This window comes from Eretmochelys imbricata, chromosome 5 (genome assembly GCF_965152235.1).
Source record: "Eretmochelys imbricata isolate rEreImb1 chromosome 5, rEreImb1.hap1, whole genome shotgun sequence".
NCBI lineage: Eukaryota > Metazoa > Chordata > Testudines > Cheloniidae > Eretmochelys > Eretmochelys imbricata.
Window position 1 is genome coordinate 110,509,622 of NC_135576.1, and position 1,056,892 is coordinate 111,566,513.

At 41.9% G+C, this 1,056,892-nt stretch overlaps 5 protein-coding genes and 1 non-coding gene across 11 annotated transcripts; 2 read left to right on the top strand and 4 right to left on the bottom strand.

The window, feature by feature from the left end:
- The first annotated feature begins 102,967 nt into the window (after positions 1-102,967).
- Positions 102,968-135,901, top strand: SH3GL2 (SH3 domain containing GRB2 like 2, endophilin A1). The gene is made up of 8 exons (XM_077816447.1): positions 102,968-102,991; positions 106,982-107,054; positions 121,013-121,156; positions 124,698-124,831; positions 126,358-126,516; positions 128,022-128,125; positions 133,150-133,280; positions 135,702-135,901. Exons 1-8 carry the CDS (start codon positions 102,983-102,985, stop codon positions 135,899-135,901), a joined length of 954 nt encoding a protein of 317 aa, XP_077672573.1. The 5' UTR covers positions 102,968-102,982.
- Positions 135,902-205,096: 69,195 nt separating this feature from the next.
- ADAMTSL1 (ADAMTS like 1) lies at positions 205,097-894,835 on the top strand. Its single transcript, XM_077816448.1, has 33 exons — positions 205,097-205,183; positions 392,542-392,661; positions 598,640-598,753; positions 604,176-604,232; positions 652,459-652,586; positions 677,669-677,714; positions 691,352-691,588; positions 710,522-710,648; positions 718,864-718,938; positions 720,929-721,086; positions 732,228-732,339; positions 735,135-735,182; positions 737,357-737,495; positions 753,426-753,476; positions 758,247-758,451; positions 759,764-759,911; positions 764,396-764,480; positions 774,347-774,648; positions 783,826-783,955; positions 810,744-810,954; positions 816,260-816,439; positions 819,647-819,800; positions 821,251-822,391; positions 831,484-831,611; positions 836,299-836,427; positions 852,411-852,590; positions 855,320-855,454; positions 878,797-878,997; positions 882,746-882,926; positions 886,906-887,113; positions 891,190-891,299; positions 892,147-892,367; positions 894,450-894,835. Exons 1-33 carry the CDS (start codon positions 205,097-205,099, stop codon positions 894,554-894,556), a joined length of 5,655 nt encoding a protein of 1,884 aa, XP_077672574.1. The 3' UTR covers positions 894,557-894,835.
- A 17,044-nt stretch (positions 894,836-911,879) lies between these two features.
- On the bottom strand, positions 911,880-921,955 carry SAXO1 (stabilizer of axonemal microtubules 1). The gene is made up of 4 exons (XM_077818034.1): positions 921,927-921,955; positions 920,922-921,101; positions 918,322-918,524; positions 911,880-912,907 (listed from the first exon to the last, which is right to left on the bottom strand). Exons 1-4 carry the CDS (start codon positions 921,953-921,955, stop codon positions 911,880-911,882), a joined length of 1,440 nt encoding a protein of 479 aa, XP_077674160.1.
- Positions 921,956-971,233: 49,278 nt separating this feature from the next.
- HAUS6 (HAUS augmin like complex subunit 6) lies at positions 971,234-993,037 on the bottom strand. 3 transcript variants are annotated; one of them, XM_077817691.1, is made up of 17 exons: positions 992,802-993,037; positions 991,354-991,449; positions 990,492-990,570; positions 989,263-989,395; positions 986,388-986,535; positions 985,148-985,213; positions 984,983-985,034; positions 984,604-984,777; positions 983,324-983,517; positions 982,364-982,493; positions 981,664-981,766; positions 980,414-980,501; positions 979,179-979,251; positions 978,325-978,510; positions 976,652-976,787; positions 975,116-976,147; positions 971,234-973,632 (listed from the first exon to the last, which is right to left on the bottom strand). In XM_077817691.1, the coding sequence occupies exons 1-17, from the start codon at positions 992,915-992,917 to the stop codon at positions 973,538-973,540; spliced, it is 2,901 nt and encodes a 966-aa protein (XP_077673817.1). In that variant the 5' UTR covers positions 992,918-993,037; the 3' UTR covers positions 971,234-973,537. The 3 variants fall into 3 exon arrangements, with proteins under 3 accessions (XP_077673817.1, XP_077673816.1, XP_077673818.1); XM_077817690.1 differs by having other exon boundaries at positions 971,234-973,635; XM_077817692.1 differs by lacking the exons at positions 989,263-989,395; positions 990,492-990,570; positions 991,354-991,449; positions 992,802-993,037 and adding an exon at positions 988,597-988,684 and having other exon boundaries at positions 971,234-973,635.
- Positions 979,325-979,456, bottom strand: LOC144265474 (small Cajal body-specific RNA 8). The gene has a single exon (XR_013346291.1).
- A 2,404-nt stretch (positions 993,038-995,441) lies between the features above and the next one.
- On the bottom strand, positions 995,442-1,014,515 carry PLIN2 (perilipin 2). Of its 4 annotated transcripts, XM_077817694.1 has the most exons (10): positions 1,014,312-1,014,514; positions 1,009,502-1,009,558; positions 1,009,225-1,009,420; positions 1,008,382-1,008,464; positions 1,006,567-1,006,852; positions 1,006,052-1,006,236; positions 1,005,336-1,005,473; positions 1,003,317-1,003,607; positions 996,663-996,804; positions 995,442-996,492 (listed from the first exon to the last, which is right to left on the bottom strand). In XM_077817694.1, exons 2-9 carry the CDS (start codon positions 1,009,529-1,009,531, stop codon positions 996,670-996,672), a joined length of 1,344 nt encoding a protein of 447 aa, XP_077673820.1. In that variant the 5' UTR covers positions 1,009,532-1,009,558; positions 1,014,312-1,014,514; the 3' UTR covers positions 995,442-996,492; positions 996,663-996,669. The 4 variants fall into 4 exon arrangements, with proteins under 4 accessions (XP_077673820.1, XP_077673819.1, XP_077673821.1 ...); XM_077817693.1 differs by having other exon boundaries at positions 995,442-996,804; positions 1,014,312-1,014,513; XM_077817695.1 differs by lacking the exon at positions 1,014,312-1,014,514 and adding an exon at positions 1,011,868-1,012,093 and having other exon boundaries at positions 995,442-996,804.
- Positions 1,014,516-1,056,892: the final 42,377 nt, after the last annotated feature.

Below are 1,056,892 nucleotides of genomic sequence, written 5' to 3' on the forward strand. Positions count from 1 at the left end.
CACTAGTGATGAGATTGAAGGGAGTCAATGAAAATGAGTGACATTTAAATGGACAGAGTGAAGGGAGTCACGTTACCCTTTAAGGCCCGGGATTTGGCCTATTGTTTTAAACTTGGCAATGTCCCTTTAAGAGAGAAATGTGTTTGTTTGTTTTTAATGTAGAGATTGACACAGACTTGGGTATGTATTCTTGTAAAAAAATATGGTTATTACTGAAAAAACGTTTGAAGAAAAATACTTCCACTTTGACTGTGTCATACATGTTGCCACTTTGCCTATAGCTCTCAGTAACTTGTTATGAAGCAGACCTTTTGGATGGTAAGTACAATGTTTCTCTTTAACAAAACAGTCTGTTAAAATGCTTAGTAACAGTCTAACCTAAATAACACTGGGTGTATAACAAAAATCAATTGGCATACAAATTAGGCTCTGATCCTTCAATTGCATCTACTCAAGAGGCACATAAGCCCTGTTGACTTCACAGGGATTCTGCCTGGGTTCAGTGATCTGTCTACACAGATCCAGTTGTAAGATTGGGTCCTTAGGAGTGGTGGGTGTAAAGACTGAAATAATGACTGTTAGGTTCTGCATGTAGTGAGTGCTCTGGAAGAGAGTCTGCTCCATGGCATTGATCCAGCAAAACACTTAAGTATATGCTGAATCTTAAGCACATGAGTAGTTCCATTGAACTGTGATTAAAGTTAAGCTCATACTTCAAGGCTTTGCTAGATCATGGTCCATCTGATCAAATAAAAAAAGAGATGCCAAGGTCACAGTGTAACATTGTTTGTTCTGATGGGGAAAGGAAATCCAAGGACTGAAGCTGTACCCTTCACATATTCAAAGTGTTCTGCACACATGATTAATTCTCAAAACACCACTGTGGGGTAGGTAAGGAATTTACTATATTGTTAGTCCTCTTTTACAGATCAGGGATCTGAGTCAGAGTTAGATACCAACATTTCCTAACCTGGGTGCCTAAATCCATATTCAGGGTCCTCGATAAAAGTGGCCTGATTATATGAGATTCTAGCAACCAAGTATCCCATTGACTCCAAGGGGAGCTGCGAATGCTTAGCACTGTGAAAAATCAAGCTGCTTTTATTTAGGAGCCTAATTTTGGGCAACCAGGTTTAAAAATGTTGGCTCCATGACTTGTCTGAGGCCACCCTGGGACTCAATAGCAAAGCCAGGACTAGAACTTGGTTCTCTTGATTCTATTCCTCTGCTAACCTCTCTGTAACCCACAGTGACTCCTGAGTATTACATAATATGAGATATAAAGGGGAAAGGGCCTGATCCAACTCCCAGTGAAATCAACAGGAGCTGCATCTTGCCCAAAACAAGCATGTATCTTGTCCTCTTTCCTTGTGTACCCCTCCACCCCAAAAAATTACAAGAGAGTTTTTATATTTCCACAACCTGTGTGCGCCTGTATTGGAAGCTACATAATGTAGTATTCTTCCCAATATGGCTGTTACTTTGTTTTGCTTATAACAAATCATGCCATCTTGAATAAAAACTTCTTGATGATACCTGACATGCTAAAATTCTGGTCTTGGTCTGTTAAGGCATTTGCAATGTGATGCTTTACATCATACTGCAGTGGGATGTTCTACTATCCTCCTAAGGCAAGTGCCAGAAGCACTATCTCTTAGGACATCTAAAATTAGACTGGACAGAGCTCTAGTAAATATACAAAATTGGAAACAATCTCACATTGACTGCATATGGATTAGGTGACCTAATAGGTCTTTTCCGTCTGTGATCTGTTGTATGGGATAAAGTGGAAAAATTTGAGCTACACTTACTGGGGCCAAGTATTTTGTAATAGGAAGATACTGAGTAAAAGCTGGAATACCTGTAAAGGAACTGACAGGTCATATCAAAGGGCCACATGCTGAAATCCTTCATCAGTTCTGATTTAGTTCTTATTCAGGAACATCCTGTTGACAGAAGTGGGAATGTGCCTTGTTAAGGAAGTCAAGATTGAGCCCCAAATTCTTTGGGCAGAAAATAATTGAACAGCTCTGTTTGTTAATGTGCATTGGCTTAAAAGCTAGGGCTTACATTTTCAAAAATGACAAGTGATTTTGGGTACCTCAGTTTTGGGGTACCCAACATGAAACATATTAAAAGAATCTGATTTTCAGAAAGTGCTAAACAGCTGCCCTGTGAATATCAGGCCCCTTTATTGGTGTCTCAAATTGGGTATCCCTAATCATTATGAAAATATATATTGTCCCCCTTAAATATATCCATGTGTGAGGGGGAAAGGTCTATTAAATATATTGAGTATATATTATATAAGTGACAGCTTACATAGAATACCTAAAATTTCTAATTGACTGGATATATTTCAAATAACATTGAACATAATTAAACCGTAGCATAACTGACAAGATAAATATGCCTGCACACTAGGTAAACTGATGTAAACAAGGTTTTCCCCACAGCACTGCATACCTGGTTAAGCTTGTGCTCTCACCACTGTTCTCAGTATTTTATATACACCAGTAATTATTACTTGTATTCCTAATGAGAACCAGAAACTTTTGCTTTATTTATAAAAGCTGGGAGTCTTTTTAAATAATTGAAATGTATTCTTGAATTTCTAGCAAATGTGTTCTAGAAAAACTGAATTTTTAAATTCCAGTTACTCCTATATGAATCCATATTTTTCATATAGTAAAACTCCATCATTATCACTCTAACTTGATATGTAGTCATAGAATGAAGGTCAGTCCACACACAAACTGTGTTGCAAACCTCCAGAGGGTATTAGTCTAGATCTGCTTCTGCTGAAACATGATTGTTCCTTAAGAGGGACAGAAGCATAGTGATATCAGGCACATACCTAGCTGTAAGCTTTTGTAAGGCATTGTAATGGGAAGCTAGTGGATAAGATGTACCTACTGGAATGTGATGGACAGCCACAGTCAAGCACAGTAGATAAAAGACAGGAATATGGTAAATCACTGAAGCTAGAGAAGATATGGTGAAATATGCTTAGTCTACAGAAGTTAGAAGGAGTTTTTTCCTGCTTAATATTTAAAATAAAAAGATAAGCAAATGAAAACAAGGTTTTTAAAAAGGTAGATAATGTCAGACCAATCTCATTTCTTTCTATGAGAAGATAACCGATTTTCTAGATAAAGAAAATGTAGTAGATCTAATCTACCTGGCTTTCAGTAAAGCATTTGATGCAGTTCCCTATGGAACATTATTAGTTAAATTGGAGGAGATGAGGATTTATTTGAGAATCAAAAGTTGGGTAAAGAAATGGCTAAAGGGGAGACTACAACGGGTCTGAAAGATGAACTGTCAGGCTGGAGGGAGGTTACTAGTGGAGTTCCTCAAGGATGTGTCTTTGGACCAATCTCATTTAACAGTTTCATTACTTATCTTGGCACAAAAAGTGCAAGTGTACTTATAAAATTTGTGGATGATACAAAGTTGGGAGGTATTGCCAATACAGAGGAGGACTAGAATATCATAACAAGTAGGGCTGTCAAGCAACTAAAAAATTAATCGCGATTAATTGCACTGTTAAACAACAATAGAATACCATTTATTTAAATATTTTTGGATGTTCACTACATTTTCAAATATATTAATTTCAGTTACAACACAGAATACAAAGTGTACAGTGTTCACTTTATATTTATTTTTCATTACAAATATTTGACTTTAAAAATAAAAAAAAAATGTTTATTTCAATTCACCTCATACAAGTACAGTAGTGCAATCTTTTTATCATGAAAGTTGAACTTACAAATGTAGAATTATGTACAAAATGCATTCAAAAATAAAACAATGTAAAACTTTAGAGCCTACAAGTCCACTCAGTCCTACTTCTTGTTCAGCCAATCACTCAGACAAACAAGGTTGGTTACAATTTGCAGGAGATAATACTACCCATTTCTTGTTTACAATGTCACCTGAAAGTGAGAATGGGCATTCACAGGGCACTGTTGTAGCTGGCGTTGCAAGATATTTACATGCCAGTTGTGCTAAAGATTCATATGTCCCTTCATGCTTCAACCACCATTCCAGAGGTCATGCGTCCATGCTGATGATGGATTCTGCTTGATAACACTCCAAAGCAGTGCATACTGACGCATGTTCATTTTCCTCATCTGAGTCAGATGCCACCAGCAGAAGGTTGATTTTCTTTTTTGGTGGTTTAGGTTCTGTAGTTTCTGCATCAGAGTGTTGCTCTTTTAAGACTTCTGAAAGCATGCTCCACACCTCATCCCCTCAGATTTTGGATGGCACTTCAGATTCTTAAACCTTGGGTCAAGTGCTGTAGCTATTTTTAGAAATCTCACATTGATATTTTCTTTACATTTTGTCAAATCTGCTTTGAAAGTGTTCTTAAAATGAACATGTGCTGGGTTGTCATTCAAAACTGCTATAATATGAAATCTATGCAGAATGCAGGTAAAACAGAGCAGGAGACATACAATTCTCCCCACAAGGAGTACAGCCACAAATTTAATTGACACATTATTTTTAACGAGCATCATCAGCATGGAAGCATGTCCTCTGGAATAGTGGCCAAAGCATGGAAGGGCACATGAATGTTTAACAGATCTTGCAACACTGGCTACAAAAATACCATGTGAACGCCTGTTCTCACTTGCAGGTGACAATGTAAATAAGAAGTAGGCAGTAGTATCTCCCATCAATGTAAACAGACTTGTTTGTCTTATCAATTGGCTGAACGAGAAGTGGGACTGACTGGACTTATAGGCTCTAAAGTTTTACACTGTTTTGTTTTTGAGTGCAGTTATATAACCCAAACAAATCTGCATTTGTAAGTTGCACTTTCACAATAAAGAGATTGCACTTCAGTACTTGTATGAGGTGAATTAAAAAAATACTATTTCTTTTGTTTATCATTTTTAGAGTGCAAATATTTGTAATAAAAATAATAATATAAAGTGAGCATTGTGCACTTTTTATTCTGTGTTGTAATTGAAATCAATATTGAAAATGTAGAAAAACATCCAAAATATTTAATAAATTTCAATTGGTATTCTATTGTTATAAGTGTGATTAATCGTGATTTATTTTTTAAATTGTGATTAATTTTTTTGAGTTAATCTCATGAGTTAACTGCGATTAATTGACAGCCCTAATAACAAGATGATTTGGATGACCTTGAAAACTGGACTAATAAAAATGGGATGAAATTTAATAGTATGGTCATGCACTCATGGACTCATAACAAGAATTTTTGCTATAAACTGGGGATGTATTAGTTTGGCTGTATTGGTTGATCACAGGATGGTTAAGAGCCAACAGAGTCCTGAAACTGTGAAAAAGGCTAATGCGATTCGAAAATGCATCAGGCAAAGTATTTCCAGGAGAGACAGGAATGTGTTATTACCGTCACATAAGGTGAGATCTCACCTGGATGATCAGAGGAATGGAGAATGGAAACTTACGAGAGGAAACTAGAAGAGCTTGACTTGTTTATCATAACAAAATGAAGGCAGAGGGGAGATACGATTGCTCTCTATAAATACATCAGAGGGATGAACACCAAGGAGAAAGAAGAGTTATTTAAGTTAAGGGCCAATGTTGGCACAAGAACAAATGGATAATAACCTGCTATCAATACATTTAGGATTGAACTTAGGCAAAAATTTCTAACCATCAGAGGAGTGAAGTTCTGGAACAGCCCTCCACAGGGAGCAACAGGGGCAAAAAACCTAACTTTTTTGAAAACCGAGTTTGATAAATTCATGGAGGGGATGGTATGATGAGATTCCCTACAATGTCATATGGACCATCTGTGACTGCTACAAGCAAATATCCCCAACAGCCAGGGATGGGATAGTAGATGGGGATGCAATGTTCAAAACATAGCCTGTATCAGAGTCTTATTTTATATCTCATCTGTCATCAGGTCCTTCCAGAGTACTGCATAACAAGATGAAATAAAGCTCTGCCTGCTGCTGATCAGTAGTGCACAAGTGTGTCTTTGAGAGATTTAACTCACCTCCCATCCCTGAGACTTATATGTTAATAGTATTCATAAAAAGTGCTGAAGCACCATTAACGAATCCAGAGACTTTGCAGAGGTTACCCTGTGGAAGGTACTGTAGCTTGTCAGGGCTCCCAAATGGAAATATGACAGAGGTGCTGGAGCGGTCTTTCTCCATTACTATGGGGAAGAAGGCGAAAGGATCTTGAAGATCAATAACAACAACCCAACAGCCTACTGATGGAGGTCCCAAGCATGGAAAGTCCACCAGGGAAGGAGGCAGTTGCAGTAGAAAACAGCTTGACAGGACACAGGGGTCCAGTAGACTCCTGAAGTAGCTGCAGTTGACTGGAAAGGGGATGGGACCAGAATGACTAGGTCATCACAGCCCTAGCTAGCCTCTCCTAGCGCAGCTCCTGTGGAACCCTCAACAGGAATAAAAGCTGCCTTCCCCTACTGAATTTTTCTAGAGCAAAAGGCCTTTAATTTACACCTCTCTGTGCTATCTTCTGTGAATATGGCTCAGCATTTTCTCTTTACCTTGCACCGCCTATTGGAGAATGGTGGTGCTGGGCCCATCTTAAATGTGCAGAGACCAGCATAGGAAGAAAAACTGCACTAGTATAAAGTATTTTCATCATTCTCTTTGTCACAAGCAGAATTACTTAACCTCACATTGCTTACCTAATCCTGTACTTAATCTTGGAACAGAAATAGTAGCTTTTTTAAAAAACCTGATGTTGTGGCAGATGTCTCAGAAAGCTATCCAGCATGCCACAAAACTGAAAGCATTTCGATATATTTTCTCTGCAAAATGAATTACTCTGAACCAAAGGATGAAATTCTCATTGACTGTATTTTCCCCATCCGTTTCCATCAGGTTATATACTTTAAAGAGAACTCACCCTTATTCGAGCAGCAACAGGATTTTATGTAATTTCTTCCCCGAGATGAGTCATATCAGAAGATCTTTGCTGGTGATGAAGATTTGGTGATGCACATACCAGTTACCTGCACTATTTTCAGCAAACTCTCTAGGTTTCAGCTAGGATGGTGGTTTGATACTCCCATGATGAGGGACATATAAGTAGTTGGATAAACAGATAGATGGCCAATGGTGGTCGTTTTTACAAGTCGCTGGTCTAACCAGGCTGACAAGCTCCTTGTACTCTGTCCTCTGAAGCTAAGGATATCAGTACAGTATTACCACTATGCACTAATTGGTTCACATCAAAGGATTTCTATCTCCAGTGGATACCAGCATTCACACAGAGCTAAGATCAACATGCTATGGCTTATTAGAGTAAAGCTATGAATGTTGGGGCCGGAAGGGCTGTATATTCATGTGTATGATTACTATTCCTTAAAACAAAAGGGAATGGCTTTAGCACTCAAAAGAAGGTGGTATGGCAACCATTCAGGCAACTGAATCCTGCCAGAAGCTGGGAATGGACGACAAGAGGATGGATCACTTGATAATTTCCCTGTTCTGTTCATTCCCTCTCAAGCATCTGGCAACGGCCACTATTGGAAGACAGGATACGAGGCTAAATGGACGATTGGTCTGATGCAGCATGGCTGTTCTTGTGTTCTTCACTGAGGCCTCAGTTGTGTCTTTAAAGCACAGCACAGCTTTTGGTGTAGTGCAGAACTGGCCCACCCAGAAAGAGCCACCTGGAGCTCTGTGGGACATGGGCAATGCACCCGCTGCTACATGCTTTTATAGGGTGCAGCATAGTCTCCCCAACATGTGCTGATCCCACTCGGCTGGCCAGTGCAGAGGGATATAAAGGCCATGTCCCTGCCTCTTCCTCACACCTGTGAGGGTGCAGTTTGTCTCTGTGCTGTTTGAAAGGCGCTGCCGCTGAGCCTCCCATGCTTCTGGCCTGCATTTGTGCCTGGCTTTATATGGGTGTCACAGTTGGCAGGGAGGTTAGGGTTTCACTGTCTTCCCCAACTTCCCCCTCCAGTGCATCCATATGAGGGTCAGGCATTATTTGGTCCTGGAAAAGGTACAGCTGAGGAAGTAGCCCATGTAGCCTTTCTGTCACTGGCTTGTCTAGGTGACTTCTTCCTGTCCTGGAGCAATCACTCATAAGCGTGAAAGGCCTATCTGCTGATACTGCTAACAATGCTGCCAACGTGTAATAATTAGTTGGTGGGTTTGCAATGTGAATTTCTACCCACTAGGAAATGGACAGAGACTACCAGTTGGTTTCACTGGCCACTGAACAGCCATCATTTGATGGAGGTAATTTCCATTGGGTTTTTATTTTCTCTTTCATAATTTTCTTGAATTTGTAAGCACTCTGAAATTAAGCTATTATGCTGAGTGCTTTATGAGCAGATGTTTTAAAATAGAGTGAATTGTTTCCTTTATTCCCTTTTCTTCTCTGATGTCAGAAAAGCTATTTACACCAGAAACTGTTAAAATGTTTTCATCCTCTTCTGCCCCTTTTTTATTTTAATCTTTAGTAGGATTGTTTAAATTCCAGTTGTTGTTACCAGCTTTAAATGCAAAAATGCTTAAGCTTAGCACTTTGCTATACCGCATTCCAGTAATGCTTTGCCTTACTTTTGTACAGTATTGAGGCTACTATGTGTATGTTATAGGAACCAGGACACACCCCAGCTAATCACTATATTAAAAAAGGCTCAAGGGCCAGATATGACTTGCTTGCTCCTACTCCTGAAAAAAAATATATTTAACACATGAAAGCAAACACACATGCCAACAGAGGTAAAATAAAATATTCCTCCAAGGGACTTTTCCTTGAAAAGAATTTTTCTCCCCAGGAATTGTCCTTCACATGCTCTTCTTTTATGGCCTTTACTAAACAGGATCTGATCTTTTTGATTAGCTGATACATCCAGACTTATGACAATGTTACAAAAGTATTGCCTTTCTAGCCCTTGTAATATAGTTCATATCTGTCTGGATGTTGGCTAATGTGACGGAATATCCACCCTGCATAAGCCCTGAGCAGGTTAATGTAGGCCGGAAGGGGTACAATTAACCTTACATGCTGCACCTGGAGGGAAGCCAGGTGTGATAAAGCCTAATGCTTCTGAAGCCCAGCTGGGGGAGGTGTAGGGTGTCATAAATATAAAGGGAAGGGTAAACCCCTTTAAAATCCCTCCTGGCCAGAGGAAAAATCCTCTCACCTGTAAAGGGTTAAGAAGCTAAAGGTAACCTTGCTGGCACCTGACCAAAATGACCAATGAGGAGACAAGATACTTTCAAAAGCTGGGAGGAGGGAGAGAAACAAAGGCTCTGTGTCTGTCTATATGCTGCTTTTGCTGGGGATAGACCAGGAATAGAGTTTTAGAACTTTAGTAAGTAATCTAGCTAGGTATGTGTTAGATTATGATTTCTTTAAATGGCTGAGAAAAGAATTGTGCTGAATAGAATGACTATTTCTGTCTGTCTGTGTCTTTTTTGTAACTTAAGGTTTTGCCTAGAGGGATTCTCTAATGTTTTGAATCTAATTACCCTGTAAGGTACCTACCATCCTGATTTTACAGGGGTGATTCCTTTACTCCTATTTACTTCTATTTCTATTAAAACTCTTCTTGTAAGAAAACTGAATGCTTTTTCATTGTTGTCGGATCCAAGGGTTTGGGTCTGTAGTCACCTATGCAAATTGGTGAGGATTTTTACCAAACCTTTCCCAGAAAGTGGGGTGTAAGGGTTGGGAGGATTTTGGGGGGAAAGATGTGTCCAAACTACATTTCCCAGTAAACCCAGTTAGTTTGGTGGTGGCAGTGGTTATTCCAAGGACAAAGGATAAAATTAATTTGTACCTTGGGGAAGTTTTAACCTAAGCTGGTAAAAATAAGCTTAGGAGGTTTTCATGCAGGTCCCCACATCTGTGCCCTAGAGTTCAGAGTGGGGGAGGAATCTTGACATAGGGTTAGGATTATAAAACAGAAAGTGTGAGCAGAAAGAGGCTGTAAGAGGGAGGAGGTCTGTAGTTGCATCCTAGAGGGAAAGGGAGTTGCCAGGGACTAGGAGGTGGTCAAGCAGGAGAATAAATCCTAGGTTCTTTCCCTGGACTAGAAATTTTTACAAGATGCCTAGAGAAGTGAAGTAGCCATGGGGAGCAGAAGAATCACCACTTCCAGAGTCAGGCAAGGACCTAGAGAGTGAGTGTAGGAAGGAGCTCAGGGGAAACAGAAGCAGGGTCTGAGGCTGAACAGATATAGTCTTAAGGTTCCTGGGTTAGGACCCAGAGTAGCAGGTGGGCTCAGGTTCTCCTATCAAGTACTGGGAAAGTGGTATTGAACCTAAACTTGGAATGGGAGACTGTTTGAGACAATGTCCAGAGAGCTTGTCTGGTGGGATTGTTACCTCTGAAGTGGTGGGGACTACACAGTGACCTGGCTAGTGGGCTGAGTCATGAAGAAGAAGCACCGTGAGTCCTGGAAAGAGAAGGGCTACCGCATGGGCAACCAACAGAAGGAGATGCTAGACTGGGTGAGAGCTAATTCCCAGACTCACCCCTAAGGAGGTGCATCTGTGGTGAGTAGAACCCCCCCCCCTTTACAGCCAAAATTCTCTTGCTTCCTCAACCAGTCTGGAGGCCCCAAACACCAAGAAGCAATTCATGAAACATAGGTGTCAACAATAGCTTTGATTCTTCAGGTCAGTGACTTAGGGCTTGTCTATATGGAAAAGTTACACCATCATAACCTAAGGTCTGCTGTTAAACCACTACAGTTATACTGCTATAGCCTTATTATCTCCAGGTTGATGCTTATTCTGGTGTAAGAGAGGCTTTTTTAAAAAAAACAAAAAAGATGTTGCTTGGGAAGCCACTCTCAGGGTTGAAAAAAGAGAATCCACGTATAACTGGTAAAACTTTCCCATGCTGACAATGCGTTAGTGGTGACCTCTGGTTTGTTTTCTTAAAGCCCTTTCCCAAGCTGAACATGCATTCCTTTAGCTATGCTGTAGCTGTCATGCAAATGGAGTTTTAAGGCCTGGTCTTGTGCCTATTGAAGTGAATGGGAGTTCACTATCTCTAGTGCTCTTGACTTTCTAAAAATTAGTATGCGTTTCAAAACCAGTTACTGTGGTGTTCTGCGGCTCCACAGGGGATTTGCTCTGCTTTCTATGAAAGTACTGAGAACCATATGACCACATGTAAGTCAAATCCATTGCTGCCACAAATGGGTGTGACGCTATTGCAGGCAATGGGCTTGCACCCACTTTTGCCAGCAGAGGATCTGGTTTCATCATTGTAACTAGACGAGGTAGGGGGGAGGATGGTGTCACATTCTAGGGTGCAATCCAGACCAGTGAGAAATTCCATCATTTGCTTGGCCTGTCATCTTGGGTGCCTCAAAATACTTTGCTGCTGGAGTTTTCTTGGTGGGATGCTTCCAGCCAGCAGACGAACAAGCAATGAGCCTCTCTGTGTTAAGCCTCCACCGGTCCTGGTTACCCCTGGCAAGATAACACCAAGGTGCTCCAGTCCCACATTTCCCCAAACTGCATGCTCTTCAATGTCCAGCCCTCTCCTGGAGCACAGAGAGTCCTCTTCTCTTTCTTTAAAGACACTATATCCAGTAGCTTGCTACATTAACTAGAGTTAACATTCACTTTAAATCAGACATCACCCTGGATTGGTTTAGATTACAAGTAAAACAAAAGTATTTAATAAAAGGAAATAGGATTTTTAAATTAGCTCAAATACAAAGAATAGAGATAGAAATGGTATCAAGCAAATTCAGTGGAAAAACACTGGTTAGAGGCTAAAGCTTTACAAAACAAGCTACAGGGTTTGTTCAAGGTAGTGTCCTTACCAATCTACCTTTCAGCAAGCTGTCTGTCCCTCCCGCTGCCCCTAACCTCCACCCCCATCTGGTCAAGATCTCTCACAAAGTCTAAAGTGCTTGGTTCCTTTGTGGTCTTAGGTGAAAGGTAGCTTGGGGTTCTTTGCCCCTTTCTTTTATAGGCCAGTTGAACCTTGGAAATATATTTTTCTGAAGGTTACTCCTCAAAGTAAAGCTCATTCAAGCTGTGAGGAAGCTTTGATTGTGAAAGGAGGTTTCTTCCCCCGCTGGTGTTTGCTAAAATGCAAATTGATCTGTTTCCGGCAATCTCCTCCCTTTGCCATGATGCTCAATGGTTATCTCCTCCTCTTGTTGGCTTGATGTTTACCTTCTATGTAGATTGCATTCCTACTGTTTTTCAATATACCTTGGAAATACATTTTAGGTGGCAGACCCACATTCCTTCATCTAGGGTGGTGTAATTTTAGCCCTGCCTGGCAGACACCCTTTGAGAACATAATTCCCAATACACTGGTAATTTTGAATTTTTCTGTACATACACCATCCAATAATATTAATGATCAGTATGTTAGCTTTTATTGATGTCTTACATGACACAATGGAAAACATAATCCCAACTGCACATACAAAATGAGGAGATCTAAATTAGCTGTTACCACTCAAGAAATAGATATTGGAGTCATTGTGGATAGTTTTCTGAAAACATCTGCTCAACATGCTGCAGCAGTCAAAAAAGCAAACAGATGGTAGAAATTGTTACGAAAGGGATAGATAAATAAAACCAAAAACATCATAATGCCACTATATAAATTGATGATATGCCCCCACCTTGAATGCTGCATGCAGTGCTGGTCACCCCATCTCAAAAAAGAGAGATAGGCAACATGCATTATTAGGATTATGGAGATGCTTCCATAAGAAGAGATTAAAAAGACTGACTGTTCATATTCAAAAAGAGCTGAGGGGTGGGGAGGAATATAATAGCAGTCTATAAAATCATGCATGGTGTGGAGAAAGTGAATAAGTGTTGTTTACCCTTTCATATAACACATGAACCCAGGGTCACCAGATGAAATCAATAAGAGGTGTGTTTCCACACAATGCACAATCAACCTGTGGACCTTGTTGCCCAAGGATGTAGTGAAGGCCAAAATTATAATTGGGTTCAAAATGGAATTAGGCTCATCAATGACTATTAGCCAAGATGGTCAGAGATGCAACCTTGTGCTCTGGGTGTCCCTAAAACCTCTGCCAGAAGCTGGGAGTGGATGACCAGGGATAGACCATTCTGTTCACTCATCCTGAAGCATCTTGCACAGGCCACTGTCACAAGACAGGATACTGGACTAGATGGACCATTGGTCTGATCCAATATGGCCATTCTTTTGTGTTCCAGATACATGTTATGACATTAGTGAGTTGGGGTACACTGAATTGTTCAGGCCAGCTGAAACTTACTACTAGATCTCAGTGAACCTCTTGCATTGGGGTGCTGTTAAGGTCATAGATGGCTTAAATGCTGAGGGAATGTGCAAGCATAGGCACTTCTGCATTAGAGAATTTTCCGTCTAACTTTTTTTCCTGCAGAGAGGTCATCTTCCTCCATCCCCACTGTAGACTGCACACTGCAGACTAAAAGCCCATCCTCATCACTCAAAGCTAGATGCTAGTTTCCATGTAAACTTTACATGGGCATTAGTAGGTTTTTTTGTTTTTGTTTTTTTTAAACCCCCAAATTCCTGGACCTGATAGTAAATGCTTTGCTTTACTGTTTTAATTTAAAAGGGATGAACAGACTTTTCTTAATTTGTATTTTTAACAGAAAAATGCCTTCACGAAGATATGGCATGTCAAGTGTCAAAATGGATGTATTTTTTTTTTTTTGGCCTAGTGATAACCTGTGAAAATTGGAATTTGAAATGGAATTGGGCTGCATGGCTATAAATCAGAGTTCCTAGTGCTCATTCTCTTTTCTAATTTAACTGTAGAGTGGGCACCTGATATATTAAATTGCTTGGCATGAAAATGACTAGACATGGCCTCATCAGGTGAAGCCTAGAATAAAATCACCCTCTGAGTGTGAAGAGCTCCTATTACTGTTCATGGGAATCACATGCACCAATAGGAAGCCACCATGTAGCATTTCTTGCCTTTTATCATTGGTTATTTGTACTACTGTAATATCTGGGAGCCCTGCTCATGGACCAGGACTCCGTTGTGCTAGGCTAAGGGTTGTAGAAACACAGAACAAAACAATGATTCTTGTGCCAAATTGCTTACAGTCTGAACACCCAACACATGGTTTCTGGCATCAGCATGGAAGTTTCAGCCTTTCTGGGTTAAAAATGCCTTGTAGTGAAGGCAAGAGGGGATAGTTGTAGGGAACAGATGAGTCTAAAATGATGGGGAAGGGGAGATCTTGTTGTCTTCCTCAGTCTCTGACCCATCTGTTCCAGATCTTGTCTCATGGAAACAAGACCCATCTCTCAGAATCACCATGAAAAGCAGAGACGGAAGAAGGAATTGATTTATTTTACTTCTTTAGAGATTATTGTGTAACTATTTCAAGAAAAAACACTTAATCATCACCCCAACACAGATTTCAAATGGGATTTAGGAAGCAACCTTGTGCTAGCCCTCTGCCCATAGTGGAACTTGCCATTCAACTTTGTATCTGAACAATTCAGTCTTCAGCCACCCAGTACTGAGGGGAACCTTTTTAATGCCACACACTTTGATTGTCATCTCATTCTTCCCCTGACTGAAGACTGGGCGGGGATGGACATTATTTCATTTTTTAGGAAGGAGGAAAAAAAAAAGGCAGCTTTTGTTTGAAATATTTGACCAACTCTAATAACTAGCAACTGAGCACATAAGGGTACTGGGTAAATGCTGAGCTCCCGTATTAGCATATTTCCTTGAACTCTAGCTTCCCATTATTAAAAGCGTACCTTGGTGAATCTCAGGGTTCGGTGGTAGCCACAGAATCTCAGGCATATATCTCCATGCATTTCTTATGCATACACGGAACACAGTAATTGGTTTACCAGCTATCCAGCTGTGCTCCTCTGCATGTGGAAGGGATGGTTGAAGCCTCATCTTTAAGACTTGGTCACATGCTGCACATGGTGAAGACACTTTGATTTTGCATATTCTTGCACCGGTAACACTTTTAACTACCTTGGTTTAAAGCACTTGTGAACTCTTTGGGATGGGGCAGTCATTTCTGTGTTTGTAGATCCATTATCACAATGGGGTCTGGTCTATGATTGCGGTCCCTGTGCACTATTGAAATACAAATACTGAATAAATGACTTACTTAACAATACATGAGAATTTAGAATGGCTTTCTATTCTGAAAATATTTGCCAGGGTGCAGCAGAGAGAATTCGACAAGATGGTCAAGGGAGAAAATAACCAAACAAAGGACACGGTCTCCTTTCATTTACACTGATATAACTCTATGGGCTTCAGTGGAGTTGTAGCTGATTTGTGCTCGTATTCTTGAGATCAGAAGCAGTCCCGTAGTTGTACATTTAAATCAAGTGGTAAGTGAGATTGGCAGCAACTTGTATAAAAAGAAAACTGTTTCCAAAGCAGACTTAGAAGGTTCTTGAAACATGGTGAGTTGTGCTAGTATGTCTTTCTTTCTCATTCTGTGGAGGTTTCTTTCTTGCTGAGAGTATCAGAGCAAGACAGGCTTGAAAATTTAATGAGGCTGCAATAAAGTGGACTATTTTAATTCTATATCTTTCTCATTTGCTTTTTGGTGATTTATTGCACTGGTGTCAAATGAAATTTCTCATGTATTTTACGAACTTGCATAGATCCATTTTCTTCAGAGTCCTCCAAATAGTTCTTCAAATCTTTATCACAAATTGTCACTGGGAATAGTATTTCTGGGGAATTATTTATGCACTTCCTCAGTTAAATTAAACATGGGAATATACATTGGCAGCTAGGAGAGGAGTAACACGTCTTCATTAGATGATGAAGGCTAGAGTGTGCTTTCAAGGCACAGCCCTGTGGTGGAGAGGGAGTGTGGGAAGAGAGGGCTGCACTACCAGGGAAGCTACAGGACAAATCCTGTCTGAGTCCTGGAGCTTCTGGGAGTATGTGCTGAATCAGCAGCTCTGGCTGGGGTGGGACTATGGGCCTTGCCTTCCGCCAACCCCTTTTGAGGTGGTTCTCACCACTACAATGGAGCAGTGACTCCACTCCTGAGCACACGAGGAAGGCTCCTTCATTGTGCTTTCTCTTCTCTCCCTGTTGTGCCACCATGTGGACATAGCCATAGCAGGGTAGAAAACTACAGAAGCATCTCTGTATTAAGGAAGCAAAGAACACTTCAGCAGGGGTGGCCATTCTGGGGCTATCAAGGCTCAGAAGTGTGATCCTCGAAGGTGACTGTATTAAGAAGAAAATGTGTATTTGATTCTGAATTGAAAATCTGCTTCCTGAGCCATGTCTGCAATTTTTATAGTGAAGTGTTGGAATCCGTCCCCTTCATTACAGGGAGAAGGTAGGAGCTACCCTTGCCACTTCCCCTGCAGCTCTAGGAAGTGAGCTGGGGTCACTTTATTCCAGTAGGTTCAGCAGCTTCCCTTTTGGCTGCCTGCTGCACTGCAGGGGAGGGAGGACAGTATCTCTGACAGCCACCTTGCCCCCTGCAAGAAAGAACTAGATAAGTTCATAAGCTATTAGCCAGGATGGGCAGGGATGGTGTCCTTAGCCTCTGTTTGCCAGAAGCTGGGAGTGGGCAACTGGGGATAGATCACTTGATTACCTGTTCTGTCTCTTTGGGGCACCTGGCATTGGCCACTGTCAGAAGACAGGATACTGGGCTAGATGGACCTTTGGTCTGACCCAGTAGGGCTGTTCTTATGTTCCTTGTGAGTCTCAGGGAAAGCAGGATAGAAGCTCATCTGGTCCCTCCTGCTTTCACAGGAGCACATCACAAAGGATGGCTCCTCTCCATGACTTGGCAGCCCGGGAAAGGGGAAAGTGGAGAAGCTGAGAATCAACAACCAGCTTCTGATTCTCTACCCCAGCCTGACAGCTATTCTTGTGCCATCAGGCTACAGCTCCTTTGGGACCATCTACCAATGGTGGATAGCTGGAGTACGCCATCCTCCAGCTACTACCCCTCCCTGCACTGACCTACCTCTGTGCCAGATGCTGCAAGGGGATAAAGACATGGGTCATAGTGACGCTGGCTTTAGGGCCACTGGGGATTCCCACAGACCAGAAGGGGACTCGGGGCTGGTTTTCACTCCCTTTGCACCACCTGAATCCCTGGGATTGGGTGGAATGAGTTGAGAAGAAATGAGTGCAGTCCCTTGACTTTCCTGAAATAATGTTTGGCTTCTAGGTTAAACTGCAGTACAGTAAACAAGAATGTGTTAAATGGCAAGTGGTCAGTAAAAAATATACCCCGTGTAAACATAACTTCCCTGGATTATATAACAACAACACATAGATCTTAATTGTAAAGCAACCTGATTTAAAACCAGAAAGTGACATTAATATAATGATGAAAGGTCTTATAATTGTGAAGGGACCGTGAGTAAGCTATCAAAAGCCAAGCCATTCAAAGCTGTTGCCAGAATTTTGCTTTTTCTTGAGACTTCTGTGCACAGAAGTAAGCAGGTGCCCCAGCTGATGGGAGACTTTGCCTGCCATATGTTCTACAACAGCATGACAGTGGGAGAACAGTGTGTTAGCCTAAATTCTGCAGATTTTGCTGTTTTTTTTTTTTTTGAATTTGTCATCTTGAGTCAGACCTTTTGTATTGTTTGAACTATGTGCTTTTGCAGTATTGCCAAACCTAGGCATTCAGAAATCATAAGTTGGGCCCTCAGATCATGAAATTTTGGTTCTTTTTATTTGCCTTCTGATTTTTGAGCCTTTAGGGTTCATGTTTTCAATATTTTTTAAAAACATGACAGCTGATTTTTCTCTTATAATCTCAACACTGGGAGTTGGAGTTTTAAGAAAAACACAATATATCATGAGATTCCTGATAATATCACAGAAAGTTGGTAAAATTTTGTCTTAACAGTCTTTCTAAATTTCCATTGGCAGCTATGTCTGTTTGCAAATACATGACAAGTCTTTGATTGGCGGATGTACATTGCCTTCCCCACCGCACCTCCCTCCAGTTACTGAAATTCTTCTGGTCATGTAATGGGCTAAGTGGCTTGCGAATGGAATTTCTTACTCTAAAGCAATTTTTGATCTGTATGTCTACCAAAAAATGGAACTTGAAACCCATAAGCCCCTCTCTAATTTATTTCCATTACCTGGAAATGGTGACGCCAATTACTTTGTAAAATTTGCATAAAATGATCTGAGCCTAGGAGGGATTTTCTTTGTGAGGTGAATATTTGTGGCCTAATTCTTACAAAGCTCTGAAAAATGGTCTGTTCTGTTGAAGTGTTGACTAATATTTAAATATAGCAAATCTCGTGACTGCCACTAACTCCCTTGGTGCAGAGGAATGCAGATAACTAAACGAAGAGAAGCTGACATAACTCAGAAATCACATGAATTGGTGGGGGAAGGGGAAAGATGCTGTATTTTAGGAATAAGGCAGGAGTAGACTATAAATGAACAAAGGGGAAGGAGTGGTGAACAGCTGGAAGTCTATGAAACAAGTTCCTTTATTTCTTCTATGTACACTTTAGATGGTGCCATTTAGGCACCGTGCTGAATTGGGGATGGTACAGAGGCACTCTGCCTCATGGAGGAAGCATCTCGCCTTGGGCTCCCCAGTGCTCAGAATGAAACATGTGCATTGCTACGTTTCCACTAAGGGGTGAGGAATATTTTGTCTTCAGTGGGGCTAGTCAGCCCAACTCATCAAAATACGGAGGGCAGGGCCAGGGCTCTCCTGCCTCTCCACCTTGCAGCCTTTGGGGCACTAAACACTGTTGGGGACTAGTTGGGGAGCAATTTCCATGCTCTCCTTTGTTGGGGGATTGTAGTTCTGCCTGGGTCTTCTCTGGCCCAGGGAAGGTGGAGGAATGTCTCCTTTTTTTGCTCCCCCTCACTGTACATCCAAGTAAGAGCTGGGCAGTATTTGTCCCTAAGGGTATCTCTACACAGCAAAGAAAAACCTGTGGTTGGCCTGTACTAGCTGACTCTACTCACAGGACTTGGGTTGCAGAACTATTTCATTGCTGTGTAGACTTCTGGGCAGGAGCTGTGGGACCCTGCAAGGTGGGAGGATCCCAGAGTTCAGGCTCCAGCCCACGTTTGGAAGTCACAGTAATGAAACAGACACACGGCCCAAGCCCTGCAGGTCTGAGCTGGCTGGCACGGGCTAGCTGCGGGTTGTCTAGCTGCTTTGTAGACATACACTAAGTGATGATAGTGCTTATGAAAGGTGCCAGATGGATAGCCCTGGTGGCTAAAATATTCTGTTCATCTACTATGTGGAAACTGGCAGTGGTAGCTTCTTTCCATAAGAATATAAAAATGGCCATACTGAGCTGGATGGACCTTTGGTCTGACCCAGTATCCTGTCTACTGACAGTGGCCAATGCCAGGTGCCTGAAAGGGGAGTGAACCTAACAGGTAATGATCAAGTGACCTCTCTCCTGCCATCCATCTCCACTCTCTGACAAACAGAGGCTAGGGATACCATTCCTTACCCATCCTGGCTAATAGCCATTGATGGACTTAATGCCCCCACTGTCTCACCAATGTGCAGAGCCCTGGCCTGGAAAGACCATCTGTAAGGTTGTGAGAGGGAGTCTCTCTGCGTGTTTAGCAGCACTTGCACTGGTGGTCTTTGAGATGTGGCTGCCAGGCTACTATGATTAATGTTTTGTCAGTGTTGCATTTTTGATAGTGTATCTCTATTCATTCTTGATGGGATTCGGAACTTATATGCCATCAGAACACATGCTGCACCAACTTCTCTGATCTTAGGCTTGGCTCTCCTGCTGAAGAATTTTGCTTCCCAATTTCAGGTTTTGTAGGAGGTTCCCCTTGACACAGGACATTGTACATTCAGGTGATTACAATGTCATTGGCTGGAGCTACTTTTTGTGAAAAATTTCTCTGGTCTGTGGTTGACGTGTACAATTATTTAAAAGTATTCTTTCCAGTAGACTGTGGGCCCAGCCCTGCTCCCCATGATATCAGTGGAAGTTTTGCCTTAGTCATCAAGGCCAATGTTCTATTAGAAGCCTTGACTAACTAAATCCCTGTGGAATCGTGTAGGGTGCCTTATAGGGATAGGAGCACAGGAGAGTACCTGGAGGCCAGTGGGATGGGTGTCAGGAGACCAGGTCATAGGTGGTCAGGCCTAGTGGTTAGAATGGGAGTCAGGCCTGGTGTTTGGAGTGCAAATGCCAGAGCCAGGGGTTGAGAAGTCCAGAACCATGAAGCAGGGCCGAGAGTCAGAAATAGTCAGAGGGCAAATGGCAAAGCTGAGGGTCAAGATAAAGACAGAAATCTGAGCTGAGAGTAAGAACTGGATTACCAGGAGTCGGAGAAGGCAGGAGCGGGCTTAGTTCCAAGGCGGGAGCAAGGCTGGGACAGGATGGGAACAAGGCTGGGTGCAGGGCAGGATCTGGGCTGGAACTGTGGAGGAGCAGAGCAGGTGCAGGGCTTGGTGAGAGAGCAGCATAGGGAGATTGAGCAGCTAGCAAGCTGCTGCTGGGCTTGAGAACCAGCCTGCTGGCTTCCTCAGACAGTCAGGCTTGGTATAGCTGGCTTGTTAGGGTGTCCAGAGTACAGAGCATGTGCACTGAGGGCCTTACTCCTGACAATGGGGGTGTGAGGCCCAAAAACTCCATCTTTTAAAAAGATATCAAAAGAGCTGCTGTGAATTAGTGATCTGTGCACCAGGATGCCTGTTCCTGGCCTCCTCGGGCATAATTCTTCTCCTGGCCTCCTCAAGCAGAATATATTTCAATGCTGCTGCTCTGGCACTGCATGCTCACTTGCTACCCCAGCGTGACACTCCCACTTAATTTTTAGCCTCAATATGGCCCTTCAGCTATTTAGCTGTATGTGCAAGAGTGACAAGGACATCCTCTACCATACATCTCTGTTTATGGGACTTGCGTTTAATCCCTCAAAAGAGATGGGGATTTGGATGAAAAGAGATTATTTGGAGATGAAAAATCCCCTGCATTGACACCCAGCTGATCTTAATTCACCAACTTTTAAAATTCCTGGCTGCACTTTACCAGGGACCTCATCTAAGTCTGGTGGCTTGTAATAAACTCTACTTCTCCTAAATAAGGTTTTAATCTGCCACAGAATTTGTTACTCTTTCAATATATATTTTGAAAACAGTTCCCTGTTTAGAGAGGACAGTAACAGACTGATTGCTGTACAGAGGTAAAGCAGGCTGGCTTTTCCACCTCTGATTTTGCTTTAGCTGTGTCTGTGTATCTGGAGGGGGAGAGAGGGTTCTATGCCTTTTCCACACTGACAATCATCCTGACTTGTGTACGTGTTTTACCTTCCTTTTTTGGGGAGGTGGGTGGGTTGTTACACAATTTTGGGGGTAAATCCTGTCCTTAGCTGCATGGATGTGGCTGGAGGGATGGAAAAAAGAGATATTATAGAGCACTTTCAGCATACCCATGTAACAATAACACAGTATACCTTCTTTACCTAGCACTCCAAAGCAGGTCTCAGTTATTGTACCTGTTGATGCTCCACCAACCCTTCCGGGTGTGGCCTGACTTCAATGGGGCATAGGGAAGCCCCCAGCACTCTTGCTGTCATGTGCTAGACAGAAAGAGAAAATACTTTGTGCTCCATGTTTCACCTAGCCTGGGACATCTTGCCTTGTACCATCACGAAGATTCTAGTAATCATCACAGAGGCACTACCATTTCTTTCTTCACTCAGCCTCTCCTGCAGCATCAGTGGAGAAAAGCGGGATTTAGCCCTCTCATTGGCTCCATTACTACTCCACCTTTCACAGTGCCTTTTAGCCTTTCCTACCCCCACTGCAATACATGTGTATCTAAAAGAACCTCGTGGATTGAGTAGCATGTGTATCTGCTGTGTGAGTTACAGATTGAGAGTACAACATCTCTGTACATTCGTGGCTTGGAAGTGTGAGTGCCTAGAAGATCAACATTCTCTGCTTACTCCAGTCTGAGGACAGCTAAGGCCAGTTGGCAAGAGCTCCAAAGTGGCCATATGTTAAGCCAAGAACCTACACAGACTTTGAAATGTGTCATTTTTCATTCTATTCCTCGAGGACAGACTGCAATCAGGGAGATGGATTATTGATTATACCTGTCTTGTTTGGGTGAGAAACACTTTTAATAAAAAACAAAAAAACAAAAAAAAAACCAAAAAAAACCACTGTAAATTTGGAAATAGTGGCTATTACCTGATGGGATAATTGTTGCATTCAGTGTAGTTGTAGCTGTTTTGGTCCCAGGATATTAGAGACAAGGTGGGTGAGGTAATATCTTTTATTGGACCTACTTCAGTTGGCGAGAGACAGAAGAAGAGCGCTGTGTGGATCGAAACTTGTCTCTCTCACCAACAAGTTTGTCCAATAAGGGATAACTGTTGTCAGGAACCCCTGGAGAGAGACAAGTGAGAATAGGAAGGGTGTGCTGGGCTAGGCAGAGTCACAGCAAAACCTTTTGAGAAGACATGTTTCAGGGAAGCTGGCTGTGGACTGAGAGAGGGCAGGGATTGTTCAAAATCCCAGGAGTGTGACTGTCGGCATGGTTACAAATAGAAAATGGAACAGTTAGAGAGGGGACTGGTGTTCTGTCATGTTTATAACAAAATGACATTGCTGTCTGAGTTTCACATCAAAATCCAGTCCTTAAGGTTTGGCAGAAGTAAAGTCATGGACTTGAAAGTTGGCAGATTTAGAATTACATGCAATTCTAATCTGTGTAATTAAAACCCAGATTTTAAAAAATGGTCACCCTTTTGCAGGTAGAAATCATTGTAAGTGCAATTTATATAATGTTTCTAACTATGTGAAAAGGCACAGTCAGGTCTAAAGACTTGATCCAATGTTTACATAAATTGATGGAAAGCAGTCCATTGGCTTCATTAGGCTTTTTCATGAAGCCCTAAAGCCATGTCTGTACTGGAAAACAGAGCACCTCCTTACTGAACCAGTACAGCTGCAATGGTTTTTAAGTACACATGGTTCTCTGTGTCCTCGCTGGTTGTGGTGTTCATGTTTTGAGTAGTTTCAGCATTGCCCCAGATCCACACTAGCATTATACAGTTTCAGTTGCAATGCTCTCTATGCATCTGCCCCACAGTTCCCAGCACAACTCCCTGATCTGAAGCAGTGGATTCTGGGAGATATCAAAAGGCCACAGCTGGACTGTAGAGAGAGCTTCTTCTGAACTATTCCAGTTTCATGCATACTGGAGACAGTTTTCTGTGTGGATGTGTGTTTATGAACCCGTCAGAATTAGAAATGCTTTTAAGTACTGTCTTTTGTAAGAGTTCAGTTTTCAACCATGCCAGAGAGGCTTGACGAAAAAGGCCAAATCAAAGTAAGAAATACAATTAAAAGATTTATAAAAGGAAACAAAAACCCTACTCACAAACAATTAACCCCTGGATAATGTCAGAACAACACAGCTGGTCTTGATGCATTTTCTTTTGCAGTTACATTCTTCAGACACTCCTTTAAATATTAATCATGTAGCTTTCCTGCTCACTGTAGGCAGGAATGGAACAGTACAATGGTGCCAACAAGATGCATTACAAGTGAATATTTTCATCCTAGAACAACTAGATGTCTCATTGTTTGTTTTTAGCCTGTAATTATTGTGGGTGGTACTGACTCCCAGAACTCAACCACTGTTTGGAGCACCAATATTACTGTGGTACGCTGATAAAGGAAGTGAAAAAATGGTTAACAAGCTGTAAAGAAGGGAGGTTGTAATGTTATGGTGTCTTTTCCCTTCTGTTTAGTGTAACCTGTTTCAGGGCATTTCTATCTCTATAGACAACAGAGGGGTCTGGTGCTGCCAATTGCAGCAGTTACACCCCAGAAAATTAAGTCTTTAACTCTTTGCACCTGCAGGAAGGCATAGGAAGCCCTTGCTATCTACTCTGCCATGATCTGTAGACAGACATAATTGTCCCTGAATCTAAACTCCAAGGCTTTACAGGTATATTCATACAGTACTTTCTCATGATGCAGTGTAGTAATCTAAACTGGGCAGTTTTTTAAACTCTCTAACAGGTTTGTTGTTTCTTGGACTCTGTACTGTCTCTTTTTTGGTGGTCATGCAACACAGCAGCTGTGCTAAGGGTTCATGTCGGTTTTCTGTACCCTATATTACCTAAATCTGAAGGGTTCTTGGCCACTCAAGTAGGGATGCAAGCCATCTTTTGTTCTTTAGTTTCAACTGGTCACTTGCAGAATTGGCAGAATGGAACGTGAATGCTGTGCTTAACATTTGGGGGCTAGATACTGAGGGGCAGTTGATCTGCACAGAGCATAGGTCAGAGATGTGTGCTCAAAGGTAATGTATCACATCTTGGCACCCACCTGATGTTGATACAGCCTTGTGCCGGGCTGAATTAGAGCAGGCTACAAATGACTGCAAGGATTAGTGTAACCCAGGGACATCCCAACCACACCTTGCTTCCTGCAGCCATGCCCCATTCACCCTCCTACTGGCGGAGGAAAGGGAATGGTATGAGAGCCACTCTCCAGTGGTCATCGATGCAGTGGGAAGATCCTCACTGGGCTGGTTAAAATGGCTACACAGCCAGGTTCCACTTGTGATGTGGCATAAAGTGGCTAAGCTGGAGAAGCTTGATGCTTAGAGGATATTTTTTAGATGCGTCAGCAGTGTGCTCCTCTCAAGGTGAAGGAATGTGTGGTAATTACTAGCCCATAATTCCTCTTCTGGCTTGTAAATTGTGCAGTTATTCCACTACTCTTATTTGTTTTTTTGCATTACATATCTGGTTGCTTACAGGCAGTGGTTATTTCCACCACTCCACCCACAACTCTTTGAAACGTTTCCATGGCTAATCTCACGGCTTTGATTTCCATCACCACATACTCCCTTTCCCCATGCATTTGGAGCAAGAATTTAAATTCTGGAATCTAATAAGAGTCCCTTTGGGGAGACAGTCCTCTCTTGTGCGCAGTTCCTCCTTTATACATGCCCCACATGTTACAAGGAATGGAATTGTGTTGCCACAGCTCGGTATATGATTATTTAGTAAGCACGCATAGCAAGCAATGTGAGCATATTATACTCAGACAATGCAATTGTGTATTTTTGTGTCTCATTTTTCAAATGCCAGGATGGCAGACTTGCAGGAATCCCCACCACAGTTCTGGGAATCTAACATCTTTTGGGGGAAAAGTTAGAGCGAGGTTGTGGGGAGGGGAAAAGTCAAGTTAATCTCTGGCCAATACAAACTAATTGAAATGTTTCTGGTTCTAGGGCCAGATTTGCTAGTAAACTCTAACTGCTTTATGCTGTTTCAGTGACACAAAGCAACTGTATGCCTGGTTGGCACAAAACAGCTAGTGCATGTTGGTGCAGCTGGTCTTCAACATTTAGGCATTGTCAAAAGAGTAATACACTAGAACCTCAGTTACAAACACCTTGGGAAGGGGGGTTGTTCTTAACTCTGAACAAAATGTTATGGTGGTTCTCTCAAAAGTTTACAACTGAACATTGACTTAATACAGCTTTGAAGCTTTACTATGCAGAAGAAAAATGCTTTTCCTTTTTCTTTTTCCTAGTTTACATTTAACACAGTATTGAACTGTATTTGTGGGTTTTTTGTCTCTGCTGTTGCCTGATGGTGTACTTCTGGATCTAAATGACAGGCAGTTGACTGATCAGTTTGTAACTCTGGTGCTCATAACTCTGAGGTTCTACTGTATGCCTATATTTTAAAGGACCTGCTGCTATTATCTCACTATGATGGATTTCAGAGGATCTTTTCGAGCCAACTTGTCTCTGAATCTTCACTAGATGTTTATACACATTTTTTATCTATTGGCCCTTAACATTCTACATGTATGACACCTTCCATCCTGAAGGATCCCAAAGCATGCAGAAAATTGTGCTATATACACGGATCCATTGAAATGTCGTTTGCCAGCACCTGGCATATTACACAACATTGAAGAGGAGATTTTTGAGGAAACCGATCCTCCTAACATTTTTTGGTGGTCTGCAGGATCTTATCTGGAAGACCTACACATGGTCAAATGAATGGTATTTGAGTAATCTACCTACCAAAGCTAGAGATGGACTAGTCACTTGTCTAAATGCCATTCAGCTTGTACCACTGGGCTTGTAATCTTATGCAATTTCTTTCAACTCATCTTATTTTTAAGAGTGGAAGTTCCATGGTGGTATGTGTCCAGGTTGCCTGTTGTAGTAAAGTACAGTAAGATTGTGTACTATGCATGTCATTTGGATATCTTAACAGAATAAAGTTTGAATACAAATTATTCTATCACTCTTGAATATGGTGATTACTTTGGAGTGGGGAGGGGAAAGATAGTGGATGCTAGTTTAACAGAACTTGACAAGGGAGAACCCCTGCTATGTATTAAGAGATGTAAGTGGCTTTTGAAGTATTGAGTGATCTTTCATCTCTCTCACTGTAAAGTATGCTTGTTTTGCAGTACAAGAAATACTAGTTTTCAGTCACTGAACAGTATTGCCAACCATAAATATTTAATAATCATGATGAGCCAGTCCCCCTACACATCATGAGACTGGGTTAAAAATTAAAAGATTTTTAAAAAAAAAAAAAAAAAACATGTGGATTATGTTTATTTGCCTTCTTGTTTTTTGAGATTTTTAGGGTTCATGTTTTCAAGACTTTCTCCACCATTATGAGGGCTAGAAACTCACTTCTTTAAAAAAATGAAAGCTGAGATTCTCCCCAATTACAGGGTTCAAGGATCTTTGAGTTTTAAGAAAAGACCAAATATCATGAGTTATGATAAAATCAAAAGAATTGGCTGCATTGGAAGTTTTTAGATTCCCCTCCCCACCCCCAGGATTAACTGTGTCCTATCATTCATCAGGGGCAATGTCTCATTCATTTCCTTTTCTCTGTCAGGGATAGCACTCTATCCAATACTCTTCCAGGCAGATTCATTTGATAAGTGCAGGCTTTAATCAATTACTGTACATTCCTTTATTTTATAATAACAGGGTTTCCCCATTTTTTTTTTAAACCAGCAGAGGGGAAAACTCCTTTGAATGTTCTTGAGATTAACAAGGTACAATATGCCACCAAGAATATTCTTCTCAAATCTCCTGCAAAGTGTGTGGTGTGTGTGGTTTTTTGTTTTTGTTTTTTAAAATCCTCCTCCCTATAATCCTCCATGCTGTCCCACATATAGTGATAAACAGGTCTCTTCAGTTGTATACAATGTGGAAAATCAGGGCCCCTCTTGGGACCACAAGGCCAGAAACACAGCAGCATTGCAGTAGCTCTGCTGCACTGGGCAGGGGCAGCAGGCTACACATGCCAAGCCCCTTGTAGAGAGCTGTTGCATGGCAGTGAGGGATAGAGTGATATGTGGGTAGAGGCAAGGGCAAAGCAGATACTTTGGATCTGCATGATTCATGACTATTTTTTAAAAAAACAGCATTGCGGGCTCAGGCAGTTAGTACAGCCTGGGGGGATACAAGCAGCAGCTGTAGAGTGACTGCACCGGTGTATCATGATTTGCCCCACACTGCACAGATCACATATGGAAAACATGCTAATGGGGCCTTGTGCAGGTAATGAGAAGTTCATCCTTCCCGCACAATTTATGTTCCATTTGCTCTTTTATTTATATAAATAAATATAGAGAGGGAGAAAGGAATTAGATATTCTGGAAGTTAACAGGAGTTGTTGAGTAGTGTGTTAAGCTGGCACAGACATCTAATGAATCTGTGTAGGTAATTTTTAGAGTTCCTTACTGTATTTCATTGCAACTACAGGAGTCTTGATTTTTCTTAAAAGGTCTTTGAGTTTGAGCTCTTAATCTTAATTATTACTAATGTAATCTATTGTGCTCCATCATGGAAGTAATAGGTCCATTTTTGGAAGGAAAATGGGAGATTATTTTTCTACTTTAGATTCTTTACAGTGATTTTCTTTGAACTTTTTTTATATAATTGAATTCTCAAATATATTTTCTCATTTGACCTAGTAATGATATGAACTATATGGGGAGGAAGTGTAGCAAAAACTAACACCTACCAGTTTTAGAAAAATATACCAAGTGATTACACTGCATGGTGAAGTGATAGCAGGATAGTCTATTTCTAGCTTTAGGACACAAGGAGATCTAAGTTAAGAGGTGACAGCAGTCTCATTGCTTTATTAATGAAGTTACAAAATGAAAGACAGCAGCAGTGTGATCCAATTTTTCTGCATCACTGGAAGCAAATGCCTACAGCTTTCCAAAAGGTTAGTAGGTTCAGTTTGAGGTATATAGTATATTTAAATCTGCTGTTGATCTTTGCATGAAAATTAATTTTTACCTGGTGTGCTCAATATAAGTAAAGCAAATGTGTAGATTTCCTTATCTTTCAACACTATTACCCTCCCTTTTTTTGACCCAAGCAGCTTGCTACAATTTGGGGTCATGTAGGTTGTTCCAACTGGGAGGAGAAATGGATGGAGTCTGGTACCTTTTTGATGCAATCCTGTTTATAAATAAAGTCCTATTTCCCTGAACAAAGGAGGAACCACACAACAGCAGACTGTTCCATGCCTCAAACCTCTTTCATCCAGCATTGCCCAAAAACTCTCTCTAGGCTTTCCTTCAAGCTTGTTCAGGCTGTGTCTCACTTCAATTCCTTCTGTCTCCCTCCATCTCTGTGTCTCTCTCCTATTGTACTGTCTGTCTTTCTCATACACCTCCACCCTCCCTTAGCCAGAATAATATCCAGCTGCAAGGCCTCTTTGCCTAGATGGTTCAAATTCCAGAGGGGGTTCACATATTCCTTTGTTTTGGGCAATACCAAGTGCTTAATTGCCTTTTACAGCATCTTAAATAAAGAGCAGCAGTAAAACTTACCACAACTGTTTCTTGCTGCCTTTAGTGTGGCACATTCAGAATATAGTGTTTTTTCTCCCTGACCCTTTGGTCCCTCTCTTGTGTGTAGGGGAGCAACAGCTTGAGTCATGTGGAAATGGGGTCTGTGCAGGCTTTGCCAATTGAAAAGGTGATCAGATTGTAGGATTGCTTCCTGCTGGCCGCTCCTCTGCATGAAGCAGGGACATAGTCTAATGGGGGTCATACTCTAGGTGCAACTATTCTGTGGTATGCTTCTCCAAGAAACCAGCAAATTGCCACAAAATCATTAATGGCTGATAGCCAGCAGTAAAATCCACCCTGGGGCAGGATGATATAGAAAGGAAATCTGGCCTCGTGGTTGAGGTACTGGCTTGGGGTGCAGGAGATCTGGGCTCCATTCCCAGCTATACCTCAGACTCCCTGTAAGTATACTCTTGGGTAAGTGTGTCTCTCTCTCTCTCTCTCTTGTTCCTTCATCTGTAAAATGGAAATAATGCCTCCCTAGCGCACAGGACTGGTATGAAGATACTTTCATATATGTTTGTGAGGCACTTGCATGCTACAATGATGAGTGCCCCCAGACAAGCTTAAAATAAATTAAAACAGTAATTCCATCTCCTTAGTTTCATCCCTAGAACAGCCAGTTCTAGGCCTTTGCAATATAACAACACTGAGGAGAAGAATCTGGGATGTACTTGAGAAAAAAGTGACCCATACAATCTTTGCTAAAAGCATAAATGAAAGCAAAGCCATTGACCAGGAGGCCAAAGTTAAGCATGTCCATAGAGGAAAATCCCAATTTGGGAACTGTTCTGGGATTCTTTATTTAACAGCCCAATAGAGGCTAGCTTCATGATGGTGGTGATGCATTCAGTCTTCCAGTGGGGAGAAACTTGCCCCATTCGCTAGCATTAGTTCGGCCTGGGAGCATGACTGCTGCAGCTGTCTTTATTAGCTATGACTTCAGTCACTGGCGCATTTTGCCTGAGGTGGCTCTTCAGAGTGTCAGGTAGGGGGCATGAAATCTGTGTGGGGTAAAAATGTAGGTCCTTTCATAGGAAGGGATGAATAATTTTGTTTTGTTTTTTCTGCAGGGGTGGGGGGGGAGAACAGAACATCCTCCCCCTACTTCCCCACACACTGACCAGTCCACATCCCATGCTGCTGTGGCAGAGCTGTTCAACCTTGTGGCAGACTCATAGTCTGGGGTCCAGCAGGATAAAAGAAAAAGCCGAAGCTGTCTGAGGAATTGCATTGATGGGCAGCTGTTGCTGTTGAAGCAGCTTTAAGTACCTGGAGTGGAAAAGATCATTTAGAAATACAGGGCTCTGACAGCTAGAAACAAAGGCCCAGTGTACTCACTGTCGGTGAGCATGTGGCAATGCAAGCCACCCCCCAACTTGACTGTGGGCCAGTGCGGTGTGATACTGTAAGACAGAGGGAGCTGCTATCAAATGCAGAATGTGCCCAAAGATGAGCCTCCTCTTTGTCAGCATTACCACATTCTATCCCTTACCCCTGCTTTGAGGCCCTGAGCCTGCCCCCGTGAAGTCAGTGACCTATTGATTTTAATTGGGTAGGATTGGATCCTGAGTGTGGAAGATGCCATGGTAGTTCTGCTGTGCAGAACAGAGAGGCATTTGGAAGGCTGCACTGGGAGCCTCGAACACCTGCTGTGAAACTGTAGCACGCGCATAGGATGGCGGTGTGGCAGTCGATCTGCAATGGCATAGATACACTGAACAAAACCCTATGGCTGTGTGACAAGTCACACAGAGCTGCAACTACAGGTCAAGTGGTATTCTGTGCCTATAGCAGTGTTTCTCAACTGTGGCCCACCGTTTGTTCAGGGGAAGCCCCTGGCGCGCCAGGCCGGTTTGTTTACCTGTGGCATCCGTGGGTTTGGCCAACTGTGGCTCCCACTGGCCGCGGTCCCCCACTCCAGGCCAATGGGGGGTGCAGGAAGTGGCACGGGCCGAGGGTGCTGGCCGCCCTTCCTACACCCCCATTGACCTGGAGCGGCGAACCATGGCCAGTGGGAACCACGATCAGCCGAACCCGTGGATGCCGCAGATAAACAAACCGGCCCGGCGCACCAGGGGCTTCCCCTGAACAAATGGTGGACCACAGTTGAGACCCACTGGCCTATAGAGAGGATTCAGTACAGTCATGGTGGTCTCCTGTGAAAGGCTGGCTCACTCTGGCTTTGTGCAAGGATATAGAATTTTGACTTTGATTTTCTGTTTTGGGAATCTTAAATGAGAACTTTCCATTCAGAAAGGAATATTGGTACAAACAATTTTCCCAGGTTTGGTTCCTTAGGGCTGTCAAGCAATTAAAAATAATTGCGATTAATCATGCAACTAAATTAAAACAATCGCGCTGTTAAACAATACTAGAATACCAATTATTTAAATATTTTGGATGTTTTCCACATTTTCAAATATAATATTCTGTGTTGTAATTGAAATCAAAGTGTACAGTGCTCACTTCATATTTTTGATTACAATTTTGCACTCTAAAAAAGAAGATATTAGGTGAACTGAAAAATACTACAAGTACTGTAGCGCAATCTCTTTATCAAAAAGCGCAACTTACAAATGTAGGGGTTTTTTTACATAACTGCTCTCAAAACCAAAACAATGCAAAACTTTAGCGCTTACAAGTCCACTTAGTCCTACTTCTTTAGCCAATTGCTCAAACAAACAAGTTTTACATTTATGGGAGATACTGCTGTCTGCTTATTGTTCACAATGTCACCTGAAAGTGAGAACAGGCATCCACATGGCACTGTTGTAACTGGCGTGGCCAGATATTTACATGCCAGATGCACTAAATGTTCATATATCCCTTCATGCTTCAACCACCATTCCAGAGGACATGTGTCCATGCTAATAAGGGTTCTGCTCAATAAAATTCCAAAGCAGTGCAGAATGATTCATGTTCATTTTCATCAGCTGTGTCAGATTGATTTTCTTTTTTGGTGTTTTGGGTTCTGTAGTTTCTGCAGCGGTGTTGCTCATTTAAGACTTGTGAAAGCATGCTCCACACCTCATCCCTCTCAGATTTTGCAAGGCAATTCAGATTTTTAAACCTTGGGTCAAGGGCTGTAGCTATCTTTAGAAATCTCATATTTGTACGTTTTTGCTTTTTGTCAAATCTGCAGTGACAGTGTTCTTAAAATGAACAACATGTGCTGGGTCATCCAGGACTACTATAAAATGAAATATATGGCAGAATGTGGGTAAAACAGAGCCACAGACATATAATTCTCCGCCAAGGAGTTCAGTCACAATTTTTTTAAAAATGCATTAAACAAGCATCATCAGCATGGAAGCATGTCCTCTGGAATGGTGGCTGAAGCATGAAGGGACATATGAATGTTTAGCCTGCACAGAAGAGATACTGAGTTGCATGGGGCTAAATAAGGGTAGGTTTGGGCCCAAAGGAACAGACAACATGAACATTGAATGAAAGCACTCATGTTTTTCACCTCCTAGAGCAGCTTTTCCAAATTTAAGCAGTCCATAAGGTTTGAATTGTGCTTGAATTCAGGGTCTATCAGTTGGTATGGAGCAGCAGCTTTCTGCAGTCTACTCTCCAGCAGGTATCAGTGCTGAAATGCAAACAAACAGGAGTTAAAACCACTAAAATCTGTATTACTTGGAGTCCCTTCCATGACTGAAACTGCCCTGCTGGGGTGGGGTGGGATGGCCAATGGGAAGAGGGCAGAGTGGGAGCTCAGCACAGCACCTGGAGCGATCTGCCCCAGAAGACCATGTCAATTAGCAGCTTCCTTGTGTCCTATAACACTTGCCTTGCTTGCAACAACAAAAACACAGCAGCCATGTTCATGGTTGAAGTTGCTGAAGAGAGTGTTTGAATAAACAGTGACTCCATTTTGGAAGGGTGGGAAGCCATTCCTATCTAAATGCTCTGTTCCTTGGCTCTACAGATCCAGAAACTTCTCCCTGAGGAAAAGCTGTCGTGTTTTTTTGTTTTTTTTTTTGTTGTGGGTTCCCCCCCTCCCCCGAGGTCACTACCATTTATTAAGCAAATAACACCTGTTTTATACCATCAGTAGCTGCAAAACCTTTTGGGGGGCATCTATCACCCTAGGAAATTTTCAATAGCTAAAAACCCAGTGTTGGGGTTTTTTTTTGTTTGTTTGTTTTTATGGCTGGTTAAAATAAATGCCTTTTAATGTCTAAAACTTTGGCAGTTCAAGAAGCACAAAAGGAGAGGAGCGGATGATCAGCTCATGAGAGATCCTAGCACGGACCTTAAATTCACTGCAGTGCGTTAGTCACTGCTGTGCTGCAAGGTCACTCTGAAATATTTCCTCTAGGTTTCCCAAAAACGCTGGCAATCGGAAAAATAACTCGCCCACTTTCCTGCCCTCCCCTGCTTGTCCAAATAAAGATTGGTGACACTGAAGTAGTGATGTCTCGTTGGGTTGGGAGTGCTATCATGGTTTTGAAGACAGAACTCATGTAACACAGTGGCTTCCCAAAGCATATTGCACCACTGTAACAAATTCTGTTCCTAAAGGAAATCCACCTGTGTTCTGGGGATTTTCCTTCACTATCTAAGGAAGGGCCCTATGAGGGAAATGTTAACTTATCTTCATGGTTTACATGTATATTTCTTCCAGCAAGTCTTTCTTTATGTTCGATCCCTTTTCTAGTCAGAATTATACTTGGACTAAAATAGATGATTCTTGCAATGAAGAAAAACACCATTCTCCCATCCTGTGCTCGCTCTCTCTCCTTTGCTTTATGCGGCTCTCTTTCAGATGCAGAAATCGTCTGCATTTCAAAAGGAAAAAAATTAACAAAGCATCAACAGCAGTTAGGGGAGAAAAAATAATTTAATTAAATTTTATTGGGGAAATCAATTGGGTTTGACCATGTTGCAGTAAGGTGCCAGAGTAAAAATATGGTTCTGTTCATGTACTTGGTTTTGTGTAGCATCGCAACAGGAGGCAGGTGTCTAATGTGAGAGGCATGGAGAAATAGGTTTAGGGAAATGGCTACACAACACACCCATTTGCTTTTTTCCTTGTCCCTGAAAAGTCTAGCAACTGTCGCAGTGAAACAAGTTCTTGTAGAATAACGTGAATATTTAAAAATAATTCTTGACCTTAGGGAAAAATCCTACAGAATTTAACGAAGTATGAGACCCTTTCTATGGAATGAATCTTAAAAAAAAAAAAAAACTATGGAAAGGGCATTATTCCTCATTCAATTATATAGGTGTTTAGAGTCATTTTTGTGGAACCCGGTTGGTTTAAATTTTGTAAGATTCTTCCATAATGGTGGCTAAATTCTTTAAGTAAACAGAGGAAATGCTCATTTTTAGCAACAAAAGAGATTGATTCAATTCACTGATAACATTGTACCAAAAGATAGTCAGCCTTTTATACTGAAAATGATAACAAATCATGTTGCTTGATGAGACGGGGACATATTGGACAGCATGTTACGCTTCCTGCATGTCCCCATATAAATAATTAAAAATAAAACCAAACCACTGAAGGATATCAATAAAACAAAGTGATACTGTGTAATCTGTTGACCCATTTTCCTCAAAGATGACAGAGGCTCGTTTCAGAAAGGAAATCCAATGCAGAGCTTCAACTAATTGATTATGATTTGGTTTATTTATATTAAATAAAAAGAGGAAAATGTTGAAGCAGAAATTTGCTACCATATTTGTTGCATATGTTTTCTTGTTCTAGACCACTGGTTTTCAACCTTTTTTTTTCCATTTGTGAACCCTTAAAAATTTTTCAGATGACAATGCAGATCTCTTTGGAAATCTTAAACATAGGCTGTGGACCCCCACTGGAAAACCGCTGTGCTAGATGGTATGCTAGGAGACCTTGATAATGAAAATAGCATTGTAGTAGTTGGACCCTAATAGTAAAGAAATTATGTCAACAGCAATAGTAACAATGCAGTAGTGGTTTTAGCATATACACCTCTACCCCGATATAACGCTGTCCTGAGGAGCCAAAAAATCTTACCGTGTTACAGGTGAAACCGTGTTATATTGAACTTGCTTTGATCCACTGGAGCACTCAGCCCCGTCCCCCCAGAGCACTGCTTTACCATGTTGTATCCGAATCAGTGTTGTAACTGGGTAGAGGTGTACCTAGAAAAAGGCATTTACTAGAAGTGAGTTGAGTTGCGGCCTTTTAAACTTGATAAAGATGTTGCAAAGCTTTGTTTTCTACCTCTGATAGAGAGATTGTATATCTAATGTGTACCTAAGTTACAATGTGCTGCAGGGTTGTCCTAGGAATCCCTTGTCTGAAAATCTGCCATCAGCTTTAAGGGAAGATTGGGGTGCGCTCGAGCCCCCTGATGGGTGAGCCACTGTCCTTCTGGATACTGCTAAAGCCTCTCAGACCAAGGTGACTTATCACTGGATCTTGTACAGTATTTCTGCAGAGCAAATCTTATGCTGCTGAAATGGATCTTATGCCAGGTGGAGGTGGGAGTGGTAGGAAGTAACAAAGTGAATTTCTTGCTCATAGGTGGTTCAAGTCCTCTATCTACAGAATAAATACACTGTGTGTGTGTGTATGTATATATATATATGTCACTGCCTAGCTTTCTTCTACAGCCATATGGACCCTGTTGTTGTTTACAGTGTAATCATGTATGACAGGGTAATTCAGGCCTCCTATACAGTTGGGGCTTTCCCAAGCATCTGTTGTGGTCTGAAAATTGTTTTGTGACAAACAATCATTTTGAATTGGAGCTTTATTGCTTTTAACCAAGAGAGTTCTCATTATTCTGTATCCTCTCTGCTGAATAAATAGTGACATGAGCGGAGATTCCCCAGTGAACTGCAGCCAACTAACTCTATCTTCTAACATTACTTTCTACTTGCCTCTCATACCTGAACAGAGGAATGAAAATATTTACTCTAGTCCTTTCCCTGTGTATGATATAATATTTCTTGAATGTTGGAAGGTGCACTTAATGTCTTTTGCACTCCCTCCTCCACACCCAAGTGGGAGCTTGTTGTCTGTTCTGCTTTTGTGCTTGCCAGCAGTTTGCAGCCAGATAATGACTGCCTCCTGCAAGCATGTCCCAGGTGGAAAGGGGCTCTCTACTCACTCAGACCCTCATTGCACCAAAGCAGGACCAGTCATAGTCTATTTGTAAGTAAATGACCTGCACAGTCAAGATAACATCACAAAATTGAGGGCCCCCTTTTGCATAATGTAGGTGATTTCATAACTTTGTTTATAACAGAGAAAAATAGAAATCCTAAACAAAAATCAGAGTGAACAAGATGGTTGCTGAACTCTGATCGCTCAATCACTTCAGTTCTCACAGTGTAGTGTAGAGCACTGGTGAATGTGAGTTACATGCCCCCTTCTGTGCTGATCCATAGTGGATTTGAATGTTACATGTTACAGTCTCTGCTAGAGAGCCTCGACTCTGGCCTTTATGTATATGAAAGCCATTTAGACTTGCCAGCTTTGGTTGGATGAATTCCTAGAGACTTCATGACAGACACAATCTTTAATTCCTGGAGACTCCAGGACAATCCTGGAGGGTTGGCAACCGTATATCCACTGTCAGGGCCAACACGCCAATCATTGAATGGAGGACCTCCAGGCCCAGTAGGCATAAACTGCTATAGCTTGAGCTAAAATTCTCTAAATTGAGGGGATAATAGATTCATATCCTCTGTGGATTGGGCAGAGAAGGTGCCCTACACACCAGTAAGTGATAGATGTCTAATTCTATCAACCTGTAAAAGACCTCACTCTTTTTTTGGGGGGCCCGAGGGAGAGAAGGGAGGAGGAAGAGCTCAACTGGGTGCAATCCCTAGAACAATGAGAGGAGGCACAAGTTCTTTAAACCAGAGTCATGGCTTTTTGCTTCTATTACATTGCATTTCGAGCGTTAGGTCCTTTGGGGTAGAAAGCTCAGAGTATAAGACTAGACGTGACAACCAGATCATCATCAGTCTGTCCTATACATTGCAGGCTGCCAACACCACCCAGCACTCTTACATGAAACCCCACAGCCAAAATTAGACCAAACCATTACAGCCCCCAGGAAACTGAACTATTATGTGCCATAGGTAGAGAAGAGGAGGGACCAAGATACACCCATGCCAAAGGCCACTCCAGTGCCAACGAGTTAAATGAGATATACCCAGATAATCCAGGCAAGTGACCTATGCTGCAGAGGAAGGGTGGGGGAACCCCAAAAAACAACCCAGCCCAACCCCAGCATCACTGCCAATCTGATGTGGGGGGAAATTTCTTCCCAACCAGACATATGGTGATCGGTTAGACCCCGAGCATGTGATCAAGAACCATCCAACTAAAAATGTGGAAGAATGCTCCATTGCCACCTCAGAGCACTAGCCCACCTCATCCAGTGTCTCATCTCCAACTGTGGCCATCTCTGATGCTTCACAGGAAGGAGACCAAAAATAAGCCACTGTACTTAAAGGGAAAACATTCATTATGGACCCCTGCTAGTGACCAGCTGAAGCCCTGAAGCATCAATTTTAGTAATAGACTATCCCGAAGGCTGCTGCCAGTGGGGCTCGCCCCCCCATCACAAGCAACCCTGTCATACAACCGCACTCATAAACTCCTCCAGCTCTCTGTTTTAAAACTAATTAAGTTGTTTTCCCCCACAACTCCTGTGGGAGGTTGTTTCAGAGCTTCACTCCTCTGATGGTTAGAAACCTTTCAGTTTTCAGCCTGAATTTGTTCATGGCCAGTTTATATCCATTTGTTCTTGTCTAGTCGTCATGGTTGTCTCCAAATTGTCTAATGCCCTGTTGGACTTGTATCAATAATATTAATTATCAAATTCTCCCTCATCACCATTGAAAGCACTTTGTTGATCTTTGCCATTTAAACTCATTTACCACGGAATACTCTGCGTTACTTTGTCTTTTTCAGAGTGTTGAATAATATGAATAAAGGTTCAGTTCCTGCAGTTAATTGTTAGAAAAGTAATGAATACCTGATTTAAATGCTGGCATAGTGTCCTATGACTGCATCCTATATTTTCCATTGTGGTTTGTAAATCTGAGCACATGCTCTCCCTGCATGTGTTTGACTGCTCATATTGAGCCACACTGCAAATGCCAGCAGAGAATCAATACATTTCGATCACACTAATGCAACAATAGACTAAGTGTTGATTTCCCTTTCTGGAAAGCACGTAGTGTGAAAGCATTTGGGGTCTGATTCAAGGCCCAGTGAAACCAGTGAGAAGTCTCCCACTGGCTTCAATGGGATTGGGATCAGACCCTTGCTGACAAAGTCCAGTTATAGCTACTTATAAAGCTGAGGGAAGGGAAGAATAAAGGTAACTATATTACCCTCAGCCTGGCCTCTTCCAGTTGATTTAAGAGCATTACAGTACTTATATAACACCCATTACTGCAGTCTCCCAAGAGACAGATGCAAACCTGAGATCAACTGATAGAGAAATTACAGCTTAATTAGCAACTGTGGGACAGTCTTTTTCCCTTTAAACTGATTTATTACCAGATGAGGTGGCACAATTTTGTTTTTTGATTCTCTTCTTTTGATTTATGTGAAGGAAGGCTTTGTTTACTCAAGGTCTTGGATAAACTGTATATGACTTACATATATGTTATATAATATCTACAGACACTCAGCCTCAGAAACATTTGCTGGGAGCTCAGTGTTTCTTGGGCTATTTTTCTGGCAAATATACTAGAAGCATTTTCTGTAGCGTCACTGTCATGACTCACAATTTCCCATTTACTAGAAGCTAGACATTCCAGTTCTTGTGACCTTTCCTCAGGGTTGTCAGGCACAACTCTTCATGTGATGAGAAAGGACTTAGGGGCCAGATTCCTTTATCATTTGTACCAGTGCAGACATGGATTGTCTCTCCATTGACTTCAGTGGCTTTACAATGATGATAAAAAAGCTCACCATTTGCTAAAAGTTTGTCTCCTTTGTGCTTCCATACTTATAAGAGGTTTCAGAGTAACAGCCGTGTTAGTCTGTATTCGCAAAAAGAAAAGGAGTACTTGTGGCACCTTAGAGACTAACCAATTTATTTGAGCATGAGCTTTCGTGAGCTACAGCTCACTTCATCAGATGTATACCGTGGAAACTGTTTCCACGGTATACATCTGATGAAGTGAGCTGTAGCTCACGAAAGCTCATGCTCAAATAAATTGGTTAGTCTCTAAGGTGCCACAAGTACTCCTTTTCTTTTTACTTATAAGAGGGAAATCCTGACTCCATTGAAGTCAATTCCCACTGACTTCACTGGGCCAGGATTTCACTTGAGATGCCTCTGGTAACATTTGCCAAATGTTTAATGGCTTCTACTGTAATCAAAGTGTAACTGAGATCAGAGGTGTCCAGAGGCTAACTTAAATTTATCTAGCATGCAACACTTGCTTGGCATTCTTAGATGTTTTACTTCATTCTTTTAAAATGTTACCCTACAAAGGAACAGTTTGTTTTTAATAGGGTTTATGGAAATGCTTGTGTGGTAATGGTTGTGGGGTTTTTGTTTAATTCTTTTAAAGATACAGAAGCAAAATCACTTAATTTTGTAGGTACTGATGCACTGTGCAGGTCTTTAGGATCTATGCTGCCCACTTTCCTTTTATGTATCATCATTTTTCAGAAAGCACCAATTCTTCTATTTAAAAGTGGATTTTTCCCCAAAAAATGACATATAAAAACCTTACCTTTCAGTGAAACGAATGAGTGATGGCACTTGAAAGGACAGTCACGAGAATTCCCCCCCTCTAGGAAGCTTGTAATTGAAATCTTTTCTTTATTTCTTATTTTTCTCTCCATACTTTATGTGCACTGGTTTATGACAATTTTCAAAAGTGACTTTCAAAGGTGTAGTTACCCTACAAACAGCATTAAAGCATCTGTTATGACAAAACTCTACATACAGTAAATAAACATGGACTTGGCAGAGAGGTTCAATTTTAATTTCATCAGCTTTGAGATTGTCCCTTTAAATCCGTGGCCTGTTCCTAATCTAAAGCAACAGGTGCTTCAAAGATTGATTAGAATGCTGTGGTGAACACTTTGAAATGCTGTACAAAGAAACCTGGAGATATGATATGCAGCAGTATAACCAATTACAAAGTGACAAATATTATATCCACCATAGACTTTCTACAAGGCCATTCCCATTTAGTTTATAAATAAGATTGAGAGCTGTCACCCCTCCATAAACATTAAAAGATCTCAAAGGCTTTCAGATTTATTAGAAACACTTTGAATTACATTTTGACAAGTGAAATTTTGATTGCAGTAGCACTAGTATACACCAGGAAAGGAAGATGCTTAAACAGTATCAGGGCTAATTCCTCTTCTTCAAGGACTTGCCTCCACATTTACTATCATTTAAATTATTTTTTATTTACATATGTCACCATGAAACATGTCTGGTGCTGTACAGACAAATAAAAGAAAATATCCCTGCCTTGAAGAGCTTACAGTTTTAGGGCCTGAGCATGCAAATACTACTGGGCAGAGTGCTTACTACTGGGGGAAGCCTCTCTGACTTCATGATGGAAAGAGAGGAGGATGAAAAATTTATCACAAGGACAGACTGAGATTCATAGGCTGACTCAAACTTAATTGCTTCTCAGGATCAGACCTCAAAACTTGTGATTATTGGCAAAGGCATCTTTTTTTGTTGTTGTTTTAGTTAAATCCTGAATAGATGAAATTATTAGAATCTGCAACTTTACGACATAAACAGTGCAGGGATAGTTTAATATGGCTTTGAGACAGACCCAGACCAGTGGGGTACAGGGGTCTGGTCGAAGGCAAATATACTGGCCACTGGATGAATAGTTTTCTGTTCCCTGAGTGACCAGAGCAGGGGTTGCCCTTGAGCAATCAGGAACCTGCTAGAACCAATTAAGACAGTCAAGCTAATTAAGACACCTGGAGCCAACTAAGAACTTACTGGAATCAATTTTGGCAGGCTCGTCAGGACACCTGGTTTAAAAAGGACCTCCCATCAATTAGTGTGGGGGGTGTGCAAGAAGCAGGGAGTGAGACGGTGTGCTGCTGGAGGACTGAAGAGTACAACCATGATCAGGCTTCAGGAGGAAGATCCTGCTGTGAGGATAAAGAAGGTACTGGGGAAGGCCATGGGGAAGTAGCCCAGGGAGTTGTAGTTGTCATTCAGCTGATACAGGGGACATTGTAGATAGCTGCTGTCCACAGGGCCCTGGGCTGGAACCTGGTGTAGAGGGTGGGCCTGGGTTTCCCCCATCTCCCCACAACTTTTGATTAGACACAGGAGGCGCTGACCTGGTCTGTGAGAAACACCAGAAGGAAAGGTATAATTTGGAAAGGGATCTGGCCTGTCCCTGACCCACTAGGTGGGACACAGAGAATGCGGGGATTTTGCGTTTTCCCCCATGCTGGCCAGTGATGTTAGCTGAGTGAATGGCAGGTTTGAGCCTCTAGTAGAAGCGGCCAAACTGAGGGCTGCCATGAACCTCTGAAGTGAGCAAATCCACCAAAAAACACAGGACCCACCAAGGCAGAGGAGGAACTTTGTAACAGCTTGTAGAGATTTGTGGAATCCCAGTACGCAAAAGAAATTGATCACAAAGAGGGTAGCCCGGGGGTGAAAGTGAGCTGGTACGGGGCGGTACTGCGTACCAGCAAGAACCAGCACCGGCCCATACCCAGCCCACATTAGAGAGCTGGCACAGCAGCACTTAAATGCCCCTGCCCCTTTTGCCTCCCCTGTCGGCGGCCCTGCCAGTAGGGTCCGTACCAGCAGGGCCGCCGACAGGGGAGGTAAAAAGGGCAGCAACGTTAAAGCGCTGACCCTGCGGTGCTTTAATGTCCCTGCCCTTTTGCGTGTGCCCCCTCCCCTGGCCACCGATGTGGGGGCAAAGGGAGCAGCTTCCCTGGGGCTGGTGATTTAAAAGGGCCCAGGGCTCCGGATGCCACTACCGTTGCAGCAGAGGCACCCGGGGCCCTTTAAATCAACACAGGAGCCCCGGGCAGCACAGGAAAGGCGGCCTGGAAGGGCTGGCTGGTGGATGCTGACCCCCCCCCAGCCCCGCCCCTTCTGATGAAGGCCCTGCCCCGTACCGGTAAGTGTCCTCAGTTACTTTCACCCCTGGGGTAGCCTTTATTTCAAACCAGCGTGTGGGTATGAAAAGGATTGTTGTTTGTGATTTTTTTTTTTTTTTTTGCAGGTGAGTCAGGGCATTTTACACCTGAGTTATCCCAAAATTACAAAAGTGCTAATCTGGGGAAATAAAGATGAGGTAGACTGAGTTATTAACAATCACAGAGATGTAAGTTCCCAAGATACAGGTTCAGGGATGTGACCGCACTATTTGTCCCAAAGTTCTTTTCATGCAGTTGGGGATTCAATGTTAGCCCTGGTCCTGCAAAGAGATTCTGTGAAGCAGCAGTCAGCCTTCATACATGTGGTTGCAGAATTAGAGCTTAGCCAAGCAGGCGAACTTAGTCATTAAAAATAATTAGTTCTTAATTTATTCTAAAAAGAAAACAAACCCGACAATAAAACAGTGTGCTACTTCTTGCGGAGAGCTTTTAAAAACAGTTACCTTTTATAGATGTGAGATTCAATTATTATTAAGGACACTCTGAACCAAACTACTAAGAGTAAACATGTAAGCAAAAGACATGATGTGCCAGGAGCTGGCTGCAGTCGCTCCAGCAAAACCCAGTATTAAACTACCTAAGAGAAATTCAGATGGCAAAACAAGCATATTATTAATATTGTATAGTAGATTAACAATATTTCATCACTCTTACCACCTCTAGTTTTTAGAGCTTCAGTATTTCAGTTCTGGGACAAGAGACAGCTAAACCAAAACCCTGGACCTGGATTTCAGGGTGTTCAAAATCTAGATCTGGATTTGAATTTTGTGTATATGCCGCTCTCTACTTTTGATCTCAGTTGCTCAAGAAATATCATCACATAGAAAATATGCAAGAATCTGTATTTTTTCCCCTTTCTGTTGATTAAACAAATTCCCCCACTTATGCAGTTAAATAATGTGCATCCAGTTAATAGCATTTACAGCAATTTAAATAGACACAATCAATTTGAAATGTATTCAGCTTTTTAAAAAAAGAGTTAAATGTTTCTTCAGTTACTACACCTGCCCTTAAGTCACCCTACCAGGTTTATGATCTTTACAAAAACAGGTTCCTATTTTAATTTTTTTTTAACATGCCCTTTTGAAAGACCTCTCACAATCAAGGGAAACAAACTCTGCAGAGAAAACACAAACTGATTTGTACACAAAATGCTGTCAAATGCACAAGTTAAAATTCCCCCCTTTATTCTTTCATTTATACTATCTTAGGTGTAATTTTTAATAATAGTAGGCTTCAGAGAAGTGTGACTTTGTTTTACAGTTGCCTTAATATCATTAAACCTAACTAGAAACAAGGTTAGAAATGTTCAGTTCATAAATATGGGTAACAGTGCTCGCTCGTTGTGTTTTATTCATTTATTTGTTGCATAGTGCCCTGCATCAAAACCTAAATAAAATCAAGCTGTCTTAGCTTATTTAACTGTCTCATTGCTTGAATGGGCATGTGTTCTGGCAACAACTTCCTCAGGAATGAATAGTACAGTTAAAAATATGTAACATATGCCCCGAGATGCTGGACATGTGCATTTGCAAGAACTGTGGTTCTAACTTTGGGTCAGCAGTTCTATGCATAGTATCATTGGCATGCTCATTTGAAACCATGCTTTGAAAATATAGCCCTTACAAGTAATAAGGTCAAAGTTTTCTGAAGTGATCACTAATTTTGGGTATCTCAGTTGTTGGATGCCTGACTCGATATACCACAGGTCAGATTTTCAGAGGGGCCGAGCACCTACAGCTCTCAGCAAAGTAGATGAAAATGGTATGGCTCAATATTTTGGAAAAGCCAGTCCAGCATGTATCAATTTAAGCACCTAAAATCTGTGGCCATTTTTGAAAATTATAATCTAAATGCTGAAGTCTAGGTGACTGGACTGAGAACTAATTTCCCTGAAGAATGACTTATCAAAATGGTTGTCTTGTGGAGATGAATTGGGGAACTTCTGGGCAGTTCTGTGTTTTCAGGCAGGGAGGATATAGACTTGGTAAGACCAAAGTAATGTGCATTGGCTATAAACTGACTTTAAATGAAAATTTAGATTCCAGAGATGATAGTCTAGAGGTGTCCAACTTGAGATGCCTTCAAAGGGCCTGATTTTCAAATTGCCTGAGCATTTGCCCAATGTTTCTCAAGATAGGCACCCAAAATAATTTAGTCCTTTCTGAATATCTTGGCCCATATTGTACAATGCAGACACTGTGGGATTCTAACTAAGGTTTTATGGAACCGGTTCTGACATCTCTATTCGTGCTGAGTATCACCTTAGTTCACTGAAGTCACTGTGACAATGCATGGAGCAAGGCACTATTCACTGTGAGTAAGCATATCCGAAACTAGCCCAACTGGTGTAACATTATTGTGAACATATAGTACGTGTCTCTAAAAAGTTCCTCACAGGATTAACTGCCTAGATGTGGAGACAGGCAAATGAAAGCAATATTTCTTTTACATTCTTTTTTTTTTCTCTAATGGTTTTTCTGAGTCATCCCTAAGGCCCTGTGCATTAATTTACTCAAGAGATTTCTACACGTTATTCTTGTTGGTCAAATTGTTCTGTTGATCTTTAGATGTGTTCTTTCTTTAGTTCAAGAATTTCTTTTGTTCTGTGACAGGAATCACATTATTACCATGGCCTTAAGCCCCATATCCATTTCATTTAGTGACGATTCCTTAACAAAAATCTCTCTGACCACCTCCTATTTTTTATTTAATTTTTTTGTACTACAGATTGCAACTGGCAGGTCAGTCAGGGCCCTAAGATGCTGTTTCCCCTTCGCGCTGTCTTTGACCCTGAGTCTGGTTCTAATTGCACTTGTACCAATATAACTGATAAGGTCCTGGACATTTGAGAGGTGCCAATTCATACTAATAAAGTTTGGGGCTTCATGTTAAGACGTTAATTGGCATCCTTGACTCAATCAGAAAGTGCTTAGAGTTCAGCGAGGATGATGTATTACTCCTCTGTAAATAAAACCTTTTGGCCCAATTCACCACTATTATCCCTTTTTTTTTTTTTATCCTGGTGTAATTTCACTACAACCAATGGGAGTTATGCCCACATAAAACTGTAATACAGTAATTAATTAGGTCTTTTGCCATCAGTATTTAGCTATAAGAAGAATCCCATAAATGCAGCCCTGTTGCCCTGTAGGTAGGGACTACCTTTATGGTAAATCAGTGTTTAGTCACTGGAATCTAATTTTAAAGGGAAGATGGAATTTTAGGGCTTCATGACTATTCCTAATGCCTTCAGTGAGGCTGATTATGACAGTAAGTAGGACTGGTCAGAAACTTTCAGATTAAACTTTTTTGACTGAAAATTGGGTTTTCTTCTAAATTTTTTTTTCATGGAAACTCTCTGCTTTCTGTGGAAAAATTAACTTTTCATCAAAAAAACCCCAACCCCTCCAAAACCCAAATTTCTGAATAGGAAATGCCACCTCAGTGCTTTATAAGAAATGCCACCACAAAAATTCCTCTATTCTCCTTTATAGGCTGGGGTCCACACACTGCAGCCATAGCACTCATGATGCACCACAGGGGCTCAGCAAGAAGGGGAGATCCTGGTGTATCATGGGAGATAGTTAGGCTAGGTTGCCCTGGCCATAGAAGAGAATGAGGGCATAAGGCATTAGAACTACAGCTCAGTGGCATTTCTGGATCAAAATGGTTGGTTTTTTATCTGTAAACTTTTTTCTCTAAAAGTTAAAATTTTCCATAGGGAGAAAAAGGAAAAAAAAAACAAAAAACAAAAGAGAGAATTTCTGACCAGCTCTAATAGTAAGCAGTATACTTAAATAGCATTTGCAGGATTGGGCCCCTTGTTACTAAGTTACCTACTGATCTTTCCTCCATATGTGAACACAGGTTGCAGGGGAATCGGAAGATGTGGACAACTTGCAAGAGATCATGGCTCGTATCATGGGAGAGGACATTTCTCCTTTGTAATCTAATAATAATCTAGTTTTGCTAATTATACCTATCTTTAGGTATTTTACTCTTTTACTTTATTTAGTAAAACTAGGTAGGTTTTGCAAAGTTCAAAGGGTATGGAAGCAAAAGTTCCCATGAAAAATTTAAGAAATTTCAGACTTACATAAAAGAAAAGGAGTACTTGTGGCACCTTAGAGACTAACAAATTTTATTTGAGCATAAGCTTTCGTGAGCTGTTCTGTGGTTTAAGGTACAAATGAAGTATTTGAATGCTGTAGTGTGGGCTGAATGCTGTAGTGTTTATGCAGGGTATATCTACATCACAATCTGAGGTGTGATTAGAGCAACTGTCATTTCTGTCCTTAGTCTTGACACAGCAAGCTCTTTTATACTCATCGGAAATAGAAATTGAAAGACCCAATAGGTCACTGTGACGCATTGGGTCACAGAAACCTCCTTTGGGACTGCCACCTGACGTGCTCTGAGCCTGTTTTCCCTGCCAGCTTGGGACTCCAGTGCCCTGCCTGGTTGTACCAGACAGGCTAGCCTGCTATAAACACAGACCCAGGTCTGAACCACGTCCCCCGAAAGCTGCTGGCTTAACTGAAAACCGCTTAAGAAGTGCTCCTGTCTCCAGCACTCAGATACCCAACTCCCAATGGGGTCCAAACCCCAAATAAATTGGTTTTACCCTGTAAAAAGCTTATACAGGGTAAATTCATAAACTGTTCACTCTCTATAACACTGATAGAGGATGCACAGCTGTTTGCCTACCCCACTAGGCATTAATACATACTTTGGGTTCATTAATAAGTAAAAGGTGATTTTATTAAATGCAAAAATAGGATTTAAGTGGTTCCAAGTAATAACAGACAGAACAAAGTGAATTACCAAGCAAAATAAAATAAAACACACAAGTCTAAGCTTAATACAGTAAGAAAACTGAATACAGGTAAATCTTACCCTCAGATGTTTTAATAGGCTTTTTTTCAGACTGGATGCCTTCCTAGTCTGGGCACAATCCTTTCCCATGATATAGTCCTTGTTCCAGCTTAGGTGGTAGCTAGGGGATTTCTTATGACTGCAGCCTCCTTTGTTCTGTTCCACCTCCTTATATATCTTTTGCACAAGGTGGGAATCCTTTGTCCCTCTCTAGGTTCCCACCTCTCCTTCTAAATGGAAAAGCACCAGGTTAAAGATAGTTTCCAGTTCAGGTGACATGATCACATGTCACTGTAAGACTTCATTACCCACTTGCCAGCACACGGGTATACAGGAACACTTACAAGTAAACAGAGCCAAGTACAGTCAATTGCCCTGATTAATGGGAGCCATCAAAATTCCGAACCACTGTCAATGGCCCACACTTTGCATAATTACAATAGGACCTCAGAGTTATATTTCATATTTCTAGTTTCATATATAGGAGTGATACATTTATACAAATAGGATGACCACACTCAGTATATTATAAGCTTTGTAATACCTTACAAGAGAACTTTTGCATGAAGCATATTCCAGTTACGTTATATTCAGTCATTTATGATTTTTATGAAAATATGCTGAGTGCAATGTCAGTGTCATCCAGTTACACTATAGTTTTGATTTAACTGTTGAGGGGTACAAGATATTCTTCTTAACGTGGAGGAATGTATGTCAATTGGTATTTATGTAACTAACTCCCAGCACACTGAGATGGGACTATATCCCATTGCTTGCAAATTCACTTTACTGAAGCCAGGATATTCTGAGAGTGCAATGCTAGTTTTCAAAATTGTGTATATATTAGAATTCCAGTGGTTTAAATCCCACTGATATGGTACACTTCACACACAATAGATATCATCACTTCACAAGCTGTATGCCACAAAAAAAGTGCAGATAAGGAAGAGAGTTTTGTCTAATGCTTAGTGCAGGGAAATGAGAATTTATTACTGGCTGTACGACTGATTTATTATATGGCCCAGGGCAATTCATTTACCCTTTTTTGTTCCTCCGTTTCCCTATCTGCACAATAAGTCTAATGCAGCTTATTTATTTTACTGGGGTGTTGTATGAAGTCTGCTTTTTGTGCTATGCTTTATGATCTCTGAATCTTCCCCTCATGCCTTGGCTGCTACTTTATGCTGTAGAGACAGAGCTGCTGCCAACCTCTGTTGTTATACCCCTACCCAAAGGACATGTTTTATGACATTTCTTACTGGATAATGTGATACAACTGTAACATGATGCTGTTAAACCATTACGTAGAGGCAGTAAAAAGTACACATTTGGTTGTCATTTTGGTTAACTAATTATCCCTACTAAATATGGTGAAACCCAGCTCCACAGTCCTTCCCAGAAACAGAAGGAGAGCCTTTTTTAGGTACATTTACTTAGTACTTCTGAAAGGGGCTGGATTGATGATCTCCATCATTGGGAATTTTTAAGAGCAGGTTGGACAAACACCTGTCAGGGATGGTCTAGATAATACTTAGTCTTGCCTTGAGTGCTGGGGACTGGACTAGAGGCCCTCTTGAGATCCTTCCAGTTCTATCATTCTATAACTGGGGGTTTGAAGACCTCTGTCCAAAGAATATGTACAGGAAAAGCAGAGTAGTGCAGTCTCCATATTCATTCAAGTCCTTGGCTGCCCTACAAAAGGCTATCATAGTGGTGGCTGGTTTTATAAATTAGACAACACTGGGAACAGGACTGAAATCAGCAGCTTGTTTAAACAGAGGTCACCAAAGAGCTAGCAGATGGTAGCTGACACCAACCTGAATCCTAATCACAAGTGCTTAACTTTATGAGTGTGAGTACCTGTAGTTCCACTGAGCCAGAGTCCTCTAGTCCCCAGCATTCAATGGGGTATTCCAATCTCTTTGCCTCATAAGCCCCCTCTTTTTTAAATTAAAAAAAAAATCTTTCCCTGGATAACAGCAGTGAGCTGCATCACGTCATTTTGCGGTTGTAACCCAGCCTAATTTAACACTCACTAAGGCCTTCTAGAATTCTTTAAAGTTATGGTCCTTATGAAGGGCTAAATGAATATCCAGAAAAGTGCAATGTATGAAAACTACTTCTCTCTTCCCTCTCTCTGAGGGCTGCAGCACTGCTATGGAGCAGAACTCTGGCTGTAAATGGAAAGCGAAATATGTGAAGAAAAAATAAATAAGGCTGCAAATTTGAGCTCACTCTGGTACATGTGGGTTAATGGAACTTAGATGCTATTAGAGTAAATTGTCCCCATATGAGGGGACCTGGTGCATTTACCTCTTTATGAAAGAATCATTAATGTTCAGTCCACAGGACAATGGAACCTGCTGGCAGCCCTAGGAACAAAACACATTTTTAGCAAGAACTGAAGTGAAGAATTTAAAGTATAATGTTTTGGTTTCCTTGCAGCTACCCAAATGACTGATGTGTGCTGTGCCAGATCCTCAGCTGGTGTAAATTGGGTTGGATGTGGTCCTGAGAGTTTAGAGCAAATAAATCCGTTCAAACAGATTTAGTAGACATCTGTTGCAGCACAGAGGGAGTTGGAGGAGGGAGATCAGTTTTAAATTATGACAGGTTTGTAGCAAAATTTGATTTACTATATCCAGATACTGCTACCAATGAGAGATCCTGACTGTTTTTCTTAGATAGTCCTGAAGCAAAACCTGTGTGTCTTTGTCACACTGTTTGGAGAGGCTCAAGACCGTGAGTGCCTACCTCAGAGCCAACACTTCGAACTGGGGATATGTTGTCTAGTTAGATTTTACCAAGCCAGTAACAAATGTGAACTCTTGGATCACTCTAACAGTCTTACCACAGAGTCATGGGCAGTCTCCTTAGACTCGCCAGTCAATCTTGCCACCCAGGCAAACTAGACTAAGTGATAATTGGTCACTTATACAAAAAATCACACAGTTAGTTAGATTTCTTCCAGTCCTGACACCAGTAATTTACCCCAGATTAGTTGGTGCCCAAGATCTTTGGCTACAGACATTGTCTAGTAATGAACTATCTAAAGGCTTATTAACTAGGAAAGAGGAATACGAGTTATTTACAGGTTAAAGCAAGCAAACATATGCACAAATGAGTTGTAATCTAAATCCTGAGTGACAGAGTTGTAGTGATCTGTCAATTCAAAGTGTTTTTCAGTGAGGACCCAGGAAGCAGCCCCTGGTGATCTCTGGCTTCAGTTTGGTGTCTCTTGGCCTGTGAGAGTTCAGACAGCAAGGAGATGAAAAATCTTCTCATCAACTACTTTTTCCCCCTCCTCCAGCACTCAACGTGATGGGACAAGGCCGTCTGCACGTACTTCTCCATGGTCAGATGGGGCAATTAACAAAGCTTTTTTTCCTTTGGCCCACTGAAATTTTGATAGCCCTCCTGGATTTGGGGGGGGGGGGGGGGGAGGGGCAAGTCCTGTGCATAGGCTCACAAATTCGGAGCAAACATTTTCAAAGTTATAAAGCAAAACACACATTTTCTTATAGCACAAAATACAAACATTACATGTGAGATTAATGTGTGCAGCAATTTACAAGCATTTCGTAGTCTAAACACTAAATACATTCTTACATGGCTAATACCTATTTTGAGCAAAACTATCATAAAGGTGAACTGGTCTGGTCTCCAGCTATGAGTTTGTCAGTTCTTAGCTAATGCCTGCAGCTTGGGCAGGAACTGGCATCTGGCCTGCCAGCATCACAATCTTATCCCCCAGTTTCCACCAGCCACGTTCCACAAAGCTGAACTTAGCAATTGTTTCATAGTTTATGATGAAGGAGGCTGGTGGCATAGCATCTGTTGTTCTGAATCTTTTATTCTCACCCACAGGCCACCTGGTTTTTCCAGAGGTGCTGAGAACCTGCTGCTTCCATTTGGCTTCAGCTGGAATTGTGGGTGCTCAGCAATTGAAATCTGACCTGTTGGCCATATTAGATATGTAGTATCTTGTGCTAAAATATGCAGGGGACAGAGGCCTCAAGAAATTCTTTGGTGTTCACCTAGCTAAATCCTCACTTACACAGTAATAACCCTTTACTTACAGTGCCTTTCACTGGATAATCTCAATGTGCTTTACAGTAATGGATACCCTATCCGTATTTTACAGATAGGGAAATTGAGGCAGGGATGAAGTAACTTGCCCAAACTCGCATAACAAGACCACACTCCCTTGCAAATCTCACTCTTTTTTGGTACCTGCATCTGCTTCAGCTAAAGTCACAGAGTTTTGCCATTGACTTCAGAGCTCTTCCAAGATTTGAACCCAGCTTTACACATGTTAGTAGCACCCCCAGGGGAGACATAATCATAGACCAAAATAAGGCACTATCAGGTCTGCTAGGCCCAAACATAGATGTTCCCCTGCTTCTTTTTGGTTTGCAGGCAGAGAAAAGGACTTTTATAAATTTCAAAACCCTGACTCCTCACAATAATGGAGCCACCAAGCACAGTAATGACAAGGAATGTCCTACAAGTTAATATCGGATAAAATTCAGCACCCTGAACTTGTCGTAATACAGTAGGCTGTCCAACAGAGAAACCCACATTTTAATAATGTTTCATTCCTTACTTTTCCAGAACCAAAAACCATATTTTGGAGGAAAAAACTGTTAACTACTGAGCTTGTTCAAATGTTGAGCTAGTCAGCCTGGATACTATCCCTTCAATCACATTGATATTTCCTACATACATGTCTGTTACTTGTTAAATACTGGAAAGTACAAGAAATGAACAATAGGCAGGATCATTCTTGCAACATTTTTATTTAAAGACTGGTGTTGACCGCTATTTGTAGAGGAATGGGGAAGAGAGGTGACTATAAAGGCAGAGGTGTAATGATCTTACAACTATTAATATCTGTGTTAGTCAAAAATCCTCTGTAAACTACCCAAATAAGACTGTTCCTCTTCCAAACAGACGGTGAGCTTAAGAAAAGAACATCATGCTGCTAATTGAAAGCTGCATTCCTTTTCTTTTCACTTTTATTTCTTTTAATCAGTGGAGCAGTATAATCCCTCAAAGTACTTTGCAAGACAATGTATATGTGTTTTATAAACACACAAACCAATGACTGTCAGTAACAGTAAACGCAATGTAGTTGTAGTTATGTTGGTTCCAGGATATTAGAGACACAAGGTGGGTGAGGTAATATCTTTTATTGGACTGACTTTTGTTGGTGAGGGAGTTTAAATTCATTACTCTGATAAACACTAAAAATCATGGACCGAACAGAAACATGGGATTTATGGCTTATTGCAACCATCTGTAACCACTAATCCCCTCTCTTTGTCCTATGATTGCAGAGTTGTTAACAGGTCACTCTACCTTGAATGGTCCCTTACAACAGTGGTTTTCAAACTTTTTTTCTGGGGACCCAGCTGAAGAAAATTGTTCATGCCCATGACCCAGTGGAGCTGGGGATGAGGGGTTTGGGGTGTGTGAGGGGCAGGGGCAGAGGGTTGGAGTGTGAGGATGAGGGCTGCAGGGTGGGGCCAGGAATGAGGGGTTTAGGGTATGGGAGGGGGCTCTGAGCTGATGCAGGGGGTTGGGGTGCAGGAGGGGGTCAGAACCCTGCACTGGGGGTGCAGGCTCTGGGGTGGGGCCAGGGATGAGGGGTTTGGGTGCAGGAGGGGGCTCTGGGTTTGGGGGGGTCTCAGGGCTGGGTGTTAGGGTGTGGGAAGGGGGTCAGGGCTCTGGGCTGGGATGCAGGCTCTGGGGTGGGGCTGGGGATGCAGGGTTTGGAGTAGAAGAAGAGGTTCTGGGTTTGGGGGGGCTCAGGCAGGGGATTGGGGTGTGGCCTTACGTCCAGGGGCTGCCAGTCAGCAGCGCAGCCGGGGTGCAGAGGCAGGCTTCCTGCCTGTCCTGGCACCTCAGACCGCACTGCACCCCGGAAGTGACCAGCAGCAGGTCTGGCTCCTAGGCTGAGGTGCACAAGCAGCTACACGCGGCTCTCACCTGCAGGCACCGGCCCCCCTGGTTCCTAGCCAATGGGAGTGCGGAGCCCTGTGGCCCCCCTGCCTAGAAGCCGGACCTGCTGCTGGCCACTTCTGGGGCACAGTGCAGTGTCAGAGCAGGTAGGCACTAGCCTGCTTTAGCCAGGCAGCACTGCCAACGGGACTTTTGATGTCCCGGATGGCAGTACTGACCAGAGCTGCTGGGTCGCTGAGCAAGGCGACTCAGTGCTTTACATGTTACAACCCAGTACCAAGTCGCGAAGCAAACTGTGAAAACAACTGTCTTACAATATGGACTCACTACCTATGCTAAGTAATCTGTTCCACTCCACATTTTGCTGTGATGCTGTCAGTAGCTTTTCCCAGACCTGAACAAGAGCTCTGTGTGACTTGAAAGCTTGTCTCTCTCTCTCACCAACAGAAGTAGGTCCAATAAAAGATATTACCTCACCCACCTTGTCTCTCTAGCAACAGTAAATCACTATTGACATTACCTAGCTAGTGTTAGGGTTATTAATAATCTACAGGTACTTAGCCTTAGACTTAATTATCCATATGTCATCCAGTACAAAAGGAAGCAATAAATCAGTGACAGTCCTTAACAACCTTTATAGCCTCTTAATAGGGCAGTTTCATATCCTGAAACTTTCTAAGAATAATCATTCAATAAGTAACATGGGGACATTCTGGCCCAGATTCTCAGTGGTATTTAGGTGTCTAAATATCTTTGGGAAACTGGGCCTCTGTCTTTTTTTTTGTGTGTGTGTGTGTCTTACTTATTCCTTCCCATGATCTGTCTACTGTAGAGGTTAATTTGGAATCAGCTGTTGTCACCTTAGTCCTGTTCAGACTAAGAAAGCAGCCTCTTGTAAACCAGAAATGATTGTTTTTCCTCCCATAGTACTTCATCTTGTGAGTTATACACAGCAGAAACATATCCCAGTCCTACAGTATGCTTCCCCAGAGTCTCCTGGTGGTGTGAAATTAAACACTGTGCCTGGGAGTATTCAAAGGAGCCAAAGGGAGTTAGGTATCCAGTTAACATGAGCAGCAATAAGTGTATTTCTTTAATCTGATTTTTAAATGCTGAAACAGACTGATCTTCCCAAAAGTTAGTAAGCTGATCAAATGTAATGTCGGGGGAACTTGAGCAATATCTTGTAATTCCTTTTGGCAGTGTCTTTGAAAGATAATTGGCATCCATTTTAGTTCAGGAATAAAATAAAAATGCATCTTTTGAAACAAATCAGAAGAAACTAGCTGGTGTTCTTTTCTCACCACCTCCCACTTTGATATGCATCCCTGGAGATGCTTGTTCTTCCTTTAGTGCAGCATGTTATGATACTCCATTTGAATGGGAGCAAGGTGTACTTTCCCCCACGCCCTTCAAATTTAAATGTCAGTGCTTGCGGAGTGAGTAAACAGGTACAGAAAGAACATCTGCCATTATGTTATACACACAGCTTTGTTTGTGTTTAGGACAGAGATTAAGTTTGGGGTTTTTTATTGTGTCTAATTTTGTCACCCCCACATATGCCAAATTGGAGTAAGGTGCATATTTCCTGTTGTATAACTTTTCAGGCAGGTTATATTTGGAGTAAAAATTACTTGACTCCATTGGTGCTTTTAATACAGTCATATTTGCATACAGACATGCATGAGGTTAGTACATTGTACAGATATAAATTCAGAATGTGAGGGGGAGAAAAGCCAGGGCATGCCCCCTTGGGTAACATTTTCATGCAGTTCCATATTTAAAAAATTCTTCTCTCTAGCTATGGAAAGGAGGAAGAGCAATACAGATCTGAGTTGTTTTCTCTATTCCTTCTAACAGTCATCCTTTTCCTACTGGGTTGTGTTTTGTAAATGGTTCTGACTGCTTTCCCCTTTCCTCCCATTCACAGCAGTGATAGCAGACATCCAGTCTCTTGACAGTCAATTGCCCTGTGCAGTGAGGGAGTCAGGGCTCATCTAACAAATCCAGCCCATCAGCCAAGGGAAACAAACCTTTCCAGCAGGATGCAGAATGAATATCCCGGACACTTTCAGGAAGGTGCAGGTGGCTTAAATGGATAGTCGCGCACCTCGTTCAGAAATACTTGTGGCACCTTAGAGACTAACCAATTTATTAGAGCATGAGCTTTCGTGAGCTACGGCTCACTTCATCCATTGAAGTGAGCCGTAGTTCACGAAAGCTTATGCTCTAATAAATTGGTTAGTCTCTAAGGTGCCACAAGTGCTCCTTTTCTTTTTCTTTTCTTCTCACTGGGGTACAGCAGGGAAGAATTGAGCCCTGCACGTTACTGAATAATTTAAAAAAAAAATGCTAGTATTTTCTCTTCAGAGTCTTCCTGGCTAATTAACATCTCTGCTCTCTACTCTTTGCATTTTTTGATGAATTATTTTAAAACTTGTGATAGGATGCGGTACTGGAGTGGGTAACCCTTTTGTAGCCTAAGTTATGTAATATTCATTTGTTTGGGACTAGGAGTGGGGATTCTGGTGAAATCAGTGTAATATGTATACAATACACATCACTTACAATACAACGTCACCATGTAATGTTTCACCTTAAAAAATATTGATTTTTACCTTAAATAAGGTTATTTCGGTTTCTTGCTCTTGTAGGTCTCTATACTCACTGTAGTGAATACCTGGAATTACAGAAACACTTAAGTTTTTTCACTGTCTAAAGCAATTGGCTAAGATAAGATGCATCTCTCTGCTATGAGCTAGAATTAAAGAAAAGAACTGAACTGAAAAGCCAAAAGCAAATTGAATCAAGTATCAATTTCTGTTCTCACTATCACCGTGAACCAGACCGAAGCCGCATAGAGTTAAATTTTAACTGATGGCTTTTAACCTTCTTAATGTATATTATTTGTATTGTAGCACCTAGAAACTCCCCTCTGTTAAGACATTCCTCTCTTGACTCCCTGGTTCACTTTGATTATCCCAGGGTATGCCATTTGGTTACATCACAAATACTGGCTCCAATTCTGCCATCTTTACTCATGAGGCACGACATAATGTGGGCTAGGCTTCTTTTTGCTGCAAAGTTAACTCAAGTTCTTACTTTGGGTGTTGCTCCTAACCTGAGTCCTATTCTCTCTCTCACTCACACACACACACACACACACACACACACACACACACCCCCACCCCCCCCCTCAATCTTGAGTGTGGGAGTGCTCTGTACCTAACCTAGCTGGTTCTTCCAGGGGTATAGGTTAAAAGCATGAATGCTGTTGACGCTTTAACTGATAACCTGAGAACTCTGCTGTGAGGATGCAGGCCCAAGTCACACAAGTGCTGAAAGACCAATGCCTTCCCACAATTACCCTGAGCTGTATTTTCTAGCCACCTTCATAGAGTGGCTCAGATCGGTGCCTTGCAAGGAATACTGTGGGATATGACCCCAGAAGGCTCGCGCCTCACATGATTAACTATAGCACTAGTGTCAAATGTGACTTTGCAAGTGGCGGCTGTTGCCTGGGCTAAACCAATTTAAGTGCTCACATACATGTGCTGTTCACCCCTGTTAATTCGGCAGTGAAGATATATCCTAAGGGTAAAAGGTTGGAGCCATCGTCCATGAATTACGAGACTCCTGGGGCTTGTTTCTCTACTGTTTTTGCACTCTGTTTTGAACTAAGGTGGGTGAACAAATTCCAAAGTTGAGGAGCCCTCACAGAGAATCCCCTGGCACTAATTCCCTCCCTTTAAAAACAAGTATGGGGTTGACGAAGGGTGGTGGTCTTTCAAGTAAGCAAGTTCCAAATCATTTAGGTCTATATAGGTCACAGCTAACACTTTAAACTCACCTGGAAGCCACTAGGTGCAGACATCTCAGAGCATTGGTGTACTGCACTTAAGGTGAAATTCCCACTTAACAAGTTTTAGCATGGTCACCTCCGCAAACCCCTCCTCTTTGGTGGGCCAACATTGATTCTCAGTAACATGCTAATGAGATACATATTTGTATACCTTGCGTGTTTGCTCCTTTATCTGCCTGTGGGTCGCTGGAGTGAGGCATGAAGTACTCTATCCCAATCTCTGCCACTTTGGAGAGGTAATGTGTATTTCCTAAAAAGAAGCCCACCAACTCTGAGTCAATATTCATTGTGTTACCAGTTGGTCACAGGCTTAGCCCATCAGGTGTCTCCTTTGAATGTCATTTTTCTGTCTTAATTTCAGAATGAGACAATGTAAAAGGCAAAGACTAGGGGAGGTAGAGTTATTACCAGAGACAACTTTAAACTTTCCAACTCACAGAAAGACTTTAGTGCTCTCACTGCAGCTATATTAATCTCCTTAGAAACCACCTAGTTTCTCTTCATGTTATCTATTGTGCACCACTTTCTTTTTTTCCCCCTCCAGAGAAAAAACACCAATTTCTAGGATACCTTGGGACATAAATTAAGGAAAAATATCTTTAGTTATATATTGAGGTTCAAGTGGTCTCACAAATATGCCTGTCCCAGTGTTGCTATTCAGCTCAAGGCTTTCAGTGCAACAGTAAAATATAAGTGAGTTGTTTTTCTTCCTCTTTTTCAGGCCAAATTTCTTGAGGAGTGAGAACTTTTTCCCCCTACATCTCTAAAAACATTGTACGTCCTGGGTGTGTTTGAGACCTTACAGAGGTACTAGCGGTCAAAATGTGCCTCTTTGTGGCATTTGCCACTACACTAAAGCCACAGGTTGTAAATCAGGGTAGAATTTAGCCCTGTGGAGCTTCCTCTCCTGTCAAAGGGAGGAACATTTACAAGGGCAGCTCTCATTAATATTAATCAATGAGTGACTAGACACCACTGACATTTTGCTCTTATGACAGTCTCAATAACTGTCTAGCCCTTTTCAGAAATAAAACCGTTCATATAAAATCATAACTCATAGAGGTGTGTACTGAAAAAAAGAAATCACCCAGCCTTCCAGTTAAGCAATCTAAATGCTAAAACCATTAATTTATTAATTTATGGAACCATATATCATCTGTGCTTAAGGGAAGCTTTCTCTAAAACTGAAATCGCAGGATAACATATTTCCCCCAATGAGAAAGGAAGCGTGTTGACACTTGAGTAGTACAAAACAGCCTTCAGCACTTCTTGCTTAACAATGCAACTGGTACAAATAATCTAAAAACCATTTCAGCTCATCAGCTTGCAAAATTCCATATTCAGAAGTATACCTTTGAATCCTTTCCATTCTGAATTCATATGGTTCAGGTAGAGTCGATCAGTTAGACAACGACTATGGACTCAAGTGATTTAAGGCTATAACAGGGAAAGTGCTTAAGCATGTGCTGAAGTGTTTTTCTCAATGAGAATGCTTTCTTGCCGACGCTAATACCACTTCAAGTGATAGTTCCTATATATATATTTCAAATATGGCGGCATGTGTGTGTCATGTGCTGGAGCTGGAAGTTTTCAGCAGTAGTGTCCATTGCCTCGCATGTGTGCCTTACATTCCCTCGTGCTCAAGGTGAGCTAATAAGGGGCCATGCAGAACAACGTCCCCTCAGTTCCCTTTTACTGCTCATAGCCTTTACAAGAACAATTGTCCACTGTATATTGTTAGTTCAGTTATGTTCTTAGTTGTGTACATAGCTTGTAGTTAGTGGAGATCGGCCCACCCCGACTTTGTTAGGGGACTATGCCCATGTCCTGGGATTTAAGAACTGTGCCTCATGCCCTCACTCATTCTCGGTGAGCAATGAGCACAGCTGTTGCCTCTATTGTCTGGGGGAAGCACATCTTGCAGCATGCTGCGATGTCTGCAGGTCCTTTCTGCCCGCAAGGCTCATCTCCTTTGTCTCCACAGATGCCTCATGGGGGAAGCACTTGGGGCCCTGTGTGGTGTCCAACCCCAGACTGGCAGAGCTGGCAGTGCACCGCCCTTCACTGGCAGTGAGCATCCCACCCTTTACTTCCCACTCGGATCCGGCGACACTGCCAAAGCATGATAAGGCCAAGGAGAGCTGCATGTGCTCCCATGGACATCTCACAGCAGGTCCCCATCATGGACTGCTGCAATGCAGAGCATTACCTCTTTGAGCCAGGCCTGGATGGGCAAGACTTCGCATGCAGAACCCGATGCCCCACCTCCTTTGATACTACGCATGGAGGGGGAAGGCCAAGAGGGAAGGAGGCCGCACTGGTACCATTGTCTCACATGCTGGCCATGCACCCTGATAACCCTCCAAGGCGTGTTCCTCCATCTCAACAGGAGGCCCCACACTCTCCCCCACTTCAGCAGTCACCAGGATGTGCCCTGGATGCTCAGATGAGTTGAACTGCTGCTCCTCATGGCACAACTCGACGTGTTGTACCCACCCTCACACTCATCTCGGCTTGGTGGCAACCTACATTGATGGATGCACCACTGCTTTCGGGCCGGGATCCACACCCAACGGTCGTGGGACCACCTGCATTAATGGCCCTGCCACTACTGGAGGCCTCTTTGGTCTCAGAGGGCTTTTCAGCAGAAGTGATGTTGTTCTCTTTGTCCTGGCACAGATTAGACTCCTGGGCGTGTCCACCGAAGACCCAGCTCCATGGCAGAAATGGCCCACATAAGATCTGCACCACCACCTGTACCCACTTTCACAGGTCTTACACCTTTCCATCTGGGCCTCTCCACCAGAACCATCTCAGACCTGGAAGCAGAACCAGAGCATGATCCAGTGCCACCAGTCCCGCAGGCAGCATCCTCCTATCTGGGTGGAGTCCTGATTCTACCAACCCTCTCACCTCCCAGTGATCACCACCAGTACCAGGAGTTGCTGCAGGAGGTGGGCCTTGATTTGGGTATCCCTTGGAGGAGGTCCAGGACCAATCCCATCAGCTGCTGGACACTCTTCAGCCTTGTGGACCAGCACATGTGGCTCTGCCCATTAACAAGGCCATGCTCCACCCTGCATGAGAAGTCTGGCACACACCAGCATCCTGCGCCCTGATGCCTCGGGGCAGAATGTCACTACTTTGTGCTGTCCAAGGGAGCTGATTTCCATTTTTCTCCACCCTGCCCTGGCCTTGCTGGTGGTACACCTGGCAACAGAATGGGCAAGACAGCACTCCCCCACCTCCACCCCGCTGGGAAAGACAGCAGAGTGCCTGGACCCAGCTCCGACACGCACTTTACTTCTCCACAGCCCTGCAAGTCTGCATTTTGAACTACCTGGTTCTGCTGGCAAAGTATAATTTTAATAATTAGGCCAAGCTGGCAGAGTTCTTGGAGGATATTCTGCAAGACCATCAGCACAAGTTCCAAGCCTTTGGTGGAAGAAGGCCACTTGATGGCCAAGATCTACCTCCAGGCAGCAGTGGATGCAGCAGACACATCCTCCTGCTCCCTGGCCGTGGGTGGTGGTATGCGCCAAGAGGCCTGACTGCAATCCTCGGGCTGTCCCAGGGAGGTCCAATCCACCATCCAGGACCTTCATGTCAATGAGGACAAACTGTTCTTCACTAAGATGGATGAGGCCCTCCACTCCCTGAAGGACTCTAGGGCTACTCTGCAGTCTGAGGATTTACAACCCTCACCCACCCCTCCCATCGCCAGCAACATAAGCCACCTTTCCGCCCACACTCCTACTCCTACCCCTCCCCCATACCACCCTGCCTACACCCAGTATGACGAGCATGCCCCACAGTGCCTTAGCCCCCGCATCCACACCCGTTGGCCACCATAATCTCCCCCATCACGCCACGGCACCAACTGAAGGCCCAATTTTGATGCATCTGTTTGAGCTCTGTGAACCTCTGCATCAGCACTTCCGCCCTGCTCCCCAACTTCAGGGGCCATCTTGCCCTATTCAGCCCACTGGGGCAAGATCACCACAGATTGCTGGATCCTGGAAATCATGCAACATGCCTACTCTATAGAGTTCCTCACCTTCCGCTCTCATGCCCACCCTCTTCGTTGCCAAGGCCTTCTACTCTCCGCGCTTTCTCATCCCAAAGAAGGGCAGGGGCCTCCGCCCTACCCTCAGTCTCCACTTACTCAACATCTTCATCAGGAAGACCAAGTTCCATATGGTGATGCTAGCATCAATCATTCCCTCCCTTCCCAGGGGGCATGGTTTGCAGCTCTGGCATGAAAGATGCTTACTTCCATATCAATATCCACCCAGACCACCTCAAATTCCTCTGCTTCCACATGGGTGACTATCACTATCAGTTCAGAATCCTCCCTTTCAGCATTGCCATGTCCCCAGGGGTCTTCACCAAGGTCTTTGCAGTTATCGCAGCCCACCTGCGCTACCTGGGACACTCTGTGTTCTCTTACCCGGATGACTAGCTCCTGGTGGCACCAACCCTCGCCAAAATGATGGCAGCTGTTGTTGCTCACTCCTTGCCTCCCTAAGCATCTATGTCAACTAGGAGATATCTGTGCTTCTCCTTTCACAGATAATCCATTTCACTGGGGCATGCCTGGATTCCATAGTTGAACTGGTTCAAAAGTCTGTGTGGACACTCTTATTTTTGTTTAAACCAGGCTTATTTCAGCTTAGCCTAAGTCACTTTAAGTAAACTTGTTTAAAATCACACCTTAAGTTACACCAACTCAACTCTTTGGGGTAGACAAGCTTTCAGCTTAATGATGATTTAGTGTGGAAAATATCTCGCTAGGACTTGGAAAAGTTCAAGTGGCCTCTCTTTGCCGGCAGGGCAAGGGAGAGGGAAGATCTTAATGAGGTAAAAACATACCTTGTGCCCAAAAAGTAAATACAGGAATGTGTCCACACAGGAGCCTCACTGCACTGGATGCCAGATCCTCAGCTGCTATAAATCATCATAGCTTCAGCAAGAACAAGCCTGGCTGGTGTATATTAACCTTTAGGCCAAAAAGTGGGTTTGGTTGCTGATTGAGGGACAGATTCCCAGCGGGTGTACATTTGGCATAGCTCCATTGATTTCACTGGAGCTACATCTATTTACATCAGCTGAAAATCTAGCTCTCTGCATCTAAACACACTTTTCATCTACCTGTACTTGCCCAGTCACTGTCATTAACTGAAATACATGTGAATTGAACAAAGAGTTGGAGGGAAAAATCAGGTCAAGTTCTAGGGTGGAGTCGCATATCCCATTTGCTCTAGTGAGGAGAGAGCTTTTAGATATTTCATTACAATGAAATTAAGGCTTCTGAAAAATGAAAAATTCAGCAGGGAGGGATTTATGAGATTATCCATGCATGAGTGAACTTTGCCTTATGCCCAAACTATAAGGAAATTGTCCCTTCCTTAAGGAAAAATGAAATACAATTGTAGAAAAATAATCTGAGTTGTTTATATTATTGTCTTTTTAGATTAGTTTCACTGGGCCAGACTCTCTCTTCATTCTGTAAAACTCTCATGTATTTGCAAATGTAGATATTTTAAAGAAGATCCCTTTTAGTATAACTTAAAAAGAATAAATCTATAAAAACACTCAGTTTGGTGTGCATCCATATTTAATAAAATATGAATATAATGGACTGCATTAAGAGTTTAATTATTATAAGGACCACAGATTTGGCCACTCCATTCACTCTTGGAGGATCAGAAATTGATAAATTTGCTGGAACCACAATTTTCTAATATCTCTCCATGTAATTACTGCACATGTTTTATAGTAAAGAAATGAAATTTTCAGCTGACCTGGTAAGGTTGTGCCAATGACTGTTGGCAGGTCTTGTAGTTTAAGCCTTACAACAACTTGATACAGTTTTAATTACATCTGGGAGTCACAGAAAGACCAGCCATCCATCAAGCAGACCTTTCAACAAGACCTGTGACTTCAGAGCAGAAATCAAGGTAAAAAAAACCTATTTAAATTTACTTGGGAGGCCAAAGTGCTTCTTCAATTTTGTATCTTTTGCCCTGATTGTTTTACATTTGCATAGACCTTTAGCTGCATAGCTACAATTAAATTTGGTTGAAGTCATCCAAATGTCTGACAGCGTGTACCTCTTAATATTTCAAAATGAGGACATACTCAATGAAGGACTCTGTCTAGGACACTTTAGTTATTCTTTGTGCGTGTAGATATATAAAACACACACAAAAATACGTTAAAAGAACATTAAGGTTGTAAAGTCTAGTACTTGAGAGAGGAAATGGCAGAATTAAGGTTGCCTGTACCTCACAGGAGTGCTGTAAAAATAAATGTTTGTGAAATATGCAGTTGCTATAGTGAAGAGTGCCACAGACATGCCCACGAAGAACTTAATCAGAACACGGGTTGAATAGTGCAAAGTAAATAAGGCCTGGGGCCACACATCAAACAGTGAGGATAAAACAAAATATTGACTAGCTGCTCATTAAGTGAGCATCCATCCTATGCACTGAATGAAGCAGAAAAAAATCACACATAATCATGTAATAAAAGACTGTATAGTAATGCATATGCACAAAGGGGGCTGAATTAAGGTTGCATGGGCAACTGTAATTCTGGCATTCCCTAACTTTTGAGTGCCTGACTTTACAACCTTAATGTTCTTTTAACATATGACTCTTACTCTAAGGTAGTTGTGTGACTAGTTATCTGGAGATTCTATGGGATTGTGATTTAGGCTGTATCCATTTTTCAGTTGAACAGTAAGAATTACAGCTAGATTAACTTGCCGTTGGAGGATGGATTGGAAGGGAGTTGTGGCAAAATTGTTTCCAAGCAACAGAACACAAATCTTTTTAGAGTTTCTGGTGCCACTTGTTCTGTACGAAATTGTCTTGCCTGAGCTAAAAATTCCAGAAAATGTGCAATTTAAACCATTAAGAATTAATGAGAAGTTAGGATAATGAAAGTTGGGAACTGACTACAATTCCCCATGCTTCCTCTAGCATATGAAGTGGGTAGCACTAGCCCCCAGAGCATACTTGTTTCTAAGATGCATAAAGAGGGCTTAAAGCCACCTTGACCTGCCCTTTTCTGTGCTGTCTTCTACGGTGCACCACCTGAGAGAGGCAGAACAGAGTCTTGTCTAAGGATCTCTGTGTTGAATTGGATCCTGAAACTTAATGCAGAGGGGGAGGGTTTTGAAGATGTTTGAGGATGGAGAATTGTGGTCATATTTCTTTGTAGGTGTGAAAAGGCCAGCAGCAGTGTTCTGGACATGCTCTCAACTGGCGAGATGGAACTTAGGGAGGCTGCAGGGACAGTCTATCTGAGGTGAGGTGAAGATTTCAGCAGAGGTAGAGTCAAGTCAGCAAGGGGCACAGGAAGTTTTGTGGTAGTGGTGTTAGGCAGATTTTTAGACATAGAAGATGTGGGAGGAGAAGGAAAATTCTGGGCCAAGGATGATGGTCAGGATTTTGTTTATGGATGATGGAAGGAAATGAGCAGTCTGAGCTAAGAAGGGGACTACAGGTGATGAAACTGTCTTTGAGAATATTCCTGTAGTTGAAGAGAAGCCCTTCCCTCTTGCTGAGAAGGAGAGTTAGAGTGCCAGAGTCAAGGGGTGGACAGGGACAGATTTTAGGGAGTTGGGAAAGGTACTAGATGAGTAAGCACTGATGATAATGCTGGCAATGTAGGGATCTACACTGTTTTAGTTCAATGAATCTAGTGCATTCAACATTTCTACTTTCCTGTCCTCGCCGGCATATGAGAAAACTACCTCCGCAATAATGAAATAGGCTTATGGAGACCGGAAGTTATCTCCTCATCTTTTCTTTAGATTCAAGCTTTGCTGGGACAAGAAGCCATTTTTATTTTTCAGAATTTCCTGTCACTCAATAGAACCTACTTGTTCTTGTCATGAATCTGGTGAAAATATACCCTCCCCCTCAGTTTCCTCATGGATGCAAGTTTATTTTGCAGTTGCATGGGACTGTGGAGAAGTAGCTTGCATGAGTGAGCAAGCATGTAATATGTTTCAGAGTAACAGCCGTGTTAGTCTGTCTTCGCAGAAAGAAAAGGAGTACTTGTGGCTCAAATAAATTGGTTAGTCTCTAAGGTGCCACAAGTACTCCTTTTCTTCATGTAATATGTTTTAGTGTTATAATGTTCCTTTGATCTATGTCTGACCCCTATTAATCTTGAAAGTTCCAAAGGACAGCATGGATCTGCAGTGCTGATATTTTTAAAATGTAACAAAATCATACAGCTGATTCAGAACTTCTGTGGGGGCCAGTGATGACAGATAAGAATTAAGGGTGACTTGCTGGTCCCAGTGAGAAGCTGATCAGCTGCATTCTGTATTAATTGGAGTTTGTGGAGGTCACCCTCTTTATGCCCTGCAAATAATGAATTACAGTAATTCTAAGCTAAGAATAGCAAAGTCATTAAATCAGCATCTCCAGGACTTCCCTGTCAAGGAGGCACCTCAGCCTGGCCATATTCCATAAGTGATTAAAATAATTTGTTCAAGGCTCATTAAAGGAGCTGTGAAAAATAGCTCCAGTTCCAAAATGACACCTACCATTCTCAGGTTTGAAAGTTTTTACATTATCATTATCAAAAGGATTGCTAGAAAGAGAACAATTCCCCCCGCCCTTCGCACCCCATGAACCAGCTCCAATTTTCCTATCAATAGCACTTCTTGTTGCCTAGAGTTACGTTTTAGAAAGAGGCACAACACCCAAGAGTGAGGGTCTCCAAGATCATTCAATGGACCCAAGACTGTTTGATGTGCAGAAAGAACTGAGTAGACCTGCTTTAAGACTGAAAGCCAAGGCCATATTGAGTTGTCTAACTAGGCTTTTATAAGGTCACTGTTGTACTTATTCTGTGGAAGGCTACTCTGATACCACAATACTTTCCTATCATCCTTGCCAGCATAAATAACCTTGAGATTATAGTTGGGACATATGTATATCCTGATTCCTACTCACCATTGGAAAGTGAGTGTAAAACACTATCATTTGGGTTTGCTAGTATTTTACTCATGTAGCCTTGGGGTAAATTACTATGCACAGAGTAGGAGACAAAGGGCAAGGATGCTGTTACGTTTGAGAGGGTTGCTGTGGAAAAGCTATGTTAAAGAGATGGGGTTTGCATTCTGCAAGGCAACAAGTAAACAGATGATATATCTAGTGAGTCAACTGGTTCAAATTAGTGTAGCTCCATTGATTTCGACAAAGCTGTGCCAATGTACACCATTTGAGGATCTGGCCCATTATAGCTGCCACAGTAATTGGTCCCATATCCTAAAGTGGGCAAGTGTTCCCTGACAATCTATATAGAAAAATGACTTCAGAACACATGTACCATATCACCTATCTATGCTTGTGTGTTAGAATGTCATGTCAATAATCAGTAGGACTGCTCAAGGGGTAGGGTAGAAGTCAATGCAAATATAGGTTGCAGAATCTAGCTTAAAGATAGATTATATGTATGTAATTAATACACACACGAAATAGGGAGGAAAATGGACTTGAACAGAACGGAGGATCAGTAGATCTCCCTGTCTCTACCGTGGATTCCTCATGTGGTCTCAGCCATGTCTCTTAATCCCTCCAGGGGAGATTTTTAATGTTTCGGATGAGCGTTAGGCACCTAGCCATCCTTGACTTTCAATGAGAGTTGTGTGCCTAGCTGCCCTTTGTGCCTTTGAAAGCCACCCTCTCTGTGCTTCAAACACCCCTTTTATAAAATAAGGATAACAATGACAAATATCCACAGGAGTGTTCTGAGATTTAGGTCATTAATGGTCCTTTGATGGAAGGTGCTATGGAGCTGCAAAGCATGTTGTCAAGGTTCCTTCCCCACTCTGAACGCTAGGGTACAGATGTGGGGACCTGCATGAAAAACCTCCTAAGCTTCTCTTTACCAGCTTAGGTCAAAACTTCCCCAAGGTACAAAATATTCCACCCTTTGTCCTTGGATTGGCTGCTACCACCACCAAACAAATACTGGTTACTGGGGAAGACAGGTTGGACACATCTTTCCCCCCAAAATACTTCCCAAAACCTTGCGCCCCACTTTCTGGACAAGGTTTGGTAAAAAGCCTCACCAATTTGCCTAGGTGACTACAGACCCAGACCCTTGGATCTTAAGAACAATGAACAATCCTCCCAACACTTGCACCCCCCTTTTCTGGGAAATGTTGGATAAAAAGCCTCACCAATTTGCATAGGTGACCACAGACCCAAACCCTTGGATCTGAGAACAATGAAAAAGCATTCAGTTTTCTTACAAGAAGACTTTTAATAAATAGAAATAAAGAAATCCCCCCTGTAAAATCAGGATGGTAGATACCTTACAGGGTAATTAGATTCAAAACATAGAGAACCCCTCTAGGCAAAACCTTAAGTTACAAAAACGATACACAGACAGAAATAGTTATTCTATTCAGCACAATTCTTTTCTCACCCATTTAAAGAAATCATAATCTAACACATACCTAGCTAGATTACTTACTAAAAGTTCTAAGACTCCATTCCTGGTCTATCCCCAGCAGAAACAGCATATAGACAGACACACAGACCCTTTGTTTCTCTCCCTCCTCCCAGCTTTTGAAAGTATCTTGTCTCCTCATTGGTCATTTTGGTCAGGTGCAGTGAGGTTACCTTTAGCTTCTTAACCCTTTACAGGTGAGAGGATTTTTTTCTCTGGCCAGGAGAGATTTCAAAGGGGTTTACCCTTCCCTTTATGTTTATGACACATGTTAACAAGAGAATAAATAAATCTCTTGTAGTACAAATCTTTGCTTCCATGGTCTGTGGCAAGTGGATTTGTATCTTGCAGGAGGTTAGAACATCAGTATAAGACCTATTATGACTGGAAGACTTAGGACATGTCAACACTACAGATGTAAGTTGACCTATGTTAGGTCAACTTACAGCCGCCACAGTAATTACTGAGGTGTTTAATGTCCACAATATCCTCCTTCTGTCAGTGGTGCACATCCCCTCCAGGAGGGGCAGTGTGGGGGCTGAGACCCAGGGCAGCTCCCCGCTGAGAGCCCGGCTGGCCCCCAGACTCTCAGCTCCCCATCCCATAGACACTGTGTCACCCTATCTACATCGACATAAGTCCTACGCCTCTTGTGGAGGTGGAGTTATGTTGGTGTAGTAGGGCACTTAAATCAGTGGGAGGAGGGCTGTAGTGTGTACACTGACATAATTAGGTTGATGTAAGCTGCCTTACTTTGACCTGTGTACTGTAGACCAGGCCTTAGGTACTGCCCACTTAGAAGGGGACACAGAAAATCTTATCAATGAATATCTGAGTTTTGACTTGCTGAGCAGTTTGCAATGAGGCCTCCAAGGGTGATGAAAATAATTACTTTGAGATTTTATTAAATTTATTTCTTGGATGTGAAGGAGAAATCCTGATGTGCAGCAGGTATTATGTGATGGGTGTTCTCACCAACACTCTGATCTATTTTTATAGGCTGATTTTGGTTGTTGTACACCCCTAGGGCTTCAGTTCATTAAAACAGGCTCATGCTATGTTTCATCTCCCTCTTTGCTTGACAGAACACTAGTGTGTAGCATTTCTGGATTGGCTATTAATATAAATAGTCACTGCTCTGCTTCTACTACTTTTTCAAGCAATGACCTACTACATACATTCTAGGACATCCCTTGTATTTACACCGCAGGCACGTGTGCTTACCTTTCAGGTTGAGGGCTACCTGAAAGTCCTTAGAGGTTGCAACAACAACAAGAAAATCTAGAATGCTCTGGATCCACGTTCTCGCCTCTCTTGGGTATAGGCAGCTATTTAGCCTGCAAGACAGGGCTTACAGTTTTTCTAGGGTATCATTTCTTATGTTATTACTTGGCAGGGTTTATTTCTGTTCTTTATCTAATTCTTCTCTTCACCCATTCTAGATGTCTACAGTATATGTAGCCGCATCTTCTGTTTTAGAAATCATGAGCCCAGGCCTGCAAGGTCCTGAGTGCCTTCAACTTCCACTGACTTAACTCAGTGGTTCTCAACCTATTTATCATTGTGGGCCGCGTATGCAGCCCACAAAGTGTTACTTGGGCCGCAGGTTGAGAACCACAGTGCCCCCTACCTAGCCCCTCACCCAACCATTATGCCCAGCAACCTCCACCCAGAGACCCCTCCACAGAGTGGGGCTAGGAGCAGAGAGCTGAGCACAGGGCAGGGACCCTGAACCCTGCTGCGTGGGAACCCCCAACCCTGAACACTGCCGTGCGGGGCCAGGGGGGAATTCAGGACCCCAGCTCCAGACCCTGACACAATCCCGCACCCTGCTGTGTGGGGCCACGTGGCAGCTGGCAGTCTGGACTCCGTGGCCTTTAGCGCACAGCTGAGCTGGTCCACAGCTGTGTGCTAATTGGGCCATAGGTTGAGAATCGCTGACTTAACTGCATTCAGTACATCCACTGACTTCTGCAAAGTTACACCAAGAATTAATTCGGCCCCTTGTGCAAAACAACATATCCTCTTTGAGAGGCTGCTGACAGTTGAGGAGTGGGAATAGTTCACTGGCCAGTCTGGGTGCACTTTTCAGGTTGCTAGCTATAGGTCCTCCTCTGATATTAGTGAAAGAAAAATCTGCCCACTTTCTTCCTCAGGAGAAAGAGATGTGTTTAGGGAATCCTAGGAGCTACTACACCACATTGAATTATCTGAGGAAGTGGGCTACAGAATATTTAGGCAAGAGAAGGAAAAGCAACTATTTCAAGACTGCTGGAAAATGTTGATGAAAAACAGGAATATATTTTTCACAATATGCCTCCCACCCATTTTCTGAACAGATCTGCAATAGATTGCTAACATGAAACTATCCATGTAGACAAAGTAAGGGCTGTGGACACATTCTCACATGGAATCTTGTGACTGAGTTTCTTACAACCATAAAATTGCACTGATTGAAGGTAGTTATAGTTCATGGGTTGGTAATAGGACGCAGAGCCTTCGAACTGAGTCACCAGTTCATATCGTGATCAGGTCGGTAAGAAGAACTAAAAATTGTTACCAGGAATTAATTATTTCAGTCCAGTTCCTAATCTCCCAGCATACTTGGTGCTAATTGGCGGACTTGTTGGAAAACAAGAATTGTAAGGAGATCTAATTCATCTTTCACTTCTAGGGTTGTTGCTGCCAGAAACAGGTGTGATGGCAACTTTTAGGGAAGGTTTTACTGTCATTCTATGTATAGAGGGTTGTGTTTTTTTTTTACCAGGGCTGTCAACCTGACAATTTATGAGAGTCCTACATTTCATGAGTCCTTAATTAAAAGAAAAGAAAATGTTCTCTCTTTGTACTGGGCACCTTTCATATTTTGAATTAGGATACTACTGAGCTCTTCCACTGTAATAACAATAAGGAGTCCACTGTAATAGTTCTGTTCTTCTTGTAGGGAATTGAGGTGATGTAGTCAGGCAGCAATATGTTTTGATGGAGTGAACGCTCTAAGGTTTTTGTTTGTATTGTGTTAGAAATATAGCAAATTGAAATAGCTTATTATTTGATTTCTGTGGCATGTTTGAGACCAACACATCATTGTGCTGGCTGTGACACTGATTTGCTAGTGTAATGGACTTCTCCCATCAAGCATACAATTCTCTCATTCCTCTAGTTCAGTGTTTCTTGGATAAGAATAATATTTTTTTTTTCAGGTTACTCACCCAATTTACTAGCTTTCTAAATTGTTACACTGAAACTTTTTTTACAGTTCTATCCCTGTACATAACAGATCTGTTAGGTATTAAAATAAATTAGTTTTCAGGTAAAAACATTAGTGTTCAGAACAAATTGCTTTCCTGTACATTGTCCATATAGATCTTCTGATTTTCTTTGCCAAAGGTTAGAACAGACTCTGTCTGGATTAACTGGTCTGTAAACCAGCAGTTGTCAAATTTACTGTGAGAAACATATGGAAGTATGAAGTATTCTACATAGTTTCCATATTCTGATCAAACAGTATAATTACTCAAATGTCCTTTTTATTGTATCTGTTCTGGTGTACTGTCCTTATGATATGTACTCTTGGATTTAGAGACCAATTCTGCACTGGTCACTCAAGTAAGTAGTCTCCAATGGGCCTACTTGGGTGAGTAAAGGCTGTGGAATTAGCTACTTGGGGCCAGATTTTTAAAGGCACTGAGGCATGTATAGATGCGGATAGGTTCCTAATGGGATTTTTGAAAGTAGCTAGGTGTCTAACTCCCATTGAAATCCATTACCACACAGTGTTAATAGAGGAAAATGTTTCTAGCACGCTACTTTGTGTGGCAATGGAGGGTAAAGTTGACACTTTAGTGGCAACCACTGTACACTTTAGATTAGTGCAATATTGAATTCTTTCCTCCTTGAAGAATAGGTATATTTCTCTGCTTGTTAAGTGTTTTAGTTATGAGGAAACAATTTTTGCTAAGGAATCGGTAAAACAAAACAAGTTAGAATGTGAGAACATTACAGGGTGTGTAACTGAATACAAGACTGCAAATGAGTCAAGAGCTTTTGAGGTTCAAGACTCTACAAAGAGTTTAGATTTCTCTGTGATTCAGCAAGACGTGCTACCAGAGAGATACAGTAAATGTTGTAACTAGTAGAGGAGAACTAAATGTAGCCTATGCATTTGATGATTTTATGATTCCACATGTTACTACAAATACCAGTACATATTTCATAATATGGAGAGATACTTTTGTTGCTACCAGATTGCTTTTTTGGACTGTCTTCCTGTCCAAACACAGCTTTTTTCCCCCTCTCTTCATGTTGATAGTTCTGTCATGTGCCACCACTGAGAACAGCCTAGCTCCATCCTCTGCGGAACCCCCCCTTCAGGTAATTGAAGGCTGCTATCAAATCCCCCCTCACTCTTCTCTTCTGCAGACTAAATAAGCCCAGTTCCCTCAGCCTCTCCTCAGAAGTCATATGCCCCAGCCCCCTGATCATTTTCATTGCCCTCCGCTGGACTCTCCCCAATTTGTCCACATCCTTTCTGTAGTGGGAGGCCCAAAACTGGACGCAATACTCCAGATGTGGCCTCATCCGTGCTGAATAGAGGGGAATAATCCCTTCCCTCAATCTGCTGGCAACACTGCTACTAAGGCAGCCCAATATGCCGTTAGCCTTCTTGGCAACAAGGGCACACTGCTGACTCATATCCAGCTTCTCATCCACTGTAATCCCCAGGTCCTTTTCTGCAGGACTGCTGCTTAGCCAGTCAGTCCCCAGCCTGTAGCGGTGCATGGGATTCTTCCATCCTAAGTGTAGGACTCTTCACTTGTCCTTGCTGAACCTCATCAGATTTCTTTCGGTCCAATCCTCCAATTTGTCTAGGTTACGCTGGAGGGTAGGGATAGGGTCCAGAGTATCTACCTCTCCCCACAGCTTAGTATCCTCTGCAAACTTGCTGAGGGTGCAATCCATCCCATCATCCAGATCATTAATGAAGATGTTGAACAATATGACATTTCAGCTCCTTCTGTCCCTTGCCTCTAAGAGACGCTCCCTGGTGCAGGGATGAATTCAGTACTGTTGTAGGTCTTAGGTGGTGCACAGAACTTGTGCCCCTCTATATAGGGGTACATTTCACCCTAAGAGAGAAGAACTTGGCCCAGACTCCTTCAAGAGGGTTATAAACCTTCCCCTATGCAGTTTTGCAGAAATTTAAGCCACCAGCCTAAAGAAAATCTCTTGTACCCTCTCTCTCTCACAGGGACCTCACTTGTATTCCCTCCACACTTGAAAGACTCCATCTGTCATTTACTGTAATTTCTCATGGTCTGGTGGCTCTCTTCCTCCTACTGTATCGCTCATCTGGCTCAGATTTGACATGTTGGTGAATATGAGCTGTCCTTATTGCACTGTCCCAGACTTCCTTCTTATCCTGGGTTTTGTGGGATTCAGAACCGCTCCCTTTGACTGGGTATTTATCTCTCTCTCTCATGCTCTCTCCTTATAATTACTTTGCTACTCATGGTTCTTTCTACGACTTCCTCTTCCGTTTTCTATTTCTGCATTATTTTCTTTCCTCCATTTTTCTTGTTTTTGTCTTTCCTCTGTTTCTGCTTCTGGATCTTTTCATTTGTTTTTTCCTATGGCTGCCACCATTTCTTCAGCTCTTTGTCTTTCCGCTTCCCTTTTTGAACCTTGTCTTTCTCACTGGATGTCTCTGCTGCTGCTTGCAACTCCTTCATGCTGTTCAAGGGATATTCGTCTTCTACCGCTTCTATTAAGGGGTTGTACTCCCACTGTAACTCTACATCTACAAATGTTAGCGTGGAATAGGGTGAATCAATATTACATTTTGTAGCATTGTGGAAATTATGGATGGAAAAGACACAACTAACCCATCCTCTTCCCAACAAAGATGTTTCCTGCAATACATATTTAGGACTTAATCCTGTCTGATTTTTAAAATTCCAAGTGCCTGTTATACCCATACATTGTTGGCTGAAACGTGAAAGATAGTTAATACTTTAAAATATATGTACTGAACAAAAACATAATGGAAATGTTTTGACAGTCTATAAGAAGACTGGAAATGTCAAATCTTAATTTCTGTCTCTGACATGTATGTTTATCAGTAACTTTGGCTAAAATTCTAGATCTGTGAAATCAGATGTTTATATGCACACACAAAAATCAGAATAACTTAGACCTATTCATATACAGTAAAAGCTGGCTCAAGAAACTGCTCAGCTGACAAAAACCAGCTGCTTAACAGAAGGAGACTTCTAATAAAGATTTTTTCAAGAGGGAAGGAGACCCATTAAGGGCAGTCTTTTGTAGAGGTTTTGCTGTCTCAGTAAGTAATCCCTTCCAGCAATTGTGTTCCTTGGGTGGCGGGTGGGGGGAAAGAGGATGTAAGTGGGAATCAATACTGAATGTAGCCATAAATTCTCTATTTCATTTACTTCCAAGAGCCTGACTGAACCTTGTCCTGATCCATTTCAGGTAACTGTGTGCTCTCTGCCTTTTGCACCTAGAAGATGACTTTTTTTTTCTGTCTCTTTAAGAGCTTCGAGGTAGGAAAAGCATAATAACATCTGGCAATTTAGTGATTGGTTACAGTTACTTGTAAAGCTCTAAGTCTGTTGGATTTTAGGCCACATCACCTCTTCTACCCTCTGGACGAATGAGAGTCCTAATCAGCCTGCTGCATTTTGTAGTTATGACCATCAATGATTAATAGGATTATGATAAGCATAAAGCAACAGGCCCTGTGTAAATTCCAGTTCTGCTTGTGCACTTCAGCCCCTTCTAGGAACTTTTCTCAGATGGAGATTGCTGCCCTTTCTGAACTCGGTGGTGGTTTGATGATCTAGACAGGTGGTCTCTAGGGACAAGACTGACATCAAACACATTCTCACTAGTCGACTTAAGCAGGATTTGAAACCAGATGTTGAGAGGTGAAAGCACGCACACTAGCTCATTGCATAAACTAAACCCAAAGAAGATTCTTTTAATACACAAAGACTATGGACTCTTCATTATTGTCCATTGCGCAGCAAGGTATAAATATCACCCTTTTCCATCTTTGTTTATAGCTACTATTTGAAAAAAGCTTAATAAAATCCTAATAACTTAGCCCTCAGTTTGGTAGCATTTGACATCAAAGAGTAGATGCAGTTACAATTACTTCATGGTATGTCCAGGAGCTAAGTTTCTGAATCCCCTGTCAGTATGAGGAGGAAATTGTGTCCTAGATTTAAAATGTAGTCAAACATAGCACTTACTGAACCACAGTCTACCACAGTTTGGCCACACGATGTAGCTGGAGCTAGACTGTGTTCAGAAATATGTCTGATAGGTTTCTGAATGAAGTTCTAGCATTTCTCAGCTACAGATATATTATCTGGCAAAACCATATGAGAGAATGGTTTAGCCAGAGCTGTCTTGTGAACTGACTTGAAAACTTCTCCCTTTGATGGAGCCAAAATATTAGCCAGTGTATAACTAAATAAGCCATTCTTTCTAGATTAACAGCTTGTTTCACCCCAGTAGAAAAGCCAAATTATTATTTAGTGTCATATGTAATCCATAGTACTTAAGAGTACTAATCCTGGGTCAGCACCTCCATTGTGCTGCATGCTGTGTAAACACACAACAAAAAGATCATCCCTGTCCCATGAAGTTTAAATGCTTTTGTGAGTTTTGTTCAGTACCAATTATTTTTGAAGTGTTCAAAGTGATGATGGGCAAGGAAGATAATCTTAGTGGTGTCTTTTCATGTGGACTGAAGAAGGAGGCAATGTGTGGGAGGGGGAGGACAGAGAAGAAGTGGGTTCAGTAATCAAGACTACAGATGCAGAGGGCCTGTCCAAGAGGTTTAGCAATTTCTCAGAATTAGAAATCCTCCTGCAAAAAACAAATTTGGATCATGTAGCTATGAAAAGACACATGCATAGAAATAATACACAGATGCTTTCATGAGTCATTTTGCCTTTACAGTTGTTTTGTTTAGCGTTTATTTGTTGGTCTGAAAGTCCCATCAGCTTAGCCCCATTTGCTCATGACTTGGATAACCCTGTTGTAGGATGAGAAGCTGCCAGGATGCAATGTTAAACTGTTATCACTTTTCTAATTCTGCATTTTACTCTGACCTGAATGTAGACAATGCTCCTTCCTGCATCTGGAAAAAAGCTAATAGCTGCAGCCCGGGACAGCTCAGCATGGTACAAAACAACAGGGAAAAAATGTTGGTGGAACTTAGACAACACACGGGCAGGGTTCTCAGAATAAATGATTAAGTCTTGCATATTAAGCATTTCACCTAAGAACTGAGAGATCTACTTAATGCAGAGAGTACGTGGATTGACTGACAACAGCAATAACAGTCTAAAACCCCTCCGTTATGTGTGATTAAAGTTTAGTCAACACTGGAGATATTTTAAGGAACTGGCTCCACTGAAGCTTAGTAGTAATGGTACCATCATATTGAAGGGACTATTTTTCCTGCAGGGATTAAACTGTATAATCTCTTATAACAGATCATTGGTTCATTATCTGTCCCCGTGCCCCAAGGAAGTGATTTCTTACTGAGAAGCCATGTCCATTATTAGTATTTTATAAATTAAACACTTAAAATAACCATACAAGGTCACATTCTAGATGTAAATGGAAATACCCCTTCCTGCCCCAAACTGCATCTAAATTCTGAATCGAGGAGGAAATGAATGGAAGCACCAGCACACCTGCAAGTACTGATGTATGCCTTTGAATCGTCAGGTCAGATATGTACAGTTGTTTGAATTTGCGCTAACAGGCACACTTTTAAATGTGCAGCCGAACCATTGCACAGGCAAATAAATATGTTGCAGCCATATGCTTCATCTTTTTTGTTGTTTTTCCATTTTAAGAAATCAAGCAATTAATTGCAGAAAAATTATATGGGAGCAACATTATGGTTGAGACTGGAAATGCACAAGTCAGTAAACGCCAATCTTTGCCTGTCACTGCACTGCATGTTTCCTACATTGAATGTATAAAAATTGACACCACACATAGGAAATCAGAACTAGTGATCAGTTTGCAGGTTCAGTCATAAGCTACCAAAGAACTGGAGGCTTCTCATGCCTGCCTTTCCTGATACATCTAGCATGGCCCCTCATGACTATCTCCTATCTCCCCATAGTAAGCTAACCTTTTGAGAATTCATTGTGAGGCATCTTAATACCTCTCCTGTCAAACCTCATAAACTTTGTAGCACTTGGTTGAGTGGTGTAGTTTCTGTAGCACCCTACTGCTTCCTCAGTGCCATTCTGTCTCCCCTATGGCCCTGTTCACCAACTAGTGCAAGATTTTACAAACACAGCACCTGGGATGTCTCTGAGTTGTAGCTGGACACTGCAACAGCCCTGTCATGGGAGGGAGGCCTATGAGGGAGACAGGAATAGGGAGCTTGTCCTGAGGAGGAATGGAGATACCAGCATGCTGGGTTTTGGAGAGGGAGTTAGATGCCCATAGGGTGCTTGTGAGAAGGGAAGGGATACAAGAGTATAACTGTATTTTAAAGAGCCTTATTGAGGGTGCAAAACAAACCATCCTGATGTGCAGAAAGAATAGGAAATATGGTAGGCAGAGGGCAACAAAAATGATTAGGGAGCTGGGGCACATGACATGAGGAGAGGCTGAGGGAACTGGACTTATTTAGTACGCAGAAGAGAAGTGTGAGGGGGATTTGATAGCAGCCTTCAACTACCTGAAGGGGGGGTTCCAAAGAGGATGGAGCTAGGCTGTCCTCAGTGGTGGCAGAACAAGAAGCAAGGGTCTCAAGTTACAATGGGGGAGGTCTACCTTGGATATTAGGAAAAACTATTTCATTGGGAGGCTGAAGTACTGGAATGGGTTACCTAGGGAGGTGGTAGAATCTCCATCCTTAGAGGTTATTAAGGCCCGGCTTGACAAAGCCCTGGCTGGGATGATTTAGTTGGGGTTGGTCCTGCTTTGAGCAGGGGGTTGGACTAGATGACCTCCTGGGGTCTCTTCCAACCCTAATCTTCTATGATTCTAACTGAGATGTGGGGAGTTTGTGAAAAGGGAGGGAGCTGTGGTAAGCATCTTTCCTGTAAAACTGTGGGTGAAGAATAGGGAAACAGGACTTGGACCTCTGACTATGCTCCAGCGGAGCTGGCTGTACAATACAGGCAGAAAAGGTGATTGCCTATGGGTGCAAAAATTCTAGGGTAGGGCTGGGTTCCTTCCCCATATTTAGAAATAAAACAAAATGCACCACCAAGTAATCATATTACTGTAGTGCCTAACTCTCTCCCACTCCCAAACCCTCCCAGTTACATTTGACACCCTACAAAATAAACTCACCCCTGTTGTCTCCTGGTGGGGACAAGCTCACCCCTGTTGTCTCCTGGCCTGGGCAGCAGTTACCTTAATGCTAACTGGTGAAAACATCTCTTTGCAAATGCTTTGCAGGAACATTGTGGTTGCTTTAATTTTGTCTCAGACCTAGGACTATTCTGGGATACTTTAAAAAGCATCTAGAGAGACAGGCCCTCTGTTTTTCTCTCCTTCAAGTCTGGTATTGTTTTTGTTCATGTATGGTTTCTGACTCGGTCCATCTGACTTTCCTATGATCAAAAATAAAACCATCATGTTGGCTGAACCAGTAATGAAACTGCTAGGATTGCAACCCTGTTTGTGTGATGCAGTATTTGGGAGTGTTGGGGGTTGGAGAGTGAGTGCAAGCTATCTGAGATGGTTTTTCAGAAGGGTGAATAGTGGGGACGGGTCAGGACTCTAGATGACCGTATTAATATGAATACATGGCCAAATTCATTTTTGAAACCCTGCTGTTGTTCATAACCCTTCCAGTTGTGCTCTTGTGGGTCTATGACTTCAGCAATGCTCCCTGTGTGAATTGTAAACCTGAGTTCACTCCCCTGGGCTATCTGTTATGGTGTGCACATTTACACATTTGTGTAAGCTGAAGGAAAAAGACTGAACAATAGTGAAAGCCGGTGAGATGTGGAAGTCTGTTCTCTTCCTTAAATGTATTCCTGTCCTGGGGACTGACCAGTTGATTTTGCTAATTTTTTTCCTCTGTAATACTGCAGGAGTTCTTCACACAAGGAATATTATACAGTACTGCTCATTAAGCATTCAGAACTTGAAACACGAAATGTGGAGCTTAATTGGAAGATTCATTTCTGGGCATAAAATATTGTTCAGAATTTAGAGCACAAATCACAGAGTCGGAGACAATTAACCAAAACAAACTACGTGATATGACCTTAACTGAAAAGAACGTTTCTTTAACACTGATGGAAGAAAAGCTAGCATATTTACCAGTTTTCAGTGTGTTGTAGAGTGTCTTATGTAATAATAATAAATAATAGATTTTGACAAACATTCATGTTTGAGAAATAAATTTGACAGCCATCCATGTGTTTTATCACATTTTAAATTACCTGCCAAAGAGAATGCTTGCAGAAAAGAATTGTTTTCTAATTAATGGTATAGGTTGCAGTGTTGGGGTGAGGGGTGGATTCTGTTGCTATTTCTGTATAGTAGTTTTCTATGACACAGAGAGAGATTCTTGTCATGCCTAAAATTGTACAATAGCATAATGGATCTTTAAAAAAATGAATCTCCTACAAAAGACCGTATGCTTTACATATGTCTTCAGAATTATTCCTATAATCCTCCACCTACTGTGATTTCTGTCCTATAGCTTGTCAGAGATACTGCATTACAGGAAGATCTAGGTATGGAGAACACAAAACTCATTGCTGTATAACTCTGACAATATAGGAGACCATTTAAGCATGTGAAATCAATTGAACTGAAGTATGTGCTTAAAGCTCTGCATGTGCTCAAGAACAGTGATTCTTTTGAGAATCAAGGTCTTAATTGAGATGAATTAGGCACTATGTGCCTGAAGTAATAGGTGCAACAGGTGCTGTAAAAAGTTGATATTCATCGTTGGTTGAACTGTGCTGCTGCTGCTATCTTCCCGTGCTTTCGGTAATTACCACAAGCCCTATGTAGTAGCAAAGGTTGCATTTTTAATTGTGCCAGCCACAGTATTTTCATCCAATTACTGTACAATTGAGGGTCCTAAGATTTGCTTTTTTGATACATAAACACAGTTTTTAAAAGGATTTTAAAAATCAGTAGTGTATGAAGCATTGTGCTTGAAAATTATCAGATGTGAAGTCAACATATATACTTGTGCACATATTTTAAGATGGCACTTTTATGGCTCTGCATTGCAAAGCTATGCCCTGCTCCCTTAAAACCCTCTCTTCTCTGAATATTTATTTCTGGGCTAATTTAGGAGCCACGTACCATTGAAATTCTAGCTTGGAATTGGCGTAATACAAAAGTCAGATTAAGGAGACTGAAGGCAGCAAATAGGTCTGTCTTCCCATTGCTTACTTGTAACAGCAGGCTCTGCAGCTCACATGTCAAGAGCACTACCAGCACGTTTAAAATCCACGTGACATGTATCAGTACTGTCGTGGCAAATAACAAGTAAAAGTCAGTTTGACAATGCCCTACACCAAAAAGGAGGCTTATGTTCATCATCTTTCAGGAAAGATTTTTTTTTTTAAATGTACAAATGTAACTCAGTAGTAAATACATAGAGCTCCACAGGCACAATTATACGTGTAATATGAATTCAGGTCAAGAATGTAAGGACTGACTTGGACCAGAATATAAGCCAAAACACAGTTGTGAGGGATTGTTAAAATTGTATTAGATTGTATTGAATATTGTACCGTATAATATACTGCATTACTTACACACACTGTTTAATTGGATTCCTTATGGAGAGTATAAATCCTGAGAGGTTCAAGTATTCACCCCTAATGAAAAATTCATGCTCTGTCTTCCACAGCATGGATACGTGCAGCACTTTTATGTCATCAGTGGGGTGTCCATCTGTGCTGAAATATTTTGCCACAGGTCATCAGCCTGTTATTTCCTTCATAGCTTGCAAGTTAATTGCATTGATCCACATCATTTTGTTTCTGCAGTTATAAGATTTCTTCTGTTTCCTACTTCTGATATAACACAATTGATTTTAGAGATCCAGGTGCACTGTTTATGAATAACTATGAATACTTAAATTAAAAGATTCTGACTTTGCATATGCTACAATAAGATCTGTGAGCATAAGTTATGATGCATGTGAAACTGATCATAAAACTCAGTTTTTTCTCCCTAAAATTATAAGGTCTGTTTCCCAGTTTTTTGCAGATAAATTGCAAACCATACAGAAAAATCTTCCTAAGCTGTTGGTTGATTAGTCCTGCCAACAGTTTCACATATGCTGAGATGCTCTGTAGTTTATTTTTTAATTTGCACCAGTGATCACTCAGAACTCTTTTTTTTTTTTTTTTTTTTTTAAGATTTGCTTTCTTTACAAATGGATTCTTAAGCATAAGTTCTTTTTCTGACATCTAAAACCAACCAGCTCATTCTTGTTAGAGACAAAGCGAAGACTTTGTCCCAAGCCAGAAATGTTAAGATAAATGTAATGTTGTAAACAAACTGGTAATTTGGAAAAAAATTAGAAGATGGAAATTGTTTTAAAAATACTACATATTATATGTGGACTGCATAAGCTAAGAACTGGGTTATTAATTATTTATATTACGATAGCACTTAGACATTCAGTGCCCAGCTGGAGAGACTGCCTTGAAGAGCTCTCAATGTAAACTAACAAGGAAAGTATCATGACTACTGAGGTATAGAGAGATTTAGGCCCAGATGAAAGTCAATGGGATTTGGGAGCCTAGTGCCTAAATCACTTTTGAAAATGAGACTTAGGTTCCTAAACCGTTGAGACCTTGCAATTCTGAGTGAAGCAAAACCTAAATAGCTTCTGGGCCATAGTGACTTGTCTATGGTCATAAAGGAAGCATGTGCTAATAGTGGAATTTGAACCCAGATCTCTTGATACAGTTCAGTACCTCAACTACAGAACCATTCTTCCTCTCAAATCACCAAAGGCTTTTACTTAGGGTCAGATTTTAAAAAGCATTTAGACACCCAAAGAGGGATATAGGCACCTTGTGGGATTTTCAAAAGTGCCTAGGGTCCTAAGTGCTGTCAGAAATATCACCAGGCGCCTGTTGTCATTGTTAAGCACCTAAATACCTTTAAAATCTGACTCTGGGTCCTTTTTGGCCCCAGCAATGATCAGTTAGTGCCAGAAAACATAGAAAACAAATGGCTTTTAAATAACAAAATAAGTCCTTTTCACCTTAAATCATGGAACCTACTGAGCAGAGGTAATAGCAACGCCAGGTACTGCATCAGAATATTTCTCCAAAAGCTACGGAGGCCTATTTGAAAATCTCTGACCACTTTCACTACTGAGAAGATGGACATGGGTAGTTGAAAAATCAGCATTCCTTCTGAAAGGGCACAGTGAGTAATTGGCACTTACTTACCTTATCATTTGGAAAAGTTGCTACAGTAAAAACCCTTTATTAGGTGCAGCAAGCTGCTGTGGAATAGTTCAAACATCTCATTACAGTGCAATCAAATAACTTAGTTTACAACTCCTGGTTGCCTCTAGCAGAGAGGGAAGCTTATTAAGTCTTAACAGTTAATTATACAATGAAACATTTAAACTGAACATCACAATGTCTTTGAATGGCTAAGCAGAATTGATTATCTGGCCTCACAAAAGTTACGTATAGATTAATGGCTCATTTCTTTAATTGACAGTGTAGAACTTAAGAATGGCCATACTGGGTCAGACCAATGGTCCATCTATCCTGTCTTCTGACAGTGGCCAATGCCAGGTGCTTCAGAGGGATTGAACAGGACAGGTAATCATCAAATGATTCATTCCCTGTCACCCATTCCCAGCTTCTGCCAAACAGAGGCTAGGGACACTTCAGAGCATGGTTTTGATTTCCTGTCCATCCTGGCTAATAGCCACTGATGGACCTGTAGCCTTTTAAAGTGAATTTTGTAATGTGGTATTACACCACTGTGGGTTCGGCTCTGGCAGCTACTGTTTCAAGCTTAACAGAGTGAAAGTCACTTCCGCTACTTGCTTCAGAGTTAGTCTCTGGGAACACATAAAGACCAAGGGTCATGACCACATGCACATTCACCAGTACAAAGTCTAGTCTATTTTACAAGTTTTATTAAAGTTACACTTAAAGTTATGATTACCAAAGCATATAGAAATTCTATACAGTTACAAATATAGTTATACTCACATCCTTAACAACAGTGTTGGGGTCTGATGGGTCTCTCATGGCTTGATCATCAGCAGAGAGATGGCTCCTGCTGGAGTCTCCCATAGGGAGCTCAATTTTCCCATTCTGAGCACCCTCTTTTTATGAAGTGATTCTGTCTACATTTGACTCATGTCCATAAAAGTGTCAAGCCTCTTTTTCTCTTCTTGGTCTTTGTCATCTGAAAACTTAAGGGACCCCAATTTTCTATAGGCTGTATAAGTTCTCTTTGTTCTCATTAGCACAACCTGTATCCTGTAGTTAAGACACATTTGAGACAAGACGCACTTTTACAGTATTTTTATCATCTAATAGTAATCTTCTGGGTAATTTTGTGCAATATTACCACTTGGTACCTCTTTTCCCATAATCTTAGAGCATTGGGTTATTTCTTGGTCATTGGTTTAAGTAATCATTTCTTGTCCTCAAGGCCTAAAATAGCTAAGCTAAAGTCTTGCAGGTGTCAGCCTATGGTTTCTTGCACTTCAGCTTGTTTTACTCAAGTCTAATACTAGGTTCCTTTAAATACTGATCAATCTTATACTTTTATAATCCTACAAATTAACTCTAACATACAATGAACCTATGTAATGTAACATAGATTAATCATAACATCACACAATAAATGGATTATAAACTAAAATCACTGGCTACAGAGCTATCCTCCACAAACTTATCTAGTTCTTTTTTGAACCCTGTTATAGTCTTGGCCTTCACAACGTTCTCCGACAAAGAGTTCCACAGGTTGTGCGTTGTATGAAGAAATACTTCCTTTTATTTGCTTCAGACCTGTTTTCTATTCGTTTCATTTGGTGACCCCTAGTTCTCATGTTTGAGGAGTAAATAACTCTTCCTTATTTATCTTCTCCACACCAGTCATGGTTTTATAGAACTCTATCATATCCTCCCTTAGTTGCCTCTTTTCAAGCTGAAAAGTCCCAGTCTTATGAATCTCTCCTCATATGAAAGCTGTTATATACCCCTAATCATTTTTGTTGCCCTTTTCTATACCTTTTCCAATTCCAAAATATCTTTTTTTTGAGATGAGGCAACCAGATCTGCACACAGTATTCAAGATGTGGGCATACCATGGATTTATATGGAGGCAATATGATATTTTCTGTCTTATCTCTCTCTTTCCTTGATTCCCAACATTCTGTCAGCCTTTTTGACAGCCGCTGTACATCGAGTGGATGTTTTCAGAGAACTAGCCTAATTTAGACCCCATCATTTTATTTGTATAGTTGGATTGTTTTCCACTGTGCATTGCTTTGCATTTATCAACACTGAATTTCATCTGCCATTTTGTTGCTCAGTCACCCAGTTTTATGAGATCACTTTGTAACTCTTCACAGTCTGCTTTGGACTAAACTATCCTGAGTAGTTTTGTATCACCTGCAAATTTTGCCACCTCACTGCTTATCCCCTTTTCCAGAACATTTATGAATATGTTGAACAGTACTGGTCCCAGTACAGACCCCTGGGGGGACACCACTATTTACCTTTATCTATTCTGAAAATTGACCATTTATTCCTACGCTTTGTTTCCTATCTCTTTTTAACCAGTCACTGATCCATGAGAGGACCACCTCTCTTACCCCATGACAGCTTACTTTGCTTAAGAGCCTTTAGTGAGGGACCTTGTCAAAGGCTTTCTGAAAATCTAAGTACACTACATCCACTGGATCACTCTTTTCCACATGCTTGTTGACCCCTCAGATAATTCTAGTAGATTGGTAAGGCATGATTTCCCTTTATAAAAACCATGTTAACTTTTCCCCAACAAATCATATTCATCTATATGTCTGATAAACCTGTTCTTTATTATAGTTTCAACCAATTTGCCCAGTACTGAAGTCAGGCTTACCGGCCTGAAATGGCTGGGGTCATCTCTGGAGCCCTTTTTAAAAATTGGCATCACAGTAGCTATCCTCCAGTCATCTGGTACAGAAGCTGATTTAATTGATAGGTTACATATCACAGTTAGTAGTTCTGCAATTTCACATTTGAGCCCTGTCAGAACTCTTGGGTGAATACTCCTGGTGACTTATTACTGTTTAATTTATCAATTTGTTCCAAAACCACCTCTAATGACACCTCAATCTGGGACAGTTCCTCAGATTGTCACCTAAAATGAATGGCTCAGTTTTGGGAATTTCCCTCACATCCTCATCCATGAAGACTGATGCAAAGAATTAATTTAGTTTCTCTCCAATGGCCTTATCGCCCTTGAGTGCTCCTGTAGCATCTCAATCATCCAGTGGCCCCACTGGTTGTTTAGCAGGCTTCCTGCTTCTGATGTACTTAAAAAAAATTTTTGCTGTTACTTTGAGTTTTTGGCTAGCTGTTCTTCAAATTCTTTTTTGGCCTTCCTAATTATATTTTTACACTTCACTTACCAGAGTTTTTGCTCCTTTCCATTTTCCTCACTAGGATTTAACTTCCAGTTTTTAAAGGATGCCTTTTTGCCTCTAACTGCTTCTTTTACTTTGTTTAGCCTCGGTGACACTTTTTTGGTCCTCTCACTATGTTTGGTAGGGTAGTTCCCTAATTGGAAGGGTTTTTTAAAAAATTTTTGCCATGTAAAATCTCTCACGTACAACCACAAAGTCCTTACACCTCTCCTTGGTACATTTATAAAACAGAAATAACTCTATTGAAGTTCCATTGGTGTAAATGAGAAGTGACTCAGGCTGTGATGTTTTTCAGGTGCAACCCAGACTAGTGAGAGATTGTCCTGTAACCCTGAGTGCCTTAAAATGCTCTGCTGCTGTAGCTCCCTGTGTAGATGCTCCCAGCTAGTATACAAGCATGCAAGCACACTGAGGGTGTGTTAAGCAGTCCTCATTCAGCAACTCTAATTCCAGCAGCCTGTCTATAACACAGCAGCTCCACCCAGGTCTCCATCAGTCTTGGTTACTACTTGCAAGGTGACCCCACCACACCCCCACTTGCAGACTTTTCCCAAACCATCTGCCCTGTTGTGTGCTGCCCTCTCCTGGAACACTCAGAGAATTAATAAGGTTCATTGCTCCTTTACAGAGACAGAAGCATGGCTTATGACTTTAATTTGCGTTAACAATTACATTAATTCAAACATAGCACTGAGTTCTTTTAGGGTAAAATTAAAACAAGTTCGTTCCATCAAAAAAAGAGGGGTTTTCAGTGAGTTCAGATACAAAGGATAAAGATTAAACTGTCACAAGCAAAAAAAAAAAAAAAAAAAAAAAAAAAAGGTAAAATACATTTTCTAAGGGAGAGGATTTAACTCGACAAACTACAGCCTTGGTTCAAGGTCGGTTTCTTATCATTGCTTTCCAGCCATGGCTGACCCTCTCTCAGTCAAGACCAGGCATAGAAGTACAAGATACTGGTTTCCCTTGTCTTTATAGGTGAAAGATCTTTGCCTAAGCAGGTCTCACATAAATTCAGTTCCTAGAGATTTCAACCCTCTTGGTTGAAGGTCCTATATTTCTCAGCTTGCAAGATCTCTGGCTCCTTAAGTCTGTCCACTAATGGAAATCAGGATGGTTTTTCTTTCATTATATCTTCCCCAACTCACTATTTTGTCTCCAGATTTAGGATGACCTCATGGTGGTGTTCCGTTCCTGTGGACTTCCCATCTCTCTGCTGATTCAAATGTAAATGATGCTTCCATGGTTTTTGGACACATCTTGCTTAATTTAATTGACGACAGATAGATATCTGTCTTCTCTCTGGTGTGGACTTTAAAGCATAATATCTTTAAGTAACAATATTTCCTCCTAGAGTGTTAATACATACATTTCACGATATGACTCACCATCATGTCATTAGCTTTCATAAAAGACTGTACCTGATACACTTTTATAATACAGTAATATTGTATACAGTCAGTTGGTTATCATTTGAGGTTCAGACCCCGGCAAGAGGCTATCTCCCTCACTCACTGGGTTGATGGCTTTGTTTCCCATTTTATATAAATGTGCCTTCATTGTAGTCTGCCTGGTGACATACAAATACACATTCCTTTTCTAGGGCAAACTGGGTTTATGCACTGCCTGCCAAACATATTTTAAGAACATAATTCTAGCACATATCCATAACTCTTTGTACACACCCTGTATGTGTATCCCACAAGAATATTAATGACAGAGTAGTGAACCACCAATCAGCCACTGTGTCACACAGGCTCAGGTGATGGTATTGATGAGAGTGTGTGCTGACCTTAGCACTCTGCATGTATGATGCAATCTACCTACCTCGGGTTACTAAATAGCACTAACATCGTATTTCTAAGTATTGTCAATATCTTATGATATGGAGTTGACATGTAGATGAGTGAGCAGTTTTCATGCTCATCATTGGGATGTATATTCTGTTGAACGGGCTGTTAAACACAATGTCTGGAGCACTAGTCGAGGTACATATTTAGCTATAGCATATTGCTTGGCTGAGTTCCAACTTCTTCTCATCAACATCTACTTACATTTTCCTCATCAGTGCATCATTGACAATCTGATGCGTTATTAAACAGTTGGCTCTTTAAAAGGCTGACTCCCTTTGAGAAGAGGGGCATTTGAATTTTCAGGAGCTATTAGCAAGAAATGACTACAAAAAAGGATTTGAAGCTATTGACCTTTGGTAATATTTGATCTATTTAATCATAGATTGGAGTTGTCATTTCCTGATGATTGTTCATGACATGTAGTGTTGCGATCTGTTTTGTTTTACATTTGTAGGTCTCATAACCGATATACAATACAGAATGTTGGATAGTCCTATACAAACAATTTCTGTAGGGCTATTTTTATTTACGTGTTGGAGTTTATCAATTATCTTGGCCAGTTTGCCTTTGGAAATGAGAATCTGTTTTTGGCGCATTTTACCTAGTAAAATGAAATTTTTAGTTAAATGGTGTCCACTAACCCCTATACATATGGTTTTCATTAGTCTTCATGCCTATAGTAGTGCCTACAGGCCTTGACGTAGACCGAAGCCTAATCATAGAGGATTAGAGTTGGAAGAGACCTCAGGAGGTCATCTGGTCCAAACCCCTGCTCAGTTCTGCTAGGTGTTGTGCATACACACGGTAAAAGACAGTTACTGCCTAGAAGGACTTTCATTGTAATGGTCAAGCCAGAGAAGGGGTAGGGGAACGGAAGTAAACTGCTGCCTGCTTTCTCATCGCTCGTGTAGCAGCCCCAGCACATCCAGTGTACAAGTAGTCAGAGCCCTATCTCACACCACATATCAACCAGGAGTGGCAAGAACAGGTCACCCCTGAAGCACGAGAGGCTGATAAGCCTAGGCAGAGAAGCACCAGTAAACCTACCCATAACAAGTGTTTATTGACTGTCTGGTTGCCTGAGAGTTCATATAAGCAGCATTATTCTCTTTACCTCTGGTGTTGTGTGTGTGTGTGTGTGTTTTGGTTTTTTTTAAAGGTGTTCCCTAATTTAAATGATGAGTCTCTTGGCCTTTCATGACTCCTGTTAATTGGATAGCAGGGCAAGTGTGAATGGATAGGTGGCAGACTTTATTTTCAGATGTCTGAGACCAGACGACCATAATCAAAAGGCAGAGCACAATTGACTTCTAGTTCTCTTCCCAGCTCATGCCCACTCCCTCTCATGAAAGGGAACTAGTGTGCCACATGCTTCACACAGAAGAAGTAGCATGAAAATATCAGTTCCTCAGAGTTTGGGGGCCTGTTTTAATAGACAGAAATCACATTTCTGGTCTTTACCAACAAGAGGACTCTGACGTTTAAAGAATGTGGCAGGTACTGTGCATACGCACAGTAAAAGCCTCTGTCCCAAAGAGTGTACAGTCTGAATAGAGAAGACAGAGAAAAAAGTATTATTTTTCACTTTTTATAATGGGAGGCACAGAGACAGTCAGTGACTTGCAGAAGGTCATACCAGAAGCCTGTGGCAAACCAGGATCGGAACCCAGAGCTCCAAATGATTACCAGCTCTGTGCCTTAAGACTTACCTACCTTCCTCCTGTTTCCCCAACTCTATAGTGGGCACAATGGTGTTTAACATGGGTGAAGTATGAATTATATTGCACAGGTTAGATATTATTTATGTCAACATCTGAGCCCCATTTCCTGCACTCTGTTTTCAAAAGCTATATACATACTTATATATTTACATTTGGCTGTGTACATCTTAAATCCTGTATAGTTTTTATTTTTGCTGTTATTCATACAGATTTCAGTGACTATATTAGGAGCCTAGTGCATCATGCACAGAATTTAGCAACACGTTATTTTGGCAATACAGAATACAAAAGTGGAAGTGGCTCCCTATTATTAACAGAGGTAATAATGGAGATTGGCCAGGTAGGCAGATAATCACTTCTGTTAACAATGGGGAGCTGCTTGCATTTTCGGATTCCATAGTGCCATCAACCCTTTGCACTAAATTCTAAGGACTAGTATGAGGAGTAAATAATATCTGCCTGTGCAATATAATTCAAATTTCACCTATCATAAAATATCAGGGTTGGAAGGGACCTCAGGAGGTCATCTAGTCCAACCCCCTGAAACCTACGTTTGCCTAGGTTAGAGTTGGGGAAACTGGAGAGAAGGTAGGCAAGTCACAAAGGAGCAGATCTTCAGATCCTATCATTATCACTGGAATTGGCATAAATAATTTCTGACATACTGACATTTCAAATATCTTAATGTCCACATGCAAAATTGTATAAATTAATACAATGTCTACATCCTAATTAATTCCCTCTCTCTGTCACCTTTTGTCAAGTCCGAAACTAGTGCAATGTCGCCAGCTCCCATGATTTTGTGTTAAGTCTTGGCTAGTTGGTTTGTTCCAGCTTGTACAGCGTATGAGGCTCTCAGATTTCATTTAGGAAAATGTTAGTAATACTGCTTTGCACATACGGTAAATAGGCCTTGATCCTGCACCAGAGAAGTCAATGAAAGTTTTGCCATTGATTTCTATGGGACAGGATCAGGCCCATAGCACCTTTCTTCTGAGAATATGAAGTCACTTTACAAAGAGTAAGGGCCCAATTTTGCTACCTTTCTATTAAGTAGAACTGTACTCTGTAAATACTCCAGTTGGAATAAATGAGTAACCGTAGCAGAATTTGGCTCTGGATAACTAAGCTGCCTTGTTACTCCGGTGAACTGAGGGCTTGTCTTCACATGCAGAGCTACAGCTGTGCCGCTGTAGCACTTAAGTGAAGACTCTTCTATGCAGATGGGAGAGCTTCTCCCATTGGCGTAGTTAATCCACCTCACTGAGAGGCAGTAGCTATGTTGACGGGAGAAGCTCTCCCATTGACATAGTGCTGTCTACACTGAGGGTTAGATAGGTATAAATACATTGCTCTGGGCTGTGGATTTTTCACACCGCGGAGCAGCATAGTTATACTGATATAGGTCTGTAGTGTAGACCTGGCCTCAGATACAAGTCAAACGGAGTAAGTGGTCTACACTACAAAGAGAGATCAATGTAAGCAGCCTTACTTCGACCCAACTCTGTAAGTATCTATGCTAAAATTTCACTCCCACCAACGTAACTTGACCACTACACTGACTTAATAACCTCCCTCTCCCCACAAGTGGCGTAGAGTCAATGTCAATGTAGTTAGGTTGACATAGCGTCAGTGTAGACACTGTGTTGCTTACATCAACAGTTGCAGGCTTTCAGAAGCCAGCCTACCATGGTCCACACTGACCGTTCAATCTGTGCAAGCGTTCCTGGTGAGGATGTGCACCGCTGACACACGGAACGAAGTATAGATATTCACAAGTGCTGTAATTACTTTGGTGGCTGTATGCCATTGTAAGTTAGGTCTATTTAATTTTATCGTGATTTGACAAAAGCTATACAGAGCCACAGCACAAAGTACAAAACTCAGTGGCAAAACTGGGACCTGAGTTTGAGAACCGCCGATGCCTTGATTTGACCACTTGATGTAGTACACTGTTCCTTTTTAGTATTGTCTTAAAAATGAGTTTTCTGTGTAGGAATTCTAGACAGGCAATAAATGCATTCTGTGGTTTTCTATAATGCTGTGAAGAGAAATTCATTTTAAATGTTTAATCAAATACCAACCACCTTGATAAGCTGCCAGCAGTGAAACCTCTGTGTTCCTTGGTACATCAGCAGCCTGCAGTCAGCGTTGTGACGGATGCTAGGGCTTTCTGCCTTTCGGTGACCTTTCAGTCCCAGATAATCTGAAATCTTCTCTAGATTTGAACTTCACTAGGACAGCTCAGTTCTGGCAAAGAATCTTCCATACATTTTAAACTGATCGCATTCTTGTATGACTCTTATTCCTCTCTGGCTCAGCTTAATTGCCTTCAGAAACTAAGTCAAACACAGTGTTCTAAAACAAGTAACCATATAAGAAACAGAATCAAGACTTGTGAATTTGGAGGTTGGGATTGTTTCCCCTGCATAATTAGGTAAGACTGCTAAACAGCTTCTCATGCAGATGGAATATAATATTTAATACTCCTTCATCCATATGTTTCTTCTCTGGAAACTAAGAGTTTGTTCTTATGACAAATCACGGTTCTGAAACCTAGGGAGGAATATTGAGCCTGATTTTCAAAGGCACAAATGCAGGTGCTTAATGTGTTTCATTAAGTAACTGTCTGCACACATGGACAGGTATGGATGTAGCTAGCCTTGTGAGCCTGCAAAGCCCCCGCCCAGCTTTTTTTCTTCCTAAATTTGGTATTGGAACTTGTAAATTTGTAACTCTCTCTCCCATTGTCCCATCAAGTGTTCTGGTTATTTTCTTACTCAGAACATTTTCTCAGTTTTTATGGAATTCTTAGGGAAATTGGCATTGACTTTCTAGGTCTCAGACTTCTTTAGCCAACTCCCACAAAGGAATCTGTGTAGTTTAAAATCCCCGGTGAATATACATTCCTGCAGAGCGCAGGATATTTACATTCCAAAATGTGGGACTAACTATTTGTAAGATTTGCTTGGGGGAGAATTATTTCCTCCTGCAATTTGGGCCTGTTATTTTGACAAGGCTTTTTCAATAGATTTTTTTCTCAAATGCAAGAAAAATTCCACACAGTACTTCAATTAAAAACTATATATCTTGATAATTGTATATTGATGAATACAAAGGTACATTTCTGATCAGGCTGACTGAAGATGAGCTTTTATGTGTGAGGTTGCTATCCACGTCAGATGATGATTTAATACAGTAGAACCTCAGCGTTATGAACACTTCAGGAATGGAGGTTGTTCGTAACTCCAAAATGTTTTTAGCTCTGAACAAAACATTATGGTTGACCTTTTAAAAGTTTACAACTGAACATTGACTTAATACAACTTTGAAACTTTACTATGCAGAAGAAAAATGCTGGTTTTCCGTTATTTTTTATTCATTTACGTTTAGCAATACTGTATTTGCTTTTTTTTTCATTGGCTCTGCTGCTGTCTGATTGCATACTTCCGGTTCCAAATGTGGTGTGTGATTGGTCAGTTTGTAACTCTGGTATTTGTAACTCTGAGGTTCTACTGTAACTATATTCTCATGCATACCTTCCTGAGCTGTGACTGTTACTCCCAGCATGTAGCTGTGATTCTGTTTTTTGTATACTACTACTTTAAAAGTAAAATGTCTGACTGATGGGGACAGGGCTGTGAGAGGATTCATGAGAAGTTTTTTTGAGTGGGAGAGAGACTTCGCTTTTTCTTTCATGGAAATTTTGCATTTCTCCTTCTTTTGTTCTTTCATTTTGATCTGAAATCATCCCTCTGGACTGGAAGCAAATACATTTTGCATTGTTTGGGTATGACAAACATAAAAAAGATGAGGATCCATTTTCTAACTCTGCTTCTGTTTTTGCTTGCACCAGTGTAATTCTGGAGTAATTCCATTGAAGACAGTGTGGATTTAAAGGTTATAATCCATGGAAGTGAGATCAGGCCAGGCTCTGTAGAATAGCTTTCTCATGCACTCAGCCGGGGGTGGAGTGTACTTCATTGTCCATGTCATTTTTTAGTTTGAGTAAAAAAAAACATGAATACCATCCCTTCCATGTCTTACCAGCATGTTTTTGTACTGGCCCTTTTTTCAACTACAGGGTACTGGCACAATTTAAGATGAAAGTGGAAAGATTGTACATGAGCCTGCGAAGCCAGTTGATTTAATTGGCATAATATTTTCAAAGGACATTAACTGGCTTTGGCTAACTGAATCAAATGGATTTATAAGGCTGTATAAAAGAGAACCAACTTATGGTGATGTTGTATTCTTATACGCTGGTAAAACAATATGGAGAATATAACCAGGAAAAGGGCAGTTAGTGAATTTACACTTTCAAAGAAACCGCTTTCCCTCTTTTTTTCTTGAGTGCCCTAAGATAGGTGTGTAATTCACTCCTAGTGGCTGAGATCCTCAGTTGTTGTAAAAGGGCTCATTTACATCAACAGATGCAAATCCCTCCAGTTAGATTTTTGAAAACTGGATCTGTGTCCTTATAGCAGCCTCATTGTTCTCTTTTTTTTATTAAAAAAAACTCATCTAGATTTGTGCATTCAAGTGAATTGTAAGAAAGGCTAATATAGGCAAGCATCCCATATTTAATTTCTTTATATATTCTAACTCTTCGTGATGCGTCCTGCTAATAAAAAAAACCACATTGTAAATAAGACGTTTTCATTTCCCTTCAGCAAGCCAGCGTTCCTATGGAATCAGTCTCACATATGCAACGCCTACAGTCAGGGATGCTTACAGTATGTGATGTTATAGTCTTTGCGAATTCTGTGTAGCATAGTTGTACAGAACAGTTTTGAATTACTTTGTGAAATGATAATGGCTATAGTATGGGCTCTGCTTGTGGAGCAAATGTGCTGTCACTATCCTTCATCCATAGCACCCATTGCAGTTGGCAAACAAGTGTCAGAGCAGGTTATCAAAAACACAGTTGCAAGTTAAAAGTATAGGGCCCAAATCCGATCTCACTACAACTATGATCTGGTGCGTAGTTCCACTGACTTCAGTGGGGTTACTGTTGATTTATGTTTATGTTTAGATCCGAATTGGGCCTTGGGACACCCTTTTGTTGCAGTAGTTCTTCTTTGAGTGCTTGCTCATGTCAATTCCATTTTAGGTGTGTGCGCGCCCACGTGCACTGTGGTCAGAGACTTTTGCCTTAGCGGTATCCACACTGGAGGGCCACGCTCATGCCGCAGTGTATCAGGCACTGCCAGCCCTATGCCCTCTCAGTTCTTTCTTACCACCTGTGACGGTTAGTTGGAACTCCTGATCTTGCTTAGCAAGAGCATTAGCAGTTTGTCACTGTTCAGATCATTCTCCTTTGTTGTTCAGTCAGTGATTTAGTTAGTTGTAGTTTAGTAGTTAGATATATTTATAGAGAGCAATCATATCTCCCCTCAGCCTTCTTTTGGTTAGGCTAAACAAGCCAAGCTCCTTGAGTCTCCTTTCATAAGACAGGTTTTCCATTTCTCAGATCATCCAAGTAGCCCTTCTCTGTACCTGTTCTAGTTTGAATTCATCCTTCTTAAACATGGGAGACTAGAACTGCGCACAGTATTCCAGGTGAGGTCTCACCAGTGCCTTGTATAACGGTACTCAAACCTCCTTATCTCTACTGGAAATACCTCGCCTAATGCATCCCAAGACCACATTAGCTTTTTTCACAGCCAAATCACACTGGCGGCTCATAGTCATCCTGTGGTCAACCAATACTCCAAGGTCCTTCTCCTCCTCCGTTACTTCTAATCGATATGTCCCCAGCTTATAACTAAAATTCTTATTAATCCCTAAATGCATGACCTCACACTTCTCACTATTAAATTTCATCCTATTACTATTACTCCAGTTTACAAGGTCATCCAGATCTTCCTGTATGACATGCCTGTCTGTCTCTGAATTGGCAATACCTCCCAGCTTTGTATCATCCGCAAACTTTATGAGCACACTCCCACTTTTTGTGCCAAGATCAGTAATAAAAAAATTGGTCCCAAAACCAATCTCTGAGGAATTCCATTGGTAACCTCCCTCCAGCCTGACAGTTCACTTTTCAGTATGACCCACTGTAGTCTCCCTGTTAACCAATTCCTTATCCACCTTTCAATTTTCATATTGATCCCCATCTTTTCCCATTTAACTAATAATTCCCCATGTGGCACAGTATCAAACGCCTTACTGAAATCTAGGTAAATTAGATCCATTGCATTTCCTTTGTCTAAAAAATCTGTTACTTTCTCAAAGAAGGAGATCAGGTTGGTTTGGCACAATCTACCTTTTGTAAAACCATGTTGTATTTTGTCGCATTTACCATTGACCTCAATGTCCTTAATTACTTTCTCCTTCAAAATTTTTTCCAAGACTTGCATATGTCTTACAGATGTCAAACTAACAGGCCTGTAGTTACCTGGATTACCCTTTTTTCCCTTTCTTAAAAATAGGAACTATGTTAGTAATTCTCCACTCATTCAGCACAACCCCTGAGTTTACAGATTCATGAAAAATTCTTGCTAATGGGCTTGCCATTTCATGTGCCAATTCCTTTAATATTCTTGGATGAAGATTATCTGAGCCCCCCGATTTAGTCCCATTAAGTGGTTCGAGTTTCACTTTGACCTTAGATATAGTAACATCTACCTCCATATTCTCATTCCCATTTGTCATGCTACCATTATCCCTAAGACCCTCATTAGCCTTATTAAAGACTGAGGCAAAGTATTTGTTTAGATATTGGGCCACGCCTAGATTATTTTAACCTCCACTCCATCCTCAGTGTTTAGCGGTCCCACTTCTTTCTTTGTTTTCTTCTTATTTATATGGCTATAGAACCTTTTACTATTGGTTTTAATTCCCTTTGCAAGGTCCAACTCTACTTGACTTTTAGCCTGTCTCACTTTATCCCTACATATTCTGGCCTCAATAAGGTAGCTTTCCTTTCTGATCCCTCCCATCTTCCACTCCCTGTATGCTTTCTGCTTTTTCTTAATCACCTCTCCGAGATGCTTGCTCATCCAGCTTGGTCTACATTTCCTGCCTATGAATTTTTCCCCTTTCTTGGGATGCAGGCTTCCGATAGCTTCTGCAGTTTTGACTTAAAGTAATCCCAGGCCTCCTCTGCCTTTAGATCCATAAATTCTTCAGTCCAATCCACTTCCCTAACTAATTTCCTTAATTTTTGAAAGTCAGCCCTTTTGAAATCAAAAACCCTAGTCACAGATTTATTTTTGTTTATCCTTCCATTCAGTTTGCACTGAATTAGCTCATGATCACTTGAACCAAGATTGTCCCCTACAACCATTTCTTCTATGGGGTCCTCACTACACACCAAAACTAAATCTAAAATGGCATGCCCTCTAGTCGGTTCAGCAGCTACTTGATGAAGGAATCCATCAGCTATCGCATCTAGGAAAATCTGAGCCCTATTATTATTACTAGCACTCGTCCTCCAGTCTATATCTGGGAAGTTAAAGTCTCCTATGATCACGCAGTTTCCATTAGTATTTACTTCATTAAAGAGGGCTCTATCCATATCAAAATTAGATTCCAGCGGTCTATAGCACACCCCAAGCACTATCACAGGGGAGGCTCGAGTAGTTTTCTTCCTCAATGTGATTTTTGCCTAGATGGACTCTGTTTTATCCATTCCATCGCTTCTTATTTCTTTACATTCTACCTCATCATTGATCTACAATGCTACTCCACCACCTGTACCTTTATTTCTGTCTTTCCTAAACAGCATATGCCCTTCAATACCTGTAGACCAGTCATGACTACTATTCCACCATGTTTCTGTTATCCCTATACTATCCGTTTTCACTTTCTGCACCAGTAGCTCTAATTCCTCCATTTTATTACCTAGGTTCCTCGCATTGGTGTACAAAATCTTAATTTTTGCTGTTTGGCCTCGCTCACATTCTGTACCTGAAAAAAGAAAAGGAGTCCTTGTGGCACCTTAGAGACTAACCAATTTATTTGAGCATGAGCTTTCGTGAGCTACAGCTCACTTCATCAGATGCATACCGTGGAAACTGCAGCAGACTTTATATATACACAGAGAATATGAAAGGTATTGTTTCATATTCTCTGTGTATATATAAAGTCTGCTGCAGTTTCCACGGTATGCATCTGATGAAGTGAGCTGTAGCTCACGAAAGCTCATGCTCAAATAAATTGGTTAGTCTCTAAGGTGCCACAAGGACTCCTTTTCTTTTTGCGAATACAGACTAACACGGCTGTTACTCTGAAACCTGTCATTCTGTACCTGATTAGACATGGTCATTCTACAGCCAGTATGACCAATTAGACTGGTATCCACACTGCCCTTCCTCCTTATGTCCATTCTCCTACCCACGGCTGTATCCTTTCTTACTTTGTTTTCTTTCCTCTCAATGGTAAAATCTGGCATGGAGATTACCTGGACATCTCCCAACCATCCCCCCCAAATTCCTAGTTTAAAGCTCTCTTAATCAGTTGTGCCAGCCTCCATCCTAGAAGTCTATTTCCTTCCTTACTCAGATGAAGTCCATCCTGAGAGAACTGTCCTCTGTCCATGAACGCCTCCCAGTGGCCATACATCCCAAAGCCCTCCTTATAGCACCACTGCCTAAGCCATCTGTATAGTCATAATCTTGTCACAACTTTGTTGCCCTTCTCTAGGAACAGGCAGAATCCCACTAAAGATCACCTGAACCTCGATTTCCTTAAGCATCTTCCCCAGTCTAGCATAGTCCCCCTTTATACGTTCCAGCGAGAATCTAGCCATATCATTTGTTCCCACATGAAGGATAAGTAGGGGATTCTTTCCCGCTCCCTTTAGGATCCTTTTCAACCTCAGGTCTACATCCTGTATCTTAGCACCTGGAAGACAGCACACCCTTCTATTCTCTGGATCAGCTCTGGTTACAGGCCTGTCTATTCTTCTCAGTAAAGAGTCCCCGATCACGTAGACCTGCCTTTTCCTGGTGACTGTGCTATTCTCCAGTCTAGCCCCTGTTCCCTCTGGCTGCAAATTCTTTCCATTCCTATTCTCCCTTATAATCCTCTTCAACCCATCCTGTATCCTCCTGGGACTCATATTTGGTGTCGTCTCCATTGACTCTTCCCCCTAAGGGGCCGGTCCTCAGATCAGGTGCAGAGGCATCTCAATCTGGACTGTTCCACCTGTGACAATAATAATAATAATAAACAACAAAAAGTTGACCCTCACCCCAGTGCAATGTAGAGAATTCATTTGGGCTGTACTTGACACCACTCGAGCCAAAGCCTTCCTCCCCAAGACTCTGTTCCAGGCCATGGTGGACCTCATCTTGTCTCTGCGTGCCCAACCACTCACCACTGCCCACACCTACCTGAGACTGTTGGGTCACATGGCAGCATGCACTTACATGATCCGGCATGTGTGACTCCGCCTCAGGCCCCTACAGGTGTGGCTGGCATCATCCAGCACAGTCCCCAACCAGCACAATATGGACCAGGTGATCAGGATTCCAGATAGCGTACTGTCTTTTACCTGGTGGAAAAAGATCCTACACTGGCACTGGAGGGAGTCCCATTCACTCCCCCAGTCTTGTCGATGACTCTTGTCTCTGATGCTTCAGACCTGGGTTGGGGAGCACACTCAGGCAATCTCAGTACTCATGGTCATCAATCCCTGCACCTCAACATCAGGGAACTCAGGGTGATTCACCTAGCCTGCCAAGCCTTTTGGCCTCACATACAAGGCAAGGTGGTTCAACATCTAATGGACAACACAGCCACGGTCTTCTATATCAACAAGCGGGGGAAGCCAGGTCGTCTGTCCTACGTCAGGAAGTGCTCCGGCTCTGGGATTTCTGCCTGCAGCACGACATCCATCTCGTGGCCGCTCACCTCCCGGGGGCCAGGAAAGCTTGGGCAGAAAGCCTCAGCAGGACATTCTCCTCATGAGTGGTCCCTTCACCCGGAGGTGGTCAGTTCTATCTTCCACAGGTGGGGAACTCCCCAGTAGGACCAATTTGCATCTAGGCAGAACAGAAAATGCCACGTCTTCTGTTCGTTCCAGGGCAGTGACAGGAGATCCCTGTCAGATGCTTTCCTGCTTCTGTGGTTGGGGGCTCTGATGTACACCTTCCCTCCAGTGCCGTGCTGCCCAGGGTCCTCCTGAAGATCAAGCAGGACAGGACAAAGGTCATCCTCATAGCGCTAGTGTGGCCGCACCAAGACTGGTTCAGCATGCTGCTGGAACTCTTTGTGGCAAAACCCTATCACAGATGGTGCTCAGGGCAGACCTGTTGTCCCAGAACCATGGCAGTCTTCTGCACCTCTTCATCTGACAGCTTGGCTGCTGCACGGCTAAATGCGCAAGAACGGCAAGTCCTGTTGGGCAGTAAAAAGTCCTCCACCAGGGGCACCTACCTGACCAAATGGAAGGAATTCACCTGCTGGATGGTGAATAAGGGGGTCTGTCCCAAGCAAGCCCCATTGCAGGTGATTCTAGACTACCGTATGCACCTCAAGCTTCAGGGCTTGTTGCTCTCATCCATCAAGGTCCATCTAGTGGCCATCTTGGCCTTCTATCTACCACTTGAAGGCAGATCAGTTTTCTCTCAGGATACCACAGCCAGATTCCTCAAGGGTCTGGAGCACCTCTACCTGCACGTCAGGGATCCTGTTCCTCCGTGGGACTTGCATCTGGTGCTATCACGGCTCATGGGTCCCTCCTTTGAGCTTTTGGCTTCCTGCTCTCTCCTCCTCCTCTCCTGGAAGGTCGCATTCCTGCTTGCGGTAACATCGACCTTCTGGATAGCCAAGATTCAGGTGCTCACCTCAAAGCCACCTTACATGATTTTCTACAAGGACAGGTCCAGCTAAGACCTCATCTGGCCTTCCTTCCTAAGGTGGTCTCTCCGTTTCATTTGAGCCAAGACATTTACTTACTGGTCTTCTTTCCAGAGCTGCATTAATCAGAGGAGGAGCGCAGGCTACATGCCCTGAACATCAGGAGGGCTCTGGCCTTGTACATTGAAAGGACCAAGCCATTCCATAAGTTGATGCAATTATTCATTGCTGTGGCCGACAGGATGAAAGGTCACCCTGTTTCCACTCGGAGAATTTCCTCCTGGATCACTGCCTGCATTCATTTTTGCTATGATCAAGCAAAGGTGCCGCTCCCCGGTGATCGTCACCACCCACTTTATCAGGGTGCAGGCATCTTTGGCAGCCTTTTTGGCCCAAGTGCCTATCCAGGACATATGTAGGGTGGCCACCTGGTCGTCGGTCCATACCTTTACATCCCACTATGCACTGACCCAGCAGGTCCCGATCACTGCAAGCCACCAAACGATGAACTCCGAGCCCACCTCCGTAGCTACTGCTTGTGAGTCACCTAGAATGGAATTGACATGAGCAAGCACTCAAAGAAGAAAAAACGGTTACCTACTTTTTTGTAACTGTTCTTCAAGATGTGTTGCTCGTGTCCGTTCCATTACCTGCCCTCCCGCCCCTCTGTCAGAGTTGTCGGCAAGAAGGAATTGAGAGGTTATAGGGTCGGTGTGCCTGATATACCAAGGCATGAGCACGGCACTCCAGAGTGCGTCACAGCCGGCCCTAAGGATACTGCTAAGGCAGAAGTCTCAGACAACTGTGCACGTGGACACGCACACACCTAGAATGGAATGGACATGAGAAATACATCTCGAACAACAGTTACGAAAAGGTAGGTTACCGTTTTTTATTTGAGTGCTTGTTCATGTCGATTCAGTAGTGCAGACCACACAGATTCATCTGCATTCAGAGTAACAGCAGGAGTGTGTCTGAATGGAAGCTTTTCAGCTCTGCCCATCCAGTCTTTATTGGGGAAATGAGATAAGTAAAGTGCTTCCTCTCTCTTTTCTTTTTTTTTTGGTGGAAGCCACCTAGTATTGGTGCATGATTAACACAACTGAATGAATCTGTACTAGTCAGGTTTTGGCTACTACTCAATGAGGAGCTGACGACAATAAACAAAGAGAAGCTACAACTGTTTCCTATTTGGTAGGTAATGTTGTGTGTGCAATGGCTCTGCATTAGTAAGTGCTCAAGTGTGGGTACCTTGCAGCACTGCTGATTTACAAGAATGAATGAACTTGATGAGATTAATCACATTTCTGTATCTTGTTCACCATAGGCAAGTATAGAAAGGGGGACTTGTGCCCCCCTCTAATGAAACAGTAAAATGCCAGACTGCACCTCCCCTGAGGTCTCCCTCTGCTTAGTGCCAAGCTAGCCAAAAAGTAAACAGAGTGGTTGAAACCAAGTGGAAACACAAGTGTTATTCTGACTTCATTTACACCTGTGTAACAGGAGTAACATTATTTAATTCAGTAGTTACACTTGTTTCTTACCAGTATAAGAGAGATCAGAATCAGACTCGTAGAAGAATATGTACAATTAAATGATGTACAGTATAATGAATCGCAAATTACAGTAAAAACTGAAAATAGTGTGTAATTTAGTGTGACAAATGCAGACACAGTGTATGATGAAAACAGGCAGTGGGCCAAATCCATCTAATTGACTTCTGTGACACCAGTCATAAATTTAGCCCGTTGTTACAAACAGTGCTATTACAGTGAGTTTCCTACAGATTCATTGGTGACTGGTGCTGTATAACAGTCACTAGTACAATCCATTATCATTCGTATTGTTGACGAGAAAGGGAAACTCCATTTAATGTGTTCCAACATGAATCAGGAAAATGAAAGGAAAGCACAAAATCATTTCCAAATCATCTCCACACTGAGCATTTTGTGAGAAATGAAGACTTGTCAAAGCTATGTTTCAGAGTAACAGCCGTGTTAGTCTGTATTCGCAAAAAGAAAAGGAGTACTTGTGGCACCTTAGAGACTAACCAATTTATTTGAGCATGAGCTTTCGTGAGCTACAGCTCACTTCATCAGATGCATACCGTGGAAACTGCAGCAGACTTTATATATACACAGAGAATATGAAACAATACCTCCTCCCACCCCACTGTCCTGCTGGTAATAGCTTATCTAAAGTAATCGTCAGGTTAGGCCATTTCCAGCACAAATCCAGGTTTTCTCACCCTCCACCCCCCCACACACAAATTCACTCTCCTGCTGGTGATAGCCCATCCAAAGTGACAACTCTTTACACAATGTGCATGATAATGAAGTTAGGCCATTTCCTGCACAAATCCAGGTTCTCTCACTCCCTCACCCCCCTCCAAAAACCCACCCCCATACACACACAGACTCACTCTCCTGCTGGTAATAGCTCGTCCAAACTGACCACTCTCCAAGTTTAAATCCAAGTTAAACCAGAACATCTGGGGGGGGGGGGTAGGAAAAAACAAGAGGAAATAGGCTACCTTGCATAATGCATTTTTGGAGGGGGGTGAGGGAGTGAGAGAACCTGGATTTGTGCAGGAAATGGCCTAACTTCATTATCATGCACATTGTGTAAAGAGTTGTCACTTTGGATGGGCTATCACCAGCAGGAGAGTGAATTTGTGGGGGGGGGTGGAGGGTGAGAAAACCTGGATTTGTGCTGGAAATGGCCTAACCTGACGATTACTTTAGATAAGCTATTACCAGCAGGACAGTGGGGTGGGAGGAGGTATTGTTTCATATTCTCTGTGTATATATAAAGTCTGCTGCAGTTTCCACGGTATGCATCTGATGAAGTGAGCTGTAGCTCACGAAAGCTCATGCTCAAATAAATTGGTTAGTCTCTAAGGTGCCACAAGTACTCCTTTTCTTTTTGTCAAAGCTATGTCACCGGAGTTCACTTTATTCCTTATTTCAACTGAAATTTCATCAAGTTTAATATTTTTATACATATCTCATATGACCACCACTGCTTTCTGATATAATTGTTTGTTCATGTAATTACTACAAGCCCATGCATGGTATGAGAATGATTTTCTATGGATGTTTCTTTTATGTAGGGAAAAATTGGGATGTAAATTTGATTTCTAATGATATGAGGCTGAGTTCTGGCTTGACCCATGTATGCATCTGAAGGTCAGGAGGGAGCATCCCTGTCCAGGGGGAGTGTGCAACTCATCCTAACAAGCTGTGTGGCTGTTTGCCCCTTCAAGTAGCTAGAGAGCTTATAGGGGATTGTGAGGCTGATTCTGCTCAGAGGTGATGGATATGGTCCTTTTAGTTCAAGCAGTAAAGACTTGTTCTTTGAGATCCTGGGTTCATCCCCCAAGATGTAAATGAGTAGAGCCCCAATCCTGCAAAGACTTCTTTCACGCACCATGTGTAATCCCATTGACAGTAATGTAGGATTGAGGCCTAAGAGAATAGACCACAAAGCTATTTTTCACGCCTGACATAGGTCATATATTTAAACTCAGTTCTGCAGAGGTGATTGGCTGATGCATCTGGTCACACTATACCAGCTAGTTTCTTATAGGAAAATACCTTTGCACTGGAAACCAATGTATATATGAGAATTCTGGGTAGATCTTCAGTCATCTCTGATCTTACCTTTTGTTTTTAATCCACAGAAAGTCAGTGAGAAGGTTGGAGGTGCAGAAGGAACTAAGTTAGATGATGACTTCAAAGAAATGGAGAGGGTAAGTCTGAACATAAGTATTAGTTTTTTGTGTTTTGTTTTTAAATCCACCATAAAAAGATAAGTGATTTAGCAGCATGAGTCTCCTGACTTATATTCCTAAATCATTGTACAGCTGAGTTGCACTTATGGTCTGTTACCCCCTTTTATTTTCTAATAAAGAAATATAAATAACAAATATTACATGCAGAGATCAGTGATATCTGCCTCAATTTAGCCCTGAGTTAATCCACTGTAGTGGATCCCTGAAAGCAGAAAGTTTGCCTGGATGGATGAATATTCTTATGGCACAAAGATCCCACAATCCTCAGCTCATTGAGGTCAGTCAAGAAGGGCAGAGCCGGCTGAGGAAAGACTGTATCCAAGATGCTTAGGATATTTGCAGTTTCAGAGCATCCCCCCAAGCAGCCTTCACTGGGCAGAGCTCCTTTGGATCTAGAGCTGCAGTTAAGATATGCCTTCCCCCATCAGAAACTCCACGGATGCTGGAAGTGACAACAGCACCTGCCTTCCCATGGCTGTGAATCCCTCTTGGAAGAAAAGGGATTACAATACTGTGTGGGTGTATGTAATGGGGTGTCCACCCAACACAGGACTGACAGGAATTAAGATGGCCAGGTAGGCCAATTACCTCTACAGACTGCACCTGGAGGAGAGCAGGAAGCTAACTGAAAGCAGGCTTAGCTGGGCAGGAATGGGGGTGGACTGGGGGGGGCTATAAAACCAGGTAGCTGGCAACAGACAGGGGCTGCTGCTGGGAAAGGCCAGTCACTCCCTGGGAAAAGAGAGGAGTATTTGGAGGCTTCAGAGGCATGCAGCCTGCAGTCACTTCCTGGGAAGTGGAAGCAGGGGTTGGAGTTGATACACCCAGGGACAGGAGGGGAGACGGGGGATAGGAAGCAGTCAAGGGAGGAAGCAGTGAGAATGGAAAGCCCAGAACTGCTGAGTTGAGGGTCCCTGGACCGGAACCCAGAATAGGGGGTAGGCCCAGGTTCCTCTACAAGGCACTGAGGGTGTGGCATAGACCAGTGGGGCAGTGAACTGGAATACTGCCTGGGTCACCGTGGGAGTGACAGAGGATTGAAGGACTGTACCCCAGAAGGAGGGAAATGCTGAGTGACCTAGCCAGAGGGCTAAGCTGTGAAGAGCACACTGCAGTTTCTGGAATGAGAAAGGGTCAGCAGACCAGAGAGTGAGTCAGAGCGACGGTGTACAAACTGCGGAAGGAGGAGTCTGCCTCAAGAGCTAATCCCCTGAGTGACCAGGAGGAGGCTCCAGACCAGTGGTGAGTGATGCATCCCATGACAGTGTATACACACAATCTTTCATCTAGAGGGGTGAACACTCCACACCTGTATGCTTAGCTCTCCCTCTCTCTGCAAAAATGTCATCCTGAACATAGAGGAAAAGCATAAGTGGGGGCCTTTCCTTGCTCACATCACTAAACATCTGTAGAATTTATTTTGCTACTGCTTTGCACTGAGGCAAAACATAAAAATTATCATCAAAAACAATTTGTTTTAGAAGGTTCTCAGCAGTTGAGATTTATAATGGAAACTAGGACAATGCTTTAGTTAAGGGTGAGTTCCATTTTATGCTTGTGAACAGTGTGAGATTGGCATCCCCAGAGAATGAAATCTATTGTTTATCCACAGAACAGCAAAGTCACCATAACCACACCATAGTTCTTCAACTCTGACAGAGGGACCAGCTCTAGAAGTGACCAGCTCAGTCCCCATGGCTATTCATTCAATGCTCTCTGCAAAGATTGCTGATATGGTTGCCAATTAGAGCCAAATCTAGAGGTGTTTGTTCATATGGACAGCACTCTGCTAGGAAAGGATCATCAGTGTGTATTCCATAGGTCACTGAGCTATCATGATATGCCACAGTAACTAACGTGTTATGATCTATCTGGATTGCAACACATGGTCAACAGGTGAGATTCTGTACTCCCTGATCAGCCTTCTCAGCTGTGAAGGCTCCATACAAGCATGGTGGAATTAAACATTACAAATAAGTACATTTTAAAACAAAATTGTTCACCAACTTTACCTTCCACAGAAGTGTTGTGAGGCTTAGAAATGTAAGGATGAGATTACTCTTCTTGAGAATGCTAAAGTGAGGGATTGGAGCAGAGAAAACTCCTCTCCTCTCTGTCTTCATTATCCAAGATGCTCGCTTCCAGCCCTTCAGTAAACACTGGAAATGTTCTCTCCCCTGATGCATAGTCCCTGCCTGTTTTACATGCTCTGCTACTCAGCTCTTCAACACAGAGCCACTTCTGGGCTCGGTACCAGGAAGGTCTGCTACTCCCTGCTGCCCTTCGCTATTGGGAAGGAGCCAGAGCTGACAGATGATAAAGACAAGATACTATGGGAGGGAGGGCAGGCAGAGGAAGCTGTGACTAGCTCATCTCAGGTGATTTTTTTTAAAAAAATTTTAAATAAAAATGTAGTGTTTGGAGAAATTTACTCTGCAGGACAGAAGATGTACTGTAGAGAAGTATAACAATGTATTTGCGTAAGTGCAGCATGCATGCACAATATGTAATAGAGAACCACAGATCTACGGAAGCAGACTCAGAGCAACATATTTCTGTTTGGGCCTGATCCTGAGAGGTGCTGCATAGCCCCTGGCAAGTGCTGACTACCTGGAACACCCAAGGAAATCAGTGGGTTTTGAGGATGCTCAGAGTCAAATACATCTGGCCCTTATGGATCTGGGATCTCAACCATTCTTTTCTTCTTGTTAAAGAAATAAATTATAAAATAAGTATTTCTTTAAACATAAACTATCGTTACACATATTTTCCCAATATAACTTTATTGAAAAGCTAATGGAGAACTTACAATTTAAAAAATGTTCCCATAACGTTAAAAACAATTAAGTTTTTAAAAAGAAAATGGGTGCAAGAACAGATATCAAAAAGGTACATGAGAACTCACTGACTCCAACAATATGAGCAATTGTAACAGAGAAGTTTACTATGAACTCAATTCAAATCTATACTCTTGGAAACAAAGCCAGAGTCCCAACATAACTGACGGTGAAAGCGTGCTTGGGAGAGGTATTTTTGAGATGATTTTGAGCATGACCTATTGTTTGTTGTTTGCTGTGTTACAGGTGTATTTATAAAGTCAAAATAAATATGTTGGTAATTTGTGAATTGCTGCTGTTGTGAAAAGAAAGTGAGATTACTCAGGATAACTTACTGTTCTTATCCAAAGAGAACCTCAAAGAGCCACAAAACCCCAGGTGCATGGCAGACTTCTTACAGCAGCCAATATGTTGAGGTTATATTGACGCTTCAGGACCTTTGCACAGTAACAAACTTCTGCCATCATACAAGTGAGAACATGTCTTCTGATTCTAAAGAAGGGCAGCATGTTTTTCTGGATTTCTGTAATATGGCCTCAGTTCATCTCCAGAGGCAGATTATTCAGCTGACTGTAAAATGAGGAGGGGTATTTGAGTCTGGCATCACTGGCTAGAGAAAAAAGGCTTTTGGCTGGGAAGCCTGTGCAGGGTATGATGTACTGGTGTGATAGCAGCTCACCAGTCAGGCCCTCTCAGGAGACCAACTGCAGGGAGTTACATGGTCAGACGTAGAGAAACTAGTAGTCCAGCAGGAAGGTATGGATTACCATGGCTAGCTCTCCCTTGAAGAAAAAGATCTCTTTTTTTCCTTGTACCACTGCTTTGCTCTTGTTGCTGCTTAGGGTTTGGAATCTCCTTGGGAGCTGGGCCTACAAACATGTGGTTCTGCTCCAACTCAGGAGATGGCTTGTTTATGCAGTATAACCGTTCACCAGGTATGTTATCTTATAATCACCCTGCCCAGCACCACTGCTACACTTATCACTCACCTTCTCCAACAAGAATCCTCAGGGGAATAAATCTAAGAAGAAGAAAAATGAGTTTTCTTCAAAATTTCACTTTTGTCTGTCTTGTGTCTCTCCTTTTTATATTTTTCTCATTATAATTTCAGAAAGTAGACGTCACCAGCAGGGCTGTGATGGAAATAATGACCAAGACAGTAGAATATCTTCAGCCCAACCCAGGTAATGAAACTTCTAACTGAGTCGCAGTATGCTTTAAAGATGTTAACCGTTTCTTGCTTGTTCTAGTTTAGAGAATACTTTGTCAGTAGCCTTTGCCACTGTACTACTTAACCACCCTTCTTGTAAGGGAACTCAGCTGGGACTTGTTGCTTGGTGGGGCAACACATCGCCTCACTACGCTCTCTACTGGATTGGGGAATACCCAGTCTATGGCCCAGGCCCTCAGGCTGGGTCCTGCAAGCAGTTTGATATAAGCCCAGGCCCTGGGACAGGGCAGGGCAGCAAAGAAACAGTCAAGGGCTCAGACCCTCAGGCAGAGGCTGAGCAAATAGTCAATATAAGACCAGGCTCCTAGCTTTAGCAACCAGGGGGAGACTGCCATCCGTGAGGTGGGTGGCAGGGGGGACGCAGGCCCACCCACTCCACTGCGTCCCAGCCCGAGGTCCTAGCAGTGGTCGAAGACTCGCTGCTGTGCCAGTGGGGATCCTGGCCGCAACACACTGACATGGGCTCTGGCTGTGCTGCAGCCAGACTGGGGTCAGCTGCCCCCAGGCTACTTCCGGACTCCCTCTAGAGGGTACCTGGGTCTACAGGCGAGGGGTAGACTTGGCCGCCCCTCTGGGCGTCGGTCAGCATCCGGCATTGGCTGGTCCGGCCAGTCCTCGGGTCAGCCGCGGCTTACCGGGTCTCCCAAGCCGGAGCCAGGCCACGGGTATCTGGCCTCTCCGGCTGCTATCGCCCAACTGAGCTCTGGGTTTGGGCTTTTCTACTTCCTGTCTTGCGCCTTGACCTCTTGGGGGGAGGGGGGCGGGTGCAGGATCCACTGGCTCCACCTGCTTTTGTGTCCGGGGAGGTTCTTCCCTCGATGGGGGGTGGTGGGGCACCACACCGCGTCACTACGCTTCTCTTGGGAACTAGTTCTTTTTGGTATATTCCAGTGGAGTATGTTTCAGTGTATTGTGTGTACGTGTCTCTTGCACATACATGTGTTGATTCTGATCTCAGTTATGCTGGTGTAAATTAGGATTAACACAAAGTTAATGGAGTTACATTGGAGTGAACTACATTAAATGAGATCAGGTGGTGGTGATGGTTTCTCTAGTACCAAGGCCAGTTGTGCCAATAGTAGCATCAGATTATTCAGAATTACAGCCATCCGTTTCAAATTAGAAAGTATAGTTTTCTGTCCTTTCCAGTAGCCAGCAATTAATCAATGTAGGCTACACTGGGAGTTAAAATGTGGGTGAATAGGTGGTGTGGGGTTCTCCTGAATTTTCAGCCGAGCTTGGTGAAGTCTCTCTCATGTGACCATTCAAAGACTTCACAAAAATTACTTGCTTAATTGAGGTAATTTCCTAAAATAGGTAAAATAGAGTTGCACTCAATACATTTCAGGATGGTTTGCATAGTTGTTTAACCTTCCTGGGCAACCTCCTTTTTTAATCTGTTGTATTGGTTTCATTTCAGATGCTTTCTGCTGACTACTGCAGTGTCTGAGCATGAGATTTGATTATAATTAAATTCACTGATCCTCCACTCTCATATTATGGAACAATCTAGAAAGTAGAAATGGATGAATATTTGCATCAGGATCTTAAAAGTGAACTGAAAAGGTTTTGCTGAAAGTTTAAAAACTTGATTTTAAGAATGCAAAAAAGGAGATGCTAATCATGCCTACCTCTTGCATAAGATGTTTCATCTGTAAATCTCAAAGTGCTTTATCAAGGACTCACTATCATTATCTCCATTTTATAGATAGGAAAACTTAGGCTTAGAAAGTGATTGCTGAGAGTCCTACAATGATGATAGAGCTGGGACTAGAACCCATGTAACCTGAGTTATAGTCTAGTGCTACCCACTGAGTGAGTGTTACTTTAAAGTATAACTGTCACTGTATTTTAATAAAATTACCCTTCCCAAAAAGAACCTGAGACTCCTACCTTGTGAGTGGCATCAGAAATACTATATGTGAGGGAAATCAAGATAGGGCTTTAGAATGGGAAAGTTATTTCAAGCCTGGGTTGACAGAAACCTGGAATGATACAGTTCTAAATTTTTCATTGTCTAGGGGATGTCTACACATGGATTAAACAAACCCCGTTCTGGCCTGGGTCTGCGGACTCAGGCTCATGGGGCTCAGACTCCAGGGCTGAAAAACTACTGTGTAGATATTTGGGCTTGGACTGGAGCCCAAGTTCTGGGACGCTGCGAGGATGGAGGGTCCCAGAGCTTGGGCTCCATCCAATATCTATGCGGCAATTTTTAGCCCCAGAACCTGAGTTAGCTGGCCTGGGCCAGTTGTGGCCATGCCACAGGTCTTTTGTTCCTGTGAAAAGGTACCATTACAGCCTGATCCAGAGCCCACTGAGGTCCGTAGAAAGACTTCCATTGAGATCAAAGGGTTATATCTTGGGCCCTTAGCAAGGCAGCAAATATTTTAGGGTAATTTTTTGTTCATCTACAGCACTCAATACATTTGTGAGCAATGGCTACATATTGTTTTATCAACATTTGGAATCTTGGAGATTTAAAACAAATTTGAAAAGCCAAACCCCTTTGAACTTTACCATTAAATCAATCCATCTAACTCTTCCTTTTCTTTCAAGACTGAATAATCCTAATTTTTGCCTCTCCCATCATATGTAAACCCCACTGTACTTCACATAAACCATCTTTGTTGCTCTTATCTGACTGTTTTCAATCTCAGTTATGGCTCAGATTTGCAAAGGAACCAAAGGGACTTCAGCACCCTATTCCCATTGAAATTTGATGGGGTTCTGAGCACTGGGAGAGGGAGATGCCTGCAGGAGACTTGAAGGTGGGGTAGGCTTGCCAGACAAGCTAACCAGAGACATCTGGCGAGGGGAGGGAACCACAAGCAGCTGGTTCCTTATAAGAGAGCTGAAGCAGTTGCTTAAGGGAGCTGACTCTAAGTCTACAGGGGAGTTAGTGGCAAGCTGAAACCCAGGTGAATCACCCCCTTAAAACTCATTGAAAAAAGGGAAAAGGCTAGATGAAGGAACCCTTTCACTCACCAGGCTCTGCGGTAAGAGCTATGCCTTGGACTCTGAATTCTACTTTTGAGTTGTTATCTGAATAAACCTAAGCCCCTATAAGGGTGGTAATTGGACAAGCAAGTGTGTGGGGTCTCTGTAAAAGGGCATGGAAGAGGGAGAATAAAGGCAGAACAGAGACACCCAGCCACAAGATGGGACATGGGGGCAGGCATCTCATCCACACATACCTAATTCACCGAGGCTTCTTTGAAAATTCCAGCCTACATGTTTCTTAAATTCAGGTGAACATAGCAGTGTCAAAAAAGTGTTCCATTGCCGCTATAATGCCTTCAAACAAATTGCATTTTTTAACAGACCTCACACATCCAGTTTCCTTTTCTAACTGCCACTGCACTCTGAGCAGATATCTCTATTGAGCTACCTGGGATAAGCCAAACTGTTCACGGGGATAGTCAAAGTATTTCCATTAGGCTTCATAACTCTTAAACATTTTACATTAGAGGCTCCCATCAGATCATACACAGCTACAGCAGTCTCTCAGTAACACCAATGACTTACTATGAGAAGAACTTGGCCAAGCCATTACATGTGAAAAGTTTGGCTGTTTTTTGTCAACGTGAGTTACCTTACACTTATCCAAGTTCAATTTAGTCTGGAAAGCTGTTGCTTAGCTTTCAGTGGGTTGTCTTAAAGGATATATAAATACCAGACAGGAATAAAATCGGAAGGAAGTCTTGAGAGAAAAGGTGGTCCACCGGTTAAAGCAGTAGCCTGGTACTTGGGACACTTGGGTACCAACCACTGCTTTGCCACAGACTTCCTGTGTGATCCTGGGCAAGTCATTTAGCCTTTCTGGGTATGTATACACAGCACTTAAACACCTGTGGCTGCCCCAGGTCAGCTGACTCAGGGTCATTGGACCGGGGCTGTAAAATTGCTGTATACATTCAGGCTCAGGCTGGAGCCCTGTGAGGGGGGTGGGTCCCAGAGCTCAGGCTCCAGCCCAAGCCTGAATGACCACACAGCAATTTTTAGCCCCACAAGTCTGAGCGAGCTCACCTGGTCCACCCACAGCTGTAGCACAGGTCTTTTATTCCAGTGTAGATGTAGTCTTTGCACCTCTGTTCCCTAACTAGTGCGCCAAGACCTGTTCGTTCTATCTTAGATCCTTATGTGCCCCCATTGCCATCTTATCTGAGCACCTCATCATCGTTAATGTATGCATCTTCCTACAACATCCTGTAAGGTATGGAAGTGCTATAAGCCCCATTTGATAAGCATGGCATTGGGACCCAGAGTGCCTAAGTGACTTGCCCAAAGTCATGGAGAAAGTCTGTGGTGGAGCAGGGACTTGAACCCAGGTCCCCCAAGTCCTAGAGTGCCCTAGCCATCAGACTACCCTTCCACTCTCTTATTACCCTGCTAAAAAGATTGCATTGTGGAAGAACCTAGAGGCTGATTCTGATCTTGTATACATCAGTTGTAACTCCACTGAAATCACCATGGAGTAACTATGAAGTCAGTTGCAGTAGTATAAAACCAGTTTGTGTGACATAAGACTTAGTCCCTGGGTCTTGTTGCTTTCATTTGAATAAATAATAATCTTTGAGGCATATTGTGCAGTAATTAGCTAACAGCTGAATGGGTTTGTGTGTCTGCAGAAGTGTGTAGACATCTGCCATAGCATAAAATAAAATAAAAGGCCATTAACCAGACAAATTTCTTATCAGGGTAATTGGCCAATTTTCATTCTCCTTGAGTGAGTAAGTATTAAGGTATCGTATCTTCCTCTTTTGTGGGTCTTACCTCTGCAGCATGCAAATGTGACCGGTAACATGTATAAACAGAAAAGAGAAACAAAATCAGATCTTACAAATGTGATTCTAAAACATAGTTCTGGAAATAGTTGCTGAATGGGAGCCTACATTGGTTATATTCTGGATTCTGGCCAAGATTCTCAGCAGTGCGAATGATTTGGAGTGCCTCAGTCTCTTGGGGGTCCAACCTGAGTCATCTAAAAGGGGCCAATTTGCTGAGGTGAGATGCCCAGCACTTTCTGAAAAATCAGTCCCTTTAAAGATCTCTTGAGTTGAGCACCCAAGATCTGAAGAACCCCAAGTCAGTTCTGAAAATCTTAGCTCAGTGTTTAAAAATACACACATGGCCTCCGCACCTTACAGGATTCCTTCCTCGGGCCTTGGTGCTGCACAGTGCTTTGGTAAGGTTCCATGCTCATACAGGGTCTGCCAGCATGGAGCTCATTGTTGGATTGGAGCTACAGGCATGCAGAAGACTCAGGGTTGGTGGAAGGATAGACTAGCGCGCTGTTTCTCAATCTTTTTGCTATCAGGGACCAGCTTGTTGCCTTCCTACACTGTGTCAGGGAGATCTCAGGAACCTCAGTGCTGGTCCAGGGACTGGTCGTTGAGAAACACTGGACTAGTGTGATAGAATGGTCCATTTATGAGTGTTGCAATGGTTGGCTTGCAGAGATCAGACAGAAACAACAGACCGCACTTGCAACAGTTAGGCAGCTTAACCAAGAGGAACCAAGGCAAAATCATAAAAATCTATTTTAAACATTTTAGAGCTGGAACATTTGAGTCATATGTAATGTATCAACACTATATATGAATCCTGTAAGAATTCCATATGCTGTGTGCAACAGATCAGTAATCTAACAGTGATGTAAACATGTATAATTAATAGACAGCTAACATATTGTCATTACTTCTGACTGCCCCTACCCTGCCATGAGGCTTGCTGGAGAAAGCTAGCAAATCTACTGACAAAAGCAGTTAGATCTCTTGGGTGCTCCTATGCAGTGCAGTCTTCATTTCTGTGCTCAATTCCCACTTTAGGCAGCTCCCCACACAAATTTTTATTTCAACTTTATATAGTCACAGAAGTCTCTTCCCCATAGAAATGCACAGGAGGGGGCAGAGGGTTTGGAGTGGTCTCCCTGCTACCACCTTTCCTCCTTCCTGTTGTGCACCATGACACAGAAGCAGTCAGCAGCGGGTTGGTGTGCAGATGTTCTCATACTATGACACAGGCGTGTGCTTGTGTTTCAGTGGTTCCTTTCCTCTGCCTCACATCGTGACACAGGCAGCAATCTTGCAGGAGCCTGCCTCCCACCGTAACACTGGATGGGAAAGGTATAGCTGGTGGTTACAGCAAAGGTGAGGAGTTATGCCAGGGAGGACCCTATCCTTCTAGCAGCTGCATTTCTGGTAGTTCTCAGCAGCTCTCCCTACTGCTAGCAAACACAACTCCTATGGTTATAGTCATAGCCTGAATAAATAACATCCCTAGCTCCTAGAAAGTCCAATCTGTGCTGCAGTCAGTACTGTCAGTTTTTACTTCACCATGCTGCCCGCTGCTGAGAGGTGAGGAGCTATGACTCCGGCTGACACTACTTTTGGTTCAAACAAAAAACCTGCAATTAACAAAGTAGATGCCTCTATTCTACTCACATTCAAGTATTGACTCAAATTGTGCTGTGAGGAGAATAGGAAAGTTATTTTCTTTATGGAGTGTTGCCTCTCTATGGGGCTGGGAGCTGTTTCCATGTGAGCCACCACAGTCTCAGAGGCTGCAGTCAGCACATTTGAACAGTTGGGAATTGGAGGCAGTATCTGACAGAGAGACCAGCTAGTGCAGCCAAGTGAGGGGAATGCAACAGAGCAGAATTGCAGGCCCTCCAAGCTGAAGGAAGAGGGCTGAAGGAAGAAGCTGAAGGAAGATCCCTGGCCTGTGAATGGGGCAAATTATCTGTTCCCCTGCCTCTTCCCTCTCCTCAGGTCTTCCTGCTCTGAGTACAAAAAGGAAGATTCAGGGCTGGCCAGCCTAGCCTGCAGAGGACTGGGAGAAGGGACAAGGGGCTACAGCAGCTCTTTTTGCCCTACAATGAGCTTATGTGGAGAGGAGACAGTGTAATGAAGCTGTCCTGTAGTGTTCAGGTAGCTGTTCTTCCTTACTACAGTCACTGCCATCGGTGGGGGAGGAGGGAAGAGACCCTGGCAATGAATTGGGGAAGGGAACAGAGACTTGCAGTAACTTCTTGTTCAAAGATAAGCAAGCGAAATGGGATCATGAGTGACTGAGCTCGACCTTCCAAATAGAACCCAAACAGTTGGTTTTTGTGAAGAGTGGAGAACAGGAAGGATTGCTGACAAGACTCATGGAGGAGCGTGTCCCTCTTTCATGCTAAACCAACACCACTTTTACCAGAGGCAGTGATCTGGGCATAACTTCGCCATAGTGCAGCAGATATTGGAAGTGGAGTATCCTAAAAATAGGAGTCTGCAAAGCTAGGCCGTAAATTATCTTTGATCACTCAGCAGACATTATTTCAAAACTATTAAAAGAATAGAAGGCTACCATTGAAAGGCCTTTCAGAACGTACTTGCCAAACATGAGAAAGTAGTCAGTGATGGTGCAGTCATAAATGAGGCAGTAGCTTAAACAATTCAAACCCAGTTCAAAGATTTCCAAAATAACCCATGAAATTAAGAGCTTGATTCTCCTTTCACGTACACCAGTGCATATCAGTGACAACTCCACTGAAGTCAATGGAGTTATGCCGGTGTAAAACTAGCACAAGAGGAAAATTAGGCCCTGTGTTTTCAGTTAATGACATACAATTGTGTGCAAATACAGTGACCAGGAATGCTGCATCACTGACGGTCTTCTAATTACTGGAAAATTACTTGAATTGGCATGATACAGATTCCCTCCAATTTGATGAATCAAAGAATGTGACTGGCACAGCTTAATTGGAGATATTTGTGTGTAGGACCACAGCAGTAGGGAAGATAATTTGATGACACTGCTGCTGCTGATGAAAACAGGAGAGAAGGATATTTATGAGTTTAAGAAGCACTAAACAGAAAGCAATGGTAATTAAAGTGGCTTTTATGTCAACAGATGGAGCACTGTTTATTATAGGGTCCAAAGCTTCATTGCTCATCATCATCAACAAGCACTCTGCAGAGAAAGCAATAAACTTGATACATGTTATGGACATAGTAGTAAAATTGTTAGCTCCCCTTTCAAGCCTGAGGCATTCAACAGTGTTATCCAGATTCAGCCACAAGCTCCAGCTGCTCTGCAGCTATCTGGCAGTGCAAAGGTAGCCATACACCCAACTTAACTGCTTGGTTACAGTTGCTTTGCAAAGCAAGAGAGGCATAAAGCAACTGGAGCTAACAATGAATCTGGCCATGGCTTCATTGGAAGTCTGCTTAGTAAATAGAACTGGTTGAGAAACACTATTTTTAATCCCAGAATTTTTTTTAAAATTCCCCAAATTTCTTCTTACAATTATTTTTTTTGTTGTTTTTGTTTTTTGATGAGATACCACAAAAGTGCCAGTTTTCAGAAAACAAAACACAGGTTTATTGGCTTTTGTAAACAGAAATATTTCCTGTTTGGTTTGGATTTTGATTTTGATTGAAAATTCAGAAAATTTCTAAGGAGACAAACATTTTCTGCACAAACTTATTTTCTTCAATAAAATATCTTTTGTTGGGGGCAAGGGGGAAGGTTGAGATGAAATAGAGCTCTACTGATTAATATGATGCACCCTGAGGAGATCTGACTCTGCAGGCTGGGATGTGAGAGTTTAGCAAAACTTTAGTTTGACACTGTTAGTTTCTAATTTCAAATTTTAAAAAAATCTTTTACCTGACATTGGTATATACTTCGAATGAAGAAATGGGAAATAGGACAAGCTTTTTGTGATGCTGTGTGTGACGGGGTTGGGACTCACCACCGCAACTCCTCCTACTGGCACATCTGGGAATTAACTCTGTATGTTGCGGAGTGCCCTCTGCCGGTGGTGTCCCATCCATCATCTGCTGTGCTGGTATCTGGACTCGCGTTGCTCCCCACTCAGCGATGTCCACTTCAGGACACTGCCCTCCGGCAGTGCCCCCAGTCCATCCTTGCCCCCTTCCACAGGGAGGGGGGGTTGTTAACAGCAGTCTTTCCAGTTCGCTCCTGCCACAGTGGCCAACCACAACCCATAAAGGTCTAGTCCTTTGCTGAAGGGCTGGCTGCAGTCTATCACGGCCACTCTTCCATGGCCAGGTGCTGTACAAGGTGGGGGGGACCCAGGCCCACCCACTACTCTGGTGGCAGCCTCTCCGCCCTCCTTCTCTCCCCTCGCACCCTCTAGCCCCTTCCGGTCAGGGCCCACAATCTGACAGGTATTGGGCTGGAGCTCTCCTCTGCTCCCCTGAGCCTGCCCAACACTGCGCTGTCCAAGGTGCTGTTCTCTTTAGCTCAGGAGACAGACATTCCCCACTGAAGATCTGGGAGAAACTGATGGCTTCTCTCCTGGGTTCCCTCGGCTCAGCACTGATTGGCTCCCCCACAGGCCCTCTCTGATTGGCTGCCATTCTGCGCAGACACTCTGGCCTGTTGTAGCCCAGTCTTGCCTGGGGGGTGGGGCACTGCCCCACCACAGTGTGGTAAGCTTGATTTTGCACTCGAAAGCTAACGAACTCTCACGTCAGGGAAAAGAGAGCATATTGTTAACAGAAGAGCAATGAATTTACTGAAAGGGAAGTTGGGTTTGAAGATATCACAAATGAAAAAAAATAATTACAGAACTGCCTAACCATGAAAATAACCTCATGGGAGATTGAAGGGGACGAAAAATTAATATAATTAAAGGTCAGGGTTGAATTGGCTAACTTAAAAAAACAGTAATGCAGAAGGAATGTGACATTAGATATAAACAGTGAGAAATTGAAGCCGCTGGCAATGTTTGTTTTAAACTCTATTATGGCAGCTTTTTAAACTGATTGTTGTTCTTTTTTATATATTTCAGTGTTGTGAGTTCTCTGCCAAAGTGAATGAGATGTGAAGAACTGGTCTATACACACTGGAAAATTACATTGTGTTAGAATACAGTGTTAAACACTGTGCAGACACAGACTGTGTTTGTGTTTAGTATCATGTCAGCAGATTGTGAAATGTAGGAACATGGATTAATATGGATCCCTCTCTGGGTAGAGAATCAATTTCTTAATCTGCAGATCCAGGGTTCAAATTCCTTTACAGGTGACATGTTTTTGATCACAATGGTCCTTTCTGGCTTTATCATTGTATGAATTCATTAACATATTTGTCATGCTTGATTTCCTCTGTTGTTCATCTATTTGTCCCTTTCCCCTACTCTCCTTTTCATCTCCACATTTCATCATTCTTGTGATAAATGAAGGGGTGTAGCTCCCTTTTGTGAACACCTAGCCAGCCAGTTAACTGTAAAATCCCTGTTAGTTTTCTACTTGCTTTACTTGTAAAATGTTAAAAAGCCCATAGGTAAAAGGAAGGGAGTGGGCACTTGACCAAAAGAGCCAATGGGAGGGCTAGAACTTTTTAAAATTGGGAAAAAAACTTTCCCTTTGTCTGTCTGTGGTTGTTCTCCAGAAAGAGGGGACACATGGCAGCAATGCTATAAGCAGCTTTAAGCCAGGTATGAAAACCCATCAGATCATACCTAGAGACTACTCATTTGAAACTTTTAGGTTTGTAAGTAGATCAGAAAATGAAAGGGCTTGAGGGTATCCCACAGGGAGGAGTTCCCAAGTGCTCCTTCCTGGGTCCAAAGGGGTTTTTTGCACTTGAGTGGTGGCAGCATCTGCCCATCCAAGGTCAGAGAGAAACTGTGACCTTGGGAGTTTAATACAAACCTGGAGTGGCCAGTATTAATTTTTAGAACCCTGGCAGGCCCCCAGCTTCTGCACTCGAAGTAACAGAGTCAGGAATCAGCCTTGACAATTCTCTTCTCTGCTTTTGATCCCCCTCCCCCTACCTTCCTATCTCGCCAGAGTGTGCCCCCTCCTTTTATTTATTCTCGTGTTTTTTCCCTTTTTCGTGTCTCCTTTCTCCTTTTCTTTCTTAAAAATATTCCCCTTGTTTCCCATTTAAATACACCTTACTGCCTCCTCTTTGTCTTTCTCTTCACCATTCCCTTTCTCGGCTATCTGTACTTTTTATTTCCTCATGTTCCAATATTTTCTCTCTTATCTTTTCCCCCCTTCTTCTGTTTTCTCCATTATGTTCAGTTGTCAGAGCCCTCGTCTTTTCTTTCCCATAGTTCCCCAGCTTCTTTTCTTCTCCTCGCCCATCTCAGGATCATTAGCCGGGGGTAACATGAGGGCTAGCAGACTGCTCTTTTTTTTTTTTTTTTTTTTTTTGGTACCCTGGCATCTTAAGGACCTGATTCAAAGCCCTTTGAAGACAATGGGAATCTTTTCATTGACTTCAATGAACTTTGGATCAGGTCCTAAGAGAATAAAGTGTCAGACATCTTCCAACCCAGCAATAGCAGAAGAATGCTCCCTTTTGCGGCATAGAGGTGGAGTGTGCTGTGGACACCTCATTAAAATTGAGTCTCTTTCATTGGATTGTCAGTCTTCTGCCTGTAGTTCTGTACAGTTTGGGACCAGAAAGCATCAAAAATTCAGAGTAGCATGGTACAGTGGCACTTTTGAGTAGTGAGAGGACTCTGCAAAAACATACACTATGCTAAAAATACACTACTCTTTCATAATGTTCTTCACAGGCAAAATATGTAGACAGGCAATTTCCTGGCTTTAGCACATAAATGGCACAATGTGAAAAGCAGCAGTCTCCAGATCTTCATTCATAGTATTTCCACTAAGAGTGAATTAAGCGAAGAGTAAAATACTTCTTGGATCCATTGTGCTTATGTACTGCTGTGGTGTCCAAATACTGAATAATCTGGCATCTGTGCCACAATACTGATGCACAACAGGGAGGATTACAGATGGCATGTCCTCCTTAATTTTGAATTGCTTTTGCTCTTCTGAATTTAAATCAGATCAGACGCATAGAAATATTCAAATGTATGTTTGTTTTGTGGTTTAAATTTTTTTCCCTATTGTGCAATGGTTTACAATGGTACAGTTGCTTATCTATTGTAGCTGACAAAATTAGAAATATAATACAATGTACCCTCAGTAAGTTTGCAGATGACACTAAGCTGGGGGGAGAGGTAGATACGCTGGAGGGTAGGGATAGGGTCCAGAGTGACCCAGACAAATTTTAGGATTGGGCCAAAAGAAATCTGATGAAGTTCAACAAGAACAAGTGCAGAGTCCTGCACTTAGGACAGAAGAATCCCATGCACCGCTACAGGCTGGGGACCGACTGGCTAAACTGCAGTTCTGCAGAAAAGGACCTGGGGGATTACAGTGGATGAGAAGCTAGATATGAGTCAGCAGTGTGCCCTTGTTGCCAAGAAGGCTAACGGCATACTGGGCTGCATTAGTAGGAGCTTGCCAGCAGATCGTGGGGAGTAATTATTCCCCTTTATTCAGCACTGGGTGAGGCCACATCGGGAGTATTGTGTTCAGTTTTGGGCCCCCACTACAGAAAGGATGTGGACAAATTGGAGAGAGTCCAGCGGCGGGCAATGAAAATGATCACAGGGCTAGGGCACATGACTTATGAAGAGGGAACTGGGTTGTTTAGTCTGCAGAAGAGAAGATTGAGAGGGGGATCTGATAGCAGCCTTCAATTACCTGAAGGGGGGGTTCCAAAGAGGCTGGAGCTAGGCTGTTCTCAGTGGTGGCAGATGACGGAACAAGGAGCAATGGTCTCAAGTTGCAATGGGGGAGGTCTAGATTGGATATTAGGAAACAGTATTTCACTCAGAGGGTGGTGAAGCACTGGAATGAGTTCCCTAGGGAGGTGGTGGAATCTCCATCCTCAGAGGGATGGAGGGGGTTGGACTAGATGACCTCCTGAGGTCTCTTCCAACCCTAATCGTCTATGATTCTATGAAAGCACACTGTATATGCCATTCTTAAACTCTTTCTGCGGTGGCAGCATTCACCACACAATATGGGCTATTAAATTAGTTAATTTCTTCATCTTTATTTTTGTTTTTATCAATTCTGATAATCCAGGTGTCTTTTTAAACAATCACTGTTTGGGCCGGGGGGAAGGGAGGTAAGTTTTTTGCAACGGTGTATTGGAGGGAAATATGAGCTGTAACACAATTTCTTTTTCATATCTACCCAGGTGTCTTCCCAAAATCTTAGTAAAAATAACAAGGGGATTGCAGGCTTTTATATGCCCATATTTTCTGAGATAATATTTGATATATGTTATATTCAATAAAGAGAGAAAAACATATTACATCTAGGAAATATGGAGGACCAGATTCTGGCCCCTACTGCATCATCTTTGGCCATCCACTGGTGCAAAGCTGCTGCAGTGATCGCTTAACTGGCTATCTAAGGATTTCCCAAGAGTAGTAGAGCCAGCATAGTGGTTTCTATGCCCCCTCTTCACCACCACAGCTGCAGTATAGGGCATATGACTGGGCATACGGGAGTGTGACAGGGGATTTAGCATACCCTGCTGGTCCCCAGCTGCTGTAACAGCCTTTTGGTAAATGAGTCTAGATTGCACCATGAGACTGGACTGTTGCCCACTGACCTGAAGACTGGGAGAATGTAAATGGTTTAGAGCTTCCTTCATTTTCCCCTACCCTGAGATGCAATAGGTAACAGGGACTAGTCTCTAGACTGTTCCTGGGGCTTTTTTTGTTCTCTTGAAATCCAGTGAACATCCCAGGTCAAATTAAGTCACCTCTGATGTCAATGGCAAACTTCCTGTTGATATCAGTGGGGACAAGATTTCACCCCTTCTCTCCAAAAATTTGCTGAACATTGAGAGTGAATCTTCAATTTATCTAACATACATGTTCAGTAGCAACTTCTATTGTACTTTGAACATGTTACAAGTAGCTTAGTAATTCTTCCTTTTTTTTTTTTTTTTTGAGAACACAAGGGAGCTCTCCCATACTCTACATATTGCAGTTTAAGATGCAGTACTTATACAGTCTACACCCCAACTTACTACCCTTTGGTAACTCTGTTATTGGTCTGCTTGCAGCTTCCAGAGCTAAACTCAACATGATCAACACAATGTCAAAAATTCGAGGGCAGGAAAAAGGACCAGGCTACCCTCAGGCTGAGGCCTTATTGGCAGAAGCTATGCTGAAGTTTGGAAGAGAACTCGGAGATGAATGCAACTTTGGTAATGTGGTTTCTTCCCTTTAAATTATGCAAGTATATTAGTGCTTGTGTAGAGTAAGAGCTTTGAAGAACAGCCTGCAATAAATGCAAAGCCCAGATACTGTCAGACTGTTCAATTCCGAGCAGGCCTATGTCAATCAAGATGACGTAGATCCAGTATCTTCCCAGGATGGGAAGTGGAGATTGTTTTCTTACTGGTGAAAGCCAAGCCATTTTCATTTGGGGTGATATCTAGATCGGCTTTATACTGCCTTACTGTGTACATTGTGATGATGCATTGTGACCAAAAGAGTTGAATGGTCAGAAGCTATACTATTATAGGGAGTTCATGTCCTCCTACAGTCATGCTAAAAGCTCACCTGTCCTCAGACTCCTTACAGGAGGATGTCCCTACCTTCACTGCAGATATGGAATAAAGGCTAACAACAAATAAAAATCCAATGTATAATAATGAGTTGAAAATGTTAATTCCTCTCACTCTACCTGGTCTTTTTGCTGCTACATTTTAGGGTACTAGTCCACACACTTTTCTCATTCATTATCCATCAAAACTCCCATTGAAGTCACTGGGAGTTTTGCTGGGTAAGGAATACTAAAGATACTTTTCATCAGTGGAGGTCATCTTCAGCCTAATCAGTGAGCTCACATCCACAACAGGTTCTTGTTGTATCTCCATAGCCCATTTGTGTGTAGCTCTGTGCAGTCAGTCATACACTAGCAACAGGTAGGTTGCTTGAACAATAGCTTGAAAATTCTCTTCTATTCTAAGCTTTAATAAAATTCTATTCCTGGACATGAAGACATCTGCAGAAGAAAGGTGTCTTCTGGTTTGGTTTAAACCTCCTAGACCCAAATTACCTACTAATTAATTTAGCAGCCATGGACTGATTCTGCTGAACAGTGCTGGCTTTTTTTTAAAATCAGTTCTCTCTCTCTCTCTCTCTCTCTCTCATGCTAAATTTCAAACCATATTTTTAATAGATTGGCTTAATAAAGTGTAATCTGAACAAATTGCTGTGTAGGCAAAAGGCAGCCTCGCTATACCATAGATTCCTACCTACTAATGCTGCTTCTAGGTATTAGTCATCATTCCTCTGGATGCCTAGAGCAGGCTCTCTGGTTAGATGATATGTTGGTGAGGTCCTCTGTTTGGAAGACAAAGCTAATGACTGGGATTTGTTGTTCGGCAGGCTTACTTTTCTTGGTGTGCAGGTCCTAGTTTCATAAACAATTTATTTAAAATTAGACTCTCTTCCTCCATTCCAAGTATCAAACCAGGTTTGGATTCTCTGCTACTGCTTCATGGGACAGATCAGAAGAGTAGTTTTTGTGGACCACAGTTGTGGGGGAGGTTCAAAACCACTGGTGTTTGGTGGCTACGCTGGGTGTGCAATGACCATCATCTCTCCCAGCAATAGGGCTGGACTCTTTCATAACAACTGAAGGTATTGGGAGGTGGGCTAAACTCCTTGACCTGCTGATGCATCACTGCCCCAAGGAAGCCTGGCTTGCTTATCTAGGATCAAAGTGAGGACATTAACCCCCTAGAACTTGTGCTGTTGCATGCAGCATGCGGATTCTCTCTAAGGAACCAGTCCTGCAGGGTATTAAGCTCCCTCATATCTTACTGAAGTCAATGAGAGTTGAGGGTATTCAGCACCTTCCAGGAGGCCCTCAGAATCTTTGTAGGACTGGGCTTTAGAAGAGCAGCAGTGTGCACCCTACAATTTCCCCAGCCATGTCCAGCATAGTAAGAAAGCTCTGGGAACATATATGTGGCTAACACTGCCCCAGACACAGTTTCTATTAGTAAGGACAAGTTTCATTCTTTAGTGCTCATATAGCTAGTGTCCCTTATTAAGGTTTCAGCTGCTTTGCTCTGCAGGTCCTAGTTTTGCACAACCAATTTCTTTGAGCCTCAACACCTGCATTTAATGTTAGGAGGAATTTAAAAAATTTTAGCCTTACCTTGGGAATAGCATAGTGATGGTGCTGCAGTTTCATTTTAAAAGGAAATGATCAAAATATTTTTTGCTTAAAATACGATTTTTCTCACTATTGCTTCAAATATCCCTTTGGGAGGGCAAAACTTAAAAGCTGACTCTTTACTGAATTTGACTTTTTGATTTTCTTGATGTGACAGTTGTTTAAACTGGCCAAGTTTTGTTTCCTTACTGCTTTGAGGACATGAGTAAAAAATTTTAAAGGTGAATTGGAAGATATTTTACAAAAAAATACATCTACTATTAACCAGAACTGTTTAAGCCTGTAAACATTAAGAAAATGCACTGATAGCCCTAATACCACAAATAAATACATTGTGAAAGTAAAATAAATTCTTTACCTGCCCAGACCGGAGTTCACAGTCCTGTCTTCCCCTTGTGAGAGAAAGAATGATAGAAAAGTAGGGCTGGAAGGGACTGCAGTAGGTCATCTGGTCCAGCTGCCTGCGCTGAGACCAAACCAAATTAGATGATGACACATCTAATACCAGATATGACCCCCTAAGGAATGCAGCTCCCTAACTTCGCAGTTGGGATGTTATCCACTAGAGAGGAGAAGCACAGAATCCTGATCCCCTGAAAAGAGGAAGGCTTGTACTGTGGTTAGGGTATAGGAATGGGAGTTCAGACTCCTGTGTTCTTTTTCTAGTTCTGTCTTGGACTTCCTGCACGACACTGGGCAAGTCACTTAGGCTAACATTTTCAAAGGTGTTGATGGATTTTGCCTCCATTTTTGGGTGCTTAACTTGAAACATCTAGATTCTGATCTTCAGAGGCTCACCCTTCCAACTGACTTCTAGTGTATTCTGTTTATGAAGGTCAACTCTATATTACATTTTGAAACTGAGGATTTTATTGAATTAAATATAAAAATCAATAATATAGCCAGTACAGGGGATACCCTCTGCTTTTAGTATTAATTTTATTTTGCACTGTCCTTAAAATCTGAATTTTCAGAGCACTGAATAATTCTTTACTGGGCTGTGAGTAATTGCATTTTAGAAGTTGTTTCTGGAGGTTTTGTCACTAGGATATCGTAAATTACAGGATAAGTAGTCAGTTTGTCAGATTGTCAGTATGATGATTCTGATAAAATGCTCAGCAGTGACATTGCTAATGATTTTGACATATAAATGGTCAGAGTCAACACACCCCATTTAACATTAATAGGGCTGGTCAGACCTCTTGTAGAATGACTGTTTCACAGAATCTGCAGCCTACAGAAGACAACACTGCATCAGGTGTAGATGGTTTATCTCTGGCAGGTTTTCTTTTACCACCATGTGGGCCTTTGATTTATTTATTTATTTTTTTAAAAGGAGCTTGGATTCTGAAGTACAGTTCAATTTCTGTGGCTGCAAAACTGTAACATCAATTGTGGCCTTCCCACAATGCCTCATTTTTCTGCCATGTATTTAAAACTGAAGATTAAATTTTATTCTTAATTGAGTTCTGTGTTTTGGCTCTGTTCTGTATTAATGCAGCACCACATCCCACTGTTTGTATTTAAGGTAAACTAGACGTACTCTTCTATTCCAGGCCCAGCCCTTGGTGATGTTGGGGAAGCTATGAGAGAGCTTTCTGAAGTCAAAGATTCTTTGGACATTGAAGTGAAGCAGAACTTCATAGATCCCCTGCAGAATCTCCATGATAAAGATCTGAGAGAAATACAGGTATTGCCAGAGATGGAGTTGCATGATTTTGGAAAGCCAGATAAATACCCTGTATATTTTCAAGACTCTTACTTCAGCTGTGAGGCTCAAGGTCTTTGTAAATCTCTAAAAGGCCTCATTTTTTCTCTTTGAATAATAAAAGTCAAATCAATTTTCTTCCATTCAGTGGCTTTTTAAAATGTTCAGGAGCAAAATGCCAACATTATTTTTAGTGACAAACTACATTGTCTGTCCTGAAAAATCCATTATTGTGCAGGCCTTGCTGCTGTATTCTAATTCTAGCATAAAACATTCACTTACAAATTATAAGTGATTTTCTAGTGTGCATTTAAATAATTTAGGCCAGTGTTAATGATGGCTTACCTAAGATCCAGATTTTGAATAGCTGCCTCTGAATTTGCACTTGTAGTTTTATATGCTTGGCGATTTGCACCCACAAACTCCCCAGAATTTGAAACACAATCTTCATTTGCATGTGCAAATTAGGTAGTCAGCCAGTTACTTTATTTGCAGGTGCAAATGCTGTATATACACACACATTTGTTTTTTGCTGGTGCAAGTGATATCACACACACAATTGTCGGTATAAATTTGGGTCCCAATTCTGCAAACCCTTACACATGTGTGTAACTTCACACGTGCATTCAATGACACCCCCCCGGGATAAAGTTAAGCATATGTGTAAGTGTAGAACTGGGGCCTCAGAAGGGTACCTTGACGTTTTAAAAGTTTGCTTAATGTTTGCTGAGTGAATCATGTCAGATCACAAGTTATTTCTTGTATTTTGGTAATGAAAACTAAAATACTCATGCTTTAGTTCTTTACTTTCTCAGCCCCTGGGCCAGCAGTGGCATTGGTAATCATAGGAATGGAAGGGACCTCAAAAGGTCACCTTGTCCAGTCCCCTGCACTTATGGCAAGACTAAGTATTATCTAGACCATTCCTGACAGGTGTTTCTCTATCCTGCTCTTTTAAAAAATGCTTTAGTGAACCTAATATGGAATTTGCTAACTACGTATAGTGACAGCAGTGATGTCTGGTAAGTTAATAAATCACTCGGAAATTAAGATGCACTGCTGATCTTGTGAGAACTGCAAAAATTATCCCCTCATCTGCACAGGGAAAGAAAACTAGAATGTAAAGAAAAAATTGTTCCTAAACTCCTGGGGGATATGCACAATATGCAGATAATTCTAGATTATAAATAGAACTATAAATTACTATCAGCTCTCATGTTTCTAGGTGTCACTGCAATTTGCCATTGTGTACTCTTTCTATAAATTACTTTGTGATGGAGCTGCTTTGATGTTTTGACATGAAATGCCATGGTGCTCCCTTTGAAGTGTAAACCTACCTTGCTTTTCTATACTCCTTTACTCCGGTAAAAGTGTTATGTATAGTAGATTGGCAGCATATATTTTCAACCTCTGTTGACTGACTGAATGTAGTGGACTTAAAGCAAAGAAAGAGGAGTTGGGAAACAGTTTCCATCATATATACACTATTTCCCTTTCATATTTTTCAGCACCACCTGAAGAAAATGGAAGGTCGACGCCTGGACTTCGATTACAAAAAGAAAAGACAAGGCAGGCTTCCTGATGAGGAGCTACGCCAAGCTCTGGAGAAATTTGACGAGTCCAAAGAAATAGCCGAGTCAAGCATGTATAACCTTCTGGAGATGGATGTGAGGAAATCTCTTATTTATGTTCTGAACCAAGTTTTAAAATGAGAGGAAGAATGGTCCAGCGGTGAGGGCACTAGACTGACTTTAAGTCCCTGCTCCACCACAGACTTCATGTGTGACTTCGATCTTTCAGCCTTTCTGTTGATCAGTTCCTCATCTGGAAAATGAGAATAATAGCACTTTCCTACCTCACAGGGGATTGTGAGAGACTCAGATATTATGCTAAAGGAGGCCATATAAATACCTGAGAGAGAAAAATTATTCCACTGTTAATATTTCATTCTCACTAACAGTTTAAGGTTATTTATGGCAAAAGAAAGAGTATTTCCATGATCAGAATTATATAAATGCTTGTCCACAAGTCATGATTTCCCATAAACTCTGGTACATGACTACTCAAACATGGCTTGGCAATGTAACTTCTGCTTATAGAATAGGTGAGACTTGAGCGTTATGCTGGAAAAATGAGTAGCATTAACTGAAACCAAAGAGACTGGAGTCTTTTTCCCTTCATAAATAAGGTTGAAAACTGCAAAATCGAAAGAAGTCAATGTTACTCCTTCTTTTGGAGGAAAGAATTCCTCTAAACTGAAATATATTCTATTTATTTTCTATGCACTTGAATCTACAGATTCAGTGTTTCAAGTGAAATAGATAAATGAGTGGACTTATTTAGATTTAAATTCATACCCACTTTAAGGCCCCTGTATACTGCCAGAGCAGTGGAAAGGGGCTTTAATATAACTGAAACTATGTACATAAAAATAAATATAGCTGTCTTGGAGTGCATACAAGTGAAAAGGGTAACTGCTCAATACAGTCTGGATATTTTTTTTTATTTCACTAATTTTTCTATCTAGCCCCACTTGGCTAGTTTGTCTTGACCTAGATTGTACCATTCTGACACTGTCAAGAAGTTCTGTGGGGAGTCACATTGCCCCAGAGGGAGCACTGGGAGGCATTCTCCCTAAGGAAGAGACAGTGACTGCACTTCCACTACTTATACCTCATTTTGAGGGGCACTTTACTCTTTCCCTATGTGGCCAGCCAGCTCTACTGCCCTGTGTGTAAGGAAAGCAGAGCTATGGCCCTCGTCATTCTGCATGCCTCAAACTCAGGCTGCACAATGTGAGGGCAGGTTCCTTCTGCCTTCCCTCCTTATTGCCCTTTTCTCGTTCTTCTGTACGCAGAATTCTCAGAACGAGGTAGGTCTTGAGGCCCCTTGCACATGTGACTAAGCCCATGGAGGTGATCAGCTGAGAAAGAGCTGTAGCTGCAGGCCCCATATATGTGGCCTAGTGGCCTAACCGTATGCAGTAACAAATAGATAAGCCAAGCTTAACTGGTCCCTAGTTATTATCTGACTTATAAAGAGGAGCCGAGATTACGGAGAGAAAGGAAAGGTATCTTTGCAGTGTCAGCGCGGTAATGTTCCGTGGAAGCTGTTTGAATAATGCTGCTCAACAGTATTGAACTAAGACTTGATTTTTCATGTTGATCCTCAGATTGAACAAGTGAGTCAGCTTTCTGCTCTTGTAGAAGCCCAGCTGAAGTACCACAGACAGGCAACACAGATCCTACAGCAAGTTACTGCCAAGTTGGAAGAGAGGTAACATTCACTTCTCATCAGACTCTGGAATTTACTCTTCTTACAAAGGCAAAATATGTGCTGGTTGTAAGACATTTAAAAGATCTTTTCCATTTTACAGTCATAACAGTGCTGTCATTTAAGACCGTTGCAAGTCTATGTTCATGTTGGCTGGAGACATTAGTAAGTAAAATCATGCACTTTTATTCAAGTGCTCCTGACTTAGGCCCCAATTCAGAGAAAAAACTCTCCTATTCAGTAAAGCATGTGCTTAACTGAAAGCATGTGCTTCTGTCCAGTTGAAGTGATGGGAGTTAAGCATATGTTTAAGTGCTTTGCTGGATGGATGGACTTAATCTGCTTTCAGGAATCAGAGCCTTGGCATGTATCAGTTTTGCATTGGCTTTCTAAAAAGCAAATGAGTTGTAAATTATCCTAATTGAAGGACAATATCTTTTTATCCTGTTCCCCATCACCCTGCACACACAGTGAACTCCATGACCCAAAAGGGGTCTTGAGGATCCCCATGATCTGCCACCATTTGTACAAGGGTTGTCGCATTGAGTTTGCCCCGTTCCACTACTCCCCTGTGGCTGTGCATATCCTCTCAGAACTGACCGTGTCTTTTTACCGTTACAAACCTGTTGTTACTTATGCAGTTCTTTGCAACTAGATTAAACAGATTGGTTCCATTTGAAAAAAGGACAATTGCTGTTTAAAAAGAAAATCTCTGATCTACCCCCTGGTCCCCCCTCCCCCACACACACACTTTGGAAAACAGATCTGAGAGAAACTCAGATGATAATGCAAGGGATTTATTTGCCTTCTCTGGTTCCATTTAATCCTGAATGACTCTTTTCCTAAAATCTTGGACATGGAAGGAAGTGACCATAAATCTGAACAGCTGCTAATGTTAATATAGTGTTCTCGCACATTCAGTAAACTTAATACAAAGCAAAGTCTTCATGTTTTTTATTTTCTGCTGTCAATGCTATAAGTCTAGTTTCTAGTAACACTAGGCCTTGCCATTTCATTATTTGCTAACGCACACGTTTGCTAGCACACACATCCTATACTGTCCTGACTCCTACATTTGTCTTAGCTCAGTTGCAGCTTGAGCATAATGTACAGAACTTGTTATGGCAGTTAGACTGCTTGGCAGGGTGGTTTTGGCTGCAGTTTGCAGAACAGTGTAAGCAGCCAGCAAAGAAGGATTTCCAAGCCATTCTGAATGAATACCGTAATTCACGCATTGTGTAGAAGCATTAAAATGATCAGACATGTTGGGTCACAGTCCAGATGTTATGTTACAAGCACATGCCAAAGTGGACATGCCTCCTCTCCCTTTAAGACCCACAGCCAGCCAGCCTCTAGCCCAGTGCAGATCCCCCTCTGCTCTCTTCACATGTCTGGTAAATGTCTAGATTTTTTACCTTGTTTATATAACTGGTCAGGATGCTTTCAGCATCTCGAGCTCCTTGCACCAGTCTGGTCAGCAGCAATGGCTTAAATATGTTACTGTTCATCATCACCAGCAATAAAGATTCTGCAGAACAAATTATGCCTTGATTACACCTTTCCAGCCACATTTTCTAGCAGTTATGCCTCGATTACACCTGGGTTCGCGCAACCTTCACACCCATAGGCTTGTCCAGGTGTCATTAATGGCAGAGTTGGACCTACGTGATTTTTTTACTGATGGTGTTATGCAAGTAGCAAAGAACTGAAATGAATTTCCTGTACACTGCAAAGCAACCACGATGGGGGGAAAGCTTTTTACTTGTAAACGGAGCTGATTTGATACCCAGTCACTGAGAGACAAACATGTAATCTCTCAATGCCAATTTTACAGTCACTTTTCAAGATATAGCAGCACTTCCCATTGAAAAGGGTTTCATTTGGGAATGACACCTATCTGCCTCCCCTAGGTCACTCATTTTTCATGGCCACAAACCTTCTGGCTCCTAAAGATCCGATCGCTACCACCTCTTAATCAACCTGAGGTATTGGCACTGAAGAATGCAAAGCGGGCCCTTCCTACCTCTAGGGGCAAGGTGCACTTTCTACTCCCAGCCTCTTTCAGCCTGAAACAAGAACTGAGAGTCCAGCCCAGGTCTTCCAGTATTGCTAGCCCCAAGAGTTCAAAATCTATGAGTCAAGTCCCCAGCAGTCATGATACTGGCTTAAACAATCATGAGATTTTAATGTCGCATTCTTTTTATTTTCCCGGTTTTCTGAGCTTTTGGGGTACACACAGGTCACATTTCCAAGCTTTCTGCTGCAACCATGTGGGCTAGAAATGTGGTTTTGTTTTGTTTTGTTTTTTAAATGAAAACTGAGATTTCCATGAAATGACATCATTCCAGGAGCTGGGGCTGTAAGAAAAATACTGAACCTCATGATACTTGCAATAAAATCATGAAAGTTTACAATACTGGACTGGTCTTTTCATTTTAATCTTAATGAAAAAATTAAAAACAGGCTTAGATCACACTTTTGAAGACACTAGCATGGTAGAGTTGTTTGGCCATCACTCTGGGAGCCAGTGCTTGTGAGTTCTTGTCCTAGCTCTGATGCTGGCTCTCTGTGTGGTTTTTGACATGTCACTAAACCTGTCTGCCTTGGTTTCACAGTTTGAGAGGAAATGATACTTGCCTCCCTCACATGAGCTTTGTGAAGATTAATCAGTAGAGCTGATTGAGAATTTTTCATCAGAACTTTGAATTTTTGCAAAATATTAACTCCTCTCTATAAACTGGTCAAAAAAGATCAAAACTTTTTAATGACTTTTTTCATATATTTTCATCAAATTTTTGACCAGCTCTATTATTTAGTTAATGCTTTTATAGCACTCTGAAAAGGAAAAGACCTATCTGGGGCTGAGTAGTATTAATATTTTAAAGGGTGATCAGACCCTGGATATAATAATCAGAACTGCCATAAGTGAGAGAGGAATTTTCAACAAAAGCCATATAGCAGACATATTAATATATGTGCTTTGTACCATTAGCACTAATGGCAGCAAACCTGGCTCAAACCAAAGTTTGAGCAACATTACTGAAACAAAACTCTTACTGAGTCCTATCCAAAGGTTTTTACTCTGGTATAGTTCCCAGTGAAGTCTCTGAGCTAACTCCTGAGAGGCACATAGCATATGCAGCTCCCATTGAGTCACCATCTTCCTGGATTTAGCCCCTGCCATTTGAAATTCTTTTTCTAGAGATTTTTATTTTTAGCAGTCAGAATCACAGAAATGTAGGACTGGAAAGACCTCAAAAGGTCATCTAGTCCAGTCCCCTGCACTGGGGCAGGACTAAGTATTAACTAGATCATCCCTAACAGGTGTTTGTCGAACTTGTTCTTAAAAACTTCTAATGACACAGTGCTGAGTGGAAAAATTACTTCATGTATCTGGCTTGTGATGCTCCTTCTAATACATCCCAGAATGATGTTTGCTGCCTTTTGCAATAGTATTACATTTTGGACTCTCGTTTCGTTTGTGATTCACTATAAACCCCAGATCTTTGTCTGCAATACCCCTTCCCAGGCATTCATTTCCTACTTTGTGTTTGTGCAATTGATTAGTCCTTCCTAAGTGTAATACTTTGCATTTGTCCTTAATGAATTTCATCCTATTTATTTCAGACCATTTCTCCAGTTTGTCAAGATCATTTTGAATTCTAATCCTGTCCTCCAAAGTGCTTGCAACCCCTCCCAGCTTGGTATCATCCACATACTTTATATGCATACTCCCTATGCCTTTATCCAAATCATTTATGAAGATATTGAATAGAACCAAACTCAGGACAGATCCCTGCAGGACCCCCCTTAACATGCCCTTCCAGCTTGACAGTGAACCGTTGATAAGTATTCTCTGAGGACAATTTTCCAACCAGTTGGGCACCCACCTTATAGCAGGTTTGACTAGGCTATATTTCCCTAGTTTGTTTATGAGAAGGTCGTGAGACAGTATTCAAAGCTGTACTGAAGTCAAGATATATCACATCTACTGCTTTCCCCCTATCCACAAGGCTTGTTACCCTGTCGAAAAAGGATATAAGGTTTTGACATGATTTGCTCTTGACAAATCCATGTAGACTGTTTACTTATCACCTTATAATGAAAAGAATCATTAATTGAGTTGAACAATGCATAACATTGCCATTGGGAGAATGGGTATCTATTGCAGTTGTGACCCCTTCTGTGAGATAATTGTCCCCATTTACAAATGAAATTACTTTGGTCTTGAAAATCAGTGTGGTAATCTCACCCTTATCCAGCCTTGTTCTCCTCTCAAAAAGCAGCACCTTTGTTCAGGTGAGGCCCAGAAGTGGAACAGCAAAGATCTTGTGGGTCAGAATCAAGCTGAAGAGCTGGCTCAGAGATGCTTGTGCAGCACCTGCCCTCACTATATGTCCCTGAGGCTATGTTGTTTGTCCTTTCCTTTCATGAGAGCCTCCGTTCACTATGGTCTTGTCCTAACTGCTAAAAAAAAAAAAAAAAAAAAAAATGTGTGTTTAACCTGGAAGTATCTAACATGCATGAGCTATCCTGAAGTGAAAACACAGTGAAGAATAGGCACTTCAGTTTTACAGTGAAATAAACAGCCTTATACCGCTTGCAGGGGTTGACCTTGGTGAGCTTGCCTCACAGCAAAAATGAAAGTACCTGGTCTTCGCTGTGTTTTTACCTCAGGATAGGTCACCTGTGTTAGTTATCTGGAGCTAAAAAATGCACCTTTTGTAGCCATTGAAGACAAGGCCTATGAGTCAAAGGCAAACCAGTCTAATATGCTAATTCATAATGGGAGAGAAAATTAGCAGCCCCACACAGTGATGTCAAATGATGTGCTTTTTGTAGTGCAGACTAACCTAGCAGCTGGAGGCCACTCCATATACCAAACTCTGTTTAGTGTGGCCCAATACTGAGCCTGAACTTCAGCCTTGCAGTAAAGGAAGAAAAACCTCCATTTTTTACTAATCTCAGTGTGTGGTCTGTTGACAAGAAACTAGCTCTGTATATTTAACTTTCTTCACATTTTTCAGAATAAAAGAAGCATCAACTCAGCCCAGAAGAGAATACCAGCCAAAACCCCGTATGAGTCTTGATTTTTCCAGTGGTGAGAATACCCAGTACAATGGAGGGATATCCCAGACCAGCACCCCAAAACCAACAGGTAAAAGGAATGAGGAAGGAGAATGTAGTCTTGTCTGTCTGAATCTTTTGCTATGATGCAAAAGCATGAAGTTCACTTTTTCAACTTAGCTTTCCCACAACCAGAATACAACCAGCCATAGTGAAGGGTGGAGAGGTAAAGGTATAAGGGAGAAGAGGGCAAAGCTATTGAAACTAAACTATCAATTACACTAAAGGAATTACTCCAATGGCCAACTCTGGCACTGTTCTCTTTATAAAGGGCTCAGATACTATGTTGTTAGGTATAGTACAAGCACCTAGAGAGGAGGATGATCCATTTTATTAAATATGTGGCTTAGTGGCCAGTGATTCCATCAATCACAGCATCCTAAAGGGATGGTGTCACATAAAATTTTCCTTAAAATTTAGATTTTGTAAAAATGGATACTTAGAAAACCTAGAGGTCAATTGAAAGATTTCCATGAACATGTATCATGCTGCTCCCCCCTTTTTCCCCCACCCAAAAAGCACTCCTATGCAGTCTTTGTAACTCAGATATTTTAGCTGATCTTGAAAGTGAAAATGACTATGAACAAAAGTGGAACTGATGTTCATTGTTCAGATGAGAGAAATGCAAATTAAACAAAGTGCATAAACAGTGACAAATGTCTTATTAGTAACTTAAGTAATTGCTTTGTTTAAAATGTTCACATGTTAAGATGACATCACTTTGCTCCTTACAGGAATACTTTGTCATCACATGTCATTATGATAAGGGGTGTTCTCTCTCCCTGAACCCAATCTTGCAAGGCCCTGAGTACCCTCTACTCCCATTGACACCAGTGGGAATTGCAAGCACACACCACCTTGCAGGATTGGATGTTTTCTCCCCCTAGTTCTGTAATCAGGATTTCCTTCCTCCCTGTCAGATCTTGATGTGCATGTTTGACATCCTCAATGTGGATGCACAACACCACCTCCATTTTGTATTCTGTAACAGCAGCTAGAAGCTGCCCTGTAATTTCAAACACCCCTCCTCACCCTCACAGTGCCAGAGGGGATGAGATACAGATTCCTAGTGCGTGAGTGCAGCCTGTGACTTACTAATGCTCTTCCAGTCACGACACTAGCTATTTTTTCTTCACTTTTTTTTTTTGTGCTGGGACTAGGACTGATGTGATGTAAGTTTACCTCTTTTCTGCTACAGAAACAGAAATTCAAAAAGAGTTAAATGCAGATGATGCTGTATCTTCCACAAACTAGATTTTTCTCTCAGGGTAGATACTGGGATTTCATTCGGACACTTTGCTAAGAATAGGTTGCCACGGTTCCTCAGTAGGAGCCCCATCATGTGAATTGCTGAGCACCTCCAGAGAGTTTAATGCTTTGAAAGTTGTAGAATAAGAGGCTCTTCAGAACCCACTTACCACAAAAATGAGAATGGGAGAGAATTGGAAAAAAAGAGTCTCAAGCACTTAGGCCTTGTTTACATTTAAAAGTTTTGCCAATATAGCTGTACAGGTGTATCTATACTGCCATCCCTCCTAGTGTAGATACAGTTGTACCAGCAAAAAAACAAGTGCTCTTGCTTGTATTGTTTATGCTAGTTCCCTCAGTGACATGTCTACAGTAGAAAATGCTCTACTGGTATAGGAATCCCAGTTCTTCTTGGCGTATGTGCAACGTGCTTCAGGTGGCACATGACCAGGACTCATCACTGAATTTGGTCTGCTGGTTGGATTATTAGCTTCCCCAGCTTGGGCTGGGTCCTGATGGTGAGTGTGACAGGAACGCTGATCCATGCCCACGAGGAACTCCAGTGTACCATATAAGTGCTCCTAGTGTGGACATATCTACCCCTGCAAAGCTGTGCTTTCTGTCTGTATAGTAAACCAACTGTCACCGCCCCCCATGCCCTGAGTGAAACAAGCTATTAAAAGTGAAGTTTTGCCAGTATAAATGTGTCTACACTAGGGGCTTCTGCTGCAATAACTATGTTGCCTGGGGATCACACCTCTTCACACTCCTGACGAACATAGCTGTGTTGTCAGAAGTCTGTAGTGTAGACATGGTCTGAGCTACACCAAGAAGAGTACTTTTATGTCAGTATAACTGCATCTACATTAGGACTTTTGCTTTGTCATGAAAAAAATCACACCCCAAACTGACAGAGTTATGTTGGCAACACTTAAATGTAGACCTGGCTTAGCTTGTTATTTTTGGGGTTCTAGAACACCCAGTTAGCAAAGCTTCAGATATGGGAGTTTGAGAAGTACCTGTACCATAAATTGATCTCTGCGTTGAGGGCATTTTATTAGTTCTAGTTTTGGATGATGTCAAGGAGCCGTAAATGCAATGGGAATTGTAATAGAAATGGTGAAACATGCTAATGATGATAACCAGGAGAATCTGTAGTTACCAAGATTTCTAAGCACTGTTTCATTGTGTCCCTTCTTTTTAGGTATTCCAATGGATCAGCCATGCTGCCGAGCTCTGTATGACTTTGACCCTGAAAATGAAGGGGAGTTGGGCTTTAAAGAGGGTGATGTCATTACCCTCACTAACCAGATTGATGAGAACTGGTATGAAGGGATGCTTCATGGCCAGTCGGGCTTCTTCCCTATCAATTATGTGGATATTCTGGTACCTTTGCCCCATTAGGATGGCTGACTCACCACCTCTTGACCCAGATAGTCATGTTGATACCACTGCTTTCAAACTGCTGCTTACTACACCTCACAAGTACAAACTGCAGTGGTTGAAGTCATCAAGCCCCACTGAGCATCTCGGGTTTACGTGTTGTTATGCGGCATAGTGGTGATGCGTGGTATCTTCTGAGGCAGCACAACGTGGCATGCGGATTTGTATGCTATGGTGTGCCAGCCCGCGGTAACCAGAGCCATTGTTTGTATAGTATTGGGGAAACAATGGCAAGCAAAAGTGATGACTCAGTGAAGTAGAGGAAATCCAGTGTGTTGTTGGGAAGATAATGCCTATCACCACTGTATTACTTTTAAGTCTTAGTTCTTGATAAAAAAGAGGGGAAAAGTTCTTTACATTTCATCTTTCCCTTCACAAGGATACGGCTCACGCAGGTCTAATATTGACTCACCAGCATTGTGTCTTCTGATCAAAATGATTTAGAATCAGTTACTGTTCTCAGCGAGCCAGTATAATGTTGACCCTACAGTTCCTCTGAAAGTGAGCTACTATTGTACTGTGTGTGCTGCCTACCTGCAACTGGTTTTATATTCTGGATTGTTAATAACAGGCCTGTTCAATCTTCAGGTAAATTGCAAACTATAAAAAGGAAAAGGCCAGTAATAAAGAGCTTGGGTTACAAGCCAAATGTGTCTGCTGTTCAGAAACTTTGAACACAATAAACAAAATGCCAGCAAGAGGGCAGGGTGGGGAATAAAACTGTCATAACTGTTATGTATTTCATGTAAAGTTTTGGCACAAAATCACACCATTCAAGCACTGGGAGCCTTCAGTACACTCATACACGGGGAAAAAACCAACAACCAACAGTCCTTTTTTATTTTTGTCTACTTTGTGTTTTTTGAACATCATTTGTGCATATTCTGCCCTCAATGAGGACTAAATAAAATTAATTTTTGTGCTGAGCAATTAAAGACTTGTGGCCGTATACGCAAAAATGTTTCCCATAAGTTTAGTTCGTTCTTTAATCTTCCCCACCCTTCCAGCATTTTGTGTGGACAGTGCTGTGCCTAGCTTATCAGCATTCTTTTTGTAACAGTCGTAAAAGTTCTATTAGTTTAGTTATCCAGAGTTCTATTTATCTAAATTGTACAGACACTTTCAGAGGTTGAATGTGCTGCTTTGGATGTGCCACTTCAGTACTGGATCCCATGAAATGAAGGCAATCCTACTGCTTGATGTATAAACTATATTGTGGAAAGTATTGATATTTCAAATAAATAATGCTGACAGAATAACCAGAATGATGCTGTGAATTAATTTTCTCTTTGTATGAGAACAATGGTTGTGCTAAGTGCCGGTTCATTCAGTGTCTTATTTCAGAAAGCGTATTCATTAAAAGTGAGCGGCAATCCTAAAGCATAAAATTCCCTTTATTTTAGTATTATCAGACCCCAACACTGCTTCTATCAAAGTCAATGGGAGCGTGGTCAGAGCAGGGTCAGAGCCATAACTAGAGTGATCCAAGTAAACAGGATAAGACAAGCATTCAGCCTATTAATAGAATGTCATGCTCAGTGTGATGCATCAGCCTGCAATCTTCTGGAGACACAATACCTATCATTAAAGGCTGCGGATTGCAACTCACCTACTAAGGCTTAAAGACCAGGTGAGTTCTGATTTCTTTCTTTTATTTCAATATTGTGTTTCAGAGTCTTATTTTTAATAGTCTTTATTTTTATTCAGTTGCTTGCTGTGTATATATATATCTGTATGCACGCTAACAAGAATCTTACAGGCTAGCGGCTCACTCCTCCTCTCAGATGCAGCTCTCATTAATTTTCCTAGGAATAGATTAGGAGTAAATAAGGGCAAAATTCATCTCTAAATATGTTCCCATTCATAATTGTACCCTCCGTTTCACAGCTTCTACATCATCTGTGCCACCAGATCAGCTGCCCACAAGCAGAATGATGCAGACCAAATTGGTGTCAAGTTAGTATAACTCATCTCAGGCGTTGCATTTATGATGGACATTTTTAAATTAAATAAAAACAAATGTACATCATACAAATCCCTCACCCATCTTCCTACACCCACCGACTCCCCACTGAAAAAATAAGGAAGCTTTGCAAAACACTGACAGGTGTTTGTCTAACCTGCTCTTAAAAATCTCCAGTGATGGAGATTCCACAACCTCCCTAGGCAATTTATTCCAGTGCTTAACCACCCTGACAGCAAGTTTTTCCTAATGTCCAACATAAATCTTCCTTGCTGCAATTTTAAGCTCATTGCTTCTTGTCCTGTCCTCAGAGGTTAAGAGCAACAATTTTTCACCCTCCTCCTTGTAACAACCTTTTATGTATTTGAAATGTCCCCTCTCAGTCTTCTCTTTTCCAGACTTAACAAACCTAATTTTTTCAATCTTCCCTCATAGGTCATGTTTTCTAGACCTTTAATCATTTTTGTTGCTCTTCTCTTGACTTTCTCCAATTTGTCCACATCTTTCCTGAAATGTGGCACCCAGAACTGGCCATAAGTTGAGGTCTAATCAGCATGGAGTAGAGCAGAAGAATTACTTCACTTGTCGTGCTTACAACACTCCTGCTAATACATCCCAGAATGATATTGGCTTTTTTTGCAACAGTATTACACTGTTGACTCATATTTAGCTTGTGATCCACTATGATCCCCAGATCCCTGTCTGCAGTACTCCTTCCTAGGCAGCCATTTCCCATTTTGTATGTGTGCAACTGATTTTTCCTTCCTAAATGGAGTACTTTGCGTTTGTCAGAATTGAATTTCATCCTATTTACTTCAGATCATTTCTCCAGTTTGTCCAGATCATTTTGAATTTGAGTCTTATCCTCCAAAGCACATGCAACCCCTCCCAGCTTGGTATCATCCACAAACTTTATAAGTGTACTCTCTATGCCATTTTCTAAATCAGAGGTCGGCAACCTTTCAGAAGTGGTGTGCCGAGTCTTCATGTATTCACTTTAATTTTAAGGTTTTGCGTGCCACTAATACATTTTAATGTTTTTTTAGAGGGTCTCGCTCTATAAGTCTATATATTATATAACTAAACTATTGTCATATGTAAAGTAAACAAGGTTTTCAAAATGTTTAAGAAGCTTCATTTAAAATTAAATTAAAATGCTGATCTTATGCCGCTGGCCCGCTCAGCCCGCTGCGAGCCTGGGGTTCTGTTCACCTAGGCCGGCAGCAGGCTGAGCAGGGCCTGCGGCCAGGACCCTGGCAACTGGGACCCCGGCAACCAGAACCCCAGACTAGAAGCGGGCTGAGCAGGTCCAGCGGCCGGGACCCCAGACTCAGCCCGCTGCCAGTCTGGGATCCCAGCCCTGCCCACATACCTTCTCCCTGGTTCTAGCCCATTCTCTTCCTCTCTCTCTGCACTGAGCTCAGGGTGGGAGTGCACTGAGCACAGGGCTGGGGGTGAAGGGCCTGGCCAAGAGCTAGAATGAGGGTGGGGGCTCAGGGTTGGGGCAAGAGGTTTGGGTGTGGAGCGCTTACCTGGGCAGCTCCCAGTTGGTGCAAGGAGTGCAGGTGGGAATGTGGGGGTGTGTGTGCAGGAGCTCCTGTTTGGTGCTCAGGGTGGGGGTGGGAATGTGGGGGGTGCAAAAGTCAGGGCATGGGGTATACGGGGTGCAAGAGTCAGGACAGAGGGCTGGGGGCATGTGGGGAGGGGCTGGAGTCAGGGCTGGGGTTGTGGGAGGTGCAGGGGTCAGGGTAGGGGACTGGGTGTGTGGGAGGTGCAGGGGTCAGGGCAGAGGGCTGGGGCTGTGGGCTGGGGTCATGGGGGTGCTCCCAGCCCCCTGTCCAGAGTGGCTCACGGCAGGCGGCTGGAGGAGATATGCCCTGATTCCACCCCCTTCCCCCAAGGCCCCGTCCCCACCTCTTCTCCGCCTCCTCCCAGAAGCAGCGAATGTGCCGCGGCTCTGCTTCTCACCCTCCCTCACAAGGGCCATCAGCTGATCGGCGGCAGGGAGAGGAGATGGGGCAGGAATGCAGCACGCTGGGGGAAGAGGCAGGGGACGGGGGAGCTTGCCTGCCCTGCAGCAGCAGCTGGCAGGACCAAGCTTCTTCACCCTGCCCCTTCCTGGGGGAGGAGTGGGGCAGAGAAGAGTGGGCCGGGGCGGGCAGGAGTTTTAATGGCACGCTGCTGCCTGCCGGGGTCCCGGCCTGGGTTCGGCACCGGCTGAGCTGGGCTGGCGGCTAGGACCCGGCAGGCAGCAGCGTGCCATTAAAAATCGGCTCGCCTGCTATGTTTGGCACACGTGCCATAGGTTGCCGACCCCTGTTCTAAATCATTGAAGATACTGAACAGAACCAGACCCAGAACTGATCCCTACAGAACTCCACTCATTATGCCCTTCCAGCATGACTGTGAACAACTGATGACTACTCTCTGGGAACAATTTTCCTGCCAGTTATGCACCCACCTTATAGTAGCTCCATCGGATGCATTTCCCTCATTTGTTTATGAGAAGGTCATGCGAGATAGTATCAAAAGCTTTACTCGAAAGTCAAGGTATACCATGTTTACCACTTCCCCCCCATCCACAAGGCTTGCTACCCTGTCAAAGAAAGCTATCAGGTTGGTTTGACACTATATTGTTCTTGACAAATCCATGCTGATTGTTTCTTATCACCTTATTATGTTCTAGATGTTTTGCAAATTGATTGCTTAATTATTTGCTCTATTATCTTTCCTGGTACAGAAGTTAAGCTGACTGGTCTGTAATTCCCTTATTTTATTCCCTTATTTTATAGATGGGCACTATATTTGCCCCTTCTCCAGACTCTGGAATTTCTCCTGTTTTCTATGACTTTTCAAAGATAATAGCTAATGGCTCAGATATCTCCTCAGTCAGCTCCTTGAGTATTCTAGGATGCATTTCATCAGGCCCTGGTGCCTTGAAGACATCTAACTTGTCTAAGTAATTTTTAACTTGTTCTTTTCCTATTTTAACCTCTCATCCTACCAAATTTTCACTGGCATTCGCTGTGTTAGATGTCCAATCACCACCAACCATCTTGGTGAAAACTGAAACAAAGAAGTCATTAATCACTTTTGCCATTTCCACGTTTTCTGTTATTGTTTTTCCCATCTCACTGAGTAACGGGCCTATCCTGTCCTTGGTTTTCCTCTTGCTTCTAATGTATTTGTAGAATGGTTTCTTGTTACCCTTTGTCTCTAGCTAGATTGATCTCATTTTGTGCCTTGGCCTTTCTAATTTTGTCCCTACATACTTGTGGTGTTTGTTTATATTCATCCTTTGTAATTTGTCCTAGTTTCCACTTTTTGTAGGACTCGTTGATTTTTAGATCAGTGAAGGTCTCCTGGTTAAGCCAGGGTGGTTTCTTCCCATACACATCCTCAGCTTCTCATCCCTTCCTAAAACCTGGGATGACTCATGAAGTAAAATACTACTGAAAGTGAGTAAGGGTTGGAGAATCGGTCAGCTTTTGTTTAACTCCTGAGGATTGGCTTACAAGACGACTCAATTTTTTTTTGTATAATTTTTTTGCCAAGCAATCAGCAATCAATACATAGTATACATTATTTGCATGCCAGGGCAGAAGTAGATTACATTTACCCGTAACAAAGTGAAACCTCTTTAATGCTCTGTTTCATTTATGATAGAGAGCATGAGAAGAGTCTACTGCAGAGGGTTTGACTATGGTGCAGTGCTGTGAGGCTGGAGATTGCAGATGTGCAGTTTAACAAAGTATCTTTGATAACAGGTGAACATACATCAGTAACATGGTGTGTTTAAGCTGGTGGTTATTGGCAAAAGAAAACTGCAAATGCTGAGCTCCCTAACCCAAAACAAAGAGCCAGATGCTGATACCCTTACTCAAGGGAAATAGTATTCTACTTCACAAGTGATCCCATTTGAAGTCAGGTGTTACTCAATGTTGGGATCTCAGCCAGTGAAACCTTTTTTTATTTGTGCTGCAATGTTTGCTCCAGATGGTGCAATGGTAAGGCGATATTCTGAAAGACTTAAGTTTGCATCTGATTCAAGCAGAAGGCTAACTAGTACTCAGCACTGCCAGCCATTGTAGGCCCCACACTGCTACCCTTACTCACACTAAGAAGCACCTTAGACCATGAGTAAGGGTGGCAAAATCAAGGCCTTTATTAAGAGGTTTAGGCAGATTTCAGGGTTCTAGGCTTCAAAGATTATCATGGGTCGTGAAGAGTTACAAAGTCCTTCCAGTACCTTTCCTGGATGAAATAAGTGATCACATGTCTTCCAGAGGCTCATGGGCAGGATGAAGAGACACTTAAATCAAGAAGCTGCTTGCTCCTCTTTCATTATTGCTTCAGGTACTTCAAAGCTTTAGGTGTGGAACCACATGGCTGTCAGCTTCCAGAAGCATGCCTGATCCTCTACTGCTGAGAAAGGCTTCTGCAGTAACTGGTAGACTTTGACTTCTGTTGTCACCTTTCTTTGCAGGGTACATGTAGCCTTAAGGAACATTTCATAATACCTCATTGCCGGACCTGGCACTTCAATGAATGCATTGCCTCAAAGAGAGAAATAGAAAATCCTGAAACTGAAATTAGCAGCAGAATGTATCAAAATGTCCTTACATATTAAGTTATACACTGAGGTTATGTGGGTGTCAGGCTCTGTTCAGCACATGCAGAACCATAAGCCAGTGTTACCGCTCTGCCTTAACAAGGGGGTGGGGGATTTGCTGGAATTTAAACTGTGTCAGATCTGACATGCCAGTCTATCCGCCAAACCAGCAAACTCCTCAAGACATTGCTGGTCTTAACCTTGTCTCACAGGTAACAATGAATGAATCCCAGTGCCCACATTCTCCAGAGACATCTCTCTCCAGTGGCCCATCCGTCTCACTGGCCACTCACAGAAATTACGTTTGCTGCCTCCAAAGAGACAGTATACAAACCAGCCTGTTAGATTAGCAGAGGAGTCCGTCTTTATTTCAGTATAACTGCAGTTAGATGGTTTATAGTAAAACAAAGTTTATTAACAAAGAACACAGATTTAACTGATACTAAGCAAGAGGAAAAGGCACAGGTATGGTGTCGCAGCCTCTTGGGCCTCTAGCTTCACTAGACTAGCCCCCCTTAGTATGCTGTCAGTGATGGGACCATCACCCTCCTTAACAGGTTAGCCTGTCGTGTTCTACGTTTGTCGTCTCTGCCAGTCACCTGGCTTTTTTTCTTGGAGGCAGCCTGATGCAGGGCTGTCACCACCTTGTTACTCCCAGGACTTTCTGCCTCCTCTTCCCTTTATAGCAGGCTCTATTTCCTCTAATAGTTGCAGCTATGGGGGCCTGCCTCCACGATTGGCCGCTCTGGCAGCGGCTTGCTTGTAAACAGAAGAGACTCTCCTTCCCTCTCTGTCTGTGTTCAGTATGGGATTTGTAGACCCTATTATATATAATTACAAACAAAACCAAAACAACCCATGCTCTCTAGTGACTAAAACTCAATTTTAGCAAGTTAAAATCTTTGCCTAAGCAGTTCTCACATCAAATTACTAGCATACCAAAACCGTCAGCCCAGAGGATCAGAATCAGAGGGTGCTGTTGCCTTTGTTCTGTAAGTGATGGACAACAAAGGGGTTCTCTCACGCCCTTTTTTATAGTTCAGTAAACCTTTGAAATATATTCTTGGAAAAGTAAACCCAAACAAAGTTCCTCTGCACTGCTGGCGTGTAGCTGTCCTCCCTATCCTCTGATCAATGTGCTTTTTCGATAGGCTTAATCAGTTGTTTACCTTAGATGTAAAGATACTTCCATTGGCTCTGGCCTCACCTAACTTAATTTATATTAGAGATGCAGGCAAAGAAGCAAAACAACATTCCTTTGTATGACAAACATGTTTATCTGCTCTACTGAGGTTGCTTGGTCTGAACATATTTTAGAAATGTACATAATCCTTTACATGTTAACCGTATATACATCACTCAATAATATTAATGACCAGTGTGTCCCCAGTTTTTATCTGATACCTTAGAAGACACTGTTTGGCTAAATAGTCTGACAACAGTATGTTGGGGGTGCCCTTTGCCAGTTGGCATAAAGGGGCTCATAGGGTCACAATGGGGCTTTCACCTTTCCCTTCTATTCCTCGTTATTAAAAACCTCACAAACTTATCAGTTCCCAAAACAGTTTTAAGAGTAGGATTCAAATAAAACAAACACTTGCCCTCCAAAGGCCAAGTGTATTCTTGATGTAAGCCTGGGGAGTTTGGATGCAAATGGAACACGTAAATAGCCTTGTTACGATTTACTATGGCTGTGCACTGTGGTGTGTTCTCCATGTTGTTTACCTCTAAGTGTCCAGTACTAACAGACCCCCAAATTAATGAATAGCTTACTTGGAACTGTAAAGACATCACACTAGGGGGCTTCTGACAATCTTAATAATGAAACCCTAGCTAGAATTACACAGCAGAGTCTTGCTCAGCTACATAATCATATTTGCTACATGTCTTCATTCTGTTTTTAATCCTGGAGTATCTGGTTGAAAATTCATCCAAAGTTAATAATTGTCTTGACATCCCTCTAATTAATTTCTCAAGTGATCTATATTTGAATCCAATGTGCTAACACATCAGCTAGTGAATGACAGCAAGCGAGAACAAAATGACATCAAGGAAGAATGAAATAATTCTACATTGTTTTTTACACTGTGGTTGCTGTACAGAGGGTGATGCGTGCCTTAGAGATACCTTAGAGAGACAAACAGACACAAAGTCTATTGAAAGTAAGAGTACCAGTGAATTTCAGTGTGAAAGTTACTCATGTATCTGACTAGTTTGTGAATAGGTGTAACTTGGAAAATCATTTGTGATTAATGGCACTTCAAGCTGTTAGTGCTAGTTTGGAAAGGTGGGCCAGGCAGTTACTGCAGAAGCTAGGCTAGGGTGGAATGCCTGACAGTAGCTTGGCTAGCAGTGCATGAATTTAGGGCAAATCAATGAGAGTATTTTAATAATATTTCCTGGCAGTGGGGAGGGGGAGCACAACCCTCAAACAGCTTGACTCATGCCACCCAAAGCAGCTCCCCTCCCCCTCAGAAAGTAACCCCCCACCCCTTTTTGAAAAGCATTGGCTCCTCCTGCCTCTGCCTCTCCCTGCTCAGCACAGCTCGCAGGCTCTGCTCCCGTGCAGGGAGGGGGCCTGTCTACAACACGTGACTGAGCAATCGGGGAGGGGAGAGCATATGACCCCACCTTCTGCCCCCCCCCCATACATTGCTTTTGCAGAAACTTATATAAATGTTTCTAATTTTAATATTCTGTATCTTCCCCTGCTTACGTGGATCATTGGAGTGCTGGCGGGACTTTTCTTGGCTTTGGTCTTCTTTGGCTTTAGCCTCCAACTTTATGTTTTGCTCAGTTCTGTTTTATTTTCAGCTTTGATTTCCAGCCTGTTATGGGAAATGTGTTCATTCTGGGGAAGAGGTTCAAATAGGAAAGACACTTTCAAAATCAGAGATGCTTCTGCCATCCATTAGTGATTGATTAATCTATGGGTTACATTTGCCTCAAGCTTTAACCTTGAGACTTTTAAATGACAAGTTCCCTGCTAGCCTTGTCCAAATGGCTGCAATTCTCTCTTGGGTGTATTAAATCAGTATTTCCCAAGCTGGGGGATGCCAGATGAATAAAAGGGGGGTGGTGCTGGGGAGAGGCAAAGAAAACTGGGGCAGGAGACTGCAAGACACCATATACCATCCCACCCATGCACACAGTTCAAACCTGCTGCTGTGTGATTGGATGAGGGAGTTGGAAGTCCTTTCCTTCCTGCTCCTATTTTGACCCCCCAGTGTAGCTAGTGCTAGCAACAGCTGCCATGTACAGGGCTGGAGGCCTAGAAAAGAACCTGCTGGCCCACTCTTCTCCTTTCTGCTTCCACAGTATTCATAGAGCCATATAAGTGCAGGACTGACAGGGAGCTCAATAGATCATCTAGTCCAGGCCCCTGCACTCAAGGCAGGAGTGCACCAATCAAGGAAAGGTAAGAATATCTTTGGATACAGACTGGCTAACCTAGTCAGGAAGGCTTTAAATTAGGTTAGGTGGAGACAAGGGACAAAAGCCCACAGGTAAATAAAAAAAACCATGGAGACCTGGGAGAATGGTTGGAATCTGGGGCTGAGAGAGGGGAGCACAGGCAATCATAGCAGAAGCAAGAGGGAACATAGAGGGGAAATCAAATCCGTATCTCAGATGTCTGTATGCTAATGCAAGAAGAATGGGGAATAAACAAGAAGAACTAGAAATATTAGTGAATAAGCACTACTCTGACAGACAGATCATCCCGGGGTGGCCAAAAGTAGTCTTTTGTTGAATGAGGACTAGGATGGAACTGGAGCAACCAGAGGCAAACTGGGAAGAGAAGAGTAAAGAAAATAAAAACCACGTGGAAAAGATTAGTAAAAAGAAAAAGATGAGGGGAGGACGACAGAAAAGGAGAAACGAGAGAAATGGCATAGAAAGAAGCAGAGATGGCAGCCACTGTATCAGGACATGGTGAGAAGGGTGATGGGAAGATAGGAGATGCCCATTGACCAGTCCACCCCATGGGGAGTTGTGACAGGGTGTACTAGGCCCTTTGAACCCCTGCTGGAGGAATCCTGGTCCTACCACACCTTACCCCAAAAAGACAGCAGTAGAGTTGGTCCTCCAGCCTGTCTAGAGAGGCTGCAGGGAGCAGCCAATCAGAGCCCAGCAGGCTCCTATAAAAAGTAAGGATGGTGCTCCTGGCAGGCTACAGTACCTAGACAGAGCAGTTGCTGGCTGGAGCAAGGAGGGCATTCTTGGTCGGCTTCTTCAGCCTTAGCTTAAGGGTGAAGGTAAAACAGGGGTTGTGGGGAAGTGGCCCATGAAACAGTAGCTGCAGATTAAGAGGATGCAGCATGTTGCTGCTATTTATAGGGTCACTGGATCAGGACCCAGAGTAGTGGGTGGGTCTGGGTCTACCCACCCACTGGTAGAGTGGCCAAAGTCCTGAAGAGGGGGGATCTAAACAGGCCCATGGAGCAGGCTGAAGACCCTAAATAGGGTCAGCATTTATGCACTTTAATACCACCCACAAGGAGACTGAACTGAGAGGGCTGAAGATGCTAACTGAGTGTATTGGGATAGGCCCCTGTTGGAGTGGCTGAGGACTGAGCCCAGGTACAGGGTTAGCAATAGAGACATAGCTAAGGGCACTGTGAGAGACACTGTATACCATGGAAGGAGTCTGTTTTGTTATACACCTACAGAGTGTGTGTGCCTTGGCCGGAGGGCTGAGTCAGCGGAAACCTGCTTGAGAGCTTAACTGCCAACAGGGGACCCTGTGAGCAGAGACACCCGACAGGAGGCCCTCACTGGAAACAAGTGGCCTCCTCACAGGGGACCTTCTCAGGAAAAGGTTGGGAGCCATGCCCTTATAATATGAAATTAGTGACTATTTTAGCCATGGCTGTTGGGGTGTGAACTGGCACCCTCCTTCCCATGTTTGCCCTTTTCCAGCTATATTGTATTCATTACATACTACTCCTACTTAGTATTTTGTTTTGAACTCTAAATAGTTCTCACACACCCCTGCAATGGGCCAGATTGAGTGCATCTCCGTCTCATACACAACCAGTCACAAGTGATGTCCCTGACAGTGCACCTGTCCCAAAGGGTTAGGGAGGAGATAGGGCTGTGCCCCTGCCTTCCCTCATACTGGCTCCTGATCAGACACACTGAGGGGAGCAAACTAAAAAATGCTGCAGCAGTCCCCCTGGGGCTAATTCTACAATTTATCTCCCCAAAGATGGGGGGTTGAGAATCTCTGCAGACCCAAGGTAGTTTGTTACCAATGTTTTGGGCACTATGCTGAAGCTACTGAGTCAGTGGTTAATGCAAACTGAAATAGGGTAGTAGCTCTCTTAGCAGGAGCCACGAAAGAATGGGTGCTGTCGGGGAGAGCTGCTATCCCAAGGCAGGGAGAAGAGGGAGTGCACTCTTTGTTTTAAGCACAAATTGTGTGTTGGGATGAGATTGGGGGAGCTCCAATTTACTTTAACCCTGCACTGAGTAGCACATTCTTATTCCAGGAGTCCCCTTTGAAGTCAGTGGGACCACTGGAGCATGTAAATGCCACTCCTTGTGAGTAAGGCTGGCAGAGTCCTTTATGTGACAAATACAGTGAAATACAGCCCGCATTGACTTTAAAGGGCTTGCATCTGGCATGAATTAATCCTGGAGTATATACTTCACGCTGTGGAAACTTGATTGCCCTCTAGTGGCAAAACTGTCTACATAAAAATATTCTTTGTTCTAACTGATGGTTTTCTCATGCTGCAGAATGAAGACTGAAGTTTCTGTCCTAGTTACAAAGCTTTAACCACATTGGGTCATATTCTCAACTGGGTGGAAATCGGCATAGCATCATCAGGGTCGATTGAGGTATGCCACTTGACACAAGCTAAGGAACTGGCCCACAGGTTTTAGTGCACTGAAAATCTTTTCCTTACTGGTTTGAGTCAGCTATTAGCTTAACTGTTTCTCCATCCGGTATAGATGGATTTTTTTTAAATTTATTTTTTAATTCTGTATAACAAACTATTGGTGTTGACTGAGTATATTGTTTTGTTGATTTGATAAATCCATGTATAATTCTGATTTCAGTTCTACAACAGGACACAAATAAATGCCATTTTATTAAACTCTCTTTCAAGTTCACAGTATGCACCATGTAATTTAAAGCAAAATGTGAAAATTAGCCCAAAAGGAATGTAAATTGTTTGTGTGTAAATAACCTCTTGTATGTTTAATGCTTCCTTTATTTCATGATTGAACTTTTCCGTGCTCAAAAATCCTGTTAACTAACACACTAGCTGTTCATGCATGAACTTCCTATAATCAGGACTGTTGGATTTGCTTTACCAGGACAGAACAATGATCCATATAGTCTGGTAACCTGTCTGAGAATGGTCTTCCTTCAGAGGAAAGCCCAGATACCCATAATAATCAAACGTTTATTCAGACCTTTTCTTCCATAGAACTGACAGTGGTTTACAAAGGTGGCTAAGTATCTTTGGCCAAAATTTTCAAATTTGGGTAGGTAAAGTTGGGCTCCTAATGCCCTAATTAGTTTGTGAAATAAAAATTCTCAGCGGTCCTAAACAACCTGAGCTCTTTTATTGATCAATGGCATTCCTATGCTGTAAAATTAGTGATTAAAGTACATCAACATACAAGGAGAACTTAAATTTATAGTGGCTGTCAGAGGTCTTGAAATCATATGGGAATGAGGTGTCATTTTTACCTTCTGACAGCAGCCTGCAGCAAGGGGAACAATCTGGGGACTAATTATGGCTTTATACAACACTGATCACTGTACTCTTGAGGGCCAGGTTTTAAAATATGTTTAGGCACCTAAAAGGTGAAGACAGGCACCTAGGGGGACAGATCATCTGGGAGAAGGAGGTGGATAAAGGACTCCCACCTAGGACACTTCATCAGATCCCTCTGCTGCTCCATTGGCTGATGGGGAAAGTTTCAAGACCCAGAAACTCCCCAAACTAGGTTCCATCTTTTTCTACTACATTCTCTTTGGATGCCCCTGCCTCACCAGCTAAAGACCAAGGGGATGCCTAGGAGGGAAGCTCTTACTTGTCTTATCTCATTTTAACAATGGGCCCAGAGTTGTGCTTCTCTTGTACTTTCTTTTGTCTTAACCCCTAAACAAAGTGAAATCAGAATCAGGCACTCTGTTTATCTCAGCACTTCCACAGTAGAGTAAAACACAAGTTGCAATACAACCCCTTTCCCTTTTCTCAGCACCTAAAGGAAGGATAGTCTTGTGGTTTAGGCACTAGAATGGCACTTGCATTCCAGTGCATACAAACAGCTTGTGACTGGGATGTTTCCTGGGTTATTTTTTGAAATAATGCAAACTTGAACTATTGAGTGAAACTATCTGGGTGAGAATGATCGACTTGGACTGCAGCATATCACTCTTTCTTCTGATACAATGAGGCCTGAATTAAATGAGTCTGTAAGTGCAGCATATTCACATATCAGAGTGACCTTCTGGCCTTCTATTGAGTTCAGCTTCTGAGTGATGAGCACTGGGAAAGTAAAGATGATGACAAGAAGGCTCATCAGCTCACTTAGTCTGCAGATTGTAGTCAGACCCAGTGCCCACAGAGAACAAGTAATGGACATTGAGGAAATAGGAGAGAGTCTGACTGTGCCTGACAGCATTTTAACACCCTCTTGTTTGTCTGAGGTGTCTAGGACACAAGAGGAGAAGTGATAAAAGCAGGACCAGACACCTCTCTGTAAGAGGTAACATTGATGGTAACCTGATGAGATTGCAGAAAGGCTGAGAAGAGTTTGGATCCTGGGAATACTGCTGAAGGAGAAGCCTTTGAGAGCTGCAGAAAGCTATGGGCTCATGATCTAGCTGAAATTCTTCCTTTCAGTTACTGCCATTTGCTTTTATCTCTGAGCATTTAAACGTTAATATGTGGGCTGCCCTGCGAGTCTCTTGGTGCAGAGGATTTACCTCAGGTCACTCAGCCTCAAACTGCCCCTATACAAACTGATACTATGTAGCAGAAGGATGGTCTTGTAGCCCAGGCACTTGGCATGTAACTTAGGCAACATAGTTTCAAGTCCCTGAGGTAACAGAGAAATGTTTGTGTGACCGTGGGAGGCAAGTCACTTAATCTCTCTGTGCCTCAGTTCACCAGGTGTAAAATGGAATTACTAATTCCCTGCCTCACAGAGACAGTGAGAAATAATATTTCTACCCCTCTCAAATAATGGGGGGAGCCAGATAAACACCTACAGGGAGTGACCCTGGTAGGCTCTGAAGACCATTTTCTCTGTGCAAATATTATTTATGTAGATAAATAAAAACTATTGTAGTTGCCCTAGGCAAGAAACCTGGCTCAAGTTCTACCTCAGCTCTTTCACCAAGGTTATAGAAATATTAGGCAGCAAGGGTGTAATAAAAGGTTAGAGGGCCCCAAATGAAATCAAGCTGCAGGTTTTCCTGTATTGTAGTCTTAGAGACTGCTGAGCAGCAGGTGGTACTAACGCCCTGCAAATTAAGAATGTATCTGGTAGGTTTCTAGAAGACTTGGATTCAAAGCCATTGCTTTAGCGTGTGTGTGTGAGAGAGAATGAACTTCATAGGATTGTTTGTCTTTAGGTACAAATGTAGCCCTCCCACCCGTCAATATCTGAATACTTAGCAAGTGTTTAAAAATATAAATAATAGCAACAATGTATTTTTTTCCTTCTTCCCAGCATGTAAAAAATAGAAATAGATTTCATTTGTTTGTAGATTTCTGGTTTGAAAGAGTGGATAAAGATGTTACTGAGGGAAAGCTAAGTTGAAAGATAATAGTGTCCCTCCCTCCCTACAAGTGAAGGGTTCCATAAATTCTGGGGTGATTACTGCTAGTTTCAACTTTACTATAAACAGGTTCCACCTATACCTGCAGAGAACCTAACTTGTAGCATTGTAAGCAAGTTGTCATTCTCTCAGTAAAAGACTGCTTGTAGGTCAAATTGGCAGCACAGCGACTGCCTTGTCTGCAGTCTATTTCTAAAACACTCTCCAGTCATAGATTTCAAGGTGATAAGGGACCAGTGTGGTTATCTAGTCTGACCTCCTGTATGATGCAGCCCATAGATCTTCCCCCAAATTTCTAGAGTATTTTTTTTTTATTTTTTAAATACAATTTTGTAAAAATTGTCAGTGATGGTGAATACATCATGACACTTCGTAAATTGTTCCAATGGTTAATTACTCACTGTTATAAATTTATGCCATGTTGCAAATGTGCAGTGCTGAGAAACAGCACACTTGCCATTTTCAGCAAATTACATGCTATGTCAGGGACCTCAGCCTGGTGTCTGAGATTTCTTTCTGTGTTCAAATTACAAACCTGTTTACCAAATTAACCATAGGCTAGTGCCCATAATTATCATTGATCAGGGAATGGGATTGGGGTGGGATTGCTTTAGATCGGGGAGGGGGAGAAGGTCACAATGAATTTTTGGGGATAAAGTCCCACAAGCTTTATAAAGTGTAATGGGACATACTTGATTTCCATTTTCATACCCTACAAAGGATATTTCCAGTTGTTGCTGAGTAATGATTAAACTCTGATTGCTGCAAGATCCATATGATTCATGTACAGACCCTATCAGCAATCTTTGGAGAACAGTCAGTCACCTCTTCAAGCTGCATGCTGCCTTTCCCTTCTCCACTCCTTCAGCACAAATGAGAGGGAACCAAATCTGTGTAACTGTTACAGACTGTTTCACCATAAAAGCACCTGCGATTTAGTTCTTAACATTCAGCCCACGATTCTACATTGGTTACAAAATCTTCATTTTCCTGTTGCTTGGTGTTTGTTAGCAGCCAGTAGAGGGCACTCTGGCATTTTATTTGAATATGATTTAACTTGAAGGTTTATATTTTCTTTTAGCTTAAAGTTTTAAATAGATTTTTATTAACAAAAGCAGGGGGTCTCACTAATTTTTCCAAGGGCTACTGTGCAAAGTCAAATGTAGGAAGGCAACAAAGACTGCTCTTGCATTTGCTGAATGAAACTTGGATATTTAAATAAACAACTCATGAAAATGGCTAACACTTACTATAGTTGTACTCAGTGTCAGAATGGAAGCATTTTACATATACATTTTGAGCATTAGCTAATGCAATCCATTTAACAGCTGAAAAAGACAGGAAATGGGGCAGCTGACTAGCACCCTGCTATTAAGACCATCCATCTGCTGTAATAAAATTACATTTAGTTATCTGTAGCTGCTACAGCACAGTCCCTTCCAGCTCGAAGCTTTATAATTTTAGTCAGGCGCACGCATGCTTGGTGGATTTTTTGTCTTCCTCCCCTGCTACGATAACAGAATTGCAGATGCTCACTGTCAGAAGAGATAAATAATAGGAATCACTTCTGCAACTATTTGGTCAAGTGCAAAGTATTCATCATGAAATGCATTCATCAGCCTTCATTTACAAGGAAAGTTGTGCGTGTTCCAGTCACTGTTTCCCAGAATGTATTATAACATTAGTACTTTGCATGTATATAACACCTTATATAACAAGCATTAATTAAGCCTCACACTTAATTGCAAATATTAATTAAAACAGCTGTGGAGGGAAGAATTTCTGTTATATCCACTTTACAAGTGGGGCCCCTGAGGCGTAGAGCAATTGAGATCAACATTTTCAAAACCTTGGGGATAGGCTCAAATATTCATTCAGGTAGCTATCGAAAGGCTCAAGAAGGCATTGGGCACCCAGAGTTTTTTTATGCTGTTTTTTGGCTGTGCCCAAGTTATTTGAGCACCCACTGCCTTACGCTTTCCAAATGGTGGGGGTTTGGTCTTGGGGATAAATGCACAAGGAGCTTCAAGGAGTACTCTAAAATAGTCATGTCCGTGGCATACCTACACCAGGAGGCACAAGTTAAGTTGCTGAAACAGCAGCTCCTCATTGTTGGGCACCCTTAAAACTGACAACTCCCAGGACTAGGATCCACCCCACACATACTTTTGAGAGAAAGTGTGGGGGTGAGTGGATTTACTGTGGATTTACAGGATTAGATTAGGGAAGGCAGAAAAGAGTAAACTGCATGCATCATGAAGTGACATGGGAAGGAAGTGGAGTCCTTACTCTCTCAACATGGGCTAGGAGCCTCAGGGGACTTTCCCCAACATTACAGATACACATATCATACAGAGCTACCGATAGTCTCAGTCCCTAGAGTCTATCATGCCCCTTTGCAATGTATCTGAAGGGGAAATGAGAGGCTGTGCTGCAGGAGCCATGCCTTGTCTATCCTCACTAGGATAGACAAGTAAAACAAAGAGATGGCAAGTGTGGGGAAGGAAATCAACAAAAATATACTCTTCTGTTAATGACTGCACACAAATAGCACAGTGTAGAGTCCACAATCATGCCACAACTCTTCTGTTATGCCATTGCTACCACAGCACTTATCCAGTTTACACATTAACGCCACGTCTTTTGCTTTATATGGGCCTGGAGCGTTTGCCCAGTAGCTTTTCCTACAGGAGGATCAATTCTGTAATTATGATATCAAGTTCTGGCTCTACGCAATTAGGCTAGCTCTTGCCCTCTCATCTTCTGTCATCACCCATGGCTGCCCCAAATCCTGACTCTCTAATGAAGTCTGAAAATAGTCCTTTTTACACCTCTTACCTACCGTTGCCCCATTTGCATATGTACTTTACTAAAAATGACAAAAGGTTTAGAAAACCTGATCTATGAGGAAAGGTTAAAAAAAACAGGCACATTTAGGCTTGAGAAAAGAAAAATGGGGGGGGGGGGGAAGACACCTGATAACAGCCCTTAACATATTTGAAGACTGTTATAAGAGGATGATGATCAATTGTTTTCTCTATGTCCATTAATGGTAGGATAAGAAGTAATCTGCAGAAGGGAGTTTGAGATTAGATATTAGGAAAAAATTTCCAACTATAAGGGCAGGTAAGGGCTGGAATAGGCTTCCAAGGGAGGTTGTGGAATCCCTGTCATTGGAGGATTTTAAAAACAGGTTGAACAAACACCTGTCTAGGTTTACATGGTCCTGCCTCAGCGAAGGGGACTGGACTAGATGACTTCTCAAGGTCCCTTCCAGTCCTACATTTCTATGATTCTATAATGTGCACCTCATATGCATTGCCATCATGCCCTCAGCACCCAGTAAAACTTCATCAGCTTTTTTGACAATCCAGGTTGCTCGGCCAACTTGGGTAAAGCCAATCACTAGCTCTGAAAATCCTTTGGGTGTGCAGCTCCCACCTGAGCTCCTAGATGGGCATCACAGTGCGTATTTGCATCTGCCCATTATGTGGTTTAATCCTATTTCTGTCACACTCAACTACAGAATGAGAGAACTTGCCTTATTATTACTTTTTAACAAAAACAATGACCAATTCCTGTTCCCTTTGCCCCATCTGAGCCTTCTCCACCAGTTCAAGACCTGCTGAGGTCATTGCACTGTTCCTGTTCCAGGTGTGCAGATGCCATATCAGAGAGGTGCTGACGTGTCTTGAGGACCTTAGAAAGGGAGGGGGAAGACTGAGGCTTCTTGAATTAGTGAGACAGCAATGTCCTAGAGTAGTGATATCTGAGAATCCCAGGAGTGGGCAGCCAGTTAAATAACCAATTGGCTGTACCCATGTTGGCTGAGCTCCCAGGATTTTCAAAAGAGCCCATGAAGTTTTACTGGGTGTTAAAGACCTGACTGCAAAGTGAGCATGTTTTCAGTGAACAAGCACTAACCGTGTTCTGCTCTGAAATTTCCCTTTGCATACTGAGGACCCAAAGCTGACCAACTACTTCTCTGCAGAGCACCCAAAGGGCCTTAGAAAATTCCCCTCTAATGGCCTAATTTTTTTCAGAGGTGGTAAGCATCCACAACCACAGCTGACTGCTCAACACCTCTGAAGATGAGGCCATCAGTGACATTTTCAAAAGTCAGATGAAAGCTAGATGTGAAATCAAGAATAGAACTCAGGATTCTTCACTCTTGGTCCCCTGATGTAACCACTAAAGTTGATCCCTCAATAAATTGTATTTAATGAGTTTTCATTTGATGGGATAGAAGTCTTAGACAATCATAGGAGAGCCATTCTCCCCCACATGTTCAAACCACATTTCTTCTGTTTGGGTGGTTCTTGCCAAAGTCAATTGCATTAATATCCTTGCCAAAACTATTTATTTATTTAACAAGTAGCATGGTTTTATTATGACAGACAGGGACTGAAGTTGTTTTTGTGTGAGCCCCAGAATTTCCTGCAATTGGATTGCATTCTTCTCATGCCTTCTAGGAGCCTTCATTTAAGAACTGCTTCTTATTTTATCCATCCTACCACCCAGGGTAATTGGTATAGTTATAAAGTGTCTGACATAACATAATTGTTATACGGTCCCTAGCAGATTAACATCTTTCAGTCCCTTAGAGGACACCAAGTTGTTTTCTATCAATTTGATTCAACCTGTGTGCTGGGGTAGAGTTTGGAATACTCAGGAATAAGAACTTGTAGGGCACGTTAAACACCACAGGTATGTAGTCACCTCCTCATGTGTTTTTGTAAAACAACAATAAAATATACGTAACTAGATATAGCCTTCCTGGTAAACTCCAAGAAAGTAAATAAGATTGGATGACATGGAAGTAGCAGAAACTAAACAGGGATAGGATTTATCTGCCTCAGAATGAACATTCCCTAGCTGTGAACTCAGTAAACCCAGCAGGCTTACAGGAGAAGATTGCCTCTATTTGTGCATAGAAATCATATGGTCGTGCTCTCAAAAGGCTGCAATAGAGCAGCCACCCAGCAACCCGTGGGCAAATTTCTGTGGCTCACATTCTTTCTGGCATCTGCAGCCTACTAGTCATGATGTGGCCCTTTGGAGCTTTCTTTTTGCCTGGGAATAAATAGCATTGCTCCCACACTACCAGGTTGGCTAAGGAAATCCCCTGCTCTACATGCTGTTGTCTCCCTAGGCTTAGGGACTGGCCAATTCCTCAGCCACTGAGTTTCCTGTTGTATGAAGTTAACTTTTTTGGAGTAATTCTTTTTGCCTGAGAAGTCTGAGTGCTGGTGAATGGGCTGGTCAGTCACTGTTGAAGAGTCTGAGTGTTCACTGGTGCTGTAGTGGGGTTTGTTTTTTTTTTTTCCACAGGCACACTGTTCTGCTTGGAAGGGTTGGTAATGCCGGTAGGATTTAAGGGGCAAACATGATCCTATGAAAGGTAAAATTTATTTTTTGTTCTTTTAACTGTAATGGAATTTTCCAGGTCCATTAATTATATTATCAATTCAATGATTCTGAGCAAGTCTAGAGACACCGCCCCCCTCCCCTTTTTTTAAATTATATGCTCAGGAAAATAGGGGAAATAGTTTCCCACCATGCTAGAAAGAGGCCATCTCACTAAGTGTATCTCATGCACTTCAAAGCATATTTCCTATTATATATACGCACATATTAACGAGGACCTGAATTTGAATTACTTGACAATCTTCACTCCCTTCCCACATATTTTAGGTGCTATTGTAACACAAATAATAGTAATAAGGACTAGAGGTTATTCCAGAATGTCTTTTTATGGGATTTCTTAGAAGTATCTGGCCACAGTAAGGCTGGATACTAGAGAAGATGGATAATTCTGCCCTGATAATTCCACCTTTAGGATCCTTTGTTCAATTCTTAATTTCTGCATCTTTTTCCCTTATGTTCTCTGAAGTTGTCATACTGACATTTTCTGCAGTAGTAGGAAAGCCAACATAAAGTGCTGTTGTAATTCCACACTGGGAGCAATATATTATGAAGCATGTCAAGTGAGATTCCCCAAACTTGCCTTTCATAGTAGCAGTCATAACAATCTACTGAATGTCACAGAGAAAACGTATCATAGGCATAGTGCCTTTATACCAATTTGCAGTGATAATATTAGAGTTTAACTTCTGAGAGTGGTAGGCAAACTAAATAGATAGCTATAGGAGGAATGTTTAAAAAGCTAAAGATGAACATTTCTAAGGCAGAACTTCTTAGTGATAAAGAAGAGGTATATCTTCAATCCAGAATGAATACCAATTTTTAAGTTGTTTTAACTTGCAATTTAAATCACACTGGATATGGTTTAACTAGTTTTTCAAAAATTGCCAGATTGTTTTTCTGTCTGCAAATATGCACAGGGGGTTGATCTTTCAGTGTGAACAGAACTCATGAAATAGCTAACGACAGGTTTCAGAGTAACAGCCGTGTTAGTCTGTATTCGCAAAAAGAAAAGGAGTTTTGTGGCATCCAATGAAGTGAGCTGTAGCTCACGAAAGCGTATGCTCAAATAAATTGGTTAGTCTCTAAGGTGCCACAAGTACTCCTTTTCTTTTCATGAAATAGCTAAGCTAATTAAGATGAGTTTTTTTTTCCCCCTGAATAGGTGTGCTCTTGGAATCATTTCACGTGGGTATGTAGATCCAGGATCAGGTCAGACCTCCTCTGCTCAGTGGCACAAAGGAATGAGAGTAGTGAGATCCCAATATCTCAGAGGGATAGGAGGAAAACAAATGGGTCTCCCATTCTGTTTAAGCCTGCAATAGTCAGTTAATGTAAACATCACCTGGTTGAGCTCTAGGGCATGGCTGAATAGATGGCAGGGGAAGGGGGGAGTGAGTAGAAGTGGTCTGTGCAGTAGGAGACTTGTGCAGGTAAAGTTCTGTCTAGGTTTTCATATTACACATTCACTGTATTGGTGCAAACTATGCCACCATTAACTCCTGTTAAGTCCTGTTATGCACCATCTGTCCCACTACTTGACAAGTGTCCTCTAATAAAAAAATTGCATTTACTCAGACACAAACAATCCCAAGTATATGCCTTACCATGCCCCCTAATTAGCATTTAACTACACATTTGCCTACATAATTTAATATGGTATGTGTAACCGGACACAGACTCACTGGCAGCACCTCCTGCTGGTCATTTCAGAGAATTAGCACACCAGCCTCCAGAGCACCCTCTTCAAGCCAGTGTCTCACCTTGCTGCTGGCACCCATGTCCCTCCCAGGACCCTGGTACCCCTTTCACTGGATGCTGCCCCCTGGCAGTACCCCACAGTTCTGGGTCTCCCCCTCCTAGGGGAACCCCCCACCTACTATCCCTACCTCATCTCAGTCACAGGCTCCTATCAGTCACCAGCTAGCCCCCATGCCCTGGGGCAGACTGCAGTATGAGCCACTCATCACCAGCAAGGTTGGGTTTGGACCTGCTGCCTCTGCCTACCCCTGCAACCCCCGTGCCTAATAGGCCTGCAACTTGGGGCTTTCCTAGGCCAGAGCTCTCCAGCTCTCTTGGCTTTTCCTCAGCCCTGCTCCAAACTAGGTTCTCTATTCAGGTCTCTGCAGCCAAGTCTCTCCCTCTCAGAGGTAGAGAGAGTACTCTTCTGCTCCTGGTTTACAGCCTTTATAGAGCCAGCTGCGCCCTGACTGGGGCATGACCCCCAGCTGAGGCTGCTTCCCCAATCAGCCCTGCTGCCTTTCTTCTGCAACAGCCCTCTCTCAGGGCTGTTTTAAATCCCTCTGGGCCCGAGCAGGTGTCTACCTCGCTACAGTATGACTGGCTGTGACTGGCAACCTTTGCTCAAGAGCTTGGAAAACAAAGGTGATGTGGGGCAGGACTGAGATACATTGTTGATAAAGCTTGCACTGAATTTCCCTCTAAAATACTTAGCCTTAGTCAGTGCTTTGTGAGCCTCAGATTCTCACATGTCAATTTGCTATATTTTCTTCTTTTTTAAAATATACATTTCTAGCAGAGGTTATAACATGGAAAAAGGCCATTTGGCATGATGGATGCAAACATTTTCAGCATCGTATTCTCCCCACATATTCTTAACTGAAAATGTATCTGGCTCAATCTGTTTCAGTTTCTGACATAAAAGTTTCTGTTGTAACTGAGGAACCAGGAAATCTATTCCCCACACAGAACATACCTTTAAAATCATTTAATGAATGCTACAGCACATTAACTGGAACTGCACTAAATTCATCCACAATATTTGGAAACCTTGTAACCTTACTTTCTACCTGCACAGTGGAATAACTCATAACGTTATCATATTTAGGATCTCTGGCTTGCTCATGTGTAAGCGCTCTCATTTTTCTGTTATAAGAAACATTCCTAGTCCAAGCAACATTAGCACACCTTCTGAATTCTCTGCATATTTTCGGTTTATAAAAGAAGCTCCATTGTCCTAGTTCTTTTTGATGTAGCAAGGGAAAGAAAAATGTGTTCTCTCATCTACCCAGTATAAAAAAAGAGACAAAAGTGTGGGGAACCGTTGAAGTAGAGTATTGCATACCATTTTTTAAGTACGTGTAAATGAGAAAAGAATATAATGTAAAAGATCAGGCAGGCTTTTGGCTGGGGCGATGACAATTGAGGGATGACAAGAAGGCCAAAAGGAAGAAAAAGGGATCTTTTAACAAATGATATCACGCCCATTCTCATGTAAAACTAGGTAGGTTTTGTCTTCCTCCTTGCTACTGAACAATTTTAAGCCATTGGCACTAGGCCAAGGCAGAGAGGAATAGATATCTGCACATACCTGTAGTGCAGTGGAAAGGCTTACGTGCCATCCAGTCAAACTGCCTTGCAAGATTCTCAGAGATGAAGAGGGAAATATTGTTTGCACTAAGAAGTGCTTAATATGTTGTTTCATTTTTGCTTTGTTCCAATGAAAGCACCTATTAACTATTGAAAAATCTAAGTTGTATTCACTTTTCATGAGTGGCTGTAATACTTTAGCCTTAATACTTTGCACTCATTATGCTTTCCCCCGCAAGATTTTCAAAGTAACCCGTCAGAGGATAGATCTGAGGCAGAAGTCAGAGCTCCATGTCACACATTGTGTCATTGGCAGAGTTGAGAAGTGAACCCTTGTCTCAAGTCCTTTGTTTAGTCTAACTGCTACACCACACTATATACCAGGTACTGTAATGTATTATCTAATATCTAGACATTCAGCTTATCTTTAATTGTTCATTTTATGAATGGCACTAAAATAGAGCTTTTACATTTCCCAAACGTTACACAGACATTAGTTTAGGTAAAATCAAAACTCCACATTATACTCACAGTTCCATTTACTACAAATTTATCTTACTGGATACCAGGTGGTAATAAGAATTTAAACGTTTTAATAGTCCTGTAGTTAACTCTCATTTTTCTTCCCTAAAATGTTTCATTCGTGGATTGCCTACTCTTAAAAAATATGCAAGAAGAAATCTGCAATAATTTGTATCCCTAGGCATCATACCTTTAGAGAGGTAAGTCAATCATATGTATTCTGTGCTAATACCAGGCGTGCTTTTTGTTTTGCAAAATCTCCCTATTTGGGTTTTGATTTTGCAAAACCAGAACCACACGTGGTTTCAAACCATGTTGTATTTCATCCACGCCCTTACAGTTCCAGTAGGGGAGGTGGTCTCCAGACAAGTGGTTTGTTCCAGTTTTGGTTTCTCTTTAATTAAAGACACTTTCTGTATCATTCAGAGGGATCATTCATTTACACTGGGTCAGATTCTCATCTCTGTAACACCAAAGTAAATCCAGAATAACAATTAGTTTCACTTGTGTTTCTCCAAATTTACACTTATATAACTGAGATCTTTCAAAATCTGGCCAATAGATTCTGATACTGTCCATTAGGCATTCATGACACAGTTTCCATCTCTCCTGAATTTGCTTATTCCAATTTTTTCCACATTATACCAGTATGGTAAGTGATTACTGTAAATAGGCCCTGTACCCTGGGATTCTCTAGATCAGGGACGAAATACTTCATTGCAGAAAAAAAGAAATATTACAAAATATGTAATCCACCTGCATACAACAGACCTACCTCAGTGACTGATCTATATTCTTCACCTTAAATTATTATCTACTTTCTCTGCATCTCCTTTTGGTCAACAAATGGCTTACATAATTCGCCAAATGTTTCAATAACTATGCACCAAGAGACCTAGGATCTATTCCTCGTTCTGGCATTGACTCATTTAACCTCTCTGTGCCTTGGTTTCCCTATGCCACCCGCCTTTGTTAAGCACTTTAAGAGCTACTAAGGAATGCTGCTATATATGCATGCTAATTACTTTATCATTTCTTTCCCTTAGTTCTAAATGCCAATTTGCTCCAACTCTGACCATTATGTATGAATGGGCATCTGAATCCTCAATGGCTGAACAATAACACAGCTGTTGTACCTGTAAAGAATAATCCTTCCATTTATTTATTTTCTTCATCTTGGGTGAAAAGCCACCCTTCTGAGCAACGTCAGTAACATCTACTGAAAGTGGTGTCTACATCACACTACATCAGCGGGAGATGCTCTCCCACCAACATAGCTTTCATGTCTCATTGAGGGGGAGTAATTATCCTGACAGGAGAGCACCAATGTAGCACCGTAGTGTAGACTAGCCCTAAGACAAAGTGTGGATTTGATATGTCCTCCAAAGCCTATTAAACTCAATGGACATCTTTCAGCTGACTTCAGTGGTCTTTGGGTCTGTCCCTAAATCCTGTATTTAGCATCCTAGACTCAGTGTTCTAATAGATCTTTTCCAATTATGCCTGTTATTAGCGAAATACTTGACTGGCACACCGAGCACTACCTGCAAGGGAGTCTGACAGAATATTAAAGTCTAAACCCTGTTTAGTCTGCTTATACGCATTCCTCCTGGCTGGGCATGACGAGAGAACATGAAATAGCATGCCACTCTGAGAACATCCCCTGTAACATAGTGGAGAACCGTTTTTACTGACCACGTTTAATCTAACAGGCGTACAGCACATCCTTGTTCTTGTTGTTTTACATTGTATCGCACTGTGTGACCGGGTTATTGAGCTCCCGAATAGCCATTCATTCATCTAGTTCCATTTCATCTTAAGGTCTCAAAGCCATGTGACAATACAGTTCAGCTCTGCAGCCAATCCTAGCTGGCATAGTGTTTTGTAAATTCACCTGATGTGTTGGACTTGAGGAGTCTGCAGGAGCTTATGTTTCTGTGCCAGAGGGAGGGCCACATCTAATGTCTGATATAACTTTAGCTAGTGTCAAAACTGCATATCTATAAGGCGATGTGCCTGCTCTGAGCTCCTTTTTAATGACAACAGATTTCAGGACTTAATAAATTATTGTCTCCATTAGTTTTTCTTTCAAGTGTTCTGCAGGTAAAAGCCTGTTTGGTTCCATCCCTACATTTTCTCAGTGTGTAGTCTCTTCCCTCAGGCAAATAAATACATTTTAAACTCTTTTTCTCCATTCTGCCTTTTTAGTCTTCTCTTTGCCTATTTACTTTCTGTCCTATCCTTCCCATTTCTTTTGGTCTGCCTTTCCTTCCCCACCTGAGAACAACCCATGTGTTATTTCAGACCCAGTCAACTAACCCTCAAAACTCCTCTCTCTTAGCTCAGAACTTTCCTTCCTCAAGGCCATGTTGGATACATTCTGCCCTAATTGGCAAGGTTTCAGGGGCCCTACATTCTAAGAACCAACATTTGAAGTCCAACTGTCAAATCCTAACTTCAATGGAAATTTTCAGAATCTTCTAGAACATTCTAACTCTAGTGTTCTATTGCTTCGCTCGATGACAGGGATACTACACTGCACAGCAGTCTGGTTTAGCCCACAATAGGTTAGAAGTTGAAGTTTCACTGCAAAATAATATTTCCTGGGATGCCTTCTCCCCACCCATCAGTTCCATTTTGAAATGACTTCAACCATATTCAGGGCTTCTTGCTGGGGTTGCCAGGTGTCCATTTTTTGACCAGAATGCCCAATGCCAGTGAAAAATGGACCCCGGCGGCTCCGGTCGGCACTGCTGACTGGGCCGTTAAAAGTCTGGTCAGCAGCACAGCGGGGGCCTGAGGCTAACACAGGCTTCCTACCTGCGTTGGGTCTGCGCAGCTCCCAGAAGTAGCCACCAGATCCCTGTGGCCCGTAGGTGCAGGGAGGCTCCACATGCTACCCCCACCCAAGTGCCGGGTCTGCAGCTCCTATTGGCTGGGAACAGTGACCAATGGGAGCTGCAGAGCAGTGCCTGAGGGTGCGAGGGCACCATGCGGTGCCTCCCATGCATCTAGGGGCCACAGGGACCTGGCAACTGCTTCCTGGGAGCCATGGTAAGGGCTGCTAAGACCCCACACCCCCTCCAGCACTCCAACCTCCTGCCCCAGCCCAGAGGCCCCTCCCACACCCAAACTCCCTCCCAGAGTCCGCACAGCATACTTCCTCCAGGCCAACCCCCTACCCCAGCCCTGAGCCCCCTCCTGCATCCCAAACCCCTCATACCTGGACCGAGCCCCCTCCTGCATCCCAAACCCCTCATACCTGGCCCCACCCCAGAGCTCACACTACCAGCTGGAGCCCTCAACCCCCCGTACTCAACCCCCTGCCCCATCCCAGAATCCCCTACTGCACCCCAACCCTCTCATCCCCGGCGCCACCCCAGAGCCCTCAGCCCCAGCCTGGAGTTCCCTCCCACACCCAAACTCCCTCCCAGAGCCCTCACCTTCCCTGCACCCCAAGCCCCTGCCCCAGCCCAGATCCTCCTGCACCCCAAGTCCCTCATTCCTGGCCCCATGCCAGAGCCCACACCCCCAGCCAGAGCCCTCACCTCACCCTCCCACACCGCAACCCCCTACCCCAGCCCGATGAAAGTGAGTAAGGGTGGGGGAGAGCAAGCGACGGAAGGAGGGGGGAATGGAGTGAGCGGGGGCAGAGCCTCAGAGAAGGGGCGAGGTATGGGGTGGGGCAGGGGTGTTCGGTTTTGTGCTATTAGAAAGTTGGCAACCCTACTTCTTGTTAATCTCTTCCCTCCACCCATTACTGTCTTTTGTCTCCCCTTCCAAGAACTCATGTCTGAGTTGATGGATCATTATGGATGTATCAACTGTATCTGGGTGCTTTTCAACAATATGCATACACATAAGACAGTGACAGTTTTCTAGGAGATGTAGGCTATCTAAAGGACCATTAATGTGTATTCCACTGCTCACAATCTCTCCAAATCCTCTTTCAACTTGAAATATGACCTTTTTTTCTTTAAAGGCCTGATCCTGCATTATTAAAATCAGTGGGATTTTTGCCAGAATAGGATCAAGCGATAAAATATGACTTATAATAGAGGAAACATTGTGTCAAATTTATCACCCAAATCCACTTACAATGCAGTCACATCTTTCTCAAAACTGTTCTTGCCCTGTTTATTAGTTACTGATATCTGTGTTTAATAGACCTTTGCTCCTTTCCAGTCCATAGCGTCTTCCGACTAGATCATTGGATCAAGTTGTAATAACCTTTATTTGTAACACTATGTTAATTTCTATGGCAACACAATGCAATGTCACAAATGTAGGATTATGGTTGTCAGGGAATAAGTTCTTATCTAAGCACAAACACGTCAGATAATAAATTACAAATGAAATATAGAAAATGATGGGCCAGCTAAATTATTTTGCATATAAATATAGAGAAACCGGTCTGAAGTGACCACCCAAGAGATCAACAAAGATTGGTCTCCTAGCAGTGGATGCCTTTAATCGCCAGTCAAACAAAACTGCACTAGAAAGCTGAGGAATACTTTTTAAAGTGGTCACTTAAGGTAGGAGGCTTCTTTCTGGGGGCTGGATCCTTGAGACAAGTGGCAGGATAGTCTCCTATTGAGGGACTCCATTATGAAAATCACACTTTAACAGAAGAACTTTGAAGGGGAATATTTTTTAATCCAGACTAATTTCTCTTACTAAATTTAACTCTCACTGACCTTGAGGAATGCTATGAAATTGTTCACAACACAATCCTGTAAGGAATCTTTCAGGTGTGGATTTGGGATCTTTGTGACCAGGTGTCCTTTGTACAGAATCCATGAGCGTTTCCCTAGAAGAGGGTTATTTAGCAAGGCAGCACTAACCTCATTGCAGTACTGTTCCTTTTCTTACTTTTCTGCACCTTTTGAGTAGTAAACACTGCAGCCAAAATCTGAGCCTGAAAGAAGTAATAAATCCCATTTGGTTTGTGTGATTACAATTAGAAATCTGACAAACTACTCAGACTTTGCTCGTGTATTTATTTTAATAAGTGTTTTTTACTTTGTTGTCAGCTTGCCACGTATGAAATAAGATAAATATTTTAACATGCAGAACAACTCTGGGACAATTATTGGGTCTGCTAAATTCCCTCTGTGCTGAACTGACAGAGCAAAGGCATCATAAATCCAGTTTAATTAGCTATCTGGGAATTCCCCCAGCATGGCCTCAATCCTGATTCTGCTCAGATGAATAGCAAAACTACCACTGACTACAGTGGGCAGGATCATACCCCCTAAGTGGAATCTCCAGTTGGTGTGAGCTAACCCCTCCTCACAGTGTCCAGCATAGGGGCCATGGCTAGAGCATCTCTGTGCTCCAGAAAAAATGAGGAGTCCTTGTGGCACCTAAGAGACTAACAGATTTATTTGGGCATAAGCTTTTATGGGATATAAGCCACTTCATCAGGTGCATGGAGTGGAAAATACAGTAAGCAGGTATAAATATACAGCACATGAAAAGATGGGAGTTGCCTTACCAAGTGGAGGGGGGGAGAGGGGGTCAGTGCTAATGAGGACAATTCAATCAAGGTGAATGTGGCCAATTCCCAGCAGTTGCCAAGAAGGTTTGAGTATCAACAGAGGGAAAATTATTTTTTGTAGTGACCTAGCTACTTCCAATCTTTATTCAGGCCTAATTTGATGGTGTCAAGTTTGCAAATTAATTCCAGTTCTGCAGTTTCTCACTGAAGTCTGTTTTTGAAGTTTTTTTTTGTTGAAGAATGGCGACTTTTAAGTCTGTTATTGAGTGTCCAGGGAGATTGAAGTGCTCTCCTACTGGTTTTTGAATGTTACAGTTCTTGGTGTCTGATTTGTGTCCATTTATTCTTTCACGTAGAGACTGTCCAGTTTGGCCAATGTACATGGCAGTGGGGCATTGCTGGCACATGATGGCATATATCACATTGGTAGACGTGCAGGTTAACAAGCCCTTGATGGTGTGGCTGATGTGGTTGGATCCTCATTGTTTTTACTGCTACAGACTAACATGGTTACAGCCTCTGAAATCTGTGCTCCAAGTTTTCCCAGCTACTGGAACCAACCCTTAGAACCATAAGCAACCAGGCTTTTAGTTTAGAGTAGCTATGAAGCTGCACTAACTTACAAAGGTGGCCAGAATGCCCTCACAACCAGAGATCCACAATAATGGCATAATGCCAGATTTGCACTTCTTCAAGCCAGCTCTGCACTGAGCATTGCTCAGCCAGTCCTGCATATCTGGATACACTGAATTATTAGATTTTTTTGTACCTTAATTACACAATGTGAAATTTGGCACAACATCTGGAATAAGAGTCAGTTACCATATTCTAGTAAACAATTAGTAATACTTAGCTTTGAACAGCTAGATAAGCAACAGACCTCAAATTGCTTTACTAAGAAGGTAAATATCATTGCTATTTTACAGATGGGGAAACAGAAGCACAGAGAGGAGAAGTGACTTAGCCAGGGCCAGTGGCAAAACTGTGAATAGGACCTATGTCTCCTGAGTCCCCAGTGCTCTAGTCACTAGCCCACCATGGTTAAAATGCCTGAGTGTATTACATTTTGTTTGTCTGTATTGTTCTATTTGTTGTGGTTTCATGTTGGCCTTTCTGTCACTTTCCAAGCTCCAATACTGATTTTTAAAAAAATGTGAAGACATCTATAATGCACTATTATGTATTTTCTTTGAGTGCTCATGAGCAGTACCAGTAGTGGAAATGCAGATCCAATGGCAGAGCAAACTTCCCCTTACTGCCTTATCAATTATTCTCAATCCTAAACTGTAGGATCACTTCTAAGGGTAAGAGGGTAGCTCAGTTTCTAGGATCATTAAGTTCTAGGTTTCTCTGCTGAAACTGCTAACAAGGATGTCAGTTAGTATTGCCAGTTATAATAGCTTTTATGCTAGGGAATCTGTCCATTTGGAATTGGGCTGAGATGACTGAGCTAAACGTAAAAAGCACCATATCTCATTACCAGTCTTCTGAGATATCACTCATTATATGACATGAATTGGCATCCATTCTGCTGTCACTGTCTTAAACTTTAGATCTGCTATCCACTTTAATTGCATCTATTCATCTTGTAAATGAAATGGCTGCAGATACGAGGGGTGAGTGATACATTTGAAAGGAGGCATTTCCCCTCCCCCCAATTTCCACATCACTCATGAAGCATTGCTAGTTTGAAAAGTAGGCAATTTAACTACTAATACATAGAACAGTAACCCTATGTTTTGCTTCATGTTTCAATGGGCAAAGGATAGTTAAGGGCTACAGTAGCAGACTCCAGTGGGAGCAGATGCACGTTATCCTATTACCTTAATCATGATTACTGAGGATCTAAATTTCACTCGTCTTACCTGATCTTCAGTGAAAAGAGTCTCGCCTCGTGCAATCAAGTAATGTCCTGGCTCCTTCTCCTCAGTTCTGAAATAATCCAATCCCTTTGTGCTGACTTGGTTGAACATACTGGTGCCAATGTAAAAGGACCCTTGGGACTAACACTCAATAGCTAGTTCCTTGCCCTCCTCTAAACCTCAAAACTTAAATTACTTACACACCTGTGCCTTGACATGAACTTCAGCCTAAATGATCTGAAGTCTATTTTGGTGCTGCACCTGCTGCCAGCTCTTATTATATAAACCGAAGGATGGTGGGGAGGGGGATATTATGTTCAGTGCTAATCCCATTTTGAATCAACATTCGAGAAGAGGTTCTCCATGCCGATACTTCTGACATGATTTCAGTGCTATATGGTGAGACTACAGGAATTAGATCATTTCTCTGCTGGTGTTTTGGCTAACTTAATTAGTGCCGCCAACTCTCAGCATCAGAGAAAAGCTAGAAAATGTGACCCATAAATGTGCATCCTCAAAAAATAGAAGAATCCCACAATTGTAAAAGCCAAAATCATGAGATTTCTTTTTGAGGCCCAGTTCATGATTTTTGAGTGATTGGCATTGCTGCTTGATGCATATCTTTCTCAACAGGCATTAAAAAAACCCCACTTAAAGCAAGTTCTACGGGTGTGTGTGCGTGTGTGTGTTTTAAAGCCTTTTCTCATATGCTTCAATGGGGGGGTGAATGTTTTTTGGACTGTAGAAAATTGGTTTCCTTCTTATTTGCTCTTTGTTTTCTCTACACTAATCAATCTAAGGAAGAACCCTCAGAGTGTTCTTAGCATTTGGGATAGTCTTCAAACCCCATCTCTGCATTTAAGGTGAAATTCATTCCTGTGGAGAATGCCAGAGCAAGGCCCACGCACAATTTAAGTCCCACTTGAGCTGGGCATGAGGGCATCAATGATGTATAGTCCTTATACTGTCTGCATACTACTTAATCCCCCACATTAAGAATCCTGTTTTGCTCCCATTGAAGTCAATGGGAGATTTGCCTCAACAAGAGCAGGATTTGGCCCCCACAAGCTTAAATGCAGTCTCTCCACACCGGTGTGAATTTTACCCTTTGGGCCAACGTGAGCATCATGAGGCCGTATGTTAGCCATCTGCAACAGGGACTGAATTTCACTTTAAAGTCAGAGACGAACACCAAGCATCCTCCAAATACCAAAAATACTTGGCAGGTCTCCATGGTTTTGACTGGCATGTTTTCTCCATACGAGAGATCAAAGCATTGCAAAGAGAATCCCAGGCATACCTTTCTGTATACTCAGGAATGGGTGTGGGGGTGGAGGCAGGGGAAGAGCAACCACTGGATTTGGTGGATACTAACCCCCATTGTGTGACAGTAGTATCACCCCTTTGAAACTAGGGTCATCCTTCTGAGGAGATTGGGGCAGATAATAAAGGTCAGGCTCTCTCAGCAGTGTACCTGTGTGTCCCACACATATTACAGTGGGGTTCAGGTCTTATGGATTTAATTTTTGGCCAGAATTTGTTAGTCTCTGAGCTCTGTGGTCAGTCTCTTGTGTTTTGTGAAGTATTTTTTATGGCACGATTGTAGTTCACCCACTCTGTGAAATAATTGGCTTTAAAAAGAATCCAACCAGACTTGAACAAGCTTTGTTTTCATCTCCAGCATGACAGGATGAATGGATCTGTATGACAGTAAACAAGGAAATAAGGAAGTGTTCTTTGCTCATATTTCTGTTCAAACAGAAAAGGTTCTTATCTTACAATTGGAAAATATTTTGGTGAATACCATATATCTTCAATATTTTTTGAAAAAGCTTAGAAAGAGTGTTGAGAATTCTGACTCTTTCGTGAGAAAACACACACTATAAAGAGACGCTTAATTCAATAGGTGACATTCAATGTTTCCATTGTGCCTAGCACAAATGCATCCTGCTATACGCATACCAGAGTGAGAGAAGCACTAGGTTACTTCAGAAATACAGGAGACTAAGAGCTAGGCAAAAAATGCAGTTTCGGTCAGACAGATGTTTCATGAATTTGTTTTGGTTTTGGCAAATTGTTTTGGCAGAAAAAAAAACTTTAAAAATTGTAATATTTCATTTTTACTCTTTCAAAATAAAACATTTTGAGTTTTTGGATCAAAATGAGTTTGTTTAAAAATTTGCTTTAATGTTTTTTTAAAAATCAAACAATTGGTCAAAATCAAAATGATTTTTTTTTTATTTTTGTCAGAACAAAATATTTAGTTTGTTTGACCAACACAATTTTGCCCCATTTTTCCTACCCCAGAGTTGCTAGCTAACCAAAAAAGCCTTTATTCAGACAGCTCTACTCTTATGCATATACAGACCTGTAACCTAGAACAGATCCTGCAAACACTTGCACATATGATTTACTTTATGTAGCTTAGTTTCAATGGACTATTCACAGTGTGAAAAGTTACAAATATATGTAAGTGCGTGCATGATTGTGACTTAAGCAGAAACAACGTGGGCTAATTTTCTGGAGTTCCTTACTGGTATGAGGAGAATGGTGTGGTAACACCTTTCTTTTGTGCCCCACAAAGCTTAAGTATGTGTTAGTGGATCAGACATGTCAAAAACATGTTTATTATAAAAAGAAAAGGAGTACTTGTGGCACCTTAGAGACTAACAAATTTATTTGAGGATAAGCTTTCATGAACTACAGCTCACTTCATCGGATGCATCCGATGAAGTGAGCTGTAGCTTATGAAAGCTTATGCTCAAATAAATTTGTTAGTCTCTAAGGTGCCACAAGTACTCCTTTTCTTTTTGCAAATACAGACTAACATGGCTGCTACTCTGAAACATGTTTATTATAGCTATAGATGGGCCAGAGCTGTTAAGTTTGAATCCAGATCCAAATGTCTTTAAAATTCAGATGTTTTCAGATCCAGGATTTTGCTTCAACTTGTTACAAGGCAGCTGCAAAGTCTGGATTTTGATACTGTAACTTCCTCAGGGTTTGGAGTGTCCAGATGTTGGATTTTTGTTTGGGCCTATGTTTAATTAGAATTCTTCTGCTTTACTTTTTATGTTATCTTATACTTTGGTTTTGTTTATTTCACCTATATATGAGTTTTTTGAGACATGAGGGGTGTTTTGCCCATCTTTACAGGTTTTAAAAAAATATTTTATTAGTTTGAAAATCTCTCATTTTCATTCATTCTGACTTGAAATTTAAATGTATTCCAGGGTAATTCAATTTGCAATAATTTATCAGCTGTTCTTTCCAAGTAAATCATCATCTTATGGCTTGTCTCTCTAGATCAGTAGTTCTTAACCTCTACTGCAGCCTGCACCCCTTTGGTTCTCAAAATATGTTCTTGCACCCCTTATCAAAAATCATTGAAGTAGGTCAGTTCTTTAAACCTAGATATATTTTTTGTTTGTATATTACAGTGATCATTAAAAAATGTATAATGTTAATAAATATATAGGTTTGATAAAACAAAGTAGTTGTACTTACGTGTCTGTGCTTAATTTGTGTTTTTGATGATTTACCTTCTAAAAAAATCTTGCATGTCTCGCACCCCCAGAAAGGGCATCTCGCACCCCCAGGGGGTGCGTGCACCCCAGGTTAAGAACCACTGCTCTGGATGATGAAGCAGTACACACTAGAGGGTGGTGAATTCTTGTGGCGGTTCAATACAAGACAGGACACGGCTTTAGGCAAGCAAGCAGGCTGGTCTGCTGACGAGATTGCCCCTGTCAGCTTTTCCACCTCTCTTTTATTTCTCTCCCCCCTGAGCATCACATACCCCAACCGACCGCAAAAGGCATCAACAAAGGAAATAATATGACTTTGATTAATATTCCTATTTACTAGCCTCTATCTACTACAATCTTTGTTCTCAGGCCTTGAGCTTAGGCCGAGGAAGCTTCCCACGGTTGATGTCCTTATTTTGACTTCCCAGATGGTCCATGTTTCCATGGTCCATGTCCTTGGACAGAGCAGAGCAATGTGTGCATTGCTCCTACACAACAGTCAGGGTGTGCCCTGACTGTTTCCAGGTGCATGAACGCTACATGAACCCTTCAAATTCTAAAGTGTACCAACTGTTGTGCATTGCACATGGCCTGCTGGCATGCACATAGTTGTATGTTAACATACACTGGGGAACTTTTAGTGCATGCTAGCAGGGTCTTCATGGGCCAGTTAGTGCGCAACACCCCTGTAGAGTGCACATTGTCACGCTGTCTAAAAAAGCCCTCAGTACTGAAATAAACAAATATGTTCATTAAACTCAGGTGCCAAATACAGCACTGAATTGTGTTGAATATGCAGTTGTATACTGCCTCCAGATCTGGATTTGTTTTCACTTGTGCATGCAATACTTTTTATAGGCAGTATTTTCCTCTCAGATCCACAGGGCAGCTCTTGACTTCAGTCTTCTGCTCACAAGTGCGAACTTCCATGGATGGTATAGGCAGTGCAGGTACTCAGAACAAGGATAGGGGAAATATGTATTGTTCTGCTCATGTTAAAAATTCTCATGTGTTTTGTTGAGAAGCTCTAGAGCCTCCATGCTTTGGAGCAAGGACTGGAAATTTGGCAGGACAATTGTTCTGGTGTCAGGGGTGTGCCTTTTGCCATCATTGTGAACATCTGCCCAAATTTGGCTAAATTATGAGCCTCTGATAATCTCATCTTCCACGTGTTCAACAGGGACTTGTTGGAATTTGGCAGTTAAATTCTCCAAAGATTCCATGTGCACTGAATATGCTTCAGCCCAGGGCTGCAGGACTTTCCCTGCAATTGCTTTTCCTAGCTTCTGGAGACTGATGTGGCTCTGGGCACAGGAATTAAGGGCAGGGAGATTCTCTCCTGTGCTCACAATGCTGCTGATGATGGTGGTCAGGTGTGGAAGAGGAGCAGCCTGAATGGAATGCATAGGGGTAAGGAGCCAGGCCTTGAGAGTGACAACAGGGGAGACTGGAAAAAGGAACTGGGCGGCAGGGGGGGAATCTAGAATGAAAAGCTGAGGGGGGATAGGGAGGATATAGGGAATAAGGAGCATAATGGGAAAGGAATTGGGATGTGGAGCTGAGGGGACCAGAGAGTAGACTGGGACAAGAATGGGGACATGGTATCTAGGGGGGCAAGGAACTAGAGTTGTTTAACTATCATTTGTGGCTGATTTATTGCTTGTTTTGTAAACATTAATAATTGCAACTGAGTTGCATGTGCTGTTATCTTTGATTGACAGATACCTAGTTTGAACATTTTATGAAAATGAGCCTGGGAAAAATAATCCTTATGGGATAACTTGATGACATCACCACCTGTCTCAGCTGTACCAAAAAAACCCAGGCTTTTTTGGTTGGTTTTTTTTTTTGTTTTTTAATAAAACTATCCCCCTGATGAGGGCTTGAAAGCCAAAAATGTGGGTGTGTGTTTTTGTGTCAACATATTGAATTTGAACAATAAATACAGTATGCTACAATAGCTAATAAATGTGTAAATAATTGTTCTTTTGATTGAGGCTATGTAGTGTGGGGATTTTCATCTAGGAAGAGGGTCTAGATGAAAAACACTCCTCATCATGTGGGACATAAACAAATGGAGAAGATGTATTATCTAATCTGTAAACATACTCATCCCCTGCAAAAACAAACAGCAGGTGGTAATAATCAAGAGCCAGATTTGGAAACACCTGTGAGCAGAATACCGGAAGCCATGACAGTTGTAACTTTGCTTTCCCATTAGAAAATCATTAGCTGTAGAATGGTGGGTTGCTTTTTTTCATTCTTTCTGTGTCTCCCGTGTCCGAGGATCTGTGTTCACTTGGAGCATGTTAAATCCAGTCAGTATGATTTCATTCACAAGGGACACTTTCCACATGTGGGGCTAGGAGGACGGGTGCTTTCCTCTAAGTCACAGGGATGTAGACAAAACTGAGTCTGAGGTGAATGGGAACTGTGTGCAGACAAATGTTTGGCGCCAGAATCACACTTGGGCTCCAGAAATTGAACTGCTGAAGTCCTGTGAGGCTCCACAGCCAAAACCACAACATTCTGACTTCTTGCTTTATAGAGCCCAGTTTTGTATTAAGCATCTACTTGCAATGTCCTGTATTGTTTAACCAGGAATACGTATGTCTGCAAAGCAGATATTTAATGAGGGAGAGAAAGAGCAGTACTTGTCTTTTTGTTTTAGTATAGTAATTTGAAAACTTACTTGCAATGGGAGTGTGGTCGTTAAAATCCTACTGCACTCTTTGCACTGTGCACACATTTAATAAAACTGGTTCAGGATCACACAGTTCTCTTTGATAGGGCTGGATCCAGCCACCATGTTCATTCTGAGCAGTGCCTTCCTTCACAAATTGTCACATTGAACTCAGTGGGGATACTGGCATGATGAGTTACTCCGATGAAGTGAGCTGTAGCTCATGAAAGCTTATGCCCAAATAAATTTGTTAGTCTCTAAGGTGCCACAAGTACTCCTTTTCTTTTTGCGGATACAGACTAACACGGCTGCTACTCTGAAACCCATTCAAAGTAAGTAAGGTTAGCAGAACCGGGCTGTAAAGGAGGGCCAGCCTTACAATTTGTGGGGACTCCAAGTAAGAATGTGGATTAGGTAAATGGTCCTGTGTGGGAACTGGGACTTGTTTGTCTTCTTCTATAGTTCCACCATTCTAATCTATATATGCAAGCTCAATCTGTGGCATTTGGCCACACTGCTCCGTTGGGGGAAGCATGGAGCTGCACTGGCCACTGAGTAGAAGCAGGAGGCTTCTCAATTGGACTGGGAGAAGTGTAACCTGTACCACCCCTTTAAGGTGTGCTCCTAGTGTAGCTGGCCCTCAACGTTTGTCAGCACGTAGAAGGAAGAGCCATGCCGCCGCCTACTCCCCTCCCACTTCAGGCAAGGTGATCATGGTAACAGCCCAGTAATAGTCTCTGTACTCCTCTCTGCACAGGGGCTGCAGTTCTGGGACTTGTGCTTAAGGCTAGTCCTGTATTAAAGGCCATTCATTATTCACTTGTTGTACTAAGTCAGTTTTTAAGTATCCCTAGATCTTGTACTTTATAATCATTGTCCACCATCATACTGGACATTCCTCACACAACATAAGTTCCAGCATGCTACAGCAATGATTTTCCATTTTAAAACATTTTGTGTCTGAAAACATATTCAAATGATTTACAAACTTTTCCAGCGGATGGTGTTAACTGTATATACTGCTTGCAGGAATCAGTTTTGCACAGCACTAAACAGGTGGCCTCCTCTGGGGCACAACTCAGCATGCAATTTAACAGTGCACAATAATGCTTCACAACAGTTTAGGACAGAATCTAATCCAATGGTTTTGTATGGGAGCGTCAGAGTGTCTTCCACATACAGACAATAGCAACAGTGAAGTCCCTAGTGGACTTTATGGAGTCTGTCCCGTTCTTCCCTCTTTTCAGGGTCAAAGCTATATTTGGGATAGTTTGTTTATTAATGGGTGTGGGAGAGAGATGGTAGGAGTTAGGCAATAGAAGGGGTATCCATCCATATTGTGAGCATCCTTGTGATGGAGTGCTGGAGGTTAACAAGTGAGCCAGCCTTCTAATCAGTTAGGCACCAATTAGCTTCCCTGGAGAAGGCTTATTGGGGAATATGTGGCTAATTAGCTGATCAATCTGGGGGCTGATGAACCAATTAGCCATCAGCTGAGGGCTATAAAAGAAGATAGGAAGGAAGTAATAGAGAGAGGATTGGGTTAGTTAATCTCAGCATGCTCTGAGGTCCTAAGGGAGGGAGATCTCTGTTCTTCTCTGGCCCTGTGAAAAAGTGCAAGAAACCACTGTAAATACTTGGCTGCACAAGGTTGTATTGGTGGTGGTGGGAATATAAATAAATAACATGGAGAAGCCACTCCCTAGTGAGCCTAAGAGGTTTCTGGACATCAGAGTGTGGAGACTGTGTGCCATGTTACAGTCACTTGTGATGGAAAGATCTTCTCTAAGAGGAAGGTTTTGTATTGTTTTCTAAAGATGGTCAGCCTCGGGATTCACTTAATCTTCTCTGAAAGATTCCCTTGACTGAGACTGTTTTGTCCTAAGCTCCCATGTCCTTCATCCTGGGCTTTATGATCCCCACTGTCCCAGAGAAGCTCAGCTGTTATGGTGATTCATCAATCAAAATTCAGTCTTTGATGTGGCCAGGGCAAACCAGCTTTGGTTGCTTACCCCCCTAATAAGAAGTGGGAAAGATTTTGATCTTTGCCTGGATGAGGTGGTGATCAGGCAAGGAGACTAGTATGCTGATGACTTCGACAATATCCAGACCTAGGTTAAAGTTAGGATCCAACATATATCCGGCTGCATGTGTAGATCCAGTGGCTGCCTGGGAGAATCCCATGATTTCCCTGTAGGCCATGAGATCAAGTACTACTGTGATCTTGAGATTGTCTGTGTGAAAGGTGAGGTCACTGAGGACAAGGAATCTGGGGGACAGGGTTTCCATCTGGTGGTCTGTACATCATTAGCAGTTATAGGTGTCTCTTGTCCTCCACCTCACAAATCATATGGATATACTCTAATATTGTCCCCTGAGATGGAATGTCTTCTGTAGCTGAGGCTGGAGTGGAACTACTTCTCCACCTCCTCTTTTCTTTTTTTTTCTGCTGGATTCTGGAATCTGTCTTGACTTGTGACATAGGGTATCCCATGTGGACTAGCTGTATGAGGGTGCAATTGGAGGTGGCATATCTCAGCAATATAAGGAAGGTCAGGTACTTTGTCCAAAATGACACTGCTGGTTTGATGACTGACCTTGCATTCAGCAACTTCCAGCTGTTGTTTTCTTGTACTCTGCTGTTTCACATTGTTGTTAATTGAACAATTGGCTTTGAATGCCTGGTTTTAGGATTTACGCTAGAGTGTGGTGTTCTAGAATTTATCCTGGTCCATGGGAAAAGTCTCCTCAACCCAGTGATAGCTGGGGTTTGGCAAGGGCTGGGGTAATGTGGTTTGAAATCCTTCTGAAGGGGTTGGTGTTCTCCTTCTCCAGATCCTGGGGGGTCTGGCAGTGCTCTGCTATAGGTCAGAAGATTTGCAGGATGGTCCTTTAGCAGAACTAGTTGATGAAGGAGGTTGCTGCTGGAGTAGTGATTTCTGGTGTGGAGGAAGGATGCATGTCTTCCCTTCTCCTTTTACTCTTGTCTTTGTCATCGGCAAGAGGCACTTTGCATTTCTGTGAAGGGTGCTACTGTTGTGGGGAAGACATGCAGATGAGAGGTCTAGGTGACAGTAGCAGGAGGGGGTAGCCAACATGGTAGGACTAGCCCTTTAAATCTTCTAGATGCTGGGAGAGGGACAGAGTGAAAAGGAGAAAAACAAAATGAGTTAAAACCCTGTATCTATCAGTAAAGTTTTGAAGGAACGTTCAAAGATTCCTGGCCAGCCAGGTTAGCAGCAGTAGAAGAGCCTGTGTGATTCCCCGCTGGCAGTGTCCTGACTTATAAGAAATGCATGTATTTGACTTGGAGTGTGTAAGACAGCAAAATTTTGGCTGTTGTACCCAGTTGGAACTTCAGAGAATTGAAGCAGGCAAAAAGCATTGGCCACATTTGAATTTGACCTGAACATCAAAGCTGATACTCTTACACTCACAAAAAATAAATGTGACTTTAAATGATCACAGATGGTGTGGCAGAGGTGTCAGCTAATGAAAGTATCAAGCTGGCAGGCAGGAAGTCCTTAATTCTATAATACCAGTTCTGACACCTGACTTCCACTGGGCAAATTCCTAACTCCTCCATGCCTTTGTCCTCCGATCTGTAAAATGGGGCTAATAATACTTAACTACCTCACAGGAGTGTTGTTGAGATAAATTTATTAGTGTTTGTGAAGAAGAAAGGTCTTAATGCTAATGATGGTGAGAAGGTTGAAAATATTTATCTGGAGAAACTAAGATTTAGCAGGATATTAAATAAGGCCAGATTCTCTGCTGATGTAAATTTGCCCAGCTTGATGCAGAGAACTTTGCCCACAATGTGCATGTGTGAGAATTCAAACAAGAAACAACTCGCTCTCTGGCCACATAGGAAAACTTGAAAACCTCTTTAGAGCATGAAACAATAAATCCCATAGCACAAATAGTATATCTGTGGTTGGAGAAATTTTGACAGAACCCTATTCTATCAGAATCTGCAGATCCATTGAAACTGAAATGCTTTGTGAAATTGACTTGATCAGAGGACTTCACTGCAATTCCATTTTGAAACAAAACGAGAGACAAAAAGTTCCAACAGTGTCAAAAAGTCCCATTTCAACATTTTCAGTATGAAACATTTCAATTTTCATTTTGAAATGACTTTTTTTGTTTTTAATTTTATTATATTATTATATGTATAATATAATATAGTCAAAACAAAATATTTAGATCAACCTTTTTTTTAAATTTTCCTTTTATGGAGAATGTTGATATCTTTGGCTTTTGTTTCAATTCATGACAAAGTCAGATTATGAAATCTCAGAATCTTTTTGGCAAAATAGAACTCACACCCTCCACACAGCTGTAACAGAGAGGCATAAAAAGGGGCAGTCGAGATGAAATTCTGCCCTCTCCATCTAGCGCACAATGCACCAGAGGGCTACACCATGAATGGTACACCATCCAATATCAAATGTTACATGAGGTACTTCAAAGACACCTGTTTGCCTAATTCTGCCCTTCTAGAAAAAAGTGTGAGACATCTTACAGAACAATAATGTATGTACAGGTTAACACAGTGAAAAGAGGAACCTGCTTTTCCCTGAAATTTTGAGAAGGAAATTCCCTGAAATTGTTGAAAATAAACAGTAAGTCAGGAGAGTTAATTGTGTTGAGTGACGCCATGCGATATATCTCAAAGTAATGAGATTAAATGAAAAAAGGGAAAAATAGATTGACCAACTGGGGAAGAAACTCCCAAAGGCAAGGGACATAGTGAAAGCCCAATAGTGTGAAACTTTTAACATTAGGCTGAATCAAGTACTGCAAAATGTATTGGATTAGGAAACGACAATGCATTGGCTGGGGGATGGACTAGATAATGGAATAGGTAGTTTCAGAGTCTAATTCTTCTCAGTGTAAAGGGGCAAAACTCCATTTAATTCAAAGAAGATGTGCCCATTTACACGAGAAGAGGATATGGCCCTCCCTACTTCTCTGAACATAACATTGCCTTGGATGGGAATTCATTAGTCCTCTTGTGGCAGAGGCCTATGTGAGTTCTTGGCTTGGCATCTGGTTTCACCAGTGTGATGAGAACCTGGATGACAGTAGACAAATGAAGCATGTTACTCTTGTTTCTTCTGAAATGCTGCATCTGTTGACCAAACCAACAGCCTCGCCCTGATTAGGTCTTCTGTGTGCTATATGATTGCTTTCTGAGTAAGTTTTAGTTCCAAAAATGGAATGTTATTCCCATTTTTATTTTTTAATGAGAGTATAATTGATATGACTAAGTGAATATCTAAACAAGGAACAAGCATTCTTATAACAAAAACCTTTACCCTGCCCTTTTTTTGTCATTTTGTGAACTTCCCCATTAGTAATGATTACTTAGTTCGAATGGCTAAATACCTCACAAAAATATACAAGTTCATTCCAAATAATATATGCTCAAACGTTGGTTTGATATGTATCTAGGGAGATTATTTAATCTAACACTTTCAGACCACCAGCTTCTCTAGGTTTAGTGGCAATTCAAAATTTGTTTGAGCTTATTGCTAGTGTTTTTGCAAGGTTTTAGGGAATTATCAAGACTTGCTACCAATTGCAATGGAGAACTTTTCGGCCAGAAATGAGAGTTGACATTAGGTATGTAAAATCGTAGGTGATGTAGTCAGAAATCAAAACTACGCCAGTATAAACCTGCAGGACTTATGACCCTAGTCTACCCTCAATCGCAGTAGGAGTTTCCTGGAGTAGACCTCAGTGGAACTTTGCCCAAAACCCCAAAGGAAAAGAGGTACGTGTGCATTGATTCAGTTCAGCAGTTGAGAACTTTTATAAGCTAATTAGAATATGTTTAATTCTAGGCTGGGGATCTGAAGAGGCTTGGATCTTCCTATTCCTCTTCACCCTGGGACTGCTCCTGCTCCTATTGCAGTCAAGAGGAATGTTGCCATTGGGAGTAGGAGCAAGCTCCATGTATATTAGTGTCCCAGTTGGTCTGTTTTGGACAAGCGTTATTCTTTTATGACAGAATGGCACGGATGTGGATTCGCTTTAAAAGAAAAAGTGCTTCCTTGCTGCTGCTTTCATCAGTTTATTTTTAATACTTCTATTTTTAGAGAGGGGGAAGGCATGTTGTAAGTGAATATCCCTTTCTATTTACATTTATGGAATATATATTTTAAGGTTTTATAGTAAAAGAACACTTCCTTACAAAGCACTTGCATGCACTCAACCTGTCCAGAATGTGTCCAGCTTACTAGACAAAAGTTTCCTTTTTGATTTCACGTCAACATTTTATATAGCTTGGGATTTAGTCCAATTCAAATGGAAAAAAATGCTTTATGCAGCACTCTTGTTTAAAAGGTGCTGCCATGACGTGTAGCCTAATGGATACCTGTACCAATTGTGTTTTGCTACACAGGTGTGTTCATGTTGTACTGTGCTTCCAGTCTTCTGTCTGGTTCCATTCTGATGAGCAGGTCAGTAAACTAAAAATTTTCCCTCTATGCCTCTCATGTATTTCTCAATCTTGTCTGCTTTTAAACAAGAAGCACCATGGCACGACATGCATACCTGTCACCTACATGCATACATCAGCTCATATATCATGTCATACATGTCACCACATTACAAAAATACCCAGGTCCCTAATGGTTCCCCCCCTACTTAGAGTTGCTATTCAGCCTGGGGCGGGAGGAGGGTGGTGGTTGCTCAGTAGAGTATTTTAATTCTGCTGTAACCCTCCTATTAGAAAACATATTTTTGGGGAGGTGAGGACATAGAGGGCAGTGGTTCTTGGGAAGAAGAGTTTATTATGAATGAAAATACATAATTCTCATGTAATTTTTAAAGTACTGTTAGGTCCCTTTTGATTATGTGATGTCAGTATTCCAGCTTCTGGAATTAGGTGCTGATTTTGTAGAACTTGCCAAATAACAATGTCCTTAAAAAAATTTGGTTGGAGCAAATAGACAAGAGTAAAGGAGCTGATTTAAATAAGCAAGTTTTATTCTCTCCCAAATGTTCTGTAGTCTTGGAAAAATTGGGTGTATAAGTTGAAACCACATCCCGGCAGTTTTAATTCATTGGATTGGCACTTACACAGCTGATCAGACTAGGCCTTACTGAATTTGGCAGCAATATAAGGGTAATATTTTTCACATGGATGGGCTGTTCTTGAACAATTTCTCCCATGTATTAAACACAAACAGGCTTTCCTCCTGCATCAAGCATGCTGGTGTTTCTCTTTCTCTCCCCCTTACTTTCTTTCCTCCCTCCCACAACAACAAACATAAGTTATTGTGGCTGCTCTAGTGGAGTGGATACCATCCAACCAGAAACTGTATTTGAGATAACATGGTGCTATTAAGAATAAGGAATTGAAAAGAAAGATAGTCACTTTGGACCTGACTCTGCCAGCACAAGTATACAAGAGAGGAAAGTACAAGGAAATTCCTCCTCCCTTTACACCCTGTACACAGGGTCCAGCCACAACTGCAGTCCATGAAGCAAGGACTGCACCAGTATAAACTGTTAGAACCTTTAAAAGGGGTGGAGAGGAGACAGAATCATGCCCTTGTAGCACACCTCATCCTGGACCAGCTGGCATTGTATTCCTGTCAGCATAGTAGCTCATGGGAGTATTCCTACTCCAAACCAGGGATATCAGGGAGACAAAATGCTGCCCTTAGCTCCAGCTGGTGCACTGCGGAACCACACTGCTTCCAATGCAGACGAGTGGCTTATGAGTTGCCATTAAGAGTGGGGCTGAAAGGGAATGGCTGTCTGACCATTCAAGAAAATACATCCATGGGTGCCATAGGCACATGAGGGGATAATATGCAAATGAATTGTGCAACGAAGGGCTATGCAATATTGACTATTCTTCTTTCTATCTATTTTAAGTACTTATATAGCTCCATTCACCACAGTATCCGAGCATCTTAATATAATAAAGGGCCTTCTGAAATGCCGAGAGGAAATTGGAACAATAACTACAGAGAGAAGAGCTTTCAATAAATGTTATGTCATGGCTATTGTATGGGGAAGGAATCAAGGATTATTTTGCTTTCCAAAAGTATTGGACATGAGCAAACATTTTATGAATCCAACATAGGACTTCAGGGCTAATATGGAAATTCAGATTAATGCTTTGATTTGAAAGATTATCAGGAGTATAGGAACGGAATGATATAGAGGTTGGTCATTGATTTTGAAATAGCATCACAGCATCCCAAAGACTAAGAGTTAGTGAAAGACTTTGACTCACCATAAAAGGCTTACACAAAGACAGGAACTCTAGATAAACGCGTCCCTAATGGGAGCTATGTCATTTTACTGAAGCTGAGGATATAGCCCAAGATTTTTTTCTGTTCCCAAAAGTTTTGGCCTACCTGAGTAAGTCTGAGGGTAGGTTTAGACCTAAGCATGTTTCATCTTGTTTATATTTCATCTGATTTCTCTCCATTTTCTAATAAACTTTGATTTATTTAAGATATTAAGAAGTCTTCAGGATAATTCACTGTCTTTTGTTCTCAAAAGACAAATCTGTTTTTGACCATAGGGAGAAGGAAGCAAAAGCTACTAAACCTGTAGGTATTACCAAAAGGTTGACTGATCCTGGTAAAGACACAGCAAGTAGTGAAAGGTTAAGGAGCCTGAAGACTTCAGCACCTACACGGAAAATCCCATTGTCTACATATGTGCTTTTTACATTGTCTCTCTGGTCTGAAACACTGTGTGATCCTGTTTCGCTCTCACATCTTTTTGGAGAGATTTTCATTAATGTTTCAATGCTAATAAGAAATGTATGATTCTTTCCTATCATTAGCTATGAAACTCAGAGGCAGAGAGATGGTGAGCCTCATCTCTGCCTAAGATTCTGGCATGCCTTTTGCTCCATCTCTTCAGCGTGGACATGGGCACAACCGACCACCACAGCTTGGGATGTGAATGCAGAACATAGGAATGACAGAATTAGGACTGAGTATTGTGCTGAGGCTGATCTGCCATGTATTTCCTATAAATGTGAGTAACTCTTGAGGACTTGAACATTCATTAACAATGCTGCATATTCTTAGAGTACCAACAGTTTGGTGCATCTCTCCGTATTATTAATTTGTATATCTTTTGTAGAGCACTCTTATAACGCTGAACGTTACTCACTGGCAGAGAGACACCTCTTTGTGCCAGAGTGCTGTGTAAGGTACAGATTCTGCTATATAATAACATGGACCCCATTTGGACATATTGACATGTGTCTGTGCACTAACTTCCTATTACTGTACATGCAAGCATGTTCAACATCCAGTGGGCAAAACATCACCTGTAGGGCTGCTAAGACCTGGCTGTTTAAAGGATGTGTGTGGGTTCTCTACATGGAGAACATTCCGACAGAGTGCAGATCTAGTAAGTTATGGAACTACTTTTTTCTATGTAATCTTGGAAATTCATAATATTAACTTTTGTTTTTATAGAGCCTTTCATTTGAGAAACTTGGTGTGTTTACAAACATTGATTACTGAAGCCTCAAGCACCTCTGTGAGGTGATTTATACTGCTTGGTTCACACTGGTTGACAGCCTTGGTTATTGGTACATAGAGTGGTGTTTTTGTTTTTTGTAGTGTGACTAATGTGGACAATTCCCATTATTGTTACACTAGGGTTTACATGAGTGAATTGCAGTATCTTATGAGAATGTGACAGCTAATTACTTAAACCTACTATTCTCATTTTCATCAGTACCATACAAGTGTTGTTGTGTTTCATTAGTAGAGATAAGCAGAGAGGTTAAGCTGTGAAGTTTGGATCTGGATCTGAAGTTCAGAAGTGCTTTGATCTGGGGTGTTGGTTCATGCCATATTTATTTACTAGACTAGCTATTTTATTTTATATAGCGCCTGTAGCATCTATTTCAGCATATATCTTTGGACTGCATTGTTTATCTTCTGGTGAAATTACTTGAAATAGGTGACGGTCCAATGTTCTTCACAAACAGGATACTTTTATTCAAAGCAGGTTATACGATGATTTGTGGGATGTACTAGGCCTTTGGAACTAAAGGAAAAAAGGAGAAAAAATTAGACCTTTAGAACCATCTCTCGGGCAGGGGCTGTCTCTTCTAAGTTTATACAAGGGTTGGTAGCAAACTTTATGTCAACTATTTTTCAATGAAAAATTAGGTTTTTGAGTAACAGAAATTGTGTGCAAAATATCTGCTTTGTGAGCTGTAATTCTCTGGTGAAACGCTTTTGGACGCAGCTTTTGGACGCAGCTTTGTTAAACGTAAGTTTTCTGAGAAAAATTTTGAGTTTCTGTTTTAAAACAAAAACATAACAAAAAAAAACTCTGCATGCTCGGGGATGGGGGGAGGAGGAGAAGGGAGTTTTCAGCCAAAACCAGAAATATTTTGATTCTGGGAACCCGAGGCAAACTACATCTCCCATAAAACAGTGCAGCCATGACGGTATTGTCATGATTCATGGCCTGCCCTCACCAAGAGGGGAAACTCTGGTGCATCATGGAAGATGTAGCTCAGCAAGGGAGCCCAGCCTATAGATGAGAATGGCAGCATGAAGCACCCAACCTACAATTCCCATGAGGCATTGCAGCAGCATTTCAGAATTGAAATAAGGGCTGCAATATTTTGGTTTTAAACTTTTCACCAAAAACTCAACTTTTTTCACAGGAAAGAAAACCTATTTTCCAATCGGGACAACTTCATACAGCAATCCAGCACAACGGGGCCCCAATCTTGATTTGAGGCCCTTTAGATGCTACCATACTATAAACAAATGTACATAATTGTATATTGCAAATGGTATACAGTACAATACTGCCTGAAAGTGTCCTTTATATCAAAGAATAAGTGGGCTGTAACAAAATTACAGAAATAAAATATGCTAAATGGCCTGATTATTCAAAGATTCTGGACAACTCCAGCTCCCATTGTAATCAACAGCAGCAGCTGGTGTCCCTGCGCCTTTGAAAATCAGGCCATAAATATCCTATCGAACTGAAGAACAGCGATTTAAGGAGTGTCTGAATGTAAAATTAATGTACAAAGAAGCTTCCTAAAAACCATGCAGTTGTGCTTAAATAAAACTGATCCTTGCTGAATAGTGAATATTCCCTGTAGTACATTCTAGCATGATGATGTAAAGTAGTTCGGGTGTGGGAGGCCATACCATGAAGCACAGGAAATAGTTTAAATCTTTTGAAATGTTTATAATGTTAAGTAAATGGGAAATGGCTACAGCTGAGGTTGCCAACCACTTCAGAGTCATTTTTACTGGCAGATGGTCATTTTTTTTACTTTCAGCATTTCTCTGAAATCACATACACAAGTAAGGTATGTGGGCACTTCTGTGCACTAATCACAGGCTGTGCTCTTAAAGCTGTTGTTTTCAATCCAACAAGTTTCTCTCTTGATCACTCCTGTCTTGTTCATTACCTGAAATTTACTCTCCCTTGGGACGTGTAGTTTGTTTTGCCCAAGGGATTTCAGATGCCCCTTTCTAGAGCTTACATAATTTTAAAAACACCTTGACCCAAAAGCCAACGGGGTCTGATGCTCTAGTCTTTGGGGACAGCTTTACACCACCCTGCCAGTGTCAAGCTGCTTACACAGTCATTGAAGCATTCCCCTGCAGCAGAGCACTAAAGCAGCCTCCTCTGAGATGCCTCTATGGCTGGGATAAAGGGTGTAACCACAGCTCCTTTATGCCTGGCTGATCACTTGCTCCTGCAATGGTTCTTTAGGTCTTTGGCAGTCAGCACCATTTAGAAGGGCCTGAAGGCTGCTCTAGCTGACATCAAGAACAAGGATGGCCCAGGATCAGGGGTGAGCACATGAGATTTAAAAAGCATTTTTTTTACCACCCCCACTGAGGTCCTGATTCAGGAAAGTATCTCTGTTCAGTAAAGCACTTAAGCACATGGTTAAAGCTATGCATGTGTTTAAATCCTATTGAAGTCAATGGGATTTAACTGTGCAATTAACATTAAAGATGAGAGCTGGCCAAAAATATCCAAATGTAAAGTTTTTGAGCAAGAAAATAATGACCTTTTTTTCAAACATTTTCACAAGCAATCACCCCTTTTTTTCAGCCAGCTTATAGCTGATAAAAATAAATCAAAATTTGAATTCCTGATAAAGTATAATTTTTTTCCTGTTTTCCAACCAGCTCTATTAAGCAAGCACTAAAGTACTTTCTTGAAATGAGGCCTGACAGCTCCAAAACTAGATTTAATTCTAAAAACATGGTTTAAAACTGTAAAAGTATAGGGCCAGATCTTCAGCTGGCATAAATTTTACGTGGCTCCACTGAAGTCAGTGAAGCTACACTGATTTACACCAGCTAGGATCTGGTCCTGTATATAGCAATGCTGCCATCTATGGTTAAACATTTGCCAGCATATCCATTCTAATCCCATATTTTCAGTGGTTTATTACACCTTGGGCAAATCGCATCACCTCTCAGTGCTTCAGTTTTCCCATATGTAAAATGGGGATAATGATACATACCTCCTTTTATAAAGTGCTTCGAGATCAATTGATTGATAAGAGCTAGGTATTAAAAGAAAAATGATAAAACGTACAAAAGATGCATAAACATAACACCTTAGGTTACTAAATTTTTAGCCAGTTCATCTTAATACATGCTCTTTCTCTAGTTATTTTAATTTTTCATTTAATGGCTCAAATTCTTTTCTTGGTTACATCAGTTTCCTCATTACTCAGAGGCGTTATTCCAGATTTACACCAGTATAATCAGAAGGAGAATTGTGACCAATGTTCACGACAGGCACCATTTCCACGGCATTGGAAAGTGCGGCCCATAGAAGAAGTACAGCACAGGCAGCAGCAGCACACATACATTACTCTGCCAATGTGCGTCAACCCTGATCTTTATGGACCTGTCAGCCTACTATAAGTACAGTTCAGCCTTCATTTCATTCCGTCCCTCTGCTGTATCTCTCAATCAATGGCTGTGGAGGTTTTTTTGGTTTTTATTTTTGATGTTAGACCCCTGCTCTCCAAAAACAGTCCACTAGTATATTTCAAAGCCCGCTGAATAAGTGTAAGTGGGTAATAAATTTTTGTCTGGGACAGATTTTAATACACTCTCATAGTGATTAGGAAGAAGTGGAATCTAAAGTCAGAGTAGTTCAGTGGATCATGTAATTGTTTGGCAGAATATCAGTGCTAAAATATTCCTGTAGTCTTCCGGATGTAAAATCTTGAATTCTTTTTTTAAAAAAGATTGGTTTATCCATCTGTCCTTTGCCATCTCTTTTTCTAAATTGTTGTTTTTCATTGTAGTAAAGATCTTATAAGAAATTATTTGGCAATGCTCATTTTCTTTTGATAAAAATGGGTACAGATAAAAGGAGGAGACTTCTATGGAAAATATGTGAACACTATCTGTAATACTCAATATATTCCTAACCATTTAAGGTCCTTTAACTTTTTGTTCCATTACATCTAAAAATGTAATCGCTTCTGGCAAGCAAGTTACGCATAATTGGTTAAGTCTAAAAAGAAAGGGAAAACTGAGTCTTTAAAATTGTCTCTTTAGATGTAGATGTAGCCTTTTAATATATTTTGAAATTAATATCTCTTGGCAATATAATGAAACATGTCTTTCCTGATTCACTCAGTCTGAGTATTGATTTTGATTTAGCCCTGAAGGGCTCAGTTCATGTCGGAGTTAGGCATCTTCCACAATAGGCTTTCTTAGGAAAGTGTGGAATGCTGCACAAACAAGTAAATTCACAAAGACCCTCTAACTCTTAAGATTAACACTCCAAGTGAACTCTGAGCTTTCCCTCCCACACCCGTCCTCCCCCTCACCCCCAAAGAAATATAGAATTCATTTAAGTGGGATGGTAGTCCCATTGTAGTGAAGCCTTTGATAAGGGTATTTCAGCTTTTGGAGACATTTCAAAGTGTGATCTCAGGAGCAAATTTTCCAAAAAACATATTTAGCTTGCAAGGCTAACAAAGAGTTTAGCAAATGTTATTGGATGTGCCAATTCCTGTTAGCTGCAATGTTTGTATGCAGGAGATTTTTAATTAATCTGAGTTAGAGTGCACTTTTCATTGTACATGCAAAAATTGCCGTTTGCAAAGTGGGTGAAGGGTGGCATAGATGAATATTTGTATGTGAAATTACAGTGTTGAATGTTACGTATTTGTGAATAGGCAACTGCAAATGTATAGCCACATCCCCAGAAGTACAAAGCACTTGCTTTTCACCTGCACCTCCCATTGACCTCTCCTACTGCATGTGATTGTTACAAGTCTGCAACCTGTTTATGTAGCAGCAGTAGGGAGTTGATGCAGCTAAGCGAGGCCTGGGAGAAAAGTAAGATGTGGCCAAAGGATCCACAGCCATGTGGCTCCACTGATCAAAGGACCCATGTATGGGTTGTGCAGCACCTGCACTGGTACTCCATGGTGGAGAAGTCTGTTCCTAGATTTATAGTTTTCCTGTGCAAGGCCCATTTTACTCCAGCTTTCCACAGGGGTCCAAATTCTGGCTTTTTCTCTTTTAAAGAAGAGGGAAATAGTTTATAACGTGGTTCATTTTTCCAAAATTTCCTACGCACCCTGGACTATTCTTGTTGCTGTATGATTACTCTTTATTGACCTGTTGTGTGCAATGAGTTTATGGCACTAGTCTGGGACTCCTGTTTCAAATAAGTGAGTGTCCAGAATGAAGTTGACACTATTTGTAGGCACTCTCAGCCAACAGACCAAAGGCTGAATGAGCCCTGGAGCTTGAACTACCTTCTCACTCCAGCAGAGGTTTCTCCAGGCATAGTGGTGGGGAAGGCAGCACCACCATTATTCATGCTTTACTTGTTATGTGGATGTTTTCAGTGTGATCAGACACACACTCACACACCTTGCACAAAAAATGTTCTTCATCGTTGTAGGCTTTAATTGCTTCTAAATGTTTGAGATCAATATTTTGTGTTTCTTTCCAGGTGTGAGTGCGTCAATGTCCCCTACAAGCCAAGGTCAATGCAATTTTTCTCATTCCTGATGCAAGAGTCCCATGGACTAAATGTAAGTTTCCTGAAGCAGGAACTGTCTTCTACTGTATGTTTGTACAGTCCCCAGCACAATGGGTCCACAATCCAGATTGGGATCTCCAGTTTGGGTGCTACCATAGTACATATAATCGGATAATATGATCGGAGTTAGGTGTGCAGATGGAGGGCAGTGCATGGCCATTAATGTCTGGAGTTTTGTTAAAGTCCATTCTGTATGTTTGATGTACTTAGAGCACAAAGAGAAAAGTTACTGAGAAAATTCTAAGAATGTGCACATGCAATTTCTGTTGCAAACCATCAATCAAAATACATGTACAAATTCCTACGTAAAGTTCTTACATAAATAGAACTATTTTGTATTATTTGGAACCTATGATTAATTGTTTTTTAACATGTCAGAGCTTTGAACATGCAAATGTTCATGTACAGTTCATCAAAAGCTGGTGTGATTTTTATGGCTTGACTATTCTTGAAAATAGAGCTGTTTGTGCTTTTATTGGGGTGGAGTGTGGGGGGAAGGCGGTCTTCTGATAAAACACCCAGATTTTAAAAAAAAGGGTATTTATCCAGTAAATATTGGAAGGACATCAGAAATGGTTATTTGTTTCTAAGGGCTTGTGTACTTGGAACAGTCTTGTGGACTACAAGGGTACGATTTCTAAAGTGCACTAAAGTGTTACACATTAATTGGTTCATGTGGACCCTGCTGATGTGCACTAAAGGCTCCCTAGGGTACTTTAACATAGTTCTATTTGAAACTATACTACGTGAAAGCACACTAGGGAAGAGATTACTCAATACATTACTCTTTACAGTGGTATTTAGTGTAATACATGTTACTCATTACAGTAAAAGAAAGCTTTGAAAAACCCTGATTTCTTTGGACATACACATAAAAAATTAAAAATTCTTTAAAATAACACCCCCCCATGAAATTAATAAACCCTGACAAACAGAAGCTATACTTATTTTATTGTAGTAGGTGAAATAATTAGCATAAATCAAAACTGTGCTCTTATCAGATGCAAGTGATTTTAAAACATTGTTCAAATGTTCTCGTGAAAAATGCTTTCACTGGACAGACAGTAGCACCAGCTACCACACACAGCTCTATTCATATATCTCTGCCTTGACCATGGAGGGGGTGAGAGGGTAGTTCAGTATCTATAACTATTCCTTTGCCTCTCTGCTGAGACTATCAAGAAGGGTGTTAATACCAGTGGTAGAGGTAGCATTTGCAATGTGGATACATTATTCCTCATGTCTCACCCTTTCATTTTTCCTCTGCTTTTTGTTTATGCCCTAAAGCATGAAGACACACATCCCTTATAATTTTTTGTATCCTGTTCTTACAGGACTATAGATATTCTCATTTTCCATGTAAAATGTCTAGTCCTTTTCTGATTCTAAGGGCTTGTCTACACTACCACACGGGGTCGATCTAAGATATGTAACTTCAGCTACATGAATAGTGTAGCTGAAGTCAACGTACTTAGATCTACTTACCGTGGTGTGTTCACTGTAGTAAGTCGACAGCTGACACTCTCCTGTTGACTGCACTTGTGCTCCTCATGCTGGTGGAGTACTGGAGTCGACGGGAGAGCGCTCAGCGTTGATTTATTGCGTCTATACTAGACACGATAACTTGACCCTGCTGGATCAATCGCTGCCTGCCGATCCAGCATGTAGTGTAGACAAGCCCTAAGAATATGTCTATGAGGCAATTTACTGCACAGCAAGACAGGATCTGAAGCTACAGCACATCCACTTGCCTTGCAGTAACTCATTGTGTGGACACTGCTACAGCACAGTGACAATCCCAGAATGTGGCGAGTTACTGTGCAAGCTGGTGCACTGTAAATTCACACTCTGGCTTCCCATGCAGTGACTCTCCTTGGAGATAAGCCATTAGTATGCTCTTGGCCTCATTAATATATTGTTGTCCACATCTTTCCTCAAATGTGGCACCCAGAACTGGACACACTACTCCAGTTGAGACCTAATCAGCATGGACTAGAGCAGAAGAATTACTTCTCGTGTCTTGCTTAGAACACTGCTGCTAACACATCCCAGAATGATGTTTGCTTTTTTTGCAACCATGTTGCACTTTTGACTCCTATTTTGCTTGTGATCCACTATGACTCCCAGATCCCTGTCTGCAGTACTCCTTCCTAGATACTTGTTTCCCATTTTGTATGTGTGCAACTGATTGTTCCTTCCTAAGTGGTGTACTTTGCATTTCTCCTTATTAAATTTCATCCTATTTACTTCAGACTATTTCTCCAGTTTGTCCAGATCATTTTGAATTTTAATCCTATTGTCCAAAGCACTTGCAACCAGTTCTAAAAGTACTTTCTCATTGAAATGTCTGTTTATTCTGCAAATTAACAGGGATCTACAAGCAGTAAATTAATTAGGGAAATAGATTTCTTTTTCACAGCGCTCTGTCACTAGTAGTATTAGCTGTGTTTCCAATCTGCAGCTCACTCCTCAGTGAATTAGCTCATGATCACTAATGCAGAATTATTATTGTTGCTCTAATAGGAAAGAGATCAAGTTTTTCCAAGCACTGTTCCAGAAAGTCGAATGCACCTGTAGAATTTCATAACGTCCTGCTTCAAACTATCAAGATATAACATGCATTATTGTTGGCTACTGCTTCCGTTTTCACAAGAATTAGTACAGATAACAGGATTTCTGCTTTATTTTACTTTTGTATTTTAACACAGAATTGTGAAGTGCTTCTCAGTTCCAAAGGAAGGTTACTTAAGATTGTCTAAACTGTTCAGATTGCTTTGGTTTTTCAGACTAAAATAAGCCCCTGTTCTATTATTACTGGCAAAAGGAAAAACATTTCAGTTATTTCTTCATGCCATTGATGAAGGTAAATGTTTTCACTATGCATGCACTGTATATGCTAGGTAAAGAAACACATCTTAAAAGAGATTCCATGCAGACAATTTTTCCATAGAATCTCTACATTCCTTCAAATGACATAATCTGGTAAAAGTACATGTGCTGGGCCTGACTTTTTGATCTTGCACCACTGCAAATCAGGAGTAACTCCACTGAAGTTATTTAAATTACTTGGGTGTGAGAGGAGAATCAGGCCAATGAACAGCACTGATGGGCCTGATTTTCAGAGATACTGCGTATTCACAGCTACCATTAACTTCATTTGGAGCAGTGGGTGATCAGCACCTCTCATAGATCAGGCCTGGTACATTGAGTATCAGGAGGTCAGTATGATTGCAGAATATCTCACAGATTATAGATGACTTCAGAGAACTCTGAAAGGTATTAAAGGAGAAGAATGTCCAAATGGTCTTCTTGGAGGTCCTTCCTGTCCCATGGACAAAAGAAGACACAAGGCAAAAGATTCTCTAAATGAACTGCTGGTACTCAACTAAAAATTAGTGGTTCCTTAGATTCAAATGATCTCTACTTGATTACGCTTCTTATGTGCCAACAGAATAAAGTCCAAACCAGTAATATTTATATGTACTTGGTTTTTCAAAAGGGGCAATTTCACAAAGCTGAAACAATAATAAGCCAGATTAGATGGGAGAAGGAATTTAAACAGAAAAATCTGAATGATTATTGAGAACTGTTCAAGAACATTTTTACTAGATGCCCCAAAAGCCTCAATACTACAGGCTTCTCATGCTTAAAGAAACCCCACCCCACCCCACCGGCTCAGATGGGATGAGAGAGCAGCGTGATATATATATTAGAACAAATGGGAAAAGAAACTAGTTATTGTAGAAAATTGATAAGGGAAGCAAAGGGACATAAGAAGAAATCTATTGCCATCAGCATTAAAGACAGTCAGTATGGGTTTATGGAAACAAATCTTGTCAACCTAATTTTATCTTTCTTGATGAGATTACAAGTTCGGTTGATAAAGGTAATAGTGCTATATAATAGACCACTGTAAGACATCTAACTTAGAACTGCACAATATTTTAATTAAGAAACTAGAGTGACCCAATCAAAATGGGACACATTAAATGGATTAAAACTGGCTGATTGATAGGTCTGAAAATGTGATTGTAAATGGGGAAACATCATTGAGCAGGTGTGTCCTGCAAGGATCAGTGCTCAGCCCTGTGCTATTTAACATTTTATCAATGTCCTGTAAGAAAACATAAAATCATTACTAATAAAGTTTGCTGAGGACACAAAGACTGGGTGAGTGACAAATAATGAAGAGGACATACTGGTGTGTTTAATTTATAAATATGTCCTCATCATTTGTCTGTCTTTAATCAATGTCTGTTTACTGACTTAAAACAAATAGATCTAGATTATATGCAACAGATTATTAGATAGTATTCTAAAAGGAGCTGAAACAGCAGGTTAAAAGAAGTCATTGGCATCTTTTGGTGCTGCAAGAGGAAACTGCAGATAAGTTACTTCAAAGTAAGGAAGCCTATTTTGCTTTTGACTGCAACCAGATAGAAAGTATGGGTGAGAATATAAGTAAAACCTCATAATATTGAAAAGTTTCTTAGAAGGCAAATTGGACTGCCTGCTTCTATTGTGAGACATAAGACTATTAAGAAACATTCAAAACAAGCTCCAAGGGGCATATTCCAGATACTCTGACACAGAGTGTAGGAGTTGCAGCTGTTTGTTTTGGATTAAGTACTGTAGCTCAACTATGAGTTTTCCAGGTATGCCTGTAAGCACGCACACACCCACCAGTTACTCCTATGCCTGGATGATGTTGTAATGAAGGAAAACATACCAAAATATGCAAAAATATTTGGCTCATGTCAGAATGCCATTCTAATATAGAAGAAAACTGCCTTTTGTGCTGGAATGTATAACTGTCTGAGAACTACTGTATCACTAGAATGCTTCCCATGCCATTTAAACTTCCTGTATTGGATATATCGTGCATTGTGTTAAAACACTTAGGGCTATATTGCAAGTGGCCTTGTGCAAGCAAGTAGGAGAGAGGGAAGGCTATTCACTGCTGCCCCTTGCGTGGCCTGAACAGGGTTGTTCACAATAGAAGTCCTGCTTGCGTTGTCCTCCACTGGGTGAGAAAGTCATTTGAAAGAGTGTCAGGAGAGGTTCCCACACCAGCATGTGGAAGGCCAGTGTACTAGGGAAGGAGGGAGAAGATCAAGCCGCACTCCCTAATGGATGGCACAGCATGTGTATACTCTGCGTGCATGGAGCATCCCTGAGAGAGTTTGTATTACTTGGGGTACGATGTGTGTTAATGCTCCCCCGGGGTGTCTCTGCTCTGCCCCCTTGCAGAGTGCTCTTAACAAGCGGATCAATAGTGTTTTGCTTGTTTGAGTTCATCCATTTGGTTAAGGAGGTTGATTTCATATCCCAGTACCAAAAGGAATCCACCTGTGTGGGGGCAGGCAATTCCTGCATCCCAGTCCTCCCTCTGCTTTAAGGACAGTGAAGCTCTGCTCCCAGAGGCTGCTCACGAAATGCCCATAATCAACATATCTCCTGGCTGGTCACTCACTCCCTTGCCCCCACCACTGACTTTTGGGGTTGCCCTGGCTAGATGTAGGACTTCAGTGAAGTAAATATTGGGGGTACCTTGGACCACCACAATTCCCATCCAAGCAGGCTTTCTGTTACTGGGGTCCCTGCATCCTACTATACTCAGGGATGATTCAAACTGCTCATGGATATTACAGGCAGAAGTTTCTAAATGAGCTAAAGAAACATTAATAAGCCACACCAGAGTTTCTCATAGCAATGGTGGTGCTGATATTATTTGTAATTCTCTAGCACTTGGCGTCTTCCATCAAGATTGAGGCCCCATTTGCTAGGTGCTGTGCAGGCATATGGACTGAGGCAAACCCTACATCAAAGAGCTTACAATCTAAACAGAGAAGACAGACTGAGAACCACAGACACAGAGGTGAAGAGACTTGCTCAAGGTCACATAGCAGGTCATTTGCAGAGCCATGATTAGAACTCAGTTGTCCAGACTTGATGTCCAGTGTCCTATCCGCTGGATCATGCTGTCTCGTACGGTTGACCTGAAATGAGGGGGTCTTGAGTTTCCTATCTGTAATAGCGCTTTTTTGTGCACGTATGAAGAGCTAAAATGCATCTGGGCTGAGATTTTAATAAGAACCTAAGGAGTTAGGTGCCCAAATTCCAGTAATTTTTAATGGGAGCTGGATAGCTAATTCCCTTAGTTGTCTTTGGAAATCCCACCTGATACTTAGGGAACTTGTTGGTGTTTTTACCATTGGCCAGCAACATACGGGATCTCCACTGGTATTTCTAAGGTGTCCCTTCCTGTGCACCTGCTTTGTAGTCATCACGGCTTAGGACAATTCTTTCTTAGATACTTTGATGACACACTCTGCTTCTATGTTAAGTATGTAGCTTTTGACACTTATTGTCCCTTTTGCCATCTGATTTCTGTGGTAGTCATGTGGTCCCCAGTGATAAAGTGCAAGCTTTTTAATAATTATCGGTCAGTACGTTATATCTGTTTTCTAAAACTGGATCCTAGTTACCCAGATATGTCAGTATAGAATCTTAGAAGAAAACCTTGCAATACTGTACCTGCAACTGAAGCACTTCATACCTTAATACTTTGCATACCTCCAACACTTACCATTTGTGTCCAAGACTATGATTTGGAGAGATCTTTAAACACAGTGAGTGACAATTTCAACAATTTTTGATTGTTATTAATCCTAGATTTTATGTGGCTGGTTAAGCCTCACCCAGAAAGCCTCACCCAGCACAGTTTATATATGTTGTTATACTTTGGAATGTTAAGTGTTTTAGATGCAGTCCCTTTTGGGAGCTTTTATATAAAGAACAGGTTTTCTTCCATGATGCAAGCAAGGATTTAAAAAAAAAATAATACTGAAGCTGCACTATATTGTTTAACCTTTTAACAGTTTGCAATGTCATTTTTTAATGTTTTAAGAAAAACAAATGTCACACTTTGAGTTTGAGATTTAGCCAAGCCAACTTAAAGAGATTAAGTGTACATGTTCCAAACATACTAATATTTTATCCAATTAGTGAGTGCTAGTAGTTCATTTTAGCCCCCTTCTCTCTGGCTTGCTCTCTAGACCTCTTCAAGTAAACTGCAGATTGCAAAATGAAAAGATAACCTATTGATAAGTTACAGATAACATTGAGACTTTTTTTTGCCCCTGTGAAAAAGACTTAGTTTTAATGTTTAAATTTTGAATGTGAATTCCTAGCAGCTATTTTCTGCTAGGATTCCTATTCCACATTCTGTTGTTCATATAGGACACACTCCAAAATCTGCTGAAGTCAAGGGGAAGACTATGACTGAATTCATTGGGTGTTGGATCAGGGCTACAATGGACAGGTGAAAAAATATATATAGTAGCTAAAATTAAAAGGCAAGTGCGGATTCAAATACGGCCACATTAAATCCAGGAGATGTGTGTTTAGCCAACAACTTGCTTCCTTTGTTTACGTTAAATGGTTGGGTGAAGATGTAAACATTCTTCTTTTTATTAGCACATAATTCTAGGGGTTGAAAATCCTACAGCTGTGGAGTAATGTGGATGGGAATATACCACAGAGACAGCCTAATACAGGAAAGATGACTTGGCAGAATAGAAAATGATATCCAGTTTGTCAGGATTGAGATCTTTAACTCACTGAAAAATTTCATACTGTAAGTTCTGGTTGTTTACTGAAATGCCTTCTCTGTTTGATTATTTAACATCTGACAGAAGGTTGAGGCCAAAACCAAGCAGATATTAACTGCCAAGAAATGCCTTTTTTGCTGGTCATTAATTATGTTAAATAATGGGAAATTAATAAACATGGAATATAGAAATTTGAAGAACATTTATGAATATGATTTTTAAATTAATTAGTTCAAAGTTGAACATCTTACTGTAAAGAAACCAGTGTGGTTTGCCTTTTTCAAGGACTTAGAGGAAGTGGCATTAACCAATAATAACTTACATTTACTAAGTGCCGTTCATCTCAAACTACCCCAATGCACATCTGAAATGCCACTGCTTTTGGGGAAGAGGGTTGCAATCAACCTGCAAACAGCCCTTTAGCTATCAACCATAAGGGAAAGGGAAAATTTGGACAAGTCTGCAGGACAAACTTTGTTCTTACAAAAAGTGCCATGCAATCTTCAATGTCCATGGTGAGTAGTCATCTGAAATATAGGAAAGCAGGGCTTCATTCTGTTTAACCTTGGGTGAGACATTAACGGTCAGATTTTCAGAATGCTCAGAGCACACAAGCAGAAGAAAAAGAGCTCAGCTCCCATTTTAGGCATCATGCTAAGAGACCAGATTTTTAAAAGATTTCAGTGTCCACAATGGATGCTGCTGGGTGATTATCTCTTGAATTCTGGTCCCTTATTTAAATGCTAAATGGAAGCTGCACTCTTTTGAACAATTGAAAAATCTGGTTGTAAAAATCTGATCTTGCAAAGTTCTGAGAACCTCAGGCGTAGTGTTCAGGAATATCAACTCCCATTGGCATTATGGTATTAAGGGGCACTTCGACAGTTGTGCCATGGTGTTGCTGTGGCCTATACCACAAAGAGCTGTGTGTCCCAGCAATTCAACTTAAAATCAATCTACCATTTTACAGACAGCCTCTGTAAAGAATGTAGGGTATGCATAATAAATTTACAGAGGCAAATGTGTGAGGAAACATGCTGCAGCATTCTGCAGAAACAACAGTGATGGAAAAGGTCTGCTCACAGCTTGAGAAAGAGGGAATTACAGTAATCATGTCTTATGATCATGAGCTTATTTTGTTTCATAGATTCCAAAGCCAGAAGGGACCAGTGTGATCATTTAGTCTGACCTCTGTATAACACAGAACATAGAACTTCCCCAAAATAATTCCTAGAACATATCTGTTAGAAAAATATCCAGCCTTCCTTTTAAAATTGCCATTGATGGAGAATTCACCCATTCACCACTTCCAATAGTTAGTTATCCTCACAATTAAAAATGTACCCCTTATTTCCAATCTGAATTTGTCTAGCTTCAACTTCCAACCATTGGATAATGCTATATCTTTGTCTGATAGATTGAAGAGCCCCATATCAAATATTTGTTCCCAGGTGGGTACTTATAGACTGTAATCAAATCACCCTTTAACCTTCTCTTTGTTAAGCTAAATAGATAGACTCCAGGAGCTCAGTCACTATAAGGCAAGTTTTTTCATTCTTTAGTCATTCTTGTGGTTCTTCTCTAAATCCTCTCCAACATCCTCCTTGAACAGTGGACACAGTATTCCAGAAGTAGTTGCACCAATACAGAGGTAAAATAACCTCTCTGCTTCCCTTGTTTATGCATCCAAGAATTGCATTAGCCCTTTTGGCCACAGAGTTGTACAGGGAGCATATGTAGAGCTAATTATCCACCATGAGCCCCAAATCTTTTTGAGAATCATACTTCCCAGGACTGAGTCCCCAACGCTGTAAATATGGCGTATGTTCTCTGTTCCTAGATATATGCCTTTACATTTAGCCACATTAAAATATATGTTGTTTGCTTTCACTCAGTTTGCCAAGCGATCCAGCTCACTCTGTATCGGTGACCTGTCTTCTTTATTATTTAGTATTCCCCCAATTTTTGTGACATCTGCAAACTTTATCTGTCATGATGATATGTATTCTTCCAGGTCGTTAATAAAAATGTTAAATAGCATGGGGCCAAGAACCAATCCCTGCAGGACCCCACTAGAAAGATGCCTGTACAATGTTGATTCCCTGTTCACAATTACATTTTGAAAGCTATCAGATAGTCAGCTTTTAATCTATTTAATGTGTATCATGTTAATTTTATATCATTCCAGTTTTTAATCAAAATGTCATGCAATGCCAAGTCAAACACCTATAGAAGTCTAAATATATTTTGTGGTGTAAATTCAGAACAATGCGGGGTTGTCACCACATGCCCTGTAACCTTGGGAATCTCACAATGCTTTGCTGCTGCAGCTCCCACACGGGCCACTCAAGCAGCCTACCAGCTTGCAGGTCACACCCTGAGTGTGTGTGCTAGACAGCCCTGATTCATCAGCAGTGACCCCAATAGCCTGGCTACCTTTCTGGCTTCCACCAGCCTTGGTTACTATTTGCAGGGTGACCCTAATACACTCCCAGTCCTGCATATTCCCAAAACTATGTGCTCTGCAGTGTCCAGCTCTCTCCTGGACAATTCAGAGAAATCATATGGTTCATTGCTCCTGTAAAGAAACAAAACCACATCACAGTTTATTAACTTAACTAGGGTGAATACACCCTTCCTTTTAAATACCACACTGAGTTGCTTTCTAACAAAATTATTAATCATAGGACATATGTTAAGTGATGCTAAGTAAAAGGAATAAAGTTAAAGGGTTATAAGCAAATAAAAGTGAAAACATGCATCTAAAAGTCTACAACTTAATTTAGCAAAACACAGGTTTTTTTTCAAGATGGTTTCTCTCATCAGTCATTTTTCTTCCCAGCCACAGTTGACTTTCCCTCAGTCAGAACCTTCTACAAATACAAGCTGTTGGTTTCCCTTGTCATCTTAGGTGAAAGATCTTTGTTTACGCAGGTTTCTCATCTATATTCAGTTCCAGACACTTCATCACCCTCTCACACCCCCTTGGTTGAAAGTCCCATCTTTCTCAGCTTGTAAAGGCTCTGTTCCCTGTCTGTCTACGATGGATGACAAAGATGGTTTCTGTCCTTGATTATATTTTCCAAAGCCCAAGAAACTTGTTTCAGGAGGCAGGGGTGTTTTTCACTTCCTTGGGGCTTCCTATCCCCCTGCTGATTTCTATGTAAATGAAGCTTCTGGTGTATCTGGTCACATCATGCTTAATTTACATAGGAGACAGGTAGATAGCTGTGACATTTTCTCCAGTTTAGGCAAACTGTACAACTTAATATCTATGAGTATCCATAATTCCAATATATGGTGGTGATACAAACATGTCACAGTGATATTAATCACCACTGTATCATTAGCTTTCAGAAATGACCTCACTATGCACTCTTATAATACAATAATATTGTATACAACCACTGGATTCAATTACTTATCACTTGAGGTTCAACCCCATCTTTATAGACCAGCAAACCTTTTAAATGGATTTTTCTGAAAAGTAAAACCCAGACCAAGCTTCTCTGTCCTGCTGAATGTAGATGCCATGCTGTCTTCTCCCCCTCTTGTTAATGGAAGGTTGGCCTCCACACCTTGTTACCTGGATGGGTCTGTTTACTGCTTTATATGAAAATTGAGGTAAACACACATTGTTTTGTTTAGGACAGACCTGTTTAACAACTCCCTGACATACTTGATAGTTATAATTCCATAACCCTTCATACCCATTGAGTACATGCATCACAAGAATATTAATGGTCAGTGAGTTATTAGTTTTCAAATGATACCTCACAAGGCACATTTTGTTCAATGATTATTACAATGGTATGAAGGGTGTGAATACAAGGATGCTTAGTGTCATGGTGTGCCATGCTAGTTTTTTAATCAAAATATCACGCAGTACCAAGTTAAACCCCTACAAAAGTCCAAGTATATAACATCAACACTATTATCTTTATCTATCAAATTCATAATCTCATAAAGATATCAAGTTAGTCTGTCAGGATCTATTTTCCATAAACCCATGTTGATTGGCATTAATTATATTATCCTTGTTTAATTCCTTATTATTTGAGTCCCATATGAGTTGTTCCATTATCATATCCTGGATCAATGTCAGACCACAGTCATCATGAGGGCTCAGAGTTATTGTGTTCTAAATAAGAGTGCAGCCTGCACAAATGGCACACTTGGTGGGGGAAAAAAAGCACTTTAATACCATGCCAAACCACATGGCTTGTCAAGCTAAAGGTCTGTCTGAAACTGACACCATAGTTCTTAACCTGACTCAGTTCCCCTGAACAAGAGGAGTCACATAGGCATGAGCCTCTTTATCTAAATCCGGGGTTCTCAAACTTCATTCCACCCTGAATCGGGGGTTCTCAAACTTAATTCCAAACCTTCTGTTTCCCAGATTCAAGGGCTGCTGCTGAAGGAGCGTTGATACATTCAGTTGTCAATATTGTTCAAACATTCCCAGAGATCAGACTTCACAAATATGAACAATGAGCATCTTCCTACTCTACCTCATTATTAGAAATCATCTTGCCAAGTGGCCTCATGTGTGATTTAAAAACAGAAGGCAAGACAGTGACCTTTTCTTCTATGTATCACTGGAAAAAATGGAGGGTGGTTCTAGGCACAGCAGCAATGTATCTTTGTCACCAAAGCAAGAGCCCAGCGTCCTTTGTATCAGAAGCTGCAGAGAGATCCAGCATGGCCAATATAACCGGTAGCTATAGCTCTACTACCCACAGGAAATGTACTCATGACCCTAATCAGGGTGGTCTCAGCTCCAGATGAAAGCCAAAGTAGTCTAAGTGCACCTGAATAGCCACTGCAGTCTCAGTCACCTTCCCCAAAAGGTAGCCCGTGAGAGTTGGTAACAGCGCCTGTGCCATGCTATTATCACATTATTTATAACATCAGTAACTGTCAACAAAGAAGGAGTTTCCTGGTATTTAATGTCCACCTTGGTTTTGCCTTGAAGCCTCAGTCCCTGTTTCAACCAGTAATTTAAATGCCAGGTAATGCCCTCTCTGTTGGTCATTATTTCTTTAAGCAGATAAGCTTATCTGGCAATATGAAATCTGCTAGTGAGGTAAACAGCTCATTCCTAACAAACTGGGTGTCATGTTCTGTTCAGCCAAATCACTTTTCTTGGACCATGCATTTTCTATGGCATATTTCTATCCACATTATTCCAAAGCTGTAGGAGTTTCAACCTCAAGAATTATGTGCGAATAAAAATAAGAACTGCAAAGTAAACAAAGTTTACATATTCACTCAACAGTATTTTTTTAAGTAAACAAGGGAAGCTAGCAGTTTATTCACCATACACACACTTAGTGGATTTTATGTGGGTGTATTTGACTAAGCACTTGCTATTTTTAATTTTAGCTACTGTATTTTTGGGGGGTGTTTATCATATGAACAACAGATTGTAGAAAATTATTAAATGAAACAAAGGTATGAATCCCAATAGAAAATAGTTGCTAGGAATACACATTTAAATCTAAACATGAAAACCATTTTGCTTTCTCTTCATGGGGCAAAAATATGTCTCAACAATGGCTGACATAATATGTAAAAGATGAAGAAAGATGAGGCAGTCTTTAATCCACATCCACATGCTGCTTCATCAACATATAGTTTTAGTTAGGATTCCCATATGATTTATTTGGCTCCTCGATGAGGTGTGCATTTTCCAGGGATAATCCAAGTATGTAAATACTATATGCCCAGATGCTATGGGAGCATTCACATAAACACATGGTGGCAGCTTTAGAAATGTGCACAATAATAATAATACAGTTTCTTGTGGTTTTGGAAGAGACTTATGGGAGATACACTGAACCTTTCACAAGCTGCCAACACAAATTCATCCAGGTTGATATTCCTGTCTGATTGCTAGTTTGTTTTGTGACTTTTCCGTTGGCAGATGTGTGGCTGTACATTCAAGCCAACATTTTCAAACCTGAGTGCCTAAAGTTAGGCTAATAAATCCATAGGTAGGCACCTGACTAGAAATGGCTTGACTTTCAGAGATGCTGAGCAACTGCTGTGCTGACTTCAGTGGGATTTGAGGCTAATTAGCACTTCTACAAATCCGACCAGGTCTAATTAAGTGCCTAAATATGTATATTTATAAGCACTTTGAAGACAACAGGGCCGCTCACATAATTGTAGCTAAGCATGAGCATAAGTGGTTGCAGGCCTGGGACTTTAGACTGCCATCTGGGAATCAGATTCTCCATTGTCTTGCATGCTGTGTAGTTATTTACACCAGTGTAAAGTGAGCATGCAAAACTACCATTCTGAGCTAGTAACCATATTGAACAGGTGCAAAAGACTCCACAGGGAGCAGGCAGTGATGATTGGGGACCGGAGTGCTTCTTATGAAAGTATCACCAATGAGAACAGACCAGGAGAATCTTATTCCAAAGCCTATCCTGGCCTTGTGCTTATTATCTGTCCCATATGAATTCAATTGGACTACTCACATCATGCTTAAAGCTAAGCACTTGTGTAAGTGTTTGCAGGATCACAGTCATCCTTAACTGACTGCTACTCTTTTTTAAAATATTTGTCTGACCAAATTAGCTCAAGAACTCATTGGAATTAATGAGACTGTATACTAGCTAAAGGAGAGATTTTGTTGAATGATAGATTCCTATTATATCCATCCTGCCAAGAAATGGGAAGACAAATGTTGTAATCCTCTAGAAAACTTACTGGGTAAAAATGTACTCTGTGGTAGAGAGCTTTCAACACCACCACCACCACCGAAAATATACCAGAAAAAAAAAATCTACAAGAGGAGACATTTTAGGAGAGAAAGAGAGACTCTCCTGGTCTGCTGTAATGATGAAGAGAAAATGTCTGGAGAGCAAAACAAAATACTGATGACAGTTACTGTATCTTACAACAATAGGGCCTTTGCCTCTATTCATAGGGACAACTAGCAGGTGTGAATTAGTGCAGCAATGATAAACTGTTCTCTATCTTAATATGCATTGCCCTTGCTCATAGAAACAATACTACAGGGTCAGTGGATTCCCCAATTACAAGTTTCTCTGCTGAAATACTATAAGATCCTGGCTCTCAGAGGCTCCTGCCAGACCCTTGTTAAAATTCCATTACCAGACTGCAGGCAGGGCAGCCAGGGGATTTCCCTGCCTCCCATGGGAATTCACCACCTCTCTTTGCATGCTGCTAAATGTTCCTTACAAGACATCGTTCTCTGGGATTCATAAAAAGACTTAATAGGAAATATTTGGCCTTTGCTTTGCACCAAGCATTAGCTAATTTAAAATAATTTCCTGGGCTATGATTCCCTGCATGACTTTAAACTCCTAGCTTTTCCTCCCACCCAACCACACCAGTTGAACACTGGTCTAGGGGATTCATCTCAAACTAAGGATTATTTGTTTGTGTTAAACAGGAGCCCCTAATTAGACTATTGACAGCAATATCACACGATTTTCCTTTTGAAATTCCAGTTGCAGTTTCTCATTTCAAATACCACAGGACTGGTGAATTTCCTCACTTGGAATTCCCTTACTTACCACCCGAAATCCTACTGGATCTGGGGTTAATCCTAGTTACGGTGTCTGGTTAGGAATGCTGTGGGATCCAGTTGGAATCTCAGATTTTTTCAGTTGAAAGGCAATAGGATGAATAGCTCAGCTGTAGGAGAGAGAGATGGGAAGCAGGGGAAGCCTCCAGAGTTGAAGTGGAGGAGAGTGACAGTGGGTGAGATGAAAACCTCAGCCCTCCAGGGAAAGCAGCGGTGTCTCTTTAAGGCGGGCAAGGTGGGGCTAGTCCCTCCCCAGCCAGCCGCCCGCTCAGCAAACTTATAAATTTAGTAACAATGTGTTTTAGGCGCTTGGATCCTGAAATTAACACCGCTGCAGCAGCTCCGGGCGGATCGGTGTCTGTTACTCTCCGCCTTCTAGCAGCCCTGACACGAGGAGGGGAGGAGCAGGGGGAAGCGTTTCAACACGTTATCCTGCCCTCCTGAGCCAGGACAAGCAGCACCCCCGACCCCCCCATTCACACAAACCTGCCTATGCCCCATGGACAGAGTGCCTTGCCACCAAGGGAGAGCCACTTGGAGCTTGAGCTGCGCCACCAGAAGGGAAGCGTGAGCCGGAGCAGCTGCAGTCGCCTCTGGACCGACTAAGGCAGGAGGTCCGAGGTGAGGGGGGGTTTCCTGGCAGCTTTCCACCCCACCCGCCCCGGGGAGAGGATGTCAGCGCCAGGGGGGCAGCGCAGCTGGGCTACTATGACCCCCATCCTCTCAGCCACCTTGTGGCTCCTGTGCGCCGCTACGCAGGTAAGAGAAGTTGCTTCCCCTTTCCTCGGCTAGCCTCTCGCGCGCTGCGCTGCGCTCTGCTCTGCAGCCCCCGTGGGAGGCCGGGCACGGTTCTCTCCAGCCGCCCCCGTTCCCGAGGGGTGGCCGCCGCAGCGCCCGGCTGTTCCGCGCCTCTCCCCGCAGGGCGGCCCGGGCATCGCGCCGCCCGCAGCAGGTTCCCCGCCGGGGCGGGCGCGGGGCGGCTCTTGCCGGCTGCGGGGGTGGCTGGAGCCGAGTCCGGCGCCCGCCCAGCCCCCGCGGGCGCTCCGCCCCCGCGCACCGCGCGCGCTTGGCGCCGGCCGGGGGGCGGCTCCTCCTCCTCCCCCCGGCGCGGCCGGCAAGTCCCGCGTGTGCCCCGAGCGGCTGCCTTCTGGGCAGGTTTGTGGGCTGGGCAGCCGGCACCTCTTGGCAGCTGCCGCGGAAGCAGCTGGGATGGGGGGAGGAGCAGCCGGGTTTGGGGGTTCCCGCTCTCCTCACACCTGGCCCCAGCGGGGACTCTACTTCTGGGGGCCCCGCACATCTCCTGGGGACAGGGTCACAACCTCTGCAGGCAAATCCGGGTCAGGCTATGCCCCTCAGCTTTGACTAAGGTCTGGGAGGCCTATGCTATCCTCCAGGCACCATCTGGGGCAGGTGCCCTCCTCCCGAGGCAGGACAACAGTAGCAGCACCCCTTTCACACCCTGCCTCCAGCCCACGTGCCAAGTGGCCCATCCTCTTCAAATGTACCATGCAGGGCAGAAGCCCCTGACACACCTGGGGTGTGGGAGTAGACACGCTTCCTGGCTGTTGCTAGAAACACCTGTAGCAGCGGGTAAGTGGGGGCACCTACAGAGGCTTTCTTTAGAAGTACCACTGTGGGGCTGGAAACTTGCACACTGGCGGGTGGGATGTCATCAGGTCTTGGCTCATCCTGTAAAAGAGGGGAGCTGTTGTTGAGGGGAGGCAGGCACGCAGAAAGGACTCTGGGTTAACAAAAGGTGAGCATGCAGCTAACTAGTTTTGTATTTGTATGTGTAACGTTTTGCTGATATGTTGCATGTCTTGTTCAAGAAACACCATCAAAACTAACTCTAGATTGTAAACACAGGTCTCCCAATGGGGAGCGCTAATAAGCCACCTGTGGCCAATGGTAGTAAGGTTGCTTAATGCACCTACTGAAAGGTGGTGGATACTGCTTGGATGAAAGTGATACAAGAACCTGTATAGGACAGAGCTTAGATAGACAGGGTCCCTGTACGAAATATCTTAAGTTCTAGGTATGGTGCCACTTTGGGTTCCCCAGTTCTCAAAAGGGCCTTCATCAAACTACAGAGAAGAAATAATAGTCAGTTCTTACAAACTTGTGTGTCCAAAACAGACCACTACCTTCTGCAGTCTTATCCCCTCCCTTCCTGATCTATAGCCAGACGCACTAACATGAACATCAGCGATGGCTGATTTTTGTGCAATCACTTTTATAAATGGTCCTGTATTACAGTCATGCTTTCCTAGCAAAGGTCTTTGAAACTAAAATTGAGGTTAGTTTTATAACTCTCAGGAAGGGAGGATGGGAGGGTCTTTATAATAAAAGTTGCATACTGTTAAGCTTTGCTGAATGTCAGGAGTGCAGGTTTTTATCTTCTTATGGGGAGGAAATGTTTCCAAGAAATAGAATAACTTTGGTCGTATCCTGTCTGTGTTTTCAAATGAGTATTTCATTTTCTGAGAGCAGTGTGCTGAAGTGGGCTGTGTCAACGGGTTTCTCATGAGTATAATTTACACTCACTTGCATGCTCTTCAAAGTAATTTACTTTGCTTAGTCATGAATTCACTGTTGCAGAGATTTTACTTCAGGGAGTGTAGTTAGGGGATCCTCATTCAGTGCTCTTGGGACAAACAGTTTTTGAAGTCACTTTCAGCTGTGTGTGTGAATCTTTGATCATTGTGTTTTTAAGGTATCAGTTAATTTCCCGGGCTTGAGAAATAACACTGGGAGGTCTGTGAAGAAAATTGTAGTTACAGACAAAATAATGGAAGTGTAGATGTAGAGGTATGATCTTCTCTGGACTTGCTCATAAGTGCATTACCAAAGTACACTTGGGCAAAATACTACTATTATAGTATTGCTGCGCTTACATATTAGGCTGCTTCGGTAAATGTCTTCAGATTGCACCATGATATGGAAACTGATGCTGGAAGAGACTTGTTTTTAGAGACCAAGTAAGCCCTGCACCTTATTCTACAGGTTATTAAAGCCACATTAGCTTGGATTCCCTGGTGGAACTCCTGCCTACCCCTCCCTTATCATCCTCCTCAGCCCTGCCCCTACACCAATCAGATCTGCCTTGTGATACTGGGTTCTGTCCCTACTTATCCTGCTTCTGCACACCTGCTCTCTCTCTGTTTATCTGGGTCTCAGCTTTCCTCTGCTTCCAAAACAACTTTTCTTTGAGGGGATCAAAGTAACCCCTTGCTTTTTGTATAAGGATTTTTTTTTTCAGATTATTCCAATCATGTCTCAGAGTCCGTGGAGTAGTTCTACAGGGCAGAGAGGGGCTGGGTTAGAGCTGCAGTAGAAATGCAGTGAAGTTTTCTTTGGCTCTTATGTTGAATATTTAACTCTAAATTGAAATTCATTTAGATACTCAATGTAACAATTGAAGTAGTGGAATTTGGCATTGCCTCTTCACTGTATGGCTGCCTTCAATTTTTACATTTAGATGGTTTGCATTGGTGAAAAACTTTTCTTGGGGCCACCCCAGCACACTGTTGCTGTTTTTTTGGTAAAGTGCTAGCAAGAGTCCCCAGGTGAGGATCAGAGCCCCATTGTGCTAGGCACAGAACACACATGCAATTAAAAGATGGCCCCTGCCTTGAAGAGTTTACAATTTCTTGGCATTGCATAAATAATGTACATATTAATATTTGGGTTTTTCTGCATTAAATGCTATCTTGACCATGAACCAAGTGTTTAAATGGCATTAAAATATCATGTTTTAGTAAAAGTTAACATGCAAAGCCCCCTCTCTCCCCACATTGATATGAAAATAAAATTGAACTGTTTATTGGGTTTAATAAGATTCCCCCAGGAATTATGAAGGCTGGAAGTGTCAGATAACAGAAAATAAAGCAGATTTCTGACTCCTGGATTTTTGGGAGCAAGAAACTAAACTGACTCTTTAACTTCATCAAAGTATTACACTGATGGTGCTGGACTCAAGATCTGGATTCAATTCCTGGCTCTGTTACAGGCTTCCTATGTGATTTTGGGAAAGCCGCTTAATCTCTTTGATGTTGTCATTATACTTCCTGTTTCCCCTCTCTGGGTTGTGCATTTAAATCGTAAGCTCTTTGCAGGGACTACATCTCGCTTTTGTGCTAGGTGCTAAATGTACACAATACACTGATCCCTACTGGGGCCTCTAGGCACTATAATAAAATATTAACAAGTGGCATAGGAAGCTATTCTTGGGAGTGAAGGACATCCTTTTGCTAAACATGTTTGTAGTGTAGTAACATTACCCATTGAAAGCCACAGAAGATTACATCTAGCTTTGCCTTCTTTTCCATGCTATATTTACTTCATGCTAGTCTACTCCAAGGACACGTTAATTTGTATTCCACTACACAGAAGAATGACATAATTAAAAACTACGTCCAATTTTAAGTAGGGTAACTCACTGTCAATAGAGATGCTTTTGCGATCCATACATTTTGAAGACTAGGTTCACATTACAATTAGGAAGTTAGTTGGGTTGAAAGATCAAACAACTTCAGCCTTAAAACATAAAGGATGTAAAGACCATTTTTATCTCCAAAAAATGACTTGGAGACAGAATCCTATGAGGATAGCAAACTTAAATTATCTAGTCAAATATCAAAATGATTTTTTTTTAAATTTGATTTTTTTTAAAAATCTTTATTACAGAACAGCATAGCCTCGGAAATCATTAGTATCTATCTGCCTCATCTGATGTACGTGTATTATGTGAATTATGATAGTATCTTGCGGCCTGGATCAAGGTTCTGTTACGAAGGTGTTTTACAAATGCATAAAAAGATGCTTCTTGCCCTGGAAACAAGCTAATTAGATGTTTGTCTTCTTTAATAGGTGACCTCTCTTTTTGAGCTTTACTGCATAGTAGTTTCAGATCTTGTTATACTATGTGATGAAGGTGTGAGCCATGTGGGAGAATATTTTCTTTACAGCAACATCCATTAATGTATGTGGTGCTAGTAGCACTTCCTGTTAAGGTTGCCTGACGATTTCAACTATGAGACTGTTTTTAGTTGCTTATAATTTTGCTAAACTTAAACTGAGCTGAAGTTTTCCATAAGGGGTGTCTGCCTCAGGCTGATTTTTTTGAAAGTTTCAGCCAAAACAATGGAACTATTTCAGAGAATGAGGTTAAGAAGAAATAAATTGTCTTGTCACTTAAAAAAATTCGGATGACTCTTCTTTGAGAAGCTCCCATGCTTTGGAGCAAGGCCTTGAAATTTGGCAACATGGTGACTGTGTGTCAGGGATGTGCCTTTTGCCATTTCTGTGAAAATCCACCCAAATTTGACAGAGAGAGAGACCGTATATAGATACAGTCGGGGAAATATTTGTGTAAATTTAATATCAAATTTTTATGGTCAACACGCACATCTGATCCATAGACCGTGCATGATTTATACAGAATTACAAGGATCACATTTTTGTACAGCAGAGAAAATATGCAAAAACTAAATTCAAACACTTTTCATACATCATAACCTGGTTTTCGGTCTCTAGTTTTTTTCAGACAAGTGAATTGTGGCTGTTGCAAGGATATTATCATATTTGTCTAATTTCCTTGGCATAGGAGCAGATTGTATGTGTGTACTGGATTTGGTTCTGCACTAGTATCTTCAGGATTCCTATTTCAAGACGTCAGTGCCATAGAGCAAAGGGTATAGTATGTGGTGTTGCTCTTCTCTATTTCTATCAGTAGCTGGGTTAACAATATTGTCACGCAGATAGAGCACTCTGAATCCGCACATATCTTATCTCCCTCAGTGTTAACTGGAGCATTGATTGTGAAGACCATGCTCTTCAGGAGTCAAAAGTGACTGCATCAATTTTGGTAATCTAGGTTTGGTTAGTCTTATTGCCCAGGGTAAACTTGTGACCTCTTCCCAGGCTCCCACTCATGGCAGCCATGCAGGTGGACCCTTGCCTCAGTTTCTTTCTTGGGTCTCCAGTAGTTCCATTCAAGTTTGACTTCTAGTCCATCTACACAGCTTATTAACAAAACATAGTGCAAAGAATCCATAACAGTCCCAAAATATACTCCATATTACCCCAGTGCACCTAATCCTTGTGTTCACCATACCCCCAGTGTCTTCTGTCACAACTAGATTCCTTATCCAGTCTCTTCCATCAATCTGCCAGGAAATCCACTCCAGCCCTTCCTTCTGAGGTGCAACCCTGCTCTTCCCACTGGGAACTCCCACAGCCTATCTGCTGGGAGCACCCCTTGCTTCCCCTGGCCCGATCACTGTTCCTCAGGGTCCAGCTCTCCAGCATGGAGTCATCAGTGGGTAAGTCCCTCTACTGCTTCCCCACTTCCTTCTGCCCTCTCTGGCCTGGAGCCATCCAGCAACTCCTTCTTTCTGCTCTCCTGCCTTCAGTCTTCTCCCATGAATCACTGTCTGTCTCAGGAAGCTCTCCTCTCCTGCCCTTCTCTTGATTAACTCAGTCTGCTGTGACTCCCAACTAATCTTGTATAGCCTACATTCTGCTCCATCCTCTTAATTGACCAAATTGGGAGCACCTAGTGTGGAACAGGAGAGCTAAGCCCAGTTTCATGTGATGGGCCAGCTGCCCTGTTCCACCCAATTTCTCGTCCACCCAAATTCTCTCTCATGAATATAAACAGATTCTTTGTATTAAACTGCAGTTCTACTCTGGCGAAAAAGTCTCTTTTTTAAAATGGCCAATCTCTACATGCCCTGTGAAGTCTAATGCGGCTGCACAGGTACAATTGAAGACATAGTTTGTTCTGAGGGATATTTATTACCATTGCTGATGCTTGAGGAAGACCAAATTCAGCTTGGTTGTTGGATCAGATTGAGGTAGTGGCTGTAGCTCTGGCAGGTAGAAAATTAATATGGAGACCTAATAAATGTGGAATGCCATTTTTTAGTGACTTTCCAAAGTAGGTCCATAATTTAAGGCTGCAGCTCCTCAGCAAAATAGCATAAAATATACATTATTCATGCAGCTTTGCCTTATATGTTCAAAAAAGGAAATAAAACATACAGGTATTTTAAATATTCATTTACTATCTTACACTTTATATATAGCTTCTTTCATCATGTTTCTTGAAGCATTTTGCATATCTGAAATGCAGCCACCTTTGGGGTGAAACATGACATGCCTTTAACAGCACATAGCAATGATACAACATTAGTTCACAACAGCCAGTGAAGAATATCTTATTTAAGTGAAATCTGACCCTATCAAAAGAATCATTCTTTAAAGTCAGCCCAGACTTTTGTGTTTATGTATTTTGTGTGCCCTTTGAGGGGGGGATATTGTGCAGTCAATATAACTGTCCTACATGTATACTCAGGGAGATGTTTTGAAGGGGATGGAGGTGGGGAAGAGACAAAATAGAATCTTTAGGAAATATACCAGGAAGGTCTGCTCTGGGGATCTTAAATTGCTTTGGAAAATAGCTTCATGTTTGGATTTGAGACACCATCACAGATCTGGTTGGGCTCCCCCTGCTGACAGCTCACTAGATTGCCAAGGGGACCCATTGCTGGATCCCATGAGTTTGAAGCTTCTGGAGTCTGAACAGAGCCCAGGAACTTTCTCTATCTTGGGATCCCTAAGCACTTTTGGGGTACAGAGACCATGTAGTTCCCTGCCCATCCCCTGGAACCAGTGCTTGACCCTCAGACTCTCCCATAGGTTAAGCCAGGGTCTGCTCTAGCTGTAGGCAAACTAGGCAGATGCCTAGGGTGGCAGATTGCTGGGAGAAACAATTTGAAAAAAAAAATCTGTATTTATTTATTTTTGAATGCTTGTGGCCCAGCCTTCTCTTGCCACCACCAGCACTGCCTGCTCTGAGCTATCCCCATCACCAGCGCACACACTCACTTCAACAGCCACAGCACCAGTGCCATGCCCCCTGCACAGAGCTCTCTTCTCACCCTGTATAGAGCTCCACACATTGCATCTCACCCCCCTGCCTAGTGAACTGTAGGGCTCTGGACACTGTACCACACAACCTAGCCCACTATATTTGGGTTCACCCATGGGGGTAGCACACTGGAGTTTTGCTTACAGCAGCAGATTGTCTTGAGTGGCATCTGGCTGAAGCATACCTTTTCCCTGAACTCCACCCAAAGTGTGGAGCCTTCTGAGTTACCTCTTCAAGGGGCCACAAGGTACAGAACGTTTGAATAGAAGTTCAACACTTTGCTTATCACGTGAGAAATTCACAGATCTATACAAAAAATAATAAACCTTACCTGCATTTCCTTGCTTCGGTTTCCTCACCACACCAGAGCATTTTTTAGGCTGAGGATAGGACCTTCTGTGAGATTCACAATCCCTCCTCTGGAGCCACATGACTTCTCTTCTGAAACGTGGAGCCATTCTCCTAGGTCAGCTTGCTTTCTCTAACCTTGGCCAGTCCGTCCTCTCCCCTTCTCTTGCCCAAATGTCCAGTGGGTCCTTTTATAACCTTTTGCTTTGGTCACCTGCCTTTGTCCTGTTCTGGTAACTTTCAACTGGTTTCCACTTCCCTCCTCTTCCTTTCAGACAGGAAGAGAAAGTGTCTTTTCCCATGCTGTAGCAGACCCATCATTCCAAGGTACTTTACCTTGAATAGATGGCTGTTGAGTTCTAATGACCGCCATGGTCTCTGATCTGGCAGAGAAGTGAGACAGCCCTGCCCACTCATGGTGGATACATGTACAGAGGTGCATTTATGATACAGAAATTTTCATAGTAGTAATTTCATAGAATCAGCCAGGATTCATAATTTGTACAGACCGATCCCCCAAATCATCGCACTCATGATGAGGTTCTCTAAAACTAGAAAGTTTTTTGTGTCATTTGGAATTAAGACAAAGATAGATATAGGTTGGATTCAAACACTGAGCTCTATTACACTGTGGAGTAGCCCTTCTAAAGGAAGTAGTGGAAAACCGATTGCTTTAAATCTATTAGAATATACACTGGATAAAGCAGTAGTATTTAGGCTGTATGGAAGAATTCTAGAATGGCAGGGGGATAGACTGGATGTGATAGGCCTTTCTCCTCTCTAATTTCTCTGATGGATATTGGAAAACAAATCCTGTTCTTGCATCCATGCTTCAGCTTGTTCAGTCCTATGTGGCTGCGTACTATAAATAATGACTGCATTACATCAGTCTTAGATATGGGTCATGGAATCTAGCTTGATACCGTTGCTTTTGATTTGACAAAATGTTTCCAGAATTTCCATACAAATACTCTTTTAAAACTAACCACATAAATGTGAGATCTTTTAATGAGGCATTTAATAGTGGGAGAATGGCTTTATGCAAAGTGCCAATAATTATTTCACTTAGCTTTGCATTTATTTTTATATGTATGATGTGAATGAACTGAATTTCCTGTTTGTGGCTTTTGATGTGATTATAATGTCTCCATTGTGTCTAAAACACACGGCCTGCAGAATCCTTTCTTTAGATTGCACAGGTGTCTTTCTGTGGAGAGCTGACACAGAAGACAGACTTCATTTAAATGAATTTCACTACGTCTGTGTGGCTCCAATAGTGAAAATTGGCCCTCCATGGCTGTACACATTTTCTTTTTATTTCCATCGTTAATTTTTTAGAGAAAGGTGGGGGAATCAGTCTAGCTTTAAGCTGTATTAACTTCCAAAGAAATGCCTGGCCAACATCTGGGTTATGCTACATAAATGTGAAAAGTACCCCTCCCTTTTTTCCATATAAATATCTGGCCTTACATCCTGGGGTGGGGAGTTAGGCAGAAGACTCTTTGGATGGATGGATGACAACATGCTTTTTTTAGATTTGTAAAAAATTGGTGTTTATAGCTTTAATGTTTTGTGATTGGTTGGTGAGTGGAACACAGAGCAGAAGACAGTCCTGCATGTGTAAATGAATACACATTCATTCTGGGGAATTACTGGTGGGAAAATGGACAGCATGTTTATAAAATGACTACGCTTTTTCATGTTTCTTCTAAGTTTTGTGAAAACGGGTCCAGTTTCATGAAATACCTCAAATGTCATGGCTCCTTGCTCAACAAGAAGGATGTGAGTGGCAACTATGACAACTTTGAGTGGCGCAAGTTAGCCTCCTCATGTGACACTTTTGATAGCGTTCTCTTTTTTTTTTTTGAAATTGGAAGCATCTGACATTAGGAAAGGTTGGGGTTTTTCTTTTTCTTTTTTTTTTTTTTGCATGTTTCCATGTGAAATCCAAATTTTGCAAAATGTCTCTGTCATGGGGTGGGTGTGGCCCCTTTACAGGGCCTTGTTCTGTCTCCCAGAGATGGGGAGAAGTTAGCCTGGAATGGGGCTAATAAAGGATTAATGATTGGTAATTAAGACATGGGGATTATCTAAAAGGGTTAAGGTAATTGACCATCACCAAGGGTGGGTGTGGCTTAGGAGGAGAGAGCACTCAAGAAGAGGAAGTGCTGGAATTAAAAGGGGTTAGGAGACATGGTAGTGAGTGAGGAGAGGAGGCTTGGAAGAGAAAGGTAGGATGTAGAGGAGAGGAACATCTCTGGGCAGTGAGCCCCCACTGGGAAAAACTGCACTGAAACTGGGCCTTGGAAGAAAGTCTGGACTGAAGGAAATTGTACCATGAAAAAAGGGTCAGAACTAAAAAGAACCCAGTCACTGAAAGATTGGCCCCTGGGATACTGTTGAGCAGATGAGCTGAAAGACATTTAAAGACTCTGTAACACCTAAAGAGCCAGACATTACAGAGAGCCTGGCTGGAGGGTCCTGGTCCTTCTGCATGCATTGCATGTGGAGAACACGAAGGGGTGCTCTGCAACAGGTGTGATCTATGACATCACACAAAGAAAAAGATGGGGTCACTAAAAAGCCTGGAATTTAATTCCAGGCTTAACTTCTCTTAAACCCGCCTTCCTTCTCCTTGCCCCCAAATCACTACGGCCCTGATCTTGCAAATGATGAAGTGTGTGAGTGTAACATCAGTCCTGAACGATCCTAGCAAAGTCGATGAAACCAATCGTATCAGTACAGTTAAACACAGGCTTACATGTTTGCAGCACTGAGCATGAAGTCTGCACAGTCCTAAATATTGGAAGAAAAGTCCCATGTTTGGTATGCTCACTCTAATGCCTCTTTACTTCTAACCTTTAGCTTCTAGGTAATGGCACTGGGTATTGCTTGGCTTATTGTGAGGCACCTGATTGTTAGGACAATGCTTCACCTGTGAATTGTACAGTGCATTTATCGATTCTGTTTAGTGGCAGATGGCTGCTAAGAGGTAAGCTACTTAAAGTAAACTAGTAAATTATCTACGGAGTTTCTATACCATACTGGAATGATTAATTGAAGGCAGTGTTTGCTCTGAGGGAAAGTGCTTTTCAGACTTCGATTCATACCGTTTCTCTGAGATCCTCTTCAGGTTCCAGGCAGCTTTATACTTATCAACCCATTTACATAAATGGATTACATCTGCCCCATATATGGCCAAGTGCCGAGAGGGGCCGAGTACCTACAATGAAGAAGTTTGAGAGGAATACTTCAAGGTGTTGAAAACTGATCATCTTGGAGAATGCTGCCCTTTGTATGAAACTGGCACACTTCTACAGATTCAGAGGTTGATACTGTAGTTCAGCTCAGATAATTAAATGGTGAAATATTTGTTTTAACTTAATTTTACCATTTTTGTGTTGCATAGTTTTATATACACTTAGTTTTTCTGTTTTTTAAATTTGTAACCAAAATTTTCTCACTAAATGGTTTCTTAAAATGTCTGTTAATAGTTGTCACATTCCACTCTGAATGTATATATACATTCAGAGTGGAATGTGACAACTATTAACATGAAACCTGACATTCAGAGCTGCAGCCAGAAAAAAGTGCAGCCACACTGCAAGTGCAATAAGGTGGAATTTATCTCTCTGTCTTAGAGCTTACATGCCCCCCATTATCACTGTATCTGAATGAGCCTCACAATCATTAATATATTTATCCTTGCAACACCCCTGTGAAGCAGAGAAGTGCTATTCCCCCATTTTATAGACTGAGAACTGAGGAGGTAGTGAATGCCTTATGATAGCAGACCACTGTGCTGAGATGAGCTATGTACAAATAGAAATGACATACAGTTAGTGTGTGTGTGTGTGTGTGTGTGTGTGTGTTTTAAAGCAATAGGTTTGAAAGTGTCACCTGACAGGTATCATGCATGCAGGAGAGTACTTTTTCTTTTGATCCAGGTGCTGATGCTGTATCTACATTTTTTATTATGAGACTGTTCATGCCCTGTCTCCATCCTGTGTTTGTTCTCAGGTGCTCTTAGCATCAATACCCACTCTCTATGCTGTGTGTGTGTATGTGTATGCACGCTTGTTCAGTTTGTTTCAAGGTACAAAGGCTACAGTGTTCCAGGGGAAAGCACCTCTAGTGAGGTTTCCCCTGGAACCACACCAAAGCTGGAACCATGCCAGTGCACATCCTTTTGACAGTAGTGTATGTTGGCACTATGGAAAAAGGTCATTATTATGTTTTGCTTTCTGAGACATAGGGCCTCTGCCTAGTTGAATCCCATATTAGGATGTCCTCTTGCTTTGGCTTCTAATTTGTGCTGCTTGTAAAACAGAACATGGCATTTTGAATTGTGAACATTTCTCTCTGTGTCAAGGAAGAGATATCAAGGTGGGAATTATTTTTTCTAAAGTGAAATCAGTACTTGTGGCAGGTGCTGGGTTGATTCAACTGGGCTGAATCTCAGCTGGTGAACTTAGAATCTGTAGCTCCCTATTGTTGCAATTCCTCCACCACTAGCAATGGTGGTGGCTATAGTGTAGAAAGGGTTTAATTAGTAATTCAGTGGATATTTAAAGGGGTCTGAGGGACTATGTGCCCAACTTCTGTTGAAAATCAATGGGATTTGGCTGCCTAGTTTTCTTAGCCCTGGTCTACACTGCAAAATTACTTTAGCATAACTGTTGCTCAGGGGTCTGAATAATCCATATCCCTGAGTGACCTAGTCATACCAACCTAAGCGCTGGTGTAGACAGTGCTATGTCAGCGGGAGAAGCTCTCGCCCATCAGCTTAGCGGGCCTTCATTAAAGTGCTACATCAATGCAGCTCCGCTGATGCAGTGTTTTAAGTGTAGACCTGCCCTTAGGCCCCTTTGAAAATCTAATGTCTGTTTATTACACAAGTGCTTAGGGCCTAAGTCGAGGGTCAGGATGCCATCCTGCTAGGAGTTGAATGGACAAGTAACAAAGATAGGAGATGTGAGGTAGATGAAACAGACAAATGGGGTGACAGGGTGTTGGGAGGAAGAGGTGGTAATGAAGTGAACGGAGTTGAGCAGAGAAGCAGAAATCTCAGCTTGCTCCTTGCATAACCAATGTCAGGCAGCAAAATGAGAGCCAGTCATGAAGGGCATCAATTTTCAGATCTGAAATTAGATATCTTCTATTTTATTCTATGTAGGTTTTTATAATGAGCTCATCACTAGTATCTGAGTGCCTTCCAGTGTACTAAGCAACCTGACAAAACGTCCGTCACATGTTGTCTGTTCTCTCATCCTATCCCTAAAGAGACAAGTATGCACAATGAAGTGTCTTGTGTAGGTTGTGTGTGTGTGTATTGTTTTTAAAAATAAACATACCCATTGCTCTGTTTGTATTAGAGAAGTCAACAGCAAAGAAATGTGCCTTTAATTTGAAGCAGAAGATAGTGAGGTTTGTGCTGGTCCTTTGTTCTTGGGCGAGTTCATTCCACAGTCAGGGATCACACCTGGAGAAGTTTGTGTCTCCTGCACAGATGAGTTTCAAACTCTTATTACTGAGAGTTCCACAGGAGCATAGTTGTCAACCATGGTCTTCATCCTGAAGTTTTAGACACCTTTTTTCATCTAATCTGGGTCCAGGCCATGGAGTGGTTGAACATAAGAATGGCCATACTGGGTCAGACGAAAGGTCCATCTAGCCCAGTATCCTGTCTACTGACAGTGGCCAATGCCAGGTGCCCGAGAGGGAGTGAACCGAACAGATAATGATCTAGTGATCTCTCTCCTGCCATCCATCCTACCCTCTGACAAACGGAGGCTAGGGACAGCATTCCTTACGCATCCTGGCTAATAGCCATTAATGGACTTAACCTCCATGAATTTATCCAGTTCTCTTTTAAACCCTGTTATAGTCCTAGCCTTCACAGCCTCCTCAGACAAGGAGTTCCACAGGTTGACTATGCGCTGAGTGAAGAAGAACTTCCTTTTATTTGTTTTAAACCTGCTACCCATTCATTTCGTTTGGTGGCCCCTCATTCTTATATTATGGTAACAAGTAAATAACTTTTCCTTATTCACTTTCTCTACGCCACTCATGATTTTATATACCTCTATCATATTCCCCCTTAGTCTCCTCTTTTCCAAGCTGAAAAGTCCTAGCCTCTTTAATCTCCCCTCATATGGGACCCGTTCCAAACCCCTAATGATTTTAGTTGCCCTTTTCTGAACCTTATCTAATGCCAGTATATCTTTTTTGAGATGAGGGGACCACATCTGTACGCAGTATTCAAGATGTGGGCGTACCATGGATTTATATAAGGGCAATAAGATATTCTCCGTCTTATTCTCTATCCCTTTTTTAATGATTCCTACCATCCCGTTTGCTTTTTTGACTGCTGCTGCAAACTGCTTGGATGTCTTCCGAGAACTATCCATGATGACTCCAAGATCTTTCTCCTGATTAGTTGTAGCTAAATTAGCTCCCATCATATTGTATGTATAGTTGGGGTTATTTTTTTGCACCGAAAGGTCTTGGAGTCATCGTGGATAGTTCTCTGAAGATGTCCGTGCAGTGTGCAGCAGCAGTCAAAAAAGCAAACGGGATGTTAGGAATCATTAAAAAAGGGATAGAGAATAAGACTGAGAATATCTTATTGCCCTTATATAAATCCATGGTACTCCCACATCTTGAATATTGCATACAGATGTGGTCTCCTCATCTCAAAAAAGATATACTTTAATTTAGGTTTAAAGATAAGAACTGAGACCTTGAACTTGATTTAAGATTCTACGGGAAGCCAATGTAGAGAGTGGAGGACAGGTTTGATATGTTCACTGTGACGTGTATCACTGAGGAGACAACGCTGCGGCATTTTGTACTGGTTGGGGTTTCCGAAGTGCTGAAGGCTTTATGTCCACGCTTGTTGCATTGCTGTAATCTAGCTGAGATGTGATGAAGGCATGAATAACTGGTGCCGGTATTCATTTGTTAGGATGGGAGGGTGTTTCCTAGCCAAGAAGAGAGGATAGAAAGCATTACTTGCTGATGCTGCTATGTTAGAGCTCAGCATCAGCAAGGAATCTAAGAGTATTTCTAGAATATGGACTGATCTGACCAATTCTGGGTGTGTATTTTTGTCCAATGGAGACTGCACTGTGGCTGCAAACTCTTTGAACAACTTTTCTGTGCCCACCAGCATCACCTCTGTCTTGTTCAGGTTCACCTTCAGTCAGTCATTCTTCATCCATGAGCTGATCTCATCTTGGACCACCTTGGTGATAGTGGTGTGGTCATGTGGTGAAGGGTAGGTACAGCTGCATATTATGGGCACTTGAGTCCATGTTGTCTGACCAGTTCACCTAATGATTGCATGTAGATTTTTTTTTAACAAAACTGGAGAGAGAATTTATCATTGTTGAGCTCTACTAATGAGGGGGTCTAGTGGTGAAGGCACAATTTCCCACTACATCTTATTGGTGCATCCCTCCAGGAAGGATTCAAACCATTTTAGAACATTACCATGGACCTCTATGTCACGTGAGAAAGCAGAATCTCATGGTCAGTAGTTTCGTAAGCTGCAGAGAGGTCCAGAAGGATATGAAAGTGTGTCCATCCTCCATCCACTGATAGGAGGACATTTATCTATGAGTGCCACAAGGGCAGTTTTGTTTCTGTGTCCTAGCCTGAATCCAAATTGTGCTGAGTCTAGAATGTTAGCTTCAGTTAGATGAGCTTGTAGTTGGCATTTTGCTAGCTTCTCTGAGGCATGTGCATTAGGTGTGTGTTTAGGATTAGGATGAGGTGACATGAGAAAAATGACTGCACCCTGCCCAGGCTGTAGCCCCAATATTGCTACCATCTGTGAAGGGCAGTGGGGTGGATAATGGGTGCTGATTTTCCTAAGGTAGACAAGACCATGGAGAGTGAAGGCCTCTGTCCATAACTGATAAAACAAAATACTACTTACAATACTTCTGGACTGTGGTACTCCTGGCTATATTATGTCATTGAAGCAGAGAATTTAGCAAGATTTAAAGAGGTACTGGGCACCTATATGGTAAGCAAAAATGTCCAGAGTTGTTGTTGTTGTTATAGTTAATGTTAAAACGAAAGTTTTGGAAAGGCTCTAAAACATCATGTTCCAGGTCTTAAAATAATCTCTAACTATTAGGGATTAGATTGAGACTTGCATGGGGGACAGATTATCCCACATGCTCTCACTGTGAGGTTTCTTGCACCTTCCTCTGAAACATCTGGTGCAGGCCGCAGTCGGAGACAGGATACTGGACTAGGTGGAACATCAGTTTGATCCAAGATAGCGGTTCTTATGTTCCTAACTTGTACAGCAGGGACCACAGCGATGTAGGATTCTCTACAGTGGCCTGCTAGGGCAGCCTCGGCCCTTACCTGGAGGCTATACCTGTAATGGTGATGGTTTACTAATGTTTGCTTACTTAACTTTTGTGGCCCCTCCTCATAAATCTCTCATCTTTATGGTGAAGTTTAGTGAGCCACTGACCATCTCTTTGCTTTTAAAGGAAGAAAGTTGGCAGCTATCTTACCTTTTCTTTCCAGTGACTGAGTCTCCCCTCAAGGGGGTGTCCTGTTCCCATGCTTTTATATTTGGCTTTCTCCAAGACTACTATGGTGGCTTGCTTTCTGTAGAAGATTAGACTAAGTGGCTTGTTCCCCACACTTTATCTAGTTCCAGTGAAGATGAGTCTCTCTTGAATTCTCTTGTGTGCTGCTTGAACATCTTAATGTGCTCTGGAGCAGATCCATCATAGTGTTACAAAATCCTGGAGTTTGTGAAATCCCTCCCACCAGAAACTCTAAAGGGTAACTGACCAGTGTACTTTATGAGATCAAATAACTTGTCCATGAGATTGAATGGTCCTTGTAGAACTCGAGTAGATGATCTAGAATGTATTACATGCAAGAAGTGGGAGGATACAAAGGTTAAGCTCATAATTTGTTTCAGTTTAAGATAAGTGTCAAAAACTTTTAAACACTACCACTTTCATATTTGTTTTCTTGAACTTCCCCCAAACTTTCAGGAAAAATTCTACCTTGGCATAACATACGGGGAATGATATTCCAGTGGGATTTCTCTCTTTTGGTGAAGCTGGACTTCAGGATTAAAGTGAGAAACAACCTTCAACCTTTATTATGGAGCAGCTACAGCTATTCTGTATTGTCACACCTTTAGCACTGGCACTTTTTCCTATGAAATAGCTCACTGCACAGAATGAGATCTGATATTTTAACACAATCCTTAAAACACTGTGGGGTGTGGCACAGCCTTTCCCTTGGATTTCTAGACTATGGACTGACATGTTTTCATGGTTAAACACTCTGAGTACCTTTCCTAGACCTGACAAACAGCTTTGTGTAGCTTGAAAGTTTCTCTCTTTCACAGAAAAAAATTGGTCCAGAAAAAAGGTATTACTGTCTCGCTAATATCTGGGAGCAACATGGCTACAATAACACTGCAAATGTGTTTACACAAATTACTTCTAAATACTTCTCTATGCTGGAACCCTGTTAACATGAATATTTACTGCATCCCTTTTCAAGCAGTTTTACTACTGCAAAGTATATTCCATCTATAAGCCATACTATTTCCGGGACATTGGGCCTATATCTAGACGAAAACATAAAAAGGAAAACCTACGAGTTTGTTAAAATAACTTGAAGGGTTTGAATTAGAGTCATGAAAGCAAGAAAATGTGCAGTCAAGGGTGGGTAAGAAAGATTTCCTCTTACTCCCAGCTCTGTTCTGGACACAGTGGAATTTGAGACTACACTAAAACTGTGTCCAATAGAGCTGGGCAAAATATTTTGCATGAAAAGTTTATTTGCTGAAACAAGCAGTTTTAGATCAACAAACTGTTTGCAAATTTAGGTAAATTTGCCACATAGTTTCAGATGCCTTTTTTGGATGGCATTTATCCCCTAAAGAACTTAGATTCCATTAACAAAACTGCTGGTGGTTGTGCTGTCCTTATACCCAATAGCCCATTGGCTAGGGTATTCGTCTGGGATGAGGGAGTGCCAAGTTCAAGTTCCTGCTCCAAAGATTAATCAATTTCAGCAGAAGAAATTGAGAGACCTGCCCCAGAATAACCAATAGTCTGGTGGTCAGGGCACTCACCTTCACCTGTGAGGGGTTCATGTTCTTCAACCAGAGAGTGTAATCAGAGGGCAGCCACCACAATCACCATCATTGGTTTTGTGAATCTAGCCCTTAATTTCCTTTGCTTCTATTAAACTAAAAGTTAAAAATGCCGAGAAATGAAACAATTTTTTAAAAACTTCTTCAATGTGCTGAAAATTGCAAAACTTTTCAGTTTCTGTTTACCTTGATCAGAAACCTTGTTTTTTATTTTGTTGGAACTGCCAGCAAACTGAAAAATGAGTTATTTGCTCAGCTCCAGGGTGAACACAAGGAAAACAGATACGTGTTTTAAAAACATGTCAAAACCCTAACAAGGCCATTTGTATTCTAATATTTTAGTTGGTAGGGGGTCAACTCCCATCTATAATAAGATTAACATATTAGTTAACACGTTTTCAAAAACACACCTTTTTCCCAGCGTGGACACAGCCTAATAGAAGAAAGCAGCCTATTTCAATACAGAACTTGGTATACTGAGTGACTTCTATTGCCACACAATGCCTAAATCGCAGCTGATTTCTCTTTGATTGTGTGGAACAAGATCTAATTTTGATGTTTGTACTTTTGTAAAAGCTAAAGGCTGAGATCTTCTTAGGTTTGTTAGACAATCTTAGCAGCCAAAGATAATAGAAAGTAAGAGGGGACATAGAACAAAGGTAAAATATAAAGCTGTATAAAAAGTTTATTTAAACCCTCGTCAGGATTCTGTATCATGTGTAACTAATCCAAATATGTCTTATTGTCTTTGCATCAGAAACCATAGCTATATATAATGGATATATCACAGAGTTAACCTGGACACATAGTAGTACAAGGTAAAACTGTTTGCCAAGATCCTTGGCAAAATGGTTTAGTGGGTGGTTAATCAAGCCTTCATAGGATCAAAAAATATTTCATGATGTAATTGCTGTTGGAGGTTGCTGCAGTTTGATTATCTAACCTTGCTTCAGAGGGGTAGCCGTGTTAGTCTGGATCTGTAAAAGCGGCAAAGAGTCCTGCGGCACCTAACAGACGTATTGGAGCATGAGCTTTCGTGGGTGAATACCCACTTCATCGGATGCAACGTCGATGCATCTGACGAAGTGGGTATTCACCCACGAAAGCTTATGCTCCAATACGTCTTAGTCTATAAGGTGCCACAGGACTCTTTGCCGCTATCTAACCTAGGTGATTGATACAAGTGCAATGAAGCAGCTTAGATGACTACTATCTTTTGGTAAAATGTCTCCCAGGAGAGTAAAGGGGAAAAAAGTTCTTGTACCCTCTGCAAACAATTTGATTAGGAACTGTTTGTTTTCCTGAGATAGTAATTAAATCATGTAATGAACAAATTGCACTTATAAGCATGAAACAGATGCATGTGTTCCCGCTGTGAGACAATTAATTGTTTTGCTAATGTTTTATCTGAGAGCTGTTCAGGAGTTTTGTTTATTTTTTCTGTCCCATTGAAACAATTAGAAATCGAATACCAATACAAGTAAATCTGCAGAAGAATCATTTCAGGAATTTCTATTTTATGGTGGAATACTGAATGTGTTTCTAAAAATAAGATGATGAGGTTGGGAGTTGGAATTCCTGTGTTTTGTTCCTGGGTTTCCCACTGATTTGCTGTGTGTTGGATCCTGCAGTCATAGAAATGTGTGATAGCACTCATATGTGTGAAAGACTGAGCTCTTAACCATTTTCTGCTGAATATACTCATTTCTAAAATGCAGATAAGAAGATTGATATCATACCTCCCAAGGGTTAATTAAGACCTGCCACTGAATAAATTATAGTGTTCCCACACCTTGACTACTGTGTGTAGTTCTGGTCACCCCATCTTAAAAAAAATTAGCACTTTCCTTCCCTCTAACCTACTCACATTGACTGAGAATAAAATAAAGTCCATCATGCAGCACTGAATCACAGGACAAACCTCAAACTGTAATGGGAAAGGCTAAATGATTCCTTCACAGGAATATTGTGTATTGTAAGTGATGGTAGTGCACCAGATACTTCTCCTTGTATACTGATCTGCCACCCTTTACACACACGAGATATCCACTGATTTTGAGTAAAGTCTTTCTTGGAAGGTAGAGTCTGAGGCCACATGACATTCTCACTCTTTCCCTGGTTATTCTCTATTCATCTCCTCTTCTCTAAGTGATCTGTCTAATTTCCCCCATCGGGCACTGTTGCGGCTCCATCTACTGGTGGGAAAGGTTGGGAGCCCCAAAAAGTTCTTGAGCCAGATACCAGCAGTTCCCATCTTAGTTTCTATTCCCTGGTGTGCAGTTACCTCACCTTCCAGAAAGGAGAGGGAGTCCTGCTCTGTCAAGCAAGAAAAAGGAGTGGGGGTTGCTTCTTAGTATTTAGCAGGGTAGGGGAGCTACAATCCCTCCTATTTAACCTCTGGTTAGTAGAGAGGACCAGGTGCATTCACTTTCTGAATACAACTCTTACTCATATGGAAAAAATGTATTTTAAAAAATATATTAAAGATATTTTCAACCTTTAAATAGTATTTTAATATTACACAGTTGCTTTTTTCCCTTTTGAAATATTGAAAATACATAGGATATATGAAAAATCTGATGTATTTGATAAAGTACATACTAATGTAAAATCTGACATAATAAATTTATATATGTGTATTACATGTTTTTTCAAATGTCTATAAATTCTTGACTCAAATTTCACTCATATTATAAATTTTAGAAATATCTAAAATGTTTTTTAAAACACCTGCAGAAGTGTTTCTTCCATTTATAGTTGTAGAAAAGGTTAGTCACAGATTAAGACCTAGCAGTTCAAAAGGGGCAGGTGCAAGGATAACTTTGCCCCACAAGTATTATCAGGTCTAGTACTTGAAATACTTCAAGCCCATCCCATTGGTGGGCTTTGATCCAGCAAAGCACTTAAACATGTGCGTAACTTTAATGGATGACACTGGCACGAACGATATTCTTGAAGTTGCACTCATCCCTGGGTGCTTTGCTGGATCATGGTCGAGAGACCAATAAAGTCTTTGGTCCTTAGGTTTTACGTGCCTGTAGCTAAACCCAGAGTCTGTTGTCTGGGTGTCCTCCGCTTGTTTTCCTCAGCACCTCTCTTTGTTCTTCCGTTATAATATAGCGTAGGGAATAGTCTCCGGTCTTCTCTTTGAGATTATGCCCAATGGGTTAGGAGCATCTCCCAACTTTCACCATGGAAATTCCACATGTGATATGGTGCCATGTAGCTTTCTTTTGCCAGGGTGCCAAATGGCTCAATTCACAAGCCTTTAGTGTACATTTTCTCTTTACTTGTATTAAGAACTGCCCCAAACAGGAGTCCCCCTAGTCAGCAGTTTAATGTCTTCCTAAGGTCTGTGCACCTGCTGCCCTCTTAAACACACAACCCCTTCAAGCTTTCTCAAATGGGTCTCCCATGAAGTTTACCCATGTCTGCTCTCTCTAAGGCTAAAATTGTGATACCTTGTTTGCATTTGCCTGAAGCAGCCTTTTTGGGGATTCTGCTCCTTTAAGATGGCAGTAGAAGACTGTTCCCTCTAACTTTTTCTCTAGAGCCCTAACGATGTGAAACCTTGTACACAGGTATCTTTCTCTTTCCATATGGGCACCTGCTGTCTGTGAGCTATACTCCCTTGTTCTTAGCTAGTCTCTGCCATCTCACTACCCCTGTTCACCACTGCCTCCTATCATTGTTATTTATATTTAGTTTTTCCTGGGATCTCTAGCTGTGACACTCTCCCAGGCTCCCAGCTCACTCTGCAGCTCTGGTATCCTTCCCAGCTGTTGATATTGCTATTAGGTCAAACTAGATACCATTAACTTGGGTTTGAATAGAGACTGGGAGTGGCTGGGTCATTACACATATTGAATATATTTCCCTAAGTTAGGTATCCTCACATCTTGTTGTCAACTGTCTAAATGGGCCGTCTTGATTATCACTACAAAAGTTTTTTTCTCCTGCTGATTATAGCTCATCTTAACTAATTAGCCTCTCACAGTTTGTATGGCAACTTCCAACTTATCTCTGTGTATATACATATATAGACACGTATATATCTTCTTACTATATGTTCCATTCTGTGCATCCAATGAAGTGGGCTGTAGCCCACAAAAGCTTATGCTCTAATAAATATGTTAGTTTCTAAGGTGCCACAAGTACTCCTGTTCTTTTTAAGTCTTTGCAGTTCACCCATCTGTATGTGCTTGGCGATGAGCTGAATTTCCTACTCCACTTCCTCCCATCTTCTGAAACTTCCTTTCCTAATCGCCAAAGATATGAAACTTGCAGTCTTGGGCAAATGTCAATTCCCTTCTCCTCCCACTGCCTTACTGTAGGCATTTGTATTCAGATCTGCACTTGGCCATTAAAATATTTGGTTAAAGTGTAAAATCTTAGAAATTGAGGAGTGTGTGGTCTTAAAAAAAGGTGATCGATTAGATCTTGTTGTTTTAGCTGTTGATACTTGTTTTTGCTTTCTGGGGTATTTTATAACCTCATATTGCATCATATCAAATCTATCTTGACCCTTTATGCATATTTTATGATGTAAGAGGATTGTTCTCAGCTATAGCTTCTCCACCCCCAGTACTTTTGAACAAATTCACAAAGGAAACCAAAGCTGCAGTTCAGAATAAAAAGGAAATTCTGCCTAGAAATAAATGTTTAAAGGAAATAATTGTCTTTAGGCTTGAATGTGTAAAAAAACAAACAAGCCATGGACCATGGTAAATTGGTGAAATATATGCAGGAATATGCTTAGACTAAGTGCGTTCAGGATATTGATTAAAGATAGTGGCATATTGTTTGCACTATATGTATTTCTTTACGGCCTCTCAGTATTATTCGTTTTTACATAAAACCATGTGTGCATGTGGTGGACAATGTGCTGCAGCTTAATTACCATTAATTCCAGAAAGATACAACTGTTGGACAGTAAAAAGCAGTTAAACAGACACCTTTGTTAAAGTATTCATTCACTAAGGTTAAATGAAGAAATGCCAGGTAAACGTTGCTGTGATATCCTTTGCCCATAGCGGAGTACAGATGATATGTAACGTTGGATAGCAGTCTGAGAGTATATGACCTACCAAGGGAATTATGTTGTAATGTTTTACGGGCTGTGTTAAAGTGGTGTCTTGATTTTTAATTTAATTTCTATTCTATATTTAGCACCGATCCTTAGCATTTTAGCATTTCTTTTTTAAAAGGTAGACTAAAGCTATGATAGTTTAAAAAATAAGTAAAATCTTCCACAACCAGCGAAACCACTGGTCCAAGTAATGCTGTCATACAGTGGGGGCTAAATTTAAAAAAGGTTTGTGGAAATATTATTTACTACTGAACTGCATAAATTTGTTAGTCTCTAAGGTGCCACAAGTACTCCTTTTCTTTTTGCGGATACAGACTAACACGGCTGCTACTCTGAAACCTACATTACTCCTGTTCATTATTAAGAATTGCTTGTACAGTGGTGCTTTACAAATATATAGGAAGACATGTTTTAGGTTTCAGAGTAACAGCCGTGTTAGTCTGTATTCGCAAAAAGAAAAGGAGTACTTGTGGCACCTTAGAGACTAACCAATTTATTTGAGCATAAGCTTTCGTGAGCTACAGCTCACTTCTGTAGCTCACGAGAGCTTTGCTCAAATAAATAGGAAGACATGTTTCCTGCCTTCATGAATAGTCCTTGAATGAGTTAAGAAAAACCTACACTGAAGTGTTCTAGAAAGACAGTCTGTCAGAATACTTGATAAAAAGGTAGGAAGGATTGCTAAAGAGTGTGCTGAAGGGAGGACACTTGGCAGAGAAGTACAGGATAAACTGCTGGAGGCAAAGGGATTGGCATGACAGAAAAGCTGAAAATGGGAGAAAGAGGTCCATGTTAAAAGGACTGGGAAGGGTATGAGGGATATGAGAACAAAGATATACATGAATGAAAGACTTTGAATAGGTCTTGGAAGAGGAGATCAGGAGCTTGCATTAATACACTAAAGGTAAGGAGGTCAGTGAAAAGAATGGCAGGAAGGAACCAGCAGTATTTTAGATAAACTGGAGGCAGCTCAGGTAAGACTTAGGCAAAATCAGTGCCGTAAAGGCAAGAGTTTCACTGTATGGGTAAGGGCATTAGTGACAGGGATGATAGGAAAAGGCAGATTTTGGTGATATTAAAGGAGTGATGTGATACCTTCATTCTATTCATAGTTGTGCACTTTTGTATTGCCATAAAAGTGTGTGTGAAAACTTGTTTAAATGCTTATTCGCTAACTTAATTGGAGTCATTTTTAGTCAATTAAAAACTTTGAGCAAAGTGTGTTTTTGTTTTTTTTTAAAGCAATGAATACAATACTTGCGGTGGGGGGGAACCACTGAAAGACTTGCCAGAAACAGACAGGAGTGGAGGAGCTTTGTCACTGCCCTAAACTCCAGAGGCATAATGGGAACATGATGATAATACTGAGGCTAAATTGTCGAAGGTGCCTCATCTTGGCCTTTAAAATTGTGTCTGGAATGTCTCATGTTTTAAGTTTTTGCTTGCACAATATTTATAGGGATAAACTTTTGACTAACTGAGCTGTGCATGCAAATTAACTTGCACATGAAACAAGCAGATGATTGGGCATTCAAATACAGGTACAAAAGTAAGACTTGTATAGTCACAGATGCTGTTTTAGAGGCTACTTTTGAAACTTTCACCCTGGAAGTTTTACTAGTAGAATCCTAAAATGCCAACAATTAAACACTCTAAGATCATCAACGCCATCAAAGAGTTTAAGCAATGTTTTAAGTTTTGCTTTAGAATTCAGCACAATAATACTGTCCCCAACAGTCTTCACATTAGTAGTAGTTAACTTCTGTCGCATGGCTTGGTGGTTGAGATAAAGGACTCTGGGTAATAAAACTTGGACTTTATCTGTAATTTTGCTCTGGGCTTCCTGTGTGCATCTTTGAGCAAGTCACTTAGGCTCAGGTTGTCAAGGTATTTCAAGTACCAGAGGAGTAGACGTGTTAGTCTGGATCTGTAAAAGTGGCAAAGAGCCCTGTGGCACCTTATAGACTAACAGACATATTTGAGCATAAGCTTTCATGGGTGAATACCCACTTTGTTTGGATGCATGTAGTGGGAATTTCCAGAGGCAGGTATAAATATGCAAGCAAGAATCAGGCTAGGGATAATGAGGTTAGCTCAATCGGGGGGGATGAGGCCCTCCTCTAGCAGTTGATGTGTGAACACCAAGGGAGGAGAAACTGCTTTTGTAGTTGGCTAGCCATTCACAGTCTTTGTTTAATCCTGAGCTGATGGTGTCAGATTTGCGAATGAACTGAAGCTCAGCAGTTTCTCTTTGAAGTCTGGTCCTGAGGTGTTTTTTGCTGCAAGATGGCTACCTTTAAATCTGCTATTGTGTGTCCAGGGAGGCTGAAGTGTTTTCCTACAGGTTTTTGTATATTGCCATTCCTAATGTTTGATTTGTGTCCGTTTATCCTTTTACATAGGGACTGTCCAGTTTGGCTGACGTACATAGCAGGGGCAGTGCTGACACATGATGGCATGTATTACATTGGTGGATGTGCAGGTGAATGAACCGGTGATGGTGTGGCTGATCTGGTTAAACTCCTGTGGTGGTGCCGCTGGGGTAGATATGTGGGCAGAGTTGGCATCGAGGTTTGTTGCATGGATTGGTTCCTGAGTTAGAATGACTATGGTGCAGTGTGACTTTGCTGGTCAGAATATGCTTCAGATTGGCGGGTTGTCTGTGGGCGAGGACCGGCCTGCCTCCCAGGGCCTGTGAAAGTGGGGGATCGTTGTCCAGGATGGGTTGTAGATCACTGATGAGTTGGAGAGGTTTTAGCTGAGGACTGTATGTGATGGCCAGTGGAGTTCTGTTGGTTTCTTTCTTGGGCTTGTCTCGCAGGAGGAGGCTTCTGGGTACATGTCTGGCTCTTTTGATCTGTTTCCTTATTTCCTCATGCGGGTGTCATAATTTTGAGAAAGCTTGGTGAAGATCTTGTAGGTGTTGGTCTCTGTCTGAGTGGTTGGAGCAAATGTGGTTTTACCTCAGCGCTTGGCTGTAGACAATGGTTCGTGTGGTGTGTCCGGGATGGAAGCTAGAGGCATGAAGGTAAGCATAGCGGTCGGTGGGTTTTCAGGATAGGGTGGTGTTAACGTGACCGTTGCTTATTTGCACCATGGTGTCTAGGAAGGGGACCTCCCGTGTAGATTGGTCCAGGCTGAGGTTGATGGTGGGGTGGAAGTTGTTGAAATCATGGTGGAATTCTTCCAGGGTTTCCTTCCGATGGGTCCAGATGATGAAGATGTCATCAATGTAGGTCTTGTGGCCTATATTGGCATACAAGGTCCTGTGGCCCAACATTGTTATGAGTAGAAATTAATATTGCGAAGAATTTGAAGCTCTGAAGGCACTAGAGAAATGCAAAGTATTGTAAGATATTGTCTCTAAGCAGCAGACGCTCCCCCTTGATGGGATGAAATGATGACCTTAAAATAGTTCAGTCATAGGCAGGAATTAAAAATCTCACATGTGGATGGGAACATTTTTATTAAAGTCATCCAAGAAGCCCCAAAGATGTATTTATTTGCACTTACTGAGTCAGCTCTGGAGGCCTGATTTTTGGATCCAAATATATATAATCATCTGTTGACCAAGACATCCTGTGATGAATTGGTATGCTAATGGGGTGGAAAATTGCTAGGAAGGAAGCAGTATATGTTGAATCATGTAGAATCAGCTAGCTGCAACTCTTTATTAAGGATTTGCTCAGAATGAGGTGGATTGTGGGCTGGATTTTAGGATTCTTCAGGACACACTTGGCATGAGACACATTTTGGGCAGACTTGCTATACAGGATTTTCTTTACTGTGTGTGTAGCAAACATACTTTTAAAGGAGATTCAAACTGAGATGCCTCAAGTAGAGTGGACAAAACTGAGGGTTACAAATTATATTCCTCCAGATTACCAACAATGCACATTTATTTAAATTGTGTTTCAGAATAAGTCTAAATAGTTTTTATCCTTTTGTACGTGATAATCTCCCCGAAGTGGTTTATATTTAAATAAGGCTAAAGTTAGCTCAAGTTAATGTAAATTGGCAAATAGTAGCAGGATCATCGAGCAGCATCAGTACACTTGGGACTCAAGTGGGAGACAACTATAAACAGTTTGTGCTGCTTCTGGCACGTTTTGCTGCAATCAGATTATGCACATCAGTTCTGACGACATATTTCTGTAAATTGTTATAAGTGATACATCCTCTGCGGTAGGACGGGTTTGAGGAAATGGGGTTAATCTAGCCAACTCCTAATTATTATAATCCTTCCACAAAGAGGAGTATGAGTGTTTTATGTTTGTTTTTAAACAGAGGATTGGTAAATAACTGAATAGATTTTTGAATTATTGGATCAAGCAGTAATGATTTGACATGTGCCATTTCATCTCTTATATTAAATCTGAAGGAGATCTTCCTCTCTTTATACATTCTTAAACATCCTCATAATTATATTAAATGACACCTTACAAAAACATTGTTTCATGAATGAGAGAGACTGTCCATAGCCATTCAGGTATGATATCAAATCAGGTATGATAGGTAAATTGGAACACAATTGGCTAATAGTCCACTTACACATTTCCAAGTATAACTGTAAAGGCATGTTGTATGCTAGAATTGTACTAAACTGTAATTGTCTAGATCAATAAGGAAAGTAGTGATGTGTTTTAAATTAGGAAGAAAACTTGATATCCAGTACTCCCTACCGTGAAGTCTTTTCAAGGGATATTTGGGAATATATTTCTAAAGGATTCTCATTCACTCACTGGAACCTCAGTGAGCTGTACCCAAAGTGTAAGATTAACTAGACAGTATAGCTATTGATTATAACTTCTATTATTCACTGCAACTATGTTAAATAATAGATATATTTATTGGCTGGAAATGGATTTGTAGATTCCAATTTCAGCACAATCAAGAGATGTCCATCTAAAGTACATTGTAGGTGATAGCCTTTAAAATGGAGTGATAACCTATCTACCCTGTCTACAAACATCTGTCTCATGGGGGGCAGATCTTCAGCTGTTTTTAATTTGCATAGATCCAACCTGGTGAGATTTACATCAGCTGAGGATCTGCGTCATTATAACAATAGGTAAATACAATAAGACCATTTTTCCATAAAGAAAATATAGTAATTAAATTAAATTGTATTTTTGTAATACATCTTCTAAATGCAATCCAAGAATTGAAATGGAGAAATATGTGGGACAATGGACTAATGATCTGAGCACAGGAATTGAATTTCATGCCAGCTTTCACTGTCCCCCTTTGTGGCCTTCGGTAAATCATTTTAAACTTCTTCTTTGGATTGTCCATATGTGAAATGCTGGTATTGTGCCTACTTAAAGTAAGAGGGTATTGTGGGAAGTAATAGACTTGTAAAGCACTCAGAAGATGTATTGCACTAAATACACATTAAAGTATTTTTTATTAGAAGAAATAATAGAATAGTTCAGTCACTTCTTGAATTTACACCAGGTTTTGAGAGGATATTTCATCACAAAAAGTATCGCTGTTAGTTAGAAATCAGCCACTGATGGAATATGATGGTTAAAAAAGTATTCTTAGGATGGGCTATTTGACTCATTGCCAGTGTTTCAAAGAGAATTCTGTGTAGGTGTTTGATTCTGCTTTCTTTGTCAAATATTGCATTGCTTATTGTTTAAACAAAATAAATATTTCCTCTAATAAAAAATAAACATAACATAAAAACATCAACCAAACCTATGCAGGTGCTTACCCTGGATGTTCAGTATGCCAACAAAGAGAAAAAACTTGTTAATGTAATCTGATGATGAAGATGGGCGATCACTCATTACCGAGAATGATCATATTCCATGGAAGTTATGGGTCCTCAGGTGGCTAATAAGGCCAATCTTTGAACCAGAAGCTCTATTACGATGAGGGCAGATGTTTTCAGGCTCAGCAGGAGGCTGTTGACCATGACTGGAAGCCAGTCTATCCTTCCTTCTGCGCCTCTTGTCGTCTTCAGCTTGTCGTCGAGTAAGTTCAAAATGCAGGGGACAATCGCATAGGACTTCACTCCATTATAAGTGATCCTGGGCAATTGTCTCTGAAGTGTCAATGTCAATATTACACTTTTTTAGGTTGTTCCTCAGCAAGTCCTTATAACGTTTTCATTGTCCACCCATGTTACAGTACCCTTCCTTCAGCTGAGAGAACAGGACCTGTTTTGGGAGGCAATGGTCTGGCATCTGGGGACAACATGACCAGTCCAGTGGAATTGCTGACTGATGATCATTTGCCTCGATATTGATGGTCTTTGCCTCTTCCAGAACACTAATATTGGTTTCAGAGTAGCAACCGTGTTAGTCTATATTTGCAAAAAGAAAAGGAGTACTTGTGGCACCTTAGAGACTAACAAATTTGTTTGAGCACAAGCTTTCATGAGCTACAGCTCAATGCATCCAGTGAAGTGAGCTGTAGCTCACGAAAGCTTGTGCTCAAATAAATTTTAGTCTCTAGGGTGCCACAAGTACTCCTTTTCTTTTTACTAATATTGGTGTGCCTGTCTTCCCATTTGATCTTCAGAATCTTACAAAGGCAGCATTGATGGTGCCTCTCAAGGACTTTCAAGTGGTGTCTATAGGTTGTCCAAGTTTCGGACCCCTACAACAGTGTTGGGAGAATAACAGCTTGATAAACAAGAAGCTTGGTGTCTGTCCAAATGTTGTGATCTCAAAAACCCTGTGCCATAAACAAGAAAAAGCTACGCTGGCACTATTTGATGCAGAAATTCAACATCGCCTGAGGTGTGCCAGTGTAATGTAATCTAAACAATGTAATCAACACAGAAACATTGGTCATGCTAAGTCTATAACTATATCTACTAGTAAAGCTGCTATACTAAACCTGAAGTATTTTGATTTAGTAATAGATATGAATACACAGTAGTGGCTGCCCATAACAGAAATGGTCAGGGATCAAATTTAGACAAGCCAGAGCTGAGGGATAGAAAATTCTCCTCCTCCCCTCCACTCCCACACAGTTGCATTATCTAATCTGCCAGAAACAGATAAATCCTTAGCTTTCCAACCAAAGGAAAGCTTGTGTCTTTTTTTCTAGTAAAGAAGCAAGAACTGTAGAAGGTTGAGAGGATATCAAAGGACCAAGTTTCAATAACTAGCATGTATCCATATCCGATGCAGAGGGTGGAAAAGGGCATGAAATTGTTTGTAGTGCCATAGTGGGGAATGGCAGAATTTTGGGGAAGGACCTCAAAATTGGGATGTTGGGATGTGTTTAAACAGATCTTTTTTTTTTTTTTTTTTTTTTAGAACAGATAATTCTGTTGGAGAGAGGGAGAAACTAAGTTGGAGAAAAATGCTATTACCTATTGCTTTTAAGATGATGGGTTAGGGAGAAAAGTTACCTTGGGATCTAAGTGCAAATTCCTCCCACCTACGGAAGAAACTGTTTAGAACATGATGCATGCACGAAAACAAGTTTAAAGTAATGGAGGAAAGGAGAAAGTTTAATAGCCCCAATACAGAAAAGGTGTCACTAATATGGTAGTTTCATATGCTTAATCCCTTTCCTAACATATGTTAAGGAGTAGAGAGGAAAGATGCTTTGTTCCTCATACGCTGAAGTGTAGATACAATGGTTGAGATTCTTGTCCTTTACAGCAGGTAAAAAGACCAGAGCAATGTGAAGGGAACTTAAAATCCTTGTATCTGGTTGGGGAAAATTCCATCAGCAGAAGACAGTTCTCTAAGGACCCCTCTGCAAGTCCTGGTATAGCATGTGTTGAGAGTGGGGTACAGAGTGGGAAGGGTGGGTTCAGTGTGGCTGCGCTTTAGTCCCCTGCCGTTGGGCTGCAAGTCCTGTGCTGTGTCTCTGGAAGTCCCAGAAGTTGTGCGCAGTCAAAGGCCTTCTAGAAGTGGGATGTATTCCTGCTTTAGCCTTCAGACCCAGAAATTAAGTCATGAAGGCAGCTTTGGCTCCCATTCAGAACTTCTTTCTTCTTGTTAACCCCAGTAAAATGAGGATAGTAGTGTATCTTTTCTCCCATCTTTTAATCTATTTATGTAGTTCCCAGCCCAATGAAAACCTCTATCTTGGCAGCAGCCTCTAGATTACACTGTAATCAAAAGAACTGTAATAAGCAAGTAGAAGCATAGGTGTTAATGGCAGTATATTTGCAATCTGCCTCCTTGCTGGCCAACTATTCTAGGATGACCCATTTTACTACTAAGAATGATTTTTCTGGATTTAGATTTTTGCCGATAAGACCATTCCAAATCTCACTGTTGTAGGATCTGTTGATTTGCATTTTTACAAGATCAAGATTTAATGTCTCCCAAACGTCTGCATTTTGCAAAGAATCCCTAACAATCATGTTACGATCAGAAAATTCTTCACTCCAGAGTTTTTACTTCACTCTTATCTGACTTGTCACTATATCCAGTTTCTCCAAGACTACAATTTCTGATGGTCGTCTTTGTAAGATTGAGTCAAACAATGATCTGGGAAAAAGCCTATGGGGTAGAGTCAAGGGGCACTTTCCTTGCCAGTGCTTTATTGCTTTTGCCAACACCTTCTGACATAGTTGGAATGAAAGAGAGAGGAACAGAAACAAGGCATATTCCCTCCTGCTGTAGACTTAAACCTCATGAAGAATTTCACTGTTGTGAGTCTGAAGGCTGGCAAGCATATCCAGCTCTGGAGCTGACTCAACTTGAAGAATAACTTGGTGTTACAGAGGCTTTTCTCCACAGGCCATTGCATCTGGACAAGGCACTGGCTTCTGCAGGCTTTGTCCCAGGAAGGTTTTGTGTTCTACAGACTGTACTTCCTATTTTGGCATAACTTGAAGAGTTACATTGTCAGATTGGTTATTCACTCTCTGAACTGCTTCCCCCTAGCTTTGTAAGGTAAGACACTACAGCACTGTTGTCTGACATAGTAATGCCCTGAGGAATCCATAACCCGCTGACAGCTTTCAAAATTCAATGCACATCTATCTTGTTTAAGTGTAACAAGTACCTTTAGTGGTCCCACAGCCTGTCTGCTTTTTGGTAATCAAATAAGCCCTAGCCTGTTTTTCAGACATCTGCCTGGGATTTGTATAGTGTGAAAATTTAGAAAGGAGTGGGGTCTAATAACACTGAGGTTCTCCCTGCATCAATATGAGGTTTGGGAAGGCAAACTGAAAAGATAAATACACAAATCAGAAGCAAATATGAGGGTTTTTCCCTCCTGTATGCAATAGACACCTCTGTCTATTCCTATAATGCAGAAAGATTGAACTAAGAGAAGTGGATGCAAAGACTTATCGGACTGTAACCACCTTGCTCAATTCCTCTAACATGAACTCTTGACTAGGGCTGGGCAGTAAACTGTTTCCCCATCCCACGGAAATGAGATTTCAAAATGTTTCCTGTTCTGCATTAGGACAAAATGGAGACCTTTATTATTTTTTCACAAAAAATTCAAGAGAGATCCACCTGCCTCAGAATAGCCAATAAGTCAGTGGTTAAAGCTCGTACCTGGGATATGGAAAACCCAGGTTAAAGTCCCTGCTCTGTGAAATATTTCTGTGGAACAATGAAAGTGTCATTCACATGAATTAGCATCTTTAGTCTGAGATGCCTGGAAACAAACAATTGGCCTCACAATTCTGGTAAATATCCTGGGAACAGTGCACATACCAACAGTCATCCAATATTACAATACCCCTTTCCAGAAGAATGTTAGGGTTTGTTTGTAACTTGGATATATAGGAATCATAGAAATGTAGGACTGGAAGGGACCTCACTGGTCATCTAGTCCGGTCCACTGCACTGAGGCAGGACTAAGTAGTATCTAGACCATCCTTGACAGGTGTTTGTAGAACCTATTCTTAAAAACTTCCAGTGATGGAGACTCCATAACTTCCCTAGGTAACTTGTTCCAGTGTTTTTAACTACCCTTACAGTTAGAAATTTTTTCCTAATGTCCAACCTAAACCTCCTTTGCTGAAATGTAAGTCCATTATTTCTGGTCCTGTCCTCAATGGATAAGGAGATACATTTATCACCCTCCTCTTTATAACGGCCTTTTACATACTAAAAGACTTATGTCCCTCCTCAGTCTTTTCTTCTCCAAACTAAACAAACCGGTTTTTTTCAATCTTTCCTCATATATCATGTTTTCTAGACCTTTCATATTTAGTTTTTGTTGGTCTCCACTAGACTTTCTCCAATTTGTCCACATTTTCCCCAAAGTGTGATGCCAGAACTGGGCACAATTGTCCAGTTGAGGCCTTATGAGCTCTGAGTAGAGTGGAAGAATTAATTCCTGTGTCTTGCTTACATTGGAAGAATTAATTCCTGTCTTGCCAATACATCCCAGAATGATGTGGGGGGAAGTGGTGGCATGTTTTTTTTTTTTTTTTGCAACAGTATTACATTGTTGACTCATATTTAGTTTGTGATCAATTAGCTCCTAAATCTTTTTCTGAAGTATTTCTTCATAGGCAGTTCTTTTCCATTTTGTATTTGTGCAATTGATTATTCATTCCTAAGTAGTACTTAGCGTTTGTCATTTAAGGAGTTTTCATCCTATTTATCTCAGGGCATTTTTCCAGTTTGTCAAGATCATTTTGAATTCTAATCATGGCCTCCAAAGCCCCTGCAACTCCTCCCGGCTTGGCATCATCCATAGACTTTATACACGTACTCTCTGACATTATCCAAATCAGTTTTGAAAATATTGACTAGAACTGGACCCCAGACAGATCCCTGTGGGATCCCAATAGCTATGCCAATAGCTATCTTTCCAGATTGATTGTGAACCATTGAGAACTACTCTCTAAATATGGTTTTCCAGCCAGTTGTGCACCCACCTTATCATAGGGTCCTGTAGGCTATATTTTCCTAGTTTGCTTACAAGAAGGTCATGTGAGAATGTGAGACCATATCTAAAGTTGAGATATATCATGTCTACTGCTTTCCCTCTTCACCCCCCCCCCCGCCTCGTCTACAAGGCTTGTTACCCTGTCAATGAAAGATATTAGGTTGGTTTGACATGTTTTGTTCTTGACAAATCCATGCTGACTTACCTATTGTCTTGTCTTCTAGTTGCTTACAAATTGATTATTTGCTCCATTGTCTTTCCCTTGTACTACAGAAGCATTTAGTTGTATTAGTTGTAAGACTATCCCTTCTGTTCACAAAAGTCTTTCAGAATGTCCTTGTGAAAGGCTGAATTCATAAAAAGGCTTAAGGGATTGCCATTGTAAAAGCTCCAGGGGAGATGAAGACCATTTTATCACAAACTTATTTGACCCTCTTGAAGTGTGTCCTATAGAACCTGAGATGTGTGTTTAATGTTGTGAAGAATGAATACCTTGTACTGGATTAAAAAGAAAAGTCTATTTTTAGCTCCTCTGAAACCCACTTTAGAATGGCTGGAAGGTGATACAACCATTCCTAGACTTGAATATAAACCTTCAGAATGCCTGTCATTGACAAGGGAAGGTTCCATACCTCTTACTTTAGAAGGGCTATTCTAAAAGAACGGTGATGTTTTAAACTGGCTAGCTTGTAAGTCAGTAACCAAGAGCTTCTTACCTCAGCCATTGCTCTACGGTGGTCAATGCTGTTGAGTCTCCTGAAGGAACTAGAGAAGTAGAGTTTAAGGGCACAACTAGAGCCTCCTATTTCCTATGGAAGGTATGAAGGTGACTTTCCCTGTCGTTGCCTTTGCAATCTCTCCTTTTCCATGGTTTAACTTGGTTCCTCTGAAGTCAGAGTTTAGTGAGGTTTGGAAAATCCATGGTTTGAGGGAATGATCTGAAAGATTGGGAGAGAAGAGAGAGAGAGAGAGAGAGAGCACCTGGGTTGTAGGTGCAGTCAGTTTCTGGGTTCAATGGTACTGGAAGGTGAAGCAAGAGAATAACTCATGTCTAGGTTTGTCTTTGAAACTGAAGTGAGACCATAAAGAATGGAGCAGTCCTTCAAGTCTCTAGACAGACATAGTTCTGGCAGGTTCTTTTGCTAGTTTTTAGGAGTGGGATCAGGCAGTCACAAGTTTGGCCTTACTGAGGTCATCAATACCTAGAAAGCATGCTTGAATGCTCTCATTGGTTAGATAACTTCAAATTAACAATTGTGGGATTGAACATAGTGCCTTCTAAAGTAGGTGTATCTTCACCTTTCCATAAAATCTAGAAAGTGGTAAGTCAGTATGGGGCCACTGCTAAAGAAGCCATGTCAGAGGGGCGGAAGGGCTCCAACAAGTGACTGTATATTAACACAAATTAAAGGGAAAAGTGCTTTTATACAGTGGAAGGGAATATGAACATTTGGAATGCGAGATCTTGTTCAGCATCAGCTTAATGGGGAAATTGACAATCCAGTTTTGAGAGATAATAAAACTATATTCTTTGAGGTATACCTGAAGAAAATCGGAATAAGTTGACTCCTTAATGAGTTTATGGATGTGAAGCTTTGGGAGTCACAAGCTGGCAAACTTGTGAAGCAATTATAGGTCATGTAGGTTAATTCGACATTGTTTCCCCCATGACCACAGTATGTAAAAAGTTTTAAAACATATTTATCATTATTTAAAGGTAGTCAGTATAAAACTGTCTAGTTTCAAGGTCATTGGAAAGCATGTCAGTTTGTGTAAATAATTCATGTGAACTGAATAAATGAATATAGCCAATTTTGTATAATTTTTGATTAACTACAATCACAATCTAGTTTGGTTTATTTAGCTAAAACCACAATTCCACCAAAGTGTGTGTTTGAGCATTATAAGAGAAGAAATGGCATTTAGAACAGAGCTGTGTGTAACACAGTGATTGAAATGGATACATACAATACCGTTTCAAAATAGAAACTCCCTAAATGAGGCATCCTTAATACATTATATCATTATATAGAGGGCCCTACCAAATTCACAGGCCATTTTGGTAAATTTCATGGTCATAGGATTTTAAAAATAATAAATGTCATTATTTCAGCTATTTAAATCAGAAATTTCACAGTGTTGTAATTGTAGGGGGTCCTGACCCAAAAAGGAGTTGTGGGGGGTCACAGGTTATTGTAGGAAGGGTTGTGGTACTGTTACCCTTACTTCTGCTACCTTCAGAGCTGGGCAGCTGCTGGCCGGGATCCCAGCTCTGAAGGCAGAGCCACCACCAGAAGCTGTGCAGAAGTAAGGATGGCATGGTATGGTATTGGCACCCTTACTTCTGCGCTGCTGCCTGCAGAGCTGGGCCCTTGGTCAGCCGCTGCCACTCTCTAGCCATCCAGCTCCAAAGGCAGCAGCGCAGAAGTAAGGGTGGCGGCCAACAGCCATCGCTTTCTGGCTGCCCACTTCTGAAGGCAGCACAGAAGTAAAGGTGGCAATACCACGACCCCCTAAAATAACGTTGCAACCCCCCTGCAACTTCCTTTTGGGGAAGGACCCCAAATCTGAGAAACATTGGTCTGGCTCCGTGAAATCTGTACAGTAGAGGGTAAAAGCATACAAAAGACCAGATTTCATGGGGAGAAATCAGATTTCACGATCCGTGATGTTTTTTTTCATGGCCGTGAATTTGGTAGGGCCCTAATTATATATAATTACTTGTTATATACCCGCCAGTTACAAATATTTTGTAAACCTGGGGATCTGCTGAGGTTATCCACAGATTAGTGGTATGTAACATCCTTGCTAGCAGGCCAAAATACAAGTCTTAGAGTTAATTGTGAAAATGAAATAGACCATGAGCTGTATTTTCAGTTAATCAAGCCCTTTTGGAACATTAACAAGCAGGCAAAAGAATCTCTGATCTCATGGGAGGCATTTTGAGTAATAATATGAAACTATATGTTGCATTCTGAATGGAACGGTGGCTTGGGAGGAATATATAGACCCAGAAACACTTGCTTTAGAAGCGGAATAGAACTTTGTTATAAGTCATTATTTCCTCCTCTTGCTCCTTATCTTTCTTGGTCAAATCTTTCTGAACAGAGCTCTGCCAAAATCTTGATTTATTTATTTTCTCCTCCCTCCCCCCCCCCACACCGTGAAAGTCTCACTTTACTTGGGCTTCTGTGGCTGTCAGTTTATCCCCAAAAAGAGAAAGGGTCCTCAAGTCAAGCTGAAGGGCCCTAGTTGTCTTCCCACAGCTTCTCTAGCCCCTACATCTCCCTTCCTCTCCCTGCCACCCACCTTGAGTCAGTTTTCCAGCTCCACTCACTCTTCTGCTTTCCAGAATAACGCTGCTAGTCTGTCAGATGAGAGACCAAACAAATAGCTTACCCCCACTTTGGACCATCACCTTACAATTTAACTTTTCCTTTGAAGAAAACACTCAATTTTATTTTTTTGTGAATGCATTGGACAGATTTCCACCTACAGTTGTCTTTGGGTTCACTAAACTATGTACTAGTTAATACATAGGGCTCTACCAAATTCATGGTCATGAAAAATGCATCACAGACCATGAAATCTAATCTCTCACCGTGAAATCTGTTTGTTTGTGCGTGTATGTGCTTTTACCCTATACTATACAGATTTCACGGGGGAGAACAGCATTTCTCAAATTGGGGGTCTTGACCCAAAAGGGAGTTGCAGGGGGGGCACAAGGTTATCTTAGGGTGGCTGCAGTATTGCCTCCTTTACTTCTGTGCTGCCTTCAGAGCTGGGTGGCTGGAGAGCAGCGGTTGGTGGCCAGGTGCCCAGCTCTGTTTGATTGATTGGGTTAATGGCAGTTCAGACCTGAGGCTCAGAGAACTGTCCATCTTTTCCTTTTATTTGGTTGTATAATAAGAGCTCTGTTTCCAGTGCATTGCATTTTGACCAATAGAAAGCTTTTAGGCACAATATACCAAATGTAGTTTGGGCATCAGGTCAGAATTTTCCTAGTCAGGAATTAGTCTTTCAGCTTGTAAAAGACACATTTATCTCCTCATCTGACAGGAACAAATTCTTTATTATCCCTAATGTGTGGGCTTGTGGTTTAAAATAGTTTTTTTGCCCTGTTAATCAGGAACTGCCAGACAGCTATCTGAAGGCTTAATTCTGTATCTAAACATTCTCTTGCTATGCTAGAAGCACCAGAATATGCAACAAGTGGAGCCAAATTAATCCCTGATATGACATCATTGGGTTTGAAGGAGTTAAATCATGGATTAATTTGGTCCCTTATGCGGGTAGGCGTTCTACCGGCATTTTGACAAAATTATTCAGAGGTTCTGTGGAACAAAAAACTCTATGTATAATCATCCCATATTTCCCTTCCCAACCCCCTTGCCCCATTTATATATATTAAAAAGACAGTATAGATCAGCCCTTCCCAAAGTGTGATCATACGAGTGATCTGCAGAGAGCTTCCTGGTTTTATGGTGTCATCCTTGTTTCCAGCTGCTTCTTCAGGTGTCCAGGCTTTTCAGTGCAAAGACCTGGAAATCTGGGTACTAGGAAGTGGAACCAGCGACCCAATCAGCACGCAGCTGTGGCCCAATGTGATATCCTCTAGGCCATACAGGTAGTATATATATATATTGTGTAGACATGGCCTACAACACAGAGAGAGCTGCATATGTGGCCCACAATGGTAAATAGGTTGAGAACCACTGCTTTAAACAACCGGTGTGTGCCCTTAAAATGTTAATGATTTGGACCTTCCTGACTTGTATTTCTGGCCTCCATAAGTACCACTGCTTTCAGAAAGGGGTGTAGGGTGCCTAAGTGCTGGGAGTATGTGCCTACTTGTCAGGAATTTTGACTGTTTTATTAGGTCTACAGATTTTTTTTTTTTTTTTTAAGGCCAGAAAAAATTATTTTGACCATTGAAATTTGACCTTGTGCTTAACATAAGCTATAGAATTTCACCTAGTGATCTCTGCATCTAGAGCAATAACTTGTGGAATTTTGAGTTTAGATGAGCAGAATGTCTGTATGACAACACTGCCTAAAGAATAGTTAAAAAAGAACGGCACCTGTAGTTCAAAATAAATGCATAAATGGTGTACAGCAAGACCTAGCATTGCCACTTGGTGTGAGGGATGGCTTGTGTTGCACTGTAACCCCTGGGAGGAACCCATTACAATGATTTTGGATGTCCAAAGGTCTTAGGGATTCTGTAAAGCCATTCCCATGGCAGACTGTAGCACCAAGAGAGAGATCTTACCACAACAGGATGGAGGTGATGGAGCTAACGAAGCACGCATTCCAGTAGCTGCGTGATATTTTGAGCACTACGGTAAGGTATTTTAAGTAGTCAGAAAAACAACTTTCTTAATGTTGCTTCTGCTTGGGAATCATCTGAGAATGCATAGGGAATAAGTGGAAACTAAGTCAAGAGTATAGCTGTCTGAAGTGAAATCCTGGTGTTACTGAAGTCAATGGCAAAACTCCCTTTGATTTCAATAGTGCAGGATTTTGAGACTATCTGTAGCTATAGTGAGGCTTTATAGAAAGTAGGCATTGAATAGCTGCATTAGCAGTAAGTTTAAAGATGTAGTGAAAGTAGCTACTACTAGAAAATAAGTGTATACACTCTTTTGAAAAGGGCTCTGACTATGTTAGTGGGACTACTGTCCATGTATCAGAAAGATGTGTGAGTTAAGAGCAGCAACAATTAGGCTTTGCTTTTCTAGTCCTTGCTAGAACCAAGATGCCAAAATCCACGTGTATGGTATACTATGCAATGTTCTGCTCCTGATTAATGTGTACTGTATGGTCTGTGGCCTGACTTGTTCAGAATTCATTGGAGGCTCCTTTTAAAGAAAGAAAGAAAGGGGGGGGGGGGGAAGAGGAGAGGAAGGGTGTGAAACAACCAACCAACCAAAAGAATCTCCAATCATCCAACTTTTCCGATAAATAATTTTTCTAAGAAAGCACACTTCAAAGGAACATATAGTCACAAAATCAGATGGAGAAATGATGAGTCTTCAGAGTACTTGTTTGATATAATGCATAAAATCATAGATTTATGGCTGGAAGGGAGCTCAGGCGGTCATCTAGTCCAGCTTCCTGCACTAAGGCAGGACCAAATATACCTAGATCATCCCTGAAAGGTGTTTGTCTAATTTGTTCTTAAAAACCTTCAGTGACAGAGATTCCACAACCTCCTTGGAAGAGTATTACAAAATTTAATGTTATATTTAATGTTATTTTTATATAATGTTTTTTCCTAATGCCTCAACTTAAATCTCCCTTGCTGCAGATTAAGCTGATTGCTACTTGCCCTACCTATAGTGAACATGGAGCACAAACAAACATCATCCTCTTTATAACTCTTAACATATTTGAAGACTGTTACCAGGTCCCCCCATAGTCATCTTTTCTCAAGACTAAACATGCCCAGATTTTAAGTTTTCTAAACAGCTTATCATTTTTGTTGCTGTCCTCTAGACTCTTCCAATTTGTTAACATCTTTATTAAGTGTGGCACCTAGAAGTGCACGCAGTACTCCAGCTTGGGCCTCACTGGTGCCAGGTAGAGTGAGACAGTTGCATCCTGTGTTTTACATATGACACTCCTGTTAATACACACTAGAACATTAGCCTTTTTCACAATTGCATCACACTGTTGACTCATATTCAATTTGTGATTCATTATTGTTCTCAGATCTTTTTCAGCAGCACTGCTCCCAGTCCAGTTCTTCTCCATTTTGTCTTTGTGCATTTGCTTTTTTTTTCTTAAGTCTAGTACTTTTCACTTGTGTTCACTGAATTTTGTCTTGTTGATTTCAGAACCAGTTCTCCAATTTGTCAACATAGTTTTGAATTCTAATCCTGTCCACCAAAGTGCTTGCAACCCATCCCAGGACATGATCTATTTGCCTGGCCCCGGAACATTTCTCGTCAGGCTGTGCCATGATGATCAAAATGAAAAAAGCTAATCTTATTTTACTTGTCTATTTAAAAGAAATCAAAACTAAACCAAATTCTTATTTCAGCTGAGTAGAGTCTATCCAGGCTGCTGTAGTATTCTACTGATCTTTGCTGTTCAGTGTTGAAGTAGCAAAGTATCAGTTTTGAGGAGGATTTGCAATCTAAATAAATATTGGTTTCTTTGAATGCTCTACCTTATTAACAGGGGTCTTATCTTTTTCAACTTGGTATTAAGTACGTGTGACCATCTTATTTTTTTTCCTCTCTGAGAGTGAGGAGTTGATACTTTTCAGGAGTATGCTGAGGATATTGAGAAGTTATTAAAGTAGTAAAGGAGGAGCCTAGTAATGCTGCCTTTATTTTTATTTATTTATTTTTTGGTACACCAATTAGTGCTAGATTGGCCCTTTTGCAGTGCTTAAAGGGCTCTTATTGATCCTGACTTGTTGAACTGGTTGCTCTTGTTGTAGTTTCTTGCTATGGTAGGTGAGAGTCAACAGAGGGAATCATTGGGCTGGTAGGAGTAGATGGAGGACTTGCAGTTGGAACTGATGAAGTGGGGAAATTAGAGAGAGAAACTGTGGGAGAACAGCTAATAGATATCCATAAAAATATATGTGAAGAGGGGTGGGACAGGTAGATGGTGTCAGTAGATCTGTAAGTAAATGCTGGTGTAAATTCCTTCCAAGTATTTGTTGAGGGTGGGATGGAAACGAACTATGACACAGCCTGATGAGAAATGCTTTCAGTTTAGGTAGGAATGGTGGGTTATAGCCATTTTCACATCTTAAACTCTGTGCAGAGGTGTCTCTTGACAAAGATGAATGGAGGACTTTTCAGTGAGATCTCTCCCATCACTGTTCCTGTGCGAGCAAACGATAACTCTTACTCACAGTGTGGCATTGTAAAAGTACAGTACAGTGGATTTGTTCAAGCACCAGGTGTGAAAGCAGTACCAGTGTTTGACTTTTCCCTTGACAGATGACTGGATTTAAAGACTGTTATCTGGGTGCAAACATTACCTAAGAATATATTTAACATCAGCACAGTTGGCAGAGATTATAAAAGTAAACAATGTGCTAAAATATGAAAAAATGGATGTGTAAAAGGAGAGAATTGGTGGAGTAACCCAGAGAATAGCTTAGTTCACTGTAAGGTAGGTGGATAAAGGGTGGTTAGTTGCATAAATAACAGTAAGTTTACAGGCAGGGTATAGATGGAGGACTCTGACCATCTACAATGTAATGATTCTGTGAAAGAGCAAATGATACTGTATCTCTGGGGTCAGAGGACTTGAACTGGCCTACCTATCTGAGTAGCCCTGCCCACTGCATTTGAAAAAAAAGAGGTGGAACTTTATTATCTAGTTCTTTGTTTCTGTATTTACTTATTTATTTAAAAAAGTGGTGGGGGACAGCAGGAAATGAGGAAGCAGAAGAAAAAAGCTGTAGCTCCTTCCGGGAAGTTGAGGGACCTGAGTTGGTCAACCTGATGGACTGTTACTGGAGTTACTGCTGAGAGGAACCGCTCCAGAGAACCAAACGGATAAGAGGGAGAGATTGTTTGGGAGCTCTTTGCTGAGATTCTCAGGTACGAGCCAGGAAATCTTGATAGTGAAGTTAAAGTTGAAGAGAGAGAGAGATTTGGGGGAGGGAATACTATGCTTACATAGACTTTGAGGAAAGAGTCTGTAAGGCTTTAATTATATTGTTAAAGCTTAATTAAAAGGAAATACCCTTGCTGAAAGTGGCTTTTGGATTCCTTGAGGTATCTCAAGTGAATTAGCCTAAGGAGTGAGTAGAACTGGCAGAACAGAACTTGGTCCAAGAGGAGAAAGTCACTATAAAATAGACCTAATCCTTTACAGATTCCTATTACAGGTGGTAACAAGGAGGGAAACTGTCTCATTTTTCACCCTGAAGAGGGTTAACAAATGGACGTTCCAGTTGTTCTTGTAGTGGGCTATCAAGCTGCAGCTCTCTTCCTTTTTCTGCAGGCCCAGTTACCCAGAGAACTGCTTGGAAATAATCCATCAAGTGATACTTGGTAAGGACGGGGATGATCAACTACAGAATTCCCTGCTGTGGAACTCACCCTGCAATCTGCTCTTAATTCCAGCAAACCTTTCTGGTTTTGCTTTTTAGCCATTGGGAATTTTATGGACCGGTTTCCTTTTTCTCTGTAGAACACATCAGTAGAGTCAAGTTCCATAAACTTGCTATTGAAAAGTGAAAACAAAGTGCTGATTTAGCCACTGGGAATTAGAACCCAGGTTGCTCTTGGAACTGGTTTACCTGCAAATAGCGTCTCTGTTCATTGGGAAGGGCTTGCAAGCTAATCTTTGAGATTTCCATTAGGGATCTGGAGTTGTGTTTTTGAATCTCTACTTAAATTACAAGTGTGTTTGGGGCTACTGAAATGGTAATTCCTGTAGTGCCTATCAGTATAGTTCAAAGTCTCTGAATCTTCACTATCTGGTGTTAATTATTGGGTCCCTTCATTCTGATGTTTAAGTCAGTACTTCACATTGGAAGTCATGTGCTGTAATAACTGTGAAGTGGTGCCACAAGGACTCCTTTTCTTTTTGTGAAGTGACAGGTGCAGGCAAAGAATGAGTGACTTGTAGGTACTATTTTATTTGTGCAGATTCCTTTCTGAGTGAAATCAGAACTATCCTCTACATTTAGAGGATTGGAGCTTTCAAACTTTGTAGCGGTTTCCCCAATGCAAGGCATACAATATTGCTGCACTTTTACATTTATTTCTCACTGCAGAGATTATGTAACTTACATAACTGGTTTTGTTAGTCTTAACTTCCCACTGTGGGAAAGCTTATATAGTTATCTAGTTAACATGTGGAATAATACAATAGATGGTTCCAGGTTGAATATGCTATAAGCCACTCAAGGGACTCTGCTGATGTGATCAGTCACAAGAGTATTCACTCTAGGACCATGTGTTGTTGTTTATAATATATAAAACTCCCTTATCAGTCCTTACCTCATTAAATCAATTTATTGAATGAAAAAGCCAAAAGTATCATTTTTAAAAATAAAATATCTGACTTCACCTGTCAGAAGTAGCCAAATAAATTTTTAACGTCTGTTAATGATTTTACTTTCCTTTTTATTTAGTCAGTAAAAGGGTGTTACCACTCCCAGTCCTCAGTGAAAGGAGACCAGTAGCTTACAGAGAAACAAATTGTGCACGTGTATGTATATGTGCGTGCATGAGTGTAAATGTATCATGTTCTACTTGATCAGCTAGAAACGAATGAAGAAATGATTTGGAGCCTAGAAACTATGGTGATGGGAGAACTACAAATTTGTCAATGCTAGGTGTAGTATGGTGAGGGGTGGTTTGTTTTTGGTAATTGAAACCCTTCTCAGAGATTCCATAGTATGGATTCACCTTTATTCAATTAAGCTAACAATAATTATTTAAAACAACAACCACCACACATGGGAATCATTTTGGTTTCTTCGTATCTTAGACACTTTAGGAGTATAGTTAGAACTCTCCAAACTAAAAGGGGATACCTCAAGCCTGGGGAAGGCCATCAAGCTGACACATTGTCATGAGCTTTCAAGAATAAAGCCTGCTTACAAAGAAAGCAATTTAATGCAAACAATACTTTATGCTGAGACAGGGTGTGTAATGCACAAAGGGAGGCTATTGATGAAGCCAGTGTTCTTAAAGAGATCATTAGCACCGTACTTTGTGCAAGGACAATGTAAGTTTGCTTGAAATTTCTACCCTAATTATATGTGCATATTTTTGTTTAAATGGGCTTAAACCTCTCGAAAGGGTAAAGGAATTTTTATTTTCGAGATAGTGTGGATGCCCAACCTCTTCCTATAAATGATTATGATTAATTAGTATTTCTCTTCTTAGCTGCTAAGATCCCTTATCTGATATGTTTGAATACACTGAATCCTAAATAAACTTGACATAATTTTCATACCTAATGTTGTCATTTGTCACACACTGATAGCTTTCTTGTACGTGCATTCTAATATCTGCCACCTATTCCTTTATCAAAAATCAACTTAAAACTGGAATCTGAATCTTACTCAAAATGCCCAATCCCACAGTCCTTACTTGTGAGAGTAAGGATTATTTGTATCCATTAAGGGTCAAGCCTTTATTTGATTATTTATTAGTGGTAGGAAATGGCTTATTAATAACTCTCTCCATGTCTGAACTCACCACTTCTATTCTGTTACCATTCTATTTAGTTCTGATGTTCCATTACTGTCAAGGAGCTCTAAACACCAAATTAGGTCTTATCAGTGAAAAATATTTAACAGATTTTTGTATGCTATAACCATCATTTCTTGCTGGCATGGCAGTTTATCTTTGGATAACTGAATTAGCTGTTTGAATAATTCAGATACAATATTTTTTCTTAGATTTTTATCCATACAGTATAATCACCTCATACTTTGCTTTGATATACAAATGTACTGTTGCATATCTTTTAAAAACAACAGACAGGGGACTTGAACTATAGGAAGGCATAATTGCTACAAAAGGATACTGTTTGTTAAGTGTAGTTTGAAATCCTGAAGAAAAATTCATGGTATTAATATGAAAAATTCAAAACAATCCTACTGTGTCAGTCAGACACACATTATTCTGGTCATAGTGCTCATGCCCTCTCATGTGGGATCAGAAACACACATGAAGGTGCTCATTCCCATCAGATAGAATAAGATTCAGGCAGGTTGGGAAGATCCTCTTGAGTGATCAGACATGTGAACAAGATAAATTGTCCTGGAGCTGTCCAACAAGAATTGGACACAATCAGCTATGTTCTACTGCTGTGCGGTGGAATTAGATGGAAGGGACAGTGAATCTGCTTGAAAAGAGCAGAAAGGTGACCCTTATGCATGTAGTTTGTCTGTATGCGTCTGGCTCCAAGCAGCTGAAACCTGCATAAAGGGTTCATTTCAGGAAAGAGTTGTTGCCTGGTGCTGAGATCTTGGGTAGACTAGAATTACTTGATTTAATTGTAGGAGGAGGCTGGGTCTAGAGCTCCCCTGACCCAGCCCAACCCCAGATTAGTTGCAAAAAGTACGAAGAATGCAATGGTTGTAAAATGAGTTGGAATGAGGAATTATCTAGAAATTCTGTCATTCGTGTGTGTGTGTGTGTGTGTGTGTGTGTGTGTGTGTTCCTTTTGGTATCACGCTGTCTGGAATGGTTCATGACTGTGAGTGCCTACCTCAGGGCAGACTGTCAGAAAACACACACACACACACCCCAAGCTGGAGGTGTGTTAATTAGATTGCACTAAATCAGTGAGAAATGTGAACTCCTGGATCACTATAGCAGTCTTACCATGGGATCACAGACAGTCCCCTTAGACTCTCCAGTCTATCTTGCCACCCAGGCAAATTGGGCTTTGTCATAAAATTGTCACTTACACCAAAAATCACACCACATCAGGTTGCTCCCAGTCCCAAGAGACCAGTCACTTACCCCAGATCAATTGGTACTCTAGATCTTACACCAAAGACAACGCTGGTAGCCAATTCTACAGTAAACTAACAAAAGGTTTATTAGTGTTACTCCTGAGGGCATTCTGTGCCAAAAAATTAAAATTCTGCATACAATTTTAAAATTTTGCAAAATTCTGCAAATTTTGTCAGATAAATGTGGAGGTTCCAGTATGGCATTGGGGATCACAGGCCACTTGCTGCACAGAGGTGGGAGATCACTGTACAGCTCCCCCCTTCCTCCCCCTGGATACATGGACTCAGTGGTGAGGCTGAACCCAACCCTGAGACAGTGCAAGGACTGCGCCTGCCCCGGAAACAGCTGAGAGCCCTGCCCTTCCATGCCAGGTGCACCAGGTATGGGTGGTCAGGCAGGATCGAAGTGTGGGGGGATCCAGGTGTGGGTTGAGGGGGTTCTGTGTGGGGCAATCTGGGTGCAGTCAGCTGAGTGGGGGATCTGGATGCTTGGGGGCTTGTTGGGGGTAGGGGGTTGGGTGCATTGGTAATGTGACTTGGCAAGGGGGTGAAGGTGGCTGGGGCTCAGCAGGGAGGGGGTCTGGGTGTGGGGGAATAGTGCTTGGTAGGGGGGTCTGGGTCTGTGGGGCTCAGTGGAGGGGTCCAGATGCTGGGGGAGTGTGACTCAGTGGGGTGGGGATCTGTGTGCGGGTGGCTCATTGGGGTGGTCCAGGTGCTCATCAGGAGGGGTGGGGGTTTCTAAGTTGTGGGAGGCGAGGCTCAGTGGGAGGGTCTAGGTATGAGGGGGTCTGGATGCATGTGGGTTTGGTGGATGGGGGAGTAGCTCCCTGAACAGAGATCCCTCCCCCTGCAGCTGAGGAGCAATGGGCGCGGGAAGCGGGAGGGGGGAGTTTGCAGAGCTTTCTGCAGCTGGGGTAGAAATCTGGGGGTGGCACTGACCTGGCCCCAGATGCCGTTCAGGGGAAGAGGAAGTCCTGTCCTCCCCAGCCCAGCTGGGAGGACCAGCTGAGCCCGGAGCAGGGTAGGATCCACCAGCCAGGTCTTCCCCAGTCCCGCCTCCTACCCCAGAGTGATTTACCTATCTGCCCGCTGCCCTGGCCATCCAAAACACAGTTGCTGGGAGAGTCACCTGACCGCTCCTGTGGCTTCCCTTTGCTTCCCCTTTAGAAAGCCATTTTTCTGCAGGGAAGCAAAGACATCTGCAGGGGACATAATTTCTATGCATGTGCAGTGGTGCAGAATTCCCCCATGAGTAATTTTGCTAACAAAAGGATGTGAGAGTTATTGAGAGGTCAAAGCAGGTGAAATATATGTACAGGTGAGTTAGAGTTCATAATTCCAAATAGTGGCAGTGATATAACAAACTGTTTCCCCAAAGTCTTTTCAGGGTTCCCAAATTGTCTCTGGGGATCTCTGCTTTGCATCTGGTACACTTCCTGTAAGAGTCCAAACAGCCCACAGATGCAGGATCCTTTTTGAATCCATTCTTATAGCTGCTTCTCACAGAAAACAAGCTGACAGTGTAACTACCCACATGGGCTTTTCCTTTTGATGACAGAGTGAGGAATGCATTTTGAGTCTTTAACGTCCAGTCATCACACACAATGAGCACTTGCTTTGAAATTAGGTCTTTTCTGTTAGTTCTTCATTTGCATTCCAAAAGGCTTCTTTCTCATTTGATGGGTTATTTATTTACAGAAGTATACACAATGTAAATCTTTGCTGTTACATTATAACAGAATGCAGGTAATTGAAGACAATGCAAGTGACGTACCATTAGTTTTCATGAAGTTTAAACATCAAATACATTCTTATACACTAACAATCATAATGACCTGTACTGATGCACAAGTGAATTGGCACAGGGCTTCGGCAGGAGACTGCACCTGGTCTGCCTGCATCATATATGGAATACTGCTGTGTCTGACGGACATCCCATGTCTAGCATGGATACAGTTCTGGTCAGGTTGGTGGTTGTTAGTCACTTAACAACTGATCTTCACAGGAGGCTACTTGCCCCAGATAATTCTGCATTTGAGTTCTGTTATGGCTGGCACCCTGCATTCCTGTGTGTTTTTTACAGCACCCAGCACAGTGCGCGCAGTCCTGTCACATAAATAGAAATAAATAATACTAAATTTCCTGTGATGCTCCCAGCAGCTTTTCAAAGCCTGGTACCTGAGGTTTTGTTTAAGATGCATGATCATTTATTGGTGGGAAGAATGTGTCTCTCATAAAGAAGTAGCAGCTTGAAGTTGGCGCGGGGGCAGGGGAAGGACGACTGAAAAGTACTAAATGCGATGCTGAAGTACTCTGGTGTGGTGCAAGAATTAAAGTGAGCATCTCTGTCCAGAATCCATGAAGGTTATATTAAAAACCAAACCACACCCAAACCAGGATCCTTCCCCCAAAGAAGAAACTAATTTTATGGGGGAGAGGAGGGAGTTTAAGCAGGAAACTGAGATATGGGTTTGACCTGTGGTGGTCATGTCTGACATTGGGCAATGTTAATATATTCTTTCCTTAGATGGACATGTCCACTAGTGCTCATTCATGTTACTTCCTCGTGAGAGAGGGGAAAACCTATGCTCTTTTCACAATGGGTATTTCTACAGGCACGTGGTACCACTTTAACAATGCCACTGTATTTAGTGGTATGACACCCATCCCTCCCTGCCTCCGCACAGTTAGGATAGTTATGCCTGTACAATGTGTGTTATTCCAGTATAGCTAGTCCCTTAGAACAAGGGGAATAAACAATACTGGGACAAGCACACTTAAGTACTCTACCAGCAAAACGATTTTGGTCAATCACGCCCTGAAAATAAATGAATATACTGGTAAAAATTAGTGTGTGTAGACCAGGCCTGAGATCTTTCAAAACTGTAGGAGGCATTAATAGATAATCCAGTGTCTCATAATAGGGAGCCCATCTTCTCTTCTAGACATGTGAAAAAGTTTTCACCTAACGAGAGAGAAGGATTAGCTGGTCAGCTGACACTGATAGGAGTTATATGCCAAGTAAAACATGGTAAAAATAGAAATTGGCCTTTTCAAATAAGTATAGTGCTTTCTCAGTGCTTTTTAGGTCACACTAAAGCGCAAGAACTTTTGCTGCTTTTTTGACTTAGTTACGTTAATCTAATCACGGTTAACTCAAATGCCCACTGTTGGACTAGACAGCAAGGGTCAGACCACCAGCCGATGTAACCCACTAGTCAGTGTGTGTTACAGGTCTCCTTTTTGCCTGATCGTGAGAGTCTGTTCTAGTTCCTAGCTATAGAGCAGGGGTGGACAAACTTTTTAGCCTGAGGGCCACATCGGGGTTCCAAAACTGTATGGAGGACTGGATAGGGAAGGCTGTGCCTCCCCAAACAGCCTGGCCTCTGCGCCCTTCCACTGCCTGCCCCCTGACTGCCTCTCTCGGAACCCCTGACCCATCCAACCCCCCTTGCTCCTTGTCCCCTGACCGCCCCCTCCCGGAACTCCACCCCCTATCCAACCCCACCTGCTCCCTATCCCCTGACTGCCCCGACCCCTATCCACACCCCCACCCCCTGACAGGCCCCACCCAGGACCTCACCCCCTATTCAACCCCCCTCTAAAGCCCCTTTTGGAATGTGGCCCTGTGAACATGGGCAGAGGAGTCAGAAGGAGCAGGGGCAGCTGCGCAGCTGGAGAGGAGCGGCGGTTTCCCCTTCAAAGCTCCGCTTCTCTCCGGGCGGCTGACCTTGAGGCTGCAGGTGAGCCTCCCTCCCTGCTCTCCCATGCCCCCACAGTGCAGCCCCCTCCCGCGCTGGAGGCATGGTGAGCTGAGGCTGTGGGGGAGGGGCTGGGGGCTAGCCTCCCCGGTGGGGAGCTCAAGGGCCGGGCAGGATGGTCCTGCGGGCCGTAGTTTGCTCACCTCTGCTATAGAGCCTGGCTCTCTAGCACAAACTGTAGTAGCATATGCTTTCAACTCTGGAGGTCGCTAGTTCATTCCCCAATGTGCTGGCTAAGATGGTGGCCACCACAGATACAGCTCATTGGTTTCATTAATGGATTTGCTGTGCTTACTGTATCAGGTGAAGTTCTGATTCTAGCTTGAACAGGAATTAATCCAGGGAATTTCTGTGGCCTGTATTCTATAGGATGATCACAGTGGTCCCTCTGGCCTCGGTATCTATGAAATCTGTGACTCCTGGTATGTGTGTGCTTTCTTGTCTCTGTGCCCTGTCCATATTAGGATGCATTCCCAGATTTAAAAAAACAAAATGTGTAGTATCCTATTCCCTCTTGCTGAAGCAGAGGCCCCACCCATAATCAAGGCCCCATTATACAAAGCCTTGTCAGTAATGTAAAAACCTATTTCAAGGTCCTGACAATCTCAATAGACTAGACAGCCAAAAGGTGGGGGGAAGCAGGTGTTACCCCATCTAACAGATGAGAAACCAAGGCACAGAGGGGATGAAATGACTTCCTCAAGGTCTCACAGGAAAACAGTGAAAGAGACAGGACTGAATCCAGGTATTCTTAGGCCTAGTCCAGTGTCTTAAAGCCAGTATTTCGTCTCAGTGAAATTAATTGCATTGTAGCAGGCCTTGCATTAAAATAAATCACAGAATGGAGGAGCAGTTTTAAATTGCAAAATGACTATCTTTGTGTGTGTGCGTGTGTGTGTGTGTACACGTAGGGTTTATCAGACCAACCAAACGGAACAGCTTTCTGAACCCTTGGGATATCTTGTGGTCGCTTTTGGTTACACAGATCATGACATTGTTAATCAACAAATATGATTTCCCAGATGTTGCAGGAATCCATCCATATAAAATAACCATTTTGCTGGAGAAAATTAATTTCAAAGCTGTCTAAGCTTGGGGAAAACGCTTTGAATTTGTGCTTAGGGGCCCATGAAAATACTATTAACAGCCCTGTCTCGTAGGCTTTCTGTTTGCCTAATGCCAAAAATATTCTTTGATTCGTAACATGACTGATATCAGGAAGCTAAGAATCGTGAAAAAAATTCATTGAGAGAAAAGACTTGGTTTAATCATTTAGTATAGGATTGAGAATGCACAGTTAGCACCATAGTTTAAAACATGCAGTGGAACCTGTGTATAGTTAACAAAATAGTTAATGAAATATTTGAACTATATTTAAAGCAAGTTCTGTAAATACAATCTCTTCAATACAGAGAACTCAACTGTAATAGCTGTTGTAATAGTCTGTCATAGTTCATTATTTTAACAGTAAAATAATAAAAGCCTGGTATTAAAACTGCTTTTATTTTTGAAGATATTATTTACACCCTCAAGAGTGTTGAATAATGAATTGCTCACTGAAGGCATGAATGAAATGTGGGTGCAGTTCATTGCAGGTACAAAACTATGCTTGCAAAAATAGTGACATAGTTAGAAAATCAGGCTTACTGTTTCTAAATTTATGCTATTCTTTAACATGACACTGAATGGAAACCCCATACCTTCGGATGCAAAGATAGCATATATTGTTGAAACTGGGAAGGCCATTTACAGTATCTGGCTTTTTAGGACCTGTGTCAAGGTTTCTTCCCCACTCTGAACTCTAGGGTACAGATATGGGGACCTGCATGAAAGACCCCCTAAGCTTATTCTTACCAGCTTACGTTAAAAGCTGCCACCACCAAAGTGTTACACAAAGAACAGGGGAAGTGCCCACTTGGAAACGTCTCCCCCCAAAAAATATCCCCCCAAGCACTACACCCCCTTTCCTGGGGAAGGCTTGATAAAAATCCTCACCAGTTTGCATAGGTGAACACAGACCCAAACCCTTTGATCTTAAGAACAACGAAAAACAATCAGGTTTTTAAAAGAAGAATTTTAATTAAAGAAAAAGTAAAAGAATCACCTCTGTAAAATCAGGATAGTAAATACCTTTACAGGGTAATCAGATTCAAAACATAGAGAATCCCTCTAGGCAAAACTTTAAGTTACAAAAAGACACAAAAACAGGAATATATATTCCATTCAGCACAACTTATTTTATCAGCCATTTAAACAAAACAGAATCTAACGCATATCTAACTAGATTGCTTACTAACTCTTTACGGGAGTTCTGACCTGAATTCCTGCTCTGGTCCCAGCAAAAGCATCACACAGACAGAGAGAACCCTTTGTCCCCCCCCTCCCCTCCCCCCGGCTTTGAAAGTATCTTGTCTCCTTGTTGGTCATTTTGGTCAGGTGCCAGCGAGGTTATCTTAGCTTCTTAACTCTTTACAGGTGAAAGGGTTTTTCCTCTGGCCAGGAGGGGTTTAAAGGTGTTTACCCTTCCCTTTATATTTATGACACCTGTAAGTACCCAAAAGAAAATACCATGCTATGTCTATTGGCCAAAGGGACGCAAGTCAGTACGTGTGAGTCAGAAAGCTAAAAATGCAGTCTTCTCTTTAAAAGGGAGGAATAATGAATTAATATTTTTTTCTGATGAGGTAATTAACCACTAATTGGCAGTACTTGAATAGAGCTGTGTGAATAAGTGATTCCAGGGCAAGTGTCAGTCTCTCCTGTTTAAGATGTTCCACTTCATGTAAATAAATATTAATGGGAAAGGGACTGGAACTGAGGTGTCCTCCCTTGTGGGTTAGTGCCCTAATCACCAGGCTAGCAAGTTATTCTCATTCCCTCTGTCTGGCTCAGTAATTATCCTACAAAGTGGAACAGCTTCAACAGGAGAGATTGAGAGAGACATACCCCAGAATAGCCAATAGTCTGGTGGTTAGGGCACCCTCCTGGGAGAGGGAGAGCTTTGTTCAATGTGCCAGTGCCCTAACCACAGGACTGTTTGGTAAAAAGTGCAGTGGCCACTGCCACTTCCTTGGTTCTGTGAATGGCACCTAAATCCCCTCGTGAATCTAGCCTAAAAAATGAAATATTTTGTTTTGATGATGTTGAAATGATTTTTTTCTTTTCCTTTCCTTTTTTAAATTTCAACTGAAGCGATTAGCCAAGATCGACACAAATTCACAAAATGTTTGTGTTGACTCAGATTGGCTTTTCTGGAACAAGGAAGAAAGAGCTGGGTGAAGTTTTTCAGCTGAACCTAATACTAAGTTTCAGAGTCATTGTTTCCAGACTTTGTGTGTGTGTGTGCACGAATACTGCTGTAAAAGTTACACACAGATCTTTGCCTTTTAGGGTCCCATGCATTCAAAATTCCAGCTATAAAGGAGTTTGCAGTCAGTGAAGTCTGATCCAAAGGTCACTCAATTCCAGTGTGTCTTTCTATTGACAGCAGTGTGCTTTGGATCAGGCCCAAGATACTGATTCTACAACAAGCTACTTTAGAAGTAGTGATTGATTGTCTTTGGTAATTTATTCAGAATAAGCAATGGTATTAGACTCACACCTGTTTTGGCGTCAGTGAACAAGACACATTTTGGAAAACTTAGAAACAGGTGAAATTTGCAAAAGTGCCAAGTCCATTTTAAAGAATGACTTAGGGGCCTGTGTCCCATTGAAAATTCAGTGAGATTTAGGAGCCTAAGGGTATGTCTACACTACGAAATTAGATTGATATTATAGAAGTCGATTTTTAGAAATTGATTTTATACAGTTGATTGTGTATGTCCACACTAAGCACATTAAGTTGGCGGAGTGCGTCCTCACTACTGTGGCTAGCATCGACTTACAGAGCGGTGCACTGTGGGTAGCTATCCCACCGTTCCTGCAGTCTCTGCCGCCCATTGGAGTTCTGGGTTAAGCTCCCAGTGCCTGATGGGGCAAAAATACGGTTGCGAGTGATTTTGGGTACATGTCATCACCTCCTTCCATGAAAGCAATTGCAGACAATTGTTTTGCACCTTTTTTCTGTGCGGACGCCACACTGCTTTCAGCAGATGGTGCAGTAGGACTGCTAACCATCGTTATCCACTGCTTCCGCTGCAATTCTGCTCTGCTGCTATTGTCTCAATAGCGAATTTCTCCATGTTGTCTGTCATGGGCTCCTGGGTATGTGTGTTCTTCCTCGGGAAATGTGCACGGTGCTAACCGTCATCATCCACCACTTCCACTGCAATTCTGCTCTCCTGCTCTCATGAATCCACTTCACAGGTCCTCTCATCAGTCTCTATAAATATCTATTCTCATGGCATCAGTCGTTAGCCACCGCTTCCGCTGCAACTCTGCTGTCCTGCAGACGCCATACCACGGCAAGCATCAGATCATCACGGCAGTTATGAGCATTGTAAATACCACATGCATTATCCTGCAGTATGTGCAGAACCAGAACCTGCAAAAGCAGATGAGGAGGCGACGGCAGTGCAGTGACAACAGTAATGAGGACGTGGACACAGACTTCTCTCAAAGTACAGTCCTCCACAATTTGGACATCCTGGTGGCAATGGGGCAAGCTCATGCTGTGGAATGCCGATTCTGGGCCCGGGAAACAAGCACAGACTGGTGGGACTGCATAGTGTTGCAGGTCTGGGATGAATCCCAGTGGCTGCGAAACTTTCACATGCATAAGGGCACTTTCATGGAACTTTGTGACTTGCTTTCCCCTGCCCTGAAGCGCAAGAATACCAAGATGAGAGCAACCCTCACAGTTCACAAGTGAGTGGCGATAGCCAGTGGTGAGCTGCCAAAATCTTAACAACGGGTTCCCTCCTCACCCCATGAGGGGGTCGTTGCCCACCCCCGCCCCCTGGGACTCCTGCCCTATCCAACCCCCCTGCGTTCCTTGACGCCCGCCCCAGGACCCCTGCGCCCTCCACCCCTGTCCCCTGACTGCCCCCAGACCTGGGCAGGAGGGTTTCGTGGGCCACCGTAGTGGGTGTCTACCCCTAAGAGCCAGAGGCACCTGCCGGGGGGCGAGGTGGGGAGTCCCAGCAGTGCTTACCTGGGGCAGCTCCCAGGAAGCATCTGGCAGGTCCCTCTGGCTCCTAGGGGCGGGGGAGCAGCCGTTCCCCCACTGATCACATCAAAAGTGGCGCCTTAGGCCCTGACTCCCTGGGTGCTCCAGGGTTGGAGCACCCATGGGGAAAATTTGGTGGGTGCAGAGCACCCACCGGTAGCTCCCCACCCCGTGTCTGGCCCCAGATCACCTCCACTCTGCCTCCGCCTCCTCTGCTGAATGCGCCCCCCTGCTCTGCTTCTCCGTGCCCCCACCCCTCAGCTTCCCACGAATCAGCTGTTCGGCAGGAAGCCTGGGAGAGCTGAGCAGCAGGCCGCGGCTTCCTGCTTAGGCCGAGGGTGGCGGAGGTGAGCTGGGGCTGGGAGCGGTTCCCCTGGTTCCCCCCCTCCCCCCCGCGGGTTACCTGCTGGGGCTCGGGCGGCCTTCCTCACGCCCCCCAGCCCCAGCTCATCTCCGCCTCCCTGGGCCTGAGTGGGAAGCTGCCGTCTGCTTCTCAGCCTGCCCAGCTTCCTGCGCAAACAGCTGATTCGCAGGAAGCCTCGGGGGGGTGGAGAAGCAGAGCGGGGTGGCGCATTCAGGGGAGGAGGTGGAGCGGAGGTGAGCTGGGGCTGGGGGTGGGGCGGGGAGCTGCCGGTGGGTGCCCTGCACCCACCAAATTTTCACCTTGGGTGCTCCAGCCCCGGAGCACCCAAGGAGTCGGCACCTAAGGCGCCACTTTTGGCCAGTTAAATTTAGAGGCTCTTTTAGAGCCAGTTATCCCTCATGGAACAACCGGTTCTAAAAGGGCTTCTAAATTTAACAACCGGTTCTGGCGAACCGGTGTGAACCGGCTCCAGCTCATCACTGGCAATAGCCCTCTGGAAGCTTGCAATGCCAGACAGCTACCGGTCAGTCGGGAATCAATTTGGAGTGGGCAAATCTACTGTGGGGGCTGCTGTGATCCAAATAGCCAACGCAATCACTGAGCTGCTGCGATCAAGGGTAGTGACTCTGGGAAATGTGCAGGTCATAGTGGATGGCTTCGCTGCAGTGGGTTTCCCTAACTGTGGTGGGGAGATAGACAGAACCCATATCCCTATCTTGGGATCGGACCACTTTGGCAGCCAGTACGTAAACCGCAAAGGGTACTTTTCATTGGTGCTGCAAGCACTGGTGGATCACAAGGGATGTTTCACCAACATCAACGTGGGATGGCTGGGAAAGGTACATGACGCTCGCACCTTCAGGAACTCTGGTCTGTTTGAACAGCTGCAGGAAGGGACTGGACTTACTTCCCAGACCAGAAAATAACTGTTGGGGATGTTGAAATGCCTATAGTTATCCTTGGGGACCCAGCCTACCCCTTAATGCCCTGGCTCATGAAGCCATACACAGGCAGCCTGGACAGTAGTCAGGAGCTGTTCAACTATAGGCTGAGCAAGTGCAGAATGGTCGTAGAACATGCATTTGGACGTTTAAAAGCATGCTGGCGCAGTTTACTGATTTGGTTAGACCTCAGCGAAACCAGTATTCCCACTGTTATTGCTGCTTGCTGTGCACTTCACAATATCTGTGAGAGTAAGGGGGAGACATTTATGGTGGGGTGGGAAGTTGAGGCAAATCGCCTGACCGCTGAATACGTGCAGCCAGACACCAGGGCAGTTAGAAGAGCACAGCAGGGTGCGCTGCGCATCAGAGAAGCTTTGAAAACCAGTTTCATGACTGGCCAGGCTACGGTGTGAAAGTTCTGTTTGTTTCTCCTTGATGAAAACCTGCCACCTTGGTTCACTCTACTTCCCTGTGAGCCAACTGCCCCCCCCCCTTTGATCAGCGCTTGCCAGAGGCAATAGTCATTGTTTCAAAATCATGCATTCTTTATTAATTCATCACACAAATAGGGGGATAACTGCCAAGGTAGCCTGGGAGGGGGTGTGGGAGGAGGGAAGCACCGGCTGGGGTGGTGGATGAGGGGAGGAGGGAAGGACAAGGCTACACTGCACTTCAAAACTTATTGAATGCCAGCCTTCTGTTGCTTGGGCAGTCCTCTGGGGTGGTGTGGTTGGGTGCCTGGAGCCTCCCCCCTCCCCACCGCATTCTTGGGTGTCTGGGTGAGGAGGCTATGGAACTTGGGGAGGAGGGTGGGTGGTTACACAGGGGCAGCAGCGGCAGTCTGTGCTCCTGCTGCCTTTCCTGCAGCTCCACCAGATGCTGGAGCATATCATTTTGAACCCAGTAGCCTCAGCATTGCATCCTGCCTCCTCTCATCACGCTGCTGCTGCCGCCACCTCTCCTCTTGCTTCCGCAACCTCCCATCTTGCTCGTCCTTCCTGTCCTCACGTTCATTTTCTGCTTTTCTGGACTCTGCCATTGTTTGCCTCCGCTCATTCTGCTGAGCTCTTTCAATGCGGGAGGACTGCATGAGCTCAGGGAACATTTCACCGCAAGTGCGTTTTTTTTTTTTTTTGCCTTCTTATCTGCACTAGCCTTTGGGCTGGAGATGATAGGGGGAGTATTGAAACATTTGCAGCTGTGGGAGGGAAAAAAAGGGAGAGTAGTATTTAAAGAGACACATTTTAGAGAACAATGGGTAGACTCTTTCCCGGTGAACCAAGCTGTTAACGTTACGTAACGTGCTTTCGGTACAAGGTCGTATTTTGCCTCTTATATTGAGGGCCTGCCGATTTGATGTGAGAGATCACAAACGCAGGGCTGGACAACAGAATTCAGCTTGCAGGCAGCCATGGTAAGCCACAGTCTTTCGGCTTCTTCAACCTTCATAACATGTGGGAATCATTTCAAACACCAGCGCCCTCCTTTCCCATACAAAGCAGCCATTGGATTGGCCGTTTAAAAAAGGGGCTGCAGTTTTTGGGTTAAAGTGCAGCACAAACCCCAACTACCCCCCCCCCCCATTCTCTGGGATGATCGCTTCACCCTTCCTCCCACTGTGTGGCTAGTATCAGGGAAGATCCCTGCCAGCCAAATGCGAACAGCTCAGCATGAACGGGACCCCCCCACCACCACGTGGCTAATGGCGGGGATGATTTTTTTCAGCCACAGGCAAACAACCCAGCAGGAACGGCGACCTCTGAATGTCCCCTTAATGTCCCTGAAGGATTTCCGCTCCATCCCCAGACATGTTAACAGACTTTTCCAGTAGCTGTATTGGCCACGAATGCATCCCAAGTCTTCAGGGCAAATAAATCATGAAACACGCTTGCTTTTAAACCATGTATTATATTTACAGAGGTACACACACCAGAGGTACCTTCTCTGGCTTCCTGGTCCGGGAGCCTGGGTTGGGAGGATATTGGCTCCAAGGTGATAAACAGTTCCTGACTGTCAAGGAGAATGGTTTGTCCGCTTGCCTGTTTTGCGCTATCCTCGTCCTCCTCCTCCTCGTCCCCCAAATCCTCATCCCTGTTGCGTGAGACTCCCCCCTTGCAGGTGTCCACGGACAGGGGTGAGGTAGGGGTACCCCCTAGAATTTCATGCAGCTCATCATAGAAGCAACATGTCTGGGGCTCTGACCCAGAGTGGCCGTTTGCTTGTTTGGTTTTTTGGTAGGCTTGCCTGAGCTCCTTAATTTTCACACAGCACTGCTGCTGGTCCCTGTTATAGCCTCTGTCCATCATGCCCTTGGAGATTTTTTTCAAATATATTGGCATTTCATCTTTTGGAACGGAGTTCTGACAGCACGGATTCATCTCCCCATACAGTGATCGGATCCAATACTTCCCATTCTGTCCATGCTGGAGCTCTTTTGTGATTCTGGGACTGCATGGTCACCTCTGCTGATGAGCTCGCCAAGCTGGCCAAACAGGAAATGAAATTCAAAAGTTCCCAATGCTTTTCCTGTGTACCTGGCTAGTGCATCTGAATTGAAAGTGCTGTCCAGAGCAGTCACAATGGAGCACTCTGGGATAGCTCCCGGAGGCCAATACTGTCAAATTCCATCCACACTACCCCAAATTTGACCCGGCGATGTCGATTTCAGCGCTAATCCCCTCGTCAGGGAGGAGTACAGAAATTGATTTTAAGAGCCCTTTAAGTCGACAAAAATGGCTTCATCGTGTGGACGTGTGCAGGGTTAAATTGATCTAACGCTGCTAAATTTGACCTAAACTCATAGTGTAGAACAGGGCTAAGTCTCACTGATTCCTTCCCTCCCCCGCAGTGGGACACAGACTCTGAGGAGCCGAAATTCCATTTAGAATCATAGACTTTAAGGTCAGAAGGGACCATTATGATCTTCTAGTCTGACCTCCTGCACAATGCAGGCCACAGAATCTCACTCACCCACTCCTGTAACAAACCCCTGACCTATGTCTGAGCTATTGAAGTCCTCAAATCGTGGTTTAAAGACTTCGAGGTACAGAGAATCCTCCAGCAAGTGACCCGTGCCCCATGCTGTAGAGGAAGACAAAAAACCCCCAGGGCCTCTTCCGATCTGCCCTGGAGGAAAATTCCTTCCCGACCTCAAATATGGCGATCAGCTAAACCCTGACTACGTGGGCAAGACTCAGCAGCCAGACACCAAGGAAAGAATTCTCTATAGTAACTCAGATCCCACCCCATCTAACCATCCCATCACAGGCCATTGGGCATATTTACTGCTAATAGTCAAAGATCAATTAATTGCCACAATTAGGCTATCCCATCATATCATCCCCTCCATAAACTTATCAAGCTTAGTTTTGAAGCCAGATATATCTTTTTGCCCCTTGTTCCAGAACTTCACTCCTCTGGTTAGAAACCTTCGTCTAATTTCAAGTCTAAACTTCCCGATGGCCAGTTTATATCCATTTGTTCTTGTGTCCACATTGGTACTAAATAATTCCTCTCCCTCCCTGGTATTTATCCCTCTGTTATATTTATAGAGAGCAATCATTTCCAAAAGTGACTTAGGCACTCAAATCACTTTAAGTGATTTTTGAAAATTTTACCCAATAACTTTATTACGGTTAGTCTTTAGATTTGTTTAAAGCACACTGCAGTTCTATTTACAATTCTTCACGTTATAAATATTTTTTAAAACTTCTTTATATGCTGTAAATTACTCTACCTAAATCTTGCGGGAGTTCTTCTTTGACTCACTTCAGTCTTCTTTATGCACTGTCTTTTATACTATGCCTTCCGTCTCCATTTCTCCCTTTCATTTTAATGGCCAATACAAAAATTGTGCAGTACAACAGCACGTTGGAAATGGAACATTTCTGCTGTCTTACTCCTTGTAACAGAATCCACTGGGGTTATGAATGCTCCACTATTTACCATCAATATACAAGTATTTCCATTTAACTGGAAATAAGAGTGCCTAATTGAACTCCATTTCTTTTCAGAGAGGAAAAAATAGTACTTCCATTTACTTAGGTTGCCTAAAACTTGATCTTTTGATAATGGGGTTCCCAGTACACTACTACATTCCATTAGTGCTATTAGCCTTCAGCAGGGTCCTTATGTTAGAGGATTAGTGTATGGAGCTGGACTTGTTCCAATCAGTTAGAGTGTAGCTGAAACTCATACAGAATACAACAGGAATATTTTGTAAATAAACAAGCTAACCTGCCAAAAATAGGCTCCTAATTAATTTTAGTGAGCTGTTAGTGCCACACAAGTATTGACCTTATTTGATACAAATAACCTGATTTGGGTTAAAGAACACCCGACACTGTGGCTTCCTTAGGTTCTACTTTTGGTGTGTCTTAACCAGATTTCTAGGCTTTGTCTCTGGACTAAAATGGAAGATAGTTAAAATGTCTGAAAATAAATAAAAAACAACATGTTACAACTTGTCTTGCCTACACTATGGTTTTATGTTGCCATGTTAGTCTAGGCTTCACTTAACCAGCTATCTTAAAAACAGACCTTTTAAGCCTGGTCTAGACACATCTATGAACAGCTGATAACCACTGAGTAGAGAAAACACTGCTAAGGTTATGGCTTAGAAATCTTGTCGATTTTACAGGCTCTAACTTCAGTGGTTCTTATAAAGTAGCCATCAACTATGTTAAAAGAAAACTTTCAAGTGCTGCTTTTCTGTTCCAAGGATGTGGATGCTGCTTATGTAGAGTTAATTAGAAGAGTGGAATAAGCAGCATGAAAAAGTCTTATTGTGACTCTTACAGAGAGGGAAAGAGCAATAAGGAGAGCAAGGTATTTAATAGTCAAAGAGGGAATGGATGGGGCCGAGATGTCTTCTTTTTTTCTTCTCCTCCCTCTCCCCTGTTCCTCAGTTGCAAATCTCTGAATTCTGTAACTTGTCAAATGCTGTATTGTCTATAAAACACCTAATGTGAATTTGACACACATTCAGGCCTTCTTTTTGATCCTATATACAGAAAATCCCCCAAATGAGATAATTTGGAACAATGTGTAGATACATTACAAAACCTGTAAAACTTGCTGTTTGTTTTTTTTCGAAAGCACTGGTGACCGGTTGAATGCTGCATCTGACAAATCCAATTGCCAATAAAGAATTCAACTTCTTTTTGAGTCTTGTTAAAACAAATTTACCAATGCCTAATATAAAAGGAGTTTGCTGGCTGCATCTGGATGGTAGAGACGGCTAAAAGGAGACATTCAAAATGAGAGGTGCAGCATGGAACAAAGGAAGAAAAACCACTGCAAATTTGTTTTTTTAAGCTGAATAAATGTAAACAGGGCACAGGTCTGTCTGCTTTACAAATAAATAAAACTAGTAAAAATGGATTATTCATGTGAGTAAGCGCTATTTTTGTGAGTTTTACAGGACCAGGTCCTAACTTTTCAGGCTCTAGTTATTATTTGTTCTCTCTGAAAAGGGAACTGGGTGCTCTGAACTGACTGAAAAATTATCTTAATTTCACTAGCTTTGGTTAGAATTCCTGTATCCCTGCCAGTACTTCAGTGCTGTAAATAGGGACATTTACGGTAATATTTAAATGCTTTTAGATAACGGAGGGAGGGAAATATGCATAGTTTTAAATACCACTGACATACAGTAAACTGGGAGAACTCTTTGTAGGGGTAGAATGGAGGCAGAAGGAAGTAAATGTTTTGTTTAAAAAACAGGCAGTTGCTATTTGTGTATCTCTTATCTATTGTTTTCTAACTTGTTAGAGCAGTGTCCCCTCAGTAAACTGCAACAGAGAATCCTTATGCTTCCTGTAAAGACAGTTCATTAGAACTTTGACTCTCTTCTCTCTTTCCCATATATTGGGAGAATGCCACTATCAAACATTCTCTCTATACCAGTGGTTTTCAACTTGTGGTCTGTGGAGGTCCACAGACTGTGCCTAAGATTTCCAAAGGGGTCCACACCTCCATTTGAAATTTTTTAGGGGTCCACAAATGAAAAAAGGTTGAAAACCATGCTCTATACTGTTTAAAATCATTTATTTTCCTTTCTATAGTGGTGTGTACAATATACTGGCCCAGATCTTTGTTAATAGCCATGGAGTTCCTAGTGCTGCTCTGGCAGAGATTTGCATTGGAGTCTTGCCTCTCCTGATTTTGATTATAAGTTAAAGCAGGCTGCACCAAGTTAGACTAGCTGCCATTGTCTCCCAGGAGAGACATACAGCAAATGGGGATGAGTGGAACATGGCAAAGCCCCAGCCATACTCTCCATACCAGAAAATAGGAATGGAGTGGTGTGTCATAGCAGACACAACCTTATCCTTACGCCACTGGAGAATCCTCCCTGTACATTCTCTGCATAATAGTTTAAGTATGTTTTTAGGAATATATTCTTATGATTATTTAATAAGTGAACTTCTCCAAGATTTAATCTCAGAGTAATTAGATTACAGGCAGGTTTTGTTTTTTGGTTTTTTTTTTGGTTTTTTTTCTTCTCACACAGAAATGTGGTGAAGCTTGGATAACTTGTTAGCAAATGGAACAGATTACACAGAATGTTTATAGCTTGATTTACTTTCACATTCCACCTTGACTTCAGTGGGCCTCTATGCAGGCATAGGGGACCATCTGCATAGATCACCTTGCAGGATCAGGGCCTGTGTTCTGACAGTGGTGAGGGTCTTTAAATAAGTGAGTTCCAATATCCAGGTCCAGCTCCCATGAAGGTAGGTCTTCAGATGTAACTCGTAAGGGTGAAACTAACTAGGTAATTACACAACCCCTTCACCATAATATGAGAGTGAGAGCACCTCTCGGTCATTAATGTGTTTATCTTCACAATGCTCCCATGAGATAGAGAAACTCTATTTTACAGCTGAGGATTTGAGATATGGAGAAATGAAGTGACTTGCCCAAGGTCACACCAGAAGTCTGTAAGTTTCAGTAATTGATCCTAGGTCTCCAAAGTGTTAGTTCAGTAACCTTAACCACAAGAACATCATCTTTCTATGGAACCAACTTGGTGCTAGAAATCTTGGACACTGGTCCACCATATATCCAAAACAAAGCATGAATTTGGCAGTCATACAATTTACAGATTTGTTGCAGTGTATTAAGAGGCTGAGAGCTTTCTGAAATATACTTGTGTATTTCTGTGGTGTATGTTTCACAACTGAAGTACTAATTTTAGATAAAGGCAGTACTTCACTAAGGTGGGTGTTTGGTGGGAAAATCAAGTGTCATACCAAAAAAATAACATCTAATATTAAACTGGCTGCTACTTACTTTTCATTATACCATTAAAGCTATTTAAGAGTTGTGTAGTTGATGCAAAGGGTTAACAAATTATGTTTTGCAGGGATTTAGCTTTACTATGTGTACCATAGCAAAGTAAATTCATTTATGAACACTAGGATGGCTTAAAATATTACCAAATTATTTTATGCAACTATACACTTTTGTTTTGACCTAGCATGAGTTTAAATCCAGAGTTAGCCCTTACTCCTTTGGAAACAAGTTGGTCCTCTTAAAATGCATCTTGTGACCTGGACACCATCATGACAGGTGCTATACAAACATAAAAATGATAGCCCCGTCCCAAAGAGCTTGCGGTCTTAAAAGCAAGACACAAGATGATAAGATGCAAAGGTGGTTTGGAGGGTGGCTTGTAGGGTAGAGAAAACAATAGGATGTGTGGAATTCTTAGTCAGGAGCAGAAACCACAATTTGCCACCTATGTAGCTGTTATCAGGGGCCAGTTTTCTATATGCATTACAAAAGAGGAGTTTTGAGGAAGAACTCAAGGAAGGGTAAGATGGTGGCTTTACAGATTGGGTCAGGGCTGGATGGATTGTGAGCATTTCCTGATTTTAAGGTGCAGGTGGCATAGAAAGCATGAAAGTGCTTGCTGAAGGAACAGGTGATTGTGGCTGGCATCTTTGGCAGAGCAAAAGTAGGAGTTGTAAGGTGGGATAATTCTACAGAACTGTCCAGCTGCACAACATTACAAATACAATAACTGAGGCCATTCAAGTGGACTTGTGTCCATTTTGTACCAGTAAATGTTTTTGTTACACTGCTATGAATCGGGAGAAGGGCTGGTAACTTCTCTTTTTGCTACTTGTTATTCTGCTAGACATACTGCCTGGTTTCAAATGTCAACCCATTCCCCATGATGGGCACTGAGGAGAGCACTGGGCATCGGGCGATGGAGATCATGATGAAAATTTCTAAGACTGCAACACTGTGCCTAAGCCAATATCAGATGACTTTTTTTCCTATGGAATTGTATAAGACTTTCCTATAAAAGGCTAGCAGCCTCCCTACTACAGGTGAGAAGGAGCAGGAATACAGTACCCCAGCAAGGCAATAAAAGGGGAAATATTAAGCCAGTATACGTTGTAAGTAGACAAACCAGCATGAATTGCACATTCCCATCTGGAGAAAAACAACCTTCATAGCCTCTGGGGTGAGAGGGTGGGCTAGAACCAGAATCCTCTGTTTGAACACCTCTGAAATTGGGGCAAATTTGGACCTCATGCTGAACTTTGTGGTTTGCCCCTTCAATGTGTCTGTAATGCACCAAACCAAACCCCCAGAAATGCCTCCAAACTTTGGTTCTAAATCAGAACTTCAGTGCTGTGATCCAGCTCTGTGCTTTACAGATGGATGAACTGAGGCACAGAAAGGTCATGAATAAATCTAAGCTAGAAATGAGGAGTGAGGTTCTGGAATAGCGTACAATAGGAGGAACAGGGCCAAACAACCTAACTAGTTTTAAGATGGAGCTTGCTAAGTATATGAACAGGATTATATGAGTGGGTTGTCTGCCATAGCAGGAAACTGGGCTTGTTGACCCAAGAGGTACTATGCTGCAAATCCGTGACAGAGCCTCCGAGGACTTGGAAAAAATAATGCCCCGCGCTGCAGGAATTGCTGGGTGAAATTCTATGGGCTGTGTTATACAGGAGGTTAGACTAGTTTACTGTTGAAATATATAAACAGACCTAGGTGTCTCCACCTGTAACCATTTGCATATGGACTTCCCAAGTGTAAGGTGCCATTCCTAAAAATCACCAGATTGCTGGGCATAAATTTAATCACTGGGTAGACTGAATAAGAGATTTCTCCCTATGTTATAGAACTATACTATTAAGTGAGGTACATTATAAGTTGTTTTACCCTTGCCTCTGAATTGTGTGCCATAGGCCACTCTGACCCCCTCTGAATCCTTGTTTTGTTCCAGTATATCAGTTCTTACTCCATTTATTTGCATTTAAAACATTCAAACTACAGGGAAAAAATATTTCTCAAGTAGACCTATTTCCTTTAAGCAGCAAAATTTTCTGTTAGCTCTTTAAAAGTTTCTAGAATGTTTAGTTTTCCAACCCTTTCAAATTATTATCCCTGGTGTCCTTTCATTTGGAAACTGGTTTAGTTTGTTTTCTCAGCATGGTGATTGGACAAACAAAATGAATTAAAGGGGAAGCTCAGACCAAAGAGTAATCACATTGACATACAAAATTATCTCCTTTAATTTATCCCTGCTACTATTCCAGCATCTAGAGTGACTGAGACTGATATTGTTCAGGAGGTGTAGAATTGCATCTTGACAGCCCCCTGTAGCCGAATTGGGGTTCACTTATCTTTTTCACTTTTATTATAAAGCTGGATCATACAGAAGGCCCTTTCTGCCTTGTAATCCTATCATGAAGAGCAAGATTAGTTTGAAACCTTCTGAATGTCAATGCTGAAGTACATCTGTCAGCCACACCAGGATACATCAAAGAAAGGTCACAATGTGATATAATATTTGAAACTGAGAGTCCCATCAGCTCTGCTACCACAGCAGAGGCCCCATCAATTATTTTTTATTTTCAAGGAACTGCATAGGCATCCAAGTTACATTCCCAGCGGTCAGCTCTTCTGTTTCCTCTCAAAGTGCTGAATTATAATACAGCAGTAGTTGATACATTGATGAGGGGAAATGAGGTGGTGAACAAATAGAGCATGCACAGATGTGAAGCATCTTTCAAGTCTGCTTATGTAGCTCGTCCTTGCAACACCCAGCACAACGTACTTTGACACTTGATAGTCTCGTTACATTTAATAATGACCCTGTTAAGACGTGGAAAGCTTCTTGGTCTTTCATCATTCCAGTCATGCGAGCACTTTAATGTCAGATGAATGGGTAAACCTTCCTTCACTCCAAAATTTCCCCTATAAAACATCATAATAGCTTTAATGACCCTATGAAAACCTTTTGTGGTTTCATATCAGTTCATATATAATGGTGTTCCTCCATTTTTCTTTTAGAGGGGACACTAGTGAGGCTTCTCTATGCCAATAAATGTCTTGAAAGAATAAAGGTTATACAATAACTTTATAGAACCCTTCACTCTTAAAGGAGAAAACTTTAAAGGCTCAGTTTCACCAGTACCAACTTGCATCTAGCTCTGAAAGATTCACAGAACTGTTTTAATTTAGTTTTATTGTTAAAAAATCAAATTTTTTGAAAATGACTTTGGAGTGAACAATGAGATTATAAGGAATTATGTGATAATGAGTAGCACATGTGACAACTAAAACAGAGCCAAAAGCTTTTATTTTTGAACATGCTTTATTATTAGCACTTCTGCAATATTGCCCCCTCAGAATTGGGGGTCCATTATACTCCACACAGGGGAAGATCTGGTCTCTGCTAGCTATGGGCCTACCTAAGGAAATGAACCCATTTACCGGGGGTGAAAGTAATATTAATCTCTTACTGGTATGGGGGCCTGGCTGTGGGCCACCGGAAGGGGCGGGGCCTCAGGCGGAAGGGGTGGGGCTAGGAGTCAGGCTCCCCTAGCCAGCCCATCTGTGCTGCCTGGCCCGTGTGGCCTGGGGCTCCAGCAGCAATTTAAAAGGGCCTGGGGCTCCGGCTGCTGCTGCAGTAGCAGCGGTGGCCGGGAGCCTGGGGCCCTTTTAAATCTCCAGCCCCTTAGCAGCTGCCCCTTTTGCCCCACCCCAGTGGGCGGCCCGGGGGACACACACACAAAAGGGGCAGTAACATTAACGTACAGGCTGGTACCAGCTGACTTTCACCCTGTCCTCTACAGATAAACTTGTTCCCTTGTCTCCATTCTTTTCCCTGTGCCATGTCCTGTCACACAGGGTGATGCAGTATCATCTCACTATATGGTGTTGTATGTATAGGTTTCCCTTCCTTTCATGATGGAATTTAACCAACTAGATATGGGATACATTTTCACTAATCTTTTTTCACTCAGCTTACCTGGGTGGTGGTTATATTAAACTCTTCTCCAGTATAAGAAGTTTAAACCAAGGGGTGAAATGCTGGCTGTATTGAACTCCCGAGGCCAGGTGTTCCTTTAAGATTGTTAAAATGAAGTAGATGTTTACCGGTAGCAAGTTGCCCAAACTGGTTAGTCTCTAAGGTGCCACAAGTACTCCTTTTCTTTTTGTTATAATCTAATTTGCAATTGCATATAAGTAGGGCAGACTTTAATTATACAGGCTGAAATTTTCCGTGCTTGGTTTCAGCCCCATATATAATGTATATAAATTTTTAATGTTTGACCAAAACTGATGAAGCCATTTTTGAGAAGAGGGCTATTGGCAGCTTTGCCAGTGGTAAAAATTTTCTGACTCTTTGATATATATTTTAGCAGCTTTAATAGTGTTATGTTTTTTCAAGCAGGAACACAAAATTTGGCAGAGACCTGCCTTTTCCTGTGTCCGTGGAAATGCATCCAGACTTGGCTGAACTATAATCCTGTTTAAAAATTTTAAAAAAAAAATCTCCATTTACACATTCACAGAAGAACTTGTTTAGAGCTCTGTCCCTTAATTTTCAGGCTCCTAACTGCACTGCCTATGCTCCCAGCCCTCTGCTGAGTCTCCTGTACAGTTCTGAAGCAGCCACAGACAAGCAAACATCCAGAGCAGATACAAACAAAATTGCTTCTTGGGCCACTATATCCAGTCAAAACTGGGTATATGTGCAGTCAAAGAGGAAAGTGCCTTGTGAGAGGGTGGCGGGGGAATAGCGTGTGTTCATATAATTAAACGCTGCCTCATAATGTATTCACAGAAAGGGACAGCGTTAAGGTTGGATTAACAGCCCTAATTGTATCACTTCCTGATTTGGAAGCGCTTGACTTTACTGCCTACCTCACAAGGCTATTGTCAGACTTGGTGTCATATCCTGCCTTGACTTACTCCCAGGGCAAACGCATAGAAGCCACTACATGTGAGTGCAGATCCTGTACTCTGATTTTTTTAAAGCGTTTGGGGAACCTTAGCCAGTATATGCTGTATTAATTCTGTTCTGAGATACTGCACCAAAGATCTTCTACACTTTCCACAGTATGCATCCGATGAAGTGAGCTGTAGCTCACGAAAACTTATGCTCAAATACATTGGTTAGTCTCTAAGGTGCCACAAGAACTCCTTTTCTTTTTGCGAATACAGACTAACACGGCTGTTACTCTGAAACCTGTATCGGTGCAAACAGTGTAGTCAAAATGAATGTCAGTCATTTCCCTCACAAGTTAAACATCTGATTTTTATTGTTGAATAATCACTTTTAAGGTAAAAGCTGGCCGTAAAATCCCTCTGCAAATACCAGTACCTCCTAAAAATAGCATTAACAGAAAATACAGAACAGATGAAAAGAATTAAATTGTCATTGTGAAGTATTAGCACACTGTTGATCTAAGCCTTTTATGCTATGATGATGCTACAGTAAATATCATGGGTGATAGTATCACTGCCAATAAATTAGCAAGCTTTTTTTTCAGTTAGCCCAACTGGAGTTGTTTTTTCCTTCAAGTGGAATATTGTGGTGTGGTTAAGGTTATACTAGTGCAGCCTCATAAGTATGTACATACTTTGTTTAATGTCTGTCGCATGTAAAATTTGCAATTAGAGAGCTTTGGCAGAGGATGGAAAAAATTGTTATTGACAGCTGTCATAGTGGTTTTATAGCTCACTAGATTAAGAACACCTGTTAGTTGGCAACCTGTTCAATTGGCTATATTAGCAACAGATGTTGATGGACAAAATGGTTCTATTGCTAGGCACTGCTGGGACATTGGCTTGTTTGCTTGCTTGCTTAGCAGCGGTGTGTGAAAACACAGAGGCATCCAGTTACCAAAGAAACAGGCATGTAGCTTATTAGAATTTAGAATGGCATCACTGAAACATACAAATGCACTCCGACGCTCCAGCATGCAAGAGAGGTATGTCTCATTGGAGCGGATTTAGCAACCATTGACAAATTAAAGTGTTCTGACTTCTGAGGCTGAAACTCACGTGATCAATCTATGAATCATTGTTATAGGACTCTGGGTCTGAAAAGTGCTTGTCAAAGGTTACTTTTCACAATTTTTAAAATCTTAACACCTCATTTTTTGTTATGGTGAAATGTGACTTCAAACAAATTTTAAAATAGGAGGAAATATCCTAATGGCTAGGTTTATTCCTGTTCTCCCCCCCCACCCCACCCCCGATTGCATTAGTGTGTGTTTTGGCTCTAAAAACATTCTGGTTCATTGGGCGATGTGGAGACTTTTCTAATTGTAAGAACTTCAGGCCAAGAATTTCAAACCTGGGTGCCTAAAATTAGACCTCTAAAAAGACGTAGTATGATATTTTGCATTGGTGCCGAGCACTTTCCACTTCCATAGTGAAGACAAAGGAGTTGCCTGGGTGTAACTGATGACAGAATTTAGCTAACATACCGGTGAGGATGTATGAGCTTGACTTTCAGAGCTAAAGATGAGTTTGTTGTTCCAACTGCCAGGCTTACAGTCTCTTGAACTGAAAACAGAAACAATTTCAATGTTGAATCATTAATACAACAAATGTGTCCTATGATCCCGTTTTTATAGTCACTTAAACAAAAATACTGTCATTGGGTTGCATTAAAAAACAGAGCAGAGAGAACATTTGAACTGAAGTGGCAGTTCTGTTTGAAGCCACTTAATGAGTCCACAGGAATGGTATACAATAGGTTGCCAAGTGTGCACTTTGCAAACTAATTAATTTCAGTGAGGAAAAATCAACAAAAATCAAACATCTTCTGCGGAATTACACACAATTAGAATATGACAAGAAAAAAAGAAATAACTTTACAAATAATGTTCATATAAAAACAAATATTAAGGGAATAAATATAGTCATTGAGGATTTTCTTGTGGTTTAGACTCTAGACTGAGACTCAAGAAATCTGGTTCAGTTCTTGGCTCCAACACAGGCTTCTTATCGGACTTTAGGACACACTCTGTGCCTCAGTTTCTCCATCTTTAAAATGGGGATGGTACTTTTAGCTTTTTGATTGTAAGGTCTTTAGGGCAGGGCAGACTCTTACTATGCTTATATACCATGCCTAGCACAATGGGACACTGATCAACATAAGTGCAATATATTATTTGATGCAATAACTCTCAAACTTGATCTGATTTGAAAATCATTATCATGAAATAAACAAAATAACTCCCTAAGAAGAGGTTAAATGGTAAGTCAGGCTGAATCATTTGTAAATGGAAGCTAGCCCCTAATAGAGCACCATCAATATCAATAAGACCAAACTATGTGCTTATCCCTATAAGTTATTTAAGAAAAATCAATGTCTTTTTCATTTTCTTTCCCCCTTTATACAGTGCTTTTGGATAAATGCAGTGAGTGAAATCCTGACTCCACTGAAGTCAGTGGCAAAACTATTGACTTCATTGGGGCAGGATTTCATCCAATATTTTCTAACTTTCCATATAGTTGATGTTGAGGGTAATTCTTTTTGGTATAGACTACCTTCCCCCCAGTTCTCCCTCCGCCCCCCCCAACAAAAAAAGTTTGTTCTCGGAGCCAAAATGATAGAACACTGACCTTTTGCTATCTGCTCTTCCCCCCACATGCCTGTGAGACGTGCTAGAAACTCGTTACAATAGTCCCCATGCATTTAAACTGGTCTGCAGCCAAAAAGTGGAGACAAAAATAATCAGTGTATTTTAAGTACAGTGCATATAACTTCTTGACCAAAAAAACGCACTTAATGAATACATTCATTGCGACTAAAACATTGATCACCAGCTATTTGCTTCCTACAATGTTGAATTTTTGCAAAAGTAGTTTCACCCAAAGAAATTAGTCCCAAGGTAAAAAGCTTGGTCAAATTCTTTATCTCTGCAGCTATTCCGGCAGTGAGATCTGATCACAGTGGTGCTAGAAGTAAGTTTTACCTTGCCACAGCAGCTTGGAGGCATTGGAGAGAGTGCTGTTTTGATGTATTTAGTATCTTGGGAGAGGGGTGAGGTGAGTGATCACTATGAAACAAGGGGGAAAAAGTTGAATGGTGATGAAGTAATTGTCAGATGTGCATATTTCTGTTCTACAAAGGTTCTTGTATTGCACCAGTCACCCTGGTTTCTGAGCTGTCTGGCTAGTTAGAATTTCATACCTCGGGTTAAAAAAATAGTGTCAGAACCTGCAGTATCTGTTTGTTAATCTCTGAACAAAACAGCAAGGTCCTTTAATCAAAAATCCAGTGTCTTTTGGAATGCATGCATTTCACAGAATATCTGAGGCTTAAAGTGACAAACCTGAATACAACCACACCCAGAACTCAAAGACCAAGATTTTTCAGAAGTAGGTGCCTAAAATTATGTTGCTAAATTTAGGTCTGCAAATAAGCAGCCTGTTTCTTTAAAAAAAAGATGCTGAGCTTCTAGCAATGTGCACTGAAGTCATGGTGCACAGTGCTATTAAAGATCAGGCCACTTGCTTTGGGAGTGTGTTACGTGTTGTGTACCCCACTGCCTCCAATCTGCAGAGAATTCAGTTGTGACAGTCCCCACCTACTTAGAATTGGCTCTACAGTTCCAGCTGTAGCAACTCATGCTTTCTGCCTCGAGAGGTCCTTGGTTTGTTGGCTGAGATGGTGGCTGTCACACCTACAGAAGGATTTCTGAGCCTAATTTTAGTTCCCTGACTTTGAAAAACTTTTCCCTAGTAAATATTATTGTAGTTATTTATGAATTTCTCCAAGTAGGGGGAAAGAGACAATACCAAAAAATCCATGAAGTACTTTTATCAAATATGTTACATCCTAGCTCTGCTAAAAATTGGACAGAGATAGGTGTCATCTGGGCTCCAGACTCTGCCAAGTATCTCAAGATCAAGCTTGAACATGAGCATGTAGAGAGGTAGCCAGTCTAGGCTTTCAGCTCTCCTTCTCATCTTCTGATCCAGCAGAAATCATTCTTATCACTGTGAATACAAACTATTACTGAACATTAAATACAGGTCCTTGCATGAAATCATATAGTAGCTAATGTAAGTGGTATTACACAAATGATTGTGATATTAATAGTATTTAAGATAAAAGTACCTTTCATCCCAGAGGCCCTGACCCTGGAAAGATGCACATGCTGAACTTTGAGCATGGGAGTAGTCCTATTCAGTGAGGGTATAGGAAACACATATAGCAGGAAAGACAGCAACAGCTATAGTTAAGGTTGCATAGTGGTTTCCATTTAGGGTGACCATATGTCCCGTTTTGGCCAGGACAGTCCCTTTTTTAAGTCATGTCCCAGCTGTCTGATCTATTTGGCAAAAGTGGGTGTTTGTCCCATTTGCCAAGTGATCAAGTTGGCAAGAGCAAATGGGACAAACACCCACTTTTGCCCAAAAAAGCAGGGTGCGGAGGAACATGCAGGGGGTGAGTGGCAATGCCAGCCCCACACGGGGCGGGGGGAGGCGGGTAGGGCTTGGGCAGGGGAAGGGCAGGGCTTGGGCCAGCGCTGCGCGAGGAGGGGGGCTTGGGCCAGTGGCTCAGGCCAGCCCTGTGAGGGGAGGGGGGCGCCGGTCAGTCCCACACGGTGTCCCATTTTTTCGTTGGGAAATATGGTCACCCTATTTCCATTCCACAAATCTCTGGTACAGACAGAAAACTATGGGGAGGGGAAATCAAGGCAGGGAGTGCTTTCAGAACCATTCCTGTCTGTCAAGGGCTGTAACAGGGCAGGCATGCCCTATGACAGTAAACACTGATTTTTATAAAAAGAAAAGGAGTACTTGTGGCACCTTAGAGAATAAATTGGTTAGTCTCTAAGGTGCCACAAGTACTCCTTTTCTTTTTGCGAATACAGACTAACACGGCTGTTACTCTGAAAACTGATTTTTGTACAATGGTTAAGTTTTTACTTAATGTTTGACCAAAAGCTGTTCAGCCATCTTTGAGCTAAGAGCAGAAAGGGGAACTATTTCCCTATGTTAACAACCAACCAACAGACCAAATCCTTTTTAGCATAAACCTATGGGCCAAGTGCAGTATATTTTACTAAAGGGGTGGAGAAAACTGCAAAGCTTGTCAAATGTGGAACTAAGGAAGCCCCTGCAACTAAATTGACCACACATGCATAGTGAAAAGTTTACCAAAGGTACACCTGGGTTGAAGCAAGGGATCCTGCAGAATTTGTGGCATGGCTTTGCAAAGTGTACACATGAGTGCCTTGGTTATGGAACTCATGTATGGCTCAACAGTGAGTCTGGCTAGAATTCAGGGTCTGGTTTCTGCCCTATTCCTTGTGCAGTGCTGCATCATGCTGCCCCCTAGGCTGGATGGCAAAGATACTATCCAGACCATAGGTTGCAAGAGGGGGGCTTTTCCAGACTTTTATAGAACAGGGTATTCCAGTGGGGTCTAGAGAGAGCTGCAGATTATGGAATTTACATATGTTGTTGTCTCGTCTCTTTGCAAAGCCACTAGAACTTTGAAGTTCTTGGGAATGGTTCTTCTCTTGGCTATTACAAATGCAGTCTGTTGTATACTATGCAACTTCCATATCAGTGGTATCCCAGGGGCTGTGTTTATTTGGCATGCACAGAATAGGACATGGTTGTACATAGTGTTACATGCATATTAAAGTTTTAAGAAATATTTAAATTAAAGTGAATTATTGGAGAAAGTGTAGGATTGCTAAATTAAGAGATGAAAAATCATGAATTGGACCCCAAATATCATGAGACTATTTGTGGGGCATTTTGCACTATCTTCTGAGTTTTTTGAGCTGTCTCTATCCATCCCCTGTGTGTGTGGGTGACAATTTGTGTTGCCAGTGTTCCCAAATTTATTAGGTAAATTTTTAAGGTAATTTTTGGCCCCTGTTGTAGGAGCTCTCACCTCTATATCTGCCCATCCCTTGCCCAGCAATTAATTCTGTCCACCCACTTCAGTTCAGCAACCCTCAGACCCTACCCCCACTCAGTTCAGCCTCCCCTCTGCTCATCCTGTGGTTCTTCACCCTCTCTCCTAGGCCTAGGGGCTGCAATAGGGTCCCTCCTCCCTCTTCCAGGCTGTGGATGCAGCTCCAGGGGCTCTTGACCCCCTTCTGTCCCTTCCCAGGCTGGATGTTGCAAGGTGGAGGAGCCAAGGTGCTCTCCTGTCCCCTTTGCTCACTCAAGAGGAGGGGGCAGAGCTCCCTCTACCTGCTGGGCTCTCCTGCTCCTTCCTCCCCTCCTGTGATAAAGGTGAGGGGATGGGACTCTGCCTGCAGCAGCTCTGATTAGTTATTCTGGCCCAGGATGGGGGCAGGCAGCCAATTAGAAGGCTGAAATTCACTAGAGGGCTGGAGCTTCTCTGGTCATCTCAGACTGGCTCCAGCCCAAGCCAAAATCATGTCACTCAGAAAACATCATGAGATCTGGCAACACTGAGTGATGTGATCACACAACTGAAGACTGCATCATGAAGTGTAAACACGGGAACATGGTGAAGGTTGCGCCTACAGCCTTAATGTAGCCATTTCCTGACCTGAGTGATTGACTGTGCAATTTTAATGTCCCATTAATGTCACTTCATACGGAATAGATGTATCACTTTCAATCCCCCCTACAGTGCTTCTAGGAAGAAAAATAAAACTGGCTTTTTTTTTTAAGTATGACTCCTAGTATAAAGCATTTTTGGGAGGATTCATGATCACTTCACCTGCTGGTGAAATACAGCCACTTACAAGAAGTATTATTGTCATTTATGACACTACAGGGAGGTTTCTTAGAAAATTTAGCTGATTCTTCTCACTGTGTAATGAGTAGGTACATTTTTATTTTTAATGTATGTACATCCCCTCTCTTTCCCAGTGAGGACAGGAGCCAGGGTTCACAAATGCATTCAAAGTTTTTGCATTTTTGTGTTCCCTTTTATAAAAAAGGATAAGTAAATCATCCATCCCTAAAGTGGACAGTGGCAGTTGTTTAACAACACATTGCCAAGTTGTGACAAGACGGGCTAGTTTATCCATATGAAACTAAAGCAAAGTTGCCAACTCTTGTGATTTTTATCATGAGTTTTGTGATATTGGGTGTTAGGGTTTGGTTTTTTTAAAGTTCCCCCTTTTGCAGTTGTGTATATGTGATGATGTCAGCCTTCCTTAAAGAGGTCTGGGTCATGATTTTTGGGCATTTGGGGTTCGTAATACTACAGACAAGCTGAATGCAGTTATCCACACTAGAATTCAAACAGAACATTGGGATCAACTCCCTTATATTCGTGAGAAGTGTAATAGAATCTAATGGAGGACCTGTATGTGTGTGTGTGTCTGTGTGTTTTGAAGATACAGTACCAGTCGCCTGAAACCATTTCTTTTACCCATAAGCAGTTGGTCTTGTTTTTCCAATAATTCTGTAGTCTTTGTGGGAGAGAAACAGATATAGTATGATATGTGCTCAAAAACTGATCCCAAGCAGGATAAAATGCAGCAAAATCCCAGCCCGTCGTTCACACTCTCTCTTTGAACAGACAAAGCCTTTCTGCTCTGGAGTGTAGCCATGTAGTAATCCTGGTAAAAAGCGTGCTTGAGTATGCTCAGATGTTTCTGCCAATTGAAAAATTTTGTTCCTCATGCTAAGCACCTCAGAGTGCATCAGGGCTGCTTTTAAATCAGCCAGAAATGTCACTGCGGAGTTGATGTCTTGGAGTGTTGAGACTGGCTGCCTTTGCTAGGCTTTCAGGGAGGAAAAGAGAACCTTTCTTTTTGAATATCTCTTACAGATGCTTATCGTAAAGCAATAATAACTTCAGTGCAGGATGGTTCAGATCTGGGGTTAGGGTTGTCAGGTGTCTGGTTTTTGACCGGAATGCCTGGACGAAAGGGATTCTGACGGTTCCGGTAAGCACTGCTGACTGGGCCATTAGGTGTCCAGTCAGGGCTAAGGCAGGCTCCCTGGCTGCCATGGCTCCGAGTGGTTCCTAGAAGCAGTAGCATGTCTCCCCTCCGGCTCCTACGTGTAGGGGTAGCCATAGGGCTCCATGTGCTGCCTCTGCCCCAAGCACCAATTCCGCAGCTCCCATTGGCCAGGAATTGCGACCAATGGGAGCTGCAGAGTTGGTGCCTGCGGATGGGGCAGTGCGCAGAGCTGCCTGGCTGTGCTTCCACCTAGGGAGCTGGGGGTGGGGGGAGATACGCCACAGTTTCCAGGAGCTGCTTGACGTAAGCGCTGCCTGAAGCCTGCACCCCTGACCCCTCCCGTGCCCCAGCCCTGATGCCCTCCTACCCTCTGAACCCTTCGATCCCAGCCCAGAGCACCCTCTTGCACCCCAAACTCCCCATCCCCAGCCCGACCCCAGAGCCCGCACCCCGAGCCGGAGACCTAACCCCCTGCCCCAGCCTTGATCTCCCTCCCGCTCTCCAAACCCCTTGGTTCCAGCCCAGAGCACTCTCCTGCACCCCAAACCCCTCATCCGTGGCCCCACCCCACAGCCTGCACCCCCAGCTGCAGCCCTCATGCCCCCCTCCCGCACTCCGAACTCCTGAGTCAGCCTGGTGAAAATGAGCAAGTAAGGGTGGGGAGAGCGAGCAAGGGGCTGGGGGGGGAGGATGGAGTGAGCGGGGCATCAGAGAAGGGGCGGGGGCTTAGAGGAGGGGCACGGGGCAGGGCAAGGGTGTTGAGTTTTGTGCCAGGAGAAAGTTGGCAACCCTACTTGGGGTCAACAGGCAGATGCATCAGCTCTTCCCTGCTGGTCAATGTTTTATAAAATACCCATAACTCTGATGAAAACTTGAAATGGTTAGTGTGTTACAACTTGTGATGTTTCGATAAAAAGTTTGTTTATATTTTGGCAAAGCAGCTTGACTCTTTGAGAGCAAAAAAAAAAAAAAAGAAAGAAAGAAAGAAGAACATAATTGATACTAGTACCTCCTTTACAGCAAATTGCTCCCTCTCACCCAAAATCACATTAACAATGCCATGTGCTTTGGAAACAGGGTCAATTTCCTACAACTTGATTTGTCCTCCAAACTAATGGTTAAAATTTTCAAGAGCACCTAAGTTCCATTGAATCCTATGTATCTTAGGTGCCCTTGAAAGTTGTACCCTAGGTCATAAATTCCTTGCTGTATTAAACAAGTAATTATCAGTACTCCTTCAGCAAATCGGATTAACAGATGCCAAACATTCAAAGTGGGACAGTGCAGTAAAAACTCTACATTAATTCTCGTTCTGCAGTTTATTAGGGTGCAGGAGACTGTGGTATGTTTGTTACAGAATCAGAACAATTGTAAGTTTCATAGGCCTTAATGCTACCATCACATGCACTGAGTGGATCTGCTGAAAATGGCAAAGCTTGAGGACTAAGTTGTTTATGCTGGGGGAAGTATCTCTTTGGGTAATAAGAGTAATGGCTGGTCATCACTTTTGAAAACAGGTCACTTAGGCCTATATTTTTGAAAACTTTGGCCTTAGAATTAAAGTGAGTTTCCCCTCCATAGTAGTGCACTATATATGAAACCTATATATGTAACTGTGGCTCACAGTAACAATGTGTTTTTGGAAATAAAAAGCATAATTAGTGGGAGTGAGTGAATGGAGGAGAGCCAGGAATGCCTTACTTTGACGCTGGCTAGTTATATGGCCTTTTAACTTACTATTTACAAGCCAATTAGCTATGATGTGCCTGTGTTACTCACCATGCACAAGTGGGGACTCAGCCAGGACACCACACTATTGTAAATGAACCCTGTAGTAGGAAGAGAACCTGAGACATAATTCCTTGTATCAGAGGCCTGGCATAAGGCAGGACCTGCTCACAGAATTTGGCAAGAACAGGGCTGATATTGCAGAAATACACATTCCTAAGAAGTGCTAGTCACAGAGTGCTCACACAAATACATCCCGAAATAAATAGTACCAGAACATCTCAATATTAAGGATGGTACAAAAACATTCCCCTAGGAGAATAGGAACACACTGACCCCTCCTAAAAGATAAGGTCAGGGTGACAGTATGTAATAGAGATGTTTTGATCTAACCAACATGTGTAAGATGATGAGTGATAACTAGCGACATCGGGGAGCAGTAGCTAACTATGTCAGAGAGGCAGTACTAACTCGTTTGTATCAGAGTACAAAGATGTATCTCAGAGGGAGAGCCTTTGTCCAGCCAAGGGGGGGAATGGAAAGTCCCGCCATTGTCCCGCTGCATCAATTGTCACAGGAATACCTGCCTAGGTATCCTCATAGAGCCTGCCAGGCACTATTACTGTGCTTTGTCAACAATAAACCTGGCCTGGCGCCTTTGTATCTTAATGGATCTTGTGGTCATTGGGTGGTTCACTCGAGTTCTGTTGTGCTGTCGGTCTGCGCAGAGCTGGGGTAGCAGACAGGGAGAACACACACGCAGTCAAACATCTAACTAAAGACCCAAACTTTATTTCCAGCAACCGGGCTTGAGTGGCACTATTTCTATTTCTGGCACTTCAGGTACACTTCTGGGGGTGCAGTCTCCTTGTCTGGCCCCCTCATTGGGATGAGGAACCCCGTGGTCCAGCTGCCCTAGGCCTCAAGGTCAGTGCTGAAACCTCACACCACTCCCAGTCTCTCCAGTAGCTTATGCATGTTCCCCAGAGCTCCACTCTCATGGACAATTTAACTCTCCAGAGAACATGTGACAGAAAGCAAGGAACACACAAACTTTGCAAAGGAACTTCTAAAACATTCACTTGATTCATAGATATCATAGAAGAGATACAGATCTAGGCAAAATAACAAAAACCTGAATGCAGCCCCTCTCTCCAGTGTTTTCAGTCCTGGGAGCCTTTGAGTTTTGAACTGTAGTGTTTGAGGAGATCTGGTCCATCCTACCCGCATTCATCCTGTTCTGGCAATGGTCTCTCTGCCATCTTGTTAGAGAACCTGTCTCTTTTAAAAGATGGATTTGACACCTCTTTCTGTTTCTTGTTTCATTCTTCTGGCCCTTGAGCGGGGATGCTGGCAGAGGATTATTAAAAGTTAATTGCTCAGCCTGTCATCCCCTTTCCCCAATACTATCTGGCTAAGGTTAATCAGTTGTTGATGACTCTTGTTATGACCCTTTTTCAGGTTCACAAACATGTCTGCTAACTATAAAATGGAAACTTTAATCTACACTGAAGGTTATAGTCCTAAAAAGAGTTCATAAAATCAAATGGAATCGATAAGTTTACAGAGACAGGTTTCCAGAACTGTCACAGCTATTATCTCATTTAAAAATACTTCAGATTGACGTAACAGTGTGAAGATGGTAACCTGCAAAGGAAAACTAAACAGGGCTCATGCCTCTGTCTGCTTCATGATTTATAAAGGGGCTTTCCCCGCTTGTATTTCACATCAGAAATTCAGGTGTCATACCTCCATCATTTTTGTAACTTTTTTAATGAGACTTTCAACCTCATTTAATTGTGGACACCAGAACTGGACTATAATCCAGTGATGTTCTCACCAGTGCTATCAACTGTGAGTTTCCAACATACCTACCTAAAACTTCCAAGAAGTCCTCTATCAAGGAGAAGTAGATTTGACATTCCTATTGTTTACCACTGTGCATGTGTGGGGGAGAGAGGAAAAATACAGATGTCTCCTCCCACAGCCCTTTGTCAGCAGTTTACAAGTAGGAATAATAGGGGGTGGGCAGTGTATGTATGTATATAGATAAAACCAAGTCTGGGTCTTCGTCTCAGTGTCTCTTCCTTGGACTAAAACTCATGGCATAATCTGTAAAACAGAACCTAAGAGGAGGCGGAGGCAGCTAATAAATCCATAATCCTCACAATGGGAAAATAATTCATTTAAAATAAACAATGCCAAATCTCAGCAGTTGCTGATGCAAACAAACCTTGTGGTAACAAAACCAAAAACACATTTTTAGATATGCCATCTGAAGCTCAATAAAACCTCAAGGAATTATTTTATAAGACATATAATCCACCACTGAAATGAATACATTATTCGAATAAAGTAGTTTAAATTAATTTAAGTTGTCTGTATCTGACCATGCAGTTTGGCTTGTCAGTCACTAGCTGGCGCACGCAGATATGAAGGGCTCTGTGGCAGTGCATTTCTTGGCTTGAGTGCTGCCGTTGTGTGTAAATAAAATGGCAAATCTTATATTTTGCAGACAGTGTACCCCAAAGGCTACAAAATCCTTTATTCAGACTGATTGTATAGTTTAAAAAATTTAATTGCCAAATTCTGCCTATAGACACCATGTGGAACTTCCATTAGAATCCACGGGAGTTAAATGCACATATTTGTGGGCTGATTTTGGCCTCAAGAGCTTAGTTCAGCTCAGTTGTGTATGTATTTTACATACATAGGGTACTATTTAAAAAGTATCTTTTAATTGTGGTATTATATAAACTCATTATGTTTGCATAGTAAATATAGAAAATGGTTCAAGTCAATATTGTGGTCTGGTATTCATTGGTGCTCACTGTGTACAGTAAATACTTTGATGGCTCCATTTAGGTAATAGTGAACCATAATATAAATCTATGTTAACATCGTGGGTTCATTACCTCCTGATAGCGAACTCTGTCTAGCATTTGGGTCTCAACAGACAGGATTATGGCCATCCTCCTGAACGAATGGGGATCATTCGCTATCAGAGCTCAGAGCTCTTTGTGCCTTTGTTAGAAATACATAAACTGAAAAGGTCCTAACTGCATTGTGTGATGCAAATATCAAGTGATGGAACATTTTGATGATAGACTTTCCACTGTGTCCGAGCAGAATCTGGGGGCTGCAGTGAGCCAGTGATGGCTCCCGAATAGTGCACCACCCCTCCTTAGTGTAAGTTAATGCAGCTCAAGAGGAGATCTGTAAGTGACCTTATTCCAGTGCAAGGTAGACATAGTGGAGCTCTGCTACATCTCCCTCCCCACCACACATGCCTTGCCTTGCCTCCATACGCCAGGTGGCTACACCACTTCCACCAGCTTTACACCAGTTGATAGTTCCCCTTATCCAAAGGGAATTCTCAGCTGGCTGCACAGAGTGGGCTGGAGAATGTGGCCTCAGAGACTGATCTTCCCAGCAGATGCTATTGCTTATTCTGGATGCTGTTGCCACCACTGCCCTTCTCAGTGCTGCTTTAGTTTCTAGTTTTCATGATGCTGTATAACTAAGATGATACAGGTGAGATAGTATGCTGTGCCACGGTCAGCTGCAGCAGTGATGATTACGGGGAAGACAATGGTGCCTGCCTCCGTCCCTTTTTTGGAAATTGTAGGGAACTTGTGAAGGGGGAGAGGCTGGGTTCATGCATTTTTAACACATTCTGTTGGGGCTTTTAGGTACAGCACGGAGTGAAGGGCAGTGTGGTGCCAACCTGCCCACATAAAGCATTCACATTACACCTCCGGATTGTCTGGTCCTTACATAATGCTCTTGTGCACTACCCACAAGGTCTGGTCACAATCTGGGCCAAGGATTGAGCTAGCTATTTGTATGGCCCGGCTCACAGAAGTCTGAGTCCCTCACAAATACCCATATTAAGTAAGGAGATAGTCTCCTGATTTTAGTGACAGGGATCTCAGGCACAGGGAGAGCAAGTCAATGGCTCACAGTCAGACTGCAACCGAGAATGGTGTTGAATGTAGATCTGTTGAGTCCCAACCGCGTGCTTTAACTACAATACCATCCCTATTCTTCTTAACAGGATCACGAGGATCCTGGCTTGTAACCCACTTCACCTTTTGCTGCATATAGGCTCATGGGGTCTAGGATGTTAGTGTCCTGCTCTAAATATAAGTAGATCTCTCCATCTGCTGAACTCTTCCATTCACCCTGACCGGCTTTACTTATCTTCACTGCACAAGAGAGAGATTTTGAATAACTGAAAGTATTTGGGGGAATTACAATTTTGGATCGACCTTTAGTTTAGTCATTCAGAGCCTGAATTATATTTAAAGGCTACTTTTTATTTTGTGTCAGAGTAGCAGCTGTGTCCGTCTGTATCCGCAAAAAGAAAAAGAGTACTTGTGGCACCTTAGAGACTGACAAATCTATATGAGCATAAGCTTTCGTGAGCTACAGCTCACTTCATCGGATACACTCTTCTGGCTCTGTCAATCTGTTTCTTCACTTCAGCAGGTGGGTATTGTAGTTGTAAGAACACTTGATAGAGATCTTGTAGGTGTTTATCTCTGTCTGAGGGGTTGGAGCAAATGCAGTTGTATCGTAGAGCTTGGCTGTGGACAATGGATCGTGTGGTGTGGTCTGTGCAGGTACCCATAGCAGTGTCCCCATGGCCCCACAGTACGCCAACATTTTTATGGCTGACTTAGAACAACGCTTCCTCAGCTCTCGTCCCCTAATGCCCCTACTCTGCTTGCGCTACACTGATGACATCATCATCATCTGGACCCATGGAAAAGAAGCCCTTGAGGAATTCCACCATGATTTCAACAATTTCCATCCCACCATCAACCTCAGCCTGGACCAGTCCACACAAGAGATCCACTTCCTGGACACTACTGTGCTAATAAGCGATGGTCACATAAACACCACCCTATACCGGAAACCTACTGACCGCTATTCCTACCTACATGCCTCCAGCTTTCATCCACACCACACAATACAACCGCATTTGCTCCAACCCCTCAGACAGAGACAAACACCTACAAGATCTCTATCAAGCATTCTTACAACTACAATAAGAAGCGCTGAAGTGAAGAAACAGATTGACAGAGCCAGGAGAGTACCCAGAAGTCACCTACTACAGGACAGGTCCAACAAAGAAAATAACAGAACGCCACAAGCCATCACCTTCAGCCCCCAACTAAAACCTCTCCAACGCATCATCAAGGATCTACAACCTATCCTGAAGGATGACCCATCACTCTCACAGATCTTGGGAGACAGGCCAGTCCTTGCTTACAGACAGCCCCCCAACCTGGAGCAAATACTCACCAGCAACCACACAACAGAATCACTAACCCAGGAACCTATCCTTGCAACAAAGCCCCTTGCCAACTGTGTCCACATATCTATTCAGGGGACACCATCATAGGGCCTAATCACATCAGCCACACCATCAGAGGCTCGTTCACCTGCACATCTACCAATGTGATATATGCCATCATGTGCCAGCAATGCCCTTCTGCCATGTACATTGGTCATGTCTCTACATAAAAGAATAAATGGACACAAATCAGACGTCAAGAATTATAACATTCAAAAACCAGTTGGAGAACACTTCAATCTCTCTGGTCACTCGATTACAGACCTAAAAGTGGCAATACTTCAACAAAAAAACTTCAAAAACAGACTCCAACGAGAGACTGCTGAATTGGAATTAATTTGCAAACTGGATACAATTACCTTAGGCTTGAATAGAGACTGGGAGTGGATGGGTCATTACACAAAGTAAAACTATTTCCATGTTTATCCCCCCCTCCTCCACTGTTCCTCAGATGTTCTTGTCAACTGCTGGAAGTGGCCCACCTAGATTATCACTACAAAAGGTTCCCCCCGCCCCCGCTCTCTTGCTAGTAATAGCTCACCTTAAGTGATCACTCTGGTTACAGTGTGTATGGTAACATGTATTGTTTCATGTTCTCTGTGTATATAAATCTCCCCCCTGTATTTTCCACTGAATGCATCTGATGAAGTGAGCTGTAGCTCATGAAAGCTCATGCTGAAACAAATTTGTTAGTCTCTAAGGTGCCACAAGTCCTCCTTTTCTTTTTATTTTGTGTTGGCTATTTTGGGGGCTGAAAGTGGAAGAAAGCAGCAGGAGTCAGACCTTACTCCTAATGAAGTCAATGACAAAACTCCTGTTGACTTCAGAGAGCAGGCTCAGACCTTGACGTGGACACAGTCATTAGGTTTGCCTTATCAAAAGCTTTGCTGCCACTCTAACAAAACACTTCTTCCCATCCCTCCCTCCAGTTCTCATATTGTCTCCTCTAACCACAATCATTTGCATAACGAAAAATTATACCTCTCTTTCTTTAAAGGCACTTTCATGTTTGGGAGGTTGCTTTAGCCAGCTTAATTACATTTCATTGGAATTTAATGAAAGATTTTGCATTAAAACATATATCCAAATTGTGAAACCCTTGCTCATGTTAAGTAGTAACTAACTTTGATTCTCATTGATTTTTTTCAGCAGGACTGCTCTCAATAAGGTACTACTCAGACTGTGTAAAGCTGTTAGAATCTGGGTTTATGTAAGGTTCCTGTTAAATTGAACAAAGAAATAATAATTAAAAAAAGCTCAAAGAATCAACAATATAACCCACAGAGTGAAATTTGCAAAAGTTATTTATTTTTACTAATTTGGCGACTTTTGCAACATCTTCCAGTTTTGCCATGAATTCTTTGCAATGTGAAAAGGAGAAACTTTGCTCACCATTACTGGAACCCTCCTGCAGTCATGAATCTTCTATTTCCTCAAACTGAGATTAAAAATTTTGCTTCCAGCCTCCAATTCTTGTCTAATCTCGAATGTATGGTGCCAAATTCAGCAAACAGAATACTTCAAGTGCATCGAAAACTGAATTAGTCTCATCATGATCACAGACTCAGAAGTCAGTGTATGAGTGAATCATTTTGAAATGGAAATGCTTATGAAGAATCATCTGAGTATATCTTTTTACTGCTGGATATTGTCCTGAGTCCTGCCCCATTTGGCTGGCTCATGAGTAAATAAAGCTTTGTCCTGCTCACTCATTAATCTGCACTGAATAGTCCTTCCACATCGGAGAACTTTTCTCCTCGAAAAGCATGATCCAAATTCTTAGGTGTTCATATAATGTGTGATACTGTGTGAGTCTGGGATTTGTGTGGACACAACCCTGACTGACTTATGCCATGTGTATGGAACAATTTTGTGTATGCAAAGATACATATGCACTGTTAAAAAGTCGAGCCTCTCTGTGTTTCAGTAATCTTGGCATCCCTTTGTGTCCCCTTGTCAAACGTCATTGGCCAGGCACTAAGAGTTGAATGTCTACATGGAAACTCTTTCCCACTTCTCTCGTGTTTAGTAAGGTGTCAGATTTATAGGGATGCTGCACAAATGAACTACTTCTTGTGTTTCTGCACAATGAGACATTGCACAAGTAATGAGTCACAATAGCCTAATATACAGGACCACCAACAATTATTAGTATTTCCTGCAAGTTTTAATTGAAAATTTTCATCAGCTTTTGCAGGAAGTGCAGCTAACTGGGCAGTTTCCTCACAATTTTCTCAACCATAGATATTTCATTGGTATGTTCTGAATTTTTGAAGATGGGAACCAGTTGATTCATATGTGAATTAAGCAATATTGGGATCATATCACTGCTCATTAAACAATTCAATCTATATCTCGTCTTCTGTTTGGATGCTACTGCTTTATATTAGCTCAGCCATCCCCTTGTTCTAATGTGCACCTGGACTTGGGTAACCTGTGAATCTTCAGTTCAGTTTAGGGAAGCTAACATTTACTTGGTATTGCAATATACTGATATCGCTGTGCCTTAGTGCAATACCTTTGAAACTGACCCACTGAAATGGAGAGCCCAGTTTAATTTTACATTCTCTATTTGAGTGTCAAATGATTAAGGAAATAAAAATAGTTTCCCTATCCCTGTTGTTTCATGCCTTGTATACCAAAAAACTGAATTATATCACTTGAATACATGTTTAGTTGATAGGGTTTTCCACCTTATATATCTTAAAGTATTTCTTATTCCTTCTGCTTTACATGATCTTCCTCAGCTTTTCTCCACATATGCAGTGTTGGAAAAATCCATACGTTTATTGTGCTTTTCTCCGCTCTGTTTTTTTGTGGTTTCAACTGTGACTAGTATTTCTTATTGATATTTTTATACCTTTTAGCCTACAGTAAACAACTGACACGCTGGCCCAGATTTCATAATCCAACAATAGATGCACTGTCAGTGTGCAGTTAGTGTGAGTAAGTGCCAAGTGAATAATACTGTCGGAGCGATTACAGCTGTTAAACTTTGCAGTAACTTGGCCTTTGGATTTAACCCTTTCACTTTGCCTGGAGCCACAAATAAACTTGGGAGGACTTCCCAGGTCAAAAGAGAACGCAGACAAACTCCCCGCTGTGGAGATAGTATGTACAATGTTTGTACTGCAGGAGGATTGGTGGTGCTTATTTTGAACAATCTGGTTGCCACGATACTTGTAAAGTATTCCTTACATCAGCAGCTAGAGCTGGCATTGTGGTATGTGGCATGAATTTATACAGCTTAGCTTGATAGCTCCCATCAAACTCACTGGCCAGAGTCCCACATACTTAAGTGCAGGATTGGGTCCTGTGGGAATAGTCGCTTGAGCAAAAAATCACTTCCAATATTTGTGATAACTAGGTAAATCAGAGAAGAAATCCACAGAGGCTGATTTTTACATAGTATTTAATCCTCAAGCCTGTGTATGAATACTGCTGTACATGGCTGATTGCTCAGATCTGGGTAGATGTTTTGATTAAGTGAAGGAACTCTGGGCCAGATCTCAGCTGGTGTAAACTGACCTAACTCCATTGGTGGTGTATTAATTTATAACAACCAGGGATCAGGCCCTTTACCTCAGGAAGAGGGCTCAACCATAGAAGTCTACACTCCCTTTACTCCTTCTCTGCCATCACACAGTCCTTGAGAAAGGGGCATGCTATGAGAATGCTTGCTTTTTTTTCCTTGGTAAAATGGCTTTTTATTAGAGCAGGCTTTTGGGGTTAGGGGGAGGGAACCCGCTAAAAATACTGATGAAAATGGGGGGAATTTTTCCACCAGAACTTTTTGTCCAAAAACAAAAAAAATCAAACCAACAACTGAGAAATTGTCAGCTGACAACTGAAAGTTTTTTTGGTCTTTGGGTCAAAAGCTTTTGTTGAAAACTAATGTTTTTCCATGGAAAGCACTCTTCACAAAACCTATTTAGCTGAAAATCCTATTTTTCCCTCAGAGTTTCAATGGGAGACTTTTTACCAGTCCTACTTTCCCTTTACCTTGTGATGTACGTTGGCTTTGTGGGTGAATATTTTTCTTCTCTGGTCCAGTGCTATGCAGTAAAAAATAGCAACTTGTACCAAAACCAGATGCTTTCATTAATTTAAATATGGTAGAGTAGCTCTTACCCCAGTCTTACCTGTGACTTTTTATTATGTCCTATTGGGATAATAGGTTGAATAGTACAAGAATTTCATGAGTAAAATCATTTGATTTGTGCTACTGTTGTTTATTGATATTAAAACCAAAATAACTACATTAGAAGAACATTAAGGTTTCCAACTCTACTCTCAAAAGTTTGGAAATACAGAATTAAGATTGTCTGTGCAACCTTAATTTGATCCCTGTGTGTGTCTGTCTGCATTATGTTAGTCTATAATTACATGATCGCATACTGCTTTTTTCCATAAGATCCCTGCCTCATTCAGTCCTCTTGGTTCCTGAGCCTGGTGCCACAGCAGCTCCTGGCTCCTTGGAAGAACAATTTCCAGAGAGGTCTTGCTTAGCCCCTGCGCCTCAGGATAGAGCATGCCCAGTGCAAGTGGAACTTTCTGGGAATTTAGCATGCACTACTGAGCGTGTGCAAACTATAATTTGTTGTCACAGGCTTATAACTTGTGCAAATTTGGGTGGATTTTCTTAGCTGTGGCTAAAAAGCACATCCTTACAGCAGTGTGTCTGTCTCTCTCTCATCCCCAGCCCCATCTGCTAGCTCCCCCTGGCCAAATTTCAAGTCCCTGCTCCAAAGCATGGAGGTACTAGTTTCTCAATGAAATAGCTGTAAGAATTTTTTCAACATGGGCAAAACAATGCATTTTTCCCCAAAGTGTTTTCCCTAACCTTATTCCGAGAGAGAAAGCTGAACTCTTTTTGATGAAACTTTCCAAAAATAGTCATCCTGAGGGGAGACGGCATGAGCAATTGGCATTGGCATGAGCAATTTCAGCCTGAATGGTTGAGTTTTTGCACAGTTATAACCAATTGAAAACAGGATCTTCTAAGGGAAAGCATTAGGCAACCTTAACTATAGATAGTGCTGTTTGTGTAGAGGCTAAAGTGAAGGGGAAGCGTGCAGCATCCCCTTCTCTGCAAAAAGTAGAGGAAGGAGCCATTTGAGGTTGGTCAGCTCCCTTTGTATCTTCCTTTTCAACTGCTGGTGAAATATGCACAAACTGAAATGGGGACTGTAGGAGGAGCTGATGCCTGGTTGTGGGGTTCTTGGCCCTAAGTCTTCTCTCCAGTTGGTGAAGCAGCACTAGCTCCTAATAGAGGCTCCCTTCTTGGGCAATTCATTTTCTGTCTGCTTCCTCTCTCTCTACAGGATGGCCTTCCAGGGAAAAAAGGAGGAGGGGGAGCCTGCATCATCCAACATTTCTTCTGTTCCAGAGGAAAAAGGAGCCATTCTAGTGGCTTCTCATTTCCTACCCCAAAACCTGGGGCAAATGGATTCCCTCTCTTCAAAGTCTCTAGAGGTCCCCAAAACTGTGGGCGTGGGGAGGAATGTTTGGGAGGGTGTGGCTGGGGCCTGGCCAGCCCCCACTGGGGATGGGGAGGGGCTCCGCTCCTGGGCCCAGCCCTGCACCTGGTGCCCTGGCTGTGGCCCTTACTCCTGTCTGAATGTCCCCGTCCCCCTGAGCCACAGACCCTCACTGTTAGGGTGGGGTGAGTGGTTGACGTCACAGGGGATGTTCCTCTGGATAATTCCATGTGCTGCATGTGAGGGGGCACAGGGAATGGAGGGGAGAACCAGTTAACCAACTTGCCTTAGGAGCTCTGTGAACTAGATCGACCAGACAAAAGCCTGGGTTCTACTACTTGGCAAGACACTAACTTGCTTTGTGAGCTTGGACAACATAGCTTCTGTTTCATCACCTGGGAAATGGACATAAAGGGACTTGGTATAACAAACTATCGCTGTTGCTATTGGTGGCCTCTACAAAAAAAATCTGTGTTGAACAAAATAAGTGCAAATTCAGGCAGGTGAAATTCAGAGAAGAAAAATAGGTGAAATGGAAAAACTAAAATTTCATTTGTTTTGTCTGAAACAAACCCTGTTCTCTTGCTCTTCAGTGGGTCATCCTTCCTCATGTAGCAGTTCCTGTTGAGTATGTGTTAGCAGAATTGGGCCCTTCATTTGCATTCTTTAAGTGCATATGTTGGTATATGTTGTCTCCTCCCCCCACCCCCCAAAGCTATGAAGATTGTTTTTTAAAGAAACAAAACTTTGATTTCAGAGTAAACCCAAATATAACGGAGGGCAAGTGCACATAGGAATGTTTTTATTTTAACTTAGAATGGAATCAGGTTGGCTCCAACAAAAGCTATGCACTGTGAAGAACTTGTAACAGTCTTGGGAAATGCTGAATTTAGCTATCTCTACTATAGAAAAATCACTTGAATTAAGGCTAAGGGGCCATGCATTTTCTAGTGAGCCTACAGGTGTATTCATTGGCAATGTAAAGTCTCACTGTTGAGATCTGTATTTGGTCTCTGGGGCTGTGTGATGGTTTAATCCTCTCCAAAACAAATAAAAGGACAAGACTGCATGCGCACTTAACAGCTTTAGTTCTTTTCATATATGTTAAATTGTCTAGGCATTGGTTAATTCCTTTGATTAAGGAACCTCCTTTACCATCTAACACAACAGTTCAAATCTGTATTCCATGAGAGAAGAGAAACTTCTAATTTGAAAAGATATTTTAAATATGTTGTCTTAAATTTCATGTAACATATGATACAGTTCTCTCAAAAGAGGCCTCACAGTGAAGAACAGCAGATTTTTAGGGGTAGTCATCTATATCATGTACACAGGAGGAAAAAATATGGGAAATTGAGTGTTTAAGTGATCTGCATTTAATCTGACTCTTAGCAAAATAGAGGCTAAATGCATATTTAGTTCACAAGTAAGGCTAAACAGTGAAAGTTGTGAAACAGTACATACAACCATACATCACCTTAAATCACTCATAAGTGTTGATTTTTTTTTTTTTGAGACAAGTTGCCTCTGATTTTTTAAAAGCACTTGTCTTGTAGTGAAGGCTAAGTCCATGGCAAGTGTGACTTTTAAAATGTTGTAAAATGAAGCTGTTCAAGTATCAAAAGAAATACCATTTTTTTTAAAGGTGACTTCCTCCTAATGATGGCTCAAAACTTTGTTCAAACCAACTTAGTTCAAATGTTCAGAAAACTGCTACTTGTATCTCTTGTTGTGTCGGGAAACGTACAAAAAAAATCTAAAAAGCAAAAACAAAACTTTGCAGTTCAGCTCTTTAAAAAGCAAGTTTGCCAAGATGTAAGAATATATAGTAAGCACAATTTATGTGCATTACATCAGAATCTATCCATAATCTAGCAGTTTTCTGCAAGAACAGTTCATGGTCATGTCTAACTCTGACAAAAGATCCCTATTTTGTAAACTGATACTAACTTTCTTCTATTTGTACCTTGGGAAGAAGTAATCCAGATAAACTGGAAGATGTTGATACAATAGTATTCTAGAGGATATAGAACAAGGGAATCTCATTCATTACTACTTGTTGAATCAAAATGCCCAGTCTGGAATATTCATGTGAATTATAATAAACTCAACAATCTCTTAATCCTAGATTAGTAGCGACCCATCAGACTTCCATAAATGCTTATGTTCACAGATATTTCTACCATTTTTCTTCTTGGTTAATCCAACATCATGTTTCTTAGGAGAGCTGAAATCCCTTATTGCCATATTTACCCGAATTTGCCGCCAATCCAATTTGCACAGGGATCGCATGAAATGTCCACAGTGAAGATGAATTGGCGTTGGTTAATACATAAAGTAAAGACCTCAGAGGGATATTCACAGTTTTGCAGGAAGTGGTTTTGTGGCATCAGTAGGTGGCATTTTCATCTCTGAATGTTTCCAGTTTTTAGTTCTATTGTGTTGTTTTTAGGTGAACCTTAACTTTGAATTTCCTTCTTTATACAGTTTGGTTATTTTTCTATTCATGTTGAGAGCTTGGGAGGAAAAGACTTTATTGTAAGATCTTCAGACCTTCTTTTCACTTTATTTGTATTTCCTAGTGCAGGGCAGTGGCTCTCAATCTTTCCAGACAACTGTACCCCTTTCAGGGCTCTGATTTGTCTTGCGTACCCCCAAGTTACACCTCACTTAAAAACTACTTGCTTACAAAATCAGACATAAAAATATGAAAGTGTCACAGCACACTATTGCTGAAAAATTGTTTTCTCCTTTCTACCATATAATTATAAAATAAATCAATTGGAATATAAATATTGTACTTACATTTCAATGTACAGTATGCAGAACAGTATAAACAAGTCATTGGCTGAATAGTTTGTACTGACTTTGCTAGTGCTTTTTATGTAGCCTGTTGTAAATTTAGGCAAATATCTAGTTGAGTTGATGTACCCCCAGGGAACGTGTTCCCTGGTTGAGAACCACTGCTCTAGGGCCTCTAGGTGCTATTGCAGTATAGATAGTGAATGATAATATTGTAGAATGAGGTTTGAATAAAGACTGGGAGTGGATGAGTCATTACACTAACTAAAAACTATTTCCCCATGCTAATTTTCCCGCTATTGTTACTCACACCTTCTTGTCAACTCTTTGAAATGGGCCATCCTAATTATCACTACAAAAGTTGTTTTTCTCCTGCTGATAATAGCCCACCTTAATCAATTGGTCTCATTAGAGCTGGTATGGCAACCCCCATTTTTTCATGTTCTGTGTGTCTGTGTGTATATCTTCCTACTGTATTTTCCACTACATGCATCTGATGAATCCCATGAAAGCTTATGCTTAAATAATTTTTTTAGTCTCTAAGGTGCCACAACTTTTCCCTTCCCTTCCCTTCCCTTCCTTCTATACAGACTAACATGACTACCACTCTGAAACTCATTGAATTAGGGGCTGATATGTTTTCCTGAGTGTTGTCTATTGCTCTTAACCCAATTAAAAACAATATGTGGAAACAGTGGCACACTTGGGTCCCACATAAGTGTTTACTAAACCTATGCAAACATACAAGACATAGTTACATATAAAACACTGCTGCTTCTGCTGGTTTCTGTCAGCTTCTGAAACTTAGACCACAGTGAGCTGGAGGGCTCACAAATTCATGGGATACTGCCCTATTCCAGTATAGTTATTTGCTGAATGAATCTGATTTTAGACCTTGTGGTTTACTAAATTTAATGCTGAAAAAGGTTTTGGGGAAATTTTGTTTGTTGAGATGCTTCCCTTTCCAATGAAGTCATGTCCCCTTTATGAAATGACAGTACATTCTCCCTGCCAGTTGAGGCAATTGGCCCAACAGACTATTTGTTGCTGGGAAATTTTGCATGGGGAAATTTAAAATGTCTCATTTAAACAAACATAAGACTCCTCAATCTGGAAAAAGATAATCATGGGGGCAGGAAAAATGGTGGACCCTTTGATGTGAGTATCTCTCAGCACTGTTCTATTGCTTTCTGCAATATTGAAAACATTCTCAATTTTCATGAGCATAAAATAGCTTTGACCAGATTATATTGTCATCTATAGTGGGGTAAATTTGGAAGGACTCCAGACTTCTTTGGAGTTGTGGAATTACTCCAGATATATGGCTGGATAGCGGAGAGAAGTCTTACTTCTCTCGTTAACTGTGACTTTGGGTGAAATCCTGGCCTAATTGAAGTGCTGCTCCCTTTTTAACCCATCTTTTGTGAAATTAGTTTCCAAACCCACCCAACTCCACTCAGAAATAGTGGTAGCAAACATGGGAATTTCATTCCCATCTGTGACTTGTGAACTTCAAAGTTTATTTTGGACCATGCAAGTGTGAATCCGATGAAGTGAGCTGTAGCTCACGAAAGCTTATGCTCAAATAAACTCTAAAGTTGATCAGCTTAAATTAGCAAATGCAGAAATGTAGATTCTACAGTGACAGTAACTCAGCCATATTAAACTCTGTGTGTGTGTGTATTCTAGAGTATTTGTTTTATGGCAAAAACAGTACTTAGGTTCAATAATGCTTTGGGATCCTTGAGGAAGAAAGCTATTTGGATAAAATATTAACATAATCACCCAAAAGACTAAGGAAGTACTGTACCTTTTTACCCAGAAAATCTGTCTCATTGTCTAACTTCTGAAAGAAAAATCCCTGTTTATATACATCTGCATGTAGACATACACAGATAAAATATGAGAAAACAGTATTGCCTGCATGTCTATTGTGTATATATGGTGGGGTTTTTTTATGAATAAGCCAAAGAGGAACGTTTGCATCCCATAAATCTTTTACCAGAATTATTCCAGCAAAAGAAACCACAGATGTAACTGCCAGTCTTAAGTTTCTAACACATTACTCTGCCAGTCCCATGTGAGCTTCCAAATTGAAAGTCTGTGTTGCTCTGAAATTCAATTGGGGTGCCTGCATTTTAGTTTTCTGGATTGTTTGCCTGACACAGAATCAAAACTTTATTGAAAGAATAAGTGCAGCAGTGAGTCCTTGTGTTTGCATCTCTTCATTTTTTTCTTTCATGCTGAGGATTATGGTTCTAAATATCTCCCTTCAATTTGATCCCATCCTGGTGCTGCTCATTGAAGGTATTACTGAAAACTTCAAACAAACTTCATCCCTGCATTTGTGTATCACTGTCAAATATGATTAAATGCAGCATGAAACGTACCTGAAAGGATTTGGCTTGCAGGCTGTACGATACTTTAACCTGACCCATACAGTAGGTGTTAGGTGGATTACTCCTTTTTTATCAATGTTTGCAAAGCTTGAAAATGACGTGTGCATTTGTTACAAAACAAAATAATACCAATAAAATGACACTGCTTCGTAGAAAAATCTCAGTGGTCTGAATCTTTTGATATCTTGAATCTCTGCCTAGCCTTATGTTCCTGTCCTGAATGCCACTCTAATACCTATTACATTCAGAATCTAAGTCTGTGCCATGGCTTCAGAGTCGCAACATGACAAATGAGCCCACTTACATTGCTGTCTTGATGCTGATGTCTTTATTCATTTGCAAGCTAATTCATTGTCATTTAAAGAAGACAACATGGGTCTCCTACTGTTTTAGGAATCCATATGCAATGTACCCAATTTTACCAGTGTAAAAGCTGGCATTTCTAATTGCCAACCTTGCAAACTCACATGGGATCTGAGAATCAAGCTGGGGTTCTCATTTCCAGACCAGAGATAAGAGTTCTGGCGGCCAAATTATGCTCTTTTACACTTGTGCAGCCTTGTTTCTATGAGGTGGACTGCTTGGTCTTGGGATAGGAACTTCTGAAACCACTTTCCTAATGATGCATAAGAAAGAATAGACTACAGCTGCCTGTGCTGGCTCTAGTTGGCTAACAGGGGGTAGAAAGCAGCCGAAGCTTATGTTTGTCAGGTCAAAATATGCAGCGTTGACTATAGAGGGACCAGATCAGTTGACTATGAAAGTGCCACTTTTCCATAGTCGATTTTCAAAATAAATCCATACCCCCCTCAAAATGGGGACATTCTCCTCCCTGTGGCACTTTTTATATTCCACATGTGTTTGTGGGTCTAATTAACTGAGAGAAGTTACCCTAGGAAATAATGGGCCACATCCACAGTGAAGAAATGATTTATAACACCTGAGGACCTGTCTGGAAGTCTTTGGGGGCATGAAACGGTTCTAAATATTACTGCCTTAAAAAGAGATGAGCATTGCTATGTAGTCCTTTTGCCTTTAGAAGGTGATTTTTCTCTGTGCATGTTGTCTGTCAGGTGGGCAGCATGCTTTTCAAGGAGCAGAGAAGAATGTTAACTGATTAATATAGAGAAAATGCTGTGTAGTCCATAATTTAATCTGATATCACCAAATAACCCAGGGCCTAATTTTGGCCAATAACTACAGGTTTCCATAAATTCCAAGGCCACAAAGGACTATAGTGATCGTCTAGTCTGATCTCTTGTGTAGCACAGGACATAGAACTTCCCCAAAACAATTCTTAGAGCCTATCTTTTATAAAAACCTCCAATATAGATTTTAAAAATGCCAGTGCCAGACACCCAACAGATCCCTTGGCAAATTGTTCCAGTGGTTAATTACTCTGTTAAAAATTTACACCTTGTTTCCAGTCTGAATTTGTCTAGCTTCAACTTCCAGCCCCTGGATCGTGTTATACTTTTGTCTGCTAGATCAAAGAGCCGATTATCAAATATTTGTTCCCCACGTAGGTACTTACAGATTATAACCAAATCACCTCTTAACCTTCTCATAGTTAAGGTAAATGTATTGGGCTCCTTGAGCCTATCACTATAAGGTAAGTTTTCTAATCCTTTAGTCATTCTTGTGGCTCTTCTCTGAAGCCTCTTAAATTTATCAACATTCTGCTTGAATTATGGGTACCAGAACTAGACACAGTATTCCAGCAGCAGTTGCACCAGTGCCAAATACAGGGATAAAATAATCACTCCACTCATATGCAAGATTTCCCGGTTTCTGCATCTAGGGTTGCATTCAGCTGCATAGCCAGGTAGAGGGATCGGGGAGTAATCCAAAAAAAAAGGGCGCCATTCGCTGCAGTGCTTTTACTCACCCAGCGGCGCTCCAGCGGCAGGCCCTCACTCACTCCGGGCGTCTTCGGTGGTACTGAAGGTCTCGCCGCCGAGGTGCTGCCGAAGACCCGGAGCGAGTGAAGGTCCCATCGCCGAGGTGCCTCTGAAGACCTGGAGAGCAGTGGGTGGCACCTTTTTTGGATCGCTCCCCCTGTTCCCTCAACAGGGGAAAATTTACAAGGCGCCAAGATATTGACAAGGCGCCACTTGCTCTCAGTGGGGGAGCGGCCGCTGCCCCGCTCCCACCCTAGCTGCACTACTGGTTACATTAGCCCTTTTGGCCACAGTTGTACAGGAATTTCATGTTCAGCTGATTTATCCACCATGACTTCCAAATCTTTATCAGTCATCGCTTCCCAGGCTAGAGTCTCCCATCATGTAAGTATGGCCTACATTCTGTGTTCCTAGATGTATACATTTACATTTAGCCATATTAAAATGCATATTGTTTGCTTGTGCTCAGTTTACCATGCAATCAAGATCACTTTGTATCAGTGGCCTACCCTTTTCATTATTGACCACTCCCCCAGTTTTTGTCATCTGCAAACTTTATCAGCCATGATATTATGTTTTCTTCCAGGTCACTGAAAAAAAATGTTATATAGCATAGACCCCACTATGAAAGACCCTGCTCAATGATGCGTCCCCATTTACGATTACATTTTGAGGTCTATCAGTTAGCCAGTTTTAGGTATCGTGCTTATTGTCATGGTTATGGGGTAGCTGAACCACTGACCCTTTGTAGTCCTTTGAGTGTGTCTTGCTCAGGAATAAGTCCTCATGCCTTTATTTTCTGGGGTGAATCCCATCATTCTCCCATTCTTAGACCAGGTCTTAAGCTACACTACCCTGCAGGGCAACTGTGCTCACCCCAACAGATCCATCTGGGTTGCGGTATGTGTGGTTCTTCCCTTTCAAGGTTTGACCAGCAGCGAGTACGGTGACCCCAAAGAAGCCTTCTTAAACCAAAGTATTGTTTAATCTTATCCTTTGTTCTTAATATTAAGAGGAAAAGGATTTTAAACACCCCAAAATGACTACATGTCTGACTACCTTACCTGAAGTCTTAGGCAGGTCTGTCTTACCCCAGACTTTAACCTCTGGGAGTCTGGGTATCGGTCTGTTCCCCAGCAGTCTCTGCAAAAAATGTTTCCCCTTAGAAAAAGTGTATCCTTTTAAAAACTAGTCAGAGCTTTTCTCCTCTTTTTGCCAGGGTTTTTAGCTCTGCTAGTCCTGGTGGGCTGCAAGCCAGAACATCAAAGTGAATGGCTCTTGCAGTGTTTCAGGTGTTTGGGGAGAAGCGTCTGTCTTGTTCCACCTCCCCCTTTCCCATCTTCTTGAGGGCGTTTCCTGACTTATGCTATTAAACTAACTCAGTGTATGCATACAGAAGACAGTCCAAGAACCAGATAACATACGGTTTGTATAAATTATTACAGTGGGGCTCCAAATCCTTCATAGTTACTGTGAATGTTCATGTTAGTGGTACTGTTCAGGTAATAAATACTATTCCTAATAATAGCTCTTTGCAGGATTGGGCCCCGCATAGGGCAGATGACCTGGTTACATGCTATAATTTTGACACACATGAAATAGTTATAATAACAAAAGCCAAGGTTCATTGTTGTTACTCACTCTGCTTTTCCAACAGGAATATTTTTGGCTAATCCTTTGAGGAAGCAGTGGGGTCCAGGGACAGGCCACTAGACTAGTAGACAGGAGATCTGGGTTCCAGTCATGCCTCTGCCAGTGACCTGCAGTATGACCTTGAACAAGTCTCATGTCCTCTCTTTGTTGATTCTGTTTCCTCTCACACTCCTTGTCTGTCACACTCTTTGTTCGCACTTGATGTTTGAGGGTTCTGGGCGCTACTGCAATATAAATGATTTAATTGCATCTTAGTGCATCTCAGTCACACACTGTACTGTAATTGGCAAACTTTTGCCTTGGGGGCCATGTACTTTCCCACAAGCTCTCACTTGGTCGCTCCATCTGGAGTGCAGTTTTTTGGACCCCATCACATGTCAAGAATAGTGGTTCAATACTGTGTACTCCATTAGAGAATCCTAGAAATGTAGGGCTGGAAGGGACCTCAAGAGATCGTTTAGTCCAATCTCCCCCTGTGCTGAGGCAGGACCAACTAAACCTAGACCGTCCCTGACAGGTATTTGTCTCTAACCTGTTCTGAAAGGACAGGCATTACTTTATCCCTCCTCTTTTTTTATATATGCATGAAATACAATTTAGCTTGGGAAATGCCACTAGAGTATCTGAGTCTTGAAAAGTATAATGAGTTTAAACTGATAGAAAAAAGATACTTTGGGACTCTTTCCAGTATGTGCCCTTGTTTGAAAGCTGTTCTGCTGAATAGCTTGGCTGTCACCTAACACAACCTCTTCTTTTACAACATGCCTCTTGCTGTTAGACAGATTGTTTGGCTATTGTAAACCTCTCCTGTTGAGGGGGTGTTCTGTGTAAGAGCCAGGCTCCACTCTAATTTCCATCTAGGTTATAAAAGCCAAACCAAGCTAATGACATTTACCTCTCCTCTCTGTTACTGCATCTCTTGAGGGGTTTTTTTTTTTAATTAAATTTTAAAAGTAAAGGGAGATAAGTCCTATACACAAGTACAACTTTCTCTAACTATTTGGAAAATTACTCTGAAAATACTCAGCATACTCTGGGCAAGCAGTAAACTTAACCATATTGATCCTGTTGCTTTGGGGAATATGTAGATTGACCCTAAACCTTTCTGAAAAGTAAAAAGGAATGGGGAGAAAGTGAACTGATTGTCGTGTTCTTGTTGTTTGAGGGAGATCTCTGGATCCTCATTTCTTTGTCGATAATTCCTGCCCATCATCTCCAATTTGAACAGTGTCTACTGGTGTTCGAGGACCCTGTGAGTACAGGTGTTTTAATAAACTTCAGATGAGATTTTAGATTATGACTAAATCTGATTCATTTGGTGATGCTGTTTATGCTGCTACATGTTATGCTACATCATAACTTTACGTGCATCTTGCATTCTTAAAAATTACTGGAGCTGAAAGCTTTACAGTGTCATACTTCAGCTGTCTCTGTTACACTGATATGACAATTTGTATTATGTAAAAGAAAATCAGGTAAATCAATCTGGTTCTTGATTGTCCCCATGGGATCAATGATGTCTCCCTCTGCTCTTTTGTGTTAATGACTGGTCACACAGCTTTCTTTTGTTATTTCTTGTGTGAAGTCCTTTTCTCCCATTAAGTGGATAGTGCAGTGTGTTTGCTGTTAAGAGGCTAATGTAAAATGGGTTTGGCCTCTGGGTGAAAAAAAATCTATATTTATGGTATAAGGGCTGCTAGTTGATGGCCAAATTCTATGGTTAGTCAGAGCTGGCTTTGCCAGTGAACTTTTGTACCTGGCTGTGTGAGTGACTTATAAATTGGTGTCCGAATATATCAAGTATTACTAAATGTTTGGATAGGCTTGGTACCTTCAGGGGAAAATAACTTTCAAAATTCCAAGTACTTCTCAGCAACTAGAAAAGCAACTACGTGTAAAAAAGACTTCTCGACTAAGCCCCCAAAATGTGAAGGCTGTACTAATTTATCTGCCTTCCCAAAGGGGCACTGTAATGTTTCCCAGGGTACCCAGGTTGTGAGGCACCTCATGCCCTGAGCATGAGGCAATCTTGTCTGTCTGCTGTGGATCAGCTCCCTGAATTTACCATCCTCTGGCATACAAACACTACTTTGCATGTCTCACTCTTTGTACAAGTTAGTAAAGGTGCACCCCTACCCGGAAGTCCTCGGTGCATTCCCTGTGTTGTCCAGTACCTTATCCACTGGTCACTTCCAGAATTACCAGGACTGCTGTTCCTAAAGGAACAGTACACACAAACTTGTAAGATTCAACTCAGGATTAGCACAGCACTTAGATATTCTTGCTTTCACTATAAATATAAGTTTATTGTCAAAGAAGAGAGATTCAAGTGATAGTAAGAATATGCAACCATTTCCAATATAAAATAAAATCATAATACAGTTTCTAGAGACTTAAACTTAACGAACAAATCATCCTTCTGTCTAACAGAGTTTCTCACCCAAAGTTCTAACTAGCATTTTCAGCCATGCCTGATTGAGACTATTCTTTCATTAATGCAAACTGGCCATTTACTTCCTAGGTGAAGAATGTCAGGGTGTCTTTGTCTCCCAAGTATACTTCAGCAAACCTTTGTTCACCTAAAGACTGGGGGGAGGGCGTGAAAGACAACCCTCTGTTTACTACTTTCTGTTACTTATCTTAATTTGAAGTTTCTTCAATCCTTTATTAGCACTTGGCTCAGACAGGTGAGAAGACCCATTATGAACCATACACTACTTAACTTGCATATAAACAGCCAGATAAACATTTCTTGTTTGACATAAACCCTGTTTTTTCACCTTTGCTGGTGACCAGTCCCTAAACAGACTTTAAGAACATAATATTTAATGTATATACCTAACTCCTTGCGTAACATCCATACATGCGTTTTGCAATGCTATTGATGACCAGTATGATACTGGCTTTTATTTGAGAGCTCACGTGACTTTCTTCAAACAGAATGTACAGGCCAGATCCAGGAGTTCCCTGTAACCCCTATGTGCCCTGTTGCCAGCTGGGATTAAGAGGCTCTTGAGCCACAAGCACATTTTGCCCTTCATGTTGTGGTGGTTTGCTGGTTCCCACTCCTGAATTTTCCCCCAAAACACATTTTGCACTGTCCAGCACTCTCCTGGACAGTTCAGATACTTTAGGTCCATTACCCCTCTAAGGACATCAATATCCAGCTGTTTGCTATTTTAAAGAGTTATCCACACAATTCAGTTTAAACACAACACTGGATTAGTTTTGATAAAAGAATAAAAAAGTTTATTTAACTACAAAGAGAGAGATTTTAAGTGAGTACAAGAATAAGGCATTAAAGTCAGAAATGATCACAAGAAAAATTCCTAGTACTAAAACTTAACAACTAGACTTGGTTCAAGGTGAAATCTTTTACCACATTTCCAGTAACATTACTGACCAAATTCTTAGGCCAGGATTTGCTCCGAAAGGCTATATATCTGTCATCTTTGGTGAATAAAAGAGAAAAATATAGGGTGAGGGACCTTGGGGTGTTTTTGCCCCTCACTCTGATAGTTCCATCACCCTTTGAAATTTTCCTGAGGATTACCCCTCAGTAAAGTTCATTCCCGCTGTGAGGACAGAGACAAGGAGTCTTGTGGTGAAAGAGGTTTCATGCTGTTTGATAAGTTGCAGATCTGTTCATTTTTTACCCCATTTCCTTGCCAAAGAATGGCCACTTGATAGTTGATGGCCCGTCAACTTTGACACTTGGCTAAAAGTGTCAGCTTGTCCTTTGTCTCTGAGAAACCTGTTAATCCAGACTTGTCTGGTAAACACATTTCATACCTAATTTCAGTTTGTTTATAACGTTACGTATAATGTTACTACACACATTTCATCATGGTATTATTGACCAGTGAGTTATTTAGTTTTAAAATGATAATTTACAAGGCACATTTTGTAGAAAGATTATTACAGTGGTAGGATGTGAATACAGGGGTGCATTCGGTCACAGGATAATGGAAAACATCAATGACTTTTCTGGTTCCTGTTCAGTCTCCCTTAGTGTCACATTTTAGGATGAAAATGTGAATAATCTCTGTCAGAGGGTCCAGCCCCAGAGCAAGCCCCACCTATACAGAAGTGAGCCACTGGCCAGTGCCCCCAGGTGGCTGGATGTGGGGTTGCTAGGTCTTCACCTTGGTGGCCTCAGTCTGGGCCTTCTGTGACCTAGTCTTGCAGTCAGGTCACCTATTAGTCAATCCCATTCTGGATACTCAAAGTCCCCAAATAATCACCTTGGAGATTTGTTCCTGTTAATTTGGAACTAACGGTCTTTTGCCCCTCCTGGGTTCAGCTCACAGTTCTTCTCTTATCAGAGCACTGACTCCCCAGGTTTTTCCCCACTGGGAGTCCAAATACAACATAAGCCACAATGGTCTTATGCCTCTGCGGTACCTCTTGTGGAACACTGGCCCCAAGGCTGCCTCCTTGGAGGTGGCCCCATGTTCCAACAGGAGTTAACACCATTCCTGTGGCTCAGCTCTCCAGCCACAGTGCAGCGTCACTGCTTTTCTCCATAGCCAGTCCCCTATTTCTGGGCTTTCTTCCTTTTTAAGTCCTGCACCTAGCACAAGTGTGGCAGGCGCAGCGTTTCTCAGATGCGGCCACCAGGGGCCTTTCTTGCAGCCACAGCCTCCTGGGCTGTGATGGGGTGGGGGGAGGAGAAGCAGCAGCCCCTCCCTCTCTTTGGTGCTCCTACGTGTACCACCTTGGTGTTGGCTGCCAGGGCCACCAGCAGGGCATGGGCCCTCCCCCCCTCTGGAGACACCTGAGGCACAGTACTTGAGGAGCAGGCAGCCCGTGAGTTCCCTACCTTCCCAGTGGTGGTGGGGCTCAGGGTTTGGGCTTCAGCCCTGGGGTGGGGCTTTGGTCACTAGCCCTGGGCTCTGGCTGTGCAGGGCCACACCCTAGGTTCCGGCTACACGGCTTCAGGCTCCGTTCCTCCAGCTGTGGGGCTTCAGGTTCTGGCCCCCCACTATCTCCCTAAGCCATCCCCACCCTGTCTCCCCTGACCCTTGCTGCCTTGCCCAACACCCCGCATCCAGGGCTTAATTTGTCCCTTGGCTTGCCGGGGCTGAGTTAGTCTGCTGTGAAAAGTGATGTTAACAAACATACAAGTATCACTTTTCACAAGACTTACTAGCTAGCAATAAATAAATTGAAAGGATTTGGATGTCTATATGTGCATATTTATTTGTTTTTCCTAAAGCTAATTAATTATTGTAGGAAAAAACTTGAGAGCGGCCACCAGCAAGAGTTGGTGGCCGCACTCTGAGGCCACCAAATAATTTGTCCTGAGAACCCCTGGTCTAAATGATATTTCAGGAAAAACACACTGTGGTGAATGTCTCTGCTTTACTGTGTAATGGAACTGCTTCTCCACTGCTTTGTAGTCATTTATACCTGTGCACAGAGTAGTTACAAATCAGTATGGTAACATTTTACACCCATTCACCACAAATGTAAATGATTAGACATGGGGAAGAAAGTGGAGATTCAGGCCCCACGTTTAGTTTCTTGTATTCAGGTTTCTTCAGGTAGAAATCCCCCCTCCCTCTCCCATAACAAAACTGTCACAGATTGTGTAAAACATATTATTCATCTGAAGCACCTGAGCAGCCTGTTCCCTAGGATAAATACTGTAGATATTTAAAAAGGGTATGTAATGATAGCTAAGGCGAACACAAGTGTTGTCCGTGCTGAGATGAAAGTTACATATTCCTGCAGTTCCTTTTTCCCAATTTCATGGAAATTGCTGAGTGTGATTCAGCTCAGTGGTACTGATAGGATAGATCACAACATTCACAGGACGCACAGCTTGCTGTGGGAAATACTGCTTAGCAAAGAAACTGAGCTATAACTGGGCAGGGAAGGAGCAGTTGAGGTGAATGCCTCACGGTAGATCAGAAATGCAACTGTTACTGAAGAACAAACATTGCCCAAAAAGACATGATTAAGCCAAGTTTGAAGAGGTAATTGCTGTATGAAGTACTGCACTGCAAGCTGTCTTGGCATAAACAATTTAACGAGTTAATGAATGTCATTCAAGTGCTCCGCCTCCTGGCTTGAAAACAAAGTAAATTACTATGGTTCATTTTCCACTCAAAAGTAAAAAGGGAAACTTCAGTGAGAACCTTCCTGCACTACGGTGCACAACAAGTAAGGTACTAGGGGTGGGGGAAGGTCATATCTTATACTGTGGGTATGATTTAGGGACAGATTCTGGCACACTTACTCATGATGAGTTGTATTTGCCTCAGTGAGTAGTCCCATGGATTTAAATGGAGTAGGGTATTACTTAATCAGAAGAATGTGGCCTTCAGAAAGATTATTCATTATGTAGTACAGCTCAGTATAGATTTCTGCCCAGTAATGTATTACTATTAGTTATTACTATTGCTCTACTGTTGTAGACTGATGAAAAGCCCAGTGAGGGAAGTTACTAAATACATTTTTTTTTCTTTCAGTGTGTATAGAGCAAAAAGGGTACCTAACCATTTGCTCTGGGCTCCCTTGATATAACTGAAAATACAAATATCTAAAATTCCTTTTGTTACGACAAGACTGCAGCCATTGTAACCCCATTTTAGAGTATGGGCTTTCTGGGCCAGGACTGTCTTTTTTATTTGTTCAGTAGCTAGTACATTAGGGTCCTGAATCCTGATAAATAATGCTTAGTGTCCTAGATGCATAGATTCCAAGGCCAGATGGGAACACTCTGATAATCTAGTATGACTTCTTGTATAACGCAAGCTGTAGAATTTTCCCAGAATAGTTCCTGTTTGAACTAAAGCATATCTTGTAATAATCTTGATTTTAAAAATTGCTAATTGTGAAGAATCCACCGTGACCCTTGGTAAATTGTTCTAGTAGTTAATTACCTTCAGTGTTAAAAATTTGTGCCTTCGTTCTAGTCTGAATTTGTCTAGCTTCAACTTTCAGCCATTGGATCTTGTTATACCTTTCTCTGCTAGAACAAAGAGTCCATTATTCATTTTTTGCTCTCCATGTAAGTATTTATACTGTGATAAAGTCATCCCTTACCCTTCTCTTTGTGCTCTTTGAGTCTAACAATCTATTTATAATCTTATTATAAGTCATGTTTTCCAATCCTTCAATCATTCTCTTGGCTCTTCCCTGAACCCACTCCAATTTATCAACCATCTTCTTGAATTCTGGACAGCAGAACTGGACACTGGATTCCAGAAGCAGTCATGCTGGTGCCCAATACAAGGATGAAAAAAGTTCTCTACTTCTCCTTGAGATTCCCCTGCTTATGTATCCAAGGATCACACTAGCCCTGTTGGCTACAGAGTTGCACTGGAAGCTCACATTCAGTTGACTATATACCACAAACCCAAATCTTTTTCATAGCCACTGCTTCTCAGGATAGATTCCCCCATCCTGTTAGTTAGGCTTAGATAGTCTGTCCTAGTTGTATACATTTACATGTAGCCATATTAAAAGACATATTGTCCATTTGCGCACAGCGTAGCAAGTGATCCAGATTGCTCTATCAGTGACCTGTCCTCTTCACTATTTACCACTCCCCCAATTTTTATGTCTGCAAACTTTATCGGTGATTTTAGGTTTTCTTCCAGGCCATTGATAAAAATGTAAATAGCTTAGGGCCAAGAACTGATCCCTGTGGTACTCCCCATCATGAGAGAAGAACAGCCACCAGCAAAACTTTCCCACCATTAAGCACCCTCATAATCCTTTTCCTCTTTCAGATGCACGGGAGTGGGGAGAAGGATGAGCTTTTTCAGGTAACTTTGAACACAATCGGATGGCTTTCAAGGGAACTGATGCATTTTTAGAATTGGAAGCATGGTTTAGTGGTTTGAGCACCGGACTGAGAGACAGGAGATTGGGGTTCTACTTCATTCTTTGCCATGCTCTCCCTGTGTAGCCTTGGAGAAATCACTTCAACTCTGTATGACCCTTCTGTAAAGTGGAGTTAACACCTACCTTGCAAGAGCATTGTGAACTTTGATTAATTCCAGTTGGTGAAGCCCTTTCATGTATTTGGATTGAGCGAAACTATTATTAACAAACAACTGAGCATCGCTATTCAATGGAAGCTGTGGAAGAATGCACTGGCAATGGCCTTGTGTGAAATTGGTTTGGTTTGCACAGGTTTTGTGAACCTAAACCAATTAAGTTCAACTTGCTCACCCCTCAGGCTGGCTTGTAATTTCAGGTTCACATTAAACCAAAACAGACTAGATTAAAATAACCTATTCTGATCAGAGTCATTTGTTGTCTGTGTATTCTGGGATGCATGAAAGGACCGGAACAAGTAGGCAGAAGCAGTGTATTTATGGTCCTGCTGCTCCCAAGGGGTGGCTCTGGGGTGGACTGCCCACTTACTGAAGTTGGCAGCTGCAGGGAAGCCTGCCACTGTTGAATATCTAGAAGAAGGACTCCAGCCAGCATCTTATAGATACTGGGGCTTGAGGGGATTGTAGGCCACCAGCCCGTCACCAGATGACAGCAGCCATTTGAGGGAGAGTTCCCAAGTACTGTTGGAAAGGGCTAGATTATTTAGTCTTTGAAGTTCTCTTGCATAATGAAATCTGAATCCATGCAAGCTTCATACGGTTTTGTAACAAATGTTTTTGTTTTGTTTGCAAAGCTCTTACTTACAGTGTACAAAGGTTTTGGTTCGTGCTGCCCCTTGAGCATCATTTGTTGAGTGTTCTGGAAGTAGTGCAAGGGAAATTTAGATTGTTTTTAACTGTTTCAATTTATTATGTGTATGGCTTCACAAATGTGTGGGTCTGTAATAATGAAAGGGAAAGGAGTAGGAGAAACATGGCTGTGAAATGGGTTTTGTTGTATAATTCGTTCAATTATCATGTTGGATAGGATTTTGCTTATTTATCATCCCTGTTAAGGATTTTCTTAGAAAGCAATATTTTACCCTCAAGTTCATCCTGCACCTTTTGGAGCCACTAATATCTGTTGTGTAGCCAATTAACTTGGCCACACTGTAAAAATCTTCATGATATTCCTTTGGGAAGGCGATATTACACATGAGAAATGGCTGCTTTTATTCAATGTGCTTTTATAAAGATTATTCTCTGGATTTTAAGAGTGTGAGGTCTCAAGTTAGTGAAAAAGAAAAATGATTCCAACTGCAAGCTGATATTGCTGCCCTTTGTGTCCACATTTTCAGTCAAGCTTATAGTTATGCTACAGTTTATATCAGTTATAACATTTGGAGTGAAGTTAACACGTTACCCTACTCTCACCCTTTTTCCCTTCCAGCTGTCACATGATTGAACTTTAGATGGCAATCTCCATGGAAGCGAGAATTCGTGCCTCCAAATTACAAACAAGTCACAACGCTGCACTGTACAGCTCCTTGGCTGCCGGAATAGTAGTCACGGCTAATTCACCTCTCCAATGTCATGATTCTAGGCCACTATCATCATGGATCTAGTGGCCCTTCCAACTTCATGCTGGCTTATTTGGGGCTATCGTGGGCACACCATATGGGAGTGCAGATAAATGTACACCCATAAAGGATGCAGTAGAACTGCATAAGTGGTTCAGAGGTCCAGGCACCAGCTTTCTGCACCAGGAATGAATTTCCTCTGTGATGGATAGTTTTAAATTAATCTGATATTTTAATCCTAAATAATTTTTTTAAAAAAACCTTATCAGGGTTTTAGGAGCATCTGCATTGGTGTGCCCATGTAATTTTTTAAAATGCCCAAATTCTCTTCCTTCCTTTTTATTTTTTAAAAAAAGGCTTCATGTGTCTCAACCTACAGAGACAAGTTTCACAACAGGAAATGTTTCCCTCTGAGTAAATCAATGGTTTATAATGGAAATCTAGGCAAATCACTAACTATAACAGTGTCTAGGTATCATCAAAATACTGTACACAATACACAGGTGAGATGATTATAAATGCTCTGGTTTTTAACCACCCACAAGCCCCACATATTTTAAGGAGACCCTGTTAAACTAAGGCCGAGTCTACACGAAAGACCTTGCAGTGGCGCAGGTGCACCACTGTAAGATCTCTCACGTAGCTGCTCTGTGCTGATGGGAGAGAGCTCTCCCATCGACATAACTAAACCACCCATGATGAGCAGCAGTAGCTATGCTGGCGAGAGATGCTCTCCTGCCGACATAGTGCTGTGCACACTACCACTTACGCTGGCAAAATTTATGTTTTTCGGGGTGTGTTTTTTCACACCCCTGAGTGACATAAGTTTTGTCGGATTAAGTGGTAGTGTAGACATGGCCTCAGTGGCCCAACATGTAAGATTTATAAAATAAAAAGGCCCGAATCCTTGAACTGTGTGCATTGTGAGTAATCTGTAACTAATTAACTAGGAACTGACTATAAACAACAGAGGAATGAACTACTTTCAATGTTCATGCTGGGATAAATGCAAAAAGTAAACATACAGTTAAAAGTTACAAACTAGATATTAAAATTGCTGTCAATATGCTAAGGTTTTAACATTTAAGATAACTGAAATTAGTAATATTTTGAAAAAATACCCCTTAAAGTAGGGTTAAGATTGCAAATAGGCCATTAATTGACAGCATTAGAACTGTGATATGTGGTTACATAAGGTCAAGAGTCAGGGAATTTGTAGTGTTGTTTTTTAGAAAAGAATTTAGAGGATTGTAGTTCAAAGCCTAAATACCACAGATATTCATTTGAGTTGCTATCACCCATCATCAGTCTTAAATCTATTCCTTGCATAACCTCCCTTGCTCGGAGTACCTTTCCTGATGTTTCAGAAATCCTGCCAAAAAACTACATTTGTATAAGATTGAGTTACTCAAATCCATCCGCTGCCAAGCCAAACCTTAAAAATTTAGAAAATCCCCTATTTAGGTTCATCCTCCCAGCTTGTGCAATATTCCCTTAATATCACCTTCTCAACACAACAATAGTGATGATCAAGTGTCCATAACATACATCCTCTATCACACTTTTCAGCAAATGCACAGCCAGTTACTACATGAAATGTCAGGTTTCGGAGTAGCAGCCGTCTTAGTCTGTATCTGCAAAAAGAAAAGGAGTACTAGTGGCACCTTAGAGACTAACAAATATATTTGAGCATAAGCTTTCGTGAGCTACAGCTCACTTCATCGGGTGTCTTCTCTTATATGATTTAAAATACATACAATATTTTTATAAGAACCTATGTTTGTGTAACTTGCATCAATTAGTGCAGCAGCTCTGCCCTCCTCTAGTGATGACTAGGCCACAGATAAAGGTTGATGTACCTACTACAGCCTACGCTGAGTGGGAGTGGATTACTCATGCTTTCCTGGGCAACACTGGGTACACTCTACTCCTGGGGCCCACTTTGCAGCTATCTATAGGTTATTGAGTATCTGTGCCCTGTGCTCAAAGAGATGTGAAAAAGTTGGTATGTAGCCTGACATCATATTGTGGTGTATCTGACCAATAGTGGGACGGTGAATGTGGTAGAGTACCCAGCCCAAAGTGAAGTAATGGGCAAGGGTAAATTCTAATGTTTTGTCCCACTAGTGTAGATCTGGACCCTTTTTCAGTAAGGGAAAGTACAATTTAAGTCAAGTGGTTGACATTTGTGGACTGATTTAGCTTTGATTCGACTGTAGTGAGCATGCCAGAAGAGACTTCTTGCTTAAGCCATGTGGAGAGAAAGGTTAGCCACTTGGTTAGTAAAGGGCTTGCCATCTGACCAGAATAACTCCGGTTATGGTTTTATTTGCTTACCAAACATATTTAGAATTCTCAAGGGTCACTTCCTTCAATAAAACTAAACTAACTAAAATGAAGCTCAGTTCCGAACGTCTGTACGCTGCCAGAAAAAGATGATGTATGTGGTAAGTGAAATAATAAAAATAAGAGATTTATAAGAAATATGTAAAAATCCAAGAGTGGGGAAAACTGTTCTGACACAAAGTGAAAAAGATGAGCTAACTCACTTAAAGGAAAGCAGTGTCAAATACTTGCAAAAATAACTTTAAATTATTTTTATTTTTCCATTGTGTGTAATAATCCTCCTGGAAAGTTAAAAATAACATTCATTTCCTGCCTTGTCATCTTTTTTCCATTTGCCAATTAATTGTATAGGGCCAGATCCAAAGTCCACTGATGTGTATAGAAAGACTCCCATTAATTTCAGGGGGTTTTGTTTTGTCTCTTACTACTCCATTTTTCTTACAGTTCAATAGTCAGTATGGCTTTGCAGGCTGAGGAGTTTGTCAAATATGACTCTGATCCTACAATGGGCTTTATGCTCACTCATCGTCCAATTTACTTTAAGGGGGCTGCATGCAAGGATATCCTTGCATGAAGCTCATTGCAGCATAGGTTCTTTCACAGATGCTAGCAAGTGCCCCATACTGGCCACCTACTAGGATGCTGTGAGGGGTATCCAAGCATTTATGCTTTTGATTCCTAGGAGTGTTTTAAGCTTCTGGGGTCCGAATCAAGTCCAGCCAATGCCGCAACTTCAGGGCTCAGACCTTTTTCCTGGCTTCTACCGTTTGAGTGTTGGAACACACTGTCCAGCCACCTGGCCCTTCCAGGCACAGCACTGACCCTGCAGACTCCCCAGTGCTTGAATAAACTCCCCTCCCAGAACTCCACCACAAAAGATCTGAAGCTTCTGGTTTACAGTTTAACTCCCTCTGGGGCACACAGTAGTTGTGAAGCAGCTCCCCACCGCCAATTATGTTCAATCTATCAACTTTATGTTCTTTACTTAACAGATAAAGCACAGGAGAGTACAAATCAATAAAACACGCTAGATGTAATGTCTCTACTAGCTCACCCTTCCCTTGGGAGAGCTTGGAGGACATCTGTGTGTTCCTCTGCCCCCTTGCCTGCCCTGCCCCTAAAGCAGCCTCTCTAACTAATCTTAATCTGGTGATAAATGGCTCTTCCCGCCCCCCTCCCTCAGTCCCATTCACCCATGTGAGCCCCTTCATAAACGCCTCCTGGGCTCACCTGCCACTTTTTTTTCTGCCTGATTGTATTTTCCATTACTTCCAAACCCCACTCACTTCAGACAAGAGCAATAAGTGTCTTGTCCTCGGTAAAGCAAACCTATTGTCCCAAGGTATGTTACTTTGAATAGATGATCTCTGAGTGCTGTTTGTTCACCATTGTCTCTTGCCTGGCTTAGCCCTGCTAACTCTTGGAGGATCTGCATCCATGACACTGTGATTTCATGACACAAATTTTGTAAAATCATCCATAGTTCAGTTTGTCACAGGGGCCTATTTCAGCACAGGCTGATCCAGTGTATTCGAAGGGTAATGGTTAAAATTTTTCTAAATCCTCAAATGGCTTAGGACCCTATGTGCTACTGAAAGTCTTAAGCTGCTAAATCACTTAGGCTCTTCTGAACATTTCTTCCACTGTTAAAACAATTGACTACCTTTCAAGTTAAATAATGGGATAAAATAGTGTTGAGTTCTGTGCCTGCCCTTGCAATTCCCTATCAATTGTTGTAGTTTGAAACACTTTTTTTCTGTTGAATATGTCCCTTTCACAGTGGTTTTTCATTTCCTGGCAAGGCAGCGGTGAGTAAGAATATTTATAATTTAGAGGACATTCCTCAAACAACTGGTGTTTTGCTTATTTATATTGAAATATCAATGTTAATAGAATCAGTTTTATTGGAACAGATTGCTAAGGGATGTGGCAAACTCTCCTAGAATTTGGAGGCTTTAAATCAGGATTGGATATCCTTCTAAATGGCATGCTCCTGTTTAACAAGTAGTTAGTAGTAAAATAGCTGCAGCAATTGCTGGGTTGAATTCTCTGGCCTCATGTGCAGGAGGTCAGACTGGATTATTGTAATAGTCCCTTCTGGCCTCAAAATATATGACTTTATCCTGTTCTGAAGTCAGGGAGCTTGGTTTTTAATGGGTGGATCCTTACTTGTGTAGAGATTATTGTGCATGTATGCAGAATAATCAGACATAGCTAAGCATGCTAATAGGATGGAAATTTCGACTTTCTGTATGTCCATCAGGAGTCAGTTTTAAAATAAATTTGGGCAGAAAATTGTCAACACCAAATTAGTTTCTGCTGAGATACTCCTGGCCATCAGTAATTTACTCAGGTGGCCCTTCAGCCCTCTTACTGAAGCTTTGTACTGTACATCTCTAAATCTTAAGTCGAGGTTGAACTGAATTCAGCTCTGATATTAATCATACCCTGATATTAATCATACCATAGACTTTCTTCAGTTTGTGAAATGATTGCTGGTCCTTAATTTAGTAGAATTTCCCAAGTCAACTTGTCCCCTTTGATAATGTTGGTAAACATGTACAATATGTAGTATTAGGTTCTGAATTTGCTTAATATAAAAATTGTGATTAGAGGTATCTCTTTACATTTTATTTGAGGGGTCAAATTCTGCTCTCAGTAATATTGGTCTGGAATAATTCCACTAACCTATTGAGCTACTCTGGATTTACACTGTTGTAACTGAGAGCTGAATCTGGCCCTCGTTAGTTGTGCAGTAGGATGAAAATATGAGAGATGGGATGGGTTGCATGTGTCCAAACAAGCTCTGTTCTAGCTTGCATGGAAGCTAAAGGTATTACTCCAGGGATGAAATTGGAACAGTGATAGAAAAGAAACAGCGTTGTCAGGGAGTTTTTCTCAGTTGAAACTCTGATTTAGCAAAACTTGACTGCAAAGTGTGCAAAGCCATAGTTTCTCAGAGCCATCGTGGTGTTATGCTATTTCCCCATCAGCTATGCATAAGCATGTAGAAATTGAGCACCCCGAGGTTTGGCAAGGTACTTTGCAGAGGGCTAGAGAACACTCTGGCTTCTAGAATCTCCAGGAAACCTCTGCCAAATACTTCTCAGAAAGCTATGAAACACTGTGCTGCTCAGTGGCAGCCTTGGAAAATAGGTTCTCCAGAGGCAGAGAGAATGTCATGCTGCCTAAGGTGAGCTGGTGGCTGCTAAACAGCCTTTTCAGCTGAGGAGAATTTTTGCTTGAGATGGCTTGTAAAACTACCAGACCCTCATTGCCAGCTCCCTTCTAGAAACTTGTTTGCTAACACCATTATCCCTGATCCCTACTAAAGGGGATAATGCTGATAAAAGGGCTCTTACAAGCAGCATCCGTCTTTCCTGGAATTAAGTTACTGATGCACTGGAGGCAAGACAAAGATTTCCCAAGGAAAAATGCTAAACTGTGCAACTGTTGACAGCCAATGCTAGGGAACCTCCAGTTAAAAGCTTTCCTGGACATTCTTTGATGGGAAAAGAAATGTCTCTAAACAGTCCACATGAAGCTCTGAGATAATGGAGTTGACATGATGAAAACTTTAAAAAACCACAGTTTGGGATGCTCCACACACACACACTACTGCTCTGCATTGGGCTGTGTTAGAACAACCCTACATCGAGGGCTTAGACATAGGGAGCTGGATACTCCTCTGACCTCTTGTGTTGTCTCCATACTAGGTAGCATTCATTGAATTAGGCATGACCGTTACACAGCTGATTCAAGAGGTCATGACCTCAGCCTCCACTTTCAATGTATGTGTTCACCAGCAGCATCTAAACTGGCTCATCTTGCCTTTTGTTCAGGAGATCTTCGTGCTGACTCCACCCTGGAGGATTTTCATGGAGACAGATTCTAGTCCTGGAGCTGTACAAATTGCTAACCCTCTAGATTAACGTTGAACAAGTTGGCGTACCTGCGGTGATTCCCGCAATTTGTCAGCTCCTATAGACAGTTATGTGCCACATGAGGTTGTCAGAACCATAAAAGCAAAGACTTTTAGAATCCCTTTTGGTCTGCTTCAGCCATGTCTACATAGTGATAAAAGGATTTAGCTGCCTTTCTGTTGGTACACTTATTTTAAGGCCTACATGTTTAGACCACATACAACCTATATCACTGCAAAAGCATTGCCAACAGAATAACAATTAATCAGCCGAACCTTGTGCGCTCCCCTCTCTGTCTATCATCTGTCATTTTTCTCTCCTCTTATATGTGCACTCTCAGCAACTTTGAGCAGGGACCATCTCTCCAATATACTTTGTACAGTGCCTAGCACAATGGAGGCCTGCTCCTTCACTGGGACACAAGGTACTACCACAATACAAATAAATAGTATGGGCTTGTCTACACTGACCAGAGGATCAAAGCGCAGTGATCGATACATCGGCAGTAGATTTTGCGGGTCTAGTGAAGACCACTAAATTGACCGCAGATCGCTCTTGCGTCGACTCCTGTACACTGGAATGAGAAGAGTAAGGGGAGTTGACCAGAGAGCATAGTGTGTACCCCACGGTAAGTAGATCTAAGCCACATCGACTTGAGTTACGCTATTCCCGTAACTCAAATTGCGTAGCTTAGATCAACTTTCTCCTGTAGTGTAGACAAGGTCTAAGTCTTTAGAAACCTGAAAGTAAGGGGTAGAATAATTAAAAAGGAGAACCAAGGAGAAGAATGACTGTCCAAACAAAGTAACCAGTTTAACTACACATCCTGGAGGGAGTTGTTAACAAACCTCTGGGAAATGGTTGCCAGATGACTGAGGTGAAGGCCTAAGAAGAGATGTGTTCTCAGGCTTGGATACCAGAGAAATGTAAGGAAAGTCAGAGATTCATATGGAGGTTTTTTTAGTACAACTTGGGAAACATACATCACATATTGTGAGCAATTTTGCCGTGCTATCAGGTGCTTACAGGGGTGTGGAGGAGGGAACACAAACCTTATACATGATATGTAAGTGCTGCTAGAGATGCTGAATTCAGGTCTACATATGGGGAAATAACATCAGCATCCTCTAAGGAAGGAAAGGTGGATGATTACGATTCAGGGAATAAACTGAATACAACTAATGTTCCTTCCCTTGGGACTCACCAAAAAGATGACTAGCAAGAAATAGGAGCTCTGACTGTGGGAGGTTAAAGGAACAAGAGACAGCTGAGGACTATGAACTCTGGTGACCTCTTGAGACTGAATTGGAGAAGGAACAGGGAAAGGATGCTACATGATATAGCCAGATGCAGAACTACTGCACCTGCTGTGGGAAAACAGCAGCCTGTTCAACAATACACTGGAGTAAGGGGAGATATGAGGCTAACTAATGCACTGGTAAAGCAGGCAGAACAATGGAGGGAAAAAGTGTTCCTGTTGAGATGAACGGTGGTGTCTTTGCAATTATATCTGATGTGGGAAATATACTGGCTGCCTATGACAGCATGATGATTATCCGATTCCCTTTCCACTGAGGGCAAAACTCCCGCTGGAGACCGGAGAGTTACAGATCCATCTGAGAGAGGAGTCCTATTTAAAATGTCTTCATTACAATGTTGGCAACTGAGAGGGGGAGAGAGCATGTTGTGGCCTGAAACACGGGACCTGAAGGCAAAAGGTCAGCTTCCTCAATTATACAGTTGAGCAAGTGTTTCAAGGACATCAAGAGAAAAGGCAAACAGCTGAGCTCCTGAGGAAGTTAAAGGGCACCTGGAGAGTCACACACATCAGCCAAACATTAGTCATCAGGATAATAACCACCTTAGTAGTTCTGGCAACAGAACCCTTCCAAACCTGCACTGGACACATAATAGTCATTAGGAAGCCACCTGCACTAGAAAGTCTCTGTGTAAATCAGTTTCCTCATTTTGTTGTGTGGTACTCTTATAGTTAAGCACTATAAAAACTTAAATAATCACTCCATGTGGTGTCCTGCAGACCAAAGGCACAGTGATTTCACTTGTCTGCCTCTAATATTTAGGGAGGTAATTCTATCTGTAGAATAGTAAATACCACAAATAAAATATTCCTTTCTCTCCTCTCATCTAAACATTAAAAACAAAAGGAGTACTAGTGGCACCTTAGAGACTAACCGGTTTATTTGAGCTGTAGCTCACGAAAGCTTATGCTCAAATAAATTGGTTAGTCTCTAAGGTGCCACAAGAACTCCTTTTCTTTTTGCGAATACAGACTAACACGGCTGCTACTCTGAAACTTGTCATCTAAACATTAGTAATAGCATTTAAAATGTGACTTTCCAATGCTGTATACATTTGTGCTTTAATTTGTCTGACCCTGTCTCATGTTTGGGGAAAGGGAGACTCAAATGGTGCATATGAAACAGTCTTAGAGTTTTAACTCAATTTCATCCTATGTGAAAATTGTAGAACCCCCTTAAAATCCCTAATTGGAAAAGTCTTTCCAGCTGTGCTTGCTTAAGATTTCTACTGAAATGCCTAATTGGGCAACCACACCCCTGGAATGCCCCTAGCACCATATGCACGTAATTAAACTCCTAGTACAGACTCTTCTTGTTCACACCTGTTGAAAATCATCTGTATATGTGTGGTGTGAATCAGTTCAACACACAACAGTGAATCTCTACAAGTAATGCATGCAGAGCTAGAACGGTCTATCCTTGAATGCATGGTACAACTTAAGAAGTCTGCTTTGTAAAGGCAAGCAGAACATCAAGGATATGAATATCACATGAATAGTGGTCTGTGTCCCAGTAAGATGGTCAGGGTTGTCAGATGACTTTTATATTTCTAGTCTTCAGCATTTCTATGTATACTGAGAGAAGAGACGCTGTGCCCAAACGTGATATTTAAGTAACTCCTCCTTTTTTCCCCTGCCTTCTGTTAGTCTCACTTTATAAAACATTCTCAATCTTTAGGAACAGTTAACAAGCCTGCATCTGACCTTGTATATCATAGTACTCTATAGTCCTATTAAACATTTAACAAGTCTTGCAAAAAAATTGCATGCAGGTGGATCATGGTAAGAGTCATTTAAAATTCAGTATGTTTCGCATTGTAAAACATTGCGTGTTTGAATATTTGTCATTCATTCACTCTCCACTTGCTATATCCAAGATCAGTGAAGGATTTGTAACAGGTCCAACAGTGCTGCTTTCCTCGCTGAATGCTTACGTCTTCAATCAAGAGGGAAAAAAACAGGAATCCTCAAGCCTAGGCTATAGGGTACCCCTTTGCTGAGATGGCCTCCTTGCTTGTAAAGTGAAAAGAGGATGTCAGTTTCTTGTGGTTTATTTGTTTGTACCCATTTTGAAAGCTCTTTACAGAAGAACATAAAACAATCCTTCCATAAAATATTTAAAATGGAGATTGCTATGGTTAGGATGGTGGGAAAAATCACATCCATTGAAACAAACATAGTTGTTTTTGATATACACAAACTGGGTCAAATTTGTAAATGCTGCATTGTGTAGCAATTACACTGTTTAACAACTTGCCTTCATTAACAGAGCACAATACTACAAGATGGTACTAATCAGAAACTACCATATTAGTGTTGGCAAATCGTTCCAGCTCCATGTTAGTTTTCATTCTGTAGAGCTCTAATATAGCTGGTGTACATAGCTCCCCTCTTTTTGGTTTTCTGAAAATGCTAATTATCTGCAGCAGACTAACGGTACCATTACAGTGCTTTCCTGAGATTTATGGTGGATCACTCTTTGTTTACAGAAGCAGCATAGCGATTTTGATGTGGGTGGAGAGGAGGGTGGGGGAAATGCTTATGAGCTGGGTTACACTAGTGTGGTTGTGTAATTAATAATGGAAACCTACATTTGTATGCATTGTTGGGTATGTTTGTGATTTAAACATTCACATAATCATGACACTCTCTCATGTGATTATAAATCTTTTTGGTTTTGGAGAGGTAGTATTGCACAGTAGACAGATCACTGGGTTAAGATTCAAAGACCTGGGTTCTATTCCCAGCTCTGCCACTGATCTGCTGAGTGACCTTGGGCAGGTCACTTCACCCCTTTGCACCTCTGTTTGCCTATCTGTAAAATTGCCTATCTGATACTCTCCTCCTCCATTATAAAGCACTTGGAGCTCTACTGATGAACAGGGCTATAAAAGAGCCAGGTATTACATAAAAAAGTGACTTTTTTGTATTAAACAATTCACCATATGCCTCTAAGTACTTCTGTTGGTGGTCTTAAAGCTAAGAAACAGGATGGGAAGTCAGGAAACTTGGGTTTTGCTCCTGCTTCAGTCATAAACTGTGCAATTGTAAGTAAAATGTTTATAGCCCAAATTACCTTCAATTTTGGGGTGCCTATCAAGAGGCAACTTGAGCTGGTTTTGGGGGGCCAACATTCACAACTCCTTAGGACTCTGTATGAAGTGTAGTTGCTCGGCACTTTTAATCAGCCCTTTGGCAAGTCAGTCTGGCACCCAAACTTAAGATGCTTATCAGTGGCCAGTTCTGAAAATTTTGGCCATTATTCATTCTGTGCTTCACTTATGTTTTCTTCTGTAAAATGGGGGCAGCAATACTTACCTACCTCCTAGAGATGATGTGAGGCTAAATTAATATATGTAAAGGCTTTGAGATCCTCTGATGAAAGGTGCCATAGAGTCAAGTACTATTTGCAAATTAGGATCAAAAGCACTATTTAAATATGAAGTATTTATTTTAGTCACTGGAAACGTCATCTCAAAGATGATGATCTGTAGGACAGTTTTCTTGACCTCCACAAATTGCTTGAGAGATATAATTATCAAACAGGTGAAATGAGACTTAGAATCATAACACACAGTTCAGCTCTCTGTTACCCTGCTGTAAATCTGAAATCAGTGAAATCCTTCCAGATTTATGCCAGTGTAACAGAGAGCACAGTTTAGTCAACAGTATTTAGAGATGGAATAAGAATTCTGTTCCTTCCTCTGCAAGGGCAAGATGCTTCCTTCTGGGAGCTTCATCCAATATCTTTAGCATTTGATTGAGGAATGACTTCTCACTTCCCAGGAAATAAGACAGCTACCTTTCTCCACCTGAATACGTCAGTTAAAACTTCTGACCTCCTCTACTGGTGGGGCGATTTGCTGTGGAGGTCATCATGTTTCCTTCTGCCAGATTCCTTCATTTGGCTACACATTTGTCATGCCTGACTGTTTACAAAAATCAATATTTTGGGATTTGGGGGTTGTATTATATGGAACATAGACACTTTTCAACAGGCAGCTTAAAAGGGGATCTAAATAACAAAGAAAACCATGAATAAGTAAAGGAGTGAAGGAAGAGCATACAATAAGTAATTTTATTGATTTTTTCATGCAAAAATTAGCATGCAATATTTTATATTTCATGTGAGTATTTTAAACATTTACAAACATTGAGCTTAAACATACATGTAAGGTCGGTAAGTATTATCCCCATTTTTCAGATGGAGCAACTGAGACATATAGATATGCCCAAGGTCACATAGGAAGTCTATGGTAGAACCAGGAAACAAACATAAGAGCTTGTCTACATGAACATTTTAGTTCATGGCAAGCAATCTACCTCATACTAGCCTGCCGTGCTCTAACTGTCCATGTTAATCCTGCTGTAGTGCACAGTTCATTAATGCACTTTGATCTGCTCCTGTTTTCAAAGGGGCATAGATCGAAATACACTAATGAGCCCTTCTTTGAATCAGGAGTGGGTTAAAACTCACTAATGAACTGTTTGTGGGTGTGTATCATCAGGGTGCACAGAGACAGTGCACAGCAAGCTAGTGCAGGGTAGATTCATACCCGAGCTTGGTGTAAACTAAATGTCCATGTAGACAAGCCGTAATTCTCTTGATTTTCCTGGTCATGTGCTTTTACCACTTGATATTTTTTCTTTAGCTAGTTAGCTACTTTTAAACTTGCATTATCTGTCTAAAAATTCCATCTGCTATGCTAAACACATTGGAAGTGGTGTATTTAATACAGAGTGGAGTCAGGACTCGAGCTCACAGCTGCTCCTAAGTTTCATGGAGTATGATTCCCAAAAGCATTTAAAGGCTTTACAAGGGAGCCTGAGCTCTCCCAAGGTTCACTGGGGGCTTTCCCTCTTGCAGACTCAACTGTTCCCAGGAAAAAGGGAATGGTCCTCTGAACAACAAAAGTCTCACCCAGTCCCTGCTCTGTGCATGCCTCCTGAGGTGTGTAGCAAGTGGATCCGCCTCCTGCAGACCTTGACATCTGCAATGGTGGGGTAAGGCTGGAGAGAACAAGTATGTTCAGAGTCCTGATTTTGGAGGCAATCCATTCCTTCCTATGAACTTCGGGAGGATGTTTGCTAGGGGGAGAGTACTCTGATGAGCCCCATAATGGTCACTGTCCCTTTGTGAATGTGGAGAGGATCTCTGGGGCTCACCTCCCCAGCAGATTTAGATTAATTGGGGGTCCACCCCATGCCTTAGTTGATTAGGGCCCACTCCTGACCCCTTGCCACTACAAGCCTGTAGGCTTTTGGGCCTAGATGAGCCTGTTCTGGCTTGTGTGAGAGGTTGTTGAGCTTTTTCTGGCTTTGGGGAAACCCTGGGAAGCCAACTAAAGCCAGCAGGCAATTGAAGGGCCCCAGCAAATATCCCGTGCCTCATGGAGAAGGCACAGGCCTGTTAAAGTTCATGGTGTGTCTGAAGCACCTAGACCACTAAGCTGTGCCTGCAGCCTTAGCTTTGCCTTTAACATGGGGATAATACATAACTCACAACATTGCTGTGTGGTCTTCTATAGAACTTGAAGGTCTTCAAATGAAATATTCTATATAAGTGAACGGGGTTTTTTTCCAGTGTTGTTAATTTACCTTAAAGTAGCATTTAAATTCCCAATACTGGGAATTGCTTTGCTGATACTCATGCACTTGCGCACCACTAATTCCTACACCAGAACGCTCCTTGTAATGACTTGTTCATCTGCTATGGCTTCCTCATTGGAGCTAGCGCAGCCTCCCACCAGGATAGTCTAGTCAGGATACCTCTGGGCCACCAACAGAAAAGGGAGTTGCCAAAGTAAATGTTTTCCAGCAAGACTCATGCCTAATGAAATAGACATTTTTCCAAACTGTTACTTTAGAGCTTAGTTTTTCTTCGAGGTTTGTAATGAAAATATTTCATGACCTGTTGACATATTCATATGGTGATTTTCAAAAGGGAGATTTTGTTTACAAAATGGACTTGGCAACAAGCTGGAATATCTGGGAAGTAGAACAAGGCTGTTGACAGGCAAAATTAGGGATGAATCATAACTGACCCTAGCTTTGCAGCTGAGCCATTTTTAAAACTGACCAATGGGCCTGGGTGTGGTGTTGACTAGAGTGGAAAAATGGGGAGACTAGCAAATGAGTGCTGATGGTGGAGATAGAGAGGGAGTTGCATTGGTGGGAGATTTGACACAAACAGCTAATTGCAAACTAACCCAGTGACTGATCATGCTTGGCACAAAGAACGAGTCATCTTTCAAGAAATAACTTCTGGAGGGGAAAAAATCTAAATCTTTTCAAGTGGTAATATTTTTAATTATCTTTCTTCTTGTATAATTACTTTTCTTTACAGTCTCATTTTGTGTTCTCTTACCAACCTCAATTACTTGGTAAATGGGTTAATATTTTGTGATACATGCCAAAACTCACGATGGTTTTTCTCAGTTCTCCGAGAAATAAACATGGCATAGAATATAGCATTTGAGTTTGGGGACATGATCATGAATAGGACCAGATTTCCAATTAGACACAATAGGCACGTGTCAAGAGGAACTGGCATTCTAGGGGTGCCAAAAATTAAGTGGGTTAAAAGTTTAATTTTTTACTGAAAACTTGAAGGTCAGCTGTCGGCGGGCATGGGGATGGGTGCTGAAGATGCTGTGCCTAAGGGCGCATAAGGTGTAAATCCAGCCCTGATCATGAATGCCCTCAGTTTAGGTGTCTCACTCGGCACTTCATGGGGAATAGTCCTTGTATTTTAAGTGAACAGTGCGTATCTTAAGAAGGAGCTTTTTGTGGTGTTAGAAATAATGGAGCTGCCTTTAAACAGTACTAATGCCAGGGCAAACAGAAACATACCAGATAGGCAGTTGCCTGGTTGAAATCCATCCTTGTTGTGTTATAGTACATTCCTGCTAATCTCTGCTTTGACTACACGCTTGCATTGTAGTATCACACAGTGTGTAATACCTTTTAAATGTGCATTCAGGTGTAACATTTTTTAAGATGTTTTGAACAAATCAAGAAGTATTGTGTAAGATGTGGCAAAATTATCACATTAAGATACTAATTAATACTAGTTAAAGTGGATTTCTGTTCATTCCAATTACAATGCTCCACAATCTAGGATGAAGGATTTTTTTTCCTGGTTTTCCAGGAGTCAGAGTAAAACTGTCTCTAGGACCTCTTCAGAGCCCCCCTGACTATTCAGGACACCTACCTAATGGTTGTCTGACACTTTCCTGGCTCTCTCGAAGCCTGTATATCTCCTCTTGGCTCAACCAGTCCTCCTTGCTGCCCCACACTTATCTCAACATTGGGAAATCACATTTTTTGTTTTGAACTTTTACTATATTTTTATAAGTCAGGAGACCAGCCTTGTGTCTGGGATGCTGGATTGTCTGATGCAGGGGAGGGGGCACAATACTCCAAGGGTTTGTACAGCATGTTGTAAAACTCTCAAAGCAACATAAGAAGAAATGGAGTAAACTTACTGATTGAGAGAAGCACAGCTCAATAGGATTTAGTTTAATTATGCCAAATGTTAACAAAAGGACCATGGAATTTTTCCACCGAAAAGACACCTGAAATATTTCAACAGTGTAGATGGATATGGCATAATCCCATTTAGATCAGTGGCAAGGAGAGAATAGTTCCCCTCTATGAGATGACAGCTGAGATGGTAAATTTCTCTCTAGAGGTTAGAAGCAAATCTGTGAATTGGAACTACTGTCAAGTTGTGCATTAGACAAACCGTGAATGCCCCTTGCCACATTCCCTTTCTCCTTCTAAATACTCTTTGAGGTGGCACTGATAACTGCTTTTGACAATCAACTTTCTAAATTATATATGTTGTACATATTTATATCTGTGTTGGAATGTACCATCTTTCTTGTAAGCACCTTGGAACAGGGACCTTGTCTTCTGGGCTTTATACAGGTGAGACAAAATTTGGCCCCAACAAAGAAGATCTTTAATAGGTTCACTTAAATTCAGAAGGCTTATAAATTAGTGTGCTAAGGCAACAGGTATTTGTATAGGTAATTACATACATAAAAGTATCCCTGGGGTGAAATTCACCACCTTTTGTATAAGCTTTAAACTACACTACAAGGAGCTATGTAACCTCTCATCATGGTCATCAGAGGAAAGCAGTATGTGGGAAAGGTGGATGCCATGTAGGACAAGGGCTGGAATGTGTGCATGTGTATATTGGCTGATAGAAATATAATAGATTTGTTTGCTCTGTAGGTATACATAATGGCTCTTTGTCATCTCACACCAAGAAACATATTCTTTGTAAGCCAGCTGGAACTGATTTGACAGGATATAGGAGAAAAGCTAGGCTATTTAGGGCTTTGGTAAATAATAAACATCTTCAATTGCATCCCATAGCAAACTGGCAACCAGGGTGATATCTGTCATTAGCCTACCCTAAAAGCTAGGCAGTAACATGCTCCCTTTGTCAAAACTTCATTATATTGTATACACTAGAAATGAAGTTTGAGGCTTACTCTGAAGTAGTGTATTTAAATGAGTAAGCAACTTCAAACACTAAACACTTTTTTAAAAAAATACATATGTACACACAGAGATTGTATAGAACTCAAAAGAGCACCCTCTGTTTCCTCCTTCCCTTCCCCCCCCGCCCGAAAAAAAAAACAAAACAAAACAACAAAACAAAACCCAAACCCTGATGTAACTTTAACAATGTAAGATTTACTTTTTCACTTTGCCAGAACAACCTTAAGCCTTCACTGGTAGTTTTGTGCTGTTGTACAATCTGTTTCTGTTTATGATAACAAATATATAAGGTTCACATTGAACAAAGGAAAGAATAGAGAATATTTGGCATAGCATGTGTAATATGCCTATGTTTCAAATATGCAGCTATTTTTGCAATATCCTTGCCTATTTAAAAATAAATATAAATTCACCTTTACGTAGAGGGGACAAAATTCTGGCCCCATTGAAGGTAATGGAAGTTTTGTCATTGTCTTAAAGGGGGCTGGGATTTTTACCCATATCTTCTACCCAAAAGGTAAATATACCTGCTAGTTATGGCCCTGTGAAAACAATTTATAATGGAAATATTTTATTTCTATGGCAGTTGACATTTCTCTCCCCATGATGTCTATTAGCTGGTAGCAGATCACTCACTCTCTGGCTGACTGACCCACTGCATAGTCACATTTCAGCTTAGCTAGAATCTTAAAATCTGATGCAGTCTTTGATTATGGGGGGATCTGAGTATGTGTGTGTATGATAGCATTCAAAACTGATCTTACTGTCACACTTCCTGAGGTAACTACACCACTCACTCCTTTCTGGCTTCCTTGAGGTCTCAGGCTTCTAGCTGTCACCTTTCTCAGGGTGGCGTCTTGTGATATTTTCTCCCCCTAGATTGGGGATTTAGGCTGCAATTCACTGTGATCAATTTAGCAGGTCTGACTTTAGTTCAGCATCTGCAGTCCTGTTTTCACAGGGGCAATGATGGGGTTAACTAGTGTCCAGCCAGACTTCATAAAACAAAGTACTGTATTATTTTTTCAGAACAAAAGTGTTACAGAGAAAACTTACCTTAAAAACCATACCCAACGTACATGCAAGTTTTAACTTACCAACCACTCTCCATCTTCTATGTGGAGACCCTGATAGGAACTACGTACATTCGACCCTTTCTACAGGTCTGTCTGTGGATCACCAGATGTTAGTTCTTGGAATGAGTGAGTGACTTGTCCCCCTATGTTAGGGTGGTCACTTTATACAGTTTTCAGTTCTTTGTTTACATATACCAGTTTGACCTGTCTGAAGAAGTCTGACAACTATCCCAGAGGGTGAGGCTTCTCAGAACGGTTACTGGCCTAGGAATATGGATTAATTACACACACCCTCACTCCAGGAAATGCCTGCAACTCGCCCATGGAGCTAGAATACAATCTCTAACCCATACAGATACATATAACGTGTATAAAGCTGTTACAATAGTCTCAGATGTTCCATATGTCCATAATATCTGTCATACTTCCCATTAGAGGTTACCTAAAAGTCGTTAGTCATTTTTATTTTAGTTGAACCAGTCAAATGTGCTTGTGGGTAATAGAGGAAACAATTTACCAGAAAAGATGGATTTTCTGCCCTCCCGGCCATGAACTAGTTATGTTGGGTATGAAGCATTTGAATTTAATTGGAATCATTAGTATTGAGGGAAGTCACAGCCTGTGGAGGGACCTGTGGTGTTCACAGACTTCTCCAAACAGAAATTTAAACAAGTGAGATGTAACAGGGAGCATAGAGAATTGCTTCTGTATATACCCAAAAAGAAAAGGAGTACTTGTGGCACCTTAGAGACTAACAAATTTATTTGAGCATAAGCTTTCGTGAGCTACAGCTCACTTCATTGGATGCATGCTCATATAAATTTGTTAGTCTCTAAGGTGCCACAAGTACTCCTTTTCTTTTTGCGGATACAGACTAATACGGCTGCTACTCTGAAACCTGTATATACCTAGTTCATTTATTTTTCTATACTACTGATTTTGAATAGTCTGATTCTATAACATCCTAGGTATGTCCTGTTGTAACTGTCATAACAGACTAATACCCTTATGTCTGGTGATGAGGCATTTAACTCTAATGTGACTCTTTATTCCTACAAAAGTGAGGAAAGAAAGGTATGGTACATGGAAACATTTGAAATGGGGTGTGTGGAAACTGCTGCTGATTTGAATACCATCACTACTTTTACTACTACCACAATTACCCCCACTTAAGCCCCGGAGGGATTATCCACACTAGGTTTTCTTTGTTTTTTTTTTCATCTCCTATTAATTGATTGCCAGTTAACTTGAGAGTTAATACTTTCGTAAAGGCTAGTTTGGACATTCCCTATTCCAGGATACAAATGTCTGCAATTCCATTCAGGCTTATGTCTTGTATAGACATGCCCTGACACGGTTAAATCTGGCCCAGGTTTATTGTGATTGTCATTACTATATGATGAATGTTTGGTGATGAGCAAACAATGAACGGGTTGCTTTCAATCCACTTCCTAGTTCAGGTCACAAATGGTATTAAGTGGCAACCTTGTTGCAGTGCTAAAGGAAATTATAATGATACAATCTTTCTTTCTGGCATTGCAAAATCCAGAATCAGTCTCCTCTCACCATTCTCAATATATCAAGCATCAAATGATGTGTTACCAGCATCAGATTTCTCATGAGCAGCATCAGTCAACACATTTATGACAAAGTCAGACAGACGATGGAGAATGAACAAAAAAGCCATCAAGATTGGTCGGGGCCTAGGCCTTTTGATGTGACATACAAATTCCGCAACAGAATGTGATCCTAGTGATGCTGCTCAAGAGAAATCTGCTGCTGGTTCCACATCATTTGATGCTTGACACATTGAGAATGGTGAGATGAGACTGATTCTGGATTTTGCAATGCCAGGAAGAAAGACTGTATCATTATAATTTCCTTCTGATGAAACTGCTGGCAATCTGAAGAACACATCAGGAAAACCTCTCAAACCTAACTACAAGTGAGAAGGCTTTTGCACAAAAATAAATGTTTTGCCCAACTGAAGTGGATGAAATGGGAAACAATGCCGTACAAGAGGAGGATCAAAAAAGTCTGAGAGAATGATAATGTGTTTAAAAAAAATGATTTCCTCAGTAAAATTGCAGCCACACTGTTGTAGTTCAGACTGTCATATCATCATAACTTACAAGATGAGCAGGGTTAGTGTACTTGAATGGGTTTCCTTGGAAGTCCCCCAGTGTGGTCCGTGTAATTGTGCTGTTGATTCAGCAGTCTGCACTCTTCCATCTGAGTCTAAATTAGACCAATACTCAAACATGGCATTAGGAGGCAGTGTATTGCTAGATGTACCATTTTACATCTATCTGAAGGTCCTTGCTATTTCTGTTCATTCAGTATCACATGCCATGGTACTTTTCACTCAAAGTGTAGAAGGGTTAACTCTGGTGTCCTGGCCAAATGATAACTTGTTCAATTATTTGCATAGCAGTAGTGTCTATAGGCCTCAGCTCCATTATGCTAGACACTGTGCAAACAAATAATGAAGAGATGGCCCCTGCCCTACAGAGAGTACACCCTAAATATAGGGAAAGAGACAAGTGATCACAAAACCAGATGGTGGAGCACAAGGTAGTAGTGAGATAATAGTCAGCATGTTAAGCAGGGATTGCAATACACCACTTGCATCATGTATTAGAATTCTCCCTGTGTAAATTCTGCAGTTTCTATTGGACTTGGTTGTCAAAGTTTCACGGCAGCTGCACCTGTATACTCCGTTTGCGGACCCTTGATGATCCACTACACTAGCTTAGTCAGAGGGAAGACTATAGTACATCATGTAGGATGTAGTCTGACTAAAGAAGGCTGGCTAACAGAGGAGAAGGGGTACATGAGGACTCTAAAGGACAAGTCCCAGGAGGCACCATGGCATAGTAGGCAGATGCAGTTTCATGCTGAATTGACTTGGAAAAAAATGTTCAGTTCAGCAAACCAAAATGTTTTGATTTTAGGTTGAACTGATCTGAAACCAAACATTGCATTTCAGTTTTCCAACAGAAACCATTGATTTTTGCAGAAACTGCATTTTCTGTCTTAAAAAGCCATTTTGATGGAAAATTCCCAACTAGCTCGAACAGTTTTTATAGCACTTGTGGAAGCGTGGTGCTATATAAACATTTATTATTATTTTATTTTATTATAAGTGAACACATTGAGTATTGAATACAGTGGTCTGCTCTAACAGACACAGGTTTAACAATAATTAGAAGAGAGATGATCATTGCTAAGCTATGGAATGGATTCATAGATGTGATGTAACAGTCAGTGTTGGATTTTTGGTTTTAATTTTGACTAGCCCAATAAAAAAGGGGGAAATTACATTAGGAGGCCAAAATTGGATTTTGAATTACAAGAAAACTCTGAACAGATTTCCGTCCCTTCAAAATAAGGACAATTCCTTATTTGCACTCCCCTTGTAGTTATTAATGAATCTTCCTATTGGACATCTTTTTCTCATTAATTCAGTGATATTTTTTCACTAACGTCAAGAGAATGAAATATACACTGAAACTCACTTAGCTAACTTTCAAGGTCTTGGAAACCATCCAGAGACTTTCCTGCAGGCAGTCCCTTCTAGGCAAAGCAGAAGGACTCTGTACAGCTGGAACAACAACAGAATCCATGGTGGTAATGAGCTCAGAACAAACTATTACTATTTATTCGTATTGCTTATGCAGTGTGGTTGTGACAAAAGTATTTAAAAACCTTATCAATAAGTATCGAGTGAGGGGAAAATTATAGTGACGGAAACGTATCATCTGATGGCTGTTCAGTGACTAATGTAACCGAGGTTGTTGGGTTCAGTCTATTTCCATATTCTGAAAACCACTACTACAGCTAGCAGTGTTTGCCACCCATGTTAAGAGTCTTAGTAGAGAAGCCAAGAAATTAAGTGGCCATGGAGCCTAAACGAACCTCTTCCTCTGTAGTAGACACATTGTCATGGCATTGCTGTGCCTGTTTCATGGAAGAGCTGAAGATGTAACTCTCCACAGCTGTCAAAGTGGTAACTTTCTCAAGCATTAAATTTGCCCACAAATATTTTGTAATAAAAAAACTGACTAGAATTGATACTCATGGATTCCCTTCAGTGAATACAGGCTTATTACTATGGTGCAATGCAAATTCACCCTGCACTGAAGTAGCCATTCTTAAATTTGAATGGTATTGTTTTCTAATCTAAATAGACGGCTTGTTTTGGAAACAAATTTTTATTTTACTTATGGAAAATGAGTTATGCTCTATTAGTAAATTGTCCAACTTTGTTGGCCATTGAATATGTGCCAAAGAGTTTTTGAGCAACATGTTTAGAAGATGATAAACTGAAATAATTCCCACTGCATGAACTGTGGACTACAGAAAGTAGTTCTAGGCAGTTCCAGCTGTCTCTTTCCTGACTAAAGCATAAGTAGATATCAGTTTCTTCCATGAAAATAAGCGGTCAAAAGAGGAGGATAAGAAAGAAAGGGGAAAAAAAAGAAGATAAAACTAGCTGTAGCCTGTCTTCCTCACTTTTCATTGGACATGTTCTTCGCAAACATTTTTTGTGTTGGCATATGGCATTTGTATGTGATGTATTCTTGCTGAGAGAGTATATTCTCCTGAGGCTAATCACAGAGAGAGAACAATACAGCAGAGGTGGGATGCTTAGCGCACGGCTAGATCTAGCATTTTAGTCTTGTTTTTTGAAGCCAGTATTCCTACTTCCTTTCTATATTTTGTTTGTTTAGATATAAATAATAAAAAAGGCAACCTATTATTTAAAGTTAGTCAAATGATCACAACCTAGTAGCAAAAAAAAAATAGCTAACAAATAATTAACTTGCCCAGCTAATCAAAGCAGCTAAATAGCCCCCTTAGCACACCTTTCCAGGAATGGATACAATCAGCCATCTCTCCAAACCCTGTCAAGTAAATAGTGTTTGCAATATGCCCATAACGTTATTAAACGTGGACCATTTCAGACCAGTTGTGGACTTCAGTTCAAGTCATATTCCTCTACTGGCATTTAACAGTAAGTTAGATAGCACTGTACTTACAACTGGCATGTTGCTATGCCAAAGGATCCTCACAGCTTTCTGGTGATAAAAATAACACCCCAAAAACCTCTATTTGAAGGGGAAGAAAAAGGGTTTTAAGATGAAAATGTTCCTGTTTTCAGGGCTAGGAACTTATAGGCGTGGCACTGAAGCCCAATAATGAAGCAATCACCTGCACATAATATATGGTGGAGAGGTCCCAGCTTTTATAAAACCTACATGAAAAAGTTTGTTTGACATTGGTGAAAAATTCAATTTTCAGGTCAGTTGTATCAGATAAGGATGGTGTTCTTTTCTGGACTGGCAACTCTGATGAAGACCCTCCCTCCTCCTGCTTGAAGTGGAGAGACACCTCTTCTGTTGGGTGGGGGACGTGTTTCTGTCCTCCAGGGCTGGTGCAATTAGAGGATTTTCAGAGAGGAAATTTTCTTCCCCTCTGGATCCGGTCCATTGATGGTTAGTTGAGACTATGTAACAGTCTTTTGCCCTTAATGTCAAGCAAGTGGCCCCTCTTGGCTTTGTTCTCAAAAGTCATCTTGATCTACAGATAACCTGTGTCAAAAAAAGTGAGACAGGAGGTGACTAGAGTGTTGGTAATCTGATCTCCTCAGTAAGAGCACTGAGGATTGAGAAGAGGGTGTTCTTTTAATGAAACCCTTGCAATTCCTGCCTCCAGCTAGAAGGGCTACTGTGAGGCTTCTCCCTCTCTGCAACAGTAGTCCCAGTGCTGCTAGCCGCTACTGCCTTCCCTCCCTATCTCCCCAGAGCCCCTTCTTCTCTGGCTGAGAGAAAGGAAGTGAGAAGAAGACAGCCAGAAATCCTGAGTATGGAGGACAGTGTAGGAGCAGAGTATGGGAGCTGGGAGTAGAGGGTGCTCAGTAATTTATGTGATGGGGATTTCAAGAACAGCTCATTAAAAGTAGCAGTGGGTTTCAGGCCTGCTGAACAGTTAAGAACTCTTCTTCCTTCCACAATAAATGAATTTTACATCCCCCAATCTCTTCTCTTCTGTAACTCCCACCACTGTTTCCCATCTCCTGAAAACGAGCAGGCAGCCCATCTCTGCTCCCTGTTCCCCTACCCACTGCAGATCACAGCTTCCCCCCTTTCATGTCCCTTCACAGGCTTCCCGGTCCCTCCCTCCCTCTCCACTACCTCCTTAAAATCACAGGCTGGCCAGTGCCTCTCTTTCCCTTGTGCTGCCCCTGAGATGGGGATGGAGCTCTTCACTGAGGCTATGACTGTGCTCATGCTTTGAAGCAAATGTTCTTTAGCCCCAAAGAGGACTGAGAAGATGGCCATGAGCATGCTCTGATTTCAGCTCAGCTTTGAATTTTCAGTAGTGGGAGGAGCTCTCTTAGGAGTTCGAAGCTGGCTTGCCTACATGTCTTGCCCTGACTGTTTCTGCATTACTACTATCCTGGAGGGCATGGAGCTTGAAAGCTGCTAGCTCCTTCCTCACAAGATTGCACTCAGCTATGCTGTATTGAAAGGCCTAGACTCTGCCAGACTCCACCTCTGCTTTCCCTACCTACCATGTGTTACTCTTTCTCTATTGTACTGATGGAAACATGGGAAGGGATGGGGGTAAAGAAGGCATCTGTCCCAATGGTTTCTGTAATGAAAGAAAGGAGAAGGGAATTAAGGTGGGGTAGTACGGTACTTATATATACACATGCAGTATGGGTCCCTTTATACAATAAGAGGACATCTTTTGGGCACCATCCATTTCCTTTGCTGCAAGGCATGTGGCACTCAGTATGTTCACCTGGGGGCCTTGCATAAGTGAAGCTATTTAAAAAAAACATTTCAAAGAACTATTGTCTAAATACAGCAGGATTTTGGATGCCGCTCGGCCCCCATCTGCAGGAGCATTGTGGGAGCATTTTTGTAAATTTCAGATTATTTTTGGTCTTTTTTTCAAATGTTTAAGTAAAGAATCCAAAATAATCAATGTTATGTAACATGGGTGTTCAGAATACTCATCCTATCCATTCCTTCATTCCTTTCCAATTCAGATATATGATAGTGTTAGACATGGAAATAAAATACCCGAGCATAAGTCTGGTACGTAAAATACACAACTTTCAAGTTGGTTTCTTTCTTGGCTTGTTTTCCCAGTGTTTATTCGCTGCTTTTTCTCTCCATTTGATTCCTTGAGCCTGAGTTTCCTGTCCTTTATGTCTATGGAAGTACAATTCTGTAAATCCAGTGTGGGAGGAGATTCAGGCCAACTATTTCTATCTCCATACTCTTTTCAATTGTTTCATTTTGGTTTACTTTTTTTCTTCTCTCCTTGTGTCAGGTCTCCTGGATTCCTGACCTGACTTTTGCTAATGCCTCTCTCTGATCCCAAGCAAGCCATTTTTCTGGACCTCAGTTTCCCCTTTTGTACAATGGGGGTAATAACTTCCTTTCCCACAAGGCTGTTGGGAGATTTAGTGAAGGTTTGAAAGTTTGGGATTAAAGCTGATACAGTAAAGATAGTGCACAGTGTTATTTATTATAATATATCACTCTGCTAGACATTTATTAGAGTCTTGAAACTGTTTTTGGTACTTCAAACCATGAAAGAGCTGCTAGCTGTTTTTGTGAGGCTTAGGGAAGGGGAGAGTGAGATTATCAGTGCAGCTAGTGACTATTATTAAGAAGAGCAGAGACAGTGCAGAATAATTCAGACACTTTTTTCTGTGCTGGAAATCTAAGACACTATATTAAATACATTTCTATTTTTGTTTAAGAATGTTTCAGCAATAAACTATCTCTTGTGCTAATAACTTTCCAAGGACACTTGTCTAATGTTAGCCTACCTTGTTTTAACATTCAGTTAAGGCAACACGTGGCAGTTGGATCAGGTCCCATTGTTAGGAACATCCCTACATGAAATGCCCCTCACTACTCACGATCTGAGTGCTATGTATAAAGAGGCAGAACGGCCAGCTTTGCCTGGGATTGCCTTTAATGGGGACAAGCAGAAAACGTTGGAGTCATGGAGAAGCTGACAAGAAAGTGAGACATAGAAACAACATGGTCAAGAGCTGTTTTAATCACATAATGGAGACATAATGATTTTATCCAGTTACACTCAACACTTAAGAATACATGGGGCTCCTGAAAACTGCAGTATGATCCAAAATGTGATTGACTGAAAATTCAAGTGATCTGGATTCAGTTATGTTGAAAGATTAACTATCTCTTTCAACCTTCACCCCTTCATTATTATTAAAGTAAAAGGAGGAATTGTGTGGCATTACCACAGGATGATACCTAACTTAGTACAAGCTACATGAATAGGAAGAAGAGCAGAAGCTGGCATTACTCTGTGTGTGTGTGTGTGTGTGTGTGTGTGTGCACGCACGCACGCAAAGGAACTGTTTTCTTTTGCATGGTAGAGATGTCAGAAGGCAGAGGCTTGGCATTACCCATTCCACTCCTTTGCAAAGGGAGGAGGGGTTGGTGGCCTTGGGCTGCTACTTAGCTACTGTTTTTGGAAAAAATCTAGGGTTAGGCTCCTTGGGTATATGCATTCCTGCCCCAACAGAAAAGGTGGGGGGAGAAGAGGGGGTGGGGGGAATTTGGGACATGCAGGGCTGCAGTGACCAGAGAAAGAGGTGACTTTCCCCAGCTCCAGGGCTATAGCTGCTGGGGAGAGATCCCCCTCCCCAGCCTCAGCTCTGTGGCTGCTGTGTGGGGGGAGCAGCCACATGGAGTTCAGTGCACACCTTTGCAACACATTATGCTTTTATGCAGGATTTGGAGCTGGTCTGCAAGCCTCTCCACCTGTCCCACAAACAGCTCCCACCATCCCATGAACTGCTCCACAAGCCGTTCCAGCCATCCCGCAAACTGCTCCGCTCCACTCTGCAATAGATCTTCAGGCTCCTCCCTCCTTAACACAGTGCTCAGTGATTTCAGCTTGTAGTAGTGGGAGCCTCAGTGGTGGTTCTCCATAAGGTCAAAGTGAATTCAGCTCAGCACGTGTAGCTAGACTCCTCATAGACCCAAAACTAGCTTTGATGTTCCACAGTGAAGAGAGACAGAGGTGCAATTGATGTTTCAGGCCCACACCACCAGGTACTAATACCTGTCTCCAGCCTCTCTCAATTCACAGAGTTTTGGAACCCATGTCCCTTGCCTAGCGAGTGCTACTTAGTAGATGGCGAGTCCCTCCATCATAACAAAAGGCCAAGTACAGTTCCACTGTCCCTGATTCCCATAATCAGGGTAACAACAATTTATTCTTCCTGCCCCAATAACAGAGATACTGGGGATCCCACAACAGACAGAGAGACCATTTGGGTAGCTATGGCCTCATTCTAGGCTGGGTGGGTGTGCCTATGCAAATGAGATCAGCCCCTGAAGTTCTTTTCCATAACTTGCCACACCTCACCACCAGATGTCAGGGTGGAGCTCATCCTGACTCTGCTTACACACTAAATAGTTATTCCTAAAGTAACCTGTCTCTCTGCTTCACTGTAGATGCATGTTTTAAAAGCAGGGAAACAAAATATTCTGCGCTGGTATTATTTCATGCTTTGATTTTTGGTAGAGCCAGGATTCTCAAGATAGGGTTTGTGATACTCTCCCTGGGGATATTTTAACCACTCTGCCCTTCTGATTCTGAGTGCTTTATTAGCACTTTAAAATATCTGTTGTACTATTTAACAGTGAAACTAGCAAGTGCATTTGTGGGAGCAAAACTTGAAAAAATGTCACCTTTGTCCAGCTTGTCCTCGTCTGCCCTTCCACGAATGCAAGTGGATGCCACACCATTCCATTTTGTTGCAAGCATGTTCTTTCCATTTCTGGACAAAGAATTTTATCATGGAATTGGTCCAGCGCATTTTCAGTCTGTCCAGTGGTTGCTTGTGGTCCCTGGGGATCCAGTCACTGATGCGGATTGTCCACCTATTGTCTTGCCTGTGGACTACATGACCAGCCCATCTCCACTTTGCATCGTACATCATCTGCACTACATTGGTCACCTCTGTACTAGGGCTGTCGATTAATCACAGTGAACTCAAGTGATTAACTCAGAAAAATTAATCATGATAAAAAAAATCGTGATTAATTGCAGTTTTAATCACACTGTTAAACAATAGAATACCAATTGAAGTTCATTAAGTATTTTCTACATTTTCAAATATATTGATTTCAATTACAACACAGAATACAACGTGTACAATGCTCACTTTATATTATTTATATTACAAATATTTGCATTGTAAAAATGGTAAACAAAATAAATAGTGTTTTTCAGTTCACCTCATACACGTACCATAATGCAATCTCTTTATCGTGAAAGTGTAACTTACAAAGGTAGATTTCATTTGTTACATAACTGCACTCAAAAAAACCAGTGTAAAACTTCAGAGCCTTCAAGTCCACTCAGTCCTACTTTTTGTTCAGCCAATTGCTCAGACAAACAAGTTTGTTTACATTTACGGGAGATAATGCTGCCCTCCTCAATGTCACCTGAAAGTGAGAACAGGCATTCGCATGGCACTTCCATAGCTGATATTGCAAGGTATTTACATGCCAGATGTGCTAAACGTTCGTGTGCCCCTTCATGCTTCAGCCACCATTCTAAAGGACATGCTTTCATGCCGATGACACTCATTAAAAAAAAAATGCATTAATTAAATTTTGACTTAGCTCCTTGTGGGGAGAATAGTACGTCTCCTGCTCTCTTTCCTGCATTCTGCCGTATATTTCATGTTATGGCAGTCTTGGATGGTGACCCAACACAGGTTGTTCATTTTAAGAACACTTCCACTGCAAATTTGACAAAATGCAAAGAAGGTACCAATGTGAGATTTCTAAAAATAGCTGCAGCACCCAACCCAAGGTTTAAGACTCTGAAGTGCTTTCCCAAATGTGAGAGGGACAAGGTATGCAGCATGCTTTCAGAAGTCTTAAAAGAGCAACACTCTGATGCGGAAACTACAGAACCCAAACCACCAAAAAAGAAAATGAACCTTTTGCGCGTGGCATCTGACTCAGATGATGAAAGTGAACATGCGTCGGTGTGCACTGCTTTGGATTGTTATTGAGCAGAACCCCTCATCAGCATGGGCATGTCCTCTGGAATAATGATTGAAGCATGAAGGGACATATGAATCTTTAGCATGGCTGGCACGTAAATACCTTGCGATGCCAGCTACAGTAGTGCCATGCAAACGCCTGTTCTCACTTTCAGGTGACCTTGTGAAAAAGAAGCGGACAGCATTATCTCCCACAGATGTAAACAAACTTGTTTGTCTGAGTGACTGGCTGAACAAGAAGTAGGACTGAGTGGACTCATAGGCTCTAAAATTTTACATTGTTCTATTTCTGAATGCAGTTACTTTTGTACATACTTCTACATTTGTAAGTTCAACTTTCATGATAAAGAGATTGCATTACAGTACTTGTATGAGGTGAACTGAAAAATCATTTTTTTTGTTTTTACAGCACAAATATATGTAATAAAAATAAATATAAAGTGAGCCCTGTTCTGTGTTGTAACTGAAATCAATATATTTGAAAATGTAGAAAACATCCAAAATATTTAGAATACAAGTTATTTATTATTGTTTAACAATGCGATAAAGCATGAGATTAATTTTTTTAACTGCTTGACAGCCCTACTCTGTACGCCTTCTGATTCCTACCATATTCGGTATGTAATCACTGAGCAATATCTTACACATTCGCCTTTCCATTGCTCTCTGGGTGACAGCAAATTTTTCTTCCTCCGCTTTTGTCGTTGACCAGCTTTCCGCTCTGTATATCATTCCTGGCAGTTAAAGTAAAGTTGGCCGTGGAGTTAAACAGTTCTTTCCTTTTCTTCATGGGCAGCTGATCATCTGTTAGAGGCATCTTTATTTTGTTGAAACTTGCCTACCCCGCCTTTCTCCTCCGACTGCATTACTCTTTGAATGAGTTGTCTCTGCTCAGCTGCTGACCCAGGTAAATATATTTGTCGACCTGCTCGATTACTTTCCCATTTACAGGTTTCAGAGTAACAGCCGTGTTAGTCTGTATTCGCAAAAAGAAAAGGAGTACTTGTGGCACCTTAGAGACTAACCAATTTATTTGAGCATGAGCTTTCGTGAGCTACAGCTCACTTCATCGGATGCATACTGTGGAAACTGCAGAAGACCATATATGTACACAGAGACCATGAAACAATACCTCCTCCCACCCCACTCTCCTGCTGGTAATAGCTTATCTAAAGTGATCATCAAGTTGGGCCATTTCCAGCACAAATCCAGGTTTTCTCACCCTCCGCCCCCCCTGCCCCCCCCCACACAAACTCACTCTCCTGCTGGTAATAGCCCATCCAAAGTGACCACTCTCTTTAAAATGTGTATGATAAGCAAGGTGGGCCATTTCCAGCACAAATCCAGGTTTTCTCACCCCCCCACCCCCCTCCAAAAACCAAACACACAAACTCACTCTCCTGCTGGTAATAGCTCATCCAAAGTGACCACTCTCCCTACAATGACAGGTTTCAGAATAACAGCCGTGTTAGTCTGTATTCGCAAAAAGAAAAGGAGCACTTGTGGCACCTTAGAGACTAACTAATTTATTTGAGCATGAGCTTTCGTGAGCTACAGCTCACTTCATCGGATGCATACCGTGGAAACTGCAGAAGACTTTATATATACACAGAGAATATGAAACAATACCTCCTCCCACCCCACTGTCCTGCTGGTAATAGCTTATCTAAAGTGATCATCAGGTTAGGCCATTTCCAGCACAAATCCAGGTTTTCTCACCCTCCACCCCCCCACACAAATTCACTCTCCTGCTGGTGATAGCCCATCCAAAGTGACAACTCTTTACACAATGTGCATGATAATCAAGTTGGGCCATTTCCTGCACAAATCCAGCTTCTCTCACTCCCTCACCCCCCTCCAAAAACCCACCCCCATACACACACAAACTCACTCTCCTGCTGGTAATAGCTCATCCAAACTGACCACTCTCCAAGTTTAAATCCAAGTTAAACCAGAACATCTGGGGGGGGGGGGTAGGAAAAAACAAGAGGAAATAGGCTACCTTGCATAATGACTTAGCCACTCCCAGTCTCTATTTAAGCCTAAATTAATAGTATCCAATTTGCAAATGAATTCCAATTCAGCAGTTTCTCGCTGGAGTCTGGATTTGAAGTTTTTTTGTTTTAAGATAGCGACCTTCATGTCTGTGATTGCGTGACCAGAGAGATTGAAGTGTTCTCCGACTGGTTTATGAATGTTATAATTCTTGACATCTGATTTGTGTCCATTTATTCTTTTACGTAGAGACTGTCCAGTTTGACCAATGTACATGGCAGAGGGGCATTGCTGGCACATGATGGCATATATCACATTGGTGGATGTGCAGGTGAACGAGCCTCTGATAGTGTGGCTGATGTTATTAGGCCCTGTGATGGTGTCCCCTGAATAGATATGTGGGCACAATTGGCAACGGGCTTTGTTGCAAGGATAAGTTCCTGGGTTAGTGGTTCTGTTGTGTGGTATGTGGTTGTTGGTGAGTATTTGCTTCAGGTTGCGGGGCTGTCTGTAGGCAAGGACTGGCCTGTCTCCCAAGATTTGTGAGTGTGTTGGGTCATCCTTTAGGATAGGTTGTAGATCCTTAATAATGCGTTGGAGGGGTTTTAGTTGGGGGCTGAAGGTGACGGCTAGTGGCGTTCTGTTATTTTCTTTGTTAGGCCTGTCCTGTAGTAGGTAACTTCTGGGAACTCTTCTGGCTCTATCAATCTGTTTCTTTACTTCTGCAGGTGGGTATTGTAGTTGTAAGAAAGCTTGACAGAGATCTTGTAGGTGTTTGTCTCTGTCTGACGGGTTGGAGCAAATGCGGTTGTATCGCAGAGCTTGGCTGTAGACGATGGATCGTGTGGTGTGGTCAGGGTGAAAGCTGGAGGCATGCAGGTAGGAATAGCAGTCAGTAGGTTTCTGGTATAGGGTGGTGTTTATGTGACCATTGTTTATTAGCACTGTAGTGTCCAGGAAGTGGATCTCTTGTGTGGACTGGACCAGGCTGAGGTTGGTGGTGGGATGATGTGCATGATAATCAAGGTGGACCATTTCCAGCACAAATCCAAGTTTAACCAGAATGTCGGGGGGGGTAGAAAAAAACAAGGGGAAATAGGCTACCTTGCATAATGACTTAGCCACTCCCAGTCTCTATTTAAGCCTAAATTAATAGTATCCAATTTGCAAATGAATTCCAATTCAGCAGTTTCTCGCTGGAGTCTGGATTTGAAGTTTTTTTGTTCTAAGATAGCGACCTTCATGTCTGTGATTACGTGACCAGAGAGATTGAAGTGTTCTCCGACTGGTTTATGAATGTTATAATTCTTGACATCTGATTTGTGTCCATTTATTCTTTTATGTAGAGATTGTCCAGTTTGACCAGTGTACATGGCAGAGGGGCATTGCTGGCACATGATGGCATATATCACATTGGTGGATGTGCAGGTGAACAAGCCTCTGATAGTGTGGCTGATGTGATTAGGCCCTACAGGAGAGTGGGGTGGGAGGAGGTATTGTTTCATGGTCTCTGTGTATATAATGTCTTCTGCAGTTTCCACAGTATGCATCCAACGAAGTGAGCTGTAGCTCACAAAAACTCATGCTCAGATAAATTGGTTAGTCTCTAAGGTGCCACAAGTACTCCTTTTCTTTTTCCCATTTACAGTGATGATTCCTTCTGCACAATGCTCATTCCACATCCACTTCACCTTCGATATGTTCACTTCAAACCTGATATCTAACAAAATGTAAAGAGGATAAATGCTTTAAAATTCACCGGTGACTGTCCGAATTAAACGTATTGAAACTGAGTAGTAACTCAGGATTTAAATGTATTGCAGTGTGGCTCACAAGTTTTTCTAGTTGATATTTTAATCAGACATTCAATCTATAAAATCCATTGGTATCATGATTATTAAAATATTTTGTATGTGTTGAAAAAGAGACTCCACTGCGAAATCCAGGCATTCATCTCCTGTTTGGGATAATTTGAAGATGCACAAGAGTATAAGCACATCCATGTAACCAGTGGCAGAAATCCTGATTACACAGCTGTTACTTGATGTTGCTTGGACTCATCTGAGGTTACTGTTAAGCGCTTTACTTTCAGTTGGAGTGCAATAAATATGTATTTTAAGCAATATGCAAAATGTGGTAGTTTGACAGGACTGGAATAGGAAGAAAAGGAAGGTAGGAACAGATTTAAATTTTAAAAATCCTGGTTTGGCATATCCTTTGTGATAGGGGCAAAATTTTCAAACTAAGCCTCTGAAATGCACATGTCAATGCTGTGTGTTCACAGCAAATTGAGTAACTGAGATCTAACTACACAAATGGGTGTTGTGCTCATAATTCTCGAGGCTGGTTTGAAAATCTGACCCTATGAGTCAAATGTTGTTGCAGTTCTGGAAGTATGTTGTAGCTGCATTTTGAGAAGATGATGGGAGTTCCCAAACAGGAAGGTTGGTTTTAGTGTTTGCTGCCTCTGTTGCCAGATGAGAGGCCAGGACAGATCTCTCAAACTGTCCCTCATCCTGGTATAATGTGGTGAGTGGAGACTTCAAAAAAGTGTCAAATAAAAAGTTCATAATGTAACTGGGGACTCACTGTTAACATTGTCAAACATATGGCACAGCTGTGAAACTCTTGTGCCAGGCTTGGTGAGCTAGTGTTAAAGCTTATGAAGCTAAGCAGACCATTTAAATCTATAGTGCTGCTAGTAGGAAAGAAGCAGATGATAAAACATTTTTTTTTAAAAAAGCTTAGAAAAATAGCCTTGTGATTTATTACCTAAGCCACCAGATGTACTGTACTATATTGTACTACATCATTGACGTAGCGTTATCTGATGTAATAAGGATATAAAATGGGGGAGAAAAGGGGAGTAGTAGAATTAAGGGCAAGTTGAACAAATAATTGCATAGTTGTTGCCAGGTTTGGTTGGGGTTTTTTTGTTTTTTTTTTTTTTGTATTTTTGTTTTTAACTGTAAAGTGCAAAATCCTAATATGCCTATAACCAAAGGGCTCTTAAAAATAATGGTATCATAGTTCAAATCTTTGGCAAACCATTCCCTGTATATGCAAAGTTGTTTTAGATTTTGTCATTCTTTTTCAGAGAGTCCTTGCTGTCAGTGCTGGGAAGGTTAGTGACCTAGGGATTGGGTGTGGAGAGGGGAGAGGTTCAAGTTACTCTGGCAACTTTCAGATTATTAGCAGGAAACAGTCATGAGGAAACTTGCAGTTTCTGGAGCCCGGTTCACTACTTCTACAGAAATGAAATGCATGTAGCATTTCTGATAGTATATAGATCATACTGGACACGAAGTGCATGAAATACCCTGGTATTTCTGTAAGGATAGTTGTTTTCTATTTAGGAGTATTTATATAGAAGAGACCTTTCACAAAAACAATTTTAAAGGCGTCAGCAAAACAGTTAGAGGCTGGGAAGAGAGATCATCTGTGGAGATTGCAGGAAGGGAGGAAGGAGGGTCAGGGTTGGCAGATGGCCGCTGCATTTTATATAAATTGGAAACCTGCCAAGTATTAATTATTTATATAGAGTTGTCAAATGCTTTGCATTATAACTATAAAACTCCTATAGTAAATCAGACAAAAAGTGATGTAACTGAAAAACCATGTTAAATTCACTCCATTTTATGATAGGACCAGAACATTTTATAACTTTTTTGTAGTAAGAGATTCAGGTAGTTCAGATAATTGTAGAAGGAGGAGGATGAGGGAGTAATCAACATTCGTACAAATTCTGAACTTGGACACATAATGGGGCTCAGTATTTGCAACTGCAACATCGATTCGAGCTTTTGGAGATCAGCTATTTCTTTGCATACTGGTATTTATACTGTGGGAGTGCACTGCAGGGAAAACTGATTTTTGCCAAAATAATATTTTTGATGTTCCAGTTTGGAAAGAGAACAAATTTTGAAACTCCCAGAATTTCCCATGAAATGGAAGTTCTGGTTCCCACATATTTCTAACTCTGAGCAAAAACTTTCTAGATGGAGAATATAAACCTGTCCTTAAGGGAAGGGTCTGTTTGAGTATAAAGGAGTAGTGGGTTGGGGCAGCACAAGATGGGAGTAGGAAGAACTGCATCTGGGTCCAGGAGCAGTGAATGAGCAGGATAAATAAAACCTAACCTCGTGGCCATATACCAGTTCAAATTTTTGGCTGTTTGTACAATTAATGGTCATCAGATTTTTTTAAAAATTATTGAATAAATGTATTAGTTTGAGTCCATATAAAGAAGGTAGAATGGTTTAAAATTTTCTTAAATGGATTGAATGCAAACATTATTTTAAAAATAATATTTAAAGATTATACATGCGTTCCAAATGGATTGTGTAATTATGTTAAACTGTGGCCTAAAACAGTAAATCTCTCTGGCATTAAATCTTAACCATATAAAGATCAGTATTGAATTCAGTGCACATTATTTGTCTGTCTTAGGGTTTTGTACTGCAACCCCTCAGTTCCGGGGTGTGTATGTGTTGGGGAGGGAACAAATCTAGTGTTTTCTAAAATAGTCTCATGATTCTTTGTTTTAGGCAGGTTCAGGTGACTTTGTAGTAGGGCAAGAGAATGCCAGGGTGGAAATTCAGGGAATAAGGTTATCTGAGCAGAAGGTGAGAAAGTAAGAGAGTAGGAGTCAAGACAAGAAGAAATGAATGGCTGTTCCTCTCTCTCAGTGATGAGACGAAGGATTAGTGGAGTCTCCTTTGGAGCATCCAGGGTGAGGTATGCATTAAAGGTTATTGTATCAATCAGAAATTATTTCACATGTTGGCAGAGGAGTAAAGGAAAAAAAGTGAAGGCAGGCTTAAAAAAACAGCCGTTTAAAAAATCTCGTGATTTTAGGGTCCATCTGCTGATTTTGATCTCTTGAGGTGAGCAATACATATTGCATGTAGTTTTAAGTCAGCTTGACCTTCAGTTGCATCTGCCTAGGGTTCTGCAATGCCTCATGGATACAGTCCTACCACATTTTCAGTCAATTTCATGGTCATAGGATTTTAAAAATAGTAAATGTCACTGTTTCAGATACTTATATCTGAATTTCACAGTGTTGTAATGGTGGGGTCCCAACCCAAACAGGGGTCATGGGGGGGGGGTCGGAAGGCTATTGTAGAGGGGTTGCTGTGTTGCCACGCTTACTTCTGTGTTGTTGCCGGTGGCGGCACTGCCTGCAGAGCTGGGTGGCAGGAGAGCAGCAGCTGCTGGCTGGGAGCCCAGCTCTGGAGGCAGCACTGCTGCCAGCAGCAGCACAAGAAGTGAGGGTGGCATGGTATGGGAGGGGCAGGGATGGCCTCATGGGTGGGTGACATGGGCGACCGCCCAGGGCGCCATGGTTGTGGGGGAGTCAAACCCACCTCCCCCTGCTCCTGGCCCCTGTAACTCTCAAGTGCTGGGGCGCTGGACCTGAAGCCAGGGAGAGGTAGGGCTGGGGGTGCCCTGGCTGAGGGTTCCTACTGTACATGAGACTCCAGCTGCTGGCCCTGGCTGGACTGGTGAGGGTTGGGAATTCCTCTTCCCCTGCATGGGCTGCTCCCAGGGCAGACCTACCTTCAGAAACCTCCTCCTGCTGCAGGAAGCTCTGCAGCTGCTGGCTGAGAGCCAGTGCCTGAAGACAGTGCCACTGCCAGCAGCAATCCAGAAATAAGGGTGTCATGGTATAGTATTGCCACCTGTACTTCTGTGCTGCTGTTGACTGCTGTCAAGGTTCCTTCCCCACTCTGAACTCTTGGGTACAGGTGTGGGCACCTGCATGAAAGACCCCCTAAGCTTATTCTTACCAGCTTGGGTTGTCTTAGCTTCTTAACCCTTTACAGGTGAAAGGGTTTTTCCTCTGGCCAGGAGGGATTTAAAGATGTTTACCCGTCCCTTTATATTTATGACACGCCCCCCAAATCACAGATAGGGTGAAACACTGGCTGTGATTTCTTCCTGGAGCTCTAGGAGAAAACAGAGTTAATAAGACACATGCGCCTCTAAATATACTACCAAGTATATAAAGACTAACCATATTTTTCACATCTCAAGGATGATTTTAATCAGTTGATTCTGAGAAACTTTCATGGGAGAGTGCATCAGCCACTTTGTTAGAAGCTCCTGAGATGTGTTGGATGTCGAAATCAAAATCTTGAAAAGCTAAACTCCACCGAATAAGTGTTTTGTTATTTCCCATGGTGGGCGGTATAAGCCACTGTAGCGCAGCATGGCCGGTTTGCAGGTGGAAACACCGTCCCCAAACGTATGGGCATAACTTTTCCAGAGCGTAGACAATGGCGTAACATTCTTTTTCAGTGACTGACCAGTTGCTTTCCCTCTCAGACAGCTTCTTGCTGAGAAACATTCAAAGATGGAATTCTTGATCCGGTCCTTCCTGCATTAAAACTGCTCCCACACTACGCTTGGATATATCTGTGGTTACTAAGAACGGTTTGTCAAAGTCTGGGGCCCTTAGCACAGGGTCAGACATAAGTGTCGCTTTAAGCTTGTTAAAGGCCTTCTGACACTCTTCGGTCCACTGAACGGCATTTGGCTGTTTCTTTTTGGTTAGGTCTGTCAGTGGGGCGGCGATTTGGCTGTGTTGTGGTACAAATCGCCTGTAATATCCGGCCAAGCCTAAGAAGGATTGAACCTGTTTCTTTGACTTTGGGACAGGTCACTTTTGGATAGCATCTACTTTGGCCTGTAGGGGGTTGATAGTTCCTTGACCCACCTGATGTCCAAGGTAAGTCATTCTGTTTAGGCCTATTTGACACTTATTAGCCTTAACAGTTAGTCCTGCCTCCCTTATGCTCTTGAAGACTTTTTGTAGATGTTCCAGGTGTTCTGCCCAGGAATCCGAAAATATGGCCACATCTTCAAGGTAGGCGATGGCATATACTCCCAATCTCATTAGGAGACCATCTACAAGTCTTTGGGAGGTGGCGGGTGCATTCCACAGCCCGAAAGGGAGTACATTAAATTCATACAGCCCGACATGTGTGGTGAAGGCTGACCTTTCCTTGGCGGATTCATCTAGCAGTACCTGCCAGTACCCCTTGGTTAAGTCCAAGGTAGAGATAAACTGGGCCCATCCTGTTCTCTAATAGTTCATCTGTGCATGGTATTGGATAATTGTCTGGGTGAGTTACAGCATTTAGCTTACGGTAGTCCATGAAAAAACCTATCTCCCCATCTGGTTTGGAAACTAGAACCACTGGAGATGCCCATGCACTGCCAGCGGGGTGGATTACACCCATCTGTAGCATATCCTGGATCTCCCATTCTATAGCAGTTTTAGCTTGAGGAGACACCTGGTAAGGTTGGGCTTTAATTGGGTGAGCATTACCTGTGTCAATGGAGTGGTATGCCCGTTCAGTCAGTCCTGGGGTGGCTGAGAACGTTGGCGCATACCTAGTGCACAGCTCCTTGATCTGCTGTCGTTGCATACTTCCAAGGGTCATGGAGAGGTTCACCTCTTCCACTCCACCATCGCTTTTCCCTTTGTAGTAGACACCTTCAGGCCACTCAGCATCATCTTCTCCCTGGGCTGTAAACTGACAAACCTTTAATTCTCTGGAATAAAAGGGCTTTAGAGAATTAATATGGTACACCTTAGGCTTTTGGTTGTAGGTGGGGAATGCTATGAGATAATTAACAGCTCCCAGGCGCTCTTGGACCGTGAACGGCCCTTCCCACAACGCTTCCATTTTATGGGCCTGGAGCGCCTTTAAGACCATGACCTGGTCCCCTACTTTGAAGGAACGCTCTCTGGCATGTTTATCATACCAGGCTTTTTGCTCTTTTTGAGCATCCTGTAGGTTTTATTTAGCAAGGGCTAAAGAGGTTCAGAGGGTGTTTTGTAGTTTGGTTACAAAGTCCAGAATGTTAGTTCCTGGGGAAGGTGTAAACCCCTCCCATTGCTGCTTCACCAACTGTAATGGCCCCTTAACCTCGTGGCCATATACCAGTTCAAATGGTGAAAACCGTAAACTGGGATGTGGTACAATTCTGTAGGCAAAGAGCAACTGCTGCAACACTAGGTCCCAATCGTTGGAGTGCTCATTTACGAATTTAGGTATCATGGCCCCCAAAGTTCCATGAAATTTCTCCACCAGGCCATTTGTTTGATGATGGTAAGGGGTGGCAACCAAGTGATTCACCCCAGGAGTTTCCCAAAGGCTTTCCATAGTTCCTGCCAGGAAATTAGTTGCTGCATCTGTGAGGTTGTCGGAGGGCCAACCTACCCTGGCAAAAATGTCTACTTGTGCCTGGCACACACTTTTATCTCTGGTGTTGCTTAGAGCTACTGCTTCTGGCCATCAAGTGGCAAAATCCATGAAAGTCAGTATGTACTGCTTTCCACTGAGTGTCTTTTTTGGAAAAGGACCCAGACTATTCACAGCTACTCGCTGAAATGGAACCTCAATGATGGGGAGTGGCTGGAGAGGGGCTTTGACCTGGTCTTGGGGTTTTCCCATTCTTTGGCATACCTCACAAGACTGGACATAGGTAGAAACATCCTTGCTCATTCCCTCCCAGTGGAATGACCTCCCCAATCAGTCTTTGGTCCTGTTCACCCCAGTATGGCCACTACGATGATTGTGGGCTAAGCTCAAGAACTTTACCCGGTACTTAGTTGGAACTACCAATTGTCTCTGAGGATGCCAGTCTTCCTGGTGTCCACCAGAAAGAGTTTTCTTGTATAAAATTCCTCTTTCTACAACAAACCTGGATCTATTAAAAGAGCTGAGAGGCGGTGGGTTGCTCTGTGCCGCCGTCCAAGCTTTCTGGAAGCTTTCATCTGCTTCCTGTTCGGTCTGGAACTGTTCCCTTGATGCTGGAGACATCAGTTTCTCATTGGATTGTGGACCTAGGCTTGGTCCCTCTGGAAGCGATGTAGGTGATGGGGCTGTTTCCGTTGACTGTGAACCGCTCTCTGTTGGTGCACTATGTTGGGGTTCAGGCTCCGGCTGAACCTCTTGTGTAGGGTTATTGGCTGCTCCCGGTTCAGGTTTGGTGGGGCCCTTGGGTGTTGGGGTTGCAAGTACTGGATTCAGTGCCGGCAATGGGTCTGGTGCTGGTGGTTCCGCCGGTTCTGGGGCTGGCTCTGTCTGGGTCCCTGGGACTGGATTCACTACTGCTGTTGCAGACGTTGGCATAGGGTCCAGTTCCATCACCTCTGACCGGGTCCGGGTAGAAGTTTCCGGACAGAGCTAGGCATGACAGCTTGCTTAGCCTGGCTGCGGGTAACCATTCCCACCCTCTTGGCTAGCTTCACGTGATTGGCCAAGTCTTCCCCCAGCAGCATGGGGATAGGATAATCATCATAGACTGCAAAAGTCCACATTCCTGACCAGCCCTTGTACTGAACAAGCAACTTGGCTGTAGGCAAATTGAAAGAGTTGGACTTGAAGGGTAGAACTGTTACTTGGATCTTTGGGTCAACTAAATTTGGGTCCACTAAGGAAGCATGGATAGCTGACACTTGTGCTCCGGTGTCCCTCCACGTGGTGACCTTCTTCCTGCCCACACTCACAGTTTCCCTCCAATCTGAGGGTATCTGGGAGGTATCTGGGCCTGAGGATCTCTGGTGTGATTCCGGTGCAATGAACTGTAATCTGTTGGGGTTCTTGGGGCAGTTGGCCTTTATATGCCCCGGCTCGTTACGTTTAAAACATCGTCCAGCTGGGTCACTGGGCTGAGGTGGGTTGCTGGAGAATGGTGTGGCGGGATGATAAGGTGTCTGGAGTGTTCCTTGGGGTGTAGTTGGGGCTTTGGGCTGCCCCTGGTAATAGGGTGTGGTCTGAGGGTGTCCCTTCTGGTATCTGCTCCAGCTGCGACCAGGATTGTTCCTCTTTTCTCCCTCCACCTGTTTTGTTCCAGTTTGCCCCTTCTGATATTTTCCCCAAATGCTACTAGTTATTTTTTCTTTTCTTCCACCTCCACCCATTTGGCTCCAATCTCCCCCGCCTCGATTACAGTTGTGGGCTTCCCATCTAGGATGTATCTTTCTATTTCCTCAGGAACACCCTCTAAGAAATGCTCCATTTGCATTAGGAAGGGCAAATCTTCTGGAGATTTAACACTTGCTGCTGATATCCAGGCATCCCAATGTTTCACCATGTGGTAGGCATGTCGGGTAAATGACATGTCTGGTTTCCACCTTAGGGCTCTGACCCATCGACGGGAATGCTCGGGTGTTAGCCCCATTCTGACTCTCGCCTGGGTTTTAAAACAGTTCTTACTTGTTCAGGTGTTCCTTAAGCATTTCAGCCACTACCTCAGCTAAGGGTCCACTGAGCTGCGGCCTCAGCTCTACCATGTATTGGTCTGTAGAGATGTTGTACCCAAGGCAGGCCCTTTCGAAGTTTTCTAAGTAGGCCTCGGTATCATTGCCTGCCTTGTAGGTGGGGAACTTCCTGGGATGTGAAGCTGTACCTGGAGAAGGATTGCTATTCTGGTGAGCCTTTGCCTTCTCCATCTCCAGTGCATGCTTCCACTCTTTTTTTCCTTTTCCACCTCAGCATGCTTCCTCTCCTCCTCAGCATGCTTCCTCTCTTTTTCCTTTTCCTCCATTTCTTTTTCCCTTGCCTCCATAGCTCTCCTGTGGGCAGCCTCTTTGGCTGTTTCCTTGGGCTCTGTCATGTTTGCCTCTCTGTTTTTAACTAACTTTACACCTGAGAGTTAGAAATAAAACAAACAACCAAAAAAACTTGGCTTGTCAAAAAAAATAGGTTGTGCTGTAACTTGATACCTATGTTCTCTGATAGTGATTGTCAGCCTACAGAAAAATCCTTTTTAAAAAAGAAAAAAATCTAACACCTTTGTCTCCAGGCAAATAGACAGAAAAACCCTCTAGTTGCTCTTTAGCTTAAAAAAAACAAAACAAAAAACCTCTTCAGGTCTCTGAAGAACTTGTGAATTTACCTGCAGGAGGTTAACTACCCTTCCTTTAGGTAGAGAAACGCCAGCTCTCAAAAGCGAGCTCCCTTTTGTTATGCTTGTTGCTTTGTCCCCTTTTACAAAACCCTTTAAAATCTTTTAAAATCCTTCTGTGCTTCTGGTTCAAAAAAAAAATCTCAAAATGATTTCAAATTAATCCCACCGCTCTGCCACCATGTCAAGGTTCCTTCCCCACTCTGAACTCTAGGGTACAGATGTGGGGACCTGCATGAAAGACCCCCTAAGCTTATTCTTACCAGCTTAGATTAAACACAGCCACCACCAAAATGTCTAACAATAATATCAGGGGAAGTACCCACTTGGAAATGTCTACCCCCGAAAATATCCCCCCAAGCACTACACCCCCTTTCCTGGGGAAGGCTTGATAAAAATCCTCACCAATTTGCATAGGTGAACACAAAACAAACCCTTGGATCTTAAGAACAATGAAAAAGCAATCAGGTTCTTAAAAGAAGAATTGTAATTAAAGAAAAAGTAAAAGAATCACCTCTGTAAAATCAGGATGGTAAATACCTTACAGGGTAATCAGATTCAAAACATAGAGAATCCCTCTAGGCAAAACCTTAAGTTACAAAAAGATACTATCTGGACTGCTGGACTATCTCTCCCATAATGCACCATGGTCTCCTCTCTGATTGAGCCATGTAGTGCATCATGGGAGTGACACAGGACTGTGGCGCAACATGGGAGATGTATTGCATCCAGGAAGCCTGTCCCTTATAGAAGAGTGAGGGCTTGAGACATTTGAACTATGATACACTGTGACATCTTAGAAAGATGCAATTTAAAATTGACCTGACTTGAAATGAAGTGTTTTGTTTCAACATTCCCGAATCAAAACATTTCAGAACTTCTTATTCCACAGAAATATTTGGTATTTCAACTTTTTTGTCCCAGTTAAGGGGAAAAACAAATGTTGAAATATTGATATTTCCTGCTGGACAGAAATTTCAATTTTTTTGCTCAACTCAAATGAATATTCAACACCTGCTATATAACTTGTTCACTGAAGAAAGTAGGAGTCCTGTAGAAATCATTATCTGATTGTGTAATTGAGAACTGTACTGTAATATATATGCCTAAATGGGCAGAGTTAAGGTTGTGAGGGCAATCTAAATGTTAATACTTGACTTTGCAACCTTATTGGTCTTTTAATGCAGCTTTTTTAACTGAGTTAAATATTCGCCAATCATATCAAATACATGAAGTGATCTTGCAGCAAAACAACATTTAGGATTAAAGAGGTGGGTTTATATACAAATTAACAATCTCAATCCTAAAAAACTACAAGAGAGCAATTAAAAATAAACAGCTGTTTAGTTTAATTTCTTAAGTGAATAATAAAGGTACTGAGAGAGAAGGGAAGAGGAGGAGGGGTTATTGAATTATGGCATGTAAATAATTGTTCAGAAAACTTGTATGTATAGATCCTTCTCCTTGTATATTTAAGGACTACAGTACTAGAGTCCAAGCATAGGATGCTTGCCTACTTACTGCATTAAACATTACTCCCGAGGGCATTCTGTGCCAAAAAATTAAAAATTCTGTGCACGGTATTTTAAAATTCAGCAAAATTCTGCAAATTTTATTTGTCAAATAAATATGGAGGTTCCAGCATGGGATTTGGAAGCACAAGGCAACTGGCTGCACAGAGGTGGGAGATCACGGTGCAGCTCCTCCCTGGGACACAGACTTAGCAGTGAGGCTGCACCCAACCCTGACACAAGGCAAGGGCTGGGTCTGCCCCAGAAACACCCCAGGGCCCTATGCCCCTCTGTGTGGGCAGGCAGATTCAGCAAGGCGGGATCCAAGTATGGAGGAGCTTAGTGTGTGTGTGGGGGATCCAGGTGTGGGTTGAGAGGGTTCTGTGTGGGGCAATCTGGGTGCGGGTGGCTCAGTGGGGAATCTGGGTGCTGGGGCGATCTGGATGCATAGAGGCTTGTTGGGGGGTTCTGGGTGCAATGGTAATGGGACTCTGCAGGGGGGTACTGGTGAAGGTGGTTGGGGCTCAGACAGGGGGGTCTGGGAGTAGTGGGCTCTGGGGTGGGGTCCAGATGCTGGGGGATTGGGACTCAGTAGGGTGGGGATCCAGGTGCAGCTGGTTGGGACTCGGTGGGGTGGGGATCTGGGGGCAGCTGGCTCGTTGGGGTGCTCCAGGTGCAGTGGGAGTGGGGCTCATTGGGTGGGTCCTGAGTGTGGGGGGGTGAGGCTTGGCAGGAGGGTCTGGATGGATGGGGGAGCAGCTCCCTATACAGAGATCCCTCCCTCTGCATCTGAGGAGCGATGGGTGCAGGAAGCAGGAGCAGGGAAGTCTGCAGAGCTTCCTGCAGCCGGGGGAGAAATCTTGGGTTGGGACTGACCCAGCCCCGGATACCATGCAGGGGAAGCGGAAATCCGGTCCTCCCAACCCAGCCGGGACTAGCATCTGAGCCAGGTGCAGGGTAAGAGCCACCAGCTGGATCTTCCCCAGTCCCGCCTCCTGCACCAAGGTGATTTACCTCTCTGCCGGCTGCCCTGGGCACCCAAAATATACTGCTGGGGAGGGTCGCATGACTGCTATTCTGGCTTCCCTTTGTTCCCCATCGGAAAGTCATTTTTCTGTGGGGAAGCAAAGAAATCTTCAGGGGACATAAATTCTGTGCATGCACAGTGGCGCAGAATTCCCCCAGGAGTAAAACATTATTAACCTCTTGCTGATGTAAGCAGACTCAGAATGAGCTCTACCCTGACATCTGGTGGTGAGCTGTGGAAAAGGACTTCAGGGGTTGATCTAGTTTGCATGGGCACACCCACCCTGCCTAGCACAATGGGACTGCTTTCCCAAATGGTCACTTTGGCTGCTGTGGCATCTGCTGTCTCTTTGTTTTGGGGGCAGGAGTAATAACATGTTGTTATCCTGGTTATGTGAATCAAAGACAGTAGAACTGTACTTGGCATTTTATAATGGAGAGACTCGCCCTCAACCAAGTAGCACTCGCTAGGCAAGGGACATGGGTTCCAAAGCCCAGTGAATTGAGAGAGGCTATGGACAGGTATATGTGTATGGTAGTGTAGTTCTAAACACTGCTTTGACCGCTTTTCTCTCCATAGTTTAATAACAGAGCTAATTTTGACTCCCTTAGGAGTCTTGTTATGTGCTGTAGAGCTGAAATCACTGATTCCTAGTTCTAAGCATTAGATCTTCTTTGGGCTAGTGGTTCTGAGTGTGCCGGTACTGAGGCTCCTCTACTAACAGCTGAAATCACTGAAGAGCTAACATTACTAAGCTGAAATCAGTGAGAGCTGTGTTAAAGGGGTCAGGGGGGCGGGGGCTGAAGACATGTTGGTGAGCAGCTAGCAGCACAGCTGGTGGTGAAGACTGCAGCAGAACCCCACGGAGCGGCATGGCAATCGGCCGTCAGCCCGAGCGGCGGAGCATGTAAGGTGCCCCCATATCTCCCCGCTTCCACTCAGGCTGGGAGGTAAACTCTGTGGATGAACTTCTGAACTCTGGGGCTGCATTGACCAAGGACAAAAACTGTCGGAGGGCTGACTTTTGGGTTGCTGGCCTCAAGAACCACTCTAGAGCTGCACTGACCAAGGGCAGAAACTGTGGGTGGGGTGACTGTCGGGTTGCTGGACTTAAGACCCTGAGAGTAAAAGGACACTGCCAAACTTACTTGGGGGTGGGTCTTTTGCTTATGGATTGTGTTAAATGAATCCTGTTTTTGTTGTTTCCCCAATATCATGCCACAGGTGATGGCGGTTGGGGCGGCCAGGGAGGTGGTGGTGGTGGTAGGTAATTGTCCCAGGTCACTGGGTGGGTCTCGAGCCGGTTTTGCATTGTGTTATTGAAATAGAACCCCTAGATACTGAATCCGGCCCTTGTTGCTGCCAACTCTGACGAGCAGAAGGGTTACACTTCTTTCATCACCTCAAGGGAAAAGTGGGTTTGCTTTTAAAATGTTTGTTCTTCACAATAATGATACCATTTTTATAATAAATAGGAGAAAAAGAAACAACATCTGATAGCCTTGTATTCTGTTCTTTAAGGTCAATTATCTGGAACCTAAAGTTTTCAGTCTGTATCTGGCAAATAAAGGTTGATGTTGCTGGCTCACAATTTTATTGTGAATCTCACAATATTTGATCCTTTTTTTTTTTTAAAGAGTTCTCAAGAATTTCGTGATATTTCCTTTAATGACTTGAAATTTTGTCCTTACCCAAAATGGTCACAATCTCCCATCAGTGTCCATGGGACTGAACCTATAGGCTGTCCCCAGCAAGGAAGGATATGTTCTCTTATTTTTTTCCCAATGGGGCTGAAGTCAGGCTGCACTCAGGGAAAATGGGTGACAGATTGGTTTCCATGTGAGGGCCAGGAAGAGGAGGAGAATGTGGAGGTTTCTGTAAGGAGAACTGAGGGCAGCAGACAAGGGAGGTGTTGGGAGACTGGATAGGAGCCTGTGCAAAGGGAGGAGGAAGCTAACTGAGAGGGAGTGCAGGGGAACAGGAGGCTGGCAGAGGGAGTAGCAGGGGAATGTGCCATGGCAGAGAGACAATGTGATGGGCAAGTGACTGTGAGAAGAATGATAGGGGAATACCAGGAACATGTGAATGTAGAGGGTATGTGAGAGGCAGGAATCTGGGAGTAGCACATAAGTGGGGCATCTGCCTATCCTGTGTAGGTAGGGGGAGAGAGAGAATGGCAGAGGATAGGAGAGGGTAAACGAAATACCCTGTGAGCAGTGAACTGGAATTTGTGAGTGTTTTAAGGTTGTGTTTTGACCCTGAGATGATCACACAAGTTTGGAGATGGCAGTTTACCCCTACAACTGCAAACCATGAAAAGGCAGACAAAAGCCAGTCTCTTTATTTATATTATTATTTGTACATGATTTTAAAACCAATCTCATGTTTTTTGGGATCCGATTTAAGATTTTTGAACCCTTGGGGCTAGCAATTCTGGAATTCCAATTTTTTTTTCAGGTAACAAGACAAACCTCTTGTTGAGTCTGCAAATTCTGGGGTTCTGCCTGTGCTGTTGTCTTTGCAGAATCAGATCTTAGCGGAACTGAAATTCTAGGAAATAATCCCTATTTTAAGGCCCTGCTTCTGAGTCTTTTGGGAAGATCCCTTTACATACATGGAGCCTAACTGACATCACTGGGGCTCTTTCAGATGGGTCTGAATATGGCCTTAATGTGGCTGTGTGGGGGCACTGGGATTCACCTGCATGGTTCTATTTACAGCATCAGGGCCTTAGATACTACTGCATTATAATTAAGGCTCAGATTTTGTCACGGATATTTTTAGTAGACATTCATGGAAGCCTGTGACCTGTCCCTGTTTTTTACTAAAAGTATCCCTGACAAAACGGGGAGGGAGGAGGGTTCAGCACCCACAGTGGCTGGACTGCTGCGAGGTTCCCCTACCCTCCCCTGCCACCCACAGTGACTGGGCTGCTGTGGGGGTCCCCCACTGCCTGCTGTGGCTGGGCTGCTGTGGGGGGCCCCCTTCTCTGCTGCCTGTCACAGCTGGGCTGCTGCAGGGGGATCCCAGCTGCCCATGTTGAGTGGGAGCTCTGGGGTTCCCCTGCTGCCCAGGGGCTAGGAGCTGCTGGGGGCCCCCACCAGCAGCGGCTGAGCACTGTGGGTCTGCCTGCTGACAGCAGTCTAGCCCTGGGGCAGAAAATATCACATAGGTCTCTGGAATGGTAGCCCTAATCATAATGAACCAAAGACTGAGAGTCTCTGCCTCAGATTTAACTGTGTTTCCTGCTCCTGGCAGAAAATAATACAATTTTTCCACAGAAATGAACCCATGTATTCCTTGGTTAAAATTATCCTAGGTTTTGAGAGCATCCAATTTACAGTTTTAGATTTGATGACACTTTAAACATTGAATACTTAAGTTTTTTTTTTAATTATTTTTTTTACTCTAGAGTGGTGAGATGGAGCTGGAAAAATGGCACTGGGTGACCCTAATGCTTTCTCATCTCCCGTGCTTGTGGATGTATAAAAATAACAGTCCATATGCCTCCGCTGGTTCTTTTTTAGAAGACTTGCTCTGAAATAAGACAAACTTTTTAAAAATTTAGATTCTCAGTGATTTAGAAAAACAATTCTTTGAAACAAACTGATTGCTGGGTAATTAATACCATTATAAAAAGTCCCTCGTTTTCAAGCCAATCCCTGTATCCACAGCTATAAAAGAGAAACTGTGTATAAACAAATGTAATGCCTATAAATGCCATCAAGCATGTGTGACAGATATTGCAATCGCCTGCAATATCTTTGGGGACCATCTTGTATTAAATGTATGAATGATTTAGGTATGATTGTATTCCACTCCCAGGAGAGGAAGTGCATGACCACAGCTCCTACAGGAACCAAACCGTGGGAGGTGATTAATTTGAATCACTGAGATTAACCACCTCCAGACAGCAGTACCACCCCATAGAGTGGTCTACATGAACTGGTTCAAACTGTTTTTTCAAGAGACTAGGAGATAAAGAAAGGGTTTTTGGTATTAAAGGATGAGTTTGAACTGATTTAGGGCCTTCTTTCTGATCCAGCAATTGGAAAAGACCTCTGTCCAAAAGGGGGGCTCCCAATACATGTGGGAAGGTTAGAAGGACTTGAATTATTATGGCACCTTCAGAAGGCTGGGTGACCTCTGGCGAGCTTTTAGCATGTGCATAGGAATTTTTATTTGTTTCTGTAATGCTTTTACTTTAAGAATAAAGGTGTTTGCTTAGAAAGAGCTGTGTGGTAACTTGTAAATGCTGGTAACACATCGATCGTTACCCTCAGCAAGAAAGCAAAGCACAGGCTCTGGCTCTGAGGCAGACTGGCTTGCTTGGACTATAACAGTGTAAGGCAGGGAGCTGTGCAGCCTTAAAATCCCCCAGTCAGAAGTGAGTGGGACAAGAGTCCTTATCTAGAGACAGGTGATGGCAGGAGACCTCAGACATGATGGGGAACTCTTGCAGTGAACCACAGGGGGAGGTGGGGAAGGGGGAATATAGGTGCAGTTGCCTGGGAACTGTGACAACATATATGGTGCTTTGTACTGCAAGGGCATGACTCTCTGTCAGGCATTGCGGTTATTACCAAGTAATTGAAGGAACAGGCCCTTACCCTGGGGGAAGAAAACACTGGCTAGCGAGGAGGTCTTGGAGCTTATGGTCACTCGGGATTTTTGCATCAGTGTAGTTATCCTGATGTAGCTGCACCACTGCAAGGTAGAGCTGGTTGAAAACCTGAATTTCCATTCCATGGGAAATTCCAACATCATAAAATTTCCTTTCATCCTGAATCAGAAAAACATTTTTTTGAAATTTCCTGTGAAACAAAATTTCAGAAAAACAAAGCACCTCATTTCAGTTGTATTGTCTCAGCTTTTATGTATTAGGTCAAAGCACTTTGTTTCAACTTAATAGAAATGAAATGCTTTGATAATTTTCATTAAAAACATCATTGAAATCTATATGTTCCCGTGAAATGTTCAGAATTTGTCAAATCAACATTTTCTGCCTGAAGACTGTTCTGGTGGAAAACTTTCAACCAGCTCTGTTGCAAACCCTTCCTGTGGACTTGCTGCAGTGTGCATGCCACGTTTTGCACCAGTGCTGTTAGGGCTTTGCTTGGGTGCAGCTACATCATTGTAGTTAAACTAGTGGAAAAATCCCTAATGTAGACAAGGCTTTAGGAGGAGAGCCTAGGTTCCAGAGAGGCTTGTCTTGGTGTTGCTTTCAAGTCACCAGAGCCATAGGTAGAAACAGGTTCAGACAGCAGGAGTCCAGGTCCTAGTACTGCCATTAACAGCAATTGGTCAGGGAAGCAGCACAGCAGATTGGATATGCCACAGATGGCTACACAGTAGCAGTGTCACAGTGTGAGCCGTGTCATACCCTAACCCTGGTGGGAAGGGTGCAGAGGGTCCAGCAGAAGCAAACTCAGCTGGGTACTTTGAGGCCTGTCTCAGCAGTCATGATGAAGGGTGAAGGGAAGCAGAAGCTGCTTTGGTTTGTATTTTAATTTATCTGACTTAACTTTAAAAAATACTTTGTTTGATTTAGCACTCTTATCCCCCAAGTTTTCTTCCCTGCGTTTTAGTACATTGGGATTACTTTAATGGTCCTTGTTCCATTGATGCTGGATGTCAGCCATACTGCTGACCCATTATGGTTCCTTGTAATTTCCTCCTTTCCTATGTCTTACTTTGGGGAAGAAAGAAGCAACTGCTACAAGACACTTCAATGCATGATGTGGCCAAGCTACTCCCAAGTAAAAGCTGCCGATTCTACAGCTGCAACTCCTTAGTGGAAGTAGATGAACTGTGACCTCCTACAGACGGCCACTTCAGATTACATCATTCTGTTAGTCACCACCCACCACTGCAGACAGCCAGCTGGAGGAATAGAATGAACAATTCTTTTTTTTTTTATTGACACTTAATGAATTAGCAGCATAGGTCTGCTTTGAGAGGATCACTGTTGGCAGCTCTTCATCCTTGGGGACCCAATGTTCGAGATTTCCAAGGCAGAGGTTCAGGGAACAAGAGAGGATAAAATATAGTAAGCATCTCATTGTCGCTCTGAAACCTTATTGTCCTTATGACAATGAGGGGTTTTATTTCTTCTGTGCTACTAGGCTAGTAAATCCAATAAAAAGATAACCCTTTTTATGCGGAACACTTAGGGGAAAGTGCTAAAAATGAGTTCCCATTCTTCTCCAGTGACATCTTTCTGGTTCTCATTAAGAAATGACCATATGGCTCTGCTTTTTATCATCCTTGTTTTATATTTCAGCTCTCAAAATGTGGTGAACAAATGCTTCTTTCCCTATCTTCTCATTGATTTGGGATCTGCCTTTTTATAATATGAACTGTTGAACTACTCTGTTAGATGTGGTTTTATTTTCAGATTAGAAAATGAATTAAGGCTTCAAGAAAGTGTGTTGAGCTGTGGTTTGCTATAGAGAATCAGGCCAGAAAAGTGACCTGCTAGGTCTTTGCAAAATAATAGCATTTCGACATTGGTAGACACATGTGGCTTGACTCTTTTCAACAGCCATTACGTGGCTTTTTTCCAAAATGTTATTGTAAGGCCAATTATGATTAACCTTAATAATCTTCTATTCTCAATCATATCATTAATCATAGGGTGTCTTAGAATTTTTAAGCATCAGTACTCTAAATGGATTTGAAGGAAATTGGAGCTGCATTATACTGCTAGAACAGTATATACTGGGTAGAGATGTGTTAATGACTGTAACGTCTTTTTTTGCATACATTGCCCAATACAGTTAAAATGAAATCTCTTCACTTGACTAGAACTATGTTTGATCCCCCCCCACGCACATCTGGAAGTGACCAGCTGTTCAGATAATGTAGACCACAAAGAGGTACAATTAGCTTAACTTCCCACTCTGTGCCAGAAAAACAGAGACAGTGAGTAAACCAGTGGTAAAATACAATATATAGTGTGAGTCCAAATCTGACAGATGCATGATTGAAAGATTAATGGGTAAAATTTTGAAAAGAGCCTGATTGACTTACAAGCTTAGATACCATTTTCAAAAGTGACTTTGGCTCTTAGGAGTCTAAGTGCCATTGATTTTTCAATGAGACTTAGGCCTCCAAGCACTTAAATAGGCCTTGTCTACGTTTAAAACTTAGGGTGATCTACCTGCATTGCTCTAGGCTATGAAAAATTTCATACCTTTGGGCAATGTAGCTATGTAAACCTAGCCTCCACTGTAGATGCATCTAGGTTGGCAGAAGAATTCTTCCAGTGACCAAGCTACTGCCTCTTGAGGCAATACTAGTGTGACAGGAAAAATCCCTTCCATTGCAGCAAACATCTATACTACAGTGGTATAACTGCCGTGCTACAGCTGTGCTGCTGTAGTTCTTGTAGTGTAGATTCATCCTCATTTTAGAGAATGGGATTTAAACTCCTTAATGCATTTGGACATTTAAAAAAAAATTACCCAGAAGGAATTTATTTGCTGACTACATTTCTTTTTTAAAGTGATATTTGCAAGTCAAGTAAGCAAAGAAGGAAGGAAATACTTGAGCCAATATTAGGTATTTTTCTGCTTAAAAAAAGAAGTCAAATGAGCTGAAATAAAATATGAAAAGTCATAATTTGAAATAAAATGATAAATGTTTAAATGTTTATGGTTAATGCCAGTTTGTTTGCTTGGCATTATTCAAAGTTGGCTTGAGTGCATCATGTTTGACAGTGCATTAGGGTTAATCCTCTGAATTGTTAGATGCTCCCTTTTCAGTAGGTGTTGGGGATGATCAGAACATTGCAGGACCGTGCCCTGGGTGATCAGTTTTATACAAGTGAAGGGGAAGGAGCAAACCCCAGAAGGTCTGGATTTCAGCTTAGATTGGATAAGCACCCAAGAGTTTTCATGTTTATCCCAAGTACTGTATCTGTGCTGCCTGAATCTGCAAAATTTGACCAGAAATCTCATGAGAATTTCTTGTGAGTCTTCCAGTACTTTCTGCCACTTTTTGAGCTGGAAATACTGCAAGAACAGTCTTAAGCGTTTAGCACTTCTAGACTCTGACAGAAATGAAAACTAATGGGAAAAACATGAACCCAAACACGTAAAACCACAAAAAGTTTCATTTGTGGTTTTGGTTTTAGAAACATGAAATTTTTTTTGTGAATAGACGGAGGTATTTATTTTTCCAAACCAGTTCATGGGTCCCTAGTGAGTAGTTCCAGCAAGAACTGTTACTTATTCTGTTCTTATACAGCTCCTAGCACAATAAAATCCCAATCCTGTTTGGGGCATATGGTGCTACAGTAATCCAAATAATAAGAGTTTGCATCAAACTCAAATGATCATTTGTCTTGCAAACAAAATGTGAAGTAATTAAACACGTATGTTACTTTCTGTTCTGTCTTAGAAATAAATAAATACATGAGTAATTCTGGAATCAGGTCACTGTCAGGCAAGAGGAAAACAGTGAAATCTATTTAATAGAAGAGTGCAACTGGGAATCAAGTTATTATTAGAGCACACCTGTTTCTTGCATTATTTTTGCAATATGAATATACTATAGTGATCACATTTCCCATTTTGCAAAATTAAAACTATAGGAAAAGAACCCTCTATATTTCTACTAAATACAGGAAGAGCTCTTGCAGATGGCTGAGAAAGTGTAATAGCTGAGAAAGTATATATTGTAGAGTGGGTTTATGATTATTTGACAGGAGTTAAGTGGTGATCTCTGGTTCATGATAGTCTTTAAATTCTTCCTACAGTTTACATAAAACCTCAGAGAGAAACATTTTTAGGCATTACAGGGAGGTACCATTAATTTTCATCTGCTGTATAATATGCCTGAAGCTTGCCAGGATTCTTTTTTAAACCAGCCTTAAATAATCCATTTGTAAAATTTGCCAAAAGGTACTTTGAGTTCATTCTTGTTCTTCAAGTTGAATATTAAGAAGAAAGTGGTATGTAAGAAAGCATATGCTTGGGGTGATTCATGCTATGCATCTGAGAACAAAACCTAACCCTTGAAATAAAATGTAGGACAATATAATAGCCATTCCAAAGGCCTTGTCTAGATGCGGAAATTGACAGGCATGGCTATTGTGGAATAAACTATTCTGCAATAGCTAATCTCAAATAGCTCCCTTTAGGAACACTGTATTCCAGAATAAAAATCACCTTTTTTCCAGAATAATTACTCTGCCAAATCAGTCAATTTCCTTATCTACACAATACCTTAATATTCTGAACAAGAGAATTTTTATACCTTCTTACTTCTTCTGTTGAGGTGAAATCTGAGATGATTCTTGCTATTAATAGTATCCCAAAACACAGACTGAAGCATCGTGGAAGAGACCACTTCTTTTGCTGTGGGTGCTATAGACAGCTTTGAAATGGAAGAGAAATCCAAAGCAACCAGCATATGAAATAAAGGAATAGGTAGTTTTAATAAACAAAAAGATAAATGATTAGGTTGTAATGAAAGGATGAAAATGGGAATTGGGAAGAAAGCTTGATTTATCAAACTGTGATTGGGCTTTCTCATGGAGCAGATGTTACCATGTGTCAGAGAGGAAGTTCTAATGAACTTGTGGCCACTCCTTTGTCTGAATAGCCTATGTTCATAGACACTGTGGGTAAGCCTACCCTGCACTCAGTGGTTTGATTGCATCATGTGTAAATATTTCTGAGCTAATTTTAATTTCACTAGCTCGGGTGCCAGTAATGAAGCCACACCAGCACAGACTTCAGCCTGAGCTAGTCCCCCAAGTAAGGACCCCCGAGCCCAAGTAGGCTGCTGCAGCTTCACTGCTAGATTAAAGCTAGCTCAGGTATGTCTACATGTGCTGCAATCACACATGCACAACCCCTCAATTGCTATATAAACATCACAGGGTCAAATTCTGTTTGCACTGAAGTCAGTGGGAATTATGCCACTTGAGAGCCAGAATAGGCCCCGTATCTGTCAGTAATCTTTAAAATTTGTATAACTCTCATCTTCTTTCTACTTATCATGAGAAATAAATCTTATCCTTTTACAAGATTTATGAGAGTAATCAAAATCATAATATTCTACCATCCTTACTCATATTCAATAGTAGTACCTTATGTCACCAGGCCTGGTATGGACCACAGCTGAGAGGGCCAATTTCAGGTCAGACTGTCAAAAAACTATTGGTCGTATGTTCTATAATTAGATTCAACCAAACCAGGAACAAATGTGTGCTCCTGAATCACTCTACTAGTTTAACATAGAGCCTATATATATATCTCACTGCAGCCTATATTACCACACAGACAAACTGGACTTCTCTGATGAAAGTTATTAAAACCAAAAATCATCACATCTTCAAGGCCCAGGAGGCCAATCACATATGCGGGTCAGTGGATGCTCAGGACCTTATACCAAAAACAATGCTGTAGCCAATCTTTTAGTAAACTAACTAAAGAGTTATTAATGAGGAAGAAGAAATGAGTTACTAAGAAAGGTCAAAGCAAATAAAATAATTGCAGTTGGCTCAAAGTATGTAGTCCAAAAGGATAGCAGGGATGTTAAATCTGCTAGTTTTCTACAAGTCTCTATGGGTTGCCCAAATAGTTTTGGGAACTTCAGTCCTTTTGTTTGAAATTTCTCTAGTGTGACAAAGTTCCTCCTTTACCTGGGTGGCTCTTGTGCTTATTGGCTGATTTGCTCACCTTGGAGATTCACAGCAGCCCTCAGTTTGGCCGTTTTCAGGAACCCACAGTCCAGGTCAACTTCTCCTGTGTCTGACCAGGAGTTGAGAGGTTTTTTGGGGGGGAAACTCGGGCCTGCCCTCTACTCTGGGTTCCAGCCCAGGGCCCTGTGGAATGCAGCTATCTAGAGTGCCTCCTGGAACAGCTGTGCAACTGCTACAACTCCGTGGGCTACTTCCCCATGGCCTCTTCTCAACATCTTCTTTATCCTCACCATAGGACCTTCCTCCTGGTTTCTGATAATGTTTGTACTCCTCAGTCCTCCAACAGTCCATGTTCTCACTCTCAGCTCCTAGCGCCTCTTGCTCCCAGCTCCTCACACGCACACCAGAAACTGAAGTGAGCTCCTTTTTAAACCCAGGTGCCCTGATTAGCCTACCTTAATTGATTCTAGCAGCTTCTTGATTGGCTGCAGGTGTTCTAATCAGCCTGTCTGTCTTAATTGTTTCCAGAAGGTTCCTGATTGTTCTGGAACCTTCCCTGTTACCTTACCCAGGGAAAAGGGACCTACTTAACCTGGGGCTAACATATCTGCCTTCTATCACTCTCCTGTAGCCATCTGGCCCCACCCTGTCACACTAGTTAGAATTCATCAGCCCAGAGATGGGGTAGCAAAGAGGTGGCCAGGGACCTTTTTTCTCCCTTTTATATCTTGACATTTTCTGCTGGAAAAATCCTGGCTGTGTTGTGGGTCAGGCAGTTCCATGACATACATGCTTTGCTATCAGTCCTTCATATGAATTACAAATTTTGCTGGCACCTTCAGCATATATGTGACTTAGACGTCTTTGGAAATGATATGCAGAGGCCCACGTTTAGTTATTTTGTTATCCCTGAAGAGCTAACCTGTATTTCTCAGACTCATAACATGTTTGAGTTACAAACATATAGCAAAATTTCATAGCTTCACATACAATGTCAATATACACGTTATAACAAAATACTACTCAGCAGGTTACAACTTTTCCAGTGATGCCTCACAAGGAATACTTTTGTAGAGGTTTTATCACAATTTTGTAACAGTAGTGACCATATTAGTGTAGACAGCCACCTTCCCCTTTAGACAGCATCACACCTCACACCATCCATGATTCAGGAAAACATCTACACATGTGCTTAGTGTAACCCTGTTCTGGTTTGCTAGTTTAGTCACCATTCCCATGCAGCCCTTAGTCTTTGTGACAAGTCACCAGTTATGATGGTGGGTTTTGTGATCTGGATCACCCGACCTCTATGAACTGGGCTGAGACCAATACATCATCTATCATTGTCCACTGAAAAGCCAACTTTCAGAAACCATTGGAGCTTGACAAACTATGTGCTGTAAATAATGAAACTAGTTAGCTGTTTCTATTGTGAATTATACATAAACAAATGTTTGTTACTTTGAGCTGTGAAATGATTATCCTATGTGTTGCTTTCAAACTATTTGCTTAAACAATATGATGTTCCTAGTATTTCTGCTTTTTCACTAGATTATTGGAACTGACTAAATAACTTCTTAGCTGGATGAGGAAATAAGATTGCAAACCTCTGGTGTGAATATTTATGCAAAAATGTTTGCATGAGTGTTTGTGAGACTTCAAGCAAACATTCTTGGGAGCAAAATAAAACAAATCCCTCTCACAAATGTTATTGGAACTTCAATGAAAGGGCTTTGTGAGTACCAACAAAGCAAACTGATGTGTTTTACTCTGATGAATAATTAGGAATACATTTTTTAAAGTATTTGCTTAGTTGTTGTCACTATTGAAGTGCATTTGAACCAGTGATGTAGAGGTGAAAATTATATCAATCCCTTGAGACAGCTAGTGTCCTGCAGTGTGTGTGCGCGTGTGGGTGACAGAAACAGCTTAAACCCCTTGATAGAATAAGCACACAGTCCTGTTTGAGCCAAGACTACATTAACATGAATGAGGTACGTTTTAGTTCACGGTAGCAGTGTCTACAAGGGGCAGTTACAGTACAACACTTCAGTGCGGTTGCAACTCACACCCTCGTAGTCCACATTGCCGGGTTGTGTAGACAAGCCCTTAAACTGCCTGCCATGTGCTTTATCTGCAGCTCCTATAATTTTCATGAATGGGCATTTCTGCAGTTGCTAATTACTGATATTCCTTAGCATAAACATTACACTTTAAGTAGACCATAAATTTAAAGTTTGGGAGAAATAGAGTTGCATGTATTGAAAGGTATCAGGTTTTGTTACGTTTTAAGTGTGTTGAGAAACAGAAACCCGTGAAATAATATTGTGACTGGGAGGTTTTTGAAGCTGGGGATCAGCAGTATGTGATAATGGGATCCATTTTTAAGCAAGTAATGTGGTGTGAAACATGAACATAGAAATACTGCATATGTGTGAAATGGGAAAAGCAGCAGGATAGCAAAAGTTTTCACTTCTCAGGTTCAAGGTAGTGAATAATATTGTTTGTGAGAATCCTTTGTGCCAAAGTCTACTGTGTCATGTGGTTTTTTCCACAACCAGTGTTTGACAGTTCATCTTACCTGCTTCTTGTGTTGAGAACCATGCCGATTGGTGTGGGAGCTGGGTGAGAGTTGTATTAGTTGCAGTAGTTAGGGAGTATGTGTGTGCTTTATCAGTTCTCCTCCTTGGTCTCTTGGTTCACTATAATTTTCTTTAAGTAAAATTTAAAATATGGTTTTCCATGAACATTTGGAGGTGGACCAGAGTGGTAACTGCCTTTTGTCTGGAGTTTGTCTAGGAGGTTTTTTGCCTCTGTGTTCAAGGCATTATCTGCATGTTACATGGATGTTGAAGTCTCTCACCATGATGAGCCTTGTGAACACTATTGCCATATTGACAGCATGTCTGTCACTTTCCCTCAGAAACCGTCAGTGTCATGAGGCCTGTAGATTAGCAGGATGCTCGTGTTAGTCTTGTCTCTAGATTTGCAGATTGTGTAGCCACCCAAAGGACTTAATTTCACAGGAGCTCCTCTTGGGAGGTGGACGAGAAGGTGTCCTTCACCTTCCATGCTTGAGATTTGAGATGAGTCATGGAGTCTATAAGCAGTGCTGAACAAGGTTGAGAAGGTTTTCTATTCTACAAGCTATCCAGGTCAGACGGTTGTCTGGTAGTCCACCTTAAGGTTAGTGGTGACCCACATTGCTTATTACCCAAAGAAAGGTAGTACGTTTTTGTACAAACATCTCAATCTTCTCCAGAAGTTGACACATGAGGAATTCCTAGATGTTATAACCTGTTGCTGTCCTCTGTGGTCACAATATGACACTGTGATATGACTTAATGGGCCAAGGTGTGTGTATCCTAGTGATGTGTAGTGCCTGTCTTGTTCCTGTTATCATGGCTGCTTCTGCTGATTCCTCTGCTGTGAAGCATTCCACTTCTTGCTCTCCTTTGCAACCCTTCATGGATGAAGATGGGGGTTGGGCCAGTGTCTTCCTCTCCCTCCTCCTTAACTCCTAATTCTGGGCTTCTGGCTAGCAGCAATGAGATGTCAAGTGTACTACTACGTGCAGTGCTCAGACACTCTGTTGCCACTGGGCAGTGAGTGAAGTTAGCAGGTGCCCATCTCATGACATGACAACAATTGTTACCCTCGGTCATACAGTAGATAGGCCAAGGACTGACAAGGCATGATGGAGAATGACCTCTTCTCACTCCTGAAACAGGTTCTTTCAGGTCAGTTTGAAGCATGCTGGTGAGCAGTGAGGGTCTCCCATGTTGTAACTGTTCGATGAAAGACTACTTCACTGGCTAACAAGCTTCACTTGCTGCTCCTCAAAATTTGGTGCACCGAAGAAATCCTTGCTGACTTACGTAATGCTAACATGGTCCCCATGTTCAAAAAGGGAGACAGAGCCGACTTGGCAACTTTCGAGGCATTGCCCTCCTCTCCATCGCTGCGAAGATTCTTGCTAGAATCTCATTGAATTGCCCGTTCCCTCTTGCAGAGGAAGTACTTCCAGAGTCCCACTGTGGCTTCAGACCATCATGAGGCACCACTGACATTTTAGCAGCCAGGCAGATCCAGGAAAAATGTCAAGAACAACATCAGGAGCTGTATATGGCTTTTACCGACTAGACCAAAGCCTTTGACTCTGCCAACCATGGGGCTCGCTGGAAAATCATGTCAAAGTTTGGCTGCCCAAGCAAATTTATCCTCATTTTAACTTCTCCATGACCAGATGACTTCCTCCATCCTGTGCAGTGGCTCCACCTCTAAGCACTTTGTCATCTGAACTGGTGTAAAATAAGGCTGTGTACGGGCACCCACCCTTTTCTCCATTTTCTTAGCAGCTATGAAAACATTAACCCAAGACCATCTACCACAGGGCATTGGCATCCAATATCAGATTGACATCAACCTCTTCAACCTTTCTCGTCTCAGTGCCAGAACTAAAGTAATATCGGCAACAATAAATGAACTCCAGTATGCAGATGATTGTGCTATAGTTGCACACTCAAAGGAGGATCTTCAAACAGCCCTTAATTCAGTGGTGGGCAACCTGTGGCCTGTGGGCCACATGTGTCCCATCAGGATAATCTGATTGCGGGCCACGAGACATTTTGCTGATGTTGACCATCCACAGGCACAGCCCCCTGCAGCTCCCAGCAAAAGGTCTCACATCCCGCAATCAGATTACCCTGAGGGGCTGCAAGTTGCCCATCACTGCCTTAATTCCTTCTCTGATTCTTACAGAAGCCTAGGGATAGATCTGAACATCGCCAAAACAAAAGTTCTCCACCAGCCAGTCCTTGGTCAATCATCAGACACAGCAAGGAAGATGTATATCGACAAAGAAGAACTGGAAAATGTAGAATACTTTGCTTATCCTGGCAGCCATCTCTCACAGAGGGGAGACATAAACATAGAGATTCAGCACAGAATTTGCTCTGTCAGCCTTGCCTTTGGCAGACTGTCTCGCCAGGTGTTTAACAATCACAACATCAGAACACACACTAGACTTTTAGTTTATAAAGGAGGGGTAATCCCAACTCTCCTCTATGGCTGTGAGACTTGGGTGACCTATAGAAAACACCTGAAAAACCTGGAACGCCAGCACCAGCACGTTCTATGGAAGAGCCTCAACATAAAGCAGGAGGATCATCGCACTAATGTCAGTATCCTCACATTAGCCAGCGTCTTCAGTGTTGAGGCCCTGATTATCCAGCACCAGCTGAGGTGGAGCGAACACTGTGTGCGCACGCCTGATGGACGCTTACCAAAACAACTGCTGTATGCCCAATTCACGAAAGGAGAAAAGAAATGGGGAGGTCAAAAGAAATGCTTTAAAGACACCCTCAAGATAAACATCAAGAGATGTGGCATCGACACCACATGCTGGCAGACAGCAGGATACAGATAACTGGTGAAGACTTGTCGGAGAGGGAACGTCCACTTTTGAGGAAAATAGCCTTGCCCTGGTCACAGAAAAATGCCAGAAAAGAAAGGAAAGACAACTGTCACGCAGCAATCACAGGCCAACTCTGTCTTTCAACACTACCTGCAATGTCTGCCAACGAGCCTGTGGCTCAAGAATCAGGCTCTTCAGTCAACAAAGGACCCATGAAAAGTAAAACCTGTGGAAGAGCTCATTCTCTACTTCAAGGGATCGACAACTTCACTCACCATGGATATTGTCTGTTCATTACTACTAAATTCACTTTATAAAAGAAAAACACTGGATTGCAAATTGCAGAAAACAGTGAGGAAATTTTCCATTTTCCCTTTTTCTATTTCCCTCATGTTTTACTTGGTTTCAGTTGGGTGGTGATACAGAAGGATATTTTTTGGAAGTGTTAATGTCATACATACAAACGAGTGTAACTGTGAAGACTCCAGTTTGGACCAAAGTCCCCAATGGTTTAATTGTAAATCTGTGAGCGTGGAGAGAAATTGTTAGAATGGCCTATGGTAATAAAACTGGCGGTGGAATTTTTCAGGAAACATTTCATTACTCTGTAATAGTAGAATTTATCCCCTGGGGGTTGCACAGTTGCTCCAGGGAACCCAGAAGACAGTCTGAAATAAAACCCCAACAAAAGAAAAATCTCTTATTAAGAATTCCCACCTTAAACCCTGGAGCTCTTAGTTTTATAATTTCATGTTTTTTTTCAACTACTGCCTAGTGATTGGTGACTTCAGACATTCTTTGGGTTGACTAATTTGTAGTGTTTTCAAGGTAATTTTTTTTCTTCTTCAGCAGAAATGAAAGAAAAACAGATCCATGTAAAAAGGTGTTTCTGAACAAATAACAGTCTTCCTTTGTTATATTTTTTTTCTCTTTTTAATAGAACCAGAAGATTTGGAGATGTAAAAATCATTTTGATCTGCTCCACATTGAGTGTTTTTTTTCTATTCAGTACAAAATACTAGAGTCTGTGCAGCTCTATTTTGTTCTCTTTCCTTAAAAAGATTCTAAAAACTATAGCATTTCTCCCTTTATATAAAACAACTGTTTTGTTTGCCACCATTAACTTAATGTGAAATTTAGTTCCTGTTAAAATTACAAAGTCAGTGCTCTTCACCAGAAACTTCAGACCATTCCCACAGCTTTCTTAATGGTACACAGGAACTGCCAGACTGGATCCAGACCAAAGGTCATTCTGTCTCTGTCTGTAGCCAGTTCCAGATGCTCCACTGGAAGGTGTAAGAGACCTGCAGATGTGGGATAATCTGTGCGCCCCCTTTCCCTTTCTTGTTAGGTCTTAAACTGATTTCTAATAGCGACTGGATGAATCGTGACATTTGTTATCCTTAATTATAATAACTGGATATTTTTTCTATGGGTGGGGGTTGTCTATGGGCCAGGCAATAAAACGTGTACCTGGCCCATGTCATATGACTTGGTCTTGGGTTGTGGGGCTATAAAATTGCAGTGTTGATGTTCAGGCTCTGGGATGCAGGCTCTCTGAGTGAAATTTGTAAAGTAGGGAAGCAGTAGGTTTCTCAAAGCTAAAGACCTAGGTAAAGAGCATGTGAAAGTCACTGATGTACACATGTGTATGTATAACTGATTAGCTGAGTCAGGATAGCATGGGACCCTTAATCCCAGAGTTGTGAGTTCAAGCCCTACATTGGGTGCCTCTTTTCTAACAAGTCATTCTTGCATTAACTAAAAAGGTTTGGATTTCCAGACCATCAGTGCTAATAGCATGAGCCTCTGCCTACTGAGTGAAATGACTAAATTAAGATAGCTAGAAACTGGTGCAGTTCATAAACCTTTTATGTAGATTAGCCACTAGGGGGCACAGAGATGCACACACATCCATGGTATATGCATATCGGTCTGATCAAAAGCCAGCTGAAGTTAATGGAAAGCCTTTGAACCAGGATTGGAATTAACTTCCCTGGGTTTTGGATTGTGTCCTTTGAAAGCATTTAGGTTAGGGACTTACCACTGGGCAGGGATGAGTAGAAGGGTTACCACTCATTCCTCCAGGCATTCCAGAATCCCTCACCCAATGACTCCTGTCCTGCTCCAGCCTTCCTCTCTAGAGTCATCCTGGCTTTTCCTGCCTGAGTGTCCCCTGTGCGGTTTCGTATTCAGCAAGGTGAGCCCAGTGAGGGTATGGACCTTCCAAATCCTACAGTGCAGTAGGTAGCACGTCTGTGTTCGGTGTGCGGGCAAAATCTGGATTTAGCTATCATTGGAAGTGGATAGGTGACACCATGGGTCACCCCAGGAAACTGGGACTTTCTTACCTACCTAATAAGCTGATCACCCTGTGCTTTGGGAAAGGAGGTGGGAGGAGCACCCTCAGTGCTGATGAAGCAAGACATTTTATATCTGTCAAAATGTTTAGCTATTTGCATATTTAATACTTGCACACTTGTTTCTATGGAATGTCCTGTCAAACTAATGAAACATGAAGCTACACAGGATAAACATATTAACTAGATGTGTTGCCTAAGACCATCAGAAATATTGAAGAATCCTACTTAAACTGCCAAGAGATTTCAATCAAATGAGTAATTTTCTTCACGTAGCTTTTCTGGTAGCTCACGTATATCCTTTGTTTTTTGAAAGCAAATGCTAGCAAGGAATTCTGCACTCTATCCTTGAATTGTAATAAGTGGAGAAGAGCTGAAAGCTATTAGCATTCCAGATCAAGATATTTTACTTTGGAATATATGCTGAGCTTTGAATAGATGCAATAAATTCATCTGTTTTACACAGGTAGCTTACAGTTCCAACAACTTCAGTCTGAGTCTTCAGAATGAATCAATTCTTAATTCCCTAGAGCTAAATTGGGACACAGCACAGGCCATATTGCACAAATTCCTAGCTTCCTAAGGGTTTCCTCAGGTTTTTTTAATGGTCTTTTTCTCTTTCCAGAATTTCCAAGTTGTGGAATTCTGCTCGCCTCTCTGTCATAACCTTAAATAAAAGGGGTACTCTCCTGCTGATTCTCAGTGGTTGCTGGACACTACTTTTTCTCAGTTTATGTTGTGTTTCTTTCACTCTCAAATTTAGGAGGAAACTAGCTCTAGTTCAGGTAGGGTGAGAAAAGGAGAGAACAGCCATATATAAAGCCATATAAGACCAGCTTGGCTTAACGGTGAAATCCTAGCGGATCTTAAACATAAAAAAGAAGCTTACAAGAAGTGGAAGGTTGGACATATGACCAGGGAAGAGTATAAAAATATTGCTCCGGCATGTAGGAATGAAATCAGGAGGGCCAAATCGCACCTGGAGCTGCAGCTAGCAAGAGATGTCAAGAGTAACAAGAAGGGTTTCTTCAGGTATGTTGGCAACAAGAAGAAAGCCAAGGAAAGTGTGGGCCCCTTACTGAATGAGGGAGGCAACCTAGTGACAGAGGATGTGGAAAAAGCTAATGTACTCAATGCTTTTTTTGCCTCTGTCTTCACTAACAAGGACAGCTCCCAGACTGCTGCGCTGGGCATCACAACATGGGGAGTAGATGGCCAGCCCTCTGTGGAGAAAGAGGTGGTTCGGGACTATTTAGAAAAGCTGGACGTGCACAAGTCCATGGGGCCGGACGAGTTGCATCTGAGAGTGCTAAAGGAATTGGCGGCTGTGATTGCAGAGCCATTGGCCATTATCTTTGAAAACTCGTGGCGAACGGGGGAAGTCCCGGATGACTGGAAAAAGGCTAATGTAGTGCCAATCTTTAAAAAAGGGAAGGAGGAGGATCCTGGGAACTACAGGCCAGTCAGCCTCACCTCAGTCCCCGGAAAAATCATGGAGCAGGTCCTCAAAGAATCAATCCTGAAGCACTTACATGAGAGGAAAGTGACCAGGAACAGTCAGCATGGATTCATCAAGGGAAGGTCATGCCTGACTAATCTAATCGCCTTCTATGATGAGCTTACTGGTTCTGTGGATGAAGGGAAAGCAGTGGATGTATTGTTCCTGGACTTTAGCAAAGCTTTTGACGCGGTCTCCCACAGTATTCTTGTCAGCAAGTTAAAGAAGTATGGGCTGGATGAATGCACTATAAGGTGGGTAGAAAGTTGGCTAGATTGTCGGGCTCAACGGGTAGTGATCAATGGCTCCATGTCTAGTTGGCAGCCGGTGTCAAGTGGAGTGCCCCAGGGGTCGGTCCAGGGGCCGGTTTTGTTCAATATCTTCATAAATGATCTGGAGGATGCTGGATTGCACTCTCAGCAAATTTGTGGATGATACTAAACTGGGAGGAGTGGTAGATATGCTGGAGGGCAGGGATAGGATACAGAGGACCTAGACAAATTGGGCCAAAAGAAATCTGATGAGGTTCAATAAGGATAAGTGCAGGGTCCTGCACTTAGGACGGAAGAACCCAATGCACAGCTACAGACTAGGGACTGAATGGCTAGTCAGCAGTTCTGCGGAAAAGGACCTAGGGGTGACAGTGGACGAGAAGCTGGATATGAGTCAGCAGTGTGCCCTTGTTGCCAAGAAGGCCAATGGCATTTTGGGATGTATAAGTAGGGGCATAGCGAGCAGATCGAGGGACGTGATCGTTCCCCTCTATTCGACATTGGTGAGGCCTCATCTGGAGTACTGTGTCCAGTTTTGGGCCCCACACTACAAGAAGGATGTGGATAAATTGGAGGGAGTCCAGCGAAGGGCAACAAAAATGATTAGGGGACTGGAACACATGACTTATGAGGAGAGGCTGAGGGAACTGGGATTGTTTAGTCTGCAGAAGAGAAGAATGAGGGGGGATTTGATAGCTGCTTTCAACTACCTGAGAGGTGGTTCCAGAGAGGATGGTTCTAGACTATTCTCAGTGGTAGAAGAGGACAGGACAAGGAGTAATGGTCTCAAGTTGCAGTGGGGGCGGTTTAGGTTGGATATTAGGAAAAACTTTTTCACTAGGACGGTGGTGAAACACTGGAATGTGTTACCTAGGGAGGTGGTGGAATCTCCTTCCTTAGAAGTTTTTAAGGTCAGGCTTGACAAAGCCCTGGCTGGGATGATTTAATTGTGGATTGGTCCTGCTTTGAGCAGGGGGTTGGACTAGATGACCTCCTGAGGTCCCTTCTAACCCTGATATTCTATGATTCTATGAAAATGCCCGTATCTCCAATATGGTATTCTTAAATGAATGCAAAAGATTACATTGCTCACGAGACCCACACAAGAGAGATGTGTCTTGAGACCCCTAGGAGTCTTTCCATCAATTTTGGATGCTTTTCTAAAAGATGTGCGCTACTTCAATCACAAGTTATTGATGAACAATGCCGAATGCATTGATGGCCTGATGCGGGAATTACTGGGTGAAATTCTCTAGTCTTTGTTATGCAGAAGGTCAGACTAGTTGATCATAATGGTGCTTTCTGAACTCAGAAATCTATCAATCTCTGAAAATGCTCTGAAGCATCATCTACTGAAACTGAGAGTTGCATGTTAAAAACAAACTTCCGGTAACTCTGTTACAGAAGCAGTACTATTGGCATTCCAAGAAATTGTTGCCCTGATATTACGTGGATAGATTATGGCTAATCCTTGCATAGTTGCACAATAGGGAAAAGGGTGCAAGGAGTATTCTTTTTGCACAACCCTATAATGTGGCTGAGGACAGACCATGATGGTGCTTTGAAGATGATAGCTGCTTGAAGGTAGGTGGAGAAAGTGGCTGAGCTTACTGGCTGGACATGGAGAGGAGGGCATGCAGCACGAGCCCTGGGGGCTGTTTGGGTCCTGTTCTGTTGTGCACCTGTCTGACAGAATTCTTCCTGGGGAAACATCATCTCTGCAAAAGGTGGGATGTAGGCCATAATGCTTTAGTAAGTGACCGCCACCAAGAAGAAACACAGGGATGATATTTTAAAAAATAACTTCAAGATGTCATCTTTTTGAACGCTCTCAACAATGGTTCGACAAATGATTTTTTTTTAAAAGGAAGGAGTTAGTTTCAGAGGAAGCAGGTATTGATTTGGTTCCTCAGTTGGTATAAATCACTGACTTAAAGCTATGCTGTTTTACACGAGCTAAAGATCTGGCCCATAATTTGCTAATGTATGTCGAATATCCCACGCTTACGTTAATTACAGAAACTGTTCAGTTCCATATTTAGCGCATAAAGATCAAAGAGCAGTTTTGATTCTGATTGCAAGAGTGTGGTCCAACTCACTTCATGAACAAAAACATGTGACAGAGTTTCAGCATACCAAAAATGGAGAGAGAAAGAGATATGTCCAGCATCGTAAACATACATAAAATAAAAAACTACATCCACATATTGTACAGAACAAAAAAGATGACTCAACAGTTATGAAAACCAGTTTTATTGTTGGCAGGAAACATTAAAAATTCCATCATAAGAACAGCCATATAGGTCAGACCAAAGGTCCATCCAGCTCAGTACCCTGTCTGCTGACAGTGCCCAATGCTAGGTGCCCCAGAAGGAGTGAACCTAACAAGTAATGATCAAGTGATCTCTCTCCTACCATCCATCCCACTCTCTTACAAACAGAGGCTAGGGACACCATTTCTTATCACCATCCTGGCTAATAGCCATTAATGGACTTAACTTCCATGAATTTATCTAGTTCACTTTTAAACCCTGTTATAGCCCTACCCTTCACAACCTCCTCAGGCAAGGAGTTCCACAGGTTGACTGTGTGCTGTGTGAAGAAGAACTTCCTTTTATTTGTTTTAAACCTGCTGCCCATTAATTTCATTTGGAGGCACCTAGTTCTTATATTATGGGAACAAGTAAATAACTTTTTCCTTATTCACTTTCTCCAAACCACTCATGATTTTATATCTCTATCATATCCCCCCTTAGTCTCCTCTTTTCCAAGCTGAAAAGTCCTAGCCTCTTTAATTCCTCCTCATATGGGACCCGTTCCAAACCCCTAATCATTTTAGTTGCCCTTCTCTGAACCTTTTCTAATGCCAGTATATCTTTTTTGAGATGAGATCACATCTGTACGCAGTATTCAAGATGTGGGCGTACCATGGATTTGTATAAGGGCAATAGGATAGTCTCTGTCTTATTCTCTCTCCCTTTTTTAATGATTCCTGACATCCTGTTTGCTTTTTTGACTGCTGTTGCACACTGTGTGGACGTCTTCAGAGAACTATCCACAATGACTCAAGATCTCTTTCCTGATTAGTTGTAGCTAAATTAGCCCTCATCATATTTTATGTATAGTTGGGGTTATTTTTTCCAGTATGCATTATTTATCCACATTAAATTTTATTTGCCATTTTGTTGCCCAATCACTTAGTTTTGTGAGATCTTTTTGAAGTTTTTCACAGTCTGCTTTGGTCTTAACTATCTTGAGCAGTTTAGTATCATCTGCAAACTTTGTAACCTCACTGTTTATCCCTTTCTCCAGATTGTTTATGAATAGGTTAAATAGGATTGGTCCTAGGACTGACCCTTGGGGAACACCACCAGTTACCCCTCTCCATTCTGAAAATTTACCATTTATTCCTACCCTTTGTTCCCTGTCTTTTAACCAGTTCTCAATCCATGAAAGGATCTTCCCTCTTATCCCATGACAACTTAATTTACGTAAGAGCCTTTGGTGAGGGACCTTGTCAAAGGCTTTCTGGAAATCTAAGTACACCATGTCCACTGGATCCCCCTTGTCCACATGTTTGTTTGACCACTTCAGAAAACTCTAATAGATTAGTAAGACATGATTTCCCCTTACAGAAACCATGTTGACTTTTGCCCAGCAATTTATGTTCTTTTATGTGTCTGACAATTTTATTCTTTACTATTGTTTCAACTAATTTGCCCAGTACTGACGTTAGACTTACCGGTCTGTAATTGCCAGAAACACCTCTAGAGCCCTTTTTAAATATTGGTGTTACATTAGCTATCTTCCAGTCATTGGGTACAGTAGCTGATTTAAAGGACAGGTTACAAACCATAGTTAATAGTTCTGCAATTTCACATTTGAGTTCCTTCAGAACTCTTGGGTGAATGCTGTCTGGTTCCGGTGACTTGTTACTGTTAAGTTTATCAATTAATTCCAAAACCTCCTCTAATGACATTTCAATCTGTGACAATTCCTCAGATTCGTCACCTACGAAGGACGGCTCAGGTTTGGGAATCTCCCTAATATCCTTAGCCGTGAAGACTGAAGCAAAGAATGCATTTAGTTTCTCCACGATGATTTTATCGTCTTTAAGTGCTCCTTTTGTATCTCGATCGTCCAGGGGCCCCACTGGTTGGTTAGCAGGCTTCCTGCTTCTGATGTACTTAAAAAACATTTTGTTATTACGTTTTGAGTTTTTGGCTAGCTGTTCTTCAAACTCATTTTTTGCTTTTCTTATTACATTTTTACATTTAATTTGCCAGTGTTTATGCTCCTTTCTATTTACCTCACTAGGATTTGACTTCCACTTTTTAAAAAATGCCTTTTTATCTCTCACTGCTTTTTTTACATGGTTGTTAAGCCATGGTGGGTCTTTCAATTGGTCTTGATTCAAATGAACCATATTTACCTCATGGTATGAAGTTAGTTCCCTAGAATATTTCATGTTGGATCTTTTAAAGTTTCATTCCTTCAGAATGATGCAAAAATCCTGAATTTTATTATAGCCTTGTACAAGTTTTCATGAAAACTTACCAGCCTGGGCACAAAATACATATGACAACCCTCTGCCATGATAATGGAAAATTAACCGTTGTTTATTTGCCTATCCAAAAAACCATTAGCCTAGATTTAATAGAATTTTTCAAAAATAGATCATAAATGAAGGAGGTAACCAGAGCAAAACTGAGTTGCAGGTTATATGGATAGGATTACTACTGTATTCTGACGTCAGTTATTGGCATTTCAGTTGTCTAAACTGTTGTAAATACTTATAAGATTTGAGAGAGACAAGGTGGGTGAGATCTTTTATTGCACCAACTTCTGTTGATGAGAGAGATAAGCTTTCGAGTGACACAGAGCTCTTTCTCAGGTCTGGGAAAGGTACTCTGCATGTCACTGCTAAATATAAGGTTGGATAGTTAGTTTAGTATAAGTAATTAGCGCACATTATAAGGGACCGTTCAAGCTGAATGACCTGTTAACAACACTGTAGTCATAAGGGGATTAGTGGGCTACAGATTGTTATAACAGACTCTAAATCCAGTGTCTTTATTAAGACCATGATTTTGAGTGCCTACCAACGTTATGAATTTAAGCTCACAGACTTGTCTTTTGAAAGTGTCGTGCATGTTTCCTTTGAAAATGGGGACTGATAGGTCAGATATAGAGTGATTGCTTTGTTAAAAATTTTCACCCATAGGTGTTTTTGTCTTTTATTTTTCTGTGCGAGGTCATTCGAGAGCATAGTGAATGTCAGGTTTCACCCACAAGGTTGCTATTGGGGCATTTAGTGCAATGGATGAGGTACACCACATGTTGTGATAGGCATGTGTAGGAGCTATGGATTTTAAAAGGTATGTCGGGGAGGGGCTTGTTGATCATTTTAGCAGTGGAGATATGTCTGCAGTTTTGCATTGGCTGTTCTGGCAGGGTCTGTTGCCACTTTGAGTCAGTGTGTCATGGTCTGTGGGGAGCTTATTTCTGATGATGAGCTGGAGAGGCTGGGAGGTTGTTTGAAAGCCGAAAGAGGGGTTCAGGAAAGACTTTTCAGGATGTGATCTCCATCAAGAGTGGGTTGTAGTTGTTTGATGATTCCCCATATGAGTTCCAATATGGGGTGGTAGGTCAGACAATTAGGGGTGTGTGGTCAGAAGGGGTTTTCTTTCTGTATTGAAGCAGGTTCTCTTGGGGTATTAGGGTGGCCCATTCCATGATGCGATCTACTTCTCTGGTGGAGTGTCCTTGTTTGGAGACGGTGGTTTTGAGTGTGTTAAGGTGTATATCCCAGACTTTCTCTTCAGAGCATATTCTGTGGTATCTGGGTGCCTGACTATAGATAACAGATTTCTTGGTGTGTTTGGGGTGGTTATTGAATTTGTGAAAGAAGGTGTGGTGGTCTGTGGGTTTCTTGTATATAGCTGTCTGTAGGGTTCCGTTGCTGAAACTGATCATGGTGCCCAGGAAGTTGATGCTGGTGTGGGAGTGTTCCAGAGAGAGTTTAATGGACTGGCGGTAGAAAACTAAGGGAGTTTGTCATCTGTCCAGAGGATGAGAACATCCTGGGACTAACACAGCTACAACAACACTACATATAAGATTTGCTCAGTAGAAACAATGAAAAAAAAGTCATTTTCCCACTGCTATAATTAGGCTGTTGTTGGAATTCTCATTCGTATTTAATCAGTTAACTGGTGTGATGACCAATCCTATGACAAGACTGCAAAGACAAGCTATAGTTGCCTAGGAGTGACCAAACTGAAGATACCATTATTTTGAGTTCTCTCCTTTCGTACCATCTAATATGACAGAAGTACAGTTGGAGAATCTGGAACTTTCACAGCCAGTAATTGAACTTCTCCGGGAAAATGCACTTTAGGGTCTGATACAGAGCTAATTAAAGTCAATGGGAAGATTCCCAATAGAGGCCCCTAGAGCAGATGGAATCTTGTCTGAATTTTTTTTTTTGGGGGGGGGGGATATGGAAAAGAAACTGGACTCTAGGCAGAAGGTAGAATGAAGCAGAAAACAGATCTAAGGTAGAGTGGAATATCACTTGTCCTCAAGGGAAATATCTTCCCAGAATATTTTAAAAGAAAGTAGTCTTCATTATCAACAAAGTGGACAGCAAAGAGAACCTAATTGCAATGAACCAAATGAAGGGTTATAGGTAGGGCCCTACCAAATTCACAGCCATGAAAAATGCATCACGGACGGTGAAATCTGGTCTCCCACCGTGAAATCTGGTGTTGTGTGTGCTTTTACCCTATACTATACAGATTTCATGGGGGAGACCAGCATTTCTCAAATTGGGGGTCCTGACCCAAAAGGGAGTTGCAGGGGGGTCACAAGGTTAGTTTGGGGAGGGGCGCAGTATGGCCACTCTTACTTCTGTGTTGCCTTCAGAGCTGGGTGGCTGGAGAGCAGTGGCTGGTGGCCGGGTGCCCAACTCTGACGGTGGTGCCCTGCCAGCAACAGTGCAGAAGTAAGGGTGGTAATTCCATACCATGCCGCATTTACTTCTGCGCTGCTGCCTTCAGAGCTGGGTGGCCAGAGAGTGGCAGCTGCTGATTGAGGGCCCAGCTCTAAAATAAGGACGCTAATACCATACCATGTCATCCTTACTCCCAGCCAGCAGCAGCTGCTCTGCAGCTGCCCAGCTCTGAAGGCAGCACCATCAGCAACAGCAGCAGCACGGAAGTAAGGGTGGCAGTAGTGCAACCACCCCTACAATAACCTTATGACCCTCCCCCGCCCCCCACATACACAACTCCTTTTTGGGTCAGGATCCCTACAATTACAACACCATGACATTTCAGATTTAAATAGCTGAAATCACGAAATTTAAAATTTTTAAAATCCTAGGGCTGGGAAATTGTCTAAAATGGACCATGAATTTGGTAGCGCCCTAGCTATTGGAAACTGAATATCTTAAAAATGTATATCTTACTTCTTGACTCCCTTGGCTAGCAGTTCACTGACTTACTACTATGGATCATAGGGATGTGACGCTTGAGTATCAAAACACCAGCCCAAAGTAAAACTGTAACCCATCATTCTGAAGTTTTATTTTCGAGAGCAGAATATAGTGCAATGAGTTTCGAGGAAGACGGATCATATCTTCTGTAGAACAGCTTATTATTTCATCTTTCCGGATCTCAACTAAGTTCAGCAAAAAAGGAGGCTAAAGGATTTTAAATCTTAAATCAAAATAGTATGATGGTCTCTGCTGAGAAATAAAGCCATGAGGAAAAACCTCTGTAAGCCACTGGTGGAGGATCAAGCTTTCCATTTTCCACATGAAACTTGGGTGGCACAAGAAGATAGTGAAATAAAACCTTTCATAAATGTCTTCATTGCATCTAAATCAGGTTATTTATTTTTAATGATTCATGTGAGACTGAAGGTTGTATGGTTTGTCAGATCTTTAAAACAAGCCTAATATGCAAAGGCATTTCCTAGTACTCTAAAAAAACAACAACAAAGTGGAGTAAAATATATAGTAACCCAAGTACATTCATAATAATGTGTACTGCAATGTAATAGTACATTCTGACCTAATTCTAGCATTGTCTGAAAATTAACTCATCTTGATTAGGCCACAACTAAAAATGACTTGGGTCTCACTAATCCCAAGTAAATATGTATCCACAGTCCTAAACCACCATGTAATCTGCATTCTCTCTGCAGGCAGGGCCTATGTCCTAGACTAGGTTGGAGGCTGAGGTGTGTGGCAAGTCAGGACTGAAGTACATTGGTAAGGCTGTGTTTTGAAATTTACACAGTGCTTTCCCAAACCATGCCTTGATCTAGTTCCTCATGTTACACATACCATTTTACACACATTTTAAAATGTGATTCTGCTCTGAAAAGTGACTAAGAATAGCATGACGAGGTTTTATACTTGTCTAAGAAAAGCTGAATAATAATAATGCACTGAGATAAGAGGCAGCAGGAATTCCCTGGGTTGTATGTTTTGGGTTTTTCTATGGCAATGTCCCACAGCAATTCATGTATCTCCCTCTAAAGTATTTTGAGCAACAATAACAGTTTGGCATGTTTTCTCAAGAAACACATGGATGGAGCCCAGCCTTGGATGGCTCCCACTGTCAAAGCAGAGTAAATTGTTTTGTTTTGTTTAGTTTTCATCCTGTTTTATTAAACTGGAGTTTAAAGAAATCTAAATATTGTCTACGGAGTACCTGTAAATTAAAAAATAGGTGAAACTGTAAAGCTGAATCTCAGCAGACTAGTACAGGACCTTTTTGCACCTGCATGTTCTGTGGTGATTTGTTAACTGCTAGGAAGAAAGCTTTAATCAACAGGATTTAAAAGTAGTTGTGTAGCATTGATTTGTTTGCTTCTATGTTAGTTCATCTTTCATTCCCACAGTCTGCTCCTCATATTTTTTCCAGCAAAGGTTGCTTGGCAGCAGTAGGACTGGTGTGTTTTCATGCATTCTACATTTTTGCCACTCCATTTGATGGGGCCATATTAGCTTTCTCCCTTGTCAGAACACTGTGGGTCAAGTGTAGGCGTGTGTATGCTTTACAAATTTATCCCCATCATTGCTAATGTCTCTCGAAGATGTTAGTTGCCGGTGGTTTTGTTTGAAGGACACTTCACGCTGTAATTCTTGAGTGCAAATCACTTTTTCTTTTGTTCACTTATAATGAGAGACTGAAATGGAGCTTAAATAATTCCTCCAATGAATACATTAACCAGACTCTTCTATTGTGGCTGTTTAAGAACTGAAAATAATTAGCACAAAAAGCCACTTTTCCTTCACAGAACTTCTTTTAAAAGAAGTCAGGGCATTACCATTAAGAGAATCATGAATTAAGTCTCTGTGGGGAAAGGGGAAAAAAGATTAAATATATTTCAAGCCCAGCTGAAAGATTTTCTTGTGGGAACACTTCCCAGCTGAATAAAACATTCCCTGGGGAAATATTTGTAGTTGTATTTTGTGGCATTTGTGAGTATCTCCAGAGGAGCCAAATAACAGTCTCCTTTTCTTTCACAGAACTAAATCTACAAAACCATGACACACAATAGCTAATTTCCAAAAAGACAAGTTGCTGGTTCAGAAATATAATAAAATCACAATACAATGGTTTGAAAAGGCCAGAGACAGAAAACCAAATTGTTGATATACAGGCCCCCAATTTTGTTTTCCACTGTTAGATATTTTCTTTACTGCAGCTGGGAGGGGGGGTCTTTTTTGTCCCCCTCCCCTCTTCAAGATATGTACTTTTCTCTTCAGATCCCAGAAGAACATGTTGCAATATCTAGAAATGCCATTTTAGGATTGCTTTTGATGAAACAGTAATTTCTCCCATTTCTAAAACTAAATTATCAAACTCAGATACAACAGTATCAAAATTAAAGTGAGATTTTCAAAGGCTGAAACCAGTGAGGCACCCAGATCCCACTGAAAAATCAGTGAAAGTTGAGCACATAACTCCCATTTGCGCCTTTGAAAATCTCCCCCATCATGATCCATGTCAACATAAACTCCGCTTCAAAACCAGTTGGGGGCAGTAAGCAGAGGGAATGCAGCCAATACTTAGACTACAAACAGTGGAATGCGGGAAATAGCAGGGTCCCCTGAGGATCTGCACTAGGGTTCATAAGTGATCTGGAAAAGGGAGTAAACACTGAGGTGGAAAAATTTGCAGACAATACTAAAATACTCAAGATGGTTAAGTCCAAAGTGGATTGTGAACAGTTACAAAAGGATCTCACAAAACTGGGTGACTGGCCAACAAAATAGTAGATGAAATTCAAAGTTAATAAATGCAAAGTAATGAACATGGGAAAACATAATCCTAACTATACATACAAAATGATTGAGTCTAAATCAGTGGTCACCTCTCAAGAAAGAGATCTTGGAGTTCTCATGGTTAGTTTCCTGAAAACATCCACTCAGTGTGCAGCAGTAGTGGGGGAAAAAGCTAAAAGAATGTTAGGAATCATTAGGAAAGGTATAAGTAATAAAATAGAAAATATAATACCCCTATATAAACCCATGGTATACCCACACCTTAAATACTGTGTGCAGTTTTGGTTGATCCATCTCAGAAAAGATATATTAGAATTGGAAAAAGTACAGAGAAGGGCAACAAAAATGATTGGGTGTATGGAGCAGCTTCCACATGAAGAGAGATGAAGACAACTGCTACTGTTTGTCTTAGAAAAGAGACAACTGAGGGAGATATGATAGGTCTATACAATCATGAATGGAGTGGAGAATGGGAGTAGGGAATGTTATTTACACTTTCACATAACACAAGAACCAGGGGTCACACAATAAAATTAATAGCTAGCACCTTTAAAAGAAACAAAAGTGCACAGTCAACCTGTGGAACTCCTTGCCAGGGGATGTTGTGGAGGCCAAAATTATAACTGGATTCAAGAAAGAATTAGATAATTTCAAGGATAAGTCCATCAATGGACATTAGCCAAGGTGGTCATAGACTCAATCCCATGCTCTGGACATCCGTAGCCTCTGACTGCCGGAAGCTGGGACTGGATAACAGGGAATAGGTCACTCCAATAATTGCCCTGTTCTGTTCATTCCCTCCGAAGCATCTGGCATCAGCATTTCAGCACTGTGGAACGACAAGACACTGTGCTAGATGGGACATTAATCTGACCCAGTATGGGTGGTGTTATGTTCTTAAGAATTTCCCAGTTTTGATAGTGCCAGAGTAGTTCTGGGAGTGTGGGATTATGGAGTGGGTGAAAGGAACATTTGTAGATGAAGAAAGCAGTTGAGACTCCAGACTTAGCCCTCTGGAAGAGCCATTTGATAATCTGTAGGTGTAGAGACAGGTTGCTCCTTAAAAGTCTGTTACTCTTCCTGCTCCTGTTGTGACTCCTAATTTTCCTGCCTACAAGGGCATTTTATGTGTACAGGCAGTAAGCTGTCACCACAAATTTCTTCTGTCTGCTCCCACGGCATTCAACTCCAAATAGGTGGCTTCACCATACACCCAGCAGCATGCAGCTTGTTGAGTGATGGAATGGAGGGGGGAATAAATCATTGGAGTTACACTAGCATTGCCCCAGACAAAATGAGAGTTGAATCAAACCCAGTAACTTTCAGTTGTTCCTAGCTTGTGCTGCCTTTTGAAATGAAAAATTAGTGGCATATAATTCTCCAGGTTTTGTTTCTTATATTTTATCGAAGTGAAGGGAAGGTGAAGGTTGATAGACATCCTGTACCTCAGAGCAGCAATGAGTGGCTGCCAGACAGCCGGGAGATAGGACAGATGGAGTGTTTCAGTAGCATTCATGCTACCTCTGCACCACAGACAGATTTTTGTATTTTGTTCATACCTGGTCTTTCAGTTTACCATTGGGGGAAACACTTTCAGGCTTCACTGGGTTTAATCTGAAAAGATGATTTATACATAGCAAAGCCTTCTCTAAAGGGGACTCTCTCACACACTCTTTGATGTTCCCCTGGAGGTTTTCTTTGGGTTTCTAGGTAGTTGACCTTGAACACTCCTAAATGATCACTTTAGTATCCCCCCAGGAGCATCCAGGATGAGTTATGTAAACTTACCATCTTGGGGTTTTGATTCTGCCAACCTTAACTGCACTGTTGACAGTGGGACTGTACAAGTAAGGTACTTCCCAATAGGCAACCTTCAAAATAGGGCTTCACAGTGCATAGCCTGTGGGCTATCAACCCAATGTAATTAAGGGTGACAGACTCAGGCCCCAAAATTGAAGCCTCCCTTCTACATTTAAGCAGTGTTTGGATTCAGCAATTTTGGTCTGGCCCATTATAAAGATGTGGTCAACTTACAAAATTCAGAGCTGGATTCAGATTTTGAATCCAGGTCTAGTCAAGGACAAAAAAGAAGAGCTCAGATCAAAACCAGGATCCAAAATTGTCAGAGATTAAATGCAGTAATAATAATTTTCATTTTATTTCAGCACTCCTCTTAGGGAATTTTTGTTAAATCCTCCTTTGAGGCAACATAGCAGTGCTAATCAACAAGTGCCTTTGGCAGCCAGCAGGTATGTGGAGATACTTGTGGCTGCTCTAGGGTGCCTTTTCTTGTTTAAGTAACTGTTGTATAGAGTCAAGAGTTTCACTTAGTGCTCATAGAAGAGGAAGAATATAGCACTCTTTCACGTAGGAGAAGGCAGGTACATAAAGCTGAGAAATTTCTTCCATGGGGGCTTTTTATAATACAAGCATTGTATATTTTGTACCCAGAATTCTGACAGTAATGAGTTTCCTGTTTGATTTTTAAAATAGACTTTAAATAGTTTGAGTCCCCTGGACTGATCAGTTATATTTAAATTTCTCTTGGTAGGTGTAAAAAGGTGTTTGAAATATATATATATTTTGGACCACATTTGGCTACTCATACTTTGTGAGTAGCCCTACTGGAATAAATGGGGCTACATGCATTAATAAAGATATAAAAATCTAGCCCTATATTATTATACTTATATTTGACATGGGCCAGACTGTGCCATTCTTACTCAGGATGAGTAGTATCTTACTCCATGACTAGTCTCAGTGAAGTCAATGAGACTACTTGTAGAGGGAGGTACTACTCAATGGAAGTAGAAGTTGCATCTTTTCCCTCCTAGTTAGCATTAACTCATTTCTGTTGCTGTTCTGTATTTGTTCTGTAGGCTGATCGGAGCTCTCATCTGCACTGAGTTTACACCATTAGGTGTAATAGTTACTCATGGTTTACACGGATCTGAAGGAGATGGGAATTGAGCCAAATAAGTCTTGCTTTGATTTTTACACAATTAATGTTACCCCCTTCCCATCTAATAAAACAACGCTTTCTGGTTTTTTTTTAATAGCACCCTAACATACTGTACTGCAAAGCACTTTACTGAATGTTGAGCAACCTTAAGGAATGGAAGAGCACCTTCATCATTTAATAGCACCAATGAGAGCCGTAAAACAATCATGAATTGATCTCCTTCCTTATAGTGAGCAACAATTGTGCTTCCCCCCCCTTCATATTCCTGTTCATCAAACGTTGCTTTCAAAGTTGTTTGCAGGGCCTTGTCACTGTCTCCTTCCTCCTTAATTCCTTCAGCATCTCCTACCCTATAGCAGCTTCAGACTCCCACCTCCTTTTTCATCCGATCTGCTAAAATGATTAGCACTGAAATAGTTAATCATTAACACTTGACATGTCAAGTGTTACTGCTAGGCTTTAGAGTTAACAGCACAATGATATTAATGAAGGCTGGGAAAGTTGGGAGCTTCCAGAGCCTTTATTTCAGGCTGTCTAGAGGATGACCACAGGTTTGTGTATCTGTGCAAGGTTCCTATTTGGAAAATTTCCTTTGTAACTCACTGCTTTTTAAATGAAAACATAGTTTCTGCAGAATCTGAACATGTCATGTGGGCCACACATATACACAAATTTAGTGAAGTGTGTTAACCCTGAGCTTATCAGCTCCTGTATTCAGCTTCCCAAAACTTGACCTGAATCATTAATTGACCTGAGTTATATTCTTAGTTTCACTTACCTTAAGTGATTAAATCACAGGTAGAGAAAGGCACTTTAAAAAAATAAAACCCCAAACCATATAATTTCTATTGCCGACGTCACATTTTATCACTGAATCACAGCTGTCACGAATGGGATGAATGAGGACTAATGAGGAGCTACTTTGGGGAGATTTTGTAATCATAAAATCTATAATCCATAATCTTTTTTTAGTGGAAAATGTAATTTAGTGGTAATTTTTGGTCGTGAAAACGTCTGTATTTCATGTATCCATCATTGCTATGACACAATGATACAAGAGTGCGTTATTCAATGTTTGCTACAGTGTGTCAGGATGGATATAAATTAGACCTTGCATCTTAAAAACATATCCTTTTCATAGAAACTTTTTTTTTTACTTTTATAGCTAAGTAGCTCAAAGGAGTAAGGTGCCCCTTATCGATCTGACTGCAGCAACCATGTATCCCGAAGCGGCTATCTGCTCTCCTAAGCATTATAAGCATATAATTCAGGTTGTTCTGTGCAGAGATACCAGGTTTTTCCATCCGTCGCCCTTTTTGTATTATTTCCTAATTCCTCCCCTCTTTCCTTATTAGTTCTTCTCTTTCTAGCCACCCCATTATAGTTTTTCTGACTTTGCAGCATCTCTGCTCTCACTGCCCAGCTGGAAGGGAAGACTCCCTCCTCTCAGACTGTAATACCAGCTAGCTGTCAAGCAGTGGTAGATATAGTCTTCATCCTCTCATTGGACATACTTCATGTCATATCCATGGTGTTCCCAGATGCTCCTCTGCTGCTCAGCCTTTTAAAGCTAGAGCTAGACTCATGTTAATTATGGCATCTAGTTTGCAGGTGCAGGGATATAAGAAATAGTATTAACAGAAGCAGGGGGAAAAAATCAGAAATAACTTTTCTTGTTTACAAAATAGCTGGCAGACAGGTGTCTAATAAGGGATTTGTGAGTAATACTTCGCCATTTGTAAGTAATGTGCTCTTTTCAAGATCATAAGCAGTTACCCCTGATATCATATATTACTACAGCACTTGGTATTCCATATATATACCCAAAGTGGTTCCCATTCCAAAATCAACAATTAACATGCTTTAGTATCTGATCATAAATGTTGACCCTTGAAGGATGTATATTATATTAGATGTATAGGCTGTAGTCCCAATTACTAAAATATAAAAACATAATGTAGTTGTTTACATACAGACCTGGACCTATATAGATAAAACAAATCTAGTGAGACTTTACTTTAGCAAGTTGAGCCTTGTTCAAAACATGTTGCAACAGAAATTAAATTGGAAAAGTTACTAGAATTCCAGTTGATAATGAGTTCCCTATTTTCTGTTAATAACGTCCTCAAACATTTTTCTTTGCTGTGGAATTCCTTGTTTCAGCTCAAAGGCAGCTTTTTGTTTGTGGGAACTTTGAAGGAAAAAAACCCATAAGTACCACTGGTTTTGAGAATTTAAAACACGTGTTCTAATTTTAAAAAATGTGGTTTGATTCTTTTTGGCTTTGATAACACCACCAAGGAACACAATGAGAAATTAATTATTGTTGTGAGCATTACAGTAGCACCTAAGGCACTGTTCTGACATGTAATGAAATAACAGTCTGTGCCTCAAACAGCTTTTCAAACTTTGCTAGGCTTGGAAATAATTAAATCAGAAATTAAATTAAAATGATCAACCATGGATTTGCAGTATTTTATTTTCCTTACCCATTAAGATGCATATGCACTCACTTGTATACATACATTATTTCGGCCTTAGTAGCATCCATCTCTACGCATACCTAAACATTTCCCCTTCTTACCACCCAACCTTTACATAGGCCCAATGGATTAGGACGCCTCTGGGAATTCTGTCTGTATAGTTCAGAATGTATTTTAAGAAGATATCACTTCACCACATAGCATTTTAACTATGAACTACGGCTCTGCATGCCATACTTTTTGAGAAACAAATTCCAGCTTGTTCCACCAACAAACCTTTCAAATCATTGGACATCGGAGCAAACTATTAACTACTTCGTTCTTTTAAATGCAGGTCTCCGTTTTCATTAACGGCCACTCTGGTCAGAGCTGGAATTAATTTTCTAATCTAAAAAACAAAAAAGGCCATTAACAAATATCCTGGTTCACCAGGTCTCCTCCTCTTTTTCTTTCTTGGATATGATCCTGATGGCAATGTTGGGGCATTGCTTTTCTTAATGTGCTATTATCTTTCTAGGTTTGTGGAGACCAAAACCAAGGAGCTGTTTTTCTGCGTGAATTTACATTGATTCGGAGAGAGAGCCTCCATGACGATTTCCTGTCTGACTTGCTGAATAACCATAAAACTGAAGATCCGGTAGGACACTCCTTTTTAAAAGAAAATATTTATTTTATTAATACTTCATACTGAAATGAACATTTCCTGGGCTGTGAAATTTTGCATCCGGTCCTTTGCTCTGTTGTCCCTTTATGGAAAAGTTCAGGCCTTAGATGTTATGAAGAAAACAACAAATGACCAGAATAGAAATGCAATTAGAATAGTGACAGGCTTGTGTGGAAAATTGCTGGTGTTTGATATACCTCCTGTATATTTAAGGACAGATTTTTCAAAGGAGCCATAATTTGGTCCCTAAAATTATGGTTAGCAATATTCTTTCTCTGAGATTTTGGGTGTCTAGGTTTCTGCCTTTATTTCATTTGCTCACGCAAAGGTGGTTTGCCAATTATTTTTGTGTTCCACAAGAAGCTTAGGTGTGGAAAACAACACTGGCTATTTCAGAGTCTCTATTTGAAAATATCATCGTGAAAACTACTTCAGTATTTAAGTTCATTTTGAAGGAACAATAGACAAAATAAATGACGCTTTGCGAAGAGTTAGTAGATGGAATGGCACTACAAAGAAAGAGAGAAGAATGGATTTAGAAAAAAAAGTTTTCTTGTTATCCAAAGTATGATGGACTCTGTTTCCACTACCTCTTGTGTGTCTGAGCAAGATTTCTGTTTAAAAGAACACAGGGATTTCAAACTGAATATTCAGCAGTTTGTTCTCTGATACTTTTAAGTTAAAAAATTTACAGAGCAAAACTGTTCTGAGTGATATGTTGAATTATGCTTTCATTTGAAACTAAACAAATCAGATGATTTTATTATGACAGTAAATTTGCTGGCCTAATCCTTTCGAAGGGTGTCTTCATGTTTTCTAATACATTGTGGTTAAACTGGAATGTGGCAAATCAGCAGCTGATATATTCTGGGATTGCTGATGTGTCTTAGAGGTTATAGCCCAGAATAATGATCCTGTGGGGTGAGGGAAAGAGAACAAGAAACTGAAAAGAAGATTCAGCATAGAATAATCATGGGTTGGAGTGACTATGTTTACTGCATACTATATCTACTTATCTAGTAGTCTAGGAAAGCAATGCCTCAAGTTATCTTTTCTAGGCCATGAAAGACTAGCCAATTACCATTTGTGAGAACATAGTTGTACTGGGACATTGACTGGATGACTTTTGATAAATCTTGTTGCTTAGGTCAAAGAACCCAGTGAACAAAGGGAATACAAAACATTAAACAATCCACTGTGTTTGTGCTAATCCATCTGCTTTCTGACAAACTGTCCTTGGAGTTTTACAATCCCACTAAAAGAGTTCACAGATTGGGCAAAATCAACACTTTCGTTTATCAGTGTTTGTAATTTTATAGGGAGTTCAGAGCAGTATCAAGCAACTGCTTTACTGCCAGTGCAATAAAGATTCTTTGTAAAGATAGTATAATTTCTCCCTCCTCCCCCCACCCCTTGAAATGAGTAATGATGTGGGGCCTGAATCACTGTGTATTAGAACTATTGAGGCCATGCAGGCTAGTCTAGCAAGCAGCTTTTTTATTACAGTTTTGTCTGTATCACTGACTTGGCCTGTTGTGTCTTGGAATGTCTTGGTCTTGTGCCTGATTGCAAGTGTATTAGGATATTGTTGACAAGTGAAAACATTGTGTAAATTACCCAAAGTTTTCCTCCATCCCGCAAAAAACTACATTAAAAGAGCATTATTAAGGTTGCAAAGTCAAGCACTCCAAAGTTAGGAGATGCCAGCTTTAAGGTTGCCTATGCAACCTTAATTCAGCCCCCTTATGCATATGCATATTGGCACAGTCTCTAATGACATGGTCACATACTGTTTTTTCCCACAATACCCCTGCCTCTTTCAATATACAGGATAGCTGGTGCTTAACTAGTGAGAAGCTATTCAATATTTTGTTTTCTCCTTGTTCAGTGTGTGGCTTTATTTACTACACATAATGCAAACCTGTTCTGAAGACAAAATTATTAATATCCTCCTAAGCTTTTGCAAGTAGCTCATTGCTACCAATCTGAGTGCGATCTTCATGATACCCCGGTGAAATGAGAGGGGTATTATCTCCATTTTAAAGATGGGGAGCTGAGGCACAGCGAGATTAAGGTCAAAAGTATCCACTAATTTTGAGTGGATTTTTGAGGCACTTCAGACCTAGCATTATATAGTACTTAACATGTTCAAAGCACAGCTCCAGTTGATTCCAGTTGCAGCTGTGAGTGCTCAGCACTTTTGCAAATCAGACTCTAGGATCTCAAGTCAAGCACTCCAAAGGTGAGGAACACACAATTAGTGACCAGCTGTGGAAAGTTTCATTTTTTAAGTGACTTGTTTAGCATCACATAAGAACTGTGTGGCAGATGCAGGGATAGAATCCAGTTCTCCAGGGTAACATTGAATTGCCTTAACCATGAAACCATCCTTTGACAAAGTTTGACAAAGTTGTTAAGTAACTAGAAAACAATCTCTTTTAATGGAAAGTGGTGGATTGACCTTAACCATAGGCAGCACTACCTGCGCCACATATAATAAAATGAGACATTCTTTTTGAAAGTGTCTGTTGTCTACTCTTTATACAACTTCTAATGATACATCAGCAAAACATGTAATGAATCCTGATACATTTTTGGAATAAGAAATGCAAGCAGATAATGTTTCAAATAAAAACATTTCTAACAAAAAATGAAGTGACAGTTTAATACAAGGAAAGCTCATCTTGGGTATCTGGTAACATAAATTTTGCCATAGTGGATCAGAGCAATAATTTGTCTGCTCTAGTATCTTGCGTCCAACAGAGGCCAATATCTCTGCTTCAGAGGGAACTGTGAAACCCTCCATATATTTATGAAATTCTGTATGAGTGAGTGTGGGAGGAGGGAGTTCTCTTCTGATTCCTGCAGAGAATTGGCTTCCTTGCTTTCTACCTCAAAGATTTAGATTACTCTTCAGTATTTCAGATAGCAAAGCAATAAATGTTGTTAGTGTTCATCTGATTGTGCATATGTTTCAGGCAGCGCAAGAAGTTATTCCGGTTCGGATAGCGGTAGGCCATAAGGTCCCCTGTCAAGAATCTTTTTGGAGGAGGAGCCAGTAGAGAGATGTTAACCAGCAGTTAATCATCTTCTTTACGTGGCACAGTTGGGGTATTGACCACAATGTGCTAGGAAAGGAGTTCTGCTCTCTGGGATGTGTCTCTGACCAAAGGCATGCATATATTTATTAGACAGCCACAGTCGATGAGGTCAGTGGCCCCAATGTGCTGTCATTCATAAGGGAAATGTGTGTGGCTATATGATGGATAATATGGTTTACTTAGCACTGGTTCTGTAACTACGCCATGTAGCCTCTGCCTAAGGGCTGGGTGGTGATCAAGCGTAGTTGTGCTACAGGTAAGTAACTATTGCAGCCACTGTGGCTGGTGGGTTGTGCAGTCACTGTCTATTAGCAACCATATGGGGACTCTTGAGTTAAGTAGAATGTGGAGTGGCCCAACTTTTTACTTCACTGCATATAACACCCGGTATAGTGCAGTAATTCCCATATTTCAACTACAGTATTACACAAACCCCACTTACATGAGCTTGTGCACCACTTGCTCAATGGCCTGAGACCTTGAATGAATGTGTCTGTTTTCTTATTTTTTGCCTATTCTTCTGTGCAGTAGATCTGAGCTTTTTGACACTGTGGCCTTTAACTCCCCTTTTGATCCTATCATCGAGAAACAAGCCTGTTAACATAGCACTGAGAACATTAACCCCAGATACTTGAGATGTACAAAAGGCTTCTCTAGCTGGGGAAAGATTTTATATTTTGAGTATTTTCCATTCTGTGCTAAGCCAGTAATTAAAATAACGAATGTAGCAGAGTGATGAATCTCCTATCCCCTGAACGGTGGTTGTTTTTTTTTTTCTTGAAAAATGAGAAAACAAAAGAACTATTAAAAAGAGAGACGGACAGAGGGAAGCTAGGGAAGCTTCAAAGTAATAGTGCACATGCATTTTGAGGCTTTAGTGGTAACCAAATACAAACAGTTTGCAGACTTGTTAGGTTTTTTTATTTTATTTTTTAGAAATAGTGTCGTCTTATAGTTTTTACAACTGCTTTACTCTTTATGTTGCAGCATGTTGTTAAATAGCGGTCATCATGTCTGTGACACCCACACAGGGATTTGGAGGTATGAGTACAGGGATTACCAAGTTTTGTTGTAGCAAGCAATGATTTTTAAAACAAAGGCGAAGTTAAAATTTGAAGTATTCTATGGCTATGTCTTATTTCATCACAGTGGAATTACTCCGGGCTTGCGCCAGTGTAAAGTGGAGTAGAATTAAGCCCTCTGTGTTCAGTAATTGGATCTTAGCATAGGTTTTACTCTGGTTTTTACAGTGTTTAGTTTAATCTTATGCTTCCAATATATTATTGCTTTTTCATTTCACAAGGAGGGGACAATTCTTAGAGTATTTTAAGTGTGTGTGTATAAATACACACACATGTGCTATTGCATTGACTTTGTTTTCTTGATACATTAGTTCCTGATTTCTTAAAAAAACACTTTACTCTGATTTAAGTGATATGGAAGGGTAGAGAACACTTATCTACCCTCTAGTTAAGCAGTGTCCGGCCTTTCTAGGCAGAGGTACAAATGCATTGTTTCCATAAGTTTGAGGTTACAATTGATACTTTCTGGCAGATTCTCTGCCCTGAGTGGCACAAAGGGAATGGAAATGACCTCTAAATTCTCCGCTAGTGATTCCTTGGTAATGGGGGAGTCCCCAGCAGGTGCAGAGACAGCATAGCTTGCTCCCATGCCCTCTTCCCCAGAGCCCCTGGCACAGGAGATGAAGAAGAGTGCATTGGGGAGACGGGGGAGTGGAGGCATCAGTATCTTACTAACTATCCACTGGTGATGTATAGCATTGCTTGGATGCTAGTTAGAGCATCCCCAGGGTGTTAGAACCAGTAGTGTTGCCAACCCGAAATGTGACATTTTGGCGATCGCCCAGACCAGTAAGGGGTTCTGTCACTGCCTGCCTTGTAACTATGTGCCTTAATGCTACACTGCCATGGCTCAGAGCTCTGACACCAGTAGCTGGCCTACAAGCATAAAGGTTTCGTACTGGCTTCCAATGGCCTAGTTTCTCTTTGCATCGTTACCCCAATAGCCCATCTTGTCCTGAGTCCCCGCAGATCCATCCCCCGCCCCCGGGTTGTTAACTACCAGACTTTTCCCTTATGGTTGTTCACCCCTGAAGGAGTGAAAACTTCCCCCAGTTATCAGTCCACTTGGGATTGCACTCTCCACTCAGTTGGCACAACAGAGACCTGCGTAGGGTAAAAATAATCTAAAAGTCTGTTTAATAGAAAAATCACAGATTCAGAAATGAAATAGTAAGACAAAGCAAACACATACAAGTTACATGGAAAAAAGAACACGCAGATGTCACCTCAGGCTTTACGCTTCTATATAGCTAAATTCTCGTTTCTACTACAAGTTACCTGTTGCCTCTGAACAGTTTCCCTGTGTACCTTCTGTTATAGAGGAGAGCTCGAGTTTCATAGACAGCACCCTGCTTACATGCTGGCCCTGCATTTCTGGATCGCCTTCACTTCAAACCCCTTCCCTTTTAACAAGATTGACAGATGTGTTTTCCTTCTTTCAGGCTATGATCATTCATGGTTACATGGTGCAAGGAAACTCCCTCCTTAGTGTTCCAAGACTGGGCTTTGCTTTTCAGTTTCTATTAACTTGAATGGTCCACCCATTGTCTTTCCCAGGTTGTACAATGCTAGGTGTTTCATGTGAGCCACTAGTCTGAGAGGTGCCTCTACATGCCTGATTGCTTCCCCACATCACTGTGAGGTGATGCTGTAGCAGCACCCTAGTTACAACATGCACACATTCATAACCCTACCCTGCACGCACACTTCCTGGTGGCCATCTGATTCAGAACATTATGTGCATTCATAAGACTTTACTTGTAATCTATTTATACACAATAACACTGTATACAACTGGCTGATTCAGTGGTTTGTTCTGTGGGGATCAGATCCCCTGTTTTCTCCAGGGGCTGTCTGGACCCTGATTGTTGCATTTGAAAATTGTTAGTCAGGCCACCAAAATCATGAGACTGGCTTAAAAGTCTGGCAAGGAATCAAGGAATGGACAACAGGTGCTCAGATTGCTCCCAGTTCATGCCACAGCTGCTCCTGGGACGATAGGGGAAGTATCAGAAGGCAATTGGGGAGGTGATACACCCTACCTCCTCTCTTTATCAATAGGACTGATTCAAGCACTTAATTTCCATTCCACGCTGAGGCTTAGGGAGCACATTTTCAATTCATAACCAAATATACATTTTCTTAATGAAGTCACCCTCAAGACCCCCGGTGGCTCCAGGGCCACAGGTTGGTCCCCACTGCTGGAAGAGAATCTGAAAATCACTCCATATGAGTGCAACCTGAAAGTGCCATATAATTTGAACAAAATTCTAATTAAAGGAATTCTTTCTTCCCTCTGAGCTTGTTCGTGCATTCATCATGTGAGAGAACTGGTAGTCTGGTATCTCATAAATCATATTGTTGCCCTGTCAGTACTATGATGTGTTGCATTAAAGTTCAAATGAGGTGATAAACTGCTCTCCACTTTGACGTCCCTCAACGTACTTGGAAAACATATATTGCATTAAACTTCATGAACATGAGTTGGACTAGGGTGTCCCTGTGTCCACACAGTTCTTTGAATATAAGCTGTGCTTCTTTGCGAACAGCCTGTTTAAAGAACCTTCCTTTATAAATGTCTCCAATAAATATTTCTGTGTCTATATTTACTTTACAAAAATGTTGCTTGCTTCCTGCAGATTAAATGACTTTTAAATTGCTAAAGCTTTTTGTTATCTTAATGGTTTATCTGCTTTGAAAAGGCAAAGTTTTAAAAATATGTTTAGGGATCTGTGAATCTTCAAAAACGTAGACAGAGAATTGGCATTTCCCATGTGTCTCAATTCCAGCCATTCTACATGTATTCAGACTTTAAAGGTTCTTATTGTTTTCTGGTCCATTTTCCCTGCTCTGCTCTTAACAATGATATTTTTTCCATGTCTCTTTAAAAATGGGAGTATGACCCTTTTAATGTTTGGGACCCATTATTGTGGCTATATATATTTTTTTTTGTTAGAAAGCCAATCAAGATACCACTGCTGAATGAAAATTGCATTCCCAAGTCCCGTAGCTGCCAAAATTGCCAAAACTATCTAGTGTGGGAGTTGACATAGGAGAAAAAGGAGGATGACTTGAGAAAGACAATGTTATTAGCCTTGCCCAAATTAGGAAAGCTACCCTTTACTGACATTGGTAAAGCAATGGTCTCAAGTTGCATTCGGGGAGGTCTAGATTGGATATTGGGAAATACTATTTCACTAGGAGGGTGGTGAAGCACTGGAATGGGTTACCTAGGGAGGTTTTTAAGGCCCAGCTTAACAAAGCCCTGGCTGGGATGATTTAGTGGGTGTTGGTCCTGCTTTGAGCAGAGGGTTGGACTAGATGACCACCTGAGTTCTCTTCCAACCCTGATATTCTATGGTGCTCTGAGCATGATTTAACTACCACTTGTGAAACAATCTAGAACACAGTTTGTCCTGGTCTACATTTATAGTTAATCAGTGTTCAAATGGGTTCATATGCACCTCTCACTGACACCTGTTCTCAGCAATGGATAATTTCCTTAATGTGTAGACAGCAAGTATGTATGTATGGGTATATGTATGTATGGGGTAGCTTTTCTGTTTGCTGTATGAAATTACTGTGGGCCCCTTTCCATCAAACTACCACCTTCACTGCAGTGTCCCTCTCTCTAAGCACTGCTACCCCTCTCCCACTGACTTTTTGTTAGTCTGTCTTCTAGTATTTGCAACTCCTGCCAATTTGATATCCTCAGCAAATGGTTGTTAAAATGGTATTTGTGAAAATTGCTGATTAAGCTAAATTGGGAAGAGACTATAAGAAGTCACCAGGACCTGATGGTATTCACCCAAGATATCTGAAGGAAGTCAGATATGAAATTGCGCAACTGTTAACTGTGATATGTGACCTATTGCTAAATCAGTCCCTGTACTAGATGACTGGAGGATAGCTAATGTAACACTGATGTTTAAAAAGGCTCCAGAGGAGATCCTGTGGCACTTACTGAAGTTAGGCTTATTGGCTTGTATCAGGCAAAGTGGCTGAAACTATGTAATGAACAGAATTAGCAGATACCGATGAATGTGATTTGTTGGGAAAGAATAAACAAGGCTTTTGTAAAGGGAAATCATCCCCACCAATCTATTAACATTCTTTGAGGGTGTCAACAAATCTGTGGACAAGGGTGATTCAGTGGATATAGTGTACTTGGACTTTCTGAAAGCCTTTGACAAGGTCCCTCACCAAAGGCTCGCAAACGAAGTAGGCAGTCATGGAATAAGAGGGAAAGTCCTCATGGATTGGTAACTGGTTAAAAGTTTTTAAACAAGGGGTCACTTTTCACAATGAAAAGAGGTAAATAGCAGGATCTAGGGATCTGTACTGGGTCTAGCACTGTTCAACATATTCATAAATGATCTGGAAAAAAGTGGTAAACAGTGAGGTGGCAAAATTTGAAGATGACACAAGGTTGCTCAAGCTAATTAAGTCCAAAACTGACTGAAAAGTTACAAAGGGATCTCACAAAACTGGGTAACTGTGCAGGAAAATAGCACATAAAATTCAATGTGGATAAATGCAAAGTAATGTACAATGGAAAACACAATCAAACTATATATACAAAATGATGGGGTCTGAATTCCCCTCGAAGAGATCTTGGAGTCATTGTGGATAGAGGAAACATTCAAAATGGATGCAAGTGAAAATATCTGCTCAATGTGCAGTGGCCATCAAAAAAGCTAACAATGTTAGGAACCATTCAGAAAGGGATAGACAGTAAGACAGAAAATATCATAAATGCCACTATATAGATCCATGGTACACTCTAGATTTTGAGTACTGCATGCAGATCTGGTCGCCCCATGTCAAACGTATTTTTGAATTGGTAAAGGTACAGAAAAAGGCAACACAAATGATTAAAGGTATGGAACAGCTTCCATATGAGGATAGATTAAAAAGACTGAACCTGTTCAGCTTGGAAGAGAAACAACTAAGGGGGATATGATAGAGGTCTATAAAATCATTAACTGTGTGGAGAAAGTGAATAAGGAAGTGTTACTCAACCCTTCATATAACACAAGAACTAGGGGTCACCCAGTGAAATTAATATGGAGTAGATATAAAATAAACATATGAAGTATTTCACACAACACACAGTCAACCTGTGGAACTCATTGCCAGGGGATGTTGTGAAGGCCAGAAGTATAACTGGATTGAAAAACAAACTGGCTGAGTTTATGGAGGGTAAGTCCATCAATGGCTATTAGCCAAGATGATCAGGGATGCAACCCCATGTTTTAGGTATCCCTAAGACTTTAACTGCCAGAAGCTGGCACTGGATGACAGATCATTCAATAATTGCTATGTTCTGTTTATTCCCTCTCAGGTATGACACCTGCCATTGTCGAAAGAAAGATACTGGGCTAGATGGACCATTGGTCTGACCCAGTATGATTATTGTTATGATATGTAGATGCAAATACCAGTAAGGATAAACAAATAATACAAAAAGACTCTTGAGTAGTGTTGGATGATAAAGTGGTAAGAACGCTGACTTATGGCTATGCTAAATCTTCCATCGTTGCTAACACGACTGGAGCTGTACTGGTGGTGAATTACAAATTCCGTTTTTTCTGGAGTAGATGAAAACCTGCATATTGACAGCTAAAAGTTTTCAGCAGGTAGTATGGTGTAACGAATTGCTAATTCAAATGTTTTGGTGATCAGTTTTCTCTTTTGTGGGACTTAGTATTAATCCAGAGTAACAGGAAAACTTTTTGCCTGCTTGGTAGGACAGTTTTTTATTTTTCCCCCCTTCATTTATGGGCATTAACAGGTATAAAACTGATTGCAGTACTTTCAGAGCCCACAAATTTGCATTTCTTTATGCCCTCTTATTTCTGTGTTACAGTCAGCATACAACTTTGTTGCTTTTCTGTGAAGGCTTGATAGTTTTTAAAAGAGCAGATAGCAGGTATATGTCATGTCTACAGTGTGAATTTCAGAACTCTGAAGTTTCATAGGAACATAGTGGAATCTCCTTTAATCAAACTGGCTACAGCTAAGCTGTCTAGAAATGCGTAGAGGAGCAGATCACAATTTCCTCCTGCACTTCATCCATTATTCAAATTAACCCAATGAATGTGTTTCCAGAAATTTTTACTCAATGGATTTCTTGTGAGCAGTATGATACTGTAATATATGACAATTGATCTATATTGTTTAGTTGTAATTAATCATATAAACCATATCGTGGTGTTCATACATGTAAGCCTAGATTCTCCTCTGCATTAGGGCAGCCTTGTGCTGCTCTGCTGGCACAAAAACTGGTTTAATTGGTCATCCACCACTAATATAGCAGCCCCTATGCTGCCCTCCACCCTGTGGCTGGCATAGGGTGTGACCAGAGGACCTTATTCTCTGGTGATCACCAGCTGCCATTGTAGCCAACTGGAGATGTTGCTGCCAGTGCCAACCTTCAAGTTGCTATAACTTGGCCTGGGGAATGGAGCAGCCTCAGGGGAGTTGAGAGTCACCTTTGCAAAATGCTTTGCTCCATCATCCCAAATTGCACCAAGCGTACCTCTGTCTAAATTGAATGTTGGGGCCAAAGACTGTAAGGACTTTGGGGGCAGTGACTGTCTCTTGCTATTCATATATAACATGCCTAGTGCAACCTTGATCCTCACGAGAGCCTCTGAGCACTATAAAGCAAATAAATATTTGTTCCTATTCCCTGTTTGCATGAGCATAAGACTTTTATAGCTAATAAGGGGGCCTGAGAAGCCACTGGTGCTGTTAGACTCAGGGAGAGGTAGCAGTTACAAAGGTTTAGAGAATATTAGAAATGTTTAAACCTCTTCCTTTGTGGGTCACACAAAGCCTTGCCAAGGCATCATTCCTAGAAAAAAATTATAGTACTGTAAAATTTATTGGCAGGGTTCAGAGTTTAAATTTAGTTTTCTCTTGTAACATTCACACAAAGTAATTGTGTATGCCTATATATTTCCTAGCTGTCAAGCGTGCTGTCATATCCTGCTCTGGCTCATTTAATTGCCATTGATCCAGGAAGCTAATGAGGGGTATTGGGAACCCTGCTCTGCTGTGTTAAGCAGGGTATCCTCATTTTCAGTGCTGGCACGTTCTCTATGAAAGCAGAGAGGGCACTGCATTGCACTAGGAGTCAGGAGACCTGGGTTCTAATCCTAGCTCTGCCATTAACCTCCAGTGTAACTTTAGTCCAGTCATTTTGCCTCTCTGTGCCTCTTTCTCCTGCCATCCTTTGGTCTTGTCTATTTAGACTATAAGCTCTCTGGGGCAGGGATTGACTCATATTATTGTGTGTGCAAGGCCTAGTAAAATGGGATCCTGAACTCAGGGCTACCATAATTCAAGTAGTTAATGAAACACTTCACACACACATTCATGTGAGCAAAACTCAATCCTCTGAATGTTCCCGTAAAGAAATGTGAAACAGAGTACAAGTGTGGCTAAAGCAAATCCATTATTAAAATCAAGTGGATGCTTGCAGACCACTTAGGTGGTATTTGCCCAGCTTCCATTATGCATACTTAAAAAGTAATTGATTGAGAAAGCTATGAATGGAGTTGGAATAAAATGATGATCTCCATTTTAAATACAGTGTTGCTGCTCCAGTACAGTCAAACATAACAATGTGGCTTTAATAATGAGTTGCTACATGCCGTAATTGTTAACTCACAATGTATTTAATCAAATGGTATTTAATTAACATTCCATAATTCTTATTAAATCCTTATCCGAGGATTACATTAATGTATGCCCCAGATTTTTATTTTTAGAAGCTTTTCTCTACTTTTCTCTGTGGGCAGCTAGCAATGCATGCAGATCAGTGAGACAGATGCATATCCAAATATCTTGGCTCTGCTCCATCAATCCTTATCATGAGATGTTTGTAAGATTCCAGATTCATATTTTCAGGAAAAGCAGACAGTAAGCTCTTCTTGATGCAGTCTGACCTTGGGGTCTCAGAAGAATTTTCCTCAGAGATCTAGTACAAATAAACTTTCTAGTTACAAAGTGCCAGTTCATTGTAGTTTTATTTCTATTGTATAGAGGCTATAGTTAGTGAACTTGGAAACAAGAGCCATTTAGATTTTTGCATTTTCTTTCGGAGGCCAAGGCAATCCTTTGCACACCCCTCTTTCCTGCCGAGGAATTCCTGTGATTCTGATCCAACAGGATAGCAGTTGTTGTTCAGCATGATCTAAAAGATTTGAATAGAATATCTTATTCTGTTCTCTATAGGGTTTTCATACTGCACTTATCACCATAGTATCTGAATGCCTTCCAGTACTGCATTGAGGTATGTGACTAAAAGCTGTCACCTGTTTTTGTTCTTTTGCCCTCTATCCGTGGGGAGAAGTGTGTGTAGAGTGTCTGTTTTTGGTAGGGTTTGGGCTTTTTAAAAAAATTCGTTACATTTAAAAAAAAATTGCTACGTATTTGTTAGAGAAGGCCAGGTCAAAGAAATGCACCTTGGACTTCGAGTGGAAGGTGCTGAGGTTTGTGATGGCCCACAGATCTTGAGGGAGTTCTATCCACAGCCTTGGATTGGCCACCAAAAAAATTTAGTCTCTCACACAGATAAGCTTTACCTTTATTATAGGGAGTTCAGTTGTGCCACAGAGGAGTGTAGCTGTTGACTCTGGTCTTCATCCCAGAGATTTAGATGTTCTTTTAGATATCCTGGACCCAGCCCATGAAGTCCTTGAAAATAAGGACCAGGACCTTTGAACTTATTTAGAAATTCTATGTGAAGCCAGTGTAGAGAGTGGAGGACTGGTTTGATGTTCGCAATAACCTGTGTTGCTGAGAAGCTGCATTAGTGTTCTGTCCTAGCTGACGTTTCCTAAGTGCTGAAGTCTTCGTGCATGAGTATATCACAGTGCTGTACTCCAGCCATCATTGTAAAGCATTAATGTTCGGAATGTTGGGAATCACTAAGAAAGGGATAGCTAATAAGACAGAAAACTATCATATTGGCTCTATATAAATCCACTGTATGCCCCCATCTTGAATACTGCATGCAGATGTGGTCGCCCCATCTTTAAAAAAGATATATTGGCATTGGAAAAGGTTCAGAAAAGGGCAACAAAAATGATTAGGGGTATGGAAGGCCTATGAGGAGAGATTAGAAAGACTGGGACTTTTCAGCTTGGAAAAGAGACTAAGCAGGGATATGATAGAGGTCTATAAAATCATGACTGGCGTGGAGAAAGTAAATAAGGAAGTGTTTATTCCTTCTCATAACACAAGAACTAGGAAAGAAGAAATGAAATTAATAGGCAGCAGGTTTAAAACAAACAAAAGGAAGTATTTTTTCACACAGCACACAGTCAACCTGTAGAACTCCTTGCCAGAGGATGTTGTGAAGTCCAAAACTATAACAGGGTTCAAAAAAGAACTAGATAAATTCATGGAGAATAGGTCCATCAATGGCTATTAGCCAGGATGGGCAGGGATGGTGTCTATGATGGGGTTGGGACTCACCGACTCACCACCGCAACACCTCCTGCTGACTCGTCAGCGAATTAGCTCAGTCCAGTGTGGAGCGCTCTCCACTGTTGGAGCCCCATCCGTCTCTCGCCCTCTCTTGGTGCCTGGACCCGTGTTGCTCCCTTCTTGTGGTGTCCTCTTCAAGACACTGCCCTCCGGCAGTGCCCCCTAGTCTTCGTTCACCCCCTTACAGGGGGGGGAGGGGTTATCAGCAGTCTTTCACTTTGCACAGCCACAGCGGCCAACCACACCCCAAAGTCTGACCCCTTTTGCCAGGGGTCTGGTGCAGTCCACTATCACCACATCCAATGGCTGGGTGTATGTACAAGGGGAAAGGGGGGGGTGGGATCCAGGCCTGCCCTCTACTCTGGGTCCCGACCTAGGGACCCTTTGGCAGCAGCCTTCCTGCCTCCTCCTCTCCCCTTGTCCGCCTCTGTCCCTGGGTTGCTTCCCCTTCGTCCCCTTTGCACCAGCCTGGCCCTTCCCTCAGGGCCTGCAGCCTGGCAGATACTGGGCTGGAGTTCCTTCTGTTCCCCTCGCCTGCCCCGCACTGCACTGTCCCTGGTGCGAGCCCCCTCGCACAGGAGACAGACCTTCGCCCTCTGAAGGCCAGGGAGAGACCATCTGCTCCCTTCCTGGGCCGCCTTTATATAGGGCTGAGCCTGGCCCTGATTGCCTATCTCTTACTCAGCCTCTGATTGGCTCCCTAGCAGGCCTTTTCTGATTGGCCGCCCACCCGCACAGCCCCTCTGGCCTGCTGGAGCCCCCTCTAGTATAGGAGTGGGGCGGCCACCCCACTACAGTGTCCCTAGCTTCTGTTTGCCAGAAGCTAGGAATGGGTAATAGGGGATGGATCACATAAATGGAAGTTTTCAAAGGAGTTAGGTACCTAACTCCTTCAAGTGCTACTGGAATTTTTGGCCTTCTCTTTTTATCCTGAAGGGTATTTCCTTTTTTCCCCCTACAGAGAGGGAACAATTTTTTTTTATCACAGGATGTGTGCCTGTCTTAACATGAGTAATTGGACATGGGTGAGGCCTCATTTCTTGGGAGACAGTGGTAGGGAGGTGAATGGATCAGCAGGCTGTAAACAGAATGTCTGTACTAGTTAAGATAAGGGGGACCACCCAGGGAATCATTTACAATGAACAAGATGATAATGGATAAGGTAAGCCTGGAACATAAGATGAGGTAAAGAGTTAGTCGTGCATGTACAGTGCGTGCTGTACTGGGACTGGTTCCTACAAAGCAACCAAGTCTAATGCAATGTATAGTAAATGCAATGTAATGTGCAAATGTATATAAAGGGAGAGATTTGCTATGTAACACTGAATATGCGGTTAGCCCGATATCCATGTCTCTGCTTGAGTCTGATCAACTCAGCATAGCTTTGCAAATAAGGAACCTGAGTAAGGAGACTGGAGTTGTGAACTGAGTTCCTGGGGAACCAAATGTCCCAACATTGGACAGTTAGTTAGGGATTATATTTCAAGGTCTGTTACTGATCCCGTGTGTGACCACAGGCAAATGACTTCTTGCTGCCTTTGTTTCCCCATTTGTAAAATGGGAAAGGAGTAAAATAGCTCATAGGGATTTTTTTTAAGTTTATTAGTGTTTGTAAAACATTTTGAGATCCTCAGATGGAAGGCATTGTAAGAATGCAAAGTATTAATATTTCAAATGTATTAAGAAAAGTGTGTAGAATTTTGAAAAAATCCCAAAGATTAAAGGCCGATTTAGTAATAAAGCTGGGTGGGATGTAGTAAAGCTATTCCTGCTGTGTTTGGAACAGGCCCAAAAGAGTTTTTTCCAGCCTACAGAGAGGAGGAAACCTGAGTAATTTATTAAAGGAGCAGCCGTATGAAAGAGTTTCAATTTTTATTTTTTCTCACAGAAAATGCAGACCATGCTACTATTGTGTTGGAGTTGACTGGTTTCTCAAATGCAGGTTATTGATATGTAAAATATGGCTGTCTGTGTGTATTGTAAGGGTGGGTGAACTTGTTTTGGTCAGTTTTAAACCCATTTTACTATCATGGACTCACAAGTCTTGCCCCAAATCACACAGGGTTGCAGTCTGTTTAGGTGAGATTGTGTGGGAAGAGAAATCCTAATGAAAAATAAACCCTGCAAATAGGACAGCTACTTGTATTATATTTTTGAATGGGCTGGCTACTATCCCTAACCCAAAATACAGGCTTCCCTGGACCTACAAAAACAGGGTGGAATTTATATTTTGAAATTGAATCTCCACTGAAGGGAGAAACATGGATTTTAATAATAGGAAAATATATTTGCTGTGTTTTACATTCATTTGCCTCTTCTGTACATGCCAAATTTCAAAGGAGCCTCTGAAATTATACTTGCAAAATTTGCTCCATTACTCTTTTTGTGCATGTACAAACCCACATTTCAGTACACACATAAAAATTTCCTGTAAGCACATAATTTTGAGAGCACAGTTGAAGAGAGTCTGCTGAAAATTTGCCCTCTTGTCTTTACTACTTAGTTTTTCAGTTCTCTACAATATCTGTGTGTGCATGTAAATAAATGTCCATGGAAAACTGTAAACTAATGTTGACTGCATTATTTCATACTCCATCTTTTCTATCAGCTTCGGCTCATGAAATAGAAGAAAAACGGCTCCATAAGCTCCACTGCTTTTAGACAGGTTTCAGAGTAGCAGCTGTGTTAGTCTGTATTCGCAAAAAGAAAAGGAGTACTTGTGGCACCTTAGAGACTAACAAATTTATTTGAGCATAAGCTTTCGTGAGCTACAGCTCACTTCATCGGATGCATTCAGTGGAAAATACAGTGGGGAGATTTGTATACATAGAGAACATGAAACAATGGGTGTTACCATACACACTGTAACCAGAGTTATCACTTAAGGTGAGCTATTACCAGCAGGAGAGCGGCGGGGAGGGTGGGTGGGGGAAATTTTGTAGTGATAAACAAGGTGGGCCATTTCCAGCAGTTGACAAGAACGTCTGAGGAACGGTGGGGGGGGAGGGGTAAACATGGGGAAATAGTTTTACTTTGTGTAATGACCCATCCACTCCCAGTCTCTATTCAAGCCTAAGGTAATTGTATCTAGTTTGCAAATTAATTCCAATTCAGCAGTCTCTGGTTGGAGTCTGTTTTTGAAGTTTCTTTGTTGAAGTATTGCCACTTTTAGGTCTGTAATCGAGTGACCAGAGAGATTGAAGTGTTCTCCAACTGGTTTTTGAATGTTATAATTCTTGACGTCTGATTTGTGTCCATTTATTCTTTTACGTACAGACTGTCCAGTTTGATCAATGTACATGGCAGAGGAGCATTGCTGGCACATGATGGCATATAACACATTGGTAGATGTGCAGGTGAACGAGCCTCTGATAGTGTGGCTGATGTGATTAGGCCCTTTGATAGTGTCCCCTGAATAGATATGTGGGCACAGTTGGCAACGGGCTTTGTTGCAAGGATAGGTTCCTGGGTTAGTGGTTCTGTTGTGTGGTGTGTGGTTGCTGCTGAGTATTTGCTCCAGGTTGGGGCGCTGTCTGTAAACAAGGACTGGCCTGTCTCCCAAGATTTGTGAGAGTGATGGGTCATCCTTCAGGATAGGTTGTAGATCCTTGATGATGCGTTGGAGAGGTTTTAGTTGGGGGCTGAAGGTGACGGCTAGTGGTGTTCTGTTATTTTCTTTGTTGGACCTGTCCTGTAGTAGGTGACTTCTGGGTACTCTTCTGGCTCTGTCAATCTGTTTCTTCACTTCTGCAGGTGGGTATTGTAGTTGTAAGAAAGCTTGATAGAGAGCTTGTAGGTGTTTGTCTCTGTCTGAGGGGTTGGAGCAAATGCGGTTGTATCGTAGAGCTTGGCTGTAGACAATGGATCGTGTGGTGTGGTCTGGATGAAAGCTGGAGGCATGTAGGTAAGTATAGCAGTCAGTAGGTTTCCGGTATAGGGTGGTGGTTATGTGACCATCGCTTATTAGCACCGTAGTGTCCAGGAAGTGGATCTCTTGTGTGGACTGGTCCAGGCTGAGGTTGATGGTGGGATGGAAATTGTTGAAATCATGGTGTAATTCCTCAAGGGCTTCTTTTCCAGGGGTCCAGATGATGAAGATGTCATCAATGTAGCGCAAGTAGAGTACGGGCATTATTGGACGAGAGCTGAGGAAGCGTTCTAAGTCAGCCATAAAAATGTTGGCATAGTGTGAGGCCATGGGGGTACCCATAGCAGTGCCGCTGATTTGAAGGTATACATTGTCCCCCAAATGTGAAATAGTTATGGGTGAGGACAAAGTCACAAAGTTCAGCCACCAGGTTTGCCGTGACATTATCGGGGATACTGTTCCTGACTGCTTGTAGTCCATCTTTGTGTGGAACGTTGGTGTAAAGGGCTTCTACATCCATAGTGGCCAGGATGGTGTTTTCAGGAAGATCACTGATGGATTGTAGTTTCCTCAGGAAGTCAGTGGTATCTCGAAGATAGCTGGGAGCGCTGGTAGCGTAGGGCCTGAAGAGGGAGTCTACATAGCCAGACAATCCTGCTGTCAGGGTGCCAACGCCTGAGATGATGGGGCATCCAGGATTTCCAGGTTTATGGATCTTGGGTAGCAGATAGAATACCCCAGGTCGGAGTTCCAGGGGTGTGTCTGTGCGGATTTTTTCTTGTGCTTTTTCAGGGAGTTTCTTGAGCAAATGGTGTAGTTTCTTTTGGTAACCCTCAGTGGGATCAGAGGGTAATGGCTTGTAGAAAGTGGTGTTGGAGAGCTGCCTAGCAGCCTCTTGTTCGTATTCCGACCTATTCATGATGATCACAGCACCTCCTTTGTCAGCCTTTTTGATTATGATGTCAGAGTTGTTTCTGAGGCTGTGGATGGCATTGTGTTCTGCACGGCTGAGGTTATGGGGCCAGTGACGCTGCTTTTCCACAATTTCAGCCCGTGCATGTCCGTGGAAGCACTCTATGCAGAAGTCCAGTCTGCTGTCTCGACCTTCAGGAGGAGTCCACCCAGAATCCTTCTTTTTGTAGTGTTGGTAGGAAGGTCTCTGTGGGTTAGTATGTTGTTCAGAGGTGTGTTGGAAATATTCCTTTGATTCGGAGGCGTCGAAAATAGGATTCTAAGTCATCACAGAACTGAAGGAGAGGCCCCGAGATAGGACGGATTCTTCTGCTGGGCTAAGAGTATAGTTGGATAGGTTAACAATATTGCTGGATGGGTTAAGGGTACCACTGTTGTGGTCCCTTGTGGCATGTAGTAGTTTAGATAGTTTAGTGTCCTTTTTCTTTTGTGGAGAAGCAAAGTGTGTGTTGTACATGGCTTGTCTAGTTTTTGTAAAGTCCAGCCACGAGGAAGTTTGTGTGGAAGGTTGGTTTTTTATGAGAGTATCCAGTTTTGAGAGCTCATTCTTAATCTTTCCCTGTTTGCTGTAGAGGATGTTGATCAGGTGGTTCCGCAGTTTCTTTGAGAGCGTGTGGCACAAGCTGTCAGCATGGTCTGTGTGGTATGTAGATTGTAATGGATTTTTTACCTTCAGTCCTTTTGGTATGATGTCCATCTGTTTGCATTTGGAAAGGAAGATGATGTCCGTCTGTATCTATATGAGTTTTTTCATGAAATTGATAGATTTCCACTCCATAAGGCTAAAATCAGTGCCTTGCATGATGACAGGTTTCAGAGTAGCAGCCGTGTTAGTCTGTATTCGCAAAAAGAAAAGGAGTACTTGTGGCACCTTAGAGACTAAAATTTATTTGAGCATAAGCTTTTGTGAGCTACAGCCCACTTCATCGGATGGGAGTGGATGGGTCATTACACAAAGTAAAACTATTTCCCCATGTTTATTCCCCCCCACCCCACACTGTTCCTCAGACGTTCTTGTCAACTACTGGAAATGGCCCACCTTGATTATCACTACAAAAGTTTTTTCCCCCTCCCCCCCACCCGCGCTCTCCTGCTGGTAATAGCTCACCTTAAGTGATAACTCTGGTTACAGTGTGTATAGTAACACCCATTGTTTCATGTTCTCTATGTATATAAATCTCCCCACTGTATTTTCCACTGAATGCATCCAGTGAAGTAAGCTGTAGCTCACGAAAGCTTATAATAATAATAAAAAAAAAGCTTATAAATTTGTTAGTCTCTAAGGTGCCACAAGTACTCCTTTTCTTTTTGCTTTTAGACAGTTCATAACAGAGGGAGAATTAACTAAAATAAGGTTGTGGCTAGTTAGAATGGTTTAAAAAATAGATTAGATTCCTAGTCTGTTTTATGAGTGTAAAATTAACTTCCTAGTGGTTCCTGGTGATTATAATTTCCATTTTAGATTGGAGAAACGCCATTGTAATATCCATTTTTTACACATTGTAATATCTATAATACTTAGCCCTGCCATGAGTGTAAGGGACTGGACTAGATGACCTCTCGAGGTCCCCTCCAGTCCTACGATTCTATGATTAATACTAATTTCAATGGGAAAAGGGATCTAGGACTGTTGGTGAAAGGAGACTTTTTGTTTCAGCCTCAGCTCATCGTCATTTGAGTTGTGCTACCATTGCTCTGTTTCCTTATGGATGTACAGTCGACTACCTTCACATTGTTGGAAGCATCAGTAATATACCTGAGCACCAGGAGTGCACACTGGCAGTCTGCTCTTCAAGCATACTCTTGGTCTCTACAGTGATATCTGGGCATTGGAGGGATGAAGAAGAGGGAGAAGGGAATTGGGTACAGAGGGAGCTAGCTTATCACAGGGAAGAAATTTTTCCAGGGGTCCCCCAATTGACCGAGGGCCCTGGGCACAGGCCGCTTTGGCTAATCCGCCACTGCTCTCTGCTCAGTCACACTAACCACTAAAAGCAAATTGCTCCTGTGCTTGCCTCTCTTCATGGTATACTGTGTCAAATTCAGTGCTTCAAGGCTTTCACTTTTAAGTCTAAAAGTGGACTGGCCCAAGTCAAGTGAGGGATTGCCTCACTCTGATTGATCAGGATTTTCTACAGCAGCTACATACCACTGGAACTGTCAATATGAAGAATTAAACTCCTGTGTTACATACTTTAAACACATGAGGAGGGAAATAGCTTCCAATATAAGAAAAGTGACCTACCAAAAGGTGGTGAGGGGGAAACAGTCAAATTTTAAGTGTAATGGAACCTAAATAGCAATGGTAGGGGCTAAAATCACAGCAGACTTTTCTATCCACACGGGCATGTTGTAATTCAGACCTTAGGGGTAGTTTAATGCAGATTTCTATGAATGTACACACACACATGCACACACACAGAGATAATATGTGAAAGGTGGTTCTAAACCATAAAATGGGGATCTGGATCCATGTTTTCCCTGTTTGTACCAATTCTGTGGTTCTGGTGCATGCCTTTCTAATAGTTATATCTTAACACGTTTTAGAAGAATAAATTTGTTCCTGACTCTCAGATATACAGAAACCAGTTACTCATTCCGAGGCTCTTTACTGGATTCAGCTTGGATGGTGAGGGACGTTGCTTCTCACTAATAAGGAGCACTGAGGGAAACATACCATTGCCTTTAATTATAGGAGCTTGTGAGGATATCTAAAGCACGTGTTCCCAGTGTCAAAGATAAATGTGATGTTGAAACAAGTCTCCCCCACCACCGCAGATAATTCCATCTGGAGCTGTGAGGTTATGGTTTTCTCTTGAAATGGGATCATTAATAACAAAAACAAACAAAACAAGTCTGAAAAAGATAAAAAGTTTGTCATCCTTGTGGTGGGCAAACTGTAGGCACGTGAGTCCCAGGAATGGCTCTGGTGCAGACTGGAAAGCCCATTCTCAGAAAACCAGCAATTATTTCAGGAACGTTTCTTATGCCCATCACCTTTGGGTAAATCACAGTCCTGATTGCCTCACAAACCTCTGCCACAACAATCCCAACAGTTGATTTGCCAACTCCAAACTGGTTAGTCGCAGACCTGTAGCAGCCTGGGGTGGCTAGTTTCCAGATGTCTAAAGCAACCTACTTCTGGACCGGCATGACTGCTCACATGTGCAGGAATGTCTGCTTCTTCATGAGAAAGTTCTGCACCCACTGCAGGTCATGCCAGGTCCACATGAATATGTGATCCCACCAGTCTGTGGTTGTGGCCCTGGGAATCTGTGGCTAAAGCAATAACAGGTATGATCAGCATCAGCTCATTCACAGCTGGCATGTCAGCACCCTCTTCCAAGAGGTGCTTTTGGCAGTTCAAAGATGTCCACCAGTATCTTTAAGATGCTCCACCGATGTCTTGAAATAGGACTGTCGCCATTAGGTAGAGATGTTCTTTCCCCAGGGTGGGATCCCTATTGATTCTGGCTGCAGGGAGTGTTCAGTTACAAAATAGTTCAGCTGGATGTGTTTGTGGGCTATAAAAACATACAAAACACTTCTGGTCAACTTCCGCAGAACAGACAGACAAGTTCTTCCACAAGCCACGATGAAAAAAGCCCCAGACCAGCTTCAGCTGGCAAGGGCACTTGGAACCCAGAGACTGTACACTCCCACCGAAGCTGAAGTTCTGACTTGGGTTTGCGTACTGCAGTATGGCTGCACCAGCATGGTCGTGAACTCTGGGTTTCTATTGCTGTGCAGATGTTCATGTGTGGGCTTGGAAACATGAGTCCACAAGCCTGGGTGTAGCAGACCTGGGCTTAGTGTGCTGTGTAGACTTCTCCTTAGTGGGGGTTGTCTACTTTCCTGTGAAGGGTTAGGGGTAAACTTTGAGAAAGGAGCAGTGGTGTTCTTTGACCTGAAGAATCTTAGTGATGGAAGTCAAAGTTTGTGTCTTATTCTTTTGTGAAGCTCTGTGTAAATGCATATATGGTTTTTAATCATAAAGGATTTATTACATGAAATTTCCAGTGCTCTGATGTAAAAATGTATCTGATTCTAGGGTGTCTTAGTATGTATTGGCTATTTTTGATTTATTAAATGTACCTATAAGTGATAACTCTGGGCATTTGTGCCAAATGTAGTATATTTCATGCCCGCATCCCGTCCTAATATTCATCTACTCCATTTATGCCAAAAGTAGCTTGGTGAATAGATGGATTCTGTCTGACCCATGGGGGGTAGCATGTTCTAGAGTCACGGGCTTTCTACTGACGTTAGTCATTAAATGGAGCCCCCTAGATCAGAGGTTCTCAAACTGTGGTCTGTGGACCACCAGTGGTCCACAAACTCCATTCAGGTGATCCGCGGATAGTTTCCTCTAAGGTGCGCACCTAGGCAGCCTCATACGAGAGAATGAAAGGCCACCCACCTAATTAGTGGAGCCATGCCTGTGGAGCCACTAATTAGGTGCCTAGACCCTGGAGCAGACTCACATGTAAGGTGAGGTGGTGGCCTTGGGGGGAATAGGTGGGAGGGGGCAGTGTGTGAGAAGAGGGGGTGGTGGGAATTTGGGATGTGCAGGTCTGCGGAGGCCAGAGAAGGAGGTGAGTTTCCCCAGGTCCAGGGCTGTGGCTGCCACGGAGAGAATGCCCTCCTTCGCAGCCCCAGCTTGGGGGCTGCCACGGCGGGGGGAGAGAGGGAACATCCATTGCATGAGAAAGGTAAGACTACTGATATTAAAATATGAGTGGTGTGCTTTTATTTGTAGAACAAATAAACATTAATTATTATTAAGGGTTTTTTATATAGCGCTTTTATCCAAAGCACTTTACAATAGTTAGCTAACGGTACAAACAACATTTGAAAAGATCATTAAGTGGTCCGCCGAGACCCTCAGCAATTTTCAAGTGGTCCACGAAAAAAGGGTTTTAGAACCACTGCCCTAAATGATCTCAACTGTTGGGATACAGTGCAAAGAAAGAGAGAAGTCTAAGGTGGCTAGGAGCTAAGCTATATAGGGCTTTATAAATTAAAACCAACACACTGAACTATGCATGGAAAAGTGCGGTGTATAGAGCACTGTTGACTTGTAATGATATCCGCTATCCCTAAAAAAAAAAAAGCTAAGGTCTGGGAAAGTGCATGGAGGTGGGGAAAGCTTTCTAAGGCAATAATTTTATTTGCATTAGAATGAGGAAAAAAATTTAAGAATAAATACTTCCACAGAGAAATTAAGTGACTTGCTCAGGGTCATACAGGACGTCTTTGGTAGTACAGGGAACTGAAAATTGAAAACCATATATTTTCTAGTTAAAAGTTCTGTCCTTTCAGGGCATGTTGCAGTTGGAAATCAAATTGCTGAATTGTGTGCAAAATACAGGACTTCAAAAGGATCCTTAAAATCTCCTTCTGAACCCTGGTGATATCGCTCATGAACTCATAAATGTGCTACTAACTCTTAGATCTCTGTTCAGTTTTCTTTTTTAAGCAGAAGAAATGTAGTGTATAGTCGAGTAGTTCGTCTAAAAATGATGAACAGACATAAAGTTAGATTAGATTTTATAAGTCAAATTTAATGTCCAATATCTGAAGAGAAAAGTCATTCTCTTGATGAAACCATGATAACATTCTGAAAATGGGCTGCTGAAAGGATTTGGTCTTATAATGAAGTCTCCTGCTGCTTCATTTCCACTCAATGACAAATCCTGTTATTTTCGTAAGTATGTGAGAAAATAATGCTTAAGTAGAATGGACCCTGAGAGCAGTGATAGGTAATATGACTTATTTGACAGTTTGACAATATGAATTATATCCAGAAAAATGTTTTTGTTTTCTGGGGCTGCTTAAAGCAGCCTATTAACTAGAAAAACTCTTTGAGTGAAATAGGTGTTATAGATGAGAAAAATATGCATGTAACTAGCTTCTACCTGTCCGTCAATGAGATCAAGCTTCCCTGTTTTCTGTGTCTATTTTTTAATTATATCTAACAGTTTTTAAATTATTTTATCCCAGATTTTTCCTTAACTGGTATTCTTTGGTAATGTTACCTACTATCTCTTTGCTTTCCCTTTCAAATGAAGAATATCTACTTTAAAGCATGGGTCGACTTGCACTTTGTAATAACAGCATCCCAGTGTTCCAGGTTTAATGTGTCTCGGTGGTTTCCACATCAGATTTAATCATTTCACAAGTAAAACATTTTTTCGAACTACTCATCCTAAAACGCAACCCCTCAAAGTCCGTCTGGGATCTGAAAGTGAAGTTTTCTTTCTGTTTTGAGCATTACTACCAATAAGGATTCTACGGGTCAAAGGTTACTGTCATGTACATTTGTGCAAACCTATTCCTGAACCTACAGGGTGAAGATAACAAAGGGAAAAGAACAATGAGGATTAAAATAAATTCAGAAAATTTGATCTATATTCTACTGTGTAGGAGTGCATTACATTGTTGGAAATGGTCAGATAATCAGAAGCAAAATGAAAAACAAAGCAAAAAATGAAACTTTTGTCATAAGAACATATGCTAACTCCTAGATAGATCCCACAGGAAATGTAAGACTTTGCAGATCCAACTAGGATATTGGTTATTCACATTTGTCACTTTCAATGATAAACAGCACTTCAATAATGCTAGCCCAGGTTGTTTACCGCTTGTAATTTTTACAGAGATTTGCCAGGTTCCATTTAAAAAAAGAAAGGGAATGAACAGTAAGGCATCTTTTGATTGGAAATAATTAAAACTCACCACTTCCTAGTAGCCAGCTACTTATTGACATTTGTAATGTTCACTAGACCTTTCCTTGATGTCTAAAATACCAACCAAGGGCAGGCAAAAAATACAATCTCAACGATCTATAAGAACATTGGCACTCCAGCTCTATAGCAATAGTGCTGTGCACTAGTTATCATTGAGGATTAGTGTACAAAACATGATGGAAGCTTTTGTTATAAAAAGCTTTTTTGATGGAAGGTTGTTATGGAAAACAAAAATGTTAAGACAAATTTTAACAAGGAGAAAACATAGGACTTTTTCAAAGTCTCATAATTCAAAAATGGCTTGTCCAATTAACCTTACGTTTAAAGAAAAATTCTTCTCTGGTCATAGAATATATCTGCAGCATTCTATTACGTCTGGAAAGAAAACTTTTTTGGGGATAGAAAGTTGGAAGGGGAGGAATAATTCAGACTTAAGATTGTGACATGGTTTTAATTTTAACTCACTATATTGACTCGACAAAATCAGGTTATTAGAAAATATCTAGATATCTGTTGCAGCTGCGTATCACCAAAGGGCTATACGCTAAAACTCTTTTCCTTTTTTGCTCTTCTCATAAGACACGTAATGTCACAGCACAGTATGTGAAATGATATATGGGGTGAACTGCAGAGGAGTACAGTGCTTTAGAGACATGTAACTAGATAATAATGGAGATTAATGATGGTGGATGCTGTAAAAAGACTGCTGTTAGCAAAGGTATTTTAAAAATGTGCCATCAAACAGAGACGTGAATAGCCTTAATATTTAATGGGGGAAAAATGGGACTGCTGAAGAGCAACTGCCATGAATGCCTGACTTTTCAGGCACTAGTGACTGTGGAAGTATCAGAGAGGTAGCCATGTTAGTCTGGATCTGTAAAAGCGTCAGAGAGTCCTGTGGCACCTTATAGACTAACAAGCGTATTGGAGCATAAGCTTTTGTGGGTGAATACCCCCTTCATTGGATGCATGCATTCACCCACGAAAGCTTATGCTCCAATACGTCTGCTAGTCTATAAGGTGCCACAGAACTCTTTGTGGAATAGTAGATACTAAATAAAGAGATGGTCTGTTAAATCATCTTATCCCTCCCACTTCCACAGCAGAAAAAGGAATTGAGTGCTTTATTCAGCATATTCTCAAGTGTTTTGCCCAGTCAAGCTCTAAATGATTTGAGCCATGGAACCTCCACCATTTCCCCTTGGTATCCATTTCACAAACTGTAGCAGACCCATGGGAAGAAGACTTGTTTTCCCTTTCTGTTAGAGGAAATTCTTTTCTACTTCTTCCTTGCTGATTTGGAGTGTTTTAAATTCCTTAATTTTAGGTGACATCACGTCACATCTATCATGCGGCAAATTTTACATTTGTTTACCAGGATGAGTTGTTTTGGAGGAGAAATATATTAAATGGCTTATTTACTGTTTTTCAGTAGAGTCCTTAAAGAAAATACAATTGACTGTTAATATTTAGCATGCTCAGAGAACTTAGTCACACTAGATCACATGAGAAGTGTTTTCAGAAGTTTTGGGGATGGATGGATTGAGTGGGATAACCAAAAGGGAAGAGTTCTTTACTGTAGGGGCCATGACAGTAAAAGTTCAGGTACCTACTACGGTGGTTTCCTTTAAAATGCACCCTTATATTACAGTGATGAGAACCATGTAAATGCATCTTATAATAAGGCATGTGAGGCTAGAGTATACATACAAGAGCACAAATTTAGATATAACCATGTACCATTCAGCTAAAGGCTTTAAAAGCCAACAGAACAAGTATAAAATAAATGCACCATTTCGTAAGAGAGCCAGTGTAAAGAATCCAGCGCAGATACAGTAAGATCATGACTCCTCAGTCCTGTGAGTAGGTATTCTGTGGTATTGTGCACTACCTTCAAGCAATGGGAAAGCACTGTTGAATGTTCTAAGAGGGAATTACAATAACAGATTCCCACGGTCCATGAAAACATATGTTGTGAGATAATTATAGGATGCATAAGGATACAGTCTGTACGAGTTGTGTATCATGTTTGTTATATGGAATGAGTATATCTGAAAATGACAAGAAGGTCCTTGCCTGGTGCCCCTTTATGAACATTTGCCCCTTATGAATAGAAGAGAGAGCTTCCTCGTGCTGATGACCCCTACCCAGCCATGAGACTCCTGTTTTCACAAAGTTGAGAATGAGATGTCTCCAGTGCAGCCAACTGGGAAGATCATCCTAGCATCACTCGAGCACAGAGACCCAGCTAGTCAGACCCATGGTTAAAAAGACCAACAGTTGTGCGTTATCACTGATTGTCCTGCAGTCTGTGGTGTAAGAATGAGTTCGCCAAAGACCTTGCCCTTAGAGAAGAACACCACTTTGGAGTTAACTGGATAAAAAACGGAATTATATGAATTAGGATTGCCAGCCCTCCAGGATTGGTCTGGAGTCTCTTGGAATCAGCATCGATCTCCCGGTGACTATTGAAAGTACTGGGAGATTTTAATAGGATATTTTAAGAAAATGACATTACATTATGTTGGGGGGAAAAATCTCCCGGAATAGTTTCAGTGTTGGCAACCCTAGTATGAATGTATAAATTGCTTTCCTTCTGATAGTTCAGAATAGCTCTTTGATTGGAGTAATGATAGCATTGGCAATACCTCCAAAAAAGAACAGCTAGGCAGTTCTCTGTTACTTGGTAGGAATTTTTGGCCTAAATTTCATGCACAGATTTTTTCTTAATTCTCTACTCAGGAATATACTCTGTATCTGATTATTAGTGTTAACTATGTTAATTTAATCCAGGTGTGAAATGCATGAGTTGAGAAGCATATGGGACTAATGAGAAAATCTGTACTTGCAGAGGACATGTCAGAATGTCAAAAGTTCAGCTCATGGTGTAGAGATTCATTTAATTCAGCAAAACCAAACACACACAACCTCATATCTCATTTTCTGTTATTTATAGCTTTGTAATAATTGGAAAAAACTCACTCCAGGCCATTTAGCTGTGCATAAAGTTGGCCTGTACTTACACCTCGTCTTGTTTTTGTTTACCCCTCACCCCAGTACTATCTATTGTTTGGTACATCCACAGTTGCACTTTGTCTTAATTTAGGCCTAAATCCTACAAATACTTAAGAATATGCATAACTGATTTGCTGGACTGGGATCTTAGAAACAGGAATGATGGTTCACTAGTTCAGGCTCTAGCTGAAATATAGGAAATGTATATTTCCTATAGCTGAAATATAGGAAATTCCTTGCTGTACCACGGATTTCTTGGGAGACCTTGGGCAAGTCACTTAGTGTCTCTGTCCTCATCAGTAAAATGGGCTTAATAACACTTCCCTACCTCACGGAGTGTTGAGAGAATAAATACATTAAACTCTGTGAGATGCCCAGATAATATGCTGACTGGGGCCAGAGACAGTAAGCTTTTGGTGAGTGGGGAGCAGGGTTGTTTTGTACTTTTTGTTTGTGCCTAGCAAAATGGGGCCCTAATTGCACCTCCGGGTTTTACCATAACAGGAATAGTTTTATAACCCACTGGTTACCTAAACAGATGCTCAATAGACATTGTCAGCCACAGGGTGAGCTGTGTCTTTAGACCCTTTTATAGTCCCTCCTGACTGCGGCAGACTTTGTTTCCTTCACCCTTCTCAAGACTGGAACCTCATGGTCCAACCACTCTTTGACTAGATATCTGGGTTGCAGCCCCCTGTTAACCATGTCACCATAACGGCCCCAACTTGCATTTTGCACCTGCAAGAAACTTCTCTCCAGGAACCTCTGACCAGTGGTTGACTCAAGTGATTTTAAAACAACTTCTTCAAAACAAACCTATTGTTTTTTCACCCAAAGGTACTAGCAATCAGAGAAAAGGATTAAAATGACAAAGACCTAGGTGCACCTGGGTCTTACCTAAATTTATAATTTCCCTCAAAGCCTGGACAACAGGTTGCCACAGATCTTTTCCTCAGGGCCTATGTTTTGGTCTGCCCTTGTCTCCCCTTGAGCAGCTGCTGATGGCTGAACTGCTCTCCATCTCTAGATAGGGGTTTTAACCATTGTCTTTTTGACCTTAGGCCCTCAGCCTTGGCAAACCAGCTGTGTTACTTTTGGCTGGTGCCTGGAAATAGCATCTTGCCAATTAATGGCCCAGCCAATGTTCTCTTAAGTCCTTAAAGTTATTTACACAGAGGTGTCTTATCTCTGGCTATTGTTTCATTTCCTCCCTATTCTGCCTAGCAACCCCTTTTGAGTTAATTCCATGTAGTCAGATACAATAATATCTAGCAGGTAAATTGAAGTACACAATATTCATTAAAAATAATAGATAGCCACCTCATTCTCCACAAACTTAATGTACCAAATAAATCACAAGTGTAACTCCCTTGGCTCGGTGACATCTGTTGGAACTGTGGAGTGGAGAAAAGGGATTTGAGAATCTTCTTTGCCTGTGCGTGCTAATATAAGCACATTGGGTAAAGATTAGATCCATGTTTGGTGGTATATGAAATCGTGATATTCTGAACAATCTAAGAACTTTTGTTTTGCAAGACTTGGAAAATATCCGTATTTTAAATGAATGCCTTAAAATGAATTACATAAATAATTCTTGTTGAAAGTGCCCCTTACAGCACAATTTAATACACAGCAGTGGGAAAAAAAAATGGAAGCCTGCATCTGGATTAAATATATCTGAATTGCATAATGAAACAAAAGCTTTTGGGGTGAGTTTTAGAGAGGATGTCATGTGGTTTGAAGGATAAGCTGTTTTTTGAAGGAATATGGTCCTTTGTTTCTGGTCTATGTGATTTGTATTATTTACATATTAAACATACTGGGCCAAATTCATTCCTGATACAATTTCACTGAAGTCAGCATAAGTTTATTTTGCCTCTTTTTCTAACCTTAATTTACTGAGTAAATGTCTAAGTTTTATGCATGTGTCTAGTTCTATGCACACCTATACTTATTCATCATCTATTTCTCTTCCTTTCCCTTTCCTTCCTTTCTCACAATAAAATAAAAACATCTTACAAGAAAATAAGATTTTCTGAGAATCCACCAAAATACGTCTTAGCTCAACATCACTCCATTCCTCCAATTTATACTTGGAACCATACGTAAGCTTTCTCATTGAGGCCAGTTTTTGTGGGGTCGTTAGATTTTTTTTCTGAAAGGGGTAAGATTCAAGTTTTGTTCTGATATATGGTAGAATAGAGTTCCATCTCTAAGGACCTTCCTTTGAGAAGTCAGTGGGAGGGGCCAGTGCTCAGGACTCCTCAGGGTCAAGTCTTGTCTTTGTGCAATTGCAGCGTGATCCCACATCATTGAAATCAACAGAGAAACTCCTATTGCCTTCAGAGATTATTGGATCAGACCCTTCAACTTGATCTGTTTTTTCAAGTCTTTAAATAACAGTTCCCAGTGGAATATCTAGAACTAGTCATTTGTTGATTTTAAAAGAATAAATAAGCCTCACCACCACTCCCAACCATCACACATGCATTTGGGTTTCAGCTTTGCAGTCCTTTTTCAAGCAAAACTCCTTCTGAAGGACTGCCGGATTGAGCTACAATTTTTAAAAAATCAGTATTTTCTTTCCTGTTTTATGGGACCATGTGACTTTTATAGACTCTGAGGAATAAAGTTGGGTTTCTGAAGCCATTTTAACTTATTAGCTATCTTGTCATGTTGGTTTCATCTTCATCTGTACCACAGCAAATGGCTTTTTCATAATGTTTTTGCAAGTTTTGTTCTGAACTGACTTTGGTACACATCTCTGGCTATGTTCATATGGTAATCTAGCATAACTGAACATAAGGAAGAATTTTTTAGTGGAAAATGTTTTATTTACAAATATATAATAGGTAAACCACCAGCTAATCATCCAATTTACTGGAATTGAGAGATGGCAGGAGACACTGATTACATTCTTAAATTATACTGCATAGCAAGGAGTTCCCTTCCCTTCACAACAAATCAGCCAGAGACCTCTTCAGAGTGCAATCACCGGTGCCTTTTATTTACAGTGTCAGCTCCCACTGCCTTCTATTTACAGACCATTACCAAGCAGCAACCCGGGAGACAGCTAGCTTCTCTAGCCAGCAGGGATGCACAGCCCTTGGCTCCTCCTTTTCCTTTCTTCCCTCCCTTTACTTCCTTCCTGCCAGCCCTATATTGCCCCGGCTAATGAGGCCCGCAGGTGCTTCCCTTCTAGCAATTAGGTGTGGCATACTCAGCCAGCCCCAATTAATGCTTCTGAATTAGAGCTGGGCTAACAGAGGACTGGCTCAGGACCTTCTGGCCAGCATCCTGTTACAACTGCCAACAAAAGAGAATGCAAGCAATGTTCTGAACAGCTTTATATGTTTAATGTATTGTATTATTTTATAATAAAACATATTTGATATTACAATAAAAACAGTTTGGGGGAAGGGAGGTCATATTCATTTATTGCAATGTTTAAAAATGTAATTGTACAAAGACATCACTGTTTATTGCCACTATAGTACAAGGCCTAGTGCAAAGTCCAACTTTGACTAAGTAATGAGCATGTGAGATTAGTGTCACAGTTTGAAAAGAAGTAGTTTTACTGAATGTTTTTACTGCATTAATCTCCAGATTCATGCTAGGAAAATCTGCCATTTGATAACTTTTCAGTATAATTCCTTCTTTGGACTAAATCCACTTTCGTTCTCCATCCTGAAACTAAGGAGACAAGTTTGATGCAGGGGGATTCTGTTGAGAGGAGGGCTAGGAATCCTCTCTCCCTAGGTGATGAAGCAACAGTGTGTGATAAAATGTCAACATCTGAGGCACTCATGTCAGCTACAGCAACTCTGAGTGTGTAATAGTCCCTCTCTGTAGGCTGCAGTGGCTTGTTGACTTGAGCTACACATGAATCATCTGACTTTACTATCACTCACTCTCGGTTTGGCCTGCAACCCAGCTGCGGAGAGGAGCTAAAGGGCAAACAGGAATTGCAAACCAGTCTTGCCTCTTCAAATCAAGCTCTTGCTTAACAGAAGTAGACTAGCAAAGGCAGCCCTCTGTGGCCAGAAACAAGGGGCAAAATTTGCCCCTTTAATTTTTGACTTGATATTAATGAGCAGTAATGTGGGAACTGCAGTGTATTCTAGCACTTTTGAAAATCAGGCCTTTTATTTAGTGACTGAATATGGGTTTAGAAGACGAACTTTAGGTAACCATTTCTTTAAAATGTTGGCCTTGGCTTTCAAATATGGTAAAATGAATGCCTGCTTTTGAGATTACAAGTCTGCATTTCCTAAAATGTGTGCTCTTCCTCAGAGCTACGTGGCAAGAGAGATTACTTTCCTAACACAGATAGACAACTTGACAACATGTTACTAAGTATTTAAAATTATTGCATGGATTTGAAGAGGTTGCTTTCAAACTTCTGAGTTTATCTAATTACAGGTGTACTGCTCTCACAAGACTGTACAATTGATAGTGGTGACTCCTTCCTAATTACCTCTTAGGCTGTCTAATTCTCTAATTAGTTCTAATGTGTGATTCCCTTTTAGAATTCTGCACTGTTACCTTTGATGAGCATGCTTTAAATATCTCAGAAGATATATGTTTGCCTCGGGTGCATGTGATATAATGTCTCCAGAACCCACCCAAGAGGTGAGAAAGCAACAAAATGAAGGGTCTGTGTGAGCAGAAAGCTAGAATAATGTATTTGATTTGAAATTGTCTGTGGGCATAAAGAATGTCGAGGCAGAGACAGGAGAGTTCAGACTCAATTAAATTGTTTCATAAGGTAATTAAAAATGGAACGGACATCAGCGAATGAGATGACAGTTGGGAAAAGACCATTGGAGGTTTTTGTAAAATTATCGATTAGGAGATAGAAAAGGAGTACTTGTGGCACCTTAGAGACTAACCAATTTATTTGAGCATGAGCTTTCGTGAGCTACAGCTCACTTCATCAGATGCATACCGTGGAAACTGCAGCAGACTTTATATATACACAGAGAATATGAAACAATACCTCCTCCCACCCCACTGTCCTGCTGGTAATAGCTTATCTAAAGTAATCTTCAGGTTAGGCCATTTCCAGCACCAATCCAGGTTTTCTCACCCTCCACCCCCCCACACAAATTCACTCTCCTCTGGTGATAGCCCATCCAAAGTGACAACTCTTTACACAATGTGCATGATAATGAAGTTAGGCCATTTCCTGCACAAATCCAGGTTCTCTCACTCCCTCACCCCCCCTCCAAAAAACCCACCCCCATACACACACAAACTCACTCTCCTGCTGGTAATAGCTCATCCAAACTGACCACTCTCCAAGTTTAAATCCAAGTTAAACCAGAACATCTGGGGGGGGGGGTAGGAAAAAACAAGGGGAAATAGGCTACCTTGCATAATGACTTAGCCACTCCCAGTCTCTATTTAAGCCTAAATTAATAGTATCCAATTTGCAAATGAATTCCAATTCAGCAGTTTCTCGCTGGAGTCTGGATTTGAAGTTTTTTTGTTTTAAGATAGCGACCTTCATGTCTGTGATTGCGTGACCAGAGAGATTGAAGTGTTCTCCGACTGGTTTATGAATGTTATAATTCTTGACATCTGATTTGTGTCCATTTATTCTTTTACGTAGAGACTGTCCAGTTTGACCAATGTACATGGCAGAGGGGCATTGCTGGCACATGATGGCATAAATCACATTGGTGGATGTGCAGGTGAACGAGCCTCTGATAGTGTGGCTGATGTTATTAGGCCCTGTGATGGTGTCCCCTGAATAGATATGTGGGCACAATTGGCAACGGGCTTTGTTGCAAGGATAAGTTCCTGGGTTAGTGGTTCTGTTGTGTGGTATGTGGTTGTTGGTGAGTATTTGCTTCAGGTTGCGGGGCTGTCTGTAGGCAAGGACTGGCCTATCTCCCAAGATTTGTGAGAGTGTTGGGTCATCCTTTAGGATAGGTTGTAGATCCTTAATAATGCGTTGGAGGGGTTTTAGTTGGGGGCTGAAGGTGACGGCTAGTGGCGTTCTGTTATTTTCTTTGTTAGGCCTGTCCTGTAGTAGGTAACTTCTGGGAACTCTTCTGGCTCTATCAATCTCTTTCTTTACTTCCGCAGGTGGGTATTGTAGTTGTAAGAAAGCTTGACAGAGATCTTGTAGGTGTTTGTCTCTGTCTGAGGGGTTGGAGCAAATGCGGTTGTATCGCAGAGCTTGGCTGTAGACGATGGATCGTGTGGTGTGGTCAGGGTGAAAGCTGGAGGCATGCAGGTAGGAATAGCGGTCAGTAGGTTTCCGGTATAGGGTGGTGTTTATGTGACCATTGTTTATTAGCACTGTAGTGTCCAGGAAGTGGATCTCTTGTGTGGACTGGACCAGGCTGAGGTTGGTGGTGGGATGGAAATTGTTGAAATCATGGTGGAATTCCTCAAGGGCTTCTTTTCCATGGGTCCAGATGATGAAGATGTCATCAATATAGCGCAAGTAGAGTAGGGGCTTTAGGGGACGAGAGCTGAGGAAGCGTTGTTCTAAATCAGCCATAAAAATGTTGGCATACTGTGGGGCCATGCGGGTACCCATAGCAGTGCCGCTGATCTGAAGGTATACATTGTCCCCAAATGTGAAATAGTTATGGGTAAGGACAAAGTCACAAAGTTCAGCAACCAGGTTAGCCGTGACATTATCGGGGATAGTGTTCCTGACGGCTTGTAGTCCATCTTTGTGTGGAATGTTGGTGTAGAGGGTTTCTACATCCATAGTGGCCAGGATGGTGTTATCAGGAAGATCACCGATGGATTGAAGTTTCCTCAGGAAGTCAGTGGTGTCTCGAAGGTAGCTGGGAGTGCTGGTAGCGTAGGGCCTGAGGAGGGAGTCTACATAGCCAGACAATCCTGCTGTCAGGGTGCCAATGCCTGAAATGATGGGGCGCCCAGGAGTTCCAGGTTTATGGATCTTGGGTAGTAGATAGAATATCCCAGGTCGGGGTTCCAGGGGTGTGTCTGTGCGGATTTGATCTTGTGCTTTTTCAGGAAGTTTCTTGAGCAAATGCTGTAGTTGCTTTTGGTAACTCTCAGTGGGATCATAGGGTAATGGCTTGTAGAAACTCGTGTTGGAGAGCTGCCGAGCAGCCTCTTGTTCATATTCCGACCTATTCATGATGACAACAGCACCTCCTTTGTCAGCCTTTTTGATTATGATGTCAGAGTTGTTGGTTGATGTCAGAGTTGATGTCAGAGTTGGGGTGGGAGGAGGTATTGTTTCATATTCTCTGTGTACATATAAAGTCTGCTGCAGTTTCCACGGTATGCATCTGATGAAGTGAGCTGTAGCTCACGAAAGCTCATGCTCAAATAAATTGGTTAGTCTCTAAGGTGCCACAAGTACTCCTTTTCTTTTTGCGAATACAGACTAACACGGCTGTTACTCTGAAACGATTAGGAGATGATTACCAGGTTTTGGTTTCTTACTGGGCACCTACTTTATTACCCTTTGAGTCAGAAGCACCTTTTGAAAAATGCATGATTACCACTGTGCTTTGTTTTAGGGACAGGCAAGTCCAACAGACATTTTAAAACTTGTGCTGGTTTAAGATATGTCTGTTAAATATTGTGCGCCAGTGAATTTGTCTGATTAATGCTAGCAAATTTGTCTAGAATGGACATAAATACAGTCTATTTGTTAAAATAGAATGAATGTGGTTAGTGAGCTTATTACTGGGGAAAAGCCACCACTGCAAATTGTGTTGTGTGATGCACAGTTGCAGGCACACACCTCTCAGCCTGCCAAATCCCAAATGTGGGATGCAATTTGTGACAGGTCTAAAATGAGAGGCGTACAAAATTATTCATGTAGGAAACTTTAAAATGCTGTTTTTATTTGTCCCTTTATTGTAAATAACTCTGTAACTTCAGTTTCATGTTCTTTATTTCTGATTTAAATAATTTTCAATGGTGAAACAGAGAAGGCACCACATTAGTGCACAACCTAAGTAATTTCAGGACTAAAATTAATGATGTTCCTTGAAATGTCTTGCCCTTCTGTGCAGAGGCTAAGGATGTTAAAGAAATAGGCCATGCACAATACTTTAAATCTGGCAGAAATTAATCTTTGTGGTTTAGTGTCAACTTTTGCTTTCACACATCAGCACACGACAAGGCAGCTTACTTTCAGAGGGAGACAGATGGAAATCAAGGCAAAAAGAGTAGAATGTTGTATGAATGAGATAAGATTGCCCAGAAACTCCATTTAGTCCATGCAAACTACATTTATTTTTCAAGCAAGTCAGCTTTATTATGGTGGAGATTATAGAATTTCATACTGACCTCTGATCCTCAATTTTTCCTCCTCCCCCAATATCAGAACTTGTCTGGTTAGTAAACGATCCTGTCTGAAATCTCTTTTTCTGATTAACATCTAGAACGGTTGTTTCAACAACCAGGGGACAAATTACAGGCTAGATTTAACTGGTGGATGAGTTCTCTGCTCAGAGAGACTAGTGTTCATGAAATATATTTGCTATTTTTAACAACTTATAGAGATGTCAATTTTTTTTAAAAATGTGAAAGTACTGCTAAAAAGAAAAGAAATGGTGAACTACTGATGAAAATATTTCTGCATTTTTCAGCCAGTTCTGTTGTTTGGGATAGTTTTGATTTACACAAAGTGCTTTTTGTAGATGGAGGATCTTCAGATCTGACTCCCTCCCTAGTCTCCAGCTCCAGAAGTGGTACTAATTCCAGCTGCTCGTTCCTTTTTAGCACTAGTGATCAGTTTACTCTGGTTTATAGAGGTTTATGTTTTCAAGGTTGTCTTTGCAAGGAAAAGAGCTAGAAATGAGAGCCAGCCAAGATGTTCTTAGGGAAAAAAATGAATGACTTTTTAATGGAGTCTATTGGCAGGGTTGGGAAAGCTGGGGGGTAATTGTGCATGTCTGGGGCTTGGGAAGGAAAAAAGGCCAAGATTAATCTGAACCTCAGTTGTCTTAAGCACATCCCTCATAACTCTCATTTTTACAGTACAAGATGAAGGGAGAAGGAAGTGATCTGAATATCTGGGGCTTGATTCCCTTTACTCCCTCAACTGTGCTTTTAAGCCATGTTAAATTCTGATCTGTCCTGTGTCAGTGGAAAATCACCAGTTCCTTTTCCCAAGGGCAAGGAATACATGACTTTAAGCCTTGTCTACATGGGGGAGTTTTTCCAGATATACACTTGTATAACTCTACTTGTATAGAAACCAATGTGGACACGCTTATCCTGGTAGAAGAATTACTCTTCAATTTAGCTTAAACCATTTCCCAGCCGACATATGCCAAACTGAAAAAGTCACATTTATTCCAGAATCAGAGTGTGAATTTGGAGGAGGACAGGGGGTTACACTGGATTAAATGACATCTGAGATTATACTGAGAGTACGTTCCCATATAGAAAAGGTCTGAGATTTGGAAACTTAATACTACAACGTTCCATGCTACAGAAGGAACAGTTTTAGTGATGCTCTGTTTGTTTGGCCTAAAGATCACAAAGGTCTAGTAACTGTTGAAGTTTGGCTTTGTGGGTGAATTCATCACCATGGACAGAATTCTGTATAAAGCAGATGTTGTTCTCCGTAAGTCTTATTTGTAACGAGTGCAGCGACATTGGCTTTGCAGATGACAATCTGTTTATCTTATTTCTCTTTCAAATTGTTTCCCCCCTGATGAGTTTTCCTTAATGAAATTCAGACCTTGTGGCAGTTTACCAGACTTCTAAAAAAGGTTTTAATTAGCTACTTGAGCTGAGTGTGTCCTGGCAGTTCAGCTTTCCATAAACATACAGCTTCATCATGGACCTCTGGGGGTTGGGGTGGGGGTTGTGTTAGCTTGTTTGGGATGTCTCAGGATAATTGTCATAAATATAAAGGGAAGGGTAAACACCTTTAAAATCCCTCCTGGCCAGAGGAAAAACCCTTTCACCTGTAAAGGGTTAAGAAGCTAGGATAACCTCGCTGGCGCCTGACCAAATGACCAATGAGGAGACAAGATACTTTCAAAGCTGGAGCGGGGGAGGGAACAAAGGGTCTAGGTCTGTCTGTGTGATGCTTTTGCCGGGGACAGAACAGGAATGGAGTTTAAATGGCTGAGAAAATAAGCTGTAAGGTATTTCCCATCCTGATTTTACAGAGGTGATTAGATTCAAAACATAGAGAATCCCTCTGGGCAAAACCTTAAGTTACAAAAAGACACAAAAACAGGAATATCCATTCCATTCAGCACAGCTTATTTTCTCAGCCATTGAAACAAACAGAATCTAATGCATCTCTAGCTAGATTACTTACTAAGTTCTAAGACTCCATTTCTGTTCTGTCCCCAGCAAAAGCATCACACAGACAGACCCAGACCCTTTGTTTCTCCCCCCTCCAACTTTGAAAGTATCTTGTCTCCCCATTGGTCATTGTGGTCAGGTGCCAGCGAGGTTATCCTAGCTTCTTAACCCTTTACAGGTGAAAGGGTTTTTCCTCTGGCCAGGAGGGATTTTAAAGGCGTTTACCCTTCCCTTTCTATTTATGACAATAGTAAACCCCCTTTTTTCCATCCCCTCAAGTCAATCCCAAATTACTGCTTTTACGTTTCTCAGCACCACTCTGTCAGGTTTGGCTCTTTTTCAGCAGTGCCAATAAAAAATCCCCTTGGTAGTCATTGTTAGCAACAAGCCTGCAACCCAAATCTGGGCTCCCCATACTGGGGATCCTGGCTGCAGTAGCTTATGCATGTTTAATAGTACAAATAACTCTACCTGTTTCTTTGTTTGAGTCAGGCACTTAAAGGCAGGTCCCATACCCTAGAACTGTACCTAGCCTATCTGTAGAGTACTGATTTTTCAGATCAGGAAGTGGAAATGCATTGGATTCTCAATGCCCGCTGGCCACCCCTTTCAAAGTTCCTTTATATTAGTAATTCTCAACCAGGGGTACACAGAGGTCTTTTAAGGGGTACATCAACTCATCTAGATATTTGCCTAGTTTTGCAACATGAAAAGCATAAGCAAAGTCAGAACAAACTAAAATTTCTTACAGACTGTGACTTATTTATACTGCTCTATATACTACATACACTGAATGTAACTATGATATTTATATTCCAGTTGATTTATTTTATAATTATATGGTAAAAATGAGAAAGTCAGCAATTTTTCAGTGATAGTGTGGCTGAGACACTTTTTGTATTTTTATGTCTGATTTTGTAAGCAAATAGTTTTTAAGTGACATGAAACGTGGCTTACACAAGACAAATCAGACTCCTGAAAGGGGTACAGTAGTCTGGAAAGGTTGAGACCCACTGCTTTATATCACCACCTCTTCCCTTCCACTTGTCAACCTATCCTACTGCAAGACAGTATGCTGTACTGAGAATCCCTGGGCTCCTTATTTACATAAAGTTTTCCTGTATTTCTCTTTCCTTCTCAATTCTTTTTTTTTTGTGGTGGGGGGGGGGGGAAGTGGAAGGGGGAAAGGAATTCAACTTGATTGAACAGCGGATGAGCAGCAAATTTAGTGAATTGTGAACTTAGGTTGTAAGATTTGGAGGGCATGCATGGACAATATAATCTGTATCTGTCTGCATTAAAAGGTCACCAGATGCAGCAGTTTCACTGGCAGATTGAATGATGTTCAAACTGTATTTTACACTGAAGACAGCAAAGAAATCCTTGATAATCCGGCCACTGTCATCCTTAGATCTCAGCATTATGCCTGAGTGTATACAGATTTTAGCACATTTGCTGTGTGAGATCACCAGATATTTGTCAGTGGCAAAGCTGGCTTTACTTTTTGAGGTCAATTATGGCTTGAGTCAAGGATGGCCTGCTCTCATACATATCTCTTCTGAAACAATTCTAGACTTCGCCAAGCACTTGGACACAGTCCATCTGATACTACGCTGACAGTTAAGCCCCAAAGTTTTGGGGTCAAATTCTACTCTCAGATACACCTATACAAATCTGGAATAACTCCATTGACTTCCATGTAGTTGTACCATATTCTCACCTGTGTAGATCTTTGCCTTTGTCTTCAGCAGAGATGAAGGAATATACAGGAGGTAGGCAGTGAACCTTTTTTGTCCAGGTACTGTGCATATCCAGTCAGGGGACAGTGTTTCCCGTTTCTGGGGAAGAGGAGAGGGCTCAGGTTGTTCTGAGTGTGTTTCTGTGGTTGTGGAATGGGAAGCCCAGACAAAAGCTGTGGGAAGGGAGTAGCCAGTTTGCTTCTTTGAAATAACAAACTATGATTTGTGAGGTAGCTGACCTAATGGCCAGCTTTCAAAGCAGTAAAAATGTAACAGTTAAGCTAGATGGCTGACCCCTGAAGTTGCAAGATGGGTTAGGCTCAGATGGCTGCCCTTGAAGACTTAAGGATGGGAAAGTTGGCTGCAAATGACTGCCCAATCTTGTAAAGACAAAACTAGTTAACAGGGGAGTGGTTGCTAGACCTATAGGATGGATGAGGGATTTGTATATGTACTAGGATTAGCAAAACATGCCTGTTTTATTACAAACTGGCAGGTTTATTTGCCTTTATTACACTTTTATTAATTTGTATTACAGTAGCTCTTAGAGTCCTCAACTGAAACTGAAGCTACATTTGTGCTGGGTACTGTAAAAACACGTAGCAGACAGAGACAGTCCCTGCCTCAAAGAGTTTACAAATTGAATAGACAAGTCAGACAAAAAAGAGGAGTGGGAAGGAACATAGAGGCTCAGAGAGGTGAAATGGCTTGCTCAAGGGCATCCAGCCTACCATGGCATAGCCAAGGATAGGACCTACGTCTCCTGACTCCCAATCTAGTGACTATACACACCTAAAACTCAAAATTGAAGTTCGGGAGATGTGAACTCAGGTCAAATGAACCTGTCATTTTGGGTTCACTTACATTGCTCTGGACCTAATGTGGTAGGTTTTGCATGACTCTGTTACCAGCACTGAAAATTTCCATGAGCCTTTTGAGAGGCAAAAAACCCCCATGCCTAAGTTTCTGTCCACTTCAGGTGCGTCCCAATGAGACAATCATTAAATCCTACAAATGCTCCCACTATTTTTCAATGGATGGCATTTATTTATGTTCATAGGTTCTGATGTCCTTGCCCTCCACTTCTTGAGATAACATGGTGAGCAGCAGTCAGATTTTTCAGATGTTTCTTTCCTTCTGAACTCTGGTATTTCTCTTGCTGAGAATTTTACAGATGTCCAGTGTCATCTCCAGAAGAAATTAAGGTCAGGTACCTATAGGCTGGATCAAGATAATGGGAAAGGTGTTCAGCATCCTGCAAGAAATAGTACCTGGACAATACAAATAGGACAAAGAAAAGCAGTTAGGCTTGTAAGCAGCTTCATCTGCTTACATTGCAGATGTAAATCAAGTTAGTTGGTTCCTGATGATAGACTGTAGTTTTATGCAGTTGTTGTAGCCGTGTTGGTCCCAGGATGTTACAGAAACAAGGTGGCTTAGTGAGATAATATCTTTTATTGGACTAACTTCTGTTGGAGAGAGAGACAAGTTTTTGAGCTTACAGAGTTCTTCAGGTTATGAACTTTGTGTCAGCTCGACAGATTGTCTCTCTCACTAACAGAACACGGTCCAATAAAAGATACTGCCTCACCCACCTTGTGTCTCTCAGTAGTTTTGCCTGTCTAGTGATCAGTAGGCTCATGCTATATGTATAATGAAGGAAGGAAGGATCTAGACTGCCGCAGTAATTGCCCCTTATATATAAAGGGACAGTTACAACGGCAGTCTAGATCCTTCCTTCGTTGTGTCTGTAGGATTTTACTGGGAAAAGGTTATGTTGGAGCTGGAATTAAATGTTTCAATCTCTTATTTCTGATCATTTTAAAAAAAATAAAAAGCTGTAGTCCTTTTTTTTAGTTATGTACATCTGTTTAATTTGACAGCAAACAGAACCCATTTGTGAATGTGCGCTATAGCGGATTAGTTTGCAAAATTAGTCCTAATATGTAACTCATAGTCTTTGTTTGCATAATGGAATAGTGGTTGTAATACCATGAAAACAAATCATGACTGTAATTAGGAATTGTGCAAATGGGTGTTCTCAGAATCATTAGTTCACTTTCAAGGAAAAGCTTTAACCCAAGCTAGAGTTTAGTTTTTGACTGAAATATGGATGTGAATTTACGAGCAACCTGCAAAAAAAATTAAAAAAAAGAATACCCCATGCAAATCCACTCTGAATTTCATACATTTAAAAAAATTGTTTATGCTGTTTTACTGTGCCCTTGTTTTACTCTCTAACGCTATTCTTTCCCTGGAACTTTAACCAAATGCAGCTGAAATCTTATTGTGAAGCAAGGGACGTTTTGTGTAAATGAGCAAGTATAAAGGCATCCACCAAAAAGAGAATTATTCAGGTAGTTAACCCAGGCTAACAAAAGATATAAAGTACTTTTAAAACCCCTATACTACCTCTCCCAACAGTCAAGGAGAAGAGCTTTTACCCAATGGATTTTCAAACCCCGCATTCTGGTAAACGATATTGCACATAAACATTTGGCTTTGGCATCTCTTTAAGTATCTTGTATTGGAAACCTTCTCCACACTTAATCCCATCACTTAGGGAATATTGTGTATTGTATTGTGAGTCATCCTAACATCTTAATTAGGATGTGTCTTGGCTTTTATTAGCTGTAGGGCATTAGATAATTTACCTACTGTTTTATATCGTTTACCTGAAGGGAAAAAATGTCAGCTTTTAAAAATCATATGATACACCCTAAACAGTAAATAAAAGTGCTTACATTTTGCAGGATGTGGAACAATTTAATTGATCACTCAGATATAATGACTTAATTATTCATGGCTGTCTTACAAAATGTAGTACTTTGATTCAGAACCTGGAAACAAGTAGAGACATAATTAAACGGGCTCTTGTTCTGTACTTTAAAAAAAAAAAGTCTCTCCTTTTCTATTTTATTTTTTATTCTGTTCTTTAAATCTTGGATAAGTGTTTTGCAATATACTGAAAAGGCTGTAAAGGAGTGGGGCCAGGGTGCTGAGATTTTTGACACTAGAGAATATGTTCATTTCCTTTCGTCCCTAGTTCGTTAAGGATAGAATTGTGGCTCCCTAAAACTCATTTGAAGTCTGGCAGGGGACAGTGCCAGATAATTTTTACTCCCATTTTTACTTATTTCTGCACCTTTTGCAAAGCTTTTCTTCCCCATAAGAGGGCCAGTGTGCAATCTGGAAATATTTTTGGTTTCATCCCCAGAAAATTTGCCTGCCCTGCCCGTTGGACTGATCTCAAAATGTTCTCTTAGAAAGTACAGCACAGATAAATTATCTTTGGGATTTAGAGGAAAGAAAGGGATTTCCACGGTAAGCGAGAACAAGTCCAGAAATGAAAACAGCACATCCACGTTGCAAAGAAAATGTCTGTATTGATGTGAGAAATTGTCTGAAAAATAGTAGTTCTGGCCTAAAGATTTATTTTACTGTTTGAGATAATGCTTTGCTACATTTGCTTAAAGAAGAGGAGAGTTTGTTATGCATCCATATTTTTACAATTCTCCTTGCTCGTCTTTTATTTTGTGTGCCATCCTTCAATTGCTTCCCCAACATGGGCCATAGCTGACAAATTAATCCAGGACTCTGTGAAATAATATTTGAAGTTGATCTGGCCCCTTTGAAAATACTCTTTTAGGATGAGTGGACCATTCAGATACAATATGATCACACCTGAGAACTCTGAGAACTTGGGTTTTAGCCCATGAAAGCTTATGCCCAAATACATTTTAGTCAGTCTCTAAGGTGCCAGAAGTACTACTCATTGTTTTTGCTGATACAGACTAACACTGCTACCACTCTGAAACAAGTTAGGATAGTTAACTTTTCTGAGCCCGTTTCCTGTTTTTGTATATTCATAACAGTACTGAAATAAAAACAGAGAACATTCTTGCAATATTCCTAGCCTCCTGTTACTACAAGGTGGTGTATTGAGATCTTGTGTTCTCATGAGATTTCTAGACTGAAGAAGTTTCTGTGAATTGAGATAGGTACCCAAATGTTTGGTTGGTTATTGGAGCTGAAATGAGCCTTCAAACCCTTCAACGTTTGGCCATTACTGATAAAAAGTGAAAATATAATGTTGTCTTTCAGAAAATACAACATTTTAAACTATATCGACATTGTTACAGTGCTAGAGGAGCTCTCCCTCATGGATACAAACCTTGGGTCCCGTGTGCTTTTGGGTTGCTGGGGTGGTGCAGAACTTAGGCACTGTCACTCTGGTTGTAGACTTCTGTGCCTACACTCCCTGTGTCTGATACTGCTATTGGCAGCGAGCACCCCTCAGTTCAATCATCTAGACCCCGAGGCCAGAGCTGGTTCTCGCAAGCCTCTTCAGTAGGTGTTGCACCTTCTGAGTTCCACTGAAACTTGTTCTTTTGGCTTATTGTCCCCCCATCAGGAACTATGTGACACTGAAAGCAAGTAACACAGGACACCTGAACGGAGGACACCTCCTCTCCTCCTGCTCAGCCTTGTCTGCTTCAGGTCTTGGTCTGCTCCCCTCTCTTAAATGGCTGGTGAGAGAGCCTCCATGTTATTAGGTTCCAGTCCTCCCTGCTCTCCCGCAGGGTGACTGTCCTCAGTAACTTCAAGTCCCTCATCTGGTGACCCATAGCTTGGTTACAAGTTCACCTTGTTGAACTGGTCCCTTGAGTGGCACTAGCTTTGTCTTAGGGTGATTGCATTTGAATGGGAGACACTCCAGATAAATGACCATTGATTGTTCTGCATTTTTAGCCATCTATTAGATGTAAATATTTCTCCTGACACCTTCCTGGAGGTTTCAGCACAAGTTGGAAGGTAAAAGGCCAAAGCATAGGCATAGTAGAATCAAAAGAAGTTGGTAGTTTTCATATAGACCTACACTGATCTATATATGTGTATCATATTTAAAAGATAAAGCCATATTCCATGGCAGATGGCAAATAAGTTTGAGTTCATCTCCGATGTCATTATAAAGTTCCCTTTCATGTCTCTGACCACCTTGCTATGAAATACAACATTTTAAAAAGCCAAGTGTTGAACCCATCCCCCACAAGCCACTTTTGACCAATAGGACTGTAACAAATAAATGAATTTAAATCAGCAGTATGCTGATTGGCTGAATCCCTTTATTACAGTCTGAACAGCCAAGAGTCAGCTGTTCAAACACCCTGTCAGTAAATGAAATGTTGTGGGGAATAGCTATAAAGTGTTAGGTGGAGGACCCCTGGGGCTGGTGAAGTGGTTCCCAGAGCTCCGATCACCTCTAACTGAAAAGCAGCCCCTTTTTCGGGAGGCAGTGGTTCATCCCTAGGAATGAACACTACACTTACCCATGGAGCAATACCTTTATCAGAGGAGGGAGTAGCCCTCCAACTGTACCAGGGGAATCCCAAGAGGAGATTCCTAAAGGGAGTTACACATATCCTACCCCAGCAACAGAGCAATGTGTAATATACATATTAATGCTTTCCAACCTGATTCCCAGCCTTTTGAACTCTGGACAAAGAGACCTGTTAGTTCCCTTTCTCATACTCTCTGGGGCATGTTATGAGCTCAGAGGGGCATGTCTTTGTTACTTCTGCACTAGTTGACTCTGGTGCTGTTGCTGCTGGGTTGGTCCCTGCTTCCGGGCTGCATCTTTATTTTCTGAGCTGTGCTGTCTCTGCCCTCCTGGCTTGGCTCTTCTGTGGCTGCTTATAGCTGCATGCCTTCTGCTCCCTTGGTTCCTCTTCTCTCCAGGCACAAAGTGAAAGTCCAGACAGCTGCAATTGCTTTCCACTAACCCCCCAGCTCTGGGCCAGCTGTTTCACTGAGAATCAGCCAGGTGATCTAGAGCCAATCCCCTCTGTTTTTGGAGTGACATCTGGGCCAAAATCTGAAGCTCACATTCTTTTCAACCCAGTGGTCACTCTGCTATACACAGGATGCCAGTTAAAGGAAAATAAAACTTAAATGGGAGATTAGTTATGCATTTTTTAGCTAGTGGCAACCTGATATGAAATCACAGCCAATTGGAAGTGGAAGGATGGCTCTAAGCTTAATAAAAGGTTTATGGGAATTTGGGAAATGTTAATCATGGAAACACTGATGGATGCAAAGAATAATACACAGTTGTTTTCCACGTACTGATGCTGCCATTTCAGAAGTTTATTGAGGAAAACCAGACTACTTTAGTAGTTAAATTTCAGAAGACACCAATCCTTTGAGATACTAACTGTACCAGGTAGCTGGCTGTTGATTAGACATGTCCAGCCAAAATAGTCTTGGAAAGCTTTGTATACAATGTATTCTCTAAATAGTCTGTGACATTTTATGCACAATGATTGTGACATATTCCATCTTCGGCTTCATTTGATGTATGCTTTGCTCCTAATTATGCAAAAATCTAGATATAAATTTTTAACACCCCTTCAGTCCCGCCCCAAATAAATAAATAAATAAAAAGCAAAGCGCCCGCCCCCCCACGTCCCCCCCCCCAAAAAAAGAAACACATTTTAAACCTGGGAATGCTTACTGGAAGATTTAATATCCTATGTTTCTGTCCATCCCAAGTGTCACTCCAGCCGTAGTATGTCAATGAATGAAATCCAGGCATTACAGAATTTGTCTCAGATGTGTAGGTACAAAGTAACTGGTTTAGCTCTTGCGTCCTACTGTTCCTAGTAATAATATTAGACTGTAAGCCCTTTGGAGCAGAGACCATGTCTTCCTTTATTATGTTTGTACTGGGCCTCACACAATGGGACCCTGATCCTGATGGGGGAGCGGGGGTTCTTGGCACTACTGTAATATAAATATTCAGGATTAGTTTCTTGGCTTTCAGGGGAAGAGTGTTAAGTATCTCCAGCTCCATTTAGGGTTTCATATAACTCACGCCTATAGCAGATAAAGCACGGGGTTTATTTTAGGGGCTTGTTGTTTTAGCTCTATAAAGTGTCTGAATTTGTGGCCAGAAATAATTTTAATGGGAGGACATTCCCATAAATGATGGAATAATGAGACTCATGGTATGTGGTACTTGGTAAGTGAGGCTGTTGTTGCAGGTCTTTCCAAATACTGGGCCAAATTCTGGCAGACGTGCATACCAGAAAAAACACAGCTTGTGGGCAAAGCGTGGGGTGGAAATCAGCTCTGTTATTCCCTCCTCGCCCCCAAAACCCCACAGAGAGGCCACCTCATGTCATTTCCACAACAGCCAGGTGCAGCATTCTTCAGCATGATCACAGGGAGCATGGGTGGATGTGCACCGGTGCCCTGACACAAGATTGGAACCTACTTGCAGACCCTCATGTACGCATTATTCTTGCTCCTGCCATAAGTATCCTGCTGCAGATGGTCACAGATGAGATCACTGTTGGCGAAACTGATGGGAAGCATTAACATTTTTCCAGCATATAGATGTGCCTGTGTGAGGGTGGACTCGGATGTCATTTTTCCCTCCCCGATCAGAATTTGGCCCTTCATTTGCGGTTGATGGTAAAAAAAAGATTGTGGAAAGAAGAAAAGGAGTACTTGTGGCACCTTAGAGACTAACCAATTTATTTGAGCATAAGCTTTCGTGAGCTACAGCTCTCACGAAAGCTTATGCTCAAATAAATTGGTTAGTCTCTAAGGTGCCACAAGTACTCCTTTTCTTTTTGCGAATACAGACTAACACGGCTGTTACTCTGAAACCTGTCAAAAGATTGTGGGTGATTTTAAAATCTTGCATCTGAACAAATTTATTATAGATCATAACTTCATGGATGTTCGCATCTGTTACCAGTCAGATCCATATTTATATCAATATCCAGGTCATTATTACATATCTGGTTAGTGACTTGGCATTACATCTCTTGAGAGTTGCATTGAGTATGATAAAATACCAAACTGACATGTTTAGTGTTTATCTTGAGGCTAGTTAAGTCCTTTCACCCACAGGCATTTGACTTGAGAGGGGTGGAAACTGCTTGGGTTATGGGTTATGGAGGCTCTTAACTGCAGGAACAGCGTGATGTTTATTTTCACGAGTTATGGTGGCTACATTAACAACAAATGGCAGAATAGGTCACCCTGTTGTTGTTACACTAATGTTTGATTGTTAGGTATGGCTCCGATAAGCATCCAATACTTAAAGACGCTTATTCAGGGAACCAGAACTGTCCAACTCTCTTGAATCTTAAAACAGAGTTGGCAATCACTTGAGAATTGAAATTTCCATTTCAAGACAAAAATATGGTCTGCATTTTCAAAACAGCTATATAGCTCCCGTTTGGGTACCTAAATTAGTGGTTGGAAGGTCCAAAGAATTCTGATCCTATTCAGGCGCCTAATTAAAGCAGCCAGCTTTTCAAAGTACTCTACACCCAGCATCTGAGCTGGTGTTTGAAAAGAAAGCACCTTTGAAAAACTGGACTTGTGTTTGTATAGTTAAGAAACTTTTGAATGTAGCAGTGTTCTGAAAATGACATTGTTGATAACTTCCAGATCAAATGTGCTGCTTTTATAAGTGTAAAAAGATGATGATTTTTCTCAATTCCATACCTTCCAAACCAATCCTGAGGTCTGAGGGACAAACTGTGTTCCTTCTATCATCACCAATAATAGATATACAGGCCATATTTTGCCCACAGCTACACATGTGCAGCTCCATTGCCTTCAAATTATTTTGTTTTCACTTACATTTATGCCACTATGTTGTGGTTCGTTGGGGTTGCATAAGTAAAACTGAGGGCATAATTTTGAAAGAGTTCCAGGGTTGAAGAGGTATGAGGGCAAAGTTTGGCCCTGGAATTTAAATTGAGCTAACAATTCTGTTGATGTGAGAGTAGAATCTTTAGACATATTGAGGCTACTGGGAATAAAAAAATAAATAAATAAATAAAAAAAAACCTGAAGTCTGCAGACATGACTAAAAACACATAAGGAGCCAATCTGTGTCCTGATTTAAGAAATCACTTGAAACTGTACTGACCTGTCTTTAAAATGGGCAGTTTTCTGAGCTGGATTCATGATGAGTATGAATGTTCCATTTCTCCACAGTCCTATTTCTGTGCTATACCATGTACGAAAGTCACAGTTTGAATTCAATTTTAGAAACAGGTTCATGTTATAGGAATGTCCTGTTTATTTTGTCTTAGTTCTTGCACATCCCTAAGCTGTGTGTGATGTGGTGTTTTAGACATTTTCTGAAGCGTGTGCACCTGATCTCTACATGCTCAAGTTCTTATGTGTTTGTATAAGTGCACATGTGCTTATATAACTCTGATTTTTGTGCATATAGGTCTGGATGGTGGGAGGATACTTTTAAACTATCTGGCCATCAGAGTGTATTGAAATGAGGTTGACTATAACCCATACTTAGATCCTTGAAAGGAGGGACCCATGCCAGTACATAGTGATATTTCCAATATTATCTGACATTGTTCCCTCTCATACATTATATTGAAATCTCTCTGTGTATTGACTATTTTATTAAAATTGTCTTAGTGAGGCTTTAGTTCAGGTGCACCTGCAATGTCAGAAACATAAAGCTATAGGCCAGCACATTGTCAATAGAGAGATGGGGCATGTGTTCACAGTTGGAAATTAAGTAAATCTGATTTGGTTTCATTCATTCAGTAGGGAGTCCAACTCTCAAGATAGGAAGCAAGACTAGGATATGGAAGGAATGGATTTCTAAGAATGTGATCCAATGCTCATTGATGTCAGTAGGAGTTGTTCCATTGATTTCAATAGATATTTTTGGATCAGGCCTTAGAGGTTTATGTATTATTTCCCACTTGTGTGGTAACAGTTCATCTATACCATTTGAGAAACTGGCATAAGTGGTTACCAATACAATTTTAGAAGTCCCCGTTTAGTAACACACTGTGGAATCTAGGGAGTTGTCTTGTTGCAGGACCTGTAATAGGTACTCAGGACATGTGCTACAAATGAGAATTTTGGCTAATTCTTTTTGCTTTGTAGCTTGCGTCCTGCACTGAAGTACCTAAATGTATGAAGAAAAGTTTTATTTTTTCTCCACAGATGTATAAGAATATAGAATGCTGAGTACTGATTTGTGTATGAAAGTGGCACTTACGATCAGAAGTGACAGAATATCTCGATAATGGAGTGTTTCTGTCTACAAGGATCCAGGCTTTTCATCTTATATAGTATTGCCTTTAAACTTAAATGTATGGATGTAGAGATATAAACTGAAATCATCCCAGTTTGATTTTAAAGGGCTATTAAAATACAGTGCAATGGTGTGAGTTAATATATTGAATAACAGGTAGGCACATGGGCCCCATCCTGCAACGAGCACTATGAGTATGTCTACACTGCAGTTAAACACCCATGGCTGGCCCATGTTGGCTGACTTTGGGTCACGAGGCTTAGGCTGCGAAGCTGTAAAATTGCAGTGCAGATGTTCAGGCTCGGGCTGGAGCCTGGGCTCTGGGACCCTCCCACTCCAAACATCTACTCCACAGTTTTACAGCCCTGGAGCTTGAGCCCCATAAGCCTGAGTCAGATGACATGGGCCAGCCACTGGTGTTTACTTGCAGCGTAGACATGCCCTGTGTAGGCAGAATCCTGCTCTAGCCTGGAGACCTGTAATGGTATACCACCTCTGCACACAGCACCATAATGTGACTTTTCACTAGCACCAGGGGCTGCCTGCATGAAGCACATTGCAGAGGATCCGGGGCACAGCAAAACAATGTTTTGGTTATCATTTTTGCCTGAGTTTCTGTCTATTCCAAGTCAAATAATTTGTACTTTTTTAAAAAAAAAATGCACATTCTATACAATTGAATCTTCTTGAGAATTCTAGCTAAAATAAAAACCAATCCTGGCATAACTATAATAAATACCTATGATTTACTATTTTTATATTATACAAAAGTGTTCTATCACTTATATACTAGCATGAGAGACATTACAGAAAACAGTACTTTACAGAAGAAAATGAATTCAAGGGGCCTGGTTCTGATCTCATTAGTTTTATGGTAGTGTAAATCTATTGACTTCAATGGAGTCTCCTGATCTACGGTAGTATGAGATCAAAATCAGGCCCAATGTCCTTGCCCTGAAGTGCTTACAGAATAAAGCCTTGATCTATACAAAGAAATCCTTACACCCACAGGGACTCCCAGTGACTTCAGTGGGGCTTTTTGTAGGTGTCCGGGTTCATGTGTGGATCACAGCCAAAATTTTGATTTGATGTGATAAATGAAAATAAAAAGCTGAAGAGAGGGTGTAAGGCAAGGAGTGACATGTCTTACAGTAGTAAGAACATGCCGTTACTTAATTTTGGCATGTGCTCATCTTGGTATGATGAAATATATTTTTAAAAAACATTGTTTGTTCTTTCTTGTATTGATTACAACCTATATATCTTAGCTGATGCATCTGCCACAGGAGTTCAGACTTCTGTAAACAGAAAGTGAACATGCATAATGTGTATATATAACAACCTGACAAGCAAGAGCTGCTTGCTTGAGTGTCATCATGAGGCACCAGGCCAGGTTCTTTTTGAGGCAAGCAGTTATCTTGTAGTAACCATTCACCCCTCAGGTTAATTCACGTATAAAACAGATTATTAATTAAAACAAAAAAAAACAATTAAATGGCTGTGGTATTATAATAATATCTACCTCTTCTTTCCATCAGTAGATCTGAGAGGATTGGAAACTCTCTCTCTCTCTCTCTGTGCCATAATTTAATTTTAAAAACCACTACTGAGCTTAGGATCCTAAAATTTCCAGTGTCTAGTTTAGTCCCAACCCTGCTGTGTCTGCATTTTGAAACCATTTGAAGAAGCTGATGGATAAGTCAAAACTTGGCTGTTAGCAGACATTCCCCCCCCTCCCCCTTCAAACCACTAGTTCCACCCTTGAGTTGCTTAGGGCAGTGTCAGTCCAATCTGCAGATACTTCAAAGGCTTCAAATATCAGACACCACAACTCAGTCTGAAGCTGTAACAACCAGTTTGAGGAAACCTAAAGATCCTGGGGCCTCCAATTTTTTTAATGCATTTTGAAATGGATTAAAATGGATAGGAAAATAAATGAAAAGAAAAACATTGCTTTCTCTTTAGGTATATGGATTGGATTTTATGAGGAAGGGACTTGGGCTACCTTCCGATCTATGTGAGGACTGTCCCATAATGAGATTGACTGGACTCTTCGTTAGGTAATCAGATTTACCAGTGCAGTTATCCAATCAGATTGCTTGCTTGGTCTTGCCAATTTTTATTACTTTATCTCATCTAGCAATGGTGGTTCTCGACTAGCCAGGACACCTATTTGAATGCTGGGGAATGTTGATAGGAGAGCTGAAAAAAAAGAGTTACGTTATATTACTGCACATGACAATTTCCCAAAACTATACAACAAAGTTAGTCGCTATTGGCTATTTTGTATTTCACATATCCATAGCCCTTAAAAACCTGCTACTTAACACTGTTACCATTATTTATTTTATTTGTGGCAACCGCCATTCCTAGAACGTGGAATGATTGCTAAAATTTCAACGGATATTTAAGTCATCGCCATAAATTGCAAGCTTTTTAAGGGCTCAGCTTTTACAGCAACATTAACCTTTTTCTTAAAATTAACATTCATGCATATTCCTTATCATTTCTTACTCAGGCACTGTGTAATGTTAGTGATAGCACTGCAAATTAAACTGAGCCATGAACATGAAATGTTAATTTCACAATTGTCCTATCACAGGTCTCTCTTTACAGATCTAGAGATGATAAGATTGTCTTTGCTTACAATAAGTAGTTTGTTTTTCTGTGTACTCATAGGTGCCAAGATTTGTGCAATTCCATGTGACATTTATGTAAATTGTATAATGCGCTAACTTGCATATTAAAATACACAGAGCTTGCATGTAACCATAAACTGCTGCTGAAAAATAATTATGTGGATATAGTACTGGGGAAAGGCATCAGATGGTTCTGGTAGAAGAAGTCCTGTGTTTTGCTAGCTGGATGCTGCCCTGCCAACATACATCAGCACTAATCTGGAGGGATGACTTTTCCTAGTGGTCCCAGCATTTATCAGATGGAAACATCTCTGTGGAGCTGGTCTGGATTAAAACTGGTGATGCACAGGTGACAGGCTTAGCAGCTCATTAGCAACTCCCTGAGTCAGCCAGTCCCAAATGAGATTGGAGTTTACATAGTGAGGCAGGGTCTTCCGTATGCTGCTCCCACAAAATCTCCTCCCCTACCCTGCCACTTTTCCCATTCTCCTGCAAACCACTCTGTCACCATGTGCCCTCCCTAGTCTTCCTGGAAGAGCTGCCAGTATTTGCTTCTAAGTATTTTTTCACAATATTATTATTACATAGGCTGAAAGATTTTAAGGCTAGAAGAGACCATCGTGATCATCTAGTCTGGCCTCCTGCGCATCATAAGCCACATAACTTTATCCCCCCGCACTCCCGCAATAGGCCAATAACCTCTGCTGAGTTACTGGAGTCCTCAGATTTTGATGTAAAGACTTCAAGTTACAGAGAATACTCCATTTACTCTAGTTCAAACCAGCAAGGGACCTGTGCCCCATGTTGCAGAGGAAAGTGAAAAGCCCCTAGAGTTTCTGCCAATCTGACCCAGGGGAAAATTCCTTCCTAAAACTAAATATGGTGATCAGTTAGACCCTGAGCACATGTACATACAACCCACCCACTCATTAGAAGAATATTAACTTTGCAGTGTCAAGCACTGAAATGTTAGAATTAAGCTTCTGTGCACCCTGAATTATGTCTTCTTTCACATAAGCATTACGCTATATCATTGATCACTTAATAGTATACTATTTCCCCCCATATGATGGCCAGCAGAATTTGAACCTGAAACCTTCAGATCCTCAACACAGACCTCTTCCATTTGGGCTAATGGGGTAACTGCCAGCAGAAGTAGGTTGTTATCCTCTGAGGACCAGTCCCTACCAAATGGAGATATAAAATGCATTATTTCTGAGGCGGGAATAGAATGTTGGGTTCTAATCCTGGCTCTGGGAGTAGTGTCTGATGGTTAGAGCTTTGATTACAGTCAGGAAAACCAAGCACACAGATTTGGCACTATTTTCTGAAAGACCAACATTGTTGAATGGATGAGACTGGGGCTCCATTACCAGTTCTGTCTGAATTCATTCTGTGCAGTCTCTCTCTTATCTGGTATATCAAACAGGTTGAAAAATAGTTGCTGGCCTGTAGGGTTGGGATTAGCATTGCTCAAAAAATAAAAAAGTTGGCAAAAAAATGTCGAGAGGAAAAAAGTCCTTTTTATCGAAATTAAAAATGTTGGTTAAATGCTTTGTCAAAATTTGGAAAACTTCAACTACTTATTTAACTGTTCGAAAACACGGGTGAATGTCTCACAATTTTTATGAAAAAATCATTCAGTTTTGTTGCTGATGAAAAACTGAGTAAAATTGAGTTTGGAAAATTTCCACTAGTACTAGAAGAGAGAGAAGTCCTTGGTCAGTAATAAAGTTTTAGATTGTACAGAAATATTAAGGGCACTTAGCAGAAAGAGTTAAGACCAGAACCCATGGTCTCTGGGTTCCTAACCTAGTGCTTCAGTGGGCTTCAGGATTCTGTATTCAGGAAGGATCTTGGTCTCTATCTCGCAAATATGTGGGCTTTTATCTGATGTATGGACCGGTTTGACAAGACTGCCAAGTGCATGAATGTCAGGAGCTGCATCACCGGTTTGTGTACCTTTGCTTAATTGAAGCTGAGCATCTGCCCAAGCCTCTCACTCGTTCATGTAGAATTATTCAATACAGTGGTATTATCAAAGGGGAAAGAGTTGTCTCGTTTCAAGTATTTATGTTCTTGTGTTGGCCTCATTTAAAACTTGTGTAATGCTGTAAATCTGATATGCTACAACATTCATTACTAGAGCGAGTCCAGGCATTGCTTGCATGTAACATTCAAATTAGCAGCTAACAAATGTCTGTTTAAAAGCATTTTTTTGAATTAGGACGGTGTGCACAAATATAGAGGCGACAGCTTTTCGAAAGGGGCTTTTAATTTTGGGCCCTTGAAATTGCATGTCCAGTTTGTGAATACAATGGCATGAGTGACAGCACTTTTGGGGTGTGAAAAAATATGGCTAAAAGGGTACACTTAGTGTGTGAAGTCAGAACCTGGCTTAAGGGCACTCTGAAAACTTGGTCCAGTGGGGCAAATCCTCTCTCCAAGGGTGTGCACTTGTCTGATAGCTGAAACTGTGCACAGCTGCAAGAACAGCAGCACAGGGAGGGTGGTACTCTATGGGAGTCCCATCTGCATTGTCATAGGAAGGGTTTAATGACAGAAGGGTGGAGCATGGGGGTTGAGATGGAGCTGGCAGATCCACAATGATGCATATACACCAGCCAGTTTCCCCTTCTCCCCTACACAGGGACTGTAGCTGCCAGGTAGGGTGCGGAACCACCATATTACTGCTTCATGCCCTTAGGAGTAGAGATGGAGGAAGGATTCTGTTCCCATGCAATTACCAGTGAATCACACTGCAGCCCACCTCCTTAGTTTTCGTGCAGGGACCAGACTTTGTGCAAGAGTAACTATAGACTATATACACAGTACTCTATATGGTGTACTCAACAGCTGTCCCTGAGCAACAGCGAGACGTGTTCTTACGATGAAGTGTAATCAGAGGGGCTGTGGAGGTTGTACTGTACTATTAAATGGTTTCAGAGTGGTAGCCATGTTAGTCTGTATCAGCAAAAAAAAAATGAGGAGTACTTGTGGCACCTTCGAGACTAACAAATGTATTTGGGCATCGGTTTTAGCCCACGAAAGCTTATGCCCAAATAAATTTGTTAGTCTCTAAGGTGCCAAAAGTACTCCTCGTTTTTATTTTGTTTGTTTGTTTTTTTGTACTATTAAATATTATCCTTAATGTGTAAGAAGAACTCAGACCAACTTTTATGGCATTTTCACAGTCAGGTAGTTTGCATACAGTGTGAAAGGATACTAAATTCTACTGTATAATAAATTATTCATTTATTTCTGATGTCACAAATAACATTCTGATGAAAAACAATAAACATCTAGCAGTTTTCAGAGTCCACTGTGGCATTTTCACCACATACATTCTCAAATAGTCATCTTCATGTAATCATTGTTTTGTGGTTAAAAATTTATATATAAAAATATTTTACACTAATACTTTTGTTCTCTCTGAGAGTCTGATCCAGAGTTCAGTGACATTAATCAGTCTTTTCATTGACTTCAGTGGGCTCTGGATAAAGTCCCTTGCAAGTATTTGAAATGTAGGTTTTTTTCAAGGTACTATGTTGGCCCAACAGATATGATTTATTTTTTGCATACCACATTTAACTCCTTGTGACATCATGCATGAATGAATTACATCAAGTAATAAAAAAAATCACAATTATAAATATTAAATTGGCTGCATGCCAAGTCTATAAATAGCATATTTTCTGCCTTACATGCAGGCAAATGCACAACTTCTGTTTTGAGGTACTGTACCTGAATCTATGCAGGATGTACTGTACTAGGCAAGACTTCAATTTATAGTCCCTCAGATATCCAGAACAAATAATAAAGGATATAGCCTTGTTTTGTAAAGAACTGGTAAAGTTAATAGGAGAGAGAGCACCTCTTTCAAATATATAAATCTGAGTGATTACTATGTAAAACAAATCAAATTCATTACTTTATTAGCTTTAGCTCTCAGCTTTTTATTGTATGCATTAGGCGACTGATCCTTCAAGACCATTCCATTGTGAGTAATCCTAACTGACGCAACTTGTCACATTAATTTCAGTGGGTCCATCTGTGGGTGTAAGGCTTTGCAGAGTCTATGCCTGGCTAATGATTTTGGCAGAATGGTTTTAGTAAGAAACGGTTTCATGCAAGTGTGTTTTCAAATTAAAGGGCTGTGTAGTTTTAGAGCAGCTCTAAACTGAAATGTAAGTTTTATTAAACTAAAATTGAGCAGCTAAAAATAAAAATATCTGTGTAAGGTGTGGGGTTTGTGTGTGTGGGTTTGTTTTTTTTTTTTCTTAACATTTCCAAACAGTGTTTGGAAACTTATGCAAGTTCATAAGATCCAAAAGGTGAAAGTGACCAGGTCAATGTCGCTGTCCAAATTGAATCTGGAGAATGGGAACGATGAAGAAAGGTGAAAAGTAGATTACATTTATACGAATGCTTTCTGTGTTGGCAGTAAAAGGTGCTATTAATCTTTATCTCGGTGATACTTCAAGACTTTGGAGTTAGCTAGAGCTTCAGTGCATCTATTGAAAATATTCCATTAATTTAGTGCTGAAGAAAGATGTATTGTTGCTTAATTTCATGTACCAGACCTTACTTTAGAGAAATGTGAGAGAAAGCCCAGTTTGGTTGGGTGAATAAAAGAAAAACTATCTAAATTTAATATTTAAGCTAACACTGAGGAAGGGGCAAATTCAGACATCTGCAAGTGATCATGCAGTTCTTCTGATGTCAACTTTTATACTGCTTATAGCACAGGGTCCTTTCTGTATAACTAGCAGCGCTTTGAGATTTTGTGATAGTGATATCTTTTTTATTCTCTTCACTGAATCATGTTTTGAAATATCAATTAAATGTGGCATAGATGATAATATAAAACTTGGCCACTGAAAAGATTTCCAGATGTAACAATGTCAAATGTCCTCGCAAGAAAAAAAAAATTGCACTGGGGAAAATGCACTGAAATATGTAACTGGAGGCAAAAAATTCCACACTAAAGCAGCTCCTATCAGCAAGCTGGGTTCTCTCGGTTGTCTTAGTTTCTGGGCTGGATCTATGTGCAAGTGAAGGGAAAGAGAGAGAGAGACTGGCAGGGTTCTTTTGCTTTTCATGCTAATGAAAATGGCAACAGGAGAATTTAATATTAAGACTAGATATGATCACAGGATGGATATTGGACATGTCTGATTGCATCTGTCTGTCAAAATGATGACGACTTAGGCATTGCACTGGAACTCAGGAGAACTGGCTTCAATTCCTGCCTCTGCCACAGACTGTGTGACCTCGGCCATTATTGTAATTTTGCTGTTTCTCATTTTTCTACCTAAAGTGGGGATAATGCCCACCTTTTCCCCATTCTCTCTTGTTATGTCGATTGTAAGCACTGTACAAAAACACAGTAAGAAACACTCCTGCTCCCAAATTGCTTACAATTGACATAGACAAGCAAGAGAGTGGGGAAAATGGGAGTATTATCCACGTTTTAGGTGGAAAAATGAGGAACAGCGAGATTACTTGTGTGACCTTGGACAAGTCACTTAATCTCATAGATTCATAGATACTAAGGTCTGTGGCAGAGCCAGGAACTGAAGTCAGTTCTCCTGAGTTCCAGTTCATTGTCTTAGCCATGAAGTCTGTCATAAATATAAAGGGAAGGGTAAACCCCTTTGAAATCCCTCCTGGCCAGGGGAAAGCTCCTCTCACCTGTAAAGGGTTAAGAAGCTAAAGGTAACCTCGCTGGCACCTGACCAAAATGACCAATGAGGAGACAAGATACTTTCAAAAGCTGGGAGGAGGGAGAGAAACAAAGGGTCTGTGTGTCTGTCTATAGTCTGTCTTTGTCGGGGATAGACCAGGAATGGAGTCTTAGAACTTTTAGTAAGTAATCTAGCTAGGTATGTGTTAGATTATGATTTCTTTAAATGGCTGAGAAAAGAATTGTGCTGAATAGAATAACTATTTCTGTCTGTGTATCTTTTTTGTAACTTAAGGTTTTGCCTAGAGGGGTTCTCTATGTTTTTGAATCTAATTACCCTGTAAGATATCTACCATCCTGATTTTACAGGGGGGATTTCTTTATTTCTATTTACTTCTATTTTTATTAAAAGTCTTCTTGTAAAAAACTGAATGCTTTTTTTTCATTGTTCTCAGATCCAAGGGTTTGGGTCTGTGGTCACCTATGCAAATTGGTGAGGCTTTTTATCCAACATTTCCCAGGAAAGGGGGGGTGCAAGTGTTGGGAGGATTGTTCATTGTTCTTAAGATCCAAGGGTCTGGGTCTGTAGTCACCTAGGCAAATTGGTGAGGCTTTTTACCAAACCTTGTCCAGGAAGTGGGGTGCAGGGTTTTGGGAAGTATTTTGGGGGGAAAGACGCGTCCAAACAGCTCTTCCCCAGTAACCAGTATTAGTTTCGTGGTGGTAGCGGCCAGTCCAAGGACAACGGGGGGGAATATTTTGTACCTTGGGGAAGTTTTTGACCTAAGCTGGTAAAGATAAGCTTAGGAGGTTTTTCATGCAGGTCCCCACATCTGTACCCTAGAGTTCAGAGTGGGGGAGGAACCTTGACATGGGAGTATTATCCACATTTTAGGTGGAAAAATGAGGAACAGCGAGATTACTTGTGTGACCTTGGACAAGTCACTTAATCTCATAGATTCATAGATCCTAAGGTCTGTGGCAGAGCCAGGAACTGAAGTCAGTTCTCCTGAGTTCCAGTTCATTGTCTTAGCCATGAAGTCATGTTTCCCCTCATAGCTGATACTTGTCAGGCCCTCTCAGAGGTACAGAGGGGCCCGGGCCACTTCTAGCTTTTGAGGCCCTTAGCCATAATAAAAATAAAAAATGACAACACATGAAAACAAAATAAGGCACCAAATAAAGAGTGAGACATAATTTGAATATTTTTTATTTAACAAATGCTTTTCTAGCCTTTTTCTGTGCAAATGCACTAAGTATTGAGAAAGTAAGTTATTCGCTTTGAGCTCTTAGCTGCTGCTTCACTCAGTTGTTTTCACTGTCTCTTGCTTGTACCGCTTTCAAATCTCCTCTTCAGAGTGACCTGATCTATTTACATCTGAAATGTTCTAAAGTAAATATGTAGCCTATCCACACTTGAAATATTCTGCTGTAAATAAGTAGCCTATCTACACTTGAAATCTTCTACTATAAACATGTACACAGATGCTGAATGGTACACAAATGCTGAAAAGACTTCAAACGAAGGAATACTAATTAAGAACACAACATGCAACAGTCAGGTTATTATCCTTATCACTGAATCAAAACTCAAGCACGCAAGGTATAACAGGCTAAGATGAAGACAAAGGGATGATGTGTGGAGAGAGAGAGTGTAAACAGAGACATGGCTACAGATAGAGGGATAATGTCCAAAAATTTCAAACGTGTGTCCTCACAAAACTCACTGTACAAGATTGTCCTCACAAATGTTCACCTTGAATCTGGGCTTATAGACTATGAAAGCCTATGATGATGGCCAGGCTAGGGCTCAACCAACCAGTCACTTCTTTTAGCTACCATATGAAGATAATAATGAGGAATTCTCACACAAATAATTCCTTCATCAACTAAACATAAAACTATAAAGACACTAAAATGTTACAATTCTCTACCTTTCAACATGCACTTGATCCAGCACCAGCCACTAGTAGTGGTTTATATAATCAGCTAATCTGAGAGGACACGCTTATCACGGTCTAACCTTGTGCCATCAGAACCAATACATTTTTATTAATATTTATGAACATTTTAAATTCTTTAACATGACAAAATCTATGTCCGTTAACAAAAAAATTATGTCTTTTACCAAATCACGTCTCTTATTTGCTTAAATTTGCAGCTCTAAGCTGAGAGAGTGTTTTCACATTTTGGTCTGAAAGGGATGTGTATAAAAACAAGTTGCAAAACTTATCAAATGTCAAAAAATTAACAAGTGTCTAAATCTGAAGCCCCCTTTGAGCTTGAGGCCCAGGCCAAATGGCCCTCCTGGCCTCCCCTCTGATTGGCCCTGATGCTTGTGTGTCTATGCGCACACATCATGGAGTGATATCTATACCCAATTGATACTGTGGCTTTAAATCCCAATGGCCAGCTCCTTCTAACAGTAAGTAATCTAGGAGAGTTAGTCAGGAAGAAGCTGGTTGGTCTGGAAGACAGAGAGAAAGATACAGTTGGGGAGGAGTGTGACCTGAGACTGCTAACACAGATTGCTGAATATTAGGACTTCCTTTCAACTCTTCCATCCTCGTGGGGCGGGAGATTGAGAGGCCTCATTCCTACCTCCCAGGAGTTTAGTAAGCACACAGACTTTCTTACCCTCCTTTGTAAAACTGTTACCACAGAGGAACTGAATCAAAGGCCTCCAGGGAAAGGGCAGTACCAGGACTCCAAGGTAAAAGGAAATCATTCTGATGTTTGCCTAGAGCAGTGGTTTTCAACCTGTAGTTGGTGGATCCCTGGGAATCTGCAGACTATGGAGGGTTCACACCTCCATTAAAAATTTTAGGGGTCTGCAAAGGAAAGTGGCTTGGTGGTATAACCTGGGCCCAGTGGATTTAAATTGTGGTTTCATTTATACTAATGCTTTGGATGGGTTTTATTTGATTCAGCATTCGTGGGAGTGGATAGTTACTGTCATGCCTTCCAAACCAGGCCCAAGGATTTAGTCCAAAGAAAAGAAAGCATGACATCTGCAATTACGAATGCTGTTCTGTTGAAGAAATGCCAAGGTTGAGGTTACCAACCTAGTTCGGGGTATGAAACTAATATTTTATGCAGGGTAAATAAAGGAAATAATGGGCGGCTACAGCTGTGATGGTACGGATGCTGCCAGCTTAACGCCTTCTGTCAATTCTACATCATGGTTGGAATAGGGAGCACATTTTTTCCTTTTCCTGAATTAAGAAATGGCTGAATTAGCAAGGTGTGGCTCGTGTGTGTTTCCTTTTTCTAGCCACTAGCCACTCCTGTGAATTTATCTAGATGAAGCTATCAAGGAAAAGCCATGCCTATGAGAAAGACGGAAGACTGCACTCAGTCGTATAGGGAAAGGGTTTCCACCAGGAAAGAGAACAGCACAGAGTTGTGCCATGACAGGCCACAAGATATCAGTGCATGCTGCTGACTAGAGCCACCCCTTCTGGAGGCGTAGGTGATATCAAAAGCACCAAGATGCTTGTGTTTGTGTCAGGGAATGTGAGCAATGTTTGCCTAGGGCAGCTAAAAATGGAGCATGCCTTTCTGCTGACTCAACAGTCCAGATGAGCAGCTTCTTGGTGACTTGGACACTCCAGTTGTACAGGTTCACAGTACAGCAGTCTTGCTGCAAAGCAGTAACATGGCCATCACAGGATGGGATGCAGCTAAAACAAGGAATAGTTGTACCAAAATGTAAGTTTTCTTCTTTTTTTTTTTAAAGGGAGAGTATGTGCCCCCTGTTTGTGATTAACGTATCGGAAGATTTGGGGTGTCTTTGGAAAAACCAGTGTACTTACAGGGAAGTGTCAAGTGGGAAACCACAACTTTAGAGGAGGCTAGAGTATGTGTAAGGAAAGTGTTGGTGTATTTTCTGAGTAGTACAGGAGTTCCTCTCTACATTGGGGTTGTCCCAGTGGGTGGGGTGGGGTGAGGAACATTATAAAGCTGCCTTCTATTCCAGCATTTATTGAGGTGGTTATGACTTTAAGGATGAACTGATCGAATTAACAAAGGGTTAACTGCTCATTCTTGTTGTGTTTCTGATGATGTGTGAAAAATGGAGGATCAACCTTCCTTCTAACAGCCAACTGGCAGGTAGTCTAAAGGCAGGGCGAGGCATCTCCACTTGGCATTGTCCATTTGCTTCAGTCCTGACTTGAAGTGTCAGCCCTTCGCTGAAATGATATAGTTGTTTAGTCTTCCTACGCAGTTAGCTCTTGACCTGGTCTGGGCCAAACATGGAAAGTCAGCAAAACATAATGTGTATTTTATTGGGATCAGAAGAATTAAGGTGAAAGTATAATTAAACTGTTCATTCAGGGACCACAGTATTTACAGTCAACTGGCTAGAGGGATATTTTGTGGGGTCTTAAAATGGAAGTGTTATGGGGGAGAATCTATCAATGATAGACGGAGGCTAGGTTTAATAAACAGTGACTTTATTTAAACACTGATATTGGATAATAGCACTACAACGTGCTGCTAGTCCATTTGATTTCCCTTGTTTCTTCCTGTAGTTCTCTGCTTCCCTGACAGCTGTTTGCATGGCCTGATGGATTAGGCATCTGGCTTCAGATCAGAAGATTTATGGTATGAGTCCCTTTGCAGTTGAAGTTTCCTTTGCGGCCAAAGTGATTGGCACTCCCTAAGTATCTAAGAGAGAGAGAGAGACCTCTGTTTTTCCTACCCACCCCTTGTACCTTTTGGAGGCCTAACATCTCTCCTGCTGACAATGATTAGACAGGTATCCTTTTAGAGCTTGCCTATATGTCATCTGTCAGCGGGGCTGCTGTTGAATGGTGTAAGGCATTCCTTTATCTGAGCTTGCTGGCTCTGAAGCACTCTCTGCTGGGCCAGGAGTTGCGAGACTGAGACTAGAGATCAAATGCAATACTCTGAATTAGCACCAAGTTTCTTGGCTACTATTACACCACCAGGTTATCTCCTAGAATTTCATAATATCTACCATTTTACAGTATGGCATTACAGCTCTTGTAAATTCAGACACATGCTAACAGTTAAATAACACAAAGTGCCATATCACAGCCTACAATACTGTGAAACAGCCGCCTAGTGACAGTTTTGAGAAATAGCTTTAAATAATTTACCAGGTATTGATACTAAGAGTTTAACTGGCTATAGCTAGTGATGGATTGCTTTAGCCCAGTTTTATCTCCCTTACTTCATTTGTATGTGTCTGCCTGTCTGTCACCCTCTCTCTCCTTTCTGCTTTCTTACTGTGGTGTCAGTTTTAGAAATTAACCTGGACTTCTGGAGCATTTAACTCATCTTTGAGTAAAAAGTGCAGCAGGGGAAAAAAAATTCCAAAAATTGCTCCAAATCAGGAAAGCAAATCACTGCATTTTATTCATTCATCCAACTTACAGAAAATTGCAGTAATGACAACAGTTGACGTGGTTGAAGTGAGGGTGGATCTTCGATGTAAGGAAAGAAGAAAAGAGATAATGTGTACTTAAATGATGCAAAAGCACACTTCTTTATGGCTCTTGGAAACCCCCTGCACAACTGAATGCCTGAACTACAGCAGTCAGTCTGCATGTGAAAGCCCGTCATGCAGAGAACAAGGATAGTTGCAGCTGATAGGAGCAGAAACAGATAGAGAAAGTGTGGAGGATGAGTGAAAAATGGGGCTGCTGTACTTATTCCCAGGAGAGAGATCCATAAAAATGGAGGTAAATCAGAGTTGTACAAGGAGAAATGCTCCTTTGGTTCAGGTATGAATGTATCCAGATACTGATGCTATGTACCATGTCTAATAGTGCTGCATGTACAATATTAAATTTGCTGTGCAGTGTCTGGCTGCCAGCTCTGGCTTGATAATCTCAATGATGCACGTGTTGCTGGGAAGGGAACGTATGGCATTCCACCAAAGTATTCAGCAACACAGTAAAATGAGCAAGAATCCCGTCTATTACAGGCACCTAACCTACTCAGAGACTAATAAAAATAAATAAATGTTTAATAATCATAGTGCGTTACACACTGCATTAGTTACTCCCAAATACCAATTTATTTATGTATGTACCTATATGGCCTTTATCACCATCGTATTTGAGCTCCTCACTATCATTCATGTATTTAAGGTATTGCTATTATCCCCATTTTACAGATGGTAAAACTGAGGCAGCAGGAGACTAAGTTACTTGCCCAAGGTCCCACAGGATGTTTGTGGTGGAGCAGAAATTGAATGTGTCTCTCCTACTGGCCAAGTTAGCACTCCAGCCGCTTACTCTTGCTCTCAAGTTCCAAATGGACTGCACCCCAACACACAGACGTTTCATTGTCTCTGTGTTGTCACTATGAAATTGTGTTGTGGAGGTCATATTAAACTTAGTTACAGTAGTTGTCAGGTATCCACAGTTCCTTGACATATGGCCCTGCACTGGCACTAACGTCTGCTATGATCCTGCATATGCAGATTGTAAACTGTGCAGCTTTAACTTGTTCCTCTTTCTCATGCTGTTTGGAGGGGAGCATGCCAAGTAAGGGATTTTACTTTAGTCTCACCTATGTTTTCTACGTGGTGCCAAAAATATGAGCAAACCGTCATGCTCCACCTACCCCTTTTGGGCATAGGATTACTTCTTTTCTGATCTACCTTACTCCTTTTGGGGTGAAATTCACCCCATGAAGGGGGCCACCCCAAGATCTCTGTAGCATTTAGGTCCGATATAAGTTCTATGAGAGACTTAAGGGCTGCACAGGCTGTGGGCTGGTATCCTGCTGTGACCTAACAGCATCCCCATGCAAGATGGGAAGGGGCTCAGTGGTGTCTGGTCATGAGTTTCAGCTGGCCTGACCAGTTCAGTGTACCCCAATTCATTACTGTACAAGCTGTGTCCGATACATGCCATGTAAAGTATCATTGGAATACTAATACTACACTGATCATTAATATTTTTTCATGGTGTGTGTGTGTGTGTGTGTATGGTAAGCGTCCAAGGGACCATACAAATATGAGGGAAATGTGTTTTACTGGGCAAGTCTGGGAAGTGGATAAGCAGATTTCTCCCAAACAAAGGACAAGCAGATGCCTCCAGCCAGGTGTTGTCAGAATCAATGGGCAATCACGCATCAGGTGTGTGACATTGCACTCCCTATGTTTACGGAAATATGCGTGAATATGATGTAACTGGAATATGCTTTATGCAAAAGGTCTCTTGTAAGGTATCATTACAAAGCTTACAATCTACTGAGTGGGTTCATCCTCTTTATATGAATGTATCATTTTTGTTTCTAAAGCTAGAAATATGAAGTATTACTCTGAAGTCCTATTGTAATTATGCAAAGTGTGGGCCATTAATGGTGGTTTAGAATCTTGATGGCTCCCATTGACCAGAATAATTGGTTGTAAATGGCTCTGTTTACTTGTAAGCCTTCCTGTGTTCCTATGGATCAGGCGGGAAAGAATGGAGGCTTGGGGTCTCACAGGACACGTGACCATGTCACCTGGTACTGGAATCCATTTTAAACCTGGTGCTTTTCCATTGAGAAGGAGGGGTGGGAACCCAGAGAGACGAAGGATTCCCGCCTTGGGCCAAAGCTATAAAAGGGGGTGGAGCAGAACAAGGGGGGCTGCTAGTCATGAGAAATCCCCTAGTTACCACCTGAGCTGAAACTAACAAGAACTGTACTGGGGGAAACGATTGGGCCCAGACTAGAAAGGAGTCTAGTCTGTGAAAGAAGCTTATTGGAACTTCTCTAAGGGTGAGATTTACCTGTACTCAGTTTCTGAATCTACTAGGCTTAGACTTGCATGTTTTGTTTTATTTTGCTTGGTTACTTACTTTATTCTTTGTTATTACTTGAAACCATTTAAATCCTACTTTTTATACTTAATAAGTATACTTTTATTATAAACCCAAAATAAGTGATTAATACTTGGAGGAGCAAACAGCTGTGCATATCTCTCTATCAGTGTTATAGATGGCGGACAATTTGAGTTTACCCTGTATAAACTTTACAGAGAGTAAAACGGATTTATTTGGGGTTTGGATTCTATTGGGAGCTGGATGTCTGGGTGCTGAAGATAGGTGACTTGCTGAACAGTTTTTGGTTAAAGCCTGCTGCTTTGGGGGCATGGACCAGACCTGGGTCTGTGTTGGAGCAGACTGATGTGTCTGGCTCAACAAGGCAGGGTTCTGGAGTCCCAAGCTTGCAGTGGAAAATGGGTTCAGAGATCATTTCAGCACATCAGTTGACAGTCCCAAGGGGGTCTCTGTGACTGAACCCGTCACAAGGTGGTCATTCATTTGCCTGGGTTAGAGCCAGAACTGATCATTTTGCATTTTAGCAGATTCCGGTGGGGGTAAGAAACCAGAAGGAACTTCCTTCACCACCAGACTCCAGGTCTCGTTCCTCACAGCTTGAATGAATTTCAGAGGGGGCAAAGAACCCCACGTGATCTTTCACCTAGGAAGACAAGGGAATTGAGCACTTTGGACTTTGTGGGAGATTCTGATCAGAAGGCCTATCAGCCATCTTGCTGGAAGAAAGTGTGATAAGAATCTTACCTTGAACCAAGACTGTAGTTTTGTTAAGTCTTAGTCTCCAGAAAGCATTTTTCTCTTTTATTTTCTTCTGTCCATTTCTAATTCTATTTTGTACATGAACTCAATTAAATCCTATCTCCAGATGTTAATACATTTTGTTTTACTTTTAATCTAAACCAACCCAGTGCTGTATCTGAATTGAAATGATAGTTAGCTCCAGTTAAAATGATAAGCTGTGCATTTGTCTCATGAGAAGCGAAAATAAACCTTATGTTTCCTCTGAATGATCCAGGAAAGGGCTGGACATTGTGCAACAGATGGTTTTTGGACTTGGGTGGTGGTGTGTTGGGGTCATTTTGCCAGGTGTAACCAAAAAGCTAGTGAATACCAGAGTGTGGCTAGGGTGTAACAAGCAGGCTGCTGGAGTCAGAGTTGTTGGTCCGGGGTGGCTTTTCACACAGCCAGCCAGTGTGTGCTTGTAATCTGCTTTGAACATCCAGACAAGAGAGCTACAGCAGTAGAGCAATTTAAGGCACCCAAAGTTACAAGGCAAGCAGTGACACAACCCCTCGCTGGTCTGGATTGCACTCCTGCACATGACACCTGCACAGGGTGACTGTCAGCCGATGAGACGATTTAATGTAGCTTGCACCCTTCTGTTACGTGCAATTCGTGTCGCAGACAGAAGAACTGACCCTGTAGTTTAAATTTTTCTATCCCTAGCTGATACTTAAATGCTGTACATAAATCATGTTACCCCAGGTCCTTCTCCAATCAAAGTCAATTAATTTGCCATCGACTTATGTAGAAGGGGGGGAAAAATCAGGAGTTAAAAACATTTTTTTTTTTGCTGCAATGTATGAAAGTGACAGTTTTGCAGTAACAACTTGCAGCATTTGCAGCAACAACTTGCCTTTCATTAGATAATATGTCTTGCTGAACTGATGGCAAAGATCAAATCCAGAAGTGTTCATTTTTAAAACATTTCTGGTGCTGAGTCTAGTTAATTTTAATTGCAGTTTGTTATACTGAGTCATATCATAAATCATATAACATTAATTATAATACATTGGTATCTGTTGTAAGTCCCCAAAGGAATTTAATGTCTGCATGTTTTTACTTTTAAACCTGGAAATACTGTTTGCCAATTACATTCTCTTGACAAAATTGGATTATATGAGCCTATTCAAATCTCAGGGCTTGGTCTTTGAATGACTGGCATAAATCCATGTGTAGATTAATTCTTTTTAATTAGGGTAGGAAACATTTTATTCTTGGTGCTTTATAAAATTCAGCTTGGATATAATTTGATGTGACATTTGCAGTAAATTTGCCTCCTATAAGTCTCATCCTCCCCTCTTTCCAAGATAGTAAACCTGGGAATAGGAAAGCAGAGAAAGAGTTTCCATATGTAGTTTATCTGATTGCTGGAGAATTGCCGTATTGCCAACCCTAAGCATTCAAAAACCAAGAGTCAGATCCCCAAAATCATGAGTGACTAAAAACCATGAGATTTAATAATAATAAATTTGTGGGGGGATTATTTGCCTTCTGGATTTTGAGCCTTTAGGTCATGTATTCAGGCTATTCTCTGCAACTGAGTGCTAGAAACTTGCTTGTTTTTTAATGAAAATATTTTCACAATCACTTGACTACAGTAGGCTTAAAATAAAATTCAAGTCTCGGACAGTAAAATCACAAGAGTTGGCAACACTGGAAATGTAATGTCTATGGTTGAGATTTTTCAGTACAAAACTGCTGTCTTGAGTGTTGGTTGGCAGAAAATCCTTAGATTGTATTTGCCAGCATGGATTAAGGTGGATTAAGGTGTTAGAATTGATTTTGCACACACCTGTTTGTTTTGAGTATTGTCTTCTCTTCTCCCTGTGTAGATTTTAAGGCCAGAAGGGGAAATTCTAATCCTCTAGCCTGAGGTCTTGCATAATACAAGCTATAAAATTTCACTCAGTAATTCCTGCAGTGGAGGGAATTAATTGTACTTTTTAAAAAAAAATTATCAGAGCAGGCTTCCATTCTACCTACCCCACCCAACAACCTCTCTCTTTATTGGCTTCATTACACAAATGGGGGAAAATGTGTAGCACACATTTGAAGTAGAGTGTGCAAATATGTAATAAAACCACAGTTGCCTGAGAAGTACTGATAAGAACAAATAGTATAGATCTCCCCCACCAATATTTGTGTTTGCATAGACATTTACAGGTACATACAGTGTTAATTTATATGGAGTTATTTTTATATAATAATGTACAGCACAGGTAGCCACACAGGTAAAGGTTTTCAATAGGTGGCTAGACAGATTCTTGGTACTCTGGAGTTGAACATTATCGGTACCATATTGCTGCTAATAGTGCATGCATTTGGTGCAGCATGTCTGTGTCTGTATAAACACAAATATTTAGTGTAGCATTCTTGTAGGTGGATACATAAATAGATGACTTATGTTTTGTAGAAGTCTGATGGGGCCTTGTGTATCAGTTAGAATGGTAATGGGAGCTGTAGCATTTCTTAAACATATTCTATTATGAAGACTTCAGGCAGAGTCCTTTCAGTGCGGCATTATGTACCAATATGTAAAAGTATTTGGTGTAGCATACCTGGGAGACACTGAACTGTCTAGCATGTGATATCTATGTACAAGTAAGATCCTGATGGGTTTCTTCATTGTCTGTTCTCACTGGCACATTTGGGTTGGGTAGTAATCTTTATATACTTCAGGCTCTAGTTCTTTCCTTTTGATTCTCCTTTATTTTAAATGTTGGCAGTTTTACATTTCTTTTACTAGTATATGTACCTCATCGGAGCCTAGAGCTTCTGTATAAATGTACTTCAGTGCTTAAGGAGTAGAAGTTTTGGGGAGAAACCCTGATCATTGAGTATGTTACGTCTTGGCACTTCAGATACAGCTCTACAGCATGGAGTTGCTCTTGGCTAATAGTGATTGACAGACTGATCCTCCAAGAACGTATCTAATTCTTTTTTGAATCCCATTATACTTTTGGCTTTCACAACATTCCCTGGCAATGGATTCTGCAGGTTGACTGTGCATTGTGTGAAGAAGTACTTTCCTTATGTTTGTTTTTAAAACCGCTGCCTATCAATTTCATCTGGTGACGACGCCCGGTTCTTGTGCTGTGTGAAGAAGAAAATAACGCTTCCCAATTCACTTTCTCCACACCATTCATGATGTTACAGACCTCTCATTCCCCCTGTCCTTACTTGACTCTTTTCTAAGATAAACAGTCCAAGTCTTTCTAATCTTTCCTTCTATGGAAGCTGTTCCATACCCCTAATCGTTTGTGTTGTCCTTTCTATACTCTTTCCAATTCTAATGTATCTTTTTTGAGATGGGGTGACCAGAACTGCATGTTGTATGTAAGGTGTGGTCATACCATAAATTTATATAGTGACATTCTGATATTTTCTGTGTTATTATCTATGCTTTTCCTAATGTTATGATTCTCTTAGGTGTTTTGACTGCTGCTGCACATTGAACAGATACTTTCAGAGAACTATCCACAATAACTCCTGAGCGGTAACAGCTCATTGAACCCCATCATTTTGTATGTATAGCTGGGATTATTTTTTTTTCAGTATACATTACTTTGCACCTATTAACACTGAATTTAATCTGCCATTTTGTTGCCCAGTGTCCCAGTTATATGAGAACCCTTTGCAACTGTTCCAAGTCAGCTTTGGATTTAACTATCTTGAGTAATTTATTAGTATTTGCAAATTTTGCCACCTCAATGTACTCCCTTTTCCCGGTAATTTATGAATATGTTGGACAGCACAGGTCCCACTATAAATCCTTGGGAGACCCCACTATTTACTACTTATGAAAACTGAACATTTATTCCTACCCTTTGTTTCCTCTCTCTTAACCAGTTACTGATCCATGAGATGACTGTCCCTCTTTTTCCATGACTGCTTACATTTTTGAAGAATCTTTGGTGTGGGACCTTACATTAGAATATAAGAACGGCCCTACTGGATCAGACCAAAGGTCCATCTAGCCCAGTATCCTGTCTTCCAACAGTGGTCAATGCCAGGTGCCCAAGAGGGAAATGAACAGAACAGGTAATCAAGTGATCCATTCCCTGTCAGTCATTCCCAGCTTCTGGCAGAGGCTAGGGACACCATTCCTGCCCATCCTGGCTAATAGCCATTGATGGACCTATCCTCCATTTTTATTTAATTTATCTAGTTCTTTTTTGAACCCTACTATAGTCTTGGTCTTCACAACATCCTCTGGCAAAAAGAGTTCCACCCGTTGACTGTGCATTGTGTGAAAAAATACTTCCTTTTGTTTGTGTTAAACTTCTCCCTATTAATTTCATTTGGTGACCCTAGTTCTTGTGTTATGAGAAGGAGTAAGTAACGCTTCCTTATTTACTTTCTCCACACCAGTCATGATTTTATAGACCTCTATCTTATCCCCCGTTAGTCATCTCTTTTCCAAGCTGAACAGTCCCCCAGTCTTCTTAATTTCTCCTCATATGGAAGGCCTTCCAGACTCCTAATCATTTTTGTTGCCTTTTTCTGAATCTTTTCCAATTCCAATATATCTTTTTTGAGATGGGGCGACCAGATCTGCATGCACTATTCAAGATGTGGGCGTGCCTTGGATTTATATAGAGGCAACATGATATTTTCTGTCTTATCTATCCCTTTCTTAATGATGCCCAACATTCTGTTCACTTTTTTGACTGCCACTGCACATTGAGAGGATGTTTTCACAGAACTATCCACAATGACTCCAAGATCTCTTTCTTGAGTGGTAACACCTAAATTAGGCCCCCTCATTTTATATGTATATGTTTTCCAATGCGCATTACTTTGCATTTATCAACATTGAATTTCATCTGCCATTTTGTTGCCCAGTAACTCAGTTTTGAGAGATCCTTTTGTAGCTCTTTGCAGTCTGCCTGGGACTTAGCAGACTTGCAAAGGCTTGAGTAATTTTGTATCATCTGCAAATTTTGCAACCTCACAGTTTACCCATTTTCCCAGATCATTTATGAATATGTTGAATAGAACTGGTCCCCAGTACAGACCCCCAGGGGACAATACTATTTACCTCTCTCCATTCTGAAAACTGACCATTTATTCCTACCCTTTGTTTCATATCTTTTAACCAGTGTACCAATCCATGAGAGGGCCTTCCCTCTTATCCCATGACAGCTTACTTGGCTTATGAGCCTTTGGTGAGGGAACTTGTCAAAGGCTTTCTGAAAATCTAAGTACACTATATCCACTGGACCCGCCCTGTCCACATACTTGTCCCTCTCAACGAATTCTAGCAGATTGGTGACGCGTGATTTCCCTTTACAAAAACCATGTTGACTCTTCCCAACAAATTATGTTCCTCTTTATGTCTGACAGTTTTGTTCTTTGCTATCATTTCAACCAGTTTGCCCGGTGCTGAAGTCAGGCTTACCAGCCTGTAATTTCCGGGATCACCTCTGGAGCTCTTTTAAAAATTGGCGTCACATTAGCTATCCTCCAGTCAGTTGGTACAGAAGCCTATTGATATGATAGGTTACAGACTACAGTTAGTAGTTCTGCAATTTCACATTTGAGTTTCTTCAGAACTCCAGGGTGAACAACATCTGGTCCTGTTTGGTTTATCAATTTGTTGCAAAACCTCCTCTAATGACACCTCAATCTGGGACAGTTCTTCAGATTTGTCACCTAAAAAGAACGGCTCAGGTTTGGGAATCTCCCTCATATCCTCAGCTGTGAAAACCAATGCAAAGAATTCATTTAGTTTCTCCGCAATGGCCTTATCATTCTTGAGTGCTCCTTTAGCATCTCCATCATCCAGTGGCCCCACTGTTGTTTAGCAGGCTTCCTGCTTCTGATGTACTTAAGATTTTTTTGCTATTACTTTTTGAGTCTTTGGCTAACTGTTCTTCAGATTCTTTTTTGGCCTAATTATATTTTTATACTTCCTTTGTTGAGTTTGCTCCTTTCTATTTTCCTCACTAGGATTTAACTTCCACTTTTTCAAGGATCCTTTTTGCCTCTCACTGCTTCTTTTACTTTGTTATTTAGCCACGGTGGCACTTTTTTTGGTTCTCTTGTTATATTTTTTAATTTGGGGTATACATATAAGTTGAGCTCTATTATGGTGTCTTTAAAAAGTTTCCATGCAGCTTGCAGGAATTTCACTTTTGGCGCTGTACCTTTTAATTTCTGTTTAACTAACCTCCTTGTTTTTTGTGTAGTTCCCCTTTCTGAAATTAAAAGCTACAGTGTTGGGCTGATATGGTGTTTTCCTCACCTCAGGAATGTTAAATTTAACTATATTATGGTCACTATTACCAAGCGGTCCAGCTATATTCACCTCTTGGACCAGATCCTATGCTCCACTTAAGACTAAATTGAGAATTGCCTCTCCGCTGTGGGTTCCAGGACTAGCTGCTTCAAGAAGCAGTCATTTAAGGTGTCAAGTAACTTTATCTCTGCATCCTGTCCTGAGGTGACATGTACCCAGTCAATATGGGGATAGTTGAAATCCCCCATTATTATTATTATTATTGAGTTTTTTATTTTAATAGCCTCTCTAATCTCCCTGAGCATTTCACAATCACTGTCACTATCCTGGTCCTGTGGTCGGTAACATATTCCTACTGCTATATTCTTATTATTAGAGCATGGAATTACTATCCATGCTCTAATTGTATGGTACAATTTGGTTCGTTTAAGATTTTTACTTCATTTGATTCTATGCTTTCTTTCCCATATAGTGCCACTCCCCCGCCAGCCCGACCTGTTCTGTCCTTCTGATATATTTTTTACCGTGGTATTACTGTCCCACTGATTATCCTCATTCCACCAAGTTTCTGTGATGCCTATTATATCCGTATCCTCATTTAATACGAAGCACTCTAGTTCACCCATCTTATTATTTAGACTTCTAGCAGTGGTATATAACCACTTTAAATACTTGCCACTTTTTAGCTGTCTGCCATTACATGATGTAATTGAATGGGACTTTTCATTTGACTCAGGAATGCTACCATGGAGGTCCTGGACTTCAGTCTTACCTAGAGTCTAATCTAAGCCTAAATTTAGGCCTCCAGGACCTCTCTTCTACCCTTCCCTATGTCATTGATACCTACATGTACCACGACCAAAGGCTCCTCCCCAGCACTACACATAAGTCTATCTAGATGACTCGAGATCTGCAACCTTCGCACCAAGCAGGCAAGTCACCATGCAGTTCTCCTGGTCATCTCAAACCCAGCTATCTGTGTTTCTAATGGTCAAATCCCCCCCATAACTATTACCTGTCTCTTCCTAATAACTGGAGTTCCCTGCCCTGGAGAGGTATCCTCAGTGTGAAATGGTACTACAACATCATCTGGAAGGAGGGTCCCAATTATAGGATTGTTTCCCTCTGCTCCAGTTGGATGTTCTCCTTCCCTGAGACTTTCATCCTCCTCAACAGCACAGAGGCTGTCAAACCGGAGGTAGGACCATTCTACTGTGTCCTGGAAAGTCTCATCTATGTACCTCTCTGTGTCCCTTAGCACTTCCAGTTCAGCCACTCTGGTCTCTAAAGTCTGTACGTGGTCTTTGAGGGCCCAGAGCTCCTTCCACTGAATGCACACATATGCCACCTGCCCATAGGGCAGGTAATTATACATGCTGCATTGGGTGCAATAAACTGGATAGCCCCCACTCTGTTGCTGGACTTCTGTCTGCATTATCTTTTTACTCCTGAAGCTTGTTCCTTTGTTGTTTTTATTGGGGGTGGTTTTGGCTTTAAGTTTAAAGAATGCTAAGCTTATCTAGCCCCCTCCCACACACACCCCCCTCTAAACTCCCTTGCAAAACTCCCCTGTTAACTGCTCCTGTTCCCTTGCTCCTCTGGTCACTTAGGAGCAGGCTTTTTAAAGCCCTGATCTTCCTGAGTATCCCCACCCCATGATTAAGGGTTGATGGGTGCTAAAGGGCTTAGAGATCAAAGCCTCGTTAAGAAGCTCTCAGCCTTGCCTAGCAGGCTGCTAGGCTCAGCACACACATGGTACACCTAACCAAACAGACCACACAGTATATTTCAGTCAAGCAGCAAGTACACCACAAACATGCACGCTACATACAACAAAATTACTCCAAGTGACATGTAATCGCTCCTCCTTCACCTGGAGAACTCCCTCGCATTAAAATGTGCATTGCTTTTTTGCACCTAGTGATCCAGATTGCAGTATATCAGTGACCTGTCTTGTCATTGTTTATCACTCCCCCAGTTTTCGTCTCATCTGCAACCTTTATCAGTGATGATTTTATGCTTTCTTAGAGTTCACTGATAAGTGTTAAATAGCATAGGGCCAAGAACACATCCCTGTGGGATACATACCTGCTTGATGATGATTCCCTACATTTAGTTAGGTTTTGAGACCTATCAGTTAGCTAGTTTTTAATCTTTAATGTGTTGTTAATTTTCTATTCTAGTTTTAACTCAAAATGTCATATGGTACCAAGTCAAATGCCTCCAGAAGTCTAGATATATTACATCAATGCCATTACTTTTATGAACATATAAACTCAAAAATATTAAATTAGTCTGTCAGGATCTATTTTCCATAATCCCATGCTGATTGTCATTAATTATATTACCCTCCTTTAATTCTTTATAAATTGAGTCCCATATCAGCCACTCCATTATCTTGCCCGTGATTACAGTCAGATTGACAGCCCTGTAATTATTTAGTCATCCTATTTACCCTTTTTTAAATATCAGCACATCAGCTTTTAAATAATTTCTTCTCTTCATATTCTTTGGTCTCTGAATAATTTTTTTCCTCAACATCTTGATTTTGTGCTAAATGAGTGCTCATCTCTTAAACTAAGAAAAAAGAGAGTGTAACATCCTCCTGACAACTCTAGCCTGCCTGTTGCTGAGGAGATTGGTTTTCCTTCTGCTGAGCGTGAGGCCATCAAAACTCTCTCTCCAGTGGTAGATTTGAGATCAAAACCCACACTCAGCTTATTGGGCCACATTACTTTCACTGTATTCTCTGTCTTGTCCATATTTTCTTCCAGGCCAATGCTGCCCACTTTTTAGCCTGTACCACCACTTCTATCCTCCTGTGGTGGACTTTGTCAAAAGAAACTGGTGTAACCCCATTTCTCAGAGTTACATATGTTTGTCTGATGAGCCTTGATTCCATTGGATGCAAGGGACAGAAGCTCTACCCGCTTAGTCATTTATCTGAGGAAACCATATAAAAGTCTTAAAGGTAAAAGAATTTGACACAAACTTGTCTGCCGCCAATATAAGTCAATTTCTGAGGGTTAGCAACAGCAGCAGATGACTGACAGGAAAACCCCTACAGCTACTGTACAGAAATGTGTAATTCCTGGTAGTGACAGACCAGAGGTTATATAATTAATCCAGGCATGCAGCAACAACATGCAAGCTTCATCTTAATGTGATAATGTTGCTTGCCATCTTATATTTCTTCCCATAAAGGCAAGCATTTTTCCTCTTCTCCTCCGGCTTCCCTCCACTTCCTTTCTGTCTGCAGACACGAGGTAAATGTTGAACAACTTCCAAAATATTTTTCCCCTAATCAGATCTGCCCCCCCGTCATGGCCAGGAGTGATATTCTGATTCTCTAATAACCAGCAAATTTTTCTCATGACTCAAATTGTGCATGTGTGCATGAGAAAAGGCTCAATGGCATTCCCCATCTATCAACAGTTTCCTTGATTTGTGGCTGCTTCACTGTGTTTTAAGCAGAGCTGAAAGCACAGGAAGTTGAGACATCGGGGGTGTCACAACAATGATATGCTACAATGGGGAATAATTCATACGGTGTTGCATCCTGCTGTGTTATTGGATTTTACCCGTTGTGCTATAAGCTTTCATCTGGCTACTCCCTTGATTTCAGAGCAAGATTCCAAGCTTAGCCTTTTGTCTTTAGTTTCTGTATTTTATTACTAGATTTCATTTACCAGTGACAGCAATATAAATTACTGTTACCACTGGAAGATTTGCACAGAGCACAATGATTTTCCTTTACCACTACAAGAAACACAAGGATGATTTACTCTGAGTTACATAATGATCCTGAGTTTCATTCTCTTCCGCCCCTCCCCCGTGCGTGTTTCTTTTGCTTTGAAAATCATTAGTAGATCTTGCCATTGGTCTGGAGAGCTTCAGATTCCCTAAGAAACTACGAAACTTGCAGCTGGACACCTGTGTAAGGCACTGAACGGCTCCAGTGCTTCAGTGTCATCTTATAGGAGATTAGCATATTCAAGGGCCTGATCCTGCAAAGTGCTCCTGAGTGCCTCTTTTGGAATGCTGAGAATGCCCTAATCTTCCTGTGGATGCAATGGGAGTTGAGGGCACTTACCACCTTGCAGGATTGGGCTGTCATATCCAAATCCTCAGTGAGGTAAGTCAACATAACTCCCTTAACTTCAATGGAGTTTGTCAGTTATACCTGCTGAGGATCCAGTCTTGACTCTCTTCCAGTAGCCTTAAATATTGGCTTAGCGTTTGTAGCTTAGTATTTTCACACTGAGTTCATAATTACTTGGACCAGGCAGTACTTAACCTCTTGATTAAAAAAAACAAAAACTAGTGGCTGTTCTGAATGATCAGATTTATTTATTATCATTCCGAATGTCATTTGAACATGTTCTTGGTCATTAAAGGTCTGATCTTCCTCCATTCAGGACAATAGGAGTTTGGTCTTTGACCTCTCTGGGAGCAGGATTGGGCCCTTATTATACAACACAGTGGAGCCTATGTACGTTTTCATTAGTCTCTTATAACTGTAGATTTAATTTAGATTGATGGGGATCAAAACAGTGTCCTGCTGCTGCTTGGCAATGGGCAGAATATAGAGGTGTTGTAGCAGGACTCTCCATTTGTCCTGGTACCTTCCATACATGGTATTGGAGTATGCACATGTTCCATTAGCTGTTCTCATTTAGTAGCTTCACCAGGCGACTGGATTACTGTCCTGCTGCACTCCTTCTGCACATGCAGAGCTTTTATCACCATTCTCCTGTTAGACCGTTTCAAGATTGTTTCTTAAAGACATCCAGGAATGTGGTTATGTTTGGTTCCCCTCCATTTAGTTATTCCCAGATTCCCCAGGAGAGTAAAGGGTAGCTAGGGGAACGCTACATGTTGTAGCATTAGAGCAATAGCTAAGGAAAGCTGTTGGTCTACTTAGTGACCAGCCATTGAGACCTAGTGGTCAGAGCAGAATCAGAGGGCAGGGCTGGAGTTGTGGTCAGGAGTCAAGCCCAGGGTTGAAGTCAGCAGCCAAAAGAGACCCAAAGGGCAGAGCCAGAGTCATGGTCAGGAGACAAGCCAACGGTTAGAGCCAGGAGTTAAGAATCAGGAATTCAGAAGCAGGCAGGGATTAGGGCTGGAGTGGAGCTGGAAAAGGGTGCAGCAAGGGCTGGACAGAAAGCAGGTCTGGTGCAACTGCGGGCTTTTTTGCACGGTCCCTTAGTGCAGGTTTATTGGGCACAGCCAAGCTCATTGGGTTGCTTGGTAGCCAAGGCCAGAAGCAGCTGAGTTCCTGACACAGGGCAGTTTATACTCAAAATGGGATTCAAAGCAAAATGGAGTTTGTATATGCATATATCAGACTATAAACACACCCTAATCCATCACAACATACCATTAGGAACATTGTTTTTTACTTATTGAAGTAAGCAAATAACTGAAAAGACATATAACTGCATATAATATAATTGGGGGGTGTAGGGGGTCTTGTTATTAGGGTAATTATGACAGAGGTTATAACTGATGCTTTTTAGGAATGTGAGAAATTGGCTTAATACGATCAAATATATACTTTTTGTTCAGGGCTTCTTTATTGATACCATTTCTTTTCATTAATACTGACATTTTCAATTATAATTATATCAATTTTCCTCCAAGAATATAGTGTTGATGGAACAAATCCCAAATGTGACTGTACATTTTGTTGCTATAGTATTACACAAAGTGATGCAATCGTAAAGGACCTGTTTCAGAAAAACAAATGTACTTACTTAGAATAGCCAGGCTGACTTTGTTCCTATATTTAATTACAGTAGAAACCTCTTATTTTGGACAGCCAAGTGGAAAGTCTATTGCCCCAGTTAAGAAGCCTTTAAAATCTTTTCAGAGAGTCTTTGAAACTAAATAAAATACCGTAATGAAGAAAATGCAGTACAATGAATTTGTTTTGTTCTATCTTCCTTTCTTCTCCTAATCTTACTTCAGAACTGTGGCATTAAATAAAACCAAACCTACAACTTAGAATTTTACACTTTTTAAACGTATTGTTAAACACTGTTTAACCCTTTGGCACTCGGTAAATAAATCCCTAATCAGGGTCTGATCCAGTAGTCCTTACTCAGGCAAATCTCCTACTTAGTTTAATGAGAGTTTTGCCTCATTAAGTGTAAGTGCTTTATACTGTAGTATTTAAAATAAGAGAGAGAAGAGCAGTGTTGAGGAGGTATGTACATGGGTAGCTAGATCTTGTATATAATAATAGCGTTGCCAGGAGTCCAGTTTTTGACCAGAACGCCTGGTCAAAAAGGGACCCTGGCTGCTCCAGTTGGCACTAGTGACCGGGCAGTTAAACATCCGGTCAGTGGTGCAGCAGGGGCCTGGGGTTAAGGCAGGCTCCCTGCCTGCCCTGGCTCCGTGTTGCTCCTGGAAGCGGCCGCCTGTGGCCCCTAGGCATGGGGTGGCCAGGGAGGACCTTCCGTTGGCTGGGGACTACGACCAGTGGAAGTTTCAGGGGCTGCACCTGTGGGCACGAGGGCAGCACATGGAGCCTCCCTGGCTGCCCATGCATCTGGGGACTGCAGGGATGTGGCGGCCACTTACTGGGAGCCTCTGTTAGCACCACTCCAACCCTCCATTCCAGCCTGGAGTCCCCTACACCCCAAACTCCTTCCCAAAGCCTGCACCTCACACACACACACACCAACTCCCTATCCTGAGCCCCCTCCTGCACCCCAAGCCCCTCAGCCCCACCCCAGAGCTGGTACCACATAGCCAGAGCCCTCAACCCCCCAACCCCCTGCCGCACATCTGAGCCCCCCCTACACCCCAAACCCATCATCCCCAGCCTCACTCCAGAGCCTGCACCCCCAGCTGTACTCTTCACCCCACCCTCCTGCCCCAGCCCAGAGCCACCTTCTGCACACTGAACCCCTTATTTCTGGTCCCACCCAGAGCCTGCACCTGACCCCATACACTGCCCTAGCCTGGAGCCTTCTCCCATACTCCGAACCCCTCATTTCTGGCCCCACCCGGAGCCCACGCCCCCTCCCCAGAGCCCATACTCCCTACACACCCAAACACGCTGTCCTAACCTGGACCCCTCTCCCACACCCCAAAGCCCTCATCCCCGACCCCATCCCAAGGCCTGCAGCCCCAGCTGTAGCCCTCCTCCTCTACCCAGCCCCCCTGTTCCAGCCCGGTGAAAGTGAGTGAGGGTGGGGAAGAGCAAGTGACAGAGGGAGCAGGGATGGAGCAAGCAGAGGGCAGAGCAGGGGTGGTTGGTTTTGGGCGATTAGAAAGTTGGCAACCTGAGTTAAACAGGATTATTTGGAATCCATCTGTACAAGTGTGGCTTTCCCATGTTCTTAATGTTGCGCAGAGAGCAAGGGCACAACAAATGGTTTTGTATCTTAAATGTAAATATCTGTTTACTAAGCAGTTGCGTAGTACTCTTTGAAGTTGTCGGATAGTCGTTACTAACGTGGACATGAGGACTTTGCACTACAAAAGCCCTGGAAAAGCATTTCCACAATGTAAACAATGGACTTCTGGCCTGTGCTTCAGCAAAGAGTTAAGCTAAAGTGCAGGAAAGTGGAGTATAACAGTAGTTGTCCATAATTTATTCTCTACAAGTCATATAAGAGCAGCAGGTTCAGGTTGATGGAACGTATGCTACTGTAATTCAGTGATTATTTAAGAGCAGTCATTATAATTTCACTATTAAGCTAAATTGGAGGCATTCTGATTTATTGCATCTTGGTTAGTTTGCATTCTGATTAAGTGGAGAAGACTGCATTTCATTATTTACAGGTAATTACATGACTGATATAAACAAATGTCTATGCTCCTAATTTTTGTCTGTTATGATAGAAAACTAGTTACAGATAAATTTATTGCACCATTTCTGTTTTTATTCATTCAAGAGGATATGGCCAATTTACGAGATCTATTCTGGTTTGCTCCCTAGAAAATAGCAGAGCTGCTGCTTTATTAAATTAATGTTGTTTTGCATTTGAATGGTTTGGAGCCATGGAAGATTATTATGATTGGTATTAAATTGCAAAATGGAGGCCCTATTGTGCTGGGCACTCTTCAAATTTGGGGTGCGACAGCTCCTGATCCAAAGAGCTTCTACTCTAAATCGATAAGACAAAGGGTAGGAGAGAATACAGAGGTAAAGCGGTGAAGAGACTTGCCCAGGTCACACAGTAGGATTGTGAGAGAGCCAGGAATAAATACTTGTCACCTAAAACTCCCTGTCCAGTGCCCTATCCACCGATGACCCCATTTAAAACATTTTTCATTTTAAATTGCTGAGGGATTTAACAGGGTTATTTCTCTATCAGCTTTTCACATAATACAATGGAGGCTCTTGCAGTAGTTCTGATTGAACAGGATTGTCAAGAACCGGTTTGTGCAAAATTTCTCTACCAAGTAATATGGAAAAACTTGGATGAGTATCTTTGTCTCTTGGACGCTCCCCCACAACCTAATAAGACCTCGGAGCCTTTTGAGGTTTGCTCATGGTTATGACTCAGAAAAGGTCTATTCTGACCAGTGTTTCAGTGCTACATATTGTAAGCAAATGTTCCTAAGTGCCGTGGGGTTCTGTGGCTGTAGAATTTTCAGCGGGACCTACATTTTACCATAGAATCCAATCTTAGAATCTTTTTCTTTATGATTTTATCTGGAGGAGTGTGGCTACTACTTCTATTTTGCTTTACTCTATCCTATCACCAGGATACAAAGAGGTGGTTTGAAATAATGTGATAATTATACTGCTCCAGTTGACATGGTGGAAATTTCTCCTATGACTACCAGTTCCCTATTGTTCATAGAGGAGAATTCACTCTTCATTGTACATGTATCAGTTTGACATTCTCTTCTGGTTTTGTATCCAATCTAGAACCAATGGCACAGGAACAAATTAGCATCTGGAGATGTGAATGTGACTTGTCCCTCTCATCCCAAGCATCAATTCTGGCTCGTTTGACGTTTTTGTTTTCTCATATTCAAGGTTCTGGTTTTATCCGTAACTCTGAAAATGGCAGTTTATGTTAAGATTATATTTTGTCTGCTTTTTTTCCTTCCTTTCTTCTGTCCTCCTCACTGAGCCAGGCCTTAAAAATAACAACGTGCATTTTAAAGTCTTCATCCAGAGCTTCAAAATACATATTCTAAACATGTTTTGAAGAGAGTATTAATGTTGGCTCTATTCAATGGAAATGTCACCAGGGAGCCATCTGGTGAATTTTTCTTGCAACACCACTTAGAGTATAGAATATTTACCAATACTGTGTGAAACAGTGAATACCTACAGCATTCATTCATATAGATGGATACTTTTTTAGCAACATTCTACATATCAGCTTGTGGAAGCCAGTGCCAATGTGTGCTATGGTTAGCTTTTAAAAGAGAGAAGAAAAAGTGGGAAGAATATGCACCTACTGACTAGTATTAATTTCTTAATTTATATAAATATATATATATATATATATATAAATTGCTCCCAGCATCAGAGCAGTGCAGCCCAGTGGCCAGAGTCCATATATCCCCCCCTTGCAGGGAGGGAGTGCGGCCTAGCGGCCAGAGTCCATGTAACTCATCCCAAACATCCAGGCAGTGCGGCCCAATGGCCAGAGTCCATACAATCCCCTTCGCAAGTGGGGTAGTGCGGCCTAGCAGTCCATATGGCTCACCCCAAGTGTCAGGGCGGTGTGGCCCAATGGCCAGAGTCCATGGAAGTTGCCCTAGCATCAGGGCAGTGTGGCCCAAATGCCAGCGCCCATATAATCACCCCTCTCAGACAGGGTAGTACGGCCTACCGGCCAGAGTCCATAGGATTCCTCTGCTGGGCTACTCCCCTGACTTGGGGATGGGGCAGATGGCTGGGAGAGGTAGGGTCCTTGCCACCGGCTCAGCAGGGATCCTCCCAAAACAGGCCAAGCCTCCGTGCGGCTCTAACACCATTTTCCTCTAAAGTTCCCCTGGGTCACTTCCTACCATAACCTCCGTTTTGCAGGGTCCTCTGGTCTGTTCACATTCTGTGATGTACTCCGTAAAGGCGTGTCCTGGCTCGGCTGGATCCTGGAGCGCAGGCTGTCCCTCCTCAGGAGCCTCCTTCCCCTCTGGCAGTCAGCCCAGAGTGAGAAGCTCTGCAGGCTTTTATATCTGTTCTCCAGTTGGAGCATGCCCAGCAGAGCCTCAGGGGCGTGGCTTCCTCTGCTAGGAAGGAAGGGTTAACCCCTGAGGTACCAGTGCATGGCCACTCTGCCCCATCACACCATGGAACAGGTGCAACATGAGCAGCAGCTGTGCAAGCTACCTCACATCACCCTACCCTAAATCAGTCCTGACCTGGAAGGGTTACCTCTAGGAGTGGAACGGATGTTTGTTTCCTTAACCCATTCGGATCTTGATGACAGTGCCACAGATGTGGGGTTGTATCAATTCTGTTCATGGTTTCTCTGATAATACAATAATACATGTTATATTTATATAGCATTTTCATTTGTAGCTCTCATTATCCATGTATCATTATCCCATATTTTATATAGCGAGAAACTGAGGCACAAAGAGGTGACTCCGCTTGCCCAAGCTCACCGAGAGAGCCTGTGGTAGAGCCAGTAATGGAAACCAGGTTTGCTGCCTACTTATCCAGTGCTCCATGGTGATGGAGATTTCTCTCACCAAGCACAGGATTGAGACCACCACCTTGTTTGACACTTGGGGTGAGCCATATGGACTGCTAGGCCGCACTAGAAACCACTTGCAGATGGGGTAACAACTTTTGGTCATCACCAGTCTGGGCCATATTTGAGCTTGTGATCTGTAGGTGAAAGTCTCAGTATTCCATTACAAATCCCCTAAGACACCAGCTTACACTGATGAGTGGAGTGTTGGTGCAGGATAGATTTTTTTTTTTTTTCGTTTTTAAAGAAAGTACTTGAATACTAACCTTGACGGTTACATTTCCTGTTGATTCTTGTGCCCCTCAGCTGTGATCTAGAGATGTGCCACAGCTTTCCTGTAAGATTGAATCCTCTTACAGCTGGTAGATGAATTCGTGGCATCAAAGAGAGAGGCCATGTCAACACTAGAGGCATTATAGCGGAATGGCTATGGCACTGCAGCTATGCTGCTGTAGCAATGTAGTATAGACATTTCCTACATTGATGGAAGGGTTTTCTCCATTGCTGTAGGTAATCCAACTCTGAGTGGTGGTAGATGGATTGATGGAAAAATTCTTCCATTGACCTAGCTGCATCAACACAAGGATTAGAGTTAGCATAGCTACAGCTCTCAGTTTTTCACATCCAAGTGCTGTAGCTATGTGGACCTAACTTTTAAGTGTAGACCAGACCACAGAAAAAAGGGGGCAGGTTTTAAAAATAAGGTATTGATACTGAGCCACTGAAATGAATGCACACACTTCCTCAGTTTCTTTAAAGCAAAATCCAAAAACTTTAAGTCCTGTGTTGAGCTCTTTTTTGCCAGCTCCTTGTAAATTCTTACCTTGGTTTATTTCACCTTTGAACCTGTCTAACAAAGAAAGTTGTTCATTGTTGAGCAACATAAAAAATGAGTTCCACTTGATTCCTGCCACCCCCCAGTCTCACCTCTGGGCCTATTCTATGATGACATGAGGCCTGTTTTACAAATTACTTGATAGTGTTGAAAGCAATGTACAAAAACATATGTTCAGATGGGAATTTGCAGCAGGTAGCAGTCCAGCACAAAACACACAATTCATGACCCAGCATCCTCTAGTGGGATTAGAGGTCAAAGTACCCCCTATCTGTCAAACTACAAAACAAATGCCGTACTAAGCAATGCTGGTTGGGTTAGTAACAGCACATCATAGGCCTGGAAATTCAATTAGTATGTCACGTGAGTGGCAGTCTTAGGGAAATGACAGTTACCCTCATTTTATTCTTCCCTTCACTTTTCCTCACTGAAGCCTTAGGTTAAAAAGGATCTGACTCAAATAATTAATTTCAGTGCTGTTGGACAAAATCTGGCTGTATGTCAATGTGTCTGTAGAATGCAAAGCTTTGGCAGAAAAGGGGGAGGGGAGGGGAAAGGATACAAAGTTAATGTAAATCCCTATTTGTACAATGTAGTGTTGTTGAATTTTTGAGAGAGAGAGAACAGGGGTTACAGTTCTGATGAAAAAAAGCAAGTGAAGTAACCTTCTTTTGAACAATCTGGGATTGAAGAGTATTTTTTGTTTTTAGTTATTTTATGCTCCAACCTTTGAGCATCCTGATGTGTACGTTACACATTCAGCAATAAGAAGGCCTTTGACTGTCATGTGGCAGAGCATGTAAGGTAAATGATTCTAAAGGACATGGGGTACCAAGGAGAGCAGCAGACAAAGGTTTACCTTCCACCAATGGTATTGACATTGTATTTTTAAAATTAAAATGACAAGAAAGCAAATATAAAAACAACTTTTCTACAGCACTGTCTCTGACTCTCCCTCCCTCCCCCTGTTCGTGTTTTTTATGTCCTTAAGATGTGATAGGGTAGTTGGTCTTGAGTAGACCAGGCCCAAAGCCCCTGTGTCACAGCAGGTGGACCGAATTGAGCCAATTAAGCGAGGTAGGTCTACACCTGAGGCTATAAAGGCCTGAGAGAAAGCAGGAAGAAAAGTAGTGTCTGGGCAAGCTGTGCCTGGGGATGGGAACTACAGAAGAGTGAAGCTAACTCTGGTTGTGGGTCCATGGAAAAAGGGGCCAGGAGCTCAGGGAGGTAGCTTTGTGCCTGGTGTTCCAGAAGGGGAACAGAGCTGGCCAAGTGAGAACTGACTGGGAGAAGTGAGCTGACTGAGAAACTGGAAGAGCAGGGTTACCAGAGACCCCTGAGACAAAGGGTGAGCTGAGCAACTATTTTTGTCTGTTATGTGAGTATGTTTGGACAAATAAACCTACATAAAGGAGACTGGGCATTGCAGAGAGTCCTTGTTAAGCGAAGGAGAATCCCTGCTGTATGTCACATGATGGAGAATGCAGACAAATGATACCAAGGGAGAGGGAGGTGGATTTTTGGTGCCCATAGAAGTGGAGTGGGGGAAGAGAGGCAAGATGTTGCAGAGCAATCTTTGACTGTGAGGAGGTGCTCGGGTGGTGACCGGCTTCCTTACAGACACCAAAGCATTTAATGGAAAACAAGTTTTGAGACTGTGTGAAGTTTTTGTAGTCGTTTTTTAAAAGCAGGAGAATTATCCTGAGCCTGCCATCAGCTGCAATAACTTTCTTTGTCTTGTACAAAAGGATTGAGGTAGATTTGCAGTTACTGTGAAAAAGAATGTTTGTCACATCTTAGCAGCTTGAGTCACCCTGGTACTCGTCCTCTTAAATCCATATTCTTAATTGTTCCAATTTAGTGAGACCTTCAGTAGATTGAGACACCTAGCCACAGGTGTACAATAATCAGATACAGAAAAAAATAGTACAGCAGAGATGGCCCAACGTGAAAGCTTTGATCCAAATACACTAAAGATTTGAGGAAGCTGCCATCTATATTCAGATTTGGTGACTTGACCCTAAGCTATCTTGGTGAGTGTCAAGAACTGCAAAATGACTGTTGTGCCACCTATCTCTTAGATGCTCAGCTCCAAACTTCAGGGTGCTCTAGCGAAGAGAATAGGGATAGATGGGATAGTGCAGGCATTTGCCAGCATATGATGCTGGTGGTTCAGTCTGCATCTTCAAACATTTATTACAAACTGCAGCATTGGTGCCTTCAAGTGCAAGTCTAACAAGATGATACGTGAAAAAGAAAAGGCTTAAAATAAATGTATTTTCTTTGCTTTTTAAAAAGGAAAGACATATAAAAATGCATTAACATAATGAGAGTCTGTCCCTGAACCACATAGATTAGGGAATTTTGACACAGTCCTCCTACCCCTGCACCTTCTTAGCTGTAGGCACTGCAGCTCATATGTTCCTCCATTAGAGGGTCCTATAACACTAGTTTATGCTACATACAGTACTACTGGTAAAATATCAAAATGACAATTAAAATATATGTTGAATGTCTGGGATGCACATGAAAATTTTGGGTATAATATCTAATTGCAAATGTGAAGAGCCACATAGGGCTTGAAAAACTGTTTAGTGGGAGTAAGGACCGTATGTATAATGCCTAAATTCAAAGCAGCTATGGTAACCATAGATGGAGAACTTCTTCCCTTTGTTTATTTAATGTAGATATTTATCACTGAGATAGTTGTAGCCACAGCTATCAGTCAGCATATGAAGCATTTTGATATACATCTGCATAAAAATGTAGTGGCTAGTGATAAATTCCAGATTTAGAATCACAATAACCATGCATACTTCAGCTGTATTTTACGCTCCTTTCTTTGAGTCTTGTCATTGCAGTTTCAGCGTTTATTTCACTCCGGAGAACACAGCTCTTTCCTCATTATCTAATACAGCCTCCAACTTCGGGGTCCAAGTGTTCCACAGAGACCTGCTGTTGTCTCATTTTGTGTTACTATTATTTAATCCTTCTGGAAATGCTAAAATGCTGTTATAAAAATGTTATACATTAATGTACAACCTGTACTCATTTGCTCAAGCAAAACTATTGAGTTCAGTGGGAGTTTTGCCTATCTGAGGCCGGTAGTATTGGTACATATAGAATATACATTGCTTGGAATTTTCTGTTCTTATGATTTGGTTTTTGGTATTGGTTCAATTTTTGTAGTAGGCTGGTATCAAGCAATCAGTACTTGGCAGATAGAGGTAATATTCTATGTTTAGCTTTTTAGAAAGCTCTAATATTTGTGAATCAGTAAAATTATGTGCTGTATGAGAGAATTTCAGTCGAAAACAACTATTCTCTTCGTATTTTAAGCTCATGCTATAACGCAGATAGTGATTCTACATACCATAGATGTAACATTCGCTATTTGGTAATAGCAAAAGCATTTCTGGATTCTTTGAAACCCACAAAACTATGAGATGAGACAGTTAAACCTCTTGTGAAAAAGATTTTTGTTTTGTGTTTCTTTTTACAATTTACAAATCGTTATAAGGGGCAGAGTAAATATCACTGTATTCCCACAGAAATCATTCTAATCAGAAGACTAATAGTAATTTCACATTGTTCTTAGGAATATATTTTTTTCCTTTTATTGTTTGTTCCTGGGTCGGTAAGTGTATACATACACATACATCATGGTATAAATGTCTCTCTAAATTACATACTATGAGTAACATTTTCCAAAACTTGGGCTCTTAAGGCCAGATTTTCAACAATGCAGAGAGGTGTCTAGTGGGATTTTCAAAAGATAAGTAGAAATCAATGGGAATTAGGTACCTAGGCACATCTGAGAATGCCACTATCTTTACCTATCAGTACCTATCTTTAGATATCTAAACACCTTTAAAATCTAGCCCTGAAGTACTTTTGAAAATGTTACCCATATGTATTTGCACATTGGAAAAACAAATGTATATATTTCCAAGATGTTGACATACATAGCCATGTCACATGTTTTGCGAACCTTAAAGCATAAAGTGCAAACATTATGCAGTGCTTTACTCAGTATTGTGGTGATTAAGCAGCTGCAGAGGCTTGGAAGGATCTGCCTTTGGCAGGGTTTGAACTCTGAATTCTCTGCGTCTCTAGACTAATAGGTGTTGGTGGTGTTGTGGAGAGCCATAGGCAAGAGTGACAATAGCTATCTGATCAGGATATCCGGCCAACAGCTTGCTTTCACTCTGGGCTGCAGTGAAGCTTTCTGTATTCCAGTACTTGTCACATTCTCTACATAGAATAAGACCGAGGAGAAGGAATTTTTAAATAAAATACAAACCCTCTTAAGGCTGATTGTTGGAGCAGACTAGCTTTGAACAGTTATGCATTTCCTAGTTGCGGTTATGACAGCAATAGCTTTAGGTATGTATAATATCACACAACAGTGGGTTTGATCTGCTTTTATATAAACCCAGAACTCTGACACTCCAGTGGAGAAAATGTACTTGTTTTGTTATGGAATGAAAATGAGTTTCATCAACAGAGCCCCACCCATGAAAGGAGCCTCACTCCGGTAAGCTTCAGAACCTCCATTGCCTGGCACCATCTAATTTGGGGTGTTGCCAGCATCCTTTCTTTTCCCGTTTCCTGTGGAAAAACAGCTAACTCCTTCTGGAGGTGATACTCCCCCGAATGTACTTTGCTAATTCACCTAAAGGCTGGGTGTATAAGTTACATATTTTTATTAATTATCCAGTTTAATTTCCTGAGTAGTTTCATCACCTGGATCACTAATTTTGCTGTCATCAACAGTGCCTCTAACTGCAGGGCAACCACCGGATAGCTATTTTCCTGTTATCCTCTGTGGTGAAGACTGATGCAAATAAATGATTTAGCTTCTCTGAAATCTCTGTATCCTCTTTACTCTTTGAACACCCTGATGGCCTACAGACATTAAATCTCCCGTGGGGTTCCTGGATCTGATATACTTAAAGAATTTGTCTTTATATTGTTACTGTTGTTCAGTTTTATCCTTCATCGCTGTTTTACATTTGACCTGCCAAAGCAAATGTCTGCTGTTTTCGTGAGTTTTGTATTATTCTGTATTCTTAATGATCTCCCAGCTATAGAATTCTAAGCATGCACATAACCGCTTCGTTCCCAATTAATGTAACTAGCCCAGTGAAATTGGGACATCTTCACAGCATCTATCAGTTGGTAGTATCAGTCTGATGTCTGCACCACAAAAGCTGCCATTGTGGTTGACTCTAGCTGGCACCTCTCTTGATCAAAGATGCAATGGTTTTTGGTTGTGGCACTACCAATGCTACAAGCAGTCCTGACCACTGTGGTCAAAAGTAATAGGTTAGCCACCTAAGGCTTCTTTGTATTGCAGATAACCATGAGGGGCACCGCAGGCAGAGAAAATAGGGAGTGGGGGAAACTACAATCTTACCTCTCCCAAGGTGATCTCTCTTTCTTTGCCCCTTTAACTTATTTGTGCAGAGAGAGAAGATGTCTGCAGGTTTTGCACCTGGATGCCCCAGTATGAGGGAGCAAAGTGGGTCTGATGCAAGCCATGCAGACCTGGGCCTTGTTTAATAGTGCTGGATCTGGAAAGGAACTTGTTGTGGCTCTGTAAAAGAAGAGATATCACTTGAAGACACCCCCCACTTCCCTCCTTTCCTCATTAAAACAGAGAGAGCACTTTGAAAAGATGGTGGTTCTGTTTTGTTCTATTATATTTTTTTCACCTTAAAGAAGGTGGTTCTTTGCAAAGGAAATGTGGTGTGTGTTTGTACAAAACAAGGGGGTAGGTGCATGCATGTTAAAACCACAGCATCATAATTCTTTGTAATTACTTTACAGTATGTGCTACGCACCAGGAACTTGCTTGGGCTTTGCAAATCTGCAGTCCACTATAGTGGTTCTTCAGAACTAGCTGGCATTTCTAGTAGTGGAGAATGAGTCTATAATGAGTCATGATGGAGATGTGATTGAAATTACTGTTCCTAAATCCTGAGGAGAACAGAATTGTAGCAAGGAGTTAAAACTGCTTCCTAGGTACACAGCTTTGGGGCAAGAGCTGCAATGATTTGTCAGGCCTGAAAGAAAAAAAAAATCTTACTTTTGAGTCATTTCTGTACAGTATAGGTTCTTATTTAAGCCCCAATTCAGCAAGGTACTTAAGCCTGTGCCTGGGTACTCAATTAAAAACTTTCCCGAATTAAGGCTTTAATGACTAGTTTTCAGCTCTTTTTAAAAAGTAGAAGTAAGATTATAATACAGTATATAGATAACAGAGGTAAGAGAATTGTTTTGGATGCTTTATTGTACATTTTTGGGAGACAACAAAATGTTTATCTTCTCTTCTCTTCCAGACCCCATGGTGCTCTGTGCTGTACAAATGCAGAACAAAAAGACAGTCCCTATTGTCTCAGATATGTTGAGTGAAATCCTGGCTCGACTGAAATGAATAGCAAAATCCCAATTGACTTCAGCAAGGCCAGGATTTCACTCACTGTGTATTGTCTAATGGTTAGTATAAGGACTGGGAGTCGGAATTCCTAGGAATTGAAACCAATTCTGATACAGAACAGCAGTGTGTCCTTTGGAAAGTCATTTGAGGCCTCATATTGCTCCCATCAAATCAATAATATAGCTCCTATTGACTTCAATGGGAGAAGTAGCAACTCTTTAACCTCTTTCTCAGTTTATCAATAATATTTAACCTCTTTTGATCTATATTAAAGTCAGCATTAGCAAACCTTTGCTATCAAGTGGCATCTGAGATCTCTGAGAGATATTTGCAGTACCCTTAAGATAGGGAAAATGGTGGTATTTAAGATGCCAGTGTGTGGTAAATGTTGGCAAATGTGTTTTTAATGGTACTCACTGTATTTAGCAGGTGTGTTGTAAAACTTAATTAATTAAGTTTTACAAAGTGCTCTAAAAGTTTCAGGCCTACAATCAAATTTTCAGCCTGGCCTTCAGCAGCCCTTTATATTTGCAGTCCCACAATAATTGGAGTAAATAATGAAATTCTTCTACATTTTTTTTTTTTTGTGCCTGCAGTTTAGGTCAGTCAGATATCTAAGTCCCACAAACCAGAGACTGAGTTGTCTCAGCTTATCAATTATATTGTCTAAATAATGGGCAAAAGTCTGTCAAGGTTCCTCCCCCACTCTGAACTCTAGGGTACAGATGTGGGGACCTGCATGAAAAACCTCCTAAGCTTATCTTTACCAGCTTAGGTCAAAACTTCCCCAAGGTACAAAATATTCCACCCTTTGTCCTTGGATTGGCCGCTACCACCACCAAACTAATACTGGTTACTGGGGAAGAGCTGTTTGGGCGCGTCTTTCACCCCAGAATACTTCCCAAAACCTTGCACCCCACTTCCTGGACAAGGTTTGGTAAAAAGCCTCACCAATTTGCCTAGGTGACTACAGACCCAGACCCTTGGATCTTAAGAACAATGAACAATCCTCCCAACACTTGCACCCCCCTTTCCTGGGAAATGTTGGAAAAAAGCCTCACCAATTTGCATAGGTGACCACAGACCCAAACCCTTGGATCTGAGAACAATGAAAAAGCATTCAGTTTTCTTACAAGAAGACTTTTAATAAAAATAGAAGTAAATAGAAATAAAGAAATCCCCCCTGTAAAATCAGGATGGTAGATATCTTACAGGGTAATTAGATTCAAAACCATAGAGAACCCCTCTAGGCAAAACCTTAAGTTACAAAAAAGATACGCAGACAGAAATAGTTATTCTATTCAGCACAATTCTTTTCTCAGCCATTTAAAGAAATCATAATCTAACACATACCTAGCTAGATTACTTACTAAAAGTTCTAAGACTCCATTCCTGGTCTATCCCCGACAGAAACCAGCATAAGACAGACCCACAGACCCTTTGTTTCTCTCCCTCCTCCCTGCTTTTGAAAGTATCTTGTCTCCTCATTGGTCATTTTGGTCAGGTGCCAGCGAGGTTACCTTTAGCTTCTTAACCCTTTACAGGTGAGAGGAGCTTTCCCCTGGCCAGGAGGGATTTCAAAGGGGTTTACCCTTCCCTTTATATTTATGACAAAGTCACATCCATAATTTACCTCCTAAGGCCTGCACCTGCAAAAATGGAGGGCAGCGTCTGAAAATTTTGCTCTAAAGGGAGAATAAACCAAGATTTTCATATGAAATTAGTGCAAGATGTTGGGTGCTCAGCACTTTTGAAAATCAGGCCACTTGTTTTGGTGCCTATTGTTTTTAGAAACTCTCACACCAGTAAATATAACTTTGGTTCCTCTCTGTCATACCATTTAATTCCTCATCCCAGTGTGAATGTATGGTAACATTATTTCATCACATCCTCTCCATGCTGTGGGTTAGAGAAGTAATTAAAAGAAACCCTAAAACCCCAAACATATCACATTATGTAAACAAGAAATAATTAAACCATAAAAATAAACATCTTTCCAAGGGTTTGAGATAAGGTAGTTGGACATCATGACATGAAAATAAGGCTAGCAACATCTGTTATCAGTTATGTGACTGTGACTTTAAATGTCGACAAATATACACCACTTCTCTTTAAATGAGACTATTAATCTTTCAAAAATGCGTACATCCCTTTATCTTAATGAGAACAATAATCCTAAAAATCCAATAGTCTCTGTTTTCATCTCTTCCTACACTGAGATCTATCCAAGAGAGGTACAGTTTCATGCCAACAACTCAAAAATGGACAGGTTCACTGCATTATATCATCATCACAGTGCAGGTTCTCTTATTTTTCTTGTATGAATGCTGAGGGCACAGTGACAGCCTGCACCTCTTGTTGATATCTAGATTACAAATACTGTAATCTGATTCTTAAGCACAGACTCCCATGGGGCAGAACAATTTCAAGTGTTCAATTACATTTTAGTTGAATGATTTTTCTGAACCTCTAGCTCAGATCCCATATCACATGAAGGTTGGCTATAGTTGACCATAGTATACACTTTTTTTAGGTTAAACAATGGCTACCACAACATGGTTTGGGTGGCAGAGCTCTAATATGGCTGGAGACTAATTTTTTAAGAGCAGTACTTTTTAACGATACTTGTGCTCAAGCAAGCTGAAGGAAATACAGGTGCGATCATAATATGGTATTTTTTAAAAACAGAGATGATATGGCTCTTTGTTTTTGTTTCTTGCAGTATTCTGTTTTTAAGAGGAAGGAGGTTTGGAATGACAAACCAGAAAAAACAAGTCTGGTTCATGGTGCTAAATCCCCCATCCCCCAAAAACCTGATGAATTCTTAACGTTTTTGAATGCTACTAATGTCAGTAATTTGGTTGTATAATATTAAGCAATTAATGCCTTCATTGATATGAGAAGTGTAAATTCTGGAATGAATTAATTGATGGATGGATGACAAAATCAAAGTTCCAAAATGGTGTTACTGATGATCATTTTTAGAGGTTTCCCTCTGGTGTCTAGAGGATGGAGTCAGGGAAAGGTGGCAAAACACAACTGTTTATCCAGTTGCATTTATGGAGGTGTCTAGGAAGATGAAAGACACAAATTTAAACCCTTTTCTTGTTAGGACTGAGGAGTATGTATAGGTTTGTGTCCTCTTTAATATGACTTCTGTCCATGCTCCTCTATATAGCCAAATTCTGCAGTCCTTAGGTGAAACTCCGGGCGTTTTCCCCATTTTAGGACTGCAGAATTTGGCACCAGTGGTTTTGTTTAGCCACCTAGTAACATACTTTAAGAGCACTCTTTTTTTTAATGTACTTGTCACAACCTAGCCCAGTCTCCTTCTCTGGAAGGACACCAGTCTATTGTAGGTGGACCCAACTGCTGAATTCAATGTGCCTCTAAGCCCCCAATTACTGATCACTATTCCTAGTTCTGGGTCTGTCAGGCACACTCCCAGGTGTAAACCCCACGTCTGACACACTTCTTGGGCAATGAGACCCTGCACTCCAGTCCTCCTGCTTTAGGCCTCCGAAGCATTGCCCCATCCCTCCCAAACCCCAGTTTCTTATACGTGCTCCCTCAAAGTTCCATTTCTCTGTGGGCGCTCTGAGCTTATCGATTAACCACTTCAGAAACAACATGGCAGGCAAGCAAGGAACAACAAAGGAATTTCCTAACCAAAACCACTTTGCTCTTAACAAAGCATGCTAGAGAATTACTGATCTTTGAAAAATAGCAAACCATCCTGAATCCGACACCCTATATTTTATCTCAACCTGTCCTGTGAGTCCAGGGTTTGGTCAGCATCCTTAGACCATCTCCTTAGCCTGTTTTTCTTGTATGGGGAGGCATAAATGGATACTTCAGAATCACTTCCAAGTATTTATTTACATTTAAAAAAATAAACACAATATCAGCCAAAAACCAGCTTCTCAGCTGGGCTATCACTATTTGTCTGGTTTCTTGAATGCATCGCAGTAAAGCATTTTGGAGGAGGACAGGTGAGTGGCCTTATTATATGCTGGCTCGAGGATGGTGTTCTATACATAATGGGCAGTGCAGAAAATGACTGTTGAATAGACGCTTGTGAAACCTGAAACTGTGTTGAAGGGGACAATATCAGGCTATCAAATGTCTCTAATCCTTCTTATTTGTGTGCCCTATCACCATAGTATCTGAGCACCTCACAATTGTTAATGTATTTATCTTCACAACACCTGTATCAGGCAGGGAGGTTCTTTTAGCCCCGTTATACAGATGGGGAACGGAGACACACAGAGGCGAGGTGACTTGCTCAAGGTCTGAAGGGAAGTCTATGTCAGAGCAGGGAATTGAATGTAGGTTGCCTGACTCAGAGGCTAGCACTTAATTTATGCTGTTTTCTTACCAGATTCTGTTCACTCAGCTTGAATAATAAAAATAGACTAGTCATTTCACTTTGTTTTCATGAATTAGTGTGGAATTGTAGAGGAATGCTTACCTCCAAACCAAATGTTTTGAGTGGCATATTTTTGAAACTTTTTTTTTGTAAGAATCCACAATACCTAATAGTCCTCCTTTAATTTTCCTTATTTCTCTGTATTGTGGAAGACCTCCTTGGTCAATGTCAATCAAGTTACATATTCTATGGGACCCTCATTTCCCTCAGGAAATGACTTAGGAATTATAACAGGTCACACTTCTCAAGACATACACTTGGCTTTTAATTATAGCATATTATCTCTGTGACTGTGTAACCCACACACTTTTTGGGTGTAGTGTTCTGTCCCATCTAGTGGCACCGAGACCACTTAGAGAGAGAGAGTTAAATGAGTCTGCTCTACAGCCTTAGCTAAGAGCCAGTTCGCTTTTATCTCACGCTGCAGAGGCTTATGCATGACCGGGGTCTGACGGACTTACAACTGTAGTACCTTAAGCCTTCCCCTGTGCGGCCGTGTCCCAGGGAAAGCCCTGGGTTGGAACATCTCAAGAGCTACGTTTAGAAGCCTGGGACAAGGGGGTAATTGGTGATGTGTGGGTTCTTCATGGTGAATGCTCCTTTAACAATGGCAAATTCTCCTGAAATCCTTTTCCACACTCCCAATGGAAAAATCTGATAGAAAGCATGCATACAAACTCAGTCTCCCCAGTCTTGTGTAGGTTACTCCTTCACGGAGGGGTTCGTCGGGACCAGTGTTAAACCTTCTGTTCTGACATACTTGAATTTGTTTTCCTGCTTAAGAAAAAGTGTCTTTTGGGGGATTGTGTTGTGCACCTGAATAGATTCCCTTCTCCAGTTGAACTGGTTAGGCCATATCCCACTGTGGAGGTAGCTGTTTTGAAGCTGGTACTTATCCTTTCATCCATAGTTTGTAACAAAGTGCTCCAAAGAAGCTTGTTGTTTAATAGGTCCCAGACAGTCGCATTCACCCTTCTTCTTCCAATAGGTCTAAGTCTGGAAGGAGAGAGTTCTGATGTGACCCTGAATCGTGTTCACTTGTAGAGAAGTGTGTTCACCCTGCATTGCCACATAGTTCATTGTTGGTCTTCTTAATTGAATATTTTCTTTTTTTAAAATATTTTGGGACCAAAGAAATTAGTTTAAAAAGTCTTAGAGTTTGACTTTCAGAAGTGCTGAGTAGCCCCAACTCCAGTTGAAGGCAATGGGAGTTGCAAGTGTTTGGCACATCTGAAAATCAGGCCCTTGCGGAATTAGGTTGTTGTAGATGCTGGTTACCAGTGAAAGAGTATTCTACCATATATAATTGACTGTATTGTCCATTTTGTAAATGGCTTGAGTGTCTGCCCTTTCACCATGTCACTTGGGAAATTATTCCACAAACCTCTTGGCCTCTTAGGAAGGCTTTCCTGAAAGTCAACCTTTGCTATTTATATATCCATTATTTCTAATTATACCACTTTGGAGCATCCTGAACATCTCTCTCCACAACTGATGTTTACACCCTTCAAATACTCTTGCCCGATTTTATTTCCTTTCACTTTTGTCTTTGAGTCAAGTTATATACTATGTAATTATTTTAGTCTTTCTTCAGGAGCCAACTAGACTTTCTTTTGTAGTTGTAATTTCTGTGCCATTTTAACTTCTTACAAATGCTAATTTCGAAGAGTAGTTCTGGTTTTTAGAGGCTTTGATGATAAACAATGAAAGTTAGGTTCTATATCTATTGCACAAGTTACAACATCAAATACATCAGACACAAGGGGGTGCTGTTACATATACTTACTGTAGTATATGCTAGCTGTAACTGGTGATAAAGTGGCACAGTAATAATTTACATTTGATATATGTTTACTTTCAAACTTAAGAAGATAGACTGAGAGTAAAAACAGATGAAACTTTGTGTGTTTAATTCTCAAAACGTGATTGGTATAGAGTCAGAAAAATGCTGTTACTTTTCAGTGAGCACTGCATCATGATTAAGATTGTGAAAAGCAAAAATATTGTAGTTACAAAGTTACTTAGTGGTTTGATGTAAAAGTGTACAGATCATATAATTTCCCACTTGCCTGCTCAAAGAGACAGAAAGCACTGACATGCAAGGGCAGAAGTGTGTGAATTTGAGAATGCAAATCTAAACTTTTAAAGAATGAACTGCCCCTCAAGACAGCAAAGTTTTGATCAGCTGTAGGTAGAACTTGCGCAGCACCAAGGACGTCAAAATGTGTGTCATTTTGTGCTGAAAATCAAGAAGTAGGTTTAGGCAATTCAAAGTCAACTGAAATAGTTTAACTTAACTACCTAATCTACTCCATGTATATTAATTTTTTGTAGTAAAGTTAGTGTACATATGGCAGTCTGAAGACTGGTTTACTGGCAAAATTAGAGGGGGCTACAGTCAGACAATATCCACAGAAAAGAAGCTAGCCATTTTGATTTTCCATTTTGAACTACTTCAGAAGCTACTGAAGTGAGGGATTAAAACTGATCATTAGAAATACTAACCAAAACAAACTACTACTGAGGGCGCTATGGATAACTGAAGTACATGTACTTAATTAGTTGGAACATGGATAGGAATTAAATTACATATGAATAAAAGCTGAATATTTGCACATGTTCACTATTTGTGCCATTACTTGAGAACACTGAGGTTTCTCTGACTTTCACTTTCTTCAAATTAATTACATCTGCTATAGCTAATAAGCAAAACCAGGATGGTTTTGGCTTTACCAAAATGTGTTCAGTTAGGTTTTGGTTTTGCAAAGGCATGATTGGTTTTGGATTCATCCCCTCTCTGAAAATCGAATACTATTTGCACACTTCTGATTTTCAGAGTGCATAAAATAATCAGGTACTGGACCTTAAAGTTCAAGCATTCTTATTACCACCTTTTTTCCTCCCCCTTTAAGAAATCCTGGTTTTGGTTCTAGAACTGTCAGTGGAACACAAATTACACTTAGTTCCCCTGGCACACTTTTGACTCTGAGTTCTGAAACTAAAATAAATGTCTTTCCTCTCCTTTATACTTAAGTAACCGTTCACGTGAGTAATTCAGAGTTTCAAAATGACATCTCCTTTGTAGGCTAGTTTTTAAAGAAAAAATTCTATCTGTACCAAAAGACTACTTAGTAAGATATTGAATCCCGGTCTGCTGACCACAATGCTCCAGTCCTTTCCCCTTCTTTTCTGCACCCATCTCCCACTGGGCACCTTTCAAATGGTAGAGAGATTCAGAGGAAAAATAGATTCTCATGGTGTTTTACACTCAAGGTACACTCATCAAATTGCCAAATACTACAATGAAGTGACTACTGGGTCCTGTCAGCAAGGGGAAGGAGAGGAGTCAGTGCTTTCAAAAGTAACTAGTGATTTTTTGGTGCCCAACCCGTGTCAATGATTTCTCTCAAGCCTGACTTTCAGGTATTGCTAACCACTCACCGTCTGAAAATCAAGCCTATTTAACATGTCTCAAGTTGGGCACCCAAAATTTGCTTCTGAAACTCTTAAAGAAAGATTATTGTCTTTGTTAGTCATTTACCTCCCAAGCCAGCTATACCCCAGAAGAAGGGAGTAAGCTACTTGGGTAAAGACGTTATTACCAGAGAGTTAAAAATAAATCAGGAAAGTGCTAAATTGTGTGTGTGAGGTGTGACCAGACGAAACCTCTTCCCAAGAGGATCTCTCCCACTCAAAATCCCATCACTAGACTAGAGAGACACCTGACTGCTTGGGAACACCCAAAGCAATCATGTTACTATGGAAACATAAGAGCAACAAATTGAACTACTCAGCTTGAAATTTTTATATAGATTATTTGTGATCTTGACTATACTTCCGCATCATTTTCACACATCCATCTTCATTGTGACACTTTGTCTGTTACAGAAAGTGAATAGTGTCTCACTGAAGTTGACACCATTGTGCCAGCACATCTTATTATGTGTCAAACTCACTCTGTAGAGGGCCAAATTTATATTTGTAATTATGATGTCTTGGTTAGAGCTGTAAAGTTAAGGCCATATACTACTTTTGATCCTCTGTGGATTGCATTGATGACAATGGGGAGGCTCGCATTAAAACTATGTAGAATTTAGCCTTTGTGTAGTAACCAAATACAATGTCACTGGTCTATTCAGCATCATTCTGGGAAGGAATGGTCCAGGATGTTCTTAGCATCAGCACTGTTTCTGATATTTCTTTATTTGGCTGTTTGCATGGTGGATTTACATGCATAATTGAAATAACTTTGTGCAAAGTAGGCACTCGGTTGCGTGCCTAAAACATTTGAAAATATGCCCCTCAAATGTCCCAGTTACATTTGAGATAACACACTACTGTGATGCAAAGGTTGTACTCTTATGCTTCTTTTAGAGATGTTGTTTTAAGCTATCTAATACGGTGCTCTGTCAACTCACATCTTCTTGGCAACCATAAAGGCTAGAAATAATTTGGTAACTGAAGCTGGGATTCTGCAGATGTATCCAATGGATTAGATCCTAGCCCCTACCCAGTAGTTTGACACACCTGTGTTCTTTGGATATTATATATAAAGGGATGACCAACTGGGACCTCTCACAAATTCTGGGCTGCCTGCAAAGTTGTAATAAAACATGAAAGCTCTTGGTTTATCACACCACTTATTTCATCAGTCATGATCAAATTCTTACAAATTCATGTCTGATATGGCAGAGTGAAAGATCAAGTTTAAAATGAAACTAAGAAAATTTTAGTTTTCAGTTGAAATGGGGAAAAACAGAATTTTTTATAGAAGTTCATGGGAAACCATGGTGCTTGGTTTGTATGCTCAGGAGGTATCTGCAACAAAGGCAGCTAATCAACAGTGCAGTGTATCACATGGCACAGGGGAAAATAGTTCAATAAAAGTTGTTTGGCAATCATCAGTGAGATGAAAAAGACATCTCTTTTTAAAAAAAATTGACAAAATAGTGGTAAGTTTAAATTTATGCAGGATTTCTTTAATTTCTGCAATCAGGGTGTTGAGGTTTAGGTTTTTTTTTTTTTTTTCCTGGGAGTATACTTGGATTTAACTACCTTACTTTCATTGTGGCCTTTGACGATATTACTTGATGGCCATGTGTCCCCTCTATTGGTCATAGTTGGTTATCCTTCTTATAGACAGAGAAACCCATCCCCAATGCCTGGCTCCTCTCTGCCAAGACAGAACCTCTGGCATTGTTTGTCTGCCAGTCTGGTTGCCGCCTTGTTGGCTTTGGAAGCCAGTGCTCTCTGTGGCTTTTGAGGTTGTTTCCATCAGGCAGTGTGGTCCCTTTCAGAGGTTGTAGCATGCCAGACCAGCCTACTTGAATTTGTGCCAGCCCACTTACTTGGGAGGTGAAGCCAAATACCGTATATTTAAAACCCTAATGCTTTGCTTGTCCACCTAGCTCCTGTCTCCTAAAGTCATTACTTGTGGTTTTACTTCACTGTTAAAACACTCTTCCATTTTTTCTTGCTCAGCTCTGGTTATTTTCAGCTCCGTATGTTTAGCAAGTTGTATGTAGATAAAAGTAAAGAGATTCTGCTGCTCTACTTAAGAACCTTTATTTTTTTTCTTTTTGTTTCCTAAGGAAACAATGTGTTTCTTATTAAATATAAAACACTATGTTTAACATTTAGAATCTGACTTAACTTTGACTGTCCTGGCTCTGGTAGATTTAACATTGATATCCTGTTCCTAGCCTGTGAATACGTATAATGATAGGGCAGGAAAGTCCAATGATTCAGGTCAAGAACAGAGCCACTATCCTTAGCCTGTGATTTGTTGCCTTTTTCTCATTTGAAGTCTTGGTTTTAAATTGAAATGATTTGGGGTTTGTGTATATAATTAAGGGAAAAAAACCTTCTTATTTCAAGGTTTTAATGACGATTGTGCTCTTAGCGTCTCTCTTCTAAAGTCATTGTAAACATTAAGAATCGCTGCACTCCTCTGATGTAAGTACCACTAGACTTATTTTATGAATGGATGAACAGAGGAGTTACATAATTTGCTCAAGATCAGACCTGGGAATATAATATAGGATTCCTGATTCTCAGTCTCCTGCTCTAAGAACTCAAAAGTGCTGTCTTTATTTTCTACGAACATGAGTTGCCCTAAGTCTAGACATTAGTCCCTCAGGTAAATAGTTAATTAGATAGGAGTCTTGTTGTTCTTGCTTATTGAAGGTGGTAGACTGTAGTCATGATGTCATCTATTTATTCCCAAGAAAGATATGCAGCAGGCACAAGCGATGGGAGAGTAGTTCAGTTTCCATGTCCATTTACTCCTCAATCTCTCTGCTCAGCCTGCCCACAAGTTGTCAGTTAAAGCCAATTGTGGTGTGGTTTTCTGTTCCTGGCAACTGTCCACAAGGGGATGGACTGAGAGAAGTCTCATACAAGCCACTGGACAACCATCATGTGTAAACTACTTTACATTATTACTGACCAGGACAAAGGATGAACCTATCACTGAGGTTGATTTATAAGAGCTTGATGTACTCAGAGTCATGGCAGAGGGGACTGAAATTGCCATGCCAGTGCATAGGCCCTGCTGCAGGTACTGTGGCAGAAACAACTTCATTTAAGCACACTTAGTGGTATGACTCAGAAGTGAACTCCTTTGTTGCCTGTTCCCTGACTCACCTAATTACATTAATGAGGCAGTTTGAGGAGTAGAGAAACCCTAACAATCCATATTTATGCAATAGATCCCCAGAATCTATTGTTTCCAGTCCATGTTGAGTATAAATATTTATTTTCTAAAAGATGTATATACTGAATGAACTGGAGCAGTTCCTTCTGAGTCTATTGGTTAAATAAGGTATTTGCCCACACTTTTCATAACCTAAGCAGATTTTTTTTAATGACCTACTGTATGTTGGCCATACACTACATATGATTTTCTTTGTGGAACATACAGTTTATTGGCGCTAGCTGATATTAGAACATATATATAGACTATTTTTAATTTATGATCCCATTTGATTTCCGGGGGTTGTTTTTCCCATTTTAAAAAATGTGAAGTTCTTGAATGCAGTCCACTTCCCAATGGATTAGTGTTCCCATTGGAATAACTAGCATAACAAATATCACCACTGTTGCCTGTCTCAATACATGGACGAGCACACGTCAATGTTTATAAAAACTGTTGAATTGCTTAACAAAAACAACCAAAAAGGGATAAAGGTAAATCTTTGACTAAGACCTTGTGTGCTGCTGTTGATTAAGGAATAAAGTCAAAATCAAAGCCTTACTCCCCCACAATAATTATCGATAATAGAAATAATGATGGACACACATCTAGTGCATAGAATTCTAGTGCATAGAATTCTAATTCATCTAGTGCATAGAATTCTTAAGGGTATTTTTCATTCAGAAAAATTCTCTCACAAGCAGAGCTTATGAACTCACCTTTGTATTTAATTTTGAATACGCTCATGCCCAAGAAATTAAACTGGTCCAGAGGCTGGGACTTGGTTATGGTCAAACCTGGCTCAATGTGTTTAAAAAAAAAAACAACAACACTGCTAGAGTAAGGGATCAGTGACAGTTTTCAAGTATAAAATATCACCTACTTTCAAAGTAATGGATGAATGTTGTATACAATTGAAAAATTGGGATCTTGTCAGATTTTTAGTGCTAAGGTTTCATACCTTGACAGTTCTAGAGGGAGAATGATACTGCTAAGCATTTATATGGTGCTTGACATTTTCAAAGTGCTTTACAAACATTAACCTATTTACTGGTCCTGAACATTTTTGTACTGTCAGCAAAAATATTCCTAGCAAGTTAGACATCAAACCTTAAAAATCATATAATATATTCTGATTCCTGTCAGACTTTATCCACTTCCAATATGATTTTAGGATGGGATTTTCAAAGTGCTCAGCCCTCACCTATTGCTGCTCGCATTGAAGTTGATGAGAGCAGAGTTAGGCCATTACAATCTATGTTCCCTCTCCCAAAATCTTGTTATAGCTATAGAAGTAGTTTCTAGTGTATCCCATATAAAATACTAAAGCCCAGTTTTCAAAGGTCATGAAGCACTAATCTCTAATTCAAGGAGTTCATGAGAGATTGGTTCTTAAAAAGAGTTGGAGTCGGCAGGAAGGAAAAAGCAAGATGGCAATAAAAATGTGATTTTTTTTAATAGATATGGTTTCATACCCTACAAGGAGTTAGTATATTGCTAAAACTTTCAGTACCGGAAAACTTTTCTATGGATGGTGTGTTAGTACCCAGAAAATATTGATTTGATTAATAATTAGACAGCTTTGAATATCAGTAATGATTCTGGGCTTGAACCCCTAAACCAGCTAACAGAAGCTGTTTTCTGTGACTCATAGAAGATGAGTTTTCAGACTGAGAAACAGCTCCCTTGCTAAGTGCACAGTTCTGTAACACTTACGTAAGAGGATCAGACTCTTTGTGATCTGGTTTTCATTGAAATATGGTATGGTGGTTTAAATTTGTCATTAGGTACTGTAGTCAAGACTGAGGAAATAAAATCTCCTTTCATAAGAAATCAGACTTATTATTAAAAAATTGATTAAGTTTGAGGAACTAAAGATATTTAAATTATTGTGGTTACAAACTCAGTGAAATGACAAAAGATATCTTAACAGGAAGGTCTATTGCTGGAAGATGGTAACCACAAACACTGATCACATACTTTAAGAAGGGTAACTAATATACTTAACATACAATACATTCAAACATCACAGGTAATTAGGCAAAATGTATAATTTTCTATATGTCAAAGTTAACATGAAGTGAAATTTTTCAAGGTAAGCCCAACCAAAGTGAGTTGTTGTCATAAATGACTGGCCACAAGGTTTGTTTACTCCCAGTGTAGTAGTATATTGAGACACAGCTCATAAACATAGAGATGAAACCTATTCCACCCTTCTAAAAATAAATGGTTATTGATACCCATAGCTAAACAACGGAGTAAAAGAAGTGGTAGTGACAAAAAGATACACATTAAAAATTGGAAGTCATATCCTACTGAGGAAAACATAAATTCAGGCAAGCGAAAAGAGAATTTGAAGAGCAGCTAGCAAAAAGACACAAACTATCAACAAAAAAATTTACACAGCAGAAGTGGGAGTCAAACAATCAATGGGACTGCTGGATGATTAACATGTTAAAGAAGCACTCATGGAAGACAAGGTTGTTGCAGAAAAGCTAAATGAATTCTTTGCATATGTCTTCACTGCAGAAGGATGTGAGGGAGATTCCCATAACTGAGCCCGTGCTTTTTAGGTGACAAACCTAGGGAACTGTCCGAGATTAAGGTGTCAGTAGAGATGGTTTTGAAACAAATTGATAAATTTAACAGTAGTAAGTCACCAGGAGCAGATGGTATTCCCCCCAAGAGTTCTAAAGGAACTCAAATATGAAATTGCAGAACCACTCACTGGGGTATATAAACGATCGCTTAAATCCGCCTCTGTACCAGATGACTGGAGGATAGCTAATGTGACACTGATTTTTGAAAAAGAAAAATCAGAGGTGATCCTGGCTATTGTATTATAGATTGGTAAGCCTAACTTCAGGACCAGGCAAATTGGTTAAAACTATAATAAAGAACAGAATTATCAGACATGCAGATGAACATGATTTTGGACTCAACAAGGCTTTTGTAAAGGGAAATCATGCCCCACCAATCTATTAGAATTTTTTGAGGGTGTCAACAAACGTGTGGACAAGGGTGATCCAGTGGATATCATGAACTTGGACTTTTTCTGAAAGCCTTTCAAAAGGTCCCTCACCAAAGGCTCTTAAGCAAAGTAAGGAGTCATAGGATAAGAGTGAAGGTCTTCTCATGGATCAGTAACTGGTTGCAAGATAGGAAACAAAGGGTAGGAATAAATGATCAGTTTTCACAATGGAAAGTGGTAAATAGCAGGGACCCCAAGGATCTGGTCTGGGACCACTGCTGGTCAAGATAATCATAAATGATGTGGAAAAGGTGGGGGACAGTGAGATGGCAAAATCTGAAGATGATACAAAACTACTTATGATAGTTAAGTCCAAAGCAGATTGCAAGGAGTTACAAAGCGATCTCAAACTGGTTGACAGGGCAACAAAATGACATGTGAAAATCAATGTTGATAAATGCAAAGTAATACACATTGGAAAACATAATTCCAACTATACATACAAAATGATGGAGTCTTAATTATCTGTCACCACTCAAGAAAGAGATCTTGGAGGCACTACTGTTAGTTCTCTGAGAAAATCTGGTCAATGTGCAGCAGCCGTCCAAAAAATCCATTAGGAAAGACATAAATAATAAGGAAGAAAATATACTACTACTACCAAATAAATTCTTGTTACACCCACACTTTGGGCAGTTCTGGTCACCCCATCTCAAAAAAGGTATGTTAGAATTAGAAAAATTACAAAGAAGGGCAATAAAAATGATTAAGGATATGGAATAACTTGCCACTGGACTCCTTGTTGTTTCCATATGAGGAGAAATTTAAAAGACTGGGACTCTTCATCTTAGAAAAAAGACAACTATGGGGATATAATAGAAATCTATAAAATAACGAATGGCATCAAAAACGTGAATAGGCAAGTGTTTACCCCTTCACATAACACACTAACCAAAGGGCACCTAATGAAATTAATATGCAGCAGACTAAAAACCTAAAGAAGTACTCCTTCACACAGTGTACAGACCTGTGGAACTCGTTGCCAGTTGATGCCATAAAGGCCCAAAGTGTAATTGGGTTAAAAAAAAGAATTAGATAAGTTCATGGAGAATAGGTCCATCAATGGCTATTAGGCAAGATGGTCAGGGACACATACTTTGGGTGTCCCTAAATCTCTGACTACTAGAACCTAGGACTGTACTACAGGATATGGATCACTCAATACATTGCCCTGTTCTATTCACTGTCTGAATCATCTGGCGTTGGCCACTGTTGGAAGACAAAATACTGGGCTTGCAGGACTATTGGTCTGACCTGGTGTGGCCATTCTTATGGTCTTATACAGAGATTAATAATTTATCTAGCTATTGCATCTTGCTGGTGTTGACACATGCTAAGATTGTTGGAGAATAGATGATTGAGTGGCTTATGCTGCATATTTATATTAAGACTAGAAAAAGCTTCAGCATGGAAATTCTCTGCAAGGAATTATAGTTGCTGATAGAGAAACTTCAACCTGAAAAGGAACACAAAACACTATACAATTGGCCAAGGAGTTTACACCACCCTGAGTACTGAGGGTCCATGGTAACTTTTTATAGACCACCGAGGTCCTGGGAAAGGATGTTCGGTGCAGGTGTCCAATAGTTGCTTTAACAATTGAAATTCCAAAAGTGGAAGTAGTATGTCCCAAGACATTTGCACATAAGACTTATGGACTTTATGTCCTGGGAACAAAAATCAGTGTCAGTGTGCAGTTCCAAGTGTGAACTTGCAAAAGTGACCCCCTGTTTTTAATCTCTCCTGTAAATAAGTGATTGTGACTAGGTCTGAAGGCCTCACAGCCCTGCCTCACCCTGCCCCAGAAAAGAGAAGAGGAGTCCTCCAGGCAGCTTGGAATGTCTGCAGGAGAGCAGTCAATCAGAGGGACTTCTAGAGTGACCAATCAGGGCAGAATAAAAGGAAGCAGCGGAGATAGAGCAGTCAGTTGCTGCCTGGAGCTTGAGGAGGTAAAAACTGGGTGCCTGGCTGGCTGGAAGAGCAGCAGGATCGTGGACAGCTCATTACAGGCAGGACTGAGCCCAGGGAAGGCTGCCAAAGACCGGGTGCCTGGTAGCAGAACCATGAGCAGGTCAGTGTGGGCAGACTGAGCCCAGAACCTAAGAAGACTGGGTAAGGTTACTGTGATGGGCCCTGCTGGTCTGTTTGAAGACTGAGGCCCTACTTGTGGATCAGGGTCCCGTTGTGCTAGGCACTGTAATGTTTCAGATCTCCTGGAAGCTTCAAACAGCAGCCATTTTAAAAAACCAACAGCCTAACACAGAAACATTTTCTTCTTTTTACCACAATGTGGGATTCCCCCCTAAAATGACAGTAATCATAGGTGCATGATGAGTAATATTGTGTCTTGTACCAGTGACCGATTTAGAGTCTGGTATCTTTGCACCCTATCTGGACCAGAAATAGGAGTTTGTTTAATGCTGAAAAGCACTTTTATTTAGCCCTGGTAAGAAGATACCAGCCCTTAAAATTGCAGCATTATTTTGTAATTTTAGGGGGTTCAAAAATATTAGTTATAATTTTTCTCCCTTTGACTGTAGTACACTTGGGTTCATGGTATTAAGGAAGCCTCATTTTATAAGTGGAAGGATATGCAAGATAATCCCAATAATTCTGTTTTGAAATAGCTCGTTTGTGTAATGTGGTATGTAGTGCTACGGGTTCAATTTAATTCAATAACAAGATGTCAAATAGGTAGGCTTAATCAATTTTGATTCATATAGGTTATTAGTTAAAAATTAATGTAGACAGGAAGGCTAGTACTTTACCAGCTGATCTGGGAGGCAGCAGTGCAGCTGGTCAACTGTCTCAAAATCTGAGCTTCTATTTATCTCTTTTTTTATACTAGGGTTGTTTATAACAGAGGAGGGTTTCATTATTTCTTTAAACCTAACACATTGTTCTTCTCTATCTTTTTCTGACATGTCTTTGGAAACTTTTTGCTAGCTGGCACAAACTCTGCAATAAACTGGGCAGAGACTGTAACCCAGTTGATCTAGTTTTGACCATAGCATACCAAAAGTCAGCAAACCTTTAGAGACGTCCTGTACCAGCTAGAGTTTGATATAGAGGGCACATTAGCTATGCATTAATAGAATTTATGCCTTGTCCTGTCCCTCTGGAATGTCTCATTACCTAGCACCAAAATCACAACATTTTACAGTTCCCTGTAGTTAGATAGTTTAACTTAAGTAAAAAGCATTTTGGAAGAGATTAACATGAATAAAATGCATAGTTATACAAAACATATGTGGATATTATATATAATAATGTATGTGATATTGGCTAACACTATAATCCTTACAGACTTTCTCTTATCTGACTCCATACATATTTGCAAGATAGGAGGTCTGTAGTAGCCAAATATAGTAGAATACCTAAAGGCAGAGGGTTGAGTATATTTCTTAAGTCTTGTTGTATTTTCCTGCAGTATACAGAGAAATAATCGTCCAGAGTTTACAGGACCTAACTATAGTATGATTTTAGAGTAACATCATTTAACATGAATATAAAACATTCTAAATATACTATACTAATTCCTTAATAACTACTTTCTTATTCTGGTTACGTATCTCTTTTTACATAATATTTATAACTACAACAACAAACAAATCCCATGTTTTGTTTAATAAAATTTTACTTGTGAGCTGATGCAGTCTATTGTCTGGTACTTACTAAGTAAGCAATTCTTGGTGGTTAATTCTGTTTGTGAGAACTGGTTTCCCAGTATATTCTGTTTATAAGAGTCAGCTTCACAAACCTTGATAAAGTCCATTCTTTTTCTGACAACTGCTCTTACAGTGGTTAGCAATGTTTGTAACTAAAACATAGTGTTTTTCCCTTTTGCCTTTGGCCTGGCTGCAAAGCACCAAGTTCAGCCAACAGTACAGAAAATAAGATGGTGTGGTGGGGCATAAATATTTTATTGTTGGATGACCTGCGTAGCTCAATTCATGGCTTTGCCATTTGGGAGTTCACACAGCCTTCTCTAACGGATGCTGATAAAACCTTTATGCCTCGCCATCATGTGTTCCCTATATGATATTTATTTTTGATATTTCATACCATAAAGTAAGGAACTTGCCAAAGAAAACCTGACCCACTGCTGTCCACAATTCAAGAACTGCTGTGAATTAGTGTCAGTGACATCTCCAAGGAGAGCTATCAAACTTTGATAAAGTTGAAACCACTAGTGCAAAACGTGCTTTTGATCTCATCCAACATGAAGTTTCTGTTAATCTCATGGCCTGGCTGCTTTTGCATACCAACCTACAGTGAGCCAGAAGCAATTCAAGTGTTGTTCTAGTATAAGCCTTCAATCAGGTGTTTTTATGCCTTTTGGGTAATTCTAGGGCTGGTGCATTTCTCACAGGATTTTTTGTCAACATATGGTATGTTGTATATTTACAGAACACTGAATATAACAGCAAGCAATACTCTAAAATGTGGTTCTTCAGGTATCATTTATCCTTAGAAGTGGTAATGCCTTAAATGCTCAAAGGATGAGTCTGTAAAGTGATTAAATCAAATTCATATTGGTTCACTGCCAAGTGCTTATCAGAAATGCACAGGCCATCAGTCAAAACAAGACAAACAGCAGGGAATTTTAAGGCAGGCATTTCCATTCTTAAGTGTGTGACTTGCAAAATCAGCCACAAGCGTTCCCTCTTAATTAACATCCAAATTTGCTCTCCAAATCCCAAGCAGAATGTTCAAGGCTGAAAATATTTTTTCTCAGGGCATTGGAAGATCTGATCCCTTAACCCATCTGAATGAATGTATTTCTTAATTAGAAAGCCAATAGTACCTCTAACAGGGCAGTGGAGGAACAGTGTGATGTAGGCTGTGGTGTTTTAATGTATATGCATCAATCTGTCTTTCTCCTTTTCCAGAAGGCACTAAGATATGTAATGTTTTAGTGAATATTTCAGTCCTTGTTGGAGGTGTGTATGTAGATTTTCCCTCCTCTTCCCACCATGGATAATGACATCAAACCACAAACACTCATTGATAGGTGACTTCACTTGCTATGATGCTTCATGCATTCTGAACTTCCATTCCTTACAACAGTAATGACTTTTTGCAAATTTAAGCTATGATCTTGTTGTACTTCTAGGTAGCCCTTTCACATGCCAGTTTAAGTTATTTTTAAGGATCTTACAAAAGTGTATTAGTGGTCTAGTCCACTGAACCTGTGCCTTGACAGCATTTTGCCCAGAACTCTGAACTGTTAAAATTTAAGTGTAGGCAGGTTACAGTCAACATCCTGAAGCAAAGTCCCTCATCCCAATTAGATTGATCTCTAACCAGTGGTCCCAAAAGTTAACCGTACCCTTCTCCAGTGTAATGTTCTCTTATCCTAGTCATTTAGGGCAGTCTTGTCATCCTAGGGATTCTGATGCTTGGATCTTGGCAAGAGTCCTGTCATCTTTAGAGTAAGACTGCCTGGAATAGAGTCACAGGAGCCTGTCAACATCTACATGCTAGGCAAGGTATCGTGACTAAAAACTTGTCCTGTAGGTGCAGATGACAGGAGTATAATTATGCTTAACATGTTATTAAAAGGGGAAAAATAAAACCACACCTAAAACTACCCACACGCCCACACCACTTTACCCTCCCCTCACAACCACTAACACACTCTGTTAAATTATTCTTTTGGTTGCCGACATAACGGGAGCCCTAGTTAATTAGTCTGGATGAGATTTAAGAAGGCTCTTCTTGGTAACAACTTAGTAATTTCCAAACACTTAAAGGAAATAGAGGAAAATGGCAAGCAAAGCCTGATATTCTTATGAAGCATTCAGATCCTCTTTGGGCTAACAATACCTCTATTCATTTCCCTATGCACTATTGGGAATTCTCTCTTGCTTCCTTCCAAGAGAGTGGCTTGACTAAAATAAGAATGAAAGAAAAAGAAAGAAAGGGCAACATACTCTTCCCTAAATCATGAACATGTAGCTGACTGACTGGCGAGATTCACTGTATATCATAGATAAGAAGGCATGACGTTAGATTATTGAAAGTTGCACAGTGTCTAGTAGCTTTACTTTGAGGATTCTTTACTTTGCCTGGATGCAGAAAGATGAGAGAACTGGAAAACCTGCAAGTCTGACATTTTGTTTTTTGATATATAACCTTGAATATCAAGGGCCTCACAGTTACCTAAGCTTTCAAGAGCTAGGTGTCAATGATGGTGAGATATATAGCCTTGCTTTGTAGCTAAACAGTCACCCAATCACAATTTAATGGTGGAGGAAGTGACAGTCAGTTGAAAAAGCATAAATTGTACCATTGTGAGAGTATTAATATACTGGGGGGAATGGATGGCCCCATCCTCTGTGTTAGAAGTGTTGGGTCAGTTTGTTAAGCACCAGTACATAGAGGCAAAAAAACCCTTGTCCTCAGGTGATGGAATCAGACACCATGAATATTCCTCATAATAGAATGCTATTTAGAAGTTAGAGGGTTGCTAGTTTCAAAATATACAAATATGGCTTGTTTATGGACATTTTGAATATTCTTTTTTAGTGTGTACAGTTATTAAACAGCAGGACAGTGTTAGTCACTAACTGGTTGTACAAAAAGGTCAAGGTTCAATTTACAACAAATCTGTTTCAACGGGTGGTGAACCATAAAAATGCCATTTCCATGAAAAAGGGGATGGGACAAACCTCTGAAGTTAGGTTTGGGCTACATTCAAACCCAAAACACTCTCAACCTTTCCCAGAACTTGAAATAAACTGAATTGCTACCACAAACCAAAGTGGGGAAACTCCACTGAGAAATCATTTCCTCTTTTTCTTCGTCACTTATTATACATCCCTACCTTATATTTAGTTCTACCCTGTTTTCACATGCATGAAACTGTACTCTATATGCAGTGAGCTTGGGATATTGCCTTGTGAATATGGCAGCAGTTGACTGGTATTTGTAGTGGATTTTGACTCTGCCTACTGCTAGAGCTGGATGACTAGAGTGCCACTTGCCATGTCCTATTTTCTGGCTGCCATTACTTCCCATCTTTTCAAACAAGACAAGGTGGTGTTTAAATGTTAGTTAGATGTGCTCTAGAAGTGTGGAAAATATGTCCCAATTCAGCAAAGCTCTTAGGTACCTACTGAAGTGTAAGCATGTGTTTAAATCCCATTGACCTCAGTGGTGTTAAGATTATATGAAGTGCTTTGCTGAATAGAGGCCATAGATAGTACGCCGTCTTTGAAGAGAACTCCTCACTGAGCCTAAGAACTTTGTGTCAGAGTACATTTGGAGGTGCTTATGTAGGAGAGGTTGTCAAAAAATCCAGAAAAGCTTTAACAATTTTTTAAAACAAATTTTCAAAAAAACTTTGACCAGTGTAACTGGTTGAAAAACACATGCACAAAAAGTTATTAATAGTTCCAGTTTTTGGATTAGCTCTAATCATGAGCGATGGAGAACACCTGGAGTCCTCTTCTGGTCCACGAGGAAAGCTTCCCCATGCTGAACTTGAGGACTACAATGTGTTTCTACAGAAGACAAGCACTGAATGAGACTGTTGGCAATATTTCACTTCTGATGATGTCCGTTTTATAGACACGTGTCCTCAAGAGTCTGGAAACAGACTACAGATTTATTCCATTTTACATTGTTTCCATCTGATGGCTTTTCAATCCTTGATCACTACCACCTTGAATTCGGTTTGTATCTGCAATCTAGAAATTATAGCTATTCAGTTCTCCACTAATGGATATTAAGTTTCTGTATATACATAACTAGATATTAATCATTGATGTGACTTTGTTTGGGAAGGCCCTTAAAGATTTTAAATAAACACAGCTTGATTTGCACAGCAACAATAACATTGTACATGCTAAGATATTTAAAATTTATCCTTGCAATTGCAAACATATCTCCTTGGATCCCAAATAAACATTAAAAATATACAAAATACAAACTTAAATGGGTATGATTCTGTGTACTTTGTCTCCTTTGTACCACTATATTACATAGGGTCTGCACAGCATCTTTACGTACACCCCTTTGTGGCCCTGCTGTAAACTGGGGCAAAGGGTAAGTGTTTGGAATAGGTCTTCATGTCTGGTTCCCAAGGTGGTTCTGTGGCACCATTGCCAGTGGAAACTATGCATGGTCTACTAGGACTGCAAGGTGCTATTATAATACAATAATTTAATGATAATAGTTAATAGGCTGCTCTGCCATAAACAAAGAGGACTGAACTGGCCTCCAGATGGCCCCAGAATGCAGTAGCTGCAAGGGCCATCTTTGTCTCCATATGTACAAATCTCCAAAAACCGTCTCCTACTTCAAGTAGGGCTTGGCTGAATCTGAGAATTGGGTCCTAAATACAAAGCAAGGGGGATAAATTACTATTTGTTATGGTAATTTTGTGCTTTAACATATGCAAGGCATGAGTATATGGAAGCAGTACATAGTATTTAAAATCTCAACCTTAACATTTCCAGCATTTTTGAGGGGCAAGTAGACTCATTCTTTGTAAAAGGAATGGTGCCCACAAAATTTGATGAAGGATTAGTTTGATGGCTTTGACATACCAATCTTTCATTTGAATCATCATAAATGTTCCTAGGCTGCAATTCTATCTTTTTGGGCATCTTATTTCACTGATGTTTGTAATCCATTATATTTTCAGTGTTTATTTGGGATCCAAGGAGATGTGCTTGCAATTGCAAAGAATGTTTTATGTAAAATCTAGTTGGTGTAAATGAATATCGGATCGGTTTTGGCCTCCTTTGGCACACGAGCAATACAGTATTATTTATCTGGATATAGTCTTGTTTCCTTTTTTTAAAGCAAGTTCCACAGTTGTTGGGTGTTCACAATAACCACTCTTTTTGGACTTGAGCTGTTTGGACTTTAGCAAGTTATAGGTGGGGTCTAATTTTTGACCAGCTGAGAACTTGAAAGAGTTTTAAGTCAAAGACAATAGAAGGTGCTCAGTATCTGAATACCAGGTCACTTACTGAAGTGTCTAATTATGGATTTAAATGCCTAATTTTTTTGGTGCCTACGTTTGAAAATTTTGATCATTGTTCACATTATTGAAAATTTAATAACACTTTGCTCCCAGAAGAATTTCAACTGTAATGTTGCTTAAGACAGTTTTTGCATAAACATCTTTACTTTTTTAAATGTAAGAAAACTCTGATCACATATTCAAAAAAAATTGAATGTGCAATGACTGTGTGCAAAGTTGCAATATGAAATGCAAATACAGGCATTTACTATGAATGCTCACTGGCATAGAGGACCACACATTTAAACAAATGCATGGTTGGCTATATAGTCATTGAAGTAAAAAGGCCTGCACAGTGTTTCAACAGAAGCACACTGGGCTAAGTCGGAATGGGGACTCAGGGAAGAGCAGGGAGCAATGTAGAGCTGGTGGCAAAGAGAGGGGAGGAGAAAGAGGAAAAGAAATGGGAGCTAAATGTACCAGGCTTTCCTGCATGCCCTTTGGATGAGTATATTTGTTCTGAGGCACTCAGGGTTAATTTGCAAGCACCTGGCAATAGGTGCTTAGCATCACTCTTTTGAGGTTGTAACAACAAAACCCTTGAATGAGGTAGATCGTTGCAGTGAAACGGAAATTTCATAAAAGATAGTAGCATGCCATTCACAAAGCTGTATCTGAAATTGTGTCAGCACTTCCATTATAAACCTGTATTTTCAGGGGGTTGTACCTTGGCCGAAAGTAAGCACTCTGAGTAGAAATTTGGATTGCCAACATTTCCCTCAACATGAGGAGAGCCTTTTGCTTTTAAAATTAAAATTGGTAGCTTCTGAAGTGAATTAAAGTGAGGTACAGGGGATTGGTCTGGTGGTAGCGAGAATAGATCAAAGTTCACATTGTACCATGTGGTCTTTCAGTACAGAGCTTTGTGGGAGCATTGTGGAGATGAACTTGTACAGTCTGCTCTGATGGGGAGTAGGGTGTTAAATCCTGCTATTGTAACCGCCTCTACTGGCAGAATTAGATATGGAATAGTACATTGCAGGAGGCCTTTGCCTAAGGAGGACAATGCTGTGGCACGGATTTGATGCAAGCCAGGACATGGATGCTTCTGCTGATGGTTGCTGCTGTGAGTTAGGAGTGCTTTTGTGTTGGAAAGGAGTTTGTCATGCAGCCTTGATGTTAATCTTAGAATTTATATTGCCTAATCCTTGCTTCCTAGTTCCCAGAAGAGCATTGTTTCGGGGAAGAATGGAGGGTTGGGATGGAGCCATGGAATGAGGCCAGAGGAACTTGTGGTTATGATGGATGAAAGTTGGCTCAGAACAAAACCAAATATCCTTATGGATCTTCATAAACTCCTGTTGTTTAAGGTTTTCTCTTGGATGCCAAAGGCCTTTCAGTAGGGCACAGTCTGAGTATCTGGGCTGTGCAGTGGGAATCTCTGGAGGTCTAGGAAGGAAGGAACCCCCTTCCCCCTCCCCCCCAACATGAAGTGTCATTTGACCTACATGCAGCAGCTGTTCCAGCCCCAGGCTTGGGGTAGACTCTGTCACATCTGCACTGTCTCTACCCACACAGAACAAGGACTAGAGAATCCAGATCTAAGAAGAGCCAGTGGCTCCCCCCAAGCTACTCCCATCAGTGCTTATGGCACACAGGACTGGAGTGAGGCATAAGCACTGCAAACCATGCCTACAGCCCTAGCTCCTGGATGCATGTGTTTACATCAGAGTCTCCACTTTCATTTTTAAAAGAGGTACGTTTTTAGCAGCTGTGTTTACGAAGCTTGAAAAATGTTATACTAGGTGTAACCAGTGCAGTAACATCTGTCTGGACCTGCCTAGAGCCTGAAATTATAGCTGTGAGGAGTGTGTGAACTGCCCCATTCACCTCTATGGGTTGTCAATATTGCTCCAGAAGAGGATTCTGCGTGTGCCAAGAGGTGAGGAGTGCAGTGAGCCCAACCGAACCCCCATAAACCATGCCTACTCAGTATCACACTATGTCCCCGTCAAGTTGTGGCTAGGTCATCTAGCAGTTGATGAGGCTGATACAGCCTTGGCTAAAAGAGGTGAGGCTTTCAGCTCAGGCCATAGAGTCTCCTGCATTAAGATCCAGAGGTCCCAAGTCAATCCCCATTGCTGACAAACCCACCCAGCAGTGTTCGTGCTATACACCAAGCTGCTGGGGTAAGTACAGTCCTCTGCTGCCACTCCTGCTGCTCTACTGCAGCTCCCAGAGAGAGGGAGAAGAGTTTCTGTCTCTGAAAAGGAAGGAGGTCTCCTCTGCCATTGCCATTCCAAGCAGGGGTGCAGTCAGGGCCATTGTGTGGGGGTGGAGCCATGATGTGATGCTTTAATGTGCCTAGGGCCCTGGAAGGCCTTAATCCAGACCTGATTGCTCTGGAATACCCAGTATTCCCCCATGGAGCTGTACTTCTCTCCCCTACGCACTGCTCAGATCCTGCTTGGCTCCTCCCGCCACCCCATAGTTTACCTACACTGTTTCCACTAGTTCTGTTTGTCCCTTATGCTGAGGTATCGTTATCATTTGTAGCACAAGGTTTTGCAGTGTTGGTGATAGAAAGGTGTAACAATACCTGGCACCAGACAACCTTTCACCCTTTTTGAAAACACTGGCAGTCTTCATTTGGAGGCAGGTGAAAATACGGAACAAAGACAGATAACTTTTATCTCTACAATTGTGGTAAATTTAAATACATCTATGCAGAATCATTGCCCCTTTCTAGTTTCTCTTAAATGCACATGCTGTGGGCCTCTAATTTAATATATTTTGCTGTGTCTGCTATTTTTTTGTTTGCTTTTTGTTAAGCATCATCACTGGTGATGCTGGCCTGCTAAGATGCAGGAAACACCAAGGGGGAAAAAAAACAAATGGACTGCAGTGTACCTAGCATTATGGTACAATTTTAATCCAAAAATAAGAAGGAAATTCTGGCATTGTTTCAGAAACCCTTACTTTTTAAAAAGCAATGAAGGTTGTGCATCTATATTTAATAAGATAAAATTCAGTTAAGTTTGTCAGTAATTACATCTGCTTATCAGGATTTTGTTTTTGATACTGTTTGATTAATTCAGTTGCGGTGCAGCTAAGAGAAGAAGGTATGATTAAAACCTGAGACATGTTTCAATTCCCTCCCTCCCCTCCTGCTACTTTTTTCAGTTTTTTCTACTGGATGGCATCAAGGAACGTTTTAAACAGTATAGATAAGTCCTTAAAGTGAATAAAAAGAACCTAAAGATGGAAAAAGATATTCTTTATTTTCATTTTTAAAATGATCATTCATATAAGTAGTGTCAGTGCACTCAGAATTGTACCGAACAAAAGAGGAAGATGAGTTCCCTTCTGCAAGCAACTTACTTTCTAAAGTGAACAATATGGTAGAGACACAAAGTCTGAATGTGATCTTGCCTATACAGGCATGACTTGGGAGTGTAACTACTGGAATTAATGGAGTTACACGGGTGTAAAACTGGTATAAGGAAGATCAGAATCAGGGCCATATTGTGTTATGCACCAGATAACCTGAATCTCATAAGTTTAGCAATGCGGTTAGTTTGTTGTATTACCATTATTTATTTCTATAGCTGTTTCTTTGATTGCTTTACAGATTAATCTTAAACTCCAGAGAAGGAATATCTTTATAATATCTCTGGGAAAGAATGGTCACTTGAACAATGAAAGGAAGAAAGTTCTGAGCATAATAGGTAGCATGGAAGAAGGCCTGAAGAGTAGAAGGAAATAAAGGAACAAAGGGACTGTTTAGGATGGTGATTTGACGGCATGAGAAAAGCAGTAAGCAGGAGTAGGACTTTGTAGAGGAAGATGAGATGTGTGACCTTGATAGAGAAGATGAGAGGAAGCTAGTGTGGAGAGTCAAATACAGGATGGATGAAGAATGAACAGTGGATGAGGACAATGATTTCAGCAGTGGTGTTTTGGATAGGTGAGTGGAGGCAAGATTGAGAAAAAGACAGGTCAGAGATGAAGAACTGAGGTTGCAGTAGCTGAAGTGGAGATTACCAGGTAATAGATGAGCATGGACAGCCATGAGGTGGGAAAGGAAGAGATTTAAATGTATTAGAAGAACCAACTAGATGTGAGGTATATTTTTTAAAAAAATTGCTTCTATTTTCGTGTATAATGTTGTGAGCAAAAATTATATAAATAGTGTTTTGCAAACCAGGAAGTCACAAACTACAGTCTTTGAATGCCTGTCAGGTAGATAGAAAAGGAGGACTTGTGGCACCTTAGAGACTAACACATTTATTTGAGCATAAGCTTTCGTGAGCTACAGCTCACTTCATCGGATGCATGCAGTGGAAAATACAGTGGGGAGATTTTATATACACAGAGAACATGAAACAATGGGTGTTACCATACACACGTCTCATTATGGTGTGTATGGTAACACCCATTGTTTCATGTTCTCTGTGTATATAAAATCTCCCCACTGTATTTTCCACTGCATGCATCCGATGAAGTGAGCTGTAGCTCACGAAAGCTTATGCTCAAATAAATGTGTTAGTCTCTAAGGCGCCACAAGTCCTCCTCTTCTTTTTTATGGATACAGACTAACACGGCTGCTACTCTGAAACTGGTCAGGTAGATTACCCAATTTGTGAGCACAGCGTATATTGCTTAGCTCCAACTCACTGCATTTGTAAAACTGTGCATACAAATTTAGAAGCTGTGTTGAGAGGCCTCTTTGACAGTTTGGACCACTGTCATTTTATCCATTCCCTAGAAATAACAGAGATGGGTTAGAGGGGTGTGTTTTTTGTTTCCAGATGTATTGTAAATCAATTTTGTGGATCTGAATACACATTACTATATTAAAAAACAAGAATCTGTACAGTGGTCAGTGCAAGACTCAGAGGAAAACCTAGACAAGATGGGGGGAAGAATGTGAGTGGAGGCACTTTTGATCTAGAGTAGGCTATCGTGGGAGCCTAGGGAAAAATCTCGTACACACGCTGATGTTCTATCCTATTCTGCATCATCCTTTTAAAACTGGATGTAAACAGTAAGCATCCCTGCTTTTTTTTTTTTTTTTTTTTTTGCAAACTGTTTTGGTAAAAGTTTGGTTTTCAAACACCAACTTTTTTTTTAAACCAAAAACTGACATTTTGGAAAAGAAGCAAACAACAGGACACTGCTGCATCCTCCTCCAAGATTATCTCTGATCAGACATGAGGGAACTGGATGATTGCCAATGACAATGAATTGTTTTTTTTTCCTGGGCTGGAATTGGGAACACTTGGCACATCTTGTGACTTCATTTAGCCTGTTTGGGAGCTGACCTATCACCTTGTATACAGAGAGACAGACAGACAGAACTGAGTCAGGAACTGAAATGCCACAATAGAGCCTGAAATCAGTAGTCTTCAGACTCTCACAATAACATCAGCAATTTCCATCTCTTAGGCAGATCCTCAAAGCAAATTGTCATAGCTACATTGTGAGCTATGACATTTTATGCCATCAGAGGATCTGTCCCAAGTTCTATAAAGTACAAACTATTGGTGCTAATCAAAACAATGGGGTTAGGATACCAGTATATTTCAGTGTGAAGATGTTTTTGAATATTTGACTTTTATTTTTATATCATTCCATGTATTATTACAATGAACAGAGACCCCTGTCTCTCCATATCTGTCCTTGCAAATAAACACAATGGCTATACATTCTGGGGGTTGTGTATAGTTCTGGTTACACACTACATCTAACTAGTATAGTATACTATCTTGTGACTTTGTGGTATTCAGTGTGACCCTGGGCAAGTCATTTCACCTCTTTGTGCCTCAATCACCAGTCTGTAAGATTGAGATTATATCAGCAACGTGTCTCCCAGTGATGTTTCCGAGAATACATTGATTTTGAGGTGTTCAGGTACTGCAGTGATAAGTGCTAAATAATGTCCTGTAAATAATAGAGGAGCTTACCTATTTAAATTTATTGATATGAAGATGACATAAGACTGGAAGACCAACAAATTCCAAAGCTGCTACACAGCTGGCAGTCATGTGGATGCCAAAAGCTTTGGTGATGCAAGAAGATTGCCAGTGATGAACATAAACTGAATATGCAATCAGACCAATTTAGCACCTTGCCAGAGATAGATTCAGGTGACCCTTGGTTTGCAAGTAGGCCATGTCCACTTGGGATGTATCATGATGATGATTTAAATGTTGTGCTTTTGTTTATGGTTTTGTTTTGGGCTTTTTGCAAAAATAGTGAATCTAGCTGTAAAATCTGAGCCCATGCATCTAACCATGTTAACAATCAAGATTTATATCCTTAATTACTAGTCTTTATTTTTTTTAAGGACATATTTCCTTTTGCAAGCAAGAAATAGTACACTCTGGCACGACGGAAACATGTTAAAATAGTTTGTGGAACAAAAACAGTTGCCTTAAGTCTTGTACATCCCTGTGGCATTAAGAAAGTCCATGGAAAAAAAACACATTGAAAACACAGACATATAATTCCTGTTCAAACCCTTGAGTAGAATTGATGGGATAAAGGCCTCCTTTTAAAAAGGATTTTTTTTCTTTGCCTATTGAGATTATGTGTAAATATGGAATTGTGTTTAACATAAGAACGGCTCTGTTGGGTCAGACCAAAGGTCCACCTAGCCCAGTATCCTGTCTACTGACAGTGGCCAGTGCCAGGTGCCCCAGAGGGAATGAACAGAACAGGTAATCATCAAGTGATCCATCCCCGGTCGCTCATTCCCAGCTTCTGGCAAACAGAGGCTAGGGACACCATCCCTGCCCATCCTGGCTAATAGCCATTGATGGAGCTATCCTCCATTAATTTATCTAGTTCCTTTTTGAACCCTGTTATGGTCTTGGCCTTCACAACATCCTTTGGCAAGGTGTTCCACAGGTTGACTGTGCATTGTATGAAGAAATACTTGATTGCAAAAAGGCATAGTTCTTCAAGTAATGGACCCTATTGTATTCCACTGGGAGGGGGGGTTCACGCATGCATGTCATGCGTCTGGAGCCAGAGAATTTGAAAGTAATAGTGTCCATTGGTCTGCACATATACCCTCGCCTCTCCCCATGGTTTCGTCCAAAGTGATAAAGGACAGAGGGTACGGACTGCATCTCCAGTTCCTTTTCAAGGCCACTTGGTCTGAGTCAGAGCTCCTAGTGTCCTCTTGTGTACGACACACCTTAAAAAGTTTAGAATTTTGTATATTTTTTTCTTGTAGTGTTTGCTGTTTTTACTGTTTTAACATAGTGCGACACTGCGACACTGACGGTTAAAAAATCAGCAAGCTGGGTGACCTGGAAGCAGCCCTTAAGAACATATCAAAAGGGTATTGAAATAGTAAACAGGGCCATTCCTTGTAGATAGTTATCAAAGCCATGTTAAGTAAATGCGAATCTTTAATATGTTGGCCTATATTGTTAGAGAATCAAGAATAGGTGTTAAGTATATTTGTTTGTTTACACCTGTATGTTAGAAGTTTAACAACAGGATCTAGTTAGCTTATAGATGCTAAATACTGTTTCTGTCTCATAATGCTTCATTACTTTATTCTATCGATTCCTTCAGAGATCAGAAGAGGATATTATCATTTAGATGGGACTTGTGGTGTAGTAATATTATTGTCCTAATCTCGCCTCAAAACTTGTGATTCCACATGGTAAACCATTTGTGATCTGTCTTGATAGTTTGAATGGCTAATTGCCTTATGTCATAAATATAAAGGGAAGGGAAAACACCTTTAAATCCCTCCTGGCCAGAGGAAAAAGCCTTTCACCTGTAAAGGGTTAAGAAGCTAAGACAACCTTGTTGGCACCTGACCAAAATGACCAATGAGGAGACAAGATACTTTCAAAGCTGGGGGGGGGAGAAACAAAGGTTCTCTCGGTCTGTGTGATGCTTTTGCCAGGACCAGAGCAGGAATGCAGGTCAGAACTCCTGGTAAAAAGTCAGTAAGCAATCTAGTTAGATATGCGTTAGATTCTGTTTTGTTTAAATGGCTGATAAAATAAATTGTGCTGAATGGAATGTATATTCCTCTTTTTGTATCTTTTTGTAACTTAAGGTTTTGCCTAGAGGGATTCTCTATGTTTTGAATCTGATTACCCTGTAAGGTATTTACCATCCTGATTTTACGAGGTGATTCTTTCACTTTTTCTTTAATTAAAGTTCTTCTTTTAAGAACTTGATTGCTTTTCATTGTTCTTAAAAAACTTAAGGGTTGCTTAGGGGGTCTTTCATGCAGGTTCCCACATCTGTACCCTAGAGTTCAGAGTGGGGACGGAACCTTGACACCTTATCTAAATGAATGCAACTGGTTTACCTGTGTATGCATGGAAAGTAGAAGTTTAGCTTTAAAGCAACCGTCTGCACTACCCATTCTTCATTGAGGGAAGGTTCTGCTGTGACAATTGCTGTCAAGAGCCTTATCAGCTTGCTAGAGAACTCTAGAGAAAGTTTAGGACCTGATCCTTTTTATCTCAGTTCTGCTTAAACTTTAACTGGGAAGGTCTAAACCACAAGAGTGAAGTCTCCAGGTTTACTCTGGATTTACCCTGGAATTCTCATGGAGGAACTTGAACAAATGGAGCGTCTATTGGACTATAGCCTTTTAAATTTATTCCAGAAATATATTTACAAATCAACAGCCTCACCTTCTCTGCTATGAAACTTATCTAAGGGCTTTTCACATATCTGTATGTATATTTATCTTTTAACCACAGCAACTCTGTTCTTTCTTTTTCCTTTTATTATTAAACCTTGAGTCTTATAGTTATTAAAGGATTGGCATCTGCATAAAATCTGAGACTCTTACTGACCTGGGGATAAGTGTCTGGTCCTTTGGGATTGATGGAGCTCGCATTTGGTGCATCAGGTTTTCAATACCCCTCACTATATTCGACTTTGCTGTCTAGATGGAAGTTGAGGACTGGAATGCTTTAAAGGGGACTGTATTTGGCTTCTTGATGACTAGTGTGATATCACAGACACTATTTTGTTACTGGCTCGGTGAAACAAATTGTAGAATAAACCACTAGTTTGAAGGATTGTCTGTCCTATTCCTTGCAGTCTGCCCTGAGTATAGCATTATCAGTGTGGCCCATCCAGGCACCCAGTCACATCTGGCATAGTCAGCAGGATCCACAGAACAAGGTCAATTGGGTTTGGATCAAAACTTGCATGCAATTCAAAATTTAATTTTGATATTGTCAAGGTTCCTTCCCCACTCTGAACTCTAGGGCACAGATGTGGGGACCTGCATGAAAGAACCCCTAAGCTTATTCTTACCAGCTTAGGTTAAAAGCTGCCACTACCAAAGTGTTACACAAAGAACAGGGGAAGTGCCCACATGGAAACGTCTCCCCCCCCAAGCACTACACCCCATTTCCTGGGGAAGGCTTGATAAAAATCCTCACCAATTTGCATAGGTGAACACAAACCCAAACCTTTGGATCTTAAGAACAATGAAAAAGCAATCAGGTTCTTGAAAGAAGAATTTTAATTGAAGAAAAAGTAAAAGAATCACCTCTGTAAAATCGGGATGGTAAATACCTTACCGGGTAATCAGATTCAAAACATAGAGAATCACTCTAGGCAAAACCTTAAGTTACAAAAAGACACACAAACAGAAATATACATTCCATTCAGCACAACTTACTTTATCAGCCATTTAAACAAAACAGAATCTAACGCATATCTAACTAGATTGCTTACTGACTTTTTACCAGGAGTTCTGACCTGCATTCCTGCTCTGGTCCTGGCAAAAGCATCACACAGACCGAGAGAACCTTTGTTTCTCCCCTCCTTCACCCCCCCACCCAGCTTTGAAAGTATCTTGTCTCCTCATTGGTCATTTTGGTCAGGTGCCAGCGAGGTTCTTAGCTTCTTAACCCTTTACAGGTGAAAGGCTTTTTCCTCTGGCCAGGAGGGATTTAAAGGTGTTTACCCTTCCCTTATGACAGATATTGAGAGTTTTAAGGGCTAAAGATTAATTACAATGAGTGAGTCATGATCATATAAGGGTCTTGACAGAAATGCCCTTGAAGATTTATGCTTACAAAGGAGATTATCCTTTAAGAAAGTCCCAGAGCAAGAACTGAAAAATCTGCTAAGAGACAGTGACCAGAAAACAAGGTTTGTCTTCACCTGTCTCAGATGCAATTACAGCAGAAGCAGTTAGAATGCAATTGGTGGCAAATAAACAGCAGTTTGAGCATGAAGAAAAACTGGTAGAAATTGAATTGAAAGAGAAACAAAATATTGCTAAGATGGAACAAGAAGCTGAGGTAAGAGAAAAGAATTAGTATGTTTTGAAAAAATTAAAACCCACCTGTGAAAGACTAAAGCAACAGAGATCTGTGAATGTTCTCAACCTGAGACCATATTCCACTTTATATTACTCTGAAGAGAAATTGTGCTTCTGAAATAGATGCTTGTTTTTAAATGACAAAAAGCCATTAAAGTGCCTGATATGCTCTTAATATTTTCAGGTAGACTTTGGAGTAATTTTGTTTTAAGTTAATGGGGAAATATGTAAATAGAGTAAGTAAGCTATTTTCTCTTTCCTCATCATAAGAAGGAAGCATTATACCCACCAGGAGAACACTGAATATTATTAGATTACAACGTTTAACATTTGTTAGATTTATGTTGCTTTGGAGAATATTGAATTTTACTCACTGATTATCTTTTTTGAGAATTTGGTTTTAAAATGTGTTTCCTGGAAAACAGCTTCTCAAAGACTTGGGACTTCCTGTACTACAGAAACCTATGGAGCATTTATACATCCGATACTGATCATCTCAAGAGTGAACTCAGTGGGCCTGCTGAAATACCTTTTAGTACATGAAAGAGAATCTGAAGTACTATTCTCTGAGAACAGCATGATCTCAAAGGTATCGTGGACTGAAAAACTGTTAATTTATCAGAGATATCTTAATAATCCTCTCAATTTGCTGAAATAACCAGATTTCAATCATCAGTTCTGCTGCCATCTTCTAATGGCAAAATCAGTGGGTTTACCAGATTCTAAATCCAATCATGATTTTCAGAGTTGTTAGCCACCAGAATCCCCATAGCTATGTAGTGATGCAGGGTTCCCTCCTTCATTTTATATTCAATAAACTGTGATGTAGGACAAGATTAGTTGCTAGGAGGAGTCATACTGAGTAAAATGTGGTACTTCCATGGGACATCATTAAGAAAGATGAGGTGTTACATGGTTTTGCTCTCATTTTTTAAACTACAATATGTGTGAAAATTGGAAGGTATTTGAATATTTTACCTTTTTAAATTTTTTTCATATAAAGTAAACATATAGCAAAACAAAACATATAAATACATGTGCATGATGCAAATAGCATTAAATCACACTATTCAACATTCATTGTTTCTAAAACCTGGAACAAAACAAACAAACAAAAAACCCATAGAGGTCATGCAGGGCATCAATAGTTAAAATGATTAAACAGATAAATGAAAACATAACTAGGAGTATCCAGGACTAATATATAATAAACTGCAAAAGTATGCAATATTTTCATGTGTGACTAGACATCCTCATTTTTTCAAGTGTTTCTATTAGATAGAAAAGGAGGAATTGTGGCACCTTAAACTAACAAATTTATCAGAGCTTAAGCTTTCATGAGCCACAGCTCACTTCATCGGATGCAACTGTAGCTCATGAAAGCTTATGCTCTAATAAATTTGTTAGTCTCTAAGGTGCCAAAAGTACTCCTTTTCTTTTTACGGATACAGACTAACATGGCTGCTACTCTGAAACCTAGTAGATGGGGTCGCTTTTTTTTTCTATTAATGTAGTAGTAGAGAGATCACAAAGCCAGTCTGTGTATGAGGGAGGAATCAATGCAGATTTCCATTTTCTCAAAATAACTATTTTGGCAACTAAAAAGTTACTGCAAAAATTTCATTTCTTAATGTTCACCAGTAATACCAACAGGCTTGGAGAAGGAAAGTTAGTAATACTTAAGTTTTTGAGAGTGCTCTGAATATGATGTTCCAGTACACATGCATTTTTGACAGGTATAGAGGATTTGTGAAAGGTTGGGATGTGGTTGTGTGTTTAACCCCCACACCTCCTGGGTGTGGTGTTCTGTCCCATCTAGTGGCACCGAGACCACTTACAGAGATAAAATGAGTCTGTTCTAAAGCCTAAACTTACAGGAAGTTGGCTTTTAGCTCACGCGGTAGAGGCTCATGCACAAAGTTCCAGAGGCCCCAGGTTCGATCCTGCCTGCCGATGACCGGGGTCTGTCAGCGTTACATGTGCATCTCCAATATCCATTGTGTGTTGCCAGTAATGTAGCAATCTCAAACTCTCACCAATATACTCTTTATAAAACTTCAGACCATGGGGGAGGGGTGTATGTGTATGTGTACAAATGTACATAAACTTACAACACTACAGTATGTGTTTACAGACATTAAATATTATTTGATACAATATGCATTTAAGTTAACTGTTTTGGCTGAAAACCTGGAGTAACACAGAGATTGATTCCTTATTAGTAATATGAACCTAAGCAATGTTGCAAGCTATGGAGACCAAAAAAACCCAAGCCCTCGTTTTTTGTTTTGGCTCCTTTTGTTTCATTTATAATCATGTGTGCTCTGAGCAATCTGTCAGCTGCTATCCGTCAGGCCTCCTTCTGTTGCTAAGAACTGCATGCAGTAATAACTTGCATGTCTGCACTAAATAAGGTAAAATATAGACACTAGTGTTCTTTTACCATTTTGAGTTCCTAAAAGTTAGCTCTAAATTCTTTCATGCTCCTTACAGATGCCGTTGTTGAGTTGGAAAAATGCAAACTAAGTGACCCTAAGCTGTATTTGTGCTCTAGTTTCTCAGATGTTAACTCTAATATGAAGTTAGAAATCCTTGAAAGTGTGTTTGATTCAAATAATTTTAGTCAGTTCTTATACCCTGTCGTCTTTTGTTTTTTAACTGCATAAATGATTTTTTTGCCACTGCAAATTTTGCCTCGAGTTTTAAGGGATTTGTGGTTTGACTGGCATGTCTGTGCTCATCAGGATAGCATCTGAGTGCCTATCAACAGCCTACCAGGAGTAGTGGAATATTTTGTAGACAGGAAGAAAAGGAGTACTTGTGGCACCTTAGAGACTAACAAATTTATTTGAGCATAAGCTTTCGTGAGCTACAGCTCACTTCATCGGATGCATGCAGTGGAAAATACAGTGGGGAGACAGGGACACTGAAGCAAAGCAGAGAGACGTGAATTTATACAAGGTCATACAGCCCGTATCAGAACAAGGAGTAGAACCCAGATCTCATGACTCTGTCCCTTGCCTTAACCACAAGATCATATTATCCTACATATGAGAGAAATTGGTATTATGCTAACAGGGAAATCTTCTGTGCTTCAGTTGGGCTGTGAGAGAAGGGAAGCAACACTAATGGAAGATGAAAAGTAGCATTTGTCAGAAGTTTGGGGGAAAATATTCAAATTGATTAAGGTTATGAAAGTTCATAAGATGGCAAAAGACAACCATCCCTTTTCTGAGCAGGAACATTTCAAGCATGATAAGGATGCTGACACCAGTACTATGTAATTCTTGTAGTAGAGAAGCAGTTCTAGTACGGAAAGGCTATGTATGTTAAATCAAACTTCTAATATGTTCACCGACCAATAAACTCTGCTACAGGCAATTCTAGATGTCTGATACAGAATCAACCACTATGCCAGCTGAGAAATCAGAATGCTCATGTGGACTTTCCCAGAAACCCAGCACCTACTGGATGGTCTTGATTATGCACCATTAGTGACTAATACCCCCCTACTATCACACAAGAGCTGAGATGAACAGGGAACATATTTGGTTTTATGTTTGTTCACTCTACTTCAAACTTTACCTTTTACTCATAGAACGCATTTCACCATTAAATGCCATGGCAATATTAAATTTCCTAAAGAAATGTTTCAGCACATCCCTGCAGAAAGAAACAAACTATTTCTCCACTTACTTTCTCCCATGTTGGAACTTTCCTTTTGTGCCTAGTACTGTGTTCTCTAGGTAGCTACAGGGTGAGAAGGCATGGGTCTGGTTCTCTTCCCCACCCCCACCCCCAACCCAAATTCTTGATTTCTCTCTCCAGACCCTGCCTTATTCCCCCAATTCTGAATGTTTTAGTCTAGTGGTCTCCAACCTTTTTATGCACAATCACTTTTTGAATTTAAGCTCAAACCAGGATCTACCTTGCCCCTTCCCCGAGGCCCTGCTCTGCTCACTCCATTCCCCCTCCCTCCATCGCTCGCTCTCCCCCACCCTCACTCATTTTCACTGGGCTGGGGCAGGGAGTTGGGGTGTGGAGGGGGCTCGGGCCTGAGCCTGGAGCAGTGGGTTGGGGTGCAGGAGTGAGGGGTGCAAGCTCTAGGAGGGAGTTTGGGTGCAGGGGTCATATGGTCACACTGCACCTAATCTCATAGAATCCACTGCACATTTCATGAATTTTACTTTTTATTAATGTCATTTGTGGTTTATAAATCCAAAATCCTTCAGGGATTGTCACAGATCAGTGTAACATTCTCAACTGTGGGGTGTGCTTTGGTTGAGCCTGGGGCTCTGGGAGGGAGTTTGGGTGCCAGAGGGGGTCCAGACTGGGGCAGGGGGTTGGGGTGCAGGAGGGGGTGCAAGGTGCAGGCTCTGGCTGGGAGGTGTTTACCACAGACATCTCCCAGCTGTCGGCACAGCGGGGCTTAGGTAGGCCATTGGGAGCTGTGGGGGCGGCACTTGTGGGCACAGGCAGCGCAGGAAACCTGCTGCCCCCCTCCCCACAGGGGCGCGCAGAGATGTGCCAGCAGCCAGACGCTTCCAGGAGCTGCATGGGATCACAGCAGGCAGGCAGCCTGCCTGAGCCCTGCTGCACCACTGTACTTCTAGTGGCCTGGAGATCGTGATCAGCTGTCAGAGGCTCCAGGATTGACCAGTCAATTGCGGTCCGGTTGGTGACGGTTGTTTTAGTCCCTCTCAGATGGTGAAACAGACAGCATGCACAGTAGACCACTTAAAGCAGTATGGAGAGGAGTGAGAAGAAAATACTCAGATACTATGGCTGTGGGGCCTATAGAGATGGACAAATAAAACAATAACTTAGGGGAGAATAGTGCCATTTTCTCTGGGGAAAACAAAGGTAGTTTTTCCTAAGCCCCTCTCCAGTGTTTTCTTTTCTTTTTTTACCCAGCGCTCTGAGGGTCTGACTTGTGTGCTCTGCCTGGGGGAGCCCAACAGCAGTCAATCTGGTGTCACCACCCATACCTTTTCTCTTCTATTTAGATTCTTTTACCATGATTGTCATGGTGGTATCTGAGCACCTTCCAGAATAGAAAGAAAGCTGAAAAAATACCTGCATCATCAAAATGCTTCCTTTCTCTGCTCTGTCGCCTTGGGGAGTACGTTCAAATGTTTTCCCCCATCTTGTATGTCATTTTTGGCTGTCTTGATCCACTGCGCAGGGGCCAAGAATCTTCCTTGCACCTTCAAGAAAAGTCTTTTTAAACATGCAGTTTGCATTTAACATGCAGTACTTGAATATAAAGCATTGCAAAGTGATTTATGGATTTTTCCAGAACTTTGTTGATGCCTTCGCACTTGTCTTTTCCGCCGTTTTAGCATGAATGCAGTTTATTGTCACTGGTTTGCTGATCAGAACTCTACTTCCCACATTTATGCTGCATTTTCACTTTGTTTTTGTTCCTCACTGTGGAACTCTCATGTAAGAATTTCTACACAATAAGTCTATCTGTCATTACTTGGGTAAAATACAGTCTTTGTCTTTCAGCTCTGATTAAAATAAAATGGGTATTCTTCATTTTGCGTACACCACACACACACACACACACACACACACACACACACACACACACACACACACACACACACACACACACCCCCTTGCCTAACGAGTCCAAGTAAGAGAAAAATAATGCTACATTTCCACGCTTGGCAAAAAAAAAAAGTGCTGCTTTTAAGTCATATGAAATATGAATGTTAGATGTCCAAGTCTAGATTGGTGATCCATTTGATTGCTGCAGGTCACCTGGCATGGATGGAAGAGATACCCCTATATAATTGTTTGGGACATTGATGAGGTGTTCCATAGTTTGAAGTCTGTTTCCTCAGTCACAAATAGGATTGAGTCTGTCCCCATTTATGGAGAAGGTAGGCACATCTGCCAGGTAATGTGCAGGTAAGATTCAAAGTGGATTTTATTTTCCAGGAGAGTGAAAAGCCACTGGGTCCTTTGGTTGGGTCCTTGAAGAGGTTTTTATTCAGAACGTTGGTATCCTTCCACTTTACTTGTTGTTGATCTTCAGGAAAACCTCTTTAAGGTCTTGCACTACAAGCCCAAAGTGTTTTCTGGATTGGGTATTATTTAGGCCTTCTGTAGTAGAAGGGGACGACAACCTTCTCATGGTCTGCCCTGTTATGTGCTAAGGCACGACAAGTAGCGTCAAATAGGCATCTGAATTTATCTCCGCAAAGTCCTGGATGGAACAGAAATGAAAAACTTACTCTGCAAAATATATAAATAAATGTGTTGCATTCAAGGTTTGTTTCTTAGTGCTTCATTGTAAAGAGTATTTGATCAGATTTTGATGGTAGATTGAAGTAACAAACTGATACATTAAATGCTGGTATTTTTTTATGGACAACTAAGTAGTTCACGTGCCTGTATCCATATTTATGTGGCATGTGTCATTCTGAATTATGTGTTAACCCCCTCTAAACAGCAGGGCTTTCCTGGTTTATGCAGGAGCCAGCAGTGCAAGGGGGCATTGACAGCTATTTTTTCCCCATGTACTGGAGGATGTATGGAAGGAGACTTAGTTTCCAGTGACATCAGATTTTCACATACTGCTAATACATAGAAGCGGTGCAAAAGACCTATCTATAAAATGTGAGGCCTGCCCAATGGCCATATGTTCTATGCTGTCCTGTGAGGAACCCAGATGTGATATTTATGCTCAGTGGACACATGGTTTAACTAAGGCAGAGTGCAGGGTAGTCCATCTCCTTCCTCCCACCCTCCCCCATGGTTTTAGGGGTAATTGTTTCTCCTATTGTCTAGAACAGGATCTTTATAAAGGTCCCAGGTAGGCTCAGAATTTCAGCTCCAGGCCAGACCTGCTTGCAATTGCAACTCTTGCCTGAACTCTGCATCTCACTGAGTTGCCAGTGTGACTACATTTCCCCATAAGATGATTATCTCTACAAAGATACTGCAAAAAGAGTAAGGCACGTGTTGCTGCTAAAGAAGATCACTGGCGTTAAAGATACACAAGGACATTCATGGATGCTTGCACCTGAAATAATTATGCCAGTACGGTGTGTAAGAGGAAATGAAGTCCGAAATCATGCTACCCACTAGCTGTTTTTCTAAGCTGAAACAGATATTACTGTGCTGCAAATTATGGCCTGCATCAGGGTGTCCTGGACTGGAACTGTCACTATCAAAATATGAAGAGAAACAATACTACATAATGCAAGGAGTAAGAAAAAGAAATGGGGAAGTATAGCATTGGTAAGTGCATTTACAAATGACAACTTTCCAGGAACAAATGGATTTGTAGAGACCCAAATTCTGAGTCACGTAACGCAGAGCCTTCTGACATACAAACAGAGGAAGGAAAGAAATGCAGAATGCCAGGGATTGCAGCAAAGTTGTAGGTGTTTTAGATATCATGTTTACAGTTACATGTATTTGTAAGTTCTATACAGGGATCTTCCCCCACAAAATATTTTCCCTCATCATTATCAGGTTAACTTTCAAGATCTAATATTACTAAATCAGATGCCTCTGTATTAAAGCACATGGTGTCAGTAGTTCTGACATTACCTTGAGCCTTCCCCAGTTCAGCAATTGAACCAAAATGAAAATAAGATTAAAGAAAGAACAGATACCATATCTCATAACGCTTTTATTGTATTAGTTGTGGAGACAGAAAGGGGGTGTATTGGAGAATCAACTTGCAACCGTCTCGCCTGTAATTATGTTTTTTCTTGATAAGGCTCTGGCAAGCAGCCCACCAAAATATTGATGTGAAATCTGATCGTCCTGGCCTATGGAATTTCTTCGGCACTGGGATTGAGACTGAGAGGTTTGGAAGTGTTTGGCAGCTGTAGTAAATTCAAGAGCTGGAGGCAAGGAATAATTCCTGTCGAACAAACCCTAACATTATATGACTTGACAAGCCATTCTGTCTTCAGCATAAGCATGTGTGTATGTACAGTCTGCTCTCATTCGCACACACTATTTAATATAATGTATTAAAATAAAGATTCACCTGATGCTCCAGGTGCCCGCCAAGCTTTGGCAGTAAAACTACATAACAAATAGGATCAGTGTCCAAGAGACAGACCCTTCCAAATCAAATCCAAAACCATTCCACCACCAGCTCCCATCTACTCAGCACTTTCTCCTTCCCCTTGAAGAGAGGCCCAGGAGCACAGACAGGCTTGTGATCATGGCCTGATGGTTAACAAATTTGAGCTTGGGAGAATCAATGAGATAAGTAAATTTCAGAGGATGAAATTCCTCTTTGAAAATACTCTGCCACTAGCTTTCTTCATGACTCAGGGGACTGCCAGCTCAAGTGCCTCAGCTTCTCTCAGCTACTGTACTGTACTGTATTGTCATATGAAGAGAGAAGCAACCTCTGAGGTAACCAGAGTCCAACCCATTATAGGCTTTAAGTTATGACACGCACATCTTAAATTGCCACTGGAAATAAGTAAGTAACCAATACAGATCAGGGAGTGCTGGTGTAATGTGGTCTTTGTGAGAAACGCTCCCTCTCTCCCCCACACACATGGATATTGAAGGTTTGGTCCCGATCCAAGCAATTTGTGAAGTTAAAATTTAAAATACCTTACAATCAGAAATACTCAACTCTGCTACTGAATGGAAACAGTGAGGATTCACCTTCAGGCTCACCACCTGGATCAGGTCTGCTGCAAAACTATACTTTTCTTCCTGCACACACCCAGCAAATGATCCCAAACATTCTCTTTTTCTGTTGCTCATCCTCGATTTTATCTCTTTTCTCCTTGCTTTCATTTCTTTCAGCTCATCAGAATGTCAATTGTTTCTTCATAGCTTTTTAAGCCCAGAAGGGACCATTGTGACTATTTGGTCTGACCTTCCTGCGTGACGCAGGGCATAAAACTTCACCCAGTAATTTCTGCATCAAGCCCATAACGTCCGTTGAGTTATACCATATCTTTTAGAAAGATATCCAGTTGTGATATAAAGACTTCAAGCGATGGAGAATGTACATCCCTAGATAAATTGTTCAAATGGTTATAGTTAAAAGGTGTGTGTCTTGTTTCGAGTCTGACATATATGTTCTTTGAGGCTGGAACTGTGTCTTCTGTGTTTGGAAAGTGCCTACAACATTTTAAGCACTACCGCAGAGTGATCAGTGAATAATGGTAATATAATAATTAGGATTACTATCCATAAATCATGGATTAAAAATTATTCTGGAGTCCTAATTGACCTTTGATAGAGTAGTCTGTTGGCTGTACAGTGTGTGTGTGTAAATTGTTTTAGAGCAACCTGAATTTTAATTGGACTAACCATGGATCTTTATTTTTGTATCTCAGATATGCTGATGATATGACTCTTTGCTGCAATGATTGATGCAAGGCAATGAATGTTAAAGTCTGTAAAAATAGTTAATGAGGAATATGGAATATTTCTGAATGTGGCAAAAATGAAATACACATACATGGATACAAGTGAACTTCATGAATAAATGTCAAGCTGTAGAGGCAGTAGATTAATTCAGGATCATATATATCCAACCGAGGAGGCTCCCCCAAAGAAATTAGAAGAAGACTAGGGATAGCTTGTTCAGCCATGACCTACCTCACTAAAGCATGGAAAAATTGTGGCATCTCAAAATATACAAAGGCTTAACTGGTGGAAAGCTTAATTTTCCCCCATAACTTATGGATGTGAATCCTGGGAATGTTGCTGACAAGAGGAAATTTAAGACTTTGAGATGTGGTGCTGGTGACAACTCTTGCATCTCTTCCATGCAGGAGATACAACACATGCTAATATTTAGGGCTGTCAAGCGATTAAAAAGATTAATCACGATTAATTGCACAATTAAAAATAGAATACCATTTATTTAAATATTTTTGGATGTTTTCTACATTGTCAGATATATTGATTTCAGTTATAACACAGAATACAAAATATACAGTGCTCATTTTATATTTATTTTTATTACAAATGTATGCACTATAAAAAAAAGTATTTTTCAATTCACCTAATACAAGTACTGTGGTACAATTTCTTTATCATGAAAGTTGAACTTACAAATGTAGCATTATGTACAAAAAATAACTGCATTCAAAAATAAAACAAGATAAAACTTCAGAGCCTACAAGTCCACTCATTCCTCTTTCTTGTTCAGCCAATTGCTCGGACAAGCAAGTTTGTTTCCATTTGCAGGAGATAATGCTGCTCATTTCCTGTTCAGAATGTCACCTGAAAGTGAGACCAGGGGTTCCATGGCACTGCTGTAGCTGGTGTCACAAGATATTTACGTGCCAGATGTGCCAAAGATTCATATGTCCCATCATGCTTCAACCACCATTCCAGGGGACATGCGTCCATGCTGATGACAGGTTCTGCTCGATAACAATCCAAAGCAGTGCAGACCGACGCATGTTCACTTTCATCATCTGAGTCAGACGCCACGAGCAGGAGGTTGATTTTCTTTTTTGGTGGTTCAGGTTCTGTAGTTTCTGCATCGGAGTGTTGCTCTTTTAAGACTTCTGAAAGCATGTTCCACACCTTATCCCTCTCAGATTTTGGAAGGCACTTCAGATTCTTAAACCTTGGGTTGAGTGCTGTAGCTATTTTTAGAAATCTCACATTGGTACCTTCTTTATGTTTTTGTCAAATCTGCTGTGAAAGTGTTCTTAAAATGAACATGTGCTGAGTCATCATCCAAGACTGCTATAACATGAAATATAGTGCAGAATGTGGGTAAAACAGAGCCGGAGACATACAGTTCTCCCGTAAGGAGTTTGGACATGAATTTAATTAATGCATTATTTTTTTAACGACCGTCATCAGCATGGAACATGTCCTCTGGAATGGTGGCCGAAGCATGAAGGGGCGTACGAATGTTTAGCTTATCTGGCACATAAAGTCCCATGGGAACACCTGTTCTCATTTTCTGGTGATGTAAATAAGAAGTGGGCAGCATTATCTCCCTTAAATGTAAACAAACTGGTTTGTCTTAACGATTGGCTGAACAGGAAGTAGGACTGAATGGACTTGTAGGCTCTAAAGTTTTTTGTATTGTTTTGTTTTTGAGTGCAGTTATGTAACAACAAAAAAAATCTACATTTATAAGTTGCACTTTCGCAACAAAGGGATTGCACTACAGCACTTGTATTAGGTGACTTGAAAAATACTGTCTTTTGTTTATCATTTTTACTGTGCAAATATTTGTAATAGAGGTAATATAACATGAGAGGTGTATACTTTGTATTCTGTGGTGTAATTGAAATCAATATATTTGAAAATGTAGGAAAACATCCAAACATATTTAATTTCAATTGATATTCTGTTTAACGATGTGATTAAAATGCGATTGATCATGATTAATTTTTTTTAGTTAATCGCATGAGTTAACTGTGATTAATCAACAGCCCTACTTATATTAGAAATTATTATTGGAGAGAAGCAGACTCTGCTCTTGGAAATCGGTTCAATCTTGCATACTTTGGCTGCATCAGGCATAGAGATGGAAATAACCTTGAGAAAGTTATCTTGGAGGGAATGGTGGCAGGATATCATAGCAGGGAATGACCAGCATAAAGATGGATAGACAGTGTATGGTAGATCACTTGGAGGTCAGCTGCTGAGTGTATGAAGTTAGCAATGGATCAAGAAGACTTCTGAAAATTTTGCTACGTCACCACTATTCAGACATGAATAGATTAACTTTCCTTTCTTACTTGTAATACTGATAGAAATGAGGAACAGAATGTGATTTGGGATACTATAAAAGTTGAAATGCATTCTATTTAGGATGGTTGTTTACTTACAATTGGTGATGGCATCACTGAGTTGGGAAGGTCCTTGCAAACAAATGGCAATAACTTTGCTGCTGCTTTTTCCCCTTTGAAGGAATTTATTTACCCTGGGAGCAACTATGTCATTGATGTGGATTCAACTTACTTTATTGCACTTATGAACACGACTAAGTTTATATAATATAGCTTACAGGCATGAGCCAAAACATTTGGTTACGAATCTTGAGTCTTCAGAGTTATGGAGACTTACTGTCTAGCGTTTTGGTGGAGGGCCATTTCTAATATAAAATATAATGGATCAGTAAAATTGCCATGGTTTGGGAAAGTAGGACTTTGAGTTTATTATGACTGCTTATACTTCACAAATGGATAAGCTTATTTGTCTCATTTTACAGGTGGGCATACTGAGGTTAATTGAGTTGCCAAAGATCACATTGACAAGTCAGCATCAGAGTTTCAAAAAGAAACAAGGTCTGTTGACTGATGCCCAGTCCGCTGGCCCAGAATATGAACCTGGTCACATAACTCTGTCCTAGCAAATTGAACGTCTTTAGTAAGACATTGTACCTTGCTTTCCAAGGGCTCCCCCACTCATCTTTTACTTAGATCTTTTTGTTATTCAGTCACAGCAGTCCCACGCTAATTTCCCCCCTATTGTTACTCACACCTTCTTGTCAACTGTTTGAAAGGGGCCATCCTGATTATCACTACATTTTTTTTCTCCTGCTGTTAATAGCCCACTTTAATTAATTAGTCTCGTTACAGTTCGTATGGCAACACCTATTTTTTCATGTTCTCTGTGTGTAGATCTATCTTCCTACTGTATTTTCCACGGCATGCATCCGATGAAGTGGGTTTTAGCCCACGAAAGCTTATGTTCAAATAAATGTGTTAGTCTCTAAAGTAAAGTCCTCGTTCTTTTTGCTGATATAGACTAACACGGCTAACACTCTGAAACCAGTACCACCTCTGTGGTGCTCATTTCCCAAGATATTCTTTCCACCAGCTGCTGTGGCTTGGCCTTTAAAACTGGCTAGTGTAAAAATGTGGGGAAGCCCCCAACACAGTAACTACACAAAACTGCTTCACAGGATGTAGGAGAGTCTCAGACAAGTAAGAAATTGTGTGGGAGCTGGGGGAGAAGTAGGAATTTAAAAACCCAAGAGAAAGAGGGGAAGGAGTTGCTCAGAGAGGTAGTCCATCCTGATCTTGTCTTATGTGTTCAATATAATAAAATGTATATTTACTGGGACTTTTGGTTTATAGAGAACTGTTCCAACATAAGGAACAAAACTAACCCTCTAGTGGGACATAATGCCTTCAACCAGTTGCTTTGCACTCTGACGCTGCCATTCACTTTCAGGCATGCATAGTTTAGATACCACATGTGCTGCTTGTTCTGCTTCAACAGAGTGGGATGGACTAATGGATTTTCAGACTTTTGCATGGGAACTCAAATTAAAGTCAGATCCATTGTGTTATCTAAATGTAACATTGGACTGCTTGGATGGTTGATGATTTGGGGTTTTATTTAAACAATGTTATTTACTTGAGATAGTGCCAGAGCTGTTTAGGGTGTAATCAGATTCAATCAAAAGATTGAGTGGGGTTTTGTGTATTATTCTTAGCATTTTGCTCTGTAATTTACCCCAATTCTGTTGGTGACCTGCAGGTGAATGGAAAGTTAGTCCAACTTTTAAATTGGCTAACTTCCTTTAAATGGAGGAAAAAAGCAAAATCTTTTCACTTTGTTGGATGCTTTGTGGAAGAAGGCTGAGACTTTCTCTTCAGGTGGTGAACAGCCCCTGTGGGCATCTTGGGGTTTACATCTTCATAGAACCATAGACAATGAAGAGGCTGTTGGTTCATCTACTCTCTCCCCATCAGTACAGGGTTTAAAAATACATGAATCTCCAGTGCAAAAATGTTAAGTTGAAAAATTCGGCAGGGTATAGAAGCTTTGCCCTCTTTGGCCTTTCACTGCAGGAATGGTATAAGAGTGTGCAGTTTGCGCTTCTCTCCCACCCCATGAGTTGTTTAAAGTGAGTGCAAAGACCTCTGTATTTTCCTAACTACTATCTCTGACAATTCAACTTGGGATCTGACAGCCAAGCTTAGTTTATTCTTTCTCATTCATCACCACCAGTAGTAAAGGCTCTGGAGAGTGAAAAGCAAAGTTAGGCCAACACCAAGCACTCTTCAAAATCCCACCCCAATTTCATCTGTGTTGACAATTACGTTGTCTCAAGCCCTCAGATATATCTGTTTCCACTCAGTCTTCCACATCTGTTCAACCTCATTATCTGGACAAGTATAAACTTCATGAAGAATTCTGCAGATGATGCAGAAAGAGGAATAGAACCCAGCTTACTCTCAGCTATGTTGGCCATGCAGTGCTACCTAAACTAATAAGTATTAAGACTTCTAACTTTGACAAAAATATGATTTTGATGTGCACATACAACAGACTGGTGAGTAAGATGAAACTTTCTTTAAGGATTTGCTTCAGAAAAGCATCCTGAAGTTTGGAGTTTTACTTAAAACTTCTCAAAACCTGATTAAAGAGGGTTGGGATATCAGTTTGATTTCCAAAGATATCCCTTTTTTTCTGCTTTTGCCTGATTCCGAAATACTGTATGATGACAGCTTTTTTGTGATATTTCATTATATATGCAGTCAGCTAAAATCAAGAAATGCAGAGGTGCACAAATTATTTTTTTAAACTAATTTTAAAAGGTTCATTTGTTTTTGTGGGGGGAAATTTTGGTTATTCTTTTTTTCCAGATTGTTTAACCTATCCTTGTCAATTACATTGACTTGTTCATATAGGCCATCATTTTCAAATGGGTGACTAAACTTAGGTGCCTAAATCCATACTTTTGGCAGCTTAATAAGTAAAGTTAATGGGAGCTGAAGATGGTCAGCCCTTTTGACAATCAGGCTAGCTACTTAAACCTCATCTACATCACAGGTTATACTGGTTTCTACAAAGCAATACAACCCCCCCCCCTTAATCCTCCACACCTGTGTGGATGCAGGTATATCAGTATAAAGGTGGTTTATACCAGTACAGCTTATTCCTGTATAGGAAGGGGATTAATCTATACCAGCATAAGATTCCTTTAAACCCATATAATGCCAATAGTTACTGGTATAACTATATAGGTTTAAAAAAAATAACACTAACTGAAAGTTGTCGTGGTCCAAAAATCAGTTTTAGATCAGGCATTCGGTGCCTAATATGAGGCACCCGCATTTGCAAATTTGGGCTGCAGAGTATTTTAAAATTGTGATTTTTTTTTTTTAAGGCAGACAAACCACAAAAGGTTTGCAATTTGGATTCAGTTTGGAAAACCCCCCAAATGTTCAGATGCTTTACTCCAGCTATGATCCAAAACAAGAGAGAATCTTGATCAGCAAGTTGGGGATGGAAATTGCATAAATTCAGTTCCAAGCTCTTAATTGGTATGACAATAAACACAAGTAGAGTACAGCCAAAAGATTATCAGTGTATCAATTACTTCAACTGTCTGTCTAGGAACAAGCTGTGCAGTAATGCTTGAGGTCTGTTTAGCATTTCTGATGTGGTAACAGGTTGCCCTGTTGTTCTGAGGCATTTCTCACCAGAACAGGATTTCTCTTGGTATTTTACCACTTTGCTTCAAGTCTTAACTAGAACCAGGAAGTGCAGAGGTATGTAAAATTAACAATGTAAGCAGAGATTTTTAGGATCTCAGACGAGGTTCATTTGGATTAGATTTAAGCTTTGAACAAAATTGCAGGCCTGCTCCTGTTTTATTGGATGCTCTAAACTACTTCATTGATGCCTAATGATCCAGTAAAAGAAAGGGAGTGCTTGCTTATTCAGGTACTAATGTCTTCCATATAGTGAACATGGAACTAAAGCCTGAGAGAATATGAAAGTAAAAATACTCTCCTGGAAAATCACCATATAAATATACTGTGAAATACATCAATTTTTTGCATGCTGAAATGTGTCCAAATACTTATAATCATACAAGGCCTGATCCAAAGCCCATTGAAATTTATGGACTATTTCAATGAGCTTTGGACTGGGGCCAGGGTACTTTGCGATCTTCAAAACCTAGTGTGTGATTTTACACTTGTAAAACAAGGCCACCTTTCCATGTGTTTACATTACACTTAATGCAAACTTTGGCCAGTTCATTCTGACAAACTGCACTGTGGCCCTGATCCAGCAAGCCACCCATATGCAGAAACCCTATGGACTTAATCATAGGAGAGAGGTGTGTGTGTGCGCAAAAGAGAGACTGATTTACAGGATTGGGTCCTGGATTTCTAGTCCCATCATGCTAGCCACGCCCTAGATCAGTGACTATTTCATACAGTGAGTAGATCCGTATTTATTCCCAAGTCTGCTTAGACATTTGTCACTACCATGATGCACCACTTTAAAACCCTTGAGGAGAAAGGGAAGATTTTTGTTTTCTGAAGTTAATAAGTTGCATTCACAATGATCTGGAAATGTAAAACTTCATGTAAGTGCTAAGAAGTATTTACTATTTTTCTTTTTCATATTGTGGCTAAGTATATATTAGCTCCCTTCATTGACTTGTGGTGCATTGTAAGGTAGCGCACTCATCACCCATAGCACCCCCTTGTGCGATCTGAAAGAGGTCCTGCTCTCTGGTGCCTCCTGCTTCTCTGCTACAAAGTGCTACAAAGCAATCAAGAGACTTGTTTAAATATTCAACTGCTATCCGGAATTGTATTTCAGTAGTGACTTACCAGTTTTCAAGGTTCATTCTCAAATGCATCTTGCCTACATTGACATCCTACAGCAGCATAGTTTGTGGTAGGAGCAAAGTTCTCGAAATTGGGACAGGTGGAACTTATTCCATGCTCTGCTACTGCTTCCCTATGTAACCTGTGGTAAGTCAGTCTGAGTGAAATCCTGGCCCCATTGAAGCCAATGAGAATTTTGCCTTTGACTTCAATGAAGCCAGGATTTCATACATCATCCCATCCCCCTTGATAGTGATGATTCTTACCTACATTTATAAAGATACTTGGAACAACTTTTAGTGAAGAGAAAGCTTGTGGCATTCACAGAGGTGCTGACCACAGTAGAACGCCACTTTTGGGCTCGGGAAACAAGCATGGAATGAGGGGATCACATCGACATGCATGTCTGGGATGATGAGCAGTGGCTGCAGAAGTTTTGGATGAGGAAAGCCACATTCATGGGACTGTATGATGAGCTCGCCCCACCCCTGCGGTGCAAGGACACGAGAAGGAGAGCTGTCCTGCCATTGGAGAACCACGTGGCGATTGCACTGTGGGAGCTGGCTACTCCAGACTGCTACTGATTGGTCTCTAACCAGTTCAGAGTGGGAAAGTCAACCGTTGGACTTATGTTGACGGATGTGTGCAGGGCCATGAATTGCATCCTGCTCTGAAAGACCATGACTCTGGCAACATGCCTGACATTGTGGATGGCTTTGTGCAAATGGGCTTCCCTAACTGCAGAGGAGCGATAGGTGGCATGCATATTCCAATTCTGGCACCAGACCACCTCGCCACCGAGTTCATTAATCAGAAGGGGTATTCCTCAGTGGTTCTCCAGGCACTTGTGCATGACTGTGGGCATTTCACAGACATTAACGCAGGCTGGCCCAGAAAGGTGCATGATGCTCGCTACTTTTGGAACACTGGCCTGTTCAGGAAGCTGCAAGCAGGGACTTTCTTCCCAGACCAGAAGATCGCTGTAAGGGAAATTGAAATGCCCATTGTGATCCTGGGAGACCCCATTTACCCCTTAATGCAGTGGCTTATGAAGCCATACATGGGGCACCTTGACAGCAGCAAGGAGCAGTTCAACAACAGGCTGAGCAAGTGCAGAATGACTGAGTGTGCTTTTGGCCATTTCAAGGCCTGCTGGTGTTGCCTATATGGGAAGTTGGACCTGGCTGATGACAATATTCCTATGCTTATAGTCACATGCTATACGCTCCATAATATTTGTGAGAGGAAGGGTGAAAGCTTCACTCAGGGCTGGACCGCTGAGGCTCAGCGCCTGGAGGCTGAATTTGAACAGGCAGAGACCAGGGCTATTAGAAGGGCGCCACACGGGGCCATAAGGATCAGGGATGCTTTAAGGCAGCAATTTGAAGCTGAAAGCTACTAATATTTGTTGACAGGTTTCAGAGTGGTAGCCGTGTTAGTCTGTATCAGCAAAAACAACAAGGAGTCCTTGTGGCACCTTAGAGACTAACACGTTTATTTGGGCATAAGCTTTCATGAGCTAGAACTGACTTCATCAGACGCATGGTGTGGAAAATAAAGGAGCAGATATAAATACATGAAAAGATGTAAGTTGCCTTACCAAGTGTGAGGTCAGTCTAACAAGACCATTCAACTGACAGCAGGATACCAAGGGAGGAAAAATAACTTTTGAAGTGGTAATGAGTGGCCCATTTCAGACAGTTCACAAGGTGTGAGTAACAGTAGGGGAAAATTAGTATGGGGCAAATTAGGTTTAGGTTTTGTAATGACCCAACCACTCCCAGTCTTTATTCAGGCCTAATCTGATGGTGTCCAGTTTGCAAATTAATTCCAGTTCTGCAGTTTCACGTTGGAGTCTGTTCTTGAAGCTTTTTGTTGAAGAATTGCCACTTTTAGGTCTGTTGTTGAGTGACCAGGGAGATTGAAACATTCTCCTACTGGTTTTTGAATGTTATGATTCCTGATGTCAAATTTGTGTCCATTTCTTCTTTTGTGTAGAGACTGGCCAGTTTGGCCAATGTACCTGGCACAGGGGCACTGCTGGCACATGATGACATATATCACATTGGTAGATGTGCAGGTGAATGAGCCCCTGATGACGTGGCTGATGTCGTTGGGTCATTACAAAACCTAAACCTAATTTCCCCGATACTAATTTCCACCTACTGTTAGTCTCTAAGGTGCCACAAGAACTCCTCATTGTTTTTGCTAATATTTGTTGCTATCCTCGGGAGTGCAGTGCTTGCAATGCTAGGAGGTGATTGCGATTGGTGCAGACGATGCCCTGTGAAGGTATAAGAAAATTTTCTGTTGCTTTGCAGGGCTCTGTTTGCTTTCAGTTAATGGAATAAAGATTGCTTTCAAACCAACACAATTCTTTTATTAAAAAACAACCAGAGGGGAGAGACAAACAAAAAATCACATCAGCACTGAGGGTATATATTCTATGTATAGTTTAGTATGGTTGTACAAACTCTTCTGTGAATTTAACTCCAAAAAAAAGACAAAGAATATACAGATAATTGGAATCAAGTTGTTTTAAAAAAAATTCTGGAATGTATATAGCACATTGAGTATAGGAAAGGTAAGTATCCATTAACTAATTCTCCATTTTGTATCACAACTAGAAACTATTCCAAAGGGTCTCGGATGTTGAGAAAAGGGACAACGGTAGAATAAATACATATACATAGTAAAACAAGAATCCAGCTCCATCAGAGAGCCCTGGAAGGAAGAGGGCTGGCCTGGAAATTAAATGATTCAGAATCTCTGCTTGATAAATTCCACCAGCCAAGCTTCTCTGGAGTCCTGGCTGTAAAATAAAGTTTTTCTACCTTGAAGGAGCCCTGTGGTCATATCCATCTATATACTTCCCTAGCCCTCATTGCCATAGTGTCTGTGCACCTTACGGTCATCAATGGGGTTTAGCCTCATAACACTCCTGTGAAACAGAGAAATACTATTCCCATTTTATAGATGGAGGAACTGAAGCACAGGTTAAGTGACTTGCCCACTGTAAGATGGGAAGTCTGTGGCTCAGGCAGAAATTGAGCCAAGGTCCCCTTGTCCCAGTCCATTACCCTAGCCATTAGATATTAGAGCTAAAGGGTGATCCAGTGGTTAGGGCACCAGCCTGAGACCTGGGAGACCTCATTTCAATTTCTTCCTCCACCATAGGCTTTCCATTTGGCCTTGGGAAAGTCACTAAGGGCCAGATTTACAAAGCTATTCAGGCATCAAAAGATGCACATAGGCAGCCTGTGGAATTTTTCTAAGAGCCTATGCATCTAACCCCTATTGAAATTAATGAGATCTTGGTGCCTAGGGGCTGCTGACAATCCTACTGCGCACCTATCTTCTTCTTTAGGAGCCTAAATCCCTTTAAAAATCTGGCCTTTACCCATTCTGTGTCCCAGTGCCCCACCTGTAAAATACAGTGAATAGCACTTCCCTACCTCGCATGGTGTTGAGGACTAATACCTTAACAATTGTGAGATGCTCAAATACTGTGGTAGTGGATTCATATAAGTACCTCAGGGTGATAAACCATCCTTCTCACTGGTACAGTCATTTGCCTCCCCTGAGGATGAGTGCTTCTGCCAGTGGTGGCTGTAATAAAGATCTGCTAGGTTACAGGGGTGCCAGCAGGAAGTTGTCTCCTGGACACAGTCACATGACAGGTGTCCGTATCCACTGACTCCAGCAACTACTATTACACCCATGAGAGGTAATCTGGTCCTAGTGCAGGGTGGGCAAACTTTTTGGCCCGAGGGCCACGTCTGGATGGGGAAATTGTATGCAGGGCCATGAATGTAGGGCTCGGGCAGGGGGTTGGGGTAGCGGGAGGGAGTGCGGGGTGTGGGAGGGGGTGTGGTGTGCAGGAAGGGGCTCAGGGCAGGGAGTTGGGCTGCAGGAGGGGTGTGGGGTGTGGGAGGGGCTCAGGGCAGGGGGCTGGGGTGCAGGAGGGGTGCGATAGGGAGTTAGGGGGCTCAGGGCAGGGGGTACAGAGTGCAGGAGGGGTGTGGCAGGGTGTTAAGGTGCTCAGGGCAGGGGGTTGGGGTGCAGGAGGGCCTACAGAGTGCGGGAGGAGGCTCAGGGCAGGGTTTGGGGTACAGGAGGAGTGCAGCAGCGGGTTAGGGGGCTCAGGGCAGAGGGTTGAGGTTCAGGGTGCAGGAGGGGTTCGGGGTTCAGGCTCCGGCCCGTAGCCGCTGCTTACCTCGAGCGGCTCTGGGGTGGCAGTGGCACGCAGTGGGGCTAAGGCAGGCTCCTTGCCTGCCCTGGCCCCATGCCACTCCCAGAAGAGGCCAGCATATCCGGCAGTGGGTCCTGGGGGTGGGGTGGGGCAGGCGGCTCTGCCATGCACTGCTTTGCCTGTGGGTACCACCCCCAAAGCTCTCATTGGCCACAGTTCCCTGTTCCCGGACAATGGGAGCTGCGGGGGACGGTGCCTGCAGGCGAGGGCAGCGCACGGATCCCTCTTTCCTCCCCTCCCCCAGGGGCCTCAGGGACGTGATGCCGGCCACTTTCGGGAGTGGCACGGGGCCAGGGCAGGCAGGGAGCCTGCCTTAGCCCCGCTGGCTGGATTGAAATTCCTGATGGGCCAGATCCGGCCTGCAGGCCATAGTTTGCCCTCCCCTGTCCTAGAGCTATTGTTGTATTCTAACTGAAAATGAGCGGTAAAACAAATGAGCTATGACTCTCTTATGTTTGCAGCATACAAACAGAAGTTAGATAAAAAAACATCAAATATTCTTCCTGGAAGGTTGCAACATAATATTACTTTATTTCTTAAAATCCAGAACCTTGACATACGAGAACCGAAAGAGACACAGAAGGCAAGCGGCTTGTTAAGACAGAGAGTGGAGGCTCACCCCACCTTGCTCTAGGCTGGCTCTTTTCAGACTGACTCTGAAGACCCAGTTGCATGCTTCCTTATAGAGCCCCCTAGCTGGCAAGTGGGACCAGGAAAATCCTTGAGAATTTAAAGTGGATATCTTATCATTCTAACACAGTTTTCAATACACCACAGAATCAGCTTCTGTCTCTCTGACTCTCAGATTATTCACTTTCTCTGTTTTGCAGTTTACTGCAGAAAATTAATTTTCTATCTGCTTCAGAGCATGGCCATTGAAGAAGGAAGCATTTTATCATAAAGTAAATAGGGTGGGCATGGCTCGTCCCTGTTGTATGATTTTGCTCTTTCTTTCTTGATGAACAGCCTGGCTTGTTTATTCAATCAAGAAGCAGATGATTTGTGCTTTTGAAATTTGAGATGGGCACAGACCCAAACCCTGGACCTAAATTTGAGGGTTTGGAACCTAGAACCCAATCTGAGCTTTCCTGAAATGTATGATGTTTGGATTTAGCCCAGTATAGTAAAAAAAAAAAAAAAAAAAAAAAGTCCAAGCTTCAAACTCTGATTGAAATTGGATGGGTGGGTTGTGGAGTGGGAGCTTGATTTAGACCCATATGCAACTGGAATATTCCTTTTGGAGTTGTCCCCTTCCCCCCCATCCCCCAGTAGTTGTGTTAGGTTTAAGAGCTTCTCTTCTTTCACTATACCTAATTCCTGCTTTTTTCCTCCTTCCCCAGTTTTACTATTTGAAAATGAGGTTTCCTGTGCCTCATTTTGTGCCTGAGCAGTGATAAATGAAGTGAGCGTTAACTGTAAACTGTAGCTCAACAGGAACCAGGTTAGCTTAAAGTCAACCATGCCTGGTAAACCAGGAGAATATATAATCCTCAGGGATTACTCCTGGAGAATATTTGTGTCCCTTGCAATGCCTGCCTTGGAACTTCAGCTCTGTTCCTCCTTCCCCACTAAACTATTTTTTTTAAATAATTCCAGTAGAGAGCGGCAATGATGATAGCTGCTGTCATAGATTTTGTGATTTTGAATAGGTAACACCACCTGAGATATACACAGAGCTCAGTCTTCATTTTATAGAGAGCGATAAATTGCGATTAATTTGATTGGGCACATTAGTTTAAAGCACTTATGCTTTTAATTCATGAAGTGTAACCCCAAGAACCCCTCAATGCCAATGTGCAAAAGGGTTCCCTGTTCTGTAGCAGCAACTCCTAACACTCGGCTTTCATAGAATTTACCTCAAAAGCGACTTGTCAGGTGTCTAATGGAAACTTATGTCTCACGGGTCCTCATAATCGTTGTCTGGTGTATGTGCGGGTGATATTTAAGAAGTTGTCGGTATGTACTGAAAGTCTGTTTTAGAATCTGTGTCCCTGGCAGGGTTCACAGAGTTTTGCTCAACAAAGGGGTGTGAAATCACCTGCCTCAGTTAATATGTAAATTAATCATTGTAAAGCCACCACAAAGGAAGCATCATTTACATGTAAAAGTCAATAGGAGAAACAGGTTGATGGAGGGAGGTGAAACAAGCAGACGTATGGGAAGACACCTTGGAGCCAGCACTCTGGGAAAGAAACCACAGGGGACAAAACAATGGACTATAAACAATGTTATAAGAGGAAAGCACGAGGATCCCTCTTTTATCCTGCACTTGAGAGGGTAACCAGGCAGTGTGATTGTGCTCATGAGAACAGTATCTCAGCCAGTTTTGGTTGAAATGCTGCAAAAATGGGTGTGGTAAGAAGTTGCTTTACTTAAGGTTAGCCTATTAAAGTTAAGTCTTCATCTGGTAGAAGTGTGTTTATACTTTTTTGTTTTAATTGTAATCTGTTGTTCTTATTACCCTTTCTCACTATCTCTTAAATCTTTACTTTTGTTAACAAACTTCTACTTGTTTTTACTATAAATAGATTACGGCGTTGTCGTGTTATTGGAGATGATACTCAGCTGAATCAATTCCCTTGGGAGTAGCAAACCTGGTAATTATTGTCAGTGTCCAGTGACAGGTGCTGACCACTACAGGGGATGCTTCGGAAAAGTTTGGGGATGGAGGTATGCCCAGTGTTAATCTCCATGGTAACATAGCTGGGTGGCAGAGCCCAGAAAAGAGCGCTTGAGCGGCTGAAGGGCTGGCTGAGTCAGAGAGCTGACAGAAAGACTCCCTCTCACTGAAAGCAGGAGGGTAGCATGGTGACTCTCCATCCTAGACACCCTGAGAAATGTCATATGGAGCCATCTGCTCTCTGGGGAGGGAGGTGCTGTTTGTTAAATAACCAACCAAAAGTAGCAGTGAGCATTGGCAAAACCCTGATTCATCAGGAACTCTTCTATCACAGCAAGAAGTGGCAATTTTTTTCATTTAAAATGTTGACTTTTTAGTCTCTATAAATATTCATTAATTCAGACTTGATGAAAGGGGCAGGATTTGACAGCCCTGGAAACTGAAGATATCCCCATAGAATACATATAGCACGAACAGTAGCAGTGAAAGCATCCTCTCCTCACCCCATTGAGGGCTTTGAAGTTAAGGACTTGTGACCTTGAATTTGACTCACTCTTGCTGAAATCTTGTACCACATCAAAGTAATCCTTGCCAGCTAGAGATGGGACCAAGCAACGAGGTTGGATCTGGATTTGAAATTCCCCAAAGTGTGGGGATAGTGTGATGCTGGCAGGCCAGATGCCGGCTCCAGCCCAGGGGCGGCAGGCATTAGCTAAGAAATTACTTCTAGGTCTGTTCAGAGCTAGAAACCAGCTGCAAAGTTCAGATCAGGATCATCCGAAACCTTGCAAAGATCAGAAGGGCTAAGAACCAGGATTTTTGTTTGGGCTTATCTCTCAGTTCAACATTGTCTTTATTTATTTTTTTAAATGAGACTTGGTATATACTCCCTTACAAACATAAGGGACCAGATTGTGAACTTGCTTACTTTGTTCCAAGTATGGAGTGACGTCAGTGACGTTACTGATATACCTTGCTTTGTAAGTGGGATGAGAATCTGGGCCAATATGTCTTGCTGCCTCCATACGTTCCTCCCCAAAATGAATGCTGCCTATGTTCCCAGCAGGGAATTTGAATATACCACAACTTTCCAGATATATTTCCAGCAAGTCAGTGAGTCTCCCTGACTCTTGCATTCTTACAGAGAGGCCGGTCCCAGTCCCTTTGGGACCCCTGAAAGTGCTTGTGAGGGAATAAGGTGAGAATGAGGTCTTAGCTGACCCTCCTGTCCCTCAAAAGGTGGCCAAAGGAGCTGGTCAGGCATAGAAACGTCTTCTGGGGGCACCACACTGGTGGGCATTTCCCAGATGTCCTGAGTCAGCCACTAGTCTTCCTGAGGGCACTGGCTGACGTGCAGCCTCTGCACTCTGTCTGAAAAAAAACAGTATCCAGCCTTTAAATAGATGTAACCCAGCAAGGAAGGACAGGAAGGGGAGTGAAGTATTGCCAACCCCAAGCAATGAAAAATCATGTGGCAGACTCCCCAGATTTATGAGATCGGCTTAAAAATAATGAGATTTTAAAAATAATAAATGCTGGGTTCTTTTTATTTGCCTTCTGGGTTTTGGGCCTTTAGGATTCATGTTGTCAAGCCTTTCTCTTGAGCCCCAAGGCCTAGAAATGTCCTTTAAAAATTAATGAAATCTGAGATTTTCACAAATTCACTTCACTTCTAGGAGCAAGAGCTTTAAGAAAACCCACAAATATGATAAAAGACGTGAGCAGTGGCAATACTAAGAGTGAAGGGTGTGGATGGAATCATTTTATAAATAAATACATTCTTAGTTTGAGGGAGGAGCAGCTAGCAAAAGAATGGGAATTATGGAGTGGAAGTTCTGTAGATTCCTCTATTGTAGATGGAATTCATCCTTGTGTCAGCTCACTACCCTGTTAGGGTTGCCAAATTTCTACTCACACAAAACTGCACACCCTTGCCCTCCCCTCCACCCCCTCCCTGTCCCTTCTCCGAGGCCCCTCCCCTGCTAACTCCATCCCCTCTCCCTCTGTCACTCACTTTCCCCACCCTTGCTCATTTTCACTGGGCTGGCTCAAGGGGTTGGGGAGCGGGAGGGGGTGAGGGCTCTGGCTGGGGATGCGGGCTCTGGGTTGGGGCCAAAAATGAGGAGATCAGGATGCAGAAGGGGGCTCTGGGCTGAGGCAGTGGGTTGGAATGCAGGGGGGTGAGGGCTTAGGCTGGGGGTGCAGGCTCTGGGGTGAGGCCAGGGATGAGGAGTTTGGGGTGCAGGAGAGTGCTCTGGGCTGGGATTGAGGGGTTCAGAGGGCAGGATGGGGATTAGGGCTGGGGTGCTGGCTCCGGGTGGCGCTTACCTCAAGCAGCTCCCAGAAGCATTGGCATATCCCGTTCCAGCTCCTACTTGGAGGCGCGGACAGGCAGCTCTGCGCACTGCCCCGTCCTCAGGCGCTGCCCCCACAGCTCCTATCAGCCACGGTTCCCAGGCAATGGGAGTTCTGGAGCCAGCGCTTGGGGCGGAGGCAGCGTGCAGAGCCCCCGGCTGCCCCTACGCGTAGGAGTGAGAGTGGGGACATGCCGCTGCTTCCAGAACCACGTGAAACCACGATAGGCAGAGAGCCTGCCTTAGCCCCGCTGCACTGCCGACTGGACTTTAAACAGCCCAGTCAGCAGTGCTTTTCGGTCCTTTTCGACTGGGCATTCTGGTCAAAAACCAGACACCTGGCAACCCTATACCCTGTGGGGCTTCAGACTGGTGCTAGATTTCCATGCACCTGAGTTCACCCTTCATGCACTCACCAACGCTGATGATAAATCTCTCTAAGTCTTGTTATTTCCCCCTTGGCCATGAGTATTTTGGTCTTGTATAATTGCCATTTGGTTGTGTAGAACAAACTGCATTAGCTAATAAACGAACCACTCTTTGCAAACCTCTTACTCTAATAGCTACATTATATATAAAAAGACAATGTGTGCTATGGACAGCTTTTTTTTTTTTTTTTACTTTCAACTGTATCTGTTCTTTGGTGATTATATTTAGCACACTGGCATTAGTGAGTTTTGACTTCTGCAAATAAAACAGTTTAAATGGGAGTATGATTTTTTTTTTTTTTGCTCACTAAGTATTTTCTCTTTGGCAAAAAAAAAATAGGCATTTTAGCTTTAAATACTGTACTTGTCACTGTGTGCGGTGTGACATTAAAACTTAAGTAAATTAACTATTTCTGATCTTACCAAAGATGTGTTTTAAATGGAAGTTTTGTGTTTTTCTGAAACAGTACAGTAGTATCCCATTGTCTTTGTGTGGCTTTTTAAGAGCTTGCATTTACATTTCTTTTACGCTCCTGATGAGCCCTTAATATTTTCTCCCCTTTGTGGGTGGCCTCTTTACCACGGGTCACAGGAGAGAATCTGTGTTTGTTTTGCTTCCCCAAACTTCACTACAAAGATTTACTCAGCAGTTGTGTAGATTGTGGGTGAAATTGGACATGTGCAAATTTAAACTGCTCCATCCAGATTGGCACTCAGCCTACAGAGTTCCATGCGATAGCAAAGTGAATTTTCTGTCCTCCTTACAGAAACTCTTACCTGTAATATCCCGCTGAGGTAGCTGAAATGAGACCATATAATGAGTACTGAAATATTTAGGGTAGGATTTTCTAAAGCTCCCAGCACTGGCCTAACTTTATACCCCTTGAAGCCAATGGAAGTGTTACCATTGACTTTAGTGGGAGCACACTTAAGTCCACACTTGAGCACTTTTAAACAGCCCACCGTAAATATTTGCTTTTCTTAAGGAAACCTCCAAGAGAAACTGCATTACTGGTTGTATGTAATGTGCAGTCTGGCCTCTGCATTCTCCCAGTATGCGTGGAGATGCTACACCAATTCTAGGATGAATTATATATTTCACTGGACAGAAGTCGCTATATGAAATATTGTGGCATTAAGGAGCTAGCTGGGAGGGAAAAAGTAATCTACTTCATTTTGGTCAATACTAGTCCACATATTAGCCATTGGGTTATAGAAGAGATTCTATGGTATGATACATGTCTCTTGGAAAGCAAACATGGGTCACCCAGGAATAGAGTATATGACTCTGCACATTATTGCTTCCTATTACAAATATTGAATATTTGACCAAGAAAGCAACCTATAGCAGTCCTGGGGAGTGACATCCCACTTTACTCTTGCACATATGGATGATCCTGGGAGCAGAGCAACTGCTGTATTCACAAAATGGCACATCTTTCAACCCTAGGCACAGTATTTCACCATGTTGAGGTCCTGTGAGAGAAAGGTTCAGACTGCCAGTGAACATAACTGGCCTTAGAATAAACCAGCTTAACTTCCCTATATTTCACCTTGCATTATGCTGTACTAAGCAGGGTGTTAAAATGAGCTGATAAGGGCTGACACTGCTCAGTGCCAGAACTTAACCACTGGTTCCTTGCAGTCAAAGATAAAGTATGTGCCACTAATTGAGCTGGTTGGGAAAGAAAACATTCGGGCCCATTAATTAAGCTGTTAAGACAGACAAATGTTATCACATTCCAAATACGTTGCAGACTTATATGCAATGACCTTTAGAGCTAAAAGCCACCATCCTGAACATAATCTCTGCACTGAGTGACTGTTGCAGATAATGTAATATGTTGGCGGTGGTTACTCTGTGGCTCTCTGCGCTAAAGGGGCACTGCAAAAGGTTGATCTCCCCACTCCCAGTGCTCAAAAAAGACAGTATTACATTTAAAATGCATCCTTGTATGAAAATAACTCTTTGACCTCTCAACGGAAGGCTTCAGACATCTCAAAATGTGTAGCTGGGATTTTCAAAGTGGCCTATCGGAGTAAGGTGTCCAAATTTCACTCCATTGAATTGGGTGTTGGGCAGTTAATACCCTTGATTTTTGAAAAATCCAGACATACTTTTAAGAAGACATAACCTTCCTACAAACCCGAATTTATTTAGTGCGTGTGATATTCTCCCCTCTGTGGACCCCTATAGCACTGCTCTCCGTGACACTACACTGATTTACACCAGCTGAGCATTTGCTTCACTACGTGCTACATAGATCAATTATTTTTAAAAACACACACATTCTGTACATCATCCTAATAAGCCCTGGGAGTCGAATATAATAAATATAAGGTTTTATTTGTTTTTAGCAGACAAATTACTCATATCAGCTGCAGTTTTTCCCCCTCCCCTACATTTGTATGACACTAGAGAATTGTTATATTTCATAATAAATTGGGGTGGGGGGCTTCAAAGACAGAGTGGTGATAACCTCCTAAAGCAGAATGTATTATTGTAGCTGCTAGGTACAGCCCTTTGTCATATGATGTCCTGGCATACTTTAATAAGCATACCCTACGTTTTTACTGTAGTATCAAAATAGTTGTTAAATAGAAAACAGGTTGTTATAATGCAGCTAGACTTCCCGTGATACATTTAGTCAACTGGAGCCAGTGCCTTCTTTTAGCTAATCGTTCTGGTCATTTTCATAAAGATGTCATTCAATGTAAAAGCAGTGTCTTATTTTTCTTATTCCTTTTCCCCACTTCTGTTCTATAACTTCTAAAATCACAAAGAAAGGAATTGGTTCAGAAAAAAATGAACATTTATCTTTCCTTAAGGAAGCCACCATTCTCACATAAAACGTTTGGTGATTGCTTGTGTAAAGAGACTGTGTGTGTTAGGGACACCAAAATGGTGATACTGCTGTAAAATCAGTGAACTGTGTTGTGACAGTTGTGGGAAGATGGACTTGGTGTAAGCCTCCTGTGTTCCTTATCAGACATTAAACACCTGTGGTGAAAACCTGGCCCTATTGAAGTTCATGGGTGAATTCCCTTTGACCTCAGTAGGGCCAGGATTTCACCCTTTGGGGCTGTTCCTGCAGTCTATGCTCATGTAAGCGGGGGAAATAGTCCCACTATTGTGGGGAACTTTCCTGGCTTCTGCACTACCCCAGTTGAAGTGGGCTAGCGAAAGGATCTGAGCCTTTACTCCCACTTCCTTTACCCAGTGGTCTCCCTGCCCTTGAGGACTCCCCTTCCACTCTCCTGTCTGGCAGAGTCCTCATAACCCCAACAAGGCTGGCCCCAGGATTCCTGGGGGGCTCAACCCCCAACCCTGCTGTGGTCACCTAGGACAGGGGCTAGGGTGTCCCCACTCCGGGGTACTCTCTCTGCACTGAGCACTTCTCCGACCCACTGACCATTACATACAATTTAAAGCAAATGCAAGTTACTTAATCAACAATTAATTTTAAAAAGAATAAGGAAAAATGGGAGAGGTTAAAGGAAACACATCAACCCGCTCTGTGGCAGGGAACATCACAAACGGTAACTCTGGAATGTCAGGGCAGTTCACAGTCTGTTCCTTGTAAGTCCCAGGCCTTCTTCTCAGGCCCTGGCTGTGCTGTAGGGATGCTGTGGGTTGGACACTTGCTCTGGTGGTGGCCACACGCTCTCAGGCTCTAAGTGGTAGGACCCTTCTTCCCAGTGTCACCCCCACCCTGTCGGGGTTACGATCCAAGCCTGGACTGCAGAGCCTCTTGGCTGAGGCATCTCCCTGTGCTGGGCCCACTGCCCAGGGTCCCCCTCACTCTCCCCAGCTGCTCACCACACCTGGCTCCGGACTGCTCCAGCCCCAGCTGCACCACTCTGTCTCTGCACTGCTACTGCTCTGCCTCCAGCTCCCTGGGCTGCTTCGCTGGCTCTGGTTGCTACAGCTCTGCTCCCAGGACAGGTCTGCTCTGCAGGCTGCTTCTGTGACTCTGCTCCCAGCCCTGACCTCTTCGTGGGCTGCTTTTCTGGCCCTTCTGGCTCTGGTTGCTGCAGCTCTCCTCCCAGGGCAAGTCTGCTCTCTCTGGGCTGCTTTTCTGGTCCCTCTGGATCTGGCACAGCTCTGCTCTCCAGCTCAGCTTGGGCCCCTGCTTTCTCCTTAGCTCCGCCCCACTCTATCTGCCCCAGGCAATTCCAGCTCACAGGGAGGATGGGACCTCCCTGGCCTCCTGACTCCCTGATTAGCCTGCCCACCTTGTCATCCAGGCTGACCTGGAGCATTGGCCTCTCCACATTGCTCCTAGGGACTGGCTGTCTCAGGGTCCTGATTCCCCATCGACCCTTCCCCCCTTTTAGTACTGGGAGCTAGCAACTAAAACACCCCCCCGAATGTTAGGAAGGGGGCAACAGTCACCTTACACTCAGTAAAACATAGAATCATAGAATATCAGGGTTGGAAGGGACCTCAGGAGGTCATCTAGTCCAACCCCCTGCTAAAAACACCTGCTGCATGCAACTGCAGCTTTGCCTCAGTAAGCTAATTACTACCATAACACCACCATTAAGCCAGGACAGTGTGTACGTTAATGCTTAACTCTATCCAGTGTTTTTAACTTATTGGTCTCAAATCAGTATGCAGAGGAGAGTATCATTATCCCCATTTGATAAACAGGGAAACCAGGGCATAGAGCAGTTGTTCAGGTTCACACAACAGGTCATTGGGAGAACCAGGAATAGTTATCTGGTTATAATAGTCTGTAAGCCAAAATCCTTGCTGATTGTTCTACTAGTTTTGTTTTGTTTTTTTTAAATCAAATCTTGGCTAATTTTTGATCAGCTCTTGGTTGATCAGCTGAAGGCTGCCACTGAAAGTTCTGTACATGGATCCAGTGTCTGTTTACAAGCCTAAATCACACAATTGTTTTCAATCTGTGACCGGACAGTTCCCTCGGCAAATTCCCCCTCTTCCCGTCCTAAGCCGCCCCCTCCCCCCCACAATATTTTCAGTAAACTTACTCGGTCTGTTACACTGAATATTTTGTGCTAAAATGTGTCATATTTTTAAAAAAAATACAAAGTTAGAATGTGGAAATTAACAAGGTGTATGCGCTTCAGATTTTTCTTTTTAAAATGTTGGGGGGGGAAATGAAGTGTTTAATCAGGCGACAGCTTAATATGATCATTTCTTATTTAGTGCCAGTTGTGTTCTCGGCACTGTAGAAAACATAGAGGAGACAAAATCCCTACACCAACGGGTGTACAATCTAAGGGTTCTGTTATAGCACATATAGCTGGGGGTCTGGTGGCAAAATCCAGCTGGTGGCATTATACCTGTGGAGAGCAAAGGAGGATAGAATGGCTCTGGCAGAACTGGAGAGAATGGCTCAGAAGCAGCACTTAGCACACCTTTTTAAAAGGTACAGCATGTTCTCTGCTTAGGGTTGACTTCTGGTGGCTAATTAGGTAACTCTTGTTTTTGCCTTTCACAGAATTTTTGGAAGATCTACAGATTCCCATGTGAAGCTGAAGTAATGTCAATAGTTTATTATGATAAGCTCAGAATTCTCATTCCAAGACCTGATCCTGGTTTAGAAGAGTAGTTTGGCATGTGTGGGCTAACCTTGGATTTTGTGTCAAAACAATTAGTGTTTTAAATAACAGGCAAACCTCTAAATGTTATGGGGTTGCTTCACAAGATTGGATGCCCACTGAAGTCTTCTTCCCATCTATGGATGTATGCGTCGATCTAGGAATGTATATGGTGCTCATCACTGGTATCCCTTCCTCTGCCTGATCCTTCCCTAAATACCACTCAGACAGTACTTAAGAATAGTGGAGGTCAATCCCAACAAGCATAGACTGTGTCCCCTTCTTATTTCTACATAACACTAATACTTCTCATCACCTTGAGCAGACTCTCTACCTTTGCTGATACTCAGCTACACCAACTGTAGGATCTTGACTTGTCTAGCACACTCTGATGCCTCCAAATCTTGCAGTGTCCTTGGGATTCTCAAGGCCAGTGGTGCCGCAAAATGCATTTTGTGCCTGTAAAACTAAAGAGATTCAAAGATATTATCTGACTCATCGAAATCTGCTAGACCTGCTAAGACCTTGCAAAGTATGTGGCAGAACAACACCAAAGGCAGCTTAGGATGCAGAGTAGATCTTAGTTCCAGGTGAAAGGGGTGTCTTTTGTCCAAGCTGTCAAGTTCAGTTCAGCATTCAGGCTGTTGCTTAGTTTTCTGTAGTCATTCACTCATCCCTCGTTCAAAACCTAGCCCTTTTATTTTCTATACTGCACTTTTCAGTATGAACAACTGCAAAACCAAAGCATGTGGTTAAAAACAAAAAGATCCTGAATTTTTTTCAAGGAATCCTTCTTAAATGTTGCTTAGTTGCTCCATAAATGCCGCTGTGTTGTGCCAAGGTGGAGAAAAAAAATCGGGTTTCTTAGTTGCTGTGAAATTCAGTTGTGTGCTGTCTTTTTTGTTTTGTTTTAAATCATGTAGCACACTGTTATAGATAGTCAACTGATGAAGTGGTTTCAGAGCACATTAAAACTGATTTTGTTTTCATAGAGTGGAAGGCTCTGGTTTGGGATCCAGATACTTTTGTGGCACAGAAAAAAATCTTCAGAGACTTTGTAGCTTAGTGAATAAAGGATTGGCCTCAAACCAAGCTAAACGAGTGTGGTGGTCTCAGCTAAGTTGCTAGCAAGCGTTAGCCTGCATTACAAATTCATCACATGCAATTATGTGCAATTTGGTACAATTGCCAGCCCCTATTTAGAAGAGGCCCTCTGGACTGAGCTACAGAAGACTGAATTACTTCCCATACCTAGAGGGAGCAGCAATCCTGGGTCAAAGGTATATTATGGACACAGAACAGTGTTGTCAAGCACTTGTTGATTTAGCAACTGTTGTGCTGTATCCGAACAATGGACAAATGTGAAGTCTCTGCTGGAATCTAGAAATCACGGGAGGGTGCTCACAGCAGGCCTCTCTCTTTCCTGTTCAAGTCAGGTTCAGTAGACCCTTCACTTGATTATTAAATTAGCTCTGGATTCACCTCTACATGGCAGTTTTATTAGCTCTCATTTAGATGTCACTAGCCCTGATTCAGTATTGTCCAAGTGTGTTTAAGAAAATGAGAATCCCAACTAGCGCTGGGTAGGACATAGTTTTCTCATAAAACTTGACAAGATTTCAGAACACTTCCTGTTCCACATTGGAACAGAACTGAGACTTCGTGTGTTTTTTGCAAAAGGAAAGAAATTAGGTGGACTCCACTGAAATACACTTTCAACCTCTAAAATGAAGTTTTGTTTGGAAAATCATGATTTCAATAGATTGTAAATCCTTTAGTGCTATATAAATGTAAATGCACTTTAAATGATGGGACAATAGGCCAATTTAATCAGTGGAGTAACTCTGCTGATTTCACCACTGTTACTCTAGGGAAGAATAGAACCAGCAATTTGTAGCTTCTCTGTTTGTCCTTGCAGAGACTGGTTTTTAAACCTTTTGAACTGGATTACAACAGTTAAAGAGGTTTCTTTTGCTTTGTCCAATTAAGCCTATTTTTTCTTTGCATTAGTGGAGCAGCCCTCTTAACACCTTGACTCCAGAATTAGATCTATTGATAATCTTGGAATACCAAAGACTATTTGTACATTTACAGTGATATCCACAAAATTAAAAGGAAATGTGGTGGTGAGAACTGCAAGCAGACCCTCAGATTACCACCAGTCTGTTGGAGATATGCAAGAACATCAATATTGTAAATAGCTTCTTTGGAAACTATATTATGATAGTAACATATTTCTTTCATACACATGCACTAATTGTTACTAATATGTTACTTTTGAAATATGTTACTAATTATTTATATTCCTCTTCAACGGTTCTGCATATTTGTGGGGAGGAGCTGCCTCATTCTTCAACCTTTTCTTTTGTTGTGATGTTTTAGGTAAAGATTTTTTTTATTGAAAAAAAAAATCACTAAATTCATATCCTGTGCATGTTGGTCTTAAATACTTTAAAAACCCAGATGTAGCATCACATGGACTGGTAGCGTGGAGGGTGGCATGCTTATGTAGGCTCACTGGGGAGTTCTTTACTGCAGCAGGTTATCTGAACAGCTCTTGTTGAAACACCAAACCAAATAAGATTGTCAGAACCCCTGCAACAATCAACTCTATCTTTCAGCATAACATTTTTGCCTGTTTAAAGAAATGCACCTTATAGTGGCATGCTGACAGATAAAGCATGGACATAAAAAAAAAGAGCAGGAATTCCCATGTCACAAAGTGATCTTAGCAGTTTTTGTTGTGCCTCCCTGGGCAGAATAAAATAATTTTTTTTGTTACTGTATGCTTGTGTAACTTGTTTTGTTTTTCTTGTAACGTAGCTCAAATGACCCAAACATGGTGTATTTGGCTGGCTTTTGCGTTTGTGTGCCAATGCACTCTGCTGTAGTGAATGTTAGATCTACTTAAGTACTTGGTGTTTTTAACTGCTTGCCCCCTTAGAGTTTGGAGGCCTGGAAGGAATAGATAAGTGCTACAGAAGTAGAAGGGCGCCAGCAGCACATCATGACAATGACTAGAGGCATGGAAGAAGCGATTAAGAGTGTTTAGTCTGAAAGGAGACAAAAAGGGAACATGAAAGATGGACATAGAATGACTGGTATAGAGAAAGTAAATTAGGTGCTCTCGTTTACTTTTTCTCATAGTACAAGTTAGACATGCAAAGAAACTGAAACAACGCATTTAAAACTGGTAATAGGAAACAAGTACTGTTTCATCAGATTTCATCAGATTCACAAAAGATTTCAACAATTATCTGGGTAATGTGAGTATCCATATTTCAGACAGGATAAAAGGAGACTGGGTATACCTCTCCTACGCTGACCACTAACTGCCTGTGGTTAGAAAGAGACTTACTCCAGGGGAAAAGAGTGAGAAAGGGTGGAGGGAAAAAAGCAACTCAAGCAGAACCCCCCCTGGAGCTCCGGTGAGCATGCACTGCAGTGGTAGCGGTCCCCCCTCTGAACAGGTGTAGTGAGTGCTCCCCTTTGGGGAGGCGAGGGTCTGCAATGTCATTACCATGGAGCAATGGCACCGCTTCTCAGCAGTAGTATGGCTGGCCCCTGCACAAGGAATGGAGGGGGGGTGGCTTGCTCTCATGTACATAGCTACTTTGTGTGCCGCCATTTTGGCTGACGCAGACGCCGTTTCCTCTATATATCAGCCACATGAAGAAGAACACATGACACCCCCGCTGACCACTGGAATTACGTTAGCCAAGATCTTGGCTATCTTCAACATTCATAAAGCACTAGATCTGACCAGTTGTTTACATTTAACAAATTGAACCCTTCAGTTGGAATGTGCATCTTCCACATGCCTCATGGGGAAGAAAAACTGGATGTCCCAACCTGGATGACTTGGCAATATTGGGCATAGCAAACATACTGAACCTCTTTCATTTTTCTCCATATAACTAATACTCAAGACTATTGCAAAGAATGATCTCTTATTTTGGAGGTGCTGTTTTGGCTTTATTTCAAATTATAGAAGAAATGATTAATAACAAAAGGTGATGTAAGACAGAAAGATGAAACAATGTATGTCTTACTCTCTCAGGCAAAAGCTTTGAACCTGCCCCTTCAGTCAGTTCTCTGCCTCCTCTTAATATGAAGGTTAAACTTGCTTTATTAGATCCAGAGAAGGCACTTGTAATTCTACACTCAACAATTGAACTTCATTAAAAATACAGGTTTCAGAGTAACAGCCGTGTTAGTCTGTATTTGCAAAAAGAAAAGGAGTACTTGTGGCACCTTAGAGACTAACCAATTTATTTGAGCATAAGCTTTCGTGAGCTACAGCTCACTTCAGCTCATGAAAGCTTATGCTCAAATAAATTGGTTAGTCTCTAAGGTGCCACAAGTACTCCTTTTCTTTTTATTAAAAATACACTGTCCTTTAAATTATATCACTTAGGAGGGAAAACAATGTAACCTTGCAAAAGCAATGCTCAGCCTCACAGGGAGGGTCTCCCAGATGGGGCTTCTGTTAATATCGCTGACAAATGTAGCTTATAATGAGATGGAATATCTTTATTTAAATATGAGAAGAACACTAAAATATAGAAGAGAGGTGAGAGATTACATATGAGCAGAAAACCTGAACTGGCAGAAATAATAAGCTTTTCACAGCTAGAGACTCTGAGATGGGGATGTAATGAACTGAAGTACCCCTGACTTCACATTTGTGAAAGCCAAGGAGAGAGAGTGTAACCCTAAATTCAGAGGGAGAGAGAGAGAGAGAGGAAGGATTATCAAGTGGACGCGTGTGATCAAATGATTGGCCTGATTGATGGTAGTTCGGAGTCTTGTAAAGCAATCTTTACAACTTCAGGGTTTGTCCATTTCTGATAGAATTGCAGCATGCTAGAGTCCTATTTAAAAACACTTCCTAATCACTCTTAGAGTATGTCTACACTACAAAATTAGGTCGATTATATAGAAGTCGATTTTTAGAAACCAATTTTATGCAGTCATTTGTGTATGTCCACACTAAGCGCATTAAGTTAGCAGACTGCGTCCTCACTACCATGACTGGCATCGACTTACAGAGTGAGTCGATGCTATCCCACAGAACTGTAGCTATCCCACAGTTCCTGCAGTTTCCGCTGCCCATTGGAATTCTGGGTTAAGCTCCCAATGCCTGATGGGGCAAAAACATTGTCACGGGTGGTTTTGGGTACATGTCATCAGAATCCCCCCTCTTCCTCCGTGAAAGCAATGGCAGACAATCATTTTGGTGCAGATGTCATACCACGGCAAGCATGGAGCCCGCTCAGCTCATCGTCACCATATGTCTCCTGGGTGCTGCTGGCAGATGCAGTACTGCATTGCTGCACAGCATCAGCTCCTTGTCTTCGTGGCGAACGGTGTAGTAGGACTGATAGCTGTTGTACGTCTCCTGGGTGCTCCTGGCAGACCTTGGTGAGGTAGATCAAGGGCACCTGGACAGACGTGGCTATTCTCCTCTTAGAGCACCAAATGGGAGCCAGAGACTCCAGGTCATTCTCTTCTTTAAGTTTCATCTCATGGAGAATCAGTCCTGCCTGGAATATCATGAGAGCTGGAGGTTTCTGACTCAGGCTGCTCTCCCAGCCAGCAGCACCGTGCGGTCGCACCTACCCCAGCCTACCCCTTGCTCCCATGGCTCATGAAGCCTGGACAGTAGTAAGGAACAGTTCCACTATAGGCTGAGCAAGTGCACAATGATGGTAGAATGTGCCTTTGGACGTTTAAATGAAATCACTAACTAGGTCAGACCTCAGCGCAACCAACATTCCCATTGTTATTGCTGCTTGCTGTGTGCTCAACAATATCTGTGAGTAAGGGGGAGACATTTATGGTGGGGTGAGAGGTTGAGGCAAATTGCCTGGTGGCTGATTTTGAGCAGCCAGACAACAGGGCGATTAGAAGAGCACAGCAGGAAGCGCTGCGCATCAGAGAGGCTTTGAAAACCAGTTTCATGACTGGCCAGGCTTTGGTGTGACAGTTGTGTGTTTTTCTCCTTGCTGCAAACCCGCCCCCTTCGTTGATTTTAATTCCCTGTAAGCCAACCATGCTCCGTCCTTCGAAATAAAGTAACAATTGTTTTGAAACCATGTGTTCTTTCTTTATTAATTTTTAAAAAATGAGATCATGGACAAGGTAGCCCGGGGTGGGATGGAGGAGGAGGGAAGGACAAGGCCACATTACTTATTGTAGCCACACTGCAAATCAAAATTGTTTGAATGACAGCCATCTGTTCTTTGGGCCATACTCTGGAGTGGAGTGGCTGGGTGCCCGGAGCCTTCCCCCCTGAGTTCTTGGGCATCTGGGTGAGGAGGCTATGGAACATGGTGAGGAGGGTAGGTGGTCATACAGTGGATGCAGCGGGGATCTGTGCTCTTGTTGGCTTTCCTGCAGCTCCAACAGATGCTTCATCGTGTCTGTTTGCTCCCCCATTAGCCTCAGCATCATGTCCTGCCTCCGCTCTTCTCGCTCACTTAATTCTTTCCTGGCCTCTGCCAGTGAATGCCTCCATGCATTAAGCTGTGCCCTATCAGTGTGGGAGGACTGCATGAGCTTGGAAAACATGTCATCGCGAGTGCGTTTTTTTTCCGCCTTCTAATCTGCGATAACCTCAGGGACGGAGATGATAGGAGGAGCGTAGAAACATTCTATGCTCTACTATTCTGGGGGGACTGCATGGTCACCTGTGCTGCTGAATGCTGCTGAGTTCGCCATGCTGACCAAACAGGAAATGAAATTCAAAAGTTGCTGGGACTTTTCCTGTGTACCTGGCTAGTGCATCAGAGTTCAAAGTGCTGTCCAGAACAGTCACAATGGAGCACTCTGGGATAGCTCCTGGAGGCCAATACCATCGATTTGCATCCGCACTACCCCAAATTCGACCCAGCAAGGTCAATTTTAGCGCTACTCCCCTCTTCGGGGGGCAAGAAGTACAGAAGTCGATTTTAAGAGCCCTTTAGGTCGACAGAATGGGGTTGGTTGTGTGGACGCAGTCATTTTTAAATCAACCTAATGAGGCTAAATTCAACCTAACCCCATAGTGTAGACCAGACCTTTAGGAAGGATGCTGTCTATCATTTCTCATCTTCATTCTCTCTCTTTTTCACCATCAGACTTGGAGTATCCACCATACCCCCACTTATCTTTTGTCTATATAATCTTGGATTTTAGTGATTTCATTGGGGCATTGACCCTCAAACTCCATTTCAAATGGCCCAAAGCACCCCTATGGCTTCTAGGGGTAGTTGCCATCACTTTTGAAAGAATATCTCAACTTAAGGTGAGATCCTGCAAACCATAATCCAGTCCTTCACTAGCCATTGAGAGTTGAAAAAAGCCTATTCAAGGGAGTGAGAATTCATGCCCTCGCTTTTGGGATGTGAATGCAGGAGCTCTGGAACAGGAGGTGGCGGGGACCATGGTCCCATCACTTTTTACCAGCTGTAAGGTTGAGTGATAGGGGAGAAGGGGTGGAGAGGAGCAAGCGGGGCTTCGTGGGGGAAGGGGCGGCATAAGGGTATGGCCTTGAAGGGGTGGCATGAGGGCGGGGCCTGAGGGAGACTGGGCAGCCCAGGGAGCAGGGCCACGGTTTGGGCACCAGTGGCCTCCCTCTCCCCCCATCTTCTAAGAAGCTTCCATCACCCCTGCGTGAATGTTGTCTTGTATTTATATGTATAGTTCATGCATATGGTACTTCATAAATAATAGGGAAATGTGGGAACTGTTGTGTAGGCAGGCCCCACAACACCCAGAAAGGATACATAACCACATAGTCAGCTCCCCGGTGTAATCTGGATACCAGTTAATCCATATAAGAACAAATGCAAAGTTCTCCACTTAGGAAGGAACAATCAATTGCACACATACGAACTGCTGCAAAAAAAGCAAACGTCATTCTGGGCTGCATTAGCAGGAGTGTTGTAAGCAAGACACGAGAAGTAATTCTTCTGCTCTATTCTGTGCTGATTGTCCCTCAGCTGGAGTATTGTGTCCAGTTTTGGGCACCACATTTCAGGAAAGAGGTGGACAAATTGGAAAAAGTCCAGAGAAGAGCAATAAAAGTGATTAAAGGTCTAGAAAACATGACCTATGAGGGAAGATTGAAAAAATTGGCTTTGTTTAGTCTGGAAAAGAGAAGACTAAGAGGAGACATGATAACAGTTTTCAAGTACATAAAAGGTTGTTAGAGGAAGAGGCAGGAGAAAAATTGTTCTCCTTAATCTCTCAGGACAGGACAAGAAGCAGTGGTCTTAAATTGCAACAAGGCAGTTTGGACATTAGGATGAACTTCCTAACTGTCATGGTGGTTAAGCATTGGAATAAATTGCCTAGGGATGTTGTGGAATCTGCATCACTGGAGACTTAAGAGCAGATTAGACAAATACCTGTCAGGGATGATGTAGATAATACTTAGTCCTGCCATGAGTGCAGGGGAGTGGACTAGATGACCTCTCGAGGTCCCTTTCAGTCCTACGATTCTATATGCAACCATGACAATCCACATAGATAAGAGATCGATGTTACCATCTAAACAGAAGGATTAGATTATCTCCTGCAGTACAGAATTCACAGCCCAGGACAAGGGAAGATTAAGGTGGCTTTAAGCCACAGACCTGCAGTCCCAACCTCACCGTGCCCCCCCCGCCCCTGCACCATGGAACACCCCTTTCACAAGGCGTTGGAAGGCAACCTTACTGCTGTCTCCAGCTGTGCCTGCACCAAGGAAATTCTCTCAGTGGAGGCTTTTGGAGCCCTTTGTGGGGGTGCAGCGCCCCTTTGTGGCAGGGGTGGATGGGGTGTCGGGGCCTCGCCACTCCTACGTTCTCACGCCCATCCTGTAAGGGCGTTCCATGTAGCCCAATGGCCGGTCTCCCTGTGCTCGCCCCTTAGTCAGAGTAGTGGGACCTACCGGCTTGAGTCCATTTGTTGCCCCAAGTATCGGGCAGTGTGGCCCAAAGACCAGGTCCACATAAATCGCTCCCCATGTTGTGGCAGTGTGGCCTGGTGGCAGGAGTCCATACAATCCCCCTCGCAAGCGGGGGAGTGTATCCCAATGGTGGGGGGAAAGGGTAGGGGGACCTGGTCCTGCCCTGTCCACCAGATCCTGACCCAGGGCTCTCCTATTGGTGGGGTTTCCCCTCACGCTCAGCACGTTGGGGATCCGCCCGCAACATACCGAGCGTCAGTGCAGCTTTGATGCTGCCTGTCTCTAAGATGCCCCTGGGTCACTTCCTACCCTCAATGTCACCTTCTCCACTCCTGGGACAGGGTCCTCCAGTCCATCCCCTATGGCCGAAACCTCCGTCTTGGGCGTCAGGTGCGTCCTGGCTTGGCTGTCCCTCCTCCAGAGCAGGCGGTGCACCTCCTTCTCCTCTGGTGGTCAGCCCAGACTGAGCACCTTTGCAGGCTTTATTCTTATTCCCCAGTTGGAGCATGCCCAGTAGGGCTTCCGGGGCGGGGCTTTCTCTGCCAGGCAGGAAGGGTTAACCCCCGCGATACCAGTGCGTGGCCACTCTGCCCCGTCACAAGCCCCTTTATGCTTCTTTTACCTGGTGTAAATGGTCTGGAGTGGGGGGAAGCGAGGCACTTGCCCCCATGTGTTGTATGTTATGTTAAAAAGTAGTAGTGTGGCCACCTGTATTGAATCTCACTAATTCTTGATTCTTGGGGGCTGTTCTAGAACCCAATTTCTGGTGGCAACAGCTTACAACTTTGTTCTGAACTCATGTCTTATTCCATCTTTCAAGGCAGCTGTCATAAGACATTTTCACCCCACCCAACCATTTTGTGGTATTTACAACAGGGTTTAAAATGAGAGATTCTGAAGCCTTCGGGATATTGCTCATGTACTAAAAACAATCCCTTTTTTATTCAGTTTAGTTTTGATTTGATTGTTTTTTGTTTTGTTTTCTATACAGAGCCAAATGCAACAATGTATAAAACGAACTCCTCATTTTGTGTAGGTCGGTTTGTTGTTGATTTAAGTGTATTTTGAGAAGTGCTTGCATTTTGAAAGTCAGTAATGTTGCTTCTTTGATCCTTGGCCTGGCCCAACTTGCACTGTAGTTTTTGCCCATTAGCTCTGAAACTGATGCATCTCAGGGATGAAGAAAATAGTGTTTTAATACTTTTTTCCCCCCTCTTCAATTTGTGGAGCCACACTTAAACTTGGCTCCAGAATTTAAATCAAATGTATGTCAAACGCTGTTTTCTAAAGCAGTAGCAGCATCAATCCCGAGACGCTTCAGTTTCAAAGTGAGTGGGGAAACATCACAGCTCAAGTTGGGCCAGACAAGGGATCAAAAGAATACATTTAGCTGCACTTCTTGATCATGCAAACTCTTCTTGAAAGCAAATTTAATATCTTCTGAGAACTGTCATTTGCTGTGGATTTGTTTTTATTTATTAAGTTTGATTTAAATGTAAAGCACCCATGCCAGGCTCTAGGCACCCTGTCATAAATTAAAAATACTAACATGATAAAATTAGAGCAGAACAAAACAGCAGCAAATCCCCACAACCTTATAAGACAATCAGCAACAAAATATTCCAAAACAGAACCACCCCATCTCTGAGTCCCTATGAACTGCTGCTGCACATACATGTGACCCACTGGTCTTTGTTTGTGATGTATTGCTCGCTGTGCCTGATCCACAGAGCATGTTTGTCTACAGCAGGTCTCAGCTGGACTCTCTGGCTTTTAGATCAAGCTGTAGCAGCTCACCCTTTTAGCTCTAGAGGCTGTCACATAAGTCGGACATCCAGGATTCTAACTGGTGTGCTCCTCAGATACTCAGGGCATACTTTTTCTGACCAAAAAAAAAAAAAAAAAGCATTTAACCTGCTGGTGAGTGTGTGTTACAGTGCCCCTCAGTACCAGATCTGCAGAGGATATGGGTCTCTCTCAGACTTTAGGGTATGTCTACACTACGAAATTAGGTCGATTTTATAGAAGTCGATTTTTAGAAATCAATTTTATACAGTCAATTGTGCATGTCCCCACTAAGCGCATTAAATCGGTGGAGTGTCCTCAATACTGTGGCAAGCATCGACTTACAGAGCAGTGCACTGTGGGTAGCTGTCCCACAGTTCCCGCAGTCTCCACTGCCCATTGGAATTTTGGGTTAAGCTCCCAATGCTTGATGGGGCAAAAACATTGACAAGGGTGGTTTGGGGTACATGTCGTCAGTCGCCCCTCCCTTTCTCCCTTTGTGAAAGCAATGGCAGACAATCATTTTGCGCCTTTTTCCTGGGTTACCCATGCAGATGCCACACCATGGCAAGCATGGAGCCCGCTCAACTCACCGCTGCTGTTGCGAGCATTGTAAACACCTCGCACGTTATCCTGGAGTATGTGCAGAACCGGGCTAAGAGGCGGCAGCACGAGGACGATTGTGATGAGGACATGGACACATGTTCCTGAAAGCACAGGCTGTGGCAATTGGGACACCATGGTGGCAGTTGAGCTGGTTGATACAGTGGAACGCCTGGCAAACAAGCACAGACTGGTGAGACTGCATAGTGTTGCAGATATGGGATGATTCACAGTGGCTGTGAAACTTTTGCATGCATAAGGCCACTTTCCTTGAACTTTGTGAGTTGCTTTCCCCCACCCTGAAGCGCAGGAATACCAAGATGAGAGCTGCCCTGACAGTTGAGAAGCGAGTGACAATAGTCCTGTGGAAGGTTGCAATGCCTGACTGCTACCGGTCAGTCGGGAATCAATTTGGAGTGGGCAAGTGTACTGTGGGGGCTGCTGTGATCCAAGGAGCCAACACAATCATTGACGTTCTGCTATCAAGGGCAGTGACTCTGGGAAATGGGCAGGTCATACTGGATCGCTTTGGTGCAATGGGGTTTCCTAACTGTGGTGGGGCGATAGATGGAACACACATCCCTATCTTGGCACAGGACCAGCTTGCCAACCAGTACATAAACCACAAGCGGTACTTCTCAGTGGTGCTGCAAGCACTGGTGGATCACAAGGGACGTTTCACCGACATCAACGTGGGATGGCCGGGAAAGGTGCATGACGCTTGCATCTGTAGGAACTCCGGGCTGTTTGAGCAGTTGCAAGAAGGGACTTACTTCCCAGACCAGAAAATTACCATTGGGGATGTTGAAATGCCAATAGTTATCCTTGGGGACCCAGCCTACCCCTTGCTCCCATGGCTCATGAAGCCGTACACAGGCAGCCTGGACAGTAGTAAGTAGCAGATCAACTATAGGCTGAGCAAGTGCAGAATGGTGGTACAATGTGTCTTTCGGTGTTGAAAAGCTCGCTGGCACTGTTTGCTGACTAAGTTAGACCTCAGCACAACCAACATTCCCATTGTTATTGCTGCTTGCTGTGTGCTCCATAATATCTGTGAGAGTAAGGGGGAGACGTTTATGGCGGGGTGGGAGGTTGAGGCAAATTGCTTGGCAGCCGATTTTGAGCAGCCAGACATCAGGGCGATTAGAAGAGCCCAGCTAGGCGCACTGCACATCAGAGGGGCTTTGAAAACCAGTTTCATGACTGGCCAGGCTATGGTGTGACAGTTGTGTGTGTTTCTCCTTGCTGCAAACCTGCCCCCTTTGTTGATTTTAATTCTCTGTAAGCCAACCACCCTCCCCCCTTTGATCACACAGTGGTTTGAGCATTGGCCTGCTAAACCCAGGGTTGTGAGTTCAATCCTTGAGGGGGCCATTTAGGGATCCAGGGCAAAAATTGAGGATTGGTTGTGCTTTGAGCAGGGGGTTGGACTAGATGACTTCCTGAGGTCCCTTCCAACCCTGGTATTCTATGATATAAGAGTAACTATTGTTTTGAAACCATGCAGTCTTTCTTTCTTAATTAAAAAAGTGATATAACTGACAAGGTAGTCCAGGTGGGGTGGGGTGCAAGAGGAGGGAAGGACAAGGCCACATTAGTTATTGTAGCCACACTGCAAATCAAAACTGTTTGAATGACAGCCTTCTGTTGCTTGGGCCATCCTCTGGAGTGGAGTGGCTGGGTGCCCGGAGCCACACCTCCTCCCCCCACTACCCCCCTGCATTCATGGGCGTCTGGATGAGGAGGATATGGAACTTTGGGAGGACGGCAGGCGGTTATACAATGGATGCAGTGGGGGTCTGTGCTCTTGTTGGCTTTCCTGCAGCTCCAACAGATGCTTCATCATGTCCGTTTGCTCCCCCATTAGCCTCAGCATCACGTCCTGCCTCCACTCTTCGTGCTCACTTAATTCTTTCCAGGCCTCTGCCAGTGAATGTCTCCATGCATTAAGCTGTGCCCTATCAGTGCGGGAGGACTGCATGAGCTCGGAAAGCATGTCATCGCGAGTGCGTTTTTTTTTTTTTGCCTTCTAATCTGCGATAACCTCAGGGATGGAGATGATAAGGGGAGCACAGAAACATTTGCACCTGGGGGGAGATAAAAAGGGAGAGTAAAATTTAAGATGATACGTTTCGGAGAACAAAAGGGAGACTCTTTCACAGTGAATCAAGCAATTCACAGCATACAACACATGTGATTTAGGTACAAGGTCGCATTTTGCCTTTTATATTGAGCGCCTGCCAGTATGGTGACACGTCACCCACGGCTGGGCAACAGAATTCGGTTTTCAGGCAGCTATGGTAAGCTTTCTGGTATGCAGGGTTGGCTTTTTACGCCTTCATAACATGTGGGAATGGTTTCAAACTGCAGCGCCATCCTTTCCCATAGCAAGCAATGCCGATTGGGTTGCACATTTAAAAGGAGGGGCTGAGGTTTTCGGGTGGATGTGCAGCACACCCCCCCCCCCACCGCGTAGCTATTCTCTGGGATGATCCCTTTTAGCCAAGCGCAGCATGAATGGGGTCCTTTTACTATTCCCTTACAAAAATTCCCCTATCTCAACCAGGTGACCATGAATGATATCACTCTCCCGAGGCTAACACAGAAAGATAAAGACCAAATGTTGCTTGAATGAGACCAAAACCCAGGATCATTTGCTGCCATGATTTGTGCTGCAATGATTCCAGACTACTTGCTACTGGCATGGTAAAGTATCCTACCCTGGAGGACGAAATAAGGCAGCCCTCCCGAGAAACCTTCTGCAAAGGCTTTCAGAGTACCTCCAGGAGAGGTGCATGGAGATGTCCCTGGAGGATTCCCACTCCATCCCCAGACATGTTAACAGACTTTTCCAGTAGCTGTACTGGCTGCGAATGCATCCCAATTCTTCAGGGCAAATCAAACATTAAACACTATTGCTTTTAAACCCTGTACTGTAGTTACAAATGTGCACTCACCAGAGCTGCCTTCTCCAGCTTCAGGGTCGGGAATCCCGCTTTGGCAGGGTATTGGCTCCAGGGTGATGGAAAGGTCCTGGCTGCCAGGGAGAATGGATTCACCGCTTGCCTGCTGCGCATTCTCCTGCTCCTTCTCCTCCTCTTCCTCATCCACAAAATCCTCCTCCCTGTTGCATGAGACTCCTCCCTTGCAGGTGTCCACGGACAGTGGTAGGGTAGTGGTAGGGTCCCCCTCTACAATGACATGTAGCTGATCATAGAAGCAGCATGTATGGGGCTCTGACCTGGAATGACCGTTTGCCTCCTTTGTCTTTTGATAGGCTTGCCTGACCTCCTTAACTTTCACGCGGCACTGCTGTGTGTCCCTGTTGTAGCCTCTCTCCTAGATGCCCTGTGTGATTTTGGCATATATATTAGCATTTCTTCTTTTTGACTGGAGTTCGGCCTGCACAGATTCTTCTCCCCATACAGCATGGAGCTCATTTGCGATTCTGGGGGGTCTGCACGGTCACCTGTGCTGCTGAGCTCGCCACGCTGACCAAACAGGAAATGAAATTCAAAATTTCCCGGGGCTTTTTCTGTGTACCTGGCTAGTGCATTGGAGTTCAAAGTGTTGTCCAGAGCGGTCACATTGGATCACTCTGGGATAGCTCCTGGAGGCCAATGCCATCGAATTGCATCTGTACTACCCCAAATTCGACCCAGCAAGGTGGACTTTAGTGCTACTCCCCTCGCCGGGGAGGAGTACAGAAGTCAATTTTAAGAGCTCTTTAGGTCGACGGAACGGGGTTGGTTGTGTAGATACATTCATTTTAAAATCAACCTCATATGGCTAAATTTGACCTAACCCCATAGTGTAGACCAGAGCTAAGATATAGAACCTGGCTCTTTAGCTCAGGCTGTAGCAGTTCATGCTTTTAACTGTCGTGAACCCTGGGTCATCCGCAATGAGGCACATCTTGTATGCTCCTACTCATAGCCACCACAGCCCATAAGTAGCATTAGTAAGTCCTGGGAGGAGAGTGAGTTTCTAAGTTCGGCAGGTACCAGGCCAATTAAGAATTTATATGTTTTTTAAAAAAGCCAACACCAGAAACTGGCACCACCTGCTCCTGAAAGAGTATTCAGCAAGTGGTCCACTGCGTTCTTCACCCTTTTCAGCTTCCGAATGGATGGTAGGTTCTATTCCCAGAGAGTGTATTGCAGGAGCCTACCCTGGAGGTGACAAAGGAATGGATCTCAGTAGCAATATTGGTACCTTGAGAGACACGGTTACAACGTGTTGGGCTGCTGATGTTAAAAAACAACAACAACAAAAAACAGTCTTGACTGATGCTGCAATTTTATCATCAGTAGCACCTGGAAATTTAGCTAGAGCCCCAAGTTGCAAACTTTGGTCACAAATTATGGGTGAACTGATAGGTGAGTTTGAGGGGTCTAGTATAATCTCAGCTAAATCCTCCTGTTTTTTTTCCCCTCAACACACCATCATGACATCAGTGTTATCTGGATTGAAACTCAGCCAACTTGTTCTCATCCATTCCTTGTCTGGTCCAGTCAATGAGAGACTCGAAAATACTCAGTGCTGTGCTAAGCTGGCTCTCATCAGCAAAGTGTATGTACATCAGCCTGCGTGGCCTCCTATTTATATATTACATAGAGGGGGTGAATACAGGACCTCTAGGAACAAAGAGCAATTGCCTAAATCCAACCCTTGTGTTCTTCCCATGAAATAGGCATGTATGCACCCTGAGGGCATCTCTGTCCAGGCCCACCAAGTATCAAAGATGAGTCAAGCACACCTTATGATTCACAGCATCAGAGGCAGCTGATAGATCTAATCATATGAGGATGGAGATTACTGATCTTTATCCATTGCCAAGAGAAGATCAACCAGTGCTACAAGTGTAGTCTTTTTGCTATCTGCTGGTTGGAACCCAAGTGATAAGGGTGAAGGAGATTGGAGGCATTTTAATACTGCAAGAGTTGTCTCACCATTTCCTTTTCTGTATTCTTAACAAAGAGAGCTAATTAGATGCTAGTCAGAAATTAAACAAACTGTTATCATCAAGGGATCATTTTTTGAGCAGAGGTCAAACACATGCTTCCTTTAAAGCAATTGGCACCTTGCCCTCTTCTAAAGGAAGTGAAGACAGGCTCCCCCAACAAAGGGCTTGCTACTTTCCCACAGGCTTCACCAGGGAGGGCAAGGATCCAAAGCACGAGGTGTGGCACAAAGTTCTCAATACATCCAGAATGTCTCCCCCCAAACGTCAAGCAGGGAAGACTTAACATATGACTCCTCCAGATATTGACGTACCTGCTACAAACAGTCTGCTCTGAGTCCAAATTTATCATCAGTAACTTGAAATTTCCTCACAATGCATCAGCCAGCTGAAAAAAAGTCAAATGAAACATTGTGTGCCCACCACTCTGAACCAATACACTGATTGAGAATTTGCAGGCACTACTGTATTTCCCTTTTGCATAGCCATGGTAAAAATTACTTTGCTGCAGCCGATCAGTTTCAGTACAAGACTTCTGTCACTGGTGCGCTATCTTCTCTCTCTCTTCACCTGTCACAGATCATCCCACTCAGGGCACAGACTGCTACATTATACCCTAACTGCAGCCTCTTTGTAAACTTCTTATCGAGACCTCCATAGAGAGAGGGACGAAAGTTCACCTTGAAGTTTCCTGTGTGCACTGAGACAGCTGGGAGACCCCTAGCTATAGTGGATGACGAGGATACACAGAGATGAGAGAGTTGTTCATGTATTGGTGGCACTTTGCTCCATGTCACTTCATTATATCCTTTATCTGGTTGTATGTTGATGTTTAATAAGAGTGGTGACAAGAGCATTGTTGGGCCTTACCTGTCAGATCTCTGTAGGATAGGAGCAGCTACCTATAATCTATCATAGGAACTCTTTGAAAGAAATGAGCGTAGTCACTTTAATGCAATTCTATCATCTTCTGCTTGGTCATGGAGGTGGGTCAGCTGCACTTTGTGATCACCAGTGGCAAAGGCAAATAAGTAATATCAGCATAGTGTTTCACAACTCTCCAGTGCTATGAGGAGGTTTGTCCATCAGTTTATGTTCTGTTTCTGTGTCATACCCTGGCCTGAAGTCAGATTTGGGGGGACTAGGACATAACTGAAGGTCATGTATTGTTGGAGCTGCTTCACTCCGAGTCCTCTGCAATAATTTTGCTGAGGAATGAGTGGTCTGAAACTAGACAGTAGCGAAGGAAGTCCTAAGAGTTTTGAGAACAGGCCAGTATTTCAGGGCAGTTAAGCATGCCTTCCATGCAGGAGGTATTTCTATCAGTGGTAGACCTCACTGCTTTTGACCAGCCAGGAGGATCATGAATTTTGTTTGCACCATAGTAGCGTCACATACTTCTTTCAGTATTTTTAATACCACACTGGGCCTATGTATCAGAGGATTGGAATCCTAGCATTCTTGCTGTTTTCTCTTCCAGTATGTTTATCTCCAGTCCCAAAAGACTCCGTGGATTTACTCTTTTCCACCCCAATGATCGAGGATGTGTGTTCCCTCCCCACAGCATGAAGTAGTTGGGCCTGTGGTTGAAAGAAGTCAGGGTTACTAGGTGGCCTATGGGGTGGAACAGCGCCTTTGTTCAGCATTTGGCTGATGGCAAAGAAGGATCTGGTGAGCTACTGAGACAGTTTTGTTACAATTGCTTAGACAACAGCAGTCTGACTCACAGCTAGACTCCCTTCGCCAGCTTTCTAGCTTCCTGTCTTCACACATTAGCTGTCTGAGTTAATCAGAGAACCAGGATCCTCTGAATAGGGTGTGCTCCCAGAAAGCTTTTTGGAACCAGTATGTCAGTTGTTGGTGTAACACTGACAGACTCTGGTCATCGGCAGGTGGGATCAAATCTGGGACCTCTGGAGCTTAGTGCATGAGTCTGTACCCCATGAGCTAAAAAACAAGTCGCTGATAGCAGACTCATTTTATCTCTCTCTCTAAGTGGTCTTGGTGCCACTAGATGGGACAGAACACCACACTCAGGAGATGTGTGGGTTACGTACTTCCCCTAGCTGAGGAAGCATGTCTTGAGCTTCAGAGTCTTCCCAGCTGAAATCCCGGACAAGCTCCCACTTGTAATGCCAACAGACACTGGTCGTCGGCAGGCGGGATCAAACCTGGGGCCTCTGGAGTTTAAAGCATTAGCCTCTACTGCATAAGTTGGCAGCTAAGGCTGTAGAGTAGTCTCTCTCTCGTCTTGGTGCCACTAGATGGGACAGAACACCACACACAGGAGGTGTGTGGGTTACATTGGGATAGGTGGGGTCATCATGGTATTTTACCAGATCATCAGTGCCTTCCTTTTGGGGTATATAGTATTCCCTGCACAGGAGTTTTGGAAGTTTCTTGTGTCCTTGAATTTTCAGGACTGGGTCCATGTGGTTAATTTTGTTTCTAACTAGGTGGGGGGAAAGTTCTGACTTCACACATACTTTTGGTCAATCACTGATTTTGAACATGGAGATTTTGATATTTGAGGTTCAAAAAATCCTGTGTCTCTAGCTATATAGATACTTGCATCAAATAAGGTGAATGTGTTGGAATGGGTGGGAGAGGGCAGGCTGATGGAAAGTGAGGCATCAAAAAGCCAGAAGGCCAGTGCTCCATTTAAAAAAAACACACCGAGCCAGTTTGGTTCTTGTATTAGAGTATGTCCCAGTTTGCAAGTAAAAGAAATAGATCAGGAGAAATGTTTTCAGGATGAAATAAGATATTGCAAATGTGGAAGTATAACATTGTATAAGGGGACATGCTGGATACATTGTATATGAGAGGGCATGCCAAAACATGTTACAAAGTATCTGAGGGAGCACACGTAGGGACAGTTAGCTTTTGAATGGAGAAGCAATTAAGATAGAGCCAGCACGTCTAAGAAGCAGGCATCAGAATGGAAGGTGTGAAGGGCAATTAGTTAAGTTAACTGGAAGCTGTTAAAGGAGATTGTTAAGAGTGGCAGGTAATTGAAGATACGTGACTGGTCTCAGGGATCTCGAAGGGTGGTGACTAAAATCTTTTTCTTCTTTTGTCTGTAACTTCTCTGTAACTTGTTCTCCAAAAAACTGTATAAATTAAAAGACACAAGCCCCACTCGGGGGGCTCACTTCTAAATGTATTAGCAGAGCAGCTTTGCTAATAAAAGAGAGTGGTCTGATAAATTGTGAGTCTGAGTCAAACTTTGACACAAACAACAAATTACCTGTTGTAATATGCGATGTATGTTTGTTTTTAAATTACAAAATACTACCTTCGCTAAGAAATAGAACTGACTGGTTAATGTGTGTTAACCTTATTTTATGAATAAGATTTCTATATGTAGATTTCTAAATGAAAGACAAAACTTTCCCCACAATCTGGAAATTATTTTGCATTTTTAAACAATACATTAACATCATACTCTGCCTGATTCTGTTAGGTTTTCAAATAAATCCCATTTACAAGCTGAAGGTTTGTATAATCTATCATACACAAACACTGTCCCCCTCATTATGAGGCTGTCTCTGTTTTAACATGCTGTTTGGTATAAGGCTCCGATAGAGCTATCATACATACCATCAATAGAATAATACGTTATGCTAACACGCAAAATGCCTGTCTCCTAAAGTTGGTATTTTAACAAGGGTGGAGTGCATCTGAAACTTATATCACATTGCAAACTTCTTATGTTGCCAAACCTTAAATACAAGCTATAGCCACTAGAGGATTTTTGTAATGGAATCTGATATTATTTTAGTTGTTACTGTTAGGTTTGCTTGGAATTTTTATTTGCTTATAAATACGTGTTTGTTAAAATGTAGTGCATTCTTGATGTACAGCTTTATACAGCTCCTTTGGAAATTCCAAGTATTGTTGGATACAAAACAATAAATAGCAATGGAAAAAAACAGGCAATTATTTTAAGCATGATGAGATTGACATTCTGAAATCTGTTCTTTACTACATGACCCTGAATGTTGACATTCATTTATCTCAGATAAAAGTTTCCATTGCTTACCACATATCTGGACAGTAGGAGTGGGTGGAGTGACCATCTTTTGGTTTTTGAAAGAGGTTTCTTGAGCCAGATTTGCTTTGTTTCAATAATAACTTTGTAGTGGTGATTTAAAAAACAAACAAACAAAAAAAACCCCAGTTATGAAGTCTGCTTGACTTTCAGATAAATATGTATGGCTTCATTCTGACTTGGATACATGAGTGCAGACTGGGACAAAGCCTGGGAAAATCCTCTATTTCACTTACGTGTATTCACTGTTGCTGCTTTTTTGTTTGTTTGTTTTTGTTTAGTTAGTTTTATTTTTCAGGAAAGTGTGGCATAACACACCCCTATATCCAAAGCCAAAATTACTCCGTATGTGGCTAAAGGGAGTTGTTTTTTTAGACACAATCTAACTGCTATTTTGGACATCAGGTGGGAAGAACTCGCTGCTGTCTACAGCGACCTGGGTATCGTGGTAATTTGAAGGCAAATTGGATGAGAGCATCTTAAGCGTAGCGGGGACTTGAGATTGAAGCACATTTTCTTGTTTTTGGCTTGCCTATAGTGACGGTGCGCTCTCTCATACGCCCTCCGATCAAGGGGCACAGGGGCCACTGTATTTGTCCCGCCCCTTAAAGCATGTAGCAATCATTTGTGTAATGACTTGTAGACTATATAAATCCATTTGAATTTCTCGAAAACTCGAGTTATACCTCACAGTCATATGGTTTCAGGTCACAAGTGACCGCTACCTAATCTAGTCTGATTTATATATCACAGGTCACCAACACCACCCGGCACCCACACGCTATACCCAGCAATGGAAATGAGACCAAAGTATGCCAACCCCTGGGAGATTCAACTATTATGTTTCACAGGCAGAGAATAGGAAGGACCTAGGTGCTTGAGGCCCCCACACTGGCAGGTAAATGAGATACACCCAGATAATCCTGGCACGTGACAAAAACCCACATACTGCAGAGGAAGGTGAAAGCTCCCCCCAACAGTCACTGCCAATCTGACCTTGGGGGAAAATTCCTTCCTTATTCCACATATGGTGATCAGTGAGACCCTGAGCATATGAGCAAAAACCAGTCAGTCAAGCAGTCAGTGCCACCTCAGAGCTCTGGTCCTCCCTCTCTAATGTCCCATCTCCAGATGGCTGTGGCCATCCTTGATGCTTCAGAGGAAGGAGATATACAACCAAACAAAAAAGCTCCCAGAATACATTGGGGGGAAATGTCCCTCCCTGACCCCCTGCTGGGGGCCAGCTGGAACCCTGAAGCATGAGCTCTAGAATCCTAAGACATAAACCAGAAGAGAGAGCTCCAGGGTTGCTGAGCCCTGCCCCCACCATCAAAATCAACCCCATCATACAGTCACACTCATAAATTTATCCAGCCCTCGCATAATGAATTCAGTTGTTCGTCCCTGCAACTTCTCCTGGAAGCTGCTCCAGAACCTCACCCCTCCAATGATTAGAAACCTTCTAATTTCCATCCTGAATTTGTTCATGGCCAGTTTATATCCATTTGTTCTTGAGCTTAAATTCTTCACCCTCGCTAATGCATGTATAGAGAGTAATCATATCTGCCCTCAACCACCTTTTTGCTGTATGGAACAAGCCAAACTCTTCCAGTTTCCTCTCTCAAGATCATTCCCCTGATCATCATAGTAGCTCTTTTCTGCACCTGTTAATCTTTGTTGAACATGGATGACCAGAATTGTACACAGTATTCCAAGTGAGGTCTTACCCTAATGCTTTGTACAATGGCATTAATACTCCTATTGTCTGTCTATTGGAAATACCTTGCCTAATACCTCCTAGGATCATATTTGCCTCTTTCACAGCTGCATCACATTGGTAGCTTAGAGTCATCCTGCGATCAACACATATGATGAGGCCTCTCTCCGCCTCTGTTGCTTCCAACAGATGAGCCACCATATGCAGCAGAATTTCTTATTATTAGACTGTAAGTGCATGACCTGGGATTTTGTACTATTGAATTGCATCCCATTTCTGTTATTCTAGTCTTCAAAGTCATCCAGATCTTCCCGTATAATATTCCGATCCTCCCCTGTATTGACGATGACTCCCAACTTTGTATCATCAGCAAATTTCATCAGCACCCTCCTCGTTACAATATTAGACCTATCCAGGTTCAGCAGTAGCATTTTCTGACATGTCCAGTGCCTTTCAGCCCCATTCCATCCCTTGCTCAAAGAAATAAAGATTATTTCTCTTGTGCCATCCTTCCCCCTAAAAAACCCCCAAACAATCTGGCTCTTGTGCTCACACTACACACTGTTAATGTGAATGAAAAACACTATCTCCATCTGTATAGATAAGGGCAGCCATGTGTGTCACACTAGCAAATATGGAATCAGAAACATTATCAAATTCCTATGTTTCACCCAAAAGAAAACCACAAATGTATGGTGGAGGGGGAGAAATGTGTTTCTTATTTCTAATTTGAATTTGTCTGGCTTTAAGTTAAAGCCATCAGTTCTTCTTATGCCTTTTCCCACTAGATTTAAGTGTCCTTTACTGACTAGTGTTTCCTTCCAGTGAAGGTACTTATACCTTAATCGACTCATTTCTTTGTCTTCTTTTAGATAAGTTAAACAGATCAAGCTCCTGAAATCTCACAGTGTAAGGCATATTTTCAGCCCTTGAATAATTTTTGTGGCTCTTCTGTATATCCTTTCCCATTTTGCAACATATTTTTTTTAAATGTGGACACTAAAACAAAATTTGAATCTTTTTTCAGAGCCTGTGAAACAAAAATTATTTCAAAACTTCATAAGTCTTTAGCATTATTCAACTGGCTCTAATATTAATGGATTAAATGTTTTAAACTCCATTTTGCCAATCGGGAAACTGGTGTGCCTAAGGTCACCCTGGAAGTCCGTGGCAGAGCTAAGAATAGACCCATGGGTGAAATCTTGCTATGTTGAAGTCTGTGTCAAAGCTCCATGGAGACAGAATTGCACTCCAGATTTCCTGTGTCCTAATAATAGGCTTTAACTGTAAGACCATCCCTATTCCTTCATGGTCATCTGTTTTAGGTTTCAAAAGAACTCTCTGTTTCGATAAAGATGCTCTCCTGTGTCTTGCACAATAGACATGGATAAACCTGGGTCAGATTACCAGATCCAAATTTTGGAGGATATTTGGGGAAGTTTGGCTCCAGATCTAAATGCCACATCTCTGGTGAGGACCAAACACTTTTTAGCATTATGAAAGGAGTGAATTATCTTTAAACATTTTTGGCTCTACACCTAGTAGCTTAGGAAGTTCTTTATCTTAAGGTGTCAGTTTCTTATAAAGGGACCAATAATGTTCTCAATGTAACATCTATGTTTGAGAAAGGGATGCTTGTAGCAGGCAAAAGAATGTTAGTTTTAATAAACTTTGGCAGCCTGCAGCTGTATTGTACGTGGGCAGAATGCAATTTTCTCACTGAATTCCAAGTGCAACCCTGAGACTGTACATAATAATCAGTGCTGTGGTAACTACGTGAAGCTGGCTATAAGCAAACAATCACAATCCGTTAGCAAGAGTAAGAAATTAAAAGCTATTTTACCAACTAAGGGCTCTGTCTGAGCTGTATGGATGCAAATGGCTTCTGACTCTTGCTCTGCAGCAGGTTAATCTACAGTACACAGGAAAAGTAAACTCCTTAAGGTAGTGACTGTGTCGTCGTCTGTTTGTATAGCATCTAGCTAAATGGGGACCTGACTTCAGGAAAGCAATCACTTTCTTGGAGCCAGAGGACTAGTGTGTATAAAATGGGCCCTGGAGCTTGGCTCAGCTACAGCAAGTAACATACTGATGTAACCCTTCTGCCCGTCAGAGTTGGCAGCAACAAGGGCCGGGTTCAATATCTAGGGGATCCATTCCAATAACACAATGCAAACCGGCTCGAGCCCCCACCCAGTGACCTGGGACAAATATATACCACCCCCGCTGGGCGCCTCCAAGAGGCAACACTTCCCCTCTTGCAAGCACAGTTCGTGGGATGGCGGGAGCTGCTTGTGGGCCGCTGAGCGGAGCGGAACTGAGCGAAGGAGTTCGTGGGGTGGCTGGCAGAGCGGAGCGAAGCGAAGGCCTATGGAGCTGTATGGGGGTCAGCTTCAGATCATGTAAGGTGCCTCTTACCCCCATCCCATCTCCACCCAGGTTGGGAGGTAAAGCTCCGCAGATAAACTTTCGAACTCTGGGGCTGCCCTGACCAGGGACAGAGACTTTTGGGTCATTGGACTTTTTGGGACTTTGGGTGATTGGGGGTTGCTGGACTCAAGAACCAAAGGGAAAGGGGCATGCCCCAATTTGCTTGGGGTGGGTTTTTTTGCTCATGGGTTCTGTTATGAATCCTGTTGGTGGTGTTTCCCCAACATAATGCCACATTGTTTCTCTCTGTTATTAAAAGGCTTTTTGCTACTCTCAGACGATGTGCTTGCGAGAGGGGAAGTATTGCCTCTTGGAGGTGCCCAGCGGGGGTGGTATATATTTGTCCCAGGTCACTGGGTGGGGGCTCGAGCCGGTTTGCATTGTGTTATTGGAATGGATCCCCTAGATATTGAACCCGGCCCTTATTGCTGCCAACTCTGACGGGCAGAAGGGTTACATTTTTGCTCCTCTCCGCTCTGCTACACGGCCAACAAGCAGCTCCCGCCGTCCCACAAACTGCTCCGCGTCCCACCAACAGCTCCCGCCGTCCTACGAACTGCTCCACCAGCCTGTCCCCAAGGCACTCCAGCCGTCCCACAAACTGCTCCACAATATATCTTCTGGCTCCCGCACTACTTAACACAACACTCAGTGATTTCAGCTCTTAGTCAGTTCAGCTCTTTGGTGAATTCAGCTTGTAGTAGGGGAGCCTCAGTGCTGGTGCACTATTAACCCAAAGTGAGCTCAGCAGCCTGTAACTAGACTCCTAATGGAATCAAAATTAGCTCTGATATTCCACAGTGGAGAGAGGAGGAAGTGCAATTAGCATGTAAGGCCCTCACCAAGGGGCCCATGCCACCAAGTATTAATACTTGTCCCCAGCCTCTCTCAATTCACAGAGTTTTAAAACCCATGACCCTTGCCTAGCGAGTGCTACTTAGTTGATGGTGAGTCCCTCCATCATAACAAAAGGCCAAGTACAGTTCCAAGCACAGTTCCCATAAGCAGGGTAATAACAATTTATTCTTCCTGCCCCAATAACAGAGACACTGGGGATCCCACAGCAGCCAAAGTGACCATTTGGGCAGCTATGGCCTCATTCTAGGCGGGGTGGGTGTGCCTATGCAAATGAGATTGGCCCCTGAAGTTCTTTTCCACAAATTGCCACACCTGACCACCAGATGTCAGGGTGGAGCTCATCCTGACACTGCTTACATCGATTTCTGGCACTGAGAACAGTCAGTATTTTGAAATCTTGTTGTCAGAAGTGCACTGGGAGGAAAGGGGAACAGAGCAGCAGCAGTCTCCCCAAATCTTTCTGCAAGTGCAGGTCAGATACAGTTAAAATGGCTTCGGGAGGTCTTGGAGGCAGTGCCTCCTGCAGTGTTTCAGCACCAGACCGCTGCCATATGAGGACTAGCCACACTTTCAGCTTGGTATCTGAGCAGTAGTATTAGATACATTAACAAGCCCCACAGCAACATGAATACTGACTGGTTTCTGCATTAGAACACTGATGTGAGGGAGAGGATCCTGGGGGCAACCATAATTGAGGTCACAGTATATTAATGTTTTAGCATTTGTTACTTAAGTTTTGTACCTACTGCATTCCTAATGGAGGCCTGAAAACATTCTTCTCTGTATTTGAGTGGGACTGAGATGACTCTGGCGAGGCGATCTAGTGAGAATGTACTGCCCAGTGTGTTCGCCAAGCTAGAAGTACAATGAGAGGTTATGCTAGTTAGAAGCATAAGCTATCTCCTGTGTGCAGAATCACAGGGAACCCACTGGCCACTACTGTACTGTACAGGAGCTTGCAATGAATAGATAAGGATCACAGTGCTGTGTGTGTGGGATTGTGGACCTATACTTAATCTGTCACTATGGGGAGAGAACACTTTCATGCTATTCAATGAAACATTCTCTTCCATCTATTACATACCCTCTTTCTCTTCCCACCCCCGCCCAACTACCCAGAGCCCCCATCCTTGCCATTATTCACATTCCACTGCTACCTTTTGGGTTAGTCTAGCTCTTAGTGTTGAGAGACAAGTTTTTGTTCCATAGCCTTGCTGTCATTTGCTCTTGGAAGATGAAGGAAAGATAAAACTGAGAAAACAGAATCAAATCGCTGATGATGGGAGAAGGAATCACTGACTCTGACTTCCCTGAGCGATGTGTCCATTCAGCCAATGAGAAATGCTGTATAGGGTGTTGGAGGATGTTGGAACCTCCAAAGTTATCCATTTAAGATCAGTTTAAAGGCCAATTGGGCGCACTCCGTGGGGCCAGTTCTCCTATCCTTAGGAAAAACTGCCACTGACACTAATGGGAGATTTCCAGGAGTAAGGACTGACTGATCTTTGACTTTATAGCCAATGGGAATCAGCAGTTACGTGAGAATTTTGACCCACTTTATTTTACTTTCCATCTATTTTCAAATATGTTATTTGCATAAGTCCGATGTGCTGTAAACAATTTCACAATGTCCCTGTTTTGGCAGATGGGATAGGCTGGGAGAAGAGAGTAGGCACAAGCTGTACCTGAACAGTCCATGTCCTCAAGCAAGCGCGTAGACAAAGATGTGTTTCAGAATAACAGCCGTGTTAGTCTGGGCCATTTCCCAACTTAATTATCATACACATTGTAAGGAGAGTGATCACTTTAGATAAGCTATTACCAGCAGGAGAGTGGGGTGGGAGGAGGTATTTTTTCATGCTTTGTGTGTATATAATAAGATTTTCTACACTTTCCACAGTATGCATCCGATGAAGTGAGCTGTAGCTCACGAAAGCTTATGCTCAAATAAATTCCTTAGTCTCTAAGGTGCCACAAGGACTCCTTTTCTTTTTACAAAGATGTGTGTTCATGCAGGTGTGCACAGAGTGTGTGCAGTTCTTGGGGATCAACTCTCATGCTCCCATCCGTATACCCTACTACAATGCCAAGAGGGCAATAAGAACAGATAGGACCATTCTGTTTCTGGGTCCTAGCTAGGGAATCGGGTGGCAGGATCTCCCTTTTTTCCCTCCAGAGAAGGAAGAACTAGAAAGCAACATTTCTAAACTCTCTGTTGCAACAGCTTAAGCTTGTGAGCCGGATGCCATCGCTCAAACCTCAGTGACCTCACTGCCTGAGCTCCTTCATTTTTCTGGTTGATGTCAAGGCCCAGGCCTTGGTGAGGATATGGGCTAAGTACCTCTCTCTATCTTGTTGTTGTACTCTCAAGGCACAGGCTCTTGAGTCTACTGGTTCAGAATGTCTATTTGCTTGTCTGCTATGAAGGCACAAGGCTCTCCGTAAGGTCATTACCTTAACAGCTTTACCATAGTTGGCTGATGTCAAGACACAGATGTCTGGGGTTACTGGCCTGCTCAGCTGATGTCCAGGCAGACTGCTGAGATGTTGAGTTAATGGATAACTGAGAGCAGAGAGTAAGGAGCGAGGTAGGGAAAAATGAATTTTCGCTGAAAACTGCCTGATCACATAGGTTTAGAAATGAATTATATGGGTCCTCAAGTCTTCATTTCACTCTGATGAATGGGCCAGATGTCTTTCATGGCAGTGGAGGACAGTGTTCTGGCTTGTTCTTTGAAGGTCCCTTTCCAACCAGTATCTCTTTGAAGTTGGCTGGGCTGTTTGAACCAGCTGTTCTTTCAGGTGCTGACCTCCTGTAAGCATTGTGACAGGCCTATGGTGACTTTGCAATGTGTGACGTCCTTATAATGGCTTTGCAGGTCTAAATTGCCCACATTCAGGGGTTAGTTGTATTTGTTTAATAAAGTGGGGCTAAACTTACTCTTTTACCTTAAATGGTGTGTTTGTTTTTTTTCCTGTCTGTGGCAGCTTTAGTTTACAGCCCAGGATAGTTGTCTATATGAGAAGCTAATACTCCATGTTGTTAGTACAGTGAGCTTCCAGTTCTCATCTCTGTTGGCAGGAGTTAGTAGGTGTCAGGGAGCTGGTTCTTCACTGCGGGGGTGGGCAGAGTGGTGGAGGAGCATTGAAAAATTCCAGCATTCAGCAACACAGTTTCCTGCCAAAATTCAGGAGTGGATCAGCACTGCTTTTAAAGCAGCAGTGGCTATGGGAATGTGTTCTGGGTTGTTGCAGATGTAAAGAAGGGTCAGTGATTAAACATCGGAATGTTTTAAGAGTGAACAGAGAAAATAATCACGCTGTATCTTAGTGATATTAATATTTGTTTGCCAAATCCATTGCTAACCACTGCATTGTATACACCCACCCCATTCCTCCTTTCTTAGGTTCATCTCCCTTCTCCCCCCCCCCCCCCCCCACACACACACACTGTGCATTCTTTTCAGGCTTAGTATCCATTTGGAATTTTAAATCCAGCCAATTGTTTTTGGGGGTCTGAATCCAAAATCCAGACCAAAGGTGAAGCTTATTCATTTCCCCCCTTTGGCTGTAATGTAAAGACTTCATTTTTCCTTTAATAAACATAACCATTTAGCATCTTGCTGGCTGTGTGCACAGAATATGGAAGTTCATTTGGGTTGCTTTGCAGGAGGAGGCCTGCTTATAAATGTTATAAATATTTTGAATAATATTTTATTGTCATATCAGAAATATCAGAATCAGCATGAAAATAAGAAGGGCATAACATTTAGAGTTCATCTAGGGTCTCGGCACCACTGAAGTCAATGGGAGTTTTGCCATTGATTTCAATGGGAACAGGATCAGATATCCGAGAGAATGAATTTTCTTTAATGGTAGAGGGCCAGTAATTTTCTTTGGCCAATATATCCTGCTGAACAAAAGAGTACTTTACAGCCATTAGGAAGCAACAGTTCAATGGGAACCATTTTGCTTGATGATTTAGAAAAGAGTGTTTTGAATCCAAACACTCTATATTGTCATCTTGAACAGCATTAAGAGCCAGAGGAATAGAGGAAACTCAATTTAAATGGAAACAACAAATGACTGTCAGCGTAAGAGGTTCCAGCTCATGCTATTTGCGCTAGGTGCATCACATAAATGATTTTAATACAACAGAGAAGATTTAGTAAACATTAAATCTTGTTTCCTTTTCTTTTTTTCCTCCTCAAGAACTTCAATCTTTTCTGTTCTCTTTAAAAAAGTCCATGTTTGGTTTGTTTATAAATAAAACTGCCTCTCATTTAAAAATCAGTGTGTTTAAGTCATCCTGGTAAAAGCAGAGGGTGAAAATCCCACTTTTAAACTTAGGTTGTAAAAGGAATATAAAGATTTCAAGCAGTTTGGGCAAGGGACCATGTCTTGCACAGTGATCCTAATTTTGCTGAGTTCAAGCTTGTGAGTAACTTTACTCCTGGGAGAAGTCCCATTGAATTGAGTGGGACTATTTAGGTACTTAAAATTAAGCACATGCTTAAGTGTTTTGTTGGATTGGGGCCCCTGGTGCTTAAAGTTACTCAAATGCATAAGGATCAGGGCCTATATTTGTAAAGTGCAAAGTATTTCTGTTTTCACTCTGTGTGTTGCTTTAATAATAATTAATCTTTCTACCTCGTGTTTATTAAGGCCAAGTTTCTTTCAAAAGTAGCCCAGAACTTTTCACTTTCCAACTTTCTGGTGGTGCATTTTCCATCTATAAGTTTTTGAATACACAAAAATGTTATCCGGAGAAATAGCAGACACAGTTTGAGAGGCCATTTAAACTCACTTTGGAAATTTGGCCCTTTATTCACACAGAAGGCCTGAGCATTCTGCTATCAAAGTCAATGGGGATTATTTCATTCACTTCAGTGGGACCAGGGCCAGGCCCTTAGTTAGCTTCACAAAATTAATAGGTGATCTTTAAGCCTGATCCAACTGACTGAGGCCTTTGTTGGCTATGACAGTTATGTCTGATTAAGGGCTGTAAGATTAGTTGTATTCACTTTGCCCAGTCTTATTGTGACAAAAGAAATACATACATAATAGCTCTCTGCACAAAAATAGCTTCTTTTATTGAAAGATCTCAAGGAACTTTGCATATACAGATGAATTAATAACAAACAATGGTGATTAAAATAAATCTAGGGATATCAGTGCAGCTTAATTTTTTTTTATCACAACCTGAGATTCTTGCAGCAAGCAGCATTTTATTAATTACTTTAAAAAACAAAGTCCCTAGTATCTAACAATGTCGTTTTGGCTCTTGTTTGTACTTCACTGCTAAGCAGAACTTGGCTGACATTTCACTTTCTCTGATGCTTGCCACATTTAGAGCTGCTAACCAGCAACACATGGCACAAGAAAACTGTTCTAAGAATACAGTGGCAGGATTTTGTTTTAGTGATATGGGACTGTCTGTCACTTCAGTTACCTTTTGACCTTAATGTTTTCAGTTGTCCCTCCACTTCTCCCCTACCTGCCTTTTTGTGGTGGTAAAATAAAGAAATACATATTGGCTTATGAGATATAAATGCATTTATCATCGGAAACTAGCAACCTGACATAGTGTCCAAAGCAAAACTCTTGCATTCTGGTTCATATGGACAGATCTTTACACCTGCATGAAGTTCCCTTATTTCAGTACATCTGCATCTTTGTTACTTTGTTACTGCAGTTCATTCCTCCTCTAAGTTTTGGCATGAGACTTTGGAATTTATTAACAATACAGTAAGTGTATTGTTTTGTTCTTAGGCATCATTTTTCTTTGCTGTGCTAGAAAGACTGTTCACAAAGTTTGGATAGTTAAATGTTAGACTGTGGGCCTGGGGCAACTGGCATTCCAAGTGCTACTGTCTTTCAGACCAATTTGTCAAGACAAAACAGCAGATCATTTTCCAGAATCTTTTTGCCTTTCGTTAGCTACATAATCAGTGTTTTCTGCAATAAAATCCTTAGCTGAGTATTTCCAGCCAAACAAGGGAGGGAAGTGTGGGGTAGGGAGAACTGGAGGAAAGTGAGAAATCTTCCTCTAAAAGAAAGGAGTTGGACTCCCAGTTTGGACAGTTCTTCTCCCATCAGGTGCTGGTGCGCCTCCAGATTTCTAGTGGAAAGCTCTGGAGATCCATAAACTCCCCAGCCAGGCACCAGCTTCTCCTGCTGTTCCCACTTAAGTTTCTTCCACCTGGTGAGTCCTTGTTTCACCAGCCAGTGAAGGGGCAGGAGAGTTCTGCGGGACCTAAGCTGCCCCAAGTCTCAGGGAGGGTGTAGAGATGGAACAATGCTCCCACAGGCTCCCTCACAAGCTGCTGTTCCTGAGTATCTCTCGTTGGACAAGTGACAGGCCTCTCTAAGCTCACTGGTTTAACATTTCTAGCTTGCTGGGCTTATTCCAATGCACGGGTCTTTGTGAGATTACTTGGTAAATACAACTACCTTGCTGTAACAATGTTAAGACTGAAACCTCTTTGAAGTTCCTGGTTCAGAATCTCTATCTTCTTTCTCTGAGATCAACATACAAGCCTCAATGTTTCTGGGTCAGTGCCTCTAACTTGCTGGTTTGATATCAAGGCAAAGGCTTTTCTTTGGGGTTTTGGCTAAACAACTCTAGCTTGCAGGGCTTATGTCAAGTTCTCTTTAGCTCCTTAGCTTATCAGCACCACCTGCCTCCTGGTTTGATGCCAAGGGAGGAGCCTCTGGGAGGGAAATGCCTTTGCGCTTCTTAAGAGCTGGTCTGATCTCAAGACACAGGCCTCGATGCGGGTTACTGGACCAACAGCTGTAGGGTGGTATGATGTCAAGGTGCAGTCCATCTTTGTGCAATTACTGCCTCATCAACTCTAGTTTGCTGGTTTTATGTGAAGATTCAGATTTCTGGGATGTTACTGGCGCAGAACCTCTAACACGTTGTTCTGATTACAAGCAAAATACAGTAGAATAGGGGATGGTGGGTAGCGAGGGAAGCAATCAAGGGGGTCAGCAGACAGTGAGAAATGGAGGCAATGATGGCAGAGCTGGCAGGAAAACAAGATAAAGGACAGTAAAGGGAGAGAAAATTGAGCCACAAATGGGGGAGAGAAGACTGAGAAAGCAGACACACAAGATGGGAGAAAATGAAGGAAAGGGGGAGAGAAAAACAATAAATCAAAATGAATCACAATGGCTCCCAATTTTCCTCCATCCCCATTTTGATTTCATGTGGCTGATACGAATCAAATGAAAGCATTTGTTCCAGAGGACATGGCCAACAATGTAGAGGGAACATGGACATTGTGCTGAGGTATTTGAGAAGAAGGTATGTTAATCATGTGGGGCCATGTACCTGTTGGTTGCTTGGATAATGTGGGAAACAGATTGCACAAGGGAGAAACAGTCTTAATGGGAGGGTGGGGAAAATGGAATGAGAAGGAACAGAGAATGGGGGAAGGGCAGTACATGTGGATGAAAACCTTTAAAAGGCTTAGAGAGGGTGGGTGGCTCAGTGGTTGGGGTGCTAGGCTGGGAGTTAGGGGGCATGGATTCACTGCCCAGCCCTGCCACAGGCTACCTATGTGACCTTGGCAAATCACCTAGGTCCAGGTGATTGTGAGCCTGGCTGCTTTGGCCAGCAAGAGTAGGTAGATGTAGAAAGGCAGCAGCACACTTAAGCTCTGTGTTTGCTGTGTGGAGAAAATGGGAGAGTGAATTGCCCCACATTACACAAGTTACCTCCTCTAGCATTATTAAGAAGTGGCACTGATGAGTTCCAAAGGGAATCAGATTTAAGTTGTGTCAGACGTGTCTGGAGATTAGGTGGTAGGAGGGCTGAAAGAAGAAAGTAGGTCCAATCTATTTGGCACTTAGTGTATTAGCCACAGAAAGATTTACCTTGGTGTATGTATAATTGAATTATTCAATTTGATTCTTTTGTATACAAGTTGAACAAGTACAAACAAAAATGTTGATAGCTCTCCATTTGGTCAGTAAAGTAACAGAAAAAAGCATCTTTGCATTACACTATTAAATGGAACACTTAATCAGCTCCCTCTCCCCCTCCCCCCTCAAAAAAAGAAAGCTTCCCATTATATTCAAGTTACAAACACTGTGATGCGGGGGGGGGGATAATAAACATACTGGCAGATTTTAGTGTTATAATGTTACATTTACTGTTCCTTGGTTCTTCTGTATGCTATTCTTAGGTACAGTTGACTGATGGCTAATATTGGAAAATATAGATTTAAATAGATCTGTGTGTGTTGGGAGGTTTGACTTTCAGATTTTGTAAATAGCTCAAGCAATTCCCAAAACAGTTTTGTCAGTCATTTCTCTCTGATTCTCATTCTGAGCCATTTCCAGGTTCAGTATTATTTCATCCAAATGCATTATGTCATGGAAAATAAGAAATAGTGTCTTGTGAACCTGTTTTCAAAAGAGCTCACATTAAGTCTGTGTGAGTTTACATAGGTTTAATATGCATCTGACCACACGTGACTTTGTAAGGTTCTGCCTAAATCTGCTTTGCTCCAGTGGAGCTGAATAAGTGGAGAACTTATATTTTAGCTGCTTCAGAGCCAAATTTTGCCTTCAGAGCACAGTATGGAGCATTCAGTCTCATCCTTTGTTTTGTTCAAAAACGCATCCATTACATTATTATTTTGATACAGCTATGTTGTGCCAAAAGTGTGGTTGGTACTTTTCAAACAATAAGGTGATATGAGGCTAAATCTTTAGCTGGCATAAATGGGTATACTGTGCTGATTTACATCAGCTGAGGATCTGGCCCACAACCCCTCTTCCAAAGAGCTTAAAAATCAAAATAGAACATGTACAGATGGAGATGGGATGCAACAAAAAATAAAATGCTGAAGCTGTCAAGTTTCTCATGTGTCTTGTTTCCATGAGTTTTGTTTTTTCTATAATACATTATCTGTATATATTGGGTAAACACTCTCTTTTGAGAGGTGGAGGAGGGTTTATAGGCTTCTAGAAAAGTGTGTTTTAATGAGGAGTCATGAGATATAAATGCAAAATGATTTTCGAGACACCCCAGAAAACAATAGTCAGTGATTTGTGGCTTTTCAAGGACAACTGTTCCGCTGGCAACAGAAAACACATAAGGGTTGCTGACTTTCACGTTGTGACAAGGATGAGATTTCCTCCCTTGAATATAGATTTAATTTGAGAAAATCAAGAGAACAGATTGTTAAAGAATCTTTGCTGAAGTAGTTATGAGTAGACATAAATGGTGTGGAAATTACATTTCTTTTTTAATGAGCACGTAGGTCTAACTTGTTAAATAAATGTTTATTAATGTTTATAAATGGTGCTATGTTACATTGCAAGTATTCCATAAGCAAAATGCACTAGTATCTGGCACTCAAGGAAAACTGTACAGCAATCGTCAACATATGTAAAGTACAACCTCCCCCACCCTTACCCCCAGGAATTAAAGAAACCAAGGTTACTTCTTACACATATGAGCTATGAGCAGATTTATGGGGAACCTATGGGCATACCTTCACCACAGTAAAATCAATCAAATTACACTCCCTTATGGGACGTGGAGCTTTTCTGTCATTTCAGAGACTGTGTCAGAAACCAGTTAGCTTGCATAAAGTCTAATGCTGCAAGATGCTGATTATCTTAGACTCATGGAAGTCTATGAGATTTGAGCATGCTCAGCATCTTGCAATACAGGGTCTAAGTTTCGACTATTTAAACAGAACAAATAAAGTAGGGAAAGTAAAATGTCTTAAGGTTTAAACAGCATATTTACAATATAGGGCTCTTGGGATACACATTTTTACGTAGAAGAATGACATTTGCCAGAAGCGTGAAGTTGGTAATATTTTAATGTCAATTGATCAACAAAACTCACTCTGAAGTACACAGGTTGGCAGGGTGGGTAGTATGAGTGCAGCTCCTTACACATGCACACCCGGAATACCTCTTAAAACAACATTTTCTTATACCTTGCAGAATCACTAATGAATCTGAGGCAGAATGGGACATTGTTCATGCATTTTATATAAAAGCAAGCACGCTTCTAACCAAACATTAGTGGGCATGTAAAGCTCTGTCCCTGCATTGCTCTTTAGCAATGTTGGTTCTCAAAGATTAAAAACAATAAAATAAAATAATTACTCATTCTCTTTAGTATCCTTCATACTAATAACGATAATACATACATTTTTAAACAAAAAAGCAACGAAAAATGCCCAAACCTGCAAGCAAAAAAGCTGTTCATCTGCTACTGATGTTAAACAGTGCCCAGCTGAGCAACAATAATCCAGCCAGTTCCTATACTGTGTGACCTGCTGTTTCAGGGTTTCTTTAAGGGTGTGTAGCATGGATGCTAGATGTTTTGTTTTCTCTGATCTGGAACATTAAAAAAGCTACAATTAGCAATTATTCTTAATATATATATTAAAAATATTTTTAACTCCATCTACTTCCTAAAAAAAGCAGAAAACCACAATATAATAGTATTTTAAATCCAATACACACAAAGTCGACATTAGTTTTGTAACACTTTGATTTCAATTAATGATATTTAATTCCTGTATATGTTTTTCATTTGCAAATCTCAAGATGCTTTACAAAGAAGGACAGGTACCATTATCCCCATTTTACAGATGGAGAAACTGAGGTACACTGAAAAAAAGTCCAATATGTCAGCTGCAGAGTCAGGAATAGCACTCTGGACTCCTAATTCAAAGCTAATGTTCTGTCCACTGGACCACACTGCCTATATTAGTGTATAAATCTGGACTGGAAGCTATCTAATACAATCCCTGATTAATGTTTCTAATAACTTCTGCACACAGTAGTATGTATGTATATGTGTGTGTGTCTGTGTGTGTGTGTGTGTGTGTATATATATATATATACTATGTGCAGAAGTTATATGTGTGTGTGTGTGTATATATATATACACACTATGTGCAGAAGTTATATATGTGTGTATATACATTTTAAAAAGGCAGTATAATTCTTTGGAAAAGTCCAAGATTGACATGCCTGGGTTTTTACCCACAGATCTTGTACCAAGTAGGCAACAGCAATAAAATCTTCACAATCTGTATCTCCCCCTACAGGATGAGAGGGTAATTTAGTTTCCAAGCTTGTTCAGTCCTTAGTCTCTCGGAGACACAGCTAAATGCTTGAGGCTGAATTATAGCTAGAATATTAGACACCGGATAGTGTCAGATTTCAGCCAACCTAGGACATCCCTTTGTCCTTCCAAAGGCAGTGTTATCTATAACTTACATCCCATGCTTTTCTATTAGTTTCCATAAACTCATATAAGCACAGATCCCGCCTCTCTTGTTATAAGCATCTTGGCACATCCCTCTTCCTCCTACACCCTCTGTGTGTTGTAGAAGGAAATAGTATCATCTCCCTGATAACAGAGGGTGCTTTGTGCCTTCTCATCCTGGCACTGCTTCTGTACTGAAGAAAGCTTTTTTTTCTAATTCAAATGAAGATGGACTTTTCCTCATACTCTTCTAATGGTGGGTTTAATTGAAGACTGTTTTAGGCATGTCACTATTTAGAAGGTCCTGGTGTTCTTGTTTTTGTTTTTTCCTCCAAGCTTCCTTCATTTCCCAAAGATTCATATAAGGGTTCCAATTTTTCAAGTCAGATCCAAATCAAACCATGGAACCTTTGAAGGTTGGCTGCATACTCTATAGGATTCCATTTGAATTCCTTCCAAAGCTAGTACATTTTTTTAAAAGAGTAAATTATGAAGCAAAACCATTGTGCAGTGTATCCTGGATCTATACACAACACCAGACCTACAAAATTTAAACCTAATCTATACTACGAATAACAGTGGGAATTTTCATGCATGATAATACTACATTTCAGATAGTCCAGTATGGACTGAGGAGTTGGGCTCCTTCTTTTTCACCTTCAGTTTAGGCTCAGAATCTAGGCAGGAACAGGCCTGGTTAGGCTTTGTATGGGAGACCTCCAGAAAAAAATCAAGATGTGTTTGTAGTTCAGTAGGTGAACCTCTGAGTTGGTACTGAACCATTTCCCCAATCTGGTGATAAATGTCACTCCACTGATAGAAGTTCTATCTTTTGGCCAAGACATACCAAAGGAGAAGACAGATGGCTCATTCCCAACTTTTTGGGGCTTTCAGGGGGGGACTGGCTGGCTTGCCCCACTGTTCTTCTTGCCTCTAACCCTCCACCCCCTTTTTTTGAGGAGGGTTGATAAAGAGAGCTCTGCTCCTCCCAACAATAAGTGTGTCTTCTGGGGACTGGAAAGATGTCCGGTCACTAGTTTTGCAGCACTTTTGTGTAATATGCAGTGTATTTTGGAGCATCTTGGTGACCAGAATGGAGTTAAGCATTAGGTTTGCTGGCAGGAGTTAAGCATTAGGTTTGCTGGGAGTAGGCATGGCAACCGCGCTCTAGCAATCCTTCAGGATAAAAGATGTTTTAGCAATATACATTATTACTATTGCTGGCATAAGTATTTTATTAATTCTCTATTGTTTTAAGCTCTGTGGTCATCAGAATTTCTTCAGAAAATCCCTTAATACCATAGGCTGACCAGACATCCATCTACTGTGTTGCCTTCATTCTGTATAGCAACAGTTAACTACTTCTGCTGATGCAGCTTCATTTTTAAGCATCTGATGGAATGAAATCAGAACTCCTTTAGTATAAAAAATGTTTGCTAAATTTTAAAGGCCATATATCATTCCCTTTTTTCAAAAAATGAAACCGGCATCATTACACCCAAGATACTTCAAAGCTTGTATACTCTTGCAAAATCTGTTGTGAAATTATAGCAATTAACAGTCTTCAGGAATTTTTTGATGACTCAAGTCAGGAAAAACCCCACCACCTCTAGAAAGGGGGTGTTATCATTTATATATTTGTGTAATTTCTTTGAATTTGTGTACTGCTTTGCTGTTGTTTGTCTAGTTCTTTAGCAGAGTGAAGAAATAGAGTGCATAATAAATTCTCCTAGCTACTACACCTTCCCCCTGTATCTACTAATGGTGCCCGCTGCTCTCCACAAAGAACGCTAAGGATGGCAAAAGGCTTATCTTGGGTTATTTTCATCTTTAGGACACAGATTCAAATCAAGCCTAGGAGTTTGAGCCCACAAATGTTTAAGCATGTGTATAACTTTACGTACACAAGTAGTCCTAGTTACTTCAATGGGATGACTCCTCACATCAGCAAAGGGTTAGTCACGTAGGTAAGTGTTTGCAGGACTGAGGCTCAGATTGGCAGTGATGGAATGTTACCACCATTTTATGGTGGTTCATTGGTCTATGTGAATGAAATTGGTGGTTTCAATCCTTCATTATGGAAACATCCTATAGAATGTAACAGGGATTAAACCAGGTGGGTTCTATAGAAATTACTCTAAATACTACAGAATTCAGTAGGCAATGAAATCCATTCTATAGGATTTTTGAGCTTTCTCATAGGATTTTTCAGCAGGGATATAAACATAAGGTCTTTAATAAAAACCAATAAAAAGTTATCATTTTTCTATTAAATACTATAGAACTTTTTCACATGGGCAGGGTGTTCCTAGTGAACAGATATTAAGATCAGATTTTATATCAGTGGACACACTTGATGGCCATCTAAGTAAAGAGACCAAGGATTGGATGGACCTTGGGAGGAAAAGTACCCAGTCACCCCAGTCTGGGAGAGAAATTCTAGCTCCATTTTAAATCCATCAGAGTTTTGCCATTGACTTCAGTGGTGCCAGGATTTCCCCTCTGATCTCTCCAGGGCAAAGCTGAGTCACATTAAGGCAACGTGGGAAGCTTGTATGTCTGTGCTGCATCAGTTTTGTAAATGGAGAACTTGAGTATCCTGAGTTAGGAACATGGCAAATATCATCAATATTCAATTCACTTCAATTACTGGGACAAATACTCAGTGATGTACAGGCTTTGAAGAACAAGAGCAACACTTCTCCAAGCCATGTCAAGGGCTCTGACTGCTGGAAAGCATATGTTTATAAATTACTAACAAACTCTCATTTAATTGAAATCCTAGTCAAAATGCTGCTACCTGCAATCTGGCTTTTGAAGTCAGTGGCCACTCATTTGATACCTTACTTCATACCTGAAGCGTGCAGCTGGCATCTGGAAGTGCATGAGTCTCTGCAGCTCATCTTGCCACTGTGCACTTTGGAGGCCACTGCATGCTAATTAACATTGGCTATGACATCTCTGTCAACTATGATCATGTGCTTGGAGACAAGTAATATTGATCATCAGGCTTTGTATTTAATTGTGGCACGCTAGATTGGAGATACTGTGTAAAATAAAAAGAAAAGGAGTACTTGTGGCAGCTTAGAGACTAACAAATTTATTAGAGCATAAGCTTTTGTGAGCTACAGCTCACTTCATTGGATGCATACAGTGGACAATATAGTGGAGAGTTTTTATATACTATGCTGACAGCTTGTGCCACACACTCTCAAAGAAACTGCGGAACCACCTGATCAACATCCTCTACAGCAAACAGGGAAAGATTAAGAATGAGCTCTCAAAACTGGATACTCTCATAAAAAAACAACCATCCACACAAGCTTCCTCGTGGCTGGACTTTAAAAAAACTAGACAAGGCATTTACAACACACACTTTGCTTCTCCACAAAAGAAAAAGGACACTAAACTATCTAAACTACTCATGCCACAAGGGGCCACCACAGTGGTTCCCTTAACCCACCCAGCAATATTGTTAACCTATCCAACTATACTCTTAGCCCAGCAGAAGAATCTGTCCGATCTTGGGGCCTCTCCTGCCCCTCCACCCTCACGAACATGATACAGTTCTGTGGTGACCTAGAATCCTATTTTCGATGTCTCCGACTCAAGGAATATTTCCAACACACCTCTGAACAACATACTAACCCACAGAGACCTTCCTACCAACACTACAAAAAGAAGGATTCTGGGTGGACTCCTCCTGAAGGTCGAAACAACAGACTGGACTTCTACATAGAGTGCTTCCACCAACGTGCACGGGCTGAAATTGTGGAAAAGGATTATCACTTGCCCCATAGCCTCAGCCGTGCAGAACACAATGCCATCCACAGCCTCGGAAACAACTCTGACATTCTAATCAAAAAGGCTGACAAAGGAGGTGCTGTCATCTTCATGAATAGGTCGGAATATGAACAAGAGGCTGCTAGGTAGCTCTGCAACACCACTTTCTACAAGCCATTACCCTCTGATCCCACTGAGGGTTACCAAACGAAACTACACCATTTGCTAAAGAAACTCCCTGAAAAAGCACAAGAACAAATCTGCACACACACACCCCTATAAACCCGACCAGGGGTATTCTATCTGCTACCCAAGATCCATAAACCTGGAAATCCTGGACACCCCATCATCTCAGGCATTGGCACCCTGACATCAGGATTGTCTGGCTATGTAGACTCCCTCCTCAGGCCCTATGCTACCAGCACTCCCAGCTATCTTCGAGACATCACCGACTTCCTGAGGAAACTACAATCCATCGGTGATCTTCCTGAAAACACCATCCGAGCCACTATGGATGTGGAAGCCCTCTACACCAACATTCCATACAAAGATGGACTACAAGCCGTCAGGAACAGTATCCCCAATAATGTCACGGCAAACCTGGTGGCTGAACTTTGTGACTTTGTCCTCACCCATAACTATTTCACATTTGGGGACAATGTATACCTTCAAATCAGTGGCACTACTATGGGTACCTGCATGGCCCCACAGTATGCCAACATTTTTATGGCTGACTTAGGGGACGAGACCTGAGGAAGCATTGTTCTAACACCCCTACTCTACTTGCACTACGTTGATGACATCTTCATCATCTGGACCTATGGAAAAGAAGCCCTTGAGGAATTCCACCATGATTTCAACAATTTCCATCCCACCATCAACCTCAGCCTGGACCAGTCCACACAAGAGATCCGCTTCCTGAACACTACGGTGCTAGTAAGAGATGGTCACATAAACACCACCCTATACTGGAAACCCACTGACCGCTATACTTACCTACATGCCTCCAGCTTTCATCCAGACCACACCACATGATCCATTGTCTACAGCCAAGCTCTATGATACAACTGCATTTGTTCCAATCCCCAGACAGAGACAAACACCTACAAGATCTCTATCAAGCGTTCTTACAACTACAATACCCACTTGCTGAAGTGAAGAAACAGATTGACAGAGCCAGAAGAGTACCCAGAAGTTACCTACTACAGGACAGGTCCAACAAAGAAGAAAACAGAACACCACTAGCCGTCACCTTCAGCCCCCAACTAAAACCTCTCCAATGCATCAAGGATCTACAACCTATCCTGAAGGATGACCCATCACGCTCACAGATCTTGGAAGACAGGCCAGTCCTTGCTTACAGACAACCCCTCAACCTGAAGCAAATACTCACCAGCAACCACACACCACACAAGAAAAACACTAACCCAGGAACTTATCCTTGCAACAAAGCCCATTGCCAACTGTGTCCACGTATCTATTCAGGGGACACCATCATAGGGCCTAATCACATCAGCCACACTATCAGAGGCTCGTTCACCTGCACATCTACCAATGTGATATATGCCATCATGTGCCAGCAATGCCCCTCTGCCATGTACATTGGTCAATCTGGACAGTCTCTATGTAAAAGAATAAATGGACACAAATCAGACGTCAAGAATTGTAACATTCAAAAACCAGTAGAAGAACACTTCAATCTCTTTGGTCACTCGATTACAGACCTAAAAGTGGCAATTCTTCAATAAAAAAACTTCAAAAACAGACTCCAACAAGAGACTGCTGAATTGGAATTAATTTTCAAACTGGATACAATTAACTTAGGCTTGAATAAAGACTGGGAGTGGATGTGTCATTACACAAAGTAAAACTATTTCCCCTTGTTTATTTCCTCTCCTACTGTTCTTGTCAAGTGCTGGAAATGGCCCACCTTGATTATCACTACAAAAGCCCCCCCCCCCACCCCTCCTCCGGCTCTCCTGCTGGTAATAGCTCACCTTTCCTGGTCACTCTTGTTACAGTCTGTATGGTAACACCCATTGTTTCATGTTCTCTGTGTATATAAAATCTCCCCATTATATTTTCCACTGTATGCATCCGATGAAGTGAGCTGTAGCTCATGAAAGCTTATGCTCTAATAAATTTGTTAGTCTCTTAGGTGCCACAAGTCCTCCTTTTCTTTTTACGGATACAGACTAACACGGCTGCTACTCTGAAACCTGCGTAAAATAAGAACTGGTGAGAAAGCCTATACGGGAAAAGTTAGATGATTTTAGACACAGGTTGTTAGCATGGGAAATTAAGCAGTATTGATCAGAGACAAAGGGTGACATTTTCAAAAATGCCTTGGGTGCTTAGGAGCCTTTGTTTCATTCCAAGTTAATGGGAATTAGGCTTTCAAGTTCCTAAATCACTTCTGAAAATAGGATTTGAGCTCCTAATTCCTAGCGATCCTAAAAGAGTCTCTCTTTGGACAAATGCCATTTAAAAATGCAAAGAGACGATAACTGTTTTAAGATTGGGGGAGAGGGGTTGTAATAGGAAATAATGATAAATTAACTCCTCCAATAACCAATGACTTGCTCCAGCTGTAATCCATTCTGTAGGGAAAGTATCACATCTGAAAAAAGGTAGATACAGTTAAAAAAAGAGGCAGTAAAAGATCACTTTCCTGATCCATATTTATTCTCCCTCATTTGCCCTCTTCCCAAAAGTCCTCAGTCTACAAGTTAAAACATGTTTCTAAGTGGCAGCACAGCAAACTCGCCCTCACTCAGAAACCAATAAATGATATCTGAAAATGAAGCTGTTTTTTTTTTCCCCTTTAATGAAGCATGGTTGTGAAACAGGTATCAAATTACTGCTATCAGGGTGACTGCAAAGAAGACGATATAACACTAAAATGGATGTGACTGTGCTAATATATGTATTGAGCTTCTAGCATGCTCAGTATGCTGGTTTACACTGGCTGAGGATCTGGCCCTACAAACTTTTTTTGCAGTTGTATTATCTGGGTGTGAGGCAAATTAAAATACACTTTATTCATCTGTAGCTAGAGTCCTGTCTTATTCAGCAGCAAATATGCACCTTTGCAGGAACAATGAAATCCTGATTGCCATCTTGGATTTGCTCCACTTCAGGAGGAAGACTTTGAGGTAGTTTGCAGAGGTTTTCACCTCTTCATCTTGTGCTGGGAAAGCAAATTTGAGCATTCAAATGCAACATGCATTAAGGACAACATTAAAATAGACAGGCTCAACCAGACATCTAATCTAGAATGTACAAATTCTCTTTGCATGGGTATATTCCAGCACTGGTATTAGCAAATGATTTTTTGCAAATATGTAGGCCACATTTTGAAAATGTGTCCAGATAGGCCTTAAAAGTAGCTGCAGAGATTTCTTCCTCAGAAGGTACAAATCAAGAATAGGGATGGGTTGTGAGCTGAACACCAGACAGGGCTGGCTCCAGGCATTGGCGAAGGAAGCAGGTGCCTGGGGCGGCCAATAGAAAGGGGCGGCACTCTGTCCGTGACTGGGGTGGCACGTCCACGTCTTCGGCGGCAATTCGGCGGCGGGTGCTTCACTCCCTCTCTCCCTCTTTGGTGGCAATTTGGCTGCAGGCCCTGCTTCTTTTTTTTTTCTTTGCCACTTGGGGCGGCAAAAAAGCTGGAGCCGGCCCTGACACCAAATACCAATCCATTAAGAGTTTGGAGAAGTTTTGATACAGATACAAATTTCATGAGTTAGGTCCATCTCTACTAGAGGCATTTAATCTGGAATATTGGATCACAGTTGGAGCTGGTCAAAAATGTCATCTGAATGATTTTCTGATGAAAAATGCCCTTTTTGCAAAACCAAAATTTTCAAAGAGAAAATTTTGTTTTTTCCAAAACATTTTGATTTATCATGAAAACACCTGGACTACCCACCTGGAAGGCTTCTTGTCAACTTCACTTTCTGCCCATGAAACTGAACAAAGCTTTCAGGAAGTGCTGTCCAACCTGAGTGCCCTGATTCTCTGCTTCCCTCCTCTAGCTCCAGGGACTAGAGGCCTGGGCCTGCTGCCTCTCTACCTCCCTCCCCTGCTGCAGGACCTAGATAACCAGAAATTATTGGTAAATTAAGCAATTATGAGCAGGAAGAAATCTGAGGAGGAAATACTGTGTCTGCAACAAGAAGTCTTTTTTATAGCTACATTTCTGAATCTTAAGAGAGATATACATGAATTACTTTATTGCAAATGGGTGGCCGAGTAATTTTGTCAAAAAAAAATCTCTATATAAATAGTATTCTATTGTTTAACAGTGCGATTAATTGCAGTTAATTTTTTTAATCACTTGACAGCCCTAAGTATATGTTAACTTGGATGCAGATTTCTCAGGGGTCCTGTAAGATCACCCTGTTCTTTTTGTTTATTCAAGGCAAAAACCTATTACAGCTATTGAATTATACAATGTCTTAAATTGGTTGCCATTGAAAAAAATCATTTAGGCAGAGTTATCCAAGGTATTTGGAATATCACAATAGTTTCCCTGCACTTAATTAGGAAATAATTGTATTATCCCAGGTATCAGTCTGTGGGGACTGAGGGTGAATGCTGACTTTGGTATATGTTCCTTGTTTCTATGGTGTTTGATGATGTGTTTGTTATATGATGTTATGATGTGTTTTTATATACTGTATTTTAAGTGGAGAGAAGTTCCATCAGCCCATACAGTAGCAATTTGTATTTTGTGGGCCCCTTGTTCCAAAGTGACTCAAATCCTGTGTGTTGTCTCATGAAAATCTGCCTGTTTTCTTGTTTTGGTTGTTCTCTTTATTTTCTATTAAGGACGTTCTGGATGAAAGTATATGGTTGCTCTGTATATATGGAAAAACAAAACACACTGCCTTGCTTCAGTTGAGGATTAATTAATATTATGAAATACCTCATAAATGTCTATGCTCTTGCTATCCAATTATTGTTTGCTCTTTCACTACTGAGACATTATCAAGTCTCACCTCCTCTCTCCCCCGCCCCCACAATAAAATTACATTCAAAATTATTCTAATATTCTTTGTATAAAATAGTTTGTTTGAATCAGGTGCCCTGTGCATTGGGCAGATATTTTGGTTCTCAAATCATTTGAAACCTAGTTCCTATATAAAGGGATTAGTTGATTCCACTTCTGCTGATTAGTTCCTAAAAATAATTTCACTGTGAGAAAATATAGTCATTTTTAAAAATGAGTAGCATCAGCGTTTTTTGTGTGTCTAATAATAATAATGTTTTCTTTGAGGAAAGGCAGGAAATAATTTTACCCCCCAAAATTGTATTTAAGAATAGCTAGAAATGGTGTGTGTTGTCATCTGGTTACCATATTATTTGTATTATAGCAAGGTCATTGAAATATTTAACTTTCATTCCGGACTTGGGCATGTCATGCTTATAAGACACACTCTCTTATTTAGTGGTAGCCAACTAACTATATCAGCCCCATAGTTCTTCCTGTAACCCACTTTAATTAAATTTTCCAGGGCGTTTCACTGGTGACCTAAAGGCCCATAGGGATTTCATGTTCAGGAGCAAATCTGGCCTCATGCCCAAATCCTCATGGTGGTTTATTGCTTCACGGAGAGAAATTACTTTCTGCTCAATTTAAACAGGAATTCACTGTGTGTGTGTGTGTGTGTGTGTGTGTGTGTGTGTGTGTAAATATATATATAAAAGATTTTGTCCTGAATCGAGTAATCTAAAAGAAAAGCTTTCAAATTGCTATACAATGTGTCTAGTCACTCGCTTCTCTCTGGGCTCATCCTCCCCCAGTTCCCCTGAAGCAACTCTCATGCCTGCAGCATTCTCCTGAACGTGGCAGACATCCTTTTGGGGGAGGGAGATCATGCTGACAATGTGAGATTTCTCTTCCATCAAGTAGGGACAGAAAGGAAGTTTCTCCAGTTGGACTTCATTCCTAATTTGGTTTCAGTTAAAAAAAAAATTGTTTGTACACATTATCTGCCATCCTGAGAGTTTCACCACAGATGTCACTGTCCGTTACTGGACAAACTGTACCTCTGACCTCTTTTAGTGTCTCTAAGTGCACCCTTGCAGGTCTCTGGCTTCTGGCAGTCACTTGTCTCTCAGGGTGGAATCATGTGATTCTCCCACTCTCAGTCCAGGTATTCGGTTGCAGTCCCCATGGTTACTTCAGCAAGTCTGACTTTGCTTGTCTACACTACAATCTTAAATTAGCCCGATGTCCACACTATCTTCCTTCTGTTGGAGGTACACATCCTCACCAGGAGCGCTTCCACGCAGTGAAGAGGGGCAGTGGGGGAGGGGCTGGTGGGAGCCCAGCTGCGCCCCCCCCCCAGGACTTCTTGCCTCTGCGCTCCCAGCTGGGAGTGTGGGGGTAAGCTGCGCCCAGAGTCTAGTCAGGTGCCGTTCTCCCAGCGGGGAGCTGGGACTCCAGGGGCAGCAGGCAAAGCCAGGAGCCTGGGTGGTAGCCTGACTTGGAGTGGAGACCTGGCAGCAGACCAGTTGGGGAGCCAGGAGCCAGCATTCTTCCCAATTTCATGGCTCCAGCAGAGCTGTGACATTGACAAGACAGCCAACAGTTGATGTAAGGAAAGTAGTCTCTCCACAGACACAGTATCGCCCTACTTACACTAGCATAAGCTCTACGCCTCTTATGGAGGTGGGGTTATGTCAGAGTAGTAGGACACTTACGCTGGCGGGAACAAGGCTGGTAGTGTGTACACTGACATCGTTAGGTCGACATAAGCTGCCTTATGTCAACCTAACTCTGTAGTGTAGACCAGGCCTTAGGCTCAGACTTTGCAGTTCCACTCCCTATGCAGCAGTGACAGTTGTAATCATTGACCAAACAGCCTTCTTAAAGCAAAGTATCATTTTATTTAGAACAAAAGCATATGAGGAAAAACAGATCTTAAAAACAATAAAACAGCCTATATGCATGCCTGTTTTCCAGATGTTTGACCATCTGCCACGTGTGGACTTTGGAATGTCTAACTGCCTATAGGCTTTTCTGCGGAGCTTTCCACTGTGTTACCTTGTCTTTCTGTCAGAGCTCACTGGCACTCTCTGGGCAGCTCCTGGAAAACAAGGCTTAGAGCATGTTGGTGACAGGACACAGAATCTATAAAGCCAGTAACTTTCCCCATTGTCTTTCAAGTGATGACCTAGATGTCCTTATCTGGGAAGCCATGCTTGGTGGTTCTTCAGGTCTTAGTAAATCAATGCATTCACATAGGAAAGATTTATAACCCCAGTTTACAACAACTTACCCTCACTGTCCAGATCACAGACAGGGTTCATACAATTGTTACAGCTCAGTATTCATAACATTATTACATAGCAGCTCCACTTTGGTCAGTCATGTTTTGTAGCTTTTTGTACACTAGTTAGTATGAATAGAACTAGTGGATCCAAGCCCTTGTTGCCCTGCTTCATGAAGTCCTCTGTCCTCCATATTCTGCTCATGGTAGTTGATGCTCATGTGAGTACAGCATTCTTTATTATGATCTTCTATCTACAGGATATAGGAAATGTAGGAGAAGATTATAAATCTATTATTTAAACATATGCTCATTGGGCTCATTTGTACAAATATGACCTGTGTATGATCCTATGGAACTTAGTCTCATGTCACTTCATGTGTGTCTTTGAAAGCCAGGCCCTAAACATCTCTCACCCACATTTTGGAGAAAGGCAGTATAGCTCTGATAGGTTCAGGTGGCCCTGAGTGACATTAGGTGAATCACCGATATCACAAGAGGCACTGATGTTTGAATGCAGAAAACTCAAATGCTGTGGGTTTGAGTTGTGACCTTGAAATGGAGTGGTTAACTTAGATTTCTTTTTCAACAATATTGTCTCCTGTCTGTAGGGAGATGACTGAGTATGAGCTCATGTACTAACATGGTATCCCAGTGTTTTCTGTTTTCATGTTCGTTGAGCCCCAGAATGTGTGGAATTAGTGTAAGAAAAAGCACATCAAGCCAAGCAACATTATCTGGAGGAAAAGAATTAAGCTCAGGTTGATGCCAGCTTTAGCAGAAATAAGCTGAGCTCATCAGCATATGTATACATTTACTTTAGAGACCTTTATGTGCTTTCCACATCTGTCAGCTCAATCACAGAACCAAACACAAAATACAGCATGCAGAAGCATTAACTGGATTTGTAACACTCCTTAGAAGACCTTAGTTCCATAAAGCAACGAATGGATTATGTGGAGGCATAAATATAGTATTTTCCTCCATGACAGTTATATCTTGCTCCCGTTATGTCAAAGGAAACCTGACTCGTTTTCCTCAGAAGACCAGCACTTTGAAATTTCAAAAGATAAAAAGCTGTTCAAAGGAGACATAAACTAAGATATATTTATGAACTTAATTTGTCATCTTTTATAGCTTCCAGAAGGAGCACGAGGGGTGCAGTTTTCTTTTTGAGTTCCCAAGACCAAGTGTGGGCAAACATACAGGGACAAGATTTATTTATCTAAAATAGAAGATGAAGCTGCAAAATGCTGTGGCATGTGTCGTGCATGTCATCTGTGTACTGTATATGGCATGTCGGGGGGAGTAAATGACACCCACAAAAATGGTAATCAAGTGAGAACACCACTTTGAAATTGTCAGCCAATAGTTCTTTGCTCTCAAAATCACTTATTTGGCAGTGAAAGCGTATTCTGATGATGTAATGTTTCCATCTTACAGTTCACTGGCTGAGTATGTTGTTACTCAATAACCTTTTTTGGGGAGTTTTGGTGAGGGGAGCACCAACTGAATTGGTCCCTCCCATTTTAGAGATGTTCCGGCTCTCCAGACTACGTGTCAAGGTTTGTGTGTCTCCACCCAACCACCAGGCAGTTTTGTTTGTGGAATGACACCTGCACCATGCCATGTTGTCACAAGTACAACCTAAGTGATTAGCTACAGCTTAAAGAGCTATGTATGGCTTGTCATGTTGTCATGCTAGAGTGCATTATATTTAGGTATTCAAAAAATCGAGCCAGGTTTTTTCATATTTTTATCAGTCTGTATTGTTGAAATGTGGTGTCTAAATACATGAAAAGCTCACTGTGCCCATTGTAAATCTTCCAAATATAATTGAAAACAGTTACAGTAGTTCAAAGACTGCATAGTTCAGCTATTGCTCTTCTGTTACCTATATGTGAATGTTTCTCTGGAACTATATGTGCTGGGACTATGTAAAAATGAATCAAAAGTAAACTACAGGTTACAATGTCTTCCCAATTTTTTAAGTGAGATCTGTAATGTACATAATATACCAAATTATGTTCCCATGAAAGGGAATAGTAGTTTCCTCAAGGAGAATCTTTTATACATATGCATACAATAAATAAATTCTGTGATCACTCTTAGAATACCAGAACTATTTTGGGCAATATTACACAACTCCACTTGAAAATCCACAAGCTTAGACTTTCTAAATTTGACTTAATAGCTTTCGCAGCTTTGATCACATATTGTATTACCTTTGCAAAAACTTTATTTCTATTGCATAATAAATGATTGATTTTTGTGGCACAATGGAAATGTGCGCACACCTCCTCTTTTTTCCCCTGCCCACCCCCAAAAATAGTTTACATTTTTGCTTGGGAGGAATTTGTGTCTCTGTGTGTGATAGGGGAAGATTGAGGGTAGGAAGGAGATGTTGTCTTTAAGTTGAAATGAAATTTCATCTTTCAGTTCTACAGCCACTAATTTGATTTAAGTTAAATCACACTTTACCCTGAAGTACCCTGAAGGCCTCTCTGTGTTCTGTGAAGTAAGTTAATTGCCTCAGATTTCATGTGCAAAAGTCACCTACTGGTTCCACATACATTTTTGGGGCTTGATTCTGCAGGCCCACCACATGTTGAACTCCAGCTGAAGTTGACAGAAGTCCCACATAGGGTCTGATCATGCAGACCTTTCATTTCTCTTCACTTCTCTTCATGTCTGAAAGAGAGATAAACATGTATTGTACTGCTGGGTTTGTTTTTTTTCCTTCAATTTTGTGGATGCTTTGTTAGTATGTATTGCTCCATTGCTTTTCAAAACCAGTTGGTATCAATTTACATAATTTCAAAATCAAAAACAAGCTTGTGTCAAAAAAGGCAGGGAGAGGGGGAGGAAATAGTTGGGGTTACAGTTCTTTTCAAATGACAGGTTTCAGAGTAACAGCCGTGTTAGTCTGTATTCGCAAAAAGAAAAGGAGTACTTGTGGCACCTTAGAGACTAAGGAATTTATTTGAGCATAAGCTTTCGTGAGCTACAGCTCACTTCATCGGATGCATACTGTGGAAAGTGTAAAAGATCTTATTATATACACACAAAGCATGAAAAAATACCTCCTCCCACCCCACTCTCCTGCTGGTAATAGCTTATCTAAAGTGATCACTCTCCTTACAATGTGTATGATAATCAAGTTGGGCCATTTCCAGCACAAATCCAGGTTTTCTCACACACCCCCCGCCCCACACAAACTCACTCTCCTGCTGGTAATAGCGAATCTAAAGTGACCACTCTCCTTACAATGTGTATGATAATCAAAGTGGGCCCTTTCCAACACAAATCCAGGTTTTCTCACCCCCCCGAGTGAGTTCGTGTGGGAGGGGGGGAGAAAATCAAGTTGGGCCATTTCCAGCACAAATCCAGGTTTTCTCCCCGCCCCCCCCCCACACGAACTCACTCGGGGGGGTGAGAAAACCTGGATTTGTGTTGGAAATGGCCCAACTTGATTATCATACACATTGTAAGGAGAGTGATCACTTTAGATAAGCTATTACCAGCAGGAGAGTGGGGTGGGAGGAGGTTTTTTTCATGCTTCGTGTGTATATAATAAGATCTTCTAAACTTTCCACAGTATGCATCCGATGAAGTGAGCTGTAGCTCACGAAAGCTTATGCTCAAATAAATTCCTTAGTCTCTAAGGTGCCACAAGTACTCCAGTTCTTTTCAAATGGAATTCAGCTAATGATACCTATTTTCAGAAGACAAATAGAACTTATATGAAGGATTAAAAATTGGTATCGTGTAGTGGCCAAGTGATTATCCTCTCACTAAAAATGAGTTCAGGGGAGAGGAAGTGAAAAATAATTAAAGCACTTTCAGTAAGAAAACTAAGAGATAATAGGTAAGCTCAGCTGGTTACAAGTAAACCCATGAGTGGGACGGAGAGTAAAGAAAGGCAAATAATTAAAAAACTAACAGAAAATAACTCTACAATGTGAACATGTTTCCAGGAAAGTGAGATAATTTTTAATCTTTTTGTTTTTAGGTTTCTTGTTGACATTGAACATCAATGTGTACAAAAAGTAAACTATATATTAATACAACTAATGATTATATAGAGTTAGAGTGAGCTATATGATGTGTATGTGTCATAGGATGGCTGGCCCCTGTAAATAAAGTAGATCCAGTGCCCCTGAGCCAGAGCCAGTGTTCCTAATTAGCCAATTAGAGTAGTACCTGGGACCTATAAAGGATCTGGGGAGTCCTGATGAGAGGCAGGAAAGGTCAGGAGACTGGAGGAGCTCTCTGGAGAAAGCTGCAGAAAGCTCTCTGCTGGCTCTCCCTGGGCAGAGAGAGGAATTGCCTAGGAGACTGTATGTTTGGTTCCTGGAAGAGGGTTGAAAGCAGGACATTAGCAAGAGGTACTTGCTGGCTGGCATCCCCAAGCCAGGATCAGAGGGCTGGACGGGGCTGAATGGAGGAGGAGCAGTGGAAAAAGAAGTTACCTGCTGTTTCTAAGCTGAAGAGCTGGAGCGAAGGCCTGGATAGGGTTGAAGGCAGGGGAGTAGTGGAGGAGCTTACCCACTGACATCTCCACGGATGGAGAGCTGGATCCGGAAGAGCTATGAGAGGGCCAGAGGAAGTGAAGGATGCACCCCTGGCAAGGATGATCTCCCAGCAGAGAGACTGGGGGATTCCCATTGGGAAGAGCAGATTTTCACTCTATATGGAAGGCCTGGGTGGCTGTCCTAGTACAAGGGCAGAGGAGGACCAACAGAATCTAGGCATGGTCGAAGGCACCGGTTTATGATACGTCGGGCATCATGGATGAGATGTGAGGGGATCTTAATGACCATTTGCACTGGAATGGGAAATGATCTACATGTTTGGGACTCTTATTGTGGACTGTTCTGAACTATGTTCTAGTAATAACCATATTGCTGAATGAGAGGTTAAGCCTGCATGGAATTACTGGTGGCTCTGAGAGGGAAAACTGTGCCTGTCATGCCATGGCCTGCATCAGGGAGGCACTCCAAGAAAGGTTGCCCTTTGACCTGCATGTAAATATATATCTCTATTTGGTAGAGGGGTGATGACATGTTTTGAGTAAGGTAGCACAGTAACAGTCCCAAATTCCCTTACCACCCAGCCCTTCTCAAAATAACAGATGGGAAATTTCAGAAACTGATTATTTCATTCCAATTTGCAAATAATTTCAGATTTGTGTTTTGAAAACCCTGTTCCCATATTTGTGAAAAGGGAGAATGGACTAATCTAATTTTAAGAATCTCTTGTTGGAGATGCTTGAAGAGTGCTAACCTTAAGCCATTATGCAAATCAAGAGGCTCGAGACTGTTGACTTTCAAGGTGCCTGTGTCTGCTAGCAAGAGAAGGATGCTATGGGCTTTATACAAAGCCCACTGAAGTCAATAGACTTCCATTGACTTCACTGAACCTGTCATAAATATAAAGGGAAGGGTAAACCCTTTTGAAATCCCTCCTGGCCAGGGGAAAGCTCCTCTCACCTGTAAAGGGTTAAGAAGCTAAAGGTAACCTTGCTGGCACCTGACCAAAATGACCAATGAGGAGACAAGATACTTTCAAAAGCTGGGAGGAGGGAGAGAAACAAAGGGTCTGTGTGTCTGTCTATATTCTGTCTTTGTCGGGAATAGACCAGGAATGGAGTCTTAGAACTTTTAGTAAGTAATCTAGCTAGGTATGTGTTAGATTGTGATTTCTTTAAATGGCTGAGAAAAGAATTGTGCTGAATAGAATAACTATTTCTGTCTGTGTATCTTTTTTGTAACTTAAGGTTTTGCCTAGAGGGGTTCTCTATGTTTTTGAATCTAATTACCCTGTAAGATATCTACCATCCTGATTTTACAGGGGGGATTTCTTCATTTCTATTTACTTCTATTTTTATTAAAAGTCTTCTTGTAAGAAACTGAATGCTTTTTCATTGTTCTCAGATCCAAGGGTTTGGGTCTGTGGTCACCTATGCAAATTGGTGAGGCTTTTTATCCAACATTTCCCAGGAAAGGGGGGGTGCAAGTGTTGGGAGGATTGTTCATTGTTCTTAAGATCCAAGGGTCTGGGTCTGTAGTCACCTAGGCAAATTGGTGAGGCTTTTTACCAAACCTTGTCCAGGAAGTGGGGTGCAAGGTTTTGGGAAGTATTTTGGGGGGAAGGACGCGTCCAAACAGCTCTTCCCCAGTAACCAGTATTAGTTTGGTGGTGGTAGCGGCCAGTCCAAGGACAACGGGTGGAATATTTTGTACCTTGGGGAAGTTTTGACCTAAGCTGGTAAAGATAAGCTTAGGAGGTTTTTCATGCAGGTCCCCACATCTGTACCCTAGAGTTCAGAGTGGGGGAGGAACCTTGACAGAACCTTTGATCAAATCCTGTATCTGCATCCTAGATGACGCCAAATGTTTGTCGCATTGGTCATCGCAAATTTATTTTAAATTAGTCGTGTGCAAATCTATTATGAGTTGTTGTCCATATTCCCTTGTGTATATACATCTTTTAAGATCTGAATATTCTGGTGCCATATTCCTGCTCTTCTTTTTTTATTTTGTTCTTCAGTGTCCACAATATTTAAACTGCTCATTCCCTCAGTTTTCTGATAGCTTTTCTGTCAGGCAGAACTTTCCCTTTAAAGAGCGTAGGTTTCTAAACTGGGTAGGTTATATTACGAATATGCCTCATGATCCAGACCATGCTGTCTCAGCCAGTGTTTTTTCAACTAAAATAAATGTTAAGATGCAGGATCTGAACATTTATGGGATGGGAAGGTTATAATTTATTTAAAGGAAGCTATGTCCTGCATAAACTAATTCCCATTGGGTTTCCAGTACAAGAACACAGGCTGGCTTCTGAGTGACATAGCTGACTTAGTTTAGCTGTAGTAAAGGCTGCAGTATATCACCAGCAAATGTCTTTGAGACAACCGGAAAGTAGTAGGAGTGCAAAGAATTATACTGATGATGAGGAATGATTGAAAAAAATCTGTCGATCTGTCCCTCCACTCCAAATGTTAATTTAATTCCTACTTTTTAAAGCTTTTCCTCTTGTGGTTACTTTTCTCTTCTTTTTTCTTTAGGGCACTGGAGGAGGAGATAATGGTTTGGAGTTACTTGATGAACAGTTAACCAAAGCAGTAAGACTCTCCATAATATCTGTAATAATACTCTGTGAGGTGCTTTCAGTTAACTTGGTATCAATGAAAATGAAAATCGTGGCTTCTAGAAATATTGTGTTCACATTAGTATAATGAGGGCATAAGGGAATTGCATTGTCTCCGTAGCACCAGACAATCCAGCCAAATTAATATACTACAATTAGGAAGCATCAGTTAGAATCTTGCACATCCTGAGCAGTTGCACAAAGAGTAACACTCCCAAATTATTTTACCTGGTGAATGGCATTCAGAGCATCATTAACAATAAATATAATACATGCATCTTTGTGGGTGTTGTTGATACTGGGCCATTGCCATGCCCTGGTGTTTTGGTTTGCCACAGGATGCTCTAATGTACACCTTAAAATGGGAAATATTGCTAACACTGCTGTAAATGTACCTCCTCTGATTAGTAAACATCTCATTTTTAGTAGCACCACCAACTGTATGCTGTAAACAGGGTTTTGTGTCCTAAATATTAATTCTTGGTGCTTTATTCCATTCACTGATAAGCACTGATAAGGAATGAGTTAAGCATGAATGTAGCCTGCCTCCATCAAATTTCAGGGCATATTGAAGTCAATGGAGTTACATGGATAAAAACCAAGAGGAGAATGAGGCTCTTTCTTCTAGGATTATGAGTTCACTAAAAATGGAGAAAACCAGAGCACATTTGCAATCTATGTTTTGTGTTTTTCTTTTCAAAAAAATCAGTAACTCCTATTTAGAAATCACTGCTTTGATCTAAGTAGCAGCAGCAGAAGGCAAACCAGCTGTACCTGGCTGTCCAGTCTTGCAAATGGAGGGGCCTTGTGTTAGATTCAGATATTTTTGTGGTACTTTTTTAGTCATTAATGCATCAGGGTCTAGTGTCACTTTCTTCAGGACTATTTATTTACAGCCTCTAAGAGCAGCTTGATCCTCACAAACATTAGAAACACCGACCAGATATGAGACCCCTGAACTCTGTTGCATGTGGAGGCTTGGCTAACCTTTGACATGAGGCTGGAATCTGAGGCCTTCTACCCAGTTCTCTGATTTCCCTGTCTGCTGCTAATATCTCTGGCTTTACAGAACTATAAACTGAATTTCCTTTAAAAAGAGAGGTTGGCCTTCTACCTCATTGCAAGCTGCTCTCTCCCATGTTGAAAGGACTGTAGGAGTGAACTTCAGGGGGTCGTATGGAGGGGAAAGAGATGAGAACCTCAAAAACAAAAAGAGAGAAAGAGATGCCTCTCTCCCTTCCAGGGGACTAGATGGGGAGTGGACTTGAAAGCTGCTACCTTAGGATAATAGACCTGCCCCCTGAAGACATGGGGACCCTAAAGTAAGCAATGTTCATTTCAGACTCTTCTGTGTTCCAGTGTACAGAGGGCTGAGAGTCCTACATTTTATAACCGAAGCACTGGAACAGGATGAACAGGGCAATGCCTAGAGGGAGAAACAGAAAAGTAAGGATCTCTCAAATGGCTATAATGTGTTCCATCCCAAAGTGCCTTGCTTTGTAGATGTAGGGATCAATTTGCCATCCTCTGTTGAAGTGCATCCACTCTGAGATGGAATGCAGCAGTCATTCTCCACTAGCAACAAACAGCCACTTTAGAAGGGAAAGTGAACAAGAAGTGGGTTTAGAAGGGAAGGTGAACAAGAACTTATGCAGTTGAAGCAAAGGAGAGAATTATCAGAGGGGTACCTGTGTCAGTCTGTATCCACAAAAAGGATGAGGAGTCCGCTGGCACCTTAAAGACTAACAGATTTATTAATCTGTTAGTCTTAAAGGAGAGAATGTAGTTTGGTACAACATAATTATAAGATAACATTTGGGCCAGGGTAGTGAAGCAGCCTATGCTTCTGAACAGTGCCATGGCATCGCTAATATTTAAAATATTCTCTGACCAAGAGAAAATCCTGGAGTGTGTGTGATTGGAATATTGTGTAATGTATCTTTGGCTGCTAAAATCTCTGATGTCTGGAAGTAATTGTGACCTCTGGAGTCCTGAATCCAAGATATCCAGCTGTAATGAAAGCATTTTTGGCCATTCAGAACTACTACCTAAAATAAGTCAAATTTTAAATTTACTTTTCATGAGTTTCTGTTTTTCACCAAATATCTGCTTGTTAATTGACCACTGCTGTTCATGGTCTCCTGCGTACACTATAAAGGTTACGCTTTGTGTCAATCACATTATCATTGTAATCTTTGGAAGGAAAGTCATGAAATGCTGCAGGCTGATTTAGTGGGTAAAAAATAGTCTTTCCTGACTGGGCTCTTGGTTTGAGCCCAGATTATATTCTTAAAAAAAAATAAGGTTAAAAGCAAGGGATGTATTTCTTCTTTTAGGAGGGGGATATATACACAGCACTATTTTTCTTACTTATTCCTGACATTTCGTCTATTATTCCTAATGTCTCCTCAGAGGATTTAAAAAAAGCAATTGCTCGTCAGTTTCATAAGAAAAATTATTAGCTTTTGGCACAGTGCCAAAAATAATTAAGGAACGCTGGGTAAACCCTGACAGAAAAGCAATAGCATTGTTCTCCTTGTAAAGAAGATCGCAAAAATATAGACCTTTCCTTTTTTTGAAAAAAATGATTTAATTAATATTAACATACGTGAACTTTTCATACAAATATTATCAAAATGAACCCATATTTGTTATCTTTAAAACCCCCATTTGTGTTTGTCAAGCTAATCATTAACTTTGTATTTATTTTGTTGAAATTCCCAAAATAGTAACCCCACGTTATAGAACTTATTTGATTAAGATAGGAGGAGTCTCTCCAATTGATAACACTCCATATCATAAAACAAGTAATACATTATTCAACGCAGTCTTGGAGAGCTGGTGCTCTTGGACTGAAACCGGCTTAGCTCTGAGCTGCTATGGAGGATAATCACTTATTTATTTGTTAAAAAAACAGCAATATGCTGGGTGCTGAACATGACAAGGATCAAGACCGTGTCAGCCCTGGAAATGTACAAACAAAAAGATAATTTCTCTGCCAGGCAATCTGTGTTGCTGGCCATCTGACCCCTGCTTCTGTAAGTGGGAGGGGAAGAGCGTTTCTACTGAGCCGAATTATCATGCTCATTGTAGTACCATGGGCCAAGTTCTGCATTCAGGGCTGCTCCCGTTATAATCCATTGAAGCAGTTTGTGCATATCCAAAGATGAAGCTTGACCTTGTGTTTGGATAAGCTAGTTTCTGACTGGTTATAGTGCATATGTGCGTGCACACAGATCCACACGTACAATGTGTTCCCCAAACCAATTCAAAATCAGTCATAGTAAAAGGAACCAGCTTTCACCCCATAGTATCAACATCAACGTTATGATACAAAAATGTCTCTTTCTGCATTCATCATTTGATACAAGAGAAACAGTGTCATTTTAATTGATCACTGTTGTAGGATTCCTGTCTTCTGTTGGGCAAATAAACATCCCTGCTTTACCATAGCATTAAAATAGCAGCAGGAAACCATTATCCTGTGACAATATTGTGATGCATCAACATTATCTCTTCATTACTTGTGAAGAAAGTTACCTCTTTGAGCTGATAGGATTGCATCGATTTTGTTCTGTCAGTTCACAAAGTTCTTTTTAGTTTTTCCTCCTGAACAAGAGAGAAGAAATGACAGAAATTAGAGATGGAGAAGACCTATTAGGTGACTTTTCCTATCTTCCTGCTGCGTACAGTATTTATTATTGTGTGGTAGCACCTAGGAGCTTCAGCCACAAACCAGGACCCCATTGTGGTAGTTGCTGTACCCAAACAGAATAAAAAGATGGTCCTGCCCCTAAGAGCTGCATAAGTGCTTTGTCTCTTATCTCAAGTGAAATGTTTTTTGTGATTGCCAGGTTAGAGACTGTCGCACAGTCCAATAGATTTCTCTGTCAGGTAGCATTTCCTCATATTTAGCCTATATTTTCCTGCTCTTAGTTTCTTTAGGAAGAAGGGGCCAGCAAGAAAAGTCTATTGTACAGTGAGCCAAATTCTGCCTGTTGGATTCCTGTGCCCACGTCCTATTGACTTTATCTGGAGTTGTGCACTCATTTGAGGAGAGAATTTGGCCAACTGCAAATAACAGTGTAATGTATTGTGGGATGCCCTCTGAATCAATTCAGTCTAAGTTTTAATTTGACATAGAATCAATATAACCTGCTGTGAGTTCTTTTACTCATCTGCTATTGAAAACACTTCGGGCCTGATATTCCTCTGGTTTAAATTGGTGCAACACCATTGAAGTCGGTTGAGCTACCCCGCTTTACAGCTGCTGGGGATCTGGCTCAGTGGATTTGTGTCCAGGATGCTCACTCGCTTTCTGCTTATGGTCAAGGGTGAATGGATAAGCTATGCTGAAAGGTTAGACAAGTAGCACATGTTGCCATGTCTCCTGGTTTATTTGTAGAAGTGATCTTCTAATTAGAAACACAGCCACTGACCTAACAATGTGATGAGAGGCATTTTAATAAATACTGGTACTGATCCCAGGGAACCATGTGACATTTCCCACTGCCCAGCGCTGCTTAGAAAGCAACAGCTGTCTGATATACGGCCTAATCTGAACACTTGAGTTTTACCACTAAATCCTTTTTTGAAAATGACTTATGTACCCAGCTGTTATCTCTGCTATCATCTCAGAGCCAGCACCAGATGGCATTTCCAGGGCACTTCACCATCTCCACTGGATTCCCGAATCATTCTGGGGAGGGAGGGGAAGGAGAGCAGTATTGCTCATTAGTGAGCTTGCTACATGAGTCCCTCCCACCTTTCCATTCCAGGCCAGATCAAGTAAACATGGCTGTGCTCATTTGAAGGGACAAGACAGGTTGTACTGGTGCACCAAATTGCCAAACTTTTCTTTTACCCAGACAAGCCACTTCTAAGTAATGACCTATTTAAAGGCCAAATTGGAAAAAAAAATCCCCCTCCAACCCAGTGGAGACAAAATAATTTAATGGGAATTCATATTAAAAATATTCCTATCTGGAACTTGTTTTTATTGCATGGTGGTTTTTTTCCCTAACCTGGAGAAGTCTTGCTTGATCTCTTTAACAGCTGTTGTTCCCATTGACTCCAGTGGCACATACTGGGGAAGCCCAAACTCCCACTGTGCTGTTGACCTTTATCACTGAGATACCCGTGATACTGCAGTGGAGGATTTATTCCTTATATGTCCAGCCGGACTTTGCAGACTTCCTCCCTGGAAGTATTTTTATTCTCTCTTCTTCTGTCTTCTTGCACTCTCTTTCCTTCTTTTTCCCTTTCCATGTCTCCCACCACCACTATCACTTCCTCACCACCACATCCTGCTACTGCTTTCTTCTTCAGCTCCTCAGTGGTACTGTGGAGGGGGCTGTAGCACGGTGTTAGTGTGAGGTTCTATGCCAGCACATCAGTGCTGAAGTTTTGCTCTCCCCTTAATCATGCACTTACACATTTTCTGTGCTTGCGTACACACATAAGGACATATTCGTTCCTGGCGTACCTACCCTGAGCAGCTTCAGTGGAGTTACCCCAGCGATGAATTTAGGCCACTCTGTCTACATTAATGGAACTGCTCTCTGCAAATCAAGCTCCTGCATGGCTTTCTCATTCTATAGAGTTGTGGCTTATCTTTATCATGTAGCATTCCCTTCCCTAGCTGTGGTCTGCAGTCAGAGCACAGCTGGCTGGCCCTGCTGTTGAAAAGCACAGTGACCGTATCTTTTGAAATTTCCACAAACATGTAGCAGTTTTTAAACGTATGTTTATGTTTGAGTGTGTGCATGCCACAGGAGAAAAGGTGTGTTAACCTTAAATGATAGTCCAGGGATATTTCCTGCCTAGCAAATGGAATAAGTATGGTAGTAATTATAAAAATAATCACCAAGATGACTCTTTGCCTGCTGCGTCTCTCTGCACAGCACTTCCGGTCTTTTTTTGGTAGCTGGTTCCATTATTTCTTACAGTGCAGGAAGGACTAGGGTGTCTGTATATGTAACGTGAATCCATGTGTCTATTTGGTGCCGCTTCAGAAGTCTTGCTCTGTAGGTTTTATGGCATCAGAAGGAAAGTACTATTTCAATTTGCAAATCGCTTCTTAATCCAAAACTTGTTGTGGGAGGCAGATCAATTGTATGGGTATTTCATGTGCTTTATTAATGCTACCATTATAGAATTAATCTTCAGTGCTATATTTTGAAAAGGATGTACTTGTAGCCTTTAAAATATTGGTATGTTTGGGTTGGCATTACTAATACCAGTTATTAGTAATGGGTATCTTAAACCAGTGACCTTTGTGAAGGGTTTCGTCTCCTGAATGAATGCAATGTTGGAATTAGCAGGCTGAGAATCACCCTTAGGAATAGCATTAGATTTAGAGACTCTAGATATACACAAGGAACTGTGACCATACATCATACACTCACAAGTTATCAAATGTCCTTTTATTAACAATGCCGTTAAGCAGATGAACAATGCCCCAACTACTGAAACATACACAGAGATGGAAATAAACCATAGGATGTCCAGCATCCGTGCTTTCATACTCTCATCCCTTGGGAAACCATATAGATGAGTAAGATGATCATCGGGTGGCCATGGCCGTCCTGTTGGGTGTCTGCTCATGTGCTCTCCCCCCCCGCCCCCCGACACACACTCAGGCTGGGCAGCACATTTTATCCTGTGTTAATCTTCTGTATTTGCATAAAAAATATCAGCCCCTTTTCTTTCTTTGTGCTTGTATACCACGCTGATAGAAGGGTGCCCCATTTCTCATTGTTGATCCCTTTAACTTCCCGTATTTTCATTAACATATGCATTGAGTTACTATGGTAACATGAAGAAAAGGAGTACTTGTGGCACCTTAGAGACTAACCAATTTGTTTGAGCATAAGCTTTCGTGAGCTACAGCATCCGATGCATCCGATGAAGTGAGCTGTAGCTCACAAAATCTTATGCTCAAATAAATTGGTTAGTCTCTAAGGTGCCACAAGTATTCCTTTTCTTTTTGCGAATACAGACTAACACGGCTGCTACTCTGAAATCTATGGTAACATGAGGTCCTTACAGAATTCCCAGAAAAGTTGCTATCCGCCATCATGCCATATTAACAGCTACATTCGGGCATATTTTCCAGAACATGAACAATTAACACATCTTTTACTGTAATCTTTCATCTTTACTGGCACAGGGTTATCCCTTGGTCATCTAGTCGTGTCAACCTGTTTCAGGCCTGAGACCTTCTGTGGCCAAACGATCTCACTTACAGGCCTAAAGCCTGTAGGCCTTAATTTGCAGCCTTACCTTACTTATCCTTATCTTGCAGCTTAAACCTATTAACCACATATTGATTTATACATAAACTAACTGCAAGAATAGGTGAATACACAAATTAATGCAATCAATCACATAACTATATAATCACATCATATGATTAACTACACGCTCCTGCTGTGGAAACTCCTAGTTGGGAATACTCAAATGAGGTTATTAATGAGGATGCAGGCCTTGATCCTGTTGTTCTAAGAGTTGAGGGCACTCAGCACATGGCAGGAAGTGCTCAGCACTTCACAGGATCGGAATCATATTCAGCAGTGGCATGACAGTCAGCAGTGTGTGGACTTTGCAAAGTTAGGTTCACATTTTCAAAAATCGGCCTGCACGTGAGAAGTGCATACGTGCCTAGGCATATGCCTGTGCAAACCTCCCAAATCAGGCACAAGCACCAGTCATTGGGTGTGCACAAAGCTGCATGCCCACTCTTGCACAAGTATATTTGAAAAATTGTCCCATTATGCTCAATACTGTTCAACTGATTTCAGTTGCTCCATACAAAGCCTACATCTAGATGTGAAATGTGCAGGTAGGAACCATGGCAAGTCACAGCAAAAGCTAAAATACACAATTAGGAAGCGAGAGATGTACTAGTGCATGTTCAGAAATGTGTGGACTGTTTTCAGTCACACAAGGTACTTCCGTTGTGTATGTGACAATAAATCTAAATTTTTGTGTGCTGAATTCAGTAGCTGTGTACGTATTCTGTAAACTCTGAAAATACATACTATAGAATTCTGAAGATAAATCCTTTTATTGTTGTCAAGTAAATGCATATGGGTCAAATTCTGCATATTGTGTCATGTCTTTGAGGCTAGTATGGTTGGGAGAGGGTGTCAGTTGGTTTGAATTTGGCTCTCTATTTTTAATTCCTTATTATTCTTGATAGGAGTTTCATGCCTCATTCTTGACCCAAAGTGCTGGGAACGTGGTCCCAGAATGCTGCTTAATGTAATGCAGTCAACTGTACAGGTTTCTGAATTGCAAATTCAGTGAGAGTGATCCTGAATTTTGAAATGTTTCATGCATGGCAAACAGAAGAACTGAAGTACAGAGAGAGACAGAGAAATTTTTCTCAAAGCAAGGAATTATTTGGACTTTCAAAAGTATGTTGTTTAATTAAACCCTTGCTAATTTGTTGCTAAACAAATGTTGTTTTAATTACTTTCTCTTTAAGCTACCTATAGTCATGAACAACATGCATAAGATTTCTTATGTGCTATGCAAAATATGTGTTGGAAAACTGGGGTGATGTCATGGTTCCTCACCACACAGGTTCAATGAACTTTGCTAACCAGACTCATTGCAGAGTCCACATGTTGCATGGGGATATAGAGGTAAAAGCACACAGATGCAATTTTCCCCAAAAGAATAAGCGTGAACAAGAACTGTGAGTTGAACAAAAATATAGGCGGGAAAGGATTTTATTTTCAAATCGGTGAATTTGAAATTACACAGTAGGAGTCTGCCCTGGCTGATATCAAGTGCATCCCTATTGGACTCAGAGGGCATAGATGTCAGGCCAGAATTGGGTCCACTAGTTTTTGCTACCCAATAAAATCCTTTTTTTTTTTTTTATTTTTAAAAAGTGTTGCTAAAAATGCAGGAAAATGTGAGCAACTAAGGATCTTGATTCAGTTCTCTCTAGGTGACCAGATGTCCTGATTTTACAGGGACAGTCCCAATTTTTGGGTCTTTTTCTTATATAGGCTTCTATTACCCCCACCGCCTGTCCCGATTTTTCACATTTGCTATCTGGTCACCCTACCTCTCTCCCACACCAGTTAGATGCCAGTGGAGCTGCTCCTAATTTATTCACAAACGTGTGTGAGAGGAGAATCAGGCCAAGAACTGAGAGAGCTCTGGCCAACAAATTAACACTTTGCCAAAGACCAAAAATCTGCCTGCAGAGGGAGCCAGAGGTACCCCCATCTCAGGGCTAAATTTGGTGTTTTAAAATACTGTTTCATGTAACTGATTTACTCATAACTAATTATTTTTGTTGTTAAATTTCCCCACTGGTGAGTGTGGATCTGTGGGTTTGGATTTCCTAGGTATCTGGGATACCCAATCGAGATAGCTGCAGTTTAATTAAGGTAGCTATGAGGAGCTTTACTTTTCCAGTGTTGTACACAAAGCATGCTACACTTAAGTCTATTCTTAAAACAGTGGTCTCTATCTACATTCCAGACAGCCAAGGAGGAAGAGACTACATTTGTGGTTTGGGTACATTAATACAAATTGTCATAAGGCACAGGCTTGGGAGTCAGGAGATCTGGGTTCTACTCACAACTCTGCTAGATAATTCTGGTATGATCTTGGGCAAGTCCGTCATTTTATTTTTCTGTGCATCACTTTCAGCATCTGGGAAATCCAGATAATGCAGTACTTCCCTACCTCACAGTGGTAAATAAGGTAACGTTTTATTATTGGCGACATTAATTCATGGCATCCAAGCCCTTTTCAGTTCTGTCTTAGAAGGCCCTAGACATGCAAAGTATTATTGGTATCTAGAAGGCATTGTGATAGGTACATTAAGATTACCTAAAATCGGTAGTTATGTCCAGTGTTCTAGTCCGTGCTAATACTCAGTGATTTTACAATCCTGTAGAGCACTGCACTTCCTAAACTTCACCTGTTCCATTGCACTGCTGGCTGCATTTTCAAACGAGGTCTTTTGTGCTGGATACGTCTTTCCAAATGGCAAGCTATACTCAAGCCTTTGAAAGTTGAGCCTTTGATGTATTTTATAGGGATAGGGAAGCATATTAAAGTGTACTCTGTTCGCCTTATTGAGCTCTATTGCTGGGTCAATACTAAAGCTGTAATTTCATCTCCAGCTTCTTATAACTTAACTGCTTTAGCATCACAGTTGATGATGACATCATAGGAAGCCATTGATGAGCTGACAGCCTTTTATGACCCAGCAGTGTATGATTTACACTCTCTCTCTCTTTTTTTAATGAGTAGTGTAGGTCTGTGCTCATAAATGTTAAAGAATTACCAACAAAGGAAATCACAATGCTTTGGTTATCCACAGACCAATTACAGTGGAGGCCAGCAGTACAAACATGTCTGCATTGCTTTTCCTCGTACTCTGAACTCGGGCAGAGGCACAAGGCTGTATAGGTGGAATGGTCAAAGTGGGAAGCAAAAAGTGGCAGCTTTTGTAGTTCAGCAATGTAAATTCGTGCACAGTGATTATATTATAAAATACGGTGAGTGCTGCAGAAAAATTCTGTATCCCCATAATACTAAATACAATAAACAATTAAGATTAATCTACAGCTCCCTATAGCAGACTCTGCTCCTGGCATCTCCTTGGTTCAGCAGCTTTTCTTTCTTTCTTTCTTTCTTTCTTTCTTTCTTTCTTTCTATTATTGCAGCAAGGCTTTTGCAGGAAAGTGAATCCTGCCCCACGCTCTCATTGCACATTTAGAATATAGGCATACTCGAGCAGCAGATTAGGGATTACTAGCTCAAATGCTGATTTGCAGGTGCATAACATTATGGACTGCAGCGCTCAGAGCAATTCTTAAAGTCAAAGATACATAAAAGCCAATTATAAATCAGGACTCAAATAAAAGGAAGCAGGCAAAGCCAAAAACTTCATTAAGATGGCTCTGCATAAAATGCTTCCAAGCTAAAAATACAGCAGGCTGTTCTGTGTTCTGGGCCGAAGTAGCACCTGGAAACAAACACACACTGACATACACAAAATACCCTGATGCAATAAATGGCATCAGATTCAAACAGCAAAAGTTGTAAAACTCTAAGGCAGGGAGCTTTAAAAGGATGGGGGGTTATAATATGTAATGGGGAATATAGAAGAGTGTAGGATGAAGACCCTACAATAACTATGACTGCATCCAAGCTGCTAGATGTTGCAAAACTAAGGACAACTAACAAAGTGAAATGTACTAGCAAATTAGGGACTATCTAGTGAGAGCAAACTGTGAATCGGTGACAAATGGAGACTATGTGGGAATGGTGCTATTGATTTCTTTTGTGAGGACAAGGGAAGGCATGATAGCCTTTCCCTTCTGTCTCTACACGCCTGTGCAGGGGAGGTAGAATCCCACATCTTGTGCGTTCTGTAGTGCAGGAGTCATTAGTGGTTGGCACAGCTCAGACTGTCGCAAAGATTTATTTGAAGGATGGTCTTGTGCCTAAAGGCCTGCACCGGTCAAAGCACTGGACTGTGACTCGGAAAGTATGAGGTCAACTCTTGGATCTGCCAGAGACTCTGGTGTATCATTTAATCTCTCTGTCTCTCAGTTCCCTATCTGTAAAAATGGGGGTAACACTTTCCTAGTTCACACGGCTGTTGTGAGACTAGATTTAGTAATGATTGTGGGGTGTTTCAGTTCTGCACTGATGAGAGCAATATATGTAAATAGATAGACCAAGTAGAAGCTGACCTAACTGTTCCAGGCCACAGTGGGACTTGCAGAGCTCAGAGGTGGGGGAGGGACATGAGATCTGAATGCCTGTAATAAAGGTGAATTGGAAGCCCCAAGAAGAAAGGCTTGGGCCTGAAGAGCCAGAAAGAACTGTAGCCTGTAAGAACTTAATAAATTAGATTAATAAATTTGGGACATGTTACTTCACATACTTTGGGCTGGCAAATGAATTACTAGGAGAATCAAGAGAATTGACTGTAGGGTGCCTGTCACAGAATACTTGAAATGAAACTGATTCAAAACAGGCTTGCGTGAACCCTGCCCACTTTCACGCAGCTCTAGGTCAAATCCTGTAACAGTTACGCTGTTGGTTTTAGTGGAGTTATTGTAGATTTACACCAGTGTAACTGAGTGCAGATTTTCTTTGTCGTCTCAAAAATGGAATCGTGGTAAGATAGTGGATTCAAAGTGCTTTCCCATTTCCACACAGTGAAAAGTGTTGGTAAGATTGGCTTCATGCCTGTGATGCTCATTGACATCAGTGGGAGAAGAAATGAGTGCTAAGCCTTGACTCTGCAAAGGTTTCAGTCCTGGAATTTGGATTTAGGGACAATCTTGGGACTATTTGTTCTCAGGTTAGTGGAAATCAGGAATGCCACAGAGATGTGGAGTTTGGCTTCTGGCTGTAAAAGAGCTGTGGATATTTACTACATAAGTACCTCCTTCCAGTTAGTTCCTGTGGGGTGTCTGTGAAGTGCTGTCTTCCACCTCTCTCCCAGCTAGGTGAAAGAAGAATGCTGCTATTGCAGTTTTAAGGAAGGGGAGGTTTAAAAATTGTGGTGTTGTTTCCTTGTGCTCCCTTATGGGTCTGTCTGCATCCACCTGTTGTTTCTTGTCTAATACTTAAATTGTTAGCTCTTTGGAGCTGCCCTTTTGTCCTGTTTTCGTACAGCGCCTGGCAGAGTGGGGTCCTGGCCCATGGCCGGGGTTCCTAGGTGCTACTGAAAGTCAAATAATAATAATGAGAGCTGTTTGAAAAGCATAATATATATTTTGTGAAGAAACAAACTTTTTGTGATTTTTTTTTCCTCTAAAATGTTCATTTCATTTTGATGTGGGAGAAATTTAAATTGGGAGCAAAAAATAAAAATTATTTCCAGTGCAAAAAAGATGGAGGGAGTCAAAAGTGGTAGGATTTCAGCCAAAATGAGTTTTAAATTTTAGTAGAAAATCAAAAGTTTTTTTTATCAAAATGAAAAATTTCCACCCAAAAAAAAAACATTGATGGAAAAATCGTGACTAGCTCAAAGTGGTTTTCCCCCAGAATCTGGGGACAGAGCTGGATCCAGACACACATGTTGCAGGAGAGTAAAAGCATTTTTATAAAACAAATCTGGGAAGAATTTTCTCATCAATGGTCCTTCATTATCAGTTGTTTTCATCTCCCACCAGTTGCAGGGCACAGGATCCTGATCCTGTCCATTATGCAGATGTATTTATCTGGAATGTCACGTTAGCCTCATGCAAGGTTGAAAGGCATTGACACTGTTGGTCACGTCCATTTCTTTCACTAACCTTATTACTTGGGGGGGGGGCATTCTTTGTCATGCTTGTTGCCACTTATTTCAGTTAATATGAGGTAGGGTCTTTGACTTTCAGCTCAGTTATTTAATATAACATAGGCTTTTATCCAATAAAATGTACCTGCACATGTAGAGTTCCATGATTAATTGATCCTTTTATGCCTAAAATATAAATTGAGGGCATGATTCTCCTCCCATTTATATCAATTTTTGACTGTTAAAGTTCCATTTACTGCAGTGCAATTGTTCCTGAATTCTTCTTTGTAAGTGAGAAGAGTTGGATCCAGCAGGTGTAGGATGAGGGTGATCAGCTTGCAAACTGCATGGCTCAAGCTAAGCTAGTCTTTCACAGATGCATCAGCAGCAATAGGTTTTCAATAATCTGAGTGATGGCCCTAAGTGATGAAGTTCTGATCCATGTTTGGGTTTGGACTTAGATCCCCTAAACTTTTGGGTTCAAACTGGGGTTCCAGTTATAGAGAGAAACTTAGAATACGGAAAAGATTTGCTTTTTCACCTGTTTAGCTGAGGCTGAAAATTTTTTCTGCTCAGCTTAAGGGGAGAAATTTATCTGTTTTATTTAATCATTTCCTGTATTTCTACTATATTGAAACTGTTTAATTCATCAAGTAAAAATCGCTACTCTTTGCATGGCAGTCTTTAGCACTGAGAAATTCGATATGGAACTTGATAACCTCTTAGTTATTAACATTATGATTTCTTCCAGTATTTTACTGGTTGCTTATAAATACATTTTTGTTACAACATAATAGTGCATTCATGGTCACGACTGTATACAGGTAGGAATTGTTCACTGTTCTCAAACATTTGCGAGAAACACAAACAAAACCATATGTTTCAAATATTTCACCAAATACCTTTTCCATTTATGTGCATGTGTTGCAGGCAGTTTGAGTCTGGTGCTGCTCCAGAATCCTATCACTTATCTTTTTATGTTTTATGGCAGTTTTTTTGGTTTTTTTGTTTTTTTAATATAAATATGCTTTGACTTAAATTGGGGGTGGTGGGCTTCTCTGCCAGTACTAAACCCTAATCATTATCATCAAATCACAGGAGCTACAATGTTTCCAGCTTTTAAATTGACCATGCTGTAATCTGTAATCCTATTTATTTCAAATGCTAATATGCATTAATTCTACTGACTTGATGTCCAATCTTGCCAGTCCTCTACAGAGGGAGCTCCCATTAGCTTTGGTAGGAGTTCCATTTGCAGAAGCACTTCACTGATATTGTGGCATATGAAAGCTGTTAGATGACAAAAGGGGTTCCTTTAGAATGTTCTCTATTCAAAAATCCTTCTGCATCATTTCAAACTCTGCTTCATGCTGTCCAGGCATTCTTCATAATTGTTAACGCTAGAGATGGGCCCAAACCATAAACCCCTCCCCTGGATTCTGGAAGCATTGGAAATCTGAATCTAGCTGCAGATGTGAATACTGCAAATGGCCTTCTTTAAGCTGGGCCAAACACCAGTCCTGCCTCCCCTATCCTAAGGGTTTTTCAAATCCAGATCCAAAATGCACAGTTTGAGCCTTTCTCTAGTTTAAAACCTCTTTTCTCTTCCTCTTTATTTATTGCAAGCTTAAAAGTGATATTTTTTGGCAGTTTCCGCTGATTTATTTGAGGGTTACTCGTGAGTCTTCAGCTTTGTTTTTTTGTTTTTGTGTTAATAAAAAGAAGAGTATCATTTTGGAAAAGCAAAAGAGCACACAAAGAATTATGTAGGCGTTGCAAACTCCTACAAGGGGTGAAAATGCACAGCCTTGCAGGTTAAAGAGCTGAGGCGGCTTAAATGTGTGTGTGGTTTTTTTGTTTTTTGTTTTTTTTAAATAAAGTCAGGTATAACTTTCAAAGCCCAAACTGGGTCCAAATTAACTTGAAAGCTCACCAAATGTGGGGGGAGGGGGTTGGGTGCGTGCCATTTTCTTTCAATGAGCTCCACATAGACACAAACAGTAATGTCAAAATCACAAGAGTTGGCAGCACTGCACAGGCATCTGTATGAACAGTGCTCACTGCAGGATTGGGGCCTTAAGTCCTTTTAGTATTATTATTTATATAATGCCATAAGTATGCCTGGCACCTTACAGAATAGAGTGAGAAATACCCTGCCCTAAAGAGCTACAATAAAGGGCGAGATCTTACAAACGCTTGTCCCTGGTGCAGTGCTTAATATCATGAGTAGTCCTATTCACTTAATTGGGAGTACACATGAAAGTAAGTACTATGTGGTTAGAGTGCTTTGTAGACATGGGAGACCAGCGTTCAGTTCCCTGCCCCACCATGCTTGGGCAAATCACTTAGTCTCTTTCTGTACCTCAGTTCCTCATTTGTAAAATGGGGGAAATAAGTATTTCCCTACCTCACAGGGCTGTTCTGAGAATAAATACATTCAAAAGATGCTCAGATACTGTGGTATTGAGGGGCCATAAAAGTACCTAAGATAGGAAGCAAGTGTTTCCAGAATTGTAAAATATGCAGCACTATATTAAGAATGGCAGGGGAAGGAGGCTGAAGACATTTAAGATGATGTGGTAACTTCAAAGACTAATGCACTTGTTGTTAGGGTTACAAAACTAATTACTTTTAGTAACTCCACATATTTCAGTTGTCTAGAACCAGCACCATAAATGTGGGCAATACATAGCTTCTGACAAGCTGATGGCTGGAATTCCCACTATGTGATTAATTAGGTATGGGGGGTAGGAGGAAGGGAGTGATGAGGGAAAGTAGTCAAGTGATCAGGAGACAGAGCTCAATGTGGAGCATTAAATAAATGTCATGATCATTCTGAAGGAGACCTTGATAGAGAGCTGATGTCGGGGCATTACATTGTGTTAGCTCACAGATTGGCCCTGAAATTGAGTTAAAAGCCTGCGTTCACCTTTTCAGTCTGACCAGAAGAAAGATGGTGGGCTATCAACAAGGGAGGAGAGGCTTTAAGGGTATGCAAGGGAGAATGGTGCCAGTGCAAGGAAGACCAAGTGGGGATAAACCAGTCATGCCTAAGTGTAGTGATGGAAATCTGCTTGTCTATTGTACCTGAGATTCCCCTACTAAATAGAATGGAAAAGCAGTTTTGTATTTTCTAATGCAGAATTTCCCTGTTTTGATGTTGTGACTCGGATCTGAAGCACGCTTGATCAAGGTGTTTGGCTAAGCCACTAAGATACCACACCTTACCAGTGCAAAAACTGTGAATACAGTATAACATTATTGTGAAGAGTGCAATGCAAGTTTTATGAACTATTTCAACATTCATTTATCTTTCTTGCTCCTTGTGTGTGTGAGGGGAGGTGTCTTGTTGTATCAAAGGTTCAAGAACTGTTACCACTGAACAAGGCTGTACAATAGGCAGTACAAACAGCCACTTCACACAGTCCACCTCCCTGATCTGCCACTAACTCCCTCCCTTAACTGTAATCCAGAGGAATTGTCCTATTTCTTGATATCAGGCTCATTGCTGGATATGCTAAGAACCTTTCAAAATGGCCAGAGCCAGCTGTGAAACAGCATTGCTGGTGGCTTTATGATACATGCAGGGGATTGCTCCAACCTCGCCAATTAGATCTGTCATAAATATAAAGGGGAAGGGTAAACCCCTTTGAAATCTCTCCTGGCCAGGGGAAAGCTCCTCTCACCTGTAAAGGGTTAAGAAGCTAAAGGTAACCTCGCTGGCACCTGACCAAAATGACCAATGAGGAGACAAGATACTTTCAAAAGCTGGGAGGAGGGAGAGAAACAAAGGGTCTGTGTCTGTCTATATGCTGGTCTTTGCCAGGGATAGACCAGGAATGGAGTCTTAGAACTTTTAGTAAGTAATCTAGCTAGGTATGTGTTAGATTATGATTTCTTTAAATGGCTGAGAAAAGAATTGTGCTGAATAGAATAACTATTTCTGTCTGTGTATCTTTTGCCTAGAGGGGTTCTCTATGTTTTTGAATCTAATTACCCTGTAAGATATCTACCATCCTGATTTTACAGGGGGGATTTCTTTATTTCTATTTACTTCTATTTTTTATTAAAAGTCTTCTTGTAAGAAACTGAATGCTTTTTCATTGTTCTCAGATCCAAGGGTTTGGGTCTGTGGTCACCTATGCAAATTGGTGAGGCTTTTTATCCAACATTTCCCAGGAAAGGGGGGGTGCAAGTGTTGGGAGGATTGTTCATTGTTCTTAAGATCCAAGGGTCTGGGTCTGTAGTCACCTAGGCAAATTGGTGAGGCTTTTTACCAAACCTTGTCCAGGAAGTGGGGTGCAAGGTTTTGGGAAGTATTTTGGGGGGAAGGACGCGTCCAAACAGCTCTTCCCCAGTAACCAGTATTAGTTTGGTGGTGGTAGCAGCCAGTCCAAGGACAACGGGTGGAATATTTTGTACCTTGGGGAAGTTTTGACCTAAGCTGGTAAAGATAAGCTTAGGAGGTTTTTCATGCAGGTCCCCACATCTGTACCCTAGAGTTCAGAGTGGGGGAGGAACCTTGACAAGATCAATGTAGTCACGTCTCAAGAAAGAAGAGAGACCACTCCTTTTCTCAGATGTTCCCAACATTTTTGAGGATGAAGCAGACTGTAGTTCTTCAAGGTTGGGGTACAATGTGTCATATGATTTAAAGGTATACCATTAGCTTGATATCTAATCAGTTAAATATAGATGCATGTATTGCTATGTTCTTTAGTCTGTACCTCGTGGGGTGGGGAAGATAAATATATTAATGATTATAAGGTGCTCAGTTGCTATTCTGATGGGGGCCATAAAAGTACCTAAACTAGACAGTCTCAGTCCAATCCCCAGGCTTCCTCATTGCAGGTTACTGGTACTAGATAAGTTCATGGAGGACAGGTCCATCCCTGGTTATTAGCCAGGATGTATAGGAATGGTGTCCTTAGCCTCTGTTTGCCAAAAGCTGGAAATGGGCAATAGGGGATGGATCACTTGATGATTGATTTTGTTCATTTCCTCTGGGGCACCTGGCATTGGCCACTGTCGGAAGACAGGATACTGGGCTAGATGAACCTTTGGTCTGACCCAGTATGGCCGCTCTTATGTTCTTATGTAGTATTTGGCAGTCTTTTTGGCAGTTATTCTCAGCATAAAGGCCAAGAACCAAGTGGATCTGGAGACTGAACTATCCTTTCACCCCTGGAGGTGATCCTTACAGGTAAAAGCAAGGAAACCTGCACACTGCAGTGGAAAGACATTTCTTTCTGTATGGAGTGCTTGCACAAAGACTATGCATCGCATAAGCCTCAAGAAAGTGTTTATGTTGGATTTAAGAGCCGTATCAGCCTTGCGCACAGGGGTGAACTTGCAGGAGATTGTGGTCCCCACAGCTGTCAATCTGACATCTTTCACAGCCATTAAATTCTCTCTCTCTCACACACACACAAATCCTGTCTGAAGCTCCTTTATAAGTGTAAGCAGAGTCAGGATGAGCTCTACCCTGACATCTGGTGGCCAATTGTGGTGGGCTATGGAAAAGCACTTAAGGGACTGATCTCATTTGCATAGGCACACCCACCCCGCCTAGATGGTCACTTTGGCTTCCTGTAGGAACCCCAGTTTCTCTGTTGTTGGGGCAGGAAGAATAAACTGTTATTATCCTGATTATGTGAATCAAGGATAGTGGAATTGTACTTGGTCTTTTGTTATGATGGCGGGACTCACCATCAACTAAGCAGCACTCGCTAGGCTAGGGTTCCAAAACCCAGCGTATTGAGAGTGATACTAGGGACAGGTATTAATAGCTGGTGGTATGGGCCCTGGTGAGGGCCCTACATGCCAATTACATCGTCTCCTCTCTCCACGGTGGAATATCAGCACTAGTTTTGATTCCACTAGGAGTCTAGTTACAGGCTGCTGAGCTGAATTCACTTTGGGCCAATGGTGTACCAGTCCTGAGGCTCCCCTACTACAAGCTGAAATCACTGAGTGTTGTGTTAAGTATTGGGGGGTCCTGAAGATATATTGCGGAGCAGTTCATGGGATGGCTGGCGGAGCGGAGCAGTTTGCGGGATGGCTGGAGTGGCTCACAGGATGGCTGGCGGAGTAGAGCAATTCGTGGGGCGGCTGGTGGAGCGGAGTGGAGCCCCACGGAGAGGTTGGGCAGTCGGCTTCGGACCACATAAGGTGCCCCTTAACCTCCCCCATTTCCACCCATGTTAGTAGGTAAAACTCTGCAAATAAACTTTCGAACTCTGGGGCTGCACTGACCAGGAACAGAGACTTTTGGGTTGTTGGACTTTTGGGACTTTGCGTGACTTTTGGGTTGCTGTGAACCAAAGGGAGAGGACATGGCCCAATTTGTTTGGGGTGGCTTTTGGCTCATGGGTTGTGTTATGAATCCTGTTGGTGGTGTTTCCCCAACATAATGCCACATTGTTTCTCTCTGTTATTAAAAGGCTTTTGCTACACTCAGACTCTGCTTGCAAGAGGGGAAGTATTGCCTCTTAGAGGTGCCCAGCGGGGATGGTGTATATTTGTCCCAGGTCACTGGGTGGGGGCTCGAGCCGGTTTTGCATTGTGTTATTGGAATGGATCCCCTAGATACTGAACCCGGCCCTTGTTGCTGCCAACTCTGATGGGCAGAAGGGTTACGTAAGTATTGGCTCCCTCCCACTTTCCATGGTTATGTGAGCATCCAACATCCCAGAAACCAATCCAGACTATTAGGAGGCAATCTAAGAATAACTGCTAACTGAAAAATAAAATTAAATAAAAAATATTGGTTGCTGCAGATCTGATTGGGCGGGGGGGGAAAGGAGGCTCAGCTCCGGGAAGAGACAGGCGGCTTCTGAGTGAAAACTGTAACATACCCTCCCCAGGGAGAGCAACTCCACAGTTTAGTTCACTCTTTCCTGATATAAAGCATATTTGATGTTACTAACTTTCTCCTTCCTGGGCTAAAGTTTTTTAAATTAAGGATTGTTGAAATCTGTACAGCTTGGAATGATGCTTCAGACAGTCCTGACACCCTCCTTCATTACTGCTCTCCTTTCACATAATCTGCCATTGCTGTGTAGTGCTGCTAACCAGCACCACTGCTTACAGACATATGCAGACTGCTTTAATTTAAACACCTGAAAGGGGGGAAAAAGGAGTGTAGTTAATGGTCAACATGGATACCAGAAGTGGTCATTTTCAGGGCTTGTGAGTGGATGCCCTTCACTTGTGACTTGGAGCCCAATCCTGCTTCCACTAGTGTTAATGGGAGTTTTGTTTTTGAGTGATATGGATTCAGGATTGGACTGAAATATCTATGAAACTTAATGTTTTTGCAATGCAACATTTGCATGGGCCTTTACTTTGGAGTTGATTCATGTGAGTTTCCACTCCCTGAGGTTCACTTTGAGTTCTTGGTTCAAATGCATTCAAACTCAAAGCCAAACTCTCAGAACTGTGACATTTCACCTGGCTTCATGTCAAAACCTTGGGTTTTACATGACTTTCTCTTGGAACCAAAAAAGGACCTAAGTTCCTGAACCTGGTCTGAGTTTTAAATGTGCAACAAAATCCAAAGTCATGTGAGTTTTGCACCATTTTCTGTTTCATTATGGAAGTCTTGGACAACTCTGCTATTGTTTTGAATATCAATCTTGAGCAAAAAAGAGCTCTTTTCAGACAAATCACATTTTTTAGGCATCTGAGGATAGCAGGCAACACCATTTGGCCGCTACCAATGTATTTCTTCTGCCATGATTTTGCGTGCAAAATTCCCATTGACTTCAATGAGAGTTCCATGCACAGAATAATGGTGGGACAATAAATTGTGCATGTGTAGGCTCCAGTTTTACTAGCGTTAGAGGATGTTATTTGCCTTTTGAGAGTCTTCTTTAAAAAATGCAACAATTTACCTTTTCCAAAGCTGAACAAGGCATTTCAAGGGTCAGTAAATCTGGGATGAGCATGTGTATCTGCTTTTCCACATTAACTGTTTGCTACCAAACAAGTGAATATATTATTGTGTTTTGGCTTCAGTCAGAAATATGAACTGGAATTTTAAAGGGCATGCCCATCTCTAATTGGTACATCCCCCTACCATTCAGGTAGTCAGGAATTGAGCAGTTTGATTTTGAAAAATAAAAGCAGCATTTTGTGCATGTCTGGAAGCATCCTACTGAGATCACTTCATATATTCTACTGCAAGCCAGTGTATTAATGATGACAATGTTTCCTGGTAGTTGAGTGCCCAAAAATTAACTCACTAAAAAGAGGCTGCTTTTGAAAATACTATAATTATACACCAAAAATGTGTTAAAACATTATTAAGGTTCTAAAGTCAAGCACTCAAAAAATTAGGAAATTCCAAAATTGAGGGTTGCACAAACAACCTTAATTCGGATCCCTGCTGTGTATGCATTGTGATACTATCTTTAATTACATGATTGCTATCGTAATGTGGCACAAGATCGCTGAATTAAGGTTGTGCTAGCCATCTAGATTCTGGCATTTCCTTACTTTTGAGTACTTGATTTTGCAACCTTAATGTACTTTTGTCATAGTGTTTTTAAACTTGTGTATTTTCTTACTTCTTCCTAAAAAAAACAAACTGAAAAAAACCAGAAAGTCCATATATTGATACCCACATGGCTCATCAGCAGGACTAGAACCTTTCAATTTGGTTCATTCTCCCTCAAGGTTTACTGCATTTGTGCTTTCCCCATCCATGTCCCACCCCTGGGTCCTCATCCCAGTCCCATTCTCTTACCCTAAGCAGCCCCAATCCCTCATTCCTTGCCCAAATCCTAGTTTCACCCCTCTAGACTCCTCATTCGAGTACCAGTCTCCTGCTCCAGCTAATCTTCTCAACAAACCCTTCAGCTCCCAGTATCAGTCTCTTCACCCAGCCAGTTTCCCCCTGCATCCTGGCTCTGCATCAGATCTATCTCTCCTTCCCAGCCCCTCACACACACATGCACACATCCCTCTAGTTCTCAGTCCCAGTCTTCTTACCATTGACTGTATTCTACCTCCACAGCTCCTCCTCCTATCTTAGCTTCCCCACTTCTTTCTTCACATTTCCCTTCCTGACTTCCAGTCCCTATCAATTTGCCAAGTCGCTTCCAGTCTCTTCCCCATCTCCTGCCAGCTTCCAGTCCCAGTATCCTCCCCCGGGGGCTCCTTATGCCAGTCCCGCTCCCCGCTGGTCCAGCTCTTGTCCTACTCACAGGAGTGTTATTGAGAGCACTGGAGAGGCCCTCCTGCAGCATGGAGGAGAAAATTGCCTCACTTGAATGCAAAGAGGACAAGAGCTGGACCAGCTGTGGGGAGGCTGGGAGCCAATAGGTAAGTGGGAAGTCATGTGTGACCTGTGATTTTAAAAAAAAAAAAAAAAAAAAAAAAAGCTTATAAGATGGCAGCAAGGACAGCAAGAGGCCCATCACAGACACAAAGGCCACCCATGTGGCAAACTTCAGGCCCTTGCTCCAAACCAGAAGGTGCTAGAGCTACTGAAAGAAAAGTTTCCCAGAAGTTTTTAACATGGGCAAAACAATTTATTTTCCCTTAGTCTTGTTCTCAGCAATGGCTGACTCATTCTGGCTGAAATTCTCCAGGAAGCTACAGCATGAGGCAGACACCCAGCAGGGGAAATTTCTGCCTAAACAGTTAAAGTTTGGCAAGGTTTCATAAGCCACTGAAAACAATGTAGTATGACGGGAAGTGGCAACCATACTAATAGGTGGTGATACTATGCTCTAACAGGCACCTATAATAGGCATCACAGACGTCAGTGAGAAACTGGTCAATATAGCTCTAAACTGGTAGTTACCTAACTCCTCTGTTGAAGGAGCTAAGCAAGCACATCCCTCAGTCAGTATCTGGGGACCTTTTGAATGTGGATAATTGAAATTGCTTTTCTTTAGGTGATGAGGAGAATGTTTTTCTTAATTCTTTATTTTACAGACCAGCATCTTTACCAGCTGACTTGGTTACCACAACATTGCAGCCACCATCCATGTAAAGCAGGAAATCCTGAAACCAGTTAAAAATAGATAGATATGTGAATGACAAGAGGTGAGGGGGGAGATATGCTCCTTTGCCACAAAGTGGCAAAAAGATTTGCACAGTCCATGTTCCCTTAAGGAATACAGGAGGACCTTATTTAAGTAGAATTTATTTTTCTCTGGCAAATTTCTGTCTCTTATGATTTGTGCCCTTTATGGCATGTGTTACATATTGACACAGATTATGTTTCTCTCCTGAATGGAACAATGCACAGTTAGAAGGAACGCTTTTGTACTCGCAACAGCCACAACAGCTTGTGGCAAGTAAAGGACTAGATCTCTTTGAGTAGGGTTAACTAAAGGCAGAGCACTCCCTTCAGCTTTGCCATTCTCTCTCTCTCTCTCTCTCTCTCTCTCTCTCATTCCTTCCTCTCTTTCTTTCTCTCTTATACTTTCCCTGGACCCCTTGGCTTTGTTATTCTGCATGTCTGATTAGCAAGAGCCTGATTGGCTGGCTGCCTGCTCAGAGAGAGATTCCATTCAGCTCACCCCCCACCCACCCACCCACCCCTTAGTCAGGAAATGTGAGCAGAGCTGATGGAAGCTGATAGGCAGGGCTGAAGTGTTAGCACCAGTACTGGATGTGACAGCAGGCAGAGGAGCACTTAGCAGCTTATTCAGTGTCCGATTCAGATTGCGGCAAGGATCCAAGCATGGAATGCTGCCGTTGGGCAACTGCTGGCACCTTGCTTCTGGCGTCTCTGCTCCTGGTAAATTTCATTTCTTTTATATAAATACTTAACCATTGCAGTTGAGAGATCCATTTTTCTAAATCTTTAAGACTCAGGTAAAAAGAAATGATTCTGCAGGTATCAACCCCTCTAACCCAACTAGGGGTTCTGGGGTATGTCTACACTGCAATTAAACACCCGGGGCTGGACCGTGTCAGCTGACTTGTACTCATAGGGCTTGGGCTGCGGGGCTATAAAACTGTAGATGTCCAGGCTCCAGGACACTATGAGGGGTCTTGTAGTATAGGTTGCTCCAGGTAGAACCAAAAGGTTAAAGTTGGCATAGATTCTATAAACGTGGGGAGAGATGGACTGTGAATGATGGATTGAGTGCTTGGAATTTGGACAACAGCCTTTTTTCCCTGTTGAAATCAAACTGTAAAATGTTGTAGTGTTCCTGGAATTTTATGTACTCCGGGGTTGGGTTTTTCTTCTCTTTTTAAAAACTATTTTTTCCTCTGCAAATGCAGAGAAACCAGGTACAGCATGTACTGGGACTTCTGCAGCCAGCTCGGATTATCTCTGATAATTACTGTAAGTTATTAGAGAGACAAGTTAACTCTTAAGTTTTGGAAGCAAAATATTGTTCTGTGATCTCAGGTGTACATTAGAGAAGCAAAATTGGTGGTTATTGTTTGGTGGATGTTTGTTTATTTTATTGTGTCTCCCAAGGAGACTGATAAGATGCTCTGCAGCTGAACACCATTGCTGCGTTGTTTGATTGAAAGTAAATGTTCCATTGTGACTCATACTTAATTTTATGGGTATGAGCTGCGCATTTACTCTCCAGAAAGTCTGCAGTGAAAACATTAATAGTAATGCACACATTTTTAACAGGAGTGTGTCCTCGGCATGCACATTAGGTAAACCTCATCTGAAGATTAGATTAAATTTGTAAATAGTGATCGAAAGCAAAAACTCTTGTTTTTTTACAAAACATTAATTTACAACTTTGACTCTAATGCAAAGTGCATATTTTATATACTTAATAACTGAAGAATCATTATTTTATTCCAAATTCATTATCTATTTCCATTAAGATCAAACTGAGTTTATGTCTTCATATACATGTGAATGAAACAAAATGTGCTAATTATTGTATGCTAATGTTTATGTTGAGAGCCACGAGAGTATTAAAATCAATATATCCCTATTCAGAATGTATGTTATGGATCTTTGTCAGGTCTCAATAACAGCTTGTCGCAGATCATTAAATATGAGTTTCCAACATAATTGTAAATGTGAATATCTTCCACACACAAAAAAATGGTTAAAAAGGCTCTTTCAAATATAAAATGAAATGTAAGCCACACAAATTACTGTAGAGAGGCATGAGAGGGTTGAACATGCTCTCCCTAACAAATGAAAAGTTTATTAGCCTAGCAACTGTTATGCATTATGAGCCAGATCCTGCAGTCCTAACTCAGGGAAAATCAGGAGGAGTTTTTCCTAAGTTAGGACTGAGTAAGGGCTGGAGGATTTGACTCCAGGTTAATAACCCTAGCCTCACCACTTGTACTTACTTCACTCCACTGCTTGTGAATTGTACACTCAGTCCCTAATTCATGAAAATAAATAGTGCATTCTGCTGCCAACCATTATGCATTATATTTAATACTATACCAGTTTGTGTGATTTTTTTTTTGCCCCTCCCCCTTCAGAGATTTTTAAAATAAAACTCTTTTTGTGCCTTAAGAATAGTGACATGAAACAAGCAAAACTTTCTTTTTCAGAGTCCAGGCATTTTTTTTCTCAGTACTCACTTAGGCAAATTCCTTATTTGGTTTCAGTGAAAGTTTTGACTGAGTAAGGACTACAGGATTTTGACTTGGATGTTAATATGGTGAAGTGTTGGGATATATTTATATATGTGTCACTGCCAGAGTATACCAGACAGTATATTCATAAAGGGACTGATGCAAAGCCCATTGAAATTAATGGAAAGACTCCCCTTGACTTCAGCAGTAAAGTCAGAGTTTGGACCTGTACTTAAAAAGTAAGTTCAGTCTTGCAAAAAGTTAGCACTCTGAGAGGTCCTTACTACAGCAAGTAGCCCCGTTTACTATAATGAGACTGCTTCTGGGAGTAAGCAGTTTATGCCCAGTAGACAGCCTTCACAGGATCTGTCTCTTAATTCACTTAGCCCACGTGTTGCTGTGTGAGATGTGTGTGCAGTAAACCCTCCTGAAAAAAAAGCATGCTCAAGGCTAGCGAGTGGCTTGGTCTGCCTGGGTGCACCAGCATGGAAGGTTGGCACAGTCCAGATACAACCCCACCCCTTGCATTGCTGGTGCTAAAAGACTGGAGGACTCTAGAGCCAGCTGCTGTGCTAGTCTCCCAGCCTCCTCACACCAATGAGCAGAGCTGAGCCAGTACAGGGCAGACCATTAGACCAGTTTGCACCCTCTAAAAAGATCATAGAAGGGACCTCAGGAGGTCATCTAGTTCAACCCCCTGCTCAACCAATCCCCCATTTTTGCCCCAAATCCCTAAATGGCCCCCCAAGGATTGAACTCACAACCCTGGGTTTAGCAGGCCAATGCTCAAACCACTGAGCCATCCGTCCCCCCAAGATGTAACAATTGGTGTTGATGTGTACAGTCCTTTAGGGCTCCTTAGGATTAAGTCAGGGCAAACTCCTTTTGACTTCAATGGGGTGTTTTCCCTGAGGAAGGACCGCAGGGTCAGGTTTTTAACTTGTTAATTGCCCTGGAACATAGTGCTCAGAGGCTGAGTCTGGAAGAGTTAAAGCAGACTTGATACTTACTTCAAATATATATTTTCCTCTCTCCAGACTAAGATGAGATATTTGGGGAATTTTGCTCATTGTCCTACAGACTTTTGCATGCTGAGGAAGTTGTAACACACCTCTTTTGAGGGAAACAAAAATGAGCAGGCATCCTGTTACAAAGATTTCCCTTTCTATTCATTTAAAAATAAAAACCCATCACAAGCAAACCACAATGTCTAAGACCAGCCATTGACATGTGTGTTCATCCAAACCTGAAGTCAAGCCACTTCTTGTCAGAAAGGCATTTAATCACATTTGCATTTGCTCTTTGCTTCTTTTTAGTGGTTTTTAGCTCTCTGGCCTGCTATTGTGGTAGTTGTGCAGGAATAACACTAGGAATTATAATAAAGTACATGTGTCTGTAGAATTTCTTATTTTTTTTCCTCTGCACTAATTTATAAATGGAAACTAGTCAAGCAAAATAGTCCATTCCTTTCAGGTTCTCTGGCACTCTACTCTCTATTATCTAACTTGATCTGTCTTGGATGACCATAAGCACAATTAGTCTGTGGAATGAATGTTAAATTCCTTGTTTACAGCTGAATGTAGAAAGGCTGACTCTCTCATTTCTCTTCACGTGCAGATATGTCTCTCTATCACTTGTATGTATGCCCATCTGTTTCTACATTTATAGCTGTATAAGGATGGATTTTGCAGACTCCAAACCTGCACGTGTACACTTTCTATGCATGCTCATTTGTGTGTACAAACTGGCATTTGAACGTTCCAACTGGGTAGTCACATGCTGAACTACACAGTTTGTACGTACAAGGGCAGTCTTTATTCATGCAAATGGGGTGCATTCAAAACTTTGCACAGTTTGGGCATTTGAAAACCTGGCCAATAAACTCTCAATATGAATGTTTCACATCTATACACACAACATACAATTTTCTTGATATGAATGGCCAAGTCAATTAAAGTGTGTGTAATATGTCAGTTTCTTGATAGGAATGGCCAAGTCAACTAGTAAGTGTGTGTAATATGTCGGTTTCTTGATATCTTGTTCTAGAGTTTCATGTCTAGACTTGCTTTGCTGAACTTTTCTAGATTGCTTTTCCAAGGGTATCATTTACTGTCCCTCCATTAACTGAGGGCAAGGATTTGTGAGAACTGCTGTAATCAGATGAACTGAGTTAGTGGTGGGATTTTGTTCTTTGGGTCCAAATCCCTAAACAGACAAAATGCCCATTGAAATTAATGGGATTTGGACCTGAATAAAGACTATTAGGCTAGCTCAGTGGTGTCACTAGTCTCCTGAGGATTAGGGGCTGGGTTTTTCGGGTGGTTTTATGTCTTTAGCATAATTCTTAGGCCTGGCAAGAGAAAATAAAAAAGGCCAGGCAATAAAACACCCTAGAGAATCTGGAGCCTAGAACATATTCAGCCATAATAAAGTTGGTCCGGATGCTGTTTAACTGAATGAACTAGTCAATCAATAATTAACTTAATGGACTAATCAGTTAGTGCAGTGCTTGAACAGTCCACTCACCAGCAGGAAATAAGAAACTTTTTGAGGAGACTTCTACATAATATATGCTTTCATTTAAAAAGTCTCCAGCCTTTAGGGTTATGAAGATAACCATCCAAATGTGAACCAAGAATATCTGGTGCAGTGCTGTCTGTCTGAGACTGCAGACAGCTGCATTGCCTCTGCTGCTGCTCATAGCTGCTTTCTCAAACTGCTGTACAGTCTGTTGGCAGCAGTGAAGCTGATTTTTTTAAAAAAAGAAAAATCAGATCAATTTTACTCTGCTATGGCATTGAGCATTAGCAGAGGCCGGCACAGAAACAGAGGTTGAGAGAGAGATGGAGTATCAAGGTCATCCCCATAGCAACAACCAGCAAGCTGATCCCGGGGTAGAGTAGTGAAGACAGTTCCCACCAATTGCTGCAACCTGGATGCTCTGGGGCCAGATGGGGAACAGAGCAGCAGAAAGAGAATGTTCCATCTTTCTTTCGGTAGCTAGTCAGAGTTGTGGAGGCAGCCTTCAAATGTATCCAAACGCTAGTAGACAAGTTGGAGTCATCAAAATAGGACTGAGGGACAGCACCCAGCTAGGAATCACAACACCTTCCCCTTTTCTAGCAGTTGTAGAGGAGAGCAGTTGGCTTCTCACATGGACATCGCCTTGGTCAGTGGGAATCCTCTTTCATATCAGTTGCTGGCTACTAGGTTTAGTCCTTTAGGTTTTAGGTGTCTGGTAACATTTCCAAACTCTGTGTGTGTGGGTGCAAGGATGGGCATGGGGATGCGTAGGAGGAGAGCGTGATATGGGTTAAGGTAGAAATAAAGGAATACAATATAGAGAAGATATAGAAAATATGGGGGAGGAGGTAGAAAATATACTTTAGGGAAAGTGAGAGTGAGCGGAAAAAAGAATACCGTGCAAGGAGAGAGAAGGAAAAGAAGAAATAGGCAGAGAAGATAAATCATTAAAAGATGCACTGTAATGTATTGGAGGTTCCAGCCCATCTCTGCTTAGTGATGGAGAAAGCTTTGCAAGGGGAGTTAGTGATGGGCAAGATTTTATTTGGGTGGTTGGTGATGGCCGATTCTTGTCCGAACCTGAATCTTTTGAGATATCATGCCCTCTCGTCGTTTGCTGCCTTCTGACAGGAGTGCCAAGATTTCACTGTATATTAGAGCTTGGGAGATTTGCCATTGAGGTGCTGGGGGCCCAGCAGAGAAACTGCTGCACCTGCTGAGACCTGTATCTTTATCCTTGAAGATAGAGATGTCTTTGGTGGACAGCAGAGAGAGAGAGGATTCTGGAACAAATCAAGATCTCAAAACAAAATATTTTAATCCGGGATTGGGCTAAAATTTGGCTAATCCGTCCATCCCTAGGAGATGCAACCACACATGAAGGAGTTGGGGGGAGGGGTAGAAGCCTCCTTGTGGAGCAGTGTTAATCATAGTGGAAACTTCTATTGTGCTGTCTCTCTGCCTGGGTGGGAATTTCACCTTTATGATCAAGACATGATGTTGCAAATATATATTTGATATTAACATTGGGGTATTACCTGTCCCCATACACACACCCCAGCATCAAGAAGGTTGGCTTTTTTTGCTGAGCTGTGTAGGAACTTGGAAGATGTAATGCACATAAGTTCTTACTCCTTGACTGTAACCTTGCGGTTTTGGGTTTGGGAAACCCCAAAAGTTCAAACCAAGCCTCAGCTAAAGGCGCCTAGCATTGCCTAGTTTCTGCTGAAACCCATGAAAAATCTACTGAGTGTCACGTAGTTTCCACCCAAACATATACCCTATTCCAGGTTTTCTCCAAACTTACACAGCAGGCCTGAGGTTTTCCATTTGTAACAAAACCTGAGGCTATGTGTTGCTTTGGACCACACTATGGAAATCTAACATAGCTTCTGTATCTAGTTACCTGTGGAGAAGTAGTTCCATATTCATTCTGTAGGAACACATCCAGAAGAGGATTCTTGTGGGGATTATGTTGTGCTGGAAAGATTTAATGCCATTTAATGGTGCTGCAATGCCATTCTCAAATGCTTCACCTTCCTATCGAGAATGACAGAGAAAACTCTGTATATAGGTGTCATTGCAGTGTCTCCCTTGACTGGACTTGGTTAGTTGGTGTTTAAACATCTGCCCATCTCTGTTCAAGCTGCAAATATTATACTTAAAGAAGTAATGCCCAAACTAAGTTCAAATGGACATTTGTAAATGTGGTGCTAGCTGAAAACTGATAGTCAGCTGGTGTAAATCAGTTTGCCTCTCTTCACTTCAATGGAGCTATGCTGATAAATACCAATTTAGGATCTGGGCCTAAGTATCTTCCTAAAATACCTATTTCAAGTGAGCATTTATATGTGTAGCATGTGCATGTAATAGAGAGAATCCACTTTTAAAAAGTGATCATTCACAATTACCATGATTTGTATTCTGTGTAGTATTTGATTGTGAATCGTCTTATTGTGGAGACATTTTATTTCACAGAACAATTTGTATGTAAATTGGGGGTTCATTATAACCTGAACTTCATAGGCCTCCCTGCAATCCATTGAAACAATCTGGAACTTTCCTTCTATTTCACTGTCCAATGGAGTTTCACCATATCAGACTTCACTGTACCCAGATTGTGCTGCATTTCTCAGAAATGGATAAACACTTTTATTTCCTTTTAAACACACTGGTTAGAATTTCCTTTCACATGTGAGCAGCCTCTCTCGCCTGCCAGATATAGACGTTGTCCCAATTTCTTGTAAAAATAACTAAAATAGTTGTGGTGAAATCGGAAGGCATTATGGACGGGTGACCGGGGAAAAAGGAGAGAAAGCAGTGTATGTAGCATGTGAGATTTATTCTTCTTATGAGGCAAGCATCTGCAGAACTCTCTCTAATAGTTTCACCACCTGTGAATTATTTGGATACATCTCATAAGCGGGTTCCTTTTTCTATTTGCATAGAGAAATAAGTGGTATATACACTGATTCTACAGTACATTAATTTTCACACAGTTTCCATTTTCATCTTCATTGGTTTTACTGAATTTCTTTTAAGGCTTCAACTGTTTCTTAGAATGGTGCTCTGGGCTTTTTGCCTTTCTGAGCTTTCCTTTACAGCAAGTTCAACAGAGGGTGTCAGGGCAGAGGGGTGCGGGTTTGTGATAAAGTAAGACATCCTAGAATAAATTCCAAGAACACGAAAGAAATGAGACAGGAAATTATATGCAACATATAATAAATTTAAACTGTCCCATAAAATAAATATAAGTCATTTTGCTTCCACACGAAGGTACCGTAGGGGTGTCAGATTTCCCCTCCCAACTTAGTTGGATATAATTTTCATTTCCATTTGAAGTCTGCCAGTGTATTGTTCAAATCCTGTGCTGCATCAATAGAACCAGAAATGAAAAGGAATAAAGGAAGCAATAAGGACTCCTACTGCTCTGGTACTGAAATGAGAGTAGAGAATTTTATTTATTTATTCATTTATTTATTTAAATCTCTTTCTTTCATCCAACTGTTAAAACCATCTGTCATTGAGGGCTAATATAACTGTCTGATATGCATGCCGCACCCTGCCTTTCTTTTTCATTTCAGTGTGTGGGTGGGTTATGATTATAATTGTACTTTGGATGTGACATTTTCATAGTTACTGTAACTTTCAAAAAAAAAAAAAGAGAGGAAAATTTCAAGTCAGAATGATATCAACAACGTGTTGCTTAAAGATCTAGCCCAGGCAGCGATTTTCAAAGACTAAATAGTTGAGCTAGTGATTTAAAAGAGGGAAGGGGGGTGGAAACTTCTTACCAAAGATTTATATCAAAAGTGAGTAGAACACATAGGAGAACAGTTCCTTATGAAAAACATTTTGACTCCAGTGTGTGGATATGTCACTTTTTTTGAGAGAGAGTGCGCGGCCGTGCAAATATGTATTTTTCCACATGTGATATCAGAGGGAACTCGTAAGGGCAGCTATAATTTAAATCCTGGTAATTTATGTGTGTGTTACCTCTCTCTTTCTATGTTGTTCAATTTAAAAAAAAAAAAAAACCCTGCTACTCATAGCAAACCTTGCTTTGCTTGGTGTATATATAAACTAATAATGAGATAAGGTGTGTTTTCCATCTTTAAAAAAATACACACACCAATATGAGGTCAACATACCTATATTTTACAATGATTTAAGAGGAAAAATATGTGGTAGACAAACTGCGAGATTTATAGTAGTTCCTTTGTGTTCTGTATGCATCCCCCTCCCTTTTTTTAATATTTTAATTCTGATGCGGGAACTTGAGCTTAGCTCATGCATTTTTTTTTTTTATTTCTCTTTATTTTTTACATAAACACATGCCTTTCCCTTTTTTGGCTCTGGTAGGGCTAAAGTTCTGAACCCTCTGAATGGCCCATCGTCATTAAAATAAATACAAATATGAGTCCATGAGGTAACTGTGAGTGATGGGAGACGCTCAAAAGATTGGGAGGTTTGATTTATTTTGGATCAGCCCCAAAATTGTGGCTGCTTATCTGAAATTATACAAATCTTTGGAGATCTCTCTCCCCACTCCAAAACATTTTCCACCTACTGTCCAGAGATCGTCTCCCTGTTTCCCTTCCATCCTATTGTAACACCCACTTACTCAGTGTAGTACTCTATTTTCAGCTGAGGCAGTACAGACTCATGCTTTTAGATCCCGAGATCTCAGGTTCTGCAGTTGATGACTCATGTGGGGTGGGAGGTGTTACAGATAGTAGCCCATATAGGGCTATGAGTTGGGTGAACCTATAAAGCTCAGGATGAGTTTCCCCAGCCAGGCAGAAGTGTATAACTCTCACCCTCTCAGTGTGATATTCTGCATCCCTCTAGGGATGGCCGAGCCGCAGATAAAAGTTGATGAGTCTGCTACACTTTTATTCCCTGGTTTTTCACTCTTTCTGTCAACCATCAACCAGCCTCCATGTGATCACCCTTCTTTTACAGCCATACCTGTTTACTCAAGCCTTGAATTCCACCTCATGGACTTGTGACCTGATCTTCTACTTCTTATATTAGCTGGAAAGCAGATTCCACAGCCTTCACTCTCCATTTCAAATTTAATATCAAATCAGAGGCCTTCCCAGGATGTATTGTGCACTTCTGATATGGAAGGCATAGAGTATGCAAGACTAGCACTTGAGGCCTGGTGTGCTTTCCTCTCTCTGTCACCTCTCTTCAGCCTCTCTGCTCCCTGGCACAGTGCAACTCTCCACTGTAGCTTGTTACTAGTTGCACCTTCCCAGTGTGTGGTGTCCATGTTGAAAGTTTTCAAGTCCCCCTTGCAAACATCCTTGAACCTAAGCCTAGGTCAGCCTACTGGTCTCTCAAGTTCCTTATGCATGAGATCCTTTAGAATGCATCCGTCATCTATCCCGCACAGATAACCAAGCCAATGGAGACATCTGTTTGAGAATAGGGATTAGATTTGGCAATTTTGATTTCTCAGGTACTTTGGTATCAGGAACTTTGGTTTTGCACTTGATATTTAGAATACAAGGAAGGCAGTGGATCTGGAAGTTGGTGTTTAGCATCCACTCACGCTTACTGTAGGTGGTCCAGGTCTTGCCACCATACAGTAGCGTGCTCAGAACACACATCTGGTAAAGCCACATCTCAAGTGTTCAGTGTTAATTTTCTGTTATCCCATACATGCTCTGTCAGTTGACTGACTGACTGGCCACCTTTCCAATGTGAGAATTGAGCTCATCATCTAGAGATAAGTTATTCAATGCAGTTGATCCCAGATAGCAAAACTTTGTCCTAGTGTGGTCTAGCTATTGAAACTTCTGGTGCAGTCAACACAGCTTGTGCCATAATCATTGCCTTCTTTAGATTGATGGGTAGTTCAAATTCGTCACAAGCTAGCACAAAGCTACTGCATATTTGGTTGAGCTCCTCTTCACAGTGTGTGATGAGCACTTTATCATCTGGGAAAAGAAGTTCTCTTATCTGCAGGTGTCTGACTTTGCTTTTTGTCTTTAGACACAAAGAGTTTTCCATCTGATCTTGTATGGAGATGGACACGTTGGATGCTAGATGGAAAAAGTATGACACAGCAGCACAGAGAAGAATATACCAAAGTGTGTTTCTGCCAAAACACATCCCTATTTGACACCACTTCAGATTTCAAAGCTGTCAGATTGGTCACTGTTTATATTGGGCTAGCTTTCATGCCATTGTGGAAGGATCAAAGCAGACTGAGGAGGATTTGGGGGGCAACCAATTCTCTCTAGCAATTAAAAAAGACCCTTTCTGCTGACCAGGTCAAAAGCCTGTTTAAGATCTGTGAAGGCCATGTAGAGAGGTTTTCCTTGTTCTTGACATTTTTCTTGTTGTTGCCTCAGTGTGAAGACCATGCTGATAGTTGATCTAGTGTGGAGCCTGAGGATCGCATTTAGTGCTGTTTCAGAAACAGTGATTTCACGTGAATTAAGTTTATGATAACGTTCCACTCAGCATTGCATCTGTTTGCTTCTATCAATAATGTTGTCTCCTTTAAGAGATTTGAGTGGGGCAGTCTTCTTGGTTGAGGCACCTGTTCATTTCTTGATTCCATCATACATCTTACATCTCCATTCTCAAAGGATGTTTGTGTCTTCTCGCACAGGTTGAGCCAGCGTGACTGAATGTATTGCCTTGCTGTTCATGATAATGTGCTCATAGTCACTCTGAAGTTAGCATGTGTCTCAGGAGTGGGATTCATCGTGCGTTGGTGCCTTGCTGTGCATTTTGCTTCAATCACTGGAAGTATTTCTTCAGGATATGCTGCAAACCAGTCTTTATCTTGTAAAGTCTTTTTACCAAAAAAAAGGTTACACCTAGATGGATATTCATTCTGAGTGTGTTCCATGCTGCATCAGCGTTCAGAGGAGGTGCAATCAATGGCATAGCTTCCCTGAGATTCATAGTGAATTGGTGATACCTTCTTTAGTCATCTTTTGTGTTGAAGTTAATGTATGGGCAGCTTCTTTGTTTGGCATGATGAAATATCCATGATGAAAGTCTTATTTTGCAGCACACAAGCACATGGTCTGTGCAATAGTCTACACTGTGAAAAACAGTGAGGATGGGGAACATCCTGTATATTTTTTTTTATGGGTGACAAATCCATTTGGTGCCAATGTCCAGATCTAAGGTTTCACCAGGAGACCGTCCAGTGGTGAACCCTTTGGAATTAGGTTCTGGTAATGTGGGTGCAGAGCTCCAGTAATCTTTGCCCATTATAAGCCATTTTTCCTGCTTCACAGTGGCAACATCCTGTTATCTGAGCTGACTCTAGCACTGAAATCTCCCAGTAGATAGAGTTGATCACCCAGTGGTAGCTTACTGACAGTGCTGCTAGAACAAGTCCTTCTCTTGAGAGATGGAGGAAAGTGGTGAGACATATGTACTGATGATGGTAAAACCACCTGTTGTAGATATTCTTAGTGATATGATACATTCTGGTGTTGCAATGGGACATTCAACCATGGGTGCTAATGCGTTTTGGACTGCAAAACCCACCTTGTATTCGAAGTCTTGTTTGCTTTTTCCACACCAGAAGGTGTAATGCATCTTGCATCAACAGCCTGTGTCAGCTAGTCTGGTTTCAGAGAGAGCAGCTACACTGATGTCAAGCTTCTTCAGCTGTCTGTTGGTGATGGTGTCATTGATCTCCTCTAGAACATTTGACATACTAATAAGAAACCTTTTGGCATTTATGCCTAGGCAGAAAAAAAATAAGGAGGGTAGAGGCTTGCCTTCGGACCAAAGCCCTCCCCTGAACCCTCAGCAATACGGACTGTGCCCAAAAGGTTGGAGACCACAATGTTTGGAAGCCAGCACAGTTGCAGCAGACGTTGTAGGGCACAACTGACTTACAGGGCTAACTGCCTGATGTTTTCTCCAGAGCTGACTTAGTTCGGGATTTTCCTCCCCTATCCTTTGTTCAGTCAAGAACTAGTTGTAAGATAGCAATGCCAGATGGAGTTATTCCTCTGTGGATATTGTTTCTCATTCCAATGGGTGTCTGGGATACTGCACATCATTCAACGAGTGGCGAGGTTCCTAGTTTAGTTGCGGAGCACCCAACCTGTGGCAGGTTATAATCAGTTATGTGGTACCAGTAGCAGGCCTTACATGCCTGCTCTGCCCTGTGCATATTTAAGTCTCTGAGAATTACCCACATCTTCTGTGCTACTTACAGTGAATTGAGTTGCCCATTGTTGTTGTTCTCATTGTTGTTCCTCTTTCCACTTGTCTCTGTCCTTTGGCTGTGAGCTTCTTGGAGCAGCTTCCCTTCTTGAGTTTTTGCAAAGCACCTAGCACCTAGCTTTACCATAAACAATAATTAATTTACTCTTTACCCTGCCTTTCTATGCTCCTTCTTTGCCTCTCCCTTCCTCCCCAGTGTCGCCAAAATGGAATATGAACCCAAAAGGCTGGAGTTTAAGGTAAACTTCTGAACCTGGCAATGTTTGGATGGGTTCAGAATTCTGCAAAAATGATTTCACCCATACTGAAACTGAACCAGTCCAAGCCTTAAAAACAGTTCTGATTCATTTAGAAAACAAGGCTGACATTGAGCCAGCTTGTACTCTTCTCTCTATTGGATCACCCATGTCTGGTGTTTACACTTGTGAAGAATGAGTAAAATACAGGAGAGTATTGTAACTTTCATCTATGTGAGAGTTCGCTCTCTCTTAGGTAATGCGGATGCAAATCGATGGTACCGGCCTCCAGGAGCTATCTCAGAGTGTTCCATTGTGACTGCTCTGGACAGCACTTTGAACTCTGATACACTAGCCAGGTACACAGGAAAAGCCCCAGCAACTTTTGAATTTCATTTCCTGTTTGGTCAGCGTGGCGAACTAAGCAGCACAGGTGACCATGCAGTCCCCCCAGAATCGTAGAGCGTAGAATGTTTCTACACTCCCTCATCATCTCCGTCCCTGAGGTTATCGCAGATTAGAAGGCGAAAAAAATGCACTCGCAATGACATGTTTTCCGAGCTCATGCAGTCCTGCCACACTGATAGGCACAGCTTAATGCATGGAGGCATTCAGTGGCAGAGGCCAGGAAAGAATTAAGTGAGTGCAAAGAGCGGAGGCAGGACGCGATGCTGAGGCTAATGGGGGAGCAAACGGACATGATGAAGCATCTGTTGGAGCTGCAGGAAAGCCAACAAGAGCACAGACCCCCCACTGCATCCATTGTATAACTGCCTGCCATCCTCCCAAAGTTCCATATCCTCCTCATCCAGATGCCCAAGAATGCAGGGGGGCAGCTCTGGGCACCCAGCCACTCCACTCCAGAGGATGGCCCAAGGAACAGAAGGCTGTCATTCAAACAGTTTGATTTTTAGTGTGGCTACAATAAGCAATGTGGCCTTGTCCTTTCCTCCTCCCCCACCCCACCCAGGCTACCTTGTCCATTTTCTCTCTCTCTTTTTTTTTAATTAATAAAGAAAGAATGCATAGTTTCAAAACAATAGTTACTTTATTTCGAAGGGCGGAGAGTGGTTGGCTTACAGGGAATTACAATCAACAAAGGGGACAGGTTTGCATCAAGGAGAAACACACACAACTGTTGCACCGAAGCCTGGCCAGTCATGAAACTAATTTTCAAAGCCTCTCTGATGCGCAGCGCACCTAGCTGTGCTCTTCTAATCACCCTGGTATCTGGCTGCTCAAAATCGGACGCGATTTGCCTCAACCTCCCATCCCACCATAAACATCTTCCCCCTTACTCACAAATATTATGGAGCAAGCAGCAATAACAATGGGAATGTTGGTTGCGCTGAAGTCTGACCTAGTCAGTAAACAGCGCCAGCGAGCTTTTAAACATCCAAAGGCAAATTTTACCACCATTCTGCACTTGCTCAGCCTATAGTTGAACTGCTCCTTACTACTGTCCAGACTTCATGAGCCATGGGAGCAAGGAGTAGGCTGGGGTAGGTGCGACCGCGTGGTGCTGCCAGCTGAGAGAACAGCCTGAGGCAGAAGCCTCCAGTTTGCATGATATTCCAAGCAGGACTGATTCTCCATGAGACGAAACTTAAAGAAGAGAATGACCTGGAATCTCTGGCTCCCATTCAGTGCTCTAAGAGGAGAATGGCCATGTCTGTCCAGGTGCCCCTGATTGACCTCACCAAGGTCTGCCAGGAGACGTACGATGGCTATCAGTCCTACTGTACCATCTGCCACGAAGGCAAGGAACTGCTGCTGTGCAGCAATGCAGTACCGCATCTGCCAGCAGCACCCAGGAGACGTACAGTGACGGTGAGCTGAGCAGGCTCCATGCTTGCCGTGGTATGGATTCTGCACAGGTAACCCAGGAAAAAAGGTGCGAAATGATTGTCTGCCGTTGCTTTCACAGAGGGAAGGAGGGAGGGGGGCCCGACGACTTGTACCCAAAACCACCCGTGACAATGTTTTTGCCCTATCAGGCATTGGGAGCTTAACCCATAATTCCAATAGGCAGCGGAGACTGCGGGAACTGTGGGATAGCTATCCACAGTACACTGCTCTGTAAGTTGATCCTAGCCACGGTAGTGGGGACTCACTTCGCTGACTTAATACGCTTAGTGTGGACATACGCAATCGACTGTATAAAATCAGTTTCTAAAAATCGACTTCTATAAAATTGACCTAATTTCATAGTGTAGACATACCCTTATTCTCACTTGTGTTGCCCCACTGGTGTTTATTTTTACATGGTTAAGCGGAATGAGAGTGTGACTGATTTTATAAGGCATTGTTATAACACATTACGGTGAGCATAGGGTGCCACATATTGAGGTAATACAGTGTCCGCGCCATACTTTGCCAATCTCCCAACCTCCCTCTTTTCCCACCCCCCGCCCCGGCTTGGCTCCTGCTCTTTAAAGGGGAACAAGTGAGAGCATCTCCTGGGATACGAACACCAGTCCAGCTGTGAGAAATGGTTGTCTGGCTCTTAAAGAAAGCTTTTTTTTCTTTTTAATTATTGCTGTGAACTAGTGCATGCATTATAAACCATGAAGGGATACGATTTGTGAAGTGCTGTGTGGCCGTATTGCCACGTGGCACATGTTCAGGCAATGGGAGTCTCATGAGGCTAAGCCAAAGGGCATGACATGGACCATGTGCTCCCTTCAGCCACCTCCCATTAAATATTGTTCTGCATATTGAGCTGCTGAATAAGTAGAGGAAGTAAGTGTGTCCATCCATTCTTATGGTTAGTCATCCTGTGTTAAGGACACTGATGCTCAGAAGGTGACTTCGGTCTTAATACAGGCTAAGGACAGGAGTGCAGGGGAGGGGACATTGCACCCCAGTTGCCCTCACAACGATTCCTTAGGAAAGCTAGTGTAACCGGAGGGTGGAATATCTTTTCCATGGAGCTCTTTCCTCCCCCCATGGGAGTTCTGGAGTAGCTGCAGCCAGAGGAAGCCCCTGATATCACAACTCCATTGGACCTCCACTGCCAGGAGCTTGGGGCTGGTGCAGGTCTGCCAAGTTTTTCTACTGGGGGAAGGGGGAATCTCTGTCCCACATTAACACAAAGAGAATAGTCAAGAGAGACTTTTTTGCCCAGGGATTCTCATGGAGATTTCCTCCCCTGAGTTGCCTCTCCCTGTTTTGCAGGAGGGATGATCCAAACAAATTATAATAAAGAATAAAATAAAAATCTAGAAATAACTAGGCATCTTCTGTTTAGAAATTTTTAACACATTCATAGTATAGAACAAACTCGGTCCTCTTAAAAAATGGGCTTATAGGACAATGCACCAGCACAAAATAGCCAGCTGTCCCTTGCACCCCCAGCACATGCCCTCCATGCCTCTGCCCTGGAGCCTCTCTTGTGGATCAGAGAGAGCTCACTGGGGGTGTCCTGTGCCAGGATATTCCACAGGGCGGACTTGTGATCCCTTTGCCCGGGTTAAGCTGGTGCAAAAGGGGACACAGTTGAGAAGTGGATTTTCCAGGCTGAATGGCTGCTGAGTTGTAGTGCACTGAACTAGTGCTGCATCAGCGGCACATTGGCAGATGGGAGGAAACTACAGCTGACCATGAAGTGGAAGACCCACAAGGCAAGCAGACTATGACGACTTCTATCTCTAAGAAATTACACCCTTCACTGTTACTGTCAACGTTACCCTTTCCTTCCATGGTACTTGCCAGAAAACTAAGAGCTTTCAGGGTTTTGTGTATTTTTCTAAGCAGCAAAATCCTTTTGATTAGGCAATACACAGTAAATCATGCCTCCTCCAACAGAGTTGTTGTCATGAAACAACCCCACGTGAATTTGTGTGGGGGGGTGGAGGGTGAGAAAACCTGGATTTGTGCTGGAAATGGCCTAACCTGAAGATTACTTTAGATAAGCTATTACCAGCAGGACAGTGGGGTGGGAGGAGGTATTGTTTCATATTCTCTGTGTATGTATAAAGTCTGCTGCAGTTTCCACGGTATGCATCTGATGAAGTGAGCTGTAGCTCACGAAAGCTCATGCTCAAATAAATTGGTTAGTCTCTAAGGTGCCACAAGTACTCCTTTTCTTTTTGCGAATACAGACTAACACGGCTGTTACTCTGAAACCTGTCAACAGTGGACAGCTAACTCTTTACTTTTTAAAGTAAAACTTCTGTGCAAGCAAAACTCCCTTTGCATTCAGTAACTTTGTACGTGCAAGGAGCCCAAGATCAAGCTCTTACCGTTTGTGCGGCTCTCTTGAAAGTTGGCGGGCTGGCAGCTCTGAAGACTGGAGTCTTCTATTTCGCCTTAGAAGAGGAACAGTAGGGGTAACAGCAATTCAAGCAACCTCACGCCACCTTCCCAATGTTCTTCCATCCTGACCTGAAGGAAGCACCTCTGAGGTAAGAGGCTAGTTCAGTCTTCACACCCATTCAGTCCTTGCAACTCCACTGAGATTGCCATCAGAGGGTCACCCGTTGTGGTGGTGGTTTCCATGAAATGGGCATGTGTCCACTAGAAGCTGGACTGAGACCACTAATGCATTTCACAGAAGAGCCTGGTGATTCTTGATAAGCATTATGCTCCCTGCTATGGTGAGATATGAGAATGGTAACATATTTTGGTACAGCTGATGTACCTCAATACTGTGGTACTGTATCAGACAGTGTACAACTCTTTGTGCCTAAATATATTAAACATATGCTCTGGTCACTAGAAACACTCTTAGAATATTTGATTCATGAGATTTCCAGAGATAATAGCCAAGGAAGTTCCAACTACTAGTCAGAAATGCCTTAGCAGCTAACTTTTTGTTTGACAGTAATTATCAATATTAATTTATCTGGCTGTGAAGTTATCTTCTAGCTTTGCCTTCTGTCAAAAAACAGATTTCCAAGCAGTTTCCTAGCTGAGCTTTAATCCAGATGTCACCTTGGATGGAATGCAAGAAGGATGCACAATATTTTGCAAATGAAAATTTGTAAAACCTATATTTACACTGGGGGAAATTGTGATTCTTTATTCCTTAAAAAGGGATGAAGTCACTATTCCTGTCTCCTGACATTATGCACCTAGCTAAGCCCTGCATGCTGTTAATTCTTGACACACTAGAGACAGCATCATTTTACTATAGCAAATTATTGACCTGTCAGACATACCTGAAGAAGAAGAAACACCAACAATTGCAAAAGAGAGAGAATACATAACCTGGCAGAAACCCAGGTAGAGGTATAACTGTGTGTGTCGGGAGGGAGGGCTTTATATAGAGAAAATATTATTTTCTATTACTGGCTTCATTTCTGCAGTAGCAAAAGACAAGTTTGGGCAGTGGCCTCAGAAGAGCCTTCAGTGCTGTCACTGACATATCACCATATCCCCAAACTGGGGCTGTGATAAGAACCAGATGATCTGAATTTCCTAACCAAAACCAGCAGCAAATATCATCTGGGGAATAGCTGTGACTCCGATTCCACATCAGCATCCTCATCCATTAGTGGGTTAATGGCATTTTCAATGGGCTGTGTTCCTGGTTCATCTCTAGAACTCGCTGGCTGCTTGGAGGATATGACTCCAGCTGCAATTTACTGGAGGAGGAGGAAAATCTGAACCTTTGGAACTGGTGGAGGAACTAAACTTATGTGATCTACGTTTGCATGTGGTAGTCTTTGTTTGACACGAGCAAATAGTTGGTTTCAATAAGAAGGCTCACATTCCAAACAGAATTTTCAATTGAATTCCAGTATGTGAACAAGTCATTTATTTTCTTAGGGACAGACTTCTTTTATAGAGCTTAGAATATAAATTGAGGTCTTGCTCCCCATCCCATTCTCCCGTCGCATATATGCTCATGCATGTTCTCTCTCTCTCTCTGAAGAAACATGGTTCTCTCACCGTGGACGTGGCTGCTGTAACTCAAGAGGTGTGACATTTGGGTTGTATCACATACTATTCCCAAATGGTTTAAGTGACTACTACGTGCTGTGTATTAGGGGAGGGAAGACCTGTTGTTCTGCAAATAACATGAAAACCTGAAGACTGTAATAAACAACGCTGATTGTTAAACAATGAAGATGGGGTTTTCTGAGAAGCCTAAGGGAGACCCTCAGGTACCTCATGGCACCCAGCTCCCACTGAGTTTATTGTGATTGGGTGCCTACCTCCTTTAGACTCCTTTGAAAAACCCAGTCTATTTATTTATATGTTAGGCAAAGGTTTTGTACAATCCTCTAGTTTAAAACCTGATTCTCCTTTGTAAGGCTCTGGGACCATAAGCCCTGTGCATTCACCACTCTTTATGTATGTGCCTGATTCTTCCAGCTTTCATAATCAATAATGATGGGGATTTCTCTGACGACTCAAAGAATTTTTCAGTTTTCACTTTCCTTTCTTCTGGCGGGGGTCTGTTGCTATGTCACATGGTAGTTGCAGGATCAGTCCTAGGTGAAGTGTATGTTAAGGCAATGAGGTACAAGGAAAGATTTGCTTTCAGTTATTCCTGGCCGTTTTTTAATGCTTGTCATTCGTAACCATATTGTTGGGAATTTCTTGCATGAGGTGATATTTCTGCAGTTGATATCTCAGCTGGTGGGACAAATAATAGAAATGACTGTAGACAAATCAGTGGATGGCTAAAAGCAAGATCAAACTGAGTCCTGCTTATGACTGCCAGCGTGAGGAAAACCCTTCTGATCTCAATGGAAACATATAATGAGCCATGCCCAGAGTCTGCATTCTGGGCAATTGGCATTTAGTGCTATTTAGAGAAACATCAACCTGAAGGAAAGCAACCAACGTCTTATATAGACTTTTCCAAGAAGGAAATAAGTGTTAGTTGAAGGAAGCTTCAGATGGTGGTAGAATTTCTCAGCTGCTCTGGCGTGGTATCGTCCTGCTTCTTCTCATCTGCTAAAGAATTCTATGGTAATGGTTGAAATATTACAAAAGTGTATAGTAGCATAAGTAGAATGTTCTGGGCTAACAATGTAGAGGCTGTTTTTTTTTTAATATGCATTCTTCAGTTTAGTCAGATCTGCTTTCTAGAATCATTGACTATGTGGGACTGAAATGATTTTCCTTGGGGTATATAAGTTTTTGTCTTAATTCTGTACTATACAGTAAATCCTTAAGTGTTAATGCCATAAACCAAAAAGAAAATAGATTCAACTGGATTAAACATGTTGTATGTTTATATTCCAGGCTCTTCAAATTTGCAATAAACAAATGATTTTAGATTTCAAATGGTTTTTAAGGCAATGCTAGGATTTCAGTCTCAAATGCATAGTTCAGAGGAGGGAAATTCACTTTACTTTAACATTAAACATGGATTGAGTTGAAATGAACTATGTTTATTCCACTTGTTAAAAGAAAACTTGGAGCCTGTTCCAGCTTGAGATCACATGCTTTCTGGGAATATATAGGTCTTATAACAAATCTTGGAATGCAAATAACCGGCACATGGCTCTCTTCTGGGTGGGTGTGCAATTTATTTCAGAGAAATTTGGACCCTTCGCATGTCTAGTTGGGCTGCTTGTAACTTGTGATGAGGTAAGAGTCCTCAGTTATGTGGCTTCACTTTGTAACCCTGTTTATCTGCTCTTCAGACAGGACTTATTACCAATGCTGAATAATTAGCACATGTATCTGTATGCAATTTGAAGATATTTGTTTCTTTGAAAAATAGAAACAAGCAGCACACAATTTTGTTTTATGAAGCCGGTAGCCAGAAAACAGTCAGTTGAAATAACCTCAGTAAACTGGCTTCCAGCTATTCTGATCTCCCATGTAAAAGCTAATAATATTGCATCGAGGGGATGGAATGCATCTGGGAATCTATTGCATATGTGATCTTTTGCAGCTGGGGGGAAGATTGGCTATAGTCAAGAGTTTAATCCCTTATATTTATGTTAATTGCTGCATTTATGCCAAGCAATTATAGGGTTGATTCAAAATTAAGTTGAGCTGCATTTTCATAAAGGTGAGAAAGAGAGAATAGAATTTAGTGTGACTAATCAATATAATACACACAATGATTGGATCCAGTGTTCTCTCTTACTAAATTAATTCAGTCTATTTTTTACAGCTGGTGGATCCGAAGCAAAACAGTATAGCCTGCATGGTCACAGTGGTTTAAACATGATTCAATTACCCATATAAATTAGAACCTGCTCTTAAGAAAGCTGCATCTGGGGAAGAAAGTACTGCACCTGTTTAAGAAACATTTCTAGTACCCATGCCATGCAGCAGAGTTGAAATAGAGACTGGCCACATCCTCAAAACCACCACACAGTTTGGCATGACGGGCAACCTCAGCATTGGAGAGGTCCGGTAATGGAGTAGGAGGGTCACAATTGAGGTGCTTTAGTAGACCTGCATGATAAAAGTTTGCCCACTGTATGCCTCTGGCTCAATCAAATGATCCCTCAGTCACTAGATTCACTTGCATATCTCTTAAAGAAGATCCAAACCAAGTCATTTACTCATCACATTCTCTTTTGCACTCCACCTTACAAATTGTGCTGGGGCCTGCTTGCAGCCTATAATTTTAAAGTCTGATCCATTTAAAGTCCATTAAACATAATAGGGGAGTTTTTGCATTGACTTCAGTGGGCTTTGGATCAGGCTCTTATTACCCTCTTGAAAGGGGTATATCAGGAGGATCTGGTATCATGAGAATTGTGTCAAGTGGATAGAGGTGGCTTCAGAATTGAAAAGGCGAATATATCCAGCTCCGTTTACTTGGGGGGGCAGAGCTCTACACACGTGTATATTTCAAAGCGTATACTCTAATTTAAAAAAAAACAAAACTGTTATGCCTCTAAGAATATGTGAGCAATAGTGCCAGGAATGCAGTGCCATTGCCAGGGTCCAGCAGACAATGATGTTATATGGCTTGTCTGTCAGCCCTGCGCCTTAGCCTCACCACTTACTCGGGGCTTTCTTTAAAAATAAACAGCTGTATTCAGTGCTGCTGCCGGAGCGTAACAACTTGCTTTTTCACCCATATATATGTGACTCATTTTCCAAGACTGGGCAAGATAAAAGACAAGTACAGAGATGCGAAGAAAAATTGGCTTGATTGCTGCCCTGAAAATCTTAATTTTTCTTAACAGTTGCCAATTTATGGCCTGGCTCTGATCTCACACTGGTTTAATACCATTGACTTCCACAGGGTAACTGCTGATTCACATCAGTATCAGTGAAAGTGGAATCAGGCCTTTGGAGTGAATATAACAATACGATTTGATTATCACTTCAACCTGTGAAGTCTAAGTATTTTGACATGAACTAAATTGTTAGTCAAGTGCATTCCCATATACCTCATTCATGTAACTGAGGGCAAAAGTGAGCCTTCAAAACTTAAGCATTTTTTTAAAAAATTACTTGTTACTTTTTTCTGAAAGGGGCTCTTCAGGAGGCATCAGAGAACTAGAAAACATCTATCTTTATCAATCAATTTAGCCCTTCAGTGCATTTGGAGATTGCAGATTAACTGTGTTCCTAGAGAAGCAACACCTGAATTGCCATATGGATGTTTGTGGCAATAAAACTAAAAGGAATGCCTTGAAAAAAGGTGTAATGCTTTCCTATGTGCTCTGCAGCACAGCATGCATAGGGTTAATCAATAATTTCCCAAAGTGTAAGCTACCTCTAAATTTTCTTAACACATGTCAAAGTAATAAGGGGTCTTATTGTAAGACACTTGTAGCAACAACTACTTAAAGGAAAACAAATGCAGAAACCACTATGTAACCAACAGAATAAAGTAGGAAGAATAGAGACCCATCAATTAATGTGAACTCATACTGTAATATAGTGGGGAGTTTAATAGTGTACTGATCATTGTGAAAATGAGACATTTCTGTAATGTTCATCTATTTAATATCGTGAATTAACACAGACATAGGAACACACTCTCTCACACGCACGAACAGAGTACCAAATTCATCTTCGTGTAAATGGGTGCAACTCCATTGAAGGCAGTTTGCTTTTCAGTTTTCATTTCCCCCACATTTTGTTAAGTACATACAATGTACCACTAAGTCATGGCAAATTGTTTGTAATCAAGTAACTAATATGAGAGGGGTTACACTAACACCAAAGTTAAGCCTCTGAGCATGCCCATGTAATCTAGATGTGTCCAGATGCTTGAGCAGAGCCAGCTGAGCTCAGTGTTGGGGTATTGTGTAAAAGTGTTGTCTTCTCTTCAGCCAGCCTTGTTGCTGGGTGCTTACCCTGTATAATATGTGACTGTGAGAACGTATGCTACAGCACACCCTGCCATCTCTGATAGGATTAGAAAATTCCCATTTCAGAACATTCCCTCAGTATTAAAAGTTAGGATAAATAATAAACTCTTGGTTCCTGCATTACAAATACAAACAATGGTACCTTTACACTGAATAACAGATTTCTCACACTGTAAGACCCAGGTGGTTAACAGTTTTAAAGACTGAGGGCAGCAGGCATAATGCCCAACTCAGTGGATATTGAGGGTTTGAATTTGGATCTAGGTCTAGGGCTGTGATATGTTCTAAGTCTGTTCTGAAGAGACATATATGTAACTGTTCACTGCCCCAGATCAGTCCGTACTTTCTCTTCTGCCTGTGAATAACACTGGAGTCTTTGCCAGGTTTCAGATTTCATTACAAAAGTTGTACATATCTCTGTTTATGGTGATTGATTGATTTCTATGTTGGTCTGTCTCTGCTTCTGAGAAGAATCCCTGCAGATTTACAGCTAACACAGGTTCCCAGACCGCTATACCAGTGGTTAGTAATGATGCTTAAAATCGTCCTCCACAAAAGCTTTCCCCCTATTTTTGTTCATTCCTCTAGTCTGTTCTAAATAAAATAAAAATGCAGCATTCTTTAGGGATGGCCCAAAGTGCAATGAGCCAGGTTTTCAATGCATACTTTAGTTGTCCTCCATTTGTACACATATACTTTACAAGCCCAATCACCTGCTCAGATTATGGAATTTCTCCTCGAAAAACCAATTGTCCAAATGAGCTTTGTTTTCTTCTTTTCTAGTGCAGCAAAAATATTCTTATGAATAACCCCGAATTTTTTTTCTTCTGCCCTACTGACAGTCCCCTTCCCCACAAGCACAGAAAATGCCTGATCTCACTGCTGTATAAAATGCTCTTTCATATTACTCCTCCCCTGTCTTGAGGCTGGGATGGAATGTGAACACTAAAACGATGAAATTAGGTACCTTAAACACCATCTACTGCGAACACCACATTAATCCCAAGCAGTTAGGAATTTCAGCAAAACAGCTTTTTGCAGGGTCTGCTAAGGCCTGCAGCAGATCTGATATGCAGAAAGGCTAAGTGAATTACAGTAAGATTTATTTAAAACAATTTTTTCTTCACTAATCTCCTGGATTATGTGGTGTTGTGTTTTCTCTTCTAGAGTTCCAGAACAGCTCGATCTGAAGAAGACCGAGATACACTGTGGGATGCCTGGGGTTCATGGAGCGAATGTTCACGCACTTGTGGAGGAGGGGCTTCCTATTCACTCAGACGCTGCCTGAGCAGCAAGTAAGTTGATAAATGCTTTTATCTTAGCAGTGGGAGAACGCAACATGCTGACATGTCACAGCATAAAGAGCAGTGGATGTGCTAGATGGTGCTGAAAGTTCAGCCTCAGTGGAAGAAGGTTGCATATTTTTTTTTAACTCAGGCGACCAGCCAGCAGGTTTGATAGCCCACTAAACCATTTAAAATATGAAACCCAGAGAGGAACCAAACTTTTCTGCACAGTACTGTACCCTGCCAGCTACTGAGAAGTGAAACTCCCATGCACCATCTGTGTTTGAGTGGTAATCCTTTTCACACCCACATCCTGCACTGGAGCTAATTCTTCAGGTTTAGCACCCTGAAACCTTTCACTGCATAGAGATTGTAAATGCATCACATAGACACAAAATAATATATTGGGCTGTATAAGTGAGAATGATAACAGCACTACAGATGGTATTCTTCAAATTTACCAGAGTTCCCTAAAGACAGTTCATGCAATAAAGTCTCCTTCCATAACAGGATATGATAAAATTACCAAATAGTTCTGAGAGGCAGCATGCACCAGTAGTCAGGACACCTGGCTGAGAGATGGAAGACCTGGGTTCTATTCCTGCTATTGATATGCTGTGGGACCTTGGGGAAATCACTTAACCTATCTGTGTCTCAGTTTCCCATTCTGTAAAGTGTAGATGAAAGCACTTTGTACTATTGATAAGCATTATTTCTGAAATATTTCCAGTAAGTATTATTTACATCTACTCAAGTCAATATAACCCTCATAAGCCAAGCCTATGTGATAGGTATAAATAGACATCTGCTAGAGAAGGATATGAAGAAAAACTCCAGCTGTAACTTTTGTGGCTTAAAACTTCTCTCTGACACCTTTTATATTGTAGCATATGAATATAATATAATTTTCCATCCTGCATATGTTTACTTTCACATACCGATGAAATTAAAACGTAATAAAACAAATCAAGAAAAGCATTCTCTGAACATGTTGCATAGGTCTGATATTACAACACGTAATACTGCTTAGCAAAGACATGAGGTGGCATAAGACATTGCATCACAAGACAAAAATAAAACATTGTGTGTTTTAGCATCAGAACTAGACAGCACAGAGACTAGAGCTGACTCTCCTGGTACCTGTAATTATAGAATCACAGAATATCAGGGTTGGAAGGGACCTCAGGAGGTCATCTAGTCCAACCCCCTGCTCAAAGCAGGACCAATCCCCAACTAAATCATCCCAGCCAGGGCTTTGTCAAGCCTGACCTTAAAAACTAGGTAACGCATTCCAGTGTTTCACCACCCTCCTAGTGAAAAAGTTTTTCCTAATATCCAACCTAAACCTTCCCCACTGCAACTTGAGACCATTACTCCTTGTTCTATCATCAGCTACCACTGAGAACAGTCTAGATCCATCTTCTTTGGAACCCCCTTTGAGGTAGTTGAAAGCAGCTATCAAATCCCCCCTCGTTCTTCTCTTCTGAAGACTAAACAATCCCAGTTCCCTCAGCCTTTCCTCATAAGTCATGTGTTCCAGTCCCCTAATCATTTTGTTCCCCTCCGCTGGACTCTTTCCAATTTTTCCACATCCTTCTTATAGTGTAGGGCCCAAAACTGGACACAGTACTCCAGATGAGTCCTCACCAATGTCAAATAGAGGGGGACAATCACGTCCCTCGATCTGCTGGCAATGCCCCTACTTATGCAGCCCAAAATGCCATTGGCCTTCTTGGCTACAAGGGCACACTGTTGACTCACATCCAGCTTCTCGTCCACTGTAACCCCTAGGTCCTTTTCTGCAGAACTGCTGCCGAGCCATTCGGTTCCTAGTCTGTAGCGGTGCATGGGATTCTTCCATCCTAAGTGCAGGACTCTGCATTTGTTCTTGTTGAATCTCATCAGATTTCTTTTGGCCCAATCCTCTAATTTGTCTAGGTCCCTCTGTATCCTATCCCTACCCTCAAGCGTATCTACCACTCCTCCCAGTTTATTGTCATCTGCAAATTTGCTGAGGGTGCAGTCCATGCCACCCTCCAGATCAGTGTTTCCCAAACTTGGCACACTGCTTGTTCAGGGAAAGCCCCTGGCAGGCCAGACCGGTTTGTTTACCTGCCACATCTGCAGGTTCGGCCAATTGCGGCTCCCAGTGGCCACGGTTCAGTGTGCCCGGCTAATGGGGGCTGCGGGAAGTGGAGGGGTTCAAGGGACGTACCGGCCACCGCTTCCCGTAGCCCCCATTGGCGAGGCACAGCAAACCGCGGCCAGTGGGAGCCACGATCGGCTGAACAAACCGGTAAACAAACTGGCCTGGCCCGCCAGGGGCTTTCCCTGCACAAGCTGCATCCCAAGCTTGGGAAACACTGCTCCAGATCATTAATGAAGATATTGAACAAAACCGGCCCCAGGACCGACCCTTGGGGCACTCCGCTTTATACCAGCTGCCAACTAGACATGGGGCCATTGATCGCTACTCGTTGACCCCAACGATCTTGACTGTTGATTACTAGGTTGATGCATAGAGTGCTCTGTTTGATAAGGGAGTGTCCCATGAAGTCAAAGAGAAAACTACATTTCCATTCCCTCCCTGGGTAAAAGTGCCAATGGATTGTTCTGCTTCTATACTGGGAGCCAAATTCTTGTCCCTGTGCAAAGCCACAGCTCATAGGCTTTCCTCAGGAGATCCACTCAGGAGATGTCCGGATGGGAACCTTTTCTACCCAACCATACTTCGGAGTCACAGTGACTCTCAAGCATGCAGGACGTCAAGAATGCTACTGAGTCCAGCTTAAGGTAGCATCTGTTACATGCCACACGTCCCTTATGTGGGGATTGATGTCTGGCAAGAGGATCTTTGTAATGTCTGGCCTCCTGGCCACATCTGTGTCCCCCGCCCCACCCAGCTACCTTCAGTGTTGTGATAGAGGGAGGAGCAGTGATCAATGTTCCATAGTGCACAAGGGTGTGTGGAATCCACCTATGCAGCCTCCTGTCCCAGTGGGTCTGCTGCTCTTCAGGTCCTTGTGTCTACATAAGGAGAAGGAAGAAGGCAGAGTCAGAGAGTGTCTATGGAATAAACTCATAAATCAGTTCCGTTTGTCTTTAATACAGTAGGTTTTCACTGCCCCGTTCATACAGAATCTATTCTTTCTGCCTTATGAAACCGGATGAGAGCTTGTGTCCAATCAGAGACTGATATCTATATTTTTAATGTGGAATGCAGGGGGTTATTATGTGACCAACTTCTGCTAGCCGGTAACAATAAATTGTAAACAGTAAAATTTGACCCTGAACTAGCACCGTCATAAATGCAGAACTGTTTTTCCTTTTTTTTCTGGTTTGTATGCAGTTCCAAATTTAAAAAGTGTTAAATGATTAATTTTTGTGCTGGGCAAGCATTTTACAATTAAAAAAAAAAAGGTTGGTGGGGCGTAAGGGAGGGAGGAAAGAAATACACCCAAACATTGGGGATTTTGAAATAAACCTAAATATATGACAGTTGACAACCTGGCAAGACTATATGAAGAAATACCTGACTGAATATGTGTGGAACATTGCTTAATACATTTGATCACATTATAGAAATGTACATGCTACAGAGAACTGTACAACAAATCAAATTAAAAGGAGGAAGCTAGAAATTTTTTAACAAATTAAAAATTGGCAGGTTAGCTCAGTATTGTGGAACAAAGCAACCCACAAAGCAAACCTAAAGATTTCTTCTCCTGTGAGGAACGTTCATGGTATGTGATGGCTCCCAGAACAGCAAGGGAAAACAGAGAGGGAGCCCATCTTGTCAGCTTTGAAGCTATGCAAAAAATATTTGCTCCATTTTTAAACGAAATGCAGCTGACTAACTGAAATCAATTTCTTTCCAACCTGCAGTTGCCAATGTTCTGATTAGTATCACAGTGCTCCTGCTATTTGTTAGGTCCAGTACTGTTTTGCTGTTAAGCCTTTGTGGCAATTGTGCAAGAACGAAGTGTTAGCTTGAAATTCTGTTTTCAGATCCCTGTGGAAGACCCTAACTCTGACATTCTGATGCTCTTACATTCAGCAAACTCCAATTAAAGTCAATGTTTGCCTAAGTCAATAAAATAACATAATGGGTACGTAGGACATAATTCTCCTCTCTGAGCTGCCTGGTTTATCTCCAAACTAATATTCTGGATGTGCAGAGCTACTTTTGATACCAGTGGGATATAAGTACACGTATTATAGGAGGGGCAGAATATTGGAGTTGAGTTCTGGTGTAAGGTTTTTGGTGGTTAAGTAAGATATAATTAATTAGTAATGCAGCCACTTCCTTTTGAAAATATGGTTTTAAATATAATGGCTAAATTCTGGTCTCAGTTATATGGTTACAACCCTTAGTAAAGTCAGTGGGGCTTGCACATGTGTAAATGAGAGAAGAATTTGGCAAATGTATATTATTATATTGCATGAGCAGAAAAGAGAGGGAAAATAATATCCTCAAAAACAAAAGGGCTATGCTGTACTGCTTCTAACACTTCTTACAAAATGCAAAGGAGAAATCATGAGAAGATGTGGATTTTGAGCTCTCTATCACCCCTTCCCCCCACACACACACAATTGTATTTTGCATGTACAGTACATTTAAGAGGTGGGACCCAGTTGTGTGATCCTTATTTGTGTGTGTTGCAGTGGACAGCCCATTGGGCTGCCAGTCAGGGGAGCTGCGTTCTAATCTTGGCTCTGCGACTTTTGGGCAAGTCACTTTGCCTCTCTGTGTCTCTGTTTCCTCTCCCACATGTTCAGGCTTGTCTTTTAGACTATAAACTCTTCAGGGCAGGAACTGTCATACAGTGCATGTGTGGACAGTGCATAGCACAAGGGGTCCTGATCTCATCTGGGGACTACAGGAACTATTGTAATACCAATAATAATACAACTAAATTAGGAACACAGGCATTGCCAGACTGGTACAGACCCAAGGTCCCTCCAGTCCAATATACTGTCTTTGACAGTGGCCAGTGCCAGATGCTTCAGATGAAGGTGTAGGAACTCCCACATGTGATTTAATCTGCTCCATGAAGACATTGTCCTAATCCATAGTAGTTAGATGGATTTAAATCCTGAAGCATGAGGCTTTTAATCCCTTCAAATATTCTTTGTTAGTATTAAAAATTTTTATAACTTTGGATATTCATGTTCTCTGTATAAATGTCTAATACCTCTTAGTAAGATTCAAAGTTATTTGCCTCAACGATGCCCTGCAGCAGCGAGTTCCACAGTCTAATTTTATATGAAGTGAAAAAGTAGTTCTTTTTTTTTTTCAATTTTAAATTGGCTACCTTTTCAGTTTCATTGAATGTCCCCTTATTCTTGTGTTGGGAAACAGGGAGAACAGAAGCTTCCAACCTGCCTTGTCTGTACTGCGACTTGCCATTTGATTAGTAGTTTTATCACCAAAAAATAAGACATCACAATATTAAAATCCATGAGCTATGGAGAAGGGATGACACAGTCTCTGGATCTCATTCTTGAGACTTAAGGTAAAGAGGGTAGGTAAGGCACACTGTATGCCAACAAAATGCCACAAAGTACTTAAATTGCAGTATGGTGGCACAAGGCAGCATCAGCAATGGAGACCTGATGAAGGGAGATTCCACACCCCCGGCACTGTGGGGATGATCTTCGTGCAGTATCTCTATAGGTTTTCTTGAGAGGGAGAGGAAGATTACGCTGACACATGGCAGCCCGGGGAACGTCCAGTGGGTCCCCACATTACATGCATCCACTGATCCAACATTCACAGGTATGGGAGAGCAGCAGGTCACATCTGCTGCTCCTTCCTATGCCTTGTTGTAGCAGCCCTGGCACTGCTTTCACACAGACCAAATTTGTATTAGCTACTAAATACCATGCTTATGGGAGCCCTAGAAAGACACAGATAGACCAGATAGAAAAGCCCTTATACACTGGCTTGGCTCCATTCCCCAGGATCTAGCCCTTATTTATTGCCTACTATAGAAACTGAAGCTATTTCAGCACCCAGCTGGAGTGAAAATAACATTATGTCCTTCAACTTTGTAACCAACAGAATACATGTATGTTGCAATCAAGGTAGAGAATATTCCCAGTGCATGTGTTGATGCAAGTGGATTTACACAGAAAAATAATTAGCTGGGAACTCTTTGTATATATCAAATCTGTTTTGAGTCCAACTTTCATTGGAAATATCTTACAATTGCAAAGAGCTGTCACATCAATTCTGTTAATCTAAATTCACCCAACCCTAATCCTATAAATACACAGGGAGCTCTGGAATTGTACTTCACATGTTAGCAAGGGTTGCCATAATATTAAAATTATTCTGCTGCTTCTGGTCTTGGCTGGAAGGTAAATGTGATCTCCTCTCACCCCCCCCCCCCGCAATCTTCCAGATTCTTCATGAATTTATAATAAGTAAGGAAGGAGGAGACAGCATGAAAGCTGAAACTCATGGGGCTGTAGGAATGATTTTAGGAGATAATAGGTTAATTGAAAATCCAGAGTATTTACTTAGAATTCCGAGCCATTATTGTTGCTGCTGTTTCCGGCAGAAGGATGGAACATGGGCTAGGCTGTGTGAATGTAAAGCAGAATGCTTAGTGGAATGTGAAATCCCATGGATACTGACCTGCTGAATCTGAGTTTAAGGGTCAAAATCCATTATCATCATTCTTTCTTCTAGGAAATCCTGTATAAACTGCTTAACAGGATGGAGGTTTTCTTGACATTAGATGGGTGATATATGTGTGGTAGGGAAAGAAAGTAAACATTAACATCTTCCTGCCAAGCTCTACTCAGCAATAAAAGTAATGGGGGTGAGAAAGGGAGGGAATCCACACGAGTGAGTCACAATCCTAGCATTGTTTAGCAGCTTCATGCTGGTCCAGTCACTTGTTTGAATTCATTTTTTCCCTTATTTAAATCCCTCCCTTCCTTCCTGAGGGTGACTTCTCCTTCATAATCTGTCCAAACCACAAATCCAGCTGCACCAGCCCCACTTGTTTTGCTGACTAAAATGGGCCTCTGAATTCAGCTGTCACTGGGGAGCAGTCCCACTCTTTTTTTCACTAGCTGTTACAAGTGGTGCAAGCTATCCATCGAGCCAGATTGGCAGATGCACATCACTCAGAGGGCTTGAAACTAGTGACGTAGTGGGTTGGATTTTTAGGGAAGCGGATCCAGTGGCTCTGCTAAGTTGGAAAGATCCTTGGTTCTACTCTAGCTTGATTCAGTCACTCAGTACAGTAACTATTGACAGACACCTTTTCTTTGTGGCATGAGAGAGGATAAGTGGCATACTTTTATGATGCCTGTATCCTGTGTAACATTTTTCCAGGACAGTGTCTAGGTGTGGATTTGTTCCACCAAATGCTATCTCTTCTTGATCGTGCAGATTATCAGTTAAGGAATTAAAATAACCCAACCGCGTGTAGACCTGTGATCCTCAAACTGCTGTGTGTATGGTGCACTCACGTGGTGCGCTGGCTGCTTTAAAAGGCAGTATCAGAACAAAAACCCATTATAACAACACTGATTAACATTATGAAGATGGTACACCAAGTACTTGCGAGTTTGAGATATGTTATGCTACATCGTGTTTAAGAACTGCTGCAATATATCCTTGGTTCTAAGGTCCATAGCATAGTCTACTATCACATTACTAACCTTGGTGCTCCAGCACTTTTTCCAAGCCTCAGTTCGGAATAACTGTTGAGGTCTATACTCCTGATTTGTGGATGCAATCATGGACTTAGCTGTCTCAGTAACGCCAATTGCCAGAGCACCTGCAAAAATGTAGGCCGAACTAATACTGGGCTAGAAATGCAGCCACATAAAGCTGGTGTATATTATTGATGTAAAGAATAATAATCACAAGGTGGGAGGGTGATGATGATGCTGATCTCTGAGGTGCCCTTGTATACCTTTACAATATGAGACTATACCTTGGATCATATACAATGAGTGTATTTGCATATTTGCCGCATGAAACAAATAGCATAAAAACCAAATGACAAGCTGAAGATAGACAGGTTTATCTGTAATATCTTAACACAGATCACCACAAATTGTAAGAATTCTTTTGTTGTAGTGTAAAGGAAACCTTATGTTTAGGAAGATATAAAGCATGTATCCTTCCAGTACAATGGAGATGGGTAGGGTTTTTTCTCTCTGTCCCAAGAGACTATCTACAGAACTTATTTAGTAGAGAATGAAAAAATTTCTTTAGAAATAAAATTTCTATAGTTTTTTTTAAAGCGACCTTTAGAATTCTAAGAACATAAGAAGTTCCGTATTAGGTCAGAGAGTTGCCCATGTGGTCCAGTACCCTCTTGCTGACAGAGGCTAGTAACGTGCTTCAAAGGAGGGTGCACACTTGCTGAACTGCCGTCAGGAAAGTCTCCTTCTTCCTCCCCCATCTAGTTAGAGGGGTGGCTTATTCCCTGAAGCATGAGGATTTATAGCCCTTCCATGACTCCTTATCATTTTAATATTTACTGTTCTAACTCTGGATATTTCTATTATTCGTTAGAAATGTTTAATTTTGTTTTGACTTCTGGTAAGCTCCTGGTGTGAATCATACCTTGTGGCAGTGAATTCCATAGGCCGAATTATGCTTTGCATGGACAAAGATTTCCTGGTCTCAGTTTTGAACGTGACACCTTCTTTAACATGGCTGTCATTCTCTGTTAAGCTCTGCTTTATTTTTCCTTTGTGTAGTTTCCAAAAACCCGGTATGGGACTTTTCCAAGAGGGTACGCTGGATGGTAGGGCCTTCTTTGATCAGGGACCTTCTTAATGGAGCTCCTACCCTGAGGATGACATCTGGAGTCCCTGAAGGTACATCTACACTGCAGTTAAACAGTGACTGGCTCAAATCAACTGACTTGGGCTCGTAGGGCTGCTGGGCTGTAAAATCGCAGTGTCGTTGTTTGGGCTCGGGCTGGAGCCTGAGCTCTGGGGCCCCATGAGAGGGGAGTCTACACCACAGTTTTACAGCCCCACAGTCCAAGCCCCACAACTCCAAGTCAGCTGACAAGCGCCAGCCGTGGATGTTTAATTGCAATGTAGTCATCAGTGGTTGTCTCCAGGGCTTTGTGGCTGGCTTTTCTATGTTGGTTGGCACCCTCTGAGACTCTTTTTAATCACTTAAGTCATCATCTCTGCCTTTGAATTTTATTTTCTTTTCTACATTTATGTTGGCTGGTTACATCTGGACTGGTCCCAGTTTTGTTCTAAGTCATATTTCACGGCATCCCAGTTACTGTATTTAGAGGTGGGTCCTTTTCGAAAGTAACACGTGCACACCCTAATTAAAATAAATAACTCTTCTAGTTATTATTCCCTCTGCTTCCTTTGTTACATAAAGTCACTTTTTAAATGTTCAGAGCAGAGTAGGAATGATTTTTTTAAAATAACTTTTTAAATGTATTCTTTATAATGTTCCCTCTGTTATCACTGGATTACAAATTCCATACAGTACATAGCAGAAATATTTATGGGGTAAAAGTGGCATTGTTATTAATAACATATGTATCCAAAAGTTTAGATAGTGTTCTAATAAAATGCATATGATCATTAAATAGGGTCATCATAACACTTGTGGAATCACTAAGCAGCTTGTACAGGCAAAGTTATTTGATTTGGGAGAATGATTCTCACTGACACCATCGTCCTAGAATAGAAACTGAGTGTGTGTGTGTGTGTGTGTGTGTGTGTGTGTGTACACATAATATTGTCCTGTGGTTACAGATCTAAAATCTGCAAGAAACTCTGATATCATTATTTGGTAGAATTCACTTGGTTAATTTGAACATCCTAGCATCATTTTTGTTTTGTTTGTTTTAATCGCTGTGGGCTAAACAAGGTTTCATAGTGATTGGGAGAACTTACATTGTTTTAATTTGATGGGGGAACATCCCCATTTTTCCATAGATGTTACAGGTTCCAACTAAGATAATGTCAAAAACCCCATTTTTAAATCATAGTTTTGAGTCAAAAGTCTGCAAACCCCTGTATATTTCTCATAATTTACGTGATCAGTTCCCAAATTATGATCTGTGGCATACTTGCTAATAGTCCTTGGGGAGATGGCTGGTCAAAGGGTGTTGGCTCTCCTAATTTTCAGCTGCTGTACCACATAAAATGTATGTAATAGTACATGAAATACTTTCCTAGTGTTACTTTTCCATGTAAGCAGTTGGTGTAGTTGCCACAGAGATGTTACATGATTGTGAATGAGAGGAGAGGAGGTCCATGTGATTGTGGATGGGAATAGAAGATGCTCCTGCAACTGCGAATGATAGGAGTGGTGTCCATAAAACAATCTGTCTACTGAGATGTAGCCCACACTATGAAAATGCTTGGGAATCCCTCATTTAGATCGTAAATATGCCTGGGTTCACCTGAAGAGTTTCTGCATGTTCATAATCCTTTCAACAAACCTGTTCTGATTTTTGAACAAAAAAGGTGTGAAACGAGCCAAATTTTTTGTGTGGTTTAGAGTTTCATTGTAAATATTTTGCACAACTGTTTTATCTACAGGCAAGAAGTTATACTGTCATTCTTACACATCTAATCTGTTTGTCTCTGTAGGAGCTTTAAAGAAAGCAAGCATTATAGTACAGTCATGTAGTTCAGATCCAGATTCAAAATTAAGAACATAAGAATGGCCATACTGGGTCAGACCAAAGGTCCATCCAGCCCAGTATCCTGTCAGCCGACAGTGGCCAATGCTAGGTGCCCCACAGGGAGTGAACCTAACAGGTAACGATCTAGTGATCTCTCTCCTGCGATCCATCTCCATCCTCTGACAAACAGAGGCTAGGGACAGCATTCCTTACCCATCCTGGCTAATAGCCATTAATGGACTTAACCTCCATGAATTTATCCAGTTCTCTTTTAAACCCTTTTATAGTCCTAGCCTTCACAACCTCCTCAGGCAAGGAGTTCCACAGTTTGACTGTGTGCTGAGTGAAGAACAACTTCCTTTTATTTGTTTTAAACCTGCTACCCGTTAATTTCATTTGGTGGCCCTATTTCTTATATTATGGGAACAAGTAAATAACTTTTCTTTATTCACTTTCTCGACACCACTCATGATTTTATATACCTCTATCATATCCCCCCTTAATTTCCTGTTTTCCAAGCTGAAAAGTCCTAGCCTCTTTCATCTCTACTCATATGGGACCTGTTCCAAACCACTAATCATTTTAGTTGCCCTTTCCTGAATCTTTTCTAATGCCAGTGTATCTTTTTTGAGATGAGGGGACCACATCTGTACGCAGTATTCAAGATGTGGGTGTACCATGGATGTATATAAGGGCAATAAGATATTCTCCGTCTTATTCTCTCTCCCTTTTTTAATGATTCCTAACATCCCGTTTGCTTTTCTGACTGCCGCTGCACACTGCATGGATGTCTTTAGAGAACTGTCCACGATGACTCCAAGATCTTTCTCCTGATTAGTTGTAGCTAAATTAACCCCCATCATATTGTATGTATAGGTGGGGTTATTTTTTTCCAATGTGCATTACTTTACATTTATCCACATTAAATTTCATTTGCCATTTTGTTGCCCAATCACTTGGTTTTGTGAGATCTTTTTGAAGTTCTTCACAGTCTGCTTTGGTCTTAACTATCTTGAGCAGTTTAGTATCATCTGCAAACTTAGCCACCTCGCTGTTTACCCCTTTCTCCAGATCATTTATGAATAGGTTGAATAGGTTTGGCCCTAGGACTGACCCTTGGGGGAACACCACCAGTTATCCCTCTCCATTCTGAAAATTTACCGTTTATTCCTACCCTTTGTTCCCTGTCTTTTAACCAGTTCTCAATCCATGAAAGGATCTTCCCTCTAATCCCATGACAACTTAATTTACGTAAGAGCCTTTGGTGAGGGACCTTGTCAAAGGCTTTCTGGAAATCTAAGTACACTATGTCCACTGGATCCCCCTTGTCCACATGTTTGTTGAACCCCTCAAAGAACTCTAATAGAGTAGTAAGACATGGTATCCCTTTACAGAAACCATGTTGACTTTTGCGCAACAATTTGTTCTTTTATGTGTCTGACAATTTTATTCTTTACTGTTGTTTCAACTAATTTGCCCCTTACTGACTTAGACTTACCAGTCTGTAATTGCCAGGATCACCTCTAGAGCCCTTTTTAAATATTGGCGTTACATTAGCTATCTTCCAGTCATTGGGTACAGTAGCTGATTTAAAGGACAGGTTACAAACTATAGTTAATAGTTCTGCACTTTCACATTTAAGTTCCTTCACAACTCTTGGGTGAATGCCATCTGGTCCTGGTGGCTTGTTACTGTTAAGTTTCTCAATTCCAAAACCTCCTCTAGTGACACTTCAATCTGTGACAATTCCTCAGATTTGTCACCTACAAAAGACTGCTCAGGTTTGGGACTCTCCCTAACATCCTCAGCCGTGAAAACTGAAGCAAAGAATTCACTTAGTTTCTCCACGATGGTTTTATCATCTTTAAGTGCTCCTTTTGTATCTCGATCGTCCAGGGGCCCCACTGGTTGTTTAGCAGGCTTCCTGCTTCTGATGTACTTAAAAAACATTTTGTTATTACCTTTTGAGTTTTTGGCTAGCTGTTTTTCAAACTCATTTTTTGCTTTTATTACATTTTTGCATTTAATTTGGCAGTGTTTATGCTCCTTTTTATTTACCTCACTAGGATTTGACTTCCACTTTTTAAAAGATGCCTTTTTATCTCTCACTGCTTCTTTTACATGGTTGTTAAGCCACAGTGGCTCTTTTTTTAGTTCTCTTACTGTGTTTTTTTTAATTTGGGGTATACATTTAAGTTGAACCTCTATTATGGTGTCTTTGAAAAGTGTCCATGCAGCTTGCAGGGATTTCACTCTAGTCACTGTACCTGTTAATTGCTGTTTAACTAACCTCCTCATTTTTGCATAGTTTCCCTTTCTGAAGTTAAATGCCACAGTGTTGGGCTGTTGAGGTGTTCTTCCCACCACAGGAATCTTAAATGTTGTTATATTATGGTCAGTATTTCCAAACGGTCCTGTCATATTTACTTCTTGGACCAGATCCTGCGCTCCACTCAGGACTAGATCGAGGGTTGCCCCTCCCCTGGTGGGTTCCTGTACCAGCTGCTCCAATAAGCAGTCATTTAAAGTACCAAGAAATTTGTCTGCATTTCGTCCTGAGGTGACATATACCCAGTCAGTATGGGGATATTTGAAATCCCCCACTATTACTGAGGTTTTTTATTTTGATAGCCTCTCTAATCTCCCTTAGCATTTCATCGTCACTATCACTGTCCTGGTCCGGTGGTTGATAATAGATGACTACTGTTATATTCTTATTAGAGCATGGAATTACTATCCATAAAGAGTCTATGGAATGTGTGGATTCATTTGAGATTTTTATTTCATTTGATTCTACATTTTCTTTCACATATAGTGCCACTCCCCATATCCCCCCGCACGACCTGTTCTGTCCTTCTCATATATTTTGTACCCTGGAATAATTGTGTCCGATTGATTGTCATCACTCCACCAGGTTTCTGTGATGCCTATTATATCAATATCCTCCTTTAACACAAGGCACTCTAGTTCACCCATCTTATTATTTAGACTTCTAGCATTTGTGTACAAGCACTTTAAAAACTTGTCACTGTTTATTTGTCTGCCGTTTTCTGATGTGTCAGATTCTTTATGTGAATGTTTCTCATCTGATCTGGCCCATACTTTATTCTCTTCCATCCCCTCCTCCTGACTAAAACCTAGAGAATCTCTATCAATAGACTCTCCTCTAAGAGAAGTCTCTGTCCGATCCACGTGTGCCTCTGCAGCAATCGGCTTTCCCCATCTCTTAGTTTAAAAACTGCTCTGCAACCTTTTTAATGTGAAGTGCCAGCAGCCTGGATCCACTCTGGTTTAGGTGGAGCCCATCCTTCCTGTATAGGGTCCCCCATCCCAAAAGTTTCCCCAGTTCCTAATAAATCTAAACCCCTCCTCTCTACACCATTGTCTCATCTACACATTGAGACTCTGAAGCTCTGCCTGCCTACCTGGCCCTGCGCATGGAACTGGAAGCATTTCTGAGAATGCCACCATAGAGGTCCTGGATTTCAGTCTCTTTCCTAGCAGCCTAAATTTGGTCTCCAGGACGTCTCTCCTACCCTTCCCTATGTCATTGGTACCTACATGTACCACAACCACCGGTTCCTCCCCAGCACTACAAATAAGTCTATCTAGATGCCTCGAGAGATCTGCAACCTTCACACCAGGCAGGCAAGTCACCATACGGTTCTCCTGGTCATCACAAATCCAGCTATCTATGTTTCTAATGATTAAATCTCCCATTACTAACACCTGCATTTTCCTAATGGCTGGAGTTCCCTCCCCCAGAGAGGTAACCTCAGTGAGAGAGGATACCCCAACATCATCTGGAAGGAGGATCCCAACTATAGGAAGGTTTCCCTCTGTTCCTGTTGACTGCTCTCCTTCTCTGGGCCTTTCATCCTCCTCAACAGCTCAGGGGCTGTCTGACCAGAGGTGGGACAAATCTACAGTGTCCTGGAAAGCCTCCTCAACATACCCTGCTGCCTCCCTTAGCTCCTCCAGTTCCGCCACCCGGCCTCCAAAGCCCGTACACGGTGGTCTCTGAGGGCCAGGAGCTCCTTGTACCAAATGCACACATACGCCACCTGCCCACAGGGCAGGTAATCATACATGCTTCACTAAGTGCAATAAACAGGATAGCTCCCACTCTGCTGCTGGGCTTCTGCCTGCATTTTCTCCTACAGTTACCTAGGTTAATGATAGGGTTTTTGTTTAAATCAAGAAATTTTGATTATAGTTTAGTGTAAAGGTTTGAAAGAAGTGTACCTCACCCCTTCCCACTCCCCTTCCAGACTCCCTCTCGAAACTCCCTGTTAGCAGCCCCTGGTCACTTGCTCACTGCTTTATAAAGCCCTGGCCTCCTTGATAGCCCCACCCCCTGACTAAGGCCCAGCCAATGAACAAAGGCTTCTAGATTTCAAACCTTGTTTAGAAGCTCAAAGCTTCCAACTGCCGGCCACAGCACACGATCCTTCAAACAAACAAACACAGACAGACAGCCAAACACAAGCTCAGCACACAGCACGTAACCCCCAAACACAAACACACACTACAGACAGCCACTTACCCCAAGGGTCCTGCTCCTCCTTCACCTGGAGAACTCCCTCTCGAAACTCCCTGTTAGCGGCCCCTGTGTTTTAGAGTCTAGGATTTAGTTTGGTCCATTGGGACCAGCCACAAAATTTGGATCTAGATCGGAGATTTTACTGAGGTCAGGCATGGTCAGATCTGGGATTTTATTATTCTGAGTCCCAAAGATGTTCTAGATGCTTTTGGCTCAGACCCATCTCTGTGCTACAGTAGGCCAGGTTATATTCATTTAGGTTTCCAAGAGTAACCTCTAGTACTGTACTTGCTTTCCATTGGAGTGATGGAGAAAGCTGTGATTGTTTTTTTACTGAAAAACATTTATTTTAGTTCTAACCCTTTCATTCTCTGCCTCTCTTGGCTAGTGAGCAACTGCAAAAATATTTGCAAATGTAATGAGCTTTGTGTGTATATACACTATGCACTGTATGTGTATTTTACTGATAAGTCTAAAGCTAAAGGCATTGTTTTAAACTATTCTCAGTGAAAGCAAAGATACTGTAGTGACGAACGAACCAGAGAGAGACTAAATATATGAAAATAAACAGAAGTCTAAAAGCAATCTGGCCAATTGTGGACACTTTTTTTTTTCCTTTTTAGCCATCTGTATTAGTCTCTAACTTTCTCCCAAGTTTTATTGTTGGCAATTTAGTTAGGCAGACTAGAGATGTCTTACTGAAGATAATTACTATAGTCTAACATTCACTGTTCAGATAGCTAGTAAGACAGCAAAGGGAGTTGTTGAAAGTAGAAACTGGCACATATGGGGGGGGGAAAAAGCAAAACACTATGGTCTAGAGCATTATGGGACCAAACCCCACATCCGGACACGAGTGTGGTGTATATATTAGAATTTGAACTAGGATCCAAATTTTACAACTAACCTTTATTTTAGTAATGGGCCAAATGAAACTCTGGGATCTCAACCCTCCTTGCCCGCAAATATCAGGGTGTTTGAAATATGGATCCAAATTGCGTCCCCAACCCATCCCTGATTTTGACACTTCAAAGAGATAGCAACATCCACTGTGCTGACTGCCATGTCATTCGTTGTCTCCAGTAGGTTCTTTCTGCAACTGTTGCTGAAATCCGTGGGAGTCCTGGTGCAAATCTTCTCATGATTAGATTTTTAGGGTGAGATGTTCAAATGTACAGTGTTGGTCTAACTTTGCTCCTGTTGCAGTCCATAGTAAAACCCCCATTGAGTTCATTGGGAGTGGAATTAAACCTATGCTCAGTTTTGAAAATTCCACTCTGAGTTATAAAGTAGAGACAGGCAAGACCCAGACATGGCTTTGGTTTTGTGAAGTCCAGTAACTCATGTTAAGATTATAGAAAACCAAAACTAATGTGATTAGGGTCTCAGACCCATTTTTCTCAAAACCAAGGGTGTGATTTGGGTTTTGCCAGACCTCATTGATCAAGAATTTGGTTAGCCAAATTGTGATTCTGGCTGGTATTGACCAGGGTCTTTGTTTGTCTGAATTCTCAAAGCTCAAAGGGAAGTTAGATAAATGATTAGGGTTTTAACACATGTCTAGCATCTTCAGGTAATGCAGTTTATTTAAGCATTATCTTCATCACTTTCTTTTGGTTGAACAGAGTAAAGTAATAGCAATTTTAGTTCCCTTTCCTCTGCTCAGCAGCATTGCGTATGTGCTCCCATTTTCATATGCTGTTCCACTGGTGACTAAAATGTGTCTGCTTTTTAAGGGAAGATGCAGCGATCATGCCTATAATGTCGCCCTGAATTTGAGGGGTGTATATACCCCAGAATGTAATCAAGCTAGTTGCAACCATATTTGTGCACTCAGCCACTATAAAGTAATGAAATAAAACGCTACATAGTTAAGGGTTAATTTTAAAACAGGCCTTCAGAAGCAAGGCCATAACTACTGGCAGTTTTGCTAATCAGAATGGGAGAAGGGGGAAAAAGTAAATAACTAAAAATGAAAAAAAATGTAAATAAACAGCCTTACGTCTTAAATGTCTGATATTAAAAGTTAAGTTAAAAAAACTTGATAATTTTATAGGGGTCATTATAACCTATGTGTTTTGTAAAGTTATAAAAAGATTAAATAAAAAAGTATACTTTGAAACCGTCCTCTGGAGCTATCATGGGAAAGATGTTTTTCCTGACATTTTTACTCCCCAGCAAGGAGGCGTTTGGCCAGCACTGACCCGTTGTTAATTACTCAGTACCATCTCAGAATATAGGTAAATATCTGGGATGCTCTAAATCTATTATTATAGATTTGTGTCTGTGTGCACTTAAATCTAATAAACTGCAGTTTTAAGTAAAGCACGCTTACCTGCATAAATCTTATCAAATGGAATTGCTGTGTTCCCATTAATTTATTCCTGACACCACCTGGAGTAAAATAGTTAAGTTGCCCCTGCTGTGGGTTCTGAAAACCCTGCGTAACAATAAGATATTAAACTATTAAAGTTCACTAATTTTTATACCTGACTGTTGATCAGGCTCTCCACTGAGCAGAGTTGTCAAAAAAAATCAAATTTTGATAAAAGTTGCCTTCAGAATTCAAAAGATGAAAACTTTTGCAAACATTTTTTTTTCTTTTTCAATCAGTTCTACTAGTAGTTACATTCAAGTCAGTGGTTCTGTGACTGGTGGTCCTGTGAAGAGATGGTTGGTCAACATGGGGCTGGTTCTCCTCCATGGTGCCACTGAGGAGGATTTAAAAACAGCTAAAAATGAGCTAGCGGTATTACTTTTCCATAGAAACAATTGCTGTAGTTGCTGTAGGAATGCTCTGTGTTCGGGAGGGGTCGGGCATGACATAAGCCACAAGATTATTGCTAAAGTGTGGGCCCTACTGAAAAACTTTGAGAACCTCTGATCTAAGTCAGTCAGCTCCTATCTATGAAAGGACATACACCAGGGAAGAGAGATTTTCCTTGCATTAATATCAAATTTTAAAAAGACCCTCAGTGTCTGAAAAACAGATTGTTTACATGCGCAATTGAGATTTTCAAACACTCACAAGGTCTCAAGGTGTTTGCATACTCATTTTGGTTCAGGCCATTTAGTTAAAGTAATTTATTTCTTTTTACTCTGTATAACAATGTGTCCCTTGTTATAGTACAGAGTCTTATTTTGCATTCAGTGATATTGGGGTCAATCCAGAGTAATTCAGTAAACTTCAGTAGATTTACATCAGTGTAACACAGAGCAGAATTTGGCATGGAGTCGCCCTTTTAAACCCATATTTATTGCCCTCACACACAGGGCCAGTGTTTGTTTCATTTTAATTATGATTAATTAGTTACACCAGAAATGCTGATTCCCTAAAATTGAGATTGTCGGAAATGTTATTTATGCCCAGGTATTAATCTCTAATTATTTTAAGTCTCCTGCATTACTACTTCTAGGCTTGCTCTCACTTCTGGTCATTATCGTACTCCGCGTCCCACATGTGGGCCTTTGGCAACCTGAGACGTATGACTTGTGTTTTGATTTTCCTAGCCAGTTCGCTGACTGCAGTGAGTGAAGTTGGCATTTTGCCTTCTGGTTGTTTATTTTGTTACTGCTACAGAAAGTTATTCATAAGATGTATTTCTAAATTTGCCAGGGCATTTTGGCTTGTCTATCCCTGCCCACTTTTCTTGTCTTAAAATTAACTATTCCCATTACAAAAAGAAAAGGAGTACTTGTGGCACCTTAGAGACTAACCAATTTCTTTGAACATAAGCTTTCGTGAGCTACAGCTCACTTCATCGGATGTTGCATCCGATGAAGTGAACTGTAGTTCACAAAAGCTTATGCTCAAATAAATTTGTTAGTCTCTAAGGTGCCACAAGTACTCCTTTTCTTTTTGCAAATACAGACTAACACGGCTGTTACTCTGAAACCTATTCCCATTACATTTCTGATGTTTCATGGGACAAGGTGTGGGAGTCTAGCAGAAGCGTTAGTCTTCTAAAGTTAAAAGAGCTAAATTTTCTAAAATCTGCAACGCTAAGTTGCATGTGAAAACCACAGGGCAGCTCAGTGGCAACATAACAATGGGAAATTGTAAATTCTTTGGACAGTTTCTCATTTTGAGCATGTTAATGGCATGTTTTGCACACACAATATAGGCACACCTCACCAGGTTATTTAAAAAAAAAAACAAATTTTTTGCCTTGATTTTCAGCGCTTGGGCCTGCCCCCTCACTATGTTTCATGACTAGGAAAAAGAATATAAGAGAAATGAGCCACTCGTTTTGTTTCCTTACTCCTTGCTGAGAGAAGTGGGACACAGCAAAGGAAATGAGCTTCTGCTGTCTTTCCATACCTCTTCCCCAGGGGAAAGACATGGCTATAACTTGAGTTCTCTTACCCAGGGGTATCATTCTTACTGATAGACCCTTTTTTGTTAGCACTATCTTGCGGTTTGGGGTCCCAGTTAGATACCACCTTGTTCTGAAGACTTGGAACAGGACAGAAGTTTCCTTTGCAGTCCTGCCTCGCACCAGCAAGGGCCACTGCCACTCTCAAGTGTGTTCTATAGGCTGCAGAAGCTGCCTGTTTTTCTAGTCCTCACTGGCTTCTGCTACCTTCTTGCCACGTGCCTCACTGCTACAATCATGTGGGATCCATAGCAGGGGAGAATGCTCTGGTAGCTGTCCTGGGTGGCAGGAGAGGTGAAAAAGGATCAGAGACACAGGAAGCAGCAAAGAATAGGGGATGAACACAAAACGGGGAAAGAGAAGAACTGTACATGGAAGAAGAGCGGGAAATCTGTGGGAGAGGGAAAAAGGAAAGTGAAGGTGTGGGAAGGGTGAGAGATGGGGAACTTCAGAAACGGCGAGAGGACATGATACCAGGGAACAGTTTAAACAAGGGAAGTCAGGGCCTCACTGTGGGGAAAGAGAGGGCTGAAGTGTTGCCCATATGTGGTGCAAAGGGCATGCCTAACATCTACCCCTCCAGGGGTAAGGAAGGAGGTAGCCTGCTCAAACTTCCCTGAAATTCCAGAGGACATAGGACCTTACCAGACATCTCCCTAGGCAACACGGGCAAGGGGTAAGGAAGGTGGGGGAAGGTGTATGTAAATAAACAATCTAAAAACAAAATCCATTTTCAGACCCCAGTGCTGGATATTCATATAAAAATAAAATTAATATTCCCATCACTGACTGGAGCTTAGTGGCCCAGACCCCCAGCATATGTGGCAATTTGTTTCTGGAAAAAAACATTTCAAATGTTGGCAACTCTGGGGGAAGGGACACTTCCATAGGCTCTGGTGTCATACCGTCTCAGCGAATCTTAGTGTCACCCTTGCTAGATACAAGGAAAAGGGGCCCGCTGCAGCACTGGAAGAAGGGCTGTTGTACTACATGACCCACTGAAAGGTTTCTAAATCCAGCTAAGCACAAGGAGCACCATATCCACCTCCATTGTGAACATTAGGGGACTTTGAACCAAGCCCCCATGCAGACAGGAATCTGTAGAGAAAAAGAAAAAGTGAGGTTTCTTTTTTTTGTGGGAAAATGTTCTAAGAAAATATGGTAAGAAAGCTTTGGCATTGTTTACTTTAAATAGGGGTGGATATTTTAACAAACTTGAAGTTGTTAGTATTCCTTTAAAAGTCTGCTTGTTCAAATCCAAGCAGCCTGGGTTTTTTCCTCCATATTTGCATATTAATACAACCTGCAAGTTGATTTGCATATCAAGCCACACCCTCCAACATGCCCCCTCCTTTGTAAAATCCACTACAACTTGTGCCTGATAGCTAGGGTGACCAGATGTCCTGATTTTATAGGGACAGTCCTGATTTTGGGGTCTTTTTCTTTTATAGTCTCCTATTAGCCACCACCCCGTCCTGCTTTTTACATTTGCTGTCTGGTTCCTACTGATAGCAGCCCCAGTTGTACAGATGCACACTTTGTGGATCATCATTGCTCTCAAACATGCCTTCTCAGAGAACAAAAGGGTATGATTAGAAATACTAGAATGTTCACCAAGTTTCAGGAGAGAGCTGCAGTTACCCATAATAAATCCTATTTTGATGGAAGTAAGGGTCTGATCTTGCACCACAGCGGTTAATAATGCTTTTACCATCCATGGGAGCAGGATTAGACCACAACTCTGCATTTAGCTCTTCCTGGCGATAAGGTGTTTTTGCAGCACATACAGTTCTTTTGGACACTTTTCTGAAAAAATACAATGATTTGGAGGTCTCAAAGACTTCAGAGGAATGTACAACCTCTTTCAACATCCATCAACAGAGGGCAGCCTTCTGCTGCATGTATTGTCTTAGATAGTCAGGTCTGGCCAAGGAGCGCACAGTGCAGTTCAAGAGGAGAGGTGTAACAGTAGCCTTTGCACTTTCCGGATATGGGGCTAGACTCTGTGTAATATTTATGCTAATAGTCATTGGAGCATAAGGATTTCTCAGCCACACCTCTTTGTCAGCAGGGGCTAAGGGAATGGCAGGAGAGTCAAGACACTGCTACATAGGTTCTGTGCCACCAGAGGTTTCCTCCTAGTCTAGGAGGATGCTTCCAATCCCACCATGCCAGCTTTCAAGCAGTTTTGGGTTTGGGTGTACTGCAGAGCAGCCACAGTGCAGCACAGAATCTAGACAGGGTGAAAACCAGTTGAGGAAATGATATAAATGTTAGTGTTGTGCAAACAGTTTCTATCAAACTAAATTAAATACTCATGGTGCCCTATTTTAAATGCTGAGATATTCCGAGACACAACTTCGTGTTTAAAGTACAGAGGTTACTAGCATTGTCTTTTTCAGGTTTGAGGTTCCCTAAGCCCACACCATTTTGAATAAAATTTTAATGAATACAGAGGTCTCTCTCATTTTTAAGATTATCTGGTACTTTGTCTTGTATAGCTCAGTAATCTTAGCAGCCTTGCAAAGGTGCCAGGAAAAAGTACCAGCCCAGACAAAAATCTACCTGCCTGCTCTTGATCATGATGAGTGGTGATAATGAAGAAAGGTGCTGTAGTCACACAGAAGAAAAATTACATACGCTGGGCAAGTGGATAATTAGGATTTTGCAAGACCGACTCCTAGTTTTCCTGAGTCATAGTGGCTCTAGTTCCATGCAGATCTGCACACTTGTTCAGAACAAGCACAGCTGCCAGCCAAAGGAGTGAAAGTGGAAGGAAAAAATGGCTGGGGGTGGGGCAGTTGGCTAATCAAAGTACAGTACTTTGTTTTTTCACCAAATACAGGGAATGAATATGAGTGTTATTCTTGATTTTTAGATCAGACAATACGAAAAAATAGAGATCCAACCTTGGGAAGGCTTCTGTCAAAGAAGTTTACATTTCCATGGTTGTTCATCAGTTCTGAGGTTTATAAATTATAGTAATTGAAGCTGCAATAACAGCAGGTCTGTGTGAGGTAGAGATTTTTGATGGTTTGCATGGCATTAATGAATGAGGTATGTATCAGGCCTGCCAAATGAGTTGCTCTGATATGATTGATGAGAGTTTTTGCTGCAAAGCCTGCACTGAGTTTGCCTATACGCTGCCTTATATGCTCGTCATTTATGCTTTCAGAAAGGGGTGTGACTGGAGTAGGAAAAAAAAGTGACTTTACACGGAGCAAAAGTTCTAAAATCTGCCTTGTAAACCAAGTAAGGGAGTCTTCTGACTCATTCTTCCCTCACTTTTATTGATAGTGCAGTTTAACTAGTATACGGCCCTATACTAGAAAAAAAAATTACCAGTATAGCTAGGTCAGTTAGAGTTGTGGTTTTTTACTAATATATCAGAATGAGCGCTAGTGTGGACACAGATCTGCCAGTAGAAAGATATTCCCATATGGCTTATTTTGCTTCCCAAACCAGAATAAGCTAAACCTGTATAAGTACTTTTATACTAATACACTGTACTCAGACCTGGCAAGTTGTACTGCTTTAAATATACTGTTATATAAATTAAATGTATATTTAAAGTAGGATAGCTTTTTATGTGTAGACAAGCCCTACGAGGAGAACTAGGTCCTTAATTTGTATATCGAAATGGTCAGACTTTTCTCTGAATTAATTTTCTTGCACCATGAAAGCATTGCACCAGCAGTGCTACGGTTATGGTTCACACGGCGTTTTCCTACATATTAATTACTTGAGAACTTATTACCTTTGGGCTGAAATTTCTCACGCTCATTCTCATCCCAGAAGACTGAATGGGTATTTTTTCTCCATTCCTTAGCACCTGGTGCAGTTATTTATACAGTGTAAAGCTCCCATTCTGATCTGGTAGCATTTTGTACTCACTTAAGTGTACATGGCTACACATAGTGCAAAGCAGCAGAGCATTAAGCCTTGTGAGTTTTCTGGTTTGTTTGAGTAGGTTGAAGAAAACCTATATGGTGACTTTAGAGTTAACTCAGAATGGAAAAAGTTTTTCAATCATTTAATAATTTAAAAAAAAACCTCAAAATCAGGCAGATACTGTCCTGGCACTTGGATAATTCAAAAATGGTTTGGGTTTAAAACTTTTGACTTGGCAGGCATGTAATCCTCAAGGAATGCATGCTTTGCTCAATCTGAGAAATTAAAAATGAAGGGAATTCCGTTCTGGTGTAGATGAAGAACAATGTAAGGGCCAAGTTCTCCATTCTGTTTTTCACTGAGAACCTCTGCTGAATATTCTGAATAGAGCTCCGTGAAATTTTTCAACCCAAACGTTTTTTTGGGCAAAAATGCAGATTCAACATAATTGAACTATTTTGCAAATTTGTGTCTGTTTCACTCAGTTGTTTTGGTCAGAAAATACCTTTTACAAATTCTCCCAATATCAAAATGCTTTGTTTCAACATTTTCTTAAACAAAACATAATGACTTTGCTGGTTTCAAATGATTTTTGTTTCAAAATGTCCTTTAAGTTTATTTTAAAAATTCAAAACATTTGAAAATCAGGGGAAAAATCAAAGTGAAACATTTTGATTTTGTTGAAATTAAATATTTTGATTTTTCCAGAACCCAAAAAATCCCTTATTTTCAGAGCTCCAATTCTGAACTCCTGCAGCCTATGGAACTCCCCTTGAGGTCAGTGAGCTGGGATGTGTGTTCTGGAGCCACACTTCTGAAAAGACATCCGGATCTGGAGTTGTCTTCTGCACACACACACAAGGCCCTGCTAGTGTGGTTCTGCTGTGTGGGAGGAAAAAGAAAGATTTAGCAAAGTCCATATAAGGGGTGCGGAGTCCCTAAGCTCCATAGGGCCCAGTGGCTCTGCAGCACAGATTTGGGAGTAGAGTGGGGCTGGGGGATCTGTTTTTACACAGTGATCCTCTTGCCCTCCCAGGTAAGATGTGAGGCAAGCACTGAGGAGGTTGTACGGTTCTACTGCTGCCCTGTGGCTTAGTGAAAGGATTCCTTTCCTCCTAGCCCATGAGGAATACCCCCTCATGCAGTCTGGCTGCCAGGGCTATGCGTCAGTGTTAGGATTTGGGCTGAAGTGGGGCTGAAGTATAGTTATGCAGCCAGATACACGCTGCTGCAAGGACATTTATGCATTTTTGGGAGGTGTGAAAAATTACTGATGAAATTCAGGGATAGGCTTCAAGCTCAGTTTCTGATGCTGCATTTCTTTACTTTGTTTACGTAGTTGATGCACTTCTTCAGGAAACCCACTCTACATCAGGAGAGAGTTTTTTAGGGAAGGAATGGGGAAAAGAAACTAATGCTAGGAATATCAATGCTAGGAGTAACAAATAAGCAATTGCATTCAAGAAACAGTTATGCCTCAGTTTCCCCATCTATCAAATAGGCATTATGATCCTTGCTCTCTTTTGTAAAAAGTGCTTTGAGATCTATGGATGAAAAGTTGCAATATACAGTAAACACTAAGTATTGTTGTGGTATTAAGTTATTAATGCGTGGGGGTATTTTTCTTTTTGGACACAGGAGCTGTGAAGGGCGAAATATTAGATACAGAACATGCAGCAATGTGGTAAGTGAACCTTACTTATGATGGTAATACTAATAAAATGTATTTGTAATTAATATAATTATGTAAAATAAGTAAATAATAAAAATTGGATGGTAGCACTAATAATGTAATTATTTAAATAATATGGGTGCCTTGGGAATACTGTTATGTACCTTGCCATTTCTAGAGCTAATTTGGAGGGTATGGAGCAGGCGTGGTAGAACCATGCTACTAGCATTGTTCCAGCCATGATTATTTACTTCCTTTATAAACTGGACCAAACCCATAAAGCATGGAGAAGTGGATTCACTGTTCTGTATAGCTAGTTCAGTGCAGGCAAGGGCCTGGTCCTGTTCTAGTCCTTACTTTGGTAAAACTCTTACTGACCTCAGTAGGAGATTTGTCTGGCTGCAGGACTGAGCTCTACAGGACTGATTTCCACAGAGAATGGGAGGAAGGTGGTGGCTGAAGAGAAATATGTGTCTGTGTGTCTCTCTCTCATTCTTCTGTTCCTCCCTAGGGTTGAAATCTGTTTTGAACATTTTATTAGGATGTTTTGCGATGGTCCCTTGCATTCACCTATTAAATTTTGCCATTGTCTGCCATTCTAAAGGTTTTCAGCTATACCTGGTGGTGAAATGCAGTTTTCAATACAATAAAATAAGCATCTCTAACTTCTCTTCTCGGCAGAACAAAGAGCTGTTTACACTGGTGGACTATAATGTGGAAAGTCTTGTATTATGCTAAAAATTGTAAAAATTCCCAGATTACATGGGTCAGCAAGAATTTCACTGGTAAAAATCTAAATTAAAGCCAGTCATGCATTCGGTCAAATTTTCACACCTCACAGGGCCAGATGGAGAGGCCTCTCAATGGGAGCTATGTCTCAGAAACAGCAGGGTAAAAAACTGAGTAAATTACTCTGGATTTGGCTCATGTTTTTCACAGAGCACAATTCAAAGAATTGGTCATTTCTGCACAGCTCTAGCATCACCATGCAGAGAGAATTATTGTCCCTTTGACTTTCACTTCTGCTTCAGTCAAAAATTGTGCTACTCCGGGGGGTTTTCTTTGGGTCACTGAAATCTTCCTTCAGTCTAGACATGTGCTGCACTAACTGACAACAACTTGAGTCCTCAGTAAATAAGCCTGCCTGCTGCTTCATGGGCTGTTTTCCAACTGTGAGGCACTTACACTACACCAGGACTGAGGAGAGCAGGAAGGTTAATTTGTGTCAGTCAAGCCACATAGCTGTAGCTCCACGGAATATGACATGGAACAAAGGGAAGAGACACTGTCGAGGCTGATAGGCCTAAAATTAGACCCACCGGCTTTAGTTTGGTTTTGAAGTGCATGCATATGGTGTCAGCCCTCCTCCCTGCCTGGTTGGCTCCTGTAAGCAGAGAGAGAAGTGAAATGTACAAGGATCCTGCTCTGCATGGGTTTGCTGTTGCTGGATCACCCTTCTGAGAAGCTGTGATTTCATGTAGATTATAACCCTGTGTTTTGGAGTTGCTGAGCTGATTTTCCAAGACACAGGGGTTTTTGGTTTTTTTGTAAAGGTTATTTTTAGGTTAGGTTCAGTTTTGGGCCTGTGGACCTGGATGGTTTCTCTTTAGAATAAAAGCTCCTGTAGTTTTGCCTAGAAGAAATATCTTGACTTACCTAATACTTAACAATATTGGCTCCAAACTTCTGCTCACGTTAGTAATGTAAAATTCACTTGATTATCCAACATCAATTAGCCAAAACTTAAACTCCTGGTGTGAAATCCAGACCCTACTGAAGTCAATGAGAGTTTTGCTTTTGATTTTGGTAGGGCCTGGATCTCACCCCTACTGTGTGACTCTAACATGAACTTATTCTGAAGAAGGTGCAATGCTGAATGTTGCTCCATTGTTCACTTATTGTCAATAAACAGATAGTGCAAGCACTGCAAAAACCTATTTGAAATAAACCTAATTAGACCTTCTAGATTCAGACCTTAGTGTACTCAGACCTCCACTGTGCATGCTTTTGGTCATCTGGATGGTCCTAGCATCTGACTGGAATACTTAGCATACTTGATTAACAAGAAACAGTTTCCAGATAGAAAAGGAGTCCTTGTGGCACCTTAGAGACTAACCAATTTATTTGAGCATAAGCTTTCGTGAGCTACAGCTCACTTCATCGGATGCATCTGATGAAGTGGGCTGTAGCTCACGAAAGCTTATGCTCAAATAAATTAGTTAGTCTCTAAGGTGCCACAAGTACTCCTTTTCTTTTAACAGGTTGAGATGTATTCCCTATGTAGCTCTGGTAGTAGGATATCCCTAATGTCTTTGAGAATAGTAAGAGTCATATGTTTCTTTTGACCTATGCCCTCTGTATTTGCATGCTCAATTATCATGAGTATACATGCAAATGCAATAACTGGTCCTGCAAATGGCTACTTACTTATGTATCCAGGTACAAGAATGTAGAGACACAGTTGGATGTGCATTTTTGCTCACAAATCTCAAGTATCCAGCTTCGAAACTTTGTTCCATAAAAACCTGGAAAACAGAGAAGGTACCATCCTGGATGAACATTCTGCCTCTAGCAAGGGTTTTCAAAATCCATAATGAATCTAGCCACTTCTTCATTCTTTTACATATGGAAAAATTCCTTTCTGATTATTGGAGGGATCAACTTATGCATGAGCTTCAATTACCACTACGTTAGCATGGATAACTTCTGCACTAGTGGTATAACTGGACATAAAATTAGCCAGTCTTTTTATTTGTAGTTATCTCTCAGAGCTCATGTGCCTTTGTTTATATGACTGTCCTCTCTTGGAGAAGGGCAGTTATAAATGCTAAAAGCAAACTCTTTATTTGAGGGGATGAAATTAGAGAACTGGAACTGTACTTCTTGGAGTTTGGCAATGAACACATTTTCACAGACATTATCATTTGTGGGATTTTTGCCACAGCTGTTTTTAATTCATCCTGAAATTAGATTACAGGGGGGAAATGTAGAACGGGAAAAGGGAGAGGAGAGGAAAGAGGATAGAGAAGTGCATCTATTTCTTCAGTGACCTGTATTATTCTTCTGAGAGCCCCAGTCACAGCTGGGGGCTGTGAGAGAGGTTGACACTGTTGTCTAGGAAGCTTTTGAGCAGTCCTGTAAAGGAACACATCTGATTTGGCACGCTTACCAGTTACACTGCCTTATGTCCATCAGAAACTGGAAATATTATGAATATGAAGCCACATGTGTAAATATTGAAAGTAGGAATGAAAGACTCTGAAGATGATTTGGGTTCTTAATTACTTTAGAAACATTTTTATATAAACACTAATATTGATTCCAAATATGATTCCAACCATTGTAGAAATTCGGGTGGGGTGGGGGAAGCCAGTTGGTTTTCTTTAGAAAATTATTCTGAATGCAATAAAAACATGTTTTGATAATTATACGTCTTATGGTATGAAAAAATAAACATTTTAAAAAGGGACTCTCACTCTAGGTGGAATTTCTGGAGCCGGATTCTTCTGCAATGCTGCATTGTGGGCAGATTATAGATGGATTTTTTTTCTTTTGAGCTGATGAGTTGTGCCTTTTCTTTCCTTCAGTCTATTTCTCAGCTACCGGATTCTCTCCTATTTATCATGTCAAGGCCATCATCCAACCTCCTGGTCACCCTTTCTGTCTGCCTCTCCGTCACCAAACTTTCACCCTGCTTTCTCTGTCTGACCCAAACATCTGATGTCCCCAACATTCAAACATTTTTGCACAGTTGAAATGTTCAGATTTGTCACAAATACTTTTCATTTTGATACACTGCTTCTTGGTTCTAGACAGAAACAGTGATGAGCACTTGAGCAGGTTTGACATTCCACCCTGTTCCACCTTCCCACGAGCATGCCAGTATGTTATAACACACTGAAGAATCTTTCCCGGCCATTCGAACACCACAAATAAGGCTCTTGTGGTGTTTTCCTCAAATGAAAACAAGCACATGCCAGAAATCTCACAAGAATGCCTATATTTGTAATACCTTTTAGATCAATTATACAGACCCAAGGTTGAACAATTATACAGACCCAAGGATGTTAGTTCAAACCAAACCACCAAACCTTCTGAGCATTGCCCATAACCACTTCCCCCTAAATCTCACCTTCTCTGCTTGGCTACAACACTACACGTACATTTTTTAACAGAGAGTAGTTAACCATTGGAACATGTTGTGGAGTCACCATCACTGATGATTTTTAAATCAAGATTGGATTTTATTAAAGGAATTATTTTGGGGAAGTTCTGTGGCCAGTTTAGGCAGCAGATTGGACTAGATAATCACAGTTATCCCTTCTGGCCTTGTAATCTGAGTCTATTTATTTGATTACACCACCTTCTGACTCTCATACAGACTTCCTCCCTTCCTGCTTCTTACCACCATGTGATCCTTTTGTGTGAACAAGCATCAACACCGCTCTCGTCTTTTTTTTTTTTAAAGGGGCAATGTTGTTACATAGTTACACTTCAAAATATCAGACCTGTAAGGGATGTGCAATGTTCTCAGACAGGTTGTACTGGCTTGCACTTGTGGGCAGCACTGTCCTTGCCGGAGGGAATGTCAGATCTGTTCAGGTGTTTAGCAGTGTGTAGTTTTTCCACTTTCCTGTGGCTGGCATATCAATAAAATCTTTTGTAACAAAACCACCTAGGTTGGGGCTTTGTTACAAACGTAGGCATTTTCCTTCACTTGGATGATTCTGTAAGGCACTTGACTAGGCTGCCAACATGCGCAAATTTGCTCATGTAAAGAAGGTAACCATAAGCCAACTTGAATCTCTTTATTAACACCAAGTTTACTTAAACTCCCAGAGTAGGAACTGAATTATGTTTTAAATGACAGTTCTCCTGCACTCAGACCACTTATTATGACTACATCCCTTATTGTGGAAGGAGTTTGGTTTGTGTTTTTCCTCTGGACATGTCCATTTTCAGAAGTTATTTTCATAGTAACTGCCTAAGAATTATTTCTTTGTTAGTGAACAAGTGCCATTAACTATGTTATTGTAATGATAGATGCTTTAAGGTCTGAATTTGTGTTTCCCTGTCATCTAGCAAAATAACTGTGATCCTGCACAACCATTGTTTTTTAAGGAAGGCTTTATCCTAAATAAATACATCAAGAAGATTGGCAGGGCAGACTAGGGGGACCACTGCAGGTGTTCTTCTCTGCCCCCTCTACACAAGTGGCATTTTAGGATTCTGATCAGACTATAATTGATCTGGATAATTTAATAGGATTCATTTTCAGTTTTTCTGGTAAGTCTTTCATTTCAAACCCTTGAATTTCCATTTTCTGTAGTATATTATTCTATCATACACCCTTCAGACCACAAAGTGTCCAGAGTGGCATATTGAAGATCGCTCTGCAGCTGGACAGAATATTGTTTCTCAACATAGCTGTGCTATTCAGCAAGAGCCCAAAGCAAATGCAGCTTGCAATCCACTGTTCTTCTTCAGCTAACATGAAATAACAAATGAGAGAGTCTACGATAGGTGATTTGATACAAATCTGTATCAAATCAGTGATTCTTTACTGCACATTTAATTACTCTATTTCAGTGAAGTATGAGAAAAGTGTCCCCAGATTCCCACCATCCCAACCCCTGAAACACACACACACACACCCCAGAGCAGTTCAGTTTGACAGCATGCTACCTACATTTATACCATAACTTACAGTTGTGAGCATTTTCGTAATAGGTAGAGGCAAACTCTTCTTAGAGAGTTATGCCCAAATTAATGTGTTAGTCTCTAAGGTGCCACAAGTTCTCCTCGTCCTTTTTGCTGATACAGACTAACACGGCTACCACTCTGAAACCTGAATTAAAGGTTGTGTCAGAGAATTGGATAGACAATTTTCTCAAGATCTTCATTAATTTTTTTGAATTTTTATGCGTGACTTTTTGGGTTTGACCTCAAGTAGTCAGCCACAAGCTCCTCATTGAGTATTAGAAGTTGAATGTTGTGCTGTACTATGTATCACGGGGGGAAAAAAACTCCCCTTAGACTTTGAAAAGCAGTCTTCATATATGATCTCAATGTTGTGATAATTTGGGAATTCTTAATCAACTTGTTCTTCAGGTGCTTCTGCTAGCAGAAAGACAAAGCCTCCCAATGTATGTGCTGTTGAGCTACTGTTGACTTTTGTGGGGTATCTGCAGTGCTGCTTACAAACCAAGTTACTGTACATCTGTAAAGTACATACTAATGTCCTGATCTCACTTGATAACAGAAGTGATTCATGTTTCTTTGGAAAACTGTTGAATTACCACTGTGTACAAATAAGCAGCACTGGAAATGAAATAAATTTAGAAGTCTACAAACAAAGTACTGCCCCCCTGGAAAACATTTTTTTACCCATATTTAGAAACACTTTGATAATCTGTTCTTGTCCCTCTGAAACAGCAGTAGATCAAAGTGCACTATGGAACTTTTAGCACATGGCAGCATGGTCCACATGGATATTTAGGGTATGTCTACACTGAATTTTAAAACCTACTGCAGTGAGTCTCAGAGCCTGGGTCTACAGGCTTGGACTCGCACTACGATGCTAAAAACAGTTGTGTCAGTGTTGTGGCTCGGGCTGAAGCATGGGATCCAAAGCTTCCCCCGCTTCCGGCTGCACAGCCTGAGCCCAGATGTCTATACTGCTGTTCCTAGTGCTGTAGACCCAGGCTCTGATACTCATTGCCATAGGTTTTAAAATGCGGTGTATACAGTGTAAGAGCATAGATTTTACACCCCAGCTTGCCGTGCACTAGGTCTCTATATAGATAAACTCCAAATGCTTAGTGCACAATATAGTACTATCCCAGCTACAAAACTCATATCACAAGTCAAAACCTTTCTACTGAAAATGTTTGTTTTTTGGAAAAACTGTTTCATCCAGTTCAAACTTTTTCACAAAACCTGTTCAGTTTCGATAGCATTTTAAATTATTCAACAAAAAACGTGTGAAACAAAATTTTCATTTTGAACTGAACATTGTGTTTTGGTTTGCATTTTGAAAACAGAAATGAAACAATTTCAATTAGAAAAGATAAAGCAAAAATGTTCATTGTATTTTGGGTTTTGGAAAATGAAAATTACAATTAGAAACAACACAAACTAGCTCTGATAACAAACCTCCTTGGAAACTGCTTTGATAGTATTCAGTTCAGTGGGTTCATTGAGGGATGAACTTCGGAAAGGCAGTGGAAGTGTATTTATTCTGAAGATAACTAGAAATATGTGACCATAGCTTTGCCTTCTCAGAGCAAAATCCTACCCTGACATAAGACCCATGTAATCCTAGTGGGTTTATGTGAGTAATGGCTGACTTTAGTCATTATTTGGCTGGTTATCTTAGTTGTGCTGTCACTGTGTGGTGACACAGAGCTTGGAGTTTGGTATAGAATAAAAGCTTCTGTTGACAGTTCCTCATTTATTCGTAAGTATTTATTTATTCTACATTGCTGTCGTCTTCTTTAGATGATGCAGTTCTGCTGTGGTTCTCACTGAAAGTTTGCCATATAGGCCCCAGTTCAGCAAAGCACTTAAACGTGTGCATAAGTCCCATGAAAGTCAACAGAAGGGGCAGGACAATGGATATTCAGGCCCTAGGAATTTGCACTTGAATTAGAGTAGCTACACCAGTGCAAAAACCCCCCCCAGTATAGACAAGGCATTAGGGACCAGTGAAGGTTCCACTACATCACAGGGCATTTTGCTGGTGATGTCAATGTGAACAGAGTGTGGGGATAAAGCCTCTAGATAGTTTGCTTTTAACAAACAAAAGAGAATATAGGTGTAAACCTGACCTTATTTTTTAAAAAATGCCCCTCACTTTGGGGTCAAAGTCTTTCTTTCTTTGGATTACATCATGCAATGAATTTCTCTCTTTTTAAAGACTTTTTATGGAAGGCTCAAACAAACTTAAGGTTGTGTAATCCCAAAGATGCTATGCAAAATAATGAGAATAGTACAGAGGGAAAAATAGTAGTGAGCTAAGCAGTAGTGAGAGCTCTGTAATGTTAGTCCTACGTTTATAGAAAATCTCCCCTATTGCAGCGGATTCTTCTCCCATTGCTTGCATCTCCAAGTACTGTATGTCTGTGGAACCTGCGGCAGGCCACAAGCCTCCCAGCCCGGGTTGATTGTCTTGGGCTAACAAGGCTCATTCTGGCACTCTAAAAATAGGTGTGGAGAAGCCCACCCCCTTCCTAGGTTTCAGAGCCCATGCTCCAGCCCGAGCTGCAACTTCAAAGCACTATCTACGTAGCTGTTTTTAGACTACTCGTGTGAGCCCTGCTAGCTCATGTGTGTCAGCCTGCGCTCGGAAGCTCACTACTGCAGGCTGTGTAGACATACTCTCAGGTGCTTACTCAGTCTTTACTCAGACCAGCTCCCACTGCAGGAGGACCTCAGGATTTGACTGTGGAGTCAAACTACAGCACATATGCCATGGAACTGATTCAATAAACTGTTATGTCAGATGCTACACAGAATAGTCCAGTTGTTAGCCGTTTTTTGTGGAAAGGAAAAGCTCAATCTACAGTAAATCTCTCTTGGCCTCTGAAAATATACAAGTATCTATACTGTAAACTGTTTTAAAGACTCCACAACTGCTTCCACCTTATAACAGCCTAGATATGATCTTTTACATTTCACCCACTAAGTAAACTTTAAAAAGCCTGACCCTCTTTTGTCCCATGTAATCTGATCTACCTATCGCCATCAAGGGACATCTGGGATTCATCTTATCTTTTCCACTGGCTCGTTGATTAATAGAAAGTGTTTTGAATGGGATTCAACTATGGCAGAACTCCACGGACCTTATGAATTACAATAGGGGCAAATAAGAGGTCAGGTTAAAAAAACAATTTGGAGGGGAGGGAGTGAATAAAGCCTTAATAATGCAGTCAGGATTAGGTGCGTAAGAGATGAGGATGAAACTTCTGTGTTTATTTTAAAATAGTAGGTTTCATAGACCTAAGGGATTTCTGATCATCTTTAAAGTGAAGTCTGTTTTCACAGGGATGGAGACATTCTCGACCTGACTGGATGAACTGAGTTTATAGACATCCTGCACTGACACCATTGGTCAGAAATGTTCCACAAACCTTTGCATGTTGATGATCATGAAACAGCCTTCTATACCTAGCAGAGTGATTCTAGGCAAAGTTAATTCAGGAGCCTATGCCTTTTTTTTTTTTTTTTAAACTCACTAGACTTTTGCCTGCCCTGAGAAGCCTTAATGAAGAGGGAGGGGAAAGCAGCTGAAAAGAGACTTAAGTTGAATGAATCTTTCCATCTTATCCAGCTCTTTCTGATTCTCCAGGAAAGGCCTTTATGCCCTATTTCTACACAAACCCACAGCCATCTTTACTAAAAAATATTAAAATTTGAATGTAGTGCTTAAGCTAGAGTAACTCCCGTCTCAGGTTCAGTCAGTTTGGCAGGTTACTCTTCCAGGGCTAGATACTTAGCCGGTATAAAACCGTGTGATGCTGCAGGGATGCAATGGAGCTAAGCCAGTTTACACTAGCTGAGGATCTTCCAGCTCTTCCAACCCCATCCAGTTGCAACAGCTGACCTTCACTTTTTTTAGAAAATCATTGGTGCAAAGCATTTTCAGAAGTGGGAAAGCATGAAATCAGACCCTATGGTTCCTGCTGACTGAAAACCTGCTGGTCGGACATTTAAATTTTAAAAAGTGAGGTGCAGGGAGATTGTGACAGACAAGAAAAGAAAGCTTATTGTCTTATATGAAGTTGTAATAATTGTTTAGAAGTAAATCACATTTTACAGGGTGGAACAAACATGGCCAAATATCACGACTTGGTCTTGCTTGCTCATTCAGCAGCTACAATACCAATTTTTAGCCTCTAAGGTCTTGGGGGCAGGGACTGTATTCTGTCTTTAATTAAATGGTTGCACAACGCCCAACACAATGAGGCTCTGCCCTCTACCATAATACAAACAACAAATAATAATACTTACCAGGAAAAACCCAACGTATGGACATGAGGGGAAAACAAAATGAGCCAAATTTTGTACTGACTTTCACTCCATGTGTCCTCATTGTACCCCATATAATGGAAGAAAGAATTTGGGCTGTTACTTTTCGTAATGGTCTCCCTTTGGAAGTAAAAAGATACTAATTGGTTACATTTCCAAGCAGAATCACAAAAGAAACGTGTGTGTGTGTGTGTGTGTGTACGTACATGGCAGTAAAATTCACCCCAAGCCCAACGAAGAGGGTCAAACAAGGCCTTCAAACATGTTTAGTGCCAGACTTAGGGCATTAATGGGAAAGAAGTGGCGTATATGGCTTGTACTGGTTCTCTGCACAATAGGGTCAAATTCTCACCCTCTTTTGCATGTGCGTTCCAGTATGTGTATGCTTATGCAGTATATGTATGGGTGCTTACATTTATTCTTTGAATGGCTTGAAGTTTCCCATGAAAACGTCTTTTAAAAACTAGCTCTGCTATTTAAATCCATTGTTATATTTTGATCAGGGAGATCAAAGACTGTAAGTAGTTAACATTTGGTCTTGGTCACCTGCAATGTCCTGAGAGCTTGTTATGTTGACTATGTATTTTTATTTATTTGATTTAAAAATAAAACCCAAATAAACAAATGTAGTGAAACGTGTACAAAGAAGGATTATGAACTCTCCATGTTGTGCACTTTATTGGGCCTTTTGTCTTTATAAAAATAAAGCTGTACAAGCCAGGAAGTTTTGAAGGCAGAGCCAAGCTAGAACCAAACAAGAGTTCTGGCTTGGCTCTGTGAGCTAAAGCATAAGCCAAGCTATTAGACCTGACTCTCCCCACTTATGGACAGGAAAATTCAGAGGGATATGCACTGTAAGTTTTTGTGGCAGGAAGTGAGGCCACAGATTGTCCCTTCCTTAGTTAGTGAACACATAGTTAAACCAGATCTTGGATCAAACTTTGATTGCCTTGTTCACCTTTGCTTAAAAGCATAACAAAGGCCCAATTCTGTCTGCAGATACACATCTATGTAGGCAGAACTGGACCTATAATGTGAATCTGTTCTGTTCGGTCTGTGTAAAGGGTGCCCAAACTTTGCCCCAAGCAGAGCCTCATTGGCAGTTTGCCAGAAGCATGAGGAAGGGCACAACTAACTTGTGTATAAAATTTACAGGGTTTTTTTTAGAATGGAAAATAAATGCATCCTGACATAACAGTATGTGTTCTTGTATTCTTCCATTATGGATTAACAGAAATTGCGTGTTGTCTGAGTTCTGCAGTAGACCCACTTTGTCCTCATCCCCTACACTTACAGGGAGAGGGTGATTGAGGATCATTTAGAACTTGGATGTACATTACTCTAGAGTAGGGGGCAGCCAAAGTCCCTTTTCCCACCACTCCTCCAACTGTCATAAAGTTGTGCTATTGTCTGTGGTATGCTGTGGGAACACCATTCATTTCACACTCTAAGCATGGAAGACTTCCATCCCCTCCCAGTGTGGGCATGGTATATGGGAGACTAAGGCTCAAATCCCGGCTTTGCAGGATTCCTAGGCAAGTGCGCTAACCACTTGGCTATTGTGTCAGTCTTTCTTTCTGGCCCAATGAATAGTTAATTATTTATACAAAGTGGAATAGCTCCAACAGGAGAGATTGAACCTACTCTGAATCAGGCGGAGCAGGATCTTGAACCCAGATGTCCTACATCCCAGGTAAGTGCCATAAACACAGGGCCATTGGCTGTTCTTACTTGTTTTTTAACACTTTTTTTTTTTGCAAGGTCTAGTTTTAGTTCTAGTTCCAAAGTGGAACAAAAACAAATGTCAAAACATTGCATTTTTTCACAAAACAGAATATTTGTTTTCTGTGCAGCCTGAGTGCACCAATAAAAAATGTCTCCCAGTTTGCTGACAAGAGCAATCTGAAAGCTTGCCAAGTAAGAAATACTATTTCTTAGAACCTGATCAATACAAGCCATAAAGATTTTAAGTTTTAAAATTTACCTGCAACACTCACAATGACTATACCTTTCCTACCGAACAATGTAGCAATTGGAACTGTTTAAAAATACCAGCAAGGAGTTAACAAATGGAAGTGCAAGGGAAGTATTGTAAATAGCTAGCACAACAAACTGGGAGTGATGGTATAAAACAGAGAGGACACATTTTGGCTAAATAGCAGGAAGGCTTTTCTTTGGACAAAGCTGTCAAGAAATGTTGGAATCTCCATCAGAGAAGAGGTTTACTTCAAGGCAAGACTAGATATACAGGAAGCTAATAAGGATACCGTAGAATTTTGTGAGTACTAGGGTCATTGTAGTTAGATATGCTAAAGATCTACTGAATCAAGACCAAGGTCCATTTTTATACTCCTTAGTAGATAAAAGACATAGCCTCCAAATAAAGGACGTAACGGATATAACATTGAACAAGCACTTAAACAAACACCAAGAAGAATAGCCTTGACTGCAGAAACAGGATGAGTTAGGGAGGACTCAAGGGCCACTGAAATCCTAATGCAGCAGCATTGCAAACTCTTGCTATTTTATCACAGTTCTTGTGAAATTTAGTGTTTGACCTGTAGACCCACTGCCTGAAATCATGTGATTATTCAAGACTCTTTGTTTCCATTTAATAAAAAGAGGAGTTTTTAGCCCTCTGGTTGCAGAGAAAAGCTTAAAAATGTGAACCCTAAGGGATCAAAAAGCAGATGATAAATAGAAAGAACCCAAATTTTACAATTTTTAGAAATCTCATGATTTCAAGTGAATCTCATGATTTCACGAGACTCAACTCAATATTTTTGAATGCTAAGGCTTAGCAATACTGATACAATATCTCTGTCTATGGAAAGCATTCAACTGTTATCTCAGAGAGAGCAGTTCAAATAAGATCTGTATTCACCAATAAGTGAAATCTGTACTGGGTGGTCTGAATAGTCAGCAGCTAGCAGTCCTTATCACATAATTTATTGCAAATTAGGGCATTTATGCCTGCACCCAAAATGTTTCAGAAACCTTCATAGAGAGCTTAACAAAGGATTTTGTTTTTAACATTTGTACAGCAAAACCTAAAAAAATTGCTGATTCTGTGGATTGTGAAATCTGTGCCTGTATTAGTCAGGTTGAAGTAATACAAATATACGTAGCATTTTTCTGGCTCTTGTTGCTTCACTGACTGATTTAGGTCACTGGGGGGTGGGGAGGGGGGAGCTAGTTAGGAATGCTTATACAAACAAACATTTGAATTGAGTAATTTGTGATTTTTTTTTCCCCAAAGGAAAAAGAAAAGTTCACTAAAGATTCATGTGTGTAGGTAGTTTTAAAGTTAATAAGAACGTTTCATGACTGATAAGTCTTATGGGTAAGACAAGCACATGTCTGTCCTATGCTAAAACATATTTCCCAGTGGCCTTGATGTTTTTCAGTATTGCTACAGTAACCGCCTGAATGCATAGTAGTCTGGTGAACTACTGACAGATAAAATGGCAAGGAATACTTTGACCAGTGTGTGTGCCTAAGTGAAAAACTCCTACATCTAAGTGTGTTACTCCAGTGCTGCCAGCTGTGCATCCTTTGACAAGGATGTAATTAGCCCCTTTGGAGCTGACCTCTTTTTCTCTCCCTTTTCTCCTCTTCAGGACTGCCCTCCAGAAGCCGGTGATTTTCGGGCCCAGCAGTGTTCTGCTCATAACGATGTCAAGTACCAGGGACAGTTTTATGAATGGCTTCCTGTCTCGAATGACCCTGACAACCCATGTTCACTGAAGTGCCAGGCCAAAGGGACAACCCTTGTTGTGGAACTGGCTCCCAAGGTTCTTGACGGCACGCGATGCTACACTGAGTCACTGGATATGTGCATTAGCGGCTTGTGCCAAGTAAGCAGGGAGTTCTTATTCTAGCAAGTGTAGTAATGATTCTTTTCCTGAATATCTGGCTGTCACTCACTCCTTGTTCCTCTCCTCCTCCACCCCCCTCTTTATTTGCACAGCTGTAGAGTTTTCTTTTTATGTATTTCTATTTTCACAATCATTTTAATATGCTTTCTGTAAACTACTATAGGAAGAGATGGGCTGGTTCATGAAACAAAGGGATTTTTCTTTTTTTCTTTTCTTTTTTTCAGGGTTGGGGGTGATGACTTTCCCTTCTTTTCACCTGAAAAAAATGTGGTTATGGTTCAGCATTTTATACATTTAGCTATAGTAGCTGATCCTATTGAAAAAATATCCTAAAAAGGAACAATTTAATATTTTGCTATATTTTAGAACTTCCCAAGATTGAGGAAATTAATCCGCCCTGGAATATTGCTGTTCAAATTATTCTCTCTATAAGTCACAAACAATATAGAAACAACATAGCACACAGAAAAATGTGTGCACTTTATAAAGCATATAAACATTGCTACTAAGATTAATGAGTCTTAGTAACAATTCTGCATTGGTGTCAGTGACATTAAGATAGCTATGGGCTTTTATAGAAATGGTACATTTTTTCCAGTGGATCCAACAATAAGCTATATGTGTCAAATTTCCAGCCCAGCTAGATGACTTTCTTCGTGTATGTGACTGGGGTCAGTCTGTGGCATATCATGTGTCTACAAGCTGTTCCCAAAGGTAATAATGTCAGGAATAAAGAGTTAGCTTTCGTTGTGTGTGACTCACTATCATTCCCTAAGTAGAAGGTGGTGTTCTCTGCCCCCCACTGGCGAGTGTGGATTTGTTAATTTCCTTCTCAAGATGCTCCATAAAGAATTTAAGATATATATTTTTGGTTTTTATCCCTTATTTTTCATATTGCTGAGAGGTTTAGAGATCCCAGTAGCTAAGTGTCATATTTATGAGGATTTTTGTAATAAGTATTACAAGCAAGTTGACATTTTTGCTGTACATATGACCACCCACCAGTTTAGCATAAAATCAACACAGACTTCTGACTATATCCGGAATAAGCAAAACTAGCATCATATGTAGTGTTATGGAATTAGAAGCAGCTTTATCAGGAATCCTAGACTCATTAGGAGAACATTTAGATGTTATTGAAGAGATGCGTACGTTCTCTTTATTTACAACGTGGCGGGTGTGTGTGTGAGAAATGTACCATTTAGTTGTTGTTGCTGATTCAGTGAATGCTTCCTTTTCACTTTTAACTATTTCTTTCTATGGTAGCAAGCAGAGAGGATGGCTCTGCTGTTTAGGGAGTCCTACAAGATACGCAGTATCCCCCTTTTTCTTTTTCAGATCCCTTTGATTACAATATGCAACGATTTGCTAACACATAAGGGCCATATCTTGCCTTTGTTCTGATGTACAATACCCATTAAAGCAAATGGAAGTTTCACATAAACCTCGATGACAGTGTACATTCTTATCAGTAGTAGAAGTTTAAGAATCCTACCTTGCCTATCCTCCATAACTCTATTTGTTAATTGTGGCTTTAGTGTGTTGTCATGCAACATGTCCATCGATACAAAAGGCAGATTCTAGTGGAAGGATAGGAATCGTGTGAATAATGTTGTAAACAGACTTTCCTTAATATTTAGAATACACTTAGGGTGGGGTTTTCAAAAGCGCTCCACAGTGGCCTATTGCTGCTGGGAGTTTTGCTGTTGACCCCCGTTGGAGCAATGTTTGGTCAACACTGAGGACTTTTGAAAATCCCACCCTTCCTGTTTGTTGTTATTTCTAACCATTTAAAATCTCCTTTTTTCTTTGGTTTTCTGGAGTATTTGAACCCCTTCTCTTTCCTCCAATCTTCTAGAAGCTCATCTTGCCTTTTAGCAGCTGTTTCTTGTCTCTATCTTCAACTCATTTTCCTGTCATAAAATTCAGATCTGAAATACTGAGCAGTTCTTAGTTTAGACCCCCATTCTGCAAACCGTAAACTTTAACCCATATGAGTACTTGAACTGAAGTCAATGGAACTGTTCACATGAGTAAAGTTAGGTATGTGTTTACAGGATCAGTATTGTAGTTTTTATAATAGAAAGTGTCTGGAGGGCTACAAACTTGCTGAAAGTGGAGCCTTGGCACACTAAAAAGATGGGAGAAATTTAAAACTGTCCCTTTTCTTTTTTAACTTCAGCTCTTCCTATTTCTAGTCTATATATCTGGGCTTTGGGAGGGTGAAAATGATTTTCCTCAAAAGGCTGTTGGAAGCTCTCCCTTTAGTATCTTGAGTTACTAATGGGTCCATCTTGATTTCCTGGCATCACAGGCTACATTCTGATCTCTGTTCCACCAATGATTCTTAATTACACCAACATAATGAACATCAGAAATCCACTGACTCTACTGTGTGCAGATATCGTTGGTGCCTTCCCATCTCTGATTCAGTAGCTACCTTTGACACTTTGCTTGTGAGCTGATGGAGAAATGAAGTTGCTAATTGCTTTCAGAAACAGTCACTCTAGCTAGAGTCATGATAACTGATAACTTTCAATTTTCAGTCTATGTCAAAGGATCAAGATCTCCTGGCATTAGAAAGGCATAAGCTACAGCAAAGTAAACTGATATGAAAGCAGTTTAGCTATGTATTTTTTCAAAAAGAGAATATTCTGCATGAAAAAATAAAAAATACACGGGAATTTGAATATAAGTGGAAACTTCTCCTTTGGCTGCTGAATGGTTAAGTTGTATAACAGGGCTCTTTGTTCTTTCATTCTGCTTTTCTTATAAAATATCATATTACACTTATTTGAAATCAAGGTTGCCATTTTTCATCATACTTCAATCATCGTCATCACCAGCAGCAACAAAGAGGGTGAGCCAACTACTCTGAGCATTTGTTAAAGCACTTATATTGTCACTTTGTTTTATGCAACTCACACCTAACGTGAAAGCAGACTTAAAGGTACATACCATCAGCTCACAATCTTTTTTTTTTAATGAATTTAAAGTAGTTTCAGGTCTTACACCTGCCCATGAGTCCTCCCTGCCCAATTTTTGTGGTTTTACAAACATATTTTCCTGCATTTTAAAATGGTTTTCTCTCCCTAGTTGCTGTGTGAAGGGTCCACGCAAAGATTGTGGAAGAGTGACTATCTGTTCAGAAGAAAAGAATGAAAAATGTTCTTATATGCTGAAAGGAACCAAACTGAAAATGCAGTGGAATATTTTTTTTCTATAACCTCTTTCAGTTCCAGTAAGCTGTAGTAAATCTTCTAGCAAGCAGTAATAGGGTGAACATTTTGCAGGCAGAAGTGTGATTTTTAAATCGACTGTTAATCCCTTTTAATAAGTATTCAATTTCTGCAGCTTCCTTTTCCCACAGATCCCCAGGATTGGAAGAGTTTGCAAGTCTCATACTCGCCCTCCTCTACTGTTTCCCCACTCCAAATTGATCTCCTGCAAGGGCAGTATTCCAAAGGAAGTTTGTAAGGTTCACATGGGGGTGTTCCTGCACTATTTGTATTATGGTAGCACCAAGAGGCCCCAAGTAGTGTCTGGGCCCCAGTCAGTGTTCAGTAACACTGCACTGCATGTAGAATTGTTGTTTTCTTCAGTAACAATCTATAAGTTCTTGAACTGTTTCATGTATAGTTTTTTATTTACATATTCTCTCTGCATTCATTCAGTAAATTTCTGTAGTTTGTGGACTTAGTTCTTATCTGTTGTCCCCATTGTAACTGATGCAGCATTTTCCTTGGTTATCCAAACAATCAACTGCCTGTTTATGGAGTTCTCCTTTCCCTCGTAATCCCAGCCTACATGTACCATAAGTTAGTGCCAGATGTCTGTAGCACAGAAGCCGAGAGGAGCATGGCCTCTCTGATTGATGCGTACACATAACAATAGTCCATGAAAGTTACTAAGACTTTTAAAAAATAAAAACAAAACTTATATCCTGTCACACAGTGACCAGTTTCTTTCTAGCATTTCCCTGTTTTCTCTTACACCAAAAACCTTGGATTTCGCTCTGCTTCTGGTGAGCAGGGAAATGCTGCTGCTTCATTGCTCGCCTTTTCTATTTTCACTGTTTTCCCTTTGCTTGTCCCTCCTGTTTTCATAACCCTCACACATTATTCTCCCTCTGTTTCACTTTGTCTCCTACTTTTGCTAACTCCACAAATAGTCTTCTTGATAACTCAGCCCAAGACTAAGTATGTGAATCAGTGTTATACTCAGTATCTGTGAGGCTCCAGGTTGTTGGGAGGTTTATCTATCTCCATTTGTGATGACAGTCTTGACATTAAATGAAGTCCCATTCTGAAACTTCCAACTTTTTCAGGTTAAAGGATCAGACTTTGAAACACATGTAGGCAGATAGCTCCCTGTTAACTAAATATTTGAAGAGGTGCAAGCATGTAAGTTATTCTGTCAAAAGTCTGTTAGCTATAAACCGATGCATATGAAACAGATTCTGATCTCACTTACAAAAAATCGACCATATGAAGAATTGCAACCTGTTAGTACTCTGCTTCTTTTTGGAGTGTCACTAATGTACATACAGACATGAAGAGGTGCATGTTTGGATATGGAAGAATGTAGGTAGATTGGTACACACACAAGCAGGCAGAAAACAACTGCTTAATTTTATAAAATATCACAAGGAATCAAGGAAGATGCATGAGGCCAAGTTCTGCCTTCAGTTACACTGCTATGAGTCTGGAACAATTCCACTCTAATCTATGATTTTGTGTCCATTGACAAACACCTGCTTGATGCTAACAGTCTTGCCTGTTGTTCAAGTCAATGAAATTAGTCCACGTTTACCCTGGTGTAACCATGGGCAGCATTTGGCTCATAGTGTAGACCAAAGTGCAGAATTAGACCCAAAATTCAAAGAGCTGTCCGGTTCCAACCAGAGGCTCGCGGTAGATGTGTATTTGTTTCTTCCCTTGTTAGTAGCTGCCTGCTTTCTTGCTGTCAGGGTAAGAGTGCTACCCTCCTATACCCTCCTACAGACCCCTTCCTATCAGGGAATCCATCATCAGCACATTCTGTTTTTCCTGAAACACAGGATCAGAAGGGAACCTAGAGTAATTTGGGGAACACTGACCATAGAACGCTCTTCAGATGGACATTCAGCTTCTCGCTATAGGGTGCCCATTGTGAGAGTAGGGAGAGGAATTGATTAATGGAGCAGCACATAACTTCTGCAGATACAGGGTTGGAGGTGGGTGGTGAAGGGGAGTTACTGGGCAAGCAAGAGAATCATAGAATATCAGGGTTGGAAGGGACCTCAGGAGGTCATCTAGTCCAACCCCCTGCTCAAAGCAGGACCAATCCCCAACTAAATCATCCCAGCCAGGGCTTTGTCAAGCCTGACCTTAAAAACTTCTAAGGAAGGAGATTCCACCACCTCCCTAGGTAACGCATTCCAGTGTTTCACCACCCTCCTAGTGAAAAAGTTTTTCCTAATAACCAACCTAAACCTCCCCCACTGCAATTTGGAACCATTACTCCTCGTTCTGTCATCTGCTACCACTGAGAACAGTCTAGATCCATCCTCTTTGGAACCACCTCTCAGGTAGTTGAAAGCAGCTATCAAATCCCCCCTCATTCTTCTCTTCTGAAGACTAAACAATCCCAGTTCCCTCAGCCTTTCCTCATAAGTCATGTGTTCCAGTCCCCTAATCATTTTGTTCCCCTCCGCTGGACATTTTCCAATTTTTCCACACTCCTCCTTGTAGTGTGGGGCCCAAAACTGGACACAGTACTCCAGATGAGGCCTCACCAATGTCGAACAGAGGGGAACGATCACATCCCTCGATCTGCTAGCAATGCCCCTACTTATACAGCCCAAAATGCCATTGGCCTTCTTGGCAATAACGGCACACTGTTCACTCATATCCAGCTTCTCGTCCACTGTAACCCCTAGGTCCTTTTCTGCAGAACTGCTGCCAAGCCATTCGGTCCCTAGTCTGTAGTGGTGCATGGCATTCTTCCATCCTAAGTGCAGGACTCTGCACTTGTCCTTGTTGAACCTCATCAGATTTCTTTTGGCCCAATCCTCTAATTTGTCTAGGTCCCTCTGTATCCTATCCCTACCCTCCAGCGTATCTACCTCTCCTCCCAGTTTAGTGTCATCTGCAAACTTGCTGAGGGTGCAATCCACACCATCCTCCAGATCATTAATGAAGATATTGAACAAAACCGGCCCCAGGACCGACCCTTGGGGCACTCCACTTGATACCGGCTGCCAACTAGACATGGAGCCATTGATCACTACCCGTTGAGCCCGACAATCTAGCCAGCTTTCTAGCCACCTTATGGTCCATTAATCCAGCCCATACTTCTTTAACTTACTGGCAAGAATACTGTGGGAGACCGTGTCCAGAGCTTTGCTAAAGTCCAGGAACAACACGTCCATTGTTTTCCCCTCATCCACAGAGCCAGTTATCTCGTCATAGAAGGCAATTAGATTAGTCAGGCAAGACTTGCCCTTGGTGAACCCATGCTGACTGTTCCTGATCACTTTCCTCTCCTCTAAGTGATTCAGAATTGATTCCTTGAGGACCTGCTCCATGATTTTTCCAGGGACTGAGGTGAGGCTGACTGGCCTGTAGTTCCCAGGATCCTCCTCCTTCCCTTTTTTGAAGATGGGCACTACATTAGCCTTTTTCCAGTCGTCCGGGACCTCCCCTGATCGCCGTGAGTTTTCAAAGATAATGGCCAATGGCTCTGCAATCACCTCCACGAACTCCTTTAGCACTCTCGGATGCAGCGCATCCGGCGCCATGGACTTGTGCTCATCCAGCTAACAAAAGAGGCTAATGAGAAATTAGACAAGGCTGGCATGTGAGGCATCAAGTTTCAAATGTAAGACGCTCTGGCTTCAGGCAAAAGTCTGGGCAGGTCTGAGTTTGTGAGCAGGGACTTTGCAAGATTCCCATCAAACTCTGCCAATGTTCCTCAGTCCTGACTTGCAACACCATTGATTGCTCCAGTCCTGGGCCTCTTAGCTGCTAATCTGTCAATCTGCATTTGGCTATATTATGTGGTATGTTTTGTAGTAGCACAAGCCAGACGCAGCGTGTATTCATAAAATTTTGACCTAAGCTAGGATTGCTTTGTTATGTACAATGTCCCTGTTGTCTGCTTCTTCTGGCATTGGCTCTGTTTTCCGGGGGGAGGGGAAAAACGTACATGACATTCTCAGAACTAATTAATCCACTTTCAATGTAAAATATTCTTCAGGAGCGTTAAACTGGTCTTAATGGAACAACTAATAAACATCTAAACTCAGGGAAGATTTAGCGCAGTTGTCCTCTGAAATGATTTTCTGAAGCAAATAGAGGAATAGTATTTTACTAGCTGTGCTAAAAAGAACACTCAACACTCAGCTAGTCTGTAAAATATGGTTAGTCCAGTCCAGTCCAAAATAAGGCATCAGGCGCATTGAGCTCTAAATATATCGTGGGAGGTTTCGAGTAGACAGTCCTATCCTTTGGATTTGATCACAGATACAGCCAGTTTGACATCAGGTATTACAGTTTAATATTCTTGCATTATTTCATTGCAATTCAGAATTTATCACAGTTGAAGAAGCATATAACACTACCAGTATTATGTTTGGCAAAGTTGTTGTACCACTACCTAGATAATGGAATCCAGATCCGCCAATAGTAAAAGATTAGTTTCAGTAGATGGGAGAAATGGCTTCCCTTCAGATGATATATTGATTGAATGATAATGTGGTAAGATTTGGGGCGATATAAGAATTTTTAAAAAAACAGAACACATGAAGAATAAATACAATTGTCTATAATTGTATAAGAGTACTGAAAGTTCCAGACTGCTTTATTTTCTATTTCCTCTCTTCATTCTCTTTCTCTTGTTCTGTGTGTACCATTCATTTCAAGGATTTCTTTTTTATGTAAGTGCATTTTTCACCAGTGTTTTTTTTTCACTTTTGTTGTTGTTACCCTTGCACACCCTGCAAAATCTTGGCTATGATTGTAGCAAATATTCTTATGTGCTTCAGCAAAGTGCTGTTAAACACTTATCACCATTATTTTCTGACCAGGCATGGCAGATGTCCATATAATTAAATACAGCATGTTAACTATCCATAACAACTAAGTGAGACTGAAGTTTCAGTGTAACTGAGCCCTGAGATTGTCATACTTGGGTTATTGCTTTTCACTTCCCATAGCGAGAAAGGCTGGAGTGGAACAATTATCACAAGCCTTTTGATGGCGAACTGGAAATAAACACACTCTGGTTAATTATCTAACAAGCAGCATTTGGGCTGCTGTCAATGTCTGTTAATTTTTAGGGACTTGATTTCCCTGTACCAGCTGCTACTGTTGATACATTTTCTTTCTTTTCTCAAGGCAATGACAGAAGTAGTGCAGAAGCCCAGACTGAAATGAAAGAAAGCATTGAAAACAAAGCATAGTTAGTTAAATGTTGCAGAGATTTCAGTCTCCTGTAATTCAGCTGCCTTGGCTCCTTTTTTGGTAATTTAATTTTTCCTCTTAAATGGAAACATTAACATTTGGGTTGCACCCATTACTGTAGTTCCTAAGTACCAGGGTGGCTACCTTCCCAAAAATTTAGAAGGCATTACTGATGGGATCAGTCTTTAATCAGTTTTATCTTGGCATAACATCCTCCTGTGCTGATCATGATAGCTTCATGACCCTTGAAGTATGTGGTAGGCTCCCAGACTTATATCTTCAAAAAGTTACTGATGATTTTGGGCTGCTTTGAATTTTAGTTGCCAACTTGAGACATCTGAATGGGGCCTCATTTTCAGAAAGTGCTGAGCACCCACCCTCTGAAAATCAGGTGCTTTTATGTTGTCTTGGCTTGGGCACCTGAAAACTGAGGCACCCAAAATCACTAATTGTCGTTTGAATGTTTAGGATACACTTGAAGCTGGGGACAGGGGGTGATTCCCAGCTCGAGGAGATGCATTTGTGTTAGCTCTCATCAAGCTTGCATGCTAAAAACAGAGTGTAGCTGCAGTGGCCTGGGCATCAGAAGGGATGAGTTGCCTCGAGTACATGCCTAGCATCTCTGATGGGCATGCACTTGGGGCGCTTATCTCACCCCTCACACTGCCTCGGCTACATTCTATTTGTAGCACACCAGCTCATTGCTCTCCTCAAGCTGGGAATCACGCCTCTAGCTTGGAGTCTAGACATATCCTTAGACCAGTACTCTCCACGTTACATTCATCCACATCTAAAGACCTTTTGTGTGTAAGGTAGTTTAATTTTGAGTTTGTTGTTTACAATCATCATTCTGTCATGGAGAAATTGCCTTTTCTCAGTGCAATTTCAGCACTGTTCCTAAAGGAATGAAGCGGAGAGCACAACAGGTGTTCTCGTCAGGCAGGGCCATGCACATATAGCCATCATGGGGCCAGCTACCAATATACATGTGGTATGGGCTAGCAGGAGGATAGGCGCTCTAGAAAGCGAAGAGACGTGTTGGCCCTGCCATGTGGAAGAATCTGAATTTGAGTCATTAGCTTGGTCCCTTCTCTCCAGGCCCGGAGCTTAGATCTCCCCATCCTAAACCAGTCAGGATTGGCAGCATTGCAGCAGCAATGCATTCATGTGACTCAATAGAACAAGTACTTTGTGTTGCTCAGAAGTGAGAGCTATGTCTGCTGCAAGGGACAGCGCTGAAGAGCACCTCAGAGAGAGAGAGAGAGACATGTCACACTTTCCTTTTCTGGAGGGAAAGACGTTGCAATATTTGGTGTTGTGAGGATTCCTGGGGAAGTTTCTACTCAGAAAAAAGAATTGGGAGATGCTTAAAAAATGATAGCTCCAGGTGAGACCTGTTCTCTTGGGGTCATGATAGAGTCAGAAATGTTTCTGTCACCCCTGCTGAGCTGGAAGAAGGTGCTCTGATTATTTTCCTCAGAAGTTATCTTTTCTTAATGAACTTAAAGTCATGTACAGAATGCTGTGGTGACCTGCACTGAGATGTCTGTAATGAGCAGCAGTTTTAAAAATCTCCAAAGAAAGGGACCTAGGGTTGATTGTACTCATTGAAGTTGATGGCAAAGCTCCCAGGATTAGGCCATAGTCCTCTGAAATAGTTGAGAATCTCATTCCTTTTTCACACACTTATTCCTGTACAACATGGAGGTTAGGCTGTGATACCATATTGCTTAATGATACAGCACAAGGAGTTTTATTAACGGCTTGGTGAACTGGGATCTCTAAGTATGTGAGCTGTGGATGCAATTTGTTCCTCAAGAAGACAGGTTGCTTGTTGGACTGCAGCATCAGAAAGGCCTGCATTGGCATTGTCTCTGTCAATAACGACGTACTCCAGCAGAACCCACATTATCATCAGGACAGAAGACTGGCTCCTATCAACAAAAGAGCCCTGTGTTTAAACAGAAAGCATGTATGCCAAAGAGAAAAGGGGATATCAGTGGTGATATCCAAGTATGCTATGAAGTCATCACCATTGACAAAGAATCACATTCAGTGTAATGTGAAATAAGGGCAAATTAAATGCTCTCACTATTATAATACTTCACAGTCTGGGAGACCAGAGTGATACTGGAGGGCAGACTTTTTATATAACTTTCAACTTCTCAGAGCACATTTTTCTGAGGATGTTGGTGCAGAGTTGCCCTGACCATCTTGTGACATTGTGTTTTAACTTAAACTGTCCTGTGCTAGATAATTCTTAGATCTTCTGCTGGAATATTTTCCTGTTCTTCTGGAAAACCTGGCAACTTTTTCCCCTCAAAAAGTTAAATGAGCTAAATATCCAAGGGAGGGACCTGCAGGATTCCTACAGAGGGAATCAATAAATATTTCAGTAGGAATCTACTACAGTCGAGTTATTATTTTTTTAAAAAGTCACTTGCATTCTCACTTGTCAACACTAGCACTAAAATGCAACCCACAGATTTTACTGAGTGTCCAGGGGATAAGGCCAGAAACTTATTTTTGCTCTGGCAAAGTAGAGTCCACAGAAACAAACTGAAGCAAAACAAAGAAAAAAACTGTGAACAAAGTAACCAAGTAAAATAAAGGAAAAGAGTTAATAAACACTACAGAAGCCTTTTTCTTCTATAGCAGTTTTTTCCTCTCATCCTCTGCTTATAAGCCATTGGGGACTGTTTCCTGTTTAAATAGTGCCTATTATAGAACGTGACAGCTTCTGGATTTCTTTGTAACCAGAGAGCTAACCAGCTATGGCTTTCTGTTCCCAGACTCTTCTGTCCTCGTCTGTGGACTGGCCCCAATGGGTAGGTTGGCTATGTTCTGCTAATAATGATTGAGCCTGAAAAGGCAACATTTTTCACATAGGAAGGGTCACCTCTGATGATTTTCCTTTAAATCAAGGGTGGTTTCACAAGGAGGCTACATCTTTGTATCCTTTTGTATTTCTCTTTGCTGAGGTTTGCTTAGTAAATGTGAAGCCTCTAAACATGGGGTAACTTGAACCAAAGATGCATGATGGCCACCATGGGTTCCTTCTCTGACCACTGGGAATGTCAACAGCATTCTTCCTACTGCTATAACAGTAGCTGTTTTGTCTCCTGGGCTTTGATTCTGCAGCATGGTCTGGGTAGGTGGACCCCGGCATCTGCATGCAGCTCCTTGAGGTCATGGTCTGGGTTTAACAAAGGATTAATAAATAATAGGTAGAAAGGCAGAGCAAACTTAGATTGTAAACTCTTTGGGGCAGGGACCATCTTTCTGGTGTGTTTGTTCAGAGTCTACCACAATGGGACCCTAGGTCCATGACTGGGACTCTTAGGTGCAACTATAATACAAATAATGAATAATAATCGTGACAGTGGAAGATGGAGAGAAATATGGCAGCAATATTAAAATGCAATTCATTTTTAAAAAGTAATTATAGAAATGACTTTGTGGGGTTCCGTGTTTGTTTTGCAACAAATTCTATAGAAACTGTACTCGATTTACAAATCAAAAGTGTGTTTTCTTACTGCTAACTCTGCAAATTCACCTTGGAATCTGTATCGCAAACAGGGTTCTTTCGTCCTTGGACGTCATCACCACTAATAATCTGAGACAAAGGCTCTGCAAGCCAAATTCAGCTCTCATACTTACTATATTAAGGCTGTATTTTTTAAATATTTTAAAAATATTGAGAGAGACTGCAAGAAGTGCAAATGCAGAATGTAAGTGGACTGCATATCTGCACTGCAGATGCAGCCATGACCAGGAATATAAGGCATACAACTCAGTGGTCCCATAACTCAGTAACAAACATGGTGTGAGTTTGCAGAGTAACTTGGACCTTACTCCTATTTCATAACCAGACAAAAGTTCAAGGGCACGTAATATGTCAGCTTTATTATAAAACATGGTTAAGATCCAAATTGAACCCATGGGCCAGATCCTCAGCTGTTTGTAAATGGTCACAGCTCCATTGACTTCAATTGAGCTATGACAATTCACACAAATCAAGGCTTTGGCCCCTTATTTGTAACCAGCTTAGGGACAACAGTGTTGCTAATGGGGTCTTAGCAGTTTGTATTTGTAGTGTAGAGAGGGTCTTTGAAAAGCAGATTTATTTATAACTGGCTAGATTTGCAAGCTTACTTTTATCATATTATTTCCTGCACAAGATTTCTCAATGCTGAAAAGAAATGATTATGAAAACTTCTTACTCCAGGGCATTTGCAGGCAGGCAGGATTCAACCAGAACATGTCATTGCTGGTGCAGTTTTATTCCTGGAAAAGTCTGCTAAGCAGAGCCAGAGTTCATGTCCACCAGGGCAACATACACTCAGCTCCAAGTCATCTTCTCAGACCTTCCGTTTGGGATCTTTAAACTGCACGTAAGCAGTTTGCTCATTGTTAGCTCAGTTGTTAGCTCAATGGCCTTCTTTTCTCATGTAGTGTCTTGTAAAAATATTTTTAGGTATGTATCTAAATGTCAGGAGTATCCCAACTCTTCCAGCTTATTTTGCTGTCAGTTCAGTCAAATATGGTGATGGGAAGGAATCCAACGCAGCACGAAGTATGGGACTTCAGCCTAAAATGCAATATTGAATCTTTACCTCTGAGCAGAGCCATTGTGATGCATCCAGAGAACAATACAGTCTGAGCCAACTAAGGCTGAGCTGTTGTTGTTCTGGCTTTTTCTTGTTGGGCTGTTTCTTAACTAACCCCAAAAGGAGAGTTAAAAGTCAGCTCAGCTAAGGGTGTGCACTGTCAGAAGATGACACACTTGGTAACATCTGTTGTGCAGAGAGCAAACACCATTGTTGATCAAACTGGTGATTTCCCCAACGTTGTAGGGTGTGCAAAGTAGCTGTCATCTTCCTTATATTATACAAAGTCTGGGGTGCCTCCAAGGCTTGACATGATGTATTCAAGCGTCTCATTCTATTAAAAGTACTACAGCGATAAGCCCCATAGAAATGCCTATACAAATAAATAAGGGCCTGATCCAAAACTCACTGACGTAATGGCCTTTGCGTTGATTTCCATGGGTTTGGGATCAGGCCCAAAATGAACGGCATGATTGCTACTTGTGACATTTTATGCTATAGCATATCGCAGTGCACAGATTGTCCCAGCACTGTGAGAGCATGCTGAAGGGATTAGAAACTCCAAGAATTCCAACTTGCAAAGTTTATACTTCATCACTCTATCTGGGTGGGAGAAGGCAGGTTTTCCTTACCCCACCCTTTGTGAAATGGGCAGGGATTTCATCTCCCTATATCCTATGTTCTCTTGAGATCTATGAAAGTCAGGGCTAGAGTTGATAAAAAACCAGAATTTCCATCCAAGGGAAACTCCAATTTTTTGGCATTTGTTTTTGTCATGGATTAAATGTAGAAATTTCAAAACTTTTTGTGGAATGAAAATCATGCAATATTATCATTCAGAAATGTCAAAAAGTGTTTTGGTTCAAGTCATGGCTACATTAATCTCTGCCCACCTGAGCAGTCGTGGGGCTTCAGGGGAGCTGTAGTTCAAGTGCTTCATGGCCCCATTCTCCCTCATGGGCCAAACTCTGGCCATACTACATCTCCAATGGTACACTTTTCAGTAGTTAGTCCTGATGACAGATGGTTGGGAATAATCTGCCTGGGGGCCCTATGCCTTGGCAATACTCCATAGCTATTTCAGCCCAACTGAACCTGGACTCGATGGCAGAAGGATTTATCTAGGAATTGTGCTCCTATTACTGCACTGATGTCCATTACCCCAGAACCTCTTCTCTGGAATTGATTCACATTACAGAGATGGAGAAGGAAGAGAAAGAGTGCTGACTGAGTGAGCATTGCATTTCTGGGGATACAATGCCATGGATAGTGGTTATATCCATAGCCCTGCTCTCACCCTCTTTCTGCTCTTGATCCTTGCAGAGGACCTCGTGAGGTCCTAGGGAGGTGAAAATAATGTTACAGAGCTGGCACGCCCCTACCCTAACTCCACCAGATCTAGATTCCCTCTGCTAGTGGAGGAAGGAATGATTATACTCATAGATGAGTTGCTTCAGCCTCTTTGGTATTTCAGGAGCTCTGTGTTTTTTTAAGTTGACTTACCATAGTCAAGTACAGACCCAACTTGTACAGTTTCTTTCCTGTAAACTCCACAAAAGGATTTTATACATCTTTTTTCGTCCTAAAGAATCACCAAGCTCATTACAAACTCTGCAGAAATCATTTCTCCCCATTCCCCCCAAGCCACCTCACTTAAATACAGATACTTCTGGGGAATGGAACGTGGCAGCCATTTAACAGATAACACATCTGTTTTCCCAGGCTTTTCCTCGAGCAGGAAGGGGTGAAGAATGAGATGGAGGGAAAGTTTTTTCAGGGGGGAACATTTTTAATTTTGGTCCAGTTGTTGTCTTGAAAGGAACAATTGGTCCAGTCCATCTGCTATAAGGATTTTTTTATTATAACCTTTAAAAGGGGCCTGGAGTTTTGGATGGGGATATTTTAAATACTTTGACATAAATAACTTAGAGTACAACAAAACTGGGCAGCAATTTAGGAGAAGAACTGAAGAAAATACTATGTCCAGGTAAAACTGCAGAGGAATTTACTCAGGCAGAATATAATGATCTAAACTAGAATTTGGCCAGGACAGTGAGGTTAACACCTCTGATCTTGTATACGGTGCCATAGGATTTTTAGTGAATACAAGCGGTTAGAGAACGCCATTTTGTCCCATTTAAAATACAGCACTTCCAGCAGAACAGTGCCTTGCTGGGTCAATGACTCCATATCGTCTCAAAAAGAATAATGAATCACAAACACAACTTCCTCCAGCACCTGAGGTTTTCCTTGGCAGTCTTCCATCCAAGTGCTGACCTGGTCCAACATTGCTCAGTTTATAAATGAGATATCATAAGATCACAGCCAGAGGTGATATGACTGTTGATGAGTCACAAGCAAAGTTATGAAGGCTTAAGGGGATAAAAGTTGATGTTGAAATTGGATGGATGGAACAGAATTTGTTTTTATATCCAGGCCCTTTCACACCAAAAGGAATTCAGATGTGCTTTGCAGTATGAGGTATGCGTGGGCACATTTAGATTTGCATTCCATTGTGGAGCATACCTTTAAATTATTGTGTGGTGCCAGGATCGAGGAAGGGGAAATGCCTGCAGTTCCTCTGGCATCAGGATCTTCAACAGGAGCCTTTTTGCCTAGTATGTAGGTGTGGGCTGTTATCCAGCTCCATGCAAAAGTATTTCAATCATGCAGTTGTATCTGTCTGATTTCATATCCTAGTGTCCTAATACGGGAGAAAAAAAACATATATAGCCTGACTGGTCAGTTGTAATTCACACTTTTTGTTGTTTCAGTGCAAGTGTGTGTGTGGATATTTGTTTCAGAATCAAAGTGTCCACACACAGAATATGTACTGAAATAACAAAAGGTGCCAATTAAAGCCAGCTTAGTTATTTTGTACAAGTTTGCATGTAGACGAGGCCCTAGACTTATGGTCAAGATTGACAATGTAAAATTAGGTCTATTATGGCTCCACCCACAGGATTCATAAACCTATATGCAGAAGCTTCAAATGGAGTAAGTAGTTTCCACTCAGGTTAGAAGTAACTTTATAAACTTGATTATTTCATCTTTATCTGCTACACAGCTGAACAGTGTCTCTTTCTATCTTGGCAGTTTTTGTACATGTATATCTGATCAAAAATGTTTAACATTTACCCCGTGGCCTTTGTTAGCTTCTATAGAGTCATTATGGCTTCACACATAAATATATATGCCAAATTGAACAGGGTTGAAGTGGGTGAAGTCAAAGAAATTGTCTGGTTCTGTCTAGTCTGAATTTGACCCTATTGTGTTTTAAAATAAGTCTACATAGTGTGTTGTGACTAACATTAATTGAAGGAGCTTTCATGGTACAGGGAGTAATATCATTATTATTACTGTGACACTTTGCGGGTTCACGCAGACCAGTAAGGGGTTGTCACCATGTGACCTGTAACCCTGGGTGCCTCTGTGCTGTGCAGGTTTAGATCAGAGCCCTGACAGCAGCAGCCTCTTCGCAGCACAATGGCCTCAGCCCAACTTCCACTAGCCTGGTTACTCCTAGCAGGGTGACACCAACAGCGCTTCTGGTCCTGATCCCCCCCCACAAAAAACCATCTCCCGTGCAGCGTCCAGTGCCTCTCACTGGATACTCACAGAAGATATTAAGTTTACTGCCTCCAAACAGGCAGAGTGCGCCAGCCTGTTCGTTTAGCTGAGGACTTCACCCCTCAGTTTAGTATACAGCACTGAGATGGTTTTGTAGTAAAACCAAGAATATGTTCATTAACAAAGAACAGATATTTAAGTTACAATAAGTAGAACAGAAAACACAGGTATGGTTATAAGTCAAACAAAACATGCTTTCTCGTGACTAAAACTTAATTTCAGCACTTTATAATCTTTATCCAAGCAGGTTTCTCACCTGTAGTCAATTCCAGCTATTCTTTGTTGTTAGGTTAAGAGGATCCACTTTTCGTGATCTCTTAGGATGCTGCTCATCCTTTGTCCCCTATCATGGATGCCAAAATGGCTTTCTGCCTTTGCTTATGTTTCCCAAAGTCTATTGTCTCCATTTCAAGAACCAAGAAGGCTTCCTGAGGGTGTAGGCTCCATCCCCTATGATCTTTAAGAGGTCTTTCCCCCTGCTGGTTTAGCTTTATGGCTCTGTTTCCTTTCTACGTAGATTGCTTTTCATTGTCCTCCAAAATGAATTTCAATTAAATTTCAGTGAATAGGCAGGAAGACAGGCAAAACAGCTTTCCTTTGTCTAGGACAGGCTGTGTGTATGCCCTGCTTGCAAAACCCCTTCTGAGACCATATTTCCATCACACATCTCTAATTCTTTATACACCTCCATACACATTTTTGACCAGCATGTTACTAGTTTGCATATGATACCTAACAGGACACTTTTTAAAATACAGGTTATGAAAAAAATGTGTTGGGGCAGTGAGTATGTCAGGCCTGATGTTGGTTATGGTACGGTGTGCCCTCTGCCAGTTGGGACAGTAATTGAGGGCCAATTACTACACAATTTTTAAGTTTTAAAAAAAAAAGAGAAAAAGAGAGAGAAACTAAACCACTAAAAAGTTAATATTAAGTCATAACATTAAACGGGTTCCACATGTTTCCCAGGAGAGCATAAAGGGGGAGCTGACAAAAATAATTGGAACACCCCTTGTTTCAGCAAAGCCCAGCAGAACACAAACAACCATATGCACATATAAGTCAGGGACTTGTGTCTAAAAACCCATTTGCATGCACCATTATTGTAGTGCTCAGTAACCCAATTTGCACATGTACATGTGTGTTTTTATGAGCCCAGCTGATGAGCATACATTTTTACAGCCGCACCTGTTATAATCGCCTTCTAAAATTTGGCACTTTGAATTTAAGTGAAGCCCACGGAAGCATGCAGATTTAGCATTAAGGTTAACACTTTATTCATAACTCACTACTGTTTACATCTATTCTAAATTTAGCACAAACACTGTAGAAAAGAATTTTATGTACAAGCCTGGTCCATGGCTGGCTTTGGAAGCCAGAGTGCTAGGAGGCCTTTCATGCTTATTTAATATGTGTAATATGGACTTGCTTATTTTCTTGGCTTTAAAGCAATGTTGGGTGAAACTCCATAATTTCATGTCCAGGATCAGTTCAGATAAAAGACCAAATTCACCCCAGGCTTAAAAAAGTTTAAATCCCATTTACTTCAGTGGGCACTACAGGTTGTTTAGGAGCCTACATCTGGATTTAGGACCCCAGTTTGTTCACCCAAATTTAAAAATTTTAACTAAAATGATTTGCCCAAAGAGAGAGAGCCTATTGCAGAGCTGGGAATAAAATCCAGATCTCCTGGCTCTCAGTTCTTTGTTTTAACTATTCTTCCCCTCCTTCATCAAATCCTTAACATTATCCGAATACAGGCTTTGATTGTGTGGAGTGGGATTATTGTCAAATGTAATTAAAACCACATGGTTTTCCCAACTGCATATCAGGTAAGACACCACTGAGATCACAGCAGAGCTTTTTAGTTATCTGTTCTGTAAGTATCTATCAGTCTAACTAGAATCATATATTTTTCTTTACAAACCTTTTAAAAATGTTATCTCTGATAGGACCGTTACCAAGAAGCATTCACAAGACCCTAAAAAAATCAACATGCTTTTTCTTTCTCTGAACTGCAAAAGCCATTTAGTGCAGACCTGCTGAGTATCTAGCTCCTGAGTTCAATTCAAGCTCTCAGCCAGATTCATTCAGATTCTTTCATTGCTAATGTACTTTATGGCCCTCTGGGGATGATGTGAGAGAAATTTGGCGGTAATTAGCTGCAGAGATGGATCCAGCAGTCCGTAGGTGCTCAGTTTGAACTGCACATCTTTCTTTCTTGTCAGATCGTTGGCTGTGATCACCAGCTGGGAAGCACTGTCAAGGAAGATAACTGTGGGGTCTGCAATGGCGATGGGTCCACCTGCCGGCTGGTTCGAGGCCAGTTTAAATCCCAGCTCTCAGCAAATAAACGTAAGCTGTTGACTTTAACCTCAAAGGGAAGAACAAGCCTTCTGAACTGAAAGTGGTGATGAGGTGTCAGAGGGACAAGTAGGCGGGTAAAGTGCCAACTTTCCTCTTCTTAGTGAAGTACACAAGCCTCTTAAAGGCTAGATTGTCCCCAGGCCTTACTAAGCCATGCAGGTGAGTAAGGTGGAGTCAGGCCATGTCCTCCCCATCCTCAATAACCCCTCCTTGGCCAAGTAAGGACTGCTCAGATTGTGGTGCTCTGCAGAGGGAAGAGAGTGGGAAAGCCTCTCTTTCTTGCCCGTTACTCCCCCTTTCGAGGTAGTGGGTAGGGAATGGGAAGAATGTTGGCTTCATCCACTTCACTCACTACTCGGGTTAGCTGGTTGGGCACATAGCCTGGAGTGTGTTGCATCCTGACTAAGGGTGAAGAAGTAACTTATGTCACCCCACCAGTACCAGAGGGAGCGGAGGAGGAATTGGCATGTCTTTCTGGGCACATTTCTACACCAGAGCTCCTCTTGGGATGGTATAGCTATGCTTTACGCTATCAGCTGAGTCTAACCCTAAGGGAGCTCATGCTTTGTCCTACAATTCCTGCACGTTCTTTACGCTTTCAGTGAGTTCCATTGGAGTTACATGAGCCAGCTCTATATTTTTATCATTCTTTTTTTTTTAATGCTACATGGTATGTGATCTAAAAGTTTTAAATAACACTGTAATTTCGTGTGAGGGTGTGTACATACATTTGTGGATTCCTGTTGGATATCTTGCTCTTTATATTTGCATTTGGTTTCTGTGGGAACAATAAGAGGCGTTTGTTTACAGAATCATCTTTGCTCTGTCAGAGAATAACTTGTTAAGCAGGGAGCACAGCACACACCACTCATTAACACAGTGACCTTCTGGATCTTAATGTGCTAACTGAGGCAGGAGGGAGAGGGCTGAGACCTTCTGTTGTATGGAGGAGGGAAAAGAATCATCTGTGGAAGGAGTTGGCGTTGTTGAGGTAGGACTGCGTCTGGCAGAGCCGAGGGAATAATTCATAAAGCAAGGAGTGGAATCTCACCTCTGAAATGTTCATGAGCAGATTGTGCAGTCCTCAGACTTGAAATCACTTCTGAATTTATTTACAAATGTATGTTATGAATAGCTCATATTTATTATCATTTATTTGTACTGTGGTAATACTTAAAGGCCCCCATCGAGGATCATGGTACAAGGATCATGTTGACACTGTACAAACACGTAACTAAAATGCAGTCCATGGTCCAAAGAGCTTGCAATTAAGTATAAGACAAGAAACAACAGGCAGATACATGTATGTGGTGGAGAGGTACAAGGTAACCTCTCTCCATTATCATTCAGCATGCATCAAACGTCTGACAAGAAAAACCAGGTTAAGAAACTCAGTTAGACCCAGTTCCCCTCTTGGATTTTCCTGTGTGACTTCCAGAGGAACAAACTGGAGTCATGCATAGAACTGAGGGAATAATTGATTTAACCAACATTTGCAAATATTTTCAGTTGCCCCAAAACTGTGTTTTTCAGCAAATTTACTATTTGACCAAAAATTTCACCCAGTGCAAGTCATGCATGCCTGTTTGAAGACAGAATTAGGCCCTTAGGCCCTGATCCTGCAAGCACTTAAGCACATGGATAACTTTACTCATCTGAATAGTCCCACTGAAGTTAGTAGGACTAATTCCAAGAGTAAAATGTATACATGTACTTAAGTGTTCACAGGATCAGGGCCTCATCTGTTCTCTGGGATGGGTGGTGACTTTTGAGTAGTGGCCAGTTTAATCTCAGGCCTCAGGGCCGGTGTAACAACTAGGCGGCCGCCTAGGGCACCAAGATTTGGGGGCATCAAAAAGCGGTGCCCCCCAATTTTTTTTTTATACTCTTGCTTAGGGGCAGGTACCTGTTAGTCTCCAGTGCTTGGGCCGCACTAGGGCCAGCGGCCTCTTCACCTCAGAGTCTCCCCCGCTTGCCCGGGGGCCACTCCTCTTCTCAGGCTCCCCGGCCCTGCCGTATGGTGCAGAAGCCTTCGAAACAGCAGCAGCAGCAACAGTGCAGACTCTCCTGCCCCATGGCGGGCTATGCTGCCCGCCTGCCCCTGCTGCTGCGGAGGCTGCCGCCACCCTGGGCTTGGGCCACCCGGCTCCCCCCCCCCGAGCGGCACCCGGTTCCTGCTGCTCTTGGCCGGCAGGTGCAGGGCCCCAGCCGAGCCCGGCCCCTTACGTCTCCTCCATAGTGCCTCCCCCCCCGGCTCGCATCCTCCCAGGTGGCCGCGGCGGCAGCGTCCGGGGAGCCTGAGAGGAGGAGTGGCCCCCGGGCAAGAGGGGAGACCTCTAGGTGAAGAGGCTGCTGACCCTGGCGCAGCCCGAGCGCTGAAGACTGACAGGTACTTGCCTCTGCCCCATCCCAGCACCGCCTGCCCTCCAGCCCAGTGCGTGTTACATGCCCCACCAGCCTCAGTGCCCTGCCCCATACTCTCAGCCACCCCAAGCTCACTGTGACACAAGCAGCCCTTGGCAAAGGGCCCCCGATCTTCACAAACAGCTGTCACCGCAGGCCTGACAAACTCGCTGCACCCCACATGTGTCTTACGGGGCACTTACCCACAAAGAGGAATGTGGAAGGGATCTACACAAGGCTGGTGACTTGTCAAGAGTGAGAATCTTTGTGAGATGTGTGCATATTGAAGGAATAATGTATTTACCTTAAAAGTCTGCTTTATAGACTTGGAGTAGAAATTAGTCACCAGGGGATAATGGCCCTTTGGGGCAAGGGGGATTTGTCACCCTGCCTAACCTGGCTGGTGATGCAATGCAAGGCTCAGTTGCTTAGCTTTGCACAATAGTAAGACTTTGAATGGGACACCATCAGAGACAATGGCAAATAGAAACGCCTTAAAGGTAAAAAAGAAACATTACAACAGCCGTTACGTTTTCTGACAGGTTGTTTATAATGCTAAGTTTACTAGTTTTCGGAGATTGTCGGACTGGGGAGGGGAAAGTGGGGGGGGGGGGGGCGCGCAAGGTGGAAGTTTCACCAAGAGCGCAAAATATCCTTGCACCGGCCCTGTCAGGCCTTCTCTTTAAAAAGAATTGCTTGGCCCAGGAAGGACACATTTCCTTTCTCATGCTTCTTTCCTGTGTCCCCCAGGAACAACTCTGAGGGCAGCAATAAGAGACTTTTGAGCCATGTTGTTATGTGAGACAGGAAAAATCAGTAGGCGCGTATGTGAAGCAGGTGGCTAGAAGTCATCGTAGGTGTCCCATGGGCATGTATATGATTTTATTTCCCTTAATGTAAGTTGGAACACTTACAAACACGCATTTCTCAGGATGTGCAGGAGGAATTGGGCAGCGGCTTTTTTGTACTGTGCCAAGAGTTGCTGGAAATGGTTTATTTTCTCAAAACCATCCCAAACGTGCTGTTGTGCTCGTCACACTGAATTCATTTTCTCTTGGTGCTTGTATCCAACTCTGTTCTCCACACTGTTTATACCATGCAGATGGGTGAGGAAAGGATAATGCCAGAAAGGGAAGAAGTTCACAGAACTTTAAAACAGTTAGCACTTGCTACGGAAATGGCTTCCTCAGTATTTATAGGGACAGTCTATCTGTGCCAAAGGCATCAGCAATTGAAATGCAGCAGGGTAGGAAAAGATGTGTCCTTGATTTCCCACCTGCATTTTTCTACAGGAGAAACCCCTGTGCCGATGCCCTTTTTCGCCCATTAAAATAATTAAAAGATCTTGGTACAAAAGAGTGCATTCATTCTTCAGGTCCTGAAGAAGAATTCTGTAAAGTTGGAAAGTTTGTACCTTTTACCAACAGAAGTTGGTCCAATAAAAGATATTACTTTATCTACCTTGTCTTTCTCATATGCTTCAAATGTAGTTACAGCTCCCCCATCCTTATACAATACTACTAGATAATGTGCAGGAGAGGGTGATTATTTTTCTGATCCTGCCCTTAAGCATGAGTATTGTTGATAGGACTGTGCAGACTTTTTGCATCAAAACCCAAAGCCAGGAGAATTGATCTGACTTTGGATTTCTATGCATGGTCGTGAAACATCAAGAGTTGGGTGATCATGGACTTTTGAATCCCCTTCACAATTCTTCTGTCTCCCTCCACCCAGCAAGCCAGGGGCTCCCCCTTCACAATATCTCTATGTATCTTCTGAGGAAGAAGCCAGAGGCCTCATATTCTTCCCACCCTCTCTCCATTCAGCTTCATAGGGCAGCCAGTTGACCCTCTTCTCGCCACATTGTTTGTCTGTGAGTTCAGTCACCAGGTGTTCTTCCACTCCCACCATGTCTCTTCTTGGGGACAAGGGAGAAATGTGTCCACTTCCCTTCTCCTCCTCATAAGCCCCAAGAATGGTACTACAGTCTTGCTGCTGCTTTACATAAGCTGAGACTTTCCAGGATGTTATGATAATAAGGAATCCCCTAGAGAGATGCCATTTCACAAAGAATGTGCTATGATTTCACATGGAGAAGAAGCAATAGGAGCAAATGAATTATATCCCTAGTAATAAAATGGAGAGAGAAAGAATGCAAAGAAGTTATGTGATATAATCTGAGTGGTCTTTAAACAATAAGATTTTCCAATTGTTCCATGGCACATTAGTAGGTCTTTAATTTGAAGACTCTGTTCAAGGTCTCCTGCCACTAATCACAGTTTTCAAAATCTGTTGGGACAATTTTCTCTATTTTCTTCAGCACAAAACTCATAAAACAAAGGGAACGCTGTCAGTGTGAGCTACTGAACAATAACAATAAGCTTCCTAATACAGATGGGGAGGTCTAGTGATTTTTTTAAATATAGCATTTTTAAACAGAATATTAACATTTTTGGAAATGTGATACTATATTCTGTTTTCTGAAACCCACTCAGAAAATTGGATGAGCAGGGAAACTACGTGTCATAGTCATGAGCCTCATGCAAGAAAAGATACTTATGCTACTGGGTTCCTTAAACATTATTGCCACAAGGGTAACAGGGAAATCAGTTAATATACAGTGAAACAGGTAAGAATCTATAGCAGGTCAAATAATTGAACAAGAACCTATGTGTAAAAATGAAAGAAACGTGTGTTTGCTGTCATGAATGATACCAGGTACACACCCATGCAGGATACATTACACAACACAGTTGACTGTTTTAACTTCAGTTTTCCAAAGGTCTCAGAAGACACCTGAAGCCTTTGGATAATATTGGGTTAGGGTAATAGAGAAAATTGTCCCAGCAGATTTTGAAAACTAATTAGCATCAGGAAACCTTGAACAATACTCTTCAAATCCTCTGGGCTGCTCCCCCAGTTACAGACACTAGCTGGCTTCACCAAGTCTAGCTGGCTTTGAAGCTTCTCTTTTGCAAAGTGTAGGAGCTCCATGAGACTGGAGCTTTAGCCCTGCAGCACTTAAGGGTTCTGCACAATTGTGCTGCAGAAGAGATCAGTCCAGTACTGTTGGACCCCAGCTCAGACTTGTGCTGCTTCTAGGATCTGGTAGTAGAGTATTTGGGAGATCTTTTGGACAATAGCTTCAGTAGACCCTTAGGGACATATCCAAAGTTTTGATAAGACAGTGTTCTAGTTAACCAGGGTTTGGATAATCAAATTTTGATTGAATGAACTTACTATCATTACTGTATAAAAGAATCCCTGTCTTTTTCTCCTCTGGCTTCCCACTCCTCCTACTCCGCCTCTCCTTGCCATGCATGTACACATACTGTCAGCTCTTATTTGGCCACTGTTCCACAAAAACACACTGGCATCAGCTGATAAAAGATCCTTTAGGACATCAGCAGGGAAGCTTGCTGAACTTTTTCCCAGCACTGACAGTCCTAAATTGATTATGACTTAATGGCTCCCAAATATTTTCCCTAGGAAGAAAGCTTTCTTTAGTGATATTCCAACCAATCATATATGAAAGCTGTATCTTCTATTCAGGATTTCACTCATGCTATGAAAGCTGCACCAGGCCAAAAAAGGGAACAGTTTTGTGGTGTCTGGACCAGATGAGATTCACGGCCTATTGATCGGGCAGCTAGATAGAAAGTATTGTAAATACTGAACTGGTCTTACATCTACAAGTCTAGACGGTGACATGACTCAGTGAACTGAGTTACAAGACTTTAACTTGGCTTATAAACAAACTCCATAACTATACACTGAATTTGACAGAGGTGCTAATATCTGGTCATCAGAGGGTCATACAGTAGTGTGGACACTGAATCACTTTTTGCAAGAGAATAAGGGTGGGGAATCATGGGGGGGAGCCCTTTGAAGGCTGAACTGAGCACACTGAGGGCTAAAATGGAGAGTTTGTCTTTGCTTGCACTTTCCATGACCTATGGGTAAACAGAGACTTTCTATTTTCAGCACTCTCAGTCCATTAAATTTTATGAACATACATTTGTACTAAAAATGTTCATAGATGTAATTTTAAAGGCTCCATCAACCTTTTTCCCACTGTCTGCAGCATTTTAAATATATCTACGAAGAACCCAAAGCTTTCCTTTATGGAAAATCATTGTGAGGCAGTGTCATACAGTGGATAACTTTTTGGCTGTTATGATTATGAATAAAACAGAAGAGAGAACAGAGCACATGTCATCTTCTTGAGCCTGCAGACCGAAAGAATAGTTCTAAGAGATGTTTGAACTGCCCTAATCATCGCAACAGGGCATTGATTCTGAACCACAATAATGACAATTAAAATGTTGACCTTGTTAACTATTTCATGATTAGTTATTTTGAATAAAAATGCTCAGCATTCTAGGATCCAGGGTTGGGCCTGAGTACTGTAAATTTTTTTATTTTCCTTGCCTATGTCTGACTGCTGTTCAGAAAGTCCCAGTGACAGTACAGATCTTCCTGTTAGTTTCAGAGTAACAGCCATGTTAGTTAGTCTGTATTCGCAAAAAGAAAAGGAGTACTTGTGGCACCTTAGAGACTAACCAATTTATTTGAGCATAAGCTTTCGTGAGCTACAGTTCACTTCATCGGATGCATACTGTGGAAAACACAGAAGATGTTCTTATACATACAAACCATGAAAAAATGGATGTTTACCACTACAAAAGGTTTTCTCTCCCCCCACCCCACTCTCCTGCTGGTAATAGCTTATCCTCTGCAAATTTCAGCTTTGAGGGGGACAACACTGTTGTCATTCCTGCCCTCAACGGTCAGCATCAAGTTCGAGAGGCGCGGGGGAGACAGGAAGCAGAGAGAGTAGGAGGGAACAGCCTGAGGCTGCTACTGAGTGCAGCTGAGCACTCTCCTGCCTGCCTGGCTTAGCTGCTGATTAGCGGGAAGGTGGGGAATCTGCTCTCTGGAGCCACAACACTCTCCCCTCTTTAGTACCCCTGCAGAGCACCAAGATGCTATTCAGATAGTTGGTTCTTTAGCATCATTGATCTAACAGCAGCATGTAAACTGCAGGAGAGAGCAGATTAGTGACTATTGCCTTGGACTCATTAAGGGTGCAATCTGGCTCCCATTGAAGTCCGTGGCAAAGCTCCCAGTGACTTCAATGGTGCAGGATCAGGCCCCAAGAGCCTGTTTATGCTGAAGGTCTAATGGGCCCGTGTACTACCATGGCTTGTTGTGGGTGGTATGGAAAGGAAAACACAATTATACCACCAAGTAGGGGCATGTCTTAGTAGGGTCTGCTGTGAGATAGAGAAGGAGTTGCAGAGTTTAGCTGGGAGATCATGTGGCATGCAAAGGCATATGGAAGGGAAAGGGTTTTGAGGGTTCAGCTGGGAGAGGATCATGTAGTATGTGAAGGAACAGGGAGTTCTAGAGTTCAGTGCTTTGACTTTTCCCTTTGAGCATTTGAATATTTTTATACTTCCCTAATTCAGCACAAATATATATGCCAAAATAATTTGGAAGAGTAAGAGATGCTTTGTTTTAATTGGAGGTCAGGTGAAATAAAAAGCTATCAGTCCCACTTTAGACACTTGGGTAACAGTGGAGTATAAATGAAATCAGTAGGTTGGAATGTGAACATCCCTTTAAGATGACTGCTGACCTTTGCTTTTTGTCGGAACTTGCCGGAGAGAGGACGAGGGGTTATGGTACCAAAAGCTTGGCTTTTAATTTTCCCGCGAACAGCTCTTTCAATGCTTGGTTGAAGACAGGAGGGTGTCCTTTGCTTACTGACTCCATGCATTTTTGCATTTCTCTGCAGCGGAAGATACTGTTGTCGCTGTTCCCTATGGAAGTAGGCATGTTCGTCTAGTGTTGAAAGGACCTGATCACTTACGTAAGTAGAAAAAGCCGGTGTGGTGTTGCTTTATAAGATCCTTGGTATCCTCTGGTGTTTTATTTACAACAGGAATGTCTGGTTTCTTTCTCTCAAATCACTGATTTCAACACGGGACAGAATTCTGCCTTCGGGTGCTCTGGACAATCCCAGTGAAATCAGTGGACTTGCACATGCATCAGAGAGTAGAATGTGGCCAAAGGCTCAGACTTTTTCTGTCCCTCCACAGTTTTTCAACCGTTTCTGTGTATTCATCTTTTGGCTGACTCATTCGATGCCAAGCACTTCTGTTTTAAAAAAAAAAAAAAAAAATCCCACTGACTGCAGAAATACTGAGGAGGTTAGAGTACAGGCTTCTCTGCTGCTGAGCTCTGTCATCAAACTGCTCGTGAGTTTAGCACATGCTTCTGTTCTTCTTTAAATCTCTTGCTCTCTTTATCCCACATGCACCCTATTCATCCACAGTGAGAAGAATGGAAAGGATACACATGTGTAGAGCCAAACTGTTCAGTTAAGGAGTCACCCTGCCCCAGAGGGGATGAGCCCACTGACTGGACTAACCCTTTCATGGTTGCAACATCTGCAGCTGGTGTGGAGGGAGCAGGAGAGGGGACGATGGCCCTACTTCCTCCCTGCACTTTTTGGAGTGCCATGTACCCCAGACTGTGCAAGCAGAGAACATTCTCTGCATTCAGGAGAACACAAGTTCTGTGTCATACAGTGGATAACTTTTGACTGGTCTGTGAGCAAGGACACAAGACAGGGCGGGAAAGCCCTTTGCACTCTTCCCCTCTCTTGCATACCTATGCAGTAGCCAACCACCTGCTGCCTCTTTTTCAGCAGTGGCACTGAAGATAGATCAAAATGCAAGTGAGCCAAGTAATCTTCCCCTGCTTTTATAGAAGAAAATACTGCAGTATTCTCTAACAATAGCCCCAAACACTCAAAGGAGTGTAACTGGTAAGATGTAGCATTTGGGGAAATTACAAAATACTGTAGTGGTTTTTCTCCCCCAAGTGTGGACACAACTTTCTGACAGCGTAGACCCAGTAAGAGACAGCAGGCCATATGTCAACGTTAACAGAGCACTAGTAATAGCACAGAGCTGAAATGCATAGGAAATCACGCCAAAGTGCTTGCATCCTGGTACAATGGAAAGGGTGTGTTTGGAAATCCCAGTATATGATCTGCTATTTGTGTTGAGATAGCAGTAGTTACTTAATATTTTTATAGCTGTTTAGATTTAGAGCTGTGAATAATCACCAGCAAATTACAGGTTATAAACTAGAACAAAAAATACATAACATTTTCTTAAAAGTTCAAATCCTCTGAAATGCATAATTTTTTAAGTGGACCCTTGGATATTCCTGGCCTGCTCTAGTGTAGTTGTTATTCCTTTCCCTGTGAATGACTTTACCTCTTCCCTTGCTCCTGCCTTCTCTCCCAGCAAACATGTTCTTTCCCAAGCTAGCAAAATTTTGCAATGGAATTAAACTGTATGGCAGCCAAGAGAGGCAATTTTTAGAAGTAAGAGAGAAAAGGTTGATCCGGGACCTGTTTTATTTTGGAATGAGATGTTGCCTCAGCGAAGATTTGGGACAGTGGGGCACAGATGAAGTCACTAGGTTGTGATTTGGATTTGGATCACGTGGCACAATGGCACTCACTCAAATTTGTCCAGACCAATCCCACTCCCCCCGCACCCTTCCCCGTCATGATGGAGGGGCGTCCAGGCCAAACCTGAGTGGCTCTGTGACCCTTTGTACAAGGTCGCAACAGCAATCAGTGTTGGTCATTTCCAATGCCAGCAACACAAATCTGGTGGTTGCCCCACCTCCAACCCCCTGCCCCCGAGAGGCACTGAGTGTATGTTGGTTAATTTGGGCCTGGTTTTCCTTTACTATTTATTACACTCCATCCCCATGGTATTATTATTTTGTAACTGTCATGAGCTCGCCTGCTCTGGGTAATCTTTTTTTGTGTTTGTCAGATTTGGAAACCAAGACTCTGCAAGGCGTGAAGGGAGAAAACAGCCTCAGCTCCACAGGCTCTTTCCTGGTGGACAATTCTAGCGTTGACTTCCAGAAGTTTCCGGACAAGGAGATACTGAGAATGTCTGGGCCTCTCAGTGCAGACTTCACAGTCAAGGTGAGGTGGCTCAAACATGGCTTTGTAAAAACAAAAACCCATATTGAAACCAGGTTGGTGCAGCAGAAAGACCACAGGGATCTTTCCTAGAGAGCATCCTTTGCCAGGAAATGTTTATATCTAGGGCTTGGAGAAGGCTATTTCCTGCACCCTCTCTGGATTTCTTGATAAATAGATTATAAAAGTTTCACTGGAAGCTCTTTGGGAAGGAGACTGAGTTTATGGAAAGGAACACACATGCCATGTGTGTCTTATGCAGAAAAGATGGACTAATGGTAAGAGAAGGCAGATTACTTTCAGTAGATGTTGTCTGGGATAGGTATAAACTGAAAGCCAAGCAGCTTACTTAGCTTGTGACATGAAAAAAAAAGACTGAGGTCCCAAGTTTTCACTCCATTATGCTGATGTTTTTTATACCAGTGTAGCCCCACTGAAAGTGTAAAATGGGTGTAATAGAGTAGAGAACTAGGCCCCAAGACCCCAAAGTGAGCAAGATGGCTTTGGTCGAGAAGCCATTGTATTGTTTGGAGGTTCTGTTTTGTGTTGCACTGGCAATAAGAATCAAGTTGTTTCCTCCCATTAGCGCTTTTCTGTTCTTCCAGGTAATACAAAACACATTGCTGGAAGCAATGCACACATTCTGTAGGAAAAATGCACACACAAAACTGAACATTTGGGGGTTTATTTTATTGTAATCCTTTTTTCAGTAGGTCAGAGAGACCTGAAGGATTTCATCCATAAAGCTGTAAAACTTGTACCATGTCCAGGACTCCATAAATTTTTCATCATGGGACCTAGAGCCAGAGGACGTTTGATTTAAGCTAATGCTGATGACCTTGTGGCAGCTGGAAGTATGAATGCTGTATTGGAAAATGTGATAGGTGATTGGATTGGATTGGAGCAGTGCACTAAAGCACTGTCCTCTGTCTCTCTCAGCATGGTAGCGGCCCCTAATCCAGTCCAGACCCCGCAACCAAAAATGTCTGGTGAACAAAGAGCCAAAGGAAAACAAGCTGAAGTTATATCTTCCTGGTCAAAGGCGGGAATAGTTTAAAGAGAGCAGTTCAACCCTTGAAATGTCACCCCACAGCACTGATTGAATATATCCAAACTCAAAAGACTTTTCTCAATTAAAAATGTTTTATATATTTAAAAAAATCCTTTCTTGTTTTACAAATTACACCCTCGCTTAGATTGTTAGATTTAATTTACGTTTCATTATTTACTAGTGGTTTGGGAATTTCATTCGGCTTGGACAAATGAAATATTATAGCTGGAGGCAACATGGTCCAGGGTGCTGAACTGAGCATCAGGACAGCTGGATTGTGTTCCAGGCTCTGCCACTGCTCTGTTATGTGACTTTGGGCAAGTCCCTTTGCCTCTCCATGCCTCCATTTCCTCATCCTTTTATAAAGCACTTTGAGACCCATGGATGAAAAATGCCATATAAGAGCTAAGTGGTGGTGTTATTTGCAAATGCTTAGCTTCTACAGTCTGCTCCTGCTTGCCATTGACCTTAATAGAAATTTTGCCATTGATTTCAATGGAAGGTATCATGTGTCTCTAGTCGATAATGCTTTCAGGTTTTCCCTAGCACCAGGCCACTATGTACGGGCTCCAGTTGTACCAGGGGAAAGTTATGGCTGTGCTTTCTATTTATAACATATTCATTTGGAATTAAAAATAAATAAATGCAGGGAAACATTTCTATTGGTCTTAGGTTATGTAAAGGCTTATCTTCCCAAAACCTGCTGGTAAATTTTTGGCCAAATTTGACTCAACAATGTCCCTGTGTTGCAGTATAAAAATGGAATTGTTCAGTGCAGAATAAGAAACGAAGAAGATAAGGAGCTATTTGATAAATGCTGATAAAGTACGTGGTGCTGCATAATACACAAAAAGCAAAGACAGGCTCTGTCCTCTTTTTTTCACACAAGAAAATTATGGAGGCATTTTAGCGTATCTCTCATTAAGGTTGCATAGAAATTTGCATATAGGACCTGAACCAAAGCCCTTTGAAGTCCCTGGGAATCTTTCCAAGGATTGCATTGGCTGTAGATCAGGCCCTTAAAGCAGGAATAAAATCCTTCTCACACTTCATTATTTAAATATGTAGACAATTTCAGTTTTTACTCACAGTAAGTGTAAGAGCAGAAGCAGACTAGATGAATGTGTATTTAGCCAACAGCTATCCTCAAATACAACAAACCCTGCCCCATTATTCTTTGCTATTTAATTAGTCCCCTTTTTTAAATCTTTAGTTGCTAGATTTTCCCTCTGTCAGGCTTACCCTGAGACTAACTCTTCAGAAGGCAGAATATACAAATGCAGGCATCCCCACACCAAACCAGGCTTGCCCGTAACAGCGCTGAGTGTTTTGCCTGCAATGTGCAGAGCGAATGTATCTCTGAAAAGCCAATTAAAGGCCCTACAGTGGCGGCAGCCAGCTTTCCTCGCAAAGGGTGCCCTGATTTACTTTCCTGGAAAAGCAATTCTTGTGCAAACAGAGCTAAGTGAAAATGTAATAAAAAGGGCTCTAGTTCAGGGGCTTGTTGTCTCTTGAAACACTCCTAGGATCTTTATTAGATTGGCTGAAAATGTTTTCATTTAGAAGAGTCAAGTTAGCAAACTTGTTTTAATCCCAGGTATGCAAGCATTACATTCCCACTGGCTGAAAAGTTGCCAACCAGAAGTGAGAAACCAAAGGAGGACTGAAATTTGGGCTTATTTACGGTTAGGTACTGATTGTTCTGAATTGCAGGAAGCAACTGCATGCAAAATGCTACAGGAGTTGTACTGAAATAATTGTTTTAGTTTCTTTTACTTTGTAATAGTAAGTGGTGTATTTGAGTCCATAGATCACTGGAAGAGAGGTGTGTGCTGTCCAGCCGCCCATCATCTGCTTCCACAATTTGGTCATAGAATATATGAATGGTCAGGAGAATTGAATGCAAACTCCAACTCCGTTTTTAAAGAATCCTGGTCTCTAGAAATGTAGGAGGGAAAGCCTGGAGTTGTCCTGACAGTTCCATGTTGTTGTTTTTAGTGTCCATAATGTGTGAAACTCCTCACCCCTGTGCAGTGGCCAGCATGGGGCCAATGCTCCATTTAATTCCCACTTAAGCAGTTGGTGGCCAGGCAGTGTGGGGAGCCAGTGGTTACTACAAGCTTTGGTTGCTGGGAGAAATAGGGCTCTTGGAGAGGAGGAAAGAGCTAAGTAGACTGGGGGTATGTCTACACTGCAATTAGACACCCATGGCTGGCCCATGCCAGCTGACTCAGGTTACTGGGACTCAGGCTATGGGGCTGTTTTTAATTGCTGTGTAGATTTCTGGGCCTCACAGGGTCCTAGAGCCTGGGCTCCAGCCTAACCCTAGAAGTCTACACTGCAATTAAACAGCCCCACAGCCCATGAGTCAGCTGGCATGACCAGCCATGGGTTCTTAATTGAAGTGTAGACATACCCTGAGTGTCCAAAGAGGTAGAGTAGCTGAATAATTGACTGGCTCCAGTAATAGAGGAACAAAACAGACCAGCCAGCTCCATAAGGTCTGAAAACCTCTTGGGGTAAGTCTACACTGCAGTGAAAGTCCATAGTTTGAACTCGGACTCCAACCTAATTCCCTTTTCATCTACACGCAAATCGCATTGACCCAGGGTCCCTAGACCTCATGGGGTATGGGGTCCAAGCCTGAGTTAAGCCAGGACCTTTGCAGTGTAGACTCAACCCCACTGGACTCATATTCTGAAAGTCTGCCGAAAGTATCACAGGCTGACTTTTTTGTCCTCTGGACAGTCAAGTTTGGTTGACAGTCAAGTTTTCCCACACTGCAACATGAACAAAGCCAGAGATGACCCATGCCTGTTGATAGTGAGGGGGTGGGGGCACAACCCTGGAACAGCTCGAGTCATGAGCCTTCCCCCTCCCTTCAGCTTCCAGCTGTTTCTCCTGCCTCTCCCTCTCCCTGACCGGCATAGCTCACAGCTCACTGGTTCAGTTCCCCCCCAGGAAGGGGACCCAGCCACATCATATGACCAAGCAATCTAGGAGTCATATGGCCCCACGTGTCCCCCCCCCCCACGTGTCACCTCTGGCTAGAGTGGCCACATTTTGGGAGGGTGCTAGGAAGACTGCGATACGGGTGATGGGACTCGAGCCCACATTATGCAGTGTAGCTGCTGGAGACCTAGATTGGGACCCAGGATACAAGCATTCCTGACCTGGGGTTACAAATTAGTGTAGATGTTCAAGTCCTAGGTTAACAAACCCAGTCTCTGCTAATTTGAGTTCTGCTAACCCTGGGCTTACATTGCAATACACACATCCCTAGATGGCTGGGAAGTGAGCAGAGAGAGTTAATATCTGAGAGATATATCCTAGCCATTAGCTATTATCTTTGAAAAGTTATTTAAGATGGGAGAGATTCCAGAAGACTGGAAAAGGGCAAATATAGTGCCCATCTATAAAAAGGGAAATAAGGACAACCCGGGCAATTACAGACCAGTCAGCTTAACTTCTGTACCCAGAAAGATAATGGAGCACATAATTAAGCAATCAATTTGCAAACACCTAGAAGATAATAAGGTGATAAGTAACGGTCAGCATGGATTTGTCAAGAACAAATCGTGTCAGACCAACCTGATAGCTTTCTTTGACAGGGTAACAAGCCTTGTGGATAGGGAGAAGTGGTAGATGTGGTATATCTTGACTTTAGTAAGGCTTTTGATACTGTCTCGCATGACCTTCTCATAAACAAACTAGAGAAATACAACCTAGATGGAGCTACTATTAGGTGGGTGCATAACTGGTTGGAAAATCATTCCCAGAGTGTAGTTATCAGTGGTTCACAGTCATGCTGGAATGGCATAATGAGTGGGGTCCCGCAGGGATTGGCTCTGGGTCCGGTTCTGTTCAATATCTTCATCAATGATTCAGATAATGGCATAGAGAGTACACTTATAAAGTTTGCAGAGGATACGAAGTTGTGAGGGGTTACAAATGCTTTGGAAGATAGGATTAAAATTCAAAATGATCTGAACAAACGGTCTGAAGTAAATAGTATGAAATTCAATAAGGACAAATACAAAGTACTCTTAGGAAGGAACAATCAGTTGCACACATACAAAATGGGAAATGACTGCCTAGGAAGGAGTACTGCGGAAAGGGATCTGGGGGTCATAGTGGATCACAAGTTTAATATGAGTCAATAGTGTGACACTGTTACAAAAAATCAAACATTATTCTGGGATGTATTAGCAGGAGTTTTGTAAGTAAGACACGAGAAGTCATTCTTCTGCTCTACTCCACTCTGATTAGGCCTCAGCTGGAGTATTGTGTCCTGTTCTGGGCTTCACATTTCGGGAAAGATGTGGACAAATTGGAGAAAGTCCAGAAAAGAGCAACAAAAATTATTAAAGGTCTAAAAAACCTGACCTATGAGGGAAGATTGAAAAAAATGGGTTTGTTTAGTCTGGAGAAAAGAAGACTTGTGGGGGGGACATAACAGTTTTCAAATGTGTAAAAGGTTGTTACAAGAAAGAGGAAGAAAAATTGTTTTTCTTAAGCTCTGAGGATAGGACAAGAAGCAATCGGCTTAAATTGTAGCAAGGGAGGTTTAGATTGGACAAGAAAAACTTCTTAACTGTCAGAGTGGTTAAGCACTGGAATAAATTGCCTAGGGAGGTTGTGGAATCTCCATCATTGGGGATTTTGAAGAGCAGGTTGGACAAACACCTGTCAGGGATGGTCTAGATAATACTTAGTCTTGCCATGAGTGCAGGGAACTGGACTAGATGACCTCTCAAGGTCCCTTCCAGTCCTATGATTCTATGAATAAGAGAGAAGTCACTCAGGAGAGGGAGTTGAGCTATTGAGGTGTGGGGAATAGGCCTGGCAGGAGTCCAACAAAATTAGGTGCGGGATAAGGGTGCATTCCCATGATGATGATGTTGAAATCCTTCTGTCAGTCACAGCTGTGATAGGGCTACCTGAATCTTCAGGGCTGCTGTCCCTCTGCACAGGGTTGAATTTTACCCATTCTACTGCCTTTCTAAATATGGACTACTTGCCTTGTAAAGAATATTACAACCAATTTAATGAATACCTGCTAATTAACTTTACTAAAACACCCTCACAAATATTTTTTTGCTTTTCTTCATGAAGTCCATAGTAACAAAGAAAGGGCCTATTTCAGTAGTGTAATTGAAAAAAAAAAATGAAACAAAAAACTTGCCTGGCCTGCTTGATGGATGTGTGAGTGTGAGTGATGTAGGTTGTTCATTGCAGTTATCTGTTTCTCCCTCTCCCCCATTTCATTCCATTCCATTCATTTGCATGCTGGTTCTTTCCTTGGGGACTTTACTGAGAGTCAAGCAGTCATCTGAACCTGATAGCTTTTTATTTTAGACTTGTAGAAAGCTTACATTCAAAGACATTTTAAAGAGTCCGTTTTAATAGTCTCCCCAGTGCTCTTGCTTGATCTCTTCTTCCTGGTGAGCAGAGGCTGACACCACTACAAAGATTTGTGCTTGGTCCCTGGTCAGTAAAAGTGCCTCCTGTCATTTTTTGGTGATTCCTTTGGCTGATTAAGAAGTGACATTGACAGGCACCAGAGGGAGCTCTCCTCTGTCAGAAAGAGAGCCACTCAGGGGACCTTTGAAACTAAGGGAAGTTGAGGCCAAAAATGGACAAGAAGAGTAATCCGGGGGGCTCAAAGGTCATGCATTTCTTCCTCCAAGGACAGAAAAAGTATTAAAGGAATCAGCCTCTAGTTCTGTTTTATACTATACAATTGAAAGCCTTCGGCATCTCTATTTATTTAGTCTGTTGTGCTTATTGTTTTATTTTAAAAGATCATCTTAAATTGTTTTTCCTGCCTATATAAATTCATATACAAATTATGAACAGCAACTAATCTCCTACACACCCTAGCTCTCTAATTGTAGCTATAATTAGGAATATTAAAGCACTGTAACTATAGAAAGGAAAGTTTTGTACAAAAGAATCTTGCCATTTTTGTTTTTATTAACATAAAAAGGTCAAAATTACATATGCCAGATGTGGCTCACTCTTCTCTCCCCCCCACCCTTATATGTTATTTAATATAAGGCTTTAATGTTCAGTATGCCATTAAGAAATCAAACATGATGGTTTGGGATTTGGCACTTGCGAAAGCATCTGTGATAATGATGCAGAAGAATCCTTCAGAACTTTTATGATAGGGATGGTGGTGACTGAGTTAGATCATAACACGCCAGATCAAACTTGACTAGACAAAAGAGAGTGCGAGTGATGCAACCCCTGGTTTGGATTATACATAAAAAGAACACAAACACACACATACACACGCACAGATTCCATAAAGTCTCTGGGCATTTTATTAGAATGCAGACATCCTTACTTGACCATATATCGTACACTGACAACTACCTGATGGGCAGGAAAGGATGAATTAATAATGCCTGCTGATTAAACAGCACAACTGCGGATGTAAACTTAGTACAGTCCTGGAGGTCAGATTACTGTGATCTATAACAGACATAAATAGATTGCAGAGGCAAAAAACCAAAGAGGTTTTTTTTAATGATATGGGCTAATTTTTGTTCTGATGACTCAAAGGACAGCACAGCACCATGTAAAATAAAGCCTAAATATTTCAATCTGCTGATAGTTGCTACAGAAGGGCCATTTGAAAATGTAATTGTTCCAAAACACAGTTAATTTTGTGCTTCAAATGTTAGGTTATTTGTTGGTTTTCATTTAGGACGTTGCAGTTTTTCCCAGATCAATATTGTATTTTATCAAAGTCAAAGTGCAGTTATTCAACAGGGAACTAAACAGCTGGTGCCTGTGTGTACACACACACACACACACACACACACCCGCTTTGATAAATGATTTACAAAAACAGTTTTAAAAAGCAGAGAAATATGGGGTAAAAATTAATTACGGGGGCCCTTCCTTCCTTTCTGCCTTGGAGGGGGAAAAAAATCAATAGTGACTGTTTGTCAAAGAGGAAGTAACCAGTTGGTTCCCCTGAGGCAGATACGAGCATATGCATTCTCCCCAAATCTTCACAGAACTGGTGGTCTTCTGTTATGTCTTGTTCCTGAAAGATGCTAAGCACCTATCTGATGTGCTGAGCCTCCTCCCCCCAATTCCCACTGACTTCAATGGGAGTGGAGGGCAACAGGCTGGGGTGCTCAACCTACCTACGCACACAGCTACCAGGATTAAGCACAGTGCTAGCAGCCTAGCATCCTAAATGCTTTTACCATCTTAGCCACTTCTGGTCTTGATAGTGCTATGCACTTGTTCAGCATTCTATGCCGTTATGAAATGGGTACCATTTTCTCCATTTTGAGACTCAATGATATCCCTAGGACCACACAGCAAATCAACGTCAATTAAAGAGTTTCTTCTAATTATTGTTTTAAAAGATACACAAGACTTTGCCTCCTCTTCTCAGGGTGGTGGCTTCCACCATTGGCAGGGCGGAGTCAAGGAGGAGGACAGCTGGACTATTGGAGATGGGACAGCTTCACAAGTTCCCCAGTCTTCCGGTTTGGACTGTCTGTGGGTGGGAGTTCGCCCTATGCAACAATCTGAACGGTCTCCTGAAGCATTTGATGTGCTCCAGAGCCAGCATGTGTTACTCTCTGGATCTTGCCTGGATTAGACAACCACTGATATTTTCTGCTGGAGCAAACCCTTAGTTTTAACAAATTGTCAAACAACATTCAAAAGACATTGCTGCGTGGAATCAGTATACACTGGTCTTCCTATGCTTATAGTACTCAACAGAGAAAATAAACAGTGATTTGTCTCATTCTTTCACCTGACTTATTTAGTGTCATTCAGTTCGCATCTGTAGCTCATTGCAATTCCTTTGTACCATGTGGTTGTCATGGTTGTGTGGGTAACTTCCACCTAGCTCTGGAAAAGATCCGCATCTGCCTTTTCTCTCTGTCGGATCAGACAGACAATCACAGACACACACGGATAATCTTTGGGGAGATGGGTTATTATGTCTTCCTGACTTTTGATGTGAAACCCTTTCCCCCCCCCCCACTTTTTACTAAGCTCTGTGTAATCTATCTTCTCATTTATCACGTTCCACTTAAGACCGCACAGCTGAGTGGATCATTTTGGTTTAAGCGTCATTGTTGATCTTTATTTTAAAGAGGAAAAGTAAATTCTCCCAGGTGAATTTTGTTTCTGTGTGTTCAAACCAGAGACCTTCTCTAATGGTTTCCAGCATGATACTGTGCTAGTCCCAAGAGCGTGCTAGGCTCTTGTGAACTAAGAAAAGTCTCTCTGAAGAGTGTGATTAATGGACCATCCCAGCACAAGGAATTAGATATCCTGTTTCTGACATACAGAACTAAATGATATGAATCCATACAAGAGGCCTCTCATTTGCTGAGGAACCTGTATTGCCACAGCTGTATTTTTTCTGTTGGGAATTTACCTCAGTGTTTACTCTAATTAGAAGAGACCAGCATACTCTCAGTGGACCAGAACTCTTGTGGCCCCCAACATATCCTGCAGCATTTCCGTTTTCTTCCTTCCCCCTTCGTGCAGTTCAAGATTTGCTGTGATTTGTTATCATGTTTCTGTCCATCTACGGAGGGGCAGGGGAGAAACCCACAACACAGACTCTGCTGTTCAATTCAACTTGATTTGTGGGTTTCTTTTTCATTCTTGTTTTTCTGTCTAGTCCCTTTCCCTTTGTCAGTGCCTCTCAATTTTTGGAGGGAGAAATAAAGACAGCGTTAAAAACAATTCGAGCCCAAAAGATTAAAATCAGGGCAACTACTTGACTATATGGAGAGAGAGAGAGAGAGACAGACACACATTTAAAACTAGTCTGGATAAAGCACTAGAAAACTCACTTCAGGAAACAATCTTGCACTGGCAAGGGGAAGGACTAGGTGACCTAATAAGCCGCCTCCATTTCTGACTTGTGAGTCAGATTCTCCCCTGTGCTGTGTCCCCTTTGCACCATGACACTGGTGCAGAGCAGCCCTAGCGACACAGATGCATCCAGCCCTGGCAATGACACCCAGCCTAGGGGGTTCCCTAGTGGCACAGCAGCTCCCATGCTCTCTCCCTTCCAACTGTCAGTGTAAGGAGCATCGCTGGGGGAAAGGGAGGGGCACCAGGGCTTTCCTGTGCCCTACAGTCCCTCGCTGTGGTCAACTCCGTGGGGCCATTGTCAGGCAGGCACTGTGCTTTATGCCAGGGGACCAGTCCTGCACACAGATCACCCAAGAAAGGGGGGGGGGCGGAGAGGAGCACAAAGAATGACTAATACACATGCGCGTGCACCCCTCCTGAGTGTCAGCATATGCTCCTTGGCCAAGACCAAGAACCTGAGCCTGTAATTAAAAATGCAGTCGGATCCCAAGTAGGATCCTAAACTGTATGTGGGAATCCAAAATTCAATTCAATAAAAGGACTAGTTTATAATATAGAACAGTACCACAGTAGAGAGAGAGAATATGAATGTATTACGGGCAGAATAAGAGATACTCCTGGCACAGTAAAGAATTAGATCTGCCTGAAAGCTTTAGTTTGCTCTAGTTAAAGTATTTTACTTCTTTTTACATGTTAAAGTAACATTGATAGTTGCATCTGTTCCTTTTACGCACATGTGTTTCTCTTTGGTACAATCTGCTGTCTTTCTTTCTATGCTACTACAGTATTTAGCCTTTTCATGGTCTTGAAGCCACTCCTGCTCTTAAGAATGTAACCTTCATTGGAATGAGGCAGGGGAAAGGGGTGTTGGTTTTAAATCAGTAAATGCTGGTGGATGATCTCCTGGTGGTGTGAAGTTCAGTCCAGGTCCTCTGTATGGTAGCTCTCCACTAGCAATAACACTTCTGTTCCTTCCTCATCACAGAACGCAGGCTGTAAAACACTATGGCCCCAACTCGCTAACAGTTCGTGAGAGTGTAATTTCTGGAAGTGGTTCAGTCTGAATGCCAAGAGGCAACATTCTGTTTGTGCCTCTCATTTTTTAATTATAAAATGCCTCTGGTATTTCATGTAATGCATGGTATTTACAAGATCCTTACAGCAAAATGACTGTTAGTGTCAAACTGTGGCAGCTTTTCCATTCCCATTACATCTTTTTCAGGTCCGCTATGCTGGTGCTGCTGACAGCGCGGTTCAGTTTATCTTCTATCAGCCCATCATTCACCGATGGAGGGAAACTGATTTCTTTCCTTGTTCCGCATCTTGTGGAGGAGGTAATATTTTGTGTGTGTGTGTGTGCGCGATCCCACCTACAAGATAGCTCAGACCTGCTCAGTTATTTGTGACTGTGCCTTCTCGTGGCTAGTCTACAGGAAACATGAACACGAATACTACTGCAGGGAAGGGAGATTCTCTTGTCACTTCCATGGTATTAGCCTGTATTTTTGGATTAGAAGGTCCTAAGTTCTATGGTTGCTGAAACCTTGAAGTCCATGTGGCCATAGTGAATGACACAGCTATCAAATAATGGCCCAGATTCAATGGTATAAAGCTGGTGTGATGGCTACTGTTGATTAATTGTTTAGTCAGTTGCTTGACCTCACTTTGGTTTGTTATAAAATATACTCAAGATGCCAAATGACCAATGTCAGCCAGGTTTATTGCTCTAAGCTAACAACAACAACATAGTACAGGAAAAAAGGGTCTATACGATACCAGTCTCTGGGAAGCCATCTTGTGCAGCGTTACATTACAGCGTTATGTGCTTCCCAAGTTATAAATAAACAGCTGAAATGTGTGTGATGATTTTACACGTTATAAAATCTCTTTACTAGGGCTGTCGATTAGTCACCGTTAACTAATGCGATTAACTCAAAAAATTGTGATAAAAAAAATTCTGATTAATTGCAGTTTTAATCACACTGTTAAACAATAGAATACCAATTGAAATGTATTAAATATTTTTGGATGTTTTTCTACATTTTCAAATATATGGATTTTAATTAAAACACAGAATGCAAAGTGTACCAGTGCTCATTTTATATTATTCTTTTTGATAATATTTGCATTGTAAAAATAAGAAATAGTATTTTTCAGTTAACCTCATACAAGTACTGTAGTGCAATCTCTTTATCGTGAAAGTCTAACGTACAAATGTAGATTTTTTTTGTTACATAACTGTACTCAAAAACAAAATATTAAACTTTACAGCCTATAACTCCACTCAGTCCTACTTCTTGTTCAGCCAGTCACTGAGACAAACAAGTTTGTTTACATTTACAGGAGATAATGCTGACCACTTCTTATTTACAATGTCACCTGAAAGTCAGAACAGGCATTTGCATGGCACTTTTGTAGCCGGCATTACAAGGTATTTACGTGCCAGATATGCTAAATATTCGTATTCCCCTTCATGCTTCAGCTGCCATTCCAGGGGACATACTTCCATGCTGATGATGCTTGTTAAAAAAAATAATGCTGTAATTAAATTTGTGACTGAACTCCTTGGGGGAGAATTGTATGTCTCCTGTTCTGTTTTACTCTCATTCTGCCATATATTTCATGTTATAGCAGTCTCGGGTGATGACCCAGCACATGTTCATTTTAAGAACACTTTCACTACAGATTTGACAGAGGCAAAGAAGGTACCAATGTGAGATTTCTAAAGATAGCTCCAGCACTCCACCCAAGATTTAAGAATCTCAAGAGCCTTCCAAAATGTGAGAGGGACGAAGTGTGGAGCATGCTTTCACAAGTCTTAAAAGAGCAACACTCTGATGTGGAAACCACAGAACCCGAACCACCAAAAAAGAAAATCTACCTTCTGCTAGTGGCATCTGACTCAGATGTTGAAAATGAACATGCATTGGTCCACACTGCTTTGGATCGTTATCAAGTAGAACCCATCATCAGCATGGATGGATATCCTCTGGAATGGTGGTTGAAGCATGAAGGGACATATGAATCTTTAGCGCATCTGGCACGTAAATATCTTGTGATGCAAATATCTTGCTACAACAATGCCATGCAAATGCCTGTTCTCACTTTCTGGTGATGTAAATAAGAAGCGGGCAGCATTATATCCTGTAAATGTAAACAGATTTGTTTGTCTCAGCAATTGGCTGAACAAGAAGTAGGACTGAGTGGTTCTAAAGTTTTACATGGTTTTATTTTTGAATGCAGTTTTTTTCATATATAATTCTACATTTGTAAGTTCAACTTTGATGATAAAGAGATTGCACTACAGTACTTTTATTAGGCGAATTGAAAAATATCATTTCTTTTGTTTTTTACAGTCAAATATTTGTAATAAAAAAATATAAAGTGAGCACTGTACACTTGGTATTCTATGTTGTAGTTGAAATCAGTATATCAATAACGTATATATGAAATCAATATATTTGAAAATGTAGAAAACATCCAAAATATTTAAATAAATGGTATTCTGTTATTGTTTAACAGCATGATTAACATACATACATGATGTGGATAACACATGTTATATATTAGTCAATAGCTCCACTCTTCCCTTGCTGATGGCCTAGGGATGTGACTAAGGAAAAATGGAACCTAGGCAGGCACTTCCTTTTCATGCTGATCTGTGGCTGCTCTGTTGCCCCCTTAGAGCTGTTACTCCTGGGACCAGGGTGCCATTCTGCAGGCCCAGAATCTTGGGAGTGCAAAAGTTTTCTTTACTTTCCCCTTCCAGAGCTGCACTATGCATGCCTCAGCCAGAAGTAACCTTGATGGGTGGTTCTTCCCTTTTTCATGCCGGGGAACTCCTTTTATCCTGAGTTACGCTCACGCTCATAACCCTGATGCATAAATATTGGGATCCTCCACTTTGCAGAGGCCATTTTCTTAATTGCCCTTATCTTCGTTAAGATTTAAATCAACAAGTCCCCATGGTAATTTGCACTCAATACAGAATTTCCCATAATGTTACAGATGGGCATCTTGCAATAGTGATGGGCATATTGTGGCATATTTTCCCATCACCTATTAACACATCTGTTACAATAATCTTGAAACTTTACTGTTACAAGCTAGTCATGTCAACTTCTTTCAGATTTAAGGCTGGATATGGCTAAGCGGAAATTTGGCAGGCCTCAGGCAAGTAAGTCTTGCTTTACTGCCTTATATTACTTATATACCTAACAAACTCTTACCAATAATACATCCTTATCAATCCTCTACCTCCATAATACTACCCTATGTATTCTTATACTCTTACCTACAACTTTAATCTATTCATCACACATTGATTACATATGGGTAAGTTACAATAATAGATAACACAATTCAATGAATATAAGAGATAATTAGATATGTAGGCAAATTGTAGCAATGTGACAGCTCACTGGCATGGCGCCTCCTGCTGGCTGTCCTAGGAATTAGCTCTTCCAGCCCAGAGCATCCTCTGTAGGCTGGTGTCTCACCTGCCACTGGCCCCATGTCTCTTCCGGACCCCAGTGCCTCCTCACCCTGGGGTGCTGCCCCCTGGCAGTGTCCCCACATTCTGGATCTCCCCTCCCAGGGAACCCCCCAACCCTCTAAACCTACCTTGCCTCAGTGGCTACTGCCAGTCATCATCTAGCCCCTGCTCACTGGGGCAAACTGCAGTGTAATGGCTACTCATCATTGGCAAGGAGGTTGGACCAGCTGCCTCTGCCTAACCCTGGGCTGCACCTCTGCAACCCCATTACCTGTGTAGGCCTTCACCAAGGCCTCCAGCCTGGGAGTTTACCAGGCTGGAGTTCCCCAGCCCTATTCCCCAGCACTGCTCCAGTTTCAGGTACCTTGCTCCCAGGCAGCTAGCCCTTCCCACTCCAGGGCTAGAGTGAGACTTCTCCAGCTTCTGGCCCACAGGCCTCTTATAAGGGCCATCTGGGCCCTGATTAAGCCAGCCACACCTGATTAAACCAGCTATATAGTCAGCTTCCCCCAGCGGTTCTTAATCCCTTTCCCTGCTGCAGCCCTCTCCAGGGCTGCTTTTAACCCCTTCAGGGCTGGGGTGGGGTGAACACCCCACTACACAAATCAAAAGGAACTCAGTGAAAAGAAAATGTGCAAATTCCCTGAAGTGCCACTACAGTGTTACTTACTGGGTTTTTGGGTCTGAAGTAAAAATTTTCAAAAGTAGGTCAGATTGGCAGAGACCCTGGGGTTTTTCACCTTCCTCTGGAGCATGGGGCACCACTGGAAGATTTAAACTAGTATAAATGATGGATTCTCTGTAACTTCAGGTCTTTAAATCATGGTTTGAGGACTTCAGTAACTCAGCCAGCAGTTAGAGGTCTATTACAGGAGTGGGTGGGTGAGGTTCTGTGTTCTGCAATGTGCTGGAGGTCAGACTAGATGATCATGATGTTCCCTTCTGACCTTAAAGTTGATGCGTTAAATGGCCACTGAGGTGCACAGTTATCCTTTAAATGCCCATTTGCACATGCAGTTTAGGCATAAGCTTTTGAAAACCGGGCTTTCTTGCCTTAATGCAGATCTCACTTATCCTGTTTTTATACCAGCATAAATGAAATAAATTTTACACCAGCATAACACCATTAACAGGGAATATTGTCTTGTGGCTAAGGTATTTGACTGTTACTCAAGGGATCTGGGTTCCATTCCTGACTGTCACAGAGTCACAGTGGGACCTTGGGCTCCTGGGCATGGCTTCCCCATGCTTTGCTCCTTTTACCACTGTGGTGCCCGGGAGAGCCCTGCAGTTCTGTAGATACCAATTTATATCCACAGATATCTGCATCCGCGGGTGTAAATTTGTATCCACGGCGGGCTCTACAAATAATAGTTCATGTCAGAGCCAAATCAGCTCTTGAGTCTTTAATGTATGTGCTTTTAGAAATACAATAGTATGAACTGTGAAACATGACTATTATCTTTGCAGTGTTAACTGAATTATATTGCTCCTGTGGCTCTAAAATAAAATAAATAAATAAAAGTTAAGAAGTAATTTCAGTAGTGTAGGCATTTTTGTGAGTTAAAGTATGTGTGTCTTTATAGATCTATTTATATACCTTGATCCTATCTATATTTAATAGATTTAATGGGCAACGTATGGGGGAAAATCTGTTTTATGAAGGTTTTGGGGGACACCTAATCTTTTTGTAAAATAAGTTTGTTAAATATGGGGTAAGCCTCTTGTTACATTGGGGGCGGGGGCGTCACTTTGGATAGTGTTTTACAAAACCAGAGTTAACTTGTATTTAATACATGTACAGAGAAAGAAATTTAGCTCAGATGCTCTGTCTTTTGACTCTCTGAATGTCACAGGTTACCAGCTGACATCTGCTGAATGTTATGATCTGAGAAGCAGCCGGGTGGTGGCTGATCAATACTGTCACTACTACCCTGAAAACATCAAGCCAAAGCCAAAACTTCAGGAGTGCAACTTGGACCCTTGTCCTGCCAGGTCAGTCAGCTCTAGCATTAGAAGAGACCAGGCGTTACTTGAGCAAAACCAAATATCTATTTATTCCTCTTCCTGTTTGTTGATTGACCTATAGAATAGCTCCGCCTTTTTCGCTGGGCAGTGTGTACTGGGTAAAGTAAAATTGGCGTGTTTATCCCATGTACAGTGCAAAGAACAGTTTTAGAGATGGTTGTTTCTTCCCTCCAGATTACTTTCTGCCTCATTATGTATTGTAATGTGTGGGAAAACAAACTACGCAGGATAATATCCTATGATAACCACAGGTCATTAGAAGTGTTAGTAAGATCGTAACAAATCCTGAAGGGGAAAACATGTGGCTAGCAGGGGGTAGATCTTGTTTTTATGGGCATTACATTTTGCCTTTGAAAAAAGGACTCCTTGCCACAACAGCTGCTTGTGAAAATTTAATGCGGGAACGTAGTCTAATCATCAACATCCTCTGACCTTTCACCAAAAGCAAAAGACCTCTTCCCTGTCCCCTGCCAAGAACCCCTTCCCATAGAACTTGCAGAAACAGGAGAGGGACAAAATCAGGGCATCCACTAGCTTGTTAGAGCTCTCTGATCCATTTAAAATTCAACAGGTAGCCACTTAGGAGTCAGTCCTGTGAGGTAATGAGCACTCTGAACTCAGTGAATGGTGGGGCTGTAACTGTTCACAAATCATGTATTACATGTATCTTCTAAACGTCTGTGTCCCAATTCATGGCTCTGCAGGAAGTGTGCTCAATACAGCTTAGGAGCAAAGATGCCTTAAAGACACCTACTCTCTCCCTTTACCCTGCGGTTGCTCTGTGCCAGGCTCAAACCACACTCAAAGCAGCCTCAATGGCTGCCAGTGGCCCGCCCGCTGCATGTACACCCTCTGGTACACCAGGGTGTAAGGACACCCCCAAACCCCCTCCCAGCACCAGCTGCAGGGAGGAGGAGGATGGTCTGGAGCCCTTATGGTTTCTCTTCACCACCCAAGGAGCCCTCCATAGTGGGTGGTGCTCCTCTAACCAGATAAACTGGCTTTTGGCTAGGTTTGCACCAGCAGAGAAGCACAAAGCTGCTTTCACATTAGGTGACTCTGCCCCTTGATCCCTTAAAAAATGACATAGAGCCATTGGCGTGGATGGTTCGTCACAACTGGGAAAACACTCAAGTTCCTACAGTCATGGAAACAGGTAGTGTTACACACTTGACAAAAACCTGAAGTACATTCACTCTGACTCCAATAAATACACCTTGTAGAATCTTTCAAAAAGACGGAGGGGAACAAAACACACAGATATGTTTAATGATGTGACACAGACTGGTGTAAAAGCAGGAAATCCAAAGTTAAGATGAAGTCAGGAGGATTGCAGGTGATTTAAGTCAAGGTAGAATTTGGTCTCAACCTTCCTTAAGTTGCACTGCCCCTGTGATGAGAAGGGAGTGTGCAATGGGAGATGATGGACTTGATATTCCTGTCTTTCGTGTGTTTCTGTCACATCCTAACACACAGCGCTGGCTCTTAGTCATGTGCATCTAATCTACAGGCAGAATTTAGCTCAGTGTCTCAACCCTAATAAGGGGTTATATTTAGTTAGGCGTGACAAAGGGAAATGAGCTGGGAAGCAGAAGGAAGTCATAGTATTGCAATCTCTCACTATTCCCTTGGTGATTCTTACAGATCCAGGATTAGACTACAATGCCCAAAACTTTAGTACAAGAAGCAGCGTTATCTTGAAAAAAATGAAAGATTAGAAAATAGCGTAATATTGATGAATGCAGCCAAATTGAGAATAGGTTATGGCACAAACTTCCACAGAAGATTAGGCCTTCCAAAGGCTGGCCATGTTTAGGAAACACTGCAAAACCTTCTCTTTGACGAAGCCTTTCCACCAGAACAAGAATGACACTCACTGTCAACACACTCTTCTACTTGCCTTCTTCGCCCTCGATCAAAATAAACAAAAAAACAACCCCTCAAAGTAACAAACAAATTAAAAAAACAAACAAAAAACCATAACCATGCTCCAAACAGAGGTTTCATACCCCGGAAAGAGAGAAGAACCAGAGATTCCATAAGGTCCATTAGGGACTTTGCTATGGCTGTTGATTTTTAAATAGAAGGTGCTCAGATACTACAGCAATGAGCAGCAATATAAAACCCTCCATAGATTAGATAAAGGCAGACAGACTGAAATCACTGGATCTGTTTCCCCCCCCACTCCCTCCCATGGATTCAGTGTTCTTTTGTCCTTGATGATAAGGCAACATTTTGTGTGGTTTTTGCTCTCTGTGGTTTTCCACTGAAAAAATTACAATCTGTTTTGATTTTCCTCAAAACAAATTTTCCAGTGAGCACAGACCGACCATGGTCAACTATTAAATCTAAAATATTTCAGAAAGTGTGACTATGGAAAAACAGCAGGTTATAATGGAAATACATTTTACAACCTCAAGTATTGTGAGTATGTCTCTACTTTGAGTTAGCGATGTGATTCCCTGCTCAAGGAAACCTATTCAGGCTAGCTCTCATACAGCTTGAGGGCCAAAGCAAAAACGCAGCCGAGGCTTCATAAGCTCGCTGCCCCCAATACGTACCTAGTATCTCCCGTGGACACGTACTCATGTTGGCTAGCCCCTCCCACCACTTGCACCACCATGGCTACACTTCATTTTTCTAGCAGGTTAGCTTTATTTGAGCTAGTGTTGGTATGTTTACTTGAGCTGGGAATCACACCACTGGCTCAAAGGGAGGCGTGAGCAGCACCTACTATAATGAGAGGTTTCAGAGTAGCAGCCGTGTTAGTCTGTATTCGCAAAAAGAAAAGGAGTATTTGTGGCACCTTAGAGACTAACAAATTTATTTGAACATAAGCTTTCATGAGCTACAGCTCACTTCATCAGATGCATGCAGTGGAAAATACAGTAGGGGGGTTTTATATACACAGAGAACATGAAACAATGTGTGTTACCATACACACTGTAACAAGAGTGATCAGGTAAGGTGAGCTATTACCAGCAGGACAGAGGGACGGGGAGGACCTTTTGTAGTGATAATCAAGGTGGGCCATTTCCAGCAGTTGACAAGAGTGTGTGAGGAACAGTGGGGGGGGGGGATAGTTTTTCTTTGTGTAATGACACATCCACTCTCAGTCTTTATTCAAGCCTAATTTAATGGCACAGATCTTGGGAGACAGGCCAGTCCTTGTTTACAGAAAGCCCCCCAACCTGAAGCAAATACTCACCAGCAACCATACAACAAAAACACTAACCGAAGAACCCATCCTTGCAACAAAGCCCGTTGCCAACTGTGTCCACATATCTATTCAGGGGACACCATCATAGGGCCTAATCACATCAGCCACACTATCAGAGGCTCGTTCACCTGCACATCTACCAATGTGATATATGCCATCATGTACCAGCAATGCCCCTCTGCCATGTACATTGGCCAGACCAGACAGTCTCTATGTAAAAGAATAAATGGACACAAATCAGACGTCAAGAATTATAACATTCAAAAACCAGTCGGAGAACACTTCAATCTCTCTGGTCACTCGATTACAGACCTAAAAGTGGCAATATTACAACAAAAAAACTTCAAAAACAGACTCCAACGAGAGACTGATGAATTGGAATTAATTTGCAAACTGGACACCATTAAATTAGGCTTGAATAAAGACTGGGAGTGGATGTGTCATTACACAAAGTAAAACTATTTCCCCATGTTTATTCCCCCACACACACACACACTGTTCCTCTCACGCTCTTGTCTCAGCTGCTGGAAATGGCCCACCTTGATTATCACTACAAAAGGTTTTGTTTGCTTGTTTTCCCCTCTCTCTCTCTCCTTCTAGTAATAGCTCACCTTTCCTGATCACTCTCATTACAGTGTGTATGGTAACACCCATTGTTTCATGTTCTCTGTGTATATAAAATCCCCCTACTGTATTTTCCACTGCATGCATCCGATGAAGTGAGCTGTAGCGCACGAAAGCTTATGCTCAAATAAATTTGTTAGTCTCTAAGGTGCCACAAGTCCTCCTTTTCTTTTTACTGTAATGAGATAATTTTACTTTGGCATTGATTTTAATAAACTGTTACCTGACCTGGTTTTTGTTATTTTTTTTTTTTAATCCAGTTCTGGATCACACATGTCTTTTCTCTCTGGCATTTACCCCAAGACTTTTTTTTTTTTTCAATAATTTGAAATTCCACATGCTCAGATGTTAAGGCAGGTGGCTGCAAGGTATGTGGGAGGAAAGAGAGAGGGAAAAAAACTTTTGGGCAGATGTCAGGAAGTAATTTTTGTTTTGTCCAAGGCACATAACTAGGCAGAGCTGTTGATATAAAGACCCTGGGGAGGAGAGTCATTTAGAAACAAAGCTATGCTATCCTAATGTACAGGGAGTACCAGAAATGACTCAACTTAATGGAAGTGTCTCCACAGAATGCCAAGTTACTGACAACCATGGCTTTCTGGAGAACACACAGAATCAGGAACCCAGACTCAGAATCAAGGACAGTCTCTGATAAGAAGAAAATAAGGTTCAGAAAACTATAGACAATAAGGATGGTCTTGTGGTTAAAGCATAGGCTGGGGGGATCAGGATTTCTGGGTTCTAGTCTCTACCATGGATTCACTATATGAGTAGCTAAAACACACAATCTCTGTGCCTCAATTTCCCAAACTGTAAAAATGGGATAATAATTCTTCCCTATATCACGTGGTTGCTGCGAGGCTTAATTTACTAATGTTTGCCAGGTGCTCATATACTATGGTGATAAGTGCCATAGGAAAGCTGATAAAAGTAAGTGGTTTTGAAAAAAGAAATGAAGAGGTTTTACTGTAGTGTAGTTTATATCTGAATTTAGACTGAAAGGGAAGGACAGCATTGTTTTCTAATAATTGTGTTCCGTGGTTCTGGGGAGTTACAGTGCCTATAACGTACAGTCTTTTACCTCTAGCTTGTTGCTCCCTATTGGCAATAATTAGCACCGTTTTTGGCAGTGTCAGCAGCAGAGAGGCCAAGAATTGAATGGACATGGAAAACGAACCACCCGCTCTTCTTTAGGGGTGGTTCCTCCAGCTCAGAGTTGAGGAGCAGCGTGGGGAAGCTTACGCTGCCAAATCCTGTGCTGTACCTGATCTGGGCAAAATTCAGGACTTCAGGCTCTGAGGTTTTCATGAACACTAAATTCATAGCAGCCCTCTTTTAACTTTCCAAAACATTCACATGATGGAGAGCTTTCAGCTGAAAAAAGACTTGATGGGAAGTTCAGGTGTCTCCGATACCCTCCCGATGGCTGCATAAAATGACTCCCTTTTCTAATGACTGGAGAATGGAATTTTATTCCTGTTTGAGAAAGGAAGTCTGTTTGGACTATGTGTGCTGTGGACTTGCTTATATCTTTGAGGTACTGTAAACTGAACAAACTGTTCCTTTCATAATTCAAAGACATTCTTTAAAGCAGTGTTGATAACAAGAGTTTGAAAGGTTTTCACTTCACACACCATTCCAGGTCACTGTTTACAGCCAATGAACCCTACCCCCATTTCCAGCATTGAAGTTGCATTTAGATTCCAGCTTCCCAAGCTATCTCAGGTGACATTCACTGATGCACAGAACTCTTTCTATATACTCCATGATCTTATACCATTCCTATCTCCTTTGTTTCTGAACCTAGGGTCCTTTGAGTCATTTAAGCGCTACTTAAGCCTTTATGTCAGGGGTTCTCAACCTTTTTCTTTCTGAGCTTTCCCTCGCCCCCCGCTCCATGCTATAATAACTCCACAGCCCACCTGTGCCATGACAACTGGTTTTCTGCATATAAAAGCCAGGGCTGGCATTAGGGGGTAGCAAGCAAGACAGTTGCCTGGTGCCCCAGGCCACAGCACCCCCATGAAGCCACATTGCTCAGGCTTCAGCCTTAGGTGGCGGGGCCCAGGGCCCGGGCTTCAGCCCCATGCGGTGGGGCTTTGGCTTTCTGCCCTGGGCCCCAGTGAGTCTAATGCTGGCCCTGCTTGGAGGACCACCTGAAACCTGCCCCCGCCCCCCCCCCCCCCCCCCCCGCCCCCAGGAAGCCCTGGCCCTCTGGTTGAGAACCACTGCTTTATTGGGTGGTTTAAATGGTATGTATGGCTTTGTGCAGGTCCTCTTCACCAAGTTGAATTTCACCTATAAGCCTTGTCTGTACTTAAAAAGTATTCCCTGTGACAAGCCCCTGGCAGCTGGACCACTTCATCAATTAAACCTGCTTAACTGACACTGGTAAAAATGCCAGAGGTCACCTGAAGCCTTGCGTCTATGGTTCCCACCAGAACTGGTGCTAACACTAGTGGGAATTTTTTGGAAGATTTTCTGGTTCAGACATGTCCTTCAACACCTGGATACCTGCGGTCATTCCCAAACGTACCTTTGGTGTTTAGCATTCCCAGCAAAATTGCAACAAACCATCTTCCTTTAGCATTCTGACGTATCATTTCTGTATGCGCATGTGCGTGTATGTAGTATATGTAATATTAATCTGGTACAGTGTCTGATAGGTACCAAGAAGCAAAACGAAACCTCAATATTAAATAAAAATTGTTGTCCCTATTTTTTTAGTTATAATTGTTATTAACTTTTTAGCTATTCTAACAGCAGCAGCATGTTACAAATCACAGCACATGAAAGCATTCCAAGTATGTCATGACCATTCAGATCAAACCAAAGTACTTGGAAACCCATCAGAGCACAGGATCCCATGGACTTTATAGTCCACTTCACTCAGTGATGATTTGATTGTGAAGGTCACTAGTATTTCTTCAACAAACAATAGAAGACATTTGTGTGGTGACCTTTTGTGAATCTCATCAGAGAGGCAGCTAGTGTTTCAGTATCATGAATGAATACATACAATTAAAAAGCGGACTAAGATATTTTCTTAACTAATCATAAAGGTCTCTGGTTCATTACAAATTGGCAGCCAGTGCAGGAAATTGCCAACTGCCTTCCTTTTAGCTTGTCATCACCTCCTTTAAATGTATTTAATTTGATAGCAATTATGAGGCAACTACCGCAGTAAATCAGTATTCCTGTTTTCACTGCACTCTTTGTCAGAAGATAAATGAAATTAGAGTTCTGGCACATTTCTGAAGAGAAGGGGCCTGCTTTCTCTGATGCATGCAGTAGCAGCAATAAATCTGTGATGAAGAGGTTCTGAGAGATGATGGTTCACTTATCCCTATTGCCCTCCAGTGGGATGTACAATAAACTTTATTTTGAATAGTCTTCCATATAAAATGGCTCCAAAGGGCCTTACAGTTACTGTACATAATTTAATTGCAGACTTTAACCAGAGAGAGGCAAAAAGATTATTTTGGATTAAATTTAGAAATAGATCAAGTCAATGAGGTGTTGAAACAAAGAAAGCCTTTTCCAGATGGTAGGACATGCAAAGAAGGTGGCTCTCACATCAATGCAGGTGAAATTGTGTGGATTAAAGAAATGAGGCTGGCATAAGTTAAACAAAGGGGGGGTGTGGTCGCTGGTGAGTATTTGCTTCAGGTTGGGCGGCTGTCTGTAACTGTTACTGTTACTTTTCTTTCTGTGGCACATACAATAAAGCTCCCACCAACATAGCGCTGTCCACACTGGCGCTTCTGTCGGCGTAACCTTGTCTGTAGGCAAAGGAAATACGGGAAGAGAATGAGGTTAGAGTCAAGGATGATACCGGAGTAGTGGCAAGTGGGTCATTAGAGTTGTACAGGAAGATGGATAAAATAGAATTGTGCCTGGGAATGCTCTGCTTGCCTCAAGAAGAAGTTTTCTTTTGCAGACATGTAGGTAAAAACCAGAAACTCTGCATAGAGCTGAAGGAATCTGAAATGAAGCCACAAGACGATTTTGTTAGGACAGGTAGGAAGGGTGGGTCGGGAGGTGTTAATCAAGGTGTTAAAAGCTATGTGCGGTTGAGTAACATCAGTGTACAAGTGGCTCTTAATGTTAAAGGAAGAGATAAGATAAAAGAAACAAGGAGAGTGCCATCAGCAGCAGTTAATAAACTACATGGCAGAGAACAATTTCCATGCTAGTGTTTGCACCAGACTCAGATTTCTGTCTGTCCCAGCAGAAGATATGTTAAAGTTGAGTGTAGGCTCTTCTAATCAAGTTACTCATTGAGAATGAAACTCCAGCAAATATAGAAAGACAGCTGGCTACTGGGATTGGCTCTGTCTACAATAGCACTTTTGTCAATATAACTTATGTTGCTCAGGGGTGTGAAAAAACACCCCTCTGAGCGACACAAGTTACACCGACAGAAGCGCCCATGTGGACAGCACTATGTTGGTGGGAGATACTTTCCTGCTGACGCGGCTACTGCCACTCATTGGTTTAAGTGGTTTAAGTATGTTGACGGGAGAGCTCCCTCCCATCGGCACAGAGCAGCTACACGAGCGCTCCTACAGTGACACAACAGCATCAGTGCAGCTGTGCCGCTGTAAGCTTGCCAGCGTAGACATGGCCGGTTTGCGCTGGATATTCTGCTGTAGCTGTTTAGTGGAAGAAGATATCGCAAATTTTAATCCCTATGTGCGTCAGATTTCGTCTAAATCACTATGGAAAAGTTAAACTAGATGAAAATGTTGTTGTTTTTGACACCTTCTGTTTTAGTTGGTGGCACAGCATATTTTAAGGGGCTTTATTGTATGTGCCACAGAAAGAAAAGTAACTTTTGTGCTTTTACTGCTTCCCAATTTAAATTAAAGATACCCATTCCAGGGCATCGAAATAAACTGCCAAGCCTAATCAGAACGCACAACATTACCCTCTGAAAAAAATAATTAAAAAAATCAGTTGTTTGCCACTTTTCTAAAAAAAAATATATATATATATCAGTTTGCCACTTTTGATTAACTTCAGTTACAAGGGCTTCAAAAGGTCTGATACAGATTCTGGAACTGGTCTTCAGAAGTCTATAGCGATGGCCCGTAAATACTAACCAAACATTTCTGCAAGGGAAAATGAAAGAAATGCACCCCAGGGAGGTCGCTTTCATTTGTTACGATAACAAGACATTATAGCTCTAGATCAATGAGATGAGAATCCACAAATATCTAGATATGAGACACTTTAGAATGCTGAGCCAGAGCTATGAAAAAGTTGGCTTTCTCAAAAGGATCATCTGCAGGTTTTTTTATTATAAGACTATTTAAGTAGCCACTGACAATCAGCTCAGTTTCGTAAGCTCCTTGGAGAGCTGAAACTGGCTTTTACCTATCTGTAATGCACCAGACAGATGTAAGGCACTGTCTTAATAAATATAATATTACACTTGTGGCTTTTTGACACTGGTGAAGTGCAAGGCACTTGTCTTTTGGCTATATAGTTGGGGATTAAGCGTGATGATCCAGATTCCAGAAATGGGAGTGCTTCTACTTTGGAAGTAGGCTGCTCACATACAGAAGTTTAAATGAAAAAGCCATTATCAACCATTACCACACAGTTAACACAGATATCTCCTCAGACTGCAGGGAAAGAGTGGTGATCTCAGATAGTAATATATGGAAAATGCTTCCTTTTTAAGGGCGAGTACTGTATCTGTTCTTCAGGACAAAACAATCACAATGCAATTGTCTCACATGGTCGTGGTGTCACATCCTCATAATGTGAGGATGCAGCATCATCACACTGTGACTTAATGGCAGAAAGCCTAACCTAAAATATGAGACTTTCTCATGGGACAGTGCAATGAAATCATGACTCTCCTGTGAATATTGGCCTCTATAGTAACTTTAGTTTTATATGGCAGCGTTTTTACAGCCTTTTCAGGTGCAGACCACTAGTGGAAGTGTGACATTCCCAGCTTGTGGCAAACAGAGGCTAGGGACACCATTCTTGCCCATCCTGGCTAATAGCCATTGATGGACCTATCCTCCATGAATTTATCTAGTTCTTTTTTTAACCTGTTATAGTCTTGGCCTTCTCAACATCCTCTGGCAAGGAGTTCCACAGGAGTGACACTCCACTCTCAAGTTGAACTACCATTGGCTCTTTTCTTTTCAATTGCTCGCAATATGCTTGATGACCTACAGAATGTCATTTAAAAGACAAAGTCCCTGAAAAGTTTACAATCTAAACCCCCTCGGTGCAAAACCCTGGGGTAGGAAACATAGCAGTTCCAGCTGCATGACTGCTGGTGCCATGTAGCCTGCAGCACAGGGTAAAAAAACAAACAAAAAGAAGCTGTAGTGTCTAAGGGGGCTGCTTCTGTTTCCAATTAGCCCAATGTGATTTGGGGGTCGGGGCAGAAAGTCTTGCAGAGATTGGGGGAGAGAAGTGGGGATGAGGGATCTGCAGGATTCTTGCCCTCTGTGCAGACGTGCCCTCCAATGCTCTCTAGCTAGAAGGCTGAAAACAGGGAGAAGAGATGGTCCAGGGGTTCCTTTTTAGCCGCCAACCTGACTTCTCTTCAAGCAGCTGCTCATGCCAAGTTTTCCTTCTTTGCTCCCTTTGGAGCTCACAGATAGTCAAGAGGCACCGAGAGATCCTGCCCTTGCCTTCTTCATAGATCCTTCCAGTAAGCAGTGCTGGGGAAGCTACCAGCATTCTTGCCAATAGCCCTGGTTAGGTGAGAACAGACCCAATTGGAGCCCATCACAGAGAAGTTTTGTACTCACTATCCTGAGATTGTGAGGAAGACGGCTGTTCTGCAGTCCCCTTCTCTATTTCCTGCTGGTTGCTGCTCCCAGCTCCAACCCTCTGCAGCTGCCTCTAGAACTGTGCTCAGCTCAACAGGTGGCAGATCTGGGTGCCAGACACATGTAGTGAAGTGGGGGAAGAGGCCACTAACAGCCAGGAGAGGAGCCTGCACTCTGTGTCAGAGTCTCCAGGGCAGATGGGCTGAGCTATGGAAGGAAGCCATTTGGGGAGATGAGTTAAGCCACAAGGGATGGACGGGAGACCAGGGGACTATAGGAGGAGAAAGGGGCTAACACTTTTTTCAGGGAATTACACTAAACATCAGCCAGAAATTTGGGACAGCTGCGGGGTTGATATGCATGCTGGTGAGTTTTCAGTGATTTTTCTATCCATGCTTCACTCACTTCCTAAGAAGAAAACACCCTTGTAATTCACCCCCAAGCCAGAAGAACTGTCTATTGACTGGGGACCTAGCAGACTCCAGAGTTCTTGATTATTAGGAGAATTGTCCCTGGCCACATTTTTCATAGTGGGAGGGATCTGTGAGTAACAGTGAAGGGAAACTGGTGGGGAGAGGAATCTGGGGAGAGAACTTGGAGAGAGAGAGAGAGAGAGAGGTTAAGAAGTGGTGGCATCACAGAGGGGCACGGAAAGGGAAGAATAAGAGTCACAAATTGACAGCAAAATCATTAAAAATGAGAAAAGGGAGGGAATGAGGAAGAGGTGGGATGCAGCAATTGCTCTAGGTACATATGTGGCCCAGGTGCAGATCCACCACAAAGGGGGGCTCCAGCCCCTAAAAGATGGAATATCTCTGATTTAAACCAATAGTAGGCAAAAAGACCAGGGCTTAGTCATCATTAGCCTCTGGCCCTTCACATCAGCAATGCTCGACTGTCTCCAGAGGTATAAATTTCCCCCCACGGGTATATTCCAAGCCACTTCCACATGAGCCCTTGATGCCAGGGGCAACAGATCAGAGGCAAGAGGGGTTATGGCCAGGACAGGCTTGTGTCCCAGATATTCTGTGTCCCTGAGGTCTGGTTTAACCAGCACCCAGGGGCTCTTCAAGCCCCTGCTCACCATGAACAGGGGGAGAGGCAAACTGCCTGCTCTGTATCCCTGTGTTGGCACCGGCCTAGGCCTGACATAGGCCTGAATAGGGCCCCAAGTGGCTAGAAGGTAGATTCATCACATGGAAGTGCAGTGGTGCTTTTCCATACAGTTGAAAAGCAGCAGCTTCTAGAACCAACTCTGTGGCTTTAACAGTGAAAAAGGAACATTCTAGGTAGATAGCCAGCCTTTGTAGTGCACCCAGCCTTGGCACCTTTCATTCCCAAGGCAGCAGGGCAGATACACTCAAAAAGCAAACTGCTAGGTTCCATGTAGAATAAAGCAAAACTGCAGTGTGAACAAAGCAACTTGTCAACGGGGAGAAAACATAATTCTACATGTTAGAGAGAGGACAGTCTTCTAAAATCTAGTCCATGCCTATGCCCCTTCCAGAGTAGGATTGTGCCATGTGGTGCATGAAAAGTCCCATTTGTTTCTCCCACAGCAGCCTTATAAAACAAGCTTTCTCTCTCTCCCCCTATATATAAGAGGTCCAAAGTATTATTAAATGTCACCTAAAAGTTTTGGGCCCAGTCCCCTGAGTCTAGTTGAGCTGTGCTTGGTGCAGGAACTGGGGGGTGAGGAATGGTGGGTCAAGACACTTTTCCATTTGGACCTCAGTATATCTGAGTGCAGTTTGGGGTCTGCTTTAAATTGTACTGTCTGAAGCAGTTCCCTGGAGACTTCTCTGCCTCTGGTGCATGTTTTACTCTGTTTCCACCCACTCCCACTTGCTCCTTATGCCCAAAATTGGGAGCAGGTGGCACAGAGCTAGTTATGCCAGCTTCACACTACCTAGGGATTCCATTACATCAGAGGAATATGCAACTGCCCTCCTAGACCAGCTTTGGCTCCCCTTGGCATGGTCAGAGTAGCACAAAGTGAACAGAGTCAGGGTCCATGATTTGGCTGTAGATCTCTTCCATCATTAATTTCAATGATGCTACAACTGATGAATAAGAGTTTTAAAAACCCAGAAATACCCTTTCCTGAGTCAGAAACCAGACAATTCAGAACTGTAGAGAAGATCTTTAAGTAAATGTATTTTTTGTGAATTGCTTTTGTTTGTTTTGATTGGTAGCAACAGGTATGTTGTGTAAACTGGCTAGCTAGGATGCAGTTATTTTACAGTAATCGTCTTGTATTGTTTTGTGTCTTTTGGGACAGTGGTTCTCAACCTTTCCTGACTACTGTACCCCTTTCAGGAGTCTGAAGCCTGAGCCCCACCACCCGGGGCTGAAGCATGTAACTTAGGGTATCTGGGCCCCGGGCAATTGCCCTACTTGCCACCCATTAACGCTGGCCCTGCACTTGCGACCCCCACATAAACCCATCCTGCAAGCCCCCCCCACAAGGTCATGACCTCTGTGTACCCCCAGGAGTATGCATACTTCTGTATGAGAACCAATTTTAGGATATGTCTACACTGCAGTCAGAGATGTGACTACAGCACCTTTAGATATACCCGAGCTAGCTTTGATCATTCGCAGCAAAGTTGCTGTACAAGCTAGCCACTCAAGTACACATCCAGCTGGTGGGTTTCTACAGCTCATGGTGCCTCATCTTCACTGCTATTGTGTTTACACTAGCTAAATCAAAGCTAGCTGGGGTGTGTGTGTATGTGTATGCATACTGCTGTCACACCATAAATTGCAGGGTGGACATACCCTTAGGTAGTTTTGGGGGGGGGAGGGGTGGTGGGAATTTAGTCAGCATATAACAATGGCAAAACAAGTCATTGTAGTAAAAGTTGTCAAAGAAATAGGATAAATACGTTCTGCTTTGAAAAATCACATCTTGGGGTTTAGTTCAATAAATTTTTCAGCTTCTTTCTGGTAGTTATGCTGCAGAATTTATGAGATGGTATTATGGTCCCTTGACAATATTTCCCAAATACACAGCAATTTAATAAATAATATGATACAAATTACATGTGAATGAAAATACAAACTGTGGCCTCAAAATGCTTTTCAATGTCAAATACTCTGTACATCCCGAATAATAGTGTTGCCTGGCCCTTCTGTAGTGCTTTACAAACATTAACTAATTAATCCTCACAACAACCCTGGGATGGCAGTGTGTAACCTCAAGACTCAGTCTCCTGACTAACTGTTCAAACCAAGTTTTATTAGAAGAAAAACTTATTAAAAAGTTTTAATTGTTTACGGCAAAGAATTACAAATTAGGATTTGAAACTCGTTTGGCTCTCAAACAATGTAGCCTCGTTGGCAGTATAATTGCTTCAGTTCTGGACTTGGTATTAATCTTTTCCTGAATGTTTCTCAGCAGGTTGAGGAGCTGGAGTGAGCTAACAACTTTTGAGTGGAGCAGCACTAGTAGAGTGGTGGGGAAGGAGGGTGTACTTTGCAAGAGCATGACAAAATGTCCATTATATTTAAAATATTACCAAGAGCTTCCCAAATCAGTACCACTCTCTCTTGTCAGACAGAACAAAACTGGAATGATTTGCTTACTGAACAAACTTTAACTGATCCATCCTTCCCATTTCCAACCCTACCCAAATCTTGTAACTCTCTCAGATTTTAAGTTGATGGGGAGGCACAGACTCCACTCAGTGCACGTACACACAACTGCTGTCATTTCAGAGAGTTGTTAACCTGACAGAGAGCAGTCCAGTTCTCATCACACACACTTTAGTGGCTTCAGCTTCTTCTAATGCATTAGCTGGAAAATACCATCACACTGACCTAGCTGTGACTCCTCACTGTGGAAGTACAGTGGGATCTATTCTCCCATTGTGGAGGAATAATCCACATAAACACTCTGCCCATCAAAAGGAGAACAGAACCTTTTAGCCTGAACATGCCAAGACCCTTTTTAACTCTTGGAGAACTTCTCTTCAGTACATTGCACTGAGGATGAAGAATACTTGTTCTCAATTCTTTATTCTTACCTGTTCCCCTAACAGATGCCCTCATCCCCTTTCACCCAACCTCTCTCAGCTATCAAAGCCTCTCTAAAATCATCCCTATCTTGGCCTCCACATCCAGCTCCTTCATTCCAATGTGACTTACTTCAGCTCTTCCATGAGCTCCTACTTCAAGCCTCTGCCAGGTTCCCAGCCTGACAAAATGATAATGGGTATATGGGTGACATTGGGAACACTGACCAAGGATCAGCGAGAGAGTCACTCCAGGTAAGAAGCTCTTCGAACCCCATCCCCCCCAGCAAAACTTAAAATCCTGGGCTAACCAAATAAGACCCCTCTAGTTAGACCTTCCTGCTCCCGTCCCAAGTGGCCATTTCCTAGGTACTGTCCACCTTTTAATAATCAACTTCATACATTTTCATATATTGCATGATATCCTCAGTTTTACATATTTTGATTTACATAAGTGCCTATCACAATCTATAGACACATGAATAATAATATATCAGACAAGAACACCATAAACTCCCCAAAGAACGGTTGCTAAACAACAACAACAACAAAATACAATAGCTGTCTTCCTCACTCCACAAAACACTTCTTCCAAAAAGGCCCAAGTAAATAAATGAGGGCTGAAGAGGAACATAATTGGGTTTCTTTGGGTTGGAGAGATGTGAGTCCCAGTGTCAAGGACCCTGCATGGAAAATGCCTTTAGTTACGCATCACAAGTTGCTGTAAATCTAGTGGACTCTTTCATCTGAAGGGCAGAAACAACCATATAAATGTTAAGTAAGGGCCTGATCCAAAGCCCACTGAAGTCAATGGGAGTCTCTTCATTGACTTCTACAGACTTTCAATCAAGCTCTAAATGTATAAGTTTTCCGAGTACTAATAAAAATGATCCCTCATGGCATGTAATTACTTTGTAAGTGAAGAGAGTATTTGTGTTTATTGGTGTCATTTGTAACAGTGGAACCAACTTTTTGGTAACATGGTGGGTAGCTTAATAAGAAGCAGAGGGTTAATTGGTATGCTAAATGGTTAACTTATAGAACGACTTGCGAACTGTGAGGATTGCTCTGGAAAGGCTTCTTATGTTTTGTTTTCAAAACATTAGCAATGTGGATAGAATATTTTGACAGTTTTTTAATACCGTGTAAAAACAATTGTATAATGTAATCATTTAGTGTTTGTTTTATTGTGTGTACCTTCTACTCAGAGGGTTGGCATTATTGTTCCTAACAGTGATGGATACAAGCAGATCATGCCCTATGACCTCTACCATCCCCTTCCTCGGTATGTAAAACAATCAACCAGACGCTAGGATTAGCAAATAAGTTTACTGCTTTTCTCCTGCATTGCTGCTTTTCTGTAGAACTAAGACAATTGATGCTGCCTGCCCCTTGTTCTGAACTCTCCTATGGAATAATCATGAGTTGCTCAAGCGCTAAACTTGTTGCTATAAAGACTATTGAAGCAGAGCTAAAATTACATCAAAGTAAGTTGAAGCAGTAATTCAGTCTGATTGTCTACTGGATATCTGTCTCTCTTTGTCGTCTCCACCTCCCTCCCCCCACCGCCCTTCCATGAATGGTACCTAAACCAGTGGCTTTGTGGCTAACTAACTGTTCAACTTTTCCCCCTCAAAAGTATCTAGCATGTGCCATAGTGTATTGTATTGCTATGAAAGTAGAACTCCAGATTCTGTAGTTCCATTTTGTGTATTAAATTCTCTTTTAAACAAGTCACAAGCTTATTAATTGTGAGGGGTTCTATTTTTTAAAATGAATAGTGTTCAAAGGCCCAATCCTGCAAACATTTCCACATGAGTAACTTTTCTTTACATATGTTTGCACCCAACCTGCCTTCCATGGGTAAATGTACTCACATGTATTTGCAGGATCAAGCTGGGATGTAAATCTACAGCGCTATAGCTTGCCACGCACTTATTGGCTGAGTGGACCCTGCTACCATCTACTAAAAGTAAGCGCACTATGGAATTTTTAGTGTGCTGTAGCAAGTTCCACACAGCAGTTAGTGTGCAGCAAGCGAGAGCATCATAAATTTACACCTCAGCTTGCGATGAATTAACTCTCCATTAAAATATGGCCAATGCAAGAGAGTTCTGACATATCCTATTAATTACTTTATGGTTAAGAATGTCTTTAAAGCATGAGGGGGTGCTTGAAAATCTCATGTAATTAGCCATGTTTCTGTGTGTCATTAGAAACCTGGAATATAAAAGAACAGGAAATATAGGTCTGTTACATTGGTGATTGTATTAATAATAGAGTAAGAGTAAAAGCGCTAACAAAGGTGGTCTCCCAGTTGAAGCAACCCCATCAATAACCAGGATCTGCACTGTCTTGAGGCAATAGCTTGAAATAGTATTATTTTCTGCCTTGTTTCCTTCTGTTAGTTTATTGTGTCATTGGGCCTTCTAGCACTAAAGGCACCTACTAGCCACTGTGTTTATCTCACCTCGCTGAGAAAGTGATCCCTCCCCAACCACAGTGAGTCCTAACACAGGTACCACAGAGCTCTGCTGTAGTGTGTGAAAAAAGGCAGCGCATTCAGATTTGAAATATGGTATAGGACCACACAACAGACCTCCCAGTTGAAATTAGGAGGACATGGAGGACAGCAGCTCTTGCCTGCATTTGTGGCTGCCGCTTACATTGTCACCATTGATGTATGATTTGTATAGTTTATATTTATATGCCAAATGCCTGTCTTGCTCACCTCCTACTAACGTTAGATACATATTTTGGGTGGGTTAGGGATATTTTTTCCCACGGCTGCATGTTTACATATATGTACACAGAGTTAATATATTGGTCATTTATCTCACTATATTTTATGCTCTTATATAATATATATCCATTTTCTGTCCCTCATTTCTGGAAACCTCTTTTCTCTTTCCTATAAAACAAAAACCCACCAATCTCAAAAATCTACAAAAGATTTAAAAATGGTTGTAAAGGACAGTCATTAATAAGATCTGAGTGTCTTATGGTAAAAAAGTATTTTGTCTTCATTATGAACAAAATTCTTGAACATTGACAGAAAGAGAGAAAAAGACAGAATTTTATAGATCACAGGATGAACCAGCATCACTCAAGAGTGGAAGGACTGTATTTGAGCAAAAAGCATCCTGAACCTGGCGGCTAGACAGAGGTTTTCTAACAGTTAAAGAAAATCCAGAATAAAGGATTGACATGCCCTGAAGTATTTGCCTTTCTGCAACACAAAAAGAAAGAAAATATCAGTCCATCGGACATGATCAAAGGCTTGAGGCAGTGCTTCTCAGCTTTTCCGGGCTTTGGTCTCAACCTGTAACAATCCCTTTAGATCCACTACTTCAACCCCACCACCATTCTACACATGGGTGGTATCATTTCCCTCACCCCAAATCCACATATGGATTGGAACCCTCTGTGCATGGATCATGGTCAGACCCCTCCTTGGCATCACAACTCCCACTCCAGATGTGACAGGTCTAGAATCCATTTGGGGAAGGAATGGGCTGAGGTTAAAGGGACCAGAGGGAGGATTTAGGAAGACTTGAGGCAGGACCAGGATCAGGGGGATGCAAATTGTCTTCCCTCTGGACCTATAGAGCTTACAGCCCCAGGCTATATTGTCTTTTCTGTGTAGCCTAATCACTGCATGGCTGGTTACCACCAAGTGGAGTAGGTAGCAAGGCTCCACTGGATCTGAAAGGTTGGGAGCACATTGAGATGAGGTCTGGAAGGGAATCCTTGTAGGAACTTCCCTCTGCCATGCTTTTTATCATGGAGAGAGGATGACGTGGTCTATTGCATGTAATACACTCTTGTGGTACCAGAGTCCTCATTGGGCACCACTTTCTTCCCAAATTCCTGGTAGTTGGTACATCCTCCCTAAGTCTCTGGTGACTGTGACCTCTGCTTTGAGAGCCTTGATCCCAGAAGCTCTTTCAACAATTTTATATTGGAATAGTACCTGAGGGCCAAATTCTTGGCCAGCTGTTTGTGCTGCTTTGTAGTGCTGAGGTAAAACAAAGCAGCTGGAAAGTTGCCGTAAAAGGGCAGACTTGGATTCCCATGGAAAGTCCCAAGATATCAGACTCTAATCATCACACTTTTATGTGTGGAAAAATTATTGTAGGTAATTATTAGAGGCTTTCTAACTGTTTATTAATTCCAATTTTAGGCCTGTATAGGTGGGCTCAGCGTAACTATGGAACTCTGGCTCTACAAGGGGAGCATTACTGGAAAGACTTCCTAGCAAAATATTTTAAAACTAAGTTCTAAGAATACCTTTTCTTTAACTTCTGCAGCAGTTGCAGAATAGAGGGTGTGGTGGAAAAGTTTTATTGGCACTCCTTTGAGATAAACTACATAACGCATCGATGCCTTTGCCACTGGTAAACAATGTGGCCATTTCACACTGTTGTCAATAAAACCTTTATACAATACAATCAGCCATTATCTAATGTGGGTGCAGATATACATACATTAGAGCTAGTCAGAAAAAGGTAAGTGTAGTTGGTGAAACATTTGAAAAGAACTGAAAATTTTTCATCCTGTCTGAATTTTTCCGTGAATTTTTTCATTTGTTTTTAATTAAAATGTTGATTTTGTTTTGATTGGGGAGCACCACTCTTGCTTTTTTATTGCTTATTTTTTTATCTCCTGGAATAAAGACTGGAGAGGGGGGAGATTTTAGTTTTTCCTAAAAATGAAATTTTTGTTTTTGTTTGTCAAAAAGCAGACTTTGTTTTGTTTCGTTTTTTGCAAAAACTTTCATTTTAATTGAAAAAGCATTTTCTCCAGGAAAAATGTTTCACTGAAAACTGTTGACTAGCTCTAATATATATTCACTCTGTGGGCAGATATACAGGAATCACCAGTCGGGATCAGACTCAGGGCCCATCTAGTCTTTGATCCTATGTGTGACAATGGCTAATACAGCTGCTTCAAGAGAAGCAATGTCACTCTGTGTGTATGTGTGTGTATTCTATATACACACACACACATTGTTTATGCATATATACAGTATATATATTTTTCTGAAATCTATGTGTATATGTATATATATAGACATTCTCATAAAGCAGCCAGAGCACACACATTTCACTGTTTTTTCTCATCAAAATGTCACTTGTTATATATCAAATTAAAAAGTTCTTCTTGTTACCTCAATAGCAGTCAGACAAAAGCAACAGTGTTTCCCAAACTAACCTGTCTTTCTCTAATAGTCACTAACCATATCAGTGTAACGCTAGCTATAGCTTTATCCCCCATTCGCGCACACTTCGTCACACAGTCATTTTATTCTCATGAGAAAATTGCTTCCATCTCTGTTTTCCCCTCACCGACTGTGCATATGATGGCTGTAGCAGCTAAGGATGGCATTGCTCCTTCCTCTTGCAAAGCAAATAAGGACATCAACTTCATAGCACACTGAGGTCTGGTCTATAGCAGAAAATTAAGTGGGTTCAATTACATCAGTCAGGGGTATAAAAGAATCCACACCCCTGAGCAGAGGCGTTAAGCTGACCTAAGGCCCCATTTAGACACCACTAGGTCAACAGAAAAATTCTTCTCTGCCCTGGCTAACGCCTCTCAGGGAGGTGGATTACCTACGCTGAGGAGAGAATCCCTCCCATCAGTGTAGGTAGTATGTATGTTACAGCAGTGCAGCTATGCTGCTGTAACGTTGTAAGTGTAGACAAGCCCTGAGCTTTCAGCATCTTGGAACTTGGGTCTCCCAATATGTGGCACATAGTGCCAAGATATAATAGTCTCCCTAATTAACATAAATTAAATTCTCTGTGGCAATAACCTGGACTACTGGGTGGGTGGGGGAGAAGGGAGCATCTTGTAAATTAAATACTAATGGCAAGAAAACTTTTAAAGGAGCCAGATATAAGAGTGTGTGGTTGTTGGGGCCATACATATAAATGAACAAGTCTTGCTCATAATAATAATCTTATCAAAAAAAGACCACAAGGAAAGGTCAAGCATTTGGGGTGTTTTTACCCCTTCATTGATGCCTTTTTTTTTTTTTTTTTTTTTGCAGATGGGAGAGTACTCCATGGACAGCGTGCTCCTCCTCGTGTGGAGGGGGCATTCAGAGCCGCACAGTCTCTTGTGTGGAGGAAGACATTCAGGGGCACATCAGCCCTGTGGAGGAGTGGAAGTGCATGTACACGCCAAAGATGCCCATTGTCCAGCCCTGTAACATATTTGACTGCCCAAAATGGCTGGCCCAGGAGTGGTCTCCGGTACACAGTTCTTTGTTGGATTTTGTTGTTGTTTGTATTTAAGCCAGGCATTGGGAACAAATCTTCTGTTTTGTTAATGTGTGTGAGAATTTAGTAGAATAAGAATGGCCACTAAGCTTATTTACCTTGTGGAATTTTCCGATCTTCCTGCTTCAAGCAATGGTATTTATCCCACTGCAGAGTGAATACTCAGGATTTATAACATTAGCTGAGGAGAATGATGGAAGAGCAAATCGGATCGGTCATGTTAAATAACAATCAGATATAAATGATGAAATAGAAACATATATGCACAGGCAGAGAGACACAAGCTGTTAATGGACACGTTCTAATACACATTTATCTTGTACTCTTTGTCCACAAGTCAAATATCCTGGACTGCTGCTCTGCAGTCTGAAATATAAGCAGCCATGCAAGCATAGTCATGAAAGTCTTTGCTCTATAATCACTGCTTAGTACCATAGTCGCCACCTGCTTGCCTAACCCTGACTCACCTCTTTTTCTTTAAGACTTGTGCTGAAGTCACAAGACTGGAGGAAAAAGAGGTCTGGGTCCTATTCCAACAGGTCTGAGCTTCGTCAAGTCACTTATCCTCTTTATGCCTGAGTTTCCTCACCGATAAAACTGACTTTAAAAACTTACCTACCTTACCAAAATGTGAGGTGTGGTAGATTATTATCTGTAAAGTGCTTGGTGATTTTCAGATTAAAGAGTGTAGATATGTGCAAAGCATTATTATTACTCTTTGCTTCTCTCCTGTTTGGTTGGTGCCTGCAGCTTCAGAAACCCACTATCCTGGGGGAAATGACATGCCATATAAAAGAATTCAGCTTGAGAAAATGCATGGAGTTTAAAGCCCAAATTGTTTCCCACTCTATACAGTGCCATGTTCCAAAATATTTAGTTGTTACACTCGTTAACCCATAAGTTCCAGTGCCTGGTCCAAGCAGAGCAGACGTGGCCACAGCTGAAACTGACAAGGTGTTAGTGAATACATCCAGTATGGGACTGATGGCCAGAGGCCAAGTGACCAATGCTGAGAGAGTTAGTAGAGTGACACTGAGAGAGAAATCCAGCCTCTGAATCTCTAAACCAAACAATTGTGCAGAACAGAAAGGAAAAAAACAGCGATTGTTTGTCAACTTTGTCCCTAACCAGTATCAAACAAGTAATTTATGGGCCAGTATGGGCTGTTTCTGATCCAAGTTTTTCCCTCTGATGCTGTTACATTATTGCTGTATACTCCATTTTTCCCACAGGGTGGTTTAAAAAAAAAAAAAGCTACTTTGTACTTTTTCTTTTCTTCTTTCAGTGCACTGTAACGTGTGGCCAGGGGCTGAGATACCGTGTGGTGCTCTGCATTGATCACAGAGGGATGCATACAGGAGGCTGCAGCCCTAAAACAAAGCCTCATATAAAAGAAGAATGCATTGTTCCCACTCCTTGCTACAAACCCAAAGGTAAAAAGGCAGATGAATCTTTACAGCTCTGCCACATTAAGGAGCTGTTTATGCTTGTTGGCTGCAAGTTCCCAAGTCTGTCTGAATGCAATAATTCATGACTTTCTATCAAGAGACTGCCATTGCTGTACCAGTTTGGATGTAAGTGGTGGTGTTTGAAATGCTGGCAACCTGTAGATCTTTCAAAACAAAACAGATCTTATTACTGTCAGTTGGTGATCCACCAACCTAGATAAAAATCCAAATTCAACCCTGATGTAAGTGCGTGCAACTTCACTGACTATCTCAGGGCTAAAGTTGGTCCATAGTGCTTTATTAAAGGGAAACAAACATGTTTAAAGTGACTGGTTTAAACTTACCCATAGGTTTAAACAGCATTCAGACAAATCAGCAGCTTTAACTAAGCTAGAAGCAAGCGCTCTATGTCCCATATAGAAGCTCCTATTACTAGCCAGGCTACAAGATTGTACAGACTTGAAAATCACAACAGTTTTATGTGTAGAGAGCCCCTTGCTGCTGCAGAATTGAATAGTCCCTGTCTTGAGCCTCAGACAGCAAGTGATATTGGGAGGAATTCCCCACTTTGGTTTAGGGGAGGAGGAAATGTTGCTGAGGCATATTGATTTCTATAAGGCAGCTATTTGAAGCTGCTCATGGGGTTGGAATGTAGGAGTAAATCCTGGGGTAAATGGAGTAATGGGCAGGGGGCAGGTGCAGCAAAGGTCCTTGATAAATTATCACATGGTTCTATAATTATATACAGATGGATATATATGGATATAACCACATGGATATAACTTTCTCATGCGTGTGATGTGTGTAGGTCAGTTTATTTTTAATGGAAAGTTTCCTGGCTAAAATACGATAAATATGACTTTCATTTCTCTGAGTTGGAGGCTCCAGACCCAACATGATCCACTCAGAAATAAAACTAATATAATTTTGTAAATCACTACAGATAATACACATTAAGGGCACTTGAATGGTTGAAATCGAATAAAAGTGGCCTATAACTTTTTAGTGACCACAAATGGAAAGAAGAAAGTTGGAATTTTTATTTCCATACTCAATGGCCAATGATAAGTGAGAGCACCAATGCCAAGATGCCAACCCTTGAAACCTCTGCTGGTGGGGCTCCCATGGAACCCCATCCACATGGCAAAGCTATTCTTCTGATCCAGTATTCTGTTCTGTCCTGTTCTTTGTAGGTTCTTATGCCACCCTCATCAACATAATATCTGAGTGCCTTCCAGGAGCACATTAAGTGATGTGACCAACATCTGTGACATATAGTTCATTCTTTCTCTTATCTCCCCAGAGGGGAGAATTGTGCATGCAGTGTAGCATTTTGGTTTGGCAGAGTTTTGTTCTGGGTGTGGGGAGGGCTTGGTGTGATTTTAAAAATACACTCTGCTGTCCTTTTCAGGTCAAATGCCTCCTCTTTCACAGTTGCCCTTTCAAGTGCCGGGTGGTACAGTTTCCTGCCTCATGCACTTGCAGGGCTGAAACTTGCTAGAAATCTATCCAAAAAGAGGTGATTTGCTTAATAAATGTAAAGTTATAAATTACAGTTGAACGAGTCAATACCTGTGGCAAAGTATGCATCTGCTAGTCAACGCTTCAACAAAGCCTGCCATTGCATTCTGAAAATGACAGGTTTCAGAGTAACAGCCGTGTTAATCTGTATTCGCAAAAAGAAAAGGAGGACTTGTGGCACCTTAGAGACTAACCAATTTATTGGAGCATGAGCTTTCGTGAGCTACAGCTACATTGCATCCGATGAAGTGAGCTGTAGCTCACGAAAGCTTATGCTCAAATAAATTGGTTAGTCTCTAAGGTGCCACAAGTCCTCCTTTTCTTTATTCTGAAAATGGATTACCACAGGGCAGAAAATCAGTGATTATGGCTGGTCAAGACTATAAGAAAAAAATATAGAGCAAGTCTTTATCTTAATATACGTCTGCTAAATAAAAATGAAGGGTATGCAGTTGCTGTAACTTATCCCACTCTTAGCTCATTAAAGCTCTTATGTGTGTCATAATGTACTGGACAATCCTAGGGAAAATTTAAGATATCCCTAAGTTAAATAGTGATTTGTGTTTTTTAATGCTAGGAAGGATGTTCATATATCAGAGGGGTAGCCGTGTTAGTCTGTATCCACAAAAACAACGAGGAGTCTGGTGGCACCTAAAGACTAACAGATTTATTTGGGCATAAGCTTTCGTGGGTAAAAACCCCACTTCTTCAGTGGCTCTGCATGCTATGCATCTGAAAAGTGGGGTTTTTTTACCTATGAAAGCTTATGCCCAAATAAATCTGTTAGTCTTTAAGGTACCACCGGACTCCTTGTTGGTTTTGTGTTCATATAGTTGTCCTCCTGCACAACACAAGGCATAGAGTTTAAGAGTTTGTATTAGGCTAAAAACATGAATCTATTGTAAAAGCAGGGGGCTTTTGTTTTATCTCCAAAGTCTTGGTTTCTTCACTAAATTACTTTAGAAATTGGTTTTGTTTCATTATTTGTAACAAGTTATTTAATAAAAGTGAACATCTCTAATACAGAAGTGTTTTTTTTTTTACAGTTCAGTTTATTGGAACTGATTTTACCTACTTCTCCCCACCAACATATAACACTGTTCCCCCCTCAACCCCAAAACAAGGAAAGGTTAAAATAAAAGTCACTTTGCAGTCAGCTGTGTAGAAGAGCACAAACTGCTTTTTACAAGACTTTGCATTCAAAAAGGAAAGCAAAAGAGTAAGATCTGGCTTTCCAAACCTCATAAAAATAAGCTATATGGTATATAAATAAAAATATCTCGTACATATTTTGGATAACAAATGCGGTAAACTAAAAGCTGTGCGGGCACATATTCATCCTTAAATGTCACTAATAAATATATCAGAGTAGAATCCTGGCCTGCTATTTCTGGAAGCGAAGGCATAATAACTGTTACGGCACCCTTTCTTCCCAGCCACTGGTTTACTACCAAAAATCTTTGTATTGCTCAGCTGAAGCTGCAGTAGCTGTGAAATCAAATGGCAAGTTATGATCCCTGTACATTGCTAATGTTGCTACTGACGGTTTCAGTAGTTTGCATGTTTGTGCAAAAATTCCAGTGTATGCACCAAGTTCCTGAAAATTCTCATGTATTTGGGGTGAAATTAATTCTCTGCGGCAGGCCAGCTTGAGGTGTGTCTGCCACTTAAACCCAAAAGGCTTCAATGGAACTCAGATGGTACATAGACCCTGCACTGGTTCTCTGTATAGGTTGAATGCCACTCTTTGTATTTTCATCTGTTTTTTCCTAATCCTGACACAAATTACTCAGAAGAAATTCAGAGCTGATTTCAGAGAAATTGTGCCAAATTTGCTCTCTAAAACCAGAACAGCTCCATTGACTTCAATGCAGATACTCCGAATTCACACTGCTGTGAAAGTAGAATTTGGCTCATAACGTGGACTTCTTTTTCCCCAAAAGCAACTTATTATATTTAGTGCAGATCTTGGAGAATAAAAAGCATCTGTACTGTTTTCTATCAAAAATGACAGAAAAAATATCCAACCCATTTTTTTAAATCCACATAGCTGATGAACTGATAAGCTTAGAGTCAGAGAACATCACTGAACTATTTCACTCTGGATTCTCTATTTCTTGCAGTATCACTCATCAGATGTGGATTTTCTTCAATGTCATAATCTATCAAAAGTGAATTTAATGTACTTTATGAGGCTGTAAAATTTAAGGGTACACACAGGGCTATGCAAGGTTAGAGTCAGCAACAATGTTAATATGGAGATTGCTTCACCCCTCCCCCCCACACACACACACTCCGTGGAAAGTCTTTTGGGGTGCCTTCTTCACAAGGGCTTATGTATTACTTAGGCTCCTAATAAGCCTGAGTTTGAGGGCTTATGTGAGGTTAATTCATGCCTAGGCCTGGACTGGCCCCCTGCACAAAAGTGGACTTCCCCCTTTGTTACTTGAGCAGATGAATTTGATGCACTGCAATTTCCAATTATTTGTCTCCGTGTGGGAAGTACAATTATTGGCAGTGCAGTTATTGTGCAAATACAGAACTCAAAGCCAAAACAGCCATCATGAATATTGTAGCTCTGCAGTGTAGATGAAAATCTGATTCTCCCCCTGGATGTTAGAAGAGTTTTTGAAAAATACTTTGCTAAAGTGCCCACCTGTGTAGACCACTTGGCTTTCCTCTAAAATGGCATTTAATTTGCCATTCTAGCATTATAAAAACAAACTCTCTTTCTTCACAGAAACTCTATATTTCTTTATAGACTATATATTCTGTACCATAGTGGAGTGTCTCTTCTCTCCCTTGCCCCTTGTGTGCTGCTCAGTATGCACATGTACATCCATACACACAAGAACATTACAGAAATGCAGATATAGTCACTTACAGAAACAAAGCAGTGTGCATAGCTATATGGTTTTTGTTTTCATGTGCCTGTGTATGTTCTCTAGAGAAACTTCCTGTGGAAGCTAAACTGCCATGGTACAAGCAGGCACAAGAGCTGGAAGAAGGAGCAATGGTGTCTGAAGAACCATCGTAAGTCTTAAAACATAATTTGTTGAAAACACGCTATGGTCAGATCAGGATTCAGGGCCTGCATTAAAATAATACTCTACCTTGAATCGTATTTGGTTCTTTCATTAGGAAAGAAGGGCCTTATTCAAATCCTGATGAAATTAATGGGCTTTAGTGGAAGTTGTATCAGGCTCTAGATAAGAGCTGGAGAAACTGAGTACAGGAGTATGGTGTACATTGAAGATTTAGACTGAATTCAAGCAAACTTATAATCATGATGCCGTTTATTTTAGGGCATTTAAAATAATACTGTGTGGAAAGTCTGTCTGTCTATGGTACTTGTATGACCCTCATTACCATGCTATCTGAGCATCTCACAGTCTTTATTTATCCTCACAACATCCCTGTGAGGTCGGGCAGCACTATTATCCCTGTTTTACAGGTAGAGAACTAAATCACAGAGAAGTTAAGTGACTTATCCAAGGTCAGAGAGGAAGTCAGTGGCACAGCAGGGATTTGAGCCCAGGTCTCCCAAGCTAATGCCCTAACAACTGGACCATCCTTCCTCTCAAGTGGACACAACACAATAGATTTGGGAAAGTATAGGTTGGACCAATGACCAGCATCACTTTAAAACTAATGATGTTCAATCACATTCTTTACAGATCCTACAGTCCTTTCACATGCAAACTCCTTCTTGATTTCAGTGGGAGCTCTGTGTGGAAAGGCTGCAGGATTAGCCCTGTAAGATAGTGAAATGAATTAGCAGAGAAAAATACAGAAGCATCCAGCAAGGGCTTTTTTCCTCAAGGGCTAATGCAACAGTAGCAAGTGAAATTAATTACCATAAGCAGAAAATAAATCAGAAAACTCTACAGCCTTAGGGTTTAACCCAATCCTGTCACGCCTACAGGGGTTCTTCCCCTTAGTCTTCCGAGCATCTAGTTTATAGTTCTTCCCCATAGTGCCTATGCAAAGTTGATCTTGGTTAACACCTTGTTCCCCAGTGACCAGGTAGTATCCCTGCATCATGAGGCAGGCACATTTGAACAGCAGATTGGGCTACATCCATAAATTAAAAGTCAGAACACAGGATTTCCTGAATGAATGTCCCTAAGCCTTTTTTTCTAAATCTATGCATTTTTTGCATTCTAAACCACACAGATATTTTGTTCCTATTTGTGCTTGTAATGCTTCTGTGGAAAAATTAGCAGTGTAACTAAAGGAAAATATGCAGTTACAGCTAATGCTGCAAAATTAAAACAAAACATTTCAACAAGAACCTAAAAAGGGAGATAAAAATGCTAAATATTTTCTCTTCAATTGAGTACCTGCATTCCTAGTAAAACCAGTAGGAATTTTGATTGCACCAGGATTTCAGGAATCTGATCCCAGCAAGTTCGTGATGCACACAAAGTTAGAGCCACAATAAAAGATATGCTTCAGCCAGATTGAACTACAGCATACTGTATGTGTGGTATTTATTCACAGTAGGAATACAGTAATAAATATGGGATTATGAGTGGTTTTTAAAACCATCAGAAACACACATTTACCACTGTTCCAGTGTGGCGGGACGGGGGGCGGGGGAGAAGGAAGCATGCTCATTATGGTATTTGTAATTTCTCTCAGGAAGTTTTGTGGCCCTGCTGAGACTGCCCGCATTTATCCCATTACTTCCACCGCCGCTTCCTTCTCATAGCAATGTAATTGTGCTCAAGATGTTTAATAAATTACAGTCTCTTAGACAATCTGTTTATTGACAATTAAACATCTTTAGGACAATTAAATTGCTATGAAAAGGAAGCTTCTTTAGAGAAATTACTAATACATAATGAGCATGTTGCATTTTTATTTTATTTGACATGGGAACAGTGTAAATGTGTATTTATAATAAATTCTTGATAGTTTTAATCAGAATGGTGCAGTTAAACACATGGCTCCTTCCACCGTAACTACAGCCATCTATTAGGCTCATAAATGTTATCCTTCATGGAGTAAAATTGCAGTTCTGGCACAGTTAATCCAAACTGAAGTAGATTATAGTTGGAGTACTGGTATAAAGCAAAGGAAATGTATAATATTGTGCTCAAGACAATAATTATTTTTACCCCATCTCCCCGATAGACAGATGAGTTCCAGCTGTCGCATGTAATATGGTGACGTGTATACATAGTCTTTTATGTGCTTCATATGTTCAGTTTGTTCATGCGTAGACAAGATCCAGAAAAACACATGAACCTATTTGAATCTTTTTTAACTTGTGGAGAACAGTTGGTGATTTCTTCCAGCTTTTATTTTTTTTCTACCATATTAAACCACTTCTCTAAATATGTATTTAACAAACTATATTTACTCTCTAAAAGCATAATGAAAATGCTGTATTGTCAGCAAATTTATAAAAAAGGAATCATATTGCTTAAACTGAAATATGATGATGATTTGAAATGCAGCCCACATTTCTGCTGGAAAGTGACGAAGGGAGGAGGCTGTGATCTTAGCCTATTGACCACAGTTCTAAGCTGAATTTTGAGAATTTAATTTTGACATTGCTTTAAAAAATATGTTAATTTGTTTTATATATTATTACATTCTTTTTTTAATATTAACATGAGGGATTTGTGAACTGCAGCATGGCTGGATCTTAGCAAAAGGTGAATGAATTGCAGAGAAAATACTGAAGAGGTCTTTTCAAAATACTCTGGAGAAAAAATGAGTATATGATCCATGATATAAAAACAGGGCTTGGGTTATAAGATGAAAGGAAGCTAAGAATTTTATAATATTTAAAGTGTGGTTATGATACCTTCTTACAGAACAGATCTGCTCTTGGTGTGTATGTAGAGTCATATTTGCTCACTTTAGTGACCAAATTAAGGTCCCGATCCTGCAAAGAGATCTGCATAGGCAGATCCTGTCCCATGTGGAACATCAATGGCGCACCATTCTGAGCTTATGCTAGAAACCAGGGTGAAGTGTTCTACATTTTACTCCTATTAGCCCTGCAGAGCCAGCACAGGAGTAAAATGTAGAACACTTTTACAAAAAGTAGAACACTCTGGGAGAGTGGGCAGGTTTCTTTTATGGCCCTTGCGTAATCAACACAGTTATTAAATAAGATCCTACCACAGAGTTTTTATTAATGGTGATTAATAGATGTGAGACAACGTTGCAAAAGGTCCATCCATATTCAATCTTCTACAAGCAGAGATGTCCAAATCTTGGGTTTTAGTTTGGGTCCCTATCTGGTGGTACATGAGGCAGAAGGAGCAAATCTTAACCTTCAGATCCCAAGCTGGGTTTGCTGGGCTGGAGTTACGAAAACAAAACTGAGGAAAATTTACTCTGGACTTGTTGAGATGCTGTAAACTGCTGGTTTTATACAGTCACTTGTCAGAGTCTAACACACAGGAATTACAAAAAAAATACCAACATAAACATTCGTTGTTAAGTACCCAATAATACATGAGAGTGAATCTGACAGTCAGTATACACACCTCTTGAGTATACTGAGACACAAGCTAGAATCATGTGCCTCAGCATATCCACAGTGTGCATATTTTAGCACCCACTGCAGTATTGTTGCCCTTATTCTTGAATTTATTGGGTAGGGTAGTGGGATGGGGAAAGACACATTTTTAGACGTTGGGCCAAATACAGCACTGGTATAAGACGGTGAATGGAGTTCCAGCCTCTTATACCAGCTCTGAATTTGAACCACTGAAATATGATCATATATCTATGAAAATTCATCCACCTAAGAGATACAGTTCTGTTTTAACATGTCAACTCATTGTAAACATTGTACAAAATAGCTCCAAAAATGCTGCAGTTTTACCTCACCGTCTCTTATTCATATGGCAGGGAGAGGAGGAGGGCTTCCAAAAGGAAGCCATCCATCTTATTCCACTCCATTCAGCTGAGCTCCAGGAGCAGGACTTCATCTGAGAAAGTTTGTTGACTTCTCCGTTGAAGCCCCCCGGCTCAGCTCAGGAGAGCAGGCCTGTTGGCTTCTCCTTTGGAGCCCCTCTTCGCTTTTCATTAGGAAAGGAGGGGAGGAGAAGAAGTGCATAGAGGGAGAAAGAGAAGGGGAATGGTTTTTAAAACAGAAGCCCCTGTTATTCAATTGAGTGGCAGATTTGGAAGTGTAGTGATCTGGTTGGTGAAGAGACTATACAGTTTTGATGGCTGTGTTTTCTTGAAGACCGTTATAAGGATTGGAAGTCTCTTCAGCCAGTCAGACTGCTCTGTTCATCCATTCCATGTCCATGAGATGTTCCTGCCTACATTGTACCAGCCCATGATTAATTGTGAATAAATAGTAATTCTTTCAATGTATTTGACAAGATAGCTTCTGTCATCTCTAATATGCTATGAAGCCATCAACTCCTGCCTCTGTTTTGTAAATAATGCCAGCCATTGTCGCCAGTTAATCCAATTTCCCCCAAGCACCTTCACTCTTTCTACTATGCCATCCCATAAAAGTCCATAAAGCCACTACATCATCAGTCATAAAATTTACTTCTGTCCTGATTGCCTACCAGACACATAGCAATGTCTGGTCAGCTGGTACATTGTGACTGTGGCATTATATTAAACATGGGTGTTTCACAGTTACATCCCTTCCATTTGTTTGTTGTATCCTCTTGTTGTCTGTGATCAATGCTAAATTTGTAAGATTCTAGGAGCAGTGACTCTTTTTTAAAAATTTCATATGCATACACTATCTAGCATAATGGGACCTAGCTGTCTGATTGATTCATAGAATATAAGGCCAAAAGGGACCATTATGATCATCTAGTCTTACCTCCTGCATAATTAGGCTTGGCAGAATTTGATTTCAATGTTTATTTAGAAGTATTTTTATTATCAATTTAAGTTATCATAGATGCACAAAGTTATGGGTTTTAACCATTTGTTTTTGTTTATTTAAATTTTCACCGTTTCAGGAAATAATTGGGGGTGGGGGTAGGCGGTAGAACAATGGGGGTAGATCAGACAACCAGCTCTGGTGCTCCCAATTCAAATAGGATGTTGATAAATGGGAGAGGCTCAGAGAAGACCCATGAGGATGATTAAAAGATTCCAAAACATGCCTGATAGTGATAGACTCAAAGAGCTCAATCTGTTTAGTTCAGCAACTAGAAGGTTAAGGGGTGACTTGATTACAGTCTATGCGTATCTGCGTGGGGAACAACTATTTTATAATGGGCTCTTCAATCTAGCGGACAAAGGTATAACATAATCAAAGGGCTGGAAGTTGAAGCTAGACAAACTCAGACTGAAAATTAGGCATATATTCTTGACAGTGTGGGTAATTAGCCATTGGAACAATTTGCCAAGGGTTGTGATAAGTTCTCTATCAACTGACAATTTTTAAATCAAGATAGGATGTTTTTCTAAAAGATCTGATCTAGGGATGATTTGGGGACAGTTCTATGGTCTGTGTTGTATAGGAAGTCAGACTAGATGATCACAATCGTTCTTTCTGGGCTTGGAATTTGAGTAGTTTTTTTGTGACCGTAGATGCTGAGATTCAAAAGTTAGTTTTATAACCTTTAAAACACAAATTGTCAACATCACATGTCAGAATATAGAAAGTAAATATCCTTACATCAAACTCCTAGCTCTCAAGTTTTTCATACTCTGCCTATCAGTAAATTTCTATTATTATAGATGGAAATATTTTTTTGTATGGTGAAATTGATGTTTATCTACATTTACCAATAAGCATCTAATCCTTCCAAGCCTATGCATAACACAGGCCATAGGATTTCTTTTCGCCATGCTCCTGAAATACTAATGTAATAATAATAATAATTAATAATGAGTTAGACACCTTTTATATGAATGAACCTAGAATGAAAAGAAAATCACATAATGGTTATTAAAACTATAGAAGGTAGTTCTAGAAGTCTTTGTGCTCCTTTGTCATTACATATATAATGTATCTAATATTACCCATGTGGGGAATGGTCATTCACCACTCTCGAGAAAATCGTACATGAGGGATATTTATATCTATGTGAGAGCTCTTTCACTGGGGCTCAGTTTTACACCAACACGCTATGACAGCCAGAGTCAGAAAGAGCCGCAGACATGACTGAAAAGGTATGGGGTGCTCTATTTTTAATCAGATTGGTTTTGTTGGGAAGGTGGGTTTTTTGCTGTGTAACTCTTAAAAACACTTTTCTATGTTAACCTGATACCCAGCTTTTAACGTTGCTATAAATAAACCTGGTGTGAGCCATAAAAAACAGAGGGTAAACAATAATATCTGGATGCCAGATGGCACCAGCTTAGTGATGGGGCTGATTCAGTAAGAAACAAAAGGAAATTCCTGACATGCATCTGTGTGAACAGAACCCACAGGGAATTTCACATAGGCAGAAAGATCAGTGTACCAGAGTCACCTAAGCACTATTTCACATTATTAAATAAGATTTTTGTGTATGCAAACATTCATATATAGTTTATTCAATTTTTCCTATTAAAATAGTGCATCTTTTAGATATTTTTTCCTATTAAAATAGTGCATCTTTTAGATATTTATACATAGAAATTGACTAATTAACAGGTTAAAAGTGAACTAAAAGTTGTTCCGACATAGACTAAAAATACTAAATATATGATTTTTTAATTTTTTTTGCCAAATATATTGACTGAGCAAGATGGCAGTAATGACACACACAAATATTACCAACAGGACCAGTCTGTCAGTGCTTTTCTCCATCAATTTCAGGAAACAGAAGAAGAAACAAAAGCAGGGAAAACTTCTTCCCATATTGGGGTTTAATCATATCCAATTAAGCTGTAAGTGCAGCTGCATAAAAGATCATACATGTGTTAAACTAACATTAGATAATGTTTGTGTCTTTTCATTTAGAAGGATCCCACAGTGCCTTAGGGAGTTAACGTGTATAGTATGTACATACTGTATATCAGATTGCTGTATCCACTACTGGGGTGTAAATGTTTAACACTAAACACTGAGACTACAAAATGGTGTGATACAACGTGAAGAAAAATATTACATTCAATTGAAACTGCAAGGAACATGTAGGGAAGAATGTAATTACCCAGATTGGCATTTGACCAGTGTGTTTGGGCTATTCCAGGCAAATGGAGCCTTGGGATCTTGAATGACAAGTGATCGTGATCTTGTTTTATGTCTCATCTGAACATCTCATCCAAGTGCACAGTGCTCTTTGTGATAATGCTGTGGCATTAGTTCAGTACTTACTCTAGGGGAAGAGTGCCACGTATTGAGAAGGAGAGGAGGTATTGGGGTTAAGTGCAGGTCTGGCAGTCAGGAGACGTGGGTCTATTGCAGACACCTTCTGGGACCTTGGGTAAGTCACTAAAAGTAGCCACTGCTTTGGGGTATCTTGATTTTTTGGGTGCCTAAATTGACACCTGTGATTTTTCAAAGGTTCTGAGCACCCAGATCTTAAAGCTGAACCCCAGAGTAACCCAAAGAGGATTTAAAAAAATGTAAATAGTATCTTAAGAAAGGAACAAAAGGAAGCATAATGGAACAGATAGAGGAGTGGCAGTGAGGAAAGGGAAAAGAGGTTTTCACCCTGCACCTTAGATCATGTATGTTCTGTCAGTCAATATTCATTCTGATTCTTCATAATATACCTGGATACGCAGATTCTCAAGGAGCAGCACCCATGTACTTACAGTCATACAGAATGGTCTGGATCTCCCCATAAAGAAAACAGGGCCAGCTGTGGGTCTAGGGTGACCAGATACCAAGTGTGCAAAATCGGGACGGAGTGCGGGGGTAATAGGCGCCTATATAAGAAAAAGCCCCGAATATCAGGACTGTCTCTATAAAATCAGGACATCTGGTCACCTTTATGTGGGTCTCATCCAGTGTCCACTGAAGTCATGAGTTAACTGTGAGTCTTGGATTAGGCTCTATGTTTCAGCCTCCCACTTCACCAGTTTTCCTGCAGCTACTTTCACAAAGCAAAGTATGCACTGCTGCTCAGCTGCCCTCTAGAGAGTTTTGAAGTTAAATTAATGTGATCATTTCATGACAGAACAAAGTATGGACGTTCTCACCACCAATATCTGTTTAAAATAGCAAAGTCCATTATGTTGTTTTTATAAATGAGATGATCTTTGGCTGAAAAGCCACATTCTGAGTGCCAATCATGTTGAATTTTGAAATAAATTCCCTTACATAATTATAGAAGATCTGAGATCATGCTATCTAAACTAAGAGGGAGAGAGATAAAATACTATGCATCATACCACATGAGACAACAAGAGAGCTGTCATCTTGTGTTTTGAATATGAGTCTGGAAAAATTAAAATTGAATTTAATGAGGACCTGTTTTCAAAAAAATTCTGGTGTCCACAATTTGTCAGGTGCAATTATTTCTGCATGCAAAAGCCTACATATGCAAATAGTGCTAATATACACAAAGTAGGTAAATGGATGTGTATCTAATTGGCATGCACAGCTGGGTTTTCACATACAAGCACTATTCACTTGCACATGCAACTGATTGTATGTGCAAACTGAAGGCTGGATGGTGGGACCTTTGAACATATGGCCCACTGTTATTTATTGCCTTACAAATTCATGTTCTATGTTGTTTTTGTTTTAATTTCCACATTTCCTTAAACTATATTTTCATCAAGGTTTGTTAGGTATGTTACAGAACCAATGAGCCAAACTCTCATCAATCCAGAGTAAATCTATTGAAGTCAATGACGCTACTCTGGGTTTATTCAACTTACCAATGTGCACGGTTTGGCTTGCTGTATTTATTACATTTTTATGAACCTTGCATAAATACTAAATGGTACAGCAAAAATCTTTTCGGCTGAAATGGGTCCTGTGCACTATGCCCAACAGCAGCAACTAAGAAATCCGATAGGAAAATACACTGCCTCTTTTAAATACAGGATAGGTCATTTTGCAAGGAACCTAGGAAACTCTTGTAATAGGAGAAGGCTGTGTGGTGTCTGCACCTAAAAGGAACAAGTACATGGCTTTCTTTAAAAGAACCATTTATTTTTAACTCATATTTTTCTTTGTCAAGTATTCCACTTTTGATCCCAACCCTCCCCTTTTACGGACTAGTCAGTGCCACTAATACAGAGACGCCCTCTGGGGGGTGGCAGACAGTGGCATCCTTCAGACTTTCCCACAGCTGGACTCCATAATGTCAACTGTGTTCCAGCCATTCAGTAACAACAGACACTATAAGGTCAGTCATAACAGAACAAGGTCACCAAGGGCCCTCCTTCCAGTTTTCCCTTCTCTTCTTAATAGTGGGTCCCTTGAAAGAGTGAGTGAGTGAGTCCTCTGAAAGAGCGGGAGGGAAAGAGAAGAAGAAAGGACCTAGAACTCATAATGTAAAAGTTGGGTCTAGGAAGCTGGACAAAAAATATAAATTCCTGAAGTTATTTCCAGTATTTGCCTTATCAGCTGCTAAGCATGGTGAAATTATATAATAATAGATGGTATTTATATAGCGTCTCCCATTTCCAAAGGGCTCCAGGATGCTGTAACACAGTATTTCTTTCTTTGTCTGCTTGTGTATTTTATCTATTTAAGTATAAATTGACTAGATGATGTAATAGGTGTCTTTCATTTCTCACATCTGGGATTCTGAATGTTGTGTGTGTTGATTAGAGGAGAGAGAAAGGGGGTGAGAGAGACGTTAGGATTATTTGCCCTAAGAACCGTAAGGAGTCCAAGATGCATGGCTGTGATGAGCACTTTACAGAAGTACTTGTATGATGAGATGAAGCACTTGTTTCCCAGACAAATCATGATGTTTTCTGCAACCACTGGACAAGGGATGCTGCCCAATTATCTTGGACATTGCTGCTTACTTTGCCCTCTCTCTTGCTTACCATAGGTTTATTCCTGAGGCCTGGTCTGCCTGTAGTGTCACATGTGGGGTGGGCAGCCAGGTGCGGCCAGTGAAATGTCAGGTTCTCCTGTCTTTCTCTCAGTCTGTGGCTGACCTGCCAATTGACGAATGTGAAGGTCCCAAACCTGCATCACAACGAGCCTGTTACAGCGGCCCCTGCAGTGGGGAGGCTGCTGAATCTAACCCTGAGGAAACCGAACTGATCTATGGGGGCCTCCAGGATTTTGATGAACTCTATGACTGGGAATACGAGGGCTTTACGGAATGCTCAGAATCCTGTGGAGGAGGTGAGGGCAATTTGCTTTTTGCTCTGCTTAATTTGCTTTCCCCTTTTCCGGTATACGGTGCTTTGCAATGCGCACTGTCTAAAAGACGGCTTTGCTACATCTGTTTGAAGAATAAAAAAGGCTTCAGTGGGAAGCTATTAAGAATAAACTACATGTATTTCCCATTTGGGCCCATTGAATATCAAATGCCATGCTCATGCTCTCAGCTGTGAATGATTAATGCAGCTAATACTGCTGTTTACATTTCTTTCTTGATGACTTACATTTTTTATTCACACAAGGAAGAATAACATAAAGCAGCCTAGTGAGATGAACTAGCATCATTTTCTGTGCTTGTCTCTTGATATGGTCATATATGCACACGCATACAGAACCAAATAATTCTGCCACTGCAGATGCATTTGCTTACTGAACTACTGGGGGCTCGGCTGGTTTCTGTAGCTTACGGTACCGTCTGACGTTAGCTTGGATCCCAGTGCAAAAAGAAAACATATGGCAAAAATAGCCAAACATTTGATTGCCTAAAGCTTAACAGACTTGGCATTTGGAGAGTCTAAAAGTTGATGAAAGTCAAAGGTTATGCCTATTATGATAATTATTTACACATTGTATAGTATTAATTTGAGTTTATGCTACCTTTTGTCCAATTGGTTCTGAAAAATTTTCCCATTGCAATTGTTTAAAACCCTAGGCTTTCCCAGCTGCTGCCCTTTTAAAGGCAATTTTCAGGCCATTTACAAAAGAATGCAGATAAAAAATATGGCCAAAAGAATCAATTTTATATATTAAATAGGAATGATGTTGTAGAATTGGAAAGAGGTCAATAGTGGGTTGAAGTTTAATGATTGGCTAAATATTGATCCTCCAGCAGTCAAATACAATAGAAAAAGGTTCCAGAAGATAGAAAAGGGTGGAGGGATAGCTCAGTGGTTTGACCTGCTAAACCTAGGGTTGTGAGTTCAACCCTTGAGGGGGTCATTTAGGGATCTGGGCAAAAATTGGGGATTGATCCTGCTTTGAGCAGGGGGTTGGACTAGATGACCTCCTGAGGTCCTTTCCAACCCTGATATTCAGTGATTCTATAATGCAAAGCATATCACAAAGTGCTTATATATTGCTGGCTACAGTAGTTGGCATTTGATTGCTGTTAACATACAGTTTTCTAACAATTACCACCATTATTTCCTGCTCTAATTATAACTAATTTTACCAGTGCATGTTGACTAGTGGCAAACACTGACTTTTTAATAGCAACCGCTGTATTTTGAGTCTGACTGGCCAATAATGATTTGTAATGCTTGTGTTTTGAACCTGGAATCTTGACTAGCTCAAGCAATGTCCCCTTGAACTAAAAGGAAATCATTTCAATACATACAGTGTATATATATACGTAGACATTTTCACATAGAACGTACATAAATTATTATGACAGAAACACTTTACCAATTTAAGATCTTTGGATTATCGACAAAGATGGTTAGTTGGGAGATTTACTTATTTATTTATTTATTTGTTTGTTATCTGGTCAACCAAAAATAGGCCAGATTAAGAAATAAATTCTAAATCAAAATTTTTGTAGCTACAGTTGCAAGACAGGTCAAGCTAATTTTATTGGTTTTGTACTCTCAGGAGATGAAATTGGATAGACATAGAAGTAACCTTTCACCTTGGAGAGGTAGCAACCAGAAGGAACTAGTTAGTAATTTCGTCTGCTGTTAGTGGCTGCATTTCCCGGAGCTGTCATCAAATATCATGTAACAATTATGCGATTCTGGTAGATATAAACATAGAAAATCCCATTTGATGGTATATTGAAAGTGAATTTAAACTTCTTAGATTCATGTCCCATCCTTGCACCCTGTTACATTTTAATTTCCCATGCATGAACTAATAGGTATTTTGAAAGAAAACAGTTTGAAGCAGGACAGCTTCATTATGGTGAAATGTTGTGTGATAAATAATATTTAGAAGTGAACCTCAAGCAAGTGTCCTCTGGAAAGTGGAAGGAGCAGCCTTTTCTTACTTTTTATTTGTACTTTGCTGCACAGTTTCTGACAGGTAATGGAAGAAGAATATTGGAGGACTTAAGCAATGGTTCTTGTATTGATTTAACACTTGTCTTCAATTACATGCATTGGCCTACCCAAAATATAGGGACAGTTTATTTTAGCCTGCTGAAACACACTAAGTGTGAGATTGTGGGGAGGGGTGGGCAGGCAAAAGTTGTTCTGAGCCACCTTTATGTTCCCCTGATACTGGGGAAAGCCAGAAGACTGTTTGGTTCCTGGCACAAGTTACTACAGGCTGTACCCTCTGACCATAGCCTTCAGGAGTCAGTCTGGCAGCCAAGGACTAGATGAATTCATGGGCTTCTTAGCCACCACCCCTGTTTTCCACAACAGTTATATTGGCAGACAAGATGGCAGGCTGTGTTGGAGCCACTATGGTGGTTCCGTGCCACTGGAAGTCCCCTATATTCGGAGAGTCTCCCTAGTGCCAGTTAAACCAGGTTTCCATCTCCTTTGTGCTACTGTGGTAACTCAAATCAGTAGGATCACACTAGTGAATTGAGCCTATAACATTTATATTGAGAAATCAGCTTTTCATGCATAGCGATAAGAACAATTTTTTTTAAAAAAAATTGAGTTTGCAATGTGTTCCTTTGAGAATTCTTCATTTTCGTTAGAAAGGTAGAGATTTTTTCATTTCCCAAGGCCAAATCCAAATACTCCCTGTGGCAGCAAAGTGCAGGCAGACTGGAGCCAGATATGTACAGGGCAGGCAAGAGACATCCAGCAGTCATCGGGCAAGGTGTTAACAATAGGGCCAGCATACTGTGCTGTGACCTTTATTTGCTGTTTGCACTTGCTGATAGTGGCAGAAATCATGTCTGCTGGACTGAGTGCTAGCCATGCTCCCTGCTTGAATAATCATGACCCCTGTGGCTCTGGTGCCTGTCCCATCATATTAGAAGTGGAGGGAAATGAAAGTTCAAGTTTATGCACTATGACTAGATGTTGTGTCCAGTCCACATCATGAGCACCACAGTTTCCACACTGCATTTTGACTTCTTATGCCCCTTCTGCCACCATATTTGTCTGTGTAGCCGGGGGAGGCTTTAACCCTAGAAGTTGTACGGTGCAATTTACAAAGTTATCATAATGCTGTTGGCTTGTAGGCTGCTTAGATGGCAAATACAAGCAATAAATAATACCTGAGTCTGTTCCTATCTTGGATAATTGTTGGAAGGTTTTGAGACTGCATGCAACACATCTTGAATATTTGGCTACATCTGTTATGATAGTGTATATGTTGGAATATTAATTTAAACATTCTGTTGGCATTGCCAGTCAACTGTAATTGAACATGCTACTTCATATGTCTGCAGTTCATGCTAAATATTTTGATATTGACATGACTTTAGATTTGCAATGGCCTGTTGCAGCAAAATACAAACAAACTACCCCTCTGAAACCTGCTGTCAGTGTTAAAGCATGTGGATAGGGGATGTTTAGTAATAAATTTCAAACACTTCACCCTCCATTGACATAACTGTTTTGAAATAAAATCTGGAATCTCTTCAAAAGTTAGCATGCTTTCTAATGAGTGGGGGTGTATCCTGGCAGGATAGACAATAAAACTACTGGACATACACTGAGAGACAATTTAGATGGACTGAATAAGCAAGGAGGAGAGAGAAACAGGGCATGGAAGTTTTAAAAAAAATACTGTAAGGTAAAGAGTAGCCTAAGAGACTGATCCTGAGAACTGTAGAGACTCCTCAGTTGTAGTGAGGGTTGGGGAGAGGGATTAGACTCAGCACTTTCAGGATTAGACCACTTGTGGATTACAAATCCAAGGCAAGCACAGTGAAAATGCTAACACTTTTATGTTGCATATAACATTAGACAGCAATTTATTTGTGAAACTCCTACCTGGGGAAGCCACAAAGAGGTACTGAGGCTACCAGATCAAAGTAAATAGGAGAGATGGACTTTAGCTGCAAAATCCACATCTGAACATTTGAAGGTGTTTCCTATCACGGTTGTGGTCCAGGCCTATCTCTAGCCAGTTGTCAGAGACCTTTGTGAAACTCATTGGTTTCATTTCATAGGAGGTGGTAGAAACCATTTTCTTTGGTTTCCATCCACATTGATTGGCAGCCCCTTCTCACCTTGATTGTTGTTTTCACGTAACACACTCTGTACAGTTAAGTCTGTACAAGAAACCAGTGTCCTGAGCACAATGATGCTTTACTATTCAGCCAATATTTGTAAGACCATTGGATGGTCAAAACAGTGTTCCCTTTAGAGCATATAATAATGCATTCAGCAGAAAAGTGACCTGGTTAGAAAGTTATTGAACATTTAAAGGTAGGGAACATGTAGGGAATTTGTTTGGTTTCCCTTCGTACACATAAATCACTGACATTTGTTTTACTCACTCAAATACTCTATTGTTTTATTTTTAAAAATCAAATAGAACCATCTTTGGGGGCTATTCTAAGTGTCTAATAAAATATTGTGTTTATAAATACCATTCTCTGGGCCATCTGGTAGGGGGAAAAACGCCACAATGATATTGGCTGACTTTGGGGATTTCAGTAGTGTCCCACGTGATGTAAATATTCAGTAAGAGGTGGATTCCCTTCCCTCTCCCCTTACTCTGATTCTCTGTGGCTGCAACCTGAACACCTGGGAATGACGTAGCTCCTGGAGTCCTGTGCACACCTGGAATAGGCATGTGCAGCACTCTAGCAGCCCGCTCATGTCTATATCCCTTGCATACTATGGAGCTGTGCTTTATGAGGCTATCACCACCCTAGCCTGCAGTGTATGTTGGGGGCAGAGGACATAGAAGCAGGACCAATAGATTAATGAATAGGAAGATCTATGACTTTGAACAAACTGCACTCCAGAAGCACTATTGTAAGTTGTTGCATATTGGTGAATAATATTGTGCTGTTTTTTTCCTAGTGGCATCAGTTTTAGCTTCAAAAATAATACAGCGTATTGCAAGTTCTGTTTATACACACAGCAATATTATTCTGGCTGCTTTCCCATAGTTACTCAAGCCTGTCAAACACTTTTTTGTGAATGTTGTCATCTTCAGAGGGGTTGGGGTGTTTTGGAAAACAGATTACTGTTGTGGTGATGGTGGACCAGTTATTCAAGGACAAGTCTAGTTAAACTTTTCCCAGTTAAGTGAAGTCATGATTATAGAAAGTGTGCTCAGATTTCCCTTGAATTACTGAAGGTTGGGTTATCTAGGTAGCATAGGCAAATCATGAACTTACGTGAATCCTTGTATTGGACCAGTTCAAGGGGCTCAAAGAGTAAATTAGTTTACGTGGATTTTTCTTAAATGTAGGTTTTTCTCTGGTGCTTAATTATCTGAGCACTTCACATACATTAATTAATTTAACCTCACTACATCCTTGTGAGACAGGGAAGTACTAATATCCCCATTTTACACTTGGGTAATGGGAGACAGAGAGAAACTGTCATGCCTAAAAGCACAGTCAGAAGCTGGCAGAACTGGGAACAGAACTTAGATCTCCTGAGTAGACGTGGGTGAAATTTTTCATCCAAAAATTTGTTTAGGTGAAGAATGCAGATCTGGTGACACCAAAACATTTAATGAGTTTATGTAAATTCACAGAATTTTTCATTTTGGAAAAAATCCCTCAAAAATAGATATTTTGATTTTTCTGTTTGAAACTACTTGTTTCAAAATTTCCATTTCATTTTTAAAAATTGTAAAAAAAAAAAAAAAAAGTTTTTAAATGGTCAGAAGCAAAACAAAATGTTTTGTTTACCCCACCTTTTTTTTTTAACTTTTCAATTTGCCAAAAAAAAAAATCATTTTCAGTCTGATCCAAAACAAATTTATGTTGATTCTTTGAAATGTCCAGCAACGTCAAAAATGCTTTATTCACCGAACTCTATTCCTGAGTTCCAGTCCATCACCTTAATCACAAGACTATACTTTCTCCTTTTTAGTTCCCACAGCTGCTCCTGCTCTGTTCCCTGCCTCCAACTCTCAAAGGTGCCTTACTCCCCTGCATGACCAGTGTCCAGATTAGAATCATAGAATAGAATCATAGAATATCAGGGTTGGAAGGGACCTCAGGAGGTCATCTAGTCCAACCCCCTGCTCAAAGCAGGACCAATCCCCAACTAAATCATCCCAGCCAGGGCTTTGTCAAGCCTGACCTTAAAAATATCTAAGGAAGGAGATTCTACCACCTCCCTAGGTAACGCATTCCAGTGTTTCACCACCTCCTAGTGAAAAAATTTTTCCTAATATCCAACGTAAACCTCCCCACTGCAACTTGAGACCATTACTCCTTGTTCTGTCATCAGCTACCACTGAGAACAGTCTAGATCCATCCTCTTTGGAACCCCCTTTGAGGTAGTTGAAAGCAGCTATCAAATCCCCCCTCATTCTTCTCTTCTGCAGACTAAACAATCCCAGTTCCCTCAGCCTCTCCTCATAAGTCATGTGTTCCAGTCCCCTAATCATTTTTGTTCCCCTCCGCTGGACTCTCCAATTTTTCTACATCCTTCTTGTAGTGTGGGGCCCAAAACTGGACACAGTACTCCAGATGAGGCCTCACCAAAGTCGAACAGGGGGGACAATCACGTCCCTCGATCTGCTGGCAATGCCCCTACTTATACATCCCAAAATGCCATTGGCCTTCTTGGCAACAAGGGCATACTATTGACTCATATCCAGCTTCTTTTCCACTGTAACCCCTAGGTCCTTTTCTGCAGAACTGCTGCCGAGCCATTCGGTTCCTAGTCTGTAGCGGTGCATGGGATTTTTCCGTCCTAAGTGCAGGACTCTGCACTTGTCTTTGTTGAACCTCATCAGATTTCTTTTGGCCCAATCCTCTAATTTGTCTAGGTCCCTCTGTATCCTATCCCTACCCTCCAGCGTATCTACCTCTCCTCCCAGTTTAATGTCATCCACAAACTTGCTGAAGGTGCAATCCACACCATCCTCCAGATTATTTATGAAGGTATTGAACAAAACCGGCCCCAGGACCGACCCTTGGGGCACTCCACTTGATACCAGCTGCCAGCTAGACATGGAGCCATTGATCACTACCCATTGAGCCCGACAATCTAGCCAACTTTCTATCCACCTTATAGTCCATTCATCCAGCCTATACTTCTTTAACTTGCTGGCAAGAATACTGTGGGAGACCGTGTCAAAAACTTTGCTAAAGTCAGGGAATAACACGTCCACTGCTTTCCCCTCATCCACAGAGCTAGTTATCTCATCATAGAAGGCAATTAGATTAGTCAGGCATGACTTGCCGTTGGTGAATCCATGCTAACTGTTCCTGATCACTTTCCTCTCCTCTAAGTGCTTCAGAATTGATTCCTTGAGGACCTGCTCTATGATTTTTCCAGGGACTGAGGTGAGTCTGACTGGCCTGTAGTTCCCAGGATCCTCCTTCTTCCCTTTTTTAAAGATGGGCACTGCATTAGCCTTTTTCCAGTCGTCCGGGACTTCCCCCAATCGCCATGAGTTTTCAAAGATAATGGCCAATGGCTCTGCAATCACATCCGCCAACTCCTTTAGCGCTCTCGGATGCATCCGGCCCCATGGACTTGTGCTCGTCCAGCTTTTCTACATAGTCCCGAACCACTTCTTTCTCCACAGAGGGCTGGTCACCTCCTCCCCATGCTGTGCTGCCCAGTGCAGTAGTCTGGGAGCTGACCTTGTTAGTGAAGACAGAGGCAAAAAAAGCATTGAGTACATTAGCTTTTTCCACATCCTCTGTCACTAGGTTGCCTCCCTCATTCAGTAAGGGGCCCACGCTTTCCTTGACTTTCTTCTTGTTGCTAACGTACCTGAAGAAACCCTTCTTGTTACTCTTAACATCTCTCGCTAGCTTCAACTCCAGGTGTGATTTGGCCTTCCTGATTTCACTCCTGCATGCCCGAGCAATATTTTTATACTCTTCCCTGGTCATTTGTCCAATCTTCCACTTCGTGTAAGCTTCTTTTTGGTGTTTAAGATCAGCAAGGATTTCACTGTTAAGCCAAGCTGGTCGCCTGCCATATTTACTGTTCTTTCGACACATCGGGATGGTTTGTCCCTGTAACCTCAAGGATTAGATTTAGGGGAGTGCAAGTTAGAGCTCTAGTGTCTGGATGCGGCAGTCTGACAACAGCTGTTGTTCACAAATGTTGAATATTATCACATCACTTTTTTTTCTGCACCTAGAACAATCCTGTTGCTGCTTAAAACAGAACATATAAATGGGCCATCTTTAACACCACACCCCCTCTTAATTGAATGATCACATCACTGCCTTGGCTGGTATGCAGTCTGGTTGCATTCATTGTTTCAGTGTCAGAAGGACATTTGTTTTGTGCGTCTGCTTGTTTCAGTGACGCTTGTGGAAGGTGCGGGACCAAGGAATTTGTCACCCTAATTAAGTTGCTTTATGAGATTGACAGCAATGGCTGATTGAAACAAAGCCGGGGCCTCCTTTTTAGTTATTTAATTGGAACTTCATGTAGGGTGACCAGATAGCAAGTGTGAAAAATCATGACCAGGGTGGAGGGTAACAGGTAACTATATAAGGCAAAGCCCCGAATACCAGGACTGTCCCTACAGAATCAGGCCATCTGGTCACCCTACCTTCAGGTAGGTGGGGAACAGGAGGAAAGGAGAGGCAATGGTGAATGTGGCCAGAGGCATGTCTGTTTCTGGAGAGTTACAGGAATTGTAGATGGAGGTTTCCTGTTAAAACAGAAGGGAGTGGAAGCCTGTGATTCACCCCAGTCTTTCAGGGCCAACATGCCAGGAGAGGCATTCCTAGCCTTTAGGTGCTCATGTTAGTGTCCTCATTGAGCTGCCAGTCAGCATGGAACACCTCGCCCTGCACACTACATGGCTGTAAAGCATGAGCAGCAAAACCTCACAGTAGCATGTCAGCCTGCTCATCGGGGTTGGGAGCCCCTCCCTTTGCCCTCAGCTGCAGGTTTGGTAGCAATGTCTGGACTGACTCCACTGATGATCCTGAGTATCAAACTGTATTTTCTGATGTGCAGAGGCCCCCACAGCAATTTAGCAGGACCCCTGCTGGTGCCATGTCTGCACTTCATCACCCCTTGAGTTCTGTGCATTGAGTCCTGACTGGAATGTTGTATGCAGGTGTCCAAGAGGCTGTCGTGACGTGCTTGAACAAACAGACAAGAGACATTGCAGACGAAACTCTGTGTGTGACCAGCCGCCGTCCTCCACAGCTACTGAAAGCCTGTAATCTGGAGCCCTGCCCCCCAAGGTAGGCAGCTTACATCCTTACCTTCAGCAGCACATGATTTCCTGTGCATGCAGGAGAGGAAGAGTTAATATAAAACATAAGAGCGGCCATACTGGGTCAGACCAAAGGTCCCTGAAGCCCAGTATCCTGTCCTCTGACAGTGGCCAATGGCAGGTGCCCCAAAGGGAATGAACAGACAGGTTATCATCAAGTGATCCATGCCCTGTCACTCAATCCCAGCTTCTGGCAAACAGAGGCTAGGGACACCATCCCTGCCCATCCTGGCTAATAGCCATTGATGGATCTATCTTCCATGAATCTATCTAGCTCCCTTTTGAACCCCATTATAGTATTGGCCTTCACAACACCCTCTGGCAAGGAGTTCCAGAGATTGACAGTGCGTTGCATGAAAAAATACTTTCTTGTGTTTGTTTCAAACTTGCTACCTATTAATTTCATTTGGTGGCCCCGTGTTCTTGTATTATGAAATTATTATTGTTGTTGTTGTTATTTGATGTCTGAAACTAATTTGCAGTGTCCCAAACTCCCACTTAAAACTGTTTAAATGTCTGTGAAACTAGGACATTTGGGGCCAGATTTGCTGGTTTGAACCTGGACTTCACTGGAATTCTATGTGTATATGAGTATAACTGAGAACATGAGTATAACTGAGAACAGTATCAGGGCCTGAGGTTTTTAGCTCAATGGCACCTCATAAATTCAGTGAATTGGACTTAACAAATGTTTTGTTTCAATCCCACATGATTCTTCTTAATTGTTGTAAAGTGAAGAAAGAGAATTTAACTGGATGAAAGTCTATGGCCTTTGTTATACAAGAGGTCAGACTAGATGACCTAATGGTCCCTACTGGCTTTAAAAATGATTAGCTGTGATTACTTGAAGATTTTTCAATGCGATTTAAAGATACCACAGAAGAAGCAAATCAAATATACTAGCATGAGGTGATTTCAGTGTAAGCTATTTAAACAATATCCGCAATACACACATGCGCACAACACATACGCCACAACACACACAATGTAATGTGTTATAACCTTTTCAGTTTATAGTATTATTTTGCTTAGGCCTGGTCTACAGTGGGGTGGGGGAATCGATCTGAGTTATGCAACTTCAGCTACGTGAATAACATAGCTGAAGTCGACGTACTTAGATCTACTTACTGTGGTGTCTTCACTGCGGTGAGTCAACAGCTGACACTCCCCCATCGACTCCGCCTACACCTCTTGTCCTGGTGGACTACTGGAGTCGACAGGAGAGTGCTCAGCGATCGATTTCTTTCCCATCGATCCTGCGGTTAATGTAGACAACCCCTACAGAGCTGTGCTAAAATGGAGGGGCATATCTCAGAAGGCTCATACATTCAAATCAGATAAGCATCCAAATGTTTGGTTGTTTGTCTGAACTTTACTCAAACTTACCTGAAGCTTTTGGATGCCCACATTGGCCGCCCTCCTTCCTCTCAATACACCTTGCCCTCAAAAGTCCTCCAGAACCTATTCCTCCCAGTGCTTAGATACTATGGTGGAGGATGCTGTGGAAAACCCTCACCCTAAAGATAGCAGACTTCCCCATTTCCAGGAAAAAGGCAGGGTGTCAAATCTATGTCACTCATGAAGCAAAATGGCTTTTAAAAGATTCTTAGGGCTTTGTTTAGATGTGATTAGGCCTTTCCAGGTCTGTAAGTAATTATTCCATATTATGTATATGTTTTTAATTATTTAGGACCTGATTCTTTTTACATCAAGGCCCCTTTACACTGCTCTGGCAATGTAAAGGACCTTAAAATGGGTTTAAACATAACATAAGTCCACTTTAATGCCCCTTTACATTGATAGAGTGGTATAAAATGGGCACTGGTGCAAATGAGAAGCTCTTAGCCTTTACGTATGCACGTGTATGGTACTATATGTGTGAGTAGTATACTCAGGGGTGTATGGTTATGCTGGTATATCAGTAGATTTAGGGTGCACTGTGAGGTTAAAGTTAGAAATCAAGTGTGTCCAGTGTCCAAGAATAATAAAGATATTTGGACTGGATATAATTTGGTTGAATAATGAAGATTCTGAGTTGTGCAATAGTGAGAGCCAAATGGGCTAAACCGCTTTTCCAATACGGTACAAGAACTATTTTATAAGCAGAATAATGCACTCTTGAGCAGTTACGTTCTATTATTCAGCCTGCATGTCTTGATGTATAAACAGCACACACACATTTGTTAATGCTGATTCAGCACTGTGACGATGGAAAGCATTATATAAATGTTAAGAAGCAGTAGTATATCTGTCCATAGGTATCACACATTTACCCTTACCTTAATGGAGACAGAATTCACTGCTGGAGAGTTCCTGTTTTAAGTACAGAGAGAGAGAGAGAAAATAGCTAACCCACCTACCAAGACTAGCATGGAGAATAGGCATACCCATTGATTGAGAGGCCTGGAGCATGCCCTAGGCCAGCAGGATCTGAGTTTGATTCTTCTCCCTTCTAGATGATGACAGCTGGCTATGTGGGTAGAAAGCACTACCCTTTTTGGAATATAGCTGGCAGTATGAAATAGACAAGTAAACATAATTTGGAGGTGCTCATCTAGAGTTATTCCCTTTTTGGTGTTCCTTTTAGTGATGATATGATAGACTGAGATACTGGTCCAGATGTGCTGATGATCTGACGCACCAAATGGACTTTCGGCTGGTGGGAGGGTATGTGTACACTGAAGAATTTGCCTGAATTATATAAAGGGTGGGGTTTTTCAATATTATTTAAAAATCCAGACAAAACAAGAATTTCAGTAATCTCTTTGGGACAGTAGCTGTCTTTTTGTTCTGTTTGTAAATGCTTAGCACAATGTGGTTCTGGCCAATGACAGACTTCTAGGTAATAGCAATAGACACATAATAATAATAATAATAATAAATTAATTAATGGATCTGGCCTTAGTGGCTGTTCTGTGTGTGGTCAATTGTATGCAGAGGATTCAGATTCTATTCTGCTTGCTTGTCAGCAGCGGCTGGAAGTATTGGGGAGGCAGCCGGTTCATCTCCTCAGTGGGGAGAGTGTGTCACTCTGTAGTGACACCTCTTGGTGAACACAAGAAACAGATTTATAGGGTCTCCAGACATAGCCATATCTAACTCTCCTTTGATGGAAAGTCAGGATGGGAATAGGAAAAGGGGAAGTATGTAGGTCCAATCTGCTCACACCTATGTCTCTCTTCGCATTTCCTCCTAAATGTTCTCCCCACCCTCCTTCCCTGTGCATTTCTCCAGCCTACCTCCCACCTTGCACTCTTGGCTTCGTAACTTTTTATATTGCCTCCTGGTTTGGGGCAGCCTCCCACTCCCCATGCACCAATCAACCTTCCTTTCTCCTTTGAAATCCCCCCTTAACACATGATTTCATGAAAGTTTCCAACACTGATCTCCTCTCTCTTGCTATCAGCACTGCTTTGGAGTTGAACTATCACCTGTTGTGGTATGTATAATAGGACAGATCCACAGCAGTTGTGGTCGATGTAGTGGCATAGCTCAATTGGATAAATATATCTAGGTTAGATGGTAAGGGACTGATTCTCTTTTGGGCTAAAGGCTTCTGAACTCAATTCTGGCAATGTAAAGGGGCCTTAAGGTAGGCATAAATTACATTTACTGTGTAAATGAGAATCAGACCTTACGTTCCTTAGGACAGAAGCCTTGTTTCCTAGAAGCTTACAAAGTGCCATTACACTAATGGCATTATATAAATATAAATTACCAAGTAATAGTATAACAACAGTCCGCAGCCTCCAAAGGGGCACAGATGACATCAGAAAGGTTTGTTTTTTTGTTAGTCCTATCATCCTAATGAAAGATCCTTCAGAATCTTAACTCAAGAAATCTTGATCCAGGAGTTCTGGTGGCAATCTAGAGTAAAATCCTGGCCCCACTAAAGTCAATGGCAGCATTCCTATTGACCTCATTGGGGACAGGATTTCACCTCTAGTGCTTTGAGGCCTCTGCGACAGAGGTTCCCAAACTGAAATCCATAATGATTCCCAGTATTCTTGCTGATGAATTATGGGCAGAGCTGGCTCATCTTCTGGTGCTGGCTCTTCCTCCTTGTTTCCAGCTGCTAAACTACATTAAAAGAAGCTAAAAATATATTAAATGATTTCCTAATATGACTGTGCCAGGTAAGTGACTGCTGTAGTTGTGTTTATTGTGAATAGGAAGAGAGGGAGTCCACTGGACATAGCAAACGGGGTGGCAGGTGGCCCTTAAGATACTAGACTGTAGTTCACACTGTGAAAAATTCTGAGGATCCCTGCCCTATAAAATGAGAATTCCCTCCCTTTTTATTTAGGCAGTCAGGGGAAACTGCTTCAGTGGAGATTCATCCAGCAAAGGGACAAAACATGGTTACATTTTGGGTCTAATCCACTTTAAGAACTTCCTGTTGGTTTAAGAGTGAGAACATTTGTAGGCTTAAGGGCTTTACCTCTGCTACAGACACTCTCGGGTTATCGATGGCAATCTCCATAGCTTCTCAAAGGGTTATCCCAGCCAGGCATAAGGCTTAAAAACAAGCTTTTCCTGGGCAACAACCAGCTTTATTTGTTACATACTGTAAGTGCAAGAGCAGTGGACAATTGCATTCTAGAAGATTTTTTATAATTGGCCATTCTTTTAAGAAGACCCTTTCAAAGCAGAAAATTACTTACCACAGGAGAAATTGAAAAGAACAGCTTTCACTCTATTTGTTATTCCATCATTTTATTCCATCATTTTTCTTGGGCATTTGAGATAGCCCAGGGAGAAGGGATCTTTACAGTGTGACAACTTTTCTCCCTCTAAGTCAGGATAAGGGGAGTAGGCTGAAGGACTGCAGACTTATGGGATTTATAAGAGCACCTAAGTGAGTTAGGCCCCTAACTTCCAATAGAATGAGGCACCTACCCTGCTTTAGCCGCTTTTGTAAATACCGCTAGGCACCTACCTGCATTTTAGGTACCTAAAGGTCTTTCTAAATCTGGCCTGCTATCTTAGAACCTTTACACTGTAAATACATCTATTGGTGAGAAACCAAAACCAAACCACAAAACTCAAGTTTTCAAAAATCCACAGCTATATGGAGTCAACAAAAAGTTATGCTTTGAGTTTAGACAGAAGATTTTCAGAGCCCAGAGACGTTAAACACAAAAGTTGGCTGGTTTTGTTTCCTTGTTCAAACCTCAAAGCAGCTGAGTGTCCCATAGTTTTGGATTTTGTTGTGAGGAAGTTTTTCCTTCAAGAAAAATGGCAGAAGAAAAGCCCAATGACTTTTCTCTTGGATACAGCTAAACAAAACCGCCCCGTAAATAATAGCTGTTGAAACAAGGAACGGTGGAATGTAGAGGACACTGGCAGTTCTTATTTTTGAAATTGGTGCCTCAAAACTGTGGGTTTTGGTACATTAGAAATTAACAGAATAGAATGGTCTGTCCTTAGGTATCCTTACTTGTTATTTCTGAGTGCACACAACAGAGAGATACCGAGGGCATAATTCTGATCTCACATCAGTGTAAATCAGGTGTAACAGGTATGCAGAATCAAGCTGTAAGCAATTGATAGACTAGATCTACACAGAGTAGACTCAGAATAGCTCATCAATTAAAAATAAAGTTTTCCCCCGACTCCACTGGGAGGGCGATTTCTTTGAGAGATAAAAACACACATTTCTTCTGATTGCTATGTTTGTATTTTAAATTGTTCTAAAAATAGTCTGAAGAATTAATTTCCAGTGATGTCTTCACTCTTTTTGACAGCAAAATTGACCCATGTCTAAAAACATTTCCTTCCCCAACCCAAAATACAAAGGCAGTCATCATTTAATCAGATGTAATCACCCTGGGTTATAACTGCAATGGCATGAAAGGCTCATGATAAACCATTGAACACTACCAAAAGGAAGAAAGAGTGTGCCATGGCTGTGTTCTTAATTATAACTGCTTAATAGCTTGGTCACTGCATGTTGAAAAGATTTGGTAAACGTGCGTGGAGGAGGGGAGAGAAGCAAAGCAATGAAAGCCAGATGGCTGAAAAAGAAGGAAATTCTAGGCAATTTTTGCAGCTTTGTTCTCACATACTTTCAGAACTAAACTTTTATTCTTGTGCAACAAAGAACAGCTGAATGGTACAGAACAGATAAACAGTGAAGAAAAAGTGCACAGTTCCAGGAATAACACAAGCTTTTCCTTCCCACCTCTCCCTACCTCCTCTTTCTCAAGCCTGTAGCTCTAATAAGAACAGAGAAGGGACTGTAAGAGCAAATTGATGGACCCAGTACATGGCTGAGGTGTCAAGGCACCATAAGCCAGGCTGGGCACCCACTCAATGCTCAGCGACCACCTCCTTTTTTCTTTTTCCTCTGGTGCTGCCTGTTCTATTTTTGTATAACATAGGACACATTTAAATGTATTGTTTTCTCTTCTGGATGCTGTATTTTTTCCCTGTTTTGTTCTTTCTCATTTCCCAATTGAATTCAAGCTATACAGGAGGAAAAATAATTTATTTTTTTACTTGTTTGGGGATCAGGAGGTGTCAGATTGTTTGTGGGTCAAGGCTACTGTAAGTGAATTCCATCTAGACACTGAAATGAATTAAGCATGTACTAAGGGTCAAACCCTGAGGTACTTCCTCTGACCCATCACAGGTGCTCAGTGTGTGGGGGAGACCATAAGAAGTCTGCCCATCCTACACAGCCAGGCTGAATTGAAGCCTCTCAGTCTGTTCCTTGAAAAACAATTGTGACTTGTGATTTCTTGTTGTGTCATCACTGGTATATTGATATTACAATACAGCGCCACTGGCAGGAAATACCTGTTCTTATTCTCATTACAGCCATTTCTCAGAAAAAGCCTGAGTTATATCATGCATTGCCAGTCTTCACTGTCTCTCTGTGCTATTGCCTAGTAGGGGCGGGTAGTAATTAACCATTGAAACAACATACTAAGGGATGTGGCGCACCAGGGTGCTGGAACAACTTGTAGAGTGAGGGTGCTGAGAGCCATGGAACCAACCTGTAAACCCTGTGTATGATGGAAACTACTTCAAGCCAGGGGGTGCAGCAGCACTCCTGGTTCCAGCACCTCTGTGGTGCATGCTCCCTCACTTGAAGTCAAGACTGGCTGTCTTCTAAAACATGTTCCAGTTCAACTAGAAGTTCTGGGCATTGTGCAGGAATCACTTGGTGAGGATCTATGGCCTTTGCTATGCAGGAGGTCAAACTAAATCATCCTGATGATCCTTTTTGGCCTTAAAATCTATAAATCTGTGACCTGGAGAACCATTTATCTTCTTTGTAATCTCTGCAAGCATTGTTAACCCTTCTGTTTTCAAGAAGCATCCTGTTTAGTGGCTGTCCGAAAGATATCAAGCGACTGCCATGCCCAAAGCTGCTCATTTTTTAAATTTACCTTCCCAGCTATCCTTGGATATTCATAGCCATCAGTTCTGATTCAATATCAAATGTGTACTCCTGTACATCTTATTCTGTAGCAGTCCCAGTACGCCTACCCAATCATGCCCAGACAGAGACTTCATTTCCAGCACTAAGATTCCTACCAAGAGTCAGGTTACACGTCAACCATGTAACAACTTCCAAATTGTCTGTTTGAATAAAACAGCTTTAGAAACTCCTTTGCAGTTGTTTTTTCCTCAATCCAAATCCTCTAGATTAATAGTCATCTTTTCCTCAGCCATTTTGGTTCTTTAATAACATAGGTTTTTACCCATGGATGTTCTCCTTCACTTCAGCTCGTGTTCAATTCATAGTCCAATATGTTTGTGAAATATTAGAGCACATCTTTAAATAATCTTTGAAAATGACTTCTGGACATTCCACATTTCCCTCTTACTTCTAAGGACATCAGATCACCCTTCTCAGTCAGAGAACCAGATAGTTAGATAGATGCATTTCTCTGCACAGATCTCATGGTCACAAATCTTGGCACTGACAGCCATGTTAGTATATCCCCAAACTGGAGTATAATTTGATACTTTTCCTCATAGAATAGTTTGTGATGAGTTTGTGCTTACACTATGATAGGGTCTTTGTAAGCCATGTAGAGGAAAATTTCTCATTTGCCTTTTCCTGGCACTGTTGATTTCCTGGTTGCAGCCAGCTTGCTTCAGTCTATTTACCTCCACCCCTCTCTTTTCTAGTGCCCACTCTAATCAGAACCGAATACTTGCTGCCATATAATATTTTCCAATGTTTGAAAGACATGTGCTCTCCGTTTCCCATTTTCTACTTTTACTTCTTATTCTTGGTCTCCTCTTAATTGCCTCAGCAGAAGGAATTCACATTTTTGACTACAAAAGGAATGATTTCCCAACTGTGGCTCTAAAGAGGGAGTCTGCCAAAAATAAAATTGCTTAAATCCAGTACGTTGCACAACAATGGCCTTTGTTAATTTCAGATTTATTGTGTTATCCTGCAAAATACCTTGCATGATCTCCCAGTTTTAATTTTTTTAAAAAATCATCAGTATGCCTCTGTGAGGCCTAACATGAAGTAGGGTATCTTGGCATCATGTTATCTTCCAATCACAACTCTGTTAAAGCATCTTGTTACTGTAGTAAATTGACGAGTGTCTGATATTTGTGGAATCAATAAAGATTTACTAATGAAAACAGGCAGCTTCTATTAGAAGAACAAATAAAAGCAAACCCGACATACTCTAAAGGAATTGTATAATTAATTCAGTCAGTCACATTTATTCATCAAATAAAGGGAGGAAACAGGTTGATTTTCATTTGTAATTGGATCTGGAGTGAAGTACGTTCCCACGAAAAGTGCCAGATTGATAAAACAAAGTGCTCTGTATCCATAAAGTAGGTGCAGCGTGGGAGTAGCAGGATTACTTCCCCACACGTGTTCATCAAACTTTCTTTGAGGATGAGGATGTAGCTCCTTAGGCTCCATTCCCATGAAGTCCTTGGCCTCTCTGCTAACCTAAAGGTTCAACTGTAGTAGTAGATTTTGTCATGTGCACTGTTGCCAGTAGGGACAGGACTATGACAAACTCGCTTCGTACAAACTTCTGAATAGCAGCAGATGTTTACAACTTTTGGTTATTAACACCCTTGAGAGATATTTGAACCACTTACATAGAGGTGAAGAATTTATATTTCATTACAATCACTTGAACCATCTAATTCTCTAAAAGCCTGGTCTACACTACAGAGTTTTGTTGGCAGGAGTCGACACCTAAATTTGTGTCCCACCCATAGAACACCCCCCCCCCATTCTACTGACACAATAATACCACATCCCGTGGTCTATGCACAAATTTTGGCCTGGTATAAATACGTTGGATAGGGATATGAATTTTTTTTACCGAAATAGTTATACTACTAGTACAACCTCTAGTGTGAACACAGTTATACTGGTATAAAGGTGTCTTATACCAGTATAGCTTATTCCCCGTCCCATGTGGGAACAGACACTTCTATACAGGTGTAACTGCATCCACACATTAGCTGGGTCATACCACTTTAACTATGCCTATATAGTTAAAGCAATACAAATTTTGTGTGTAGGCAAGGCCTAACAGGCTAATTTCAGGGCACCTGGTAGAAGTGCCTCAGCATAAGTCTACTCATATTCATAATGATACTTCAGCTGCCATCATCCTGGATACCATTAAAGCTGCTGCTTCCAGACCCTCTGAGCAGGATTCTGATCTCATTTGCAGCGCTATATATCCATTGACTTCATCAGCTAGTTCCAGATTTATAGCGGTGTAACTGAGACTGCAATCTGGCTCTCTGCATCTGGAGCAGCTGCACGCATGTGTTTGGATCTCTGTATGCCAGGATGAGGAAAATCAATTTCTTTTCCAAAAGACTGAAGTGGTTACTAAACAGAGTATTAGTCCAGCTATGGCAGCATTATCTCAAAGGGAGAATTAAAGAGAGAACACCAGGTTTGGACATGATTTTGGAACAAGCCTCTATGCTGCATCACTACCAGCATGTTGCAAAAGGGGCATCAGGATGGGGAGTTCAAATACAAGTAGAGGTTGGGAATTCCAATGCTGTAAATATATTTTTATGATGGAAAAATGTGCAAAAAGACCTGCATGCCTGAAATTGAGAGAGAGACTGTTTGTGCCTGATACTCTAGGGAAATAGTTCAAGAACAGTTCATCCCAGTGCAAATATTATCTCTGTAATGCTGCCAGCCAGGGTCACCGAGAGTTGCATTATCTGTGCTGGTTGCAGAAGTGCAACTGGACAGGGGGTTACTTCAATCTGTAGACCACTTTTTCCAACACAGTTTCATTCGTGAATCTACTCTCTTTGTTCATTTGTTTCGGTAACACCTCCTCTCTCCTTTTTTCTCTGACTCCATTTCAGCACATGCATCCTTCGACTACATGAGTGTCTCGTTACATGGTGGAATAAAATCTCATGTTGATGAATATTGATCTTTCAGGTTATGAAGTCGAGGCTCTGCTTGTGATTTTTTTTTTCCATGCAACTTACAGACAATTCAAGCTGACACATGGTACATTGTTCATTTTAAAAACATTTCATTGCAGGTTCTAAAACGTTTTTTTCTCCATGAGAAGGAAATAAGTTTCTTGCACTTCTCCCCCACCGATTGAATACTTTCATACACATTTGCTCTCTAGTATTGGCAGCCTTTTTGTTAATTCACTTTTTACTGGCTGCCTTAATTTTAACTAAAAATGGATCCTTTTGCAAATAGTCATTTTAAAGTCGGGGGTGGTGTTGTGTTGTCCATTTTCACCTTTTCCAGTTAACTTAGTGGAGGGGAAAGGTGTTGGTTTATTTGACCACCATAGAAGGAGATGGAGTCTCTGAAAGACCCCTGCCAAGGGGGATATCAATTGGATTGACAGTTTTGGCAGCTGAAATCCACATTCCATCCAAAAAGCAGATACAGCGTGGACAGCAACCACGCAAACTTCCTCATTCTGACTCCTGGAGGAACCACCTCTAGGACAGTATTGTGCTTCACAGTTCCTTTCCCATTCAATCTGTAGCCTTTCTATTTATACTCTGAACAAGAATGCCAAGAGGATGATAGGTTTTGTGGTGTGGACACTTTTCCACTAGGAAACTGGATTTAGACCATTCCTTCATCTTAAAAACCTCAACTCTGTCTCATAGGCCTTGCGCCCTTCTCTGTCATTCCTGTACCTTACATTCATCCTGTACTAGCTGTCTCTCAGTCCTTCACTCTGATGGTGCAAGTGCAGCTCTTGTCATCTGTAATAACAGCCTTGCTGTAAATCTCCTTCACCAGTTCTCCTTCTTTGCTCCTATTTCTACTAATTTTTCTCCCCTGCTGCTCCTATTTTGCATTTTAATTTGTTATTGTATTATTTAATTATGTAAAATCTTTTGGAATATGTTTTTATGAAAGATGTTAGCAAGGCAAGGTTTTATTGTATTTCGCATATACCACTGAACAGCCTTCTAATTTCCGTCACTACTGTTTTGGGTGAGAACCTAGATTTGAATCAGCAAGTTGGGTGTCTCTATTTAACTTAATCTGTCTACCTATTTCTATCATGCTTGTCACCATCATACCTTAGTGCCTCAATTGCTATATTGGGTCACAAAACTCTGTGTAGTGACTATGCGGTTGCCATTTTCTCTCACTGTTGTAACTCGTTGATCTTGTATTTCTGTTGCAAATTCCCTTGTGGTCCATGTGATGTGTGTAATTCTGGCATTGTCCACTAGGAAACCCACATTGTGTGTTAGACTGCATCCATCTATTTGGCTTCTTACACTGGGAAAAGAGGTGTCTCCTAGGGCTCATCAAAATTTTTCCATCTGTACCGTTTTTAATGGAAAATTGTGTCTTCAAATAAAATAATTTTTTTCATGAAAAGTATCTGCTTTAAATCCCCAATGGTTTGGGGTTTTTAAGTTTGCCTATAAAATCAACATTTCTGGCCAAAAATTGAAAAAAAAAATATTTAAAAATGCCACCACAGTGTCTCATGGGAATTGTGGTTCAGATACCTCATGCTTATTTTCCTCTACTGTCTATGTTCCCCAGCCAGACTACATGATGCATTATGGTTAGGGACTCCCATGATGCACTATGGTGGCCTAGCAAGAGGGGGAAAATATGGTGCATCATCGGAGATGTAGTCCAGCCAAGGAGCTCCATCTATAGAAGAGAAATAGGAGCATAAGACACCTGAACTACTATTGCCAAAATGTACTGTGGCACCATGTTCAAATTCAAATTTTTTTTGTTTTCATCCAAAAAAATTTTACCTGAAATATTTTAGTTTTCATCAAAAAGTCAAAACATCAGCTAATCAGGATGGTCAGTACTGGAGATGCTGCTTCCAGGAGGCAGCAGTACCAGCTCTGTGTAACCTCTCTCCCTCTTTGGCTTTAGAGTTCTTCATCAGTTTTTCTCTATTTTGCTTTGTTATAGAAATATTTCTCCCTCCCACAGTTATTCATAATGAACTGCAGTGTTCACTGATACTGATAAAACTGCAGAGTTAATGTAGGCCACCTCTGTCTGCTCCCAAAGTAATCTCAGTAAGTCTTTGATATGTCCGTATGCACCGGCTTAAAGAGGCTGAAATGCTGTACAATTATCACTTTTCATAGGTTCTCCTCAGTTATGAGATGGATGCTTTTTGAGATAAAGCATATCTCTTTACCTTGCTCGCAAAGAACCCTAGAACCCACTAGGTTGTACAGAGCAGTTCTGATCCACTGCCAAGACTGGTAATCAAACCACTAGACCTTTAGTCCCTGGGCCTTAGTTTGTCAGATTAGCACTGACATGCTATAAACATGAATGGTTATAATGTTGTTTATGGTTATTATTGTTGTTAATAATAACTTTTTGCATGAATGCAGCCCTTTTTTATCTGAGGTTCAAAGTAGTTTTTCAAACATTAGTGAAACCTCACAACATTTCTCTGAGGTATGTGTGTATTTATTATTAGCCCTGTGTTACAGATGGAGAAACCGAGGCATGGAAATATAAGATTAAAAAATTCAAACTTGCGTGCTTGAAATGAGACCCCAAAATCTATATTTAGACACCTAAATATGTGGCTTGGCTCTTGGGGGTGCTGAGGATCCATAGCTCTTATAGCTAAGGAATGGGAAATATGGGTATTCAGCACCTGTAAAGACAGGCCACTTCTTTAGGTGCTCAAATATGGATTTAGGTTCTTAACTTAAAGCATCCTAGGTTGAAACCAGTATGAATAAGCAGCCAGGAATAAAACTCAAGAGTCCTGTCTGATCTGATCTAACTATTAGAAGGCAATGCTTTCCTCTGCAGGATTAACGCTGATAGGTTTACAATTGGATCTTGGATTTCCTGTCAGCAATTAAAATCTAACATTGACTAAACTGATTCACCCCCTGGTGAATGTTATAACCGAGTGTCCAACAAGCATATATGCACACAGAGAATTGGGTTGCATTGCCACAAATACAAATCAAGCACTGGAATTGAAATCAAAAGGATGTGTGCTATCCCATCAGAGATTTCTCTGCCTCCAGTGTCTGGTGCAAGATGTGTAGGTGAGAGGCAGAGAGAAAAAGCCCAGTATTGATGTAATATGTGATGAATTCAGTCTGATGTTTGTGAATATACACTGTTGCTATGCAGCCCCTGAACAATAAAGAGTGTCTCTGTGTGCAGGTACCAGATGTTAAGAGGTAAGAGGCTCACAGACAAACCTCACTCCAAACTGAAGAATGCTTATTTTAAAAATAATAAGTCCTCTTGTATCATTTTCATATGGTTTTAACCAAGTAAAATGAAAACTTCATTTTTTTTTATAACTGGGCTGGGAGGTCTTTGCGTAGAAGACTGTTTGCTTTTCTCGTGTGCCGTTCAATTTTCTTGGCATTACTTGAAGGGAAACTGTCAAGATGACAATTGTATATCTTTCAAATTGTTCCGTTCTTATAACATCTCAATTCTAAGAATGTTTTAAAATCTACTTGTTTTTTTGTCATTTCTGCTCTTCATTTATGGCCTGATCCAAAAGACTTCTTTCCATTGGCCTCAAACAGGCTTTGGAGCAGCTAATTCACATTTTTAAACTTCTGCCTATCTAATCTATCTATACCGTGCTTATCACCATGGTGTCTGAGCAGTCTAGAGTTTTTTGGCACAATTTTGACAGTGAAACTAGATTTGTCAGTTTCACCTTCTATGAATAGTTAGTTAATAGCTATCATCGCTTTCTAGTTCCCATATCTTTAAAACTATGATCTATGTCTCTGTCTAGGACCTTATACTGGCACCAATCACTATGGTGAATAGGTTTCAGAGTAGCAGCCGTGTTAGTCTGTATTCGCAAAAAAAAAAAGGAGGACTTGTGGCACCTTAGAGACTAACCAATTTATTTGAGCATAAGCTTTCGTGAGCTACAGCTCACTTCATCGAATGCATCCAATGAAGTGAGCTGTAGCTCACGAAAGCTTATGCTCAAATAAATTGGTTAGTCTCTAAGGTGCCACAAGTACTCCTTTTCTTTTTATGGTGAATAGAAGATTATTGAAAACAAAATTAACTGTTTACTATTATTTGTATTGTTGTAGTACCTAGAGCAGGGGTGGGCAAATTTTTTGTCCTGAGGGCCACATCTGGGTTGAGAAATTGCATGCAGGGCCATGAATGTAGGGCTGGGGCAGGGGGTTGGGGTGCGGGAGGGAGTGCGGGGTGTGGGAGGGGGTGCGATGTTCAGGAAGGGGCTCAGGGCAAGGGGTTGGGGCAGAGGAGGGGTCTGGAGTGTACGGGGGGGCTCAGGGCAGGGGGTTGGGGTGCAGGAGGGGTGAGAGGTGCGGCATCGGGCTCAGAGCAGGGAGTTGGGCTGCAGGAGGGTTCCAGGGTGTACAAGGGGGCTCAGGACAGGGGGTTCGGGTGCAGGGGGGGTGCAGCAGGTGTCTCAGGGCAAGGAGTTGGGGTGCAGGGTGCAGGAGGGGATTGGGGTGCGGGCTCCGGCCTGGCACCGCTTACCTGGAGTGGCTCCAGGGTGGCAGCAGCACGCACCGGGGCCAGGGCAGGTTCCCTGCATTCCCTGGCCCCGTGCTACTCCTGGAAGTGGCCGGCACCATGTCCCTGTGGCCCCTAGGGGAGGGGGGGGCAGAGGGCTCTGCGCACTGCTCTTGCCTGTGGGTACCTCCCCCAAAATTCCCATTGGCCGTGGTTCCCCGTTCCCGGCCAATGGGAGCTGCGGGGTGTGGTGCCTGCAGGTGAAGGCAGCGCACAGAGCCCTCTGCTCCCCCTCCCCCAGGGGCCGCAGGGTCATGGTGCCGGCCACTTCTGGGAGCAGCACAGGGCACGTGGCACCACGGGAGTGGCAATTCCGCAGGCCGGATCCAAAGCCCTGATGGGCTGGATCCAGCCCGCGGGCCATAGTTTGCCCACCCCTGGCCTAGAGGCTCCAATCAAGATCAGAGTCCCATTGTGCTAGGTACTGTACAAACAAGTAGTCAGAGACAGTCCCTGCCTCAAAGAACATAGTCTAAGGGTATGTCTACACTATGAAATTAGGTCGAATTTATAGAAGTTGGTTTTTTAGAAATCGGTTTTATATATTCAAGTGTGTGTGTCCCCACAGAAAATGCTCAAGTGCATTAAGTGCATTAACTCGGCGGAGTGCTTCCACAGTACCGAGGCTAGAGTCGACTTCTGGAGCATTGCACTGTGGGTAGCTATCCCACAGTTCCCGCAGTCTCCGCTGCCCATTGGAATTCTGGGTTGAGATCCCAATGCCTGATGGGGCTAAAACATTGCCGCGGGTGGTTCTGGGTACATATCGTCAGGCCCCCGTTCCCTCCCTCCCTCAGTGAAAGCAAGGGCAGACAATCGTTTCGCGCCTTTTTTCCTGAGTTACCTGTGCAGACGCCATACCACGGCAAGCATGGAGCCCGCTCAGGTAACCGTCACCCTATGTCTCCTGGGTGCTGGCAGACGCGGTACTGCATTGCTACACAGTAGCAGCAACCCATTGCCTTGTGGCAGCAGACGGTGAAATAGGACTGGTAGCTGTCATCATCATGTCCGAGGTGCTCCTGGCAGGAGCAGGACTTGACCAGGTCATTCTCTTTAGTCCTGCAGTCAGTCCTATTGAACCATCTTATGGTGAGCAGGCAGGCGATACGGATTAATAGCAGTCCTATTGCATCATCTTCTGCTGGGCAGCCATGAGATGTGGATGGTATGCAGTCCTTCTGCACTCTCTGCTGCCAGCCAAAGATGTAAAAGATAGATGGAGTGGATCAAAACAAGAAATAGACCAGATTTGTTTTGTACTCATTTGCTTCCCTCCCTCCCCCGTCTAGGGGACTCATTCCTCTAGGTCACACTGCAGTCACTCACAGGGAAGGTGCAGCGAGGTAAATCTAGCCACGTATCATTTCTTATTGGAACCCTCCTTGAAGTCCTGCCTGCCTGTCCTTGATGTAAAGCCACCCCCCTTGTTGATTTTAGCTCCCTGAAGCCAACCCTGTAAGCCGTGTCGTCAGTCGCCCCTCCCTCCGTCAGAACAATGGCAGACAATCATTCCGCGCCTTTTTTTCTGAGCGGACGCCATACCAAGGCAAGCATGGAGGCCGCTCAGCTCACTTTGGCAATTAGGAGCACATTAAACACCACATGCATTATCCAGCAGTATATGCAGCACCAGAACCTGGCAGAGCGATACCGGGCAAGTAGGCGACGTCAGCGCGGTCGTGTGAGTGATCAGGACATGGACACAGATTTCTCTGAAAGCATGGGCCCTGCCAATGCATGCATCATGGTGCTAATGGGGCAGGTTCATGCTGTGGAACGCCGATTCTGGGCTCGGGAAACAAGCACAGACTGGTGGGACCGCATAGTGTTGCAGGTCTGGGACGATTCCCAGTGGCTGCGAAACTTTCGCATGCGTAAGGGCACTTTCATGGAACTTTGTGACTTGCTTTCCCTGCCCTGAAGTACATGAATACCAAGATGAGAGCAGCCCTCACAGTTGAGAAGCGAGTGGCGATAGCCCTGTGGAAGCTTGCAGCGTCAGACAACTACTGGTCAGTTGGGAATCAATTTGGAGCGGGCAAATCTACTGTGGGGGCTGCTGTGATGCAAGTAGCCCACGCAATCAAAGATCTGCTGATATCAAGGGTAGTGACCCTGGGAAATGTGCAGGTCATAGTGGATGGCTTTGCTGCAATGGGATTCCCTAACTGTGGTGGGGCCATAGACGGAACCCATATCCCTATCTTGGCACCGGAGCACCAAGCCGGCGAGTACATAAACCGCAAGGGGTACTTTTCAATAGTGCTGCAAGCTCTGGTGGATCACAAGGGACGTTTCACCAACATCAACGTGGGATGGCCGGGAAAGGTACATGACGCTCGCATCTTCAGGAACTCTGGTCTGTTTCAAAAGCTTCAGGAAGGGACTTTATTCCCAGGCCAGAAAATAACGTTGGGGATGTTGAAATGCCTATAGTTATCCTTGGGGACCCAGCCTACCCCTTAATGCCATGGCTCATGAAGCCGTACACAGGCAGCTTGCACAGTAGTCAGGAGCTGTTCAACTACAGGCTGAGCAAGTGCAGAATGGTGGTAGAATGTGCATTTGGACGTTTAAAGGCGCGCTGGCGCAGTTTACTGACTCGCTTAGACCTCAGTGAAACCAATATTCCCACTGTTATTACTGCTTGCTGTGTGCTCCACAATATCTGTGAGAGTAAGGGGGAGACATTTATGGCGGGGTGGGAGGTTGAGGCAAATCGCCTGGCTGCTGGTTACGCGCAGCCAGACACCAGGGCGGTTAGAAGAGCACAGGAGGGCACGGTATGCATCAGAGAAGCTTTGAAAACCAGTTTCATGACTGGCCAGGCTACGGTGTGAAAGTTCTCTTTGTTTCTCCTTGATGAAACCCCCAGCCCCTTGGTTCACTCTACTTTCCTGTAAGCTAACCACCCTCACTCCTCCCTTCGATCACCGCTTGCAGAGGCAATAAAGTCATTGTTGCTTCACATTCATGCATTCTTTATTCATTCATCACACAAATAGGGGGATGACTACCAAGGTAGCCCAGGAGGGGTGGTGGAGGAGGGAAGGAAAATGCCACACAGCACTTTAAGCACAGCACTTTAAAAGTTTACAACTTTAAAATTTATTGAATGCCAGCCTTCTTTTTTTTTGGGCAATCCTCTGTGGTGGAGTGGCTGGTTGGCCGGTGGCCCCCCCACTGCGTTCTTGGGCGTCTGGGTGTGGAGGCTATGGAACTTGGGGAGGAGGGCGGTTGGTTACACAGGGGCTGCAGTGGCAGTCTGTGCTCCAGCTGCCTTTGCTGCAGCTCAACCATACACTGGAGCATACTGGTTTGATCCTCCAGCAGCCTCAGCATTGAATCCTGCCTCCTCTCATCACGCTGCCACCACATTTGAGCTTCAGCCATGTCTTCAGCCCGCCACTTACTCTCTTCAGCCCGCCACTTACTCTCTTCAGCCCACCACTTACTCTCTTCAGCCCGCCACCTCTCCTCCCAGTCATTTTGTGCTTTCCTGCACTCTGACATTATTTGCCTCCACGCATTCATCTGTGCTCTGTCAGTGTGGGAGGACAGCATGAGCTCAGAGAACATTTCATCACGAGTGCGTTTTTTTTTTCTTTCTAATCTTCACTAGCCTCTGGGAAGGAGAAGATCCTGTGATCATTGAAACACATGCAGCTGGTGGAGAAAAAAAAAGGGACAGCGGTATTTAAAAAGACACATTTTATAAAACAGTGGCTACAGTCTTTCAGGGTAAACCTTGCTGTTAACATTACATACATAGCACATGTGCTTTCATTACAAGGTCGCATTTTGCCTCCCCCCACCGTGTGGCTACCCCCTCAACCCTTCCCCCTCCCCGTGGCTAACAGCGGGGAACATTTCTGTTCAGCCACAGGCAAACAGTCCAGCAGGAACGGGCTCCTCTGAGTGTCCCCTGAAGAAAAGCACCATATTTCAATCAGGTGACCATGAATGATATCTCACTCTCCTGAGGATAACACAGAGAGATAAAGAACGGATGTTGTTTGAATGCCAGCAAACTACACTGCAATGCTTTGTTGTACAATGTTTCCCAAGTACGTGTTACTGGCCTGGAGTGGTAAAGTGTCCTACCATGAAGGACGCAATAAGGCTGCCCTCCCCAGAAACCTTTTGCAAAGGCTTTGGGAGTACATCCAGGAGAGCTGTGAATGCCAGGGCAAATTAATCCTTTCACATGCTTGCTTTTAAACCATGTATAGTATTTTAAAAGGTACACTCACCGGAGGTCCCTTCTCCGCCTGCCGGATCCAGGAGGCAGCCTTGGGTGGGTTCGGGGGGTACTGGCTCCAGGTCCAGGGTGAGAAACAGTTCCTGGCTGTCGGGAAAACCGGTTTCTCCGCTTGCTTGCTGTGAGCTATCTACAACCTCATCATCATCATCATCTTCTTCTTCATCCCCAAAACCTGCTTCCGTGTTGCCTCCATCTCCATTGAAGGAGTCAAACAACACGGCTGGGGTAGTGGTGGCTGAACCCCATAAAATGGCTTGCAGCTCATCATAGAACAGGCATGTTTTGGGCTCTGACCCGGAGCGGCCGTTCGCCCCTCTGGTTTTCTGGTAGGCTTGCCTCAGCTCCTTAAGTTTCACGCGGCACTGCTTCGGATCCCTGTTATGGCCTCTGTCCTTCATGCCCTGGGAGATTTTGACAAAGGTTTTGGCATTTCGAAAACTGGAACGGAGTTCTGATAGCACGGATTCCTCTCCCCATACAGCGATCAGATCCCGTACCTCCCGTTCAGTCCATGCTGGAGCTCTTTTGCTATTCTGGGACTCCATCATGGTCACCTCTGCTGATGAGCTCTGCATGGTCACCTGCAGCTTGCCACGCTGGCCAAACAGGAAATGAGATTCAAAAGTTCACAGTTCTTTTCCTGTCTACCTGGCCAGTGCATCTGAGTTGAGAGTGCTGTCCAGAGCGGTCACAATGGAGCACTCTGGGATAGCTCCCGGAGGCCAATACCGTCGAATTGTGTCCACAGTACCCCAAATTCGACCTGGCAAGGCCGATTTAAGCGCTAATCCACTTGTCAGGGGTGGAGTACGGAAATTGATTTTAAGAGCCCTTTAAGTCGAAATATAGGGCTTCATCATGTGGACGGGTGCAGGTTTACATCGATTTAACGCTGCTAAATTCAACCTAAAGTCCTAGGGTAGACCAGGGCTAAGACGGACAACGGGTGAAAGAACAGAAGTATCATTATACCCATTTTACAGATGCAGAATTGAGGCACAGAACCATTGACCCTGAACCAGCAAAGCACTTAAGCACTGGTGTACTCCCATGGACGTCAATAGGACTTGTCACATGCTTAAAGTCCAGTATGTGCTGAGGTGTTTTGCTGAATCAGCATTGGAGTTTGTGGCAGAGCCAGGAATTGACCCCAGATGTCCTGAGACTCTATCTAGTTCTGCAAGGCCATAATTTCTGTTACTTTTCTTTCAATCTAAAAATAAAAAACACCACCCTTTTATTGAAATTATTTTAAAGGGCCATTTAAAACTTTCCATTCATATTAGGTTCTGTAAAACTTAAAAGTTGAATGTAAACCTTTGGGTCCTCTCCCATTCCAAGCTGTAGGCCCTTGCACAACTAAAAATGCCTTGTAACATGATGAAGACGTTTGGTTTAGGGACTGCAGGCAAAAGTCCCATTGACTGTGCTGGGAGCTTTTCCTGTGTAACAGCTACAGAACCAGACTCTTAATTTAGAGCAGCTCTAAGTTACTATCTACCTGTGCTTCTGCTTTAGAAACTACTTATTCAGTTTCACATTATGAGTAATAATAATAATATAGTATAATTAATGCCCAAATTATGAATGAAGGTTTGCAGAGTAAAGGCATTTTCTGGTGCACTAGCTCTTTTGCTGCTATATTTGAGTTGTCTGTATCTCTATCCTGTTCTCTTTCTTCTGCAAATTGCTGAGCACTCTGGTCCTCAGTTTACTCAGTGGGACTGCTCACATGCCTGAAGTTAAGCACAGACTTAAGTACTTGGCTCAATCAGGCTTAAATTTGGACAATGAATCCATTCAGGAAACTCACAGTCTGTTCATGGACAATTTAAAAAATAGAAAAAAAGGTGGAATTAGTCAAATTATTCATTACAGATTATTTGTCCACCTCCGTGCAGGAGCTGATCTCTAGATTTCCTAAATGGATGGTTTTTCTGTGCACATAATTTGTCTTGAAATTGTAATTTTTCAGACTTTATAACATCCATCACACCATACATCACTACTCTCCTTTTATTCTTTAACACTTATTAGAGATACATGACACTTATTGCTTTTGATTTTCAGGGCTTTGCATGGACATTTTGTCCAGTTCCAATGTACCTCTGAAGCTGCATACACGTGAACCCATAACCTCAAAATAAAATGTATCGGAAACTGCACCTTTTGACCATTTCATTGCAGAACCAGCCCAGGTTCCATACAAGGGCTGATGGCTGTCTTTATGTGTATTGTACAGCTCCAAGTGTATTGTCAGTGTTGAGAAAATACGAAATAATAATAAAGATCCGCAGGAAAGTGGCCTACCTTCACTTGAAAGGATCATAAACTTCTAAGAAAACTGGTCCGTTTTGAGTTTGTAATGATACAAAATCAGGTGTTTCAGTTTTGTCATAAACTTTGCACACGACCTAGCAACGGCAATAATCAGGATGTATTATTTTGATTGTCATCTGCATACTCTGCAGTTCCATAGGAACCTTTGAAAATAAACCTCCTTTCATTTACGCTCATTTGCAAAGTGTAACTATGGGAAAAAATCCCAAACACATCAAGCGCTGTGAATAGTCTTTTTCCCCTCTATTTTCCCTTCCTCTTTTCAGCAATCTCTGAATGCCTTTGTTTTTCTGTAACAGTATTAACAGTTTTTCTTCAGCCAGTTCAAAAGTTCAGTGTGGCGTATGTATGCAAGTCCATGCAAAGGTCAAAAGCTTTCTGCTTCTGGTCCTTGTGAGGTATGGTCGCTGAAATCTTTTAGGCGTCTCATTTGTGTTTTAAAATATAAAACTGCTTTCCAGGAGTTAAGTGGGGTGGGGAAAGGTTTTGGGGAGGTTACTTGTTTCAGGCATTGCCCTTACAGGTAAACTAATAGACCTACAGCAAGCACAGCCGAATGGCTTGATGTACACACATCCAAAGTTTTCTGTGGGAAAAGCTGGAATGGCATTGCAGTTCTGCTGCTACTTACTGATATTGCTTTGGGCACTGGCAGATGTGCGCGGGAGGAGAGACAAAGAGTGTGTTTCAAACAAAGATCATGCAATCTTTCTCTTTGGCTTTCAGGAAACAATAGAGAGAGTACAAAGCCAAAACTGTCAGCTGGTCTGTCAACTAGCAAGAATAAATATTCCTTATAGCTTTTTATATATTATTTTATTCTAACTGCCACAGTCAGTTCCAGTTCCAGTTAAACAAACCTCTCTCTGTTCAGTTCCTGAACCTTCAAACACTTTATTCATGTGTATAAGTGACTGTAAGATCAGACCTTAACTGACTATAATAATTCAGTACTGTTACCAGCAACAGGATTTGAGTTATGCCCACAGCCATGGGGTGAAGAGATGTTGTGCTGTCTAATCTAACCCTAATATAGCAACTTTCACCATAGTGTCATGAGAGCAGCCATTCTTCAGATGAGTCTCTAAACTCATCAGGTGCCTATCACTGGTGGTTCAAGTGTAAGTTAAGATCCCATGACATCTCAGAAAGAACAGGGGTTAACCCTTTGTCCTAACCAGTATTCTCTATTTTTGTAAAACAGGTTTTAATGCCCAAGGCTAGCTCAGGGAGAGTATAATCGTTGCCTATGTAGCCATTCTGAAGTACCAGTCTTTAACTCATCCTTATAAAGGACTTTGAAATATCTGCAGTTTGACAGACACATATATAATTACACAGCAAATAACCAGATTAAAAGAACATTATCAAGATTTCAAAGTCAAGGATTCGAAAGTTAGGAAATGCCAGAATTAAGATTGCTTGCACAACCTTAATTGAGCCCCCTTGTGCATATGAATTATGATGAAGTCTCTAATTGCGTGATCAAATGATATATTTTCCACATGCCCCTTGCCTCACTGAAGCACAGAATAGATGATGCTCATTTAATCAGCAGCTATTCAATATTGTCTTTCTCCCCATTGTTCAGTGTGTGGCTCCAAATCTTATTTACTGCACACTATTCAAATCCTGTTCTGAAGACAGAATTATTAATTTCCTTATGGCCTTCACTATGGTGTTCATCACTATAGTATCTGAGTGCTTCACAAACATAAATTTATTTTCACAACACCCCTGTGAGAAGAGGGGAGTTGTTACCCCCATTTTACAGATGAGGAATTGAGAGACACAGATATTAAGGTTCCCTAATTTTGGGTGCCCTATATGAGACTCCTAGAACCTGGTTTTTCAGAGTATGTAGCATTATTTTGCATTTTATATGTTCAAAGCACAACTCTGATTGACTTCATTTGCAGCTGTGAGTGCTCAGCATTTCTGCAAATCAAACTCCACGATCTGAGGTCAAGCTCAGAAAATGAGGAACACACTATTAGTGACCACCTATCAGAAGTTTGATTTAAGTGAATTCGCTGGCATCAAATAAGAACTCCGGGGCAGAGACAGGGATAGAATCCGATTCCCTAGGGCATCATTCAGCTGCCTTAACCACAAGACCATCCTTTCTCTTCCTGAAATCCCCTGCCTCATTCACTACACACCTTCCAATTTCTGCAACAAATGAAACAGGGCTCCTACAAACAACAGTCTTCTTCACCACACAAATCCGATTTATCCCCAGAGCAGGCCCATCCGGTGCACTGAATGAGGCAGGGGTCCTGTGGAAAAATAGTATTTTAAAAATCTAGAAAATTACACACACACACACACATGCATTAAAAGAACATTATCAAAAGTTTGGGACAGTTTTATAAGCAACTGAAAAAATAGGGTCTTATAATGGGAAGTGTTAGGCAGTTCTAGTAATAATAGTGTTGAAACCAACCTGTCCATACTAAACATTCTGTGATAATTTTCTGTGATGTTATCATTGATCTTTGTCCTTTTTCATTGGTAGGTTGTAAATACTACTGATTATCCACATAACTCCTGCTTTTTCTGGTTATTCAGACCTCCCCGTTAAGGACCAAGTTCTGTTCTCACTTATACCCCTGAAACGCTATTAAAGTCAGTGAGGTTGCACAAGTGTAAGCAAAGGAAGAATTTGACCCCATATTTCCTGATCTCCTCTAAGACTTTCCCATTTGGAGTCAATGGAGAAATTGAACAAGCCAGTGTTACACATAGGTGAAACTTTCAACAGAAAAATTTAAATGCTGCAAAGGCAAATCTTTTCTTCCTATCGAAAAATGACATTATTCTTTGTATAAAGAAACAAACATCCTCTTCTGCAGAAGCCAAGAGTTAGGAAGTGTGACTGTGGCACTCTAGCCACTTGGATGTGAACTGTCAACAGAAACATTTATACCAAAACAAACAGCGAGTTGCTGGAGGCAACAGCTATTAACCACTCTTGAAGACAAGAAATTTTGGCAGCTGATATAATGAGCCCTGTATCAAAATAGATCCATGAGGAGGAAAATGCCTTCTTTTTAGCACCCAACTGAAATATCTTAGTCTAAGATGTTCAGTGGACAGAGGGTAGCTGATATCCGCATTAATTTTGATTGATAACTTTATAGGGAAATCTGATTTAATACTCTCATTTGTAAGGGAAACACACTGGATTAGCAGAACTGGCTGCCAGATGTCAACTGTTGTTCAAAAGAAATAGAGCTGCTGGTTCATTGATCAGACTTACTGGCCTTGAATGTGTTATGGTCAGGAAAGTGACTATGTAAAAATGGCAACTTCTTACTCAGTCTGTGCTCCATGTTATATAGGGTTATTTTGTTGACAAAAACAAGTTTTTATTATTGCCACTAGCTCTGCAGAGCCAAACCAGCTAGAGAAGGGTGAGCTGGATTTCACCAGCAAATGGGCATCTAAGTTCCAACTACAGAATCTTTATTGTTTCTGATGGTGTACAAAGCATAGCCTCTGCTGGTGTCAAATGACAGAGCCCTGTTGACAGATCTGGCCCAGTAAGAGCACGCTGTGGCTTTTGGGTCCCACTCTGAGCAGCTCAGCCCTGTCATTTGCGGGAGGGAATCTTTTTACTTGTAACCTGAACAATTTGATGTAGACATAATTGTAAGAAAGAAAAAACAAATATAGAACCTAGCCTTCTCATAGAACCAGAAGAGTTGGAGATGGAATATATCTGCTACTTTATCTAGTCCATCTCCTTGCCAGTGCAGGGTGGTTCTGGATAGTGCATTTATTAGTGCAGTGTTCTATCTAACTTTAATGTGCTCGACGTTCGGACTCCCACCATTTCCATGTGGCTGCTGATCTCAGTTTAATTCAGCTCTGTATTGTCATGGGCGGAATAACTATTGTGATTTGTGAGGTTAAATGGCTCTCTAAATGATTCCCTCCTGCTCCTTCTACAGCTTTTAATCAGTCTTCCTTCAGTTTCTACCTGTGTCCCATTCAGAGTCTCCAGCTTCCGTGTCTCTCCTGATGATCATTTCCTTTGGTTTCTATCTTGTTTTGCTTCCTCTGTGACAGATTCTTCCACCTTAGTATTGCCTTACTCCCACACGGTCTGATTTCAGTGGGACTACACAGGAAGGAAAGTATGACTCAATATTAGGAAAGGTGGCAGAATCCAGCCCTCATGTCTTCCATACATAAATAGGAGCATTCAAGGCTAGCCCTAGTGTTTTGGGGAAGGTTGATGAGATTACATTTTGGGCTGCTATCATGAACATAAGATTCCTTTTTAATAATGTGTGTGTAAGTCAGAGCCTTAAGTCAGTCACTGGCTTCCTGTGGTGTGGGGCCCAGCTATTTTTGCTGGGGTCTGTGCATAGTTGACCATGTTAGTAAATGTGTTCAACAGTCAGTTCCCTAAATTAACCTGTGGGGATGGGGCGGGACCCAGCTGCAAGAAAGTTTTGTGTTTATTGTGATGAACGTAAGGGTATTTTTAAGGGCTAAATTCAGCCCAGGTTTATACTGGCACCTACAGTCCCTCTATTGATACAGAGGCGACATTTGTAGCTGTCGGCATCCAGCCAGTGACTCGGAACACTAATGGTGCCATCCTGCTGCCATTCATGAAGGCAATGGCATTTCCCACCCACAACAGCAAGTCATTAGGAATCCTACAACCTAATCTCCTGGCAGAGATTCCTCCCCAATGCGCCAGCAGCATTTACACTGATGAAATTGTTGCTAGATTATTCCTCCCTGCCCTTCCACAAAAGAGCCAATCTGTTTTAGCATGTTCTATCTTGAGGCTCTTTAGCCTCAAGTGCTCCAGCCAGCAATAACCCTTTTTTGTGAGGCAGAAATGTTTTCACGGGACAGCAGGCTGCTGAGAGCATTTGACTTGAATTTACAATACAAAACAACAATAACCAATCAGTGATTCTGTTTAGCTTTTTAATTCAGACATGAGGATGCTGCGGGGGAGGAAGGGCAAAAGAACCCAAACTAATCTGAAAGTGAAGCTTCAGCGGTTTCCATTCACTCATAGCTTCTCCAGTCCAGCTATCATTGGGATAGGAAGTAGATGATGCTGTTTTCATTGTACGCTCAAGGCTTCCTCTTTCTGCCCCTTCTCAGGTGGGAGATTGGGAAATGGAGCTCCTGCAGTCTCACCTGTGGAGTTGGTCTGCAGACTCGAGATGTCTTCTGCTCTCACCTCCTCTCCAGAGAGACGAATGAGACGGTGATTTCGGCAGATGAGCTGTGTCATAAACCCAAGCCCACCTTAGTGCAAGCCTGCAATCGCTTTGACTGCCCGCCATCCTGGTACCCTACACAATGGCAACAGGTAAGAGGGTGCCCCTAATCCATTGTATCCCATCTGATGCTCATGAAACAGACTGATCTAGTTTAGTCAGTGATACATAGTCGTTCAGTGTAGGCAAGAAGATTCATTTATCACACAGGGCAGCATGGTAAGTTCATTTAAAAAATGAAACATAGATGTCTGTCTTGAAGATCCCAGGACAGTGGTATCTTGTTATCTCATCTTAAACAAGGTCAATATAAAAACAAAGAGACAGAGAATTTTTTTTCACTAAAGTGATTTTTATTAATTTTTAATTACAATTTTCACAAATAGATATTGACTGTTACTGCCTCTGAATCCGCTTCAGATCCAAAAGATCATAAATCAGAGTCATGAGGAATGAAAAGAGGTGCCACCACCACACAATTCTTCGCTGCCGTCATACGGCTTTCGGGGTCCATAGGAGTCGAGCTGTACAGAGATTGTATTGAGACCAGATGTGGGAGGAGAGAATGACGAGAACAAGTTTGTGGGCACTCCTTGAAAATGAAAGAAATACTTTAGTTGTGGAGAGATCTGTCCCCTAATGATTAAGGGTGAGATTTTTCAAAGTCACAAACGGCCATTCAGTCTTAGTGACTTTCAGTGGTAGTTGGGTGCCGAGTTGCCTTCTGTCTAAAAAGCTGCTTCTAAATTGTGTGATATTTTGGGTCAGTGTTTTTGGAAGGCAATTGGAAGATCTGTTTTAGATCACTACTGAAATGAATTTGTTGCCATCTAGATGCAAAAGAAAACTCTGAGCTTCTTGACATAACTGAGAGTACTTGAGTTAGGTGTAATCCTGCACAACAAGAGGTCTTGCGGGTCAGGACTGACTGTGAAATTCACTCCCCAACAGAGAGGCCAGAAAAAAGGCCAATGCACCACTTACCTCCCATTTAAATGTTCAAAATATGGTTTGGGTAGGATTTAAGTGATACATCTGCCTTTTGCTGGCCCTCTGTATGTGGGTTAATTTTGCCCAATAGGAAATGAGTGGGAGTTTTACCCAGTACTTTCCCATGCTATGCCTGGCTCCAGCTGTAATGTATGCCACTTTTTTAAAAGCCAGTTGAATTAGATGACATGTTCATATATTCACCTAGTGGTGCTATTAAACTCGTATGGCAGTAATACATGAGGGAGCTCCGGGCTTATGCAGCCATCTTGGCAACAAGTCTCTGATTTAGTGTGCTGTTTTGCTAAAACCACACAGCATGAGTCCTTCCTTTCTCTTGAAAAAGACTCAACGTTATCTACACATTTAAAATATGAAGGGGTGTGTGTGTGTATATATATATATATTACACACATATTTTTAAATGTGTCTATCCAACACCCTGGACATACATACTGTAACTATAAACTACATCCAAAAAACTACATTAAAAGAATGCTAGGGTGGCAAAGTCAAGTGCCCCAAAAGTTAGGAAATGCCAGATTTAAAGTTGCCTGTGCCTACACAAAAACATATAACAAGTTCTTGCAGAGTACAAACTGCTCCAATGTAGTTGAGAACTATCAGAATATCAGTATGCTGCAGTCCTGTCTACATTAGGACATTGAGGAGGCTGGTTTTTGGAAGCAGGCTTTAAAACTGAGGCCCTATCTGCACTCTAGGGCCTTTTTGTAAGAGTAAGAGTTTCCTCTGGTGTCCCTCGCTGTGAGTTCTCTTACTCTTCACTGTTGTGGAGTGTACAGTGCACTGGTTGGCTTCCGGAACAGAGCATACAATGGTAGAAAGGACACCCGGAGTTGGATGGTGATGGCTCCAGGTGTCGGCAGCTACTTCTCCTTTGGGGAAGCCACAACTGGCCAGTGCATCCCTCACGATATGGGGTACAGGATCTGGCCTGACAGGTGGGGTATGTGCTGTTTCAGCTTATCTCCCAGGGAACCTCCACTGGCGGACTCATGTGAAGGTCTGGCCACAGTTTAAAGCTGCAGAACTTTCCATGAAGAGTTCATACACTGCCTGCCCTGACTCAGGGCGAATCCCTCTCGCAGGTTGCAGGGGAGGGTTCATTTCCAGCAGAGGTGAAGCAAGCCCCTTTCGGAACACACACCTTTCCCACAGCAAGATAGGCTGCATTTTCCCTATAAGCATTTTATCTAAAGTAGAATTTACATAGGGTGAAATCTACTACTGTGCAGGGCCCATGCAAAGTTGATGAATCACTTAGCGCTTGTCTACTTTAACACTTAGTTTGTGGCAAGCTGGGTTGTGAATCTACCCTGCACTAGCCTGCCATGATCTAGCTGTCCATGTGGACCTTGCTTATGCACATTAGCAGTTCGAAATCCTCTTTGGAACAGAACTGGATCAAAGCGCATTAACGAACTGTTAACATGCGTCAGCAGGGTCCACCACAGCTACAGCATGGCAGGCTAGTGCAGGGTAGATTCACACCCCATCTTGCCACAGGCTAATTGTTAGTGTAGACAAGCCCTAAGGTCCCACATCAGCCCTTAAGGTGCCACACAGGCCCTTGTGCTTGCCTCCTGACTAGTTGTGAATTTTGCCCATGTAATGTCTATGGTTCTGCTTTTCATAGCAGTCCCTCCTGGTAATTTTTAAACAACGAAAGTTTTAACCTACAACGGTTCAGGAATGATATTTTCTTCTCTGAGGCTATTTGTTTGTTAAAGCAAGATGGTCTGAATTAGATGCGTTTAAAAGCCCCAATGTCCTTGGCAAATAAAGTCCCGATAATCATCAACGCCTATAAGATTCCGAATGATTAAAAATACATCCTTATAAATTCAAGACTATATTTATTTTAAAAATGCTGTGTCCCTAGGATCGAGCCATTAGGATGTTTATCTTGTTTTCAGTAGTCCGTTTCTGAAGGAAAGTGGATATAAGTATTCGTTTTTTACAAGCCCTTGTAAATATCTGCTCTACAGGGATCAAGTGGGAGATGTCACATTAATAAATCTTAATCTCTTTTGGTTTTATTACTGAATAAAGGCCAAAGTCTCAGGCCTGTCCCTCTCTGTGGGTGCTTAGTGCTGTCCTGTCACTAAGGTTACTCTGGGACAATTGCCTGACCTAGATCAGCACTGGAAAACCACTGCCCTCCTCAGACTTTTCCAAGCTACTTTTCTCCTTCTTTTAAAATGTCTTTTTAAATTTAAGAAGTGGCAGGCTTTAGGAGCCAGCTGGATCCTGCAGAGCTGCTGGCAGGAAAATGCCTGCTCTAGGCTCCCATCGCAGCTGCTCTGCCTTGCTACGGAACCATAGAAGCAAGTCATTTTATACAGTAAAAACCATGCTTGAAGGCTAGACTGTGTGGTGGGCAATGCAGCTCTGCATTGCTGCAGGAGGAACTTGGGCAGAGGGTTGGGGTGTCCTTAGGAGGTGCAGTATCTTCCCGAATGCCCCAGTGGTCAGGGAGAACTGCATACGCAGCACCATCCCTCAGAACTTTCAGCCAGCTCCATGAACTGGCAAAGATGGGGCACAGAGGCATTGCCCCACCTTCTTTCTCCACACCTCTCTGTTCTCCACAGTTTGTGCACCACTCCCTGGGGAAGAAGGATTAGCAGCACGGTGGCCCCCCAGGACTTACCCAGTGTGCCTGCGTAAGTGAATGGGCCTAGCCTCTAGGCTTTTCTCCTCCTGCCACACTCACAAAGTCCTCTGCTGGAGCGGTGTTGATGAAGGGCCCCAGAGCAGTAGAAAGAGTTAACGCACACCATGGAGATGCAAGGGGCAAGCCATGAGGGCTAGAATCTTCCATTAAAAGAAAAGTCTGAAGTAATAACTTGATTCTGGGAGCTAATAGTGCCCATGTTTTAGTCTAGCCTTGCATTAGATAGAGTCGTCAGGACAGAGAGGGAATCTGTTGCCATCTCTGCATTCTTTCCAGTGTTTTGAAATACCGAGGCTGATATAGAGTAGCTGATTAATTTTCACAGAACAAGATTACCTGACTGGCCGGAGAAAAAAGAATTGGTAGAAAAATTCTGTTTTCTCCCTCTCCCCTCAATAAATTCAAGAGGTTTGAAAGGAGGGGTGATTCCCGGACATTAGACTGTCAGTTCTTTGGAGCAAGAAGCATCTTATTGTTAGGTGTTTTGTACAGTATGTAGCACAATGAGGCTCTGATCTCCGACTGGAATACTTCAGTGCTGCTGCAATACTATTACTTCTAACAATAACAATAATAATAAACTTTACCTGTTCTCTGTTCTTGACCACAAGGCTTCTCGGTCTTTTCATCTGCTGAAAACTCAAGTAGTATCTTATTTGGTTAAACTTTTCTTGAAGCTTCTGTGCTTTCTAATCATTTTGTTGTTGGGCAAAAGCTGTTTTCAGTTCTCAGAGAGCAAAACAAAATTGAATGCAAATCTTTTTACACAATTCTAATGGCTACACTTCCCACTTTGTCTTTCAAGACCAATTACATTCTAGTAACATGAGGCCTGGACTTAAGCATGTCTGTGTGTGAGAAAGAGAGAGAGACCCCCAGGATGTCTACAATGTTTTATAGAGCATTCATTTTTTAACTACTTGAATATGTTTGTTAACATTTTTCTACTTCATGCTCTACTTCTCAGGTCCCATTCCCCTGCTGCAGATTATAAGCAGCTCCCATTGATTTCAGAAGATTAGTTCAGGTTTTCTTTTCTCCTCTGATAGGATGAGACAGACCTGGAACTGTGTTAGTTGGATCGTACAGGAGAAAATGAGCGTATTTCTAGCCAAATGACAAGTGCATCAGGAAGTAGGGCTGAGCTGCCATGTTTATAGAAGAGGGTCAAAGAAAGCTCTTAAATATGCTTGTTCTAAAGTTCCTACCCTCCTTGGGTGGAATTGGATATGGAGGAGGTTATTTATATTAGGAGAGCGGGTAGCTGGAATCCCTAGAAATTAATCTCCCAGATCTACATTGAGTCAAATAAACCTTCCTCCTTCCCTTTTGGAAACAGCACACACTGTTGTCACTGACAATCATAAATATAAAGGGCTATGTGGTTGCTTAATGGGTTTATTATACTAACCTTATAAACCAATTGTTTAGTGTAGCTGCAGATCAGAGGCCATGTGCAGCTTTCCCACGAATTAAAAATCTGAGAAATCCCACAATGCAGTATGTATTTCAAATTCAGGACTTTAAGGTGGGGAGTTAAGTTTGGGTTTGTTGATTAATGAATGGTTTCAGAGTGAGCTGAAGGACCAACAGGCAGTTTCCATTGTGCTGTTTGTTTCTTTGCTCTTTACTTGGAAATGGCCCCAAGTCAGAATTTAAGGTCAGAATGGATGACTCCCACTCCCTCAGCTTCTCTCGATCTCCCCCAGTGTTCACAGACCTGTGGAGCGGGTACTCAGAAGCGAGATGTGCTCTGTAAGCAGCGCATGGCAGATGGGAGTTTTTTGGAGCTTCCAGAAACCTTCTGCTCCACTCCGAGGCCAGTTTCCCAACAAGCCTGCAAAAACAAAGACTGTCCCAGTGAATGGCTTCTTTCTGACTGGACACAGGTATGTGGTTATGTTGTATCTGTATAAGTGGGGTGTCCAATACTGGAAATAAACCTCATTGTCCAGAGGGGCCATCTCCTAGTGTCTTTTTTGAGTTACTAATATCAGGTAAAAGTTCTTGAGACAAGAGAAATGAAAAAGGCAAATCCTCAGCACTAGAGAGTCTGATGAAGCAGAAACTATTTATAACAATGGGAGTCCTATGTTCAGACTGCAAAAAGAGGAGTCAGTTTTACCCAGCTATATCCCTGTGGTGGGGTTTTTATCTTACTGGCATCCAGTATGACCACTCACTCCGTGGCCCCTCTCTGGAGACTGGCTCCACTGATGTGAAGCAGTCCTCCAGCCAAACTCTAAAGACCTTCCCTTCTGGGGTAAGCAAGAATCCAAACACAAAACAATAACCTGAGCTTTCCTGGGCCACTGCCTTCACTTCTGTTGATGGTTGCAAAGAGTGGTTTACCCTCCCCCAGGCTTCCTCCCCTTGTTAGGGTTCCCTCTGTGGATGCAGGCTGATGCCAATAGAGCCCACCTTGGCATTTTCCCTGGATGCAGAGAAGTGAAGGGACCTTCTTCTGATTCTCTGTTGAAGCACCAGCCTGGGCCACTAAATGAGAAAAGGTTCACATGCCTGGCCGCAGTCCTACACCTCTTCTGTCATCCCAGGCTAGTGCTTTCTCCTGCTTTTCCTGCACCTCTGAACCTCACCCCCTCAGTGTCACAAGCAGACTTTTACTCCACTGAACTTGCTTGTGCCTCCCCAGCATTCCCTCCTCCCAGGCCCTTCTCCCAAGCTCCTCCATGGGCTACTTCTACAACTCCCTTAGAGCAGAGCCCTACCCCAGGTCCTGACAAATCCCTAGTCTTTCCTCTTAGTGAGGAACAACCCGTCTTTTATCCTGCTTTCCCTCTTCTCAGCAAGCCTTGCTCCCAGTCACATGCTCCCTAATGAGTCCACAACCCCCAGAATACCTGGCCTCAGAGAGGCCAAGGTCAAGTGACAGGAGTACTGGGCTGTCCCTGCCCTTTAAGGGATAGTACACCCTGATACGTTCCCCCTGCTCTCTTTTTACCAAATTCTGCTCTCACTTACACTCTTGCGGCCCAACTGAAGTCAAGGGGCTGCATGGTTTGCAAGTTGAGAGCAGAACTTGTCCCTTTGACTTCAGAGGAATTACTTTACATTTAAACCAGCATACCTGAGAACAGATTCTGGTCCTTTAATGAAAGGATATTTGTAAACTCTTCCCCCTTTAAATTTCCCCTTTCTCCTTCACACAAGGAGATGATTAATAACTTCATCATGAAGGAGGCACCAGTCATGCTGGGGAAGGGAGCTGTTCCACTTCCACCCCACGTGTGGCTATCTGTCTTGACAGTCCAGTCAAATAAATGGATTTTCTGATGAAATCTGCTGCCAGGACACACACCCATTCTGGCAGCAAAGAGGGTAATTCTATTCCTACCCCTCAACCTATCCTCCATCCCAAGGAGTGCAGCTTTAACATTTTTACTGTACATTATTTACATTAAAATCCATACAACTCATGTTTCTCATGCTGGCACTTTTTAAAATTGATTTTTTTTCTGCTCTAAGTAGCCTTTCATTTGGTTTGTTCTTTTTCTCTGATCACTCTCAGCTCTTTTCCCTCCTCTCATTGTGTCTCTCATGCCCACTTCTGTAACATAGACTGCCAGCCACACACACACACAGTGGAAAAATACTTGGTATGGCAGCTCCCAAGAAACTGTGTACCAGGTCCAGGATTGGGTCAAGCCTTCTGAGCTAGGGCTCTCAAACTTTTTCATAGCATGAACATCATATCAGTGGACCACCAGCAAGTGCTTCACAGACCATAATGCACAGACCATAATTTGAGGAGAACTGCACACGGGCATCTCTTTTGCATCTGATCATTGCATCATTAGTCTCCCAGGTTAATTTTTAATAGTTCTACAACAGTAAAACAGAAAATCAAAGGTTTAATGCAGTCTGAAGAATTTTTGCCAGTTTGCATCAAATTTGACAAGGTAGGGCTAGATTGTGTGTTGCCCTTGTATGTCTGTGTGCAAGTACCTTGATGCAAATTGGCAAAACAGCCACACACAATTAGCAATAGCTGTGCTGCCTACTCTTTAGTAGCACAGTAACTGCTTGCTTCTGCTCCCCTTTCCAGAGAGGTGTTTGCTGAAGAGAAAGCAGGAAAGAAGAAGGGTTATGGCCCTGCCCTCTTTCCACTCAGAGCTGAGCTAATGCACCAAGGGGAGCAATCTGCTCTGTTCCAATGAATGCATCAAATTGCTCAACCCCCTGGCAGAAGGAGTGGTGCTGGGAGAGATTGTGCCTTTGACACTCCTCCTGGTGGAGCATGGCTCCACACTTCCCCTTCTACAGAGGTGTGGTTTAAAAGCTAGATCTTAAGGTACATGTAGTACCAAAATCAAGCTTATTTGAAGAGGACAAAGAAAGAAACATGGACAGTGGGATTTTATATATCATGGAAACACCCACTCAGCCTTCACAAGAGCAGCTCACTCACATCACTACTATAGTTAAGGTTGCCTGACAATTCCCAGTATAAGACCCAGTTTTCAATTGCTTGAATAACCAATATAGGATACTCCCCTCCAAAATCTGGAGTTGATCTCAAGAGTGGCTGAGTCTCTACGTTCCTCTGCTTTCAGCAAATAGCTATGAAACCCACTGGCAAGTGTGTGTCTCATCCTCCTGCTAGTGCAGGGTCTACACAGAGGATGACAACCTACTACTGCTATCAGTTACTACATTGTCTCAAGAGGCAGAAGCCTGTGTGATGGATCCAACCCTTCTGAAGACCCAAACTGGGGAGTCAGTATAGTTCCACATGATACTATTTTAGTTTTTTCAGTTTGTTTAAAAAAATAGGAAATTACATAGAAAAAAATCTACATTAAAAGAATGTTGAAGTTGTAAAGTCAAATGTTCAAAAGTTAGGAAATGCCAGAATTATGGTTACCCATGCTACCTTAATTCATCCTGCTTGTGCATATCCATTATGATAAAGTTTTTAATTACATTGTCCTGTATTGCTTTTTCCACAGGACCCCATATATAGGTTTGTTGGCTATAACATAGATGTACATTGCGTTTGACTACATAGTATATCTGGGCAGGGGGATATATGTCAAACCTAATGCTTCACATTCTGTTTCTCGTTTTGTTTCTAGTGTTCAGTGAGCTGTGGAGAGGGCACCCAGACTCGAAATGCCATTTGCAGGAAGATGCTGAAAACTGGAGGTTCTGTCATCATCAATTCCTCAATGTGCCCACCTTTGCCTCTCTCTTCTTTAGTCAGGTCCTGTGCACTAACTGCTTGCACAAGTGAGTGCACAAGAAACTTTGGCGTGTTTGTAGAGAGAGGGCAGGAGCTCCACCACTAAGTATCTGGTACTAAGATTGCTAAGTGCACCGCAAGGTGCTGGGAGCCCTCCGCTCTCAACTACCTCACTGAGAGTCAAAGGTGCTCAGCACCTTGAATGACGACTGGGTCCTGTATTTTCTTATTTGGGGCTTTCTCCCATGGTTTATAAAGAGAGCTGAGCAGCTGATGCTTTGCCAGTGTTAGCTGTGAACCTAGCAACAAGACAAAGTAAGGAATGGGAGCTCTAATGGTGATTATTAGAGGTGGGTCTGAAACAAACCCCCTGAACGGGAACCTCTTCCGTTTTGGTGAGGAGTGATCCAGACCGAAACCCAGATCTAACTTTCACAATTAGGGATTAGAGGCACAGTACCCTCCTGGCAGCTACAATGTCCTCTCTGCCAGGGGCCCATAGGGAGTAAGAACCACCAATGAAGTGGGCAGCACTGGCTGGGGAGGGTGTGTAGTCATGGTGGTTTGAGGACATGCTCATTTAGCACATCCCCTCAGCAGCCTGTGCCAGCTGGGCTCCTATGGGACCTTACAGCAGAAATTAAAGCTGCTTCCCATTGGTGGAGACCCTTTGGGAAGACAGTAGGCAGCACTCCTGTATGCCCTGCCTTCGGATGAAGCAGGATAGTCTGGTGCAGGGAGATTTAAAAGCAAATCTGTCCCTAGCTCTACAATGAGCTGAACCAGAATCCCAGATCCAAAACCTCATAAACTTTGGATGGAGAGGGGAAGAGAAACAGAAGCTTTGAAATCCAGAGCCAAACCCAGAACCAAACGTCCAGATTCAATCCGTCTCTGCTAATAATATACCTTTGCTGCTTTATGCTGTGCTTCCCATGGAGGCATTTTTTCCTTTGTCTGGCAGAGAGATCTGGAAGCTGGAGGGACCCACATAACTAATTAAGTATAATATTATGCACCCTGGGGTTTTAAACCTACTCTAAACAGATTTGTTCTGTTTAATATGAATCCCTGAGGTCGTAACACTTTCACTCCTTCTCAGAGCTATGAGCTACAAAGTTGTGGTGCCTTGCAGGGCCTGAATGGTAAATATTTAACAAGAGGAACTCTCCTTCCCTTTTGTCCTCTTTCCGTGTCTATTAACCCACATTCTTCATTTAAATACTCACCCAACAGGGACTCTGTTTCCTCACAGAGTTCCCTTCTCAGTCCAACCCCTGGCACTACGGCTTCTACATTTAACCTCAGCAGGATGACATTTGTGTTGCTAAATGGCACCTTGTTATTTCTTGCATTTTGATGGTGGTAGCTTGATGTTCAGCAGCTGGTAACCAATTACTCCCATAAAATAATAGTTGAAATTACTGCCAGTGCCAAAATAAGTGGCTTGTTTTGTTTAACAGTACCCACATCCTAATATTATTAGTTACATTTCAGGGCACAACAGGCCGGCTCAAAAGCAAAGCCCCCATATTATGGCCCTGAAGAATGTTTACATCCAGACAAAGAAGCAGAAGAAGCTACACTTTATTGTGGGTGGCTATGCCTACCTACTGCCCAAAACTTCTGTTGTCCTCCGATGTCCGGTGAGAAGGTTCCGTAAATCAATGATCACCTGGGAGAAGGACAACAAGAGACTCCTCAGCTCAGTTCACATTACCATTGCACCGTACGGGTACATAAAGATCCACCGTTTAAAGCCTTCGGATGCTGGCACGTACACCTGCATAGCAGGGCCAGCCCGGGAACATTTTGTGATTAAACTAATTGGAGGCAACAATAAAATCATCATCAACCAACCAGCTGGGATTAGAGAGGAAGAAGGTACACGGAAGTCCAGTTTGAATGAAGCCTTGCACACTCAGGAGAAGCATCAGAATGGGATTCTCTTCAACAGGAGCAAGGCAGAGAAACGAGGGCATTTGGCTGATCCTAGCAGCCAGTATGACGACATTGTCTCAAGACTTCTGGAGCAGAGAGGCTGGCCTGTGGAAAACCTGGAATCCTGGGAGGCTCAGGAGTCAACAGAGAGAAATGCCTCTTCAGAGGAGGAGCAGAGTCAGGAGTACAGCCTTCCATTTACCATGGTCACGGAGCAGAAACGCTTGGATGACATCATAAGGAATTTGTCTCAGCAGCCTGAGGAACTTAAGGATGTCTACAGCAAGCAGCTTGTTATGCAGCTAGCTGATGACATCTTCAAGAGCCATTTGGAAAATCAAGAATCTGTTTTCAAAGTCCAGGGGAGAAGAATTGGTTCAGCTATGGCAGAGTTCCCTTTCCGCAAACAGGTGTCTGGATTCACCAGTTCCTTGAGAACGTCGTCTGCCGAAGCACATCTGCCAACTTCAGTGGAGCTGGGGAATGGCTCACGCAGGCCCCATCGAAAGCCTGCAATCCTCAGGAAGATTTCTGCAGCTCAGCAGCTCTCAGCCTCTGAAGTTGTCACTCACTTGGGACAGACGGTCGTCTTAGCCAGCGGGACCCTAAGTGTGCTGCTTCACTGTGAGGCTGTTGGGAACCCAAAGCCCACCATTAGCTGGGCTAAAAATGGAGCAGAGGTGCAATACAATGACAGGTAGGAGAAGTACTTTCAGTTCCCTTTCTTTTAGGGCCTGTCTACATTACTAATAGAACCATATTTAGCTTTAGTCTGATTACATGGCACAGATAAGGCCACATTTATGCAGTAGCAAGCTGGACTTTAACTCTATAGCTCGGTAACTGGATTCTGGAGCAGTCTGGTGTTAAAATTTAAAATAAAATTAAAAAATTATTAAATTTTTAAAAAATGAAATTTTCAATTAATTGTGAAAATGAGACAATCAGCACAGTGCTCTGTGTTATTTATTTTGATATTAAATTCCACACATTGGGAAGTGCAGGAAGCAATTTTGGGTAGTGGATTAAACACATTTGTTGGATGTTTCTGCTAAAATGATCAGCAATGAAACAGTAAAAGTGAGATTCTGGGGTACAGTTCTCTGGCAAAGAGTGAATTCTATGGTTGCTGGTTAGGGTCCCATCTCCACTATGAATTGGAGCGATGTTTGTAACTGCACTTTAACCAGGTTCTCTGATGAGGCTATATTCCTAGAGTTTGTAACCATATTTAAAACTGTTTTAGAAGATGGATGCAACATAGTTTGCTTCCACAATCACCAATTGTCCAGTTGTGCTAGAACAATGATTGGAAACAATATTCAGTCCATCAGTAGGGTAATTGTCTTGACATTGAACTTGGTTTCAGTTAACCTGGGCAAATTAGCAAAGCGTGGTCCATACCAGAGAACCAAACTGAGCTGGTTACTGCTGTGTTTTCCAACAATTGTCAGTCATATTTATTCTTAATATGTCAGGATCATGCTTAACAGCTATTTTCAGACATCATTGCTACAAGCACAATATGATGCTCCATTGCATGAAAGGCATTAGTCTTCTGCTTTGACTAGGTGCATCATGACTGCCAGTATGCAAAAATCTGCCCTTGAGTGTGGCCTGAGAACAACTGCAGGAAAAATACTGTCCGTGGTCCTCCATTTTAATTTATTAATGGCTGAAATGCTGCCATGTCTGCTGAGTCCAGCCTTTATCCTTGATTGCTCCAGTGAGCTTCGTAGCACATATTTCTCTGATACATTCTGCATGTACAGAACATACACAATTGCTGTTTCCGCTGCTTTGTGGCAGACTGGTAGCCACAGATTGGGTTGAGCTGCATTTCTAGCCATCATTAGCCCCTATAGAATTGATGTGGGAAGAATCATTTATTTTTCAGGGTGTTTTCACTAGACAGGAGTTCAAATGAAGGGGCAGGTAAAGGAAATTGGGTTTGAAAAAGCCACATTTTTTGTTTAGACATTGGAAATGTTGCTAAAAGAATTTTGCTGAATGAAAATGTCATAATGCATTGTGTGAAGAATGCTGCATCCTATCTTTGTTATTTGCTAAATGGAAAGAAAATTGCACACTCCTATAAACCTTTAGACTGACCCCTCAAGTACCCATTTGCAACACATTTTTGGGAGCACTATGAAAGACTAGTACATACTAACCATTATTTACAAACACACAGCTACTTTATATTCTAGTTATGTACTTAGCTATATGTTGGTAACATGCTGTTATCCTATGTATACTCAGGATTTTATGGTTTACGCCAAGTAGCATACAAGAAGTGATGGTGTGCCTGGAGGCAGCTACGTTAGCTGATGTAGTACAAGCCAGCTGTCCAAGAATATGCTGCCAGTTCCCTCTGCATAAGTTATAGGAGTGAGGTTAAACATCTAAGTCTGGTCACCAGGGTCAGCCTGGGAAATGAGAAGAAACTCAGGAGTGTAGTCTCAAGGCTAACATTAATTTCAAGCACTGTTGCTGTGGAACATCTAGTAAATTCTTGATTTATCAGAGGTGCAGTTTGTCCCTGGTTTAGATATACAGTTAGTTTGCTTGCTCCTTTCTCACTTTCATGGTTGAATCGCTTCCAGACTCAATGGTTTCTATAATTTATTGGCACTTGCAGTGTCATTGCCCTTTCAACTGTGCTTTTTCTGATTCTTTTTCTTTTCTCTTTCTGGCAGATAGAGTGCTAAGTTTGACAAAAAATGAGAACTATTTTTTTGGTTCTGAGAACAAGAATGTATCTCTTGTGGAAACCACATGCAGTCTTAATCAAGACTTGGGTCTACAGTATACATTTGGTTGGACGTAGTCCTGTGAAAATATCTTTTTGGCCCCCAAAAAGTTGCACGCACAGATTTCCATTGCTGGTGGTTACATCCTGTTGGAAATCTGCCATCAAGTGATTTCTTCTGTTTGAAACTACTGTGATTTTTGTGGCATGCTTTAAAGAGAATATAGGTTACATAAAGTCCACCTGTGGTTTATGCTGAATATTAGACTCATGAGAAAATTATATATTTATCCCACACCATATAAGAAACCATAATTTAGCAACAGATGGTTTACTGTTTTGTTGGTAAAGAACAAATAGCCTTTGATTTCTAAAATTTAATTTAAATAATATATATTTACTATATTTAGGGTTGCCAACTTTCCAATTTCTCAAAACTGGACACTACAAAACGAAGCCCCCCCCCCCCGTCCAAAGGCTGAACTCACCATAAAGAGAAGAGGGAGGTTGAAGGGGACTGCGTCTCTCCTTCTCCGTCCAGCAGTGGCTCTGAGGCAAAGAGTTTGCAGGGACTGATGGGAGCAGGAAATTGGGGCGCGGGAGCTTCCTGCAACTGAGAGAGGTTCCCAGAGATGGGCCTGATCTGGCGCCGGGAGCAGCCCTTGCAGGGGAAGATGAAGTGTCCCTCCTCAGCCTGGCCAGGACTAGCAGCCTCCAGTTCTGCCCCTCCCTGGCTCTGGGCCCAGCACTCTTGGGTTAAAGGGGCCATGGGCTGGTTTGACAACGAAACTGTGGCAACCAGACTTTTGGTATCCAGTCAATACTTCTGACCGGAGACTGTATAGGTCCTCTGAAAACCAGACTTTCCAGTCAAAAACTGGACACCTAGCAATAGTCTATATTATGCTTTTCAATTTTTTTCCGTTCTACTTGGCTGAAATAGCATCAAATGATATGCTATCATTCTGGATGGATTGGCAACAGACTGCTTACTACACATGCTGAAACATATTATCAGAACTGCTCTTAGGGGCATGCAGTTATTTGGTGGCCCATGGTACCATTTGGCAGCTCTACTTCAGACAGCCAGGCAGGCCGTGCTCATTTTGTCATCCTGCCATCCCCCCTTGCATGTTCCCTCCAGATTGGGTGGGAGAAGTACTAAATGCCAGTGCCCTGATTTTCCGGTGTGCTGAGGACCAATAACTCTGAAGTTAGTGGTAACTGAGCGACCACAGCACATTTGAAAATCAGGCCACAGATGAGTTGCGAGGTGCCTCAAAACAGCATTTCTTTCTTGGCTAAATAGCCACTTGCTAGCTGTCAATCACCCGTGTAAATGGGAGCAAAAGTGGTGTTTTCCACTAGGTCTGACAAGGCAGCCTGCATGTAGCCAGTAGGTCTGCAGTCTGTCCTCTTCATGCTTGGCTGACCACACAAGGGAGAGGAGATAATTTGCCAGCCCACCTCCCAAGACGAAAAGGAAGGAGAAAAAGAATGTGGATACCACTTCCTGCATCAGCTCTTGACCGTGGTGGCCAAGCCATCTGTTGATGTCTGATTTGGGTTGTCTGTGTATTTAGGTTGTATGCTCCTGTGTCAGGGACTGAGTCTTGTGAATAGTAGTAATAGTTTTCAGACTGGTTTCAGAGTAACAGCTGTGTTAGTCTGTATTCGCAAAAAGAAAAGGAGTACTTGTGGCACCTTAGAGACTAACCAATTTATTTGAGCATAAGCTTTCGTGAGCTACAGCTCACTTCATCGGATGCATACTGTGGAAAATACAGAAGATGTTTTTATACACACAAACCATGAAAAAATGGGTGTTTATCACTACAAAAGGTTTTCTCTCCCCCCACCCTACTCTCCTGCTGGTAATAGCTTATGGAGAGTAGGGTGGGGGGAGAGAAAACCTTTTGTAGTGATAAACACCCATTTTTTCATGGTTTGTGTGTATAAAAACATCTGTATTTTCCACAGTATGCATCCGATGAAGTGAGCTGTAGCTCACGAAAGCTTATGCTCAAACAAATTGGTTAGTCTCTAAGGTGCCACAAGTACTCCTTTTCAGTTTTCAGACTGTATGATATGGGCTCAATTTGAACCAATGACCTTCCGATGGAATACTTTATAGCCCATTACCAAGCCCCACAAGCCACCTAGTCAACCCAAAAGCATCCATGATTACTGATATATAGTTCTACTTCTCTCGGTATACTGGACAGGCCAAAAAAAAAAAAATAAGAGCAGTGATTTTTTGTATTTGCTCATGCAAACTAAACATACATCATAAAAAGTTTCAGTGGACAAATATGTTTGATGGCACTTGCAGGAATTCTGATCCTTGACTTTACATTGTCACTTTTTACACTATAGTTTTAAAAGAAGTGTTACCCAGGGTGACACCATCATGTGTTCTGTCTAGCTTCATCCACTATTCAGAGCCAACTCAGTTTCAGAGGAGGAAAGTGCAAATTCCAGCACCTGGGCCTTCTATAAATGATGGAAAGTTAATATAGGCAAAGAAGGTAGTCAGATTAGCTACTTGAGAAATCAAGTCTGAGGAATACCGATCTTTGTAAGAGGTTATGAATTGCTCAATTGCTCCAGCTTCAATAACTTTATTAAAAGTGTCTTGTGTTCCAAATATTCTCTAATTTCCAGTGGTAAGAACCCTTTGAATATGGGAACCTGAGAATGAGGAGTTTCTGTATTAAGCATTTGTTAGATGCCATCCGAACTACAGAATTAGTCAGTATGGCTCAAAATATATTTTCTTGGAGACGATGCAGTGTAGGGCAACCAAGATCAGACAGATTAAAATGTGAAGGGAGCTGGGGTATTTTTATAGGGGGAAAAAACAGGTTTTTGAAATGACCTAGGATTGTTACATCTGGTAGGTATTTTTTTACAACAGATAAGACACTCAAAACCTAACAATAAAAACAGGAGACTAGGAGTAAATAGGAATCTCAGGGCAGAATGGTTTCATGCAAAGGATAATAATGTGGAAGAAGTTTCGAAGAAAAGCAATTGAAGTAAAAAGTGTTAATGAATTTAAGAGAAACTTAGATTTATTTCTAGATAAGGAGGGGATTGAGAGACATGGTGAAAAAACCAGAAGCTCAAACGAAACTGATTTATTTTTTTAAAGGCAAGTGTGTTGAACTCAGTTGGCCTTTTCCTGTTCCTAAAAGGACTTAAGCTGGATCATCAGCTACATTGATGTCAATAAAAGAAAAGGAGTCCTTGTGGCACCTTAGAGACTAACCAATTTATTTGAGCATGAGCTTTCGTGAGCTACAGCTCACTTCATCAGATGCATACCGTGGAAACTGCAGCAGACTTTATATATACACAGAGAATATGAAACAATACCTCCTCCCACCCCACTGTCCTGCTGGTGGTGGGGTGGGAGGAGGTATTGTTTCATATTCTCTGTGTATATATAAAGTCTGCTGCAGTTTCCACGGTATGCATCTGATGAAGTGAGCTGTAGCTCACGAAAGCTCATGCTCAAATAAATTGGTTAGTCTCTAAGGTGCCACAAGGACTCCTTTTCTTTTTGCGAATACAGACTAACACGGCTGTTACTCTGAAACCTGTCATTGATGTCAATGGAGCCAAATTACAACAGCTGAGGATCTAGCCCCTTATGTTTTTGTCTTCACCCCAAAACAGATTGGAAACACCCAGAGTTAATCAACTGTTGTACCAGCACTATAGTAGCATTAGAACCAGAACCAGCTAAATTAAAGAAATGTATTCCTACCCTGATGGTGATGTGGACTTTTTAGAAAAGATTCCTGTCTGTTTAAAACAAAAAGTGTGTGTGTTACTTTAACCCTAGGGATCAATCAGTCTGTCAGTTTATATAAAGCCCTGAGTCTATATTTGTGGGGTGAGTGGGTGCGTAACACACACATTTTTAGCTCAGGAAGGCTCATCAAGAGTCAGCTGAAATGCTTGAACCAGTTAAATCAGCCACAGTTAAATATGATGGACTGAGACTGAAAGATACAAGGATACCTGTTGTGCATCAACATCAAGTGTTTTTCATTTTGACATCAACACAATGCTTTGCACTAACGTGTTTGCTTTGCTGTTGTCTGGATTCTTTGATATATCCCCGAAAGCAAGGTGAAGCCATTTCCTTGTTGTTATTTGGAAGGATGCTACTGGGAAAAAATTGCCAAGTCTTGTGGGTTTAAAATCATTTTTATGTGCCGATTGAACCAATAGACCTCTAACTACCAAATTTTTGCATGCACAGCTGTTTGCATATGCAAAAATTGCTGGCCTGATCTCACAGGCTCACTGAAAATTTGCCCCTTAAATTCAAAGGTTTTTAAGAGAGAAAACAATCCTTAAGTCTGGAGGAGGGGCTTCTATCAACTATTGTTTTCTTTTGCTACACAAGCATGTCAGCAATTTAAATATGAATAACATTTTGGCTTGTAAATGACTCTGCATTTCACTAAGCACTTGCAAGACATGGTTGGCACAAGCTGAATCTTTATTATTGTGATTATTATTTTAAAAATGGGTTTTAAAGGAAATCAGACTCCTCTCTGATCCTAATAGAATTCAATGGGTGGCCTGAATCTGGTTTGTTTTAGAGAACTACCACCCATGGTGTTGAGCACGATCAAATATCCCTAGCCTTGTGGTCCATGAGACAGCAGTTTTCATTCAAGAAAAAAAACCTCATCAGCTCAGGGTTAGTGGATCAGACTTCGATTGCATGACTTGGATGGGCTTTTTCCTTCCATCTCTCTTCCCTCTCCCACTCCCACCCTTGTCTGTATTAATCACCATCCTGGCTAAGGGTTTTATGCAGAACAGCTGCTGAAAGTATAAAGCAAATTTGTCATTAGGTTTTGTCATTAGTTAAATCTACGAATGAATGGAAGTAGGTTCTATATTCCTACCTTAACAGGAAATACATAGTGCTGCAGTTGAGGACATTTGATATACGTGTTAGTTGGATTCTCAGGGCTACATTTTGATCTCACTTACACAGCAAAAATCAGGAGTCAGTGGAGTTACACTGATGTAAAACTAGTTTGAGAGGGTGTAGAATCAAGCCTCTGTGCTCTCAGCTCATACAAAGTTCCACAGTGTAGGTCAGGGTGACCTGGAGTCTGTTCCCACCTCTGCCACTGCCTTGCTGTGTGGCCTTGGTCAACTCACTTCACCACTCTGTGCCCAGTGTTGTCAACTCTCGCAATTTAATCACAGGTCTCTCAATGTTCAGTGTTTTCCTTAAACCCCCAATGTTGAGGTCCCTTTGATTATGAGGGAATCTGTTTTCTTTTCTTGTTTTCTTTTTTTCTAAAGCAGGTTATTATTATTATTATTTCAGAGAAAAGCTTGACAATGCGACTTCAAAAGGCTCCAGAAAGAGACAGAAAATAAAGAGAACCCCAAATAAAGAGAACCCCAAATAAAGAGAACCCCAAATAAAGAGAACCCCAAATAAAGGTTTTATTATTTTTAAAACCTCCTGATTTGCAAGCTAAACTTATGAGTTAGGACCTCCAGAATCGTGGCTTTTGAAGAAGTGGCATTGGCAATAGTGATGCTTCCATTTCCACTTCCACCCTCTGTTTGTCTTGTCTCTTTAGAATGTAAGCATTCTGAGACAGGGACTGTCTCTGGCTATGATTTTGTACAGTGCCTAGCACAGTAGGGTTTCAGTTTCACTTGAGGCATCCAGATAGCACCAAAAAACAAACAATAACTAATTACAGAGATTTGTTCCATTTTGAAAGATACTACCCATTTGAGAGAGAGTCCCTAAACTTAAAATGGGGAATATTGCTGGAATCTGGAATCTCTCTAAAAACTAAATTAGTGTTTTAAAGTGCAATTACTGTAGCAGTTTGGCAGTGCCTCAAGCCTCTCAGTTGTCCCCAATTTATATCATTTTTGTGAGATAGTTTGTAAGAAGCAAAATTTGATGTTACAATTTGACCGAATAAAAATATGTACCACCTTATTGTGCAGTGTTGTTAAAAGGTGGGTAAATCATTTGTAGAAAATCTGGCAATTATTTGAAAATGTGACCTGTAAAGAAAGACTGGAAAATATAAAAGGTTTAGAAAGCCTTTGTGGTTATTACCAGTATATGCCATAGACTGGAGTCCTGCTCTTTGTGTGAATTGATTTACTTAAGTAACAGTAGCGTTGAAGATTTCCAGTGCAAGAGACTTTAAACAAATTGTATCTTACAATCCAGTTGTGAAGGTACCTTTTTCTTTAAAATCAATTGAATCATTCTTAATGTTTGAGTTATTTATAGTGTAGGGCCTGATCCTGATCCCTCTTAAATCAGTGGAGCAGAATCAGACCCATCATTTTTTGCTGATTGGTCTTCAGGATTCACCAGAGTCATTGTCCAATACAGACAAATTAAAGACAGCTTTCATACAGTCCAAAAAGTTCAGCTAGCTGTTCTTACATGCTACACCTGCCCCACACTCCAAGGCATGTCTAGCTAATCTAGCGAGCTAGGTCCTGTTTAGCTAAGGTACTTACCTGGCCTCCAGTACCACAGTATCTGAGCATCAAACAATTTATTGTATTATTTATTTATTTATCCTCACTATGCCCCAGGATGTAAGGCAGTGCTATTATCCCCTTTGTATAGATGGTAACTGAGGCACAGAAAAGCTAAGTGACTTACCCAAGATCACACAGGAAGTCTGTGACAGAGTGGAGACCCCACTTTTCCAAGTGCTAGACTAGTGCGCAGCCTTTGGACCATTCTGCCTCTTCCATCAGCAACCTGGTGCAGCAGTGTTGAGAATTAAATTAACTTGCATGTAATCACAATCACCACATAAGATGTTTAACCCCTGATTTTCATAACTTTATTTCTTTATTTAAACAAAATCTGCAGGCCCAACATGTGCAAAACTATGTAATTTACTTGTCATTCTGTGTCTCTTTAAATATAACTCTTTAATCCTTGCTAAAGAGTTTGCACACAGACTTGCTGAGACCTTTGCTTCTGTATTTCTCTGTTGCTCCAGGATACTCCTTCAGCCAGATGACTCTTTGCAGATTTTAGCGCCAGTGGAAGCTGATGTGGGTTTCTACACCTGCAATGCAACTAATGCTTTGGGATCTGACTCTGTCTCCATTGCGGTCACTTTAGCAGGTAACGGAAAAGTTAGATCAATTATACAGAACTCTTTCTGCTACCGGTATGTTATCAAGTACAGATGGATACGCGCATTCAGTTATTATGTAACTAAAACACAAATCGCAAAATCCTAAAAACAATAACAACTCTCCAAAGCTCACCAAAATTATCCCCAAACTCTCCCTCAATGCCCACCAATTTATCCCTCCCTGCCAGAAAAACCCTGGAAAGACAAATAGCATTTGCAGCGTGGTCTGAAGATGAGCAGGTTCCAGCTGTAGCAAACTGAGACTGGAAATACATTCCACAGTTCCACAATTTCCCACACCCAGAGCACCCTGCCACTAGCCCCTCTTCCCGATGTGCATAATTAAACTTGGGGGTGGCAGCCTGAGCACCTTGGACAATCTCAACTGCCCTGGGAACACCAGAGGAGCCAGGCAGTTTCTGTGGTGCCCCAAAACATTTCCTCCTCCCAAATCTTGTGTGACTAAAAACATGGGATCTCTTAAGCCGAATGTCAAAATGGACAACATAAATTATTCCCTCTCGTGTCTGTATGGAAATAACATCAATCCACTTTGTTCCACTGGAAATTGCTCTTTTAGCTAGGTGCCCCAGTGAATGAGTTAGATTTGAGGGAAGATATGTGTTGAGGCCGGACAGATAATATCCAGAATTTTGAACAGCCGCAGGCCATGTCCCAAGGTCAAGCTTCAAATTATGCAGAGAGCTTTCATTTATAAAATATTTGCATTTTCAATGACTATTTCAAATCATCAGTGGTTTTCTCACCACCCTTGCACAGAATGCATCCTATGGGGCTCTAGTTACTGTTAGCGCCATCCTGTAGTCGCTGCGCACTCTAGTCCCAATCCAGCTAAGCACATAAACCGTGACTTTAAACCTGGGAATGGTCTTGTTGAAATCAAGGGGAACGTTCAAGTAGATAAAATTAAGCAAGTGCTTCACTGGGTTGGGATCAGAGCACTCAGCACTTTTCAGAATCAAGCTGTATGTCCTTTCTAACCTGTTCTCACCAAATCATGACTGACATTCTTCCACCCACTGGGAAATAAAGATTCATAAAGGATTAACTTTCTGCTTCATGTGTATCCAGTAATGGTTCAGTTCCACACCAGACTAAATATTCTTTGTTCATTTAGGCGTCAATGCTAATAAAAACCTCCCTGGGAAAAACAAGAGAATTGTAAGATTGTACTTGTCTTCATCTTTTTGGAAACACATCTGCAGAGGGTTCCAGCAGGTTCAGAGCCACAGCGGGGGAGGAGGAGAAGGCCAAAGCAGCGAGAGGGTGAATGGGGAATGGATGCGAAGGATGGGGAGAAGGAAGGAGAGGCAGTCAAAGCTCAGGGGTTGTAGCAAGACAAAGAGGTCAAGAGGAAGTGGAATGTGTTTGTCAAGGGGAGAGAGAGGGGTCGAAGAAAACATATTAGTAAAACTACCAATAAGTAGTTTGAAATTCCATATCTGACAGTATAGCTCACTCATGTTTCACTGCTGCAGGTCCCCAGTATGTGTCTATGTAAATAATAATCATCAGTGGTGGGTGTGCTGAATAGAGAGGCAGAGGTGTATTATTGGACTTGTGAGTGAGTGTTTCAACCCAGAACACAGGCTGACCCTAGACCAAGGGAGCACTAGGCGAGACATGGTCTGGGCTGAAAGCAGCTCTTTCATTTAATAAGATTGGTTGGAAAGACACCTCACCTACCCCATGGAGTAGAAGCAGCTGGTGCCCTTGCGGGGGAAAGGGAAGAGCTAAATCAGACCTAAAATAATATCTTAATGAAAAATTTAAAGTTTGCAAAAACAAAGGGCCTGATTTTACTCTCACCTGGAGTACTCCGGTGAATTCAATGGAGTGATGTCACAGTAAAACTGGTGCAAGGCCCTAAATTTTGTATTGATACTATATTATAAAATATTAGACAAAGTTCATACATAGTGTAGTTCTGGAGTTACATCAGAGATTAATTTAACATGCAGTTTTAAAATGGCATCTTTAGGGAGTGGCATAGTGGTAAAGAGGCTTTGCAGTCCTTATAGTCCTGATGGATGAATTCCTTGTGGGATAGTTCTGTATATGTGAATTTGGAAGCCTCGATGGTCAAATCAGTTTTCATCCCAGGCAATTTACGGAAACAAATGGTTCTCAAGCTATAGAAGCGTCCACACAGACTCAGACGTGCACGTGGGATTTTACAGACCCAGCAGCCCTTTTGAGGTAATGAATTATCCAAAACTTGGATCGACTTTGAGGTGAATTGTCAACTGCAGACTTCCTGGGCATGATCTTGGTGGCCCCGAGCTCCTCCTGTAAGGTGCTGTGCATCTTCATCTTCCGCCAGCACCTTGCAAGATGATCCCCAGTTGTACGGATGAGATAATGGGTAATTTTTGAAACAACGCAACAAAACTTTTTGGCACAAAAGAGGTATTTTCCCAAATGCATTGAAGGCCAGAGAGCTTCTTCAGAGGAACTGGGAAATGTGGGGAAAGCTTATCTCATTAAAAATGAAGGACTTGGTCTCTCTGATGAATTTCGCATATGCAGAGAGACAGAGAAAATGTGCTTCCATTTTTGGAGTGGTTTGCTATTTTTTATTGGTTGAACAGTTGACAGATTTTTAATCTAATGAAGAGATCATGAAACCCCCGCTGGGAAAATAAAAGCTGAGTTGCTATTTGAGGTCTCTTTCCTTCTTTTATGATTTAGTAGTTGCATTAAAACATCAGAACTTTGTGAGCATTTCATCAGTGAAGCAAAACATTTGTTGCTGGATATTCCATTCACATGATAGACACGGTAGGTTGATGGATAGATGGATTGATACACTAGCAACTCTATATCAAAAATGCTTTTAACAGTCCTGGAAATACTCTAAATCCACATGGCAGTTTATGGATTTTAATTAGGGGCAATTGAAACAGTTTGAGCAAAATCATCCATCCAACCAAAACAAACTGAACGTTTTTTTTCTCCCTCTTTCTTACCTCCACTCAGGCTTTTTAGGCCAGTTTCCTCCTGTGCTGCAATTGCAGATTTACAGCCAGATTAAGTCATAAATAATATAGGCACTAGCCTAGGGCCCTGGCCCCTGAAGTTGCATGATGGTGTCACAATCTAAGCTTTCATTTAAAAAAAAATATTTCTAACCCTTATGATGGTGAAGATGAGTTGGAAAATGAAGTCAGATGTAACTGAGGCAATGTCGTCTGCCTGAGCCTGCAGACATCCTAAAATAATAGCTCTGACAGGTTTGAAATTTATATTTTAATGGGTGGTTAACTTTGAACCCCACAGCTGGGTCCCTTACTACCATCACCCAAGAAGGATGGATTTTGCTGTTACCATCCTGTCATGGATCTACAGAAGTTTCAACAGGGACCACACAGACACCCCCTTCCCTCATCTGTTTGGTTGTGGGAGTTCTCCCTCCACTAAGATGGACCCAGGCCTCCTGAAAACAGAGAGAAGAGGCCCAACCTGTGTAACATGTAGCAGTAGTGGGCCCCCATCAGACGGCCATTTTATGGGTGGCCACTGCAATTCCCAAGAGGAGTGGGCCAAAATACAGGGCCAGGGCTCCACATGCTGTGCATCTAGAGCCCCAGATTGCCTAAACCTAGCACTGACCCATACACCACACCAACCCCAAGTCCCATTTAATGCAGATACACAGGCTGCTGCTTCCCTGCACTCGTGTCACTGTGATACAACTCTCACGCCGCTACTCTCAAACACACCTATGGCCCAATGCACACATCAATACACACACTTCCCCTGCTGCCCGCCCCCTCCCCACAGTCATGCTGTTGTACCAACCCTCACACCATCACACACACCACACTCACCTCCACCACCGGCTGCTCCCATGCCACTCTTACAGTCACGCTGCTAGCTGCCATTGCATCTTAGTCCCCCCGAGGCGCAGCTTTCTAAGTGCTGAGCTTGCTGCATAGGCTGCCCTTCTCTCTCTTCTGCCAGCTGCCCTCTGTTAGCATTTAGGATGCCACCATGCCATGCATTAAGAGAATGTCCCAGAGCAACATGATGCACAACCCCATAGTTAAACAGAATGGCAGCAGTCAAGGGCTAGAATTCTTGACTGTCAGTTTTTGGCACATATACCTTGCTCCCATCCAGAATTGATGTTGTCTCGCTTCTGTTATTATTAATTATTTTGTGCACCTAAAACGGAGTTTATGGAAAACATGACTGATGATAAAGAAATGGATCACATGTTGTTCTAAGCCTCCTGCACTGCTAAAGAGCCCGTATCCATCCTTTGGGGGCTTTGTCCTATGTTTGGTCCTTGGCACATGGTACTGTCTGCCTTGCAAGATCAGGTGAACAGCTTGCTGCTGCTTCGGTTGTATTGCTGTTTATTAGTTCAGCTGGTTCTCAGATGTGCTGGCATGACTTTAATGCTATTCATTCACTGCTTTAAGTGATTTTTTTCAAAGCAACGTCAACTATGAAATTGAGCAACTCCTCAATAATATAGTAAAGCCAAGAGCAGGTGGCCTGCATTACTCATACTCCAGCATCACACACTGGCAGTTAGCTGTCCCACATCAGCCATTTGTATTTCTATATCGAGCATATTGTTCACAGTCTTCCCTTTGTGACTACCATGTATTTTGCTTTGTGAACTAAGGTGTCTCTTATGTACAGGAAAACCACTGATCAAAGCATCAAGAGCTACGCTGATCAACACAGAGTCCTCCGCTGTCACAGTTGACATTGGAAGCACAGTGAAAACAATCCCAGGTGCAAATGTTACCATTAGCTGCCAAGTTGCAGGTGAGAGACGGCTCGGTCCTTATAGCTAGCAGGTATCAAGTTTGGGTTTAGCTATAGATTTCCTCTGAAGTTCCTTGGCATGTCAGTGTCTGTGCAGAGGTGCCATTGTTTCAGATTTTTGGGTCTCAAGCAACATTTTTCTTTGCTTTCATACCATGGGAGCATTGGAGTTGTCATCCCATGCCAGATCAGTGGCCCATATACCCTGGTATTCTGTCTCCAGTAGAGGTCAATAACAACTATTTCAGATGAAAGTATAAAATCCCCGTAATGGAGAATTGGTGGGCATCCTGGAACTATTCAATATTTTCATTAATGACTTGGATAATGGAGTGGAGAGTATGCTTATAAAATTTACAGGTGACACCATGCTGGGAAGGATTGCTAGCACTTTGGAGGATATTATTAGAATTCAAAGTGATCTTAATAAATCACAGAACTGGTCTGAAATCAACAAGATGAAATTTAATAAAGAAAAGTTCAAATTATTACACTTGGGAAGGAAAAATCAAATGCACAACTACAAAATGGGATTAACTGGTTAGGCAATAGTACTGCTGAAAAGGATCTGGGGTTATGGAGGATCACAAATTAATGTAGTTGTGAAAAAGGATACTATCATTTTTGGGTGTATTAACAGGAGTGTCATATGTAAGACATGGAAGATAGTTGTCTTGCTATTCTTGGAAGTGGTAAGACTTCAGACTGGAGTACTGTGTCCAGTTCTGGGTAGCACACTTTAAGAAAGATGTGGACAAATTGGAGACAGTCCAGGGGAGATCAACAAAAATGATGAAAGGCTTATAAAACCTGTCCAATGAGGAAAAGTTGAAAAAACTGGGTATATTTAGTCTTGAGAAAAGAAGACTGGGGGTGGTGGAGGACCTGATAACAGTTCTTCAAATATTTTAAGGATTGTTATAAAGAGGATGGAGGTCAATTGTTCTCCACATCCACTGAAGATAGGAGAAGTAGCAACAGGCTTAATCTGCAGCAAGGGAGTTTTAGGTAAGATATTAGGAAAAAACTTTCCAGCTATAAGGATAGTTGAGCACTGGAATAGGCTTCCAAGGAAGATGGTGGAATCTCCATCGCTGGAGGTTTTTAAGAACATTTTAGATGAGCGCCTGACAGGGATGGTCTAGATTTTCTTGGCCCTGCCTCAGCACAGGAGGCTGGACCAGATGTTCTCCTAAGATCCTTCCCAGCCCTGCATTTCTGTGATTCTATGCCTATTTGGGAATTTTACTCCTAACCTCAGACAGGTAGTGGCTGACTTCTATCATGAAGCATGAGAGCTGATATGCCTTACACATTTTTTATTCTACCTTGTGTAGAAGTGACCTCTTTTTTTTTTTCATTTACGTATACAAATGCATGTGTTCCCTGTTGAATTGGTCATTGATTTTAATTATACACTGCAGTTATTCTTGTATATAGAAAAATACCTGTCCAGAGTAGCAAAGTATGCAAATGGGCACATCAAATTATGTTTCATAAGGCATGTTGAGTGCTGTCTCTACTTCATAACAGATGGGAATAGTACAACAGGTATTCAATAAATTGGGGAGAGAGAGGACAGTGAAAGGCCCCATTTCTTACGGAGACAGAGAAAACAGGATGATTATGGAGCGTGTAGTTGAAGGAATAAGTGAAAGAAAAGCAGCCAGTAAGACATTAGAATCATTTTTAAAGAGGGAACTTTACAATATCAGACACAATGGACCAGATTCTTTGGACCCACTGAGCTGCTCAAAACTACTCTAAATTATGCTGGCAAGGTAGGTGAGGTAATATCTTTTATTGAATCAACTTTTGTTGGTGAGAGAGACAAGCTTTTGAGATACAAAGAGCCATTCCTCAGGTCTGGGAAAGGTATTCAGAGGGTATGTCTATCCTGCAATTAGACACCTGTGGCTGGCCTGTGCCAGCTGACTTGGGTTTGCGGGGCTCAGGCTAAGGGGCTGTTTAATTGTGGCATAGACATTTGGGCTCAAGCTGTAGCCCAAGTGCTGGAACCCTGGGCATCACATGGAGCTAGAGCCCAGGCTTCAGTCCGAGCCCGAACATCTACACCACAATTAAACAGCCCCTTAGCCTGAGCCCCGCGAACCCGCGTCAACTGGCACAGGCCAGCCGCAGGTGTCTAATTGCAGTATAGACATACCCTCTGAATACCTTTCCCAGAGTGTCACGGTTAAATACGGAACAGATCGTTCAGCATAAGTAGTTAGCACCTATTATAAGGGACCATTCAAGGTGAAAGTGACCTATTAACACCCTTGTAGTCATAAGACAAAATGGGGGTTTAGTGGGTTAGCTTGTTGTGATAAGCCATAAATCCAGTATCTTTATTAAGACCATGATTTTTGTGTCTAGCAAAGTTATGAATTTAAGCTCCTGGGCTCATCTTTGTAAATGTGTTGTGCAGGTTTCCTTTGAGGATGAGGACTGATAGATCAGATATAGAGTGATCACTGAATTATGCTGACAGTAACAGCCCCCTCTGACATCCAGGGTGCTTTGGCCATACCCCCTCCAATCCGCAATATGCTCCCTACACCCGGGAGATCAGAAGTGTGTGGCGCAGAGGTGGTATAACCATGCTGGGACTTCTTTGTATAAGGGATACCTGGAAAAGTATTCACAGTGCAGAGCAGCTGGAATGGGGGTGGAGGATCTGCTCTACTAACACAAACTCCAGTTTTCTGACCTACACCAAAGTTGGTAGGAAATGTTTATGTTGTGGCCATGGAAGATAAGTACCAAGTTTGATTGTTTCCTTCCTTTTTGACTAAATTGGAGCAGGAGGAGGAGGGAAATCCTGCCTTCTGACAGGAGATTTGTTTCAACCTTAACTATGGAGAAACAGCATGTCTCTCCACAATATAGTCTGTGTGAACTTTCCTTCTTCCACCCCACCTTCCAGTCCCCTCCCCCAAAATTCCTGACTGTAACGAGTGCATGACGCATCTTTGCACTGAGTTGTCATCTCTTTAAATTAATAAGGTACATGTGGTACTGGTCAGCGGGGATAAAGACAGTCCAAATGGCATGTGGAGTACAACACTCAGATGGGATCCCAGATAATTTAATTACTGTCTCTGGGATTAATAAAAGAAAATTACACTATTACTCTTCCTGGCAGCTCAAGGAGGATTAAACTCAGTAATTCTGCAGCATTCTCATGCCAAAGTCCCTTGCAATCAGACTGATTCCCAGTGCCTTCTAAGGAAGGGAAGAAGGAAGGTTCTGTTAACTTTCCCAAAGCACCTTCATGGCTACCAGCATTGATGGAATATAAAGGAGAGCAAATTAAATATGGACATATAGCTTTCCCTTTTTTGGATGCTGGGCTTTTTGCAGCAGCACCTGGGAAATGCCCTTGATTCAGATGGTGAATACTGTTAAGGAACCGAGGCTAAATTCACCCTGAGTTAACACTGGATTCCACCAGCATAAACCAAATCTCCCCTGGTGGAGATGCTGCCAGGGAGGAGGATGTGGCAGCGCGAAGTTGCCACAGTATCTTTTACTTCCAAGGACACATTTCCTGTTTGATCAGCGTGGAGAGCTTTCCAGCACAGCTGATCATGGAGACTCAAGGCCACAAACACGCTCCAGCATGGAGTACACGGGAGATGATTGATCTTATTGCTGTGTGGGGAGAAGAGTCTGTGCAGGCAGAGCTCTGATCCAGCAGAAGATATGCTGACATCTATGCCAAAAACATGCGGGGCATGGGGGAGGAGGGCTACACCAGGGACACGCAGCAGTGCCGCGTGAAAATAAAGGAGCTTCGGCAAGTGTACCAGAAGACAAGGAAGGTGAACAGTCGTTCTGGTTCTGCCCCACAGACGTGCCACTTTGATGAGGAGCTGCATGCGATTCTCGTCGGCGACCTCACCACTACCCCAAAACACTCTGTGGATACCTCCCAGGAACACCGGGCGACCTCGAGCAACAACAAGGAGGAGGAGGAGAATGTGAGACAGGCAAGCGGAGGATCCATTGTCCCCAACAGCCAAAAACTATTTTTAACCCTGGAGCCTATCCCTTCACAGAACCAGTTGACGGCAAAGTGTACAGCTGAGCATGGCCCGGGCTTATTGTGCTATGGTGTCTGCACGGGTAACCCTGACTTATGAAAATAGGTGCGAACAAGGCTTGGTTTGTTTGCCATTGATTTCAGGGAGGGAGGGAGGTAAGTGCATCATGGGAGGCTAATGCCATGTTCCCATAACCACCCATGCAAATGTTTTGGTCCCATAAGGCATTGCAAGCCCAGGCCAAAATTCTACTCGGCTACATGCACTGTGGGATAGCTACCCATAGTGCAGTGCTCCGTGCATCAATGCAAGCCCTCCTAGTGAGGATGCACTCCACCAACACAATGAGCACAGTGGGAACGCACAAGAGCGACTTGCTTAAATCGGGGTCTCAATGTCAACTTACATAAAATCAACTTAACTTTGTAGTGTAGACATGGCCATAGAAACAAAATGATTTCTGTCTGCTGCCTTGTCTATTGTGGGAAAAGGCACCATCTTAGAAAACTTGTCAGCAAACTATCATGACATGAAATACAATTTTGCCTTTAGTGTGGACAAGGATTATGTTATCTGATTGTGGTTTAACACAACTGCCCTTGTCCACTCTAAGGAGAAAATCACATGTGACGTGTTGGTTAGTAAATGTATTGTAACCCAATGAATTTTCCCAGTGTAGACAAACCTGATGGCAGAATGTAATATCACAGTTCCCCAGGTGTCATGAGCAGCTCTTCAGAACATCTTGTTCAACGTGCTAGAGGCAAAGGAATGGTTGGAAAGTGCTACTAAATTCATATAGAGTACTTGATCCTTCAGCCTGTTATAGACACTGAGGGAAAGGAAGCAGAATATTGGAGGTAAGAGGAGAGAATTAGAGGTCAAAGTGATATTTTCAGAGCCAATGTCAGGAAACTCTATCGGCAGAAACTTTCCAGAGTTTGTAAAACCTTATTTCTTTTCTCTATGAATCTCAAGGGTGCACCACAGCCAGTAGCACAACAATTGGAGAATTGCTCCAAAAAGCAGCCGTGGAGCCATTTTCTCCTTTGAACTGAAAGCCCAGCGCACCTCATCCTTAGAAGCTTTGTGCAGATGGCACTGTTCTGAATTGTCCGTGATGGAGGGCTTTAACGGACCGCAACTTGCAGCTCTGGCTCATGAAGAGAAATGCTTTTAACAAAAGTCTGCAGGGCAGCAGAATGAACATACACAGAAAAGAAATATTAGCTGCAAGGCTTAATTATGACATTTGCTGTAGCTGCTGCAGCCAGGAGACAGGAATAGGGTCTGGTTGCTGACAGGTGCTGATAAGCGTGGTTTCTTCGAGAATAAGAGATAATGAAAAGGACCATTACTAGAGCCTGGGGAACTGTTTTTATATAGCTCTTTAATTTCTTTTAGGAGGCATAAATGCTGACAAATTCTGTGGTCTGAAATGAATTATAGATATTTTTAAAAGTAGTTAAAAATTATAGTAGTTTTTAAAAGAGGCTAACTTCCTGCTTGATATACCTTGACTGAGTTACACCAAGGATGAATGTGGCCCAAGGCATGTGCAGCTGTGGGACCCAGTTCTGCTCTCATTTCTCCAGGATGCTGCTGTGGGTTGGCCCCACTGGGACTATACATCATACTGGAAAAACATATTTTAACTAATGGGACTTTGCACCTAGTCTAGAGAGGCCAAGGTGTGTTTGAAGACTTGGTAAGTGATTGTGACCAATCCCAGGATCCCTCTGGTACTGAGCCTAAGAGCTTATCTATACTTGGAGTGCTACCTTACAACAGGAGAACTCATCAGTGTTGGTAATCTATCTCCCTGACAGCTAGGTTGACAAAGAATTCTTCTTCGAATAGTGTCCCTATGGGTGTTCCACTGTAGGTGTATGTGCATCCCTGCGCTTCTGATCGGAGATCGTTGGTAGCAGTGTCCATTTGGCCCACACATGATCTCTCCCCTCCTCATGCTCTGCCTCGAGGCTAATTAGCACTGCACAGGCGAACCACCCTTAGTTCCTTCTCAACCGCCGCTGGCTAGACATAGAGCAATTAGCAGTCCACTCACAGATACCTACCTTCTTTAGGAATTCGTTCCTAGCTTGTTTTAGTATTTTTCTTCTTAATTTCAGGGGGCTTGCTTTAGTTTTTTCTCTGAAACTAAAGCTGCTCCTCGTGGAGGGAGCTCTTCAGCCTGCAACTGTCCCATGCCCAGAGACTCCCAGGCAACATGAGGCTTCTCCGCAGCCTTCTACCTCCAAGACCAGTGAAACAGATACTGCTCGTATGCCTAAAGACCCTGTGGGCACAGGCACCAAAGCAGCAGTACCACGGGTCAGGGCCTGAAGTTGAAGCCATACCACTTTCGGGCAGATGGCATTGGTATGGACATTCTCAGTACCGACAACTGCAAGACAACTGGACTGCTTCATGCGAACAAGATTGCCGGCTCCCTCAGTTCTGCCGACTCAATACCAGCAACCACTGATGGTGCCAACTACTGCAGCAATTTAGTTTCTCTAAGGACCTCACGTTGTCTGAGGTACTAGTGTCTCCTCTAATTGGTACCTGGTTCCCGGTACCATGCGCATCTTGAGCCCAGGAATCACCACGAGCACCAAGTCTTGCACCTCCACTCTCCATATCAGCTTCATTGTTTTCCAGTGTAGAGTCAAATAGTGACCAGGAGACGGTCCACTCCCGCCACTCCCATCATGCTTCTGCCCACTATCAACCTAGGCCTGTCCACTCATAGCCTGAGTATGGTCAACCCTTGTAGTATGACCAAGCATGGGCTCAACCACCCATGCCTTTTCCACTGCCCCAGTAGCCCTATTGGGATCTGTGGGTAGCCTATAGTCATCATGCTTCTCTGGCATCTAGCATGACCGACCGAAAGACTGTGAGCAATTCCCACTCAGCCACCATCTCTAGAGCCTCAGAACCTCCTCAGGAGATCTTGGAGGATCAGGAGGTCAGACTAGAGGAGGAGATTACACCACTTACTAACATCTCTTCCTCCTCTCCAGATGAGCCACTGTCTATGGCAGATGATTTTAAATTCTTACAAGATCTGACTAAGAAAGTGGCAGATACCTTACAAATACCTCTCAAGGAGGTAAAAAACACTCACCATAAGCTTCTGGATATTCCACATACATCATTCTCCTCCAGGATAGCTCTCCCCATCAATGAGGCGCTTTTGGATCCAGCTAAATTTATATGGCAAATGCCAGCAGCGGCCACACTGACATGCAAACAGGCCGATTAAACAATATTATGTACCTCCCAGGGATACAGAATTTCTTTTTTCCCCACACTCCACCTAATTCCATCATGGTAGATGCAGTGAACTTCCATGTCTGGCAACATCATTCCAAGTCAACCCTTTAGGATAGGGATTGGGAGCACCTTGACTTATTTGGATGAAAGGTCTACTCTTCTGCTACTCTGAAATTTAGAATTGCAAATTACTAGGCCTTAACAACAAAGTTTGACTACATATGAACTATACCAAATGTGACAAAGCTCTGTCCTTGCCTCCGTGGGTCCCACATTTCCTGGTGGATTTCGCTAGCCTCAGAGGCTCACTGTGACCCTCCACATAACCCTTCTTTCTCTAGAGACAAGGGTCACAGCCTACTGAGCCATTTTCATCATAAGCCAGCAAGGGAGGTGAGGAGAAGTTATCCTTCCTTGCACAGTCTCTGTTGTCTCCCAGTCTCAGTGATTAATCAGGGGGCAAAGGGGAGGGAGCCCGGGCCCACCCTCTACTCCGGGCTGCAGCCCAGGGACCCTAATAGTATCAGCTATGAATAGTAGCTGACCTTTTAGAAACATGACATGTACAATTCCCTGGGCTACTTCCCCCACAGCAGCCCTCACTTCCTCAAGCTCCACTTCACCCTTACCTCAGGGCCTCCTTCCTTGTGCCTGATATGGTGTGTACTACTCAGCCTCTCCAACAGCACAACTTCCTCCCACAGCTCCTGACATGCACCCCCACCTGACTAACTGGGAGGCTTTTAACTAGTTTCAGCCAGCCCCTGATTGGCTTCAGGTGTCCCAATCAACCTAGCATTCTCCCTGACTTCTGGAAAGTTCTTAATTGGCCCCAGGTGTCTTAATTGACCTGGAGCAGCTTCCATTTCACTTAACCTGGTACCAGGGATTTGTTTAGCCTGGAGCTAATATATCTATCTCCCACTACTTTTCTATAGCCATCTGGCCTTGCCCCGTCACACAAATTAAACACCCTTATTGACTGTCTCCCAGAATCACAATGGGAACAATTTTGAGCATACCTCAATAGCCTCACAACTCAGGACAGATGGTTGCCCATGGAAGTGATTCTCCACAGCAATCTCCTCGAACTCAGGGCAGTCAGGAACACTTCAGCTCACTTTCTCCCACTGATCAGAGGTACACACACACACAGGTCATGACAGACAACATCACATAAATCGTCTGGGAGATGCCAGATCATCCTCCATCTGCACAGAAGCACTAAAGCTCTGGAACTGGTGCATTTGCCATAATGTTCTAATATCAGCAGCCTACCTGCCAGGAGTGCAGAATACAATAGCAGAGAGTCTCAGTCGCAAGTTCTCACACAACTACAAGTGGGAGCTGAACCCAGCTTATTCTGTCAATAGGAGACACCAACAATAAATTTGTTTATTACTTACCTGAACAGGAAATTCCCACACTACTGCTCCAGGGCCGGGCTTAGACAGCACTCAGTGGGGGACGCTCTCCTTCTTTTCATGGGACAAGGGCCTTCTTTACACCTTTCCCCGCCCCCTCTGTGGTTGCAGGTCCTGTTGAAAATAAAAAGAGAAAAAGCAAATGTTATACTGATTGCTCCCACCTGGCCGAGACAGACATGGTACAGCTGGCGACGTGGTCACATGTCCACTGATCTCTCTTCAACCCACGCCTTACCTCCTCTCACAGAACGAAGGACACACTCTCCATCCCAAGCTGCAGATACTCTAGCTTAAGGCTATGGCTCCTTCATGGTTCCAACACATAGAGAGCTCCTGCTCCAAGGAGGTACAGGAAGTGTTACTACTACACAATAGGAAATCAGCAACCTGTCGTAATTACCTACAAAAGTGGACCAGGTTTCAGGTTTGATGCAACTCCAGGCAAATTATGCCAACATCTGCTACTCTCCCCATGGTGTTAGATTACATACTGGCTCTCAAGAAGTCAGGCCTATCCCTCCATTCGCTCAATGTACACCTGGTGGCCACAGCGGCTTTCCATCAACAAGTAGAGGGATACTCAGTTTTCTCATACCCAACTACAAAGAGATTCCTCAAGGACATAACGAACCAGTTTCCCCAACCCAGATGCCCCACTCCAGCATGGGACTTGAATCTAGTTTTAAAGAGCCTGACTAGACAATCCTTCGAACCTATGGCCACTTGTTCACTTACACACCTATCAATGAAGACAGCATTTCTCGTGGCCATCACCTTAGTGAGGAGAATAGAGGAAATAGCAGCCCTTATGGCGCACCCCCTTTACAGTATTCTTTCACAACAAGGTTCCTCTGAGGCCACACCCAAACTTTATTCCCAAGATGTCCTCATCTTTTCACATGAACCAACTGATTCACCTCCCAACCTTTTGTCCCAAGCCTCCCCGTGATAACAGAGGCCATGCTGCACATGCTAGACTTAAGGAGAGCCCTGGCCTTCTACCTGGACAGGATGAAGACTTCTGGCAAATCTCCCAAGCTCTTCCTTTCCATTGTGGAAAGATCTAAAGCAGGGGTGGGCAAACTTTTTGGCCTGAGGGCCACACCGGGATTCCAAAACTGTATGGAGGGCCAGGTAGGGAAGGCTGTGCCTCCCCAAACAGCCCGGCTCCCACCACCTATCCACCCCCTGACTGCCCTCCTCAGAACTCCTGACCCATCCAACCCTCCCTGCTCCTTGTCCCCTGACCAGCCCCTCCTGGGACCCCCCGCTCCTAAGCACACCCCAGGACCCCACCTCCTATCCAACCACCCCTACCCCTATCCACACCCCTGTCCCCTGACAGGCCCCCCGGGACTCCCACGCCTGTCCAACCCCGCCCCTGTTCCACCTCCCCTGACCACCCCCACCCAGACCACTGGAGGCCCAGCAAGCTGAAGCTGTGGGGGAGGGGCCGGGGGATAGCCTCCCCGGCCAAGAGCTCAAGGGTCGGGCAGGACGGATGTGGCCCACGGGCCATAGTTTGCCCACCTCTGGTCTAAAGGCACAGCAGTATTGGCCCAGAAGCTCTCAAAGTGGGTCTCGAACTGTATTAAGCTCTGCCAGCATGTGCACAATATAGTACCTCCATTGGAATTTGCACACACCCCGCAAGGTCAGTTTCCTCCTCTGTCGCCTTCCTCAAGAATGTCCCTGTCAGGGTTCCCTCCCCACTCTGAACTCTGGGGTGCAGATTTGGGGACCCACATGAAAGACCCCCTAAGCTTATTTCTACCAGCTTAGCTTAAAAACTTCCTCAAGGCACAAATTCTTCGTTGTCCTTGGATGGTATTGCTGCCACCACCAAGTGCGTTAGACAAAGATTCAGGAAAAGAACAACTTGGAGTTTCTGTTTCCCCAAAATATCCCCCCAGGCCCCTTCACCCCTTTTCCTGGGGAGGCTTGAGAATAATATACCAACCAAATAGGTAAACCAGGTGAGCACAGACCAGACCCTTGGGTTTTTAGGAGACTAAAAACCAATCAGGTTATTAAAAGCAGAACTTTATTTAAAAAAAAAAGTAAAAGAAGTACCTCTGTAAAATCGGGATGGAAGGTTATTTTACAGGGTAATAAGATTTAAAACACAGAGGATTCCCCTCTAGGTAAAACCTTAAGGTTACAAAAAAACAGGAATAAACCTCCCTCTTAGCATAAGGAAAATTCACAAGCTAAAACAAAAGATAATCTAACCCATTTCCTTGCTTTACTTACAATTTTTGTAATCTTAGATGCTTATTTCAGGTAGGGTTTTAGGAGAGGTTTTTTCCCTGCCTGGTCCCTCTCTGTTTCCCAAGAGAGCACAAACAAAACCTCCCCCCACAGATTTGAAAGGATCTTCTTCCCTTATTGGTCCTTTTGGACAGGTGCAAACCAGGTTATTTGATCTTCTTAACCCCTTACAGGTAAAGGAGGGATTTTATGCTACCCTTAGCTGTATGTTTATGACAGTCCCTCTCTCGGAAATCTGCAGAGTAGCCATCTGGGCATCTGTACATACCTTCACGGAACACTATACGATTCCTGGAGACTCTGCTTCCAATGATAGCTTTGGCTCTACCGTATTATCATCTATAACAGACTGGACTCCAAAGCCCCCTCCCATTAGGGATACTGCTCGGGAGTCATTTACAGTGGAGAACCTGTAGGGACATTACTCGAAGAAGAAGAGGAAGTTACTCACCTTGTGCAGTAATGATGGTTCTTCAAGATGTGTATCCGATGGGTGCTCCACAACCCACCCTCCTCCCCTCTACTTCGGAGTTCTTGGTAAGGACTCTGCGGTAGAGCAGGAACTGAAGGGGATTCGCCCATGCAGCACTAATTGGCCTTGTGATAGAGCATGAGGAGGGGAGAGCACATGGGTGGGCTGAACAGATACTGCTACCAAACATCTCCGATCAGAAGCGCAGGGACACACATACACCTACAGTGGAGCACTATAGGGGGGGACACATCTAGAAGCACAATCGTTACGCACAAGCTGAATAATTTCCTTTTCTGTCAACAAGGGCCTTAAGTAACCACGCAGGGATATGGATTTTTCACACCCCTGAGTGATGCAGTTATGCTGACCTAATTTTCTCATGTGGACCAGGCCAAAGAGAAACAACGCCTATCCATTAGCCTGCGAGGCAGCCTGCAGGTGGCAGTGCCTTTTTGGAAGCAATCTGCAGCCCGTCTCCAACTCGAGCACCCTTTTTGTGTCTGAAGATTCAATGTCTGTGGGCTCGGTGGTACTCACATAATGACTACTGGGTGCAATTTAGGTCATATAGATGTCAATAGAAGTCTTTCCATTACAACTGGCATCAGCTCAGGTCCTAAATTCAAATACCCTCACTGTATCTGCGTGGCAGTTCCTTAGATATCAAAATGGTCGATGTTACAATTGGAAATAATGTTGAGGTCGGTTTTAAAAATCTGGTGTTGGTCACTACTGACGCGGGACAAATTAGAAGGGGCAACTTAATATTTTTTGCAAACTCTCTCTTTTCCTTGTATTTTATGTTTTTCATTCCTCCAACTCTTCCCTGTTTCTTCCCTCTGTGGTTCGTTCAAATGCAGGAGTTTTCTTTTGGGCTCCTGGCTTTCTCTTTAAGCCTTGGTTGCTCATTATCACCTGTATCAGACTACAGCACCGTCCATAAAAGTATCACTATTTCAGAACATCACAGCACTGGAAACTAGTTTTTGTTGTAAGATCTCCAAATTGCTCTGCTGCCTTTAACAGAATATGTACATCATATAGCTAAAGGAGCAGGGGAATTAGCACACTGCTTGTCACTTACAGCAGTCAGCCTTTTGTGTGAGGGATAAACTAAGTCCAGTGAAAGGCAGAGGAATAAAGTTGTTGATGTCTGCTATTGAAGAAGAATGGAGAAAAGGGAAAGTCTTCAGGGGGCACAAATACTATTAGCAAGTATTGGCTTGCCGGTGTAAACACCATCATTCAATGCCCAGTAGGCTCAACAAAAGAAAAGTTCACAAAGACAAAAGAATCTTACTTCCAAAGGGGAATTTAAATGGCTTAGGGCCAGATCCTCAACTGGTGTAAAGTGATGTAGTTCCAATGAAACCAAATTAATGATGCCAGCTTTCACCAGCTGAGGATCTGACCCTGAAACTTTAATTTTAGGCTGCTCTATCCTTCACATTTATGAAAAATATTGTACTATGGCTTCATGCTGGAGACTTGGTTTGAGTTCCCTTCTCTCAGCCATTCATTTTCTATTATTATTTTCTTTAAACTGCATTCTCTCCTATATTGGACATTATTATTTAGGCTACTTTTCCTCTGGACAATAACTGCATGACAAAACATAGAGCTGGGGCTGACTGAAATGCTCTTGCTCCCCCTTGTGGTGAGGCTTTGGAAGAGTGGCTTTGCACATGTTTGCACCTGCATCTTTATATTTCAGTTTTTGAAGTGTTTGCCAGCTTGCTGTAACCTTGGTTTCATTACCTGTTTCCTTGGTGTAAACTGTGTAAGCCACTCATGTAAGAAGGATACACAAAAACAAAGTTGCTGCTCATTGAGAGGTACATTTCTTCTCATCCTCCCCCATCCAGTTTTCTCTGTGCAGCTATAACATTTGGTTTCAATACATTTATGTTTAACTTGGAAGCTTTAGATTAAAGAAGAAAGGAAGAGTGACCTTTCTGTACAGGTGGTCAGAGAAGGACATTTATAGATGTTCTGGACTCTGGATGTGCAAAGTTATCTGTTCTGTCGCAAAGGTAGCTGCAGATTATACAGTTGTGTTACAGACCAGATCCTGCAATCCTTGGTGGTACTTATTCAAGTAAAATTCTCTTTGACATGAATGAGAGTTTTACCAGAGTAAGAGCTGGGTAAGCCTTTCAGGATTTGGCCCATCTGAACAGCCATGCAATCATCTGCAAAGAAGTGAATTAGTGTAGCACAGTTGTCAACTGTCGTGATCACAAGCATTGCCATAGCTGATATTTTTCTTAAAGTCCCAGCTCCTGGGGTCATGTGATTATGGGAGATCTCACTTTCATTAACAAAAAAAAGGCAAATTTCTAACCTCATAGTTGCAGATAAAAGTTTGAAAATGTGACCACGTGCACCCAAAAGGCTCAGAAAGCAAAGAAAAAGAGCTCCAACCTTATTTTTTTAAAATCTCCTGGGGGTGGGGAGGTTTGTTTTTTTGAAGCCTGGCTCATGATTTTTGAATGATTGGGGTTGGCAGTGCTGGTAACATGAATATGTGATTCAATGTAAGCATCCTGAAGTAGTGCAGCTACTGTATTAGACTAGAAAGCAGAAATACCTATTATAGAATAGATTGTGCCTAAATTGGGGTGGCACTGAAGGCAAGTGCCAAATGCTGGCAAAGTCAGCTGGTGGTGCAGCGGGGATGGAAAACAGGCAGAGCACCCTGATGCTGCAGAAGTGGGCAAGCTGTTCTCTTTCAAGCTCTGACTGCTTAGCACTGTATGTTGCTTATTGGCCCCACGAATCATTTAGAATCAGTTAGTCATTGAGACTTCACACAGTGCCTGTCTAGTCCCTAGAGATGTGTTCATTCTCTGTGCCCCCGGGTCCTTGTCTTTCTCCTGTGACTGACAACAAAATTGCCAATTGTATGATGGTTTTCATGATGTGGGCACATTACCACAAGGATTGTATCAAGACCACCAGTTCCTTCCGCCTACGCTACTGAACAGCTGTCCGATGGCAAGGAATTACGTGAGCTGGGGTGGCTTTAAACCACTGGTTTAGAGGCAAAAGTCTCTATCCCCTGAGCCACCCAGTGAAGACAGAAGTATCCTTGTTATGTGAAAGAGTACAGAGATCAGAGGTGGAGCCTGTCTGTCTTACAAACTGGGATAACTGACAGGCAGACTTCGAACCTTATTTAAATTCTTGTACCCTGTCCTTGCCAGTTGACTTGGAGTGAAGTGGAAGGTAGGGTCACACATTAATAGTCAATTGCAGCAGGTCTGGGGGATTTCAAAAAGTCACTTTGTATCTTAATACCCTCCAGAAATAACTGACCTCTTCCAGTCTAATAGACTTCTTACCACAGAACGTACAGCACCCTCCCAACTGCTGCAAACCATTAGTTTGTTGGGAAGATCTACCTTTCTGAACATATAGTCACAGATAAACATTCATTCATTCAAATTCCTGTCGGGGTAACAGCTCCAAGGAAGAGTCTCCTCAGCCTATATCAAAGGATTAGACCTGTGGTTCACAAAATGTCATCTATTGACCACTCATGGTCTGTAGAGCACTTGCTAGTGGCCCATGAACAGCTGGCTCATCACATGGTGCTGTCTCCTGTTCCATGTTCTCAGCTTCTAAATCATCTTAAAAGACAGTAAAAATACATTCAGCATGTTCCTAAATATTACTTTGCTCTGTAAGCGATTGCCACAAGAATGTTATATGATCGTGATTGGGAGGGTGGCCCACAAGACAGTTGCCATTTTCAGGTGCGCTTCGCACTGTGAAAAAAGTAAAAGAACCTTGGGATCAGACAGCAAATTGGAAGTTGACGGAGTTATTGAAATTTGAACCATAGGCGTGGAAATCTGAAAAATTCTCTAGCCAGGAGTAGCTCCACTAAATCAACCGCTTATCCTGATGTGTATCTTCCCTGTTTATCTGCACAGCATTGTAAAATGCAGAACATTCTTCAGTGATGTTACATAGAGAACAGTCAATGAAGGTGAGACAGTCCTACGCAGGTGGTGGTACCTCCATCCTGGTGCTGCAGAGGGGGGTGTTCTGTTCCTTGTATGCTGCCCCTGTGTTAGATCATGACATGAGAAGAAGCTATAGAAAAAGGTGTCGTTTCCCTCTGCTAAATTAGACTGAAAATCTCATAAGAACCAGCTTTCTCTTAGCATTTCCAGTGGTGCTGCCTGCTTATAGTCAGAACACAAATCCTGCTAGAAAAGCCTCCCTCAGAAAAGCGTGGCCCTTCTGTTTCCAGGCCAGAGTGGATCCAGGAAATCCAAAGGCATTTATTTTATCTTTAATATATATTTTAATGTATTGAAAGAGTTGACCAAACTCTTTTGAACCTCAAAAACCCTTGTCCGGGAAGTTTGGTTAAAGGCTTGTTTTGATTATTATTTTATCCCAACTGTTTTGTCTGTCCCTAGTAGTAAAACCTCCATCCAGCTCCTATTCTTTTTAATGCCTTTCCAGGTGTACCTGAAGCAGAAGTTACTTGGTTGAGGAATAGGATCAAGCTGGCCCCTGCCTATCATCTGCATGATGGCTCATTGCTGATTGCAAATGTAACTCTGTCTGATCAGGGGTTATACTCCTGCAAGGCAGCCAATCTTCGTGGAGAGGTGACTGAAAGCACACAGCTGCTGATTCTTGGTAAGCTACAGAAATGCACGTTGTCTATGGAAGGGCTATTTGTTCATGACATTTCCCACGTGTCACTGTAGTAACGAAACCTAGGCACCAAACAGATTTTTGTCTTCGAAGCTAGTCAGAGGACATAACAGAAGAGAGAGTAATATAAACCGCTTTGTGTTCCAGTGAAAAAAATTGCTAATTGTGTTAGCAGCCTACATAAGCAGGAACAAGACTGTCTTCATTTGTGGAGAAGGCAGAAGATATTGGAATAGGGAGGGGGGAAAGGTACGTGGGTTAGAAGAGAAAAAAAGAATAAGCTAAAAAAAAATCTTTAATATGTAATTTTCACACATTCAGATTTTATGGCTAAGGAAAGAACCAGTCCCCTCCCTGACCATTCCCCAAAATGGCACCCGTGAAATGAAGGCAATATCCTGTGTAATGCTCCATCTCCGAGAAGCAGCCCCCCCTGGTAAAACACTGAGTGACACTGAGCAATTTCACACCTCACTAACAGATGCATAAACCCTGTGCACTTTTACAAAACAGTAACTCAGTTCATTGAAGGGTGAAGTTTACTTTGTCTTGGGTTTCACGGTGGCAGGCTGAATGTCTAGCTGGGTGATTTAGAAAGATATTGTCAGGCCCAAAGCATGGATGGAAGTTTTACCCACGGCTGATTTATTGTGCTTGCTGATGTATTTTCCTCCCTAATAACACATCTGTGTCATTTCCTGCTGTCTGAGAGATGAAAGATCCGGCAGGACTATGTAAACGCTACTGTACGTTGGGTAATGAAGTGTGCACGTTTTGTAACCATGTACATATTATTGCAGCAACACCATTAAAAAGCGTCCATTACAGAACTCTGTTTTCAGGGCTTATTATATTGCCTGTTTAAATCTCAACTATTCAACCTTGCAGGGTGAACCTAGGCCCTACAGAATCTGCTGCCTCAAAGCCTCCAGTTCTTGGGGAAGATTTGAAAGTGAAAGTTCTCAGTCTTAAGGACAGCGCTAAAGCCTCTGTTTGATGTTCACATGGGTCCCATGTGACTTCAGATCAACCCTAGAAACTTGATCTAAAAATTATCTGCCTAGATTTTAAAAAATGACAACCTGAGTTTCATCTTACAGGTCATAATTCTCACATGGCTTCCTTTTCCTGCTCACGAAAAATGGCTTCTTTTTTAAAGATACAATGTTACTGTTGTTTTGCCAGGCAGCTTATACCCATTTGTAGGCAAATCACTTTCACAATCATTTTAATAAAAAGAAATAGTGTGAAACACCTGAGCCATATATATGTCATAATGAGGACACATAACAGTAGCAACCCTGGCTCAACTTGCAGCCCCATTTAACTGAATGGGAAGGGGCCACCATTCACTTACATCAAGTTTAATGTTTGTAGTGTTGTTGTAGCTATGCTGGTCCCAGGATATTAGAGAGAGAGAAGCTGAGTGAGGTAGTATCTTTCATTGAACTATGTCTTGACCTGTTTCAGAGTAGCAGCCGTGTTAGTCTGTATCCGCAAAAAGAAAAGGAGTGCTTGTGGCACCTTAGAGACTAACCAATTTATTTGAGCATAAGCTTTCATGGGCTACAGTTCACTTCATCGGATGCATAGAATGGAACATACAGTAAGAAGATATATATATACATACATACAGAGAACATGAAAAGGTGGAGTAGGAGGCTAATTAATTCAGATGAGCTATTATCAGCAGGAGACCTGTGTGAGCTCAAAAGTTTGTCTCTCTCGCCAACAGAAGTTGGTCCAGTAAAAGATATCACCTCATCCACCTTCTCTCTCCTCTATCACATTTACTGTCACTTAAATGACAGTGGTGGGGAAAACAGGAAACAAAATACAAAAATTGGATCACTGTCATCTTATAATTAATAATGGGCCAAATCCTACAGTCCTTAGGGACTGATCCTGTGAAAAGTGATCCTCACGCAGACAGTTACTCTTGCACAGAGTCCCATTGACTTCAGTATTACTTGAGAGTAGCTGTATTCACAGTAATAACTCTCTGCAACTTGGGCTCTTGGGCATTTGGAGTTTTGCCTGAGTAGCCTTCCAGATTTGGCTCAGTGCTAAAACAATCCTGAATTATGACCTTATCCAAAGTCCTTTGAAGTCAATAAAGAGGCTCCCATTGGCTTCAGTGGGCATTGGATCAGACCATTAATATTGTCACTGTGATTTGAGACTTCTCTATGTGGCAAGTTTCTGGGTGGCAAGCCAACGGGTGAATCTACATTGCACCAGCTTGCTATTCAGTAAAGTCTCATGTGGACACAGCTACAGAGCAGTGAAAGTCCTGGAGTGTGGCCTGGCATACTTCAAGCAGTAGTGTGCTATGACTAGATACTGTATTGGCTGTGCTGTGTGAATTTCCCATCTGTTCTGAGCGACTCTATCTGTTAGTGAACTAAATGTGCTGCAGTGCCTAGCTAGTCACAGTAAGGATGCTGTAATAGCCTTAATGCAAATTTTCTTAGCATTTGAGGGCTTGTGCCTGACCCTGAATTATTATTTTAACCTCTTCCCTGCCTCCTCATGTGCCTGACACGTCAGGCAAAGCACACCTCTAACGCTGTCCAGTACTGCCTAGTATGTCCCCTTTGGAATGTTGATGATCCAGCACAGCAAATAATGTGACAGCTGATTTAAAACTTCCTCAATACCTTATCCGCTATGGTGTTCTTTGTCATCTCAGTCTCTCAATCTGTTTCCAGACCCCCCACAAACCCTCCTTCAATTAGAAGACTTGACAACAATGCTTTTAATCTCGGGGCCGGATATTCCCTCAGTGCTGACCTCTCCTTCAGGAACAAGGTTGGCGCTAAATCCTGGAAGTTCTGTCCTCATCGGTAAGTTGATCTCTAAAGTTTGTTGGATAAAAGTATGAGAAATGGGCTGAACATGCAAAATTCAGATCCAGATGTTCATCCAGATCAGGGGCATATGAGGGGCTCCTTTGTGCTGGACACTGTATATACATGAAGTAAGAGCCACAGGAAGTGGATGTAACAAAAAGAGGGATGAGGGAGTCAGGATGAGGTTAAAGGTACTCTAGATTGTGCTTCGGTCTCCTTTTCCTCTCCACATAACTACTGGTCTCTACTTTTCAGTCATCCATTCCTGTTGTCCTTTCTGCAGGGTTTCTCCCAGAGCTTTGTCCATTTCTCTACATTTACTTTGCTCTTGCAAGCTGTTTGTTTCATTGTGGTATTTGTTTTAATCTTCTGTGTGCTCCAAGCTTTACAAGCAAATAATTCTGAATGAAATGATCTTCTTCCATTATTTCATTCTTCTCCACCTTCTAGTTAGTTTCTGTTTTGTCTTTCTTTCCTCTGCACTCCAACCCTTACCGTATATTGTAGAGTGTTTTCAGGCCTATGGACACAGTCTGTTTGCAAAAAGATTCTCATTCTTTTCTTGTTATTTCTAAGCTCCCTTTCTTCCAATATCTTGGAGGTCATATTTAATATGAGGCTCAGTTAAACAACCAGCTTCTCAGGCAGCCTTATCATGACTCTCACTGAAATCATCGAGTAGTTCAGTACTGATTTTTAACCTGGCAGAAGCAGGATTGTAAATCTTTAGCAGAGGATCTGTACCTTGTCTCAGTGCTGATAAGAATGATTGTATTCCTTTCCACAGGCCTCCTACCAGCTCTTTGCTTACATTCAATAGCAAATATTTCTATAAGGGGAATTTTTATTTACATTTTTATTTTTGTTTGGGATTTATTTTTCCCTCAGTGCTGACATCTGTGTCCATCTGTAATTGTTTCTTAGCAAGCTGCTCTGGATTGCATTTGTGCTTCCACCAAACCTGCAGTTAAGGAGCTCTTTTGGGGGGGAAATATCTGAAGGTATTTGATAGCATTCAATAAATCATTTCAGGTGTGGTTTTATTGCATTCGCAGTCCTAGGACTTGGTCACTTCTGTTTCATCCATTTCCTCTCAGGTTTTCCAAGCAAAATCTTTAGAAGTTTTTTTGGTTGAGATCTGAAAGTGATAATGCACCAGTCATAAAATGTGTTTTGCATCTGTCTGTACATAATAACCTCTACTTTAGTCTCATGGGGCCATATCATCCCCTAGCCTGCTGCTCCTGCTTAGGGTACAGGAAACTCCAGGAGTTCCCAATATCAAGCCAAATTTATTCTTGATGTACTTCTATTTATTCTGTGGAGATACACATTGCTGAAGTTGACCTGATATTATAAAAACATAAGAAAGTTCTTGATAGATATTCTAATAAGAGATGGGCTGGGACTGAAGTATCCAGTCTGCTAGAATTCATACAGATACAACCAAACTGTCCATATGTAAGTGGGTGACACAACATGGCATAGCCAAAACATGTGTGCAAAGCATTCGATACACGTGCAAATTATCCAATTATTGTCTGCAGTTAGCCACGTATTGTCCTACCTGCATTCAGCTACAGATAGACCACTTACTTCTGCAAAAACAATTGGCCCACACCTCAGCCATTCTTTTAACTGACACTAGATTAATTTTTAAGATTTTGTCAGCATGGACTAGGATAAAAGACTCCCTTCCCTTTGCTCCCAAATTCTGTTTCTCTGCAACTATCTAATAGACATTCTATCTCCATAACCCCTCTCTACAGCTACCCCATCTGGCTGTCCCCTCTAGTCCTTCCTATTCTGTAATCCAGAAGGTCCATTTTAATGCCTCCTAAGCATTGAGCCATCTTCTACACAGAGATCTCACATGCTCTGGAAGGTGATATTCTAATTTAATTCTAAAAGACTTGATGCTGGGAGGGTGTGGTGAATGAAGAGGATGCTGTTGGGAATTGCAAGGAAACAGGAAGCAGGGAGTCAACTGATTGGGAGACAGGATGTAAGTGGAGAATTCTCTCAGGGAAAAGTTGGATATCATGGAAACGAAGGATTCAGTGAGGAGAAGGAGTTGAGAGACAAGAGAAAGAAGAGAACTTTGAAACCCTTGGGTAAATTCTGATAAGTATCCAGACTTCTCAGGATTTACGTGAAATGAGAATCTGAATTGGTGAGGTTTGCCTGCTACCTCATTAAACACAGCTTCCTTAACAGGAAGAGGAAAATATGTGAAGCATGAGAAGATGAGAAGGTTAAATTTGCACATTGAGAAGAAGAATGTACTACTTAATTGAATGAGAATTAAAAGCTGAAGGACAAGGCTTGCAGCCCGTCATTTATGCTGCATATGTTCTTCTAGTGTGTCTGCCCCAATATATTTTCAATGACTACATGGATCCATTTGCCATTCCATTTGCCATCCCATCTCAACCCCTGTGGACCTCCCTTGTGGTAAAGCTCTGAGTCTTGGGGCCACAATGTGGGTGCCAAGTTTTACAGGCTGCTTTTCACCAGGTGAAAGAGATCCTTCAGTAGCACACTTCCCAACTGTGTCATTTTGGCTGCAGGGGCAGAGAGGGAGTTCTTTTGGGCCTTCATCCTTTTCCCATTGAAGTCAGTGGCAAAACTCCCATTGACTTCAAAGGTGGAGGAGCAGGCCCTTAAACAATGTCCTTTTTAGAGGTCACAGAAGCAAACCACCTTTAGAGGTGAAGGGACAGTAGTCTCCATAGCCGTGCCCACCAGCTGTCTAGTTAGCACACCATAGTTATCTTTCTCAGGTAGTGACCAGAGGGTACCATTGCTCCTTATCAAATCATCAGTAAGATGCATCCAGCTATGCATCCATTCTCCCTGTAACCCTTTTATGATGCCCCTATGGCAGGCCCTGCTCAGCTATCTACCAAACTCAGCTCCTACTATTAAGGACAAGATTTTCTCATAGTAGAACCTGCAGCACCTCTCAGTTTGGGAACTTACCCAATTTTTATATGAACTGAAACTGGCAATGAGTGATGAGCCATATATTACGTATGCCAATAATTTCTGGTTTACTTAACTTGTGGCATGTGCAAAATAAGATTTCATGTCACAGGTCCAGTTCTTTGCTTTATATTTCCATAAGTGCTTTAAAGTGACACAAACTTAGCATTTCATGGAAAACCAATAGAAAATTAACATTTATTTTTATATCTGGGAAACCGTAGTAAATTTCTGCAATTCCACTTATTTCCTTTGAAAGTTTTCAGATTAGTCCCTATTCTACAAGATTTTCTGTGAGGAATACAAAAATATTTTTATTTTGGACACAGTTCTTCAAAAATTGACCACAAGATTACTATGAGGGAGATAAGCAAGCAAAAAGAGAAGCTGTTACTGTTAACTCTCACATGCTGGGATTTTATAACCATATTTGTGGCCACTTGGCACTTTTCTAAGCCACTATCAAAATGCAGAATTATTTTTCTGGATTGAAAAGACAATTTAAGATTAATAATAATACACTTCAACTAGAATTCCTTTACCTACAGTCCCAATAAAAACTCATGCAAATTAAAATAATTTTAATAACTAAGGGCCTCATGCCAGATACATTTGCTATCAAACATTGATTTGCTATCAAACATCAACGAGTAGTCACTTTTACTTCACTGGGACCCATTCGTGGTAATAAGCACTATACGTGGAGTTTTCAAATGTGCCTATGTGGGAAGTGTAGACACTACAGTGATGAGAGGTGTTCTCCTGTCACTGTAGGTATTCCACATCCCTAAGAGGCAGTAGCTAGGTCATCAGAAGAATTCTTCCATCAACCTAACGCTGTCTACACCAGAGGTTAGGTTGGCTTAGCTACATCACTCAGGGGTATGGGTCAACTTTACTCTTTTAGTGTAAACCTGGCCTTACTACAGTGACAAGAAGGTTCTCCTGTCTCTGTAGTTAATCCACCTCCCCAAGTGACAGTAGCTAGGTTGACAGAAGAATTTTTCTATTGACCTAGCATTGTCTATGCCAGTGGTTGGCTGGCTTAACTATGCTGCTCAGAGATGTGAATTTTTCTGCACTGGAAACTTACAAGGACATAGCTCTGTCTCTCAGGGGTGTGAAAAATCCATACCCCCGAGAGATCTAGGTATGCCAAGCGAACCTCCGGTGCAGACAGCACTAGATCGATGGAAGAATTCTTTCAACAACCTAGCTACCATCTCTTGGGGAGGTGGTTTACCTACACTGATGAGAGAACCCCTCCTGTCAGTATAGCAAATGTCTATACTGAAGTGCTATAGCTGCAGTAACCATTTAAGTGTACTTAGGGTATGCCTACACTACAATAAAAAAACACTGGAATTTTTAAAACAGCCCCATGGAACCATTTGTAATGGTGTTGGGTTTTGTAAATATTAGGTCTGTCGATTAATCGCAGTTAACTCAACGATAAACCCCAAAAAATTAATCACGATTAATCACAGTTTTAATCTCACTGTTAAACAATAGAATACCAATTGAAATTTATTAAATATGTTGCATGTTTTTCCACATTTTCATATATATATTATATTCCATATTGTAATTGAAATCAAAGTGTATACTATTTTTATTACAAATATTTGCACTGTAAAAATGATAAACAAAATAAATTGTATTTTTCAATTCACCTCGTACAAGTACTGAAGTGCTATCTTTTTCGTGAAAGTGCAACTTACAAATGTAGACTTTTTTTTTTGTTACATAACTGCACTCAAAAACTAAACAATGTAAAACTTCAGCGCCTACAAGTCCAGTCAGTTCTACTTCTTGCTCAGCCAATCGCTAAGACAAACAAGTTTGTTTACATTTAAAGGAGATAATGCTGCCCTCTTCTTATTTACAATGTCAACAGAAAGTGAGAACAGGAATTTGCATGGCACTTTTGTAGCTGGCATTGCAAGGTATTTACATGCCAGATATGCTAAACATTCATGTGCCCCTTCATGCTTCGGCCATCATTCCAGAAGACATGCTTCCGTGCTGATGATGCTTGTTAAAAAAATAATGCGTTAATTAAATTTGTAACTGAACTCCTTAGGGGAGAATTGTATGTCCCCTGCTCTGTTTTACCCGCATTCTGCTATATAGTTCATGTATTATAGCAGTCTCAACAAAATGCAAAGAAAGTACCAATGTGAGATTTCTAAAGATAGGTACAGCACTCGACCCAAGATTTAAGAATCTGAAGTGCCTTCCCAAATCTGATTGGGGCGGGGTGTGGAGCATGCTTTCGGAAGTCTTAAAAGAGCAACACTCTGATGCAGAAACTACAGAACTCGAACCACCAATAAAGAAAATCAACCTTCTGCTGGTGGCATCCGATTCAGATAATGAAAATGAACATGCATCTGTCCGCACTGCTTTGGATTGTTATCAAGCAGAACACATCATCAGCATGGATGCATATCCCCTGTAATGGAGGTTGAAGCATGAAGGGACATATGAATCTTTAGCACATCTTGCATGTAACTGTCTTGCAATGCCGGTTACATCAGTGCCATGAGAACGCCTGTTCTCACTTTCAGGTGACGTAAACAAGAAGCGGGCAGCATTATCTCCTGTAAATGTAAACAAACTTGTTTGTACATAATTCTATGTTTGTAAGTTCAATTTTCATGATAAAGAGATTGTGTTACAGTACTTGTATTAGGTGAATTGAAAAATACTATTTCTTTTGTGTTTTTACAGTGCAAATACGTGTAGTCAAAAATAAATATAAAGTGAGCACTGTACACTTTGTATTTTGTGTTGTAATTGAAAACAATATATTTGACAAAGTAGAAAACATCCAAAAATATTTAAATAAATGGTATTCTATTATTAACAGTGCGATTAATCGCAATTAATTTTTTTAATCGCTTGACAGCCCTAGTAAATATATGTTTGGACAAAAGCTAAAATGTGGGCCAAATTTGACCAATTCAGCAAAATTCTGAAACTAACAGAACTATTATTAGGTGCTGTCCTAAAGTGTTTACTGTAGCTTGCCTTTTCTGCAGGCTGCTACCTATAGCTGCTAGAGAGCTGCCAAGAGGGGACTTTTCAGAGATACCAGACTCTTTTAAAAAAAAAAAAAAAAAATTCTCAAGACATTGTTTTGTCTTGTTTTTATCTTTATTTTCTCACCACTTTATTCAGGCAACAAAATTGGAATATGTGGCTTATACTCAGGGGTGAAAATAACTTAAAGGACTTACCGGTACGCCGGAGTCCTGAGCAGGGGGTGTGGCCTCAACCAGAAGAGGTGTGGCCTGAACCGGAAGAGGCAGGGCCTTAAATCTCTGGGCCCTTTAAATCTTGATTTAAAGGGCCAGGGCTCCAGCTGCGGTAGCGGCGGCTGGGAGCTCTGGGCCCTTTAAATCACCCCCCAGCTACCAGCTGCAGAGGCGGCTGGGAACCCCGGGGCTTGGGGGTGATTTAAAGGGCCCAAGGCTCCATCTGCCGCTACTGCAGCAGAGCCCTGGGCCCTTTAAATCACTGAGGAGCCCTGGGGGCTCCAGGTTGCCACTGCTACCCCGGGGCTCTGGGCTCTGACAGAGCTTTAAAGGGCATGGGGCTCTGCTGTGGTAGCGGCTGCCGGAGCCCCGAGCCCTTTAAATCCCCACCTGAGCCCTGCTGCCCGAGCCCTGGGGTAGTGCCGGCGGGGATTTAAAGGGCCGGGGAGGTAGCGGGGGCTGGAGCTCCGGGGCCCTTTAAACCCCTGCCAGAGCCCCGCCGCCACTACCCCAGGGCTTCGGCAGCAGGGCTCAGGTGGAGATTTAAAGGGCTGGGGCAGTAGCAGTGGATCTCCGGGGCCCTTTAAATCCCCGCCGCCGCTACCCCAGGGCTTTAAATTGCCATCTGGGAAAGCCGGTCCCAGTACGGCACACCAGCTCTTACCAGTACACCGTACTGGGGCGTACCGGCTTACTTTCACCTCTGCTTAAACTGAGCCAAGCTGTGACTCCTTTACTCCTACTGGTGAGAGCAGTTACCCACACAAGTAGCTCTATGGAAGATACTGCTGGGAGTCACCACAATCTGCTCATCCTTTGGCTCATAGGCAAAATGTAATCATAAGAGTAACCTATGGGCCAGGTCTGAGCTGCCATCAAACTACAGAGTGCAACTTGGGCCATGGTGTGTAAAGAGGGCTTAAAGGGCATCTTTGCACCCATGTTCCTACTTCTGCTGCTGTGTGCCTGACTGTTCCTCATGCATGTTTTTTTTTTTAAGTTCCTTTCCCCTTGAATTTAATAGTAAGAGATGTAGTAGATTTGAAGGGAAACGCCCTCTTACTTGCCCATATGTGAGAAAACATGGAGGACACTCTACCTCATGCTGAAGAATAGTGTCTTCTTGCTATGGTGCCTATTTTTGACTCTGGGGCAGGCTGTTTCTGCATTGGTGCTTGCAAAGGTTCCCCCAGCTAGAAAGGAAATAAATCACTTCTATTGTTCATAAAGAGCTATGTTCCTCTCTGGCTCTGCCTTCTGGGCAAATAGGCAGACACACATTTTCTACTATGTTACCTCGATGGGAGCGTCAGTCAGTCCTTATCCATATTTCTAGGAGTGGGGGCTTTCTTTAAGACCCGTGCTTTAGATCAAAGTCTTTGCCTGCCCACATGGGATCACTGGGATGCAGTCTCACTGGAATATCATTCCATGACCTATCCAAGTTTGGAGTTCAAAAAGTCAGCAAGCAGTTTTGCTTGTAGTGTGGTGTATTTTGACACAACAATTGCTGCTGACGCTTAATGCTGAAGAGATGTCACAGAGAAGTATGGTGGCAAGTGATGCTGTAGAGCGATATGCCATATGATAGCTGCTGCTGAAATGAGATTGCCCAGTAATAAGGGGGAAAGAAGACTGATGTTTTATCCATGAGTAACATCATACCCATGAATGGTGGAAGTGAGCAAAACCCTTTTAAATGAATTGGGCAATGGACTCTCATCTCAAACTGTACCAGTGATAGCATGTTATGTGTATTTGTGGGACAGGAACTACACAAACTCATTCACACATGCTTGTATTCCATGTGCAAGCAAGGAGGCTGGTCTTGTAAAATACTGGGCATCTCCTCCAGGTACTGAACACATCAGTTCCCATTGAGTGAGGTGCTTGAGGTCCCCTGGAATTCAGTGAGGTCTAATGGTGCATTGATGTGTCTGAGAAGGCACTCAGCACCTGTCAGAATGCATCTCAGGGCAGCAGAGTTCATGCCTTCATTTATGAAGGGGAAGACATGGTAAAAGTTGCAGGTTTACAACAGAGACAGAATTGATCATTTCAGGCCCAAGATCATCATTTTCTTACATTAGAGAAGATGTCAGCTAGAAAGTCAGGGTCTCTCCTGAAATCCTTACTCTGGAAAAGCTGAGTTTTGTTGGAATCAAACTTTGCTTGGGCCCTAAGTGAAGTTTGTAGAAGTAGAGAGGTTGCCATTAAAAATATAATATGTGTAATTCCCCAATGATTGTGGTATAATGATACCTCCTCATCGAAGTATAGTAAAATGCCATGGTAACAGCAGATACTTGGCATGGTGAATGCAGAATCTTTAATGGCTCCTTTTTTGTATACATGAGATATAATCTTTGCGTGAGGGCTTTTGCCTTCAGGCTCACTGGAGTCTGAAGATGCATTGCAGATGAAAACAGTGATTAACTATCAGATGCAGAGATGACAGACACTAGAAGGAGGAAGAATATATTTTGACCACTTTTTTAAAATAGCATGAGGTTACTTGGCATCTGTTTCTTCATTTAAATATTTCCTTGTAGATTAGCAGCTTGTTGTTGCTTGGAAAATGGATATGAAAACATTTGATAAATCATTCCCCAAAGCATCAGTCCACAAGCTGCATGTGTTTTTTCAGATCAGCAGAAATACAATCTTCCTGATGTGTAGTGATTTTTGAAAATATAATGCACACCCGAGGATCAGTATATAGAAGGAGGGAGAAGCACAGCAGCATGCGCGATATATAATCAAATAAATGTTTTGGACGGCATTTACAAGGCAGCCACAGGAAGAGATGCTGCAGTTTTTTGGAATAAAGCTCAATCTCATGAATTTAGAGAGACTGGAACATAGGTACCATTTAAAATAGCTGGGAACTGAAACAAAAGCAGTAAATCCATCTGCTCCAGCCACTGCTTAGAACTGTGAAAAGAATCATCCTAAAGAAGAGAGAAAATAGCAAACAAATGTTGGGTATTTTAATACCCCTGCTAATGATACCTACAATATATTCTGACACTGGTGTTTGTTGTGCCTGTCGGTGTATATTTTTAAAGCACACATTTCCATGGTACCTACATTCAGGAAGACCTGGTCAAAAAACAGGATGGTATTTTATCATGGGGGGAGGGGGAAATGAACTTTTTGGACAAAAAATAGAGTTGAAATTCTGAATTTTAAACATTTTAGCTCAAAAGCTAGCCAAAATACAGGATGCAACATTTTTGTGAAAATTCTTGGCCTTTATTTCGTAGTTGTTCCGGTTGATATTTCAATTAAAAATCTCAGTGTAATATTTTATTTCAAAACCTTTTTTTACAACTGTAGTTGCTGGTTCTCTAGCCAGCATTTCTGGTGCTTTCACTTTGTTCTGGACTCAGCTGCCCTCAGATGTGCCTGTGCCGCTCATAATGAAATCTCTGGGAGCCAGAGGAATGCCCCTGGGATGCAGTATGTTTAGCAATCATGCTGTAAATGATGGCCATGGAACCTGTGGAGATTAATGCTAAGTGGTTGTAATCTGACTGGTTTTCTCAAAGCCAGTCTGGAGTGTATGGGTAAAGATCATAATGTTCTGGATTCAAATCTAGGAGAGCAACACCTACCTTGAGGAGCCTTCACAGACCATCAGCCAAAGTGGGTATCTGAGAGCGTGAGAAGAGGATGGACCAGGGAACTGAATTAGAATCTTCCAACTCCGAGGCTAGTGCCACAGTCACTGGTCCATGACTTGTCCAAGGTTATGCAGGCCGAGTCTCTCTGTGCCTCCGTTTTCCTTCTGTAGTATGGGGGTAATAGTACTTCCCTACCTCACAGGGGCACTGTAAGGATAAATACATCAAAAGATGGTGAGGTGCCCAGATACTCTGGGGTCATATAACTAGGAGCTCTAAAATGTGTGGCTATCACAATACACCCGTTCTTTCAATGGAAACCTGACCATCACCCCAGCAGGAGGCACTGGGCTCGTTGTGGGGGGGTCCAAACTATAACATGCTTGTTCAGTGTGGCATGCTTAAAACAATAACAAAGTTCCTGTCTGTAGGGGATACTGAACAATAACAGTAAAGTTAGATGGTGAAGTGTGCTTTTTATGACCAGAAAAGTACAATCGACTGTAAAAAGGAAATCCTGCTGTTCCATATGTATTGTGAGCTCCCTTGGTGACTTCCATATCAAATTTGCTCAGTTCACAAGTCAGAACAAGATTTTCCTAACTGCCAGCACTGTGAGCAAAGTCTTGGAAAGCAATCTCCTTTTGACTTTTATACCTTATTCCCAATGACTGGAGAGTCAGAACTTAGCTGCGAACTTTACTCTTGATTCAGGAGACAGAAGAGTTAGACTACAATTTCCTATTCTGCAAATAAACAGGCTCTTTGGTGGTGATGCTAGTTTGAAAAACCAACAACCCCCGTTTCCATCAGTAGAGAAAGCAGAATTCACTTGAAAGGTACAAATGGCTCAGTTGCGCCACAACAGTATCTCACATGGATTTTCTATTGGAGTCATTCTCTCCTATGCTCTGATGATGTGGCAGGAGAATAAGGCCCATAGAGAGCAGATATCACAGGTTCAGTAGTTAGGTGTCATTTTGTGTAGTTGTTTTTCTGGATCTAGCTATTGTTTATAGGCACATTCTCTTTACACAGTGTGATTAGACAACTAATTATAAATCTGCAAAAATTGAGGCCTGGATTTTGCAGAACTCAAAGTTCAGAGGAGTTCAAATCCGGAAGCTTGGCTCATCCCTATTGTTAGTATTTTCATCTCTGGAGACTTGGGAGTATAGCTGGATTTGGTGATGAACAGAAGGAGTTTGTTCGTCTCATTTGGATGTTGTGGGGTGTTTTGTGGTGAGTACAGTCCAGTGTGATTGGCTGGCTGACCAGGAAAGGCCCACACTGATGTATCAACACTTTCTTGGACTTAGGACATCAGAGTATCACAAAATTCACCTTATTAACATGGAGTATCAATATTTGTTAAAAATCAGTGTGAAATTAACCAAAATAATATACTCTTTAATATAATCAGAGCTGTAGATATGAGTCCAATGCGAAGCTCTATGATATATGCAAAAGCGATTACTTCATCCACTTGAAACATCCAAATTTTCCTGAATACCTTCCTGTCCTGTTCCCTCCCCCATCCCTTCTCAGTTCTCTCATGTAAATCTTCCTAGGCTTGGCAATTACGCTTATGATTAAAAAACTATAGATAGAAATACAGAATAATTTACACTGTGCACAAAGAAACAGAATAGGGAAAAGCTTATGTAATTATGATAAATCAGGTGTCTCAGGTCCCTTGTGGAATAGAATAATAGGACTGGAAAGGACCTCGAGAGGTCATCTCGTCCAGTCCCCTGCACTCATGGCAGGACTAAGTATTATATAAACCAAGGAAGAAAGAACAGACAGAAATTGCACATTAGGGGTGAGATAAATTCAGGAATATCTAAGGGACTGTTTTTCAGAACATTGTTGGGTGTTTCATTATTATAAGAAGTTGGACTTCAGTGCATTTTAAAAGCATGAATTCATTTTAAATAATGTTAGTTGAGCAATTGTAGATTGCATAATGATAACATTTCCATTCATATCGATTTTTAAATATAAATAATAAATCACATTGTAAGTTGTATATTTGTGAAGATCAAAGTTGAATACAAATAGAAGTTCACTGGATATATATTACTTCATAGGAACCATATCATTCATTCACCAATATGATGCTATCACTCTAATTTGATACTAAGCACTGGTATAAAGTAGGCTGTTGATTAATCGCAGTAAACTCACACGATTAACTCAAAAAAATTAATCGCAATTTAAAAAATTAATCGCGATTAATCACAGTTTTAATCGCACTGTTAAACATTAGAATACCAATTGAAATTTGTTAAATATTTTTGGAGGTTTTTCTACATTTTCAAATATATGGATTTCAATTACAGCACAGAATACAAAGTGTACAGTGCTCACTTTATATTATTTTTATTACAAATATTTGCACTGTAAAAATGATAGACAAAAGAAATATTATTTTACAATTCACCTCATACAAGTACCATAGTGCAATCTCTTTATCATGAAAGCACTACATACAAATGTAGATTTTTTTTGTTGCATAACTGCACTCAAAAACAAAACAATATAAAACTTTAGAGTCTACAAGTCCACTCAGTCCTACTTCTTGTTCAGCCAACTGCTAAGAGAAACAAGTTTGTTTACATTTATGGGAGATAATGCTGCCCGCTTCTTATTTACAATGTCACCTGAAAATGAGAACAGACGTTCGCATGGCACTTTTGTAGCCAGCATTGCAAGGTATTTACATGCCAGATCTGCTAAACATTCGCATGCCCCTTCATGCTTTGGCCACCATTTCAGGGGACATGCTTCCATGCTGATGATGCTCATTAAAAAAATAATGTGTTAATTAAATTTGTGACTGAACTCCTTGGGGGAGAATTGTATGTCCCCTGCTCTGTGTTTTACCAGCATTCTGCCATATGTTTCATGTTATAGCAGTCTCAGCTGATGACCCAGCATGTTGTTCGTTTTCAGAACACTTTCACTGCGTATTTGACAAAACACAAAGAAGATACAAATCTGAGATTTTTAAAGATAGCTACAGCACTCGACCCAAGGTTTAAGTTTCTGAAGTGCCTTCCAAAATCTGATCGAGAAGGGGTGTGGAGCATGCTTTCTGAAGTCTTAAAAGAGCAACATTCCACTGTGGAAACTACAGAACCCAAAAATCAACCTTCTGCTGGTGGCATCTGACTGAGATGATGAAAATGAACAGAATGGGTCTGCACTGCTTTGGATTATTATCGAGCAGAACTCATCATCAGCATGGACACATGTCCTCTGGAATGGTGGTTGAAGTATGAAGGGACATATGAATCTTTAGTGCATCTTGTGACGCCATCTACAACAGTGCCATAAGAATGCCTGTTCTCACTTTCAGGTGACATTATAAACAAGAAGCAGGCAGCATTATCTCCTACAAATGTAAATAAACTTGTTTGTCTGAGCGATTGGCTGAACAAGAAGTAGGACTAAGTGGACTTGTAGGCTCTAAAGTTTTACATTGTTTTATTTTTGAGTGCAGTTATTTTTTGTACATAATTCTACATTTGTAAGTTCAACTTTCATGATAGAGAGACTGCACTACAGTATATGTATTCAGTGAATTGAAAAATACTATTTCTTTTATTACAGTGCAAATATTTATAATAAAAAATAAAGTGAGCACTGTACACTTTGTATTCTGTGTTGTAACTGAAATTGATATATTTGAATATGTGGAAAACATCCAAAAATATTTATATAAATAGTTTTCTATTATTGTTTAACAGCGCAATTAGAGAGAGAGGTAAAATGGCCCTACAGCCAGTTGGCTTTTAGCTTATGTGGTCGAGACTCATGCACGAAGCTCCAAAGGTCCTAGCTTCAATTCCACCCACCGATAACGGGGCTCTGTTGGCATTAGAAGTGGGGGCTCATCCAGGATTTTAACTGGGAAGTCTCTGAAGCTCAGGACGCACTTCCTCAGCTTCTCCCTCGGGTGAAGTATGTAATCCCCATACCTCTGGGGTGTCGTATTCTGTCCCATCTAGTGGCACCGAGACCACTTAGAGAGAGAGGTAAAATGAGTCTGCTCTACAGTCTTAGCTAATGGCCAGTTGGCTTTTAGCTCATGCAGTAGAGGCTCATGCATTAAGCTTCAGAGGTCCCGGGTTCGATCCTGCCTGCCAACGACCGGGGTCTATCGGTATTATAGTTGCTCTTCTTAACCACTCAATACTTGGGAGCATTTCATAGCTTGCATAGCACATGGCAATGTTTAATTAGCCAAAAATTAGGTCCTTTAAAATTCCTTTCACTGCAGTCCGTGGAAGTTTTGCTCAAACAAGGGCCTCAGAACTTAGCACAATGCCAATGACAGTGTCTAAATAACACACTTTTGGGTATAGTCATCTCTTATTATGAGATGGGCCTTTTCTGGCCTATTTCTTCTTTAGTCTCGTTCAGAACTTTGTTCATTAAAGTTCAGATTTTCAGTCATATTTCCTTTTTTGCAGTCACAATTTTGCACTCACAATTTAGGTCATGTAGAGGGGTAAGTCCTTGATTTGTGAGACAATGACAGTCTGAATCCTCAACAATGGAGGCCCAGTTAAGGGTGGGTCAAACATTTAGCACTAAATGGCAACTCCCTATTGCTAGTAATTGGATTTTCCAATAGTATCTGTCTAAGATGGTCAAAACAGATCAAAATAAATGGTGGTGGTTGTGTTCTTTTGTAACACACATGGCTTAGTTCCTGCAGATTTGACCAAATTAAACCAGGGACAGAGTTAGGTGGAAGACACATTCATATAACGAGGTTTGGACAGATTCTGATAAAATAAGACCTGAACAGAATGTATGTGTCCAAAACTTAAAATTAACCTTTTCAAAGGTTCAAAGAGAAAAAAATAAAAGTTCGATTACCCTTTTTTATTTTGTTTTTTATTTTCATTCATCTCTTCAGTTCTTGGTTCTTGCTGGGTCCAAAAGTGGAAGAGACAAAATGCCCTAAGAAAGTTTGTGGTCTCAGTGTGACCAGCTTCACTGGAAGCAGGAAACACTAGTAGTCTCTCATGAATTCTTGCTCCTGTGAGATTTCCAGCACAGTTTCCCAAATTGAATAGATTCAGGTAAACATTCAAACTTTTTGAGTTAAGCCCCTAAAAAGTCCTTTTCTTCCCTGCAAAACTTTATTCATCGCTTGATGTTTCTTTGGTGTGAATTCACTCATGATCAAATTAGCAGACAACACTAAAGCTGAAAAATGTTGCAAAGTGTAGTCAATTTTGGTGGACAGACCCAAAGCCGTGGTCTCCTCTACCGAGTTATGGCAATGCAAGGCAGCTTACAATGACCTAACTATGTTTCTACACCAAAATTTCACTCCCCCTAACGTAACTCACCCACTACACCAACTTAATAATTCCACCTCCACTAGAGGTAAAGAGTTGATGTCAGTGTAGTTAGGTCGACGCAGTGTGTGTGTAGACACTGTGTTGCTTACATCAAGTGTAGTTGACTTTTAGAAGCCGTCCCACAATACTCCACACTGACAATTTAATAGGCACAAGCATTTGGCCAGCCACCCCTCTGTCTAGACACACCCTCTAGAAGTGTACCCATCACATATAAGTGGTCTATCCAACCAGCCAGTTATGTTTTCTACTGTAGTATCTGATTCTTATGGAGTGTCCTTTATACTCTTCTAATATTAAAGATAATCAGAAAATGGGGGAAGGGCATTCTGCTGAAAATTTTGGCTTTTCATCAAAATGGAAACCCATATTCCAACATTTTTCCAGTTTTTAGCATCCAAAACACAAGAATATTTGCCCCAAAACTTCCAGACGCCCATACTCCAACATTTTTCCAGTTTTTAGCATTCAAAACACAAGAATATTTATCTCAAAACTGCCAGACACCCAAAAATTTGGCCAAAAACTGCACAGAAACCAAAACAATTCTGTTTTCTGATGAAATTTCAGGTTTTTGACCTGGCCAAAATATAGGAAATTCTTAAGGAAAGCTGACATTTTCCACTCAAAAATCACCTGTTCACTGGGAAGAAGATTCAAGGGGAAATATTTGATCAAATTTACCTATAAGTACTACTTTGTCTTCATGTAATAAGCACTGCTGTTGCTATAGTCAGGGTCTGGGATTAGAGCTGGGAGAGGCAGGGAAGTGGTCCGGAAGAGGATCTCCATTTTTAAGAACTGGTCAAGAGTGAAGCAATTTGGGAACCCCCTTTCTACACTAATGGTTCAACATGCTGCCATATTAAATAATGTTACAAGTGTCTGGGGCCATTTCTGATTAATACCATGTATGAGGGTTGCAACCCATGAGCTCATGGCTTTAAGCCTGTCCGGACTAGCTGGGCCAGATTCTGCTCTCACTCACACTGACATAAACCAGGTATAGCTCCACTACAGTCAATGGAATTGCTCTGGTGTAAAGCTGATGGGAGATCACAGTGTGGCCCTGTGTATCACAGTCTGGGCATCTGTCATTCTTTTGGCTCCTACTACAACAGTCAAAAGATCTTTCAGTCTTGTTGAGGTTCTTGTGCCCACCCTAAGCATTGCTGTAGGATAAGCAGAATAGAACTTACAGATGGCCTTTCCGATACTGGGGGGTTTCTGAGCTGTGGTCTCTAGGACTTCTCTGCTACAGGCTTTGAAAAGCCATACACTATCCTGGGTTGGTTGCCAAAGCCTGTCGATCACTGCCAGAACACCTCGTTAGCCGGACAGAAGTTACACTACAGCTTCTTTAGAAACACACAACACTGGCTTTCCTGTGCTCTCCCCCACCACCTCCTCTCTTCCTTGCTTGTGATTTTCCTTGCTTCGTCGGGAAGTTTCTGGACTGCCAGAGTCTCGGGACTCAGCAGGCTTATATCAGCTTAATAAATACAAAAAGGACTTCTTACTTCCATAGCAGCCCTGACCTTGGTAATCCACTCTGGTGTTCATATTGAGCAGTCATTCCTTCCCGTGACTTGTTGTTGAACTCCATACGGTGCAGTGGTGCCTCTCAGGATACCTGCTTTGAATATCAGCCATCCTTCATCTCAGGTATAAATATATGGCTATCCTGCGGCTGCTGTGGTGGTGGAGCAGAGTTGAACTATGGCAGATTCTTTTTCAATCTGTGTCACTCCATGAACAGACACATCAGAGTGAGTTAAGGATGGAGTTTCAGCCTTCAGTTTCCATCCTCTCAGACTTCAGCTTCCCTTTTTCATACCTGTAAAGTGGCTTCAGCCTGACTCTTACTGATATTGTGAAGTTGTATCTCGGTGTAAAAGATTCGGCTTTTCAGAATTATTTTACAAATGTCTTATTTCCCTCAACAGTTTGAAACCCCTTTGATCTCTTAAAGGGGCCACTATGTGGTTACGTATTTGGAAACATTTTTAGCAATCTCTCTGGGGAACATATCTGTATCTATGTTTGTGAAATATTGTATAAATTTACAGCACTACATACATGATTTCTAAGAAAAATAACGTGGAGTATTATATAACCAAGATATATAGTCAAGCTGGAAGGGCATATTGAGTTGGGTCCCCCAGGGATAAGTTCTGGGTCTGGTTCTGTTCAATATCTTCATCAATGATTTTGATAATGACATGGAGAGTACACTTACAAAGTTTGTGTATGATACCAAGCTTGGAGGGGTTGCAAGTGCTTTGGAGGATAGGATTAAAATTCAAAATGATCTGGACAAACTGGAGAGATGGTCTGAAGCAAATAGGGTGAAATTCAATAAGGACAAATGCAAAGTACTCCATTTAGGAAGGAACAATCAGTTGCGCACATACAAAATGGAAAATGACTCCCAATGGAGTACTGCAGAAAGGGATCTGGGGGTCATAGTGGACCACAATCTAAATATGAGTCAATAGTGTGACACTGTTGCAAAAAAAAGCAAACATCGTTCTGGGATGTATTAGCAGGAGTGTTGTAAGCAAGGCATGAGAAGTAATTCTTCTGCTCTACTCTTCACTGATTGGGCCTCAACTGGAGTATTGTGTCCAGTTCTGGGTGCCACATTTTAGGAAAGAGGTGGACAAATTGGAGAAAGTCCAGAAAAGATCAACAAAAATGATTAAAGGTCTAGAAAACATGGCCTATGAGGTAATATTGAAAAAATTGGGTTTGTTTAGTCTGGAGAAGAGAAGACTGAGGGGCAACATGATAATAGTTTTCAAGTACATAAAAGGTTGTTACAAGGAGGAGGGAGAAAAATTGTTCTCCTTAACCTCCGAGGACAGGACAAGAAGCAATGGGCTTAAATTGCAGCAAGGGAGGTTTATGTTGAACATTTGGAAAAACTTCCTAACTGTCAGGGTGGTTAAGCAATGGAATAAACTGCCTAGGAATCTGCATTATTGGAGATTTTTAAGAGCAGGTTAGACAAACACCTCTCAGGGATAGTCTAGATAATACTTACTCCTGCTGTAAGTGCTTTGCCCCTTCACACCCCCATCCCTGCTGGTCCTCCGTATCTCCCCCATCGGTGTGCATCCCGCTCCAAGCACTGTGCAGAGAACAAGCCCCTGGTCAGAGTGCTCAGTTCACCAACAGCCTGGCCGGCAGGCTCCTTCCTTCCCCCATTACCTCTGGCTGTGCCGGCACCCCAGGAAATCCCAAGGACCTCTGTCCTGGGGTGCTGGCCAGAAGTAGTTGAGCCCTCCGTGTGCCAAAGCCCCGCACAGAACTGGCACGGGGAAGCCTCTTCACCCCTCAGCTAAGCTCTGGAGTGGCGGGTGGGGAAAGGAAGCCTGTTCATACTTCCAACCTGCAGGTTCCACAGCAACCCCCGTTGCTGGGGCTTAGCACCCTCTTCCCCCCCATACCTCCCCCCCACTATATGTTCTGTCCCCACCCTCCCCTGCTGAGCCACATCTCTGATCCTTCCTGAAGCCCCTAGAGTCAGGTTCTCTGGGCCCTTGTGCACAATGCATCCTTAGGGCTTAACCCCTTCCTGCCCACACTGTAGCTGGGGGACAGGAGGCAGCTTGGTTATGTAAGTGGCCAGCAGCAGCCTGGAAGTGTTAGCTGCCTTTCGACACTGTGCAGGCAGGAAGGAACAAGCTGCTTCCAGCCACACCAGGAGGTGGGGGAGAAGAGATGACCTCTGCAAAGACATGGGCCAGGTCATCCCGCTCTCCCCCGCCCCACCCAGTGCCTGGGAGCAGCTCCCATCCATTCCTTCCTGCACAGTGCTGAAAGGCTGCTGCTGGCCACATTCTGATGTGAACAGTGACAGAAATCTGGGGAGGATGGTGATGTGACCCTCCATGCCCACCCCACACACACACATTGCCTCGGGAAGATGCAGCACCAGGTACCAGGAGAGGCAGGTCCATCCTTGGGGCCCAGCCAAGCATGGAGGGTGGAGAGGTCCAGTCGGTCGGTCAGTCATTCCCTCCTACCCCACCCCCATGAGAGAGGTGTACGTGAATGTGTGTGTGTCACCTCTCCCCATCCGGAGCGTCTCCCCTGTTCTTTTCACACCCCTGAGTGACGTAAGTTACACCAACAAAAGTGCTAGTGTAGACATAACTCTTAGTGACTTGCCCAAGGGCAAACAGCAACTATATCAGTTGAAATTCACACCTTAGATTATACTAAAAAATCTTCCCCATGTAGGTCAGCCCTCAGATCTTGAATATACATGAAATTGTTAGCAGTTTAGCTAAATAGGATTCTTCTGATTGATTTAAACCATTTATGTGGGTGGTCTTAAATCAATTTATCTTGATTGGGTATTTAAAAGTTGATTTAGTTAAACCAGCACATCTTTTGTCTATATACAAGGGCTTAGGCTACGTCCACACTACAGAGCCTGTATCAGCATAGCTATGTCGGCATAGCCCCCCAGTGTAGACACAACATACCCTGACGGGAGGAGTTTTTCTTCTGTTCTAGAAAGTATAGCTCCCTGAACGACGTTAGCTATGTCAAGAGAAATATTCCCGTTGATACAGCTGCATCTACACTGGGGTCTGACAGCATAGATAAGTTGATCAAGGGGTTGGCTTTTTCACACTCCTGCGCGACATAGCTATGCCAGTATAAGTGTTCTGTGTAGACCAGTACCTGGGAGCTCCAGGGGTCGAGAGTCATACGTTCTGACTAGCAGGGATGACTAACATTAACTGTGAACAAGGTGCATTAAAATGCTTTCAGGTGCCCTGCAACGCAGTTATAGACCAATTGGAATACTTCCTACTCTCAGATTACGATTACCTTGGCTGGTTAAAGCAGCTCTAACCTAACATAATGTACACATTTCACTTTGTTGGCTATCTTGCTCTAGGAAGCTTAAGAACTGGACCAAAAATGTACATTTAGCCATCAGTAGTCAGGAAAATGCTAGAGATGGGCCTAAAGTCCCACCATGAACTTTGGGAATGCTTGGATCTAGATCCAAACTTAGCCACTTGGGCTTGTCCCTGTAATAGGAAGTATAGTCCAGTGATAAGAGCACTGAATTGGGATTCAGAAGGCCTGGGTTTGATTCCCGCTGACCTGCTGTATGACCTTGGGCAAGTCATTTCACCTCCCCATGCCTCAGTTTATGCATTGCTAAATTGGAGATTAAGATATCTTCCTTTGTGAGCCACTTAATGTCTATGGATGAAAACCTCTACATAAAGGTTATGTATTATTATTAGGCCCAAACAGGAACACAAAATCCAGAGGCCCCTTCTCCCACATCCAGTCCATATCTGAACACTGCACTTTAGGCCTATCTCTAATAACCATTAGAAAGATCTGCTGGGCACTAGTATTAGGTTGAGAAGAATCCCAAAGAATGTTTTGTTAGTCAGACGCAGGAGCTTAAGAACAATTTGTAATTGTTTTGGGGTTTGGGGGTTTTTTAGTTTTTGTTTTGTTTTGTTTTAAAGAAAATTCCATTCATTTTTTCAAATGCAAGGCTTACATCTGGCGTTCTCACCACTGCTGTCCATAGGGCTCTGCTGGGAATTGTAACAGGCTTCTAAAAGGAGCTCTATATTCACATGCAGTAACAAACTGCACCCAGTGAAGAACTGCAGTGTGGCTGGATTCATTTGTTTCTGTCCTTCAGGTGAAAAAGAGGAGTTATGTCTGTTCTGTGATTTGTTCCCTTAGCTTTAGCGCTGCTGGCCCAGATTTGTTCTTCAGTTACAGCCATGCAATGAGGTTGCACTAGTCTAACTGAGAACAGGATTTGGCCTGCAGTGTTAATTTATTCTTTCCTCTCATGGAGTCATTGGCATTGCTGTAGAACCTTCGTCTCCTGTCGGCCAACCCCTTTTTGCTAACTTTGAAATATTAACTTTCCATTTCTCCCCGGTGTCCCACCGCCCACAAAAATGTATAATTTATATACATTTTTATTTGCAATTCCAAAAAAAAAAGAAAAAATATCTCACACATCTGTGAATCATACCCTGGCTTTAGATCAATTTAGAGTCACAACGGACCTGGAAGAGGAGGCCTAAAAGCAATATTTTCTTTCACTGGTTAAGAAGGGCTGATAGAGAAGGGCCTTCTACTGCCAGGGCTCTCTCTAGTCAGGAAACATTGCCAAATATTGCTTCCCCGCCATAAGAGTCCTGCTGTACTAACACCCCTTAGTAACTGCACTGGCTAGAGATGAAAACAGTTTTTCACTCCCATACTGTTTAGCCCAGGCTTGGGGCAGGTGCTGAACACTGGAAGAATAAAACAGTCAACGATGACATGTTTGGGAGGAAATGGAAAATAGGTGTTGGTAATCTGCATTAAATGGTATTCATATTATTGCTGGGAGGAGAGCGGGAAAGGGATGTTATGGGAACATATTTTTCATTACAGTCTGATCTTTGCTAAATATGCCTAACATATTATCCCGCAGTTTATGCATCTGTCCAAGTGAATACATGTAGGATATATCATCCTGTGAAGGGTGATTGATGCTCATTCTGTGTACACAAATGGGAAATATCCATTTCATACGAGCCTCATAGGTACAGGCAAGGTTTTTTCATTAGAAGTGGAAAAAATTACTAATTATTCATTGGTAATACATACGGAAAGAATGGGGGATTGATTTTTTCCCCTATTATTGGCTACTAGCTATTCCCATAGCCCATTATTTTATATATAGATCTGGGGAAAGAAATTTAGATGATGTAAATAAAATATGCAGTGATGGGAAGAGCAGTAATTAATTTATTTGGCACAAAAATCTTCAAAAGAAACAAAAGAGCTCAGCTATGGATTGTAGTTAATTTCAGTTCCCTTTGTATTTGCTTGTTGTTGGGTTGATCTTTCTACTTTCTCATTTTAAACCATGGTGGTTGATTTTGCAGACACACACAATAAAACTGAATTAACTGCATGTCTGTATGTTGACCTTTGAGAGACCTCTTTGTAATCACCTAAAAAAAAATCTATATATGTTAGAATGTTATATGTGGTGCTGGTGGCCCCGCCTATTAATAACATTGCCCAACACTTTCCATTATAAGACCCTATTTTCAGTTTCTTATAACTTTGGTGAATTTTAAACATTTAGGCTAAAATTTCCAATGCTGGGTGTTTGCATCAGGCTAATATTTTTTTTCTTTGTTGGGGGGGAAGTCAGGGTAAATGTCAGCCAAAATGGTTCAGCCAATTCCAAGAATGAGGTTGGGGGGGAAAAACATATTTTTTTCAATGTTAAAAAAAAATTCTGGTGACCCTTGCTTTGAGATGCTCTATGTTCGGAGCAAGAACCTGAAATTTGGCAAGGGTGTGGCCTTTGTGTCAGGGACGAACCATGTGGGCATCAATATGATGCCACTGTGTTAAAAAAACATAAATACTGCAAAGTCAAGCACTCAAAAGTTAGGAAATGCACTGACAACCTTAATTCTGGCATTTCCTAGTTTTGAATGCTTGACTTTGCAAGTTTTGTGTTTGTGTGTTTATACACACATACCTGCACACACGCACATCCCTGCACTTGTTATGAATGCGAATTCTTTCCCATTAAATCACAAATGGAAAGATGATCATGTGGTTTAAAGCACAGGACTAGGCATCAAATGATGTGGGTTTTGTTTCTGCCTCTGCCAAGGACATGTTACTTAACTTCACTGTGCGTCAGTTTCCTCATCACGAAAAGGGGAATCATACTGCCCTATTTCACAGGAGGGTTACAAGGCTTAACATGAATTATTCACTCAGGTTTGTATGGTGATTTAAAAACTTCACATAAAAGACACTATGGAAATGCAAAGCATTATTGACCATTTTAAAACTGTTTTTCCTTTGATAGGAAGGCACCCATTATAAACGTCTCTTAGCGCTTTGATTATTGCACGGAAGAGGGAAAATCAGAGAATAGCAATTTTTTTTCCTTGTTGTATTGATTTCAAAACAGCATGTTCTGCTGTAGGTAACTCAGGGATGATTTTACTGTCATTTTGCTGGCAGAAGGCTTATTATTTCTCTTCCCTGGTTTCTAGGTTGCCCAGTGGATGGTCATCCAGCTCCAAACATCACTTGGTTTTATGCTGGTCAACCCATCAACATGAGACACAACATCCTGGCAGCTGGTCAGATTCTTCAGCTACTAAACATCAGTGATGGTTATCAGGGTGAATTCAGCTGCCTGGCTCAGAATGAAGCTGGCTCACTTATGCAAAAAACATCTCTGACAATCCGAGGTAAAATAATTCTATCCTGCTGCCTTTATAAGATCTTGGCATGGCCAGGGTGGTGCTGTTAACTGTATCAACATCATTCTGAATTCCTTCACTCTGAGGCCACAAGAAATGGCATCCAAGGGATGTTTTGGTGCCGTAGCCGCTAAGAGTGAATTTGTAGATATGCCCAATAATTCTGGTATCTTGGTTTTTAGAGGCCTACACTGAGATGCATTGGACCTGATTTTCAGGGTTGTTGAGCACATACAGATCACTCCAATATTAGAAGCCACCAATTTTAATGACAGTGTTTCTCGGCCTTTTCAGGCTGAGGACCTTTATCTGAAGTCCAAAAATTTTGCTACCATCTTATATTTGATATAACAGTAAGAGTGAAATATATATCAATGAGAAAAACGATCAAGCCACATAGTGTGTGTGTGCACATGTGGGTTTTCCAAGAAATTTACGGAATACTTGAACTTCAAGGGTAAGGGTGTGCAGGAGTAGGGGAGCAAGAGTTTCTTTCCTTTAGAGTGTAATAATATTTTCAACATCTCCTGACCTCCCACCCCCCAAATGCCTTTTATCACTCCCATGGGGGGTCATGACCCACCAATTGAGAAGCAGTGATCTGAGTCTTTTGTTATTAACACAAGTAATGGGTTTTTAAATGTAAATATGTGAATTTTATTTTGGCAGCATCTCTTCTAGGTGCTAACAAAAAAAATTGCTTAATCTTACAAGTTGATCTTTTAATGCGTGATTCCTTTCCTCTTAAAAATACCTCTTTAGGGTAGTTATTTCCATTAAATTTAAGCTTTGATGTTAAAGTTTTAAGGGTAGATTTTTTTCAAAGGAAATCATGAAATAGTTTTGGTGCCCCTTTAATTATGTCCCTGGAAAGCATTGCATTGGAGTTTCACCCCCATGACACCCATAGCATCTATGGGACCTATGCATCTAGAACTTTGTACAATGCATCAAAATTACTGCGTGTTTTTCTTTTGAGATTCTTGCGTCTAGGAATTAATGATAATGCAAGTGCACAATTAAAATCAAGAATGTTGATTTATTTTCTATATTTAGATATGTTTTCCTTGAATAATATTATTTAGCACATTATACTTGAAGTAAGTGAAGCTGCATCTTCAAAGTGCTTTACAATCATTCTCTAATTAATCTGTGTGGGTGAACTGTCTCATGCAGAAATTAGAAATAGGACCAAACCTAAACATCAAATTCAAATACCATAATTTGCTGGTGTCTAAACCTGGGTCCAAATTTTCTGATTTAAGCCTATCTCTGAGTGACACTGGACCACATCATCAGGTGCTGTAAATCTGTGTAACTCCACTGCCTTCAATGGAACTCTGATGATTTACACCAGCTCAGGATGTGGCCCACTGAGAATTCTTTTTCCATTATTAAGATGAATGTTTACTTCTGGGGGAATTCTGCACCAAAAAATTCAAAATTCTGTAAAATTATGCATATTTATTTGTCAAAATAATGCATCGCTCCAGTTTCAATTGTTTTGGTAATTTATTTAAATTACAATACAGAAAAAAGTCACAACAACTATTCAGCATTTCCTAAACACATGAAAGTTAAGTTACAAACACTTGGTAACTAATACCCTTCATTCCAGTTATAATTCTGGATTTTCATTTAAATTACATTAGAGAACACCAAACAGGAAAAAAAAGTACATCATTTTAAATTGCTCAGACTTTCATACATGAAAGTCATACAGTTTTGCTAATCATTGTCCTGGAACTGGCTGGGTACTTTGGAAAGTGCTTGGTTCTGATTGTCCTGACATTTTATTGGCTGCTTGGTAAATGTTTTATTTGCCCTCAGCGTCTTTTTTTTTAATGGGTATGTAAATATCCTGAGCTGTAATCTAACCCCATTGTGTCACTTTGGCACAGGAAAAAAGTGAGAAAGCACATAGATCTTCCTAGCTGAGGATTCTCTTACTGTCATTTATAATAAGGCTCATTTACATCACTCTGGTAGGGGCCTTAAAACTTTCACAGGTTTTATGCTCCTGGGGGAATTGACTGAGAATTGGAACAGTTAACTAACAATAGGAACATTAACAATGTTACTATGTAGGCAGGCTGCTACATTTCTGCCTCAGAGAATGAGATCAATTAACTAACAGGCAGGCCGCTACATTTCTGCCTAAGCATGCCTCGTGCACAATAAAAAGCCCTACCCTTCCATGCCAGTGAGCTGCAGTAGCAAGCGAGAAGGACAGAGTGTCTTTTTCTCTCTCTCTTGCACTTGTTGGCATGCACGTACACCCAGCCCCACCCTGACAGTGATCAACCACGCAGGCATGCATGCCCAGACCCTCCTCCCCCATGTCTGTGGCTGCTCAAGGCATGCTGGAACAGTCGCGCACCCTGGGAAGAGGCACGTGTCCCCTGGCAGATTTATTTTTGCCTTTTTCTGCACGGGGGGCACAGTAAAATGCGGGCCATATGAATTTTACACCCCCAAAGGGGCACAGAATTCTGTCGGGAGTACATCTAGTGTGTGGATTGCTGCCTTTCTGCAAAGGAATGGAAGGATTGATTTACAGCATGGATTAATAATATGCTTATTTCCTATCTAGTATGGGAAAGTCTTATTGGATTTAACAGGATTACTTTAAAGGGCATCTATAGAAATTTTGTAGAGTTCTACAGAAATTCTTCTAAAAAATGATAGAATTTTATATTGAAATAATTTCTATACTATTTTAAGTGTCCTATACTCTTCTGTATCAGAGATGTTCTCCTTTAAATTCCTCAGGATGATTTTAAAAAATCTGTAGAAAGGTTTTTATTTTCTGTTAAATTCTGTGGGACTTTTCCATAAGGGATATGTATCATGTGGGACTGATACAATAGTCCCCAGGCCTTGTTTCCCCAGTGTGGTATGTATATATCTTAGGTACTTATATAGCCCCCATTACCACAGTATCTGAGCACCTAAAAACCTGGAATGAATTTATCCTCACACCACCCCATTTGACAGGGAAGGGCTATTATTCCCATTTTAAACACTGGGAACTGAGATACTGAGAGACTCGGTGGCTTGTCCAAGGTCACACAGAAAGTCTGTGACAGAGCAGAGAATTAAATTAGTCTCCTGAGTTGCAGGCTTCCACCTTAACTACTGGCCCATCCACTGGCCAGTGCTGAAGTCACATATCACCTAGTCACCATGCCTTATCGTGATGAGTTCCAAAACATAGGATTTACCATATCAGAGAGGATTGATGGTCTAACAAAGGCTGGTATCCCACCTCTGTTTGTGCTCAGTGCCTGATGATTCATAGGGTGACATGCTTTTCCTATACATAATTCACCTATTTTAAACATTTCTGTAGGAGTCACTTTTATCTTATATCAGAGGGGTAGCTGTGTTAGTCTGTATCCACAAAAACAACAAGGAGTCTGGTGGCACCTTAAAGACTAACAGATTTATTTGGGCATTAGCTTTTGTGGGTAAAAAACCACTTTGCATCTGACGAACCGTTTCAGATTTGGGGACTGGGGATGCATCTGAAGAAGTGGGTTTTTTACCCACAAAAGCTTCTGCCCAAATAAATCTGTTAGTCATTAAGGTGCCACCAGACTCCTCGTTGTTTTTATCTTACAAAACGTCTCCAAAATGGCAGAGCACCTTGGTATCAATCACTGATATTTTACCATTAATCAGCTTTTCTGATTGATTTTTAAATGTTAACTTGGGTGTCTTGTGCTTGTGGCAGAATATTGGTGGTCAGCGGACAGACTGATGGCATGTTCGGCCTCCTGTGGTAACAGGGGAGTGCAGCAACCGCAACTGAGGTGCTTACTGGATGGGACTGAGGTCAACACATCCCACTGTATAGAGAAGCCCAAGCCAGTGCTACAGCCTGTTGCTTGTAACAGAAGAGACTGCCCTTCAAGGTTTGTCCTTGTGCTGTAGTATATTGTGTATGCTTTTACGAAGCATTTAATCAGAGGTGGGCAAACTACGGCCCATGGGCCACATCCGGCCCGCGGGACCGTCCTGCCTGGTCCTTGAGCTCCCAGCTGGGGAAGCTAGTCCCTGGCCCCTCCCCTGCTGTCCCCCTTCCCCCGCAGCCTCAGCTCGCCATGCCGCCAGCACTCTGGAGGGTGGGGCTGCGAGCTCCTGCCAGGCAGCACGGTGGCATGGCTGGCTCCGGCCGGGCGGCGTGGCTGCCAGACATGCTGCTCTGAGCGGCATGGTAAAGGGGCGGGGATCAGAGGAGTTGGATAAGGGGCAGGAGATCCTCGGGGGCAGTCAGGGGACAGGGAGCAGGGGGCGGTTGGATGGGGTGGAGGTTCTGGCGGGGGGGGGGGGCGGTCAGGGGACCGGGAACGGCGGGGGTTTGAATAGGCGTGGGAGTCCCAGCGGGGGGGCCTGTCAGGGGGCGAGGGTGTCAATGGGGTCAGGGCAGTCAGGGGACAAGGAGCAGGGGGGGTTGGATGGGTGGGAAGTTCTGAGGGGGGCAGTCAGGGGGTGGGAAGTGGTAGGGGGCAGATAGGGGGCAGGGCCAGGCTGTTTAGAGGCACAGCCTTTCCTACCCGTCCCTTCATACAGTTTTGGAACCCCGATGTGGCCCTCAGGCCAAAAAGTTTGCCCACCCCTGCATTTAATAATACTCTGCCCTGGACAACATGTTATCTTTGCTTTTCTAGTGTCTGTCCAAGAAACAATTGTATCTGAAAGTGAATTTACTGACTCTTAATCCAGATAAATTAGAGGGCATGGTGGTGGATTGGGGAAAACATTCACAGTACATGGCAGAGATTATGTCTACTCCTTCTGTTAAAGGGGTTTATCGTCTTCTTTTTATTAGCAAAGTTCACAACCTAATGGTCTTTTGGATCCTTCCCAGGAAGGATCAGTGCCCAAGAATGCTGTTTGTTAGAGAAGCTAGCTAGAGGACTGAATTTTCCTCTTTGACTCACTAGTTAACCATACCTTTGTCAACTCCAGACTAAATATATGCTGTTTGGGGGCATGACTGTGCCCTTCTATTTGTTTGTACAGCACCCAGGAAAGAGAGTCTTGATCCTGATTGGAGCCTTTGGGTACTACCATAATATATATGTATTTTTGTCCTTCTGCAAATCAGTAGCAGATTTCAGGGCCCTGCAAGTCAGTTTCCCATTGGAGAGGAAATCAATGATATGTAGTCTGTTTATTTTCTTACTCTTGATCTATGCTGCAAAGTTATATAGGCATATCTATGCTGGGCAGGAGTGTGAAAAACCACACCTGACTGACATATTTATGCTGACCAAAAAAACTCCTCCCGCCTTCCTCTCCCCCGCCCCCCGGTGTAGATGCATCTATGTCAGTGGACATGTGCTTCTGCCAGGGTACCTAATGTCATTCAGAGAGGTGATGTTCCTGCATCAACAGAAAAACTCCTCCTGTGAAGTTGGCTATGCCAACATAACCACGCCAGGATAGTCCCCATAGTATACACATAGCCTTAGCATGGCTGGTTTTTTTATACTGTATATATACCAGCCCCTAAACAGAGGTGATCACAAACAGCATGCAAACAAACCCATGTTTCAGAAATTCAGCCCCAGCACCAATGCCTACTTCCCAAGAAGCCACTCTGCCCCAAGAATTGACTTCAGATAGAAAGATAAAGGGAGAGAGTAAATTCTCCAGCTGCCTCCAACAGCTTCCCCAAATGAAACTGCATCCCAAAACTAACAATACACCATTTCTTCAATGACTGTACATTGCTTGCAAAACTTTGTGTAACCATGCCAACTAGTGACTCCCCTGAGAACGGTATCGGTATTAATATTATGTTATGTGATGGGACATTTGTAACAAATCAGAAATAAACAAATCAAAATTAGAGATAGGCCCAAACTGCAAATTTCAGGTAAAAATCCAGAGTGACTCCAGTAACGTCACCTGCATGACTCTGGTTTTGCACTCATATATTTGAGATCAGAATCTGGCCACAATTTCTGACACGAGCGGAGGAGCTGAGAATCAGAAAGTATCCTGATGAGCAGAGAGCAGCCAGCTTTCCAGCCATTTGCTTTGGCTGTGGCTTGGGGGGGCAGCTAGGCTGCCCTTTCATTACCTTTCTATAATGTGTTCCTGCACCTCTCTTTAGGCAAATGTTTTCTGGATGGCCAGCTGAGTCATAAGGAGCAGCTGAAACCACGAGAGACTTGATGAAATATGAAACATGCTCATTAATATCAGCAGTTTGACTTGCTGATGGGAATATTTCCACAGGAATGATTTATGTCCTTTTATCCCCTTCCTGAGCTATAATGCAGCCCATGCTTCTCTTCCCGGCTCCCGAGAAAACTGCTGAAGTGTATGTTTGGAAATAAAAGTTGATTGAAACGCAGAGCTGAGCTTTACAAAGGGCAGAGAAGCTGCAGAATCAACCTCGCCAAACTCTATGATACGCAGAGGAGAAGTATTTTTTGTCCTTGCCAAGAACTCTATTTATTTTATTGTTTCTGTAACAGTGGGAATCAGTCAGCAGAGCGTTAATGAAAATATAATGGATGCCTTTACTTGAGTATCAGAGCTCCAAGGGACTGGAAAGCACCTACTGCCTGTTTTGTAAAGTAATCATAAATATGGTGCTGCTGGTTGGGGAGATGCTGGGCTTTCCCTCCGCCACCCAGAACACATAAATCCTGCAAAGTAGCCTGAAGCCTATTTCAGCAGAGCTCCTGACTTGACCAGAACTCTCCCCCTGGAACTAATAATCACTTCCCTTCCTCCTTCCCTCCAACCTCTCTTCAAAAACCATCTGGGTAAATATCGCACCACTCCATTGGGAAACAACTCTCTTTGCCTCCTTGTGCCAACTGCTTGGCACATGGGCCCAGCTCTTGCAGTGTTCAGCATCACCATTATCTACCATGTGCATGCCTGAACATGGCCCGTGATTCATGATTACCAAGAGACTCACTTCTTTCACACATTCCGCATAGCAGTTTTAACAGCCAGTAATAAGCTGCAGACTAGCTGAGTGGGAGGCTATTTCACATTATCCCAGGATTGGAGGAAGGTTGCTGATCTCTGAACAACCAACTAAATCTGTTACCCAGTTAGTAGTAGATGGTAGACCAGTATAATAATATTATATTTCTTTATTTATGTATTAAATGTTATTTTGTTAACTTGTTTTAGTGTTTTTAAAAAGTCAATACATATAGGGTCAGATCCTCTATTTCAGCCATGCAGCTCAGGGAAAATGGCACAATGCCCTTTGTGCTTCCCCAATTCCTGTCTGGCTGTGCACCAGCCCATTCCCTTGGAGTAAGAGCAGCCTAGAAGCTGCTGTAAGTTATCCAGGAAACCAGTGGCCCCAAGGAGGCAATATAGCGACCAGGGGTCAGCAGGGCTAGAGACATATAAGTTATGCATCTATGTCAGCAGCAAGTTGAGAGTGGGAGCTGCTGTGTGGTCTTTACATAACTGAAGAATCCCCTTATTGGGCTGATCCTCCCATGGCTTGTAATACTGGCCTTAGGTCCAGAATCTGCCAACATGATGCTGCAAAGTGACCACACCGCACCCCAGGGTTAGAAGTATTTACATGGGTTTTGCAAACAGAGCCAAGAAAATATAGAATAGTTTCTATTCTGGGCCCAACCCCTTTTGACAGAGGCGCTAAAATGTAACATACTTTAGTCCCTAGCCCACGAGGTGCTGAATTTCCTCAGCTCCCATTGACCTCAGTGGAAGGTGAGGCTGCTCAGCATCCCCCAAGATTGAGCCCAAAGTGATCAAATGGCTGGCTTTCTGCAAGTGCCTCTGTGATTTTAGAGGAGCAGTGTTATGAGATCCCTGTGACACTGTCATTTCTGCCTGATGATTCTGTACTGCTCCTTGACCGCTTTGCGTTTCTCCTATCAGGTGGATGGTGACATCCTGGTCCCTTTGTACACGGAGCTGTGGTGGAGGGGTCCAGACCCGGCGAGTGACTTGTCAGAGGTTGACCGCTATGGGCAGTTCCGTCCCCATGTCAAATGAGGCATGTGCCCAGGTTGCCAAACGCCCAGTGGACACCCAGATCTGTAACAGGCAGCTGTGCATGGAGTGGGTGGCCTCCTCCTGGGGTCAGGTAAGGGCCACACAGACATACAAAACTTCTCGTACAGTTGGGTGACAAGAGGTGCCTGAAGACGAGAGCAATAATTTTGCATCTGTGATTAATGCATCGTATGAGGTTTTAAGACTCATGTCTTTTGTTTAATGCACTGGATGATTGGGATAACCAAACTTCACACGTTTCATGAAAGAGATAGCAGCCTAAAAGACAGGGCTAGACTGTGCCAGATCGGCACTGCCTTGAGTATGGAGGCACATTGTCCCAGGGGGAGCTCATGGAGGGATTATGTCTCCGGCACGCATAACTGCTCCCCAGTGCTCAATGGGGCAGTAGTCATCCTTTGGGATAGTGTGGCCTGTTTTCCCTATCCCCTGCAGTGTCCAAGCTTGCTCTGTAAGATGATGTGGTCCTGCTTCCTCATCTCCCCCATTTCCTTTGGGGAGATATGCAATCTTGAGGGAACAATCCGAGCCCTCCTCCAAGTACAGAGACTGTGGTTGTGACCAGTCTTTGCTTGGGGTAAGCAAGGAGAAGAGGAAAGTTCTTCTCCCATCCCCAGATCTGTGTACACCCTAGAAGAGCTAGTCACGATCTGGCCCTTCACTCCTCTCCACTGGACTGTCTTCACAGAAGAAGAGGCTTCTTCTTGCAGCCTCTTGTTATGTATTTATTTATTTGTAGTGATGGACACAACCCTGGAGAGCAAAATCCTCCCTCTTCTCTCAGAGCAGCATGGACACTGGCAGCTCAAGCTTCCCCGTCCTGTTCTGCCAATGTACCTCAGTAATGACCTGGAGAAACTGGTCAGTTTCCATGGCCTAGTCAATCTTTGCTGTCTCTTGTGTATCTGGACACAGTGAAACACACACATTTCCAGACCCTGATTGTCTCTGTTATGCAACATTTATATCTGGTCCTGTTCTGGGCTGTCGTGTGTTTTTTAACAAACCCCCAGTTTCACAAAAGTTTCGGATATCCACTAACACCTCATAAAATCAGGATTTATTTGAACCACTATGTAAGGGAAACTGTAATGATGATACAAGACATTGGGTCCAAAGCATTTTAAGACTCCCACACAAGTCAGTCTGAAACTCCATCCTTACTGCTTCATGTTGTGCTCAGATACTAAAAAGATGTTCTGTAAATAGTGAATGATTCATAGTATTATGAGTGGAATCCTCCTATTGGGGAGATCCATGGGAGAGCCCCTTATTGTCTGGATCTCTGTGGGTCAGCAGATCTCCAGAAAGGATTGTGGCATATATGTGCTGTAAATGTAACCCACAGCCAGTCATTGTGGTACTCTGTCTCCCTCCCTCTCAGCTGTAGCTGGCCCACACGTACAGGCTGGTGAGAATTTTAGCTTAGGTAGAAGAGGTTCATATATTTAGACGCAAAGGTCCCATGTTCAGTCCACCCTGATGATGACTCATCCAGGGGCAGAGTGGAATAAGTGAAGGCCAGAGTTTAATCCACAGGCTAGTTTTACTTGATTATATGAGTTAAAGTCAGATATTAATGTTGTTATTTTAACATTACTTTTGGCCTACGAAAGGTTTTCAATGGAAGAACAGTTCATCTATAACAAACCTGAAGAGGTCATACTTTTAAATCAATATCCTTAAAAAGTACTAATCAGGAAACACTTAAGGAAATTAAGTTTAGGGGCACACAACAAAAGCCTAATAAAAACATTATGCAGAGTCAGCTTTGTGCACGCAGGGATTGGCTTCATTCTCAATATAGACTGAGTTACCCTGAAATATTTTGCAGCTTTTCATGATTACTGCCTGGTAAGTCAATGTGGAAACAATGGCAAATAAATCACATGATCTCATTTTGTTTGATTTCATAGTGATATGATAGTAGATCTTAGCCACATAAATTCTGTAATTTCTGATATGACCACATATAATCTCATATATAATATATAGTATATATGAATATACTAAATACAGCCTTGTAGACCAAAGCTACTCGTTACACAGCATACAACATTGACTGTTTTGCTCCATCAAGGTCGGTAACTCATTTTATGAAATGTTCATAGGACAAAGGTTATTGCTAAGCATCCAGTGCCATCATTGAAATGAGACATGTTACTGCCAGCGAGCTGAAAATAACTTCATTAAATCCTATGTCTGTGTATTTTGGAGAAAGTTCAGAACATAGACTGAGTTATGCTGCATTTATGAGTAAAGAGCTGAACATTCTTTCAAAACAGAGAAGCAAATTGCTCAATTTGTACTTTCTTTGAAATTTCGAGTAAGGATTGTGTAATGCTAGCTGTTGGCCAGTTAACTCAAATGGGTGGTTGTAACCCGTGGTGATTTACCTCATTCCCTATGATATCATACCAAGTCTCAATCATCAAAGACACATGAATTCATCTGTTATACCTGACCTTTGTGCTTTATAATATAATATTTCTCCTACCTGAAAAAAGCATTTCTCAAGCTCCATGTAAACCTATACAGCTCTGTTCCAAGACATGTCTACAAGACAATTACATTAATTACAATTAGGAACAGACCACTGGCTGTGGATCAGTGACATTTCTCCATTGTATCATAGGTTTCACGCCGGGGGACATCAGGTTCATATTGGTCAGGTTTAGTGATTAGCTTTCCCAGACTAAAGTGAAAATAAATAGATGACCTACCCCACTTCAAAACCTGTTACTTTCTTGTACCTCCCATCTTCTTTCATTTAGTTTTAAGTGGATTACTGTGGGCTATTTAACCTCCACAGCTTTGGTTTTCTTATAGTCCAACAAAGCTTCAAGACGCATCCCCTAAGATTTCCATTCACTCAGGCCTGTTTATGATGAAGATTGCCAGCACGTACAGCTATTGCAGTCCTGCCCCAAGTACCCAAATTAATGACACCTACATGCACCTGAGCCAGCGCCCCCTGTGAAAAGCCTTGCATTGACTTGCGTCTCTCTCTTTCAGCCTGCGGGGAAGTGCTATCCTTATTGCACCTGCACCAAAGCATTAGGCTGCCTAACAGTAGAGTATTATTCTATAGACCACTTAGGTCTTTGGTGGACATTCAAGATGAATTTGAGCATATTCGATCCCTCTCACTCTGCCTAATCGGTTCTCTGACCCCAGCCAAGCTGGTGATTACTCCCTCTCCTCCTTCTGAGGGCCCTGCCTACTTATCTTTTCACAAAACACCCTTCCTTGCAATCAATTCATCGGTCTCCCCACTCCAGCTCAACCAAGCTTCCTCTTTTTCTGCTGGACCCTGGTCCAGGTGTTGGTTGAGAACTAGTACCAGATGTGAGGAGGGCATGCCAGGGTGGAAGAGGGTTTCTGGCACTAGGCGGGTAGCACAGGTCAGAGCTAGTGCCAGGTAGGAATCCCAACCTGCTCCACCTTTGCACTGATGGAAACTCCTTGATCCCTACATTCATTTCCCTTCTCGTCCATCTCCAAATCAGCAGTCCCCTCCCAAAACCAGTTTCCAGATATTGGCTGCCTGGAAACCAGGCAGTTTTATAAGGGTTGATGAAAGATGGTGCCAAAGTCACATGCTTCATGCCTTTAGCTGTCTGTGATTTAAACTGGGAAGAGGGGAAACAAATTAAACCACAAGAGGCTGACTGACAGGTTTGAATAAGTTAGGATGTCTTTGTGTTAAAGCAAAAACCATTGCTGGCTCGATTCAGTCTTGCCATGAACCACCTGGCTATAAATTGTGACAGTACAAGCTGTAAAATACACAGTAAAGGGACTGTAGCAAGATTTCCTGTATGGATCACAAGCTCGGGGCTAATAAGATGAGAGCTTTTTATTTGTCCAAACAGATGGATTTAAGATTGAAACAGGCAAAGAGGGAGGGGAATTAATCTAGAGAGCAGATACAGAAATGAGTTTTAATGCTGCCCTGGGGAGGCTGTGTGGGATACAAGAAGACTGTGCACTTGGACTCAAAACCTACTGATCTCTATGAAGTGACTGAGAGCATCTGCATCTCAGCAACATGCATCTCTGCTCATTGACTCCCAAGAAGGGTTTCATAAAAGCAGGGCATGTTCTCTCTTTATGCCACTGAATGTCTTTTTTCTACTTTTGCAGTGTAATGGGCCATGCATCGGACCGCGACTAGCTGTACAGCACAGACAGATTTTCTGCCAGACCAGGGATGGGAATTCCGTGTCTTCTGACCAGTGCAGTGCCCTGCCAAGGTATTACAGAATCCCTCATCATCAGAACCGCTCTTCTGTACAGAGACCTATGAATTAGGCCAGAGATTTTACTGCCTTTGGAGGTTTTTGGATTTGAGGTCCTGATTCTCCTTTCATCTCTCAGGAATAACAGGAGAATTGGGCTCTGTGCATGTTTGATACCATTTTTACAGAGAAACCCCAATTCTCCCTTCAAATTTTTCCTAGTGGATGAGCATCCACATTGCCAAAGCCATCCCAATTAGCACTGCTTGGTAGTATATCAACATTTCTCCTGTGCAATAACTAAATGAGCACCAAGTGTACAGAAGGAACAGGATGAGTTCTGAACACCGGTTTTTGTTTGTGCCATTTGTAAAACCCTAACAACAATATCTGAAACCCAAGCTTGTTGCATTTATACTAACAAAGCTATGGTGGCTTACATCAGCCACTTCTTGGTTCATTACAACTCCTCAGTAGTATCTGGTCGTTAACTACTTTATGGACAGAAGGAGTGCTAAAGTTGTTTGAGATAGATCCTCAACTGGTGTAAATGGATACATAGCTCCATAGACTTCGTTGGAGCTATGCCAATTGACACCAGCTGAGGATCTGGCCTTTTGAGTCCCGTTCTGTAATTGCCAGTTGAAGTCAATGGGCCAGACCCTCAATACAGCCCATTAAGACAATGGATCTATGCTGATTTACAACCACTGTGGATCAGGTCCAGCAAGTGTTCAGAGAGGTTCAGGATCAGAGCTATAGGGCCTGTGGTATCCCCAGTGTTTGAGGAATACCCAGTGTGACTAAGCCTCTTATTTCCTGCCTGGTGGTATAATAATATCTCTGTCCTTTTTATTAACAGGCCTTTGAGCACACAGAACTGCTGGACAGACATCTGTGGTGTGCACTGGAGGGTCAGTCTGTGGACCCTGTGTACAGCTACGTGTGGGAACTACGGCTTCCAGTCCAGGCGAGTGGAATGCGTGCATGTCCGCACCAACAAACCTGTGCAGGAGCACTACTGTTCCTGGAGGCCAAGACCTGCGAACTGGCAACGCTGCAACATCACCCCCTGCGAAAACAGTACGTTCCTGTGGGAGAAAGGAGCCACCTGTGAATCTTCGCCGCAGAGCTGGGTCCCCAGAGCGCGGTGTTGGGCCCCACTGCTGGGCTGCTTGGGAAAACATTTGTCTGAAAAATGGCAAATTGCAGCCTGAAAAATCAAGTGTTCCTACTGGAATGTCTCCAGCATTGTTTGTTGTTGATGTTGTTTTCTAAGAGTTGGGATCTCATCTTCCTGGTAATAGGGCTAAAAGTAATAGGTGCTGCCCTAAGTTTCCATTATTGGTATGGAGAGAAATAATAAATCATAAACAGGTAGTTAGTTGATGTTAACATCAAGCAAACCTGAGGCAGATTAGTTGGTTAGTGCGGGGAATTCCTGCAGTGGATGAGGCTTTCAGGTGACTAGAACTTAATTGGGCCTGCCAAAAAACACACACATTATAAATATTGCAAAAGGAATAAATATCTGGAACAGATGTGCCTCTTTGGAAACCAAGCCCTGTTATGTCAGTGTTCACCTGGGAACACCAAGTAGCATGAGTATAAATCACAACCTCTTTGCCAGTCATGGCTCCCAAGTACTCTGAAGCATTGCGTTTAAGGGCCAGGACCTGGAGTCTAGTGTGCAGCCAGCAATTCTGAGGCTGGGCGCTGGGGATCTCCACAGAGGCTGGGCGCTGGGGATCTCCACAGAGGCTGGGCGCTGTGGAGCAGCAGCAGAACCACTAGACTACAGAAGGCTTGCTACAGGCCTTCTCCCACCTCTAGAGGCAAATAAGGTGCTCAGTAAAGCCAGCCCAAACACAGTTAGCATGGCTTGGCTTGCTGAGGGAGGACAGGACTGTCAGAGGTGGAGTTTAAAGGAGGTGCACGAGACCCTCACCTGCACTCTAGCTTCTTTCTTTGGAGTGGCATAAAGGGATCCTAAAAGCCACAGCTCCAGTCAGGGGAGAATTCCTTTGGCACCAGCACTACGGCAGACAGCAAGAATGCTGCCCTCTGAGGATCCCCTCACAAGCTGGCATGGGGGAGGGTGTGTAGGGGCCAGGACACACAGCCTTGTGGAGATTCCAGGCAGTGCTGCAGCCCATAGGGCAACACCAAGAGGCTGCTGTTAATGAGACAGGCCCGTAGGGCTGTCTAAGTTACATTGGGAGGGTTGCTGGGCCTCGAAAGAGCCCAGGTTTAGGAGAGCGCAAAGGTTGCTTAACCCTGTCCCTGGGCTGAAGGGTTCAGTGCTCCACGTGTTAGAAACACAACATAGAATCTCACCTGATAACTTCAGAACTAGCCAGTATGGACCTCCCAAGCTCCAGACCAACCAATGTGGACCTCCCAAGCCGATAAAGTACATAAAGGTGCCATGGAGCAACTCTCTTTAAAAAGGTTTCAGAGTAGCAGCCATGATAGTCTGTATTCGCAAAAAGAAAAGGAGTACTTATGCTCAAATAAATTTGTTAGTCTCTAAGGTGCCACAAGTACTCCTTCTCTTTAAAAAGCAGCTCGTTATTTTATTTATATTTTTAATGCCAACTTGACAATGGGGATATCTCCTGTGGTACTGGAGAGCAAAACCCCCACGAGTGCAGTGACAACCCCAAGATGTAGGTATCCCACTAACCAGTCAACAGTACTACTTCTAACCCAGGACTCCCCTCTCTGATTGTGTGGTCTAAAAGCAACCTTTGGATGTTCAATTCTTCAAACCCATGTCTGTGTAGATCCTTGAGGCGCATGGGCACTTCCAGGGAAGGTCCACACAGATAAGAAATCTTGAAGAACCACAGTTACTGGGAGTCAAGTTTCAGAGGGGTAGCCATGTTAGTCTGGATCTGTAAAAACGGCAAAGAGTCCTGTGGCACCTTATAGACTAACAGACGTATTGGAACATGAGCTTTCGTGGGTCAATACCCACTTCGTCAGATGCACGTAGTGGAAATTTCCACTAAATTCATCTGACGAAGTGGGTATTCACCCACGAAAGCTCATGCTCCAATACTTCTGTTAGTCTATAAGGTGCCACAGGACTCTTTGCTGCAGTTACTGGGAGGTAAGTTACCGTTCTTTCATTGCATCTCCTTTTTGTTCCCCCTTTGCCAGTGGAATGCAGAGACACCACCAGGTACTGTGAGAAGGTGAAGCAGCTCAAACTCTGCCAGCTCACCCAGTTCAAATCTCGCTGCTGTGGGACTTGTGGAAAAGCATGAAGATGAGAGCAATTGAGATAGGGGATCAGAGGCATCAGCCTTTGCTTCACTACAGGAAGGACTGTTACAAAACAAATTGGACAGAATTCAGTTTTCTTCATTTTATTTATTTATTTTTATTTTATTTTTTTTAACTTTACTGAATCGTTGTTGTAAAGGACTTGGCAAGTTTTCCCTTCAGTGAGACTGGGAGATGGAATGCAGCAAAGCACAGTTGTGGTGGGAGACCAAAAACAAAGAGAAGACAAGCAACATGTCAGGCCTGAGTGGAACAGAGCTGTCTAGGAATCCTTGTATAGGCCTTGCAATACACATCAACCAGCAGATGGGCGGAAAACACCAAAGCAAAAACTCCCATTAGCAGCAGATCAGACCACCAGGGCATGGATCAAACAGCTTGACAGATCATGGGCTACTGAAAAAAGGGATTGAACTAAACATTCAGCTAAGCAATGGGCAGAGACATCGTTTGCCCTAGAAGGGTTTGTTAACATAAGCATGTGGTTTTGGTTTTTTAAAATTGCTGTCCTAAAGCTGTGTTCCTGTTCTCTCTCTGTCCCTCTCTCTCTCTCTCTCATGCTAAGAACTTAGGATCTGAAAAGGAGGTTAAACATTGTGCTGAAGCATTAATGAGTTTAAAATGCATTTAAATAAGTGCACCAAGTTTTTTTCCCTCAACATGAAAAAATGAAGTACAGTATTATGCAGAAAAGGAAAGTGAGTGACAGAATGATCTGCTATTGACAGACTGCCGTGCATACCTGCCATCACAGCTCTGTGCAGAGCACTTATAGGAGGGGCTGTATATATATTTGTGGCAAAAAGAGCTACTTACCATGCTGCATCTTAACATGATTAAAATGTATCTGGGGAAGAGAGAAGCCTGAGATCCCAGAGTTATTGGGCTTTCAGATCTGGGGTTTTGGTCTATTTCTAACTTTAGATTTGTAGAAATCATTTCTATGTCCTGCCAGTGTGGAATTTTTCTCTCATTACAGCCAAATCCTCCAGTGATAATTATTAATTTATCAAGAAGGAGAACACAGCTGCTCTGATTTGTTATAGTTCTTTCTGTCACGTAGACATACAGAATGCTGCATCATCAGCTTTGTCCCCAAAGTGGTCGCACAAATTCCTAAAAGACTCACAAAAAAGGTGGATGCTAGAAAGTGAAGCAATCCATGACTAGAACTCTGCAGTCAGAGGTGATCTGAGAAGTAAGAGTCAAATTTCACAATTATAACATGATTTTGCCTGCTCATTGTGATTCTCTCGCCTAATTGCATCGATAATCAAAAATTAAGTGCTTCATCCTTCAAGATGCTGGGCATCCTCAAGTCAGTGGAAATCCAGGTTGCTCAGCACCTTGCAGAAATCAGCCTGAACTACAAAGTTTGGATTTGAACTTCCCTGAAGTTTGAGGGAGAGGTGTCCAGATCCGGAGTTTTGGTTTAGGACTATCTCTAAATGTAAGGTTTGGCTGTGCCTCTTGTGTCACCCCCAGTGGGACTCTCTTCTTGTGATGCAGTAATAAAACACTGTTCAAGTATTGATATGTTGCAGCTTACCTTACATGTGGATTTTTCAACAAGCCTGGAAGTTCTCTTGTGAGGTCAACACCAGGTCCATTGCATTAAATTGCCTCCAGTTTGGTCATTCCAAAGTGTGTCTGGCAGGGAACACTCTCTCTACAAATGGGTCTCTGAGAAATCACATTGCTAAGAATCAGTGTAACTTTTATTTAAAAACAAACAAAAAAAGTCTTTTTATGTATGTAAATGTATATCTTTTTGTGTATATTTATTAGGATTCCTTGTATAAAAAGTGCAATATTAATAATTGTACATTGTTGTCCAGATAAAAACTATTTTGGGGATTTTTTGTGATCTCCCTGCAATTTTGTTCCCCTAAAATCAGTGGTAATAGTGTAATTTTCCTGTTTTTATCAGCACTTTCATTTAACTTTGGATACATTTCACTGTGTACAGATTGCTTCGTAAACTATGACAACTGGGGGGAGAGGCTTTCCTACTTGTGAAACTATAGTTGTGCATGGAACGAAAGACAAATTCCTTACTAATAATTTGGTGGTTGTTTCTAGTACAATAGCTAATGAAAAGCAGTGCTGGGAAGTATTTACATTTTTTAATAACAAAACATATTCAGACAGTCCCATGTTGGATATTAGCTGTGTAACTGTGCTTAGGATAAACATTTGGAGCCAAGGTCTGGCAAGGCCACTGTGTCCCCTTCACACAGTATAAATATAATTTCAGATATTTGTCCTATGAATTGTGACTTGGCAGTATCCCCATAAGATGATGAGGGTTGCTGAGTATTATAGAAGTAGGATTTCCTCCCCTAAAAAACCTGTATTTATATCATTTTTTGTACAGATAATGCAGCTTATTTATTTAACTACTTTTGTCTGACTCATTCTTTATTAACCTTAAAACAGGAGCTACCAGAGTAGCACAGCTTTCAAGGTTCTCCAGCCTCCTCCCCTATCCCCACAGTTGCTCAGGTTTGCAAAGCTAATCATCTCCGGGCCATCACCTATGGAGCTCGTAAGTTTCTTGAACAATCAAATGCATACTTGGGGGAAAATCCTGCCTCTGTTTGCACTGGCACACCGAGCCTGAAAAGCACTGTTCCTAACTCTCCCCATGTGAGCAGAGGGGGTGGGCCATGAGTCAGGAACTACACAGATTTGCTCACAAACACGGGCTGTGCAAGAAGAGAGTAGTATGCTGCAGCCACTAGAATAGCTTCAAACAGAAGTGACTGTACAGTGGTTGTACAGCTGATCCGTATCCCAGGTCCAGCTGGGAAGGAGGATTGTCATTCCATGGCAGATGTTCTGTCCTCCCAGCCCTACAAATCCTGAATAAACAATGAGTCCAAATTCAGCACACACAGGTATGGTGCATCTGTTTGTGCCCAGCTGTTGGTTTCCACTGGGCATGCTCAGACTGATACAAGTGATATATTCGTTAAATCAATTTTTTTTTTTCAAGCAAGCGAAGGTATTAACCTCAATTAGGACAATGTCTGTGCCAAGTTTCTGCTGTAGCCCTTTTCAAACAAGTGAGGTTGCAGCTCTTTTACAAAGGGAATTGTGATTTTGTTCACTCTCCTGTAATTCAAAACCTGATCTAGTTTTTCCAATAGGTGGCTTTTAATTGTAAGTTTCACAGGAAATTCCACATGGAAAAGTTTTTGGTTTAAAAGGGGGGGGGGACTTGCGCCTGGGGGGGCTGGGAGGCGTGTAATCTAAAATCAGAATCAAACAGAGATTAATTAAAACCTCACACTAACAGTCACTTCTGAGTTTACTGGCAGCTGAATACAGCTCAACAGTGACAAAAGGATTCCACAAAAGCCCCTTTCCACAAAGACGGATGTTACCTTGCTCTGTGGACTCTGGTAACAAAGTAGCACATGGGGCCATATTTAACATAAGGTTGTCAACAGCAGCTTCCCAAAGTCCAGACTTTGTATATTATTTCACCTGTAATGGGTGATTTTATGAGAGGAGGGACAGGGGTAGCACTATGTAAAATGGCTTCATGCTATTCTGTGGCTAAGAGTGTTTGAGAATAAAGAACCCCGTAAGCACAGTTGCTGTGGAGACTGAGGTAAAGGCCATATCCTGTGACCTGAACTTGGCAATAGCTAGACGTTTTCTAGATGTGAAAAGCAACATTTTAAAAACACTTAAAATGATAGTGCCCATCTATCAAAAGGGAAATAAGGACAACCCGGGGAATTAGAGACCAGTCAGCTCAACTTCTGTACCCGGAAAGATAATGGTGCAAATAATTAAGAAATCAATTTGCAAACACCTAGAAGATAATGAGGTGATTGTGGCATTGCACTCCATATGTTTATGGAACTATGTTTATAAGTGTAAATATGATGTAACTGGAATATGCTTTACCCAAAAGGTTTCTTGTAAGGGATCATTACAAAGCGTATAATCTACTGAGTGTGTTCATCCCCTTTGTATGAATGTATCATTCTTGTATCTGAAATTAGGATATTAAATATAATTCTGAGGTCCTATTATAGTTATGCAAAATGTGGGCCATTAATGGAGGTTTCAAATCTTGTTGGCCCCGATTAATTAGGACAGTTGGTTGTAGATGGCTCTGTTTACTTGTAAGCCTTCCTGTATACCTGTGTGCCAGCGAGTGGGTAATGAAGTCCCACAGGACGTGTGAACATGTCACATGATACTGGAATCCATCTTTAACCTGGTGCTTTCCCATTTAGAAGGGGAGGGGACCCAGAGAGAGACAAAGAATTCCCGCCTTGTGCCAAAGCTATAAAAGGGAGTGGAACAGAACAAAGGGGTCCCAGTCATGTGGAATCCCCTGCTTTTCACCTAAGATGCCTGCTGGAACTAACAAGAACTGTACTGGGGAAAGGGTTGGGCCCAGACTAAGAAGGAGTCTGGTCTGTGAAAGAAGCTTATTGGAACATCTCTGAGGGTGAGATTTTCCTGGATTCAGTTTCTTTATGTATTAGGCTTAGACTTGCGTGTTTTGTTTTATTTTACTTGGTGGCTTACTTTGTTCTGTCTGTTATTACTTGGAACCACTTAAATCCTACTTTTTATTCTTAATAAAATCACTTTTGTTTGGATCCCATTGGGAGCGGGGTGTCTGGGTGTTGGAGACAGGAGTACCTACTGAGTGGTTTTCAGTTAAAGCCTGCAGCTTTCGGTACGTGGTTCAGACCCTGGGTCTCTGTTGCAGCAGGCTTTCATTTCTGGCTCAACAAAACAGGGTTCTGGACTCTCAAGCTGACAGGGAAAACAGTCTCAGAGGTAGTTTCAGCACGTCAGGTGACAGTCCCAAGTGGGTCTCTGTGACCGAACCCGTCACAGTGGTGTCATCAGCAGGATCTGTACACATCTGATTGCTTTGAGACACTGGTAGTGATTTTAAGTGAGTTTTAAGTGTGGTGGATGGAAAACAGACAAAGTGGTTACTAGTTTGTTATTTTCTGTTGGTTTATTTTGAGTGAGGGAAATAAGCACAAGAAAGCTGGAAAATGACTACCAGTAAGGCAGCTACAAAACTAGAGCTGGCCAGACTGGAAGTGGAAGAGAAGGCAAAGGACCATGAGTTTCAAATGTGGCAGGCAGAAATGAGGCTCAAAGAAGCAGCTGTGGCCAGGGAAACCATGGAGGCCCAGAAACAGGCTTAAACTGAAGTACAGAAAGCTGCTCATGAAAGAGCCATGGAGCTAAAAGACAAAGAGCTTGAAGCCCAAAAGCTACCCAGGTGGAGAAGGAAAGAGAGAAGCAGCTAGTGCTGGAGTTAAAAGACAAAGGAATACAGGCCCAGATTGAGACCCAGAAGCATGAACTGGCTGTAATGGAGTGAAAGAGATAAAACCCACCAGCAGCTGGCTCTACTTCCCAAAAACCCCACAAATAGGAACGATTATGCCCGCAGTATGATTGATCCAGTGATCTTGCTAAATATTTCATCACCTTTGAGAGACTGTGCACCCCCCATGCGATTCTTGAAGATCAAAAAATGACCACTTTGATTGCAAAATTGACTGGGAGAGTCAATAAGATGCCTATTGCTGATGCTTTAAACTATGGTTAATTTAAGAAACTGGTTTTGAAACAGTTTCAGATTACACCTGAAACCTACAGGGTTAAGAGTCTTAAGAGGAGATCTGGATTGAGTAATGTGGCTTATGTAAATGAAATGAGAGATTTGTTAGACAAGTGGGTGAGGGGAAAAGGCATTACCAGCTTGGAAGAAATGTGTGATTTGGTTACTCAGCAACAGTTCCTGAATATGTGCAGTGATTATGTAAAGCAGTATTTGTGGGACAAACAGGTGGGTGCAGTGGGGGGAATTATCTGGGTTTGCAGATTCTTACGAGCAGTCACAAGCTGCAGTTAAACATAAACCACTGGCAGAGGGGCACAAGGTTGGGGGAAAGCAGAATCACCGTTTTACCCCTGGGGAAAAAGGAGGCAGGGCGTTCACCTCCCCATTCCCCTGTTACTCATCCCAAGTCTCCTGTACAAGCAGAGGAGCCCAGAAGGTGCTGTCATTGTATGTCCACTGAGCACCTGAGGAATAAGTGTCCTTGGCTAAGTGGGAAGAGACAGCAGGTAACACATGAAGCTGCTGCTTCTCAGAGCACAGGGGTATCCCAGGCTGCTGCCTTTTTCCACGCAGGATTTGTAAAGGTTGCTTCTACACAACCAAGCAGTGAGCATATGCATGCCGTTAAGCTTAATAGCAAAGTGCTCCAAGGATGGAGAGACACTGGTGGAGAAATTTCTGTGGTCAGGAGGGACCTGATCCAGGAGAAGGATTTGTTACCAGGAAAAATGGCAGAATTAGAATTGGTGGGAGGTTACAAAGTCCTTGCACCTTTAGCTAAGGTACACATGGAAACTGGTGATTTGCAGGCTGAACTGACTGTTGCAGCAGTGACACACAATTTTGCATCGTTTCTGCTGGGGAGTGATTTCTTCGATGTGGCAAAACCTGCCCCAGGGTTTGTTAGCAGCAAGAAGGAATCTTGTGCTAAAAGCCCCAGGCGGGAGGCTGAAGTCACATGTGCTGCTGGGGGAATAGGAGAGTGTCTCTTTAATTCCTCTAGCAGTGGAGAATGCAGCTTTGGGGGCAGGGGTGGTCGAAACTAGTTCTTGCAGCCCCGGGGCTCAAGGCAGGTCCCTGCGAGAAGGGCTGGATAGAACCAGCTCCTGTCCTGTGATTATCTCCCTGCGGGAGGGGGATGTTCCACCTTGTAACAGGGAGGCCTTCCCAGCTGCTGACTGCCAGGAAGTTGCAGGTCAGCAGGGGACAGGTCCTGTCCTGGGGTGCACAGAGACATGTATCCTGGAGATGGAAGTTGGGGTCCTGGTGACTGCTGTGGTGGGAACAGACCCCAAGGTCTCTGTAGCTGGAAGCCCAACCTGAGTGAAAGGGTGGGATTTTGCTGGCCAGTGAAAGCCTGTCATAGCTGGTAGCTGTGAGCCCACAGCTGGATCAGGGTCACCTTCCCTTTTAGGGACACAGGAGTGTCTGCCTCAGAGGGGAGCCCAGATGGAAGGTGAGGGGGGACAGGAGGATCCGCCCACCTTTTGTAGGAAGGCTTTTTCCCAGGAGGAGGGTGAAGGATCTGTATCTAAAATGCCACACCCCTCATCTATGAATCAGGTTTTAAGGGAAGACCGGGGGTCAGATCTCCTGGAGGGGCAAGTCCAGCAAGCTAACTTTTGGGAACAGAGAATGGGGTGACCGAGGGGATCTTCCCAATCCAAAGCATTCCAATGAAAAATGTTGTTCCTGCTACCCTTGTGAGAGATAACACTGTCTCTTCAAGGCTGGAAGAAGGAAAACTTTGCATTTGGGAAGCTTCACAAGGGGGTGACATCCAACACAAAGAGATTCCAGAGGGAGGGGCTGAGGGCAGGCATGGTTGCAGTGCACCCTTTCCTTGCCAAAACCTCAAACACATGCCTGAATTAAGAGCCTTCTCCAAGGGGGCAGAAGAATCTGTATCTGAGCACCTACCATGGTGCACAAAGGGATTGGAAAATGGAATAGACACTGAACAAGCCAAACTGTGTGAACAAAGTCTGCCTGTCATAAATTGGCTGTTAATCTTTTGTCTTTTACTGCTTCATCTATGGGTCAAGACAAGGGAGTTAATACTAATGGTAAACCCTTCAAAGATGTGTAACATACCTCATTTGTGGAAAAAACTTTTGTACATGCTAGGGATGGCAACAAGACAGTCCCACAAGCATGTTGCTTTTCAGCTTATACCTGTAAACAGGCTTAGAGCTTGGCACAGCAGCAGAAGCATAAGAGGCCTACACTGCTGTGTGGAAGCGGGAACTGAGGCACGCCACCTCATGGCATTGGTGGGTAAATGCAAAGACACCTACACTTCAACAGATACTGCTGTCTGCCTTCTGATAGCAATACACCCCAACGTGTTTTCAAGCACCCAGAACTTTGCTAGGACACCTATGCATGACATCACAGGGTTTAAAGGTACTGGGAGGGAGTGTGACCAGAGACAAACAGGGATTTTTACATGTACTGCGTCTGCCATGGACAGCGTCCAAGACTCCGGCAGTAAGTTTAGGAGGAGGGTGTGGCGTTGCACTCCATATGTTTGTGGCAATGTGTTTATAAGTGTAAATATGATATCACTGGAATATGCTTTACACAAAAGGTTTCTTGTAAGGGATCATTGCAAAGCGTATAATCTACTGAGTGTGGTCATCCTCTTTGTATGAATGTATCATTCTTGTATCTGAAATTAGGAATCTGAAATATAATTCTGAAGGCCTATTGTAACTATGCAAAGTGTGGGCCGTTAATGGTTGTTTGGAATCTTGTTGGCCCCCATTAACTAGGACAGTTGGTTGCAGATGGCTCTGTTTACTTGTAAGCCTTCCTGTATACCTGTGTGCCAGCGAGTGGGTAATGAAGTCTCACAGGACATGTGAACATGTCAAATGATACTGGAATCCATCTTTAACCTGGTGCTTTCCCATTTAGAAGGAGTGGGGGGACCCAGAGAGAGAGAGAGAGAATTCCCGCCTTGTGCCAGTTTCTTTATGTATTAGGCTTAGACTTGCGTGTTTTGTTTTATTTTACTTGGTGACTTACTTTGTTCTGTCTGTTATTACTTGGAACCACTTAAATCCTACTTTTTATTTTTAATAAAATCACTTTTGTTTATTATTGAACCCAGAGTAAGTGATTAATACCTGGAGGAGCAAACAGCTGTGCATATCTCTCTATCACTCTTATTGAGGGTGGACAATTTATGAGTTTACCCTGTATAAGCTTTATACAGAGTAAAACGGATTTATTTGGAGTTTGAATCCCATTGGGAGCTGGGTGTGTGGGTGCTGGAGTCAGGAGTACCCACTGAGTGGTTTTCAATTAAAGCCTGCAGCTTTGAGGACGTGGTTCAGACCCTGGGTCTGTGTTGCAGCAGGCTTGCATGTCTGGCTCAACAAGGCAGGGTTCTGGAGTCCCAAACTAACAGAGAAAACGGGCTCAGAGGTCGTTTCAGCATGTCAGGTGACAGTCCCAAGTGAGTGTCTGTGACCGAACCTGTGATAAGTGATAAGTAACAGTCATCATGGATTTGTCAAGAACAAATAGCTTTCTTTGACAGGGTAACAAGCCTTGTGGATGGCGGGGAGAAGCGGTAGACATGGTATATCTTGACTTAGTAAGGCTTTTGATACTGTCTCACATGACCTTCTCATAAACAAACTAGGGAAATACAATCTAGATGGAGTTACTATATGGTGGGTGCATAACTGGTTGGAAAATCATTCCCAGAGAGTAGTTATCAGTGGTTCACAGTCATGCTGGAAGGGCATAATGTGTGGGGTCCCACAGGGATCAGTTCTGGGTCCGGTTCTGTTCAATATCTTCATCAATGATTTAGATAATGGCATAGAGAGTACACTTATAAAATTTGCAGATGATACCAAGCTGGGAGGGGTTGCAAGTGCTTTGGAGGATAGGATTAAAATTCAAAATGATCTGGACAAACTGGAGCAATGATCTGAAGTAAATAGGATGAAATTCAGTAAGGACAAATGCAAAGTATTCCACTTAGGAAGGAACAATCAGTTGCACACATACAAAATGGGACATGACTGCCTAGGAAGGAGTACTGCGGAAAGGGATCTTGGGGTCATAGTGGATCACAAGCTTAATATGAAACACTGGTGCAAACATCATTCTGGGATGTATTAGCAGGAGTGTTGTAAGCAAGACACGAGAAGTAATTCTTCCACTCTACTCTGTGCTGATTAGGCCTCAACTGGAGTATTGTGTCCAATTCTGGGCGCCACATTTCAGGAAAGATATGGACAAAATCCAGAGAAGAGCAACAAAAATGATTAAAGGTCTAGAAAACATGACCTATGAGGGAAGATTGAAAAAATTGGGTTTGTTCAGCCTGGAGAAGAGAAGACTGAGAGGGGACATAACAGTTTTCAAGTACATAAAAGGTTATTACAAGGAGGAGGGAGAAAAATTGTTCTTCTTAACCTCTGAGGATAGGACAAGAAGCAATGGGCTTAAATTGCAACAAGAGGGGTTTAGGTTGGATATTAGGAAAAAATTCCTGTCAGAGTAGTTAAGCACTGGAATAAATTGCCTAGGCAGATTGTGGAATCTCCATCATTGGGGTTTTTAAGAGAAGGTTGGACAAACACCTGTCAGGGATGGTCTAGGTAATACATAGTCCTGGCTTGAGTGCAGGAGACTGGACTAGATGACCTCGTCCCTTCCAGTTCTATGATTCTATGAAAAGCTGGAATATTTGCTGAATATAATCATCACGTTACATTAAAAAGAGACCCTTCATTCCCATGTGATTTATGCTTCATTTTTTTTCACAACAGGCATACAGAGCCTGGTTTTCCCCCTCCCTCACTTACACCAGTTTGACACTAGTGTACGTTTGTTGGCCCAGACCCTGCATGGTGGCTGAGGAGTCCGTGGCACACCTCCCTAGACAGGGTGGTGCAAGGGTGCCTTTAAGACTCTTTTGTGCTCCCCTGATTCTCTGCTGATCTACATCAGGTAAGTCCCCCAGCACAACTTGGAACAGCTTGAAGGCTTCTCTAAATTGCACCAGTTGCCAATGGCCCTAATGATCAATTATGGCAGGCAGGGGTCACTAAGACCATTGGGTTGCTCTGGGGATGCCCATTAACCCCTACCCACGTTCTCTGTCCCAGTCATTGGGAGGTGGGATGATGGTACAGTCGTTGCTACTTTAGGTCTTTGTCCGCTGAGGCACCTCATCTGCAGAGCTCCTGGGCCAGTTATGCTGACTTTGAGGCAGCTTAGGATTTGCCCCGTTACTTTTTTTTTTCTTTCCTTTTTTTTTTTTTGCAGCTTTGTTCACAGTGAGAACTTATTCATGAGCTTCAAGACCAAGCCATTTAAAGACAGAAGCACACTAAAATGTTTTAAAGGTGCGGTACCATTCCACCACACACCCTCCACGTCTTCTCCAAAGTTACCTTCTCCATCATCAAGTGGGTTGAAGAAGGAGGCCACAACACTGCTCTTCCTGTGATGTGTCCACTTGTGCTATTTGACGGGCAAGATGGTTTTGTGTTCCCGGTTTTTTTGTTTGTTTTTTTTTGCTTCGGGGGAGTTACTCCAGATCTACACTGGTGTAACTAAGGACAGGAGTTATCCTGATATCACTAAGGGTTCGTTCCTCACTAGAGACAAAATTCTCCCCTTGGAATTGCACCGTGGAGCATTATGGGATATTCCACATTTGTTCGTTATACATTTTTTTCCATTGATGCCAATGAGACGTCCATGCACTCAGCTAAATCCTTCAGCCTATACAGGGGTTGCTGCAGAACTGGTATGATTCAATTCTGTGAGACTTCCCAGAGAGTCCACTCCCCTTGCACACTGCAGAGCATTTGCTCTCAACCATACAGGGCAATTTGGCTGGCTTGGGACAGGAGGAGCATGGCTGAGGTGTGCTATTAGTTAATGCCCCTACAGGGAGGGTGAACAAGTTAAATGTCACTTGTTTTGGATGTGGTCCTCCAGCCTTTCTGCTAAGGCTGTACATATAAATGTGTTCTATAAACTCTGCATTTAAGCTTTTACTAACTAAATGTTTTATTTGTGTTCCGACATAAGTAAAACAGGGCAGTTTTATGTGGCTGAGAAGGAAGTGGGCACTGGAAGCCTGTACTCTTGGTGCACATAAATAGGGTTTGTTTAGGCAGAACACTTAGCAGGATGTGATTGAGTTCATGGTCAGCATTTAGATACACATACGTGGTTAAGATCACAGCGGCATGGGAAACCATTTCCCAAAGCACCCTCCTCAGTACTATAAAACCATCTGTTGCCTCTAGATCTCATGTGGGGTTTGGGCTGACCTCATTTACAAATCCCATGGGCTGATGGTGAATCACAAAAATAAAACCTGAACCAGAAAGATCAGACCAGACAAGCCACGAAGAGCTTAATCACCAAGCAAGGAGCCAGGACATTTTCCTTGCCTTCTTTAAGGAAACGTTTAATGGTTGGGCTGAGGAGTAATTTGGTTTGGGCTGTGCAAAAGGTTTGTTTTTTCCTTTTCCATGCACTGGTTTTTTTAAGCATACATTATTGGTTTAAGTAGCCTCTGAGGTTAGTGGATGCTTGTTAAAACACTTCACTTACTGAAGCATTTATGGAGTCAGTTTTCAACTAACAACAGGCCATCCTAGTGGTTTCAATATCAAAAAAAGAAAACCTCCGTGTCAACCCGTTGTATACAAATCACAGCAAATTAAATACAGCTGTGCTCAAGGGGGGTATTTTATTTACTTCTTTTAGAGGGGCAGAGCAGATGAATAGTTGATGAGGGCATGGACTAGGTGAAACGAGGCCCAGCATTTCTCTGTTTGCCTGCTTGTCTTGATGAAACATGATAACTGCTGAATGCCACGTCTGATCGATGGCAAATGTTTAGGCAATGTTCTATGCATCAATAGGCAGACCCCTATTGACTTTAGTGAAAACTGGAAGACCTATCATCATTTTAAAAGTTGCTTTTAACTCGCCGTAAAATCCCTAACACCTATGGGGTGGCTGTTTAGTCAGCAGGAGGGAGAGGAGAGTAAAGGAGGCTTCATTCCTTCCTCCCTCCTAGCTCACAAGTACATCTCCAGTGCCTGCTTCATGCAGTGGGAGAGATGCCAGCTCTCGGCCTGTCCCTTGCAGTCCAAGGGAAGAAAGCTATTTGGTGGGGAGGGGAAGAGATACCCAGTGCCCCTGGCATGGGGAGAATGCAAAAAAATCCAGGAATGGGGGGACACAGAGAATGGGGAACCCTGTCATGCAGGAGGGAGAGAATGGGAGGGTACACCGTGTCCCAAGTATGGGAAAGAAGCTGAGTTTCTGTAGAACATGAGGGCAAAGAAAAAGAACCAAGTCACTGTTTTGGAGTCACCGGTTCTAACTTAAGACCTAATGCTAGTTATGTTCGTGCTATGCATGTGACAAACCTAGACCCATCACTAAAGCTCATTTTAAAAGTCAACACAGACACCGTGCAATTTAGAACTTTTCCATGAAATTCCTTGTGCTCTAAGCAGAAACCTCTGTTGAGAAGTAGTAGCAGTCCTGTTGTTTGGGGGGCTTTTGTGTGTTTAGTTTGTAGATCTTCAGGGCAGGAATGTTGGTTTGTTTGTTTTTTGTCATTTTACTTGTTACACTGCACCATGTACACTTAAGGTGTTATGTGGACCAAAAAAAAAACCAACCAAAGGACATTCTAGTGGGATTTTGCAAATTATTTATTCATGTGAATAAATTAGGCTCCTTGTATCATTTTGGTTTAGTTTTAAAACATTAAAGCATTTTATTAAGGTACAAGTCAGGAAAAATACATAGCTAGCTCCCATGCTGTGAAATCCCTGGAAAAAAATCAGTTCCACTGATTTGGCACATGCTTTTGGGGAGTGGAAGTTGGTGTAGTGTTTGCAGAATCTGGACTTTTGTTATTAATGTTTGAAAACCAGCAGTTACTCACGCGCTGTAACATTTATACTTAGATCCATATTGATACTGATAAATTCCATATGGCAAAATACAGTAAAAAAGATAGGTTTACATCCTAGAAACACACTGCTCCATTTTCATTTTCAGGTTAAAGTGAGAGTGTTAAAGAGCTTTACTGTATAAAAAGACAAATCCTTTTCCCAGCACTTACCCTGAGTAGCATCTTTCATAGAACCTGTGTTCCAGAGAGTTTTCAAAATAACTGTTTAATAAATAGCAGCAAACGGCAAGAGAGAGACTAGTAAAATCTTTTCAGTTTAGATGTGACCTCAGATGGTTTGTTGATGCGCCACAAAGTCTGTTACAGGTGGCACAAGCTGCAAAAGGAGAGAGTTCTTGCACCATCAGAGGTGAGAAAATATTTACCAGATTTTAAAACCAAGAGGGACCATTCTATCCTCTAATCTGACCTCCCTGTATAACACAGATCCTGTAATCTCATGCAGTTCCTCCTGCATCAAGCCCAGAACTTTTGGCTTAATTAGAGCATATCTTTTAGAAAGGCATCCAGTCTTGATTTGAAGACTTCAAGTGTTGCAATGGTTAATTACCCTCAATGTTAAAAAAATGTTCACTTTATTTCTTGTCTGAATTTGTCTAGCTTCAGTTTCCAACCACTTATATAGAACTTCCATTCCCAAGGGCTTCAGAGGGCTTCACGCGTATAACTAAAATGCATATTTTACATTGGGATCACTTCAATCTATTTAAATGAAGCCACCTCTATGGTTGAAAAAGAGCTTCTCTGCAACACTGCACAGCAGCAATGCTTAGCACTTGAGATTAGAAATTAACACTACTTTAGATCGTGATTGCTCAACCTGTGGGTAGCCATCCAAAATTGAGTCAATGGCCTGGGGGTGGGGGAGGGAGTTCCTGCACCTGTGGGGAATGGGCCCGGGAGCCAGGGGGTTGGAGGGGAGGGAGAGAGAAGTGTCAGAGTGCTGCTCAGGTTTCTCCCAGCCACCTCTTTGCTTGATGCTGCGGGGGAGGGGAGCTGTCCAGGCCAAATTTGAGTGAGTGCTGCTGTAACCCCACTCCAGGTTGCAATGCCATGCTCATAAACGTGGTCCAGTGAGCCCCCCCATCGGGGCTGGGCCAAACCGGAATGGCACTCCAACTCCAGCGATCTCAAAGCCTAGAGCAGAGAGCTGAGCCCAGCCAGACACCTGGGACAGCAGATGCACTATGGTATGCACAGTATGCTTATTTACTGGGTCATGACAAGCTGTCAAGGTTTACAAATGGGTTGAGAGCCTGAAATGGTTGAGAACCACTGCTTAAGTTGCAACTGCTTTCAGGGCGGGAGTTTAGGAAATTGGCCTGGATAACAGAACTAATGCATCTATCCTGCAGCAAAGCACCCTGGGAACTTACATAAGCACCGATGGTCAGGGCCTTGGTGTTGCATCACAGCCAGAAGATGCCACCTCCAGTTGCACTGTGACCCACCTAGCAACATGCATGGGCACTGCTTTAGCACTGACTCAGAGGGAAATGTGCTACCTCAGGGTTCTCACCCTTTTGCTTTCTGAGGCCCCTCACAACATGCTATAAAAATTCCAGAGCCCAGTGGGGGAATCCTCGGGCATAGGCGTAGTTTGACTTCTATTTTGGGTGGGCAGGGGCCAGCAGGGCTCGAGACAGCTCCGTGAGGGGGGGTCCAGGGAGGGAGCACCACCTCCACCCCCTGACTCCCCTCAGCAGGCCACCCAGCCTGTCTGGTTGGGGGAGAGGGGCAATCAAAAATTATAACACAAAGGTGGGGGGGGCTCAACTCAAAAAGTTTGAAAACTGCTCAGGGTGCAGGCAGCAGGTAGCTAGGGGCTGTGTGAGGGCAGGGGGGTACCAGAGGGTGCAGGGAGGGGCTCCCTGCTTCCCAAGGGCTCTGCCAGCCATGGAGCAGGGTCCTCTGCCCAGGCAGCTCTTACCGGCTGTGTGAGCAAAGGGGGCTGGGAGCTGAGGAGTAGCTTCAACCCCCCACAGCAGCAGGAAGCGAGGGAATGCCATGGCTGCCTGCTCCATGGCATCAGCCGTCCCTCACTGCCTGGCTCTGGCTTCCCACCTCTGACCTGGCCAGGGTGCAGGGAGAGAAGGAGGTTGGGGGAGTGGAGCTGCCCTGGGACTGCCCTGCTCTTGCACTGTAATTTCCGGGGTGTGCAACACCCCCGTGTCCCCCCAACTCTGCCCCTGGGCTCAGGGCTTCTGCCCCAGGGGGAGCAGCAGGGCTCCGGAATTCAGCCCTGCTGCTCCTGGCTTCAGCCCCGTGGGGGCCGCCAAGGATAGGGGCTTCAGCCCTGTGGGAGGCACTGGTGCTCAGGCTCTGGGTTTTAGCCGCAGGGCCCCTGTTCAGAACTGCTGTGCTACCTAGACTTCCTAGTACTAGTACAACTTCCTGCAGCAAGAGGCCTCCAAGGTAAACCTATCCAAGTATTGACCCTTCCTACTTTGTGAGATTTGAAGATTTCCCATTTAGTGTTCTAGTTCTGGGCAATAATGTAACTTGATATCTTGATTTTACGAAGGCATTTGCCCTAGTTCCACTTTGGAAGACAGAATTGGAATTCTACACAACCGCAACGAATTAGAGAATTGGTCTGAAATCAACAAGGTGAAAATTCAATCGAGATAAGTGCAAAACACTTAGGAAGGAAAAATCAAATGTACAAGGACAAAATAGGGACTTACTGGCGAGGCAGTAGTATAGTTGAAAAGGATCTGGGGATTATGGTGGATCACAATGTGATGCAGTTGCAAAAAAGGCTAATATTCTGGGATATATTAACAGGAGGTAATTGTCCACTCCACTTAGCACTAGTGAGGTCTCAGCTGGAGTACTGTGGCATCTAATTCTGTGCCCCCACTTTAGGAAAGATGTGGATCAGTTGGGGAGATTTCTGAGGACAACAACAAAAAGCTGGACTATGAGGAAAGATGAAAAAAAAAAAAAAAGCTGGGCCTGTTTAATGTTGAGAAAAGAAGACTGAGCAGGGACCTGATAATTCTTTAAATGTGTTAAGGGCTGGTCTAAAGAGGTTGGTGATCATTTGCTCTCTGTGTCTGTTCAAGGCAGGCCAAGAAGCACTGGGCTTAATCTGCAGCAAGGGAGATTTAGGTTAGCTATGAGGAAAAACTTCCAACTATAAGAATAGTTGAGCACTGGAATAAACTTCCAAGGCGGCGGCTGTATTTGGTCCTACCTCAGCACAGGGGGCTAGACCTTGCGAGGTCCCTTCCAGCCCTACAATTTGGTAATTATTAAGGGAGACACAATGCTGAAAAATCTAATTTTAAGCAACCTTTTTTCTTGTCTTTTATGGACTCAGTAAATGAGGCTGGACTTTTGGCTTGTGCTATTTACCTGCACTCACATCTAACCTCTATTTTTATTGTAACTTAAGGGATCTGTCTACCTATCCATCGATTTAGGCTGCTGTACCACACTCATCATGGAGGAAACTTACTGCCTGATACGTTTGTGAACAAGAAATCTGTCACCATGACCTAGACATTGCTTAACTAAAGACAGAGTTTGGGAGATAGAAAAAACACTGACAACCAGAAGATTAAAATGTTCTTTCCCTGGACACTAGGATTCTTATTATTCAGGTGTTCCACCAGGAGCGAGGCCCTGGGAGCTATTTTAAGCTCTTTAAAGGAATAAAATCAATGATCAGTTTAAAAGAGGGTTACAAAAAACAAAATCAGGCTGTCATGGGTAGTTCCTTTGGGCCAGGTAGGTATAGTCCATTCCCAGAAATGCTGCTTCTTCGCTCTTTACTCTTTGAACTCAGTGGGCGTTCAGCCTCCGATACGGGGCAGTAGAACTTGTGACCAACAGCATCGATTTCTTGAAACACATAGCCTGGGGGCTCTTTGTAGGAGGCAAGGCACTTGACAATTTCCTTCGGCGTGTAGCTGGTGGCGTAGGTGGTTTCTCCATCGAGTGGTATGTTAGGCCTCCCAACTGACCAACCCGGCTTAAAGCTCTTCGTGAAAGTGGGGGGGTGAGGGACGTAATGGGCCCGAAAGGTGGTCAGCTTCTCCATTGGTTCTGCTGGCAAAGTAAGTTCTGGGGCATGTATGATGGGTTTTGCTTTCTTACCATGCCATGGCTTGTAATCATCCTTCATGGTGGAGCAGCTGTCAAAGGGTGCAGTGTTTTTCTGAACATGGCCCAAGGGCCGACATGTCTTGGCTGGCTGTCCCTTAGGGTATGTGTAATGAGTCTGAGTAGTTGTCTGAAGGTCCATTTTCTCTACGGGGGGCACGTACACATCAGGTTTTCTGGTGACCATGGGGTGCTGTGGCCAAGCTTGGTATTTTTCCCGAAACTCTGTGGAAGACGAAAATGGGAGATCGTGGGTCGGCATTGACTGGTACGGTTTCACCATCTTGGCAGGCGGGCCAGCCAGCCCCTTGTATGACTGTTTGTGTGTAGTGAGGCCATCAAATGAGGTTTCACTGGGTTTATACTTCTCATACTCATGGACAAAGCGTTTCTCCAAGGGATGTGGCACATAATTCAACTTATAATTTGTCAGGTCCTCCAAAGGTGCTTTGGTCATGTGGGCTGGATTCAGAGGTTTGCAGCTGTGAGTGGCGACTGGTCCCTTATATATATAATCATCCTGGACAGTGGTTCTGTAGTCAAATTTTGCTTCTGATGGATGGAATTTATTGTCTGGTTTAATCATCTCTCGTTTTGATTCATTCCATGGCACATAGTCACCTGAAATGTAAGAATCTAATTTAAGTGTCCATCAATGCACAAGTTCTGTAGTTAGTTTAAAAATATAATAGCCTATGCTTTGGTTATTAGTTTTAATTATCCTTAGTATTTGTTGTTTGTGTTAGTCGTGTCAATCAGGTAGGCACCGTACAAACACATTGTGAGAGACCATCCCTGCCCCTGAGGAGTTTACAATCTAAATATACCACACAGAGAATGGTGGGAAGAAAGGAGTATTATCATCATCCCCATCTTACTAAAATGATGAACTAAGACACTGGGAGTCAAGTGACTTGCTCAGAGTCACACACCAAGTCTGGGAGAAATCTGGGAATTGAACCCAGATCTCCTAAGTCCCAATCTAGAGCCTCGGCTACAAGCCAGTCCTTCCTTGCTGTGTCTTCCTCTTCGATGACAACTGATTTTTTCAATGAGCTAGACAGTTGTTCCCTGCCCAGAACTGAGTTCAGGGTTTCTTCTTGATGACATCTAGAGCAGTGCAGAGAGAGGTATTTCCTGCTTTCTTTGCACTGTGCTATATGTTAGCAGTGCTATCAACATGTGCAGAACCCTGACCTCAATTATTATTATTAATTAGTAGTATTGTGCTGGGCACTGTGCAAACATATAACAGAGTTGGTTCCTGCCCCAAACGGCTTACAATCTTAAGTATAAGACTAAGTATAATCTACCTCTTTGCCAACATTAGTACACTCTCTGTAGACCCCTGTGTGATGGGTGCATATTATATCCTATTTCACAGATGGGGAAACCAAGGCACAGGGAGTTAAAGTGACTTCCAGAGCACACTGGAAAACTCTGGCAAAAACTCCTGGCTCTCAGACCAGTGTTGTAGCCACAAACCCATCTTTCTTCCCTCTTACTAATCTTGTGCAATTGCCCCTAGAGAGCAATATGGTTACTGGTAGGAAGTTGAAATGAAATAGCCTTGGCAGTAACCCAAGTCTTATTTTTTTGCTTTCAAACCACATTGAGAGGCATGAGACAAACAACGTTCCAGCTGATCCTTTATAGGAAGGAAGTCTGGGTTTCAAAGTACCAGAAAGTAAATGATGCAACTAGGCATTGGGATATTTGAATTTTCCAGTCCAAACAGTATTGACTGTGCTATAATACAGCACAATTACAATTATATTAGAGCTGTGCTCATTACAATGAGAAGTTGAAAAATTAAAGGTTATTTTTAAATTAAGCATTTGTTCTCCAGTCCCCCTGCCCCGATGCCCAGCATGAAGTGGCAGTAGTAATCCTGACCCCATTGAAGTCAATGGCAAAACTCCTAGTGACTTCGGTGGGGCCAGGATTTTATTTTCTTCCTCAGTTTGAAGATCTGTCTAATCTAATCTGGCCTAATTTATTTTAAGTGTTTACATAGCACCAGCGTTCCTCGTATTTAGGTACTAAAGACCAGATTTTTAGAGGTATTTGGGCACCTAAAGATGTAGATAAGCGCCTAATGGGATTTTCAAAAGTGCCTAGAAGTTTAGCTACTACTGAAATCAATGGGAGTCAGATAGCGGGATTTTCAAAAGCTCCCAAACTAAGCATTTATCTTCATCGTTAGGTGCCCAAATACCTTTAAAAATATGGCCTTAAAATCCTGGCCTAATGTTGCTCAAGTCAATGGAAAGCCACCCATTGACTTCAGGGGGCTTTGGATCAGGCTCCACTACTAGATCTGTGGGGATGTCTAGCCATAGTGAGATCTGGAAGGATGTTTTGCCACCCACAGCACACCTAAATTTTCCAGGCACTCAAAGATATCAGCAATGCTCAGATTGCTGATAGGAACCTAAATAGCAGTGGCATTGATGATGTTCAAGAAATTTACTATTTGCATGGCCATGCCCACTCTGTGCAGCTTGCACAATCAGTTAAGTATATAAAGCGATGCGGTACACACCTGGATGAGAGTCATGAGCTAAAGGTAAAATTGTGATGATCATGGATGGGTGGACTAGTCCTGGAAACTATAAGGACTGATCCAAATAGGCTCATGTTCGTTCTGATCAATGCCCTTCGCTATTATCCCACCTGTCCTTTCTAAGTTAGTTCATCTGCCCATTGCAGCCTCCCACTGATCCCCAAGCTACTCTAGCCCCTCTGCTGATCCCTTTCCGTCTACCTTTAAAGCCTCGCAATGCAGGTATGGAGGGAGGGGAGACATTGGAGTCATTTGTCCTCCCCGCCAAGGGGGCTGCCAGCCAGTCAAACTGCACAAAGACAAGGCAGAGCTAGGCCCAAGTCCCTAGTGTGGTTGGTGTTCCTAAACTGTCAAACTCCACTGGTGGCTCTGATGAGATGAACTGTATAAGGTATCACCCCCAGCCACCAGCCCCTATATTAGACCCCTGGGACTGCTGAGTCACTCATCATGGTTTCCAGCTGGCTCAAGCCAATGCAGATACTTGACCGTATCGTTCCTTCGGGGCTGCTCAGACTAGCCCCCTAATCAGCCTTGCTTGGTTCTCAGAGAAGGATTTAGGGAATTAAAATAAAGTCATCCCATCACCCCCGCCCCTGCCATGTGGTAGCATCCTGGCGATGGCAACCTGTCCTGCCTAATGCTAAAGCTGCCCTGGCACTCGCGTCACACTTCCCAGCACAGCGGGGCCGGACCTCTGGCTAACTCCAGCCTCACACACATGCATCATGATCTCTGAGGCATGTGCTGAGAAGTTTGACGTGAGCACCCTCCCAGACCCAACTGAAAGGTTGGTGGCCCACATCACTTTACCAAGGTAGGTGGTCCAGAAGGGGAAACAAGGGGCGCATGTTAAGATGAATCATAGAAGAGAGGCTGTAGGGGCTTATTAAGAAGTGGGTAACTTCTGAGTCTCCACTGCTTATGACATGCAGTCTTCAAGCAAGTGTAGATCCAGTTGAAAAGGCTTGACATTTCAGATGTAGCTAATCAAAACCGAACTGCACCCCAAAACCGTTCAGGGCTTCCCAGCGTCAGTGGTAATAATCTAGTCCAGGCAGTTCACTGAGACTATAGTTTTGCAAAATATTAAAAATAGTTTCCATGTGTCTTCAATTTTAAACTTCTGTAAGTGCCACACATTTGGAGTCCTCCTAGGCATTATGAATTTACTTTAGTTTAAGCCAACAATGCTACTATCCCTTCAAAATATGTTACAGTTTTATTGAAACTAATTCTTTTCCAGTAGATATTAATGGTTTACCATGTATCACCGTCCTGAAAACTTTAGGGGGTATGGGAAGGAGCCTAGGATACAAACCACATGTTCCTAAGCTCAGGCAGCTCTCCATATAACCAAGCTAGACAACGTTTTAATTCGATTATATACCTATAGATAGACACACATGACTAAGAAGAGATGAGAACTTTGAAACCATGCTTCATGCAGTGTTAAGAAATCAAGTTGCAAAGCTGTCAGACATTAATTGTGATACCACTGGGTTGTGTGGACTCACGACTTCATATGAAAGGCATTTATTGTCAAAGTGGCATTATTTGAAACCTCATAGAGCAGCACATTACAAATAAATTGCACCTTGAAAGGTGATTAATAAAACCATTTTGTGCCATAAGGCTCAATAGGTAAAAGCACATTGAAAACCTTCGCATTTGTGGCCTGTGGCCTTTTAAAATGAATTAACTCAATATGGAACCAAATCTTTGTGGGGTTGTTAGATGGAGATTTCCATTTGCACAGTGTTTTGAAAAATACTGCAAATTACAACCAAATGTGGCTGTGCTGCATTTTATTGGAGCTCTTGAGCGCACTAGTAAAGGTCCTGACCTAAACACAGCTAAAACAAAAAGATTTACATATGGTTCTTAGTTCGAATGTAAGCATATCTAAACACATAGGGACAGACTCTCCGCTGGTATAAAGCATTGAGGCTTCGAGTGGTTTAACTACTTTTACATGGACACCGATTTTCTGGCTTTTTGTCATTTTAATTGTGTGACCTTAACATTGCATTCACATAGGTTTGCTTGCATTTTATTTTCTTGCTTGATTTTTATTTTAAACAGAGAATTACTTATGCTGAATAGGGCCAAACCCTCATACTAGTAATCAGCCTGAGTAAGTAGGCTATTTGTTTTACAGCAGAAAAACAATAATATTCCACGCTTATTTAAAGTAATACACAAAGTGCTAGCCCAGCCCTCTAGTGGTAGCATAACAGGCTGCTGCTAGCAGATCGCTATTTAAGACCAAGTCCCTGATCCAGCAGAGGCAAAATGCCCTAGTGTCGTATGACAGACAACTCTGAAGCCAGCAGAGTTGCTCTGGATTCATGCTAGTATAACTGAGTGCAGTATTCATCCAGTGTACTCAACCCCTAGGGAAAGAAGGAAGCAGTGCAGGTGGCTTTTTAGCCATTCTATGGCTGTTTCATGAGTAGCGTTTACAGGTTTGGGAGGAAGTAGCATTTAGCACTCATTGACCCAAGAAAGATGATCCCTGCAGTGAGATACCTTCTGGTGAGGGCAGTAAAAATTAAATAGGGTGCAATGGTCCAGTAGAGAGGGAACAAGACTGGGAGACCAGGCTCTGCCACTGACTGGGTGTGTGGCCTTGGGTGAGTTACTTAATCTCTCCCTCTATGCCTTAGTTCCCCATCCGTCACATGGGGATAGGAATACTTGCACACCTATTTGAAGTGTTTTGTGGGCTATGACTGAAGTGCTATAGAAGTTGTGAGCGTTATTTGTTGGCGCAGTTGTCAGAATTTAAAGGACCCCTTCACCTTGGAGGGACAAGGAGAATGCCACTGCCATTCCAGCCCCTCTCCCCCCCTCCCCCACACACCTCAGGACAGGAAACAGCAGCAATTATTCATTCTTTAAAATATATATAATTAATTCACAAGCACTGGAGCAGCTCCCAAGTCACTTTCACAATCACTGGGAGCAGAATCTGGCCTTGTGTTAGACGGCATTCTGAACTGGGCTGGCCCCAATGACTGAGTTGCTCAGCTAATCAGGAATGAGTTAGGATCCTGGGCTACCCTGGACCACACAGGCAAGCATTCAGCATTGGTTTTCAGCACCCCCCACTCCCCTCATGGCTGATGTTAGAGCATCACTGAGACCTTCAGCACTGCCCTAGGAAAGGGGCAAGAGAAGGGAAAGGCTCCTCAAAGACCCAACAGCCAGCCCACTCCCACCCTGAAATAAGGGCCTGACAAACTTGACACCTAGAAAAACGTTAAATTAGATTAAAATTCTCTCCTTAGCCTCAGTCCAGCCCAAAGTGCCCAGGTTAGTTAACTTTTCAGTCACTCTCTTAAGGCTCCTACAGAACCAATATAAGAAATAGCAAATGCAGAAGTCTGTGTAGCCTCATTCTGTTCTCTTGAAGCAAGATGTTACAAGCGAAGCCCTCCTTCAAAACAGCTGCAAGGGTACATACCTTTGTACGTAGGTATTGTGTCCATCTTGACATTGGAGGTATAGTTAGTCTCGCGGGGTAAGCATGGAGGAACTCGACAGATAGGATAGGGGTTGTAGTCTTGTTTATATGTTGAGATCAAATCCATATTCTCGTCACTCTTGACATACTTTTCAAGTGGTTTGAATTTCACTGGCAACACTTCATGAGGTACGTAATCTCTCCTGTGAATAATAAAGGCACTACATCTTATTTGTGTCTGCCTTGAGGACCAAGTGTATGTTCCTTTTGCTGGGCACCCAAAGAAAGTTTGGATAATGGAATAAGGGTAGCTAGTGCAATACACAAGACTTTCACTTGTAGAAAGCTGGCAATACTCCTGTAATTACAGTATGTGTAAAACAGGACCATCGACTCCTTCAGGTGGGCCAAATTCCTCCTTGTCCGAACGCGGTGGGTTTACACAGAGTTAATTATGGACTTCAATGAAGTTAGACCAGGAAAGAATCTAGCCAATGAGTTTCGTGGACTCATTCTAATCTGTGCACATCACAAAGCCCATCACTCTATTTGGAGGCCCATGTTATAGGTAAGGTCCACATTGGTGGAGCAGGGGGGCATGTTTCTCTTAAGGACTGAGCTGGGCCAGGGCTTGTAATGTGCATGGCCTGAGACAACACCATCAAGCCATAATATTCATGAGCAACAATTTCTTTAAGGCTGGAATTTTTCAAAGGTGCCTAAATGAATGAGGCACCCAAATACCATTGACATTCAATGTGAGTTGGGCACCTATCTCCCTTAGGCGCCGTTTAAAAGCCCAATCAAAGTATTTCAGCCCCATGACTACTTTGGGGAGGACACGTGCAAGACCCCCCTTTGTGCAGGGGGCATGGCAGGTAGCCTCTGACGGTGCCTTCCACAGCGGCCCAGCCAACGAAAGGGCTCCTGCATTTCTGGATGGGGCACTATTAATGAAAAAGATGTTAACCATTTCCTCAGCTGGTGTTTTTCTGTTCTCAGTGTGGTTGTGTGGATCTGCTTCTACGGTGTGTAGCATTATAAAAAAAAATGGATGCAATGTCTTTAAAGAGTTACCTTCCTCCAGCGAAACTTTATATATAAACAGCCAGAGACCAATGCTGGATGACCGGTCTTTTCGTTAGCATGGTCTTATGTCCTGGCTTAGCTCCTCTGGGGCACCATAGCCACTTTGCACCAGAGCACCAGCCCAAAGCTACAGTAACCATCCCCTGAAGGATCTTTCCAACGTCAGACAATATAGCAACAATTGTGCCTCTACACCTTGTTGCTGATGGAGGGAACACAGCGGGGGCTTCTCTGTACCCTGCTGCTCCATCTGCCCCTGGGGTCACTGGCCAGAGGACCAAACCAGCACAACAGCTGTCCCAGTAGTGAGACAGCACACCCCACCCTGAGTGGTGCTGTGTGTAGCAAGGATCTCGGCCTTTGGCTTTTGCGGGTTATACAAAAGTCACCAAATCTAGCCAGAGGAGTGAGAATTTGGAAATAGGGAAATTGAATTTCAGATGGAAATTTACACTTCCACTAGACTAACAAAGAGATGCCATGATTGAAAGCCTTCAGTGGCTCCTGCACATGGAACTTGAGTCCGGCATTTGTATGAGCTCCGGACAAGTGTTCCACGTCCAGCCGCTCCTGCTTCAGCAATGAATGTAACCATGGCTGCACAAATTGCTATGGGGATCACCTGACCCATCACACAACAGTGCATCCCCCTCAAAGAGAGAAGGTGGGCTTGAAAAGTACCCTCCCCGGCAGCTCTTTGGGTCTCACATTAAATGGAGCACAGATGACGAAAGGATTATTGATGACAGAGCCTGAGGTCACAGAGTAAGTAAACAGCAATATATTCAAACATCAACCAGAGGCCTTCAGCTGAGGAAAGAGAAATCAAATTGCTGGCTATGTATCGAAGACTCAGAGTCTTGCATTTCAGTAGCATAACACACCACATGCTCCACTAGCAGGGAGCAGGCTTGCTGATTAATTTAGGGGGAAGTCAGGAAGGGGCACAGTTAAACCCGAGGTCTTGTGTTTAAATTTCACAATCTGAACAGCAGCACAGCGGGGATTCAAAAATGGTTCAGCTTTGCACGGCATGGTACTCTGTGTGTATCTCATTTCCCCCATCATCATTAAAAACACATGGCCACTTATTGTACGTACGGCTTAGCGCCTAGAAGCCCCACTCTCGGACCAGGGCCCTGTATAAAAAGACAATCCCTGATCCAATGAGCTTCGGCCTGCCAGCCTTACTCAGTTCTTCTTCGTGCAGAATTCCTGTTGACTTCCCAGGGAGTCTGCCCAATGCTGCAAGTGAGTAAAAACTAGGGAGAAAGCCAAGAGCCCAACCATGCCCCTGTGGTGCACACATTCTCTCTCAGCAGATCACCAGCAGCAGCTCACCCCAAACTCTGGCTCCCTACATTATTCCCTAACCCCCAGCAAAGTTATCACAGCCCCAGTATGGAGCATTTAACTAACTGTTCTCCTCATGCTCTCCTTGAGGGAAGCAATGCTTATTCCCCACCCCCACATTCATTCTCTCACCCTCCCGCCCTTCCACTGTTTCTTACTTGAAAGTTGTCATTCCCTCCACAGCCACTGACTGCTTCTGGTACTCTGCCTTGGGCTTGAACGAGTCTCTGGGATGGGCGTAGGGATACAGGGGGTATTGATCCACGTACTCCGACAGGAAGCATGGCTTCTCGCTCTTCTCATAGATCCTGGTGGGAAGATGTGGGCAATGGTGGCGCCTGTGCAAGAGAGTAGCATGGACGTTATCGCCTGAGCCCCAGGGCAGAGCAGAGATGTTGGTGCAGGGCTTCAGCAGCACTGGTTACAAATCACCCACCAGCTACAACTAACTATAGGGCATTACGAATCATCAGGCAAAGTCCTGGCCTATGAAACTAGTGAGACGCTTCCCTTGGGTACAATAATGACAACCTATAAAAAACAACAACACCAACCATAAGTGAGAACAGTGCGTTAACTCAAGCTAGAAAAGGTTCACCGATTCTAGATTTAGCTAAACACACCCTACTGTGCCAGGCTGGGCACTCCATTTAAACCCTTTTGCTCAATTGTTCTGATTAAGGATTAGATTCTCCACAGCCAGAACCTTGTGCAGTTGTCCAAAGCTATGCAAAGTGTGTGTGAAGTACTACCAGGTCAGCACTCACCGCTGTGGGGCATTTCACACTCACATCACAGCAGCGTTAAAGGGCTATGCAAGTGCAAGAGAAGGGCGAATCCAGCCTTAACAGCATAGGCCTGCTCCCATTGACACAGTGACAACATTTCCATCAATAGGAGCAGACGCAAAGGGACTCAAGGCACTGAGTGCTCGCAATTCCCATTGAGACGTGGTGGCTATGTCTTCTGAAACCCTGAAAGCCCATCAGGTTGTGAAACACTCTATTACAATCTACTGCCAAATGGCAAATTTACAGTGCTTTACTTCCTTTTAAACATATTTACAAACCACACTCGCATTCAGCACACTTAAAACCATCTCTTTGGCTCTCGCCACATCTTGCATTGTCAAAGCAGCATAATGCATGGCAACATCTGCATACCTCTGGATTTTCAAGTTGATGCAGGTCATAAGCCAGCATTGTAAACAATAAACCTTTCAGGATGGATCCCTGAGGTATGCGCTGCACAAGCTTAAAAAAATTCTTACATCTAGTGCTGAGCTAAACAAACATTCTCTTTCAGATTAAGCAAATCAAAACCAAAGTCAAAGTCACTCCATTTGTCAGTGATAGTAAGTCAGGGGCTTTATGGAAATCATCAAATAATATACTCATTTCAAAACCATTAGCCAAAGCTTGATTGATGCTATCTGTAATTTTAAAGAGGCTCCCTCTACTTAAAAACTACTCTTATGTCTGGAAAGTATTTACATACTATGGTTCCAAGTAGCCCCTGAAATCACTTGAAAAGAAACTGGTGGGGAGGGTTGATATTTTCTTTGTGCATTGACAGCACTTTACGTATAGTCAGTTTCACTGTATGGTTAGTTACTCAGTTTCACCTCTTGCTTATATGGCTCTTTCACATTGCAACAAAGGAGAGACTGCCCCATAGAAAATGTAACTGTACCTCCCTCCCCCACTCCAAGGCCCAAAGGGACTTGGAGGTAGGTGTAGAAAGGAGCTCCTTTTAAATTGTATTTTGAAATTGACAGGATTTCAAGTTATTTGTAGTAATTATCTTTGCTGTTACAGGAGCATCCAGGAATTCCAGTCAAGGAGCCCCTTTGTGCCAGGTGCTGTACAAACAAGACACAAAGACGACAGGCACGGCCCCAAAGAGAGGGTTACAAATCTAGGTGGCAGTGACCCTTTAAAGAAAACTGGATTCATCCAAATCATCAGATCTAAAACCAGATTCAGAATAGTGTTATGAAAGACTTAATTGGTAAATTGTAATAATATTGCTCTAGACAATGGTAGAAGTACTGAAATGGTGTTGAGTACAACAATTAAGTTTAATGGCTCATTTGTGGCTTTAAGCCAGGGCTTGAGGCAGACACATATCTCTCTGGGAGTGCTGGAAAGTGCATGAAGGGACTAGCTATTGCTACACCTTGTTCCAAGTATCAGTGTTCACAAGCCAGTATGGGAAAGACTCGTATTGTCCAGAGAGGCTCCTGACCAGGTTCTCAGTGACCAGTTCGTGCCCTGACATTTGGGGCTTTATAGTCCTCTTTTTTTCTTTTCTTTTTTAAACTCAACCTCCTGTTGATGTCAATGTGCGTTTTGCTGAGTAAAGACTTCAGGAATGGCCCGACAGGGATTACAGCTAGAAAAGACCTATGGTTTTTATGTCTAGTGCATCATTCCTGCCAGCGTGTGATTATTCCCTTCTGTATGTTCTCCGATGCTCTATCCAGGCTCCTTTCAAGTTATTCAAGTAATGGGGCTTCAATACTTAATAAAGTAGCTGTTAAATCAAATGTTTGTCCATCTAGCGTCAGTAAATGTCTGATTACCCAAAGTTACAGTGGTAGCCGCTGAGCTATGTATGGGGTCACATAGATTCTGAATTATTTTCCAAACTGCAGGTCACAAGGGAAGGACAGACTGCGCTCAGATAAAATTCAGCCGTTGCTTGACAAGCCAATTTTCTACTCTGGCTATGAATCTTTCCATGAAACCGTAAATCAGAAAGAGCCCCGGTAGATTCATCTTTGCCTTGGAGAGGCTTTAAGGCTTGGATGAATGGTGGAATGAAGGAGATCATCCCAGTTTGTTACCATGTTTGAAGAATTAAGTTTAAACTGGCAATTTCAAAAAAGCCTAAGAGAGGTAGGAACCCATTTCCTAATGAAAGGCTCATGAAAATGGCACCAATCCCCATTCAAGGTCAAATCTTAGGTGTCTTTGAAAAATCCCAGATTTTATAGAGATGGAAAGAGGACAAAAAGGAAACTGAATAAGGGGCAAATCTTCCCCCACTCCTAACCCAACTTGGCCTTGGTGCAGAGGGTTTTGAGGGGATGGAAAAAACACTTAGTCCTCCCAAACAAGAGGCCATTCAGAAGCACCAGACACACAGTGACCTCGAATGCAGTCTCACAGTATCCCCAGCAATTCCTCCTTAGCCCTCCAGGGAAGTAAATGGCCCCTGGATCCTTCCAGCCTCAAATGTGCTGGCCTCCTGCCTGACCCTAAGCTCCTTTCCTTCCTCTGTGGATTGGACATGCTGAGTTCAGCTTTGCAGTGAGCAAGGAGTGCATGAGGCCCCGATACCCAGCCAGTTAGAGCAGAACCACACTGAATCCACTGCAGCAACTGTTATTTACTACTCAGACTATGGAGAAAACATCTATGCTGCAAAAAAGGGGAGGCATTCGGAGCAGGATGGACGCCTCATGCCCAGTTTGTCATTGCCCTGCATCATGGGCAGTCTTTTACACCAGAGCAAAGAAAGTGCAAAGAGTTCACTTTACACTGGAGTAGGTGGCTGCACGCAATGCAGGGCAACAATGAACTGGGTCCGAACTGGGTCTTAAAGTATGGGGTATGCCACCAAGCAGGGCTAGTGCCAAGCTAATAGGTGCTTTACAAGGAGCATAGATACTTAACACAGAGCTTTACCGGCACTAGCTAAAAATCCACTTGCCCTGGGTATACTGTTGATAGTAGATACGAAAGATAGGTCCCCTCTGTTCTTCTATATAACAATCTTAATCAAAGGTCCTAAAAGGCTGACGACCTTAATTCAAGGAGTGATTTCATTCATTTACTTATTTGGATTTGTAAAAACACAGGAGACACCTTTCTGATCCGTCTCAGCTCCTCGGATATTTATAAATCTAAGGATAAACAGAGACCCAGAACATACAATAATGCGAAGTAACCAAGCAGAAGTAAGCCGCACTCCCCACTTTTCCTAAACATTGCCCCCAACAGTCGTGCCTCTCTGGTTGCCCTCCTACAAAGCTGTGCTCTGCATTATGCTTTTTAATTTCACCTAATAGGTACCAGATACTCCTGTCCTCTGCACAGCCTGGAAGGGGGCAGCAATTATGTGTGCACGGCCCTCACTCTGCCTGGAGATGGGAGCAGCCCCTCCATGTGAACATCGGTCATTTGAGGGCTCTGCTACAAATTGCATATAGATGAGTTTGCCATGCCAACGAAGTGCAGAGCCGTGAAGCTGCAGGTTCTCCTGGCAAGATTACAGGAGACCTAAAATTCACAGCAAAAAGCTGCAATGATTAATGCTGCTCAGAGCTCCGGCCCCAGAATCCCTGACCAGATAGAGCTGAAATTGTACCATGTGACTTCTAGACTCCTTCCTCTACCCTGACCTCATACCTTGCTCACTAGCTGTTCTATCATTGGTTCTCTCCTTCATTCATTTGCTGAACAGAGGGGTCACAGGAATCAGCTCCCCTGAAGTCAGTGGTAAGGTATTGCTTGAGTGATGGGGGACCTCAGGAGGGAGAAGATCCTTGTAATGGGAAAGGGCCTGGAAATAACCTCAATCGCCTGCAAACAGCCTCATCCCATGCCCATGGAACTGTGGCAGACCGGGGCAGACATTCATTGTGTTGAGCAGAGCCCATCTTGGTCTGGAGATGGGCCTGGGTTTAAACCCAAACTCTTCGCCTGCCTCAATATATACACTCAGCCTCTTTCAATTATTTTTTCATTCCCCAAGCTATACAAGTGTATGTTTTATATTTATTATCAGATTATGAAAACAACACTTAGAGGTGTCTGAAAGTTAGCTGTTGAGGCAAGTGCTTACCCAAAATAAATCATCCGTGGCAGGGTAGAGAAAAAAAAATCTCTAAGTGTTTTGCCTTCTATTTCTTTGCCCAAAATTGTGATGTATGCACACACTTACACTTACAGTATCCCGTACACAGAACGAGCAGGGGAAAGGATAAACTGGTGTTAATTCACGACTGACATCTGATAAAATAAGCCACTTTTGCATCGAGAGAGCCTTTCTTAAAAAAATGTTTTAAATGGACACTAATGTAAATCACAGAGCAAGATACTTAAAAACAAGGCGTAGACCAATACTGAAGCAAACTTGAGCTCTACTTTACTGTTCCTTCTGGCCCTATAAATATTTATAAAACAATTACACGGTCATTAGGCACTGAAGACACTGTTATCTGAACACGGTAAGTCGGTATGTCAGTCAGAGTTTAATAGTTAATACAGCTGGGCAGATGATAGGAGATTACCTCATGGATTCTGTTGGCTTTGGTACGACATATGTCCAATGGCACCCTAATTTCTAACCCCATGATTATCCCTAACCTGTGACATTTGTTATGCTCCCAGGGGTGCTTCATAGTCTTGATTCTCCTCTGACGTACACCAGCACAAATTATACATGACTCCACTGGAGTCAATTGAGTTACACTGGTATAAGTAATAGGAGAATCAGTCCCTGTGTTTTTAATTTCTATTAATAATTAGGAAACAATAGTAGTACCACCAGAGAGCTTCCAGTGTAAATCTGACTTTGCAGCCCAAAATCCTTCAAGTAATATTGACTCCAAAATTTAGTAGTTTAGGTCTGGGCCTAGAACATAGAATTTTTCTACAAAATATGGAGTGGATTGGACACTTGGGCCTAGCTCCTCCAAGGTATTTTTGTGCCTTACTCCCATGGTTATCAATGGAAGTTAGGCACCTAAATACCTATGAGGATGTGGGGCCTTGGCTCCTGAAAGGTGGAACTCTAGACAGAGCGATATTCAGTAGTGTTCAAAAAGGCTTTTCATAATTTTTTTTCCGTAAGAAGAGTGATAATGTAGCTATGGGGTACATGTGTGGGCAAGCTTAGGTCAGGACATCAGAGGAGTGCTAGAGACCTAAGCTTTCATTTAAGAAAATGTAAATCACTCGCACGTTTCCTTGCAGTGGTAGACCTCAAAGTGCATCCCAATTGCTGAGGAGATTTGTCATGTAAAAAACAAAAAAACAATTTTTCTATGGACAGTGTCACAAGGCTACGGAATGGGGCGGGAGTAAACAAAATAATTATATTTCCACACAAAACCGTGGTGTGGTTAAGGTTGCAGGCACATATCAGAAATTTGAGCACATTACCTTTCAAGATCATTAAAACTAAAAATGAAAAAGCAGTGTCAGAAACCCAAGAAATGCAGAATTAAGGTTGCAAGTCTCAGACAATGCACATAAATTCCTTAAATGCCTCCAGGGCCATGCTCTGAGAAAATAAGAAATACACACTACCCTATCCATCCACAGATAACATTTTCATTTCATCAGTGACCACAAAAGACTAGAATGCTTTAATCTTAATCATACTTCATGGGCATCTTTACATTAATGCACACTACACATACATTAGACCATAGCATAGTGAAGGCAATCACTACTCATTCCTAAAAGGGCCCAGTCTTGTTCCTGAGGTCACTTGGCTCCTTTTAGAAGATGCTCATTGTATTGCAGGATCAAGTCTTATGATAGGGCAGCCAACTTTCCAAGTGCCATTAGACACAGAGCAAGCAAATTTTATATCCTCCGGCCATGAAATTAGAGCACATATATGAAAAACCAAATGTAAATCCAAAGAAAGAAAGAGTCCTCACTACTAGAGGTAGATGTGCAGTATTGTTTTGTGATCATCAATCAAAGCTAAGCCGTATATTGAAGAGCAGTAGATATAAGATAGTCATAATAATGGTGTCTCATACAACTACTTAACTCTGAGCCAAATATAGGAGTTCTGTAATTTTTAGAAGGAAGAAAACAAAAATGCAGGTCCCATAGTCAATATTATATGGACACTATTAGGAAAACAAGTAAATGTGTTGCCAACATGAAAGTGGTTAGCACATATCATCGTTTTCTTTGTGGGGAAACAAGATACAGAATACAAGTTTTGTACTGATGAACCACTAAGCCATCTTAAAATACTATGGGGGTGATCTTCAGCTTTCATAGACATCAATGGAGCAATGAAAGTTTACACCGACTGGGGCTTTGCCCCACATTTTGACTGAGCCAGTTAGGATGCACTAAACACGTGGGCTGCTTTTTTCATCCTCCTAGAAATGGTTTCGAAAGGGCTTGTAAATAATGCTTGTTCTGAAGTTGCTCTGAAACAAGGCTAGAACAACAGTGGCTGATCACTTAGTGTTTTGTAGCTTGCCCGCTACCATCCATATCTACCAACAGCTGAGATTATGATTCAGTCACTTCGGAGTGCAACAGCTTTCCCAGGACCTTACTCTTCTGCCAACTCCCATGGATTTCAGCAACTGTAGTCTCCCACTGTCGGGTACAACTAAGGCCCATTAATTTCAGGGGCTCCATAAAAAAGGGCAGAATCTTGAATTCTTCTCTCCCAGCACCATAACCTGGTCTTGACTTTAGGATTGATGAGTTAAGGTGTTTTTTTTTTTTCTTACAGATCTTTGAAGACATAGGGTCAGATTCAGTCCTAGTGTAAGAGGGTGCTACAGCAAAATTTCACCCACTTATATGAAGGCCAAATTTGGCCTATGATGCATGATATAAGTGGTTAGTGATAGTACTATGGTAGTTTCTTCAAGACACTTAGCTTGCTAAGCAGAATATGTCCCTGTAAAAATACTGTTTTCCCTTATTCAGAAGTCCAGTTCTGATACCTGTGTTGCTCCTCTACTGAGGGGGTAGCAGGTCTTGCAGGTCAGCTTCCTAATGAAGGAGAAATCAGTCATATAGAGTCTGGATAGACTCTGAGTGTAATTTGCTTTATTTACATATACAAGCCAGTCCTAGAAGGAAGGTGGTCAAACAACATGCAGGGCAATCTCTTCTCCCAGGAATCTTAACCCAACACCAAGTGCGTCAAGAATTAACGCTTATCAGAGGCCCAAGCAGAGAGCGACCTCTCCTGCTCACACAGATTCCTCTCTCCCGAAGCCACCTCTACACAAAATTTTGCATAACCAAAAATTAAACCAATCCAGCATGTCTTTGCAAGAGTCAAAGCTTGCTCACCCCATACAAAAAACAACTTGGGAGGATGTGTGTAAAAATGCCAAAGATGCCACCTGTTGTAACAATACTATCTTATGTTTCTACAGCACCTTTCATTCCAAAGGATCCCAAAGCAGTGCACCAGGGGAAGGACCTCTGCTCATTGTGCAACATTGGACAAAAAAACCAAACACAATATTAAGGTGCATAAGAAATAAAATAGAAAATGACACTGGGAATATTTTATCATCATTACATAAGTCAATGATAAGTTATTCACACCTGGAATGCTGTGGGGAGTTCTCGCCAGACTATCTCGAAAAGGATTTTATCAGAAATACAGAGGGTGCAGAGATGGACAACAAAATGGCTAGAGACTTGGAGACACTTGCATGCAAAGAGAGATTGAAAAGATCCAGACTCTTTAGTTTAGTAAATAAACAAATAAGAGGGGACATGATAGAGGCATTCAGAACTATGATTGGTACATAGGATGGAAGGTAAATAGACTGCTCCTATTTACCCTTTCTCGTGATTCAAGAACAAAGGGATGTTTAAAGAATTTGAAAGGTGACCAATTTAAAAATGAAATTAGAGAAATATCTTTCCACACATGTAATTAGCTTGTGGAACTCATTGCTACTAGGCCGGAGCATTTCTGGATTCCTAAAAGGATAGGCTGTTTGTATGGATAATGAGAAAGATCATCTACTGTTTGATAAAGTGGAATATATATAATGGTGATACACTCTCATGCTTCAGGGCATAAGAAAATTCTTTCCCTTTTGGCTGAGGGTTACTTCAAATTGCCCATTGATTCATCTGGTGCTGGCTGCTATCAGAAGCAGGATACTAAACTAGATGGACCACTGATGTCATCTGGAATGCAATTCCTAGCTTCCTACAAACTCTCAAATCAAAAGGGCTAGCGCCTCCCAGTGTCAGTTCACACAATGAAGAATCTGCAGGCCATACCTTTCTCTCTCCATCATAACATGCCTTCTGTAGTGCAAGGTATTACAGAAAAGCTTATTTAGACATGGAACAGCATATGTTTCAGCTACTAAGTCATCGCCTGGGTTTTGTGCCATGATGATTTGCCAGCTAAAACCTGTCATCTGATGGTTAAATAAGACCTCAGTCTTGCTGACCTCCAGTTCCCCATCTGTACAAGGTGGCTAATAACATAGTTACAGAAGGTTGAGAATAAATTCAGTAATGTTTGTGAGCGTCTCATACTAGCGCAATGATTCCACAGAAAAATCTATTAATAATAAACAAAGTGAAGGAGAATATTGTATCCAGCTGAAACTGTAGCAAGAATGTAAGGTAAGCAAAACGTTAAGTACCCACATTAGAATTTGGCCAGGACAACTGGGTAACTATTATTAATTAAAGCATTTCCGTGTAATTGTCTATAGCTGGACACACAGCAGAGGATAACTTATCAATGGGTGCCATGACTAGTACTGAAGAGCAAAGTCTCATGAATTAACCAGAAGTGGTTCTCACAGCATTGGTTTTATATTACATCCAACAGCACAATCTCCCCTACTGTTCACCTGCTGGGTCACCAGCACTATTTCCTGCAGCCTCTGGGTTTGCCTTGGAGGTTTCTCATTTGAGTGCTGGCCAGGCCTACAAATCTCTGCTTCAGAGCCGATGCTACCGTCCCTAGGACAACACCCGAGGAAGCGTGAGAGAGGCGGTAACAAAGGACTGGGGAGCACATTCTAGCACTACTGCAGGAATCTAGTGTTGGGGCAGACTGCAAAGCAATTCACTGAAGTTCAGTCTATATTTATAGACGTCTCCTTTCTCCCAAGCCATGGAGGAACAATCAGAGGTTCGGTCATATGATTAGATTATAGATAGATGTTTAGGCAGGAAAAAAAAAACACATACTATGCATAATGTGTCAAAATGTATCACATACCACATACATACACTGGGTGTGATAACACTACCAGGAAAATGGAAACACATTGTACATGATGGCATATGGAATGTAGAATATGTTGCTTTTAGATGGTGCATGGTTTTAAATAAGACTTAAATGCACAATAAAAGGCAACTGTTCCCTCAGCAGAGCAGGGAGTTTGACGTTTCTGTGATTATAACTGTAAAAAAAGACTTTAATCTGAAACCTTTTCCAGGCTAATTGTAATTCCCACAATGCTCAGAAACAGTTTTCTTAATGTCATGGGTGTAATGTTACACTTTGGATGACAAACCTCACTTCTCTGCCCCCCCCCCATTAAAAAATATGGGTCATGTCACCCACAAAGCTAACAGTAAGGAGATTCTATTTCACATGAAGCTGGCATGTGCGTGCACACGTACACAGAGCCGGCACTCTGTGGGCAAAATAAAGCTGTGGGTTTTCTTTAAGTGTGGTCCAACTGTGAAAGGCAAAAGCGTAGCCTCTGTTCTTGACCCACGCTGAAGGCCGTGACAGATTCTGCCACCACTTATCAACAATTTGGAACATTTTATTCATTTGGAATGAGCTCCACATCCTAAAAAGAGGACAACAGTGTGTTGTTAACCAACATTGTGAATTTTGTGATAATGTGCCACGGTCATCGTCTTTGCGGAACGTTCACCGGGTCAACAAAAGAGCCACAATGAGGTCACTATATTTCACAAGGCAGCCCCAATGCCTAGCAGCTATTTTCTTCATGCACACTTTCCCCCCTCTCTCTAGCAGTCAAGAAAAAAAAGATTATACCCAAAAAACAAAAAAAACCAACAACCCACAACCCTCACCTTCCTAGATTTGCTCCCAAAGATGCCAAATATCCCTTTTTGGTATGGACAGACAGTCTCTACTGTGAACAAATGTTTTTCCCTTTTTTTTTTTTTCATGCTGTCTCACACCAAAATAACCCATCTGCTCCAATACATTTCAAGGGGTGCTATATGTCTGCCTTCATTTTGCTGTCCAAATGTTCCCATTAACAGTCTTCAAATGTATATAAACGGTGAGTATTTATTAATTATTGTTATAACAGCTATGTCCCCCCCTTTGGAGTTATAATAAAATAATAATATAAGCAGAGATTAACTACATATACCATTTAAAACAGAAAGCCCAGTGAGCATAGCAATGATGGTTAAAACTGATGGCTTCGCAAAAAGTAACAGCCCTTACAGGTGATTTCAAATGACCTAATAATCTTAAAAAAGATTGAACAGACTTTTGGGATCATCTCCATTTACCAGAGCCTGATCCTACTCCCTTTGAAGTCAAGGCAAAATGACCATTCCCTCTTGTGGGTAGGATCAGTCCCCAGTCCAGTAGGGCCCCCTTGTAATAATGAACAACCACTTTTTGAGGGGAGGGATAATGAGAGAATTTTTTCATCAATTTTATATATTCTAATCAATTGAATATGGGGGGTTTGGTTTTGCTTAGGAGTGATTTTTGCCCTGCTCTGGCACAGGATGTTCTAACATAGATCAGCAGATTTGTCATCAAAGCATTCCAGACATGAAGGGAAGTTTTAAATGGCTAAGAGCTGGGGTTTTCACCATTTCCCTTAGGCTATTCCACAATCTGACATCTCAACGATAGGGAATTTTTGTGATATTCTGCCTGAAATATATCTTTTCTTCATTTCATCCCATTACTCCTAGCTATACCCTCTTGGACCATCCTAAATAATTCCTCTTTCTCCTTGCGGTTTACATCTTTTAAAGATAGTGACAGAGCATACGTGCGCGCACATGTGCCTGCCAGCGGCCCAAAGATTGGAGGGGGTCCAGACCTCGGGTTTTGGTTCAGCCTCTCATGAAGAGCTGGGCCACTTTCAAAATTCACAGCTGGGTTCAGCATTTGAATACTCCCAAAGTTCACACATGTTGAGCTCTGAGTCTGGGGACAAACCGAGGGATTGATCCAGCACCACTGAAATCAATGGAAATTAGCATGTTTGTTTTTAGCTGTCATTTATCCATAGTCGGGGTGGGGAAATTATCGCATTACACTACTTAGATTTAAAGGGGAGTGACTGATCTGGATTTTCAGAGTTGACTAAACTTAGCAAATATAGCAACCAGTGATGAAATTATGCCAGCACAGTGCTTCACTAGTTCAAGGAGCCCAGTGGGAGTGCAGAATAAATGTATTAAGGCTGTGTTAGCTTTGGCAGCTGGATTCAAATGATTAGCAAGAGGAAGGCCCACAATATGTTCTAATCATTTAAGTAAATTACTTACAAGAAAGCTATCTTTTAAAATAGGTAAACGATATTATCTTGACAGCAGGCAGCTAGACATCAGTATCCGAACTATGCTAAAATTTGGTGGATAACTGCTACGGAGTTTATTTTCATAAACTAAAAATACTGATTTACCTGTGATTTCCTATTGAGGATTAAGATTTTATCCTCCCAGAGAGAGCAATCACAGGTTGCCATGACATGGTGTAATGCCCTCCTTATGTCATGGCTGAATGGTTTCTAGATTTTAAACACATTAATACATGTATTGCGTATTATGTTTTGCACAAACTCACTATGATAGGTTTTGTGGCTTACCACTGTGAAAACTGGTGAGGTTCTACTCTGTTCCCATGTGTACACACCTCTCTCAGGACAAGGAAAATATACATCCAGGATCACTCTCTCTCTTGCATGAGCCCTCATATTTTTGATTTATTTTGTATAGGTCTACCATAAATTAAGCTTTTTAACAGACACACATACACCCTTGATGTATATTTGAAAGAGGGAGAACTCATAAATATAAAAGAATACCTTTAAATTATTTAATTTTAATTCAATCTAATTCATAGATTTACTTGTAAATTCTCAGATAATTCATTCTATGTGCAAAGAGTAAGTGCAGTAATTTTGTGGAGAATATGCTGTATTCCTCACACAACACACAGGTTGAATCCCTGCTTTACGTGCAAAACTCACTCAACCCTCACTATGGAACCACAATTGGAACTTCCATAATGACAGATTTGGGAACTTGACTTATTCATAATAATAAATGGACTGATAGATGGAAAGAGGACATATAATGAATTGAATATTGTTATGGCAAGCATCACCAGGAGGTGCATTTACGTATAGTTTTCCAAGTTCTTTTTCCTAGTATTTGAGCAAATGTTCAGTCTTAGAGAGACATGCTGCACTGTTAGTTTGGGGGCTGTACAAGGCATTGTGTAGAGCCAGTGATCACTGGAGAGAGATCTGTGAGACCAGCAGGAGAGTTTGTTCTCTGCCTTGATCTCTGCTTAGAGTCAATTTTTGAAGCAGAATTGCTCTCTAGGAACTGGACACCGGTAGGGGGTTAAGATTCCTGAAAAAAAGGGATTGTTCTGCATGCTGTTTGATCATCTTTTTTCCAGGACAACTATATGTATAAATAAACCAAGGTATGCTAAGACTATACCCAGATTCCTTGTTGCTGATTTCTCCTCCTCTGGGAAGGCAACCTGCAAGGCCCCAGACATCTGCTATTGCACTGCAGAGAGGCAATGCTGATGTGAGAGTGGGACACTGATGTCGGGAGAAGGGGCAGCAATATGTCTAGGGCAAGGTTCTGCCCTTGGAACAGCATTGCATGTCCCATTGATATGTATGGGAGCACTGTGCGGGCCACAGAGGGCGGTATTTGGCTCTCTGTCTGGTAAAAAGCTCTTGGCTGTTGACTTCATAATGAAATATAAATAAATGCAAAGGTCACAGATTGGGCTTTCCAACATTTCTGGATGTGCCTGCTGAAAGGCCAGTTGGTCCTGGGGAATGGATTAGATGGATAATGGTTCTTTCATGCTTAATTTCCTATATGTACTATGATCATTTGGCGTTTCACATGGCAGTAATATACAGCACCTATACTGAACAGTTACTAATGTAAAATGATTTAGCTTAAAGGTGACCAACAATTCCTGTAAGTACCATGGACCAGTTTATTACTGGTCTTTGTGTGGGATGGGGAAGGAGGAGAAGAATGCAAGTGTGTGTGTCTCACTCTCAAACACACAGCAAAATTTCAAATGTTAACTTGCATTTAATTGCAGTAAAATTACCTTATCATCGCAAATGGGAAATAAGTATAGTCCCCATCCTCCCAAACTATTTGTTACTTGTTCAAAAGTTCAGGCTATGGTCGAACTATACAAAAATCAATGGGAAAATATCAGTTTTCATGAAGGGGTGGGTGTGATTTTTGGATTTACTTTTTTTCAGTGCTGATGGCCGTACAAGCACACAGTTAGGTGGGTAGATTCTGTATTTAAAGATGCATGTGAATCACATCCCTGGGTCTGAACTTCCCAGACTTTAAGTATGGACCCAAGCTTCATGTATGGCCTCTATCTTTATATCAGGCTGAACCAAAACCCAACATCCTAACACCACCTAGATTTGGGGGGCGGATTTGGAGTTTGAGCAGAACTTTGTGATTCCAGTCCATCTCTACGTGTTAGATTTTATTAACAGTTCTTCTCATTTCAATTCATGTTTTGCTGTATGCACTTGTAAGAATAAGAGCAAAATCCTGTTTAATGACACATACGTGGAAGATGAAGAGGAGGGGGAGAAGTAGAAGAAGTTGGGCTGAGAGAAGTGAAACATCTGTGAAACTTGAAAGCAGCTCAACGGAATAAATGCACCAGTGTCAGAATAATGGGACTTGATGCTGCTTTCACCCCCAAGTAAGTGGAGAGTAATTCCATTGAAAGAAATGGAATGACACAGGTGTAAAAGCATTGAGAGAGAAGAATCAGGCCCTTTGTTGTCACAATACACTCATGCATGCACAGATACACATGGAGTGAGTTTGTCATACAAACCCCATATCCACGCTTAGGAAACATCCTGGATTATTGGATGATCCTCCTTCCAGATGGCTTCATTTGGCACCCCACAGGCAGCAGAAAATACTGGCAAGTCCAAGCTAAAACGAGTACCCCAGTGATCCAAGTGATAATTTAAAAAGTGCAGCCTCCACGTAACTATTGAGTACCTCATTGGCATATGTGGTAACTCCTTTCTATGTTAGTAATTTAGCATCTGCAGCAACAATAAGTCATGACTACACTGGAAATAAACATAGCACATACCAAATGACGCTGTGCAGACTTAAGATGAACGGTGAAGAAAGAAGGTATTGAAAATCTGAATGTACTGTGTAAACTAATGAGACTAGCCTATCGTTGGGAGGGCATCAAAATAATAAGTTTTATTGTGTAAAATATAGGATACTTTTTAATCAAATATCTCCCAGAGGTGAGCTAAGCCTCCCAGCACTGTAAAGTAGATGGTATTATGCCCACCTTACAGATGGGAAAACTGAGGCATGGAATGGCTAAATGTCTTACGCAAAGTCAAACAGAACTCAGAAAACCAGGTTACTAGTAAACATTTCCTCATATAAATTATGTATTCAGTCGTATGCTAAAGAGACAGAGTATTTGTCTCTGCTAAAAATATTGTGTGTTACCCCATTGTCTGTACTGCACTAGGATGAATCAAACAAGCAGACACCTGTTATGTCTTGTCTTGTAGCCTGTAAGCTCTTTGGAGCAATGACTATCATTTACTATATAGGCCTGATCAAAAGCCCATTGAGGTTAATGGGAGTCTTTCCATTGATCTCAGAGACCTTTGATCAGGCCCTTTGTTTGTAGAATGCCTAGCACAATGGGGCCCACACTTTGTGAAAGCTGTAGGACCTACCATAATAAATTAATATAATACTAATTCCAGTCCCAGTGCGAGACATGAGGGTTATCACTGTTACAGAGGACATGATGGAGAAGTGTTTTGACTATGTATATTTGTATATACACCAATGAATGAACAAGCATTGTTCAGCCTCATTTAATGTATCATGATAAGACTAAGGTATGTGAACACTTTTCTTTGGAAGCCCTCCTGGCCTAAGAAAGCTTGACTGGAGGTTAAAAGCTATGGGCCAACTTCTGGCCCACAATGGGGACAGGGTAAAGAGCCATAAACAATGATGGAATCCTACACTACTAAAGCAGCATTAATGTACATGCAAAGTCCCGCTTATAGCAAGGGAAGATGGAAGAGGGATTCAATCTTGAAGACCACCCCATATGCAGCCTAAGGAGCACACCTCTCCCTTCTGTGCAAAGCACAACTAAGTCCAATGGAAATAAAAGCAGGCATTTTCATTAAAATCTCTGCCTTCCCGTGGTGGGTACTGCCCTCATTGCCTGTTGCCCCTGGCCCAGCTCATCTAAAGCCATGACTAGTGATTCGAGGTGCCTCACCTGAGACACCATAAAGGGCCCTGATTGTCTGAGGGCAGGTGTCAACCAGCCCCAAACAAAATAAGTTGTTTTTTGGGACTCTGAATCTGAACTTTTTGTGATTTAATAGTGCAAATAGTCAGTCACATATTTGGTTCCAATGCGAAGAGTACAAGAACAATTCAATGAATACACTGGCAGCCTTCTAAAATCCAGATAGCAAGTGGAAAAAAATCTTACAGAAAGGCCAAACTCTTCAAAAAAAGATGGATGATGAGACAAGATGGGTACTGGACCAGAGCCAGGCTCTATGTGGAGAGTAGCTAACTAAGGCTATGTCTACACTTACTGTGGTGTGTATACGCCATACACCGCACGCTCAGTTAGCACAGGAATATATAGTAGCATAGATGGTGAGGCGCTGGTTAGGCGAGTAGAGAACAGACACACCAGAACCTATGGGTATGTACCTATATGGCTCCATGCACCAAATCAGTTCCTCCCCATTTACACTGCTATTTTTAGCAGCATAGTGCCCAACTGCTGGAGACTTTCCCCACTGCCTTCCCCTTGCCAGTGCCCTTACTGGCCACATGCAGCTACACCCCGCAGTCTGCTTTTCACTGCAGCGCGTATCTACACATACCCTACATGCTGCTGCCAGTATAGACAAGGCCTGAACTGTACAGCTCACCAGCAGGTGCAACTATTAGGACCCCAAATACCCATCAAATGGAAGGAATATAAACTAAATCTAACAAAGAGGCTTCCCTGAGGAAGGATGTGGGAGATCACCGAGTTCCTGAGGCAAGAGGGCAGTTTTCCTGGCAACCAGAAGGGCTCAGCTAGTAGGAGGCACGGCTTCTGGAATGAGCCGACCTGAATGGCACTTTCATTGAATTTGATGGAGAAACTGATCTGCAGGTGCTCAGCAGGATTAGACGTGGGAAATGGAACCTGCTTGGATAATCAGCTGAATGTTGCCTTCTGGATCTGAGATGCCAATTTAAAAAGAAAGTCATCAATTTTAAAATTTAAAAAGAAAAATCTTACTTGGGAATGTCCTACCTCTTTTTGCTGTAAACCAGTGTTTTTCAACCAGAGTTACATGGGCCCCTGGAGTATGCAGAGCTCTTTCAGGGAGTACATCAACTCATCTAGATATTTGCCTAGTTTTACAGCAGGCTACATAAAGCACTAGCAAAGTCAGTGCAAACTAAAATTTCATACAATGCCTAGTTTATACTGCTCTATATGCTATACACTGAAATGTAGATACAATATTTATATTCCAATTGATTTCTTTTATAATTAGATGGTAAAAATGAGAAAGTCAGCAATTTCTCAGTAATAGTGTGCTTTGACACTTTTGTGCCAAAGCAAGTAGATTTTAATTGAGGTGAAACTTGGGGAGTACTCAAGACAAATCAGGCTCATGAAAGGGGTACAGTAGACTGGAAAGGTTGAGAGCCACTGCTGTAAACTGTTAAGTAAATTTAATTCTCAGGTGTAATGTCACCTCGACTCAGATGAGACTGAATACAATGCCAATGCAGTGAAACAGGAAAGGGGCTTTAATATGAGAGTTGTCATTCATTTAGGCTAAAGTGACTTTGCCACTAGCCCTGGGGAAGGGGAGTGTATATAGCTGCACTATCCTAGAGGGAAACCTATATAGAACTTTTCATCAGTAGATCTTTAGCACTTTACAAAGGGTAGCATTATCCCCATTTTACAGATGGGGAAACTGAGGCATAGAGTTGAGGTCATTTACCTAAGGTCACCCAGCAGACCAGCGGCAGAGCCAGGAATAGAGCCCAGGTCTCCTGAGTCCTAGTCCGGTCCTTTATCCACTGATCAACACTGCCTCCCAAAGCTCTTCCCACTACCTGCACAGGAGTAGCAGCAGCAGCAGATTATCTGTAAACTATAGTGATCTGTGAGGACCGCACAAACAGAGGGGGAAACTTTAGGAGCCACCTTATAAGACAAAGGGTACTCATGGTGTCCCACCAGGATGTAAATAATGTGCATTCTTCCTCAAAGAGCTCTGGTTCTATTAATCTCCTGAGGTTGGGCCATCTAAACATATTACCTCCTCAAGCCACAGGAGATAATGATCTGACCATGAAAAGGGCGTGACTCTGATTGTTTGAGGAATGCATGTGTTTCTTACACAGTAGTCACTAAAGCAGAGATTTGGACATGTCTGTACAAGAGATGGGTTCAAGCCACAAAGGTCAGACCTGAGTCTGGACTGAGATTTACGCAAAGTGTTCAAGGTTCAGATCTCAAGTTTTGGTTCAGTACCATTCAGGATGGGCTTTGTGGGACACCTCCTGAAGGCCAATTAAAGTGATGAAATCAAGCATGGTGTCTACACTGGCACTTTGTCAAAAAAATGTAGAGGAATGAGCCATAACTTTCTCACCGGGGTGGATGTAATTAGTCACCAAAGCCGGCATTTTTCCCAACACAAGTCACAGCGCAGTGTGTATGCACCCACTGTTTGGTCAAAAAAAGGCAGCTTTTGGCAAGAAAACTTGACAAGGCCTCAATTCTCAGTGTAGAGCAGCCCTTAGAAAAAAAGATTTTCCTGAGGAACACACAGCAATTTGCCTACCAATATAAATGTCAGACATCGTGATTTGATCTCTGGATATCACAGAAAAGCAACAACCAACATGGCAAAGGAAAACCCTGGTCTCCCTCTGCACCATGGAAGAAAATGAATTAGTAGCATGGTGGATGGCTCTCCAAGCTCATGCAGTACTGTACTCCTTTATGTCTCTTCTCACAGCCTCACTGCTATTGTTATGAGAGCTTCTCTGTAATTTTTTAACGGCCTTCCTTCATCCCTCGAGCTCAAGGACTCCCCATATCTTTCCAAACCTCACATGAAAACATACAAGCCAGAGCCTCAGCTGCTGAACTCTACTGAAGACAATGGAGCTACTCTGATTTACACCAACTGAGCACCAGGCCCCAGAGCTTGCTTGCTTTTTTCTCTCGCTCCCTTAGTTCTTGTTCTTTTAACCAAGCAGATGCTTTATCCACATATACCTGATACCCCCGTTTTTGTAATTTATCCATATACTCATCACTGTCTCATCATATTTAGTTCTGTAAAGGCTATGGGGGATATTGTTTCTATAAAAATGCCCCATAAAATAAAGTTGTTTCTACAAAGGAGGCGGGGTCCCAGTGGTTTTAGGAAAAACAGCTATTTTGCTAAATGGGCTTAAAAAAACTGCTGTGGATGGTCCGATAATGGGGCTACGCTTCTGGAGGCCTGATTCTCTTCTCACACTGATGTAAATCAGAAGTAACTCATCTGAAGTCAATGGAGTGACACTGGTGTAAAACAGGTGACTGACAGGGGACTCAGACCCTGTATTCTTCCATTAGACCTGAGCTGTCTGATGCCACATGAAACTAAAAGCCTTGCCAAAACAATTTCCAAAGCTGTTTTAACCAACTGTTCCCAGCATTTTGGAAGCATAAGGTTTGCATTGATAAAACTGTGCCGGACAGTCTCCAACTTCTATTTGCTGTGCACTGAGTTCTTTCTAATATCTTCTGCAGAATGTGCACGGGAATAAGCAGCAGGAATAGGGATTTAGAAATGACTCATCGCTACACCAACACGGCACCTTTCAGCACAAAAGAAAAGCCCTATTTCTGCCACCCCCACTTCGTCAACTGCAAGCTGACTCAATATGGGAAAATCTGGCTAGGCGCAGGGAGATACACCACTGATGATATAAACAGCATGGAAAGAGAACCCCAGTGGTGGTGAGCGGCTTTAAGACTTTTTCTAGGTGAGAGTGCGACAGGCAGTTTTTTGGCGAACAATTAAAGATCCAATCACACACACACAGGATGGAAGTTTTGTAGTCATAAAAAGGAGTTTGAATTTAAATCATATGGAAGAAAAAATATAAACAAATGGGCCAAACATCAGGAAAAATCAACATTTCTGGCTGACCTATTCCCTGACCAGAAGAAGTTCAGCCATGGGAAATCAGTCAGAAATCCTGAAATTCTTTAGCTCTCTTCCTCTCTGAAACAATCACTTCTTTTCCTTTGCTGCTCGGTTTCAACATTTCCATGCTTCTCAAAGGGAAGAATATTCAGTCCTCCTGGGGGAGATTTATTTTCTAGCTCTGCATCACCTTGTGTGAAAATGGCCTTTATATTTTTCATCTCCGGTTTATTATACTGGCCGACTTTCACCAGTCAAATTAAAGCTGGGTTCTGAATTATCATGGTCAACATTTTCACATCCGACTGAATGGGGAAACAACAATAAGCCCAGGTGGCTTCTCACTACATGTTTTGTTAAAAGAGCCACGTTTTTGATAAGGGTATTGTGCAAAATCTTACGAGCAGGTAGAGAAGCACACTTTATATCCAATTTAATTTATTTACAAGGTGCCCAACAGTGCGCCATCTAAGCAGCACGTCTAACAGAATGCTGTGACTATCATGCCATTTTACTTCCTAACAATGACTTTAAAATTTTGTCCAAAAATTCTTGAAAGTGGAAGAAAAGCAAAAGAGATGGATGAATTGATCATTTAAACTGTAGAGTGTACAATGGAGATTTATATTGCACAGCCCTTAGAGGTGCAAACCAAGACTGAAGCCCCATTGTGCTAGGAGCTGTACATTCACACAGTCCATGCCACAAAGAGTTTATACTTTAAATAAACTGGACAGGCAAAGGAAATATTATTCCCATTTTACAGATGGGAAACTGAGGCACAGCATGAGTAAGATTTACCCAAGGTCACAAAGGAAGCCTATGACAGAGTCCCAGCCCAATGTCCTAACCGAAGGCCACATTATTTTATCCACATGAGGGTAGTTACAGATAACCACATCAAGAGGGCAAAAGGATACCCTGCTCAAGAAGATCCTTGAAAAAATCACATGCTGCGCTATCTGCAGTAGATGCCAGAAGGCCTTTGACAATACTGAATGGTGCTACCTCTGGTAAAGGTCCCGGGATGCATGAAATTTGGGAAGGATACCTTTGATCATGACCACATACAATGTGCCATCCCTCTGAGTTGCTGTTATGGAAGCAGAACTAAAAGCTAAATTGCCGGCTGCTTAGAGGCTGCCTCCTTATCTCCCCTCCTCCCCCCAGTTACATAGTTTTCCTGCCAGAACCCCGCTCAAATGAACTGCAATAACCCAAGAGTGTATAACAGTCCAGGTGAGGAACAAACACCATGGATGACACAACAGCGTCTGTCTAGAGCAGCTAAAGCTACTGCATGTACTGTGTACAAAGACAGATTAGAGTGTGTAGTACATGCCTCCAAACGTTATGCTATGGGATTTGCCCCAGATTACACAATCAAGCAGCAGATGTATGGATCCTGCCTCACCTGCCATTCCCCACAAAAGGCTTAATTAATCTTAGTATATATTAAAGAGGAAATTTCAAAGGCAGAAAGTTGTCCAGCCTCCACTGAAAGTCAACAGGATTTGAGTGCCTAGATTCTATTTCTGCCTTCACCCTGAACTCCTCATCCAGCAGAAGATCTTTACACAGGTCATTGTCTCCCATTGCCAAAGCAAGCAGAAAAAAATCTGTTGGAATAGGCACACCTAATAACTAGCTAGCGAGGCAGAGTGAAGGTAGCCTGCGTAGTTATCCCCTCCAAGATTTGTATGCATCTCCTCAAATTGTCTCTAAAATGTTAAGCACATGGTTTCATGAGTACAAACATGACAAAAGAGACAACTAAAACTAGGTCTCTTGAAGCTGTATGACTGGACCTGGCTTTTGCAGAATGCTCAGTTATTGGCATTCCTCCGTTAGGTGGACAGGGAAAAAGGATCCATCTCCACATCCAGTTTGACATGAGAGACAGATGGACTATCAGCAGCATGCTGAGTGCAGAGTGCAGGACAGTAGCTAGGGTTATTAACTGTATTTCAACCACAAGTTATTGGGTTTGATACTGAAAGTACTGAGTGAAATTCTAATCATCATATAGGAGGTCAAACTAGATCATCTATTAGACTAGATGAACATAATGGTCTTATCTGGGCTTAAGAACTACGGCTGAGACTTTCAAAGCCACCTAAGGGATTTGGAGGCCCCGTTCCCACTGAAGTCTATTATCACTATATGATTTCAAATAATTTTTTTTAATTGCAAGGTATCAGATCATGACCCCAGGAGTCACACAGGAGTATGTCACATCTTTTCAAAAGAGAAACTAGACTTTAGAGAGGATTTCCCTTTTGCCTTCCTTCAGTATCTGCAATTGTATCAGCCATGCCTACCAAGACACAGGCCTCAGTACATCAGAATATGTAAACAAGAGAGAACTGTTTGAATATAAATATAAAACAAGATTAATATTGTGCATACACTAAAGCTTCCAGTGTCTTTGTCCAGTTAAGGAACACAATGCCTGACATACTGAACTGGCAGCAAGAGAAGAAACCTGTGATTAAATCTGGGAACATAATGATCCCATCTGCCTTGAGAACAAGGCTGAGTGTAAGGGGGAAAAGATAAAAATGCAACTCACTATGTGCTTAGAATTATATAGACTCCATTATATGATCAAGACGTCCACCACGCTGCTATTCTAGTCTATATAAGTCTTATACTGCCCTCATCACCATAGTAACTGAGTGGCTTCCAGAAGTGCATTAAGTGACATGCCCAACATCTGCTATGTGTGGTACATGAACAGGAGAAAAGGCATGGATCTCCCCCCTCTGGTTGAGATACTCATACATACTTAAGATATGAGCACTCAGCACAAATTCAAGATGCAATTAATCAAGGAATCGAAGGACATGAAGAGAAGAAATTTTTTAATTGCCTAAAAAAGAAAAGGAGGACTTGTGGCACCTTAGAGACTAACCAATTTATTTGAGCATAAGCTTTCGTGAGCTACAGCTCACTTCATCGGATGCATACTGTGGAAAGTGTAGAAGATCTTTTTATATACACACAAAGCATGAAAAAAGACTAACACGGCTGTTACTCTGAAACCTTTAATTGCCTACACATTAATGCCAGGAGCCTGAGTAACAAACAAAGAAAAATTGGAATTGCTGATTTATTAGCATAAATTCGATCTTGTTGGTATTACTGAAACCTGATGAGATGATTTGCACAACTAGAATGTTAAAAATCAGTGGTTATAACCTATTTAGGAAGGATCAAGTGGGCAAAAAGAGGGGACACTCTGTGTCAAAAATGGTATTACCTGTTTCCGAGTCACTGATAACTCAGAAGAAAATGATTTTGAATACTTATGGATAAACGTCTTAACAGATAAAGCTCAAAGAGGGATACTAATTGGTATCTGCTACAGACCACCAAATCACACTAGGGAACCAGATGATCACTTCCTTATGTGCCTATCTAGAAGTAAGAAAAAAAAACAGTGACATCATGGGGGACTTGAATTTGAGTTACACATGCTGGAGGCATCACGCAACCAGTACTAAAACATCCTTGGAATTTCTAAACATTATAGATGACAATTTCCTAACTCAAAAAGTGTTGCAGCCAACATGAGAGAATTCTATATTCGACCTTGTCCTAACAGATAAAGAGGAACTGATCACAGAACTAAAAGTTGATGGTAGTTTAGGTACAAATGATGGTGACTTGATCACATTAATAATGTGCAAACAGAATTAAACAGAATAGTAATATATACACTTGATGCTCATAATTTCACAAAGCTGAAAACAATTATGAGCCAAATCAACTAGGAGGAAGAACTTAATCAGAAAAATGTGAATGATAATTAGGAATCATTTAAGAACAACTTACTAGAGGCCCAATAAGCCACAATTAAAGCAGAAGGCTGTGTTGGTTTAAAAACCAACCTGCTTTAGAGGAAAAGTAAAGACGGTTGTAAAAAATGAAAAAAAAAAGGTAACAAATATAGTAATTAATATATTGACAGTAATGGACATAAATCAGAAGTTTAAAATGTAGAAAATTGATAAAGGAAGCATAGGGACACAAGGAGAAACCTATATCTAGCAGAGGTAAGGACAATAAGGAGGAGTTTTTAAAATATACTGGAGAAAAAAAAAAGAACCCTGACAGTGGTATAGGTCCATTACTAGGTGGAAATGGTAGCATTATCAATAATAATGGAGAAAAGGCAGAGGTGTTCAATAAATATTTCTGTTCTGTATTTGGGGGGAAAGTAGACGATGCAGTCTCATGATGATAACACTCTTTCCATTTAACTAGTACCTCAGGAGAATTTTAAACAGAAGCAACTAAAGTTGGACATTTTAAAATCAGTAGGTCCTAATAACTTGCATCCAAGAGTTTTAAAAGAGTTGGCTGAGGTGATCACTGGACCATTAATGTTGATTTTCAATAAGTCTTGGAGCACTGGGAAAGTTCCAGAAGACTGGTAATAAGATGATGCTGTGTCAATTTTCAAAAAGGATAAACTGGATGACCTGCATAATTATAAGCCTCTCAAGCCTGACATTGGTCTCGGGCAACATAAGGGAGAGGCTGATATGGGACTCAATTAATAATGAACTAAAGGAAGGAAATGTAACTAATGCAAATCAACATGGGTTTATGGAAAATAGATCCAATCAAGCTAGCTTGATATCTTTTTTTGATTATTACAAATTTGGTTGATAAAGATAATTGTGTTAATGTAATATATTTAGACTTCTGTAAGGCATTTAACTTGGTACCGCATGACATTTTGATTAAAAAACTAGAGACTGATATAAAATTAACACGGCACATATTAAATGCTGGCTAACTGATAGGTCTCAAAATGTAACTGTAAATGGGGAATTGTCATCAAGCAGGACTGTTTCCAGTGCAGTCCCAAAGGGGATAGTTCTTGGCAGTATCTTATCTTAAAGATAAAGAAAGAAAACACAAAATCACTGATAAAGGTTGCAGGGGGGGAGTGATAAATAATGAAGAGGACAAGTCACAGATTCAGAATAATCTATGAACAAAGAATGTAAGCCATACTTAAAGAATGGGGGATTCTCTCCTGGGAAGCACTGGCTCAGAAAAAGATTTGGGGATTGTCATGGAGGATCAGCTGCACATGAGCTCCCACTGTGAGACTGTGGCCAAAAAAGCTATTGTGATCCTGAAATGCATAAAAAGGACTCTCTAGTAGGAGTAGAGAGGTTATTTTATCTCTGTATTTGACATTGGTATGACCATTCCTGGAATAGTGTGTCCAGTTCTGGTGTCCACAATTCAAGAAGGATGTTGATAAATTGGAGAGGGTTCAGAGAAGAGCCACAAAAATGATTAAAAGATTGGGGGGGAGAAGGGGATAGCTCAGTGTTTTGAGCATAGGCCTGCTAAACTCAGTGTTGTGAGTTCAATCCCTGAGGGGGCCATTTAGGGATCTGGGCCAAAAATTGGGGATTGGCCCTGCCTTGAGCAGGGGGGTTGGACTAGATCACCTCCAGAGGTCCCTTCCAACCCTGATATTCTATGATTAGAAAACATGTCTTATAGACTCAAGGAGTTCAATTTATTTAGTTTAACAAAGAGAAGGTTAAGGGGTGACTTGATTATAGTCTATAAATACCTACATGAGGAACAAATATTTAACAATGGGCTCTTCAGTCTAGCAGAGAAAGGTATAAACACAATACTATGGCTGGAAGTTGAAGCTAGACAAATTCAGACTGGAAATAAGGTATACATTTTTAACAGTAAGAGTAATGAATCATTGGAACAATTTACCAAGGGTCATGGTGGATTCTCCATCACTGACAATTTTTAAATCAAGACTGGATGTTTTTCTAAAAGATCTGCTGCTGTAGGAATTACTTTGGGGGAGTTCTGTGGCCTGTGCCACACAGGAGGTCAGACTAGATGATCACAATGGTCCCTTCTGGCCTTAAAAATCTATGAATCGGTATTCTGGCAGGCTGTCAGCATCATAAGCATAAACAGTGACAAGTTAATTAGATTGTATGCGTCAGTCCATTTTTTATAACTAAGGTGCTAATGGGTTAAAGCACTTTTTTTTAAATTTGATGGTGTGTCCCTTTTAGCAACTGGTACATAATTTGGTGTTTTACCAGTTCCATTTCCCCATTCCTGAGTCCTCGATCTATTCTTTAACCATTAGATTATAGTACTTCTCCTATTTAAAAGCTGAAGTGAGCTTATTTAGAGTAAAAATATGTTATCCTTAGGGGGGAAATTGGTTTATTTTCTCTTTTTATTTATTTTTTTTTCCCAAGTTTCTCCACCAGGAATGAAATCTCCAAATTATTATGTATCACGTTACAAGTATTAGTCTGTGCTACTTTAAAAACCAAAACAGTATTTGTGTGTAATAAACTATCAGTAGCACAAAGTATAATCAATATAAACTGAGGCCAAAATGTTCATGGATGTGTGTCTAAAGTTAGGCACCTAAATCCATATTGAACCACCTAAATTAAAGCAGTCTGATGGAGGCAAGGAGCACCCAGAACTCCTATTAAATTTTGGCTTGAATGTTTAGAAAATGTTCTAAAATAAAGAAAAGTTTAAAATACATGCACCAAGCTGTATGGGTGCAGTGAAAGTAGGCAAATGCAATTACAGAAAATCATTGGTTTTTTAAAGTGTATATTGCCACCCTGTGGAAACCCGTTGCAGTGTCAAATTGATGAGAAATAGGAAAAACTGCTCTAGAAAAAATGCTATTGTTTCCACTAATCTCTATTCGAACTAATCAGACCCAAGCTACTCACTGCCGATAAAACATGGTGATACTAAAGAGTAGTAGAATCCTAGATCTGCCAGTGACCTGCTGAGAGACTTCAGGCAAGTCACTTCATCTCTCTGTGTCTCTTCCCCTGCATCCCATTTGTTTGTCTGGACTATCTAGATGGTAAACTCTTCAGGGCAGGGACTGTCTCTCACTGTGTTTGCACAATGCCTAGTGCAATGGAGAGTCACCATAATACAAACAATAAACAACACAGTGCCATTTTCTCATTGTTTTACACGTTTATGAAGAATACAAAAAGAACCATGAAAGGAAGCATTGCCACAGAAGGCACCAAACAAAAATTAGCAGAGGTAGTAAGGTGTACAGACTCCTATTTACATGGTGAGAATTAATCAGCCCACAGAAAGGTAGACATTGATGCTTTGTGTTTGTCTGCAGGATAATAATTAAGGTGATGGTCCAAAGATGTGGCCCCAAGATCCCAGTGCAGAGGTGACACTCCCTACACAGTTCTCCCTGTCTTGGCAGAAAGAGGGGCAGCTACCACCAATGGAAAGATGAGTCAGAGGAGTAGCAGGCTGGCCAAGAATAGAGCTGGGTGAGACATACGTCATCCCCCTATCAGCCCCGAGCACCAGCTTATGAAAGAAAGTAATACAGCCTGTGACTGGGGCTTCTCTCTTTCACAAAGGCCCTGGGTGTAGCTGAGGCCAGGGTTGCAGCTCCATTGAATCCACTCTGCCAAGGAGCTAGACCAGAGGCACAGGGGCCCAGAACTGCCACCGAGGCACAGAGCCTCTGTGTGGAAGGTTCTGACCTCTCTCTTATCCCCTGAGGTCTGCCCTGGGACCCATAAGGTTTGCAGACAGGTCCTGTGGTTTGTCCACTGGGGACAAACCTCAGGCCCCCCAAGGCAGAACAACAAGGGAGAAATGTCTGTAAAGCTCACAGAGAGAGCCCACAGTGACCCACACGGCTCTTCCTGCAGGAGGGATTGATTGTGCCCAGAGTTAATAGCATGGAACTGTAAGAGAGGAAGTGTTAGAATTGAGAGATTAAGGGAGGGCTTCCGTAAAGATAAGCAATTGCACCAGGCTCCTAAGCATTATGGTAATACAAATAATAAACAATAAGATCAAACCCAAATCATCTTGGTTTCCTAAACTGAATAGCTGTATAATCTTATTACTGTAACCAGGGCCTCTGTTCTCTTTGGGAAGAACCATTCCTGTGGAAGGTTCTGCTCTCCCTTGTCTCTCAGGTGCATATGTACAATGCATGCTTTCTGGAGAGGGAAAGATGGGTGTTTCCCTAGGAGTTCCTAGCCATATATGGATGCTATAAAAATAAATACATAAAATAATAATAATAATAATAGACATGTAAGTAGCCTTCTCAGACAGATACCAGCAACAAATCTTTGGAGGGTGTTCAGAATTCTGGATCAATATGACAGATCATTCTATTAACAGCAATTTTAATATATTTTATACTGCTGATAAAGCTAGCCCTAACCTAGCTTTTTTCTATATACCACTACTGGGTCTGTTCCTGTTCCCAGCAAACTCCCATTGAGTTCAGTGGGAAGGACTGAGTCCAGTCTTTGCTTGTTCATCCAAATTAATTATGGGAACCCCCATAGGTGCTGAATGACTTCTTTAAAAGTAAACAAAGTCATATTAATCTGTCACACTGGGTATTTTTATGCATTTGGCCAACTTTCCAAATTACTTGCACAATGTACAGGAGTGGAATTTTAATTACTCTTTTTCTTTTACTCTAATCTGGATAATAGCTTCTCATATGATTAAATCTCTCCAGCAAAGTGCAAATCAGTCTGGAAATTTAAACACAGCCACGCAGGAGAGTATATATAACCACAGATGTATTGACGTTGTTGACACACACATTCCTGAACCACTTCCCAGCACTCTGCACAGCTATGAGAGAGATCCCAAAACTGGCTCCACAGCATAGACTAAATACCTTTTTGTTGATAGATATAGACTTCTTCACATGTAATGCAGACAAACACTGTAATGGACAAGGTCACAAATAATTACACACCGCATATGGGTCCTGGAATGTTCTGGGAAACGTTAACAAGCGTTTCTGAGAGGTTTAGCAATCAGTTGTAGTGTATAGGAATTGCATGGTAGCACTTTAAATAGTCTGTGAGCCCTCTAGGGCCTTCCCTCTTTTCGGTGAGGCAGAAGCCACCAGAGAACCCTGCCAGAGCAGCAGCGTATATAGGTAGACAGGCCTTGTACGTCATCTATAGTTAGTAGATTGGGTGCAATGAGGGCCTAGTAACCCTGGTAGTTCTTTACACAACAAACTTAATGAAAGGAACAAAAGACAAAAGTATCCCTTTAAATAGTTTGTGAACCCTCTAGTGGTGCCCACTGTGTTCTACAAACAAGCCAGAACTGCAGTGAGTGTATTTATATAGAAATAGGCCTTGCATGTGATTGAGAAAACAGTTATTTGGCCCTACCATGCCCATGTGGTTTCTTCATACCAATATTGTTGTACAAAGGGCAAAAGACAACAGTTATTCACAGAGGTAATAGAGGAGAAAAAAAGAGAAATCAGAATTGCTACAAGTAGAAGTCACCTATTTGAAGGGAAAAGGAAGACAAGAGAATTAGGGCAGTCAGGTCTGAACTTGATTTCATTCAGAAACAAGACACAAAAGGACCCGCTTTATATGAAACAACAGCTTTATGAGCACAGCAATAAAGCGATACCCATGCTTGTATGGCTAACCAAAAGAGAAAAATTCTGAGATAAAGATGGACAAAACCATGTGTGCACAAATATCTTGTAATGAGGTGCACCAATATTGCAATTTCAGGTTTTGACTGTGCAAACAGGTGAATAGGCACATTTTAGGTAAGTACATTTTTGAAGGCCCTTTGAAAATGTGAGTATGTATTACACACAGACACACACATTGTGCAGTGAGGGCATTCGTGCACTAGCCTCTCCCTTTAGGAGAAAAGGTGCAAATCCTAAATTAATTGCAAATCATAAATTAATTAAACCTCTTCCCTAGCAGTCATCAAAAGCTGTAATCATCACTGCAAATGATGTGTTCACTTTATGGATCTGAAAGTTGACTTAGATAATACTTCTCTAGAGGACTTCACCCAAGGTTATACATATAATTACCTTTTTTAAAACTACATTAAAAGAACAAAGTTGCAAAATCAAGCACTCAAAAATTAGGAAATGCCTTAATTTTGCCTGTGGCACCTTAATTCCCCCCCATTGTATATATGCATTATGAGGTAGTCTTTACTTACATGATCATATAACCACATTTTCCATAGGAAGCCATGGAAGTCATTGGAAAGATTTCCTTAGGACTTGATTTCCAAGGGGTTTGGATCAGGCCCATTGTTTGTTTTGGGACTATTGATTTTTAGGTCAAATAGCATTGTAAAAATGGCTTCTGGCATGTCACCACTGAAGATGCAGGTTAGATATCAACTTGTGGGAAGGAGTAACAGCCGCCATGAACAGCGCCTATGCTATTGCTAGTCTGGTGCAGTTATGCAAGATATCTAACTAAGCAACTCTGTCTCAGTCAGTGAGTTGATGCCCAGTCCTGCAAGCTGATCTAGACTCCTGTGCCCATGTAGAGCCCCAATGACCTCAGTGGGACTCCATGAGCATCTGCTTGTATGGATCACCTTGCAGGACTAGGGCCTTTGCCTGGCACATTCCAATTCCGGGGCTTGAAATAAAGTTCTATCAAACCGAAATCTGACGGTTGATAGTAGGTTATATTTTGGATTCTCTTAGACGAGAAGTAAAACAAAATGCAGATGGTTACATTCTTCAGAGGAGATTTTGCCAACAGCAAAATTATCTGTAATTGTTTTGAGCATACAGAAAGGAGACAACCCATAATGTATCTAGACACTGACATACCGCGTTGATTAACATGGAAAACAGCTAGTACAATAAAGGTTACTTCAAGGCTGCAGGGGAAAAAACAACTTTTGCTTTTTGGCTCACAGAGACGATTTTCCACCAGAGATACTGCACAGTATCTGCAAAAGCTGTTCAATGTCACCTTTTATTTAATCAATATTTAGACAGGCTTTTCATTAAAAACAAGAATTCTTCCTGTAACGTAATATCAACTCCAGTCCTCTCGCCTTCATTTTCGCTCTTTGTTTCAGAGTGAACACGCACTGTATTTAACTAAATAAAGTTTATTGCCAGGGAAATTAATTCCAAGCATGGAAGCAACCATTTTCCAGAATTAAAAGGCTATACGTAACCAATGCAATAGGATTTAAGCCGCAGCTCTATTAGCTCTGGGTCTGTCATAGCATTCTCCAGGGAGCAGGGACTCTCGGGTTTCAGTGAAATGCTCTTATGGAACAATGAAAGCCAGGATTTTCAGAAGAGTCTAATGGAGTCAGGTGCCCAGATCAGGCAGGCCATTCATCTGGTTTTAAGGCAGGCAATTCTGGGGTTTTATGGAGGCTTGCCCTCCTGTCCGATATTGCTATCAACCAAGGCGTGATTTTGTCCAGTTTCATGCAGGAAGAATGCTGCTTTGAAGAGTGTGCTGCTCCAGCCCACCAGCATGACTTTGCACACGGTCAGGCTGGCAGGGCCATGGTGATGTGCTCTTTAAATGGCACCATCCTGTAGTTCTGGTAAAGCAGGACTGGAATGCCAGCACTGGCCACCCTAGCCCAGATCCCATCAAAATTCCTTGGGAGTTGGGTGCTTGATTCCCTTCAGCCCCTTTGAAAAACCCAGCATAAAACAGCAACATGCTGGATTCAGGATCTTATTCTGTTTAACTCCATGTTTCTCTCTCTAGCCTACTGCTTGTTAGATCCCTACAGGGTCTACATGCTGGCTGTATGTCACACTCAACTCTGTGCCACACTCCTTACTGTCTCATGACATGCACAGTGCCTGAGCTGACCCTAACTTGGACGACAAACACAACAAATGCAGAGCCTCTCTCCCACACCTGTGACTGGATGTCCCTAACAGGACACCCAATGACCATGGCGGCCTTCTTGTAACCCCTGCTCAGGCTGTTAGAACTCCTTTCTCTTTTATGAGGCTCTGCAACCTTTCTTGCTCCTATTACATGCATCAGGAGGCCACATGGTGGAGCTTTCCAAATAGAAAGCAGGAGAGGACATTTAGGGCCTGATCCAGAGCCTATTGAAATCAAAGAGAGTCTTTCCATTACTGGAAAGGGCTTTGAATTAGGCCCTTAGAGAATTCTGGCTTTGTTGAGGACCTGTGGCTCCAATCAGATGGGAGTATGGACAGCAGACTGTGCAGGCTGTTCTGGCTGGCACATCAGGTGGGTTCATGAGACATGAAAAGGACGAATGTGTGGCTGAATAAGCCTATGTCTGCCTTTGATGTCCAGAGATATACAGGCTAAAGGGGAGATTTTCTAAAGCAACTAGGTGTTTTAGGAACACATGTCCAATTGAAAGTCAGTGGGGTTTATGTGCCCAAATCCCTTGGTGCTTTAGAAAATCTCCCCCTCAAGGTCATTTGAAAAGTTACTAAGGTTCCCAAATTGCCAACGAGAAATGGTTACGAGAAGGTTAGGGAGGGGACTTGATCACAGTCTACAAGTACCAACCCATGGAGATTTCTAATAGGAGAGGGCTCTTTAATCCCGTGGGTCTCAAACTTTTCTACTGGTGACCCCTTTCACATAGCAAGCCTCTGAGTGTGACCCCCTTTATAAATTAAAAACACTTTTAAATATATTTAACACCATTATAAATGCTGGAGGCAAGCGGGGTTTGGGTTGGAGGCTGACAGCTTGCGACCCCCCATGTAATAGCCTCATGACCCCGAGGGGTCCCAACCCCCAGTTTGAGAAGCTCTGCTTTAATCTAACAGACACAGGTATGAGATGCGGTGACTGGAAATTGAAGCTAGACAAAATCAAAGAGGAAATTGGCACACATTTTTACCAGCAAGGGTAACTAACCACTGGAACAACATATCAAGGGATGTGGTGGATTCCCCATCACTTGGGGTCGTTCAATCAAGAGTTTAAAAGACTTTCTACCTCAACCAAAAGTTCTAGGCTTGATACAGAAATTACTGGGTGAAAGTCTACAGCCTGTGTTCATCAGGAGGCCAGAACAGATGATCCAATGGTCCCTTCTGGACTTAAAAAGAAAATCTATTAAATTTGCCCTAGAAGAATTGTAACTTTTTCCCCCCTTTTAATACCAGTCACTCTGTCTAAGGATTGGCCACAGAGAGCCTAATAAACCATTTGAATCTGTTTATATTATTTCTTTATTGTCTTGTGAAGTGCCTAGGGGCCTTTACTATGTGAGGACCCCATTGTGCTAGTCACTGTACATACACATGGTAAATGGCAGTCCCTCTATCAGTTTGCACAATGCACATTTTTGTGTCTGAATTGAGTAAGTCTATGTTTAAAAATCTGTGCCATTTAAAGCTATGTGATGCCGAGAGATTTATAAATCTCTAAACCTACTGAACTCTTTGAAACCTGATTCTTTGCAATTTCCTCCTTCTTACTGTGAACTGTTGAGCTGTGACAAGCTATTCAGCTCAACGTATTTAACACCGTATCCATCCATCACACAACACTATGTGACAGAAATATGCCTGATTAGAATTATTTGTTCCTTCTCTTATATGCCAGAGGATAACACAGGCATGACACAAAGTCGCTGGCTGGAGTTATAGCACATGGTTGGTTAGTAGAATGCTGCCATCTTCTGGTTAGAAGAAGTCAGGATGCTAAAGAATGCATGAAACTTTTATGAGAGACACAAGGTGGGTGAGATAATATAGTTTATTGGACCAGCGTCACCTGAGGGAACAGAAGTTGGTCCAATAAATGATATTGCCTCACTTACCTTGTCTGTCTCATAACCTGGGACCTTCACAGTTACAATGCTAAAAACAACTATGAGTCTTTTTGGTGACTGAACCATAGTCTAGAGACTAGACCTAGATAGTCCTACTCTCTGTTCATTGTGTCATACTTTACAGTATCCAAGCAGTATATGAGGTGCTGTAACAGAGACCTCATGAGACACAAACCAGGCATGAATCTGTCTCTTTCATTCAGTAGTGAAGTGGTGACTCCTTTCATAGCTCTCATTTTCCCATTGAATACAACGTCTCTAGTGAGGTCATAACTAAGTAACTTGTATGGAAATGCTCAGAGTTATAAACCTGATTCAATATAAAAGGTACCAGTTACTGTACTCAATTAGCCAAATAAATCAGTCAGCCCAGCTACTTGTCAAAAGTATATTCTGCCATTTACTGTGGATGTATATTAATTAAATTCTTCAATACTAACTTTACTCGAAGCTAAGCAAATTAAAGTATAAATCTGACCAGATCTTCAACTGGTGAAAATTGGTGTTCCATTGATTTCAAGAGAGTTTCTGTTGATTTACAACAGCTGAGGATCTGGTCCATTATTTCACTTTCCCAGCTAGGAAATCTTGTTTCTTTTACATTCTTTGTGTTAGTCTAGACAGTTGGGCATAGTTCCTCCTTACTAGACAATGAATACAGAGGGATGCTAGAAATCTGTGAGCGATTATTCCCTTCTACAAGGGGAGGCAAGAATGGACTTGGGCATGTGAAACCTAACTCCAACGAACAGCTATTCATCTGCAGAGCCAACCAAATGAGTGCTCTCTGTCTCAGTAGAAGTGGGAGAGGAGATAAGAAATGGGGATCAGAAATTTGCTCTCCTGCATCAGTTTAGATGCTTAAAATTTCCAAACAGAACACGAAATACATAATAATAATAATTTGAAATAATTTAGGACCCTTTCTCTAAGGATCTCAAGAGACTTTAAAAAAATTAACTAATTAGAACTTAATTCATTGATGAAAATGTAAGTTCTATGAAGGCTACTATCTATGAGACACTTAGGTTAAAATTCATGTTCCTGTTACAGATCACAGTGGAGACATTACCGATTAATGTCAATTAACTCTCAAACAATACCAAAGGTACAAAACGAAGAACTGTCTGCCACAGCACTTTGGCAGGTCATGTAGTGAAGGATTAGGTGTGACGCTTTCTATGATCCCCTCATGTAGCTGAGGCTCTCATAAGTGACAGTACATGGCTGTCAAAAATATTATGGTACCTCAAGGGACAGGAAATACAATTCTTAGATATCTCCTGAAAAAATTCAAACCTACACTTTATCAAAGAGAAAGATAAGATCCAAGAAAGGAACTGGAGAATGAATTGAGGGCCATAAACTCCTAGCTGACTTAAGCAGCCTCAGAACAACTGTACCAGTACCTACAGCTCCTGAAAACTGCCTCTAAAAGCATCTCAGAGCACTTATCTGAGCTGTCAGACAGCTGATCCCCAAGCACTATTATAACTAAAGCTGTTCAAAAAATGTCCAACAGAACAGTTTTCTGCTGGAAAATACTGTTTGAAATGTTTCATGGACTGTGCCAATTTCAGCAATATTTCAACTTACTTGCTTGTTTCATTTTGTTCTGAGATTAGAAGCTGAACCAAAATGATGTTTAAAAATTAACTTTGAATTCAATGTTATATATTATATTACATATACACACATATAATTACATTTTGACATCAAAACATTTGTAAAAGGATTGTTTCAATGTTTCAGGAAAAAAAATTCAGAATTTCTGATCCTCAATAAGTTTTGAAGTTTCAATTTATCCCAGTTCAGAAAAAGTTTGGTGAAGGGTCGGAACACTGAAATGCTTATCTAAACTTTAAGCAGGTTTCTCAGCCTTATGGTTCCTATCCCAGGAGCACTGGAAGCTCCCTAGAAGTGAGGGGGGGGCCACTGGTTGCCAGAACTTGACCCCACCCTGCCCCTTCCCCTGAGGCCCTGCTCATTCCTCTCCACCTCCTTGCCCTTAAGGGGGGTAAAAAGTGATGGGGCCATGGCCCCCTGCCCCTCCGCCCCATTCTGGTGCCCCCATCCCATACCAGCCCTCACTGGAAAAGAGAGTAAATGCTCCATGCAAGGCTCAAGAAAAATCTAAAAATAAATATTAAAAACTGCACAGTCCATCTGGCAAGGTCTGCTAGAGGAGAGAGAAAGAACTGGCAAGAGTAATCTGGAAAATTCCCCTTTCACAGGGGAATGAAATCACTCAGCATCCTAGCATTACTGTCTCCAGCTTCTGGCAATGTATCACTGCACTGAATGTCTGGAGTTGGTATAAAAGCATGTCAGGAGAAGAATTATTAGCAATATTTTTGGACTTGGTATTCAGCATTGGAAGAAGAATTCTCTTGCAAATGACAGAGTGATGACATGCAGCTCATTAAAAAATAAGTGTTTTTTATTATAGATGCCTATATATGCAAAACTAGCCTGATCAAAATATACAGTGTTGTCTGATTGGCGTTGATTGTTCATACCTCATTGACTGTAACAACTGAATGAAGTACCAAAATGCCATCATAACATTATAGGCCAAGATTTTCCAAAAGGAAAAGGAAACCTGCATTTAGATTCCTATATTCTTACTAGAGACCAAAATAAATGGCTTGATACTCAAAGGGGCTGAGTGCCCACTGACAATTTTGCCACAATATCATTTCAAAAAAATACAACAACTGAGTTAACAGCCAGTGTATGCCAATATATCTTGCTAGCACCTCTCTGAAGCTACTATCTTGTTCTCCAGAATCTCAACTCAAAAGACAGAAAGAAGCTGTTTGTGAAGAAAAATCTCAAAACTGTGTAGGAAGTGTAACTAACGTAGAGAGGTCTATGTGAATCTGTAGAGGGCATGGAACAATACCCCCACTTGATTTCCCCCAATCAAGAAAGAGCCAAGCCCAAGGAGCCTAGCAATGCCCTGGGCATATACAAGCCCCACCAAGAGGGAGCAAAGGAGCCCAGCTGAGCTCAGAGAGCTGCACAATCATGTTTTGAACATCTGTAGGATCTACTATGAATAGAGTCTTGTTTTGACAACTTAAATGGGGGGAGTTTATTTTGTGGACAAAGTTTGGAAAAGTACAACCTTTTTTCCCCTGCAATCTAGCCTCTGAAAAGAATGAATTACATACCTGAACTGAAGGCAATGCAACTTCTGCGTAAGGATCTGCATATTGGTATTGGGATCTTATTTGGTTTTCCTTTATTAGAAATGCAGCCAACTGCATACATGATCTACAAATTGAGTATGCCCTCACCTGAATTCAACAGCACCCAATACTGCAAATCAGAGCAAGACCCCTGGAGAGGTTACTGTCAACAGTTCTTAGCATTCTTCCCATCACCACAAGCTGACCTAGATCCTAAACATGGTTGTGCATTACGTAAGAGAGCCGGTGGGGGGCGGGGAGGGGGGAATGTGGAAAGAGTATCCACTGAGGTGTAGGTGCTGTAGCACATCCTGCTCCAGGCCATGTCAAAGAACCAGGTAAGTTCCCCTTTATGAGCCTTGTCACATCGAAGGCTATGTTCTGCACAACATTGCTCCCGCATACATCTGTGCTCTTGTCTCTTATGTCCTACTTCGCCCACTTCAACAGTGATGCCAGTCCCTCTTCTTCCTTTGTTTCTTTCTCCCACTCTCCTTTTCATGCCACCTTTTACGCCTGAAACAACCTCTCTGGCCAGGGTGCCAGGTTCCCTCCCTCTCTTTATTCAAACACTAGATCATCCTGATTTCACTTTTTAAAAATACATCCATCCTCTGGGTCTCCCAGTGGGGTTTCTTTTGGTGTGTGCGTGCTTGTTTGTTTTGTTTGCTGTGGGTTGTTTTTTGTTATTGTTGTTGTTGTTGAGGGGAGGTTGTTTGTTAGTTAGATCTTTGTCTACGTTTTAGGCTATAAGACGTTTGGGACAAGAACTGTGTCTATTTGCCTCTTGTACAGAATCAAATACTTTGTCAGTGCTTAATTAAAAATAAAATAAATATTGCCTATTGACTAGGCAATGTTGTGTTGCACACCGTAAGCGTCTTGCCACAAACACAAATCATTTGCACAATAGTGTTATGGTGCCGCTGGCTGTGTGCAGCGTTGTACATGTAACCCAAACCCAGCTTCTTGCAGATATCACGGCATGACATCTGTAATGTTAACTGCTGAAATGCATGCAGCTGGATGGGATGGTTGAATAGCCACACAGTAGGTAAACCAGTGATTAAGGCAATCATGGACCAGATTGACGGCTGGTGTGACTGTGTTTAAATGATCAGAAACCACTGTCAGTACCATGGAAAAGCACCACCAGATGTGAAATGCTATGCAGAAGTGTTAATATACCCAAAATAAAAAGACACAGATGGACTAACTGTGGGCGATGTGTGTGTCTCTTTGCTCTGTGATAGTTACAGGGAGTTCCCCAGCTGTGAGCCCACACACATTGCTCCAGACACAGACAGCAAAACAGCTTCCCACAGACTGGGGCGTCAAGGTTATGAAGCCCTGCTCAAGGCAACCAGATCACTCCTAAATGCTGTCAGCCATTGACACGTGAGGCTACGTGTATTGTAAAGCAGTTTACAAGCGACGGGGGGAAGGGCATAGGGATGAGGACAGCATCCGGTGATCACAGATCACATGGAAGCAGTGTAGGCCGCAGCACTCTTAAAACAAGGGGTCAGCCAGTGCCAGGCATAGTCCCCAGTTATCCCAGATGCACTTACACAAGCACTGCAGCTGGCTAGGCAGAACTCACACCAGGCCACAGCGCAGCTGTAACCCATGGCAACTCCACCCGAGTGATATACTACACACAGATGAGCAAACCTACTTACCCCACCCCCATCCCCAATTCCTGAGCCTTTGCTCACCAAGCTAAACCAGCCTCTGATCACACCTTCTTCCCATGCTTTATGGCATTGGCCCAACTGCAAATGCAGACTACGGATGCCCATCTTCTTTGAGGTGCGGTCTGTGCTGATGAGCACCACGCCGACCTAAGTCAAAAGGGGCAAATTACTCATTGTAATGCCCACAAATTCCATCTTCACACGGGACCCTTTGGAGCCGTCTCACCTCCCTACACAGCATCATTTACCCATGTAACCTCCCTTCATCTTTTGATCCATAAATGCTAAACTTACTGACCATTTTTCATATTCACCCTATATCTGCAGGTGTTAATTGTTCAGTGTTGTACCCAAGATAGAAAATATGAAATCCAGTCCTTGGGTTTGATACAAAATACAAGAGTAATTCTTCAGAGATTCTAGGTTTCACTTTTTTCCTTCCTCAGCAATGTGTAATTACCCTGTAAAATCCTGTCCCTACCACCATCCACCCTGGAGTTGCTCAATTCTCTCTTTAACTAACAGCAGCCTCCTCAGGGCAAGTATTGCCTCTAGCTTTATGACACAGCTTATCTATCAGGCCAAAAATACACTCAGGCCTTCAAACAAGGATCCCATTGGACCCCCTAACCAAAGCACACATACACCTCCTAGGTGAAAAGGATTTTTTTTTAAATAAAAAAGGAAAAAAGTTAGTTCCCTAACAGAGGAAGACAGCTGAGACCGGGCACAGACGGTCTTAAGAGCAAACAATTAACATGAAGACGACACTGACACAGCCATCCAACTGCTCAGGATTCCTTCCCAGCTTAGAAAATAAAATGAAGAATGGAAACATCTGGATTGGCGGTTTAGTGGCAGGGAACATACAGCCATGCAAAGGCTTTCTTTCATCATTCACTTCCTGCACCAGCAGCAAGGAGGGGCCAGAATGTTCACTCACTATAGATACGTGGATGTGCATCTCGGTTCATGCTCAAGTGGCAGGAGGAGTGGAGTTAACAAGTTGCGAGACAACTAACATCCAGGCCTTCTTACAAGGGTAGGGTGGGGGTGGGAAGAAGAGAAAGTTTCTCCAATTCTGGGCTTATAGGGTCGGTGTTAAGCGAGGTGGGAGGGTCTCCGAGCTGCAGCCCAAATGCCAGACTGCAATTAAACAGCCCCTTAATTTGATCCCTGTGAGCCCAAGTCAGCTGGCATGGCCAGCCATGGGGTTTTTATTACTGCGTAGACATACCCAGAGGGGCCATCATCCCACTCATGCTCACTCCCCCTCTAAAATGAAAAGAGAAGACCCACAAAATGATACTTTGCAGATACTTAAAATAGTTTTTGAAATAAATCCATTCCACGGAAGGAATGCTAATGCCCGCCCCTGGGGGAGACTGAAATGAAGACGTCAGGGTTTGCTAGTTTTTAATCCGAAGTATAATCATGGCAGTAGGAGTCAGAATACATCCAATCAGACCACTGAGTCCATCCCACCCCAAGGGCAAGGATGCCTGAGAGAGGGTGCATCAGACATGATCATACCATAGTGGATTTAAGCCAACAGGTCAAGATACTATCATGGATAGTTAAGCAGTGTTAGTTTTATTGGCCAAATTCCTCCCTGTGAAAACACACAAGGGTTACACCAGAGATGAATTCGGCCCATTCTTCCCGTAATGCATTCAGTGAAAGCAGAGGGTCATTGTTAGGCAAGCTCCAGCCTTAGGAGACCACGTCAACATATCCCCAAATGTAGTGAACAAAATTCTGCTCCAGTCTATTAGAAGATTACCTCCATTGAGTTTTGTTCATCCTTTGAGTGACCAGATAAGGCGGCTTCACTCTATTGGCAAATGTAATTATCAAGGGCCAAATGTTACTCCAATGGGAGTAAATAGGTTTTGCACAAGATACTCAAGGGAGAAGTAAAACAGAACTTTTTATTCAGGCCACAGAGCATCAAGCTGGCTGGGCCACAGCAACTTGTCCCTGAGGTCACCTTACAAGGGGGTGTTTTTTGCCAATGGATCCATGTAGAGGGAAGTTCTGGTGGCCAGCTGGCCTAGTGGTCAGCTCATGGCCTTACAGTTTCTGCCACTCTAGTCATCCAGAGGGGACTCCAGCTGCAGCCTCATTCACCCCCTTGTGCTCTGATTGGTCCCTCAGAGCTTGGTTACTACCAAGGAGCTTGCAGATGACAGGGGAAAACAAGGTAGGGGGACTGAGGCCCACCCACTCCACTGGGCCCTGACCCAGGGCCTCAGGGGACTCTCAAAGTGTCCAGCCCAGTTGCTGAGCTACCCCAAAATTGTGTTTCCCCTGAGTCACTTCCTCCTAGTCTGGAGTGCCTCAGTTTGGCACATGATCACAGGCTTAGTAGGCTCCCCTCAGTTTCTTAGCATCCAGTTCAGTCAGGCCCTAAGAGAGGGACTTCAAATCTGACTGGCACGGGGACCCGAGACTTTGCTGCTAGAGCAGCCTTCACAAAGCCATTGCCACTCCCTGCACAGCTCTCAGCATCAGTCTTGCTTCTTTGTGCCATATAGAGCTAATTCCTCCCTTCTCCTGGGCTACCAGTGTCCTTTTAAACTGTTCCTCCACAAAGAACATGCCTCCTGAGCCCAGCATTGCTCTATTCCCTGCCCTGATTCAGTGTGGGCCTCATCACAATCCACATAGCTGTGAGCTCACTGACCACACTCCCTCCCCCGGCCTACCCCAAACCCCCTCCTCACTGTGATGCGGTGCAGCACAGAGAACCAACATGGAGCACTGATCCATGGCGCACAGAACCTGACAGAACCCCAGCATCATCTCCCACATGCTCCAGGCAACAAAGTCCGTGCCATTCCACCATTTTTTCAGACCTTATGAACTCATGTGGAGGGGGGCTGGGTTTGCCCCTAAAGGAATAAAAGATATACACCAGATCTAAAACCATTCATAAATACTATTTATAATTAATTAGCGGATGTCTGGGCAGCATTTGCAGATACAACATGTTAGATGAGTGCTGAGTATCACTACAATTATTTAGAAAATATGGGGAAGCCAAATGGGATCAACATCCCAGCAATTCACTCATTATACTAGAACTAGATCAAATAAGATTCCTTTCCTACCCTCTTAAAGTGCTAACAAAATTGAACATAGATTCTTGGAGCTTCAAAAGTGTCCTTCTGACTCCCCCTGGTGGTTAAAGAAAAATCTTATCTTCCCTGTGTCCAGATGAGTACTGATGCATCTGAAGAAGTGAGGTTTTTACCCACGAAAGCTTATGCTCAAATAATCTGTTAGTCTTTAAGGTGCCACCGGAGTCCTTGTTGTTTTTGTGGATACAGACTAACACGGCTGCCCCCTGATACACCTGCACTGCCTTGTTACAGGTATGTATAGCATGTTTCCCTTAAGGGCCATATACTTCTCTCAAACTGCATGCACAACTCCCCTGGGCATTAATGGAAGTTCTGGTTGAGGAATGAAGACAGACCACAACTACATTTGTGTTCTCCTTATAATCATTCTTAAAGACACAGTAGCCAGCTTTTCTGCTTTGAATACTTGTTTACATGCGTTCCACTTCCGGTGCGCGTGCACCACCGGAGACCAGAGGGCTCTGACAGCCAGCAGTGCTCATTGGTAGCACCTGCTCCCCTGATGACCTACAGCCCCTAGCCCTTTGAGGGTAGCCAGGGGGCAGAGCAACCAACTGACCCTCAGTTCCTTTTAACCACTCCTGGCTGTGAGATGGATCCAGGTAGCAGTGTCGACTCTTTTTTCCAAATGCAAATTTTATTACAATTTTGTAAATGGTTAATTACTGATTTCGATGAGGTATTTAGCCTAGTGATTAGTATAACGCTTTTAGGAAGTGTTAGCTTTTTCTGGGTTAGTTTTTGCTCTGTACAAGGGAATCAGGTGTGATGTTGCCCCCCACCAAAAAACTGTAAATTTTGAGAGTCCTCTATGAAAAGTGTCCCAATGATGGCTTTAATCTCCAGAGTACTGCCTGCTCCTGCCTCTGTGGCGGCTGCGAGCAGTGACAGGCATCGCTCCTCTGAGGAGCACAGAGGAAGATCTCCTCACAAGACCTCCTCAGAGAGAAAAGGGGTTGGTTCACCCTTTGCTGTCTCCAGGAAGAAGAGAAGCAGCCCCTCGCTCCTCCTCTCAGTGGGAGGCAGCAGCCTAGAAGACTTCACAGGTGTCCATGTTTGCTGCTGTCTGCTGCCAGCTCCTCTGCTCTCTGGGTCAGCTCCAAGCTGTCAGCCTGCACCACCAGCTCATTGTGAGGTTGCCCATCCTCCAACACCCAGCTCAGTGATAGACTCCTGCCGTGCTGACTTGTGCTCATCCTCCAACACCCAGCTCAGTTACGGACCCCTGCAGCGCTGACTTGCTCCAGGCGTGCTCAGGGCAGCACTGTCTGTGCCTTTGCATTTGGAGCCTGCTGCTGTGGCTGCTTTTAACACAGCAGCTCTGACTCCTCCAGCAGCAGAGCTACTAATGCCAGTATTAGTATCTCCAGGCAGCAGGGGCTTTGTTATTACCAGGCCAGCCCACGGCACCGCACCACTTGGGGCCGACGTCTATGGCACACAGTGATTTGGCCATTTCCATGCAGTCCGATGCCCCCTTATTAGATGTTTCTATCAATCAGGGGATGCTTTGCAAGTCACATGCGGGTTATTGTGGTCCCCATCCCCAACCCCCAATCGAGCCCAGTCCATCCCCTCCCTTAGAAGAGGAGGATGGGTATTCCTATTCTGAGAGTGGGGATGTTTCACCCGCTTACTTTTTGAGGGTACTTTTTTATGACCAATGTATGTTTGAAAGTCAGGCAAGACATATGGGTAAACCTAGGCATGTTCAAAATTGGTACCCTCACCTCACTCATGTTGTCCTCTAGGCTATTTATTTTTAAACACAGAATAAAAGCATGGCCCAACATATTGGCACTGGAAGTGCAGCGTTTTTATAGGACATTCTATAGAAACATCACACATTTTGATCTCTGCTGTCCTGCTTAAAATTGTAGACAGATGTATTCTGTTATAGCTACCCACACCAGATGTTATATTACAGAAAGTGAACGCTTGGGAATGTTAGTTGAAACCAATGTATACTCTGCACTGTGGAACATCCTCTGGTGACAACGCTTATCCCCTTTGGTGAGGAGGGGACGTAAGAACAGCTTTCTGATGTTTTGGGCAAACTATGAGAGGTAAGTAAAATGGTCCTTTTTACACCAGCATGCTAAAGGTGGGCAAATCTGGGCTGTGACATATTCATGACAGTTGCGCTAGGCTGCAGTGGGATATAGCTTTGGACACTAAAGACCTGGTTTTCAAATAATAAGATGCACAAAGATGTGTGCAACACTGTATCTATACCCAGCAGCCAACATCTTGGCAAGAATCTTTTGGGGGTTTACCAACTCCACCTCTTTAATTGTTCAGTTAAGCAACATGAGGCAGTCTTTGCCCAAGAGGAGCAGAGTGCATTGTTTCGGCTTCAATTTTAATTCTGAAAAAGATAAAGCCAGACTGACTTTTAAACTCTTATTGGCCATAAGGGACAAAAGTCACCACAATCCTCAGTAAGTGAGAACATTGCTTAGTACTGGGTAAGTGCTAATAGCTAATTTGCATAATTATAAAAACACTTTACATTAGTTAAGCTCAAACAAAATTGCTGCACACCTCATTAAACTAAGGGGCGGGCAAGTAGCTGCCTTCAGCATGGACAACTCCACAAGTCAGCAAGCAGTAAAAGGGTTCCAGGAGTGAACAGCCCTTTCACGCTCGGAGCCAAATATACAGCCTTAACCGCATACCTGAGCTTCACAACCCAGCCGGAAACATTTTTGGATGTTCGACACTCTTAACTCCTGCAAGTTAGCTCATTGCCATCAAAAGATAAATGTACCAGAGACCAGAACATGGCCCAGATTTTGCCAAAACAGGCCCAAATCCAGCAAAACATCCATGTGCTTAATTTAAAGCATGAGTAGTTCCATTGACTTCAATGAGATTACTCACGTGCTTGAAGATAAATATGTGCTTAAGTACTTTGCTCTGCAGGGGACAAAATGCGCAACATCTTGGTGGATCCAGTCCATAAAGCTAGAAACTTAGCTCCATCACCACATCCAAAGCACAATGTCAGTCTGAGAGCTTCACCATTGTTTGAAGTCAGTCACATTTCCCAGACAGAGCCAAAAGTGGAGGTATCGACGGATGGATTTTTTTTTTTTTTTTTTTAAGTAGAGCTAGAAAGATGAAAGGAATGAACAGAGATGCTCATATATTACCATGAGTTTGATATAAGTACCTAGACAGGTAGATTAGATTAATACAATTATATTCAATTTTATATTCTTAGGAGCAGAGATGGTCATTTATTATGTTTGTAGAGCACCTAGCACAATGGGGCCCAACCTGGTTGTGACCTTTTAGTTTCTACCACAATATAAACGTTAAATAAAAAATAATTAACATAATATAATTTAAGTTGTTGACCGACAGACTAGACAGACCATAAGGGGGAACAATAAAGAAGGAAATTTTGCAAAAATTTCTCTATTGTCATAGTTGAAATACAAAAGTGTGTTTAGCAGAATTCTTTTCACTAACAAGCCCAAGCAAGTTGGAGCATAGACTAATCTCAGGATAACATTCACATAAATGTATAAACTATAGTATTTTTATTTCCCCTCATTTATTATTCAGAGCTTTCCTTTGCCTTGAGAGGAAGTTTAGGGTGACCAGATCAGCAAGTGTAAAAAATCGGGATGGGAGTGGGGGGGTAATAGGAGCCTATTTAAGAAAAAGCCCCCAAAATTGGGACTGTCCCTATAAAATCGGGCCATCTGGTCACCCTAGGGAAGTTAGGAGTGTTTTATAGTCTTAAATCTATGGTGACTATCGGAACTGAGCTGCAGTCGGAAAGACTGTATTGATTGATGATCTTACTCTTTCGTCTGCAGATTTGGGAGGATGGATCCTATGAAAAAGGAGATCTGGTTATTTCTAGACCACTGCTGTGAACAAGCAGCCACTGGAGAACTGAGATTTAGAAAGTCAGGAATGAACAGTGTTATTTTTAGGTGTCTGCTCCATTTCTCCCGTTCTCACCCTGCATACCCTGTGGAGCAAGCACATTTTAAGAAGCACTATCATTTTTCACTACAGGAGAGCAAAGACTTGTCACAAGAATACTAGTCCCTCAGAATGACTCTAGCCAAGAAGTTTAAAGCTCTCTTATTGGGGGAACATTTCAGTTACATACAAGAAAGTTTAGAAATAAATAATGAAAAATTAGAATGAAGATTTTACAATATAAAACAAAACAAGTTATAAATAATGGAGTGATACAGTCGCAGATGGATCCAACGCAGAAAAATTACACCCCTGTATATTTTAATAAGATTATTTTAGAAAAGATTTCAATCTACTCCAACTCCTCTCTCCCCCTCTTCCCTTTACTCATCCCCCTGCCCCTCCGCCGTGAAATCTTAGCAACTGGGGCAGTGGCTACCAGATGCAGTCACACCTGCCCCAGGCCCAGGGGAATTTAACATCTAACCAAAATCCAACCTGGAAACCTCTGCTTTGGGGGGCGAGACTTCTCCTATGGCGGCAGCGCAGCAGGGTCCTGCCCTGAAGCTGCCAGTCCGGCCAGCTCTCTGACATACCCGCAGGAGCAGAGCTGGCAGATGCACTTCTTGGGCGGAGTCACGGGAGGAGACATCCCGGCGACGGGCCGGAGCTAGAGCCGCTGTCTCTCCCCGCAGCGGAAAGCTCTGGGACCGAGAGCCGCTCCGGTGGCAGCCCCTCCAAGGGTTTGGTTCGGAGAAAGTTCCCCTAAGCGCCAGGGGCAGGGCTAGAAGCCGGCTTCTCTGCAGCAGGTGAGAACGGCGCTGCGTGAACTACATAGCACAGCTGGTCCGCTTCCCTGCGGCCGCCTCTGCTCTCAAGCCTCTCCTCAATCTCGCTTCTCCTCCAGCCCTCAACAGCACTGCGGGGTCCAGGGGATTACAACCTCCCGGTCCCCCAGGGAGCCTTTGTGAGGTCACCAGGGCAAGCCCTAGCGCTCAGCTCTGCTGCCAGCGTAGTCCCTACACTGCAGGCAATTAATGACTCCCCTCCCCCTGGGCTGGGCACAAGGAGGCTGGATTGGCACCTGGATAGAACACTTGGGTCTCGTCTACACTACTTAAAAATGTTATGGGGGAGAGAGACGCACACTTGTATAGACTGGCCACTAATGGTTTAAGGACCAGTTCTTCTAGACAGTGATGAGGTAGTCACATCTAGGCACTAACCCACCTGCGCTCGCCCCAGCTGGTGGAGCAGGACTGCTGGGTAAGAAAGAATGGAATTTCCTCCTCCAGAGTGGGGAAGTTGAAGTGCAAAGTCTAGGGTAGGCTAAATCACACCTGGAGTTGCAGCTAGCGAGAGATGTTAAGAGTAACAAGAAGGGTTTCTTCAGGTATGTTGGCAACAAGAAGAAAGCCAAGGAAAGTGTGGGCCCCTTACTGAATGAAGGAGGCAACCTAGTGACAGAAGATGTGGAAAAAGCTAATGTACTCAATGCTTTTATTGCCTGTCTTCACAAACAAGGTCAGCTCCCAGACTACTGCACTGGGCAGCACAGAATGGGGAGGAGGTGGCCAGCCCTCTGTGGAGAAAGAAGTGGTTCGGGACTATTTAGAAAAGCTGGACGTGCACAAGTCCATGGGGCCGGATGCGTTGCATCCGAGAGCGCTAAAGGAATTGGCGGATGTGATTGCAGAGCCATTGGCCATTATCTTTGAAAACTCATGGTGATCGGGGGAAGTCCCGGAAAACTGGGAAAAGGCTAATGTAGTGTCAATCTTTAAAAAAGGGAAGAAGGAGGATCCTGGGAACTACAGGCCAGTCAGCCTCACCTCAGTCTCCAGAAAAATCATAGAGCAGGTCCTCAAGGAATCAATTCTGAAGCACTTAGAGGAGAGGAAAGTGATCAGGAACAGTCAGCATGGATTCACCAAGGGCAAGTCATGCCTGACTAATCTAATTGCCTTCTATGATGCGATAACTGGTTCTGTGGATGAAGGGAAAGCAGTGGACGTGTTATTCCTTGACTTTAGCAAAGCTTTTGACACGGTCTCCCACAGTATTCTGTCAGCAAGTTAAAGAAGTATGGGCTGGGGGTGGACGCACTACAAGGTGGGTAGAAAGTTGGCTAGATTGTCGGGCTCAACGGGTAGTGATCAATGGCTCCATGTCTAGTTGGCAGCCGGTATCTAGCGGAGCGCCCCAAAGGTCGGTCTGGGCCCGGTTTTGTTCAATATCTTCATTAATGATCTGGAGGATGGTGTGGATTGCACCCTCAGCAAGTTTGCGGATGACACTAAACTGGGAGGAGTGGTAGATACGCTGGAGGGCAGGGATAGGATACAGAGAGACCTAGACAAATTACAGGACTGGGCCAAAAGAAATCTGATGAGGTTCAACAAGGACAAGTGCAGAGTCCTGCACTTAGGACGGAAGAATCCCATGCACCGCTACAGACTAGGGACCGAATGGCTCGGCAGCAGTTCTGCAGAAAAGGACCTCAGGGTGACAGTGGACGAGAAGCTGGATATGAGTCAACAGTGTGCCCTTGTTGCCAAGAAGGCCAATGGTATTTTGGGATGTATAAGTAGGGGCATTGCCAACAGATCGAGGGATCAGATCGTTCCCCTCTATTTGTCATTGGTGAGGCCCCATCTGGACTACTGTGTCCAGTTTGGAGCCCCACACTACAAGAAGAATGTGGAAAAATTGGAAAACGTCCAGTGGAGGGCAACAAAAATGATTAGGGGACTGGAACACATAACTTAAAAGAGGAGAGGCTGAGGGAACTGGGATTGTTTAGTCTGCGGAAGAGAAGAATGAGGGGGGATTTGATAGCTGCTTTCAACTACCTGAAAGGGGTTCCGAAGAGGATGGATCTAGACTGTTCTCAGTAGTAGCAGATGACAGAACAAGGAATAATGGTCTCAAGTTGCAGGGGGGAGGTTGAGGTTGGATATTAGGAAAACCTTTTTCACTAGGAGGGTGGTGAAACACTGGAATGTGTTACCTAGGGAGGTGGTGGAATCTCCTTCCTTAGAAGTTTTTACGGTCAGGCTTGATAAAGCCCTGGGTGGGATGATTTAGTTGAGGATTGGTCCTGCTTTGAGCAGGGGGTTGGACTAGATGACCTCCTGAGGTCCCTTCCAACCCTGATATTCTATGATTCAGGTTAGTAAGGCAACTACCATCTTTTCATATGCTGTGTATTTATACCCTACTGCATTTTCCACTCCATGCACCTAATGAAGTGGGGTTTAGCCCACGAAAGCTTATGCCCAAATACATTTGTTAGTCTCTAAGGTGCCACAAGGACTCCTTGTTGTTTTTGCTGATACAGACTAACACAGCTACCACTCTATAACCTGTCACACAGGATATAGCAGTAATTCTTAAACTACAGCCACCCTACCTCACCAGGGAGAGGAGATAGAGTGGAAAGTTAGGCAGCGTACATTTCTTGTTTTAAGAAGTCATCTAACTACAGAAGAGTTAGAAAACACGGGGATACAATATTCTTCTGTCCTGAATTGTCGGTGAAGGTATTAGATACTCAGTAGACATGTTTCTTCCCAAAGAGATGGATACCTGGCAGTAGTGTGTGCACTACACACAGCAACTGAAGTACGCAAGAGCTCATTTGATGTGGAAGAATGCAAAAGGTACATAAAAGTAAAATCACTTATAACCACTTCTCATAAAATCAAATATTGTGTAAAAGAGTTATGCATTTATAACCTAAAGCATAGGATTAAATAAAAAGGAATCAATAAAATATGAACTGACATCTACAGCTGCTTATTTCACTGTGGTGGGAATGGAAAGGTTCCCCCACCAGCAAGGACATTCCATAGCTTTGTCTTACAAATAAGTCACTGCAACCTTAATATTACTGCCTATTGTGACTGTGGCAGTAGCCTGCAGTACACACACACTATAGTATACATAGCAAAATGCATTTGCGCATAATGTAGTTTAACAATAATGAACCTTTTCTATATTTAAATGTATTAAATATGTAACTTAAACAGTAAATGCACTGGATCAACTATCAATGTAGTACCAGTGCTGGTAATAGGAAATTTGTGTTTGTCAATAAGTTAAGCAGGTATGTTTGAATTCTCCCTTCTCTGTTCAAATTCTTATCCTGCAATCCACCTGCTGCTGATGGCACTCTGAACAGCCCTGACAGCAGCACATGCTGCTCAACTGTTGCAGGGCACAGCTTCTGGCCTCCACGTAGGCTATGCTCTTTTTTAATCTTGATTTGTCACACTAGTTTAATGTAAAGGTAACATCGCTTTGACTATCGAACACCACAGTTACTCTGCTTCCATTAATGATGATGTTGCCAATATAGCAAACATCTAGAGTCTGGACCACACAGTTTATAGGATGAACGGGTTATGCAGTTTTAAAGGTACTTCATATCATATTTCAGATTCTTATATTAAAGCAACTTTAGTATGGCACCGTTCAGCTTTTTCTTCCATACCCTCACCTTGTAGCCCATCAGTATATCACAAAGCACCAGTACATTGAATGTGACAGTTACACATTTAATAGCGAACAGTGAGCTAGATTCATGCATCAACAGCGGCAGCTAAATGTGGATTACAGAAAGAGTGACTGATTGTTTAGATCAATGCATATTGATTTGAAAATTTTTGAGGATACACAAGCCCACAATGTACTTTTTTTCCAGAGTAACAGCTTCAGCTAGTGAAAGTAGTCTTGCTCTGCCTTCCAAATTCAGACTTAGCAGTCATCAGAATTCACTGTGTAAAGTGGGACTAATGAGTTAATGTGGTAGGAGAAAGTTGATGGCAAAAAGATGGAAATATACTTTTCTGAGATTACATTTTACTTAGCAATTTAGTAGGTGATGGTCATTTGCTAATTCACCTGCCATCACAAAGGCATAATGCAAAATTCACATAGGGGACCCAAGAGCTCAAAGACTTGTATAAAGGGCTTAATTTTTTCACTCTTGCATGGTCTGTTGAAGAGAACTCCATCTTTCCTAGTCCATGGAATGCAGATTTTGAAAAAACAAAACAAGTATGAAGAAATACTTGTGTAAGCATTTTTATAGCAATGGAGAATTATAAGAAGGGAGGCAGCCACACTGTCTGTTCTTAGGCAGGCTGATGGAAAAAACCATGATTAAACAATCCAACCCTTCTAACATGTTTAGGAATTAAAACTTTATATCCAATTGTTTCTCCTGAAGACAAAAAAGATTATCTAGATCTTACTGTGTTTGCTCCAACAGCACCTGCTTGTTTTCTACAAGAATAACTTATCCAGCAAATCCTGGTCATTTGGTGTCAATTATTTTGACCATTTAAAATGGCAATTCATTTAAACATATCGTTTTGTATACTATGAGCACAGTAGCTGGTGTTTAACAATGGTAAAGACAACTCTACAAAGTCCTCAGCTGAATGCCAGACTGGAGCTCAGTTTATGATTTCTAGAGTAAATATGCTGTTAATTCTCTTTATTTCACAGTAATGCAGAGTTACTTTAGATATCTAGTCCCATTTCATTGCCTAGAACACAAGTAGACAAATCTTAGACTGAGGTTGCAGGATGAAGTTTATAAAATTAAATATTTCTGTAACAAGACTGAAAACGGTTTCATTTTAATTAACTATTTAAAAAAAGTTTAAATAAACACAAGACAAAGTCAAACATGAAATCTAAAGTTAGACAAAAAAATCCTAAATTACTTTAACCCACAAGTGGATTTCTAATTGGTCTTGTTAGTGGGCTCAGTTACAGTGTTTGTGAGCACTCCTTTGTCCTACTCTTCATATGCCTTTCTTCCACTTGACTCCACTCTCCCTAAATCTTTCCACACTTTGGGGACATGACTGTTCAAGTAGAACTAAAGGCAGAGTTTTAAATCAAGGGGTTTGTTTATGGGAGACCATAGACATCAGTGCTCCATCTTACCAAATTCATTCTCTTCCCTTGCAAGTCAATAAATTAGGCTAAATCATACCCACACCTTGATCTGAATATGCAGAAGTTTTCTGTGGCTTACAATGGGCAGGGTAGGATGGATAAAAATTTATCCCCCTTCAGTCCAACCTGGAAAGGTCTCCAGCCCTTTTCTGAATAGCCCCATCATTTCTCCTGACAAACAATGCTATAACCAAGGGTACCACCAGTAGAATCATGCTGCTGTGGAGTTAGAGTACCAGAGCTGGTGCCCCAACAAGGGCCTCCATAAAATAAACCTGACAAGTCAGATTGGGAGGCAAACGTCATTCCCAAACAGGGAATTGCGTAGGAGGCGGTCTTTAAAAGAATCCATCCTCTTTCTTCTACAAAGTCCCTTCACAATTTGTGTGGTAATTAAAGTTCCAATTTTGCTAGACTTCAAAAATTAAAGGATGATATCCTTCATACCTTATAATGCACATGGTTAAATGTCATTTTTCAACAGGGTCCTTGACTAGTTTTTTTTATTTTTATTTAATACTTCAGATTAAAATGTGAACTGTTTTAGGAAGTCGCGTCAGCCTCAGGCGTTTCAGTGTGCATTACTTAACCACACAATCCAACAAAATGTTTGATTCCACACATCCGACTACTAGTCTTCTCATATCAATGGTCAAAAATCTCCAAGTCCCTCTGACCAATAACCAAAGAAAGAACTGAGCCTTAATGGACACTGTACACTAAGGAAATTTCTTCCCAGGTTAGTTAAAATAAGCATTTAAATGTATGTATTGGCAGAATTTCAGTCTGAAATGGGTTTGAAAAATGTAAACAACAAATAGCATTTTAATTATGAGTCTAATTGTTTAGTACACAAGCATTACACATCCAAGTGCATCATAATTCTATTAAGTGTGAAACTGCTTCATCTTTACGTGTCTTTATATCTGATGAGGATTCTTTTGCATCCAGCTTCTCCTTCAAATTCTCTTCTTCTAGAAAAAGAATGTATTGTTATATAAATGTATAGTATTAAAAAAATCTGACATATCAAATACCCTTAGGAAAAAGAGACTAGTGTTTGGAGACACTTCCTACAGAGGCAATTGTTCCAAATCAGGGAAAGGAAAAATTCCCATATCTGCACAACCAAAGAAGTTGCAGCTAATAACTAGAGAGGATTCTGGTGTGCACCAGCATTGGCAGTACAGCCTGTATGCAACCAATTTAAAGTGTTACATTGTTATTGCTACTTAATGTATGTAACAGCACCAGTTATGTAGCAATATATATTAACGACCCGCTGCTACCGAGGGAGAAAAGGCTTATCAAATGTGGACTACAGGGATGATGATCTTTAAGTCACTTCCAATAAATCAGAAGGTTACTGAATGTAGATTCCTCAGAGCTCCCAGCAAGCAGGGCCAAGGGAGAACTAGTTTAAGCATCTGCTTGATTTCCTTCTATAGGCCTGCATGTATTTCTAATAAGCAATCTGGTCCCAAATCATTTAGGACTTTTAGCTTTCAGGTGTCATCTAAGCTGTTTATAAGTTAACCGACAGGAAGTACAATTTATGAAGGACCACTTAACCAAGCAGTTACATTCATTACTATCTTCAGTTTATTGATAGTTGCAGGATGCAGCCCCATAGAGTGCATTGCAGTCTGAGTCTGTCATTGTCCCTTTAAGATAAGCCCGTTAAATTCAACTTATCAACTTTTCCATTTGACATTTAAGTGAAAATGTCCTGGATACTTACTGTGGACTGACTGTTGAGTAAAATCCATATTAAATCCAAGTGCACTTACAAGGCTAATTCCTGTCGTACTAATTACTCAAGTATACTGAATGATGCTTACAGGCGTACCAGTAAGTGCCTAGTGCCACTGTATTTCTGTTTCTGGTGTGGGAAGCTATACTGTGTTTCATTAGCGTAAGTATTACCTAGGTCTCTCCCACATTTTGGTGTCTATAGTTTGGCAAAGACTCCCATAGTTCCATATCTGGAAAAAGTAATTTGCAAGATATGGACTTTATCAATTTAAATATCCACCTCTGGGGAGAAGTATCATTTTTCAAGGAAGAAAAATTATGCATATGTGAATCTTTGGAAACTAGTAGATCGGAGGATGACTGTCTTGAATATACACTTTTTAAAAAGTTTAAAAGGCTCCCTCTGCTCCACTGCTGAAAAGACTAAGACATCAGAAAGTGCACTCAACCCAAAGATCAGATCTGCATCTTTCTCCCTCCTTCCATGATCATATATATGCACCTACATTGCTCCTTCCAGGGAGAAAGACAGTAGCTGTAATTGTGGCAACAATCCACTACCGTGGTGATTCCCTTCTTCCCCTTAACTCCTAAAGCAGAAGCCAAGTGCTCAGATTACGTCCAGGAAACCCAGAAGTGAAGAGTTCCACATGTACAGATAGTAGCACAATCCTGTCAAAAGCACAAACACAAGCTTACCCTTCAAGCTATGCAGGAAGTCTCTAGGTTTCTTTTGTGCTTGAACTGGAGAAAATGCAATCAGTGGAGAAAGAGTATGCCTTCTTTCAAAAAGACACATGCGTGAAGGTGTCTTGATACACTCTGCATCCAATGCATAGAGTTTTCCTACAGGACTAAATACTTCTTTTGTTTCTGTGCATCCTGGAGTAAGGTTTATCTCAGATCCACACCTCAGAAATTGTTTTCTAGAAGGTGACTGAAACGAATCTGCCTCATTTCCAAAAACGGTCTTTTTCAGTGCTTCATACCTGTTGCGAATAGACTGTAAATCCAGTTTGCATTCTTGAGCAGCCCAATCATTTTTCACTATGTTTGCTAAGGACTTGCTATCCCCTGAATTACCTTCGACTTCATCATCAGTCTCTAAACTTTTAGAGCTATTAAGACTTATGTTGCCAAGTTCCTCTGGAAGAGTCTCATGTAGTATTCCAAACTGGATAACTTCATGACTGTCAGAACTAGTACCACTTACCATTTGAGAAGCATCCCACGACAGAGTTGTATGCATTGAAGAATTCTGACAAAGATAAGGTGATAGAGCATCTGTTTTAATATATTCCTCTGCACTATTATCCAGAGGATTCATGCTCTTATCTACAGCTGGAAAGACAGATTCTTCTGGATCTTCTGAGAGACTTTTACTTGAAACAGTATGTTTTGATCCAAGCTCCCAAGATCTTTCGTTATCTGGCATTCTTGTAGCTGGTATCTGTGTTGGCGATTCACTGATGTGGCTAACCGCCAACTGCTTTTTAGGTGCAGGTGTCATCCAACTTAATGAAGATTTCCCTTCTAATAAGTTAGAAACATTAAGGTCAGACATGTGAGATGAAGACATAAAGCAGGCCATACTAGTATCTATTCGGCTACAAATTGCAGACTCTAGATCCAGTGGAGCTTCTTTTGTCACCATTTTAGTCTGAACCAACTCTGTATCTGAAGGATTTTCAGCTTGAATAGCTTTTCTCCATGAGCTTCTAATTTCAGTAACTAAGATTGAAACAAATTAAGGACATATTTAATTGCAATTCCATACTGTTTACCCACCTATTTTTCTACTTTCATAGAAGTGTAGACATGCTACCTTTGAAACGATGGATGTTTCCCCACCCATGCCCCCAATGCCGACGGCACAGAGGTGATGGCATAGGAGTTCTATACCAGTGTTTCTCAACCTTTTATATACCGGAGACCACTTGTTGCCTTCCTAAACTGTGTCAGGGAGATCTCTGGGACTGGTGCCAGTCTGTGCTCCAGTCATTGAGAAACACTGCTCTCTCTCGCCTTAGTCATACTATGTTTGTTTTGTTACAGGTACTATGTTGTGTTACATATAATAAGTATGTCATCATGACGAAGACTGTTAAGAGTTAAAGCCATTCTGATTGAGCAGTGGGTTTTTTGGGGGGGGGGTGTCCTTTAATATGGCAGCATCTCTATTCAACAGAAATTCACTGAAGTTCAACTACTCTCCATTATGAGAACAGAACTTACTCAGATTTTCTGGAGTTCGTGGGATCTGTTTCCTTGTTAAGAAAGGGTTAGAAGCCAATGAGCCAATTAGGTCATCTAACTCCATTCCTTTTCCACCACCGCCCTGAGTCGATTCTGATACCACTACATCTGCAACCTGTAGGAGAAAGTTTAGAGAATGGAAACTCTTGAGGAAGATTATAAAACTTTTGTTCCTGCTAATAATAGCACTGAATGAATCCCATTCTCTCCACCCACTCCAGAGCATTAGGAGTTCCACAGCCCTTGCTTAAATGTGTGTCTACAATTATGGAAAATGCTCCTTTTAAAGTGAGTAAGTGTGAAAAAGAACAGAAAGCCTCCTGGTCAGAATATGAAACTGGAAGTCAAAATTCTGCATTCTGTTCTCTAATTTACCACTGACTTGTTTCAGCCCATGCTTTAGTTCATCTTTCTTTAAAATGGAGACAAGATTCCCTGAGAGACGACGAAGTGAGATTAACTAACAAACAACCAGGAATTGAGAGTCCTGGATGAAAAGCATTTAAGAGAAGTATTAAGCTTTTACTTCGAGAGTTCCAATCTGAACAATTATGGGAAAATCATGTCACTTGGGATGTCAATATTCTATAAATGAACAAAATATTCTTGAGTGCAGCTGACAATTAACTACACCATTTCAGGGATGAAGACACTTAGTCTTCTATCTCACTATATAGCACAACTTTCAGGTTCTTGTAACAAAAATTCCCTTTGAAGGACTTAAAGTGCCTGCACACACCTGCCATGTCCAAATGTTTGTCGAACAATATTCAGATGCTATAGTTAAATGCCAAAATATTTAATAGTTATAGACCTAAGATCAGTTTTGTAAGCTGCAGAAAGCTTTCAGTAAGTGAAACAAAGGAAAAGCATCAACTCTGTCAAGCATAGAAACAAAATACATGAATGGTATAAGCAGCTCTATGTCACCAGGGTACGCTTAATCACGTAGTTCTCCCAGGGAAGACTAACAGTGGCTGCTTAATGAGAACAAGTTATCTTTGATTAACACCACAGTTTAGTTGGTACCCTTTCATGAGTCTTATACTGGCTCTGATAGTTTGTTGCCTTAATAGCTTTCAGTCCCTTCTATATTTGTGTGATATACAAAAGGAATTCAAACTTTCTACCTTCCCTCTTCTGGGCTATTAGTTTGTTCCATCAACGGCAGCTACATATACTTGACTATTATTCTATTTACCGCACAATGTCAGCAGTAGATGCAACAGAGGGACAGGCTTAGGCCCTCTCCCGTGGAAGTAGGCCTATTTGCAGAAATCCAATACAAATACAGAAGTGAGGTGCCTTAGAAATATCCAAGCACTGTGAATACTCTCCAGTAATATTATGGGATTTACAGATTCCTGCACAGCAGCATTACTTTTCTCCTGGTAAATCAGAAAGGCCACCACCCACTAGGATATTCCAATTAAGAGTATTCTATTGTACTTGAGCAATGTGTATTTGAGCAATGTGTACTTTTAAATTATAGCCTTCATCCTTTTCTTCTTACATGACTCAAAAATGAAGCTTAGACAGCTACAATTAAATAAGAACAGTTATCATAAACAATTGAGTACCAAGATCAAATTATCTTTAGAAGATCAGGATTAGTGAATGAAGTGTAATTAAGAAGCGAAGCCTCTCCTAACCTCTTCTGCCAGTTGCTCTTGTGCTTTCTTAACAGGATCTTCTCTTTTAATTGCACTTGGTGATTGGAGTACATGAGTGTCTTCGTTCTTCCAAGCTTCTATTGGTCTAGGTTTGTGAACTGCATATTTTAAGATTTTTTGAGAAACCGACCGTTCTTTCCTTTTGGGAGTTGTAGTATGTACATCCTAAAGGAACATAAAGAAGTTTTTAAGTCTTATATTGTGAAAATGCACAATCTGAAGGAACTACCAAACTCAACTGCACAGCACCTGTAGTGTCAGCGTTAGTTTAATCAAATAGTACATCAAACACTGACAAACATTCATTCCAGTCAGATTTTAAGTTGACACAAAGCATACCTACGTAGGTGAAGTGTTGCATACAGATAACAGTAAGCCCTTGGGTTTGCCCTTTCTGTGTCTAGTGCAGCCAAGATGCAGCAAAGGTGCTTTTTAGACAATACTTGCATTCCTCAACCTGGGACCACCATGCAAACCCTGAAGCATAATTTAGGATTGGCCCTGATGCTACTGAAGTTGAGCTGCCACTTCACAGCCCCCATAAGAAGCTGTTCCAATAATCAGATATTACTGGTGTAGTACAGACACTTCCTAAGCTGGGAGCCGGGTGTGGAAACTTATCACAGGTGCTATGCAGCCTGATGATTTTCCCAATGTCTGGGGAATCCTCTGCTAGGTGTCGATGGTAACATCATAACCATTTTCAATCTACCAGCAGGACTCAGGAAAGTATGCCAAGTTTACCTTGCAATCTCTTAATGCAGACAGAATACAAACGTCTCAAGTGTTTATTTTTTTTCCCCCAAAGACAATTTAAGCTATTAAAAACTGACCTTTTCAAGTACCATACTGCTGGGTTCAGCTGTGAGAAAGCTCTGTGTAGCTGACTGCAAGCGTGAGAGCATCCTAGAAAAAGACAACATTCCAGTTATTGAAATTAAACCAAACATGCTGCATATAAGTCTTATGAAGCTCAGTATATTGTCTGCCCCGTACCTGTCCGTTATGATTTCCCTCAATTCATCCCGGTCATCAGAAGGCAGTTTTACTATAGGGAGGACTTGTGACAATTAGAGCGGATTTTTAGCCCTATTTGTGTATCAGTCTCCCAAGCAGTAATAAATATGAAACCCCCACACATACTTCTAGAGTGGAACTTTATATAAAGAGATGTGTATTATTCATATTGGGAATCTGAGATCAACTGGAGTTCTAAAGCAAACTGTTGAAGGATAAATGCATCATTTTAAGTATCAATGTATTTCAGTTCCCTTGTCACACCACATGAAAGTATGTATTCTTTAAGTGTTAAGTAACCTGCCTGTAAGCCTTTTGGTGCTTGTGGATTTGAATTGTGTTTTAGGTGTTTTATGAAGTCAGATAGTTGGCTACTAGTACAAGTTTAAGTCAGTTCTGATGGGCAAAGAAAAGCAGAAGAAAGCTAAACTAAATATCATCACTGCATCTAAGTAATTTTACCTATTTCTCTTTTAAAAACTATGCTATTAAAATTCAGTTTACTCACTAGGAAGCAAGTAATCTAATTATGTATAGTAGTATTCCGACCTGTTTTACCACTTCTATAACATAGTTGTCTGTCCATGTTACACATTTAGTTTACTGGAATTTTCAGAAAGTTATATAAAGTCACTCAGTAAACACAAGTCTAGCGTTAACTGCTTTGATAATCTGAAGAGAACTCAGATGCAGATGATATGAACTGATTTCTAGGAATGAGATAACTAGTCAAAATTTGTTGAAATTTTTACTCCCTTTATTTTTTCCAAACAACAGCTTTCAGGTGTTTGTAGGAGTCTTTATGTGGGTGCATGAAAAATACAACCTTTTAAAATGCCATAGAGGACCTCCTAGGGTAAACAGCTGCCATGCAACTCAGGACACCCAAAATAGGGATAGTTATATAGTTTCACCCTTTGTAGGTATTATGGAAAGGCTTCATAAAAGAAAGTGTTTAGAGGAAGAATCTTAATGAGGAAAGTAACAGTCTGCACCGGTTGACCTCTTTTACTCATGCATTGAATGGTCCAAGATAGTTTTTTAATCATACCTTCCCGTAGATGTTGTGTCCATGATACTTTCCAATGCTGCATCCTCTCTCTTATCGTCATTTGCTTGACAATCCTTTTTTGGCGTATCTAGAATAGGAAATGGAAGGGATTTGTTACCACTTTTTGCCTCGTCTATTTTCTTTGATTATGAAGGACCAGAGGTGACACACAACAATTTTAGATCTAGGAGTGCTATAAGCAGACTAGTTCAAAAGGCTATTCAAAATGTCAATTTAACAAAGCCCTTATGTACTCTACAGTGATTTGCCAATGCCAGAAGATGAGTTATGGAACGAAGCTGGTGGGCAGAAAAGTGTGCAGATATCAAATAGCAAACACATACACAGTTTAGTACAAGCGCTCTTCAATTAACAGAAATTCAGTATTTTGATTCATTACAGGCATAAAAATTCAACCCACGTGATAGGGTTTTCTGAATTAAGTCATCAAAGATATTGCCACTTCAACCACAGGAACCTCTCATTATATCACTACATTTACAATGCCAATACATTGTAAATTAAGCTCTAGGAATTAGCTATGGTTAATATGCAGGCAGCTCTATTAGAAGTGGATGTTAGTGAACAAAATTTTAACCAACTTAAAAACACACTGTCCTAAAGCAGACAGATAGATCACAAAGGCAGAGTAATAACCAGGATGGTTCTCTAGAATTATTAAAAACTGCAAATTAAAAAAACCTCCAGCCAGGAATCTGTATGCAAGAAAGCCAAGGAAAACACACACGCTATGGAAGTGTTACCAGAATTTGGAGACTTCCTTGGGTTTTTGTAGTATGTTACCTATCCAGCTTAAACATGCATGTTTCTACTAGAAACAGGTTTAAGTTATTGCAGTTAGAAATCTAATAAGGATTTTACTTTTTTTTAAATGAATGTTGACTAAGTGGGGGAGAAACAAGGCTCATGACAATTGCAAGAGACAATATATTTTAAAACGCTCATCATGTATTAGTGAGATGAAAGTGGCACTGAAATCAATGTTTTAGACATATTAGCAGTTTTCCTCTGATAAGAGCTGAGTTCTCAGCCCAAGTTTCCTTATTCCTCCATGAACAAGGAGCAGTACTGAAAGGCTCCAAAGAAACAGTGCTCAGCACTCATCTGTCAGAAAGGCGACTGCCATGACAAGAAGCTATTGAGGACTGGAGTATCAAAGGCAAGCAGAGAATCCTTTCAAGACAAAGAACACCTTAGGGATGACCAAAAACATTATCCAATTTACTCACCTGGAATTGATGCTGGATATTTACAGAAGACACTGCTTTTATAAGCCTCTTCTGTTGCAGGATCAAAAGAAAGAGGAGACATAGCTGGTAACAAATCAAGTACCTTTTCAAAATAAAAATAAATTATTCAACAATTATTTTTGTGAAAAACTCCAGATCAGTAGTATTTAACACAACTAAAACTGATTCAGTATTTTTTTTAAAACTAAAGGCCAGAGGCAGCGAGATCACAAGCAAATGTTTAGCAGATGTTATTAAACCGTTATCCTTCGTTCACTGGAAATAGACTAAAAGCTTACCTGGTCAAATTTTATGAAGTAAATTTTATGCTCAAAGACAGACACCACTTGAAAATTAAGTGCTCTTTTAACTACAGAGAGTTACAGGAGGTAATTGCTATGCAAGTTTGCCCACTGATTTGCTGCTACGACTCACTCCTGACCTGAGGGGACCAACTTTGAATTACCTACAAGGATACCAACTTTGACTGGTTATCATAAAGGTCTCGTGTACTTTGAACTAAACTTACACCTACTCATCTTAAAAAGGCCAAGGAGACTAGAACATTTGTAATATCTGGTACACTGGAAGCATTAAAAGGATTCTACTGCAGTTATATATTTGTTAGGAAGTCTGCTTCAGCTCTCCAACCCCAGAAAACAGCCATACTCTACTTCTCCAAAAAGCTCATATTACTTACTGGATTCTGATCTTTAATTAAACTAAAGGGAGACTGCCCAAGGAAGTTTTCCCACTTCATATCCCAATCTTTTTGTTTTTCAGCAATTGATTCCACTATCGACACGTGATCCTCTCGCTTCAGTTTGTGCCTGCAACATTTTAAAAACAAATGGACCCTAAGTATTTGTACTGGAAGTAAAATCATGTTACATAGAAAGCAGACTGATAGAGATCAGATGTTTTTCTGGGTAATGTTGCAATTGCTTGGGATGGACAACTTTGTGCTATCAAAGTGTATTTGGGGTTGGTTTTGTTTATCTTGTAACAGTTGTCAGATAATGTAAATATATAGTCAATGAAATTTAACGAGACACAGGGTTCTAGAGTATCTTAAGTGTCCCATTGTTTCTTTTTTACAAACCAGTTTTATATGCCAAATGCAAGCTTTGCAAAGAAAGCATAGATAACTGACTAAAAATACAAACGCTGACCAAAAACTGTCATTAGAGTCTTCAAAGAACACAATACCTAAAATAATTAAAGGGTGAATACAAGAGATTTAAAATCTTAATTTCAGTTTACTATGCTAAAATTTAGCCAGTACAATAGACTTCTCACCGATCATTTAAGATCAAAGGAGTAAGAATCCTTCACTACCATCACTGAACTAAGATGCCCAGCTTCCGTTTTCACACAGCCAGGAGCACAACTGGCTTGCTCATAAAGACAGCAGAGGGGAAAATGCTGAATTTTGCAGATGCCTCTGTAGATGTAGAACACCAAGTAACACCAAAACATTTGTCAGCCAAAATATCTATCAAGAGCAGAGCTGATGAAATCAGCATATTCTCTCAGTAAAGCAAATAAGGCCAAAATATGAAGTGTTGTGTTATTTTGGAAGAGACATGCAGGAGACTACACCTTCCCTTGTGCAAGAAAATAAGCATAAAGAGCCTCAGAAAAAATTCTAACAGTTTACCTCATGGACTTCAGACCCAATAAAATTTTATTCTGAAATTTGGTCTTCCCTTCAATGTACTGAAGATCTAATTTTAGTGCCTCATGGTCAACTTGTTGACGTTCATGTCTTAAAATCTTCAGTGCTTCATTTAATAACTGAATGACTGTTAACAGATTGAGTTTTCCAGCTTCATATATATTCCCTATATGCAACTTCAAATATTGAAAAAAGAGAAAACCAATTAGAAAACAGTTTCATAGATACATCAGTTATTAGATCGCTACCTTTCTCTGAGGAGGTATAGTAGAGGGCTACAAAACTCCTATGATTATGAATCTGTACTTTTTAAAAAAAAAAGTGAGAGACATACCTTGGTTGAGATCCAGAAAATTAAGGGTGCTTAGAAGGGGTTATATATTAACTTAATATTAATATGAAATGAAAGCATTTTAACAAACACCATTTGTAATCACCACTCAACAATTCTATGAACCTAAACATCACTGTACACAATGCATGAGTCTGACCAGTCTAGTTTTGTTGTCCAAGTAGAGTGAAATGCAAAATGTAATCAGAAAAAAATTAAATTAGTTTTAAGTGTTCGTTTTAATATGGGATTAGCAATGCAGTTATTGATTTAATAGCTTTAGTGAGATTTACACTTGAAACAGGACTTCAAATAAAGAATACCTAACACCGTACTGTAAGACATTTTACCTCAATACCTCCAAGTACATTTGAATGTAGAAGAAAATAAGCCCCCAACCAATCGTTTCGTTACTTTTCCTTATTCCTCAATTTTGACAATGATCAACATCTCCCTCTCTAAACTTTTTTTTTTTTTAATTTAAGGAAAGATCATGTTTTCCATATATGTCTTAGAAATTCCTGCTATGAGTTTTTCCAAAAGTAATCTAGGCCTTCCCTTCACCCAAACATGATATCATTACTGCAGTTTAAACATTTTTAAATGTGATAATTTAAGAGAATAGCTTGTGCATGTTTGTAGGGCAGGTTACAGTAAGGACATTAAATACAATCAAATCAGATTTATTCGTTCTCCCTTGCTACGTAAGAGTACTTGGCATCTGATGCAACACTAATCAAGGCATGTTCCCAGGTCTATGAGCAGTATGCTGCATTACTCTGGGCTCATAACAGATGGCAAAACAGACATGTAGCTCCATTAAGTGAGAATAATTTTACTTGTCACTTTTGTAAGGCAACTAGGAGTTCTATGAATAAAAAGCACAAATGTGAAGAGACAAGTATTAGGTACTTTAAAGACAATGACATACGTTGTACATTTGATTTTCAATTTTTTCAAGCAGCAGCCTTGGAATGTTGATAGTGACATTAGTTCCATCTAAAGCATACTGGTCCACGTGACCATCAACAACAGAATCTACAACTTCTTTTTCCTTTTCCAAGAATGTAAGGGTTTCCATTACAGATGCCCACCTGGAGCGAACCTTAATGGGGGAGGGAAAAAAAAATGTCATGGCTCAAATGTTTGCCACACTATCCTGGTGACAAGACCAGAAATGCATAAAGTTAAATGAGGAATGCTAGCATGTTTGAAGTAGAGAGCAGTATCTGGGATGGAATAATTGCTGGAGGAGTATGTTAACTAAAAAAATAAAGTCAGCCATCTGCCATCAAGAAAAAAATCCTCACCTTTTGAACTCTCTCTGCTTTGTTACTTTGCTTTTGGTTATTTTGCTCCATTCTAGTTAAAAAAATAGAAAATTGAGTTAGCTATGATGAAACTACAATTAAAAGTTTCCAATAGTCTGCCTTTAGCTTCATAAATCTGAAGAACAGTTAGGAAGGAATACCTACTTTTGAAGCAGTTTGTGCAGCTCTGCACATTCAGATCTTGCATCTCTTATTTGTTTAGTCAATAATCTGCAAAAAACAAATGAGCAAAACAGAGCTACTATATCAAGCTGAAGGCTTGCATTTTTTTTCTGATATCCCAATTCTAATGGTCATTGACATGGAAAATATGAAGGGAAGATAGTAATTTACTTTTCAGGCTGTTTCAGCCCAAACCTGAATATCCAGATAGCTCTGAAGCCTTGCACAGTTCATTGTATAGGCTCACACAAGTTATTTTGTGCAAGATCTTTCCTAAAGATCTTACCAAAGACTTGAAAGTTTGACGGTGTTCCATTGCATTATACTGAAATAGTTTTCAATAACTACAAAAATGATATAGTTACCAGAAATGTTATTTCTCAGCTATCCAAGTACTTAAATTATGGCTGAGGGCCAATTTACATGTTAATACACGGTTTCTCAACTGTCTGGCATACAAATTCCTGTGTTCCAATTGACTAGTACCCACTAGGAGCCAGAGCACTGGGATTTACATAACTGCAGTGGCTAAACTTTTCAAGACCCAAGAGCCTAGCAGCCTAACTTGATTTTTTGTTTTGCCACTTATATATAAATGGCCTGATTTTTAGAAGTACAACAGGATCTTCAAGTATTCTGAAGTTTTTTGATGCGAAAAATAAAGAAGTGGAAGCTTTGAAAAGATGTAACTTGGTGCAAGTCAGGATGTTAATTATTCCCCAGCAGGAAGAAACTGGATATGTCCCGGTTGAAGACCGAAGAGGATAATTTAGTAAGACAACTGAAGGATGATGCTGACAAAGTATATCCCACACTGATAAACTCAGAGGCCAAACGGCTCTTATAACCACAAAATAATTACTATTTGTTTTTTAAACAGCAGTGGCTTTAAATACACTATAACTTAAAGTCTACTCTATACCCATCCCAGAGTGCTCCAGCCATTTTGCTGGATGAACAATCACATTTTAATGTTTAAAATTTCTCTCTGTTGTTACGTGTAAAGGGCTACAAAAACAGCATACAGGGAACAACTGAAACGAATATGCACAAAGTGCTGTTAATTGCAAAAAGCTGGGAGTTCTTAACACTAGAAGGCAAGACATTTGCAAAAATGTTACTTTAAGCTGGAAATGTCTTTATCTATATTGCTACTCATGTAATAAGTAATTTTTATGAAGACTTTCAATTAAAAATATCCTCCCCCACAAGAGTTACTTACTGTGCTTTTCTTTGATACTCTCGAATTACAAAATCTTCCCTTTGTATAGACTGTAAAAATCTAATACATGCCACCCTGTATCTTGCTGCTGCCTTATATGAGTCATGAGGCCTTGAATTCACGGCTTCCGGAAAATGTACATTGGTGTCTATATAAATCAGTTAAACAGAAAGTTCAAAATGTGCCATCAAAATTATAGGTAACAAGACATGTTTCTAATTTCGGTGATTTAATTTAAATGCAAAATATAAAACAGAGGTTCCCATCTCTTTAGATGGGATGGATCAACATATGTGGCCCCTATACACTTTGTCCTTTTATCCGTTTCTCTTCGCCTTTTTCCCCTTCGGGGTACATTTATTCTTTCTGCACTTTTCCCTCACCATCTCACCAGAAGACTATATGCTCCTTGGAAAGGGGGAAAATTGCTCCTTGGGGACTCCATAGAGCTGACCCACATGTGCTGTGAAGAGTGACATCAGAACAGAGAAGATAGTAGCTTTCCTGCCCAAGCTTATCCAAGCTGAGTAGAGGAAAACTGTTCCTGCAGCAAGGACCACTATAGGAGCTGGGAAGGAAAGGCAGATTTTAAGACCCTGCCTGCTGACTTACTTGCTGCTGCATGAACACTTTTGCAATGGGGCGGGAAGGAGGAGAAGGACTAGTCTAGAAAGACATGCCCTTTTCCCTTCCAGCACTACTGTACAAGAGGGTATGTTTACATGGTAAGCAGAAAAACACAGCACCGAGTCTCAGAACCCTGGTCTACAGATTCGGACTCATGCTACAGCACTAAAAATAGCTGTGCAGACATTTGGGCTTGGGCTTTGAATCCCAACCCCTTCTGTACATTTCAGGGCCAAAGCTACATCTACACAGCAGTGCAATCCTGAGTCTGTTGATCCAGGCTTTGAGATTCACTGCTGTGGGTTTCCACTTGCTCTGTAGACATAACCTTTCATGCCACTATCCTTCTTGGATTAATATGGTGAATACTCACCCCCAGATTAGGAAACACTAACATAGTATCTCATGAGAGCATGAAGAAACTGGTTCCTCTACTTCACAGTACTTGCATGTAACAGAGGGGTATCTGGTTGTGTTTGACTAAGTTTGCTCAGAGGGAAACTCAACTTAGTCAATTTCAGAAAGTGATTAAATTAGTTTTAGGGAAACTAAATTCCCCTGCCAGTTTTTTAGGTAAAAGTCACATTTAAATGTCATCTCGTTCTTTCCACAAGAACCACCTTAACTATACTGGTGTTACCACCCCACTATAAACGCACAAAGCACTGTCAGGTGCGCCTAGCAACCCAACTACGGAAAGCTTGTCTTTCAGTTACAAACAACCAACTACTTTAACAATAGTAGGTGAAAAATACAGATAAGATGACAGTGTCCCTTTAACTTAAGGCAGCTTTTCATAAGAGCTGGAGTTACCCAAAGAAACTACAGTGAGATCTCAATCATCCGTCTAAGTGTTTTTAGTTTCCATTTTAAAAACAGGTGAAGTGATAAAGAGCATGTTAGTAAGCAGTAACTCAGACCACCAAGAATAGCAGGCTAGCCTTATTTTTGACAACATGCTTGTTCTATTCGCCAATTAGACCGTAATAAAACTCTGCCATCTTCCGAAGACCCTCCCTGCAGCCACTATTAGCAAAACAAGTTTAACGCTGGAAACAATACAAAAACAGGTAATACTACTAAGAGTTTAGACTGCAGTTTCTAAGTTCCTACACAACTTGTATAATGCTATAGCCTCTATGCATTTTCCTCACTTGCACTAGAATCAGAATGAATTTAATTATGATTTCTGAAGCACTTGCAAAAGATATTTCAGAAGTCATGTTTTCACTTAGTTTCATTCTAGCTTAGATATAAGTTAGGGGTTTGTTACAGGAGTTGGTGGGTGAGATTCCGTGGCCTGCATTGTGCAGGAGGTCAGACTAGATGATCATAATGGTCCCTTCTGACCTTAAAATCTATGATTAAGTTTCATTTAGCTTGGACCAGATGGGGTTGATAACGGAAGAAAGTTTTGCTGCTCTCATCCCATACCAGTGCATTTAGTACTTACAAAAGGTACCTGATGTGCACACTAGAAGACTGAAGCTCTCTACATAAAGACAGAACAGTCAGCAGATTCCTAAGCTGCGTCATTGTGCCTCAAACCTGTTTCCAGACCAGTTTATTTAAGTTAGTGTACCTTGTCTAAGCACAAGCTGCAAGAGTGAAGTGAGTAGTTTAGTCTCCATGCTCATGCACATATCTTGACTCACTGCTGAACAAGTGTATCAGCTAGTGCTACTGATACTCAGACAACTGGAGACAAACTGCCAGATCAGTTCACAGAATATTCTGAAACATGCAGACAGAAATATTTATCATCACTTCACTCCATCATATGAACAAAAATCAACCCTTAGAACCTCACACACCTTTATCACTTATGGAGATTTGTACTGCCTGATTACCAGTTTTCCATTTAGAAAAAAAAAGGAAATCCTAAATGGCTGCCATTTCTGTGAGGATGAGTGTTTTAGAACTAAATGGAGCAAGAACATGCACATAAATTTTAGCATCAAGATACAGGCAAGTGCTTTTTGTTAGGAACTAGAAAAGATAATATTAGATAAATCAATTTCCAAACAAAACTATTATTCTATGGGGCACCAATACTAATTGAAAATGGGTTTTAAAACGAGACCAGATCTGAACCCACTCCCTACCAACCTCCAATGAAGATCTGGATTAACAGCTCAGGACCTTTTAAGATTTTTATAACAGATTAAGCCCTAAACAGTTTCACACTGTGTCACATATTATGAATGAAGCGATTAAAAAAAAAAAAAATCAGACAACTAAAACTTACCTTCACAATCTTTTTTCATATGTTGTACTATTACATATCTTGCAAAGTGGTACATTAGATGAATAAATTTAGGACCACCAGGAGACAGAAATAGTGAAGCTACAACAGGGGGAAAGCTGTTTCCACATTCATCCTAAGGAAATGAAATTGGTTACTATTAATAAATTCTCCCAAGAAGTGATTTTGTCAAAGCAAAAACTACCACACATTTAATTAAATACAAGAACATTGTAATGGGATAAAGGTCTTTAGCTGCTACATAACTTTGAAGCAAACCCAGTCTATGTGTTGTCAAAAGAGTAGACAGTCGTGATATAGTAATTTGAAAGTTTGGATCCCCTCCTCCCCATCTCCAGGATGGGAACAAATTGTTTCAAGACTATGGTCGGGATTAGTTATGGATATCTGTTAGATTTCCTCTGCTGTCCCAACCCCCTAATAGGTAAGTGCTCTATTCCAATTACACTGTGTCCTGGAAAATACTTTTGCCACTTTCTTTTCCACGTTAAAGGCAGTCACTGTATTATTTTCCTTTTCTTCAGGTGATTTTGCATAACAGAGTTCACCCAACTTGCCATTAAGGAAAGGGGTTAGGATCTTGTGACATACTGGAAACCCTCTAAGCATAAAGGCAATGATTAGCAGAACCCCATTTAGACAGAAGCTAACTTAGAGGAAGAACCCAGAATACAGTTAGGGAACCAATTTTGCTTTGGGCCTGTTTATAATTTCTATTCAAGAAGCTTCTTTAACTTTAGCAGCTTTGCCCTTACCCAGGACAAACGAATATTCTAGAGCTGCAAAGTTTCTTATATCAAATTGCATTCTCAATACCAATGTCTTCTACGATGGCTGTAATTAATTGAAACATACAATATTTATGTTGAAATAAACTCTTCCCAACTTACCTTTTAAGAAAGCCTGTTCACCTACAGGTTTGTCTGAGGCATGAAATACACAGAAAGCTAAGTGTATGGCTATAGCTTTTTGCATGCATGAAGCCCAAAAGTATCAGCTTTGCAGTCTAAGCTTTACCATACCATGCTGTAACTTTCAGTTCAAATAAGTCTAAAAAATTGACCTATGCCATATATTGTACTTGGGAAAGTTAGAGTTATTCTTTGGTGGCAGGTACGTTGTTTAATAACCTAAAACGTTACTTATACATGTGGTACTCTAAACAGACAAGAATTCCCTGCAGTGATCATTTCATTCTTGCCAATACTTACTGAAATTTTTTTTAGCCATTCGCAGCACTGCTTCCTGAATTCAGCATCTCCCTTTTTATCCGCTGGAGGGCAACAAAATCTTTCCATTCCAAAAGAAGAAAAGTCAGTTTCAGTATATTTGTAAATAATCTAATTTACCTATTTAAGTATGTAGCTGAAAAATGCAAAAGTTTGTAGTGATTCCTTTTAGGAGGAAGGTAAGGGAGGAAAGTAGTAACAGTACTCAAACTATGATCAAAGGGTACCTGGAAGTTTGCTAAAATGACTAGCAGTGAAACAGTTCACACGCACAGATTTTTGCTATTAGGGTTCATAATTAATACATTATAGCCAAAGCTGGTCAGGTTGCCATTTCCTATTATAAGGCCCTGTTTCCAACTGCTTATAAATTTGCCCAGCTCCTTGGGCTGAAATTTTCCATGCCAGCTGTCTGCTTTAGATGGAATTTCTTTTTAGAAAGTTTCTGATAAAACCATTTCGCTGTTTGAGAATCAGATCAGGGAAAATCTTTTGCCCACGTTAAAAAAATGCTTGTCATTTCATTGAGAGGCTCTATGGCTTGAACCTGATACTTGAAATTTGGTTAGAGGTGAGGAGATGTGCCTTTTGCCGTCTCTATAAAAGCTTCCCCAAAATCGTCTACATTACGACTACTGCTGTAAAAATTTGGCCTAGGTAAGTTGTCTGCCATGCATTAAGAAGCTGTACCCCAAGTGTGAGAAACCTACACAGATGGTAGTTTGTAAGTGATTTTTGTAACACATTCTCCAAACAGGTTACCTCTACCCCAGAGACATCAGTGATTATTCTATTGCGAGTGTGCACAGAACATTGTTATTAATTACACAAAAATTGTGCGTACCGGAAAACCTCTACTGAGCGTGAATGATCCAGTTTAGTAAACAAGAAGCGCGCAACCACATGAAAAGCATCCTTGTTCGGCTTGTCAAACATGTTCCTGATAAATATAAAGTAATTAGTGACAACAACCAAAATAATTGAAATTTAAGCATTCAAACAAACTAATTTAAGGTTTGTATGTGAATTTAAGATTACAAAACCCCTCATATTCTTTGGTCTGCAAATTTGGCAGAACCCTTCCAGATTATTTTAACAATTTTTAATCCAATGAAGGACTCTGCAGCATTCTAGGCTCCTTAATAACACTTAGACAATCCCATCAAGAGAGTTTATTGTCCTGAAAGCAGTTACGTCAGTTCAGTGTCAATACACTACCAAGGTGACTGTTTCCATATAAACTGCATCGAATTGTGTCAAATCCACACAGCAATAGCTGTTGCTATTTCCAGACCTCATTTCTTCTGACAAATATCATGTACACTATTATTTGTAGTGAGAAGCAACCCAATGAAAAGCCCATTTTGTTTACCAGAGATCCAGTGCACAGCACTGTAAAGTCTGACTGCTCCACATGAAAGGCCTTTCTACAAACCCGTGAACAACACCACGCATAACATCACATCTCGCTGGTCGATACCTACAAGAGGGATTGCAGGGACAGCTAGCTCCATGTTGGCAGATGTAGGGTTGGTGGAAGAGATGTGCTGCCACAGCAAGTCAGGGACAGGCTTCTCCAAGAAGAACGGACACACCCCACCCTGCCTTCAAGGTGGGAGCCCCACTCCCTTTGACCATCTGTCATGGGCAGGGTTTACTGGAGAAGAGCCAGGCCCTGTGCAGGTTACCACACATCCAGGTTTCTCTGGCTATTGCCTCTTTTTGGAGGATCCATCCTCTGTCGGGGCAGATTTTTCAAACAACAGGAAATGTTTGAATTTTTTCAGAGCAGACACTGCAGCTCAGAAAGAACCTCACTTGATCCATGTCCTAGTTGGTCCCTCCCCTGTATCCAAAGTGGCCCACATAGGTCCTGGCTCCCAGCCCTGGGGAAGGAGCCCTGTAGGACGTTGCTGACTTACATGTCCTGGGTTTCCACCAGCCACTCTGCCACTGTGTTAGGGAGCGGCACTGCTCCCCACCTCCAGTGAGTACCCCCACCGCAGATACCCCCTTCAACTCCTCAACCCCCATAGCATCTTCTTTTTGGAAAAATGAAATATGGTAACCCTACTGTGCAGCGTCTGCACCCAACAGCACCATAGGAGATGCTCCCAGGTGATCTGGCCAGGGGACACCCGAGCAAGGCATCTCCCGCTCAAGGGATCCCGCCCCCGCGCCAAATCTGCCAGCACTAGCTCGGATGCCCCCTGGCTCGCAGTAGCCTGGGCACCCTGGTTGGGGAAGGGGGGGGGCCCGGCTGGCGCTCCCTCTTCCCCCCCGCGCACTCACACTCCCAGGCTGAGGTGGGTGCTGAGCTTCCCGGCGGCGGCGGCGGCTCCCGCTCCCGGCTCGAAGCCCAGCGCCAGCAGGCAGTGCCAGAGATGCTCCTTCTCCCAGACGCTCATGCTGAGGGCGGGATCGCGGGCCGGAGGAAGGGTGCGTCTCTACTCCGAGGGTTTCTCTCTCCGGCGGGACCCTCTCTCACCGCCGTTCCCGCTCCCTAACGCGGCCGCCATTTCCTTTAACCCGCCAAAGAAAAAACACAGGGCGCGGAGCGTCCCTCGCAGCGGAAGTGACGCCATAAGGGCGCGCCCGCCGCCGACCAATCACAGCCCGGAGAGAACCCCTCCCGCGCAGCTGTAAGAAAGAACGCTCTACTAAGAGGATTCTTAGATGCGGAAATGTAGGTCCCAGCGTGCAATGCGGCACACTCCCTTCCTTCTGGGTAAAGCATGGCCTGCTGGGAGCTGTAGTCTCGGCCTCGTTGCCAGCTAGGAACTGTAGTCTCGATGGCTATGAGCTACTAAGGGAAGCCGCTATTCTGGTCATGGGAGGCACGGGGCCGGGGTTTCCCCAGGGCAGCCTAGGGAACCCGGGCTTTGCTGGGGTGCATCAGGAGCTCTCAGAGAGACTGTTGCAGGGAAAAACAAGGCTCTGGATTTCTAATGTAAAACGCACGCCTGTCCTGGGGATAGAGGGTTTACTACTTGGATAGCCAACCCACCAATAACCGTCCAGGACTTCTCTATAAGTCATAAACAAACAGAGAACCAGCCCCCCCCCCCCCCACACACACATACACACAGCACCTTTAAAGAAGATTACAAACTACAATTTGTAACATTAATGCATATTAAACACACCTCCCTCGGCCAGGCAGATGTTGGGCAACTCCCAAAAGACTTGCCATCTTTTGGAATATTTTAATACAGGCTGGTCTACTCTGAAAACTTACACTGGCGTAGCGACATCTGTGAGGGGTGTGAAAAATCCGCATCCGAGAGACATAGCCATGACAGTCTAACCCCCAGTGTAGGCAGCACTCCATGGCTACACTACATAGCTTACTGTGCCACCCTCTAGCACTGCTGAGGCAGATGCTCTAAGCCGATGGGAGAGAACTCTCCCACTGACTTAATTACTCCAGCCCCAGCCAGCAGCAGTAGCTATGTTGGCAAGAGAAGCTCCCCCACCCACATAACACTTTCCCCACTGGCGCTGAGGTCAGTGTAACTTATGTCTCTCAGGGAGGTGGCTTATTCACACCCCTAAGCAACAGCACTTGCGTATCAACATAAACTGTAGTTTCTACATAGCCTCAGTCAGGTGGATTAACTACAGTGATGGGAGAACCGCTCCTGTCACTTGTAGTGAGCATCTACACTGAAGAGCTACAAGAGCAGTGCTGCAGCTCTATTGCTGTAGCGTTTTAAGCGTAGACATACACTGTCAAAATCATTCATGTTACATTGTTGTCATACAACATTATCTACCACTGTGCAAATAAAATCATCACACCAGCACTGGGGTTCTCAGACTTTTGTACTGGTGGACTCACAGCAAGCCTCTGAGTGCAACCCCCTTATACATTAAAACACTTTTTTATATATTTAACACCATTATAAATGCTGGAGGCAAACCGGGATTTGGGGTGGAGGCTGATAGCTCACAACCCCCTACGTAATAACCTCACAACCCCCTGAGGCAGGGGAGGGCCACATCAGAGTTGTGAAACTGTATGGAGGGCTGGATAGGGAAGGCTGTGCCTCTCCAAACAGCCTGGGCTCCACCCCCTATCCACCCCCTCCCACTTACCGCTGCCGACTACTCCCCTCAGAACCTTCGACCCATCCAACCCCCCCCGCTTCTTGTCCCCTGACTGCCCCGACCCCTGTCCACACCCCTGTCCTGACAGGCCCTCCAAGACTCCCACGCCTATCCAACCACTCCCTGTCCCCTGACCGCCCCCCCACCCAGAACCTCCGCCCCATCCAACCGCCCCCTGCTCCCTGTCCGCTGACTGCCCCCCGAAACTCCCTGCCCCTTATGCAACCCCCCGCTCCCTGCCCCCTTACCATGCCACTCAAGAGCAGCAGGAGCTTGCAGCCCTGCCGCCTGACCGGAGCCAGCCACACCACTGCGCTGCTCAGCAGGAGTGGCGGGCCAGAGCGCTCGTGGCGCAGTGAGGTGAGGCTGCGGGGGAGGGGCCGGGGGCTAGCCTCCCTGGCCAGAAGCTCAGGGGCCGGGCAGGACGGTCCCGAGGGCTGGATGTGGCCCATGGGCTGTAGTTTGCCCACCTCTGCCCTGAAGGGTCCCAATCCCCACTTTGAGAACCCCTGCCATAGCACCTGTTATATTACAACAAATATAATCAGTACCTATCTAGCTCTGTGAATCTGCTTTCAGAATACAGGAGTCAATTTTGTTTGTCCCACAAATGGATATCTGTGAGCCCCAAAAGTGAGTCTATCCCTTGCCTGCATAGGGTCAGGTGCAACTCAGTGTGTGTGACTATTTGTGAATAAGAAGCCCATCTGGTCCTTTTAAAATGCATTCTTTCCCCTGCTTCAAATCATCAAAATGAGAGCTCTTTAGGTAGGAATTAAGTACAGGAGACAACAAAGAAGAGAAGTCCAACCACACCAACTCTAAGATTTATAGCTCAAACTTTATTTCAAGGCATCTCAGTGACTAGACTTCAAAGCTTTCACAAAAATCAGATAGTACATTATGATAGAGTAGGGGTGTCAACCTCATTCTATAGCGAGAACCTAATCAGGATCTGTGGGCCTGGTCTACAAAATTAGCACCATTTCAAACCCACAAATCCACAATGGCTTCCCAGTGATGACAGTAGGATTTTTGCACAAAGAATAAGAGTAGAACATGATCTATAGATAACAACATAACACTGGGTCTGATCCTGCAGCATTCCTCGCATACTCCAAAACTCCCACTGAAGTCAATGGTGCATGCAAGAAGTGCAGTATCAGGCCATTAAGTTATTAAAGTTAATTGCTCTATTTGGTTACTCAGCGCAAAAAAAAAAAAAATGGTGTGGGTCTAAGTTACTATTACCACAGTTTCTCCTTTGGTTCAGTTTCTCCTCTTTCTGTTTGTCTTTTGCCCATAATTATTTGTATGTCTCCTCCATACTTCTTTGTTTTCTCCTTTTCTCTTTCCTTTTTCTCCCTTTGTGTTCTCTGCCTTCTTATTTGCTTTTTTCTGCACTTGGCCCCATATTTGGGCTCTTCTAACCCCAACTCCCATTCTTAGACTCCCCCCAGCAGCAGAAGTACTTACAACATGGAAGGGAGGCAGTGGGAAATGAAGTTCTTTCATTATAAACACTTCTTACAAAGGACACTGTTTCAAGCTCTTTAGACACAGAGTCTCACCAAAACTGACTAGGATCCCATGATCAAGCCTGTAGTCCTTTCCAGCAGCAAAGAGGTAGATGCAGAAGTGCTTTACACATAGACTAAAAAGGGAAATTTTTATCAGCAAATCCTAGTCAGTTTCCTTTTTGCTGACAGCCCTTTGTGCAGTGCTGGAGTGCTGTTTTGGCTGTTGCTGACAGCAAACCAAATAGCAGTGCAGTTTTAAATGGATGTGTACACCAGTCAGTACGATTGGGCCATAGGAGGCCTGAAGGATGGAATTTTGACACCAATGTTATAGCGTTACATTAAATGCAGTCCTTAAAAAAAAAAAAGAGAGAGAGATGCAAATCAGAATTTCAATGTAACTAAGTGAAACAAAATTGATCCAAAAACTGTACGCTTCAAGAGCTAGATAGATTTCTTTTTAAAAAGCAGAAATATAAGTTAACATGGCAAAAAAAAAAACATCAAGAGAACAGTTTTGTGCCTGATATTTATTCAGCTCTTGGTTCCATGGTGATAGGGCCATTTGTGCGTGAAAAATCTTGCTGGTCTTCCTCATCCAAACCCAAAATGTCTGGAATATCATCAGAGTCTGAAGACAAGTCTGTGATAGTGAAATCTGGCACCTGCAGAAGAAGAAATCCAAATAAATGTGAAGGTTAAAAAAAAAAAAAAAAAGAGCTGAACACTCAGGACTCCAACTGAAGTCAACCAGGGCTGCAGGTGTTCAGTACCTCAAAAATCAGGCCCACAGTACTAAACAAATCAAACAAACATTCTCAGTCTTATTTTAGATAGAGTGACAGAAACATCTTAAGCAATATAAATTAGTGTATTAATAGATACATTCTTATAAGAAAGGTGGAACAGAACTGCACTCAACACAGAACATTTCATAAATATTTTGGGATGGTACGTTAAGAAGGTTTTCTAATAAGATTGGTCTGTTGCAAAGACTTAGTGTATATTATATCTCACATCAATTTAGAGGTGTTATATATCTTTGCTATATCATCTTTATCTTCAGTCCACTTCAAAACTTCAGAGGGGAATGAGGGACTGAGAAAAAATTAATGGAGAGCCTGGTTATTCACAGAACAGATACAGCACAGGTGATATCAACATAAGCTCTTCTACGCCGCACTCAATTGAGGCAGTAGCCTCAATCTTGTTCTGAAGAAATCATATGGGGAAGTGATGCAATGAGCTGTAGCTCACGAAAGCTTATGCTCAAATAAATTTGTTAGTCTCTAAAAGGTGCCACAAGTACTCCTTTTCTTTTTGCAAATACAGACTAACACGGCTGCTACTTTGAAACCTGTCATTAATCCCACTGACTCCAAATGGCAGCAAGAATGAGGCTCCATCCCCCTAGTGGCAGAAATTGCTCTGCACCCTGCTGCATAAAACATCCACATAGTAAGAAAGACTCCACCTAGTAACACACTTAAAATAACTCAGTATACTTTTCAGAGTAACAGCCGTGTTAGTCTGTATTCGCAAAAAGAAAAGGAGTACTTGTGGCACCTTAGAGACTAACCAATTTATTTGAGCATGAGCTTCCGTGAGCTACAGCTCACTTCATCGGATGCAGTGAGCTGTAGCTCACGAAAGCTCATGCTCAAATAAATTGGTTAGTCTCTAAGGTGCCACAAGTCCTCCTTTTCTTTCAGTATACTTTCAGGATCTGTACATAGCATTCCTTGCCACACTAGTAACGAACTAGGAAGTCTAAAACAATGTAACCAAGATATCAAGAGCCAAATTTGGAGGTGAATGGTAAATTAGGCTATGTCTACACTGTACTTTTGTCAGTAAATTTTTTGTCGGTCAGGGGTTTGAAAAAACCACACCCCCACTGACAAAGGTTTTCCTGACGAAAAGCGCCAGCGTGGACAGCACTTTGTCTGTGGGAGACGCTCTCTCACCCAAAGCTATTACCCCTCATTGGAAGTGGTTTTATTTTGTTGGTAGAAGAGCTCTCTCCCGCCGACAAAGAGGGGCTACCTGGAGTACCTTACAGCTGTAGTAGTACAACTGTGCTGCGGTAAGGTGTGCAGGGTACACATAGCCTTAGACTTACACTAAACTTCTGCAGAACTACTTCTACCCCCTGTATGCATATTTAAGGGAGTCTACATTGGAGTCAGTCATTTTACACCTTCTCCAGCCACCTTGTCAAGTTACTTGGACTTAAACTCCTTTAGATGTTAGAAGAATGGACGCAAGTAGCTCTAAGAGACTCTAAATTAGGCCCTATTAACATTAGCGATTCCAGCTGCAAACCCTGTATAAATGCACTATGTCAGCCTACAACAGGACTTTTACAGTTTAAGAACACCTTTTAAAACACTTCTTTGCATTTTTTTAAATGCACAGGTCACACAGCGGAGTTTCATGATCAGTTGAATTTATCTTTATTTTCAATCTGCTAAGTTGCACCAGTGGAGTACATATTTAAAAATTTATGAAAACCTGCATGTAGATCAATGCAAAAGCCCCTAATGTAAGAGTCTCTAATTTCTACATCACCTCTGTATTTGCCCTTATAGTTTCATATTTGATGGGGAATGGGAGAACACGTAACCCTCATTTTTCTTGTGATCATGACCAAAAAAAGCCAGGTAAAAACTTCTCTTGCATCCCTTCCCCCTCCATCTACACTAGTTACATTCTCTATTAAGTTACTTTAGTCCATAAAAAGTTAAACTACACTCCAGTATATGTGCTTTTAGCCACTGTCTTATCAGAATTTGTATTTTGTAACTTTAGTAAGAAAAATATGGGGCGCTATTAAGAGACTTTTGAAACAGAACTACATACAATCAGCACAGAAAAGCAGTTCCTTACTTTACAGTTTTAGCACATGGATTCAGCCTTTATTTGCATGCATCTAAGACTGAAAACTTCAAAAAACAAGTTTCAATCTTCATGTACAAAAATAATAAATTCAGAATGTTAAATATTGATATCTAGAGTATTCACAATGCTACTGCCCAATTGTTAAAATACCAAGCACTGCACTGCCTGAGTGTAACACTTTACTAAGAAAGCAATCAGCAAAATTCATTGATAATCGCAGGTTAGAATATTGGTCCTCAGTTTTGTGGATGAGACTTTTGCAATTTTTTCCACCTCATGTAGAAAAAAAAGTTTTGTAAGCAGCATTCAATCAATGCATTAGGGAGCATGAGAGTCCTGGTGTAGTCAGTAATAATATTACAGAGAGCACCAACATATGTTTTATTAAGATAGAGACAGCTTCATTTTTCATAGCTTGGAACACATTCTACTCTCAGCTAGTTCTGTGCAACTCCAATAGAGCAGACTGTTACTGATGGAAACAAGGCTCTTTGTTCTGAAGAGCGCTGTGTAAAGTAACAATAGATATTTTGTAAGATTATTCAAGTACAGATTCTGGCACTTAACTTCCTCAGGTTAAGTATTCACATTTGGGGTAGAAAAGCATTGCAGCATACAAGTGTTTTCTAGAACATTAAATGGTTATTCTAAGCCAAAAACTGAAACAGGAAAAGTAACTAGTATCTAAAAGCAGGTGTAGAGTCAGTCAGGCCTATCTTTATGTTAAAGATCTTACATTACAACTAAGCGAGGCGTAACTTTACAAATTGTTACTGTTCTAACCCTTTGTTTTAGAGGTCAGTGCACTTGTTTATAAGTCAGTACATTTAAAACTTTCGTAGCTTACAAATGATTGTCATGGTGTAGGAAAGGAGGCAAAGTGGACTACAGAAATCAATAGCTGAGACGTATGGTAGTTTGGCTTTTTGTTTTCCTCTACCAACATCTAGAAGATTATCTGATTGTTTGAGATGGGCTAAAACACTATTTAGTATGAGAAAAATCAAAGTGTCACTGAAATCACACCATTCCAGCAAGTCATTATGCAATGTATCAAACCCACTGCCTTTAAAAAAAAGTTTAAATCTCATGTTTATTCTCAGGCTGACGGTAGAGTGGAGAGTTTTTATAAAGTGTAGCTGAGCTGTTCATTATGCAAGCATGGTGAGAAAAGTTTAGAGTCAGACATTAATGTGAACAGCTTCTGCCCTTACCAAGGCTTTAAGGGTTCACCAATTCTCCCCAGTGGGCATTTGTGAGGCTTTTAGCCTCTAGCTTCAAACTAGACCCATAGAAAATGTGATACAATGTTATTTAGTTCAGAATGGTTTGGCAGGCAAATATGGATACAGTCAAACCCTAGAACAGCCTACAGATGCACCTATGCTAAATGTTGTAATTTAGCACTGGAGCTAGCAAACAGGAGCTTAGGCACAACCAACTTAGTACATGGAGCAGGAGCTGCTTTGGGAACATTCTTATACCCATGGCTGCTGTGTCGCAAGGAAAGAGCTGAATCAGTTAACTGATCACAACTAATGGGCATTCATGAATCACACTGCTCCCCTTCACCTTCTTGGAAAGAGGTCAGTGCAGAAAGTCACCCAAATGCTTTTGCTCAGTTTTATAGATCAGGAGACTGGCTGACCAGGACTGCTCAAGATCTCCACTCCCAGGGACCCACCAGTCTCAAACAGCTGACATTTGGAAATTCAATCCTGAATCTCTCAGTCTACCTGAGAGTAGCAGTAGAGGGAAGACCAAGACTGTGTGTGTGCTCAGACTGGGAGAACTGACAGCATCATGCTTTCACAGGCACCCATTTGTATGGAGTCTAGCACAGAGGTAGTCTATTTTTGTCAAAGGCCAAATGTATTGAAGGTATAGTCAAGGTCCAGACTACAGAAAAAACTTTTCACACTGCAACAATAATAGTAAGTAAATACAATTTTGCAGTCTGTTCAACAGTGTCTGGTGGTGTGGATTTGGCCCACTGTCTAAATGACGATCCCTGGTCTAGCACTACAACTCATTTGTCCTTGCTACTGTAGCAGCAAGTACTTTTACTAACAGTACTCTTCAAACAACTCAGTTCAACTGATCATGAAACTCTGCTGTGTGACCTGTGCATTTAAAAAAAATGCAAAGAAGTGTTTTAAAAGGTGTTCTTAAACTGTCCATTTACCATGGAGAAAGTTTAGGGCCAATTCAGAGATCTAAGCAGCTGTAGATTTTCTACACCTTCTTCCAAGTCCCTTCAGCAAGTAAGGCACACAGACAGACTTGCTCATTCATGGTGTGCTACACTTCCTTATATATCCTCTGAATTCATCTCAATCTAAGTTGTGTGTAATTTATTGCCAAAAGGCACTATGACTCCTACTTTAATTTACATCCTCCTGTTAGGCTTTTCCTCCTGCACCTTTTCGGTCCCTCAATATGTAAGTTATACTAGCTTGGGAGTGCCTTAGTTTGAATTAGGACTTTGTCCTCCAGTGATAATTATGGAGGGAGAATGCAGGATGTTGTCTGAGCTATTAACAATTGTTCCAGTATCCACAGTCCTACTTAGATTTGTAAAACGAAACTACACCCCCCCCGAAAAAGATTAACCTGTATTTTACCTTCTGAAATCTCTAAAGGGAACAGCAGAAAAAAATCTCACCCACCCACACTTAGTTGTGCCAATATGGAGAGCCCAGAGGCTGAACAGGTTAGCCCAAGCTTGACCTAGGGTAGAACAATTAACTAGGGTCCATTAGTACTGGATCCGAAGTTTTTTTTTTTAAATTACATTTCTCTCCAGAGTGTACAATATGCAGCACATGTAGTAAGCAAATTAAAATAGTGTGATTAAGTTTCAGATCTTTGTAGTTTCAAACGCATGTTTGTTTTTAATCACAGCCATCTATTTTCAGTTCTGATTTTTCCAATGAAGAGTATTTGGCAGTCCTCCTACAGCCAAATGCAGTAGGAATTAGAAGTCACATGCAAGAATGCCCATACTGCAAGCAGGACAAACAGCTGTCCAGGCCATCCTGCACAGACCACCTCCTTTAACATTACTGAGCAGCCATTTCTGCAGTTCAAGTTCTCTCTCTAAAGGCAGACAATACACACAGACAAGCTGGAATAAAGCTAAGAGGGAGTGAAAGGGTGGATGGGGATTCAGGGGTAGGAAACAAATGCAGCAGCAACATCTGACCCATCTCTATGTGTAATGAATCTGATGTGGGTTAGTAACCAGTAGTTTATATCTACTTTTTTTGCATTTCAAGCCTGCCTTCTCCTGGACCCAATTCAATAAGTGCTATAATGCTTGTTTTTACACCATTCAAATGAGACAGACTTTGGCTGCTGAAGCATTTATTACTGAACATACAGAATGAATTACAAAAAAAGTGAAAAGGCACTACAAAGACACGTGAAACTAGGCACCCTGGTACAAACGTGTTCATATTCCATACTGCAGATTTAATTCTCAGTACTGGTTTTAGTTGACTTATTGTGTAGTTAAAAAGGATTTTTTTTTTTTAGAAAGATTTGAAAAAAATAAGGGCAATGAAAACTCATGGCATTTAAATAACTCTGGCTGAACAAGTTAGAGTCCTTACTTGAAAGCAAAGTGGCAGATTCACAAAAGCATAATGCCTTAATATGAGCTGTCCAATGAAGTGATTAAGACAATCGTACAGTCTGTAAAAGCAACACAGTGGAAGTTTGAAGTTCTTGCTGAGCTGCAGGGCTTTTAAATGGAGCGCTAAACGAGATCATACTACTTCTCTATTTTTCCTGCACAGATCACCTGACTAGTCAAAGTATTTGGTTGCAATGAGTTCCATTTAAGGTCATGATATTGGACACTTTAGCTGTCCGACAAGAAGCTTCTTAACCAGTAATAAGGTGAACCACTGCTGTAAGCTCCTGAAGTGTCAAGCCTCAAGGCACTTGGTGCTTGTCATTATTTCCAGAGGCACTTAGACAGGACAGCAAAATAATTTTCTAATGAAAGAGTTCCTCTTAGGTTAGAAAGGACACATTCAGATCTTTAGGCCTCCACCATCCCTACATTGTGGATATTTTCCCCTATAGCTGTCAGGTGATAGCTACAGTAGTTAAGTCACCTTGATAGCTCAGACTGCAGAGTATGTGTGCGCTATGCAATTTAATCTGTGCTGTGTTCAGGCTGTTTGTTGTCCTGGCTGGCAATTTTCTCCCCTTCACCCTTGTGCTCAGCATGCTGAGACCCAGCCAGTTGTGGGTAAAAGGGACCTACCAGCCAATTGAGTGGTGTGTTGTTAACAAGATAATCCATCACATCATCCAGAGACTCCTTCATTTTCTTCAGCTGTCCTTTGCTAGTGGTGAGAATATTATCTGATACTTCGTGGAAAGATGAAGCAGAGTGGAAGTTCCTATAGACGTCTCCTGCCATTGCCCCAACATGATGGACTTGGTCCTGAATGTTCTGCGGCAACCCCTGTATGCTTGACACCAGGGTGAGGCAAGTGGTCTGAAGCTGCTGAGTCAGGCTCCGTGCAATAGCTAGTGTGCGTGACTCAATGTGCTGAAAACAAAGCATAATAGCATTTTAGAGTTAAGCACTTCATTGACCAGAGAGTTGGTTGCTGCAGCAACCCTACCATTGCTGAAAGCTCATCTCCCCTTCATTCCATGGTGTGGAGAATTGAAGCTGTGGCAGATGAGAGCAGGGCCTTCATTTCATAGCCCTGGTCTATACCCTGCGGGGTGGGGGTGTCAACCTAAGATATACATAAAATAGTGTAGCTGAAGTCGACATCTTAGGTTGACTTACTGGCCATGAGGATGGTGGCAAGTAGACCACTGACACTCCCCCATTGACTCCACTTCCACCTCTTACAAGCTGGAGTTCTGGAGTCAGCAGGGAGCGTGTTCTGGATTGATTTAACGTGTCTAGACAAGATGCGATAAATTGATCCCCAACAGATGGATCACTACCCACCAATCTGGCGGTTAGCGATGACCTGCTCTTAGAAAGAAACTATTAAGCTGTTGGCTTGAAGGAGTTTACTAGGGTCCTTGCTTTTGGAAACAGGTCCGACAGATCTAGGATACATGAACCCTTGAAGGCTGCAAGTCTCTGAAGTGCACTACATGTCACATATAGAAACTGTCTGGCTGTTTGTCTCACTAAAACAAAGTGAATTACTGAGCTTGTACTACAGTACAGTTAGCTGAAACAAAGTTAATGCTTCCAGCTTAAAGTTTCAAGCACTTAATTGATTAGCTGAATTTAAAATACTCTCTCATATTACATTTGTGCAGTTATCAGGACTGGTTGCCAAGAGGCTTGGGAGGAAAGGGAATAGTCTAGCAGGGTGGGGAGAAGAAAAAGAGGATTGGAAAATTGCATTGTCAGTCCCACCCAAGTTGTTCTAGCTTATCTTTGGAAAAATCAGATGAGAAGAAGATGTCCAGGACAAATATGAGTGCCTGACTAGGTGTGGGAGAGCAAGTCATCAATAGCTTGTCCCCTAGACTCACAGGCTCAAACCATTGCTATCTGGACAGTAGGTCATAGCAGCTGACTACAGAGATCAAAAGGCTATTTTTTTTTTTAAAAAAGCCACACTAAAAATGAGGCTGCAATAAGTATGCTCAAAAAGAAAAAAAGGAGTACTTGTGGCACCTTTAGAGACTAACCAATTTGAGCATAAGCTTTCGTGAGCTACGGCTCACTTCATTGGATGAAGTGAGCCGTAGCTCACGAAAGCTTATGCTCAAATAAATTGGTTAGTCTCTAAAGGTGCCACAAGTCCTCCTTTTTTCTTTTTGAGCATACAGACTAATATGGCTGTTACTCTGAAACAAGTATGCTGAAGCTTGACTGCTAAAATTATAGCAGCATTTGGAGAATGTAGAAGATGGCACCCAGTTACTACATTAGGCCATTACTGCAATGTTGTTCAGGGTTCTTCTAGGAAAGATCTGCATCTAGTTAAACTAAAATTGGTTATTGAAATGAACTCAGTAGGTGTAGCCATTAGCTTGCATCACTAATTATGCCTGGCGCCAATAATGACTACTTAAGCTGGCCACCATATAGCTGAATTTAATTTTGCAGAGCAATTATGGAGGGAGCGGGGCCCTGCAGTGGAGAAAGGGAGAGTCACCATTCAGGTTCTTCATGCTTGTGGTGCATCTTAGCAGCATAGGAGGTTTCATGAATAATTTTGAAAACACAAGGACCAAAAGTTACTTGTATGTATATACTTTGCAATATGTAATTTACACTCTTGGTACATTTACTTACCTCAGCGATGTGAGATTCATCATCGCCATCATTTTGGCCTGTGTTTTTCTTCCATTCTACCCAGGACTGATATAGCATTTCCTGGGCATCATGAAGTTTCTGGTTGGCACTATTCATGTTCTTTCTTGTGTACTCAATCTAGAAAACAACCAATGAGGTAGTGAAGCAAGGATCCCAAACACAGTTTAGGGTGATTATAAATGTTCTCTAGCCTGCCCACTTTTTGCAAAAACTCATTTCAAGAGACAGTTTTGTTGGTGAAAGGACATTAAGATGGGGGGGAAGGGGGGGAGGAGAAAGAAGGAGGGGGCAGGAGAAAAAAATCTGCCTTCTCTTGTTTTCTAGTAGAATCATGTACAGGTCTTAGTTAGAGTAGGATTCTTTAAGTCTTGCTATGATACTAATGGAATGGAGTAGGATTCTTGAATAGAGCTGCAAGACATTCACTTCAGGGTCTAAACTGGTATTAAGTAAATTTTCTATTAGTCTTGCAAAAGAGATGCAATTTTATTTTGGGAGTTGAGACTGAATCAGTTTTAGTGTAAGATGAGAACTTCAAAGATAATAGGTGTGTTCTGTACCATTAAGAACCTTTGATTTAAATATTGAAACAATTTTGGTTAAGTTATCCATGTTTCTTTGGCAAACCAGCTCTAAGACAAAAAGACTACCAAGAGTTTTTTATTTACACCCCAAATCAGAATTCTTAAACTTACCAAACTGACAGTGTAATCGAGGTGTGAAATGGTCTCTTGGCTTTTGTGCCTAGCATCTCTAATCCTGATTAAGGCCTGTTGGTAGGCACGGGTGCGGACCTTTGAGGACAAGGATCCGAGTCTAATGTAGTAGCTTGGCTTTTGAATTCCAACTTCAAATCCTTCAACCTTTGTAACTTCTTTTGCTAGAGAGAGAGAAAAAAGGTTATTTTAGTCAGACTTAAAGAATTAGGTTAGCAGTCCAACCTCTGAAGGATTACACAGCAGTCCAATATATATCTGGATAGGGCAAACAAAAAACCCTACCCCTTCATCCTGAATAAGCCACTTTCCTTCATGTGCCTTCCCTGCTGACAAGAAGGCATCATGGTTGGCATGGTGAAGGGCCATGTCTGAAACTAGTGTCAATACAGTGCCACTCCATTCAACTAGTAGGGTTGTCAAGTGACACCACTTGTCTCTCCCCCACTCCCAATCCCCATCCCCAGTTGGGGTCTCATCTCAATTAGTCTTACCTAGCTCCTCTTCAGTAAGTGGAAGATAATGGTCTACAAGAGTCTCCGACCTGCTGAGTGCGCTATCCACCCCACTGCTCACCATCTGCACCACACGGCTTCCCAGTACAGTGTTAATGCTGCCATTGACAACTGACTTAGTCATTTCCACACTATCATGCACAGCTTCTTTAGTCTTGTCCATGACTCCAGTAATTGTGTGGGCAACAGTATCCCTGGCACCAGTCACAGTGATTGTTACAGCCTCTCTTGCACCAACAACTACATCCTTGGCATTGGCAACCACCTGCAAGGAAGAGAGGCAGACTCCTCATTTAATAGTGGGGAGGTATTTAAGTTCTGGATTTACACACACCCACACTTTCCAAAAGTAGAGACAACTAGTTTCAGGATTCTTTAAGAAGCATTCACTACAATGATAGAAATTTGACTGTCATAGCAAGCCAAAAGCTACAGCTACTCAATCAGCATTAGAGGAGGCATTTCTACCACAAAGTGAATTTGTAATTTACACTGATGCAAGCCTAGAAAGAGTAGGATAGGAAAAAATAAAAGTTTTGGGTGCCTAACCTGCAACTCTTTAGAGGGACCAAGTATTAATGCCCTAGTTCTGATCAAGAGAGTCTGTTGGGTTAGGAAGATTTGTTCTTCCTACAGTGGATTTTACCATACCAGGTCATAATTGGGCTATTTATACTAAATAGTCATAGATGTTTGAGTCTCTCTCCATATCTAGCCAACCTTCCAGGTAGTACTGAAGCATCACTACTGAAAGTAACCCAAGTATCACAATAGACAGGAACCCAGCTATGTGGTCCATTTGGTTGCACCATGTAGGAGACTACTTGATGAGAGGTTCCCTAATCCCCCAAACCAAACACCTATAAACCCCTGCAAAGAAGCTTCCAACTACTCTAAGGACAGTAGCAATATGAAGGGAGGGCCAGGAGATGAGCTTTATTAGTTAGAAGACCTTGAAAGACTTCAGGCTAGAAGGCAGCAGTGTTAAGTGTCTTACAAGAGAAATTTTTAGAAAGACTTTGCAATGAAAATTTGAAAACTGAGCTCAGTCACAAGCAATATTCTTCCATTGTACTTGCAATGTAGGAAAGCAGATCTTCCTACTTTGCAGTATGCTGAGCCACTGGGAAGTAGGTTAGATTAAGGTCTTGGAGCACTGACTGTCTTCCTGTGTGTTGGACAGCACCGAGCACAATGGGGTCCTCATCCTAAATGGGACCCTTGGGCACTACAGCAATACATAGATAAGTTATAAATTCACTACTTAGTTTTCCTTTCCACCCAAATGGATAGTGAAAGCTATAAAACTTTCATTTCATAGTTCTCCAGTTAGCTCATTTTTAAGTTATATAAACATTTTCTATGAAGTGATTAAGTCATTTTAATGCAAGTTTAATATGGAAACTTTCTACTTCAATTACATAAGCCATTTCTAGAGTGCTTAGCTATCTGAAGTATTGCAAAAACATTAACCCTTATATTGCTCTGGCAAACCAGGGAAGTATTATCCCTATTTAAATGTGGGGAGAGGGAAACATATTGAGGGTCTGAATCACAATAGTGCCAGACAGCCATTGACTTCAGTTGGAGTTCTGGATACTCACACCTGGGGGTGGGAGGAAGAGAAGGCCCTAAGTGACTCCAAAGGCCATAGGGTGTCTGGGACAAACCCAGGGTTAGAACAAAAGTTCCAAATTTTCAACATTTGCTCTGCTCCCAGCCTTGCTACATCAGTAATTACTGAATCTCTCTGGTTATCCCACTTAGGGATTTAAATGCAGTAATTGAATCTACCTTGTCAGTTGGTTGATATAGGATAGGCAGCTTCTCTTCAATTTTGTCCAGTCCTATGCATGCATAGCTGTTGGCAACTGCAACTAGAGAAGAAGTTTCAAGAATGATTAAGTTGCCCTTGTGATGTTAAAATAAAAACCCACAAAGCTAAAGGTTAACATTTGTTGAAAACAGGAAGCCCAATCCAAACAAGTAACATTTTGTTTAGTTTCTTCCTTAAAAGAAAAAAGAGAAAATGTTTATGCAGCTTAATTCTACAAAAGCTTTCAAGCACTTTGCAAGTGCAAAAAACAATTGACATCTTTTTCAAGGAAGTGACCTTGAGAACAGACTGATGAAATGTCTGGCCATTTGCCAATTCATAAGAACAGGCTCTGAGCTAAACCCAGAGCAAGCAGCCATGAAACAGTTGCCAAATTTGTAACTGCAAGTTATACTCAGAAGTAGGTGAAAGGGAAGTATGATGCAGAGCTAAAAACTGAACGGTTGACAGAAGTTCATTGCTTGAGTAAGAAGCCTCTTGCTCAAGCAATCATCTTAGAAATCAATGTTAGTTAGGAACAAGTCATTAGAGGTTCACTCTTAGGAGATCTAGAGCTCACTTAACTTCAGACTTTGTTTATAAGAGCTCATTTAATTAGTTGCTCATGGCTTATTGCACAAAGCAAGGTAACAGTTTTCCTGCTGTCATGGACTTGTTACAAGTAGGTTTAACCTCACATAGTGCCCCCAGATTCTTTTCTGCACCCTCCCCTGCTCCCCCACCCCCAAAGCCTATATATTTATATAGGAACTCAATGGAATAATTGAGCATAAATGCACAGAAAAGTAGTCATGCCTTACTTTGTGGCTCCAGCTTCTGGATGATAGGCATAGCATTTGTCATGGCCACTGCAGTGATGGTCTTCACTCCTTTCTCAGCTATCTCACAGACTGATTTCAGATAGGGATGGTTATCTTTTGTGTTGACATAAGCAGAGGACACCATGTCATAGGTGGAACTCACCAAGGGAAGGTTGACAACCCTGGCTACCACATTCTGTGTAAACAGAGAGAAGGTTAAACTCACATCCTTCTTGGCTACATAACAAAGACTGACTAATCATCAACTCATACATACCTGTTGAGAGTCAGCTGCTACTAATGCCATTTTTTTAGGTCTTGAATCTTGTAGATTCTACAAGAATAAAATAATCCAAATTAAAAATTCATTAAGTCCCCAGTAGCCATACCACCATTCCACTTTAATGATCTAGGCTGGAGTTCCTTCCCTTCTGGAGAAAAAAGCAGTTATTCTTAAGAAAGGCACCTAAAAAGTCTTTTGAATACTTGAGAGTGTACCATCCCCTTCATGAGAAGGCTCCAGACCGTGTGAGCTGTAATGAATTAGAGCTTATACTGTAATAATTTACATAGCTAAAGCTTAGTTTCTCTGCTACATTCACTAGTTCAGTAATAGATACAAAACTAAACAGGATGGTCAACTAAATAGTTTGAGAGGTTTGTAACACAAATTTTTCACTGATTACTTCATTATTTGACAGCACTATGTTTCTAATCTAGGTTACCCCTGTTTGGATGCATCTTCCACATAGCAATAGAAAAATACTGAAGAGCTAAAAATTGTGATTGTAGGTGGGAGGACCCAGGGTTTTACAGCTACTTTTAACTAATATTTCAAAATGGACTAGATTTTAAGGTGGTCAACGCAGAGGAGAATCTTGGGGAAAAAAGTTAGAATTGATGGATCTAAGAATCCCAAATCCTGCAGACACTTGCACATTTGTCACTTTAAGCACACAAGTTACTTGTGTATTGTTGTTAGTGAGATTAAGGTAAATGTGTTTTTGCAGGATCAGATTCTAGTGGACATATTGCTGTACAAGAGGTAGTGTCATTGCACCTCCTACAAAGGATTTAAAATGTAGCAGCATAAACAAATTCATAGAGTGGTGTTGTCTTTATAGCTGGCATCTGTATTGGATTCCTTCCCCACCTGCACCGAAATGGCAGAGGGTTTCGGCCTGTCGCTCCTAAGAAACAGACTGTAGATCATTTAGGATTGGGCTATCTGTGCCAAGGTCACTTATCCCATATACAGGGTAGGATTTCCCCACTGCAGAGAAAACCCTGAATTAGTACTGGCAGGGTAAATGTTTATTGCCAAATCACATTGGGTTGGAAGAGAAGCAGCTGTCACACGAAGACTCATCCATCTCGATTCTCCACAGATGGACTTCTGTAGGGCCAGGGAGATAGTATGGCAGTCCTCCCATACAACTCCCCTAAATCTGCCAGGTTTTCATCCCTTTCTCTGGGAATATAGAGGGAGTAGATAATTCAGTTAGGACTGGATATACTAGTACTCCTGAACGATCCATCATGGTGTACTTCCATAGTGTCAAGAGACGTGACAGAAGACACAAGAACAAGTGTTCTTTATTTGTTAGAGTCAAACATGACTGTGCCTTTTTAAGGGTCTGTTCGTTCTCACGAGACCCGTGTATCTCAGGACATTAGGACGCCACCATATAGTCCACAAAAGAACTATAAAAAAAAACACACCACACACACCACACTGTGTGTGAATTGGTTTGTCAGGAGCTCCTGACAAACAGTTCCATGTTTACGAACACTGGTGCACATTACAGTAGTCAACATTAGAGTGCCTGTCAGATCAATGGTCCATCTAGCCCAGTATCCTGCCTTCTGACAGTGGCCACAGCAGGAAGACCCACAGGGAATGACCATGCACAGCTGCCTTTTGTAACCCCCCCCCCCATGTAGTAATAAGATCAGCTACCATTTGTATGCAGAACCCATGTGGCATGCAGCTGATTATTATTAAGGACTACAAATGGACAGGTGCAAAAAACACCATACACACACAAACTTAGTATAAAGAGTATTAAAGCTTACAGGATAGATTCCACATCAGCAGACAATAAAATACTGTAGTCATGTAAAATGTTATTAAGTTCCTTTATAGACTATATCAGGGTGGATAAAAATAACTGATTAACAAAAAAAACTGTTTGATTTAAATCAGATTTTTTTTATAAAAATGCTTTTTTGAGGAAAGCTATCTAAAGAGAATTTTTATTAAGATATATCTTTGAGCTATGTAGTCTCATCATGGAATAGGGATTGTAAATTCCAATTCTATAGGAGACATATTCATGTAATATTTAAATAAAAGTTTTGTAAATAAGTTCCAATAGTTCATGGGACTCAATCTTATGCAGCCCCAGGGACTTCTGTACAGATTATTAAGGTTAATCTTTCTATCTACCCAATGGGTCTCAGGGCTCAGTCTAGAAGATACTGTTGGAGATGCTTAGTTTTGCAGTTCTCAAACTGTGGATTTGTATCTCCAGAGAGAACATGCGTGTTAACAGCAAAAATGTTAACTATACAGAAATGAGAAAACAGATCTCAACCCTATTGTCCCTCTCCAAATTTGTGTACACAGAGTCAATCCCTTACCTCTCTAAAAGGTGCAAAGTTTCAAAAAGTTCAGTGAATAGAAGATTGAGGGCAGAATAGATCTGGACAAGGAGAAGTCTGGAGGTAAATGTGAGAAGGGAGGGACAGGCAGCAGAAACAAGAGTGAAACTGTTGGAGCAGCACATTGGAGAAGTCTTGAGGTCTTTTTGAGTGTAGCCTTCATTGATTTGCTATCTACCATACCGTTCTCTCACTAGAAGGGAAAACCCTACAATGGCAGCAGGCTGTAAAAAAAAAAAAAAAAAAGAGAGACCCAGTGTGGGAATAAGAACCATTCAAGAAATAGGCCTGTTGATGTTTTAAAGAAAGTCACACCAGTGAACTGGTGGAAGTTACTTAAGCACTTGGATTCAGAGACTGTTGCAGCAATAATCTCACTTTTAACAGCAGTAGCTTCTTCTGCTGGAGTAGAAAGAATATTTTCTTCCTTTGGACTAATTCATTCCAAATTGAGAAATTGTTTGGGACCTGAAAAAGCAGGAAAGCTTTGTTTTTCTTTTCCAGATTATGAACAAACAGGAAAATAAAAGTGAAGATATGACAGAGTTAGCTCCAGAAGTAACTATTTTAAGTTTCTCAGGTTGACCTGGCTAACAGTTTTTTTAAAAAAAAAAAAAAACGCACACACCCCCCACACTAAATAGACTAATTCATTTAACTATTTTAGTTAATAAAAAACAAACCTGATTTAAAAAAAAAAACTTGAATGTTTAAATTCAAATGCTTGTTTTGTTAAAATATGTTTGCTATTGAAGAAAAAAATCCAGACTACATAATGTTGTTGTTTTAGTTAAATAAAACAATTTAAATGCCTGTCTGGTGATATTCTCCTCTTAATACATCATGGCAAGAAAATCTTCCAAATATTAATGATTAACCTGTTGAATTGGCAATAGTTCACCTCCCAATAAATTCATAAATATTTGCTTCAATTACCTTTGGTAAATGAAATAACCAAACAATCATTCCTTTTCTGATACAGCTGTAACACTAATCTGAAAAGTTTTTTAAATAAGTCACTTTTAAAATGTAGTGTGTACTTCTAAAAATGAAACCTACATCTGAGTTGTGAGGAACATGTATTAAGGTTATTGCAACAAACAAGAACACACTTCTGTAGAAATCCATGATTAAATTGAGTCTTCCTGACTAGTGATTTAAATCAAATCCACCCTGGACTATCTATATACACAGAACAACTGAAAAAACTTCACCACCTTTGGACTGCAAGGTACCGCAACACTGGGATGGGGTAGCAGCACCTAGCAAGGAGAAGAGCTATGCAAGTTTTAATATCTATGCAGATCAGACATGACCTTAGTTTTTAAGGGTCTTGTCCAAAAGACCCACACCACAGAGGGCATACTGAATTCCTTTCTCATGAAAAGGATTGAGTTTAGCCATTCCTGGCATGATTTTAACCTCTCATTCCAGGAGCTAATCCAATGCTTAAGCCATCTCCTGACCATAACTACTGCAGGTCCCAAAATATTTTAGAGTTCACTACAAGAATATAACCCCACAAGAACTCTACTGTATATTTTCAGCCACTTTTACAGTCCCTGCTAGTTAAAAGGGAATGTGGGTCTAACCAAAGGAAGCGCTTTTGCAAGATGTTTCTGTCAGACCCACATGTATGAAGACATACTTTAGAGACCGCTCAGACGGTTAGACAGGAAAATGAATAAGCAGACTGAGTCAGAAGTTTTGTTCCTACTTTCATAAAGAGGAACAGAAGCGAATGGCTTTCAACCGTCCAGCAAGGTGTCTAGAAACCCCCTTTCCACTCAATACACTGCGTGGACACAGGGATTGGTTCCTATCAGCTCGGTGTAAACTGCTGACAAACACCTGCCTATGGATGTCGTAACTGCAGCTTCTCAGTGACCCACTGGGCAGAAACTGGCCCAGCATCATGTGTGATGATAATAGCAGAGGGGCACCTGGTCACCTTCACAGGCTACTCCAACTGCAAGGACCACAGTCAACGGAGTTCTCCTGCTAGGGCCACCTGAATGAAGGAGGCGACACACACACACAACGTTAGGAGCGAAAGTTTTCTATACCTCATTAAAGCAACAACAAAACCCCCCTCTACCCCCAGGGAGACGGGCTTGAACAGCCTCGAGGGTGAGCGCAGGATGGAGGCGGAAAGGGGGAACCCCCCCAGATTAAGACAGCGGGACACCCCAGAAATGCAGCCCCACCCCTGTCCCCCCACGCTTTGCCCTAGCCCCCTGCAACCCTGCCCCGGGGCTGTCCGCAGCTGGGCTGGCGGCACGGGAGGGCGAGAGCCACGGCAGCGCCGGGCTAGCTCCGGGCAGGAAGCGGGGAGAGCCCGGGGGTTTAACCCGGCTCCGCAGCCGCTTCAAATGCGCCACCGCGGTCGGTGACGGGCTGCGGCCAAGGGCGGCTTCACTCACCCGGGCGCGGAGAGCGCTGCGGATCCGCCGCCAACGCCGGGCTTCCTGCGCCGAGAGACACCCCCTGCGCTAGCGCCAAGCCGCCCTGGAACCCCCCCCCGGCAGGCTCGCTCCCTCGCGCCTCCGACCGGCTCCCAGACGCTGCAGTGACCCAGGGCAGCCTACCCCGCCTATTTATGTAGAGCGGCTGCCTCGGGCCCGCTTTCTCCTCTCGCGAGATGGCGGCCTGTCACGGCTGCGGCGGCCTCCGCCTCCTCTCACGTGACTAGCTGCCGCTGGGCGGCGTGCGGGCGGGGAGGGGCGCTGCTCTGTGCGCTGCTGCGGCCCGGGGAGCCAGCGCTGGGGCCGGCCTGCCCGTGGCGGGGGACGCCCCGCTGCTGCCGGGCTGCCCGGGGCGCTGGCTGGTGCGGGGAGAGAAGCCAGCGCCCCCTTGCGGTCGTGCCGTTGTTTGCTTTGCAGTGGGGCGCCGGCGGCAAGAGAAGAGGGAGGCAGGCCGTCGTGAAGTGCTCTCCGTACGGGCACTGGCTGCCCGTGTCCCCCCCGCGCTGGCTGCTGTGTGTCTGTGCTACTTCCGAGTCATTATCGGCTCGAACACAAGCGAGGATGGAGAACGAAGAAGTGGGGGGTTTTTTACCCACGAAAGCTCATGCCCAAATAAATCTGTTGGTCTCTAAGGTGCCACTGGACTCCTCTGTTGGGTTTGTGGATATAGACGAACAGGGCTACCTCTCTGATACTTGATGCCAATTATCAGTTCGCATTCCCCTGTGGTCAGCTCTTGGGCCTGGCCGCTAAGGGTACCCGTTGCTGGCGCCCCACTGCATCGGAAGTTCTGGCTTCCAGTCTAAAGGCAGGCGCCTCTAGACCTAGGCTTCAAATAAAGTCGCAGGACAACGCATGATTAAGCAGGAATGGGAGTGAGGGTTATGGACTCAAAAGCAAGGAACCAGAAGGGGACACCAAGCAGAGAACCCCAGACAGCGCTGTTTCTATGCCTATTGGGAATCCAGGGATGGGTGGGTACAAGCCTCCCCCCAGCTAAAGATTCCTCTCCCCAGCCTAAGGGGAGGAGCTACTGGATCCAAAACCCAAGCAATTCTAAGGGACAACTAATGATAAAACAGGGACAGGTCACAGAACTGTAAGTAGAGAGCCAGAGGGAGATACCAAGCAGAGGACCCCAGACAGCACCCATAGGCTGTTTCTGTAGAGGAGCTGGTTCTCTTCTTTTATTCTAAAGCTTCTTTGAATCCTTTCCTGGCCCAGCCAGAGTGGGGTGCCTTTATCTCAGCATAGTGTCTCTATTCTGCCTCTTCACTTTAACCTACATTAAACACTTTGGCTGCCTACTGGCGCAGTAAATCTCTTCTTGCATGACAGTTCTTAAGCTCCTGTAACTTGATTCTCATCCACAGTAATGAGGCATTTCCTGTGTAACACAGATTATATCCCTAAGACCAAAACATACCTTACAGGACAGTTGCCTTTTGTCTGACATTTCTGAGCAGGGTTAGGTTCCAGATACCATTAATTATTATTATTTGTAGTACAATAGCAGCTTGTGGCCCCAACCAAAATCAGGGACCCATTGTGCTAGGATAGATGAACACACAGTAAGACATAGTCCTTGCCTACCTTCTACACCTTAAGAGGTATAGGTTAGATCCTGTGACTTGTGTCTGCATGGAGCCTCACTTAACTCAATGTGATTCTGAGTGCAAATCTCCACCCTCATGCAACAAATTGCAGGGCTGGGGGTCTGCACCTTTGTTACTTTAGTGTCACTTAGTGATTGAAGATTTGTTATCACTTGTGCTCTGTGAATTTCTGCAACAAGATAGACTAAGGCCATATGCATCTTATTAAAACAATATTATTGATTAGGAAATAATATTAAAAGATCTTTTAAGTTCTTATATCACACCCATCACTATACTATATGACTTTGACTGAACATACCTAATGTAAACATATCCAGCCCTAACTCTGTCAGAGATCATCTAAAGAGGTACCAACCTATAGATAAGGAAAAGGACAATAACCAGCTTGTATCTTTAGCCTGCTGGTTGTTTCTTACAACCTCATCATAGCTTCCTGCCTACTAAACACTGACTCAGGTTTCAGTCTCTTGGGCCTTGTAATGCACCTCTACCAGTGGTAGCAATGGAAGAAACTGATGCATAGACAATACTTACATGAACTCAGGCATTCCTACCAGTATGTTTTGTAACCCTGCTCTGAGGAGCTGAGGGAATACGAGGAGCACATTACATGCCAGCAATGCCCCTCTGCCATGTACATTGGCCAAACTGGACAGTCTCTACATAAAAGAATAAATGGACACAAATCAGAAGTCAAGAATTATAACATTCAAAAACCAGTCGGAGAATCAGAAGTCAAGAATTATAACATTCAAAAACCAGTTGCTAATTTTTCTTTGTCACCTATTCTACTGGAACTGAGTTCCTGTGACAGTTGAGAATTGCCCCTTTCCTATTTCCTTTCTTTAAACACTAAAGGAAACAGAGTTTTCCTGACTATCTCATTGCCTCCTGTGGGTTTCTGTTTGTGGCTCTGTGCAAGAAAGCAGCCTTGTACTTGTGTCCTCAAAACTGCTATGTTATTTCTACAGTGAAACTCTATTGGCTTCAGTGCAGTTATAGCAGGGTTGAATTTGATCTTAATTTGTGACTTGATTGTTGAGATTTCCCATTACCTTTAGTATGTCCTGTTCACAAGTTATCTTGGTTTTAGATATTGTCTTATTATGCTGTTCCTTCGGATGTGGTTGTCACTGCAAAATCTTTCCAACAGCTTGCTTCTTTGGGCTAAATTTTCAAAAGTGCCAGCTTGCAGTTACAGTTGTTTGTGCAGAGGCCATAAACTAGAGCTACACTGATGTCCTGTCAGTTTAAATACGCAAAATGGTACAAACATTTGGAACTCAACAATTGTGAGCACAGCAGGTGGGAGCAAAAGCAAGTGGGGAGAGAATTGCACAATTGTCTGTATCTAGCATACATTCATCCACACATCTGATTTCTAGAAAATATAGCACAGAAAGGGAAGGGAAGAGATCGGTCCCTAAGCTGCAAGAGCAGGTGGCAGAAGACCAATTTACTGGGCTGCAGATGACTTAAGGACCCATGGACAGATGTAGTAATTCAAGAATTTCTTTTCCTGTGCATGGCAAGAAGAGGGGAAGTGACCTACTCCCCCAGGAGAGATACAGATGCAAGACTAAATGAAACACAAAAAGGACTGCAGAGGGTGGAGGTGATTACATAAGGAAGTATCATCTGCAGATTGATATAATGTTGAAGTATCCAGTTTGTGGTCACTGTGATCATGCACCCGTCTCCAATGTGGTTACCTCCAAGGATTTAGAGGATAGCATCTAGACAGACAAAATAGCCATGGATGAACAAAAATATCACTAGGTAAAGATAAACACCATTGTCCATACAGGGGACAGCACAGTGCTCAAAGTCATAGGTGGGAGAAGCCTGGTGAAGTAAAACACACAGGAGGGGAAGTGAGGTGTGGATCATTCATGTTGGAAGTGGAGGCACAATACCAATTGCATGTACCTGCATATTGTTCAGGAGGTCACCATTCCTTCAGCCACTGTTGTCCATCCATGCCAGGTATCAGAAGAATACTGGGCAGGCAACAAGCATGTTGCTATGGCAACAATATGCCCTCCCAGGAAGATCACTACAGGCTTCCATGTCACACTGCAGCATGTCACAATAAGCCCACCCCAGCACACACCCTGACACTGCAGCACTGTGACTCTCCTGTGTTTATTCACAGGGACAAATGCAACAGAGCCGATCCAAAAAAAGGACAATTTAGAAGAAATGTGTGACCCTAAGAACACCCCAGTGTCAGAGGGCTCCCTGGTATGCAGGAGTGAGTCTCAGCTGGCCTGACCAGCTCAGTGTACATCACACAGTATTGTCATGCTATTAATTTAATAGGTGTCTTGTAGTATATCACTGGAAAACTAATATCTCACTGATCATTAATAGCCTTATGTGAAGTAGGTATCATTAACGTATAAAGAATTATATGTGTACTGGAAATATGTTCTTAAAATCTGCTTGGCCCTAGACAAAGGAATGTGGTTTTGTCTACTCGAATGTCGGTTTCCAATGTAAATTGAGCAAGGAGAGATCATGGAAGCACATTTACAAAAAAGGTGAACAAAGCGATTAAATTAGCAAGTGGGGGAGATAGCCACTTAACCATCACAATATGGGGAGGAGACTGCAAAAACTAACATTGCGTCCGCTCCCGTAGGGACACAGAGAGCTGAACCCCCGGGAGGGCTTCCTGGCTTTGAAAACAAAGGTAAACCTTCAGAATGTAAACAGAGAGAAAAAGCCATTTTGGCATCCTTCACCTAAAAAGACAAAGAAACCAAACACTTTGAGCTATTCATTGGCTCCTGTGTAAAAACTGGCCAACCATGCTGGAAGTCTGGGGGTGAGAAAACTACTTTGAACAAAAGACTCCACTTTGTTAGTTTAGGTTTTGGTCTTAAAAATGTATGTTTGTTTGTTTGTAGCCAATTCATTTTACTTGATATTATTTAAAAATCTGTTCTTTGTTAATAAATGTAATCTTATTTTATTAAACAACTGTCTTAGTGTAGTGTTTCAAACTGAGGAGTAAAATCTTCAGCCAAACTAACAAGCTGGTGCTGTGGACTGTCTCTTTAAAGGAGCAACACACTTGATAAGGTTTTGTGACTGCTGCAGTGAGAGGGGCTGAGCACGACAGAGGAGACAGTTCTGGGGACACTCGGGACTGGAAGGGCTGTTGGTGTCACCCTACAAGGAGTAACCAGGCTGGTGGAAGCTATGGTGAGGCTGTAAGCAGGCTGCTGATGCCAAAGCTGCACAGCATAGCGGCATCCAGGGTTACAGAGCAGGGAGTGACACAGCCTCTTACTGGTCTGGGTGAAACCCCCAGAGCGTCACAGAATGATGTCAGGAAGAGCTGCATTATAGTTTATTTCTGGGGGATTTGCAGTGTGAGTTATGATCCATAACTTGGGCCTTGACCCCTGCACAAGGGAAATGTGCATATCAATGTGCATATGTGTTTACCATGTGCGAGACTGGTTGATATGCACATTTCCCTTGTGCATATCAACCAGTCTCGCACATGGTAAACGCATAACCAAGACTCCTAAGGTTACTGTAGCTAAATTATCTGTATTTACCCAGGCTCTAGCACTCCACCCAGTCCCAAACTCCCCAGCTGGTCCAGAGAACCTGCCAATGGAGGAGTTGTGACATTCTTCTGAGTACTAGGTCAGTTTTTCTGTGATGATGTAATTAGCATGGTAGGTAATCTGCACATGTATAGAGTAGAGCTTTTTTCTGTCCCTGAAGGGGGTTTCAGTGGCTGAAGGTCCCCTTAGGGGGAACACGAGTACAGCATTCATCACAGATGACCACATCTTATAGGACTTGCCATCTGTTGGTGGGAGGAAATCAATATAAATTAAACTGTTGAGAATGGCATGAAGAAACTGATTAACATGGGTGTAGATGACAGACTGGTTTATTCCTGTGATGGCCACCATTCAGTCTCTGAAATACTCCCGTTGTGAAGGAATCCCAGAGCTGAGGTGATTTTGACTACTACAGTTAAAGTATGGCTCTTCTGTGTTTGAGTCTCAAAACCAGGGCAACACTGCAGAGAAATGCAGGACAACTGCAGAGTTAAACTTGTATCTTCAGATGATTTCTTCCTCAGGTAAATCCAAGAAGCCTTCTCCACCACTCCCCTTGTGGGTCCTGTTAGCAGAGTACAGTTTGATTCTTTCTTTTGCCTGGCTCCTTTGGGCCCCCTCCTTCACCTTCTCTGATCTTTCTTCTTTCAGGGACCTCAGTGTCCGCTGTCACCCAAAATGTTTACAGGCTCCATGCTGTCTCTGTCACCAATTGACAGTTGGTTCTAGTTTCCCAACATCTGCCCCATAAAACATGGTGGGGTTAATAAGGCAAGTGTGGGCTTCTCACTGGATACAGATTAGGGAAAATTCTGCTTCTCCCAGTGTGATTGGTTGAAAATTCCATGGTGTGGACATTTTTCTTACCCCCACTCCTGGCAAATATAATTCACTTGTGCCTCCACTGCACCGAGCTGAAAATATTCAGCAACCCAAGTTCTACTTACACCTGTAAATGTGGGTGCAAGAGCCCATTTTAACGGTGCAAAGCTTTTGAAAATGTAGCCTTACTGCGTTACAAGTTCATAACATTCTTCTCTTTACTTATAGGTGTCGTTGCTAAATTCTACTAGAATTAGTACTGTGTGGTGGATTGGTTCATTCTGGTGTTTGTATTAACTTTTATCAGTGGTGTTTTCTTGTTTTGACATTGCTTTTGAAGAGGACTACAACCACTGAAAATATAACACTTCAGATACCCAGGGAAATGATCTTTGAATCCTTGCCTGTAGCTGGACATCCTTCAAAAATGTTTGGTCAGTGACTCGGGGATTTCCACTGGAACTGTTACTATGAATCACTTAGCTCCTGACCTTTGCAATGGGAGAAACTAGAAATAAAAATGACCTTTTATGTTTCCTAGTCCAGTCTGTTCCTCTAGCAATGCAGGCTTGTTCCCTATAGCACCTTTTCCAGTGCTTTGTTCAATACAGTTTTGAATTATTTAAAGTAGTATTTCCCAAATGTTTGAAAGCTTCAGGAAAATGAAGCCAATTGCATCCCTCCTGCAGTCCTGCCATAAGTTCTTAACACCCTACAACTTTTATGTATACATCTTCTGTGCCTCATGCTTTTGCAAACACTGGTATAGATCTTGATAATATGACACTGCATTATCACAGTGTCACCAACTGGCCCTAATTAAGCGCAAGGCCCCCCAAACACATGGGATGGGTGTGTTTTAGAAGTCTGCAACATATACCCATTAAATATACTGGGTGATTGTTATCAGGGTAAAACATTAATTAATAAAGTTACAAATAACCACAAATGTTTCCCTAGGGCTTGCTATAAAGGGAAGCTATTGTGAAGAAGGCTACCAGAGGGGTTATGGAGAAAACATATTTAAGAAAAAGTTATGACAGGAAAAGTTAAAGGGCAGTGGGGACTGAGTGATATGAACCCATTCAAACTCCCTCTATTTATACCTTGGTTTCCTTGGAGTAGAAAAAGAAAACTGGGCCAGATTTTCAGCTGGTGTAAATCAGTGTAACTGTGGACATCATTGGAGATATGCTGACTTAAAACAGCTGAGGATCTATCCTTAAAAGCTTTGGAAAGGAAATCAAATTGTAGGGGTAACAACATTGCAAGAATTTCTTTGTTGCTTCAGAAATGAGATTCTCTGGGATCTCTTCCCCAATCCCTCCACTTATTCCCTTCACCATCCTTTGAAGGCTCCACATCTCATCAAGTCTCTCTTAGGGTGACCAGATAGCAAGTATGAAAAATCAGGACGGGGGTGAGGGGTAATAGGAGCCTATATAAGAAAAAGACCCAAAAATCAGGACTGTCCCTATAAAATCGGGACATCTGGTCACGCTAGTCTCTCTTCAGCTGAACAGGGCCAGATGTGGTTTTCTCAGCAGCATGTCACTGTCAGAACAGACATTGGGCAGTGTCCCTTTGAGAAGAAATCAGTTTACAACATGAGTTACTGTTGTGCAACTAAGTAATGTGTCAAAATGTTAATGAACCTTGTTAAACTCCACTGGACCTTAGCTCCAACGGTATGATTTATAAGAAATGACTCCTCTGTTGCTGGAATACAAAGGTCACTACCCTGCTAAATCAAACAATGTTCTTTGGACAGATTTTTAGTTGGTGAAATGTACTGCAAACAGTTGGCATGGTCCGCCAAAGTTATACAGCAGGGGTCTGCAACCTATGGCATGTGTGCCAAAGACGGCAGCATGCCATTAAAAATCTTGCCCGGCCCGGCCTGCTCTTCTCTGCCCCCCGCCCACCGCTCTCTCCTTGCAGGGCTGGCAAACTTCCCCCCGCCTCTTCCCTCAGCGCGCTGGGTTCCTGCCCCTCCTCCTCTCCCTCCCTGCCGCCGATCAGCTGACGACCCTTGTTACAGAGGGGAGAGGGAAAAGTGGAGCCGCAGCGCACTCTCTGCTCCAGGGACCTTGGGGAAGGGGGTGGAATCGGCATATCCCCTCCAGCCCCCTGCCATGAGCTGCTCAGGGTAGGGGGCTGGGAGCACCCCCACGACCCCAGCCCACCGCCCTGAGCCCTGCACCTCCCCCACACACCCCAGCCCTCTGCCCTGACCCCTGAACCCCTCCAGAACCCCAGCCCTGACTCCGGCACTCCCCACACATCCCCAGCCCCCCCAGCTCCCTGCCCTGACTCCTGCACCCACCACACATACCCAGCCCCCCGACACCCCATGATCCGACGCTTGCACCCCCCACACGCCCACCCCCACCCTGAGCACCAACGGGAGCTCCTGCACACACACCCCACACAAACATTCCCACCTGCAGCCCTCGCACCAAATGGGAGCTGCCCAGGTAAGCGCTCCTTCCCCAACCCTGAGCCCCCTCCCTCATTCTAGCTCCTGGCCAGACCCTGCACCCCAACCCCCAGCCTGCTCCTTCACCCCCAGCCCTGTTCTCAGCACACTCCCACCCTCATCTCAGTGCAGAGAGAGAGGAAGAGAATGGCTAGCACCAGGGAGAAGGTAGGTACCTACTCTATGTGGACAGGACCGGGACCCCAGACCGGCAGCGGGCTGAGCAGGGCCAGCAGCTGGGATCCTGGTTGGCAGGAGCCCGTGGAGGGAACCCCAGACTGGCAGCAGGCTGAGCGGCAGCAGGCTGAGCTGCTCAGCCCACTGCCAGTCTGGAGTCCCGGCTGCCGGCCCCGCTCAGCCCACTGCTGGTCTGGGGTTCTGGCTGCCGGCCCCTTGCCAGCCGGGGTCCCGGCCACAGGCCCTGCTCAGCCTGCTGCCGGCCTAGGTGAATGGAACCCTAAGCCAGCAGCGGGCTAAGCGGGCCGGCGGTGTAAGATCAGCATTTTAATTTAATTTTAAATTAAGCTTCTTAAACATTTTGAAAACCTTGTTTACATACGACAACAGTTTAGTTATGTAATATAGAGACTTATGGAGAGAGACCTTCTAAAAAAACGTTAAAATGTATTATTGGCACGTGAAACCTTAAATTAAAGTGAATAAATGAAGACTCGGCACACCACTTCTAAAAGGTTGCTGACCCCTGTTATACAGCATGTATCTGAGGTGGCATGGTCTTGCTAGTGGAACATAGAACTGCAAATCAGGGGAGCAAGTTTCTATACCCAGCTGTAACACTAACTCAGTGTATCTTTGGACTAGTCACTTGATTTCTCAGTGTTATCTGTAAAAAGTTTCACAGAAATGTTGTGGGGTTTAATCAGTTTGCTTAATTAATCAAAGGCTTAATTAATGCTCATAAAGTTCTTCGAGGTCCTCTGATGGAAGATGCTCTGTAAACAATACATTCTTAGTGATAATGTAGTGCTATTCGTCCATAGATCTTAAAGTGCTTTACAAAGGAGGGTATAATTATCCCAGTTTCACAGATGGGAAAACGGAGGTAGAGATAATATAACTATTAATTAATATTTATTATTGTTATTATATTATTATTATTTATTAGTCATTGTTATTTATAAGAATAAACTGTCAGTTGTAGGCTTCTTGTTCATCAGGACTGGCTCTAGGCACCAGCAAAGCAAGCACGTGCTTGGGGAGGCACAATTCCAGGGGCCGCATTCCGGCCATCCCTTTCTTTTTTCTTTTTTTTTTTTTTTGCTTGGGCAGTTGCGCTCTCGGCGCTTTGGGCGGCAAATTTTTTGCTTGGGGTGGCAAAAAACCTAGAGCTGGCCCTGTTGTTTATACAGTTTTAGCTAGGATAATTAAAGCACTCACTCTGTTCAGAGTGGGTTTCATGGATGTTGTAGAGAGAGGTGGATCAAAACACAATACTAAGATTTAACCAAGTGCCATCAGATTTTGGGGAAGATTTAATTCTGATCCAAAGTTTTTGCTCAGGCCTAGCTATAACTGTATATCAATATATTTGTGCAACACAGGTACAAGGGAGGCCTGACCCAAGGTGAAAGTTGGCCTGGTCACCATGAAGATGGACAAAGAGGGAAGCATGTAAGCAATCCCTGGCCAACTGCTGCACTTCCATGGCATTCCAGTTGGGACAGAAGTGATTGCAAAGAGCCTGTGGGGTAGAGAGAACAGCTGCATTCAAAACAAAGCTCATGGCTGACTCCAGAGCAGACCAATCACCAGGGGAGAGGCTACTGGCAAAGAGGTCTCCTGATTGGAGGGTCCCAGACTGGCCCAAATCTACTCTACATTGAGCTATTTAAACCACTGTAAGGCCTTTCTACATTGCTCCCACTCTCTGAGGTGCTCTGTTGTTTAGGAGTGATGGCTTTAAATTCAAAATGCAGAGGACTGACATTGGAGACAGCAGTAAAGATAGGATGTAAATTTCACCTCTGGCAGAAATTCTGTTCCTGATATCAAAATGTTAATTGCTGTGTAGTCTGTTATGAGATACTTTTTCCAGGGCAGCTGGTTTATTCGCAGTTAGTAAACAACCATTGTTTTTTGGCACTGATTTGAAATTCTACTTTGATATTGTCATCTAAGATTTTAAGGCCCCATTGGCCAAACTCTCTTTTTGACCCAAATCCTGAGCTCAGAACACAGCCTGAACATCTGCACTATATGCTGAAGAGTTCACTTGGGGCTGAGAGGGGGAAGAAGGCAACTTCCCTCTGGGCTGTAGAGTGGCACAACAGCTGCTTTTCAATGGCTATTCTATTTCAGGGCTTGAGTAACCACCTGTGTTGCTTGTGGTCCTCTGAGCGGCAGAATGGTCCGTGGATTGGTGTGGAGGTGGCTCTACCAGCTCCAGATACCCCAGATCTTTCATGTGCAGTAACATGGAGGGACCACCCCGACACAGGGATTTTGTGGCAGGCAGGGTCCCCATCCCCTGCTGTGCTATGCAGTGGCACTGCGCTCATTCTACTGCTAGAGGGCAGTGGTCTGCAGTGGTGGGAAAGGCAAGTTTTGGCCCTTTGTGCATACAACCAGTTTTTGATCTATTGGTCACTCTTCCTTTTGCCATTCTATCACTGGAACCTGGTTAAAGGTGCCCCTTCCTCATTGCCAGCAAACAGGGGAATAACTGCCTGCTCAGGGCTTAAACCAGTGCTCACTGAAGTCAGTGGAAAGGTTCCTATTAACATTAATGGATGCTGGATCAAATCTTCAGCTCCTGAGGCCTTGTCTTTACTCAGAAATAAAAGGTGTTTTCTCAACTGAGTTAACTAACTCAACATAAAATCCTAGTGCAGACAAGGCAGTTTGTAGGTTTCACATGACTTAACAGACTGAATTAAAGACTGTGGGAGTGTGACAGGTTGTCTGGTTCTTTATGACAAGCTGGGCTCAATCTTGCCTGTGACCTAGCTAAGTGTGATGGAGATTTAGTTATAATGACTGACCCCAACTGTGGCTTTTCAGACAGATGACTACTTAAACAGAGCTGTGAACATGCTCTTGCGGGAGAAGAGGAGCTATGTCTCTGGAAAGAGTCTAGTGAAGAACTACAGGGAGCAGGTCAGGCTTGAGAACTTGCTGAGAGTGATCCATCTGATTTCCAGGATCCTTAGTCCCCAAACCATACGTGCTCCTCCCACATTTCCTAAATACAAGATGATCCAGGGTTCTCCCCAGGGCTTGAATTGGGCTGGGTAGGCCACCTGGTACTTTTTATTAGGCTGCCATTTTGTGAATGCCAGTTTTCTCATAGTAACAGGTTGAGGTAAAGATCTGGGGAAGCCTAGGGTTTATCTTGATGTGCTAACTTGTGTTGGCCCTGCCTTACCTTCACTAGAATTTTACCTCACCTTAGTTACCATATGTTAACTAATATGAAGTAAGAACACACCTTTTTGCCTGATGAAAACAAGGCCAGGATTTCATCCTATGCTTCTCTATGCTCGGAAGACATAGCCTTAGAGGTGTGACCTCTTCCATTCACCTCAATGAGGCTTTAAGTCAAATATTCATTCATCATAATTTCCCTGTGAATATTGTTAGCTGCTTCATTGCTGACCAAAGCAAGGAGGAGTCTGTAGACTCTATATGAGAAACCTTCCATTTTGGTGCCCAGGAGGAATGGAGTCCCATCAAGGGGGTGCTGAGCCCCGCAGAATCCACCTCACCAAAGAGGAGCCAGCAGAGCATGAGCAATCAGTCTGAACATTTGTGAAATCTCTGTGAGGAGCAACTCACTTGGATAGCTCAAGCAGGTGGAAATTGGCCTGTGGACAGAGTTTGGGAAAGTACCACTATCTCACAAACACTACCCAACTTGAGCCCAGGTTCTCCTGTTCTTCATTACATTAATTGCCAAGTCTCCAGTGACTTTTGTAACAGTTACTGCTCTTTTTTCCGCTTGTCAAAATCCCTGCTCTAGCTACACAATCTTGGTAGCACTGTGCATGCAGGTTTTTGGCTAATCTGCTCAACAAAAAAAATTTGCCCACTGTGTAGAGTCAAAATGCACCCCCATCCTGGGGCGTGGCTTTCTTTAGAAAGAAAACAATAAGAGAACAAAGCACCCCTCCACCCTTCTCCCCAGATTTGATGGCTCTTAGGGTTTCTCCCTCAAAACTGCTCAGGTTAAATCCTAGATCTTCCCTTTCTAAAGAACCAGGCTTACTGGATGTGGAAGGTAAGAAACCATGTGCTTCAGTGGGTAAAAAGAACCCACTCACTCTTTTCCTGCAGCATCAACATCTGCTAATATGGTGGGGACTGGGGTACGTCAGGCTTGTTGCAGAGCCTTACTATGACTGTGTCATATTTAATCACTGCACCTTTTGCTGACTTCTCTGTACCTTTCTCCTTGCCATTTGCAAAAGTCCTAAGGCCTCCTGTATCAGAACCAATGTCCATTGATCACCAAAGATGACAAGGAAAGGGAACAGTTTGAGTAACTAATGACAACAATCCTCACCCTAACCCCCTTTCTTTATCAGTTGCCTGCATAGTAACCACACTTATACAAATACTGAGGACATAAATATTCAGGTAACAAATGTATAATCCTTGACCTTTCAAGCCCTTTACAACTACCAGATATCCAATGTCAATGGCCTAACTCTTGTTATATCCCTCCAGTAGGCCTTCACTAACAATGCCATTTTTCCTTATCAAGTTAGAGGATCATGGAGCCTGCAACAGAAACAAACATTACAGATACCTTCACAAACATATCTGCAAACCCTTCCCTCTCACATGCCTAAGAAGTTGCTGGCGTGAGGGTTCCATTTTACAATTTAAAAAAACCTTTGGCTGTTACAACAGCCTCCCAAATATGATCATCCTTTCAGAATTGGCTGTGTCCTTCTCAGCCGCCACCACCACTTACCATCTTGCATCTCCGAGAAGATTTTATAAGTATCAGCTTTTCCTTACCTGTTCTCCACCTCTGATCTCCTATGTTGATATTTTTCCATCCTCCAATTTGTAATGAAGATTTAGGCATCTCTTATTTTAAAGAAAAAAATCTTGGGTCCTTCAGCCAAAACTTATTGCAAAAAGAATCATACTAATATTTTCCGATTCTTTGTAAACTTATTTTTCCCAAAAGGAACTCAGTTGTATCAATAAGATCCTAGCAACCTCAGATCTGTCATTTTAATTATGCCATAAAAACCATTAAATCTAGGAACTATTAACTAATGGGAGTTACAGCTGTAAATTCCTCATACACTGGAGGAAGCCATGCGTAATTCTCATTCTCCACTATTAACTCTCTGCATCACTACATATTTCTAAATTCACCCTGCTTTCTTCAGGCACATTGATGGCGCTTTCTACAGAGAACTGGAACAGCATCATCCTCTACAATAAAAATACTTTGCTTTTACAATAGATGGGCCAGGTGTGCCTGGAGCAGTTGGGAAAGGAGATTGCAATGCTGGTTCTGATCCATTTTTACAAGCTTATGCTCCTCAGTAGGTCAAGCATTGGTCTGCTCCCTAGTGTAAATTAGTGTAGCTGAGGACCATAACAATTGTTATCTATAGTACAGTAGCACAGAGAGGCCCTAGCTCAGAACAGGGGCCCATTATGCAAAGTATTGTACAAACATATAGTGAGAAACAGTCCCTGCGCTAAAGACCTTACTGTCTAAAGAGATTAGGCAGACAAAGGGTGGGCAAAGGGAAGTATTATCCCAGTTTTTACAAATGGGAAACTGAAGCACAAAGATTAAATGCTGATCCAAAGCCCCTTGAAGTCAATGACCTCAAGGGTCTTTCAATCACCCCCTAATTTTATTAAGATGATGTTTTAAAAAAGTGAATGGTACAGAGTTGAAGCATAGAAGTTTCTTGTTATCAGGAAATAACATACAGATTATCAAGAGGTGTGAAGTTTGGTTTAGGATCGGATGACATAAGGAATACATAATCTGCAATATCCCCAATTGGGGGTAAAAGGTTGACGGGTCAAAGTACAGACACTGAGATATGAGGGTATGTTGTTCATATAATGGCTATGTTCAGATGTGAAGTATAATGAGTGGATATGATGATGAGGATGGATTGACCCTCATTTGGTGAGATTTAACGTTCAGTGAGTTTATGGTTCCAGTTCATATGGTCCAATGGACAAAGTCTCTCGGTCCCTTTCTCATAGTTGATGCACGATGTCACTCCAGCTCACACCTCCTGGTACTGTCGGTGGTCAGTGATGTGTTCGATGTAGATGTCCCTGGACCATCGGATGATGTCTGAGACCATGAAGTGCCACATGAGCCGTGCGTAGTGTCGACCAATCCCGCAGGCCCACAACACACGCCATTGTAAACCCCGGTCTGTGGGACCCAGGCTTGCAGACTTGATGTTTAGAAGCCCATGCTTGAGCAGTCACCCTGCCGTGTCAATCTGGGCTTACAGTTGCTGGACCTGGGTCTCACAGCTATGCTATCATGTCCACACTGCACGACAAAGACCTTCTGACTTGAATCTGCAGCTTAAGATGCATCCACACTGCAAAATGACAGGGCTTGGACTAGGACTTGGCCTCTGACTCACCCCTATAGCAGGTCCTGAGTGCTTACTGACCCAAGACAGACTGATTTCTGTGGGGGTTGAAGTGGGGCTTGGGGTAGAACCTAAGCCAGGGCCCAGGCTTAGTGCCCAATGTAGAGATATCTTAAAGTGACATGCCAGAAGTCACACACACAGTCTGTGGAAGAGGTGGAAACTGAGCCTGACCACTGGGCTATTAAGTATAAGGGGGACACTACTTCCGCATTTTGGGGGGGAGGTTGTTTTTTTTTGTGAAACTGGCTCTTCATTTCCTTTGCTTTTATTAAAAATAACCCAAATGCAATGTTTTGTTTAACTCAAAATGAAATTGTTACGATTTTTTTGATTTGCCAAAAATTTTGAAAAATTCCAGTTTTTGTTCTAGTTGAACCACTTTTTTTTTTTAAACTGCCCATGAATTGAAAAAATCAGTTATTCACAAGCTTTCTACTCCTGGTCTCCCATAGTACACACCAACTTTTTATGTGATTAGACCTCTAATATTATCCAAATTAGATGCAGATTTTGGGCTCCTGGTAAATTTCCAACACAGTCTGTATTTAGGTTAAAAACGGAGAGTCCCTGCGCTAAAGGCTCAAGTAATAGCTAGTTATACAAATGTATAAGTATTATTCATGTTGATCTTTTTGACTTAACTTGACTGCATTTTGATACCTTCTTTGATTCTCTTCACCCCTACATTTCTGACCTGTTTTTCCTAGGAAGCCTTTTTCAAAGTATAAAAATAAAGTTGAACCAAGTAAAGTTGTTCTCTTCCTTAATGACACAGATTATTTTAGGAGAGTCTATTCTACTCCTTTCTTCAACATCTTAACTTTAACTTCACCCCTGGAGGTGTTGTCCAGTTCTCTTACATTCTTCCTAGGGACATATCACTGGCATGCCTTTCTGAGTAATAGTCAAATATGGCTATTCTCTCTGGAGAACTCTGTGTTAGTGCTTGGACCATTCTTACAGCTGAACTGAAGTGAAATGGATTCAAAGAACATTCCAAAATGCCTCACAATTACTGCAGAACTAATGTTTGGTTTTATGAAAAAGGAAAGATACAGTATTTGAATGGTAGGCTATTTTCAAAGCATTTCAGTTTCTGCATAACATGTTTCATGTATGCGATTTCAGTGTTATAAGTATTTGCTACATTTTTATATGGTCTGAAAAGTGATTTGTATGCAGCTGTCTGTGACTTTACAATAGATTTGTAATTGTTGTAATGCATACAGAATTCACTGTAGACATGAATGTTTTTCTTACAAAGTTAAAACATTATTTCCAAAAAATACTTCTTATTTCTTATTACTGACTTCTAAGAAACTATTAGTATCAGAATAATCTATGGGTATTGCTTAAATATACAGAAAATATTTTATTTAGATATACTCAGTGTTAAATTATATGTTTACGTCATTTGGATTTACAGTAAAATATGATGGATTTTTAAACCCACTATTGCTCACATTGCATCCGATGAAGTGAGCTCTAGCTCACAAAAGCTTATGCTCAAATAAATTGGTTAGTCTCTAAGGTGCCACAAGTACTCCTTTTCTTTTTGCGAATACAGACTAACACGGCTGTTACTCTGAAACCATTGATTTAAATGAATTTTTATAATTTACATTGATGAGAATAGGAGCAGGACTTTTAAGGAAAAAAATCAAGAACAACCATGGAATGAAATGTATCCCAACTATACATATAAAATGATGGGGTCTAAATTAGCTGTTACCACTCAAGAAAGAGCTCTTGGAGTCATTGTGGATAGTTCTCTGAAAACATCCACTCAATGTGCAGCGACAGTCAAAAAAGCGAACAGCATGTTGGGAATCATTAAGAAATGGATAGATAATAAGACAGAAAATATCCTATTGCCTCTATATAAATCCATGGTACGCCCACATCTTGAATACTGCGTGCAGATGTAGTCGCCCCATCTCAAAAAAGATATATTGGATTTGGAAAAGGTTCAGAAAAGGGAACAAAAATGAGTAGGGGTATGGAACAGCAGCCCTATGAGGAGAGATTAATAAGACTGGGACTCTTCAGCTTGGAAAAGAGATGACTGAAGGGAGATATGATAGAGGTCTATAAAATCATGACTGGTGTAGAGAAAATAAATAAGGAAGTGTTATTTACTCCTTCTCATAACACAAGAACTAGGGGCCACCAAATGAAATTAATAGGCAGCAGGTTTAAAACAAACAAAAGGAACTATTTTTTCATACAACGTACAGTCAACCTGTGGAACTCCTTGCCAGAGGATGTTGTGAAGGCCAAGATAAGAGCAGGGTTCAAAAAAGAACTAGATAAATTCATGGAGGATAGGTCCATCAATGGCTATTAGCCAGGATGGGCAGGGATGGCGTCCCTAGCCTCTGTTTGCCAGAAGCTGGGAATGGGTGATAGGGGATGGATCACTTGATGATTACCTGTTCTGTTCATTCCCTCTGTACCGGGGTACCTGGCATTGGCCACTGCTGGAAGACAGGATACTGGTTTAGATGGACCTTTGGTCTGACCCAGTATGACCGTTCTTATGTTCTTATGAAAAGGTGTCTGATGTTTCTTCTAACATTTGAATGTTGATGTCTATATTAAAGTTGATGTTGAATGTCTAGTGGCTGATGCAATATTTGTTTTCCCTACTCCATTCAGTTATACAGCACTGTTTCTTATTCTGTATTTGGAAAGTGTGTAGCATATTCTGGGCACTTCTACCATATAAATACATAATAAAAAGAGGTAACAAGCCTTTGTGATGGTGCTAATTATTGTACACTTTAGATGCCCTGTGACATGCTTCCGGCACACCCAAGGAGTGCATTAAACAGCACCTAGTGTTTTCATGTAACCATTCAAATTAGCTAATAGAACAAACCAAAAAATGTGAACAAGGTGCAAACAGACATTGTGGCCTCAATGCAACAAAGCATTTGAGTAGCCACTGAGGCCACTCACATACTTAAAGTTAAGTGCATAGTTAAGTGCTTTGCTCTGAATTGAGGCCTACATACCAAAGACATATTATGCACCTGCTACAAGGAAGCTCCAAGCATCTGTGTATGGCATTGTGGAAGAGGAGCAACAATCCTGATCTGCTCTGCTGACGATAAGGAGTGCTATGTGTGGATGTAATGCAGCATAAGCAACCAAAATAGGATAACTAGTGTGGATGTGTTACAGTATTCCCATCTGCAACAACACAGTTTGGATGAGTCTACAGGACCTGTAATTCCCCACCTATGCAGCTCCACTGCTGGTAGCAATGTTGGGGACCCTAAAGTAGATGAGTCATCAGATGCTGCTGTTGTTTTTACCACCAGGTCATGTAACCCTGCTCAGAGCATGTCAAACATCTGTGCCAGTCAACAACATCTATGTGATGGTGCTCCCAGTTTTGCCTACACTACCTCTTCTACTGTAGTTACTGCTGATGGAACTACACAAGAGCTGAACTATGGGTCCAAATTTTGCTAAGGCAATGCCTTAGAAATTACTCTGTTGCTAGAAGTGGTTTTTGACAACAGTCTCCCTGGACCAATATTGAAAACAGTGTAAATGCTAGTGTAGACCAGACAGTATTGTAAACAGTTTTGTCTATATATCTATACTAATACTTTATGTGCAATTCTGTTTTCAATAATGACTTTTTATAAATGCATTGTGAGGTTCCTTTTTACTATGGCTCTGATTTCTTTATCAAACTTACTGATTAAAAATAGTTTTTTTCTAATTGCCAGCCCCACAAACTCCACATGGTTCTGACAGTCAAGCTAGACTCTTTTCATCTCATCCATCATTGCCAGTAATAGCTGTTTTCCAGGCCAAATGAGACCCTGAGCTACACTTGTGCAACCCCATTGTCTTCAGGTTATATTCTCAATGGCCCCTGGTTACACCTAGTCAAGGTTAATGGGGTAAACTGTAGGCAAAGGCATAGTTTTGCCTGAAGAACCTCTATTGTTAGTGTTCTCTGAGATGTAAAGAACCCAGGCTTGACAGTCAGAGTCCAGGAGGAGTTGGCAGTTATATAAGTTTGTATGTAGATACTTTCAAATAGCTAATTTGATATGGAACTCAGTCAGCTGCAATGACATTTTTACAAAGTCACTTTTGAGGATAGAAACACATTTTAAATTGTTTTCAATTGTGGTTTAAAGGGGATTCTTGCTGAAAACCATTTTGAGCAACTATTCCATTTTTTACGTTTTGTCTATACAGGGAAGTTAGTGTGGAGTGAGCTAGGGTGTGAATATAAAGTGTACTAACTACTCTGCATTAGATACTCCGAGCTTGTTCTCCATGTAGAGAAGCCCTTAGTGCTGACACAGCACAAGTGGCATCATCACTGAAATCTGGGACCTTTACCCTAGGTGAAAGTCTACAGTAGATGTGCAGTGTAAATGTGTAATTGCCACGAGACTGACCAAAGTTTAAGACTTATGTAATAGTTAAATTGTACAGTTAAACATGTATCATCATAAAAGTATGAAGACCATAAAAAGTGGAAATAATGTTTTAAGAGGAAATTATTCCACAGCAGCCATGCAGCATTGCATAAAGTGTAGCCTATGTTCTGCATTTTGTTTCCTTTTGTTTTGCTTTTCACTACTCATGGGTGACACCACAAGGAGGCAGTACACCTGTCCCCCAATCACTTCCCACAATGTCTTGATCCAGCAGCTAGCAGGAATCTCATGGGGAGCAGAACAAATGTTCTACAAACCTCCATCCTTGCACTCGTATTCATTTCATTGGAATGTTGTGCAGCAGTTTGGGACCGAAGTTGGCGTATGATCTCGTTGATTCAGAGTTGAATACGCCTGACCATATCATCAGTAGTTCCGTTAGCTACACATTAACATATAATGTATATGTGTTGGCTCGTATAGCTTCCACAAAAATTCAATGAGATGCCATCGCCCTTAAAAATGCCTGGAGGGCTAAGATTGAGTAAAACAACCTGCTGCACAGAATCCTAACAATGGTTCCAGTAGGTGCAAATAAGCACACTTCCCACAAGAAGATCTGCCCAACTCCAGAAGAAAATACCTTCCCCTGCCGTTCCTGATGACTTGCCATGACTGATTTTGCAACATCCTTTTGCCACAGCCTTTCATGTGTTCATGTCCAGTGCAGGTGGGCCAGTGCCAGTTGTGGATGATCAACGGTATATCAGGAGCAACAACTATGTCCTCTCAGAGTGGCAGCAGCTCTGGGATAGCAAGTCAGGCATGCTGATGAACTTCAGAAGCCCTAAGTTATACCCACCTGTTCGCACTTAGTATGCAGGTCCTGGATGAGGCTTAACGGACTGCTGTCTGGAAAGGCCAGAGTGGCTGCCACAATGCAGAAATTTGGCTTAGTCCAGTCTTCACAGCGTGAGTGCAGAGCAGAAGTTCAGATGGTCAAACACGATGAGAGTCTGCACCATCAGATGATTGGAGTGTGGACTGCAACACCTTGCGACCCTCAATGTTCAGCCATCTATCCACTGCATCAACCTAAATATTGACTTGCGATGCATATGAAAGAATATTATATAAAATACATATGAAAACTCTAACCACATTATCAGGACAGAGGTATTGTCTGTTTCAGCATGTATTCAGTGTTGCTGTGAAAAGATCTTTCCTGTTACGTCAGTGTTTAGGCATAAGGTATTTTGAACTAGCTTCATTAGTAGTGTTTAATAATATCAGTTTTTTTCTTTGTAGGCTGTCTTTTTATTTGTCTCTCTTCTTATTAACTTTGCTATTTTCACTTCTATTACAAATCGCTAAGGGGATGACCAGCAACTGAATTACTCTCGTGGCTGAATATTCTTAGAGGGCCAAATCATAGAATTGTAGGACTGGACCGGACCTTGAGAGGTCATCTAGTACAGTTCCCTGCACTCATGGCAGGACTAAGTATTATCTAAACCAGTGGTGGGCACCCTATGACCCGTGGGCCACACGCAGCCTGCCAGCGTAATCCACAGGCGGGCTGCAAGACAGTTTGTTTACATACATTGACCATCCGCAGGCACGGCCAGCTGTACCTCCCAGTGGCTGCGGTTCACTGTTCCCGGCCAATGGGAGCTGCAGAAAGTGGTGCGGGCCACGGGGACGTGCTGGCCATCACTTCCCACAGTTCCCATTGGCCAGGAATGGTGAACTGCGGCCACTGGGAGCTGTGGGCAGCTATACCTGCAGATGGTCAATGTAAACAAACTGTCTCATGATCCACCAGCAGATTACCCTGACGGTCTGCGTGTAGCCCGCAGGCTGCAGGTTGCCCACAATTGATCTAGACCATCCCTGACAGGTGTTTGTCTGCTCTGAAAAATCTCCAATGATGGAGATTCCACAACCTCCCTAGGCAATTTATTCCTGTGCTTAACCACAGACACTTATGAAGTTTTTCCTAATGTCCAACCTAAACCATCCTTGCTGCAATTTAAGCCTATTGATTCTTGTCCTATCTTCAGAGATTAAGGAGAACAATTTTTCTCACTCCTCCTTGTAACAACCTTTTATGTACTTGAAAACTGTTATCATGTCACCCCTCAATCTTCTCTTCTCCAGACTAAACAGACCCATTTTTTTCAATCTTCCCTCATAGGTCATGTTTTCTAGACTTTTAATTATTTTTGTTGATCTCCTCTGAACTTTCTCCAATTTGTCCACATCTTTCCTGAAATGTGGCCCCCAGAAGTGGACACAATACTCCAGTTGAGATCTAATCAGGGCAGAGTAAAGCGGATAATTTACTTCTTGTGTCTTGCTTAAAATACGCCTGGTAACACATCACAGAATTATGTTTGTTTTTTTTGCATCAGTTTTACACCGTTGACTCATATTTAGCTGTGATCCACTATGAACCCCAGATCCCTGTCTGCAGTACTCCTTCCTAGACAGTCATTTTCCATTTTGTATGTGTGCTACTGATTGTTCCTTCCTAAGTGGAGTACTTTGCATTTGTCCTTATTGAATTTCATCCTATTTACTTCAGATTATTTCTCCAGTTTGTCCAGATCATTTTGAATTTTAATGCTATCATCCAAAGCACTTGCAACGCCTCCCAGCTTGATATCGTCTGCAAACTTTATAAGTGTACTCTCTATGCCATTATCTAAATCATTGATGAAAATAGTGAACAGACCCCGACCCAAAACTGATCCCTGTGGGATCCCACTCGATATGCCCTTCCAGCTTGACTGCGAACCACTGACAACTACTCTCTGGAAACAGTTTTCCAACCAGTTGTGCACCCACCTTATAGTAGCTCCATCTAGATTGTATTTCCCTAGTTTGCCTTTGAGAAGGTCATGCAAGACAATATCAAAAGCCTTACTAAAGTCAAGATATACCACAGCTACCGCTTCTCCCCGTCCACGAGGCTTGTTACTCTGTCAAAGAAAGCTATTAGGTTATTCTTGACAAATCCACGATGATTGTTACTTATCTTATTATCTTCTAGGTGTTTGCAAATTGCTTGCTTAATTATTTGCTTCATTATCTTTCTGGGTACTGAAGATAAGCTGACTGGTCTGTAATTCCCCAGGTTGTCCTTATTTCCCTTTTTTATAGATTAGCATTATATTTGCCCTTTTCCAGTCCTCTGGAATCTCTCCTGTGCAGACTTTTCAAAGATAATTGCTAATGGCTAAGATATCTCCTCAGTCCGCTCTTTGAATATTCCAGGATGCATTTCATCAGGCCCTGGTGACTTGAAGATATCTAACTTCTCTAAGTAATTTTTAACTTGTTCTTTTCCTATTTTAGCCTCTGATCCCTACCTCATTTTCACTGGCGTTCACTATGTTAGTCCAATCACTACTAACCTTTTTAGTGAAATGCTGTAGTCCTAACACAGGCAGAATGCCCATGTATTTCAGTGGCACATTTAAGGGGGCAATTTGACCCAGTGTAGAGCGTCAGGAAAGTGCATATGCAACACTTCAGTCACAATGAAGCCCTCAGGGGATGTAAGTGGTGTCAAGGCTTTATACTGGCCTTCTGCACAGAGATGAGTTACATTTGAAGAGAATGAAGACTATGGACCAGATCCTACAGTGCTGTAAAATAATGAAAGTTTTGCCTTCACTGGGTGCAGTACTGAGCCCTATTTGTGCGAGTGATGATTTGCAAGATGAATCCCTAAAATAGTACAGAATAATTATATATGTGGACACAAATCTAGTTATGCTAAAACTCTGCCCACCCACAATAAAACTGTCACAGAAACCAGATGGAAGCTTCAGCTCTGACTGCCAATTGTCACCCTGTCAGTTCAGCCCTATTATATTGGTTTTACATAAATCATCAGCAGCAGCACGAATTTATTTTTTCCATATAAAACACATGAATTAAACTTTTTAATTAAAAAGAATATTAACTTCTACACCTGTGTGACACAAATATACATAAGTTTGTCTCACTGGAGACACAAGAGAAATCTTTGCCTGCAATGTTGTTTGGTGGATTAAAAGACATTTGAAGAACTTCCACATGAATGCCCTGTACATTACAAATAACACTATTACACAGAGCCATGAAGGGCTACCATAGAAGGATGAGAAAGAACAGCCAAAAATTCTCCCACAGGAAAGAATCTTTTGTACTGTCTCCATGGAACATTAAGAAATATACACTTAGCTTGTGGTTTTGTCCTTGGATAATTTATCATCTAAAGCATACGATCAAGGCATTTGGGGAAATAACTATAAATTTGAACTATTTTCCCTTATTCTACAAAAAATAATTCTAAAGTTGAATGATCTGAATTTTTTTCCTCAGTGCATAACAAAACCTGTAAATCACAAGACCATTATTATTTTCATGGAGCAGTTGTATCTTTTCCGAGACACAAACAAAGCTGTAATACACATATGCCAAATTATGGCCTGGTCCTGTAATTGGATCTGGGTGGGAAGACCCCTGTGCCTATGGGGAGTCCAGTTGACTTCAATAGAACACTGCACAGAGTAAAGGGTGCACCCACGTGAATCCATCTGCAAGATCATGGCCTTACACAAGACAACTGTTATAGCTCATGGTACTTAATAATAAAATCTGCATTATTATTAATTAGCCTCTTACAGTTTGTATGGCAACTTCAATCTTCTCTGTATGTATATATATATCTTCTTACTATATGTTCCATTCTATGCATCCGATGAAGTGGGCTGTAGACCACAAAAGCTTATGCTAGAATAAATTTGTTAGTCTCTAAGGTACCACAAGTAGTCCTGTTCTTTTTGTGGATACAGACTAACCCGGCTGCTACTCTGAAACCTGCATTATAAGGATATCTAGAACCACTTACACTTAAAAGCATGGTGTAAATGAGTTTAGCTCCATTGAATTCATTCTCAATGTAGAGGCAATTTATGTGCATCAAGCTCAAGATGCACTGAGATAGACTGTAACTTTAAGCATGTGAATAACTTTAAGCATTGATTTCAATTACTCTACCCACATGCTTAAATTTACACATGTGCTTAAATGTTTCATGGAATCTGGGCCATACTGCATTTTAAAGCTTATAGAATCATAGAAATGTAGGGTTCAAAGGGACCTTGAGAAGTCTTCAAGTTATTCCCCATTTTGAAGTTGTGCATTTGATTTTTTCCTTCTTAAGTGAAGTACTTTGCACTTACCTTTATTGAATTTCATCTTGTTGAATTCAAACCAATTCTCTAATTGTCAAGGTAATTTTGAATTCTAATCCTGTCCTTCAAAGTGCTTGCGATCCCTCCCAGTACTGTGTCATCTGCAAATTTTGTAAGCATACTTTCTGTGACACTGCACCCCATATTCTTCACAGTGATATTATGATATGATTATGGCATAATTATGATGCATTGTATGGAAGACGGGTCATGTAAGGTGTCGTTGAAAAGGTTATTATTTGCTGAATATGATTATCCTATTTGTATACATGTATCTGAACATGCATGCATGTATCTGTATGTATAATTTTTGTATCTGAAATTATAAATACTGACTATGTATCTGTACTTCAAATGTAGTTACACCTGGGTAATGTTCACTAGACAAGATGCTTTCAGTCTAGATAGTGGGTGGGTAAGGGCCTATTCAAGGCCATGGGCCATTAGGAAAAACAATAGGCTTTAGGAGAAGCTTATCCCCCACCTGGTGAGCCTTCCTGAGAACGCTACAGATAACCTGTAAGTAATGGCTGCTACAACGCTACAAGGATATGTGACCAGGCCACATGATGCTAGACTCCATCTTGGGATGTCAGCATTTTTCCACAAACTAGTCTGGGAACCAAGCTTTGAAGCAAAGGGTTCCCGCCATATGCACTCCCAACACAAGAAGTGTTCTGGAAACACCTGAGGAACAAAGACTCAACTGAGGGAAGTGCTGGACCCAGGCTAAAGGGATTTCTAGCCTGTGTGTGAAGACCTGAGAAACCCAAGCTGTAAAGCTAATGCAGCTCGTGCCTTAAGAACCTACAAGTCTTCCTGTACCATCAGTTAGGGTGAGAATCTGCTATTCATATCCAATCTATTTAGTATATAAAGCTTAGTTTGCATTTTTTGTTTATTTGCTAGGTAATCTGCTTTGATCTGATCGCTTATCACTTAAAATCTATCTTTTGTAGTTAATAAACTTGTTTTTGCTTTATCTAAACCAATGATTTGGAGAGAAGTGTATGAAAATTGTAGCTCAAGGGGAAAAGGCTGTTGCCTCTCCACACTGAGGTAGAGGCGGATTGGGTATTAAACCCATATACTGGCCAGATTTGACCAGGGCAGGATGGTACTGCTTTGGGGCCTGAGGTTGGGAAGCTAGTGGTTAGAAAGCCTGTGTGAAACTGCAGCTGGGTGTTTCCCTACCTGTGTGAATGCTGGTGAAAGTGCATATTAGAGGGCTTTGCAGTTTGTCACAGTAGTACAATGTGAGAAGGAGCCCAAGCTGGTGAGTCAGAGGGCTCAATGGTACCCCAGTTCCAGGTGTCACCCTCGGGGGAACCTGTCACACTCTCCATTCCATTATCGAAGTCATTAGTGAAAACACTGAATAGAACCAGACCCAAGAATGACCCCTGGGAAACCCCACTGGATATGCCCTCTCAGTTTGCCAGAGAACCATTGATAACTACTCTTTGTGTATGGTCTTTCAACCAATTGTGCACCCACCTTATAATAAGTACATCTAGAGCACATTTCTTCAGTTTGCTTATGAGAATATCATGTGGGACTATGTCAAAAGTCTTACTAAAATCAAGATATATCATGACTACCGCTTCCTCCCATCCATTAGGCTTTTAACCCTCTCAAAGAAGATAATTGGATTGGCTTGGCATGATTTATTCTTGACATATCCATGTTGGCTATTCCTTTTGGTATGTCTTTTATTAATTCACTCTGACTTACCATTAAAGCATCAAAGCAATCAACTACACTTCAAATTCTGTAAAAATAAATACAGGCAGATAAAAACACAGTATAATTGAAGAGGGTTTCATTCTCAAGAAGACTTTATTATTAAGTTTCTAAAGAATTATTCAGGTAATATTGAAATATGGGATGGAATTTTCTGAATGCAACCTATTGCACTAGGCCACATTCAGAGGAGAAAAAAATGAAATCTTGGTTAAGCCCCATTGGTATTGTGAGAGGACCTTTTAAAAAGCCATCTTTTCCATTTACAGTAGAACCTCAGAGTTATAAACACCTTGGGAATGGAAGTTATTCATAATTCTGAAATGTTCATCACTCTGAACAAAACATTATGGTAGTTCTTTCAAAAGTTTACAACTGAACATTAACTTAATACAGCTTTGAAACTTTATTATGCAGAAGAAACATGCTGCTTTTAAGCATCTTAATTTAAATGAAACAAGCACAGAAACAGTTTTCTTACCTTGTCAAATCTTTTTTTAAACTTTCCCCTTTTTTTTTAGTAGTTTGGATTTTCCACAGTATTGTACTGTATTTTCTTTTTATTTATTTGTTTATTTGTTTGTTTTGTTGCATGCTGCTGCCTGTCTGTGTAGTTCGAGTTCCAAATGAGGTGGCTGACTAGCCAGTCAGTTCATAACTCTGGTGTTCGTAACTCTGAGGTTCAACTGTATAGGATATTTAGCCCCACCTAATGGTCAGAAAGAAAAGCATTTTACTGTCCAGTTTATATTTTCCATATGAAATCAAGGTTCCAGAATTGTAGCATGCATTAAATCAACAGACATAATTATATTAATATACCACTAAGACTATCATTTAAACTAACGAAAGCTAGGAAATGCCAGATCACTACATCTGTAACTCACTTCATTGTGCTGTCACAGATGGAACAATTAGGGATCGTCCATTATCTGTGGAGCTATGCCATTTAGCTGTGATCTTTCCATAAGAAGAATACTATATTTTGAATGTTATTCCATCTGTGGTGCACTCAGATAACAGGCCAGATCATCAGCTGGTATAAATTAGCATAGCTCCATTGTAGTTAATGGCGCTATGGTAATTTACACCAGCTGAAGTTCTGGCCCAACATATGCTATTTTGTTTGCTGATGTTTTTGCATATTCATAATATATATATATCAGTGCACAGTATTCTTAATGGAGGAAATTCATTCCATTAAGAAACACAGCATAAAATCTATGCACCACTTAACTGGAAATTAATAATTTGTACCTGTATTCACCAGGCACAAACTTAGGATATAGGTAGTCAACTCAGTGCAATGATTTTTAATGTATCAACCCTTTTTCAACTGGACGTGTGCATCGTCTGGATTTGTTAACCCTCTTGGGCATGACTACACAGCATACGGTAGGGTACTTCCTGGCACAAGTAAAACACATGCACTAGCCCTCCTCGTGCTAGCAAGCCAAAAACAGCTATGTGGCCATGGTGGCATGGGCAGTGGCTTGGAACGTACTTGGGTGGCTTTCTTGAGCTGTGACTTGTGCTGCCGGGGCCACAGAGTTGTTTTTAGCACACTAGCTCGAGCAGACCTAGCGTGTGTCTGCCCAACTGCGTTAGAAATTGTGCTCTGCGGCTGTGTAGACATACCTCCAGCTATGCTGCAAAGCCCATCTTTTTTCATAGGCTTTTGAGAAAACTGTGAATTTTTAAGAGGTGGAACAGTGGCATTTAGGCTGGCATAGCTCCAGGCTGGTGGATAGTTTTATTATCCGTGTGGGGAGTCCAATAGTTCAACAACTGAAGTGTTGCAGTGAAGACTTCCAGTGTTACAGTGACTGTTGTATTTTATATGATGTGAGATGACTGGAGCACAGGCACCGACTTTCCAAAGAGCCAGGGGGGGCTTGACCCCCAGCTCAGCCCCACGCCCCGCCCCCAGTTAACCCCTTCCCCCCAGGGCCCCACCCCACCCTGCCTCTTCCTGCCTCTGCTCCACCCCCGCCCCGCCTCTTCCTGCCCAGTCCGTCCCCTCCCGCAAGCATGCCGCATCTTCGCTCCTTCCCTCTCACAGGCGCCAACTTTCTAACCACACAAAACCGAACACCCCTGCCCCGCCCTTTGCCCCACCCTTCCCTGAGGCCCCTGCCTCTGCTCACTCCATCCCCCCTCCCTCCGTCGCTCTCCCCCACCCTCACTCACTTTCACTGGGCTGGGATAGGGGATTGAGGTGTGGGAGGAGGGTGAGGGCTCCGGCTGGGGGTGCGGGCTCTGGGGTGGGACTGGGGATATGGGGTTTGGGGTGTGGGAGAGGGCTCCGGCTGGAGCAGGGGGTTAGGGTGCAGGAGGATATGGGCTCTGGGCTGGGGATGTGGGCTCTGGGTGGGGCCAGAAATGAGGGGTTTAGGGTGTGGGAGAGGGAGAGGGTTCCAGGCTGGGGCAGGGGGATTGGAGAGTGTGGGGGATGAGGACTCCAGCTGAGGGTGCAGACTTTGGGGTGGGGCTGGGAATGAGGGGTTTGCAGTGCAGGAGGGGGCTTTGGGCTGGGGCCAAGGGGTTCAGAGTGCGGGAGGGGGTGCGGGCTCCAGCTGGGGGTGTGGACTGTGGAGTGGGGCTTGGGATGAGGGGTTTGTGGTGTGGGAGGGGGCTGTGGCAGGGGGTTGGAGTTTTGGGGGTGGACTCCAGGAGGAAGTTTGGGCGTGAGAGGAGACTCTGGGCTGGGGCAGGGGGTTGGGGTGTTGTGGAGAGGGTCGGGGTGCAGGGTCCCAGCGGCGCTTACCACGGCTCCCAGGAAGTGGCCGCCAGGTCCCTGCAGCCCCTAGACTCATGGGCAGCCAAGGAGGCTCCGTGCCCTGCTCTCGCACTCGCAGGCGCTGCCCCCGCAGTTCCCATTGGTCGCAGTTCCTGGCCAATGGGAGCTTCAGAACCAGCCCTCAGGTCAGGGGCAGTGTGTGCAGCCCCTCTGGCCGCCCATGCATCTAGGGGCTGCAGGGACGAGGCAGCCGCTTCCGGGAGCTACGTGGAGCTAGGGCAGGCAGGGAGCCTGCCTTAGCCCCGGGTCCCCACTGCGCTGCCGACCGGACTTTTAATGGCCCAGTCAGCAGTAATGACCAGGGCTGCCAGGGTCACCTTTTGATCAGGCATTTTGACCAGGGTCACCTTTTGACTGCCCACTCACCTGCAGGGGGAGTAACAACCCAGCAGAGGCTGCTTTTGCATATTACCAATGAAAATGGTATTGAGAGCACCTTATGAACCTTACACCCCATTACAGGTCAAGGAGGCACTTTACATCGCATTACACCTGTACATGGATATGAGTGACAGGCCACATTCTGGCCCCAAATAAATATTCTTTCTTGCAGCCACTTTTCTGTGCATTTCCTAACAAAAAAATCCCGTACGGAGGATTACTGTGATGAAGAAAAAAAGATGAGGTAGGGTTTAATATATGATCAGAAAAATTCTTTTTGTTAAATTGGCAAAATAAAAAACACCTAATTTGAGATTACTGGTTTATTTTCAGTTTGAAAAAAGATGGCTGTAAACATCCTAGCTAGGTCTCATAACTTATTTTCATTAGGATAGTATTTAATATTACTTTAGAGATGCAGTGCTGGGCAAATTCACATTACTTCAATCTGAATTGAAAAGATAAATAAACCATAAAATTTATAATGAAAGATCTTGAAAGCCTAGATTATAAACAATAGTGCCTTTCATCTTTACACACAGAAATACCCGTCCATTTACAATTATTGGGCCAGAGACTCATTAAAACAAGGCCTATTTACGCTTCTCTGGCAGTGTAAATAGGCATTAAATAAAATATCATTATACTTCCACAGTGGTGTAAAGGAGTCTTAGTGTAAATAAGAATAAGGCCTATCATTCTGAAAATGTGAGTCGTTTAGTATAGAGCTAAGTATCACATGAAACTATACCACAGTACCGAGTATAAAACATAGTGTGGGCGTGACATATGGGGGAAAGCTTTTTGAATCTGTAAAAGCTGATTTCCAAATGTGAACCATTCAACCACTTTAAATAGACCCAAAAATAACAGAAGTGGGCCTAGCCACCTTATGGATTGATGGTTTGTATGTTTTGAGTTCTAAGAGTGCAAAGTTATCCAATATTTGTATAGGATTTGCACTTTCATCAGATGTATATTAAAAAAGGAAATGTGAACACTGCAGAATTATAACTGACACCTTCAAAATGATACTTTGCAGCGAGTCCTAGAGTATGTAGCATCAATCAACATTTTCAGTTAGATCTAGTTACTTTATCATAGAACTTAGAGCAGTCACTAGTGAACCAGGAATCTGATTGTGTCATATGATAGTAACCAAACATTAAACAATGGTACACCGTTTTAAAGTGATCCCCATTTCTTATCTGACTGAGGTCACCGTCATATCAGTTGCTTTGTGTGAAGCAAAGCCATAAAAGTGCTTAATAAGAACATAAAAATAATGAAGAAAACCTAGAAAACATTTATGTTGGCATCGGGAAGTTGTTTATTATGACTGCTGCTTGTTCCAGAGTACAGCTGGTAAGAAATGTACCATAGGCTGATGTAGGTTTTGAGTTTTATGCATTGGGGACACCAACAAATTCAGTGTGAGCAGATTGATGGTGAGATTGAGCCCTGGGGGGATTTTAATGATTAATGACCCACACAAACGTCAATTTTAATTTATATATGCTTTGCTTGTGCAACTGCATTGTTTTGGGAGTTTCATTTTTTCTGCCTTTGGAATGCTGAGACACACCTCTAGTATGCAGTCAGGAGTAGTACAAGCCAAGTGTTCAAATACCAAAGAGATGACCACACTATATCATTAATTATCTGATAGCTAAGAACGTAAAAGAAAATGGGGACTGAGAGGAAGAGTGGGTTAATCCAGCACAAAGGAGCAAAGAAAACCAATTCACAAATGAAAACCAAAGAAAACATTGGGAAAAGTTGGATGTGCATATTAAGCTAGTTCCAGATATCATCTAATTTGTAGGAATATAATTTGAACAGCAAATATGGCAGGCTGATGACCCAGGTAAGCATTGCAAGAGCAATATTTTTGTAAAGTTACACTATTCATGAAGTACTTCCCTCCAGTGTAATGCCAAGAATCCATGCCTCCTTGCTCTTCCCCTTTTATTTGTAAAACAACATATGTTTTTGGACAATTCAAGGAAAATCCACTCTCTGTGTTTGGGTTACCCCATGCAGGGACAGAGTCCTAGCACAGGATGAAGGAGGGATGAACCTTTCACATATAAACACTCACAAAAGTTAAAAATAAGTCTAAGAAATATTATGTTAGTGAAGAATCTTTATTTCTATTTGAAAGTTCCACTTAATTAATAAATACCTATAATATCATGCACTTATACAGTGCTTTTCATACAAAGATCTCAAAACACTTTACAAGAAGTATGTATGCATAATTATCTGAAGCATAGAGTGATTAACTGATTTATCCAAGGTAGCTTTAAGAGTTGGGAACAGAACTGCTGTGTATATATGCTGATTCCTGTACCATGCTCTAACCATAAGACCATGCTGTTTCCCAAAAAACATTTATATAGCTCCTTTCTCCTTGAAGGATCTCAACACATTTCACAAGCAAGCACCACTGAAATGCAATCACTTCTGGGGGGGAGGGTGCCTACCAGCCATGTGGATAACTGACAATCAGCACACTGCATAGCAGTGAGAGGAGAGCAAATTTAGTCCAAGGATACTGAGGCAAACACCTACTCCTGTGAAAGGAGCAATAGTCGTACAGGGGACCGTGGAATAAAGGAGGAGGTAATGGGGTCAGACAGAACCCCTGTCAAGGAGAAGACTGGTGGACCCTAGTCTGAAGGGAGGGGGAAGACTGGTGAGCACACAGAGCCTCTGCCTTGGGGGGAAAGGTGGGAAAGGGGATGCACATGAAGTATCTGGCAGGGTGAGAAAGAGAGACCCTGGCATAGGATCAAAGGGAGAAATGGGGGACATGAGGGGAAAAGAGAGAATGGGGGTGAACACAGAGCCCATGCCATGGGGAGGAGAATAGGGACTGAGACCTGGAAGGGGCATAGGGGGGCATAAGGGGTAGACAGAACTCCTAGTTGGGAGGGAGATTGTGGGGCTCTGGTACAGAGGAAGGAGGAAGTGGAGCACACAGAGCCCCTGGCATGGAGGGAATGGGGGGAATGTAGGGGATAGTAGGGGATAGCAGGAAGGAGATGCACACAGAGCCCATGTTATGGAGAGAAATATGGGACCCTGCCATGTGGTGGAGGGAGAGTGGGGGGACACAGCCCCTGACATGGGGAATGAGGAAAGTGAGTGACCATGGCATGTGGCAGAGGGCAAAAACATAGACCGCTTGCCAGAGGAAAATGGTGGATACCTAAAGCCCCAGGCATGAGGGTGGGGTGGAGGGAGTTGCAGGAAGTCCCTGAAATAGAGGGGAATAGGAGGGTGCCACACAAGGAGCTTGTTGGGGGAATGGAGGGATGCAAGGAGCCCCTAGTGTGTGCAATGAGTTCAGCCTACAAAACCTGTTAGTTAAGGTCACACCTGAAAACACTTCACATGGCAAACTGCACACAACTCCATTTATTTACCTCAGAAGGATGAAAGACTGAGTCACTCCTGATAGGATCTGAACCTGTGATATGAACATAGGGTAGGCAGCTAGCCTATCTCAGTCTTCACTCATCTGATGCCAGCAGCATGCTACAAGGTCATTCCCCTCACGTTTGTTCATGCAAGAGAAATGCGGAGCTTGAGCTGAGGAGGAGCTGTGGAGTTTGCAATCTCTTTTGTTCAATGAAAACACCATTAACTGAATAAATACAGGGAGAAAACAAAAGGGGTGGGAGCGGGAGGCATTTCTCTAGTTAAATGTTTATCCCTCAAGCCCAAAGAGAGCAGTCACTGCTGTGCTCTGCGGCTCTCTAACAGGATCAAAAGAAATAAAAACTAAAATTTTATTTGCTGTCTGACTCCAACTGCTGTGATCAAGCTAGTCCCCGACACAGCCCTTCCTGCACCCTTACCCTGTCAGCACCATTAAAGAACCATACAGGTTTTACAGTAAAAAAAGCATCCATCTGGTGTAATTAAATACCCACAGGGACCTGAGTTCCATTGTTCTCACTGATTGTTTATCTCAGAGATAAGTACCCTTAGTATGTTTGAATCTAGCAGCTCCTTCTGAAGACCACCACCCGCACCTTTCTGCTCCCATGGCAATTAGATGTGCAAGTGCAAGTGAAGCATTTTCTGTCCATGAAGGCAGCTCCTCAGAAACCATCAGCCTGAACTCTTCTCCTCCATGGCAACAGACTAGTCGCAAAGCATGCAAACCCCCTTAAATCGCACCTGACCCCCATCTCATATTCTTTTCTTTTCAGCTTGTAATAGTGCATCCATTACACTAGCAAACAGTCTTGACAAGGAACAAACTATTAATACCTAAAAGATCCTCCCCACCTGCCTATTATTTGTCTATTAAGAACAGGTAGCATATTAAGTGAAAAAAGAAAAGGAGTACTTGTGGCACCTTAGAGACTAACCAATTTATTTGAGCATACGCTTTTGTGAAAGCTTTTTCACGAAAGCGTATGCTCAAATAAATTGGTTAGTCTCTAAGGTGCCACAAGTACTCCTTTTCTTTTTGCAAATACAGACTAACACGGCTGCTACTCTGAAACATATTAAGTGAGTTTTGCTTCATCTCATGCACTCCCAGTCAGTTCTTACTGGACCAATAAAGGGCTGCTCAGGGTGGGCTTTATCTCTTAATAAATTGAATGAAATGTTGAGATTATTCAGCGATTCATAGATTTTTGAGGCCAAAAGGGAACATTGGATCATCTCATTCTAATCTGACCTCCTGTATGACACAAGCGTAGAATTTAACTGTTACCCCTGTAGTGAGCCTTGTGTTTGACTAAAGCATATTTTCCAGAAAGGCATTCAGTCTGATCTGAAGACATCAAGAGATGAGAACCCACCACTTCGCTACATAGTCTATTCCAATGCTTAACATCTTCACTGAGAAAATGTGTGCCATATTTCTAATTTGAATATGTCGGGCTTTCACTTCCTGCCATTGCTTTTTGTTATGCCTTTCTCTGCTAGGTTGAAGAACCCTTTAGCACCTGGTATTTTCTCCCTATGAGGAGACTTAGACATCATGCTCACATCACCTCTTGATTTTCTTTCTGATAAACAGAAGAGGCTGAGCTCTATAAGTCTCTGACTTTAGGGTATTTTCTCCAGCCCTCAAATCATTTTTGTGGCTCTTCTCCAATTTTTCAACATCCTCTCCAGGTTTTCAACATCCTTTTAAAAATTAGGCTGTTGAAACGGGACCCAATATTCCAGTATCAGAATCATTAAAGCCATTTACAGACATAAAATCACCTCCCACTCTTACGCACTGCTTTCCTGTTTATACATTCAAGGACCGCATTAGCCCTTTTTGCCGCGGCATCATACTGGGAACTCATACTGAGTTGTTTGACCATTATTACCTCTGAATCTTTTATTCAGATCCATTGCTTTCTAGAATACAATCCCCCATTCTGATGGATCTGCAATCCATTCCAGATTATGACCTTGTATTTGGTTAAATTAAAAGACTTTGTCTAGTTTACCAGGTGATCCAGATTGTTTTGTGTAACTATCCTGTCCTAGTCATTATTTACCACTTCACCAATATTTGGGTTATCTGCAAATTTCACCAGCAGTGATTTTATATTTACTTCTCATTGATGAAAACATTGAATAGCGTCGGTCCCTGCACAACTCCACTAGAAATGCCCCTATGTGATGCATCCTATGCCCCTATGTGATTCCGCATGGACATCTACTCAAGAAATCTGGCTTCTATGCAAAGCGCTGTGGGGCAGAGTTGCAGAAATTAAAGCACTCTTGTTCATGCAAAAATGAGTTTTCCATTGTGTGTCTAATTTGTGTGTGCAATGAATGCAACTGTGCATGCAAATTCTTCAGCCAGGTATGTGTTTTGGTGCCATTTGTATACAAAAGTACCCAATTTTCAAAACAATTGCAGTAGCTGCATATGCAAATTAGGCACACAATTGCACTCTTATTTTTGTACATGCACTTGAATACTGGGATTCCTACAATAACCCCAATTCTCTAGAAATGCTCTAGACATTCAAATGAAACTGCATCACCCATAAAAATAACCTATACAGCTATCTCTCCCAGCACTGCCTTTTTCAATATAAAAGATCAATAGTTATTTTGGCAAAAGAGCATTTTCTGAGGATTAATGACTGTCTTTGCCCCAGCCCTTCAACTCCTCATGACAGGTTTCAGAGTAACAGCCGTGTTAGTCTGTATTCGCAAAAAGAAAAGGAGTACTTGTGGCACCTTAGAGACTAACCAATTTATTTGAGCATGAGCTTTCGTGAGCTACAGCTCACTTCATCAGATTGGTTAGTCTCTAAGGTGCCACAAGTACTCCTTTTCTTTCAACTCCTCATGGTTAGCAGTAATCCCCAGGATACATCCTGTACCTTGATCATTGTTTCCTACATAACAGTGTTATTAGCATGGGAGAAATGAAACCAAGTTCATTAACCTCTAGTTTCATTTTCTTTATAGTCCTAACTGTGTTACAAGAATCCAAGAAGCTAGTTATATGCTTCAGGAAAGGGACTGATCTACCAAAACTAGTGAAAACTTAATGCCACCAGAGCTCTGCTCCCTTCCCTCCTCCCTTCATTCCACTATGTATAATTCCAAATAAAATTCCTTTATTGAGTGTCATTAAGTCAGTCAGTGATAAACCAAGGACCTTTTACAACTATCAAAAATAGAGAGATATCCTTGACTTCCGTCTTACCACAGGGCTAAATCCTGACGTCTCTATGTGGGATTATGGATTGTGTTAGCTGTTTGCTCTCACATTGCCTAGCAGCACAGCATGATGACTGATCCTCTGGATGGTTGGGGTAGTGCAGAATGAAGTGCAGAGGTGCGCCTCAGCTTGGTTGTTACAGAGGTGAGCTTGGAGGCAAGGACCATGAAAACTACTTAGGTGATGCTGTTTTGAATGAGAGAAGGGACTAGGCTGGTGCAGAATCAACCCTAGAATTAAGAAACTGTGAATTATTCTTTTGTCCCCCGTGGATAAATACAGAAGAACTGAGTGGTCTGGGGACAGGCTCAGCAGTTGTTGTCTCTTCTGTTGAGGTGGGGCAGAAGGAGGACTAGCAGAGCTGAAGGGGAGATCGACAGTTCCAACCTCGTGAGGCAACAGTGCTAATTAAAATGTTCATTGACACCTATAAAATTCTGACCTGAGCCTGCAAAATCAGTCCCGTTTTGTATATAGTACAATAAATACTTTGTGTAGAAAGCCCTTCCTCCCTGATTCCTTTTTCTCCTGAAGTGGCTCATCTGCCATCTTTGCTATGTAGTATGGATTCCCAGACTCTGAGAATAATATGAGATCCTGGCAAGGTCTTTGGCATTTCCTGATCCAGCCTCTTATTCCTGTGCACTGTCTGGTTCACGGAACTGGTGCTCTCCTTCTGCTTTTCCTCATCCATCACTACAACACTGAGCCTCTGAGCTGTCCAAGAGAGCAAATAATGAGGGTTCAATCCAGCTCTTCAAAGAAAGGACAGGTTTTCCTCCTTACACCAGGCACACTATTATTGCGCCTGGACTTACTAGACTGGATTTTAAGGTAAAATTTGCCATAGACCAGAGTATTCAAAATGACTGAGGTAAACTGGCAGTGAATGTTTTCATCATATCAGGTAGCTACCAGTGCCACACATCTGCATCTTGCCAGCTTGCAGCCCATCTGTAGGAAATTTTTATCTCAGGCATGCTTGCTACTGGTGGAGTAGATTGCTAGGGAAGACTTTGATGCTAGCCAGATATGAATGCAAATGAGTTCTACAGTATTCGCAGAGCGCAGGAAGTAACTTCTGGCAAACTTGACTCTTGTTCCGAAGAATTCAAAAAGTAGAACAAACAGGTCCAGTAGTGACTGGTGCACTGTGGAATGGTGGAAGGAGAATTATTTGCACTGTTAGAGCTGTTGTGCCAGCTATTCCTGTTCACACTGGCAGTACAATGGGAGAGCCTAGCACAGTGGTTAGTTTAGCTCAAAGCAAATCTAATCTACCTGCTGGTGTGATTGCCTATGCACAGTCTGCAGTATTTTTGTGCATGAACATGTGATGTGTCACAGTTGTGTTAAGGGGACCAACTGATGGTGAACAGACCGGTTTTCTCTATTGTATGCGGGGCTTATGGCATCAACAATTTCTCTGGTACAGCTAAACTCAAGAGCCAATAAATCAGCCACATGAAAAGAAAATCCGTCTGAAATTTCATTGGAAGCAAGGGTGGAAATCTCATTCAGCTCTGTTCTGATGCTTTGGCTGGGTATTAGAAAGCTAGTGCTCCAAAAGAAGTCTTGAATAAGTTGTAACTTACAATGTAAACCAGTCAAGGAGGCTTGTGAACAATGAATGGCAACAGTCCAGATGAGATGAAGGAAAGGCTTGAATGAATGACTCAAAGTCCTCTGGAGACAATATGGGTCACAGATTTGCTAATTTTCCAGATGACAGTCACAGCATGAGGTTTTTGTTATGCAACTAAAATAGTTATTTAAAGGACAGGGATCAAAACCAGCCTCAAAATGATCAATATTACCAATAGAGTATGCCTTACTCCAATCAAAAAGGACTGCCTCAGAAGCCTGCATAACGGAATAACAATAAAGTCCCCAAGAATGGAGACTGGTACTTGACTAGGCACTAGGTGGCATCTCATGACGATCTGATATTTCACACAAACTTATATTATGTGTGTGTGTATATATATATAAATTCCAGTAATGTCAGATTTTTTGCAGTAATTTGCCATAGAGAAAATGGGAGGAGATGTTGAGAAATATCTTTGGCTTTTCAGTATGCAAATACAGGCAGGTCTGTCTGACTATAGACGGATTATCAGCTTCTGCCAGCATTTTAACTAGCATGTCACTGAGACGAGCTCTGAGTGGAGCAAGGGAACACAGTGGTTAAAAAGCCAGCATCCAGTCTACATGATGGCTCCCCCTTGCTGCCACTGGTGAAGCTGTCATCCTGCTAGCAATGGTGGGAGATTTTAAGAATAAAGAGTAGTGTAGACTCAGCCAATGAGATCTAAGTAAGTGTTTAGGGGCCACAAGGCAGTTAAATGAGCTGGTGGCCAGCTGGAAGAGTGAGTCAGGCAAATTGATCCAAACTTTAAAAGGAAGTTCCTAATGTTTATTGCAATTATCTAACCACTTACTGGAGGTACAGGTAATAGAACTCGCAACTTATGGCTGCAAAACCACAGTCCTTTATGTGTTCAATGGACTGCATGAACCAATAGGGAGAGCCTATAAACATCTGAGTAGGTCTGGTATTCTGTTCTATGGAGGGCAATGCTGCATCTGCATAGCAGCTAGTTCAAATACATGCAAAAACCAACAAAAAGATGACAATGAGGATGGGACAATAGAGATCTGCAGTACAAAGAGGGCACAGAAAAGGTCTAGTCATGTTTTCTGTGGGCTGTCAGTGCTGTGAGCAGAACAGCTTTAGCGTGGGTTCATGGGTTCAGTTGCACCTACAGAAATCATAAAATCAAGGCTGCCAAACCTGAGCGGTGCTGTGACTCCGTATGCCAGCTTGCAACACTACTCACCCAAATTTGGCCTAGCCACACCTCTGTCATGAAGGAGGAGTGGCCGCACTGAACCTGAATGGTGCTGTGACCTCACGGGCCAGGTTGCAATATCTGGAGTGGGGAGCTGGGCCCAGCTCTGCTAGACAGGAGCCACTGCTGCAGGGCTACCCTCCTACCTACTGCCTTCCTTCTGCATTGGGTCAGCATTAGGGCTGCGATGCCATGGCGGAGGGTGCTGCTGTGGGTGGTCAGTGTCCCCCTTGACGACAACCCAAAATCATGTCCAAGAAGAGTCTAGTACAGTACACACATTTAATAGGAAGGCTCATCGTCCCCTGGCTGTGAGGCAGCATACTCAGCCCCTGTGGGGGCCTGTGAGGGGAAGGAGTGCCATTTCTGTCACTTTCAGCTAACAATAGTCCATATAAGAAGAAGCAACTGAAAATACAGAGAAAAACAATTAAAACTCTACTACACTATGCTGTCAAGTACACAATAAGCAAACTGAAAAAAGAGAAAAATATTTTCCCCCACTAATTTCTTTTAGTTGTAGTTATCTCAGATATTACTTGTAATAATTGTTGGCCAAAAAGTTTCAGACAGAAATTTGATTTTCAAGTTGATGGTTTACTCTTCAAATTTATTTGTACAAGTTGTTCCTTTTACATGCCCAATGTAAGTCCTATATACTGTACTTTAAACTAAAGCTTAAGAGTAACATTGACCTAACTTTCAGCACTGTGTGATCAGTGGTTAGAACCATGAGGAGCATGTAAACCTTCAATTTCCATCCTCTCTCACAAAATCTAAAGTTAAGTATTGCAAAATTATAGCCAGCTGCCCAATCAAACGAAATACTCAGGCTCAGTTCTTTCACACTTACACAGCTGTTTAGCTGAATGGGGCTACCCAGCTGCATGGACCAAGATTCAGTGTGTGGTCTTCTCTTCACTTATCTTCCCCATCCCACTTCTGCTCCAAACTCCTATGCCACATACCAGCTTTGGGAAATCAGGACGTCTCAGGGCTAGTCTACACTCAAAGTGCTACAAGGGCACAGCTGCACTGATGCAGCTGCACCACTGTAGCGCATTTGGTGAAGATGCTTTCTTCCAACACGACACTGGTGAGAGCTTGCCCATCGGAATAATAAAACCACCTCCCCAAGAAGCAATGTCTGTGTCCGCACCATGGGAGATGCTCTCTCGCCGACATAGCACTGTCCACACTGGCACTTAGGTCGGTATAACTTATGTCACTCACGGGGATGGCTTATTCAGGCCCCTGAGCAACATAAGTTATACCGACATAACCTGTAGTGTAGACAAGCCCTCAGTAACATGTCTACAACTGGTGTGTTTGTGTTTGAGTAAATGAATGCTTCCTGTAAACAGGAGGGTAAGAGGGACCTGAAGTGGTCTGCCAGGGACATGGTAAAGGGAAGGCACCTTGATTCCCCAGGAAACTCAAACTATTTTCATCGAAGAGCTCAATCAGCAAAAATCATCTCATGCTCCACCCATGTACCAATGAAACATGAGAGTAAACATCTCACTTGTAGTGTGGGGCCCATGCCCTGCTGGGGGCCTCCTGCAGCTGCAGGTTTGTCAGCATTGTGTGGTAAATTAATGTGATGGATTCTTGACAGTTGGCTGAACCCACCCTAAATAGAGATCTCCGTATGGTTGTGCAGAAAGAGAAGTGAACGGATGATTATAATGTAAGATTTTTAAATTATAGGCTCTCAGCAAAACTCAAGGGTTGACTGGAAGGTGAAAGTAAATAATTTAGGTATTATCTTTCAAGCAGCCTTTACACAATTGATGGTTAAATCGTCATCTCCCATGATGAAATCTGCAGAATGAGAATAGGAAACTCCTTGAGGTTGCCCTCTAGAATTTCCAGAAAATCAGCCTTTTAAGTGGGAAGAGCAGTTATTCCCATTTACTAACCTTGTGGAAGGGAGTTGCTAAGAAGTACAGATCTATCTCTTCTGTGTTGCCCTGCTAGCTCCACTTTCTCCCTGATTGTCTTCCAAGGATGAACAGGAATAGCTGTGGAAGAGGCTTTGAAGAAGTCTTTCTGGCGCATTTTGTGTCATTTCATGCAATGGGCCTGATTCTCCTCTCATTTTCAGTGGCTTTATACTGGGGTAACACCACTGACTTCAGAGGAATTACTTCTGATTTACACTGGTGTAATAGAATCTGGTCTAAAAACTACACAGATGAATAAGGGATACAGGATCAGGCCCTCAATCCTTAATCTTTAACTTCAATAGTTTTGCCAGAGATTTGGCCTGAAATAATTTGTAAATGGATCTTCAGCAGTGCACCCACTGTAGGTCACAATAACAAAGCTTAGAGCTTACCTCAAAGGAAATGATGGGAGCTTTAATATTAAAGGAAACTGGTGCTTTTTGGCCTCTGTTCAATACCTTTCCTTTTTCCGTCTGAAAGATTAGTGCAAAGACCTGTTGTGTTTACAGAGGGAAGAAATGCATGAGCTCTCTTGTATTTGTTTAGTACTTATGTTTTTTTTCCCACTGCAGAAAATGGTACCTGCTTTGGAAGACACACAGCTCTTTAGTCTCAGGGCTAGTCTTTGATGGTAAAGTAAAATGTCAACAGCATGAATATAAATGCCTTAATGGATGAGTGCAGTGTGTCTGATTACGTTGGTGTATAAATACTTGTAGGCTTGTAAAAGTTCTGCGCCAGGAGAGCCTCCCTATCTGTATGTGGAGTCAAAAGTGCTTTCAGAAACATTCAGGGTTTGATTGCCGTAGGCAGTCATTTGCACCAGTGCAAAGGAAGTGTAAAACTCTTATCAAGTCAGCACTAGAGCTGCAGGCGTAGGTGCTGGAGCTAGGGTTGCTTCTGCACCCACCACTAGCTTGAAGTGTTTTCCATCATACACAGGATTTACAGTTTCAGAGTGGTAGCCGGGTTGGTCTGTATCAGCAAAAAGAACGAGGAGTACTTGTCGCACTTTAGAGACTAACAAATTTATTTGGGCATAAGCTTTCTTGGGCTAAAACCCTCCACACATTATTCCAGCACCCCTGGCTACAGGTGCATCTTTTTCTTCCCCTCAGCAGCTTCACTTTTATTTAGGTACCTAACTTTAAGCACCAGAGTGAGAAATGTTAGCCCGAGGGCTTGTCTACACACACAAGTTATTGTGCTGACAGGGATGGGGGCACCAGGACACAGGAATAAATGTGTGTATATGGATATAGTTTATCCCTGTAGAGGGGAGGGCAATAAGCTACACCTCTATAATAATAACTCCTCCCA

What these genes read in the sequence shown, in the direction of transcription:
- SH3GL2 (XM_077816447.1), top strand. An exon ending in ATAACCTTCTGGAGATGGAT is followed by an intron (nt 126,517 to 128,021) that starts GTGAGGAAATCT and finishes GTTGATCCTCAG; the next exon opens with ATTGAACAAGTGAGTCAGCT. An exon ending in ACTGCCAAGTTGGAAGAGAG is followed by an intron (nt 128,126 to 133,149) that starts GTAACATTCACT and finishes CACATTTTTCAG; the next exon opens with AATAAAAGAAGCATCAACTC.
- ADAMTSL1 (XM_077816448.1), top strand. Translation starts at nt 205,097, where the DNA reads ATGTCAGCGCCAGGGGGGCAGCGCAGCTGGGCTACTATGACCCCCATC. An exon ending in AGACGCTGCCTGAGCAGCAA is followed by an intron (nt 652,587 to 677,668) that starts GTAAGTTGATAA and finishes TTTTGGACACAG; the next exon opens with GAGCTGTGAAGGGCGAAATA. An exon ending in CATTAGCTGCCAAGTTGCAG is followed by an intron (nt 836,428 to 852,410) that starts GTGAGAGACGGC and finishes ATGCCTTTCCAG; the next exon opens with GTGTACCTGAAGCAGAAGTT.
- SAXO1 (XM_077818034.1), bottom strand. Translation starts at nt 921,955, where the DNA reads ATGACCTGCATCAACTTGAAAATCCAGAG. An exon ending in GAGGGAATGACAACTTTCAA is followed by an intron (nt 918,525 to 920,921) that starts GTAAGAAACAGT and finishes TATTATTCACAG; the next exon opens with GAGAGATTACGTACCTCATG. An exon ending in CACAATACCTACGTACAAAG is followed by an intron (nt 912,908 to 918,321) that starts GTATGTACCCTT and finishes CTTACATTTCAG; the next exon opens with GTGACTATGTGCCATGGAAT.
- HAUS6 (XM_077817690.1), bottom strand. Translation starts at nt 992,917, where the DNA reads ATGAGCGTCTGGGAGAAGGAGCATCTCTGGCACTGCCTGCTGGCGCTG. An exon ending in GAGTATCAAAGAAAAGCACA is followed by an intron (nt 985,214 to 986,387) that starts GTAAGTAACTCT and finishes TGTTTTTTGCAG; the next exon opens with ATTATTGACTAAACAAATAA. An exon ending in ATATCCAGCATCAATTCCAG is followed by an intron (nt 980,502 to 981,663) that starts GTGAGTAAATTG and finishes TTCCTATTCTAG; the next exon opens with ATACGCCAAAAAAGGATTGT.
- PLIN2 (XM_077817694.1), bottom strand. Translation starts at nt 1,009,531, where the DNA reads ATGGCATTAGTAGCAGCTGACTCTCAACAG. An exon ending in TATATCAACCAACTGACAAG is followed by an intron (nt 1,006,853 to 1,008,381) that starts GTAGATTCAATT and finishes TCTTCCTTGCAG; the next exon opens with GTGGTTGCCAATGCCAAGGA. An exon ending in ACACACCACTCAATTGGCTG is followed by an intron (nt 996,805 to 1,003,316) that starts GTAGGTCCCTTT and finishes CTTCTTCTGCAG; the next exon opens with GTGCCAGATTTCACTATCAC.